At 43.6% G+C, this 1,153,433-nt stretch overlaps 5 protein-coding genes across 10 annotated transcripts in view; 4 read left to right on the forward strand and 1 right to left on the reverse strand.

The window, feature by feature from the left end:
- The first annotated feature begins 48,353 nt into the window (after nucleotides 1–48,353).
- On the forward strand, nucleotides 48,354–106,219 carry LOC309562353 (dnaJ homolog subfamily B member 11-like). Its single transcript, XM_082266507.1, has 10 exons — nucleotides 48,354–48,607; nucleotides 61,635–61,791; nucleotides 78,530–78,627; nucleotides 83,481–83,613; nucleotides 88,981–89,123; nucleotides 90,361–90,443; nucleotides 90,530–90,587; nucleotides 95,002–95,113; nucleotides 100,484–100,643; nucleotides 106,054–106,219. The coding sequence occupies exons 1-10, from the start codon at nucleotides 48,534–48,536 to the stop codon at nucleotides 106,116–106,118; spliced, it is 1,083 nt and encodes a 360-aa protein (XP_082122633.1). The 5' UTR covers nucleotides 48,354–48,533; the 3' UTR covers nucleotides 106,119–106,219.
- Nucleotides 106,220–140,061: 33,842 nt separating this feature from the next.
- Nucleotides 140,062–297,360, forward strand: IL17RD (interleukin 17 receptor D). The gene is made up of 13 exons (XM_082265186.1): nucleotides 140,062–140,228; nucleotides 251,478–251,535; nucleotides 254,076–254,195; nucleotides 260,442–260,560; nucleotides 264,284–264,404; nucleotides 270,965–271,009; nucleotides 280,252–280,403; nucleotides 285,327–285,392; nucleotides 287,798–287,852; nucleotides 287,974–288,084; nucleotides 291,517–291,701; nucleotides 293,855–294,788; nucleotides 296,916–297,360. Exons 1-13 carry the CDS (start codon nucleotides 140,106–140,108, stop codon nucleotides 297,020–297,022), a joined length of 2,196 nt encoding a protein of 731 aa, XP_082121312.1. The 5' UTR covers nucleotides 140,062–140,105; the 3' UTR covers nucleotides 297,023–297,360.
- Nucleotides 297,361–359,939: 62,579 nt separating this feature from the next.
- ARHGEF3 (Rho guanine nucleotide exchange factor 3) lies at nucleotides 359,940–923,011 on the forward strand. Of its 6 annotated transcripts, none has more exons than XM_082266501.1 (13): nucleotides 359,940–360,020; nucleotides 537,542–537,608; nucleotides 696,718–696,786; nucleotides 712,988–713,110; nucleotides 891,839–891,946; nucleotides 902,425–902,595; nucleotides 904,543–904,605; nucleotides 905,074–905,170; nucleotides 905,256–905,332; nucleotides 914,512–914,769; nucleotides 917,471–917,641; nucleotides 919,496–919,682; nucleotides 922,091–923,011. In XM_082266501.1, the coding sequence occupies exons 1-13, from the start codon at nucleotides 359,983–359,985 to the stop codon at nucleotides 922,432–922,434; spliced, it is 1,773 nt and encodes a 590-aa protein (XP_082122627.1). In that variant the 5' UTR covers nucleotides 359,940–359,982; the 3' UTR covers nucleotides 922,435–923,011. The 6 variants fall into 6 exon arrangements, with proteins under 6 accessions (XP_082122627.1, XP_082122628.1, XP_082122630.1 ...); XM_082266502.1 differs by having other exon boundaries at nucleotides 712,991–713,110; XM_082266504.1 differs by lacking the exon at nucleotides 712,988–713,110.
- A 66,059-nt stretch (nucleotides 923,012–989,070) lies between these two features.
- On the forward strand, nucleotides 989,071–1,112,620 carry TASOR (transcription activation suppressor). The gene is made up of 24 exons (XM_082265035.1): nucleotides 989,071–989,517; nucleotides 994,504–994,646; nucleotides 995,040–995,132; nucleotides 1,001,917–1,001,989; nucleotides 1,008,715–1,008,806; nucleotides 1,018,291–1,018,449; nucleotides 1,019,188–1,019,327; nucleotides 1,021,007–1,021,038; nucleotides 1,022,555–1,022,669; nucleotides 1,027,836–1,027,939; nucleotides 1,040,078–1,040,181; nucleotides 1,042,653–1,042,725; nucleotides 1,042,807–1,042,881; nucleotides 1,044,458–1,045,096; nucleotides 1,050,245–1,050,771; nucleotides 1,057,228–1,057,351; nucleotides 1,068,640–1,068,699; nucleotides 1,073,634–1,074,559; nucleotides 1,093,207–1,093,329; nucleotides 1,097,666–1,097,825; nucleotides 1,099,508–1,099,616; nucleotides 1,102,153–1,102,331; nucleotides 1,102,418–1,102,576; nucleotides 1,112,052–1,112,620. Exons 1-24 carry the CDS (start codon nucleotides 989,262–989,264, stop codon nucleotides 1,112,510–1,112,512), a joined length of 4,926 nt encoding a protein of 1,641 aa, XP_082121161.1. The 5' UTR covers nucleotides 989,071–989,261; the 3' UTR covers nucleotides 1,112,513–1,112,620.
- A 33,009-nt stretch (nucleotides 1,112,621–1,145,629) lies between these two features.
- The window catches only part of CCDC66 (coiled-coil domain containing 66), a gene marked incomplete at its 5' end in the record, with an annotated part of 189,354 nt that continues 181,550 nt past the window's right edge, over nucleotides 1,145,630–1,153,433 (reverse strand). Inside the window, 1 exon segment of the mRNA XM_082266270.1 lies at nucleotides 1,145,630–1,145,915. Coding sequence (XP_082122396.1) covers nucleotides 1,145,862–1,145,915 — 54 coding nt within the window. The 3' untranslated portion in view covers nucleotides 1,145,630–1,145,861.

Here is a 1,153,433-nt window from a genome sequence, read left to right on the forward strand (position 1 = left end):
AGACTGGCATTGCAAGCCATTGCTGAGCCTGTTATCTACTAGGCACTGGCGTCGGCGGGGGGGGGGGGGGGGGGCATACCAGGGCTATAGCCCCGAGTGTTCCCCCAAAAATACCCGGGTCTCCTGTTCACAATAAATAAGTATTAGCCCCGAGCCTCCTCTCTGTGCTGGCTGGGTGGCCCTCACCTGGCGCATCCCACGGCGCGTTAGTGTCACTGTCCCACGGCGCGACCCGACGTGCTCTTATGGCATCGTAGATTTAAAAATGGCGCCGCCCGGCGCCAACATGTCACCGCGCATGCGCCGCTGGGAATAGCCAAAAGAATACAAGCTTCCCGAGTGGTGGCGGCGGCGCATGCGCAATGACGTGGTGGCGCCGGGCGGCGCCATTTTTAAATCAAAGGCGCCTCACGAACAGGAAAGTGAGACTCCTCCACAGTAGGACAGAGTATGATGTGTAGGGGGTCAGTGTCAGCATGGGGGGGTCAGTGTAGGAGGGGTCAGTGTAGGTGTCAGTGGGGGGGGGTCAGTGTAGGAGGGGTCAATGTAGGTGTCAGTGAAGGGGGGTCAGTGTAGGTGTCAGTGTAGGGGGGTCAGTGAAGGGGTCAGTGTAGGTGTCAGTGTAGAGGGGGTCAGTGAAGGGGTCAGTGTAGGTGTCAGTGAAGGGGGGTCAGTGTAGGTGTCAATGTGGGGGGGGGGGGTCAGTGTAGGGGGGGTCAGTGTAGGTGTCAATGGGGGGGGTCAGTGTAGGTGTCAATGTAGGGGGGTCAGTGTAAGGGTTCAGTGAAGGGGGGTCAGTGTAGGTGTCAATGTGGGGGGGGTCAGTGAAGGGGTCAATGTAGGGGGGGGGGGGTCAGTGTAGGTGTCAGTGTAGTGTAGGTGGGGTCAGTGTAGGGGGGTTAATGTAGGAGGGGTCAGTGTAGGGGGGTTTAGTGAAGGGGTCAGTGTAGGTGTCAATGTGGGGGGGTCAGTGTAGGTGTCAATGTAGGGGGGTCAGTGTAGGTGTCAGTGTAGGGGGGTCAGTGTAGGTGTCAATGTGGGGGGGGGGTCAGTGAAGGGGTCAATGTAGGGGGGGTCAGTGTAGGGGAGGGGGTCAGTATAGGTGGGGTCAATGTAGGTGTCAGTGAAGGGGGGTCAGTGTAGGTGTCAATGTGGGGGGGGGGTGTCAATGTAGGGGGGTCAGGGTAAGGGTTCAGTGAAGGGGGGTCAGTGTAGGTGTCAGTGTAGGGGGGTCAGTGTAGGTGTCAATGTGGGGGGGGGGTCAGTGAAGGGGTCAATGTAGCGGGGTCAGTGTAGGGGGGGTCATTTTAGGAGTCAATGTGTAGGGGGGGGTCAGTGTAAGTGTCAGTGTAGGGGGAGTCAGTGTAGGGGGGGCAAGTCTAGGGGTCAGTGTAGAGGTCAGAGAAGATGTCGGTGTAGGGGTCAGTGTAGGTGTCAGTGAAGGGGGGTCAGTGAAGGAGGGGCAGGGAAGAAGGGTCACTATAGGGGGGCCAGTGTATGTGTCACTGTAGGGGGGGCAGTGAAGGGGTCAGTGTAGGTGTCAGTGACTGGGGTTCAGATCCCCATAGACAGGTCCCACCCTACTTTATTTCTTTTCCTATCTTTTTATCAAGCCCCTTTTTTGCTTTTATGGGTCAAACTGGGAGGGGTCTGCCCTTCATTGGTGTACCACCCCATGTCTGACCTCCCTCTCCTCTCGACCCCCTGTTCTCCTCTCCTCCTGACCCCCTGTTCTCCTCTTCTCCTGACCCCCTGTTCTCCTCTCCTCCTGATCCCCTGTTCTCCTCTCCTCTCCTCCCGACCCCCTGTTCTCCTCTCCTCTTCTCTCCTCCTGACCCCCTGTTGTCCTCTCCTCTTCTCTCCTCCTGACCCCCTGTTCTCCTCTCCTCTTCTCTCCTCCTGACCCCCTGTTCTTCTCTCCTCCTGACCCCCTGTTCTCCTCCCCTCCTGACCCCCTGTACTTCTCTCCTCCTGACCCCCTGTTCTTCTCTCTTCCTGACCCCCTGTTCTTCTCTCCTCCTGACCCCCTGTTCTCCTCTCCTCCTGACCCCCTGGTTTCCTCTCCTCTCCTCCTGACCCCATTTTCCTCTCTTCTCCTCCTGACCCCCTGTTTTCCTGTCCTCCTGACCCCCTGTTTTCCTCTCCTCTCCTCCTGAACGACTGTTTTCCTCTCCTCCTGACCATCTGTTCTCACCTCTGTTCTCCTCTCCTCCTGACCCTCTCCTCCTGACCCCCTGTTCTCTCCTCTCCTCTGTTCTCCTCTCCTCTCCTGACCCCCTGTTCTCCTCTCATCCTGACCCCCCGTTCTCCTCTCCTCACCCCCTGTTCTCCTCTCTTCCTGACCCCCTGCTCTCCTCTGCTCTCTCTTCTCCTCTGTTCTTTCTTCTCCCCTGTTCTCTCCTCTCCTACTGACCCTCTGTTCTCCTCTCCTCCTGACCCCCTGTTCTCCTCTCCTCTTCTCTCCTCCTGACCCCCTGTTCTCCTCTCCTCCTGACCCCCTGTTCTCCTCTCTTCTCTCCTCCTGACCCCCTGTTCTCCTCTCCTCTTCTTTCCTCCTGGCCCTCTGTTCTCCTCTCCTCTTCTCTCCTTCTGACCCCCTGTTCTCCTCTCCTCTTCTCTCCTCCTGACCCCCTGTTCTCCTCTCCTCCTGACCCCCTGTTCTCTTCTCTTCTCCTGACCCCCTGTTTTCCTCTCCTCTTCTCTCCTCCTGACCCCCTGTTCTCCTCTCCTATCCTCTCCTCCTGACCCCCTGTTCTCCTCTTCTCTCCTCCTGACCCCCTGTTCTCCTCTTCTCTCCTCCTGACCCCTGTTCTCCTCTCCTCTTCTCTCCTCTCCTCTCCTCCTGACCCCCTGTTCTCCTCTCCTCTTCTCTCCTCTCCTCCTGACACCCTGTTCTCCTCTCCTCTTCTCTCCTCTCCTCTCCACCTGACCCCTGTTCTCCTCTCCACCTGACCCCCTGTTCTCCTCTCCACTCCTCCTGACCCCCTGTTCTCCTTTTCTCTCCTCCTGACCCCCTGTTCTCCTCTTTTCTCCTCCTGATCCCCTGTTCTCCTCCTCTTCTCTCCTCCTGACCCCTTGTTCTCTCCTCCTGACCCCCTGTTCTCCTCTCCTCATCTCCTCTCCTCCTGACCCCCTGTTCTCCTCTTCTCTTCTCTCCTCTCCTCTCCACCTGACCCCCTGTTCCCCTCTCCTCTCCACCTGACCCCCTGTTCTCCTCTCCTCTTGACCCCCTGTTCTCCTCTCCTCCTGACCCACTGTTCTCCTCTCCTCCTGACCCCTGTTCTCCACTCCTCTTCTCTCCTCCTGATCCCCTGTTCTCCTCTCCTCTTCTTCTCTCCTCCTGACCCCCTGTTCTCCTCTCCTCTTCTCTCCTCCTGACCCCCTGTTCTCCTCTCCTCTTCTCTCCTCCTGACCCCATGTTCTCCTCTCCTCTTCTCTCCTCCTGACCCCATGTTCTCCTCTTCTCTTGACCCCCTGTGCTCCTCTCCTCTCCTCCTGACCCCCTGTGCTCCTCTCCTCTGTTCTCTCCTCTCCTGACCCCCTGTACTCCGCTCCATAGCACCCCATGTCTGACCCTTGACTGAGGGGGGCGTTGGGTGGAGCTTTGGCGGGACTTTTTAAATGTAGGAGGAGCTTGGGCGGGACTTTAAAATGTGGGAGGGGTTATCAAATTTATCTTCGGGCTGAAGCCCCTGGTCTTTTTCCCACCTAGCAACGCCCCTGCTACTAGGTCCCCTGGGTCCTTTTCCATCCCAGACTCCCCCAGGGGTTCTCACCCTAGCCGGTAACTAGCACTCATATTTTTGGCTCCCATATGCATAATCTTACTGCACAGAGGTTGAAAAACACTGGTATAGATACATAAGTACTCTGTATTAGATCCATGGAGCTGGAACTATTCTACACTTCAGGAATATTTGTGCCGCTCTTATACCTTCAACATCCCCCAAAATGTATTATCTTACTGCACAGAGGTCTACCAATTGACCCCCTAGAAGAGTAATTCTAGGCATTATAGGAGAAGAATAATTTGGCTTGGCATGATAAACTAAAAATTTGCCATTTTTGTCCCCAAATCCTAAAATTTGTTGATTCTGGTAAATGAGTTTCTTACAAGCTTTCTCTAAAAGTAGTAAATCATAGTTATTAGTAGCAGCCTTTCATGCCTCAAAGCTTTGCGCAGGTGAAGTTAACTAGTTTTAGTCTACCTAAGGGCTGGCTCACGCCAGATGCAGTCCAGTGTTCTTTTATTCTGCATCAAAAACGCATGGACAGCGTTTAACATGGATTACAATGGCCCTAGTTCACACCAGCGCAGTGTGCTCCAGTGCAGTCAACAAAAGTAGAACATGTTGCATTTCTTCTGTATGGAATGAATCTGGAAAGTGGCAAAATGCTTCAAAAATACCCCAGAATGCACATGTTCTCAATTGTCCTCAACTGAGATGAAGAAAAAAAGACGGGTTGAAATGCACTGAAATGCATCAAAAATGCGCATGCAGAAACGCATTAATTGTAGTGTGAACTGCCCCCAAACATAGATTCTCTTGTGCTGCGTTTGGCTTTTAAACCTCGTAACATGGTTTAAAAGCCTCCCACTGAAATACGATCTTCACCAAGTTTGCATTTTCCCTCCAATTATTTTGTATAGTGGTAGAACATTGTTCCTCAACCAATGGGTCAGCCAACCACAGAGGGCAGAAGACACCGGACTCTACAATTACTACCAGTTCCTTTCATTAGGACTAAAGGAAGAGAATGATCTAAAATTGCTCTAGGAACATATTTTATCTCCTAGTAATCCATAACAAGAAGATCCTGCAATATTAGAAACATATCCATAATAGAGAGAGGTGAAAGGTATAAGAGTGACACAAATATTCCTGAAGAGTAGGATAGTTTCAACTCCATGGGTCTAATATAGAGTATTGATGTATCTATACCAGTATTTTTCAAAAAATTTTCAGTCAAGACACACTTTAAAACTGCGCACAATCCTGGGGCACACTAGTCTGAGGGCTCCTACACACAAGGAGGTGCGTCTGAGTGCGAGTGCCTTTCTTGCATGTTCCTGAACATTGCGTTTTTTATTAGGTATGTTTGTAAAACACGCAAAAAGGTGCTGGCATGATTTTTAAATGAAGTTCACCAAAATGCATTTTACTGCTATGCCATGCATTTTAGTGGGCGCAAAAATACAGTACATGCAATTGGTGGCTGCGTTGGGGTGCCATTAAGAATCGATGGCACCCGCACACAACTGCAAAAGGCAACACATTTTTTAGTGGTGCAGGAAAATGTGTAATTTCACACATGTTATTGCACTGCACCTGGTCTGAAAAAGCCCTAACATGTAGTTTGCAAAGGCAGACTTAAAGTAGAACTATAGGCAAAACATTTTTTTTCATTTTGAATAGAGCAAAAAGGGTTATAACCCCTGACAGAATATTTTTCGCCATCTGTGTCCCATTGTGGTTACTTACTTTCCTTCACTTCCTGTCCTATAGCCAAACAGGAAGTGAGAGGAAATTCCTGCAAATTAAGGGAATTCCTTGGGGACCTCCAGGAGGTCACCAGATCTAGTGTCGCCATTGGAAGATTTCCCCTCTATTCTGGGGACAACCCAAAATGTGGAAGTTTCTTTTACTTTCACTTTCAATAATAATGGTAAACAGGACAAATAGAGGGGGTGAATCTCCTTAACAGATGCACAGACAGCAATAAAAGCTGACTGGTGCTCTAATCCCTCCCCACTCCATCCAAAACTAAAAACAAAGGTTTTGCCTTCAGTTATACTTTAGGGGGACAGTGGGTTGTAAATTCCCCCAATCCCCCCGCTAGCAAAAATCACCCCCTCAAATCCCCCTTCCTAGTACAAATCCCCCCTCCTACTACAAATTCCCCGCCCGAGCACAAATCCCCCCCCCCATCCTAAACCCCACCTGCACATATCCCCTCTCCAAGCACAAATCCCCCTCCAAAATGTCCCCTCCTAGCACCACCCCCCTCCTAAAGCCCCCCTTGCCACAGCTAAATTACACATGGCCCGGTAATGACCAATCATTATAGATTACCATTGTTAACTTCTGTGTACAAAGGAGTGGGAGAGATCTGCCACCCTCCTGGCTCTCTGTCTGTTGTTCCCTGTACATTTTCCCACAAAATGTAACCACTTGCCGACCGGTCACGTTGACCATACTGCGGCAAAGTGGCTCGACATCGTCCAGCAACATAGACCTACGTCGCTGGACTCCTCCCCTTGTTGGCGGCGCGCACACGCCGCTGGAGACTCGCTCCCGCTGTTTTCAGTCACAGCGGGAGTCGGGCAAGGGGAAGAGAGGCGGTGATCACCGCCGCTCTTCCCTGATCGTCGGGGATCAAGTGTGGAAATCCGCCCGCTTGTGTAAACAAAGCGGGCGGATCTCCTAAGTGACAGGCAGGGACAGATTGCAGGATTCAGCATAGCTGAACCTGCGATCTGTGCCTGTGTCACTCAGTCCCCTCCCCCAACACACGTTAGTAAGCACCAGGCATACATTAACCCCTTGATCACCAATAAAAGTTAACCCCTTCCCTGCCAGTGTCATTTTTTCAGTAACAGTGCATATTTATAGCACTGATTACTGTAGTAATGTCACTGGTACCCCCAAAAGTGTCAAAAATGTCAGTCAAGGGTCCGATCTGTCCGCCGCAATGTCGCAGTCCCGCAAAAAAATCGCAGATCGCCACCATTACTAGTTAAAAAAAAAACAATAAAAATGACATAAATTTCCCGTAGTTAGTAGCTGCGATAACTTTTGCGCAAACCAATCAAAATACGCTTATTGCGATTTTTTTTTTCCAAAAATATGTAGCAGAAAACAAATTGTCCTAAAATGTTAAAAAATTTTGATTTTTACATTTTTGGGGGGGAATTTGATATAAAAAAATTTGAAAAGTATTATTATTTTTTCAAAATTGTCGCTCTTTTTTTGTTTATAGCGCAAAAAGTAAAAATCGCACAGGTGATCAAATACCACCAAAAGAAAGCTCTATTTGTGGGGAAAAAAAGACATAAATTAAATTTGGGTACAGCATTGCACGACCGCGCAATTGTCCGTTAAAATAACACAGTGCCGAATCGCAAAATATGGCCTGGTCAGGAATGGGGTAAAATCTTCCGGTCTTAAAGCGGTTAAAAAATATGCTCATTGAGAATTTTTTTGTCAAAGATATGTAGCTAAATACATTTTGGCCTAAATATATGACAAAAATTGAATATATTGGATATTTTTTAACTGTCAAAGTAGAAAAATTTTGTTATTTTTTCAAAATTTTTGCATTTTTTTATTAATATTGCAAAAAATAAAAAGCGCAGAGATGATCAAATACCACCAAAAGAAAGCTCTGTTTGTGGGAAAAAAAGGACATAAATTTCGGTTGGGTACAGCGTTGCATGACCGCGCAATTGTCAGTTAAAGTTGCACAGTGCCGAATCGCAAAAAGTGGCCTGGACGTAAGACAGCAAAATCCTCCGGTGGTAAAGTGGTTAAAGCTATGCAAGCCGCCTGACCTGCTTTTCCAACCAATGACATCATCGGCTGATAGGACGCGGGCGGGCGGCTTGCATAGCTTTCAGTTTTGCCTGGAAACGTACAGAGAACAATACAGAGGAGGAGAGAGACAGATGCCGAATGTGATCTCTCCCACTCCTTTGTACACCAAAGTTAACAGTGGAAATCTCGAATGATTGGTTAGTACCAGGTCGTGTGAATTTTTGCCACGGAAACCCTGGGGACTCTTTGCGGCACCCCAGGGTGCCGCATTACCCAAATTGAAAACCCCCTGGTTTATACAACAGGGCAATGGCATGCAGTGATGAGGATTATCCCCCATCCTATCCAATGAGACATATAAAATCGTGTTATAATCCCCTGCTAAATTAAGGAACCTTCTGCAATAAACAAACATTTTTACCAATAATGATTCAAATGACCCTTTGGAGAAGGGAGGAGGCATGTACAAATGAACAAGGGTGTTTGGTTCACCATACTAGTTTTACTGTATATAGCAACCAATCTCTGTTTTAAGCTGTTTTATAGAGATAAAACTATTGTACTATTTTAGCTCTTTTCAGGCCAATGCTTTTGAGTCCTGTAAATGCATTTCCCCGAACACTCCACGAGAATATTTTCAGAAATTGTTATAGTAATATAAACAAGTAAGCACAGTACCTGATAACTGGAATAGGTGATGTAGCAGACCATGTGTAGGGAATGGATGCCATCTAGTGGAAACATAGGGTAAATACGAATACAATACAATACAGAACAAGCAAGACATTAAGGCCCTGTTCACACCAGAGCGTTTTTTAGCCTATAAAACGCTCATCTCTGACGTCTCAAAATGCCCAACAAGCCAAATCCCACTAATTTTAATGGCCCCTGTTCACATATGAGCGTTTTGTTGCCTGAAGCAAAATGCCTGAATCTCAAAAAAGTACATGAGCTTCTTTTTTGGCAGATTACAAGCGCTTTTGATAGATGTCGATGCCTGCCTCCAAACAGCTGCAAAAAACACCTGAAAACGATACGCTCTGGTGTAAATGGAGCCTCAGGAGTGAATGGAGCCTAACGGAACTAAAGCCTGGTACACACTGCATGTTTTTTATTTTTTCATTCAGTACTGCATGTTTTTTATTTTTCATTCAATACCCTGGGTTTAAAAAAAAAAAAAAAAAAAAACAGACAGATCGCAACACCAACACAAGCAATGTTGGTTTGGCCATCTCCTCTGCTAGGTCTTTGTATTCTGACAGGGGTACTGCCACCTGCCAGAATACACTGATCAGTGTGTAAGCGGGTGCTTAGAGGGGTGGTATGTAAAAAATATAGTTTATTTTATTTTGTACTGTAGCACAAAAAGATCCTCACTATGCCACATCCTAAAATATGTATAAATAAATTGGAACAAAAAGAGTTACCAAAAAAGAAGGACTTTATCAGCCCTCCCCTTATATTTATGTCTCACCAGGAGGGGGCAGTGCCACGAACACCTGGTAGTGGTCACACTTATCTCTTGGGCAGCCTGCTACACATTGCATTACAAAGCACAGTAAAAAAACGTTATCACAATTCCCATTATTAACAATAAACAACAGTACAAAAATAAAAGCAGACTTTATCGACAAAACAGAAGGCAATATTCATAAAATCATAAAGTTTATTACATATTGAATTAAATAATTTCATAAAATAAACAGTAACGCCCCAAACCACAAAATTACAATTTGCTGTTTATTTTATATGAAATGATTTTAACTCAATATGTATTAATCGTTATGATTTTATGAATATTGCTTCCTGTTGTGCTGATAAAGTTTGCCTTTCCAGGTCCTATGGTAAAACTTCCTTGAAATAGCTTCACTTGCCCTCAAAAGTGTGGGAATGTCAGCATCAGACACCCTCCCATGCTTCAAGACAATGGCTTCAATAGCCAAGTTAAAGCCAGTGACCGTAAAGAAGTGTAGCACCCTCCTAGATAGGTACTAGGTAGGGAGTATAATTTGCAGGTAAAACTTAGTTGCTCTCTCTGCTTATCAGGGGAGCCTGATCGATAGGCCTGCTCATTGTGCTCAGTGTGTATTCATCTGGCCTGAGGGAGTGTCCCCACTGTATCCAATAGGAAAACCTATTGGACAGTGGAGGAAACCTGACCAATGATACACAGGCTTTGTAACCATCCCAGTGGGTTGGCACCTGGAGAGGTGCATCATGGGATAGGGTATAAAAGCCGAGAGCACGTGAGGCAGGGTGTCTTTGGGCGGGAAGCCAGGTCCTGGGAGGAGGGTGATGACTGTCTCTCCTCCTGATTGCTGAGGATGATGGTCATAAGCGGTCGGCCTTGTGGACCAAGAGTGTGGTGCTGAATTCGGAGGTCCAGGAATGCTGACTGGTGGAGTAGATGGCAGAGCAACTCTGGAAAAACAGTGTCCGTGAGTACAGGGAAGCTTGCCAAGGGGTCTGCCCAGGAAGGGGACCACTCCAGTGGATAGAGTCAGTGGACAGGTGTCAGCACACACAGGCAGGGAAAGTAAAGGGGGTGCCAAGTTAGAACCCTGAAGGGAATGATCTAAACAGGAACTTTCTACATTATCTTCACTTCAGTGGCAAGGTGAAGCAGCGGCCTTGCCGCACATTACAGCTAGTTGTCCTCAAGATTATGCATAGTTCATAGTTGGAGTATACCACTCATCCCTTCTCCTATCCCAGTTCTAAATAAAAACACAAAAACCAACATCCCCTGGATTGATTATTGACTGAGCCAAGGACTTTCAATGCTGTTTGTCTGCTACCAGTTGCTAATGGTAACCCAGGGGACCCGAGAAGTGTAATTCTCAGCAGCCCTCTAGGGGGCGGTGCTACATTTGGGGGCTCATCCAGGATATCGCCCTGGGTTACCGGAATGGTTGCTAAAGGCAACTTCCGAAGAAAATTTCCAAAAATGTAATTTTCCTCTCAAGAACTGTGTTCTAATGCTCAAGAGAAGTGTGAGGCTTGCTCTACAGGAAAAAGGGAGCGTGGGATGAAGAATCAAATGCACAGTGATGGTTGCCAGAGGCAATGGAAGAACCTTTGTCAGAACTGTAAATTGTCTACTCAAGTGATGTGCTGGAGAGCGGGAGAGTTGCATCTTACTGTAAAAATGGACTGGGTCTGCTTAACAGTAGATAGTGCAAGTGTGGACGGAGAAAATGGCAGCTCAGGGCACGTGGATATGTGTGCCAGGGGCCATGTGTGTGCCAGAGCTATGCAGGAAAAGGTTGACCGTGCATCCAATGACAGCAGGACATTCTTCCAAAGTAGTGGCAGTGAGGATGCTGTAAAGAAACTTGTTGACCATGCATTTAATGACAGCAGGACATTTTTCCAAGACAGAGTGGCATGTCACCTGTACAAGTGAGTGCTAAGAAGAGAAATATCGGCCGTGCATCTGACAGCGGGACAATTCTATTGAATAGCAAAGAGGGTCAGCTGGCTCAGAGTGATTGAGGTGCAGCCGGAGCCCTGGTACAAGCAAGGATGGCGGATGCGTGCGGATTGAAGAGCGGATGGTGAGCTTTGCAGTAACTTCCATGCAGGCTGAGCTGAGATGGAGCGGCATCGGAAGGGTTACTGTACCACGTGTTAAAGCGATAGCTGGAGAAATCTGCCTAGCAGGAGGAGCCACCGCCAATCCGAAGTCATGGGCGGAGAAGCCACCTACGCACAGCCAATCCAGAAAGAGGAAGGGAGTCCATAAATTACTTCCGCTTTTGGGTGGGGCTGCGAAGGAGACACGTGTGTGGAGGAGCAAGATGGCGAGTACCGGAGTGAGCCGGAGCGCGGAGGCTACCCCGTGTCTTGGCGGAGATCCTGCGGAGCAGACCGGAGAGCCGATATCGACCCTGTGGGATACAGGGGTGCAATTAGTGCCCGATGGAAGACTGGCTTTGTGCACTGGAGGAGGCGTGGAGCACTTGGGCCTGGTATGTAATCAGTGTCTGAGTGTTACCATGCCGATGCAAGTTTGGGGCAAATGCGGGCGCTGCGGCAGAGAGGAGTGAAGGTCAGCCCAGAAGATTGAGTGTGACATGGGAGACCGGGGTCACTCATGCCCTGTAGGCTGCGGAAGTGGGACCGTTTGTGGTAGAGATCGACCTATTATTGGCAAAGCCGATATATCGAGGGATGATATGCACTTTCCCCTCGGCCCCGGCAGTTACAGATATTGCCGTGACGTCATTGCGTATGTTGTGCCACACGCCACCGCGCACTCTGGGACAGCTTCTGCCTCTTAGGCCACCTCGCTCAGCCTCATCTGGACTGTGGAGTCAACTCAGATACATGCATGCACAACACCAGTGTGTTTGTTTAACAGCCGCCTTGGACACAAGCCAGTGGAGTCTCTGTAGTACTGTAGTATAGTACTGGAGTCGGAACAGTGAGTCTCAGACAGTGATTGCTCATTCAGCAACATTCACACACACAGTGCACACAGTTTAACACAGCCGCCGCGGCCACATACAGGCCTGTACCAGCCAGCCAGCCACAGGCCCTGCCTGATTGTATCAGCTAGCCAGCCACAGGACCTGGGCCTGTACCAGCCTGCCACCCACTACACAGGGTGCCAGCCAGCCATCCACCACAGGGGGCCAACCAGGCAGCCATCCACCTGATCACAGGGTGCCAGCCAGCCAGCCACCCACCCACCACACCAGAGGGTACCAGTCAGCCACCCACCCACCTGACCACAGGGTGCCAGCCACCCACCCACCACAGGGTGCCAGCCAGCCAGCCAGCCAGCCACAGGGGGCCAGCCAGCCAGCCACCCACCACAGGCCAGGGTGTCAGCCAGCCAGCCACCAAAGGGTGCCATCCAGGCACTCACCACAGGGTGTCAGCCACAGCCAGCCACCAAAGGATGACAGCCAGCCACCACAGGGAGCCAGCCAGCCAGCAACGGGTGCCAGCCAGCCACCCACCACAGAGTGCCAGCCAGCCACCCACCACAGGGTGCCAGTCAGCCACCAAAGGGTGCCATCCAGTCACCCACCCACCACAGGGTGCCAGTCAGCCACCACAGGGTTCCAGCCAGCCAGCCAGCCACCAAAGGGTGCCAGCCAGCCACCCACCACAGGGTGCTAGCCAGCCAGCCACCGACCAAAGGATGCCAGCCAGCCACCACATTGTGCCAGCCAGACAGTTTTTTTAAGCCTAATATTCAATTTCAGTAGTAGTGTCTTTCAAATGTCAATATCGATGGATACAGATCGAAAAAGTAAAAGTGTGGTGTGGGACTATTTCTCATCTCCAACTCCAGGAAAATCAGCAGCACTGTGCAACATGTGCAAAATCAATGTAAGCATGGGATCAATAACTGCAATAACCAAAAATACGTCAAATATTTGGGCCCGTCTAAGAGTTCATCATGTTGAACTGTTTCATGCAGGACAGAAAAAACAAAATGAATCACAAGGTGAAACATCACTATCCCAGGCAACAATAACCGATATGTTTTAGAAAAAAAACAGGTGGCTAAAATCGAATGGTAGATCCCATCTGCTGGACAGAGTATGGAAAAAATAGTTTGGGGGAGGGAGAATGAGGGTGCTAGAGATTATCTGGAGTCATTGTCTGGTGTACAAAATCACTTGTTATATAGTAAAATAGATAGTCCACCTAACCAAAATTGCATAAGTTACAAGTGTTCCACATAGAAGGTGGAGGAAAAGATAGGTTAAATTACATGAACCATCAATAACAATATAATGCAAAATAGCGACATATAACACAGAAGACAAGACAAACTGACATGTAACAGAAAGGAATAACAAAACCGGCCGGTTTAAACAAAAAATATAATCTGAGCATGGACTAGAAAATGTCCCTAATCGATTGATCACTAATGGATCGAATAATATATGTCTATGCTGATTCCTGTTGGAAACTCAGATCAAGTAAAGTGCAGAGATTCTGAAATATATTTCTTCAGTGAGGAAATAACATTCTGGGTTATAGAGATAATTGCTTGACACATCATAGATTGCAAAAACCAGGTCTTAAATGTCTCTCTTGATATTCCAGTGGATGCTTTTGATAAGCATATAGTACCAAAATGAATCCTGTTAATTATAATGTTAGGGATTTAGATGGTATCTTATGGAGACATTTGAATCATCGGTGGATTTAGGAAAAAAAAAACAAAAAAAAAAACCAGAGATGCAAATAATGGCCGCATGTGTGTTGAAGGTACTGGATGATAGTAGGTTGGAAACAATCAAAGCTGAGGGGCAAGGGGAAGGGTGGACCTTTTAACAAGCCTTAATTGATTGTGTTTCCGGTAGGGTGGAGCATATTATCTCTCACATGTTGCCGTCCTGGAAGGGTATATCAGAAATGAAAAAATACTGGCCTCCAACCTCCCCTATAGCCAGCCCAACACACACCTAACAAAAGAAGCAGCCTCTAACCACCCTATAACTGGTCCAACACACACCTAAAATATAAACACACTGGCCTCCAACCTCCACTATAGCCAGTCGATCGCACACCTAAGAAAAGTACCAGCCTCCATCCTCCACCTATAGCTGGTCCAACATATGCCTGAAAACAAGTACTGACCTCCAACTTCTGCTTTTTGCTGATCCAACACACCTAAAAAGAAAAATCATGGCCTCCAACCTCCCCTATAGCCAGTCCAACACACGCCTAATAGAAGTACCAGCCTCCAACCTGTCATGGGTCTCCCACTTAAGGGTTAACTTAGTGCAGACTAATTTCAGTGATTGGCAACAAGCTGCCTTATTTAAACACCTCAGCAGCACTGTGTCTTTGCTGTCTGATCTGCAGCTTCCTGTGACCCCTGCTTCTGTTTAAATGCTTCTGTGATTGATCTCCTGTATGACCCGGCTTGACTTTTGGACTTCCCTTGCTTGCTGCCTGCACCTGTCCTCGGCTCACCTCTGACCTTTAACCTGCCTGCTCCTTTGGGTTCCACGCCGCCCGCCTGTTGTTGACCCGGCCTGTGAACTGATCCATTTGCCTGTGAGCCCCAGTGTGAGTGTGGACTTGGGTGTGCCAGCCTTCAGCCCGCCTGATGTTCAGATCCTTCTACCTGCTGGTTGTCTCCCCTAAAGTAGGGATGAGCTTCGAGTTCGAGTCGAGGCTAAGTTCGACTCGAACATCGCTCGTTTGATCTTTCGTCGAATGACGAACAAATGTGCTTCTTTGCGGGAAATTTGAGTTTCCCATAATGCACTGCACACATGCCGAGCGTGCAGCACGTTATGTGATTGGTCAAAGCATGCACCCTGACTTCATGCTTTGGCCAATCAAATGATCTCTACCATGATTGGACTAACTTGTTGAGATAATACTTCTACACGGTAGTGCTTCAGGAAAGTGTCTTGACTGAACCAGGTAGCTGTATTACGGATCTGTTCCCAGGAGGCTCCCGCTTTTTCTGCCCAGGATGTTGCCAGGGCCCTTATCGAGTGTGCCTTCAGCTTTGCTGGAGAAGGCCAACCTGAAACCTCATAAGATATGGTAATGGCTTGTTTGATCCACCTAGATACTGCCGACTTTGAAGCCTGCAGTCCCCTTCTTGGTCCAGAACGGAGAACCAGAAGATGGCTAGATTTGCTAAATTCCCTGGTTCTTTCTAGATATACTAGGAGGCATCTCCTTACATCCAAGCAATGAAATTTTTCCTCTTTCTCATTCTTGGGATTATCACAAAAGGAAGGTAAGATTATTTCTTGCTTACTGTGAAAAGGTGAAGCTACTTTTGGCAGGTACAGTGGGTCTGGCCTAAGAATAATCCTATCTGGCAGGACCAACATAAAGGGATCTTTTATGGATAGACTTTGCAAATCCCAAATCCTTTCTGGCTGTAGTGACAGCCAAAAGGAAGACTAGTTTTAGGGACAAGAGTTTCAGGGGAACCTTGTCTAGGGGTTGAAAGGGTTTACTAGATATCGCCTCTAGTACCCTGGATAGATCCCAAGGAGGGAACGTCTCCCTCACCATCGGGGTCTATCTCTGCCTTGCTAACAAAAATCTTTTAATTAAGGATTCTTTTGCATTCAAAAAAACTGAAAGTGCTGCTATTTGTACCCTAAGGGTGTTAACCATCACACCCTTATCTACCCCATCCTGTAAAAATTCAAGGATTATGGGGACAGAGGCAGAGGAAATTGCTTTTTGATTCTGCCAGGCACAGAAAATTTTCCAAACCTTGGAATACATTTTTCTTGTTACAGGCTTTCTGCTTTGAAGCAGTGTGTCTATGACTCTGTCTGAGCAGCCTTTATCTTTTAAGATCTTACGCTCACTAACTACGCCATCAATTGGAAGAGAAACTGGTCCCTGGCTTAGCAAGTCTGGGATTTCTGGCAGTTTCCAGGCAGTTGCTACTGACAAGTTCTTGAGGGTTGCAAACCAAGTCCTCTTTGGCCACTAAGGCACAATCAGGATGAGATGCAGTCCTGGAAACCCACTAAGCTTCTGTAACGTTCTGGGAATCAGTTTTAAGGGAGGAAAGGCATACGCTAGTTTGAAGTGCCATGTCTGTGTGCAGAGCATCCAGACCCAATGCCCCGCTTTCCCCTGACAGGGAAAATAATTATTTTACTTTTCTGTTCTGGCGGGGGGCAAACAGGTCTACTTCTGGATGTCTAAACTTTTGGACCACCATTTGAAACACTCCTGGGTTTAGCTTCCCCTCTGTTTCCCTAATGGCCTGGCGACTAAGGAAGTCTGCTTCCCAATTGTCCTTCCCTTTTATGTATATTGCCGACAATGAGATTACTCTCCCTTCGGCCCAGCTCAGAATGTCCTGAGTGGTTCTTAACAGGGTCTCTGACTTTGTCCCGCCTTTGTGGTTCAGGTAAGCTACTGTTGGAGAATTGTCTGAGCAGATTTGGACTTCTTTCCCTGAGATCAGATTTTTGAAGGACCTTAGGGCTTCTCCTACAGCTCCCTGTAATTGGACAAAGTTTTTGCTACCTGTGCATCCCAGGTGCCCTGAGTGTGAGTTCCTTGTAGATGAGCTCCCCACCCCCAGGTACTCGCATCTGTGGTGATTATAGAGGGTCTCCATTGCCCCCAGGACCTGCCCTTCCTGAGAGTTTGTGGCCTTGTCCACCATTTTAGGGCAGTCTTTACCTGGGAGGGAAGAGTCAACATTTCGTCCAGTGACTCATGTCTTTTGTCCCAGGAGGACAGGTGGAAATACTGCAGGTCTCTTGAATGGAGTTGTGCCCATTCTACAGCTGGGATGCAGGCTGTCATTAATCCCAGAATTCTCATGACCTGTCTCCTGGAATACAGGGGAAGAGAACAAGCGTTTTTTACAGCTGAGACCAGCTTTTCCACTTTTTCCTTCGGGAGGAAGAGTTTTTGGGCTCTGGAATCTATCTGATACCCTAAATAGATTTGAGCTTCATGGAAGACTTCTCTATATTTATCAACCATCCCAGTGTTTGTAAAATGTCTAACACTCTTTTGGTGTCTTCCCAGGCTTGCTCTGCTGACGGTGCATATATCAGCAGGTCGTCCAGGCATGGGATTAAGGTTAATCCCTGCGTGTGCATATAAGCCACTGCCTCTGCCAGGATTTTTGTAAAAATCCTTGGACTGGTTGCTAAGCCAAAAGGAAGGACCCTGAACTGCCAGTGTGCCGTCTCTCAGGAAAGCCTGGTGTTCCTGATGAATTGGAACATGTAGGTAGGCATCCCTGAGATCTAGGGTAGTCATGAAAACATACCTTAGTAGATTCTTTTTGACTGAGTGAATACTTTCTATCGAGAATTTTTTGTATATTAGGAATTTGTTTAGGTTCCTGAGATTTATAATCAAAAGATGTTTTCCTGACGGTTTTGTTACTACAAATATGTGGGAGTAAAAGCCTTGGTAATGTTGGTCTTGTGGCACAGGGGTTATCACCATCTGATCTGCCAAGCCCTGAATTCCTCCTAGAAAGGCTTCTCTCTTTTTTATATCCTTTGACGGATAAGTCAGGGTTACCTCTGGTACTGGTTGAGACAGAAATTCCAGTTGGTATCCTCCTGAATAATTTTGAGAATGTAAGGACTGGCTGACATTCTTTCCCACTGGGGAAAGAAAAGGGATCACCTGCCTCCCACCTTGATCTTGGCATCACTTTTGCTCCTTTGCGCCATAGTAAGGGAAAAGCAAACTCCCTCTTTGCCTTCCCCTTCACCTTCCCAGGCCTCCTCTTTTTTTTGTCCTCTGAAGGGTCTCTGTGGATATCTGTCTTTGGGGGCGCGAAAAAAGTTTTTCTTTTGTTTCTCCTTTTTTGTTTTGTTAGGGAATCATTTCCCCTTTTCTGAAGTCCTTGCTAAGGTTTCATCCAGCCCAGATCCAAATAGCAAGAACCCTTCGAAGGGTAATGCACAGAGTTTTAACTTGGAGGTAACATCTCCTTCCCAGGTTTTAACCCATATAGCCCTCCTGGCTGAGTTAACAAGTGCTGCTGTTTTTGCCGATGCTATTACTAATTCTAATGCTGTATCAGCTAGATAAGCTACAGCTTTACCTATCACTGCTAGGGAGTCTAGGATCTCTTGGGACCCTTTGTTTGTTGAGACATGCTTGGTCAGTCTCCCAACCCATCTGTGTTTCTTGCCATACATGTAGCAGCTAAGGCTGTAGTCATGTTAATTGAATTAGCACTCCAGGCCTTCCTTAGTAGAGATTCAGCCTTCCTTTCCATGACATCTCTTATATTCCCAGAGACCTCAAAAGATAGATCAGATCTTTTTTATACCTGAGCTAAAGGAGCATCTAATTTTGGATTTTTTGTAAATCTTCCTAGCTCCTCCTCATTAAAGGGATATCTCCTTTTCCAGGCCCTAGGTCTGGATATTGAGTTCCCAGGTGATTTCCATTCCTTTAGGATCAAATCCTTTAGGGATGAGTGAATAGGGATTACTCTAGACTGGGCTCTAGTTAGACCTTTATACATTTTATCCTGCGCTGAACAAACTTTTAATGGTCCTGGATCCTCCTCTGTAGCATATACTGCTTATAGGAGCCCTCCATATCCTCTAGGGCGAAGAGGTTGCTATTCATTGTAGTTACTTCTTTTTCACTGTCACTTTCCCTCTCCAAGTCCTCACCTGAGCTGCTCAGGGATTTTTGCGGACTCCCTCCTTCCCCTGGATCCTCTTCTTCCCTAGTCTGAGCCAAAGGGAGAATTTCTGATCCAGGTAGAAAAATAGAAGGACTAGCTTTTGAGATCAAGCTCTCTTGGGAGGATGGATTATCTTTTGGGATTATCTCAGGTGACTCTGTCAACTGAGGGGTAGCCACCACAGCCCTAAAGGAATGTATTGGGGCCAACATTTCTTCCTGAATATTTTTCAGAAAATCCTTCATGAGTTCTGAGGCTTCCTGTCCTGCCAATTTGTTAATACAGGAATAGCAAAATGGTTTTGTGTAGGATTTTGACAGTCTTTCCCCACAGTTGCCACACTTCTTGGAAGTGCTAGAGCTAGCTGAGGCCGGGGGTGGTCTGACTGAGGGCTCCTGGGACCCTGGGGCAAGATCTGAAAATATTAAGGGGAGAGACAATCAATACTCCCTAATAATTACCCTACGGCTGGAATACATGGGAAGGCACAGAGCAGGGCTTTCAGTACTAAACAGTAAGCTGCTGTGATACCCCAGTTAGTAAGATAAGGCACTTACCCGAATCCATTCTGATCCTTCCTGCAACCACCTGAACCTATCTTCCCTCCTTTTTCTCCCTGAGGTGGGTTGCGGCAGGCTTTGTCTCTTTGGGGGCTTTCTGGTCTTTTAGGCCTCTATTCAGTCCACGTGTGGAACCGGCATTTCCTCTGCGTTTCCTTCCCTCTTCCGCTTGGAGCACGCTCGTCCAGCGGGCTTTTCAAAATCTTCACTGCTACAAACCCCTGCATTACTCTTTCAGGGTGAACACAGAGGAGACTCCTGCAGAGACAGCAGGCTTCAAGCTAAGAGGGTTCCTTCTTGGTTAAGTATACCGTCTGCCTGGTATAATTTTTGGTGACTTGTAAGTACCCTTTTGTGGGTGACAGATAGGGAGGAACCTTTTCCAATAGGCCGTCTGTACCTGCTTACAGGGGTACCTTCCGACAGCATCTGCCTTCAGGTAAGAGAAAAAAACAAATGTTCCGCAGTAGGTTGGAAACACAATCAAAGCTGAGGGGCAAGGGGAAGGGTGGACCTTTTAACAAGCCTTAATTGATTGTGTTTCCGGTAGGGTGGAGCATATTATCTCTCACATGTTGCCGTCCAGGAAGGGTATATGAGAAATAAAAAAATACTGGCCTCCATCCTCCCCTATAGCCAGCCCAACACACACCTAACAAAAGTAACAGCCTCTAACCACCCTATAACTGGTCCAACACACACCTAAAATATAAACACACTGGCCTCCAACCTCCACTATAGCCAGTCGATCGCTCACCTAAGAAAAGTACCAGCCTCCAACCTCCACCTATAGCTGGTCCAACAAATGCTTGAAAACAAGTATCAGCCTCCAACTTCTGCTTTTTGCTGATCCAACACACACACACACCTAAAAAGAAAATTCATGGCCTCCAATCTCCCCTATAGCCAGTCCAACACACTCCTAATAGAAGTACCAGCCTCCAACCTGTCATGGGTCTCCCACTTAAGGGTTAACTTAGTGCAGACTAATTTCAGTGATTGGCAACAAGCTGCCTTATTTAAACACCTCAGCAGCACTGTGTCTTTGCTGTCTGATCTGCAGCTTCCTGTGACCCCTGCTCCCGTTTACATGCTTCTGTGATTGATCTCCTGTACAACCCGGCTTGACTTTTGGACTTACCTTGCTTTCTGCCTGCACCTGACCTCAGCTCACCTCTGACCTTGAACCTGCCTGCTCCTTTGGGTTCCACGCCGCCCGCCTGTTGTTGACCCGGCCTGTGAACTGATCCGTTTGCCTGTGAGCCCCAGCGTGAGTGTGGACTTGGGTGTGCCAGCCTTCAGCCCGCCTGATGTTCAGATCCTTCTACCTGCTGGTTGTCTCCCCTAAAGTAGGGATGAGCTGCGAGTTAGAGTCAAGGCTAAGTTCGACTCGAACATCGCTCGTTTGATCGTTTGTCGAATGACGAACAAATGTGCTTCTTTGCGGGAAATTCAAGTTTCCCATAATGCACTGCACACATGCCGAGCGTGCAGCACGTTATGTGATTGGTCAAAGCATGCACCCTGACTTCATGCTTTGGCCAATCAAATGATCTCTTCCATGATTGGACTAACTTGTTGAGATAATACTTCTACACGGTAGTGCTTCAGGAAAGTGTCTTGACTGGACAAGGTAGCTGCATTACAGATCTGTTCAAAGGAGGCTCCCGCTTTTTCTGCCCAGGATGTTGCCAGGGCCCTTGTCGAGTGTGCCTTCAGCTTTTTTGGAGCGGGGCAACCTGAAACCTCATAAGATATGGTAATGGCTTGTTTGATCCACCTAGATACTGCCGGCTTTAAAGCCTGCAGTCCCCTTCTTGGTCCAGAATGGAGAACCAGAAGATGGCTAGATTTTCTAAATTCCCTGGTTCTTTCAAGATATACTAGGAGGCATCTCCTAACATCCAAGCAATGACATTTTCCTCTTTCTTATTCTTAGTATTATCACAAAAGGAAGGTAAGATTATTTCTTGCTTCCTGTGAAAAGGTGAAGCTACTTTTGGCAGGTACAGTGGGTCTGGCCTTAAAATAATCCTATCTGGCAGGACCAACATAAAGGGTTCTTTTATGGATAGACTTTGCAAATCCCCAATCCTTTCTGGCCGTAGTGACAGCCAAAAGGAAGACTCGTTTTAGGGACAAGAGTTTCAGGGGAACCTTGTCTAGGGGTTCAAAGGGTTTACTAGATATCGCCTCTAGTACCCTGGATAGATCCCAAGGAGGGAACATCTCCCTCACCAAGGGGGTCTATCTCTGCCTTGCTAACAAAAATCTTTTAATTAAGGATTCTTTTGCATTAAAAAAAACTGAAAGTGCTGCTATTTGTACCCTAAGGGTGTTAACCATCACACCCTTATCTACCCCATCCTGTAAAAATTCAAGGATTATGGGGACAGAGGCAGAGGAAATTGCTTTTTGATTCTGCCAGGCACAGAAAATTTTCCTAACCTTGGAATACATTTTTCTTGTTACAGGCTTTCTGCTTTGAAGCAGTGTGTCTATGGCTCTGTCTGAGCAGCCTTTGTCTTTTAAGATCTTACGCTCACAAACCAAGCCGTCAATTGGAAGAATTGTGGTCTGGGGTGAGAAACTGGTCCCTGGCTTAGCAAGTCTGGTATTTCTGGCAGTTTCCAGGGAGTTGCTACTGACAAGTTCTTCAGGGTTGCAAACCAAGTCTTCCTTGCCCACCAAGGCGCAATCTGGATGAGTTGCAGTCCTGGAAACCCACTAAGCTTCTGTAACGTTCTGGGAATCAGTTTTAAGGGAGGAAAGGCATACACTAGTTTGAAGTGCCATGTCTGTGACAGAGCATCCAGACCCAATGCCCCGCTTTCCCCTGACAGGGAAAATAATTTTTTTACTTTTCTGTTCTGGCGGGCGGCAAACAAGTCTACTTCTGGATGTCTAAACGTTTGGACCACCATTTGAAACACTCTTGGGTTTAGCTTCCCCTCTGTTTCCCTTATGGCCTGGCGACTGAGGAAGTCTGCTTCCCAATTGTCCTTCCCTTTTATGTATATTGCTGACAATGAGATTACTCTCCCTTCGGCCCAGCTCAGAATGTCCTGAGTGGTTCTTAACAGGGTAAGCTACTGTTGGAGAATTGTCTGAGCAGATTTGGACTTCTTTCCCTGAGATCAGATTTTCGAAGGACCTTAGGGCTTCTCCTACAGCTCTGAGTTCCCTGTAATTGGACAAATTTTTTGCTACCTGTGCATCCCAGGTGCCCTGAGTGTGAGTTAATTGTAGATGAGCTCCCCACCCCCAGGTACTCGCATCTGTGGTGATTACAGAGGGTCTCCATTGCCCCCAGGACCTGCCCTTTCTGAGATTTTGTGGCCTTGTCCACCATTTTAGGGCAGTCTTTAAATGGGAGGGAAGAGTCAACATTTTGTCCAGTGACTCCCGTCTTTTGTCCCAGGAGGACAGGTGGAAATACTGCAGGTCTCTTGAATGGAGTTGTGCCCATTCTACAGCTGGGATGCAGGCTGTCATTAATCCTAGAATTCTCATGACCTGTCTCCTGGAGAATAAGCGTTTTTTACCGCTGAGACCAGCTTTTCCACTTTTTCCTCCGGGAGGAAGAGTTTTTGGGCTCTGGAATCTATCTGATACCCTAAATAGATTTGAGCTTCATGGAAGACTTCTCTATATTTATCAACCATCCCAGTGCTTGTAAAATGTCTAACACTCTTTTGGTGTCTTCCCAGGCTTGCTCTGCTGATGGTGCATATATCAGCAGGTCGTCCAGGTATGGGATTAAGGTTAATCCCTGCGTGTGCATATAAGCCACTGCCTCTGCCAGGATTCTTGTAAAAATCCTTGGACTGGTTGCTAAGCCAAAAGGAAGGACCCTGAACTGCCAGTGTGCCGTCTCTCAGGAAAGCCTGGTGTTCCTGAAGAATTGGAACATGTAGGTAGGCATCCCTGAGATCTAGGGTAGTCATGAAAACATACCTTAGTAGATTCTTTCTGACTGAGTGAATACTTTCTATCGAGAATTTTTTGTATATTAGGAATTTGTTTAGATTCCTGAGATTTATAATCAGGCGATATTTTCCTGACGGTTTTGGTACTACAAATATGTGGGAGTAAAAGCCTTGGTAATGTTGGTCTTGTGGCACAGGGGTTATCACCATCTCATCTGCCAAGCCCCGAATTCCTCCTAGAAAGGCTTCTCTCTTTTTGATATCCTTTGACGGATAAGTCAGGGTTACCTCTGGTACTGGTTGAGACAGAAATTCCAGTCGGTATCCTCCTGAATAATTTTGAGAATGTAAGGACTGGCTGATATTCTTTCCCACTGGGGAAAGAAAAGGGATCACCTGCCTCCCACCTTGATCTTGGCATCACTTTTGCTCCTTTGCGCCATAGTAGGGGAAAAGCAAACTCCCCTTCCCCTTTCCAGGCCTCCTCTTTTTTTTGTCCTCTGAAGGGTCTCTGTGGATATCTATCCTGGGGGGCACGAAAAAAGTTTTTCTTTTGTTTCTCCTTTTTTGTTTTGTTAGGGAATCGTTTCCCCTTTTCTGAAGACCTTGCTAAGGTTTCATCCAGCCCAGGTCCAAATAGCAAGAACCCTTCGAAGGGTAATGCACAGAGTTTTAACTTGGACGTAACATCTCCTTCCCAGGTTTTAACCCATATAGCCCTCCTGGCTGAGTTAACAAGTGCTGCTGTTTTTGCCGAGGCTATTACTGATTCTACTGCTGTATCAGCTAGATAAGCTACAGCTTTACCTATCACTGCTAGGGAGTCTAGGATCTCTTGGGACCCTTTGTTTGTTGAGACATGCTTGGTCAGTCTCCCAACCCATCTGTGTTTCTTGCCATACATGTAGCAGCTAAGGCTGTAGTCATGTTAATGGAATTAGCACTCCAGGCCTTCCTTAGTAGAGATTCAGCCTTCCTTTCCATGACATCTCTTATATTCCCAGAGACCTCAAAAGATAGATCAGATCTTTTTGATACCTGTGCTAAAGGAGCATCTAATTTTGGATTTTTTGTAAATCTTCCTAGCTCCTCCTCATTAAAGGGATATCTCCTTTTCCAGGCCCTAGGTCTGGATATTGAGTTCCCAGGTGATTTCCATTCCTTTAGGATCAAATCCTTTAGGGATGAGTGAATAGGAATTACTCTATACTGGGCTCTAGTTAGACCTTTATGCATTTTATCCTGCGCTGGATAAACTTTTGATGGTCCTGGAATCTCCTCTGTAGCATATACTGCTTGTAGGAGCCCCTCCATATCCTCTAGGGCGAAGAGGTTCCTATTCATTGTAGTTACTTCTTTTTCACTGTCACTTTCCCTCTCTGAGTCCTCACCTGAGCAGCTCAGGGATTTTTGCTGACTCCATCCTTCCCCTGGATCCTCTTCTTCCCTTGTCTGAGCCAAAGGGAGAATTTCTGATCCAGGTAGAAAAATAGAAGGACTAGCTTTTGAGATCGAGCTCTCTTGAGAGGATGGATTCTCTTTTGGGATTATCTCAGGTGACTCTGTCAACTGAGGGGTAGCCACCACAGCCCTAAAGGAATGTACTGGGGCCAACATTTCTTCCTGAATATTTTTCAGAAAACCCTTCATGAGTTCTGAGGCTTCCTGTCCTGCCAATTTGTTAATACAGGAATAGCAAAATGGTTTTGTGTAGGATTTTGACAGTCTTTCCCCACAGTTGCCACACTTCTTGCAAGTGCTAGAGCTAGCTGAGGCCGGGGGTGGTCTGACTGAGGGCTCCTGGGACCCTGGGGCAAGATCTGAAAATAGTAAGGGGAGAGACAATCAATACTCCCTAATAATTACCCTACAGCTGCAATACATGGGAAGGCACAGAGCAGGGCTTTCAGTACTAAACAGTAAGCTGCTGTAATACCCCAGTTAGTAAGATAAGGCACTTACCCGAATCCATTCTGCTCCTTCCTGCAGGCACCTGAACTGATCTTCCCTCCTCTTTCTCCCTGAGGTGGGTTGCGGCATGCTTTGTCTCTTTGGGGGCTTTCTGGTCTTTTAGGCCCGGAGAGTCCTCTATTCAGTCCGCGTGTGGAATCGGCGTCTCCTCTGCGTTCCCTTACCTCTTCCAGGAGGCGTTGCGCATGCTCCGTCCTACGTGCTGGACGGAAGTTCGGGTCCCAGGATGAGGCTTGGAGCACGCTCGTCCGTGGGGCTTTTCGAAATCTTCACCGCTACAAACCCCTGCACTACTCTTTCAGGGCGAACACAGAGGAGACTCCTGCAGAGACAGCAGGCTTCAAGCTAAGAGGGTTCGTTCTTGGTTAAGTATACCCTCTGCCTGGTATCATTTTTGGTGACCTGTAAGTACCCTTTTGTGGGTGACAGATAGGGAGGAACCTTTTCCAATAGGCCGTCCGTACCTGCTTACAGGGGTACCTTCCGACAGCATCTGCCTTCAGGTAAGAAAAAAAAGCAAATGTTCCGCAGTAGGTTGGAAACACAATCAAAGCTGAGGGGCAAGGGGAAGGGTGGACCTTTTAACAAGCCTTAATTGATTGTGTTTCCGGTAGGGTGGAGCAAATTATCTCTCACATGTTGCCGTCCTGGAAGGGTATATGAGAAATGAAAAAATACTGGCCTCCAACCTCCCCTATAGCCAGCCCAACACACACCTAACAAAAGTAACAGCCTCTAACCACCCTATAACTGGTCCAACACACACCTAAAATATAAACACACTGGCCTCCAACCTCCACTATAGTCAGTCGAACGCACACCCAAGAAAAGTACCAGCCTCCAACCTCCACCTATAGCTGGTCCAACAAATGCCTGAAAACAAGTACCGGCCTCCAACTTCTGCTTTTTGCTGATTCAACACACACACCTAAAAAGAAAAATCATGGCCGCCAACTTCCCCTATAGCCAGTCCAACACACGCCTAATAGAAGTACCAGCCTCCAACCTGTCATGGGTCTCCCACTTAAGGGTTAACTTAGTGCAGACTAATTTCAGTGATTGGCAACAAGCTGCCTTATTTAAACACCTCAGCAGCACTGTGTCTTTGCTGTCTGATCTGCAGCTTCCTGTGACCCCTGCTCCCGTTTACATGCTTCTGTGATTGATCTCCTGTACAACCCGGCTTGACTTTTGGACTTACCTTGCTTTCTGCCTGCACCTGACCTCAGCTCACCTCTGACCTTGAACCTGCCTGCTCCTTTGGGTTCCACACCGCCCGCCTGTTGTTGACCCGGCCTGTGAACTGATCCGTTTGCCTGTGAGCCCCAGCGTGAGTGTGGACTTGGGTGTGCCAGCCTTCAGCCTGCCTGATGTTCAGATCCTTCTACCTGCTGGTTGTCTCCCCTAAAGTAGGGATGAGCTGCGAGTTCGAGTCAAGGCTAAGTTCGACTCGAACATCGCTCGTTTGATCGTTTGTCGAATGACGAACAAATGTGCTTCTTTGCGGGAAATTCAAGTTTCCCATAATGCACTGCACACATGCCGAGCGTGCAGCACGTTATGTGATTGGTCAAAGCATGCACCCTGACTTCATGCTTTGGCCAATCAAATGATCTCTTCCATGATTGGACTAACTTGTTGAGATAATACTTCTACACGGTAGTGCTTCAGGAAAGTGTCTTGACTGGACAAGGCAGCTGCATTACGGATCTGTTCAAAGGAGGCTCCCGCTTTTTCTGCCCAGGATGTTGCCAGGGCCCTTGTCGAGTGTGCCTTCAGCTTTTTTGGAGCGGGGCAACCTGAAACCTCATAAGATATGGTAATGGCTTGTTTGATCCACCTAGATACTGCCGGCTTTAAAGCCTGCAGTCCCCTTCTTGGTCCAGAATGGAGAACCAGAAGATGGCTAGATTTTCTAAATTCCCTGGTTCTTTCAAGATATACTAGGAGGCATCTCCTAACATCCAAGCAATGAAATTTTTCCTCTTTCTTATTCTTAGTATTATCACAAAAGGAAGGTAAGATTATTTCTTGCTTCCTGTGAAAAGGTAAAGCTACTTTTGGCAGGTACAGTGGGTCTGGCCTAAGAATAATCCTATCTGGCAGGACCAACATAAAGGGTTCTTTTATGGATAGACTTTGCAAATCCCCAATCCTTTCTGGCCGTAGTGACAGCCAAAAGCAAGACTCGTTTTAGGGACAAGAGTTTCAGGGGAACCTTGTCTAGGGGTTCAAAGGGTTTACTAGATATCGCCTCTAGTACCCTGGATAGATCCCAAGGAGGGAACGTCTCCCTCACCATCGGGGTCTATCTCTGCCTTGCTAACAAAAATCTTTTAATTAAGGATTCTTTTGCATGAAAAAAAACTGAAAGTGCTGCTATTTGTACCCTAAGGGTGTTAACCATCACACCCTTATCTACCCCATCCTGTAAAAATTCAAGGATTATGGGGACAGAGGCAGAGGAAATTGCTTTTTGATTCTGCCAGGCAAAGAAAATTTTCCAAACTTGGAATACATTTTTCTTGTTACAGGCTTTCTGCTTTGAAGCAGTGTGTCTATGGCTCTGTCTGAGCAGCCTTTGTCTTTTAAGATCTTACGCTCACAAACCAAGCCGTCAATTGGAAGAATTGTGGTCTGGGGTGAGAAACTGGTCCCTGGCTTAGCAAGTCTGGGATTTCTGGCAGTTTCCAGGGAGTTGCTACTGACAAGTTCTTCAGGGTTGCAAACCAAGTCTTCCTTGGCCACCAAGGCGCAATCTGGATGAGTTGCAGTCCTGGAAACCCACTAAGCTTCTGTAACGTTCTGGGAATCAGTTTTAAGGGAGGAAAGGCATACGCTAGTTTGAAGTGCCATGTCTGTGACAGAGCATCCAGACCAAATGCCCCGCTTTCCCCTGATAGGGAAAATAATTTTTTTACTTTTATGTTCTGGCGGGCGGCAAACAGGTCTAGTTCTGGATGTCTAAACTTTTGGACCACCATTTGAAACACTCCTGGGTTTAGCTTCCCTCTGTTTCCCTTATGGCCTGGCGACTGAGGAAGTCTGCTTCCCAATTGTCCTTCCCTTTTATGTATATTGCTGACAATGAGATTACGCTCCCTTCGGCCCAGCTCAGAATGTCCTGAGTGGTTCTTAACAGGGTCTCTGACCTTGTCCCGCCTTGGTGGTTCAGGTAAGCTACTGTTGGAAAATTGTCTGAGCAGATTTGGACTTCTTTCCCTGAGATCAGATTTTCGAAGGACCTTAGGGCTTCTCCTACAGCTCTGAGTTCCCTGTAATTGGACAAAGTTTTTGCTACCCGTGCATCCCAGGTGCCCTGAGTATGAGTTCCTTGTAGATGAGCTCCCCACCCCCAGGTACTCGCATCTGTGGTGATTACAGAGGGTCTCCATTGCCCCCAGGACCTGCCCTTTCTGAGATTTTGTGGCCATGTCCACCATTTTAGGGCAGTCTTTAAATGGGAAGGAAGAGTCAAAATTTTGTCCAGTGACTCCTATCTTTTGTCCCAGGAGGACAGGTGGAAATACTGCAGGTCTCTTGAATGGAGTTGTGCCCATTCTACAGCTGGGATGCAGGCTCTCATTAATCCTAGAATTCTCATGACCTGTCTCCTGGAGAACAAGCGTTTTTTACCACTGAGACCAGCTTTTCCACTTTCTCCTTCAGGAGGAAGAGTTTTTGGGCTCTGGAATCTATCTGATACCCTAAATAAATTTGAGCTTCATTGAAGACTTCTCTATATTTATCAACCATCCCAGTGCTTGTAAAATGTCTAACACTCTTTTGGTGTCTTCCCAGGCTTGCTCTGCTGATGGTGCATATATCAGCAGGTCGTCCAGGTATGGGATTAAGGTTAATCCCTGCGTGTGCATATAAGCCACTGCCTCTGCCAGGATTTTTGTAAAAATCCTTGGACTGGTTGCTAAGCCAAAAGGAAGGACCCTGAACTGCCAGTGTGCTGTCTCTCAGGAAAGCCTGGTGTTCCTGATGAATTGGAACATGTAGGTAGGCATCCCTGAGATCTAGGGTAGTCATGAAAACATACCTTAGTAGATTCTTTCTGACTGAGTGAATACTTTCTACCGAGAATTTTTTGTATATTAGGAATTTGTTTAGATTCCTGAGATTTATAATCAGGCGATGTTTTCCTGATGGTTTTGGTACTACAAATATGTGGGAGTAAAAGCCTTGGTAATGTTGGTCTTGTGGCACAGGGGTTATCACCATCTGATCTGCCAAGCCCCGAATTCCTCCTAGAAAGGCTTCTCTCTTTTTATATCCTTTGACGGATAAGTCAGGGTTACCTCTGGTACTGGTTGAGACAGAAATTCCAGTCGGTATCCTCCTGAATAATTTTGAGAATGTAAGGACTGGCTGATATTATTTCCCACTGGGGAAAGAAAAGGGATCACCTGCCTCCCACCTTGATCTTGGCATCACTTTTGCTCCTTTGGGCCATAGTAGGGGAAAAGCAAACTCCCTCTTTGCCTTCCCCTTCCCAGGCCTCCTCTTTTTTTTGTCCTCTGAAGGGTCTCTGTGGATATCTATCCTGGGGGGCACGAAAAAAGTTTTTCTTTTGTTTCTCCTTTTTTGTTTTGTTAGGGAATCGTTTCCCCTTTTCTGAAGACCTTGCTAAGGTTTCATCCAGCCCAGGTCCAAATAGCAAGAACCCTTAGAAGGGTAATGCACAGAGTTTTAACTTGGAGGTAACATCTCCTTCCCAGGTTTTAACCCATATAGCCCTCCTGGCTGAGTTAATAAGTGCTGCCGTTTTTGCCGAGGCTATCACTGATTCTACTGCTGTATCAGCTAGATAAGCTACAGCTTTACCTATCACTGCTAGGGAGTCTAGGATCTCTTGGGACCCTTTATTTGTTGAGACATGCTTGTTCAGTCTCCCAACCCATCTGTGTTTCTTGCCATACATGTAGCAGCTAAGGCTGTAGTCATGTTAATGGAATTAGCACTCCAGGCCTTCCTTAGTAGAGATTCAGCCTTCCTTTCCATGACATCTCTTATATTCCCAGAGACCTCAAAAGATAGATCAGATCTTTTTGATACCTGAGCTAAAGGAGCATCTAATTTTGGATTTTTTGTAAGTCTTCCTAGCTCCTCCTCATTAAAGGGATATCTCCTTTTCCAGGCCCTAGGTCTGGATATTGAGTTCCCAGGTGATTTCCATTCCTTTAGGATCAAATCCTTTAGGGATGAGTGAATAGGAATTACTCTATACTGGGCTCTAGTTAGACCTTTATACATTTTATCCTGTGCTGGACAAACTTTTGATGGTCCTGGAACCTCCTTTGTAGCATATACTGCTTGTAGGAGCCCCTCCATATCCTCTAGGGCGAAGCGGTTCCTATTCATTGTAGTTACTTCTTTTTCACTGTCACTTTCCCTCTCTGAGTCCTCACCTGAGCAGCTCAGGGATTTTTGCTGACTCCCTCCTTCCCCTGGATCCTCTTCTTCCCTAGTCTGAGCCAAAGGGAGAATTTCTGATCCAGGTAGAATAATAGAAGTACTAGCTTTTGAGATCGAGCTCTCTTGGGAGGATGGATTCTCTTTTGGGATTATCTCAGGTGACTCTGTCAACTGAGGGGTAGCCACCACAGCCCTAAAGGAATGTACTGGGGCCAACATTTTTTCCTGAATATTTTTCAGAAAACCCTTCATGAGTTCTGAGGCTTCCTGTCCTGCCAATTTGTTAATACAGGAATAGCAAAATGGTTTTGTGTAGGATTTTGACAGTCTTTCCCCACAGTTGCCACACTTCTTGCAAGTGCTAGAGCTAGCTGAGGCCGGGGGTGGTCTGACTGAGGGCTCCTGGGACCCTGGGGCAAGATCTGAAAATAGTAAGGGGAGAGACAATCAATACTCCCTAATAATTACCCTACGGCTGCAATACATGGGAAGGCACAGAGCAGGGCTTTCAGTACTAAACAGTAAGCTGCTGTAATACCCCAGTTAGTAAGATAAGGCACTTACCCGAATCCATTCTGCTCCTTCCTGCAGCCACCTGAACTGATTCTTCCCTCCTCTTTCTCCCTGAGGTGGGTTGCGGCAGGTTTTTTGTCTCTTTGGGGGCTTTCTGGTCTTTTAGGCCCGGAGAGTCCTCTATTCAGTCCGCGTGTGGAACCGGCGTCTCCTCTGCGTTCCCTTCCCTCTTACGGGAGGCGTTGCGCATGCTCCGTCCTACGTGCTGACCGGAAGTTTGGGTCCCAGGATGAGGCTTGGAGCACGCTCGTGCGTCGGGCTTTTCTAAATCTTCACCGCTACAAACCCCTGCACTACTCTTTCAGGGCGAACACAGAGGAGACTCCTGCAGAGACAGCAGGCTTCAAGCTAAGAGGGTTCGTTCTTGGTTAAGTATACCCTCTGCCTGGTATAATTTTTGGTGACCTGTAAGTACCCTTTTGTGGGTGACAGATAGGGAGGAACCTTTTCCAATAGGCCGTTCGTACCTGCTTACAGGGGTACCTTCCGACAGCATCTGCCTTCAGGTAAGAAAAAAAAGCAAATGTTCCGCAGTAGGTTGGAAACACAATCAAAGCTGAGGGGCAAGGGGAAGGGTGGACCTTTTAACAAGCCTTAATTGATTGTGTTTCCGGTGGGGTGGAGCATATTATCTCTCACATGTTGCCGTCCTGGAAGGATATATGAGAAATGAAAAAATACTGGCCTCCAACCTCCCCTATAGCCAGCCCAACACACACCTAACAAAAGTAACAGCCTCTAACCACCCTATAACTGGTCCAACACACACCTAAAATATAAACACACTGGCCTCCAACCTCCACTATAGCCAGTCGAATGCACACCTAAGAAAAGTACCAGCCTCCAACCTCCAGCTATAGCTGGTCCAACAAATGCCTGAAAACAAGTACCGGCGGGGACTCGCTGTCCCCGATCTCCCTTCGTACTACCTGGCTGCTCAACTCTCCCATTTCTATCATCTAGACAAGCAAGATAATCTGAGGTGCCGCCTTCTGGTCTGCAAGGACCCTCTGTCTGCTGTTCCACATCCGTTCTGTGACATCTTCCGGGGGATGGCGGGGTCCCCCCAGCCTCCTCTGCGTGGTGGCCTGTTGCTTCAGTATAAAAGAGTCTGGGATCTGGCACTGCGGAGGGTGGGGGATGACAGTCTACATGCTGATACGCCGCTGTGGTTTAATAGGTCCCTTCCTGAACTTTTGCAGTTACCTGACCCGAGTGTTTGGATATCTAGGGGCGTCTTCCTGCTCTCCTATGTATTGCATCGGGGTGCTGTGAAGACTTAAAGCCAGCTGAAGCAGGAGTATGACCTCCCGCCTTCCATGTTCTTCGGTACATGCAGCTTCGCCACGCCCTGAGTTCTCAGTTTAGTGGGGGTTGCCCTTCAGGGGAGCCTCTGGATTCGGCTAGAGAACAGACACATACTGATCAAAGGGGACTTATTACCATGTTATATGACATGCTGGTGACTCCGGCAGCCACTAAACTCGCTTACGACTTAAAGACTAGGTGGGAGCTGTTGCTGGGGGAGGTTGCAGATGAAGACTGGGGTGATGTTTTACTGTGTGCCAAATCTGCTTCCCCCAAAATGTCTGACCGGTTCACTCAAACCTGTATCCTCCATCGAGCTTACCTTACCCCTGCCCGTCTGGCTCGATTTTGCCCCGCCCGGACATCTCAGTGTCCTAAATGTCTGCAGGCGATAGGCACATTTGACCACCTCCTATGGCAATGTCCGAGCATGCGTGGATACTGGGCACAAGTGGTTCAGTTTCTCCACGATCGGATGGGTGCTCCTGTGTCTCTCGACCCCAGAATGTGCCTTTTGGGACTTTTTTCAGATGAGGATTTAGACAAACACACGGTTAGATTTTTACAAGAAACGCTTTTTCTAGCCCGCATGCTCCTGACTCGAGTATGGATACAGCAGCCTGTACCTACTCTGGCGATGTGGATCAGGGAAGTTAATGCAACTCTCCCGTACAAGAAAATCATTTATGTCAATAGAGGATGTCCTGGCAAATACAACAAGGTTTGGGACAGGTGGTTGAATTCCTCCTATACTTGCAACTCTTAGCCTCTGGTGTATAGCTTCTATGGCAGCCGTGCGCTTTTAGGGGTTGTTTTTTTTTTTCAAATTTTTCTTTGTATACTGTAATTATTTATCTATTTGCTTGTATTGTGTTCTTACATGCCACTGAATATGATGTTGTTACTGCAGTGGAACAAATTTTTTTCAATGCCTGTAATTTGTGTTGGATGTTTTCGGTACACAAATAAAGTTGTTTTGATTTAAAAAAAAAAACAAGTACCGGCCTCCAACTTCTGCTTTTTGCTGATCCAACACACACACCTAAAAATAAAAATCATGGCCGCCAACTTCCCCTATAGCCAGTCCAACACACGCCTAATAGAAGTACCAGCCTCCAACCTGTCATGGGTCTCCCACTTAAGGGTTAACTTAGTGCAGACTAATTTCAGTGATTGGCAACAAGCTGCCTTATTTAAACACCTCAGCAGCACTGTGTCTTTGCTGTCTGATCTGCAGCTTCCTGTGACCCCTGCTCCCGTTTACATGCTTCTGTGATTGATCTCCTGTACAACCCGGCTTGACTTTTGGACTTACCTTGCTTTCTGCCTGCACCTGACCTCAGCTCACCTCTGACCTTGAACCTGCCTGCTCCTTTGGGTTCCACGCCGCCCGCCTGTTGTTGACCCGGCCTGTGAACTGATCCGTTTGCCTGTGAGCCCCAGTGTGAGTGTGGACTTGGGTGTGCCAGCCTTCAGCCCGCCTGATGTTCAGATCCTTCTACCTGCTGGTTGTCTCCCCTAAAGTAGGGATGAGCTTCGAGTTCGAGTCGAGGCTAAGTTCGACTCAAACATCGCTCGTTTGATCATTTGTCGAATGACGAACAATTGTGCTTCTTTGCGGGAAATTCAAGTTTCCCATAATGCACTGCACACATGCCGAGAGTGCAGCACGTTATGTGATTGGTCAAAGCAAGCACCCTGACTTCATGCTTTGGCCAATCAAATGATCTCTTCCATGATTGGACTAACTTGTTGAGATAATACTTCTACACGGTAGTGCTACAGGAAAGTGTCTTGACTGGACAAGGTAGCTGCATTACGGATCTGTTCAAAGGAGGCTCCCGCTTTTTCTGCCCGGGATGTTGCCAGGGCCCTTGTCGAGTGTGCTTTCAGCTTTTTTGGAGTGGGGCAACCTGAAACCTCATAAGATATGGTAATGGCTTGTTTGATCCACCTAGATACTGCCGGCTTTAAAGCCTGCAGTCCCCTTCTTGGTCCAGAATGGAGAACCAGAAGATGGCTAGATTTTCTAAATTCCCTGGTTCTTTCAAGATATACTAGGAGGCATCTCCTAACATCCAAGCAATGACATTTTTCCTCTCTCATTCTTGGCATTATCACAAAAGGAAGGTAAGATTATTGCTTGCTTCCTGTGAAAAGGTGAAGCTACTTTTGGCAGGTACAGTGGGTCTGGCCTAAGAATAATCCTATCTGGCAGGACCAACATAAAGGGTTCTTTTATGGATAGACTTTGCAAATCCCCAATCCTTTCTGGCCGTAGTGACAGCCAAAAGGAAGACTCGTTTTAGGGACAAGAGTTTCAGGGGAACCTTGTCTAGGGGTTCAAAGGGTTTACTAGATATCGCCTCTAGTACCCTGGATAGAACGTCTCCCTCACCATCGGGGGCTATCTCTGCCTTGCTAACAAAATCTTTTAATTAAGGATTCTTTTGCATTAAAAAAACTGAAAGTGCTGCTATTTGTACCCTAAGGGTGTTAACCATCACACCCTTATCTACCCCATCCTGTAAAAATTCAAGGATTATGGGGAGAGAGGCAGAGGAAATTGCTTTTTGATTCTGCCAGGCACAGAAAATTTTCCAAACCTTGGAATACATTTTCCTTGTTACAGGCTTTCTGCTTTGAAGCAGTGTGTCTATGGCTCTGTCTGAGCAGCCTTTGTCTTTTAAGATCTTACGCTCACTAACCAAGCCGTCAATTGGAAGAATTGTGGTCTGGGGTGAGAAACTGGTCCCTGGCTTAGCAAGTCTGGGATTTCTGGCAGTTTCCAGGGAGTTGCTACTGACAAGTTCTTCAGGGTTGCAAACCAAGTCTTCCTTGGCCACCAAGGCGCAATCTGGATGAGTTGCAGTCCTGGAAACCCACTAAGCTTCTGTAACGTTCTGGGAATCAGTTTTAAGGGAGGAAAGGCATACGCTAGCTTGAAGTGCCATGTCTGTGACAGAGCATTCAGACCCAATGCCCCGCTTTCCCCTGACAGGGAAAATAATTTTTTTACTTTTCTGTTCTGGCGGGCGGCAAACAGGTCTACTTCTGGATGTCTAAACTTTTGGACCACCATTTGAAACACTCCTGGGTTTAGCTTCCCCTCTGTTTCCCTTATGGCCTGGCGACTGAGGAAGTCTGCTTCCCAATTGTCCTTCCCTTTTATGTATATTGCTGACAATGAGATTACTCTCCCTTCGGCCCAGATCAGAATGTCCTGAGTGGTTCTTAACAGGGTCTCTGACCTTGTCCCGCCTTGGTGGTTCAGGTAAGCTACTGTTGGAGAATTGTCTGAGCAGATTTGGACTTCTTTCCCTGAGATCAGATTTTCGAAGGACCTTAGGGCTTCTCCTACAGCTCTGAGTTCCCTGTAATTGGACAAAGTTTTTGCTACGTTTGCATCCCAGGTGCCCTGAGTGTGAGTTCCTTGTAGATGAGCTCCCCACCCCCAGGTACTCGCATCTGTGGTGATTACAGAGGGTCTCCATTGCCCCCAGGACCTGCCCTTTCTGAGATTTTGTGGCCTTGTCCACCATTTTAGGGCAGTCTTTAAATGGGAGGGAAGAGTCAACATTTTGTCCAGTGACTCCTGTCTTTTGTCCCAGGAGGAGAGGTGGAAATACTGCAGGTCTCTTGAATGGAGTTGTGCCCATTCTACAGCTGGGATGCAGGCTGTCATTAATCCTAGAATTCTCATGACCTGTCTCCTGGAGAACAAGAGTTTTTTACCGCTGAGACCAGCTTTTCCACTTTTTCCTCCGGGAGGAAGAGTTTTTGGGCTCTGGAATCTATCTGATACCCTAAACAGATTTGAGCTTCATGGAAGACTTCTCTATATTTTTCAACCATCCCAGTGCTTGTAAAATGTCTAACACTCTTTTGGTGTCTTCCCAGGCTTGCTCTGCTGATGGTGCATATATCAGCAGGTCGTCCAGGTATGGGATTAAGGTTAATCCCTGCGTGTGCATATAAGCCACTGCCTCTGCCAGGATTTTTGTAAAAATCCTTGGACTGGTTGCTAAGCCAAAAGGAAGGACCCTGAACTGCCAGTGTGCCGTCTCTCAGGAAAGCCTGGTGTTCCTGATGAATTGGAATATGTAGGTAGGCATCCCTGAGATCTAGGATAGTCATGAAAACATACCTTAGTAGATTCTTTCTGACTGAGTGAATACTTTCTACCGAGAATTTTTTGTATATTAGGAATTTGTTTAGATTCCTGAGAATTATAATCAGGCAATGTTTTCCTGACGGTTTTGGTACTACAAATATGTGGGAGTAAAAGCCTTGGTAATGTTGGTCTTGTGGCACAGGGGTTATCACCATCTGATCTGCCAAGCCCCGAATTCCTCCTAGAAAGGCTTCTCTCTTTTTTATATTCTTTGACGGATAAGTCAGGGTTACCTCTGGTACTGGTTGAGACAGAAATTCCAGTCGGTATCCTCCTGAATAATTTTGAGAATGTAAGGACTGGCTGATATTCTTTCCCACTGGGGAAAGAAAAGGCATCACCTGCCTCCCACCTTGATCTTGGCATCACTTTTGCTCCTTTGCGCCATAGTAGGGGAAAAGCAAACTCCCTCTTTGCCTTCCCCTTCCCAGGCCTCCTCCTTTTTTGTCCTCTGAAGGGTCTCTGTGGATATCTATCCTGGGGGGCACGAAAAAAGTTTTTCTTTTGTTTCTCCTTTTTTGTTTTGTTAGGGAATCGTTTCCCCTTTTCTGAAGACCTTGCTAAGGTTTCATCCAACCCAGGCCCTTCAAAGGGTAATGCACAGAGTTTTAACTTGGACATAACATCTCCTTCCCAGGTTTTAACCCATATACCCCTCCTGGCTGAGATAACAAGTGCTGCTGTTTTTGCCGAGGCTATTACTGATTCTACTGCTGTATCAGCTAGAGAAGCTACAGCTTTACCTATCACTGCTAGGGAGTCTAGGATCTCTTGGGACCCTTTGTTTGTTGAGACATGCTTGGTCAGTCTCCCAACCCATCTGTGTTTCTTGCCATACATGTAGCAGCTAAGGCTGTAGTCATGTTAATGGAATTAGCACTCCAGGCCTTCCTTAGTAGAGATTCAGCCTTCCTTTCCATGACATCTCTTATATTCCCAGAGACCTCAAAAGATAGATCAGATCTTTTTGATACCTGAGCTAAAGGAGCATCTAATTTTGGATTTTTTGTAAATCTTCCTAGCTCCTCCTCATAAAAGGGATATCTCCTTTTGCAGGCCCTAGGTCTGGATATTGAGTTCCCAGGTGATTTCCATTCCTTTAGGATCAAATCCTTTAGGGATGAGTGAATAGGAATTACTCTATACTGGGCTCTAGTTAGACCTTTATACATTTTATCCTGCGCTGGACAAACTTTTGATGGTCCTGGAATCTCCTCTGTAGCATATACTGCTTGTAGGAGCCCCTCCATATCCTCTAGGGCGAAGAGGTTCCTATTCATTGTAGTTACTTCTTTTTCACTGTCACTTTCCCTCTCTGAATCCTCACCTGAGCAGCTCAGGGATTTTTCCTGACTCCCTCCTTCCCCTGGATCCTCTTCTTCCCTAGTCTGAGCCAAAGGGAGAATTTCTGATCCAGGTAGAAAAATAGAAGGACTAGCTTTTGAGATCGAGCTCTCTTGGGAGGATGGATTCTCTTTTGGGATTATCTCAGGTGACTCTGTCAACTGAGGGGTAGCCACCACAGCCCTAAAGGAATGTACTGGGGCCAACATTTCTTCCTGAATATTTTTCAGAAAACCCTTCATGAGTTCTGAGGCTTCCTGTCCTGCCAATTTGTTAATACAGGAATAGCAAAATGGTTTTGTGTAGAATTTTGACAGTCTTTCCCCACAGTTGCCACACTTCTTGCAAGTGCTAGAGCTAGCTGAGGCCGGGGGTGGTCTGACTGAGGGCTCCTGGGACCCTGGGGCAAGATTTTGAAAATAGTAAGGGGAGAGACAATCAATACTCCCTAATAATTACCCTACGGCTGCAATACATGGGAAGGCACAGAGCAGGGCTTTCAGTACTAAACAGTAAGCTGCTGTAATACCCCAGTTAGTAAGATAAGGCACTTACCCGAATCCATTCTGCTCCTTCCTGCAGCCACCTGAACTGATCTTCCCTCCTCTTTCTCCCTGAGGTGGGTTGCGGCAGGCTTTGTCTCTTTGGGGGCTTTCTGGTCTTTTAGGGCCGGAGAGTTCTCTATTCAGTCCGCGTGTGGAACCGGCGTCTCCTCTGCGTTCCCTTCCCTCTTCCGGGAGGCGTTGCGCATGCTTCGTCCTAGGTGCTGACCGGAAGTTCCGGTCCAGGATGAGGCTTGGAGCACGCTCGTCCGTCTGGCTTTTCGAAATCTTCACCGCTACAAACCCCTGCACTACTCTTTCAGGGCGAACACAGAGGAGACTCCTGCAGAGACAGCAGGCTTCAAGCTAAGAGGGTTCCTTCTTGGTTTAGTATATCCTCTGCCTGGTATCATTTTTGGTGACCTGTAAGTACCCTATTTGTGGGTGACAGATAGGGAGCAACCTTTTCCAATAGGCCGTCCGTACCTGCTTACAGGGGTACCTTCCGACAGCATCTGCCTTCAGGTAAGAAAAAAAAGCAAATGTTCCACAGTAGGTTGGAAACACAATCAAAGCTGAGGGGCAAGGGGAAGGGTGGACCTTTTAACAAGCATTAATTGATTGTGTTTCCGGTAGGGTGGAGCATATTATCTCTCACATGTTGCCGTCCTGGAAGGGTATATGAGAAATGAAAAAATACTGGCCTCCAACCTCCCCTATAGCGAGCCCAACACACACCTAACAAAAGTAACAGCCTATAACTGGTCCAACACACACCTAAAATATAAACACACTGGCCTCCAACCTCCACTATAGCCAGTCGAACGCACACCTAAGAAAAGTACCAGCCTCCAACCTCCACCTATAGCTGGTCCAACAATTGCCTGAAAACAAGTACCGGCCTCCAACTTCTGCTTTTTGCTGATCCAACACACACACCTAAAAAGAAAAATCATGGCCTCCAATTCCCCCTATAGCCAGTCCAACACACGCCTAATAGAAGTACCAGCCTCCAACCTGTCATGGGTCTCCCACTTAAGGGTTAACTTAGTGCAGACTAATTTCAGTGATTGGCAACAAGCTGCCTTATTTAAACACCTCAGCAGCACTGTGTCTTTGCTGTCTGATCTGCAGCTTCCTGTGACCCCTGCTCCCGTTTACATGCTTCTGTGATTGATCTCCTGTACAACCCGGCTTGACTTTTGGACTTACCTTGCTTTCTGCCTGCACCTGACCTCAGCTCACCTCTGACCTTGAACCTGCCTGCTCCTTTGGGTTCCACGCCGCCCGCCTGTTGTTGACCCGGCCTGTGAACTGATCCGTTTGCCTGTGAGCCCCAGTGTGAGTGTGGACTTGGGTGTTCCAGCCTTCAGCCCGCCTGATGTTCAGATCCTTCTACCTGCTGGTTGTCTCCCCTAAAGTAGGGATGAGCTTTGAGTTCGAGTCGAGGCTAAGTTCGACTCGAACATCGCTCGTTTGATCGTTCGTCGAATGACGAACAAATGTGCTTCTTTGCGGGAAATTCAAGTTTCCCATAATGCCCTGCACACATGCCGAGCGTGCAGCACGTTATGTGATTGGTCAAAGCATGCACCCTGACTTCATGCTTTGGCCAATCAAATGATCTCTTCCATGATTGGACTAACTTGTTGAGATAATACTTCTACACGGTAGTGCTACAGGAAAGTGTCTTGACTGGACTAGGTAGCTGCATTACGGATCTGTTCAAAGGAGGCTCCCGCTTTTTCTGCCCAGGATGTTGCCAGGGCCCTTGTCGAGTGTGCCTTCAGCTTTTTTGGAGCGGGGCAACCTGAAACCTCATAAGATATGGTAATGGCTTGTTTGATCCACCTAGATACTGCCGGCTTTAAAGCCTGCAGTCCCCTTCTTGGTCCAGAATGGAGAACCAGAAGATGGCTAGATTTTCTAAATTCCCTGGTTCTTTCTAGATATACTAGGAGGCATCTCCTAACATCCAAGCAATGACATTTTTCCTCTTTCTCATTCTTGGGATTATCACAAAAGGAAGGTAAGATTATTTCTTGCTTCCTGTGAAAAGGTAAAGCTACTTTTGGCAGGTACAGTGGGTCTGGCCTAAGAATAATCCTAACTGGCAGGACCAACATAAAGGGTTCTTTTATGGATAGACTTTGCAAATCCCCAATCCTTTCTGGCCGTAGTGACAGCCAAAAGGAAGACTTGTTTTAGGGACAAGAGTTTCAGGGGAACCTTGTCTAGGGGTTCAAAGGGTTTACTAGATATCGCCTCTAGTACCCTGGATAGATCCCAAGGAGGGAACGTCTCCCTCACCATCGGGGTCTATCTCTGCCTTGCTAACAAAAATCTTTTAATTAAGGATTCTTTTGCATTAAAAAAAACTGAAAGTGCTGCTATTTGTACCCTAAGGGTGTTAACCATCACACCCTTATCTACCCCATCCTGTAAAAATTCAAGGATTATGGGGACAGAGGCAGAGGAAATTGCTTTTTGATTCTGCCAGGCAAAGAAAATTTTCCAAACCTTGGAATACATTTTTCTTGTTACAGGCTTTCTGCTTTGAAGCAGTGTGTCTATGGCTCTGTCTGAGCAGCCTTTGTCTTTTAAGATCTTACGCTCACTAACCAAGCCGTCAATTGGAAGAATTGTGGTCTGGGGTGAGAAACTGGTGCCTGGCTTAGCAAGTCTGGGATTTCTGGCAGTTTCCAGGGAGTTGCTACTGACAAGTTCTTCAGGGTTGCAAACCAAGTCTTTCTTGGCCACCAAGGCGCAATCTGGATGAGTTGCAGTCCTGGAAACCCACTAAGCTTCTGTAACATTCTGGGAATCAGTTTTAAGGGAGGAAAGGCATACGCTAGTTTGAAGTGCCATGTCTGTGACAGAGCATCCAGACCCAACGCCCCGCTTTCCCCTGACAGGGAAAATATTTTTTTTACTTTTCTGTTCTGGCGGGCGGCAAACAGGTCTACTTCTGGATGTCTAAACTTTTGGACCACCATTTGAAACACTCCTGGGTTTAGCTTCCCCTCCGTTTCCCTTATGGCCTGGACAATGAGGAAGTCTGCTTCCCAATTGTCCTTCCCTTTTATGTATATTGCTGACAATGAGATTACTCTCCCTTCGGCCTAGCTCAGAATGTCCTGAGTGGTTCTTAACAGGGTCTCTGACCTTGTCCCGCCTTGGTGGTTCAGGTAAGCTACTGTTGGAGAATTGTCTGAGCAGATTTGGACTTATTTCCCTGAGATCAGATTTTTGAAGGACCTTAGGGCTTCTCCTACAGCTCTGAGTTCCCTGTAATTGGACAAAGTTTTTGCTACATGTGCATCCCAGGTGCCCTGAGTGTGAGTTCCTTGTAAATGAGCTCCCCACCCCCAGGTACTCGCATCTGTGGTGATTACAGAGGGTCTCCATTGCCCCCAGGACCTGCCCCTTCTGAGATTTTGTGGCCTTGTCCACTATTTTAGGGCAGTCTTTAAGTGGGAGGGAAGAGTCAACATTTTGTCCAGTGACTCCTGTCTTTTGTCCCAGTAGGACAGGTGGAAATACTGCAGGTCTCTTGAATGAAGTTGTGCCCATTCTACAGCTGGGATGCAGGCTGTCATTAATCCCAGTATTCTCATGACCTGTCTCTGGAGTACAGGTGAAGAGAACAAGCGTTTTTTACCGCTGAGACCTCCTTTTCCACTTTTTCCTCCGGTAGATTAAAAGTTTTTGGGCTCTGGAATCTATCTGATACCCTAAATAGATTTGAACTTGTGCAGGCTTCATGGAAGACTTCTCTATATTTATCAACCATACCAGTGTTTGTAAAATGTCTAACACTCTTTGGGTGTCTTCCCAGGCTTGCTCTGCTGACGGTGCATATATCAGCAGGTTGTCCAGGTAACTGAAAACAAATACCGGCCTCCAACTTCTGCTTTTTGCTGATCCAACACACACACCTAAAAAGAAAAATCATGGCCTCCAACCTCCCCTATAGCCAGTCTAACACACACGTAATAGAAGTACCAGCCTCCAACCTCTCTGTCATGGGTCTGCCACTTAAGGGTTAACTTAGTGCAGACTAATTTCAGTGATTGGCAGCAAGCTGCCTTATTTAAACACCTGAGCAGCACTGTGTCTTTGCTGTCTGATCTGCAGCTTCCTGTGACCCCTGCTCCCATTTACATGCTTCTGTTATTGATCTCCTGTACGACCCGGCTTGACTTTTTGACTTCCCTTGCTTTCTGCCTGCACCTGACCTTGGTTCACCTCTGTCCTTGAACCTGCCTGTTCCTTTGGATTCCACGCCGCCTGCCTGTTGTTGATCCGGCCTGTGAACTGATCCGTTTGCCTGTGAGCCCCAGCGTGAGTGTGGACTCGGGCGTGCCAGCCTTCAGCCTGCCTGCTGTTCAGATCCTCCTACCTGCTGGCTGTCTCCCCTAAAGTAGGGATGAGCTTCGAGTTCGAGTCGAGGCTAAGTTCGACTCGAACATCACTCGTTTGATCGTTCGTCGAATGATGAACAAATGTGCTTTTTCACGGGAAATTAGAGTTTCCCATAATGCACTGCACACAAGCCGAGCGTGCAGCACGTTATGTGATTGGCAAAAGCATGCACCCTGACTTAATGCTTTGGCCAATCAAATGATCTCTACCATGATTGGACTAAAGGCATGCTGCCTTTAGCCAATCATGGCTCAGGGGCCAAGTGCATAAAGACTGCTCGCGCAGCTGAAGCGTGTAGTGTCATTGTGCAGGCGATGAGACCGGGACAGGCATGCGTGTGAGGCAGAGAGAGAGTATCTTTTTTCGGAGTTTGTCAGACAGTGCAGAGACATTGCTAGCAGTGTAGGGAGGGCCCAGTACGTGTGTCAGGCAGGGTGAGATTTCTTTCTTTACATCATATCAGACAGTGCAGCGCCAGTGAGTGAGTAGCAGTGTAGGGAGGGCCAGGAATGTGTGTGAGGTAGGGAGAGATTTCTTTCTTTACATCAGATACCAGTAAGAATATTGTTCATCGGTCAGTTGTGGAACATTCTACAAGCATCACAGACCTACAGGATTATAGATCACCTCAGATATCAGTCAGAGTACCCATTGGTCAGTTGTGGAACATTCTATAAGCATCACAGACCTATAGGATTATAGATCACTTCAGATATCAGTCAGAGTATTCATTGGTCAGTTGTGGAACATTCTATAAGCATCACAGACCTATAGGATTATAGATCACTTCAGATATCAGTCAGAGTATTCATTGGTCAGTTGTGCAACATTATATAAGCATCACAGATCATTCATCTATAGGATTATAGATTACATCAGATATCAGTGATAGTATGGTTAATCGGTCACTTGCATACATCTATAACCACCACAGCTCATCTATAGGGCTCTCAATTACATCATATCAGGTCATTGAGTATCTATTGGTCAGTTGTGTATACCCTATATTGATCTGTATCAATATCATGTTCAAAAGGCCTACAAGGAGAGGCATTCACAGGCCACGAAAAGAGGGCAAGCAGCCTCTGTGTCCATTGTGAAAAGTGTTGGTCAGAGTCGACATAGTGCATCCTCTGCAGGCTGATATTGATGTAACTGATTGAATTTGCTAGGGGTCTGCCATCCCTTGAAGACTGTATATGCTGCCTGTCCTATTCTTCTACCGTTATTCTGCTAGCTTCCAACAATGTTTTTGGTTTAGGTCACTACCAACCCCCAAGGCCTAATTTTTCTGCACTTATATGACAGGTGCATAAAATTGAAATGTCGTATGTCATTTTTAACAGCAGGCCTTGTCGCTGTGCCCTGCTAATTGTGAAGGGTTACAGTGTTCATGCACCACCAAAAGCCCAATATTTGGTACCTGTGTAGTACATGCAATTTCAAATTTGCATGGAATTTTCACCAGCAGGTCTTCTTCCTGCACCCAGCAAGAGAAACTGCGAGGCCTTGGTTACGGTAACTGTGAAGGGTTACGGTGTTCAGGCACCACCAACAGCAAAGGCCCAGTTTTTGGCACTTGTATAGCACATGCAATTTCAAATTTGTATGGAATTCTTACCAGCAGGTCCCGTTCCTGCACCCAGCAAGAATAACTGCAAGGGGTTACGGTGTTCAGGCACCACCAACTGTTGTGGAAACATTATTGTGGACATTTCTTAAGGATGTATTTTTTTTTAGGTAAATTGCCATAATGTCTCCCAGTGTCAGTTTACCGGTAATCGCTATGCACAGCGAATATTGCTTTAACTGGCATTGAGGAAAGACTGTTAGTCAAAACCTATCAATAGACGGGATTGCATAATACTTGAAGCCTGATTGCAGCGCAAGGAGAGTCTATCGCACAAATATATACCCGCCATCTGTGGCCATCTGTCTTATGCAGATATAATAAAGTCTCATCCACTGTAATAGTAGCGTGGCCACTATCAAATATGGTTTACTATGAACTATATTTTATGGGATCCACTAACAGGTAATGAGTCTGTGTTTGTGAGTTAAAGCGGAGTTCCGGCCTCAAGGGTCAATTTGAGCAAAAAATACCCCCGGGACAGTCAGGGCTAGTACATTCCTTAATGGATAGCCTCTGAACTGTCCCGGGTCGCACTAAGAAGAAATACTTACCTTTAAAATTTCTTCTCCAGCACTGCCATCTCAGGTGTGGGCAGCTGAAGCCGCATTGTCCCTCTTCGTGTCCTCTTCCGTGATGTCGGAGTCCCACAATGCACTTCACTGGCCCCGCTCGTCACTTCCGGTGCAGGCGCGGCATCCCTGCACAGCGGGAGATAGGTGGAGTGGGGAGCCTAAAAGCAGGTCCCCTCTCAGTGGGAGATAGGCGGAGTGGGGGTGCCAAAGAACAGGCGCCACCCTCTGCAGGAGATAGGCGGGATAGAAGTGGGTGAGCCTAAAAGCAGGTGCCCCCACTCGGCGGGAGATAGGCGGAGCAGGGGAGCCTAAGAGCATGTGCCCCTGCCCCCCTCGGAGGGAGATAGGCTGAGCGGGGGCAGGGGAGCCTGCGAAGACGTGCCACCGCTCCCCCTCGGCGGGAGCTAGACGCAGCAGGGGAGCCTAAGAGCAGGTGCCCCCTCTGCGGGAGATAGGCAGAGGAGTCTAAGAGCAGATGCCCCCACCCCCCCTCAGTGGGAGATAGGCGGAGTGGGGGAGCCTAAGAGCAGGCGCCCTCATCCTCGATCACCGGGAGATAAGCGGAGTGGGGGAGCTTAACAGCAGGCCCCCCATGGGCGGGAGGTAGGCTGACGTCCGCCCCCCTCCCCGTGCCGCTGTGTCAGAAGGAGCCGATGACTCCATCCTGACACTGAGTCTCCAAAAAGGGTGGACCCGAGGCGCAGAGCAGTGCGCCTCGAGCCCGCCCATTTGTGTGACAATAGCGAATTAAAATTCACTATTGTCTCACGGATCCTCCTCCTCCTTGGCCAATACCATTGGCCGAGGAGGAGGTGGGACGCGGGAGGACTCGAAGAGACGCGGGGACTGAAAAGAGGAAGCCGCCGCTACAACAGGTAAGTCAAGTGCACTGGTCTGGGGGGCTTGGCACGCTGTTCACTCTGCATTGTAAGGGGGCATGCTGTTCACTCTGCATTGAAAGGGGGCACGCTGTGGTCAGTCTGCATTGAAATGGGGCACGCTGTGGTCAGTCTGCATTGAAAAAGGGCACGCTGTGGTCAGTCTGCATTGAAAGGGGGCACGCTGTAGTCAGTCTGCATTGAAAGGGGGCACGCTGTGGTCAGTCTGCATTGTAAGGGGGCACGCTGTGGTAAGTCTGCACTGTAAGGGGGCATGCTGTGGTAAGTCTGCACTGTAAGGGGGCACGCTGTGGTCAGTCTGCATTGTAACGGGGCACATTGTGGTCAGTCTGCATTGTAACGGGGCACGCAGTGGTCAGTCTGCATTCTAAGGGGGCACGCAGTGGTCAGTCTGCATTGAAAGGGGGCACGCTGTGGTCAGTCTGCATTGAAAGGGGGCACGCTGTGGTCAGTCTGCATTTTAAGGGGGCACGCAGTGGTCAGTCTGCATTGTAAGGGGACACGCAGTGGTCAGTCTGCATTGTAAGGGGGCACGCAGTGTTCAGTCTGCATTGAAAGGGGGCACGCAGTGTTCAGTCTGCATTGAAAGGGGGCACGCAGTGGTCAGTCTGCATTGAAAGGGGGCACGCAGTGGTCAGTCTGCATTGAAAGGGGGCACGCTGTGGTCAGTCTGCATTGAAAGGGGGCACGCTGTGGTCAGTCTGCATTGAAAGGGGGCACGCTGTGGTCAGTCTGCATTGTAAGGGGGCACGCAGTGGTCAGTCTGCATTGTAAAGGGGCACGCAGTGGTCAGTCTGCATTGAAAGGGGGCACGCTGTGGTCAGTCTGCATTGAAAGGGGGCACGCTGTGGTCAGTCTGCACTGTAAGGGGGCATGCAGTGGTCAGTCTGCATTATAAGGGGGCACGCAGTGGTCAGTCTGCATTGAAAGGGGGCACGCTGTGGTCAGTCTGCATTGAAAGGGGGCACGCTGTGGTCATTCTGCATTGTAAGGGGGCACGCTGTGGTCAGTCTGCATTGAAAGGGGGCACGCTGTGGTCAATCTGCATTGAAAGGGGGCACGCTGTGGTCAGTCTGCATTGAAAGGGGGCACGCTGTGGTCAGTCTGCATTGAAAGGGGGCACGCTGTGGTCAGTCTGCATTGTAAGGGGGCACGCTGTGGTCAGTCTGCATTGTAAGGGGGCACGCTGTGGTCAGTCTGCACTGTAAGGGGGCACGCAGTGGTCAGTCTGCATTGAAAGGGGGCACGCTGTGGTCAGTCTGCATTGAAAGGGGGCACGCTGTGGTCAGTCTGCACTGTAAGGGGGCACGCAGTGGTCAGTCTGCATTGAAAGGGGGCACGCTGTGGTCAGTCTGCATTGAAAGGGGGCACGCTGTGGTCAGTCTGCATTGAAAGGGGGCACGCTGTGGTCAGTCTGCATTGAAAGGGGGCACGCTGTGGTCAGTCTGCATTGAAAGGGGGCACGCTGTGGTCAAATATAACATGCTAATTTTTAAGTTGATTATTTTGTACGGCCCCCGAATGATGTTACAAAAATCCAAATGGCCCTTGGCAGAAAAAAGGTTCCCCACCCCTGATCTAAAGAAAAATCCTTGCTAGGATTAGTACATCTAAAGAAAAATCCTTACTGGGATTTGTAGTACATAAATAGAAAAATCGAGGTTGGGACCCCAGTATTTACAGTAGATGACAGAAGTCGTAGTCTCTCGTAGAGGCAGATTGCTGGGAGTTGTAGTATGTATAGAAAAATCCATGCTGGGATTTGTAGCCCGTAGCATATAAATCCAGGTTGGGACCCTATTATTTACAGTATATGACGGAAGTCATAGTCTCCTGCGCAGGCAGATCGCTGGGAGGTGTAATCCTTGCCGACAGCAGCTGTATACGGCTCACGAGCCCAGTGCTGTCTGTGAGAGCACAACCTTCCTCTCTGCTCTCCTAAGCACAAACGCGCGCTTTTACTTTCCGCTCCTATATTTATAGGGCTTAGGCCACGCCCACCGATCCACTGACCAATCACACTCACCCTCTGAGCTCGGACGTCAACGGTCGCACGGCTCAGGAAGCATGAAGGCACGTGACCACTTGGCTAATTCTTGGCTCAGACCACGCCCTCTACAAGTGCTGGACACGCCTATCCTGCGCGCTGGACACGCCTATCCTACGCGCTGGACACTCCTACTTCGTGCGCTGGCCACGCCCGTTGTTCACACTCTCAGAGGCGATTGGTGGAGTAAGTGGGAACCGTAATTTGCCATGTCTTTGCATGTGGTTGGACAGGCGATCCCGGAAATGAAATGGAAGCTGTGGTGATTGGCTGTCTGACCCCCGGCTGGAGCTGACGTTGTGTTGTATGATTAGCTGTGCTTGTTTCAATACCTGTTGTATGGGAGATCCAGGTCTCTGTGTAGACTGACGTGAGGCAAGTTCGGTCGGTGTGGATGCGGTGACAGGCGAAGGACCCCGAGTATCTGTGTTTTGGTGACTGATTTCATTCATCCACCATGAGGATCGGCTCCTTGTCATTGAGTAGCATTTGCCTGCTAGTCGTGTACATGCTGAGCATGGTGTGTGCAGGGTAAGTCAATGAATGCTATTGTAAATATGGAACAGCTTGGTTTTTTATTCGTTCCACATCCCTATAGACGGTTGTGTTACCAGCAGGAGATGTAGATCAGTGACATCCATGGATGGGGTGAACTGATTGGCCAGTAATGGTTGCTGCAAATCAGCACATCTGCTGTATGTGAAATGCCTGAATATTCATTGCTCTTATCCGCCTCCTTACCATTTAGAAGAATACAGAATGTGGTTCTGCGATTCCCCCTTTTTTTTTTTTCTTTTTGTCTGCCTGATGTAGAATTTCATCAGGTGCTGGCATCAGGAAACCTAAAGCAAACCTGTCAGTATACTAAACATTCCTGGGCAAACCTATAAAAGATGGTAAGTACTTACCTCTCCTTGTGCCTATGATGCCAAACATTTGTTTTTTTGATACATTGTCGCCTGAAGTCTGCTAGGAACAGCCCCCACCTGACCCTCTTGTCACAGCTGCCTCCAGTTATGGCATAAAGGTCAGCAGAAGGAGCCAGGAGATCAGCAGTCTCAGCTATGAATATTGCCCTTTCAGCCTCACCCTGAACAGAGATTTTCCAGCATGCGGGACAACAACCTAAGTGCCAATATGAGGGTGATCATTACTGGGGGGGTTAAAGTGGAAGGTAAGTGAAAAGGTAAGACATGTAGTGGAATGTCAGCGCTCTAAGCCTGACGAAAAAGCCCTTGCCTCTGAAACGCTGGAGGCTGACCAAAAGGAGCCCAACCACACTCCACCAACTCAGCAGGAAGTCACTCACCAATGATGTCAGATCACGTCCAACATTATTAAAGCTGGATACACACTATACAACTTTTGTTGATGGATTTCCTTTAGATTTACCTTCAACTATATAGTGCAAGGGCCGGCCTGATTGCATACAAGTGTTTAGGTCTGACCTCATATTATCTGGTTTTGGTAAATCTAAAGGAAAAAATCTAAAGAACATTGTATAGTGTGTATCCAGCTTTAGCATACTACAGCCTTGCCCAAAGCTTACCACACACCTTACCATCTGATTGCACAATCTTCTTTAGATCTACCAACAGCTATGTAGTGCAGGGGTCTGCCTGATTAGATACATTAGGTTGGTGTTTATATTACTAAAGGGCCATACACACTATAAGATTTTCTGAAGACTTTTTCCTTCAGATTTACCTTTTCTATGTAGTGCAAGGGCCTGCCAGATTGCATACAAATTGAAAGTGTTTAGGTTTGACCTCATATTATATGGTTTTGGTAAATCTAAAGGAAAAAGTCTTCAGAAAATCTTATAGTGTGTTTTGGTAAATCTAAAGTTGTACATTTTATGGTTGACCCTACACGATAAGATTATTTGACGAATAATCGTCCATTTTTTTATTTTGCATGCTAGTCTCCTATCGAAAAAAGGAGGTTATGAAAAGTCTACGATCGCTTAGAAAGTGGTATTTTTCATACAATTTTCAGATCGTGTGTACGGGCCTTAAGGCTCCATTCACACCTGAGCGTAACATTTTCAGGTGTTTTTATTTTGCAGGTGTTTGGAGGCAGGCTTTGACATTAGGGATCGACCGATTATGGGCAAAGCCGATCTGCACTTTTCCCGATATATCGGAATCGGCCACCAAGGTGACCGATGTTGCCGATATTTCAGGAAAGTGCTTGTAGCGGAGTGATGCCTGCAGCTAGAGGCATTACCCCGGTACCGGCGTCTATAGCCGACGGCCGGCTGTCTTGTAATGACAACCAATGCGGCTGTCATAACAAGGAGTGTGAGGGGACGTCCGCCCCCCCTCCTTTCGCGGCTCGCCCGGGTCTCCTGTCTTAACAAAAAGAATGGACAGAGGGCGCACCAGCCTAGCGCATTATCTTTAAAACAATTTATTGTAAACATACGTACACATTATACTCACAAGGCAATTGTGAAACATGGGCAAGTATGAGCAATGTCCACTGGGCATCATCTTCTGCCGCAGGCCGTGGAAGGATGTGGACCTCCAAAAAAACGCTTACGCGTTTCGGGGTGTTCCCCCTTCATCAGAGCTGTGAGTATAATGTGTATGTATGTTAACAATAAATTGTTTTAAAGATAATGTGCTAGGCTGGTGCGCCCTCTGTCCATTCTTTTTGCAGAACCTGTTTGGGTTACCACGACCCGATGAGAGTGGCAGCACAGCCGGAATAACTTCAATCAGACCCAAATCGCATTTTTTGGGATACTAGCCGCAAGGCAACCCCTCAAGCGCAGGAGTCAATTGCTCTTTGTACATCTCCCGTCTTACCAGCCTGCACGGCCGCCGAAGACCCGATCAAAGCTGCATTTGGCTCTGATCGGGTCTCCATGCAAAAACCCGGAAGTGTGTCATGACATCACTTCCGGGTACTGGCACCAGATTTTAAAAAATGACAGCATTCAAAACAGCCAAACTTGGCGTTTTTGAATGCTTTTAAGTGCAGAGGAGGGGTTTGGGGTCTTTTAGACCCCCAGATCCCTCCACAAGAGTACCTGTCAAGTAAAAAAAATAAAACATTTTTTTAAATGTACGAAAATATCGGCTGATACCGATACGCGATGACCAAAATATCGGTATCGGCAATGAAAAAACGATATCGGTCGATCACTAATTGACATCTAACAAAAACACTTGTAATCTGCCACAAAAAAAGCTCATGTACTTGTTTGAGCTTCAGGTGTTTTGCTTCAGGAGACAAAACACTCATATGTGAATAGGGGCCATTGAAATGAATGGAATTTTGCTTGTTGGGTGTTTTGAGACTTCAGGTGTGAACTTGGCCTTAGGATGCCCCTCTCTAACGTCTTACACAATGATCAGATATTGTTTAGCAGACAGTTTGAACATCGATTGAGCAGACAGTCCAAGTGTTGACTGCCCCATAACATCTTTCATGACCAGAGTACTTTAAAGCTGATCTCCAGCTATGATCTGTATTGCATTCTTCAATTGGTTCAATTTAGTACAATGTAAATTTTATGGTTATCCCAATGCCTGGTACACACAATGAGATTATTTAACAAATTATCTCCATTTTTTTTTTTGCATGCAAGTCTTATATCCAAAATAAGAAGTTACGAAAATTCTCGTACGACAGAATACAAATTTGAAAGGGATGTCATGTCTTGTATTGTCGTGATTGGCTCTCAAGAAGCTGTGTAGTAACGATCGGAATATCGTACGATCCCTTAGCGGTATTTTTCATACGATTTTCGGATCATGTTTACGGGCCTTAAGGATGAACCTTTTCTAACGTCTCACCCAATGATCACAGATTGTTTAGCAGACAGTTTGAACACCGATTGAACAGACCATTCAATCAGTGGCTGCACCATAACCTCTTTTCTTTCATGACCAGTGTACTTTAAAGCTGATCTCCAGCTATGATCTGTATTGCATTCTTCAATTGGTTCAGTTTAGCACAATGTAAATTTTATGGTGACCCCAATGCCTGGTACACACGATGAGATTATTTGACGAATGATCGTCCTTTTTTTTTTTTTTTTTTTTTTTTTTTTTTTTTTATTTTGCATGCTATTCTCATATCCAAAATAAGAGGTTTCGAAAATTCTTGTACGACAGAATAAAAATATCAGAAGGGATGTCATGTCTTTTATTGTATTTTCGGACGACAACTGGACTGATTAAAGGAAAAAACGTACGAGAAATATTTTTGTGCTTGTCCCATCAGATAATTTCATATGAATTGTCGTAATCGGCTCTCGAAGAGCTGTGTACGAACAATCAGAATATCGTACGATTGCTTAGAAAGCAGTATTTTTCATACGATTTTCTGATCATGTGTATGGGCCTTAAGGATGACCCTCTCTAACGTCTCACCCAATGATCACAGATTGTTTAGCAGACAGTTTGAACACCGATTGAACAGACGGTTCAAGCGGTGACTGCCCCATAACATCTTTCATGACCTACTTTAAAGCTGATCTCCAGCTATGATCTGTATTGCATTCTTCAATTGGTCCAGTTTAGCACTATGTAAGTGTAGCACCCTCCTAGGTAGGTGCTAGGAAAACCCATGGGGGGGGGGGGGCTGCCTGCTTATTGGGAGGGTCTGATTGTTCAGCTAGGCTGTCATGTGTTCCCAGGTGTGCCTGTTTGAGCTTGGGGAGTCTCTCCACTGTGTCCAACGCGAGGGCTCTTATTGGGCAGTGGAAGAAACTTTACCAATAGCACACCAGGGCTTGTATCTATGCCAGAGGGCAGAATCTGCCGCAATGAATTCTGGTAGGGGGGTATAAGTCTGAGGGGGACACATGACAGAGCATCTTTGGCAGGAAGCTAAGTCCCAGGAGGAGGGTTACGGCTGTCTCTCCTCCTGTCAGCATATGAAAAGGTCCTTGGCAGTCGGCCTTAAAGACAGAAGGTTGAGCTGAGCTGCAGTGAGAGGGATCCAGTGCTGAGGACCGAGTGGAGCTGCTGGGGCAGAAGTTTCCAGGAAAGCAGTATTGTGAGTACTGTAAACTGCCCAGGGGTCTGCCTAGGATGAGGGGACCACTCCAGAAGGTCAGAGGGATGCAGGAGCCAGATAACCAGTAGGAGGCTTAGAAAGGGGGGGCCAATGTTTAAGCCCTGAAGAGAAGTGTGTGTAAATAGGGTGCCCGTGCCGGCCCTGAAGAGTTAAGCGTTGCAGCAGATGTACAAGTAGCTATCACAAAGGAAAGTGATAAGGAAGCTTTAACAAGGACTTTGTGCCACAAGAGAGTGTCAGAAGTCATTTCAGTGTTAACAGGCTGCCAGCGTTAACCAGCGCCAAATGGCGTTGAGCGGCATTCAGCCAGCGTCAAGTCAGCGTCGGCAGGAATTTTTCTAGTTGTCCCACTCGCATTGTATTTAGTTGAGCCAGAGGAGTATCCTACTCATCCCTTCTCCCATCCACGTTCTTAATAAACCAAAAAAACCTAAAGATACTGGACTGTTCTTTGTCTCATTGCTCATACTTGGAGAACATGTTTAAATTTGCTGTTGTTGCTAGCGGTAACCCTGGCGGACCCACATCCAGCAAACGGCTGTGAATCCTGCTACATAAGTATACATATCTCATACCTGAGGAGCCTCTGAGGAAGGACATGGTCCCAGTAATCCATGTCCTTAGTCTGCTTGTCTTCAGCAAACTGTTTGCAGGCTTTTTTGTGCATCATCTTTAGAAGAGGCTTCTTTATGGGACAACAGCCATGCAGACCAATTTGATGCAGTATACTGCGTATGGTCTGAACACTGACAGGCTGACCCCCCCCACCCCACCCCCACCGCACCCCCACCGCTTCAACCTCTGCAGCAATGCTGGCAGCACTCATACATCTATGTCCCAAATACAATCTCTGGATAGGACGCTGAGCACATGCACTCAACTCCTTTGGTCAACCATGGTGAGGCCTGTTCCGAGTGAAACTTGTCCTGTTAAACTGCTGTATGGTTTTGGCCACTGTGCTGCAGCTCAGTTTCAGGGTCTTGGCAATACTCTTATAACCTAGACCAGGGATATGGAAACTGTGGCCCTCCAGATTTTGCAGAACTACAAGTCCCATGAGGCATAGCAAGACTGACAGCCACGAGCATGACACCCAGAGGCAGAGGCATTATGGGACTTGTAGTTTTGCAACAGCTGGAGAGCTACGGTTTTCATGGCCCTGGCCTAGGCCATCTTTATGTAGAGCAACAATTCTTTTTTTCAGATCCTCAGAGAGTTCTTTGCCATGAGGTGCCATGTTGAACTTCCAGTGACCAGTATGAGAGGGTGAGAGCGCTAACACCAAATATAACACACCTACTCCCATTCACACCTGAGACATTTCTTCACTGTTGTCACATGAAAAGATGTAATACAATATTTACAGAAATGTGAGGGGTGTACTCACTTTTGTGAGATACTGTATATGATAGAAATCCCCAATTTAAAGTCCTGGGCTGACTAAGGCAGCCCATACATTCATCATTTTTTTTTTTTTTTTTTTTTTCCTGTTTACCTAGCATTTTGAAAAAAAAATAAGGCCCCATTTCTCCCATCCACACATTTGATGTTGATGGGGGAATTCTCCCATCATGCCATTGTGTTCTGATGGCGGGGAGACTTCCCTGCCATCAGAATACAATGATCAGTGCTCCTGGCTATAGCTAGCAGCACTGATCGATCAGGATTAACTTGACAGGCTGGTTGTACAGAAGTCGATCAGTGGATCAACTTATGTGCAGCCAGGAAACCTATAAATAGATCGAAATTGTGATCAGTGAGTGATCGGCTTAACATCTATCCTCACTATAATGGAAAAAGAGGTTTGTGTAGGACAGATGTCGATACATTGGCAGGCACAGAAATACATCAAAGCTCTCTTTGTGTCTGCAGTGGTGGGGTGCTGCTCTGACACCCAATCTGTCCTAAATCTCTCAGATGAATAGAGATCTGCTGACCTTTTTAGGCCAATACATACATACATCCATACATCATACAGGGTTCGTACGGTCATGAAAATCCTGGAAAAGTCATGGGATTTTGACATGACACTTTCCAGGCCTGGAAAAGTCCTGGAAAATGACTAAACTTACTAAGTTTTGGAAAAGTCATGGAAAAGTGTTGTTCAACTTTTTATTTTTGTCTCTGGGCCCCCTGTATTCTGTGGGAGCGGGGGACAGTAAGTGGACTATTTTCTCTGTTTCGGGTTTAGGCGGATTAATCCGCCGCAGCGCTGAAGCCTGATCACTGGTCTCTTCAATATGAATAGACCGTGACAGGCTGGGAACCCTGCGGTGGATTAATTCGCTGAAACCTGAAACTGAGAAATCGTGCATTCACTGTCCCGCTCTCAGGGACGTACGGGGGGCGTGCACTGGGGGGTGTCAGGCCGACTGCTTCTCTCCCGTACTGTGGTATGTGTTATGGAATGTAAAAGCCGACTGCCCGTACTGTGGTATGTGCTATGGAATGCGACTGCCCGTACTGTGGTATGTGATATGGAATGTAAAAGCCGACTGCCCGTACTGTGGTATGTGCTATGGAATGCGACTGCCCGTACTGTGGTATGTGATATGGAATGTAAAAGCCGACTGCCCGTACTGTGGTATGTGATATGGAATGTAAAAGCCGACTGCCCGTACTGTGGTATGTGATATGGAATGCGACTGCCCGTACTGTGGTATGTGCTATGGAATGCGACTGCCCGTACTGTGGTATGTGCTATGGAATGTAAAAGCCGACTGCCCGTACTGTGGTATGTGCTATGGAATGTAAAAGCCGACTGCCCGTACTGTGGTATGTGATATGGAATGTAAAAGCCGACTGCCCGTACTGTGGTATGTGCTATGGAATGTAAAAGCCGACTGCCCGTACTGTGGTATGTGATATGGAATGCGACTGCCCGTACTGTGGTATGTGCTATGGAATGTAAAAGCCGACTGCCCGTACTGTGGTATGTGCTATGGAATGTAAAAGCCGACTGCCCGTACTGTGGTATGTGATATGGAATGTAAAAGCCGACTGCCCGTACTGTGGTATGTGATATGGAATGTAAAAGCCGACTGCCCGTACTGTGGTATGTGATATGGAATGCGACTGCCCGTACTGTGGTATGTGCTATGGAATGCGACTGCCCGTACTGTGGTATGTGCTATGGAATGTAAAAGCCGACTGCCCGTACTGTGGTATGTGATATGGAATGCGACTGCCCGTACTGTGGTATGTGCTATGGAATGTAAAAGCCGACTGCCCGTACTGTGGTATGTGATATGGAATGTAGAAGCCGACTGCCCATGTTGTGGAATGTGTTGTGGAAATGGGGGGGAAAAAAGTCATTTTCTGTTTTGGTGCTCTTTTAGCCCTCCCTGCTCTTAGCCCCCTCCGTGCTCTTATTCTGGCTCCCCCAGTGCTCTCCACCCCCCTGTGCTCCCTGGCTCCCCCCTCAGAAATTTCCTGTCCCCCCCCAGACAGTGCTCTCCACTCCCCTGTGCCTTCCAACCCCCCTGCAATGCTTTCCAAACCCCCCCTTAATTCTCTCTATTCCCCCCCCCCCCATGCCCTTCAGCTCCTCCAGTGCTCTCTGCTTCCCCTGTGCTCTCCGGCCCCCCCTAGTGCTCTTCTATCTTCTATCATGTCCGCAGTCTCTGACCTTTTCTTCTATCATGTCCACAGTCCCTGACTATCTCTTGTATCATGTCCACAGTCTCTGACCATCTCCTGTATCATGTCCACAGTCTCTGACCATCTCCTGTATCATGTCCGCAGTCTCTGACCATCTCTTCTACCATGTCCGCAGTCTCTGACCATCTCTTCTACCATGACCGCAGTCTTTGACCATCTCTTCTACCATGTCCGCAGTCTCTGACCATCTCTTCTACCATGTCTGCAGCCTTTGACCATCTCCTGTACCATGTCCGCAGCCTTTGAAAATCTCCTGTACCATGTCCGCAGCCTTTGACCACCTCCTGTATCATGTCCACAGCCTTTGACCACCTCCTGTATCATGTCCGCAGCCTCTAACCACCTCCTGTACCATGTCCACAGCCTTTGAAAATCTCCTGTACCATGTCCGCATCCTCTGACCACCTCCTGTATCATGTCCGCAGCCTCTAACCACCTCCTGTAACATGTCCACAGCCTTTGAAAATCTCCTGTACCATGTCCAAAGCCTCTGACCACCTCCTGTACCATGTCCACAGCCTCTAACCATCTCTTCTATCATGTCTGTAATCTCTGACCATCTCTTGTCTTTTATCATGTCTGGAGAGGAGTCAAAAGTGGGAGTGCTGTCGGGATGGGGATCACAGGAGAAGTCAGACATGTGTGGACTGGGGAGAGGAAACTACAGGATAAAACCAGAGCATGGTGCACCTAAGAGGAGGTCAGTGACAGTGCTGCCCGGCCAGTCTGAGGGGGGGTCACTGATGTAAGGGGGCACTGTTATAAAGGTTCCTCCTTATATCAGGACCCCCCAGGGGTTGGCAGTAACGGAAGTTCATATGAGTGCTCACTTGCTTGAAGGTGGATGTTTTAAGACACGTCCTCATATGAACTTCCGTTACTGCCAAGATCTCCCAGTGTTTGTGGGTTCCAGTTGTCCCCACTCAGCCTTTAGCTGACGGGCACACAGGCGCAAGAACGTGTTTATATATTTCTTCCATTTCTTTGAATAAGGCACCCCAATGCAAGGATGAGAGCAATCCAGCTTCTTGGTTTTAATGTTATTGGCAGGCTCATATTGTAAAGTGTCATTCGGCAGATACTACCGCTATTTAAAGGTTGCCCCTGAAGAAGGAATTCTGATTTGTGTCTCTGAAACGCGTCGGGCACTCACCTTCAACACAGCGGTATCTGTTCTTGCCCCATGACATTATGAATTGTAGACAGCTTGCCATATGCTTTTAATATACATTTTTTTTTTGTACTCATGTTCTTTAATACAATCATTTAATTGTATATTTTGGCTCAAGTTATATATTATTTTTAGTGCCTTTAAAGTCCCACCCCAAGGGGAAAACTTTTTCCGAATGTATAGAACTGATTACTGTAGTAATGTCACTGGTACCCCCAAAAGTGTCAAAATGTCAGTCAAGGGTCCGATCTGTCCGCCGCAATGTCGCAGTCCCGCAAAAAAAATCGCAGATCACCGCCATTACTCGTTAAAAAAAAAAACAATAAAAATGACAAAATCTTTCCCTTAGTTAGTAAACGCAATAAGTTTTGCGCAAACCAATCAAAATAAGCTTATTGCGATTTTTTTTTACCAAACATAGGTAGCAGAAAACAAATTGGCCTAAAATGTTAAATTTTGATTTTTACATTTTTTTTTTTTTTTTTTTTTTTTGGGGAATTTCATTTATATTGTTGTGTTTTTTTTTTTTTTTTTTTTTTAAAAATTGTCTCACTTTTTTTGTTTATAGCGCAAAAAGTAAAAATTGCACAGGTAATCAAATACCACCAAAAGAAAGCTCTGTGGGAAAAAAAGAACGTCAATTTCATTTGGGTACAGCATCGCACAACCGCGCAATTGTCCGTTAAACTCACGCAGTGCCAAATCATAAAATGGGGCCTGGTCTTTGGGCAGCCAAATCCTCCGTGGCTTAAGTGGTTAAATAACACCTGGTGCACTGTCCAGCAGCAGCTTTTAGCCTCTCGTAGCCTTTTTACAGGCTGTAAACAGTGGGGCTGGATGGTGCACCTGTGCCTTCCACCAACATAAAAGTGTCGTGATCTCATGCCCTAGGGCTAAATGTCCAGTGAGGTCTAAGATGGCTGCAAAGTGTGTGTTAAGTATTTGCTTATTACTTGGCATGTGCAGTGAAACGTGAATGTTGTTTAACCTGCTGAATCACTAATCTAATAATAGTAAGTTTAAAGCCCTAATGTGGAATGCAGAACACCTCTAGAGTCACACTTACCTGTGTCCCCAATGCAGTGTGTAGGGGTCGTGATCAGTGTTTTGTTCATGGTGTAACCAACCATTTTAGTCCTTGTTTATTTCTGTTTTCCTTATGTACACAGGACCTGGTTAGCATCAATCCATGGAATCCAAGTAGACAGTAATAAGTCAACTGCTGCTTTTGAAGAGCGTTGGTGGTATTAAGTTGCTACTTAATGAAGCTTACCTAACTTGATCATAAAGAGCACTTTAAAACAAGCCCCCCTACCTTGCCTAAACTACCCTACTCCCCCCCCCCCCCCCACACTTCCCAAGTGCATGTATGCCTTGATCTGATGGGCTCGGCCTCTGGTTTTTCGAAGGTCTTCTGTTGATGACCAGCCCTGTGCAATACCTTCCTGTCATGGCCCCATTACCTAGGCATCTCCTTCCTCGAAACGCAGCCCAATAGATTCCACTAGGAAACTAACAAACATGCATTCAATTTTTATGTACCTAGTGGAATCAAGCCTGTTTTGCTGGAAGTTGCTTGTATTTGTAGGATAAAGGTGGGTACCTTGCATTAAAATTTATCACCTTGCAATAATTTATTGGCAGGTAAGTTGTGTTCTCCCATTAATTGTGTAACCATTATATGCACCGTGAAGAACGTAAATTTGTGTTTAATATAGATGTTAAACTATGACATAGACTTTAAATCAGCATTAGTACATTTAATATTATATATATATATATATATATATATATATATATATATATATATATATATATATAATTTTTTTTTTTTTTATTAAATGTGCCTCGGGAGCTTTATTCCATAATGTATGATTATGCATCACATATTGGCACATTATGGCAGACCTACCTGTCAAACACTGCCCTCCAGGATGCTTCCTGGTGCATTCTTCTTCTCCTGGTCTTTCTTCTGGGTTTGGTCTGTTCAGCTGCTTGAATGGCCCAGCTGGGATCAATGCTATACTCACAGATGGCATAGAGGGGTGCCGTAATTGTATGCTAAGACTTGGTGTACATTACCACTGTCAAAAAATCCTACCTGTCAACATTTTTTACATTTTTCTTTTTATGATTACTGTATTTAGTGGTAATATCATACCTGCAAAAGTTTGCTTAGAATAACATCCATTATGGCATACGACACAATTATTTGGGAACATTTCTATAATGAAATTTAGCTGCTTGGTTTAAGTACTTAAAGGGGTTGTAGACCCTCGTGTTTGTTTGTTTGTTTGTTTTTGTTTTGTTTTTTAACAAAAATAAAAAACATGCCTATACGTATTACCTGTTCTGTGCAATCGTTTTGCACAGAGCAGCCCCGATCCTCTTCTTCTTCTCGGGTGCCCTGCCGGCACTCCAGGTCCCTCCTCTTCATCGGGTGCCACCACGGAAAGCCGCTTTCCCTAGGGGCACCCTTGCGGGTTGACTCCCAAGTCCTGCAGCTTCCATTGACACGAACGGTGGTATCAAAAGTGACAGTAACAATGAGCTGCTTTTAGTCACTGATGTAAAACCTTCAGTCCTGGTTCACTTATGCAATGCGGGAACCCTGCGAATCTACTGCGGGTTCCCGCAACGCAATCCCAACACAGGCAGTTCACACTGCCATATGCGAATCGCTGGGGTTGTCAATTCAAAGTTAACGACACCCCCAGATCAGTTCACATATCGCAGTGCAATCTGACCTTCGGACATGAATTGGATTACATAGGTGTGAACCATCATGCAATCCGATTCTGCTGCGGACCCAAAAAAGGGTCCTGTGCGTGTTTGTGCCGAATCAGATGCGAATTTAGCCACACTATCTGTATGGCTGAATTTGCATCGCACAGACCTCACATGTGATTTTCAGAGCAGTGCGTTCAGAATCACATGCGATGTCTGCCATCGCAGATGTGTGAACCGAGCCTTAACCCCAATAGGAACATAAACTGTTGCTGTAACTACTTAAAGCCAAAACTCCAGCTAACACTTTTTTTTAACTATTTAGGCAGTTACAGAAACGTGTTTTTTTTTTTTTTTTTTCCTTTCGGGATAAAGGTTTTAACTAAGGAATGAAAGTTGTCCATTCGTAGGCAAATTAAATAAAAAAATACACATTTTTAAATTGTTTGCATCAATCTTTATATGAGCAGTCATTCTGGTCCTATAAGTAAATTATGCCTTTGGGTTCATGTTTATGGGCTACAGACACAAGTTACAGATTGGGGGGGGGGGGGGGTAAAAGCCTGCATTGGAGATTAGTCTGAAATCCAGTTGTTAGAGGAAGGTTTGGCATACAGAATTTTTTTGGATTTAGATTTGGTCTTTGTCTCCATTGTGAGTTTTCCCTCACTTCCTGCGTTGGTGACTAACTGTTAACTTGGCAGCAAATGAGGGGAAATATTCCCAAAAGGGAATACAGAGAGCAATAAATTCCTGACAGAGGTTCTAACCCTTTCTTCTCCGCTGTATGCAAAACCAGGGTTTGCTTGGAGTAACTCTGTGTATATGAGGATGAATAGAACATTTTTTTTGTGTAATTTGATCTGTTGTTGAACATTTCCAGTTTATTTTTAATGAAATATCTCCTTTAACTATTTTGTCTCTATGATATGACTTTAAAGTGATTGCCACTCTTTTCTATTGCAGACGTGATTTCTATAAAATTCTGGGCGTATCACGAACAGCTAGTATAAAGGAGATAAAGAAGGCCTATCGCAAGCTAGCTTTGCAGTTGCATCCAGACAGAAATCCAGATGACCCCCAAGCACAAGAAAAATTTCAAGACTTAGGTGCTGCTTATGAGGTTGGTATTAAATAGTGATTGACCGATATCTTTTTTTTTTTTTTTTTTTTTTTTATTGCCGATACCGATATTTTGGTTATCACCGCATAACGGTATCTGCCGATATTTTCATACATTAAAGACTTCTGCACTTAAAAGAATTCAAAACGCATTTTTGAATTTGGCGCCGAGTACCATGTAAGGGTTTTTACATGGAGACCCGATCAGAGCCGAATGCAGCTTTGATCGGTTCTTCTCTTCAGGGGCCGTGCATGCTGGTTGCCCGGGTCTCCCGGTAGGGGGGAGACGTCCCCTCCCGCTCCTTGTAATGACAGCCGAGCAGCTTCTCAGCCGCATCGTTTGTCGTTACAAGACAGCCGACCGTCGCCTATGGACGCCGGTACCGGGGTGATGCCTCTAGCTGCAGGCATCATTCTGGTACATGCACTTTCCCGCAATATCGGTCACCTCAGGGGCCGATTCCGATATATCGGGGAAAGTGCATATCGCCCCCCGATAATCAGTTGATCCCTAGTATTAAATGTGTAACCTGACCATACATCTTATTGTGTATTTGCCTTGGAGCTCTGGGTCCCGTATATGCATGTTTACGAGTTTACATTTGCTCACTGTGCGCATTTCCTCCCACAGCCCAAAGATATACTGAAAAACTAGTTGGTACGTGTGTGTGGTTGTAATGATGGATTCTAAAGTTCATCTGTGCATAATTTGTTGGTGTTGAAAAAAAATTGAATGGAAAAAAATCAGGTATGATCTACCCAATGCCAATGATATATAATAAATGTTTCTCTTCCGTTCATTGACAGACTTGTTCTTCACCACAGGGTTATGCTGCCTTCTACAGGAGTAGGACTAGGTAGACAATACAAAAGCTTGGCTATGCTCTGTGGGCTGTGTTCAGCTAGCAAAATCCCCCCTCTCTGCTTAGAGTTACTCAGTTTTTTGTTTGCCTAGTTCAGGAGCAGGACCTATTCTCCCTGTCAGGCCCTAGGTCCTGGCATTTTTGTCTATGTTTTTGCTTTTTGGGTTTTGGATCCCGTTTTTTCCCGTGGAGATCTTCTGTCAACTTCGGGGCTGAGGGACTATTGCAGTTCCAGTGGTCCCCTCAGCCTGGTCAGCGATTGCGTGCAACATAGCCCTACTGGACAGGGGGGTTGGCCCGGGAGTTAAATGTCTCGCAAGGTCTCATACGACCGGATCTCGGCCTGAATCGCGAAGTTCCTTCTGGCCGACAGCTCCCCCACTTCAGTGGTGAGGAAGTTTTATGTCTTGGGAGTGTTACCCGCACGCTTCCCTGGATCGGTAAATAAGGGCCCCCTCCTCTCCTTCCCTGGATATGGTGTGGGGCGGGGGTACTCCCTGACCCCCCATCCCCTAGGATGGCATTAATCTGGCTCTAGAAAAAAAATATAAGTATATCTGCGCTATGGTGTTATATAAAGTGCTTAATGTACAAACCCAAAATGTGAATATTATGAAGGTGCTGCTTATGTGTAACGTATAAGGTAGGATTAGTCAGGCATTCAGGTCATTTGTTCATCCAACCCAGTCATGCCAGAAGCAGGACAATAGTTCAGGACCGAAATAAAAAGGTTTACTCTGGTGCTAGTTACTGCCGAGGAACAGATTTATAATCTTCTGAAAGCTAAAGTATAGTGCAAACTCAATATCACAGTCCATTTGCAGGAAGGACTCCTGCAACAGTTCTAAATCACCCTGCCATTCCAGGCTGAATTTCTTCAAATTATGTGCCTCAGGAGTGACCTCGTTCATTTGTTCAGTGAGCTTTCCTGCCGCACGTTCTTGCGGAGAGCCTTGAAAACACCAGAAAAGGAGAGGGATTCTACTAGCATGGTTTGCTCCAAGAAGCATTGTATGACTGCTTGAATCACACGTTTTGCCCTGCAATCATAGGAGAAAGAAAGGAACCATACCTACATGCATGCTTATGCCTGCTTGAATTATACTGTTGGTGAGTGGGGATTTCAGGAGGGGAGCACGGAGTGGCACTCTAAATTCACCAGAAGAATTCATCGAGCTCTGGCACTTTGTTGGCTCATATGGACTTTATTTAATGCACTGAGATTTTATTTAGATTTATTTAGCACTATAATGTTTATCATATGTTGTGTAGTTTAATTTCATTGGTCACTAACAATTGAGCTGGCTCTGCTTATGAAGGGGGGGGGGGGGGATTTGTGCCCCGGCTGTGAGTGCCCCTGGCCTTGGTGCCTGCAGTGTGCTGTCGCCCATGGTGGGCCTACTATGGTGTGGCCCTGGGGGGCAGGTGGCCCTATCTCTGCGGGCCCGAGTACCATGTTGTCGGGCAGGCTAATAATTTAGGCCGCGACTTTGCGGCCTACTTGCTGGATTTTGTATGTGGCGGCCCCAGATGTGGCAGCTATAGCTGCCATTGTACCTCGGGACATCTGTCTTCCCTCCGCCTCCCCTGGCTAGTCGTATGGATCGTGCTCTTGTGGCAGGGCGGCCAGAAAAATAGGCCACGGCCTAAAATCTAGCCCCCGGTTTAGTGGCCTACTAGGCGCCCCCTTCTGGTAGGGCAGCTCTAGGGGGGGACAGGGTCCCAGGCAGGTTTTGCTGCCATGGTTCTGTGGGGTATCCACCTTTCCCAGTGGTCGTGGCCCACACATTAGTGGCAGGTGGCTCCCCTTAGGGTGGTTGGTTTGCGGCCTCCTATACGAGCCTCCTTGAAAGGGCGCTCGCGGGGGCCTCCTTGCATGGTCCTGTTGATGGCCCCCTCCCTTTTGCGGGCATTGAGTCTGACCCCCTGTGCCGGGTAAGGATGGCGTTAGATCAGCGAGGATGATTCCTCCATGGCTGCTGTACTGCATAAAAAAAGGTGCTGGTAGATGCACTGACCACTGCTGGAGCTATTATGTTGGAGAATGCACCTGAGACTGCTGCGGACATATTTATTCTGTTTGTCACCCACAGGTCGTCCTGTGTGGGTATGGGTTTCTCTTATCCAGCTTATTTTGACGATTGTGCTTGCATGTGCTCGGTGCGTCCTATATGACCCTTGATGGTCCCAAGACGCTTTGCTGTCCGGCATCCCTTTGAGGAGTTGCTTCTAGGGAAGTGGATGATCGCACTAGTGGTTGGTTTCCCCTATTTTCAGGTTGACTAAGGCAACCATGTTTCCAGTAGTTGCATCCTCAGCTTTTAGGTATCGGGCTGACTGGGGGACTGGGGGGGGGGGGGCAGAATCGCTAAGGCCTGTTACATGTTCTACTATGGCTTGTGCCTTATTGGGGCCTGGTTTGACCTCCGCTCTGGTGTCTCAGACACTGACTGGGTGGCCAACGTCTTTGCGTCTGACCATGGGGGGTGACCCCCCCCCGCGCGCTTATGGCAAACTGGCGGATCGGTTGGTCCAGGGTCTGCAGTTTGTCTGCGATGCATCCTTGGTGTGGTTTCTGTGGGGATCTAAGCTATCTGTCTCGGCAGTGGTGCTTAGGCGTATCTTGTGGCTGAAGTGTAGGTCTTCGGATCACATCTCCGAAACGGCCCTGGCTGAATTGCCTTTTCCGGGCGAGCGCTAGATGACACTATTAGGAGTCTGACGGGGGGTAAGAGTACCTTCCTTCCACTGGGAAAGTGCCTCGCTGGCGATGTGGAACTTCCTTTTCAGCCCATGAGAAGTTATTTCGTCACCCAGGGACTTAGAAAAAAGGTTAAAAGCCTCTTCAAGAGGTTTCTAGTCTGCCAGGCTTTTTCAGGCCTGCTGACAAGGCCCTTTCAGCATGGTTTGCCCCCCCCATCCATGTCTTACATGGGGGGGGGGGGGGCGTTTTCGCTGGTTCTGGTGCCTTGGCCTTGCCGGGTCAGCGACCAGGGGGTCCACGTGGTGGTTGTATCCGCTTCTTGTCCTTTGAAAAGGTTCCTTCCTTCCAATGTGCAACTGCCCCCAGATCGGCTGCAAGCTCTGTTGTGGGCATGGCAGAACTTGTTGTCCCAGGGTGTGTTCGTCCTTGTTCCGGTGTCCGAACGTTTTTTGGGGTTTATAGTTATACCCTTTTATGATTCCTGGAAAGGAGGGCAAGTTCGTCCGATTCTGGACCTCAGTGGTGTCCCTGCATCAAGGGTTTCCCTGGCTTCTTAGATGTCAGGATGCCTATTTTCACATTCCTATTTGCATTTGGCATCAGCGTTCCTCCGCTACTGTGAGTAAGGAGCACTATCGGTTTGTGGCGTTACCCTTTGGTCTAGCCTTCTCTCCTTGGTTCTTCACGAACGTGTTGGTCCCGGTCTTAGCGTTGCGGCTTCAGTGGGGGATTGCTTTGTTGGGGTACCTGAACGACCACCTCTTGCGAGCGGAGTCTCCGTCAGCTCTGACGGCCAGTGTGGAAATTGCTCTCTCGACTTTGTGGGAGATAGGGTGGTTTCCGAATTTTAGGAAGTCTGCCCTGGTACCAACCAGGAGCTTAGATTATCTGGGGCTGACTCTGAATTCAGCTCTAGCAAGAGTGTTCCTTTCTCTGAAGCAGTTGCAGAAGGTGCGTTCTGCGATGCAACTGTTGCTAGCACACAAGTGGTCGTCCCTTTGGAAATGTATGCGAGTACTCAATATGTGGTAGAGAAGGACTACCAAAAGAAGTGGATGAGGGCTCGAGGTGTTCGAGCCTTCATCCAGAAAATACATGAAGAGTCATGGAGGAGCATAGAGAGGAAAGAAATGTAAGAAGGGGAAAAGAGCGAAGGCTGGGTAAAAAAGGGGGGGGCAAGAAACAGAAATAGGAAAAGAAAGGAAAGGGAAGGGAGGAGAAGGGGAACAGGAACAAGGGGGAAGAGAAGAAAGTATATAGACAGAAAGAAAAGAGAAGAAAAAAGAAGAACAAAGGGACAAAAAATAAAAAATGAGAAAAAGAGAAAGAAAAAAGGAGAAAAAGAAGGAAAAAAAAAAAAAAAAAAAAAAAAAAAAAGGGAAGAAAAAAGGGGGGAAGAAGAACAGAACAGAGTTCCAAGAAAGAATATGAATGAGGGCTGGTGGGATTTTAATGGTACCGTAGAAAAAATCATAAAAAGGTGATAAAATCAAGTATTTTATTTATACATCATTAAAAACCAAGTAGGAGAAAACATTTGTATATGTATAAAAACATATCAGCGAATACAAACAGTACAGTGATAAAGGTACAGACAATAGGTGATGATAAATTTATAGCTCATCCGGTGTGCAAGACCTCGGAGAATTAACCCAACATGTTTCGCAGCCTGTGTAGGGCTGCTTCTTCAGGGGTCTGTAACATGCTAAATAAGAGGAGAGTTTTAATAAACCTATGTAGAAACAAAACGAATAGTGAATAAACAAATAAAATACAGTACAACTTAATGGTTAAACATGCACATGCGGCTCCTGTGTTTACAATGCACAGCCCATCACCACAAAACATCACCCGGCAGTGCACCAAGGAGGGAGAGAGCCCAGGATCCCCACAATACGTCTTACCCACGGATGTGGAGGAGAAATAAGACAAGGATAGTCAAATGGCGTAAGTATTGTGAGCCAACCGAGGTACCTCGAGGGATACCAGTAGGGTTCAAAAAGAGAGAGCACACCAAAAATTTCCAAAGGTATATCCAAGGAAAGTGTTTGCTAGGGCAAGTAAAGGTAAAAATAGAACTTAAAAGGCAATAAATTTACCTTTAATGGTACTGAATTATATATGGCTCGATAATGAGACCGAGTGATTTGGAACCCTAAAGCTCCTATCTCTAAAGAAAGAAATATAGAATATATTAAGAGGCATAACTGATCCTGACAAAGAAGCAACTTAGAAGGACAAAAAACGAAAGGAAGGGAAAAGGGAACCAGAGAACATAGAAAGGAGAGAAAAAAGGGGATAAAACAAAGGGAGTAACACCGGGAAAGAAAGAGATGGGGAGAAAGAATGGAAAGGGAGACAAAACACACAGCACACGTTAAAAAGGGGAAGAGAAAAAGGGGGTGGGAAAAAAAGGGGGGGGGAGAGGAGGAAAAACAAAAAAAAAAAAAAAGGGGAAGCAAATGAATGAAAAGAAAAAAGACAAGAAAGGGATGGCTACCTTACAGAGAATGCTGATAAAGTATGGAGAGGCCAATTGAGGAAGAAGCAAACAAGCGTCTATAGCTGCAGTGGGTGGTGTCTAATTGTCATGCTCGTACTGAGGTACACCAGAGGGAACCACCTATAGGTATCCAGATAGAGTTGACCAAGTAGCACAGAGCATCTAAAGGGAAGATACAAAAGTAGTTTGAAATTGAGACATAGCCTCGGGGTTCGTGTGATAGCAAACCTCCAGGCATGGCCATCAATCAGACAACAGACCTCCGGGCATGACAAGCAACACGTACTTACCCACATATTTTCAGATGGAAAGCATGGCCTTCTCACAAGGATGTAAAACGCCAAACCTCCCGCTTATATACTACCTCAACCCGACGCCGGACGCATGTCATAGACATGCGCCGCAGCGTGGGTCAGATCCTCAACGATGCGCGCACCGGAAGCGCGCATAGTGCTGCACTAGACTCGGCCGCATCACGCAGCCGCGTGCAGCCATGGAGAGCGGAAGTGGAGGTAATCATACCTCCACATCCCGCACCTCCATCCGAGGATCACACATCCGTGGGAAGCGAGAGGAGGAGCCAAGGCTCTCCAACCCATAGCAAGGGCAAAACAAACCAGGCGATCAGAGGGGTGGATGAGCGTGCATTGCAAATGGAAACAAAAGGAGCAAACGGGAGGCATGTGAATGGATGACACACAGACAAAAAAAGGAATTAACATATAAACAACAAAGTGTATAAAGTCATACACCTAGTGCAACAATCAATGAAACATATATGAAGCACTACATTAAGCAATAACGTGGCGATCCGTGGCTGGGAAAAAAGGGGAGGACGAGAAGAAGGAGGGGGGGGGGGGGAAAAAGGGAGGAAATTGCAGGAAAGGAAGGGAAACGTCACCAGCCAAGGACCGTCACGCTGTGTACAGTATAAAGTATCACAAATTACCTTTCCACAAATACATCAACAACTTGTGGAAATGGCCACAAGGGTCCAAAATGAGGATTGGTCAGAAATAAATCATGAAGAAAATAAATGAATATAACTCCCAGGGAGTGGTTATCAAAAAAAGCCTTACAAAGGCGCAATTCCGTCTATGGAATGAGCAAGTTTTTTGGTTTTTATTTCTCCCAGAGTCTTTGTGGCCCCATCTCATGACCGCCAGGTGAAACAAGGGACCAACGTGCAAGGGGTCGGGGTCCCACCAGGTGTGAGTGGAGTGGTGTGTTTGAATATAAGAATATAAGACAGTTTCTATCCAAGGAATGGTTTGTAGGTTAAAACCTCATTAATTCCTGGGGGTTTGATAGCATCCAGCAACTCAATCCAATAGGTTTCTTTTTGTAAGATGCGTTTGTCCCAATTACCCCCACGGGGGTCTGGGGCAATGACATCAAGGACTGTGAATTTCACAGTTTTATTATTGTATCCGTGATGCAAACCAATGTGTCTGGTAACACTCGTTTGTATGGTTCCGCCGTCAGAGTGGTAAATGTGGTCCCCAATACGTTGACTCAGCTTGCGAATCGTCTTACCGACGTAGAAGGCCCCACACTGACAGGTCATCAGGTAAACAACACCTTGCGTGTTACAGTCGGCAAAATGATGAGGCCTAAAGTATCTACCATTGGGTAATCGGACCTTAGATCCGCAACGGATCCAGGGACATTTGTCACAGGATCCACAGGGATAAGTGCCTTTTTTTGAGAATTGGGGGGTGTTGTATGGTCTGTAGTGACTTTTAGTCAAGCGGTCACGAAAGGAAGTTGCGCGTCTGAATACCAGATTAGGTCTGGTACCTAGATATTTGGCCAAGGTATGATCCTGGGTAAGGATAGGCCAATGTTTGCTGAGAATCTTACGCAAAAGGTTATCATGAGCAGAGAAGGTAGTAATAAATCTAACATTTTGATTGACCTGTTGGTTCTTGACTTTGTAGAGAAGTTCAGTTCTCGACCAGGACTTAGCCCGATTGTATGCTTTTCTGAGCAATTTTCTAGAATAGCCCCTCACAAGTAGGCGTTGTTGCAAGTGTTTGGCTTGTATTTTAAATTTGTGTTCCGTGGAACAATTCCTGCGGAGTCTTAGATATTGGGCATAAGGAATGCTATTTATCAGGGGGGTGGGATGGGCACTTGCTGCGCATAGGATCGTATTGCCAGCACTAGGCTTGCGATAAAGATCGGTATCAATAGATCCATCTGGCAAAAGGCTGATCTTCACGTCCAAAAAAGGAATCTCAAATTTATTGAAAGAATAGGTGAATTTTAGATTCATATTGTTATGATTTAAAGCTGCAAAAAAGAGCATCAGATCCTCTTGAGTTCCCGTCCAAATAATAATATTTGGACGGGAACTCAAGAGGATCTGATGCATTAAATCATAACAATATGAATCTAAAATTCACCTATTCTTTCAATAAATTTGAGATTCCTTTTTTGGACGTGAAGATCAGCCTTTTGCCAGATGGATCTATTGATACCGATCTTTATCGCAAGCCTAGTGCTGGCAATACGATCCTATGCGCAGCAAGTGCCCATCCCACCCCCCTGATAAATAGCATTCCTTATGCCCAATATCTAAGACTCCGCAGGAATTGTTCCACGGAACACAAATTTAAAATACAAGCCAAACACTTGCAACAACGCCTACTTGTGAGGGGCTATTCTAGAAAATTGCTCAGAAAAGCATACAATCGGGCTAAGTCCTGGTCGAGAACTGAACTTCTCTACAAAGTCAAGAACCAACAGGTCAATCAAAATGTTAGATTTATTACTACCTTCTCTGCTCATGATAACCTTTTGCGTAAGATTCTCAGCAAACATTGGCCTATCCTTACCCAGGATCATACCTTGGCCAAATATCTAGGTACCAGACCTAATCTGGTATTCAGACGCGCAACTTCCTTTCGTGACCGCTTGACTAAAAGTCACTACAGACCATACAACACCCCCCAATTCTCAAAAAAAGGCACTTATCCCTGTGGATCCTGTGACAAATGTCCCTGGATCCGTTGCGGATCTAAGGTCCGATTACCCAATGGTAGATACTTTAGGCCTCATCATTTTGCCGACTGTAACACGCAAGGTGTTGTTTACCTGATGACCTGTCAGTGTGGGGCCTTCTACGTCGGTAAGACGATTCGCAAGCTGAGTCAACGTATTGGGGACCACATTTACCACTCTGACGGCGGAACCATACAAACGAGTGTTACCAGACACATTGGTTTGCATCACGGATACAATAATAAAACTGTGAAATTCACAGTCCTTGATGTCATTGCCCCAGACCCCCGTGGGGGTAATTGGGACAAACGCATCTTACAAAAAGAAACCTATTGGATTGAGTTGCTGGATGCTATCAAACCCCCAGGAATTAATGAGGTTTTAACCTACAAACCATTCCTTGGATAGAAACTGTCTTATATTCTTATATTCAAACACACCACTCCACTCACACCTGGTGGGACCCCGACCCCTTGCACGTTGGTCCCTTGTTTCACCTGGCGGTCATGAGATGGGGCCACAAAGACTCTGGGAGAAATAAAAACCAAAAAACTTGCTCATTCCATAGACGGAATTGCGCCTTTGTAAGGCTTTTTTTGATAACCACTCCCTGGGAGTTATATTCATTTATTTTCTTCATGATTTATTTCTGACCAATCCTCATTTTGGACCCTTGTGGCCATTTCCACAAGTTGTTGATGTATTTGTGGAAAGGTAATTTGTGATACTTTATACTGTACACAGCGTGACGGTCCTTGGCTGGTGACGTTTCCCTTCCTTTCCTGCAATTTCCTCCCTTTTCCCCCCCCCCCCCTCCTTCTTCTCGTCCTCCCCTTTTTTCCCAGCCACGGATCGCCACGTTATTGCTTAATGTAGTGCTTCATATATGTTTCATTGATTGTTGCACTAGGTGTATGACTTTATACACTTTGTTGTTTATATGTTAATTCCTTTTTTTGTCTGTGTGTCATCCATTCACATGCCTCCCGTTTGCTCCTTTTGTTTCCATTTGCAATGCACGCTCATCCACCCCTCTGATCGCCTGGTTTGTTTTGCCCTTGCTATGGGTTGGAGAGCCTTGGCTCCTCCTCTCGCTTCCCACGGATGTGTGATCCTCGGATGGAGGTGCGGGATGTGGAGGTATGATTACCTCCACTTCCGCTCTCCATGGCTGCACGCGGCTGCGTGATGCGGCCGAGTCTAGTGCAGCACTATGCGCGCTTCCGGTGCGCGCATCGTTGAGGATCTGACCCACGCTGCGGCGCATGTCTATGACATGCGTCCGGCGTCGGGTTGAGGTAGTATATAAGCGGGAGGTTTGGCGTTTTACATCCTTGTGAGAAGGCCATGCTTTCCATCTGAAAATATGTGGGTAAGTACGTGTTGCTTGTCATGCCCGGAGGTCTGTTGTCTGATTGATGGCCATGCCTGGAGGTTTGCTATCACACGAACCCCGAGGCTATGTCTCAATTTCAAACTACTGTTGTATCTTCCCTTTAGATGCTCTGTGCTACTTGGTCAACTCTATCTGGATACCTATAGGTGGTTCCCTCTGGTGTACCTCAGTACGAGCATGACAATTAGACACCACCCACTGCAGCTATAGACGCTTGTTTGCTTCTTCCTCAATTGGCCTCTCCATACTTTATCAGCATTCTCTGTAAGGTAGCCATCTCTTTCTTGTCTTTTTTCTTTTCATTCATTTGCTTCCCCTTTTTTTTTTTTTGTTTTTCCTCCTCTCCCCCCCCTTTTTTTCCCACCCCCTTTTTCTCTTCCCCTTTTTAACGTGTGCTGTGTGTTTTGTCTCCCTTTCCATTCTTTCTCCCCATCTCTTTCTTTCCCGGTGTTACTCCCTTTGTTTTATCCCCTTTTTTCTCTCCTTTCTATGTTCTCTGGTTCCCTTTTCCCTTCCTTTCGTTTTTTGTCCTTCTAAGTTGCTTCTTTGTCAGGATCAGTTATGCCTCTTAATATATTCTATATTTCTTTCTTTAGAGATAGGAGCTTTAGGGTTCCAAATCACTCGGTCTCATTATCGAGCCATATATAATTCAGTACCATTAAAGGTAAATTTATTGCCTTTTAAGTTCTATTTTTACCTTTACTTGCCCTAGCAAACACTTTCCTTGGATATACCTTTGGAAATTTTTGGTGTGCTCTCTCTTTTTGAACCCTACTGGTATCCCTCGAGGTACCTCGGTTGGCTCACAATACTTACGCCATTTGACTATCCTTGTCTTATTTCTCCTCCACATCCGTGGGTAAGACGTATTGTGGGGATCCTGGGCTCTCTCCCTCCTTGGTGCACTGCCGGGTGATGTTTTGTGGTGATGGGCTGTGCATTGTAAACACAGGAGCCGCATGTGCATGTTTAACCATTAAGTTGTACTGTATTTTATTTGTTTATTCACTATTCGTTTTGTTTCTACATAGGTTTATTAAAACTCTCCTCTTATTTAGCATGTTACAGACCCCTGAAGAAGCAGCCCTACACAGGCTGCGAAACATGTTGGGTTAATTCTCCGAGGTCTTGCACACCGGATGAGCTATAAATTTATCATCACCTATTGTCTGTACCTTTTATCACTGTACTGTTTGTATTCGCTGATATGTTTTTATACATATACAAATGTTTTCTCCTACTTGGTTTTTAATGATGTATAAATAAAATACTTGATTTTATCACCTTTTTATGATTTTTTCTACGGTACCATTAAAATCCCACCAGCCCTCATTCATATTCTTTCTTGGAACTCTGTTCTGTTCTTCTTCCCCCCTTTTTTCTTCCCTTTTTTTTTTTTTTTTTTTTTTTTCCTTCTTTTTCTCCTTTTTTCTTTCTCTTTTTCTCATTTTTTATTTTTTGTCCCTTTGTTCTTCTTTTTTCTTCTCTTTTCTTTCTGTCTATATACTTTCTTCTCTTCCCCCTTGTTCCTGTTCCCCTTCTCCTCCCTTCCCTTTCCTTTCTTTTCCTATTTCTGTTTCTTGCCCCCCCCTTTTTTACCCAGCCTTCGCTCTTTTCCCCTTCTTACATTTCTTTCCTCTCTATGCTCCTCCATGACTCTTCATGTATTTTCTGGATGAAGGCTCGAACACCTCGAGCCCTCATCCACTTCTTTTGGTAGTCCTTCTCTACCACATATTGAGTATTCAACTGGGATGTCGGTACTTTATTAACATGTCTCGTATATCAAACACTTTAATTCTTAAATGTATGCGAGTGTTGGGCCTGATGATGTCCACCTTTTGTGGCGGTTCAGTTTGCGCAGTTCTACATGAGACTCCTTCAAATGGAGATGTTGGTCAATGGAACAAGTATCCCAAGTCGCTGGACTATGGGATTGGTCTGTGTCAGGCGACGAGTTCTCTGGTCAGGTGGCTGTACTCCCTGACCTTGATACAGGGCAAGTCCATTTTCCCCTTGTACTATACATTGGTTGCGACAGATGCCATTCTGTGGGGAGGGGTCCTGGGCCTGTACTCGGCCCAGAGCTTTTGGACGTTGAAAGAGTCCAGATTGCTCATCGATGTCTTGGAACTTCGAACGATCAGGCTTGCCTGGATCGAAGTAGCTCCATGGGCTCCCGATGAGAAGTTGTCGAGCAACGCCATGGCCGTGGCTTATGTGAATCCCCAGGCAGCACAAAGAGTGTTTAGCGGTCCTGGAGGTGTCCGGCATTCTCTGAGGCAGAACGGTTCATTCCGGCCATCTCCGCCTTGCATAATTTCTGGCATGGACTGTTAATGTGTGGATTACTTCAGTCAGACATTGGACCAGGGGGTCTGGTCCCTTCATCCAGACGTGTTTCGTTAGATATGTCGGTGGTGGGGCACCCCCGAGGTGGATCTGTTGGGTCGGGAGATCCTCTGGCAGATGCCACAGACGCTTTGGGGGCTCATTGGAGCAGGTGTCATCTGTTTTTATGCCCTCCCTCCCTCCGCTCCAGCTTCTACCGTGACTTTTACGCAGGATCGAGGTCTGTGGGCTTTCTGCCATTCCGCCCCCTGGAGGCTTCCTCTCAAGGATGATCTGTTGTGTCAGGGGCCGATCTTCCATCCTGTTTTGCAGTCGCTGGCCTTGACGGCCTGGCTGTTGAGAGCCAGCTGCTGAACTGGCTTGGTGTTTTCCAACCATTTTGAAGGTGAGGAAATCTACATCTCGAAAGCTTTATCATCGGATGTGGAAGGTGTACATTTCCTGGTGTGAGGTTTAAGAAGTCCATCCTCGTTCCTTTTTGGTGGCTCAGATTCTGGCCTTTCTTCAATAGGGTGGTGATCAGAAACTGGTTTTGAGCACCGTGCAAGGCCAAGTGTCTGCTTTGCAGTCTTTTTTCAGAGACCTTTTGGCTTCCCATTAACTGGTGCATATATGCCTTCAGGGGGTCATCTTTTTACTCCCCCTGTAAGTTCTCCTCTGCCACTGTGGGATTTGAACCTGCTTCTGTTGGATCTTCAAAAAACTCCCTTTTGAGAAGCTACGGGAAATCCCTTTCCTCACGCTGTCACATGAGGTGGTTTTTTGAGGGCTATTGCCTCTGCTCGCAGGGTGTCGGAGTTGGCGGCTTTGTCTTGTCGTTCTCCCTATCTGGTGGTTCACAGGGATAAGGTGGTCCTGCTACCATGGCCGTCGTTCCTCCCAAAGGTTGTCTCTGATTTAAATTTAAATGAGGACATTGTGCTGCCGTCCTTGTGTCCCCGGCTGGCGCAATCCATGGTATTTTGCCTTGTATACTCCTGTATGTTTAAGCTATTAGGATCTATTTGATAGTAGTCCCTTTGGAGGTCAGACTCGTTCTTTGGGAGTATGGACAGGCCGCGGAAGGGGCTCCTGCTTCCTCTGCTACCATTTCCAGATTGATCAGACTGATGGTGACCCGTGCTACTTCACTTACAGGTCGGGTTCTCCCTTCCCTGTGACGGCACATTCTACTAGGGCACTTAGTTCTTCTTGGGCCTTCTGTGATCAGGTGTCAGTGGCGCAGGTGTGCACGGTGGCCACTTGGTCGTTGGTGCATACTTTTTCCAAGTTTTACATAGTGGATGTTGTGGCATCTGCTGCTGCCTCCTTTCGGCCGCAAACGTTTTGAGGGCTGTGATTTAGAGGGTCTGGGTTTTTTTTCCACTCTTTTGAGTTTATTTCAGGTTGGGCTCCTGTGCTAGTTGAGCTACCATTACCTGGATTGACTTGTGTTTAGCCTTGGGTTTGTTATGCCCACCCCTCTTGTTTGGCACTGCATTGGGACATCCCTATGGTGAAGAATATGGAGCTGTATCTGTCAATGAACGGAAGAGAAATAGGATTTTTGTACTCACGGTAAAATCCTTTTCTCTGAGTTCATTGACAGACACAGCTCTATATTCTTCACCACAGGGTTATGCTGCCCTCTACAGGAGTAGGACTAGGCAGACAACACAAAAGCTTGGCTACGCCTGGTGGGTTGTCCTCAGCTAGCATAATCCCCCTCTCGGCTTAGAGATACTCAGTTTTGTAACAAGCAGTAACAGAAGCATAAAAAACTCCTTAGAGGTGTGGGTGCTGTGTCTGTCAATGAACTCAGAGAAAAGGATTTTATGGTGAGTACAAAAATCCTAATTTTTTGGATGTTGGTTTAAACATTATATGTCCATTGGGAGTTGTTTTCTGGGTCAGCATTACTTTGACATTTTTATTAAATATTTTTTCAGCCTTTCAGTTAGCATTTTCAGTACTTTGTGCCCCGTGGTTGGAGTTAGTCAGTGCTCCAAAGGCTGGATAAAAGTTAGCAAACGGCCACAGTAGGGAGACCACTGGACTAATGAATAGTATAAACTGGTTTTCTGATGTAATGTTAGCATCAGGTCGCGAATATATAGGTTTCCTCCATACTATAAACCTACATTCACACCTTAGCAGAGGGTTTGTTAAAAGCTTTGAGCCCAATCTGCATTCCTGTGATACTTAGTGGTCCCATAGTCCAGTGGTCAGTGTTTTCCTTGCCTAGGTGCTTGCTGCTTAGCACATATACCCTAAACCAGGGATATGCAAACTGTGGCCCTCCAGATGTTGCAGAACTACAAGTCCCATGAAGGATAGCAAAACTGACAGCCACAAGCATGACACCCAGAGGCAGCGGCATGATGGGACTTGTAGTTTTGCAACAGCTGGAGGGCCACAGTTTGCTTATCCCTGCCCTAAACGGTGTAAGAACAATGTTTCTGGATTATGGCTCTGCATCATGTGACCTCACTCTGTTCCGGGTCCTTTATAAATGAAGCGGTCAATGATGGGTGCAATCTGTAGCACTGTACATACCCTAGGAGGACTGTCACATTGAACTGTGGAACAGTACCTGGACAGCTATGATTAGCACTCCTGCACCATAACATGGAACACCATAGACACCATAAAAAGTCAGGCCAGTGAAGGAAAAATATCTATATTGGATCATTCAGAGATCCTCACTGAACTTCTGCAGTTTGCTGCACTGAAAGTAAAGGGGCTGAATAATTTTGCACGCCCAATTTTTCCGTTTTTTATTTGTTAAAGTTTGAAATATCAAATTCATGATTGTGTCCCACTTGTTGTTGGTTCTTCACAAAAAATTAGTTTTATATCTTTATGTTTGAAGCCTGAAATGTGGCAAAAGGTTGAAAAGTTCAAGGGGGCCAAATACTTTTGCAAGGCACTGGAAGTGTTTAATAATGCAAGTGCAAAGGCTTTATCCACTTGCATCACAGAATAAGAAACCACAGCTCTATGACTGAATCTAACAAATACACAAATAGTGCTAATGTAATTTAGTAATATTAACTACTTCCCGACTGCCGCCGCAGTTTTACTGCGGCAGGCATCCCCTCCTGTGCGAACCGACGTAGCTCTACGTCCGTCGCGAGCCTGCAGCTAGGGGGCGAGCGCATGCCGCCGGCAGCTCACTCTCGCCCCCTCATCAGCCGGATTTTCCCCCATCTTGCACCGGCCTCCTGGTTGGATCCACCCGCGCATGCGCGGTAGTGACGGCAGAGCAGGCTAGGTCGGGCGCAGGCGTACTGGCTGGGGATGCCGGAGCGGACCGCGCACACAGGCTAACATGCAGGAAATTTTGAAGTAGGAAAAATAAACATCAGACGCCTCTAGAAGCAGCTGTAAAAACGTCCAGTGTGCAAGAGGCCTTGAACTGAAAATAATTTTTTGCCAGGCTCCATTTATTTACTGCAAGACCTAAAAACATAATGGCTCTCTATGATCACTATCTCAATGCCTGACCACACAGACGCACACTGGAAACTAGAACTTGTGCAAGGCAGGGGCAGAGAAAATTGCAAACAGCTCTGCTTGTACAAGGGCTGCAAGAGGTGATAACAAGTCATAGTACTATAATTAGAATTACTCTGAGGAATCTATTCTTAGTTTCGAATTCTATTTTTTTTTATTTTTTTATAATATGTTGGCTTTCTCACTTTTCTTTTTTACAACTGAGAAAACTTGGAGAACTTTTTTGTTTTATATCATACAGTCATTCTTATTTCTCTTTGTATGGATTTTATGTCTTTTGGGAATTCTCTTTCTGTATCTCAGTACAATATTTTCGTACTGGGTACTCCGATTAACAAGTTTAAAAACCTGCCGCCTATAAAGATACATGTATAAAATATTGTATCAATAGACATAATTATTCTAAATATATTTTAGGTACTTTCTGATGAAGAAAAGAGAAAGCAGTATGATGCATATGGAGAAGAAGGACTTAAAGATGGCCATCAGAGTTCTCATGGTGATATATTCTCACAGTAAGTCGATCTATATAACATGATTTGACCTCATTTAAACTTCAAGTAAAACTAAAGGCAATTTTTATTTTTGTTTTTTAATTTTGAATAGAGTAGGGAAGGGTTAAAACCGCTCCCTGTTTTTTGCCATTCACTGTCTGACCTGTAGGGGGGATAGTAAGGGTAAGGGGATAATGTGATGGGATCACAGGAACAATAGCCCCAGTGGAAGATCTCCCCTCAATTCATGTCCTGGTGGCAACTCACAATTTTGGATTTACCTTCACATTCATTACCAGTAACATTGGTGATCAGGACAATTAGAGTGACAGAATGTTCCTAACAGGGCCTCAAAGACAGTAGTAAATACCTGGCAGAGGTTAGAACTCCTCACCACTCTATATTATAACTTTGCCTTTAGTTCTATTTTATTAGCCATATTAGCTGAATTTACACTAGATCCTTATACAGTCCCAATGAGGTAGAGGCAAAATGGCAGTTCCCAGAACTAACAGAACTAAGATCAGTGTATATAGCTTGTATAACAGTGTAAATTTGCTGTCCCCTCAAAATAACTCAACACACAGCCATTAATATCTAAACCGCTGGCAACAAAATTGAGTACACCCCTAAGTCAAAATGTCCAAATTGGGCCCAATTAGCCATTTTCCCTCCCCAGTGTCATGTGACTTGTTAGTGTTACAAGGTCTCAGGTGTGAATGGGGAGCAGGTGTGTTAAATTTGGTGTTATCGCTCTCACTCTCTCATACTGGTCACTGGAAGTTTAACATTGCACCTAATGGCAAAGAACTCTGAGGATCTGAAAAAAAAATAATAATTGTTGTGCTATATAAAGATGGCCTAGGCTACAAGAAGATTGCCAAGACCCTGAAACTGAGCTGCAGCACGGTGGCCAAGATCATACAGCAGTTTAACAGGATAGGTTCCACTCGGAACAGGCCTCGCCATGGTCGACCAAAGAAGTTGAGTGCACATGCTCAGCGTCCTATCCAGAGATTGTCTTTGGGAAATAGACGTATGAGTCCTGCCAACATTGCTGCAGAGATTGAAGGGGTGGGGTCAGCCTGTCAGTGCTCAGACCATACGCAGCACACTGCATCAAATTGGGCTGCATGGCTGTCATCCCAGAAGGAAGCCTCTTCTACAGATGATGCACAAGAAAGCCCACAAACAGTTTGCTGAAGACAAGCAGACTAAGGACATAGATTACTAGAACTATATCCTGTGGTCTAATGAGACCAAGATAAAGGTATTTGGTTCAGATAGTACAAAGACAAGTGTGTCTTGCCTACAGTCAAGCATGGTGATGGGAGTGTCATGGTCTGGGGCTACTTGAGTGCTGCCGACACTCTGGAGCTACAGTTCATTGAGCGAACCATGAATGCCAACATGTACTGTGACATACTGAAGCAGAGCATGATCCCCTCCCTTTGGAGACTGGGCCGCAGAGCAGTATTCCAACATAACGACCCCAAACACACCTCCAAGACGGCCACTGTCTTGCTAAAGAAGCCGAGGGTAAAGGTGATGGACTGGCCAAGAATGTCTCCAGACCTAACCCCTATTGAGCATCTGTGGGGTATCCTTAAACGGAATGTGGAGGAGCGCAAGGTCTGTAACATCAACAAGCTCAATGATGTCATCATGGAGGAATGGAAGAGGACTCCATTTGCAACCTGTGAAGCTTTGGTGAACTCCATGCCCAAGAGGGTTAAGGCAGTGCTGGAAATGAATGGTGGCCACACAAAATATTGGCACTTTGGGCCCAAATAGGACATTTTCACTTAGGGGTGTACTCGTATGACCTGTCCGGATAAGAGTTACTGGAGTCAGGCTGCACATGCTCAGTTTGGTGTGTATTGCTAGAGTGTGTTTGTTTGTTTTTTGTTTTTCTTGGGAGAGAGCATGTGATCAGCACAGGGCCAATCAGCACTGTCCAGACAGAGGGTCAGGGGTCCTGCATCCTGGTAGGACAGCCAATGAAGTATGAAAACTCCTCCTGCAAGTTTTACCAGGCACTGATAGAAGTCACATGACTGCTATATATTGCTGATAAGAAAAGATATTTAGCAGTTTACTTTTACTAAAATAATTGCATTTCCATGTTCTGTGTACTGTGGTAGACCATATATAGTGCATGCAGGGTCCTGGTTTTAGTAACCCTGTACGTGTTTAAAAAGCAACTGTTTGGGTTGGTTAGTGGACTGCCCCACACAAACCTATACACATATTTTATAAGTCTCCCCCCCCCCCCCCCCCCCAATGATCAGCTTTTATTTATTCAGGCAAAACCTTTTTCGCCAAAAGGATATATCATATTTTTTTTTTTTTTCTGTAATTGATTATAAAGTGTGAGCTGGAGTTTGGCTTCAATTAGTGTAACTAAATCTGCTAATGCATTTAACAATGCTGCTGTGCCTCATGTGCTCATTCATCCAGAGTTGTCTCTTACTAATACATGAGGTGTGTTACTGGAGTTAATGCCGGTTAGGGAGTCTTCATAAAAGACCTTTTAAGATGAGATAGTGAGTCCAAATTCATGAAAGAAAAGATGCATTTATTCACTGCAGTGGGAGGAAACCGTTTTACAGAAGTTCAGTTTGTGTGAACTGGGCAAAAGCAGAAGTATCACGTCTAGCTAACAAGCATTAGGCTAACTAATTTTTAGTAATGAATATGCATAAGACATAGGCATGTTCTAGGTTGTAATCTAGGTGCGATCGTATAATCAATCCAATCAGTGTCCATATCGTCTTATGGTAAGTTAACCACTTGCCGACCGCTCACGTTGAGCCTACTGCGGCAAAGTGGTTAGTTATCGTCCAGCGACGTAGACCTACGTCACTGGACTCCTCCCCTTTTGGGCGGAGTCACAGCGGGAGTCGGGCCAGGGGAGGAGCGGCGGTGATCACCGCCGCTCTTCCCCGATCGTCGGGGATCGAGTGTGGAGATCCGCCCGCTTGTGTAAACAAAGCGGGCGGATCTACTAAGTGACAGGCAGGGACAGATTGCAGGATTCAGCATAGCTGAACCTGCGATCTGTGCCTGTGTCACATAGTCCCCTCCCCCCACACACGTTAGTAAGCACCAGACATACAATAACCCCTGGATCACCAATAAAAGTTAACCCCTTCCCTGCCAGTGTCATTTTTACAGTAACAGTGCATATCTATAGCACTGATTACTGTAGTAATGTCACTGGTACCCCCCAAAAGTGTCAAAAATGTCAGTCAAGGGTCCGATCTGTCCGCCGCAATGTCGCAGTCCCGCAAAAAAATCGCAGATCGCCGCCATTACTAGTTAAACAATAAAAATGACATAAATTTCCCGTAGTTAGTAGCTGCAATTCACTTTTGTGCAAACCAATCAAAATACGTTTATTGCGATTTTTTTTTTTTTTTTTTTTTTTTTTTTTTTTTTTTTTTTTTTCTTTACCAAAAATATGTAGCAGAAAACAAATTGGCCTATAATGTTAAAAATGTTTTACATTTTTTTGGGGGGGGAATTTCATATAAAAAAAAAATGTGAAAAATATTGTTATTTTTTCAAAATTGTCGCTATTTTTTGTTTATAGCGCAAAAAGTAAAAATTGCGCAGGTGATCAAATGCCACCAAAAGAAAGCTCTGTTTGTGGGGAAAAAAAGGACATCAATTTAATTTGGGTATAGCATCGCACGACCGCGCAATTGTCCGTTAAAATAACGCAGTGCCGAATCGCAAAATATAGCCTGGTCAGGAATGAGGTAAAATCTTCTGGTCTTAAAGCGGTTGTCAAAGACATGTAGCTAAATACATTTTGGCCTAAATATGACAAAAATTGAATATATTGGATATTTTTTAACTGTCAAAGTAGAAAAATATTGTTATTTTTTCAAAATTGTCGCATTTTTTTATTAATATCGCAAAAAATAAAAATCGCACAGGTGATCAAATACCACCAAAAGAAAGCTCTGTTTGTGGGAAAAAAGGGACGTAAATTTTCTTTGGGTACGGCGTTGCATGACCGCGCAATTGTCAGTTAAATTCGCACAGTGCCTAATCGCAAAAAGTGGCCTGGACGTAGGACAGCAAAATCCTCCGGTGGTAAAGTGGTTAATAGTTAAATGGGCATTAAAATCATGTGACTGACACAAAATGGGAACCAGCAGCTGTTCGCCATGACAGTTGTTGGGTTTAAACTGGTTCTGACCACAAATGTCTATTCTTTGATCAAACTGGAAGGTAGGTGGTTGGTTTTCATCAGGCAGTGAGGGTCATCGCAGGCTCAAACTTTGTTTCCTACAGTTAACAGAAAAGTGTACATTAGCTCTTAAAAAATAAATGACCGTGCAAAAGTAACAAGTGTGTGTGTGTGTGTGTGTGTGTGTGTATATAAATAAATAAATATATTGTGTGTGTGTGTGTGTGTGTGTGTGTGTGTGTGTATAGATGGAGAGATATAGATAGATAGATAACGCATCTATCAAACCCCCCCATATATATTTACTCTCTGGCCAGCTCATTAGGTGAAAACCAGGGGAAAAATATCAAAAAAGGAAACAAATGCAGGCACCACATCTAATAATTGGTAAGCTGCAAAATAATACATTTTTGGTTTTGGGTTTTCCACTTTATTGAATGATTTTCATGGCCCTTCTCACTGTATGAGTGAATGGGTTTTTTTTTTTTTTTTTTTTTTAGGAAGGTAGTGCTGATCCTGGAAGACTGTGTTAGTCAGGTTTGACGCTCAGTGAGTACTTTCCCCTGCACACATCACAAATGCCAGTGCTATATTGTATTCCTGCTTTCATTAAGGAAAAATGTGTATGCTGCAACACCATTACTGTAAGATAACAACAACTTTTCTTTGTTAGCTTCTTTGGAGACTTTGGATTCATGTTTAGTAGCAATCCACGTCAACCGGACCGAAATGTTCCACGGGGCAGCGATATAATCATCGATCTTGAAGTGACACTGGAAGAAGTATACTCTGGAAATTTTGTAGAGGTACATTGTGCAATATTTACAAAAGGTTATAACTTAGGGGAAAGAGTTAGCTGTGCATTACACAGAGAAGTGTTCATACCCTGGACCAAGGGTCTCCAAACATTCTAACCAAAGCGCCAGTTTACTGTCCTTCAGACTTAAGGGGGGCAAGACTGTGGCCATTGTAGGTAGAAATTGTACTGGCATCCATGGGAGTAAACAGTGAATCATTAATGTCAGCAGGAGGCATAGTGCCCCATCATTGGTGTCAGCGGGAGGCATAGTGCCCCATCATTGGTGTCAGCGGGAGGCATAGTGCCCCATCATTGGTGTCAGCGGGAGGCATAGTGCCCCATCATTGGTGTCAGCGGGAGGCATAGTGCCCCATCATTGGTGTCAGCGGGAGGCATAGTGCCCCATCATTGGTGTCAGCGGGAGGCATAGTGCCCCATCATTGGTGTCAGCGGGAGGCATAGTGCCCCATTATTGGTGTCAGCGGGAGGCATAGTGCCCCATTATTGGTGTCAGCGGGAGGCATATTGCCCCATTATTGGTGTCAGCGGGAGGCATAGTGCCCCATTATTGGTGTCAGCGGGAGGCATAGTGCCCCATTGTAGGTGTCAGCGGGAGGCATAGTGCCCCATTGTAGGTGTCAGTGGGAGAAATAGTGCCCCATTGCTGGTGTCAGTGGGAGGAATAGTGCCCCGTCATTGCTGTCAGTGGGAGGAATAGTGCCCCATCGTTGGTGTCAGTGGGAGAAATCGTGCCCCATGGTTGGTATCAGTGGGAGGAATCGTGCCCCATGGTTGGTGTCAGTGGGAGGAATCGTGCCCCATGGTTGGTGTCAGTGGGAGGAATCGTGCCCCATGGTTGGTGTCAGTGGGAGGGATAGTGCCCCATGGTTGGTGTCAGTGGGAGGGATAGTCCCCCATGGTTGGTGTCAGTGGGAGGGATAGTCCCCCATGGTTGGTGTCAGTGGGAGGGATAGTCCCCCATGGTTGGTGTCAGTGGGAGGGATAGTCCCCCATGGTTGGTGTCAGTGGGAGGGATAGTCCCCCATGGTTGGTGTCAGTGGGAGGGATAGTGCCCCATGGTTGGTGTCAGTGGGAGGTATAGTGCCATATCGCTGGTGTCAGTGGCAGGAATAGTGCTCCATTGTTGGTGTGAGTAGGAGGAATGGTGTCCCATGGTTGGTGTCAGTAGGTTGCTGTGCAGGCACCAGATGTGCTCCTTATAGACCAATGAATGTTATTTGTTATAAGGGCTGGCTGTATTGAGAGAAAGAGAGATTTTTTCCCCTTTACAAATCATTAGTAAGACCTCATCTATAATATGCATTTGTGCCCAAATCACAAAAAGAATAATTGGAGAAAGTGTAGAGAAGAGGAACCAAACTAATAAGAGGGCATGTAGGAGCTCATATTAGAGGAACTGAATTGATCCTCTCTTGAGAAGAGGAGATTAAGGGGGGGGGGGGGGTATTATCAACCTGTATAATGAATACATAAGTGGTCCATATAGTGAATTTGGTGTTGAGTTATTCACTTTAAGGTCATCACAGAGGAGAAGGGGGTAATCTTTACGTTTGGAGGAAAAGAGAATTAATCTCCAAATACGGAAAGGTTTCTTCACAATTGGAGCTGTGAAAATGTGGAATACACTCCACCAAGAGCTGGAAATGTCCAGCTCAGTAGATTGCTTTTAAAAAAAAAAGCCTGATTTCTTTCCTAAATGTACATAATATAATTAGATACCAACATTAATAGGTAAAGTTGATCCAGGGAATATCTGATTGCCTCTTGGGATCTTTCCCCTGCTGTAGCAAATTGGATCATGCTTTGCTGGGGTTTTTTACCTTCCTCTGGATCAACTGTCGGTATAGGATTGTGTATATAGGATTGTAATTTTATTTTCTTCCCCTTTTTTTTATTGGTTGAACTAAATGGTCTTTTTTTTTCAGCCAGGCTAACTATGTAATATGGTTTATTGTGGATAAATCACCACTACGTTTTAGAACCTCATCCCTTGATATGTAACCATGTAATGCTGCAGAATAACAACCTGTGACTTTATGTATCAAAAAAATGAGGCTTGATCCACCCGTCAGCTTGTTAAAAATTTTTGGGTATTTGGGGCAATTTTTAGACATTTTGCCACAGTACCTCAGGTTGCCATGACCCCTTGGTTGAGCGAGGCTGCTATAGATTAAAAGCTTATGTGCTGATTATGATCATACTAGTATACAATGGACTTTATAAACATTATTATATATATATATATATATATATATATATATATATATATATATATATATATATATATATATATATATATATAGATGTGTGTGTATAAAAAAAAAAAAAAAAGAACGCTTTGAAAACGCATCAGATCTGCTAGGGAAAAATATCATGCTGGTTATCTATATAAATATAAATTAGAATGTATAGTGGCACCAAGAAAAAACAAAATTTAACAAAAAATTGTACGTGTCCTGGTAAACCCAAGTGCAGGATTATAACACCAAGCACATTCAAATCCCAGCACACAGGCTTAGTTCTTTTGTAGAGTGACTCAGTAACCCAAAAAGTCACTTAGTTCTATTAGACAAACTGCAATAAGAGCTCCATGGACACACTGTGACATGCCTCTTATTGCTCCCTTTACTTTCCTATTGGCTAAGAAGTGTGATGGAATCCTCCCTGGCCAAAAGGGAGATGAGAAAAATGGGAAGAGGCAGATCACAACTTGATTATCAGACCTCTGGTTGCTGTTTGTATAATCCAGTAATGTGGCTTATTAATGGCACCAGGGTATGATCCTATAGGAAATTTAGGAGGTTTATCTAGTCCACGGGTTTGCTTAATTAACTATAGACATAAGCTTGGTGATTTTAAGCTGAAAACCTTCTTGGTGCTCTCAATAGAGAGTAATGGGCCATACACACTATAAGATTTTCTGAAGACTTTTTCCTTTAGATTTACCAAAACCATATAATATGAGGTCAAGCCTAAACACTTTCAATTTGTATGCAATCTGGCAGGCCCTTGCACTACATAGAAAAGGTAAATCTGAAGGAAATCTAACCACAAAAGTTGGATAGTGTGTATCCAGCTTAAGTCTAAGCCTTGGTTGGTATTCTTGCCAAGTCATATTAATCAGATAATTTGGGTTCGAGAATTGGATCTCCCCGTGTTAATTTAAGTGGCCTGCAGTCCTGGGCAGAGAGTACACTGACCAAACATGGAAAATAGTATATTCGGGGGCAGGGATTTTGAAGGACACCCCAAAAAATAACACTTTGAATTAATATAACAAAACTTCAATTAAAACAAACCTAGGCCTTAAAAAAATGTCTTGCATAATCCATACCACAGACAAAAGCCAAGGGTGCTCTTTTTCATATATATCCACATCAAACAAGCCCCCCATAACCGATAAGAGCAGGGAACATGTAAAAATACTTGTATATGTTGGGTAGGGTCCAACTGTCCAGCGTGTTTAAAAACCTATGATCTTCTTTAGGCACAGTTCAAAGAGCCTTGGTATTGAGAATCTGAAAAAAATAAACCCAAATCTATGTAACACCATAGAGTAAAAACGTATAGGATTGACTACTTGCAACACCCAAGGATGTGGCAAAGATTAGAAGAACAAATGTCAAGAAGTGGCCTGTGATTTACATATTAAAAACCATCCTTTTCAGTGTTGTGTGGATACTCAAGTTGGTGGGGGCAAAGAGGGGGCCGAAAGGAGGGGCCAGACAGCCAAAACAGAGATCCCAGTTGTGCTGAAAAGTATAAGGCCCCTTTCACACGATCTAACTGATCGGGTACGCCTGTTTGTTTTTTAGGCGGACTTGATCGGGCCACTCATTCTCCTATATGGACAGGCGGATGTCAGCGGTGATATGTCTGTATGCAGATCCGACAAGATCCTCTTAAAACAGACGGATAGCGATCCGTTCGCCATCCGTCCAGCTGGTCGGATCGGATAAAAACAGACATGCCGTTTTCATCTGATCTTCCTATAGAGGAGAGCGGGAGTCTGACAGGTCCGTCTCTGCACAGTGAACGGAGACAAACCTGTCATCCACCTGCTCGGAGGGGATCAACATAGTGATCCCCGTTGAGCTAGCGGAGTCCGCCGAGCGGATCCACCCAGTGAAAAAGGGGCCTTTAAAGTGGAGTTCCGCCCTAAATTTATACTTACCTCCATCTTCTCGCTCCGGGTCACCTGAAAAACAAATGGATAATCGCAATTTTTTTTTTTTTTTTTTACTTACCTTGTAGAGAAAATATACTTACCTTACTTCCTTCTTCCTCCCCTCGGCGGCCACGGCGATTCGTCACTTCCTGGCTTTTGCAATGATTCCTGGGAGCTGAACGTCATCGCTCCCAGTAATCAATGCGCCTGCACCGGCCCCGACGTCAGTTCCGGTGCGCGCGCGTCATTCCCTTCTAAACAGCTTCTAGGGATGACGCGCGCGTACCGGAAGTGACGGCGGGGCCGGTGCAGTGCATCGTGGGACCCAAGAAGAAGGAAGTGGACGCAGAAGAGGAGCGCGCTGGCTTCAAGCTGCCCACACCTGAGATGGCAGCGCTGGAGAATACTTTGTCAAGGTAAGTATTTCTTCTTAAAGGTAAGTGCAACCCGGGACAGATCAGAGGCTATCCATTGTGGAATGTACTAGCCCTGACTGTCCCGGGGGTATTTTTAGTAAAAAAAAGTATCCCCTGGGTGGAACTCCGCTTTAAAAATAGAAAATAAACTATAACAAAACAAAAAACCTGAACAGAAACCAAAGTCAAAGCAAAAACAACAAAGGCAGAAACGAAAACAAAAATCAAGGCATAAACAGAACAATGCAAAACAAAATTGACCAAACCTGGAACACAGTGTACATTTTTAAATTTGAAAAAAAGGAAAAAAACTTTGATTTTTTTTTTTTTTTTTTTTGGGGGGATAGAATAAGGGAGAGTTTTAACCCCTGTCAGATTTGTTTTTGCCACCTGTGTCCCATTGGGGAGATGTACCTTCGCTTCCTGTCCCATAACCAAATCGGGAAGTGAGAGGAAATCCCTTCAGCCTCGATTACTTTTTTGGGGGACAACTCAAAATTTTGTATTTTCTTTTACTATCACTTTTCTATGATGATGGTAAACGGGACAAATCGAGAGGGTGAATCTCTGAAACGAGGGTACAGACCGCCAGAAAAATCTTACAGGTGATGTAATCCCTCTCCACGCTATTCAACACTAAAAAGTTTTGCATTTTGTTTTACTTTAATTGCTCTGAGACTGCAAACACTTACACTTAAACATATATGTATGTACTACTCTGTAAAATGTTTGCTTACATGTGTCATGAATTTTGAATACCCTTTCTTAGGTTGTAAGAAATAAGCCTGTAGCACGACAAGCACCGGGAAAACGTAAATGCAATTGCCGGCAAGAAATGAGAACTACACAACTTGGGCCAGGACGTTTTCAGATGACTCAAGAAGTTGTTTGTGATGAATGTCCAAACGTCAAGTAAGTACACCTAGTGATAATGAGTGAAATGATGTTAATATGAAAATCACATTTTTTACCTAACATTTTCTATTAAATCAGTGTAACCAGTGTATCAGCTAGTGCCCCTTTGTTAGTGCCCTCCTCATTCTTTCTCTGATTTGTTTGTGGTTACTAGAGTACCGAATGCCATTTCAGTCTCATGTGTTGATGCCTGAATTGCACTGCATTCAGTGTGTCATACACATCTTGTTATCTGAACTAACTGATATGACATAGGGCTTTGTGATCCCAACTCGTTCATCATAAGGCCCCTTTCACACGGGCGATCCGATCCGCCTGTCAGTTTTTCAGGTGAACCGGATCGGATGCACCATGTATCCCTATGGGGCAGTGGATGTCAGCAGAGACATCTCCGCTGCTATCCGCTTCCGATCCTGTCTGTGAAATCCAGATGGATGGAAACCCTATTTTCCATCCGGCTGGCCGATCAGATGAGAACGGACAGGCGGTCCTTTCTTATCCGATCTCCCCATAGAGGACAGCGGGGATCTGACCGCTCCGTCTCTGCACACAGAACGGAGACGGAGCTGTCATCTGCCTGCTCAGCGGGGATCGGGGGGATCGATTCCCTCCCGCTGAGCAGAAAGGACTCCGTTCCGTGTGAAAGGACCCTTAAACTGCTAATTTCAGCACCTAAAGCCCCGTACACACAGGCATAATGTCGGGAGACCTTTGCCGGTTCCAAAAAAACGGCCAACATTCTGCCTGTGTGTATGTCAGTCTGTCGGATGTGCATGCTGTAAAACCAGCAGCCGACCAACTCCCGATCAGCGCTTTCAGCCAATGGCAGAGAGCGCTGATCAGAGAGTTCTGGCAGGGGGGCCGTCCCCCTGTCAGAACAAAACAGCTCAGCGAGGGAGATTGCTGGACTAACTTTGCATGGTTAGTACAGCGGCTCCGAACGGAGTTGACAGATTTTTTTTTTTTTTTCATGCAACTTGCTGGGTTGCACAATAGAAACGAGTGTGTACCCGGCTTTATTCAAGCTTCATTATGTCTATGTGTAAGCAACTATGCAGCATGAGGTGCCAATAAGTAGATGATCAGAGTTGCTGAACCGTAACAAACCCTAACAATAGTAATAGAAGGATGGATTTCTGTATATGTATAAGGATCCTATACTTATACATGGTGTTGGATCTTTCTGAAAGAATTCTGTGCTCAACAGTCTATATATTTATAAATTGTTTTGTAGACTTGTAAATGAAGAAAGAACTTTAGAAGTGGAGATTGAGCCAGGTGTTCGTGATGGCATGGAATACCCTTTCATTGGAGAAGGTAACTACTATGTTTAATTATATTGTGTTTTTTTTAACATTTGTCCTTTTTACTAATAATTATGATTACTTTTTTTTTTTTTTAAGGTGAACCACACATTGATGGAGAGCCAGGTGACTTGCGTTTTCGAATCAAAGTTCTCAAGTAAGGAGATACTGCATTCAGATGATTAACAGCCCAATTGTAGAAAAACGAAGCTAGATCTGCAGGGGGTGCAGGAAACCGAAGTCCAATCACAGCTGATCACATGTGAACACAGAAGTGTCAGTAATCCGCTCTCCTCGCCTCACACTGACAGTGTGTGGAGAGGTGATCAGCAGCATTTCTTTGAAGGGGAGACATGTACAGGTAATCAAGGGAAATGAACAGCAGTGCCCTGATTATCAGTGCAGCCCCAAGAGTGCCCATCTGTGATGCCACTTTGTGCCCATCAGTGATGCCAGTCAGTAATGCCTACCGGTTCTGACTATCATTGCCCATAAGTGCCACCTATCAGTGCGGCATATTAGTGCCTCCTCATCAGTGCCCATAAGCACTGCCTCATCAGTGCTCATCAGTGAGGGAGAAAAATTACTTATATACAAAATTTTGTGACAGAAATGAAGAAAAACTTTTTTTATTTATTTTTTTTTCAAAACTTTCAGTCTTTCATTTTTTTATTTTTTTTTAGCAAAAAAAAAAAAAAGACCAGTGATGATTAAATACCACCAAAAGAAAGCTTTATTTGTGGGAAGAAAATTGTAAAAATGTTATTTGGGTACAGCGTTGCATGACCAGTCAATTGTCATTCAAAATGTGACAGCGATGAAAGCTAAAAATTGGCCTGGGCAGAAAGTGGGTAAATGTGCCCAGTATTGAAGTGGTTAATGGTTACATTTTTACAAAAGTACATGCTAAGCATTTAAACAGTTAAACAATTAAAAGGAGACCGTAAAAGCATATAGGTTCTTGCAGGCAGGGATTAAAGCAATCCAAAAGTCTTCACTCTAATCAGTGCGTAGCACAGTAAAGTCTTCTTAAAATGGAAAGTATTCAGTTTTCTTATTTTGTCACATATCTCAAAAATAAGAGGATATCTCCTCAATTCAATGGGCAAAGCCATCACCCCTCTGTCTAGATCAGGGATCCTCAAACTACGGCCCTCCAGCTGTTGTGGAACTACACATCCCATGAGGCATTGTAAAACTCTGACATTCACAGACATGACTAGGCATGATGGTAATTGTAGTTCCTGGATAACTGATCAGGGATCCTCAAACTACAGCCCTCCAGCTGTTGTGGAACTACACATCCCATGAGGCATTGTAAAACTCTGACATTCACAGACATGACTAGGCATGATGGGAATTGTAGTTCCTGAATAACTGGAGGGCCATAGTTTCAAGACCCCTGGTCTAGATGCACATTTAGAACCACTGGTGTATAGTGCAAATACACTGTAGCCTAATATACAGCCATTCAAATTGCAAATAGATGTTTCAGGCCAGAGGCGTAACTAGAACTTTCAGGGCCCCAGTGCAAGAAACCATGAAGGGGCCCCCCAGACCCCTGGCCTGCCGTGGCCCTTACCTTCAAGCCTGGGGCTCTTTCCACTGATCCTGGGGCGCTTTACTCTTGTTGCAGGACCCTTTCACAAGTTCTGCAGTGGGCCCCCTTCCTGCCATCTTGGGGCCTCCCCACGGTGGTGGAATGCCAGGGCCCGGTCGCAAGTGTGACCCTTGCGATCCTGGAAGTTCACCCACTGGTGTCAGTAGTTTTTATTTTTTGGTATTTTAATTGTATTATTTTTTTATAATTTTATTTTATTTTTTTACAATGTCACTGACTATGACTCTGTCCATTCAGAAAAGGAAGGAGCTGGTAAATTACATATTTACCGACCCCTTCCTGGTTCTCTGTTGTGACACATCCCCTGCAGCAGCCGGCAGGAGAGGGAAAGGAGTGGGGGGGGGGGGCAGGGGAGCACACAGGGGCCCAGAGACAGCAGAACACAAGTGAACTGGATAGGAGGAGTGGAGGGGGCAGCATACAGAGGAACCAATCTCCTCCATTTTCCTACTGCAGCTACAGGAGGAAAAAGGAGAACAGTGATTTCTCTACATGCTGCCCCAGCCGCCCCTTCTATCCATGTGTACAGGGGAGTGGCACAGGCCCCCTGGAGCATGGGGCCCGGTTGCAGTTGCAACCCCTGTAGTTACGCCCCTGTTTCAGGCTATTGTGCCTTCATCAGTAAAATGTATGGAGATCTTGATGTCTGTGGAGTAGGGTCCCCTTTGTCCTAAAATTATAAATTCTTCTCCTATTTTGGTATATGTGATGGAATGAGACAAATTACTTTTGTTTAAGTAGGCTTTACTGTGCTGAAATAAAAAGGAGAACTAGCAGATATCCTAAGAATTACCAGATTATCAGTGGTGGACCAAGATCATCAAAGATGTCCATACTTTAAATTAGTACTTGTCCTCAAATTAGAACAGGTTGTTTTTAAATGTTTTAAACCCCTCCTAATGTAGTTATAATGTAATCAGGGCTCCTTTCCTATTAAGATGAGTAGGTGTCAACTGTGAAAGGACAAAGCCAAGATTTACGACTGTCACAAATACTAATAAAGTGCACCTCTGCCCAGATTATGGACATTAAATTAATTGCCTATTTCCAATAAGCCATCCCTGATCTCTAGCTGCTTTTATCAACTTAATAAATTCACAGCAAAGACACTACAGTTCAATTTCAGTTAAAGTGATATTAAAGGTAAAACAAAAAACAAACATGTTATACTTACTTTCTCTGTGCAGCGGTTTTGATCTTCCTCTTGGCTTTCCGCCAGCGCTCCTGGCCCCTACCCCCTTTCGAGTGCCCCCAGAGCAAGCAACATGCAATAGGGGCACCCAAGCAGGTTGAAGTTGTTCTGCCTGTCCATTCAAACACAGAGCCACAGCTCTGCCCCGCCCCCGCTCTCTCCTCATTGATGTGATTGACAGCAGCACGAGCCAATGGCTCCCACTGGCGTCTCAGCTGATGAGTAGAGAGAGTCCCCAGAGAGCCAATGCAGTCTGGCCCATCGCTGGATTGAGAGGGAGCTCAGGTGAGGATGGGGGGGGGGGGGACAGAGAAGATTTTTTTACCGTAATGCATGCAAGAGATACAGAGACAAATTAGGGGGTTTTTTTAAAAGTAATTTTACTGATTAGGAATATACTCAGAATATCTAAATACTTTAGTGTGCATGATCTGGGCATTGGATTACTTTAACCTCTTAACCTCCCACACTGGTACATCCCCTTTACATTTCTGATATAGGTATAACTTTGTTAATACTTAATATAACAAAATTATATATATGTGTGTTTTTTTTTTTTTTTTTAAGGACAAAAATATGATTCTTTTTTGTGATATCATCTAACAAAAATGACTTTTTTTCTAATCCCTAGACCAAAAAAAAAACACAAAATAAATTTAAAAAAGTTTTTTTTTTTTTTTTTTTATTTGACCTGTGTTCGTTTAAAAAGAAATGGTGTTACTGTAGATACAAAAAGTATACATTTTATTCTGTTATTTGGCCTGTTTTAGACCCTTTTCTACGAAAGCACTCTTTAAGACCCCATTCACACTGGGGCAACGCTACTTGCCAGAGAGGCCGGCACGGACTTCATATCATTGAAGTCTATGACGGTCGCTCCAGGTCGCCCCAAAGAAGCTCCGGACCCTTTTTCTAAGTCGGAGCGACTTCTGTCGCTCCTATTAGAACGGGTCCACAGCTTCTCTATGGCAGGCGACCTGTCAGGCGACCAGGTAGCCTGACAGGTAGCCCCAGTGTGAACGGAGTCTTAATTTCATCATAAACATGTTTTGAATCAAGCTCACAGCTGCTTCTGCAACTGTGAGCTTTATAATGGCTTTAAGAGCAGGCGCTGGGCTTTAGAAATCAACACACAAATCTGCAGGAAAATAATAGTAGAAGGATGTGTTTATTGGGGCTAAGGGTTATTAAGAGGATAAACAAAGCAAATTTTATTAAAATAAATAAAAAATACTTGTCAGGTTCCTTTTAACCGACATTCAATGCAGATTTTAACTCATCCCTTTGATTTGCAGACCAATGAAATGGGACGGATAGAAAAGTAACAGTGGGGTGATTTACAAGCCTAATCGAACAAGCTGATGTTAAAAGCTGACTACAATGCACAGCTGCACTCTTCAGTTTTAGTAAATTGGCACCAGTGTTGCTTTTTATCCCTCTTGGTCGCATCTGAACGTGGTTGATAAATACCATCTGACAGCGTTGCTTTTTTTTTTTTTGTCTGTAACCTGAATGACTTTTAAATAAAAGCTGGTGATTTTAGCTAAAGAGATGCGGGATCACATTTAATTTCCATCTACTGTTGCGAAGTATTTTTTGTGCTGCTTATTTTCAATCTTAAAAAAAAAAAAAAAAAAAGATGGTTAACTGAAAAAGTTGGTTGGTACTATTGAAAATTTTGGGGGCGGAATTAGTAGGGCTAATTGGTAGGGCTGTTAAAATGTATATAAACATACTTTTTTTTATATTTCTAAACAGGCATCCTATATTTGAAAGAAGAGGCGATGACCTATACACAAACGTTACTATTTCTTTAGTAGAAGCACTTGTGGGTTTTGAAATGGAGATTACTCATTTAGATGGCCATAAAGTAAGTCAAATGGTTTTTGACATGTATAAAAATTCCAGTAAGGGCTCTTTCACACGGTCCGCCTCCAGAGGCGGATCCGTGCTGCTCAGCAGGGGATCGTAAACACAGATTCCCGCTGAGCAGGAAGGTGACATCTCCCTCTCAGCTCTGTGTGCGGAGAGGGAGGTGTCAGAGCCCCATGCATCTCTATGGGGGAATCGGATGAGAGCGGACTGCTCTCATCCGATCCCCTGGACGGATGGAAAATAGGGTTTCCATCCGTCCAAGTTTCACGAACCGGATCGGATGCGGGTGTCAGCGGACATGTCCCAGCTGACATCCCCTGCCCCATAGGGAGGCATGGAGCATCCGATCATATCCGCCTAAAAAACTGACAGGCAGATCTGATCCGAGCGCTTGTGTGAAAGGACCCTAAGTGTACTAAAAAATAAAGTCTGGATGATCTTCACCTGCTCAGAAATCCTGCATTGTGTGTGTGGTGGCGGGAATGGGTTGGGACCGATTTCTTCTGGCAGGATTTTGCATTGTGCATAGAGCTCAAAGAAAGGTTCTTCAACACCTGTTTATAATAGTGGCAAGTGCACAGGATGGGGGGCCCATGGCAGATTGATGACTCTGAGTCTTAAAGCAGAACTGTTTTGTTTGCCACACTGTCTCTTGCTGCTCTGCTACCATGTCTTTCATAGCTACCCTCCATCAGCTAATTTTTCTAGCCTCTGTGGACATCCAAGGATTCGTTCTTACATATCCCCCATCTTTCCAGCACATCAACGCTACCTACATTTTGCTGTGGTCCTACTATTAGGACCATCCAGAATTTGTAGTGCTACTATTAGGTCTTAAAATTGCAAAACAAGTGATGGCGCCAATTGAACAGAGATATTACAAAGTAAATGTGAGTGCAGTTGATCCTTTTAAAAGTGGAAAACTACTATTAGGTCCGTCTTCTGCACCCAGAATGTTCACCAAGTATTGGCTCCCATGCTAGCCTTATCTAAATGATCTCCTATTGAGGGAGCAGTCCGCACAAATTCTGATCGATAATGTGATTCAGACAGTTCAGAGTTTAAAAGGTTATTTGGATCCTGAACCTTTAGAAATCGGCAGTCTAATCGACCTATTGTTTGAAGACAATATGCAATATATTCAGGGCTTTTTTTCTCAGAAAAAAGGTGCAGGAACTCAACCACGACCCTCCTCCCCACACACACACACACACCCACCCACCTTCCAAATTGCATCAAAAACTGGGTGTGGTCACATTTTACTAACAGTGGGAGGATCTTAAATGGGCACTAAATACCAGGAGTGCATTAGGTACCAAGTGCAGAGTTTGGGTGGGGGTTACACACAGAGTGCAGAGTTCAGGGGTGTGCTCTGTACTTAGTGTGGAGTTCAGGGTGTGCTGCATACAGAGTGCAGAGTTCAGCCCTCCTTCACAGCTGCTTACCCCTTCATCCCCCATCCACGTCTCCTTTCACCCCTCTTTAGCTCTGACCTCTGCATGCAATTTCCCCTCCACTGTTCCCATCATCTCCCTCCCCCCCTTAAAAACTCCACCATCTTCCACATGTCTTACTTTTGTTGCTTTATTAAGCACCCAGCCAGCTCTAGTACCTCCCCGTAAACTGTAGGTGGCTCTGTCTCTCCTACTTGCAGGAAGATCATCCAGTATCGGTGTAGGCATCGTCATTGCACCCTGGGCACATGCATCTCCCTTGTCCCCAAGGAAGCTCAGTTGGAGCCACTCAGGAGATCAGATCTGTGTGTGCCGTTGTGAGAGGAGCCGTCACTTGTAAACACAGAAGCCAGACTTCTGTGTTTACAAGTAGTGGTGAGGAGAAGGCCTGAGTCAGAGGTGGTGGAACGGAGTTCCACCAAGTTCCACCTGGAAAAAAAAAGCCCTGAATATATTTAACAAAACAGTACAAATAAGCAGAATGTTTTAAAGTGAAACTAAATGCACTTTACTTATCTCCTCTTTAACAATCCAGAGCCCTCATTGGCACCAGGATCTTTCTCCCGGACTGCCAGTCTTTGGGCATCCCCATTGGCAGGCGTGAGATGCACATGCACTGTAGTTAGTCATTCTGGCATACAGGGGTTGCACGTGGCGGCTGTGCATGTACAGCAAAGTTTACATGCCACAGAAGACTGCGAGCAGGCAGGCAGGTAGGTGTATTTTGTCGCAGAAGAGACATTGCATTGCCTGTTTGCAGTCTGTTCTAAAATGCATTAATTTCCTCTTTCATACAAGTTAGGCTCCTTTCACACGTACGTTCCGTTCAGTTCATCAGTTCAATCACCATCTGCTTTTTTTACATCCACTACCAATGCAAAAATGGATGAAAAACTGACCGTTTGTCCGTTTACATCCGTTCCAAAAAACGGACATTGACGGAAGTGGATGAAAACGGATGTTAACAGATGATCATCCATTGTCATCCGTTTTTACATAGAGCTGCATTGATGTCCGTTTTTCATCCGTCAACGGATGGATGAAAAACAGACAAACGGACTTATGTGTGAAAGGGGCCTTATAATAAAAAAATTTATTTTATTTGTAAATTTCTTTTATTTCTTTTGTTTATAAACTTGTATTGTAAATAGTACAAGAAACATGTCCAAAAGGCAAAGTAAATTGGATACAGTCAAAAATTGTGTAGAACAAATATTAGGCAAGCCAATTCTAATGTATCTTATGGATGTACTGTATCAGAATAAAAGAACAAAATGAAAAGAATAATAATAATAAAAAATAAAAAAAATAAAGATATTCCCCAAAAAAAGGAAACTTGCAGAAGGCATTTTCAAATTTTAGAAAAATACCAGTGTACGACAGAGTGCATCTACACTATATTGTCAAAAGTATTGGGACGCCTGCCTTTACCCGCACTTGAACTTTAAGGGCATCCCAGTCTTCGTCCGTAGGGTTCAATATTGAGTTGGCAAACCTTTTCAACTTTAACAGCTTCAGCTCTTCTGGGAAGCCTGTCTGCAAGGTTTAGGAGTGTGTCTATGGGAATGTTTGACCATTCTTCTAGAAGTGCATTTGTGAGGTTAGGCACTGATGTTGGAGAGAAGGCCCAGCTGGCAATCTCTGCTCTAATTCACCCCAAAGATGTTTTATCGGGTTGAGGTCAGGACTCTGTGCAGGACAGTCAAGATCCTCCACCCCAAACTCGCTCATCCATGTCTTTATGGACCTTGTTTTGTGCACTGGTCGATATCATTTGGTGGAGGGGGGGTTATGGTGTGGGGTTATTTTTCAGGGGTTGGGCTTGCTTTGGCCTCTTAGTTCCAGTAAAGGGAACTTTTAAGGCGTCCGCATACTAAGACATTTTGGACAAATTCATGCTCCCAACTTTGTGCAAACAGTTTTGGGATGGTCCCTTCCTGTTCCAACATGACTGCACAAACAAGGTCCATAAAGACATGGATGAGTGAATTTGGGGTGGAAGAACTTGACTGTCCTGCACAGAGTCCTGACCTCAACCCGATTAAGACACCTTTGGAATGTTTTGGTGCGCAGACTGCGAGCCAGGCCTTCTCATCCACATAAGTGCCTGACCTCACAAATGCGCTCCTGGAAGAATGGTCAAACATTCCCATAGACACACTCCTAAACTTTGTAGACAGCCTTCCCAGAAGAGTTGAAGCTGCAAAGGGTGGGCCAACTCAATATTGAACCCTATGGACTAAGACTGGGATGCCATTAAAGTTCATGTGCGAGTAAAGGAAGGTGTCCCAATACTTTTGACAATATAGCGTATATACATATGTATGGAGATTTTCCATGGCAGAAATAAACTTTGGTACCAAAAAGAGCAATTACCCAATATATAATAAAGTCTGAAGAAGGAAGACGATACACAAACCATGGGTTCCACTTGGCATCAAAACGTGGTTTTGATTCTTGAATTGCATGAACATTTTTTACCATTTAACGTAATGGCATCCATTCTGGAAATACCTTGTGGAAATGATACCAATAGTGACTTTCAATGGTTGGCTATTTCCCAATGCAAAACACACAAAGTATGTACGGATATTTCTACTTAGTCTGTTTTTAAACGAACGTGTACGTATAAAGTCTAAAGAAAACTTAATTGTTGGTTTTGCTGGCGACAACATTGTTGCATGGATTGGAGATTGGGGAAGTCTAAGGAAGCATTATAAACTTGAAATGGTTTTTTATCCTTTTTCAGCTTTATGAAGGAGCAAGAAAAGTTGTGGTTATCAGGGCTGTCTTACCGAATGGGCATGCTGGGCAGTTGCCCGGGGGCCCCACCTGCCCAGCGACCCAGCCCCACCCAAGCATTAGTCCCAACTCCAATGTGCATCCCCCTGCTGAACTTAGCAGGTGGCAAGAGCCTGTCGGCCCTGCGCTGCTGTCAGGCCACTTGGGCAGTTGAGTCTGACTCCCGTCCGTGTGTGTGTTCACCGGACCCAGCCGTCAAACTTGGAAGCTGTCATTAGCCTGGCACTGCTGTACCAATAAATATCGCCTTATCGACAATCTGCATTTTTATTCTCATGGGTGATTGTGTAGGCAGGGCCCCAGTGCACTGCATTGCCCGAGGGCCTATAATGCTCTTAAGATGACCCTGGTGGCTATAGCTACTTTTACAACCTGGACCTAGATTCTAATGTTTTGTTAACACAGGTACTTGCAGGCACCAAGAGAAGCTGCAGTTCAGCTCCTTGGAAATGTTTAGGTCAGATCAGGTTCTGGCTTTAAAGCGGTTGTAAACCATTGGGTGACTTATTTATTTATTTATTTTTTTCTTACTTGCAAGGTAATGTTATAATGTGCTAGTATGCGTTGCATACTAGCACAATATGTGAAACGTACCTGAAAACAACGCATTCCAGTGATGCGATGTCATCATTTGAGACCGCTTCCATCTTCACCCGTCTTGCTTCTGGGTTTGCAGACTCCGGCTGTGTGACTGGCTAGAGCCACAATGACGTCACTCCCGTGCATGCGCAAGGGAGCCAGGATTTTGAAGGAATGGCACGGGTGGCCATTCCTTCACAGCGCATGCGCCGATGACATCATCAGCTGCATATATAGTAAATCTCCTAAACGGTGCACATATAGGGAATATTTACAGTACCTATGGGTAAGCTTTATTTTAGACTTGCCTATAGGTACAAGTATAACACAGAAGTTTACTTCCACTTTAACTGATTACATCAGAAAATTTTCTGTTAATGTTCACAGAAGCTGAAACCAGAAAGCTGGTAAGGTGGTTGATCAAATCATTTTTAATGCGTTTTTAATTTTTAAGCCATAACTTCATTTCCTCTCACAGAAAAGTGACAAAACTGCCACATACAACAATATTTTTTTTGTTTTCTTTCTAGGTTCACGTAATGCGTGATAAAATTACTAAATCTGGAGCAAAACTTTGGAAAAAGGGAGAAGGCCTGCCAAATTTCGACAACAATAACATTAAAGGTTCTCTGATTATCACTTTTGATGTTGATTTTCCTAAAGAACAGCTGACAGAAGAACAGAAAAATGGTATGTGTGTTTTCAGATCTACTTTAAAAATGTTTTTCGCAAGAAAACTGATTCTGTGATTAGTATCACTCCTTAGGAATACAGAGAGGGGAAAGGTCAGATATGTTCATGTTCTGGTGTCTATTAGATCAATGAGTTATGACAATTTTCAAATCCAGTGAGTTTCAGGAACTTCTTGGTGCACTATTAGTGCCAGTTTATAGCAAGGTTAATATTACTGTGTTGCATTACCTACCATATGAGAGTTTAGGTGGACTTTTTTTTACCATTTAATTTCTGAGGCAGAAGTTTTGAGATGGGACCCCATTATGACGGTTGAACAATTACAATACAGGGGAGTTTCTTATGCATGGCATTCATGTACGGTATTGCAGCAGTGAGGCTTCAAAACAACATATCATTGTAGTTTAATGGAGCTCAGTATGTGTAATAACTTCTGGGCCTTAAAGTTTGCATCCTTGTATAACTGTATATGATCTATGACCGGGGAATTGAATTACAATTCATGGAGGTCGGATCAGTAAAAAGTTCTTCCAGCGAAGGTCCAAATCGTATGATCCTTCACATCACCCCCCCCCCCCCCCCCAATATCACAATAGCGTTATTACATTCATGTCCTCAGTCCCTCCTGCATAGCACAATCCGCAGCCCCCCCCCCCCCCCCCCAGGCTAGTTTCACATATATGTGAACGGGATGCGTTTTTAACTACACCTGATTTGCATAACCTGTGAACTGAACCGGCTTTCAGTGGAGCCGGTTCACACATGTCTTGGGGTGGCCACTGTCCGTTTTTAAAAGAGTCCTGTGCGATTTTGGGTCTGGTTCAGGTGTGAATTTATAAAAAAATTTGCGCCTGAATCGCACGAGAACCGGTGAACAAAACAGGACTGCAAACTGCAGCCGGACATATGTGAAGCTATCAAAGTTCTTTACTTCACATCAAAGTTTCCTCTTTACAGTAGTGTTCTGAAGCTCCCTTCACATCACACGCTCCTTCATTCACAGCCATATCCTCTCCCCCCCCCCCCCCCTTCAAATCCCACCCCACAACCATGTCCTATTGGTATACAATTAAAAGGTAGATGACAAGCACTCAGGGAGAGCTAGTGTTACTCAGATAATCAACGTGAGTCCATAATGATCTAGAAAGTTCATAAAGAGTCTTTTAAATATATCAGTGTGTCCACTGATGATGGATAAAGTAGGGGAAGGCAGCTCTTCTCAGAAGTGAAGGGCAACTCTGGAAGTAGTTATACACAAAGCAGAAAAGCGCCTCTAAGTATATTACTTTATTAAGCAGGGAAACGGCAATAACAATTGGCAACTCAGATGAGAAGACAAAAGGCCGTGCCACGCAAATTCATGAAGCGTTCCATATTTATGTGTCTTGGATCCCTGGTGATGTCATACGCTCCTCCTGAGCTGCATTCCATCCTGCGGCTCAGCACAGAACCCGGAACAACTAGGACTAGGAGGCTGCCGGCATCTCTTCCTGTCCTGACAGCAGGCTCTGCATATTTGGATCAGCGTGGCTGTACTCCTTTACCTGCAGGAGATCCCCTTATTCCATTTCATGGGCCTTTTGTCTACTCTCAACTCAAGAGTTGCCAATTGTTATTGCTGTTTCCCTGCTTAATAGAGTAATACACTTAACCACTTAAGCCCCGGAAGATTTTACCCCCTACCTGACCAGGGGTTTTTTTTGCGTTTTTTTTTTTTTTATTATTTTTTTTGTTTTTTACTGCGTGACTTTAACGGACAATTGCGTGGTCGTGCGACGCTGTACCTAAACGAATTTGACGTCCTTTTTTTCCCACAAACCGAGCTTTTTTTTGGTGGTATTTGATCACCTGTGCGATTTTTACTTTTTGCGCTATAAACAAAAAAAGAGCGTAAATTTTGCAAAAACAATATTTTTCACATTTTTTTATGAAATTCCCCCCCAAAAAAAATATAAAAATCAAAATTTTTTTTAAACATTTTTGGCCAATTTGTTTTCTGCTACATGTTTGGTAAAAAAAAATTGCAAAAAGCGTATTTTGATTGGTTTGCGCAAAAGTTATTGCGTTTACTAACTAAGGGAAAGATTTCTGTCATTTTTGGTGTTTTTTTTTTTTAACGCGTAATGGCGGCAATCTGCGATTTTTTTTTTTTTTTTTTTTTTTTTTTTCGGTACTGTGACATTGCGGCGGACAGATCGGACCCTTGACTGACATTTTTGACACTTTTGGGGTTACCAGTGACATTACTGCAGTAATCAGTGCTATACATATGCACTGCTTCTGCAAAATGGCACTGGCAGTGAAGGGGTTAACTTTATTTGAGAGGGAGGGGTGGTGTGTGTCCCTAGGGGCGTGATTCTTACTGTGATTGGCTGTGGCTTGAAGTGTAGGAACGGTGATCAACGGTCCTACATAGTAGAACCGTATGATCACTGTTTCTACACAGGGGAGAGTGACAGGCGGCTTGTTTACATCAGCCGCCTGCCTTTCTCCCTCTGCAGCGACGATCGCTGAGTGACCGGCGGACATCGGGTCCCCCGATCACACGCACAGACTTGCTGGGGAACGAGCCGGGTCGGGAGCGCGCCTCCGCGGGCGCGAGATCGCCCGCTATTGGCTCCCAAGCAAGTGACAGGCTAGTGACATATATATACATCACTTTGCCTGGCCGGGGCTGACTGCCGACGTATATCGTCGCGCGGCAGTCGGCAACCGGTTAAAGGCGCTTTTCTGCTTTTTGGAGGTCCTATTGGTATGTCTGTCTGTAGCCAGTCCGACCTCGTTTCTAGATCCACCAGATCTGGGGAAAATAGGCTTCCTCACACCAAGGTGTTGTAAGCAATATTTTCAAAGGTTTATTACGGCACATTGATAATATACAGTGAAGAGATGGGCGTTTTCTTAAATTAAAATAAGAAAGGGAAACTAGAAACTTTTACACATCTAAAATGGAGGCAGTATACAAAATGGATGGCAATTTAAACATCTATGTTTCCTTTCATGTCCTCTACCCTCCTCACGGCTCCACCACAGCCATGTCTATTGGATGAATTGGTGCGCAGACTGCGAGCCAGGCCTTCTCGTCCATCCCTATAGACACACTCCTAAACCTTGTGGACAGCCTTCCCAGAAGAGTTGAAGCTGTTATAGCTGCAAAGGGTGGGCCAACTCAAGTTCCTCCACCACAAACTCACTCATTCATGTCTTTATGGACCTTGCTTTGTGCACTGGTCCAAATCATTTGGTGGAGGGGGGATAATGGTATGGGGTTTTTTTTCAGGCGTTCGGCTTGGCCTCTTAGTTCCAGTGAAGGGAACTCTTAAGGTGTTGGTATACCAAGACATTTTGGACAATTTCATGCTCCCAACTTTGTAGGAACATTTTGGGGATGGCCCTTGTTCCAACATGACTGCGCACCATGCTGCATACCTCATGTTTGAACACCAACACAAAAAGACCTCTATACAGCCTATAGTGGCGTAAATCTTCACATTCTGGTGTCACATACCACCAAATGACACCATGAAACCACACGATCAGCCACATCTTATACATGTAAAAAATACAAGTTGCAGGTAGGAATGTTTATAATGTCATTAAGTACAGTTTTCCTTTAGTCCAGCACCCTACTGCTTGGTTCTTTCAGTTGCTGTGGGTGTACTATGGCTTGTGTTAGCACAAATCGGAGTATGTAGGCTTCTTTTCTTGCACAGCGTAGGGAACAGAAGACTTTAAATAATTTACAAAGCACACAGCTTATATGAATTTCATATACAGTGCTGTAGGTTGTGAATGGTCGCTTTCTGTTGAGACTATACAATTTCAGCTTGCACTCAAGATTTCCTAAAGGCTTTTTTTCATTAAAAAAAAATGCAGGAATTCTACATAATTATCTATCATTCATAAAATGCTCAAAACCGTATGTAATAACAGCCAAATAGATGGCTTGGTAAATCCCTTAATTATCCTTTTATGTTGAGCCACGAAGACTGATCAAGGCTTGTTTTATGTCCTTCATTGACCAAGGCCTCACTAGGTTTTGGTCCTACTATTTTAATATATATTTATTTTGAGTCAGTCTTGTGTAACGTTTGTGTAGTTACAGTCCTGTGTAGTTCGTGAAGTTAGGTGTATTTTACGAAGTATTAACCACTTGCCGACTGCCGCCCGACTATATATGGCGGCAGTCAGCCCCTCACAGGCAAAGTGACGTATGGGTACGTCATTAGCCTGTGAGGCTCTAGGGAGCGAGCGAGCGCGCGCCGCCGGAGGCGTGCTCCTGCTCACTCCCGGACCCCCCCGCGAGTGAGCGGCGGACCGGATGTCCACCACTCACTCGCGATCCTCCGGTACAGCGGGAGAAAGGCAGGCGGCTAGTGTAAACAAAGCCGCCTGTCATTCTCCCCTGTGTAACAGCACCGATCATACGGTCCTGCTATGTAGGACCGTTGATCTCTGCTGTTAAACACACAGCCACATCCAATCACGCCCCTAGGGACACACTTAACCCCTCCCTCTCAAATAAAGTTAACCCCTTCACTGCCAGTGTCATTTTTACAGTAACAGTGCATATGTATAGCACTGATTACTGTAGTAATGTCACTGGTACCCCCAAAAATGTCAGTCAAGGGTCCGATCTGTCCGCCGCAATGTGGCAGTCCCGCAAAAAAAAAATCGCAGATCGCCGCCATTACTCGTTAAAAAAAATGACAAAAATCTTTCCCTTAGTAAACGCAATAACTTTTGCGCAAACCAATCAAAATACGCTTTTTGCAATTTTTTTTTTTTTTTTTACCAAACATATGGTAAAAAAAAAAAAATTGGCCTAAAATGTTAAACAATTTTGATTTTTACATTTTTTCGGAGGGGAATTTCATATAAAAAATGTGAAATATATTGTTATTTTTGCAAAATTGTCGCTCTTTTTTTGTTTATAGCGCATGATCAAAAAAATCGCACAGGTGATCAAATACCCCCAAAAGAAAGCTCTGTTTGTGGGAAAAAAAGGACGTCAATTTAATTTGTGTACAGCGTCGCACGACCACGCAATTGTCCGTTAAATTCACGCAGTACCGAATCGCAAAATAGGCCCTGGTCAGGAAGGGGGTAAAATCTTCCGGGGCTTAAGTGGTTAAAATCTTTTCCAATGTATCATAGACTTCAAGGAAAAAAGATTAGACATAGAAAAAATAGTTAGATACATACTGTGCATTTGTATAAATAGCAGAAAAATATAAAGATTGGGTAATACACCCGTGAGTATCAAAAATCAGTAGAGCTTCTCTCAAAATGTCTTTGTCATTACTTAAGATAACAAAGTAATACATGTATCACTTATTTTAGGTGTGCTAATTGGTTATGGTGCTGTATTTATTTCTATTCTGAATAATTTGTTTTTGTATTTTAGGTGTGAAACGGCTTTTGAAACCTGAATCCGTACAAAAAGTTTATAATGGACTTCAAGGATATTAACAATGCATAATCTTTATGCAGAAAAGTAATTTGACATATTTATTCTGGGTTTCTTTGGATTTTTATATAAATAAATGTTCTGATTTCTTGGTCTTATATTAGTTGGCAGTTTTTCTTTATACATGTGGCAACATAGGGTTTTTCAGTATTTTGTTCACCACTTTTAAACTTTACTTTAAATGAAACAATATAAAAAGGACCATAAATGAAACAATATAAAAATGACCAATTTAAACCGGAACATTTACAGGTTGTATTATGAAAGATACTTAGTTTTTTCTATCTAAATATGTTAAAGTCCGCTGAATGGGTTACATTTTATTATAAATTAATTTCCCTTTTCTTCTTGAAGTGTGTAAGTATCTTAAAAATGTGTTTTTCCAATTGTACAGGACACAGGCTCCTTAATCATTATGACTGGTTATATGACGCTACTTTTCAAGTGATTGGACACTGCAAAAAAAAAAAAAAGACTGCTGGGACTTTCCAAATACAGTGCCCCTTAAAATTTTCCACATTTTGTGATGGTACAACCAAAAATGTAAATGTATTTTATTCAGATTTTATGTAATAGACCAACACAAAGTGGCACATAACTGTGAAGTGACCAGGAAAATGATAAATGGTTTTCGAAAATAGTTTACAAATAAAAAGTGTGGCATGTATTTGTATTCAGCCCCTCTGAGGCAATACTTTGTAGAACCACCTTTCGCTGCAATTTCATCTGTAAGTCTTTTTGGGAATGTCTCTACCAGCTTTGCACATCTAAAGAGTGACATTTTTGCCCATTCTTCTTTGCAAAATAGTTCAAGCTCTGTCATATTGGATGGAGATTGTCTGTGAAGAGCAATTTTCAAGTCTTGCCACATATTCTCAATTGGATTTAGGTTTGGACTTTGGGCCATTCTAATATTTGATCTAAACCATTCCATTGTAGCTCTGGCTGTATGTTTAGAGTTGTTGTCCTGCTGGAAGGTGAACCCCCACCCCAGTCAAGTCTTTTGCCGTTTTCTTCAAACATTGCCCTGTATTTGGTTCCATCAATCTTCTCATCAACACTGACCAACTTACCCTGCTTTAAACTTCTCCACAACTTTATCCCTGACCTGTCTGGTGTGTTCCTTTGGCCTTCATGATGCTGTTTGTTTCCTAAGGTTCTCTAACAAACCTCTGAGGGCTTCACAGATGTATTTATACTGAGATTAAATTACACACAGGTGGACTCTATTTACTATTTCGGTGACTTCTGAAAGCAATTTGTTTCACTAGCTTTTAGTTAGGGGTATCGGAGTAAAGGGGACTGAATACAAATGCACGCCACACTTTTCAGATATTTATTTTTAAATAAATTTAAAACCATTTATCTCACTACCCAATTTTTTGTGCCACTTTGTGTTGGGGTCCCACATAAAATCCCAAAAAAAAACATTTATGTCTTTGGATGTAACATGAAAATGTCAAGGGGTATGAATACTTTTTCAAGGCACTGCATAACCCCTCTCACTCCCATCTAGCCTCAGCTTTTTGCTAGTGACGTTAGGTGATGGACCTAAACTTACCTTCCTATATGGAGGTTTCTCTTAATTTCCCCCTCTGGATGATTATTTTTCAAGATGATTTTTCTATTGATTGGCTGTAGTGCGGCTCTTCATCCAGCCTCTGTATCGATTGACTCTTAGGCAGAGCCTTGAGGACCCTACCTGGTGGAAGATGCAGGGGCTGGCCTGTAATGTTGCTTTCTGCACTGGATCCTGCTATAGGAGCTCCCCTTGGCAATGCATAGATTTAGCCACAGGATAGTTTACAGGTCCAAGGCCAGGGTCTGACTGGTGCAAAGCCCTGACCCTGAAGACATCTGTGTGGATAGGCCCATCATGGAGGGTGGAGCCAGGATAACTTTATCTTCAGTTACCCTGTCTACTAGACGTGGTAAGCACAGGGATGGAAGAATTTTTAAACATTCAGCTCAGGCTGCTGTTCTTTTTGCAAATCCCATTTTGGAGTTTGTGGGAGCCGCCCACCACCCTTCTGGTGGTTACAGCAGGGAACCAGGATTGTCTTGTTTGAATATAAACCTGGCACCATTCTCAACACTGGTACACCTATTGGGATGCTACTGGGTCTGTAAATGTCACTCAACTTGCTCATAGCAAACCTGCCTGAACGGGGTGCTACTGTGCCTGTTCAGCCTGAGCACTTACTGTACCTGCATCTCCTCCTTTTCAGTGGGGTTACTACAGCTGCGCGCTCTTTGCAGGTGGAATTTTGGACCAGCAACCCTTCCTGATTCTGTCTCTGCCAAGGGCACATTACAGTGACTATTATTGCAATGCCTCGGTTATTGCAGCCCTGTTCAACACTGAGGTATTCCTCCTCCCTCCCCAGTGCTATAGTGATTGTGGGGACAATTTTACAGGCATGGCAGGCCGTAAGCACAGGGAAAAAGGGACAGATGGACATGCAAGCTCAGGCATAGCTTCTGGTTCATTTGGTGGTGGTAGATCATCAGTTCAGGTTCCTAGAAATCCTCTGATGGTTACTCCCCCCCCCCCCCCCCCCGCTAACTCCTTGTCTGTATTAATGTCAGATTAATACAATGAAACACTTCATGCACACATATTTATATGTGAAACAGTATGATCATAAGCTACAGCACTCAAAAATATTTAACTTTCTAAACAGTATATATTCCCCAATGTGCCGCGCTAAACGGTATATCAAAAAAACTATTCAGTATTATTACATCACCAATCACAACAAATTCTGTGATAATAAAATAATTACACTACATAAATACAGTGCTAGTGCTGTGTGCATATAAATTTTGTGAACAAATGAATTAATCCATGCATTTATCAGTTCACGCCAAAAAAACTTCAATGTCCTGCAACCTGAAGATCACAAGAATCTCAATGTGTGTGAGTGAATCTCCAAACACCACCAAAGGCAAATAATTGGACTCTCACCCTATAAGGAGACCTTCAAATTATAAAAGCTCTTACAGCGCTTGTTACCTTTTTAAATGCTGGGATCAGCTTAATCACTGGCTCTTTGGTGTTTTTTCTTTTAACAGGTCTACTCAACAATATAAAATTACATTTATATAAATAAATAATAAATTTAATTTATATAAAAAAAGGGTAACCTATTCATATACAGAGAGTGCTATCTGTTTCATTTTCTGTTTCCCTGTATGGCTGGATCCATCTATTGTGGAGTTGACCTGTACTCATTTGCACATTCCCTTCTTTCTGCATTATCAATGTACTCTGTGTTTTGCGATGGGCAATCAGCATTACCAATTTGTTGCCCTTACAATTGTTTTGCCAAGCCCCCCACCCAGGTCTTCCCCATGGTGCTTGCCCCAGTTTTGTCTCTGCTTCATGCTCTGGGGATTCATTTTGTTGGGTGCTTAGGTGATCTGGGGGGGAAAAAAATGACTCTCCCTGTCCCTATTAGCCAGCAGACCGTGCAGACTGTACAGCGCTTCTGTTGGATTCTGAATATACCTGGGGCTTATAGTACAAATGGCCCTATCCAGGATCTGCCTCATGACAAAGTTCTACCATTTCATTCTCATGTGCAGGCCAAAAGGAAGCCCTAGATTCGTGTTTGCAAGAGGGTCAAGGCTGTTCCATATGCCCAACTTAAACTTAAGACCATTGCAACTCCGCATTCAGGCAGCATGGGACAAACAGACTTGGTCCTTGGCCCATCCCATGCATCTGACCTCCAAAGCCAGACTCTGCCTAGCGACATGAATTATAAATCCAGCTCTGCATAGGAAAGCTCTTTCCTCCACAGTTGTGAAAGATCCTCACAACTAATGCCAAACTGGGAAGTAGTCCTGGACAGGGGACTTGATCGTTGGCGAAAACTTGTCTTCTTATAAACATTCTGGAACTCCCAGTGATTAGATTGCCTTTTTAACATTGGGATCCTCTATTTCAAGGATGCTGAATGAAAATCCAGTTTGACAATGGCATAGCCATTATATTAATCAATCATCACGGAGACACAAGACGTCGCACTGATCACAGGAATGTAGAATTGACCCTCTCTTAGATAAAACTTCAAATTTCAGCCCTGCCCGCTGTTCATATCCCAGGTGTTAAAGATTTGCCAGGTGGACTTTCTTAGTCATCAGCGTATATATCCAGTGGAATGGGCTTTCCATCTGGATGTTATTCCAGCATTTTGCCAGAAATGAGGGATGCCGAATGTGTTGATCTGCTGGGTCTAGATTAAACAACAGGGTTGTCTCTAGGTCCAGGGACCCTTGAGCCTTTGCAGTGAATGTGCTGTTAACGCAGTGGGATTAGTTCAATCTGATCTACACCACACCGCCACTGCAGATTCTTCCTTACTTACGCAACAGGTTTGAGAAGGAGGACATTCTGGTGATTCTCATTGCACTGAATTGGCCCAGGAGGACTTGGACATCCTCAGACTTCTGGCAGGCCATCTGTGGACCCATCCAGTTTTGTCTAATCTTCCTGTCTCAAGGGGTAGTGTTTCATCTTGCTTCTTGGATGCTAGCTTTAATTGTTTCATGGTAATCCAAAATGCCCTATCCCAATCAAAGGACAATTTGTTTCCCTAACTATTCTGTTTGAGACCTTTGACAACTCCCTCCTTGATTAAGGCCTTTGTTTAGGGTGTAACTCACATTACACCCCACTGCCTCTACATATGATCTCCCGTGCTCCCCAATTTGGTTCTCTCAGTTCTTCAGAATGTGGCCCTCCTTGTTGCTAACACCTCTTTGGGGAGAGACTGAATTAGCAGCCTTATCCTGTAAAGAACCTTTCTTAAAATTGCACAAGGACAAGGTTGTCTTGAGCATTAAGGCCTGTTTACTCCTATAAGTGACATTTGTCTCCCATCTCAATCGGAATACAGTATTGTCCTTTCTTTCTTCTATGTTTACCTCCCAGCTAGGAAATCCAATTCCATCTTGGGGCTTCAATGTTCTCCCTGCCTTAAACTCCACCATTGCTAGGTGGATCAGACAAGTTATCAGACTGTAGTCTGAAAAATGGGGTTCCTTACTTCCCTATTAAGCCACACACTACCAAAGTTAGTGCTTTATCAAATTTTCAGCATCTGTTTCTCAGATTTGCAAAGCTGCCACCTAGGCTTCCATTCACATTTTTGCATTCTACTTGTTTGATGTTTGGGCCTCCTCTGATGCCAGTTTCGGGAGTAATGTGCTACAAGATGCTCCCTGAGTAGGTCAAACCTTCTTAACCCCAATTTTTGTAGCACTGTTGGTGGTGTTTGCTATGTTGCCCATTTTTGAGTTTAACTGCTTTTTGGATGTCCCAGAGTATGCTACTAATTTGACAGTAAAATTTAATTTCCTGGATTACAGTACAGCGCAAATGTCCCTCCTATCTGTTCTTATGATCCCCCTCATTGTTTGCTACTAAACTAAAGCTAGCGGGGAGTGGGAGGGGTCATATAGGAAATGTCTCTTCAGTGTGGTTTTTTTTTTTCCCCCTGAAGATAACTGCAAATAACCCAGTCATAATGATTCAAAATCCTGTGTTCTGTACTGACTACATGGAATTGATTTATGGGTAAACTTTTTTGCTGCTTTATAGCAATTGATTTTTTTTTTTACTGCAAGTCAGAAAAAGGGGAAATTGTGATGGTTGATATAAACAATACAAAATTACTTTAAACGCTTCACCCAACAGGTATACCTTTATAATATAGTGTAATGATTGTCCATTCTAAGAGCCCATTCACACTAGCACGACTTGTGAGGCGACTTGTGTAGCCCCAGGTCGCTTGACATAACAAAAGCAATGTTATTCAATCAGTGCCGTCTTAATTGGCACTACTGAAGTCGCTCCGACTTCAGAAAAGGGTCCTGTACTACTTTGAGGTGACCTGTGATCCGACTGTCCCATATACTTCAATGGGAGTCGCCTCCTTATCTTAATTGAAGCGACTTGTTATCAGACTTTCCAGGAAGAAGAAAGAGATTAGCCAGGCATTCCCCACAGACAAAGTCGCCTGTCTCTTCAAAGTAGTGCACAAGTCTCTGCCAAGTCTCTAAACAAGTCTCTTCAAGTCACGGGGCGACTTTCTGGTCGTGGTAGTGTGAACCGGCTCTTACCGTGCACAGTGGGCTACTGATAATGCAACTGCTGTTTTAGGCTGGGTTCAGATATGTGCGGCCACAGGTTCGTGCCTGGGGTCCGGTGTGTGTCTGTTCACCAGTTCAGGTGCGATTCAGGTCCGCATTTTTGCCTGAATTCACACCTGAACCAGACCCAAAGATGCACAGGACCATTCTGCAATCTGGACTATGGCCGCCCAGGACCAGTGTGAACTGGCTCCATTGAGAACCGGTCACACTCGCCTGTCATGTAAATTGGATGCAGGGAAAACTAATTCATATATGTGAACCTAGCCTTAGGTTCTGTTTGGGCCTGAGACTTTAGTGGTGTTTTTACAATTTTACACTTAAAAGATATACCACTTGTTGAAGGTCACCTAATTTCCAACTTCTTGACTTCAGCGTGATCAAAAAGGCACAACCAGCCACCAAGTGGTTAATCACTCAACAGGACAAAGTTAAAGTGGAGTTAAATGCAAAGATAAAAAATTGTGACTGGGTAGGCTCTTCTTTGCAGAAGAGACATGTAATGTCTCCCCTGCAGTAAAAATAAATTTGCCTGCCTGTTCACAGCTCTATGCACAATGTACATGCAGCACATGTGCAGCTCTGTCTACATTTCTAACAGAGTCAGAATTAATAAACTGACTCCAACACGGTGACATCAAACCACAATAGCCAATCAAGACGGCTGAAGGCAGTAAGAAGATTCAGACACTGGTGAGAGATGTCAAATAAGTATTGTCTTCAGTTCAGCTTTAAGGGCCCATTTAGACTGTTGCATTGCTTTATTGGGCAGTATTTGTAGTTTTTAGACAACATATATTTGAACAACTTGCCCCCTTTTTTTTTTTTTTTTTTTTTTTTTAAACAACTGGACACATGAAAATGCACGTGATGAGAACAGACTGTGGGGCACTGGTTAGGCGCATTAGGGTAAAATTAAAAATGGCACTGAACTTTTTGTGCCCTATCTTGAAATGCAAGTATACAAAAGCCTGTGATATTGATAATACTTCACTTTGGCAAGAATGAACTAGACAAGTGTGCGCTTCCCTAGGCACCAAAAGGCCATTTATCTAAAACTTAACCTTTATTATAAAACATAAAAGGTATGTAAATGACCATAATAGGTATCCCTATAGGGTGAGGTCAATGCCACTATATTTGAACCAAAGTTTAAAGAAAATGGCGTCTTTTGTTTGTAGTTCCTATATTTATAACCTAACCATCTAAGAAGGCAACTGCACATGCTCATTACTGAGGGGTATCATATCACCATCTTGTGGATGAAAATCAGGACTACAAGGCAATCACTTACTATTCATTGCTCCTATCCCATATATCATTGTCCTGTACATATGTGCAATTCCTTTTGAGCAGAAAGTGAGTGTAGATTCATTTTCTTTCCTAAATATCAATATGATCCATACAAATATTAATATTAAACAAAGCTAATAGACAATAAATCCCAAGATTTTTTAATCCTGCACGGAAGGTAGAAATATAAAGCCTATGTAAGGCTGGATGGAGCTCGAGAATTAAAGTAGAACTTTGGGAAAAAATGTTTTCCCGTTTTGGATAGAGCAAGGGACGGTTAGAACACCTGTCAGATTTGTTTATTTATTTATTTCAAAATCTGTGTCCCATTGCGGCTGTGTCCCATGACTATGCACTAGCGTGTCTCTTAGATTTCTGTCTCTTCTGAACGTGATCATGGGGCTTTTCAGAAGGATTTTAGATTGATCTTTGTCATTCTGTAGCACGTCCCAATATTTTTTAGTGATGTTGAAAATTTCACCAGATTGATTTGAGTATGTCCCTACAATGCGCATACCTGCCTTATCATCCGTCTTTGCCTGTTTTTTTCAATGTAAAGTATTCCTTGGGACAGTGCTCGCCTTTTCATAATACTTTCTTAAGTCACTGAGATTATAACCACATCTACTGAACCTCTCAACCAATTGAAGACTTTAATTTTGAAAGTCCACATCAGTAGAGCAGTTTCTTTTAGCTCTCATAAATTGCCCAGTGCGAATGCCTTTTTTAAGGGATGTAGGGTGTTGGCTCTCCAAATATTGAAAATTATTGGTGGAGTTTCGTTTCCGGTAGATGGTTGTATTAATGGTACCATCATCATCTCTCCCAATCTTAAGATCAAGTAAATTGACACTGTCATGGTTAATCTCTCAAGTGAAAAACATGCAAATATCATTATTATTCAGACATTCTACAAATTTCTCAAATCTCTCCTTTTTGACCTTGCCAAAGGATAAAAATAGCCGTAATGAATCGTACCCATAGCAAAATATGTACAGTAAATTGTTCTAACTCTTCTGTGAACACTATGCTCCCACCACCCAAGGAACATATTTGCATATGTTAGTGCGGAGGATGAACCCATTACAGTGCCTTTTTACATTTTTTGTAAATTTTGTTATAAAAAAAGAAGAAATTATGTTCCAATATAAATTGTAGGAGCTGAAGAACAAAATATGTGTGTTTCTGAAAAATTACTGCTATCATCCAGGAAGTATTTACATGCTTTATGCCTCAAGTCATGTTTAATATTACTATAGAGCGCCTTCGCCCTATCTTTAAATGTAAGGCCTCATATACACAGGGCTTAATATTGTCTCTTTTACAGCCACTAGCCATTTTTTTTTGCCTGTAAAAGCCCCTTTATGTTGGCCTATGTAGGCATGTGTAGGCATTTGCAGATGTATTCGAAGATGATTGTTTACAGGCAAAATTGTAAAAAAAAAAAAAAAAAATGTAATGGTCAATGGAATCCATCAATCCTCGAACACTTGACGGTTATGTTGTTCAATAAGCAGCTTTAGGTGCAGTTATTAAGCCGCTTTTCTCCTGCATGGAGTTCTGACATTCAGAGGAAAAAAGCGTACGCCCTGTGTGCGTGAGGCCTTATAATACAAGGTTTGCACAACACAGCTTTGAGTGGTCCCTATGCAAACCCTTTACTGAAAGAGCATGGAGATTGCCATTGCTGACCTTAAATCCTTTGAATGTTTTGAAGAGGAGCCCATAACCTATACAATGAGCGGAGGTGTTTTCAAAATAATACATACAAAAAGCAGCCACCAAAGGAATATACACCTACAAGGGCAACCAATTTCAATAGAAAATATATTTATTGGACATATGATTGACAAAAAAAAATTGGCAAGGGTGAGGAACCTTTCGGAGGAACCTCCATTTAGACACGGTGCAACAGCTAGGCTCTGCCCCCTCTCTCTCCTCATTGGCTCACTGCCAGTGCCCCCGCTGCTGTCTCAGCCAATGAAGTGGGAGAGTCCAGGGACACCCAAGGTTCTCATGCACATCTCTGGAGGAAGATCAGGCTCAGGTAAGTTTGAGGGGGGCTGCTGCAGGCAGAATGTTTTTTAACTTAATGCATAAAATGCATTAAGGTAAAAAACCTGTCTTTAGAACGACTTTAAGGCTCCTTTTCAAATCTGAGCGTACCGTTTTCAGGTGTTTTTTTGGGCATTTTTTGCAGGTGTTTGGAGGCAGGCATTGACATCTAACAAAAATGCTTGTAATCTGCCAAAAAAGAAGCTCATGTATTTTTTTTTGAGCTTCAGACGTTTTGCTTCAGGTGACAAAACGCTCAGATGTGAACAGGGCCTAATGCCTACTACACATGATGAGAAAATCAGAAGAAAAATACCGCTTTCGGAACGATTGTCTGATAATCTGATCGTTCATACACAGCTTTCAAGAGCCAATCACGACAGTTCATGCAAAATTACCCGAATGGACAAGCACAAATTTTTCTTGTACGATAAGAGAATGAACAATTTTTGTTTAATCAGTACAACAAAATTGAGTAAACAAGACTGCGTGAAGTAGAGAATACATTACATCATCTAGAGAAGTCTAGTATCATCTAGTATTCTGTCTTACGAGAATTTTTGTAACTTTAGTAACCCATTTGTTTTCGATAAAAGCCTAGCATGCAAAAAAATAAAAAATAAAAGGATCATTCCTCCCATATTCTAATTGTGTACCAGGCTTTAGAAGCGCTCTGGGTTGTGTGAGCACTTCAATGCTCACTGAAAGGATTAAGACATTTTAAAAGCTTGGAATTAGATTGCTGATGTTGTGTCAAAGAAGTCTCAAATAAGCACGGATAGGAAAAAAAAAAAAAGTCAGGATGTGTGTGTATATCTGTCTGTGCAAGTGCAAGAACGTGTGCCTATGTATATACAGATGTCTGAAAGACTGTACTGGTTGCTTTGAATATACAGATCTCTAAGTGCCGGTTCACACATATGTGATGCGTGAACCCTGCGAATCCACTGTGGGTTCCCGCAGCGCATTCAAATTGCAGGCAGTTCACACTGCCATATGTGAATCACTGGGGGTTGTCAATACAAAGTTAACGACACCCCCCAGATCAGTTCGCATATCGCGATCTGATTCTGCTGCGGAACCAAAGAAATTATTGTGTCCAGAATCCAATCTGTATGGCTGAATTTGCATCGCACAGACATCGCATTTGATTTTCAGAGCAGTGTGGTCCAAATCACATGCGATACCTGTCATCGCTATGATGTGAACTGGGATTCAGAGACTATACAAGTGAAAGGAAAAAAGGATTGAGGATGTGCTGACTTTAAACCAATAGATTGCTGCACTTAATAGTACTGAATAGTGGAAAAAATGCGAAAAGTTTGAAAAAAAGTGCACTATCTTGGGATCTTATAAACACTTACATGTTATATATATTATCACAAGACTAAAATCTTTGGGGGGGGGGGAATTGTATTCCTTGGTAACCCTTTTACTTACTGTGGGTTCCTGTCAGTGCTCTGGCTGGCCAGTAGCGTTGGGCGAACGGTTCAGCCTGAGCATGAGTTCGGGCCGAATATTGGCTGTTTGCCCGTTCAGTGAACATCCGATCTGTAGGGGCGTTTGACCGTTTATTCGGCCTGCCAAACACCCTTTAATGCACTGCACCGCCACATTCAGTGCATTGAAAGCCCTGATTGCTACCACAGTAGTCAAGTGCAGTGTATTGGCATGGAGAGAGCTAGAACAAGGCTCTGTTCATTGCTACTAGTAAGTTAGTGTGCTATAATGTGCTACTGTGATTCTATTGTGAGTGTAAAGTATCAGTTTAGAGTGAATATGATAGTGCAGCGTGAGTGTAGTGCGACCATTCATTTTTACTTTAGTGTCAGTTTAGTGTGTCAGGGCAGGTTCGCTGCAGTATATTGCACTGTGTCAGTGTAGAGTGTTAGGGCAGTGATACTGCATTATACTTTAGTGCGTTTAGGGTATTTTTACTGCAGTATATTGCAGTGCATGCTTACTGCAGTATAGTTAAGTGCATTAGTGCACATTTACGGCGGTATATTGCAGTGCGTTAGTGCATGTTTACTGCAGTAAATTGCAGTGCATTAGTGCACGTTTACTGCAGTATAGTGGAGTGCGTTAGTGCACGTTTACGGCAGTATATTGCAGTGCATTAGTGCACGTTTACTGCAGTATAGTGGAGTGCGTTAGTGCATGTTTACTGCAGTATAGTGAAGTGCATTAGTGCACATTTACGGCAGTGTACTGCAGTGCTTTAGTGCATGTTTACGGCAGTATATTGCAGTGCATTAGTTTACGTTTTTGGCAGTATATTGCAGTGCGTTAGTGCACGTTTACTGCAGTATAGTGAAGTGTGTTAGTGCACATTTACAGCAGAATATTGCAGTACGTTAGTGCACGTATACTACAGTATATTGCAGTGTGTTAGTGTGCGTTTACTGCAGGATAGTGAAGTATGTTAGTGCACATTTATGGCAGTATAGTCTAGTGTGTTAGTGCACGTTTACTGGAGTATATTGCAGTGCATTAGTGCATGTGTGGCTATACTGTCAGTATAGCCAAGTGCGTTAGTGCACTTTTACGGCAGTATATTAAAGTGTGTTCACATTTACTGCAGTATTTTGAAGTGCGTCAGCGCAGTTTTACTGCAGTATATTGTAGTGTGTCAGTGGAGTGTGTCTGTGTAGTGAGTACTGAAGTTAAAGGGCACCAAACGCCACTTTCTATGGATTACATTACATCCATGTACACATTTCCCCATATCTATTAGATTTCATTAATAAGATCCCCCCCCCATCATATCTGGGAGGCAACATAGAGAGTCACACATTCCCATGGCACTGTGAGGGTTGCAGCAGTGTATGTGTCCACAGGCAAAGGTGGATGTGGTCTGCAGGGCACCATTTCCTCTGTTTACTGATGTTGCCCATGTTATCCAGCCACTGTATGCAGAGAAGTAGGTGGACTGGCCTAATAAACCATCCTCATCCTCTATCACCCAAGCAGAGACTAGTGCGCAGTCCACTGCAGCTGCCAGAATGTCTTATTCTGCCTCCTTGTCCAAGGCTACTCCTGCCATAGCCCCAGCATCAGCCATGAAGAAGTCAAATTGGCAGTCATGTTACCCCATGAACTTGGGCCTGAGTGCACTTTAATTTGGTTTCTTCACATAAGGCTTGCTCTCTGTGGTGCAAAACTTTGTTATTTCCATCCAAAGCCTGCCAAAGAGACACCACTATCCAAAAAAATCTCTAATCTTGTTCTGAGTGCGCTAAATTGTGGCCTCATCATAAAGACTGGCTCCCCAAGTCGTTGTTTCCAATTTACAAAATAAGGAAAGCTTGCAGAGAAAATCAGTTTAAATGTCTTTTTTTTTGTCAGTTTTCCTGCAGCAGGTTCAATACACAGTTCAATTGCGCCACTTTACAGGCAGACCAAGGGGACCCCCCAGGCACTATATTTGAGGGAATCTTTCATTTTTATTATTTTACTTTAACCATCAGTAAATCACTGCTCATTTAAAAATGATGTTTTTTACATACTTTTTTTTTCATTGATACATGTCCCCCAGGGCAGTACCTGGACCCCCATACCCTTCGTATGTCCAATAACTTGCATCTAAGCCCTCAAAATGGGTTCTTTTGATTTGGGTCCTATGGACTTCAATGAACAGGGGGTCGTTCGGCCAGTCAAATCTACTCCCAAAGTGCTCATTCCCACTTAATTTTCTCTCTGAAGAGCGATCCACTTTCGAACCATTTGACATGTAGTGAAATGTTGTATCACCTGCTTTAACCCCCTTGATCGCTGCACCACATTGCACGTGTATGCAGAGTGGCTCCATTTACTTAAAAAGCGACAGGGATTATAATTCCTTGCTTTTCTTTGCACCTCTGGCATCTGGCCACTGCCTCTGCATGCTAAAAGGGGAGTGGATGGAGAATGGTAAAGCTGTGACTCAACCTTAAGGGATTTATCTGGTGGCTCGCAAATGCAGAGACCTATTCTACCATTACTTTAATCGACGATCGATAGATCGACTTGCGTACAACCAGCCTGCAGATCGAAATTTGGCCTGTCATATGCAGATCGAAATTTGGCCTATCCCTGCTGAACCTGCCAAATTTCGATACATATATAGCTGGCTTTATTAACCAATTACCGACCGTCCGCCGTAATATTACTGCGGCAGGGCGGCTCGGCTGCGTCCAGTCATATAGTACTAGGTGACTGTAGTGCATGTGGTTTCGGCAGCGGGCAGCGTTTAGACACAGCGAGAGGCGGGCCACGGGAGGAGCGGCGGCAATTGCCGCTGCCCTCCCGCGATCGTCCGAGAAACCGAGAGAAGGCCCGTCTGCTTATGTAAACAAAGCAGGCGGATCTTCTGTCAGACAGGCAGGGAAAGATCAGCAGTTTCAGCTAAGCTGAAAAAAATTTATTGGGAATGTTTTATAGCAGAAAGTAAAAAATATGGCTTTTTTTTCTCACCTCGCAGAGGTGATCTAATACCACCAAAAGAAAGCTCTTTTTGTGGGGAAAAAAAGGACATCAATTGTATTTGGGTACAGCGTCGCAGGAGTGCGCAAATTTTCTGTTAAAATAACTCCGTGTCGAATCACAAAAAATGGCCTGGTCATTAAGGGGGTAAAACCTTCCGGGCTGAAGTGGTTAATAAGCAAACAAAAGGGTTTACCTATCAGCTTAGCGTGGTCAAGGTCCCTCCAGCCTCTCCTGGTTTGTTTTCAGGGTTCAGAGGTTCACTGTCCCTCCCAGGTTTCTTTCAGCACCATTAACCACTTCAATACCAGGCACTTTCACTCCCTTCCTGCCCAGGCCCATTTTCAGCTTTCAGCATGGTCACACTTTAAATAACAATTGCCTGATCATATGATGCTGTACCCAAACAACATTTTTATCATTTTTTTTTTTTAGACAAATAGAGCTTTCTTTTTTTTTTTGCTAAACAAATGAAAAAATACTGAAAAAGTTTTAAAAATAGGTAATTTTTCTCATTCACTGATGTGCACTGAAGAGGTTGCACTGACGGCACTGATAGGCTGAACTGATGGACACTAATGAGCATGGATGAGGATGCTCTAATATTCAGCACTGATGGGCACTGATATGCAGCACTGATAGGCAGCCTTTATGGGCACTGATATACGGCATTGATGAGGAGGCACTAAAAGGCGGCACTGATTGGCAACACTGGTGGGCACTGAAAGGCAGAACTGACAGGCATCACTGGTGGGCACTGATTGGCATCACTGGTGGGCATCACAGGTAAAAACTGGAAGGCATCACTGATGGGCACTGGAAGGCATCGCTGATTGGGCTGCACTGATAATCAGTGCAGATCCCCTCAGTGAGGAAAGCCGCTTATCGGCTTTCCTCTACTCATGCACTGTTAACGTGGGTAGAAGAATGCTGATAACCAACACTTCCTATTTATACTGTGATCAGCTGTGTCTGGGGCACGCACGAGCAGCTTGTTCTGAAAGAGGTCATTAAACCATTATACCTATAATCACCTATAGCAAAATTACAGCTGGGCAGGAAGTGGTTAAACATCATTGAAATTTAGGGTAGATTCACACCAAATGGGGTGGGATTGCCTTTGGGCAGCTATTCTAGCACCGTCCCTCTGCACCCCCACAGCAAGACAACGCACAATGCCTTGTCTCCCTGGTGTGGCCAGTTCACCCCACTGTGTTGCGGTGGTGTAGGGGCGGTGTGTGTTGAAAAAAAAAAGTATTGCGTGCAGTACTTTTTCCCAGCATAGCACAGTCGCTGCATGCCAGCAGATAGAACTTCATGAAATGTTACTTGTGTGACATCTCAATAACGTTCATTAAGTGCCGGATCACACATATGCGATGTCAACATCATATGTGATTCACACCGCACTGCTATGCAAATCACATGCGATGTCTGTGCGTTGCAAATTCAGCATTGCAGATTGTATGGCTGACTTTGCATCGCATTCAGGCCAAAGTTGCACAGGACCCTTTTTTTGGTCCGCACCAGAATCAGATGGGTGTTCACACCTATGCCATCCGATTTATGTCCGAATTGACAGTTTGCGCTGCGATATGTGAACTGATCTGAGGGTGTCGTTAACTTTGTATTGACACCCCCAGCGATTTGCATATGGCAGTGTGAACTGCCTGCGAGTCGAGCGCGATGCGGGAACCCGCAGTGGATTTGCAGGGTTCCCGCATCGCATATGTGTGAACTGGCACTTAGGAGGAATTTACACCAGGATTGCTGCATCAGCACTGCTGCCACCACAATACCCACTAGCTGAAGGGAAAAAAGGGACATCAATTTTATTTGGGTACAGCATCGCACAACCGCGCAATTGTCCGTTAAAATAACACAGTGCTGAATCTCAAAAAATTACATGGTCATGAAGGGGGAAAATCCTTCCAGTCCACGACTAGTTAAAAGGTATCCAGTTCACAATGGACACAAAGCAACTAGGTCACCGGGACAATGTCCAGAACACCAGAGGACCTTCCAAATGGCTGACACGTTTCGAGGGGAGATCCTCTTCCTTAGAGGCTCAGCTTCCAAATGGCTGACACGTTTTGAGGGGATCTCTCCTCCAAAGGTGTCAGCCATTTGGAAGGGCCCAATGACCTGGTTGCTTTGTGTCCATTGTGGACTGGATGCAGTGGGGATCGAAAGTTTGGGCACCCCAGGTAAAAATTTGTATTAATGTGCATAAAGAAGCCCAGGAAAGATGGAAAAATCTACAAAAGGCATCAAATTACAGATTAGACATTCCTATAATATGTCAACAAAAGTTAGATTTTATTTCCATCGTTTACACTTTCAAAATAACAGAAAACAAAAAAATGGACACCCTGCAGAGTTAATATCTTGTACTGCCCCCTTTGGCAAGTATCACAGCTTGTAAACGCTTTTTGTAGCCAGCCAAGAGTCTTTCAATTCTTGTTTGAGGTATCTTTGCCCATTCTTCCTTACAAAAGTCTTCCAGTTCTTTGAGATTTCAATTATGTTGAGGTCAGGAGATTGTGAAGGCCATGGCAAAACCTTCAGTTTACGCCTCTTGATGTAATCCCCTGTGGATTTCGAGGTGTGTTTAGGATCATTATCGTTGCCTCCACAATACTATGTATTTACTCTCCATCCTCCCTCCACTATGCCATGTAACATGTATTATCCAACCACCACCACGCCACACATTATTCTCCATCTCTCCTCCACCATGCCATGTATTATTCTCCACCCTCCCCCATGCTATGTTTTTTTCTCCATTCCTCTTCCACCATGCCTTGTGATATTCTATATCCCTCCTCCATCATGCCATGTATCCATCCCTCCCCAATCATGCCATGTATTATTATCCATCCACCGCCAACCCCATGCCATGTATTATTATCCATCTCTTCTCCACCATGTCATGTATTATTATCCATCAACCCCCAACCCAATGCCATGTATTATTGTCCATCACTCCTCCACCATGCCATGTGCTATTCTCTATCCCCCTTCACCATGTCATGTATTATTCTCCACCCCCATCATGCTATGTATTATTCTCCACCCCAAACCATGCTGTGTATTATTCTCCACCCCCCCCCCCCCTTCACCTTGTCATGTATTATTCTCCATCGCCCCCCTTCCTTTATGCTATGTATTATCACACATCCTCCTCCAGCACTAGTAAAGAATTAGGTGGTAGAGGAGAAAGGGGACTGGGGAGGGCTGTGTTTACTTTTGAGATCACGGTGATTGGCCATAAGTGGTGTAGTGGTTAGCACTTTCACCTAGCAGCAAGAGGGTCGCTGGTTCCAATCCCAACCACGACACTACCTGCCTGGAGTTTGCATGTTCTCCCTGTGCCTGCGTGGGTTTCCTCTGGGTATTCCGGTTTCCTCCCACACTCCAAAGACATGCTGGTAGGTTAAATGGATCCTGTATAAAATTGGCCCTACTATGTATGTATGAATGTGAGTTAGGGACCTTAGATTGTAAGCTCCTTGAGGGCAGGGACTGATGTGAATGTGCAATGTATATGTAAAGCGCTGCGTAAATTGACAGCGCTATATAAGAACCTGAAATAAATAATAAATAAATAATCACAAGGAACAAAGCCACTCTGATTTCTTCTGTGCTTTTTGCCTGTGATCTGTGTGCAGATCACAGGCATTGTGCAGGCGGCTGCAGTGTCAGGATCCGAGGCACCCTGCAGGAGATGTGGGGAATTTGCCCTGGGTGCCAAATGTTAACATTACATTATTTATGCCTCTGTGGGAAAGAATATAAACAAAGATAGTTGTGGTATTCTCTTTGAAGATAGCCAAGTGATCTGAAATAATGTAGGTAACCCGTTTTGTATCTAAATAAAATATAAAATGTTAGCCCTAAATAAATAAAATATATACAAAACAGTAAAAAGCCCCTGCTCTTTGCACTTCCCTACTAAAAAAATGCAAAATCTGGTGTTTTTTTTTACAAAATCTCCAGCCGCTTTTTGCATTGCAGTGTTTTTAAGATGCAGTGTCTTGTTATACCTGCAGGTGGCGGGATTGCTCTTGATACAAGATATACAAATAAAGTGCAGCGCTTAAAATGATAAAACATGATAATTAAGTGTCAAGTGCATGAATATCAAAATAGCATAATTAATATAAGTGAATGCATAAAAATTAAAAGCATAAGCAAACTCATATATAACTTGAATTGAATCAAAATAAGTGAAAAAATTTCATGAAAAGTCTGTGAATAAGCATAAAAAAATTATCAAACAAAACATATAATGTCCAAAAAATTAATTGATGTGTGAAAAAAAGGAGAGTTCCGTGATCCAAACCACCATAGTTCACAATGTGCATGTAGCAGTTGATTCAGTGATCCATCCACCTGACGTGCAACCACCAACATATAATAAAGAAATGGCTGCTTACTAGAAGACCCGTGGCCTCCAAACTAATGGAAAGGCCCACAGCACTTTTGTCAGGGAAGTATACAAGATAGAAGAGGCAATTTACAAAGGCGCCTTAGATCCTTAGTTGTACAACACCTTTTACTAGAGGCGCTGCACAACTAACAGGGGTGAAGAAAATTGAGAGCATTCATTTCAGTGAAAATCTAAAGATTTTAGCAAAATTAAAGTCAATGAGGAGGGTGACGCTAAGGCGGTTATTTTCAATTTTTAAGAGAGCAATTGGATTTAAATGACTCCTGTGGGATACAGAACCTCTCTTCCACTATCCTTGACCCATTCTTGTGCTATTTTTACAGAAAGAAAAAACAATTCATGTAATAGTACACAAATAATGGTCAATACAAACACAAGAAAAGCAAAGTAAGGACATAAATACAAAGAAAAAACATTTAAAAAAATACCAAAGATAAAAACGAAACAACAAAAAAACATTGTCAATGGGAAATCAATAATTTGTCAGTGAAATCAATTATGCATAAATCACTACACTTTTTCAGCCCAATTAAATGACACTGTTCTGTTGAAGCCCATCAACATGTGTATCACCCTCCTAGTATAGGATGTTAGGCAAGTTTAGTTTTTGCTCCTTCTGTAGACAAGGGAGCAGTGATTGTTTATTTTGGTCTGTTATGGGTTTCACAGGCTGGGAGTTTGATTGCTTCCCCCTGTCTCTGGAAGAAGCGTCCAGAACATAGGAAGGGAGATTCAAATGACCTGAATGTTTATCATGCGGTATCCAATCCCTGGAGAGGAGTGTCCAAAAGGTGGCTGGACAGGTGATAAATAGTCTGAAGCCCTGGGGAGATTGTTCTTTCCTTGGCAGGGAGGGTTCCAAAAGCCTTTGGGGCTGCTTACCTAGGAGGCCTGTGGACTTAATTACTGTTCCTTGTGGTCTCAGCTATGGAAGAGCTGGGGACCTGAAGTGATCTTCTGAGGAGCTGGCTGTAGGAAGTCACCAGGATCTGGATCTGGTCTAGAGAAGGTTGGTCTCCCTCACTGGACCGTGTCCAGAGGAAGCTGATAGAGGTGCAACTGTCCTGGGGACTTTTGAGTAATGACCTTGAATTGATTCCTGGTGACAATTTGCTTTTGGGGTGTAAGTGCCAGAGGTAGCTATGTACTAAGACAGCTCTCATAGGGTCACAGAGTACTGGTCATTCCCTGGTCCAAAACAGAATCCTGGAGATGGAACCTCGAGAAAAGTGTCGTCCTGTTACTGTGCAAGCATTTTGGAGTATCTCATGCTATAACCCCTTCTTGTTTAAAAGCTCTTGAAGCAATACATGTCAAAAAGACTTCCCCTGGACTGAGTTGTTGGAGCCAGTGTATGGACTGGTGCCTGTGGGGACAGGAAGACTCTGTACAGTTTGAAATGAGCTAGGTATCACCAACTGCTCCTATAGGGGTAGAGCTACAAATGTAAAAAAAAGCACACATAGTAAATGATAAAATGAAAACCTATATACTAAATATACAATAGAAAATGTTATTTACTATATCTGTTTCCATAACGGCAAAAATGCATCTGTTGATCATATGAGGAATCCAGTGCTGTCCTACTTCCTCTGTATATTTCCTGTGTTATCGCAATGAGTTTACTCAGCCCTCCTATTTCTTTCATTGAACTATAAAACACCTCCCCTCTACATTGTGGAAATGAAGAGGAGCTGTTCTGTAGTTTAGCAAAAACCGACTGACCAGGGCGGACACCCTTGAGATATCATTTCAGTAAGCCCACAACAGAAAATGAGGTGCTGAGTGCATATTTGCCAGGATCAGCGAGTATTTTTCTCTACTTGCAGGATCTTTGAAGGAATAAAACACAGGGAAATGTGCATATATTGCAGAGATGTACTGTACATGTTTTTCTTTTGCACTTTAAGGCTAGGTTCGCACAGGAGGCAAGGGGTGGTAAAAAAACAAGCAAATTTTCTTTGCAGATGCTCGGGTCATTTCACCTTGCCATGGTCACGGTGTGGCAAATTCAATATGTCAAAATTAGCAGGAATTCCAGTTGCCAAATGTGCCTATACAAGTCAAAAGGCACCAAGCCGCAAATGTTTCCTTGTGTATAATAAAAATGTAAAAAAACATTTGAGTCCAATGTTGCAAGGGGTATTACAGGATTGTACTAAAGTGGCTAACCAATATACCTGATGTTCCATGTTATTAGAAAGTGGAGGTCTTCTTTAACAAAAACAGACATGGTGCAGTATTTCTGACTCAAGGAGGTCACAGTACATCTTCTTGCAGGAGAAGATGAGGATTTAGGTTAGTGGAAATGACATAAAGCATTGAGCAAATATTGACTGTGACAACAGGAGAGGTCCATATAACATTTACACGTCTATTATCATTTAGATAAGCATGGTTCAGTACAGGGCCATATCTGACACCAGCCTATGGAAATACTGAATAGTCTTATGATGACAGCCGTGTTTTTCAAAACCTTACATCATCGTGCTGTGTTCATAGACCGGCATGTTCTAACATGTTCCAAGGGACGATTTAAAGCAAACCTGCACTTTGACCATTCATTGTAATGCTTTAAAAGAGAAGTAGTGCCAAAGCTTTTTTGACCATACTTCTCTTCTGGGTCACAGAGGTGCACTTACTTTTGTTCTCCTTTGACTTAGAGTCAGCTTGTAGACTCGATTCACATCTATACATCTATGTTGCTTTTGAGCGTTTCAGCAGTGCTTTTTTCTGTGCTTACTATGGTTTTAAACCGCGATTTTGCTGCCGCTTCCTTGACAACCGATGAGTCATCAACTGTCAGCTGAACAAAAGAAATAAATAATTGGCGGCAAAAAAAAAATAATGAAAAACGGAGTGGAGTCCTCCCCTTTAATCCATACTAGACTCTTATCTGAGCATGCAGCCTGGCAGTTCAGGAAAGGGAGGGTACGAAGCCCCCCCCCCCTCCTGAAACATACCAAGCCATATGCCCTAAACATGGGGTATGTTGATGGGGACAAGTGCCTCTTCCCCACAACCCTGGGCTGTGGTTGTGGGGTCTGAGGGCATGGGGGCTTATCAAAATCCGAAAGCCCCCTTTAACAAGGGTGCCCCCAGATCATGCCCCCCCCCCCCCATGTGAATAAGTATGGGGTACATTGTACCTCTACCCATTCACTAAAAAAGTAGTGTAGTGTGACAAAAGACAATAGACAAAAAAATTTCTTCTTTCTCCGCTTCTTCCTATTTTTTCTTTTCATTCCCCTGCTCTTCTTCCTCTTCTGGTCTTCTTTTCCCCCTGCTTCTTCCTCCGGTCTTCTTCTTTCTCCGGTGTTCTTCTTCCTCAGTCGCTGCTCCTCCTGCTGACCCGCTTAAAATAAAATAAAAATGAACCTCTTTCGACGCTGCGATTGGACTGATGATGTCATTCAGAGACCCCGCCTCCTTGTGACATTACTGCCCAAGGGAATGATGGGTCCATGGCGTCACAAGGTGGAGGGGTCTCTGGATGATGCCATCCGATGGCCAAACCCCATAGTTATATATGAAGTGTGTGACATTGAAGCGGACAGATCAGCGCAGCGTCGGAGGAGGGTGTTTTATTTTTTTTTATTTTCAGCGGATCGGTGGGGGGAGCAACGGAGGAAGAAAAAGAACACTGGAGAAAGAAGACCAGAGAAAGAAGAAGACCGGTGGAAGAAGCAGGGGAAGAAGACCAGAGGAAGAAGCAGGGGAAGAAGCAGGGGAAGAAGAAGACATTTTTATTAAAGGATTGGTCAAAAACTGTCTCTGTGTGTTTATTATTTTGTGACACTTTTTTGGTGAATGGGTAGAGGTACAGTGTATCCCATACTCATTTGCATAGGGGAGAGGCTGAGATCTGGGGGCCCCCTTGGTAAAGGGGGCTTTCGGATTCTGATAAGCCCCCTGCCCACAGACCCCCACGAACACAGCTCTGGGTTGTGGGGAAGAAGCCCTTGTCCCCATCAACATAGGGTCTGGTATGGTTTTGGGGGGGCGGGGGGCTCCATGCACTTTTTTAGTGAATTTTTTTTTGCTGGCAAATTTCTACATTCAGCTGTCAGCCGGTTATTAAGGACCCAGTGGCCAGATTCCCAGGCCCGCTCCAAAAAAGTCCCCCACCCTTTCCAAAAACACAGAGGCCGCCTGACACCCGCGATCGTTCCCAGCGAAGAGAGAAGAACGGTCAGCTGTTCTAAACACAGCTGACCGTTCTTCTCCCTGGAATGATCACAGAGCTCCTCTGATCCTTCTATATAGGAACACAGGTCTCTGTGATCATTTCACAAGCCACGCCCACCAACAGTTAGAAACACGCCCCTAGGTACACATTTAACCCCTTGATCACCCACAGTGTTAACCCCTTCCCTGCCATTGTCATTATTACAGTAACAGTGCATATTTTTAGCACTGATTACTGTAGTAATGTCACTGGTCCCCCCAAAAGTGTCAGTTAGGGATCCGATCTGTCCGCCGCAATGTTGCAGTCCCGCTAAAAATTGCAGATCGCCGCCATTACTAGTAAAAAAAATTTTTTATTTTAACAATAAAAATGACATAAATATTTCCCGTAGTTTTGATTTAAATTATTATTATTTTTTTTTTTGGGAATGTTATATAGCAGAATGTGAAAAATATATATTTTTTTGCAAAATTTACTCTCGTTTTTTGTTTATAGCACAAAAAATAAAAATCACACAGGTGATCAAATACCACCAATAGAAAGCTCTATTTGTGGGGAAAAAAGAACATCAATTTTATTTAGGTACAGTGTCACACGACCACGCACTTGTCCGTTAAATTAACGCAGTGCCGATTCGCAAAATAGGGCATGGACATTAAGGGGGAAAATCCTCCGGTCTGACAGTGGTTAAATGACATTTCATTCCATTCTATGCATTGCAGCATGTCATGTTGCATAAAAACTGCTGCATTTTCTTTCTTTTGCAGCAATATAGACCTCCGTACATGTATGGTGTTTTCATTGTACCCTTGCATTGAGACTGCATTGGTCTATTGTTTTAAATGCAGCTCAATGCACCTGGTGTCAACGAGTCCTTACCTAATTTTCTATTGCCAATTGTATGTCTCCCCTAAACCCTTTTGCGCCCTTTTAAGGGGTTTGCCATTCTGGGAGGCAGGGCTTGTAACCATGTGACCATTGTGTTCAGCTGTCACATCAGTAACATGAATGAAAAACTCCCAATCGTAAGAAGCGATCGGGATCTTTTTGCGAGCCACTGGTCAATGTGCCGGGAGCTCGCAGGGCGTGCGCTCTAAGCACAGCTTTATCAGTGCTAATACATGCAAACATGTGGCCCCCTGGGCACCAAGGCCCGGCCACTGAGAGCAGGGCTGCCAGTAGAAATCCCGGGGCCCCATAGAGCCTGCCGGACAGCCTTCCCCCCTCCCCCCCACAAAAATATAAAATCGTTATTAAGACTAAAATATAAAAATACATGAAAATCATGATTAGCAGACACAAACATAACATAACTTACAAAATTCCTGATAAATCTAAACAATAAAACTGTACAGAGACAATAAATTAAGCTCTCTGTGTGTAAATGAGGTCTTGGGGCTCATTCACATGGGCGCTGTGACCTTTACAGAAGTGAATCAGTGTCTAACTTTTTACTCCCAGCATTATGTCTCATCATAACCCCCCCCCCCCCCCCCCAAAATGCACTAGTCAGCACATTCACCTCTTAAGCATAAATTCTGTCTGATAGCCAAAGTTATCCCCAAACAATAATGCAAATATTCCCCCCCCCCAGCACAAATCTTTGCCCCCCAATCCTGCCTTCCAGCTCAAATCCCACCCCAATCCCCCTCCTATATGAAATCTTCATCACCCCATAAATTCACTTGCCTAGCATGTATCCTCTTCTCAAATTCTCTATCCTAGCACAAATCTTCTCCCCAAATCCCCCCTCCAAGCACAAATCCCCCCAATCTCTCCTCCCAGCACAAATTCCCCATATCCCCCCTCCCAGCACAAATCCCCCCAATCCCCACTCCCAGCACAAATCCCCCCCAATCCCCCTCCCAGCACAAATCCCCCACAATCCCCACTCCCAGCACAAATCCCCCTCAATCCGCACTCTCATCACAAATCTCCCTCAATCTTCACTCTCAGCAAAAATGCCCCCCCCCCCAATCCCAACACAAATCCCCCTCAATCCCCACTCCCAGCGCTAATCATCCCCCAATCCCCACTCCCAGCACTAATCCCACCTCCCAGCACAAATACCACCCCAATCCCACCTCCCAGCACAAATCCCACCCCAATTCCCCATCCCAGCCCAAATTCCCCCCAATCCCCCCTGCCAGCACAAATCCACCCCAATCCCTCCTACAACCTCTTGCCAGTTAACTTTCCCAGCTCAAATTCTTCCTCCCTATCCTAACGCCCCCATCACAAACATTCCCCCCGATCCCTCCTCCTGGCTAAAATCCCTACTAGCACATATCCCCCCCCCCCCCCTTATTCCTCCTTCTAGCAAATTTTCCCCCCAAATTCCCATTACACTTCCCAGCACAGATAGCTGCCAATCCCCCCTGCTCCACAAACATCCCAGGGTACAATTTTTCTGTAAACTGGACACCCCCCTCAATCTACAGGGGGAAACCACTACAAAGTCAGGAGGAGGTGCACTGTGTTGTGCTCTCCGCTCCTGTCAGAACAATACTCGTACATGCAGCACAGAGACAAGTTCGCTCTTAGATTGCATCTGACTGTACACACACAGTTTGACTACCGTCCCCTACCTGCGGGCTGCTCATTTCCCAGCCACAGGAAATGTGGGTAGTAGGGGGTGTTAACCAAATTATGTGTGTGTACAGTCTAAGAGCGATCCTGTCTCATGTGCTGCATAAGCATGCATTGTTCTGACAGCAGGGAGAGCCCGGAGAGCACAACACAGCGCACCTCCTCCGGCTCACTCCTCTCCACCACCTCTCTCACTGCTCCAGGAGTCTGGGTGGGCAAAACCTAAACCCCCCCCCCCCCCCAGAATCTGACCATGTCTGTATCTATCCCTCCAGTAGCCGAAAGCCGGTGGGAGGGAGAGGGGGAGAAACCGGCTTTCAGCTGCTGGAGATAGAGATACACAGGGCATCATTCTGTAATTGCCCTCCCCTGCTCCACAAATCCTCATGTTGTCCAGGAGAAAATAAGATGTGAATGTACTATGTACAGTGCATCCGGAAAGTATTCACAGCGCTTTACTTTTTCCACATTTTTTTGTTATAGCCTTATTACAAAATTGATCAAATTCATTATTTTCCTCAAAATTCTACAAACAATACCCCATAATGACAATGTGAAAGAAGTTTGTTTGAAATCCTTGAAAATGTATTAAAATAAAAAAAAAATGAAAAAATCACATGTACATAAGTATTCACTGCATTTGCCATGACACTCAAAATTGAGCTCAGCTGCATCCTGTTTCCACTGATCATCCTTGAGATGTTTCTACAACTTGATTTAAGTCCACCTGTGGTAAATTCAGTTGATTGGACATGATTTGGAAAGGCACACACCTGTCTATATAAGGCTCCACAGTTAACAGTGCATGTCAGAGCACAAACCAAGCCATGAAGTCCAAGGAATTGTCTGTAGACCTCTGAGACAGGATTGTATCAAGGCACAGATCTAGGAAAGGGTACAGAAAAGTTTCTGCTGCATTGAAGGCCCCAATGAGCACAGTGGCCTCCATTATCTGTAAATAGAAGATGTTTGGAACCACCAGGACTCTTCCTAATGCGGGCTGCCCAGCCAAACTGACCAATCGGGGGAGAAGGGCCTTAGTCAGGGAGGTGACCAAGAACCCGATGGTCTCTCTGACAGAGCTCCAGCATTTCTCTGTAGAGAAAGGAGAACCTTCTAGAAGAACCACCATCTAGCCAGCACTCCACCAATCAGGCCTGTATGGTAGAGTGGCCATGCGGAAGCCACTCCTCAGTAAAAGGCACATGACAGCCTGTCTGGAGATTGCCAAAAGGCACCTGAAGGACTCTCAGACCATAAGAAATAAAATTCTGTGGTCTGATGAAACAAAGATTGAACTCTTTGGTCTGAATGGCAAGTGTCATGTCTGGAGGAAACCAGCCACCACTCATCACCTGGCCAATACCATCCCTACAGTGAAGCATGGTGGTGGCAGCGTCATGCTGGGGTGAGGTTTTTCAGCAGCAGGAACTGGGAGACTAGTTAGGATCGAGGGAAAGATGAATGCAGTAATGTACAGAGACATCCTTAATTAAAAAAACGGCTCCAGAACGCTCTGGACCTCAGACTGGGGCAAAGGTTCATCTTCCAACAGGACAATGACCCTTAGCACACAGCCAAGATAACAAAGGAGTGGCTATGGGACAATTATGTGAATCGAGTGGCCCAGCCAGAGCCCAGACTTGAACCTGAATGAACATCTCTGGAGAGATCTGAAAATGGCTGTGCACCAACGCTCCTCGTCCAGCCTGATTGAGCTTGAGATGTCCTGCAAAGAAGAATGGGAGAAACTGCCCAAAAATAGGTGTGCCAAGCTTGTAGCATCATTCTCAAAAGACTTGAGACTGTAATTGGTGCCAAACGTGCTTCAACAAAGTATTGAGCAAAGGCTGTGCATACTTATGTACATGTGTTTTTTTTTCGTCTTATTTTTAATAAATTTGCAAAGATTTCAAACAAACTTATTTCACATTGTCATTATGGGTCATTGTTTGTAGAACTTTGAGGAAAATAAATGAATATCTTCCATTTTGGAATAAGGATGCAACATAACAAAATGTGGAAAAAGTGAAGCGCTGTGAATACTTTCCAGATGCACTGTATATGTAAAGTGCTGCGTAAATTGACAACGTTACATAAGTATCTGAAATGTATAAAATACATTTCTGACCACAAAAATTATTTTCTGTAGCAACATGAGATGAAATTAAAGGCTTGATTGGTCAAATTTCAGAATCGATGGTGGCACCATCGGATTACAAATCGCACTAAACTTCTGATTTTCCAAAGAAAATTCATTCGGAAATCGACCCATGTATGACCGGCTTTACATAACATTGATATTTCTACTTGAAAATAAGGGATTAATAACTTAAGCAGGCCATACATGTATGAGGGTCAGTTCACACCATACAAATGCAGTCCCAATGCGTTTTAGATGCTTTTCTGCATGGGCATTTTTGATGCGTTCCAGTGCGTTTTTGGTGCAGTCCAGTGCATTTTCCCCCTCTTTTTTCTTAACCTTAAGGGACAGTTCACACGTTGTAAGGGATGTCAGGTACCCCATAAAAAAATCACATTTCCGTTTGGCATTTTTTAAACCACCCGTAGATGGCAGCACAAAGTTCAACTGCAGCAAGGCATGGGAGGAACTAAAAAGTTAGACCTTTTGTTCCTGGGGGAACAGAATAGCAGTTGCTGTGCTGTGTCCACCAGACTAAATGGTCATCATACCTCATGTCCTTATCATTGCAGGTAAGAAGGAGTATATTTAGGGCTATAAACAGGGCGAAATTGATTTAATTTGCATCCCTCTCTACTATACTCCTATCTAAAAAAAGACTGTTTCCTATATCTATACTGTGGAATCCCACCACAGTTATTATTATTAATATTATACAGGATTTATATAGCACCAACAGTTTGCGCAGCGCTTTACAATATGTTACGTTCATATTCTATTACCAATCACTAGCACGACCCCCTACAAGATGATTATATTAGATCTAATCTCATGTTACCCATTACTAATAAAACAATTTAAAGCGGGGTACCACTCATTTTTGTGTATATTAAAAGTCAGCAGCTACAAAATGTGTAGCTGTTGACTTTTTATAAACTTACACTCCCCTGTCCCACGGTCCAGCGATGGGACCGCCCGAAGCCTAGCTCCTCTCCCTCTCCTCTCGATGGCACCGGCATCTCTAGTGTGGGCACTCCTCTGTGACAGCTTGCGGCTTCACAGCCGGGTGCGCACTTCGCATGCGCATTGTGAATGGACGGGCAATCTTCTGGGACCTGTGACGTGTCCCAGAAGATTGCAGGGAGGGAGGGGGAGAGGAGAAATTCTGCTCCGGCTGCCTAGGCGGGCCAAGTGGAAGTTGGAGCGGGTACCTGTCAAATCTAGGTACTTGCTCCCCCCCAAAAAAAAATTATAAGCCAAATCTGGCATGTCAGGGGGTCAGCAGTATTTAAAGCGAAAGTTCCTCTTTTGGGTGGAAATTTGCTTTAAATCAAAATCAACATTAGGTTCTCTGGGTACCAAAACCTGGGTTTCTTAGATCCAAAAGGATCTATGAAAAGGATCACACCAGTCCTTGTAGTTCCAGTGCGTTCGAGTTCCAGAAGAAAAAGTAGACCATGCTGCATTTTTCCAGCATTGGACTATACTGGAACGCTGTAAAATGCATCATAAATGCACTGGAAGCACCTAAATGCATCAAAAACGCAATGGAAAGTAAATGTCCTTATTTAAGGTTAAAAATTGGGGAAAAATGCACTGGACTGCACCAAAAACGCATGAAAAACACACTGGATCGATTCCAAAACGAGACAAAAACGTGCATGCAGAAAAGCATCTGGAACGCATCCAGACTGCGTTTCTATGGTGTGAACTGTCCCTAAATAAGGAAATGTGTGCTCCAGTGCGTTTCTGGTGCGTTTAGGTGTGTTCCAGTGCGTTCTTGATGCATTTTACCGCATTCCAGTACAGTAAAAATGCAGTATGTTCTACTTTTTTTCTAGGAACTGGAATGCACTAGTGTGAACTTTGCCATTGAAAACCATATAACCTACTATCCATGCATTTTTGATGCAGAAAAAAAAAAATGCACTGGATTGCATGTGGTGTGAACTGGGCCTCAGTCTCTTTTTTTGTTTAACCACTTGCCGACTGCTCACAGTATATTTACTGCGGCAGTCAGCCCCTCACAGGCAGAGCGACGTAGTACTACGCCGCTAGCCTTTGAGGCTCTGGGGAGCAAGCGCGCTCCCGCTCCGTCACGGACCCCCCCCCCCCCCGCGCGTGTGACCGGCGGACCCGATGTCCGCCGGTCACTCGGCGATCGTCGGTGGAGAGGGAGAAAGGCAGGCGGCTGATGTAAACAAGCCACCTGTCACTCTCCCCTGTGTAGGAATAGTGATTATACGGTTCTACTATGTAGGACCGTTGATCACTGTTCCTACACCTCAAGCCACAGCTAATCACAGTTAGAATCACGCCCCTAGGGACACACATAACCCCTCCCTCTCAAAAAAGTTAGCCCCTTCACTGCCAGTGTAATTTTACAGTAACAGTGCATATGTATAGCACTGATTACTGTAGAAATGTCACTGGTAACCCCAAAAGTGTCAAAAATGTCAGTCAAGGGTCCGATCTGTCCGCCGCAATGTCGCAGTACCGCAAAAAAAAAATCGCAGATCGCCGCCATTATGCGTTAAAAAAAAAAAACAACAAAAATGACAAAAATCTTTCCCTTTGTTAGTAAAAGTGATAACTTTTGCGCAAACCAATCAAAATACGCTTTTTGCAATTTTTTTTTACCAAACATATGTAACATAAAACAAATTGGCCGAAAATGTAAAAAAATTTAGATTTTTACATTTTTTTGGGGGGGAATTTCATATAAAAAATGTGAAAAATATTGCTATTTTTGCAAAATTGTCGCTCTTTTTTTGTTTATAGCGCATGATCAAAAAATCGCACAGGTGATCAAATACCACCAAAAGAAAGCTCTGTTTGTGGGAAAAAAAGGACGTCAAATTTGTTTAGGTACAGCATCGCACGACCGCGCAATTGTCTGTTAAAGTCACACAGTGCCGAATCGCAAAAAAAGCCCTGGTCAGGAAGGGGGTAAAATCTTCCGGGGCTTAAGTGGTTAACTAGCAGATTAAATGAAAAAACCGACTTGACTCCCCCATCCACACATTCCATGTGGATGGGGGAATCTCCCCCACTAAGCTCTTATTTTCTGAAAGCCGGGAGACTTCCCCACCGTCAGAATACACTGATCAGCATGGCTATAGCTGGCAGCGCTGATCGAGCAGAAATTTGACAAGGCACATATACAGAAGTGAGAAGTCAATCGATAAATCGACTTCTATGCAACTGCCCTGCCCACACATCATGGATTGAAATTCGGCCGGTCCCTGCTAAACCATGGCCAGCTTAGGAATCCTTAGAGGGTCTCATTAGAGGTGACACTCGACCCCTGAATTTCTCTCATTTGTGTGACCTCCTCTGATGAATAAAATGTTCTTCTCTGAGGTAAGGAGCTCTCTGGAAATGTAACGCTTCCATTGTGACATTAAGGCCTGGGAGGAATTGCTGAGAGATTGTGTGAATAGTGAACACATCCATTATACTCAGAGGACCAGGAAACAGACTCCCTGACAAGTACTTGAGACTGGGGAATCTATTGTCCTTCACAAACAAGGTGAGAAGTCTCAGTCAAGGCAGGAAGTCCTTCAGCAAACATCTCAGCAGGGAACTCCTCCTGGATGGTTCCTCTCTGTGTTTTCCCCTAAACACACTTTATTTACATGCATGTGGTCACTCCGATTGAGAAAAAACAGAGCCCCAGCAAACAATGGCAAGTGCAGTAACCATGAATGTGTTTAACATTTCGTCCTCTTATGATACATTATATAACAATGTACTCATTTCATTCAGTCCTGGTCACAAGGCATGTGACCATTTCTGTGTATGAGGAGTGGACAAAATTGTGGCAAAAATCAGAAAATTTCATTGAACTTTTACTAGTTTGGTGAAACACATTGGATTCAGTGCACCTAGTAGATTGCACCCAGTACAAGTAGTGAGGTGGGGTTGCACCCAGTAAAGGGGGTACAGGAGAGGGGGGTGTACTGCACCCAGTAAAGGTGGTGGTAGAGGATGGGGGGTGGGGTTGCACCCAGTACCCAGTACGAGTAGTAGAAGATGGGGGTGGGACTGCACCCAGTACAGGTGGTACGGGGGGGGGGGGGGCTGGATTGCACCCAGCACAAGGGGTAGAGGATGGAGGGTGGGACTGCACCCAGTACAGGTGGTAGAGGATGGGGGGTGGGGTTGCACCCAGTACAGGTGGTATGTGATGGGGGTGGGGTTGCACCCAGTACAGCTGGTACAGGAAGGAGGGGAGGGGGTTGGTGGATTGCACTCAGTAGAAGTAGTAGAGGATGGAGGGTGGGGTTGCGACCAGTACAGGTGGTACAGGACGGGGGGTGGGGGTTGCACCTAGTAGATTGCACCCAGTACAAGTAGTGAGGTGGGGTTGCACCCAGTAAAGGGGGTACAGGAGAGGGGGGTGTACTGCACCCAGTAAAGGTGGTGGTAGAGGATGGGGGGTGGGGTTGCACCCAGTACAGGTGGTACAGGATGGTGGGTTGCACCCAGTACAGGTGGTGGTAGAGGATGGGGGGTGGGGTTGCACCGAGGATGGGGGGTGGGGTTGCACCCAGTTCATGTGGTACAGGATGGTGGGTTGCACCCAGTACAGGTGGTATGGGGGGGGGGGGGCTGGATTGCACCAAGCACAATGGATAGAGGATGGAGGGTGGGACTGCACCCAGTACAGGTGGTAGAGGATGGGGGGTGGGGTTGCATCCAGTACAGGTGGTACAGGATGGTGGGTTGCACCCAGTACAGGTGATACGGGGGGGGGGGGCTGGATGTCACCCAGCACAAGGGGTAGAAGATGGGGGGTGGGACTGCACCCAGTACAGGTGATACAGGGGGGCTGGATTGCACCCAGCACAAGGTGTAGAGGATGGGGGGTAGGACTGCACCCAGTACAGGTGGTAAGGGGGGGGGGCTGGATTGCACCCAGCACAAGGGGTAGAGGATAGAGGGTGGGACTGCACCCAGTACAGGTGGTACGGGGGGGGGGGGGTTAGACTGCACCCAGTACCTAGTACGAGTAGTAGAAGATGGGGGTGGGACTGCATCCAGTACAGGTGGTACGGGGGGGGGGGGCTGGATTGCACCCAGCACAAGGGGTAGAGGATGGAGGGTGGGACTGCACCCAGAACAGGTGGTAGAGGATGGGGGGTGGGGTTGCACCAAGTACAGGTGGTACAGGATGGTGGGTTGCACCCAGTACAGGTGATACGGGTGGGGGGGGGGGGCTGGATTTCACCAAGCACAAGGGGTAGAGGATGGGGGGTGGGACTGCACCCAGTACAGGTGATACGGGGGGGGGGGGCTGGATGTCACCCAGCACAAGGGGTAGAAGATGGGGGGTGGGACTGCACCCAGTACAGGTGATACAGGGGGGCTGGATTGCACCCAGCACAAGGTGTAGAGGATGGGGGGTAGGACTGCACCCAGTACAGGTGGTAAGGGGGGGGGGCTGGATTGCACCCAGCACAAGGGGTAGAGGATAGAGGGTGGGACTGCACCCAGTACAGGTGGTACGGGGGGGGGGGGGTTAGACTGCACCCAGTACCTAGTACGAGTAGTAGAAGATGGGGGTGGGACTGCATCCAGTACAGGTGGTACGGGGGGGGGGGGGCTGGATTGCACCCAGCACAAGGGGTAGAGGATGGAGGGTGGGACTGCACCCAGAACAGGTGGTAGAGGATGGGGGGGGGGTGGGGTTGCACCAAGTACAGGTGGTACAGGATGGTGGGTTGCACCCAGTACAGGTGATACGGGTGGGGGGGGGGCTGGATTTCACCAAGCACAAGGGGTAGAGGATGGGGGGTGGGACTGCACCCAGTACAGGTGGTACGGGGGGGGGGGCTGGATTTCACCAAGCACAAGGGGTAGAGGATGGGGGGTGGGACTGCACCCAGTACAGGTGGTACAGGGGGGCTGGATTGCACCCAGCACAAGGGGTAGAGGATGGGGGGGTGGGACTGCACCCAGTACAGGTGGTAGGGGGGGGGGGGGTTAGACTGCACCCAGTACCTAGTACGAGTAGTAGAAGATGGGGGTGGGACTGCATCCAGTACAGGTGGTACGGGGGGGGGCTGGATTGCACCCAGCACAAGGGGTAGAGGATGGAGGGTGGGACTGCACCCAGAACAGGTGGTAGAGGATGGGGGGTGGGGTTGCACCAAGTACAGGTGGTACAGGATGGTGGGTTGCACCCAGTACAGGTGATACGGGTGGGGGGGGGGGGGGCTGGATTTCACCAAGCACAAGGGGTAGAGGATGGGGGGTGGGACTGCATCCAGTACAGGTGGTAGAGGAGGAGGGGGTGGAGTTGCTCCCAGTACAGGTGGTAGAGGAGGAGGAGGAGGGGGTGGAGTTTCTCCCAGTACAGGTGGTAGAGGAGGAGGGGTGGAGTTGCTCCCAGTACAGGTGGTAGAGGAGGAGGAGGAGGGGGTGGAGTTTCTCCCAGTACAGGTGGTAGAGGAGGAAGGAGGTGGTGTCTCTCTCAGTCCTGGGTTGGCCTCTCTCTCTCTCTCTCTCTCCAGCTGTCAGTGGATCTCTCAGTTCTGCACACTGATCTCCCGGTCTGGTCCAGCAGGGGGCGGAGCTCGGAGCTGAGTGCAGTACATGCGCAGTGGACGGACAGGAGAGATTCCCGTGGGTTGCGGACCATGGCACCGAGTGTGCGATCTCTCATCCCTCTCCTGGCCCTCAATGTCGTATTATTATCCGGCCCGGGATGTGGAGCTACCAGCGGAGCCCGGAGAGGAGCCCCGGATCCATGTACACCCAAGGTGAGTGTTTTCCCGGGCGCCAGAAACTTTATGGACTTGTATGGGAAGTTTACAGAAAGTTGTGTCCGGAGTTTACCCGGTGCTGTGTGCGATCCCCGTGTGCCCTTGTGTGTCATCATACTCCGATCTAGATTGTGACTTCTGTATGACTCTATGTACTATTGTTACATCGCTCCCCTATTACTCTGTACACCCATCCATAGGACTCTGTGATGTCATCACCTCCAGGAGTGACATCATTATACAGGACATGTCTTCTGATTTCTGTTCTATCATCCGTGTGTGATCTGTGATATGTCTGTACATGATGGGACATCTCTCTGTCTGTCTGTATACTGTGTGATCCTCACTGCTCTAATCTTCTGTAGTATACAAGTCTACTATAACCTACATCTACTGTATACATATAGTATAGTATTGTATTGTATTGTATTATACAGAATAGTAGAAGTATAGTATAACATAGTATTATATAGTATGGTATCATATACAATAACATAGTATTATATAGTATGGTATCAATCATATAGAATAATATAGTATTATATTGTATAGTGTAACATAGTTTCATATAGTATGGTATCATATAGAATAGTATAGTAGAAGTATAACATATGATCATATAGTATACTGTATGTATAGTATTTATATAGTATAACATAGTATCATATAGAACAGTAAAGTATAAATATTGCATAAGTATAGTGTAATCTAGTATAGTATTATATAGAATAGCATTGTATAGTGTATGATATAGAATAGTATAGTAACACAGTATGGTATCATATAGAATAGAATAGTATAGTAACCTATAGTATGGTATTATATAGAATAGTATAGTAACCTATAGTATGGTATTATATAGAATAGTATAGTAACATATAGTATGGTATAGTGTCATCTAGTAAAGTACAATATAGAATAGTATATAATATAATATGGTGTCCTATAGTAAATTTAGGAGCTCCTAGTACTTCAGATGATTTAGTTAGATCAGTGAACTCTTCTTAGTTCTCAGGATGAATTCACATCCAATCTGAAACCAGCTGAAAGTCTTTGCATTGCGATGTGATGGCGATGCTATTTAAAACATGTTTTATGCATTTTTACTTTCCTGCATTTTAATAGAAATGACATTCCTGCTTATTTTAGTTGAACATTTTGCTATCATTTTTTACACCTGTGTGGTGCGACTTGCATAAACTTTACATGGGTTACTATTGAACTCCATATAACGTGCGTTTTGATGAATGCCACAAGCAGGATTGTTTTAATTTTTAACGCAGTGCACCTAAACGCACAATGGGGTTGTTTTTTGGGTTAAGCGCTTTTTGACATTCATTTTTTGTATCGTGCGCTTTAACGCAAGATGCACTTTAAGCACTGTTATTCCATTTTTTCCAAACCACATTAGACCGTGAAGATGAGAATGTTTATAACTGGGAATACGTATCCCATCATGTGTGTAACATGCATTTTAAATGTGAGATAAAGAGTATAGGTGTGACAGCACTGTGCATTGTATATCATCATTGTTCTCTGGGCCTTGTGCGATAAGTCTTAAAATGGTGAAATGGATGGATGGATGGATATGTATCATTGCTTGTCTCCTCTATTTCATTGTTTTGAAGCAGTCCTATCACTTTGTGATGGTTGTAGCTTGTTGGTGGATGCCTGTTTGTGTATATCCTTCCAGCCATTCTTCATTTGCATATAAACATATTTAGGCTTTGTTCACACAGGCGTAAAGAACAGACTCTTGCTTTGCATTCATAAGGCTTTCTAAACTCTTTGCAGAGCAAATGCTGTTCCTTATATAACAGGGTCTAGTACAGCGACCAAAATGTAAAGGCCCGTACACACGTACCGATCGTCGGCATACAAACGTCGGTGGACGAAGGATCTGCCGATTGTACGCGTGTTAGTATGGTGCCTCCGACAGATGTCTGCGCACAATCCGCGGACAAAAGTCTTTCTTGCAAACATGAAAATTTTTGTATGCCGACACCAGAACGGACGATTGTTCGCCTGTCAGTACACAATTCGGCCGACAGACCGCAGATTTGCAAGACTGGGCATGCTCAGAAAATAGAAAACACAGGGAAAGTTAACCATTACATGACATCACTTCTGCAGTCGGCGGACAAAATTCTTGTGCTGTCCTTGTGCTGTCTTTGCACTTTTCAGCAGACACCGACATCCCGGGGAGAAAAGAGGAACATTTGTATGCCGACCATCGGTACGTGTGTACGGGGCTTAAGGAGTATTCCTCCCACTAACCACCAATATTAGAGGGCATTCCTCCCACTGACCACCAATATTAGAGGGCATTCCTCCCACTGACCACCAATATTAGAGGGCATTCCTCCCACTGACCACCAATATTAGAGGGCATTCCTCCCACTGACCGTGGGGGGGCATTCCTTTCACTGGCCACCAATGTAAGGGGGGTATTCTCCCCACTGACAACCAGTGTAAGGGGATATTCCCTCCACTGACCACCAGTGTAAGGGGGGTGTTCCCTCCACTGACCACCAGTGTAAGAGGGAGTGACACCCCCCCCCCCCCCCACTGACAGCCATTGTAAAGGTTTCATTCTTCTCAACGACCAGCAATGTAGGGGGCAGTTCTCCCAAAGACTGCCAATGTAGGGGGCAATCTTCCCACTGGCCACTAATGTATGGTGGCATTCTCCCCACTGACCACCAATGTAAGGGGCATTCTTCCCACTGACCACCAATGTGTTCTGTCGAATAGTGCCTCAGACGATCTGTGCATGTGCAGTACGTAACATCACTCCAGCTGAGCTATTGATCAGCTGGCGTGACGTTAACACTGCGCATGCGCAGATCATTGGAGACATTATCTGACGATCTGCAAAGCGTGGAGGTAAAATCCAATTGTCAGATTCTGCCTCGCTCTCTCTGCACATGCGCTAGAGTCGAGCGACGGAATCCGCCCAACAATAATAATATTCCTCCTTTGACATCGCTCAAGTCTCGCGCAGGCGCAGAGAGAGTGAGGCAGTATGTGACAATTAGATTCTCCCTTCATGCTTTGCAGATCATTGGATAAGGCCTCCAATGATATTTGCGGTGTTGCCATAATGCCAGCAGATCAATAGATCAGCTGGAGTGACATTATGTACTGCGCTTGTGCAGATCTCGTCGGAGGCATTATCCAATGGGATGCACTATTCGACAGAACACCGGCTTCTTCTCCTCTCCCTTCCGCTGCCATTCAGCAGCTGCAGGAGGAAAATGTTCATTACGTTATTCAAAATAAAAAAATCACCATTTGACTGGTTACCAAATCACTTAAGTAGCCCTCGCTTATCAAAAGGTTGAGCACCCCTGATATATACCATGACCTGAAGAATGAGAACCTTCCTAAATGCGAAGCTGCGTTGTTTGGCATGCCAACTCTAGTGAAATTTGCTCTAATTTCTATCATTTTGTCCCATACATGTATTTTATGTTTGGACTCCAGTTTTGGGAAATGTGTTAGTGGTTGCTGCCATGGGACTGTTGGAAAGATCAAACACTGGCGTCCTCAGCTCCTGCTAACCATGTGGGTGTCGGTGTCGTATAGTTGTTGCAGGAAGTTCCACTGTATATATGGCTGAGATGCTAAGTGTTGATGTGTCCATTCATCTCTCCTCACCTTACACCTGGGGAGGAGGGGGGGTCTTAAAAGGCCTTTTCCCAGGATGTTTCCTGTATGCTTTCATTGTGCCTCGGGGTGTCAGAAGGAGGAGGGACACATATCTTGTAGCCGAACAGTGTGAAGAAGTCACTTGAAGAAGCCTTTTCATCAGCCTCAACCAGTGCTTTATTAGTAAATTCCTGATAGGGACATAATAGGGTCACCGTCATTGTGTTCAGGATGAATGGAGAGGGCAGATCACTCGTGTGTAGAGGATTCTGAATGGGACAAGCAGAAGTGGATTGTCTCACTTGCATGTTCTATTAGATCGAATACTTCCTAGGCGACCTGTACTGTGTCATTTACTAATTTGTGGAGAATTATAGGAGTGCAGTGCATCAAAAGGTACAATAATCAAGGGTCAATCCACCCAAACACCTACTCTAGTAGTGAAATCTCACTGTAGTAATCCCCCACTATGGTTCTGTCTACCTGGGAGTTTTGGATGTTCTTACCCACCATTGGGTGTTCCTATTGTTGTACTCTGTTACTATTCATTTGAATGGGCTGCTGTGCCCCCTGAGACATAGCGAAAAGGTCCTTGCAGTATTTTAGAAATCGCAGCCCGCAAGGGAACTGCAGGTACAGCGATTTCCAGTGCGGGCAGTGTGCCATTAGGACTAATGGCACCCGTATTCATCTCCTGTGTTCCACTGTGCAGGTGGTTGCGGCTACGGGTACAGGTGTGGACCAGCAGTGAAAACCACCCACCTAGGTGTGAACTTAAGCCCCGTACACACGCACCGATTGTTGGCCGACCGATTGTCGGCCGTCTTTTGTCCAGTGTTGTTGTGTTGGTTGAAATGTGCTCTAGACTGCACACGAATTTTGCCGGCCAACAACAACCAACTGCAGAAGTGATGTCATGTTCTGGTCTACTTTTCGTGTGTTTTTTCTTCACTGAGCATGCCCAGTCTTGATCATCACATTTTTGTCGGCCGAAATCTGTACTGACTGACGAACAATCGGCTGTTCTGTTGACGGCCAACAAAAATTTTATAGCATGCACACCAGATTTTGTTCAGCCGAAAAGTCGCAGTCGGTTGTCGGAAGCATCATACTAACAAGCCGACAATCGGCCGATCGGACGTTGGCCGAAAATTTACGGCCAACAATCGGTGCGTGTGTACGAGGCTTTAGCCTTACCAGTGCCTGCGGTATTTGGTGGCACTCTAAACTTGGAATCTTGCTCCCACCATTACTATTCATTTGACTTTGCTTTTGCCAGGTCAATGTTTATGCTCCTGCAATTTCTATAGTATAAAATAAATGAAACATTCTTAAAGAGTGCAGATCCTTCATGACGGCTATATTGCAGAGATCTTAGCTATAGAGTGCACAGGAGCTATAAGAAACTGTCAGTTGATCTGGCAATTACCAAAAATGGAAATATCAATTTTGCTTCAAGTGAATGGGAACACGCTGCAAATGCTAGGCTCACGGTTTCAGTTCCGGCATTCCCATTCAAAAACCCATTTGGGCTGTCAAGATAAAACAAAAAGCAGGCATTCAGGGGATAGGCAGTATCATCTCCTGTATATCTGTCAGCTGCTCTTGTACCGTTCTCTGAAAAGCGTTTCTTCACACACTGCTTTTCAGAGACCAAAGCAAGTGTAAATGAGTCATTTTGCATATATTCAGTAAAAAGCAATGCATCTGCCCTTCAGCATGCACTGCGAGTTGTGCTTTACTGCCCAAAAGAAGCACAGGTATGTATTTTTTCGTGCGTTGGGGGCTACGATCAAATAAAAAAAGGCTACTTGTGAAAGCATAGGGCCCCATGCGCATTTATTACCGGTGCTGGTGGAAGGCATAGACCCACCATCCAGCCCCACTGCTGGTATTCTGTAAGGCCCCTTTCACACATACGGACCATTCGTCCGTTTTTCATCCATCTGTTGACGTATGAAAAATGGACAAGAATGCATTCCTATAGAAAAACAGATGCAAATGGATAATCATTCATTTACATCCGTTTTCATCTGCTTCCGTCAACATCTGTTTTTTCGAAAGGATGAAATCCCTAGTTTTCATCAGTCGGACGAAAAACGAATGACAACGGATGAAAATCTGATGACAAAAAAACTTAACAGAACTGAGGAAATGAAAGGGGCCCAAAAGTCTATGAGCGTCTGACAGCAGGTAGGACTGGACGGCGCAATTATTGCTGCTAATAGGGTAGTTTGTACCAAAGGACAAATGCCAGGAAAGCAGAGTTCTTCTTTTCCCGCAATTCACCCCTGGGTGCACACTGCCCTAGAGGTTAGTCCGACACTGTCCAGCGCCACTCAGCCGCAGCAACTATCAGACTGTCCTAGACTTTTTCAGGTTGCCAGTAGTGGGGCTGGATGGTGCGTCTGTACCTTACGCCCGCTCCTAAACACTGGCGCGGGGTTCAACACTCATTGTACTTGGGACCTTAAGCCGGCCGTAGACGGTCCGAATATTGGCCAGTTCAGCAGGAAGCAGCCGAGATTGGAAACAATATGGCCAGGCTGAATGTACCCAAGTTGATTGATCGATCCACTTGGGTACAAGCAGCCTGTTGGTTTTTACATGTGATTATCGCTGGCGGCTGTTATAGCCGCTAACAATAATCACTTTGTTCTCCTAACTGGAGAAACCAATAGCTCTGTGGAAGGGATTCCCTCATCAACACTGACTGTGTTGATGGGGGAATCAAGTGATTTTCAAAAATCGCTCTGTCTATGGCCGGCTTTAGGGCCCATTCACACCACAAAAAAAATCACTGTGTTCTCCCGCCAGGAGAACACAATGGCTCTGCGGGAGGGATTCCCCCATCAACACTGACTGTGTTGATGGGAAATTGAGCGATTTTCTTTCCTGCAATCCATGGTTTATGGTTTATGGTCCTTTATGGCTGGCCTTGGAAAACCCAGTTTGATGAGTGTGAAAATAGACCTTTTTTTTTTTTTTTTTTTTTTACATTCAATTCGGCACACAAGATCATTTATAACATAGGCATTATATGGAAACCTGGATATTAGGGAAGTATTGATTTTACTGTACTGCACATGGACTGATTTATGATGGAAAGGCTGAGCTGTTGCCCCTAGTAACTGGTTATTATGAAAGATATGCTGTCACCTGCAACAGGCTAAAATTTCAGTTTTCCTAAGGTCCGTTTTACTCTTGTGCGACTTGTCCTACGACTTGGGACCGCAAAGTTGCATGACAAGTCGTACCCCATGACTTCCAAAGAGTACCGTTCATATCTGTGCGTCTTCAAGTCGCAGCAACTTTAAAGTAGCCCCTTCACTACTTTGGTCCGACTTTTTTGCGACTTGAAGTCCATAGATCTCAAGATTACACAGGTATTGCTTCAAGTCCAGTCAAAGTCGTGGCAAAAAATTGCACAACTTTCCGGTCGCCCAAGTATAAAAGGCGCCTTAGGGCCCCTTTCACACGGGCTTTCCCGCCCAGCGGACTCCGTTTTGCTCAGCGATTGATCCGCTGAGCAGGCGGATGACAGATCCGTCTCCGCTTACTTTGTATAGACAGACCTGTCAGATCCCCGCTCTCCTCTGGGAAATCTGATAAAAAGGAACTACCTGTCCGTTTTCATTCGATCTGATCCTCCAGATGGATGGAAAATAGGGTTTCCATCCGTCTTGATTTCACGGACCACATCGGATCGGATAGTAGCGGGTGTCAGCGGAGATGTCACCGCTGACATCCGCTGCTCCATAGGGCTGCATTTAGCATCCGACCAGGTCCGCCTGAAAAACTGACAGGCAGACCTGATCAGAAAACACGTCTGAAAGGGGCCAAAATCAGACCTAGGCAAAGCCCAGGGGTACCCCAGATGGGACTTAATTTTCTGCTGTATTAGCATTGCAAACAGGAGTGATGTCACCCATTTCCTTTTTATTATTGATGACATAGTGGCTATTGTAAAATCCCATCCCTGCTGTGTTTGGGTGACAAATACACTTTGATCTACAGATTTTGTCATATTCTCAGGTATGCCACAGCTAGGCGTGCAGCTGGTGAGTTTGGCACATTTTGACAGTTGTGCCATGTCCGGACATGCCTCTGGAGTAAGTTCTTTGAAGTTAATAATGCGTCTTATGTTCCTTCTCTACCCGGCGCACACTTTGAAATTCTTTTGTGCGATATCTGTGCGAGTCTGGGGCCTTTTGAAGTGTGTCATTCTAATTACCCCGATAATACAGCCCTTTTCAGGGCTCCTTGGCTGCACAAAAAGATCTAATTTCCAAAAACACTCTCTCCACCGGCCTATCAGCTCGGCATCTGGGGCTGCTCTCTCCGTACAGACTTGCTTGACCTGTTTTGTCATGCTGACTGTCCAGCTTTGCACTATCAAACCCTGCCGTGTAAACCTTGAATCGGTTTCCCATGCTATTAGATGACTGATGGCCTCTGTAACATATTGTTTGCTCTGGGGTTGGGCTGCCTTTGAAGTCTTGCCTATAGGAAGCGCAGCCACTGTTTGTTCTATTAAAATTCCTTTTCATTTCCTCCCCTTAAACCGCAGGCCACTTCCCCCTGTCATTCAGCACACTGCAGGGACGCAGCTTGATTGAAATGCATCACATCCCCGACACGGCGAGCAGACGCATAACAGCGCACTCATTATTATTTACGAATTCCTGAGCGTCGCTCCGAACGCTCATTTCCATTTTATTTACTTTATGGAAAAAAAAAAAAAAATCGGATTCGACAAAAAGGCATCTGAGGTCAGCGTACGCATTGTATTTCCAGAGAAAAGTATTTTCCGTTGCCGTAATAATAAAACTATCGCCCTGATCAAAGAAAGGAATAGAAAGCAGGACCTGGTGTGGCTAATTACATTTGTACTGTGTGTATATCAGCTGGGCACTGCTGTGCTGGCTGGATATTGCAGAATTAAGCCCAGCGTCTATCCTTACTGGCAGCTGCGTGTATGCGGATTGATCAAACCCTGCGCTTAAGTCGGAGCCTGCTTTTTGATGGCGTGGAGAAATCTGCTAGCGTTTTTTTTTTCCTCTAAACTTTAAACTGTACAGGGAACTTTAACATCTGGAAAGAGACTTACTGGGTAGGATTTTGCAGATAAGGCAAAAATGAGGGAAAAAAGGCCCCAGGATGGATATTTAAATAGCGTAAACAGATCCAAAATCAAGGTTTATTTCACGCAAATGCATTTGTTTGAAGAACTTAAATGTACATTGTTTGTATCTGAAATGACCACTTGGCATAACCCCAGAAGAAAAAAAGGGGGGTTTTAACAGTATACTAATGGATTTAACTGCCATGCATGTGTGGATAAAAATCTTTTTTTTTTTTTTTTTTATCAAAAAAAATCTTTTTTTTAAATTGTATTTTTTTATTTAAATATTTTTTTTTTCTTTTTTCTTATAAAATATATTTTATCAAAATGCTTTTGGAGTAAAAATCTATAGTTTTCTTTTCATGATACATTAATAAGTTTACTCAGCATGAAATGGTGCTTAGTTATGTAGCATGAGGCTGTATATTCTGCAATATTTTCATTTTTGCTAAACTCATTTAATAAATCCAGTCTCTGCAAGCTGAGATAACATGCACTGCACTGATGCATTCACACAATTTCACACTAACTACCAGCAAGAGTCCTTACATTTAAAGAGAACCTGTCATTTCTGATCCATCATGGCAGTGCCTGTCAGTGGACATCCACTCAAGTTTTTTTTTTTTTTTTATATACATCTTTTGCTTAAGGCCCCTTTCACACAGGCGGACCGTTTTTTTTTGCGAATCTGAACGGTCCCCCCATGCATTCCTATGGGGCATCGGATGGCAGCGGAGACATGTCCGCTGACATCCGATCCGTCAAATCTGGATGGATGGAAACCCTATTTTCCATCTGTCCAGCGGATCGGATCGGACAGGATCGGATGAGAACGGACTGACGGTCCGTTCCCATCCGATTTCCCCCATAGAGATGCATGGGGAACTGACAGCTGTGTCTCCGCACACAGCGCGGAGACACAGCTGTCATCCTTCTGCTCAGCGGGGGATCGGCGGCTCGATCCCCCGCTGAGAAAAGCGGAGTCCGTTTGATGGACATAGTGTGTGAAAGGAGCCTTATACCTTCTTCAAATACAAGGCATCTCAAGCATCCCTTCTCCCCTGTTCCCTTTGGAAAATCCTTTTTTTTAGTATTTTTTGCAGGTTTTTTCGGACATCCACTCACCTGCCGCCGCCGCCACGTCCCTCACCTTGTTGTGTCACTGCCGCATCACCAGCCCTCCCATTAAAGTGAATTGAACCGTCGTTGAGTCAACAGTGGGTCCATGGAGAAGCCGCTGCGGGACAGAGATGACAGTTGCTCTTTAAAAATGAAGATTCGAATTGAGTTGATTTATATCAAGATTTTTTACTAGTGATTTAAATGAAATCCACCCTGTGTGGATATTTTTGAATATTATTCCTGTGTGGTCACGGCTCTTTAAAATGCCTGGAATACAGGTAAAACCCCCAATATTAAAGTGTATGTCAGGGCAAATTAAAAAAAAAAAAAAAAAACATATACAGAACATCTCTGTGATACATACACATATCCCTGTGTTTAATCCTTTTAAATACCCTGCAAGTACAGATAAAAAGCTGTTGATCTACCAAAAATGCACTCTGCTCCTATTTTCCTATTGTGAAATGACACCAGATGCTTTATTTTTGTGAACCTAAATTGCAAAACATGGTGTCAGCCCGGCCCAGTTGTCTATTGATAAACTACTGAAACCTGAAACCTATCACATTAGCTTAAGGCCTCTTTCACACGGGCGATCCGATCAGATCCGCCTGTCAGTTTTTTAGGTGGGTCTGATCGGATCCTCCATGCAGCTCTATGGGGCAGCAGATGTCAGCGGAGACATCTCCACTGACACCCGCTGCCATCTGTATCCGATCCTGTCCGTGAAATCTGGACAGATGGAAACCCTATTTTTCCATCCGTTCAGGGATCGGATGAGAGCGGACAGGCGGAGACGGAGCTGTCATCCTCCGGCTCAGCGGGGATCGGCGGATCGATCCCCGCTGAGCAGCACGGATCTGCCTACGGAGGCGGACCGTGTGAAAGAGCCCTTAAGTGGTTGTAAAGCCTGAATTTTTTTTCTTTATTATCTTTTTAAAAAAACTTACAGAAAAAAGCTTGCTCAAAGCACGTGATAAAAAGACATCATACACAAAAGGCCCAGAAGAACTGATACACTTTTGCAAGTGTGTAAAACTTTGCATTGCATACTAGTACATTATAAAGTACTCATCTTAGAACGAAGCCCTCGAGCAGCGCGCTGTCACCACTGACAGGGCTTCCATCTTCACCAGGTCTTCCATCCAGGTTCCCATTCTGCACTCTCTTAAATTGTCGAGCCGCGATGATGTTGTTCCTGCGCATGCGTGCGGGAGTCACGGCCGTGGCAGAGAGCTCTGAAGGGACGGCATGTGTATATGTATATATATATTAGACTTACCTGTAGGTACAAGTAAGGTAGTAAACCTTCTATTGCCAGGAACCATTGGCCGTGGCGAGGGGACAGGGCCAAGCCGCACTGTGAGTGTCTATAGACACACACAGCGTGGCTCAGGATCAAGCATGCATGTATGTTGCCATGGGAAGTGGCTTCCTATGATGACACATGAAGAGAAGGAGGAGCCAGAACTGCTGGCGGGGTAGGAGGAGGATCAGGCATGCTCTGTGCATAACCATTCCCTGAACTTCTGGTTTTCACTGGAAAAAGTTAAAGAGTTTCCGGCCTCAAAATCGACTTTGGGCCATCCGCTTGCTTGAGTGTCACCTGTAAAAGAAATGGATAGTCACAACTTTTTTTTTTTTTTGTTTACTTACCTTGATATTGAAGAAAATATACTCACCTTTCTTCCTCTTCCTCCCCCTGCGGCCGCGGCCTGCGCCGTCACTTCCTGCTTGCAATGATTCCTGGGAGCTGAACGTCATCGCTCCCAGGAGTCAATGCGCCTGCACCGGCCCCGCTCGTCAGTTCCGGTGCAGGCGCTTCATTCCCTGCTAAACAGCTTCTGGGCATGCCCAGAAGCTGTGCAGGGATGACGCTCCTGCCCCGGAAGTGACGGCGGGGCCGGTGCAGGGCATTGTGGGACCGAAGAGGACACAGAAGAGGACGCACTGGCTTCAGCTGCCCACACCTGAGATGGCAGCGCTGGAGAAGAAATTTTCAAGGTAAGTATTTCTTCTAAAAGGTAAGTGCGACCTGGGACAGTTCAGAGGCTATCCAATCCATTGTGGAATGCACTAGCCCTGCCTGTCCCGGGGGTATTTTTAGTAAAAAATCATTTCCGAGGCCGGAACTCCGCTTTAACAGTAGATAGTGCAGCCCCCACTCAGTCTGTTAATTTGGAGAAAGAAGGGGGAGCAGAACTAGGAGGAAGAGATATGAATAAGGTGGGCTTTTTGAGATAACACAAAGTGTGCAGAGGACACAGAACAACTCAGAATTTTTGATGAGGTCAACAGGTATTCTTTTTTTTTTTGGACTTAATAAACCAATATAATAAAATGCTTCCGATGGTCTGTTTAACGAACCAAAAGGGAGCAAATAAGAGAAGCAGATTGTTAAAGTTTGCATAGACCTTAATTACTGATATAATATCTTTTTGTCATAGCTATTCAGAGTACTTGGTGTGTGATCATACAAGTGTTTGAAGTTGCCATAAGCTGGTCTCAAGAGCAACTTAGCAAGTTGAAGACTATGGTTTAATGGAAAGTAATTAGCAATCCAAGTAGTAGCACTAGTATTTCTTGTACAGGAGGTCGGCAGATACTATGAAGGACGAATGTAAAGAATCCTTTACACACCAGCACCATTGAGAACCTGCATTTATCAGCCTTGCACAAGATCAAAGCTCCTGCTATACCAAGGACAACTGTTCAGCTGGCCACTGTGCTGTAGCTCTGCCAAGAACTCGTACATTTGTGTTCCAAGCTAACAGAACAACTGGGCGCTATTCTGTAGAACTCCTAACGTGTCACAGAGTGCTCACATATGTCGTGGCCTCACATTTGTTCTGCATTTTTTTGACCAGACATGTCTTGGTAGTGAAAATAATTAAAGCAAAATAATAAAAGAACATATTTAGTACATACCTTTTAAACATGCTGCAAGAATAGAAAAATAACTGTTGATGTGCCAGGAATATAATGTGCTTAACTTCCTGTGAAGTCCAAAACATATGGTGTCAGCCCTGCCTACTTCATTACTTAATTTCTGATTTATTACAAATAACACAGACCTCTCATCTTCCGCTCCTTTTCTCCATAGCCCCTGCTTATCTCCTCATCTCCAAAACCCTTCCTTATCTCCTGCTCAACTCCATTGCCCATCCTTTATTTCCTCCTCATCTCCAAAACCCCTCCTTGTCTTCTCCTCATCTCCATAACCCTTCCTTATCTCCTCCTCCTCATTTCCACAGCCCTACCTTATCTCCTCCTCCTCATTTCCACAGCCCTACCTTATCTCCTCCTCCTCATTTCCACAGCCCTACCTTATCTCCTCCTCCTCATTTCCACAGCCCTACCTTATCTCCTCCTCCTCATTTCCACAGCCCTACCTTATCTCCTCCTCCTCATTTCCACAGCCCTACCTTATCTCCTCCTCCTCATTTCCACATCCCTACCTTATCTCCTCCTCCTCATTTCCACAGCCCTACCTTATCTCCTCCTCCTCATTTCCACAGCCCTACCTTATCTCCTCCTCCTCATTTCCGTAGCCCTACCTTCTCTCCTCCTCCTCATTTCCGTAGCCCTACCTTCTCTCCTCCTCCTCATTTCTGTAGCCCTACCTTCTCTCCTCCTCCTCATTTCCGTAGAGCTACCTCCTCTCCTCCTCCTCATTACCGTAGAGCTACCTTCTCTCCTCTTCATCTCCATAGCCCTTTCTTATCTCCTCTTCATCTGCATAGCCCTTCCCTATCTCCTCTTCATCTCCTTGAAAGTAGAAATGTGCCCAAATTTTACGTGCCATCATTTACAGGAACCCTTAAAGTGACTCCAAAGTCCAATTAGGTTCCATGTTTATCAATCCCAATCTGGAACCAAAGAGTTCTGTATGGCTTCAACAAAACTGCTCGTAGCTTGCTGTACATACTGTTCTTTCACATACTGAAGCTCATGTGTACTTGGCCTACCTTCCTAAATACTTTACTGTCAGCTCATCTATCCTCTCTCCTGCAAAGTCTGTTTAAGTGTCAGCCGATTTAAATCAGATGGAAAAAAAAGTCTGGAGGGGGGGGGGCATTATATGCTATATGGAACAGGTCACGTTGGAGGACCCGAGCCTACTGTTCGTCTTTATCTTTTATTTTCCTTATGTTGATAAACCTTGATTAAATTGCAGACTTTCTAGTAGGGAATTGCAACATTTAAAAACACTCTCCCAACTTAGAATCTATATTAGGTAACTAAAAAAATAGAACTGTAGGGCACTGGTGTCATCTAAAGCTGGCCATGCTTCGTAACGTTTGGCCTTTTCAGCCCCATGGCTCTCAGAAAACCAGAACAGTGGCTGCATATGAATGAATTCTATTGTTCAGCTGACAGTTTTTTGATACAAGTATTTTATTGATTTTGTATAAGAAACTGTGCAGGTACATTTAAGAAGGCCGTCACAGCATACACATTTTCTGATAGATACGTTTTTGATGTCGGTTGGGAAGGTGCTGAGAAGGGCCACCAACGACTTGAATTTCCCCAATTTCATTAGAAAACCAGTCAAAATTTGCTCCGTATTTTGCCAGCTTTGGACCGTTTGGACCAGCTATAGTGGGAAACTCGTAAACTGATGTATACCCATCAATGTTGCTGTTCATTGACAAGGACTCAGAGTTTTTGACATTTTAAATTATCCAAAGTGCTTGGATAAAGCTGTAATTTCACTTAGTTGTGTTTAATTGTTATTCCACATTGTCTTGGCTAGCAAAAATGAGAATTTATGTTGTGCGCGTCCAGGGTTTTCACGCTTCCAAGTCATAAATTACAGATCCCTCCTCGCTGTTATACTTGCCCATGCGGTATCCACAGAAGGTTGTTTGTGTTCACTGGTAAAGCAATAAAAGCTTCATAGAAGTTTGGAATTGCCATTAGTGGCTCCAAAGCTGTAGATTACCATAGAAGAAATTAGAAATGATACCAGGACAGTGTACCTAATTTTATGATAGTTGAGAGGACGTCTTGAACGGGAAGAGTGGCAAGTGAATGTATTTTAGCATTAGTAGAATTGGTTCATGTAGGTTCGGTGAAGTAGGGGCGGTGATGCTAATTTTCTGGATCAGAACAAGTCCTCTGTGTGGTGTGTCAGGTGATGAAAGAAGCCGTCTCTGGGGTGAAGCAATGCAAGTGCCCTCGTTTTGGTACAGTGCAATGAGTGTACTCTTTGTGGCACAAAATGTGCTGCAGGAGTCCTCTCTAGGGTATAGCAGGGGATGGGAGTGCCCTTTCTGTGTTGCAACAGAGAAGTTCTCTTTGTGGCGCAGCAGAAGATACAAGCGCTCTTGCCAATGTATAGCAAGATATGTAAGATTCCCTCCATCTGTGTTACAGGAAGAGTTGTTAATCTGTGGTGCAGCAGAAGATGCGTCTTCTCCAACATATAGCAGAATCTATCAGTGCCCCATTTGTGGTTTAGCAGGATTTGTTTCTGCCCTTTCTGTGGTGCAGCAGGAAGGCACGCGCCCTCTCCGACATATAGCAGGATATATTGGCGCCCCATTTGCGGTTCAGTAAGATTTTGTTAATGTCCTCTCTGTGGTGCAGCAGGGGATACAAGATGAATCTCTGTGGTACAGTAGGGAATTGCAGTGCCCTCTCTGCAGCGCAGCAGGGTATGCAAGAGCCAGTTCTGGGTGTAGCAGATAATGCAAGTAGTACATGCCCTCTCTGTTGTACAGAAGGATAAGTGAGTGCCCTGTTTGTGATGCAAAACAAGTTGTTAGTGCCTTTTCTTTGGTGCAGCAGGGGGTTATAATGAAGAAAGGAAAGACACTGCTCCAGGTGTATAGTGTGTGGTGGTTGCCAGGAGATAGGATATCCAATTGAGTGCTGGCCCCGGCCCGCCTTCGTGGGAACACTTGTAGAAAAAGAAATAGCCGCACATCCAGGGATTCCAATAGGTTTCAAATACCTTTATTTCCAAAAAGTTCCAAGTGATGACACCAAAGACAGACGCGTTTCAAACATACATCTTGTGCTTAATCATTACCATGATTACATGATTAGTAATGGTTAAGCACAAGATGTATGTGTGAAACGCGTCTACGAGACTTCATGCTGGTTTCTTTGGTGTCATCACTTGCAACTTTTTGGAAATAAAGGTATTTGAAACCTATTGGAATCCTGGATGTGCGGCTATTTCTTTTCCTACAGGGGATTATAATGCTTTCTCCATGGTGCAGCAAGGGAATCACGTGCCCTGTCTGTGGTGCAGTAGGGGATTCAATTGCCTTCTCTGTGGTGCAGCAGTGTAATCAGGTGCCCTCTGTGTGGTGCAGCAGGGTAATCAGGTGCCCTCTGTGTGGTGCAGCAGGGGATTCAACTGCCCTGTCTGTGGTGCAGTAGGGGATTCAAGTGCCTTCTCTGTGGTGCAGCAGTGTAATCAGGTGCCCTCTGTGTGGTGCAGCAGTGTAATCAGGTGCCCTCTGTGTGGTGCAGCAGGGGATTTAAGTGCCCTCTTTGTGGTGCAGCAGAGGATTTAAGTGCCCTCTGTGTGGTGCAGCAGGGGATTTAAGTGCCCTCTGTGTGGTGCAGCAGGGGATTTAAGTGTACTCTGTGTGGTGCAGAAGGGGATTCAAGTGCCCTCTGAGTGGGGCAGCAGGGGATTCAAGTGCCCTCTGTGTGGGGCAGCAGGGGATTCAAGTGCCCTCTGTGTGGGGCAGCAGGGGATTCAAGTACCCTCTGTGTGGTGCAGCAGGGGATTCAAGTGCCCTCTGTGTGGTGCAGCAGGGGATTCAAGTGCCCTCTGTGTGGTGCAGCAGGGGATTCAAGTGCCCTCTGTGTGGTGCAGCAGGGGATTCAAGTGCCCTCTGTGTGGTGCAGCAGGGGATTTGAGTGCCCTCTGTGTGGTGCAGAAGGGGATTTGAGTGCCCTCTGTGTGGTGCAGAAGGGGATTCAAGTGCCCTCTGTGTGGTGCAGCAGGGGATTCAAGTGCCCTCTCTGTTGTGCAGTAAAGTATTCTCTATATTTGGTGCAGGAACAGATACAGGAATCATTCTTGTACAGAAGGTTCCATCAGTCCTGAATGAATTTATGAGTTAGTTCTGTCTTTGCCCATTATTCTCAATGGGATACCTGATCACATGTGTAGCCTGATTTTTTTCGGCATCTATATTACCCCTTTGCCTGTTAGCACCAGTACAAGTGTCCCCTATTGTAAGGTTGACTTCTGCTTTGTCTAGCGCCTTCAACTGTTGACCTCAAGCACAAATTACAATTAGCAGGTTTTCCGTAATTTAGGGCAATACGACCTGCCCTTTGACCTCACACCATTTAGTAGCCCCAGGTTTATGCCTTGTATAATAAGAGTTCCCCCTCATTATTCCCTACATTTACAACGTCATTTGGATCCCACTGCTTTGAGTTTTTCTTTTTTGTTTGTTAATGTTAGCGTGATATGGACACGGCGTAATTAAACCTGCAGCATTTAAAGGGGCATATAATGTGAAACAGCTGCCCCTTGAAGCACATCAGTTGAAAAATCAGGAAGCAGATCTGCACCAGGAACAAGCTCATTTCAGCCCAGCTCAAGCATGTGTTTGTCTGCCCAAGCTGGTAATTTACAAGGCTACAATTAACCTCTTCACCCCAGCGAGCAAGGCCTGTGGCACAATGCACGCATGGCCCCTGATTACAGCATAGGTGAAGCCGCTGACTAGGATGAAAGCCTTTACTGCAAACATTATTGGCTGTAGGGGGAATGGAAATTGGTTACATTCGTTGCACGCAACAACAGGCAACGTTAGTAAATGATGGCTCCTGTTCTGCGGCCCCTCAAAAACACATGTAGCCTTTTCTTTACAAAAGTTTCAAAGTGCAGTTACCTTGTAAGGCAGCTTAATGTAGATGTAAACCAAATCACCGAACCCTCATATAAGCTTTACCATGTTATTTAAAGTGTGTTTGTTGAGAAAAAAACATTCCCCTCTGGGTGATCTCTGTACTGTAACTTTGTTGCAGATTCCTACCTTTTGTTATTCTGAAGAAATAAATGTTTGTACTTCTGTGCTGAGTGAGTCAAATGGGAGTGGTTTCATAATTATCTATCAGCTGTGGCAGCTGCAGGGCTCTAATGAGAAAAGCTGCTGCATCCCTTTAGACATATTTCTATTAGGATTATCTCACCGAAAGTGACATTTTTGTTGCAGTGGATGCCGGTGTTCTAAAATTTTGTCGGACCCTCGTCACTTCCGGTGACGCAACGTCATAACCCAGCTGATGCGAGCCCAGGTGCGCATGCGCACAAGGCATTTTCAAGGTCCGATAAAATTCTAAGACTTACGAAAAGCTGACTGAGAGGAGGAGGGGCTGAGGTGGGACGCACACACCGCTGCGTCATCGAGCAAGGAACATTTTCCAGAGCGGACTACTCATACTAAATAGTAATGAAAAAATAAAAAATAAGAAATACTAAACACTTTTTATCATTACTATTTAGTATGAGTATTCACTTCCTTCCAGCCTCCTCTAAGTCCGCTCTGCAACATGTTCCTTGCTCGATGACGCGGCGGTGTTGTAACATTATCCCGCGGCGGTGTATGCGTCCCACCTCAGCCCCTCCTCCTATCAGTCAGCTGTTCGTAAGTCTTAGAATTTCATCGGACCTTCAAAATGCCTTGTGCGCATGCGCACCGGGGCTCGCAGCAGGGCTCGCAGCAGCTGGTGGTGACGGAGCGTCCCCGAAAGTGACCGGAAGTGACGAGGGTCCGGAATTTTCACAGGTCCGACTAAATTTTAGAACTCCGGTGTAACGTTAAAAAACCCTACCTCCTGAAAATTCCCTGCCCTCGTCACTTCTTGTGCACCTACGTCATGGAACAGCTGAGCAGCTTACCACTGCGCATGCTCATAGCTCCGGAGGGTAGGGAATTTGCACGGGGTAGGGTTTTTTAACGTTACACCGCATCAGCTGTTGCCGCGGGTACATTAAATCATCTCCGCTTCTACCCCTGTGACTTCCCTGATCTCGGCTCCTAAATGTAAAAGCGACGGCGGGTCTATAAAAATATAAATCACGGAGATCTCGGCTCTGTGATTTAAATTTTCATAGACCCGCCATCGCTTTTACATTTAGGAGCCGAGATCAGGGAAGTCACAGGGGTAGGAGCGGAGATGATTTAATGTTGGAGCGGAGATGATTTAATGTACCCGCGGCAACAGCTGATGCGGTGTACCGTTAAAAAACCCTACCCCGTGAAAATTCCCTACCCTCCGGAGCTATGAGCATGCGCAGTGGTAAGCTGCTCAGCTGTTCCATGACGTAGGTGCACAGGAAGTGACGAGGGTAGGGAATTTTCACGGGTAGGGTTTTTTCACGGAACACCGGAAATCTGACTTGTATCTTAGGCAGACTTCTGGGAAAATTAGTGAGCCAATCACACAAGCAGGAAATTATCTTTCTGGGGTGTGGTCAGTACACATTCTATGTACAGAACAGCTCCAGGTAGCCATATTGCATTGCATTTTCAGAAATTTACAACAGCTGCAGATTGAAAAGGAAAGGTAATTTTTAATAACATTCAATTACAATATGATTTGTGTCACAGTTGTTTACGCTGTATTGTTTTTTCTTTATTTGCTGATTTTTTTTTTTTTTCCCTATGAAAGTGGAGTTACCCTTTAATTTCCAAAGACATTTTTAATAGTTTCTAATCTGCAGCTTTTAATTAAAATAACATCTGATGATCTTGCCATGAGGGTCCTTGTTCAAGCACTTGCTGTTATAGGACCATACATGGCTCAAATTTCAGCCGTTTCTTGTGCATCGGAGAAAAATAAAGTGGTTGTTAGCCCCATTCACATCGGGCCGATTTGACTTGCAATTTGACATGTAAAATCGGAGCTTATTGCCCGCATTGGCACCATCCGTATTAGTGTAACGCTGACTTTGCGGCGACGCACCGATTCCCAAAAGTCGTTTCTGCACTACTTTTGGCGACTTCAGGGGCGTTTTCAATAGACATCTGTGCATGAACCCACACAGATGTCTGTCAAATCGCTCTCGAACTCGCACTGACATGAGGGTTTGAAACTCGCAGGATTTTAAACCCGCCCTCAGTGTGAACGAGGGCTAAGGGCTGAAGGTTAAAAACCTTCAGTGTCCAGCTGCCCCCTCAGTCCCCCTAATAGTTATTTCCCGATCTAGAAACGTCCGTGAGAGCTGAGGCTCTCCTAGGTCTCTCCCTCCTGATTGGCTAAGATGCAGCAGCAAGAGCCATTGGCTCCTGCTGCTGTTAATCACAGCCATTGAGGTGGGGGGGGGGGGGCAGGGGGGCTGAGCTGCGCTCTGTGTCTTATGCCCCCCCCCCCAAAAAAAAAATGACATGCCAATTGTGAAATGTCAGGGGGTCGGCAGTATTATAAAGCGGAAGTTCCACTTTTGGGTGGAACTCCGCTTTAAAAACAAGGACTTTCTCTGACACTTGTTGCTTACTAGTTAAAATCAGTATTTTTTGCTAGAAAATTACTTAGAACCCCCAAACATTATATATATATATATATATATATATATATATATATATATATATATATATATATATATATATATATATATATATTTAGCAGAGACCCCAGAGAATAAAATGGCCGTCGTTGCAATATTTTATGTCAAACTCAATTTTTTGGGGAAAATATACACTTTAATGAATTAAAAAAACTAAAGAGTAAAGTTAGCCCAATTAGCCGAGAATCGTGATTTTTATTCTAAGCAAAAAAATAGTGATTCTCATTTTATCCAGAATCGTGCAGCTCTACTACAAGATAAGCAAACCTGAGCTTTTTCATGCCTGGCCTGCTTTAGGCGAGCTTATCAGTGAGTGGGGTTGCCTTCTTCAAATAAGCTGCTTTTAATGGTTTTTCTACAAGTTAGCGGTGTTAAGCCCCGTACACACGTACTGATTGTCGGCCGTAAATATTTGGCCGATCGGCCGATTGTAGGCTTGTTAGTATGATGCTTCCGACAGCCGACAGCGCATTTTCGGCCGAACAGAATCTGCCGTGCAGGCATTAAAATTTTTGTTGGCCAACACCAGAACGGCCGATTGTTCGCCAGTCAGTATAGATTTCGGCCGACAGACAGCAGATTTGCAAGACTGGGCATGCTCAGAAAAGAAAAAAGACAAGGAAAGTTAACCATCACATGACATCACTTCTGCAGTCGTTTGTTGTTGGCCGACAAAATTCGTGTGCAGTCTTTTGCAGTTTTCAACAGACACGACAGCCCTGGACAAAAGACGGCCGATCGTTTGGCCAACGATCGGTACGTGTGTACCGGGCTTTAGACTCAGTTTGGTAGTAATGCTCTGTTGCTTACAGTAAAGCTTACACTACTGTGCTAGAACTAGCTGCAGGCTGGTTGCAGCGTTGCCCTATTCATTTAAATAGATTGTGTTTTGCAGTGGTACTGCCAAAAGCGACGAGGTATGTTTTACACATCCATCAAGCAAAGGATCGCTGCCATTGCAGGTGTACAACTCCCATCTGTTTTATCTGCAACAGCGAAACCCGCATCCAATTCGCATATGTGTGAACCCAGGCCTCACCGATAATTTTCCACCCAGCTCGTTCAATTTTTTTCAATTCAATTTTGTTGAGCTGGGTGGTGCCAACAAGGTCACCCTTGGCTCGAATTTTGGCCCATTCAGCAGGAATACAAGTTGTGTATGGCCAGGGTGGATTTGATTTAAATCAAGTCAATTTAAATCACTAGTAAAAAAGGCTTGATTTAAATAATAATTATAATAATTGTAAAGAGCAACTGTCATCTCTGACCCGCTGTTGACTCACCGACAGTCCCATTCACTTTAATGGGATGGCTGGTGATGCGGCAGTGACACAACAAGGTGAGGGACATAGCGGCAGCAGGTGAGAGGATGCCAGCTAACAAGCGTTGCCATGTTGGATCTGAAACAACAGGTGCTCTTTAAATGTAATTTTTGGTGAAATTGTGTGAATGCATCAATGCAGTGCATGTTATCTCAGCTTGCAGAGACTGGGATTCATTGAATAAGTTTACCAAAAATAGAAATATTCCAGAATATACATCCTCATGCTACATAACTAAGCTTCATTTCATTCTGAATAAATTCAATTATGATTGTATCTTAACCGCTTGCCGACCGCCACACGTCTATTTACTGCGGCGGTCAGCCCCCCTAGGCAAAGTGACGTAGTACTACATCGCTTGCCAGTGAGGTTCTAGGGGGCTAGCGCGTGCCGCCGGAGGCACGCTCCCGTCACTGCTCGTTCCCTAAGCAGTCCGCGCGAGTGACCGGCGGACCGATGTCCGCCGGTCACTCGCGATCTCCCCATGGAGAGGGAGAAATGCAGGCGGCAGATGTAAACCAAGCCGCCTGTCATTCTCCCTTGTGTAATAACAGAGATCATACGGTCCTGCTATGTAGGATCGTATGTCTCTGTTGCTACACCACTAGCCACACCCCTTTACAGTTAGAAGCACGCCCCTAGGGACACACTTAACCCCTTACTCTCTAATAAAGTTAACCCCTTCCCTGCCAGTCTAATTTTTACAGTAACAGTGCATATGTATAGCACTGATTACTGTAGTAATGTCACCGGTAACCCCAAAAGTGTCAAATGTAATTCAAGGGTCCGATCTGTCCCCCGCAATCCCGCAAAAAAAAATCGCAGATCGCCGTCATTACTCGTTAAAAACACCAAAAATGACAGAAATCTTTCCCTTAGTTAGTAAACGCAATAACTTTTGCGCAAACCAAACAAAATACGCTTATTGCGATCTTTTTTTTTTTTTTTTACCAAACATGTAGCAGAAAACAAATTGGCCAAAAATGTTAAAAAAAATTAGATTTTTTACATTTTTTTGGGGGGAATTTCATATAAAAAAAATATGAAAAATATTGTTATTTTTTCAAAATTTACTCTCTTTTTTGTTTATAGCGCAAAAAGTAAAAATCGCACAGGTGATCAAATACCACCAAAAGAAAGCTCTGTTTGTGGGAAAAAAAGGACGTCCATTTAATTTGGGTACAGCGTCGCACGACCGCGCAATTGTCCGTTAAGGTCACACAGTGCCGAATTGCAAAATAGGCCCTGGTCAGGAAGGGGGTAAAATCTTCCGGGGCTTAAGTGGTTAAATAGAAAACTATCATTAGATACATTTTTTACTCCAAAAGTATTTTCTTAAAAAGAAATTTGATAAAATATATAAAAAAAATTGGATTTAAATTAAAAAAAAAATCCTATTTAAAAAAAAAAAAAAAATATATATATATATATATATATATATATATATATATATATATATATATATATATATATAATTTTTTTTTTTTTTTTAAATAATTGATTTTTATCCACCCTGTGTATGGCTAGCTTTAGATTGATATCTTTCTCCACAATACTTGAAGTTGGAATAGTAACAGGACTGACATAACTGTATATGGAAATGCCGTCATCTTTCTCTGGAGCTCTTTGTGTCTGCAGTCTTCCAGACCGTTTAGATGTCAGCTGCACAGCTGTAGCAAGCTGTTTATGAAATATGAATACACCCTGGGGCTCCATTCTTCTGGCTGCTAGAGCTAGCCTAGGTAATGCGGCAGTACTACCCAGAACACACACTCACATCGCCGACATCTGTTCCAGGAACTCGTCTCATGCACACTTCCTGGGACTTTAGAAGCTTTCTTCTTTAAAGGGTAACTCCACTTTCATGGGGAAAAAATCAGCAAATAAAGAAAAACAATATAGAGTATACAATTGCGACACAAATCATATTGTGATTGAATGTTATTAAAAATACCTTTCCTTTTTAATCTGCAGCTGTTGTAATTTTCTGAAAATGCAATGCAATATGGCTACCTGGAGCTGTTCTGTACACAGAATGTGTACTGACCACACCCCAGAAAGATAATTTCCTGTTTGTGTGATTGGCTGACCAATTTTCCCAGAAGTCTGCACTAGGATACAAGTCAGATTTCTGGCATCCCCTGCAACAAAAATGTCATTTTTGATGTGATACTCCCAATAGGAACACGTCTAAAAGGATGCAGGTCCACCAGATTTCCTCATTAGAGCCCTGCAGCTGCCACAGCTGATATATAATTATGAAACTTCTTCCATTTGACCCACTTAGCACGGAGGAAAAAACAATGATTTCTTCAGAATAACAAAAGGTAGGAATCTACAACAAAGTTTGTTAAAATCCCTGCAAAGTACAGAGATCACCCAGAGGGGAATGTTTTTTTATTTAACAAAAGTGGAGTTACGACCTCCATATTGTAAAACAGAAAGGGTTCAAACTCTTGAAGGAAATAGTGATGTCTTCATTGTCCTCTCATTTGCAGTCACTGGTAGAAGAAACAAGCACAGATTTAAGCCAATGTTCTGCCGAAAACTCCAACTTGCCGAGAACTCCGACGTTACTCCCGGTGAGTATACACCAGGAATAATTAGAGATTTCGACCACTTGTTGTTTTCACACACCGGCAGATTTTACACTGCGGTAGATGCTATAATTAGTGAGGATTGTTAGCGGACTAACACTGCACTAAATATAGCATCTGCTGGAGTGTAAAGTCTGCCGGTGTGTGAAAACACCAAGTGGTCGAAATCTGCAATTATTCCTGGTGTATACTCACCGGAAGTAACGTTGTTGGAGATCTCGGCAAGTTGGAGCTTTTGGCAGAAAACCGGCCATCAGTGGCGGCTGGTGCTCCATCAGTTGGGGGGGGGGGGCAGAGGGACCTGCCCCCCCATATCACTCCAGCCTGCACCCCCACATCTCTCCCCTGCCAGTTTACTTACCTTGTTCCTCCGGAATGACAGAGCTTCCCCCTCAGGCTCCTTCATGTCCCTTCTCGGCGGCTGTCTCCTCCCCCCTTCTTGGCCAATAGCATGCCTTCTCCTTTCAGCCAATTGGGAAACAGGTCTCAGTACCTGCTTCCTAATTGGCCAGGAGGAGAATCAGTGTGGCAATAGCGAATATACTCCCTGGAATGAACACAGAGCGCCTGTGATCCTCCTATTTAGGATCACAGGTCTCTGTGTTGATTTCACAAGTCCCTACAGTTAGAAAATACTCCCCTAGGCTCACACTTAACCCTTTGATCACCCTTGGGTTAACCCCTTCCAAGTGTCAATATTACAGAAAGGCCCCTTTCACACGCGATTCGATGCAATCCGCTTGTCAGTTTTTCAGGCGGACCTGATCGGATGCTCCATGCATCCCTATGGCGCAGCTGGTGTCAGCGGCGACATCTCCTGACACCCGCTGCTATCCGATCCGATCCTGTCTGTGAAATCCGGACGGATGGAAACCCTGTTTTCCATCCTCCTGGAGGATGAGAACGGACAGGCGGTCCGTTCTCATCCGATCTCCCCATAGAGGAGAGCGAGGATCTGACAGCTCCGTCTCTGCACACAGAGCGGATCGATCTCCCGCTGAGCAGCATGGACTGCGTCGGGCGGTGCGCCCATGTGAAAGGGGCCTAACAGTGCATATTTTTAGCACTAATTACTGTAGTAATGTCACTGGTCCCCCCTAAAAAATGTCAGTTAGGGGTCCGATCTGTCCATCGCAGTCCTGCTAAAAATCGCAGATCACCGCCATTATGAGAAAAAAAATTAAAAATGACATAAATCTTTCCCCTAGTTTTAAGACGCGATAACTGCGCGAACCAATCAAAATACGCTCTTTGGGATTTTTTTATCAAACATATGTAGCAGAATACAAATTGGCCTAAAATGCCTAAAATGATGAAAACTTTTGATTTTTTTTTTTATTGGGAATGTTATATAGCAGAAAGTTATATATATATATATTGTCGCACTTTTTTGTTTATAGCGCAAAAAATAAAAATCGCACAGATAATCAAATACCACCAAAAGAAAGTGCTATTTGTGGGAGAAAAAGAACATCAATTTTATTTGGGTACAGCGTCGCACGACCGCGCAATTGTCTGTTAAATTAACGCAGTGCTGAGTCGCAAAAAATGGCCTGGTCCTTAAGGGGGTAAAACCTTCCTGTCCAAAAGTGGTTAAAGTATCAAAAAAAGACAAGATTTCAAAAAATGAGCCCCCAGCTGCCCCTTTTTTGCCCACCCCTTGGCTAACCAGCAGACTAGGTGTCACTAAGCTCGCTGGTATGCAGTCATTGTGTTCAGGCTGAAATGCTGTCTTAGTTACGGATTCATCAATCTGTCGCGCTGTGAAAAAAAATCCCTGGTTGGCTCGCTATGAATTGAAGTAAATTTCCAGCTTTGGCTCCCGCGGCTTAGAAAAAAGGCATTCTGTAGAAGTTGATGTAGCTGTGCCGCTTGGGGAGGTTTCTGCATCTCCTACCAATGTTCTGGGCCCTATGAAAATGCCTTCACATTTCTTGCATGAGAGGTTTCCGAGGTGACCCTGCGTGAAGTAATTACTGTCACCGCCGGCCTGGCCGTACTCGGCTTTTCTCAATACTAACTTGTCGGGTTCTATGAGAATTGGAACCAGCAATTATCTGTACCTGGATCCGGACAATGGCATCACACAGAGACCTGGCCAACGCTTGTCATTCCACAGCCGCCCCTCTCGCTCTCCTGATCTAGGGATGATTGTAGGGCTTAAAGGGACAATCTCCCCCCTGGAGGAAAGTGATTGACGTCACTGACTGTTCTACGGCCCCCCTGCTATTTTATCCACTTCATCTATACATTCTGGCTGATGAGAGTTTTATTGGGCATAAGAAATGTTCTGTTAGCCTCAGCTGGTAGGCTGTAATAAATGGGTCTTCCTGCTGTAGAAGGTCCTGAAGTGGACTTGTCAAAATACTTCTCATGCATCAGTAGGGAACGTGTCGGCATTACCAAATCACATTATTTTAATGTAAAAAATTGAATCTAACACGTTATGGGACCCGGTTGTCTGAGCTTTCAGTTAAATAAAAACCTTTCCATAAGATTTTATATGTATTTAACATATGTTAAGGTGATTTTTTAAATGAAACCCGGGAACATATATATTTTTTTTTATTGGCAAATGGTACAGGACTACATAATACACAGAGCGCTGGGCACATGACTGCATAATACACAGAGTGCTGGGCACAGGACTGCATATTACACAGAGCTCTGGGCACAGGACTGCATAATACACAGAGCTCTGGGCACAGGACTGCATAATACACAGAGTGCTGGGCACAGGACTGCATAATACACAGAGTGCTGGGCACAGGACTGCATAATACACAGAGTGCTGGGCACAGGACTGCATAATACACAGAGTGCTGGGCACAGGACTGCATAATACACAGAGTGCTGGGCACAGGACTGCATAATACACAGAGCGCTGGGCACAGGACTGCATAATACACAGAGCTCTGGGCACAGGACTGCATAATACACAGAGCGTTGGGCACAGGGCTGCATAATACACAGAGCTCTGGGCACAGGGCTGCATAATACACAGAGCTTTGGGCACAGGGCTGCATAATACACAGAGCGCTGGGCACAGGACTGCATAATACACAGAGTGCTGGGCACAGGACTGCATAATACACAGAGCGCTGGGCACAGGACTGCATAATAAACCGAGCTCTAGGCACAGGACTGCATAATACACAGAGCGCTGGGCACAGGACTGCATAATACACAGAGCGCTGGGCATAGGACTGCATAATACACAGAGCGCTGGGCACAGGACTGCATAATACACACAGCCCAGAGCACAGGACTTAATCCGGGGACAAAACCATGGACAGACTTGGTCCGGGGACAGTGTCCTCAGTCTGGGAATGCCTGGTCACTGTAGATTATGTGGCAGTGTTTTATTTGCAAGAGTCTCCCTCGTGTAGATATCCTAAAGCAGGGGTCTCCAAACTATGACCCTCCAGTTGTTCAGGAATTACAATTCCCATCATTACTAGTCACGTCGGTGAATGTCAGAGTTTTACAATGCCTCGTAGGGGGTGTGGTTTCTCAACAGCTGGAGGGCCGTAGTTTGGAGATCCCTGCCCTAAAGCCTGGAGACTGCTGCTGGGCACTGCCATCTTGGATGTGATGTCAGCAAACTCAGAGCTGTCATTCAAGGGGCATTCTATAGCACGTGTCAAACACAAGGCCCACTGGCCAAATCCAGCCCGCCAGGCCATTTCATGTGGCTCTCTTAGCTCTGCTGCAGCACCCCCTCTTTATCTCTGCCCCCAACATGTCTCAGCAGCAGAGAGGAGTACAGAATTCCTCCACCAGATCTTGCTCCTCTACATGCAGCCACTGCACCCCCTAGTCTCCGCCACCCCTGGGCTCATCATTTAGTAGACTCCGGAGCCCTCCTCTGGTCCTCCTCCAAACTCTGCACTGTCTGCTATCCAGCTATTCTTCCAGGCAGCAGATAAGGGGGAGGGAGGGTACACTGTGATGTAAGGAAGGGTGGGGGGCTCTTGACATCTGATGTAAGGGGGATTCTCTGGACATCTAGTCTTACAGATACACTCGGCCCTTAGAGAGCAATCATAATGCTGATGGGGCCCGCAATGAAATTGAGTTTGACACCCCTGCTCTATAACAACTTTTCCCAATCAGGGTTCCTCCAGAGTTTGTTAGGAGTTCCAGCAATTCCAGCCTGACCATTGACACCAATTAACTTTTTAGCTGTCTATTCTTCCCACTGACCACTACATTACTGTATAGTGAGCTGTGGATATAGCGATTATTGGAACGGCTTCCCTAAGACTGGAAAGTTGTTTCAAGGGTTCTTGTGTTATAAAAGCTGAAAAAGGCTTCTGTAGATTTTCCCCTTCACTCCTCCTTCCCTGGCAGCTACATAAAATGTTCTGTAAGGATGTGAGGGGAGGGGCAGAGGAGCTGGGCCAGCATGCAGAGTAATTAGACACACCCAGAACAGGCGAGGGCAATGACATGCAAGGAGGGAGGGGGCTGTGCTAAGGAATTGACTTTTCCTAGGGTAGTCAGATTTTCCATTAAGTTAAAAGATACATAACCACAAGTGAAAAAGTTAAAGTATTACTAAACCCTGGACCCTGCATTCACTATATCTGGTCTCTCACAGTACACAGAACATGGAAATTCAGTTATTTTAGTAATAATAAACTGCTAAATACCTTTTCCCATTAGCAGTAGTAATTCTGTGACTTCTCTCAGTTCCTGGTTAAAGATTGTAAGAGTTTTCATACTGCACTGAACTGTCCTATCAGGATCCAGGACCCCTGAGCCTCTGTCTTGACAGTGCTGATTGGCCCGGTGCTGATCGCATTCACCCTCCCCAAAAAAAAAAAAAGAAAAACTCTAGCAATACACACCGCACTACTCCAAAGGCTCTCTCTTATCCGGACATGTTCTGGAGTCAGTGGAAGAAGATGAGGATCTGTGCATACAGGCTCAAACAGCCTTTTTACACAATGCGGAGGATTAACCCCATAGGTTCCACAGTGAGTATAACCAGCATGTTTTACTGCATATACAGCCTAACTTGTGTGTGCTCGCTCCTGAACCCTGCTCTATGCATCTATAAGACTCAGAGCCATGGCTCGGCGCCCCCCCTCCTCATTGGCTCACTGGCTGCGATTCACAGCAGTGGAAGCCAATAGCTCCTGCTGCTGTATCAGCCAATGAGTAGAGGGAGTCCTGGGACAGCAGAGGCTCTCCTGCACAGCGCTGGATCGAGAGAGGACTCAAGTGAGTATGGAGGGGGGGGGGGGTTGTGGGGGGAGCAGCACACAGAAGGTTTTTTACCTTCATGCATAGAATTTTCAGCTTTTACAACCATTTGAAGCCTTGGGTTGCACACTGGGGAGTGCAGCCTACCTACGATCAAGCCTGTAAGAGTGAAACGCGTCAGGCTGGATGTCTTGTAGGTGGGAACACTCTGTATGTTTGTTCTGGCTGAATAAACTCTACTACATGTCGCATCATCAATGTGCAACCCTTGTGTTTGGAAATTTACCTATTTAGTGTTTCAGGTTTACCATCCAGGCATCGCTATCACCTTATAACCAGCATTTATGATGCAGAAGAGCTATTCCCAAACCCATCCACCGAGGGCTCCCGTTGGTTCTCACGTACAGAAAAGCAGATACATTGTAGTACAGGTACTGAGTTGTATTTCACAGCAACCTATTACATTTAGATCTGCTTCAGATCAAATTGATGATTTATCATACAGAGAGGTATAACACAGGGTTCAGGTTAACATGTGAGGGTTCTCTCTGGATTCTAGCTGCAGTGGATTTTTTTTCTAAAATAAACAGAAGAAGCTTTTCTACTTTAACACCGCTGCAGTGTTTGCTGGGCATCTTTAGTAGTTCACTTGTTTCTTGGAATTGTAACTTGAAGGAGACAAGGTGTTCAGTTGTCATCAGTAATAAATGGTTAAGCCAGCTGCATTTTGGTACGGTCAATGGCTACCTACTTTCTGAGATTTGTGCAGCCCAAGTGCCAATGTTCTATAAAGATTTCAGCTTGTCTTTCTGGTGCTTTATTAGTGGGATTTGTTTAATGTATAACTGCTGCAACCTGCTGGATAAGCCGATAATTCGAAACCATGATTTTATGTCTTTACTTGAAATTATTACAACACAGAAAATAAAATGGAAATCTTTTTATTCTGGAGATAAAATGACTTCAAGTAAGGCACTGGGCATGCTATTCCAAATATGTTTTGTATTAAATGAAAATTCTGCTCTGTGCAGTGGTCACATCTGGCTGGAAGAAACAAAAACACAGACATTTGCATTTAAACTTTTAAAATGTGGCACAGAGTTCAAAAAGAGAGACGGAGTGAAGACATTAGAGTTGTTTTGGTGCAATGCAGTATAAATGATTAGGTTTATATGTTGTTCATGTTCTGACAATGGTCATTTTAAAGTAAGTAACTGGGGTTAATATGGCCATAAGTTATTGATAAGGGTTTGAAGGGACGGTGGTTGAATGAACAAATGGTAGAAATGGTCAAGTTGTGGTACTGTATATCTCAGAAAATTTGTTGCCAGTGTCATGACAAAAAAGCAATAAGCTAACCTTCAGGTAGGTTTTTTTAAGTGTTCCATTGGGGTGGTTTCCATTAACTTCCTGTTCCACGGACACAACAGGAAGTAAGTGTGTGTATGTATATATATTATAGGGATCGACCGATTATCGGCATTGCCGATATATCGGGGGCCGATATTGGGGATGCACCGATTTGATATTAAGTTCGGATATCGGCGCCGATACTGCCACAATAGCTAGATCGGGGGATCGGTAAAATTAACCGATCCACGGGCCGATCCGGTTTTGCTGAGTCCCGGCTCAGCCATCCCTTACTTGGTGTAGTAGTAGTATGGGATGGGAGCCGCTACTTCCTGTATATGGGTCCGGCTCATAGGCAGAGTGATATCAGATGCTCTCCGCCTGTGAATGGAGGAGCCATACACATGAAGCAGCGGCTTTGCTCTGTACTGCAGCCGCATGCTTTATGTGTGTAGTTCCAGATCGGTACCGGTATTGGCAGATACACAATGCCAGATATCGGTATCGGGACAAAAAAGTCGGATCGTTGCACCCCTAGCCGATACGCACTTTCCCCGATATATATCGGAATCGGCCCCTGAGGTTACCGATATTCCAGGAAAGTGCTGTACCGGAGTGATGCCTGCAGCTAGAGGCATCACCCCGGTACCGGCATCCATAGCCGACTGTCGGCTGTCTTGTAATAACAACCGATGCGGCTGAGAAGCCGCTCGGCTGTCATTACAAGGATCGGGAGGGGACGTCCCCCCTCCTGCTGCATTCCGCCGCTCGCCCGGGTCTCCTGTCCCACCAGGAGACCCGGGCATCCCACCTCCACAGCCACCGAAGAGAAGACGCGATCAAAGCCGCATTCGGCTCTGATCGGGTCTCCGTGTAAAAACCCAGAAGTGATTTCATGATATCACTTCCGGGTATTTGGCTGTTTTGAATGCTTTTAAGTGCAGAGGAGGGTTTTTTTTTAATGTCCGAAAATATCGGCCGATACCAATATCCGATGACCAAAATATCGGTTTCGGCACTAAAAAAAAACATATCGGTCGATCCCAAATATATATATATATATATATATATATATATATATATATATATATATATATATATATATATATATATTCACTATATTGTCAAAAGTATTGGGAGGCCTGCCTTTACACACACATGAACTTTAATGGCATCCCAGTCTTATGCTGGCCATACACTATACAAAAAATCGGCCGAAATTCAGGCATTTGGACAGTTCTTTAATTTTTTGGCCAGTTAATGGGCACAAATCGGTAATCGGTTGTGACGAAAAAACAAAGGACAAGTTTGGAAATTTTCTGCCAGCAAACAATAAATTGAAACGTTTGTGTTTCTCATCCAAACTGTTTGCACTAGGTATATGATTCATTATTGTCCATTGAATGATTTATCTGTCAATACATGATGGCACGATCGTTTGCTCTTACAACCGAGTGTTCATTTTTCGAAAATGAGTTCAAACGATTTTTCCTAAAGTGTATGGCCAGCGTAAGTCTGTAGGGTTCAATATTGAGTTTGCCCACCCTTTGCAGCTATAATAGGTTCAACACTTCTGGGCAGGCTGTCCGCAAGGTTTAGGAGTGTGTCTATAAGAATGTTTGACCATTCTTCCAGAAGCCCATTTGTGAGATCAGGCATTCTTCGAGAAGCCCTGGATCAGAGTCTGCGCTCTAATTCATCCCAAAGGTGTTCTGTCTGGTTGTAGTCAGGACCCTGTGCAGGCCAGTCAAGTTACTCCACCCCAAACTTGCTCATTTATGTCTTTATGGACCTTGACCATGGGCTCTGTGGAAGGGAACGGATCTCCCAAAACAGGTCACATTTGCAACTGTGGAGGGGGTTATCCCCATCACTGGAGATTTGTATTCATGATGCTTGTTATCGCCTCATTTTTGTGAGTATTACTTTGGCGTTTGCACCCTCCTTTTTTTTTTTTTTGTAGTGTTTTGGAGTTTCTCCACCAAGGAGAGCAGCATCACTAAGAATACTTTAACCATCAGAGTAAGGGCTCTTTCACACGGGCGATCAGTTTTTATTCTCCGCTCCGGTCCTTTTTTTTTTTTTTTCACGGAGCGGATGACACTTGTGTCATCCGCTCCGTATGTCCGCACATCATCCCATCCGTTTGCGGATGATATGCGGACATAATGTAAGTCTATGGGCATTGCGGATGTCAGCGGATGACACCGCTGACATCTGATTTTGCTTCCTTTCCGTTTTTTGAACGGAGGAAAAATAGGGTTCTGTTCCGTTCCAAAAAACGGAACAGAACTGAAAGGAAGAAAATCGGATGTCAGTGGATGGTATTCCGCTGACATCCGCAATGCCATTGACTTGCATTATGTCCGTAAATCATCCGCAAAAAAATAGGATGATTTGCGGACATGCGCCCGTGTGAAAGGGCCCTTAGTGCTAAGCTTGATTGTGTTTTGAGTGTTTTGTCCAACATCAGTGCCTGACCTCACAAATGCACTCCTGAAAGAACGGTCAAACATTCCCATTGACACACTCCTAAACCTTGTGGACAGCCTTCCAAGAAGATTTGAAGCTTTTATATCTGCAAAGGGTGGGCCAACTCAATATTGAACCCTACGGACTAATACTGGGATGCCTTTAAAGTTCATGTGCGGGTAAAGGCAGGCGTCCCAATACTTTAACACTATACTGTGTATATGTATAATCATTTTTTTTTTTTTTTTGCAAAAGGTATTTAAAAAATGAAAATAACCTTTAAAGCTTGTTAAGAATATACAATTAGTAGAATGACCACCTTGTTAAGCACATGGTAACAGTCAACCGAACACTTATATTGAAGTTTTAAATACATTGGGACATCCTCGGTAATCATCTATCTCTTGGGTACTCCTCAAAATCTCCCGTCATTGTACGCCATTGTGCTGCTCTTGCCCTTGTAGTCCCACTTCTTCTATTGCAGATATAATTCTCTTGCTGAAGGCTATATAATGGTAAATCTGAAGAATCCAAATGAGAAACCTTTGTGATGTCTGCTGAAGGTGGTTGGAACTTGGAAATTAAATATAGATACCTCCCTAATATGTTCTATAGAAAATAAACAAGCAAAAAATCAATAATATCTACCAACATCTGAACTAGTTTTCGGCAGAGTCTGTAGTTCTTGCACTTTGTTATTTTCGATGAAATTGGCTCAGTTAGCCAGTTGCTTTGGAATCAGGGGAAACAGTATTTCTGGTTCAGAAAAGTAACAGTTTCTATTCATTGACTAGACGTTTGTTAGTAAATGGGTACCTTGTTCCCACTCATTTTAATGCCCCCCACCCATCCACATTTTGATCTCAAGAAAAGGTCAGCGTGAAACATCAAGTCAAACCATCCAACTTAACAGGTGAAAAGTTGTTCCCTGGCAAACCAAAATGGAGATTCTCACAAAGGAACCATCTTTTATTCATCAGCCAGGAACAATAGGAAATCGTCGGAGCTTAAATTTCAGAAAATAGCCTCATTTGGGGAGGGTAATACCGTAATCACTGTATTCACTTCATCCCCCCTTTGGTTTCTTTTTAAGTTTAAACTCTAAAGCGTGAAGTGTCATGCCGAGTTGCTGTTGTATTCAGCCAAGCGGAGAAATTCTGAACCTCACCAGATCTCATGGGCACAGGGTTCCGCTGGTTTCCAAAATCATGTCTGCACATCGTTCATTGAGGTTTTTCTTAATCTCACCGCGTACATCCTCTCCCCTCAGACTCTCTTATCGTAAAATCCTCTCCTATTGTAAAACACATAATAAAGCTTATTATCTAAGCTGTATGAATCATTGTGATAGAATGTACTGTTATTCTATACCGTATAATAAGTTCTTCCGAAAGGCTACACGATAGGGAATTCTTAGAATTCCTTGGGAACTCTGTCACTGTATTACAGGTACAGGTTGATTTGAGCAGTTTTTTGTGTGGTTGTGTATAGGTGATTGGGTCATGGAGGCTTTGGGGTTGATTTACTAAAACTGGAGAGTGCAGCTGTGCATAGAAACTGATCAGCTTTCATTTTTTACTCAAAGGTTAATTGATTAACCTGAAGTTAGAAGATGTGCTTGGCTGAGGAGCCAATGGGGCGAAGCTACCATCAGAATCCCCCCTAAAGGTGACTATACCACAGTGCCGTGGAGCCCATGTTGGCCTGGGATAGCCAGCCCCTCCACCCCTTCGCAGGGGTAGGGGCCAGCGCGTAACGCCGTTTGCCTCGGGACCAGAGCGTGGACAGAAGTGGGCCGCCTTTCTCCCGGAGCGCATTGCAGGTTCTTTGGGAACCTGGTGCCAAATCATTCGTAGACAACTTGATTCGGGATCAGGGTTTCGTACGTAGCAGAGCCTACCTGTGCCTACCTACCTATCACCCTCGCTGTGATCTATTGAAAGTCATCCCTTGAGTCAAGCTTTTGTCTCTAAGCGTGGGGGGTAGAGCGTGGGCAGCTGCCTCCCCCCACCATTCCTTCTGCCACGGGGCGGAGGGGGCGCCCTCCTCTCCGGCCGTAGGGAGAGCTTGTCACAGGAAGCGCAGCCAGGGCGCATGGAGCAAAAGTATACCAGGCCAACTCGGCGAGGGAGGGAGCAAAGTTATACAAGAACCGGCAGGCGAGGGTGGGAGAAAAAAAAAGCTGATTGGCTACCATGCATAGCTGCACCTGATTTTGCACTCTCCGGTTTTAGTAAACCAGCCCCATCCCATTGTATTTAGACAAAAAATCACAGTCTTTTCCATTAATTATCCAAATCAATTGTATGAAAAAGTAAATAATATAAAAAAAATGTCCAACCAGAAATTTGTCCCAGTAAAGCTTGTAAAATGATTAAAACCCTACAGTACAATCTAAATAGATCGCCTAGTGTCCAATATCTAAAAATTTCCAAATGTATTTAACCATCCCACCTAAAGAGGAACTTTACTTGCATTTGGGGAATTGCAAAAGTCATCAGCTACAAGTACTATAGCTGATGACTTTTAAGAAACAAATACTTACCAGCCCATGCTGTCTGGTGCGGTATTCCACACAGTCGATGCTTCTCAGGATTCAGGTTACCCCGCGCCGCTGTTTTGTTTTTTGGAAACCAGGTGTCGCTTCCCGATGACTCTCAGCCGGCTCCTTACTGTGCATGTGTGGGACACTGCCTACTGTTAGCCTGGTTTGCAAGCCTCCTGAGATGTGTGACCACAGATTGCGAGACAACATCATCCTTGACTAGGCAAGGAATGAGAGGAAGTGGGAGCGGGTACCACCAAATAAAAGGCGCTGGGGGGTTATGACATCTGCCAGGCTAGTGAAGTGGATGAAAAAAAAGGAAAATTTAATTGTTAGGTGAGGGTCCTCTTTAGGTCACTGGACATTTTTACAGCTGCTGAATATGGCGTCAGACGTTTTATTCTGCAGCCAGTAAACTCCCCAGCATGTTATCCTATGTGTCCATGCACATATAGGCTGTTATCAGCAGTTTTTGGCAGGGGCGTATTCTGGCTGGAAAAAAAAAACAGAACTAGTGGGTTTTCAGAGGATTTTTTCGGCTGTAAAAATGCTCTAACTCTGATAAAGGCTGAAAAACATGGCTATTCTATGTTTATCATGATTTTTGAGCCATAAGCTTGTGTGGAAATATAGTTTTGCTAAAAAAAAGCTAAAAAAAGCTGAAAAACTCCTCCTACAGCTACAGATTTCTACTTGCGTAGACAGGGGTTGATTTACTAAAATTGGAGAGTGCAAAATCTGGTGCAGCAGTGTATGGTAGCCAATCAGCTTCTATATTTTCTGAATATTTTTTATTTATTTTTTTCATACATTTGATTCAGACATGATCTGGAAAAATTGCAAGCTATGTGAAATGTGAACGGGACCTTTTTAAACGTGTTTTTTTTTCTTTTTGTGTATACTTCTGTTACTTTAAAGTTAGGACGTAGGAGGTATTATGCCATCTTTTCTTCTTTTTTAGGGATTGTATGTAGTTTAAGCCTTAGGACCTTCTCACATTAGTAACCCTGTCGCTGTCAGCAAATTGCCAGTGAATGGATTGCTCAGAGAGCACAGATCTGCTCCTATAGTGTTGCTCCATCCTAGGCTGAACCAGTAGGGTGGTGCTCCGTTATTGGTCCTGAGCTGCGAGCACAATTGCACAGTGGTTCAGTTGACTTTGATGCAGCACAGTAAAAATGAGTGGTTAGGCTCTTTAGGGAGGTACTGAAGTTGATAGGTTAGCTTATATGCCTTGCATTGAGAATCCCACATTTCCCTAAAACGTCTTTCAGGACAGCACCTTAGAGAGATGGCTCCTCCCTCTCCTCATCAGGAAACACCCCATCCACCAGAATTTAAAAGGAGGCTTCTCCCACCATTCGTCAGTTTTTTGTGTTTCCTCCGGCCGAGGAACACCTCTGTGGGGAGCTGGGCTCTTAAGGTGCTATCCTGAGAGACCGGGCTTCCTACGTCCACCTACCCTTTTTTGGAGACGATTGCTTCTCCCATTCACGCGACCGACTGCAGTGCATGGGCTCCTTCTTCCTCTTCAGTGCTCTAGGCTGAGTCAGGACCCCGCAGAGCACAGCCCTGGGAAGGCATCTTGGAGGAGCGGAACGATTTTCTTAGACTTCCGCCGCCTTTTTCAAATTTGCCGCCATTTCTCCGGATCGAGTGACGCTCGTCCGGACCGGAAGTGAGGTTCCGGAAAGGGCAGCGTTCTGCAGGGGGCGTATGGCGTCATTTCCGCCGGACGCAGAGGAAGAAGGGAGGAGCAAGCTGGTGCCTTATTCCGGATCCGGTCCAGTGCAGGTGCGCTTTGGTCTCCGGAACCGGTACAGAAGCCACGGGTGATACCGCTGCCATCAGCGAGTGGGACAGGCACAGGCACCAGTAAGGCCCAGGTAAGGGGTATCTTTATTATGGCCTATCTTACTGTGGGGTCTCTCTCCATCCCTTTTACTTTCCCCCCGGTGGCTGGGGGCCTGTCAGGGCACATGGGACTTCCCTTAAAATGTCTTCCTGTGCACCTTTGGTGGCCCTGAGAATCAGGCTGACTCTTAAGAAGCATGTGTATGTTTTCCCATTTCATGTCTTCCAGGCTAAAAGCTCTGAAACTGGATTCAAGAGAAAGTGTCCTTCATGTAAAGCAAAGTTGTCCGAAAGCTGGAAAAAGACACTTTGCCAGGGGTGTATCGATGCACTAGTCAAAGAAGAAGCATCGGCAGTTTGTGGCGACTTAGTCGCATCTGTGAGGAAGGAATTGGATGCTACCATCCAATCCTTTCGGTCATCCCTGCAGGATCCTGCCCTGAGTCAGCCATCAGCCTCACTGCCCTCTCAGGGTTCACAATTGGTTCCTTCGGTGGGGACAGAAGGGGTTCCTTCCACCCAAGGAGATCATTCCCCCTCACATTCCAAAGAGGATTCAGAGGAAGAAGAGGAGGGAGGGGCACAAAGTAGGCCCACTAAATACAAACTATCCTTAGAGCAAGTAGATGGTCTTCTGAGGGCAGTTTACATCACCCTGGGTCTAGAAGAGGATAAGAAGGAACTGTCCCTGCATGATAAAATGTATGCAGGCTTGGAAGAGCCTAAGGGCCGTATCTTTCCAGTACATCAGACCATCTCAGATGCAATAAAACATGAGTGGACTGACCCGGAAAAGAAAACCTTCTTCCCTAAAGCCTTTAAAAGGCGATTTCCTTTTGATGAGGACCCAGGAGCTCCCTGGAATAAGATGCCAAAGATTGATGCAGCCTTCTCCCAGGTTTCTAGGTCAACAGACCTAGCATTTGAAGACATGGGAGTCCTGAGGGATCCCATGGATAAGAAGATGGACCAGCAACTTAAGAGATCCTGGCAAACCATCATGGGGAATCTAAAACCTGCCATGGCAGTAACCTGTGTGTCCAGGAATCTGGAATACTGGCTTAGCCAGCTAAAAGCACACATCACAGCAGATTCACCTAAACAGGAAATTTTAGATTCCTTCTCCATGCTCTCCACGGCCATAGCCTTCATTGCTGACGCTTCAGCAGAGTCAGTGAAGATGACAGCAAGATCTGCAGCTTTATCCAACTCAGCCAGAAGGGCTCTTTGGTTAAAGACATGGCCTGGAGATACGGCTTCTAAAAATAAGCTGTGTGGACTTCCTTTTCAAGGGGATCTACTATTCGGGCCTGGGCTAGACTCTGTTCTAGATAGAACAGCGGACAAAAAGAAGTATTTTCCTGTGAAGAAGAAACAGGCAGCAAAGAAGCTTTTTCGACCTCAAAAAGCTCAGCAAAATAGCAGACCCCAGGAGAAAAGAAGAAACTGGTCGACACAAAAACCCAAAGGGAAAGGAGGTGTTCTCTTCCATCCTCCTGTGTCAACCAACAAAACACAATGACAAAGCATTGCCGGTGGGAGGAAGATTGAGGGAATTCCTCCCCTATTGGGCAGCCATGACAGAAAGTCAATACATTCTGGATATGCTGTCACAAGGCTACAACATAGAGTTTGCAGAGACGCCACCCGAAAGGTTCTTTGTCACAAGCCTCCCAAGAGATGCAGAAAAAGCCCTGGCTATGATGGACCTGCTAAAGGACCTGAGGCGACAGGGAGTTGTCTGTCCAGTACCAGTGGAGGAACAACATCAGGGATTTTATTCCCACATATTTTTGATAAAGAAACCATCGGGGATTTTCGTCTTATATTGAATCTGAAACCACTAAACAGGTCAGTTCTGTACAAAAAGTTTCGAATGGACTCAATTCTTACAGTCAGAACCCTGTTAACAAAAGGATGCTTCATGGCATCAATCGATTTAAGGGATGCTTACCTACATATCCCTATTGCCCCTCGCTCACAGAAATTCCTAAGGTTGGCGGTAAATCTGGGAAAGGAAATGCTTCACATCCAATTCAAAGCACTCCCTTTCGGGCTATCATCCTCCCCTCGTATTTTTACGAAGGTTATGGCAGAGTGTTTAGCCCCCCTCCGCCTTCAGGGAATCTCTGTGGTGCCCTACCTGGACGACCTGCTTTTCTTTGCCCCGTCAAAGGAAAAACTTCAAGAGGACCTGCACAAGGCAAGAGGTCATCTAGAGTCTCTGGGATGGATAGTAAATATCAAGAAGTCAAATCTCACACCGTCTCAAAGGGTTCAGTTCCTAGGGTTTCAGATATGCTCTGTGGAACAAAGAATCTTCCTACCAGAAGACAAACAGGTCAAAATACAAAATTTGGTAGCAAGGCTACAAACAAATCAGTGGTGGTCGATCAGAGAGATCATGTCAGTCCTTGGAAATCTGACTGCATCAATTCCAGCCGTCCAATGGGCGAGGCTTCATTTTCGACCACTCCAATATTTCCTCCTCAGAATCTGGGATCACAATCCAGAGACTTTGGACTTAAAGGTAATGATCCCCACCAAGGTCAAGAGGTCCCTTTGGTGGTGGAGAAATCAGATAACCTTGTCCCAGGGATTGGCCTGGTCCTTCCCAACAGACCAGAGGTTAACAACGGATGCCAGCAGATGGGGGTGGGGAGCCCACTGGAACCAAAACCTGGCACAGGGGGTTTGGTCTCACACCGAGACAAGGAAATCCTCAAATTGGAAGGAGTTGAAGGCAGTCGGCCTAGCCCTAGCTGCCTTCTCTCAAAATCTTCAGGGGACTCATGTTCAAGTCCTTTCAGACAATGCCACTACAGTGGCATATCTAAACAAGCAAGGGGGCACAAGAAGCAAAACCCTACAGCTTTTGGCAACGGAAATTCTGCAATGGGCGGAAAGTCAGTTACTTTCCTTGTCAGCAATCCACCTAAAAGGTACACTAAACAGTGTGGCGGATTATTTAAGCAGGCAGAAGATCCGAGAAGCAGAATGGAGCTTGAACCCAGAAGTCTTTATGTTGATAACCAAGACTTGGGGAAAGCCAGAGGTGGATCTGTTTGCAACGAAAGAAAACGCAAAACTTCCACTTTACTTCTCACTCCACAGAAACGACAACTCTCTGGGAGTAGATTCCCTGGCACATCCCTGGAGGTTCAGGTTGGGGTATGCCTTCCCCCCCTTCCAGCTCATTCCGTTGGTATTGAGAAAAATCCAAATGGAAAGAGCCTCAGTGATCCTGATCACTCCTTATTGGCCCAAAAGGGTTTGGTTTTCGACTGTCCTTCAACTATCAGTCAAACCTGCTTTTCAGCTCCCTCTTCGTCAAGACCTACTGCTTCAAGGTCCAGTCTTTCATCCAGAAGTGGAAAAGCTAAAGCTCACCGCCTGGTATCTGAGGAGCAACTGCTGAAAAGGAAAGGATTTTCAGACGCATTAATTGCTACTCTACTTTCCAGTAGGAAAAAAGTCACAAGGAATATATATGCAAAAGTTTGGAAGACATATAATATCTGGTGTGAATCGAAAGATCAAAAATTGGACAGTATTACTTCAATTTTGGAGTTCCTACAGGAGGGCGCAGGAAAAGGTTTGGCAGTAAGTACCCTCAAGGTACAAGTTACAGCCCTGGGGGTATTCTTGGAAAGGCCCATTTCTTCAGAATCTTTAATCATCAGATTCTTCAGGGCCCTTACCCGCTCCAGACCAGTGTCTATCAAAAGCTTTCCCAAATGGGACTTGTCGGTGGTCCTTCAGGCCTTCACAAAGGAACCTTTTGAACCACTAGAAATGGTTACACTAAAAAACCTTACCCTCAAGACAGTCTTCTTGGTGGCAATAACATCAGCAAGAAGAATCAGTGAATTACATGCTTTATCAGCTATCGAACCTTTCTTGTCCATATATCCAGATAGGATAATTCTCAAAACGGATCCAGGGTTTCTCCCAAAAGTAGCTTCAACGAGAAACCGATCACAAGAAATTGTGTTACCTACCTTCTGTCCTAATCCATCAGGAGATAAGGAAGAAAGCTTTCACTACCTAGATGTAAGAAGGGTTCTTATACACTACTTGGAGGTTACTAAAGAGTTTAGATCATCAAACTCTCTTTTTGTTCTTTTCTCTGGCAACAAAAAAGGTCGCCAGGCATCAAAAGGATCAATAGCCAGATGGCTCAGATCCGCTATTTCAGAGGCTTACTCCCAAATGAAATTGTCTCCCCTGCAGGGGATCAGAGCTCACTCTACTAGAGCGTTAGCCACTACATGGGCAGAGAAAGCTGGTGCCACTCCAGATCAAATCTGCAAAGCGGCTACGTGGTCAAGCTACTTTACATTTGCAAGACACTATAGGTTGGACCTTTTGGCAGCTGAAGATCAGGCTTTTGGCAGAAAGGTCCTGCAAGCTGTGGTCCCTCCCTAAATTGAGTAAGTCTCGATAATCCTCTCTAAGGTGCTGTCCTGAAAGACGTTTTAGGGAAAATTCAAGTTAGACTTACCGGTAACTTGTTTTCCAATAGTCTTTCAGGACAGCAGGAGGATCCCGCCCTATTGTATAAAATGTATTGCTGTGATTAACCATATCTGTTTATGTGTTCCAGCATGGGCCGGAGGTACTCTTCTACAAACTGACGAATGGTGGGAGAAGCCTCCTTTTAAATTCTGGTGGATGGGGTGTTTCCTGATGAGGAGAGGGAGGAGCCATCTCTCTAAGGTGCTGTCCTGAAAGACTATTGGAAAACAAGTTACCGGTAAGTCTAACTTGAATTTTTAGCATGATTCTGCCCCAGCTTAGAAGCCCTGAAATGAGCCTTGGACAAGGATCGAGTCATTTAAGTCCTTCCGAAGCTGGATTAGATCACAATATGTCATGTCTAGTGATCCATGTGTCAGTTTCCCTCACTGAAAGCTCATCTGTCTAGCACTAAAAAGGAAGAAACATCTTCTGAGAGTTAATGCAGAGAAATTCCAAACTAGACAACAAGCATTTTATAACCTATTTTACAACAGGAAATGGTACACAGAGCATCACCGAAACACAGCAAAACTAAATAAGTACATATATACCCCAATTCCAAGGTTTCTAATTTATCCAAAAAGTGTAAAATCACTTTGAAATGTTAGGTTACAGCAGTGGTCTACAAACTGCGGCCCGTGGGCTGGATGCAGCCCTTTGCTTGCCTTTATCTGGCCTTTGGGGCACTATTCCATCCACTGACACCAACAATGGGGCATAATTCCTGTCACTGACACCAGCAATGGGTGCTATTCCTCCCACTAACACCATCAAAAGGGCACAAATCCTTCCACTGACATCAACGATGGGGCACAATTCCTTTCATTGACAGCATCAATGGGACCATGTTCTTTCCTTTGACACCAACGATGGAGCACTCTTACTTCCACTGACACCAACGATGAGGCACTAGTCCTCCCACTGATACCAAAGATAGGGCATTGTTTACTCCCACTGGATGCCCTGACCTTTTCTTCTTCCACTGGCCCTATTCCGACCCCCCCCCCCCTTAGTGCCGGTTCACACTGAAGCGGCACGACTTCGGGGGCCACCTGTGAAGTCGTGTGCACCGCGACTTCGGCGTGACTTGCACGGACTTCATACAATGAATGTCTATGCAAGTCGCTTCAGGTCCCCCCGAAGTAGTACAGGACCCTTTTTCTAAGTCGGAGCGACTTGTGTCGCTCCTATTCGAACCGTTCCTGTACAACACAATGGACTGCGAAGGTGCACGACTTGTCAGGCTGACCAAGTCGCCTGACAAGTCATACTAGTGTGAACTGGCATTTAAAGTGATTGTTAGCCTCCGTTCACATTAGGTCGCTCCGACTTAGGGGGCGACCTGTGAAGTCGCGTGCAGCGCGACTTTGGCGGGACATGCACGGACTTCACATAATGGAAATCAATGCAAGTCGCCTCCAGGTCGCCCAGAGGTAGTACAGGACCCTTTTTCTAAGTCGGAGCGACTTGCGTCGCTCCTATTAGAACGGCTCCTGTATTACTCAATGGGAGCGTGAGGACCGCGATTTGTCAGGCTGACAAGTCGCGGTCCAAGTCGTACCAGTGTGAATGCAGTCTAAATGTTTTTTTTTTTATTATTTATTTATTTTTTTATAACAAACATGTTATACTAACCCGCTCTGTGCAGGGATTTGCACAGAGCAGCCCGATCCTCCTTTTCTGGGGTGCCCCGGCGTCACTTCTGGCTCCTCTTCATCAGATGCCCCCAGGGAGAGCAGCTTTCCATGGGGGCACCCATGCGGGCACGCTGACTAGTCCCGCTGCTGTGTTCGTTGACACAGACAGCAGGAGTCAGCCCCGCCCCGGCTCCCGTGTCACTGGATTTGATTGACAACAGCGGCCAATAAACAATAATGACAATAAACTGGCCCTTTGTTTGGAAAGTTTGGAGGCTTCTGGGTTAGAGGATCTGATGGTACCGAAGCTTGCGGCTTTAGCTTTGCAAGGCAGCAGTGCAAAACCCTGAACAATTAAATATTTTACTTCCCCTTTTACAATTTTCTTTAGAAATAATCCTTTTTTTTTTTTTTTAAGTTTTATAGATTTTGTGGTGTTTTTGTTTTCATGGCACTTTATAACTTTTGTATCTTCCTGAGATCTTGTATGTGATGAAGTGGGACAGGAAGAAATGCATGCCTACACTTTAAACTGGGATTCTGTGGCCTTCTTGTAAAATACCATGTCTAGAAGATAACGTGGGCCTTTTGTTTTTTTTCCAGGCCTCGATCAAAGCTACCCGGTTTCTCTGTTTTTGTTGCACGTTGACAATCTGTAGATACCATTACATTTTTTCAGCATGAAACCAAACTCTTCAAATCCCAGAAGCCGTCTCAAATTTATGGCCAATAAAGGAATTTATTGTACTAGATGACATCTGCTGTATCACTCTGGGAGCTGAAACTGGCAAGCTATAGAGGGAGAGAAAATTTCCAATTCAGATCACTGGAACAGGGGCAGAAGTGTCTCATTTCAGCTAAGTCCCCCCAGATAGAAAGATAATTAAAACTTTTTACCCCCCTCCCTTAGATTTCACAGGAACACAGTCTTTTCTGTTCCGGTATCAGGTACAAGTGTCCTTTTGTAATGCGCAGTAAGCGTTAGTTTTTATCAGAAAGTGGTAGAATTACAAGGAAAATCCTCCAGACTGTGAAAATGGGAACACAAGAGTTAATCTATATTCAGCCTTATTTTTCCAGACTGCAAGTCTGCAAAAACGTATAGTTCAATCTAGTTTGGCAAGACTTTTCTAATACTTGGGATTTTACACCAGTGATCAAAGTATGGATTTAAAGGAAGCATTGTAATGTATTTCCTGTATTTTCCATATTGCGGGCCGACTCATAAATTCCATTAAAAGCTTTACATATTGGACAAGCACGGCAAGGATGTTCTTATTGCTTTTTGTTGACGTGTCAAATATTTTGTAAGTAAATTGGGCAAAAAAACGTGAAACGGGACGAATGCAGTGTCCCCGGTAGTGTTGCACAAGAACACTTCATCCTGTGCTTTGACTGCCCTCCCATCAGGAACCATTCAACTATTTGGTCAGCGAAATGCCCTGAAACCGGTTAACGCCGCCCGTGTCATTACGTTCATGCGGCCCTCCAGTGACTATGCGCTTCACCGCTGCCTCGATCAGAAGTGAGTCTCTGATTGGTTCTCTAGTGTCCTCTCTCGGCTGCTGCTGGCCAGTCTCAGGGAAAAACCGCGGACCCAGAAGGACGCCAACCTCCTATGCAGATAGACGCTTACACCATGTAAAATGTGTCAAAAAAATTATTAAGCATCTGCTCCACAGTGGCGCCTTTCTGTCTTTTCTGCCTGTTTGTGGGACTGTGGCTTCGGCCTACAAAGAGTAAGCGCCGCATATTTGTGCAATCTGTGCCATCCACCAGTCCGGCTGCACCTTCATGACTGCCTTAACTGAAGCTTTATTCCCAAGCAGGAGCGCCCATTAATCTTCTTTCTCTAGTAGACTAATATAAGAGTAAGGGCCGCATCTTTGCCATCCATACCAGTCCGGCTGCACCTCCATCATGACTGCCTGAACTGAAGCTATATCTCCAAGCAGGAGCGCCCATTAATCTTCTTTCTCCAGTATATTGGTCAAATTACAATAGTTAGCTGAAACTGCATTACCCCCATAAAGTTAACGTTAGTGTGTAGCAATGCCAGGGAAATGCAGCTTTAAAAATGTATGGCTGGAAAAGTATGAGAGGTGGCTGGAGAAAGATCAGGACCCAGGACGTGCTAAATGTACACTGTGTCGTAAAACGTTTGACGTTTCGAGCATGGGAGAAGGCAGCGCTGTCTAGCCATTCTTACAGCCCATTCACACTGATCCAACTTGGACCGCGACTTAGTCAACCTGACAAGTCGCGGTCCGTCGCGTCCCATAGTGTAGTACAGGAACGGTTCTAATAGGAACGACACAAGTCGCTCCGACTTAGAAAAAGGGTCCTGTACTACTTCGGGGCAACCTGGAGCGACTTGCATCGACATTCATTTTATGAAGTCCGTGCAAGTCGCGCCAAAGTCGCGCTGCACGTGACTTCACAGGTCGCCCCGAAGTCGGATCCGACATAGTGTGAACGGAGTCTAAAGGTGCAAAGCACCAGTCTGCAGCTGCGTGCTCGACAGCTTCCAATCCGATCGCTGGCTTTTTCGCCTGTGTGCCTGAAGTGACACCGGCTCCCAGCTTACTTACTTGAAGTCATGGAATTTTATTGGTAAAAATGTGTATGAACCCTGTATGTAACCTCTGCACTCCTGTGGTCAACAAGAGAAGTACAGCCAATGGAGTTTTGACTGTACTTGATGGCTTTTTGAACTTACCATATAACTGTATTTTTTCTGGGTGCCCATATTTTGTTATTATATTAACATTTTATATAAAGTTTAAAGTAGAACTATAGGCAAATGTTCTATTTTTATGTTGGATAGAATAAGGGATGGTTAAAACCTCTATCACTTTTTTTTTTCACCATCTGTGTCCCTTCAGTGACAATTAGACTCGGTTCACACTACGTCGCTCCGACTTAGGGGGCGACCTGTTAAGTCGTGTGCAGTGCGACTTCGGCGCGACTTGCACGGACTTCACAAAATGAATGTCTATGCAAGTCGCTCCAGGTCCCCCCGAAGTAGTACAGGACCCTTTTTCTAAGCCGGAGCAACTTGTGTCACTCCTATTAGAACCGGTCCTTTACTACACTATGGGACGCAACGTTGCGTGACTTGTCAGGCTGACCAAGTCGCTTGACAAGTCGTACCAGTGTGAATGGACACTAACTGTCCCTTCCTGTCTCATAACCAAAACATGAAGTTAGAGGAAAACCCTACAAATTCCAGGAGCCCAATAGGTCTCACCATGTCACTAGAACTAGTGTCCCCATTGGAAAATTTCAATTTTTACTTTCTGGGGACAACCCAAAATGTGGGATTTTCTTTTACTTTCACTTTCAATGATAATGGTAAGTAGGATAAACAGAGGGTGAATCTTTCTAACGGGACTACAGACCGCAATGACAACTGACCGGTGTTCTAATTCATCTCCACTCTATCCAAAACTAAAAAAAAAAAAGTTTTGCCTTTAGTTATACTTTAATAAAAAAGCAGCAATCATTGCAATACTTGCCTTGTCTTTGACGTTCTTAGTTTTGCTGCTATTACCACTCATCTGTGTTGAATAAAACCTGTAGGCATTCAGCTCACTTCCTGTGAATCCAGAGCATTATGGGCTCACCCCCTGAGGCTGCATCATCGACGCACCCTGCACTCACAGTGCAAAGCTTCAGAGGATGGTAATGAAGTCATTACACCAGTGCCACTCTCTGCTTCATTGAGGACCACTGGACTAATGAACAGGAAGAGGACTCTGTAAGTCATGATTTTTTAGAAGTTAAAGTTAAGATATGAAATATGGGGATGGAGTGCTGCAAGGGAGGTAGTGTGGCTGCGCATTAAAGTTGAGGTTGGGCTTAAAGAAGAAGTAAACTTTCTTCCTTTTTTTTTTTTTTTTTTTGCTTCCCTGCAAAGTAAATGCATAATGTGCTAGTGCACATTATGTGACACTTTCCTCCAAACGAAGCCCTCATCATCCCCGCTTCCGGTTGCATCCATCTTCTGCCGTCTTCCTCGTCATCCTCGCTTCAGGTTACATCAATCTTCTGCCGTCTTCCTTCCTGGTCTGCGAACTCCGGCTATGCTACTGGCCGGGAGCCGCGTGGTCACGGCACAGGGCTCTGAAGAAATGGCATGGGCGGCCGTTTCTTCAGAGCGCATGTGTGGACGACATCATCGGCTGCATGAAATGTAAATATCTCTTAAACTGTGCAAGTTTAGGGGATATTTACAGTACCTATAGGTAAAAGTTATCAGAGTGGGTTTACAACCACTTCAAAGTAGAACCATAGGCAAATTTTTTTTTCTTTGGATAGAGTAAGGAAGGGTTATAACCCCTATTAGATTTTTTTTTCCACTATCTGTGTCCCATTGCGGAGGTTTTCTTTCACTTCCTGTCCCAAAACCAAACAGGAAGTGAGAAGAAATCCCTGAAAATTAAGGGGATTCCTTGGGGACCCCCAGGTCACCAGAACTAGTGTCACCTTCTGAAGATTTCCCCTCTATTACTTTTCTGGGGACAACCCAAAATTTAGGTAATTTCTTTTACTTTCACTTTCAATGATAATGATGAACAGGACAAATAGAGAGTGTGAATCTCCTTAACGGGGGCACAGACAGCAATAAAAACTGACAGGGTTCTAATCCATCTCCCCTCCCCTCCCCTCCATCTCCACTTGCCTTAAGTTATACTTTAAACTAGACTAAGCCTTTTTCTGACACTTGTTGCTTACAAGTTAAAATCAGTTTATTCCCCTGGCCACGCTAAACAGCTTGGGTGGAGGAATCTTCCTTGCTGATTGAGTTTAGCAGCCAGCAGCTGCTGAATACCCCAGACAGTGAAGGCATCTGATTGGATGCAGTTAGGCCCTGTTCACATGGGACAGATTACGTTCTGATTAGCAGGGGGATCTGTGAGCTGATCCCCCTGGTGATCGGAGTAGAGCCAGACAGATGTTACATACGTGTCCAATCAGTTTCTGCAGAGACAGACCTCTCGTTAGTGTATGGGCGGCCAGCTGTCAATGGACTCTGCTGTCTGTTTACCGCCAGCTATCTCTGATCTGCTCTATAAAAAACATAAGAGAACACAGTCCTCTTGCATTTTTTTTGCAGACCTGATTGGACCCGGAGGGATTGTAAATGGACACAAGACCACACCGCCTGTCCTTGGAGGTGCATGGACCTTCTGATCAAGTCTGCCTGAGAAACGGAGAGGTGGACCAGATTGGAACGACCATGTGAAATGGGCTTGTTAAACCAACAATTTTCCACCATGTTCCTTCGACAAAAGTCAAATCAAAAAAAAAAAGCTGGGTGGTGCTAACAGGACCAACATTTGAGCAATGTATAGGCGCTTTTCCACTGCATGAAACCGAAAGGTTCGGCTCGCTTTTGTGCTTTTCCACTGCTGGTACCGCATGGTACGGTGTAGGAACGGTTCGGTACAGTACGGTACGGCGGCGCTTTTCCACTGCATGGAAGCGAACGGTACGGCTCTCAAAAACAGTACCACCTCGATTGTGGTTCCAAGAGGTACCATATCCCACAATCCTTTGCATGCAGTCACTACTAGCCACTGATTGGTCAGAGAATCATTGCTATCCCACCCACTTAACTTTAGTACTACTTTAGTGGAAAAGCAAACCATACCGTACCGAACCGTTCCAACACCGTACCATTCGGTACCAGCAGTGGAAAAGCAAACCCGGCCAAGCAGGGCCGAGTAGAGCCGAGCCGGTACTTGCAGTGGAAAAGTGCCATATGACCAGCTTCAGCAGCCTTAAAACTCTACACTACTCCACCAGGCCATCGACCGTTGCAGGAAAGAAATTCTCATGATTCCCCTATCAACACAGACAGTGCTGACAGGGGAATCCCTGCTGCCAAAACATTGTATCCCCGCTGGGGAGAATACAAGATTTCGACAGGAGGGAAGCTGTCCCAGCCTTGAGAAGACAGTGATTTTTGCTTGCAGCTATAGTAACCACTAGTGATAATCGCAAGTAAGTCTGTCAGGCTGGTTGTGACCAAGTTGATTGATTGATCAACTTGGTACATTCAGCCTGCCCATACATAGTTCCAATCTCAGGCAGTTCCTTCTGAACCGGCTGAGATTCTAATCGTCTTTGGCCAGCCTTGGGGTGAATTTTAGGTCATTCTGACCAAGCAAAGCTTCAGCACCTCCAGGTAGTGCCAACTCATGACAACACCTTCCTGGTTAAAAACCCATATGTTGTTTAGGTGGCAAGGAATTATTTTATATGGTTGCTTGTAGCTTAGTGGCAGTAATCTTTGTAATACAATAGCATATATTTTAATCTTGTCTAATAACCTAGTGCATTCAACAGAAAGCTGTTTATTCCATTAACATTTGCACATTAGATTGTCTGAACGGTTTAGATTACTTGTATCTCTCTATCTCTTGCCAAGCGTTCAAGTCCAAACTAATTCCTGGAAGGTATAATTGGTCTTTGTTTTCTGTTGAATTCTGATTCTAGTCTTTGGCTTTCATTTATTTATTTTTTTATCTGTTATGGGTAATTTTTTTGTTTAAGGCACCTATGGTTTTCACATATTTCTGCATTGGCGTTCACCACAGGTTTAGCCTACTCGTATTTAGGTCATTGGCAGAATGAGATGCCAGGATACCGGTGAGATGGAAAGTAAAGTCAACATGCTTCTGTTTGGTACATCCTTGCCTTGGGGCGCTATTTCAGCATGTCATACAGTCAGATGAACTTTAGGTGAGTGCCAGGGTGTTCTGTGGACCTGGAATGAACTTCCTACCATCTAATTGTGAAAGTGGATTTGAATGTTTCAGGCTTTACTGAGAAGTGAAGCTGATTTTTGCTTTTTATCACAGGAACAGCCAGAAAAAAGCTTCCACTTGACTGATTGACTTTATGCAGGAATAGATATTTCATGACTGGGTTCACTTTACTAGTGTATGCGTTGCCAATTCTTCCTTCTCTGTGGAATTATCTTCTCCATATTGGTCCTGCAGGTCCAAAGGCCGATGCATTTGGTCATATAGGGGTTGATTTGCTAAAACTATAAAGTGCAAAATCTGGTGCAGATTTGCATAGAAACCAATCAGTTTCCATTTTTTTTTTTTTTTTTTGTCAAGAGTTAATCGAAAAAGCTGATTGGCTACCATATACAGCTACACCAGATTTTGCTCACTCCAGTTTTAGTAAATCTACCCTATAATGTCATCTGAAAAGCTGGGCCAGCCATTGTGAAATTTTGATCTTCCTCTACACCAGGCATGTCCAACCTGCGGCCCGGGGGCCGCATGCGGCCCAGAGCCCCAGGCAATGCGGCCCACTGCCCCCGACAATTTTATTTATTTTTTGATGGGGAAGAAGGAAGTCGGGTCGGGTAAATGGCCACAGCGGCTTCCAACTAACTGTAGGCAGAGACTGCCTCGGAAGGGATCATCCTCTAGTTGTGTTAAATTAGTGCTTGGGGGGGGGGGGGGGGGGGAAGCAGCGCGGGAAGGGCACGGCGGCGTTTTATTACTTATATACCTTAACTATAGTTTATTTTTTATATGCGGCCCGAGAAAATTTCTCTACACTCAAAGTGGCCCAGAGAAGCCAAAAGGTTGGACACCCGTGCTCTACACATTGATGACATGAGTACCTAGGTTATCAGATATTGGACCAGCACTAAAGGAACCAGGAGTAGCGTTTTCTCTAGGAAAGTGAATTATATTAGCGCCTCAGTTACTCCTAATTATTTTCAGGAAGACTGTTAAAAGAGTATTTTACTTTCCCAATCTCCATCTCCGATATACTGTCAGTGCTTTCTTTAATACCTGGTGCTTCTGGGTAGAGGAAAGATTGTGAGTTCCTCTGAGGGGGCAATACATGGGCTTGAACAGCCAATTGCCATCAAACATGAATCACACACAGGGATTGACTCTTGGAGGAAAAAAGAGTAATGGAATCCAAGAAAGGCAATTGGTTGGGGGTGGGCTTGTAAGATACTCTTACTTTGTTCTGATTGGACAAACTGACAGAGTATTTTAACTTTATATGACCTATTTATGTCTAGGTTATGTTAATTATACATTCATTTGTCCACCTCTGATCTTTAGGTTTTAAGGGAAAGTACATTACATTTACAATAAACTATTATTGCACATAGTTATTATAATTTTATAGTCTAATTACCTTAAATTGTAATGTGGCTTTCATTTAATGTCTTATTTCTATGTTATTGTGTAATTGTTGAGATTTCTAGGTTAGCCTCTAAAAGTAGGGTGGATAAGCTACTATGATAACTCTGTCGAACGTCTGATGAGATACGATATCAGCCACACAGGGAGTGCATTGTATGCAATGAGTCGGCCCACTTACAAGAAACAGTAGAGTACAACCATTGTACAGCACTGCAAAGGAGGAAGCAGAGCTTGTATATGAAATGAACAAATATGACTGCTGTATATACATTATACATGGCAACAAGGTTGTTTAAAATAACACGTATTGATCATTTATATCAACTTAAACTCGTTTACATATACACTGCCTAGCCAAAAAAAAAATTTATAATTATATATTAATTTTTATTGTCATATTTATTATCAAGCACACTTTATATTGATCACTATTTGAGGATTACATTTAATTACTTATCACTTTTCCTGGTAGCGCTATCATATAATATTTTCATCTTATCTTGGTATTTTACCTAAGTGGGCAGCAGCTTCAGGTAGCACTTTTCTATATATTATTATAATTTTAGCGCGGGTTTTAATTTTACGTTTTACACCCAAAAAAAAAAAGTCGCCACCTGGCTATTTTATACTTAAGCAACTAACTAAACTAAGCATGCAGTAACTATCCTATTGGATAGGTACTGCCTGTGCCCAAAGAATGAGGTCAGCAGACTACCTGTACTGAATGACCAGTTTATTCCGTTAATGGATTTTTTCTTCCATGATGGCACGGGTATATTCCAACATGACAATGCCAGGATTAATCAGGATCAAATTGTGAACGAGTGGTTCAGGGAGCATGAGACATCATTTTCACACATGGATTGGCCACCACAGAGTCCAGAACTTAACCCCCTTGAGAATCTTTGGGAAGTGCTGGAGAAGGCTTTGCACAGTGGTCTGACTTTCCCATCATCAATACAAGATCTCGGTGAAAAATGAATGTAACACTGGACGGAAATAAATCTTGTGACACTGCAGAAGCTTATTGAAACAATGCCAACTCTGCCTTTGGGTATCATGCTTGTAGCTGTCAGTCTTGCTATGCCTAATGGGACTCTGCAATAGCTGGAGGGCCACAGTCTGCATATCCCTGGTCTAGGGCAATAGAAATGAGCACAACTCTTTATCACTCCCCCGGCAGCCAGTGATCATCTCTGGCTCCAGTGCTCCCAGGATGTGGGCCTCAGGCCTCCCTTGGTCCTGCATTGTATGTTATGAAGCTGGAGTGCTGCGATTGGTGAAACAGCAAAGAGTGGCTTTGGGGGAGCAGTCACGTGGAGAGGAGGAAGCCTGCAGAAGCAGGAATAAGGTAAGGATTTTACCCTATTCCTATTACCCTAGATGAAATAAGCTCCTTTGAAGTGCAGGGGGGGGGGGGGGGCCACCAAAGCTTAAATATTAAACGAACCCAGAGCTGGGCTTTAAAATAGTTCCCTTGAAAAGAGAATGCTGAATCATCTTTCATAAGGTTTCAGTTGTGACTTTTGGTTGTTTTTTCCTTTCAAACTCTTATGTAGTAAACTACAAAGGCCATTTGACCTGCTAGAAGATAATTGTATGGTTTATTTAAAGATGTTCCTCCGGTTGTGGAATTACAAGGATTTGTCTGTTAGTGTTTGGATAAGCAGTGCGTGCCAGGGGTAGATGGAGGCAATGCTTACTAATGATAGCTTGCTACCTCAATCCCACAATTCCTGTTCCTCTCAGCGTGTTCTGACATAACCTGCGTTTGATGCTGTCTTATAGAAGGGGGATGGCATTTGTTTTGAGGAACTCTAGCTGCGCAAAAACCGTAATTACGAGCTAGCATCTGACTGCAGACTTAGCACGCAAACCTTTGTTTTGGCTTGCTTTCAAGTGTACTTATAACAAATCCTCAGGAAAATGGGAATTTCAAACTGGCTGCATTTTTTTAGCTCTTTTATAATGTGACAGATCCATAGGGTGTAACTTTGGCAGGTGGAGCGTAAAATTTGCTAAAAGTTTGTGTTCATCCAAGAAAATGTACAGTTTCATATACAACAAAAAAATTTGCAGAATTAGAAGAATATATGTTTTATTATAAAAAAATGTTTGCATGGCGTGTATTATTGGGAATGCACTTTTTTGAATTAAGGCACTGCCCGAATTTTTATATTGAATGTTATTATCCTGGAAAACATGATAATTAGGCGTTTAAGCTTGGTTTACACCTATTCAGGTTGCAGTTTGCATATTTCAGGTGCATTTTGTGTTTTTAATACACGTTTTTGATCCATTGAAGTCTATAGAACCAAAAACACAACCTGCTGGTCCCTGGCCCTTTGAATAAAATGCAAAGATGTGAACGTGACTCATAGGAAACTATGTTAAATGGACTGTAGTGTATTTCTGCAAAACTGAAAACGCACTAAAAAAAATGCAAGGGTGTAAACCAGACCTAAAAGGGACCAAGAGGCAAGGCAATCTACCTCCTGAGTGTCTCTGAATTGGGAGGAGTCATGACCACTTAAACCTTATTCACACATAAGCAATTTAAAGTGCTTAAATGTTTGACACTCACATTTCCATATTATTCTATTGTGCCCATTAACATCTCATACGATATTACCAAAAGTATTGGGACATCTGCCTGACACACATGAACTTTAATGGCATCCCAGTCTTAGTCCGTAGGGTTTAATATGGAGTTGGCCCACCCTTTGCAGCTATACCAGCTTCAACTGTTCTGGGAAGGCTGTCCACAAGGGTAAGGAGTGTGTCTATGGGAATGTTTGACCATTCTTCTAGAAGCACATTCTAATTCATCCCAAAGGTGTTATGTTGGGTTGAGGTCAGAACTCTATGCAGGCCAGTCATGTTCATCCATGTCTTTATGGACCTTAGTTTGCGCACTGGTCCAAATCATTTAGTGGGGGGGGGGGGGGATTATTGTGTGGGATTGTTCTTCAGGGGTTGGGCTTGGACCCTTCATTCCAGTGAAGGGAACTCTTAAGGTGTCAGCATACCAAGATGTTTTGGACAATTTCATGCTCCCAACTTTGTTGGAACAGTTTGGGGTTGGCCCTTCCTGTTCCAACATGACTGCGCACCAGTGCACAAAGCAAGGTCCATGAAGACATGGATGAGTGAGTTTGGGGTGGAGGAACTTGACTGTCCAGCACAGAGTCCTGACCTAAACCTGATAGATACACCTTTGGGAAGAATGAGAGCGTACACTGTGAGCCAGGCCTTCTTGTTCAAATCAGCGCCTGACCTCAAAAATACGCTTCTGGAAGAATGGTCAAACATTCCCATAGACACACTCCTAAACCTTGTGGACAGACTTCCCAGAAGATTTGAAGCTGTTATAGCTGCAAAGGGTGGGCCAACTCAATATTGAACCCTACAGACTAAGACTGGGATGCCATTAAAGTTCATGTGCGTGTAAAGGCAGGCGTCCCAATACCTTTGGTAATTGGAAGCCCTAATTGTGTGCATGAGTCCTGGGAGTGGTCCCAGTCTGCTAATAGAAAGCAGGGAAACCCATACTAGCATTATTTGCCATCATTGTGTTATGATATTGTGTCACACGTATCAATTTTCCAAAACTGATCGAAAATGTGTTTGACTGCCACTGATCATTCCCTTTTCTCTATAGAAAAGGAAACAAGACTGACCACACTTCAGCATCTCAACATCAGCTGGTCAGGCAGAAAATTTGAAGGCATTAAAGATATTTAATTTGGCAGCGTATTAGATTTCAGCTATGATTTTTTTTTTTTTTCAGTGTAGACGAAAACATGAAAGAAAACATCCGGTTGGGTGTTAATGGCAAAACTTTCTGTATACATCAACAAGTAGTTTCTCTGTGGAAGTTGATTTGTGGTGACGTTGTTTAGTCAGTTTTTGAGTAGACGGTGGAAAGCGACTGTTAATCCTGAACCCTGAAAGTGTCTCTGTGCGTCCTGTTACAAGGTACCAGAAACACACATTTCACACAGACAGCCCTTTGTTCCCCGAATAATGAAACCTCTGCAAAACATATTCAGGAAGCCAGGGCTCTGGCCTAGTCACTTGAGTATCATTTATACTGGTGTATCATGACAGCTTTCAGGATAACCGAATACGGCATACAGGCCCCGCTGATACCGAATCCCATAGAAGATTTGTTCCAGATACTTTCCTTTTCATTCATCTGAAACCATTTTCAAATGTCCGTCTTCGTCAAACTTCTCATAACTACATACAATTCCAATTTCCAGGTTAGGCCTTGTGCGTCGGGGCATATTATGACACATGTAAATTTGGGATTATCTCAATGACGCTGTCATAATGTTTAGCGTTTTGGCCACCCATGCGCTATTGGAAGACGTGCACGCACATTTGTGTTTTTGATCTAGATTAAATGTTTCTTTAAATTTGGGAAATGTTTTTGATCAACTACATAAGGCTATTTGATTACTTTGTGACTGCCCAAAAGCAAACCTCAACCTTGCCTAACTTAAACTTTCTTTCCGCTTTCCCTTCTCTCTGTTTGCCTACTGAAGTACAAAAAAAAAAATACCTGGTACTTCTGGGTATGAGGGAGCATGTGACTCACTCTTATCTCTCCCAAATTGTAACATTAGGCCTCGATCACATGGAGTGTACTACATTGTACGCACGCGCAAGGCCATGTTTACCTGCAAAGGGATGCACATGTGTTCCATGCATTCTTGTGCAGGCAGTACCATTCATGTGAATTGGGACACAGTCGCTGCTCCCAGTTTGATATCCCTGTGGGTGCACTTGGGGCTGTGCACCCAAATCCCCACGGATGTCATATTGGGAGCAGCGGCTGAGTTCCAGTTGACATCAGTAGGGCATTCAGGAGGTGACCTGGCATACACTGCTATAACACCCTCTTAAACGTGACCCACCACTTGTGTACACAAGCCCTTACTTAGCTTTGGTGAGCTAACAGAATGGCCAGTAGCATTACACGAGGTGATTAGTGTGGGGTGGGAAAGAGAAAGCCCTGCAGGGGCAAGCACAGGTTCCCTTTTAGAGCTAATGAAGGGAAGGAGAAAAACAAATAAATGCTTACAATAGTTTAACAATTAGTTGTGTACTCCAGAGTTTCAGATGCAGTAGCCAAATACTGTAGCTACTGAATTAAAAAAATCTGGTGCTTACCAGTACTTGGATGATTGTCTTCTTGCTGTCTTCTTAAAGCAATTCTTCTTGCAGTTGTAGGTTCCTGGTGCCGCCATCTTAGATTTGGGACTTCCAGATGAGTCATTGCCAGCTCCCCACTGCGCATGTGACGTGTTCCACAAGGTGGCAGACGGGAGGGAGGCAGGATGAGCAATATCATCCTTGCCTTGCAAAGGATTGCGGTAGTGGGTGCGGGTACCAAAAAAACTGGTACTTGCACACCTCTCATCCTTTCCCCCCCAAAAAAAACCTGCAAATCAGTTAAAGTCTGAAGGAAGGAGGGAATCAACGCTACTTTCACTTTTTGAGTGAAGTTCCGCTTTAACGAATCTCAATTGATCATGTACACTAACTGTTACACACTTTTTAAAAACCTATTGAAAATTTTTGGAAAATCCACAACACCCCTAACTGATTATTTTTCCTTTCGACCTGAAAATAATATCTACAAGAAGGCCAGACTCCATTCAGTTTTTGTTAGAATAGCATTTGAATTATTAAATAAAAAGAATATAATGATTTGTTTTCATTTTTAAATGCTTTTTAAAAGTATGAGCCCATCAAATTGGTAAAATTGCAGTAACACAGTTCCATTACAATTTTCCGACATTTCATAAACAATCTTTTCTTTTCCAATCATTTTTATTGAGGTTATAAACCATACAGATATAAAACAATGCAATACAGAACAGAAAAAAATATTTAATATTTAAAGGAGGAAATTCATAGTTATTATAAGTTGTGTCTTTGTTGTAAAATCTTACTGTGGTATGGTCAGGATTAAAATGTTGCACATTTATTATACTTTAGTAGTATAACGGCAGCTGAATTGTTTATGGGTTTGGATGCACATTTAGACCGTATATTGGCTACTTCTTTCATAAAGCCTGTATTCCTCATCTTTGAGGAGTACATTGGTCAAGAATGAATGTAGTTTGACAAGAATATAATTCTTTGCAGAGGGCCAAGCCCTGCAGTCCATTAAAACAGATGCAAGTACCTGAAAAACACTTTGTAGGACGGAGATACAGATCTGTACTCAGCTGGATTGGATTTCAGAAATAAATTGGTCCCAGAAATACATGTTTAATATGATCATAACAGAGATCTAAGGTTTTTGTTGATGTAACTCTGTAAAATGTATACATCATAAAGCAGACCATAGGATGCAGTCTATACACAATTAATGTATTTAGCGTGTGCAGCCTGCTGCAAAGTGGATGAGCTCATTGGGATTAAATGCAAAACTTTTTTTTTTTTTTTTGCCACTTAATCTTTTTTTTTTTTTTTAATTTTCTTTTAAACTTCCTATTGAAGTAGAATTCTTTTTTTTTTTTTTTTTTTTTGCACGCTGCATTGGCCCAGGCTGGGAGCTTTACAGGCTTGCCTTGGAGATAGAAACCTGTTTTCCATTGGTGATCGTAATACTTTTTAATTAATTATTTAAACTAATCTGTGTCTCTATACTGATTTTCTTCTTAGTACTCAAAACGCTTTATCTGCTGTTGAGGCAGATGGGGGGGGGGGGGGGGGGGCGCGTTCTGTCCAATATTATACAAGAAACAATTACGCTGCAACATGTCTTTGGAGTGTGGGCGAAAACTGGTGTACCTGCTGGAAACCTAATGCAGCATATAGACAACATGCAAACTCCATACAGATATTATCCTGACCAATAGGGATGGGGGCTCAGGCATGTTCAGATTGTAGTCCAAACCCACCTGAATTATCCTGCCAGGAAGCTGTCGATGCACTTGGAAGATCATAAGTGACAGAGGCATTTCGAAGCCACACCTATACATGCCACTTTGTAAATGTGTGGCTGTATGGCAGGGAGTTCCTTGGCTGCTCAAGATTGGCACAGTAGAGATGACCGCTTCCTGGCGGGATCACGCAGGTGGGTTTGGAAAAGGATCTGAACACTCCTTAGCTCATCCCTACTGACCTGGTCTCAAAACAAGGGCCCCAGGGCTGCAAAGCAGAACTACTATGTTCTACGTTAGTGGCTCAGAAAGTATTGAAACATTTGGATTGACATGATAGCCAGAGACACCCTAGGGTTTTCCAGCTGTGGCATCCTTCATACTTTCTTGGTATAGGTTTTCTTTACGCTGGAAAGCATGCCAATTAACCAGTGTATTGAACTGGGGCAGCAGGAAGTGCAGACAAACAAGTTGTCTGATGCTTCCTAATGGGTGGAGTTTTGAGACAGAAAACACATGTCTTCTAATGAGTAACATATGTCGACTCCAACAAAGCTCCCTTCCCAGCCTTGCTGCACCCAGCGTTGCTTGAGGGCTTAGCTGCTTCCTATCTACTGTAATTATTATGCAACAATTATCCATCACTCAGGTTCCCTGCTGCTTACTGCTCCCTGATTAGTTTATATTATACACCAAGGTTACTTCCTGGTTTCATGCTTTTTGAAAGTACCCACCAGGGCAGGAAGAGACAATTTTTTTTTATATTGCTCCTGTCTTGTAAATAAGGGATTGCTTCAGTTAGTTACTATGTCTTTGTGCATGGGGGTGGCAGAAAATTTTAGCGTAACATCATTTTTGTTTCTTCTTTATAGTTGAGTTAGCAGCTCAGTGAGACTGAAACTGTAAAGTATGTTCCCCCGAAATGCATTTCAACTGATGTGTGTCTCGTATGCTGTGTAGGTGTGTGATACAGTAAAGCCCCGTACACACGAGTCGAAATTGGGAATTTTCGTCAGATGACTGATCTGCCGATTTTCGGCTTGTTAGTATGATGCTTCCGACAACCGACTCCGACTTTTCGGCCCAAAAAATCCGGGTGTGCAGGCTATAAAATTTTTGTCCTCCGTCAAAACACGTCCAATTTTCGTGCAGTCAGTACAGATTTCGATGGGGAAAAAATCTTATGAGCAAGACTAGGCATGCTCAGAGAAGAAAGAACACATACAAAGCAATCCAAAACATGACGTCACTTCAGAAGTAGAATTCTGTCGTGCGGGAAAATTTGTGTGCAGTCTAGAGCACATTCCAACCAACAGACACCACTCTGGACAAAAGACGGACGACCGGTCGGCGGAAATTCGTTGCGTGTGTACGAGGCTTAACCTGTTGTATTTCTGTTTATTTGAACACAAATATCTGCTTATCCTGACAGTCCCTTTCATTTACTTATTCAACTGACCATGCCAAGCACCGAAGCATACCGGTGCTGGTATGGTCAGTTTATATGCTCACTTTTTTCCTGTTAGAGTTATAGGATGACACGCTGATGCAAGGTGTGCCTGTATCTCTGTAGTCAGTTTTACAGATGTGTCCCCTGCCCAGTGCAGCTAGGTCAATTGGCATTGGCTCCCAGTCTCCCCACCTGTGTATGTTGCAGTTTGACAGCACATTTTGCCACATTTAGGTACAGATTGTGGTGGATTCTAGCATAAGGCTTGTCTCTTTAAGAACATGTGTCTGGTTGAAACCAAAAGCAACATCTCAGTGCCTAAAGATCATGGTGGGATACCTACCAACTTGTCTTCAAGGTATTATATCTCAGCATATGATAGATCCAGAGATATTGAAAACTGAGGTCCCATGCAGATCTTGCCTTTGTGAACATGTGCCTGCCTTCCAAGCCTCCCTTTTTGGTCTTTCAATGTCAAGGGCAGCCTGTTTGAGCAATAGGAAGGCTTGATAATTGGGAACGACGGGGCCAACCTCAATCGTTATAGAAAAAGTCAAGATTTCCCTATATTCTCTGGACTTACTGATTTGAGTCTCTAACACGTTTCGTATATATGCATTTAATGATTTGCCGTAGAAATGTATATTATTATAATACAGGATTTATATAGCGCCAATAGTTTGTGCATCGCTTTACAGCATTAGGGCAGACAGTACAGAAACAATAGAATTTCAAACCGGAGATTCGGAGGGTCCTGCTTGTTAGAGCTTGCAATCTAAAAGGGAGTTTCAAATGATAACAAAAGTTAATAACTGTGGAGGATGAGCTGATGAAGAAATTGAAAATACAGCTGTTAGATGGAGATGGGATAGGCTTCTCTAAAGAGAAGGGTTTTCAGGGATCGCCTAAAAGTGGACAGAGTAGGAGATAGCTAGACAGATTGGGGTAGGGAGACCCAAAGGGAGAGGCTCGGGAGAAGCCCTGAAGGGTGGGCATGGGAGGAGGTGACAAGGAAGCCCATACTAATTATTGTAGCAGTGAATGTGAGCGGCACAGTGGTGTAGTGGTTAGCACTTTCACCTAGCAGCAAGAGGGTCGCTGGTTCGAGTCCCAACCACGACACTACCTGCCTGGAGTTTGCATGTTCTCCCTGTGCCTGGTGGGTTTTTCCGGGTACTCCGGTTTCCTCCCACACTCCAAAGACCTGCTGGTAGGTTAATTGGATCCTGTATACAAAAAAAAAAAAATTGGCCCTACTGTGTATGTATGTGAGTTAGGGACCTTAGATTGTAAGCTCCTTGAGGGCAGGGACTGATGTGAATGTGCAATGTATATGTAAAGCGCTGCGTAAATTGACAGCGCTATATAAGTACCTGAAATAAATAAATAAATAATAACCAGGAAAATGAACATGCGGTTAATGATGTCTGGAGTTCCAACTTTTTTCCAATAGATTCCGTAGAAAATGGGTAACTTACACAGATTAAAAACCTGATTCCTCTGCAAATAGGTTCTCCATCATGCTGGAAAAATGTTTTTGCCATATATCCACCTGTTTTTTTAATTTCCTTTGTTTTTTTTCTTTGCAATTAATCTTTGGAGTCTGTTGAATCAGAAAAATTGACCCATTTATGGGCAGCCTAAGCCAGCTGTGTGCCTTTTGGTCATGCATTTCTACACAAAATAGCATTTTTTGTGAGCCAGTGGAAGGAACATTGGCACTGGAGATTGTAGTATTTAAAAGCAATTTATTTTAGGATTATTTTCTTTTTACAGAAATGACTTTTCTATTCTCAGTGTCTGCTAAATTCATCTTCTGTTTGTTTTTTCCTGCCATTAAAATAAGATCATATTATACATTAAGTCTGTGGCTTCCCCGCTGTGTGAGAGAGTAGAGGCGTGTGGTCTGGAGTTTCGGTTCTGGGTCACCGATTCCCATAACTCAGGGCTAGCTCTCTGTTCCGTTCACGGTTCCTTGGAATCCACCATGTACAGACAGGAAGGGAAATTTGTTATGCAATTTGTAACTTAGAATGACATGACAATATGGGACTGAATTATGGAAATCAGCGTCTGATGCGGGTTTGCAGCTGGTGCCTGCTTGATCGATTTCACACAATCATCCTTTGACATTCTATTAATTCATGTTTCGGAATTTCATCAGCCAAATAGCAAAGTGTTGCAGGATTTAAAAAAAAAAATAATAATAAAGGAGACACATGGATACAGCCATTGTCACCTGTTATTTCTACAAATTCTAATTGCCTAGCTGTCTTGTTGACCTGCTTGCAAGAGGGGAGTACTGATTCTTATCAATACCCACTCCTACTTCTTGAATGGGGAGCATTGGTGCACAGCCATTTTCAGATCTCTCCAGAGATGTTCAAGTCTAGGCTTTAGCAGGGCCACTCAAGGACATTCACAGAGCTGTCCTGTAGCCACTTCTTTGTGTGCTTAGGGTCATGTCCTGTTGGAAGATGAACCTTCGCTCCAGTCTGAGGTCCAGAGAGCTCTGTAGCAGGTTTTCATCACGGATGCCTCTGTACATTGCTGCATTCATCTTTCCTTCGATCCTGACTAGTCTCAAAGCTCCTGCCTCTTAAAAACATCCCCACAGTATGATGCTGCCACCACCATGCTTCACTGTAGGGATGGTATTGGCTAGGTGATGAGCAGTGCCTGGTTTCCTCCAGACATGACGCTTGCCAATCAGGCCAAAGTGTTCAATCTTTGTTTTATCAGACCAGAATTTTTTTTTCTCATGGTCTCTGAGAGTCCTTAAAGTGCCTTTTGGGAAACTCCAGGTAGACTGTCATGTGTCTTTCACTGAGGAGTGGCTTCCGTCTGGCCACTCTACCATAGAGGCCTGATTAGTGGAATGTTGCAGATATGGTTGTTCTTCTAGAAGGTTCTCTTCTCTCCACAGAGAAACGCTGGAGCTCGGGTTCTTAGTCACCTTTTTGACTAAGGCCCTTCTCCCCGATGGCTGAGTTTGGTCAGGCGGCCTGATGCTAGGAAGAGTCCTGGTGGTTCCAGACTTCTTCCATTTAAGGTTGATGGAGGCCACTGTGCTCATTGGGACCTTCAATGCTGCAGAAAGTTTTCTGTACCCTTCCCCAGATCTGTGCCTCGATACAATCCTGTCCCGGAGGTCTATAGACAATTCCTTGGACTTCATGGCTTGATTGTAGAAACATTTTAAGGATGATCAGTGGAAACAGGATGCACCTGAGCTCAATTTTGAGTGTCATGGCAAAGGCTGTGAATGTGCATGTGGTTTTTTTGTTTTTTATTTTTTAATAAATTTGCAAAGATTTCAAACAAACTTCTTTAATCTTGTCATTAAGGGGTATTGTTTGTAGAATTTTAAGGTAAATAATACATTTAATTCATTTTGGAATAAGGCTGCATTATAAAAAAATGTGCAGCACTGTGAATACTTTTCAATGCTCTGTACATTATTGGTAGCTGCTGACTTAAAAAACATACACAAGCAAACTGAATTTCCTCTTTAAGTTGGTCATACACGGCTCAAATTTTCTGCTGACATTGCTGAAATTTGAGCCATGGGTGGCCCTGTGAGTGCCACTTGGCTTGACTAAAGTCCATTTTTAAATCGGGGGAGCTAAATGGAAAGTTGTTGGCCGAACAGTGGCCGCATACCATCAGATGCAGTCAGTATTCCGGGTATTCAGACCGCTACAGTTGCTGCTGTTTAGCATGATGAGAGAATCAATTGATTTGTCTTGTTCAGCCCACGGGGCTGAACAGGAGAAATGTAAGTGTGTATGGCTAGTCTTAAGGGCTCTACACACGAGCCAAATATCGGGCAGCATCGCCCGGTGTTCCGTGAAAAAACCATACCCATAAAAATTCCATACCCTCGTCACTTCCGGTGCACCTACGTCAGTGAACAGCTGAGGAGCTTACTAGTGCGCATGCTCGGAGGGTATGGAATGTTCACGGTAGTGTGTTATAACGTTACACTGCATCACCACATTAAAACATCTCCGCTGCAACATGAGTCATCTCCGCTCCTACCCCTGCCACTTCCCTGCTCTTGGCTACTAAATGTAAAAGCGGATCACAGAGCCGACATCGCCGTGATTTAGATTTCATACACCCGCCGCCGCTTTTACATTTACTAGCCGAGATCAGGGAAGTGACAGTGGTAGGAGCGGAGATGACTCATGTTGCAGCCAAGCTGTTTTAATGTAACCGCCGCAACAGCTGATGCGGTATAACGTTATAACACAGTACCGTGAACATTCCATACCCTCCGAGCATGCGCAATGCTAAGCTCATCAGCTGTTCAATGAAGTAACCGGAGCTGTGAGCATGCGCACTGCTACGCTGCTCAGCTGTTTCTGACAGGAAGTGACGAGGGTATGGAATTTTCACGAGGTATGGTTTTCTAACGTTACACCGGTTCAAAAGAAACTGGCTGACATTCGGCCTTGTGTATGGCAGCCGCTCCAACAGAAGCCACAGAAGGTTGAAAGTGCACAACTGTCTAATGTGTCTTTATATATTGTAGAAATTAAAGTAGTTTTATACCCTCAGCGGGTTTTAGCTTATCATATTAGGCACAATAAAATAAATGTTATAAAATTCTTACCCAAGCAATTGCAGTTTACAATTATCAATGCAGCTGTCTCCTGCTCTCGTAGCGGTGATTTTCGGATTTTCCAGTCTTCACAGGAAAGAGTGAACAGTGGACAGTGCAGTCTGAAGCCGTCCTGTTAGTTTGGAGAAGGGAGGAGGGGGAAGAGCACGGGAGAGCTTTGTCATTCTATGTTTTGGGGCTGCGTGTTTCTGTTGATGCTCACAGTGTAGGGAGACTCTAGTCCCTGCATACAAGGGTGGTTACTTAGGACGCAGCAAGAGAAAGGAGCCATCCTGAAACAGGAAACCTGGGGCAGTTACCATGGCACCAGTTTAAACTGGAACATGGGCAAGGATTAAGTCTTTATTCACACTTGTGCAATTTGTCATGCAACTTTGAACATCAAAGTCACCTGACAAGTCGCAGGCCATTCTTTTCAATGACATCCATTCAAATCAGTGCGACCTAAAGTCACAGCAACTTTGAAAAGGTGCCTGCACTACATTGGTGTGACTTTTGATGCAACTTAGATCCATTGAATGTAAAGTCGGATCAAAGTCGATCTGAAGTTGCACTAGAAATTTGCTAATGTGAATGGAGTCTAAAAGATACAGGAGTTGCATATTTGTTAAGTGATTAAATCAGCTGCTGAAGTGCTTAACAAACTGGGGTTTTATCACTTTGACAGAACCCTAAACTGCAAACATCTGAACTCCATAATTTGGCGGCCCATACTTTAGGCCATAAGGGTATATGGTGGGTGGTTGTAATCAGAAGGTTGGAGAGGGGATCAAGGTCAGAATGTTTTATACCTACAGGAGTGGGTCAGGTTGCAGAATGGCCGTCCCTTGTATTTCTCTCAGCACAGGTTTCCTTTAACAATTGGAAAGGCCTTGGTTAATCAGACCTTATGCAGCTGACATAGATTAATGTGGATACCCCTGTGTTCAGCTGTGAGTGTTCTCTATGAAGGCTTAAAAGCATTCATGGGAAACTAGCCTGACCAGCTGAATGGCCGTCCTGCTCTCTGGGGTTTTCATCCTCCTGGAAAAACTTCCAAACTAATTCACACTGCAGCTAATTACAAATCAAAATGTTGGCCGCACAATGCTGTGCTCAAATATCATCAGCTGTCTCTTTCATTTCAGATTTGGGGATTGTTTTGTGAAGGAACAGCAGGAGTCATGTATCAAAGTGTCTGCACCTTGCCTCAAATCAGTCTGTTTTCATGCCTACCGCGGAAAATTTCTACCAGACGCGGATCTTTTTTTTCTAGCCTACCTCCTCAAATAGCAACACACACATATATATAACTGATATATTTAGGGTACAGGGGTTGCACTAAATTATGGAAACACTACATGATTTGCAGGGGTGAGAGTGACGACATGTTTTGGTTTCGCGTTGAAGGTGGAAGTGATGTAACATTCTTTTGCTTCCGCTGTGTGATAAGTCATCTAGCAGCTAACAGGTGAGAAGCCTCAATTTGGTCATTCAATGCGTGTGCTGCTAGTAATAAGGAGTCATGTCAGAGCTCACTGAGTTTCAAAGAGGGGAAATTGTTGGTACTTGCTTAGTTGGTGTCTCTGTGACTGAAGTTGCCAATTTATTTGCGAGGTGCAGTATCCAAGATTATGACACCAGACACAGTTTCCTGGAAAATGTCTGATAAGCGTAGCGTGCGGTCAACATGCTAAATTGACCGAAAGAGACAAAAGGACATTACGCAGGATTTTGACCCAGGTGTTTGCATGAGGAATGGTACCATATTCCATTATCCACCATCCGGAATGGTATCATATTCCATTATCCACCATCCAAGACTTTTATATTTGTCAATTCCCAGGAGAATTTAGGCCGTCTTGGATGCCAGAGATGGTCCAACACCATAGGTAATTATTTTGTTCTTTCACCATACTTGTTGTTTCCATAATTTTGTTCAACCCCTGTATGCGTATTTATGTATGTGTGTGTGTATGTGTATATATATAGTATATATAATATAAAATGTGTATATAAACCAAAAAAGAGAGCTTGAAAGGTGAACGCGCAATGACGGTTTAATTGACGTTTTGACGGGGCACAAGCTCGTCTTCCTTGGGAACTTGTGCCCCTTCGAAACCTTGATTAAACCATCATTCTGCGTTCACCTTTCATGACCCGTGAGTGCCGCTCTATTGGTTTATATGCGCTGCATCCTCTGCTGTGCACCTGGGCCCGTTTTTTATCCCTGATTTGTGTGTGGTGGCAGCCATTGAATATTATATATATAATGCGTGCGTGTGTGCTGCTGTTTGTTGGGCGGGGGTATTGGCTAGAGGTGCACACAGGCATTCTTAAGGCATAATTGGGTCATGTTAAAAAAAAAAATAACAGTTAGGCCCCTTTCACACGATCAGACCGATCAGGTCCTCCTGTCGGTTTTTTAGACAGACCAGATCGGGCCACCGATTCTACTCTATGGGGAGGCGGATGTCAGTGGACACCGTCTGGCATTTGAACCAACAAGAACCGCTGAAAATAGACGGATGGCAATACGTTCGGCATCCGTCCAGCAGGTCGGGTCGGTTGGGATTGAAAAAAGGGACATGTTGTTTGTTTTCATCCGATCTCCCCATAGAGGAGAGCGGGACTCTTGACAGGTCCGTCTCTTCACAGTGAGCAGAGACGGCCCTGTCAGTCGCCTGCTCAGCGGATCATCGTAAAAACAGATCGACTCATCTGAAAGGGGCCTAAGGGGACACTTGGATTTATCTGGTACGTTACGAGGGAACATTATAGAAGAATTCCACGTATGTCTAGATAATATATAATGTAGTTAACTGGCCCAGCTTGGACCAATGTATGTATCTATGTGTATACCATACCTGACTGATGCCACTGGAAGTTGGAAATCACTGTAGTAGACTCCACTACTCCAGTGATCTCCACTTGCTCCTTGGTCCCGTGCTAGGTCCATCCTAGTGCATTGTGAAGACAGGAGGTTGGCTGCTCAGCATGGGTGCCATTCTGAGAATGCTTTGCATTTGCTGTAGGAATGCAAAGTGTTCTCTGACTGAGGTGGAAAGCATGAAGTCAGTGCCGTGCCTCTCCACCTCGTCCATCAGAGAAGATTCACAACTTAAAAAAAGTGGTATTGATAAAAAGGATAGCCTGATAATCTTCATACATTGATAGATATTAGGCAGCGCTAATCTAAAACAATACCAACAAAATAAAAGTGCATACAGAAACTAAAAAAATACCGAATTAAATAAATATAAGAATAATAGGGAGTCCTATGAATCATGAAATGATTGTCCCACAAATAAAGTGCGCTCTTCTTCACAATCTTCGTACATTTGCTGTCAAAATTCCAGAAATATCGATAACCTAATTCAGTAATGTATTTAGTGATTCAAGATGCTAGAAAATTGGGCTGCATTCTTTGTTAATTTTTTTTATTTAGTAAAAAGCCGGTTTGGTGCACGGTTAGGTGACAGGACCTCTTCAAGGGAATGTTTGTCATTTTGGTAACACACAGAGGTTTTTGTCATCAATATAAACCCATCTGCTCAAATCTGAGATGAAGGCTTGTAGAAGAATAAAGAAACACTTCCTTGCTGCTTGTAAAGTGCCTTTGAACTTTGTATAAACCTTCAAGTAACACTTGAGGTGTTGGTGCAGGTGTGCCTTATTGAGGAGACTAAAGGCTGTTTATTAGGCAATAAAGCCAGAGGGGTTTTGTCCCATTGTTAGCCAAGATAGCAGTCATATCCCTTTGTACCTGGATGGGGTGAGCAGTTGAAGAGAAGAAAGATAACAGTTCAGGATGTTGAAATTGATATTTTCTTTCCTAGAAACACTATTAAAGCTGAACTTCAGGCAGATGTAAAAAACACAGCTCTGTAATCATTAAAGGCAAATTCCACTTTTTGCAAAAATGTAATAATAAAAACCCACATTACTTGAAAAATAAATAAATAAATGCTCATTTATTTAATTTTTGCTTTGGAACTTGCACAGCATTGCAACAGCAATCAGTAGATCACAGGTGCAATGACCAGGCTCCTGCAGACTCTTGCCCCAGGTCTGTACTTCAGTATGGGCCTTCACTTAGGCCATGGGTGCCCAACCTGTGGCCCTCCAGCTGTTGCAGAACTACAAGCCCCATCACGCCTCTGCCATTTGGAGTCATGTTTGCAACTGTCAGCCTTGCAATGCCTCATGGGACTTGAAGTTCAGCAACAGCTGGAGGGCCACAGGTTGGACACCCATGACTTAGGCCCTTTTCACACGGGTGCCTCTGTTGCACAGAATCCGCTTGCTTGGCGAAGGATCGCTCTGCTGATCCCTGCTGAGCAGGTGGATGACAGGTCCATCTTCACTCACTGTGCAGAGTGGAAACGGACACAGTCTCTCTCTCCTTTATAGTGAAATCTGGAGAAAATGGACCACTTGTCCGTTTTTATCCTATCCGCCAGGCAGATGGAAAATAGGACCACCATCCATCCGGATTTGTTGAATTGGATTGGATAGCAGCGGGCAGGGCTGCTGTTAGAAATCTCGGGGCCCCATACAGACTACCTGGCAGGGCCCCCCTAAGAAATTATATTTAGCTAAAATTACAACAAAATAACTATTAGCAGACAGAAATTAACATAACTCACATAATTCCTGCTAAATCAAAAAAAAAAACCCATGGTAATAAATAAAAATGAAGATGAGATGAAAAAAATATACAGGCTGGGCAGTTGGAGCTCAGTGATCAGAGAGACAGAGGGAGAGAAACAAAGTTACAAATAAACTCCTGAGCAGAGATAACATTAGAGCTAGTGCTGGGAGGGGGGGGGCGCACACAGGGAGGGGGATTAGTGAGGAACAACTGTCTTTCTCAGCAGATAAAAGCTGATAGCAGGGAGAGGGACAGAGATCAGATTCAGGTGCTGGAGGAAAATTTCTGTATTTGTTGTCCATCACTACTCCCCCCCTCTCTGTGAGGGCCCCCCTGTGCACTCCGGCCCCCAACAAGAGGGCTGGTGGTCCCCCCCTATCAGCGGCCCTGGCAGCGGGTGTCAGCGGACATGTCACTACTGACATCTGCTGCTCCATAGGGGTGAATAGAGGGTCCAATCAGGCCCACCTGAAAATCTGAAAGGTGGACCTGATTGGACGGCCCATGTGAAAGGGGCCTTATGGAGCTGGAGGAAGTAAACCATGGACTACAAGCACAGTGACGTCACTGCACATCTGCTTTATTAAGATCTGTGTGTTCCTCTGCTGTGGTGGCAGATGGGAAGTATAGTCTGGTTGGTTCTAATGGATATATGGTGGAGTGTGCTTTCCTCACTTATACAGATCAACTGTAAAAGTATATATGTGGACCTTGTTCTGGTCCTATGCTGCTGTCGCTATGATCACAAACAAATTGCTTACCAGATGATCAACTCTTGGATGTGTATTGGGAAGTGCCTAGTTCAACTGATTTTATCACTTTAAAGGTCTTGAAATGTTTGTTGGTCAAGTGCATCAAATGCGCCCACGCATTTTGGGGGAAAGGCCTCCTTTTTTTTCTCAGGGCTTGAGCAATCGATGTTGATAGAATCATTGTGAAATGCACTAGACGACCTAATTAAGTCACAATAGAGACTTGTAGAGTCCTAACAGCACTAACAATGGCTGGCTGGGTCTCATTATGTACCCCATTATGGAGATTTGCTGTGATCTTTGACTTTTACATAGTGTAATAAAATTAAAAAAGTCCTAACTGTTGGAAAGTTCCAAATGATCCCTTGAAGTAGGGCTGTGCCCGCAATGCAAAGGTTAATTGCTTGTTTAGCGCTAGGGTACACAAAAAAAGATTTTCTTACCTAATCCTCCACTTTTGCGTGCTGCTAAAATGGTACCTGCAGCGTCTTCTCCCCCACACTCCACAATCTATACTGTAGAATAGTTGTCTTTAGCATTGGAGTCTGTATGCTAGTAACGTACTGTGTTAGTTGCTCCATACACATCTAATGTTACTTTGCTGGTTAGTTTATATATAGAAGGCCTACAGCTAATACACATCTGAGATAAGCAGGTCAGGCTCAGCAGCATTCCAATGTTCTCTACAGGTTCGATAGAAAAGGACCACCGGGATCTGCTACAGGACTTGACTCCAGAATCTCTAAACTAACAAAGCCTATTACACCATTAAGCCTTGCACGCATGCGATTGAACCCCAGATAATAATGCACTTTAATTCTGCTACACCCCATTTCAGGAAATGAATCCCAGAAGTCCTTCAATCAGAGACAGACAATAAATGACGCACAAAACAGGCACAGCAGGGAAGGATTAAGGGAACCGGCTAGAAGGGGATCATTATTATGCTCTGAAGTATTTCATAGAATATAATGGACAAAGTTTAAAAGGAATCAGGTGTTTGAACTGGAATGTGGCGGTGACGCAGAAGGAGCATCTCGTCAATAATGGAGTTATATAATCAGTTGGTAATGTGACTGAACATGCAAAGCAGTCCTTAATTAATATTCTGTGAGGGATTCATAGTAATATCCGCAACTGGACTATAACGGTCAGCCATTGTTCTCTCACTGCAGATATGGGTCAGTGTTGTATGTCAAATAATGAGACAATTGGGTTGGGCAATTTGGCATGCGCCAAATAAAAATGTAAAGTATATCTAAAGCCAAAAGTTTTTTATTTTATTTTGGATGGAATAAGGAATATTAAAACTCCAATTGCTTCCTGTTGTTAAGATTTCCCTTTACTTCATGTGCTGTAGACACAATAGGAAATGAGAGGAAATTCCCTCTTAGACAGTTGTCATTGGAAAAAGTGTGCATTTAGGTTATAGACTAGACATGTCGTGTTTGGATGTAACGGAAGGCTGAACTGAGTAGATGAATGCCTCATGTACACGGGTGTATAACTTTATGTACCACCTTGCTGAAGGGAAAATTTGTAGGGCATCTCAACTCATACAGGCATTTAGCCATGGCCAAAAGTTTTGAGAATGACCCAAATATTCATTTAACTTTTTGTCAAATGTTACTATGGTATACTGAAGTATAATTACAAGCAATTCATAAACATTCAAAAGCTTTTATTGAAAATTACATTAAGTTTATGCAAAGAGTCAATATTTGCATTTTTGACCCTTCTTTTTTAAGACATCTGCAATTCGCCCTGGCATGCTGTCAATCAACTTCTGGGCCACATTCTGACTGGTGGCAGCCCATTCTTGCATAATCAATGCTTGGAGTTTGTCAGAATTTGTGGAGTTTTTTTTTTTTTGTTCACCTGCCTCTTGAGGATTGACTACAAGTTCTCAATGGGATTAGGGTCTGGGGAGTTTCCTGGCCATGGACCCAAAATTTCCATGTTTTGTTCCCTAAGCCACTTGGTTATCACATTTTACCTTATGGCAAGGTGCTCCATCATGCTGAAAAAGGCATTATTCGTTACCAACCTGTTCTTGGATGGTTGGCAGAAGTTGCTCTCGGGGAATTTTTTTGTACCATTCTTTATTCATGACTATGTTTTTAGGCAAAATTGTGAGTGAGCCCACTCCCTTGGCTGAAAAGCAGCCCCACACATGAATAGTATTAGGATGCTTTACTGTTGGCATGACACAGGACTTATGGTAGCGCTCACCTTTTCTTCCCCGTACAAGGAATTTTCTTTACAGATGCAAACTGGATCCAAACAATCGGAAAGGGGATTCATTAGAGAAAATGATTTTACCCCAGTCCTCAGCAGTCTAGTCCCTGTACCTTTTACGGAACATCAGTCTGTCCCTAATGTTTTTTTCTGGAGAGCAGTGGCTTATTTGCTGCCCTTTTTCACACCAGGCCATCCTCCAAAAGTACATAATGTAAATGGGTACTTAAAGCGGAGTTCCGGCCACAAAAAAAAAAATTTCAATGAACATACCCCCGGGACAGTCAGGGCTAGTACATTCCACAATGGATAGCCTCTGATCTGTCCCGGTTCGCACTTACCTGCAAGAAGAAATACTCACTTTTAAAATTTCTTCTCCAGCGTTGCCATCTCTGTTGTGGGCAGCTGAAGCCAGCGCGATCCTCTTCTGCGTCCACTTCCGTGTCTTCTTCTCCCAGAATGCGCCTGCACCGGCCCCTCTTGTCACTTCCGGTGCTTACCTTGTTATTGTAGAAAGTAATACTCACTTTTCTTCCACTTCCTCCATCGGCGGCCGCGGCCCGCGCCGTCACTTCCGGTTTGCAATGATTCCTGGTAGCTAAACGTCATCGCTCCCAGGAATCAATGCGACGGCACCGGCCCCTCTCGTCACTTCCGGTGCGGCGCCGCATTCCTCCACAGCTTCTGGGCATGCCCAGAAGCTGTTTAGCAGGGAATGCGGCGTCACACCAGAAGTGATGTGCGGGGCCGGTGCCGTCGCATTGATTCCTGGAAGCGATGACGTTCAGCTCCCAGGAATCATTGCAAACCAGAAGTGACGGCGCGGGCCGCGGCCGCCGAGGGAGGAAGTGGAAAAAAGGTGAGTATTACTTTCTACAATAACAAGGTAAGTAAAAAAAAAAATAATCCTAACTATCCATTTCCTTTTCAGGTGAAGAAAAGCAAGCGGATGGCCACAAAATCGATTATGTCGATTTTGTGGCCGGAACTCCGCTTTAATCTATGATTACTTAATCATTCATTGTTGCGTTCATCCATGGCCAACATTAGATTTACTGAAAGCCACACCTACATAATTCTAAGCAAAATTAAAGCACTTTGATAATTGTATAATAATAATAGCTGCAACAAACAATAATTTATCTCTGAGAAATTAGTCATTAAATGTGTTCATTGTTGAGCTTCAAATGTTGTAAGGAAGCCTTTATGACTGATTGAATACCCAAGGTCTCATTAATCTTAGGTTTATTTTCCAATCCAGGGCCCCAGAAAGGAATGAGCAGAAAACACCCATTTGACGTGCCCGCCATAGGCTGTGCCTATTCTTTTTATGTCTTCTAGATTTTATACCAGGCCTATTGTTTATAGGTGACAGGTGCACTTTAAGATGTCTAAATCTCTTGGCTTACATAGCCTTTCTGATTTTTTTTCTTTTCTGGTGCCACTTTTTTTGTTCCAGTGACTTTGTGCATGTGCCAAATAGAGGAGGAGGTCTATCCTGATCTCACCCAGCTCACCGAGTCTCCAGACTCCCATTCTGCATTCCTGTCCCTTGTCTCAGGTTACAATGGAACACAGATAGCCTGTCTCTCTTTTTTCTCTCATCTGACTTTTTTCCTGTTTTCCCCAAGATTACCCATTGAAACAAAATAAGCATCTTTAAACTGATTTAGCAGCGAGCGATTGTTTTCTCCTGCTGTCACGCACACCCAAATGTCATCGTTTGTTTTACCTTTTGAAGTGACGCCCCATGCATTGGGCCTTGCTGCATGCACCTGTACAGCATTGTGTAGCCGAAAACCTGTGATAACATCTGTATGTTGTGGCAAGGGTTTCCTTTGCACGCACATGGGGTAAACGCACGCGTGTTTGCTCAAACCTCTCTCTCATCCTTCGGCGGCCCTGGAATTCCTGACTCTTTCCGCGCCGGAGGGAAAATGCAAAAGGGATGATGGATTCCAGGTAACCAGGGCCAGTCTAGACCTGAGGCAGTTAATGAATTTTTCTGTAGAGGATCTCCTTATCATACAGACATCTCATTATGCTATGACACAAGCACTTATCTTAAGTACACCAGATCTGGAGTATTATCTTAGTGCTTTACTCTAGCACGACATGACATTCACGGTTCTAATGAATGGCTAATGTGGCTTTTCATGGAATGTTCACCTGTAGAAGTAGGGCATTCAGGTGGAAGTACAGATAGTTATGCAATACTTCGTCAGCGGAAAATTATAACCACAAAGGTTGTGGAGGTTGTAGTTAAAATAAACTTATTCAAATTAAATTTATAATAGAAAACAAGCTATTGTAAAATATGTTGGACTGTGTCTCTAGAAGCTTACGGGAGGAACAAGACCCTGAAAGTGTAATCCAGTAAGGTATTGAAGAAGTCAACAAATCCATAAAAACTAGTTTATTGGAATCAGCTCATGTAGGACTGTTTTTCATTGGATACTCAGGGTTCTTAAACTTTTAAAATCCTAATGGTTCTTTGAGCTGCCTCAAAGTCCTCTGCAGTGCCATTATTTTCTATAGCAGGGGTCTTGAATTCAAATTTAGGGAGGTCCGGTCAAAACATTTTTCTTCTGGTAGAGGTCTGAATCTTGTTAGCACTATAACGCAATACTATCTCCCTGTACATCATTGTCTAAAGTGTACCTTTTCACATCATAGTCCCTTTTACACCACAGTCCCCTCTTCAAAGCAGTCCCACAGTGTCCTCAGTTCCAGTTCCCCTTTACCCATCGCAGTTCCCCTTTACCCATCGCAGTTCCCCTTTACCCATCGCAGTTCCCCTTTACACATCGCAGTTCCCCTTTACACATCCCAGCGCCCCTTTACACATCCCAGTTCCCCTTTACACATCCCTGTGCCCCTTAAAATAACACAGTGGCCCTAACACATAACAGTGCTCCTAGCACAATACAGAGCATCCTTTATTGCAAGCCTTCCTTGCACAGTTGGCAGGGCAGAGGCACTAATCATCCTGGGGGTGTCCTCTCCCGGGCCTTTAGCCCGGCCACCAATGTCATCCTCTCAGTGGGCGGGGGAGCTGCAAATAGGGACTAAGGGGCGGGAGTCTTTTCGTATTAAAACAGGGGGGTAATCACCCGCTTGTTAACATAATAACTTTGGCGGAAATTGACCATAGCGAAACGGTGGAAATCCCCAGATCCCCCCCGATTAGAGAAGTGATTGAACTTGTGCACACGCACTACACATATGAAAAAATGATGGCAGTAACCAGTGGCAACCTGACTAAGACATTCAAAAACTGGCAACCATGGACTGACGGATGGCCTCCCCCCAGTACTCAGTTAGTACCCAAATTGGTATCCGGATGGAAGGTGCTACCCGGAATGCACACCTGGTCACCCTACTTAGTCCTGATTAGACCTTGTTATCTTTGATGTTCTAGGGCTATACTTACTAGCTTTTATGACTTAGCAACGTTCTATGTTCTTGAATAGATCTCTCAGTGTGTACTCCCTGTTCTGGTAGTCCTGCACGTTACCAATGTGATACACCCGTATGATTATTCCTCCCCTTTTTTCCCTCTTTCCCCCTCCTATTCTGCCTTTTCTAGCCTTTCCCCCACCTAGTGGTCTACCTTACTTACCTGGGGTCAATACGCGTGCCTTTTCTCCATACTACGGGCACGTTGTTATATTTACTGGATTATATGCTTGTTACAATTGTTGGAATGTGGATGAGTACTGGTTTACATACTGTCACCCTCCCAGGACACAGATTGTTCCCCTTGGGGTGTCCGGGGTATGATGTCAGAACTGTTATCAGATTCGCTCATCTGTATTCACATTCTATGTTGCCATGGTACTTGTAATTGATGAGACCCTTTATGCCTTGACCTCATTTGTACTGCTCTGTTATAACCACTTGGTTGTTTACGCTTGTTATGCCTATTAAAATTCAATAAAAATTATTGAAATATAATAACTTTGGCAGCTCCTGCCCCTCAGTCCCAATCTGCAGCTCAGTAGAGGACACCCAGCTGTGGCAGTGACACGGCCGCGGTCTGGACAGGACTGTCTCTCGGTCCGGTTTCGGACTGCGGTCCGCCATTTAGCGACAAGACAAGCTAGAAGATTTCACCAGTAGGTGATGCTGCTGGTTAAACCTTTAGTTATGGAAAAATCCAAAGCAATATATAAATGCAGGGATCCCTAGGACTTATATTATTTTTATCATTATTATTATCCGCAAAAATGCACCTGCACCATTTTTGGCAAGCAGCAAACCAAAGAACACACATCTGTGTGTTGTGCTGTACTATAGTGAAGGTGAATCCACTTATGTTTATGCACATTAGAGGAATTGAGCTCTAAAATCCAGGCTGATATAAAAGATACAAATTCATGCAGTTCGGTATTCATTAGGGATGCACCGAAAGGAAATGCTTGGCCGAAGGCCGAATACCGAACGCGGTGTTTCGCATTTTTTCCATTTATTTTGCCAATTTTTAGGGGCACGCTGATGGGCACATTTTATGTTAGGGGGCACGCTGATGGGCAAAACAAAACATTTAAATCAGCGTTGCTCTTAACATAAAATATGCCCATTAGCGTGCCCCTTAACATAAAATATGCCCATCAGAGTGCCCCTTAACATAAAATATGCTCATCAGCATGTCCCTTAGCATAAAATAAGGGGCACGCTGATGGCCACATTTTATGTCAAGGGAGCACTCTGTTGGGCACATTTTTTTTCTTTTTTTTTTTAAGGGGCACTTTATAGGGCACTCTAATGTAATGAGCATGGCAAGGGGCAACAACATATGGCAGTCTGCACACTAATGCTTGTGCAGCTACCAGCTACCGTATTCTCCCCCAAATGTGCTCAGCTCCACATACCTGAACTGCAGCCAGGTCGGAGCCAAAAGCCGCGAACAGGGGGGCGGGGCGTGCACATAGTGTCACGCTCGCTGGACCTAGTGTGAAGGAGCCGCAGTCAGGAGCAGGGGGCGGGACACGCGCATGACGTCACACCCCCTACTCGCGGCCGGACAGGACACCGGCGGCGTGTGAGAAGGGAGCCGCAATGAGGAAGGGGAGCGGTCCGGGCGGAAGCTGACATTGTTCGTCACAAAATTATTCGGCCTTTTGACTTATTCGGCCGAACACCGAAAGTGCTATTTTCTCTATTTTCGGCCGAATAATGTTCGGCCGCCGAATATTCGGTGCATCCCTAGTATTCATTAATACTTTGTTGTATGCAAGTTTTTTTAAATGCAAGCGGTGCAAGTATATGAATTTGACTTTGATAGTATCAGTTTTCTACCCTGATTTGTCAATACCTGTACAGCAGAGCACAGACTAGAGGAGGAGACAACCAGATGTGCTGCAGTGCAAGGAGCATGCTGATAGAAGGAAACAGAATAACTGAGAGATTAACTTTTTTGGTCTGCTGCTTCTCCTTCACAAAGGGGAGGAGCAGGATCTGTAAGTGTTACTTGAAGCGGAGCTCCAGCCCCCCCACCAAAAAAATGAAAATTTAGCAGCTACAAATACTGTAGCTGCTGACTTTTGATATTAGGACACATACTTGTCCAGAACTCCCATGATGCTGCCGCCATTCCTTGTAAGGGAAACTGGTAGTCAAGTCTGGCACAGCCGGTTCCCTACTGCGCATGAGCTTTGTGAATGGACCAGCGGCGGGGAAGGAGGAGGGGGGCCGAACATGCGGGGGACCTCACGCGGAAGTGGGGCTGGGTACCTGTCAAAAACATGTATCCGCTCCCCCCGAGATTTGACATATGTGGCAGCGAAGGGGAGAAGCAAAGAAGCAGAGCTTCCCCTTTTGGGTGGAGCTCCACTTTAACTGCAGCCAACAAAAAAAAATCTGGTCTCATGTCCAGCCAGACAGGTGCGGTTTGTCAGAGCTGTGTAAATATTAAAATTGGATGGACAGAAATACAAATCCTTTGGCAGGTAAAATAGCACTTATATTTATGTATTTAGTAAGTGTTAGTATGATGCTTTCGACAACCGACTGCGACTTTTCGGCCGTCTGGTGTGCATGCTATAAAATTTTTGTTGGCCGTCAACAGAACGGCCGATTTTCCATCAGTCAGTACAGATTTCGGCAGACAAAAATCAGATGAGCAAGACTGGGCATGCTCAGAGAAGAAAAAACACACGGAAAGTAAACCATCACATGACATCACTTCTGAAGTTGGTTGTTGTTGGCCGAAAAAATTTGTGTGCAGTCTAGAGCACATTTCAACCAACACAACAACACTGGACAAAAGACGGCCGATTGGTCGGCCGATAATCGTTGCGTGTGTACGAGGCTTAATGGGCCATACACACTATAAGATTTTCTGAAGACTTTTTCCTTTAGACTTACCAAAACCATATAATATGAGGTCAGACCTAAACACTTTCAATTTGTATGCAATCTGGCAGGACCTTGCACTACATAGAAAAGGTAAATCTGAAGGAAATCTAACCACAAAAGTTGGATAGTGTGTATCCAGCTTAAGTCTAAAGGAAAAAGTCTTCAGAAAATCTTATAGTGTGTATGGCCCATAAGTATGGTTGGATAATACTGTAGAGCAGTCATTCTTAACCAGAGTTCCTCCAGGGGGGGTTAGAGGTTCCTTGAGCTGTGGCTAACTGAACCTCCCATATGATGTACCCTGCATACTTCCAAGTCTAACGCCACTTGGCAGAGCCAGCAGCATGACTACAAGGGTTTCATGGCCGCTTCTGTAAAGGGGACATACTTACACCACCAATGTATCAATGATCCCCCTCCCCCTCCTCCTTCGTGTGCTAATTTCACTAGAGACCTGAAAATTATTTCAAGGGCTCCTGTGGGGGTAAAAAGGTTGAGAAAGTCTGTTCTAGAGCCTTTGTAGTTATGTGATAGCTCAGCTACTGAAGGGAACGTTATCTCTGGGTGGATTAGTCTGTAGGTAATCTATCAGTACAGGGATTCCCTGGCCCTTAGCACAGTCCTTCATTCATCAGTGACATTCTAGTACAGCACATGCATTTTACTACTGAACTTTGCATTTTTATCACCAACTAGGTACAATTTTTGTAAGGTTGGTCATATACATAAAAATTAACATTTGTTTCCAGAAGTCCTCTATTTTAAAATAAGTGCAACAAAAGAAAGGTTGTATTTGGGCTGAATGCAATTGAATTTTTGTTCATCAGTAAAAACATTGGTGCAGTGATAATTTTACTCATACAGCAGGTATAATAAGGTATTGAACACATCACCATTTTTCTAGAGGTGCTATTGACTTGAAATGTTCACCACATGTCAGTAACAACCCATGCAATCCATACATACAAAGAAACCAAAATCAATAAATAAGTTCAGAAATTAAGTTATGTGTAACAAAATGGAATGACACAGGGAAAAAGTACTGAACACATGAAGAAAGGGAGGTGCAAAAAAGGCAAGGAAAGCCTACTAAAATCTATCAGTAATTAGAAAGCAATTCCGCCCCTTGTCAGTGCAAATTAAAAATCAGCTGGTTCAGTCTCAACTAATGGCCTATAAAAAGATATCTCATTACCAATAGAACCACAGAACCACCCTTTGTTTGTTTATTACCAAGGTGTCACACAAGAAACATCTCATGGTGGGTGAAAGCAAAGGGATGCAAAACATACTGATTGAATTGGTTACAGAAGGATTTCTAAACTTCTGAATGTTCCAGTGAGCACTGTTGGGGTCATAATTCAGAAGTGAAAAGAACATAATTTCACTATAATCTACTGGTGCTTCTCGCAAGATTTCTAACAGAGGAGTAAAAAATAATTATCAAAACAGTTGTCCAAGAGCCAAGGACCACCTGTTGAGAGCTTCAGAATGACCTAGAATTAGCAGGTACAATTGTTTCAAAGAAAACAATAATGCACTCAACTACCATCGTCTGTATGCACTCTCACCACGCAAGACTCCATTGCTGAAGAACAAGCACGTTGAAGCTCGTTTATAGTTTGCTGCACAACATTTAGACAAGCCTGTGAAATACTGGGAGAATATAGAGTGGTCAGATGAGACCAAAACTGAACTGTATGAATGCCATAATACACAATATGTTTGGAGGTCAAATGACACTGCACATTGCCCCAAAAACACCATACCAACAGTGAAGATTGGAGGTGGGAACATCATGGATTGTTGGTTTGATGATAGGGGAGTTCTTTTAAAGTTATATACATCATTGAACATCAGTTTCATCCTCTTGGGGTTTTACTATTGTGATCAGTACCCCCTCTATGCTTGTTTTGATCTTCCAAGATGATTGAAAGTGTAGCTTAATCACTTGCCGACCGCCGCAAGTAGATATACTACGGCGGTCAGCCCCTCACAGGCAAAGTGACGTGTGTATATATATGTATGTCACTAGCCTGTGAGGCTCTGGGGAGCGAGCGCGCGGCAACGGATGCCCGCTCCCGCGCGGTCACGGACCCCCCCGCGCGTGTGACCGGCGGACCCGATGTCCGCTGGTCAACCTGCGATCATCGGGGGAGAGGGAGAAAGTCAGGCGGCTAGTGTAAACAAGCCGCCTGTCATTCTCCCCTGTGTAGAAACACTGATCATACGGTTCTACTATGTAGGACCGTTGATCATTGTTCCTACACCTCAAGCCACAACCAATCACAGTTAGAATCACGCCCCTAGGGACACACACAGCCCCTCCCTCTCAAATAAAGTTAACCCCTTCACTACCAGTGTCATTTTACAGTAATAGTGCATATATATAGCACTGATTACTGTAGAAATGTCACTGGTAACCCCAAAAGTGTCAAAAATGTCAGTCAAGGGTCCGATCTGTCCACCCCAATGTCGCAGTACCGCAAAAAAAAAATCGCAGATCGCCGCCATTACGCATTAAAAAAAACAACAAAAATGTAAAAAATCTTTCCCTTTGTTAGTAAACGCGATAACTTTTGCGCAAACCAATCAAAATGCGCTTTTTGCGATTTTTTTTTTTTTTTTTACCAAACACATGTAGCACAAAACATATTGGCCGAAAATGTTAAAAAATTTTGATTTTTACATTTTTTTCTTTGGGAATTTCATATAAAAAAATGTGAAAAATATTGTTATTTTTGCAAAATTGACGCTCTTTTTTTGTTTATAGCGCATGATCAAAAAATCGCACAGGTGATCAAATACCACCAAAAGAAAGCTCTGTTTGTGGGAAAAAAAAAGGACGTCAAATTCGTATAGGTACAGCGTCGCATGACCGCGCAATTGTCCGTTAAAGTCATGCAGTGCCGAATCGCAAAATACCCCCTGGTCAGGAAGGGGGTAAAATCTTCCGGGGCTTAAGTGGTTAAGGATCTTTGCAGGATTTTGGCACCATTCTAAAATGCCCCTGTCTGTCACCTTCCTTTATATCCATATTTATTATATAAGTATACTATTATTATAGTTAAAAAATCTCATGGCACCATCTATTTCCAACTTTGGGAGGATCTGACCCAGCTATCCGCCACTTGCTATCATAAGGGACCCTGTATGCCCCCCCAGCAGGGTGGGATCCCCCACATTTGATGGGGCGGACGTTTGCCTCCGGGCTCCCTGTGTGTGGCCTCACCTCGACATTAGATGTGATTACTGCTCTATATTATTGTGCTATAAGCTCCTGAAGAAGCTGTGGTTTCCCTGCGGAACGTGTTGCGCGCCCAACATCCAGTTGGTATCTGCTGTAATTGACTGTGGTCATGTTTCCAAGGTCCATCCCATCTGTAATTAGTTTTTTTAGAGCCAATTGTGGAAGACAGTGCCATCTGTCTATATATTTAGTTATATATATGTATGTTTTAACATGTTTTTGAGTAAAATTAATTTTTACTGAATGAATTTAAGCCTTTGTGTGGTACCATGAAAGTCCACATATGCCTCAATACGCTTTTTTCTCTATCATGAATGTTTATATTGAAGTATATCTAAAAATAGATTTAGACATCTCGATTTTTCTCTTGTTCAGCCTGCAGGCCGAATAAGAAAAAATCATTTGATTCCCCCATCCACCCTAAACGGCATGGATGGAGGAATCTCTTCTGCCAGCTATTGTTTTCGGACAGCTGGAGCATCTGATAGGATGCAGTCACTGTTCAACCAATCATTTTCCACCCGCCTTGAATTTCAGCTGATTCAGCAGGAATTGGCTAAAATTCAAGCCATCTGTCACCAGAAGTGGAAGGAATCCAGTATGCACACCAGAAAAGTCCTTATATGCATGCATGGTCCAGCTTACTGACAAAGTATTTAAGTGACAGGGTCTGATTGACAGCCAGTCAACTAGTATTTGCAGAATGAGAAATCCGCAATAGCATTCTCCATATTTCTCCTTTAGACAGCACATAGATAACTCTTTTTTTTTTTCGTTCCTCCCATCCATACATTTGAGGTGGATGGGGGAATCCTTCCACTGTGCCTTTTTATTCTGGCAGTGGAGAGACTTCCCTGCGTTCAGAATACACGGATAGGCCCCTTTCACACTGGCTTTCCAATCAGGTTCGCTTGTCAGTTTTTCAGGCGGACCTGATCGGATGCTCTATGTACCTCTATGGAGCAGCGGATGTCAGAGGAGACATATCTCCTGACACCCGCCTATCGGATCCGATCCTGTCAATGCAATCCAGACAGATGGAAACCCTATTTTTCATCCGTCTGGAGGATCGGATCGGATGAAAACGGACAGGCGGTCTGTTATCATTTGATCTCCCATAGAGGAGTGCGGGGCTCTGACAGCTCAGTCTCTCCGCAAAGTATTCAGAGATGGAGATGGAGCTGTCATCCACCTGCTCAGCGGGGATCGGTGAATCGATCCCTGCTGAGAAAATTGGAGTCCCCCGAGCACACCGCTCGTGTGAAAGGAGCCTTGTTTTGTTGGTTGGAATGTGCCTAGACTGCACACGAATTTTCCCGCACGACAAAATTCTACTTCAGAAATGATGTCATGTGTTGGTTTGCTTTCTTTGTGTTCTTTCTTCTCTGAGCATGCCCAGTCTTGCTCATAAGATTTTTCCCTGTCGAAATCTGTACTGACTGCACAAAAATCGGACGTGTTTTGGAGGACAAAAATTTTATAGCCTGCACACCAGATTTTTTTTAGGGATGCACCGAATGTTCGGCGGCCGAACATTATTCGGCCGAAAATAGAAAAAATAGCACTTTCGATGTTCGGCCGAATAAGTCAAAAGGCCGAATAATTTTGTGCCGAATAATAGGGCTGAACGATAGTCGATATGATATCGACTATCGTTCTGTGGCCGTAGGCGATATTCATATCGCCGAGGTCACGATATTTACAGGGGGAAGGGACTCGGAGGAGGACAGGAGGACTCACAGACTTCCGTGAAGCCGGGACACTTCAGCGGTGAGCATACATACATTACTCACTCGTGCACTGAAGCCCGCCCCACACATTCAGTGAGTCTTACTCTCCTCCCTAGTTTTTTCAATGACACATTCAGGAAGCCAATCACGCCGTGATTAGCTGCACAGCGAACCAATCACGCGTGCCTGCACACCTGATTGGTTCCGCTGTGCCGCTACTCACGGCGTGATTGGCTTCCTGAATGTGCCATTGAAAAAACGAGGGAGGAGAGTAAGACTCACTGAATGTGTGGGGCGGGCTGCAGTGCACGAGTGAGTAATGTATGTATGTGGCTGTGCTCCTTTCCAGGCTACTACTAGTCCACCTCCAGCCTCCTACTACCACCACTATGAGAGACTGTCTGTCACTGTATAATCTGATCGAGTCCACACTGACACTGACTGACTGTCACTGAGTAATTGATGTTACCACATTAACCCTGACCTGCCCAGTGCCCTGTATCTGCAATTAAAATTTACAAGGCTGCCTGCATGCTTCCTGATTTCCATTCCCAGCATCCTTCCCAATCCCTACAGTGTCACTAACATTAACCCTATGGTACAAGGCTGCAGTGTGCACTGAATCCCATTCCCTACTGTAACATTTAGGGAGAGAGAGAGACATGAGAGGACAAGAGAGAGAGAGAGAGAGAGAGGACAAGAGAGAGAGAGAGACATGAGAGGACAAGAGAGAGAGAGTGAGAGGACAAGAGAGAGAGAGAGAGACACGAGAAGACAAGAGAGAGGACAAAAAATTGGCAAAATAAATGGAAAAAATGTGAAACACCGCGTTCGTTATTCGGCCTTCGGCCAAACATTTTATTATTATTCTGCTCGGGCTTCGGCCAAGAATTTCATTTCGGTGCATCCCTAATTTTTTTCACCCGAAAAGTCGGAGTCAGTTGTCGGAAGCATCATACTAACAAGCCGAAAATCGGCAGATCGGTCGTCGGACGAAAATTCCCGGCCGAATTTCGACTTGTGTGTATGGGCCTTTAAGCATCAGCATTACCAGCTAAGGCCTGCGTCGCTGATCGAGCGGACGTTTTTCCAACAGGGCAGTTGTACAGAAGTCAGTCTACTGATCAACTTCTGTACAATCACCCTGCCAATACATGGATCGAAATTCGACCGGTTCATCTGATCTATGAATGGCCTGCTTTAGGAAATAATTTTGTTAGTATTTGGTGAGGGCTGTGTGTTGATGGCAATTCTATGTAATGGATGTCCACAGACATGTCATCTAGGCATAGTACAATTATTTGGGTAATAATGAAGCAGCAATTCTAATCCTATTGATGGTAATAAAGTGGTTTAGGGGCGGTGCTGACACCAATACAGCTTAGGCAGCTGTGTTCAGATCGCCATAAACACAGGGACACTCCTAGGCTGTTGTATGCTTGTTAATTAGAGAGGAAGTTCCTGTTATTTAGTTAAACAGATGGTTGCACACTAGTTTGCCCCAGGCACCCAATCTTTTATGAGCCTTCTAAATAAAGGTAGCAGTGAAGACCATTGTTATGTATACCCTGCAAATAATAAGAGGTTTAAACCTTTGTGTACGGTTGCGCACTCACCTTTGCATTTTTTTTTCTTTCTTAAGCATTCCTAATTCATAGGATGTCTGTTAGGTGACTTTATGAGATTTGGTGCAGTTGTGCTAAAGTCTTTTCTAGAGTTGGGTTGGAAAGCATAAAATTATTCTTTTGCTGTTGTGTGAAGGCTTGTTAATACCAGCCCTATGGGGAAGTGCTGGCAGAGTCCAAATGCGTAGACCAGCCTTTCTCAACCTTTTCAACACAGAGGAACCCTTGAAATAATTTTCAGGTCTCAGAGAACCCCTGCTAAAAATGATTATATTTACAACTCATGATACATTAGTGTGATAGTCAGTGGGAAGAATGCTCCTTACACGTGTGGACATTGGGAAGAATTACCTTCTTCCAAATAGCTAAAAAGATCCATGGTGTCAGGAGAACCTATGTGAGAGGCAGACATGCTCATTGCTCAAGGACCCCCTAGCAACCTCTGGAGGAACCCTAGGGTTCCATGGAACCCTGGTTGAGAACCACTGGCATAGACAAAGCAAATGGTCCTATTGTTTCCTTTTGAAAAGTAGGACAGGTGGCATTTTTATGTAGTACAATGCAGCACACTAGGGTGCGTGGAGTTGATTAAAATGGCATTTTGTGGCTTTTCAAGTGATTGTAAAGGCTAAAGTTATTTCTCATCTGAATGCATTCGATGCATTAGAGTAAAAGACCTTTCAAGATTGGATCCCGATAGCCCCTCCAAATACTTACCTGAGCCCAAACTCGATCCAGCACTGTGCCCAAGAGCAGCATGGCTGCTCCCTCTCTCTCCTCACTGGGCCTGGAGGAAGCAGTGGGAGCCATTGGCTCCTGCTGCTGTCAATCAAATCCAGTGAGGAGGGAGCAGGGGCAGGGCCGATCCGGGCTCTGTGTGTCTGTAGAAACACAGAGCCCAGCTTTGGAGTGAGTCTGCCTCCAGACACTAAAGAGAAGTGGATAGCGCTGGTGTAGGACCAGAGAAAAAAAGGAGATTGGGGCCGCTCTGTGCAATACCACAGGTAAGTATAACATGTTTGTTATTTTAATATAATGTAGAAAAAAAAACTAGTTTAGTAACAATTTTAATAAAAGCATTGTAACAATACTTTGCACCTCCCCTACATAATGCACACCAGCATCTGTGCATTATAGTGCATACAAAAAGTATTCCCCACGCTTCACTTTTTCCACATTTTGTTATGTTACAGCCTTATTCCAAAATAGATTAAATTCAGTATTTTCTTCAAAATTCTACAAACAATACCCCATAATGACAACATGAAAGAAGTTTCTTTGAAATCTTTGCAAATTTATTAAAAATAAAAAAAAAAACCCATGTACATAGGTATTTACAACCTTTACTCAATACTTTGTTGAAGCACCTTTGGCACCAATAACGGCCTCAAGTCTTTGTGTATGATGCTACAAGCTTGGCACACCTATTATTTGGGCAATTTCTCCCATTCTTCTTTGCAGGACCTCTCAAACGCCAAAAGGTTGGATGGGGAGCGTCGGTGCACAGCCATTTTCAGATCTCTCCAGAGATAAAGGAACTCCATGATACAAAACAAGTTTGTTCAGGGAGATAGAGATTTAGTGGACTTTAAAGGCACATATTAAGTAGGCAAAAGACTACCATAAGTATAAAAAACATATATTCTTTTATTTAACCAAAGTTTTTTTAAAAAAAAGAACAAAAAGTTCAAGAAACAAAATTATACAATGACATACATATTATTTGAAATAAGAACATTCATCGTATCTATAGGTCAAAATATTAGATATACAGATATTGTAGTAGTTACACTTTGTGAGTATTAGGATAGTGGTCTGAAGAGGTCGACGCGTTTCGCCTTAGCTTCTTCTGGACCTCAGACGCAAATATACAATTTATCTCTTTTAGTAGAAACAGAAACATGCAATTAGTACAAAGCATATTTATGTTACATTTTGTTCCTATATCTTTTATTAAATTGTTAGTCAAAACAACACACCTCTCAAAATGCAGAAAACCGTGTGATCCGTGGTCATCAGTATCAGTATATCATATTGATCATAGAGTAGTGAAAAATAAGCGGGAAGTGAAGAGGGAGAAAGAAGGCCCAAAAACTGGTGGAATGGGCCACCTATATATATGGGGCAAAGGGGAAACATATAAATCTCAAAAAGGTATCTCAATATCCTCAAATATTAGTAATGATTTATGTTATATTTACCTCAAATTCCCACACTGGAATCTATCGAGGATTCAGGTCGGGATCAGAGTAATGATATGGAGGCTGCTATTGGCTGTATCACGTGAAGGTCTAATAAGAGAAGTAGTGTATATATTTATTTATATCCCCATATCTCCGTCTCATCCATTCAATAGAAGTGGAGAGACAAAAACATAAAAATATAAAACCACAGGGTTCTATACTTATAAATACATCTCCAAATTAATTCATTTTACCTTTGTATCCTTCTGTCTAATCTTAGACCATATTGGGACCCAGTCCCCTTATAGTAGTAGATATAGGTGTCTTGTAACGTTGGATGGAAAAATTCCCCCCAGACTTGTAGTGTATCCGCTAGGGTGTAATCAGATAATAGTAGATTATATTCACAAAAAGGGGGTATATATCTCAATTTAAATCCCTTATGTTAATGTATATATTCATATATACATATATACATATAGATATTTGTTACTTACATAGTAGAGTATATTCCAGTGTAAGACAATGATATTATGGATATTACAGCTGAAATTGCTTGTGAATATAGTTCCCAGGGATAGAAAAGGTATAATCATCTGGTTCAAAAGGGGGCGACCTAAGACGATTTCAATAAAAAAGCATGTCTAGATTAGTTGGACTATATTGCCAAGATTGGGGTAGATAGTTTTAAAAAGCTCAAAAAACTTACTGCGCCAAGAGCCTCCATCAGCCTGCTCGTATCCCGCCATGTCCTGGGTGTGTGTGCATGTCGCATATATACCTGATCATTACCTAATGAATTGTGATCTGGTGTTTGTTTGTTGCTCTCCGCGCACCGGAAGTGCGTCACTTTCCCGCCTTCGTCTCTTACCTTAGGACGCAACCGGAAGTGCGTCCTTTGTTTACATCCGGTCATGACGCTCGGCGGAAAGAGCACCCGCCGGAAGCGTCAATGAAGCCAGGAATGATCCGCGGAAGTGACGTGCGCTCACCAACAACCTCGTAGGAGGGTGGGTCATCGCCGCCCTGTCACTAAACGCAGATAGGTCCTTACTGGCTCAGAATGCAAAATGAGATCACTGTGACCAGTATAACAACGGCTTCTGCATAAAAGAGAGGGGTCAAATTATCATTATGTCATTTGCACTTTTATTGCATATTATAATCTATATATCCACTCTGTTGAGAGAACATTTCATATTTGTTTATTCTGAGGCATATATAGTACTTTTAGTTATAACTTGCATATACATCATATATCAACATTTGAATTAATATTCCTTAGAAGGTATTTTTACATTATGAATATGGCTTGTATCTAGGACTCTTTACAGGAAGTCAAGGAGAAAGTTATTGCTACAAATACATCGTATAGTAAAAAACAATGAGAGGAAAGGAGAAAGGGGGAAATAAAAGAGATCGGATAACATCATAATTATTATGTCTCTTATCACCCCAAAAATCATTTTAGAAAAAGTTATTTTTTTGGTCCTTATTTTATTCTATCTGTGAAGGAGGATTATTCCACATATGAGGGGGGGGGGGGTTTATTTCCTCAGGGGGGCCCTTCTAGAGAAGCCCCTCAAAGAAAAGGTTTAAAACTTAGTGCCTCATTTAGTCCTGGACTTGTTGTAGCTTTTAACAAATAAATCCAACGTGCTTCGCGCTGTAGTATAATTTTATCGAATTCCCCCCCTCTCGGGTTTTCCAATATACGTTCTAAGGCTGCGAATTTCACTACTTTTGTATTATTTTTGTGATACACCCCCAGATGTCTTCCAATGGGTGTAGACAAAAGATTATTTTTTCCGTATCCTATATGGTCCTTGATACGGCGCCAGAAATTTCGTTTTGTTTTTCCTATATAATATGCGCCACAGTCGCAGAACATAATATATACTATGCCTATTGTTTGACAGTCAACATAGTGTTTTATAGAATGAAGTTGTCCATTAGGTAGATATAATGATTGGTTTTCGTAGATCCATTCGCAAAATTTGCAATTCCCACAACGCCATGTACCTGGTATATCCTCGACTGGTTTCTCTCTTTTATCATCAAAATGACTTCTGATGACTCTATCCCTGATTGACTTAACTTTTTTAAAAGTAATCTCTGGGTAATCGTTCACATATTTACTTAAAATACTATCATTTTTGAGCAGGTACCAATGTTGCTGTAGGATATTGCGAACTAAATGATGTTGACGATGATATGGAGTGATAATACGTACCCTTCCCTCTTGATTTTTATCTTTTTTGTAAAAGAGAGTTTCCTCTCTCGTTTTTTGGAATGCCCTGTTATACGCTTTTCGTAATGTTGTGGTTGTATATCCCCTTGCTCGCAACCTGTTTCTAAGTTTGTTTGCTTCCAGACGAAACTGCTCATCATTTGAGCATATTCGTCGAAGTCGCAGGTACTGCGAGTACGGTATACTTTGTACCAGTGATTTTGGATGGAAGCTATGTGCATGAAGCACAGTGTTTCCAGCTGTTGGTTTACGATACAGAGTTGTCTCTACTTTTCCTGTTTCTGTGATGGATATTGTGATATCAAGAAAGGGAATAGATTTGTGACTCCATTGATTGGTAAATTTCAAGTTGAATTGGTTATTGTTTAAAGATTTGAGGAATTTCCGCAGGTCCTCCTCCGGCCCCGACCACAACATGAACACGTCATCTATGTAGCGGAGCCAGAGGAGGACATGCGGAAAAAATTGGGCTAGGCCTTCGTCTGAGAAAAGGGTTCGCTCCCACCCCCCCAGGTACAGGTTGGCATACGATGGGGCACAGGAGGTCCCCATCGCCACCCCCTGCACCTGGAGGTAGTGGGAGCGATCAAAGACGAAGGCGTTCCCTGTCAAAATAAAGGCCAAGGCCTCCAGAATAAAATCAATATAGCCCCTCTGTTTGAGGGGACGTTCATACAGAAATTCCTCTATCACAGACAGACCCCTGGTATGCGGTATGCTGCTATATAAGGCCTCGATATCAACGGCCACCAAGATCGTGCCCGGTGGTACCACTAGGCCTTCTAAACGTTTGAGAAGGTCCGGAGTATCTTTTATATATGATGGCAGAGAAGTAACATGTTCTCTAAGAATTAAATCTATGTACTGACTAGTTGGCTCTGTGTATGATCCTATTCCTGATATTATCGGTCTACCCGGGGGTGATCTTAAATTTTTATGCGTTTTCGGTAACGCATAAAAAGTTGGAACTTTGGGATTTTTAACATATATCGCCTGGTAAGTATCTTTATCTATAAGGCCTCCAAATTGTGCTCTAAAAAGTAGCTGAGCAAAATCTTTTTGTAGTGTATTTACCATTTCTGATTCTATCAGCCTGTACCATTCCCTGTTATTTAGAATATTCAAGCACATGTCTCTGTACTGTTCCACATCCATTACGACAATATTGCCGCCTTTGTCGGCAGGTTTCACCACGATTTTGTCGTTGGTACTCAGAGACAACAGGGCTTGTTTTTGCTGTTGGGTAAGGTTGTTTTTACTATTTTTTGGTATCTGAATAGCCTCAATTTGTTTTGTCACCTGCGTTATGAATGCTGCAATATTGGGATTCGTCTGTAGAGAGGGGAATTTTTCTGATTTCTTTTTCACTTTGTGAATTGGCAAATCTTTTCCTCTTAGGGTAGGTGTCTCTGTTGTGTTGTCATTAGATGTTCTTATATTGGGGAGTTCTATTCCACTTGCTTGTGAGGACAATTCAGCGGTCTCATTTTCCTCAAGGAGATCCATGAGGTCTTTGAGAGCCCTGAAGTCCCTTACTTTGAAATCCTTCCACTGTTCTTTTAATATGTGGTCCTGTTTCCTCTTTTTTCTTTCCTCATCAAATAAATATTTGTAAGTTAATTTCCTTCCAAAAAGGTTTAGATCTTTGACAATTTCAAAGAGATTCATCTCCTGAATTGGGCAGAAAGTAAGACCTAAGGAAAGAACTTCCTTTTCATTTTTCGTAAGAACATAAGATGATATATTTATTATATCTAGGCCTGTAGTTGGTTCAGTTTGATTGTGAATCTGTCTATCGTGCTTTGGTTTAATGTGAGATCTGTTTGTGGTTTGGATAGGTCCAATTGACTGTTCATTAGATCTAAAAAACCATCATCCTCTAGTGGTTCGGCTGTGTGATTGTGTATGTTGGGTGTAGTGGACATCGTTTTGGGGCGTACCGACCCATCCCCGTGAAATACGTGCATTGAGGTAGATGGAATTTGTGCATTTTGTGAGATAGGTGTAGCTTTTTTATTTGCATGTTCCATAGTGCGTTTTTTACCGCCGCCTTGTGTATTACCATCACCCGATTTTGAGCGTTTACGTGTCTGTCGATATTTCCAGTGGTTACCGTGCGAAAAATGTGAATTGTGAGACATATTAGACGTGTTTGATGAGTCAGATTCATGGCCTCCTTTTTCAAAATCTCTATTTCTTATGTTTTGTTTAAACGTCCTGGGGCGTCTAAAACCCCCTACTGGCCACCTATATGCTATGTTGTTGTTAAAGGCTAGTTTGTCCCGGAGATACTTTTGTTCCTTTCTATCTACAATCTCTCCATTATATTTCTCCAAGAAAGTCTGGAGCGCATTATTGCGCACCAAATATTCTGGGAGTAACCGAATATCCTGGTTTTTGGAATAGATCGTTTTAATTTCATCATTTAACTCTAGCATTTCAGCCCTATATTGTTCCAATAGATGGGTAATCATCTGTTTTGAACATAATTTGAGGGTATTTTCCCAGTTTTGTCTAAATTCAGGTGATATTATTCTAAGGTTTGGAAAGATCTGCACTCTTAAACCTATGGGGTTTAATCCCTCCTCATTATAGCGCTCAAAATATTTGATGTGCCAGTGGAGGTTTGATTTTTTGATCAAGTATTTTTTTAGTTTGAAAAAGAAGTCATTGATGTCTATATTACTTAGGCCTTCCTCCTTAGTACCTTTTTGTGCCTTTTGCATCAGTCCTTCCCAAGATGTGCCTAGATAGTCCGCCATTATATATGTGTGTGTATATAGTTTACACACACATATATAGAGTATGTATATATATATATTTTTTGAGATTTCTTCACAATATATCTTTTTTACAAAGGTCTTCTCCGTTCTTATCAAAAAAGAAACAGAGTTGAAATAAGTGGGAAAGCTCTTGAAAAAATGGGTGGGTAACACCCTATGTCTACTATAGAAAAGAGGGGGGTTTTTGGTTGAGCTGACCCTTGTGTGCCATAATCCTATTAATTAGAGAAAAAGGAACTCCATGATACAAAACAAGTTTGTTCAGGGAGATAGAGATTTAGTGGACTTTAAAGGCACATATTAAGTAGGCAAAAGACTACCATAAGTATAAAAAACATATATTCTTTTATTTAACCAAAGTTTTTTTAAAAAAAAGAACAAAAAGTTCAAGAAACAAAATTATACAATGACATACATATTATTTGAAATAAGAACATTCATCGTATCTATAGGTCAAAATATTAGATATACAGATATTGTAGTAGTTACACTTTGTGAGTATTAGGATAGTGGTCTGAAGAGGTCGACGCGTTTCGCCTTAGCTTCTTCTGGACCTCAGACGCAAATATACAATTTATCTCTTTTAGTAGAAACAGAAACATGCAATTAGTACAAAGCATATTTATGTTACATTTTGTTCCTATATCTTTTATTAAATTGTTAGTCAAAACAACACACCTCTCAAAATGCAGAAAACCGTGTGATCCGTGGTCATCAGTATCAGTATATCATATTGATCATAGAGTAGTGAAAAATAAGCGGGAAGTGAAGAGGGAGAAAGAAGGCCCAAAAACTGGTGGAATGGGCCACCTATATATATGGGGCAAAGGGGAAACATATAAATCTCAAAAAGGTATCTCAATATCCTCAAATATTAGTAATGATTTATGTTATATTTACCTCAAATTCCCACACTGGAATCTATCGAGGATTCAGGTCGGGATCAGAGTAATGATATGGAGGCTGCTATTGGCTGTATCACGTGAAGGTCTAATAAGAGAAGTAGTGTATATATTTATTTATATCCCCATATCTCCGTCTCATCCATTCAATAGAAGTGGAGAGACAAAAACATAAAAATATAAAACCACAGGGTTCTATACTTATAAATACATCTCCAAATTAATTCATTTTACCTTTGTATCCTTCTGTCTAATCTTAGACCATATTGGGACCCAGTCCCCTTATAGTAGTAGATATAGGTGTCTTGTAACGTTGGATGGAAAAATTCCCCCCAGACTTGTAGTGTATCCGCTAGGGTGTAATCAGATAATAGTAGATTATATTCACAAAAAGGGGGTATATATCTCAATTTAAATCCCTTATGTTAATGTATATATTCATATATACATATATACATATAGATATTTGTTACTTACATAGTAGAGTATATTCCAGTGTAAGACAATGATATTATGGATATTACAGCTGAAATTGCTTGTGAATATAGTTCCCAGGGATAGAAAAGGTATAATCATCTGGTTCAAAAGGGGGCGACCTAAGACGATTTCAATAAAAAAGCATGTCTAGATTAGTTGGACTATATTGCCAAGATTGGGGTAGATAGTTTTAAAAAGCTCAAAAAACTTACTGCGCCAAGAGCCTCCATCAGCCTGCTCGTATCCCGCCATGTCCTGGGTGTGTGTGCATGTCGCATATATACCTGATCATTACCTAATGAATTGTGATCTGGTGTTTGTTTGTTGCTCTCCGCGCACCGGAAGTGCGTCACTTTCCCGCCTTCGTCTCTTACCTTAGGACGCAACCGGAAGTGCGTCCTTTGTTTACATCCGGTCATGACGCTCGGCGGAAAGAGCACCCGCCGGAAGCGTCAATGAAGCCAGGAATGATCCGCGGAAGTGACGTGCGCTCACCAACAACCTCGTAGGAGGGTGGGTCATCGCCGCCCTGTCACTAAACGCAGATAGGTCCTTACTGGCTCAGAATGCAAAATGAGATCACTGTGACCAGTATAACAACGGCTTCTGCATAAAAGAGAGGGGTCAAATTATCATTATGTCATTTGCACTTTTATTGCATATTATAATCTATATATCCACTCTGTTGAGAGAACATTTCATATTTGTTTATTCTGAGGCATATATAGTACTTTTAGTTATAACTTGCATATACATCATATATCAACATTTGAATTAATATTCCTTAGAAGGTATTTTTACATTATGAATATGGCTTGTATCTAGGACTCTTTACAGGAAGTCAAGGAGAAAGTTATTGCTACAAATACATCGTATAGTAAAAAACAATGAGAGGAAAGGAGAAAGGGGGAAATAAAAGAGATCGGATAACATCATAATTATTATGTCTCTTATCACCCCAAAAATCATTTTAGAAAAAGTTATTTTTTTGGTCCTTATTTTATTCTATCTGTGAAGGAGGATTATTCCACATATGAGGGGGGGGGGGGTTTATTTCCTCAGGGGGGCCCTTCTAGAGAAGCCCCTCAAAGAAAAGGTTTAAAACTTAGTGCCTCATTTAGTCCTGGACTTGTTGTAGCTTTTAACAAATAAATCCAACGTGCTTCGCGCTGTAGTATAATTTTATCGAATTCCCCCCCTCTCGGGTTTTCCAATATACGTTCTAAGGCTGCGAATTTCACTACTTTTGTATTATTTTTGTGATACACCCCCAGATGTCTTCCAATGGGTGTAGACAAAAGATTATTTTTTCCGTATCCTATATGGTCCTTGATACGGCGCCAGAAATTTCGTTTTGTTTTTCCTATATAATATGCGCCACAGTCGCAGAACATAATATATACTATGCCTATTGTTTGACAGTCAACATAGTGTTTTATAGAATGAAGTTGTCCATTAGGTAGATATAATGATTGGTTTTCGTAGATCCATTCGCAAAATTTGCAATTCCCACAACGCCATGTACCTGGTATATCCTCGACTGGTTTCTCTCTTTTATCATCAAAATGACTTCTGATGACTCTATCCCTGATTGACTTAACTTTTTTAAAAGTAATCTCTGGGTAATCGTTCACATATTTACTTAAAATACTATCATTTTTGAGCAGGTACCAATGTTGCTGTAGGATATTGCGAACTAAATGATGTTGACGATGATATGGAGTGATAATACGTACCCTTCCCTCTTGATTTTTATCTTTTTTGTAAAAGAGAGTTTCCTCTCTCGTTTTTTGGAATGCCCTGTTATACGCTTTTCGTAATGTTGTGGTTGTATATCCCCTTGCTCGCAACCTGTTTCTAAGTTTGTTTGCTTCCAGACGAAACTGCTCATCATTTGAGCATATTCGTCGAAGTCGCAGGTACTGCGAGTACGGTATACTTTGTACCAGTGATTTTGGATGGAAGCTATGTGCATGAAGCACAGTGTTTCCAGCTGTTGGTTTACGATACAGAGTTGTCTCTACTTTTCCTGTTTCTGTGATGGATATTGTGATATCAAGAAAGGGAATAGATTTGTGACTCCATTGATTGGTAAATTTCAAGTTGAATTGGTTATTGTTTAAAGATTTGAGGAATTTCCGCAGGTCCTCCTCCGGCCCCGACCACAACATGAACACGTCATCTATGTAGCGGAGCCAGAGGAGGACATGCGGAAAAAATTGGGCTAGGCCTTCGTCTGAGAAAAGGGTTCGCTCCCACCCCCCCAGGTACAGGTTGGCATACGATGGGGCACAGGAGGTCCCCATCGCCACCCCCTGCACCTGGAGGTAGTGGGAGCGATCAAAGACGAAGGCGTTCCCTGTCAAAATAAAGGCCAAGGCCTCCAGAATAAAATCAATATAGCCCCTCTGTTTGAGGGGACGTTCATACAGAAATTCCTCTATCACAGACAGACCCCTGGTATGCGGTATGCTGCTATATAAGGCCTCGATATCAACGGCCACCAAGATCGTGCCCGGTGGTACCACTAGGCCTTCTAAACGTTTGAGAAGGTCCGGAGTATCTTTTATATATGATGGCAGAGAAGTAACATGTTCTCTAAGAATTAAATCTATGTACTGACTAGTTGGCTCTGTGTATGATCCTATTCCTGATATTATCGGTCTACCCGGGGGTGATCTTAAATTTTTATGCGTTTTCGGTAACGCATAAAAAGTTGGAACTTTGGGATTTTTAACATATATCGCCTGGTAAGTATCTTTATCTATAAGGCCTCCAAATTGTGCTCTAAAAAGTAGCTGAGCAAAATCTTTTTGTAGTGTATTTACCATTTCTGATTCTATCAGCCTGTACCATTCCCTGTTATTTAGAATATTCAAGCACATGTCTCTGTACTGTTCCACATCCATTACGACAATATTGCCGCCTTTGTCGGCAGGTTTCACCACGATTTTGTCGTTGGTACTCAGAGACAACAGGGCTTGTTTTTGCTGTTGGGTAAGGTTGTTTTTACTATTTTTTGGTATCTGAATAGCCTCAATTTGTTTTGTCACCTGCGTTATGAATGCTGCAATATTGGGATTCGTCTGTAGAGAGGGGAATTTTTCTGATTTCTTTTTCACTTTGTGAATTGGCAAATCTTTTCCTCTTAGGGTAGGTGTCTCTGTTGTGTTGTCATTAGATGTTCTTATATTGGGGAGTTCTATTCCACTTGCTTGTGAGGACAATTCAGCGGTCTCATTTTCCTCAAGGAGATCCATGAGGTCTTTGAGAGCCCTGAAGTCCCTTACTTTGAAATCCTTCCACTGTTCTTTTAATATGTGGTCCTGTTTCCTCTTTTTTGGTCTAAGATTAGACAGAAGGATACAAAGGTAAAATGAATTAATTTGGAGATGTATTTATAAGTATAGAACCCTGTGGTTTTATATTTTTATGTTTTTGTCTCTCCACTTCTATTGAATGGATGAGACGGAGATATGGGGATATAAATAAATATATACACTACTTCTCTTATTAGACCTTCACGTGATACAGCCAATAGCAGCCTCCATATCATTACTCTGATCCCGACCTGAATCCTCGATAGATTCCAGTGTGGGAATTTGAGGTAAATATAACATAAATCATTACTAATATTTGAGGATATTGAGATACCTTTTTGAGATTTATATGTTTCCCCTTTGCCCCATATATATAGGTGGCCCATTCCACCAGTTTTTGGGCCTTCTTTCTCCCTCTTCACTTCCCGCTTATTTTTCACTACTCTATGATCAATATGATATACTGATACTGATGACCACGGATCACACGGTTTTCTGCATTTTGAGAGGTGTGTTGTTTTGACTAACAATTTAATAAAAGATATAGGAACAAAATGTAACATAAATATGCTTTGTACTAATTGCATGTTTCTGTTTCTACTAAAAGAGATAAATTGTATATTTGCGTCTGAGGTCCAGAAGAAGCTAAGGCGAAACGCGTCGACCTCTTCAGACCACTATCCTAATACTCACAAAGTGTAACTACTACAATATCTGTATATCTAATATTTTGACCTATAGATACGATGAATGTTCTTATTTCAAATAATATGTATGTCATTGTATAATTTTGTTTCTTGAACTTTTTGTTCTTTTTTTTAAAAAAACTTTGGTTAAATAAAAGAATATATGTTTTTTATACTTATGGTAGTCTTTTGCCTACTTAATATGTGCCTTTAAAGTCCACTAAATCTCTATCTCCCTGAACAAACTTGTTTTGTATCATGGAGTTCCTTTTTCTCTAATTAATAGGATTATGGCACACAAGGGTCAGCTCAACCAAAAACCCCCCTCTTTTCTATAGTAGACATAGGGTGTTACCCACCCATTTTTTCAAGAGCTTTCCCACTTATTTCAACTCTGTTTCTTTTTTGATAAGAACGGAGAAGACCTTTGTAAAAAAGATATATTGTGAAGAAATCTCAAAAAATATATATATATACATACTCTATATATGTGTGTGTAAACTATATACACACACATATATAATGGCGGACTATCTAGGCACATCTTGGGAAGGACTGATGCAAAAGGCACAAAAAGGTACTAAGGAGGAAGGCCTAAGTAATATAGACATCAATGACTTCTTTTTCAAACTAAAAAAATACTTGATCAAAAAATCAAACCTCCACTGGCACATCAAATATTTTGAGCGCTATAATGAGGAGGGATTAAACCCCATAGGTTTAAGAGTGCAGATCTTTCCAAACCTTAGAATAATATCACCTGAATTTAGACAAAACTGGGAAAATACCCTCAAATTATGTTCAAAACAGATGATTACCCATCTATTGGAACAATATAGGGCTGAAATGCTAGAGTTAAATGATGAAATTAAAACGATCTATTCCAAAAACCAGGATATTCGGTTACTCCCAGAATATTTGGTGCGCAATAATGCGCTCCAGACTTTCTTGGAGAAATATAATGGAGAGATTGTAGATAGAAAGGAACAAAAGTATCTCCGGGACAAACTAGCCTTTAACAACAACATAGCATATAGGTGGCCAGTAGGGGGTTTTAGACGCCCCAGGACGTTTAAACAAAACATAAGAAATAGAGATTTTGAAAAAGGAGGCCATGAATCTGACTCATCAAACACGTCTAATATGTCTCACAATTCACATTTTTCGCACGGTAACCACTGGAAATATCGACAGACACGTAAACGCTCAAAATCGGGTGATGGTAATACACAAGGCGGCGGTAAAAAACGCACTATGGAACATGCAAATAAAAAAGCTACACCTATCTCACAAAATGCACAAATTCCATCTACCTCAATGCACGTATTTCACGGGGATGGGTCGGTACGCCCCAAAACGATGTCCACTACACCCAACATACACAATCACACAGCCGAACCACTAGAGGATGATGGTTTTTTAGATCTAATGAACAGTCAATTGGACCTATCCAAACCACAAACAGATCTCACATTAAACCAAAGCACGATAGACAGATTCACAATCAAACTGAACCAACTACAGGCCTAGATATAATAAATATATCATCTTATGTTCTTACGAAAAATGAAAAGGAAGTTCTTTCCTTAGGTCTTACTTTCTGCCCAATTCAGGAGATGAATCTCTTTGAAATTGTCAAAGATCTAAACCTTTTTGGAAGGAAATTAACTTACAAATATTTATTTGATGAGGAAAGAAAAAAGAGGAAACAGGACCACATATTAAAAGAACAGTGGAAGGATTTCAAAGTAAGGGACTTCAGGGCTCTCAAAGACCTCATGGATCTCCTTGAGGAAAATGAGACCGCTGAATTGTCCTCACAAGCAAGTGGAATAGAACTCCCCAATATAAGAACATCTAATGACAACACAACAGAGACACCTACCCTAAGAGGAAAAGATTTGCCAATTCACAAAGTGAAAAAGAAATCAGAAAAATTCCCCTCTCTACAGACGAATCCCAATATTGCAGCATTCATAACGCAGGTGACAAAACAAATTGAGGCTATTCAGATACCAAAAAATAGTAAAAACAACCTTACCCAACAGCAAAAACAAGCCCTGTTGTCTCTGAGTACCAACGACAAAATCGTGGTGAAACCTGCCGACAAAGGCGGCAATATTGTCGTAATGGATGTGGAACAGTACAGAGACATGTGCTTGAATATTCTAAATAACAGGGAATGGTACAGGCTGATAGAATCAGAAATGGTAAATACACTACAAAAAGATTTTGCTCAGCTACTTTTTAGAGCACAATTTGGAGGCCTTATAGATAAAGATACTTACCAGGCGATATATGTTAAAAATCCCAAAGTTCCAACTTTTTATGCGTTACCGAAAACGCATAAAAATTTAAGATCACCCCCGGGTAGACCGATAATATCAGGAATAGGATCATACACAGAGCCAACTAGTCAGTACATAGATTTAATTCTTAGAGAACATGTTACTTCTCTGCCATCATATATAAAAGATACTCCGGACCTTCTCAAACGTTTAGAAGGCCTAGTGGTACCACCGGGCACGATCTTGGTGGCCGTTGATATCGAGGCCTTATATAGCAGCATACCGCATACCAGGGGTCTGTCTGTGATAGAGGAATTTCTGTATGAACGTCCCCTCAAACAGAGGGGCTATATTGATTTTATTCTGGAGGCCTTGGCCTTTATTTTGACAGGGAACGCCTTCGTCTTTGATCGCTCCCACTACCTCCAGGTGCAGGGGGTGGCGATGGGGACCTCCTGTGCCCCATCGTATGCCAACCTGTACCTGGGGGGGTGGGAGCGAACCCTTTTCTCAGACGAAGGCCTAGCCCAATTTTTTCCGCATGTCCTCCTCTGGCTCCGCTACATAGATGACGTGTTCATGTTGTGGTCGGGGCCGGAGGAGGACCTGCGGAAATTCCTCAAATCTTTAAACAATAACCAATTCAACTTGAAATTTACCAATCAATGGAGTCACAAATCTATTCCCTTTCTTGATATCACAATATCCATCACAGAAACAGGAAAAGTAGAGACAACTCTGTATCGTAAACCAACAGCTGGAAACACTGTGCTTCATGCACATAGCTTCCATCCAAAATCACTGGTACAAAGTATACCGTACTCGCAGTACCTGCGACTTCGACGAATATGCTCAAATGATGAGCAGTTTCGTCTGGAAGCAAACAAACTTAGAAACAGGTTGCGAGCAAGGGGATATACAACCACAACATTACGAAAAGCGTATAACAGGGCATTCCAAAAAACGAGAGAGGAAACTCCCTTTTACAAAAAAGATAAAAATCAAGAGGGAAGGGTACGTATTATCACTCCATATCATCGTCAACATCATTTAGTTCGCAATATCCTACAGCAACATTGGTACCTGCTCAAAAATGATAGTATTTTAAGTAAATATGTGAACGATTACCCAGAGATTACTTTTAAAAAAGTTAAGTCAATCAGGGATAGAGTCATCAGAAGTCATTTTGATGATAAAAGAGAGAAACCAGTCGAGGATATACCAGGTACATGGCGTTGTGGGAATTGCAAATTTTGCGAATGGATCTACGAAAACCAATCATTATATCTACCTAATGGACAACTTCATTCTATAAAACACTATGTTGACTGTCAAACAATAGGCATAGTATATATTATGTTCTGCGACTGTGGCGCATATTATATAGGAAAAACAAAACGAAATTTCTGGCGCCGTATCAAGGACCATATAGGATACGGAAAAAATAATCTTTTGTCTACACCCATTGGAAGACATCTGGGGGTGTATCACAAAAATAATACAAAAGTAGTGAAATTCGCAGCCTTAGAACGTATATTGGAAAACCCGAGAGGGGGGGAATTCGATAAAATTATACTACAGCGCGAAGCACGTTGGATTTATTTGTTAAAAGCTACAACAAGTCCAGGACTAAATGAGGCACTAAGTTTTAAACCTTTTCTTTGAGGGGCTTCTCTAGAAGGGCCCCCCTGAGGAAATAAACCCCCCCCCCCCTCATATGTGGAATAATCCTCCTTCACAGATAGAATAAAATAAGGACCAAAAAAATAACTTTTTCTAAAATGATTTTTGGGGTGATAAGAGACATAATAATTATGATGTTATCCGATCTCTTTTATTTCCCCCTTTCTCCTTTCCTCTCATTGTTTTTTACTATACGATGTATTTGTAGCAATAACTTTCTCCTTGACTTCCTGTAAAGAGTCCTAGATACAAGCCATATTCATAATGTAAAAATACCTTCTAAGGAATATTAATTCAAATGTTGATATATGATGTATATGCAAGTTATAACTAAAAGTACTATATATGCCTCAGAATAAACAAATATGAAATGTTCTCTCAACAGAGTGGATATATAGATTATAATATGCAATAAAAGTGCAAATGACATAATGATAATTTGACCCCTCTCTTTTATGCAGAAGCCGTTGTTATACTGGTCACAGTGATCTCATTTTGCATTCTGAGCCAGTAAGGACCTATCTGCGTTTAGTGACAGGGCGGCGATGACCCACCCTCCTACGAGGTTGTTGGTGAGCGCACGTCACTTCCGCGGATCATTCCTGGCTTCATTGACGCTTCCGGCGGGTGCTCTTTCCGCCGAGCGTCATGACCGGATGTAAACAAAGGACGCACTTCCGGTTGCGTCCTAAGGTAAGAGACGAAGGCGGGAAAGTGACGCACTTCCGGTGCGCGGAGAGCAACAAACAAACACCAGATCACAATTCATTAGGTAATGATCAGGTATATATGCGACATGCACACACACCCAGGACATGGCGGGATACGAGCAGGCTGATGGAGGCTCTTGGCGCAGTAAGTTTTTTGAGCTTTTTAAAACTATCTACCCCAATCTTGGCAATATAGTCCAACTAATCTAGACATGCTTTTTTATTGAAATCGTCTTAGGTCGCCCCCTTTTGAACCAGATGATTATACCTTTTCTATCCCTGGGAACTATATTCACAAGCAATTTCAGCTGTAATATCCATAATATCATTGTCTTACACTGGAATATACTCTACTATGTAAGTAACAAATATCTATATGTATATATGTATATATGAATATATACATTAACATAAGGGATTTAAATTGAGATATATACCCCCTTTTTGTGAATATAATCTACTATTATCTGATTACACCCTAGCGGATACACTACAAGTCTGGGGGGAATTTTTCCATCCAACGTTACAAGACACCTATATCTACTACTATAAGGGGACTGGGTCCCAATATGGTCTAAGATTAGACAGAAGGATACAAAGGTAAAATGAATTAATTTGGAGATGTATTTATAAGTATAGAACCCTGTGGTTTTATATTTTTATGTTTTTGTCTCTCCACTTCTATTGAATGGATGAGACGGAGATATGGGGATATAAATAAATATATACACTACTTCTCTTATTAGACCTTCACGTGATACAGCCAATAGCAGCCTCCATATCATTACTCTGATCCCGACCTGAATCCTCGATAGATTCCAGTGTGGGAATTTGAGGTAAATATAACATAAATCATTACTAATATTTGAGGATATTGAGATACCTTTTTGAGATTTATATGTTTCCCCTTTGCCCCATATATATAGGTGGCCCATTCCACCAGTTTTTGGGCCTTCTTTCTCCCTCTTCACTTCCCGCTTATTTTTCACTACTCTATGATCAATATGATATACTGATACTGATGACCACGGATCACACGGTTTTCTGCATTTTGAGAGGTGTGTTGTTTTGACTAACAATTTAATAAAAGATATAGGAACAAAATGTAACATAAATATGCTTTGTACTAATTGCATGTTTCTGTTTCTACTAAAAGAGATAAATTGTATATTTGCGTCTGAGGTCCAGAAGAAGCTAAGGCGAAACGCGTCGACCTCTTCAGACCACTATCCTAATACTCACAAAGTGTAACTACTACAATATCTGTATATCTAATATTTTGACCTATAGATACGATGAATGTTCTTATTTCAAATAATATGTATGTCATTGTATAATTTTGTTTCTTGAACTTTTTGTTCTTTTTTTTAAAAAAACTTTGGTTAAATAAAAGAATATATGTTTTTTATACTTATGGTAGTCTTTTGCCTACTTAATATGTGCCTTTAAAGTCCACTAAATCTCTATCTCCCTGAACAAACTTGTTTTGTATCATGGAGTTCCTTTTTCTCTAATTAATAGGATTATGGCACACAAGGGTCAGCTCAACCAAAAACCCCCCTCTTTTCTATATCTCTCCAGAGATGTTCAATCGGGTTCAAGTCTGGCCTCTACAACTTCTTTCTTATCTTGGCTGTGTGCTTAGGGTCGTTGTTCTGTTGGAAGATGACCCTTCGCCCCAGTATGAGGTCCAGAGAGCTCTGGAGCAGTTTTTTATCAAGGATGTGTCTGTACATTGCTGCATTTATCTTTCCCTCGATCCTGACTAGTCTCCCAGTTGCTCCCGCTAAAAAACATCCCCACAGCATGATGCTGCCACCACCATGCTTCACTGTAGGGATGATATTGGCCAAGTAATGAGTGGTGCCTGGTTTCCTCCAGACATGATGCTTGCCATTTAGGCAAAAGAGTTCAATCCTTGTTTCATCAGACCAGAGAATTTTGTTTCTCATTGTCTGAGAGTCCTTAAGGGGCCTTTTGGCAGACTCCAGGTGGGCTGTCATGTGCCTTTTACTGAGGAGTGGCTTCAGTCTGGCCACTCTACTATACAGGCCTGATTGGTGAAGTGCTGCAGAGATGGTTGTTCTTTTGGAAGGTTCTCCTCTCTCCACAGAGAACCGCTGGAGCTCTGTCAGAGTGACCATCAGGTTCTCGGTCACCTCTCTGACTAGGGCCCTTCTCCTCCGATTGCTCAGTTTGGCCAGGTGGCCTGCTCTACGAAGAGTCATGGTGGTTCCAAACTTCTTCCATTTATGGATGATGAAGGCCACTGTGCTCATTAAGACCTTCAATGCTGTGCCCTTCCCCAGATCTGTGCCTCCATACAATCCTGTCTCGGAGGTCTACAGACAATTCCTTGGACTTAATGGCTTGGTTTGTGCTCTGACATGCACTGTTAACTGTGGGACCTTATATAGACAGGTGTGGGCCTTTCCAAATCATGTCCAATCAACTGAATTTACCACAGGTGGACTCCAATCAGCTTATAGAAGCATCTCAATGATGATAAGTAGAAGCGGGATGCACCTGAGCTCAATTTTGAGTGTAACGTTGTGAATACTTATGTACATGTGATTTTTTTCGTTTATTATTTATAATAAATTTGCAAAGATTTCAAACAAACTTCTTTCATGTTGTCATTATGGAGTATTGTTTGAAGAATTTTGAGGAATATAATGAACTTTATCTATTTTGGAATAAGGCTGTAACATAAAATGTGGAAAAAGTGAAGCGCCATGAATACTTATGGATGCACTGTATATGGAGCCTCCTGGTGTGAAATAATGTGCGTCTGCTGGTGTGAATGGGCCCTAAAATTCAGCTTGGCCATCAAGAATCCTGCCCATCGTGGTCCTATGCAGATTTCCAATGGGGCCTCCCTCTTTTGAATCCAAATTTATCAGCCCTTCTCTCCCCTAAAATTAGCCCTCTTTTACATTGACCTATGTGGATGCATGTACTCTATAAAGCACTATATAATTACCTAAAAGAAATTCACTTTACTGCAAAATGCTTTTTTTGGCCAATTTCTTTGGCATTTGCCGCTTTGGGAAATCTGTGCAAGTTTATTGGGCGTTTATTAACTTCATTCATATATTTTTACTCAAAACTCTTGAAGACCAACTTTTATTTTTTTAATTTACATTTTTGATATTTACTTAATTTTTTATTTTAATTTTTTTATTTATATAAAGCCCTTCATAACACACGTCTCTTTCTATCACATTTCCCAAAAATAATAAGATTATTCCTCAACTCAAAAAAGAGTGCCCCATTGATCAGTAAAAAATCCACAACCACTGTTGTTTAGTGCAAATATAGCCTAGTATTATTTTATATGAAATTCCCCCCCAAAAAAATGTAAAAATCTAAATTTTTTTAACATTTTAGGCCAATTTGTTTTCTGCTACATATGTTTGGTAAAAAAAAATCGCAAAAAGCGTATTTTGATTGGTTTGCGCAAAGGTTATTGCGTTTACTAACTAAGGGAAAGATTTTTGTCATTTTTATTGTTTTTTTTTAACGAGTAATGGCGGCGATCTGCGATTTTTTTTTTTTTTTTTTTTTTTTTTTGCGGGACTGCGACATTGCGGCGGACAGATTGGACCCTTGACTGCCATTTTTGACACTTTTGGGGGTACCAGTGACATTACTACAGTAATCAGTGCTATACATATGCACTGTTACTGTAAAAATGACACTGGCAGGGAAGGGGTTAACTTTATTGGAGAAGGAGGGGTTAAGTGTGTCCCTAGGGGCGTGATTCTAACTATGATTGGATGTGGCTTTTCATGTAACAGCAGAGATCAACGGTCCTACATAGCAGCTATGATCTCTGCTGTTACACAAGGAAGATTGACAGGCAGCTTTGTTTACATTAGCCGCCTGCCTTTCTCCCGGTGTAACCGACGATTGCGAGTGAGCGGCGGACATCGGGTCCGCCACTCACACGCGCGGGCGGGGGGGGGGGGGTTCCGTGAGCGAGCGGGAGCGCTCGCTCCCTAGAGCCTCACAGGCTAGCGACGTAGTACTACGTCACTTTGCCTGTGAGGGGCTGACTGCCGACGTAGATAGTCGTTAGGCAGTCGGCAACTGGTTAAATCCTGCAAGGCAATGTCATAATGTGCTAGCATGCATCGCATACTAGCACATTCTGTGTAACCTACCTTAAACCTTATGTGAAACCTACCTTAAAGCACCTTCAGCTGTCACCGCTGAAGGTGATTCCATCTTCACCTGGTCTTCGGGTTTGTGGACTCCGGCTGTGTGAATGGCTGAACCTGCAATGAAGTCATGCACACAGGAGCCACCGCTCATGGCACAGGACTCTGAAGAAATGTCAAGGTATGCCATTCTATCAGAGCGCATGCAACGGTGACATCACCGGCTGAATCCAAATTAAATATCTCCTAAACAGAGCAAGTTTAGGAGATGTTTATTCTACCTATAGGTAAGCCTTCCTATAGGCTTACCTTTAGGTAAAAGTCATGCATGGGAGTTTACTCCCACTTTAAGTAGTTACATAGTTACATAGTTAGTCAGGTTGAAAAAAGACACAAGTCCATCTGGTTCAACCAAAAAAACAAAAACAAAACCGTATTGAAAACCCAACCATACAATCCCATATACACAATCCTATACCCGCAGTAGTGTTTGGGATCCAACAAGATAGGATTACCATACAGGTTATGTTGTTGTTGGACTACATTATTCATGTATTTTTGTACAACAACTACAGATATATATTCTTCATCCAGTAGATGGCAGTGCTTATAGGTTTGTAGCTGCATCTAAACTCTATGTCTTTTCTCTGTATAAAAAAAAAAAGCTTCTTGTTTCCTGTCTGCAGTTAAGCAGCAAAGCCCATAGATGCAGCTACAAACTTATAAACATTACCATGTGGACTCTGCACTGTCTGTCTCTTCTGTAGGGCTATATACAGAATTTAACAGCTGTGCATTCTGCTGTCATTTGTCCTCCAATAACATATTACACTTTTGTTGCTCAGAATTTTCGGATACCACAATGAGCTTCATGTAAGTGATTACAAGAGAGTGTTTAAGTTTGTAATATATACTGTATAGTAACTAAAACATTTGCTGACCTGTTTTATACACACAAACTATTTTTGTTTTCATTGTGTGTCTCTATGATGATTAGTAAAAGAAGAAAATGGAGTGGCTCACATATTGTTTTTTTTTTTTTTGAGCTCCTTACCATTTTAAATTTTGCAGAATAAGGTAATTTTATGTAAACTGCTATAGTCAGTAATAGGGGACATAGATGAAAAGGGCTCATGTTATCAAAGGTTTTTCCCATTCTGTTAATTGGGTTGTTATACTGTCTTTAATGGGCCTAGGCACTTCTGAGGTTTGTGGCTGACAAATCTAGCAGATATTTGTACTAATGAGGCACTAAAACATCACAGTGTGTCATTTGATTCATGGGACACAGCCAGGATGTGTAGGGCACATGGGAGCTTTGACTGGAAGATGTTGTCTAGGGTCTGATTTAGCGGATTGTCGTTGAAAAAAAAAATAAAATCTGGGTCCAAAGGGCCTATAAGTATTTCTCACAGTGTACAATAAGAACAAGAAAGAACCTGATTGGGTGCTATGAGCAACACTAACAGAGACTATTCTACCCTATAACAAGTCAAAGCATGGCGCTTGATTAAAATGATCGATCAATCAGATATTTGTTCAGAAAGGGACACCATGAACATCCAGCGCGTTTCGGGGGTTTCAAAAATCCCCCCTTCAGAGTTTAGGTTTGGTGGAAAGAGTGGCACAGTCACTAAGGTTTGTTTACTGTGTGAAAAACTGGATATGAGCAGAATCAGTGGATCAATAGATCAGCCATAAATGTATAAATCTAAAACAAGGCAGAAAAGAGTGTGCTAACTCAGCAACAAATAGCAGCTAAACTGAATTAAAGTATGCAGTAACTGGAGGCTAAAGGTTTTTTTTTTTTTTGTTTTTGTTTTTTAGTTTTAGATAGTGGAGAGGGATTAGAACCCCTGTCTTTTTTTTTTTTTTTTTTTTTTTTTTTGCTGTTTGTAACCCTTCACCCTCTCTATTTGTCTTATTTATCGTCATCACCAAAACAAATTTTGGGTATTCACCAGCATAGGAAGGAAACCTTTCAATGGGGACATTAGTTCTGGTGATGAAAAAACAAACCTAACAGGTTATAACTATCCCTGGTCTCCCTTACCCTAATAAAAATGGAAAAAAAAAGTTTTGTCTTTGGATCAATCTTACCCTTACTTTCCTTACCCTCTTGTATTAACTTGTGTTGTAACTGTCCTTTTTTTTTTTTCTCAGCTCTACTTAAACAGTTGCTGCTATATAAATCCTGTTTAGGCTGCATTCACATGTCAACGTATTGATCGCGGGCAGAATCGCCGCGATTCCGACCGCGATCCGGAAATCATTGCAAATCGCGGGACGCATGTGGGTTGCCCGTGATTTGCAATCCAAATGCTGTGCGATGTTGCCGCGATTTCCGCCTGCCGAATCGCGGTAACATCGTGCAAAAAAAAATCGCGGGACACATTACGCCCAAAAAAGTACAAGAGCTTCTGCGATTTTTTTTTTTGCGCTATGTTACCGCGATTCGGTAGGCGGAAATCGCGGCAACATCGCACAGCGTTTGGGGTGCTATTGCAAATCACGGGCAACCACATGCGTCCCGCGATTTGCAATGATTTCCGGATCGCAGGCGGAATTACGGCGAATCTGCCCGCGATCAATACGCTGACATGTGAATGCAGCCTTAATAATAGTAATATTAATAACAATGTTTCAGGCCTCGTTCTCGTTGCTAGATGTCAATGCCTGCCTCCAAACACCTGTGAAAAACACCCAAAAATATGCCTGAAAATGATACGCTCAGGTGTGAATGGAGCCTCATGCCCCGTACACACGTACCGGTCGTCGGCCGAACGATCGGCCGTCTTTTGTCCCCGGGCTGTCGTGTCTGTTGAAAAGTGCAAAAGACTACACAAGAATTTTGTCCGCCGACTACAGCCGACTGCAGAAGTGATGTCATGTGATGGTTCACTTTCCCTGTGTTTTTCCTTTTCTGAGCATGCCCAGTCTTGCAAATCTGCTGTCTGTCGGCCGAAATCTGTACTGACTGACGAACAATCGGCCGTTCTGGTGTCGGCATACAAAAATTTTAATGCTTGCATGACAGATTCTGTTCGAGCCGAAAGTGCACTGTCGGCTGTCGGAAGCATCATACTAACAAGCCGAAAATCGGCCGATCATTTTCGGCCGACAATTGGTACGTGTGTACGGGCCTTCATTGAAATCCTGTTGGTTGTCATGGAATACGTCTATGTATTATTTTTTGTTACTGTGAGGCTACGTTCCCATGTAGGCATTGCTATTTTTACAGTCGTTTATGGGTGGTTTTTTTGGGCGTTTTACAGGCGTTTTTGCAGCGTTTTTGTGCAGGCGTTTTTAGGTTGACAAGTGACCAATGAAAAAAAAATAAAAAAATGTCTGTAATCTTCCAAAAAAAAAAGCTCATGTACTTTTTTGAGCGATAGGCATTTTGCTTAAGGCCCCTTTCACACAGGCAGACCGTTCAGATCCGCCTGTCAGTTTTTTTGGCGGATCTGAACGGTCACCCCATGCATCTCTATGGGGCATCGGATGGCATCGGAGACATGTCCGCTGACATCCGATCTGATCGGATCCGTCAAATCTGGACGCATGGAAACCCTATTTTGCATCCGTCCAGCGGATGGGATCGGATGAGAATGGACAGACGGTCCGTTCCCATCCGATTCCCCCATAGAGATGAATGGGGACCTGACAGCTCTGTCTCCGCACATAGCGCGGAGACACAGCTGTCATCCTCCTGCTCAGCGGGGGGATCGGCGGACCGATCCCCCACTGAGAAAAACAGAGACCGTCTGACGGACTCCGTGTGTGAAAGATCCCTTAGGCGACAGAACACATACACACACCACAAACACATCATAGGTTGAACTGGATGGACTGGTGTCTTTTTTTTTTCAACCTCACTAACTATGTAACTAACACTCAGATGTGAACAGGGGCCATTGAAATTATTGCGATTTGTCTTGTTGGGTGTTTTTAGAGCTGAGACTTGGAGCAGAAAATCGCCCAAAAACGCCTAGCTGTGAATGGTGCATTACAGTTTGTGTACTGTTTACATGCTGTGGGATACAAAATGGCTTTCACTAATATTCATTTATTTTTTTTTTTTCTAGGGAATTTCTCTGTTAAACAAAAACAATGGACAACCGAATATCACATTTCGATATGACAGTAAGTTTCTCTCCATTGCAAAACATTTAATGTATGAGTGAGACGTGACATGCAGGCCATCAATGATCTCTCTGGTTAGGTACAGTATATTTGCTGAGCCCAAAGGAAAGAGCTCATCTGACCAAGGGTGTAGTTGTCACCATTCCAAATAAATATGAAAAAAATAATTCCTCTATTTGGTGGGATTGTGCGGGGCAACTAGCTATACTACTGAAGCAAAAAATGGTAAGTTGCGTAAAAAAAAAAAAGGTATTTATCCACTTTAGCCCCAGAGGATTTGACTGCTTAATGACCAGGCAACTTTTTTCAACTTGGCACTGCGCAACTTTAACTGACAATTGCGCGGTCATGCAATGCTGTATGCAAACAAAATGTATGTCCTTTTTTTCCCACAAACAGAGCTTCCTTTTGGTGGTATTTGATCACCTCTGCGCTTTTTATTTTTTGCGATATTAATTACAAAAAGAGCGAAAATATTGAGAAAAATTGACATTTTCTACTTTGAGGCTGCATTCACACTTGAGCGTAGCGTTTTACCGTGTTTTTTACCGCGATTTTCAGGTGTTTTTTTCAGGCGTTTTTGGAGGCAGGCATTGACATCTATCAAAAACGCTGGTAATCAGCCCAAAAAGAAGCTCATGTACTTTTTTCAGCAACAGGCGTTTTGCAAAACGCTCAGATGTGAACAGGGGCCATTTAAATGAATGGGGTTTTACTTGTTGGGCGTTTTTGGAACGTTTTTTTTTAGCGTTTTTGGAGCTGAAAAACACTCAAAGACGCCCAGGTGTGAATGGAGCCGTTAAAAAATATCCAATATTATTCATTTTTGTCATATATTTAGGCCAAAATGTATTTAGCTACATGTCTTTGACAAAAAAAATTCTCAATGAGCGTATTTTTAACCACTTTAAGACCAGAAGATTTTACCCCCTTCCTGACCAGGCCATATTTTGCGATTCGGCACTGCATTACTTTAATGGACAATTGCTCGTTCGTGCGACGCTGTACCCAAATGAAATTTACATCATTTTTTCCCCCCACAAATAGAGCTTTCTTTTGGTGGTATTTGATCACCTGTGTGATTTTTAATTTTTGAAAAAAGAGCGACAATTTTGAAAAAAAAAAAAAAATATATATTTTTCACATTCTGATATATAACATTCCCAAAAAAAATTTACAAATCAAAATATTTTAACATTTTAGGCCAATTTGTTTTCTGCTACATATTTCTGGTAAAAAAATCGCAATAAGTGTATTTTGATTGGTTTGCGCAAAAGTTACTAACTACGGGAAAGATTTGTCATTTTTATTGTTTTTTTTTTTTACTAGTAATGGCGGCGATCTGCGATTTTTTTTTTTTTTTTTTTTTTCGGGACTGTGACATTGTGGCGGACAGATCGGACCCCTAACTGACATTTTTGACACTTTTGGGGGGACCAGTGACAATGACACTGGCAGGGAAGGGGTTAACACTGTTGGTGATGAAGGGGTTAAATGTGTACCTCATGCTTACTGACGTGTGGGGGGAGGGGGTTCTGTGACACACACAGAGATCGCAGGTTCAGCTATGCTGAATCCTGTGATCTGTCCCTGTCTCTCACAGAGAAGATTTTCTCACTCTTTCCCCGACCATGGGAGAAGAGAGACGGCTAGGGGGACTACAGAGCCCAGCATTCCTCCTTACCAGGGCCTACGGTACTACAACTAGCATCAGGGGGATCTATGAGGGGACCTGCTCTACTAAAGGGGGATCTATGGGGGGACCTGCTCTACTAAAGGGGGATCTCTGGGAATGCTGGCCTGCTCTAAAGGGGGATCTATGGCGACCCTGCACTAAAGGGGATCTATTCCATAGATCCCTCTTTAGAGCAGGGTCCCCATAGATCCCCCTTTAGAGCTCGATTCCCCTTGATCCCCTTTAGGGCAGGCCCAGGCTCCCCATAGATCTCCTTTAGAGCAGGGTCCCCATAGATCCCCCTTTAGAGAAGGGTCCCCATAGATCCCCCTTTAGAAAAGGGTCCCCATAGTAATCGTGATGCATTGCGGAATCGAATCGTATCGAATTGCGACCCTAATAATCGTAATCTCATCGAATTGTGTGGTAAGTGAAGATGCGCAGCCCTAATACAAAGAGTGAATCTTCCTAGTGGGGCATAGACATCAATAAAAAAAATTGACATACTTTCTTATAATCCTTCCATGCATACCAAAATTAGAAAAAGAAAGTTTGGGCTATACATACCTTTCTAATCTCTATTTTTTAAACATTTTTTTAGATTTTGGAATACACCCTCTAAAGTTATTAAGCTTTCCTCTGTCCACTTTCTTTCTGATTTTTAAGTCACCCCTACCAGACATGTAAAATGTAGAATCAGAGCGATAGGTAGAATAATAAATACAGACAGATGGATGGATTGGATTTTAATCATGACGTGGCCTGCTGGTTGCAGATTGCAGGGTTGAGTTTACATCGCAGTGTATAAAGGGCCTGTAGTATAAACACTCAGCCTTTAAACCCATTTCTCTTTCTCTTTCTACAGACTGTACAGTTAATACTGGGGGGAAGCACCTTATAGCGGACATGCAGAACATAACCATCAGCCAATATGCTTGCAACGACCAGGTGGCTGTTACTGTAATGTGGACAGCTAGTCCTACTGGTAAGTTAGAATGAATGCGGTGAGGTGGAGCACTTTGTTCCTTCTGCAAGTTGAGGTGAATGTCAAACATGTCACAGTTATTTCATATTTAACCTCCCTAGCGGTCTCATTATGTCAGGATTTCTGTGCTAAAAGCGGTACATTGTTTTGCATGGAAATCTGTTTTATATTTTAAAACTCACCTTCCCCTGCGATCCCCCACCACCCTCCCCCGCTGTCCTCCCGCCGTGTGCTCGGCCGATGCCAACACTTGTCTTCCGGTTCCCTTTCCTGCAAGCGTTGCGACGCAGGGGGGTGGAACCGGCGGCTTTTATACCACACCCCACAATACACCGAGACAGCAGTCTGTGCCAGTCCCTGGGGCTGTATCAAAGGCCAGGTTTCCTCCACTGTGCAATGTGCCTCCCCATTGGACCAGTGGGAACACTCCCTCAGACCAAATGAATCACACACTGAGCACTAACTCACAGATCCTGCTCCTTGTTAAGCAGAGAGAAATATAGAATTTACCTGCTGCTCCTCTGATAGGCAGACAGAGCCAAAAACTATACTCGCTCTCTAGCACCTACCTAGGAGGGTGCTACAAATATATTAATTATCAAATCATTTCATGGATTTGTCAGTACTGTTAGTATAATTAGCTTTAATATTCTGCTTATCCACAGCCAAAGTTTAGGAGCGACAACCCTGTGAGCAGATCATACTCAGCATTGCACAGTGATGTCAATCTAAAACGTTTCAGGCACTGGGAACATAAGGTGGTTGATTTACTAAAACTGTAGAGTGCCCAATCTGGTGCAGCTCTGCATAGAAACCAATCGGCTTCCAGTTTTTTGTTTTTTTTAAAGCCTAAGGGCTCTTTCACACGGTCCGCCTTCGTATGCCGATCCATGCTGCTCAGCAGGGGATCGTGAACACAGAACCCCGCTGAGCAGGAAGGTGACAGCTCCCTCTCCGCTCTGTGTGCGGAGAGGGAGGTGTCAGAGCCCCATGCATCTCTATGGGGGAATCGAATGAGAGCGGACTGCCTGTCCGCTCTCATCCGATCCAATTAATTTTTGCAGAAGTATATGTGAATTTTAGCTGTGCACTTAGCTGCTTGAGTGGAGGTCCTCCTTAAGAAGAGGAAGAGGATGAGCCTCTCCTGTTGTGCACTTCCTTTCTCTGTTCACAGATCAGTCACAAATACATTTCTGTTATTATGTATTTGGAACTGACATACTACAAAAAACTTAGCAAACCTCCTAGTTTTATTATCTTTTTCCTGGCCTCTGGACTGTTTTCTGCAGCGCCGTTTAAAAGCAGTTCTCCGGAAGTACACGTCCACCTCCCCATTTTTTATTGCAATATGGCAGTATGGAGATGGTTAAATTAAATTCATTTTAGGCCACAGTCACCAGATTTACATTGAATTCCAATTGTAACCAAGTATGAGACCCTTTATATGCACTTTGTGACACAAATAACAGACATTGGTAATATATGCCTTTTATTAAAACATTTTATTTTTTTTATTTAACATTGTTTTAAATTTCCACCCCATCCAGTGGGGACATCATGTTACACACATAAAACATGTCTCATAACAGGAACTACATGTAGTTTCCATTTATTGTTTGAAATTACAGTATAAGCTCTGGTGGCCACTAACAGCCTCTGTAAAATACTTATGACATATTAAGGTTCGGGAAGAAAAAGCTATTTAATATTATTTTTTTTTTTGTTTCATTGGGTTGTGAATTTCAGAAAGTAAAGTGCAGTTACTGCGATACATGAATTATTAACCACAGTCATTTTTGAAGTGTGTTTTATGCACGCATAACATAGGCCACCATCTTGCTGGCTAAACCAACATTCATAAGAATGGAGCTTGTCAGTTCATTACAGTAAATGCAAACCCAATCAAAAAAATCACATATAATTGTACCGTATCCTTTATTTTTACAAATGTATTGTAAATCCTTTAGGCACTGTTCACACCTAAGCGGTTTTCAGCTTGTAAAAAACGCTCATCTCTGAAGTCTCAAAACGCCCAGCACGCAAAATAATCCTTTTCATTTCAATGGCCCCCGTTCACATATGAGCGTTTTGTCGTCTGAAGCAAAATGCCTGAAGCTCAAAAAATTGCATGAGCTTCTTTTTTGGCCTAAAAACGCCCAAAAAAAACGCCTGATAATGATACGCTCAGGTGTGAATGGAGCCTTAAGGTTCTTGCATACGGCCAAACATTCGAGCATACGGCTTACATTTGCCTGTTGTTGTGGCACCCGGGAGCCACAGCTGCAATGTAATTTAGCCAACTGACAGAAAAATAGCCTAGGCTATATACAGCGCTTGCCGCAAAAGAAAACAATTAACTTAATGTATGTGAACAATATTGAAAACTCATCTTTACAGTATAAGTGAAAATACAAATCAATTAAGCATATGAAGATTAATGAAAAGTTCCAAGAAATTGATAAATAGATAAATAAGTATTTTCCGGTGGTGATCAATATATGTGAATAAATAAATGTAAAATTTAATAAATAAAGTCTTTTCAGGTGGTGATCAGGTGCAAAGTGCTTTGTGCTCTATAAATAAATGTTCGTGACTTGGATTCCTCTTTTCCTCGGGCTTGTGGTAGAAATAAATGACTTACCAGAATTATTGGGTCCTATGTGCTATATAGCACTAGGACTTACAGCGCTTGGAGGCCGTTCAGGCCGGATTAGGGATCCCCTTTTTTGGATGGTCCTTGTGGGATACAGGTTAGGTTCCTCCTTACCCGATCTCGATCCTCAGGATATGGGGTTAAAAGAAAGGGTCCAGATAGTGTATTATCGTTTTAAAAGTTTATTCATCAAATATTCATAAAAATCGGAGCGAAGAAAGACTCAAACTCCAAGTTTGCAGGCAAAGAAACCGCTTACAAACACCTCCTAGCAGAGTGGCGAGCGGAGTGTTCCGGCTTACGTTCCACGTGGTGCGTAGCGTGCTGACGTGAGTTCCACAACCTTGACGCGTTTCGTCACTTCTTGTGACGTTTTCAAAAGGTTTTACAAAAACTATTTTACATTAAATGTTATTGGACTAAATTACACTGCAGCCATGGTTCCCAGGCACCACAGCAACAGTCGGATTTTATTCTGTTCATCCTTGCTCCCTATTGTACGACAAGAGTCCTAAATCTGCAGCTTTTTCATAAAATATTACCTGGCGACCTTGCCTTGTAGATACAGTACTTGTTCAGGCACTTCTTGTTAGAGGATGACAACGCTCTGTCGTTGTCTCTAAAATGTATCGTGTTGTCAGTAGTGGTGTACCGAAATGAAAATTTTGGACCGAAACCAAAAATTCAGGATGTGCTTTCCCGAAAATCCAAACTATAATGGACAGTTTTTTAAAAAAATATATATTTTTTTAATAATTGTAATATACTCTACTAATATAATTTAATATTATGAATTTAAATGTATATGAATTTATTTTCACACAATGTTGGCTGATAGACTGCTTTCACACTGAAACAATGATCGTGTCTATTACAGCTTGGGGTGCCAAGCAAGGGATGCTGGCTATGGTAATACTGCCACATATAAGTGTAGAGTCTGTGTTAAGGAACAATAATCATGTCTAAAAAAAGATGCTTTAGTGCTGTGTGCTTGCTTGAAGGCCTTTTTCACAAAGCATACTCCATCACCTACTAAAAGTTTTCCAAGTTCCATCCTGTCTTCTTTCTAGAAAGGAGCAGTCATTAGGAAAATTGTGCCCTAATGGTAACGGACCAAGCACTGTCCTTTTCCCAAGCCCCCGCACATGTGACGTTCACTTTCTGCACTGTCACATCTTCAGGACTCATCCATAGTGACAGGAGGGTGCACTGCACATATGTGGGGCTCGGGGGGGATAGTGATCGCTCTTGCACCATTAGTGGGTGCTCTCCTTACTGACTGCATCTTAGTAATTGTTGGGTGTTGAGGCAGGCTTCGCTCATTGTGAAAATGGTATTCAGCAGAGTTTCTCAACCAGGGTTACATAGTTGCATAGTTACATAGTTAGGTTGAAAAAAAGACACAAGTCCATCTGGTTCAACCAAAAAAAAAAGGGTTGAGGGTGCTAGGGGTTCCTTGAGCAATGGGCAATTTCTGCCTCTCAGATAAGTTCCCAATGATACTATTGTTCCTTTTAGCTATCTGTAAGGGGGGAATTCTTCCCAATGACGACAAAAGTAAGGAGCATTCTTCCCACTGACTGTCACACTAATGTGTCATGAGTTGGAGATTTTGAATTTTTAGCAGGGGTTCACCGAGACCAGAAATTTATTTCAAGGGTTTCTCTGTGTTGAAATGGTTGAGAAAGGCTGGTTCCAGGTATGGAAATAAAATAAAAGCATATTTTAAAAAAGTTGACAAAGTTAATATGGGTAATGGTATTTGGGAACTGCATAGGGAATTTTCTATTAGAAATAGGCTAATCCTTTAACCAACCAGAAGGTTTTTAGACTGTAGAAGTCCCAACACCTGGAGAGAAACTACCTTGCCTTTGCAGGCAAAAATACAAACTCCATACTAATAGCATTCCTTGTAAGAACTGTATGTAGACCCTAATGCTGCAAGGTACAGTCCTAACTATCTTATCATTAAACTGCCTTGCGGTAATGTTCCATTTTTCATGAAAACTTGTTCAAGGTTAAAACAATCACAGGAATGGATATGTGTTGCCCTTGTAAACCAAACAAGTAAATGGACTAAAAATTGCTCTCACTGACCTATGTAGCTGCAGGCACTGTGAAGCAATTTACCCCTAATGTTCACAGCAGAAGCACTGAAGTTTTAGAAGTCCCTTTCTCCACTGAGCTCACCCTGCTCTCCCCTCAGTTAACAGCTCTGCTTCCCCAGTGACTTCTAATCTGTAACACAAACACAAAGCAGGAGCTCTGAGGGAAGGGGAGCAGGTTTAGGCTCCATTCACAATTGTACGACTCCAAAGTTGCGCCGACTTTGGAATGCAACTTTGACGCAACTTTGGATGGGTGCAACTTGGATATGACTTTGGCTTTTACCAGTGATAATGGACAACTGTTGCACATAAGTCATGAAACCTTGATGTCCAAAGTTGCATGACATGTTGCACAAGTGTGAATGGAGCCTAAGGCACCTTTCACACTTGTGCGACTTGTCCTTTGATTTGGGAGTGCAAAGTCACATGACAAGTCGTACCCCATGATTTCCAATGAGTACCATTCATATCTGTGCAACTTCAAGTCGCAGCGACTTCAAAGTAGTCCCTGCACTACTTTTGTCTGACTCTGATGCAACATGAGGTCCACAGACCTCAAAATGACACAGTCATTGCTTCGTCCAGTCAAAGTCGCAGCAAAATCACGTCAAAGTTGCTGCAAAATCGCTGCAAAGTCACGTGCCTTTTAGGTTGCACAAGTCTGAAAGGGGCATAAGCAGAACTAAGCTCCTCAATTGAACTATTTCCCAAAACAGTTATATTAAAGTCATGATGTGAATTTGAATGATTTCAGTGCTTCTGCTGTGAATTCTGAGAACAAATTGCTCCACAGTGCCTGCAGCTACAAAGGTAAATCCGGACTTGTTTTAATACTTGAATGTCCATTGGCTTGCCATGTGTTCACACTTTTAGCTACTTGTTTATTTATTAATCACTGGAACAATGAAACAAAACTAACAGTTGGATTTAAGAAAAAAAACATAATCTTTGATAAAAGGATTAGGAAATTCTGTGGCTTTTGTGCTGTTGCAGAACTACACGTCCCAGCCTGCCCTGGCTGCCAGAATCGAACATAATCTGGGAGAGGGTCAGATCCTGGCTTTCAAGGTCTGCCTAATAAAACAAACAGGCCTTTTCTTCTGTCGGCAGTGAAGAGCCAAACTGGAATTGTTGACTTTTCTCCAAAACACACAGCGTAATCTTTACCTTGGGAACACAATTCTGTGTATTACTGAGACCTGCCTATAGCAATGTATGTCTCTGTGTCATTGTTCATTGTACAAGGAGGGGGGTTACATTACCGTAATGCAACCTACAAGAGAAAATTTATGAATGCCAAGATCACGGATTGTCTTCATTTAGCCCAAGGACACTAAACAGTCACGGGGCAGGCAAGCCTCTGTGTTTTTTGGTTTTCGATAGTGGCTGCATCCCTAACAACTCTATAATATGTCTGTAAAAAGTTAGAGAAGGTGTTAGCTGTTTTTTTTTTTTTTTCTTGAATGTGTGTGTTGTATTTTCCAGGCATTGAGTATCTGAAAGGTTTTCGCATTATTCTGGAAGAACTGAAATCCGAAGGGCGGATGTGTCAGCAGATGGTGCTCAAGGACCCCAGGCAGCTGAATTCCAGCTTTAAAAAAGTTGTACGTGCTGTAAAACCAGTTTTTACTATTTGATCTTTCAATTGTCTCTTTATAGCTTATTTTTGGTTGGAGTTCCCCAATAATACATACATTAATATATATCACACAATTCATCAGCAAGTCTCTCTATTAAGCCCAGTGAATGCCTCACTTTTTTATATTTTTTTACGTAATCTGGTAAACGTAAAGAATATGGCTTTTTTTGATGTGTGTGCGTGTGATGGAAACTGTAAGAAAGTGCCCTGTGCCAGCACACTGGAGAGCCAGTCCACCACTCTACAGGGTGCAGTTTGGATCTCTAGTGATCCAACATGACCCCTCCATAGTACTCCAGTTAACAAAGCTCATGCTTCCTGATCAGCGTTGATGATTGGCGCACTGAGCATGGTGTGTGTTGAAATGCTGAAACCCATAGTTAGGCTCTAGTGTGCTGCCAGCCTGGGTTTTACCTTTTTATTCATAAACACTTAATAAAAGTTTATTTTATATATTTTATTTTTATATTTTTTACTTGTTTAAAAGCCTGACTGCATACAAAGGATAGTGGTAATGCACTAGGTCGGTGCGCCCCTCTTTTTGTTATCTTTTTCTGCATACAAAGGATGCCTTCAACTTAACTTTGAGGGATAACTAACTTTTGGTATAGTTATTTTTTGAATTACCCCTGCAACTTCCTAATGCCTCGTACACACGCATCGATTATTGGCTGGGAATTTTCGGCCAACGTCCGATCGGCCGATTTTCGGCTTGTTAATCCTCGTACACACGCAACGATTGTTGGCCGTCTTTTGTCCAGTGTTGTTGTGTTGGTTGAAATGTGCTCTAGACTGCACACGAATTTTCTCGGCCAACAACAACCAACTTCAGAAGTGATGTCATGTGCTGGTTTACTTTCCATGTGTTTTTTCTTCTCTGAGCATGCCCAGTCTTGCTCATCTGATGTTTGTCTGCCGAAATTTGTACTGACTGACGGAAAATCGGCCGTTGTGGTGACGGCCAACAAAAATGTTATAGCACGCACACCAGATTTTGTTCGGCCGAAAAGTCGCAGTCGGTTGTCGGAATCATCATACTAACAAGCCGACAATCGGACGTTGGCCAAAATTCACGGCCAACAATCGTTGCGTGTGTACGAGGCTTTAGTATGATGCTTCCGACAACCGACTCCGACTTTTCGGCCGAAAAAAATCTGGTGTGCAGGCTATAAAATTTTTGTTGGGCGTCAACACAACGGCCGATTTTCCGTCAGTCAGTACAGATTTCGGCAGACAAAAATTTGATGAGCAAGACTGGGCATGCTCAGAGAAGAAAAAAAACCAGGAAAGTAAACCAGCACATGACATCACTTCTGAAGTAGATTTTTGTTGGCCGAGAAAATTTGTGTGCAGTCTAGGCACATTGCAACCAACAAAACAACACTCTGGACAAAAGTCGGACGATCGGTCGGCCGATAATCGTTGCGTGTGTACGAGGCATAAGGCCTCATGCACACAGGGCGTTTATACAGCTGCTTTTAGGAGCATTAGGTGTTTTTTTTTTTTTTCTTTTTTGCAGCTTAAAAACACCCCTCCATGTTATTCTATGGCCTCATGCATACTCAGGCTTTTAGGAGCTGTAAGTAGCATAGGCATTTTTTAAAGCAGTATAAATGGAATAAAAAGTGCAGCGCTAAAAAAAACAAATAAAGTCCAGTGAAGGATTTATATAAATTGGGAATAAATGCAGTCCAGTTAAAAACGTAAGTGGAAAAAAAATTAGGAAGTGAGTCCCAGGTGATCAACAAATATTCCTCATGAAAGTGAACCATCCAAAACTTAGGCAGGTGATCAAAGATGAGAAGGAATCCCCACACCATCAAAATAGAAATTGAATGTGCTCACCAGAGGTTATGGACCCAAATTACCATAATTTGGTATAAATCCTTCACTGGACTTTATTTGTTTTTTTAGCGCTGCACTTTTTATTCCATTTATACTGCTTTGACAACTATATGTCAGTTGATGTGCTGGTAGCTTTCTTTTTATATTTTATATGTTAGCGCAGTTTGAATTCTATTTTTCACATAGGCGTTTTTTAAGCTGTAAAAAAACCCATGGCCAGAGCATTCTGGAGCAGCAGCGTTAAGCTGTAAAAATGCCTGACACTGCTAAGGGCTGCTTAACGCTGCATACAGCATTAGGCCACGTCGGACGTTTTTAAGCTGTAGTAGTTGGATTTGAGGTGGAAAATAGAAGAGGGCAGAGAAAGACTGCTAAATGCTAATGCTGCTAAAACGTGCAATAATGCCAATACGAAACGCTTCTAAAAGCACGTTTTTACAGCTTGTTTTTTCAAATGCCGTGTGTGCATGAGGCCTTATGCTCAACTATCTCCGCTCCTCCGAGATCTTTATTGTACAACCTGCTGGGAGCTGCACCTCAACTGCTCTTAGTCTCTCATTTAGGTTCTGCTATCTCCAATCATGCCTATAGAGAAGCTTTCTACGGTTGGGGCGCCTTATAGATGGGATTGTCATAGGAAGGAATGGAGATCCGTGGATAGAAAAAAGCTTAGCCGGGTGGGGAGGGGCTCTGTTGTGGTCGATGTGTGGTTCCTAGCAGATTGCACAGTAAAGCTCAAAAAAGATCAATATATGCTGTATTACATGTAGTTCATACTCACTCACTCACTCAGTCAGTTACTCGCTTTGAGATTTGCTTTCTGAATTCTGCAAAAAACCTGGTTGATCTTGCGGTTCTCTATCTCCCCCTTCTGTCCATGTCCCCAATTCAGTTAGGGATTTTGCAGCTGTAGTGACAACTCTGCACATCCTCAGTTTTCAATGAGTTTCTATGCTGAGCATTTCCTCCCTATCACATCTGATCAGCCCAGGCTAAACACATTGGGGGCGGAATATAACATGTAGATTGATGGAGGCTTCACCTCTGTCTTATTATAAGGCACAGGCTGGAGGGGCATGACACAGCCTGTGACTGGCAGAAATCGGTCCACACCATGTTATTCCCAAGAAATAATAAAAATTTGATTTCAAATATATTTTAGTATGATAATCTTAAACTGTTTATTGATATTAATTATTTTTACTCTGTATACCAAAGGCCTTTTTTTTTTTAACTTGTGACCAACAGCAGAGGACTAGCAGCCCTTCCTACTTATGATTCCCTAGAGACAGGCTAGGAAAGAGATGGAACATATGACAGCTGTATGTTGATTAGGAATAAAATACTTTGATTTTTGTTTTTTTTTATTAAAATAATTAAAGTGCTGTCATCCACATACAGAGATAGAGGGGACAATGTAAAATGAACAGTGTTTGTTTAATATCACTTTAAAATCCTTGTGTGGACGATGGGGAGATCCACTCTTTGTTCTGGTGACCATTATCATCAGAACAGAAAAAAAAATAGGAAATTCAAAAATGTTATGGTTGTCGCTAGGTGATCTTTCACTGGCAACACCTGTAATTGTGACAACTGTCTTCAAAGGGAATTTCCCCCTCTCTTCAATGTCCAATCACTTCCTTTAGTTTCTTTGGGAAAGTGTGTGGAAACCCAATATGACAAGACAGCAAAAATAAAAACTTGATTAGATTTTAACCATTCCCAAAATGAAGCAAAAGAAAAAAAATTGGCTATAGATGCACTTAAATAACAAAAACATATGAATCAAGATTGCACCCTTTCTTTGCTTCTTTTACTTGATTTATCATTCTACTATTTTCAGGTTATGGAGACCCAGCCGTTCATGAACCTGAAGTTTGAAACGGATTACTTTGTAAAAATTGTCCCGTTTCCTTCAATAAAAAACGAAAGCAACTATCATCCATTTTTCTTCAGGACCCGCAGTAAGTGATGACCTTAGTAATGTTCTATCCACACAGTTCTACTGATGTTTTATATGTGATCCAGGTTTTCTCTTGGTTTTGTATATTATATTGTACTTTGGAGTTCCATTTTTGTGAGAATAAAAAATGTCCTTCCATTTTACGCCAACTCAGAATGATTGGTGTACAAAATATTTTATTATTATTATTAGTGTTCACTCACAGCACCGACACTCCCCTATTCATCAGGGCTTGAGATTTGGGGAACTTGAAGTAAAAGGAATCATTTTAGGTAAGTTAATGGACCAGGTAGTGAAGATGACAATTAGAAAAAGTTGGTTTAGCGGCTGATTCAAGCAGCACCTTGTTGTGTTTGATTGGATAGAAGTCGGCAAGATTAGAAGGGAGCAAGCAATTTACTATTTTTTCTAGTCCGGACTGAAAAAATATTAAGTTTAAGAAATATAAAAACTTTGTTTTAGTTTTGATTACAGTGGTAAAGATCTAAAATTCCTGTTTATTTCTCCTGTGACTAGATTGGGGAGATTTGATCTTAGTTCATGACCACGTGCTACCCATAGAAGAAAGGGATGGGTGTGGTTGTCAAAGAGGCAAGAAGGCACAGAGTGCAGTAAAATAATGCCAGATGTTTTAAACTTTTCTCTACTTAGGGACTAAAGCTGGATACACACTATCCAACTTTTGTGGTTAGATTTCCTTCAGATTTCCCATTTCTATGTAGTGCAAGGGCCTGCCAGATTGCATACAAATTGAAAGTGTTTAGGTTTGACCTCATATTATATGGTTTTGGTAAGTCTAAAGGAAAGTCTTCAGAAAATCTTATAGTGTGTATGGCCCATTAGAGGGCAGTAAAAGCTTGACCGAGTTTTTAACCCTTTCCCACTTGATCCAGAATTTAAATATTTTTTTCAGCAATGTTTTTGCTGATTAAGACAATGTAAAAAAAACCTAAAAAATGGCGCCTCCCTGGGATATGTGCGACATATATATATTAAGTGAAAAATAAAGATGCGGCTGCCATCAATTTTTGGGTAACCAAAAAAAATGTTTTTGCTAAAAATTGGGATTTATTGCTCCCGCACCCATGTTGAAAAAAAGCCTGTCTGTTTATCTAAAGAGATAAAATATTACCTAAACCCAAGAATATGGTGCAACTTAGTAATATGTTGTATATTTTGCAGCTTAGAGATCATGGCATCATAAGCTTACATTTTTCATTCTAAAAATATTTTCAGAAAGTACAGAAATTATTGTTGATCTTGCAGTGTCTTTGTCACATCATGTGAGCTGGACTGGAAGCAAAAAAACAATGTTGTCTTTGTTATGTAAACTACTTATCCCATCACTTCACGCATATTAGAGACGAACAAAAGCAGACATGTTTGAGGTTCAGCTTGGGTGACTACCATTGCTCCCTCCATTTATACAGTGGAAGATTGAGCGTTGTCACCCAGAGACAGGAAGTGTGTTTTTCACAACGCTAAGAAGTATAAATACAGATAAAGCTCAGAAAGAAGGAAACAAATGTATCTACATCATCTAAGCACTAGTGAAATGCTATGTGTTACATTTTTTGTTTTAGGGTTTTGCTAAACCTAAACAAATTAAAGGAGAAGTATAGCCATAACTATTTTGGCTTTACTTCTTCTGGGGATCATAGGAGTGCAGTTCGCTATGCACTCCTGTGACTTCCATTAAACTAAAGCCCGCTGTTGGCCGACATCACAGAGCCGGTCTAGGCTCTGAAAAGATCCCGACCATATAGCTGGGATTCACCCAGAAATCTGGACTGTCACCTGACTCAGCCTCTTAGGGATCCGCTGAGAGCCTGAGCCAGCCCCTCCCCCCCTTCACAGCCCAGCACTCCAGTGCTGGAGGGGAGAGCAGAGAGCCGTGACTGACAGTCAGGGCTCTCTGCTCAGAGTGGATGGGAGAACTGAGTTAGATGGGGTGTTTGATTGCTCAGTTCCCAGTGTAAAGCCAAAGGGGGAGAGATGCTTCTACCCAGGTGATTATAAGGTTTTTTTTTTAAAAAAAAAAGCCATACTTCTCTTTTGAGGTCAGTGCAACTGATTCCTCATGTTCTATTGAGAGACAGCGGGGTCTGAAAGGGAACAACTCTGGCTGTGATTTCTCAGCTAACCTGCAGTGCTCTAGGAATCCTTTGTCAAGTGCAAAATATGTATTTGTAAAACAAAGATTTTTCACTGCTCTGATGGGTAGGGTGTGTGAATCACAAGACTGGCTGAACAGAATTACAATCTACCAGGTAAAACCGTTCCTATTTATCTTGTTCAGCTGTGCATTTAGTAATTCAGCTGACCTTCATTGTGTATCTAGTCTTGATCGGTCTCTTTACTTGTCAGTTACTTGGGTGAGATATGTTCCAGTGTAAACGGCCTCGGGGCAGCGCGAGGGGCGCACATTGCATTTATCTGCTGTAAACTCCGCTCCCATGTTTGGCTGTTGCAGGATACCTCAGTGTAAACAGCTGTAAATTGAATCACATGTATTTATGTTAGATGCATCTGTTGATGGAATTCTGGAAACAAGTCAGGAGAAGGATTGCTGGGGGGCTGAATACAGTAGTCCAAAAGCTGCACTCTTATTGCCACTTCCCCACACTTGTGTCAAGCTACAACAAATGGGACAGGACCAACTGAGTATGTCCCAGAAAGCCTAAAGCTTCATCAGCCTGCTCAGAGTTCTTCATCCTGGCTGCATTCCAGTCCGATAGCTCATGTTTTCCACAAGTAGACAGAAGAGGTTGCCAGTTTCCTTTGCTCTGATCTTCTCGTCTTAAGAGCTTATTGTTTCAAGATTTCACAACCCAATTCACCACAAGTCAATAGGTATTGTATTGATGTTCACCTAAACATATGTAGCATTCAGTACACAGTGTAGTTCATTGTCATTAATGTTTCCATTTTAGGGCAAGGACACCCTTATCTGCCTGGGGTGACTACACTGTGACCACACACAATGCCTGGGTGCATAACATTCATTTAAAGCTGAATTTCCAGGCAGACGAATAAATACATGGGGGGAGATTTACTAAAACTGGAGCAATCAAAATCTGGTGCCGCTATGCATGGTTACCAATCTAACTCCAGCTTGTTCAATCAAGCTTTGACAATAAGCCCCCGTTCACATTGGCGCAATTTGACTAGTCAAATAGCAGCCTATTGCCGGCAACGGCACCGTCCCAATCAGTGCGACCCACACTTTGAGGCGCCGCACTGATTTCTAAAAGTAGTTCCTGCATTACTTTTGGCGACTTCAGGGGGTGATTTTAATAGACATCTGTGCATGAACCCTCACAGATGTCATTCAAATCGCCCCTGAACTCACACTAAAATGCGGGTTTGAAATTGTGCGTGTTCAGCTGAACTCGCACGATTTCAAACTCTGCGTTCAGTTCGAACGAGGGCTAAAACCTAGAAGCTGGTTGGTTACTGTGCACGGCTGCACCAAATTATGTGTGCACCAGTTTTAGTAAATCTCCCCTTGTTAAATACATTCACCGATCAGCCATGTCATGTAGACCACTCATCTATTTATGAGTGTTCCCACGTGAGGATTTACGTGAGGGCAGACAGTACAGTTACAATACAGTTTAATACAGAAGGTATTAGAGGGCCCTGCTCCTTAGAGCTTACCACCAAAACAGCCCTAACCCATCGAGTCATGGCTCCACTAGACCTCTGAAGGTATGCTGTGGTATCTGGCACAAAACTGTCAGTAGTGGATCCTTTGGGTACTGTAAGTTGCGAGATGGGATCTCCATGGATCAGACTTCCCATAGGGCATCCTGGTGCCATCGTTTCCCCAGGTAAGCAATGCACACACAGCCAGTCATCCACATGATGTAAAAGAAATAACATAATTTGTCAGACCAGGCCACCTTCTTCCATTGCTCTGTGGTCCAGTTCATGGGTCCATTGGCGGTGGACACAGGTCAGCATGGGCACCCTGACCGGTCTGCAGCTACACAGCCCCATACACAATAAACTGCAATGCATTGTGTTCTGACACCTTTCTATCGGAAACCAGCATTAACTTTTTCAACAGTTTGAGCTACAGTAGCTCTTTTATTTGATCAGTCTACATGGGCCAGCCTTCGCTCCCCATGTGCATCAATGAGCCTTGGACGCCCATGACTCTGTCACAGGTTTTCCTTCCTTGGTCCACTTTTGTTGCTCAGATTCTTACGCTTGCCCATTTTTCCTGCTTTCAACATATCAATTTCAGGGACAACATGTTTTCTTGCTGCCTAATATATCTCACCCACTCTCAGGTGCCATTGTAACAAGATAATTAATGTTATTTACTTTACCTGATAGTGGTCATAGTGCTATGTTATGACAGTTATGTTATGTCCAATTCAAAGAATCCTGGAGGATAAGAAAAAAAGTATAATGACCCGCCGGTCTTTAGGATAGTCAGCTGAAGGCTTGGGAACTGAAGAAATATGTAAAGATTTCCAATCAATTCCCATTGTTATAATGATGTCACAGTGCCAGGAAGTGTGGGGAAATTGTAAATGGATATTCAAAGGGAAATAAAAAATAATTAGAGTTTTTAGTCATCCTCCCCCCCTACAAATAAGTGTTTTTTCATTTTTAATTGGGTCTCTGTTAGAGAAATTTCCCCTCACTTCCTGTCCTGGTAACCAGAACAGGAAGTAAGAAAAAATATCCAAAAAAGTAAAATCCTGTAAAGGTAGATGTAAAGCCATCCAAATGACAGGGCTGAAAGCTTCTTTAGATTTTACATGCAAATAAACAATGTGAAAACTGTTCTTATAAAGTTGGGAGCTTGAAATTGTCCAGAATGTCTTGGTATGCTGACGCCTTAAGAGTTCCCTTCACTGGGTCTAAGGGACCAAGCCCAACCCCTGAAAAACAACCCCACACCATAATCCCTCTCCGCCAAATGATTTGGACCAGTGCACAAAGCAAGGTCCATAAAGACATGGATGAGCGAGGTTGGGGTGGAGGAACTTGACTGGCCTGTACAGAGTCCTGACCTCAACCCGATAGAACACCTTTGGGATGAATTAGAGCAGAGACTGTGAGCCAGGCCTTCTCGTCCAACATCAGTGCCTGACCTCACAAATGTGCTTCTGGAAGAATGGTCAAACATTCTCATAGACACACTCCTAAACCTTGTGGACAGCCTTCCCAGAAGAGTTGAAGTGGTTATAGCTTCAAAGGGTGTGCCAACTCAATATTGAACCCTAGGGACTAAGACTGGGATGCCATTAAATTGGTTGTAAACCCCCCTCTGTAAGTTGTACCTATAGGTAAGCCTATAATAAGGCTTACCTATAGGTACTGTAAATATCTCCTAAACTTGCACCATTTAGGAGACATTTACTGTATAGTGCGCCGATGACGTCATCGGCGCTTGCGCTCTGAAGGAACGGTTGCCCGTGCCGTTTCTTCAGAGCCCTGTGCCGTGACCTGCGGCTCTCATGTGCATGCGCGGGAGTGACGTCACGCGGCTCCCGGCCAGTAGCATAGCTGGAGTCCACAGACCCAGAAGGAAGATGGCTGAAGATGGATGCGGCCTTCATCTGGGATGATGAGGGCTTCGCTTGGAGGTGTCGCATAATGTGCTAGTATGCGATGCATACTAGCACAGTATGCTTTTATTTTTCAGGGGGAAAAAAAACAAACAAAAAAAAAACACACTGGGTTTACTTCCACTTTAAAGCGGAGTTCTGCCCCCCTTAAAAAAATTCAAAGTCAGCAGCTACAACTACTGTAGCTGCTGACTTTTAAATAGTAGAACTTACCTGTCCAGGGAGCCCACGATGTCGGCACCCGAAGTTGATTTTTGTATCTGCTCTCGGGTGCCGCCGCCGCCATCCAGGGTAAGGGAACCCGGCAGTGAAGCCTTTCGGCTACACTGCTGGTTCCCTTCTGCGCATGCGCAAAGCGAGCTGCATTTTGTAATTGGCCCAGCGGCAGCGGGGGAAGGAAGTGGGCCGAACTTCTGAGGGACAGTGCCGCGGCGCTGTCTCCCAGGAAGTGGGGAAGAGTACCTGTCAAAAACAGGTACCCATCTCCCCCCCCCCCCCGCGGAGTTCCACTTTAACGTTCATGTACATGTAAAGGCAGGTGTCCCAATACTTTTGGTAATATAGTGTACTAATGGAGATCACCAGGTATTTCATGATTATTTCAGTAATAGAAGAAGCCAGTATGCGGATTCTGAGGGATAGTATAGCGTCGTCCCAAAGTTTACAAAAACAGTGTTCCAACCATTTCCTTTTCTATTCAAAACTTTAAAAACAAACTTAAGTAAAATATAAGTTGAGATTTCTGGCTGGTTTCATAACTCGCTGGAGAAATGTATGGCTTCATTTTGTATAAGGTGTAGTGTATGGACCGGCTCCACAGAAAACAGCATAGCCTATATTTGCCAACTGCTGCAGCCAATACAGCAAATCCTATTCTTCAGTTACTGTATGTAGGAGTTTGTACGGCATAAAACTTTTAATTGCCAAATATTCATTGTGCATTTATACTGACTTTTTTTTTTTTTTTTCCTAGCATGTGAGACATTACTGCAGCCAGACAACCTAACCTGCAGGCCATGTAAGTAATCTCTGTTCCCGAATACTGGACATTGACCTCATTTTACATCTGATTGTGTCATTGATTAAAGGGCAGAAATCATCATTCAGCACATCACTAATCCAGTTGTTTTTAGTGACATAAGACAATGAGAAGTGGGCTGTCTTGTGTAAGATAGTCGTTTTTGTGCTTAAAGTGGTTCTTCAGTCTTAACAAAAAAAATGTTTTGTTTTAATGGTAGTAATACCATAACTAACGAAAAGGACATTCATCTGTCCAAGGATCCAGCACCATCCTCACCTAGGCCGGTCTGACATGTTTGCTAAGGGGAGCCGGCTGTGACTCTTTACAGCTTCAGAGCTGGCTTCCCACTGCTCGTGTGTGAGTCGCACTGCTTTGTGAATGGGACCTGTGACGTGTCCCAGAAGGACAAGAGAGGGGAGAACTTCCTGTCCAATCATCTACACCAGGGGTCTCAAACTTTCTATATAAACGGCCAGCTTACGGTTATTCAGGCTATAGGGGGGCTGGACTGTGGCATGTGGGAGTAGAAAATGCCCCAGGCTTAGTGGTCAGTGGGGTAAAAAAAATTACATATTGCTTGAGGTAGTAGGAGAAATAGTGCCCCATCATTGGTGTCAGTGGGAGGAATAGTGCCCCATCATTGGTGTCAGTGGGAGGAGTAGTTTCCCATCTTTCAGCTTCGGGTGTGGCTGCAGGAAGGTTCTCTGGCTGTGTGTCTGCTCCAGGTGATTTCTGTGAGAGGGGAGTTCGGTAAAATCTCTCCCAGCCCTGCTGGCCCCTATCTGGGGAGGCCATGCAGGCCAGCAGGGCCTCTCCTGCTGGAAGCTCTGAACCATCCCCTGGGCTGATGGATGACATACCTGCTCCTGGACAAGCCATGTCTGGGGATCTCTCTGCCCCTGGTGAGGATGAGGATACCGAGTCCATTCGGGAGCGAGTGGTGGCCGGGATAAAGGTCCTGAATAGGGAGAGAGACCAGCTCTACAAACTGAGAGCAGAGTTGAAACGCCTGCGAAAGCAACGTGAAGGTTTGCACAGCCGCAACCGTGGATCTATGGATTCGGAAATCCAGTTGGCAAAGGTCCGGGTTCAACACCAGGAAACCATTGTGGCCATGATGGAAGGTAAAGAGGGGCCCTTTAAAGAAATGTTCTGCAATGACCGCAGATTTGCAAGGATGGCAAAGATGGAGGTGGAGGAGGGGACCCCAAGTTCTGACCCCCTGCCCCCCCAAGGTGAGGTGAGCAGCCCGTTGCCTTCTCAGGGCTCAGGAGGCATGCTTAAAGTGATCCAGGCAGTGGAGTCTCCAGTACGGGCGGATCAGCTGGTGTTTGGTGAGGAGAACATACCTGATAATGTGCCTGATAAGGTAAAGCCAAGCAAGTCAAAAGTGACTGATAAAACTATTTTTGTGCCATTTAACACCTTGGTTAATGCGGATGTTTTGCCCAATGACACCCAGGCTGGTAATTTTGTATCCAGCAATATTTCAGCTGCTGATGTTTCCTTGCAGGAAAAACTGTGTTTAAAAAATGACATTGCAGCAAAGGAACTACAAGAGCCTGAACAACCCATTAACCCCCCTTTTGCTGAGCCCAAGGCTGTTTGTCCAGTCACAGCTGTTGTTCAGGACTCTATACTGCAGCATCAGGCCACCTGTGGTACTACAGCAGAAACTGTGATAGTGAATACTGATTGTTGTGACATTTCTTCCAACACAGCTGTTCTGAATAATCCTACTAATGTTTGTGTAATAGACAATCCTGCTGGCTCAGTACAAGCAATTAATAATAAGGATAATAATAATAATGTACCAGCTAAAGTTACATCGGTGTGGGGTCTTGGCCCTGATAAGCCTTCTTTTGCTCAGGTGGTACGCTCTGCGCCTGGTAATGTTATTAAGCCAGGGCTGCAGCCAATGAGGAACCCTGCTTCCAGGCAGAGATTTACACCACAAACTGCCACTTTGAGCACCCCTGGTTCCGGTCTTGGGTCTCTGGCTTCTGCTGGGGGTCCAAGACGTAATGTTGTTATACTTAAATGGGAAGGTGGTGCAGTCTCTCCAGCACGGCGTGTGGTGGTGGATATGATTTTGGAGATGGGCTTTGGGGCGAATGAACTTTATGCCCTAATACACGTAGCTGGGAGCCGGGAGTACACAATCAGCTTCACCAGGCCAGAGGGTCTTGACCTGTTCTGGGAACGATATGAGGCTCGGTGCAGGTCAAGACCCGAATGGGAAGATCTGGCACCAGTTGCTGTTTCGCAGAGATCAACGGTTAAAAAAATAACCATCATCCTCAATAATGAGTGTTCCTGCTCGGGACCTAGAGGTCTGGTTAAGAAACTATGGTGAGGTTTTGACAAGGCTAGAAAAAATCCTTGATGAACGTGACATCTGGACTGGGGGTTGGTCAGTAACGGTCAGGTTGGCCAGGGATGGGAATGTTGTCCGTCACCTGCCCTCCTCGGCTTTCATAGGGAGGGATAGGATGACTATTTTTTATCCTGGTCAGCCAAAGCTATGTCACCGCTGTGGAGAAAAGGGGCATTTTAGCTCCTCCTGTTCAGCCGTAATATGTTCAGTATGTCGGGGACAGGGTCATGTGGCCAGGGACTGTACCCAGGCGATAAGGTGCAACCTGTGCCTGCGCCTTGGCCACCCCTACAGCCGATGTCCGGAGGCCTGGCACAATATGGAGAAGGAGGTAGTAGATGAACTGTTGAGGCTGGACAGGATGGAGGATGAGGCCCCTGGTGTATCATCCTCCTCTGCGGTGACGGACCCCCCTGGTCCTGTTCAGGATACCTCCCCAGTTTCTGTGGCCAACCCTCCTGTGTCTGTAGGTATTCCTTCTGTGGCTGTCTCTGTGTCCCCCCAGCCTACTGTACCCGCTCCTCTTGTGTCAGAACCTTCTAAGTCTGTGCCCCCCGAGTCAGTCTTGCCCCATGAGTCTTCCCCTCCTACGTCTGACTTAAGGGAAGGTCCCCCCCCACCAAGAGTGGTAGAAGGTACCAAAAAGGGTGCTGCGGCTTCCTCTGTAAAGAAGTCTTCTGTGAAGACTTCAAAAAAGAAGAAAACAAGAGATAACATCTCTGAATCTGACCTGCAGTACCTGGAGGAGAGAAGGAAGGTTGTGAGGCGGAAGAGACAGGCAGTGAGGACGGAACAGGGACAGGAAGCCCCAGTGTCTGTCCCCGACCGTTCTAGGGCTTCTGCATGGGATATATCCTCATCTGGAGCTTCTTCTGAGCAAAATTCTGATTCAGAAATGGAATTGGAGGAGGCCTCAAGAAAGAGAGAGGCTTCTGGTGATGAGCAGCAGAGAGGAGCTAAGAAGCAATCCACCCAATAACCCAAATGGCGGTTCCCCCTCCGTTAAAAGTGGTGACAATAAATGTCGCCAGCATTAAGTCGGTAAGAGCTCGTTCTATGGCCTTCTTTTTGTTCAGCCAATTAGATGCTGAAATTTTATTTTTGCAGGAGACTAGGCTCACCTCCTTGGCAGATATTCATATGGCCAAGAGAGAGTGGAGGTATGGTCCATCTTACTGGTCTCTTGCGGCCGAGCCTTACGGCGGGGTGGCGGTGTTGTTTAAAACCGGCATGGTAACTGTCCGGTGGGTTATTGAGGTGGAGATTGGGAGATGTATGGTCTTAGACGTTCTTGTGGGAGGGCAGGACCTGCGCCTAATTAATGTTTATGGGCCGCACACAAAGTGGGACAGGAAATGCCTTTTTACAAGGATCAAGCCATTGCTTTTTACATCCCGGCAAGTGGTTTTTGGAGGTGACTTTAATACTGTGACTAGGCCCAAGGACAGGAAGGACTTCAATGACAGGCTGGGATATGATAGCGTTTTTTTAAATAGTATGGTTAGGGATGCTGGTCTTGTGGATGTGCACATTAAGCACCTTCCGGATGACACAGGGTTCACCTTTCATCGAGGTAATAGTCAGAGTAGGATAGATAGGTTTTTTTTGAAGGAGGCCTCTGCTTTCTCACCCCCAGTGGTGCAGGCAGTGGAGTTCTCTGATCACTGTATGCTATCTGTGGTCTTGAATGCTTCAGACTTCCCTCAGAGGGGCAAAGGCATCTGGAGATTAAATTCGACTCTCCTTGAGGAAGAACACGTTAGACAATCCTTTGAGGAATTCTTTCAGGCACAGGTGACCATCCTGGACTTTTGTAGCAGCAAGGCTGAGTGGTGGGAGCTGACCAAAAAGAGGATTGCTGGATTCTTCAGGGGCCTAGCCAATAAAAAACAGTTTAATAGATACATGACCTACCAACGTTTGCAGAGGAAGCTGGATATTCTTGTCTCGAGAGGAGGAGATCCTGGGGCAATCTCTGAAGTGAAAATCCTCCTCAGGAAGTGTCAATATGACCGGCATACCTCTTTGGTTCTGGAGCGGGACTATGGGAAATACCACTCGCCTGACCCTTACCAGAACTGCAAACAGGGTGTAGCTGTTAAGATGGTCATTGGCCTTAAGGATAGTACAGGTTCCTTGACAAAGTCCAGGTCAGGGATCCTGGAAGTCGTGAGGTCTTTTTATGCTGAACTTCTTGGGAGGAAAGAGCTTGACCGAGACAAGATGGAAAGCTTTTTGGACTCAACTCCAGGTCTAAATGGTGGAGATGTCCCTTTGATGAATTTGACAGAAGAGATCTCAGTTGAAGAGGTGACGAGGGCAATTGAACAGCTTGCCATCAAAAAGTCACCTGGACCGGATGGTCTGACGGCTGAGTTTTACAAAGCCTTTAAGTCTATTCTGGCCCCACATTTGGTAGAGATTTTTAACAGTTGTCTTGCTGAGGGGGTGCTTCCCCCTTCCATGAGACTCTCAGCTGTGATTCTTCTTTCAAAAGGTAAAGATCCTTCGATGATTGAGAATTGGCGCCCCATCAGCCTTCTCAATGTCGATAGAAAGGTGCTGGCGAAGATACTTTTCTGGCGCCTATCGGCAGTAGCAGAATCTTTGCTTTCTCGCCATCAGCACTGTTCGATCCAGGGTAGGAGCACCTTCACAGCGGTTTTAGCTGTCCGGGAGGCCTTGGAGCAGTGCAGGGCTGCAGGCTGGGGAAAGTATTTACTGGCATTGGATCAGGCAAAGGCTTTTGATCGTGTCAACCATGAGTACCTGTGGTTGCTCTTTAGTAAGTACGGTCTGCCGGGTGGTTTTGTCGATTGGTTAAAAGTCTTGTATAAGGGGGCAGAAAGCTTCCCTCTTGTTAATGGTTGGGTTGGACAGTCCTTTGAGGTTGGTTCTGGGGTGTGCCAGGGTTGTCCCCTTAGTCCCCTGCTCTATGTGTTTGCAATCGACCCCTTCATCAGGAGGCTAGAGAACAGCATGTTGTGTGGGGTACCAGTGGGAATCCCGGGTGAGCCGCCTTTGAGGGTTGTTGCCTATGCGGATGATGTGTCAGTGATTGTCACTGGGACAGATGAAGCGGAGGAGGTGGTCTCTCTGACATCACGATACTCTGAAGCATCAGGCTCCAAGATCAATCAGGACAAGAGTGAAGTTTTTTGGATGGGAAAGGAAGGTGAGGGGTTTGATCTCCCGGACACCTTTCCAGTGCCCCAGGAAAAAATTAAGATATTAGGCATTGAATTTGGACCTGGCGATTATGGCCTCAAAAACTGGGAAGGCAGGCTGGAAGTTGCCAATACTAAGGTGGTCAGCTGGAAGAGATGGAAGTTATCTCTGAGGGAAAGGGTTGATCTGATTAAGACTTACCTGATACCGATCTTCTTGTATGTCAGCCCTGTCTGCATCTTGCCAGTGTCTCTCTATGCTAGGATCTATAGTGTGTTCTTCCAGATGCTGTGGGGGAACAGACTGAACCCCATCAAGAGGAATGTCACCTATCTATCCAGGAGGGAGGGTGGCTTAGGTATGGTCAACCCCGTTCTTTTCTTTTCACTGCTATTTATCAAGTTTAACATTGGTAGTATGCTTGCAGTGGAACCTCCTGGATGGGCAGGCATGTTTAGATCTTGGTTTAGGCCTTTTCTGCGACTTTGGGAAGAAGGTGGCCAAGTGAAGAATCTCAGGGGTCATCGTGGTCAGCTCCCAGCCTATGTCGCTCCGTGTCTGAAGTTACTGCGGCAGTGGCGACTGTCGGCTGAAAATCTCAGATCCGCTCCGAGGAAAGTCCTTATGAGCCGAGTCTTGAGCGAAGTCTTTCATGACCCACTGGCCTTAAGGGATTGCCCAGGCCCAATTTTGAGGGAAGGGTTAAGACTGATTAATTTGGCTAGAGTCCCCCTTAAATTCAGGGATCTGGCTTGGTTGTGCTTCCACGGGAGGCTCTATGTTCGGGGCAATTTGAAATTCCGCAGTGGGATGGATCGTGGTTGTCCTCGGGAGGAATGTACAGGTGAGGAGGAGACTATGGACCATTTTCTGCTTCGTTGCCCTTTTAACATAGAGGTATACAAACAGGTGGGGCGGGCCCTCTGTGTTCCTTTCCTCTCCAGGCTGGGTTATGCTGAGTGGGTGTACGGAGCATTCAATACTGGTGGGGGCTTTTGTTTGGATACACTTTTTTTAGTTAGCTTAGTAGTCCGTTATTACACCTGGAACGCACGGTGTCAGGTCACCCTTCGGCGTAAAATCCTTCCTGTTCAGGTGGTGGTGTGTGACATTCTGCATGAGGTGGGGAAGATTCGGGCGCTTGAGAGAGACAAGTGGGGTCAGAGGGCTTGGCTGAAGGCGTGGAGGGGTTTCAAGCCTCCCTGACTGCCAGGAGTCTCTTTCCCGGGTGTGGCTTTCTGTCTCTTATCACCCTAGATTTTTTCTTAATGCTCAGTTTTTGATAAATGGCTGCATACATAGGTGATGGGTTGTGCCTCTTAGGCCCTCTCTACTGCTTTATGTAAATAGTTTTCTAAAAATGTTGGAAGTGGATTATGTATATATTGTATATATTCTGCACATGGATGTGTATTCCTTTGTTTTCTGTTGGAATATTGTACTATAGTTATGTTTTTTACTTTTGTATAAAATATGTTGCTTGATTCTTTTCAATAAAAGATCAATAGTGCCCCATCATTGGTGTCAGTGGGAGGAATAGTGCCCCATCATTGGTGTCAGTGGGAGGAATAGTGCCCCATCATTGGTGTCAGTGGGAGGAATAGTGCCCCATCATTGGTGTCAGTGGGAGGAATAGTGCCCCATCATTGGTGTCAGTGAGAGGAATATTCCACCATCATTGGTGTCAGTGAGAGGAATAGTGCCCCATCATTGGTGTCAGTGGGAGGAATAGTCCCCCATCATTTGTGTCAGTGAGAGGAATAGTGCCCCATCCTTGGTGCCAGTGGGAGAAATAGTCCCCCATCATTGGTGTCAGTGAAAGGAAAAGTTCCCCATCATTGGTGTGAGTGGGAGGAATAGTGCCCCATCTTTGGTGTCAGTGAGAGGAATAGTGCCCCATCATTGGTGTCAGTGAGAGGAATAGTGCCCCATCATTGTTGTCAGTGGGAGGAATAGTGCCCCATCATTGGTGTCAGTGGGAGGAATAGTGCCCCATCATTGGTGTCAGTGAGAGGAATAGTGCCCCATCATTGGTGTCAGTGGGAGGAATAGTGCCCCATCATTGGTGTCAGTGGGAGGAATAGTGCCCCATCATTGGTGTCAGTGGGAGGAATAGTGCCCCGTCGTTGGTGTCATTGGGAGGAATAGTGCCCCATCATTGGTGTCAGTGGGAGGAATAGTGCCCCATCATTGGTGTCATTGGGAGGAATAGTGCCACTGGTTGCAGGAAATAAAATTGCTAGATTACCCCATCAACATAGTGTTGATCCAGGGGAGCCATTGTGTCCTCCTGGCGGGGTCGGGGGGAGCCAACCCCCCCTGTGAGAACACAGTAATTACTTCTATAATCGCATGTAAAATCCAACAGGCTGGATGTACCCAAGTTGATTGATCGCCCAACTTAGGTACATTCAGCCTGGCCATACATGGTTTGAATCTTGGCTGGTTCAGCAGGGATTTGAACCATCTATGGCCGGCTTTAGACAAGTCTCTCACCATACACAATTCAATGCATCTTTGTAATATTTCCTTTGAATTCACCAGCAACAATGAAGTGCAAGGGTTTGTCTGATTTGGATAGTTTAGGTCCTCATATGATATAGTTTTGATAAATCCAAAGGTAATTATATAAAAATTGTGCGGTCAGATTGTAATGTGTACGATGACCATAAGAGATTGTACATGTAAATATGATTCTTGCGCTATCACGGGCGGGGATATAATAAATAAATAACGTGTCCCTGTTGATGTAAGTACAAAATACTGGTACCTTCACAGTTTATTAATAGATTTAAAGAGGGGGGGGGGGGGAGTACTGCGCTTCAGGGAGGTAATTAATATAAATTCAAATTAGATATTAGAATTAGAATTCATCACATTTGTTATAGCATCATAAAATGACATCAATTTGTGAGTATATAAATAGTGCTCCAGTGAATTCCTTTATATAAAAGTGCTTGTGTGCATATAAATTAATTCATACTTATTATAATGATTAATAAATAAGGTGCTTATAAGTGTAACCAGTGATATATCATTTTTCAAAATTTCAAATAAAACACTGAAACTTACTATAATAAAATCAGTTTTGCACACGCAGCACTTTATTATAGTAAGTTTCAGTGTTTTATTTGAAATTTCGAAAAATTATATATCACTGGTTACACTTATAAGCATCTTATTTATTAATCATTATGATGAGTATGAATTCATTTATATGCACACAAACACTTTTATATAAAGGAATTCACTGGAGCACTATTTATATCCTCACAAATTGATGTCATTTTATGATGCTATAACAAATGTGATGAATTTTGATATCTGATTTGAATTTATATTAATTACCTCCCTGAAGCGCAGTACTCCCCCCCCCCCCCCCCCCCCCGCCCCCCTTTAAATTTGACCATAAGAGATTATTTCTACTTTGTAGAACATTTCTCTCACTTCCTGTGTCGTCTCAGAGACAGGAAGTGAAGTAGAATTCCTCCAATGGGAAACAGACAGCGAAACATAAACTGATTGATTGTTTTTTTAACCCCTTCCATACTCTATCTGAACCAAACAAAAAATGATTTGGGGATACATACGTTTTAGATATCTTGTATCTATTTTACCATCTTATACTATACTATCTCTGTTTTGCTCACAGAGTCTTTGACCAACCTTTTTATTTTTTCTTACTCCTCTGCAGATTGGAAACCAAAGAATGTGAATGTCACGCAGCAAGGTGTCAACATGCAGGTGTCGTTTGACCACGCCCCTTATAACTTTGGCTTTAACGCCTACTATGTCAACTATAGAATGAAGCACGACGCCTCCTTTAAACAGAAGATCTGCAGACAGGTATGGCTAATGATTGTACAATCTTTTTAGCAGATATGTATGTGTGTGTTGTGTTGTGTTTTCTTGAGTTTGTAAAGGTGGCATAACACCTGGATAGTGGTCTCCAAACGTTCAGAACATAGGGCCAGTTTACTGTCCTTCAAATATTAGGGGGGGGCCTAATATTTGGTGTCAGTGGGAGGAATAGTGCCCCATCGTTTGTCCTAGTGGGAGGAATAGTGCCCCATCATTGGTGTCAATCGGGGGAATGGTGCCCCTTCATTGGTATAAGTGGGAGGAATAGTGCCCCATTGTTGGTGTCAGTTGGAGGAATAGTGCCCCATCATTGAGGTCAGTGAGAAGAATAATGCCCCATCATTGGTATGAGTGGTAGGAATAGTGCCCCATCATTGATGTCAATCAGGGAAATGGTGCCACATCATTGGTATAAGTGGTATGAATAATGCCCCATCATTGGGGTCAATGAGAAGAATAGTTCCCCATAATTGGTATGAGTGGGAGGAATAGTGCCCCATCATTGGTGTCAGTAGGAGGAATGATGCCCCACCATTGGTGTCAGTGAGAGGAATAGTGGCCAACCATTGGTGTCAGTGGGAGGAATAGTGCCCCATCATCATTAATGTCAATTGGAGTATTGGTGCCGCACATTTGATGTCAATGGGAGAATTAGTTCCCGGTTTCTGGTGTCACTGGGAGGAATAGTGCCCCATTGTTGGTGTCAGTGGGAGTAATAGTGCCCCAACATTGGTATCAGTGGGTAGAATAGTGCCTCTTCATTGGTGTCAGTGGGAGGAATAGTGCCCCATCATTGGTATTAGTGGGAGGAATAGTGCCCCATTATTGCTGTCTGTGGGAAGAATAGTGCCCCATTATTGCTGTCAGTGGGAAGAATAGTGCCCCATCATCAGTGTCAGTGGAAGGAATAGTGACCTGTCTTTGGTGTCAGTGGAAGGAATAGTGACCCGTATTTGGTGTTAGTGGAAAGAATAGTGACCTATCTTTGGTGTCAGCGGAAGAAATAGTGCCCCATTTTTGGTGTCAGTGGGAAGAATAGCGCCCCATCATTGGTGGCCATGGAAGGAATAGTGACCTGTCTTTGGTGTCAGTGGAAGGAATAGTGACCTGTCTTTGGTGTCAGTGGAAGGAATAGTGACCTGTCTTTGGTGTCAGTGGAAGGAATAGTGACCTGTCTTTGGTGTCAGTGGAAGGCCATCGAATGTAAATTGTAGGCGTATTTCTGCATATGGAGACATGGCTACAGCGTACAGCTGCTCATAGTAATGAATAACTGTATGCCATGCTCACACACAAGCGGCATTCATGGATTTACCCCTGGCACCTGCATACAGCCATTCATTACTACGGGTGGCTGCACTCTGCAGCTGTGTCATCTGTACGCGCAAGATTGCCCACGATTTATGTTGTATGTCTTCATTCACCCATGTGCACATGGCCTAGCTGTACAAGATATATGTGTATTGTACACATTGTGAGCGGAACGTTTCTAACCTGTTTCATACAAAACCAACAAAATTCTTAAACAAAAGTGAAAATATTTCTAACGCTGAGTCAGTTTTAACAACCGCTAGAAGGATTTTAGAAGCAAAATCCTGTTCAGTCTTTATGGTGTATTGATATTTGCTTACAGAATACGGCCAAATCAATATCTTGCATGCTGTAAATTAGTCAGAAGATGAAACTTCAAGTGAAAGGAAAAAGTGCTTCCGTGTAAAAAAAAAAATATCACATAGTAAAAAAAAAAAATATAGCATATAGAATGGCGACACAAGCAATATTGTAATATAACTTTATTAAAGCTGAGTTCAACTCAAAAGTGAAACTTCCACTTATTTGTCTCCTCCTCCCCTCCGGTGCAACATTTGGTACCTTTCAGAGGGGCGAGTGGGTACCTGTTTTTGACAGGTACCCTGTCCCCACTTCCGTCGGAGGTACGTCAGAAGTTTGACCCCCCTCCTCCTTCCTCTGCTTCCAGGCCAGTAACATGTGCTTCGCGCATGCGCAGTAGGGGCCTGCCCGTGAAGCAGCAAGGCTTTACTGCCGGGTTCCCTTACCGGCACTGGCGGCCGCAGCATCCGACAGTCGTTGGATTCCAGGACAGGTAAGTCTCCTAATATTAAAAGTCAGCAGCTACAGTATGTGTAGCTGCTGACTTTTTATTTTTGGAGGGGGAGCACCGCTTTAAAAATGACCTTTCCTTTTTAATTTGCAGCACTGTAATGTTCTGTAAAATGCAATACGGCAACCTGGAGGCGTTCTATACAAAGAACGCCCCCCAGAAATGTCATTTCCTGCTTGTGTGATGGGCTTACTAATTTTCCCAGAAGTCTGCACTAAGATACAAAGATTTTGGGCATCCCCTGCCACAAACATTTCAGTTTTGGTGAGATACTCTCAAAGGGTACATCGTGTATAAAGGGATTCAGACCCTGCCACTTCCCTCATTACAACCTTTAAGTGTAGCAGCTGATCACTAATTCAAAAGTCACTTTGCATATGAACACAGACAGGCAGCTATTTCTCTTAGGTCGCTTTCACACTGATACCTTTTTCTTGCGTTTCTACCTTGCAAGAAAAATGTCTCCCTTTAAATCTTACGGAACTTTTCAAACCACTGCGCTGAGGGTGCGGTGTGTTTTGAAAAGTCCTGCATGCTGCATCTTTGGTGCGGGTTTTGAAAACCACACCAAAACGTAGCTTTCCACTAAAATGAATGGAAATCGCAACAAAATTGCAGTAAAAACGCACTGCAATTTGAATTTTTTTAATCACGTCCATTTTTCACAGGTGCAGGCAACCCAGAAACGTACCAGAAATGTACAGGAGATGCATCTCAAACACAGAAAAATCATGGTGAAAACACATATGAGTTTTTACTGAGATTTTGATACAGATCAGTGTGAAAGTGCCCTAAGATTGTAAACTCTTAACGAGCAGGGCCCTCTGATTCCTCCTGTATTGAATTGTATTGTAACTGTACTGTCTGCCCTCATGTTGTAAAACGCTGTGCAAACTGTTGGCGATATATAAATTCGGTATAATAATATTTTTTCAGAGAAGCAAAAGGTACAAATCTGCAATCTGTTAAAATCCCTGCAATGTACATTGATCATCTAGAAGGGGGTGTTTTTTTTTCTCCATAAAAGTGGAGTTACTCTATAAGAAGAGCACATATTGAGTGTGTAAGGTGGTGGTAAAAACAGGCTACCGAGCTGCAGTTTTTCTGCGCCTGGATGTCCACCTAAAACAGTGTTTCTCAACTCTGGGCCTCAGGACCCACTAAGGGCTCTTTCACACACGGAGTCCACCAGGCGGACTCCGTTTTTCTCAGCGGGGGGATCTATCCGCCGATCCCCCGCTGAGCAGGCGGATGACAGCTGTGTCTCTGGGCTGTGTGCGGAGACACAGTTGTCAGGTCCCCATGCATCTCTATGGGGGAATCGGATGGGAACGGACCGTCTGTCTGTTCTCATCCGAGATCCGCCAGATGGATGGAAAATAGGGTTTCCATCTGTCCGGTTTGGACGGATCGGATGTCAGCGGACATGTCTCCGCTGACATCCGATGCCCCATAGGGATGCAGACATGTCTCCGCTGACATCCGATGCCCCATAGGGATGCAGACATGTCTCCGCTGACATCCGATGCCCCATAGGGATGCAGACATGTCTCCGCTGACATCCGATGTCCCATAGGGATGCAGACATGTCTCTGCTGACATCCGATGCCCCATAGGGATTCATGGGGTGTCCATTCAGATCCGCCTTAAAAAGTGACAGGCAGATCTGAACGGACTCCATGTGTGAAAGGGGCCTTACAGGCCAGGTTTGCAAGATAACTGAAATACATCACAGGTGATATATTTTGCTGCTTAGTGATTGCAGTATTGTAGTCTGCATCTCCCCAAGGTGATACTTAAAATCTGGCCTGTTAGTGGGTCCTGAGGACCGGAGTTGAGAACCACTGGCATAAAGACTATTCAGCGCCTGTTCATATGTAATGACTGCTGCTGCAATTTGCCATTAAAGCCAATAGAGCCACTCCACACCTAGGAGCCAAACACGGCACACCGATTCAATGAATTAGCCCCATTATAAACCACCGTTTGGCAGCAAAGTAAAAACAGGCATTCAGAAGGCAGCCAGATCACTTTCTGAACACCTGACAGCGGTTGCTTAGCCGTGCTCTGAAAAGCGATCCACCGCAGATTGCTGTTCAGAGCTTTGGCTAGTGTAAACCTAGCCCTTTTCCTTTTGTAAATGAACAATAACACAACAAAGGTCGTATTTCTTCTACTTCTAGCCTGGCTCTGAGACAGTTAAATGGAGAAGAGAGGAAGTGGGTTGGAGTGAAGCAAAGTTCTGGGCTTGGAGCCGAGATTCTTCCTGCCAGAGTTATCATCACCGTCTTGTGTGTGTTGGATCCTGACGCTATTTGCACAGTTAAATGCTCTAAGGCATTACTAGGCCAATTTCCAATCTGCGTCAGCAGTGTAGGAAGCTCACAGACCCAATTTTAGGCGCTGGGGAAGGCAATATTGAAGAGGTTGGAATTCTTGGCTAGACTGGTCCATGGTCTTCTGTCCTCCAAGTTAAAGGCAGCGTGCACAGCGTGTGAATACATTTATAATAAAACTCCAATCTTCCTCCCTTCCTCTGTCTCCGAGGATTCTGCTGCCGGTCCAAAAAAAACAAGAACAAAGCATGGGATTTGGCCAGAGCTGACACATTTAGTGGGAGGAGTTTATCCTAATTGATGGGTTTTTTCCACCAACCACCATCAAGGTGTTGCTGTCCTTGTATTGCTTTGATTGTTTGCTTCTTTTTTTTTTTTTTTTTTTGACAGAATGGAAATGTAGAAATTGAGTAAATAACTGATTGATGATTGTGTTTGCTGATGTTTCAGGTTCAGAACTCGGATTATACAAACTGTGTGTTACAGAACGTCTCTCCTGGGGATTATGTCATTGAGGTGAGATGTCCTATTTATTTCTGTATCATCACCTTGGCTTTTTATGGGATGGCCTGCAGTTTTCAGCACAGTAATAATTATTAGCAAAGACTGATATTGCAATAGAAATGTTCTAACTGCATGCCCTGGAAATTGGCAATGTAGTGGAAATCTTGTGTTAAAAAAATACTTATGCTTTTCAGGAGGAGACAGGGATTTGCCCATGTATTTGGTTCATCAGATAGACTAGAAAGACCTCAATTAGTACAGGGACAGCAAGATTGGGGAGAAAAGGGCTTAGATCAGGGGTGTCAACACACAATTTCACAGTGGGCCACATCAGCATTATGGTTGCAGTCAAAGGGCCGGGTGTATCTGTAAGACTAGATTCCAGAGCACCCCATCCCACTTTCCTTACATTAGGTGTCAAGAGGCCTCCCCGAATATCAGAAGTCAAGAGTGCCTCACAGTGCACCCCCTTACCTTGTGTTGCTGCCAGGAAGAAGCTGAGGGCGGCACTGGGAAGCAGAAAGCGCAGAGTCTGGAGGAGGACCGGAGGAGGGCTGGAGTCTTCTGAATGCTGAGATCAGGGGAGGTGGAGTTGAGGGGGAGCTGTGGCTGCACAGAGAGGCACTGGATCTGTAGGAGGAGTTCTGTCTTCCTCTCTGCTGTAGACTGCTGAGACCAGTGAGGGCAACAACGTGGGGGTTTCCACTAGAGATCGACCGATTATCGGCAAAACACCGATATATCAGGGGCCGATATGCACTTTCCCCAATATATCGGAATCGGCCCCTGAGGTTACCGATATTGCCGAGATTTAGGGAAAGTGCTTGTACCGGATTGATGCCTGCAACTAGAGGCATCAACCCGGTACCGGTGTCCATAGCCGACGGTCGGCTGACTTGTAATGACAACCGATGCGGCTAAGAAGCCACTCGGCTGTCATTACAAGGAGCGGGAGGGGACATCACCCCCCTCCCGGAGACCCGATCAGAGCCGAATGCGGCTTTGATTGGGTCTTTGGCTGTCATGCAGGCTGGTTGTCCGGGTCTCCCTGTGGGACGGGAGACCCAGGCGAGCCGATGAAGGCGGCGGGAGGGGGGACATCCCCTCCCGCTCCTTGTAATGACAGCCGAGTGGCTTCTCAGCCACATCGGTTGTCATTACAAGACAGCCAACCGTCGGCTATGGACGCCGGTACTGGGGTGATGTCTCTAGCTTCAGGCATCACTCCGGTACAAGCACTTTCCCGAAATATCGGCAACATCGGTAAACTCAGGGGCCGATTCCGATATATCAGGAAAAGTGCATATCGGCCCCCGATATATCAGCTTTGCCGATAATCAGTCGATCCCTAGTTTCCATAGCTGTAGGAGAGATGTGAGGGCCACATAGAATGGCCTGGAGGAAGCAGGCTGTATCTAACTTCTAATGCACACTGTAAGAAGCTCACAGTGTGAAGTGGAATAAAAGTAAGCAATTTCGCCACCATTTGATAGGTGGTGAAGGGGGGATATGTCACCACCTCACACCTGTTTTACCCCTCAATATGCCACACCACTGTTCCGCAACCACATGCATTGCACATGGTTGCAGGGCAGTTGCAGCGTGGCCCAATTTACCTGTATTGCTCGCTTTTGGCGGCTGTACTGCTGGCCTAAAGATACATGTCATTAAATTTTGGCAGAGAAGCAAGATATCCCAGCTGCAGTACCTGTACAGTCCTAAGCATCTACATGCCCTTGTTTTAGGCGGAGAATTTGGGGGAAATTCGGCATTAAATCCATGACTGATCTTGCCTGCACCCCCTCTTGTAGTTTTTATGCATGCAGCCTTTAGTGGGTGAGTCTGCCCCCACCCCCACCCTGTCCTATGGCGGAGGCGGCAGGAGCCTTTGTCGGGACTGGAGGTTTTTATTTTTTTCTCTTTTATTGGGTCAGCGGGGGCGGCGTGATTGATGATGGATTTACAGGAGGGGACTTTTTTTTTTTTTTTTTTTTAAAAGGACTTGTCAAAAACTTGCAGTGTTTTTAACTTTTTACACTTTTTTGGTGATCGAGTACCCCAAACTCATTCACAGTTCTACTCAGGCTATGTGCAAGACAGTGGTTAGGTCACCAGTAGCTTTACAAAGTAATATCTGAGTTTGCAAAGGCATTTGGTGTTTGTGGTTATGGAGGAGCGTTTATATAAAAAGGATATTTCTTTGTATTAAGTCATGGTGGGAAAAATAAATCTTTCAGTGGAAAGGCTACTAACATGGGATCTCCCAGGGTATTCATGGGCCTAGTTTAAATGCTGTGTTCTGGAAGATTATAATACCAAAAACATAGAAATAGAATTTATACAATGCCCTGTGTTACACATTTTCTTGTTTCTGTTTCCATTCAAATAACATTTCCTCTATGTACTTATCTTCACAGCTTCTTGATGACACGAACACAACCAGACGCTCCATGCATTACTCACTCAAACCAGGCAAGTATCTGATAGTTGTGGCAACTAATAAGGAATTGGCCATAATAGCCAATAGGATTTGATTCTTATTGCATTTATTTTAATAGAACACCAAACAACAAAAACATTTTCTCCCCCTTAGTGCATTCTCCTTGGGCTGGACCCATCCGTGCCATTGCCATTACCGTGCCTTTGGTCATCATTTCAGCCTTCGCAACGCTGTTTACTGTTATGTGCCGGAAAAAGCAGCAAGGTAAGACCTTCCAAATTCAATGTGCTTTTGGAGCGAACCAGAATTCGGTCTGAACAACTAAGCCTTGTGAGTTGATTGAACTATTTCTATTTTTATTCCTTTATAGTGTCCTTCTCAAAAATGTTCAATTCACTTCCAAAATATTACATAGATGTGACCCATATTGTTAGAATATATTACCTTTTTATTAGCATTCAGTTAAAGCTGAACTCCATCCAGATGCAAAAGACACACATTATTGCAGCTCGATAATCATTATTATATTATTATTATATTATTAGCCACCTCAAAACCAGGCCAATGCTGACATTTCTCTCATGCATGTAAATATCTGCATTTTTTTTTTTTTTGCAAGAAAATTACTTAGAATCTCCAAACCTTATATATTTTTTAAAGCAGAGGCCCTGGAGAATAAATTGGTGGGTGTTGCAATTATTTATGTCACATGATATTTGCGCAGCGGTTTTTTAAAGGAGAGGCCCTGGAGAATAAAATGGTGGGTGTTGCAATTATTTATGTCACATGATATTTGCGCGTTTTTTTAAAGCAGAGGCCCTGGGGAATAAAATGGTAGTTGTGGCAATTATTTGTCACATGATATTTGCGCAGCGGTTTTTTAAAGCAGAGGCCCTGGAGAATAAAATGGCGGGTGTTTCAATTATTTATGTCACATGATATTTGCGCAGCGGTTTTTTAAAGCAGAGGCCCTGGAGAATAAAATGGCGTTTGTTTCAATTATTTATGTCACATGATATTTGCGCAGCGGTTTTTTAAAGCAGAGGCCCTGGAGAATAAAATGGCGGGTGTTTCAATTATTTATGTCACATGATATTTGCGCAGCGTTTTTTTTGAAGCAGAGGCCCTGGAGAATAAAATGGTAGTTGTTGCAATTATTTATGTCGCATGATATTTGAGCAGTGGTTTTTAAAAGCAGAGGCCCTGGAGAATAAAATGGTGGGAGTTGCAATTATTTATGTCACATGATATTTGCGCAGCGGTTTAACACAGACATTTTCAGGAACTACACTTTTTTGAGTTTTAGTGAACGCAATCACAATATAATACCCAAATGTTTTGGAAAAAATAAAGGATAATGTTATGCCGAGTAAATAGATACCAAACATGTCATGCTTTTAAAATTGTGCAACAAACTACAGTATATTAAATTATCCATTGGCGACATTTTAAAAGCCTTTAAGGGTCACCAGCTTAGGTCTGGTGCTTGCTTTATTGCTCTCACTCTATTAGGCCCCAGATCTCTCCTCTGCACTCCAAAGCAGCTGATAAAACAAACCAAAACCGGAAGTGACAAAATCCTCATCGCTTACGGTTTTTGATGTCCTAGGAAAAGGGAAGGAACTTCAGTTTCTTCCACTCTTCACAGTGCATTTGATGCGTCAGGTCAAATTGGTCCTAGAAGAGCCTGGGAAGGGCAGAGGTAGGTAGGGGTTTTTCCTCCGCCTGTAAAAGTGATCAAGCAGCTGTATAGCTGCTTGGGTCACTTTTACTTCAAGGAGAATCACCAGCTAAAAAGAATGATACCAGGATTGTGATTGTAACTGCAACCATGATCCTGGTATAACCACCTCAATATGAGGCCGTATATATTTGTATGGCAATATTAAAGTGCTTAAAGCTTATCTAAAGTCAAAACTTTTTTTGTTTTCATTTTAGATAGAGTACAGGGGAGTTAAATTGGTTCTCTTCTGCAATCTGTGTCTCATTAGAAAGATTTCCCATTACTTCCTGTTCTGTAGACTCAACAGGAAGTGAGGTGGGATATCTTTCCAATATGAGGGAAATCCCCTTAGTTGTCACAGAAACTAAGGTCCCCATTGAAAGATTTCCTTTATTTCTCTTCTGTTGGCAACTCAAAATTTTGGGTTTATTGTCATTTTCATTCTCTGGGACTTTGCTGCTCAGGACACAGGCAGCAACAAGGTCCCGATCGAGGATGTATCCCCTTATTACTCCGTACAAAAAAAAGTTTTGCCTTTTAATTATATTTTAAATCTATTTTTTTTTTTTTTTATGCAAGCAGCATAAGTACCTGCATTTGACATTAAATTTAATATCAGCCCTTTCACAGCTCTGTATGGCAGAGCTCAGACTGGAGGAGGGAGAAGCAGCATGAGGTGCCATTCAGTTGTGCTGCAGTGCGAGGAGCATGTTGAGAGCGGGACAGAGCAGAGTTACAAAGAGATGAGTTCCTCAGTCAGCTGTTTCTCCTTTCACTGTCTAGTCCTGGGCTGGGGAATGGACAAGACACTGTGGGGTTGCATTACTAAAACTGAAGAGTGCAAAATCTGGTGCAGCTGTGCATAGTAACCAACCCGCTTCTAACTTTAGCTTATTCAATTAAGCTTTGACAAAAAAACTGGAAGCTGATTGCTTTCTGTGCAGAGCTGCACCAGATTTTGCACCCTCTGATCTTAGTAAGTCATTCCATGTGTTACCTAAAGTAGATCTAAACTCTGAGATACTTACCTGGGAATTAAATTGGCTGCACACCTCCGGAGATCCAATAGATTTATTGAAACCTGTATAAAACTGCCACCAGGACCAGGACACAGACCATGGAAAGGCTGACACGTTTCACATTGACAACGTGCTTCTTCAAAACTAGTTTTGAAGAAGCACGTTGTCAGTGTGAAACGCGTCAACCTTTCCATGTTCTGTGTTTTTGTCCTGGTGGCAGATTTATACACTTTTGTAGAAAGTACACTGTCAGTGGGAAACGTGTCAACCTTTCCATGGTCTGTGTTTTTGTCCTGGAGGCAGTTTTATACATGTTTTAATAAATCTATTGGACCGACGGAGGTGTGCAGCCAATTTCTTTCCCAAGTTGTATACACAGATGCGAGCCGGGTCTAGCACCCAGTCCCACCTGTCCTCAGAATTACATCTTTCACCTGGAGCAGCGAATTGGCCTCTTTTCCCTCTGAGATACTTCTCTATCCTTCAAAGGCCTGACATCCCTAGTTGGCACCAGCATCTTCTACTTCCACTACTAGCTTCTTCCAGGGTGCCTGACTGCACCCGTCTTCATTTGGCAACGTGGAATATCATCACTTTTGGGGTGCAGTCATTCCGGCACACAAGCCCTAAACTAAGCAGTTTATCAGGTAGGCTTCTTTTATGGCAAGAGAGATATTGCATGTCTCTTCTGCAGTAAATAGCCTGCCTGCTGCCAAAAAATGGTAAGCCAGGATCCCTGCTATACAAAGACGGGGCTGCGTTTTGTGGCAGAGCTGTGCTAAATCTCAGGTCTGGATGGACAGAAATAAAAAATCATTTGGCAGGTAACCGCTTCCATGTTTGTATATCATCTATGTATCTTGTTGGCCTGTATTTCTGTAAGTACTACCGCAAGATTAAACCTTATTTGTTGTATTTGGGAGGGTAATACTTTGCTCTAATCTTCTCCTGTAGAAAATATCTATTCCCACCTTGATGAGGAGAGTTCTGAGTCCTCTACATATGCCGGAAGCCTACATGTCGAAAAACCGCGTCCACGTCCAAAAGTGTTTATTTGCTATTCCAACAAAGACTGCCAGAAACATATCAATGTGATCCAGTGTTTTGCCTATTTCCTGCAGGATTTCTGTGGATGTGAGGTGAGTGTTTGTTTTTTGAGTTTTATCATCTAGCAGTAATTGTATCTTACCGGTTCAAGATTCTGATGGCCAGGGACATTAATGACCTCTGACCTGTCCACTAAAGACAACAGGTCAATACCAATGAAGGCATTGTGACGTCTCTCTGTGGGATCTGAGCAGCCAGAGACAGTCAGAGAAGAAAAAAGAAGGGTTAGATCCTCTGTCAAGCTTTTATTGCTGGCTGTGCCCCCAACATGGGGGATTCACCCCTCTATTTGTACGGTGACAGCTGCCATCAAAAATGAAAGTGAGGGTTAATTAAAAAAAATTGAGAATTGTCCCCAGTGCAAGAGGTAAGGGGAAATCACTTTAAGAGATTTCCTATAACTTCCTGTTGTGTCTGTTTGAAGGGAAATTTCCCCAATGGTACATAGATAGCAAAAGAAATAAGGCTGGCTGGTGGTTTAACCCTTCCATACTTTATAAAAAAACTGAAGGAAAGGGATTGGTTATAGATACACATTTTAAAAAAGAGACACTGTCACCTTGCCCAATCAGGATAAAGTTACAGTTTGTAGAAGGTCCTCCTCAAAACCCCTGATACTCGTTTTGTCATTGCTTCTCCATGGCTCTTGCCCCCGTTGCAACCAGCAGAAAAAAAAAGCATATTGTCTAGTGCTGTGTGTTATTGGGAGTACCCATTAGGTATTAAGGATTCAGGGGGTATCCTTTCCCTGAATGGGCATAATGACAAAGTAGAGCCTGTGAATAGAGCAGTGAGGAAGCTGCTATTGCTTGCTATGTGTGTTGCCCAACTGTGTCCACTTTCAGTACTTGGAGTCCGGACAAGCATGCAGCAAGGAAAATCCTGATCTGCATACCTATTCCAGGGTAAGGACAAATACGGTGTTTCCCCTGGATCAGCATGGCAGCCAGACAGCTAGTATTTCCAGAGGGAGATAGCAATGGCAGCCCATATATCTCTATCATGCATCTTTCCTTTAATATTTGAAAGCTATAGTTTAAAGCGGAGTTCCACTCAAAAATGGAATTTCTGCTTTAAGCCGTACTGACCCCCTGACATGCCACATTTGGCATGTCCTTTTTTTGAAGGGGTAGCGGGTACCTAGTTTTGACAGGTACCCGCTCATACTTCTGATCGGGCCGTCTAGGCAGCTCGGGTGGAAGTTCTCCTCTCCCCCTCCCTCCCTGCAATCTTCTGGGACACGTCACAGATCCCAGAAGATTGCCCGTCCATTCAGGACGCGCAGCGCGACTCGCGCATGTGCATTGCGCACCTGGCTGTGAAGCCGCAAGCTGTCCCAGCCGCGTGCCCACGCTTGCATTGCCGCGCCACAGGGAGAAGATGGAGAGAACTGAGGCTCCCCCTGGCCACATCGCTGGACCGCGGGACAGGTGAGTACATGTTTATTAAAAGTCAGCAGCTACACTTTTTGTAGCTGCTGACTTTTGATAAACACAAAAGCCAGTGGAACTCTGCTTTAAAGTGTTTCTAAAGGCAATAGGCTTTTTTTTTTCTCTTTGCATTCTATGCATTTAGTTTAAAAAAAAAAAAAAAAAAAAAACCTCCTGCATGCAGCCCAACCCCTCCAATCTCTCCCTCCTCATTGGCTCAGAGACAGCAGCGGGAGCCATTTTCTGCTATCAGTCACAGCCAGTGATGAGGGAGTGGGGGATGGGGCCGAGTCCCGCTCTCTGTGTCCATAGACATAGACCGCAAGGCTTGGGAACGAGCCCACATGATGCCCTCATAACAAGCAGCTTGCTATGGGGGGAACTCAGCAGAGGTGGAGAGCCAAGAGCACCGGCAGGGGACCCGAGAAGAGGATTGAGATTGCTATGTGCAAAACTATTGCACAGAGCAGGTAAGTGTAACATGCTTGTTTTTTTTTAAATCACTTTAAGCTGAAACTATGCAATAGATAATACATGACTAGAGCACCCTCTGCTCAATCTGCTTGGCCGCCAACTGCTGCAAGCCAGAGATTATTCACTAATTATTTGCAGATTCAGTCTTTAAAACTAGTTTTTTCCATTTCAATTATGTTTAGAGTTTCAGGGCAGAACAAAAGCTTATTTCCATGAATCATTTTGATTTGCAGTGTCTGTTTTTAACTACAAATAGACCTTTTTATTTTTTCCCTTTGCAGGTTTCTCTGGACTTATGGGAAAACCTAAAAATTTGCAAAGAAGGTCAGAGGGAGTGGCTGAAACATAAGATGAAAGAATCCCATTACATCATCATTGTGTGTTCCAAAGGTCTGAAGTATTTTGTAGAGAAGAAGAAGAAGAAGAGCAAGGCCGCCACCCTTGAGTCTGGGAAAGGGGAGATCTTTGTGAGCGCCATGTCCACGATCGCTGAAAAGCTGGCCAAGACCCAGGGCAGCTCCGATAGTTCAGATGACCTAAGTAAATTCATCACCGTTTACTTTGATTACTCAAGTGAGAACGATATTCCTGGGGTACTTAATAGTACCAAGAAATACAAACTCATGGATCACCTTCCCCAGCTCTACTACCACCTTTATTCCAAGGAACTAAGCTTGCAGGACCACGACCAGTACCCAACTAACATCAGCAAGCGCAACTATTTCCGTAGCAAAGCTGGGCGCTCCTTGTATGTCGCCATATGTACCATGCACCAGTACATTGAACAGGAACCAGACTGGTTTGAGAAGCAGCATGCTCCACCTCACTCTCCTGCTCTGCATTGCCAGGAGCCGGTGATGGAGAAATTTGACTCGGGCCTAGTGTTAAATGATGTTACCGTGAAACAGGTGACAGAGCACGATGTTCCTGTGAGAACAGAAGTGCTGACATCAGCAGACTGTCATTCACAAACGCAGAACAATGATACTGGCGATGAGCTGGAAGTACCGGCCACTAATGTTGAGTGTTGTGTTCTGCAGCCAGTGCTCCATTCTGTCAAGGTGGTCAACCAAACGGACATGCCTCGGGACTCTGGGATATATGATTCTTCCGTTCCTTCTTCTGAGCTTTCATTGCCATTAATGGATGGACTACTGCCTGACCAGATAGAAACCTTATCTATTGCGGAGAGTATTTCCTCATCTTCAGGACTAGGTATGTTACAATTATCATGATCAGCCATCATTCTAATTGGAAGGTTTATATACTGCTTATGACTTTTTTATTTAAAGGCATAAAGTCTACCTTTTGGACTATGTTTCATCCTACACCCATATTTAATATAAAACATGGTTGCATACACTATCCTCAAAACCCTCACAGCTCCCTCCCTTTTACCTGAATTGTGGGATGCTGTTAGTGTGGAACATTTTCTTTTACTCACTTGCTGCCTGCCCACTCGCAATGTGCTATGGATGAGTGGCTGCTGTAGGCAAAACTATGTAACCACACGTCTTTGCCTACTTCTGGGTTTAGGAGCTGCGCATTCATCCTGTCCACCTGTCTGCAAGTTCCGGCAATTGATTCATGGCCGGGACCTGCTGATTAACTGTGTGCAATCACAGCCCAGAGCTCTGTGTTAACAATCAGCACAGAGCTCTGTACAGAGAGAACAATCACTCTGTTTCTCATCCCTGCAAAGCAGAGATGAGAAACCAAGAGGTCATTGGTAAAAAGCAGCACACTCTATATATATATATTACAAATAGTTGGTCACACTTTTAATCCCCTGATCACCCTAGATGTTAACCCCTTCCCAGCCAGTGTCATTAGTACAGGGACAGTGTATAGTATTATCACTGGTCACTGTATTATTGTCACTGGTGATGTCAGTGGCAGTTAGTTCCCCCCACCATCAGGTAGTGTTTAAAAGTGCTGCGCTTTCAATTACTAATGTGGATGTATATTTATTTGATGTAACCGGCATATAGCCTTACTGTGTTAGTGTGCGTGTGCCGTAAATAGTTAAAAAGCATATAATCCTAAAGTTGTAATTCATTACACCTCTTTGTATAAAATCTATGTATTGTGCTAATATTTCCAATTACAGCACAAATAAATCAAAACATAATAAATATAAAGTAAACCTGGTGAAATGAACAAATAAAACTGCTTAACAAAACCCTTTGTTAACTTTCATATGCAAAGTCCTTGATGTTAATTCATTCCAACCACCAGTATACCGTTAACCCTATCCTAGATGTTCTGCTACTGCAATCCTCTGAAATGGGTTAGTAGTGGCGTTCTCCCTTTCTTCTTATAATTCCCCTTAAGGGTATGAGCTCACCTCAATAGATGTAATTTTGCGCTCAGATTTGGATCCTTTCCAGCCCGATCCACCTTGGTAGATACTGGATTATTTCTTCAAAGCAGTCCGTTCAGCTGTCCACTGGGGTTTCCCACCTTGGCACTCTGATTTCCTCCAAGTTGATAACTCCCAATCATCAGGTGTGTGAAGCTCAGCCATGGACATGCAGGGAAAGGATGCAAAAATACATAGTGCGAAATACCGTTGATGCAAAAAATGTTTATTAAATGTAATTGAAATCACTCACATGATTCTGGTGCAAAAGAGCACCAGTCTGTACAGTCCGATAAAATATCCATAGATGATCAGTCCAAATATGCCGCTGCTGATGTGTAAAACTGCTCACAGAGTTCACCGACAATAGCCTGGCCCCTCCCCTACGCGTGACGGCACCGGGACTACGTGCCTTCCTCAGGGATATCTGATTGGTTGGTGAACTTGCCGGCTTTTATCAATGGCAAATCAAGGTGATTAACCCCCAGGTTGCTGTATTTAGACATTCTGATGTTCGTTTGCATATGAACATCATATTCCCCTACACAGCCACGTCGGTAAAGAATGTAAAGCAGCAGGATGTTGGAACTAATCATCCATTTACACAAAAAAAGCAAAGAAAATAAAAAATTTAAATGAAAAAAATATAAATATAAAAAAATGTAAATAAAAAACACACAGGGACATGTACCGGTCCCGTATAAACATTTGTGTGCAAGGCACCTTCATCTCAGTATACAGGAGCTTGCCGAGATACATATTTAACATTTTATTTTTGCCCATGTTACATAAATAAGGCTGCAAAGGATCAAATGCCGTGCTATACTCAGTCTGCTTAGTCCAGCAGAGTAATCTAACTTGTTGCTACGGAATGCCAGTCTCCAATATGAGCATTTGGAGGGTGTGATGTTTCTTTCAGGTTTGCATGCCTGTCTTTTATTGGCTTTCTTTTTTATATGTTTGTTTCTACTTCCCTGCAGGAGAGGAAGAGCCAACCATCCCGAAATCAGTTGTGTACAGCGTGTGCAAAGCAGATCTCCACTGCCACATTCGCCCGGATGAGCTCCAAGCCGTCGCACCTTTGTAGCTAATTGGTCAACCTATTCTTTTCCGAAGGACTGGCTAGCCCCAATGGCAGTGAAGGAGTTAATATGCATTGCCACTTTAGAAAAGGTTCTGTGAACGGTCACCGTGCCACTGCGGACCCTAAACCTACTTGAATATATGAAAGACAGAAAAGGCACCCCTGTCACCTTTTGTATCACTAGCTTGGGAACTTTGGCAGTCAACAAGACAGAAGGTGGGGGCTCAGATGACAAACTATCATGCAGGATATTTGAAGTTTACTGCATGAATCTGGGGTGACTGATTCGGTCCCACAATGGGACATAGATGACATTGTTTTCCAATTTTTTTTTTTATTTTTTTTTTAATATGGTTAATTCGGGACAACAAATATTTTCCTTCAGTGGAAAAAACAGAATGGCAGTGTTTTTTTTTTTTCAAATGTGTCCCCATCACCAGGTCTTTTTGATTTAATAAAGGGAATAAAACGCAGCTTTTGGTACAACCAGAAAAATAACTTTCTTCACAATGATCTCTATGAAACATAGAGCTCAGTCAGCTATATTATGTATAAGATGTATAGTGTAAAACCCCTATGTGCCATTTCATACGTATGTTTACACCAGTCACCACTGGGGGGCGCTGTTCATTTACCATGGTACTAAATATTGGAAAATGGAGAGACTCCAGCTATCGGAGCATATACCTCATTACATTCTGTTGTTACCAGCCAAGGGATATCCTGTCAGCATCAACAGAATTCAACATTAGAACAAAAACCCAGATATGGTACTCTAGTGCAGTAATATATGTCTAGCTAGTCACAGGTTTGTGTTCCTTTGCAAAGTTTTACAATTATAACTGGCAGGATTTGATTGGCTGCTATGCATTGCACATTAAACTGGGCACAGATGGCTTGAGTTTTGACCATTCAGTACCCAAGAGACTGAGAGAGTCACTTGAATTCCTCATCCATGCCAATAGTGTGGATGGAGGAACCTGCTTTAGATTCAGGCAGCCGCAGCACTCATGGCTGGCTGAATACAAGTGTGCTACAGAACAGTGACTGCATTTGATAGGATTGATGCCGTCTCTGTTCCATTGATTTTGCAGGGACACCCACAAGTCATGTTTTGGCCAATTTAGCAATAATAAAATCTGAGCCATCTATGCCCAACTTTAGTTTGCTTGCTATGCAGTGTCTAAACAAACCCAGGGTGCTTGCAGACTGCTGCAGAGATGAGAATACCAATGCAATGCTGATTGTGTAGAGGTCACTTCTCTATCTGATCTTTCAATATAAAGAAAAGGTTACTCCTTAAAAGAAAAGTTCAGGATTTAAAAAAAAATATAAACATTTTGAATCGATGCTGCATCTGTCACCCGCCGGCTCTGCACTGAGAACTGAGCAATCGAACACTACTAATCGCTCAGTTCTCCCCCTCCATGCTGAGCAGAGAGCCGTGACTGTCAGTCAGCGGCTTACCGGAGTGCTGGGCTGTAGACGGGGTGGGAGGAGCTGGCTCAGGCTCTCAGTAGATCGGTGAGCGGCTGAGCCAGGTGCCATTTCAGGCTTCTGGGCGGACGCCAACCATATGGTCGGGTTCTTTCCTGATCCTGGACCAGCTGAGTGACGTCACAAACTGCACTCCTGTGATCTGTAGGAAAAGTATAGCCAAAAAAGCTTTGGGCATATTTCTTCTTTAAATCATACCCATCCTGAACATTACTTCAGCTAAGTTGCCATACCCTGTATAGCAGTGGTCCTCAACTCCGGTCCTCGGGGCCCACTAACAGGCCAGATTTTAAGTATTTAAAAACAGAAAAAATACTGCACTTTAGGAGAAGCAGCGAACACCTGAAACAATAGTACAAGTTCCAAATAAAATAATAAAAACAGAATGGTGTAGCGCTAAATTATGAATGACAAAAACCTATACTGAATCAAAGTATGATGTTAACATATAACAGTTCAAAAAATGAACACTGAAGTCTACAAAGGAAGGTATTGGCTGAAACAGATTCCCAGGAAAGGAAAAGCTCCAAACAAATGAAGAAAGGTGAAGATCAGGTGTGCCCAGGAGTAGAAATGAATCCACCAGACAATATAGTGAGAGATGGCTCTTTACCAAATAGCTCTTGCCACTAGATTATAGGTGGCTGAACGCTCATATGAAAGAGGGATCCTTCAATGTAATGGAATGGCCAGGCAGGAGCATAGGTCACTCTCTCCGGGGACAACCAATCATAGGTCACAGAGATATCCAGTGTATAACCATGGAAATAAAAAGGGGAAACACTCCCATAGTGCATTACCAATGTATAACTTTAATAAATAAAATGGGATGCACTCACATGTAAAAACGTTGTATGTCAGCAGAACAAACAATGACATGCAGCCGCAGCGTTCCTGCAGAACATTCCTCCTCGGATCGTGGGTCACCCGGCAATATGGTGGAGAGCTAACGCTGATGATCCATCTAAACACCAGGGACCAATACGAACTCTCGCGCCGTCAGGATAAACCACTACATGTTTCGTGATAACTCACGTCCTCTGGGGGTTGGTCCTAGGCGGCGCTGTGCGAGGTCAGGGGTTTAAAGCGGAGTTCCAGCCATTTACTCACCTGTCCAACGGTCCAGCGATGCGGCCGCCGGAAGCCTCGATCCTCTCCCTCGGCGCCGGCATCACTGCTGTGGTCACCCGGCTGTTACAGTTTGCGGCTTCACAGCCGGGTACCCACTGCGCATGCGCGAGTCGCGCTGCGCGCCGTGATTGGCCGGCAATCTTCTGGGACCTCTGACGTGTCCCAGAAGATTGCAGGGAGGGAGGGGGAGAGGAGAACTTCCGCTCAGGGCGCCGCGGCGCTCCGAGCGGAAGTGGGAGCGGGTACCTGTCAAAACTAGGTACCCGCTCCCCCCCCCAAAAAATGACATGCCAAATGTGGCATGTCGGGGGGTCAGGACTCCCTAAAGCGGAAGTTCCACTTTTGGGTGGAACTCCGCTTTAAATAGGCTAAACCGCCATATGTGATACTGGCAGTTTGCCCATAAACCACCCGAAATGAGGAAAAACAGGAACAAAAATACTCGGGGACAATAAAAATATAAATATATAAATAAACTTCCATAAGATCACTACCTGCTGCTAAATGCATCCATATGGTCACGCAAACGGGACCAGGGAGAATTAAGAAGTCATGACAACATACCAATAGATAAGCAGCAAAGATGATAGTGAAGGAGTCACAATTATTAAAATTTTTTAAAAAGGTGAACAGATCCAAAAGGATTGATACCCTCTAAAATGAATGTGAAAACGGACCTACCTGAAGGTAAGACCCTGGAGGAATGTATAGGCAATCGGACGCTGCGACATCACAAATATTGGGACAAACATAAAAAATACATACAATAAACGACAAAAGGTATATAAATAAATAAAAAAAACGCAGAAAAAATAATAAAAACGCAGAAAAAATAAATAAAAAACTACAGAAATAAATCAAGCATTATTAATAAAACAATTGATGTCCCAGTCGATGTTTAAACCGAACGGAGCGAAAGAACGCATGTCAAACATCCAACGGGTCTCAAGATTTTAAGTATTACCTTTGGAGAGATTCAGACTAGAGTACTGCAATCACTGAGCAGCAAATGAGATCACCTGTGATGTAATTTAGTTATCTTGCAAACCTGCCCTGTTAGTGGGCCCCGAGGACCGGAGTTGAGGACCACTGCTGTAGAATTTGAGTTTTCATTTAAGGCTGTGGCAAAGAAAAGATCATGTTTGGTAGAACCAGCTAGATCAAGGCTGCAGATTGCAATAGCTAAATTACTGTTCAGATCTAATGAATGCAATATCTCATTATAGCTCCTTTTCATTCATAAAATGTATTGCAGGGCTCCCCAATGGTGATGCACACTGCTGTGTGAAGGGGTCTTTGTTAGTTTCTGAATTCTGCATTCATTTGTTTACCCCTGCTGTATAGGGTGCTGTATTCCTAGCACCAGTCTGTAAGCACCTTCAAAATCCCAGAAATTAAAAAGCATTACATTTGCAATTCAGATTAATTGTAAGATATTTTACCTGCCTTGTATGATACATAACACGACCGGCAATAATAGTGGTACCACGGGATTTTTCTAAAAATTATTTAGGCATTTAGGCTTGCTTGTGAGCTCAAGGGATGGCAGCGTGAGACAGAATTGTGTACAACCTTTGATCTCCTGATTGACTGGTACGGAATGCTGAGACTTGTAGTTCCACACCATGTTGAGAAATCAGATAAGTGTGATGGTTTTCTTTTTTAAGGATCAAGAGCTACATTGAGTATATGGTACAGTGCTAGAGAGCCAACCCGAACTGTGCTTGTGTAAAAGCTGAAATATTCCGTATAACTGATTAGAACTGAGCAGGCTTATAAGAGATTTTCATAATTATGACAGTGCAGTTCTAATACTCAAATCTGAGGTCTATGTATGGCAATCTTTGCATAGTTGCATAGAGTATGACCAACTTGGACCAATATAAGTACATACGTTCCATACCTGTGAGATCCCTGTAGAAGCTGGAAATCTTTGTAGTAGTCACTGCTACTGAAGTGATTGCCACTAGCTTCCAGTTCCCTTTTTGAGCGGCTGCAGTTCTGCTTACTGAACACAGGAGGTCGCTTGCTTGGCATGGAAAAATGAAGCTGTGCCTCTCCACCTTATCCATTCAGAGAACTGTTTGCATTCATTGGTAAAATGTAAAGTGAAAAATGGCGCTTGTGCCGAGCAAGCAACCTCCTGTGTTCACAGAGCAGCTACTTGGCACAAGACCACAAAGCTAATGGAGATCACTGGAGTAGCGGTGCCTGCTACAAGGATTTCCAGCTTCCACAGGTATGGTATAAACATACATGTTGCCAGGGTTTTTTTTTCTCAGAAAATGGGTGCAGGAACTCAACCACGGTCCACCCAAAAACCCCTCCCCCCACACACACACCCTCAAAGCCGCATCAAATAGTGCAATTCGACCACAGCCACTAACAGTGGAAGGGTCTTAAAGGGGTATTGAGTGCAGAGTTCAGGGGTGCGCTATGTGCAGAGTTCGAGAATGCATTATGTACAGAGTGCAGAGTTCAGTTATTCACTGAATACAGAGTGCAGAGTTCAGGGGTGCACTATGTGCAGAGTTCAGGGGTGCGCTATGTGCAGAGTTCAGGGGTGCGCTATGTGCAGAGTTCAGGGGTGCGCTATGTGCAGAGTACAGGGGTGCGCTATGTGCAGAGTTCAGGGGTGCGCTATGTGCAGAGTTCAGGGGTGCGCTATGTGCAGAGTTCAGGGGTGCGCTATGTGCAGAGTTTAGGGGCGCGCTATGTGCAGAGTTTGACAATGCATTATGTACAGAGTTCAGTGATTCGCTGAATACGGATTGCAGAGTTCAGGGGTGCGCAACGCATAGAGTGAAGAGTTCAGTCTTCTTCCATAGCTGCTTACCTCTACATTCCCTAACCACATCTCACTTTCATACCTCTTCAGCTATGACCTCTGCATGCAACCCCCCCCCCCCCCCCCCACTGTCCCTATATTCCCTCCTTAAATGCTCCACCATCATCCACCTTACTTTTGTTGTTGCGTTAAGCTGAAGCACCTGGCCAGCTCTAGTACTTCCCTGCACACTGTAGGTGGCTCCACCTATCTCACTTGCAGGGAGATCATCCAGTGGGGGTGTTGGCATCCTCACTTCACCCCAGGCACCTGCATCTCCCTTGTCCCCATCCTGCACTTAGTGGGAGCCAATCAGGAGATTAGATATTTGGGAGACAAGCTGTCACTTGTAAACAAAAAGCTGGATTTCTGTATTTACAAGTGATAGTGGTGAGCGGGGAGCAGAGGGCCTGAGTTCCACCAAGTTCCCGCTGAAAAAAAAGCCCTGCATGTTACCATATATGGAATTCATCTTTAATTTTACAATGCAAATTTGGAAGTTTACCTTCGGAACATGTTACATGTTTCACCCATATTTAGGGTGGAACATGTAACATGTTCCAGCTCCTGTATCCTCTCCCCCCAATCTACCCCATGACAGCGGGAGGGGGATCTTCTCCCCACACCTGCTGCAAAAAGATTTGCATGTATTCTCTTTTTACGAAAGGTGAACTTATCCTTTAAGCCTAATTGTTAATGGTTTTCCTAAAACACATTGGGGTGGATTTATTAAAATTTATTGAATTTTGCAAGTACAGTTGCTCCAGAGCTTAGTAAATGAGATGAAGCTTCACTTTGCAAAGAATACCCAATCACATGCAAGGGGAAAAAAAAGTAATTTTGGCTTTGCACTTGATTGGATAAGCTCTGAAGCAACCTCTCTTTCAGAATACTTTTAAAGTGCACAGTCCAGAGGCGTAACTAGAACCTTCAGGGCCCCGGTACAAGAAACCATAAGGGGCCCCCGGACCCCTGGCCGGGGACCTTCTCTTCAAGCCTAGGGCTCTTTCCACTGATCCTGGAGCCCTTTTCTCTCGTTGTGGTGCCCTTTATTACAGTCCCGCAACGGGACCCTTTCACAAGTTCTGCAGTTGGCCCCCTTCCTGCCATCTTGGGGCCTCCCCACAAGTTTTTAAGGTAAATTGTGTAATAATTGTAAATATAATTTAAAGTTTTGGTTCGCAGAGGAATAAACCTTATCAACTTAGAGGATACCCTTGCTGTTCAGATACTAAATCTAAATTCAGCTTAGAAAAGACAATAGTCAAGCACACCCAAATGCGCACACTCTGTGGCTTTCTATGTTTATTTTTTTTTTAATTTGTTATAATGATGGCAATTATTTTTAATGCTGAAATACATTCACTATATTGCATCCATTTAACTTTCTGGCACTCAGTGACAAAAGTGTTAGTGATGGGCATTCTGAGCAGATGGGTACACTTTTTTTTTTTTTTTTTTTTTTTTTTTTTTTTAGTGTCATGTAAAAAAGTGTGCACAGATATAACTGCAGTTAATTTTTTTAAAACTGGAGAGTGCAAAATCTGGTGCAGCTGTGCATGGTAGCCAATCAGCTTCTAACTTTAGCTTGTTCACTTTAACCACTTCAGCCCCGGAATGTTTTTCCCTCTTAATGGCCCGGCCATTTTTTTGCGATATGGCAATGCACTACTTTAACTGATAATTGCACGGTCATGCGACACTGTACCCTAATAAAATTCATGTTCTTTTTTCCCACAAATAGAGCTTTCTTTTGGTGGTATTTGATCACCTCTACAGTTTTTTTATTTTTTGCGCTATAAACAAAAAAAGAGTGACAATTTTGAAAAAAAAAAATATATTTTTTACTTTCTGCTATAAAACATATCCAATAAAAAAAATGTAAAAAATCCAATCTCTTTATCAATTTAGGTCAATATGTATTCTGCTACATATTTTTGGTAAAAAGAAAATCCCAATAAGCGTATATTAATTGGTTTGCGTGAAAGTTATCGCGTCTACAAACTATGGAATATTTTTATGGCATTTTTTTTTCTACTGGTATTGGTTTAGATCAGCGATTTTTAGCGGGACTGTGACATTGCAGCGGACAAAGCGGACACCTGACATTTTTTTGGGAACCAGTGGCGTTATTACAGTGATCAGTGCTAGAAATATGCACTGTTACTGTACTAATGACACTGGCAAGGAAGGGGTTAACATCAGTGGCAATCAAAGGGTTAACCGTTTGCCTAGCTGGTGCTCGCTAACTGTGTGGGGGTTTCTCTGACTGGATAAAGACAGAGATCTGTGTTCCTGCTTAACAGGAACACAAGATCTCTATCTTCTCCCCTGTCAGAACAGCGATCTGCCTTGTTTACATAGGCAGATAATCGTTCTGCCTCTCTAGGGAACAATCGTGGTTGGCCGGCGGACTTTGGGTCCACCAGACCTGCTGATTGGCATCCCCAGTGTCCAGTCATCGTGCAATCGTGCCTCTGGCAGAGCGTGCGCCCCCCAGTGTCTATTGCACTAAATGACGTACGGGTACATCGTTTCGCGCAATAGAGCTGACCTGCCACAGTAAAAGTGCAGTCGGCTAGAGGTTAAGCTTTGACAAAAAAAACCTGGAAGCTGATTGGCTACCATGCACAGCTGCACCAGGTTTTGCACTCGCAAGTTTTAGTAAATCAGCCCCAAGGCTTTTAGTTAAGGGTCCTTCACATGGGCGTATGTGTATTTTCTGCATGAACACAGATTCTTGTTGGCAGAGCTAGCAGAAAATCCTGCAGAAAATAAGCATCTAAAGTACTCACGTTTAGATGTGTACAGTTCTTCTTTCATTCAAATGAAAGGCCGCACATTTACGCGCGTCCGCATTTAGACGCCTTCATGCACATTAATTTTGCAGATCTGTGCGGACCTGAACGCAGATCTTCCCACTTTTTTTCTGCACAGCTGACACTACGCATCTAAACGCAGCGTTTTTTCTGCTTGCGTGAAGGAACCCTAAATGAGTTTTGACTATTGAATAGGAAGTGTATAAAAGTCCTGCCAGAAATAAAGTATTTTTATTGGTTTTTCTGCACGTTCATTTTGATAAAGTGTATTGAAGGAGGATAGCTCAGAACGAACAGGATGTATTTAGTCTGATTGTAGTTCACCCTGCATCTGCCCTGTTAGGTGATTCATTTTTCTACATCAGGTTCAGTGCCTTTCTGTAGATTCCTCCTCTTATTATTATTCTGTATCATTGCCAGCTACAAGGTTAGTGGAATGTGAGGTCAGTGAGGGATGTGGAGTGCTGCGTAGCAATGTAAAATTTGGTGATAGACTGTGTTGTGTTTTTTTAGAGTAAAACAATCTGTCAAAGATTTGATAGTAAGCATAACTTAAAAAGATACTTTAAAAGCAGTCAGTATGAGTAACAATGCTGCCCTCTAGTGTTCATAACCAATAATGTGCTCTGGAATAGCAAATAGAGGTTTTCCATAAAAAATGTCAGATACATTATTATTTTTTTCTACATTCTTTTAAATAAATGCTTGTAAGTTTGTGCAGTCTGTAGAAAACCATCTACTTTCTGAATTGTACGGGTCTGATTGCTTTGAGCATTTCTGTTCAAAAAACATGGTTTGCCGCCATTAACACTTCCGTAGTTAGTCCCGGTTCACACTTATGTGATGCGGGAACCCTGCGAATCTACTGCGGGTTTCCGCATCGCATTCCCAGCACAGACAGTTCACACTGCCATATGCGAATCGCTGGGGGTGTCAATTCAAACTTAACGACACCCCCAGATTAGTTCACATATCGCAGTGCGATCGGACATGAATCGGATCGCATAGGTGTGAACCATCATGAGATCTGATTCTGCTGCGGACCCAGGGTCCTGTGCGTGTTTGTGCCGAATCAGATGCGAATTCAGCTATACTATCTGTATGGCTGAATTTGCATCGCACAGGCATCGCATGTGATTTTCAGAGCAGTGCGCTCCAAATCACGTGTCTGCCATCGCAGATGTGTGAACCGAGCCTGAGTCCTGCTAAATTAAACCAAGAAAAGTCTATTCTTTTGAACAATATGACATATATAGTGTGCTATTTCATAGTGGGAAAGTTAGCCAGAAAGGCAAAGGTTCAGAATTTAGTGATTTTAAAGGGAATTTAAGGTCACTGAATTACATATTTCTCAAAAAATGCAAGCATGGCTTATAATAAAAAACATTTTTGAGCTCCTATGGAAGTTTCTAGGAATTTTTTTTTTTCTTAAAGGCTGCAAAGTGTCATTTATTGATTGCAGTTTGATTCAATTTTGAAAAACTTCCAGCTCAGCAGATCACCAGCACATTGCCATATAAGTGCATTACCAAATATACCTTTAGCCACACTGCCCTCTAGTGGTCATATTATATAATGCACCCTGAGCTGACTGGTGGTCATCAGTGGCCACTAAAGCTTTATAATGCTAATTTAGAGCAAAATGTGTTTCTCTTCTTTTGTTTTTAATTCAGTGAGTAATATACCAGTTTACAACTGTTATTCTAATTACAGTGCCATTCATTGTGACTGCCCAATGCATGACCACCATTGTGGGTGTTGGGAAAAAAATGGTTAGCAGTCCGTTTTATAATAAACGTGCTGCTTTAATACACTGCAATTTACTGTAGGAGTGTTAATGGGCCTTTAAAGTGAATCTATGCCCAAACTATGCATACTGAAGCATTTACATATTCTGAACAAACAGACCTATTTTATTGTGGAATTCTCCCAGTTTAGCAGATCATGGATGTATTGCATTTTATACATCCCCACCTGTGAGAAGCCTGACTGTCTGAAGATATTGTGGTACTAAAAGTCTCAGCATACACTGCTAACACCTGGAACCTGAAGCAGTGTATATGATTTGGCCCAGTTAGCAAAGTTTTCCCATTTTTGATGGCTTTATTTTATTTGCTCTTTTTTTTTTTTTTTCTTTTTTACTGGTTGAGTTTTTGTAAATATTGTAGCTGTGACAGGCTGTAGCAAGTTCTAAAATGTACATTTTATTTTATAAATTAGATTGTATCAGCTATGTTAATATTGAAGCATTGTAAAATGTCACAATGTCTTCATACCTGTACAATAAAACAAGGTTTTTCTTACTTTTGTCGAGCAATTATTTCTGTTAAAACTGCAGGTTATGTGTTTTAAAATTAACAACACTGAAGTGGAAAATACTAAAAAAAACAGGAAAGCTGTGCTCAGACAATGTAGAGGTATCCTCTTGCTGACCTCCTCCTGAAAATGCTATTTATCTGACTGTTTCTGGCTTCAAAATTCAAAAGGTTGATTTAAGGGGCACTCACTTGCAAAGTAAATTTTAATAAATGAGGTGAAGCTGTGTTCAATTTGAACAGCCAATCATGTGCCAGCAAAAATCTTTTTTATCTCATTTACCATGCAAACTATTGGGCATTGATAGTGAACACAGGTTTACCTTATTTATCAACAAGGATAGTCTTTCCTTATCCTTTTGAGCAGGAGTGGTAAAAACACGTCAAGGAATGTTGGTTTCCAGGTGGAGACATTGCTGTATGCAGTTATTTTTTTTTTTTTGATAACTAATAAACACAGAATTGGGAGCTGATACATTTTATCATATTTCTGATGGGAAGTGGAGACAGGCTACAGTGGCCAGCAGGGGAGGACTGGGCCAGGGGTCAGGGGGGGGGGCAATTGCCCCCTGGGCCGCTCTGATGCCCCGTTAAAAAGGCTGCACCGCTTCTGCCACAGACATGCCTAAAGGATTCCTGGTGAAGAGAAGTAAAAAGTCCCCACCACTGACCTACTGAGTGCAGGTTGAAGACAAGGACAGAGCGCAGGCCAGCCCCCCCAGCATGGATAGTGTAAACTGTGTCTGAGCAGAGGCCGATTCCATGCCCCACTGGAGACTCCTTTGCCCCGGCCAGCCCCAACCTAGCTGTCCCAGCTCCCCCCAACCTCCCCCTGCTGGCCACAATGGGAACCCAGATTTAGCTGGTAACTAAAGTATCTGGAGCAGGGCTTCAGCTTGGAATGGAAGTCAGGAGGAGGATGGGAAGAGGGAGAGTGGGAGGGGTTGTGAGGGAAAGTGGGAGGGGGGCCGAGTCGCTGCACCATGGGCCTCTGGCTTGTATTTGCCCCCTGGGCCAAAAGTTGCCAGTCTGCCCCTGGTGGCCGGCACCCAGATTGGCCATGTACAGGAGGGGTGAGTCTTGAGCAGAGCTGTAGATTTGGGTATGTTCCTGTGCATATTTTTGGGTTGCTTACAGAAAATGGGGTTGATTTATTAAAGATATAGCAGCTTGCCAACCACAATACATATATATATGTTGCGGTTTGCAAGTGGTTTACCGGGGTTATGGCCATAAGCCACAACCCCGGCTTTTTTCAGCCAGTGGCTGGCCTTCTCATGAAAACACTCCCGAGTCCCGTCTTGCCGCTCACTGGTGTTTATAGGGCTTGAAGGAAGAGATGAAAGATCCCTGGTGCTGCACATCCACAGAGTTCTATGGTGGTATGAGAGACGCAGACTCAGCCTGGCCACGCCCCCAATGTGTTTCGCTCCGCCCCCCAGAGCTTAGTCAAGTGGATGAAGATCCCATGCATGTGGGGAGTATAAAAGCATCATTGGAAGTCACTCAGGATGTATAAAGGGCTGGCAGGTCTGTATGATTGATCGTTCAAGCTGTGAGGGAGGAATAATGAGGTGAGAGGGTGAAAGGTGAACTAGAATCAGAAAAAGGGGATGTGAAGGGAATCAAAGTGAGAAAAAAAATAGGGATCGGTGTGGAAAAAAAAAAAAAGTAAAGTAGTGTATATGTGTATAAAGTAATAATGATAGATGGTGAAAGATAAAGGAAAAGTGAGAAATAAGACAATGAGATAATGAATTAATGAATACCGTTCTCACCGGTATGCCCGAGAAACAAAATGGTGCAGCCGGCTGGTCACAGATGTGGAAAAAGACCAGATCATCCTTGATCACCTCTATGGCCTTGGAGGACCGGAGTAACATCATAACATCACTTTTGGACCAGGGTGAAAGTAAAGAAAAATATATTTTTTTTAAAGCAAAAGATCAAAAGATATGTTTTTTTTTTCATCCTTTGCTTTTATAGGTAACTGAGAGATTTGGGGTCTTTTTGACCCCAGATCTCTCCATAAAGAGAACCTGTAATCCTTATTTCTATTACATGGGATTTTTACATTCCTTGTAATAGGAATAAAAGTGATAAAAAATAGAAAAAAAGGAAAGAGACAGTGTAAAAATAAAATAAATAAGAAAAAAAAATTGAAAGCGCCCCTATCCCTTTGTGTTGCGTGCAGAAGCGAACAGATCGTAGGTCACGCACGCATATGTAAACTGTGTCTGCACCACACATGTAAGGTATCGCCGCAAACGTTACCGTGAGAGCAATCATTCTAACACTAGACCTTCTCTGCAACTCTAAACAGGTAACCTGTAAAAATTGTTAAAGCGTCGCCTACGGAAATTTTTAAGTACCATCATTTGTTCCCATTCCACCAGCGTGCAAACATTTATATTTCAATGTTTTTATTGAAAAGTTCTGGTATTGACAGAAATATAATTTAAACAAAAGCCATTTCTCGGGTTGTCTCCATGTCAAAAACACAAATACATAAATAATGATCAAACAAGAATAACATGGTCCATGAACAAAAAAGGGACATACAGTAGTCATGGGATGTTCTCAGATTAGAAACTCCATCAGACAAAATGTCAGGACTGGAAGGGGAATAGTGGATAAGGAGTAATGGGGGGAACCTTTGTACCAATTCCTGAGAATGTCATCAATGAACCGCACCTAATAATGCTCTAAAGACAACCATAGAAAAAAAGAAAAAGAGGAAAAAAGAATAAAAAAAAAGGTCAGCCCGGAGCTTATTAGGGAACCCTTATGTAACGGATCCACGGGTCTCATATTTTATCAAACTTTTTAGAGTTACTATGAAGTATATGAGCGAGTTTGCACAATTTTAAAGCGTGTTAAACATGTTAGGTATCTATTTACTGGATGTAACATTCATCTTTCATATTTTACATTAAATTGGGGTATACATTGTGGTGTTTTTTTTTTTTTAAATTCAATAAAGTGTATTTTTTCCCCCAAAAAAATGTGTTTAAAAAAACACTGCTGCGCAAATACCGTGTGACATCAAAGATTGCAATGATTGCCATTTTATTCCTTAGGATCTCTGCTAAATAATTACATAATGCTTGGGGTTGTGAGTAATTCTCTAGAAAAAAATACTGATTTACACTTGTAATATTTAGTGAACAATATCAGTTCTAGAGACGGTTAGCACTTCCACATCCCAGTAATCAATATAAACCAAAAATCATTAAGAGAATATATAATAAATCTCAGAAAAATTGGACTTTTCAGGAGGTGTTACCATCATGAGCTGAGCACAAAACACCCGTAGTTAAATTGTACAAATTTTTATTAACCTCTTAACTACCACCCGCCGCAGTTTGACTGCGGCAGGCAGCCTCTCCTGTGCGAACCGACGTAGCTGTATGTCGGTCGAGCGCCTGCAGCTAGGGGACTCCGATGCACGGGGCTGGCGGTTCCGATTGCCGCCGGCCACCCGCGATCACTCCCCGGTGAGAGAGAAGGACGGCAGCTGTTGTAAACACAGCTGACCATTCTTCTCTCTGGAATGATCACAGAGCACCTGTGATCCTTTTATATAGTGCAAATTTTCAGCACTGATTACTGTAGTAATGTCACTGGTCCCCTCAAAAGTGTCAAAAATGTCAGGGGTCCGATCTGTCCACCGCAATGTCGCAGTCCCGCTAAAAAATCGCCACCATTACTAATATTGTTTTTTTTTTCAGAATTGTTGCTCTTTTTTTATTTATAGTGCAAAAAATAAAAGTCGCAGAGGTGATCAAATACCACCAAAAGAAATCTCTATTTGTGGGAAAAAAAGGGCATCAATTTTATTTAGGTACCGTGTTGCACGACTGCAAAATTGTCCATTCAAATAATGCAGTGTCGAATCACAAAAAATGGCCTGGTCATTAAAGAGGAAGTAAACTCCTCAAAAAATGTTTTATGTTTTTCTTCCCTGCAAAGTAAATGCATAATGTGCTAATATGCATCGCATACTAGCACATTATGTGACACTTACCTCCAACGAAGCCCGTGTTGTCCCCGCTGCTGGCCGCATCCATATTCACCCGTCTTCTTCCAGGTCTGCGGACTCCGGCAGTATTACTGGCCGGAGCCGCGTGACGTCACTCCCGCGCATGCACGCAGGAGCCCCCGGTGACGGCACAGGCAGCCGTTTCTTCAGAGTGCATACGCCGATGACGTCATTGGCTGCATGCACTGATATCTACTAAACGGTGCACGTTTAGTAGATATTTAAAGCACCTATAGGTAAGCCTTAATATAGGCTTACCTATAGGTAAAAGTCTTTAAAGTGGGTTTACAACCACTTTAAAGGGGCAAATACTTCCGGTCCAGAAGTGGTTAATATTCTAATTCATAAAAACATCATTGCTAAAACTAGACAATGATACAGTTAAGACAGTGGAGTCCAATATAAACATAATATGATGTGTAGATGTGGTCTAACATGTTTCGCAGAAATTGCTTCTTCAGGGCACCTGATTTCTCATCTACAACAAAGAGGTCATATTCTGTTTTAAACAGTCTCCCAATGGCATGACGCAGTCACAGCCTGATAGTGACCAACTGACAACCAGTGAACACCGGAGTCAGGTCTGAGGGCTATCGGACTGTATTTAGTCTCCCTGATATTGATCCCGACCACTTAGAAGTAGAGCGGCGAGACGGGGGGAGGCATCCGCAATGGCGCAATGCCTTAGCAAGAGGCAACATGTTAAAGGTTTTGACTGTTACAATTCTGAATGACATTGAGCTCACCTACATTAATGGCACTCGCCCAACCTAGAAGTTTCTTGCTGGTTTTTTGTTTTTATGGACCTTTCAGCAGCAGCAAATAAGAATGAGTTAGTAAGTACCTTCTGGTGTGAATTGTGTATCATAAACTCTTTGACATGCCTGCATTCTTTGTTATTATCCCTATCATAAATTATATTAAAGTGTCATTCCACCCAAAAGTGATATTTGAAGATGAAGTTCATGTTTCCTGGCTCTGCTAAACAGTGGCATTGCTTGGCACAACATTCTATATCCATTATAAGGTATTCGGCCACTGTGATTGCTGTATCATACTGTAGTAGCCTCAGCTACATACAGTACACAGCGATGTGTTCCGCAGCAGTACAGAGACTTCAGGTCAGGCTGAGTGTTTGTCAGTCATTCAAAGAAAGCTTTCTATTTTCATTGATAATTTGTGGTGTCATTCGCCTCTCCACCTCATCCAATCCAAGAATGTCTTGTACTCACTTAGTGAGTACAAGGCATTTTGAGAATGGTGGCCCAGAACCTGGAAGACCGCGGCTATCGCTGCATTAGTACCAACTACTACAGTTACTGTCAGCTTCCCCAACGGCCCCTCAGTTTTGAGATACACTATATTACAAAAAGTATTGGGACGCCTGCCTTTACACTCATGAACTTTAATGGCATCCCAGTCTTAGTCCGTAGGGTTCAATATTGAGTTTGCCCACCCTTTGCAGCTATAACAGCTTCAACTCTTCTAGGAAGGCTGTCCACAAGGTTAAGGAGTGTGTCTATGGGAATGTTTGACCATTCTTCCAGAAGCGCATTTGTGAGGTCAGATGATGGACGAGAAGGCCTGGCTCACAGTCTGCTCTAAATCGTCTTAAAGGTGTTCTGTTTATCGTTGAGGTCAGGACTCTGTGCAGGCAAGTCAAATTCCTCCACCCCAAACTCATTCATCTATGTCTTTATGGACCTTGCTTTGTGCACTGGTGCGCAGTCATGTTGGAACAGGAAGGGGCAATCCCCAAACTGTTCCCACAAGGTTGGGAGCATGAAATTGTCCAAAATATCTTGGTATGCTGACACCTTAAGAGTTCCCTTCACTGGAACCAAAGGACCAGGCCCAACCCTGAAAAAACAACCCTGCACCATAATCCCCCCTCCACCAAATGATGTGGACCAGTGCACAAAGCAAGGTCCATAAAGACATAGATGAGCGAGTTTGGGGTGGAGGAACTTGACTGTCCTGACCTCAACCTGATAGAAACACCTTTGGGATGAATTAGAGCCAGGCCTTCTCTTCAACATCAGTGCCTGACCTACGCTTCTGGAAGAATAGTCAAACATTCCTATAGACACACTCCGAAACCTTGTGGACAGCCTTCCCAGAAGAGTTATAGCTGTAAAGGGTGGGCCAATTCAATAGTCAACCCTACGGACTAAGACTGGGATGCCATTAAAGTTCAGGCGTATCAATACTTTTGACAATATAGTGTATCTAGAACGGCAAAGCAGAGTTTCAGAAAAAGAAGTCATTTACAGGTAGTCCATCCAATCATGGCGTCTTTGGAGCTCAGCACTGTCCGTGACTCAGGACAAGCCTCTGGGAAGGAAGTAGAAGCAATCTCCAGGTCTTGCATGTCCTGCATGTCCTGAGACATCATCTCGCTTGACGCTGCACTCCAAGAGTGTTCCAACCCTCTCTTCAGGATCCCTCTACACATCTAGCAGAGCATGGAAACCAGTGGAACAGCGTGATTGTTGTCCCACAGACGGTGAACTATCTACATATCCCTGTTTTATCTACTCAAATGTGAGTTGCTCTCCTAATTTGTGCTAAATAAATCTTATTGTCAGTCAGCACTTAGAGGCGCCTCTGCATTCTCCATCTCTTACAGGGCCCAAGATGGGCAGTGCCAGCCTTCTAAAGCACATTCTGCCCATAACCCAAGAACGACTGAAAGACATGAACAGTAAACTTGTTCCTGAAAAGCATTAAAGTTAACTAAATTCAAAGTTTTTTTTAGTTTTGGATAGAGGGGAGATGGATTAGAACCCCTGTATGTTTTTATTGCTGTCTGTGCCCCCGTTAAGGACATTTATCCTTACTATTTGTCCTGTTTATCATTATCGTTGAAAGCAAAAGTAAAACAAAACCCCAAATTTTGGGTTGTCCCCAGAAAAGTAATAGAAGGGAAATCTTCAAATGGGGATACTAGTTCTGGTGACCTGGGGGTCCCCAAAAAAGTGCCTTATTTTTCAGGGATTTCTTCTCACTTCCTGTCTGGCTATGGAGAGGAAGTGAAGGGAAATCCCCGCAATGGGACACCAATGGTGATAAAAAACCTAACAGGGGTTATAACGCTCCCTTGCCCCATCCAACATGAAAAAAAAAAAAGGTTTGCACATAGTTCTGCTTTAAACATAAGGTGTTTATTAACCAGTTCTGGACAGGAAAGGATTTGCCCCCTTAATGACAAGGCCCTATTTTGCGATTCGGCACTGCGTTATTTTAACGGACAATTGCGCGGTCGTGCGACGCTGTACCCAAACTAAATTTACGTCCTTTTTTCCCCACAAATAGAGCTTTCGTTTGGTGGTCTTTGATCACCTGTGCAATTTTTATTTTTTACATTATAAACAAAAAAAGAGCGACAATTTTGAACAAAAAAAAGAAATAAATATTTTTCTGCTATATAATATTCCCCCAAAAATTTTTTTTTAAAAATCAAAATTTTTTAACAATTTGTTTTCTCCTACATATTTTTGGTTAAAAAAAAAATCGCAAGCGTATTTTGATTAGTTTGTGGAAAAGTTATCGTGTCTATTAACTACGGGAAAGATTTATGTTATTTTTTATTATTTTTTTTTTTTACTAGTAATGGCGGCGATCTGCGTTTTTTGCGAACTGCGACATTGCGGCAGACAGATCGGACCCCTGACTGACATTTTTTACACTTTTGGGGTACCAGTGATATTATTACAGTGATCAATGCTAAAAACATGCACTGTTACTGTAATAGTGACACTGGCAGGGAAGGGGTTAACAGTATAGGTCAGGCATGTCCAACCTGCGGCCCGGAACCGCAGGCAATGCGGCCCACTGCCCCCTGACAATTTTCTTTTTTGCTGGGGAGGAAGGAAGTCTGCTCGGGGGCACGGCCACAGCGGCTTCCAACTACCTGTAGGCTGAGGCTACCTCGGAAGGGATCATCCTCTAGTTGTGTTAAATTAGAGATGAGGGGGGGGGGGGGCTCGGTGGCGTTTTTTTACTTATATACCTTAACTATAGTATATATTTTTTATGCGGCCCGAGAACATTTTTCTACACTCAATGTAGCCCAGAGAGACCAAAAGGTTGGACACCCATGGTATAGGTGATCAAGGGGTTAAATGTGACCCTAGAGGTGTGATTCTAACTGTGGGGGGGCGTGGCTTCTGAGATGACCATAGAGACATGTGACCCTATACAGAAGGATCACATGAGCTCTGCGATCATCCCAGGGAGAAGAGCGGTCAGCTGTGTTTACAACGGCCGACCGTCCTTCTCTCTCAGCGGGGAACGATCGAGAGTGTCAGGCATCGCTTCCCCGCTGACGATCGGGGGCGGGAGCTCGCCCCTTAGTTTCTCTCACGTGAGCGACGTAGGTCTACGTCGTTCTGCCTGTACGAGCCACCCTGCCGCAGTAAAAAGGCGGCGGGTGGTCGGGAACTGGTTAAAAGACACATGGGGTCAATTTACTAATGGATATTGCATGCAATATTTGTGGGGGGAAATATTGCATGAGATAATAAAAGAGTCAATTTATCTAAATCAAATATGAAATGCGAGGTAAATACCACAAAACAAATTTAAATAAAAAAATAACTATATAAATCATGAAAATCAATTCTTAAAAAAAAAAACACAGATTTGCCATTTAGCCCCCATTCACACTGGGGCGACCTGTGAGGCGACCTGGTCGCCTCACAGGTCGCCGCAGGTCGCCTCCCATAGGGAAGCTGCGGACCCGTTCTGATAGGAGCGACACAAGTCGCTCCGACTCAGAAAAAGGGTCCGGAGCTTCTTTGGGGCGACCAGGAGGCGACCGCCATAGACTTCAATGTTACGAAGTCCGTGGCGGCCGCTCCGAGGTAGCGGCGCGCTGCTCGCACCGCGACCTCGGAGGTCGCGGTGCGAAGTAGCGTCGCCCCAGTGTGAATGGGGGCTTACAGTATTTCATGGTACAGGCTGATGATATTTTAGTAATTTACAAAATAACAATGAGGTGACCTCTGCACTGGTAAGGTAAAGGTATACAATGTATCAATGTGGAAATGTTCTGCCTTGAGGAATGGAAATAAATTGTAACAATTCACCAGCCGAAGATTGTTCTGGGAATGAAAGCGATATTAACCACTTAACCTCCAGAACATTAGATACAGAAGATACTGTCCCTGGCCCACCCCTTTCATTCAATAGACCATGAGGGATCCTGGATAAAGTGGTTCTAAAGGCTCAAGGTTTTTTAACCCCTTCAGCCCCAAAAGGTTTAACCCCCTTCATGACCAGCACATTTTTTGCGATACGGCACTGCGTTATTTTAACTGACAATTGTGCAGTCATGCGACGCTATACCCAAATAAAATGCATGTCCTTTTTGTCCCCACAAAAAGAGCTTTCTTTTGGTGATATTTATCCACTTAACCACTTTAATACAGGGCACTTCCCTCCCTTCCTGCCCAGGCCAATTTTCCCCTTTTAGCGCTGTTGCAATTTGAATGACAATTGCGCGGTCATGCAACACTGTACCTACACCAAATTTATGTCATTTTCCCCCCACAAATAGAGCTTTCTTTTGGTGGTATTTGATCACCTGTGCGATTTTTACTTTTTGCTAAACAAATAAAAAAAGACCGAAAAGTTTGAAAAAAAAAAAGTTTTTTTGTTTATGTTATACAATTTTGTAAATAAATAAGTTTTTTCCTGCACTGATGAGCACTGATGAGACTGCACTGACAGGCACTGATGAGGAGGCACTGATGGGGTGGCACTGATGGGGTGGCACTGATAGGCGGCACTGATAGGCGGCACTGATATGCGGCACTGATAGGCACTGATATGCGGCACTGATAGGTAGCACAGATATGCAGCATTGGTGGGCACTGATAGGCGGCATTGATGGACACTGATAGGTGGCACTGATGGGCACTGATAGGTGGCACTGACGGGCACTAATGGTCACTGATAGGCGGCACTGGTGGGCACTGATGGGTGGCACTGACGGGCGGCACTGATGGGCACTAATGGGCACTGATAGGCGGCACTGGTGGGCAATAATGGGCACTGGTGGGCGACACTAAAGGATGGCAATGATGGGCACTTGTGGGCAGCACTGATAGGGAGGACACTGGTGGGCATCACTGATGGGGAGGGCAATGGGGGGCTCCCTGAGCCCTGATTGCCATCCCTGGTGGCCATAGTGGGCATCCCTGGGGTCATAGTGGGCATCCCTGGGGTCATAGTGGGCATCCCTGGTGGATCTAGTGGCATCCCCCCCCCCCGAGGGTCTGCACTGGTAATCAATGATCTGATTACCAGTGCCGACCCCCCCGTCAGGGGAGCCGCCGATCGGCGCTCCTTTGCTCGTGCCTGTCAGGCACGAACGAAGGAAAGCCAATCAACGGCTGTTCCTATTTACTGTGTGACCAGCCGTGATTGGACACGGCTGATCACATGGTAAAGAGCCTCCGTCAGAGGCTCTTTACCGAGATCGGAGATGCAGGGTGTCAGACTGACACCTCGCATCACCGATCGCCGCTCTGCGCGCCCCCGGGGGGCGCCCAGAGCTGTGTTATCCTGCCGCCGTCATATGACGTCCGGTCAGGATAACACAACCACATTCCCGCCGTCATTTTGTAATAGGGCGGGCGGGAAGTGGTTAAGATCCGGAGGATTTGGCTGCTCAAAGACCAGGGCCTATTTTGCGATTCGGCACAACAGACAATTGCGCGGTCGTGCGGCGCTGTACCCAAATGAAATTGACATCCTTTTTTTCCCCACAGAGCTTTCTTTTGGTAGTATTTGATCACCTGTGCGATTTTTACTTTTTGTGCTATAAACCAAAAAAGAGCGACAATTTTGAAAAAATAATATTTTTCACATTTTTTTATATGAAATTCCCCCAAAAAATGTAAACATCTAATTTTTTTAACATTTTAGGCCAATTTGTTTTCTGCTACATATGTTTGGTAAAAAAAAATCGCAATAAGCGTATTTTGGTTGGTTTGCACAAAAATGATTGCGTCTACTAATTACGGGAAAGATTTGTCATTTTTATTGGGTTTTTTTTTTTTTTTTTACTAATAATGGCGATCTGAAATTTTTTTTTTGCGACATTGCGGCGGACAGATCGGACCCTTGACTGACATTTTTGACACTTTTAGGGGTACCAGTGACATTACTGCAGTAATCAGTGCTATACATATGCACTGTTACTGTAAAAATGACACTGTCAGGGAAGGGGTTAACTTTATTGGTGATCAGTGGATTAAATGTATCCCTAGGGGCATGATTCTAACTGGGGGGCGTGGCTTGCGATGTAACCACAGAGACATACGATCCTACATAGCAGGATCATATGATCTCTGCAGTTACACAAGGGAGAATGACAGACGGATGTGTTTACATCGGCCGTCTGCCTTTCTCCCTCTCCATCGGGAGATTGCGAGTGACTGGCGGACATCAGAGCCGCCGGTCACTCGCTCGGGGATGTTAGTGAACGTACGGGGGCGGGAGCGCGCTCGCCCCCTAGAGGCTCGTGAGCGAGCGACATAGCCCTACATCATTTTGCCTGCAGGGGGCTGACTGCCGCAGTAAATAGTCATGCGGCGGTTGGCAAGTGGTTAATAACCTCTGTGGTTTATTGCACTATAAACAAAAAACAAGGCCAAAAATTTGCAAAAAAAATATGTATATTTTTTTTTTTACTTTCTGCTATAAAACATATCCAAAAAAAAAAAAAAATCTAAAAAATAAAATGTCTTCATTAATTTAGGCCAATATGTATTCTGCTACATATTTTTGGTAAAAAAAAAAAAAAAAATCCCAATAAGGGTATATTAACCGCTTTACCACTGCCCGCCGCAGTTACACTGCGACAGGCACCCGCTCCTGGGCAAACCGACGTAGCTATACATCGGTCGCGAGCAGGAGGCTAGCGCCCCCGCGCGTCAGCGGGGAAGCCGATGCGTGTGTCAGGTGGCTCCGATTGCTGTCTGACACCCGCGATTGTTCCCCGCTGAGAGAGAAGAACGGTCGGCTGTTGTAAACACAGCTGACCGTTCTTCTCCTTGGAATGGTCAAAGAGCCCATGTGATCCTTTTTTATAGGATCACATGTCTCTATGGTCATTTCAGAAGCCACGCCCCCCCACAGTCAGAATCACTCCCCTAGGCTCACATTTAACCCCTTGATCATCCACAGGGTTAACCCCTTCCCTGCCAGTGTCATTATTACAGTTACAGTGCATATTTTTAGCACTGATTACTGTAGTAATGTCACTGGTACCCCCAAAAGTGTAAAAAATATCAGTTAGGGGTCCGATCTGTCCGCTGCAATGTCGCAGTCCCGCAAAAAATCGCAGATCGCCGCCATTACTAGTAAAAAAAAGAAAAAAAAATTAAACACAACATAAATCTTTCCCATAATTAATAGACGCAATAACTTTTGCGTAAACCAATTAAAATACGCTTATTGCGATTTTTTTTTACCAAATGTATGTAGCAGAAAACTAATTGGCCTAAAATGTTAAAAAAAATTTGAATTTTGAATTTTTTTTTTTGGGAATGTTATATAGCAGAATGTGAAAAATATTTTCTTTTTTTTCAAAATTGTCGCACTTTTTTTGTTTATAGCGCAAAAATTAAAATCGCACAGGTGATCAAATACCACCTACCAAAGCACTATTTGTGGGGAAAAAAAGGACATCAATATTATTTAGGTACAGCGTCGCACGACCACGTAATTGTCTGTTAAAGTAACGCAGTGCCAAATCGCAAAATATGGCCTGGTCATTAAGGGGGCAAATCCTTCCCGTCCTAAAATGGTTAATTGGTTTGCACAAAAGTTATAGTGTCTACAAACTAGGGGGTATTTTAATTAATTTATTTATCGCTGGTAATGGCGGCAATTAGCTACTTATAGTGGGACTGCGATTTTGCAATGGACAAATCAGACACTAACTGACACTTTTTGGGGACCAGTGACACTAATACAGTGATCAGTGCTAAAAGTATGCACTGTCACTGTACTGACACTGGCTGGGAAGGGGTTAACATCAGGGGCAATCAAGGGGTTGAATGTGTGCTTAGCCTGTGTTTTACTACTATGGGGGAGGTGCTTTTACTAGAGGAAGGCATAGATCTGTGTCCCTGCCTTGCAGGAACACAGGATCCATGCCTTCCTTACTGACAGAACAGCGATCTGACTTGTGTGCCTAGCCTGTGCTTTCTAACTGTGTGGGAGGGGCTTTTACTATGGGAAGGCATGGGTCCATGTTCCTGCTTTGCAGGAACACAGGATCCATGTCTTTCCTACTTGTTTACATAGGCAGATTGCCATTCTACCTGTGTACTGTACAATCAGCGGGTGCCGGCGGACACCGAGTCCGCAGTACCTGCCGCTGGGCTCCCGCTGTGTGTGATCAGATCACAGCAGGAGCAGGTCGCTTGCGGCATGCGTGCGTGCCCCAGACTCAGAAGTTTCAGATCACTTACTAGGTATTTGTGCTGGCACAGAGGGGCCGCCCTGCCGCAGTATATCTGCAGTGGGGGGTCGGGAAGTGGTTAAACCCAAAACCAAAAATGTAATATATTGCAGTTTACTGATCATTCGATGTGGTGGCTGCATTTGTTTTCTTTTTTAGTTTTTTTTTCTCTCTGTTTTCACCTGGTGATCTGGCCAGTAACTCACCTTCTGAATTAATTAGAGTGCCCCCACTCTGGATGAAGAAGCAACGGAGACACCTTTGGACAGCAGCATTGTCAGTCTGGGGGGGAGGGGAGTGTTAGATGTACTAGAATATTTATATACACTAACAAATTGAAGCCAAACTCAAGCTAAAACTGCAGTTACACAAGCAGTTACAGCAAACTGTTTTGTTTTGTTCCTTTTGGGATAGAGATTTTAATAAAAGCTGATCATTGTAAGCACCCCTGTTAGTCGTAAATGGTTTGTCTCCACCCTCTAACTGCTACATCTGCAGGAGACCTTGTTCTGTTGAAAAACAACAGACTTACTGTCTGGATCACTAGATGATAAAAGGATGAAAGCCTAAAAAAAAAAAAAAAAAAAAGAATGCAGCCATCACATCTAAGAATGGGTAAGCTGCAATATAAGAAATGTTTTTGCTTTTGGGTTTAATACCGCTTGAAGCGCACCAAGAATGTTTTATGCCACAGGATCACCCTCCCTGTGCAATATGCGTTTCCCCCTGCTGCCCAGAACCCTCTGTGTGCCCCCCCCCCCCTACTCTCCTTCCTGCTGGCAGCTGCAAGCACACAAGGATCCTTCAAGATGGAGAGCGGGGGAAGGGTCTGGTAAATATATTTCTCTGCAGGCAGATTGTAGTGGGTGGGGCCTGCCTGGTCCCCCCCACAGCACTGAACAAACTATAAAGCACAGTGATGGTGTCACTGCTACTTTTACAATCAGTGGCGGCTGGTGCTCAAAATTTTGGAGGGGGGGGGGGGGGGGCGCAAAAAGAAAAATGTAATAGGTATTGCTTTGCGGCAAAAAACGCGGTAAAAAAATTGCATGACTTTGAGGTCATGGTACAGGCATGGCACAGGTGATGGTATAGGCATGGCACATGTGATGGTATAGGCATGGCACAGGTGATGGTATAGGCATGGCACAGGTGATGGCACAGGTGATGGTATAGGCATGGCACATGTGATGGTATAGGCATGGCACAGGTGATGGCACAGGTGATGGCATAGGCATGGCACAGGTGATGGCATAGGCATGGCACAGGTGAAGGCACAGGTGATGGCATAGGCATGGCACAGGTGATGGCATAGGCATGGCACAGGTATGGCACAGGTGATGGCATAGGCATGGCACAGGTGATGGCATAGGCATGGCACAGGTGATGGCACAGGTGATGGCATAGGCATGGCACAGGTGATGGCATAGACATGGTACAGGTGATGGCACAGGTGATGGCATAGGCATGGCACAGGTGATGGCATAGGCATGGCACAGGTGATGGCACAGTGATTCAATCACTTACCTTCTGACGGCGGCGGGATGGCGGGAACCGAGACGAGCAGCGCCGTGGACGTCCTCCTATTCAGTCTTCTGTCTTCCGGTCCGGACCGCAGGAAGGAGATCGGGCGGTGACGGTGCATGACTGACGCACGCACCGGCACCGCCCCCATTGCGAGTCAGCAATGTCCTGGATGATGATTGGTCCAGGCTGGAGACTGGACCAATCACAGCCAGGATATCACGAAGGTGGGGGTGGCTCAGCGCTTTTTCCTGCACCCAGGTTACGCCCCCAGAAGGCAGCCAATCGGCGCCTCTTCTGGGTCGTAAAACCCACCCCCCCCCACCCCCCATAGCCACCAGGCCCAGCGCATAGGCCTGCGAACACGATTTTTTTTTTCAAAACTTTATTTGTTCTTTTTGTCATTTTTTTTTTCTATTTTTTTTTTATTTTCTTTTTTTTTAGGGGGTGTCGCTCTGGCGCCCCTATGCACGGGCCGCCACTGTTTACAATGCAATATCTGGGTTTGCAAATACATTGGGTGCACACAGAATGAATTTATATCCTTTGTAGCTTTTGCAAAATATATTTTCTTTTAAATCAGGAAAATTATTTATTGTTTAAAACCCTTAATGTAGCAATACAATATAATACAGTCACAGAACATTGGCAATCCTCCCCCTTTTTTCTTTGGGTTGCATTTGTGGGCATAAAAGTAATATAAATATTGGTATCTATATACGGTCAGACCATTACATATATATCAGAAATTATACTATTGTGGTTCACCCCAACCAATAATCCACAAGAAGTGTAGCTATTGTTATGCAACTGTTAAAGACATATCTTCATTTTCTAGGGTTTATTCGGGCATACCAACAATCTTTGAAGTACCAATTCCCATGGACTAAGTCCAGGGGTATCCAACCATAGACCCCACAGCTTTTCAAATTTACCCTGACAGCCACGTCTTGTGTAGATATGACTTTCTAATAGTAGTGCATTCCCATCGCTGACACCCATGATTTATGTGTGAGGGGATCAGCGGATTTCCACATTACTAGAATTAACCTCCGGACATGGAAAAGGGCCCTTCCCACCGCTGTCCTGGGGTGCTCCTCCTCTATAACACATTCTACGATGTTCAGTAGACAACATTTAGGGTAAGGTGACCAGATTTTTAAAATGAAATATTTTTTTTATTATTGGCAAATGGCACAGGACTGCATAATACACAGAGCGCTGGGCTCAGGACTGCATAATACACAGCGCACTGGGCACAGGACTGCATAATACACAGAGCGCTGGGCTCAGGACTGCATAATACACAGCGCTGGGCACAGGACTACATAATACACAGAGCACTGGGCACAGGACTGCATAATACACAGAGCACTGGGCACAGGACTGCATAATACACAGAGCGCAGGGCTCAGGACTGTATAATACACAGAGCGCTGGGTTCAAGACTGCATAATACACAGAGCACTGGGCACAGGACTGCATAATACACAGAGCACTGGGCACAGGACTGCATAATACACAGAGCACTGGGCACAGGACTGCATAATACACAGAGCACTGGGCACAGGACTGCATAATACACAGAGTGCTGGGTTCAGGACTGTATAATACACAGAGCGCTGGGCACAGGACTGCATAATACACAGAGCGCTGGGCTCAGGACTGCATAATACACAGAGCGCTGGGCACAGGACTGCATAATACACAGAGTGCTGGGCTCAGGACTGCATAATACACAGCGCTGGGCACAGGACTGCATAATACACAGAGTGCTGGGTTCAGGACTGTATAATACACAGAGCGCTGGGCACAGGACTGCATAATACACAGAGTGCTGGGCTCAGGACTGCATAATACACAGCGCTGGGCACAGGACTACATAATACACAGAGCACTGGGCACAGGACTGCATAATACACAGAGCACTGGGCACAGGACTGCATAATACACAGAGCGCAGGGCTCAGGACTGTATAATACACAGAGCGCTGGGTTCAGGACTGCATAATACACAGAGTGCTGGGTTCAGGACTGCATAATACACAGAGTGCTGGGCTCAGGACTGTATAATACACAAAGCGCTGGGTTCAGGACTGCATAATACACAGAGCGCTGGGTTCAGGACTGCATAATACACAGAGCGCTGGGCTCAGGACTGCATAATACACAGCGCTGGGCACAGGACTACATAATACACAGAGCACTGGGCACAAGACTGCATAATACACAGAGCGCTGGGCTCAGGACTGTATAATACACAGAGCGCTGGGTTCAGGACTGCATAATACACAGAGCACTGGGTTAAGGACTGCATAATACACAGAGCGCTGGGCTCAGGAGTGCATGATACACAGCGTTGGGCACAGGACTACATAATACACAGAGCGCTGGGTACAGGACTGCATAACACACAGCGCTGGGCACAGGACTGCATAATACACAGCGCTGGGCTCAGGACTGCATAATACACAGCGCTGGGCACAGGACTACATAATACACAGAGCACTGGGCACAGGACTGCATAATACACAGAGCGCAGGGCTCAGGACTGTATAATACACAGAGCGCTGGGTTCAGGGATGCATAATACACAGAGCGCTGGGTTCAGGACTGCATATTACACAGAGCGCTGGGCTCAGGACTGCATAAAACACAGCGCTGGGCACAGGACTACATAATACACAGAGCACTGGGCACAGGACTGCATAATACACAGAGCGCTGGGCTCAGGACTGTATAATACACAGAGCGCTGGGTTCAGGACTGCATAATACACAGAGCACTGGGTTCAGGACTGCATAATACACAGAGCGCTGGGCTCAGGATTGCATAATACACAGAGCACTGGGTTCAGGACTGCATAATACACAGAGCGCTGGGCTCAGGATTGCATGATACACAGCGTTGGGCACAGGACTACATAATACACAGAGTGATGGGCACAGGACTACATAACATACAGGAGGGTATTAGGCATAAAGTGCAGAGTTCAGAGGTGTTCTATGCACAGAGGACACTTCTGCCCCCACATCCATAGCTCACCTCTGCACCCTTCTCTCACAGATTATGTCTGCAGCCACCTCTTAGCCCTTCCCCCACAACAGCTAAACTCTCCATCGCTCCATCAGCTCTGGCCCCTCCTCCCACCCTGCCCTCACCTGTGTACAAACAACCCCCCCCCCCCCTTTCCCATCTGCTCATCTCCTGGTCTCGTCCCTCCACACAGTGAATTTTTGGCTCTGCCTCTCCTCCACTGAACAGCAGCAGGAGCGGCAGTGAGATCGTCCAGCAGGGGGCGTCTGCATTTAAGCCACCAGACTGTTTCTCAGCCAGCATGGGATGCCTTGTCTACATTAATCCTGATCTGAATCCGGGGACAAAACCGGGGACAGACTTGGATCGGGGACAGTGTCCTCAATCCGGGGATGTCTGGTCACCCTAATTTAGGATCTATTGGGATTTTTACTTTAAATACCATGTTTGTTGTATTTATGATTTGGCTCCAGTACAGGTGGAGTTCGGGACATCTCCATAGCAGATGGATCAAGTCCCCTTGGTCTTTTTTGCACCTAGGACAATGTGGCTCCATACCATATCCCATCTTGCTCAGCTTCAGGGGAGTATAGTGAGCACGTAAAAAATAATACAACTGTGACAACTTCTGTTCTGCGTTTAAAGAGCAAATACCCACCGCCTGATATGCTTCTTCCCATTGCTCAGCTGATATTAGCCCCAAATCATTCTCCCACCCTGAAGTCGCTTTACTAGGGCGGCCTTTATGAAATTCTGATACTAACATATTGTAACATTGAGATATAAAATCTTTAGGGCTGTCTGTCAGTTGTATAAGATTAAATATAGGAGTAGGAGACAGCCGCCATTCCTGCATTTCCCCCTGCGCCCTGACTGCATGTTTTAATTGCAAGTAGTAAAACTGCATATGATTGGGTAGCGAGTATTCAGCTTGCAGGGACGCAAAAGGTATCAGGACCTCATCTCGGAAGATCTGGCACATCCATACTAGGGATCGACCGATTATCGTCAATGCCGATATGCACTTTCCCCGATATATCGGAATCGGCCCCAGAGGTTACCGATATTGCCGATATTTCGGGAAAGTGCTTGTACCGGAGTGATGCCTGCAGCTAGAGGCATCACCCCGGTACCGGCATCCATAGCCGACGGTCGGCTGTCTTGTAATGACAACCAATGCGCCTGAGAAGCCGCTTGGCTGTCATTATAAGAAGCAGGAGGGGACATCCCCCCCCTCCTGTCGCCTTCCACGGCTCGCCCAGGTCTCCCATCCCACCGGGAGTCCCTGGCATCCTACCTGCATGGCCACCGAAGAGAAGACCCAATCAAAGCCTCATTCGGCTCTGATCGGGTCTCCATGTAAAAAACCCAGAAGTAATGTCATGACATCACTTCCGGGTACTCGGCGGCAAATTCCAAAAAATGCAAGCATTGAAAACAGCCGAACTTGGCGTTTTGAATGCTTTTAAGTGCAGAGGAGCGGTTTAGGGTATTTTAGACCCCCAGATCCCTCCAGCAGAGTACCTGTGAAAAATAAAAATATATTTTTTTTTAACCGCCTTAGCGGTATCCCCGAGCGTGACTCGGGGTAGGAATTTTCTGCTATTAGCGGTATCCCCGAGTCACGCTCGGGGTGAATGGCAGAGCTATGCAGACAGCGCAGCGGAGCGTCTCTTACCTTATCCTGGCGATCCAGCGATGAGCTCTCATTGCTGTGACCGCCAGTGAGATCTCCGCCGCTCGTCTGTCGGTGCGATCACTTCCTAGTTCCGTTCCCTGCAGCAGCAATGCTGCATGGAAGCGGAACTAGGGAGGGATATTAAAAAAAAAAAAAAAAAAACGTTGCACAAAACACATAACACATTCTATATTATATATATGCATATATATATATATATATATATATATATATGCATATATATATATATATATATATATATATATATATGCATATATATATATATATATATATATATGCATATATATATATATATGCATATATATATATATATATGCATATATATATATATATATATATATGCATATATATATATATATATATATATATGTATATATATATATATATACGCATATATATATATATATATATATACATATATATATATATAAAATTATATTATTGATTCGATTATAATTCATGCGTTATATATATATATACACACACACATATATATATATCTATATACACACACATATATATATATATATATATATATACACACATATATATATATAATATATAACGCATTAATTATAATCTAATCAATAATATAATTTTATTATATATAATATATATTAAATAATAAAATAATATTATTGGTTCGATTATAATTCACTTGTTTGTGTTTCAAATTTATCACATCTGGGATGTCTACTAGAGACTTGTTTTGGTCAGGTTTAAGTCAGTAATTACTAAGAATTGTAGGCCTATAATACATAACGCCAAATTTCCATGAAAAGAATTGTACCGCTTTTGGAACAGAATTCCTGACAGAATATGAGAAAGGGGGCTAATATAAGCCCCCCTTTCTTATGGGATGGTGGAAGGGTGAGAGTAAGGTAGTTAGCATTAGTGAGGCCTTTTTAATATGGGTTATACTGGTAAGCCATGTCAGGGGTTAGTGAACTTTTGACCTTGAGGCTTGTTTTCCTGGCTTTCCTGCTCAGGTTTTCCCGCCTCAGGTGTAGCTGGGCAAAACTAGTTGCAGTAACTAGGCAGTTTTTAGTTAGAGTAGTGGTTCCAGCGAATGAGCCCCTATCCACGCCCACACTCTCCCTCCTATGGGAGGAAGGTTACCTCAGAAGGGGGGCTATTTAATGGTCCGCCCGAGCCCTCACAGCTCAATCTCTTCAGAAATCCTCACCTGTTTTTCTTCTTCTTTTTGCGTGTGGTGGTCTTCGGGAGCATCTGGGCAGTTATGAGTCTCCTTAGGCAGCTTATCGAGAGGGCAGGAGAGGATGGAGGCGATGCCTGGATTCGTAGGTGCCTTGAGTTGCCGCGGGACCCGGGTTCCGGAGGTCCGGCTGCATCTACATCAGCAGCGGCGGCGGCGGAGGAAGTGATGCTGCCACCCGGGAGGTCAGAGGCTTCAGGCATAGGTCACGCTGCCGCGTCATGTCCGCCGGGAGACTCGTTCGGTCACCGGACCTCTGACGTCGGCCGTGACTCCGGAAGAGGAAGAAGTTCCGGGGCGGTCGGCCCCACGAAGAGGCGGAGAACACCGAGGAGAAGATTTTCCCCTTCAGCTGGACGGCGCTCGGCGGACGGAAGATTCGGAAGAGCGGAGGAGGATGGACCGGACGAGAATGCGGGCGTCAGGAGTCGGAGCTCGTCGGCGGGCTTCATGCCGCCCCCCTTGTCGGCATCGGGACCCCAGACTGGCGGATGGGCGCCGGCTGTTCAGCAGAGCGCAGCTTCTCCCCAGGTCGGAGGATGTCTTCCCAGCACGGTGATGCAGGAGCATCATGCAGCGGGACCAGAGCAGGAGGATCCCAGCCCCCTTGGCCATCAGCCCACGCAGGGTGGTGAGTCTATTGTACTGTCTGATTCTGTCATTTTTGAGCTGTTTAAAAAATGTGTACAAACTGTACAGGTTCAGAAGCCTGTTGAGGTTACTCCAGCCGTTTGTGATGTCTGGCTGCCACCTAGTGGCGCCTCTAGGGACAACAGTGTATTTTCGGTGGCTCAGACCCAGAACCTGCCCGAAAGTTTTCTGAAGGAATCAATGCCGTGTGAGGTCTCCCCTTTGGGTTTCCACCTACCTGATGCCTTAAAGGAAAAGATCTGGCAGGGTGTATACGTTGATCTTTTATCATTGCTACCCTCCTCTAGGGAGTTCATGACAAAAGTGGATAGGAAGGAAGAGGAGGACAGAAAGAGATTTGTGCCTAAAACCATATTTAATTGGTTGCAGGCATTCTGCATTTACTCCTCTGTCCTTTGTGAGAAGTTCCCTGCTAAAAGCGTTGGATTATTTCACCATATAGAAATAATCCTAGAGGCTTATAAAAGCTTTGGAGGAGTAGCGTGGTTTAACTACGACATGGCTTTCAGGCAGAAAATGGCAGTGCACCCTAGTCTTAAATGGGGTACTAAAGATGTGGGTTTGTGGCTTGATTTATTTGTGCCACAAAGGCCGCCCTTTCAGCCTAGGGTGCCTTCCGTCCCTCCCCAGCAGGTGGCAGGTACCCCAGCCTATAAGCGGGGGATATGTTTCAGTTTTAACGACTCGCAGTGTCGATGGCCGGGTACGTGTAAATACCGGCACGAGTGTGCATTTTGCGCTGGGGCACATCCAGTCGCAAAGTGCTTTAGGAGAATGGCCGGGGCCCAGCAAGGAAGTTTTCCTAAAGGCCCCAACGCCGGTGAAAGTGTCAGAACTGCTCCCGTGGTTACGGGTGTACCCAGACCGGTGGAAGGCGGAGCTACTAACTGACGGTTTCAAGTTTGGCTTTCGCCTTCCGCGTTTTTCTGGGTTAGGTTGTACAATTGTTCAGAATTTAAAGTCGGTTACTAACATGTCTGATGTTGTTCAGGAAAAGATAAATAAAGAAATCTCTGAAGGTCGGTTTGTGGGTCCTTTTTCTTACCCCCCCTTTAGGGATTTCAGAATTTCTCCCATTGGGATTGTCCAAAAGAAGGAGCCGAATTCCTTTAGACTAATACATCACCTCTCTTATCCCAGGGGTGCTTCCTTGAATGAGGAGATTGATGCTGATGATGCGTCTGTTTCTTATGCAACATTTGAGGACGCGCTGGTGATTATTAAAACTTTAGGTAAAGGTGCATTGCTTGCAAAAGCGGACATTAAGTCAGCTTTTCGGCTGTTGCCCCTGCATCCATCCTGCTTTAATTCTTTTGGTATATTTTTTGAAGACAAATTTTATTTTGACAGGTGCCTGCCCATGGGCTGTTCCCTGTCATGCTACTACTTCGAGTGCTTTTCAACTTTTTTGGAATGGGTGCTACAACAGGTGACGGGGTCATCCAAGGTGATGCATTATCTGGATGATTTCCTGTTTATGGGGACGGTTGGTACATCCGACTGTGCATTTCTTCTTAGAACCTTTTGCATGCTCTGCAAGTCGTTTGGGGTTCCTTTAGCGTCTGAAAAAACTGTTTGGCCATGCACATGTTTAGAATTTTTAGGAATCACCATTGATACGGTCCAGATGGAGTTCAGATTGCCGGCTGACAAGATACGAAAATTAAGAGGTATGTTAATTTTAGTCATCAGGAAAAAGAAAGTTTGCCTTAAAGAGATGCAGTCCTTATTGGGGTTGTTGGCCTTTGCCTCACGGGTAATCCCTGTGGGCAAGGCCTTCTCTAGAAGGTTGTATCTCGCTATTTCTGGTCTGAAGTCCCCCTCGGCCCATGTCAGAGTGTCACATGAGATGAGGGCGGACTTAATGGTTTGGCTTCAGTTTTTGCTACATTTCAATGGTAAAGCAGTTTGGCAATCAGATTTTGTCCTGGACAAGGATTTCCTTCTTCGCACTGACGCTGCGGGTTCAGTTGGTTTCGCTGCCATCTGGCGTACGCACTGGTGCGCGGAGCGTTGGTGCGAACGGTGGAAGCGTTTAAAACTTGTTAAAAATGTGGTATTACTGGAACTGTTTCCTATCGTGGTGGCCCTGGAGCTATGGGGGGAATTTTTTAGTAATCATCGGATTTTGGTAAGGACAGACAATAAGGGCGTTTTATACGCAATTAATTGTCTGACCTCGAGATCTCCGCCGGTCATTGCGATGCTGAGGCATCTGGTTTTTAAATGCTTAACCTTTAATATCTGGATTAAGGCATCGTATGTCCCAGGTAAGGACAATGATCTGGCGGACTCTCTGTCTCGATTTCAGGTGCAAAAGTTTTTTCAGCTGCTCCCAGACGCGGACCTCGTGGGTACCCCATGCCCGGCTCACCTCTGGGACCTGGTCTAGAGTTGGTGTCGGAGTGTGTAGAGAAGTCCTTGGCGCATAGTTCTTGGTCGGGTTACCAATCAGCCTTTGCTATGTGGCTAGATTTCCTGGATGCGGTGAACAGCCCTCATGCTGCTTTTTCTGAGGAGCTGGTTCTTCTTTTCCTAAATTCATTATTTAGAAAAAAGTATTCCTGGGCTCATATTGGAAAAATTTTAGCAGGAGTGTCGTTTTTTGTTAGGTTGCAGGGCCTCCCGGCCTGCTCCTCGTTCTTTTCGGTACGCCAGGCGATGAAGGGTTACAAGAAATCCAATTCATTTGCGGATCAGAGACGTCCTATCACCTTAGACATTTTAATCAAACTTTGCGATGTTTTGTCCGGGGTATGTTATTCAACCCACGAAGTCTCGTTATTCAAGGCGGCGTTTTCATTACTATTTTTTGCCGCCTTGCGAATATCTGAACTTGTACCGGTACCCGCTGTTCGAGGTTCTGGTTTAAGATTAGAAGACGTTCATTGCTATATTGACAGGTTGAGCATATTTTTGCGCAAATCAAAAACAGATCAAGCAGGCGTCGGGCATTGGTGTCATTTAAATAGGTTTCAAGGTTCCCCTGTGTGCCCAGTTTTCCTAGTCTCTCAATTTTTGAATATTAGACCTCCTCATACCGGTATGTTTCTAGTTCATGGGGATGGTAAAGTCCTTACTAAGTTTCAGTTCAATGCTGTGCTGCAAAAATGTTTGAATGTGCTTGGATGGGGTACATTAAAAATTTCCTCCCACTCTTTTAGAATTGGGGCAGCAACTGAGGCCTCCAGGTCGGGTTTAGAGGTTGGTCAGATTAAGGGATTGGGGAGGTGGAAGTCTGACTGCTATACTTCTTATGTTCGCCATAATCTTGTTTTTGATCCTTCCAGGTAATCGGCTACGAGTTTGGATAGTGGGGCACTCCTTCGTGCACTGGGCTCACCTGCGAGCAAAGAGGAGGATTTACTCAGATCATCTTGGCCTGGATGGAAACAGATTTCAGTTATTTTGGTTTAGTAAGAGGGGTATGCGGTGGGCGGAGTTGTTGGCTACTTTAGATGGGTTACTTGTCAACCGCCCCCCCCCTGACATTTTGATAGTACATCTGGGTGGTAACGATGTGGGTAGTGTGAAGACTCTTAGTCTAATTTTTCAGATCCGGGATGACCTACTCCGGGTGCAGCAGACCTTGCCTGGTACGGTCATAGTTTTTTCAGAAATAATTCAAAGATTGGTGTGGTCTGCTGGTTACCTTAAGGTTTTAGGTAGAGTCAGAAAGAGGGTCAATAAAGCTTTGGAAAAATTTTTGCTTCAGGGAGATATTTTGTCATATAGGCACTCGGACTTGGAGGGTGGCATCCGGGGTCTTTACAGGGACGATGGGGTCCACCTTTCAAACATTGGGTTGGACATTTTCAACGCCAACCTTGGTACTATGATAGAACTGGCCGCGCTTCGGGGGTGTGGTGACAGGCGATGAGGATCGCCTGTCTGGTGGATAATTGCTAAAATTAATGATAATTTTATTCTTGTACAACCCGAGTTGTTCATGACTGGGTTGGTTGTATTTGAATATGTTAAAGAAAATATTGTTGGTTGAGTATTTAAAGTTTGTACCAGCTAATAAAATAAGCCGCGGCCTTTTCCATCCAACGAAGTGTCCGAGTGCCTTAATTATTTATTTATTTATTTATTTATATATTTTAAAAAAAAAAAAATTTATTATTATTAAAAGGTAGTCATGTTTACAAACAAACTCCTTCCTGCCGTCCCATATGAGAAAGGGGGCTAATATAAGCCCCCCTTTCTTATGGGATGGTGGAAGGGTGAGAGTAAGGCAGTTAGCATTAGTGAGGCCTTTTTAATATGGGTTATACTGGTAAGCCATGTCAGGGGTTAGTGAACTTTTGACCTTGAGGCTTGTTTTCCTGGCTTTCCTGCTCAGGTTTTCCCGCCTCAGGTGTAGCTGGGCAAAACTAGTTGCAGTAACTAGGCAGTTTTTAGTTAGAGTAGTGGTTCCAGCGAATGAGCCCCTATCCACGCCCACACTCTCCCTCCTATGGGAGGAAGGTTACCTCAGAAGGGGGGCTATTTAATGGTCCGCCCGAGCCCTCACAGCTCAATCTCTTCAGAAATCCTCACCTGTTTTTCCCCTCCCTCCCTCCCTTTAGGTTTGTCGCGGCTTACAATATTAGTCTGGTTGGGTCACCTCTGTATCAGAGGGGGACGTTTTTTGTTGTGTAAGTTATGTTTTCTGAAATGGTGTTTTGGATAATTGCTAAAATTAATGATAATTTTATTCTTGTACAACCCGAGTTGTTCATGACTGGGTTGGTTGTATTTGAATATGTTAAAGAAAATATTGTTGGTTGAGTATTTAAAGTTTGTACCAGCTAATAAAATAAGCCGCGGCCTTTTCCATCCAACGAAGTGTCCGAGTGCCTTAATTATTTATTTATTTATTTATTTATATATTTAAAAAAAAAAAAAAAATGTATTATTATTAAAAGGTAGTCATGTTTACAAACAAACTCCTTCCTGCCGTCCCATCATACCGCCAGGGAGGTTAATGTCCGAAAATATCGGCCAATATCGACCGATATCCAATGACCAAAATATCGGTATCGGCACTAAAAAAATGGTATCAGTCGATCACTGATCCATACTATCCCATACTTCTTCAATCGAATGCCATGCATCAATTTCGCTATCACTGGATAATTGTTATTGTTCCAAATCGGGCTTCGTATACCCGGTAGCATACTGTAAGTATGTGGCCTTATTCCAGATTTATTGAATGAGGCTCTATGTCGGCAGGATTTTGTTTGGTTTGACGAGACTAAGGGCTTCAAGGCCTTTAGTGATAGAGTCTGCCAAATATATTTAAATGAAAGTTTTTGTACCCAGAGTTCAGCTTTACACCCCCAAAATAATTTACTTCCTCTTCATTTGGTACTGGCATTATTCCTGACATGGACAGTATATTTTGGTGAGTGTTGTGAAGCTGAACAGATGAAGAAGCCATCTTAGTTTATAATATATAAATATACTTTGGTTCAGTGTGGGGTTGTACTGTATTAGTCAGAGTTTTGATATGAATGCCAACTGCATGGTAACAATCTGCAGTGACTGGCTCGGGAGTGGCCAGGTATTGGAGGAAGAAGGCCCGACCTTTTGGCAGGAGGAAAATCCGATTTCTGGGAGAGGCCTAAAAGAAAAACACATCACATTGCTATTAAAGAAGAACTCCTGATGGACCTCTAAATACACAGCTGAAATATATAAATGTTTAACCACTTGCCCTCTGGAAGATCTACCCCCCTTCATGACCAGGCCATTTTTTGCGATACGGCACTGCGTTACTTTAAGCCCCCGTTCACATTAGGTCGCTCCGTCATAGGGGGCGACCTGTGAAGTCGCGTGCACCGCGACTTTGGCGCGACTTGCACAGACTTCATAAAATGAATGTCTATGCAAGTCGCCTCCAGGTCGCCCCGAAGTAGTACAGGACCCTTTTTCTAAGTCGGAGCGACTTGTGTCGCTCCTATTAGAACCGGTCCTGTACTACTCAATGGACCCGACGGTGCACGACTTGTCAGGCTGACCAAGTCGTAATAGTGTGAACCAGCTCTAACTGACAATTGCGCGGTCGTGCGAGGCTGTACCGAAATAAAACATACGTCCTTCTTTCCCCACAAATAGAGATTTCTTTTGGAGGTATTTGATCTCCTCTGTGGTTTTTACTTTTTGCGCTATGTAAAAAATTGAATTTATTAATCAATTTAGGCCAATATGTTTTTACACTTTTTTGGGAACCAGTGACATATAACAGTGATCAGTGCTAAAAATATGCACTGTCACTGTACTTATGACACTGGCAGGAAAGGGGTTAACATCAGGGTCACTCAAGTTAACTGTGTGCCTAGACAGTGTTTTACTACTGTGGGGGAGGTGCTTTTACTAGAGGAAGGTATAGATCTGAGTCCCTGCTTTGCAGGAACACGGGATCCAAGCCATCCTCACTGACAGAACGGCGATCTGACTTGTTTACATAGGCAGATCGCCGTTCTGCCTGTGTACTGAATGATCAGCGGGTGCCGGCGGACATTGGAACCCGCTGTTTGTAATCACAGCGAAGCAAGCTTCCGGCGTCACGCATTTGCGCCCGATACCCGGAAATGCAGGATCACCTATTTTTAGGTAATTCTGCGCAGCACAGCCACCCTGTAGCAGTAAATGTTCTATAGGGCAGTCCGCAACTAAAGAATTCAAGGTATAATATAGTTTTCCATAGTTACATTGTTCCAGTTTAAAACAAAGTAACTATGTATTTATCATTTCTGGCTGATCCAGCTTCATCTGTCCCTTTACTTCCCAACCTTACTGTCCCTGGCCCACCCCTTTTATTCAATAGACCATGAAGGGTCATGGATAAAGTAGTTCTAAAGGCTCAAGGATTTTTCACCACTTCAGCCCAAAAAGGTTTACCCCCAATGACTGCATTACTTTAACTGACAATTGCGCGGTCGTGCGACGATGTACCCAAATAAAATCCATGTCCTTTTTTTTCCACAAATAGAGCTTTCCTTTGGTGGTATTTGATCCCCTCTGTGTTTTTTTTTTTTTTTTTTTGTGCGCTATAAACAAAAAAGTATCAATAATTTTGAAAAAAAAAAAAATATATTTTTTTACTTGCTGCTTAAGGCTCCTTTCACACGGCTGCTCCGTGTGAAAGGTCCGCTGCGGGACTTTTTTTTTTTTCTTCCACGGAGCGGATGACATTTCTGTCATCCGCTCCGTGTGCCCGCATATCATCCCATCCGTTTGCGGATGATATGCGGACATAATGTAAGTATATGGCACTGCGGATGTCAGCGGATGACACCGCTGACATCCGATTTTCCTTCCTTTCCGTTTTTTACACGGAAGGAAAAATAGGGTTCTGTTCCATTTGTAAAAACGGAACAGAACTGAAAGGAGGAAAATCGGGTGTCAGCGGATGGTATTCCGCTGACACCCGCAGTGCCATTCACTTACATTATGTCCGCAAATCATCCGCAAACGGATGGGATGATTTGCGGACACACGGAGCGGCCGTGTGAAAGGAGCCTTAACCACTTTACCACCGGAGGATTTTGCTGTCTTACGTCCAGGCCACTTTTTGCGATTCGGCGCTGTGCGACTTTAACTGACAATTGCGCGGTCGTGCGAAATTTACGTCCTTTTTTTCCCACAAACAGAGCTTTCTTTTGGTGGTATTTGATCACCAGTGCGATTTTTACTTTTTGCGCTATAAACAAAAAAAGAGCGTTTATTTTGAAAAAATAACAATATTTTTTAAATTTTTTTATATGAAATTCCCCCCCAAAAAAATTTAAAAATCAAAATTTTTTTAAATTTTTGGACAATTTGTTTTCTGCTACCTATGTTTGGTAAAAAAAATCACAATAAGCGTATTTTGATTGGTTTGCGCAAAAGTTATTGCGTTTACTAACTAAGGGAAAGATTTCTGTCATTTTTGGTGTTTTTTTTTTTTAACGCGTAATGGCGGCGATCTGCGATTTTTTTTGCGGGACTGCGACAAGATCGGACCCTTGACTGACATTTTTGACACTTTTGGGGGTACCAGTGACATTACTACAGTAATCAGTGCTATAAATATGCACTGTTACTGTAAAAATGACACTGGCAGGGAAGGGGTTAATTTTATTGGAGAGGGAGGGGTTAATGTATGCCTGGTGCTTACTAACGTGTGTGGGGGGAGGTGACTGAGTGACACAAGGACAGATCTCAGGTTCAGCTATGCTGAACACTGCAATCTGTCACTCCTTGTCACTTAGGAGATCCGCCCGCTTGTGTACAAGCGGGCGGATCTCCAAACTAGATTCCCCGACGATCGGGGAAGAGCAGAGGCGATCGCCGCCCCTCCTCCCTTGGCCCGACTCCCGCTGTGACTGAAAACAGCGGGAGGAGTCCAGCGACGTAGGTCTACGTCGCTGGACGGAATCGTGCCACTTTGCCGCAGTACAGTCCCAGTGACTGGTCGGCAAGTGGTTAAAACACATCCAATAAAAAAAACTTAAAAAATCTAATTTCTTTATTCTGCTACATGTTTTTGCTACAAAAAAAAAAAAAAAATCCCAATAAGCGTATATTGATTGGTTTGCACAAAATGTATTGTGTCTACAAACTATGGGCATAAATTTATGGAATTTTTTTTTTTTTTTACTAGTAATAGTGGCGATTAGCGATTTTTAGCGGGACTGCGACATTGCAGCCATTCAGGGTAAGGGAAGCTGGCAGTGAAGCCTTTTGGCTTAACAGCGGGCTCCCTACTGCACATGCGCAAAGCACTCTGCGCTTTGTAACTGGCCCCGCGGCGGTGGAAAAAGGAGGGGCCTAGCTTCCGAGCGACAGCACCGCGGCGCTGTCTCCCAGAAGTGGGGAAGGGTACCTGTCAAAACCAGGTACCCATTCCTCCCTCCCCCCTGAAAGGTGCCAAAATAGGCACCGGAGGAGGGGGGGGGGTGGAGCATATAAGCGGAAGTTCCACTTTTGGGTGGAATTCCACTTTAAACACTGTCTGCATGCAAATGCAACATGCCTAGGAATGGTCACTCCTCCAGACCGACACTCACCCATCAAGGCATTTTGGCATTTGCATTGCACCTCCAAGAGCCTTCCCAGTGCTTGCATCAGGACTGGGGGCTTTTGGGAGGAGTACTGAGGCCAGGTACTGTGATGCTTTCAGGAAGCAATTTACAGCACACTGCCAACCACTTTGACCAGCCATGATTGGCCTGCATTGCATAGAGTAGCACAGAGAACCAGTGATGATGTAACTATAATAGGGCATGCAATAGAAAAGGAAAGATTTCATTTAAAATGGCATTAACATGTTTCTGAAGAGGAGAAAGCAGGGAAAGTAAAATATTATTAGATTGAATATTCAAATGATATTGCCAGGTATCTGTAAAGCCACTGATGTCCCGTAGCTCTGTCCCAATTACTTGTGATGTTTGTACATGTTTGGGGCAAACCCCTGCTGGGATGCAGCTCTTTAACTTGTAGGAAATAGCTTGAGGACAAGGAGGCACCAATTAAAAAATGGCATTACTCAGCAATGAATTAGATGTCAGAGCTTAGCATGTATTAACAGAACACGCTTCACCTTCAGAAATACTTTATTCTGGGATATCGGAGGGCTGCTCCTGCTACAATTCACAAAATCCCAGATTCTGCTCTAATGAATCTTTCTGGAATGATTTCTTGGCTGGCAGAGTTGTACCAAAGAAATTCTCTGATTACTGTGAAATCCCTCAGAGGACCCCCTGCCTCCTAGAATAGGGTGACCAGAGGTCCCCGGTTTCCAGGGACAGTCCCTGGACTGAGGACACTGTCCCCGGTCCAAGTTTTGTCCCCGGATTGCAGGCCTGGACTGCCCATAGGGCACACTGGGCGTTTGCCTGGTGGGCAAAACCGCAGTGTCCAACTCCGGGCCGCGGTCACTGCTTTTCTCCCCCTACAGTGCCGATCCAGCCCTGTTCCCCTGAGCGACGCACAGGTGATTGCGCACACATGGCTGTGCTGGCTGCTTTTCTGAATGGAAGGAAGAAGCGGGGGGCCCAGACTGACACTCGGGAGGAGCTTCAGGGGCCACACCACAACTGACCATTGGCTGCAGCCTGCAGAGACTACACGTGACCAGCAGAGACCCAGAACCACATTGTTGAGGTCCAGAGAGAGCCCCAGGGGGTCCAGAGATAAAGAGATCTACTATACATAGAGAGGACACAGTATATAGAGAGAGGGGTATACAGTATATAGAGATATGCACTGAAAAGTTTTTCTCTATCTTATCTTAACATTTGGTAGTCATATCCCAAAAAGAAGTAAGTTATCTTTTTTTTTTTTTTTTTATCTCATTGGCGAAATGTAAGAAATAACTTAAATATCATACAATCATTCCATAAACACATACTACATACACTGTATATATAATTTGAGGAAAATATGCTTATAAAATACTTTATCATTTGCCAAAAAAAAAATATGTCCCCGGATTTCATTTTAAAAATCTGGTCAACTTATACTAGAAACCACATGCCCACCTCACTACTTCATCCTGATCTTGAAATGCTTACAGCAGGTTTTCTCAACCAGGGTTCTGTGGAACCATAGGGTTCCTCCTGAGGTTGCTAGGGGTTCCTTGAGCAATGGGCAATTTCTGCCTCTCCGATCATTGTTCCTTTTAGCTATCTGTAAGGGGTAATTCTTCCCAATGATGACAATGGGTAAGGAGCGTTCTTCCCACTGACTGTCACACTAATGTGTCATGAGTTGTAGATTTTTAATTTTTAGCAGGGGTTCCCCGAGACCAGAAATTTATTTCATGGGTTCCTCTGTGTTGAAAAGGTGGAGAAAGGTTGGCTTAAAGAAATCCTAGTAAACTGCTAGATGTCCTTGTTTTTGAAGACCAAGCTGAGACCAAACTCAGGATCAGGGCTTATAGTACTGTATTTGGGTAGATGGCTGCCACTCGGGAGGGAGACATTTAACCACTTGCCGACTGCTGCCCGACTATATACGGCGGCGGTCAGCCCCTCCCAGGCAAAGTGATGTATCGGCACGTCACTAGCCTGGGAGCGAATAGGGGGCGAGCGCGAGCCGCCGGAGGCACGCTGGCGCGTGTGATCGTCGGGTGGAGAGGGAGAAAGGCAGGCGGCTAATGTAAACAAAGCCGCCTGTCATTCTCCCTGGTGTAAAAGCACAGATCACTCGGTCCTGCTATGTAGGACCGTTGATCTGTGCTGTTACACACACAGCAACATCCAATGACAGTAAGAAACACGCCCCTAGGGACACACTTAAGCCCTCCCTCTCCAATAAAGTTAACCCCTTCCCTCCCAGTGCCATTTTTACAGTAACAGTGCATATGTATAGCACTGATTACTGTAGTCATGTCACTGGTACCCCCAAAAGTGTCAAAAATGTCAGTCAAGGGTCCGATCTGTCCGCCGCAATGTCGCTGTACCACAAAAAAAATTGCAGATCACCGCCATTACTCGTTAAAAAAAAAAAAAAAAAAAATGACAAAAATCTTTCCCTTAGTTAATAAACGCAATAACTTTTGCGCAAACCAATCAAAATACACTCATTGTGATTTTTTTTACCAAACATAGGTAGCAGAAAACAAATTGGCCAAAAATGTAAAAAATTTTGATTTTTACATTTCATTTTGTGGGAATTTCATATAAAAAATTTGAAAAATATTTTTATTTTTGAAAAATTGTCGCACTTTTTTTGTTTATAGCGCATGATCAAAAAATCGCACAGGTGATCAAATACCACCAAAAGAAAGCTCTGTTTGTGGGAAAAAAAGGACCTCAAATTCATTTGGGTACAGTGTCGCATGACCGCGCAATTGTCCGTTAAAGTCACGCAGTGCCGAATCGCAAAATGCCCCCTGGTCAGGAAGGGGGTAAAATCTTCCGGGGCTAAGTGGTTAAGGCCTCTTTCTCATGGCGGCAGTAAAAACAGGCGTTTTCCCCTCCTAAGGCCTGACAGCAGCTGCTTAGCCACACTCTGAAAAGAGATCTAGTGCAGGACAGTGCAGGAGGTGTAGCATTGTGCTGTGGCAGTAAATATTCTAAGGCAAAATACAATAAAAGAAATGTATTGTAGTTGAAATAGAAGTACGGGGTTTGTTTGTTTTTTCTGAATCATTTTTACCTAGGTGGATGTGGCATCCATCCGATGCTGCATCTGTCTCCCGCCAGCTCGAAGACTGAGAACTGAGCGATCTAACACCACAGATCGCTCAGTTCTCACAGCTCCCTGAGCAGAGCTGGTGACTGTTAGTCACCAATCTCTGCTCGGTCCCCCTGCGCTCACTGGAGCGCTGGGCTGTGGAGGGGGATGGGAGCAGCCAGCTCAGGCTCTCAGCGGCTTCCTGGGAGGCTGAGCTGGGTGCCATTCCAAGCATGTGGGCGGATCCCGGCCATATGGTCACAATCCTTTCCGAGCCTGGACTGACTCTCTGACGTCAGCCGACAGCAGGCTTCAGCCCACTGTCTGCTGAAAATGGGTCAAAGGAGTGCAGATCCACAGGAGAAGTACAGCCAAACGAGCTTCGGCTGTAATTCTCATTTAAAGTCCAAACAAACACAACTATTCAGAGGTAAGACAGCCTGACTGGTGGTGATGCACACACAGGATGTTGCAAAAAAATAGTGTAACAGCAGTTCTTAGATGCTCCGACAGCATCTGTCTCTAGGGATAGAATGCAGCCTTGATGGTCTGTGACCAAACAGGGAGGCTTCCAGGAAGGGTAGCGTGTCCCTGCTCTTTCTCTACTCACCTGAAATCTCTCCCTACCATTAATACTGTCCCTGTCAGATGGGTGACCTGTCCCTACACTACCCACACGTGAAAATGCGCACCAAGCCTAGTATCAGGGGGCCTTAAATAGGCTTTGCCTAACCCAAGATGGCCACCAGGGTCACATGAGGAGACAGCATTCAATTGGATTGCTCCACCCAGTTCCTCTTGACTTCCCCTCCAGCTGCAGTCAAGTGCCACCTCCAGTGGAGAAAATAGACTGCACCTGCCTAAACACTTTTTAGAGATTGGGCTAGTGTAAAATATAGACAGCTTGAGTTGCCCCTAGACTCTCTGCGAAGAAGCATCTCAGACTTCCTGCAAAGAGAACACTGCTTTCACAGAGGGAACAAGGGTCCTTCCCTGCAGCATGCTGAAAAGGGACAGGCTTTTCTACTCAGGTTGTAGCTACTTTCTAAAGAAACAAACTACACTGCCCAAAAAATTAAAGAAACACTTACCGTATAAATCAGAGTATAGCATCAAGACAAGTACACGTCTAGGATATTGATCTGGCCAGTTATGTAGCAGAGGGGGTTGTTAATCAGTCTCAGCTACTTTGGTATTAATGAAATTAACAACAGGTGCACTAGATGGGCAACAATGAGATGACCTCCAAAACAGGAATGGTTTTATAGCTGGAGGCCACTGACATTCTTTTTCCCTACTCATATTTTTTGACTGTTTTTTACTAGTTTTGCATTTGGCTAGGGTCAGTGTCACTACTGGTAGCATGAGGCGATACCTGGACCCTTTAGAGGTTGCACAGGCAGTCCAACCCCTCCAGAATGGCACATCAACATGTGCAATTGCCAAAAGGTTTGCTGTGTCTCCCAGCACAGTCTCAAGAGCATGGAGGAGATTCCAAGAGACAGGCAGTTACTCTAGGAGAGCTGGACAGGGCCGTAGAAGGTCCTTAACCCATCAGCAGGACCAGTATTTGCTACTTTGTGCAAGGAGGAACAGGATGAGCACTGCCAGAGCCCTACAAAATGACCCCCACCAGGCCACTGGTGTGAATGTCTCTGACCATACAATAAGAAACAGACTTCATGAGGGTGGCCTGAGGGCCCAACATCCTCTAGTGGTCCCTGTGCTCACTGCCCGGCACCGTGGAGCTCGATTGGCATTTCCCATTGAACCCCAAAATCGGCAGGTCTGTCAGTGGCACCCTGTGCTTTTCCCAGATGAGAGCAGGTTCATCCTGAGCACATGCAACAGACATGAAAGGGTCTGAAGAAGCCGTGGAGAACGTTATGCTACCTGTAACATTGTTCAGCATGACCGGTTTGGTGGTGGGTTAGTGATGGTCTGGGGAGGCATTTCAATGGAGGGATACACAGACCTCTACAGGCTAGACAATGGCACCCTGACTGCTAATAGGTATCGAGATGAAATTCCTGGACCCATTGTCATACCCTACTCTAGTGCAGTGGGTCCTGGGTTCCTCCTGGTGCGTGAGAATGCCTGGCCCCATGTGGCGAGAGTATGCAGCCAGTTCCTGGAGGATGAAAGAATTGATACCATTGAATGGCCCCCCAGGCTTACCTGACCTAAATCCAAGAGAACACCTGTGTGACATCATGTTTCGGTCCATCCAACGCTGCCAGGTTGCACCTCAGTCTGTTCAGGAGCTCAGTGATGCCCTGGTCCAGATCTGGAGGGAAGGACCCCAGGACACCATCTGTCGTCTCATTAGGAGCATGCCCCGGCGATGTCAGGTATGCATACAAGCACATGATGGCCATACAAACTACTGAGTACCATTTTGAATTGCTGCAATAAAATTTCAGCAAAATGGGCTAGCCTGCTGCATCATTTTTTCACTTTGATTTTTGGGGTGTCTTTGAATTCAGCCCTCTGCAGGTTGATAATTTTCATTTCAATCAAGCGATGTGGCATCCTTTTGTTCCTAACTCATTACCCAGTCCATATCGGTATAGATATCCAGCATGATATTTTTCCCCAATGAGACCTGATGTGTTTTCAAAGTGTTCCTTTAATTTTTTTGAGCTGTGTATTATGGTACACAGGGCTGCTGTTAGAAATCACAGGGCGCCGTACAGCCTACCTGACAGGACCCCCCTCAAAAATATCAAGCCGACTTTTTCAATAAAAATACACTAAAATCATTATTAGTGGAAACACACATAACATAACTTCCAAATTCCTGCTAAATCAAGAAATTAAAATTGTATTGAGTTAATAAACAAAGTCCTTTGTGTTTACTATGTTTCAGTTATGAATAAACAAAGTACCAATCACTCACTGTGTTCATTCGGAAAACAAAGGGGCCGGTATATGACATATTTATCTGCCCCTTCCCCAGCTCTCCACCCTGAACATCTCCCACCCCCATGTCTGGCAGCACTGGCGGGGGGGTGGGGGGGGGTGGGGAGGTTACACAGCAGGGGGAATCAGATGTGGGCAAGACAGAGAGGTTGATTGGTACAGCGGGGGTGCAATTACAGGAACAATGCCCTGAGTGTCTCTCCCTGCAGCAGCTGAAAGCAGGCTGGAAGAAAAGGGGGAGAAACCGTCTTTCAGCTTCTGCAGGGAGAGGCACTCAGGGCATCGTTCCTGTAATTGTACCCCCGCTGCACTGATCATCGTCTATGTCCTACCCACATCTGATTCTCCCTGCTGCCTGGGAATCCCTGTGTGCCCGGGCCCTGTACAGGAGGACTAGTGGTACACTCTTATCAGCGACCCTAAAGGTACATGCACATGGTTGCAATAAATTACTGATCATCTACATAGGATTTTGCTGACAAGTCATGATCCATAAAGTGCTTTGTGTTAGATACATATAAGTCTACTTCCATTCCATGGTATTTAAATTCCCTGCATTTGCATGTACACACGTTCTGACTTCAGAAAATGATTTGTCTTTTTTGGTTTTACAGATCTGAAAGCAGCACAAGCCTGCATATACAGAATCTTGAAACCCACAGTTGATCAATGAGGAAAGCAAAAGACCCCTCTAGGGCAAGGGCCAATATGCTCAAACAGGGGCTGGATTACGCAGTTTAGAACTCAGGAGCAGGGCTGAAGGAAAGTATTTGCGTAGGTGGCTGCCATTTGGGGGGTGGAATTTAAAAGACAGTTTGATTTGCTTCTGCTGTCCTGAATCCTGTACCAATTTTTCTACACTCATGGTTAAATCTAGCAGGTAAACCGAAGGATCAAGGAGTAAGAGGAGTCACGAGGGCTCAGGAAGCAGTTACCCATTTCATTACTTACACAGTGGACATTTAAAATGGTTGTAAACCTCAGGCATGAAATATGAACAAAGCATATCCCAAAGCGTGTACTTGTTTCAATTAGGAGTATTAAGTGTAATTTCTATCTGCTGCTTCATTCCCCTGGCATTAGCATGAATCACTTCTGAGTTTTCCTGACACCAAGAGAAAAATTGTAACAGGGAAGGGATCTCAAGCCCCTGTTCCTGTGTACTGTGTGAAAGGTGGGGGGGGGGGGGGGTGTCACTTCCCTCCAATCTGCTCTCAGAGCTCTCCTCACTGAGCTTCACAGTGTGTAATTTCAGCTTTCTGCCCCCTTTTTTCTGGCAACTCAGACAAGCTTTTTAAATTCAGCACTTTGAAAAGAGAGAGAATGTAGATATTCTGACTCCAATTGTTGTAATAGTGACTTATCCCTTGCTGAGACCTATTCCTTGCCTGTATAAGCAGATGCAACCGTTATCAGATAGCTGAACTCACCAGACACTGTTTCTTTCAATCCACGTAGGTTTTATTGCAAGCAGTAGGTATAGCAGACAACAAAATGTGGCAGATGATTGGATGATGGTATCTGCAGGTCAAAACATGGTAAAGTTTTCCCAGATGCAAGCAGAGTGTATGAAGACCTACACAGATGTGGCCATCTCTACCCCCACAAGCATAAAGAAGCAGGAACAGGAGATACATCATAAATGGGAGGGGACGGGAAGAAACACAGAAGGGAAAGGAAAGTGCAACAACCAAAATAGCCACAAGATGGCAGTATAATGACCAAATATATGGACATTACCATAACTATGCATTATATTATATTTTTCATATTGGTGTAACAGCACAGTAGAGAAGAGAAGACTGCAGATAAACATGTGCAACTTATATAAGAGGATTTGATTTGATCTCTGTGTGTTTCCCTGAAGCCAATCACTTCACTGGGTATATGTAAGGGTTTACAACCACTTTAATTAGTGAAAGCTCAGACATTCTCTGTTAAATGATTTTGATTGATGGATAATAAAGCAAAATCAGGAGCACCCTGCAATAAATGATTGACATTATTCACATGTTATAAATATATGTCACTAGCTCTGTGGGCTCAATTCCCTGACCTTCTTGAATCCTCCCAACTCTATAAGTGCTGTGGCATTACATCTATGGGTTATCATGGTGATTATATAAATAGTGTATTACACTGTAGGCACTGGTCTTGTAGAATCTGAAATTGCATGCAGCTGCTAGCAAGACATTCATGGGAAATAATCCAGATACTTGTATGCATTACACATGTCTTGGAATATCTCTCAGCCGCATTTTATTATACTGAATCCCATTTCATCTAGTCACTGGCAAAACTAGGCGTTTTAGAGAACATAATAAGTATGAATAGAACAGGTCCACCAAGCATACAAATCCATTTTACAATCAGACACAATTATTCTTTTCTAATTTCTTTTGCCTGTGACAACATTGAACTTCCTGATTACTGGAATTGGACAGGAACTTAGGAGAAATCATTCCAATGGAAACAGACAGCAGTACATTTTTTTTTGGGCTGGAGTTCAGCTTTAAAATTTCAGTCTCTTCAATGGATGGAAAATTCAAAATTATTTTTTATTAATTTTTTGTAGTGTAGGGTCACTGTCAGCCCAAAATCCCTGTCCACATCCCTGTTGCAGGTTTTACTTTAAGTGGAACTTTACTTATAGCAACTTGATAAAAAATATTATTCTTTACAAGGAACATACATTCAGAGGAGGACTGGGCCAGGGGGCAGGGGGGCAATCGCCCCCTGGGCCGCTCTGATGCCTCATAAAAGGGCTTCCACAGATATGCCTAAAGAATCCCTGGTGAAGAGAAGTAAAAAATCTGTGCCACTGACCTAATGAGCGTGGGATGAAGACAAGGACAGAGCGCAGGCCTCCCCCACCCCCAGCATGGATGATGTAAACTGTGTCTGAGCAGAGGCCGGTTCCCTGCCCCACTGGAGACTCCTCTCCCCTGGCCAACCCCAACCGAGCTGTCCTAACTTCCCCAAACTACCCCCTGATGGCCAGGTTGGGAACCCAGATTTAGCCGGTGAGTAGAAAGTACCTGGAGCGGAGCTTCAGCCTGGAATGGGGGTCAGGAGGAGGTCGGAAAGAGGGAGCGTGGGGGGGGGGGGGGGCAGGTTTTCTGCACCATGGGCCTCTGGTTTGTACTCGCCCCTGGGCCGAAAGTTGCCAGTCAGCCCCTGCATACATTCCACATTCATAATTATGCTACCAAAATGAGTGTGTGCTGTAAATTGCCTCCAGCATTGCTCCTGTTTCTTCTTGCTGCAGGCTACTGTTTTGATGAAGCCCAGAGCTCCTGAGCAGCAGTAAATCTTTAGGATGTCAGCAGATCAGCCTCTACATTTTTGGCACAGTGCTGAAAATTATAGAGCAACTAATCATATGCAGAGCAGAGTTAAAGAGTGTATTACTGATTTTCAACAGTATAGGCACTTATTTTTTATTGTTTCAAAAGGGGTCAGCCTGAAGTGATCTATCAGGACTTAATTTTCTGACTCATGTTCCACTTTAACTACCCCCCAGCCCCCTCTTTAATCCCTTGTTGCCAAATATACACACATATGAGGCCTCACTAAAGTGGACTTTCTTCCATGGGGCCATATGTCCATATACACTATATTGTCAAAAATAATGAGACGCCTGCCTTAACACCCACATGAACTTTAATGGCATCCCAGTCTTAGTCAGTATATTTAGTTGGCCCACCCTTTGCTGCTATAAAAGCTTCAACTCATCAAGGAAGGTGGTCCACAAGGTTTAGGGGTGTTTCTTTGGGAATGTTTGACCTGGTCTTCCAGAAGCGCATTCGTGAGGTCAGCACTGATGTTGGATGAGAAGGCCTGGCTTACAGTCTCCACTCTAATTCATCCCAAAGGTGTGCTATTGGGTTAAGTTTAGGACTCTGCAGGCCAGTCACGTTCCTACACCCCAAACTCGCTCATCCATGTCTTTATGGACCTTGCTTTGTGCACTGGTGCACAGTCAGGTTGGAACAGGAAGGGACCATCCCCAAACTGTTCCCACAAAGTTGGGAGCATGGTATTGTGACATTGTCCAAAATGTCTTAGTATGCTGACACCTTAAGAGTTCCCTTCACTGAAACTAAGGGACCAAGCTTAATCCCTGAAAACAACCCCACACCATAATCCCCTCTCCACTAAATGATTTGGACCACCACACAAAGCAAGGTCTATAAAGAAATGGATCAGCAAGTTAGGGGTGGAGGCACTTGACTGGTCTCAACCCATAGAACACCTTTGAAATTAATTAGAGCAGAAACTGCGAGCCAGGCCTTCTCGTCCAACATCCATAGGCGTGCGCACGGGGTGTGCCTGGGCACACTCTAATCTTCCCATGTGCATTATTATTATACAGGGGTGGCACCAGGTGGGTGGTTGGGGGTGTCAGTGGCCAGTGTAAATGCCCCATTATAACAAAGGCTAGGTTCAACTTTAGGAACTCGTTACACCAGTGTTTAGGGCGTAACGTAATATGCTCCTAATCAACTGCCTCCCACCACCAGAACCTCCTCCCTGTGACAGCAGGTGGCGTTCATATGTGTTTGGGCTTTGTGGTGTACACCCTAATGCAATAGGCTGCGTACACCTATGCCAACATGAGTGCCTGACCTCAAAAATGCGCCTGTGGAAGAATGGTCAAACATTCCCATAGACACACTCCTAAACCTTGTGGACAGCCTTCCCAGAAGAGTTGAAGCTGCTATAGCTGCAAGGGGTGGGCCAACTCAATATTGAACCCTACGGACTAAGACTGGGATGCCATTAAAATTCATGTGCGTGAAAAAGGAAGGCGTCCCAATACTTTGCCAACTTTGCCTTTAGTTGTACTTTAAAGTGTATGTCAACCTTAAAATCAACCATTGTGGACTTTTTTTCATTTGTCCATCAAAATGGACCTAGTATTAGCTTTCATGTACACAAAAGTAGTAAAACACAAATATAAAATATTGAAAGAGGGGAACAGGGTAGGACTTTAGCAGGACCCAATGACCATGAAAAAAAATATAAAAAAATGAACTTTATTAACAAAATTTCTTTCAAAATGACCATACATCAAGACTCTATAGTATAACAACCAATGCATTAGGCCATAGTTGGTCAGCCGACCCTGGTTGCTATCCTTTATTAAGCTGTCTGATATTTATATATCCAGTGCTGTCTCTGCTGTGAATGTGTTTGGCACTATAGTGGCGATCCTTGAAACCCTATTCTGTTACTTTTTTGTTAGGTAGATAGTTGATACTTTTTGAATATTGTATTATATATCTTTTTTTTTCTTTCCTCTTTGAGTACAGACCCTGGTTAAGTGTTTGCCATATTGATTATTTTGTTGTTTGTTTTAAATTTTGATTGGCCATCACCCCTTATAATCACTGAGGAGGTAATTGGGCCTTTCTCCCTTGTTTCTTACCTGGTTCCATATATGGGGTCTTTTATATGGACATGCATCCTTCTATTTGTTTTTATTAATGGAACTTGGAGTATGTGTAAGTAATTTTTTATATACAAACATGTTTTGTTGTTTTTTGTTTTTTTTTTGTATAATTATTGATTTTGCTAGGTATGGATACTTATGTGTATTTACATTCTAGAATATTTCCTTTTTTTCTCCTGATGAAGACTCTCTATGAGTTAAAACGCGTTGAGATTTTCAAGTTGCCATCTGAAAGACATCTAGATGGATGGAACACATATGATGCATGATGCAAATGATCACAGATGCATTGGTTGTTATATATTCTTGATGTATGGTAATGTAAAAAAAAGAAATACAAATATTAATAATGTGAACATTTTTTAATAGAGGTTATAAAACTCTGGTCCGACTGCATCTGGAGTATTCTGTCCAGTTCTGGTCGCCAGTCCTCAGAAGGGATGTGTTGGAACTGGAGAGAGTCCAGAGAAGGGCAACTAAACTAATTAGGGGATTGGAGGACCTTAATTATGAAGAGCGTTTACAATCTCTTGATTTATTCTCCCTGGAGAAGAGACGCCTGAGAGAGGACATGATAGCGATTTACAAATACCTCAACGGTGATCTCAGCATAGAAAAAAACTATTCAGTCGCAAGGATTGCATGAGGACACAAGGCCATATAATACGATTAGAGGAGAAGCGTTTTAACCTCAGGCAATGCAGGGGGTTCTTTACTGTTAGGACTACAAGATTGTGGAATTCTCTGCCACAAAAGGTAGTTACTGCGGGAAGTATGGCTACTTTCAAAAGACTCTTGGACGTACATCTCAAGGATCAGAACATTCAGGGGTATGAGAAATGATTACGGCCATACACACCTACACAGGTTGAACTGGATGGACTATAGTCTTTATTCAAGCTTGTGATGGTATTCACCGTCACTGGAAGTGAAAAACAGATATCTAATGGTTTGAATTGCTTCAGATGGGACAGTCATATTTGTCAGCAATATCTTCATATAGAAATATGAAAATGTATTCCCATTGCCATGAAATCTGTAATTCCTAAATAATGTGTGTATTACATATCCCTCAATGTCAGACAGGTTTTTCCTATGGTTTGTGTATTGAGATAATGTGTATTCTATCTTCAATGTGAGAGAGAGACACACACAGACTGTCATTAGCCTTCTTGTATTCAGCCAGAGGGGAGGGGTTGTGTACACTGTATAGGAATGACTGAGTATAAAACCCTGTTCCTATTGGATTGTGAATGTCATGTCCTGTCCCCAACAAGGTCCACCTGGGCTGTAACCTTGTAGGGAAAACTGTATAAAAGTCTGTTTCTTGTTCAATAAAGAGATATACTTCACCCTCAATCTAGAGTCCTGTGTCTCATTGGGGGAATCGGCTACAAGGGATTGCTATGTCCTCCATACTCCCTTGGATAATAACTAAGCTCTTGTAAGAGCTTGTGTAAGAGCTTGTTCTGCTGCACCCTCTGGGGAAAGAGAGGTTCACCCACGGGAACCTGGAGCCTTGTCATAGGTCCAGGGTGGGTAGGAGACGGCGAGACCCTAACCAAGCTGCGGCGGTTTGTGGGGGTCTGAAGTGGTTACGGTGTCTGGTGGAGTGCTTGGAACCCTGGGGAAGCACTAGGAGCATCCGTCAATGGAGGTACCCGGTCGGGGTGCCGGTTGATCCGTTACAAACCTCAACTACTATGTAACTATGTAATAATTTTTATGGTCATTGGGTACTGCTAAAGTCCTACCCTGTTCCCCTCTTTCAATATTTTATATTCCAATAGGGATGAGGTACCATGTGTGACATAGGTTGGAATTTAGCATCAAGTATATAGTAAAACACAAAAAAATAACTGGTGATCCTGCATTCCCCTTCATGAAGACCAACTTCCTGCTCATTTCTGACCATGCTAATAATGGAAGCAGATTCATCCTAGTGTGGTCAGTTTGCTTTCCTGATTCCTAGCTACCTAGGAGCTACAGGGTGTGGTGCCTACACACAGCGTGCCTGTAGTCCCATAGCTTATGACACAGCAGTTCTGGGACATGTGATGTTCTTTTTAGTCTCCACCTCCAGTCCTCAGAGCCGATGAGGAGAAGATAGAACCTAGCGGTCACATTACCACCAATACCTTTTCAAAAATTCAGTTATTTATATTGTTTTATTTATGTTTTAAATAGAAAGCATTTAATAAGAAGATCTACAGCACGCATGTCCAACCTGCGGCCCGGGGGCCACATGTGGCCCAGAACCCCAGGCAATGCGGCCCTGACAATCTGAGGAGGAAGGAAGTCGGGTCGGGGGCATGGCCACAGCGGCTTCCAACTAATGGTAGGCAGAGGCTGCCTTGGAGGGGAGGGGGGAGGCGAGCATGTGCAGTGTTTCTGACTCCTACCACCATCCATGACCACTTCAAATCACTGAGTGTTCCTTTAATATCTCTCAGAAGTAAACCTCTGTATACTGATTCCATTTCATTTGATCATCTTCTAGTTGTGTTAAATTAGTGCGGGGGGGGGGGGGGGGTGCCGCGGCGGCATTTTATTGCTTATATACCTTACCTATAGTAAGTATTTTACATGGGGCCCGAGAAAGTTTCTCTACACACAATGTGGCCCAGAAAAGCCAAAAGGTTGGACACCCATGATCTACAGTTTGCATTGGTGGCTTTAATATATCTATCCTTGACAGAAAGAATAGCAACATTATAATTCTGATATAATATATCAGTCTTACAGTGCAGCATATTTTAGTGAAATGAAAGTTGAAACACTTGTTTCTTGTATTTGGGTACTGAAGAACTGAGGAATTTTAGATATGACAATCTGTTTAGGTGTGAAGAAAACCTGTCCATGTGATGTAATGGTAATGGGCCAGCTGGATTTAGCAGTCCTCTGGGCTGTATGCTCTATAGTTCTTGCTTTTTTTCATGCTATTTTGTAGTAAACTTGTCATTAGAGAAATACAGACTGGTGATCAGTTTTGCTCTGCAGTTTTCGCCTGCTCAGGGGAATGCAAGATCAGCTGAGAACATCCCGCATAACGAAAGTTTTTTCAAGCAGGCTCCAGCAGCAGGTATTGGTGGAAACGAATAGGTATACAAACCACACTGAATCTGATTGTAAATATCTGGGGTGAAACCAAATGTAGGACTGCGTTCACATCTGCGCGTTCCAGAAACATGCACAGAACCATGCAGAAACGCATGAAAAATGCGTAATGAAAGGAAGTCATGCTTGCGGTCCCCTTTATTCTGATGCTCCAGGAATGCAAGGTGTGAATGGGGCCTAAGGCATGCTTCCTGTTGATCCAATAGGGTCAGGGCTTGCAGTCACCCATACAGTAGTGGGGTCTAAGACGACTTTCACATCAGCAAACTGATCGGGTTCCCCCTGTCCTTTTTTCAAACGGACCCGATTGGACCACCTATTGTTCTCTATGAAGCTGCGGATGTCAGCAGATATGCGTCCGCAGACAACCGCTGGCATCCAATCCGATCCGGTCTGCTAAAAGCAGACAGATGGGAATCTGTTCCCCATCTGTCTGATTGGATCGAATGACAGTGGGATGAAAATGGACAGGCAGTCCATTTCCATCTGACAGCCAATCAGAAGGGAGAGCCCTGGACAGCCAAGGGACTCGTGGACATGGCTGGACAGAGATCGGGTTCAGGTGAGTATTAGGGGGTGCTGGGGAGACTGCTAAACATAGAAGGTTTTTTATCTTAATGCATAGAATGCATTAAGATAAAAAAAAAACTTCTGAAATTATAACTCCTTTTATTTCAAATATATATTTGTATGCCAATTTAGAACAGTTGATTGATATTATTGTTTATTTTTTCTCTGTATACCAAAGGCTGTTTTTTTATTTTATTTTATTTTGAACATGTGGCCAGCAGCAGAGGACTAGAAGCTCCTCCTGCTTCTGTTTCCCTACAGGCTGGGAAAGATCTCTGTCATGTGACAGTCATGTATCGATCAGGAAAAAAGGTACTCAGATGCAGTGGCGGCTGGTGCTCAAAATTTTTTTTTTGGGGGGGGGGGGGCGCAAACAGAAAAATGTAATAGGCATTGCTTTACGGCAAAAAACGCGGCAAAAAATTGCATGACTTTGAGGTCACAAAAGTGTGAAAGGGGCCTTCAGTAATCAAAGTATAGTGTGCCCCCTTCAATGCAGAGTAACTACAGCGTGTCCCCTTCAATGCAGAGTGACCACAGCGTGCCCCCATCAATGCAGAATGACCACAGCATGCCCCCATCAATGCAGAATGACCAAGGCGTACCCCCATCAATGCAGAGTGACCACAGCGTGCCCCCATCAATGCAGAGTGACCACAGCATGCCCGCTTCAATGCAGAGTGACCACAGCATGCCCGCTTCAATGCAGAGTGACCACAGCGTGCCCCCTTCAATGTAGAGTGACCACAGCGTTCTCCCTTAAATGCAGAGCGACCACTGTGTGCATCCTTCAATGCAGAGTGACCATGGCGTGCCCCATTCAATGTAGAGTGACCACAGCGTGCTCCCTTCAATACAGAGTGATCACAGCATGCCCCCATCAATGCAGAGTGACCACAGCGTGCCCCCATCAATGCAGAGTGACCACAGCATGCCCCCTTCAATGTAGAGTGACCACAGTGTGCCCCCTTCAATGTAGAGTGACCACAGCGTGCCCCCTTCAATGTAGAGTGACCACAGTGTGCCCCCTTCAATGTAGAGTGACCACATCGTGCTCCCTTTAATGTAGAGTGACCACAGCGTGCCCCCATCAATGTAGAATGACCACAGCGTGCCCCCTTCAATGCAGAGTGACCACAGCGTGCCCCCTTCAATGTAGCGTGACCACAGCGTGCCCCCTTCAATGCAGAGTAACCAGCGTGCAGAGAGACCAGTGCACTTACCTGATGCAGTGGCGGCTTCTCCTCATTCCTCCGTGTCTCCCCAGTCCTCTTCCTCCTCCTTGGCCAATGGCAAAGGTTCGCCTTTCGGCCAATCAGGAAACGGGTCTCGGACCCGCTTCCTGATTGGCCAGGAGGAGGATCCGTGTGACAATAGCGAATATTAATTCGCTGTTGTCACACAATGAGTGGGTTCAGGGCGCTCTGCTCTGCGCCCCGGATCCACCCTTTTCTGAAGCCTATTAGAGCCTCTGGCTCTAATCACGTGCATCAGAAGAGAAAAAAACCCCATTGAACTCCATGCGTCCGGCGCCCCGCATGTAGATTAGGGGGCCGGATGTATGGATAGGGGGGGCGGCGCCCCTGCGCCCCCAACGCACCGGCCGCCACTGCTCAGATGTTTTTTTTTTTTTTTAAATAATTACAATGCCATCATCCACATACAGAAATAGAAGGAACAACGTGCTTCGCATCACTTTAGGCGGGACTTTAGGCATAAAACAAACTGTTTTTTGACACCCCCCTTCCCTAGGTGTAAACGAGCCCCTAGTGCAGGGGTCTTCAAACTATGGCCCTCCCGTTGCTCAGGAACTACAATTCCCATCATGCCTAGTAATGTCTGAGAATGTCAGAGTTTTACAATGCCTCATAGGATGTGTAGTTCCACAACAGCTGGAGGGCCGTAGTTTGAGGATCCTTGCCCTAGTGCATTCTTTTATTTCTGAAGGCATATTAGGACTCATACTAACTAATTTATACTAGCTCCATCCAATTAGCTCCTTCCTACTAGCCTCTTTGATTGGATTTTCCTACTATCACTTTCTAACTAGCTCCTTCCTACTACCACCTTCTGACTAGCTCCTTCATAATAACTTCCACTAGTTCCTTCCTACTAGCTCCTTCATACTAGCTCCTTCATTTAAACTACTTCCTACTAGCTCCTTTCTACTAGCACCTTTCTGCTAGCACCTTTCTTCTAGTGCCTTTCTACTAACTCCTTCATACTAACTCTTTCCTAGTAGAACTTTTCAATTACTACCTTCAGACTCGCTTCTTCATACTCACTACTTTCTACTAGAACCTTCCTATTAGCTCCATTCAACCAGCTCCTTCCTACTAGGGCCTTCCTACTACCACCTTCTGTCTAGCTCCTTCACACTAACTCAATTCTACTAGCACCTTTGGACTAGTGGGGGGGGGGGGGGGTTGGCAACCCATCAATTGCAAGTTACCCATTGACTTCTCCCAGTGTCTTCTACTCAGAGCTCCAGAGCAGCTCAGGTGCATGCTCACCCAATCCTAGGCTCCCCTTACATGCGCGTGGCTGCGGGGCACGGAAAGCCTCCAGAAAAGCTCAGTTGGGTTTGGACTCTTCGCTGAACGTGCCCAAGCTCCTCCTCTTCCACTCTCATCCCCACCGGCCCTCCTTCCCAATCCAAGGGGCTTGTGGGCAATATCAGGTGGGAAGATGATATTGGAGATTGGATTGCAGGCAGGAATCAAAGCCAGGACATGTGGGTTTGCCACTGCACCTTCCCTGCCCCACTCTGCATTAAAAAAGAAAAAAAAATGCCTCCCCAGCCCTCCTGATGCCCCAGGATCATTCTCTACTGATCCCCAGCACCGTGCCCTCCTGACCCCCAGCATCATGCCCTCCTGATACCCCAGCCCTTCTGATCCCCCAGTACTGTGCCCTCCAGACCCTCTAGTACCATGCCCTCCTGACACCCAAGCTCTCCTGATACCTCAGTACCGTGCCCTCCTGACACAGTAACCCTCCTGATACCTTCCTGTCCCCCCAGTGTCATGCTCTCTTGAAACTCCAGTGTCCTGATCCCCCTGTACTGTGCCCTCCTGATCTCCCAGTACCATACCCTCCTGACCCCACAGTACCATTCTCTCCTGACCCCCCAGCACTGTGCCTTTCTGATCCCCAGTACCATGCTCCCCTGACCCCCCTATACTTTGTCCTCCTGACCCCAGCTCTACCTACTAATAACCTCTATACACTGCCCTATATGCTACTGACCTCTGTACACTGCCCTACCTACTACTGACGTCTGTACACTGACCTACATCCTACTGACCTCTGTATGCTGCCCTACCTACTACTGACCTCTGTACGCTGCCCTACCTACTACTGATCTCTGCACACTGCCTTACATCCTACTGACCTCTGTATGCTGCTCTACATCCTACTGACCTCTATACACTGCCATACCCATTACTAACCCCTGTACACTGCCCTACCTACTACTGAGCCCTGGATGCTGCCCTACATCCTACTGACCCCTGTACACTGCCCTACATGCTACTGACCTCTGTATGCTGCCCTACATGCTACTGACCTCTGTACGCTGCCCTACCTACTACTGATCTCTGCACACTGTCTTACATCCTACTGACCTCTGTATGCTGCTCTACATCCTACTGACCTCTGTACACTGCCATACCCATTACTAACCCCTGTACACTGCCCTACCTACTACTGAGCCCTGGATGCTGCCCTACATGCTACTGACCCCTGTACACTGCCCTACATGCTACTGACCTCTGTATGTTGCCCTACATGCTACTGACCTCTGTATGCTGCCCTACCTACTACTGAGCCCTTGATGCAGCCCTACATGCTGCTTACAGTGGCCTACTAATGCCTTCCTACTAGCTCCTTCATACTAACTCCTTTCTAGTAGCACCTTACTACTACTATCTTCTGATTAGCACCTTTATACTAACTACTTTACACTAGCTTCATCCTAGTAGCACCTTCCTACTAGCTCTTTCATATTAACTAGTTTCTACTACCACTGTCTGACTAGCTCATTCATACTACTTCTGCCTGCCTTCTCCCTCCTATGAAATAGCTAGTCAGAAGGTGCTACTAGGAAGGAGTTAGTATGAAGGAGCTAGTAGGAAGCCACTAGTAGGAAGCCACTAGTAGTAAGCCACTAGTAGTAAGCCACTAATAGGAAGCCACTAGTAGGAAGCCATTAGTAGGAAGCCATTAGTAGGAAGGCGCTAGTAGGAAGCCACTAGTAGGAAGGCGCTAGTAGGAAGCCACTAGTAGGAAGGCGCTAGTAGGAAGCCACTAGTAGGAAGGCGCTAGTAGGAAGCCACTAGTAGGAAGCCACTAGTAGGAAGGCGCTAGTAGGAAGCCACTAGTAGGAAGGCGCTAGTAGGAAGCCACTAGTAGGAAGGCGCTAGTAGGAAGCCACTAGTAGGAAGCCACTAGTAGGAAGGCGCTAGTAGGAAGGCGCTAGTACAGGGGTGGCGAACACGCGGCTCTCGAGCCGCATGCGGCTCCCGGCCGAACTGAATGCGGCTCTTTGGCTCTTTGCCTCTTATAGTATACTGTGGCTGAATCCCTCTGCGCGTCCGAGCGCAGTACAATTGAATGTCCCGCGCTCGGACCGCGCAGCCGCAGACGTGGCGGCCAGGGAGCAGCAGTGCGCCCTGACCCGCCCATTCTGTGACAATAGCGAATGAGAATTCGCTATTGTCACACGGATCCTCCTCCTGGCCAATCAGGGAGCGGGTCCTCCCGCTTCCTGATTGGCCGAAAGGCAAACACCGTGCCATTGGACGAGGAGGAGGCGCCGCGGGAGGACTGAAGACTCAGAGACGCGGGGAGCCGGGGACTGAAGAGAAGCTGCGTGAGGTAAGTGCGGGGGATCGCTGGCACTCTGCAATCATTGGGGTCAATGTGTGGCTGGCACTCTGCGATTATTTGGGGCAATGTGTGGCTGGCACTCTGCGATTATTGGGGGCAATGTGTGGCTGGCACTCTGCTATCATTGGGGGTAATGTGTGGCTGGCACTCTGCGATTATTGGGGGCAATGTGTGGCTGGCACTCTGCAATCATTGGGGGCAATGTGTGGCTGGCACTCTGCAATCATTGGGGGCAATGTGTGGCTGGCACTCTGCGATCATTGGGGGCAATGTGTGGCTGGCACTCTGCGATCATTGGGGGTAATGTGTGGCTGGCACTCTGCGATCATTGGGGGCAATGTGTGGCTGGCACTCTGCGATCATTGGGGGCAATGCTGTGGCTGGCACTCTGCGATTATTGGGGGCAATGGTGTGGCTGGCACTCTGCGATTATTGGGGGCAATGCTGTGGCTGGCACTCTGCGATTATTGGGGGCAATGCTGTGGCTGGCACTCTGCGATTATTGGAGGCAGTGTGTGGCTGGCACTCTGCGATCATTGGGGGCAATGTGTGGCTGGCACTCTGCGATCATTGGCAGGTCACTGCGTGGTGTGGCTCTCTGACTCTCACAGTTTAAAATTTTGGCTCCTTTTGTCGAACTTGTTCGCCACCCCTGCGCTAGTAGGAAGGCGCTAGTAGGGAGCCACTAGTAGGAAGGCGCTAGTAGGAAGGCGCTAGTAGGAAGGCGCTAGTAGGGAGCCACTAGTAGGAAGGCGCTAGTAGGAAGCCACTAGTAGGAAGTCACTAGTAGGAAGCCACTAGTAGGAAGTCACTAGTAGGAAGCCACAAGTAGGAAGGCGCTAGTAGAAATGAAATAGTAGGTTGGAACTAGTAGTAAGTAGTAAGTAGGAAGGGGCTAGTATGAATGAGCTAATCAGAAGGTGGTAGCAAAAAGGAGCTAGTAGGAGGAATTTATTAGGAAGGAGCTAGTCAGAATGTGCAGTAGTAGGAAGGAGCTTATAGGATGGAATTAGTAGTAAGGTAAGGGGCACTAGTAGAAATGAATTAGCAGGAAGGCACTAGTAGGGGGGAGATAGTAGGGAGGAGATAGTAGGGAGGAGATAGTAGGGAGGAGATAGTAGGGAGGAGATAGTAGGAGGACTGTAGTAAATATCTGCTAGTATGAAAAAACTGGAACAGCCAGAATCTGGAGCATGTGTTTTTTTCTACAATAAAAACTTTCTTTTGAGCACATATTTTTCTCTAAAGTGCAACTTTACATACACCGTCATACCAGCTATAAAGTGCGGCTGTCATGTTGCCCATGATGAATACAGTACACGTTCAGCTGTGGCTCTGATTGCACTGGATGTTGAGTATATGGAGATCATAGCGCAGCTCATCCCGGGAAATGCGATGCAGAGAGTTATCAGGCGGAGGTAGTGGGCGGGGTCAGCTGTCATAGGAGGGGGGGTGGGCGGTGCCAGCTGTTCAAACTGTGGGCAGAGTTACAGACAGACTACGAACGTTACAGCGAGTCCGTCCATTGCCGGGACCGGGGAGAGCGGGGAATACAGGAGGCGGGGGAGACCGAGAGCCTGTGCGGAGCAATCAGGGACACCGGGAGAACCTGATCGGTGCTTCCCATGCATCCGGGAGAGAGACTGAAGAGTCCAGCTGAAAGGTGGGAGGAGCCACAGTGTCAGTGCAACACCGCGTATACCTTCACCTGTACCCATCCCTTCACCTACCCATCCCTTTACCTGTACCACACATCCCTTCACCTGTACTCATCACTTCACCTGCTGTACCCGTCCCTTCACCTGTACCCGTCCCTTCACCTGTACTCATCCCTTCACCTGTACCCGTCCCTTCACCTGTACTCATCCCTTCACCTGTACCCGTCCCTTCACCTGTACTCATCCCTTCACCTGTACCCGTCCCTTCACCTGTACCCGTCCCTTCACCTGTACCCATCCCTTCACCTACCCATCCCTTTACCTGTACCACACATCCCTTCACCTGTACTCATCACTTCACCTGCTGTACCCGTCCCTTCACCTGTACCCGTCCCTTCACCTGTACTCATCCCTTCACCTGTACCCGTCCCTTCACCTGTACTCATCCCTTCACCTGTACCCGTCCCTTCACCTGTACTCATCCCTTCACCTGTACCCGTCCCTTCACCTGTACCCGTCCCTTCACCTGTACCCGTCCCTTCACCTGTACTCATCACTTCACCTGTACCCGTCCCATTACCTGTACTCATCCCTTCACCTGTACCACACACATCCCTTCACCTGTACCCGTCACATTACCTGTACCCATCCCTTCACCTGTACTCATCCCTTCACCTGTACCACACGCATCCCTTCACCTGTACTCATCCCTTCATCTGCTGTACCCATCCCTTCACCTGTACACCTGTACCCGTCCCATTACCTGTACCTATCACTTCACCTGTACCCGTCCCTTCAACTGTACCCGTCCCTTCACCTGTACTCGTCCCTTCACTTGTACCCGTCCCTTCACTTGTACCCGTCCCTTCACCTGTACCCGTCCCTTCACCTGTACCCGTCCCTTCACCTGTACTCGTCCCTTCACTTGTACCGTCCCTTCACTTGTACCCGTCCCTTCACCTGTACCCGTCCCTTCAGCTGTACCCGTCCCTTCACCTGTACCCGTCCCTTCACCTGTACCCATCCCTTCACCTGTACTCATCACTTCACCTGTACCCGTCCCATTACCTGTACTCATCCCTTCACCTGTACCACACACATCCCTTCACCTGTACCCGTCCCATTACCTGTACACATCCCTTCACCTGTACCCGTCCCATTACCTGTACCCATCCCTTCACCTGTACCCATCCCTTCACCTGTACTCATCCCTTCACCTTTTCCACACGCATCCCTTCACCTTTACTCATCCCTTCACCTGTACTCATCCCTTCACCTGCTGTACCCATCCCTTCACCTGTACACCTGTACCCGTCCCATTACCTGTACTCATCCCTTCACCTGTACCACACACATCCCTTCACCTGTACCCGTCCCATTACCTGTACCCGTCCCATTACCTGTACCCATCCCTTCACCTGTACCACACACATCCCTTCACTTGTACCCGTCCCATTACCCGTACCCATCCCTTCACCTGTACCACACGCATCCCTTCACCTGTACTCATCCTTTCACCTGTACTCATCCCTTTACCTGTACCACACACATCCCTTCACCTGTGCCCGTCCCATTACCTGTACCCATCCCTTCACCTGTACCCGTCCCTTCACCTGTACCCGTCCCTTCACCTGTACCCGTCCCTTCACCTGTACCCGTCCCTTCACCTGTACTCCTCACTTTACCTGTACCCATCCCTTCACCTGTACTCATCACTTCACCTGTACCCGTCCCATTACCTGTACTCATCCCTTCACCTGTACCACACACATCCCTTCACCTGTACCCGTCTCATTACCTGTACCCATCCCTTCACTTGTACTCATCCCTTCACCTGTACCACACGCATCCCTTCACCTTTACTCATCCCTTCACCTGCTGTACCCATCCCTTCACCTGTACACCTGTACCTGTCCCATTACCTGTACTCATCCCTTCACCTGTACCACACACATCCCTTCATCTGTACCCGTCCCATTACCTGTACCCATCCCTTCACCTGTACCACACACATCCCTTCACCTGTACCCGTCCCATTACCTGTACCCATCCCTTTACCTGTACCACACGCATCCCTTCACCTGTACTCATCCCTTTACCTGTACCACACACATCCCTTCACCTGTACCCGTCCCATTACCTGTACTCATCCCTTCACCAGTACTCATCCCTTCACCTGTACCACACATCCCTTCACCTGTACCCGTCCCATTACCTGTACCCATCCCTTCACCTGTACTCATCACTTCACCTGTACCACACACATCCCTTCACCTGTACTCATCACTTCACCTGTACCACACACCCACCAATACCTGTCCCCATCCCTTCACCTGTACCACACACACCATCACCTGTTCTCATCCCATCACCTATACCACTCATCCCTTCACCTGTATTCATCCCTTCACCTGTACTCATCCCTTCACCTGTTCTCATCCCTTCACCTGTTCTCATCCCTTCACCTGTTCTCATCCCTTCACCTGTTCTCATCCCTTCACCTGTACTAATCCCTTCTCCTGTACCACACACATACCATCACCTGTACCACCCATGCTATCACCTGAACTCACCACTTCACCTGTACCACCCATACCATCACACACATACCATCACACACACACCATCACCTGTTCTCATCCCTTCACCTGTACTCATCCCTTCACCTGTTCCAAGCATACCATCACCTGTACCACACACACACACACACTCACTCACCTGTACTCATCCCTTCACCTGTACCATACACACCATCACCTGTTCTCCTCCCTTCACCTGTACCACACACACACACCATCACCTGCTCTCATTCCTTCATCTGTACCACACACACCATCACCTGTTCTCATCACTTCACCTGTACCACTCACACCATCACCTGTTCTCATCCCTTCACCTGTACCACACACACCATCACCTGTTCTCATCACTTCACCTGTACCACTCACACCATCACCTGTTCTCATCCCTTCACCTGTACCACACACACACCATCACCTGCTCTCATTCTTTCATCTGTACCATAAACACCATCACCTGTTCTCATCCCTTCACCTGTACCACACACTTCATCACCTGTACAAATCCCTTCACCTGTACCACCCATACCATCACCTGCACTTATCCCTTCACCTGTACTACACATACCATCGCCTGTACCACCCATACCATCACCTGTACCACACACAAAATCACCTGCTCTCATCCCTTCACCTGTACCACACACACCATCACCGGTACTCACCCCTTCACTTGTACTCATCAATTCACCTGTACCACACACACACCGTCACCTGTACTCACCCCTTCACCTGTACCACACAAACCATCACCTGTTCTCATCCCTTCACCTGTACCACACACACCATCACCTGTTCTCCTCCCTTCACCTGTACCACACACACCATCACCTGTTCTCATCACTTCACCTGTACCACACACACCATCACCTGTACCACACACCCCATCACCTGCTCTCATTCCTTCACCTGCACTCATCCCTTCACCTGTACCACACATACCTTCACCTGCACTCATCCCTTTACCTGTACCACACACACCAGCCCTTGTTCTCATCCCTTCAACTGTACCACACACACCATCACCTGTTCTCATTCATTCACCTGTACTACACCTACCATCAACTGCACTCATCCTTTCACCTGTAATACCAAGCATACCATCACCTGTACCACACACACACACACACTCATCTGTACTCATCCCTTCACCTGTACCATACACACCATCACCTGTTCTCCTCCCTTCACCTGTACCACACACACACACACACACACCATCACCTGCTCTCATTCCTTCATCTGTACCACACACACCATCACCTGTTCTCATCACTTCACCTGTACCACTCACACCATCACCTGTTCTCATCCCTTCACCTGTACCACACACACCATCACCTGTTCTCATCCCTTCACCTGTACCACACACACCATCACCTGTTCTCATCCCTTCACCTGTACCACACATACCTGCACTCATCCCTTTACCTGTACCACACACACCAGCCCTTGTTCTCATCCCTTCAACTGTACCACACACACCATCACCTGTTCTCATTCCTTCACCTGTACTACACCTACCATCAACTGTACTCATCCCTTCACCTGTACCAAGCATACCATCACCTGTACCACACACACACACTCACCTGTACTCATCCCTTCACCTGTACCATACACACCATCACCTGTTCTCATCCCTTAAGCTGTACCACACATACCTTCACCTGCACTCATCACTTTACCTGTACCACACACACCATCACCGGTTCTTATCACTTCACCTGTACCACACACACCATCACCTGTTCTCATTCCTTCACCTGTACCACACACACCTTCACCTGCTCTCATCCCTTCACCTGCTCTCATCCCTTCACCTGTACCGCACTCATCCCTTCACCTGTACCACACATACCATCACCTGCACTCATCCTTTCACCTGTACCACACACACCTTCACCTGCTCTCATCCCTTCACCTGCTCTCATCCCTTCACCTGCTCTCATTCCTTCACCTGTACCGCACACTCCCTTCACATGCACTCGTCCCTTCACCTGTACCACACACACCATCAGCTGTACTCATCCCTTCACCTGTACCACACACACCATCAGCTGTACTCATCCCTTCACCTGTACCACACAAACCATCACCTGTTCTGATCCCTTCATCTGCACTCATCCCTTCACCTGTACCACCCATATCATCACCTGTACCACACACCCCATCACCTGCTCTCATTCCTTCACCTGCACTCATCCTTTCACCTGTACCACACACACCATCCCATGTACTCATCCCTTCACCTGTACCACACACACTATCACCTGCACTCACCCCTTCACCTGTAACACACACACCATCACCTGCACTACACACACTATCACCGGCACTCATCCTTTCACCTGCACTTATCCCTTCACGTGTACCACCCATACCATCATCTGCATTCATCCCATCACCTGTACCACCCATCACATCACCTGTACCACTCATCCCTTCACCTGTACTACACATATCATCACCTGCACTCATCCCTTCACTTGTACTACACATAGCTTTACCTGCACTCATCCCTACACATGTACTTCACATACCATCACCTGCACTTATCCCTTCACCTGCACTACAAATACCATCACCTGTACTCATCCCTTCACCTGTACCACACACACCATCACCTGTACCACACACGCCATCACCTGCTCTCATCCCTTCACCTGCAGTACACGTGCCATCACCTGCTCTCATCCCTTCACCTGCAGTACACATGCCATCACCTGTACTGCACACATGCCATCACCTGTACTGCACACATACCATCACCTGCAGTACACATACCATCACCTGCACTACCCACATACCTGGACTATGCATCCCTTCACCTGTACTACATATAACAAATGCACTGCATATACGTTTACCAACACAGCAGATACCTGCACCACAGATATTTGCACTGTATATACCTTTATTAACACTGCAAATGCCTTTACCTGCACTGTACATATCTTCATCTTCACTACACTTACATCAACTGCACTGTACAAACATTCACCTGCAGTGCATATACCTTTACCAACGCAGTAGAAACTTTCACTGCACATCTCCACCTCCACCCCACAAACCTTCACTTGCACTACAGATACCTTCACCGACCCAGCACATATCTTCACCTGCACCAAAGATGCCTTTACCTGTACCCTGTGTCATCTGATGCCTTTACTTGCTCTGTGCATACATTCACCAGCATGGCTTATTTTCAACTGGCAGAAAAAATGGTTTTATATTGCTTACAACCAGCCACATTTATTTAATTTTAGAAATCTTTATTGTGTACAGAGTTAATGTGACTTTCAAAAATTAATGTAGTGGATCTCATTGTATGTCTTTGCACTGTTTAGTAAATGATGGACTTTTATTGATTCTTCTGGTGAGATGATAATACAGAGTACACACACAGCGATTCATATCAGATCCATCATAGAATGCCTGCTAATTAATTTACTTTATTGCTTCAGTCTTCTGTACAATAACACCCTATAGGTATCTTCTACTTTACAGTAACATCCTATAGACACCTTCTATACAGTAACATCCTTTAGACATCTTCTATACAGTACTATCCTATAGACGTCTTCTATATAATAACATGTTTTAGACATCTTCTATACAGTAACATCCTATAGACATATTCTATACAGTACTATCCTATAGGCATCTTCTATACAATAACACCCTATAGGTATCTTCTACTTTACAGTAACATCTTATAGACACCTTCTATACAGTAACATCATATAGACACCTTCTATACAGTAACATCTTATAGACATCTTCTATACAGTAACATCATATAGACATCTTCTATACAGTAACATCCTATACACACCTTCTTTACAATAGCATTCTATAGACATCTTCTATACAGTAGCATTCTATAGACATCTTCTATACAGTAGCATTCTATAGACATCTTCTATACAGTAACATCATACAGACACCTTCTATACAATAGCGTCCTATAGACATCTTCTATACAGTAGCGTCCTATAGACATCTTCTATACAATAGCGTCCTATAGACATCTTCTATATAACACCCTATAGACCTCTTCTATTCAGTAATATCCTATAGACATCTTGAAGGAAGTGTTCAGGTGCCTTTTTGTGGTCATTAAGTTTGATTGATGATCAAAAGTAGTTTTCTTATGCATCAGCAGATTAAATTTATTGCAGAGCCTAATTGCCTTAATTTCAATAAAACTGCAGAATAATCATGTATAGGGGATTTCATTGACTGAAATTGGTCAGTTAAATCCTAATGTTTGTGGACACCCTAAGGAGGCACCCCGCACTATCCGGGCGGTTCCATTTTTATCATTAGAAATGGGCAGAATATTGGAGGAAAGGTCTCATTATTTTTGCTGATAGAGCATCCTCCATGGACAGCAGATCAACTCATCACTTCACCAAGGTATATACCTTGTTTTTCTTGTTGCATCTATGGCAGACTAAAGGGAATAAAGAGGAACACTCACACTGGCTGCTATTGGCTACACAGGCACTTTCCAGTGGCAGACACCGAAGTCAGTTTAAAATCCTTTACAGCCAAGGAAGCTCCCATCTTGACCTCTGTTGGATCTTCAGTCTGCATGGTGCAGCACATGGGATCAGTTATGACAGCAGCCATTTGATGGCTTGACAGTTCAGTTGAGAACACAAGCAACTGTGACAGTTATCATTCACGACTTAAATGTAACAATTGTGGAAAACAGTTGAAGTGACAAAACCATTGCACAGAGAAGTTAAGTATAACATGTTTGTTATTTTAATAAAATACGAAGCTTTAATGTTCCTTCAACTGTTTCCCACAATTGTTACATTTAAGTTGTGAATGATAACTGTCAGTTTCTTGTGACATTTTGATCCTCCTCTTCTTGGGTCCTCTGCCGGCATTCCAGGCCCCTCCCTCCTGCCTAGTGCCCCCATAGCAAGCCGATTGCTATGGAAGCACTCAAGCAGGCCTGCTCCCGAGCTGCTGCTCCGTGTGTCCATTTACACACAGAGTATGGCTCGGCCCCACTCTATCCTCATTGACTCACTTACTATGATTGACAGTAGTAGAAGCGAATAGCTACCGATGCTGTCTCAGCCAATTAGGAGGGAAAGACCCAGGAGAGCCTTGACTCTGATGCACATTGCTGGATCAAGATGGAGCTCAGGTAAGTTTTGGGGGGCTAGGAGCTCTGCTGCATACAGAAGGTTTTTACCTTCGTGCATATGCATGAAGGTAAAAAAACCTTAATCCTTTACAACCACTTTAAAACGATGAGTTTAGTTCCACTTGAAAAAGTGTAAGCTGGAGTTAAGCTTAAATCTATTTGTCACGTCCATATAAATCTTCTAGTACTTCTAACACTACCCTCCCCCCTAGACTGACAATGCTATTGTCCAAGAGTGGCTCCGTTGCTCCTTCATCCAGAGTGAAGACACCCTAAGACAGGAAAGGAAAGATTTACTAAAACTTGAACTCTCAGAATCTGGTGCAGCTGTGCATGGTAGTCAATCAGCTTCTAACTTCAGTGTGTTCAATTAAGCTTTGACAATAAAACCTGGAAGCTGATTGGTTCCTAGAGCTGCACCAGATTTTGCATGCTCCAGTTTTAGTAAATCTCCCACAAAGTGTGTTAGGGCTCTTTCACACGGTCCGCCTCCGTAGGCGGATCCGTGTTGCTCAGCGAGGATGGATCCGCGATCCCCGCTGAGCCGGCGGATGACAGCTCCGTCTCCGCTTGCAGTGCGGAGAGGGAGGTGTCACAGCCCCCGCTGCTCTCTATGGGGGATCGGATGAGAGCGGACCGCCTGTCCGCTCTCATCCGATTACTGAACGGATGGAAAAATAGGGTTTCCATCCGTCCAGATTTCACGGACAAGATCGGATACGGATGGCAGCGGGTGTCAGAGGAGGTGTCTCCGCTGACATCTGCTGCCCCATAGAGCTGCATGGAGGATCCGATCAGATCCGCCTAAAAAACTGACAGACGGATCTGATTGGATCGCCCGTGTGAAAGAGCCCTTAGTGGCCAGATCACCAGGTGAAAATAAAAGTAAAACAAAAACAAAACAAATGCAGCCACCTAGGAAATGGTAAACGGCACTATGTTACATTTTAGTTCTTTGTGTTTAATAATGCTTTAATAAAAACTAGATTTGAATCAAACAAGTCAATCTTTGTCATATGGTTGTATACAATATATCCATTTAGAATCCATACTGTCTGTCTTTGGATCTGCTGATTATACAGTGTGATTGTGTTGGTCAGGGGTGTGTGACATTCAGTAGAGAGACAACTGGTGTCAGGCGGAGAGGGGGGAGATGCCTTGTGTTAGACACAGATGAATTGTGTGCTAGGTACGGAATCCCCCCAGGGTATAGTAATTACACTATAATAAGAAGGAGATCCCTTAGCTTCAACTTCACAAAGCTAGTCCTACCAGTAAATTAACCTCTTCAGTACTGGCCTGTAATACTCCTGCATTTTCAAGCCATTGCCCAGTTTACAGTGCTTTGATACTTTGACTGACAAATACCCTGTTGTGCAACACTGGACCCATGTTCATTTTATACATTTTGTGAGACGGACAGAGCTTTCTTTTGTTGGTACTTCAAAACTACTATAAAAAAGAAAAAAAGATAAAAATTGTTTTAAAAAATGTCCTTCCTACTGTTAAAATAAAAATAGCAGAAAAGTATGCAAACCCCCCCAAATAACCCCTTTTTAGAATGTAAAAACCCTAAAGGGGGTCTCATTTTGCCACACCTTTTTGGAAACTAAGAAACATACTCGGTTTGCGAGGGTAAAGCTTGGCAATATGTTAAATGTACAGGTCCAACACAGAGGGAGGAGGGGATGAAAGGGTTAATGTAGGGGTGGCATACAGTGGGTGGATGGAAATGAGGGGGTTAATGTGCAGGATAAGGGAGGTATGGAGTTTATTCTAAACATCACATACTGATACAGGCTGGGGGCATGAAGGGGTTAAAAAAAGCGACCCCAGTGTTTGTGAAATTTTAATATATGGTTCAGCAGCTGCTGAAGATTCATTCATCATTTCCCATTCATATCACTATGTTTCTTCTTCCTCTGTTGTAGGTAAACAGTAGTATATGATCCCTGTGATTGGCTAGCACAGCGATCACATGGTACCGAGCTGCTCAGATCAGCTCGGTACACTATATCTGTTTATGAAGCCATCTAATGATTGCACAGTATACAGCAATTAGCTGGCAGAATGGCGGGCTGAAGATATATTTTCTCCAGCAGTGTTTATACACGGCACTGAGGAAAATAAAATTCCACCAATCTTAACGTTTAACTTTTCAAAATTTTCCCTATAACACAACAAATCTTCACTTTTTGAGGTCATATCCAGTGTAAGTGCCGGATGTCAGACATCGCATGTGATTCGCACTGCGCTGCTGTGCAAATCACATGCGATGTCTGTGCGATGTGAGTTCAGCCACACAGATTGCATGGCTGAATTTGCATGGCATTCAGACCAAAGTCGCACAGGACCCTTTTTTTTTGGTCCGCACCAGAATCTGATCGCATGGGTGTTCACACCTATGTAACCTGATTCCTGTCTGAACTGACAGTTCGCACTGCGATCTGCAAACTATTCTGAGGGTGATTTTACCTTTGTATTGACATTCCCAGCAGTTCGCATATGGCAGCATGAACTGCCTGTGAGTCGGATGCAATGCGGGAACCCGCAGTGGATTTGCAGGGTTCCTGCATTGCACCAATGTGATGCGGCACTAAAGTCAACCTTTTGCTTTGCTCATGTGTGTCTACTTTTAATGGCTTATGTATTTAAAATGATAGAACAGGAAATGGGCAATAAGTGGGAATTATTGCCCTAATTCTTCATCAGAAATGTTGTTATTAATAATAATTATTAATATTTAAAGCGGAAGTGAACTCATCGACTTAACAGTTTCAAAAAACAGTTACATTCCCGACAAGTGTCAGGAATGTTACTATCACATTGTTTTTGCTCTCAATCAATCCAATGGCTGCTGTCATAACTGATCACATGTGCAGCATCATCACCACTGAAGATCAAACCGAGGCCAAGATGGTGGCTTCCTTGGCTGAAAAGGATAGGAGAGTTTAGTTACACTTTAAAGTGGAACTAAGGGCAAAACTGTTAATATTCATTTTGGATAGAGTAAGGGAGGGTTAAAGCCTCTGTGTGTGCTTTTTTTGTAATGTCCTCTGTGTGCCATTGGGGAGATTTCCCTTCACTTCCTGCCCCGTAGCCAAAACAAGAAGTGAGGGAATCCCTTGTTGTCTCCTGGTTCACCAAAAGTAGTGTCCCCGTTTGGAAGATTTCCCCTTTATTCCTGTTCTGGGGACAAGCCAAAATTTGGGATTTCCTTTCACTTTCACTCTCATTGATAATGGTAAGCAGGAGAAAGAGAAAGAAGGTGAATCTCCCCAATGGGAGCACTGACAGATGTTCTAAATCCTCTCCACTTGGTCCAAAACTATAAAAATAAGTTTTGCCTTTAGTTATATTTGCTAATTTTGACAAGCAGGTCAGTTGTGATTCTTTACTCAAACTCACCCCCAGTTGCTGACCGCCCCATAGCAGATTTACTGCTACAGGGCGGCCTTGCTGTGCAGAATCACGTGTGTGTGTGTGTTTGTGTGTATGTATGTATGTATGTATACAGGGGCGTAACTACAGGGGTTGCAGGGGTTGCAATCGCAACCGGGCCCCATGCTCAAGGGGGCCCATGTGGCTCCCCTGTATACCTGAATAGGAGGGGCGGCGGGGGCAGCATGTAGAGAAATCAATGTCCTCCTTTTTTCCTTCTGTAGCTGCAGGAGGAAAATGGAGGAGATTGGTTCCTCTGTACGCTGCCCCCCGCCACTTCTCCTATCCAGTATACTTGTGTTCTGCTGTCTCTGGGCCCCTGTGTGCTCCCCTGGTCCACCCCTCCCCCTTCTGTGCTGCCCCCCCCTTCAGAATGCTCCCTTCCCTCTCCTGCCGGCTGCTGCAGGGGATGTGTCACAATAGAGAACCAGGAAGGGGTCAGTAAATATGTAATTTACCAGCTCCTTCCTTTTCTGAATGGACAGAGTCCTAGTCAGTCACATTGTAAAAAAATTAAATAAAATGATAAAAATAATACAATTAAAATACCAAAAAAAAAAACTACTGACACCAGTGGGTGAACTTCCAGGATCGCAAAGGTCACACTTGCGACAGGGCCCTGGCATTCCACCACCGTCGGTAGTCCCCAAGATGGCAGGAAGGGGGCCCACTGCAGAACTTGTGAAAGGGTCCCGCTGCGGGACCGTAATAAAGGGCCTCGCAATGAGAGTAAAGGGCCCCAGGGGGCCCTTCATGGTTTCTTGCACCGGGGCCCTGAAGGTTCTAGTTACGCCTCTGTATGTATATATATATATATATATATATACAGGGCTTTTTTTTCTCAGAGAATAGGTGCAGGAACTCCCTCTTTTTGACTTACCCCTTGTCTCCGCCCCTACCTACCTCCGTGAACCGTTCCTTGGTTCCACCCACTACCCACCTCCCAGTACCATCCCTTTTAGAAAATACAGAACAAAGTAACATTTGTGGTACTAAGTAATTTGGATGGAATTTGTTAATGATAACAAAAAAGCAGTAAAATAGATCCCATGCAGCCAACAACAGTAGATCCCCAGCAACAATAGATCCAGCCAGAAACAATGGGCCATCAGCAGCAACAACAGATCTCCCAGCAGCCAGCATCAATAGACTGCTGCCTAAACAGTAGATCCCTCTCAGCAACAACTGACCCCTCAGCAACATAAGATCCACCCCAGCAACAATAGACCCCCCTGCAAAACGAGATCTCTTCCAGAGACAATAGATCCCCCAGCAGCCACACCAGATCTCCCCAGCAGCAATAAATCCTCCTGCAGGAATAGATCCCCTCCAGCAACAATAGGTTCCGCAGCAGCCAGTATAAATAGACAGTGTAGCACAACCCAGCACTCCTTGCCATTACTTACATTCAGTGCTGGAGGTGCCGGAACTGCGTTCCCCCTCGTTCCCGCTGAAAAAAAGCCCTGTATATATATATATATATATATATATATATATATATATATATATATATATATATATATATATATGCAAACAGTTTACCCTTTGATCACCGTTAACCCCTTCCCAGCCAGTGTCATTAATACAGTGACCATGCATATTTTTAGCAATGATCACTGTAAAAATGTCACTGGTTCTGAAAAAAGTGTCAGTTAGGTGTCCGATTTGTGTCTGTCGCAATATGGCAGTCCCGCTATAAGTCGCTGATCGCTGCCATTTAATATTAAAAAAATAAAAATATCCCATAGTTTGTGGACGCGACAACTTTTGCACAAACCAGTCAATATACGCTTATTGGGTTTTTGTTTACCAAAAATATGTAGCAGAATATATATTGACCTAAATTGATGAAGAAATTTGATTATTTTTTTCTTTTGTTGGATCCGTTTTAGAGCAGAAAGTAAAAAAAAAAAAAAAAAAAAAATATATATATATATATATATATATATATATATATATATATATATATATAATTACTATTAATATTTATTTATTTATTTTTTCAAAATTGTCAGTCATTTTTTGTTTCTAGCGCAAAAAATAAAAACAGCAGAGGTGATCAAATACCACCAAAAGAAAGCTCTATTTGTGGGCAAAAAAAAGGACCTATAAGTATAATTTTATTTGGGTACAGTATTGCACGACAGCGCAATTGTCAGTTAAAGTAACGCAGTGCCGTATCGCAAAAAAAAATGTATTTGTCATTTCACGTGGTGGAGCACAATATGAATATGGAGAAGCATGCGTGATAGTGGTTGCGGTCACTGAGTGGAGAGCATATACCCCTGATGAAGACACGAGGTCCCTGTGTTGTTACGCGTGGGGGAGGGGCAAGGACAGACGGAACGCTGTACTGACCAAGTCGGGTAGGCTGTCAGCTGTTACCGATAGACAGGGCTGCTGTTCTCACCACACCACCACGATACCTATCTAATTTTGGATGCTTATGAGAGTTTGGTGCACTGAAGCACCTTATAAATGTGAGTGTTTTTGATTTATTTATCTAATACATTTTAAAATAAAAGGATTTCAGCACTATATAGTTTTTTTCATTATATATGACACTGTTGCTGGACATTGGAAGGAGCTATGAAGGGACCTGTGAAGGATCCTTATCTGGGAGAATTGAATAGACTCCACTAAGCGCTTTCTGACTTTAGCTTAAATGCTAAGTCACACTCCTTAAAAGCGCCCACTCACAAGGGGGTGCACAGTTTACTGGGAGAAGTTTTTCACTGTGTCACCTTGGAGCACTTGTCACTTTATGTGCACTATTGGCACTTTTGAAGGATTGGAATTGAGAGGCTGCATTTGTACCTGCACTGGCTCATCAGGATTAATTTGCACAAATGGACTTTACACATGTGTATTAATTATATTTAGATATAATTATTTTTTTCTAGTTTTTTTCACTTATTCTGAATTTGTGGCACTTTTGAAGGTTTATTTTAAGTGGCTATATTTGCACCAGCACTTGTTCATTGAGTCTTTTTTGCGCAATTGGATTTCATATATGTGTTTATAATAATATATTTATTTATGATTACTTTACATTTTGATATCTATTTATTATGTATTTATTGTGTCACATTTTATTATTACGTATTTATTGTGATCACTTATTGATTCACTATTAATTGCGCAGCATTTTTTAGATATACCATCCATCAACAAATGGACTGTTTTTCACATTTATAACCACAATTTTTTGCATGGTTGTAGTATTATTGGATTTATCGCAATTGAATTTGATTATTAAGAATTTCATTAGCCACACGGCTTCCATATCACTACTGAGTTGCATTATATTATTATTTTTATCACTAATATTATTACAACTACTGCGCCTTCCTTTATTTTTTTGCACAGCAATTTAGAAATTGGATGAAAAGTTTAGCTCTGGGAAACACTTTTTGAAGGACAAATAGTGCAGTATATATATATATATATATATATATATACTATAGATTAGACCAAAATATGGGACAAATGAGGATAAAAGAGGGACAGAGGGACTTTGTTCCAAATCAGGAACTGTCCCTCGAAATCAGGGTTAGTTGTGAGATATGTGAATGTTCTGACTTGCACTCGCACTTCGCTGATCCTGGTGGGGTCAAATTGTTTTATAAATCGAGCAGAGTTTGGAGATTAACTATAAGAAAAATAAACATGTTCATTTCCTAGTTCTCCAGCAGCAGTGAGAATCGCGCCCTTGTTAAAGTGATGATACATGGTAACCGTCCGGGGTATTTGCATGACTGGGCACGAGTCCTGCTTCAATAATAACCGGGATTGTGAGCACATGTCTGGCGATGCTGCCACAATACTTCAATACATTCTTTCCTCCTGGAAAACAGAAATACTTCTTCTTCTTTCTTGAAATCTGGAGGCTTTTCTTGGACCGGCCTTATGTGTGAGAAGTAAGGAGCTTGTTTTGAAATGTGTTCTTGGTTAGGACAGAACAGATTCTTGTTTGAATTTAAGGCAACACACACGTGGGCACTTGTGTCTCTATGTTTCTTCTGTTGCTTTTACTTTGGTGGGAACTCAGCTTAGCAGTCACGGTTCAAAGGAGATCTACCTTTGGGTTAAAGCTCAACTTTGGAAATAGTAAAAGCATACCTGCCAACATCTTCAACCAGGGGCTGACTGGCAACTTTCGGCCCAGGGGGCAAGTACAAACAAGAGGCCCATGGTGCAGCGGCTGAGCCCCCCTCCCACTCTCTCTCTTCCCTGTCTCCTCCTGACCCCCATTCCAGGCTGAAGCTCGGCTCCAGGTAATCTCTACTCACCGGCTGAATCCGGGTTCCCAACCTGGCCAGCAGGAAGCAGTTGGGGGGAGCTGGGAAAGCTCGGTCGGGCTGCCTGGGGGAGGAGAGTCACTAGTGGGGCATGGAACCAGCCTCTGCTCAGACATATTTTACACCATCCATGATAGGGGAGAGGCCTGTAATCTGCCTGTGTTTTCATCCCGCACTCAGTAGGTCAGCAGTGGGGACCTTTTACTTTTCTTCACCGGGAATTCTTTAGGCATGTCTGTGGCAGAAGCGGTGCAGCCTTTTTAAAGGGCATCAGAGTGACCCGGGGGGCAATTGTCCCCCTGCTCCCTTGCACAGTCCTCCCCTTTCTTCAACCCAGGACACCGTCATCCCTGCCCAGGGCCCACACATATCATGCTCTTCTTCCAGGGGACCTCATCCTGATCACACTTGCTTTCTGGGTGGTCTAGCCAAGATCATGTCCATTTCTTGGGCACTCTTACCCCTAATTATGCTGGAACTGCCGATTCATGGCCACGATTCCCTCAGTAATACCCCTATATCAGTCACTGCGCATGCTCATTACCTTAAATGGGAGCACAAAAAAATGTTTTGATAAAAGCACCTTAGCTTCTTAGTACTTGTACTTTAATATTTAGATATTGGCATAACTGTCCTCATACTTGTTACTTGTAAAGCCGGAAAGAGATTGCTGCACAGGAAAATTTGCTTTGCTTTTTTTTTTTTTTTTTATTGAACAGCGCAGCCGCTTACCTTCTCCTCTGGGGTCCCCCGCCAGCGCTGCCAGCTCATCTTTGTCTGTATGTGCCCCCATTTCAAGGTGCTTTCTGTGGGGGCACACAAGGGGGCACGCTTCTGAGCCAGGCTGTGTGAATCCTGGCCCCATCCCCTGCTTCCTCATCACAGAATTTGACTGACAGCAACAGGAGCCATCGGTTCCTGCTGCCCTCAATCTGTGAGAAGAGGAACAGAGCCACTGCTCAGCTCAGGTAAATATTGGGGGGTGGGGGGGCATTTTTACCTTGAGGCTGGGTTCACACAACAGATGTGGCTCACAGCAGGGGTCCGGTGCATCCCTGTTCTCCATTTCATGGACGAATCGGGCCCAAATTTGGACCTAAAACAGAGCCAAAGACGCACAGAACTCCTGTGCCATCCGCTCTGCAGCAGCCACGGAGATGTGTGAACCGGCTCCATTGAGACCCGGTCACAATCTCCTGTCATGCGAATTGGATGTGGAGAAGCCTCCATCCAATTTGCATAAGTGTGAACCCAGCCTAAAGGGTAACTCCACTTTCGTGGGGAAAAAAATAGCAAATAAAGAAAAGATAATAAAGCGTATACAATTGCGACACAAGTCATATTGTAATTGAATGTTCTTAAAAACTACCTTTCCTATTCAATCTGCAGCTGTTGCAATTTTCTGAAATTGCAATGCAATATGGCTACCCAGAGTTGTTCTGTACACACAGAATGTGTACTGGCCACACCCCAGAAACATAATTTCCTGCTTGTGTGATTGGCTCACCAATTTACCCAGAAGTCTGCCTAAGATACAAGTCAGATTTCGGGGATCCCCTGCAACAAAAATTAAATTTTTGATGAGATACTCTCAATAGGAACATGTCTAAAGGGATGCAGCCCAGCAGCTTTCCTCATTAGAGCTCTGAAGCTGCACAGCTGATTGATCATTATGATACCACTCTCGTTAGACTCACTCAGCACAGAGGAACAAACAGAGATTTCTTCTGCATAACAAAAGGTAGGAATCCGCAACAAAGGTTGTTATAATCCTTGCAATGTACAGAGATCACCCAGAGGGAAATGTTTTTTCCCTCAATAAAAGTTGAGTTTCCCTTTAAGGCCTTGTTCACACCTGTGCGGCTCTGCGATTTGTGCGGGCACAGTACTTCATTTATTTGAATGGGCTGACATGCCCCCTGAAAATGCAGGGAAAAGGTCCCTGATTAATTTTTTTTTTTTCAATCCCAGCCCACACAGAAACTGCAATTGGAGTAGAGCTGCACGATTCTGGATAAAATAGGAATTACAATTTTTTTGCTTAGAATAAAGATTACGATTCTCGGCGTGACATCAACTTTTACATTATCCCAAAAAATTGGGCTAACTTTACTGTTTTTTTTTTTTTTATTCTTTAAAGTGTATTTTTTTCCAAAAAACTGCATTTGAAAGACTTCTGCGCAAATACAGTGTGACATAAAAGATTACAACGATCACCATTTTATTCTCCAGGGTCTCTGCTAAAAAGAAATAAATATATATACAGTATGTGTGTGTGCATGTGTATAATATACATATATATATATATAATTGGGGGTTTTACGTAATTTTCTAGCAAAAAATACTGACTTTAACTTGTAAGCAACAAGTGTCAGAAAAAAGGCTTAGTCTTTAAGAGGCTAAACTGCCCTCATTTACAGAGGGAAAGTTAATTCCTTTGATCTAAAAGGAGATGATACATTGTAAAGCATTGTGTTTATAGTTATCTAGCAGCTTTAACAATGTTGATAAACATTTCCTGATGGCTCTTTTTTTTTTTTTTTTTTGACAGCTTTGAGTGAGCAGAGAACAGGTCTGTTAAGAATCGAGGACAGTTTTATGATCGTGGGGGGGGGGTTGATTCGAGATGGCAATTTTTTTTTTTTTTAAAGGATTAATCGTGCAGCTCTAGAGTGTAGTTTGGTCACTGGTGCAGGGTGCAGCTGTTGCAAATTCCGGCATGTGCGGATGCCCTTAGGATCTCCTGCGTTTTTCTGTGCTGGTGGTTGCGGCGGAGGGAACAGGTACAGACCCGTAGCAAGAACCACCTGCACACGTGTGAACCAAGCCTAATGCAGAAAATGCAGCACCCATCTGAACAAAGTCTTAAACAGCTCACTGGTACATAATCATTGAACAAAAGCTCTCCTTTAGTCTGTCCCCCATTACCCAGTGATTTCTCCATTTGGTGCTGCCATGTTGCCTCTTGCACAGGTGAGGAAAGGTGACACTAGGGCAATCCTTAGTCTAATATTTTACATTCTGCAAGTATTTTTACTGTGAATATGCTGTAAGTTCCTCACCTGTAGATCCTGCCAGTAGCACGACTTCCTGTTGCAGACTGACAACGCTAAGCCACTATTGGCCAATTAGCAGCAGCATTGCCAGCCTCTTGCGTTTGCTCCTTCGGGCCTATCAGATAGGCAGCTTAATTGCCAAATAAAAGAGCTAGCATGGCATGCTGACCATGCTGTTGCTATACCAAAAAAATAGCTTTAGGCACCTATATGAGGGCGTACAATTGGGGGCATACCTCCGCGCCTGAGAAACACAGCAGCAGTGTACAGCTGTCCATAATAATGAATAGTTGTAGGCTTTCTGTACGCAGATATAGGCTGTACTTGTATAAACACGTGCATGGGTCTCAATGTATGGATGCACTCACGCCATGTCTAGGAATTTACATACATACCTGTTTACACAGGTATGTACTCAGCTAGTGTACAGCCACTTTATCACTGTGGGCAGCTGTGTCTCCCAGATGTGGAAATACACCCGCCATTTATGTTGCATGGCTCCATGTGCCCATGTGCATGGGGCCTTCACAATATGGCTGGCCATACACAATGCAAATTTCTTTCCTGCAACCACGGGTTGCAAGGGGGAATCATGCAAATTTCTTTCATTAAAGCATAACTTCACTTTTGTTGAGAAAAAACATTCCCCTCTGGGTGATCTCTGTACATTGCAGGGATTTTAACAAACGTTGTTGCGAAATGCTATCTTTTGTTATTCTGAAGAAATCATTGTTTGTTCCTCTGCGATGAGTGGGTCAAATGGGAGTGGTTTCATAATTATCTATCAGCTGTGGCAGCTGCAGGGCACTAACGAGGAACGCTGCTGGGCCTGCATCCCTTTAGACGTGTTCCTATTGGGAGTATCTCACCAAAAATGAAATTTTTATTGCAGGGGATGCCTGAAATCTGACTTGTATCTTAGTGCAGACTTCTGGGAAAATTGATGAGCCAATCACACAAGCAGGAAATGATGTTTCTGGGGCGTGGTCAGTACACATTCTGTGTACAGAACACCTCCAGGTAGCCATATTGCATTGCATTTTCAGAAAATTACAACAGCTGCAGATTGAAAAGGAAAGGACTTATTTAATAACATTTCATTACAATATGATTTGTGTCGCAATCGTATACGCTTTAGGCCCCTTTCACACTTGTGCGACTTGTCCTGCGATTTGGGACTGCAAAGTACTCCATGATTTCCAATGAGTACCATTCATATCTGTATGACTTCAAGTCGCAATGACTTTAAAGTAGTCCCTGCACTACTTTGGGAAAACTTTAATGCGTTTTGAGGTCCAAAGACATAGGCATTGCTTCAAGTCCAGTCAAAATCACGGTAAAAATCGCGATAATATCGCACGACTTCTGGGGCTCATAAGCGTGAAAGGGGCCTTTTTGTTTTTTTCTTTATTTGATTTTTTTTTTTCCCCCTCGAAAGTGGAGTTAACCTTTAACACAGACAGTGTTGACAAGGGGAATCAACAATTGTCTTCTCCCAGGTGAGGGCGGGTGGGGGAAGCTGACCCCGTTGGGAGAAGACAGTGATTATTGCTTTAGTGGCTTTAGCAGCTGCTAGCAATAATGGCAAGATAATCCGGTAGGTTGGCTGTATCCAAGTTGATCGGTCGATCAACTTGGTACATTCAACCTGCCAATTAACGATTCAGAACCGACCGAGGTTTGAACCGTGTATGGACGACCTAACATAAACTTTATCGTTTCTTTTGAATCCAGGCAATGTAACTTAGGAAACCATTCATTCACTTCACCTATTCTAAACTGATTTTTTTGGGTAACTATTTCGGAAGCAGTCTGAATGTTCCAGGGCTTTGCACCAATATAAAAGCTTTTCCATTGCTCTGTAAAAGTGATAACACATTTATAACAGTGCTTCCTCTTTTGCAGGGGCGATAAATTAAATCACATCCCCTTTTGTTTAGGAGATGCTTACTCATGTCATTGTGTAACATTGTATTGTACAGTATTCTAGACAGCAAGACAAATGGTGAACCCTCTGGTGTCAAGTGGTACATTCAAGAAAAAGTACACCACCTCTTCATGTGGTTTCAGTGGTAGGCAGTGCATTTGGCACACTTTGCAGCTGGCTCATGATAGATGTTGGCATTCATAAATGCAGACTGTACTTGTGATCTGAACTCAGCTCAGCGGGACAATAGTCATATTATATCCAAGAACTAGAATGATCAGGGACTAGTGTTTAAAAATAGAAATCAAGGCGTTATTTATCCTTAGGATTCGTCCTATAGTAAACATCCTCTAGAAAACAATCAGAGCTTTTGAATTTATAAAAATTGTTATTGAAAATGGTGCTTAACCAGTGTTACCAACCTACCAGTTTGAAATTTACTAAAATGACACCCAAAACTTACTGGCACAGCCAAGTTTTTACTGGCAGTTACAGAATTACAGTTTTAAGTGCATATTCCAGTATTCTGGCTACAATATGCAATTAGCAATGTGATTTAACCACTTTACCACCGGAGGATTTTGCTGTCTTCCGTCCAGGCCACTTTTTGCGATTCGGCACTGTGCGAATTCAACTGACAATTGCGCGGTCGTGCGACGCCGTACCCAAACGAAATTTACGTCCTTTTTTTCCCCACAAACAGAGCTTTCTTTTGGTGGTATTTGATCACCTGTGCGATTTTTACTTTTTGCGCTATAAACAAAAAAAGAGCGTTTATTTTGAAAAAATAACAATATTTTTAACATTTTTTTATATGAAATTCCCCCCAAAAAAAGATGTAAAAACCAATTTTTTAAAAAATTTTTGGCCAATTTGTTTTCTGCTACCTATGTTTGGTAAAAAAAATCGCAATAAGCGTATTTTGATTGGTTTGTGCAAAAGTTATTGCGTTTACTAACAAAGGGAAAGATTTTTGTCATTTTTGGTGTTTTTTTTTTTAACGCGTAATGGCGGCGATCTGCGATTTTTTTTTTTTTTCGGTACTGTGACATTGCGGCGGACAGATCGGACCCTTGACTGACATTTTTGACACTTTTGGGGGTACCAGTGACATTACTGCAGTAATCAGTGCTATACATATGCACTGTTAATGCAAAAATGACACTGGCAGGGAAGGGGTTAACTTTATTGGACAGGGAGGGGTTAAGTGTGTCCTAGGGGCGTGTTTCTAACTGTGCAGGGACATTGCTATTGGTGTAAAAGCAAAGATCCACGGTTCTACATAGTAGAACGGTCAGATCTTCACTTTTACACAGGGAGTACTGACAGGTGGCTTGTTTACATAAGCCGCTCTGTCTTTCTCCCTTCACAGGAGCGATCGCAGTGTGACTGGCGGACATCGAGTCCGCCGGTCACACGCACTGACTTGTCTGTGAACGAGCCGCGGCGGACGCGCGCCTCGGCGGGCGCTCGCCCGCCCGAAATTGGCTCGCAAGTCAGTGACAGGCGAGTGACGTACCGATACGTCACTCTGTCTGGCCGGGGCTGACCGCCGCAGTATATAGTCGTGCGGCGGTCGGCAACCGGTTAACCAGTGTTACCAACCTACCAGTTTGAAATTTACTAAAATGACACCCAAAACTTACTGGCACAGCCAAGTTTTTACTGGCAGTTACAGAATTACAGTTTTAAGTGCATATTCCAGTATTCGGGCTGCAATATGCAATTAGCAATATGATTTAAGGTAGATATTAAGGCAAAAAACATATTTCTTATTTTATTTTTGATATAGTAAGTAAGTAGCACAGGGACAGAACTCAGGGGGGCAAGAAATGAAAATGGCGCACACACATGAAACTGACTCTCACAGTGACACTGACAGCAGTGTGCAGAAGCACAGATGATGATATGACACCTCAACGAGATGACACGTCCCCTCCTGAGCCACAGTGACTATCTCTCTCCATGCCAGGTGCCCCCTTAGTCCATTCCAGTCCAATAAGCACTGACAGTCCCGCTCCTGGCTTGCCTTGCTCCTGTCCGGCAGACCCGCACACGAGGCTCCAGCCGCCCTACTTGGCTCAATTGCACGATGACATCACAGACCCGAACACTCAGGCAACGCCTCTGCCAGACCTGCCCCCACCGGTGCCACCCGAACACACTGTAGCAGGCACTTGGATAGTCTCTGCATATTACTAGCAGCCTTTTCCCTGTTACTGGCAGGAGTAAAGTGCCCATTTTTTACTGGCTACTGGTAAAAATAATGACGTTTGGCAACGCTGTGCTTGACACCTTAAAGTCTACCATGAAGTCAGTTCTCTGGTCGCTTTCTCACTATCTGTTAGCCATGTCTAACAAACTGAAATTTTAATTTGTGTTACAAAAAAAAAAAAAGTGGGATACAATGACATTAGTTGCTGTCAGCAAGAAATACACACAAGGTGTGACAATGTAGTTCCCAAAATGGACTGTAAAAAAGTTTTGTTTACCTATACACAAGCCTCCATCATAGTAGTCCCCTTGTGAAGCCATGCACTTTTCTAGACCACTGTGCCACTGCTGAAATATTTCTCAAATTCGTTTTCCGGAATGCCGCGCAGTATCTTTGTCGCAGCACACTCGATGTCCGAAATATTTATAAAATTTGTGTCCTTTTTAAAGAATTTTTATTTGGCAACAGCCAGGGGCTTAACTACAGGGGTTGCAGGGGTTGCAATTGCTACCGGGCCCCATGCTCCAGGGGGCCCGGTAGCAAACCAGTGGGTGAACTTCCAGGATCTCAAAGGTCACACTTGCGACCGGGCCCTGGCATTGCACCACTGTGGGGAGGCCCCAAGATGGCAGGAAGGGGGCCCACTGAAGAACATGTGAAAGGATCCTGCTGCGGGACCATAATAAAAGGACCTGCAACGAGAGTAAAGAGCCCCAGGATTAGTGGGAAGAGCCCCGGGCTTGAAGGGCTGGGCCCCGGCCAGGGGTCTGGGGGGCCCTTCATGGCTTCTTGCATCGGGGCCCTGAAGGTTCTAGTTACGCCTCTGGCAACAGCCAAAACGTCGTAGGGTTCTAAGTAAGGGTGGTTTGTAAAGTTTCAGAAAGGATTTCTGGGCCAGGAACTTGCAAACACCTAAAGTGTTACTAACCCTATAACCTGCATTCACTATAGCTGGTCTCCCACAGTACACAGAACATGGAAATGCAATTATTTTAGTAAATATAAACGGATAAATACCTTTTCTCATCAGCAGTATATAGCAGCCTTGTGACTTGTATCAGTTCCTAGTAAAGCTTGTAGGAGGAGTTTTCATTCTCCCCTGATCCTGTTTGGACATGGCCGGACAGTGCTGATTGGTCCTGTGCTGATCACATGCACTCTCCCAAGAAAAAAAAAAAATTCTTTAGTAATACACACCAAACTGAGCATGTGCAGCCCGTCCCCTGGCTCTGTAAATATTGGGTTATTTTTTGGAGACAGTGAAAGAAGAGGGGGGTCAGACAGACAGGATCAAACAGCCTTTATACACAATGTAAAGGATTAACTCCTTAGGTTCCACAGTGAGTATAACAAGCAAGTTTTACTGCATATACAGACTGATTTTACTGTTGCGGGTTTAGTAACACTTTAACACATCATGTGCAGAAGCGATGTGGTGGTGGAGAATCCACTTGTCATGCCAGAGTTCTGGTGTTTTCATCCAAACAGATTCCTGTAACTTTTTCAGAATTTCCACGTAACAATGTTGGTTGACCCTTGTACCCTTGTTGACACTTGTAGTAAATGCTGTCCACATTTGCATTCATTCTTTGCTTTTTGGCTACTCACTCTAGGCATCGGTGTGGACATCTTCCTGCCCCTCCATGCCATTCAAAAACACTTGATTTCTTCATGGAATGTTCACCATAAGCCTCTTGTAACAAAGCTAAAGTTTAACTCGCACTTTTGCCATTTTTCATGCAAAATTTTATGTTAATCCGCTGCTCCAGATTCCTGTCACTCATTTTCCGTCAACAACACAATGCACCATCGTGTTATTTTTTTTCTACTACTTCGTAAAGTCAACTGGTCTGTGACCCAGATAAGTGCAATTTAAAACATGTCCAAACACGCTCGAGTGCTAATGGCTGTGTGTGACTCACCACCAATGTTCCCTCTAAGCTGCGCGGACGCGCAGTACAATTGAAGGTCCCGAGCACGCACATATTCGGACAGCGCAGACGTGGCGGCCGGGGAGCAGAGCAGTGCGCCCCGAGCCCGCCCATTCTGTGACAATAGCGAATGAAAATTTGCTATTGTCACACGGATCCTCCTCCTGGCCAATCAGGGAGCAGGTCCTCCCGCTTCCTGATTGGCCGAAAGGCAAACCCCGTCCCATTGGACGATGAGGAGGGAGGACTGAGGAGACGCGGGGAGCCGGGGACTGAAGAGAAGCTGCCGTGACCGTCCGTGAGGTAAGTGCATGGGTCTCGTGGGGGGGGGGGGGACGCTGGCACTCTGCAATGATTGGGGGCAATGCTGTGGCACTCTGCAATGATTGGGGGCAATGCTGTGGGCACTCTGCAATTGATTGGGGGCAATGCTGTGGCACTCTGCAATTGATTGGGGGCAATGCTGTGGCACTCTACAATTGATTGGGGGCAATGCTGTGGGCACTCTGCATTTGATTGGGGGCAATGCTGTGGCACTCTGCAATTGATTGGGGGCAATGCTGTGACACTCTGCAAATGATTGGGGGCAATGCTGTGGGCACTCTGCAATTGATTGGGGGCAATGCTGTGGGCACTCTGCAATTGATTGGGGGCAATGCTGTGGCACTCTGCAATTGATTGGGGGCACGCTGGTCACTCTGCATTGATGTCCCCCCCCCCCCCATTGCTCAGTCTAAAGGTTTGCGCTCAGAAATGTTTTTATTTGCTCAGCACGGTAAAAAATTAAAGGAAACATTGCTCACCACCATAGTGCTACGCCATGGGCATTCTGGGAATTAACAGAGAGGTATAGCCAAAGCTATTTTGGCTATACTTCTCCTGGGGTTCACAGGTGTGCAGTTTTTTCTGCACTCCCATGACCCATTTTCAGCCGACAGTAGGACTAAAGTCCCCTGTCGGCTAGTATCACTCAGTTGAGCCAGGCTCAGAAAAGATCCAGACTTTACTGTCTGGATCCACCCACATGCCTGGACCAGTTGCTGGCTCAGCCTCTAAGCAAACCACTGAGAGCCTGAGCCAGCTGCTCCTGTCCCCTCCACAGCCCAGCGCTCCAGTGAGCAGTGGAGGGGCAGAGCAGAGGGCTGTGATGACTGACAGCTCTCTGCTTACTGGAGGTTGAGAACTGAGCAATTTGTGTTCTTTGATTGCGCAGGTAGAAGACGGTGCCTAGACCAGGTACTGGGGGCGGGGGGCTAACAATGCTGCATTTGAATTCTTGTCTTAGCACCGGTTCACATATGTGCGATGACAGACATTGCATGTGATTCAGAGCGCACTGCTCTGCAAATCACATGCGATGTCTGTGCGATGTGAATTCAGCCATACAGATTGTTTGGCTGAATTCACATCACATTCGGAAACAACTCGCACAGGACCCTTTTTTGGGTCTGCACCAGAATAGGATCGCATGGGTATTCACACCTATTTGATCCGATTCATGTCGGAACTGACAGTTCGCACTGCGATATGCGAACTGATCTGGGGTTGTCATTAACTTTGTATTGACACCCCCAGCGATTCGCATATGGCAGTGTGAAATGCCTGTGAGTTGAATGCGATGCGGGAACCCACAGTGGATTCGCAGGCTTCCCGCATCGCATATGTGTAAACTGGGACTAATACTAAGCATGTTTGGAGTGAGGGGCATTGCTGTAAATTAGGGTACACAAGTGTTGCTCTCTGAAGAGTGAACCACAATGGATCACTTTTCAAAGGGTGTTTGCCAGGCGCCAAGGAAGCATGAGTCCTCCTCACCATCTAATTTAATCCTTAAAAACCTGCACCATCTCACTGCAACTTTTGTTGTACATGGTTGTGAGGCGTCCCCATTCAGTGGAGTGGAATGCATTTGGCCACTGAATGTGATTGGGGGATATTTTTGTATACCCTCATGTGCTGCCTTTGCCATTACCCCCTCCTAGCCACTACATTCTGTACATTACATATCCCAGAACCCTGCATTCTATGCATTACCCACTCCTGACCTCTGCACTCTGTATATTAAACACTCCTGACCCCTGCAATATATGCGTACCCCTGACTCCTGCAAACTGTACAGCACATACTCCTAAAACGACACTGAGTAAGTTACATAGCCCTGACCCCTGCACTCTGTACATTACATAGCCCTGACCCCTGCACTCTGTACATTACATAGCCCTGACACCCGCATTTTATAAACTTTATACATACACCTGATACCTACCCTCCCACTGTTAGTGCAGTTTTGCCACATCCTTATTTCTCCAAGGCACACATTCCACGCTGCCTCCTTTTTCTCTGCTTGCTGCCTGCCGGCTAGGGGGAGCGGTGGTTGGGCTCAGGCCCCAGGCCGGTCAGATGGGGGGGGGGGGGGCTGTGAAGTAGGCTGTATGAGGCCCCATGATTTCTAACAGCTGCCCTGCCTGTATCATGTCCACAGCCTCTGACCACCTCATGTACCATGTCCACAGCCTCTGACCACCTCCTGTACCATGTCCACAGCCTCTGACCACCTCCTGTACCATGTCCACAGCCTCTGACCACCTCCTGTACCATGAGAGGAGACTATAAGATAAAACCAGAGCATGGTGACCCTAAGAGGAAGTCAGTGACAGTGCTGCTTGGCCAGCCTAAGGGGGGGAGTGGAGAACTGATGTAAGGAGGATTGAATACAATAATGTAAGGGGGCACTGATATAAAGGTTCCCCCTTATATCAGGACCCCCCCCCCCCCACTTTACATCAGTCTGCAGGATTCCCCCTTACACTGCAAGGGGGAACTGTGTGGACGCTGATGGGAAGGGGAGCTCTTATGTAAAGGACAATGCTGCAGACCCTGATGTAGGTGGGAACTCTGATGTAAAGGGTAACACAGTGGACTCTGATATAAGTTGGTCTCTGGTCACCAGAGCTGCCCCCCCCCCCTTATATCAGAGTTCACCTTTAGATTATGATCTGCAGAATTCCCTTTTTATGTCAGAGTTACCTTGCACTGTAAGGGGGAATCCTGCAGACTCTGATGTAAGGAGGAAATCTTTGCTGGCTGGGTATGTTAACCTGACCTTCGTGTAAATGGAGAAATATAGCTTTTGACTTTTGTTTAACTTAAACACATTGCTAATAGCACTATCTACATGCTTATAGTTTAAATATTGATATTTGCACTGCTTAGCACAGAATACGGGCATTTTAGGTACTTTTGGGAGGGAATCTTGAGTGAGTTCCCACACTTTTTTTCCTAGGACTTGACCTCTGTGTATATTTTACAAGTTACCGATGACTTGAACATTTCTTGCATGAGTGTGCACACTTTACAGCTGTTTTAATTCATATCTCACTAATATCAGTAAGTATTACATGCGTACTGTATACAGTATAGAGTACAAAACTCAAGCAAACGCTAAGCAGTGTGGACATCAACATTTCCAATAGTGAAGACACCAGTGGCATCCTGTACAGATGTCACAGTATGAGACAAAGCAATTAAAGCTGAACTCCAGTAAGCTGTAAAACCTCACCAGGCAATGCTCCTCCTTTATATTTTATCTAGGGGGATAGAAAAAAGAAGGGACACCTGCCTTGTTTCTCACTCCTTCAGCCAGTGCTGTATTTTGGCCTAAGTCAACAAGGCCCAGGCCTAGGGCGGCACTTTGCAGGGGGGGCAGCAAAAAAGCCACCCCCCTACACCTGAGACTCCATTGGCCACTTCTTTCACCCCCCCCTCTCTCTCTCCCTCACTCACCCCCTCTCTCACTCTCACCCCCCTCCTCTCTCTCTCTCTCTCTCACCCCCCCTCTCTCTCTCTGTCCCACCCCCTCTCCCCCCCCCCCCTTGTGAGATCTCAGGGGTTCCTGCTGGGACTTGACTTAAATTTTGGAGGGAGTCACTTCCGGTAAAGAGGAAGGAGTGGGGCAAATTTACTTTGGAGGGGGGGCGCCCAATTTTTGTCTTGCCTAGGGCAGCACAAAACCAAAATACACCACTGCCTGCAGCCGATTCTTTCCTCTGATCTGCTGGTTTGTGGACCGGTCCTCAATGTCTTCACTTGTAGTGCAGATTGCTGGTCCTGAATTGTACGTAACGATGTTGGAGAGGCTGCAACAAATTGAGAAGTGAAGAGAAACGTCTTCTTGGGACAGGTCATATGGTGGGAAGAAAGCCTGTGGGAGTAAGGAATAGGCTAAATATTGCTTCTTATTCTTTGCCCCCTATTGAAATGAGCATTTAAAGTGGTTCTAAAGTCAAATAGCTTTTTTTCTTTTCTTTTTTTTTTTACCTTAATGCATTGTCCACATTAGGGTAAAAAGCTCCCCACTACTTTTTCCTCCCCCCCCCCCCCTCCCCATCCCAAAACACTTACCTGCCTCCTCTCACGATCCAGCGCTGTCCCAGTTGCAACCCCATTTTCCCTTCTTCCTAGTTTCACAGAAGGCATGGGCAGCAGTGGGAGCCAGTGTTACCTGCTCCTGTCAGTCAAATCCTGTTAGGAGGGAGGGCAGGGGACTCCAGAAGGGGAGGTAAGGGACCATTGCACAGAGCAGGTAAAGTATAACATCTTTTTTATTTAAAAAAAATATTTGAATTTTAAAATCACTTTAACCCTTGCAATGCAGGAAAGGAGGCAGAGCTTTGTAACGTTTTTTAATAACTGGAATTCAGCTTTAACTCAGAGCCATATTTACTATTAGGCACAATAGGCCTGTGCCTATAGATAGTGGATATAAAGAGGTGGCTTTGCTCTGTATGAAACTCAGCCACATTTTTATTTCAGTAATTGGTAGAAATACAGTCATCTTATGAAAACATTTTACACATTGCACAATATTTTAATATTAGTTAGTTCTGTGTAAAAAAGGTAATCTTAACCAAGTGGTACTGCTTTGGTCACCAAAGGTTGTGTCTAGAAAATCCACACTGCATTTGCCTGCCTATTGGTGACCACTCTATATATCACACACAGAAGATTTCCTAAAGTATGTCTTATAAAATACTGTGGCTAAAAACGTTCAAAACTGTTAATTTCCCTTCTTCAAAAGAGGAAGCTTGACATCGGTCAAGCCTTTAGCGGAATGCAGTTTAAACTCTTCGAAATATGAATTACAAGTTTCATATTTCTGTTGGAATAAACGATCGAGAATCAGGCTTCTCTGTCATCTTTCTACAGTCTTCTATTGAATCCACATTTTTCTGATGCACTTTTTATAAATAGGTACTCTTCAGTATCTGCTTCCATGGCCACTTTATAATAGTTGCCCATACTTGCCAATTTAGGCACATTGCAACCTCAACTAACCCCCACACTAAACAAACTTTTTTAAGGAAAAAGTCTTTAGGTTCTGTGGTATCTATCAACATTACATGATTAATGCCTTACATGACCATCGCTTGTTGTGATCTCTACAATCAAGCTGTGGCTGACCAATCTTGGGGGAACAAATCAAATGCATCTTTTGTGCATAAACATGTACAATCATCCATATGTTCATATATATTTATAGGATTTGTGCAGTTGTCACATCTTTCAACTACCATCTCTTAAAAGGCAACTGAACTCTCAAAGTTGAGCCCACACAAAGGCAAGCAGAGGGCAAAGCACCAATCACCAGTATTGCCTGTGGTATATATGCAATTCATCTTTGTTGATTACTGGCTTACCATGCCCTGTCTCTGTGTGGAGGCACCCATTTTGTTAGACGTGTTTTACTTCCTTTATGTTAGAGCAGCTTTCCTCAAACTTTTTACCCCAGGGGAACCTTTTAAATAATTTTTAGGTCTCGGGAAATGCCTGCTAAGTTCATCAGGGGTCATTGGGAATAGGCCCCTTTGGTGGTGGTCAGAAGGAAGAATTCCCCCCTTATAGTAACAGTGCCATCTTAAGAGCCTTATAGGCCCCTGGGCAATGCAGTGCACTGGGGCCCCCTGCGGAGCAGCGATAGCCCGGCGGCCAATGGGAGGGGCGCCTGAAGGAAGAGGGCGGGGCGGAGAGGAGTCCGGAGGAGGTGAGCGAGGACATGCATTCATCATGGCAAGAGAGCACAACTACCTGGAGTATATACCTTACTATATACATATTACAGGGAACACTATATACTACAAGAGTCTCTTGTAGTGTATAGTGTTCCATGTAATATGTATATAGTAAGGTATATACTCCAGGTAGTTGTACTCTCTTGTAATATATTTTGGTCCCTGTAATATGTATATAGTAAGGTATATACTCCAGGTAGTAGTTGTACTCTCTTGTAGTATATAGTGTTCCCTGTAATATGTATATAGACTATATACACATTACACGGAACACTATACTACAAGAGAGTACAACTACTACCTGGAGGATATAAACCTTACTATATACATATTACAGGGACCAATATATAGTAAGGTATATCCTCCAGGACAGAGTTGTCTGTCTCTTGTGTCATTGATTCGATCATCATCATTGCCACTAGAGAGTTAAAAAAATAATATTTAATCAATCAGCCTGGCAGGCTGTGGCAGCCTTACCTTTACAACGGCTGCACATGGGAGGAGGTGGGTGGAGGCGGAGCCGGTCTTCTAGGGTCGAGATGGAGGAGAGGAGGATGAGCCGACGAGGAGGAGGATCCTCCTCCGAGTCCTCCGCTGCGGCGCTGTGCATCCTGGGTCTGCTCTGCTAACGTCACTGGTTGCTAGATGCCAATCGGGCTGGCCTTAGCAACCAGTGTGCACTGCAGTGCAGACTCGAGCCACAGCCGCCGCCGGCAGGCGGAAAGCAATAAGGGGGGGGGCCCCGGGCCGGCGGACAACGGAAGGGGGGGGCACTAGACCACCAGGGACATGCCACCACCCATGTGGGGCCCCTTGGCAAGTGGGGCCCCTGGGCAACCGCCGGGCATGCCCAGTGGAAAAGACGGCCCTGTATAGTAATGGTTATAATACCACTCTTGCAGTCATGCCATTAGCTTTGCCAAGTGGTGTTTGACCAGAAACTAGGTAAGCATTATCAGATGGGAGGTTCGCTTTCCATAGCTGAAGGAACCCCTAGCTACCTCTGGATTAAACTTAGGGTTCCACGAAACTCTGATTGAGAATGGCTGTGTTAGAGCATCCAGCAAGGAAAAGAGAAAGCCATACAGTAATTATAGCACCAACAGTATCTTCTAGATATTCCCTATAAAATATCAGAACTTCAATTTTTGTTTTTTTCGTCCACTTTAAAAGCTTCAAATTTTCAAAGCACATAACTATACTCCTTATATATTAACAAGACTAACAGTGGAGCTGTGTAGCAGTTGTGATTATGTCTGTATGATCTAATAGGTCATTTGTCAGTAAGACTGTGCTTGTACCTTAGTCATCATAACTGTGTAATGTACACGCTCTTTTTCCCTAATGATAGAGTATATGGTTGGGAGATAATGTGGATAATCAAATCCAAATATTGAGGACTTTGCTTTTTTAAATCTAATCTATTCATGCAGAAATACCCACAGGTTCCTCCTCATTGTGGTTAATATGACATGCCAGGAGGTTTCTATGTTGGTAATAGATACTTCCTCTCTTAGCCTGTGGCTTAGTCCATGACCATGAAGACTTGACGAAGAAAAAGTAATTTTTTTTAGATCCTAGAACAACAAGGGGTTCATCTTCCAAGCACGATTTATTACTTTAAGATGTACCACTAAATGACTATAATCAAAGTTTCCTTTGAAAAAAAAATACATTGGTCAGTAAAGAACTGAGGAATTCCTGTGTTCTTTCTATGTAAAATAAGGACAGAGATGTTTGTGGCTACTGAGTTTTGCTGAATATCCTTTCAAAAACATTTTTTGCAGAGTATTAGTTGTTAAGGTGGAGAGGCTCATCTATGAAGATTAAAGATGACCATAGAACATCCCATTCCTGCCCATCAGTTGATGTCCAGGGCAGCCTTTCTCAACCTTCTTACCATAGAGGAGTCAGAGGACCCATTCAAAAAGTTTCCGGGTCTTAGGGAACCCCTACTAAAATTTATATCTACAGCTCTTGCTAAATTTGCATTATCAGCAGGTTGTAGAGAGTTTTAACTAATATAAAAGAAGGGGATGTACCTAAATCCTCCTTTCTCCTACTCTTTGGTGGTCTTTATAGGCAAGAGATCCATCTGCCACTGCTCTCTCCTCCAGAAACCCTTAGCGACTTGTGGAGGAACCCCCTGTGTTCCATGAAAACCTAGTTGAGAAAGACGGATCCAGGGAAACACTCAGGATCACGTTACCTCTGGGATCAGTAAAAATCATGTCCTATTGGTGGAAAAGATTAAACCCCCTGTGTAACAAAGCCTGTCCTTTGCTATTGAACCACTAGACCAGATCCTAGTAACTGGTGACAGCAATGTCAACCACAGTGAAGTTGCTCCTGAACCTAAATGAAGCTTGGGAAATGAGAATGACTGACTACTTTTTTTCGGATGCTTCATAGCCAGGTAAATATAGAGATCACATATTTCTATTAGGGTTTGTACTTTTGTCACATTTTGAACACATTAGTTTATATACAGTATTGCATAATTTTTTTAACATAGCTTAAAGGGGAACTCCATTGAAGCAATAAGAGATAGACTATCTGTCTGGTCCCTATTGCTGTCATATGCCTTCATCCCCAATGAGAAGACTTCCTGTCCTTTGTCACTGACCAAGCATTTATAAAGCTTCTTAATAAAACCAAGATTACTCCGATCGGGTACTCCCAAAAATGCCTGAATTCTTCCACTTGCATCATAATCAGGGCCATCTTACCGAATGGGCATGCTCCAGCCAGCCCCAGCCAAGCATTAGTCCCGATTCCCGTGTGCATCCCGCTGCCGAACTTAGCAGGTAGCAAGCGCCTATCAGCCCTGTGCTGCTGTCAGGATACTTGGGGCGTGGAAGGGGAGCCCACAACTGAGGAATGCCTGTCCATCTCCACGGGAACAGGAGCATACAGGACAGTCGAGTCTGAGTCCCATCCAGACCCAGCCGCTGAACTTGGAAGCTGTCATTAGCCTGGCACTGCTGTACCAATAAATATCGCCTTATCGATAATTTGCATTTTTATTCTCGTGGGTGATTGTGTAGGCGTGGCCCCAGTGCACTGCATTGCCCGGGGCCCTTTAATGCTCTTAAGATGGCACTGATCATAATTCGATCCCGACATTGGCCTACAAAATGTCAGTATTTCGCCACCTGGCGAACTGTAACGCTCCGGCGTTTATTTGTGTGGTGTGGATTTGCAGCTGCGGAAGTTGCACTCAGTAGTCATGTAGAGATGTGTTGAACTACCATATCCAACTCTCAAGACTCATCATTGTGCATCAGCCTGTCTCAGCAAGCACATACACAAACACAGACACTCATTAAAGATGTTCCTGGAGTGATATGTTTATATGTGAAAGTATAGAGGTGATACTGAGGGGACAGGCGTGGATAGTGAGTGATAGCAATGGTAAGAGGTAACAGATGGTGATAGTAAGCACTTAGGATAGCAATCATGTACAGGTAACAGGTGGTAGTGAAGAGCAGATGAAGTGTACAGGAGATGCTAGGCTAGTGCAGTGACAAGATGGTAATAGGCTCAAGAGCTTGCAATCTAAGTAGCGGTGCAGATGTTAGATGTAACAGTATAGTTCTTAGAGTAGCAATAGTCTTTAGTAAGCAGAATAGTAGTGAAAGTAGATTAGGAAGGTATTCCCCTGTGGGGTACCTATCACTGGTAGGTTTGTAAGGAGAGGGTTCCAGCAGTGAGGTAATGATCTTGTAGCGAGATACAAGATGTTGTAGCAAGTCTTCGGTCAATCCAGGTATTAGGGAATAGCTGGAGGATTCGGCAGCGTTAGGTAATGCTGTAGCAAGCGGTTTGCACGAACACATGTGAGTGAATGCCGGCGGTGGAAATAGCCGCTCAGAGCGGCACTCACTGATGAGGTCATGGAATTTAAAGGGACAGGTACTAGATGCGTTCCACCTATCTATATGGTGGAACGTAATGTACAAATAATAGGCTGGAAGGGTACCGCAGGTACCAGGATCTTACACAAACACAGCTAGGTCCTGCATACCAACAATCTGGAAATCCCCTAACCCACCAATGGTCAAACAATGGCTTAGAAGAGTAAAGGAAATCGGGGAGATATTAAACTTGTGAGGTTTCCCTAAGACACTGTATGATAAATTCCGAACATGGTTTTTTTGGATTGAATTTACCTGCACTGATGAATTCATACACCTGTAGGCAACGTAATTGGTTTTGTGTCATGGTACTGCTAAGGATGATCTGCTAAAGCCAGCAAACTTCCCTCTTAATACTCTAAAGGAGACTGAATAACTACAGCTGAGTCATTATGCTGGGCACCGTCAGCGTGGGCTCCCACCGACTGCGCACCCCCTACCTTTGTACCCTCCCTCCCCCCTTTTTTTTGTTCTCCCTTTAGTACTTTCCTCTGTGTACAATACATGGGCAAGCTGGGATACCTCCTGTGACCATATTATGGGATAACTGAGATAAGCGATCCCACCTGTCCTAGTAGTGGGATCATGGATCTTTTTTTGCCCATACCACTCCTCTCATTTCATATTTTGGGTACTATAATCTTATCTACCTCTGGCCTTATTTAAAACTTTACTAGTATTTCCTAATCTCTTTCATTACACATCCACTGTTACTGTCAAGAAACCTACTCTGAGAAATGCCATTTATGCCATTGTTGGTGTGTAAGCATGTAGAATGAAGTGGCTACAAGGAGGTTGCAGGGGCTCGGTAGTACTGAGATATAAGAAAGGATAGATAAAACGTATAAAATTTTATTTAAGAAAAAAATGCAACTGTTTATGATACCTAGTGCCTTAGCAAACTAAACATCATTCAGTTAGGATTTATATCTACTTTAAATGACAGGTTTATAATATTTTCTGTTCAATGAAACCTATGGTACAGGTTTGCATAAATTACTTACAAACGTTATAAGGGTATTTAGAAATGATGCCCTTTAAGTGAACAGATTTAATAAAAGTGAGACTCATAATATACATAACTGATAGATGAGATAACAGCGTGGCAGAGTAAGCATAACACTTGCTATATAAGGCTAGAAGCCACACAGACTGTCTACTGGATTTATGGGCTGCCACTGCGTACTGTCAGGCAAGAAAGAAAAAAAAAAGAGAGAGAAGCGTAGAAAGGGACTGTTATATTGTTATTAAATGATGCAGAATCTCAGTCCCTCATAATGTTTTATAATTAAAAATCACATTAGGTAGTAAAATATAAAGTTAAAAAAATTTTAATATGAAACTGGGAAATTTTTTGGAACTCTGAAAATATTTTTTTTTCACACATTATTCACACAAATTTCCTCTAGGATTTACACATCTACCAAGTTTATCATATTGGAAAATGTATGAATCTTGAATGAAAGTTGTGTGGAAACATCTAGGGCTCTTATATTGTGTTGTGTTACCACGTGTGCTACCACAACACGTGTTACATGCATTTGTGAAGTTCTGAATGGCAGCCAACCCACCTTGCCAACTGACATGCACTGTAGTGCAGTGCAACAGCCAGAAACACGTTATTGTGCATTAGTATGCTAGAAATGGTAGTTGCACCTTTTTTTAGAGTGTTTTGGTGTGTCAGGCAGCCCATTTAAATCAATGATCTGACTTAACACATGGTGTAAATTAACCATGGATGGACTTGTGTCTTTTTTCAGCCTCACTAACTATGTAACTATGTAACTATGTAACCCTTATAAATAGCCCCCCCCCCCCCCCCCCCCCAGAGCGTTATGGATTCTAATGGTTTTACAGACATATTTATGAGACACGCTCAGTTTGGGAGTATTCTCAATATTCAATGAAAAGCAGGGCTTTTTTTCAGCGGGAACATGGGAGAACGCAGTACCGGCACCTCCAGAACTGAATGTATGTAATGACAAGAGCTGCTGAGATGTGTTGGAGGGTCTATTAATGCTGGCTGCTGGGGGATCTATTGAGGAGGGAATCTATCTTTGCATGGGGGTGTATTGTTGTAGGGGGGTCAGTTGTTGCTGGGAAGGATCTACTGTTAAGGGAGAGATCTATTGATGCTGACTGCTGGAGGGTCTGTTGATGTTTGCTGCTGGGGGATCTGTTGTTGCTGCTGAGGATCTATTGTTTCTGGGGTGGTATTTTGTTGAATGGGGTCCATTGTTGCTGGGGGGGTCTATTGTTGTGAGGAGGATCTTCTGTTGGTGGGGAGAGGGGTGCCTATTTATTCTGTGGAGTGGGGGGGGGGGGGCTATTGTTGCTGGAGTTGTCTGATGTTGCTGGGGGTCCATTATTGCTGGCTGTAGGGGATCTATTTTACTGCCTTTCTAGTTATCAATAACAAATTCCATAAAAATGTCACTGCACCACAAAAATTATGCTTGGATCTAAAAGGGGCAGTACTGGGAGGTGGAAACAAGGCGCTGTGCTCCAAGGTGGTTAGGGGTCGGAAATAAGGGATGAGTCAGAAGGGGGGAGTTCCTGCACCTGTCCTCTGAGAAAAAAAGCCGTGATGAAAAGAACTATTATTTTCCAATATATTTTAACCTGATCATTTTTTTTCTGTGTTTAATTATGAAGCAAATTGATTTATATCACAAAACTAACAACACTACAGAACAAGATAGAAAGTACACAGGCTGTGTGTGATATCTTCTCTCAATTGTTATTTTGTAATATTATCTTATATTCACAAAGGTACATCACAAATCTTAGGGGGTAAAGCCCCCATGTGGGGTAAAAGGCAAAAATAGGGTTTTTCATAAATTGCTAAAAGTATGTATTTTATTCTATCAAAAAGTACAAAAAATGAGCAGATATATGATCAAAATTACTCTAGAGAAGAATACCTGATATGTTTACTTCACATTGAGAATTAGTACAGTGATATTGTTTTTTTTTATTGCATTGGGTGATGGGACACTGTTTTTGATATACTGTGTTATTCACTAGAGTAATTTTGATCATATATCTGCTAGTTTTAGTACTTTTTGATACAATAAAATGCATGCTTTTAGCCATTTATGACAAGCCTATTTTTGCCTTTCATTATTCGCTTGGTTACCCCCTATAAAGATGTAATTTTTTTTTCTTTTGTGTATTTTTTTTTGGTTAGCTGGCAAACATCTACCAGGTGATTGAGCATTTAAATTGTGGCGAATTCCCTGATTTTTGTTTCTAGTACATTACATAGCCGCATTTCACATTTAATCCATCCAAGGTTAGCTCGCTCCACCAACTGGATACAGATCAACAACTTTTGATTCCACTAAGCAGCACCTGGACATTGCCTGAAGCTGAAGCATTTCAAGAGTGAACCCTCTTCCTCACCTGAGGAGGATAGACCCATCTATCTCTATTATTCATTATCACGGTTACTTTTTATATGGTATTTAACACAATTTACAACCCCATGAAAAACGAGTGACTAGTTGTTTTCTTCTCCCAAAAGAACAAGAGGCAGCAACCTCCTGACTGTCCTGTGGCTGTGCAATGGCTGAATGTAAAGTAGAGGGAATTAACAATCCCTTCCAATCGTGTGTTTCTTCTTTAATTTTACAAAAATATAATTTCTCTTGTGAAGGAAGTTTAAAGCATTCTTCTTGGCATTTTGTTTCTAGTTTTTAATCAGTTGCAGAAGAAATGATGACATTTTGAACCCACGTAGACTGTTTATGCACTTGTGCTGGCAGTATAAGAAGGAGGCATCAGATGGCTAAAATGAATGGCATTTTTTGAATGTAGGGATTTTGCATCTTCTTTTAGCGGAAAACAAAACAAACTCTCGAGAAAGTGGTTCTCCTGAATTGAATTCTTATCCTTTTCTGAGAATGCCGCTGTCTTGCTCAATTACTCCTCAATACCTAGTGATGCTCCATGGCCTTTTCAGATGCTGTGTGCAGGTGGTCATTCGGGAGTGGGCAAGAGAGATTCCTAGTACCCTACACCGTCTCTATTTCTAGGCCCCAACTTGTTTTCATCCTCCATGTTTTCCATACCATAAACACTCCCTGTTTAAATCACCCCCTCTCATAGCCCCTGTAGGGAGGTGGCTCCGGGTCACTGTGTGGGTTAGCAATCTACGCCTGGTTTTGATTAAGACAGGTCTGCTGATTGCCCCCTTGTGGGCTGGGTTCATATTATTTCCAGGGTTAGCAATCAGGGTTCCCAGTTGGAGACAGCTGCACCTGGGCAGACAGGAGGTCTGGCCCAGGAGTCAGGAGGACTCCAACTGACGGACACGAGGTCTGTATATGGGAGTCAGGAGGGCTCCCAGCTTCCCTGAGAGAGAGGCCGCAGTTGGCAGCCACAGCGTACAGGTCTGCAGGAGGCAGATGTATTCCACAACAGCGCAGTATGAAGCTGATCCCAAGGAAGCTACAAGGGAGCTTGACCAAAAGAAACTTGTGTTGATCTGAGGATCAGACCTTAGGCCTAGGTGTGAGGCCTGAAGCAGCCGTGTGGCATGTGAGTAAGCCAAGAGGCCGAAATAACCATATACAGTAATGGCGGAACCCCCTGCGAGAGGAATTGCTGTTGTTTTGTGAATTTTCCGCTCTTTAAATAAAAATGGGCTGCCATGCCCTTAAAAAAACGCAGTCTGGACTGACACTACTTCTTCAAATCGCATGCACCACTTGAGATATAATCGTCCCAAATCGGTACACCCCCCAACCTGATATCCCCACATCTCTATTTATCTTACCCTGTCATCTCCTGTCTCTGATAGTACTTCGACCATCAGTTTTCACATCCATATCCTTTTGTGTTTACAAAGAGATTTTAAAGCAATATTGGATATGTGGTACTTGGTTACCTATTGAGAGGTTTCCATGATGAATATCTGACAACATTACTGCCCAGAGCCATGTGGCCAATGTGCTTTATGTGCTTTTTCTGTATCCTACCTCAAAACCAATGCAATCCATGTGTATGATAACTTTTGTTTAAATAAGGAATATTTAAAAAAAAGTAGGAGGCATCAGTATTGTACAGGTTAATATTAGAAAAGAGTCATTGCTGCTTTACAATCTGTAACGTTCCCTAATACCCGAAACTCACTTATCTGGTTGAACCAGACTGTGGCATTTTAATTCCTATATTTCCAGGTTCTATTCTGCATGCACAATGTCCATGCAGCTATTTGTGTCTCTTTTAGAAGCGCCACTCCTGTTGGCAAAGCTCCTAATTCTGGCCTAGCTCACAGATGTCATTGCTCATACGGCCTAATTACTCCACACTGCTAATTCATACGAGACACTGCAGCACGTGAAAGCTGCCAAAGTTTGTCAATGTTATCTGAACCCTTTTGTAAAACACAGCATTGTCTTCATCCTGTACATCTCCGACAGTACTGAATTTCAATCACGTCCTGGGAAAATGATAAAATAAAAGCCAAATTTCCACTTCAAAGTCAACAGCACATCAGTCAATGCACTACACTTGGTATACCATGTCTTTCTTTGGTGGGTCCTCTTTCCAGAAAGTTTATGATCTGGGTGTTGTATTATTAAAAAAAAGGGGAGATATTACTCAGTACAGTAGCTTAATGGTTAGAACTTCTACTTTACAGCATTGGGGTCATCAGTTCAAATCCTGTCTTAGACCCCTTTCACACGATCGATCCGATCAGATCCGCCTGTCAGTTTTTTAGGCAGACCTGATCGGATCCTCCATGCATCCCTATGGGGCAGCGGATGTCAGCGGTGACATGTTCGCTGCCATCCGCATCCGATCCTGTCTATTTTTCATCCGTCCAGGGGATCGGATCGGATGAGAGCAGACAGGCGGTCCGCTCTCATCCGATTTCCCCATAGAGAGCAGTGGGGCTCTGACACCTCCCTCTTCGCACACAGAGTGGAGAGAGAGCTGTCACCTGCCTGCTCAGCGGGGATTGGCGGATCGATCCCCCGCTGAGCAGCATGGAGTCTGCCGACGGAGGCGGACCGTGTGAAAGAGCCCTAAGACACATTCTGCATGGAGTTTGCATGTTATCCCTGTGCTTGTGTTGGTTGCCTCTGGGTACGCTTGGTTTCCTCCCACACTCCAAAGACATACCAGTAGGTTAATTGGCTCAAGTATATGTTCCTGTGTATGTATGCAAAAATAGGGAGCTTAGATTGTAAGCTCCTTGAGGGCAAGGGCTGATGTGAATGTACAGTATGTAAGCACTTTGGAAATTGTTGCTTTATGAATACTTTTTGTAACGGAACCGGGCACCCCTGAGCGGGTACCTCCGTTGACAGATGCTCCTAGTGCTTCCCGAGGGCTCCAAGCACTCCACCATACACCGTAAGCACTTCAGACTCCACGAACCGCCGCAGCTTGGTTAGGGTCTCGGCATCTCCTACCCACCCTGGACCTACGACAAGCCTCCAGGTTTCTGTGGGTGAACCTCTCTTTCCCCAGAGAGTGCAGCACGAACAAGCTCTTACACAAGCTCTTACAAGAGCTTAGTAATTATCCAAGGGAGTATGGAGGACATAGCAATCCCTTGCAGCAGATTCCCCCAATAAGAGACAGAACTCTAGATTGAGGTGAAGGAACTCACAACAACTTTATTGAACAAGACTTATATACAGAATTTGGAACATCCCGCCCCCAACAACCGCTTTCCTATTGGTCAATTGTAAAGTACCTGTGGTCCTCCTTAGCCATGCAAATGAGGACTTGAAAATGAGTCAGCAGGGATTGGTGCGATAGCTTGACCAGAAGGACTGCCATGTGCAATGAGAAAGAAGCCCCCAGGGGGCAATCAATGTACACAATAGCCAGACACAGAACAATGGGAGGTCATTAGCGCTTACAATGAGACAGGGCAATCCACATTCCCAATACACAAACAAAAGGAAAACCTTGCTGACATTGAAAGATATGTAATATACACAGCATTTAGGAATTACAGATTTCATGGCAAATGGAAATAAATCTTAATATTTCTATATGGAGATATTGCTATATGAAGCAATCCAAACCATTACTTATATGTCTTTAAATTCCAGTGATGGTGAATACCGTCACACTTTTTAAAAATTAATATTTTTAATGTCCAGGCCAGTCAAGCGTATGCGGGGTATTCCGTACATCCCTGCAACTTATGCACATTTCCTCATGTTTTATCCCAGAAATCCAGTGCTCCTAACTCCCTGTTTGGGCTGACAACTTGGTGCCTTTGCTGCACTGCAGTCCCAAGCAGTGTTTTCAGCCCTGCCTGCTGGACTACTAAATTCCACCCATTTCTGTTTCTCTTTACATACATAAAATGCTTTTATTTCCAGTAAAATAAAATGCTGGTACCTTGACTCTCAAGAGCCTGCCCACACACACTGTGTGCAGAGAAAGGGCTTTTGTGAGATGTAGATCTGGGGGCATACCTAGCTCAATAGCTGCCACTGCAAGAACCTCAAAGGCCTGGTGATGATGACACAATAAGTAATAAAAGATGTTTCCCACTAGAAAAACAATATCTAAAAAATGAATGCCAACACATACGCAAGACGGTTTGGGGGTAAATTTGGGTAATGTAAAGACATACAGTACACTTGGAGCTAAAATCGGCACTTGTAGCATTACTGTCTTTACTAAAGTATTATAAGGACTAAGCACAGTGATTGTGTAAAGCAATGGACCTAATGACTGAATGTGAAAGAAAATGCCGACGGTGGCCCATAACAACCAATCAGCTTCGGTAATTCACTTGCTCGTACTTAAATAGGAACTTGAAGTGAGAAGCTCATTGCTTGTCATGGACAACAAGGACTGTTCTTTCTTCATACACTTTATTTCTGGATTTCAGATTACCAGGTTTACAAGCAAATCTGAATGTGCCTAATATTGCCAAGTCCCAGACCGGGAAATGGCAACTATAAAAGTATGTCAGAGAAAAGCTGAAAATCCTTGTTTTTGTATGGCTTGATTTTGAAAGCTTGGTTTTATTTTTGCTTTCTTTATACAATTTTTCAGTACATAAGCGGAAAAAAAAAAAAGAAAATAATACAAACAGTAAAAAGACAGAAAAGAAAGATTGGACAAATGAACCAATCCAATAGTTAACAAGTATTGTCCGTCAGAATGTGAAAGACCTTTTATGGCAGGTTCACCAGATATTATTTTTATAAAAGCTGCATTTTTTAAAATATTACATTTTTTTAAATATTAAAAATTACATTTGAAATTACATTTACATGTTAAGACTTCTATGAGAGTTTTTAGTGATTGGGTTTACATATAATTTAATGCTTGGGGTGTCATTTGGAGGGGGGGGGGGGGTTTCCGAAAAGGGGTCATTTGAAGGGGGGGGGGGGGGTTGGGGTTGTGCTATCTTGGCATTTTAGAGCCTCCAAAACTGTGATTGGTAGTGAGGAAGGGAAATGTGCAATTTACACCCTTTGAAAACCTGAAGGCGGTGATTGGTTTTCAGCACCTGTACGCGGATAGGCTCCAAAAAGTCTCACATATGTGGTATCCCCATACTCAGGAGAAGCAGCAGAATGTATTTTTAGGGTGTAATTCCACATATACCTATGGCATGTGTGAGAAATATATAATTTCAGTGATAACTTTGTGAAAATGTTTTTTTTTTATTTTCGTAATTTTTTAAAACACTTGTGACAAAACAATTAAATATTCAATGGGCTCAACATGGCTCTCAGCAAATTCCTTGGGGTATCTACTTTCAAAAAAGGGGTAATGTAGGGGGGGGGGGGTTGTACTGCCCTGTCATTTTAGCACTTCAAGAAATGAGATAGGCAGTCAGAAATTAAAAGCTACTTAAATTCCAGTATATACAGTATACCATAGTTTGTAGATGCTTTAACTTTTGCGCAAACCAACAAATCTATGCTTATTGAGTTGTGTTTTACCAAAGACGTTTAGCTAAGTACATTTTGGCCTAAATATATGACAAAAATTGAGTTTATTGGATATTTTTTATACCAAAGAGGAGAAAATATCATTTTTTAGTCAAAATTTTTAGTCTTTTTTTTTTTCATTTATATCGCAAAAAATAAAAATCCCAGTGTGATCAAATACCCCTGAAAGAAAGCTCTATTTGTGAGAAAAAAGGATATAAATTTTGTTTGGGTACAGCGTTGCATGACCGTTCAATTAACAGTTAAAGTAGCGCAGTGCCAAATTGCAAAAAATGCTCTGGTCATTAAGAGGGTGTAATCACCCGGAGCCAAAGTGGTTAAAGCAGACCACGGCTCTTGAAAGTCTTAAACTTTAAAATAATGTCGGAACATTGAACTTACTTGTGCATGTTCGTTTTTTCAACATGCTGTGCCTTATGCCTTATTTCCCCCATTGCATCTTCCTCCTGCTCATCGCTCCTGCACCACCATTTACAAAAATGAAATCTGTGTTGGCAGGCACCTCTTTCAGGCTTCCTTTGCTGCCTCACCAATGACATTCATGCAAACTCTCACACATATGCGCTAATCCTCCACTGATGACGTAGTATGGAACATGAGTAAAAGGCATATACGGTACATAGCAATAAACAAATTAGATAAATCTTGTTATTTCATTCACCCATTACCATGTAACCGTCTCCTTCCCCACGTGACACATCTTCTTCAATGAAAGCAAAGTCCAACTGCAAGATTTTGCAAGTTTTCGTGAAATTTCATTACACCTCGCAGCTTTGCAGTGGAATTTCCCAGGAAGGCACTGCGTCAAAGAAATCGGAAGGCGCAGTCCGAGTTCACGCTAGCTGCGTCTCGCAGCAGGGGGTCCGGCACGTCCCTGTTCTCCGTTTTTCAGGTTCAAATCGGGTCCTAATTTTTGCCTGAATTCGGACCTAAAGACGCACAGGATTCTTTTCCAGTGGGGACCATGGCCGCCCCGGAGCTGTGTGAACCGACTCCATTGAGAGCCAGTCACACTCTCCTGTCATATGAATTGGATGCAGCGAAACCCGCATCAATTTTGCATAAGTGTGAACCCAGCCTTAACTTCCCTGGCGGTCTGATTATGTCAGTATTTTTGAATGTGAAAGCGGTACATTGTTTTGCATGGAAATATGTTGTTTTATATTGTAGGCCTGTAATTCTTAGGAATAACTCACTTAAATCTGTCCAAACAAGAGTCTAGTAGACATCCCTGGTATGATAAAGTTTCAAACCCGAAATCATAAATTATAATCTAATAATACATTTTATTCAATAATGTAATCAAACCAAAAACACTGAAATTTGTCCAAACAAGGGTGCAATACTACTTATCACTGTAATACTAGACACTGCATATTGGTTTAGTAAACATCCCGTGTATGAAAAATTTTGAAACATGGGACTGCACAAAGTCTGACGTCACAATCGGGACAATAGAATCTTGTTTCTTTTCTGATTTTCCTTCCACTGTCATCTCGCTTCGAGCAACAAACCACGCACATCCTTGTAGGTGCTGACTTTTTCTCGGTTGGTGGGATGTAGTTCATGAAGTGATGACCAGTCAGGCGTTCTGGGTTGACAACGCCAACAGCACGATGTCCAGATCTATTCCCTGCCATTGATGATGTTTGGTGATTCACAAAGATACGTTCAGCAACTTTCCAAATGAAGTCAGAAGGAATCACAGGCTTGTTAATTTTTTTTTTTTTTAACAGAATGAAAGCATTCCACAAGCATTGCTCAAGAAGATGTCTGAAGATCTTCTTATAGTACTTCTTTTGCTGTTTCCTCATTGCTGGGTAGAATGTCATTGCTTGGACGTCTCTGTCAATACCTCCCATGGTGTTATTGTAGTCTATCACTACTTGTAGCTCTCACAATTTCTTTCCCACCTTTCATGCGTACCATAACAGTGGAGGTATTATGAACTGTACTCATTAGGCACACATCTTTCTTGTCCCGGCATCGCAGTGCCATAATTTTGCCTTTCTGCCAGGCTATCATTTCTACAGTCTTCAGCTTCTTATTGCCAAACGTTGGCGGCATGTCGCACCAGTTAGTCCTAACGGTTCCATAGGCATCTGTTTTGTTTTGCAGAAGAAACTCATAAAGTTCAGGAGACGTATAAAAATTGTCGGTTGTTACACAATAGCCCTGATTTAGCAATGGCTCAATGAGTGAAAGAACGGAAGATGTTGCCATTCCATAATTGCTGTATTTTGGAATTGAATTTTGTTCCTTTTCCAGTGTATATGACTGAATTCCAATTATAGCCAGTTGACGATTTGCATAGCATGTAGGATTTTACGCAAAATCGTGCCCTCATTGATGCAATGTATTGTACCCAGCTGAGCCTTCCCTTGTAGGCCATTAGAGACTTTTATCTATGCTGATATCTCTTTCTGACACACAGCTCCATTGGAAATTCTTTAGAATCATTTGAGATACCTCTTACATTTTCTTTAGTTTTGGTGCAGGATGAATAGTTTCATCAAATTCTTTGTTGTTTTCGAAGTGTAAATATTTCATGATCTGGAAAAATCTGTTCTCTGACATGACCATGCAAAGAATGGAGTGGCAAATAATGCATTAGTTGTCCAGTACCACTTCTGCAGGGGTTTCCCCATCACTCCCTGAAGTATTATTAGGCCCAGAAATTTCCAAATATCCTCTTTGATCACTGGTTCCCACTTTCTGCATCTTGAAAACTTTCGATGCAGAGTAGCTAATTGTTGCTCTTTGTACCGGTTTGTCTCAGTAACTATTTAATAACCTCATCGGTCAGAAATAATTGTAAGTATGCCAAAGGGGTTGTCGTGTTCAACATCTACTTTCATACCAGGTGCTCCAGTAAATGGGAATCCTGGGGGCACTGCCTGATCTGTACCACAGTCAATAGAGCACCAACTTCTCACATCGCTGAGCTCAGTCGCAGAATCGTCGCTGTCTTCACTTTCAGTGTCTGATGACGAATTTCCCCACTAATCACTATCGCTCAATTCTTCAAGTTATTCCAATTCACTACTGCTGTTTTCTAGCTGGTCTAAAACCGCTTTTGACCTAAAGGAACGCTTTTTGGATGCCATGGACGGTCTCAAGTGTCCAGGCAGAAAGAACACTAAAAGTGCAGGCAGGGCACTGGACAAATCACTAGGGACAAAACTGAGGTGAAATGGTTTCACACAGTAATCTAATCATTACAGATTACAATGTGTAAATGTGTTAATTCTCTCCATTTTCCGCCCCCCTGTATCACGGCGCTCGCAGGGAAAGGAACCCGGAAGACGGATGCCGGCCTTCGGGCTGGAGGACAGAGCGGGAGGACATTGGGGGATCGCAGGGACAAGGTTAGTAATACTACTGGATAATCCCGAGTGTGGCTCGGGGTTACCGCTTCTGGTACTGAAAATTAACCCCGAGCCACCCTCGGGATTACCGCCAGGAAAGTTAAAGAAGAATAGGTGGGAAAACAACATTATTATTCCCTTCCTGATGAGCATACGCATATTTTGGCCTTGCCGATATGGGTCTTTATCTGTGGGGCTGCATATACTATATGCGCTGCTAAGAGCACACTGCAAAGGACCAAGCTGTCCATGACCTCTCTGGGTCTCATACTAAGGATCAGGAATCAGAAGGCCCAGTTCCTGATCACCTGAGCGCTGTGATAGCCTATTATTGGCTATCACCGTGATCAGTCACTGTACAGCCCATCCCTGTATTGTTTTCTCCTCTTGAATGGGAAAAAAAAACATTGTATTTTATTCTTCTTGTTAGAGGAGAAAAATGTAAATAAAAGAAGTATGTGTTAAAAAAAATAGCAAGATGCTGGTTTGATCTAAGTTAGAGTTAGGGTGAAAGGTCATGGTCCATGTAATTTTTATTTTTTTTTTTAAATCTTTTTATTGGTATAAAACAGAGAAAACCAACAACACAATACAAAAAAACAACAGTGGTGCATACAGTCAATCACATGGCCTTGAAAAAATAGACATTGCGCTGTCACTCACATTACTAACGCAAAAAGGTACAGCGTTCACAGCTAGCATAATGGAAAAAAGAGGGAAGAAACACACCCTCTCGTGGAAGCAGCAAAACCCAGGAGAGTGGGGTGGCAGGCCCGAGGATCCCCACTCACTCCATGCACGCCAGCAGGGCGGCCGAGGAGTCCTCCAGCCACCGCCGCCAGACTCTGTCATGTTTTTTTGGGCAGCCCCTGTGTGCATATATTATCCGGTATAGGGGAATAACCCCATCCACCAGATCTCTCCATTGCTGGAGCATGGGGGGAGCCTGCCTACGCCAGTGCAAAGCAATATTTTTCCGGGCATAGAATAGTAGGAGACCCAGGAGGGTGCGCTCCGCTACCCTGGGCACCAAGTCATCCAGCAGTCCCAGGAGGCCAAGCCGGGGGGAGGGGTCCAGGTCCATCTGCAAAAGTGCAGACGACACCGAAAAAACACGGGACCAATAGGCTGAAAGTTTTGGACAGGTCCAAAAAATGTGGAAAAAATCCCCTGGAACACCCCCACAGCGCCAGCACTCCGGGGACTGTGTAGGATAGACTCGATGCATGCGATGTGGGGTGAGGTAAGCCCTGTGCACAATTTTAAATTGGACCAGACGGTCACGCATGGAGACCAGAATCTGGAATGGGGAATCCCAAATATGCAACCAGTCCACCGAGTCCAAGTTCGGGACATCCCGGGATGGTCCATGTAATTTAGGAAGGTATTTTTATTTATTTTTTTTATTTATTTTTTTAGTATCAGTGTCAGTTAGTGGCAGTGCGTTTTTTTTTTTTTAGATAGAATAAAAAAGCAAAATGCGCACTATTGTTTTTAAGCCCTACTACGGGTACAAATAACAAATAACATACACATATGTAGTAGCACTGCGATCACCATGAGCAGGATCATTTTTTTATTTTTTTGGTGGAACGTTATGATAATGGCAGGAAATTTACAGCTACATTTTAAAAAAAAATATTTTTTTACTATTTTGTACCAGTGTTCTTTTGATGATGATGATGATGATGATGATGATAGTAATAATAATAATAATAATAATAATAATAATATAAAAAAAAACCCCATGAGATATCAATTACTATTTACCACCAAATAAAGAGCCAATTTGTTCTGAAAAAAACAAGGTGTAATCCCCTTGGATGATACACTAAGCATGTAGCATACAATATTGTACATATTAAGTTGGAACACTGTTTAGCCGTTTTACTGTTTACAAAAGAAACCAAAATACTGCAATGGCATAATGTTCTAGTATGCATACTAGCGCATTATGAAATACTTACCTTAGAAAGATCACCGCTGAGAGGGCTGACATGTCTTTCTTTCGGGTTCGCGGTTTCTGGCACTGTAAGTGGAGTCGGAGTTATGTCACTCCCCTGCATGCGTATGGAAGCCCTGAAGATCTGGTACGGTATGCCGGATCTTCAGAGCGCATGCACTGCTGACGTCATCAGCTGCATACAGGATAAATATCTACTAAACAGTGTACGTTTAGGCGATATTTATTTTACCTACAGGTAAGCCTTATTGTAGGCTTACCTGTAGGTAAAAATAACAAAGCGGGCTTTACAACTGCTTCAAGATTTGTTTTACTTTTTGTTATAAAGGGGTTAAAAAAAGTGGATTAGGTATTTTGGGGGGAAAGGTCTGCTTTAAAGAGGTTGTAAATCTCCCTTAATGACTTTTTCCTATAATAAGGCTTACCTATAGGTACTGTAAATATCTCCTAAATTTGCACCGAGATATTTGCATTGCATGCAACCGATGACGTCATCAGCGCATGCGCCACCCGTGCCGTTCCTTCAGAGCCCTGTGCCATGAACGGCGGCTCCTGTGCGCATGCGCGGGAGTGATGTCATCGCGCCTCCGGTCAATCAGATGGCAGGAAGACGCGAACCAGGAAGGACAGCTGAAAATGTCTGCTGTGTTACGGTGAGCCTGCGGCACTGCAGGGGCTTCTTTCTAAGGAAAGTATTTCAGTCATTTGTCTTTCAGGTTTTTCTTTTTTTAATTTTTTTTTTTTTGAGGTTTACATTCTCTTTAAATGTTTACTTCTAAGATTTTTTTCTAATCAGTTTGCAGCATTCATTACATTTCATTTGCTACTTTGGGAGAGATGTAATGATTAATACATTTCCCAGTAGAAATAGAAAAGGGCAGATTTAAAAATAGTCCAAATATAATTACCCTGAAAGATTGTCGGTTGTGTACATTTCAGCAGTTGATGCCATTACTGCGATTAGGAGATTACATGTTTTACCAATTGCAGGGAAAAAGTTCCAGAGTTAGAGGAGTGAGAAGTAACTCCAGACATACTTGGTTTATGCAAGTTGGAATAGCTAAAGATTTAATTTCCTTTCTTTGCTTCAGTAATCACTTTTGCATCTGGCAGAATATCAACCTTAGTTAAAAGTGTGGGAAATACTTTTTTTCCTTGATGTCAGACTATTTGGTTAGGTGTTATTCTGTAGTGGGGAGAATCACAGACAAGACTATTTAACAATACTGATTTACACTATACTGTCAAAAGTATTGGGACACCTGCCTTTAACCGCACATGAACTTTAATGGCATCCCAGTCGTAGTCCGTAGGGTTCAATATTGAGTTGGCCCACCCTTTGCAGCTATAACAGCTTCAACTCTTCTGGGAAGTCTGTCCACAAGGTCTAGGATTGTGACTATGGGAATGTTTGACCATTCTTCCAGAAGCGCATTTGTGAGGTCAGGCACTGACCGCTGACCGCTTTAATTCATCCCAAAGGTGTTCTATCAGGTTGAGGTTGAGACTCTATGCAGGCCTGTCAAGTTCCTCCACCCCAAACTCACTCATCCATGTCTTTATGGATCTTGCTTTGTGCACTGGACCAAACCATTTGTTTAAAGGGGGATTATGGTGTGGGGTTGTTTTTCAGGGGTTGGGCTTGGCCCCTTAGTTCCAGCGAAGGGAACTCTTAAGGCATCAGCATACCAAGACATTTTGTACAATTTCATGCTCCTAACTTTGTGGGAACAGTTTGTGGATGGCCCCTTCCTGTTCCAACATGACTGTACACCAGTGCACAATGCGAGGTCTATAAAGACACGGATGAGCAAGTTTGGGGTGGAAGAACTTGACTGGTCCTGACCTCAACCCAATAGAACATCTTTGCGATGAATTAGAGCGGAGACGGCGGGCCATGTCTTCTCGTCCAAAATCAATGCCTGACCTCACAAATGCACTTCTAGAAGAATGGTCAAACATTTCCAAAGACACACTCCTAAACCTTGTGGACCACCTTCCCATTAGAGTTGAAGCTGTTACAGCTGCAAAGGGTGGGTCAACTCAATATTAAACCCTACGAAATAAGACTGGGATGCCAATAAAGTTCATGTGTGTGTGTGTGTAAAGGCAGGTGTCCCAATACTTTTGACAATATAGTGTATAATATTAGCTTTGAAATTAAAAGAAACTGGGGGAAATAGGTAGACAGGCTTTTGCTAAATTGTTGCCTGGATATGATACTGATCATTTGGCTTCAGCGGTGTTAGGCCATGACCTGGAATAAGTATGCAGATTTGATTTTGCTCTGATTTGCGTTTTTACGTGCTTGCTCTGAAACAGCCAAGGAATTAGCATTTTCAGAATGAAGTCCGCAACAGCAGCCTATTTTTTTCAAATGTAAATATTTCGATTATAGTAAAAGGGTCAGAGAATAGTTGGGGTTGGCATTACTGACCTGAAAATATTGGTTGTTTTATGATAATCTGACCCACAAGCTTTCATCATTTTTGAGTTCCTAGCCTAAAATAAGTGTGCAAATCAAAGAACTCATTAGAACTTAAAACTGAAGTCTGGTCATGGAAGCCCCCCATAAGCAATACCTCCCATGCTCACTTTACATAATAGCCCCAATAATAATAATAATAAAACTAAGCTAAATGCCCCGAATACTCCCTTAAATCCATTGTTTCATGACTTGCCATGTTCCAAGTCTTCTTGCTTCTTGACTGTGGGGAGGGTTCATTTTTGGGTGAACACATCACTGCTGCAGATTTCCCATTGGGTTCATCAGCAGGGTCCTCACAGGCTCCTGAGAGCTCCAGCATTGGCATGGTGATGTTACGATAATGTACAGTCACAAAACTAGTCGGTGGCAGAACAGGACTACAGAGGTGGATCACTGTGTGAACCCCAATTTTGCATGCTTGTTTCGGCTCAGGGACCTGCTTGGTAGTAAACCTAGGATCAGCATGATAGCTGTGTAGCCTGCAACTTTACAAGAACATCAGAAATGGCCAATTCTCTATTCTCACAGTTTTACTTTAAATGGTTTATGAGTGTGGCTAAGTGAGTTGGCAGATCCTCAAAAATGACCTACTCTGTAAGCCAAAAAAATTTCTGCTCTTGAAATTCTCACTACCTGCCTAATTAAATTCACCTGACATTTAAGACTGCACTCCGACCAGCTAAATATATGACTGAAATACACATATGTAATCTGTTGTACCTGCCAAAATATTTGTGTTTCAGTTCAATCACTCTTTAATTCATTCACACATCATAGGCAAGAGAGTAATCGCTTCTCTTTGTTACTGATAATGAAGTTTGGTCACCTATCCACACTCTCCCTGCTGATTGGACAATGAGGGTAGAGTAATACATTGATCATCACTTATCCTCCTGTAAGCAAGCTCCTAGTGAATGAACATATTTTAGACTAACCGCAATAAAATAGAGGTTACTTCGCTCAAGATGTGTACTGTCCCTCCTTTTTTGTGTGTTGTGGTGTGCTGGGTATTAGGAGAAGCTAATACCAAGACCTATGATTGAGCCTAAACTAGCAGTTAATAAAGCATATTAAAAGTGCATTTATATGTAGCACCCTCCTAGGTAGGTGCTTGAGAGAATGTATCGTTTTGAGCTCTGTCTGCTTACCGGAAGGATTGCAGGTAAATTTATATTGTTCTCTGCTTACCAGAGAGCAGGATCTTTTAGGGAGGTCTGCTCATTGTGCTCAGGATGCAACTTATTTTGTCTGCAGAGTGTTTCACACCGGTCCAATAGGGAGGCATATTGGACAGTGGGAGGAAAACAAATGAGTGCAAAAGCTTTTGATACAGCCCTGGTGATTTGGCAGAGGAAAAGTGCCTCGGTGCATGCTGGGATACTGTATAAAAGCCAGAAGCACATGTGTTTGGGGTCTTCCGGGTGGATAGCGGGGTCCCAGAGGGATTGGGGCGGCTGCTTCCTCCTCTTTAGAGGTGTCATGCGGCCTCAGGTGGCCAACCTGGGGGCCTGGAGAGTACCAGTGAGGAGCTGAAAAGCTGACTGGAAGGGGAGATACTGGAGGATCTGATTCTGCAGTACAGTGAGTACAGATCTGTGTCAAGGGGCCTGACCTTAGGGGGGGCCACCCCTGCAGCTAGAAGAGTCAGTGGACAGGTGTCAGTAAAGGGGATGCTAGTGAATTTCCTGAAAATAATGTAGATTCACCAAGTCTATTGATGTAGAGAAAAGAGCAAGGAGACTTTACTCTTTCCATACACACGGCAGTGCAGCTGCTTCCACAAGCAACATAGTGAGGCCAAGTGAGAGTTGTCCTTACCCATTGTGAATAGTTACAGTTTGAGTATCCCACTATTCCCTTCTCCCATCCAAGTTCCAAAAAAAACACTAAAAACCAACACCCCTGGACTGTTTATTGTGTGACGATGAGCTATTGGGATTAAGGAGGGACGTGTGAAATGTCCCTAAGTGACTGTGTGCTGGTAATTAGAGGAGGCCCGAAAAGTCATTATACAGCAAGCCCTACGGGGACAGTGCTACATAAATCTAAGAACAAAAAAATTTATATTTTTCAGTTTAATAGTCCATAGTAGTGGCTGCATTAGTTTTCTTTTTTGGACCTTTTCATTTTATGTTCACTTGTGATCCTGCTAGTAACACACTTTCTGTCCTACGGTGACAATGATCACTAACAATATTATATCCTCAGAGAAGCAGCGTTGGCCCCCTAGGAAACCTCCCCCTCTCCTTATCTCCATGGGGGAAGTTTGTTCTGTAGTACAAAGAAGTAAACTGGGTAACACTTACTTCTTGCATTTTTCAGTGCAGCACAGGTAGAAAACACAAGGAAGTTTCAAGCTCCTTCAATTTCTGGCATGATCAAAATGTATTTATACACTTATCAAACATTTGTAACAAAATTATTTTAATGGTATATTTGGCAGACCAAATGGGATCAAATATGAAACATTTGTTGTTAGATTTTTCACACATTTTAACATTTTTTTTTCCACTGAACCTATAATTGTATTAAATAATATTTTTATATTGTATATCCCCAACAACTATAGAAATAGTCCCCTGGGCATGAGTGATATAGCCCTGTAGGGAGTACTATTCCATTGCACGTATGGATAATCTCTTGAAGCCTCGCTGTCCTCTAGGACTAGGGACGTCCTGAAGCCACTGAAAAAATGAACAAGAGTTACATTTTATTTAACTTCATATATATTAAATAATTTAGACCTGGTTTGAGGAAAGTGTTTTTTTTTTTTGTGATGTATGCAGTGTTAATTTTGACGGTAAATTTCGATTTACTTTTAGTCATAGTCTTTTGACTAAAATGTCATTTTAGTTTTAGTCGTATTTCAATCATCTAAATTGTTTTAGTTTTAGTCGTATTTTAGTCGGCTAAAATCACCAGTACTTTTTAGTCAACTAAAATTGAATGGATTTAGTTAACATGGTAATAAACTCTGTTATACCGATTATTCCTACAGGAAAGCCTATATTAAGGCTTACCTGTAGGTACTGTGAATATCTCCTAAACCTGTACTGTTTAGGGGATTTTCAAAGTGCGTGCACCTGGTGACATCACCGGCACATGTGCTCTAAAGGTCCAGCAAACAGTGCCGGACCTTCAGAGCCCGTGCCATAAACCGGCTCTCGTGCGCATGCATGGGAGTGACCTAATCGAACCCCCGGCCATTCATGTAACCGAAGGCCGTGAACCCAGTAGTAAGATGGAGGGGGGGGCAGGGTTTGGAAGCCCTCTCAGCAGTGACAGCGTGGAGCTAGAGGGTTTCATTTTGCAGTAAGTCTCTTATAATGTGATAGTATGCAATGCCTACTAGCACATTATGATATTGCCTTGCAGGGGATTTTTGTTTTCTTCAACTGCGGTTTACTACCGCTTTAAATTTTAAAGTGTTCTTTACTGTTAGGGCTACAAGATTGTGGAATTCTCTACCACAAGAGGTGGTTTCTGCAGGTAGTATGGTGGCTTTCAAAAGACTCTTAGACGTACATCTCAAGGATCAGAACATTCAGGGGTATGCGAGATGATTGCAGCCACACACACCTACACAGGTTGAACTGGATGGACTATTGTCTTTATTCAACCTCACCTACTATGTAACTATGTAAACCCACAACAGTAAAATCAGTCTGTATATGCAGGGAAGCATGCTTGTTATACTCACTGTGGAACCTAAGGGGTTAATCCTTTGCATTATGCATAAAGGCTGTTTGATCCTGTCTCTCTGATCCTCCTATTCTTTCACTGTCTCCATAAAATAACCTGATATTTACAGAGCCAGGGGACAGGCTGCAGTTTAGTGTGTGTTGCTAGAGAGTTTTTATTTTTTCTTGAGAGAGTGCATGTGATCAGCACAGGGCCAATCAGCACTGGCCAGACATGTCCAGACAGAGGATCAGGGGAGAATAAAAATTCTTCCTACAAGCTTTACTAGGAACTGATAGAAGTCACAAGTCTGCTATATACTGCTGATGAAAAGGTATTTATCCGTTTATATTTACTAAAATAATTGCATTTCCATGTTCTGTGTACTGTGGGAGACCAGATATTATGAATGCAGGTTCTGGGTTTAGTAACACTTAAAGCATTTCTCTAGAATTTCCAAACTCATTATATACTCCTGGAGTAAAAATCTGATAACATGTAGTGGGGATGGGGAAGTAAATGGGAGTGAGGGAGTGCACAGGGCAAAGAACTGGTCTGGGGAGGCTGTTATTTTGCTGGGAGCGGAAACGCTCACCATGTGGTTTGCAAGGCATTGTTCCAGAATTTCTCAGCCAATACAGCTTATGAGGGGGATGAGGCTTTAACAGATAGGCGTAACTCCAAGGAAAGCAGAAGCTCAGGTGAGTAAACATCACTCCCTCACATTTTCATTCCGAAAATTGGAATTGATTTTCATCATTGTTTTCATCAATTGACTTAATTCTAATTATATTTTCATTTAGTTTTTATCACTGAAAACATGCAGCTGACGATAAGTATGACGAAAATATTTTCCTGTGCGAAGTTAACACTAAATGTATGGAGTGGGTTATGCCTCTGCAAGCATCATGACTTATTCCAGCATCTTGGTAATGAACCAGACTAATTTTGAGTACTGAGCTCTGCCTGCATGGTGAGAGTGTTGTTATAGACTTTAAAGTGGTTAAGTTAGTGATTACAATTTCTGGCAGCCCCTCTGTAATAACAAGATATACTGTGCCATGTATTTGTTTTTTTTTAAATCATGCAGCTAAACACCTTCTTTCACATCGCTCTAAGGAATACAGTGGGAGGGGCTGAGATCCCCCTCTCACGTCAGGCGGGAGGTCACGTGACCACACACCAGGGATTTGAAAGAAGGTAATTAGCTGCATGATTTACAAACAACAAATACCCTGAATGGTATATCTTGTTATTACAGACGGGCTGACAGAAATTGGAATCACTAACTTTACAGACACATGTAATAGCGGCTGGAGGGGAGGGACGGGGGTGGAGATGGCTCACACCCTAGGAACTGACAGGCAGGGAGAGAGGGGAGAGACTCTGAACACAGCGGGATAATGGAGGAACATAAACTGACCACGGTATCATGGATCAGCAGTCATGATTACTGTGGTCAGAAGGAGATTATTGTTGTTAGTACACATAGGCGGACCCAAGAACAGGCAGGATCAACAAGGTGTTTTACAACATAGAAAATAACAAATAACACTGCACAAGCACTATGCTGTTTAACATGCTTTAAAGGAATAGGATCCTTTTATAATTTTAGAGTTACAACCGTTTTAATGAGTCAATAATTTGAACTGCATGTCTTAATATTGTTTTTATTGGGGTTTGCTTCTTTTGAAAATAAGAATTCTCTATATTAAGAAATGTATATATTAGGTGTGCTGGTCGTTAGATATTTAGTTAAAGAGGTTGTAAACTCATTTAAAAAATTTTTTTTTTTTTAGAAGCTGCAAGAGAAAGACATAATGAGCTAGTATGCTTCGCATACTAGCTCATTATGAAATACTTACCTTAGAACGAGCCCCCGCCGTGCCGCTCTCTTACCTGTATGACGGGCGACATGACATGTCGCCCGTCTTCCGGGATCGCGGCATCCGGTCATCTGATTGGCCGGAGCCGCGGTGACGTCACTCCCGCGCACGCGCACGGGAGCCGACGGTCACGGCACGGGGCTCTGAAGGAACGGCACGATCAGCCGTTCCTTCAGAGCGCATGCGCCAGTGACGTCACTGGCTGCATTAAAGGTAAATATCTCCTAAACGGTGTAAGTTTAGGAGATATTTACAGTACCTATAGATAAGCCTTATCATAGGCTTACCTATAGGTACAACTTCATGAGGAGGGTTTACTTCCTCTTTAAAAGTGTAGCGCTAATCGAAATTGGGTATAACAGATGCACAAATCCATATTAAGAAGGAAAAGTCCCCAATGTACAGGTGTCCACTCCACACCAAAGATACGCTAGGGTGCAATCTGAAGAACCACCACCGAGTTCTAAAAACACTGCCTCTTACCGGATGACCAGGACCTTCATTACAAAGATCATGGACAGCAGAGATCATATAGATGTGCAGGTAACCAAAATGCTTCTCCAGTGTTCTTTCATAAGGCAACCGGTATTACTCCTCAAGTAATGAATATCTCAGATGGAAACAAAACAGACATCCCCTCATAGCGTATTAAGTAAGACACACTTTATTCTCCACAAAACCCAAGCATGTCAGCTTGCATGATTGCAGAGTGGAAACAGTGTTAACTGATTCCTAGGTGGATAGCTGGCATCTGTGAATTCCGCACCAAGAAATTGGCGCTTCCTCCTCGTGGTAGCGTCAGCCACCGTTGGCTCCTCCCAATGCATTTCGTCATACGCTGACGTCGTCATGGGTGTGGCCAAACGGTGCCGACGCTACGTTTATATCAATGGAGAAAGGCGGGGCACGTACTAATCTCCCGGAAATCGGAAGCCAAATGAGAGCGTTCCAAGCGCCAGAAGCAGACCTCTAAGAATATTTATTTGCAGGCTATCACGATCTGCCTATCAAACAAATGCTTAGACTCCATGACCATCATTAACCATCTGGCATAATTAAGGTTAGAGAATGTCAATAAAGGTGGAACCATATAAACTGCTATTACCAGCAAGTCGTTAGATATTGACTGTTGGGTGTCTGATTCTTCAATAGACATTGGACTGAAAATGAACAGATTAAGTGACTGTCATCTCATGATTATAGCCACCTATAGAACCTATTATATCATATCCTATAAACCGATGATGCATAAGTAGGTAACCTTTTGCAAGCTGTTATTATGGAAAGGCATTGAGCAATATGTGGAGAGTCTTGTCCATCTGCATAGCATATAATAGTGTGATGTTTATCTTCTGTCAGTAACTCTTCCAGATTATAGATTAAAAACTCTATAAATACTAAATAGATTATATTACTTTTTATAGGGCAATCATATTACTTTGGTTAACTTTCATTTTCAGTGTTGCTGCTACTAAGCAAAAAAGGAAAGCCTCTATGGCAAACAGATTTGGTCTGTAACTCCAAATTTCACAAAAAGTACTCAAACTGGTTAAAAACCCCCAATAGACATAATAAAGGTTTTCAGATAACCACTGTACAAACCATGTATGTACCATGTTCAACTAAACAAAAATCAGTACATCTCTTAAAATTTTGGGGGCCCCTTTATATCCAGTATAAATTCAAAGAATGTAAATGTCTATCATTAACAGTACACCTACAGCATGTGGAGTCAAAAAATCCCAATTGTTCCTGTAATCTGGATTTAGCACACAGTGAGTTTTTCTATATAAATTGGCCATATATGAATAAAAATGTGTCCAGTTTAGCAGGTACCAGCCGGATTTTGATCTGTGTATGGGCAGTGTAGTTGTACAGAAGTTGATCTACCAATTTTTGCTGCTTGATCAATGTATTCCGACGGTGGGTAAGTCTCTCCACTGTCAGAATACAGTAGCTCAATGAAAGGATTCCCCCATCCACATTTAATGTGTTGAACAACAAATTGACTCCTCTATGAGCTGCTATAGTCTTCATGGTGCATTTAGATTAAGGGTCTATGCATACTGGGCTTGACTAAAAAAGAAAAAAACGTTCTTTTGGCAGAAGAAGGGCTCGTATAAAGCCCTGGCCAGAAGTTTGGAGAATGTCACAAATATTAATCTTCACAAAGTCTGCTGCTTCAGTGTGTTTAGATCTTTTTGTCAGATGTTACTATGATATACTGAAGCATTTTATAAGTGCCAAAGGCTTTTATTGACCATTAAATTAAGTTTATGCAAAGAGTCAATATTTTCAATGTTGACTCTTCTTTTTTAAGACCTCTGCAATTCGTCCTGGTATTCTGTCAATCAAATTCTTGGCCACATCCTGACTGATGGCAGTCCATTCTTGCATAATCAATGCTTGGAGTATGTCAGAATTTGTGGGGTTTTCTTTGTTTACCCGCCTCTTCAGGATTGACCACAAGTTCTTAATGGGGAGCTTCCTGGCCATGAACCCAGAATTTTGATATTTTGTTCCCCAAGCCACATAGTAATCACTTTTGCCTCATGGCAAGGTGCTCCAGCATGCTAAAAAAGACATTGTTCATTCACCAAACTGTTCTTGGATGGCTGGGATAAGTCTTTTTTCATGGCTATGTTCTTAGGCAAAATTGTAAGTGAGCCCACTCCCTTGGCTGAGAAGCAACCTCACACATGAATGGTCTCAGGATGCTTTACTGTTGGCATGACACAGGACTGATGGTAGCGCTCACATTTTCTTCTCCGGACAAGGTTTTTTCCGGATGCCCCAAACAATCAGAAAGGGGATTCATCAGAGAAAATTACTTTACCCCTTGTACCTTTTTCAGAATATCAGTCTGTCCCTGATGTTTTTCCTGGAAAGAAGTGGCTTCTTTGCTGCCCTTCTTGACACCAGGCCATCCTCTAAAGGTCTTTGCCTCACTGTGCATGCAGATGCACTCACACCTGCGTGCTGGCATTCCTGACAAAGCTCTGCACTGGTGGTGCCACAATCCTGCAGCTGAATCAACTTTAGAAGATGGTCCTGGCTCTTGCTGGACTTTCTTGGGCGCCCTGAAGCTTTCTTCGCAGCAATTGAACCTCTCTCCTTGAAGTTCTTCATGATCCAATAAATGGTTGATTTAGGTGCAAACTTAGTAGCATTACAAGCACCTTTTCCTTTTAAAGCTTCCACTCTGTTACTTTTAACTCAATCAGCATGATTTCCAGGCTTGTCCCCGTCAACCATGACACCTGTGTTAACGAGAGAATCACTGATATGATGTCAGCGGGTCCTTTTGTGGCAGGGCTGAGATGCAGTGGAAATGTTTTAGTATTAAGTTCATTTTCCTGGCAAAGAGGGACTTTGCAATTAATTATATGCAAATTGCCATAATAAGAACTGAGGCAGCAGACTTTGTGAAAATTAATATTTGTGTCATCCTCAAAACTTTTGACCAGGGATTTAGAGTGTTTTTTTTTTTCCTGCCAGAAAACTTTTTGTTGCCTCTAAACGCTGAGCTTAAAATATGCCTCTAAACATCCTAATGTGCATACATAGGATAACATCCTATATGACACATAGGATAACATAGGATAACATTTAGTTGCTTCTACAGGCAAGTCAACTGTGCCAGGGTCCACTTATCCCCACTACCTACTACCCCTTGCTGGTTTGCACTCAGTCTGGACTGTAAGAAAGTGGTCCCTGTAACTTAAAAGTTTTCCTATGCACATTCCCCTTCTAACCAGACCAGCAATCCCTTCATCACTCAGTTCTCTATGGAAAGAACTGTACTCTCACACTGTTTACTCTCACACTGCAGCAAACCGTTCACCGGTCCCAGGCATAGTTCAGAGACCCAACACTACACAAACCAACTGGTCCAATGGGCTGAATCATGCCCAGGACTGGTTCAGAATGCTAATGTGATAGCACCCACATGCAATGCAGGTGTTATGTGGAAACAATCATAAATATGTGTGGCGAAGTATCCCAAAAGCAACATAATAAACTTGAATGGAAGATCACTATAAGTCTAAAGCCCCGTACACACGCACCGATTGTTGTCCGTAAATTTTCGGCCAACGTCCGATCGGCCAATTGTTGGCTTGTTAGTATGATGCTTCCGACAACCGACTGCGACTTTTTCGGCCGAACAAAATCTGGTGTGCATGCTATAAAATTTTTGTTGGCCGTCACCAGAACTGCCGATTGTTCTTCAGTCAGTACAGATTTCGGCCGACAAAAGTCAGATGAGCAAGACTGGGCATGCTCAGAGAAGAAAAAACACACGAAAAGTAGACCAGAACATGACATCACTTCTGCAGTTGGTTGTTGTTGGCCGACAAAATTAGTGTGCAGTCTAGAGCACATTTCAACCAACACAACAACACTGGACAAAAGACGGCCGATCGTTCGGTCGACAATCGGTGCGTGTGTACGGGGCTTTATTCTCCAGAATCCGGTAAGCCTAGAATTCCACAAGTTCAAGAAAAACACACAGCTACATGTGGCAGGTATGTGATGTAATATAGGCTTTGAAATTTAGCTAAATGTGAAGTGTGGTTAGACCTCCATAGGTCCTCAGTGGTCTCAACCACATCATACTAGCAGGTACTTCCTGGCAAGGGACAGCATAGGACAATATACTTGTTAACCTGGAGGGACCAACTTGGGGAGAACCTGGTGTGTGTATCCTTACACATTTCTCCGTAGCTTCCTGAGAGGGTCCGTAACATAAAAATAGCACCACATAATTCAATCCTTATATGCAAAAATCCCACCATTACATCATGTGACACATTACGTTGCACTCTACTCTAAAATGCAATATATATAACGTTATTGAAAGCAATTTTTAATAACCATTCCTGTGATTCATACCCAACACCCATCATCCAGAGGAAAAAGGGACAGGATTTACAGTAGGATGGAACTACTAGACAAATAAATTAGACAAAATCAGATTATAAAGTGTACTCACATTAAGTGGGTATATTTGAGCATACACATGCAGCTTAAACAAAGCAAGCAAAATTCAAAGCCTCATTCAAGCCAGGAGAAATTTAAAAGGCAAATTATGAATCCAATTGCACTCTAATTGTAAAAGTATCCTATTGCAGTCTCTTCTTCTATTACCTGGGTGGACTTTATCTAATACAAAAAATGTATTGCACAGGTATTTCCATTATGAATCAATTAATGATGATGTGCAATAGAGGTCCTCAAATTATTAGAAGATGCATTATTTAAATGATCACTCATATGAATTTTAAAAGGTCTTTGCTTTGTTTTACTTCTATAGTAAGCTCCACATCTACACGATAATAAATACAGTATATGACCTTTATGGGCAGTTCTGCAATTGATAAGTTCATATAACCACACAGCAATGTTTCTTTTATTTGTTTAAATCAAATGGTTTTAAACTTTAAACCTTAAACTGGTTTTAAAGGCCCTTTTAAGAAGAGTGTTTTTCTTTGTCAAAGAGTCCTTTTTTTCTGACCTCTTCATTCTTATTTGTTTGCGTCTGCTTTTTTGTTTCTTTTTTAGCTCTACTGGATGCTTTTCCAAGTGATTTTTTTATCACTGTAACCCCTCATGTGCAGCCTTTGTTGTAACTAATTAGTTTATCTTACAAAGTCTTTCATTTGTGTGCATCCATTTTATATTGTCCTACTGTCAGTCCTTTTCAAAGAGGCTCAAGGTGGTACTGGGGGGGGGGGGGGGGGGGCTGCAAAATAGTGTTCCCTGATGTTGGTTTTCTAAATAATTTAGTTTGTGTGTTGCCTTCGATATTCTTGCATGCCTGCAGATGATTGATTGCAATGTGGTACAAGGAGAGGCTATCCTCAGCAAAGAATTAGTATTCTAAACATCCTAGGTACAGGTTGCCATATGATGGGGCACTTAAAGTTCCCATCACAGCCCCTTGCAGTTGCAGTCGGAGGTATAGGGTCTTATCGCCCAAAAAGACATTATGGGGTTGATTTAGTAAAACTGGTGAGTGCAAAATCTGCTGCAGCTGTACTTGGTAGTCAATAGGCTTCTAACTCCAGGTTGTTAAATTAAGCTGAAGGCTTAGATAACCTGTAACTCTAATCCTACACTATGCCACATTCTAAGACTAATCTATCTAGCCCTGTACAGCAAAAATCACTGTACTTACCTGTTCTGCAGCTGATCTGGTCTGGTCCTCAGCAGGGGATGCTGTGTGCAGGAGAGAACCGATAACAGTTGGAAAATGCCTGGGAAGTGATGTCACCCATAGACTTAATATGGGGCTTGTGTTGTCGGCTGCCTCTTCTCCACAGGCCTACACACTGAAGCTGCTGCTGACAGCTCAGTGTAGGACCGGATCGGCTTCAGAACAGGTATGCACATTGGTTTTTGCTTTACAGGACTAGATAGATTAGTCTTAGAATGTTGCATAGAGTAGGATTAGGGTAAGTTTTTGCCTAAACTTCCACTTTAAGCTTTGACAAAAAAAAATGGAAGCTGGTTGGTTTCTTTGCAGAGCTACACCAGATTTTGAACTCTCCAGCTTTAGTAAATCAACCCCTATGTTTCAAAAGAGCCAAAAGGAACAAATTATATTCACTTTGTGATATGTTTGTGTTAATTAGTCAGTCTGTCTTGATCTTTTTCCCATAAGGAAATCAATGATCTCCTGCTGGTGCCAAGTCAGACCTGACCTTGGAAAACCAGTCCCTCTTAAGTACAAGATGCAAACAGATCTTTTTGTATTGCTGAATCAGTTTGTTCCTCTGAGTATGTGGGAAGTTATAATATTATCAGTAGTAATCCTAGAAATGTGAAAGGCGATGTTAGGACAAAGATCTAGCAGAATAAATGTATTCGATTTGGGTTTGAATTTTTGGATTTATATATCAGTTACCTCATCCTTTTGTATATGTTGCTCTTCCCAGAGGTATAAAGGATCCTTAAGACATCTGTACTCTCTTATAGAGTGTTCAGACTAGTCCGTGATGGTTCATACTAAGGGTCCCCTTTTATCCTTAGAATATAGGCTAAAAATATTTTTCCTTGGAAACCGATTGATATCCTTAATAGCTTCAAATGTATCCATAATTTTATTGGGGCAAAAGTTAAGCTCTTTCTCCAAACATTGTACTTTATCTTCCAAAAGTGGAGTATAGGATTCAAGGATTACGTCTAAAATATTTACATTTTTATTGGTGTTAGAAATTGATTCAATGTTTTTTGCTGTGCTGACTTTGTTTCGTCATGCCCAGTCATCAGGGGAAATTGAACCTGTCCTATCGGTGTATGTGACCCCACCCTTAAAATTGTCCAATGTTCATTTAGTGACCTCATTTGATGGACAGAAAGAGCATGATTTCACAGAGGAGGAAATAAATATATACTGATCCATTTGAAATGGCAATTCTACAATTGCAATTCTATGTATTTCACAATTACAAAGACCTTCATATAGAATGGATGTACAGACTGTCTTTTGATTTACATGGGATCTTTATGAGTATGTAAATAGTTTGATTGATGGCTGTTGTCTGCATGTAGTTACATAGTTAGTGAGGTTAAAAAAAAGACACCAGTCCAATTTATGATGAGTGTGTGTTTGCTGTCAATAGTACATTGTATACCCCTTTATGTTGTGGTCATTAAGGTGCCCATCTAATAGTTTTTTTTAAGCTATCGATGCTCCCTGCTGATACCACTGCTTGTGGAAGAGAGTTCCACATCTATACCACTCTGACGGTAAAGTACCCTTTACGCAGTTTAAGGTTAAACTGCTTCTCTTCTAATTTTAGTGAATGGCTGCGTGTGTCTTTTTGCTGAAAAGTTTGTTCCCTATGTTAGGGTCACCAGTATGGTATTTGTACATTGATATCATATCCCCTCTCAAGCGTCTCTTCTCCATAGAGAATAAGTTCATTGCTTGTAGTCTTTTTCCTCATAGCTAAAATCCTCCATTCCCTTTATTACCTTTGTTGCCCTTCTCTGGACTCTCTCCAGTTCCAGCACATCCTTCCTGAGGACCAATGCCCAGAACTGGACAGCATACTCAAGATGCGGCCGGACCAGAGTATTGCAGAGTGGGGGAATTATCAATTTATCTCTGGAGTGAATCCCCTTCTTTTATACATGCCAATATTCTGTTGGCTTTGCTTTCAGCAGCTTATCTTAAATTCCCCCAAAGGTTCTTCCCCTAGTGAGTAACTTGCGTTCGTATTTCTGGCACCCAAGTTCATTACCTTACATTTTCCTACCATTCCGAGTACTTGCCATTTATCACCACCCTCTGGACTCACCCCTAAAGCAAGTTTTCAATCCAGGTACTCACCCTATGGTCCATACCTATGTACCTTAGTTTGCACAGTAAATATTTGTGGGGGACTGTATCAAATGCCTTTGCAAGGTCCAGCTACACCACATCCACAGGCCTTCCTTTATCTAGATGGCAGCTCACTTCTTCATATAAGGTTAATAGATTGGTCTGGCAAGAACAATTCTTCATGAATCCATGCTGATTACTTCTAATGATACAGTTTTTTTATTACTAAAATCTTGTATATAGTCCTTTATCATCCCCTCCAATAGCTTGCAGACTATTGATGTTAGGCTAACTGGCCTGTAGTTCCCAGGGATATATCTCAGCCCTTTTTAAATATTGGTGCTATGTTGGCTTTTCTCCAATCAGCTGTGGTACCATTCCCATCAGTGCACTGTCCCTAAAAATTAGGAACTATGGTCTGGCTATCACCTGGCTATCACCTGAGTTCCTTTAGGACCCTCGGGTGTAAGCCATCTGGTCCCAGTGACTTATTTATGTTAAGTTTTACAAGTCTAATTCTGAGTCTGTCTGCTGTTAACCATGAGGGTGCTTACTGTGACATGGTATTAACCATAACATTACAGTCTAGGCTACTATATCCCCCCGTTTCTTTTGTGAAGACTGAGGAGAATAATTTATTCAGAACCTTTGCCTTCTCTCTGTCCTTTATAGCCAGAATCCCTTCATCCTCCTTTATGTGGCCAATATGTTCTGGCCTTACTTTCCTACTATTTATATACTTAAAGAGGGTTTTTTTTTTTTTTTTTTTATACTCTTCTGCTATGTACCTTTCGTGGTTTATGTTAGTCGCCTTGATTGCGCTCTTACATTTCTTATTACATTCTTTGTAATGTTGGAATGCTGACAACGGCCCCTCAGCCTTGTATTTTTTAAGGCCTTTTCTTTTGTTTTTATATGCATTTTTTTATTGGAGTTTAGCCACTTAGGGTTTAGTTTAGCTCTTTTAAACTTATTCCCTGTTGGAATGCACTGGCCAATACCTTTTATTTAGTATGTTCTTAAAGCATTCCCATTTTTTCCTCCGTGTTCTTTGTTTCTATTGTGTTTCCTAGTTCTGTGAGTTATACTGAAACTAATTGACCTGTGGTCACTGTTTCCTAAGTTGCCCTGTATTTCAACATCCGCAATCAGATCCTTATTATTCGTAATCAGTAGGTCTAGTAACGCATTGTTTCTCATTGACCCATGAATTTGTCTTGCAAAATATTTAGGAAATGGTGAGCGTTAGACAAATTTTTACCCCAGAGGAGCCCCTAAAATAATTTTCAGCTCTCAGGGAAGCCTTACTAAAGCCAATTCATCAATTGCTTTTCACATTGATAGTTAGTAGGAAGAATGCAACATCTGCGGTGGTGGTTAGCATTCCTCCCTTGCAGATAAGTGGTGTCGTGCTACTGGCTTTGCCTAGTGGCAATGGACCTGGAACTTTGCAGAAACCATCAAATGGCAATCAACCACCACTCAAATCACATCTAGCAACCTCTAAAGGAACCCTAGGGTTCCATGGAACCTAGTTGAGAATGGCTGCTAAAGACCAGTACATATGCTTTTACAGTTTTCTCTGGCAACGGCAGTGGAATTTTGTTCAGATATTCTTGGGATAAACACACCTACTTCCTTGCTTAGCAATTCTGCTTCCTGCGTCAGCTCCCTGCTCATTGCAGAAAGGTGATGATGTGCATTTGCCGGTTAGCTGACTAGAAGTGGAGAAGTGACACGGGAAACTGCATTGCTGAACCAGGATAAAGGTTTTCTGACTGTGCAGTGTGAGAGAGGTATGCCACATTGGTATCATAAAATTGATTGTACAGAATTGCAAAACCTTTTGTCAGGATAATATATATATTTCTACTTAATATTTAGCTTTGCATCTGAGGTTCTTAAAAGGTAAAATGTATGTTGGCAGAGAAACCTCTAAGCCTAAGTTTGTTTATAACTGCACAATCTTAAGATACCTGGGACAGGTTGTAGCTTTCCAACTGTAGAGATGCTACAAGGCTCAGCATGTTGGTTATCAGTGAATGAATACACTGCTTTTATTTCTTACATGGATAGTATCCCGTGTACTTTTTATATGTGGGTGGGACAGTAGTGACTCATACTGTACTCAACAAAAGCTTTGGCCTGAAAACACCAACAATGAGTTCAGTGTAAAAGTAATAAAGAAAATAGTGACGAAGAGGAACAGTATGATAGATCTACCCCCCCCCCCCCCCAATTCACTCCTAGTGTCACCCTCCCACTAAGTTTTTTTTTTTTTTTATTTCGTTATAGTGGTCAAAGGTGCCCATCAAACCTAGAGCCCTGTCTAGTCCTCAGGGGAGCCTTCATAAATCTGAAGCAACCGGGATGGGTTGTTGTTAGCAAAAGGGTTCACTTCATACACTGGTGATGCAGACTTCAGATCTTGTCAACTTGGGTGCACATACATGCAAACTTTTTGTCACCTTCTTTCAGACTTCAGATTTAATTTCCTCACTTTCAAAGTTGCTGATTTAGCTTTTGCATGTAAGTGCAAGTGCTATATAAAAATATATACTAAGATCTGAGATCTACTAAAGCAGGAGATTGTTACTTAAACACAGATCAAGTAAATTTAGGGTACCAGTCCTTCACTCATTTAATTTCTTCTAGTGGGCCCTTTCTTCAGGTGTCTACATCACTTGTTGTGTGATCTGAACACTTCCTATTGCCTGTCCAGTAGAATGGTTCCTTCAGGATCCAGAAGAGGAGTGACCTCATCGCAAGGGGATGCTAGGGGACTGGATGTCGAGGGAACCTGCATGTGTGGATTTGCCACCCCCACAGCAGAAAACTGCAGCAGTGAAGGATCCTGAAAGGTTGACTTATCTTGCTTTACTAGGTAATACCAAAAAATCCCTAACATGATGGGAAAAATTTTGTTTTTGCCTGGAGTTAAGCTTTAGGCCGGGTTCACATATGTGCGGCCGCGGGTTTGTGCCTGGGGTCCAATGCGTGTCTGTTCACTGCTCCAGGTGTGAATCAAATCAGCCTAAACCAGACCCAAACATGCACAGGACCCTATTTGCAATCTGCTCCGCGGCCGCCCCGGACCTCTGTAAACCAGTTCCATTGAGAGCCAGCCACATTCACATGTCATGCAAATTGAATGCGGGGAAACTCAGCCTTAAGCTGTAAGTCATCAGGCGTGATAATTTGAGTTGGCAAGTGTTAACAGCATCCAAATGAGTATGTATAGTTAGTTTATTAGTTTGTATTGCTCCTTGAAAGGAGGGAGGTTTACATTTTATAGCAATATAAACATGTCTCTAGTAAATAGCATAGTTATCCTTTCAATCACTTTTAACTAATAACAAAGAAATGTGCTTTGATGTGCAAACCGCGTAGCTGTAGTGAGAGCCACATTCGGAGAAGGGAGCAAATCGGCGATCTCCCTGGTATGCACTCATTGCCTTAAGAAAATGTTAGGTTGTATTAGATCAAGCAAAAGCCTTGTGATGATATCTTAAATTTTACATTTTGTACTGTATATAAATAAATATAATGTCACATGGCAAAAACGACAAAGAAAAGTTACTGGTTCACTTACCAACCAGCCTGCAACAAACCAAATTGTTCTGTCTAACAGTTTACATTAAAACCAGGGGTTTAGTTTGCACACATTCGCAAATATATGCACAAGCTGCAGGGCCACTTCATGGCACCAACGTGTACTACAGTTCTAACTCTATACATTTTGAGTTGGAGCAAATATATATATATAATAATGGATAGAATTAGGGCAGATATGCCTGGAGGTAGCCCACCCATCCTTCAAGGTACTGGAATGTACAGGACACCCAGCAAAAGCACAATGGCAGTGAAGGTATCCCGTGTGTCCCTCAACCAATATAATAACAGCACAAACAAATCACAACCACCCCAACCTATAACTGGGCTTTGCAGCAAGGAGCACATAGAAAGGTGATGCATATAAAAAAAATATATAATAATTCCCAGCTCACTTACCAACCAGCCTGCAACAAACCGAATTGTCCTGTCTAACAGTTCATGTTAAAACCAGGGGTTTGGTTTGCACACATTTGCAAATAATTTCACATGACTAAGTATTTACAATCTCATTGATTTTTATTTTTTTTACTTAGGAGATACGAGTCCCATCTTTAGTCACCAAGGAGGATTATAATATTAGTCTCTAGTCTCAAATCTTTGAAACATAAAGTCTTCCCTTGCAAGAGTATTAGGTTTTTAACTGCTTACTTGTATTCTTTCCCTATAAGGGTAGACGTGTTTGGCTGTAAGGGTGTTCTAGAGCAGTGTTCCTCAACTCCGGTCCTCAGGGCCCACTAACAGGCCAGATTTTAAGTATTACCTTGGGGAGATGCAGACTAGAGTACTGCAATCATTGAGCAGCAAATGATATCACCTGGGATGTATTTCAGTTATCTTGCAAACCTGGCCTGTTAGTGGGCCCTGTAGGCCAGGGTTGAGGACCACTGTTCTAGAGTATCTCCTGTCTGAATTCTAATGACTAATAACATTCTAATAAAAAAAAAAAAAACCTTCAGCTGTGGTTACAAGAGAAATCTTTTTGCAGTGTACAGAGGCCATCCAATAGAAACCATAGAGTGGTGTTGTGACAAACAGCCCAGATGACCCAGGGTTATGGAATATTCCAAGGATATTCCATGACCCCGGGATGGAATATCCTTGGTACCCAGATTTTGGCACTTCATACAGCACAAGGGCTTCAGAAGGAGACAGAAGTGTTGACAGGAAAATGGATTTCCATCTCTTAGGGCTTTGGAGCCTGGCCAAGGAAAGAAAGGGTGGGTCCCCAGGCTATAATGCCAATTCAGGCTTTTACCTGTTGTGAAAGCCACATTTCCTCAAAGCAGAAAATTATTTTTTGAGATTTTGTTGAGAGTCTCTGAGTATGGAGCTGGCTGCCCAAGTTTGATTTATGTTTGGAATAAAAGTGAGTGAATAAAAGTGGGCTGGAATATCCTGAAGCTGGCAATTAAATGACCTGACTAAACCTTCACAGAAGGTTGTTCCTAGGGTCTGATATACATTATCCTCAAAGTCTAAAAAATACCTGTTGATCCTGTCGGCAAAGTCGACCTAATGCAGCTTCCAAGACTGGTGTGGCATGGATGCTTCATTGCTTCTGAAATCAGCGCGGAGTTGCCACTCTCATGTAAGCCGTGCTTGCGCTACAGTAGGATCAAAAAAACGTTTCAGGAGGCATGACCATGAATGTGGTCACAGTTGATTGACAAGCCTGAGGCTTGTGTACCAAATGGTAACTAGATTTGGTACTCCCTTTTAACTGACATACAGGAGCATTTAGCTGCACTTTAATTTTTATCTTCTATGGCAAAAAGTTGGTTTGATTTTTTTTTTTTTGCCAGCCCCCTCCCACCATACACAAACTCCATAAAAAGCCTTTTGTGATTAAACCAGTTGCCCCCAAAAATGTGATGACGTGTATTCACGTGGATCTCCCAGCTCTGTTGGAAAGCATGGTTACATTACCCATGCCTCCTGGAAATGTCGAAAGCCAAGGCCAAGTTTTTTTTTCTTTGGTAAATAGTTTGACAAACATAGAAAAAACATGGAAACATAACATATTGGACAAAGTGGTAGTTTTGCTGATTTGGATTGAGGTGATGTCATAATTTTCTCCATTACCACTGGCATCATAGCATATTTTTAACATTACGGTTGAGTTTCTGGTTGAGGATTAGGCTTATAGGATAGGCCAAGGATTAGGAGTAAGTTAAATATTTTTTGCTAACCCTCATTTTTTTTATTCATTTTGGTTATAAAGAAAAGAAGATTTGGAACCTTATAGACAGGTTTGTATTGTTTTCTATGTCCCCATTGAGAGATTTCACTTCCTGTCACTGAAGCACAACAGGAAGTAAATGGAACTCTCCTCACTATGAGGGGAGGTTCTATCTTTACCAGTTGTCTGTGGGACAGATGAGAAGTCCCCTGTTTTGGTGAACTTTTAGCCTTACCTTCACTTTTTGTTTCTGGTAATAGTAATCACCAGGACAGAACGTGGACCTCCCAAATGGGGACTTGGACAGAAATAATAACCTGTCACAATTTCTAACCATTCCCAACTGTAAAAAGGAACCTTATGAATGGGAAATGCTATCAAGATTTGGCTCTTTTCTAGGAGATCTTGCCTTATTCTTTGCCTAATTACCACTTTCACTAATGCAGGGAGTGAGGGACAGCTCCTCCAATGTGTCTGTTAAATTTCTCTTTATCCAGGTCATGATGTATCTAGTAAAACTCAATTCCGTTCTACGGCACATGTTCAATGTTGAAGATACTTTGTAGTCTTTTCCTAGCCACTTCTTTAGCACAAAAGAAGTGGCTTGGACCAACTACGAAAGGTCTTCAGTATTACAGGGCAAGAGCCGTTGAATGCGACTAACTACTACTAGAATAACCTCTCCAATGGGGACACAGATAGCAATAAACATCTGAGAGGGGTTCTAAAGGCACGAAAATTGTCTGCTGTTCCAATTTAAATCTGAGACCCCTAGGCTGCTTGGGCTGATGCACATAAATTAGAGCAAATTCAAAGCACACTTCCAGCAGAAAACTTATATTGGATGAGCCGCCTCTAGGAAAAGAAGGAATCTGGATATGTTAGGCCTGGTCTGTCTGCGTGTGATTCTTTCATATCTGCCAGTTGCTGCATGAATACTATTCCAAAAACTCCCGCTGCTCCCATTTCAAACATGAGTCATTGTTCTATTTCAGCTCATTCACTTTTATGACTCTTTCGATATAAACACGCGTAACTCCCGATGGAGATATTATTGGTGGGATTTCTTAGTTCCTACTTTGGCAGCTTCTAGCTCCAGCTGCAAGACATTGAGAAAACCCGCTTGAATATATAATGTGTCTAAACCACAGAATATCCTCCTATACTATACTCACCGAGTATACAGTATCTTCATTTGTAAGTAACAATTATTTCAAAGTGTATTATTAATTATGACTACGTTTTGTTAATTATTTTTTTCTTGTTGTTCAAAGCAGACCTGTAGTCATATGTGTAATTAGATGTAGCTATCAGTCTTTCTGAGGCAAATAATAAAATAATAATTGTCCATATGACCAGATGGCAGCTGCACATCATGTGATTGGCTTCTTTGGGAGCGTGGTTTCCAAGCTTCTTCAGGATCAATATACAGTGCCTTGAAAAAGTATTCATACCCCTTGAAATTTTCCACATTTTGTCATTGGATTTTATGTGATAGACCAACACAAATTGGCACATAATTGTGAAGTCGAAGGAAAATGATACATGGGAAATGATAAATGGTTTTCAACGTTTTTTACAAATAAATATCTGAAAAGTGTGGCGTGCATTTGTATTCAACCCCCTTTACTCTGATAACCCTAACTAAAATCTAGTGGACCCAATTGCCTTCAGAAGTGTTCTTAGTAAATAGAATCCACTTGTGTGTAATTTATTCTTTGTATAAATACAGCTGTTCTGTGAAGCCTTCAGAGGTTTGTTAGAGAACCTTAGTGAACAAACAGTATCATGAAGGCCAATGAACACACCAGACAGGTCAGGGATAAAGTCGTGGAGAAGTTTAAAGCAGGGTTAGGTTATAAAAAAATATCCCAAGCTTCGAACATCTCACGGAGCACTCTTCCATCCATCATCCGAACATGGAAAGAGTATGGCACAACTGCAAACCTACCAAAACATAGCTGTCCACCTAAACTGACAGGCCGGACAAGAAGAGCATTAATCAGAGAAGCAGCCAAGAGGCCCTATGGAGGAGCTGCAGAGATCCACAGCTCTGGTCAGAGAATCTGTCCGCAGGACAACTGTTAGTCGTGCACTCCATGACTGTTAGTCGTGGCCTTTATGGCAAGAAGAAAGCCATTGTGGAAAGAAAGCCATAAAAATTCTCGTTTTCAGTTTGCGAGAAGCCATGTGGGGAACACAGAGAACATGAGGAAGAAGGTGCTCTGGTCAGATGAAAACAAAATTGAACTCTTTGGCCTAAAAGCAAAACGCTATGTGTGGCGGAAAATGAACACTACACATCACCCTGAACACACCATCCTCACCCTGAAACATGGTGGTGGCTATGGGAAGATGGATGGAACCAAATACAGGGCAATCTTAGAAGAAAACCTGTTAGAGTCTGTAAAAGACTTGAGACTGGGGCAAAGATTCACCTTCCAGCAGGACAACGGCCCTAAACATACAGCCAGAGCTACAATGGAATGATTTAGATCAAAGCATATTCATATGTGTTAGAATTGCCCAGTCAAAGTCAAGACCTAAATCCAATTGAAAATCTGTGGCAAGACTTGAAAATTGCTGTACGTTCTCCACCCAATCTGACAGAGCTTGAGCTGATCCAATTGAAAATCTGTGGCAAGACTTGAAAATTGCTGTACGTTCTCCACCCAATTCGACAGAGCTTGAGCTATTTCGCGAAGAATGGGCAAAAATATCACTCTTTAGATGTGACATAGAGACATACCTAAAGAGACTTGCAGCTGTAATTGCAGCGAAAGGTGGTTCTACAAAGTATTTCACATATTTGGATCGATAGAGCCCATAGGGCTTTCCGCCCTCGCAATTTTCAAACGGACACTCCAAGAGATGTCATCTGCAGGATCCACCACTACCCCGAAAAAGAGCTCATAATGCTCAGAGCCCGAGATGCGCAACCCTTGGACTTTGACGGGACATCTCTCTCCTTTTACCCCGATCTGGCTAGGGAGACCCTGGATCGCCGCAGGGCATTGAAGCCTCGTACGGAAAAGCTGCGAGCTGCCTCTATCCCGTATCGCTGGGGCTTTCCATCCTGCTTAATTGCCTCCAGAGATGGCCGTTCTGCGACTCTGCGATTCCCAGAAGATTTGGAGAAGTTTTGTTTCTTAACATAACCCCGCCTGACCTTCCTGGTTGGCAAGATGAAGCTCTCCCGGCCCTATCCTATCCTCTTCGGTAGATGCGGCTTGGCAGAGAATCTCTAAGTCACAGAAACCTCCTCCCGGGCCTCGCTCCTCTGATAAGGCTGATAAGTCTGCATGAACACCAGCAAGTAAAGCAACTATGTCTCTGCACTTTCTGTGGTTGGGGTCCCCCTACTGTGAAATCCTACAAGCTTGGAGTTTGTTTTTGCTTCTTCTTTTCTTTTTGTTTTTCTTGGGACACTCTGAAGGCCTCTGCTATCTCTGGATCAGGCTTATTGCTCACTTACGGCGTTCTATGATGAACTGTTAGTCGAGGATTTTTGATTTTTGGAACTTTTTCTTTTTTATTTTTTTATTTTATTTTTGCTCTTTTTTGTTGTTATTTTTTTTTTTTTTTGATTTGCTCTGATGGCATTAATTAATGTTCTGTTTCCTGGCGGGGTCTCGCGAAGGGGCTCCGGGTCTATCCCATTTTTGGTCTGGATTGGACTCCCCTCCTGCTGACCACCCCCCCTCAAACCCTGAGCGGCGCTCGGTTCTCCCGCGCCTGCGTTTCCTCCTGGGCGGACCGTGGGTGGGGGACTCCTTCCCCCCGCTCAATGGTGAGTGTTCCTCACCAATATACCGCCGAATATGGCGGTTATCTATTTCTGTTCATTATTTTTTTTTTCCTCTCTCTCTTTTCTTCTCTGCCCTCTTTGCTTTCCTATCCCCCTTATCCCTTTTCTGTCCCCTCCTCTTGGTGTTCGCTAGCTTGAGTGAAGATCTCGGTACCTGTCCGGGGTGACAACCATGGTAACTGTGACCTATATATCCTATAATGTGAGAGGTCTCCATACTCCTGCTAAACGCCACTGCTTATTTAGGGAATTAGAGGCACTAAAAGGAGAAGTGGTGTTCCTTCAGGAGACTCACATTACTCACACCTCTAATCTTAAACTGACTACCCCTACATACCCTACTTGGTATTATGACCTCTCGGACACTCGCAACTCCAAAGGTGTCGCCATTGGGTTTCGCAGAGGTTCGCCTTTTAAACTTACACAGATGGTAGCTGATGACTATGGGCGGTATTTGTTTCTGAAGGGCACTCTGGGCAGCACGGTATGTTCTTTCGCTAACATTTATGCTCCTAACCAAGACCAAGTGTCTTTTCTAACGTCTATTCTGCGCAGGTTTCATGAATTCGCTGCCGGTATATCGGTGGTGGCAGGGGATTTCAATGTTCCCATGGATTCCTTACTGGTAAGTCTTATATTGCACATAAACGTTTAAATTTTTTGCGCACACAAATCCATGAATTTCAATTAATAGATGTCTGGCGTGCTATGCACCCTTCAGACAGGGATTACTCGTATTTCTCCAAAACACATAACGCATACTCGAGACTTGACTATTTCTTGGTGTACCACTTCCACCTCGAACTAGTTGACTCTTCTAGTATTGCTTCATCTTCTATCTCAGACCACTCTCCTGTTTGTCTAGTTTTGAAGATTCCTGCCCTCCCCCATAAACGATCTATATGGAAGATAAATGACTCTCTAATCCTTGAACCCCAGGACAAACAGTATATAGGCGAGGAACTTGCCAGTTTCTTTACTGACAACTCCTCGCCCGATGTTCGCCCTGCTGTGTGTTGGGAGGCCCATAAGGCGTATATTAGGGGTAAGCTCATAGAATTAGAAGCGAGGAGGAAGAAAGAGCGCGTTCTTCGTCAAAGAGCTCTTATTGCCGAAATTCAGGTCCTTGAACGCTCTCATAAGGCTTCCCTCGCTGTCTCTACATTACACCTACTTACTCAGAAATGGGAGGAACTTAAGGCTATATTCCATGCACAAAATAAAGCTATTTACCGCAAGGTCTCCCAAAGGGTGTACGAATGGGGAGATAAACCTAGTCGAGTTTTAGCACGGTCCCTGCAACAACAAAAGGTAGCCTCCTTTGTTCCAAAAATTAAACGACAGGATGACTCCCTGGCGCATGATTCCACGTCAATAGCGACTGAATTTCATAAGTATTATTTAAATCTTTATTCCGTCCCTAAAGCGATTCGGGATCCTGAAACGCGTAAATCATTGATGTCAGAATACCTGGCGAATGCCAATCTCCCCTCTATCTCCCCAGAGGAAATGGAGTCCTTAGAAGCGGATGTTGCGGTGGAAGAGCTTTATACTGCTCTAACTTCCATGCCTAGTGGAAAGGCCCCAGGTCCCGATGGCTTTTCGGCCACCTACTTTAAACAGTACACCGATGTTCTCCTTCCCCATTTGGCCTCCTACGTTAACTCCATTTCGGAAGACTCACCGTTGCGCTCGGAGACCTTACATGCATATGTCACTGTGATCCCGAAAGAGGGTAAAGACCCTTCCTTATGTCCTAGTTACCGTCCCATTTCCCTGTTAAATACCGACGCCAAACTATATGCCAAGGTAATCGCCTGCATTGCTAACAGCCAAACAGGTTTTGTTTCTGGACGTGAGGTTAGGGATAATGTGTCTCGAACCATTTCCCTTTTGTCCTTTGTCCGTCGGCACTCCCAGCCCACCCTGTTGCTTTCCACGGATGCTGAGAAGGCATTTGACAGGGTGGACTGGGAGTTCCTGATGGCCACACTCCAGGCGTTTGGCCTGGGCCCTCGTTTGTGCCGATTGATTAATGCCCTTTATAAATCTCCTACTGCCCAGATTAGAGTCAACGGTATCTTAAGTGAACCTTTTACGCTTTCTAATGGGACTAGGCAAGGTTGCCCGCTTTCCCCTATACTTTTTGCCATGTCTTTGGAACCCTTCCTTGCCAGAATCCAAGCGAACCCCTCTATTCATGGCATTACAGTTGGATCAATGTCACAAATATGCCGCTTACGCGGATGATGTTCTCTTCTATGTACAACAACCCTTAATATCCCTTCCCAATCTTCTTTCGGAATTCGATAGATATAGCACCCTATCTAATTTTAAAATTAATCTTGCGAAGTCGGAGATCTTAAATGTTACTATTTCCCCAGCCGTAGTCGCTACTATTCGCCCGTCTTTTCCTTTTATTTGGCAAACTCACTCCCTTAAATATTTAGGGGTTTACATTACTGCCTATGTAGAAGATTTGGCTCGGGTTAATTATATTCCTTTACTTAACTCAATTAGAGTTAACTTTACAAATTGGCAACACCTAGCCACCTCTTGGATAGGTAGGGTGAACGTTGTCAAGATGAATGTGCTGCCCAGGGTGCTCTTCATGTATCAAATGCTTCCTTTTAACGTGCCAGGTAATTTTGTTAAGATCCTAAACTCCTTGGTAAGAACATATGTGTGGCGCCGCTCACAGCCCCAGTTGGCGATTTCGCTATTGGCGCGAGACAAAAACCGGGGTGGGTTGGCGGTGCCCGACTTTGGGAGATATCTGACTGCCGCCTCCCTGGTACGGATAGCCGACTGGAAATTTTATTCAGGGGAAAAGCTCTGGGTCCAATTGGAGCAGAAGTTGGCGACTACTTCCTTGTATACCCAACTCTGGATACCCCTGGCTTTTAGAAGCCTTGCTGATACCGCTTCGCCCCTTACCAGTTCGGTGTTCCGCGTCTGGTACGCGCTTCATAAGACCCACAAGATTCCATACAACTCACCGCTTATGCCAATTCTAGGTCATAGTTACTTTCTGCCGGGCCATAAGGACCCCTCGTTTTCTCAGTGGCTGCCACAGGCTACAGCTACTCTTCTTCATCATATAACTGGGACGGAGGGGATACTTCCACTCTCCAAGGTATGCCGCTCCGCATCAAAGACATTCATGGACTGTTGGAAGTACCACCAACTACAACAGTTCGTGAAAGCACTTCCTCATCCCTTACGTAACACGCACTCTTTGAATTCGATTAAACAAATCTTATCGCGCCCGGAACCTGGTAATGGCTTGCTATCACAGTTCTATAAAGCCCTAGATGCATTACTCCCCAGCCCCACTCCATCTTTTCTTAAAAAATGGGAATTAGATTTTAAGTTCACTCTTTCTCCGACAGAGGAGGAGGTTATCTTACAATTGTCTCATAGCTCAGCAATTTCCGCCAGGACGGCAGAAGTCAACTATAAGCTTCTAACTAGATGGCACTACTCCCCTGCCAAGTTACAGAGGATGTTGCCATCTCTTTCTGCCGCCTGTTGGAGAGATTGCGGGCTTAGAGCCACCCACGCACATATTTGGTGGTTTTGCCCTGTCATTCGCCCCTTTTGGACTACCGTATTATCTTTAGTGGAGTCAATTCAGGGCTCACCGATTGCGAGGGACCCGTGGACGGTTTTGTTTCATAATACCAAACTTCACCCTGTACAGTACCGTAAATCTATCACCCCTCACCTTTTAAATGCGGCTAAAGCATTAATTCCGAAATATTGGAAGCAGTCAGTTGTCCCTTCGATACCTCAATGGCTGTGTGCGGTTGACCGTACTTATCATTTGGAGGACATGACCATGGACTTCCGTGGTCAGGCACTCCTGGCCCGCAAGATTTGGTCTTGCTGGTTAACATTCACCCATTCTAGTACATACGCCTCGTATATGGCGGATGTCTCTTCAGGTTAGAAAGCTAAGGCTGGTGCAACACCAAGGGAGTCCCTCCCCATCCCCCTCTTTCCTTCCCAATTTTTTCGCTCCCCCCCCCTCCCCTTTTTTCTTGTTCTCTTTCTTTTCTTCCTTCAGTTTTTTCTGTCTTGCTCCTCTCGAGCGCCTCCGTTTAAACACTTGGTTTGATGTGCTTTAATAATCCCTGAAATTTTGATCACTCAAGAACATTTAGCTGTTTGTGTATGGGAGTTATTTATGTTTGTATATTAATGTAGGGATTGTATACCTGTATTTTGTTTTGCCCACGGAGGTTCTCCTCTCTTTCTCTTTTTGTGTTTTGTAAATACATATATAAATATCTCAATAAAAAAAATATTAAAAAAAAAAATTCACATATTTATTTGTAAAACAGTGTTGAAAACCATTTATTATTTTCCTTCCACTTCACAATTTTGTGCTGCTTTGTGTTGTTCTAAATCCCCAAAAAATGCATTTATGTTTTTGGTCGTAACATGACAAAATGTGATACATTTCAAGGCTTATGAATACTTTTTCAAGGCACTGTATCATCATGTCTGTTACTCCTTTTTTTGTTTTGCCCCAGCATAGCTGTTGATAGACAAGTCATTCTACGTTTGAATACAGTCCACTTTAAAAGGCCACCATTACCAAAATAATACCATATACTGTACAACTTCATAATAGATGATAATACAATTATATTCTTCAATCAGATTTCAGATGCTGTAGCTAGTAAGCCAGTACCTGGCTATGCTTTCTTACTCATATTCTTCTCATTTACTTTGTTCAGTATCTAGAATGGCCACATACATGCAAGCAGATTTAAGAACTGTTGGATAGTGGGCCAATGTTAGGTATTTTTAAGCATCAGAGATGCTCAATATCAAACAGAGATATTTTCCAGCACTCTAGAAAACCCTTAAACACCGGATGCCAGTCATTAACTAATTTATTTTAAAAAGACAACTAACTTCTCAACTCAAATTTCCAGCAGGTTCTGATGCTCAGGTGATCTAGAAGGGGCAGATATCCCACTGCCTTTCATAGTTAGTAGTTCCCCTGAGACTGACTAGATAGGGGTATCTGCTTCTGTCCAAAAAATAGTTTTCTTATCTCGTCAAATTAGAATATTGGACAAAAATTCATGTTCTTCTAGTTGCTAGTGATCCTGGTCTTCTGCAATTGGCAGCTGTGAATTTTTTTTTTTTATAATATATCTTCATTGACATTTTCATAATAGAAATTTATATAAATTTACAAAAAGAAGAAAAAAAAAATCACAACATAAAAAAATACAGTAGATCTCATGAGAGCCTTAGGTACATGTAAGAATATACCTAAAAAAATCATAACATAAGTTGCCATAAGAATTGATGTACTTTACATTCAGAGTGATTATTGAAAACGTTCATGCAATGTAACAAGTAGATTTTCTATATCTATTTTAAAGCTAGCCCTATTTTAGAAAATCTATCCCCTAATAGGACATTCAGTAGGAGGTCTGCCTTTGCTTAGTGGTCTTAGGCCAGCCATACACTTAAATGAAGTGGATGGAGGAATCCCGAGACACCCAGCCCTGTCAGAATAAACTGATCAGTGGCTGCAGTTGTTGATCGAGGAAAATTGTACAACAGTCGATCAAGGGCAGATGGCCACACACTTATCAATTTTAATTACCTTATTATTAATTTTGCCAGTCACTGCTGAAACAGCTAAATTTTGATCAATGTATAACCAGCTTTAGCCTCACCCTGCTCATGAGAGCTGGACAACAGCAAGTTCACTTCTCCGCATACTAGTGTTGCCAATTGTCCGTATTTTTACTGTCAGCCATTAAAAAAAGGGGCACTTTTCTCCTGCCAGTAAATGCAAGTGACCAGAAAAGGTTGCCAGTAAAAAATATGGCTGTGACGCTACAGTATGTTGAGGTGGCGCCGATGGGAGGCAGGTCTGGCAAAGGCAGTGCCTGAGTGTATTGTGTGATGTCATGGTACCTGGAAGCTGAGCGGATCTTCCAGAACCTCATGTGCAGGTCTGCAGGATGGGAGCAAGGTAAGCCAGGAGTGGGACTGTCAGGGCTGTTTGGACTGAGCTACTTACTTGCTATATTGAAAATATAATAAATATGTTTTTTTCCCTTATATTTACCTTAAATCACATTTGTTTGTAGCCTAAATACTGAAATTGCACTTAAAACTTTAATTTTGTAGCTTTCAGAATTGCCAGTAAAAACTTGGCTGTGCCAGTAAATTTTGGGTGCCGTGTCAGTAAATTTGAATCTGATAGGTTGGCAACACTGCCACATACCTAATCTAGCTGACAGCTATAAATAGCCAGAGGTTGCCATAGACCACCAGATTTTGATAGCATTATACTAACCTTTTCAGGTTAGGGTGTCTCTTGAAGCAGGTGCAAATAGTTGTTTGCTGACAACTTTTTGAAATAAAGAGATAGATGTTACTGAAATAAGGAATTACTGAACTGGCTAAATTGTATTCATTGTACAGCCTGCTTAACTGTAAAGCAGGGATCTGCAGTAACCTTTGTCCTTGACTTGGTGGTCTGACAGCCCCAAATGTCCAGGAATAGTGTGAGTGTGATGAAGTATATCAACCATCAATGTTTTTGTAGGCTTCAGAGGAAGTTGGGGTTTGACAGAGATTTTGTTTCTTGTTTCTTGGCTCATAGAGCCTGGCCAGTGAGAGAAAGGATTAGGATCTCTTGCACACGGGAGTAAAATACGCCATGTTTTTTTACTGATCTGGATACAGATACATTGTTGTTTATGGAACCATATGCACAGATGCACAATGATGAGTAAAAGAGCGATGAGTACAGAGCTGTAAAACAAAAATAGAAAATTTTATGTTTGAATGCAGTACATTATACGTATATGCATGTTAACGCACCTATATACGTGTATATTGCAATAATGGCGCATTTACACGCATTTATGCTCCCTTTATGCCCGTTTACGCGAGGTGTTTAGAGAACATTTTGCTAAGGATGTTTTTGTCAAGATCAGTAAATTCTTACATCCTTGTGTAACTGGCCTTACTCCTTGGGTCAGGATTTTTTGTATTCTGGAAGCCATTTTTTTTTTTACCAGGTGTGCCTGGTAGAAAAAGAGCTACACTATAGTGTCAAAAGTTTTGGGACACCTACCTTTATACACACATGTTTTATAGGGTTCAATATTGAGTTGGCCTACACTTTGCAGTTATAACAGCTTCAACTCTTCTGAGAAGGTTGTTCACAAGGTTTAGCAGTGTGTCTATGGGAATGTTTGACCATTCTTCCAGAAGCGCATTTGTGAGGCCAGGCACTGATGTTGGACCAGAAGCCCTGGCTTGCAGTCTCCACTCGAATTCATCCCAAAGGTGTTCTATCGGGTTGAGGTGCAGGCCTGTCATGTTCCTCCATCCCAAACTCGCTCAGTCGTGTTTTTAGGGACCTTTCTTTGTGCACTGGTCCAAATCATTTGGTGGAGGGGGGATTATGGTGTGGGGTTGTTTTTCAGGGGTTGGGCTTGGCCTCTTAGTTCCAGTGAAGGGAACTCTTAAGGTGTTAGCATGCCAAGACATTTTGGACACTTTCATACTGCCAACCTTGTGGGAACAGTTTGTGGATGGCCCCTTCCTGTTCCATCATGACTGCGCACCAGTGCACAAAGCAAGCCCATAAAGACATGGATGAGCAAGTTTTGGGTGCAGGAACTTGACTGGCCTGCACACAGTCCTGACCTCAACCCGATAGAACATCTTTGGGAGGAATTAGAGCAGAGACTGCGAGCCAGGCCTTCTCATCCAACATGAGTGCCTGACCTTACAAATGCTAATTTTTTTTTTATTGGCAAATGGCACAGGACTGCATAATACACGGAGCACTGGGGCCAGAATTACATAATTCACAGAGCGCTGGGCACTAGACTATATAATACACAGAGAACTGGGCCCAGAACTACATAATACACAGAGCGCTGGGAACAGGACTGCATAATACACAGAGCGCTGGGCCCAGGACTACATAATACACAGAGCGCTGGGCACAGGACTACATGATATACAGGAGGGTGTTAGGCATACAATGCAGGGTTTAGAGGTTTGCTATGCACAGAGGACATTTGTCCCCCCACATCCATAGCTCACTCCTGCACCCTTCTCTCACAGATTATCTCTTCAGCCACCTTTTAGCCCTTTTTCCACAACAGCTAAACTCTCCATCCCACCATGCAGCTGCATCAGCTCTGACCCCTGCTCCCCCCCCTGCCCTCACCTGTGTACAAATAGACCCCCCCCCCATCTTATCACCTCCCATTCTTAGCACTCCACACAGTCAATTTTTGGCTCTGCCCCTCCTCCACTGAACAGCAGCAGGAGCGGCAGGGAGATCGTTCAGCAGGGGGCGGCGGTATCCGATCCACCAGGCTATTTCTTAGCCAGCATGGGATGCCCTGTCTACATTAATCCGTCCCTGAATCCGGGGACAAAACCGGGGACAGACTTGGACCGGGGACAGTGTCCTCATTCCGGGGACTGTCCCTGGAAACCGGCTGGTCATCCTACTGTGGGAGGCATTTCCCCATCAACACTGTGTTGAAGGGGGAATCAAGCGATTTTCTTTCCTTTCACCCGTAATGGAAGGAAAGAAAATCAAATCATCCATGGGCTGCCTTAGATAACAGGGCTAGAAAAGATTATGGTCTGCAGAAGCCAGTGAAAAAAGGCTTGAGCCTGGGGCCTGCTGCAGCCCAAGAAGCAGACATAAGCTTGCTAGAACATGGAAAGGGGATTTGGGCCTACTGGATTTTGACAGCTGGCCCCACTGACTGCTAAAATACCTTAACAGCAGCTGTATCTAATTAGATATAGCTGATTTTCGGCCAACAATTTTCCACCTGGCTTCTTCAATTTATTTAATCGAGGGATGTTGGGTAGGAGGCGGCAGACATGCCACCAACTGAACAAATTTTTCAGGAATCACCATAATTTGTATGGTTTATGGCCAGCTATACTTGGGTGACCCTGTTCAGTAGCTGTACAAGTGTTATTCCTTTGTTTTTAGGACCAGTGTTAATTTTGTCAAAGAAAACATTTTGTCAAAGTTTTCATTAGCAGCATTTTTACAGTGACGAAAACCAAATGAAAAGTACTTTCCTGTTTTGTCCACTGACGAAAACTATGACGAAAATCACATCCATTTTCGTTAACGAACGAAAATGGGGTGAAAATGTGAGGCAGGGACGTTTACTAACTTCCAGTTTTCACTGAGCTTTGCCTGCTTTCGCTCCCAGCAAGCAAGCGAGTTTAAGCGACTGTGTGCACCATCTGTGACGACTGTCAGAGACCAGAGCAGCACTGTGCATTACAGGCCATCCCTTAGACCTGGGACAACCATCCAGCACTGTGCAGCATTACAGGCCTCCTCTGACCAGTGACCACCTGCATGGTGGCATCCAGAGCACTTTGCATTATTGGACATCCCTCAGACCTGAGACCACCATCCAGCACTGGGCAGCATTACAGGCCTCCTCTGACCAGTGACCACCTGCATGGTGGCATCCAGAGCACTTTGCATTATGGGACATCCCTCAGACCTGAGACCACATGCAGCACTGGGCAGCATTACAGGCCTTCTCTGACCAGTGACCACCTGCATGGTGGCATCCAGAGCACTGTGCCTTAAGGCAGTGGTTCTCAAATCTGGTCCTCGGGACCCACTAACAGGCCAGATTTTAAGTATTACCTTGGGGGATGCAGACTAGAATACTGCAATCACTGAGAAGCAAATGAGATCACCTGTGATGTAATTTAGTTATCTTGCAAACCTGGCCTGTTGGTGGGTCCCGAGGACCGGATTTGAGAACCACTGCCTTAAGGGACATCCCTCAGACCTGAGACCACCATCCAGCACTGTGCATTACAGGACATCCCTCAGATTTGAGACCACCATCCAGCACTGTGCAGCATTATAGGCCTCCTCAGACCACCGTCCAGAGTTGCTAAATCTGTATCTGTGAGTTTGTTCAAACCTTAATACCATAAATAACAACATATTTGATTATTTTACTCCAGGAGTATACCGTGTTTCCCCGAAAATAAGACCGGGTCTTATATTAATTTTGGCACCAAAAGACACAGTAGGGCTTATTTTGGTGGTAGGTCTTATCGTGTAATGTGCAGTCTTCTCTCCTCCTCTCCCTCCCTGTCTGTCAGGAATCCCCTGTGTGAATCGAGTAAAAGTGTTTGTAAAATCCTAGAATCCACTCTATTAGTATTTTATCATGTCCAATGTGTGTATTCCTGCATTATAATTGTGCCATATACCTTCGTTACAGCGCCGTTTGGCCCTTCGTGACCCCCCTGGAGCTCTCTTCTCTTAGTATTATATAATGTCCAATGTGTGTGTTCCTGTATTATAATTGTGCCAAATACCTTTGTTACAGCGGCGCTCAGCGCTTCCGTGACCCGCCGGAGCTCTCTTCTATGCTCGAAGCACTGCAGAGGGGAGGGGCTGAGATCCCCCGCTGACAGCAGGGAGAAGAGAAGGAGAGCAGCGGGAGATCAGCTGAGTGCCGAGCGGCGCCATACCGAAGGTATTTGACACAATTATAATAAAGAAACACACACTTTGGACATTATATAAAACCGTAATAGAGTGGATTCTAGGATTTTACAAACACTAAACTAGGGCTTATTTTCAGGGTAGGGCTTATATTGCAGCCCGCCCTGAAAATCACAGTAGGTCTTATTTTTAGGGTAGGTCTTATTTTCGGAGAAACGCAGTATAATGAGTTTGGAAATTCTATAGAAATGCTTAAATAATGCATTACAATTTAAATAAACACATTTGATTTTAGTTGACTAAAATTATTTTATTTGACTAAAATGTACTTAAGATTTTAGTCAACTAAATACGATGACTAAAATGGGACTAAAACTAAAATTGCATTTTAGTCAAAGGACTAAAACTAAATCCAAAGTCTCTAACTAACAAGTTACATAATAACATTGTCGCTATATGAACTTTGAAATTTGGGATGATTTGTTTCTAGCTGTATGGTTTGTACAGGAAATGAACATTTGGAGAATAACAAAGGGAAGGTGAAGCCATTTCCACTGCACATCTTTCTTCCTCAGCTGGCTTGTGATATGCTTTTGTGTGATGTACTGTCCAAATGACTACACATGAAATTAAATAATTTAAAGTAGAAGTCCACCCTAACTTTAAAATCCCTGCATCTATAGGCCTCCATGATCTAACACTAACCTATCTAGCCCTGTAAAGAAAAAAATCAGTATACATACATTTTTTCTGAAGCCGCTCCGACCCGATCCCACGCTGAGCTGGCAGCCACAGCTTTGCTGTGGATACGGTTGCAGAGGACACAACTGACAATGGAAGCCCCATAGTAGGACTATGGGTGACGTCCCTTTCCATTAATTTCACAGCCGTTGTCGGCTGTGTCCTCTGCAGAGCTTCCACCACTGGAGATCGGGTCGGATCGCCTTCAAAAAAGGTAAGTATACTGATTTCTTTTTTACAGGGCTAGATAGGTTAGTGTTGGATCGTGGAGGTCTATAGATGCAGGGACTTTAGTTTTAGAGTGGACTAACACTTTAATTCCTGTATTTACAGTGCATCCAGAAAGTATTCACTCTTTCCACATTTTGTTATGTTACAGCCTTATTCCAAAATGGATTAAATTCATTATTTTCCTCAAAATTCTACAAACAATACCCCATAATGGCATCACAAAAGTTTGTTTGAAATCTTTGTAAATTTATTTAAAATAGAAAAAAATAATCCCATGTATGTAATTTATCACAGCCTTTGCTCAATACTTTGTTGAAGCACCTTGGGCACCAATTACAGCCTCAAGATTTTTTAAAGTATGATGCTACAAGCTTGGCACACCTATTTTTGGGTAGTTTCTCCCATTCTTCTTTGCAGAACCACTCAAGTTCCATCAGGTTGGATGGAGAGCGTCGGAGCACAGTTATTGTCAGATCTCTCCAGCGATTTTCATACTGGTTGAAGTCTGGCCTCTGGCTGGGCCACTCAAGGACTTTAACAGAGTTGTCCTGTAGCCACTCCTTTGTTATCTAGGCTGTGTGCTTAGGGTCGTTGTCCTGTTGGAAGATGAACCTTCACACCAGTCTGAGGTCCAGAGCACTCTGGAGCAGAATTTCATCAAGGATGTCTCTGTACTTTGGTGCATTCAATTTTCCCTTGATCCTGACTAGTCTTCCATTTCCCGCCACTGAAAAACATCCCCACAGCATGATGCTGCCACCATCATGCTTCACTGTAGGGATAGTATTGGCCAGGTGATTAGCGGTGTCGGTTTCCTCCAGACATGACACTTACCATTCAGGCCAAAGAGTTTAATCTTTGTGTCATCAGACCAGAAATTTTTTTTTCTCCTGGTCTGAGAGTCCTTCTGGTGACTTTTGGCAAACCCCAGACGGGCTGTCATGTGCCTTTTACTGAGGAGTGGCTTCCGCCTGGCCACTCTACCATACAGGCCTGATTGGTGAAGTGCTGCAGAGATGGTTGTTCTTCTGGAAGGTTCTCCTCTCTCCACAGGGAAATACTGGAGCACTGTCAGTGACTATCGGGTTCTTGGTCACCTCCCTCACTAAGACCCTTCTCCCCCGATTGCTGCGTTTGGAGGGGCAGCCAGCTCTAGGAAGAGACCTGGTGGTTCCAAACTTCTTCTATTTACAGATAATGGAGGCAACCGTGCTGCAGAAAATTTTTGGTACTGTTCCCCAGGTCTGTGCCTCGATACAATCCTGTCTCAGAGGTCTACAGAAAATTCCTTGGACTATATGTTTTTGTTTATGCTCTGGCATGCACTGATAACTGTAAAGGTCCTTTCACACAGGCTTTTCCACAGATTACATCTTGTTCTGCAGCAATGGTTCCGCTGATCCCCGCTGAGCAGGCGGATGACAGGTCCATCTCTGCTTACTTTGCAGAGACAGACCTGTCAGATCCCTGCTCTCCTCTATGGGAGATCGGATGAAAACGGACCGCCTGTCCCATTTCTTTTGATCCCATCTGATGCGATCCTCCAGATGGATGGATAGCAGTGGGTGTCAGCAGACTTGTCACCGCTGATGTCCACCGCTCCATAGGGGTGCATAGAGCATCCGATCAGGTCTGAAAAACTGACAGGTGGACCTGATCAGAAAGCCCATGTGAAAGGGCCCTAAGAACTTGTATAGAAAGGTGTTTCCACTTTCCATTAGCGCAAATTTTACAAATTTTCGAAAAATATAGAAAGGTGTGTGCCTTTTACAATCATGTCCAGTCAACTGAATTTACCACAGGTGGTCTCCAATCATGTTGTAGGAACATCACAAAGATGATCAGTGAAAACAGGATGCATCTGAGCTCAGTTTTGGCTGCAAATACTTATGTACATGGGATTTTTTTGTTTTTTAATAAATTTGAAAAGATTTCAAACAAACTTCTTTCATAATGTCATTATGGTGTATTGTTTTAAGAATTTGGAGTGAAATAATGAATTTAATGCATTTTGGAATTTTTTACACATAACAAAAAGTGAAGCGCTGTGAATACTTTCCAGATGCACTATATATAGCACTGACATATTCTACAACACTCTACATAAAGCATATATCCATTTATATTATAAACATATAGCACAGGACCTCCAAAAAGCAGCATAAGCTTATATCCAGCCAGAACCTTATTTTTTGTTTTTGTGCTTTTAAATATAGTAAGGTTAGAATCCCTTATGGGTTTTTATTTCTGTCTGTTACCCCAGTGAGGATATTTCCTCTCACTTCCTATCAATATGAAACCAGAACAAGAAATGGTGGGGTCACCGGGACAGGTAGACACAAAAGAGGTTGATTTACTAAAAACTGGAGCATGCAAAATCGAATGCAGCTCTGCATAGAAACCAGTTAGCTTCCACGTTTTATTGTCAATTATAGTGAACAAGCTGGAGTTAAAGGCTGCTCGGTTACTATGCACAGCTGCACTAGATTGTACTGAGTGCTCCAGTTTTAGTAAATCCCCCCAAAGAGTAATAAAAATCTTATGCAACAATACTGAGCTGATATGTATAGAAAAAAGGTGTGTCTCAGTCCCAAATAAAGCACGCAGAGACAGAAAATGGGGGCCCGCGGGACTTTTGAGAGACACACACCAACTAAAAGTTACATTCGTTTATTGTATAAAAATTGTAAGGAAATACATGCATAATAACTCAAAAAACAAAGATGATCATCAACAAAAAAATACAGAATACATGCACATACTTATTAGTCTGTTTTATATATCAAAGATAATGAACCATCTGTGCTTGATAAATCTTGACGCGTTTCGCAAAGACACTATTTCGCTTCATCAGGAGAAAAAGCACAGATATCTATCTTAACAGCAGCAATTTACAAATTCAATCGTGGTCAAAGTCCACCAGTATGGACACTACTGTTTTCCCATGTCCAGACCAATAAATAAAACAGAAGAAAAAGAATAATCCTCTTCACAAAAAAGATGTTTGTGCTATTTGTTCCCTCTGGGAGTTGGAGAGGGAAGGGACAATAGGCCAAAGAGACACATACAGGCAACCCTCCAGATGAAAAGGCCAGAAGAAGGTAGGAGCCTGACCTTCAGTGTCTGATAGAGTCTAGGTCTGGCAACTTGGTTTACAAAGGTGCTAACTATTCGCCATGTTATGAAAAAGAGGCTTTGTTGCTTCAATGGGTTGGAAAGTGAGCATTAGAGGGTGGCCATGTTCCTGCATTCAGTGGGACCAAGGAGAACAAACGTAGCCACCCTCTAATTGGAAGTCAGGTCACAGCAGCAAAAAAAAAAAAAAAAAAAGGAATTTGGAGATGTGAAGAAGGCAATAGAAAGCACTTTTCTGAGTTTAGAATACATACTTGAATAGTACTTCTTTTTTTTTTTTTTTTAAACCAGAATTTAGTGTCACTTTAGTTTAAATTAACCCTCTTCAGACCCCGGAATTAGTAATGGTATCAGATCCTGGAAGTTATACAATCTGCTCTGGCATTGCAAGGAAGGTGATTTTAAATCTCATTTTGAAGCAATATCATGCATTCGAGGTCTTCCTTGCCGCAGGCCAGACTTTTCCTGATAAATAGATCCTCTCCGGAGACCTGCTCTCCCTGGCTGAGCCCTCTCACATGCCCATTCCTGCCACAGTGCCAGGCCTGATCTAATTACAGCTTCCAGTCATTCCCTGAGCTTCATTTCATGTTTGGTGGATATCCAGGCAAGTTAATGTATAATCTCGTCCAGATTAAAAGCCTAGCCACCATGGAAACAAATGTTTTATTCGTCTGGCAATAAGAAAGAGAGATGAAATGGCAACGGTACCTTTCCACTGGAAAGTTTCTAACTAGTCACTAAAGACCTAATGTATCCAAATGTTCTAAGAACAAAAGTAAGGTTCCCTCAAACACCAATCTAATTTTTTTACCTGTCCTGAAAATATGAATTTGATTGGTGAACATAGGGAAACAACTCCAGTTGTTCATGATAACATTTTGACTCATCATGAGGACAGCAGAGTGACTTTTTGGTTTCTGTTTTGAATCATGGTCAGTACACTGTGTGCATAGAATTTACATGTTCTGTCTGAGCCTGCGTGGGTTTCCACCATGTACTTCAATTTTCCACCCACACTCCAAAAATTTGCTGGTAGGTTAATTGGCTGCTGCCTAAATTGGCCTTAGTATGTGTATGTATGTGGGATAGGGACCTTAGACTGTAGGCTCCTTGAGGTCAGGGACTGATGTGTATGCACAGTTTGTAAAGCACTGTGTAAATTGCCAGTATTATATAAGTACCAATAATAAATACAATAAATCTCATAAAGCTCAGGACACAGCTGCATACCTGCACTTCTCCGGCAAAACAAGATTTCTCTTACGTCCTCCGACAGTCGCCGCCTCTTCATATTCGTCACATATGGGTATTAGACTTTGCTCCGAAGGAGTAGCTAGGCAACAGAATATGTTAACAATAAAGCTTTAACATATCCCACCCTCAAGGGGTGGTCCCCTCAGTCAATACCCTCCTACTTCCTACAACCATATCTCAGTTTTAATGTCTAGCTTGTCAGGAGTGGCTGGCTCTCTCTGTGCTGGGACTTTCTGTCCCAGACTCTTTCTTCTTTTTAATATTTTGTTTGAGTTTTTCTCTCTACCTTTTATTAGCTGTTATTTTGTCAGCGTTAGTTAGTTCTTCGGACGAAGAGGATCATGCGGACTGGGTCTCGGGCTGATCCCCCTGGTCGCAGGTCGTGGGTCAGTGGCTTCCCAGTCTGCCATCGAGCGTTCAGCCAGGTAACGCTCCTGGCATAGTGAACGACCCATCCCTGTTCGGTGCAGGGATGATTGGTGAGGTGGCTACCTCACTGGACGCTGTGCGGTTTCTTAACCCCCATTTTGTGCGTCTTGAATTGCGACTCTCCCTGCCTCATGTGCAGCGGCTTGTTCGCCTGTGCGGGTCCCCCACGCCATGTGAGGTAAGTGTATTTATGTGGGGACCTGTCTGTCTGGGGGGGTGTCAGTCTGGGACTGTGTAACCTGCCTCTATTCACACTGCTTGTCTCCCTATCTCTCGGCTGCATGCTGTGGGCTGCAAGGGGGGGGGGGGAGCTGTATGACACTGTGTGTGTCAGGTTGGGCAGTGTGAGAGCTGTGTGCTGTGGGGCATGTTTTTTCTTGGCATGTTTGGGCATATACAGCGATCGCTGCGGCGATCTAACATGTATCCTTATATTGGATTGTAATGTGTGTTTTAATGCACTGTGGAGCGGCGTTTTCGGCGCCAAACGACGCCATTTTGCCTGCACCCGCTCCGGCCGCATGGTTTACATGCATGGCGGCCATTTTCTTGTAGCCTCCATAGGCTTACATAGAGCGCCCTGGCAGCATCACTTCCTCTTTCCAGGAACACCGATCGAGGCAGCAGCAGCGGCGAGGGTCTCCTCAGGTTTTATCCTTCTGTTCTTGCTATCCATTGCCTGTGTTCAGTTTGCATATTCCCTGTGGGGGTCTCATTGTGCTTGAGTGTGGTGCGGTGGGCTGCGCTTGCCGCGCTTACTAAAAAGGGGCAGTTAACCCTTGGTTGTCTGGCATTACAGGGGCAATGGATTCTCAGGAGGGCAAATTTCCTACAGTATTGGTGGAAAGCCAGGGGACCGCTGTTTCCCCCCCAGGGGGGGATTTAGCCACTATTGTGGCTGGCCTTGCTGCTCAGGTGCAAATGCTGGTGGCTGCTCAATCTACTAAACGGCCCAGAGTTGCTCTGTCCTCTGATTCTGAGGGTGAGGGTGATGGGGCTGTTCTGGCAGGGACCTCCTTATCGGGGTCCCGCTCCTCTCTTGATCTAGTGGGGTCTGAGGTGGAGGCTGAAGTTGAGGGAGTCGATAATTCTCCCCCTGGCTCGCCTGAAGAGCTTGCAATCATGGATGAGTTGATTGCTTCCATTAAGCAAACGCTGCGTTTGCAGGACGAAGTGTGTCCCCCCGCTGCCTTGGCGGCTTATGGGACGCAGAGAAAACGCAGGACGCCGCAGGTTTTTCCCTGCAATGCTGATTTTCAGCGCGCTGTTAAGGATCAATGGCGCGATCTGCGCAAGCCTTTTGCGGTACCAAGTAAATTCAAGCTGCGTTATCCTTTCTCACCTGCCACTGATGAACGGTGGTGTGTGCCTCCACCAGTGGATCATGCAATTGCGGTTTTAAAGAAAGCCACTGCGATTCCTGCAGAGGGTTCCCCTGTTTTCCGTGATGCCACGGATAGGAGACTGGAGTCTCTTGCCCGTCATACTTATTCTGTTACGGGTTCTATGCTTAAGGCTCTGTTTGCTTCTCTCATGGCGGCCCAGGCGATCGCAAGTTGGACGCAGATGCTTAGGCGCGTCCTAGTGGCCGATTCGGCCTCGGCGGCGACCCTGGATATGGTGGATCAGATCCACCAGGGTGTCATGTATCTGTGTGATGCGGACCTGGACTTGATTCCGTTGGCTGCACGTGTGCACAGCGTGGCGGTGTTGTCTCGCCGCCTGGTTTGGTTAAAATGTTGGTCGGTGGACCAATCTTCATGTAAGACCTTAGCCAATCTGCCTTATGATGGGTCTCGCCTTTTTGGGGAGTCCCTGGATGTGTTGATTAAGGGGATCACCGGGGGTAAGAGCACTCTCTTGCCCCATTTCCCCAAGGCTACGGGGGCTTCTGGGAAGAAGCATGCAAATTTTCGGCCCCCTCAGGGGTCCTTTCGTGCCTTTCGGCCGCACTGCAAGGGCAAACCGTTCAAAGGTCAAGGCTCTCAGAAGAAGCCCTGGTCTGGGAAACAGAAGTCCGGCCAATCCGGACCTGCAGCCCATAACAGTTCGGCCTGAAGGGGCGCCCTCACCCAGTTTTGGGGTGGGGGGACGCTTGCTCGGTTTTCTTCAGCCCTGGTTGGCCCGTGTGCGGGACAGATGGGTTCTGGAAATCGTTCGATCTGGTTACAAGATCGAGTTTCTCTCTCGGCCGGAGAGCAGATTTTTTCCCTCAAATCTTCAACTGTCTCCAGAGCGCCTGCGGGACCTGCACCTGGCGGTGCGGGACCTGAGGGCTCAGGGAGTGGTGGTCCCGGTGCCTCATCGGGACAGGTTTCGGGGGTTTTATTCCAATCTGTTCACCGTGCCCAGAAAGGAGGGCAAGGTTCGTCCGATTCTGGACTTGAAGGCTCTGAACCGCTCTGTGCGGGTTCGCAAGTTCCGCATGGAATCCCTGCGGTCGGTGGTGGCTGCCCTGGTTCCGGGGGAATTCATGGCCTCCATCGATTTGAAGGATGCGTACCTTCACATCCCCATATTCGAGGGTCATCAGAGGTACCTTCGATTTGCCATTGCGGAGGATCACTACCAGTTCGTGGCGTTGCCCTTTGGTCTCGCCTCGGCTCCGCGGGTCTTCACCAAGGTGCTTGCACCGGTTCTGGCATTATTGAGGGCCCAGGGAATTTCTGTCCTGGGGTATCCGGACGACATTCTGGTTCGGTCTGCGACCAGACAGGGTCTGGAGGAGGACCTGTCTGTCACAATGCAAACTCTACAGGAGTTTGGTTGGACGATAAATTTTCCAAAGTCGACACTGAGTCCGTCGGTTCGTCTCCCCTATCTGGGAATGATACTGGACTCGGTGCAGGCGAAGGTCTTCCTGCCGGAAGACAAACTCAGGACTCTCCGGGAGGAAGTCAGGTCCCTCAGGGACGTTCCGAACTCGTCTCTGCGGACGTGTATGAGATGTCTGGGATTGATGGTCTCGGCCTTCGAGGCGATTCCTTTCGCACAGTTTCACACGCGGGGTCTCCAAGCGGAGATCCTGTCCAGGTGGGACGGGCGACCTCAATCTCTGGATCTTCAAATCTCGTTGAGTCTTCGCTCCAGGGAAAACCTTCTGTGGTGGCTCCAGTCCCCGTTGGTGTCCGGGGGCACGTCGTTTCGTCCGATATCGTGGACGGTGATCACCACGGATGCCAGCCTGTCGGGCTGGGGTGGAGTTCTGGGCGTTCTGTCCGCTCAGGGGACCTGGTCGGAGGGGGAGTCTTCCCTTCCGATCAACATTCTGGAATTGCGTGCGATAAGGCTCTGTCTTCATCGCTGGACGGACCGGCTGCAGGGTTGCCCGGTTCGGGTGCAGACGGACAATGCCACGGCGGTGGCCTACATCAACCACCAAGGGGGCACCAGGAGTGCCCGGGCGGCTCGGGAAGTGGCCGACATTCTGTCTTGGGCCGAGACTCATGTCCCGGCGATAACGGCGGTTCACATTCCGGGAGTGGAGAACTGGCAGGCGGACTATCTGAGTCGCCAGACCCTGGATCAGGGGGAATGGTCTCTCCATCCGGCTGTCTTCCAGACGTTGTGCGCGAAGTGGGGTCTTCCAGAAGTGGACCTGTTCGCGTCTCGCCTCAACAACAAGGTGAAGAGGTTTGTGGCAAGGACGTGCGACCCTCGGGCAGACGCGTCGGACGCGTTAGTGGCCCCGTGGCATCAGTACAGGCTGATGTACGCGTTTCCACCGATTCAGTTGCTGTCCAGGTTCCTTCGCAGGTTACACTCGGAACGCAACACGGTGATTCTTGTGGCACCGGACTGGCCTCGCCGGTCCTGGTACGCAGACCTCGTGAATCTGGCGTCTGCCTCTTCGAGACGATCTACTGTCTCAAGGACCGATATACCATCCTGCTTTACAGTCGCTGGCTTTGACGGCCTGGCTGTTGAAACCGAGGTCCTGAAGGAGAGGGGTCTCTCTCCGGAGGTCGTTCATACTTTAATCAACGCGAGGAAGTCTTCCTCGGGGAAGGTTTATTACCGTACTTGGAAGGCCTATTTTGCCTGGTGTGAGTCCAGGGGGTTTTCACCCCGCACGTACTCGGTGTCCCGTGTGCTGTCTTTCCTTCAAACGGGTGTTGACCAGCGTTTGGCGCTGGCTACGATAAAGGGTCAGGTGTCTGCTCTGGCCGTTCTGTTTCAACGTCCCGTGGCTTCCAATCCTTTGGTTGGCACCTTTGTTCAGGGTGTGCGGCATCTGGTTCCCCCGAGGCGGGATCCTCTGCCCCCTTGGGACTTGAATCTCGTTCTCTCTGTGTTACAACGTGCTCCTTTTGAACAGATCAGGGAGATCTCGTTGTCTATGTTGTCCAAAAAGGTCGCCTTTTTGGTGGCGATCACTTCGGCTCGCAGAGTGTCGGAGCTGGCGGCTTTGTCCTGCAAGTCTCCGTACCTGGTTATTCATTTGGATAAGGTGGTCTTGCGACCTAATCCTTCTTTTCTGCCGAAACGAGTTTCGGAATTCCATCTTAATGAGGATATTGTCTTGCCTTCGTTGTGCACGAAGCCTAAACATCCTAAGGAGGTGAGATTGCACTCTCTGGATGTTGTTCGGGCGATTAGGGTTTACCTTAAATCGACTGAGTCTTTTCGAAAGACGGACTCCTTGTTTGTTCTTCCAGAGGGTCCTCGGAAGGGCATGGCGGCTTCGGCCTCTACCATCGCCAAATGGATCAGGCAGACCATTGAACAGGCCTATGCTTTGCAGGGGAAGGTTCCCCCTGTGCCTGTGAAGGCGCACTCTACTAGATCTCTGAGTACGTCTTGGGCCTGTCGTCATGGGGCTTCTGTAGCCCAGGTGTGTAAGGCGGCGACTTGGTCGACCGTGCACACTTTCACAAAATTCTACAAAGTAGATGTTCAGGCATCGGCGGATGCTTCCTTTGGCCGCAAGGTTCTTAGTGCGGCTGTTCCCTAGGGTCCCTTGTTGGGGACTCCTGGCTGTTGGGATAAGTTTTGTATCCCCTGGGTTTTTTGTCTTTTCCTGGGTTGTTGCTCCTGTTGAGCACTTATTTTTTGCTGTTGCCCAGCTGGTTTCCTTCCTTTGGTAAGGTTCCTTTCTTTGATGTGGAGACTGCGTTGCCTTTCGGCGCGGATGCGTTTCCCACCCCTCATGTTTGCACTGCTTTGGGACGTCCCCATATGTGACGAATATGAAGAGGCGGCGACTGTCGGAGGACGTAAGAGAAAACGGAATTTTTGTAAAATCTTACCTGTAAAATTCCTTTCTCTGAGTCCTCCGACAGTCGCCGCCCCCGCCCCTCTTTTGGGGTTTGATTGTATACTCTACTGCTATTCCACTAAAACTGAGATATGGTTGCAGGAAGTAGGAGGGTATTGACTGAGGGGACCACCCCTTGAGGGTGGGATATGTTAAAGCTTTATTGTTAACATATTCTGTTGCCTAGCTACTCCTTCGGAGCAAAGTCTAATACCCATATGTGACGAATATGAAGAGGCGGCGACTGTCGGAGGACTCAGAGAAAGGAATTTTACAGGTAAGATTTTACAAAAATTCCGTTTTCTGAGCTGGAATCGGCTTTGACCCCAGGGCATCCTGAGTCACCCAGTGACCCCAGGGCATCCCGAATCACCTAGTGACCCCAAAGCAACCCAAGTCACCCAGTGACCCCAGGGCATCCCGAGTCACCCAGTGACCCCAGGGCATCCCGAGTCACCCAGTGACCCCAGGGCATCCCGAATCACCTAGTGACCCCAAAGCACCCCAAGTCACCCAGTGACCCCAGGGCATCCTGAGTCACCCAGTGACCTCAGGACATCCCGTGTCACCCAGCGACCCCAGGGCATCCCAAGTCACCCACTGACCCAAGGGAATCCAAAGTCACCCACTGACCCAAGGGAATCCCGAGCCACCCAGTGATCCCATGGCATCCCAAACCACCCAGTGATCCCATGGCATGCCGAGCCATCCAGTGATCCCATGGCATCCTGAGCCACCCAGTGACCCCATGGCATCCCTAGTCACCCAGGGACCACAGGGCAACCCGTGTCACCCAGTGACCCCAGGGCATTCTGAGTCACCCAGTGACCCCAGGGCATCCAGAGTCACCCAGTGACCCTAGGGCATTCCGAGTCACCCAGTGACCCCAAGGCATCCCGAGTCACCCAGTGACCCCAGGGCATTCCGAGTCACCCAGTTACCCCATTGCATTCCGAGTCACCCAGTGATCCCAGGGCATCCCGAGTCACCCAGTGACCCCAGAGAATCCCGAGTCACCCAGTGACCCCAGAGATTCCCGAGTCACCCAGTGACCCCAGAGAATCCCGAGTCACCCAGTGACCCCAGAGAATCCCGAATCACCCAGTGACCCCAGAGAATCTCGAGTCACCCATTGATCCCAGACCATCCTGTTTCACGGTGTAATCCCTGATCATCCTTTGTAATCTCTCTGCATCGTGTGTCTCCTGTGACCCTTGGGTATTCTGTATATACCTGTGTCTTCACTGTGCCCTTGGCGCCTCCATCACACAGGTTTTGGTGCTTTAACACTTCTCTGCTTGGATCACCTCTTTTACCCAGAACATTTACTAGTTTTCCTGGTCCTAACCTTGCTTAGAATATTGTGATAATGTATAATTTACCTTAAAATGACTGTTCCTACAAATGATGCAAAGAAAATTTGTAGCCAATATTTATCAAGGGGAAAAGCCATCTCTTGACCTCTGGTGTCAAAAGGCACAATCCCACTGTCCTGAATCGTAAATCTGGTCCTGCCTGCATATCTAATGTTTGCTGCCTTCAACAAGATGCTGATCTATATGCATATGTTTATACTGAAACAGGTACACTAATAGTATGTTCCCAAGTGTTACCTCCACATAATCAATTTTATTCTTACGCTGATTAGCAATTTAATTGCCAATTATCTAATTTCCAACACATTCACTTTAATGTTTTAGGTCTATTCTGTTTTATCTAAAACCAAAAGAAAGTTTCCATTTATAAAGCGCACATCAGCCACATACTTGCCCTGTTGGGTAGCTGTTTCATTTTTTTTGGCATTCACATCTCATTTGACAGTTTGGTGTTCATCAAAAGTCCCCCTGATTTCAGCGGGTTGCAAGTGATGCAATTGCAAGCCAGAGGCTTGATCTCTGGAAAACTTGACATTAACAGTTCACACACACGATCTGTGTACTTTAGTTTTACTTACAGGGTTAAATATTATTTTGGACAGGCTTACTTGTCATAAACACGTCTGCGTAGGGAGCATCTGTGTACTATTAATCATGTTTGCATTTATTTTATTGAACATATGGGCATATCATATTTAAATGCTGTAATGGTGGAAGAAATGTACACTGATACATCCCACCATATACTATTCTAAGAATTGTGTAAATGCTGCAAGGACAGGTGCCAAATGTGAAGATCATCTTATTCCGGAGGCTTAGGTTTCAGGAGCCAATAAAAGGACATTTAGAAAAAAATTACTGATAATGTTGAGATATTGAGATAAGTGCTCTAAACTTTTCAGTACAAGCACCTCGTATATTTTGCTGATATTCATGGATTAAAAAAAATACCAGTTGTAAAAATGACATACATTTAAATAAATGAACACGTTTTAGTTGGATAATTTTGTAATCAGAATGATATGCATCCCCCTACATCAGAGTTTCCATCAAAGTTCCCATTTTTTACATTGGGTCCCCCATCAGTGTCCCCTTTTTACATTGGGTTCCCCATCCGAGTCCCCTTTTTACATTGGGCTCCCCATCAGAGTCCCCTTTTTACATAGGTTTCCCCACCAGAGAGAGACCCTGTTTTTATATCAGCATCCACCCTTATACCTGGGTCCTCATCAGAGACCCCCTCCCTTACATTAGGTTCTCCATCAGAGTCCATCCCCCTTTACATCAGGGTCCCCACCATGTATTCTTAGCTCGTTCTCCATGGTCCAACTGTATGTACAGTGAGGGAAAAAAGTATGTGATCCCCTGCTGATTTTGTATGTTTGTCCACTGACAAAGAAATAATCAGTCAATAATTTTAATGGTAGGTTTATTTTACCAGTGAAAGACAGAATAACAATTAAAATATACAGAAAAAAGCATTTAAAAAAAGTTATAAACTGATTTATATTTTAATGAGTGAAATAAGTATTTGATCCCTTATCAATCACCAAGATTTCTGGCTCCCAGGTGTCTTCTATACAGGAAATGAGTTGAGATTAGGCGCATTCTCTTAACCGCTTCCATACAGAGCAGTTAGACCCCCTTCCTGCCCAGACCAATTTTCAGCTTTCAGCACTCTCACACTTTGAATGACAATTGCTCAGTCATGCTACACTGTAACCAAATAACATTTTTATCATTTTTTTCACACAAATAGAGCTTTCTTTTGGTGGTATTTGATCACAACTGGGTTTTTTTTTTGTGATATAAGCAAAAAAAGAGCAAAAATTTTGAAAAACAAACCACTTTTATTTAGTTTCAATTATAAAATTTTGCAAAAAATAAATTTTTCTTCATACATTTGGGCCAAAATGTATACTGCTACATGTCTCTGGTAAAATTAACCCAAATTAGTGTATATTATTTAGTCTGTGTGAAAGTTATTGAGTCTAGAAGCTATGGTACCAATTACTGAAAATTTATCACACCAGATGTACTGACTGCCTATCTCCTTTCTTGAGGCCCTGAAATGTCAGGACAGTACAAATACCACCCAAATGACCCCTTTTTGTAAAGTAGACAGTCCAAGGTATTTAGTAAGAGGCATGGTGGGTTTTTTGAAGTTGTAATTTTTTCCCACAATTCTTGGGAAAATGAAGAAAAAATTTTTTTTCCCACAAAGTTGTCAATTTATAAGCTATTTCTAACACATAGCATGTACACAGCAAAAATTACACCCAAAAATGCATTCTGCTACTCCTTCCGAGTATGGCGATACCACATGTGTGAGACTTTTACACAGCCTGGCCACAAAAAGAGACTCCACGTCCAAGAAGCACCTTCAGGCGTTCTAGGAGCATAAATACACATAAAACTTTCTTACTACCTATCACACTTTTCAAGGCCCTAGAGCACCAATACAATGGAAAAGTCCACAAAATGACCCCATTTTGGAAAGCAAACACTCCAACGTATATTCTATGAGGCATTATGGGTCGTTTGATCGTGTCATTTTTTTCCACAAGTTTTTGGAAAATGTGGGAAACAAATGAAAACCTTTTTTTTTTTTACACAAAGTTGTTAATTTATAGGATATTTCTAACACATAGCATGTAAATAGCAAAAATTACACCCCAAAATACATTCTGCTACTCCTCCTGAGTATGGCGATACCACATGTGTGAGACTTTTACACAGCCTGGCCACATAAAGAGACTCCACATTCAAGTAGCACCTTCAGGCGTTCTAGGAGCATAAATTACACACATCATTTTCGGACTACCTATCACACTTCTGAAGGCCCTAGAGCACCAAGACAATGGAAACACCCACAAAATGACCCCATTTTGGAAAGCAAACACTCCAACGTATATTCTATGAGGCATTATGGGTCTTTTGAACGTGTCATTTTTTTCCACAAGTTTTTGGAAAATGTGGGAAAAAAATTAAAACCTTTTTTTTTTTTACACAAAGTTGTCAATTTATAGGATATTTCTAACACATAGCATGGAAATAGCAAAAATTACACCCCAAAATACATTCTGCTACTCCTCCTGAGTATTGCGATACCACATGTGTGAGACTTTTACACAGCCTGGCCACATAAAGAGACTCCACATTCAAGAAGCACCTTCAGGCGTTCTAGGAGCATAAATTACACACATCATTTTCGGACTACCTATCACACTTCTAAAGGCCCTAGAGCACCAAGACAATGGAAACGCCCACAAAATGACCCCATTTTGGAAAGCAAACACTCCAACGTATATTCTATGAGGCATTATGGGTCTTTTGAACGTGTCATTTTTTTCCACAAGTTTTTGGAAAATGTGGGAAAAAAATTAAAACCTTTTTTTTTTTTTTTTACACAAAGTTGTCGATTTATTGGATATTCCTAACACATAGCATGTATACAGCAAAAATGACACCCCAAAATACATTCTGCCACTCCTCCTGAGTATGGCAATACCACATGTGTGAGACTTTTTCACAGCCTAGCCATATAGAGGGACCCAATATCCAAGGAGCACCATCATGCATCCTAGCCACTTGCCTAGGCCTATTTTTGACATTTGGTGTTTACAAGCTAAAATCAGTTGTTTTTACTAGAAAACTACTTAGAACCCCCAAACATTATATATTTTTTTATAGCAGAGACCCTAGAGAATAAAATAGAGATTATTGCAATATTTTTTATCACACCGTATTTGCGCAGCGGTCTTCCAAACGCAATTTTTTTTTAAAAAAATTCACTTTTTTTTATTAAAAAATAAGAAACCAGTAATGTTAGCCCAATTTTTTTCCATAATGTGAAAGAAAATGTTATGCCGAGTAAATAGATACCCAACATGTCATGCTTCAAAATTGCGCACGCTCACGGAATGGCGACAAACTTTGGTACTTAAAAATCCATAGGCGACATTTTAAAAATTTCTACAGGTTGCCATCTTAGAGTTACAGAGGAGGTCTAGGGCTCAAATTATTGCTCTTGCTCTAACGATCGCGGCGATACCTCACATGTGTGGTTTGAACACCGTTTACATATGTGGGCGGGGTTTCCGTATGCATCCGCTTCTGTGCGCGAGCTAACTGGGACAGGGTGCTTTAATTTTTTTTTTTTTACTATTTATTTTATTTATTATTTTTTATTTTTACACCGTTTAAAAAAAAAATTATCATTTTTATTTCTATTACAAGGAATGTAAACATTTCTTGCAATAGAAATAGGCACGACAGGACCTCTTTTTTGTAAGATCTGGGGTCAAAAAGTCCTCAGATCTCACAAGTACACTAAAAGATAGAACAAAAATAAATAAATAAATAAAATGAAAAAAAAAAGGGACCTTTAAACTGGTTGCTAGGCAACAACGTTTGGCGTAGCTCCGGTCCTCCAAGACCATAGAGTTGAGTGAGGGCAAGCTTGCCCTCACTCAACATCCTGTCCATGAGGATCCGGGACCGGATCGTTTTCTCCGCTGCCGGCGAGTCCGGTAAGCGGGGAAAAGGACCGGGACGCGGCAGGAGTCACCTCTTCCACCATCCCGGAAGGGTGATCCCGCGGCAAATCCGCCGCTGGGACCACCCTTATCGGAAAGCCAACTGTCCACCGTTTAAAAAAATAACAGGGTTATGGCAGCTATCTGCTGCCATAACACCGGTTTTTAGGTTTAAACAGAGAACGTATATATACATTGGCCAGTTGGCAAGTGGCTAGGGACATAAATCACACACATAAATTCCTGACAACCTATCACATTGTTGAAGGCCCCTAACACATAGCATAATACATACCAAAATACATTCTGCTGAGCAAAGGATAAACAAAAAAATACCTGTGGTTTTAGCAGTGCAGTGGTTCAGGCAGCAGGCAGGAATGTAGACAGCGACAGTGAAAGGATTGTCCAGGCAGCAGGCAGGAATACTGTCCATAGTCAGTACAGGCAGCAGGCACAGATATTGTCAGCACAGCCAAAGCATTGGTCCAGGTAGCAGGCAGGTCAGCAGCAGAAAAAGGATTGTCCATGCAGCAGGCAGGAATACTGTCCATAATTAGTACAGGCAGCAGGCAGAGATATGGTCAGTACAGCCCAAGTATTGGTCCAGGCAACAGGCACATGTTCCATAAAAAGTCCTGGGTCAGTGCAGGCAGGGATATGATCAGCACAGCCAAAGTATTGGTCCAGGCAGCAGGCAGGACCATCAAGCTTAGGGCCTCGGTCGGGAAAGAATGGGGACAGGGGTAGAGGCTTCTCCGACCCAAATTGCTTTGAAGCCTCCGGACTCCAGACCCTGTTCTGAGTTTACAAACCCAGAGAAATCCAAAAACTGGTTTTCTCATATCAGAACACTATATTCTGAAGCCCCTCACAAAAGTGAGACCCCTGTGTCATTTTGAATCCCACTACTACAGTAGCAGGGCTAAGGATCAGTCTAAGTGGCAGGCAAAAAACATGGTCGTAACAGGCCGAGGTCAGTGCAGGTAAAAGGCAGAAATAGACGGTAGGCTAAGGCAAAATCGATAAACAGTCCAGGGTCAGTTCACTTGAAAGGCAGAAACATGGCGGATAAACAATGCAGACGGCAGGCAGAGACATAGTCGATATACAGGCCAGGGTAGGTTCACAAGGAAGGCAGTGATATGGTTGGTTGAGGCAGCAGGAAAATATTCAGCAGTGAAATATGGGCTAAAAGTTTAGGGCAGTGTAATATATTTTGAAGCATTCTCCAATGCAAAGGCCAGGTTGGGAGGGACAATCGGTACAATGGAAACTGGTGTCTTTCGTAATTCCTCTTTTGCTACACACCCGACATCTTTTTTGGCGTCTTCTTCCGGTTTCTGATGGTGGGATATGGAAAGGGAAATGGCGCTCATGAAGTCTGCTGACACTATTCGAACGAATGATTTCTGGGGGGGATCCTTGCTGGTAAATGAGGGCAGTGGCAATGTCTTCAATAAACTGGAGGAAGGGGATTGGTGTTGTTGTGGACTTTTTATAGGTGACAAAGGCGTTGTACATGGCCAAATGGAAAAAGTACACTGCAACCTTTTTGTACCAAAAGAGGGTCTTTCGTGTCGGGAGATAGGGCTGCAGCATTTGATAGTTTAAATCCACCCCCCCCATGTACTTATTGTACTCGTGGATACAAGCAGGCTTTTGAACGGAACTTCGAACGGGACCGCGTCTTCTTTGAATTTCCACTGAGGTGTCATCGTGGATGGTGGACATGAGGTAAACGTCCTTACTATCCCTCCACTTCAAAGCCATTACCTCCTCGTTCCTAAGGCTTGCGGATTCCCCAATTTGTAATTGAGTGGTGATAAGACTCTGCGGGAAGCCCTTCCGGTTTTTTCTTACTGTACCGCAGGCCAAGGTTTTCTTCAGGTACAGGTGGCGGAAAAGGGGCAAACTGGTATAATAGTTGTCCATATAAATATGGTACCCCTTTTGCAGCAATGGGAAGGCTAGGTCCCAGACAATCTTCCCACTTACTCCCATGTACGTTGGGCACTCAGGGGGCTGGAGCTCGGAGTCTCTGCCTTCGTACACGCGAAAGGCGTACACATATCCCATTTTGCTTTCGCAGAGCTTGTTTAGTTTTAAGCCGTACCTAGCCCTCTTGCTGGGAATATACTGCTTAAATGCCAGCCGGCCTGTGAAGTGGACCAGTGATTCGTCCACAGCGATCTTTGGGTCAGGGACATAGACTTCGGGGAACCGTCCAGAAAAGTAATCAATTAGGGGGCGAATTTTGTAGAGTTTATCGTAATTGGGATCATCTCGGGGAGGGCACTGGGAATTATCGTTGAAATGCAGGAAGCGCATTATAGCATCATAGCGGGACCTGGGCATGACTGATGAATAAATTGGCATGTGGTGGATGGGTTTGGTGGACCAATAAGAATGCAGCTCATTTTTTTTTTTGTAACCCCCAAATTGATTGTAAGGCCCAAAAACACTTTGAACTCTTCTACTGTTAGGGGTCTCCATTCAAAAGGACGGGAATGATATGAGGTGGGGTTGTTCTCGATAAACTGTTGGGCAAAAAGATTTGTTTGGTCCACGATGTTTTGAAGGAACTCCAAAGGGAAAAATAAATAAAAAAAAATCAATCAGAATAAAATTTTCGGTGTTGACCTGCAAACCTGGCTGTGCTGTGAAGGGGGGGATTGTAGCTGACCCAGAGCTAGAAGGCAGCCACAATGGGTTTGCCAAGGCATCCGGAAGCGGCATTTGGGCTCTTCTTCTTTGGGGCTGGTGTGAAATCCCAGTGCTTGTACTGGGCATTTCCTCCTGGGGTCCAGCGCCGTTGGCGTTTGCCGATTGGCCATTGGCGCTGCTGGTGTCTGCCTGATTTTCAGTGCGGCGTCTTTTAGGCCGAACTTCTTCCTCCTCCGATTCAGTGCCGGATGTAAAGCCTTCAAAGGGCTCAAATTCTGAACCGGATTCTGAAATTGTTTCAGCGTCGGAAGGTGAGAGCTCCCCGCTGCTCTCACTCATCATGGATACTATTTTACAGGCCTCTTCGGCAGTGAAAACCCTTTTGGACTTTGACATGGTGGCTGTATGAAGGGTGACAGGTAATCGGGTACTTTGCTGGGCAGGTGACAGGCAGGTGACAGGTACTGATGAGCAGGTGGCAGGTACTCGGGTACTCCAATAGGCAGGTGACAGGTACTCGGGTACTCTGATGGGCAGGTGACAGGCAGGTGATAGGTACTGATGGGTACTGATGGGTACTGATGAGTAGTACTGATTCTGATAGGTGTTACTGATGGGTACTGATGATCAGTACTGATACTGATAGGTACTGACGAGTACTGATGGGTACTGATGAGCAGGCGGCAAGTACTCGGGTACTTCAGGCGTCAGGTACTCTGATGAGCAGTTGGAAGGTACTCGGGAACTCTGATGGGTAGGTGGAAGGTACTCGGGTATGCTGATGGGTAGGTGACAGGTACTCGGGTACCCTGATGGGTAGGTGACAGGTACTCGGGTACCGTGATGGGCAGGGAAAAGGTACTCGGGTACGCTGATGGGCAGGTGACAGGTACTCACATGGGCAGGTGACAGGTACTCAGATGGGCAGGTGACAGTACTCTGGTGACAGGTCCTCTTTATTTGATGGGGGCAATCAGGGCACAGTAATAGTGACAATACTCTCACTGGTAACTCACTTTTTGCTAAACTCCTCACACTGGATCAGTGTGTGAGGAGAAGAGCCTGGTAACAGTGAGTTACCCTCATGTTTGTTGACATTTTTGACCAGCTGCGATCGGACACAGCCGGTCACGTGGTAAAGATCTTGGCTCTTTACCAAGATCGGGAATTGGCTCTGTCCAAGGGACGAGCCTCGTCCCCGATCGCTGCCCTGCGCGCCCCCGGGGGCACGCATTGCAGAGAGAACGAGCGGCTCGTGCTTGAGCCGCTCATGTGATCGGCTGTGATTGACACAGCCGATCACGTGGTAAACAGACAATTTCTATTGGCTGTTTACCTTGATCAGGGATGGGCTATGTCCGAGGGACGAGCCTCATCCCTGATCGCGCCGCTGCGCACCACCGGGGGCGCGCACTGGCAGCTAGAACGGGCCGACGTCATATGACGGCGGCCCGGATCGCTAAAGCAATGATGCCGACGTCATATTACTATGACTCGGTATTGAAGTGGTTAAAGGGAGTGCTCCTAATCTAAGTGTCACGGTCTGGAGTAAGTTCGGAGGCCAGTAGCTATAGCAGAGGAAGCTCACATGGGACCCAGCAGGATAGGAACACAGGTAGGTCACCCTGACAGATGACGCAGGCTCACCTGAAGTGCGGAATCTAAGCACTAACCGATGTTCACCAGAGCTCCTGATGGTGGAGATGGATTTTTGCTGCATGTTAGCACCAGGTCGCGGTCCTCAGGATCGCCCCACCAGGAGGTGAGCAAGCCAAGGTCCAAGAGCAGATATAGCAGGTAGGGATCAAGCAGAAGCGTAGTCAAGCAGTAGCCAAAGGTCGGTAATGAGTAGTTGCAGGTTTGGATTAACCAGAAGCATAGTCGAGGAACAAGCCAAATGACGATAACGAATGATAGCGAAGATACAGATGGCAGCAGGAGAGACAAGCAATATATTGGCTGGTGAAGGCACAATATTCTGGCAACCAGGAAGTGCAGAGACATGGCTTAAATCAGGAAGTTCATGGGAGGAGCAAAGGGTTCAAGGCAATTGAGATTCACGGCAGGATCATTTAAGGATTTGTCCAGGGAACTGTCCAGCATTCCAGGTGGCTCAGCAAGTAGAGTCATTGCCAGACACAGCAGAGGTCCCAGGATCAAGTCTGGGTCCTGACACTCAGCTTGTTACCTGTGTAAAAGACACTTTTCCACAGAAGCTATTAATCAGATTCCAATTTCTGCACCATGGTCAAGACCAAAGAGCTGTCCAAGGATGTTAGGGACAAGATTGTAGACCTACACAAGGCTGGAATGGGCTTCAAGACCATTGGCAAGCAGCTTAGTGAGAGGGTGACAACAGTTAGTGTGATTATTTGCAAATGGAAGAAACAGAAAATAACTGTCAATCTCCCTCGGTATGGGGCTCCATGCAAGATCTCACCTTGTGGAGTTTCAATGATCATGAGAACGCTAAGGAATCAGCCCAGAACTACACGTGAGAATCTGGTCAATGATCTCATCTCAAGGCAGCTGGGACCTTAGTCACCAAGAAAACAACTAGTAACAAATTATGCTGTGAAGGACTGAAATCCTGCAGTGCCTGCTGAAGTTTGCTAATGAACATCTGAATGATTCAGAGGAGAACTGGGTGAAAAAGCTGTGGTCAGATGAAACCAAAGCTATTTGGCATCAACTAAACTTGCTGTGTTTGGAGGAGGAGGAGGAATTCTGCCTATGACCCCAAGAACACCATCCCCAGTGTCAAACATGGAGGCGGAAATGTTATGCTTTGGGGATGTTTTTCTGCTAAGGGGACAGGACAATTTCACAGCATCAAAGGGACAATGGACGGCCATGTACTGTCAAATCTTGAGTGAGAACCTCCTTCCCTCGGCCAGGGCATTAAAAATGGGTTATGGATGGGTATTCCAGCATGACAAAGACCCAAAACACACATGCCAAACCAACAAAGGAGTGGCTCAAGAAGAAGCACATTAAGGTCCTGGAGTGGCCTAGTCAGTCTCTAGACCTTAATCCCATAGAAAATATGTGGAGAGAGCTGAAGGTTCGAGTTACCAAACATCAGCCTTGAAACCCTAATGACTTGGAGAGGATCTGTAAAGAGGAGTGGGACAAAATATCTCCTGAGATGTGTGCAAACCTGGTGGCCAACTACAAGTAACATCTGACCTCTGTGATTGCCAACAAGAGTTTTGCCACCAAGTACTAAGTACATGTACACTCACTGGCCACCTAATTAGGTACACCTGTTCATTTGCTTGGTAACACAAATTGCTAATCAGCCAATCACATGGCAGCAACTCAATGCATTTAGGCATCTAGACATGGTGAAGATGACTTGCTGACGTTCAAACCGAACATCAGAATGGTGAGGGAAGGGTGATTGAAGTGACTTTGGCATGGTTGTTGTTGCCAGATGGGTTGGTCTGAATCTACTGCTCATCTGCTGGGATTTTTACACACAACCATCTCCAGGGTTTACAGAGAATGGTCAGAAAAATAGAAAATATCTAGTGAGGGGCAGTTGTGTGGAAGAAAAAAAGCCTAGTTGATGAGGTCATAGTAGAATGGGCACACTGGTTTGAGATGATAGAAAGGCAACAGTAACTCAAAAACCCACTCGTTACAACCAAGGTATGCAAAATACCATCTCCGAACGCACATCGAACCTTGAAGCAGATGGGCTACAGCAGCAACAGACCACACTGGGTGCCACTCCTGTCAGCTAACAACAGGAAACTGTAGCTGCAATTCGCACAGACTCACCAAAATTGGACAATAGAAGATTGGAAAATGTTTCCTGATCGGATGAGTCTCGATTTTCAGCTGCGGCATTCAGATGGTAGGGTCAGAATTCGGCGTAAACAACACGGCCTACCTGAGTTTTGTTGCTGACCATGTCCATCCCTTTATGACTACGATTTACCCATCTTCTGATGGCTAGTTCCAGCTAGATAATGCACAAAGCTCAAATCATCTCACCACTGGTTTCTTGAACATGACAATAAGGTCATTGTACTCCAATGGCCTCCACAGTTACCAGATCAGTGGCTGGCTGGTACAGGGCCTGTGGGTGGCTGGCTCGCTGGTACAGTGCCTATGGCTGGCTGGTACAGTGCCTATGGCTGGCTGGTACAGGGCCTGTGGGTGGCTGGCTGGCTCGCTGGTACAGTGCCTGTGGCAGGCTGGCTGGTACAGGGGCTATGGATGTGGGTGAATAGTCCCGACTCCAGAAAAGGCTGTCCAAGGCGAGGGAGGCGGCCTAATAAGGCAGAATGATGTCACAAAAATATTGGTAATATTGGCCAGTTCTGGGGCTGATACCGATATATCGGGGAAAGTGCATATCAGCCCTAGTATGGGGGTCTGGGTACTGCCCTGGGGGACATGTATCAATCCAAAAAATTGTTCAAAAAATAGTTTTTTCAGGAGCAGTGATTTTAATGATGCTTACAGATCCCCTTATGCCTCGTACACACGCAACGATTGTTGGCCGACCGATCGGCCGTCGTTTGTCCAGTGTTGTTGTGTTGGTTGAAATGTGCTCTAGACTGCACACGAATTTTCTCGGCCAACAAAAACCAACTTCAGAAGTGATGTCATGTGCTGGTTAACTTTCCGTGTGTTTTTTCTTCTCTGAGCATGCCCAGTCTTGCTCATCTGATTTTTGTCTGCCGAAATCTGTACTGACTGACGGAAAATCGGCCGTTCTGTCGCAGTATGTTGTCGGAAGCATCATACTAACAAGCCGACAATCGGCCGATCGGACGTTGGACGAAAATTCACGGCCAACAATCGGTGCGTGTGTATGAGGCTTTAGTCTGCATGTAAACTGGCACATTTGTAGCATGCATAGAACATGCTGCAGCAAAACTGACATTTCTAAAAAAAAAAAAACAAACAAGTTAAATTCCATTTAAAATGACACCCGGCTATTGAAAAAAATTAAAGACAAAGCAGCATGAAGTCTGATAAAGACTTTAAGGGGAACCCCATGCCAGCATTAAAAAAAAAATTGTGTGGTGTCCCCCTGAAAACCCAATACCAGACCCTTATCCGAGCATGCAGCCCAGCAGGTCAGGAAAGTGTGTGTGTTTGGGATGAGCAAGCGCCTCCCCCCCTTCTGAAAGGTCACATACCCTCAACATGTTGGGGGGGGGGGGTGAGTGCCTCATCCCCACAACCCTGGCTGGTGATTGTGGGGGTATGCGGGTCGGGGGCTTATCAGAATCTGGAAGCCCCCTTTTAACAAGGGGGCCCCCAAATCCCAGGTTTCCCCCATGTAAATGAGTATAGGGTACTTAGTACCCCTACCTATTCACCAAAAAAAATGTAAAAGTAAATTAAAGACAGGAGTTTTTGAAAATTCCTTTATTCAAAAAACAAAAAATAAATGTCCCCTGATGTAGATCCATCGTCAATCACAATGCCCGCTGAAACGGCGACCCAGAAAAAGGAAAAAAAAAAGAAAGAAAAAGGTCTGCTCCTGACTAATGCTTCCCACGGTATGCCTGCTCTGTCGTGTGACCGTTCCTATATAGGGAAGAGGCGGGGCCAACTGGTGACGTCCGCGTTGTGGTGGGCGTCATAATTGATGATGGGTCTACATCGGGGAAAATTTTTTGTTTTTAATAAAGGAATTGTCAAACCACAGTCTGATCCTCCTAACCCACCGCGCAACATTTGACCGTCTGGTAAGCAGATTTGATTGTATCACGGTGGTGCGGTGTGCTTTATCGACACACGCTGGTGGAGGACATTTATTTCTTCATCCTTCCTTTGATCTCTAATCATCTTTATTCAACTTGGAGCTCTGCATATGGACGCTTATATACAGTATATATATTGTTGTATTTGTCATTTACAAAACATGCTGGTAGCTTATTGATTATTTTGGTTTTAAAGAGGAAGTAAACCCTCCTCTGCAACTTTTACCTATATGTAAGCCTATGATAAGGCTTACCTATAGGTACTGTAAATATCTATTTACTTTGCATGCAGCCAGTGACATCACTGGCGCATGTGCTCTGAAGGAACGGCCGCTGGTGCCGTTCCTTCGGAGCCCCGTGCCGTGACTGTCGGCTCCCGCGCGCGTGCGCAGGAGTGACATCACCGCGGCTCCGGCCAATCAGATGGCCGGATACCGCGATCCCGGAAGACAGGCGACTGGACATGTCGCCCGTCATACAGGTAAGCGGGCGGCACGGCGAGGGCTCGTTCTAAGGTAAGTATTTCATAATGAGCTAGTTTGCGATGCATACTAGCTCATTATGTGTTTCTCTTTCAGGTTGGAAAAAAAAAAATAATAATAATTTTTATGGGTTTACAACCTCTTTAAGCATAGTGCGAATTTTTTTAATTCATGTTGTAAAGTGTAGTGCCAAACTGTTGGCGCTATATAAATCCTGTGTAATAATAATACTGTATTTTTCTTTTTTAAATCAGTTTAGCATTACGTTAAGGAAATTACATTTTTTTTTCTTACTACCACTAGATGGCAGGATTGTGTTACACGTAGAGACTAATATGTCACATTAAAGTGGATGTAAACAATACATTGCTCTTATTTGGTCTTTTAAATTTACCACTGGAAAGGTTTTATTATATCTATTCAAGAAGTGCAAAAAAAAAAAATAGCTGTTAATTCATCTAGAAATCTTGTGAGATGATAACTTCCTATACTCTTTTCCTATGGACTCTGATCAGTTAGCATTATTCCCAGCTATCTCCATGCGCAACAAAATGCCTTTTACGAAAAAGAAGAAACGAGAGGGAGGCATATTGTAGTTCTAACACAATGGTATGTAGTCCTAAAACACTTCCAGTCCTAAGGTGACAACACTGCTCAGTAAGGTTTTCATCCTAGGAGAGAATGTGAGTTAATGGCAGCATTACCGGGTAAAATAAAGGAAAAAGAAGTGGTAAAAGGGACACTAATGCAGCTACCATATGTAGAGTCCAGTAAGCTGCAATACTATCAGTTTTTGTTCTTGGGTTTAGATCCATGCTCCTGCATTTCACAAACCGTTTTTGTGTTCTGGCCATTCATCCCTAGGAGCACTGCGCTAAACGTCCGTGCCTCTTGCTGCACTGCCCAGCCTCAGCAGCTGTTGGCCTTTGACTGAGTTTGAAAGGCTGCAGGCTGAGGGGCTGGATGGTGTGTCAGTATGTTCCCCCTCACCTAAAAGCTGGAGTCTCATGCATCGGGGCTGAATACCCAGTGTGCATGAGTCCTAAGCTGGCCAAGCTTTATTTTCATTTAATTTGGCTGCAGTCACTGTTCAGGTATTCTGACAGCTGCGGGGGCAGTGACTGTCAGAATACGATAGCTGGCATTGGGCGATTGGTCCATCTGCACTGTTTAATATGTATGGGAGAATCTTTTAGTTTTTCATGTTCATCCCAGCTGTATGGGCCATTTTAGGCCCCATTTACACCTAGCCATTTGGAATAGTGGAGAGAAATGTCGCGATTCTGCCTATGATTTCAAATTGCACCAAAATCAAGTAAAAATGCAAATTTGGGTGCCATTTTTATTCTTAATGGCACCCCATATGTTGTGCAAAAATGTAGTGAAGTAAAAGTGGAAGTAGGAGAAAAAAATTCTACTCTAGGAAAGTACAGATACCGCCTTTCGGTACTTAAGTACAGTAGTGAAGTAGTTCTACTTAGTTACTATACATCTCTGTAAATGGGGAATACTCGGATTGGTCTGGTGTGGAAAGTGGGGTCCCTCAAGGATTTGCCCTGGGACCAATCCTGTTTAGGAGGAAAGTATAACATGTTTGTTGTTTTTATACAAAAAAAACGAGACTTTACAATCACTTATAAAATCAGGAGCTACCACCATTTTATTTTATATTGTATCTTCTTTTAGAAATGATATAATATTTTAGGGTTTTAAGTAATCTTCAGACCTAAAATGAATTTTTAAATGTGCAAAAAAATGCAGGAAAAGGCTCTGGCAGCGAAAGGGTTAAATACTAATGTTAATTAGTGTTATTGTGTCACCGCTGGTGATTTTTTTGCCTCAAATATAGTTATTGATAAAGTTGGCTTACATAGCAGAGATGAAAAAAATGACTGTGAGCAGTATGCCAGACTCATGATTATATGAGGCTCAATGATTCCCGATGTCAGGCCTGTTAATAGTCATATTTCAACAGCAATACTTAGTTGATGGTTGATTTGAAAGACAACAATAAAAGCCATGCTTGCTGCAGGCACAGAAATTTTTCTTGCTTATATCCCATTGATGTTTCCCTCTGTATCACATTAGTAATTCCTCCAGGCATTTGCCAGTACTGGCACGGTCTGTGGAAATGTTCCCAATAAGACATCTATTGAATGACTTTCTAAGATGTAAACCTAATGCCAACTGTCTGGGTCTAGGTTGCCTTATTTCGTGTGAGCATAGTGGAAAATCACCTCATTGTGAAGCTAATGCCAGTTGTTAACCATGGCAGATGTTAATCTACCACTTGAAAGGGTCTTAGAAATGGCATGTGGTTTTATTTAACCAACACAGCTGCCTAACGGAATTGTTAGAATGAAACACACCTTTCTAGACAGGATTGTATTTATTTTACGTACACCTATCCACCTTCCTGCCAGTGGTACAGCAAAGCCTGTCTGCTAGGTTCAGTTACAGAGCAACTAAAGCCAGATGTCTCGCCAAGAATGTCAGGTGGTGAGACTATCTTTGAAGAAAATGTGCAATTATGCCCATTTAGGTAAAGTCAATCGTTTTTGTTTTTTTTTCTTGAAATCCCCCACCCATTGATGCTTACCATCACTGTGCTGCCCTGCCACTATGCTCATTTATTGGAGCAGTGGGTCTAATGCATTTTAAGCCTGATGTTGATCAGTGTGAGAGCTTTCATGGAGTTAGCCACCTGCTCCCTTCCTTCACATGACAGTGTCTGGGCCTGTCAAGGTCACATGTTCCCACATACCTGGAAGTACTAAATATTTCCAAAGGCTCTGACAAATAAATGGAGTGGCTAAAGAACACAGTGATGGTGAGTAATAGTAGGTGGTGGTCCTTTGGTGTAGTGACTGCATTTGTTTTCATTTTTTTTTTTAAATCAAAGAAAAATTTTATTGAGAAAACTCACACCATTACAACAGGTAAAGGTACAGTTAGTTTCCACATTTAGGCTTTTCCACAGAGTACAAATCTCAACTCTTCAGCAAAAGAAAAGTGCACAATCCAAACCACATTGCCTATATTCATCCAAACAAATATACCCGTCCCCTTCCCCCTTGTCTCCATTCCATTATAGGGGCCCTTGAGACACTCTGATAAGTTATATTAACAAATGTTCCATAATCTGGTCAGTGGGGGCCATACCTGGAGAATTCAACCAGACTCCCCATATCTTAGAAGACTTTAGAGGAGAACCCCTGTGTTGGTAAATAATCTTTTACATGCGTAGAGTGACACCTATCTGCTCCAGCCACATCCCATATGTTGGAGGATCCTGTGTGGTCCAGTGTCGTAGGATAAGTAAACATGCTTGAAACAGTGCTCGGTGGCGGCTTCCCGTAGAAACCTATCTTCCAATACATGGTCTAGTATACCCAAAAGGCATTGTCTGGGATCCCTAGGGATTTCCACCCCCAGCACCCTGTTAATAGTGGCTGTCACATTTAGCCAGTATCGGTTCAGCTTCGGGCATCTCCACAATAAATTAATTAGGTCCCCCTCTTCCCTCCTACATCTAATACAGAGATTATCAAAGCGGAGACCCATGGCGTGAAGTTTCAGAGGCGTGTGGTGAACTCTAAGGAGGATGTAGAGCTGGGATACCTGGTATGATACATTAAGAGAGCAAGTGCGTATCGCCTTCAAGGCCTCCTCCCACTGCTCGCCCGGGATCTCCCCCACATCAGTGCACCATTGTTCGCACGCTAGGGTATCTCTCCAAATATGTACACAGTAGCGAGGCGTTGCAGCTGGATATAAACCCTTTAGTGTCATTAAATTGCTGCATAAGGGAGAAGACTGGAGTGGAGGACATGTAGAGCTGGCCCAGGGTGGCCTGAGCCCGCACAGCATTTTGCATTTGCAGATAATATGAACCGCATAGTTCAAGGAATCGAGAAGGGATCCTGTAGTTGCTCAAAGGACAACAGAGAACCTCCCCTCAGGATATGTGTTAGATGGGTCACCCCAAAGGAGCACCACCTGCCAGCCTGGTCCAACTTATACAATTCAGGGTATGTTCGATTATACCAGATCGGGCTAAATTTGCTATACCCGAGGCCTGCTGTATCTGCTTAGTTTTGTCCCATATCTTTTGAAGGAGTCAATATGTAGGGTAGCGCCTATTAGATTTGGCAAAAAGCTGCGCCTCCAAACCTTCCGGCACTCCACATGCGCCAGTAAACTGTCGCATGACCGCTATTGCCGCGCCAACCCGCGTCCCCGAGACCACGCCCACCAGATGCTGTAGTTGGGAAGTCAGATAATACAACCACGGATTAGGGAGAGTAAGACCACCCCCATCGCGGGGCTTCTGTAACTGTTCTAGACATATCCTCGCCGCCTTACCTTTCCATATTAGGGACCAAAATAGGGTGTTTACGACGCGGAAGGTTTTCAATGTCATCACGATTGGGGAGTTATGGAGGAAGTACAATAATTGCGGCATCAGGACCATCTTAATAAGATTTACCCTCCCAGCCAGCGAAAGCCAGAGTTTATTCCATATTCTGATTTTTTCAGGAAATTTCGTTAAGAGGGGACTTATGTTGAGTTGGCTATATTGAGTCGGATCCGCAGAGACCACCAACCCCAGGTATTTGAATGTGCTAACCAATGTGCTGATTTGGACCAATTTATGATGAGTCCGGAAAAACGACCAAACTCAGTGATAATAGACATAACCTCCCTGAGGGAGTTCTCTGTGTCACACAACGTCAAAAGCATGTCGTCTGCTTAGTGTTTTCATTTTTAAGGCTAGAACATTTTAGGCATATATGAAAATATCTGTTGATCTTTCCAGAAATGCAGTGTCCTTGGTTGTTGTCACTTCATGTGAGCTGGTCCTAAAGTTGACCTTCACCCAAAAACTTAAAGGAGAAGTAGGGCCAAAGCTGACATCACTCAGCTGTTCCAGGCTCTAGATTGATCCCAACTTTACAGTCAGGATCCACCCAGATGCCTACACCTGCAACTAGCTCAGCCTCTCAGCAAGCTGCTGAGAGACTGGGCCAGCATCTCCCACCCCTTCCACAGCCCTGTTCTCCAGTGAGTGCTGGAGAGGCAGAGCAGAGAGCCGCTAACTGACAGTCACCACTCTCCTTTCAGAGCAGAGAGAACTGAGTGATCAGCTGTGTTTGATCGCTCAGTTCTCAGTGCAGAGGTGGCGTGGGACAAATGCAGCTTCAGACTGATGCTGCATTCACCTGGGTAAGTAGTATATACATTTTTACCCAGTTCCATACTGCTCTTTTAGGTTATCCTTATCTTCTTCCTCTACCAAGCCTCTAAATAAACTGCAGCTTTTTTTCAGGGGACAAGAAGGTGACAAGGTGCGGGGTGAGTTCCTTTTTGGATGGTACCTGCTCCAATTCCTCTATCTTCGTCTAAACGAAGATGGTAAGGAAGAAGTAGAGAACATGTTTGGGACTTTAAAAACACCTCAACGTGCACTCTATTTAGAATGCGTTAACCAACAGTGGAACAAAAATGTTTCTTTCTTTTTCATTTCCGTCTGACACACAGTGGATATATCAGTTGTCAGCCCATGTAAAGATGCCTTATCCATGCTGGGCTATCATTTATTTGCCCTGCTGACAAGAGCCTATCATACTCCATTCATTCTTAACATGCTTGGGTCCTAATCTCTGGATTCCAAACAAAGTTACCATGCCGATGCATCAATTTAAGGTTCGAGGATAATTGGCCTTTCAGCTTAGGCATTTTGCTTCATCTTGAATACAACTTATCATCTTTATCAGCACTAAATGTACCCGTGAAATGCGTTGACCCATCCTAAAGATTAGTGCACCTATTGTTGTAATGTACTTCTATGCAGCTGTGCCTGCATTGTTTTTTTATTTATGTGAAATAAAATTATGACTTTTAGAGAAAAATATGGTTCCACTGCTGGTCAACTCATTCTAAATAGAGTGCACGTTGAGGTGTATTTAAAGTCCCAAACATGCTCTTCTTCCTTACTATACATACCGGGATGACACCTCTATGTCACTTTTTAGTTAATTTACACCAACTCCACTCCACAAACAATTCCCTCTTACCTAGGCAAAGATGGTGTTGTCTTGGCTCACCATAACTGCATCCTCTTGGGATAACATCACATATCCAAGGAGGCTACACGACCAGTCTACTGTGCTCCTTGATCTTGCACATGCTCAGTGGGAACCCGGCTATGTGTCAGGAAGTGACTGTCGGCTCTCAAAGCCAAGATAACGGTGTGGACGATCCAAATGCTTGAGAAAAATTGACTGTGCGGAAGACCGTGCTGGACTTCTTAGGTTGGTAATTATTGGTTTCTTAAAAGCCTTTTGTACACAATAATAATTTTATGCGTGCCCTGGTGAAGTTCCTCTTTAAATAGTAGCTTTCTTCTGTAAACTATTCTTGACAGTAATTTTCACTATTTGTGACCTGAAGTTCCATTCAGTTTAAGTGCATTAAAATGAAAAAAGAATAAAAAGAGACTTCTCATACAAATGGCTGCACCTGCTCAGATATGAACCTAGCCAAACACAGGTTCTCTTTGCCAAGACTAAAAATGACCCCTTTAGTAAATCACCCCGTGTGTGTGGAGGTCATATTTTTCATATGTTATCTTGAGCTTCCTCCAGGTGCTGCTCTGATTTTCTCCTGTTACCCAAAATAATATACAACAGATTATACGCTTCTTTCATTGCCTGTAGATTGCCTGTAGAGTGTGTGACTGTGGGAGAGACATTCGATTTATAAGCTTCTCTGGGGCAAGGGCAGATGTGACTTGTACACTGTAAAGCTCTTAGGAATATTTTCACTGTATAAAGATAAGCCAAGGAAGACGTCTGGTTTGCCCTTAGCACAGAAGATGACAGTTTGGCAATGCAGGTTCTGCCAAACACTTGAGTATATGAAATACTCCTTGGACATTGTGATGACTATTTCACTTCTAGATGCAACAAGTGACATTAGTAAAAGAAAGAAACACAGCAGTCTCAGTTCGAGCCTCTACCCTGTCAAGCGTTTGTTTCATAAGAGTATAAAAGGATTACTGATCTTTTTCCGAATGGTTCCAGTGACCCCTCTGAAATCTAATCTCCTGGGTGCTCCTATTTCCAAGCGTATAATAACTTGTTTATGTGTCCTTAACAGGTGTTCGGCTATGACCCTGTACAGTGATAAACTGTCTCACCAGGCCACATTTGCAGATTGACCTGCACTTTCACCCTGTAGCCTGGATCAAGTAGCTGAATGATTTACTGACTACCAGGCTCTATAAGAGTACTGTGTATTCCACAAACGACCATGAAGTCCAATTTTACCAAAAGCAAACCTGTCAACTTTCTCAAAGTTTGAAATTTAACCACTTCCATACTGGGCCTATTGAGACCTACTGTACATGTAAAAGTCATCTTTTATTTTTTTTTGCTAGAAAATTACTTAGAACCCCAAACATTACATATGTTTTTTTTAGAAGAGACCCTAGGGAATTAAGTGGCGGTTATTGCAACTTTTTATTTTACAGTGTCTTTGCATTTTTTTTTATAAATTTATGAAACTGTTTTTTTTCCAAATATTTTCTAAACACTAAAGTTAGCCCAAATTTTTTGTATAATGTGAAAGATGATGTTACACCAAGTAAATTGATACCTAACATATCATACTTTAAAATTGCGCACACTCGTGGAATGGCACCAAACTTCGGTACTTAAATCTCCATAGGCATTACAAATTTTTAGAGGTTACCAGTTAAAAGTTACAGAGGTGGTCTTGAGCTAGAATAGTTGCTCTCGCTCTAACATTCGTCTCAATACCTCACGTGTGTGGTTTAATTGCCGTTTACATATGTTGGCACGACTAACGTATGTGTTCGCTTCTGCATGCAAACACTTGAGAATGGGGGCGCTTTAAAAAACATTTTTTTGTTTATTTTATATTTTTACACTTTCCCTTTATTTATTTTTTTATCACTTTTATTCTTATTACAAGGAATATAAACATACCTTGTAATCGGAATAGGGCATAACAGGTCCTCTTTCGGAGAGATCTGGGGTCTATAAGACTCCACATCTCTCCTCTAGGCTGGAAAGACTGAGATAAAAGAAAAAAAAGATCTCAGCCTTTCCAGCAGAGATCATGGCAGTATTTACCAGACGGGACGTGACGTCATAACATCACGCCTGGGCATCCTAGAGTCAAAGACACTGCCAGGGACCATCAGATCCTCGGTATTCTGTATGGTGAATTTCTGCCACTGGCGGATTCCTTCTCTTGCTTGCCGATCACACGGGCGAGCCCAGAGAAGCACCTGAGGGTGGCGGGAAGAACGGGGGGCGTCCCTTCCCACCTCCTGTAAGAACGATCAAGCGACTGAACTGCCGCTATGATTGTTCTTACAGTGAAGGGATTCGCCGGCTGCAAAAGATATCTGAATGATGCTTGCAGATGCAGGCATCATTCAGATATCTCCACTCAAAGTCCAGGATGTCATAGGACGTCCTTGGGCTGGAAGTGATTAAAGTGTATGTGAACCCATAATCTATTTTCCAGAATATTTGATACCAACTGTCACTCTGTTCTGTTTTGTTAAGCAAATTATTTTTTGTTAATCTGTTGCAAAGTTTCTTGCCTCCTGATCTTGGCAATAATATATATATATCTTTTTGTAATTACCAATTTTTATTGATTTTTTTTTTTTTTTTTGATTTTCAAACCAAAAAAGTTAAAAAGGTAAAGTTACTAACAATGGACATCGTATAGGGCCAACAGCAGACCAAGGGAAAAAAAACAATGGTCAAGGAGGACTTAATAGGTACAGCAGCACAAAGACTTCAAATAATGTGCACAATAGTTTTGTAGAAACACGCTGGACAACCTAGTTTTATGAGCAGCAAGAGTTGAGCCAAACCCAAAGGGACCACCAACAAGGAGGCAGGACCCAGGGGTGGATCTTGGCAGTAATGTTAAAGTCTGACAGCACTAACCAATGCCTTGCAATTGGTAGCAGCATTGTTAGCCTGCCATGCGTGCCCTTTCAGTTGCTCATTGGGCTGTGTATCTGATAGACTTGATAGGCAGCTGTGACAGGAAGTCAGCTAAATCTGGGAATGTAGTCACAGGAAGGAGATACATTTCCACCTGATTGAGAAAGTCCATTAATTAATTTAGGGTGTTGGCTACAGAGCTAGCCAGCAGGAAGTTGAAAGGCCTTCACCTGTTCAGAATGAGGGAGTTAAGGCTCTATAATTTGTTCAGAGAAAGTCCTATTGTTTGCTGCCTCCAGAAGCTGTGTCCTGAAGCCATGTGGGCTGGGAGCAGGAGGACAGTCAGCGTGTGCCTCCCGACAGGATGTGTGGGCCTGGGAGAAGACCCCCCGGAGTGATGTGTGCCCGGGACGGTAACCAAGGGTGAATACGTCTCAAAGGTGAGAAGACGAACTGTTGATGTGAAAGAAGCTATTATAAAAGGACTATTGAGTGTCCGCTGTAGGACAAGGAAGTCTGCCCGACGGTAGGTTGGAGACAGACACTTAGGCAGGTTCCAGTTGTGAGAAGGTAGCCGCCCACAGAGGCAAGGATTTATTTTCTGTTTTATTTTATTTTGGATGTTTTGCTGCATACAGCCTGGTGAAGAAAACACCATTTAATAAACCACACTGTTTGTTTGCAAGCACTTGTCGGCTACCTCTCTGGGAAAACGCACCCCCCAAGGGGTCATCCACACCCGCCACCGAGCTAATCCCTCACATATGGTGGAGGATGCCGGCATAAGCAGAGATCCCTGCAATGGAGTGCATATGTTTGATGAACTTTGTCTGGTGCATGAGATTGCACAATCTATGTGTGCAGGAGAGAAGATCCTGACAAAAAAAAAAAAAAAAAAAAGTGTTTTAAAGAGACAGCGGTCTCAAAATTATTTGATGAACTTTGTTGTGTCTGGTGCAAGTGACTGCACAAACTGTGTGTGCAGGAAAAGAGATCCTGCAAGAGAGAGAAAAACTACATGTGTTGAAGAGACAGTGGTCTGAAAATTGTTTGCTGGACTGTGAAAAATTTGTTTGTGGAGTTATTGAAGATGGGGCGGTCCAAACGCCTGAAAAATGCAAAGATAGATGAAATGAGAGACCGGATTCTATGGATGGAGGGGATGTTGCCGTCTGAACCAGCCCCATCCATGCCTGAACGGAATCGGCTAAAGAGAAAAGTTGTTGTCCCTAGCAACACTGGGGCAAATGAAACTGCTATGGAGACGCAGTGTGCTCAGATGAAAAGTAAGCTCAAAATGGAGGAGATGTTGAAACAACTGATTATATCAAATACAGCTCAACAGCAGGCAAATGCAGCTCAACAGCAGGCAAATGCGGATTTTCAGCGGAGCTTTGCAGCTCAACAAAAGGCTCATCAAGAGAGCATGGCAGGCTGGAAACAGAGACGCCAGCAGCCAATGGAGGCCATCGGTATGGAGGAAACCGAGTATGTGTGCAGGGCTGAGTTGGATGCCTTGCAACGGAAAATGGAAGAAAAGGAACAAGCCTTGGAATTGCTTAAAATGGAGCATAGAAACTTGCAGGAAACGAATGAACTACTCAAGTCTCATGTGTCACAGTGGGAAGAATCCACTGCTCTTCTTTTGGTCGAGTTGCAAAAACGCAGAGAGACTATAATGGAGAAAGATACCATCCTCATGGAAAAGGAAAGTGAAATTCAGACTTTGCAGAAGCAAAGTATGGTTGATATGTTGGAGTTGCGTAATCAGCTGAAAAAAAGTCTTCAGTGTTTGGAAGTTACAAAAATAGACCTGCAGGAGTCGCAGGAACAGAATGTCGCTCTGAAAACGACATTGTCTCTCAGCGACAACGAGAAAAGTGAAAGAGAGGCTAAATTACTGAGTACTGTGTATGAGCTCACCACTTTGAGAAATGTGGTAGATGAATTACGTGCAGACTGTGAAAGTTGGAAAGGTGAAGCCCAACGTTTCCAGCAGCAGTTAAAGGAGAAAGAAGCCTGTGTGGCAGAATTACAGTCTCATTCCCAGAAACTAGCCAATGAGGTGAAGGCTCTTATGCAGGGAAAAGGAGATTGTGAACATAAGAGGGAAAAAGTAGAGGCACAGCTTCTGGAATCGCAAGTCAAGGTGTCAGAAGGTGACCGATTGTGTGCTAAGCTGTCAGAGAAGGCAAACCGATTGCAGGTTGAGTTGGACAGTGTCACAAATCGGCTTTCTCAAGCAGACCGCAAATCTAGAGAAATTGCGGAAGATTTTTCTATCTTGGAATCGCAGCTGCAAGACACTCAGGAACTCTTACAGGAAGAGAGGTGTCAAAGGCTGAGTTTTAGCACAAAGCTCAAACAAATGGAAGATGAGAAAAATGGCTTCCTGGAACAATTAAAAGAGGAGGCGGAAGCAAAGAAAAACCTATCAGACCAAGTCGCAACATTGCAAGCTCAGATAGCGGATATGAAAAAACGCATGGAAGAAAGCGTTGGTTCATTACAATGTGTTGAAGATGTGAAAAAGAAGTTTGATCAGATGCTTGGTGAAGAGAAGACTGTGTCTGCAAAATATGCAGAAGAACGCGCACGTGCAGAAACGGAGGTGCGTGATAACGAGAGCAAAGCCCTGTTCTTGGCTCGCTCTTTGGAGGAAGTTCTAGAGTGTAAGGCTGAACTAGAAAGTGTTAACAAACAGCTGCGTACAGAAATGGAAGAATTGGTCAGCTCCAAGGATGATGTTGTGAAAAGCGTTCAGGAGCTAGAAAAGTCTAAGCGAGTCTTAGAACAGCAAGTAGAAGAGATGAAGATTCCGTTGCAGGAACTGGAAGAGGAATTCCAGGCAACAGAGGATCTGTCCCAAAGAGGGGATAGTGTGCCTGATGCAGTTTTTAAAAGGATCAGTGTTTTGGGGTCTGTCCTGAGTGAGCCTCAGAAATGTGACGACATGTGGCTTGAATCACCCCTTTGGAATAAACCGTTCCTTCAAAAACTTCAAGCATTGGAAAATGTATCATTAGAACTTCAGCAAACAAAGGAGCTGAGTAAGAAATGTGGTGATTTCTCAGTTCAGGCTGAAAACCTAGTGGAGAAAACTAAGGCTGTTGGTGAAAACGTGAAGCAAATGAATAAGTGCCTTTCAGGGAGTGTTTCCAAAATGGAACTGGTGAAAGATAAGTGGCAGAAGTTTGATCGTGATCTTGAGATGCATTCCATGTGGAATTCAGATAGAGAAAAAGAACTAGGTGACCTTGAGCGGTCAAATAGTTCAGCAGAAAGTGCATTGAAGAAACCTGTAAAAGAATGTGTTGCAGTTCCATGCTTCTTCACTGATGCAGAGAGGAGGTCTATAATGGATACCACCCAGATCGCTGGGTTCAACTGTGTTGTTGCCTTTGACCTCTATGTTGGTGGAAGGAAAGTTGATGATGTTCTGGTTGGCTTCTTCTGTGAAGAGTTTGGCAAGAAATATAAACTCAATATCAAATCAAATAGTAGGCCTTTACTGCGACTCGCTCAGGAGGGCGAAAAGTTTAAGAAGTTGATGAGTGCAAATGCTTCAGATCTGCCTATGAATATGAAATGTTTGAATGATATTGATATCTCTGGGAAAAGGAACAGGGGTCACTTTGAAGAAATGTGTGACAGCCTGTTGTCTCAATTGGAAAATCCTCTGCACAGCATCTTAGAGCAAGCAAAGCTCAAGAAGGAAGATCATTCCCTTTTACAACAAAAAGTCAATGATTGTGTACAGCTGTATGGAGAGGCAACTCAAGTCACAGAGGGATGTCAAGAGTCCCTACTTGGAACAAAGCTTAGTGAAGCAAAGGTTCTCAAAGTTTTGTGGAAAACATTTATGGATTGCAGAGAGAGGCGTCTTAAGAATGTTGAAGACATTAAGACTAGCCCAATTGAGTTGCCTATGGATCACGGTCCTCCATGGTGGATTGGACAGACGGTTATGAGGGACAAGCTGTCTGACATTTATGAGAAAGCTGTCAATGAAGATGACAGAAACGAGAAGGAGCAAAATGATGCCAAAAATGCAGTTGAAGAATGTGTATATGAGATGAGAGACAAACTGTGTGGCATTTATGAGAAATCCGTCAATGAAGATGACAAAACAGTTTCATCCGGAAGCTTGAGGATAATAGGAGGCTTATCAGTGAGTCAGCAGTGCCTGACACATGCGTGCCTGGAAATATGTGTCCCAACCCTAGGGTTGAAACAAGAGGGGGGGGTATGTGACAGGAAGTCAGCTAAATCTGGGAATGTAGTCACAGGAAGGAGATACATTTCCACCTGATTGAGAAAGTCCATTAATTAATTTAGGGTGTTGGCTACAGAGCTAGCCAGCAGGAAGTTGAAAGGCCTTCACCTGTTCAGAATGAGGGAGTTAAGGCTCTATAATTTGTTCAGAGAAAGTCCTATTGTTTGCTGCCTCCAGAAGCTGTGTCCTGAAGCCATGTGGGCTGGGAGCAGGAGGACAGTCAGCGTGTGCCTCCCGACAGGATGTGTGGGCCTGGGAGAAGACCCCCCGGAGTGATGTGTGCCCGGGACGGTAACCAAGGGTGAATACGTCTCAAAGGTGAGAAGACGAACTGTTGATGTGAAAGAAGCTATTATAAAAGGACTATTGAGTGTCCGCTGTAGGACAAGGAAGTCTGCCCGACGGTAGGTTGGAGACAGACACTTAGGCAGGTTCCAGTTGTGAGAAGGTAGCCGCCCACAGAGGCAAGGATTTATTTTCTGTTTTATTTTATTTTGGATGTTTTGCTGCATACAGCCTGGTGAAGAAAACACCATTTAATAAACCACACTGTTTGTTTGCAAGCACTTGTCGGCTACCTCTCTGGGAAAACGCACCCCCCAAGGGGTCATCCACACCCGCCACCGAGCTAATCCCTCACACAGCCCATTGGTCAACAGTAGGTTGACAAAGCCACTGTTAATTGCAAGGCAGCAACTAAAGCTGGCCAGACACTGATAAAATACCCAAACAGCGACTGACAATTTTCCACGTTTCCTTCGATTTTTCAATTAAAGTGAGACTAAACACACACTGCTTCATTTGCGTTATCCCTTCTCCTTTTGTATGTGGATAATGGCACTGTAATTATTATAAATAAAAGAAAAACATCTAAGTACCTTCTTTCCTAATTGATCTATAGCTTTCACAGAACCCAGCTCTTTCCCAGCCTGTCTGCAGGGAAACAGTGGCAGGAGGAGCTTTTACTCTCTGCTGGTCACATGTTAAAAAAACAGCCTTTGGAATACACAGTAAAAATAAATAATATCAATGCACTATTTAAAATGGTTGTAATACAAATATATATTTGAAATCCAATCTTTATTGTTTTTCGGCAATAACATAGTGTGGGCGGATTTCTGCCAGTCACATGCTGTGTCATGCCCCTCCAGCCTCCAGTGTCTAAGAAAAACAGGGAGGTGAAGCCTCCTTCAATAAAGAGGAAACATCCCACCCCGTTGTGTTTATCTGGTTAGTGGGCATGGAAAAAGAAGGAGGGAGTGGGCTCTCATTTACCACTGTGTATATGTCCACATGTTGGAGTCTATAGTCACATGGGCTGCTCAGATGTGATAGGTGGTCACATGTTCAAAATAACACAAAACAGCCTTTGGAATACAGAGTATTCTAAAATGCCGCGGGTAGAAATACACTGAAAACTGAGCATGTGCATTAGCTGCCAACACTGCTTTGCAAAATCCCCAACTGCAGTGGGGACATGGACAGGAGGAGGAGACAGAGTACAGCAGGATTAGGAGTATGAGCAGCATGTAGAACAGCATTTATTGATAGTTTTTAATGATGTGGGTTTATTGACACTTTATGTGATGCTGGACAAAAGGCGGCTGACGAGGCCAATCAAATTTCCTTAGAAACCAACCAAATTTATTAGTGTCTTACCATCTTTAGAGTTGTGAGCTTGCAAGAGAAAATGCTGTTTATGGCAGGATCTCTAGGTAAGAAACGTTTTGTGCATTAAATTCATGCACAAAAAAAACATTTTTTTTTTTTTTTTTAGGATTGTAGAGGATTGTATACAGTAAGGTACGGTATTTTGTATCTACAGGACCCTAAAGTTATGAATAAGACCGACTCTACCTAGCCCTTATAAAACATTTACTACAAACTTCAAATCAGCCAGCAACCTTCTCATCCAACAACAGCCTACACCAGCTCCTGTCAAGTTCTCTTCAGTATACCAGCAAACTGCGATGTACTATGCATGCATAACTTCTTATCAATAGACCTTAAAGAACACGAGTGGGCAACCTCAAAGAGGTGGAGATCTACCTGAACAACATGGGAGAAGTCAAAGATCACCGGGCACAGTGTCGCCCAATGTCGCCTCCTCACACCTGATTTAAACCTACTGTACTACCATGTCCCAATCGCATGCATTGCAAGGCAATTATGGATTTAAATCAGGTGGCAACATATCGCTTCCTCACCACCTGTCAAACATTCTCAGATCACTTTTCAGAGGAGCAGCGGTGCCCGCTGCACTTGCGAATTAGCTGTTTGTTGCATTTGGCAAGGGCACTCTTAGGGCTGGTTCACATGTATTGTTGGGGTTGGTAAAACCTAACACCCTGCAGTTGAGTCTCAGTTTTACCACCCACAATCCCTAGCAGCAGCCAAAGGTGTACACATGCCGCAGAAGGAATTTGGCCCTCTGTTGTTTTTCAGCGGGTGCTACCACCTGCCAGTCACAACTCATTCAAGTAAATGGGGCCACTCTGCAGGTGCTCCACAATTGCATGCTTCTACGGGGTCCAAGGGTTTAAGCAGGTGGTGAGAAAGCAACACAACACTGCTATTATGCCCAGTGTATTGCTTCACGCTGACCTGAAGATCTCTTCTTTCCTGCTGCTGGCACCACTCTGGAGACTGCCAGCCAGGATAAGATGTGGAGTGCAGTTGGTATCACTTCACATGGGAAAGGAGCCAGCACTACAGAGGTGGCATCACCTTTTGCGACTCCTGCTCCCTACTACAGCTCCAAATCTACAAGCACTCCCTCTGCATTGGAATCCGTTTGATGCTCTGGGGTAGTGGATCAGCAAGCCCAGACCGCGATCTACAGGTTGCTGACCCCTATTATAGAGAAATGGTCTACTTGCATGCCTGCTGGGAGGCAGCTTCTCTATTAAGGCCTATGGAGAAAAGGCCGCGCATGCACAGTACTCTTTGACCCACTGACCCACAGAAGGTTGCATGTATGATCCTTGGAAAAACCTATTTATGAGACTGTCAGTATTGCTGGGATCTTGTGTAAGTTGCATGTTTTAACCACTTTAGCACTGCTCACATTGCTGCTACTGCAGACCTACGTCCCTGGACTCCGCCCCTTGTAGGCGGCACGCGCGCGCCGCCGGAGGCTCGCTCCCGCTGTTTTCAGTCACAGCGGGAGTCGGGCCAGGGGAGGAGCGGCGGCGATCGCCGCTGCTCTTCCCCGATCGTCGGGGAATCGAGTTTGGAGATCCGCCCGCTTGTGTAAACAGAGCGGGCGGATCTCCTAAGTGACAAGGAGTGACAAATTGCAGTGTTCAGCATAGCTGAACATGCGATCTGTCCTTGTGTCACTCAGTCACCTCCCCCCCCCACACGTTAGTAAGCACCAGGCATACATTAACCCCTCCCTCTCCAATAAAATTAACCCCTTCCCTGCCAGTGTCATTTTTACAGTAACAGTGCATATATATAGCACTGATTACTGCAGTAATGTCACTGGTACCCCCAAAAGTGTAAAAAATGTCAGTCAAGGGTCTGATCTGTCCGCCGCAATGTCGCAGTCCCGCAAAAAAAAAAAACGCAGATCGCCACCATTACACGTTTAAAAAAAGGCATGATGGGAATTGTAGTTCCTGAACAACTGGAGGGCCGTAGTTTAAAGACCCCTGGTCTAGATCTTGAAGATGAATAGGAAGTACTAAGAAACGTTTAGATTAACACTTGCACTGCTTGAATATAAGCTGTCCATTCTTTTCAATAGTGAGAACACACAGCCATTGTGTAGAGGCCAAAACAGCTGTACAGACCTCGATGACCCACAGCATACAGTATGGATGAACTGAATTGCTCCAAGTACAGTGAGATTGTGTTGGCATCTGTTCAGCCGTTGATATCCTGGCTGTAGTAAGGACATAGTGAGGTCATGGGGAAAATAAAACCCAAGCAACTTCAGCTCCATAGTAACCACTATATGTTAGTAAACCATGATGTAGGATGAGTAAAAAGCCAATGCTTTCTTCAAATGACCAAGAGCAGCTGGTGTAGTGTGTTGACATATCATGTCTGCTAAATCCTATATCTTTTTTTGTTACCTCCCTTCTCGGTCTCCCACTTATTTTCTCAATACCCTCTTTCTTGCGCTCTCTCTTTCCTTGTAAACAGTTTCTTTTTCTCCCTCTCCTGTTTCCCCCCCCCCCCCCTTATTATTCTCTTTCTTTTCATGAGAAAAGTGGGGTAAGCAGTAAGCATATGTTAAAAGTATAATAATTTTTATAATATAAAGAAAAAATCAGGGCTAATGCAAAAAACATATGACATATAAGGACCAACAGATAAAGTGTTTAAACCCAATAATGTGCATACATGAATGAAGTGCAAACCATGCTAAAAGTGAACAATAAATCACGAAAAAATAGTGCAATAAAAGTGAAAAAAATGAAAAAAATTATACTCAAGAAATAATAATAAAAGTCCATATAATCGGGAAGAAAGATATCAAAAATTGATATAAAGGCCACAGATAATAAGTGATGATAATCAATAATAAAAGGTCTCTTCTGTGCAAAATTCCAAAGAAAACGGGCACCTAGCCTACCAATGAGTGCAGTGGCCACTCACTCTAATAAAGGATAATATGCGCATTCAAAGTAATCCAATAATGCGAAATTGTTCCATAGCAGTGAATGATCGGCTTATGTAAAACAAGCAAATATCTCCATGGTGTAGTATGTAAAAGCAGAAATGTATTAATAAAAATAGTAACTTACAGGTAAGTACAAAGTTGCAGATGAATAACAAGTAGGACCGCGGGGTCCCCAGATCGTATTTTGTGTCTGAATGTGAACATCCGGTCTCGGCCAAAAACTGAAAGTGACCTCACCCGGCTCCTCCCGGTGCGTTGCGTCACAACACACGTGACTTTATCAAGGGTAATAATTTTTATGTCTCTTTTTTGACTATCTTCTATTATAAAGGGGAAACTCCGCTTTCATGAAAGAAAAAAAGTAAATAAAAAAAGAAATAATATAGCGAGTACAATTGTGACACAAGTCATATTGTAATTGAATGTTATTAAAAATTACCTTTCAATCTGCAGTGCTGTGATTTTCTAAAGAATGCAAAGCAATATGGCTACCTGTAGTTGTTCTGTACACAAAATGTATACAGAACACCCCCCAGAAACATAATTTCCTTCTTGCGTGATTGGCTCACTGATTATCCCAGAAGTCTGCACTAAGATACAAGTCAGATTTCGGGCATCCCCAGCAGCAAAAATGTCATTTTTTGGTGAGATATTCCCAATAGGAAATCACATCTAAAGGGATGCAAACCCTGCAACTGTGCTCATTAGATTTTTGCAGGTGCAGCAGCTGGTTGATAACTATGAAACCACTCCCATTAGACTCAATTATGCATAGGGGCACAGAAAAACACACAGGGATTTCTTCAGAATAACAAAAGGTAGGAATCTGCAACAAAGTTTGTCAAAATCCATGTAACGAACATAGATCACTCAGAGGGGAATACGTTTTTTCTCAACAAAAATGGAGTTATACTGCTTTAAAGGCCATGTCTGTGACATGTTGGTTATCTCTATTTTCATAACCATTGAATATTTCAATTATATTATCTTTGCTACTTTTTTTTTTTTTTTTAATAACAAACTTGTTATATTTACCTCCTCTGTGTAGTGGTTTTGTACAGAGCAGCCCGGATCCTCCTCTTCTTGGGTCCCTGGCTGGAGCTCCTGCCCCCCCCCCCCTCCTTCCCGTTGAGTGCCCCCACAGCAAGAAGCTTGCTATAGGGGCACCCGAGCCAAGCTGCAGCTCTGTGTGTCCATTCAAACACGTTTCAAAGCACATTCTGCCCCGCCCCCTCTCTCCCCTGAATGGCTAACTGGCTTTGACAGCCGCGGGAGCCAAAGGCGCCGCAGCTGTGTCTCAGCCAGTCAGGAGAGAGGTTCCCGGACCACTCAGGGACTCGTGGACATCGCTGGACAGAGATGGGCACAGGTAAGTATTAGTGGGTGCTGGAGAGGCTGCTGCACAGAGAAGGCTTTTTATCTTAATGCATAGAATGCATTAAGATAAAAAAAACCTTCTGACTTTACAACCCCTTTAAAAGTCTTCTAAGGGTTGAACTTGGTGAACCATATTGAGAATCTAGATCTTTAAACTAAAACAGAGCTATCTATGGAAGGTCTTTGCACCAGTAGGCACAATTTCTTTTTTGGTTTTGTTTTTTAAGTGCTATAGCATCAAATTTTGTGTGTTGATTCTGATAGTGTCACGGGAAGAGATGCCAGGGGTCCTAGGGTTGCCATCAAGGGCCTAGCTGGAGTGAATGGAGTAGTGAAGAGTGAGATATAGAAGAGAAAAGATGTTGAATGGACAGCTGTGCTTGCAGGCATCACATACTGGAAGTGGTTGTAGGTTCAAGAGAGTCTCTGCTCAGATGGAACAATGATAAGATACAAACCATGATCAGGCTTGTGGAGCAAAAATAATGAACTTCAAATTGCATGATGGCAGACAGGTTCTGCTAGTGGTTCAGACAGCAGAATGAAAATCATGCAGTAACATGTCAGTTTGTTTTTGGTGTCAGTCTTGCGGGCAGTAATTCTGTCTCACTAATAGTGGCAGTGGCTTTGTTGCATGTGTTGTGCATATAACATACCTAAAAATGTATCTACTACTACACCTAAAAAAAGAATAGTTACATACTGACTTTAAAAGCGGTTGTAAACCTTAAAAAAAAAAAAAAAAACCTGCAAGACAAAGGCATAATGAGCTAGTATGCATCGCATACTAGCTCATTATGAATTACTTACCTTAGAACGAAGCCCCGACACGGACCCCCGGACACCGCTGTGGGAGCTGACATGATCCCTCGGCGTCTCTTCCGGGTTCGGCGGCTCCGGCGCTGTGATTGGCCGGAGCCGCGATGACGCATGCGCGCGGGAGTCATTTTCCGGCAAGGAAAGCTGAAGGTCCACCGGATCTTCAGTGCGCATGCGCTGTTCGCGTGAGCGGTTTAGGAGATATTAATTGTACCTACAGGTAAGCCTTATTATAGGCTTACCTGTAGTGAAGTGGAAAAAAGCGGTATACTACCGCTTTAACTCTAACTCTAAACCTTAAGCCTAACCAGAATCTAATACATAAACTAAACCTTAAGCCTAACGAGAATCTAATACATAAAACTAATCTTTAAAGTAATCCTTCTAAGCCCTAGAATTCCTAAATTAGAAACTAGAATTAAAGTGATTGTAAAGGAAAAATTTTCATGTAAAAAAAATAAACATGTTATACTTACATGCTCTGTGCATTGGTTTTGCACAGAGCAGCCCTGACCCTCCTTTTCTCGAGTCCCCTGCCAGCGCTCTGGGTCCCTCTTCCCCTTGCCGAGTGCCCCCATAGCAAGCTGCTTGCTGTGGGGGCACTCGTGCATGCTCGCTCACGAGCCCGCTCTCTGCATCCATAAGACACAGAGAGCACAGCTCAACCCCGCCCCCCCCCCTCCTCTGCTCCCGCTGCTCCCGCTGCACTCGTTGTGATTGACTGTCAGCCTTTACAACCACTTTAAGTGCAGATACATTTTCGGGTGTCTTCATATATCTTGTAACCACTTCCATCTACTATGCCACAAATCTCAGTTTGCTCTATAAAGCAAATACAGACTCAAAAATAAAAAATCAAGAGCTGGCCCACTGCTGGGTGTCCAGTGGAAAGTTACTGGAGGTTGGGGCTGCTTGGAGAGCAAGAATGCCCCTTTTCATGCTCTTGGCATGTGGTGATTGATAGACATACACAAAACACACCAAGATTCAAGTAAAAATACACATGACTTGTATCTAAGCTTCAGATTTAAAGGACTGGGGGACAGTAGAAGTGAAACAAATAGTACAGGGGTTAGGGTAGTCATTTGGGCGACCAGTCCAATTTTTACATTGAGGCTTTTAAATGTATAAATGTGCCACTGGTGTGATTTATGGTGATTTGGTGTCCTCAACTAAACCCTTTTCCCTTAAATTCTACTCAAAGGCACTTCTATGTATTACAAAAAAGTCCCTGTATTTGTGTAGCTCATCGTGATCTGCTGTTTTGACATCAGATTATTAAATTATTGATGGTGCTTGTTTTCATAATGCCAATTAATTCAGCCCTGATTGCTGCAGATGGGAAACAACTGGGTCAATGGAGCAGCTCATTGTGTACTTAGCAATTAGGTCATTGGAAGAGGCTGTAGAGAGGTTCCATTGATCCAATTAGTTGTAACTCTATAATGCCAGCAGGAGGAGCTCTTTCCAAATATTTCCCTGTCTTGCTGTATTTCGGGACTTCATTGTAGTGTGTAGAAGGCAGCTTTTACCCCTAAAGCCCCGTACACACGTACCGATGGTCGGCTTACAAATGTTCCTCTTTTCTCCCCGGGATGTCGGTGTCTGCTGAAAAGTGCAAAGACAGCACAAGGACAGCACAAGAATTTTGTCCGCCGACTGCAGAAGTGATGTCATGTAATGGTTAACTTTCCCTGTGTTTTCTATTTTCTGAGCATGCCCAGTCTTGCAAATCTGCGGTCTGTCGGCCGAATTGTGTACTGACAGGCGAACAATCGTCCGTTCTGGTGTCGGCATACAAATATTTTCATGTTTGCACGAAAGACTTTTGTCCGCGGATTGTGCGCAGACATCTGTCGGAGGCACCATACTAACACGCGTACAATCGGCAGATCCTTCGTCCACCGACGTTTGTATGCCGACGATCGGTACGTGTGTACGGGCCTTTAGTGTCAATTTATCTCAAGTACTCCTAGTCCATGATCAATGTGTGTCTGTTATTAAAACGCTCACATTGGGTGTTTTTGTATGGCAAAAAAAATACATGAATTTTCCATTGGAAAACATAATTAATTTATAAAAATTAGTCCATTTAATTGAGCAGTGCCACAAATTATAAAAATTCTGTATTTTAGCAGATTATTAGAAATAAATATTAAGTACACAAAATCAAACTTTTTATGTGCAATTTGTGACTTTAATCAGTTGTGGACCAGAAGGGTTTGCCCCCTTAATGACCAGGCCATTTTTTGCGATTCAGCGCTGCCTTACTTTAACAGACGATTGCGCGGTTGTTCAACACTGTACCCAAATAAAATTGATGTCCCCACAAATAGAGCTTTCTTTTGGTGGTATTTGATCACATGTGCGATTTTTATTTTTTTGCGCTATAAACAAAAAAATAGCGGCAATTCTGAAAAAAAAACAATACTTTTAACTTTCTGCTATAAAACATTTCCAAAAACAAAATTCAAAATCTATTTTTTTTTTTTCATCCTTTTAGGCCAATTTGTATTCGGCTACATATTTTTGATAAAAAAAAATCACGATAAGCGCGCAAAAGTTATCACGTCTACAAACTAGGGGAAAGATTTATGTCATTTTTATTTATTTATTTTTTAGTAGTAATGGCGGCGGTCTGCGATTTTTAGCGGGACTGCGACATTGCAGCAGACGGATCGGACCCCTAACTGACATTTTTTACACTTTTGGGGCGACCAGTGACATTACTACAGTAATCAGTCTACTGATTTTTAAATAACAAACATGTTATACGCGCGCTTGCCCCCAGGAGCGCTTCCGCAGATTGCTGCACAGGTACGGCGATTCGCGCAGCCGAGCCAGCCAGCCACAGTATATATGCGGCGGGCGGTCGGCAAGTGGTTAAAGTGCATATTATGTAAATGCATATTACTACACAGAAGTATGAAAGCACCCTAATTCCATACTCGTGTAGGTACTCCAGGGTGCTTTCGCCTGCTAGCATGCTCTTAATACATTTAAGTGTATGTTGCCTTTCTGAAAGATAAAGTTAAGAAGTGTATGTTAGGTCCCTTTCACACTTGTACGACTCCAAAGTTGCGCCTACTTTGGAGTGCAACTATGATGCAACTTTGACGCAACTTTTGGCTTTGACCAGTTTTAATGGACAACTGTTGCACACAAGTTGCATTGTATAACATTCAGGTATGACTTTCCTGCAACTTCTGAGGGATAACATTGAAGTCTATGGCCCTCAAGTTGCATGAAAGTTGGACCAAAGTAGTGCATAAACGACTTTGAAGTTGCTGCAACTTTAAGTTGTGCATACATGAATGGGCATCATTGGAAAACATGAGGAATGACATGTCGTGCAACTCTGATGTCCACAGTTGCACAAGTGTGAATGGAGCCTAAACCCACATAATTTACTTCTCTTTTGTTCTCTCATTCTGTCTGTTAAATATATCCTAGCATTCTTTTTAACCTTGCACTTGTTACTTTGGTGGACTACAGAAAACCTCCCACCTAAGTCATGGAGATGCGAGGGGGAGTTTGTTCTGGAGGCCTAACACATTTCTTGTTTTAGGGTGACAACCTCACTTCTCTATAGATACAGCACAGTAGTACAAAAAAAAAAAAAAAAAAACGGTTGATCCTGCCAGAAATTTTGTGATCTAATACCTTCATGTTTTCAGTTAGCATTGTTCCCAGCTATCTCCTTGGGTTACAAAACACGCCCTCCTCTCCTTGTTTTATGAAGACAAGGAGTACAAAAGGTATTCTGTAGTCTTGTCCTAGCTTAACAAAGTTTCTACATCGATACAATACGGTGGGTGAATGTTTTCCCCCAAAGGGAAAATAAATTCTTGGGGTTTATATCAGGTGACCAGATTTTCAAGATGAAATCCAGAGACTACCTAATGACCATGTTTACTTTAAAAGGGGTTGGAAGAACAGAACAGAAGTGAGGCTAATAGCGACATAGTATGAGTGTCGTGCTGAATAGTGGATGTGACCAAACTGGGCTAACAGTAGGAGGGGCTTCAAACTTGAGGCTACATATAGAGTGCAGGGGTCAGAAGTATGTAATGTACAGTATGTGCTGTTGTCAGTAATGCTCAGGGGACAAGAATTAGTATTGCAAAGAATGCGGGGGGGTCAAGGGTATGTAATTATAGAATGTAGGGGTCTGGAGTGGATAACGCACAGAGTGCAGGAGCCAGGTGAATGTAATGTACATGGTGCAGGAATCAGGTGTACTTAATGTACAGGGTAGGGGAGCCAGGTGTGTGTAATGTACAGGCCCAGGGTACAGAAACCAGGTGAACTTAATGTAAATGGTGCAGTAGCCACACGTATTTAATGTACAGGGTGCAGGAGCCACGTGTATTTAATGTACAGGGTGCAGGAGCGATGTGTAATTAATGCGCAGGGTGCATGAACCAGGGGTGTGTAATGCACAAGGTACGGGAACCAGGTGTGTGTAATGCACAGGGTGCAGGAACCAGGGGCGTGTAATGTACAGAGCGCGGGAACCAGGTATGTGTGATGTACAGGGTGAGGGAACCAGGCGTTTGTAATGTACAGGGTGCAGAACCCAGGCAGATTTAATGTACAGGGTGCAGGAGCCACATGTATTTAAGAGGTATGTGTAATGTACAGGGTGCAGGAGCCATGCTTATTTAATGTACAGGGTGCAGGAGCCACATGTATTTAATGTACAGGACCCAGGTGTGTGTAATGTACAGGGTGCAGGAGCCATGCATATTTAATGTACAGGGTGCAGGAGCCATGTGTATTTAGCCTAGGTTCACACTGAATGCGGGTTTGAGTTTAGCTGAACTCTCACGATTTCAAACCGGCATTTTAGTCCAAAATCGAGAGCGATTTGAGAGACATCTGTGTGGGTTCATGCATAAAATGTCTATTGAAATCGCCCCTGAAGTCGCCAAACATGGTGCAGGAACTACTTTTGGGAAGCGGTGCAGTGCCACAAAGTCGCCGTAGTTGGCAATAGGCTCCGATTTGGCATGTGATTTGACATGTCGAATTGCCCTGATGTGAACGGGGGCTGAATGTACAGGGTGAAGGAACCAGGTGTATATAATTATAATGTACAGAGTAAAAGGGCCAGGTGTAAATAACGTACAGAATGCAGGGGTTTGCTTGACATCCAAACATTCAGAGGGGCCCATGTCTGCTAGCAGAGAGGGAAGGGTATATTCTTGCTTTTAATATATTTCTTTTTAGTCCTGAACACAATAAAAGGAAATAATAGAAAAAGATAACAGCTATTTTTAAATTAACTATGTTCCCTAAAGTATCTTTATCCTGTAATGAATGGAAGTCAACATGAGGTACTGTTAAGCACTGCGGGTAAATCTGAAGATCGGCACTTCCAGAAATGGCAGTCTTTGAGGTAACTTTAGCCAGAGATTGCTCGGCATCAGAGTGGTGTTTAGCGGCAGGAAGCAGAAGAGATAGGATTTCCTTCTAGGCTGGGTTCACACCTAATTTGGCCGCGGCTCACAGCAGGGGTCCAGTGCATCCCTGGTCACCGTTTCAGGGACTAATCAGGCCCTGAATTTTTGCATGAATTCACACCTGAAACCGAGCCAAAGATGCACAGGACTCCTGTGCAATGTGCTCCTTTGACGCCCTGGAGGTGTGTGAACCCAGGGCCAATGCTAGACAATATTGCACCCTAGGCAAGGTCAGCTACTTGCGCCCCCCCCCCCCCGAAAAAGAAAAAGCCATACAGGTAGGGTACGTGATTTCGTGCTGAAGGGCTGCAGTATATATGCGTTGGGCGGTCCAGAAGCGGATATATACAAAAGCAGCAGCCTTTTATTATAATAATAATATATTATATAAAATATAATATATTTACTGCTGATATATAATATTGGGGATCACACAAGATTGCTGCTTTTGCATATATTGTATTTTTCTGCTGATATAATGGGGAATGGCACACAAGACTGCTGCTAATATAATTTGCTTCTGATATCACACACTGGTCCACCATCCATTCCAATTTTTTCTCTCATCTAGATCACCAATTCAGTATCCAATATTTGTCTATGACCATACTACAATAAATATGTACATAATACTGTACACAGGGAATTCCGAAAAGGATTGCTGCAGCTACAGACTGTTAATTCTGTTTGTCTACAGCTTGAGCCAGGCAGCAATTATTACAGGCCACACTGTACCTTCTCTTCCAATCTCTTCTTAGTCTGAGCCACACCGCGTGGGCCAGACATCCAGGGATTGCACGGGCTCCTCTGCTCTGCTGTGGGTGGGACTGGACTGGAGGAGGAAATTACGTCATGTTGATGTGGGCGGCGCGCCCATGCTAAGCACCTCATTGGCTGGCACGGCACCTGTCTTGAGCACACAGTGCCAGCAAGGCTGCAGGGATTGGCGGGCGGCGGCGCCACTAACACCATTCCTATGTGCACAGACAGATGGATCGTGAGGCCTACACACTGCACAGGCTCAGCTACAAAGCACACAGTGAGTGACACTCAGAGACTCAGCACAGACACAGGACACAGTGACAGCACTATTCCAGGGAAGCCGAGGCTGCCGCCGGGCCAGGCAAGCTGACATGGTGATCCGTCTCGGCCGGCCTGCACCCTCCTGACTAGGCTAGGCGGCAGTGTGCCCTAGGAGGCTGTCCTAGTTTTTTGATTTGGTATTATTGGCATGTGTCTCCTTGATTCATGTGAAGTGAGTTTTAGGCCTCATGTACACTGGACGTTTTTACAGCTGCTGTTATTGGTGTCAGACGTTTTTTTCTGCAGCCAGTAAACTTCCCAGCAGGTTATCCTATGTGTCCATGCACACATAGGCTGTTATCAGTAGTTTTTGGCAGGGGCGTTTTCTGGCTGAAAAAAAAAAAACCCACAAGTAGTGGGTTTTAAGAGGCGTTTTCAGCTGTAAAAATGCTCTAACTATGATAAAAGCTTAAAAATGCCCAAAAAATTGCTAAAAAAAACTTGGCTATTCGTCGTTTATCAATGTTTTTGAGCCATAAGCTTTTGTGGGAGTATAGTTTTGCTAAAAAAAATGCTACAGCTGAAAAAAGCTAAAAAACGATGAAAAACGCTACTGCAAAAAAGCTGAAAAACTCCTTCTACAGCTACAGCTACAGCTTTCTACTGACGTTTTTATAACCTCCAGTCTGCATGAGGCCCTAAAGAGTGTAACCCGAGGATGCATCTGCAGGATGACTTTCAACCCTTAACACATTCCTTCCCGGTCTTATTTTACCCATCCAGGGCAGGGGTGTCAAATTCAACTTCGTAGAGGGCATTATGATTCAGGATTATGGTTGCCCTCAAAGGGCTGGTTGTATCTGTAATACTAGATGTCCAGAGTATCCCAACCCACTTACATCAGATGTCAAGAGTCCCCACCCTCCCTTACATCAAAGTGCACCTCTTACCTTGTGTTGCTGCTGGGAAGAAGTTGGGGGGCAGAGCTGGGAAGCAGTAAATGCAGGGTCATGAGGAGATCCAAAAGAGGGCTGGAGCTCTACTGCAGCTCTAGGAGAGTTGCGAGGGCCACATGAAATGGCCTTAAGGGCAGTGGCAGCCCGTCCATTGATGGCGCAGGGGCGCCGCCCCCCCATCCATGCGTCCGGCCCCCTAATCTATTGAATGTGTCCAGCCCCCTAATCTATTGAATCTATTGAAGCACGTGATTAGAGCCAGAGATTTTAATAGGCTTCAAAAAAGGGTGGGCTTGGTGTATGGTGTGCGGGCTGGTGTGGTCTGGGGGGGGGTATGGTGTGGTTCGTCTGCTGCCCCCCCCCGGCCCATGGAGCATCAGCCACCACAGCTTAAGGGCCAGATTCAGTCCACGGGCCTTGTGTTTAACACATGTGCTGTAAGGTATCGCTTCAACTAAACATCTTTTCTCATGACTTGGTCAATCCAAACTAAACTTAGATTGTTTTCTTAAGACATAAAGTCGTCTATTTTATCTCAATTCTTTTTGGCTTGTTAGAAATAAAAAAAATAAAAAAAAAATCCTTTGTAATTGGAATTACTGTAACTTTTGTATATTTATGATCCCTAAAATTCTTGCCCAGATGCATTTATAAATTTTTCCTGAATACAAGAATATGGAGCGGCAGTACTTTATACAGAGCATTATATTTCCCTGCACCTGTGTATGTATTTAGATCGAATCTGTTTTTCAGCCCTTTTAATATAATAAAAGCACACACTGGGGTGTAATATAAACCATGTATATAAAGGTTGTTTATAGGAGTCGGGGCTATAAAAACAGCTCTTTGAAGGACAGTTATGCAATCTGAGATTTTTGTTGTTTAAGGTCTTAACATATTTTATGAAGAGTACATGATGGTTTTAGGAAATGTAGAAGTGTGATACACAAACTGTCAGACTGTCAACAATTCTCGGGAAATTCTCTTAATATTTATTTCTATTGTTATTTTCTTAAAGGGCAAGTGCACCTTTGTGTATATTTCCTAAAAAAGCCCCTTGTGTCTTGCAAAATACAGTACGTTATTACTAAGGTGCACTATTGGACATGCAGTAACTACAGGCTGGCATCTGTATTGGAAGAAACCCTCCAGACGCGATATTGAAGGGGCAGAAATTTAGCGGGAGATGGATGGGGGTGTGGTTTGTGCCAGTCTCCGCCTCTTTTTGTGCAATATGAGAGGATGTCCTTGAGTCCATGCATACCTCCCAACTTTTTGAGATGGGAACGAGAGACACCTATTAGGAAAAGTATGTAGCATAGGACACACACTCTGTCATGCCCCTTTAACCGCTTTGCGACCGCCGCACGACTATTTACTGCGGCGGTCAGCCCCTCACAGGCAAAGCGATGTAGTACTACGTCGCTAGCCTGTGAGGGTCTCAGGAGCGAGCACGCCGGTCACTCACGATCGTCGGTGGAGAGGGAGAAAGGCAGGCGGCTAATGTAAACGAGCCGTCTGTCATTCTCCCCTGTGTAGGAATAGTGATCATACGGTTCTACTATGTAGGACCGTTGATCACTGTTCCTACACCTCAAGCCACAGCCAATCACAGTTAGAATCACGCCCCTAGGGACACACATAACCCCTCCCTCTCAAAGAAAGTTAACCCCTTCACTGCCAGTGTAATTTTACAGTAACAGTGCATATTTATAGCACTGATTACTGTAGTAATGTCACCGGTAACCCCAAAAGTGTCAAAAATGTCAGTCAAGGGTCCGATCTGTCCGCCGCAATGTCGCAGTACCGCAAAAAAAATTGCAGATCGCCGCCATGACACGTTAAAAAAAAAACAACAAAAATTACAAAAATCTTTCCCTTTGTTAGTAAACGCGATAACTTTTGCGCAAACCAATCAAAATACGCTTTTTGCGATTTTTTTTTTTTTACCAAACATATGTAGCATAAAACAAATTGCCCGAAAATGTTAAAAAATTTGGATTTTTGCATTTTTTTTGGGGGGAATTTCTTATAAAAAAATTTGAAAAATATTGTTATTTTTGCAAAATTGACGCTCTTTTTTTGTTTATAGCGCATGATCAAAAAATCGCACAGGTGATCAAATACCACCAAAAGAAAGCTCTGTTTGTGGGAAAAAAAGGACGTCAAATTAGTTTAGGTACAGCGTCGCACGACCGCGCAATTGTCCGTTAAAGTCACGCAGTGCCGAATTGCGAAATAGGCCCTGGTCAGGAAGGGGGTAAAATCTTCCGGGGCTTAAGTGGTTAAAGGAGAATTGTACAAAAAAAAAATGATTAGTTAAACCCACAAGTGCTTTTTTTTACCACTACTATTCCTTTATACTTTCTTTTTAATTAACAAATTAATAAAATGCAGCAATTTAGAAAATGGATTACAGGGTTAGCACTGGGGAACACTTTTTGAAAGATAAATAGTTCCTTTTTTTACACAACTACAGTAACCCCCGTTAAATCACGGTTCAGTTTTCGCGGTCCCGGTATTTCTCCTTTTTTCTCTAAGACCTATTAATATTATTATATTCATTAATTCATTATTAATAAATATTTTTGTGTTTTTCATTGCTCTTGCTCTCTCTCTCTCTCTCTCTCAATATCTTTTATGTGTTTAAATGTGTTTCTATTGTTTTAAAAGTGTGTTCTAAGACCTTAAAATAGTTTTTAAAAGTATCGTAAAAGTTATAAAAACATGCCTAGGGTGTATTTAAATAGGGTATTTCTATTTCGCAGATTTTCACTTATCGCGGGTGGGTTTGGAACGTAACCCCCGCGATGGAGGGGGGTTTACTGTATATAGATCAGACCAAAATGAGGAGGACAGAGGGACTTTGTTCCAAATCAGGGACAGTTGGGAGCTATGTCAATGCACCACCCCCTATACAGACTATTACAGGTTTATGGTTCTGAATTAAATTTTTTTTTGTATATAAATGACCTTATTTAAATGTTATAAAAGTACATAAAAATACACAGATTTCATAATTAACTGATGGATACAAGAGCTGCTTTGTAAAATTCTGATTTATTGCAGGACCATGTGGCTGTTATAATCATGTTAAAAAAAAAAATAATAAAGTGAATTTCCTCTTTTTTAAATATTCCAATTCACATGGCATAACTTAAAAAAAGAGAACAATTGTTACATATGCTGGTGCTGGTGCAAAGCATGAATATCATGCAAAAAAAGGGCATGGCTTTTCTTTTTTAAGTGATGCCACATTAAAAACACAATTTTGCACATTAGTGAGATGCATTGGGGTGCCATTAAGAATAATTAGCACTGCTTTACCTCTGCAAAAGGAGTGTGTTTTTTTATGCACTGCAGAAATGTGAACCTAGTATTTCTCACTTTTCTGAAGACTCTTCTGCTTGTATTAATTGTTAGGAAATGGGATAGGAAGTTAATGTTTGCAACTAATAACCGGTCTGTAACATTCGGACAGATCTCATTATCAGTTGTAAACCAGAATTGAACAAAGGGTTAAAGGTCATCATTCTGCCCCTTCTCACTATCTTAGCTTTACTCTTGACCCATTGACATGATGTATGACTTCCCTGGGCCATAATAAAGCTTGGGGGGGGCATACCCTCTTTTTTTATAAAGTCCATAAAGACATGGATGAGTGAGTTTGGGGTGGAAGAACTTGACTGGCCTGCCTATTAAAACTTTGTAGGGGTGGTTAGCAGACAGAACTTGACTGGCCTGCACAGAGTTCTGACCTCAACCCGATAGAACACCTTTGGGATGAATTAGAGTGAAGAGTGTGAGCCAGGCCTTCTCATCCAACATCGGTACCTGACCTCACAAATGCACTTCTGGAAGAATGGTCAAACATTCCCATAGACACACTCCTAAACCTTGTGGACAGCCTTTCCAGAATAGTTTAAGCTGTTATAGTTAGGGTGGGCCAACTCTATATTGAACCCTACAGACTAACACTGGGATGCTATTAAAAATGATGTGCATGTAAAGGCAGATGTCCCAATACTTTTGAAAATATAGTGTATAAGCCCATGGGGGTCATTGTTGGGGCCTGGGAGTATACCCATTGTGCGCTCCCAGCACACTGACAAAGCTGTCATCAACAGCTCCCGGTCATGGTTTACAATCAGCGGTCAGTGGGATGGGCTGCTAACCATGTGACTACTGTGACAGCCAATCACAGTGGTCACATGATCGGAAACTCTGTCCCCACCTCTCTGTGTTAAGATCCACTTAAAGGGGCACCAGGAGGCATCGGCAAGGGGTTAAAGGGAGATCATGTGGCGTTTCTGATTCATAGTGATTTTATGGCCAGGCTATGGACTTTCAAATATTTGTACACACAAGTTGTAAATGAGCTTTAAGCCATATTTGACCTTTGCATCTGCAGACACTGTGAAGCAATCCATCCTCAAATTTCACAACAGAACTAATGAAGTCATCCGAGTCGTTCTCTCAGCAGCAAAACTCACCCAGTTACCCCCTCTTATAATTGACTCAGCAGTCTTCTAATCTCTGCGTGGAGTATAAACACAGAGAAGGATACCAGAGTGAGCTGAACTGCCGCTACTACAACTTGAATGACTTCAGTGCTTGTGCTGTAAAGTTTGAGCATGAATTGCTCTACAGTGACTATAGCTACAGAGGTATCTGAAGACTTGTTTTAAAGCTTATTTACTGCTTGCTTAAAATTTGTAACACTTCTATGTTTATAGAATGGCCATCTGCCTGCCATAACTGGCAGGCAGATCACTCAAAAATGTTATTATCATCAGGATAAGCAAATATGCTCTCAATACAAGAAGCGTATGTATTCTAGTTTAAAGAGGTTGTAAACTCTATTATTTTTTTTTTCCCAACCTGAAAGAGAAACACATAATGAGCTAGTATGCATCGCATACTAGCTCATTATGAAATACTTACCTTAGAACGAGCCCCCGCCGTGCCGCCCGCTTACCTGTATGATGGGCAACATATTCAGTCGCCCGTCTTCCGGGATCGTGGTATCCAGCCATCTGATTGGCTGGACCCGTGATTACGTCACTCCCGCGCATGCGCGCGGGAGCCACCGTTCACGGCATAGGGCTCTGAAGGAACGGCTTCCTTCAGAGAGCATGCGCCGATGTCGTCATCGGCTGCATGCAATGTAAATATCTCCTAAACTTTACATGTTTAGGAGATATTTACAGTACCTATAGGTAAGTCTTATCATAGGCTTACCTATAGGTAAAAGTTGCAGAGGAGGGTTTACTTCCTCTTTAAATCTTGTTGCAGAGGTATAACTAGAACCTGCAGGGCCCCAGTGCAAGAAACAACGAAGAGCCCCCTGGACCCCTGGCCGGGGCCCTTCCCTTCAAGCCTGGGGCTCTTCCCACTGATACTGGGGCCCTTTACTCTTGTTGCAGGGACCTTTATTACAGTCCCGCATCGGGACCCGTTTACAAGTTCTGCAGTGGGCCCCCTTCCTGCCATCTTGGGGCCTCCCCAGAGTGGTGGAATGCTAGGGCCCGGTCGCAAGTGTGACCTTTGCAATCCTGGAAGTTCACCCACTGATGTCAGTAGTTTTTATTTTTTGGTATTTTAATTGTATTATTTTATATAATTTTATTTTATTTTTTAACAGTGTCACTGACTATGACTCTGTCCATTCAGAAAAGGAAGGAGCTGGTAAATTACATATTTACCGACCCTTCCAGGTTATCTGTTGTGACACATCTCCTGCAGCAGCCGGTAGGAGAGGGAAGGGAGCACAATGGGGGGGGGGGGGGGAGGACCAGGGGAGCACAGAGGGGCCCAGAGACAGCAGAACACAAGTGAACTGGATAGGAGAAGTGGCGGGGGCAGCATAGAGAGGAAACAATCTCCTCAATTTTCCTCCTGCAGCTACAGGAGGAAAAAGGAGGACAGTGATTTCTCTACATGCTGCCCCCGCAGCCCCTCCTATCCAGGTATACAGGGGAGCCGCACAGGCCCCCTGGAGCATGGGGCCTGGTTGCAATTGCAACCCCCGCAACCCCTGTAGTTACGCCCTTGTCTTGTTGTATTGTGTGTATTTCTTCCAGGTCAGTGCAATAATCCAGCATAAAAATGTTCTTTTGAGCAGGAGTTTCCTGTATTAAAGACCTGTCACTGCTGCTCTCTCTCCTTGTCCAGGGTGACTGGTCTTGTATCCGCCCCCTCCTGTAGTGGGTGGAGCCTGCTGGGTCCATCCCACAGCTCTCTGCACAGGCTATGTACAGCAGTGTAATGATGCCCTCTGCTTCTTGTAAAGGTAATAACTTTGTTTGCAAAATCATTTGGTGCACACAAGTGGATTTATGTCCGTGATGGCTGAGAAATATATTTGAATGAAAGATTTTGTGTCTAAATGTTTAAATAAATTAACTAAATTACTGTGTGGGTAATCATTTCATTAAACTCTGAACACAGGGAGATATTCACACAATTTCCACAGCTTATTTGAAAAAAGGCCGTTGGACGGTATTTTTCTTCATTTCAGGGTCTAGCCAAGTTTTATGTTGTGTGAGTGCGCAGCGCACAGCTCCGTGGTAACCACTCACGTGGAGCGAGATGAGACGTATCTGCCTCATTACAACTCAATAGCCTGGAGACAGGTACACATACAGCTGTTCACCTGACTTACCCCGCAATGCCTAAGGTTAGCACATGAATGTTGGATGGAAAGAGCAGACGAGCAGCTGATGGGAATTTTCCTCTCTTCAGTCTCTGCTGTTTTAATGGTATTGGATGTGATTTTGGGGGCCTCTAAAAAGCACCATTGTCCAGACACGCAATAACACAGCGGTAAAGCTGGACTCATATCCCCTTGTAAGCTGATTAAGCCTGGTTAGCATGCAGCAAAATCCTTGTCAGTTCATAAAGATGAACATCGGATGTTGGCCAGAGGAAGGCGTTCTATTTGCCAGAGAATGATGGCAGACATGTGAGGAATCACTTGAGCTAATCTTTCGCCTTGATCTGTCACCTGACAATAAAGATATACTCGCTCAGATCTGACTGCTAAAAGGTCGCTGTAATGGATTAGTTTTAAAGTGAAAAAGAAGAGTGAAGACCAACAGCAGATATAAAAAAACACAAACTGATTAATAGAAAGTGCAGTAATAAAAATTAACCTCATTCATGACGAAGGTAAAAAAAAAAGCCCAAACCCAATTTTGCAACTTTGACATGTGTTAGTAAAACTGTACATTACTTAGTATATCTAGGTGGATTATACCTTGTTTTTTCAGGAAAAATTGAGCTTTCACAAGGGAGGACTGGGCCAGGAAGCAGGGGGGCAATTGCCCCCTGGGCCGCTCTGATGCCCTGTGAAAAGGCTGCACTGCTTCTGCCACAGACATGCCTAAAGGATTCCTGGTAAGAGAAGTAAAAAGTCCTCGCTGCTGACCTACTGAGTGCAGGATGAAGACAAGGACAGAGCGCAGCCCCCCCCCCCCCCCCCCATCATGGATGGTGTAAACTGTGTCTGAGCAGATTCCGGTTCCATGCCCCACTGGAGACTCTCCCCTGTCCCAGCTCCCCCTAACTGCTCCCTGCTGGTCGGGTTGGGATTTGGCTGGTGGGTAGAGAGTACCTGGAGCGGAGCTTCAGCATAGAATGGGGGTCAGAGGGAGGCCGGGAAGAGGAAAAGTGAGGAGGGGGAGGCGAGTCGCTGCACCATAGGTCTCTGGATTGTACTTGCCCCTGGGCTGAAAGTTGCCAGTCAGCCCCTGAGCTTTCATTTGGTGATAAATGGCAATGGATATCCCCTGATTTTGTTTTATTATCAAAGAAAAACTGGTACAAAATAGTAAAAATGATGTTTATTTTTTAAATTGCATGCTATTACTACCACCGAAGAACAACCCAAAATGAATTCTCCTTCTCCTGGTGATCACAGCAATGCCACATATGTGTAATTTATTTGTTGTTTGTACATGTAGTATGGCCCAGAAATAATAGTACGCATTTTACTTTTTTTATGCTACCTAAAACACACCAATACTAACTGCCACTGCTACATATTAAAAAATGCTTTTTTTCTTTAAATTCTACCCAAAATGCATTGATCCTGACCTTTGACCCCAACATTTGATCCTGATTCCTGAACCATTGACCCTAACCCTGACAATGACTAAGAGCAAACCAAGATTTAGCCATTTTGTCTTTATTTTTAGGGCTCTTTCACACGGGCAGACAGCCAGTGGAAACGCCTGCTTAGCGCTGATCTCAGATGACAGGAGACAGCCTGATTTCCCCTATGGGCGGTCAGATTTAAACAGACCGCCTGTCCATTTACATCCAACTGTCATCCAATCCGATCCACCAGATGAATGGTGAATGGATCCCCCATTCGTCTGTTTTTAGCGGATAGGATCAGATCGGATCGGAATGCAGAGGGTGTAAATGGACACATGTCGGTGTAGATCCACTGCTCCATAAAGGGCAATGAATGATCTGATCGGGTCCACCTAAAAAACTGACAGAAGCACTCCATCAGTCGGCCCACTCTGTTCTTTGTTTTCTTTTTTTCCTCTAGCAAAACAGTATATTAACCTCCCTGGCGGTCTGAATATGTCCGAATTTTTGTGCTAAAAGCGGTACATTGTTTTGCATGGAAATATGTTGTTTTATATTTTAGGCCTGTAATTCTTAGGAATAACCCACTTAAATCTGTCCAAACAAGAGTCTAGTAGACATCCCGGTTATGATAAATTTTGAAACACGAAATCATAAATTATAATATAATAATAATAATACATTTTATTCAATAATATAATCAAACCAAAAACACTAAATTGTGTACAAACAAGGGGTGCGATATTACTAGTCACTGTAATAAAGGTTTAGTAAACATCTCGGGTATGAAATATTTTGAAACATGGGACTGCACAAAGTCCGACGTCACAATCGGGACAATAGAATCTGGTTTCCTTTCTTATTTTCCTTCCACTGTCATCTCTCTTCGAGCAACAAACCACGCACATCCTTGTAGGTGCCGACCTTTTCTCAGTTGGTGGGATGTAGTCCATGAAGAGACAACCAGTCAGGCATTCCGGGTGGACAACGCCAACAGCACGACGTCCAGATCTGTTCACAGCCATTGATGGTGTTTGGTGAGATTTGTTCGGCAACTTTCCAAATAAAGTCAGCATGAATCAAAGGCTTGTCACTCCTTTTTTTTTAGCAGAATGTAGGCATTCCACAAGCATTGCTCTAAAAGATGTCTGAAGATCTTCTTATAGTATTTTTTTTGCTGCTTCCTCAATCCTGGGTAGAATTTCATTGCTTGGTCAGCTCTGTCGACACCTCCCATGGTATTGTTGTGGTCTATCACTACTTGTGGCTTAATGACTTCTTTCCGACCTTTCGTGCATAATATAACAGTGGAGGTGGTATGCACTGTACTCATTAGGCACACATCTTTCTTGTCCTTCCATTGCAGTGCCATCATTTTGCCTTTCTGCCAGGCAACCATTTCTCCTGTCTTGAGCTTCCTTTTGCCAAACATTGGTGGCACATCGTGCCGGTTAGCCCTTACGGTTCCATAGGCATCACTTTTGTTTTGCAGTAGAACCTCATAAAGTTCAGGAGATGTATAAAAGTTGTTAATTGTTACACAATAGCCCTGATTTAGCAATGGTTCAATTAGTTAAAGAACAGAAGATGTTGCCATTCCATAATTACTGTATTTTTCATCAAATTTTGTTCTTTTTCCAGTGTACATCACTGAATTCCAAATGTAGCCAGTTGATGATTTGCACAGCATGTAGGATTTTACGCCAAATTGTGCCCTCTTTGATGCAATGTATTGCACCCAGCTAAGCCTTCCCTTGTAGGCCATTAGACTTTCATCTATGCTGATGTCTCTTTCTGGCACATAGCTCTGTTGGAAATTCTTAAGAATCATTTGATATACTTCCCAAATTTTTTTTAGTTTTGGTGCAGGATCAATTTCATAAAATTCTTCATTATTTTCAAAGTGGCAATATTTCATTATGAGGGAAAATCTGTATTCTGACATGACCATGCCAAAGAATGAAGTGGCAAGTAGTGTATTGGTTGTCCAATACCACTTCTGCAGGGGTTTCCCCACCAATCCCTGAAGAATTATTAGGCCCAGAAATTTCCAAAGGTCATCTTTGGTCACTGGTTCCTTCTTTCTGCATCTTGCAAACATCCGATGCGTAGCGCATTGTTGGTCTTTGTACCGGATGATCTCGGTAACAATTTTTTCAATAACCTCGTTTGTCAAATATAATTGGAGGTATGCCAAGGGGTTGTCATGGTCAACATCAACTTTCTAACCAGGTGCTCCTGTAAATGGGAATCTTGGGGGCGCTGCCTCATCCGTACCGTAGTCAATAGAGCACCAAATCCGCACATCAATGAGCTTAGTCGCAGAATCGTCGCTGTCGTCAATTTCCGTACCTTATGAATTTTCCCACAAATCGCTATCGCTCAGTTCTTCGAGTAACTCAATTTCACTGTTTTCCAGTTCATCTAAAGGAGCTTTTGTGCAAAAAGAAGGCTTTTTGGACGCCATGGTTGTTCTCAATTTTCCAGGCACAAAGAACTGTAAAAGCGCAGGCAGGGCACTGGAAAAGTCACCAGGTGAAATCCTGAGGTTATAATCCGTTAGGATAACAACTTTGTATCATGTCATTTATTTTGATTTACTTTTTTTATTTGCCCCTGGTTCCACCCCCTGCGTCGCGACACTCGAAGAAGGGAACCGGAAAAAAGGGTCTGGCATCTGCCGAGCACACAGCGGGAGGACGGCGGGGGAGGACGGTGGGGGATCGCAAGGTGAGTTTTATTGTGGGGTATTCCCGAGTGTGGCTCAGGGTTACTGCTTTTGGTACTCTATATTAACCACACTCCGGAATACCGCTAGGGAGGTTACCTAATTTATCTTTTATGTATAAACATTTTTCTTTTTCTCCATTCAAGAGAAAGAAACAACACAGAAGCAAGATGTACATTAACTGATCACTGTGATAGCAAATCAGAGGCCATCACAGCAATCAGGTGATCAGGAACTGGGCCTCCCGGTTCCTGATCGTTAGTACAAGATCCAGAACTGTCAGCGAGAGCTTGGTCTCTCTGCTAGGAGTGCGCCATATAGTCACAGAGGAGTATTTAGGCCCCCCAAGTCCCCGTCCTCAAGAAGGCATATGTACAGCCATACCTATGAACATCTAAATGATTCAGAGAAGGATTGGCAGAAAGTGCTGTGGTCAGATGAGACCAAAATTGAGCTCTTTGGCATTAGTCGTATTTGGAGGGAAAAAAATGCTGACTTTGGCTCTAAGAACACCATCCCTACAGTCAAGCATGGAGGTGGAACCATTATGCTTTGAGGCTGTTTCTCTGCTAAAGGTACAGGCAGACTTTGCCACATTAAGGGGCCAATGGATGGGGCCATGTATTATAAAATCTTGGATGAGAACCTTCTTCCCTCAGCCAGAACACTGAAGATGGATCATGGATGGGTCTTCCAGCATGACAATGACCCAAAGCATACCGCAAAGACAACAAAGGAGTGTCTCAAGAAGAAGCATATTAAGGTCATGGAGTGGCCTACCCAGTCTCCAGACCTTAATCCTATAAAAAATGTATGGAGGGAGCTGAAACTTCGAGTTGCCAAGAGACAGCCAGGAAACCTTAAGGATTTAGAGAAATTCTGTAAAGAAGAGTGGACCAAAATCCCTCCTGAGATGTGTGCAAACCTGGTAATCAACTACAAGAAACGACTTACCTCTGTGATTGCCAACAAGGGTTTCTCCACTAAGTACTAAGTCATGTTTTCCTTGGGGATCAAATACTTATTTTACTCACTGAACTGCATCTTAATATATAGCATTTGTATCATGTGTTTTTGCTGGATTTTTGGTTGGTATTCTGTCTCTATCTTTTAAAATACACCTATGATAACATGATAGACCCTTCATTTCTTTGTAAGTGGGCAAACCTACAAAATCTGCGGGGGATCAAATAATTATTTTCCTCACTGTAACATATAGGGGTCTATTTGTAAATAAAACATTGTTGTGCAAATTTCTCAGCATTTGCACAGCTGTTATGAATAATCGTTGTGATGTGTCTAATATGTTTTTTTTCTTATTGTCAGCTCCATCTAGTGGCCATAATGCAGTACGTTCCTGAAGTACCTCAATTGTGAAAATGCTCCATTATGGCCACTAGATGGAGCTGACAATCATAGGGAATAAACATATTAGACACATTAATGGGATTATCCATAAAGGCTTTGCAAAACATTTTTTTACAAGGAAATTCTAGGCAAACAGCTAAAAAAAAACTGTTCAAATACATTTGTGTTATTAGGTTTACTTGCTAAAGGATTTTTAATTTTGAAAAGTAGGCACCCTTCTGCTAATCACCACTCTGCTATATCTTGGTTTCCATTACTCTTTTCTTGTTTAGCATCATCACTTCCCAGGTCCCTGCACACTGGACAGAGATGATATCCTGATTCACTGGCCAAAGAGGGGGTTTGTAAACACAGGATTCTGTTCAGTGATTGGCTACAGCTGATCAGCATGTCCAAGGGCAAAATCTATGGCCAAGACTATTGACAAAATCGCATTGTAGCCGGTGACTGCACGGGTTAGCAGACATGGAACCCAGAAGAAGCTGAAAGATGTACATGATCCAGCCTGGCTGTGCCGCCCGCCCGCTCCCTGGCAGCAGATGTACTGGGGGCGGGCGGCAAGCAGTTAAAGTGATACTATTCACACCAATGCATTTTTTTAATGCTTTTTGCAGAAATGCAGGACAAATTTTGAACATGGGTTCCTATGGAACAGGTTCACATAAATGCATTTTTGTCTCCTTGCATTATTGGAAAGGGCAAGGGGCTTTTTTAAATGCAAAACTGTACTTTGTTTTGCTTTTTTTGGTTCAATAGAGTTCAATGGCGAAGCTGCAGAAATGCATGTAGTGCGGTTTTACTGCGATTTTGCAGCAATTTGCAGTTTTTAAATCTCCCAACAACAAATCCAACCCCCCCCCCCCCCCAAAAAAAAAGCATAAAAAAATGCACATCGCTGCAAAAAACGTGGAAAGCACAGCAGAAAGCACAACAGAAACGCTTAAAAGCAACATGCATAGGTGTGAATCAAGCCTTTAGGTTACTTTTTTAAATAGAAAAAAATTGTATTTACCTGCTTTGTGCAAAGATATTGCACGGAAAGGTCTCTTACCTCCTCTTTTTGCATTCCCCCACTGGTGCTTTCTGCTCCTCCCACCTTTGGGTGCCACCTTTAGCAAGTTGGGTGCTCAGGAGGCACCTGTGCCTGTTTGCGTGTCCAAAGACGCACACAACGCCAGTAAGCCACACCCCCCACTCGCTCCTCATAGAAGTTTGACTGTCAGCAGCAAGATCCTAAGGGGGAGATTTACTAACACTGGAGCACTCAGAATCTGGTGCAGCTGTGCATGGTCGCCAATCGGCTTCTAACTTCAGCTTGTTCTGTTAAGCTGTGACAAAAAAATACCTGGAAGCTGATTGGTTTCTATACAGAGCTGCGCCAGTTTTTGCTCTCTCCAGTTTTAGTAAATAACCCCCTAGAAAGTGAGAAGAGTAGTGCTGGAGGCAGAGGCAGTGCAAGAGAGGGGCCAGGTAAGGGTCCTTTCACACGAGCGATCCGATCAGATCCGCCTGTCAGTTTTTTAGGCGGATCTGATCGGATCATCCATGCATCCCTATGGGGCAGCGGATGTCAGCGGAGACATGTCCCCTGACACCCGCTGCCATCCGCATCCGATCCTGTCCATGAAATCCGGACGGATGGAAACCCTATTTCTCCATCCGTCCAGGGGATCGGATGACAGGCGATAAAGATGCATGGGGCCAGGTGCGTAACTACAGGGGTTGCAGGGGTTGCAATTGCAGCTGGACCCCATGCTCCAGGGGGCCTTTGTGGCTCCCCTGTACGCCTGGATAGGAGGGGCGGTGGGGGCAGCGTGAAGAGAAATCACTGTCCTCCCTTTTCCTACCGTGGCTGCTGGAGGAAAATGGAGGAGATTGGTTCCTCTGTATGCTGTCCCCGCCACTCCTCCTATCCAGTTCCCTTGTGATCTGCTGTCTCTGGGCCACTGTGTGCCCCCCTGCCCCCCCCCCCCCACTGTGCTGCCCCCCCCCCCCCCACTGTGCTCCCTCCCCTCTCCTGCCGGCTGCTGCAGGGGATGTGTCACAATAGAGAACCAGGAAAGGGGCGGTAAATATGTATTTTACCAGCTCCTTCCTTTTCTGAATGGACAGAGTCATAGTCAGTGGCATTGTAAAAAAATAAAATAAAGTGATAAAAAATAATACAATTAAAATACCAAAAAATAAAAACTACTGACACCAGTGGGGGAACTTCCAGGATTGCAAAAGTCACACTTGTGACCAGGCCCTGGCATTCCACCACTGGGGGGAGGCCCCAAGATGGCAGGAAGGGGGCCCACTGCAGAACTTGTGAAAGGGTCCCACTGCAGCACCTTAATAAAGGGCCCCACAATGAGAGTAAAGGGCCCCAGGATCAGTGGGAAGAGCCCCAGGCTTGAAGGGAAGGGCCCCAGCCAGGGGTCCGGGGGGCCCTTCATGGTTTCTTGCACCGGGGCCCTGAAGGTTCTAGTTACGCCTCTGCATGGGGCTCTGACACCTCCCTCTCTGCACACAGAGCGGAGAGGGAGATGTCACCTTCCTGCTCAGCGGGGATCAGCGGATTGATCCCCCGCTGAGCAGCACAGATCCGCCGGACCGTGTGAAAGAGCCCAAAGTGTTTAGAAACAGGTAGGGGTAGGAGAGGTAATGGGGCGAATGCATTAGGGTAAAAAAAGTTTAGACTTTAGAATCACTCTTACATATTTCCCTACAATCCAAATTTGGCTTTGGCCCCATGTTTTGTTGAGAAAGCCCTGTTGGAATGATGTAATCTTTTGTAAGTGATCTTTGCAGTTCAACCGCTTCATGTACAGTAAATGCTGCATTTTTAAGCCTAGATTATAGCATTAAAAATAGTCGTGCTATGTATAAATCGTTTTTAATGCTTTATCAACTTGCTTATTCTTTGAGAATGGTAGACAATGTTTGGTCTGCGTTTCTAACAATGTAAATATTTCCGGAGAACAAAATTTGGCCAAGAAAAAAGGACAATTCTTTTTATAAATGGCTAATAGCCAAACTTAAAGACAGACATAGTGCCGGTTCACACTATTGCGATGACAGATATCGCATGTGATTCGGAGCGCACTGCTCCTAAAATCACATGCGATGTCTGTGCGGTGCGAATTCAGCCATACAATTTGTATGGCTGAATTCCCACCGCAATCGCAGTGAACTCACACAGGACCCTTTTTATGGTCCACAGCAGAATCGGATCGCATGGTGGTTCACACCGATTCATGTGCGAACTGTCAGATCGCACTGCGATATGCGATCAGATCTGGGGGTGTCGTTAACATTGAATTGACACCCCCAGCGATTCGCATATGGCAGTGTGAACTGCCTGTGCTGCGAATGCGATGTGGGAGCATGCAGTAGATTTGCAGTGTTCCCGCATCACAATAGTGTGAACCGGGCCTTAAAGAGGTGTTCCAGCTGTGGGGAAAAAAATTAAAGGTCAGCAGTTACAAATATTGTAGCTGCTGACTTTTAACCACTTCTGGACCGGAAGGATTTGCCCCCTTAACAACCAGGCCATTTTTTGCGATTTGGCACTGCGTAATTTTAACAGAGAATTGCGCGGTCGTGCGACGCTGTACCTAAAAAAAGAAAAATGGATGTCCTTTTTTTACCACAAATAGGGCTTTCTTTTGGTGGTATTTGCTCACCTCTGCGATTTTTTTATTTTTTGTGCTATAAACAAAAAAATAATATTTTTCACTTTCTGCTATATAACATTCCCAAAAAAAAAATTTTTTTAAATCACATTTTTTTCATCCTTTTAGGCCAATTTGTATTCTGCTACATATTTTTGGTAAAAAAAAATCGCAATAAGCGTATTTTGATTGGTTTGCGCAAACTACCGGAAAGATATATGTCATTTTTATTTAATTATTTATTTTTTACTAGTAATGGCGGCGATCTGGGATTTTTAGTGGGACCGCGGCATTGCGGTGAACAGATCGGATCACAAACTGATTTTTATGACACTTTTGAGGGGGCCAGTGACATTACTACAGTAATCAGTGCTAAAAATAGGCACTGTTACGCTAATAAGGACACTGTCAGGAAGGGGGTTAACCCGATCAAAGGGTTAATTGTGAGACTAGGGGAGTGGTTTTTAACTGTATGGGGGCGTGGCTTGTGAAATGATCACATAGACCTGTGATCTTATATAGAAGGATCACAGGCGCTCTGTGATCATTTCAGAGAGAAGAACGGTCCGCTGTGTTTACAATAGCTGACCATCCTTCTCTCAGCTGGGAGCGATTGCGGGTGCCCGGCGGCAATCTCGGCCGTCGGCCCCGTGCTTAGGCATCCCCGCTGCCCAGCACCACACGCGCGACCAACGTAGAGCTACGTCGGTTCGCTCAGAAGAGCCAGCCTGCCGCAGTAAAACTGCGGCGGGCGGTTGGGAAGCAGTTAATATATAGACACTTACCTGTCCAGGGAGCCCGTGATGTCAGCACCCCAGCCGATTTTCGGATTGGCTGCCGGGTGCTGCCGCTGCCATTCATCCTAAGGGAAACCGACAATGAAGCCTTTCGGCTTCACAGCCGATTCCCTACTACGCTGCACATTCTAATTGGCTTGACGGCGGGGAAAGGAAAAGAGGGACGGAACTTCCGAGGGATGGCACCACGGTGCTGTCTCCTGGAAGTGGGGAAGAGTACCTGTCAAAAACAGGTACCTGTTCCCCCTTAAAGGTGCCAAATGTGGCACCGGAAGGGGGGTGGAAGCAGATGAGCGGAAGTTCCACTTTTGGGTGGAACTGCGCTTTAAGCTGGTCGTACGTTTAATAATTTTTTTTTTTCATTCAACCAGCGGGTTGAACAGAAAAAAAAATGATCTGATTCCCTCATCCACACATTTGTGGTGGATGAGGGAATTACTCCCGCTGTGCTATTGTTTTCTAAGGGTGGGGACACTTCTGGAAAGCCCCAACAGGCTGGTTGTACACAAGTCGATTGATAGATTGATTGAAATTCGGTCAGCACCTGCTGAACCGGCAAAATTTAAATTCCTGTATAGCCGCCCTTAGCTAGACCGCCAAATACAGATATACTATATTACCAAAAGTATTGGGACGCCTGCCTTTATGAACTTTACTGGCATCCCATTCTTAGTCCGTAGGGTTCAATATTGAGTTGGCGCACCCTTTGCAGCTATAGCAGCTTCAACTCTTCTGGGAAGGCTGTCCACAAGGTTTAAGAGTGTATCTATGGGAATGTTTGACCATTTTTCCAGAAGCACCTTTGTGAGGTCAGGCTATGATGTTGGACTAGAAGGCCTGGCTAGCAGTCTGTGCTCTAATTCATCCCAAAGGTGTTCTATTGGGTTGAGGTCAGGACTCAATTCCTCCACCCCAAACTCGCCCATCCATGTCTGTATGGACCTTGCTTTGTGCACTGGTATGCAGTCATGTTGGAACAGGAAGGGGCCATCCGCAAATTTCCTACAAAGCTGGGAGCATGAAATTGTCCAAAATGCCTTTGGTATGCTGACGCCTTAAGAGTTCCCTGCACTGGAACTAAGGGGCCAAGCCCAACCCCTGAAAAACAACCCCACACCATAATCCCCCCTCCACCAAATGATTTGGACCAGTGCACAAAGCAAGGTCCATAAAGACATGGATGAGCGAAACACATTGAAATGGGATGCAGCTCCACCATTGGCCATGACATCAACAAATAAGTACAAGAATACCATGCCTTTGATAGAAGGCTTTATTAAGTATTTATTTCTGCAATTGGGGTTGATATTTTGTATATCATTGTTAAATGCTCTATATCAACCTGTAACCTTTAAGGTATTATTCTAAATTTTTAATAATATTGTTTAAAAAATTATGTGATTTTAAAAAGACGAAATCCCCATGTAGTACCTGTAAAGTCTGCTTAGGTTTTCTTTTTTTGTGCATTACTACAATTTAAAAGTCAGGCTTTCTAAAAAAAAAAAAAAAAACAGAAACATTTATGTAGCCAATAGAAAAAAAGACTTCCAGATTTAATTAAAAAAAGAATAAAAATAACACTTGGAGCTAACATAAGTGATTGTGGCGGTAGGGTCTGTGCTTAGTAAAGAGAGCTTTCTTGTTCTCCTGGAAGAAAATATTAAAGAAAGGTTTCTATATAAATCCAGATGGTAACTCCTACAAAAGAATCGTTCCCACAGGAATCCGTCAAAGGGAGATTTGCAACTCCCAAAACATTTTGCACAAATTAGGCGGTGATATTGAAATATTTATCTGTAGATAATGGTGTGAGTTGTCAAACACTTCTTATTGGACATGGTTCCCTGCGGATGTGGAGTGCGTAAAATGCTGTTTGTTCCAAGTAGAACTAAATATACTGTAAATATACTGTATCTTAGGTCAAATATGAACAACATGACAATTGCATCCAAGTAATAACATTTATTTATTACAAAAAAAGTATATTTGTAATTGTTTCTGCTTACAGTGCAAGAATCATCAGATTTACCAGAATAAAGCTGAACTTCACTCTCTCAATCAACATTGACTATTTCTAATCTTTATGCTGCTAGCATTAGTAAATAGATAGGAATGTACAGGGCCGCTGATAGAAACCATGGGGCCCCATACAGCCTACCTAAAGGGGTCCCCTTCAGCCCCAACCTCAACCCTGGCCCCGCCCCTGGCACCTACCCACACCCCGCCTTGAACCAAAGAACAGGTTTGTCTTCAAGTGATCCTTGTAAATCCTTGTGTGAAAAAAATGATAAAAATGTCATATGGGTACAGTGTTGCATGACAGCGTAATTGTCATTCAAAGTGTGACCAATGAAAATTGGCCTGGGCATGAAGGGGATAAAAATGCCCTGTAGGCAAGTGGTTTATTGAACAGGCTAACGTTAGAAGCTGATTGGCTACCAAGCAGAGCTGCGCCAGATTTTGCACTCTCCAGTTTTAGTAAATCGACCCCAATGTTCTTCTATGTTGCTGATCTATTATCTGAACAGTTGTTTGCAAATTGAATAATTGCTCCTTCTAGTGTCTAATATGTAAATCTCTACATTAGTGCAGTAGCAAAATATGAAAGTACAAAGCATCTAAAATATGGAAGTCACTTCAAAAGTTAAATTAAAGGGTAAGTGCACTTCCCCCTGTTGGTGTCTGATGCTTATATCCAGCAACACTTTAAAGCTATTTACTTAATTGTCCCCACTCCACCATGATTTTCACATAGCAACCTGCAGGATCGGATTATTAATACTCCATTGGAATGAATGAGCTAACATGCACACATGCATGCCTGGCTGCCATTGTTTTTGTTTTGCACTATCAAATACATAGCTATTGGTGATCGACCAATATAGTTTTTTTAATGCCGATACCGATATTTTGGTCATCGGATATCGGTATCGGCCGAATAAAAATATTTTTTTTTCTAAAGTTACTCCTTGTGGAGGGATCTGGGGGTCTTAAAGACCCCAAACCCCTCGCATTCAAAATGCCAAGTTTGGCTGTTTTGAATGCTGTAAGTTTTTTTAATTCGGCGCCGAGTATTCAGAACTGATGTCATGACATCACTTCTGGGTTTTTTACATGGAGACCGGCGCATGCGCACTTGCGGCAGGGATACCGGCTTTCACGGGGACACATCTTAATGCTACACCGAGTCTTCTCTTCGGTGGAGGCGGTGGAGGTAGGATGCCCGGGTCTCCCGGTGGGACGGGAGACCCGGGTGAGCCGTGAAAGGCGGCGGGAGGGGGGGGCTTCCCCTCCCGCTCCTTGTCATTGGTTGTCATTACAAGTCAGCCGACCGTCGGCTATGGACACCGGTACCAGGACATGCACTTTCCCTAAATATCGGCAATATCGGTAACCTCAGGGGCCAATTCCAATATATCGGGGAAAGTGCATATCGGCCTACGATGTATCGGTGTTGCCGATAACCGGTCGATCTCTAGTAGCTATGCAACCAGGAAGCTTTTCCAGAATCGTACGAAAAAAATCATGCGTTTAGTACGCATTATTGAATTTGAGTAAACTAGTATCATGCAACAAAATGCGAATTATAGGTCGTCCGATTATCTGATCGTGTGTTCGAGGCATTAATCTCAGCTTGGGCAGAATTCAGGGCCCCTTGTACAGCCAGAGTCCAAGGAGCACAATAGAATTGATTGGAAAACGAATGCAGCCACCACTTCAGCACTCTTGTTACCTAAACGAACACTTTAGGCCAGGTCAGGTTCACTTTAAATGCAAAATGCTCGTTTTTTTTTTTTTTTTTTCATATCTCCCCGTGTTTACCTGGTACTTTGACAGATTTGCTAAAGTCTTACTTTTCCTAATTTTCAGCAGAAGGAGAATTAACCTCATGGCATTTATCTACTTGGCATAAAGAGCTGATGAAATGAAAATTCATCAGAATTTGAATATAAAGCCCTTAGATAATAGAGGTCTGGCAGCGTATCAAAGCACATTATGTATCTGAGTACTTGCTAGGAATGTATGTCTAAAGCTAAGTTTAAGCTGTGAGCCTTGGTTCAACCCTCTGTAAATCAGGGATCCATTTATTTGTGTTTGTTGTGCAGTGTGGGGCAGCGGATTGCGCACAAAGCATTCATCTTTCATCCCTTTTTCTCGTTTGATGTGACTTGACTTTTGCTCTAAATCCTCATACTGAGTTTTACGTATCCGGTTTCTAAACTATAATCAACAGAGTAAAACAAGTTGACAGCATTAAACATCAGTTACTGGACTGTGCTCATCAGCGGTGTGCTAGGGATTAAGCACAGACACAAAATTTTCACTTGCAAACTGGGTGAAAGAGCAAAGATGTATTACAGGGAAATTTGGAAAAACACTGGACTTAAAGTAAACCTATATTAAAGTATGGCCATTATGTACCTCTTCTGAACTAGTAGTACTACTTGCCTGGCTGTCAGGTATGGTATTGTTACTCTGAGCTCATAATTTGGGATAAGTATATAGATTTAGAGTTATGATTTAATGCTCACACTTGTTGTAGGTCAGTGCATTAACCACTTCAGCCCAGGAAGGTTTTACCCTTTTAATGACCAGGCCATTTTTTTGCGATTCAGCACTGCGTTACTTTAATGGAAAATTGCGTGGCCGTGCGACCCTGTACCCAAATACAACTGATGTCCTTTTTTTTCCAAAATAGATTCTTTTGGTGGTATTTGATCACCTCTGCAGTTTTTAGATTTTGCGCTATAAACAAAAAAAGAGCGACAATGTTGAAAAAAACACAATATTTTTTACTTTCTGCTATAAAACATTCCCAATAAAAAATTTTAAAAAATTAAATTTTTTTATCAGTTTAGATCAATCTGTATTCTGCTACATATTTTGGTAAAAAAAAATCCCAAAAAGCGTATTTTAATTGGTTTGCGCAAGAGTTATAGCATTTACAAACTACGGGATAGATTTTTGGACTTTTTATTTATTTATTTTTTTTATTAGTAATGGCGGCGATCAGCGTTTTTTAGCGGGACTGCGACATTGCGGCGGACAGATCGGACCCCTAACTGACATTTTTGACACTTTTTGGGGACCAGTGACATAATACAGTAATCAATGCTAAATATTATGCACTGTTACTGTATGAATGACACTGGCAGGGAAGGGGTTAATACTGGGGGTGATCAAAGGGGTTAAATGTATGCCTAAAGTGCTTACTCACTGTGTGGGGGGGATGGTTCTGTGACAGGCAGAGAGAGATCAGGGTTTCAGCTTAGCTAAAACTCCTGATCTCTCCCTGCCTGTGTGACAGAAGACTCATTTGCTTTGTTTACATAAGCAGGCCGGTCTTCGGTCAGTTTCCCTGAAGATCGCGGGAGGACAGCGACAATCGCCGCCGCTCCTCCCGTGGCCCACCTCCCACTGTGTCTAAACACAGCGGGAGCGCGGCTCTGGCGGCACACGCGCGCCACCGAAACCTTGTGCACGAAATCACGTAGTACTACGTGATTTTGCGCAGCTGAGCCGCCCTGCCACAGTAATACTATGGGCGGTCGACAAGAGGTTAAAGGATATCTTTCAAATTGCCTATTTAGGGCAAAGTGACAGGTTCTCCTCTAAACAAGGGACAGTGTTGCAGCCTGACTGTTGGCCACTTAGACCCCAGCTCTGCATTCTGAGAGTAAAGGGAGAAGGTCACATTCTCCCCTATTCCCAGAAGTACCAATATTTCCAAGGGCCACAGACAAAAAACTAAATTGATGGTGAATTTCAGATATGCTTGCTACCATTTTTTTTTTCCACAGAAACCCAAACTGGGATAGGGGTAACAAGTGAAACATTGCTAGACTTGTGTCTTGTGTGTAGCTCTATAGGCACAGTATTAAAAACACTGGGGCAATTTCCCCAGCTATGAGGAAAGTCTACAAGAATTGAACTTGTTCTCTCTGGAGAGGAGATGCTTAAGAGGGGATATAATATCAATGTACAAACACCCTACTGGGGACCCTAGCATAGGGAACAAACTTTTTAGCGAAAGGAAAGAAGTGGTTTAATCTTAAACTGCATAAAGGGTTCTTTACTGTCATAGCAGTAAGGCTGTGGAATTTTCTTCCACAAGCAGTGGTATCAGCAGGGAGCATCCATAGTTTCAAAAAACTATTAGATGGGCACCTTAAAAACCCCAACATAGGGGGGTATAAGATGTACTTATGACATAAACACATATACACACACAAACATCATAGGTTGAAGTGGATGGACTGGTGTCTTTTTTCAACCTCACTAACTATGTTACTACAGGGAGTGCAGAATTATTAGGCAAATTAGTATTTTTGAGGATTAATTTTATTATTGAACAACAACCATGTTCTCAATGAACCCAAAAAACCCATTAATATCAAAGCTGACTATTTTTGGAAGTAGTTTTTAGTTTGTTTTTAGTTTTAGCTATTTTAGGGGGATATCTGTGTGTGCAGGTGACTATTACTGTGCATAATTATTAGGCAACTTAACAAAAATCAAATATACTATTTTGAATAAAATGCTTGATTGTTCGATGATCACGCTTCAGAAGCTTTGCAATTTTAAGAGTGCTGCATCCCTCTGCAAGATATCTCACTATTTTTGACTTTTTTGAGCCTGTCAAGTCCTTCTTTTGACCCATTTTGCCCAAGGAAAGGAAGTTGCCTAATAATTATGCACACCTGATATAGGGTGTTGATGTCATTAGACCACACCCCTTCTCATTACAGAGATGCACATCACCTAATATGCTTAATTGGTAGTAGGCTTTCGAGCCTATACAGCTTGGAGTAAGACAACATGCATAAAGAGGATGATGTGGTCAAAATACTCATTTGCCCAATAATTCTGCACTCCCTGTATGTTACTATGTAAGAAAAGTTTGTCATTTTTCATAATTCCCTCTTTTAATGTGTTTTTATTGGCAGCCTATGCTCTGGTGAAGATTAGTACTTTTTTAAAGCAAAGGAGGCTACCTTGGTGGTAGTTATAATTCCTGTGGGATGGTTAGATTGCTATTATCATTTTGGTTGCTAAAGACCAATAAAAGGACAGATTTGCAGACTAGGATTTTTCTGGAAACAGCAAAAGCTAAAATGGAAACTTGTACTTTTTTTAACTAAAACATAAGTAGCATAAACAGGTAAGCCAAGTGGCAGCAGAAATTAAAAGTCTGTCTTATTGGCATGTTTAGAAGGCTTGATACTTTTCCCTGGAGCAACAGCCACTACCATGACACCAGTCCTTGGCACTTGACATGCAGTCCAAAGGCCTGCTGCCTCAGCAATATTCCCCACTTTTTCACCCATTAAGCCACAGCTGTACTCTGTTGAACCCTTTCCTCCTGCCATGGTGATAGACCAATCCCCATTCTATCTCCCTCTTCCAAGTTGGTACAGGCGTTTCCCATCGGTCATGCTACAACACTGGAGCTGTTGTTTCAACAACATAGTCACCTATCATCTTTACTCACAAAGCCACAGCTTAATCCTCAATTGTGAAAGCCATGGCCCTTCCCCTTAGCTGTATTGCCTTTCCCTCCTCGCAATTGGGCAATGTTAAGGACAGCCAGGAAACTTAATGCAGCAGAAGAAAGAAAAAATCATGCTTACTTCCCTTCGACGTTGGAAGATGTCCAGCAGTGCCATCAGCACAGAACTGGGGGAAACCATGGGTACCCAGATACACCCATCTACTGTGCAGAGAAGTCTGGCCAGAAGTGATCTTCATGGAAGAATTGCAGCCAAAAAGCAAGACCTTCAACGTGGAAACAAGGCTAAGCAACTCAACTTTGCACAAAAACATAGGAACTGAGGTGCAGAAAATGGCAGCAGGTGCTTCAGACTGATAGGTCAAAATCTGAAATATTTGGCTGTAGCAAGAGCCAGTTTATTCGGGTTGGAAAGCAGTACAATAATGAGTGTCTGCAGGCAACAGTTAAGCCTAGTGGAGGTTCCTTGCAGGTTTGGGGCTGCATTTTTGCAAATAAAGTTGAAGGTTTGGTCAGGATCCATGGTGTCCTCAATGCTGAGAAATACAGGCAAATACTTACCCATCATAACCCACCATATCATCAGGAAGGTGTGTGATTGGCCCCCAAATTTATCCTGCAGCAGGACAACAACCTCAACCATACAGCCAATGCCATTAGGAACTATCTTCAGCATTAAGAAGAACAAAGAGTCCTGGAAGTAATGGTTTGGCCCCTATAAAGCCCTGATCTCAACATCATCTAGTCTGCCTGGGATTATGTGAAGAGACAGAAGGATTTGAGGCAGCCTACAACCTCAGAGGATCTGTGGTTAGTTCTCCAAGATGTTTGGAACAACCTACATGCTGAGTTCCTTCAAAAACTACAACCTCCTATACATTCTGCAGTGTTCCTTCCTGCCCATACCCATGTAGAAGGACCTCTAATGGGCTACCTCCCCTAGTATTTACAGCCCACCACAAGGAGGCAGAGCCATGAACACCTGGGAGTTGGCAGCCTTAACCCCTTTATAACCTCCTGGGCAGCCTGCAGCATACAGATATATTACCCAAACTATATTACATTGAACAGGCAAGGCAGCCCATACCCCAGTAGGCGCCTGCCTACAGGCCTGTCAGCCAAGGAGTGTTGTTGATGACTTATCCAAAGCAAATATTCCAACTTTGCTCTGACCATGTTGCCCCCTGACCACTCAGTGCAGTGAAAGTCTCTGGAGCTACAAATATGGTAACAAGAGGTTAAAAGAATAAAAGAGAAAATAGAGAAGAAAGAAGACAGGTCTCCCTCTTCCTTGGGTCCCACGCCAATCACCGTTCCTCTACTCTGTGGTGTGAAGTTCAGTTGGAAGTTTGGGTCTCCATGGGTTCCAGATCCCCTCAAACATCTCCTGTTTGTATTTTAAATTGCTTGCTATTTTCTCACTGAGCTTTATCTAGAAACATTTATTTTTTGTTGTAGCACTTATGACCATGAACGGTTTCAAGGCTTTCGTTATGGATATATATATATATTTGCGACCGAGAATATGAAAAATAAATATATATCTACTTCCTTGTCGTCGTCCTATCATTGGCCCTACTATGAACCTTCCCCTTTCTACAACTTTCGCCCTTACATCTGGACATAAACCATCACTCATGACTCCTGTAATAGGGAACCTGGCCTTTACTCCTCTACTGCCCTCTGGGGGCAAGAATCTCCCCAAACTGTCAGCAAATGAGTTTAGGCACAGAAGTTCTGACAGCCTCTCTCAAATACCAAGGGGAAAAATTAGGACAAATATAGTTTACTGGCCAGAATTCACTAGTTTGCAAAGATACAAAGACATTATTTCTAGGGGTTGAAGCCATAAAACACTAACTAACAGGGTCCCCAGCTGAGCTTTTGTCTTACCCCATCCCTCCCTATGCCAACTGGCCTTTTTGAGGCATGAGTAATGTAGGGAATACTTATACTAATTAAAATGCATCCCCTCTAACCATCTATTTTAGCCAACAATAAATGATTTATTAAACACATGTAAGGAATACACAATTAGGGTTTACAGGGAATACAAATATTAACCGGTTGCCGACCGCCGCAAGTACATATACTGCGGCGGTCAGCCCCGGCCAGGCAAAGTGACGTATAGGTACGTCACTAGCCTGTCACTTGCTTGTGAGCCAATAGCGGGCTCGTTCCCTAACAAGTCAGTGCGTGTGACCGGCGGAGCCGATGTCCGCCGGTCACTCATGATCGTTCGCCGTAAAAGGGAGAAAGGCAGGCGGCTAATGTAAACAAAGCCGCCTGCCATTCTCCCCTGTGTAAAAATGGAGATCACACAGTTCTACTATGTAGGACCGTTGATCTCTGTTCTTACACCAGTAGCCATGTCCAATCACAGTTAGAAACACGCCCCTAGGGACATACTTAACCCCTCCTTCCCCAATAAAGTTAACACCTTCCCTGCCAGTGTCATTTTTACAGTAACAGTGCATATTTATAGCACTGATTACTGTAGTAATGCCACTGGTACCCCCAAAAGTGTCAAAAATGTCAGTCAAGGGTCCGATCTGTCCGCCGCAATGTCGCAGTCCTGCAAAAAAATCACAGATCGCCGCCATTACTCGTTTAAAAAAATAAACAACAAAAATGACAAAAATCTTTACCTTAGTTAGTAAACGCAATAACATTTGCGCAAACAAATCAAAATACGCTTATTGGGATTTTTTTTACCAAGCATATGTAGCAGAAAACAAATTGGCCAAAAATGTTAAAAAAATTTGATTTTTACATTTTTTTTTGGAGAATTTCATATAAAAAAATTTGAAAAATATTGTTATTTTTGCAAAATTGTCGCTCTTTTTTTGATTATAGTGCATGATCAAAAAATCGCACAGGTGATCAAATACCACCAAAAGAAAGCTCTATTTGTGGGGAAAAAAAGGAAGTCAAATTCATTTAGGTACAGTGTCGCACGACCGTGCAATTGTCCATTCGAGTCACGCAGTGCCGAATCGCAAAAAAACCCCTGGTCAGGAAGGGGGTAAAATCTTCAGGGGCTTAAGTGTTTAAGAGGTATTTGTGGTGTGTTGAACCACATCAGGGGGTAATTGGCTTGGCTTTTATAAAGCAGCTAAAACAAATGAAAAAAATGTGTTGTCCATATCCACCAATCATATTCCAGATGCCATTTTTTTTTTCTAGTCCAGGGAATGAAGGAAATTCTATTGCTATGGGACACATAAGCATGTTTTCTTTCTTGCGTTTTTTAAACATGGGACCCACAGAATCTGTTCTAAGGACTATTGTGTTTTTAAAGGATGCTGTCCAACTTGGCGAAATGCACTTGTTCTTTTTCTAAATTCTCTGTACACAAACAGCAAGACCACACAGCCTTTTGTTTCCCTTCCATGCTGAATTAAAGCATTTAAAATCACTGGAGAGAGATTACCTATGAATTTCAAGGCATTTATTGGCAGAATTTAGTTTTACGCTTCAGTAAGATCTTTTTAATAGTTTTTGTCCTTTATGTCCAATGAGAACACACAAAATGTTCTTTGATTCTTTTTTTTTTTTTTTTTTAATTCAGTTGATGCTGATGACAGAACCCAGAAAAAAATGTGTGCAATTTCTGTGGGAAAGCCCTGCTCAACTTTCTGTGAGTGTAGTTTAAAAAAAAGTTGCATAATTAGAGACCCCACCACTACTGCCACGAAAGAAATGGAGCGAAGCTTTGAACATCAAACGTGTTTCTCTTCTTTGAAAGTCAAGGCTGAGCTTGTCAGCTGGTCTTTATAGCCGACATTCACTGATAGCTTCAACCAACAGTGTGATTCATGCTGTTTTATTAAAGATTCCTGACAGCAAGTCATTGAAATGTGAAAGTTAGCAGTAAATTATGGATCAGACATCAGTATGTGATCTTTAACTTCGGATTTGAAATTACATGGCTCCATATATGGCACTTTTCCACTGCAAGTACCGGCTCGTACCAGGTCGGCTCTACTCGGCCCTGCTTGGCCTGGTTTGCTTTTCCACTGCTGGTACTGCATGGTATAGTGTCGGAACGGTTCGGTACGGTATGGTATAGGTTTGCTTTTCCACTAAAGTAGTACTAAGTTAAGTGGGTGGGATAACAACGGGGTGGGTGGGATTCTCTGACCAATCAGTGGCTAGTAGTGACTGCATGCAAAGGATTGTGGGATATGGTACCAGTTTGGTACCTGTTGGAACCACAATCGAGTAGGTACTGTTTTTCAGGGCCGTACCGTTCGGTTCCATGCAGTGGAAAAGCAAACCTATACCGTACCGTACCGAACCGTTCCGACCCTATACCATGCGGTACCAGCAGTGGAAAAGCACAAAAGCAGGCCGAACTGGTACGGTTCCATGCAGTGGAAAAGCGCCAATAGAGAAATACATTTTAATAAGTTTTATAGTTCATGATTATAACATCCCAAACTTAACATGGCCATGTCAAGTCAACCAAAAATGAATTGCATTTTTACAGGAATTTTTATAGTGAGGAGAGTTTACGCAGTGCTTTATATACTGTACATTCACATCAGTCCCTGCCCTCAAGAAGCTTACAATCTAAGGCCCCTAACAAACATAGGTCCCTAGCAAGTCATTGGAGTGACATGCAAGCACAAGGAGAACATGCAAACTCCCTGCAGGTAGTGTCATGGTTAATATTTGAACTGAAAACCCTAGTAATGAAAGGCAATAGAAGAGAAGAGTTTGTAGGTGGGGCCTAAGCCCTAGGTACCCAATCAGTAAGAGGCCACAGACAGTCCTTGATTGTAGTATTTAACTTGTACATTAAAATGGGATAGCAGTATTGAATAATGATTAATGAACAATGACAGACCATGTAGGTACTAAGACAAGGCAGTATAACAGTTGGTGTTTATAAATGTTACCAATCTTAGGCCTGTATAACTGGAGAATGACATCTGCTGGAGGGGTAGGGTTTTGCAGTGTACTGAGCAGGAGCGGCTGGTCCATAAGAGGCGCTGCTCCCCTAGTTTGCATGCGGCGCCTGACTTGTAGGTTTCTATGAGGTTTTTTTTTTCAAGCACATGATTAGAGCCTTAAGTTCTAATTGGCTTTAAAAATGTTGGGCTTGGGGAGCAGAGCACTGCACCCCGGACCCACCCACTTGTGAAACTGGCAAAATAATATTCACTATTTGTTCCAAGCTTCTCATCCCTGCCAAACAGGACAGGAGGGAGATCTAAAGAAGACCAGGTTGGCCCTGAAGTAGAAGCCAGGGAAGCTGTGGCGCCGCGACCCTGGAGGAGTGAGTGTGGACCTGGGGGGGTTTGTTTGCCGCCCCCCCCAAAGAAAGTTTAGCACCAGCCGCTACTGGTACAGAGACAGCACTGGAAAACTTTGATGAAAAGCCCCACTCTAATAATCCGGATACTAGGGTGTTGCCACTAGGCAGATGTTGGCCCTAATCTGATCTTACTTGCCAGGAACCACTCCCTGCACGGTACAATTTTCCTCACCAGCAGGGTCTCTGTCCCTGACCTGCCACTCACTTCAGGTGCTCCTGAATGATGCGGGTACCCTATTATATAGGTTCCCACACGAGGATGGCTGCCTGAAAACTCAAGAGATTACAGCGTCCAATTGAACAACTGATCGCTCTAAGACCCTGACGAAGTGAACAAATGCCAATCCATCTATAATAATGGCACATTGCCATCTACAGGATGGAGGGAAACCTGCAGCTGCCTGCAAGCTCCTATACTTACCCTTCTGGGGTAGCCCACACCTTTCTTGTGTCCCAGCACTGCAGCAACATGTGTCTTTGGCATTGTTCATTATCATTAACAAGGCACGTGGCACAGAAAACTGTACAGCCAAGCCAGCATATTTTGGAGTAATTGTCCCAGCTATGCAGTGTGGCAGGTTTGTGTGCATTACAAGACATGCTGAACAAAAACCAGAATTAATTTGGCAAGTAAATAGTTTACATATATCTGAATTTAGCTGTTTGTCTCAAAAGATGTGCTTACTCCAAATATGTTTACTGCAAAATGCATTAGTTTCATTCAAGAAGTTTGGCTTTCTTTACTTTGTGAAAGGATCCTTCTGGGTTTACAATTTTAAGTTTGGCAAAGACAAAAAGTGGCAGTGAATATGAAATTAAAGCGTAAACAGCCAGACAGCAGGCTACAATTCAAGATATAAACATCTGCATTGGGTCAGTGACTTTCCAGGTGGTCCCATCAATCTCCGAGCTGATTGCCCGTTTCATGCAGGCTCCCTCTAAGGAAAGTGGCCTTTTTTCGAGGTAGCGTGTCATTGACATCATCTTCCATTTACTTACTGTGGTCTGAATTCCTCTCTATGTCACTGATTAGGGTCAGTGTGCATTAATCACATCTACAGCTTTTGTACCTGTATTTAATAGGGTGCTGACATCTTCTAATTCCTCCAGAAAACTGCCCATTGAGATCTCCTGTGTTTTTGTTTCCTCTTCAACTTGGGATGGGGCAGCCTGTAACACGCCAACCTCTTGTCAAATGGAAACTTTCAGTTCCTTTACTGGCAGTGAACAAAACCGGTATGTCCCTTATCTCCTTAAAGCAAACTGTACTTCTTATATTTTGCATAGACCCCCACCAGCAAGGTAATCTGTAGCTGTTTTGTCTTAAAGTGGAACTAAAGTCTGCAATACTTACCTCTGCTTTAAAGGGTTAGTTCACTTTTACAGAAAAAATATAAAGGTGAACTAACACTGTACACCCTTCCCACCGCCTGGTCTCTGATTTACTTACCTCTGGTGATGCTGAGCTGTCAATTCTCCTGCAGCCAGTCCAGTGGTTAGGAGATTTGAAATCCCCGCTCTTCTCCCTGTTCTATGAACCGCTCTTCCGTGACGGGCCAGATCGCTTCACGGTGACAGTGCAGACCAGTCAGAGTCAACCTGTCCCATAATTTCTGCACAGGGTATAGGGAGAAAAGTGCAGCTTTCAAATCCTCAGACCACTGGACCAGCTGAGGGGGTACTGACAAGTCAGCATCACCAAAGGTAAGTACAACAGGGACCAGGGGTGGTTGGGAGTGTGTATGGTGTTAGTTCACCTTGACATTTTTCTGTAAATCTGAACTAATTCTTTAATGGTCTGATGCCTATGAGACCCCTTGCCGGCAGCTTCTCTCCGGCTTCTTCCAAGTGCCAGTTTTTGGCCATCTTGATTGGCCAGCGTGGGATGACGTCACTCCTGCGCATGCGCAATAGTTCAGTCATCTCGGCACACAGACATTGTGCCAGAATGTAAACTTAAGCCTAGTTTGCATGTTTTTGGTGCATTACATGTTAGGTGCATTTTATATATGCATTTAGATAAAAGAGCATCAAAGATGCAGCAAGTGGAATTTTCCCCTTTTCATTGTTTTATTTTTTTTGTTTTGTTTTTTAGAAGATCTTTACAAAGTTACAGAAAGTCACATATTGATGTTTTCTACCTTTGATAGGTTTAAAAGGAAAAAATGTTTGTAGAATGCAATGCACTTATCCTAATTTGTGGCAAGTGTCATAATAATGATAACTGGTATAGAGAGAATAGGTGGTCCGCATTGCACTCTTTGCAATTGAAGAAAAAGTAGAGAAGAAAGGAGGAGAGAAGGAAGGTCAAAGAGAGTGAGGGGCAATAAAAAAATACAAGAAGGGAAAGGGGCCACATGAGGATTAAAGGCACGAGATTAGGGATAAGGGGAAGGCTTGTGAATTACAAATATGTATGGGCAGCACAGTGGTGTAGTGGTTAGCACTTTCACCTAGCAGCAAGAGGGTCACTGGTTCGAATCCCAACCACGACACTACCTGCCTGGAGTTTGCATGTTCTCCCTGTGCCTGAGTGGGTTTCCTCCGGGTACTCCGGTTTCCTCCCACACTCCAAAGATATGCTGGTAGGTTAATTGGATCCTGTATAAAAAAAAAAATTGGCCCTACTGTGTATGTATGTGAGTTAGGGACCTTAGATTGTAAGCCCCTGAGGGCAGGGATTGATGTGAATGTGCAATGTATATGTAAAGCACTGCGTAAATTGACAGCGCTATATAAGTACCTGAAATAAATAAATAAATAAATATTTCGATGCTTATAAAAAAGTATAGCTATCAGTTGGAAAGGAAGCATAGACATATCGGATCTATAGGAATCGCACACTAAAAAATTTCTTGTGGGTATCCACGAGTATGTTTGTATTTTTCTCACTGATAAATAAAAGGCCACACATTGTTTGATGTAAAGTATACAAATTGCTTCATCAATGCTTTAGCAATGAATTGTTTAGCTGCTAAAAGCACATACTGTACATGGTAATTTGAAATGAGATTTAGTGAGGAAAGGAGGTTTAAGGTGGCGGAGCACAAGCCAAGTGTCTTTAGAAAGAGACAGTTGAATGTAAAAGCTTGAATACCTTGGTCCAAAATGTAAACAGGGTTTATATTTAATGCACCACGTCTAAAATGGACAGGTATGAAATAGGCCTTACTGTCACCCACAATGCTCTATGAAGGGGTCACTATCTCACAGCTGTACTCCCCAGTGTTGTACGTTATGGAAAATAATACTTGGTTCAGAGTAAACTCATCAGTGGGCACTGAAATAACCAAAATAATTCTGGTGTGGAGATCTCCCAATTGGAGTGCCAAATAGCAGAAGCCTTGACATGATTCAACTTGGTAGCAACCACGCTAAAATGAAACCTCAGTTTTAAGTGGAGCTGCATTTTAACTGTCCACATTTAGAAGAGAACCTATCAGTAAATGGTAACTGACTGGGTTATGTTTAGTAAAATGGTGGTTGCTTTTGACAAAGAAGCCGAGAGCTTTGAAACGCGCTATGTGAATGGAGAGAGAGCCTCCCTGGTCCCTCCCCTTCCTTTGACATGGGCCGCCGGAGTGGCCATGTCATCTCCATTGACCTGCCACATTATTGTCTCCATGTCTCCATCCTGTCAGCTGCCATCTTCATGGTGGGCTCCAGCTTTACTAAACACCACACTGAAGTATGCCTTCCCTGCGGGAAACCAACAGCTGATCCCAGCGAGCCTTCCGGGTGATATGTAAACCTTGAACCTGTTTCCATCACAAGTGCTGGGCCCTCCATTTAGTGTTTGAGGTTGGATGAGACTTGGGCTTTTACAGTAGACTGTGTCGTCCATGCATGACTGTGTTTTTATCTGGACTGTGTGCTTTTTCTATGTACACATAATAAATGTTACATCATGGTTTATGTGGAAGCAAGTTTTAAAAGGTTTTTTATCATCCTCTAATTTATCTACTTGTTTTTCATGGATACCTTGACTTTACCAGTGCGCAGCATATAGCCTTTGTGTTTCTGTTTTGGATATCTCCATTCCTCCAGTGGATTGCATGCAGCACAGGACTGGGTCAATAGGATGCATGTTACTACCGCACATAACTGCTAGTCCTTTCTATAGTTGAGCACCTTGGGTCTGTTTGTTGCATTTTTATTTTGACAGAATATGGACAGATTGGACATGTTTTAGGTAGGTCATTGGTGTAGCCTAAAATGTTTTAGTTGTTGGGTGATGTTTAATTGGGGTTACAGAGTTCCTTGGGTAAAGTTTAGAGTAGTACCATTAAAAGTTTGTGTCCGGTCAAAATAGTTTTCTTTGTTTTCAACAGAGTGGGGAAGGATTGGAACACTTATCTCTGGGGGCCTATTTTTTTTTATCTTGGGAATACAACATAGTATATATAAAATAGTGTCTATATTGTAGAAATGGGTTGGTTTGAGTAGTTTAGTCAAGACAACTGGGCAGGGCTGAGGTTACTAAAATGACTGTGTGTTGTCAGGGCACAATAAGAAATTCAGAGCGGTGTACATATTTCTCTGTACATGCAGGGGCTTTAAGTGCCGGTTCACACTAGGTCGCTCCGACTTAGGGGGTGACCTGTGAAGTCGCGTGCAGCGCGACATCGGTGCAACTTGCACGGACTTCATAACTTGACAACGCGTCATGGTAACATGCTCAGCCGGAAGTGCGTTCCAAGCCTCGCTATGGGACCGGTCGTAGGACGTTCTCTCCGGTGACACAGCTGCTGCTCCGACAGGGGAAAGGAAGACTGAGGCGGCGGACTACTTCCGCTTGGCTTTCCAAAGAGGACAGAAAACTCCGGCAGAAGAGCCCCTGTGTTCAGTGCTGAGGGGGAGACAGGTGGGAGGAGCCTATCTCTCAGGTGCTGCCCTGGAAGATGTCTTAGAAAAAGTTACCAGTTCCGAGGATTTTGGCTGTATTTGTCACGTTGAGGTTCTGATTCAATGATCAGCGATTGGTGAATCCGGAGACTAGTTGCCTGTGATCCACATACCATGTCATGGAATTAAATCCTTTTTAAGGCGATTGTTTTCCCAGGTTCTGGTGAGTTCTAATTACCTAGGGGGACACGTTTGGAGGTGTGGTGACGGTGGTTGTATACGGTAGCTATTACCACTGGTAGTCTAGAGATCTCCACTCCAGGATTCAATATATCTTATGAACTTTCAACTTTATACAACATTTGGACTCACTCTGAATGGACATTGGTTTGCATTTTTGAGAGATAATATAAGACACATTATTTCTGCATAACTTTTATATAGGGTATTCTAATTTAATTCAGCGCTGCTAGTGTGTGTGAGCTCATACAGATTCTCATTATACACCATTGTAATATATTTGATTTTTATAGCGGCTGCTTTTTATGTTCATTTATTTATCTTAGCGCTGGGTTGAGTGGGTGTTTTCAATACTTACTCCTTTCTTTATAATTTCTATGCAAGTCGCCTCCAGGTCGCCCCAAAGTAGTACAGGACCCTTTTTCTAAGTCAGAGCGACTATTAGAACGGCTCCTGTACCGCACAATGGGCGCGTGACAGACAGCGACTTGTCAGGCTGACAAGTCGCGGTCCAAGTCGGACTAGTATGAATGCGGTCTAAATGAATAAAACCAGGGGAAATGTTTATGTAATGCAGAGATGTACTGTGTTTGTATATGTGTATGTGTATGTGTATATATATATATATATATATATATATACTGTATATATATATATATATATAATATCTTTTTTTTTTTTTTTTTGCTTTGACAGGCTGCCAGCACATGGCATTTATACTCTCTCTGCAGCACATTAGGACAGTAAAAAAAACAAAAAAAAAACCAAAGCTTAAATTTGGCTTTCAGTGTAAAAGTGAAGTCACTAGGATTGTTGCATGAGTTTTCATTCCTTGAAACATTGCTTGGTCAGTGTTAAAGGTCCTCTATAGCAAAACATATTGTGTTCTGACAAATAGGTTTAATACCTATAATGATAGTTATTATTATTATTACAGATACTTATATAGTGCCGTCAATTTATGCAGCACTTTACATATACAGTATATTGTACATTCACATCAGTCTCTGTCCTCCTGGAGTTTACAATCGAAAGTCCCTACCTCACATTCATACATATATTTGGGCCAATTTAGATAGGATTCAATTAACCTACCAGCATGTCTTTGGAGTGTGGGAGAAAACAGGAGGAAACCTTCTCTTCTTTCACAAATTCTGTGCAACCCAGAACTGCAATTATTAGCATTTTCTAGGTATCGCTACAATTTGAGATTGATAATACTGCTTTTATGATTGGTAATATTGACATTTTTTTGAGCATTCTGTTGCTTTTGATATGCAGTTGTTGCTCACATTTACCCTTTTGGGTTAATTTAATATTAGAATTTTTATTTATTTTTACACTTTTATCTTCATACTTATGGTTACTTATTTATTTATTTGTATATTCATTTATTTATGTTAATTTTATAATTGTTTACCAGGACCTGAGTTCCTTATTACATTTTTTTCTGAAATATAACATGTTTTTAGAATGACAATAAAAATATCCTTATGTTTATTTCATGCAGATCGAGCTGTCCAGCAAACATTACAGTTGGGGCAATCTCTTATACTGACAGGAATTCTAACAATGTTTGGCTTTTATCCATATGATTTAAGCCTTTTTTTTTTTTCAAAAGACAAAAAAACCTGCTGCTCTAACCGCTTAAAAAGTGGTGGCTGGAGCTGGTCTTTTGTTTGTAAGTTATGTAAATTCTATCTAAAAACTACAAATCCATTTTAGACGTCTACAGGGTGTAAACGCTGCACTGATTTCACTTAAGAGCAAACAGTATTGTCACCCGGTTAAAGGAAGTTTAAAAATAATGGATTTGCTGGCAAAATTAACAGCAAATAAAAATATGCAGTATTACAGGGAGATCAAGAAAAATAAAAACTGCTATGTTAATGATACCAAGAGACTGCAATATAAATGCTTTTTCTTGCCCATAGTTGTACTTTAATTAAAGTGTTATTAAACCCAGAACCCTGCATTCACTATATCTGGTCTCCAACAGTACACAGATCATGGAAACACAATTATTTTAGTAAATATAAACTGCTAAATATCTTTTCCCAACAGCAGTATGTGACGGTACTCACCGTCACTGGGTGTGAAAGACAGATACTTAATGGACACTGAGAATATGGTTTGGATTACTTCAAATGTGACAGTAGTATTATCTCAAAAAACTTATGAAGACTGTTTCACACAGTCAGACTTATAACAGATGCTAATATCATCAGCTCAACCACCTGTCTTTCACACATTGTTGAATATGCTGATATACCCACCTGTTATCTACTGGGGGTTCTGTGTTTACACTTCTGATAATGTGTATTGTACTTCAATGTCAGAAACAGACAATCTGATGGTCCCTTCCTATTGTCTGTGTATTGAGGTGTGATGTGTATTCTGTTAAGCCTGTCTGTCCAATTGTTAATTAACTCACATATTGTTTCTGTCCAGATGGCTAGATAATTAGTTCAGGTCAATTATATTTCTGTATACAATTTCATCTGCTTATGATAATGTAATCAGGCAACCCCTGACCTGATGGGGTAATCTGATCAGGAGGGGGATGTCCATGCTGTATATAAATTCTGTGTCACTGTTCAATAAAGGAGAAGGTTCCAAAACTTGTACAAGGTAAGTTGTTGGCTAGCTTTGTATGGGGGGGGGGGCTGGAATATTTGATATCTATGTTCAAGACTGAAAGAAGCCGTATACTGACGGAAACCCACAAACACAGTGTGGGTCACGGTTCTGTTACACAGTATATAGCAGCCTTCTGACATGTATCAGTTTCTAGTAAAGCTTGTAGGCGTTTTCATTCTCCCATGATCCATTGTCTGGTTGTCTGGACATTTCTGGACAGTGCTGAGAAAAACTCTCCAGCAATACACACTGAACTGAGCATGTGCAGCCTGACACCTAATGCTCTGTTCTATTATGAAATGAGTTGGAGTCAGTTAAAGAAGGAGAGGATCAGAGAGACAGGATCACACAGCCTTTATACACAATGCGGAAGATAAACCTCTTAGGTTCCAGTGAGTATAACAAGCATGCGTTACTGCATATACAGACTGGTTTACTGTTGTGGGTTTAGTAACACTTTAATATCTGTGTGCTAGCCATTTAATACAGATTCCAAGATAAAAATAGTGGTTCGTGGGAAATAGAGGCTTTCAGTAGTTTAATTTTAGTAAAAAAATGTATATGTGTGTGTGTGTGTATGTTTTTATATATATATATATATATATATATATATATTTTTTTTTTTATTCATCAATGCAATAAAATTTTTGTGTGTTTGTGAACTGAACGTATTGATGAGAAAATTGTCATAAGTCTAAAATAACTCCTACAGTTTAGTTATATTTTCAGCCATGGGGATTTCACAATCTTGTCTGATCACTTTTAGGCTCCTTTCACACTTGTGCGACCTTTAAGTCACGCGATTTTGCTGCTGCGATTTTAACAGGACTTGAAGCATTGTCTTTGGACCTCAAAACGCATTAAAATTGTCCCAAAGTAGTGCAGGGACTACTTTAAGGTCGTTGCGACTTGAAGTCGTACAGATATGAGCTGTACTCATTGAAAATCATGGAGTAGGACTTGTCCTGCGACTTTGCAGTACCCAATCGCAGGACAAGTCCCACAAGTGTGAAAGGGGCCTTATTAGAATTTTTAATGCAATTTGTAAAAAAAAAAATGAGTGGATGCCCTTTAATTCACCCTCTAAAGACACAGGAAAGTATATGTAGTGTAAAAAATGTTACATTAGTAATTGATGTTATTCATGGATGACTAAGAACTGTAAAAGTAACCACTCTGTGCATGAATTAAGTAGCAAATGAACCTTGAGGTGTTGACATGGAGCTATGTTTACCTTTCGGTGAGAAGTGCCATCCTAAGTGCCGTCATTCAGGATCTTCAGAGCTATCTGTTACCCTGGCATTGCACTCTGGGATCAGTTTGTGAGCAAGTATTGGATGTCAGCTAAGCACCATTACCTGCTCATCCATTTTCTGACTTGTGTTTACAAAACCATGGGACTCCGCTCCTAATATTAAGTGGACGGAAATCCAGATGTTTTGATGTGTGCAGTAGCCATACGAAGAGTGAATGTGTGTTAGGTCAATGAGTGTGTGCTATGCCTGGGAGCTACATACTAAAGATTGTGCTCTTCTCTTGTCTCTTCTTTTAGGACAACATGGCAGCCAACAAATTCCTTCTCCCTCTTTCCTACCCCTAAAGGCTGGAATTTCAAAGGGGTAAGATTTGTTTTTTCCTTTTCAATATGAAGCTGATGTATGCAAATCCAAAATAAATAAAAAAACACACAAACTACTATAGTCCCACTGACATTATCCATGATATAGCTTTTATTTATGAGTGGTTAATTATATCTTGAGAAGTGTCATCCCAAGTGCAAAACATATTTAAACACTTAGGGTGTATTTATAAAAAAGTTTGCAGACATGTCCATCGCAACCAAATGAGGCAGGTTATATTCTCTGCAGATAAAATTATATTTATTGAAAAAAAGTGTGAATAGGGAAAATACCACATAATGACCACTACATGGCGATGAGTATTATAGCACAAACACACACACAGAAGACCGCTCAGATCTGAGAAGTCCAACAATCAGAGGTCGGGTGCACGTCAGACCCGCAATCCCAGCAGCTGTAATCTTTAGAAGTAGAGGACTGCACTCCGACTTGAAAAATTGTGATATTTTATTGATAAATCCAAAAATCCATAATAGACTAAATTATTAGAGACAGGAGACAAGACATAGTTAAAGCGTTTCACGGAATCAAATTCGCTTAATCATAACTATGTTATGATTAAAGCGGAGTTCCGGCCTCAAATACCTTTTTTAACTAAAAATACCCCTATAATACGAATCCATCGCCCTTTACAGAACCGCTATTCTCATGCTTACAAGGTGTACAGTATTGGATTTTAGTCAAAATCTTACTTTTAAAAATGCTGTCTGGATGCGGCCATCTTAGACGTGGGCATCTGAAGCCGCAGTGTAATCTGCTGTGTCCTTCTTCCTGATTCCAGGGAGTGTTCTGGGAGTTCTTCCTGATTCCAGCCTCCTGGGAGTGATGACAAACAGCTCCCAGGATACAATGTATAGGAGGAAGTGATGTCGGTGGCCGTGGCCACAGAGGGGGGAGAAGAAGTACAATCAAAAATGCCCTGAAAATAAGGTAAGGGACCCCTGAAAAAAATTGAAAATGCCCAATTGTTGATCAGCATAGCGAGCACTCCAGGAATCACTAAAGTTGCAAAATAGGCCGGAACTCCACTTTAAAGTGGAGTTCCACCCTGAAAAATCTTTTTTACATAAAAATACCCCCGGGACAGTCAGGGCTAGTGCATTTAAGCAGCGATAGCCTCTGAACTGTCCCCTGCTTCACTTACCTTTTATAAGAAATACTTACCTTGAAAATGTCTTGTCCAGCGCTGCCATCTCAGGTGTGGGCAGCTGAAGCCGGAGAATCCTCTTCGGTGTCCTCTTCGGTGATGTTGGAGTCCCAGAATGCCCTGCTCGTCACTTCCGGTGCAGGCGCGTCATCCCTGCACAGCTTGTGGGCATGCCCAGAAGCTGTTCAGCAGGGAATGACGCACCTGCACCGGAAGTGACAAGCAGGGCCGGTGCAGGCTGAAGCCGGAGAATCCTCTTCGGTGTCCTCTTCGGTGATGTTGGAGTCCCAGAATGCCCTGCTCGTCACTTCCGGTGCAGGTGCGTCACCCATGCACAGCTTGTGGGCATGCCCAGAAGCTGTTCAGCAGGGAATGACGCACCTGCACCGGAAGTGACAAGCAGGGCCGGTGCAGGTGCATTGACTCCTGGGATCGATGACGCTCGTCTCCCAGGAGTCAATGCAAGGAGGAAGTGACGGCGCTGCCATCTCAGATGTGGGCAGCTGAAGCCGGAGCGTCCTCTTCAGAGTCCCAGAATGCCCTGCACCGGCCCTGCTCGTCACCTCCGGGGCAGGCGCGTCATCCCTGCACAGCTCCTGGGCATGCCCAGAAGCTGTTCAGCAGGGAATGACGCGCCTGCACCAGAAGTGACGAGCAGGGCCGGTGCAGGCGAATTGACTCCTGGGATCGATGACGCTCGTCCCCCAGGAGTCAATGCAAGGAGGAAGTGACAGCTTGGGCCGCGGCCGCAGAGGGAGGAAGAGGAAGGAAGGTAAGTATATTTTCTTTAAAAACAAGGTAAGTGAAAAAAAATTTAATTATCCAATTCTTTTTCAGGATATTTTCTTCTATTGGAAACTGCAAAGTTCATTTTTAGGGTGGAACTCCGCTGTAAGCCAATTTGATTTCGTGAAACGCGTCAACTATGTTTTGTCTCCTGTCTGATAATTTTCGTCTATTATGGGTTTTTGAATTTATCAATAAATTATCACAATTTTTCAAGTCAGAGTGCAGTCCTCTACTTCTAAAGATGAGTATTATAGGAAATGGAGCCTTCGCTCCATTTTGTGGCCATAATTCTGTATTTTCCACATTCACACTTTTTTTTTTTTTTTTTTTTAATGAATACCATTCGATCTGCAGGTAATATAGCCTGACGACATTCAATTTTTCCACATTCGCACAGATACATTTACATGCAGTTTTGATGCACTGATATGCAATTTTTTAAAAAAATACAAAAATTAGTGCTAAAGTAGAGTACTGTATATCTGAAAGCAAAACTTTTTTTATGTTGGATGGAGTAGATGAGGGTTAAAGCCACTATAAGTGTCTCATTATGCTGATTTCCTTTCACTTCTCACAGGAAGTAAGAGGATATCTTTCCAATGTGAGGGAAATCCCATCTTTGACAGTTGTTTTGGGAATTAGTGAGCCCATTGTAAGAGTTCCCCTCTATTCTTGTTCTGGTAATAACTCAGAAATTTTGGTTTACACTCATTTTCTTTCTTCGTGGCATTGATGATCAGGATAGTTAGAGAGAGTGAATCTCCCTAACTGGGACACAGATTGCAAAATAAGCCCGACAGTGCTTCTTTCTAAACCTTCATCACCCTATCCAAATAAAAAAAAAAAGTTTAGACATTATTTATACTTTTGTGTTTGTAGAACATGAATACAGTATATTGCAAATTATTTTATTGAAATACCTAGACCTTATGTTTTAAATATATATATAAAAAAAGCATGTTTATATTGCTCGCAGATGTAAATAAAATTCCAGTTATTTAAATACAAGTAAAGCAATCCCTTTGCTTTTCAAACATAAAAATAAAATAAAATATTTTGCAGGTATTCCTGCAAAATAATACGGCTCATTCAAACTTGTGGCCAGGGGTGGTAAGAATAGGCCTTTGAGACATGGTTTAACTGCCACCTGACCACACACCTTAACATAACATTGCAGCCGAAAGGGACTCTGTTCGTGGCACAGAAAAATGTAAACACCAATGTCAGGTATGACGGATAGTACCCCTGCCAAATGAACCTATTCAAGTGAATGCAGTTGTTGCGGCACACTGCTACAACTTTTCAATGGTTAAAGCAGGTGATGAGAAGGAGACGTATTCCCACTAACATGCTTGTCAACTGCCTTCTGAAAAAAACGATCCATTGCGGATCACTATTAAGAGTGAACCCAGTGTGTGTGTAAAGCAAAAACATATTCTAAGTTCTGAAAAGAATGTGAAAGGGTTAGAACCTCTTCCAGATTTTGACTTAAGAAACACTTTAAAACTTACCTGAAACATGCTGACAATCATTGCTCTCCTAAAGAGCTTCAGTGACCGAAAAAGTTTCAGCATCCGGAGCAACACACTTCTGGGTGTGTCCATCTTAGCCATCAGATGAGGTAGGCCCAGGTCCTTCAGGACATTCATGCCCAGGACGATAGGCACTGCTGAATTTACTGGTGTCTCGTACCTGGGGGAAGAGCACCATGATGAAGGCCTCTCCTACACCTTTGACTCGGGAGCTCTGATAGAGAAGGTAAGTAGTTCAGAGTGGCACGAGTGCCTATTGTAAACCTGTAAAAAATCAGCGCTGGAAAAAATATAAAAAGTCTAGTAGTTACAGCTACTGACACAGGTCAATAGATATAACCAAAACAATTTTACAAAAAACAAAAGTGCAGCGCTTCTCAAGAAAAAAAAATTGTGAACAAACATTAATGACAACGTATTCAAACAAAGTCCTCAAACCACCATATACAGGTGATAATACATCAATTAAATCACTAAGCAAGTGAAAATAGTCCATGTAAGTATAAAAAATTGTGCTGGTTGATCCTGGAATTGTTCCAGAGGAAAGAAGAAAGAAAAGGCAGACACAAAAATTCCCCAAGACATCCAGTGGAGGTAAAAGGTAAGGGTGGCTGCTTACCAAAAGGTGTTTGATTTCAAATGAATAAAAAGCCAAATAACGCCTTAGGGAATAAGTCCCAAACAAAACCATGCTGGTTGCAATGGCCATGGTGCCCTCAGAACCTCGGTTCCACTTGTGGTATCAGGTATAAATGATATAAAACACTCATAGTGTACGTAATAGCAACAGTTTATATATTAAGCAAATGTAACACTCGAATTGTAGAAGGTTAAAACATGCATGTCTGTAAAGCTGTAGCAAAAGGCCAGAGTCTCGGCAATGCGATCGGTCCAGCCAGCGGCCGTAATGCATGTTGACTTCACGTCTGGTAACGCCCAACCCATTTCATCATACTTTTGATGTCTTCAGAGTGCCTATTGGTTTTGCTAGCAGCAAGTAGGGCTGGACGGACTCCCAGGATCAAGGGGGGAAGACTATCAGTAGACCACAGTGGAGCAGGACTGCCGGATGGACACCAGTGAACAGGAGCAGGCTGGCACTGGAGATAGCTGACAGACACAAGCTGGTAGCAGACAGGTGGTGAGCGGGCACCAGTGGAATATAGGCAGAGGCTCTCACAGTAGGGAGTCCAGCAGCGACAGGAACAGAAGCAAAGTCAGACAAACCAGGTCATACACAGGGAGATAGATGAGGTACAAATGCGTAGGAAGAGGACTGTCAGGATGCAGGCTGTCAGTGCATGCGTGCGAATATGTGCGTGCACAGATGCATGTGCACAATTTCTATGTGCATGTAAAAGAACATGAATTAGCCTGTGCCTATGCACAGGACCCTGTCTAGAAGAGCCATCCTGTCTGCTGGCATGTCCTTCCTGACACTGGACGTCAGGTCACACAGGGACTGGAGCCTACCCTCTCATAACCTTCTTTTTTCTCTGCCAGCCCATTCCAATATCAAACTTGCTATGTTGGAATCCTTATTGTCTTGGAATACATTATTTTCAAAGAGCAGGTTTAGTATCTTACATTACTTCATTTTAAATTACCCATTGTAGATAAACTATGTACTCCACCCAAGGCAGTGGTTGTATAATCAAGGGCGTAATGAGGTCATTCTCCAATATCTTTTAGTATTGACCACCTTTATTACACTTCCCAACATTGCATCAGCAACCCCCATGATCAACCCCATCCTGGGTGGGAGCATTTGTTGTTCTAGAACTTGGATATACCTTTCAGCTTTGATGGTGCCTTTCCAAATGTGTAAGCTGCCCATGCCACACGCACTCATGCAACCCCATACCATCAGAGATGCAGGCTTCTGAACTGAGCGCTGATAACAACTTGGGTTGTCCTTGTCCTCTTTAGTCCGGATGACATGGCGTCCCAGTTTTCCAAAAAGAACTTCAAATTTTGATTCGTCTGACCACAGAACAGTTTTCCACTTTGCCACAGTCCATTTTAAATGAGCCTTGGCCCAGAGAAAATGCCTTCGCTTCTGGATCATGTTTAGATATGGCTTCTTTTTTGGCCTATAGAGTTTTAGCCAGCAACAGAGAATGGCACGGTGGACTGTGCTCACCGACAATGTTTTCTGGAAGTATTCCTGAGCCCATGTTGTGATTTCCATTGCAGTAGCATTCCTGTATGTGATGCAGTGCCGTCTAAGAGCCCGAAGATCACGGGTATCCAGTATGGTTTTCCGGCCTTGACCCTTACGCACAGAGATTGTTCCAGATTCTCTGAATCTTTGGATGATATTATGCACTGTAGATGATGATAACTTCGAATTATTGCTCCACTATTTTTCGCCGCAGCATTGGGGGAATTGGTGATCCTCTGCCCATCTTGACTTCTGAGAGACACTGCCACTCTGAGAGGCTCTTTTTATATGATATAATCATGTTGCCAATTGACCTAATAAGTTGCAAATTGGTCCTCCAGCTGTTCCTTATATGTACATTTAACTTTTCCGGCCTCCTATTGCTACCTGTCCCAACTTTTTTGGAATGTGTAGCTCTCATGAAACCCAAAATGAGCCAATATTTGTCATGACATTTAAAAATGTCTCACTTTCAACATTTGATATGTTATCTATATTATATTGTGAATAAAATATAAGTTTATGAGATTTGTAAATTATTCCATTCCTTTTTCACTCACAATTTTTACATTGTTCCAACTTTTTTGGAATTGGGTTTGTAGTCAGAGGAGACCCTTGCAGTACCTATAACTTGAATGGTGCTTAGTGATTAATATTATACTTTTGATGCATTCTGCTCTTGGGTTTGATTTCCATTAGGGCCACTATATACTCAAACTTTTCTTTGAAGATTTGAACCCAAATGCCAGGGCTTTCTTGCAAAATTTAAAAATGTATTGGTTTGTTGGCACCCATGCAAAACACCCCATGTGTGTAACTGTGTAAATCACTGCAATGTATATACAGGTAAATGAATATAAAAATCAAATTGACTGTTAGTAGACCAGATAAGTAGTGTATGTTCAGAATTTTGGTAAACTTCCACTGCAGCTGCAGTGGTCAGTGTCCACAGTGGGGCAGTGTTGAGCTAGCATCTGCTATTAGTACCTGGTCAGTATATTACCCACCCATAATAAAGCTTAGAAAAGTGATGATTCCATTTTTAAATAAATGTTGAAATGCTCAAAACGGCATTCTTTAAAAGGATTGACCATTCAAAAATTACTTTTCGTAGATAAAAGTTAATTGCATAACAATATTTGCTTGCCATATGTTCTATGATGTTAAATTCTACTTGCTTAGGGGAGAATGAGCAGATGCAACTTTTCAGATGATAAAGCAGACCAGATATCTCCTTCATACAGCAGTGTATTCTGGGGTGGAATATTAGATCAACTGAGTTCGTTATGCAGTTTTTGTATCCCTACAAGTATACTTACAGTCCCAGTATACACATGAGCAGGGGAGGACTGGGTCAGGGGGGCAATTGCCCCCCGGGCTGCTCTGATGCCCCATTAAGAGGCTGCACCGCCTCTGCCACAGACATGCCCAAAGGATTTCTGGTGAAGGGAAGTAAAAAGTCCCAGCCAACAGCTGACCTACTGAGTGTGGGATGAAAACAAGGACAGAGCCAGGCCCCCCTCCCCTCTGAGCAGAGGCTGGTTCCATGCCCCACTGGAGACTCTCCTCCCCCGGCCAGCCCCTACAGAGCTTTCCCAGCTCCACCTATCAGCCTCCGCTGGCCAGGTCGGGAACCCGGATTCGGCTGCTGAGTAGAGAGTACCTGGAGCAGAGCTTCAGCATGGAATGGGGGTCAAGAGGAGGCCGGGAAGAGGGAGAGTGGGAGGGGGCCCGAGTCGCTGCACCATGGGCCTCTGGTTTGTACCTGCCCCCTGGGCCGAAAGTTGCCATTCAGCCCCTGCACATGAGACTCCTGGTGGCCAGGGTTGGTTGAAAGTGTAAAGTGTGCCAGATGTAAGATATTAACCACCCAGTCTGGCTGTTTTCTGTAATCTCATGTATAAAGCAGTGACAGATACCTAAAGGCTGGCCACTCCTTAGGGAAGAGTTTGACTAGGCAAGATCGCTATAATTTCCTCTGAAATAAGCTGGCACTGGAAGGTTTTTGTGTCCCACGGTTTGTTTAGTGTGCCGCTCAGGCTCGGTCACTATGGGGAGTAGTGTGGGTGATGCTGCATCCACTGCAGGAGTGCCAGCAAGGGATGGAGCTCCTGTAGTCACTGGAAGAAAGAGAGGAAAGATCCCTAGTGCTGCACATCCATGGAGTCCGATGGTGGTACGGGGGAGACAACCTCAGCCTGGGTTTCCTGCCAGGCCATGCCCCCAACGCGTTTTGCTTCGCCCCCCTCGGAGCTTAGTCATGGAAGGTGTTTTTCAGTACTCCTTCTTCCTTCCTCCCCTTCTCCAGACATGAGCAATAATTAAAATATAATTTTAGGATGGTTATAGCTGCAGCCGTCTTTAGTAAGGGGAGTTGATTCATGAAGCATTTACTTCTGGAATCTATCTGCCCTTAGTTTAGACATGCAGACAAGAGGGTGTAGAGAAAGAGAAAGCCCCTCCTCCCCTCCTCCCGATGGAAGAAAATAAAATGCCAATGAAGACTCCTGGGATGGATGACATCATTTTGGCCTTGGTCAGAAACCAGAAAGCAACTGAAAAAATATTTTAAAAAAGGTTAAATTAGGTGAATGTTATACACTTTCTTATCTTTATACTAATATGATTAAAAATAGTCCTTACGGCACAAGGATTAAAAACAGTTCATGTTGATTGAGAGAGTTTAGTTCTGCTTTAAAAGGGAAGTGTGGGGGATACAAAAAAAAACACACTATATTGTCAAAAGTATTGGAACGCCTGCCTTTACACGCACATGATCTTTAATGGCATCCCAGTCTTTATCCGTAGGATTCAATATGGAGTTGGCCCACCCTTTGCAGCTATAACAGCTTTAACTCTTCTGGGAAGGCTGTCCACAAGGTTTAGGAATGTGTCTATGGGAATGTTTGACCATTCTTCCAGAAGCGCATTTGTGAGGTCAGGCACTAATGTTGGACGAGAAGGCCTGGCTTGCAGTCTCCGTTCTAATTCATTCCACAGGTGTTCTGTAAGGTTAAGGTCAGGACTCTGTGGAGGCCAGTCAAGTTCCTCCACCTCAAGACTTAGCAGACCTTTTCAGAGAGGCCAATGCCTCCACAGGGAGAGCAAGGGTCCTGCATATGCTGGCAGGACACAGACTTTAACTACTCAGCTGTGGCTCCTTGCTGAAGAAAACACATTTTAATACTTTGCACATCTTTTGTCTTGATGCATCTTAAGTATTATGCTGATTTGAACTGAAAGGCTTTAAAGTGGAATTCCGGGATAACCCTAACCAATCCCACTTCCTAACATTTATGCTTACTAACCTGTGTAAGAAAGATGTATATACTTACCTATTTTCAACCTGCTCCTGTCTGGTTATGCGATCACCCCTGTGTCAACCAGCGGCGGCTGCAGGCAAGACAATAGAGTGCTTCAACAATGGCTGGTAATGCTTAGGAGGGGTAACGTCACCTAGAGGTTTCAATGGTCCATCCATTGTCAGTACTGGCGGACACAGGGGTCCCGACCTTTGTTTGACTGCGCATGCATTTGTAACTTGGAGCATGTTCAGATGTGTTGCAAGGCTCTGCCAAATCTGTGCATGCACCAGACCTTCACAGCTGGTGGCACTGGTGAAGGAGGATGGGGCTAGCATTAACGGGACTTAAGTTCTTCTTTAAACAGACCAAATTGAAGTAAATCAGCTTATTGTTAGGATTTTCATACACTTTAAAGCGACTATTTCCATTTCCTTGAGTGAGAACTAAACTGACACATCTGTATTTGGAATCAAAATAATGAGCTTTAGTTCAATGAGGTAACGAATAATGGATGACCCTGGCATATTGGTACATTTATGTATACAAAATGAGGTCTGAGATTTTTATTCTGTTATGTACAGAATAAAAGTTATTGTTCAACTTAATGAACCCAGCTTGGGCCCAGATGACAAAAATGATTAAAATTCGATATCCTTTAAAAAATATCCGCAGTGACCTTGTTGTATAAAACCGTTGCCAAGGCAACTAATTCATTGTTCCAAAATAGCTCTTACGCATTTAAAACATTGAAAAAATAAAAAAGAATTGTCTGGCCTTGCACAGTGTAACCTGCGTAGCCGTATACGGGAATGGTCAGCATACCGAAGTTAAAAAGCAGCTCTTCAGTCAGACAAAGCCTGTTTATTATTACTGCAAATTCAAAAGTAGAATATTTGTATCTTTCCAAACTCACGTGTACCTTCCTGGTGATCTTTGCTATGAAGGTCTTTACTTTGCCACTTTCTGGTATAGGGCTCCTTCACATGGGCACTTAGCCCCAAGCAACGTGGAGAGCCGATTGTTTACTTTTTGTACAAGCACTGAGAAGCCCACAGGAAGCTCATATAAAGTGAATGAACATGCATCAGCAGTACGGACTCACCTGCACAACGAGTTTGACAGGTGTGCAGGGGTGGGTGGGTACATGGACCCAAGTGCACAGGTCCTGTGTCTGAGTTTGAGCAGTAGCCATCACAGGATAATAGATAAAGAAATTGCTACTTGCACATCAACTGACATAAGTTGACCAACAATACATATAAACTAGGGATAGACCGATTATCGGCAAGGCCGATATATTGGGGGACGATATGCACTTTCCCTGAAATATCGGTATCGGCCCTGGAACTGGCCGATTTTGCAGATATTTTTGTGACGTAATTTTGCCTTTTTAGCCCTCGCCTTGGACAGCCTCATCTGGAGTCGGGACTAGTCTTGCGGGAGTGTATCACAGCCATACACCCACCCACAGCAGCCCGGTGCCAGCCAGCCACCCACATCCACAGGCCCTGTACCAGCCAGCCAAGGCACTGTACCAGCGAGCCAGCCAGCCACCCACAGGTCCTGTACCTGCCAGCCACCCACAGCCCCTGTGCCAGCCAGCCACCCACCCACCACAGAGTGGCAGCCAGCCATCCACCACAGAGTGCCAGCCAGCTACCCACCACAGGGTGCCAGCCAACCACCCACCACAGGGTGCCAGACAGCCGGCCACCCACAGGCCCTGTACCAGCCAGCCACAGGCACTGTACCAGCCAGCCGCCCACAGGCCCTGTACCAGCCAGCCACCCACAGCCCCTGTGCCAGCCAGCCACCCACCACAGGGTGCCAGACAGCCAGCCACCCACCCACCACAGGGTGCCAGGCAACAAGCCATCCACCACAGGGTGCAAGCCAGCCACCACAGGGTGCCAGCCAGCCATTAAGCATTAAACAAAAATAACATGTTCAGTACCATATTTGTGTGAAAAATTGTCTTTATTTTTCAAAACTGTGAATGTACAAAATATCGGCCCATATCGGCCGATACCGATACGCTGTGACCAAAACCCTGAAAAAATCATACCGGTCTATCCCTAATATAAACCACAGTGCAGTTTTCTTTTCTATACCAATAACTAAAATGGATATGGTATCCATAATTTAAGCCTGCATCAATATATAGTCTAAACTTTTAGGAGTTGGGGAGGGATTTAGTGATGTCATGACCCAGCTGTTCACTGTTCTTTATGCTGTAGAGAGGAAGCTGTGGATCTGCAGTGCAAGGATTTCCCTGCTTCATTTAATCTGATAATCTGTGCTTTTTGCACCTCTTTTGCTACTTCTTGAAAATTAGATCTCCAGTCATCAAGGAAACAGCTCACAACTCTGATAAAAGGAGTTAAAGTCCTGTCTCTGCTATAATGGTTGCCTCCAAAGAGATACACAGTGCAGAAGGAGGTATTGTAGGTCAATAATGGGGAAACGATGAGCTGCAGAAAGACACAGACAATATTGGTGACTAGTTTGTTGCTTCTAGCACACCATGGATCTTGCAGAGCAGTCAAAAAAATATTTTTTTTATTGAAAAGGATCACATCACATCAGGATAATTGCAACGTTTCAGAGCCATGCAGGACCCCTTCGTCAGGCATGTGGGGTCCTACGTGGCTCCGAAACTTTGCACTTATCCTGATGTGATCCTTTGCAATAAAAAGTTTTTTGGACTGCTTTGCAAGATCCATGGTGTGCTGGCGAACATGTATATTTATCTGTGATAGATCCAGTGTCCAGCTGGTGATCGCTGCAGCGACCACAACTAACGTGCCTATACCCAGGAAGGTGGGCCATAGGAATATAAACTATTCTAGTTTGTTGCTTCTTCTTGCCTTTTTTGGGCACAGCTTTCAGATTTAATGTCTCTTTTAACCTGTTCTTGCTGGTGTAATGCATATGTGTGGTAGCACAGTGGTTGGGCTGCCACAAATGTGTTTATGGGACCCTTCTCCTGTGTACTAAGAGCACACTCACTGCATGTTCCCGGCACAATGGCTGAACACTCACTGACACCTCCCAGTCATTGTTTGCCATTGAGAACTGATGAGCTACTGGTCATGTCATCATTTAGGCAGCCAATCACAGTGGTCACATGATCAGGAACTCCACCTTCTGGGATTAAGATCCAGTTAAAGGGCCAGGGCAAGGGGTTAGAGCAGGGGTCTCTGTAACGGAACCGCCGACCCACACTGTACTTGTGGTCTTCCGTCAGTATACGGCTTCCTTGCAGTCATGAACATATATCCCACATTTTCCCAGATACAAAGCTAGCCAACAACTTAGCTCGTACAAGTTTTGGAACCTTCTTTTTTATTGAACAGTTTCACACTCAATTTATACAAACATGAGCACATCCCCCTCCTGATCAAATCACTACACACGTCAGAGGTTGCCTGATTACACTATCCTATGCAGATGAAATTGTATACAGAAACAGAATTAACCTGAACGAATTATCTGGCCATCTGGACAGAACAATGTGAGGTCATTAACAATGGGACAGGCAGACTTCACACAATACACACCCCAGCTCAATAGATAGACAATAGGACAAGACTGCCAATGAAAGTCTGTCCGTCTACTATATTGAAACACATGAAATACACATCCTGGTGTCACAGACTCCATGGCAACACGCCACAGGTCTCACAGTGCAAAGTGGGATCAAATCTCCACATTTCTTGAGAGACACCGTTGACAAATATCACTTTCCAATCTAAAGCCATCCAAACCATTCTCTCAGCGTCCCCCAAGTATCTGTCCCTCACTCCCAGTGACGGTGAACACCGCCACAGTGTCCATCTCAATTTCATTGCGGGCCACATCAGCATTATGGTTACGCTCAAAGGGCTAGTTGAATTGCACACAGAGTGCAGAGTTCAGGAGTGCGTTGCGCACAGAGTGCAGTGTTCAGGAGTGCGTTGCGCACAGAGTGCAGTGTTCAGGAGTGCGTTGCGCACAGAGTGCAGTGTTCAGGAGTGCGTTGCACACAGAGTGCAGAGTTCAGGAGTGCGTTGCATACAGAGTGCAGAGTTCAGGAGTGTGCTACATACAGGATAAAGGGTTTAGGGGTGCTATGAAGAGTGCAGGGTTCACTTCTCTTTCACAGGCTGTCAACATCTTACTTCCACCCCTCCTCCTCGGCTCTGACCTCTGCATCACTCTCCCCCATCGCCCACCTCTGCACACACCACCCACACAGCCCTTGCATGTCTCCTACCAAGCCTAGCTCTGCATTTCTCCCTTGCAAGTAGATCATTGGTCAGCATCTGTCTCCACCATGCCCTACTCTGAGTGCGTGCAGTGCAAGCAGGGATCTGTGAGCCGCCAAGAGGAAAGCTGACCTTATAAACAAAGAAGGCTTCTGTGTTTACAAGTCACAGTGGTGAGTGGAGGACCAGAGCTGGAGTTGGTGGAACAGATTTCCGTCACGTTCCATTTGAAAAAAAACCCTGGGTGCGAGGGACACATAAAATGGCCCAGGGGGCCGAATTTATCTCGCAAGCATTTTTTAGAAGGGGTGAGTAATAGCAGACTCCATATTTTCTAAAGAGAAACCAAACTCTAAAAGCTGCGCATAAAGACAGGCAAACCGCTAATCACTAGTATATCCTGTGGTCTCCCTTCAGTCATTTTTTTTAATTCTGTTTTATTGATTTTCAAAGTTTTAAATAAATACAACACTTGAAATATAGAAATGTACAATTACCAAGATTATACAAAACCAAAACCATTGGTCTCACAGGACCAACCTATCACCCTCTATAGAAACCCACCCCGTCTGTGTAATAGAAGTCCACCAACCCAGCATTCCAAATTACAACAACAGCAGAATACAGGACACCAGCATCAGTTTAGTACAGACCCCACTATACAAGCTTGTCTACCCATTTTCAAGCCATATATGCACTATATGAGTAACCCATAATCATCATATACTCAGGTTAACACCGTCTAAGAGGACATGTGGCATAATATTTTTTTCATCCTGCTTATGCAAATACCTATGTGAGACTACCCATATGTCTCCAACAAAGAGATCCAGTTACCCCATACCTTATCACATTTTTCCAGACAGCCTTAATTTACATACAGTACATGGTTGTGTAAAATAGGAGTGCGTATTGACCAATCCATGCCTTGTTCTGCACTGTCTTGGTATGGAAGCAGCCATTTTGGTAGAATTTTGGTTTTTCATGCCAGAACCGTCAGCAAGGAGAACAGTGAGCACAACAGTAGTGACATCGTCAAATTGTGCTCCAAACCTTCTGTGATTAGCAGTCAGGTAGCTGTACCTTAGATCTCACTATGCAGATCTACAGCTATGAGGCTGTAGGCACAGGAGTGCCTAGGCACGCTCCAATACCAGGAAGTGCACTGCTACCTTTTAGGAGGAATTCCAGATAAAAGAAACATTTTTCTAGGCACTGCCTGGGCTCATTTAACACTTCTCGATGTTTCCTATAACATAGCAAATCTTCAGTTTTGTAGTTCAGTTCCACTTTGATACATCACTTTTTCACAGCGTCACCTTGTCCTGTGTATGGAAATGGATTTGCATGTATAGATCTATACATTGTCTTCCCAAGTCCATGCAGCTTCCCCAAGAGGCTAGAGCAAACAGGAAACATCAGGGGGCTCTGCAATTCTAAACAATTGTGTTTCCACCTATACTGAATTATTTGTGGTGAGCTCTCTGCCACAGCCTATGATTTACTGTGGCCGAGCTTCCGTTCTTGTATTCTCTAGCTTTTTGCTTGCTCTTTGTTGATTCTGTGTCTATTTCTGACCAGTTATTTAACCGGGTTTTACATCCTGTCAGCTGTGAGGAAGCTCACCACAGTTTATCTTCATCTCCACCTTAACATGTGAAAAGTACTGCGCTGTCATTGCTGTGGTTTGGGGAGCTTTAAAAACCTAAAATAGAAAGGTAATGAGGGCCGGTTCTGGCATTAACCACTTATTCCAGGTGCAGGAGTGTTTATTAATAAATAGGTCACCCAGCAGGGTCAGCCAAGTTTGCATTATGCTGTTAACCTGTATGATGAGGGATGTGTTTATTGAGCCAAATTGAACAGGCCTCAATTTTGGTTAGCAGGTCACAACGGTCTGTGCATAAGCAGTACAATTGTCACTGGTGGCAGCTACTGACATCTTCAAAGGTCTGGGTTCCATCCAAGTTTTCATCATCTGCTTGTAGCAGTCCCGATTTGCCAGGACATTCACAGAATTCAGACCCTTGTCCTGGTCTGAGCCTGTCCTGGGCAGAATCCCGGAAAATAGGCCTTGTCTAAACCCCAATAAAAAAGCTGCACCGCTCCGCCACCACCCGGTGCGGCGTGAGCATGGTTGGCAAAAAGGTGTCATCCTGGGCTGCCCACATAGTAAGCTGGGACTTGGGACTGGGTGATGGAGGGAGAGGGAGGGATTTAAGAGAAAACTTTAGCCAGCTACTGGCTTAGGAGGTAGCAGGAGGCGGGCTGCACCATGTCCCAGCCAATGGGTGTGCTGTCCATTAGGGATGATCGAATGGTTCGGGTCGACCATCGGTTCGACCCGAACATTGGATGTTCGATATTCGGCCGAATACCGAACTTTTTGCGGCAAAAGTTCGGTATTCGGCCACCAGAACCGCCCAAAATGCACTGGGACAGGAACTGGGCTTTAAAAGCCCGTGATTGGCCCAGAAACGTCTGCAAAAGCCAATGAGGGGGCAGGAGTCTCCTAGGAACGTGATTGGAGTGACTACGGGGACCAGAGGCCAATCAGGAGTGAATACGCCCCACACTATATAAGATGGCCCCGCCTAACCCCTAGCACAGTTATCCAGAGCCTGTTGAAGAGAGTTGAAGCAGTTCTGTCTGACTCCTGCTTGCTACACTACATTTCCTATATATCGAGTGGTTCTAAAGCTCCATATAGCAGAATTGTATTTAGCTTACAGCCAGTGTAGTTAGATACAGCGATTGTGCTGGTTCTTAGAGTTACAAAAAAAAAAAAAACAAAAAAAAAACTTAAGGGACAGTGTCAGTCTTCTGCTGTATGGAGCTTTCTATTTAGTGGAAAGGGATATCTAGTGTAGTTAGGGAACTTTGTACTACATTAGTTAGATTTGAAAATTGAGTTTCTGTAGGGAAAGTGTGAGGGTTCTGTTTAGTGAGCACGTGGCACAGTGCTGCTCTATCACAGCAGGTGTACGTGCTTGCTAGGCAGCAAAATACAGTGACAACTTAACGCCTGTTGTTCAAAGCGTTAGGTGCACTGTACAAAAGCCTTTGCAACTGTGCGTGACACGCAACTGCTGTGCTGTATCCAGCGACAACTGTGGGTCGCATAGCAGTGTGCGTTTTTCACCGCACACAGTTGCCAACGCATCAGTGACAACCTAACGCCTGTTGTTCAAAGCGTTAGGTCCACTGTGCAAAAGCCTTTGCAACTGTGCGTGACACATCTGCTGTGCTGTATCCAGCGACAACTGTGGGTCGCATAGCAGTGTGCGTTTTTCACCGCACACAGTTGCCAACGCATCAGTGACAACCTAACGCCTGTTGTTCAAAGCGTTAGGTCCACTGTGCAAAAGGCTTTGCTACTGTGCGTGACACATCTGCTGTGCTGTATCCAGCGACAACTGTGGGTCGCATAGCAGTGTGCGTTTTTCACCGCACACAGTTGCCAACGCATCAGTGACAACCTAACGCCTGTTGTTCAAAGCGTTAGGTCCACTGTGCAAAAGGCTTTGCTACTGTGCGTGACACATCTGCTGTGCTGTATCCAGCGACAACTGTGGGTCGCATAGCAGTGTGCGTTTTTCACCGCACACAGTTGCCAACGCATCAGTGAGAAATATGCCTGGTAGACCAAGAAAAGGCATACGTGGCCCTGCTGCGGAAAGGGGCACAGCTTCTAGGGTGTCTAGAGGCAGGGGTGGACGTGGTGGTCAGTCCTCAGCCAGGCCACCATTTGGATTGTTCTCCGGCAGTGGCCAAGCTATACGTCCACAGTATGTACAGGAGGTGGTGGACTATATGAACAAACCCTCATCATCGGCATCATCTGCAACTACAGTGACCCAGGCAGAGAAAAGTGGTCAGTCTTCTGCAGTTGTCAGAACAAATACAGATGAGTCCATGTCCACCTCATGTCCTCCCTTAGACCCAACTTCAGACATGGCAGAGGAGTCAGCTGAGCTGTTTGACCACAGTGTCGGCCATCTACTCCAGCCTGATGCTCAGTCCTTTATGGAGTCTGATGTTGGGTCTGAGTTTGAGGAGGAGGCAGAGCAAACAAGAGGGGAGAGCAGACGGCCCGCTCCATCTAAGGCCGCACCTGTTGTCTCCCAGGCCAGGCCTGATGCTCAGGCTTTGATAGAATCAGATGTTGGGTCTGAGTTTGAGGAGGAGGCAGAGCAAACAAGAGGGGAGAGCAGACGGCCCGCTCCATCTAAGGCCGCACCTGTTGTCTCCCAGGCCAGGCCTGATGCTCAGTCTTTGATGGAGTCAGATGTTGGGTCTGAGGTTGAGGAGGAGGCAGAGCAAGCAAGAGGGGAGAGCAGACGGCCTACTCCATCTAAGGCCGCACCTGTTGTCTCCCGGGCCACTATACACACCTCATCTTGCTGGGCCTTTTTTGAGACATCCCATGCAGATAAAACAGTTGCGATCTGCAAGATTTGTAAGAAGGGTATAAAACGTGGCAAAAATGTCAACCACCTGGGTACAAGCTGCCTAAACAGGCATTTGACAACCCACCACTCGGCCCGTTGGCAGGAGCATTTAAAGAACCCACAAAAGGGCCAAAGATCGGTCAGTCGGCCTCCTAGTTCTCCTCGCGCTCCTCCTCATGCTCCATCTGCTCCACCTGCTCCACCTGCACATCAGTCTGTTCCTGGCCCTGCTATAGTCACTCGTCACCTGTTGGCAGCCTCCACTGGCAGGGATGATGATATAGCAGGCAGTGTCGCATCTACCTCCGGCACACCACCAGCTGTAACATCTAGATGCCAAATTTCGATTCCACACATGCTGGAACGAAAAAAAATGTATACTCCCCGCCACCCACATGCCCAGCGTCTAAACAGTAGTTTGGCTAAACTACTGGCTCTGCAACTATTACCATTTAACCTGGTAGAGTCTGCTCCCTTCCGTGACTTCGCAAAATGTGCAGTTCCACAGTGGCAGGTGCCAAGTCGGCATTACTTTTCCCGTAAGGCCCTGCCATCCCTATACCAACATGTGGAAGGCAATGTAGTGTCGTCCCTGGCCAAGTCAGTCAGCCGTAAGATACACTTGACGGCTGACACTTGGTCAAGCAAACATGGGCAGGGACGGTACATTTCTGTCACTGCTCACTGGGTGACACTGCTTGCCAGCGGAAGGGATTGTAGCCAGGGCTCGGTGCTGCAGCCAGTGTTGCCCCCGCGTCTGCAAACAGCTGGTGGTGTCGCTGATCCGGGTAGATCGATCACTTCTACCCCCTCCTGCTCCTCCTCCTCTACCTCCTCCATGCCCTCCTCTGCAGAATGGTCCTTTGAATATGATGAGGTACCACGTAAACGTTCAAAGGGCTATTCTATGTCTCAGGCCAAAAGGTGTCACGCAGTGCTGCAGCTTGTGTGTCTAGGGGACAGGCAGCACACTGCCCCTCAGATTCTTGGGGCTCTGCAGGCACAGGCCCAGAGGTGGTTGACACCACGCCAGCTGCAGCCAGGGATGGTGGTTACTGATAATGCGTCAAACCTCCTGGCCGCCCTTCGTCAGGGAAAGTTAACCCATGTGCCATGCCTGGCGCATGTCCTGAATCTCGTGGTACAGCGGTTTTTGAACTCGTACCCGGGAATGCAGGATGTGCTAAGGATGGCAAGAAGGGTGTGCAGTCACTTCAGGCGGTCGTACAGTGCCACTGCACGTTTGGCCGAAGTGCAGCGCGAGTTTCACCTGCCGGTACACCGCCTCATCTGTGACATGCCCACCCGCTGGAACTCCACCTTGGCTATGCTGCAGCGCCTGTACACGCAGCAGAGGGCCCTCAATGAATACCTATGCGAGTACGGCACCAGCACTGGCTCTGCGCGCCTGGGCTTCTTTTCCCCACGGCAGTGGCTTTTGATTAAGGATGCATGCGCTGTCCTCTCGCCATTTGAGGAGGCCACAAGGATGGTCAGCCGGGACAGCGCATGCATCAGTGACACCCTACCGGTACTGTTTTTGTTGGAGCACACTCTGCGTGGCATTATGGACAGGGCACTGGAGGCAGAGCAGCAGGAGGAAGAGGAGGACTTCCTTGCCTCTCAAGGCCCCCTTTATCCTGAGAATCCTGACCCCATTATGCCTAGCTCCCAGAGGCCCGAGCAGGATCCAGGGGTGGAAGAGGAGGAGGAGGACGATTCTGCGGGAACTTTTGCAGGGTTTGAGGAGGAGGAGGAGGAAGACATGCGGCAATCTGCAAGGCCTAGTTTGACTCCCTCGGGACACTTTGGAGTAGTACGTGGCTGGGAGGAGGAGGAGCCCGTTGAAGATAATGTCGTTATGAGTGACCCCGAGGAGTCAGCTTCTCAGGCCTTCGCTAATTTGCGACGCATGGGAAACATCATGCTCCAGAGCCTGCGAAAGGACCCCAGAATCAAGGCCATTAAAGAGACTAACCACTATTGGTTGGCCACCCTACTTGACCCCCGGTACAAGTGTAAAGTCTCGGAGCTTTTCCCATCCACCCATAGAGTCCCCAGGATCAAATCCCTTGAGGACAGTCTCAAGAGGAATCTGGTGAACATGTTCCCCGACTCCCGTAGGGTGCAGGGGCGGGGACAACCTACCATGGATTCTACTGGTGGTCACGAGAGGAGCGTTGGAGAAGGCGTGCGGTTGACGGATGCCTTTCGGTCTTTTTTTAGTCCTCACCGCCCAGGCCTCTCAGCTGCCACATCGCATCGACACCGTCTGCATCACATGGTGGACGATTACGTGAGGGCACAAAGTGACACAGAGGGCTTTTCATGTGACGAATCCGATCCACTGGCATACTGGGTCTTAAGATTAGACCACTGGCCAGAACTGGCCCAGTATGCCATGGAGTTGTTGGCCTGCCCTGCTTCCAGTGTCCTATCGGAACGGGCATTCAGCGCAGCAGGAGGATTCGTCACAGACCATCGAACGAGACTCTCCACCGACTCAGTCGACCGTTTGACATTCATTAAGATGAATCAGTCGTCGATATCAAGCTTTGATGCACCTGATGCAGACCTTGTAGACTAGGCTATCGTTGTGATGTGGCAGTTGAGCCTCAGTTTAAGCCTTGACCATGGTGCCACCCTCAAACCCTCCTCTCATTCTCTTTACGTTCACAGAACCTCATTTTGGTTATGACAAAAACGACAATGTTTGCGCACCTGTTCCACAGGTGCACACCTTTACAATTTTTGGGCCTCCTTCAACACCAGCTCTTTGGGGTTAAGGTGGGGAGGCTATGCTAAAACAAAAACGACAATGTTTGCGCACCTGTTCCACAGGTGCACACCTTTACAATTTTTGGGCCTCCTTCAACACCAGCTCTTTGGGGTTAAGGTGGGGAGGCTATGCTAAAACAAAAACGACAATGTTTGCGCACCTGTTCCACAGGTGCACACCTTTACAATTTTTGGGCCTCCTTCAACGCCAGCTCTTTGGGGTTAAGGTGGGGAGGCTATGCTAAAACAAAAACTACAATGTTTGCGCACCTGTTCCACAGGGGCACACCTTTACAATTTTTGGGCCTCCTTCAACACCAGCTCTTTGGGGTTAAGGTGGGGAGGCTATGCTAAAACAAAAACTACAATGTTTGCGCACCTGTTCCACAGGGGCACACCTTTACAATTTTTGGGCCTCCTTCAACACCAGCTCTTTGGGGTTAAGGTGGGGAGGCTATACTAAAACAAAAACTACAATGTTTGCGCACCTGTTCCACAGGTGCACACCTTTACAATTTTTGGGCCTCCTTCAACACCAGCTCTTTGGGGGTTAGGGTGGGGAGGCTATGCTAAAACAAAAACTACAATGTTTGCGCACCTGTTCCACAGGTGCACACCTTTACAATTTTTGGGCCTCCTTCAATGCCAGCTCTTTGGGGTTAAGGTGGGGAGGCTATGCTAAAACAAAAACTACAATGTTTGCGCACCTGTTCCACAGGGGCACACCTTTACAATTTTTGGGCCTCCTTCAACACCAGCTCTTTGGGGTTAAGGTGGGGAGGCTATGCTAAACAAAAACTACCATGTTTGCGAACCTGTTCCACAGGTGCACACCTTTACAATTTTTGGGCCTCCTTCAAAGCCAGCTCTTTGGGGTTATGGTGGGGAGGCTCCGCCAACACCAAAACTACCATGTTTGCGCACCTGTTCCACATGTGCACACCTTCATAATTTTTACGCCTTCTTCAACACCAGCTCTTTGGGCCTACAGTGGTATGGCTCCGCCAACACCCAAACAACAATTTTTGCGCACCTGTCACACAGATGCATATCATTGTAATTTTTTTCCTTACAAAGGCAATTATTGCTTTCATTACCAGCACTTTCATAGGGATATGGTGTCAAGGCATCGTCCGCACCACCAAATGCCCAATTTTTAAGCATCCTTTACTTCTATTCAAAGTCAAGAGACAACAGTATTCATCCAAAACATCTCTAATCTTGTTCACTCTGCACTACATTGTGGCCCCTACCCCTAACCCTCAATGTATCCGTGCATATATGTCTGTTTCTTGTGAGATTTCAAGTTAAAGTGCACCAAACACCATTTTACATGAAATAAAGTGCAATTACATACATCTTTGGACTTCTTGAAACATTTGGTAATAAAAGCCCCATTGTGGAAATACACCCGTTAATTATATGCACATTTAAAGAGACAGCACCTTTTTCCAAAAAAACCTCTAATCTTGTTCCCAGTGCACTGCATTATGTCCCCATCATACACATTGGCTGAGCCGTTGATTAGGAGCAAAAGAAAGGTGCGGTTAAGCAAAAAAGTCATTTTTGAAGGTTTAGTATGCTGTAATTCTGGTTCTGGACATGCTACAGAGCTGAAACTTCACAGGTACACCTTTTAGAACCCCCAGACACTAAATCCAAAGAAATCTCTTTTTTTTTTTTTAATTTTTTCAATAATTGGCTATCTATCAAAAACGACAATTTTTAAGAACTTTTTTTTGTGTGATTAATAGTCCCTGGGGCATGACCCAGAACCCTAGGCACTTTTTAGGGGCATTTATTGGGTTTTAGGGCTTAAAAATGGTGTTTTTTGATTACAGAAGTTCGGGTCCCATTGATTTCAATGGGGTTCTGAAATCCGAACCGAACTTTCGTGAAGTTCGGGTGTTCTGGTCGAACCGAACTTTTCAAAAGTTCGATCATCCCTACTGTCCATTACTGCTAATGTTGTGGCATGGAACTGCTGTGGAAAGATGCTGCAAGTGATTGAGGTGAAGAAGAACACAATGCGTCATGGCCAACTAGTTCTAGAATCTCACTTTTTCTGCAAAGAATAAAGCGTGTTATGGCCAAACCTGTATTTAGTAGGCAGCAGGGGCAGTCGCTTCGCATGGACCCCAGATTTCTCTCTCCCTCTTTTTTTTATTTCTCTCTCTCTCTCCATCCCTCTTTTTTTCTTTGTTTTCTTATCTATCTTTTTTTCTCGCTCCCTCCCTCCATCCATTACTTTCTCCTTTTTTTTTCTTTCTTTTTCTCTGCCTCCCTCCATCCCTCTTTCTTTCTTTTCTTTCTTTCTTTCTTTTTTTCTTTCTTTTTTCTTTCTTTCTTTCTTTCTTTCTTTCTTTCTTTCTTTCTTTCTTTCTTTCTTTCTTTCTTTCTTTCTTTCTTTCTTTCTTTCTTTCTCTCTTTCTTTCTTTCTTTCTTTTTCTTTCTTTCTTTCTTTCTTTCTTTCTTTCTTTCTTTCTTTCTTTCTTTCTTTCTTTCTTTCTTTCTTTCTTTCTTTCTTTCTCTGATTCTCTCTCTCTCTCTCTCTCTTTCTCTCTCTCTTTCTCTCTCTCTCTTTCTCTCTCTCTCTTTCTCTCTCTCTCTTTCTCTCTCTCTCTTTCTCTCTCTCTTTCTCTCTCTCTTTCTCTCTCTCTTTCTCTCTTTCTCTCTCTCTTTCTCTCTCTCTTTCTCTCTTTCTCTCTCTCTCTTTCTCTCTCTCTCTTTTTCTCTCTCTCTTTCTCTCTCTCTTTCCTCTCTCCCTCCCTTCCTCCTCCCTCCCTTCCTCCCTCTTGCTCTTTCTCTCCCCTTCCCTCCATCTATCTTTCTTTCACTCACTCACTCTCCCTCCCTCCCTCCCTCCCTCCCTCCCTCTTTCTTTCACTCACTCTCCCTACCTCCATCCCTCTTTCTCTTTCAATAATTAGTGTAATATAAACCATGTCCATTTCACACGTCATTTTTTTTCGCTCCTACTAGGCCACATCCACAAATGAATGCCCCACTCTTAATTAAAATATTAGTCCGCCTACAGAAAAAAAGTGTCCCTAAAAATCTTTTGAAAATGTTGGATAATATGGACACACTATACCAGGAAGTGCCTGAACAAGATATTGTTTTAACCACTTCAATACAGGGCACTTTCCTCCCTTCCTGCCCAGGCCAATTTTCCCCTTTTAGCGCTGTTGCATTTTGAATGACAATTGCGCGGTCATGCAACACTGTACCTACACCAAATTTATGTAATTTTCCCCCCACAAATAGAGCTTTCTTTTGGTGGTATTTGATCACCTCTGGGTTTTTTCCTTTTTGCTAAACAAATAAAAAAAGACCGAAAAGTTTAAAAAAAAAAAAAAAAAGTTTTTTTGTTTATGTTATACAATTTTGTAAATAAATACGTTTTTTCCTGCACCGATGAGCACTGATGAGACTGCACTGACAGGCACTGATGAGGAGGCACTGATGGGGTGGCACTGATGGGGTGGCACTGATGGGGTGGCACCGATAGGGGGCACTGATAGGCACTGATATGTGGTAATGATAGGTAGCACAGATATGCAGCATTGGTGGGCACTGATAGGCGGCACTGATAGGCGGCACTGATAGGTGGCACTGATGGGCACTGATAGGTGGCACTGATGGGCACTAATGGGCACTGATAGGCGGCACTGGTGGGCACTGATGGGCGGCTCTGATCGGCACTGACGGGCAGCACTGATGGGCACTAATAGGCACTGATAGGCGGCACTGGTGGGCAATAATGGGCACTGGTGGGCGACACTGAAATCTGGCAATGATGGGCACTTGTGGGCAGCACTGATAGGGAGGGCACTGGTGGGCAGCACTGATGGGGAGGGCAATGGGGGGCTCCATGATTGCCATCCCTGGTGGCCATAGTGGGCATCCCTGGGGTCATAGGTGGGCACCCCTGGGGTCATGGGTGGGCATCCCTGGTGGTTCTAGTGGCATCCCCCCCGAGGGTCTGCACTGGTAATGAATGATCTGATTACCAGTGCCATCCCCCCCCCCCTGTCAGGGGAGCCGCCGATCGGCGCTCCTTTACTCGTGCCTGTCAGGCACGAACTAAGGAAAGCCGATCAACGGCTGATCCTGTTTACTATGTGACCAGCCGTGATTGGACACGGCTGATCACATGGTAAAGAGCCTACGTCAGAGGCTCTTTACCGAGATCAGAGATGCAGGGTATCAGGCTGACACCTCGCATCACCGATGCGGGGGGCGCGCAGAGCTGTATTATCCTGCCGCCGTCATATGACGTCCGGTCAGGATAATACAACCACATTCCCGTCGTCAATCTGTTATAGGGCGGGCGGGAAGTGGTTAATGTAAGGTGCTGATTAAAGTGGAACTAAACTCTCTCAATCAACATTAATTATTTGTATTACTTATGCCACTAGCATTAGTCAATAGTTGGTTTCTGGCTTAGGCCAAAATTATGCCATGAATCCCATGAGCATTTCTTTTTTTTTTTTTCATCTGGAAGAGGAAGAGAGGCTTTCTCACCTAACACACCTGCCTATCTGAGCTTAGAGCAGATAAATTCCAGGAAGTAAATGCTACCTGAATCAGATCTGCCCTTACTCAAGATGGCCATGACTAGGAATGCTAGGCAGTGTTTTTTAAAGTGATTTTTCAACAGAATAAAGCATGGAGATGTGGATATATAGGGGAGTTTGCCTTGAATATTAAAAATTAATTAAATAACGTTTTCAGTTTGTGCCGCTCAGATACAGTTTAGTTCGGCTTTAACAAATATTGAAAATGATTTTTGAAATGTGTTTCCTATGTTAAAGCTTATATGATATTTCACAGATTTTTGCTTACCCAGACAGACAGTATAATAGAATTCCACCCTTTTGAGCAACGAAAAATCATGTATCCACTAACTCACCCCAAAGGTGTTCTATTAGGTTGAGGTCAGGACTCTCTGCAGGCCAGTTAAGTTCCTCCACGCCAAACTCGCTCATCCATTTTATTTTATTTTTTTTGGACCATGCTTTGTTCACTGGTGCGCAGTCATGTTGGAACGGGCCATCCCCAAACTGTTCCCACAAAGTTGGGAGCATGATATTGTCCAAAATGTCTTGGTATGCTGGCGCCTTGAGAGTTCCCTAAACTGGAACTAAGGGCCAAGCCCAACCCCTGAAAAACTACCCCACACCATAATCCCCCCTCCACCAAATGATTTGGACCAGTGCACAAAGCAAGTCCATAAAGACATGAATGAGTGAGTTTGGGGTGGAGGAACTTAACGGGCCTGCACTGAGACCTGACCTCAACTCGATTAAAAACACCTTTGGGATGAATTAGAGCAGACACTGCGAGCCAAGCCTTCTCATCCAATATCAGCCCCTGACCTCACTAATTCTCTTCTGGAAGAATGGTCAAACATTCCCATAGACCCATTCATAAACCTTGTGGACAGGCTTCCCAGAAGAGTTGAAGCTGTCATAGCTGCCAAGGGTGGGCCAACTCAATATTGAACCCTACAGACTAGGACTAGGATACCATTAAAGTTTGTGTGTCCCAATACTTTTGGTAATATTGTATATGTATGTATGTATGTATGTACAGTATCTCACAAAAGTGAGTACACCTCTCACAGTTTTGTAAATATTCCATTATATCTTTTCATGTGACAACACTGGAGAAATGACACTTTGCTACAATGTGAAGTAATGAGTGTACAGCTTGTATAACAGTGTAAATTTGCTGTCCCTTCAAAATAACTCAACACACAGCCATTAATGTCTAAACCGCTGGCAACAAAAGTGAGTACACCTCTAGGTGAAAATTTCCAAATTGGGCCCAGTCAGCCATATTCCCTCCCCGGTGTCATGTGGCTCCTTAATGTTACAAGGTCTCAGGTGTGAATGGGGGAGCAGGTGTGTTAAATTTGGTGTTATCGCTCTCATTCTCTGATACTGGTCACTAGAAGTTCAACATGGCACCTCATGGCAAAGAACTCTCTGAGGATCTGAAAAAAGAAGTGTTGCTCTACATAAAGATGGCCTAGGCTATAAGAAGATTGCCAAGACCCTGAAACTGAGCTGCAGCACAGTGGCCAAGACCATACAGCGGTTTAACAGGACAGGTTCCACTCAGAACAGGCCTCACCATGATCGACCAAAGAAGTTGATTGCACGTGCCCAGCATCATATACAGAGGTTGTCTTTGGGAAATAGATGTATGAGTGCTGCCAGCATTGCTGCAGAGGTTGAAGGGGTGGGTGGTCAGCCTGTCAGAGCTCAGACCATACGCTGCATCAAATTGGTTGGCTGTCCCAGAAGGAAGCCTCTTCTAAAGATGATGCACAAGAAAGCCCGCAAACAGTTTGCTGAAGACAAGCAAACTAAGGACATGAATTACTGGAACCATGTCCTGTGGTCTGATGAGACCAAGATAAACTTATTTGGTTCAGGTGGTGTCAAGCATGTGTGGCGGCAAACAGGTGAGGAGTATAAAGACAAGTGTGTTTTGCCTACAGTCAAGCATGGTGGTGGAAGTGTCATGGTCTGGGGCTGCATGAGTGCTTCCAGCACTGGGGAGCTACAGTTCTTTGAGGGAACCATGAATGCCAACATGTACTGTGACATACTGAAGCAGAGCATGATCCCCTCCCTTCAGAGACTGGCCGCAGGGTAGTATTCCAACATAACGACCCCAAACACACCTCCACAATGACCACTGCCTTACTAAAGAAGCTGAGGGTAAAGGTGATGGACTGGTCAAGCATGTCTCCAGACTTAAACCCAATTGACCATCTGCGGGGCATCCTCAAACGGAAGGTGGAGGACCACAAGGTCTCTAACATCCACCAGCTCTGTGATGTCGTCATGGAGGAGTAGAAGAGGACTCTAGTGGCAACCTGTGAAGTTCAGGTGAACTCCATGCGCAAGAGGGTTAAGGCAGTGCTGGAAAATAATGATGGCCACACAAAATATTGACACTTTGGGCCCAATTTGGACACTTTAACTTAGGGGTGTACTACTCACTTTTGTTGCCAGCGGTTTAGACATTAATGGCTGTGTGTTGAGTTATTTTGAGGGGACAGCAAATGTACATTGTTATACAAGCTGTACGCTCACTACTTTACATTGTAGCAAAGTGTAATTTCTTCAGTGTTGTCACATGAAAGGATATAATAAAATATTTACAAAAATGTGAGGGGTGTACTCACTTTTGTGAGATAAAGTATATGTATACCGGGCTCAAAATTTAAAGTCCTGAGCTACTAGCCAGGCCTTAAGGGTTACTCGCCACCAGTTCCCCACCCAACCCCTACCCTGCCCCGCCCCTAATTCCACCCTTAAACACGCCCTCATAAATTATCTCAAAATTACACTGTTAAATATTTTAAATATTAATAACATTTTCAGTGCTCATCAGTGCAGCCTCATCAGTGCCCATCAAGGGTCTGGAGGGCGGGGGGCTGAAGAGCACTGGGGGGGGCTAAAGGGGGGGCTGAAGAGCACTAAGGGGCTGGAGGGGGGGCTGAAGAGCACTGGGGGGGGGGGCTGAAGAGCACTAAGGGGCTGGAGGGGGCTGAGAGCACTAAGGGGCTGGAGGGGGGGCTGAGAGGACTAAGGGGCTGGAGGGGGGGCTGAGAGCACGGGGGGGCTGAAGAGCACTGGGGGGCTGAAGATCACTGGGGGGGCTAAAGAGCACTGGGGGGGCTGGAGGGGGGGCTGAAGAGCACTGGGGGGGGCTGGAGGGGGGGACGTTAAGAGCACTGGGGGGGCTGGAGGGGGGCTTAAGAGCATTGGGGGGGCTGGAGAGGGGGGGCTGTACAGCACTGGGTTGCCAGCAAAAGAAAAAAAGAAGTTGGATAGGAGGAGCGGTGGGGCGGCTGCATATAGAGGAATATAGAGGAATTGATCTTTCTATATTCCTCCTGCAGCTGCTCAATGCCTGCAGAGAGGAGAATCAGGCATCCAGCTGGAAAGATCAATTCCTCTATATGCAGCTGCCCCACCGCTCCTCCTATCCAGTCACACAGGGAGGCTGCTAAATCCTTGGACACTCACCTTCTTCCGGCACCCGTGAGCAGCGCAGCACAGACCGAGGGAGCAGCTGCCTTCACATGAGATGATCGGCGCGAGTACCGGCTTGACACCCCCCATTGGTATGCCACTGCTGGCTGGATAATGTCAGAGCGGCGGATCATCCCACTGTAACAGCTTCAATTGTAATTGCTGGGCGCTCGCTGACACACACAGTGCTGCCTCCTAGCCCGGCTTCTTTGATAGATGTCACACGTCCTGGTTGGCCAGGTGTTCTTTCTATCAAAGGAGCCGGGCTAGGAGGCGGGACTGTGTGTATCGGCGAGCGCCCGGCAATTACAATTGAAGCTGTTACAGCAGGATGATCCGCCGCTCTGACATTATCCGGCTTTCCTGTCCTCTCTTCCCCTGAGCGGCTCCCAGAGCTCGCCCTACATAATTTTCCACTCTCAAAATGCGAGCATGCGAGTGGAAAATTTGAGGGCTGTATGTATATATATATATATATATATATATATATATCCTGGGGTCTCCTGCCCACGCTCTTTGCTCTGCCTCTTTCCGTGCTAAATAAAAAGCACTGTCACTGTACTAATGACACTGGCAGGGAAGGGGTTAACATCAGGGGCAATTAAAGGGTTAAGTGTGTTCCTAGGGAGTGCTTTCTAACTGTATGGGGGTGGCTTAATTGGAGGAAGACAGGGATCAGAAACACAGGATTTCCATCTTCCTCTCTAACAGAACACCGGTCTGCCTTGTATACATAGGCAGATCGCCATTCTGCATCTCCCCTGAACGATCGGCAGGTCCCGGCGGACATCGGGTCTGCCGGACCTGCTGATTGGCTCCCACTGTGTCCAATCACAGCGTGCCCCAGACCCAGAGCACAAGCCGGTGTACAGGTACGTCGGTTCACGCAGGAGGGCCACCCTGCTGCAGTATATCTGCGTGGGGCGGTCCTTAAGTGGTTAAATATACTCCTCAATAGCCACAAAAGGATATAAATCCACTCTGTGTGCAAGATGGCTTTGCAAACTCAGATATTACATATTATATTAGCAGTGACATCACCACTCTGCTGTAAAATAGCCTATGCAGAGAGCAGAGCTGTGGGAGGGGCCTAGCAGACTCCACCTACTACCGGCTGCCTGCAAAAAAAACTACAGGAGGGCTGTGGAGACAAGTCCAGTCACCCTGTACAAGGACAGAGAGTAGCAGTGACCAGTCTTTATTACAGGAAGCTCCTACACAAAGTCTTACACTGGAATAGTGCACAGATCTGGAAGAAATAAACACACGACACCAAGATTCCAGTTAGAATACACAGGCCACTTGCATTGAAACAATATTTGCTTACTCTGAAGTTCAGCTTTAAATTTTGCCCCGTATTCTCACAGAACCAATATACATGCAATTTCACAGGATGATTAGCATTTACCATTTTTTTATTACTATGCCCCTAAGTGTTATAAATTATTTAGCATGTATTCACTTTACAGTCATAGCCATAAATATTGGCACCCCTACATTTCTGTCAAATAATGCACCACTTCACCCAGAAAATTGTTGCAATTACAAATCTTTAGGCATTCTCATGTTTATTTCTTTTTTGTGTATTAGTATGACACAAAAAAATAGAAATACAAAAAGCCAAATCTGACACATTCCACTCAAATCTCCAAAAAACAACTGGACAAAATATTGGCACCTTCTCGAAATTGTAAGAAATAATTGCATTCTAAGTTTGTAATGCTTCTGTAATTTGTAATTAAACTCACCTGTATCAGTGAACAGGTGCTGACACTATATAAATCACAACCTGTTAAAAATGGAGAAATATTGATGCAACCTTTCTGTTGTGTGTCTCTGTGTGCCAGAATTGTCTGAGGATTTGCGAACAAAATTGTGAAAAAGCATGGACAATCTCAAAGTTACGAGCCCATCTCCAGAGATCCTAATGTTCCTGTGTCCACTGTACAATATTGTCGAGATGTTTACAGCCCATGGCTTTGTAGCTAATCTCCCTGGATGTGGATGAAAAAGAAAAATTGGTCAAAGTGTTTTGCAAAACTTACCTGAGGAAGTCAAAATCCTTTTGAGAGAATGTGCTGTGGATAGACGATACAAAATTACATATTTTTTTGGTAAAACCCATCATTCTAATGTTTTCAGTGTAGCACTGTCCCCGTAGGGCTTGCTGTATGGTGACTTGTTGGGCCTCCTCTGATTACCAGCACACAGTCACTTAGGGTACAGTTCACACATCCCTCCTTACTCCCAATAATTCGTCACTCAATAAACAGTTCAGGGGTATTGGTTGTTAGTGTTTATTTTGGAACTTGGATGGGAGAAGGGAATAGTGGGATACTCCAACTGTATATACTCACAATGGATAAGGACAACTCTCACTTGGCCTCACCAGGTTGCTTGTGGAAGCAGCTGCACTGCTTAATCCATACTGCCACATGTATGGAAAGAGTTAAGACTCCTTGTTCTTTTCTCTTCAGCAATAGACTTGGTCAACTACATTCTCTTCAGGACGCTCTCTTGCATCCCCTTTACTGACACCGGCCCACTGACTCTTCTAGCTGTGGGGGTGGCCCCCTCAGGTCAGACCCCTTGACACAGATCTGTACTCACTGTACTGCAGAATCAGATCCCTCAGTGTCTCCCCTTTCAGTCAGCTTCACAGGTCCTCTGGGTTTAGTTCCTCACTAGCACTCTCCAGGCCCTCAGTTTGACTACCTGACGCCACGTGACACCTCTACAGAGAAGGAGGCAGCTGCCCCCCTTCCTCCAGGACTCCGCTTTCCAGCCGAAAGACCCTGAGCACATGTGCTCCTGGCTTTTATACAGTATCCCAGCATGCACCGAGAGCACTTTTCCTCTGCCAAATCACCAGGGCTGTATAAAACGCTTGTACACTAATTTGTCAGGTTTCCTCCCACTGTCCAATATGCCTCCCTATTGGACCAGTGTGAAACACTCTGCAGACAGAACAAGTTGCACCTGAGCACAAGGAGCAGACCTCACTAAAAGATCCTGCTCTCTGGTTAGCAGAAAACAATATAGATTTACCTGCAGTCCTTCTTGTAAGCAGACAGGACTCAAAACAATACTTTTTCTCTAGCACCTACCTAGGAGGGTGCTAAATCAGAAAAAGAAGTGAGGCCTATAAAGAATAGAATACAGTCCCTACAGTCAAACATGGTGGAGGTTCACTGATGTTTTGGGGTTGCTTTGCTGCTTCAGGCACTGGATGCCTTGACCGTGCGCATGGCATTCTGAAATCTGAAGACTACCAAAGAATTCTGGGGTGTAATGTAGGGCCCAGTGTCAGAAAGTTAGGTCTCTGTCAGAGATCATGGGTCTTACAGCAGGACAATGATACAAAGCACATGTCAAAAAGTACCCAGAAATGGTTTAAGACAAAGCGCTGGAGAGCACTGAACTGGCCAGCATTGAGTCAAGATATAAATCCCATAGAGCACCTGTGGGGAGATCTCAAAACAGTAGTTGGGAAAAAGAACTCTTCCGATCTGAGAGACCTGGAGCAGTTGGTGAATGAAGAGTGGTCCAAAACTCCAGTAGAGAGGTGGAAGAAATTGAAACTCATTGATGGTTACAGGAAGCAATTGATTTTAGTTATTTTTTCCAAGGGATGTGCTACCAGATATTAATCACTTAAGGACAAGGCCTATTTCTGACACTTGCAGTTTACAAGTTAAAATCAGTATTTTTTGCTAGTAAATTACTTAGAACTCCCAAACATTATATATATATATATATATATATATATATATATATATATATATATATATATATATATATATATATATATTTAGCAAAGACTCTGGAGAATAAAATGGCGGTCGTTGCAATATTTTTTGTCATGCGTTATTTGCGCAGAGGTCTTTCAAACGCAATTTTTTGGAAATAATACATTTCACTGCATTTAAAAAAAAACTAAACAGTAAAGTTAGCTCAATTTTCCATAATGTGAAAGATAATATTACGCTGAGTAAAAAGATACCCAACATGTCATGCTTCAAAATTGTGCACGCTCGTGGAATGACGTCAAACATTGGTACTTAAAAATCTTCATAGGCGAAGATTTAAAAATTTCTACAGGCTACCAGTTTACAGTTACAGAGGAGGTCCAGAGCTAGAATTATTGGTCTTGCTCTAATGATCACGGGGATACCTCACATGTGTGTTTTGAACACCGTTTACATATGTGGGCGCGACTTGCGTATGCGTTCGCTTCTGCGCGCAAGCTCGGAGGGACGGGGCGCTTTCAATTTTTTTTTCTTATTTATTTTACCTTTTATTTTTTATGTTTACATTGTCCCTTTAAAAAAAAATGATTTTGATCACTTTTATTCCTTTTACAAGGAATGTAAACATTCCTTGTAATAGAAATAAGCAGGACAGGCCCTCTCTAATGTGAGATCTGGGGTCAAAAAGACCTCAGATCTCACATCTACATTAAAAAACAAAAAAAAAAAGTATTTTTTTTCCTCATGAAAAAAAATGGGCCCTTTAAGGTCATTGGAAGGAAGGGATGTATGTCGTCGCTCCGGTCCTCCAAGGCCACAGAGTTGAGTGGGGGCCAGCCTGCCTTCACTCATCTTCCTGCCTAGGATGGTGGATGGTTTTCCCCTCTACCGACAGCTCTGGTAAGCAGGGGAAGCGGCGGGGGCTGGGGCACCTCTCTCGCCACCCATAAAAGTGATCCTGAGGTGAATCCACTGTGGGGACCACTAGTATGAGAAAGATGACTGCTTGCCCAGTAAAGCTATCTGCTGCCATAAGCTCGGTATTTAACGCCAAAGTAGCGACGTATAACTGCGGCGGGCGGTCCGGAAGTGGTTAAATTGAGGGTGCCAATAATCTTGTCCAGTTCATTTTTGCAGTTTGCGTAGAATGTGTCAGATTTGGCTTTTTGTTTCTCCACTTTTTTTTGTGTCATACCAATACAAACAAAAGAAATAAACATGAGAATGCCTAAACATTTGTAATTACAACCATTCTCTGGGCGAAGTGGTGCATTATTTGACAAATGCAGGGGGTGCCAATATTTTTGGCCATGACTGTATATATCTGGTCCTAGGTTGACTTTATTCGAAAAATTCACTCCAGCCTGTGATGCCAGTATATATTGTAAAAATAATAAAATCTGCTGGGCTTTAAGTGTGAGCTGATACTCGCTATAGGTTAGCCTCAGTTCAGCATTGGATGATTTTTAGGTCTTTCCCATAAAGGGTTGTCATGTCCTGTGGCCAGGGAGTATGGGGGGAATAATTATAGTGAGTTTATGGACACGCGACCTCTCCATAAATTACCGATAACACCTGCACGCTATAGGCAGTGACTCATACCTGGCAGAGTATGAATAAGCTGCAGGCTGATGGTATAGGAAGGAGTCCTGCCAGGAATCCCTGATCCAGGGAAGGTCTAGACAGCCTTTACGTATAGATGACTCTCACACGCTAGCTGCCTTGTAACAGTGTGATCACCCTATTACCGAAATGTGTAGTATGCTGCCTTGTAGTTGATTGACAACTCTAAAACAGCATTACATTTCAGAGCAGTATTTCTATTTTCACTCTGAAAATCTCTGATGAATTAAATATGAAGAGGTTTACCGAAACTTTGTTCATGTTGGCAGCTGCACTCGTTTTCCATTTGGAAGAATAGAAAAAAAATAAAGTCCTACAATGTTAAGGTCAGGGGTGTATTCAGCAGAGAGGGATGGTTAGAGCTGGAGGGCATGGTCCATTTTCGGCATGTTTGGAGTCTCTTGCTACAGTGAAAAGGTTTCTTATGTTGTTACATGGCACTGGTGGTACCTTACCCTCCCTTCTGAACAACACATACACCTGTCCTGAGCTAAGAATATTTATGAAGGATTCTTTTATCACTGCTTTTATATCCAGTATTAACCTCTTCAATCTCAGGCCCCCAATCAGCTTTCGACCTTTATATTTTTTAGTTTTGGAAATGTGTACATTTTGCACCCTGTAACTTTTAACCTATGCTAGTGTAGCCCTGGCCAGCAACCCCCTTAAAGTGGAAGAAAAGCCTAAATATAACTATTCTAGAATGTTCCCTACACTTACCTAATCTCCTCTGGTCCAGTCATGTGATCCCCCAGCTCCAGGTCCCCTATGCCAGTGAGCAGCTTCTGCAGGGGTGGGAGCGCAGTCAATGGCTGGGCAAAGGGGAAGTCGTGTCTTCCAGAATTTACAACCATTGTTGAGCGCTTCCTTACACAGAGCTGCAGGATCTCATGACCAGAGTGGATTGAAACGAGGTAAGTACACAGATGTTTTTTTATACAGGTTTGGCCGGATAGGCAGGAGGAGGGGGAGAGGGCATTTTTAAGAATAGTTATATTTAGGCTTTTATTCCACTTTAAAGAGGAAGTAAACCCTCCTCTGCAACTTGTACCTATAGGTAAGCCTATAATAAGACTTACCTATAGGTACTGTAAATATCTCCTAAACATGCACCATTTAGGAGATATTTACTTTGCATGCAGCCAGTGATATCACTGGCGCATGCGCTCTGAAAGAGCCCTATGCCGTGAACGTCGCGCGCGGGAGTGACGTCATCGCGGCTCCAGCCAATCAGGTGGCCGGGTGCCTCAAACCCGCGAGAAGGGCAACCGAACAAGTCAACCGTGAGATTGGTGAGCGGGCGACACTGCAGGGCTTCGTTCTAAGGTAAGTATTTCATAATGAGCTAGTATGCGATGCATACTAGCTCATTATGTGTTTGTTTTTCAGGTGTTTGTTTTTTTAAAAAAGTTTTCTGAGGTTTACAACCTCTTTAAGTTTTGCAGTCTAGGCATTACAGCTGCATCAGAGTTAGGCTGGACTCAATTCCCCCACATTTAATGTGGAAGATGAAATCCCTCCTGGCTAGCTATTGTATTCTGACAGCGATTGATCAATTGTGTACAACCAGCTTGCCTATACATGGATCAAATTTCATCTGGTCCCTGATGAACCGGCCCGAATTTCAATCTATATATGGCCAGCTTTAGGGTGGACACAGGCAGTCTGCGTCCAGGTCCTATCATTCACTTGCAATCGCTGCATGAGCAATTAGCACAATTAGTTGCGAGAGCTGGCAGACTCTCATTGCTTTCAATGGGGGCTGTCTACTTGCAGCTAATTGCAGGAACCCCTGCTGGAGTTCTCCCATATAATTGCCCCCAAGGTTCATTCACAGGTGTGAATGCACCCTTAAATTCTCTCTCACTACTGGTGATGGACAGACCTGTAGGAGGCAGCAGAGAGCTTGGAGGATATTGACTGGTACATCAGCAGCTGGGCTTGGATGCGCCTGTAGGACAGGAAGGGAAGGGGAGAGTGTCCAGGAATCATAGTGATCTCAGAAGGGAAGCAAGGCTGGGGTGGAGAGACACAGGGAGGCCTGAAAGGACAGTGAAGGCTCGGGAGGAGAGCCCTAGTGTGCTTCCTTTTGCCTGGTTTTGGAAGATGTGCCAGAGATGCAGAAGTGTCGAGTGACCTGGTCCGCAGCAATCATTGCCTATTTTGGGGGTCTTGCAGCCTGTGTTGCATCTAGCTCCATCCATTTTGCTGAGGCAGTTGTTGGACTAGAGACTGCTGTCAGGAGGAGTGGCGAGTGGCCTTTGACCACCCCTGTGTGTAATGAACCTGTTTATTTCTGCAGGACCATGCTACAGCCAGTTGAACTCTATTTAAATAGCCCCCCTCATCCGTCCATCTTCAGGCACCCGAAGATTCTTTAAGAGTGCTGTTCCTCTATTGGATTACAAATGAGCACTCCAACACCAAGGTAAAGGGCCCCACCGCCAGAAGATTTTACATTTATTTTTCTACTGGCCAATGGTTAATTAGGGCTAGTAGGTTGTTGCTAGGTCCCAATAGTTAGCTGCATCCCTCCTGCTACATATCTGGAATATTTGTTGTATTTATTATTTATTTCTATTGGCAGCATTGTTCTCCATTGCCCCAAGCATTTCCAGCAGGGCTTTTTACTGGAGGTAAAAAGAACGAACACTAATTCTATTCCTCTTGCTGTGATATTGAATTGTACCGCTGTCACTGAACCACTCCATTTACTATTGACAAGACTGTTACCACTTATTTTCCCCAGGGCCTATTGCTGTTTTAAATAAAGGCGGTTTGTGGTCATTTGTGTGTTGTTGAGTCCAGTTATGGAGCAGGTCAACACTGTGAACAAGGTATAACTAATATGTAGCCTAGAAAAAAGATCAAAATCATAATTCAACCTTTAGGTGTTGAAGTGTCAAGGAGCACAATCCAGTTTGTTTCAATTTTAGCTATTGCCCCCCTCTCCTCAAAACAGGTACGTGATCTATTACCATAAACCTGATTTTCACTGGTGTATGTCCACATTGTTTGAAATGCTGTGCAACTGGTAAATCAGAATTAGGAGATCTAATAGATGATTTATGTTGTGAAATTCTGCCTTTAATGTTCTTTGTAGCGTCCCTTACATAATAAAGGCCACAAAGGAACTCTAAGATGTAGATTACAAATGAACTCTGGCACAGACATAAACCAGCCGGTGTCCAACATCGACTCTAAACCCAAGAACTTTGTGATCACATTACTGCTGATCGCTCAGTTCTCGTTCAGTGACCGCTCTACGCTATGCTCCTTCAGCACTCACTGGAGTGCCAGGCAGGAGAGGGTGCAGGCACAGCTAGCTCCAGCTGTCAGCCGCGTGCTGATAGGTGGAACTAGCTGTCCATCAGGGAACCAAGTAGATTGTGAACAATATGGTCTGGATCCTTCTAGAGCCTGGAGCGGCTCTTTTATGTCAGCTGAGAGTAGGTAAAGGCCTACTCATAATTGACTCTGGGTGACAGGAGAGATCAAGTAAAGTAAACACACTCCTGTGACCCACAAGAGAAGTATGGTCAAAAAAGCTTTGGCCATGGTTCTCTTTTAAGGTGAACCTGTGTTTTCCCATTTGACCAAATTAACAGGTTCACTTTATTTTCCTTTACTTTTCTTTCCTTCCATGTGCTCTGGAGAGTGAAAAGAAGGGGTCCAGTGTAAACTTCAAGTCACTATAATAATGTATAGCAACCAATCCGATATCACTTTTCCTTATTTTAGGACAATAAGAATTTGTTGCTATGGGTAAGCACATTTTGCATTTTGCCATAGGCGGTATAACAGCTGCTGGGAAACTTCTTGTCTAAAGCCGTACCTAGTGATCCATGCTCAGGACACAGATGGTTAGAATTAACAAGGGAAGATCAGAGAGCCAGACATGGCTAAAATAAACCTCTGTGTGTCCTTCATTTCTGAACCATTTTATGCCACATCATAAGACAGATGCTTATGGGCAAGATTAAAGGGTCAGTCATCAGATACAGCTGCAAATATATTCTCATTTAGATTGCTAGGAGCTTAAAGTAAACCTGTCTTCTGCTAAAAAGTATATACTGTATATAGAAAAAAAATGATATACAGTATCTCACAAAATGTGACAACACTGAAGAAATGACACTTTGCTACAATGTAAAGTAGTGAGTGTACAGCTTGTATAACAGTGTAAATTTGCTGTCCCCTCAAAATAAATCAACACACAGCCACCATTAATGTCTAAACCGCTGGCAATAAAAGTGAGTACGCCCCTAAGTAAAAATGTCAAAATTGGGCCCAATTAGCCATTTTCCCTCCCCGGTTTCATGTGACTCGTTAGTGTTACAAGATCTCAGGTGTTAATAGGGAGCAGGTGTGTTAAATTTGGTGTTATCGCTTTCACTCTCTCATACTGGTCACTGGAAGTTCAACATGGCACCTCATAGAAAAAAACTCTCTGATGATCTGAAAAAAGAATTGTTGCTCTACATAAAGATGGCCTAGGCTATAAGAAGATTGCCAGACCCTGAAACTGAGCTGCAGTACGGTGGCCAAGACCATACAGCGGTTTAACAGGACAGGTTCCACTCAGAACAGGCCTCGCCATGGTTGACCAAAGAAATTGAGTGCACATGCTCAGCATCATAGCCAAAGGTTGTCTTTAGGAAATAGACGTATAAATGCTGCCAGCATTGTTGCAGAGGTTGAAGAGGTGGGGGGTCAGCCTGTCAGTGCTCAGACCATACGCCGCACACTGAATCAAATTGGTCTGCATGGCTGTCTTCCCAGAAAGAAGCCTCTTCTAAAGATGATGCACAAGCAAGCCCGCAAACAGTTTGCTGAAGACAAGCCGACTAAGGACTGGAACTATGTCCTGTGGTCTGATGAGACCAAGATAAACGTATTTGGTTCAGATGGTGTCAAGCGTGTGTGGCAGCAACTAGGTGAAGAGTACAAAGACAAGTGTGTCTTGCCTATAGTCAAGCATGGTGGTGAGAGTGTCATGGACTGGGGCTGCATGAGTGCTGCTGACACTGGCAAGTTACAGTTCATTGAGGGAACCATGAATGCCAACATGTACTGTGACATACTGAAGCAGAGCATGATCCCCTCTCTTAGGAGATTGTCCCGCAGGGCAGTATTCCAACATGATAACGACCCCAAACACACCTCCATGATGACCACTGTCTTGCTAAAGAAGCTGAGGGTAAAGATGATGGACTGGCCAAGCATGTCTCCCGACCTAAACCCTATTGAGCATCTGTGGGGCATCCCTAAACGGAAAATGGAGGAGCGTAAGGTCTGTAACATCCATGGTGTTGTCATGGAGGAGTGGAAGAGGACTCCAGTGGCAACCTGTGAAGCTCTGGTGAACTCCATTCCCAAGAGGGTTAAGGCAGTGCTGGAAAATAATGGTGGCCACACAAAATATTGACACCCTGGGGCCCAATTTGGACATTTTAACTTGTACTCACTTTTGTTGTTGCCAGTGGTTTAGACGTTAATGGCTGTGTGTTGAGTTATTTTTTAGGGGTGGGGACAGCAAATTTACACTGTTGTATAAGCTGTACACTCACTACTTTACATTGTAGCAAAGTGTAATTTATTTAGTGTTGTCACATAAAAAGATATAATAAAATATTTAGAAAAATGTAAGGGGTGTACTCACTTTTGTGAGATACTGTATATATACAGTACTTATAGGAAGAAGTCTCAATAGTGAACTTCAGTAGGCCCAAATCCCCTACGTTTTTATTCTATGGTATCACATCCCACCCCTGATGTAACAATATCCACAGCAGCTCAGCTATGGGGCCTGGGTGTGGAAGGGGGCCCTATTAGGGAGGCTGTGGAGGCAAACGTAACATAGAAAATCTTAACTTTACTGACTACTACCCACCTCTGAAAAAGACTGATGGGGTACTGATGATGGAGTAGTTAATGTAAAATCAAAGGTAAAGTCATTTTCCTGCACTGCTGTTCTTACCTGATAACTTATATTCACAGTAAAAGTGATTGTAAAGTCAGAAGGTTTTTAATTCTAATGCAATCTATGCATTAAGATAAAAAAACCTTCTGTGTGCAGCAGCCTCCCCCCCTCAGCTCCCCCTAATACTTACCTGAGCCCCCTCTTGATCCAGCAACGTCCACGACTGTCTCAGCCACCTTGGACTCCCCTCCTTATTGGCTAAGGCACAGCAGCAGCCCCATTGGCTCTCGCTGCTGTCAATCAAAGTCAGTTTGCCAATGAGGAGAGAGCGGGGGGCAGGACGGGGCCGAACTGCAGCTCCGTGTCTGAATTGATAAACGGAGCTATGTCTTGGCTTTGGTGCCCCCCCTAGCAAGCTGCTTGCCATGGGGGCACTCAAAGGGAAGGAGGGGCCAAAAGAGCTAAAAAGGGACCCGAGAAAATGAGGTTCGGGGCTGCCCTGTGAAAAACCAACTGCACAGAGCAGGTAAGTATAACATGTTTGTTATTTTTAAACAAAAAATAAAACCAAAACTTTACAATCACTTTAAGACTATGCTGATTGCTCTCCTTCTACCTGTCATTGATTTAGGCATGATTTATGTAAAGATCAATTAAACTATTGTTACAGCTGACACTGCCAGATACCACTGAGAGAAGTTGCAAAGGGGGCCCCTACCAAAAATTTGCTATGGGGTCCTGTGACCTGAAATTCTAACCATGCGTTCCTCAAGGCAATGCAACTGCCTCAGCAAACTTTGGAGCTGTGCCCATGTTCCAATGCTGCATGCAATGTGATGTATCTTTGAGCTACTTTTCTACATGGGTCTCTGGGACCAGAGGTCCACTAAGAATTAACACACAGCTGGTTTTAGCTTTGCTCTGTGCCAACAAAACAATAAGGGCTGGTTCAATCACGCCACAAAAACGCACTCCAGGTCCATTCCGGATGCGTTTCTGCATGCTAGTTTTTAGCGCATTTATGACACATTCTAGGGCGTTTTATATGCACGTCACCTCATTCCAGTGCAATCCAGTGCAGGAAAAATGCAGCATGTTCTACTTTTTTTTCTGTAACTGGAAAGCCCTAAAACTGACTGCACTGGTGTGAACTATACCATTTTGTGGGAGTTCCCAGTTCAATAATAAGCAGAAACAAATGTAGGGAATGTAGGGAATAATGAGTACTTTGTTCTAGAATGAGATGCTGAAACATAAGGGGATGTTTTTTTCTGGGGGGAGTGATAACATAAAAATCCAAATCAATGTACTGGATACATTTTATGGTAATTTAGGAAAGCCTTTTGTAAATATATCAGGAATTCTTAAACAATAATGTTAGGTGTGAGTTCCATAATCTCCCTTTCCAAAGCTTTTTTTTTAATTACCCCCCAGATAGTAGCCAATTATGTATTAAAAATCGGTACATGCTACAAATGCGAAAAGGTATATGACTTACCTCCCTGCGGCCGGTTTTGGACGGAAGTGGAGCTGTTTTAGCAGAAAAAAATGTACTATATATTAAAAAATTACACTATTCAAAAAGAAATGGCGGAGCGATCATCAACACATGCAGACTTGCATGCAAATTAGGATTCAACTCTTCTTTAAAGTGTGTGTAAACCCAACTTCTCCTATATGCTCCCTTTTGCTCTGTTTAAAGCAATATTAAACCCAAAAGCAAAAATGTAATATTTTGCAGCTTAACAATCCTTAAATTTGGTGTCTGCATTCGTTTTCTTTTTTTGTTTTTATCTGGTGATCTGGCCAGTAACACACCTCCTGCTTTATGGATAAAGGAGCATAGGGTCACCTTTCAATAGCAACGTTGTCGGTCTGGGGGGGAGGAGAGTGTTAGGCTTGGTTCACTTTGCCGCGACTTGGGATCCGACTTGTGAGACCCCAAGTCGCATGATATGTGAAATCCCATGTTAGTCAATGAGAACTGTCTTAAATAGCACTATTGAAGTCGCTCCGACTTTAGAAAAGGTTTCTGTACTACTTCAAGGTGACTTCTATCTGACTTGTGCACATAGACTTTAATGGAAGTCTCCTCTAAGTCCTTATCTATTTTGATTTGATTTGGATCCAACATTACAGGAAGATTACCCGGGCATTCCCTAAAAGTCCCTTCTAATTCGCATCCAAGTAGTACTCAAGTTGCATCAAGCCGCCAGCAAATTGCCAGACAGTCGCCTGGCAAAGTTGCACCGTAAGTTGTGCGACTTTCAGGTTGCAGTATTGTGAACCGAGCCTTAGAGGCACTAGTCAATTTAAATTGACTTGACTTAACAACTTTCTGAAAGCCGATGCCATGGAGAATAAAATGGTGGCTATTGCAATTGTTGCACGATATTTGTGCAGCTGTTTATCAAATGCAAATTTTTCATGACAAAGACCACTAAAACTAAATTTAGTGCACAGAAACGCAATATAATATCTACAGTGCCTTGAAAAAGTACTAATACCCATTGACATTTTCCACATTTTGTCATGTTACAAACAAAAAAGTAAATGTATTTTTTTGGGGTTTTATGTGATAGACCAATACAAAGTGGTAAATTTGTTTTACAAAAATAAATGTGAAAAGTGTGGCGTGCATTTGTATTCAGCACCCTTTACTTTGATATCCCTAACTGAAATCTAGTGGAACCAATTGCCTTCAGAAGTCACCTAATTAGTAAATAGAGTCCACCTGTATGTAATTTAATCCCAGTGTAAATAAAGCTGTTCTTTGAAGCCCTCAGAAGTTTGTTAGAGAACCTTAGTGAACAATCAGCATCATGAAGGCCAAGGAACACACCAGACAGGTCAGGGATAAAAATGTGGAAAAGTTTAAAGCAGGGTTAGTTTTATAAAAAGAATATCCCAAGCTTTGAACATCTCACAAAGCACTTTTAAAACCATCATCTGAAAATGGAAAGAGTATGGCACAATTGCAAACCTACCAAGACATGGCCGTCCACCTAAACTGAAAGGCCGGGCAAGGAGAGCATTAATCAGAGAAGCAGCCAAGAGACACATGGTTACTCTGGAGAAGCTGCAGAGATCCACAGCTCAGGTGGGAGAATCTGTCCGCAGGACAACTATTAGTCGTGCATTCCACAAATCTGGCCTTTATGGAAGAGCGGCAATAAGAAAGCCATTGTTGAAAGAAAGCCATAAGCAGTCCCATTTTTAGTTTGCAAAAAGCCATGTGGGGGACACAGAAAACATGTGGAAGAAGGCGCTCTGGTCAGATGACACCAAAATATAACTCTTTGGCCTAAAAGCAAAACACTATGTGTGTCAGAAAACTAACCCTACACATCACCCTGAACACACCATCCCCACCGTGAAACATGATGGTGGTATCAGGTTGTGGGGATGCTTTTCTTCAGCAGGGACAGGGAAGCGGGTCAGAGTTAATGGGAAGATGGATGGAGTCAAATACAGGGCAATCTTAGAAGAAAACATGTTAGAGTCTGCAAAAGACTTGAGACTCGGGTGGAGGTTAACGTTCCAACAGGACAACGACCCTAAACATACAGCCAGAGCTACAATAGAATGGTTTAGATCAAAGCATATTAATGTCTTAGAATGGCCCAGTCAAAGTCCAGACCTAAATCCAATTGAGAACCTGTGGCAAGACATGAAAATTGCTGTTCACGGACGCTCTCCGTCCAATCTGACAGAGCTTGAGCTATTTTGCAAAGAAGAATGGGCAAAAATGTCACTCTCTAGATGTGCAAAGCTGGTAGAGACATCCCCAAAAAGACTTGCATCTTTAATTGCAGTGAAAGGTGGTTCTACAAAGTATTGGCTCAGGGGGCTGAATACAAATGTACGCCCCACTTTTCACATATTTATTTGTAAAAAAATTAAAAAGAAACATTAATAATTTTCCTTCCACTTCACAATTATGTGCCACTTTGTGTCGGTCTTTCACAAAAAATCCCCAAAAATAAATGTATGTTTTTGGTTGCAACATGACTAAATGTGGGAAATTTCAGGGTGTATGAATACTTTTTCAAGGCACCGTATGCGGTTTTGTCACGTAAATAGATACCAAAGATGTCAAGACTCAAAATTGCATGTGCCCATGAATTGATGAAAAGCTTTGGTACCTAAAATTTTCTATAGGTGATGCTTTCAAAGCCTTTACAAGTTATCGGTTTAGAGTTAAAGGTATTGTGGTCCTAGAATTATTGCTCTCACACCACTGAGTGCAGAGATAAACCACATGTGTAGCTTATTGTTGTTTTAAATACACGTGCAGGAATTGTGCGTGCAATTGCATTTGCCTGTATGCTCGGGGGGGGGGGGGGGGGGGGTTGGTCACTTTGCGCATGTGCAGCAGGAAACCAGCTGTGAAGCCGCACCACTTCACTTCACTTCTGGTTTCCCTTAGTTAAGATGGTGGCACCAGCACTTGATAGCTGATTGAAGAATCGGCCCAGTTGAGGACACCACTGAATGGCTGGACAGGTAAAGTGCCCTAATATTAAAAGTCAGTGGCTACAGTATTTTTTTTTTTTGGGGGGGGGGGGAGCCTGGTGCTACTCCTTAAGTAGCGTTTTTGATTTGTGGTGCTCAGATACGATTTAGTTCCACTTTAAGTGATGTACTCCTTAGTGTATACAGTATGTATAATAACAGACAAGTAAAATTAGTATAAATCACCATCTCAAGTCTCAGTAGCTTGACCTGCTCCTAATCTGGATGTTTGCAGTGACTGATGGATGTTCCTGATCTGGTTAATGTTATTTAGAAGTACATAATTACAGCGCCCCTTGTGAAAGGCTTCGCAGGTTAAGACCCATCTACATCTGTAGAGTGCTTTGTACTCGGGGCACATCTCTGGGGGAAGTCTTTCTTGACACGCAATCAGCTGTTGTACGGCTTGATTCATAACAGCAGAATTTGTCCATTGATCCCCCAGCTTGTCAGCTTGTGTGTACAGTCTTTCAGGTGTTTAGTGGTGAGCTCAGAGCACAGTTATGAACAGCCGTCTTTTATAGCCCAGGCTGAGCTTTGAAGCTTCACACACCGTTATGTTTGCACTTGACATGTCCTGAAACCTGATTTGCTTTATAAACAAACTTTGTGGACCTCCATAGCACACATTCACACTCATAAACTGTGATGTTTCCTAGGGTTGTTGAGAAGGCAGTCTTCATTAAAGGACTATGGACCCGTCTTAGTTTTCAACCTGCTTGGGGCCACCTGACTGCCGTTCTTCGATGCAATGTGCTCTCTGTTTCAATACATTTTTCCTTCAATAGTTTGTTATTGCATAGAAAATCAAAGTATACAGATTTAGAAATTGTTACAGCATATGTAGTATAAATACTTTATTTTTACAAATTATGTGATTTGTTGGTTCCATTGTGGTCCACACTGGTATAACCCAACTGGTTTTCCTACTTACCAGAAATTTTGTTTGTATGTCTATACTTTGCTGCAAGTTAAAAAAAACTTATACGTAGTTCAAAACTTATAAGGGAGCTGCTTTACTTGCCAAAGAATTTGTATTTTTTGTCCACCCTGTCCTGAGCCTTACATATATTATAACCAGTGTTGGGGTAGTTACTCAAAAAATGTAACTAGTTACTTGTTACTTCTGTAAATTGTAATGAGATTACGTTACTAGTTACTGCATGTGAAAAGTAACTTCACTACTTATTACTTTACTCTCCTCTTTCTTAATTGACCGTGTAGAAGAAGATACATGACACTCTTTCTGCATAGAGTTTATTGTATAAACACAGGCTTTGGGAAACATGAGAACAAAACCTGAAAAAACAGAATAAAACATAAAGTGCAACAAAAAGTCATAAACTTCATCCCTCTCTATTCCTCGAAATAGCGATTGTATCACACGGCTTGGGTTACAGTAACAGTGCATATTTATATCAGTGTCAGTGGTAATCCCAAAAGTGTCAAAAATGTCAGTCAAGGGTCCGATCTGTCCGTCGCAGTCCCGCAAAAAAAAAACGCAGATCGCCGCTATTACTCGTTAAAAAAAAAAACACCAAAACCGACAGAAATCTTTCCCTTAGTTAGTAAACGCAATAACTTTTGCGCAAACCAATCAAAATACGCTTATTGCGATTTTTTTACCAAAAATATGTAGCAGAAAACAAATTCGCCTAAAATGATAAAAAAAAATTTTTACATTTTCTTTGGGGGGAATTTCATATAAAAAAATGTGAAAAATATTGTTATTTTTTCAAAATTGTCGCTACTTTTTTGTTTATAGCGCAAAAAGTAAAAAATCGCACAGGTGATCAAATACCACCAAAAGAAAGCTCTGTTTGTGGGGAAAAAAAGGACGTAAATTTCATTTGGGTACGGCATTGCATGACCGCGCAATTGTCCGTTAAATTCACACAGTGCCGAATCGCAAAAAGTGGCCCAGACGTAAGACATCAAAATCCTCCGGTGGTAAAGTGGTTAAACTCCCCTCTATGTTATCCTATGTGTCCATGCCCATATGGGCGGCGTTTTTAGCAGTTTGTCAGCAGGAAAGTTTATAGGCTGTTTTCTGAACGCCCTAAAATTGCAGGAATTCTGACCACAAAACACGCTGAATGCTGTTAACTGCGCATAAACACTCCTAAACGTGCGTAAACGCTAGGCACGTTTAGCATGTCAGTATTTATTTCAGTGGCTAGAATAAATTCAAATTCTGGCCAATGAAATAAACTCCCAAACTCTGTTAAACTCTGCTAAACTCACCTAAACTGTTTAGAAAAAATGCAGCTTAGGTGAGTTTATAACGCTGATTTTCTCCTATCAGGATGAGCAGCATTTACAAGAAACTAGTGTGCATGAGACCTTAAAATGAGAAGCAGCAAATTGATATTAGACAAAACATATAGGGCGGAATCTATGTGTTGATATCTCACTGCTACACTGATCCTAGTGTAGCCGCTTTTTATGTGATATCAAAGGAAACGATCCATAAGCCACATATCATGAAGCAGGCCATGGAGTAAGATGATTGGCAGCCTCTGCCTGGACTCAAGCCAGGCCATGTCCCAACGCATTTTGCTCCACCCCTTGAAGCTTAATTATGGGGATCATGATTAAGCTCCAAGGCTCTAGCAAAAAGTTGCATATACAGGTGCGTCTCATAAAATTAGAATATTATCAAAAAGTTTATTTTCATTTTGATAAATATGGCTTACAGCTAAAATTCAGTATCTCAGAAAAGTTTAATATTACATAGGGCCAAAAAAAAAAAAAAAGGATTTTTAAATACAGAAATGTTGGCTTACTGAAAAGTATGTCCATGTACAGTATAGTATGCCTGAAAAGTATGTCCATGTACAGTATAGTATGCCCTCTATACTTGGTTGGGGCTCATTTTGTATGAATTACTGCATCAATGTGACGTGGCATAGAGTTGATCAGCCTGTGGCACTGCTGAGGTTTAATGGAAGCTCAGGTTGCTTTGATAGCGGCCTTCAGCACATCTGCATTGTTGGGTCTGGTGTCTCTCATCTTCCTCTTGACAATACTCCACAGATTCTTTATGGGGTTTAGGTCAGGCAAGTTTGCTGGCCAATTCAAGCACAGTGATACCATGATCATAAAACCAGGTATTGGTACTTTTGGCAGTGTGGGCAGGTGCCAAGTCTTGCTGGAAAATGAAATCAGCATCTCCATAAATCTGGTCAGCAGAGGGAAACATTAAAGCGGTAGTATACTCATTTTGTTGACTTTTACCTACAGGTAAGCCTATAATAAGGCTTACCTGTAGGTACAATTAATATCTCCTAAACCTGCACGCTTTAGGAGATATTTGCACTGCATGCAGCCGCTGACGCTAGCATGACATGCTCTCTGAAGGTCCGGCAGACCTTCAGAGTTCCTTGCCGGGAACTTGCCAGATAGTTAATCCTCCGCGCGCATGTGCGGGAGTGACGTCATCGCGGCTCCGGCCACTAACAGCGCCGGAGCCGCCGAACCCAGAAGAGACACCGAGGGATCATGTCAGCTCCCACAGCGGTGTCCGGGGGTCTGTGTCGGGGCTTCGTTTTAAGGTAAGCATTTCATAATGAGCTAGCATGCGATGCATACTAGCTCATTATGCCTTTGTCTTGTTTTGTTTTTTTTCCAGTATACAACCGCTTTAAGTGCTCTAGCTTTTCCTGGTAGAAGGCTGCGCTGACTTTGGACTTGATAAAACACAGTGGACCAACACCAGCAGATGACATGGCTCCCCAAATCATCACTGACTGTGGAAACTTCACACTGGACTTCATGCAACCTGGATTCTGTGCCTTTCCACTCTTTCTCCAGATTCTAGGACCTTGATTTCCAAACGAAATGCAAAATTTTCCACAGTCCATAATGATTTGGGGAGCCATGTCATCTGCTGGTTTTAATACATTACTATATTAAAAATCCTTTTTTTTTGTTGGTTTTATGTAATATTCTGATTTTCTGAGATACTGAATTTTGGATTTTCAACAGCTGTAAGCTATAATCATCAAAATTAAAAGAAAGAATTGCTTGAAATGTATCGCTCTGTGTGTAATGCATCTATATAAAATAGTGATAATATAAAAAAGTAATAATGCGTTTCACTTTTTGAATTGATATACATTACTTTTTTGATGATATTCACATTTTTTGAGATGCACCTGTACTTGCATATACTTCTGGTGAGTGTGCAATTCAATAGGTGTTCGGTAAAAGTCCACACACTAGCAGGTTTGATGTGGATCAGATTAGATATGGTAAGACACTTCATTTTTTTTTCTGCTGTTATTCACAACATTTGTTTTGGACTTTTTTGCACTTTGAATAGATTTTGTTTATAATATAGACACTAATGGCGCTTTTCCACTGCATGGAACTGTACCGGTTCGACACGCTTTTGTGCTTTTCCACTGCTGGTACCGCATGGTATAGGGACGGAATGGTTCGGTACGGTACGGTATAGGTTTGCTTTTCCACTGCATGGAACCGAACGGTACGGTACGGTACGGCTCTGAAAAAACAGTACCTACTCGATTGTGGTTCCAACAGGTACCAAACTGGTACCATATCCCACAATCCTTTGCATGCAGTCACTACTAGCCACTGATTGGTCAGAGAATCCCACCCACCCCGTTGTTATCCCACTCACTTAACTTTAGTACTACTTTAGTGGAAAAGCAAACCTATACCGTACCGAACCGTTCTGACACTATACCATGCGGTACCAGCAGTGGAAAAGCAAACCGGGCCAAGCAGGGCCGAGTAGAGCTGAGCCGGTACGAGCCGGTACGAGCCGGTACTTGCAGTGGAAAAGTGCCATTATATATTAGGATGTTTTTATCAGTATATATATAAATACATATTTTTTATTTCTTTGGTGTTTTTTAGCGCTGAAAATATTTATATATACATACTCATCAATCCTTAGTGTTGCTAGTAGCCTAATTTTGTAACCATAGCACTGACATTGGTTTCATTTTAGCCAACTGATAGGCACTGCAAAAGAAAAAACAATTAATAAGAAAATGCCATAGCAGATCCTCTTTAGGATGTAATTTCATATTAGATGATAAATAGTTACAAAACATCGCATTCAATAAGGTTTGATGGAGTTACAAATTTAAAATGATTTAACAGAGTCATCCTAGAGAACATTGCTCTTTTGGGATTTGGATATCTGATTGTATATTGTGTCTAGTCTTGTCCATTTTTAGCAGATTTTCGGGTAGAATACTGTTATTTTCCTTGTGTATGTTGGTAATTGTATAAATAGCAGTGCTTCACTATTAAAAGCTTCTATGATAAAAAGATAGCAGCACTTTAAAAGTGGAAAATATGCTTTTTGAGTTTTTAAGTCCATGTCATGTGCATGTTTCTCATGAGAAATATGTATCCAGCTGGCAACCTGTCTCAGGGCTATTTCCAGCAGAACTCTACTAAGTTACTGAGAACAAAATCAACAAATTTGTAAGAAAATGAAACATCTATCGCTCTTAGTTATATCTGTGGAATTATTATGATCAGTGGCCCTGTCAAACTAGATCAGTGTTTCTCAACTAGGGGTTCTGTGGAGCCCTAGGGTTCCTTCTGAGGTTGCTAGGGGTTCCTTGAACAGTGAGCAGTGGTGGATGGATCAGCCACCTACACTGACCACCAATGTAAGGGGACAATTTTAGTCTTAACACCAAGAAAGGGGTCACTTCTACACTGATCACTAATGTTACAGGACACCACAATTTTTACTCAGGACACCACAATTTTTACTCTCTGCCTTGGAGTCTAAATCTGATACTTTAGCCCAGTGTTTCCCAACCAGGACTCTGTACAAACCTAGGGTTCCTGCTGATTTTGCTAGGGGTTCCTTGAGCACTGAGCAATGGTGGACTGATCTCCCACCTACCCAGACCACCAATGCAAGGGGGCAATTTTCCACTAAACACCAAAATCAGGGGTCACCTCTACACTGGCCACTAATTTTAGAGGACACCACGATTTTTTCTGTGTGCCCTTTTTTGTAGTTGTAATTAATTTTAAGAAAATATAATTTGAAAATAATTTTGTATGGGGTTGGTAACAAAATCTCTGACCTGGGTGTCAAATATTACGTTCTACAATTCTCCTATTTAAAATTTACTTGCGTCCTTTTTTTTTTTTTGTTTTAAATCATGCTAAGTTACAATGAGCTTCAGGAATAATCTTTATTATAGGAGTTCCCAGAGAACCTGAAAATTATTCCTCAGGGTTAGAAAGGTTGGCAAAGTCTGTCCTATATAATAGTGTTTAAGTGTAACTCCAGCCAAACCCTTTCTCTACTTTTGGATGCAGCAAAGGGTTAGAACCCCCCCCATTTTTTATACAGGATCCAATTAACCTACCAGCATGTCTTTGGAGTGTAGGAGGAAACCTCAGTGCCCGGAAGAAACCCACGCAGGCACAGGGAGAACATGCAAACTCCAAGCAGGTAGTGTCATTGTTGGGATTCGAACCAGCGACCCTCTTGCTGCTAGGTGAATGTGCTAACCACTACACCACTGTGCCGCCCATGTATGTGAGTATTCGTGGGGTTGAGGGCTTGGGATTTCTTCCCTCTCCCTCCCCCCCTGGCCCACCTATCTTTTCTTGACATATTATTCTTTTATATTATGGGTATAATATTTATCTACATATTTATGCATTGTTTAATAGATTTGGATGCATCCCACCTTGAGAAAGGGTTTTTTAACCATGAAACGCGTCGGGAATGTTTGGATGCACCAATACAGTCCTATACAATTCATTTACTCTTGTTTTTACTTATTACCCTGATTTTTTATGTTTTTTTTTTTCCCAACATGGATTCATGTCTTACCTGCATTGGACGCAGTGTGCTATGCTGGTGTGCAGCTTATTGGCATGTGTGTTCTAACATGTCATATATATCTGTCTTGTACATGGACCAATGTGATTTTGTTATTCATTGTCTTTATAAGATGGATGGACACATTGTTTAATAGCTGACATATAAAGAAATACATTTAATCAATATCAGTATGTTTATGCACTACTGTTTTTACTATTCTCTATGTCAAATAAACGGTTACATTTTCTGACTCATTAAGTAGCCAAGCTGCGCATATCTCATTTAAAGTCCCAACCCCCCTCCCTCCTTATATATCCAACCTCACTATTTGTCTTGAGGACCATCATGAATAGTAGATAAAGAGGGGAATGCTAAATTTTGCGGTCATCTCCCAGACAGGAGTAGAGGGGAGATTTTCCCGTTTCATTGGCAACGGTTAGCGGAGAGCTCCACCTTCTTTACTGCTATATCTCTGGACACAGGAATGTGTCTCCAGACTGAGGACACAGACAGCAATAAAATCCTGGCAGAGGTTCTAACTCTTCCTTACTCTATCCAAAACTAGTTATACTTCAAAACTGAAATCTAGGCAGATGTACACCATTTCATACAGCTGTAATCATTAATAGATCATTACATTTATTTTTATTTTTATTTTTATACGCAAGCAGTGTAAGCACCTAAATTTAACCTGCTCTCTTGAAGTCCTTGTACAGCAGAGCTGGAGTACGTGGAAGAAGCAGTAAAGGGAGCAAATCAGTTTATAAGCTGGCAAAAAAGCAGGTAGATAGGGTGACAAAGAAATTAGCTCATCACTGTGCAATTTCTCCATTCACTGTCCAAGTCACAGGCTGGGATTGGTGCAGGACAACCTGGGCTCAGAGGAAGTGGGTTGAATGATGCTGGACGTGAGGAATGAGCACTGCGAGGAATATCTCTGGAATGAAGCTGAATATTGAAACAAAAGATCGTTTTTTTTTTTTTATCTTTTAGTGGGCTATTCGTGTTATCTTGCTATTTTTGAGTCTGGAGCACTGCTTTAGATATTTACCTTCTCGGTTTGTAAGAAACTATTGACCACATTGTCAATGTTTTGTGCCATAATGAGGTCATTTTGTCCCAATGAAACAATAGGTAGCATTTTTAACCGCTTGCCGATCAGTCGCCATATTTCGGCAGGTTGGCTCTGTCCTGCGAAACAACGTACCTGTACATCGTTTCGCGGGACTGCTAATGGGGGCACGCGCAGGATCCCACAGGCACATGCACACTCCGATTGGCAACAGGGGGAGCCAATCAACGGGTCCGGCGGGCACCCGCGAACGCTCCCCATGGAGACAGAACGGCGGTCTGCCATTGCAAACTTGGCAGACCGCTGTACTGTCAGTGATGAACACAGGGATCCTGTGTTCCTCTTATTTAGGAACACAGGTCTCTGTATTCATTCAGCAAGCCCATCCCCCACACAGTTAGAAAGCATCCCCATGTGACACATTTAACCCTTTGATCGCCCCTGGTGTTAACCCCCTCCCTGCCAGTGTCTTTAGTACAGTAACAGTGCATATTTTTAGCACTGATTACTGTAGTAATGTCACTGGTCCCCCCCAAAAGTGTCAAAAATGTCAGCTAGGTGTTCGATCTGTCCGCCCCAATGTCACAGTCCCACAAAAAATCACTGATCGCCACCATTACTAGTAAAAAAAAATGACATAAATATTTCCCCTAGTTTGTAGACACTATAACTTTTGCGCAATCAATATACACCTATTGGGATTTTTTTTTTACCAAGAACGTATCAGAATACAAATTGACCTAAAATTAGGAAAAAATTAGATTTTTCATTTTTTTTATTGGGAATGTTTTATAGCCGAAAGTAAAAAATATTGTTTTTCTTTTTTCAGAATTGTCGCTCTTTTTTTGTTTATAGCGCAAAAAATAAAAATCACAGAGGTGATCAAATACCACCAAAAGAAAGCTCTATTTGTGGGAAAACATTTTTTTTTTTTTGGATACAGCATCACACGACTGCGCAATTGTCAGTTAAAGTAACGCAGTGCGGTATTGCAAAAAATGGCCTGGTCATTAGGGGGTAAAACCTTCCGGTCCAGAAGTGGTTAAAGGGGTTGTGTAGTCAAAATACATATATTTAGCATTGTAGCTGTGGACTTGTACCCTTATACAAATTAAACTTTAAGCAAAATAATCTCTATGGTCCAGTTATGGATTGGACTCCAGCCAAAACTCATTTTGGTTGTTTTGGATAGGGTTAGGAACAGAACTTACTTTTTCTTATTGAAAGAGAAATTGTACTGCAAATAGTGCAATGTGACCATGGACCATGGAATAATGGTGTTAGTACTGAAGATTTATAAAAGGTCTGCCTGAGTTATTACTTATAGTACACTATATGAAATATACAAACTCTGCATGGTTTTGTCTACGGACATAGCGAACTCCAGGATATGGCTGTGTGTACGGAAATCTTAAAGAGTTTCCAGGAAGGGAGATACGGTGTGTTTTCCTCTCTTCTGACTTCATTCCTGCGAAAATAATAATTACAGCTCATTTTTGTGTCAGTGAATGTTATAACATATTGCTCTTTAGTATGCAGCAGAACGCTTTCATCAAACACATTAAAAAAAATATATATGTTGCCTGAACTTGAGAGATTAATTCAACTCTCAGTTTTTCTTCTTGGTATTTTCTTATTAACTTAGGACTTTCCCTTGATATTTAAGATTGAGAGTTTTTTTTAAAAACAGAATTTTGAAATATGTGATATTGTGTTTAGTGTATTTTACTTCACCAGTAAAAGAGTTATCCAAGGCTTGAAACCAATTGGACTTTAATTTCTAATGCCCTGTAGAGGAACAGGCAAATGCAAGGCATAGTGCAAAACGGTTCTTGAGTTGAGAAAGTGATCTGCAGCCTGGTAATATGGTCAGAACCAGGGTGTGGGCAGCCGGGCAGGAAACTAATAGCACAAAACTTACCCAGAAAAGGCCTAGGTACTGTGGGAGCACCTATCCTATTGCTATCAAAGTACTACAGTTACAATAGTGTGGCCCCCTGTGCCTTTGCATTTGGGATCCCTCCAGCTGTTTGCCTGTGTTACCAGAGCTACCCTGTACCAGATGTCGTTTATGAATAGCTCTTTGTGTTCTGGGTTACTGCAGATTTATTTTAGAATGGCCTATCTCAACCTTCTTGTAACAGAGAAACCCTTGAAATAATTTTCAGGTTTCAGCTGGAACCTTGCTAAAAACCAAACCACTTGAGGTCAAAAAAGTTCCAGTTACATTAGTGACCAGTGCAAATAATGCCATTCTTACAGAGGTGGTCAGAATGCCACCCTTACAGACAGGTAAAAAGATCATAGGTGTCATGCAGCTGACTCTGCCAAGGGGAACTGGCCCTAAAGCTATGTAGACACAATCAAACTGGAGGTCCATTAGTCACAGCTCAAGGAGCCCCTAGCAATGTTCAGAGGATTACTGGTTGAGAATGACTGTTATAAAGACTATGCCTTGCAGGCACATTGCATGATTATGCCTATAGAGAAGGAAGAAAGAGCAGTGCAGGTGCCAGCCTGTGACAGAGAAAACCGTAGGCATCTTGGCTAATTATTTCTACCCCAAGGTAATTTTGTCATCAGGCATCTTTTTGTCCTCAGACTTACTTAACACCAGGGCTTTTTTTCAGCAGGAATGCGGGGGAACGCATTTCCGGCACCTCCAGCACTGAATGGATGTATGTAATAGCAAGGGGAGTGGGGTGTGTTGGGGGTGTCTTGATGCTGGCTGCTTGGGAATCTATTGTCACTGGTAGGGATCTGTTATTGTGTGAGGGTCTGTTGTTGCTGCTGGGGGATCTATTGTTGGTGGGGGGTCTTATGTTGTTGGTAGGGATCTCCTGTTGAGGTAGAGGTCTATTGTTGGCTGATCTATTGATACTGGTTGCTGGGAGAGCCGTTATTGCTACTGGAGGGGGGTCTAATGTTGCTGGGGTGGATATTTTGTTGCTGGGTGAGGTATTTTGTTGTGCATGGGAGGTGGGTAGGGGATGGAACCAAGGGACAGTGCTCAGAGGTGGGTAGTGGGTGGAGATAAAGGGTCGCTCAGAAGGGAGAAGTTCCTGCACCTATTCTCTGAGAAAAAAAGCTTAAGACAATACCATGGCAGCTCATATGCTTTCTATGAGGCCATGGTGAGGTACCAGCGGGCCATCGCGCTAGGCCTGCAGATTTCGCCTGGAGAACTGTTCATGCAATCAGTGGGGCTCGGCTGTTAATCTGATATTGGGGTCCCACTTTATCTTTCTCTTTTAGGAGCACTGAGAAGGTGGAATCCCAAGAAGAGCAGAGCTAACTGTCAGACTGAGCTCTACAGGACTCCAGAAACACAATACCAGACTCATCTGTCAAACTGAGCCCCATTAGTTATTCCACTAGCCTCCCTGAGCCACAGAGCAGTAACTTATAGCCCAGCCCTGCATATTACACTGGAAGAGCCATCATCAAAAATTTACTATGGGGCCCACTGATTTGTGGTTATGCTCCAGCTCAAGACAAATTCCAGAAGCCCAATGTTAAACTGGCCATACATGAGTAGAGTTGTGCTCAAAATTGTTCATTTTAACAATGTTCATTTGATTTTCTAATTGTTATTTGGGGTCAAATTGAAATTCGTTTTCGAATGCAGCGTTTAGAAAATTCAAAAGGATGGAAAATTTTTCTTCAATGAACACATTTTTAAGGCCTCATTCAGTGATATGTACATCTATGTGCAGGCAGTCCCAAATATGTCTATTGGGATGCAGCAGCTGCACGGACCCAGCCACTGGTCCCAAGGTAAGCAATAATTTTTTTAGTTCTTTCAAACAAAATTCATCAGATCATCGAAATGTACTGAGACTGTTTGTACAAATTTGTGTACGAATGCTCATTGGAAAATCTACTAGCATATGACCAGTTTAGAATGGGATTATTTTAAGCCTAGTGTATGCAGCAGCATATACTGTATATCAAGAAGGTTTGATGTGTTGGGGGGGCTATGGGTGAAAAAGAAACCTACAGACAGGATCCTAGTATAGGAAGATGATAGTTCCATCTATGCAAAGAAGTCATTGATCTTCCAGCAGTCATCCTCTCATAGGTTTAAAAAAAGAAACAAAAGAATCTGTTAGCTGCGGGCAAGAAAAAAAAACTTTTCATACGCAGGGAAAGGATATATTTTCAATTTCTGGTTGTGGATAAGACAGTTAAAACAAAGAAAAAGCCTTCTGCTATTGAAGTGCTTCCTCCCTAGATCTCTCCATGCTCCCAGGCCTGCAGCTTCCTCTGAGGATGAAGGAAGAGTGAGGCTGCTTTATAATTTGCGTAACCTTGCTGGTGGGATTCTGTAAAGCAGCCACACCGCACACACTTTTAAAAATAGAGGTTTGAACTTTTTCTCACTCTGGCTCACATGTGTTCAGTCATACTGTCCCTTTTTTTGGAAGTAATGGTTCCTCATTAGCCTTAATATTTCCTTTTATATTGCAGGCAGCCAAAAAAGAAGTTAAATGAAAAATTTAAAGCCACAAAACACAAAAATGGGCAAAAAGCACTAAGATTCACATAGCCGAATAACAGTTTGTAGGGGTGGCAATCAGTAGACTTTTGCTGGTTATTGTAAATGTTGCCTTCACACACTGTGTATGACCATCAGCAGCTGTTGGTGGTGGCTGTCAGATTTGTACACCGCCACTGTTTGCATGCATAGGTGTGCGCAGCCTAATGCATTAGGGTGTGCACACCAAAGCTCAAACACACACTAGCGATCACTAACGATGTTCATTCAGAAAGGGAGGGGGCCGGAAAATTATATATTTACCAGCCCCTTTCCCCACACATCCTAAAACATCCCCACAGCAACACCCGGCTGGAGAGGAGAGGAGGGAAGCCGGAAGAGCTGTGGGGGTAAGAGGGAGGGGAGCTAGGGCAGTAGGGGGAATCTGTGCTGCACAGGGTGATTAGGGTGTGCTTGGGCACACCTGGCACACCATGTGCGCACACCTATGTTTGCATGTACAGTAATTGCTCGTCTGAACAGTTACATGCTAATAGAGCCTCTGACTGGCCCTGGATGCAGACAGTGTACGTCCAGGGTCAGCATTTCTCCTGAAATTTGGCCACGCATAAACTGCCTACACCTAATCAGCCAGTTTGCATGTGGCCATAGCACAGGTTATTCTCAAGTCCAGAGGCTGCGTTTAAATGCAGCAAACTATCCGCAGATAAGCACCTGTGTAAAAGTAGCCTTTATACGTTTTATCACCCCAAATTCGCATAATGTTCACTCAAGTTTTATACTTTTTCCAATCAAATATTAATTGCGCGGTCGTGCGTCGCTGTACCCAAATAAAATTGATGTCCTTTGTTTCCCACAGATAGAGCTTTCCTTTGTTTCCCACAAATAGAGCGGGCAGTCGGAAGTGGCTAAAAATATTGTGATTTTTCCTCTCTCCCTGATTGGGACTCAAGTCACATCAGAAATTGCGAACCAGCATTTATTGTTTGGTCTGGTCTGTTCAGGGCTTCACAGGCTGGGAGTTTGATTGCTTCCCCCACCTCCAGAAGAAGTTTCCGGAGCTTAGGAAGAGAGAATTCAAATTATTAGCCTGAACATTGTGCAGGGCCTAGCCAATCCCTGGGGAGGTGTGCCCAGATGGTAGCTGGAAGGCTGTTAAATAGTCTTGAGCCCTGGAGAGAGAATGGTTTTCCTGGGAGGGGTTGGATCTGCAAGCTTCAGGGGGCTATTGCCCCTGTAGTGCTTTTAGACTGGATTCTGGACTGCTCTTCAAGGGGCAGAACCTATGGACTAATCCTGTTACATGGTTTCTGAGCAGTGCCCTTTTATCTGCTCTACAACTTACTTAATGGCACTAGCCGTGAATCTATAGACTATTCCAGTTTACCTTCGCCTGTGCTTCAAATTGCCTTGGGGTCCCCTTCTGTAAGGACACAGACTGTTTCAGTCTGTTATTATCAATTTTAAATACTACCTCATGGTCCTCAGTTGTGAATGAAAGACTGTGCAGATTGTTGCTGTGTGCCTGAATGCCTCTGAACTAATTTTGGAAAGAACCTGTTGAGCTACAGCGGCTCCAGTGTGGGCGGTACTACAGTATGAAAACATTTATAAATAAACCCCAAATAATCTCAACACCGTGAAATGTACATAGGCCATCAAGTTCAACCAACAGAAAATAACTAAAAACCTGTATTTATGGAACCCTAAACCCACATTTGATCCAAAAGAAGGCAAAAGACCCTTATAATGCATGGCCAGTTTGCTCCAACAGGAAAAAAACTCCCTTCCTGGTTAAACATTCTATGGTGTTATAAATATTAATAACTAGTTATATTCTCTGCATTTAGAAGCACATCTAGCTTTATTAATATTATTATTATTATTTTTTTTTAAAGCAATGGACTGAGCTTGCTGGAACTAGCTCCTGGTCTGGTGACGACTGTCTAAAATGGGAATTGACATCACTTTATGCACAGAACAAAATTATAAATGCAACACTTTTGCTTTCGCCCCCACTTTTCATGAGCTGAACCCAAAGATCTAAGACTTTTTCTGTGTACACAAAAGGCCTATTTCTCTCAAATATTGTTCACAAATCTGTGTTAGTGAGCACTACTCTTTTGCCAAGATAATCAATCCACCTCACAGGTGTGGCATATGAAGATGCTGATTAGACAGCATGATTATTGCACAGGTGTGCCTTAGGCTGGCCACAATAAAAGGGCACTCTAAAATGTGCAGTGCAATTTACATGCAGACTGCAGTAATGTTAACCAGTGCTGTTGCCCGTAAATTAAATGTTCACCATAAGCCGTCTCCAAAGGCTTTTCAGAGAATTTGGCAGTACATCCAACTGGCCTCACAACCTCAGACCAGGTGAAACCACACCAGCCCAGAACCTCCAAGATCGTCTGAGACTAGCCACCCGGACAGCTGCTGCAACAATCAGTTTGCATAACCAAAGAAATTCTGCACAAACTGTCTGAAAGTGTCTCATGGAAGCTCATCTGCATGCTCGTTGTCCTCATCAGGGTCTCAACCTGACTGCAGTTTGTCGCCGTAACCAACTTGAGTGGGCAAATACTCACATTCAATGGCATCTGGCACTTTGAAGAGGTGTTCTTTTCACTATACAGGGCAGAGAGATGGCAGACAGCATGTATGGCGTTGCGTGGGTCGGCAGTTTGCTGATGTCAACATTGTGGATTGAGTGGCCCATGGTGGTGGTGGGGTTATGGTATGGGAAGGCATTTTGAATGCACAGAGATACTGTGACGAGATCCTGAGGCCCATTGTTGTGCCATTCATCCATGACCATCACCTCATGTTGCAGTATGATAATACAAGGCCCCATGTTACAAGGATCTGTACACAATTCCTGGAAGCTGAAAACATCCCAGTTCTTGCATGGCCAGCATACTCACCAGACATGTCACCTATGTTTGGGATGCTCTGGATTGGTGTATACGACAGCGTGTTTCAGGTCCTGCCAATATCCAGCAACTTCGCACAGCCATTGAAGAGGAGTGCACCAACATTCCACAGGCCACAATCAACAACCTGATCAACTCTATGCAAAGGAGATGTGTTGCGCTGCATGAGGCAAATGGTAGTCACACCAGATACTGACTGGTATTCGGACCCCCCCCCCCCCCCAATACAGTAAAACTGCACATTTTAGAGTGGCCTTTATTGTGGTTAGCCTAAGGCACACCTGTGCAATAATCATGCTGTCTAATCAGCATCTTGCTATACCACACCTGTGAGGTGGATGGATTATCTCGGCAAAGGAGAAGTGCTCACTAACACAGATTTAGCCAGATTTGTGAACAATATTTGAGAAAAATAGGCCTTTTGTGTACATAGAAAAAGTCTTATATCTTTGAGCTCAGCTCATGAAAAATGGGAGCTAAAACAAAAGTGTTGCGTTTATAATTTTGTTCAGTGTAAATACAGATTTCTACCCATTTCCTGGGAACAGCACAGGAAATAAAGGAAAATCTCCCAATTTGGACACAAATTGCAAAAAGTAAACTGAGAGTTTTAACCAATCCTAATCCAGAACTAGAAATCATAACGTTTTGGTTATACATACAATAAATGCTGATGTGAATACTCCTGCGCTACCAAATCTCTTATGTGATTCGTAATATTGTGTGCTAGTGTTAAAACAAGCATAAACATAAATTGAAAAATCAATGTTAATCTTACTGCTAGCACTGAATGTGTTCCCACAATTAGGTAATGAATCTCATTAGTGTAAAGTGCTCTACTATAAAGTGAATTAGTGCTTGTGTTAATTATGCCTGTGCAAATATTTCCTATTACAATCAAAAAATGCATTGTTTTATATCTTACTCCTTATAAAACAATGAATTACCAATGTGAAAACACCATAGTTAATTGTGACTAAAGTCCAGATTGTCATTGGATAATCAATAGGGTAGTGATTCCTGTGCTGGACTCTTCACCCTCTACTGATAAGTTAAACCAAATTAGGTATATACAGAACACCATGTGCTGTTTGTGGGCCCCCAGAACTCTCACCTCCATTATCTGTTAATAAGGCTTGTATCAATTAGTACACTTTGTTTTATTTTGGATGGGTGTCACTCTCTCCTCCAGTCCTTAGGGGTCCCTTTCCAAATTACTCCTCTTTGATATGCAGGATGTGTGTATGATTACTTTAAATTCCACTTATGAATTCATGCTGCCATTCTGCATAGCACTCAATAACGGAAGTCAAAATACAAGGCTCCCTTAGTGTAGTACATTAACCACTTTCAGACTGGAGGATTTTGCCCATTTCTCCTTGCAAAACTGCTCGAGCTCAGTGAGTTTGGATGGAGAGCGTTTGTGAACAGCAGTTTTCAGTTCTTTCCATAGATTTTCGATTGGATATAGGCAGTGGCGTAGCGTGGGGGGTGCAGGGGGGGCGGGCCGCACCGGGCGCAACATCTGGGGGGGCGCATCCGCAGTGTCACTCTGTCTGTCTGACTATGACATACACAGTTCACACACTGTCTGTGGCTGCCTCCATCTTTAGGCTGTGAGATGTCCAGCGTGGCCGCCCTATGGCTGAAAATGGCGGGTCGGGGCAGGGAGGGGCTGGACTGTGCCTCACCTGTCCATTGGTGTAGGGTGGGGTGGCGTTGCAAACCAAGCCCTGCCTATGCCGCCTCTCCTCACTGCTCAGTCAGTTTAGCGGTAAGTGAGTCAGCAGCCTGGCGCTGTCACAGAGTGGTTTTTTTTTTTTTTAATCACCTGATTAGAGCCAGAGGCTCTAATAGGCTTCAAAATAGGGTGACCCGGGGCTCAGAGCAGTGCGCCTCGAGCCCACCCATTGTGTGACAATAGCGAATGAAAATTCGCTATTGTCACATGGATCCTCCTCCTGACCAATCAGGAAGCGGTTCTGAGACCCGTTCCTGATTGGCCGAAAGGAGGAGGCGGGAGGACTCGAGGAAACGCGGGGAACTGAGGAGAAGCCGCCGCTGCAGGTAAGTCTCTTTGCATTGAAGGGGGCACGCTGGTCTGTCTGCATTGAAAGGGGGCACGCTGGTCACTCTGCATTGAAAAGGGGCACACTGGTCTCTCTGCATTGAAAGGGGGCAAGCTGGTCACTCTGCATTGAAAGAGGGCACACTGGTCATTCTGCATTGAAAGGGGGCACGCTGGTCACTCTGCATTGAAAGGGGGCACGCTGGTCATTCTGCATTGAAAAGGGGCATGCTGGTCTCTCTGCATTGAATGGGGGCACGCTGGTCATTCTGCATTGAAAGGGGGCACGCTGTTCTCTCTGCACTGAAAGGGGGCACGCTGGTCATTCTGCATTGAATGGGGGTACGCTGGTCTCTCTGCATTGAATGGGGGCACGCTGGTCATTCTGCATTGAAAGGGGGCACAGTGGTCATTCTGCTTTGAAAGGGGGCGCGCTGGTCTCTCTGCATTGAATGGGGGCAAGCTGGTCTCGCTGCATTGAAAGGGGGCACGCTGGTCATTGTGCATTGAAAGGGGGCATGCTGGTCTCTCTGCACTGAAAGGGGGCACGCTGGTCTCTCTGCACTGAAAGGGGGCACGCTGGTCTCTCTGCACTGAAAGGGGGCACGCTGGTCATTCTGCATTGAAAGGGGGCGTGCTGGTCTCTCTGCATTGAAAGGGGGCACGCTGGTCATTCTGCATTGAAAGGGGACACGCTGGTCTCTCTGCATTGAAAGAGGGCACGCTGGTCATTCAAACTTGTATTTAAATGCATTTTACTTTGAAAGGGGGCACGCTGGTCATTCAAACTTGTATTTAGATGCATTTTACTTTAATTACATCAGTATTTTCATAACAAACAATACATGTGCCTAGGGGGTAAGGGTTTCTTTAACTAATCTAGTGAAAGAGACTCGAGTGCTAAAATCCCGCGGGTTAGGGGGCGCAAATTTCTTGCCTTGCCCCGGGTGCTGACAACCCACGCTACGCCACTATAGGTCTGGACTTTGACTTGGCCATTCTAACACCTGGATATGTTTATTTGTGAACCATTCCATTGTAGATTTTGCTTTATGTTTTGGATCATTGTCTTGTTGGAAGACAAATCTCCGTCCCAGTCTCAGGTCTTTTGCAGACTCCATCAGGTTTTCTTCCAGAATGGTCCTGTATTTGGCTCCATCCATCTTCCCATCAATTTTAACCATCTTCCCTGTCCCTGCTGAAGAAAAAGGCCCAAACCATGATGCTGCCACCACCATGTTTGACAGTGGGGATGGTGTGTTCAGGGTGATGAGCTGTGTTGCTTTTACGCCAAACATAACGTTTTGCATTGTTGCCAAAAAGTTTGATTTTGGTTTTATCTGACCAGAGCACCTTCTTCCACATGTTTGGTGTGTCTCCCAGGTGGCTTGTGGCAAACTTTAAACGACACTTTTTATGGATATCTTTAAGAAATGGCTTTCTTCTTGCCACTCTTCCATAAAGGCCAGATTTGTGCAGTATACGACTGATTGTTGTCCTATGGACAGAGTCTCCCACCTCAGCTGTAGATCTCTGCAGTTCATCCAGAGTGATCATGGGCCTCTTGGCTGCATCTCTGATCAGTCTTCTCCTTGTATGAGCTGAAAGTTTAGAGGGACGGCCAGGTCTTCGTAGATTTGCAGTGGACTGATACTCCGTCCATTTCAATATTATCGCTTGTACAGTGCTCCTTGGGATGTTTAAAGCTTGGGAAATCTTTTTGTATTCAAATCCGGCTTTAAACTTCTCCACAACAGTATCTCGGACCTGCTTGGTGTGTTCCTTGTTCTTCATGATGCTCTCTGCGCTTTAAACGGACCTCTGAGACTATCACAGTGCAGGTGCATTTATACGGAGACTTGATTACACACAGGTGGAGTCTATTTATCATCATTAGTCATTTAGGTCAACATTGGATCATTCAGAGATCCTCACTGAACTTCTGGAGAGAGTTTGCTGCACTGCAAGTAAAGGGGCTGAATAATTTTGCACGCCCAATTTTTCAGTTTTTTATTTGTTAACAAAGTTTGAAATATCCAATAAATTTTGTTCCACTTCATGATTGTGTCCCACTTGTTGACTCTTCACAAAAAATTACAGTTTTAAATCTTTATGTTTGAAGCCTGAAATTTGGCCAAAGTTCGCAAAGTTCAAGGGGGCCGAATACTTTCGAAAGGCACTGTATATATATATCTATTGTGCAGTTGCCTGCCCGCCGCGTGTGAGAGGCCACAGACCCACCACAGACTGTACTGTGTGCACACCACACTCATATCGGGTGGCACAGTACCTTGCAGTTTAAAAAATATTTTTTTTTTCCTCTGTCATAATTGCAGTTGCCTGCCGGCTGCCAGTGAGTGTCAGGTCCACAGAGTGTACTGTGCCCACTGCAGTGCCCACCACTGATTTATACGGTGGCACAGCACCTTGCAAATTAAAAAAATATATATTTTTTATAATTGCAGTTGCCTGGCCTGCCAGTGAGTGTCAGGTCCACAAAGTGTACTGTGCCCACTGCAGTGCCCACCACTCATATATACGTTGGCACAGCACCTTGCAAATTAAAAAAATATATATTTTTTTATAGTTGCCTGCCAGTGAGTGTCAGGTCCACAGACTGTACTGTACCCACTGCAAATGGACTTTTTGCGGTTGTTTGCGGTGCGTTAAACGGGGAGTTTGGTCTGTCAGAGTTTGGTCTGTCACTGTGAAGCGGGCGTAACCCTTACACTACCTGATTGATACAACATCATACCTGATCGTATACACACACTGGATGTTTTAAAGCACGTTATTCCAAACAATTTAGGAATGTTAGGTGATTTATGCCCTTTATGGATTAAAACCCCACTCTGCGTCAACTACGTAATTTTCCATGGGAGTTTTGCTATGGATCCCCCTCCGGCATGCCACAGTCCAGGTGTTAGTCCCATTGAAACAACTTTTCCATCACTATTGTGGCCAGAAAGAGTCCCTGTGGGTTTTAAAATTCGCCTGCCTATTGAAGTCTATTTCTTGCGGAGGTTCGCGTTCGCCATTCGCGAACGGCAAATTTTAGGTTCGCGACATCACTACTGCTGGGTGCCCCTATAGCAAGCAGCTTCCATAAATCACACATAGGGGGCTCGGCCTCACCCCCTTCTCCTTTCTCACTGGCTGTGATTGACAGCAGCGGGAGCCAATGGCTGTCTCCGATGTAATGAGGAGGCAGAGAGCCAGGAGAGCAGCTGCTCTTGCACACACTGCTGGTTCGAGATCAGGCTCAGGTGAGTATAAAGGGGAGCTGGGGAGAGCTGTTTTTTTTACCTAAAAAACCTTCAGCCTTTACAACAACTTTAAGAAAAAGTAACATATTGTTTGCCATCTTATGATGAGGTAGAATCCCACAAATGTGAGTGTGGTTCAAAACACAAGGGAAAGTTGTGTGGGTATTGACGGTTTCCATTCAGTTATCCCCATCTGTATATAATATACTGTATATGAGTAGGAGTCTAACTGTTTTTAAAATTTTCCAGCATGTTTTAGCTGAGCAAAGCAGATGACTAATAATTGTGTTGTACCTAACAGATGCAGTGCTGGTAGACTGAGTGTATTCTATGTTAATTTGGGGCAGTTATATCTTAGATCTGTATTTTTCTTTATGAACTGTCAAATGCAAATATGTAGCAACAGTTCCAAAGTAATCTGGTGTCAAGGTTTGATTTATCTCCTAAAGCAGGAATATGCAAACTGTGGCCCTCCAGCTGTTGAAGAACTACAAGTTCCGTGAGGCATAGCATGGCTATGACAGCCACAAGCATGACACCCAAAGGCAGAGGCATGATGGGACTTGTAGTTTTGCAACAGCTGGAGGGCCACAGTTTGCATTTCCCTGTCCTAAAGGATAAGTTCACTTTCTAGAAAATAATAATAAATGCAAATTTTTTTGCAGGTAAAAAAAATTTTCACTTTTTTTTTTTCTTTTGGAGCCTGTAAAGCATTGCACCAGCGATCAGAAGATGCAGGTCTCCTCCAGATCTGTCCGTATATCTGTATACCTGTACATCCCATACGGCAGGCAGATACACTGACAGGAAGAAATCAATGAACTACCACAGCGCTCCACAGTGCCATGGTTGCTCATTGAGAACTTCAACTTGAAAACCACTAAGGGGCTTGTAGTTCATTTACACGCAGAGCTCTGTGAATGAATGACGCGGCCGTTTGGGCGGAAGAAACTTATTTTTGTACTGCTGCCAGGGAGGGGGGGGGGGGGTTGCGGGGGGCAGCGGCTGCAACATTGGGAACATGTAACATGTTGCCGAAGGTGAACTTATCCTTTAAGATTCTGGTAGGGGGTAAGTAGGGTTGTGTACAGGTGGTCCCCGGGGGGGGGGGGGGGGGGAGATAGGGTCTTTAGGTTTGTTCTTAATTTGAATTTGTTTGTAAGTTGGGACAGGTACGGTTTTTTAGATGTAGCTCCAGCCAAAAAATAATTTTTGTTGTTTTTTTTTTTTAACGAGTAATGGCGGCGATCTGCGATTTTTTTTGCGGGACTGCAACATTGCGGAGAACAGATCGGACCCTTGACTGACATTTTTGACACTTTTGGGGTTACCAGTGACATTACTGCAGTAATCAGTGCTATACATATGCACTGTTACTCTAAAAATTACACTGGCAGTGAATGGGGTTAACTTTTTTTTGAGAGGAAGGGGTTAAGTGTGTCTAACTCTGATTGGATGTGGCTTGATGTGTAAGAACAGAGATCAACGGTCCTACATAGCAGAACCATTTTATCTCCATTCTTACACAGGGAAGAATGACAGGTGGCTTTGTTTACATTCGCCAAGAGGGAAGACAGCGCAGCGCCTTCTAGTGCAGCAAGACATTTATTGAAGTATGTGCAGCAGTAATACACTCACATTTTGTCGGTGAATGAGGGGGGGGGGGGTTCCTCCGTGTGTGCAGGGACGGCCTCGGTGGTGTCCGCGGGCTCCCCGTCAGCTGGTGGAACGCTGGCACTCCTAGGTCCTGGAATCCTGACGTCACTCCTGGCGGTGATGCGGGACGCTACGGCGGGACGCTACGCTATGGCTGGACGCTACCCCTGGTTGTTTTCCTTCCCCCCTCCCCTGGGTCCCCAGGACCAGACTTTATTGAGACCTCTTCTTGCACCAATTCACCACTCAACCATTGTTTACATTAGCCGACTGCCTTTCTCCTGGTGTAACGGACGATCGCGAGTGACCGGCGGACATCGGGTCCGCCGGGCACACACGTGGGGGGGTCCGTGACCGAGCAGGAGCGTGCCTTCGGGGGCGTGCGCTCGCTCCCTAGAGCCTCACAGGCTAGCGACGTAGTCCTACGTCGCTTTGCCTGTGAGGGGCTGACTGCCGCAGTAAATATTCGTGCGGCGGTCGGCAAGCAGTTAATAGAAGTCGTAGAAAATATGTTAAAGGAACAGGACACAATTCTAGAGAGGATGTAGCTAGGGTTATAAAAGATTGTTAGCCTTAAAGAGAACGCTAAGTGATCACATGCCCTCTGTTCTCAACTGCATTAGAGCTGAGGGGTGACGAGAAGCAGCAGCACACTGAGCTTCCCAGTGAATGGCTGTGTGGAGCGGTGGCATGCCAGGACAAGTCTGATCATTGGAGGAGAGGATACTAAGTTCCCAGCATAGCTAGAGAACTGACCATGATGTGTTCTCCTGCTTAGTATGGTCAGTTTTAAACCATAATTGAATAAATAATTTAATAGGAAAGGAAGGGGAAGAGCAGGAACTCCAGGGATTTCACACAAAAGAAGCAATACAAAGAGAACATGATGATTTCTCATAGTAACTGGTACAGCAGGCACATATCAGGAAAATGATATGCTTTAAGTGGAGGGAATGAACACCCCATCACCACCTTAGGATGTCAATCACCTGCTATGTTCTGAAGAGGGGAACGGGGCTGTCTTTCAGGATTGCTTAGCGTCAGCATAGACTGTCAGATAGTAGAGCAGACAGAAATCACACTAGGTGCTTTGGATTGAGGCAACTACATACTAGTATACTAGAAGAAAATGCTTTGCTCATTTTTCGTTTAAGGAGTTTACACTTTAAGATTGATAAATGTCTATCATGTCATAGCACAACACAATGTGTGAGAACAAGCGGCATATGTGTTTCAATTGAAAAAGATAAGCTGCACTTCACTGCTCAAACTGTTAGCCCACTCTCCAACACAAGCTCCAACACAAATCAAAACCTCTTTATACATTTCACCAAGATGGGTGGGCTTTGCAATTTGTAGTCCTGATTACACATAAGCTATAAAAGGCACATCAGGATTTCATTACTTATATGATCTGTTTCTCACTTTCATCATGGGGTTCTGTGAAATGATTGTAGCCGTTGGAAATGTGCAGCGTCTAGCGCTCCCTTCTACAGATAGATCACAGGCTTTGAAGATCCAGACAGCGATAAACAATATATATCATTTGTATGTACAACTGCGCACCAATTTACTGCTTGTTAATAGTGTCCAATTTGCTGAGTAAACAGCTTTGCAGAGCCTGTGATATTGGGCCAGGTGGCTGCCTTTAAGCCAGCAGATCTCCGTTTCCTGTACGGACAATCCTTTCCAGAGCAAAAGACCCTCCATCAACATTTTCATTGTTTTAATATATTTTTGTGTTAAAGGAAGCCATCATTTTAAGCCATTTGCAACTGGCTGTAGATATGGCAGCTTGCCAAGCTTTTGAATATGCACGCTTCCTAGGCATGGACGACTCCTGTGTTCCTGATTTTGTGTCTTTCATGTCCATACAAAGTGTCATCACACAGAGCTAGACTGTAGTATTTGGGCCAGGAATCACTCAAAAGGCCAGCGCTATTCATGGAAACAGCACACTGCCCCTTAGCCTTCGGTATTTTGTTTTACTTTAAATTATTTTAGCAATTATTGACACCTTTAAAAAAAGGGAAAAAAAATACAGAAGAATCCAGTTGCAGTGCAAGCAAGGTAAAAATATATAGCCCAATTACATATACAGTGGGGATCGAAAGTTTGGGCACCCCAGGTAAAAATTTGTATTAATGTGCATAAAGAAGCCAAGGAAAGATGGAAAAATCTCCAAAAGGCATCAAATTACAGACTAGACATTCTTATAATATGTCAACAAAAGTTAGATTTTATTTCCATCATTTACACTTTCAAAATAACAGAAAACAAAAAAATTGCGTCTGCAAAAGTTTGGGCACCCTGCATAGTTAATATCTTGTACTGCCCCCTTTGGCAAGTATCACAGCTTGTAAACGCTTTTTGTAGCCAGCCAAGAGTCTTTCAATTCTTGTTTGAGGTATCTTTGCCCATTCTTCCTTACAAAAGTCTTCCAGTTCTTTGAGATTTCTGGGCTGTCTGTCACGCATTGCTCTTTTTAATCATAGTCTATCCATAGATTTTCAATTATGTTGAGGTCAGGAGATTGTGAAGGCCATGGCAAAACCTTCAGTTTATGTCTCTTGATGTAATCCCCCGTGGATTTCGAGGTGTGTTTAGGATCATTATCCAATTGTAGAAGCCATCCTCTCTTTAACTTCAGCTTTTTCACAGATGGCATCAAGTTACCATCCAAAATTTGCTGAAATTTTATTGAATCCATTTTTCCTTCTACTCGTGTCGTGAGGTGTTCCCTGTGCCACTGGCTGCAATACAACCCCAAAGCATGATTGATCCACCCCCATGCTTAACAGTTGGACAGAGGTTCTTTTCATTAAATTCTGTGCCCCTTCTTCTCCAAGCGTACCTTTGATCATTCTGGTCAAAAAGTTCGATTTTTAACCACCTCAGTCCACAGAACTTGTTTCCAAAATGCATCAGGCTTGTCTATATGTTCATTTGCAAAGTTCAAACGCTGATTTTTGTGGTGAGGACGTAGAAGAGGTTTTCTTCTGATGACTCTTCAATGAAGACCATATTTGTACAATATCTCTTTATAGTGGAATAGTGTACCACAACTCCAGTGTCTGCCAGATCTTTCTGGAGGAATTGTGCAGTCAAACGTGGGTTTTGAATAAATTTTTTTCACAATCCTGTGAGCTGTTCTCTCTGATATTTTTCTTGGTCTTCCAGCTCTTGCTTTAACTTCCACTGTTCCTGATGACTGCCATTTCTTAATTACATTCTGAACAGAGGATATTGACATCTGAAAACGCTTTGCTATCTTCTTATAGCCTTCTCCAGCTTTGTGAGCGTTAACTATTTTCAGTTTCAGTTTTCTAGACAATTGCTTAGAAGATCCCATGGTGCTAATTGTTGGGGCAAGGTCAGATGAGTCTGGGCATTTAAAACCTTTGAGATTGACATCACCTGGTCTTCCCAGACTATGATTGAGAACAATCCATGACACTGGCAGATCTCAGCCCTGCAAAGGGGGCAGTGCATGCTATAAATTCTGCAGGGTGCCCAAACTTTTGCAGACGCCATTTTTTTTTGTTTTCTGTAATTTTGAAAGTGTCAATGATGGAAATAAAATCCAACTTTTTTTTTACATATTATAAGAATGTCTAATCTGTAATTTGATGACTTTTGGAGATTTTTCCATCTTTCCTTGGCTTCTTTATGCACATTAATAACATTTTTTACCTGGGGTGCCCAAACTTTCGATCCCCACTGTAAAGTACTAAAATACAAGGACTGCACAAAAATGAATGCAAAAGCGGGAATAACTTTTTTTATTAACTTACATAGGTCGGTCAAATTTCACATATTGGCAGGGTAAAGGTCCTTTCACATGGCGCTCCGTCCGACGAGGTCCGTTCTGCTGAGCAGGGGATCGATCCGTGCTAAGCAGGCGGATGACAGCTCCGTCCCCGCTCTGTGTGTGCAGAAGGAGCTGTCAGATGCCCGCTGTCCTCTATGGGGAGATCGGACGAGACCGCCTGTCCATTCTCATCCGATCCCATCCGATCCGATCCTCCAGACGGATGGAAAATAGGGTTTCCATCTGTGATGGTGTTCACCATCACTGGAATTTAAGGACAGATGGGTGATTGGTTGAATTGCTTCATATTTGTCAGGGAGGTCAATTGTTCCCTTTCTCATGAGGTCTCTGAGCAGGAAGTGCACTCCTAATATGGTCATCCCAGGAAGTTCTGAGGAGCCGGACTGTCTAAGGTGGCTCCCCATTCAACTATTGTCAGGTGTGCTAATGACCGCACCTGTTGTCTGCTAAGGGAGGTATTGACACAGAGTAATGTGTATTGAGGGCTCGTTAGGGAACCATTGTTCTGTGTCTGACTATTGTGTACATTGATTGCCCCCTGGGGCTTCTGTCTCCTTGCATTGGTCAAAGCTATCTGACCAATCCCTGTTGACTCATTTTCAAGTCCTCATTTGCATTTTCTGGTCAAGCTATCTGACCAATCACTACTGACTCATTTTCAAGTCCTTATTTGCATTTCCTGGTCAAGCTATCTGACCAATCACTACTGACTCATTTTCGAGCCCTCATTTGCATGTCTGGAGAGGACCAGAATGGGAACTGCAGGTACTTTACAATTGACCAATAGGAAAGCGGTTGTTGGGGACAGGATGTTCCAAATTCTGTATAAAAGTGTGCTGTGTTCTTCCAATAAAGGGTCTGCCTGTTTGAACTTACATACAGCCTGCTTGGTGTTTGTTCTAATGGATTCCGAACGGCACATAGCTGTAGTTCGGATCCCGGATCCTTGGTTGACCGAACCATCAGGCGATGCGATCTGCAAGCTGACTGACTAGAAACAGAGGAGTGTCGGGGGAGCGGACAGAGCGAGCAAGGGTCTCGTCACACCATCCATCCGGATTTCACGGACAGGATCAGAATCGGATAGCAGCGGGTGTCAGCAGAAATGTCTCCGTTGACATCCGCTGCCCCATAGGGATGCATGGAGCATCCGATCAGGTCTGCCTGAAAAACTGACAGGCGGATCTTATCGGATCGCCCATGTGAAAGGGGCCTAACTTCTTTTTTTTTTCATTGCAGGTAAATAATGGATTGCAAGCAGAAGCAATGTCCCGTCATTGAGTTCTTTATGAAGAAGGGTTGCAGGCTGTTCAACATGCATGGAAGGCTACAGCAGGTTTACAGTGATGACACCATTGACAAGAACAAAGTCTTGTCATCTGTGACTTTTGTCAATGGTACCATCGCTATAAACATTCTGTAGCTTTTTGTGAATGTCAAACAGCCTGCACCCCCTCCTTCATTATGAACTTATTGAAAGCATGTTGCTTCTGCTTGGAATCCATTATTTAACTGCTAAGAAAAAGAAGAAGAGTTATTATAAAGAAATAGCTAATCTATCAACATGTGAAATTTGAATGACCTATGTAAGTTAATAAAAAGCTATGCCCACTTTTGTATTACTTTCAGTACGAAAAATGTTATCCAACTTTTAATTGACATTTCACTTTTTTTGTTCTGATTCTAAGGATGAATTTCAAAGCAACCTATCCAGTTTTGCCTTTCATTCCTTGAAAAAAATTAACATTTCTGTTTGCTATAGGAAACAACTCCACTTTGGCTCCTATTTACTTTTTTGTAGTGTTTATGAATTGGGCCCTTTTTGTACTTTTTAAATTAACAGCAGTTCCAACAGCAGAGGTGCCTGTGTCTTCCATACCCTGCCATAGAGACTCACTTCTGTTTGTGGACTCCTCTTGGGCCTTTCCTCCTGTGCCATAAAAACTTGTCTCTAGTGGTGGAATGGGCATCTTCAATGGGCATCTTCAATAGACACTAACTTGGGTTGGTGGGTTGTTCTTAGGTCTTCCTTCCTGTGCCATAGAAAAGCCCCGTACACACGCACAGATTGTTGGCCAACTGATCGGCCAACTTTTGTCCAGTGTTGTTTGTTGGTTGAAATGTGCTCCAAACTTGCACTGGACTTTTGTTGGCCAACAAAAACCAACTTCAGAAGTGATGTCATGTGATGGTTGACTTTCCCTGTGTTTTTTCTTCTCTGAGCATGCCCAGTCTTGCTCATCTGATTTTTGTCTGCCGAAATCTGTACTGACTGAGAAACAATCGGCCGTTTTTTGTTGGCCAACAAAAATTTTATAGCATGCACACCAGATTTTTTTCAGCCGAAAATTTGCAGTTGGTTGTCGGAAGCATCATACTAACAAGCCTATAATTGGCAGATCGGACGTTGGCCAACAATTTACGGACAACAATCTGTGCGTGTGTACGGGGCTTATCTCACACTTGTTGGTGGACTGTTGCTGGGTTTTTGTTTATCTGCCCTAGAGACTAAAGCCCCGTACACACGATCAGATTATCGAACGATCTGTCGTCCGTTTTTTGTGGCATGCTAGTCTGATGTGGAAATAGAAGAGGTTATTTTCATACGAATTTTCCCTTACGACAGAATTCTACTTCAGAAGTGATGTCATGTGTTGGATTGTTTTGTATGTGTTCTTTCGTCTCTGAGCATGCCTAGTCTTGTTCTTAAGATTTTTTTCCGTGGAAATCTGTACTAATGAGACGAAAATTGGATGTTGTTTTGACGGACGACAAAAATTATATAGCCTGCACATCAGGATTTTGTCAGCCGAAAAGTCGGAGTCGGCTGTCCAAAGCATCATACTAACAATCCGAAAATCGGCAGATCGGTCGTCGGACGAAATTTCCCTTCAGATGTTCTTATCGTGTGTACGGGCCTTTACTCCTCATTTTGGGCAAATCCTGAGCCTTATTTACCCCACCATAAAGTTTCACCATTCATGCTGTTTGACTAAATCCTCAACTTGCTTCTTATACTTTTTGGTTAAGCTTTTTTGGTTTTTCCTTCCCCTGCAATAGAGTCTATATTTTCCTAGTGATAAGCTCTTCTGAATCTTTCTTCCTCTGGTATCGAGTCCCAGTCCTTATGTTGGTTGTCTCTTCCTGAGTCATCTCCTTCCATAGAAACTCATCACTCTTGGTAGGGTGTTCCTGGGTCCTGCACTCACTCCTGTTCACGGGCTCTTCCTAGGATTTGTTTCATCTCTGTGTATTAGCTGAGGCTAGTTACTTCAGTGGGTACATGTAAGAATTTGCAACTACCTTAACCTCCCTGGCGGTATGATTATGTCTGGAATTACATACCAAAAGCGGTACAATTCTTTTCATGGAAATTTGGCGTTATGTATTATAGGCCTATAATTCTTAGTAATTACTGACTTAAACCTGACCAAAACAAGACTCTAGTAGACATCCCAGATGTGATAAATTTGAAACACAAACGCATGAATTATAATCGAATCAATAATATTATTTTATTATTTAATATATAATATATATAATAAAATTATATTATTGATTAGATTATAATTCATGCATTATATATTATATATAGATATATGTGTGTGTGTGTATATATATATATATATATATATATATACATATATATATATATATATATATACACACACACATATATATATATATATATATATATATATATATATATATAATATATAACGCATGAATTATAATTGATTCAATAATATAATTTTATATATATATATATATATATATATATATATATATATATATATAATATGCATGTATATATATATATATATATATATATATATATATATATATATATATATGCATATGCATATATATATATATATATATGCATATATATATGCATATATATATAATACAAAATGTGTTTTGTGTTTTGTGCAACGTTTTTTTTTTTTTTTTTTGAATTTCCCTCCCTAGTTCCGTTCCCATGCAGCATTGCTGCTGCAGGGAACGGAACTAGGAAGTGATCAGACCGACGGAGGACGGAGGAGCGGCGGGACTCTCTGCTGGCGATCTCAGCAATGAGAGATCATCGCTGGATCGCCAGGATAAGGTAAGAGAACACCGCTGCGCTCTCTGCCTATCCACCCCGAGCGTGACTCGGGGTTACCGATCCTGATATGAAAAATCAACCCCGAGCTCGGGATTACCGCCCAGGAGGTTAAGAGTAGATTGACCTTTTATTATGTGATATAGATAGAACAAGCATATCATTAGCTGGGACTTTTTAGGCACATAGAGAAATATATAAGCAACCATTATATTTAAAAAAAAAAAATGTAAATCCTTGTCAAAAGGCGATAAGCACGCGATAAGAAAATCAGAAGTAAAATTTTCTCAGACGAACAGTCTGACGATTTTTGGATTGTTGGTATAGTGCTTTCGACAGCCGATTACGAATTTTAGGACTACAAAAATTTAATGTGCAGGCTCTAAAATTTTTTATCGTACGTGAACACAACCTCCGATTTTTCGGTTAATTAGTACAGTTTTTGTTGAAAAAAACGTAAGAGCAAGACTACGAATGCTCGGTAACTGAATTAAAAAAAAAAAAAATTAAAAATCACCTTTACATAAGTATTGACAGCCTTTGCCATGGCACTCAAAATTGAGCTCAGGTGCATCCTGTTTCCACTGATCATCCTTGAGATGTTTCTACAACTTGATTGGAGTCCACCTGTGGTAAATTCAGTTGATTTGACATGATTTGGAAAAGCACACACCTGTCTATATAAGGTCCCACAGTTACCAGTGCATATCAGAGCACAAACCAAGCCATGAAGTCCAAGGAATTGTCTGTAGATCTCCTAAACAGGATTGTATAGAGGCACAGATCTGGGGAAGGGTACAGAAAAATTTGGAACCGCAAATTTAAATGGACACACATGTGAATTTCAGGAACAGATCCAGGATACCAAAAGGTGCACAGGAGGAGTAGAAGGAGTGCAGACAAGCCCATAGCAGGAGAAAGAGCAATATGACCTGGTATGAAAGGTCAAATGGTGAGGTGAGCACATTATTTGAATGGTGGGGGGAGTCTCTGAAGGATTGGCGCAATTGTGGAGAATCTTTTGATTCACTTTTTGAACTGCATCACAACCTTGATTAACTTTGAAGATTTGAAAAGTTGCAATTTATTTATTAAATACTCACTGTATTCATTATATATATATATATATATATATATATATATATACAGTAAAACCTTGGATCGCGAGCATAATTCGTTCTGGAAACATGCTTGTAATCCAAAGCACTCTTATATCAAAGCGAATTTCATCATAAGAAATAATGGAAACTCAGATGATTCGTTCCACAAGTCCTTCAGTTTATAGTCTATATACAAAGATTATAGCAACGTGATGGGTTGTGTAACCATAAAATGTCCATCCACAATATGCAGCCTTCCCAAGGGGTTTAGAAGCAAAATCTAGCAGAGCTACAGAATATAAGAGAGATGAGAGTGTAGCAATATGGTTACATTTAATGAAGGTTCAACATTTAGCAACTCACATGGTTGATGATTAAAATAGGCACATCTAAGTATGCAGGCATCCGGGGTAAAGCTGTCCATATAGACCATCTTCTGAACCACCGGCTCTCACCACTGTCAGTCTGCAATCCTGACCGGGAAGAATAGCCTGCAGTAGAGTGATCTGAAAGTGAGGCTTTGAATCACTCGTGGAGTGCAGCGGGGAAGGGATGATGAAGATGGCTGTGCAGAGGATGGTCTATGTGGACAGCTTTACCCCAGATGCCTGCATTCTTAGATGTGCCTGTTTTAATCATCAACCATGTGAGTTGCTAAATATTGAACCTTCATTAAATGTAACCATATTGCTACACTTTAGAGGCTCCTCTCTTCTTTTTTATACATGACGCTACTTGTATATCAAGACATCGCTTGTATATCAAGTCGAAATTTTTTAAAAAAATTTGCTTGTCTTGCAAAGCGCTCTCAAACCAAGTTACTCTCAAACCAAGGTTTTACTGTATATATATTCATCTTTTACTGTTATTTATACATGTTTGATGATAGGAAGTGCCATACAGATTGTTACACAGATTTTATATGTTCATGATTGATGCACTTTTTGAAACGATTTGGTGATGTACTGTATTCATTTTTTGATCCATACATTATTGATAGGCCCAGCAACAGTCATTAGTTTATTATAAGTTTACATTGTGAGAACACAGTTTGGTTGCTTGCAGCCATCCATTATATTTCGATCTTTTTAAATAGGACAAAATAGGTAGCATGGTATAAGTCAAGTCCCACTGTCTGTGTCAATAGACACACAGGCGTAACTAGAACCTTCAGGGCCCGGTGCAAGAAACCATGAAGGGCCCCCTGACCCCTGGCCGGGCCCTTTTCTTCAAGCCCGGGGTCTTCCCACTGACCCTGGGGGCCTTTTACTCTGGTCGCAGGACCCTTTATTACAGTCCCGCAGTGGGGCCCTTTCACAAATTCTGTAGAGGGCCCTCTTTGTGCCGTCTTGGGGCCTCCCCACTTTGGTGGAATACCAGGGCTCAGTCTCAAGTGTGACCTTTAACCGGTTGCCGACCGCCGCACGACTATATACTGCGGCGGTCAGCCCCGGCCAGGCAGAGTGACGTATCGGTACGTCACTCGCCTGTCACTGACTAGCGAGCCTATCGCGGGCGGGCGCGCGCCCGCCGAGGCGCGCGCCCGCCGCGGCTCGTTCACAGGCAAGTCAGTGCGTGTGACCGGCGGACTCGATGTCCGCCAGTCACACTGCGATCGCTCCTGTGAAGGGAGAAAGACAGAGCAGCTTGTGTAAACAAGCTGCCTGTCAGTTCTCCCTGTGTAAAAGTGAAGATCTGACCGTTCTGCTATGTAGAACGGTTGATCTTTGCTTTTACACCAATAGGAATGTCCCTACACAGTAGAAAGCACGCCCCTAGGACACACTTAACCCCTCCCTGTCCAATAAAGTTAACCCCTTCCCTGCCAGTGTCATTTTTGCAGTAACAGTGCATATGTATAGCACTGATTACTGCAGTAATGTCACTGGTAACCCCAAAAGTGTCAAAAATGTCAGTCAAGGGTCCGATCTGTCCGCCGCAATGTCGCAGTACCGAAAAAAAAATCGCAGATCGCCGCCATTACGCGTTAAAAAAAAAAACACCAAAAATGACAAAAATCTTTCTCTTTGTTAGTAAACGCGATAACTTTTGCGCAAACCAATCAAAATACGCTTTTTGCGATTTTTTTTACCAAACATAGGTAGGATAAAACAAATTGGCCGAAAAATGTTAAAACATTTTGATTTTTACTTTTTTTTTTGGGGAATTTCATATAAAAAAATGTGAAAAATATTGTTATTTTTGCAAAATTTACGCTCTTTTTTTGTTTATAGCGCGTGATCAAAAAATCGCACAGGTGATCAAATACCACCAAAAGAAAGCTCTGTTTGTGGGAAAAAAAGGACGTCAAATTCGTTTAGGTACAGCGTCGCACGACCGCGCAATTGTCCGTTAAAGTCACGCAGTAAAAAATCGCAAAAAAACCCCTGGTCCTTTAGCAGCCAAATCCTCCGGGGCTTAAGTGGTTAAGATCCTGATATTTTTTTTTATTTTCAATTTATTATTTTTTATCTTTTACAATTTTTATTTTTTACAATTTCATTAATTCAGAAAAAGAAGGAGCCGACACATCCCCTGCAGCAGCTGGCGGGAGAGGGAAGGGGGAATCCGGCAGCACTGCGGGGGGGGGGGGGGCAGGGGAGCACACAGGGGCCCAGAGACAGCAGAAGACAAGTGAACTGGACAGGAGGGGTGGCGGGGGCAGCATATAGAGGAACCACTCTAATCCATTTTCCTCCTGCAGCTACAGGAGGAAAATGGAGGACATTAGTTCCTCTAAATGCTGCCCCCGCCTATCCAGGTGTACATGCCCCCTGGAGCATGGGGCCAGGTTGCAATTGCAACCCCTGTTGTTGCGCCCCTGAATAGACCGGAGCGGGGGACTGAAGGAGAAATGGATCGGAGCTGCTCTGTGCAAAACAATTGCACAGAGCAGGTAAGTGTAACATGTTTGTGATTTTAAAAAAACCGAATGCTTACAACCATTTTAAGGGAAGAGGCACAGTTTCATCAATCTGACCAGAGTATTATTTTTATTCTTTTATTGTGTCAGTGGACCTATGCTGCAAATGTCAAATTGTTGACAGATACTAATTATCACCTCTCTTTCATATTCGACAGAGCTTAGTGTCATAGTTTTACAGGTTAGTTAAAATTTGGTTCAGGCATCAAGACACCAGGCCTGCATTACAGAATCTCCCAACTTCTATTGAGGATAATAAATACCATTAATTGGGTTAACTGTGCAAGCAGTAATCAGCAGTAAATTTGAATGTTTTCATACGAAATCCTTCCTAGTGTAAATCATAGCATGAAACATAATCTCCCGCCCAGCCCCACTCTTCTATAGTATCAAATGTACTACATCCCTAATATTTTTGTGAGCTTATGGCATTACTTGCTAGTTACAAGGATAATTAACTGAGACTTTGCCATTAGGATAAAGGTCAGGGTGTGATACAGGAAGAGGAAGTGGCAGTTATTTTACTTACCAGGTAGAGAAGATCCTTATCCTGTCTCTTGAAACCTGTTTCCTTTTGCAAAATTGATTGTTACCCCTAAGGAGATGCTGGATTAAAGCAAGGTAATGAAGAGGCTACAATAAGTCTTCATTTAATATATGACCTAAATTGGTCTTAGATATTAGTGAATGGTCAAAACAAGCGTGCACAATTTGACCTTCTTGCAGTGTCTTTTGGACCAGGTACTGCCCTAAACAGAAATACTCTGGTCACACTCTGGACCTGCTTAGGTAAGGAAGGTGTAAGGTACATGCAAATGGTTAGCACCAGATTATAGTAGCGATTGGGCAAGAGTTTCTACCTCTATTGTTTGTTTCGCTGAAAATGGGGCTGCTACCACATGGGCAGATTGTCATCTGATGTCTTTTGGCACCTTAAAACTGGCAACAAATTACAATTTGATTGTGCAAATTTCTCTAAACTGTTTTCACAGAATACAATTTGTTTGCTCAATTATCTTCAAATTTACCAACAGCTATGTAGTAAGAGGTCCGCCCGATTAGATGTTAGATATAAATCTCAATGATTGAATAGATAGGCCCTAAAGCTTACTATATATTGATTAAAATAGTTCAGCATGGACCAGCTGAATTGCAATCTGTCTGTGGCTATTCCTGCTTGACAGAAGTTGATCAAACAATTGACTTTTGTCGAATGGGATGTTGTAAAATTGAATAAGTGGCTACAGCACTGATCATTGTATTCTGACAGCAGAGGAGTCCCGCTGTCAGAATACAGACAGCGGGAAGGACTCTGCCATCCACATCGCTTGTGTGGATATTGGAATCCATTTGGGGGTTTTTTTGATTAGCCATTTATACACACGATAAGAAAATCGGAAGTAAAATTTCATCCCACTAATGACCTGCCTATTTTCGGATCGTTAGTATGGTGCTTTTGACAGCCAATTTCGAATTTTCGGAAGACAAAAACTGAATGTGGAGACTATAAAATATTTATCGTACGTGAATACGTCTGATTTTTTTTTTTGTTAGTATAGTTTTCATCTGAAAAAAATCGTAAGAGCAAGACTACGCATGCTCAGAAACAAAAGAATACATACAAAACAATTTAACACATTATATCACTTCTGAAGTTGAATTCTAGCGTACGAGAATTTTTCTATGAAAGTACCCTGTTTACTTTTAATATGAGACTAGCATGCAACAAAAAACTGACAAAAATTTGTCAGATAATCTGATCGCATGTACGAGGCTTAACAGTACATAGCTGTTGGTAAATCCCAATCTCTGAAAATGGTACATAATCTGGACAGAGAGATTGGAACAATGTGTGGCCAGTTTTAGATCTTACAATAACTATTTAATACAAGAACCTAACCAACTTTAGTCAAGAACAATAAACTTTATTGCTTGTTTATATGTTTGTGTTTTTTTTTTTTTTTTCAGTGAATACTCAGGGACCACCATTGCCATTGACACAATGGCTCTTCATGCCCTCTAATGTATTTAGAACACTGTGTTTTGCCATGCTCCGGAATGCTCCCTTTTTTGGAGTCCATATTCCACCATCCTTTTTTTCTACACCGGTATCTCACATATTAGACACCATATAAAGATCTGTAAATATAAATGTTTTATTTGACCTTTAGTGTGTTGTAACCTATGCCAACACTGTGATTATGATAAATATGATAAATAACAGGAAACTGGTATGAAGCTTGTATAGCAACTATTTGTTTTCACATTTAACTTGACTATAAATAAGTGTAAAGACAATGAATAGCAGAAGCAATATGTTATAGGGTCTGTATCTGCAAATTAGGTGCAATGTTTTGCAAATGTTGTGTTGTCTGCTGATTGTTAACTTTAGATTGTCCCCATGTTAAAGCTTAAAGTGGAACTAAACTGTATCTGAGCACCAAAAACCAAAAATGCTATATAAATAATTTTTCATATTCAAAGCAAATTCCTCCATCAATCAATGGGTCCTTTCACACGGGCTTTCTGCCCGGTGGACTACATTTTGCTCAGCGGGGATTGATCCGCCGATCCCCGCTGAGCAGGCGGATGACAGGTCGGTCTCCGCTTACTTTGCAGAGACGGAGCTGTCAGATCCCCACTGTCCTCTATGGGAGATCGGATGAAAACTGAACGCCTGTCCATTTTCATCTGATCCTATCCAATCCGATCCAACAGACGGATGGAAAATAGGGTTTCCATCCGCCTGGATTTCACAGACCACATCGGATCGGATAGCAGCGGGTGTCAGCGGAGATGTCACCGCTTACATCCGCTGCTCCATAAAGGATGCATGGAGCATTCGATCAGGTCCACTGGAAAAAACTGACAGGTGGACCTAATCAGAAAGCCTGTTTGAAAGGGGCCAATGTCTTAATGCTTTATTTTGTTCAGAAATCACTTTTAACCCCCCCCCCCCCCAGCACTTTTGGCCATGGCCATCTTGATTAAGGGCTGATGAGTCAAAATGAGAAAATATAACATACCTTCCTATCAAGCAGCATAAGAATTAAAAAAAAATTGATAAAATGGTAGTAAACTGCAGTTAAAAAAAAAAAAATCCATTGCAAAGCAATGTCATATTGCGCTAGTATACATTGCATACTAGCACATTATGAGACTTACCTTAAAACAAAGCCCTCCAGTGCCAATCTGTCACCGCAGAGAGGGCTTCCATCTTCACCTGGTCTTCCTTCCGGGTTTGCGTCCTCTGGCTACATGAGCATGCGCGCAGGAGCCGCCATTTACCTCATTGGCTCTAAAGGTCCGGCGCGGTATGCCGGACCTTCAGAGCGCATGCGTCGGTGACGTCACCAGCTGCATGCACTCTGAATATCTCCTAAACAGTGCAAGTTCAGGAGATTTTCACAGTACCTACAGGTAAGCCTTATTATTGTTGATTGAAAGAGTTTAGTTCCCCTTTAAATGCTAAAGATACATTTATTTAACTTGATGTGGAAGGAAACTGGTAAAAAAAAAAAGGCAGCAGTTTTTTTACTTTATTTATCTCTTCACCCCCCAAAAAAACTCCTTTGCATGTCTTCATTCACTTACAACCAGGGCTGGCCCAAAACATTGCGCTGCCTGGGTCCAAGAATAAAACCTCCCACCCCCCCCCCCCCCCCCAAAAAAAAACACCAAAAGTCCCCCACATCCATTATTTTATATCATGATAATTAAAACTAAAATTAAATTCATGAGGAGGTCAGATTTACATGCAACAGCACCTTGTCTATATGCAAAAAGTTTTAGGGACTGCATTGTAGCGAGGGCGGGGGGGGGGGGGCGGGAGTTAAGGGGCTGCATTGTGGGGGGGTTAAGGCATTGCTTTGTGGGAGAGGGTAAAGGGCTGCTTTATGGAGTATTGGGGACAAAAAAGAAACTTAAAAAAACAGTAATAACAGTAATAATAAATATAAAATTCAGAAAATATTATATATTCTGTTATCTTCTTAAATACCTCACCACCAGACCGGTCCACTAAACACCCACTGCCTGTCACTCTTGTGTCTGCTGCGGCCACTGCCCTAGAAGATCCAGCCTGCCCTGCGTGAGATGGAGTCTGCTGATGTCTGACGTCATTACGCACACCACAATCAAGTGAGAGATGTTCCCCCGGAGGAGACGCTCCACCTCCTCATATTCATCAGTTTGCACTACGGTTGGCAGTATGAGATGGGGAAATGCCATTTGTAACACTCCGCAAACTGATGACACACAAAACTGCTGGAAAAAAAATCTTGGGCGTCAATTTGCTGCCCCTCTCAAATTGCGCCTGGGTCCAATAGACCCAGCAGGGCCCATGATGTAGCCGGCCCTGCTTACAACACATGTGCAGTGCAGTGTAGTTCCTCCATTCCCAGCATCTGTAAGAATAGAGCCAAATGTTGACATTGATATAACTCCAGCGCTCATGAATGGGAATTATATCATCAGTAGCCACATAATAGCTAAAGAAAAAAAGGCCAGTCTAGAAGAAGATGGTAGCCGCAGTCATGGGATGCGCTGACCTTTCAGTGCCGGTAAAGGGCAAACTACAAGGTCAGTCTGCCGTTATCTACTCTGCATACTAGCACAGTATAGAAAAAGCTGCCACAGCCTCTCACCCTTCAATTCTGCTTTAAAGCTCAACTTCTTCAAACCTTTTTTGTATGTTTTGGATAGACTTGGAAAAAGTAAATTCTTCTATCTAGCGTTTTTTTTTTTTTTTTTGCTGTGTGACCCCCTTGGGGAGGTTTCACCACATTTCCTGTTATGACAAGACAGGAGATGATGAGAGTGGATGTCACAAAGAACATATAGACAGTAAAAATAACCTGACAGGGGTCCTAACCCTTCCCCATTTTATTAATAATACAATTTTGTTGCACTTTGTGTTCCCATTGGAAAGATTTCCCTTCACTCCCTGTCCAAAAAGAAAAATGAGGAAATGTCTAAATTACACAGACCACAAAAAAAAAAGAGATGTTCTAAGCATTTTCAAGTTTATCCAAAGTAAAATAAAAGAGTCTGTGCCGAAGTTGGGCTTTATTCCTATCTGAACCCCGCATGCTAGCTATACCGCCTTGTACTTAAAGTTAGATCAGCGGGTGGCTTGTTCCAGTGCCTATGCCGGGTGATGCTCCAGTCCCTTCTCAACAGAACTGTGGATATGCAGTTTTACCATAAGGCCTATGGATAATAGGTTTGTGTAATACTACATGCAGTGGTGTATTTTGGTTTTGTGCTGCCATAGGCACAACTTAAATTGGGCGCCCCCCTCCTATGCAAATTTGCCCCACTCCTTCCTTTTTAATGGATGTGACTCCTGCCAAAACTGAAGGACTACAAGTCCCAGCAAAAAACCCCTGAGGTCTCACGAGGGGGGGGGGAGGGGGTGGGAGAGAGAGAGGGGATGGGAGGGAGAGAGAGAGAGGGATGAGAGAGAGGGGGTGAGAGAGAGAGAGAGAGAGAGAGGGGATGAGAGATAGAGAGAGGGGGATGAGAGAGAGGGGGATGACAGATAGAGAGAGGGTGAGAGAGAGAGAGAGGGGGGTGGAAGAGAGAGAGAGCGAGAGAGAGGGGAGGGGTGAGAGAGAGAGAGAGAGAGGGGGTGAGTAAGTGAGAGAGGAGGGGGTGAGAGAGAGGGGAGTGAGTGAGAGAGAGAGGGGAGGGGTGAGAGAGTGGGGGAGAGAGAGAGGGGGGAGGGAGAGAGGGGGGTGAGTGAGAGAGACGGGGGGGTGAGTGAGAGAGACGGGGGGTGAGTGAGAGGGGGGTGAGAGAGGCGGCTCTAGCGACCAGTGGCCAATAGAGTCTCAGGTGGAGGGGGGCAACTTTTTTGCTGCCCCCCTGCAAAGTGCCGCCCTAGGCCTGGGCCTTGTCGACCTAGGCCAAAATACAGCACTGAATACATGACCCTGTCTACTGCGAAGGGGACCACAGCACTGCCCAGTTTTGGGGTGTAATTTCTCCACCACGTCTCCTGCTAATTGAAGTAAGCAGGGCTAAAGTTTGCATGGAACGAGGGAGGTCAGTTAGGATAAATTAATAAAAATGGACCTCCAGGAAAATAATAATTTTGCACATACCACCATACATACCATTAATGTTGATTATATTGGGTCTGTATCACCGCTATTTACTATAAAAATGCTAGCTTCTTTGAGGCCAGAAACTACAAACAATGCTCTTCTTCCCTCACTGCACCTTAGACCTCCAATTCTCGTACAGCGAAGGGATCCTATCGCCCTTTCCTGTGCTCTTGTTCATTCACAAAAACCCTATGTTTATGAAATTCAAGGTGTTCTGGGAATGGAAAATCCTGTTTATCCACCCCTCCACTCCCCTTGTCCATTCACATAACTTGAATGGACGTTTTGTGAATTGACAAGGGGAGAGGAAAAGGAGGGTAAGGGACACTTCCTTCACCGTATGAGAGTTGGAGCTCTCAGCCACACCAGAAGAAGAGCTCTGTGTATACTTTCCAGTATCAAATAATTTTTGTATTTTTTAGTAAACAGCGGCAATCCACACCTAGTATAATCATCATTAGAGGTAACTTGTTTGACTTATGCTGTGTGCAATTTTTTTTTTTTCCCTGGAGTTCTTTAAATATACTGCTCAAAAAAATTAAAGGAACACTTTGAAAACACATCAGATACAATGATATGATATGATATGGACTGTGCAATGTGTTAGGAAGGAAAGGATGCCAAATCATTTAAAGCGGAAGTATCGTCGCTTTTTTACCTTTTACCTACAGGTAAGCCTATAATAAGGCTTACCTGTAGGTAAAATTAATATCTCCTAAACCTGCAAGGTTTAGGAGATATTCGCCCTGCATGCAGTCATTGAAACCAGCGGCGCATGCGCTCTGCAGGTCCGGCGGACCTTCAGAGCTCTTTGCCGGCTCCTTGCCGGAAAGTGACTCCCGCGCGCATGCCGGGGCCGCTGAACCTGGAAGAGACGCCGAGGGAACATGACAGCTCCCTCAGCGGTGTCCGGGCGACCGTGTCGGGGCTTCGTTTTAAGGTAAGTATTTCATAATGCGCTAGAATGCCTTTGTCCTGCAGGGTTTTTTATTTTATTTTATTTTTTTTTTCGGTGAGGATACAACCGCTTTAATGGAAATGGAAATTATCAACCTACAGAGGACTGAATTCAAAGAGACCCAAAAATCAAAGTGAAAAAATTATGTAGCAGGCTAGTCCATTTTGCTGAAATTTCATTGCAACAACTTAAAATAGTACTCAGTAGTTTGTAAGGCCCCCACGTGCTTGTATACATGCCTGACAACGTCAGGGCATGCTCCTTTATAGACAACAGGTGGTGTCCTGGGATATTTCCTCCCAGATCTGGACCAGGGCATCCCTGAGCTCCTGAACAGACTGAGGTGCAACCTGGTGGCGTCAAATGGACCAAAACCTAATGTCCCAGAGGTGTTCTATTGGATTTAGGTCAGGTAAGCGTGGGGGCCATTCAATGGTATCAGTTCCTCCTTCCTCCAGGAACTGGCTGCATACTTTTGCCACATGAGGCCAGGCATTGTCATCCACCAAGAGGAACTGAGGACCCATTGCAGCAGCGTAGGGTCTGACAATGGGTCAAAATATTTCATCCCAATACCTAATGACATTGTAGTGCCATTGTCTAGCCTGTGGAGGTCTGTACGTCCCCTCCATTGAAATGCCTCCCCACACCATCACATTCTCTACGGCTTCTCCAGACCCTTTCACGTCTGTCACATGTGCTCAGGGTGAACCTGCTCTACCCTGTTAAAAGCACAGGGCGCCAGTGGCAGACCTGCCAATTCTGGTATTCAGTGGCAAATGCCAATCAAACTCCATGGTGCCAGGCAGTGAGCACAGGGCCCACTAGTGGATGTTAGACCCTCAGGCCACCCTCATGAAGTTTGCTTCTGAATATTTAGTCAGAGACATTCACACCAGTGGCCTGCTGGAGGTAATTTTGTAGGGCTCTGGCAGTGCTCATCTTGTTCCTTCTTGCACAAAGGAGCAGATACCGGGCCTGCTGATGGGTTAAGGACCTTCTTTGGCCCTGTCCAGCTCTCCTAGAGTAACTGCCTGTCTCCTGGAATCTCCTCCATGCTCTTGAGACTGTGCTGAGAGACACAGCAAACCTCCTGGCAATGGCACGTATTGATGTGCCATTCTGGAGGAGTTGGATTGCCTATGCAACCTCTATAGGGTCCAGGTATCGCCTCATGCTACCAGTAGTGACCATGACCCTAGCCAAATGCAAAACTAGTGAAAAACAGTCAGAAAAAATGAGTAGGGAAAAAAGTTTCAGTAGCCATTCTGTTTTGGAAGTCGTCTCATTGTTGCCCATCTAGTGTCCCTGCTGTTAAAGCGGAGTTCCGGCCTCAAAATTGATAAAATCGATTTTGGGCCATCCGCTTGCTAAGGGGAACCTGAAAAAGAAATGGATACTGGCGATTTTTTTTTTTTGGTCACTTACCTTATTAAAGAAGAAAATATACTCACCTTCCTTCCACTTCCTCCCTTGGCGGCTGCGGCCTGCGCCGTCACTTCCGGTTTGCGATGATTCCTGGGAGCTGAACGTCATCGCTCCCAGGAATCAATGCGCCTGCACTGGCCCCGCTCGTCACTTCCGGTGCAGGCGCGGCATTCACTGCTAAACAGCTTCTGGGCATGCCCAGAAGCTGTGCAGGGATGCCGCGCCTGCACCGGAAGTGACGAGTGGGGCCGGTGCAGGACATTGTGGGACTCCGACGTCACGGAAGAGGACACGAAGAGGGACGCTGCGGCTTCAGCTGCCCACACCTGAGATGGCAGCGCTGGAGAAGAAATTTTCAAGGTAAGTATTTCTTCTTACAGGTAAGTGCGACCCGGGACAGTTCAGAGGCTAGCCATTATGGAATGTACTAGCCCTGACTGTCCCGGGGGTATTTTTAGCTCAAATTGACCCCCAAGGCCGGAACTCCACTTTAATTTCATTAACACCAAAGCAGCTGAAACTGATTAACAATCCCCTCTGCTACTTAACTGACCAGATCAACATCCCAGGAGTTTAATTGACTTGATGTTATACTCTGATTAAAAAGTGTTCCTTTAATTTTTTGAGCAGTGTATATAGTTATCCTTTAAAGAATTTTAACTTGTGTCTCCTTTTCCCCTCCTTGATTAGAATCCACTTATTCAGAGATCCTGCAAAGCCTGTACTAAGGTTCTGCAAACAATCTTTAGAGAAAGTGCAGAGCCTGATGTCAGAACAATGAATCTCTTGTGATAATGGAGAGGTTAACAACAGAGCAACAAGAGATGTTCCTTCCTTTCACCCACACTCACTATTACATTCAGAGATCTTCCAACATGTTGGAAAACCTTTGTGATCATTCAACAGTCATCTTCTTTCCTCCACAGAGAAGGGATGGTCAGCGATAAGGGTTATGTTGGATAGTGCCAGTGTTCAGTCCCACCACGCATTACCACCCATGGTGTTTGGTGAAACATTTGTCCTCCAAAAATCATGGGATTTAACTGTACCCAAGATCAACTACCAAAACCAATACTGCTAACATTAACTTTTATTTACCATTTATTATATGATTATTTTACATACCCATGTTATACAAATATCTAGAGTATTCGTAATCCAAACACATTAATACGCCTGTACACATGTATGCGCAAGGTCTATATTTATTTCAGGTTCTTATATAGCGCCTTCAATTTACGCAGTGCTTTACATATACATTGCACATTCACATCAGTCCCTGCCCTCAAGGAGCTTACAATCTAAGGTCCCTAACTCACATACATACATACACAGTAGGGCCAATTTTTTATACAGGATCCAATTAACCTACCAGCATGTCTTATGGAATACAACCTGTCTCAATTTACTCAGGATCTTTCTGCCAGCAAGATCCTGCAAATAAACAGCAATTTTACCTTAATGGATTCTTTGCTTTAAAAAAAGGAAGTGGGGAGTAAAAAACTCCCCACTACATCTTCTACCCACTCCCATCTCTAAACACATACCTGTCTCCTGTCACTGCTCCAGCACTGTCTCGGCTGCACCACAGTTCCTCTCAATTATTGGTCTCAGATTGAGAGCAGCTAAACTCCTGTGAAGAGGGAGCAGGGCCATTGCTTACCAGTGCTGTGTGTGTCTATAGACACACACAGCCTGGCTCCAGAGTGCGTGCGTGCATGCACCTGGTTTCCTAAGGGGGCCACCAGAGGAAGGAGGAATGGACAGTGCAGGTGGGGGACTGCCAAAGAAGAGGAGGAGATCATTGCACAGAGCAGGTAAGTAGAACGTTTTTTTATTTTAAGAAAAAAAAAAACGCTTTTAATATTGCTTTAAATTATAAGGTTTGCGTGAAAGAGGCCTAAGGCTCCTTGCACACGAGCGGTGCGCTCGGCAGACTCCGTTTTTCTCAGCAAGGATCAATCTGCCGGACTCAGTTTTCCTCAGTGGGGATCGATCTGCTCTGTCTTCGCTTACTTTGTAGAGATGGAGCTGTCAGAGCCCCGCTTTTCTCTATGGGAGATCGGATGAAAACGGACCGCCTGTTCATTTTCATCCGATCCTATCCGATTCTCCAGACGGATGGAAAATAGGGTTTCCATCTGTCCGGATTTCACAGACAGGATTGGATCGGATAGCAGCGGGTGTCATCGGACATGTCTCCGCTGATATCTGCTGCTCCATAGGAGGTACATGGAGCATCCGATCAGGTCCTCCTGAAAAACTGACAGGCGGACCGGATCGGAAAGCCCACGTGAAAGGGGCCTATGACTCATTCCTATTCAGTTATGTGGCCACCCATGCTAGAAGCCGTCTTTGCCTACTCGGGATGCATAGGTGTTCTGTGCATCCACATGCAGTCTCATTTATGTCTAGTGGAATGCAGCGGCTGCATGGTCACAAATGCCGGTCCCACATTGACAGCCGCATTGTTGCGTGTTCCTGAACGCAGACAGTGTGCAGCTGCAATATATTCCAATTTTCCTGTTTGGTATAGATATGCTTTAACCACTTGCCGACTGCTCACTGGAGCTCTACTGCGCAAAGTGGTTAGTTCCCGTCCAGCGACGTAGACCTACGTCGCTGGACTCCTCCCCTTGTTGGCGGCGCCACGCGCGCTGCCGGAGGCTCGCTCCTGCTGTATTCAGTCATAGCGGGAGTCGGGCCAGGGGAGGAGCGGCAGTGATGACCGCCGCTCTTCCCCGATCATCGGGGAATAGAGTTTGGAGATCCGCCCGCTTTTGTAAACAAAGCGGGCGGATTTCCTAAGTGACAGACAGTGACAGATTGCAGGGTTCAGCATAGCTGAAGCTGCGATCTGTCCCTGTGTCACTCAGTCACCTCCCCCCACACACGTTAGTAAGCACCAGGCATACATTAACCCCTCCCTCTACAATAAAATTAACCCCTTCCCAGCCAGTGTCATTTTTACAGTAACAGTGCATATTTATAGCACTGATTACTGTAGTAATGTCACTGGTACCCCCAAAAGTGTCAAAAATGTCAGTCAAGGGTCCGATCTGTCCGCCGCAATGTCGCAGTCCCGCAAAAAAAATCGCAGATCGCCGCCATTACTCGTTAAAAAAAAAACACCAAAAATGAAATCTTTCCCTTAGTTAGTAAACGCAATAACTTTTGCGCAAACCAATCAAAATACGTTTATTGTGATTTTTTTTTCACCAAGCATGAAAAACAAATAAGCCAAAAATGTAAAAAATTTCGATTTTTTACATTTGGGGGGGGGGGGGGGGATTTCATATAAAAAAATGTGAAAAATATTGTTATTTTTTCAAAATTTGTGCTTTTTTTTGTTTATAGCGCAAAAAGTAAAAATCGCACAGGTGATCAAATACCACCAAAAGAAAGCTCTGTTTGTGGGAAAAAAAGGACGTAAATTTCGTCTGGGTACATCATCGCACGACCGCACAATTGTTAGTTAAATTCGCATAGTGCCGAATCGCAAAAAGTAGCCTGGACGTAAGACAGCAAAATCCTCCGGCGGTAAAGTGGTTAAAGTGATTATAAAGGTTGTTTTATTGTTACATTAAAATGACAAACATGTTATACGTGCCTACTCCTCTTCTTGGGTCCTTCGCTGGCCTTTCCTAACCTTTCAAACGCCTGAATCTAAAGTGATGCATCCAGGATCAGGAGTATGTCATGTTGGCCAAGCAATCTATAAAAGAACAATACTTTCTTATTTTGAACTGCTCTACTCCAGACCTGTAAAAACCTTGCCTCTTATCTCATCGGCTGTGTGCTACATATATATATAAACTGGGCCCACCACCACCCTGGAGCATCAAAGGGCATCAGCCGGCCCAGATGTAGAGCTCTCTGATGACTGATCCCCCCTTATCTCATACACTAACCACAGCCCGGAGATTGAGACATGACAGCTCTCAGTATGCAGTATCAGCAGCAGCTCCTCTCCTTTGAGCCGCAAGTAGTGTAATAGGTCTTTCCCCAATAAGTGCTCTTAACAAAACCACACATAGGGGCAAAGCCTTTCTGAATGATACATTTCTGATAGCAACAGATAGTCGCTTCCTGCTGTGCACTTTAGGCTATTCACTGGGAGGGGTTAGCACAGGCAGCTGGAAGGAAAGCATGAAGCTGTATTGCAGACACTGCAGCCTCCTGATACTCAACTTACTCTCTAACACTGAGCTGATTATATATACCTGAGTGGAATTACATCTCATGCATCCTCATGGTGTGGTGCTGCTGCTTTGTGCATCATCAGGTGAGTGGCCGTGCATTGTGCATCCTTAGATTTTCACTTGGGGCATCACTAAATGTATCTTAGCCGGATGAGTAACACAGATGAGGGCATGCCAAGCTTATTTCTCATCACTTGCATCCTTGCTGTTTTTTTGTTTTTTTTTTTTCGTCTTTTTTAAATATTTTATAAAGTTCTTTCTTGTAAGAGAATGTTGCATGTGTTTTATTAAAAATATATATTTTTTGCTTACAGAAGCATATATTAAAATTGCAATTTGATTCATGCACACACAGATTCCATAACACTAAACCCCTATCTATGGTTATTTATTACAAGATTCAGGCATGTGTAGATATTTTTGGTTGGTGGTTCATCGTCATAGGCTGTGACATTGAAAGTGCTCTCCTTGACAAGCTATAATGTACTGAATGTTTTGTATTTTTGTATTTTTAGATTTATTTCATGTATTTCTGCTGAGTTTGCTTGGCTGTAGCAGGCTCAGTATCTTCCCCCCCTTATTGCTGGTGTGGTTTTTGGGGTTAGCTAGGTATTGAAGATGATGTAATGTGAACTAACAGTGGACACTCCCAGATAATGGCAAGTTAGGCTACGTTCAAATCTTGGCGTTGCTATTACAGGCATTTTTATGGGCGTTTTTGCAGGCTTTTTACAGACGTTTTTACAGGCGTTTTTTGTGCAGGCGTTTTTAGATTGACTAGAGACCAGAGACCAATGGAAAACGCCTGTAATCTGCCCAAAAAGAAGCTCATGTACTTTTTTGAGCGTTGGGCGTTTTGCTCACGGCGTCAAAATGCTCAGATGTGAACAGGGGCCATTGAAATGAATAAGATTTGTCTTGTTGGGCGTTTTGAGAGCTGATCCTAGAGCAGAAAAACGCCCCAAAACACCTACATGTGAACGGAGCCTTAAAGCCGACCTTCACCCTCGACAACCACCTTCTCCCATTCTCCTACTCCTTTCCTCTCACACAATTGGATATGTTTATTTATTTAATTTCTTTTGGAGAAAACATTCCCACACTTCCTTGTTTCTCACCTAGGTGAGAATCATATTTGTTTCCCACATTTTCTTGGATAACCATGTTGATTATCTCAGGAGGCAACAGGGTATTCTATGGTGCATACATGTCATGGGGGGGGGGGCTTGCTGTCTATTCATGTTTTTGGAGCCAGCCCCCTTATGATGCACCATGACATGTGCTCGTCATCACAGTGCCGGCTGCAAGAACCCGGAAAAGGCATCCATCCCCCCTGATGATGTCGGAAGATTATATGGGGGGGGGGGGGGGTTAAAGTTCCTTTTTAAAGTGATGATAAACCCAAGTAAATGAAAAAAATCATGCCTGATACCTGTAGTATCTATCTATGTTTGTTCTAACAGTAGTGTTGGACATTGCGTCCATTAAAAAAATAAAACCTGCATGGTACCACAGACAGGATGCCAATGATCCCTAATTGGGGGGTGCACAGAAGCAATATTTAAAAGGCAGAGAAACAATATTTGAATGCTTTTGGCAGATTAACAAGCTCGTGATGGACATACCTTGGAACTTGCTAGTTTTGGCCCGGAGATGGTGGCTTTTCGCTTAGGTTAGTGGTTCTCTGGGCTCAGTTCTTCGACCTCCTGGTAATTGACAGGAGGGAATAAACCATAACCCCTGTTAGTCAGAACAGAGACCAGGATAGAGGGAGGATTTTGCTGTCTCTTCCCTCCTATGGCAGTCTACTGTGGGCAGAAGACAGCAGGAAGAGAGGGTGATTACTGAGAGCAGACCTCTTTTTCAGTATTCGCCCAGCCCTCTACTTCACCACTGTCCCAACTTTATTCTAAGGCATAATGGTGGGTATAGTACCTTATCCTGCATTGATTTAACAGGGAATGGTTAGTGCTGCTGGGGGTTGCAATGCAACAGGTGCAATCCCACCACCCAAAAACATGAATGGTCAAATCAGCTGACCATGTTTGTAGGCAGAGGAATACCTAGTAGACATTTTTTTTTTCTTACGTGTAACAAAACCCTCCTATCCTTTACACCAGTGATGGCGAACCTTGGCACCCAAGATGTTTTGGAACTACGTTTTCCATGATGCTCAACTACACTGCAGAGCGCACGAGCATCATGGGAAATGTAGTTCCAAAACATCTGGGGTGCCAAGGTTCGCCATCGCTGCTTTACACTCAAGGAAACTGCGATCTTGGCCTGTGTTTGATCTTCAGTTGCCATGGTGCTGTACATGTGATCAGTTATGACTTAGCTTGACAGTTTGACTGAGAGAATAAGCAACCAATGGGTTTGGTTCCCGATTTAAGCTGTCCAATTGCTGCTTCTTCAGAGAAGCCTTGGCCAATGGTGTCAGCAAATACCCCATACACTTTAGATCCGCGGTGTCAAGCTCCATTTCATGGCAGGCCGCATCAGCATTACGGTTACCCTCAAAGGGCCAGACTATATAAATTTATCCAGGCCTTTGCTTCTCAAAATAGGTGCACAAACTCACCCGTGCTCCCAACCCCTCCAAAATACATCGATTTGAGAATGCGGCCAAGTTTCATCGACAGTGGAAGGATCTTAATGGGGCAATAAATACCAGAGTTCAGGAATGCGCGATGTACAGAGTGCAGAGTTCAGGGGTGCACTGGGTGCAGAGTTCAGGGGTGCACTAGGTGCAGAGTTCAGGGGTGTGCTAGGTGCAGAGTGCAGGGGCGCAATGTGTAAAGAGTGCAGAGTTCAGGGGTGCACTGGGTACAGAGTTCAGGGGTGCGCTAGGTGCAGAGTGCAGGGGCCCAATGTGTAAAGAGTGCAGAGTTCAGGGGTGCGCTATGTGCAGAGTTCAGGGCTGCGCTATGTGCAGAGTTCAGGGGTGCACTAGGTGCAGAGTTCAGGGGTGCGCTAGGTGCAGAGTGCAGGGGCGCAATGTGTACAGAGTGCAGAGTTCAGGGGTGCACTGGGTGCAGAGTTCAGGGGTGCGCTATGTGCAGAGTTCAGGGGTGCACTAGGTGCAGAGTTCAGGGGTGCGCTAGGTGCAGAGTGCAGGGGCGCAATGTGTACAGAGTGCAGAGTTCAGGGGTGCACTGGGTGCAGAGTTCAGGGGTGCACTAGGTGCAGAGTTCAGGGGTGCGCTAGGTGCAGAGTGCAGGGGCACAATGTGTACAGAGTGCAGGGTGTGTGTACAGGGTTCTGGCTGAGAAAAATGAATTGGCCCGGTGGACCGGATTCAGCCCACGGGCCTTGTGTTTGACACATGCGCTTTAGATCATTGCCAAATCCAGTTGAAAAAGACCAAATTGGTAGATTGTCATCTAACAGTGGGCACCTATGCTACAAAAAGTTCACATACCCAAATATTACATAGATTTATGGGTACATTTTGCCCCTTTTCTTTGGAGAAACCATCCTTTAAATGGCAAGAAAATTGTCACATTTTGAGCAAAAAAATATTTGTGATTGTGTAATTGCTGTCTGGATATATAATACTCACCATACATGTTACAATCATTTTTGTTTTTTCTGAGTAGTTTAGAAATTTCTATTTTTCTGGCTGTCAGCCAGCTCTTCTATTTAATTACTGAACATACAAAACTTAAGGCAGTAAAGTAAAAAATGGAAACCTGCATACTCGGTCCGAGTCAATGACATAGTAGGGAAGCCAGAGGATAGCCATGTCAGCCAGGAAACTTTCCATATCCAGGAGAAGTGAGAAGCTGCTCATGATTGAGTTCATATCTCAATCATGAAAGGTTTGCATTAAGGAAATCAACTATGTGCATTTGTCTGAAGGTTTCCTTGCAATTTCTTATCTTTACATATGTAACAGCCTGTATGTACATGTGTGGGTGTTAGTTTAACATTTTTGTTAGAAAGATTTGATCATGCAGAATAAAGATACTGCGACCTGGAAATAATTGATTGCTCAATACGAACTTACACAAGATTTTTGGATAAATGTATGCAGAGATCAGATCACAGCATGTCAATTGGATGGATGGTCTGTAGGATCAGATGGATATGTTCTTGATTGTTATACAATGACAACGTATAGAGAGGTCTGCTAGCAATGACCAATGATAGAGTTATATGGGTAGAAGATAAACTATAATACCAAAAATATTGGGACGCCTGCCTTTACACGCACATAAACTTTAATGGCATCCCAGTCTTAGTCCGTAGGGTTCAATATTGAGTTGGCCCACCCTTTGTAGCTATAACAGCTTCAACTCTGGGAAGTTTGTCCACAAGGTTTAGGAGTGTGTTTATTGAAATGTTTGACCATTCTTCCAGAAGCACATTTGTGAGGTCAGGCATTGATGTTGGATGGGAAGGACTGGCTCGTAGTCTGTGCTCTTATTCATCCCAATGGTGTTCTATCGGATTGAGGTCAGGACTCTGCGCAGGCCAGTCAAGTTCCTTCACCCCAAACTTGCTCATCCATGTCTTTTTGAACCTTGCTTTGTACATGGGTCCAAATCATTTGGTGGAGGGGCAGTTATGGTGTGGGTTGTTTTTCAGGGGTTGGGCTTGGCCCCTTAGTTCCAGTAAAGGGAACTCTTAAGGCATCAGCATACCAAGACATTTTGGACAATTTCCTGCTCCTAACTTTGTGGGAACAGTTTGGGGATGGCCCTTCCTGTTCCAACATGACTGCGCACCAGTGCAAAAAGCAAGGTCCATAAAGACTCGGATGAGTGAGTTTGGGGTGGAGGAACTTGACTGGCCTGCACAGAGTCTTGACCTCAACTCAACATAACATCTTTGGGATGAATTAGAGCAGAGACTGTGAGCCAGGCCTTCTCGTCCACATGAGTGCCTAACCTCACAAATGCGCTTCTGAAAGAATGGTCAAACATTCCCATAGACACACTCCTAAACCTTATGGACAGCCTTCCCAGAAGAGTTGAAGCTGTTATAGCTGCAAAGGGTGGGCAAACTCAATGTCGAACCCTACGGACTAAGACTGGGATGCCATTAAAGTTCATGTGCGTGTAAAGGCAGGCATCCCAATACTTTGGTAATATAGTGTATGTCTTAAAGGATAACTGTGCTTTGAGCTCTCCAAACTGTCATTGATTTTGTAGGCTGCAGAAAAACTAAATCTAGAAAATAACCGTGAAATTGGCCCAAGCCCCAAAAAGGGTATCTATATCACAAAAATATAGAGAAAGTATGGGTTTTAGGGCCCAATTGAAACAGGAAAACCAAGAGACCATTTTATAAAAAATGTAACATTTTATTTAGATCATATAAAAAATATAGTGTAATACATGAGGGATTACTGAACACAGAGAGACAAATCCCCCATATATTCACCAAAATCAATTAAAAAACCACAGCACAGAAATATACCCCTAATAAGGTGCTAATACATGCTTCAAGCTGATGTTGGTGCGAGAAGTCTCTGTTGTTATACGGTTTGAAGGTCCCAATGAGCCAACGCGTTTCGCATTGGGCTTCGTCAGGGCCAAAGAGACCGAGCAATACCGATATTTCTGTAATATGTACATATACAATAAAGAACATAAATTAGATCATATATATATATATATAGATAGCTTCAAAAATATTTTCAATATCCAGTTAGTAACATCAAATTTACATACAGATCTATATACTGTGGGTAACATCATTAGTCAGAGTCCCTGTGGGCATCTTATACCAACCTTGCTGTATATCGTGTTATTCATGGGCAGAACATCTAGACTCCTGTGTTCATGAATATCTTGTGAGCACCAAAATGGTACAGCATGTGGAACTGAATCACGAAGAAGCTGGTATGTTCCACCACTATGGTCTGCAGCCTCCCACCTTCTGTTTACAACCTGGTGTGCTGCTAAAGAGGCCTTTCCCAGCTGCCACTAGAGGTAATTTTCAGTGCATGGGCTTTACATGGCATATATGAGCAAGCAGTTTCCTGTCTATCAATATTTTCCCCCTTGGTGGCGGTAAGGGGTGGCTTTTTCTGCAGAACAGCAGGTTGCAAATGGAAACCATGAGGTTCCACACCATAGTGAAGAGCACATTGATCTTGTCAGGGTACCAGATACTGTTTTGTTTCTGAGCTACCATTTAATCCAGGGGGAATATGTGTCTGCAGGTGATCTCTATATTATTTAGTGTGCCAAAAATATAAACTGACTACTGTATATTGCTCCACATCTACCAATCAGTTTCAAAGTTGTCCAGTTGTCAGTTTGGAATGTGATTGATGTTTTGGAGTAGCCATCCACAACAACCACTCAGAATTTAAAACTGCACTGCAAATATTAAGGTACAGCTTTCTCTCCATCAAGGAGAACAGTGAACAGTACAGGGTTGGCATCACCACATCTCACTCCAAATTTAGTGAAACTAGCAGTCAGAGGCAGCAGTGCATTCGATCAGTGGTAGCCACCTTTTTGAGACCAGGACTCAGCAAATATTGCAGAACTTTTCATGCCCCAACAGTAAAGAGGGATGAGAATTCATTCAATTGTTGAAGGCATGTGGCCTGGTATGGTTCAAAGGGGAAGGTTGCTCACTCTTCTTCCCCTCCCCCACCCCTTTCCTGGCCTGCCAGGCTGCATGCTTGGATAAGGGTCTGGATTGTTTTTTTTTTTTGGGGGGGGGGGGGGGAACCACACCATATTTTCAAAAAAATTTGAAGTTCCACTTAAAATCCATTCCAGAATCGAAAAGGGCCTTGTAGGGCTTGGGGGCCCACACCCCCCACGCCCACGCCATTTTTTTTCATGATTTTTTTATTGCTGGCATTGTTTCTTTTTACATTCAGCTGTCAGCATGGAACCCCGCTGACAGCTGATGAGTTGTCCATTGTTAAGGACGCGGCAGCCAGCTTCCCGGCCTGCTCCTTAACAACCAGCTAATGTTAAAGACGCCGGTGCCTGCCGGCTCCAAAAATTTGCATCCAAACAGCATCTAAATCGCAGCTGAACCACTGAACAGCTGCTTAGGAAATTTGCAGTTATAACGGAGGGGATCTTTGCACTGGACATGTGTCAGTTTGGTGGAGTGAGCATTTCTAGGCAGGCTGCATTGTCCTTGCCCACATATGATGCTGAGCCTCCATGATAAAAATAACTTAAATTCAGTTAAAAAAGGGGCTGGCAAGGAACGGCTGGCATAAAAAAAAAAAAAAAAAGAGTTAGATGATAACCTGGACATATTGCAGCAAGGAAATTGAATGGGCTCTATTTGTCTTGCTGTAGCTTCTAATGTACACTGTGAAAAGCTCACAGCGTGCAGTTAAATCAGATTAAGAAATTCTAGTACAGAAGAGGAACCTGTACAACTGTACACGGAAGGTTGGAGGTCAGATTTAAGACCTCTTCTGAGGAAGCTGGCACTGCTGGTAAAACAATGGATTGGAGGGTAACTCCTTTAAAACATTGGAGGGTGATTTGTAGCTTTTGAGATTCCCTGAATTTCCAGTTCCAGCGCATTTCTTTACTACATATTTTTGTAAACCAATTTCTGAGAGCGATTATGTTGCAGTTGTTTGGTTGAATCCTGGAGCAACAATATCAATCGATGTAGATGTAACACTAATTGAATAACATGCTTAAACAATGTGTTTCATAAGCATTTGTTTAATCACTTCAGCTCCAGAAGGTTTACCCCCCTTAATGACCAGGCCATTTTTAGAGATACGGCACTGTGTTACTTTAACCACTTCTGGACTCGAAGGATTTGCCCCCTTAATGACCAGGTCATTTTTTGCGATTCGGCACTGCGTTACTTTAACTGACAATTGCGCAGACATGCAACGCTGTACCCAAATAAAATTGACATCCTTTTTTTTTTCCCCCCACAAACAGGGCTTTCTTTTGGTGGTATTTGATCACCTCTGCGTTTTTTTGATTATGCGCTATAAACAAAAAAACAGAGCAACAATTTTGAATAAAAAGCAGTATTTTTCACTTTCTGCTATATAACATTCCCAATTATAAAAAATTTAAAAATCTAAATTTTTTCATTATTTTTGGCCAATTTGTATTCTGCTACATATTTTTGGTAAAAAAAAATCCCAATAAGTGTATTTTGATTGGTTTGCGCAAAAGTTATTGCGTCTACAAACTAGGGGAAAGAATTATGTCATTTTTATTTATTTTTTACTAGTAATGGCGGTGATCTGCGATTTTTTTAGCGCCACTGCGACATTACAGCGGACAGATCGGACCCCTAACTGACATTTTTGACACTTTTGGGGGGAAAAGTAACATTACTACAGTAATCAGTACTAAAAATATGCACTGTTACTGTAATAATGACACTGGCAGGGAAGGAGTTAACACCAGGGGCGATCAAAGGGTTAAATGTGTACCTAGGGGGTGATTTTAACTGTCTGGGGGCCAGACTTGGTGGATGGAAACAGGGCTCCTGTTTCAATCAGTGACAGATGAGCGGTGTGCCGTGTTTACAACGGCACACCGCCTTCTGTCAGTCCCAGCAGCGATCGCCGGGTTCCCGTTGCTTAGCTGCAGGGCTAGAAAGTGGACGGGTGATCGCCCGAGATGCGCTCCTGTGAGCCGCCATACAGGTACGGCAGTTTGTGCAGGAGAGCCAGCCTGACGCAGTATATCTGCGGCGGCTGGTCTTTAAGTGGTTAACTGACAATTGTGCGGTCGTGCGACGCTGTACCCAAATAAAACTGATGTCCTTTTTTTTCCCCACAAATAGAGCTTTCTTTTGTTGGTATTTGATCACTTCTGTACTATTTATTTTTTGCTATACAGTATATTTATAAAAAGACTGACATTTTAAAAAAAAAAAATCATAATCATTTACTTCTATAAAACATTTAAAAATATAATTTATTCATCAATTTAGGCCAATATGTATTCTGCTACATATTTTTGGTAAAAAAAAAAAATCTCAATTCGTGTATATTGGTTGGTTTCCGTAAAAGTTATAGCGGCTACAAACGATGGTATATTTTTATTTGTTTATTTTCTTACTAGTAATGGCGGCGATCAGCGATCTATAGCAGGACTGAGATATTGCGACTGACAAATCGGACACCTAACTGACACTTTTTTGGGACCAGTGACACTGATACACTAATCAGTGCTAAAAAAATATGCACTGTCGTTGTACTGATGACACTGGCAGGGACGGGGTTAACATCAGGAGTGATGAAAAGGTTTAGGGCTCTTTCACACAGGCGTACCGTTCAGATCCGCCTGTCAGTTTTTTTGGCGGATCTGAATGGTCCCCCCATACATCCCTATGGGGCATCGGATGTCAGCGGAGACATGTCTGCTGACACCCAATCGGATCCGTCAAATCTGGATGGATGGAAACCCTATTTGGATGGGACCGTTCCCATCCGATTCCCCCATAGAGATGTATAGCGGAACTGACAGCTGTGTCTCCGCACACAGCGCGGAGAACAGCTGTCATCCTCCTGCTCAGCGGGGGATCAGCTGATCAATCCCCCGCTGAGAAAAACGGAGTCCGTCCGACGGACAGACAGTGTGAAAGGGGCCTTACTGTGTTCCCTGGGAGTGATTACTAACTGTGGGGGATGTGCTTTGACTGGGGGAATGTAAAGATCCGTGTTCCTGCTTAGCAGGAACACAGGATCAGCACATTCCCCTCTCACAGAATGGCAGTCTGCCTTGTTTACGTGGGCAGACCGCCATTCTGCCTTTCTCCTGGTCCCGGCAGACATCACATCTGCTAGAGCTAGACCAACTGATTTGTTCCAGCTGTGTCCAATCACAGCGGGAGAGGGTCGGCAGCAGTGCCTGCCCCCGACCCGGAAGTGCCAGATCACGTACTATGTACGTGATCTGACACAGAGCGGCTGCTCTAGTATATGTGCGTGGGGCATTCGTTAAGCAGTTAATAAAATACTTGTTTGATCTTTTTTCATCCTTTCTTGCATCTCAGTGTTGCTGATTTCCTGCAGCCTCTTTGCACTGACTTCCAGTCTACACTCCAGTGCTAGCCTTTATGGGGTAGATTACCTGGTTGTAATAGTCGGTTCACACTATGGCGACAAGACTTTGGGGCGACTTAATGAAATCACCGTGCACCGCGACTTGCACCGACTTCACATAATGGAAGTCAATGCAAGACTTGAGTCGCTCCTATTAGAACGGTTCCAATTGCACAGCACGGTCCGCGACTTGAAGTCACCTGACAAGTCGGAACAGTGTGAACCGGCACTAACAACAGATGTCTCTCTTCATGTCAGTGTGGCAATACATGATGGGAAATCTTTCTCATATAACCCTGGATAGCAGTAAAAAAAATCAACATTTGTTGTAATCCTTCCTCTCACTATCCATAACAAAATAGAACATTTTAACTGGACTTACCCTTTAAGATCCAAACCCCAGTGCAAACAGCCCTGCTTGTATATTTGGGAAAAGATAAAATCTTATGTTTAGGGTCTATGAATTAAAAATGACTGTGTGAATGTCTCAAGCATTCACACAGCCGTCATGAAGAATCCCTGTAAAGTGCCTAATATTTTTACCTATACCTTTATACCTTCTTTACCTATAATCGTCAGCTCCATCTAGTGGCAATAGTGTAGTATTTTCCAGACTGAGATATTTCAGGAAAATACTGCATTATGGCCATTAGATGGAGCTGGAAATCATAGGTATATATAGAATACTAGGCAGATTACGGGGACTATTCATGATGGCTTTGCAAATGCTTGAGACATTCATACGCCATTTATTTTTCTTTTGCGTCTGTGTAAACCTGCTTTTGTGTTTTTGCATTTAATTTTTTTAAATATTTTTTAAGACTTCTGTTGATCTCCTGGAACTGTCTATTATTAGTTTATTCAAGCAACCCCTTGTGTGGACCCCTGGCTTGTTTGGTTACTTCCCATATATGCTCTGCACGCACTTACTTAATAGATGTAAAACTATATTTAGTGTTTTTTTTTTTTCTTTATCGTCTGTATAATCCCCTTCCCACTAATTAAGCTGTCACCAGATCTCTAGCTACATATGGAGGTCAAGGTTTAATTTGCATTGGGAGTAAAAAATGTTTGAACTGAAATTTGTCTTTATGTATGGATATATCTGCGACTGTGAAGATTAATACCAAAAACACAACTTAACCCTGTCGCTGCCAAAAAGAATGATAATAAAACATATCACACAGTCTGCAAACCTCTTCAGCTCAAACGGAGTTAAAGGTCTGTCATCGGCACAAAGTAATCTGGCATGGAGTTCCATAACTGGATACACTCCCTCCCAACCTTGGAACACTTTCAAGATTGATTTTTGCGGTGCAATGTATCACCACCTGCAACCCAAAACATAAATGAATATGTGACTTCGCAATAAGAGGGTCTGATAATTGCAAAGTGGTGTTTTGGTTATTTCTTCAGCACAGCTGTATTTAGTGTAGGAAGATTGGGAAAGTCTTCCTTATGTTCTCAGAAATTCCCAGATGTTTCAGATGTCACAAAATCCTGCAAGGGGCTATTTAGGAAAAGTAGGCAAGTATTTATCTTGCATTGCAAACTGATTTTGAGTTATTTTCAGTGATGCAAAAGACTGGGCTGAAAGCACACTATGAGTTAAGTCCAAAGAGGTGCATGACATCTCTTGGGTTTATCTCTATTATTTACATCTGACAGTTTTAGCCTACTCCTGGGAGCCCAACACTGATACTTCAGGTTTAATCTTTATCTTCAACATTAGAGTCAGTGCAGCTGCCATGGCAGCCCCTCCCCTTCTCCTGCCCAATCTCAGAAGCCTTTGTATTATGTGAACTCATTCACAAAATACAAAGGCTTTTCTGAATGGGCAGCAGAGGGGAGGGGCAGGCAAAGCTGCGTTGTGTGCCTCTCTCTCTCCACTCTCACAGCCTTGAGTGTCAGTGTATGCTCCAACAGAGCCATAAACCTGTCAGATATAAATATTAGAGATAAGTTCAGGAGATGTCATGCACCTCCTTGAACTTATCTGATAGTGTAACTGCACTTTTTTAAAAGTGGTTGAGTTCCTGGAATTAAGCTTTTAGAGGAACTGAACTCTTATGGCTCACATGGGCAGTTAAACTGTGGTTTTACCATCCTTCCCCTCACCCCCAACCCCCGCACCTAAAATCTACCTTAACACAGCTCCACCTGTCAAATGTGCTCATTAAGACCTATGGGACCTTGGCTCACTTGACTTTCAGTTGTGGTGTGGTATTTTACCAATATCCACCTTGAGATAAGAAAAAAATAACACACGGGCTTCATGTACATGGGACATGAGAAAACCTCTCCTGAAACCAGGAACTTGACAGCTAGTAACCGACGGTTAAAAATGTCCATTTTGCCATGTTTACATGCCGTGTTTATGCGCTTTTAGCGGTGAACAAGTCGCCGTGCACCGCGACTTCGGCGCAGCTTGCACTAACTTCACATAATGGAAGTCAATGCAAGTCGCTCCGACTTCGGCCAAAAGTAGTGCAGGAACCTTTTTCTAAGTCGGAGAGACTTGAGTCGCTCCTATTAGAACGGTTCCCATTGCACAGAATGGAGCACGAATTGTCAGGCGACCAAGTCGCCTGACAAGTCGGAGTAGTGTGAACCGGCACTTAGTCAGAAGGCAGCAAAATTGCCTCCTGAATGTCTAGCAGCTGCTGCTATACTGCCAGTGCAGATTGCTTTTCAGAGGGAAGTATGTACTGCCCATATGAAGGAGCCATTAAAGCTGTTTTGAAAAAAAGGCAGACAGGGCAGAGGACTAGTCACCAATATTGCCTCTGTTCTCCCACTATTCCCATTACTGACTTACCATGCTTTGTTCTGCACTGTATCTCTGGTTGGAGGCAGCCATCTTGGTAGAGGCAGGGTTTTGCTTCCTTATGTCAGAGAACAGTGTGCAGCACAGTAGTGACATCACCAAATCTCACCCCAAATGTCCTGAGACTAACAGTCAGGTAGTAGTGCCTTGCATCTCACACTGCAGATGTACAGCTATGAGGCTGTAGACACGGGAGTGCCTAGGCCAGGTTTTTTCAACCTTTTGAACACAAAAGAACCCTTGAAATAGCTTTGAGGTTTCGGTGATGTAGCTTCAGTTCATGGTAGATTAGCATGCAAGTTAAGATTTAGGGCTGTTCTATATCAGTAAGGCCAGATGCTGCCCTTTACCTGCATTTATCCAGCCCTTGAGGCACTATTCCTCCCGCTGATATGAGACAATATCTTTTCTACTGACACCACCTATAAGGGCATCCTCCTCCAACTAACACCAACGATGGCGCACTATTCCTTCCAGTAATACTAACAAGGGGGCCAATGACATCGATAATAGGACATATCTCCTTTCACTTATATAAACGATGAAACCCTGTTCTTCCTATTTACACCAACAATGGGTCACTATTCCTTCCACCTACACCAACGATGGGGGCCTATTCCTCCTACTGACACCAGTGATGGGCCCCTAATCCTTTTACTGATACCAATGATGGGGCACTATTCCTCCCACTGACACCTCCCACTGACACCAACCATGGAGCACTATTCCTCTCACTGACACCACCCACTGACACCAACCATGGAGCACTATTCCTCCCACTGACACCACCCACTGACACCAATGATGGGGTACTATTCCTCCCACTGATACCACCCATTGACACCAACCATGGAGCACTATTCCTCTCACTGACACCTCCCACTGACACCAACCATGGAGCACTATTCCTCTCACTGACACCACCCACTGACACCGACCATGGAGCACTATTCCTCCCACTGACACCACCCACTGACACCAATGATGGGGTACTATTCCTCCCACTGATACCACCCATTGACACCAACCATGGAGCACTATTCCTCTCACTGATGCCAACAATGGGGTGCTATGTAATTAGTTTTTTCCCTCTCACCACTAAGACTAAGACACTGTTTTCTTCCACTGACGCTGGGGCATTTTCCACTTTGAATAAAAGAAAATATAGGAACCAATAGGTTCTAAACCCACGCAAATCAATAACCAAAAAACAAATAAACTATAGTAAAGAGCTGCGTGTTGTAAAGTGTAAAAAACACCTATACCGTGAAAAGAAACAGAGGAACCGCACTCCAATATCATAATTATGATGAAAGAGCGCGGTTCCTCTGTTTCTTTTCACACATTTTCTACTTTGACTGGCCACACTAAAGTCTGAAGGACAGTAAACTGGCCCTTTGTTTGCAAAGTTTGGAGACCCCTGATTTATATAACAAATTTTTTTTTTTTTTTATAATAAAAGCAAAATATACCAGATTGTATTTACGGCTAGGAAAGAAAGGCAGACAGTGAACACTGTAGTGTTCCCTCAAATTGGTGGTCAATGGAGAAATGCATACATATGTTGATGGCCAGTGAAGTGCCCTCTTACATTGGTGGTAAGTGTAGAAGGGCTCACCTTTACTGGTGATCAGTGTACCCCCTTACATTGGTGGTCATTGGGAGAGCCATTGGGAGAGCCAGTGAGAGAAGGGCTTTATTACATTGGGTAAGTGTAGAAGGGCTCACCTTTACTGGTAATCAGTGCACCCCCTTACATTGGTGGTCATTGGGAGAGCCAGTGAGAGAAGGGCTTTATTACATTGGGTAAGTGTAGAAGGGCTCACCTTTACTGGTAATCAGTGCACCCCCTTACATTGGTGGTCATTAGGAGAGCCAGTGAGAGAAGGGCTTTATTACATTGGACTTCACTGGTAAGCATGTCCCTTACATTGGTCAGCAGGAAGAATGCCCACAGATAGCCTAAAAGATTATTGGTGTTTGTGATTACTTACATGGGAGTCAGAAATTGCTCATTGTTTAAGGAATCTCTGGCAACCTTTGGAGGCACCCTGGGGCACCGGGTAGGGAAAGGCTGGGCAAGGCACACTCACAGTCCAGAAAGTGTACTGCTATTTTTAGGGATGCATTCCAGACAACAGGTAGAATTTTCAGGGTTCTGCACAGGAATAACTAATATTTCAAAATTTTCCAACATCCTTCAGTTCTACTACTTCTAAAGGCATTGGTTAATCATGTAGAGTTAATCACAGCCTTTAATATGACTCAGTGCCATCTGTACTATTAGATCTTGTGGCACCTGATATGGTAAGTGTGACTTATGAATGTTTAATCTTTAGGATTAATTAACTAAAGCTAGGGTCAATGGGTGAGGTTCAAATTGGGGGGTTTGAAGACCTTCAATTGAGTGATTGTAAACCTTCAATATTGTTTTTATTAAGATAATAAACATTCTACTTATCTGCACTGTGCAATGTTATTGCACAGAGTGGGCCTTTACCTCCTCTTCTGGGGTCCCCCGCCAACGTACTTGGCTCCTTCTGTCTTAATATTTCCCCCATGACAAGCTGTGTGCTATGGGGGCATTTGTGCCGTCGTGTTCCCGACCTGGGCTGTGTGTCAATAAAGAAAACACAGCACAGCTCAGCCCCGCCCCGCCCCCACTCCCTCCTCTCAGGTTTTGATTGACAGCAGGATGGGCCAATGGCCCCCGCTGCTGTCTTTGTGTCTTGTGAATGAAGAAAGAGAGGAGAGCTAGGCTGCCAGTGGCACAGCGTTGGACTGAGAGTGGTGACAGGTAAGTATTTAGGGGGGAGGTACAGACATTGGAAGGTTATTTACCCTTGTGCAGAGAATGCAATAAGGTAAAAAACCTTTTGCCTTTAGAACATGTTATTGTTAAGTAGGGCTACCAGTGCAGGTACAAAGTCCTTTAGCACCCAAGGCACAAAGACTAAAGTGTGCCCCCTAACCTGAGCCACAAATGACTTCAGCAGCATAGATTGCTGCTTCTGTCCTTTTTATATCCACCTTCTGCTGAAGCATCCAAGTCAGCAACTTTTTCTGCCTACCCCGTGGCCCAGTCTTGGAGGTTACAATGAGAACTATGGCTAAGTGTTTTATTTTAGGTAAAGGGTCATTTTAGGGTTTGTTTAAAACTCAACTAAACTCAAGAGTTATTTAAGGGTTACAATGAGTTAGAGCTCAGAAATCTGTTGGGCGCCAACACCCCAGAGCTTCTGCTGGTGAAAAAACATGTGCTAGTATTGTATTGTTACTACCTATCAGCACTGCTTTATTTCATCTAGATGTTATTAAACATTTGTGCCTAAGAAAGTGTCCTTGTTCTCACCTCTTCATAATTTACTGTTATCATGTCCTTTTTTCCTCTGCCAAGATGCCCAACCCCTGCCTTTTAAGATAGTCAGTATGTGTTGTGCCCTCTTAAACACTAACTGGAATGCAGCCCGTAGAAGCAAACACTACCAACTCTGCATGTTGTGTCAACAGACTTCCACTAGTGGGCATATTTTCCCTCACATTAGTGCTTCACATGATCACTGAGCCATCAGGAGCAAGCACTGCTGCAGCTTTCTCACTTTGAAAATAATTTGATACATATTTTATATATATATATATAATATACTTATTTTTGCACTTTGCACATGTACAAGCACAAGAAAATTATAAAATGATATTTAAAGTAAACTCATCACTAACCTGAGTTAGAGCCCAGCTCTGGAAGATGTGAAAGTTTTCCCTTGCAGTGGGACTGCTTGTTTAGCTCTAGGATAATTGTCAGAATAGATTTACTTACATGATCCTCCACTACTCTACACTACTACGCTGGTCCCCTCAGTGTCTTCTCATCTATGCTCCAGTGATCTAAAGCTGCCTATTGATAGAGTGAATTTCTTTCCACGGGTTGCAAGAAAGAAAATCACTTGATTCCCCCATCAACACAGTGTTGATGGGTGGATCCCTCCCATGGAGCTATTGTGTTCTCCCAGGGAGGATAGCCCCCCCCCCCCCTCTCAGGCCAGAGAACACTACTATAATAGCTGCTAGCAATAATCGCATGTAAAATCTGACAGGCTGGTTGTACCCAAGTTGACTGATCGATCAGCTTGAGTACATTCAGCCTGGCATAAATGGTTCGAATCTCGGCTGGTCCCTGCTAAACCAGCTGAGATTCAAACCATCTATGGCTGGCTTAAGGTCCTGATATTATCCTTGCACTGGACATGATGACACTGAAGGAAAATCTACTACTGGAGCATGAGGAGCACTGTCTGCTGGGGGGGGGGGGCAGAGAAAATCATGTAAGCAAAGTCGCTTTTCCTCTCCCCTAGACTACATGAGCAATTAACCCCTCCGTGCAGGTGGCAAAGCCCCACAGCAAGGCATAATTTTCAAGTTTCCAGGAGTTGGGCTTTAATGATGGGAAAACACTGTACATAACCCAATGTTACCAAAAGCGAAATCTGCCTCTGGACAGATAGATTAATGAAAATGCATGTTGTAACATTTCCTGTAAAAGTCTTATCTCCCTCTTATCTCCTTATTTACCAGTATAGGTACTTTCCTATATATCTCTCTACTTTTGATATACATAATGTGTTTATCACTGCAGGTAATTTTAATTTCCTGACAGACTCCATGGCAGCATATGTTTGGGTTTAGCTCCGCCTCCACTCCTACCCTATAGGACCCCCACTCCCATAAATCTTTGCTCCCATTCAGCATCCATGTTTCTTTTTTGTCCTCATCTGGTGCCCTGTTCCTACCCTCGGAGATAAAGATTAAGGGTTGGCAAGTGGCAGCCACTTCGAATAACCCAAGACTATTTTTTACCCATATAGTCACAAGATAATGGGAAAAATGTGTGGGCTATTAATAATTTCACAATATTGGAGTACAGTATATATTATATAATTATATCTGATCTTTGGGTCAACGCGCTTCGCAGCGTGCTTCTTCAGGACCACTATTTTACATCAGAGATTTCTGTAACTGGGTGTAGCCAATGTCTCCCGGGCGGACATAGAGGGCGCGAGAGAGGATATATGAGGCAGAGCAAACAAATCTAATAGATCTTTTCACTTTTATATAAGTATTCACGTGAAAAGTACGTTGAATGGGATTGAACAGGTAAGTCAAACCGCGGCCGTGGCGAGACTCGAGGCAGATGCTTCTTTACAGGACTTAACATGGGAAGACGGGTTGCTTTACTCCAATAAGCCCATGCTATTACCAGGGCATGGAGTGGGCAAATAAAAGAGGAGCTAATGCCTGGCCATTGGCAGGTGAGCGGTGTATGGCCAAATAGCCCAGCTGCTGTGGGTGGCCGTGTTTTGCCCTAAGTCTTGAGTGATTCCTGCTGCCTGGCCCTGAAGAATCTGCAATGGTAGGATGTACCTTTTCTTTCTCCTCCATGGCAGCAGCTTGCTTTGTGTTTGCTTTGTTTGACTTCTTCCCCTGGTGCTAGTGTCTCCTGGCCATGGCGGCTGGTTTGCTTCTGTGTTCCAAGCCGCCGCTTCCTCTCGGCCCTGTGTGCCAATCTGCGCATGCATGGCCGGTTGCCAAGAGCGAGGCTTGGTCTGCATGCGCCTCAGGAGCGCTGGTGCTGGCAGCCTGTGGGAACATTTGTGGACTTTGCGTCGACCTCCCCAGGCTCCAGGAGAGTTGCATTAATGTGTTGGCCTACGTGAAAAGGCAGGGGGAACTCGCAGCTTTTCCCTGCCATGAGAGGTGGAGCCAATTATGACCTGGGCACAGAAGAACCTGTCCATCATATCGGAAACGTATGTTCCCAGAGTGCAGAACGTGCAGGCAGACTTTCTCTCTCGAGTCAGGATGGACAACAACAAGTGGGCTCTCCCCAGGGAAGTCTTCGACTGGGTCCTGTACCTGGCATTCTCCCCAGAGGTCGACCTCTTTGCGTCCCCATGCAACAACAAGCTAGCAAGGTATTCCTCGAGGTTCTAAAGTCCCCAGGCCTTTGGGGTGGAGGCCCTCACGGATCAATGGAAGTTTCGCAGAGCCTATGCCTTTCCTCCGATTCTGGTTGTTCTTCAGTTCCTGCAGGGGCTCGGGAAAGAAGCGATGGAAGTAGTGGCAATAATCCCTTACTGGCCCAACAGGCCCTGGTTCCCCCTGCTGACGCTGCTCAGTTACCAGGATCCGATTCCTCTTCCTCCCAGACCGGACCTGCTATCCCAGGGCACTACCCAACATCCATGCTGGGCTCTTCTGCACCTGAAGGTTTGGTTCTTGGGAGGGGAAGGCTGGAGGCTCTACTGTAGGTTGCCCAGAGGTGGTCATACCTACACTCTTGAACGCCAGGAGGAAGAGCAATAATAGAGTCTACGAGAGGATATGGTCTAAGTTTACACACCATTTGTCCACCAGAGTAAGTCCATGCATTGCTCTGGCGGTCCAAGACATCCTGAGCTTCCTACAGTCAGGCCTGGACCTGTCTCTGTCGCTTAGCTCGCTCCAGGTGCAGGTATCAGCTATTTCAGCTTTCACAGGAGTGTCTTGGGCCAGGCATAGACTGGTCTGTCAGTTCTTTAAAGAGGGCAGTGAGACTTAGGCCCCAGAGGAAACCGAGATTCCCCAAATGGGATCTCCCGCTGGTCTTTGATTTCTTCTTGTTGCTTGGATCAGATTCAGACAAGCCACTCTTGATTAAAGAACTTATTCTAAAAACAGTTCTCCTGGTAGAGATCACATCAGCAAAGAGGATTTCTGAAATTCAAGCTCTAGGCTTGAAAAAGCCTTTTCTGACCTTCTTCCTGGACGAAGTGGTCCTCATTCCTATGCTGGGATCAAATCCTAAGGTTATCTCTGTTTTTCATGAGAACCAGGAGATTGTTCTCCATACCTTCAGATGTGGTCAATACCCTGAAGCAGGATCTAGAAGCCACGGCTCTTTCGACAGTCTGAATACCTATTTGTTTTCTTTTATGGGAAGAACTCGGGGATGTGTGCTTCATCAAGGTCAATTGCGGCTTGGATCGTGCAGGCCATTCAGTGGGCCTATAAAGCGCAGGGCTTGGCACCTCTGGAAGCGGTGGCAGCGCACTCGACCCGAAGTGTCTCAACATCCTGGGCGGTCGCCCCTGAAGTGATCTGCAGGGCAGCCTCCTGGACTTCTATCAACCCTTTCTTGACCCATTATTGTGTGGAGCATGCTGCTTTATTTTCTGTTAACTTTGGTCTACAAGTACTGTCGGTTGATGGTGTCAAATACATTTTTTTTCTGTTCAGCATCTGCCCATCCGGGTGTGTATGACGAGTTATTTCCCAAACATATGCTGCCATGGGGTCTGTCAGGAAAACGGAAAATTGTCTATCAAATACTTACCGTAATTTTCCTTTCCTGATGGACTCCATGGCAGCAGGAGCCCCCTGCTAGTTCCCGAGTTTCAAAACATGGATGCTGAATGGAAGCAAAGATTTATGGGAGTGGGGTCCTATAGGGTAGGAGTGGACGTGGGGTTAAACCCAAACTTATGCTGCCATGGAGTCCATCAGGAAATGAAAATTAAGGTAAGTATTTGATAGACAATTTTCTGTTATTCTTTTCATCATATGCTGTTTTAGAATTGCCCAGGTTTGTGACCGGTTCACTTGTTTTCATCATATTTTTATCTTTTGTGGAGACTTAGTGCTGCTGATCTACAGATGCCTCTTCTTTGCAGTTACTTTCTATCTGCATACACTTACTACAGCAATGAATGCATGGAATTTCTCAGGGCGGGTTTCTTGATGGCGACAACAGTACACTATACATACCATTAAAGAAATTGAACCACCCATCTTGTGCCATCATCCAAAGTTAAATAGAAAAAGGGAACTGTGAGGAATCGTGGGTTGGAAAACCAAACCACAGTTGATTCTTCACAAGGACTTATGACTGGACTTTCTAAGGCACATCATAGAATGAATCATAGCGAATCATATGATTAAAAAAGTTTGATTACAACCGACATAAAAATGAGGACAAACGGACATATTTTCCTCATTGGGACATACAACATATATAGCTGACAACTAGACAGTGTTAAAATCGAATAACCCAAGACTATTTTTTACCCATATAGTCACAAGATAATGGGAAAAATGTGTGGGTTATTACTAATTTCACAATATTGGAGTACAGTATATATTATATAATTATATCTGATCTTTGGGTCAACGCGCTTCGCAGCCTGCTTCTTCAGGACCACAATTTTACATCAGAGATTTCTGTAACTGGGTGTAGCCAATGTCTCCCGGGCGGACATAGAGGGCGCTAGAGAGGATATATGAGGCAGAGCAAACAAATCTAATAGATCTTTTCACTTTTATATAAGTATTCACGTGAAAAGTACGTTGAATGGGATTGAACAGGTAAGTCAAACCGCGGCCGCGGCGAGACTCGAGGCAGATGCTTCTTTACAGGACTTAACATCCAGGCCTGCATCCAGGAGCAAATTCCATGGATATCTTATATATATGGGCTTGACCAGACATACATACTTTGACAGGTCCGGTAGCTCTAGGGGGGACTGAACCGGAGGGTCAATTAAACCAGCTTTCTGTACTAATTGGAGCCCAAGATGTTGGCCAGAATACATACTCCATGTACCTAAAAGGTCTGGCAACTCCTAAGAGATTTGCAATATTACTCCCTTTCTTGGATTGTGAACAGTATATAGGCTGTCCTGTCTACCATCATATTCACTACTGCAGACATTTTGAGGAATACATTTTTGAATTAAGGATTTACTGATCCTGGGTTTGACTTACCTGTTCAATCCTATTCAACGTACTTTTCACGTGAATACTTATATAAAAGTGAAAAGATCTATTAGATTGGTTTGCTCTGCCTCATATATCCTCTCTCGCGCCCTCTATGTCCGCCCAGACCTCTACTAAAGTGGGAGTCAATGCAGACCTCTACTGGTGTGGGAGTCAATGCAGACCTCTACTAAAGTGGGAGTCAGTGCAGACCTCTACTGGTGTGGGAGTCAATGTAGACCTCTACTGGTATGGGACCCGCTACTCACCAGCACCAGGCTGCCATCATGGATCACTGTCTTGGTATAGGACGTTTTTGCAAATTATTTCCTATGTGGTGCTGTACATAAGGTCCCATCAGCCTCTGCCAAATGTCTGTAAAAAGTTTCTATGAGGCTGACATGATGTCATGCACACTCCACATAGAAGGTTAGTAGTGTACAATTTCTGGTGTCATGATCCCATCAGTGCACGAGCTGGTGAGTATTGGGTCCCACACTGATAGTGGTGTGCATTGAGGGACAGAATTGAAGTATTCACAAAGGGTCAGTCACATACTAAAAGGGTCATTCGCTTTGGGCCAATAGGCACCATCGCGCTGTGGTAACACATGTTCATTGTAAATGGCACCCCTATACACCTCCAAAGCACAAGCACATGCACGATGCAACTGCAGCGTGGAACAACGCACAGTACCTTGCATGCACGCATGAAAACGTGTGCGCTGTAGCACACTGCATTGTGATAATAATGGGATCTTACCTAAAGCATAATTTAGATACCTATATTCTAGTACTTCTGTTTTTCCAGGATCTACTTGTTACAAATTGTTTGGTGGTGTTATTTTCATTGCAGTTTCATGCAAATGTTCATTTCTATATAGGGAGAGGGACTCAAACAGTTTGCTAAGCAACCCTGTGATTTCAAGTTATACCCCTTAGGCTCGGTTCACACTGCCACGACCTAAAAGACACGACTTACAGTGCGACTTTGCCAGACGACTTTGGTGTGACTGTGGCACGACTTTGAAGCAACTTCAGGGAATGCCTGTGTAATATGACTGTTATGTTGGATCCAAATCACATCAATTAAGATGAGGATCTGACTTTGAGGTAACTTCCATTAAAGTCTATGGTCACAAGTCAGATAGAAGTTGCCTTAAAGTAGTACAGGAACCTTTGCTAAAGTCAAAGTGACATCAGTAGTGCTATATAAGACGGCTTTCATTGACTAAAATTGGATTTCACATGTCACGCAACTTGGGGTCTCACAAGTCGGATCTCAAGTCACGGCAGTGTGAACCGAATCTTATTGTATACTTACCCTTCCCGTGATCCCATACTTCTTTGATTCACCATCAACCTGACTCAAATTTCTGTGTAAATTAAAAAAAGCGCTAAATGCGATATTTTTTCATTTTCTATGGAGAAAGGGAGGGTTATAGACCATGTCAGGTTTTTTTTAACCATCTCTGTCACATTGGGAAGAGTTTCTGACACTTTCTGTCCCATAGCCAAAACAGGAAGTAAGGGGAAATCCCTCCAAGTGAGGGAATCCCTGGTTGTTTTTAGAACTACATAGTGTCCCTATTGGAAGATCTCCCCTGTATTACTGGTATAAAAGCCAGGAGCACATGTGCTCGGGTCTTTGGCTGGTGAGCAGAGTCCCGGGAAAGAGGGTGGCGGCTGCCTCCTCTTCTGCAGTGGTTGGTGTATGGTCACAGGCAGTCAGTCTGGTGAGTCAGAAGTTTGGAGCTGAACCCAGAGGTCCAGGAGAGCTGACTAAGAGGAGTTGAGACACTGGAGAACCTGAAAAGCAGTATTGTGAGTACAGGGGATCGTGTCTATCAGCCTGACCAGGATGGTGGCCACTCCGGAGTAGAGTAGTCAGAGGACGGGTGTCAGCAGGTGGATAGAAAGGGGGTACTAGGCGAGTGCCCTGAAGATAAGTGCTAAAGAACATTACTTCAGATTCATCTAGTGGCAGGATAAAGCTGCTGCCTTGCCGCATTCTCAGATAGAAGTCATTGTGATTAGTTCAAGTGTTGGAGTATCCCACTCATCCCTTCTCCCATCCCCATATAAAATAAAACAACAAAAAGAACAACCCCTAGACTGTTCATTGACTGAGCCAGAAAGTAAAGTGTTAAGATTCTGCATGCAGTTGCTATCAGTAACCCAGGGGACAGGAAAAGGTGAGAAATCCAGCCACCCTCAAGGGGGCAGAGCTACATACGAAAAATCATTTAAGCTCCTTTTCGAAAAAGAAATACTCGGCTGTGAGAGCAATCAATCAGTGTCATCATGTAATGACCGAAAAATCGTTCAATGAACATAAATGAATCTGTTTTTTGTTCATTTTTTCACATATATCTAGTGCAAACAGTTTGAACAAGAAACACATTAACCTTTCAATTTACTTCCAAACTTGTCCTTCGTTTTTTTGGCTCAAAAACATCACAACCGATTATCGATTTGTGCCCATTACCTGGCCGAAAAACAAACAAACTGTTCAAATGACCGAATGTGGGCCTATTTTTCATACAGTGTATGGCCAGCATAACAGAGGCACACACAGCAATAAAAACCTGATAGGTGTTCCAATCCCTCTATACTCTATTCAAAACTGAAAAAAGGTTTGCTTTTAGTTATACTTAAAATGGCTTTAAACCTTAAATACTGTATATACTGTGAAGTGACTAGCCTCAAGTGATACACAGGGATGAAGCAAATCTTTTTATATAAGTTGTACCTGTACATAAGTTGTACCTGTTTGTATGCAGTCCTCTCTCTCCTCTACAGCATCCTAAAGCACATAGTTTACACAGCGTTTCTGAGCTCCAGAAGGCAGGATCTAATGTCACACACTGCACAGCACAGAGTGGAGAGCAGAGTGTAATCTGAGAACTGAGTGGAGGGAATGGACACACCCTCTCTTGACAGTCTTATATTCACAGTGTAGTTTGTCCGTCACCTGCTGTGTGTTGGAGGTGGGGCTGGGCCATCTCCTAGGATTGCTTGGTGTCAGTAGTGACTCCTGCAGATAGCAGAGGAATGAGAGAGTAGACAGGCCTCATGCACAATGCTGCTGTTAAACTGAAGTTTTTGTGAGTTTGGGCATTTTTAACAGCCCTGAAATGTTATCCAATTTACCAATACACACATGGACATTTTTAGCAGTTTATCAGCAGGGGAGTTTATTGGCTGTTGTGTGAATGCCCTAAAAACAAGTTCAAGAGCAGTTCTTCTGACCACAAAAAAAACGATGAACGCTGAAAAATGTGCATAAACTTGCATAAAGTGCATAAAACTCGCATAACTCTAGGCACGTTTAGCACTTTCACAAAAATGTAAAAGAGAGATGCAACTCTTATGCTGAAAATGAACCTAAAATGTGTGTACCAGATATCACAATTTTTTATACAAACATCAACTTAATGCAAACACATCAAACGTGAAATTAATGTGTCAATCCTGTAAAAAAAAAAAATATATATATATATATATATATATTAATGTGAGAATGCATATACAGATATATTACCAAGTGCTCCTTAGAAGATGAAACAGTGTTTCAAAGTTTTAAAAAGTCCCAAAACATAAATATTTTCTCTGTGCTCTTCACTCCGTGCCCAAGTTAAAGCGGAGTTCCACCCTAAAAATAAATTTTGCAGCATCAGTTAGCAAAAAAAAACCTGAAAAAAGAATTGGATAGTTAATATTTCTTTTTTCACTTACCTTGTTTGTAATGAAAATAAACTCACCTTCCTTCCTCTTCCTCCTTGTGCGGACACGGCCGCTGATATCACTTCTTCCTTCGCATTGCATCCTGGGAGATGAGCATCATCAATCCCAGGATGCAATGGGAACGGCCCCGGCTCTGATCACAATCTACAGCGCATGTGCAAGATTGCGATCGGCATTCTGGATAGCCAGGAACCCGGAAGAAGGACCCAGCGGTGACACCACGGCTTCAGATGCCCACACTGGAGATGGCCGCGCTCTGCAATCAATTTTAAAGGTAAGTATTTATCTTTATTTAATAACTGTAATGACCTGAAATGTAGGGTTAGTGTTAGGGTAATAGGAGATAGCTTAGGATTAGGGGGGTATTTTTAGTTAAAAAATGTGTATGTGGCCAGAACTCCGCTTTAATTCTTTCAAAGTATCATGACTTTTTTTCATCTTTTAACATTCTATGGTTGTCACTCTCCACCACATGCTTCCTAATGTGTGGATGGCAGCTCACCTCAAGGACGGGATCTATACGCTCATACAGATCACTCAAGCATGTTAGCACAAATCGCCTTAGTGCTGTCAGCAATACTAATCAATCCGTGTAGGATCTCCTCCAAGATTCCTCCACACTTAGTCTCCCACATATCACCATATAAAAAAAGAAAGAACTCACATTGTGTAAAATTTTAACCATTTTTTTGATACTCTATGGCCCCTTTCACACGAGCGAGTTAGATTTCAGCTTTTAGCAGCGGATAGAGGAATATATTTACCGCAGCTAAATGCAGATAATGCATCCCTATGGCCCTGCTCACACACTGCGTTTAGCACCGTTTTCATAACGTATGGTTTTGTGCATTTAAGAAAAATAAAATGATCAGTGTCCAGGAGCGATGTACCGCAGCTATCTGTTTATAAACGCAGTTATTCGCAGTACAAAGAAAAAATAAGTAAACAGTTACTATACAAAAGGCAGGAATTTACTACTGCAGATAAATGCAGCCATAAGTAATCACATGTAAACGCATGTAAACGCAGTGTACAAATGTGAGTAATCTTTGTGCCAGGAGTGTTGGAGTTTCAAAATATCAAAACATGCTTTTACCAACGGCAGAACAACCGCCCGTGTGAAAGGGGTCTATAATGCCATCTTCATGGTGCTTCTGAGCTGTGTTGTTTCAATGTTGCTAATGCAGTGCAAGCATGTGTGTGCCTAATGACATGATGGAAAAAAGTCACAATACCTTGTAAGAATTAACTTGGGCACGGAGTGAAGAGCACAGAGAATATATTTATGTTTTGGGACTTATTAATACTTTGAAACACTGTTTCACCTTATAAGAGCACTTGTTATTATATATGTACAGTATCTCACAAAAGTGAGTACACCCCTCACATTTTTGTAAATATTTTATTATACTTTTTCATGTGACAACACTGAAGAAATTACACTTTGCTACAATGTAAAGTAGTGAGTGCACAGCTTGTATAACAGTGTAAATTTGCTGTCCACTCAAAATAACTCAACACACAGCCATTAATGTCTAAACCGCTGGCAACAAAAGTGAGTACACCCCTAAGTGGAAATGTCCAAATTGGGCCTAAAGTGTCACTATTTTGTATGGCCACCATTATTTTCCAGCACTGCGTTAACCCTCTTGGGCATGGAGTTCACCAGAGCTTCACAGCTTGCCACTGGAGTCCTCTTCCACTCCTCCATGATGACATCAGGGAGCTGGTGGATGTTAGAGACCTTGTCCTCCTCCACCTTCCGTTTGAGGATGCCCCACAGATGCTCAATAGGTTTTTAGGTCTGGAGACATGATTGGCCAGTCCATCACCTTTACCCTCAGCTTCTTTAGCAAGGCAGTGGGCGTCTTGGAGCTGTGTTTGGGGTCCTTGTCATGCTGCATCTCTCTTTTACACACTTCAACTGTTTTTTTTATTTCAATGGCCAGAATAAATTACAATTCTGGCCAATTAAAGCAGAGTTCCACCCAAAAGTGGAACTTCTGCTTTAAGCGCTCCTGACCCCCTGACATGCCACATGTGGCATGTCATTTTTTTTTGGGGGGGAGCGGGTACCTAGATTTGACAGGTACCCACTCCCACTTATGCTCGGGCTGCCTAGGCAACTCGAGCCAGAGTTCTCCTCTCCCCCTCCCTCCCTCCCCCCCTGCAATCTTCTGGAACACGTCACAGGTTCCAGCAGATTACCCGGCCACTAAGGAAGCGCAGCGCGATGCGCACGTGTGCAGTGCGCATCCAGCTGTGAAGCCGCAAGCTGTCACAGCCGGGTGCCCACACGTGCGATGCTAGTACCGCAGGGAGAAGAGGGAGAGATCCAAGGCTCCCACCGGCCACATCGCTGGATTGTGGGACAAGTGAGTGTCTATTTAAAGTCAGCAGGTACACTTTTTGTAGCTGCTGACCAGAGGCGTAACTAGAACCTTCAGGGCCCCGATGCAAGAAACCATGAAGGGCCCCCAGACCCCTAGCCGGGGCCCTTCACTTTAAGCCTGGGGCTCTTTCCACTGATCCTGGTGCCCTTTACCAAGTTCTGCAGTGGGCTCCCTTCCTGCCATCTTGGGGCCTCCCCACGGTGGTGGAATGCCAGGGCCCGGTTGCAAGTGTGACCTTTGCAATCCTGGAAGTTCACCCACTGGTGTCAGAAGTTTGGTTTTTTTTTGGTATTTTAATTGTATTATTTTTTATCATTTTATTTTATTTTTTTACAATGTCACTGACTATGACTCTGTCCATTCAGAAAAGGAAGGAGCTGGTAAATTACATATTTAACAACCCCTTCCTGGTTCTCTATTGTGACACATCCCCTGCATCAGCCAGCAGGAGAGAGAAGGGAGCACAGTGGGAGGGGGGGGGGGGAACCAGGGGAGCACAGAGGGGCCCAGAGATAGCAGAACACAAGTAATCTGGATAGGAGGAGTGGCGGGGGCAGTATACAGAGGAACCAATCTCCTACATTTTCCTCCTGCAGCTACAAAAGGAAAAAGGAGGACAGTGATTTCTCTAGATGCTGAACCCCCCCTCCTCCTATCCAGGTGTACAGGGGAGCCGCACAAGCCCCTTGGAGCATGGGGCCCGGTTGCAATTGCAACCCCTGCAACCCCTGTAGTTACGCCCCTGCTGCTGACTTTTAATAAACACAAAAATGGCTGGAACTCTGCTTTCAATAAACTCCCAAACTCTGTTAAACTCTTTTAATGAAAATGCAGCTTAGGTGAGTTTATAACGCTGATTTTCTCCTGTCAGAAAAACAGCGTTTACAAGATATCAGTGTGCATGAAGCCTAAGTACTTTGGATTGAGGCAAGTACACACTATAGAACAAGGGTCTTCAAACTACAGCCCTCCAGTTGTTTGGGAACTACAATTCCCATCATGCCTAGTCATGTCTGAGAATGTCAGAGTTTTACAATGCCTCATGGGATGTGTAGTTCCGCAACAGCTGGAGGGCCGTAGTTTGAGGATCCCTGCTATAGAAGGATATGCTTTGTTCATTTTTCATGAGCTTAACAGCCACTTTAAAGACTTGCTCAGCATAAGGACGTAAGTTCTGCTCCTGCATCACTTTGACAGCCTGCTTATATTTATCCTGACAGGTTCTCTTTAGTAGATTCATTTAGACCGATCAGAGCGGCAGTCAGCTGTCAGCTGACACCTGCAGCAATATCCTCCTTGTCTTCCTGTAGGAACATGACTTTCTATTACCTGACATTCCAGCCCCCACTCCCCTTCCCATTACCATTACTACACACATCACAGAAGGTTAGCACAGCTATGTTGCACTTGCTAATAGTGAACCAGACAGAGGTCTAAGGCCAAAGTTTGTCAGCACCTCCAGCAAGTATATTGTGACATTAAAAAGAACTTGAGAGGACACACCTAGTCTATGTAGAACTTCACATTATGTACTTATTCTCAACTCCCACACTTTCACGCTTGTGATGGCTTCCTTTGAAATCGCTCTCGATTTCTTTTTCTGCTGAATTGTATCTTGGCCTATCAGTATAGATGTTCCCTTACCAGTTGTGGTTATATGTCTGAAAACAAAAAAAAAATCTTTTTTGCTGTGCAGTCATCAAGCTTCAGGTTTATCGCACCATGTGCGCATGTGACCCCAACAACCTATAATAAGTTTTGCCGTCACGTCATTTGGAGCCATTGTTAACACGGTGCAAAGTCTTCCTGTCAAATCAATGTTTTTTTGGGGAGTACGCAGCCCTCTGTTACTCAGTCAGGTCAAACGTTTAACTTGATTGAGATCCCAAGCTGTTTAAGGAGATCTTAAAGTGAAATAGGTTTAAAACGCCTGAGGTAACACAACTGCTGAAATACAGACAGCATGTGATGCCTGAAGGTACTTGAGGTATTCTTCAGATGGATCACTACATTCCCATGGAGTTCCTTGGATCCCAGGGCCGAGCTGTACATGGGACCTTGATTTCTGACTCAAGATGAAAGTTTCTCTAAACCCAAAATAAATATTTTGTATATTGCAGTTGACCAATTCTTAGAAGTGGAGGCTGCATTGATTTTCATTTCCAGCAAGTACAAAAATACCTGTTGACCTTGCCAGCAATGCATTCCTTAACCTCCCTGGCGGTCTGATTATGTCAGTATTTTTGAATGTCAAAACGGTACATTGTTTTGCATGGAAATCTGTTGTTTTATATTGTAGGCCTGTAATTCTTAGGAAAAAAACAGTAAAAGTGAAAAAAAAAATTATTAATAAAAAAATGATTTAATTAATAAATTAAATAAATTAATAAATTATTAATAATAAAAAAAAAGGAATAAAACCATAAAAGTGCAGACAGGCCACTGGAAAAAGCACTAGGGACAAAACTGAGATGAAATGGTTTGATACAGTAATGTAAACCTAACAGAATACAATGTATCATGTCATGTTTTGTGTACTTTTTTTGAATTTCCCACCCGGTTCCTCCCCTCTGCATCACTGCGCTCGCAGGGAAGGGAACCCGGAAGACGGATGCCACCATCGGCCGAAGGACACAGCGGATCGTAGGGACAAGGTAAGTTTAACTACAGGGTAACCCCGAGTGTGGCTCTGGGGTTACCACTTTTGATACTAAAAACTAACCCTGAGCCACACTCAGGATTTCCACCAGGGAGGTTAAAGTGTTTGTAAATGATCACCTTGTAAAACAACCCATTCAGTATAAGTGCCGGTTCACACTAACGCGGCACGACTTCGGGGGCGACCTGTGAAGTCGCGTGCACCGCGACATCAGCGCGACTTGCACGGACTTCATATAATGAATGTCTATGCAAGTCGCTCCGAGGTCGCCCCGAAGTAGTACAGGACCCTTTTTCTAAGTTGGAGCGACTTGTGTTGCTCCTATTAGAACGGGTCCTGAAGCACTGCATGGACCGCGACGGACCGCAACTTGTCAGGCTGACAAGTCGCCTGACAAGTCGCGGTAGTGTGAATGGACACTAAAATAGAAATTACAGGCAAAACATTTTTGTATATGTAGCACCCTCCTAGGTAGGTGCTAGGCAGAGAGTATAGTTGCTCTGTCTGCTTATCAGGAGAGCCTGATTAATAGTTAGGCCTGGTCCATGTGTCCAGGGTGTGATTCATCTAGGCTCAGGGAGTGTCCCCACTGTATCCAATAGGGGAGCCTGTTGGACAGTGGAGGAAACAAAGCCAGTGACACACAGGCTTTGTAACTATCCCAGTGGGTTGGCACAAGCAGTGGTGCATTCTGGGATACACTATAAAAGCCAAGGGCACATGTGACAGGGGGTCTTTGGAAGGGAAGCCAAGTCCCAGGAGGAGGGTGACGGCTGTCTCCTCTTCTGCAGTTGTGAGGGTGGTCGTAGGCAGTCGGCCTAGTGTACAAGTGGTGTGGCTGAACCCAGAGGTCCAGTTAAGCTGACTGGGGAGGTGAAGGCAGAGCAACTCTGGAAAAAACAGTGTCCATGAGTACAGGGGAGCTTGCTAACAGGTCTGCCCAGATAGGGGACCACTCCAGTGGCTAGAGTCAGTAGACGGGTGTCAGCACACAGGCAGTGAGAGTAAAGTGGGTGCCAAGTTGTTAACCCTGAAGAGAATATTCAAACGGGAACAGTCAATTCAACTTCACTTCAGTGGCAGGGTGAAGCAGCGGCCTTGCCGCATTCTACAGTCTGTTGTACTCAGATTTGTGCATAGTTCATTGTTGGAGTATCCCACTCATCCCTTCTCCTATCCCAGTTCTAAATAAAACACAAAAACCAAATCCCCTGGACTGATTATTGTCTGAGCCAAGAACTTTTAATCCCGAGTATCTGCTGTCAGTTGCTAATGGTAACCCAGAGGAACCCAAGAAGTGTAATTCTCAGCAGCTCTCTAGGGGGCAGTGCTACATATAGATATAAAAATAAATTCATGTTCATGAACCAGTTGAAATAATGGAAAAATTACAGAGCTGCCACAACATGAAAGAAGACCGTACTGCCAGAACATGTCATCATGGTAGAACATTGTACTGAGTAAGCCAAACCATGGAATATTTCACCCGTCAAAAATATCACAACATTTCAATCTCCCTGAATACATCATCTCTTACTTAATCAGAATATACCATGGTAAGGCAACGCCCACCCCATATACTTATCCTATGGAAATTTTGAGGGTCAAAGGGGTTCATCAGTTTGGCCATTGCAATGGATGTTTGGTAATCCTGGAAAATTGTTGTAGATCATGGCTTGTCAGCTGGTAAAATGAGTGATCATGAGTCCAGGGTTGGTACAGATGGCCATTAGTCAGGGTAATCAGTTTGCCATGAGCCACTGGGAGTTTCGGGTGGTCAGTAGTCTGGAAGGAGGCCATAATGAATCTTTTGGGCCAGTGACATTTGTATAGCGGTAAGTGTCTAAAACTGGCTATGCACATTATCAGATTGTACAATCCCCATAAGGTCTCCATTAGATCTACTTAAACTTTGTAGTAGAAGTCCTACATAAACAATCCAATTATATTTTTATTTAATTATGCAGACTCTCAGACTACATGGACCTTCCACAGATTCTACAATTAGATTGCAAGGTGAAGGTGTATGGCTATTTTGGTTGCAGGTGGTTGATAGAATTTCGGAGATGTGGCCATAATCCCAAGGGTCTGAATGTCTTAGGTGAATCTAGCTGAAGGTACGATAGTGGAGAATTTTCATAGAGGTGGGCACACATGCAAAGGACGTCAATGGAAGGGGCTTAGATAGTTTTCAGGTTCACAGAGTTTAAATTGGCCTACATTTTACAGCTATGAGCTACATTACACCAAAATCTGTGCTCAACTCTGCGTATAGAGGTTGATGTAAGAATAGGCCTATTTGATCAAATGTATGTCTCCTGATGGTACAAATATAATAAGCATAGCAGTACCACAAATTATTTGTTCTGCCTGCTGATCCTACGTTAAAGCATATTATTTTTTACTCAACAAAGATTGGAAATTTTCCTCTCCCTTTTCAGAGTCTTGTGCGTGAAAAAAGCTATAAATCCACCCTTAAGTCTATGTAATTGCCCCACTTAATAAACAGAACTCATATTTCTAGCATGTAATGTGCCAGTTCCTCTAACCAATAAAACTTCAGACGTTGATTGTAAAGATTTTACTTTCGTCAGCTTCATATGGGAGGGGGATTTTTTGGCAGAGTTGAATGTTTTAACCAATTCGTTTTTTAGGCATAAACATTACAAGAGCTGTCTCACTATTCCTTATAGAAAGAGTAGGGGTATGTAATAAAGTAAATTAATGTTTTTTCTCCACAGCTACGTAAGTAAAAACGATTGTTGTTATTCTTGCCAAGCGAATGCGACTTAGTCTCCATTCACGTCATGCACGTGCGACTGAGTGCACGCATTTCGGCGTGTTACCTTGCATCACATGTAGGGCAGTCTTTTCATTTCAATAGGGTGCCCTACGTGCGAAAAATATGCAAAATCACGCCCAACAAACAGCATTGTTTATACACGTTAGCTGACGTGTTGGGGTCCCATTAGGAGTGAATGGCATTGGCGTGTGTCTTCAAAAAGGGCAGCCCGTTTTTGTGCATCTCAGAAAAAATACAGGTACAGGTTCCCGACACGCACAAAGTGTGACCCTGGACTTATAAATGAGACATTAACCAAGAGCATGTATACATATGGTCTGTATATACCTGGATGGGTATGTATAAGGGATAAGTGTACTGCCTTCTATAATTGGTAAGAGAATTTACATTGGAATTGGAGGGCCAGTCAAAGACTGGGAGCACGTATAAAGAGTACAGAACTTCACAATCCTAAATCCTAATATTTATTAAAGAAAATTATAGAAAACATAGTGTCATTTTCAATCATTTCAACATCAATCTACCCATGAGTTTATATTTGTATTTGATGTATTTTAGGCATGTTCTTTACCTACGAAGGCCTCCTTTGTGTAGACTTCCAAAACTCCTGAGACTGCTGCTGGGTGCCGTCACCTTCGATGTGATGTCAGCAGCCCCAGCAGACTCAGAGCTGTTACCAGAGCTGGCCCTACCATGGGTCCCACTGGGTCCATTGGACCCAGGCAGCACTTTGAGAGAGGCAGCAAATTGATGCCCAAGATTTTTTTCCAGCAGTTTTGTGTGTCATCAGTTTGCGGCGCATTACGGGCGCCATCTCATACTGCCGCCCGTAGTAAAAACTTATGAGTATGAGGAGGCAGAGGGTGTGCGCAGTGAAGTCAGACATTCAGACAAACAAAATAATACTGAAGTTTGTAGTTTGGAATTGATTATAATGGTATGTCATATTATTGGGCATGTAGACAAGGTGCTGTTGCATATAAATCTGACTTCCTGATAAATGTTATTTTATTTTTACTTATCATGATATAAAATACAATTTTGTGGGCCTTTTGGTGGGCATGATTTTTTTTTTTTTTTGGGGGGGGGGGGGGCAACATTTACATTTTGGACCCAGGCAGCACAGTGTCTTGGGCCAGCCCTGGCTGTTACTCAAAGGAAACTATATAGTATTTCCCTTTACACCTCCCTTGGCTGCTGCATAAAAGGCAATGTATAGAGGTGAAGGGAGGGATGGAGGAGCCGGGCCAACAAATAAGGTAAGACACTACCAGAAGTGTAGAGGGGATTGACTTGCAAGGAGGGAGGAAGCTGTGCTAAGGAATTGATTCTTCTGTAGTTATCAAATGTTTTAGCAAGTTCAAAGCTGCATTGCAAGTGGGTAACACCTCATTTATAGAAAGGAAAACTTTGCAGCTAAGCATGTAAAATAATATTCATAAAAAGTGAAAAATGCGCTGTCATATTCAAAGAAAGCCGCTGGCAGAGATGGTCAAACACACCGTGCACTCAGCAAAATAAACAAAATTCTGCAGTGCTAATAGTGATACAAACCACATTAATAGAGTAAAAAAGTTATGTGAAAAAGAATATGTAAATTATGAGTCCATTTAAAATGTGCGTAGATGAAAGCAACAATCCCAATCAAAAGTGACATCCACCGTTGGGTAATGAGGCATGTCAGAAAGGTTCTAGATTCCCCATGTGGACCATCACCAGTAGTTAGATGGACTCTTACCAGAATCTATGGACTCGGATTACGGAGTCAGTTAGGCCTGCAAACAATATCCTGGTATTCCATGCTGAGACCCAGGTAGTTACTTCTAAACCTCATGATACATCCAGTTCCTCAAGTTTATAATTTAATATATATGACCATAATAATGGTACAAGATTCCTCATAGAATCAAAACAGATATGCCCACATAGTGTGAATCCATAAAATGCATTTATTAAAAGTAAAGTGCAGGGATACTCACATAAAGATCATAAAAACAGCGCTGTGTATACAAAACAAAATAGTAAACTAATCCAGATATTCCAGAGAATGCTTGAAAGTGTGGCGACATCACACGTTATCTCAGCTCAGTGCGTTTCGTCATAATTTACATCATCGGGTTCACAGTAGGTCGCCACGCCAAATAAACACTGTTCGACCATCTTAGATCCAGAAAAAGGCTTGTCCATCATTTGGCTATTTTAGGTTCAGAAAGAGGGCTGGCTATCTTTTCGCTATTCGCCCATTTTAGAATCAGAGGCTTGGCACACAATGGCGGCCATCTTTGGGGACACACCTAGATTTGTTTGATTGGCAATTAGGGTGTAACTTCCCCTACTGAAATGATATTTGTTTGCGTGGCGAACTATGGTGCGGTAATGCCCCCGATGAGTTAACACATGTGGCATCGCCATGCTTGCATGCAAACTCTGGAATATCTGGATTAGTTTACTACTATGTTTTGTATACACAGCTCTGTTTTATGATCTTCATGTGAGTATCCCTGCACTTAAATTTTAGTAAATCTGTGCCTTTTTCTGGATCTAAGATGGCCGAACAGTGTTTATTTGGTGTGGCGACCTACGGTGCCGTAATGCCCCCAGATATGTGGGCATATCTGTTTTAATTCTATGAGGAATCTTGTACCATTATTATGGCCATATATATTAATTATAATCTTGAGGAACTGGAGGTATCATGAGGTTTAGATGTAACTACCTGGGTCTCTGCATGGAATACTAGGATATTGTTTGCAGGCCTAAATGACTCTGTAATATAGTCCATAGATTCTGCTAGAGTCGATCTAACTACTGGTGATGGGCCATGTGGTGAATATAGAAGCTTTCTGGCACTCCACATTACACAGCGGTGGATTTCAGATTTGATTGGGACTGTTGCTTTCATCTTTACACATTTTAATCACTTTCCACCTGCCGTATAGGAAAATTATGGCGGGTGGGATGCTTTCTTGTTCTGGGATGACATCATATGATAGCGCCACATACCCACCGCTCTCACATGCCCGCGGGGGCACACAGATGATTTTGGCCACCATGGACACGAAACAACCCTAACAGGTAATCAGGGCACTGATGATCAGTGCCCTGATTATAGTACAGCCCCAGCAGTGCCCACCAGTGACACCATCAGTGTCCATTTAGTGATGCCAGTCAGTGCTGCCTTTCAGTGCCCATCAGTGCCTGCTCATCAGTGCTGTCCATCAGTGCCGCCTATCCGTGTTGCCTATCATTGCCCACCAGTGCCGCCTATCAATACCACCAATCAGTGGGGTATCAGTACATCAAGATCAATAATTTTTTTCAGATAAATGCCATCATTTTTTGGACTCTTCCACAAACTAAATAATTTATACTGATTTGGGTTATTTTCACCAAAGAAATGTAGCAGAATACATTTTGCCCTACATTTATGAAGAACAATTATTTATTTGCAAAATTATATAACAGAAACAAAGAAAAGTGCATTTTTAAAAAAAATTTTTGTCTTTTTTTTTTTTTTATTTAGCTAAAAATAAAAAAATAAAACAGCAGTGATTAAATACTACCAAAATAAAGCTCTGTTTGTGTGAGAAAAATGATAAAAATTTAATTTGGGTACAGTGTTGCATGACAGCGCAATTGTCATTCAAAGTGTGACAGCACTGAAAGCTGAAAATTGTCAGTAAGGGGTAAAAGTGCTTAGTAAGCAAGTGGTGAAACCAGGTTATAATTTTATATAATTTTCAACACATACATTTTTCACTCTATTCATGTGGTTTGTATTACTATTAGCGCAACAGAATTTTGTTTATTAGGCATGTAAAATACTTGATGTTTACATTGGTAATAGGGTCACTTTATGCAGCATACTACACTCTCTTTATACAATTGGATATAATAATTAGGTGAACTGTACTGGAATTATGTATATTTTTAGCAGCTAGTTTTGAATGCAGTAATTAAAGTGGCTCTAAAGGCACTGTTTGTGCCTCCCCCCTCCTCATTAAACACTTACCTGACAACATTCTCTATCCAGCGCTGTCCCACCGGCAGCTCCGCTCTGCTCTCTCTTCCTGCATTCACGGGCTTGGCTGAAAGCAGCAGGAACCATTGGTTTAAAACATGGGTGTCCAACCTTTTGGCTTCTCTGGGCCACATGGAGTGTAGAGAAATTTTCTCGGGCCGCATATAAAATATATACTATAGTTAAGGTATATAAGTAATAAAATGCCACCGCTCCCCCCGCACTAATTTAACACAACTAGAGAATGATCAAATGAAATGGAATCAGTATACAGAGGTTTACTTCTTCTGAGCGATAATAAACACTCTAACTACCATGACCAATTCAGTGATTTGAAGTGGTCATGGTGGTAGGAGTCAGAAACATTGCACATGCTCCCCTCCCCCCTCTGAGGCAGCCTCTGCCTACCGTTAGTTGGAAGCTGCTGTGGCGTGCCCCCGACCTGACTTCCTTCCTCCCCAGCAAAAAATAAATTGTCAGGGGGCAGTGGGCCGCATTGCCTGAGGTTCCGGGCCGCATGCGGCCCTCGGGCCGCAGGTTGAACATGCCTGGTTTAAAATAAAAATGAAAAGCAAAACATTTAATGCCAATTTTTAAATAAGTGATTCTCTGTTCTCAGCTGCAAAAGCGGCTCAGAGAGTTAGGGGTAAAGAAACAGCATTACAGTACATTGATCTTCCCAGTGAATGGCTGTGCAGGGGGGGCATGTCAGCACAAGTCTTGGGAAATGGAGGACAAGCAGCACAGCCAGAAAACTGACATCGCTGGAAAGGATGCATTTCTATGTCTAGCGTTGTCAGTTTTAAATAGGAAAGCAGGGGAACTGGCAGAATCCCCAGGAGTTTCACACAAGCGAAGCAATACAAAGAGAACGGGGTACTTTTTAACACAAGTACATGGTACAACAGGCACATATCAGAAATATGAAATGTTGGGGTAAAATTCTCTTTAAATAAACTGCCAGACTTATCAATGACCATAACTAAAAAAGCTGGTTTTACTGCAACATTATATTGTGTGTATAATACACTGTGTATATATACTGTGTGTGTATATATATATATATACAGTATTTCACAAAAGTGAGTACACCCCTCACATTTCTGTAAATATTTTATTATATCTTTTCATGCATGTGACAACACTGAAGGAATGACACTTTGCTACAATGTAAAGTAGTGAATGTACAGCTTGTATAACAGTGTAAATTTGCTGTTCCCTGAAAATAACTCAACAAACAGCCATTAATGTCTAAACCACTGGCAACAAAAGTGATTACACCCCTAAGTCAAAATGTCCAAATTGGGCACAAAGGATCAATATTTTCTGTGGCCACCATTATTTTCCAGCACTGCCTTAACCCTCTTGGGCATGGAGTTCACGAGAGCTTCACAGGTTGCCACTGGAGTCCTCTTCCACTCCACCATGACTACATCACGGAGCTGGTGGATGTTAGAGACCTTGCCCTCCTCCACCTTCTGTTTGAGGATGTCCCACAGATGCTGAATAGGGTTTAGGTTGGAAGACATGCTTGATCAGTCCATCACCTTTACCCTCAGCTTCTTTAGCAAGGCAGTGGTCATCTTTGAGGTGTGTTTGGAGTCGCTATGTTGGAATACTGCCCTGCTGCCCAGTCTCTGAAGGGAGAGGATCATGCTCTGCTTCAGTATGTCACAGTAAATGTTGGCATTCATGGTTCCCTCAATGAACTGTAGCTCCCAAGTGCAGGCAGGACTCATGCAGCCCCAGACCATGACACTCCCACCATCATGCTTGACTGTAGTCAAGACACACTTGTCTTTGTACTCTTCACCTGGTTGCCGCCACAAATGCTGAACACCATCTGAACCAAATAGGTTTATCTTGGTCTCATCAGACCACAGGACATGGTTTGGTTCCAGTAATCCATGTCCTTTGTCTGCTTGCCTTCAGCAAACTGTTTGCGGGCTCTTGTGCATCATTTTTAGAAGAGGCTTCCTTCTGGGACGACAGCCATGCAGACCAATTTGATGCAGTGTGCAGCGTATGGTCTAAGAACTGACAGGCTGACCCCCCCCCCCCCCACCATTTAACCTCTGCAGCAATGCTGGCAGCACTCATACATCTGTTTCCCAAAGAGAACCTCTGGATATGACGCTGAGCACGTGCACTCAACTTCTTTGGTCAACCATAATGAGGCCTGTTCTGAGTGGAACCTGTCCTGTTAAACCGCTGTATGGTCTTGGCCACCATGTTGCAGCTCAGTTTCTGGGTCTTGGCAATATTTTTATAGCCTAGGCCAGTGATGGCGAACCTTGGCGCCCCAGATGTTTTGAAACTACATTTCCCATGATGCTCAACTATACTGCAGTGTGCATGAGCATCATGGGAAATGTAGTTCCAAAACATCTGGGGTGCCAAGGTTTGCCATCACTGGCCTAGGCCATCTTTATGTAGAGCAACAATTCTTTTTTTCAGATCCTCAGAGAGTTCTTTGCCATGAGGTGCCATGTTGAACTTCCAGAGACCAGTGTGAGAGAGTGAGAGTGATAACACCAAATTTAACACACCTGCTCCCCATTCACACCTGAGACTTTGTAACATTAACGAGTCACATGACACAGGGGAGGGAAAAATGGCTAATTGGGCCCAATTTGGACATTTTGACGTAGGGGTGTACTCACTTTTGTTGCCAGTGGATTAGATAACATTGGCTCTTTTTTTAATTATTTTGAGGGGACAGCAAATTTACACTGTTATACAAGCTGTACACTCACTACTTTACATTGTAGCAAAGTGTCATTTCTTCAGTGTTGTCACATGAAAAGATATAATAAAATATTTACAAAAATGTGAGGGGTGTACTCAGTTTTGTGAGATAGTGTATATACACATACAACTATCAGCCATACCCTCGTAACATTATGATAATTGACAGGTAAAGTGAATAACATTTATTATCTCGTTACAATGGCATCTGAAAGTGGGTGGGATTCACAACTCCAATTCCCAAAAAGTTGGGACACTGTAAAATCTACATGAGAACAGAAGGCAATGATTTTCAAATGATATACCCATATTTTTGTAATCAGAACTAATGTTACTGAATTATGCAGGAACTAATAGACCCAAAAGTACCTGGGAGCAGGTGGAGGAAACCAAGGGGGTATAAGTTGAAAAAAATGGGAAGAGAGCTTGGGGAGTTGGAGATTACTGCCAACCGAAGAGAAAAACTGCTGAGGAGTGAGAATCGCTGTTCGTGGTTCGCAGCTGGAATTATCCAGTGGAGCGATACTTCACGGGGAGCCGTTGGATCCCTTCACAGACTGCTGGACTTAGCTGGATGGAGTTCTGCAGTGTTGGCTGCCCCAGTGATAACCTGAACTGTCAACTCACTGATGTGGGATTTTGTCTGTACCGCAACTCCAAGCAATCCAGACCACCAGCTGCCTAGGCCTGTTGCAGGAATGAGTGAGGCATTCTACTGCTGCAGCCTGTACCTTTCTTCCCGACAGACAACTGAGGGACATTAAAGAGTGGCTCCTCCAATGTCTCTGCTAGTTGCAGAGGAGACTCGCATGCCCAGTACACACGATCCGAAAATCGGGCGACGTTCCATCCGTTATTTTTCGTATTCTAGCAGCTCTCAATAATATTCGCTTAAAGGTAGAGGTTACTCATGATACGAATTTTCTTGGACGATAATTCTTAGCTTCCGGTATGCGTAACCACGCTGTAGCGTGTGAGGGGAAAATGATGTCTACTGGCCATAAGAGAGAGTGGTGAGAGGGGGTCTTTGACCAACAGTTATTCGCGATACTGACATTTTTTTTACTGTTCTTCTTTCGGGGAATTTTTGCTTCATATTTAGTACATTCAACTGCTCTATTGCTCCGCTGTTATGCTTGACCAGGTCCAAACTGGCCTCTCCTTTCTGCTTCATTATCCAACTTATTGCACTATTGTCTGAAAGATTCCTACTATCCTCCAGAACTTCCCACTGAGTGCAGGACTATTACTGCTTACACTATAATAACACCCTATGCACGCACACCCACTTCTTTAAGGGTCCCAACTTAGTCGGCGTAAGAGTAACTCTAAGGACTGTATTCAGGTTACTTGATCCTGAGGGCAGATCTGCATCTGAGCTTAGGTTTAAGCACAGGCCTAGACTTAGCCCCTAATTTACGAGAGCTCCCATGGGTCTTAGCCTCTATCCAAAATTGTTATCTCCCTGTTTCACTTGCTGTAGCTCATCTTATGAGGAGAGCTAAAGTTTATGCTGTTGGGGTTATGGTGCATGCTGGGATTTGAAATCACTGCAAGGAACCTTTGTATACATTGGGGTTTATTTACTAAAGCTGGAGAGTGCAAAATCACTCACTTCTGCACAGAAACCAATCAGCTTCCAGGTTTTATTGCTGAAGCTTAATTGAAGAAGTTAGAAGCTGATTGGTTTCTATGCAGAAGTGAGCCTGATTTTACAGTCTTCAGCTTTAGTAAATAAACCTCATTGTGTATCTGATTGTGTTCTCCATTGTTATGCTTTATTTTGATTGACCCTAACTTGTCCATACACTTTGCTATTTACCACAGTGTACCTAGTTTAATTCTTATGTGCCCTTAAAGTGCATAGCAGGTATTATTCTACATTGGTTCATAAGGTATTGCTAGTTGTTTCAGTGAGGTTAAAGTGGATGTAAATCCTCACATAAACCCAGTGAAGTGAAAAGCCTCAGATCATACAGAGATTAAACAAATCTCCCTACATAAGTTTTAATTGTATATCTGCTGTCTTCAGCTTTCTACACTGTTTAGAAAGTGAATATTGGGTTAGAATTTTTTTTTCTGGTTTCAGCACTGGGTGTGGAGTCTTGGCATACACTGCGTGACAGCTGATTGGAGGAAAGACACACACCCCCCTCCACATAGGCAGAGGAAGAAGAAGCATGCAGAGCTGTTCTGTGAATAGACCAGCTCTCTGCTAATCTATCTCTATGCACCCACCCCAACAGGAATTTCCCGCTGCTTTTATCTCCTGTGTCAGAGAACTTGTCAGAAGTTATGCTGATAACAGAGCAGCAGAAAGACACGGGACTTAGGGCTTTGGAGAGACATAAGTAAACACTACTGATATATGTGCCCAGGTCAGATTTCAATAATGGGGTTTACATCCACTTTAAGGCCGTGAGTAAAGTTGAGGCAGCAGTGGAGGACCTGACTTAACCAGCGGCTCCTGCATGGGTGGTAATACATTTTATTCCCAAGAGGAAATAGAAAACATATTAAATGTCTAAACTGAGAAAATGTAAAATTTTATGAAAAAATTAGGCAATTTTAAAATTGATGGAAGTTACACATCTCAAAAAATTTAATGGTTAGACAACTGGGGCAGAGTATCTCCAAAACTGCAGCTCTTGTGGGTTGTTCTGATTCTGCAGTGGTCAGGATCTACCAAAAATGGTCCAAGGATGGAAAACTGGCAAACCAGCAATGGGTCATGGGTGGCCAAGGTTGATTGATGCAGGTGGGTAGAGAAGACTAGCCCATGTAGTCCGACCCAATAGAAGAACTACTGCAGCCCAATTGCTAAAAAAGTTAAAGAGGTTGTAAAGCCTTCTGTGTGCAGCAGCCCCCTCATCCCCCCCTAATACTTACTTGAAGCTCCTCTCTATCCAGCAATGTCTACAGGTGCCTCAGCCACCTGGGACTCTCTCTCCTGATTGGCTGAGACACAGCAGTGATGCCATTGGCTCCCGCTGCTGTCAATCAAACTCAGTTAGCCAATCCAGAGAGAGGGGCCACAGCTCCATGTCTGAATAAATACACAGAGCTGTGGCTCAGCTCGGGTGCCCCCCATAGCAAGCAACAGGAGCAAGGGGCCAGGAGCTCCAGCCAGGGCCCGAAGAAGAGGAGGATCCGGGTTGCTCTGTGGAAACCACTTCACAGTGCAGGTAAATATAACATGTTTGTTATTTTAATAGAAAAAAAACAGACTTTACAATCACTTTAATGCTGGTTCTGATAGAAAGGTGTCAGAACACAGAGCATTGCAGTTTGTTGCATGTGGGGCTGCGTTGCCGCAGACTAGTCAGGGTGCCCATGCTGACCCATGTCCACAGGCAAAATTGCTAACAATGGGGATTTAGTCTTCAGAACTGGACCACAGAGCAATGGAAGTGGCCAGTTCCTGTAGTTCCGCCCCAATGCGTTTCATTACAAGACGTCTTCAGGGAGCAATACAGGCACCATCTCTCCCGCTACGCTTATCCCACCCTTAACCCTTTCTTGCCCCACCTACAAACTTGATGTCGCACCTAAACTCGCTACCTTGCCAACCTATTTTGATGGGCATTGTTGTTGTTGGATTCTTTACACTTTATTATACTGTAAATTTTAAAGAAATATTGCTAGAGATGAAGTAGAAAGCACCACATCCCTTTGTTTAAAGTAGCTACAATGGAGGGGGGCAAAGTGGGACTTTAACGGTGCAAAATGATGGATAAAAATCTGAATTCTCAAAAATTGTACATTTTATTACACATAGGAGGTGAGGACAAGACAGTACATCAATATAAAATGATAAAATCAAGAAAATGCACTAGAAAATATCAACTCTACATGTTTCGCCATCTTCATAATAGCTTCTTCAGGAGTTTTCATAGACATTTCTCGAGAGTGAACATTTCTAGGTAACAAAAGGAAAAACATAAAAGACATAGCATGTGTATATACATAGGGCTTATCTCAATGGTCCTAAAGTTGAGTGCCCAATTGATTGATTTATTATACTGTAAATCACTGAGCACTTTTATGGTTAATGAATTGGTAATGTTTTTTTAAATTCTATAGTTGGATGTGTGCACAATAAAAATCTGTATGATATAATTTGTTAGAATATTGTAGCGCAGTATATTATATTTGAAACAAATTACCGTGGAAGTTGGCCCATGCCCCAAAAATATTTAGCAAAACCAAGGATACAGAGAAAGTAGAGGTTTATAATGCTGATTGGGAGAAGGAAGACCAGGATACAAACAACTAAAAATAAATCAGTTTATTGATACATATAAAATATGTGTATAGATGAGGGATACAAAAAGAAAGAAAATCCCTCATATATTCACCAATGAATTAAAAACAGCAGCACAGAAATATATTCCCTATAGCTGGAAAAATACATGCTTCAAGCTGATGTTGACTCAAGAAGTCTCTGATGACATTAGGTTTGAAGGTCCCAATGAGCCAACGTGTTTCGCATAAGGCTTCGTCAGGGCCACAGAGACCGAGCAATACCGATATTTCTGCAGTACATACATATAGCAAGAAAGAAAACATTTGATTATATTATATTATATTTATCTATGCTTTTGATACCAAGGGGTGTCTAATACAGCAGCTGGTGGAGATCTGTTAGAGAAAGTGCAGGTAGAAAATTATTGAAGCTTATGTTTGTATTTGTATTTTTTGCAATAAAGCTTTTTATTGGAAAAAAAAAAAAAAAAGAAAATTATTGTTAAATAGGTCCAGCACTGCTGTAACATTAGCCCTTTGCCAATAAGTGATTCTTCAGTCCCATCCACCAGTCCCCAGCTATGTCTGATTTCAATATCTCTTGTTCTGGTTGGCTGTCTCTGACATGGTTGATAGATATTGTGCATATGTTGGTTAGTGAGTAGGAGAAATAATTGGCAACCAACCCCCTCTCGCTGATGTGCACAAGGTGTAGTCCGCAAGAGAAAACCCAGACAGCCAGGATACAGTAAACCAGAATTGCTCCAAGTTCCTGAGTTCAGTTCAGGCTGTAAATTGTATACTTTTGAAAATGGCAAGGGTTGCGTTAAGTTTATAAAAAAGCTGCCCATATTACCTCTTGGCCAAACCACAAAAGGCAAGTATAGGTGAAGGCCATTTGTATTTCAGTGTAATTCCGTGCTGAAATTATTAGTTGTATCCCAGATGCAGCAGAGCTGGCAGCATTTGACGTGACTTCTGTTTCTGTCCCTTCTAGCTATAACAAAGATAATATCACACATCAGCAAAGTTTGTATACTGTCACAGCAAGAAGAGACATCTGGTATCTGTAATTCTGCATTGGCATGAGAAGGGGCTCACTAGACTTATTTCAGCTTCTTAGTAGACATCAATGAAAGGATATTGCTGATGGTGTGTCTAGAGGCACCTTGAACTCGGGACAGTGCTTTCTGGCAAGCCTCGACACAGCAATCTCAGTTCAAATGCGCTATCCCAGAGTTCTTTGTGTGTGCTAGTAATTAAACACTAACAGGTTTCAAGTTCACTTGTCAGTAAATCTTAGTTGTGGACAAAAGATAAGCAGGTAACCTCAGTGTTAACATGTGGCTTTCCTGGCCAGAGCAGTGTCATTGTTTGTGTCTGTTAGTTTTAGTGCATTCATAGAATTTGAAGAATTAAAAAGTGATTTTTTTTTTTAAGCTAATAAAGTATTTAAACTTTTGTTAAAGAAGCGGTGTTGTTTGAAGCTCCTGGCCACATCTGGGTAAGAAATAGCCAGAGCCTCTGAGCCTTGAGATTCATACCCACGGCTGCAGATTTTTGCCCTTTTTTAACCACTTTACCACCTGAGGATTTTCCTGCTTTACGTCCAGGCCACTTTGTTGCAACTTTGGCACTGCGCGAATTTAACTGACAATTGCGCGGTCATGCAACCCTCTACCTAAACGAAATTTACGTCCTTTTTTTCCCGCAAACAGAGCTTCCTTTTGGTGGTATTTGATCACCTCTGCGCTTTTCATTTTTTGCAATATTTATAAAAAAAAAGCGAAAATTTTGCGAAAAAATTGACATTTTCTACTTTAACAGTTATAAAATATCCAATATATTCAATTTTTGTCATATATTTTGGCCAAAATGTATTTAGCTACATGTCTTTGACAAAAAAAAATCCTCAATGAGCGTATTTTTAACCGCTTTAAGACTGGAAGATTTTACCCCATTCCTGACCAGGCTATATTTTGCGATTCGGCACTGCTTTACTCTAACGGACAATTGCGTGGTCGTGCGACGCTGTACCCAAATTAAATGTATGTCCTTTTTTTCCCCACAAATAGAGCTTTCTTTTGGTGGTATTTGATCACCTGTGCGATTTTTTATTTTTGAAAAAAAGCGGCGCTTTTGAAAAAAAAAACAATATTTTTTATGTTCTGATATATAACATTCCCAAAAAAAAAAATGTAAAAATCTAAATTTTTTAACATTTTAGGCTAATTTGTTTTCTGCTACATATTTTTGGTAAAAAAAATCACAATAAGCGTATTTCGATTGGTTTGCGCAAAAGTTATCGCGTTTACTAACTACGGGAAAGATTTGTCATTTTTATTGTTTATATTTTTACTAGTAATGGCGGCGATCTGCGATTTTTTTTTGCGGGACTGCGACATTGCGGCGGACAGATCGGACCCCTAACTGACATTTTTTACACTTTTGGGGGTACCAGTGACATTACTACAGTAATCAGTGCTATAAATATGCACTGTTACTGTAATAATGACACTGGCAGGGAAGGGGTTAACTTTATTGGTGATCAAGGGGTTAAATGTATGCCTCATGCTTACTGACGTGTGTGGGGGGAGGGGATTGTGTGACACAGACACAGATTGCAGGTTCAGCTATGCTGAATCCTGTAATCTGTGACTGTCTGTCACATAGGAGATCCGCCCACTTTGTTTACACAAGTGGGCGGATTTCCTCACTCGATCCCCGACGATCGGGGAAGAGCGGCGGTGATCACCGCCTCTCCTCCCCTGGTCCGACTCCCGCTGTGTGTCTGAATACAGCGGGAGCGAGCCTACGTCGCTGGACGATAACGAGCCACTTTGCCGCAGTACCCTCAACGTGAGCGGTCGGCAAGTGGTTAAAGTTTCCAGTCTGGTGTTGGGAATTAAAGCACATTATGTCATTCATTAGCATACATTATGTTATTAGAACTGCAATGAACATGAAAAAGCATAAATGAATAGCACCATAATACAGGGATCTCCAAACATTCTAAACAAAGGGTCATTTTACTGTTCTTCAGACTTTAGGGGGCCGGACATTGTCCAGTGGGAGTAGAAAATGCACCAAGAGTCAGTGTGGTGGTCATTGGGAGTAAAAAAAATGACATGGCACCTGTGGTCTGTAGGAGGCGAAATCCCATCATTGGTATTATTGGGAGAAATAGTGCCCCATCATTGGTGGCTGTGGGAGGAATAGTGCCTCATTGTTCATGTCAGTGGAAAGAATAGTGCCCCATTGTTGGCAGCAGTGGGAGGAATATGCCCTGTCATTGGTGTCAGTGGAAAAATAGTTCCCCGCTGTTGGTGTCTGTGAAGGAATGGTGTCTCATCTTTGGTGTCAGTGGAAAAAATAGTGCCCCATTGTTTGTGTCAGTGGGAAGAATAGTGCCCCACTGTTGGGGTCAGTGGAAGAAATGGTGTCTCATTGTTAGTGTCAGTGGGAGGACCAGTATCCCAAAGGCTGGATAAAGGCAAGCAAAAGGCTGCCACAGTTTGTAGACCACTGCTGTAATTCATGCACGCTGGATCTCTAATGTAGCACATAGGTATGAAGCCAGCCTTCGAATCCCCAACCCCTATTACTGTCCCTGCAACTAAGCTCACTCTATTCTTCCTGTACCTAAAGCATCCACCTCCCTATAACCTATTCTGTGCCCTTAAACCCCCCCCCCCCCCTTTCCTAAATTAATATAAACCTCCTAAAATCCCTGTATTCCCTTCCACCTTGTACAGTTTGCCCTGTCTTTTCCAAGAAAACTGAATTAGCTCCACACTTGTACAAGGTTACTGTGAATTAGTCAGCATTTGGGTAGGGCTAATTAGGCCCCATGGGCCCACAACTATATCTTTTTCAATGCCAGGATTTTGAAGCCATATACACTGCCTGGCCAAAAAAGAAGTCGCCACCAAAAAGAAAAAAGGTTACACACGTTGGACCGCCTTTAGCTACAATTACGGCACACATTCGCTGTGCCATTGTTTCGGTAAGCTTCTGCAATATCACAAGATTTATTTCCTTCCAGTGTTGCATTAATTTTTCACCAAGATCTTGTATTGATGATGGGAGAGTCGGACCACTGCGCAAAGCCGTCTCCAGCACATCCCAAAGATTCTCAATGGGAATAAGTTCTGGACTCTGTGGTGGCCAATCCATGTGTGAAAATGATGTCTCATGCTCCCTGAACCACTCTTTCACAATTTGAGCCGGATGGATCTTGGCATTGTCATCTTGGAATATGCCCATGCCATCAGGGAAGAAAAAATCCATTGATGGGATAACCTGGTCATTCAGTATATTCGGGTAGTCAGCTGACCTCATTCTTTGGGCACATGCAGTTGCTATCCAATAGGATAGGTACTGCATGCTTAGTTTAGTTAGTTGCTTAGTTAATTCCAGGTGGCGCCTTTTTTTTTTTTTGGCCAGGCAGTGTATAAGAACAGACAGGTGAAAGGACAAGATTCTAGAGCTCCTAATGCTGGCACAGAATCTAAATTTGAAATAATCATATGCAGTATCGTCTACTTACTTGACAAAAAATAAAAAAAATGTTTAAAAAAAACTTAATAAAGAAAACCGATACTAGTGATCGACTGATATCGTTTTTTTATTGCCGATACCGATTTATTGGTCTTTGCATATTGGTATCGGCCGATTTTGGACGATATTTTCATGCAAACCCCTCCTCTGCACTGTTTTGAATGCTGTCATTTTTTTGAATTTGGCTCCGAGTACCCAGAACTGATATCATGACATCACTTCCGGGTTTTTACATGGAGACCCAATCAGAGCCGAATGCGGCTTTGATCAGGTCTTCTCTTAGGTGGCCGTGCAGGATGGTTGCCTGGGTCTCCCGGCTTCTCAGCCGCATCGGTTGTCATTACAAGACAGCTGACCGTCGGCTGTGGACACCGGTATTGGGGTGATGCCTCTAGCTGCAGGCATCACTCCAGTACAAGCACTTTCCAGAAATATCGGCAATATCGGTAACCTCAGGGGCCAATTCCAATATATCGGGGAAAGTGCAGATCGGCCCTCGATATATCGGCTGTGCCGATAATCGGTCGATCTATAACCGATACCATAACCTGCTGGAAGTAAATCAGGCCCCTAGTATGAACTACATCTCCTTTCATGCCATCACACCTGCTTATGGACTTACTGTTCAGCTGAACAGCCATATATTGCTTACCTTTGGCCAAATAAATGCAAAGCATTTGTCACACACCTATCTCAGATATTTCTAATGGATGCTGCTAATGCGGACTCCTGGTCTATATACGAGTTGGAGAACAGAGGCATGACCCTTATCCTATTCCCTGACAGTATGTCATCACTGAACCCCTACATCAAGAACCTAGCGCTCCCACCACTGGTGTAACAGTAATCCAGCTAGAGAAAAATAGAGTCTTGTGCAGACGGCAGACATTTGTGAACAATTATCCAACTTTGTTTGGTATGACTGTCAAGTTTTATAAAATCATGTTACCTTTACCTGCTGAGTACAAGCCCAAGTTCTGCTTGTGTTTTGCATTCTCTGCATCTTACATGTATTTTCCACTCATCGAGCGTGACTCACAAATGGATAAAATGAGTAATACAACATGCAGTAGCGTCACTATGGGGGGTGCGGGGGGGGCGGTCCGCACCGGGTGACACCCGCCAGAGGGGTGACACCATCCCGGGATGTCTCCCCAGCTGCCTCCAGTCTACACTTCTCACTGTAGTGTATGTACGGAGTACACTGAACTAAAGCCGCCCCTCCTCCTTAAGCTGTGATGTTTACTTCCTGTGTACACAGAGGAGGAGGGGGGGGGGGGGGGGGGAGGCACACCACGCTGCTGATTATGGCATTCTCTGTCAGGATAGAAGAAGCTCCCGTTAGTAGGACAAGGTAAATTGCAGGTAACCCTTGCACTGCTGGCACATTATAACTGGAAGGATTGTTCATGTTCTTTTTAACTTCAAGAAAATTGAACTTCAACAGTATTTTATGTTTTAGGAGAGTGCTGCTGTAATATACCATGTACTATGTGTCCAGTCTCTTGTAAACTACAGAAGCATGCTCCCAGTCTCCATTATCCCCTGTACTATAATGTATGTGGAAAAGTGTGCTGATAAATGTATGTGAGCTGCAACCAAAGATCCAATAGGAATAAATAATGATGAAAAAAGTCTGGTGCGCTAAATGGTTACCATCATGAACAAGTATTATGTGATACCAAAACTGGACCTTATTAAACAATTGTGATGATTACAAAAAATAAAATACAGAGTGAATAAATATTCCTTGAAAGAATATTACTTAACAGCCGGTTCACATTTGTGCAAGTGCGGCGCTCGCATGTAATATCGGAGCGCACTGCTCCTTCATTATATGCAATCGGCTGTGCGGTGCGAATTCAGCCATACACTTTGTATGGCTAAATTCGCACTGCACTCGCAGTAAAATCGCACAGGGACCCTTTTTTTGAGCCGCATCAGGATCGGATCGCACAGCGGTTCACACTTGTGCGATCCGATCCTGTGCAAACTGTAAGATCGCACTGCGATATGCGATCAAACTGGAGGTGTCATTAAGATTACATTGACACCCCCAGCGTATCGCATATGGCAGTGTGAACTGCCAAGGGTGCGTTTGCGATGTGGGAACAGGCTGCAAATTCGCAGCCTTCCCGCATCTCATAAGTGTGAACCAAGGATAAAACAAAATTATGCAATTGTCACACACAATAAAAAGTCCAAATGTGAAAAGTGCAATAAATCCCAAAATAAAGTCCAATTAAAATCCACAGGTGCTGAATGTTGGGAGGTGAAATAGTGGTGAACTGGTATTCAGAAGTGACGACAATCGTGATACAAAGTGAAGGTTTCCCACCACCTCACAGATTTGCTTCTTACCAGAATTGGGTTGGTAAAGGGCAGATAGCAGAAAAATCGGTTCAAAGGGGAACCTCTGTGATGAAACCAAGAGGGAGTGCTGTGCTGAGACCCACACCTATATATAAAAGGGCTGCTTACCAGATCCCAATTATTTCAGACTATTGGTTATTATGCAGACTCTCTGGAGGTCATATGTAAGGAGGGACTCCTGGCATATAGCTCAATCCGAGGTCCTTTTACTTCTTGATGTAGGATCAGTAGGAGGAGCCACTTCGCCTGATGGGGAAGTCGGTATTTGAATTACCTGCGGTAGATGGAGATCTGATACATAGGAGACAATGAGAAGTGTAGGTAGTTGGAAGTTGACCGTCATATCTTAATCCTGTCCATGTGCAGAGAGGTAAGTGGCATTCCCACCCCTTGCATTTGGACCGATTTTTCTGCTATCTGCCCTTTACCAACCCAATTCTGGTAAGAAGCAAATCTGTGAGGTGGTGGGAAACCTTCACATCCCATTTGTATCACGATTGTCATCATTTTTCACATTTGGACTTTTTTATTGTGTGTGACAATTGCATAATTTTGTTTTAAGTAATATTCTTTCAAGGAATATTTATTCACTCTGTATTTAATTTTTTGTAATCATCACAATTGTTTAATAAGGTCAAGTTTTGGTATCACATAACACTTGTTCATGATGGTAACAATTTAGCGCACCAGACTTTTTTCAACCCCTGTACTATGTCCGCAGTCTTCCGACAACCCCTGTACTATGTCCGCAGTCTTCCAACAACCCCTGTACTATGTCTGCAGTCTCTGATCATCTCCTGTATTATTTCCACATTCTCTGACCCTCTCCTGTACCATGTCTGCAGTGTCTGACATCTCCTGTACTATGTCTGCAGTGTCTGACCATCTCCTGTACTATGTCTGCAGTGTCTGACCATCTCTTGTATAATGTCTGCAGTCTCTGACCATCTCCTGTATAATGTCTGCAGCCTGACCATCTCCTGTATCATGTCTGTAGTCTCTGACCATCTCCTGTATTATTTCCACAGTCTCTGACCATCTCTTGTATGTGGGAGGAATTTTGCCCTTTCCTTACCCCTACACTGAGTTACACACCCCTGTCTCCTGCACTCTTTGTTTTGTACTCCTGATTATTTTTTTTTTATACATTACACACTCCTGAGCCCTGCGTTCTGTGCATTATGTACTCCTGGACCATGCTCTCTGTGTGTATCATGTACTCCTAAACCTGGCACTGGCTACAGCCTTCTGTGCATTACATTCATCTAAATCTTGAACCCATTGCATTACACACCCTGGACCCCTGCAGCCTGCGCTATGTATCCTAAACCCGTCACTGGCTGCAGCACTCCCCAAATCCTGTGCTCTGCTTTACACACTCCCGCACTATATACACAATACTGTACATTATATACTTCTCACCAAAGTCTTCATTGTCTCAACAGTTGCTGGTAGCTATGCAGTCCCTGACTATTTTATTGAATTTATTCTTTAAGGTAGGCTCAGACAAAACAATCAAAGCATATTTTATAGGTACAAGGAAGCCTGGGTTTTGTTTAAACATATCCCTTTAGCTCCTCCCACAATTTACAGCGACCTCGCATGCCGCAGAACTTTTCACTCCTCCAGTGTCCCTCATTCAGAAGTTCAAAGTAGGGAGGTATGATTAAGCGGTGACAACAGGCTCTTTTCCTCGCTCAGTCCACCAGAGAACAGGTAGCGAGCTGCGGGCTGTCAGTTTATCTTCCCCACTTCCCCCCCTCTTTTCTCCTGTCAGCAGTGCAGGAGAAGAGAGAGCGGCTCTCATCTGATTGCCGCCTAGCTTACTGCCCAGTCTTTTTCCCTTCCCATTGGCCACCACTCAGGGCCAATCAGAAGAGACTAGGGGGCATCATGGGACATGTAGTCCCGGAAGATTGGCGGCCCCATTTGTAGTCCACAGGGAGCAGACCATAGCCCCCAGCATGCACTCTGCTACGGGGAGAGATTGAGGACTGGGAACCTGGGAAAAAGCTGAGGGAGGGAGTGCTACACCATAAAGAGAGGACTGCGCTGGGGGAAGTCAGAAAGAGCCACACTGCCCAGCACCACCAGAGAGAGAAAGACTTTGTCATTGCCAGGGTACAGACGGGCTACACTACTGACCAAAGTCAGCCTGGTCAACCCAGAGGGAGCGAACGTCTAACCAGAGGGATCACTGCTGCATTTTTGCTGGGTCTGGCAGGATGGCCTGTCAGCCATTATCTGTTACTGCTCCTAGGAACTGAGCCATTAGGAAGTGCCTAACCTGCTATCCTCTAGGCCTTAATGACCGTCGCAACCTGCTACAAAAAACTCCCAATGCTGAGCTGCTGCCCGGCCCGAATATAGGGGGGGGGGGGGGTGACACCATGTTTTACCGCACCAGGTGACACCAACCCTAGTGACGCCACTGACAACATGCGTTATGAATGTGATACTTTGCTGACCCCCTAGAACACACACTTATTAGAAGATTAAAGGAAAATCTTCCTTGAGAATGTGTATAGTGATTGTGCTAGATTTACCCAAAAGCCTGCTTTGATATGCACCTGTTCAATCATTGGATGAAATGTGAGGGCCCATTCACATCATGCATCGCGTAAACCCTAACCTTTTTTGTGCATGAAAAAAACACACAAACTTTTTTTTTTATGCAGCACACAACAACATGCACCTTGTGGTATCCTGTAGTACGCTTGTTGCCAACTACGGTAGTAGTGCTATTCTAAATACGTGGCAGTGAAATAAATACTTTACCAAGTCTGTCGAAGTTCTTTTTTTTATAGAGCAATGCTAATTCAGAGATCAAGTCAAAGCAGGTCTTGACTCCAATGTTATGGGTGTGAAAATTATAAGTATTGGGGCCCATTGACACTGATGAGTTGTTCATGGTAAAATGTGTGTTCTACTGTAGTGTACATTAATGCTCACTGGCCCCTAAATGCATTACGACAGCAAGCAACTCATCTATACTATGGCACAATAAAACCTACATGCTGTTCTTTGTAGTGCACTGTTTTAAAAAAAAGGGTCCATTCTCTTTTATCTTGCATTAAGGTGTGCTGCCAGCCCATTCAAAATAAACCGGCTGTCCTAACGCAGCATGCCTTAATGTGTTGTGTTGTATGTGCATTACGGAACGGATCTCCAAACTTTCTAAACAAAGATCCAGTTTACTGATCCTGAGATATTAGGGGGCTAGACTGTCCCAAAGAAGTCGAAAATGCACCAGCGTTAGTCAGACAAAACAATGCCCCAGGCTTGGTGGTCCACAAGAGAGTAAAACAATTAAATTGTGCATGTGGTGAATAGAAAGAGGAATAATGCCCTATCTTTGGTATCAGTGGGAGGAATAGTGCCCCATCATTTGTGTCAGTGGGAGGAATAGTGTCCCATCATTGGTGTCAGTGGGAGGAATAGTGTCCCATCATTGGTGTCAGTGGGAGGAATAATGCCCCATCATTGGTGTCAGTGGGAGGAATAGTGCCCCATCATTGGTGTCAGCGGGAGGAATAGTGCCCCATCATTGGTGTCAGTGGGAGGAATAGTGCCCCATCATTGGTGTCAGTGGGAGGAATAGTGCCCCATCATTGGTGTCAGTGGAAGGAATAGTGCCCCATCATTGGTGTCAGCGGGAGGAATAGTGCCCCATCATTGGTGTCAGCGGGAGGAATAGTGCCCCATCATTGGTGTCAGTGGAAGGAATAGTGCCCCATCATTGGTGTCAGTGGGAGGAATAGTGCCCCATTATTTGTGTTAGTGGGAGGAATAGTGCCCCATGATTAGTGTCAGTGAAAGAAATACTGCCGCATGGCAGGCAGATCTCTGTGACAAAGATGGATGTAAGGAGTCCCTCACTTTGATGGCAAGGTCTATGATATGGCCAATAAATATGGACATATAAAGTGTACTCTGTGAAGCATCTGCCTTATGTATACAATGGTTCTAACAGAGACCCCATTTACGTTGATGTAATATTAGACGAGGAACGTATCTGGTGCCTGTAATCTTGGGGTTCCCGTGATAATTTTGAGAGGATACTGACTGTGAATTCTCCCCCAAAATCGACATATTTGCAGTTGTTCTATTTCAGATAACCTCTTGCATATATCTGCCTGCACTGATCTGCCCCTCATCGCATGTGTCTGCCAAAGTCTCTATCGCAGCTGGAAATATCGGTCTGCCTTGGTCTCTCTGGCCCTGAGGAAGCCCTGTTGCGAAACGCGTTGGCTTGCTGGGGACCCCAGACCGTGCTATCTAGGGACCGTAACATCTAATGAGATACACTGTATTAGCATTAGTAGGGGGAATAGTGCCCCATTGTTGGTGTCATTGGGAGGAATAATACCTCATATCAGTGGGACGATCAGTGCCCCAAAGGGTGTTTAAAGGGTAACTAAGGACCGCAATTTGGAGACCATTCCATTAGGGAAATGCATAGGGGTTGATTTACTAAAGGTAAATATTCTGTTCACTTTGCAAGGGAATTTTCTCTTATCTTAGTGAATGAGGTGAAGCTCTGCTAACTTAAACCATGCAATCTTGAGAAAAGTGAAAGTTAAAGCGTAACTCCACTTTTGTTGAGGAAAAACATTCCCCTCTGGGTGATCTATTTACATTACAAGAATTTTGAAGGATAACTCCACTTTAGTGGGGAAAAAATAGCAAATAAAGAAAAAAAACAATATAGCGTATACAATTGCGACACAAATCATATTGTAATTGATTGTTATTAAAAATTACCTTTCCTTTTCAATCTGCAGCTGTTGTAATTTTCTGGAAATGCAATGCAATATGGCTACCTGGAGCTGTTCTGTACACAGAATGTATACTGACCACCCCCCAGAAATATAATTCCCAGCTTGTGTGATTGGCTCACCAATTTTCCCAGAAGTCTGCCTAAGATACAAGTCAGGTTTCTGGCATCCCCTGCAACAAAAATGTCATTTTTGGTGAGATACTCCAAAAAGGAACACATCTAAAGGGATGCAGACCCAGCAGCTTTCCTCATTAGAGCCCTGCAGCTTCCAGAGCTGACAGATAATTATGAAACCACTCCCATTTGACCCACTCAGCACAGAGAAACAAACAATGATTTCTTCAGAGTAACAAAAGGTAGGAATCTGCAACAAAGTTTGTTAAAATCCTTGTAATGTACAGCGATCACCCAAAGGGAATGTTTTTTTTTCTCAACAAAAGTGGAGTTACGCTTTAACAAACCTTGTTGTAGATTCCTACCTTTTGTTATTCTGAAGAAATAATTGTTTATTTCTCTGTGACTCTGTGATGAGTGGGTCAAATGGGAGTGGTTTTATAATTATCTGTCAGCTGTGGCAGCTGCAGAGCTCTATTGAGGAAAGCTGCTGGATCTGCATCCCTTTAGACGTGTTCCTATTGGAAGTATCTCACCAAAATTGACATATTTGTTGCAGGGGATGCCAGAAATCTTAGACAGAGTTCTGGGAAAATTGGTGAGCTAATCACACAAGCAGGAAATTATGTTTCTGGGGTGTGGTCAGTACACATTCTGTGTACAGAACACCTCCAGGTAGTCATATTGCATTGCATTTCCAGGAAAATGACAACAGCTGAAGATTGAAAAGCAAAGGTAGTTTTTAATAGTATTCAATTACAATATGATTTGTGTCACAATTGTATACGCTATATTGTTTTTTTTTTTTCATTTGCTATTTTTTTCCCTACGAAAGTGGTTACCCTTTAATTTAAAAGGTGAACAGGAAAAAAGGGGAAAGATCTGCCACATAAATCGTCTAAATGTATGTCTAGTTGCCTCCATCCCTAAATTTGTATTGCAAAAAGGAAGAGAATGTGGGACTTTAATTGAGTGCAACTAGGCATATATGCTTCCGAATGAAAAAATCATGAAAAATAACCCAACAAGGGGGACCTATAGAGAGCTGACAAAAAATCAGTTGTGCAGTTTATAATATACCATATTTATTATTCACATATACAATTATTGCAAATAAGGATAAATACACTTAATTCATATACAATAAAAAATCTGTAAAAATATAGTGGATTACATATGACACCAAATTCTCTATAGATACATGGTCTGGAAACATTAAAACACTTGAATATAATCACTGAGTAAATGTAGGCTCGACGCGTTTCGTGAACCTCCATCCATTCATCAGGAGCTTTAAGAATAAGTGGGGAATCCAAAAATATTAATAGATCTGGATTATAACATGATGTTATAAGAAAAAGAGGGGAAGAAGATATAAAGATAATGAATGGAATAGGCACTACCTGAGATAGTGTCATGTATCCAAAAATATTCCAGTTGGGGAAAAAGGAAACGAAGGCTGATCCGAGAAATGCCTGACCCGGGGCCGAGGCATGGACATCATCCAGCACATGGGGGGGATAGCAGCAAAAACGTCGAAAGCCGGTGTGTAGTATAGACCAGAAATCTGGTATACTTCTCGTAGGAGATAGCATAGGGATCAATAAGATCTGAAAATATATATAATGCTTTATTTTATTTATGTTCCTATTGAAAGGATAAAAAAGGCAAACTCGTATTGATATAAAACCACTACCAGATTCGATTTAAAAGGTGAACAGCATGTGTGCCTAGTCAATCAACCCCATATTGTGAATTGGCTCTTACTCCAGTTCGACATCTATTTTTTCAGTGATAAATGCAGCATAAATGCATTGGAATTGGTACTACTATATCTTTATTAAACTACTTTTCCTTATTTTGTCTATTACTAATATTCAGTATTTTCCCATTTGTCTACTAAAAACTGTTGATCTGGGTGTCTGATTGATTGTTATTTTGAACCAATATAGTTACCAACTTGAATGTTGTAGTATGGTCCTGATGTTTGTACTGCCCCGTGTACCTGTACTATGTCCTGTACCCAGTCCATCTTGTGTTGGGGGAAGAGATTTCAGATATCTGATCCTAGTCTAGTTCAAACAAATCAAATATGACAAGTTTCTGACTCACTGTAGTTCTTTATTGCCGTATCCTGAGGGTTCAGGTAAGGATGACGTATGTACCCTTCATCCTGCATATTACATTTGTGTTCTTTTCATTTGACTGCTTCAGATTTCCTAAGATGCAACTGGATACATTTACTAGCCATAAAGATTTGCAGTGATATTTTTACCAAATGGAAAATGACATATCCTCTGCTTCGTCTGGAGGTACCTGGCTTTTCACCATGGTACTCCATAACAGCTGCAAAAACACACATCACCTGACCGGTCCTATTTAATTCCCCATAAGCCCCATGAGCGGCAGCTATACAGTCTGTGCTAAATTGATTTCTCTCATTGTCAGAAAGGATCAGAGTGTTCACAAAGTGAGGTTAAGGATATTCAATGCTAAAACAGAGCTCTCTCTCTCTTATGGGATGGCAATTTCACACGTCCCATAAATCTACAGGAATAAAGATATGTGATATTGCTGGATATATGGAAGGAAAGTGTACTCACAACTGTTCACAGTGCAATGGATTTGCCAAGTGGTGACTGCATAGAGACCTCATTCAGGGCCCTATGTAGGAAGTATGCTGCACTAGGGAAACAAATAATGATGATACCCTTGTGTACAAGTGCCACGCCGGTTTTTATGTAATCATTTTTAATAAAACCGCTAGAATGTGCTATTGGAGGCAACAGAATGGAGAGATGGTTTCATGTTTCCTGAACCCTAAAGGGTTTTTTTGACACCTCTCAACATCCCCTGCTCCCTCTACCCCCTACAGTTCCCTTGTTGAATTTAGTCAACTAATATCCAGATGTACTGTAGACAGAAGAAAAAATATTACCCCCCTAACCCTGTTTGTTGTCCCTATAACTGTGCTTCCCTTGGCACTGCTCAGTGAGTGCCATTATGGATAATACATCCATGACCAACTTGTCCAATTTTTAGACATTATCCTGTTAATATGAAGTGGTACTGCATGGGTTTTATATGCTTGTACAGTTCTGACTGACAGATTCTCACAGAATTATGTCTGGTAATTTTTATGCAATTCTTTTTAAATGAATATGCATGATACAGTCTCATTTCACACAAATAAAACATAGCTCACAAATGTGGGTCCTGCACATCAGTGGCTGTGCCAGAATGCAGCCACTTATGTGCTGTAGGATGATAGTGGTGCTGATGTGCCGACCACGTTTTTTTGTTATTGGCACCCCCAAATGCAGCAAGCAGATGCAGACATGGCAAGCAAAAACATATGTCAAACACGTCAAAACTCGCAATAAAAAAAGCATGTTCACAGAATGTTAGGTGTGAAGGTAGCTGGCCAGCCCAGTTCTACCATACCTGGTGTGAACAGGCCTTTAGACTGGGATAATACACTGGAAAACATACAGATTATACATAGCTTCAGCTGTAGGCTGCATACACATGAATGTGTGAAAAATGTGTGTCATGCTTGCAATGCCATTCATTGTTAATGGCACATTGTTTTAAAGAAAATTTTATTACTAGACATCAGAAGGTACAAAAATATCAGTGCCATTACATAGTCAAGTCCATGGACATGAAAGTACAAGAAGAAATCATTGCATCTGAGGATGCTCACACAATATTAATAAAGTGACAGACCCAACCAGGACAGGGGCTTTTGTAGGGGACTGCAGGGTAGCCTCTTGCCTACTGTCTATGGGCCCTGGCTTTTGAGAGGGCCTTATTCCTGGGATTTGTGTGCCTGGGGGACCCTTGGAGTAGTCTTGCTTCAGGATTCGGGTTCATGTCTCCCCAAAACACACAGACTCTGGGAATGTAGGACCGGGATAAACATTTGGGGCCTTTTTTGCCCAAACCAGCAATGACTATTTTAGACTGTGAGACTCAGAGTAGATGTTAATATATTCTGCTAAAAACAACCTGATCCTGGGGTCTCCTGCTGGAATCTGTTTAAGATGTTATGTGTGTCTTTGGCCCATTTTGTGCCTCCTAGGTGTGAATTCCCATTGTCAATTGAGTCCCCTATTGTTTCTGTCTGTCTGCTAATTTCTTGAAGTTGTGATTAATATTGTGTCAACTTTACCTTGTTTTAAACCATTGTCGGATGTTATGTGTTTATGTTTATAATAATGTGCAATGTATTTGTGTATCCAGGGTTGTGGGCTTGTTGACGGATTGTCCAATTGTCTGAATAAGCAAGGCTTCTTGATAAATAGCATACTGTGTATGTTTTTGTTGGTTGTGCTTTTTGTCTAGGATAATGTGATCAAGCTAAAACCTGATCTTGCATAGTATATATTCCATGTGAATTTACAATAAAGTCAATTCCAGTTTGCACCTAAGCTAGTGTCATTTAGTTCTTGGGTGTTCAGCTATAATACCTGTTTCCTGATTTCAGACCGGAGGTAGCTTTATCTTGACAGAGGCACCCATGGTGGGTGCTGGACGTTCCATCGCAAATGACAAAAACAGACATCAACCAATCCTAAAGGATAAGCTTAGGGCAAGCGTATAACGCCTAGTCTGGTAAACATTTTAAAGTTTAACTCAACAAAAACAAATATAAACAGACCACAAAAAACACTAGGGAATACAAAAAAAATGTTAGTCCTTCAGAGTGTGTGATACCACCATTTCTACACTCCAGCTATAAGTCCTTGTTCCCTCTCTGTATCCTCCCAGTATTCACTCAGACATCTGGTTCACCCTTCAGAGCTTAGCAGAATCAACCCAATGGAACCAAACCATTCCATTCTTAATTTTTGGGGCACCCATGAGCCTAATACGTCATCATGTAGAGTGGAAGATCAGCCTTAATAATCTCTTCTACATCCCCCAAAGTTAGTCTCTTCATAAATTCACCTCCTAGCAATAAGCTTGCGGACATAGAAAAAGAGGAGTCTGAGAATCAGTTTCGTACCACTGCCCATCTCCTCATCCCCAATAACACCCAAAAGACCTAAAATGGGTTACGAACGTTAGGGAAGCCGAAGGTGTCAGCTATGAACTGTTACATGAGACTATAGAGGCCTCACTTTGGAGCACTCACTAACCATGTGAAAGAAAGTACTTTAACACAACTGGCATTTATGATATAATGCAGAGTCCCTCTTATGCATACAAAATAAAATTGCAGGGGTATAATATGTCTGGTGTAGATATTGTAGTTGAAACATCCAATCAGTAGAGGCAATAGCTGTAGATAAGTACGCGGAAAGAACCTTACCCCGCTGCTCATCTAACAACTCTGGTGCAATATCAGACCAACAAGTGTTAGCTCGCTCAACCAGGTGGGCCATATAATATCTAGAAACCAATTTTGCATGATCTGTATCCAGCAGAACTGCTTCCAATTTAGTGTTTTGTAGTTGGACAGCACCTCACTCGAACTGAGCTGTTGCTAAATGGCGTAGCTGTGCATATTAAAAACGGCAAGTCCATGGAATCCCATATGTCCTACATAAAGTCCATGTAGGTATAACAGATGAACATACTTAATCCCATAACGGGCCTATAGGGTTCTTTCGTTTAACTTATAAAGCTCCCCCAAAGAAGGGTTGAACCAAAGAGGGTTTTTAGGGGACCTATGCAGAGGGGTAATATTTATATTATGGGAACATGTATGGAAAATATTTCCAGGGATCCCTTTCCTTTATACCATATTAAGTAAGGTTTCATACGAAGTAGCTACTGCTGCCTCCGCCGCAGTCGTCCGATTCAGAGTTTGGGGTAAAAAACGCCCCCCCCCCCCCAAAGCCAGAGACAATCAGAGGGTATGGGAGCCCCAAAGAAAAGTCAACACTATCGAGTCTATGGCATGAAAAACCCGTATAGGTACATGCATAGGAGAATTGTGGATAATCTATATAGAAATTTAGAGAAAAATATCATTTTAAAAATGGCACATTAAATGCAGCAAGCAGATGCAGACATGGCAAGCAAAAAAATGTGCACGTTCACAGAATGCTAGGTGTGAACGTTGAATACCAATTGCACTTTAAGTATAACTTAAGCTGGCCATAAAAAGTTTTACATTTCAAATATTGATTGATTTCTCCCAAGTGGGACTGCCTAAAAATTTCAGTTTGATCTGAGCAATCACCACAGTTGCACAGTTTTATTTAGTTCAACCCAGCAGGCTGGATGGAAAAAAAATGGACAGATTGCCATACCAACACAAGCAATGTTGGTACAGCGTTCTCCCCAGCTGTGCTATTGTGTTCTGATTGCGGGACTCCCCTCACCAAAGCGCACTGATCAGTGCTCGCAGTGTTTGTTTGCAAGCACTGATCTTTGCTGGACTTACGAACATGTTGGATATATGAACAAGCTACCGGAAATTAACTCTTTCATAATGAGAGGACTTACTGCATTCCTTCACGAGGGAATCCATTGGTGTTTCGTTTTGTTTTTTGATCAGCTGGCTGGCTGATAAAAACAAAAAAAACAACAATCCATCTATGGCTAGCTAAATACATTCCAAGTGTATCAAAAAAAAGTGTGCAAGGTTAAAGTGGTTGTAAAGCGGAAACATGTTTTACCTTAACCACTTAAGCCCCGGAAGATTTTACCCCCATTCCGACCAGGGTTTTTTTTGTGATTCGGCAATGCGTGATTTTAACGGACAATTGCACGGTCGTGCGACGCTGTACCTAAACGAATTTGATGTCGTTTTTTTTCCCACAAGCAGAGCTTTCTTTTGGGGGTATTTGATCACCTGTGCGATTTTTACTTTTTGCGCTATAAACAAAAAATGAGCGTCAATTTTGCAAAAATAACAATATTTTTCACATTTTTTTTATATGAAATTCCCCAAAAAAATTTAAAAATCAAAATTTTTTAACATTTTAGGCCAATTTGTTTTATGCTACATATGTTTGGTAAAAAAATCGCAAAAAGCGTATTTTGATTGGTTTGCGCAAAAGTTATTGCGTTTACTAACTAAGGGAAAGATTTCTGTCATTTTTGGTGTTTTGTTTTTTAACGCGTAATGGCGGCGATCTGCGATTTTTTTTTTTTGCGGTACTGCGACATTGCGGCGGACAGATCGGACCCTTGACTGACATTTTTGACACTTTTGGGGTTACCAGTGACATTACTACAGTAATCAGTGCTATATATATGCACTGTTACTGCAAAATGACACTGGCAGGGAAGGGGTTAACTTTATTGGGGAAGGAGGGGTTAAGTCTGTCCCTAGGGGCGTGCTTCTAACTGTGATTGGACATGGCTACTGGTGTAGGAACAGTGATCAACGGTCCTACATAGTAGAACCGTATGATCACTATTCCTACACAGGGGAGAATGACAGGCGGCTTGTTTACATTAGCCGCCTGCCTTTCTCCCTTCACGGCGGACGATCGCGAGTGACCGGCGGACATCGGGTCCACCGGTCACACACACAGACTTCCCAGGGATCAAACCGGGGCGGGCGCGCGCCTCCGCGGGCACGCGCTCGCCCGTTATTGGCTCACAAGCAAGTGACAGGCGAGTGACGTACCCATACGTCACTTTGCCTGGCCGGGGCTGACCGCCGCAGTATATGTACTTGCGGCGGTCGGCAACCGATTAATGCATTCCTTGCATTAGGGTAAAAAATGTTTAGCATCCCCCCTCAACCCCCCCCCCCTTTTACTTACCTGATCCCTCATTCGATCCAGCGTCGTGCACGTCTGCAGCTCTTCTCTCCCCTCACTCCTAGGTTTGTTTTTTTTTAACTACATCCACAGCCTGAATAGACAAGTCTGTCCCTGCCAGTACACTGAAGAGCAGAACCCTTGTTTACTGTAAGTCAGCTGTTTTAGACCCAGCCAGCAATATTTGCTAGAAGTTTGGCGGTCTTATATGTTCTCTAGAGATACTGGAGAACCTGGTTTTTCGTAAACTGGCTAAAGACACTCCCAGCATTTAAAATGTAAGCTATGTAAAACATGTAAGCAAAACTGCAAAGCACATACCGCCAGTATCTGTTGACTGACAGTTACTGCCATCGGTGTGACAGCTTCAATTAAAGTGATTGTAAAGTCTCGTTTTTTTTTTTTCTATTAAAAATGTTCTATTAAAATAGCAAACATGTTATGCTTACCTCCTCTGTGCATTGGTTTTGCACAGGGCAACCCAAGATCCTCTTCTTGACATATTAGAATGCATTAAGATAAAACAAACCTTCTATCTTTAAAACCCCTTTAATGTGGTTCTAAATATTTCAACTTTTAGTGAGTGTGTACAAAGAGTTGTATGTTGGTTTCAGTAATGTAATTTAATTCAAATTGTGTTTATAAAAGAGAACCACACCCAGACCTGTTACAGTCAAAGTGGTACTAAATGCAAAACTTTCTTTTCCCCTTTTTGGATAGAGTGGAGAAGGAGTAGAATACCTGTCAGTTTTTTATTGCTGAAATCGAAAAACAAACACAAGGGCGCACCGGCCTAGTGCATTATCCTCTAGAAAGGTTTTATTGAATAAAAGGTATAAAAATACTCACAAACGAGTTCTTGATCCAAGCATATCAAATGGGTATATTGCCATCAGCATCAAAATCAAAGGGTGTATTGTCCTCTGAAGCTGGAAAGGCTTACGGGTTTCGAGGCTTAGACTCTTCCTCAGAGGCCTCGAAAGGAGCCCTATGCACTCCTGACCCCTAAACTCTGTATGTCACACACTCCTGAGCTACTGTAGCTACACAAATACATTAAAGAGCTTATTTTTATTATTTTTTTTATTTTTTTTTTTAGAAATCATACTTACCTAGGTGGATATAGCATCGGTCCTCCACTGGCTCTAAGGCTGAGAACTTAATGATCAAACACCACTGATCACTTAGTTCTCAATGCTATATGAGCAGAGAGCTGATGACTGTCACTCACCGACTCTCTGCTCTAGCCCCCCCCCCCTTCCATGCTCACTGGAACGCTGGGCTATAGAGGGGGCTGGAGCAGCTGGCTCAGCTCTCAGCGGCTCACAGTTTTGAAGGCAATAGCTCATCTGGACCAGCTTGGTTCAAAAAAACTCTTTTAAAGTGACGGACTGCTGGAGTTCAGCTTCAAGTTCAAAAGTTTAGAAATATGGAAAAACAGATACATGCTTTAAAACCTTTTAAAAAATAAATCATAACATTTTCATAAATTTCTATTTCCTGTTTTTAAAAGATTCTGCTTAGAATGAGGGTAAATCAACTTTATAGGGTTATTGTGTTGTCAGTTAGCCTCTAGGGGTGGAGGCAGAGGTGCTGATGCAAATAGAAGGTTCCACCTCCAGTACAAAATTTGATCATTGCTGCCAATTTTTTGAGGTACCAGCACTGCAGCCTATAGGATCTGTTACCTAGGTATTTTCTGTAATATCAAGAGTCCCGCCTGCATCACAATAATGTAAAAAGAAAGGCCCCTTTCACACGGGCTTTCCACCTATCAGTTTTTCAGGCAGACCTAATTAAATGCTCCATGCACCTCTATGGAGCAGCAGATGTCAGCGGTGACATCTCCACTGACACCCGCTGCTATCCGATCCTGTCCGTGAAATGCAGACAGATGGGAACCCTATTTTCCATCCGTCGGGAGAATTGGATTGGATAGAATCAGATGAAAACAGACAGGCGGTCCATTTTCATCCAATTTCCCATAGAGGAGAGCGGGGATCTGACTGGTCTGTCTCTGCAAAGTAAGTGGAGATGGAGCTGTCATCGACCTGCTCAGCGGGGATCGGCGGATCTGAAAGCTTGTTTGAAAAGACCCTATAGAGACGGTGATTAAAGGAAATGATTACAATAAATCAATAATAAATAAATGAAGTGATTAGAGGAAGTGATTACAATAAATGTGCCTTGATTTCCACTTTAACTTGATTTTGGGTTGTGGTTGTTAGGAAATTCTTTGTGTAAAGGTATATGTAGCCCTGATTCTTGAGGCACCATTCTGAAAGCAGGTAATGTTAGTTTGTTTTTTAAAAATTTTCAGCAAGAATAAGCGCCCATTCACACTGGCGCGACATGACTTGCTGGGGCAACCTGTGAAGTCGCGGTGCACAGCGTGCACCGCGACCTTGGCGCGACTTGCACGGACTTCATATCATTGAAGTCAATGCAAGTTGCCTCCAGGTCGCCCCAAAGTAGTACAGGACCCTTTTTCTAAGTCGGAGCGACTTGTGTCGCTCCTATTAGAACGGGTCCTGTACTATTCAATGGCGGGCGACCCACCGCGACTTGTCAGGCGACCAAGTCGCCTGACAAGTCGCGCTAGTGTGAATGGGGTCTTATCTAAAAGGGGACAAAAAAAGTAACAATTATTAACAAACAAATCACAATACTGCCACCCATGCTATTACATCCCTGTTCTAGGAGAAATAACATTGAGCAAACCAGTCCCGAGTAACATTTTGTCTATTACATGCATTAATATAAATATATTTATTAAAGTGGTTCTTTAGGCAGAAAATTAAATTCTGATAAATTCAATTTGGCCCCTTTTGCAGGTACAGTATAATCAGGGCTTTTTTTTTTCTTAGAAAATAGGTTCAGGAACTCAACCACGACCCACAAAAACCCCCCTTTGACCGCCACACACACCCTCCAAACTGCATCCAATACTGGGTGTGGTCAAATGTCACTAGGAGTGGGAGGGTCTTAAAGGGGGCATTCAATACCAGGAGTGCATTACATACAGAATGCAGAGTTCAGGGGTGCGTTGTATACAGAATGCACAGTTAAGCCTTCTTCCACAGCTGCTTACTGCTGCATCCCCCATCCACATCTCACCTTCACTCCTCTTCAGCTATGACCTTTGCATACAACCCCTCCTCCACTGCCTAAACCCCCCCCCCCCCTTCCCCCACCTCAAAAGCGCCACCATCTTCCATTTTCCATTCTTGCTGTTTTATTCCATCTTCCATTGTTGCTGTATTGAGCTGAAGCCCCCAGCCGGCTCTAGCACCTCACTGCACACTGTAGGTGGCATGCAGTGAGATCATACAGTGGGGGTGACAGCATCCGCACTGCACGCTGGGCACCTACATCTCCCTTGTCCCCATCCTGCATTTAGTAGGAGCCACTCAGAAGATCAGATCTGTGGGAGCTGTTGGGAGACAAGCTGTCACTTGTAAACACAAAAGCCAGACTTCTGTGTTTACAAGTGATAGTGCTGAGCAGAAAGCAGGGGACCTGGGCCAGAGGTGGTGGAACTGAGTTCCAGCTGAAAAAAAAGCCCTGAGTAGAACTATAGAAAACATTGAAAAAAGTGCCGATACTGTTTAAACTCAAGGAATACACTGTCTCACTGTGCTCTGCACATGCTCATTTGCTCTCTATTCTTAGGCACTGTGTAGAGGCCGATCTGCTGACACCCTAAAGATTTACCGCTGTTCAGTGGCTCTGGGCTTCAGCAAAATGGCAGCCTCCAGCAAGAAGAAACAGAAACAATGCTGAAGGCAATTTACAGCACGCACTAATTTTGGTAGCACAATTATTAATGTGAACTGTAGCTGTTAGAACAATAAGGATGATACATTCTCCCACTTAATGGAATTGTTGAAGGTAATCATCGGAATTCCCGGTGGTGTTTGAATCTGATTAACCTGCTGATCCAGATATGGTCATTTGAATAGATTACCCTTCTTTCGTCGGGCAAATTGTAAAATTATTTTCTGTGTATGTTTTGCAGCGGAAAAGGAAGCAGAGTTCCCAGGACCAGGATGACGCAGTCGGCGTGTGCAGCCTCGATAGCAATGACGTGAGTAAAGTAATATTAAAGTTTTAATATCGATGTCCCTGTTGCAGGGATTCGCCCCTCTAAATATAAAAGAAAGATATAACTGCGCTAAATACTAGATAACACAGCAGCAACTTAAATTGTGACAAGCAAAAATGGGTGTATGTAAGGGCTAAGTTGCGCTAATGGGTACTACATCCACAGATAAATGTAAGATGAAGCACACTGATGATAGTCCAACATTGGTGACAAGTCCGTATCCAAATGAAAGGCACAGTCCAAAACAAACGATTCCAGTGGCAGATGATTAAACCAACATTCAATTCTCCTTACCAGAATGCAGAATAGAGTTCGCCCAATACTCAAGTCAGATCAAAACGCTCAGCCTTCGGTCGGTGTGATCAATTAGTCCTCTCAACCACAAATAATGATCATATGCAAAGAAAAAATAGACAGTACATAGCGTAATACTGTTGAATGCTATTTCGTCACCAAGAGGAGTGCACACCGTCACCAGATGGCTAATAGTGGAAAGCACCAGTAACCTTAGGTCCCAAGTCCTCACCAGATGTTCAATAATTAAGGTGATGGTTAAAAATGAAAGTGACACACAGAGACCTCTCCCGATATCACTGCCTCTTACCAGATTAAAGATAAGTGAGGGCCACACAGTCTGAAAAGGAAGTGACACACAGAGACCTCTCCCGATAACACTGCCTCTTACCAGATTGTATATAAGTGAGAGCCACACAGTCTGTCGTCCCGTCTCCGGAGCCGATAGCTCTGATGGTCCCTCCAAATATCAAATTCTCCCAGAATGTGTTGGGTTAAGCCACTCTCCCCAGAAGCCAATCCTTAGAACAGGTGTCACCAGGAGAGATTCTAGGGCTCCTCCTTACTAGGCACACATTCTGCAACCTTCCGACTAGACCAGGGACCTCACTGAGCCTTGGAAAACTCCTTCCTCCACCTCTTCCGGACTTCAACAAAAATGTAAATATACTGGTGACTGATCATTGTCACCAAGGATGAAAGTGAGGAAAAATACCAAATTTTAGAGTTCACCCCAGAACAAGGGGTAAGGGGAAGTCTTCTGATGGGGAAACCTGTTCCAGGGACAACTGTCAAAAAGTTCATTTCCTCTAACTTTCTGCTGCATTAATGGGGCAGGAATCAGTTACTCATTGGGGCAGCTCTGATATAAGGAAACAAATCCTTGTCCTCTACCAACATGGCTTCCTCCACACACAAACATTGTGTAGAACAAGGCATGGTAAGAAGTAATAGTGAAAGCATCAGCTGTAGGGAGACCACTTGTAATACTGGTGACTAGTCCTTTGCCCTTTATTTGTCTTTTTTGGGGATAGTTTGCACAGTGTAGGTCCTCTTTCAGGCAACAAAGTTTTTTCATAATTCAGTAAGTATGTATGGATTCCTCTATCATTGGGTCTATTTTTCTGGGCTTGGTTGCCCTGTTTGGCATACATTCTATAACATACTGGGCATGGCCATGAGAAAAACATTTAGATGGGAAACATTGTTTTAGATATTGAAGTATAAAACGGTCCCAACATGAGAGACCTATAATGATTGCATATTCTTCGTAAATGCTTGTTACTAATAGCAAAACCATGTGTTTGGATAATATGGATGTTCTGGCTAGAGTTACTATTTCCACATTTTGCATGCGCTTCAATTGCATAAACCAATGGACACCATAGAATGAAAGACACCAATAAAAATTCTAGGAGTTTTCAGGTGGAACATGGGGCTTTGGCCACCTGCACATACCAGCATCAGCAGCCAGTCACAGCCAAATGCCAGGCAAAGCTCCTACATTTGCCTTTAAGTTCCTCCCTTAACATATTCCTATTGGCCCATCATTATAATTGCTGACTCCTAATTCACTACTGTGTTCTGCAGTAATATAAAAGCCAAACAATGAAACCACAGAACCAGTGTTAATTCTGACGTCAAACTCTGATTTATTTTTAGTCATAGTCCTTTGACCTAAATGCCATTTTAGTTTTAGTCGTATTTTAGTCATCTGAATGGATTTCGTTTTAGTCATATTTTAGTTGATTATTATCCCCTACATTTTAATCAACTTAAATCTCCAATACAGAGAACACACTAGGGTGTGGAGGGGGTCCCCCCCCCCTTTTTTTTTTTTTTTGGTAGTGTTAGAGGCACTTATTTATAAACAAGACCTCGAAGGGAAGATCATGTCACTGGAAGGGAGGGCACTGAGATCACAGGGTTAAGACGCCAGTAATGGAAATAGGAACACACAAATAGACACAGATAAACATTTAACAGGCAATGTAAGGGTATAAGAATACTAGGACACAAACACGGTGGGGGGAAGGAAGGGGGAAGGGGGGAAGGGGGAAGGAAAATTTTTTTTTTTTTTTTTGGGGGGGGGGGGGGGGGGGGGGAGGGGAATAGGGGACTACCACGGAGGGAACGGCTTAGTTGCCCTTTAGTATTGATGAGTGTGGGAGTTGTTGGAGGTAGGACTGGAGGTCATCCTCCAGTATTTTACTGTTATTTCCTGAGGTCTACACACTCCGACGGGAGGTCAAAGAATAGAAGTCGGAGGGAGGGAAGGGAGGGATAGGATATAAAAGAACTAGATTTTCTGAGTGGTGGTGTCTCATCTCTGAAGGACAAATGGGTGATGAACTAAAATATAGATACATAAACAGGTATGGAAAATCCATTGGTACCCTCTTGTGGGTTCCCCCCCCCCCTTTTTTTTTTTTTTTTTTCTCTCTCCCTTTTTCTTTTACTTTCTTCTCTTCTTTTCTCTTTTCGCTCCTTACTACTTTAGGATTTATTAGTAATAAAGTAAAAAATGTACATTTGAGACATTGGAGATTTCTGATGGAGAGTATAAACAGGTCCAGGTTAAATATGAAAAATGCTTATCTTAATTTTATTTATGTATATGTGAAAAATGAAAGTATATGCTGATATTGTAAAACTGGAAAATATGGATAATGTTGTTAGGCTTCTCCTTTGTTCCACTTGTTGCAATAAATAAATAGAATTAAAAAAAAAAAAAAAAAAATCTCCAATACATTTTAGTCGACTAAAATAACTTTAGTCGATTCAAATCGAATGGGTTTAGTTAAATTGTAATGCATTATTTAACCATTTCTCTGGAATTTCCAAACTCATTATATACTCCTGGAGTAAAATAACCTGTTATGGGAACACACGCAGCATTCATTCTCTAACAATCTCCAGTCAAGCTAACAAATACTACATAGACTTATTTATTGGCAAAATTATGGCCTCGGCCTTTATTTATTGGTTTCAACGTACACTTTATTAAAACTTCGACTTCATACGAAAACCATATCACTTATAACTTTAACTTCACACCATTTTTCAACTCAGCTATTACAGCTCGAGCTGAATTACCACATTTCATTTCCATTCAACTGTCTCCCTTTTCTTAAGAAAAGGTGACCCACCACATTAAAAAGGCTGCGACAGGGGAGGGGGGGTTGGGTGAGCTCCGCAGCATGTCCTTCCGGCGACGACTGGCGCTAAGATCCAGTCAGAGCCCCTCTTTTATAAGCTCCCAAAGGGGTTCCAGAACATTCCAGACCTTTCCTTGTATCCCACCTATCAGGCAACAAAGCCCCCCCCAGAGACCACATCCTCACCCAAGAGGTGCCTTGACCACGCCCTCAGCTGAGGAGAGTCTTGAAATCCCTGGCTGCGGTGTTCCCATATGGAAAAGGGGGGCCTTGAAACTCACCCCCTTTTCCTCACATTATTAATGGTATTAAGGTTTGAACATGCACTACACACACAGATTTAGCCATGGTGATATATAACCAGTGTTAATTTAGCATCAAATTTCGATTTAGTTTTAGTCATAGTCTTTTGACTTAAATGCCATTTTTGTTTTAGGCTGGCCATACATGTTCAATATTCTTGTAAAATGTTCTGTTAGATTTACCAAAAACCATATAATAATATGAGGTCAAAACTAAACAACACTTTCAATTGTATCCTATTAGACAGGCCTCTGTACTATGAAGTTGAAGCTAAATCTAAAGAAAATTGTACAGAAAAATGTAAGAAAAATGTATAATCTATGGCCAGCCTTAGTCGTATTTTAATCATCCAAATAGTTTTTTATGATGTGCTACCATGTTTCCCCGAAAATATGACTGGGTCTTATATTAATTTTGGCTACAAAAGACACACTAGGGCTTATTTTCAGGGGATGTCTTATTTATTTAATGTATGTACAAGGACGATCTTAAAAAAAAAAAAAAAAAAATATATATATATATATATATATATATATATCTCTTTAAAGCATGATAGATAGCACAGTCCATGTGTTGTGTCATTTACCCCTCTGTTTTAAAAAAAAAAAAAAACCTGGAATAATACAATAAAATATTTTTTTAAATTCTGTAAAGTTCTGTACAAAAACATTCTGTAATGCCAAAAATAAACCTTGGTTAAAATCATTGTAAAATTATGCAATCTGTTTTATAAAAAGATTATATAATATTCAGTGAGTCTCCATTTGTAAGCAGCGCTGTAAATAAGGTATTTTCCACAAAAAAGTTACAAAAGGAAACGCACTGCACATTATATCATCTTTTTACAAAGCGGATTACATGTTTTTACAAGGATTTTACTAGGGCTTATTTTCGGGGTAGGGTTTATATTGCAGCTTTTCCCCAAATATCACGCTCGGTCTTATTTTTGGGGTAGGGCTTATTTTCGGGGAAACAGGGTATTGACATAAACACTTATAAACAAACACACACACACTTATCACAGGTTGAACTGGATGGACTGATGTCTGTGGTGTGGGGGTGGCAGACAGAGGGCGAAGATCCATTGGAGTGCACAGTAGAGCTAAAAGTAAAACTATAGGCAAAATTCTATTTGGATAGAGTAAAGGAGGATTATAACCCCTGTCAGATTTTTTTTTTTTTTTTTGCCATCTTTGTCCCATCGCAGAGATTTCCCTTCACTTCCTTTCCCATAGCTGAACAGGAAGTGAGAGGAAATACCTGCAAAAACAGGGAATTCATTGGGGGCCCTCTATTACTTTTCTGGGGACAACTCAAAATTTGGGATTTTCTTTTTTCTGGTTCAATGATAATGGTAAACAGGACAAATAGAGAGGGTGAATCTCCTTAATTGGAGCCACAGACAGCAATAACTGACCCGTGTTCTAATCCCTCTCCACTCTATCCAAAACTCAAAAAAAAGTTTTCACTTTAGTTCTGCTTTAACCACTCAGTTTTTGTAAAGTGATTGTAAGCGATCACCTTGTAAAACAACCCAGGCAGTTTAAAATTTAAATGAAAGGCAAATATTTGAATATTAGATATTGAAAAAACATTATATTATATACCGTATATACTCGAGTATAAGCCGAGTTTTTCAGCACATTTTCTTGTGCTGAAAACGTCACCCTCGGCTTATACTCGAGTCAAGAAAAAAAAAAAAAAGTTCCCCGCCGCTCCGACGTGCTTGAGTTTTAAAAATGGCGCCGCCCGGCGCATTCATGTCATTGCGCACGCGCCGCCGCCGCACCTGTAATTTCGGCTATTCCCGGCGCCGCTCGGGAGAGGCCGGGAATAGCCGAAAGTATACGAGCGGCGGCGGCGCGTGCGCAATGACGTGTCGGGGCCTGGCAGCGCCATTTTTAAAATGAAGGCGCCTCTGGAACAGGTAAGGGAAACTGCTGCACTACCTGCCATTCTGCAGGGCTGCGGGTATACTACAAGGGATGCAGTGCTGCGGGCATGGTCCACCTGTACCATGCCCACAGCACTGCATCTCCTGTAGTATGCCCACAACCCCGGATCCTCTTGTACCATGCCAGTCACCCTGCATTCTCCTGCACCATGCCAGTCACCCTGCATTCTCCTGCACCATGCCAGTCACCCTGCATTCTCCTGCACCATGCCAGTCACCCTGCATTCTCCTGCACCATGCCAGTCACCCTGCATTCTCCTGCACCATGCCAGTACCCTGCATTCTCCTGCACCATGCCAGTCACCCTGCATTCTCCTGCACCATGCCAGTCACCCTGCATTCTCCTGCACCATGCCAGTCACCCTGCATTCTCCTGTACCATGCCAGTACCCTGCATTCTCCTGCACCATGCCAGTACCCTGCATTCTCCTGCACCATGCCAGTACCCTGCATTCTCCTGCACCATGCCAGTACCCTGCATTCTCCTGCACCATGCCAGTACCCTGCATTCTCCTGTACCCTGCCAGCCACCCTGCATTCTCCTGCACCATGCCAGTCACCCTGCATTCTCCTGCACCATGCCAGTCACCCTGCATTCTCCTGCACCATGCCAGTACCCTGCATTCTCCTGCACCATGCCAGTCACCCTGCATTCTCCTGCACCATGCCAGTCACCCTGCATTCTCCTGCACCATGCCAGTCACCCTGCATTCTCCTGTACCATGCCAGTACCCTGCATTCTCCTGCACCATGCCAGTACCCTGCATTCTCCTGTACCATGCCAGTACCCTGCATTCTCCTGCACGATGCCAGTACCCTGCATTCTCCTGCACGATGCCAGTACCCTGCATTCTCCTGCACCATGCCAGTACCCTGCATTCTCCTGCACCATGCCAGTACCCTGCATTCTCTTGTACCATGCCAGTCACCCTGCATTCTCCTGTACCATGCCCGCCGCCCTGCATTCTCACCCTAGGCTTATACTCCATCTTTTTGTGGTAAAAGTAGGGGCCTCGGCTTATACTCGGGTCGGCTTATACTCGAGTATATACGGTATTATAAACATAAACATTATAAACCTTTTTTTTAAGTGATCACACTCCCAAGCAAAAGCACACTGATTTTTTTTATAGTGAAAGGCTGTGCAAGGGGGGTGGGGGGGGGTGTCAGGACAAGTCAGATCATTGGAGGAGAACAGGCTGTGTTCCCAGCATAGCACTGAACTGACCATGCTATGCTCTCCTGCTTAGTGTGGTCCATTTTTAACAGGAAAGCAGAGGGACTGCACAAAGGAAGCAATACAAATAGAACATTATACATTTTCATCCAAGTACATGGTACAACAGACACATCAGGAACTTGAAATGTTGGGGTAACAAATGCTTTAATAGATAAATTGGAAGATTTTAGGAAGGGTCAAACAAACATGAATGAAGTTCTTAGTGTCCATAAAGAGAATCCACAAGTTTCAAATCATATCAAATTGAATTTGCTTGTCATGAAGCGAGTCTTCTGTAATTTTTTTGGCTGTGCAATAGTGGGAATGAAAACATCACATAAAGCTGAGCTGTAAAGACTTTTCCTGTACAGTAGAAACTTCAATTCAGCAGCTCTGCTGTAGTATACTGTTCCTTGTATTCTACTGCCTACGGATTCTTACCTTCAATGCACCATAGTATGTCCTCATATCTGCAGCCAAATAAACAGATGCAATTAAACATCTATGTGCTTAAAATATAGATTGTGCAGCTATTGGCATTTCTTTGATGGCATCAAAAAAGTCTCCATCAAGCACTAACACTGCTGTGTTCACTTTGAATAATCAGTCATGTGCAGATTAAATATAAGAACTGACCACACTAAGCAGGAGAAAACGCAGTGGTCAGTTTTCTAGCAGTGCTGGAAACTCAGCCTTCTCTTTTCCAATTATCAAAGTTTTCCTGGTACGCCCTCCTTGCACAGCCATTCACTGGGAAGCTCAATGTACTGCTGCTTCTCCTCCCCCAGCTCTTATGCAGCTAAGAAAATGTGATCATTTATAGAAAAGGGAAAAAAGGTATTTGTAATGTTTTTTCTATATCTGTACACAAATGTTGTAAACTGAATGAGTCGTTTTGTAAGGTGAGGGTTTACAATCACTTTAACTGTTGCTACAGAAAATCTTTCTGCTAGAAATTTAAAAGGAGCGTACAATTATATTACAGTAATAATGTAGGAATCTTCATATTAACTTGCCGACCGCTCGCTGCAGATATACTGCAGCAGGCTGGCTCGGCTGCGTAAACCGCTGTACCTGTACGGCGGATCGCCGGAGGGCTCCTGGAGGCACTCGCCCGCCCCCATTAGGAAGCCACGGGGTCACATGCGATCGCTCCCCATTGTAAACACAGCAGACCGTTGTTCTCTCTGGAATGAACACAGAGTGCCTGTGATCCTCCTATTTAGGATCACAGGTCTCTGTGTTGATTCCACAAGTCCCTCCCCCATACAGTTATAAAACACTCCCCCAGGCTCACACTTAACCCTTTGATCGCCCCTGGGTTAACCCCTTCCCTGCTAGTGTCATTAGTACAGTAACAGTGCATATTTTTAGCACTGATTACTGTAGTAATGTCACTGTTCCCCCCAAAAGTGTCAAAAATGTCAGTTAGGGGTTGTGACAGTACTCACTGTCACTGGGAGTGAAAGACAGACACTATGTGACAGATACCTAATGAACACTGAGAATATGGTTTGGAAAACTTCAAATGGGAGAGTAATATTTATCAACAATATCTCTTTAGAAATATGAAGATTTGATCCCACTTTACACTGTAAGACCTATAGCCTGTTGCCATGAAGTCTGTGACTCCTAAATAATTAAAGCAATGCTTTGATGTTTATTGCAATAATGTGTATTGTATTACAGGAGCTTGAGGACAGCTGCCTGCTAGTTAATTGGCTCAGGTTGATTGAATCATTGTCATCTGTTAGTTGCTGAGTGGAAATAGTTTATTGTTTGTGTAGGTTGTTCTGAAATAGTTTGTTTGTGTAGGTTGTTCTTTAGATATATTAATGATATTTCTGTATACAGTTTCATCTGCATATGATAATGTAATCAGGCAACCCCTGACCTGATGGGGTAATTTGATCAGGAGGGGATGTGCTCATGTGTGTATACATTGAGTGTGAAACTGTTCAATAAAGAGAAGATTCCAGTACAAGCTAAGTTGTCGGCTAGCTTTGTATGTAGGGCGGCTGGGAAAATCTGGTATCTATGTTCACGACTGGGAGGGAGCTGTATACTGACGGAAGTCCACAAGTACAGTGTGGATTGCAGTTTCCGTTACAGGGGTCAGACCTGTCGCAGCCGCAGTGTCGCAGTCCTGCTAAACATCGCAGATCGCCGCCATTACTGGTAAACATAAATAAATAAATAAAAATTACATAAATCTTTCCCCTAGTTTGTAGACGCGATAACTTTGGCGCAAACCAATCAAAATACGCTTATTGGGAATATTTTTTTACCAAAAATATGTAGGAGAATACAAATTGGCCTAAAAAGATGCAAACAATTATATATATATATTTTTTTTTTTTTAATGTTATATAGCAGAATGTAAAAGATATTGTCTTTTTTTTCAGAATTGTTGCTTTTTTATGTTTGTAGCGCAATAAATAAAAATCGCACAGGTAATCAAATACCACCAAAAGAAAGCTATATTTGTGGGGGAAAAAAGTGCATCAAATTTATTAGGGTACAGGGTCGCACGACCGCGCAGTTGTCATGTTAAAATAGCGCAGTGCCGAATCGCAAAAAAATGGCCTGGTCATTAGGGGGGAAAACCTTTCCAGTCCAGAAGTGGTCAAAGACTTCTTTAAAAATCTGTGTTACACATACTAACGACTTGTATTTTGCTTTCCTCTAACCGGCAAATCTCAGGATGTTTTTCCATCTCGGCTCACAAATGATTATTTTTACAAACTCCTGGGATGTCACGAGTACAAAACTGTATCATTTGTGTCATCCTGATTTTGTATATTTCAGGCTCATATAGAGAAGGAGAAAGCTCAGAGGTTTCAAAGATGTTCTGGAAACATCATTAGCAAGATGTTTTTACAGCCAATCAATGCTTTGAAATATGACATTATGACAGATGTGGAAGCTTTGTTAGGAGACAATGGACAGTTGGCTGAGATGACCGGAGGTTGCATACATAGGGGAGACATTGTGTCTCATCCATACAATTCAAACAATTTACAGAGGAAATCTTGGGGGTTGAATTACTAAAGGCAAAGAGACTGTGCACTTTGTAAGGGAAGTTGAGCTTTGCAAAGGAACTTTGTCCAGAGCTTTGTTTTATTTTGCAAAAAATACCCAATAACGTGCAAGGAAAATATAAAAAAAAAAAAAAAAATGTATTTTTGGTTGCACATGATTGGAAGATGGAAATCAGCTAAATTCACCTCATTTACTAAGCTCTGGGGAAAATTCACCAGCAATGTGAAAAATCTATTTGCCTTTACAACCCCTTTACATGTAAATTTGTGTTGCCAGATTTGTCCACCTAGTATCTGGGCTCCAGGGACCATTGTAAAATGTCAATGTTCTGACTTTGTTGGAAAGTGACACTGCTGAGGACTATTAGTAGTACGGGTAGTGCTTGTCGGCTGGAAAGTTGTTATGCTGGAACATGAATGTTATGTTGTGATCATTTCTAAATCAGTTTATATACTTTTTTTATTGTATTTATTTTATATCAATGAACATAAAAAAACACTATATAACCAAACATTTGTGGGTACCTGACCATCACATTTATCTATATGAACTTGTTGGACATCCCATCAAAACCATGGCCATTAATATAAACTAGCCCCCCCCCCCCCACTCTTCTGGGGCGCCTTTCCACGAGATTTTGGAGTCTATCCTTGGGAATTCGTGCCCATTCAGCAAAGGAGCAATTGAGATTTGGTAACCTATAAGCCAGGGGTCTTCAAACTACAGCCCTCCATCTGCTCAGGAACTACAATTCCCATCATGCTTAGTCATGTCTGTGAATGTCAGAGTTTTACAATGCCTCATGGGATATGTAGTTCCACAACAGCTGGAGAGCCATAGTTTGAGGATCCCTGCTATAACCAGTGGTTTTAAGGTTGAGTACTGTCCACAGTAAGACAGAATACGTTACCCCAACATTTCATATTCCTAATATGTGTCTATTCTACTATGTACTTGTGTTAAAAAGTATCCCATTCTCTTTTTATTGCTTCCTTTGTGTGAAATACCTGGTGATCCTGCCAGTCCCCCTGCTTTCCTGTTTTAAAGTGACAACGCTAGGCACGAGAGTAGATCCTTCCCAGCGTGGACAGTTTTCTGGTTGTGCTGGGAGTGCAGGTTTCACATATATTCTAATTCAATGGTATGTAAAAAAAAAAGGAATCTTTTTTTTTAATATCGGACTTTATTTGAGATTATTGACAAAGCAAGCATTATGTACATAATGTATATATCACAGGATCCCGGCTAGTGCTACATGTACCTATAGCCATCACTTCTGAAAGTTCAGTAAAATAAGCTTTTTTTTATATATATATATATATATATATATATATATATATATATATATATATATATATATTATTTTTAATGCAAAACAAATAATATTTTTTTCTTTCAGAAAAACCTAGTCTCTTAGACATATGGATATACATTTATAGGATACTGGTGGTAAATGCAGAAATGTATATAGTTCTTTATAGAAAATGATAAGGCCCAAGGAATATTTAGCAAACATCTATAATATTATGGAACTGATAATCATTGATGTATAAAACTTGATTGCTGTGAAATAATGAATGCATGCACGGAATGTAATAGCTGTCAATTCTTTCCTTTGAAATACCCACTATCATTCTTGGTGACTTAAACATCACTGTTAATGTTAACAGCCCAGCTACAGCTCAACTTCTCAACTTAACCTCATCTTTTGATCTAACACAATGGACATACCGTTCCTCTCACTCCGATGGCAATACCCTAAACCTTGTATTCTCCCATCTCTGCACTTTGGCAACCTCACCAACACCCCCTTTCCTCCCTCTGATCACAACCTCATCAGTTTCACAGTATCCTTGGTTGGAGCAGTGCTGTATCTTGGCCTAGGCGGCACTTTGCAGAGGCGCAGCAAAAAAATCTGCACCCGCACAAAAAAAAAAAACTGCCTTTTCCCGACTCCCTCACGAAAAAAGGGTCCCTGCCGGCTTGCGATACACTTTTAGTATAGTGCCAGTCTTACGGGGCGAGTTAGGCCGGAGGGTAGGGTCCAGGAGGCAAATCAGTCTGGCAGCCCTATAAAGCGGTCACGCTGCTACCTGCCATTATAATAATACCTGCCGGTGAAAACATTCAGACATACCGCAGGCCGCCAACCACACTTAATACAATTGGCCTGACAGCCACCAATGCTTGTAAGTGTGGCACTGCAGCCTAATGCTACCAGGTATGGCGGGTATCATGTCAATAATATAATTGTATTTGTTTAAACATCCTTGTCCTTGAGCGATCATATTGAATTGCATCATATACAATTAAGACTTTTAACTGTATATGATGGCAATAATATTTTGGACCTGCTCACCTGATATGTGCTATCGCAATATGTCACTGGATTAGTAAGATTACTCCTATTTTATAAGATATGTGGACTTGTGTTATGGGGCCGCACTGATATGCTACACTGAGTAGGCTGCACTGATGGGCAGTAATGAGGCTGCACTGATGAGCACTGATAAGGCTGCACTTATGGGAATGGATGAGGCTGCACTGATGGGCATTGATAGACTGTGGTTGTGGTCTGTGGTTTACAGATGACAGGGCGGGTCATAAGCAGGAAAGGGTGTGACCTTTACAGGAAGGGGTGGGTCATATTTAAATTAGGGGGTGCCCAAGTTTAGTCAGGCCTAGGGCAGCACAAACCATAAGTACACCACTGTCTCCAACCACCTATTCCTTTAAGCAGCAAATGATTACTTGTAGAAACCTTCGTCACTTTAACCCTTCTCTTCTCTATTCTGCTACTGACCACCTCTTTGACAAAATCTCTCCCCTGTCCTGTCCTGACCCAGCCACCTCTGTCTACAATAGTTTACTCTCATCCTCACTGGACGCACTTGGCGTAAAAACAAATCCCTGCATTGTTTTCAGACATTCCCACTGGGCATTATTACCTCCTTTCATCCCTTGCTGGTGTAACGCTCCTGCGTTTTACGTATGATGTGGATTTTCAGCTGCAGAAATATTCCACTTCAGTAGTCATGTAGAGAAACGCTGAGACACCATTCCCAACTCTCAATGACTCATCATGTGTGGATGATCTCAATTCAGCAAGTAAATACACACACTCAATAAGATGTTTCCTAGAGTGACTTATGTATATAGTAACACAGTGATGATAGGCTGAAGAGACAGGTTGGGTAGAGATGGTAGATGACAGACACTTGAAAGGAAATGTTCTTGAAAGTAAGATAGTAGCAGATGGGATGCAGATAGGTTTAGCAATCATGTATGGTAGTAGATGACAGAGTAGCAGGTGGACATACAAGAGAGATCAACCCAGTGCAAGAACAGGTGGTAGTAGGCTCAAGAGCTAGCAATCTTAGATAATGCAGATGTAGTAATAGTCCTTAGTATGCAGAGCTAGATAGTGTAAGCTTTAGTATAAAGGTTATAGAGGTTTCCCCTGTGGGGTACTTATCACTAATAGCAATGTAGCAGAGGAGAGGTTCGGCAAGAGCGGATGATCCGGTAGCGGGATACAGGGATCAGCGCAGCGTGGTTCCGACAGCGAGGTATGCTTGCAAGCATGTGAGCTTCAAGACAGGTTAGCATCAAGGCACAAAGCAGTTTGAACGAACACATGTGAGTGAGAGCCGGCGATCTAAATAGCCATCCAGTCCGGCGCTCAGTGATGACAGCATCAGTCTTAAAGGTGTATGCGCACCTTACCAAAAGAGAATGGTGGGGCGCATACACTTATGAAAGAGTAATTAGGGTACCCAAAGGTACCAGAACATTACAGCTGGGCACTATTGCTCCTCTCTACCCCCAGCTGGTCAACATTGTTTATCGATGAAGTGCTGCAACCTCCACATAATCGAATCAGCTGGATTACTGGTGCTCAGACGCAGGTTGCTGAAGCCTTGACAACACCAAATCCACACGGAAAGCTGACGCAGGTTGCTGAAGCCTTGACAACACCAAATCCACACGGAAAGCTGGCAACGCGGTACTTGACAGTAATTGTAAGCTATATTTAACAGATGGGTGGAATATAGCCACAAAACGCCTTTTAGGCAGAAATGCATTGATGTTTTGTGGCTGCATTCTAACCATCTTTTTAAAAAAGCCTACAGTTACTGTTAAGTGCCATGTTGCTGGCTTTCCATGTGGATTTGATGGTCACCATTGTTTACCTCCACCCCTCTCAGGGTACTACTGTTCCCTTCCATTCCCAGCACTATTGGATCATGCCTTCGCCACCACCATTTATTTTCCCCACCCCACATTGGACACTTTTGTTCTTCCTCACCCCCTCCTGGCAATATTGTTTCTCCCAACCCCCTGCTGGGCACCATTGTTTCTTCAAACCTCTCTGTGGGCACTATAGTCTCAACTTACTCCCTACTGGACACTTTTATTACCCCACCTCCCACTGGAGACAATTGTTTCCACCCAACCTACATAGCACAATTGTTCCCCCCACACCCTGCTAAGCACCCCCTCAATCTTCTGGGCATTAGTGTTGCCCCCTCACCCCCTACTGAGCTACTGAGCACCCCCCCCCCCCCACACTGACAAATGCACTTTACTTTTCCTTCCACTGACCAACAATGTCAAGGAAATTCTTCCACCCACGGACACTAACATCTGGCATTTTTTGTCCCCACTGACCACAGTTGTTATGGAGTATTTTGAAAGTACAAGCACTGTGGACTGTGTACAGTGTACAGCTCAGACTATATTTGAGCTACACCCAATATTTAGCACAATTTACCCACGCTAAATTGCACCACTTGTCTCCTTTTACCGACTGAGGGTTCACTTCTAACCCTTTTCTACTTGATTTAAAACGAAAAAAAAAATCCTACATACATGCATACTACAACCATACATTTTACAAATAAGCCTATTGGTAAACTACTATGGTGGCTCTGATTGATGACCTCCTACAGACTAAAAATTACTTTGTGGCACTGACTCGGAACAAAGGCAAAGATCAGGAAATCAGATAAAAGCCATAAGATCTTATCTGCATACTTATTCTGTGTCAATGACTCAAAACATTGGGGAAAACAGTTGAGCATGACAGCCAGGCAACTAGTAATTTTAGGGCGGTCCGCTGTTCTATACTTTACTTCATTCTTCACATTCCTCAAATTTGGCTTCCTAGACTGACAATCCTTCTATAGAAAAGATGATTAATTTGAAGGCACTAGATCCAGATCTTGCCTGCCGTAACTAACTCTTCCTCCCACATGTATCTCACCCTTGAAGCATAACTCTGTTCTATAGCCAGCAGTGTCTGGACTTTGTAAAGTTCTAGGGTTTATCCTGCTTGTGTTGTGCACTGCAAAACTTCATTTGAACCCGCCCTGTCTGCAAGTTTGGAAGCACAATACGGGCTACCATTGGGCTTTTGGAACGATTATGGACACAAATGTTGTGACGTTTTAACTAATGGTGAGAAATGTCACTTTGTAAATGGTAACAAAACACAGTGATCTTAATCAAATAGTTTCTCTGCATTCTTTTGCCTGGGGTCATAAGTCACCTGGAATATGACACAACAGCTTTATGCCCAGGAGCTGAATGACATTGAGTACAATACATTCACACCTATAGGGTTTCTTTGTCATGCAGGTGACAAGAGTTCTAGGAATATCTACAAATGCAAGTGAGATCCGTGGGATGTAGCTGGTATGGTTGCCTGTCTTTCCTCTTTAAAGTTTTTACTTACCCTTCCAGTTTATATTAGCAGTTAAAGTCAATTTTTTTGTTTTGGGTAGAGAGGGAAGCATAATGACCTCTGTCCAGGAATTTATTGCCATCTGTGTTCCCATAAGGGAGATCTGAGCATATCCCACCTCATGCTCAGAATGTGACAAAGCCAATGAGCACATCCACCTTGAACTCAATTCGAGAACCAGTGAGTAAACCCATAGTGATGGGAGTGGTGACAAAAAACTGATTGCGGTGTATTTATAAAAATTTACTATTGTAACAATCATGATGTTAGCTGCTGATACCAAGAGTAAGTGCTAACCATATTCACAAGAAAAGTATTATTATTGCTATTATTTTTCACATTAAGATTTTATAAAGTTGTATTTATTAAAGCCCAACTCCATGAAAAAAAAGAAAAGCCACCCTCGCAATGAGCCGTTATCTGCCCTGCACTGGGTAAATTGCTCATTACCTTACTCCTCGCTCCAGCAGGCTCCCTCCAGTGCTACCGCTGCCCCCAACTGTGTACGCGATGAAGCCAAGGCTCAGCCCATAGATTGGAGCTTCAAGCGAAGGAGGAGTGCGCCGGAGCCCGTTGGAGTCGGGTATAAGGTTAGTGATACAGCTTCTTCTGAAATTACCTTGGCATAGCAAGCTGCTAATCCTTGCAGTTTTTTTTTTGTGGGGGGGGGCACTACAAGGCTGGATTTTTTTTTTTTCTGTGCAGTCGGGCTTTAAATTATTGTCAATGTTTGGGAGGGTCAATGAACAGTCTGGATCTTAATTATGAGGTCAGTCAGCTGAAGAGTTTGGGGACTCCTGCTTTAAAGAGTTGTGATGATGTGCAAAGTGCAGCCATCCTCAGATTTAGAGCAGTCAAGGCAATAAAAGATGATTGCTGATTGGTTATTTTGGGTTAGCATGCTTAACCCTCCTCTTATGTTAGCTTTCTGTTACTATCCATGATGTTAACGTGTCGGTTTTGACCCGTGTCTTAAATCAGCCATAACATACCCTCTGAACAATTATTTATCATCCAATTTGTTTCTTACCTCTTGGTTACCTTGTTAGGCTTCTTTATCCTTGAAAAGATTGGTTATAATATTTTTCGTGTGACCCCCTTAGACCTTTCTTTTGATAGCATACCTCTCATTTTCAAATTTAAAAAATGGTAAAATAAAGTCAGCAACTCTGAAATGTATTGGTCCTATGTTTCTTTACTTTATTTAGAGAAGCAGACAAGCAGGCAAAGAGATAGGCCCCTCCCTAACTACAGCTCACAGGGTTGAGAGGTGATTGGCTGTCAGTGTTACTAAGCAGAGAGAATGTTTATGATTTTAGTTTTGGAACTTATTAGTGTTCTAAAATCCTATATTATAACTGGGTCAGAATTGACCCTAACACCATAAACGTCTTAATTTTCACCACAGTATTTTATAATTTAGTGAAAAGGATTATTTTTCTATTACATTGTTTAAATAGAGGTTCCTGACAAAGTAAAAAAATCTTGATGCAATAAACAAATTTATGTGATACTTATAGACATTCAAAACCTGAAAACAGGTCGGTTCTGACCCTAACATAAGAGGAGGGTTAATTATTTGCTCTGTTGTCTTGGCCTTACTAAATTATTTTCTATGAAGAATAAATTATGGAGTTCAATTTGTTTACATAACATTAACTTAATGGGTTTACATGTTGTAGCTTACTGGGTAGCACTCTGCCTTGCAGCAGTAGGATTGATTCCCACCCAGGACACTATCTGCATGGCATTTGCATGTTTCCCATGTGTGGGTTTGCTCCCACACTCCAAAGACATTCTGGTAGGTTAATTGCCTCAAATGAGTGAGCTTAACATGGCTGCCTTACCTCCTAAGACGTTTGAGTCTCCAAGGAGAAAAGCACTATATAAATAAAAATGTATGTATATACAGTATCTCACAAAAGTGAGTACATTTTTGTAAATATTTTATAATATCTTTTCATGTGACAACACTGAAGAAATGAAACTTTGCCAAACACACCTCCAAGACTACCACTGCCTAGCTAAAGATGCTGGCCAAGCATGTCTCCAGACCTAAATCCTACTGAGCATCTGTGGGGCATCCTCAAAAGGAAGGTGGAGGAGCGCAAGGTCTCTAACATCCACCAGCTCCGTGATGTCATCATGGAGGAGTGGAAGAGGATTCGAGTGGCAACCTGTGAAGCTCTGGTGAATTCAATGCCCAAGAGGGTTAAGGCAGTACTGGAAAATAATAGTGGCCACACAAATATTGACACTTTGGGCCCAATTTGGACATTTTCTACTTAGGGGTGTACTCATTTTTGTTGCCAGCGGTTTAGACATTAACCACTTGCCGACCGCCGCAAGTACATTTACTGCGGCGGTCAGCCCCCCCTGGGCAAAGTGACGTATGGGTACGTCACTCGCCCGTGAGCTAATAGGGGGCGAGCGTGCGCCACCGGAGGCGCGCTCCAGTCCCCACTCGTTCACTGCCATCCCCGCGCGAGTGACCGGCGGCTCCGATGTCCACCGGTCACTCGCAATCTCCCGCTGGAGAGGGAGAAAGGCAGGCGGCTAATGTAAACAAAGCCGCCTGTCATTCTCCCTGGTGTAACTGCAAAGATCATACGATCCTGCTATGTAGGATCGTATGTCTCTGTGGTTACATCAAAAGCCACGCCCCTTTACAGTTAGAAGCACGCCCCTAGGGACACACTTAACCCCTTGATCTCTATTAAAGTTAACCCCTTCCCTGCCAGTGTCATTTTTACAGTAACAGTGCATATGTATAGCACTGATTACTGTAGTAATGTCACTGGTACCCCCAAAAGTGTCAAAAATGTCAGTCAAGGGTCCAATCTGTCCGCCGTCAAGTCACAGTCCCGCAAAAAAAATCGCAGATCGCCGCCATTACTAGTTGAAAAAAAAAAAAACAATAAAAATTACATAAATCTTTCCCGTGGTTAGTAAACGCAATAACTTTTGCGCAAACCAATCAAAATATGCTTATTGCGATTTTTTTCACCAAAAATATGTAGCAGAAAACAAATTGACCTAAAATGTTAAAAAAATGTGATTTTTACATGTTTTTGAGGGGAATTTCAGATAAAAAAATGTGAAAAATATTGTTATTTTTTATTTCAAAATTGACGCTGTTTTTTTGTTTATAGCGCAAAAAGTAAAAATCGCACAGGTGATCAAATACCACCAAAAGAAAGCTCTGTTTGTGGGAAAAAAAGGATGTCAATTTCATTTGGGTACAGCGTCGCACAACCGCGCAATTGTCCGTTAAAATCACGCAGTGCCGAATCGCAAAATAGGCCCTGGTCTTTGAGCAGCCAAATCCTCTGGGGCTTAAGTGGTTAATGGCTGTGTGTTGAGTTATTTTGAGGGGACAGAACATTTACACTGTTATACAAGCTGTACATTCACGACTTTACATTGTAGCAAAGTGTAATTTCTTTAGTGTTGTCACATGAAAAGATATAATAAAATATTTACAAAAATGTGAGGGGTGTCCTCACTTTTGTCAGGATAGTCAAAGCTCCATGTACAGCCTTGGCCTAGGGTTAGAAGGGCTCCAAGGGGACCCAAGTACCAGTCTGAAGACTAATAAAGACACCTTAAGGTACCTGCATTTCTGGACTGTTGTTACCATAGACTCTTTCTAGGCCTAGTCGTCTTACTTTAATTTGAGTAACCCAATCCAGCTGTTTTAGGATGGATAAGACGGGACTCTAGGTTGGGGAAACACCCACCAGTCAGCTGTTGTCAGTAAAAAAAGCCAATAGATGAGTGGTGTTTGCCTGGCGCCCCCTCCTTCCCAAACATACACAAACATAGAAACATAGAATGTGTCGGCAGATAAGAACCATTTGGCACATCTAGTCTGCCCAATATATCTGAATCCTATGAATAGTCCCTGGCCCTATCTTATATGAAGGATAGCCTTATGCCTATCCCATGCATGCTTAAACTCCTTCACTGTATTTGCAGCTACCACTTCTGCAGGAAGGTTATTCCATGCATCCACTACTCTCTCAGTAAAGTAATACTTCCTCATATTACTTTTAAACCTTTGCCCCTCTAATTTAAAACTGTGTCCTCTTGTGGTAGTTTTTCTTCTTTTAAATATGCTCTCCTCCTTTACCGAGTTGATTCCCTTTATGTATTTAAAAGTTTCTATCATATCCCCTCTGTCTCTTCTTTCTTCCAAGCTATACATGTTAAGGTCCTTTAACCTTTCCTGGTAAGTTTTTTCCTGCAATCCATGTACTAGTTTAGTAGCTCTTCTCTGAACTCTCTCTAGAGTATCTATATCCTTCTGGAGATATGGCCTCCAGTACTGCGCACAATACTCCAAGTGAGGTCTCACCAGTGTTCTGTACAGCGGCATAAGCACTTCTCTCTTTCTACTGCTTATACCTCTCCCTATACATCCAAGCATTCTGCTGGCATTTCGTGCTGCTCTATTACATTGTCTTCCCACCTTTAAGTCTTCTGAAATAATTACTCCTAAATCCCTTTCCTCAGATACTGAGGTCAGGACTGTGTCAAATATTCTATATTCTGCCCTTGGGTTTTTACGTCCCAGGTGCATTATCTTGCACTTATCCACATTAAATTTCAGTTGCCAGAGTTCTGACCATTCTTCTAGTTTTCCTAAATCCTTTTCCATTTGGCGTTTCCCTCCAGGAACATCAACCCTGTTACATATCTTTGTGTCATCAGCAAAAAGACAAACCTTACCATCGAGGCCTTTTGCAATATCACTTATGAAGATATTAAACAAAATTGGTCCCAGTACAGATCCCTGAGGTACCCCACTGGTAACATGACCTTGTTCTGAATGTTCTCCATTGACAACAACCCTCTGTTGTCTGTCACTCAGCCACTGCCTAATCCACTCAACAATATGGGAGTCCATGCTCAATGACTGCAGTTTATTGATAAGTCTTCTATGTGGGACAGTGTCAAAAGCCTTACTAAAATCTAGATATGCAATGTCTACTGCACCTCCACCGTCTATTATTTTAGTCACCCAGTCAAAAAAATCTATAAGATTTGTTTGACATGATCTCCCTGAAGTAAACCCGTGTTGTTTTTCATCTTGCAATCCATGGGATTTAAGATGTTCCACAATCCTATCCTTTAATAGGGTTTCCATTAATTTGCCTACTATTGATGTCAGACTCACTGGTCTATAGTTGCTCGATTCCTCCCTACTACCTTTCTTGTGAATGGGCACAACATTTGCCAATTTCCAATCTTCCGGGACGACTCCTGTTACTAATGATTGGTTAAATAAATCTGTTAATGGTTTTGCCAGCTCACCACTAAGCTCTTTTAATAATTTTGGGTGTATCTCATCAGGACCCTGTGACTTATTTGTCTTCACTTTAGACAGCAATCTTAGAACGTCTTCCTCTGTAAAGACACATGCATCAAACGATTCATTAGTCATCCTTTCAAGTGGAGGTCCTTCTCCTTTTTCTTCTGTAAAAACTGAACAGAAGTATTCATTAAGGCAGTCGGCTAGCCCTTTATTCTCTTCTACATACCTTCCGTCCTTTGTTTTTAATTTAGTTATTCCTTGTTTTAATTTCCTTTTTTCATTTATATATCTGAAGAATGTCTTATCCCCCTTTTTCATAGACTGAGCTAGTTTTTCTTCTGCCTGCGCTTTAGAAGTTCTTATAACTTGCTTGGCCTCTTTCTGCCTAATCTTGTAGATTTCCTTATCTTCATTGCTCTGGGTTTTTTTTTATAATTACAAAATGCTAGCTTTTTATTTTTTTTTTTGAAAGGTGTTTATTTAAAATTTTTGCATAACAGTAACAAAAAGAAAACACAAGGGCAACATTGCCCATAAAACAAGTGTAAGGCAAGCATGTAAATTACACAAGGGTATCAGAAGACATCTTAACCTAACACCACAGAAGGGGGGGAAGGGGGGGGAATAGAGAGGGGCCTAACGGCCCAAAACAAGGGGGGGAAGGGGAGGAAATGGGATGCGTACCACAAAGAGCCAGGAGGGCCAAGCAACTGCGAGGCTACACTCCCAACCGGTTGTCACATAGATGGGGGGGGGGGGAAGGAGAAAGGAACATACCAACAAGACTTACCATACCATACACACCCACACATCCACAATCACACACCATCCCCTACCTCCAGGTACCCACCCCCCAAGATAAGGGGGGGTATAGAACAAACAACTCATGTAATAAAACAAATATAAACCGCATAACATCCGGGGCTACTCAGACTCAGTCGAGAGATAAGCTGGAGGGCAAAGGGGCATCTGCCCAATACGAGTCTTCCACATCAAGCCAGGGCTGCCAAACATTAGTGAACTTTTTAGGACACCCTCTACTCTTATAAATTAGCTTATAAAGCGGAACATCACTGCGCACCAAACTATAGAACTCCTGTATGGTAGGCGGTTCAGCCCTCCTCCAATGTAACAAAATAAGTTTCCTGGCATAGAACAGTAAGATGCGGAGCAGGATCCTAGGGCGTACACGATGTACAATGTCATTCAACACACCCAGCAGGCCTACCTCAGGAGTAAGAGGGACCGACAGGTGCAGTTTATTAGTAAAAAAGGCAAAAATAGATGTCCAGTAACCTTTAACATGGGGACAGGACCAGAACATGTGGAGCAAGTCCGCAGCAGGACAGCCGCACCTAGGGCAAGCGGCTCCCGGGGCTACCCCCATACGGACCAACTTCTGGGGTGTATAATGCAGATGATGGATAAATTTAAACTGTATTAACCTATTATTCGAACTAATAAGATCCTGAAAACAAACCTCCGTGGCCTCCTCCCATGTCTCCTCTGTCAGGTCGGGCAAGAGCGCGACCCACCGGCCCATGGCCGTTTTAAACGGGTCAGCACCCGCCGCCTGCAGCCTCATATAAAACGTAGTGACCATTTTATTAATCCCTTCAATAGACAATAACAGCTCCATCGGGGACTCCCCGAGCTCCAGGGTCAGTCCCGCAAACTGTGCACGGGCGGCGTGGCGTAATAACAGGTATTTAAAGAAAAAACGGTTGCTCACACCACGGTGGGCCTTCAGGTCATCAAAGGAAACAAAATGAGACGACCGAAAGACGTGAGAGACATGGGTCACCCCAAGTCCAGACCACCAGCCCGAATCCGGATGACCATAGAGCTCGGGGAAGTTGTGATTATCCCATAATGGGGCATTGGGAGACACAGCAGGCGTCTCCACTAACAACTTATTACCAGCATGCCAGGCCAACCACCCTACCTCCATAGGAGAGTCACGGGAGCAGCGTCTAGGGACAGATCTGTGCAGGGCATCAGTAGCCTGTGCCCGCGAGCCATGCATGGCCAATACGAGAATGGTGGAGGAGTTACCCGGAGAATCGCCGAGGCCATCATACAAGTACGTGAGCTGGGACGCAATGAAGTACTTATAAAGGTCTGGACACGCCAGGCCCCCCTGGAATTTGGAGGCCTGGAGAGAGGACCTGGCTATGCGAGGGCGGGAGCCCTGCCAAAAAAAGGAGGTAAGGGCAGAGTCAATTTTGTTGAACAACCGCCTAGGTAGAAAAACTGGGGAAGCCCGAAAAACATAAAGGAATTTAGGTAAGTAAATCATCTTAAAAATGTTAATCCTGCCAATGAGATTCAGTGGCAGTGAAGACCAGGTACGCAACCGAACCTCCATGTGGGCGATAATAGGCTGTACATTCAAAGAGCTATAGACCTGGAGATCCGTGTGTACCCGTATCCCTAAGTATTTAAACGCTGTAGAGAGGGAGACGCCAAAACGCTGTAAAAAACTATAATCCGCGGGTGGGCCAAGCGGAAAAGCCACCGATTTATCCCATCCCACTCTAAGGCCGGACACCCCACCGAACTCCTCCACCACTCCCAGCAAGGCTTCAAAGGAGGACTCGGTGCCATCCAGATATATGAGGGCATCATCCGCGTACAGCGAAATTTTCTCCTCCAGGCCACCACAAAGGATACCACCCACCGTCACCGTCTGTCGCACCGCCAGAGCCAACGGCTCAATGGCAAGGGCAAACAGTAGCGGCGACAGAGGGCAGCCCTGCCTAGTACCACGGTGGAGGGAAAAGGTCGCAGACACATCCTTATTCGTACAAATTCTGGCTAGCGGCCGTGAGTAGAGCAGACGCACCCATCTGATAAACTGGAGGCCAAACCCCATCTTCGACATAACCTGCCAAAGGAAGTCCCATCTCACAGTATCAAAGGCCTTCCGAATATCGAGAGACAACACCAGGCCACTCCTCGCCTCCTTAGTTGCAGTGTATTGGTGTCTAGCTTTTTATTTTTAATGATTTGGGCCACTTCTGCTGAGTACCACAGTGGTCTCTTCCTTTTTTTTGCTTTTACTGACAAGTTGACATAATGACCACTGCTTGGTCAAGCCATGTTCCTTTAGCCTAGTATCTACGACCACCCTAACCTTTGACATATGGTAAGCAGGGATTGGGGTAAATTCATGAAATTGCTTATGTATTCTATTGAAATAAAAAGCTAGAACACTTGGCATCCCTCTATCAGAGAGCATATCTTATCAGTATATATTCAATGTGTTTACTGGTGAAGTGCATATATTAGGCAAAGACTTGGCAGGTGAGAATAGCACAGAATAATGAGAATACACAAGGGAACCTGAAACTGACTGGTGCTGAAAGGAGCAGATCTTGTGATTTGGCTCAGCCCTTTGGAAAAGAAACAGAACAAAACCAGGAAAGGTATTTATAGTGACTCCGCATTCTTGATTGCATTTCACCCCCTTTTGTAAAAAAAAAATAGAATTTTCAAAAAAGGACAAAACTAATGACTGAGCACATTCCTTCTCTAACATCTGTGCTTCTTTATTTCACTTGCATTGGAAATACACATCTGTCAGATTTTTTGACCCCAAAGTATCCTAGTGCTGAACAGCTATACATAAATGTTTAGGTAATGTGGGCCTGTAACTTGAACACAGCACAGTCAACGTACTTTTTAAAGGAGATGACACAAGATGACTGTGGCCTAACCTGGACCTTGTGTCTGTGAGCCTGCAAATGGGACCGGCTAACATTGGAAAGGGTGCTTGCTATTGGGCTGGTTCAAAAATCTCATCCTCGCTGATAACCCAACAGTGGCCTCTTACTTTTTTTTGTCTCCCTTGCCTCTCCAGTCAAACAAGTTTATACGGTCAACTAAGTTAATCTTACACATTTTTGTAACACTTTGCAGGTCTGTCAGGACAGTTTGCACAAAGGTTGGTCAGACTGTGCTTGCATGAAAACCTCCCTCTTATTGTCCCATGGCAGCTTAATAGCAACAGTAAATATACTTAAATTTTAATGGTGATATAATCAGCGCAAAACCATATACGAAAAATGAATAATAAAACCTAGTAAATACACACACAAGGCCACCAACAATCAGTGTTAAACACAAAACACCAGTGAATAAATAAATAGTAAGTATTGCTGCACCAAGTGAATTAATCAAGATATTAAATAAATATGCATATAAAAATCATGATATGAAAGCAAAACAATGCTTATATAAATAAAAACATTCAACAATCCAAGTGCTAAAATTCACGTGATAAATAAAAGTCCCAATAGTGCAAACATTATATAGTAATATGATAAGTGGGCGAAAAAAGATCAAAATATAGAAACTAAATCTTCATCTGTGATCTAACAGTGCAAAAAGTGCTCCACGCTTCACTCAGGTGCTCCCAGTGATTGGTGCAGGATTAGCAGCTCACCTTAGGGATAGACTCAAAGGAGTCATGCATGCTTAAAGATGTTATGGATACACAGCCTGGTCACCCCTCTCCTTCTGCTCCAGATGACCCTCCAAGTGCGCCAGGAACTGAGCTTAAAATAAATGGAAGAAGGGATCTAGTGCTCTCTGTTTATAATGCTTTATTCAATCCAGTGTATCCAGTAAGAAATCCACTTACATATTCCAGCACTTAAGCAGTGCGGGCTTCCAGCGTCAGACAATAAACAATCTCTGAACCTCCGAAGACCGATGTGCTGCGAGTAGGCTCCTCCCCCGTATGCGTTACGTCAGATGACTTCTGTCGCAGCACGTCGGTCCTCGGAGGTTCAGAGATTGTTACAGCCTTATTCCAAAACGAATTATATTGATTATTTTTCTCAACATTCTGCAAACAATCCCCATAATGACAACATAAAAGAAGTTTGTTTGAAATCTTTGCAAATTTATTAAAAATAAAAAATGAAAAAAAATCACATGTATATAAGTATTCACAGCGTTTACCATGACACTCAAAATTGAGCTCAGGTTCATCCTGATTCCACTGATCATCTTTGAGATGTATCTACAACTTGATCGGAGTCCCCCTGTGGTAATCTCAGTTGATTGGACACGATTTGGAAAGGCACACACCTGCCTATATAAGTTCCTACAGTTAACAGGGCTTTTCAGAGCTAAAACCAAGCCATGAAGTCCAAGTAATTGTCTGCAGACCTCTGATACAGGATTGTATGGAGGCACAGATCTGGGGAAGGGTACAGAAAAAGTTCTGCAGCATTGAAGGTCTTGGAAGTTTGTAACCACCAGGACTCTTGCTAGAGTGGGCTGCCCTGCCAAACTAAGCGTTTGGGATAGAAGGGCCTTAGTCAGGGAGATGACCAAGAACCCAATGGTCACTCTGACAGAGCTCCAGCGTTTCTCTATGGAGTGAGGAGAATCTTCCAGAAGAACAACCATATCTGCAGCACTCCACCAATCAGGCCTGTATGGTAGAGTGGCCAGAGTGTCATTATGGGGATTGTTTGTTGAATTTTGTGGAAAATAATGAATTTATTCCATTTTGGAATAAAGCTGTAACATAACAAAATATGGAAAAACTGAAGCGCTGTGAATACTTTCCGGATTCACTGTAGCATCTAAGAGGCTATGGGCAGTTGTTTTCAGTGATCTAGTGAGTATTCCCAATGAATGTGCAAGAGCAACATGTATAGGTATATGTTTTATGGCTGTGCAATCTCTTCTGTTTCAAAGCCTTATGTGAGTGAGATAGCACTGGACTGATGGAAGTAAAGGTTGGTTCTGATGGATCTACCATAAAGTAATTTTTCCCTCAAAGAAGAGATCCACGGTTGAAATTTAGTATGGGTAGACCCTGTGCTGGTCCGAGAATTTTTCCCCTGAAACGCATTGGCTGTATTTAATGCTCTTAACCATTAAATGTTTCAAAAAGGTCATCAAGTGAGATTAACTTTTGAACCAACAAGTGACCAAAGCTGCGGACCATGAATTCCAACAGTTTATTTATTAAGCATTAGCTAAAACTTTACATGGATGTCTTGGTCCACAGTTGCAGAAGTGAGGGGGAATCCATAGACTGCACAGATCAGGGGGGAGACAGCGGCCTGGGTGGTAGTGAGCCAGAGCAGGATGTATGGGCAGGACACTGAAATGCGTACGCCTACCCACTGCTATCCCTTGCACAAGGTCTACATAGGACTGCACAATGTGTGTGTGAGGATACACCGCAGCTGCGGCTTGAGGATCTGCTTCTCTATCGGTTTGTACACATGGCTTTCAGCCTCCCATCTAGGTGTATTGGTCATCAAGATCTCGGCCGCCCCTTCTATCCAGCGCTTTTTATGCTATCATCTGTGGGCTTCCACATTCCATCTTTGCCTTGAACCAGGCTCCGCGGGGTGGGGTTAATCACATCCCACAACGGCCGTCAGGAGGCTTGCCTGCATGCATCCTGCTCCGGCTCACCACCACCCAGCCTTCTGTCTCCTCCTGATCTGTGCTTTGACAGTCTGTGGATTGCCCCTTGCCTCTTCCACTGTGGTCCAAGGCATCCATGTAAGTTTTAGCTAATGCTTAAAGCGGAGTTCCGGCCTCGGAAAGTTTTTTTCAATAAAAATACCCCCGGGACAGTCAGGGCTAGTATATTCCACAATGGATAGCCTCTGAACTGTCCCGGGTCGCACTTACCTTTTAGAAGAAATACTTACCTTGAAAATGTCTTGTCCAGCACTGCCATCTCAGGTGTGGGCAGCTGAAGCCAGCGCGTCCTCTTCGGCGTCCTCTTCGTCCCAGAATGCCCTGCACCGGCCCCACTCATCATGTCCGGTGCAGGCACGTCATTCCTGCACAGCTTCTGGGCATGCCCAGAAGCTGTTTAGCAGTGAATGACGCGCCTGCACCGGAAGTGACGAGTGGGGCCGGTGCAGGCGCATTGATTCCTGGGAGCGATGACGTTCAGCTCCCAGGAATCAATGCAAGCAGGAAGTGACAGCGTGGGCCGCGGGCGGAGAGGGAGGAAGAGGAAGTAAGGTGAGTATATTTTCTTCTAAAACAAGGTAAGTAAAGAAAAAAAAATTGTGATTATCCATTTATTTTTCAGGTGACACAGAGCAAGCAGATGGGGCAAAGTGACTTTTAAGGGTGGAACTCCACTTTAATAAATAAACTTTTTGAATTAATGGTTCAGCGCCTTGGTCACGTTTGCAATTCTCTGTGTATCAAGAGCTGCAGATGATACACTGGAACTTGTGTTTTCCATTTTTAAGAAACTCCATGACAGTTGCTTATTCACTGTGACCTTTTTACTGCTATTTTAGGAGTTGAGAGTTGCTCATCCCTTGCAACCTTTTTTGCAGCCATTTCATATGCATGAATAATTCCTTCCAGTAGCCCATTGTGAGCACTTGAGTTAGTGCCTAATGGCACTTTTGAACTTTTGCACCAGGCGCTCCTCAGTTCAAATCCAAGAATTTCTGTTTCAAAGAGAAGCAACATTTTTTTGGTCTCTGATGCAACCTTTGTGGTAATTAATGTTTAAAGTAGGTGAGCCTCTGGAAGAGCTGTTAAGCAGGTTTGTGGGAGTGGATGGGCTTACTTTAGGTCCTTCCTGCTCTGAGCCTAAGCCATCACCCCTCTTCGGATGACACTCTTCCATCTTTTCAACACGATGTTTCTTTCAGCAAAATTATTTTAAAAATGGATAAAGACACTCATGTATCATTTAATAAAAAAATCTTATAAAAAGCCTCTGTAAGACGTCCTTGCCGTTTCCACATTCCCTTAAAGACTCAAGTGTGCAAAATGTTGGAGCCGAGTCTAGGCAGTGACAGTAACGCGCATGACCGCAGTCCAGAGCGTCGTACGCCATTTGAGCTCTATGTATATTCATTCACATGTAAGTGCTCAATCCATTAATAAATCATTTGTAAGGATTTATGCACTATGGAGATTTTTTCTTTCATGTGCTAATGTGATTGCGGCTTGCTGTGTGGACATCTCGCCTGATAGGGATTGTTTCGGAAGTCTGATTACCCGTGGCAAAGTTTACATTATGAACAACATGGATTTTCGGCTTTCTTGTTTATTTTATTTAATTTATTTTGGTCACTTTATTTTCAATTTATTAGTTTAAACACATATTTTTCACTAAGCGCAAGGGCTAATGCATACGATTTGTATAATTTAAAGCGGAGTTCCGGGCACAGAATCGTTTTTTTTTTTTCAATCTCCCCCTAACAATCACCCTTACACATCGATACATCCGCTAATCCTGGTTAGAATGGTGAAATAATGAGTTTGCAAGAATAAAATCTTACTTTATATAATTTCTGATGTGCGGCGCCATCTTTGTTGTGGATTGCCGAGTCCGTTGTGGGGAAATGTCTTCCCTTCTTCCTGATTCCAGTGGGCGTAGGCCTGTGATCAAGAAATGAGAACAGTGGTCGGCCGCCCATGTGACTGCAAAGTGCATCATGGGAGGGCCGAGGAAGAGCTCCCAGGACGCATTGCGGCAGGAAGTGACGAGGAGAGCCGAGGCACAGGAGGGAGGAAGTCCTTTAAAAGGTGAGTATACAAACCTCTGTAAACAGGTAAGTGAAAAAAAAAAAACTATGGGAATATCCAATTCTGACTCAGCGGAGAGTAAGGAATACAATGCAGTAATTATTAGAAATTGAATTTTGTGCCCGGAACTCCGCTTTAATAGCACAGTTCTGTGCCTGTATAACTTTCTGCAGAGATTTCCAGGAAATAATCGCAGGCTCCCCACTGGTGCTGATTGGGAACATTAATATGAGTGATTCATAAAAAGAAGTGAAGGAAAAAATTAACCATGACCAATAACTTATATTTAACTTTGGCTGTAAAAAAAGGATTTATCTATCTATCTGTTTGTCTATCTATCTATCTACAGTGCATTGTGAAAGTATTCGGCCCCCTTGAACTTTTCGACCTTTTGCCACATTTCAGGCTTCAAACATAAAGATATAAAACTGTATTGGGACACAATCATGAAGTGGAACGAAATTTATTGGATATTTCAAACTTTTTTAACAAATAAAAAACTGAAAAATTGGGCGTGCAAAATTATTCAGCCCCTTTACTTTCAGTGCAGCAAACTCTCTCTCCAGAAGTTCAGTGAGGATCTCTGAATGATCCAATGTTGACCTAAATGACTAATGATGATAAATAGAATCCACCTGTGTGTAATCAAGTCTCCGTATAAATGCACCTGCACTGTGATAGTCTCAGAGGTCTGTTTAAACTCAGAGAGCATCATGAAGAACAAGGAACACACCAGGCAGGTCCGAGATACTGTTGTGGAGAAGTTTAAAGCCGGATTTGGATACAAAAAGATTTCCCAAGCTTTAAACATCCCAAGGAGCACTGTGCAAGCGATAATATTGAAATTAAAACTATTATGATGAACTTTCTGTAAGAAGCAGGTGTCCCCCATAAACCTAACCCAGAAGTCCCCCAGTGATAAACAAAGCATTGTTTGAGAACCAGTGATCTATTTTATCATTTCTGCATTCACAATACAGTCATCGTTGGTACGTTGGAAGCTGAGTGGAATATTCCTCTGGCTAAAATTCAAGGTCTAGAACCTTGATGGAATCACTTTCTCTCACCCATGTTTTTATAATGCAAGGCCATATGTTTTCACAAGAGATTACCATAAAAGCTTTGGGTACACTTCAATTACATCACTCAAGGAAGATTTCCTTCCAGATGTTTTGCAACTTATCTCCTGCAATGCTGCAAATTATCATTGTGAAAGCCCTGTCCCACATGATCTTTTTCCATTTTTTTTCTCCAGTTGTCCTGTATGTATTAGGTGTCAGTAAGACATTTTCACCTTGAAATTTATGAGAGAACTTCTGACACTTCAGACTAAGCTTGTAAGATTTCTTATAGCGATCTCCATCAATGACAGTTGAGGTGACTATAAATATTTTACACTTTGTAGAGAGGCAAGCCTGTGTCACTGTGCTTATTAGCAATTTACACCTGATTTTTGGAGAGGCAGGCATGCTGTTTGCACAGGTGTGGGCTGGGATTATTATAGTCCCGGGGTTATCGCTCAGGGCTCCCAGTTGGAGACCGCTCCTCCAGGCAGACAGGAGGTCTGGCCCAGGAGTCAGTAGGATTCCACCCTACAGACACGAGGTTGGTGTATGGGAGTCAGGAAGGCTTCCACCTTCTTTAAAGCTGGATTCACACTATACAACCTTTGTTGTTCGATTTCCTCTAGATTTGCCTTCGACAATGTAGTGCAAGGGCCTGCCTGAGTGCATTCAAATTGAAAATGTTTAGGTTTGACCTCATTATATGGTTTTAGTGAATCTAAAGAAAAAAACGAAAGAATATTGTATAGTGTGTATCCAGCTTAAGAGAGAGAGAGAGAGAGGCTGCAGGTGGCAGTTTTAGGAGCAAGACCTAAAGCTGGATACACACTATACAATTTTCTTTAGATTTTTTTCCTTTAGATTTACCAAAACCATATAATATGAGGTCAAACCTAAACACTTTCAATTTGTATGCAGTCAATCAGGCCACTTCATAGTTGAAGGTAAATCTGAAGGAAGTCAAACAACAAAAGTTGTATAGTGTGTATCCAGCCTAAGGCCTAGGCGTGAGGCCTGAAGAAGTTGTGTGGCAAGTGAGTAAGCCAGGAGGCTAAACTAACAAGTAACAGTAATGGTGGATCCCCCTGCGAGAGAAAAATGTGGCTGTTTTGTGAACTTTCTGTTTTTTTTAAATAAAAAGGGGCTGCCATGCCCTTAAAAATGCAGTCTGGAGTGGCACTACTTCTTGAAATCGCATGCACCATTTGAGTTTAATCCAGGGCTTTTTTTCTCAGAGAATAGGTGCAGGAACTTCCCCTTCTAAGTTACTTTGTGTCTCCGCCCCCTATCCACCTCTGAGCACTAACCCTTGGTTCCACCCCTTCCAACCTCCGAGCACTGAACCTTGGTTCCACCCCCTACCCAGCTTCCAGAGAATGTAGAGCCAAGTATAATTTTGTATTGGAATGTATGGAATTAGGTTATGATAACAAGAAAAGCAATGCAATAGACCCCCCCCCCCCAGCAGCAGCAAAATATCTCCCAGCAGCCAGCATCAATTGACTCTCTAACAGCCAGCAACAGTAGACCCCTCCCTAAACAGTAGATCCCTTCTAGCAACAATTAACCCTCTGTATCAAAAGATCCTCCATCAGCAACACTAGATTGCCATGCAAAAATAGATCCCCTCCAGCAACAATAGATCTCCCAGCAGCCAGCATCAGTAGACCATCCAGCACCCATTGGAGGTGCCGGAACTGCGTTCCTGCTGAAAAAAAAGCCCTGGTTTAATCTCCCCGGATCTTTACAACTTCTATAGACAATACTAACTGACAGATCTTAAAGAGGCCAGGTTATGGCTACCCATATACATGTCTTGCCAGCAAGGGTTTGATTGGAAATAGTCATATGTCTGTGGGCACAATGTGATCTCTGAGGTTTTTTTAGTTAGTAATATATCTGAGGATGGAGCAGAAATGGAATTTCTCAAAGTGCCACTGTCTTTCCCTTGGGATAATACTTGCACATGGGTTGTCTGATCAGAGCATAAACATGCTTGACCAAAAGGGATCTTTAGGCAGATAATGCCTTTGGGTAAGATTTATAGGTTCCTATACATACTTACTCCTTTCAAACAAGTGTGCATGCCTTATAATTTAGAGAAAAACATTTGTTTGTATGTCTAATGTATTCTAATCAACTCAATCAGTTGAGCATTACAACCAACCAGTGGTTTAGCCAGACTGATTTAGCCAGATCAATGAAGGATTCTCACTGGTTGTAGACAGATGCTACATATTTCACATTGATTATTTATTTTTAACATTTTCAAACTCGTTTTGTTTCCTTGACAAACCTATGGTTGTTGTTTTAGTAACACTGTATCCCTTTAATATTGTATTTCAAAGAAGCTAAACACATTAAAACCCCTCTGATGATATATGTCCTAGAACACACATGTCAAACACAAGGCCCGCGGGCTGAATCTGGCCCTCCAAGCCTTGTCAAGTGTCCATTGCACCCAGTTTTGCAGCGGAAACATGGTGGAACTCCATTCCACCACATTCAGCTCTGGCCCTCCGCTCCCCGCTCCCCGCTATCACTTACAAAAACACAGCGGTTAACGGAAGTAACAGATTCCTGCACACACTCATGGCAGGGACAGATCTCCAGAATCTGAGAAAAAGAATGACCTCTTTGCAAGACGAGGCAGAGCTGCCTACACAGGTTACACAGGTAGGTAGTTGGGGGGGGGGGGGGGGGGTTGGGATGCATACTGTTCATAGTGCACCAATAAACCCTGCACTCTCTACATAATGCACTCCTGAACTCCGCATGTAGCGCAATCCTGAACTCTGCACTCCGTATGTACGGTAGTGCACCCCAGATACAACTGCCTCTTTGAGGGCAATCATATTGCTTATGCGGCCCTTTGATGAAGTTGAGTTTGACACCCCTGTCCTAGAACATACATTGGATGTCTGAAATGTCTTAATATGATCGTGTGGTTTGCTCATTTAAGCGCTCAGATAATCTATTTCTCTTCCACGTCAATTTACAAGCCATCTGTTTTGAGAGACGGAATTTCTCCCATTGCATGTGTTAGCATGATGTAACATGTCTGTCGAGTTCTTTGTGTTTTGCTCACAGATGTGTTTACAATCCTTGGATTAGGCAAAGAGAGGTGTGAACATAACAGTTTTGCTTTGTGTTTAATGACTATTCTGTTGGGAGTCTGTTGCAAATCTACAACTTTAGAGGTAACTTTATTATGATGACCCACTACCCAGAAATCAATGGGTCAATCATATTGGCAATATTATAAGTGTTTTCATACTATGTAATAACAGCGTAGACCTGCTAGAGTCCCCTCGCTTTTAAATATATGGGTGCTTTCAGCCCTGCTATGGGTGGAAGCAGTGACTTGTATATTTAGATAATCTATAACCCTCTAACCATATGTGCCCAGAGAATGTCTATCAAGACATAGTTGAAGTTCCAGGTTACTTTTGACACCTCTGATTTATTGTACAGACTTCGAGGACACTACTTACCATGGGTGTATCTACAAATTAAGAGGCCAACAGCAAATTCCCCCCCCCCCCCCCCAAACACTCCATCCCTTTCCTCCCCAGTAAAAGCGCTTTAACTCCTGGCATTTGAACCCCTAATAAAAAGTCTATTGGTTAATGGTTCATAATGCTATCCATTTATTCGCCTTTGCATACTGGTCTTTTGTGGTCGCCTAGACGCCCTTTCTATTTTTACCTTTTTGCATTAATTGCCCATGGAGAGACCCTCTAAAAAAAGCCCTTTTACACTGGTGGCCACTGAAAAGGAAAGGCCCCTTAATAACAAGCCAATCAGTAAAAAAAATGCCATCTTTTAAATTGGCAATCAGTAAATATTCTTTTATTTTGAGATTAGTAGAAATGTCCAGTTTACACTGGCAATTACCAAAACTTCCCTCTTAACAGTGAGAGTCGGTGGAGACAATTTTTTACAGAGTGAGTGGAATTGCTGGTCAGTAGCCCCTTTGAATGGTCAATGGAAATTTCTGCTTACAGTGGTGGTCAGGGTAAACTACCCTTACATTGGGGGTTTGTAGTATGGTGCCTGTATGTTGGTTATCAGTAGAAAATAGTGTTACATTGGTGGTCAGGGAAAGGCCTCCTTACATTGTTGATCAGAAAAAGCCCCCTTACATTGGCAGTAATGGAAAGTCCCCTTTGCATTGGTTGTCAGTAAAAAGCTGTTCTTAAAGCTGAAGTTTAACCCAAAAAAAAAGATCTTCTTTATAGCTTTAGTGATCAAACGTATCTGTGACGAATGATGTCCCATGTTGCACAAGAAGTTACAGTAGATCCTGTAGAAATCTTCTGTGCAGAGATGCCCTGTACTCATTCGTCACTAAGGGAGTTAATAGCTTGGGGTCTTCTTTGAAGCTGCAGTGAACAATCTCCCTATGGGTATCTGCCCCCTCTTCCCTAACCTTCCACTAGGAAATTTTGTTTTATAGTGTACACTGCATGTAACATAATCTCTAAATAGAGGATAATCTGATGAGTCACGGGATCCTCCACCCATCCAGAGATCATGTTACATGCAGTGTACACTATAAAAGAAGTCTTCTCAATGGAGGAGGTGGGAGAGGGGGCAAATCCCCATCGGGAGCTTTTTCACTGCAGCTTCACAGAAGACTCTGCGCTATTTACCATTGCAGTGCTGGGGATTCGGCATCAGGAAGAGGACCAGAAATCCCTGCACAGAAAGTGTATATAGAATCCAGCTGCCTGTACAACATGGGACAGATTAATTACAAATAATTTAGCTAAAGCTATAGAAATTTTTTTTCAGCTTTAAATTAGTGGTTAGTAGAGAACTGCTTTTACACTTATGGTCAGGGAAGTACAAGTGCTCGATCAAAAAGTGACTTGAGTAGAAGTACTAAAGTATTCAACATTTTTTGTACTTAAGTATTGCAAGTAGTTTTTTTAAACATTTTGCTACTCAAGTACTGAAAGTAAAAGTACCAGTAGTTTTTAAAAAAAATTTGCTACTCAAGTACTGAAAGTAAAAGTACAAGTACTGTGTTATGTAGTTATTAAAGAAAGAAGTCAAAAGTTTATTAAAGTTAAAGTTATTAAGGAAAGAAGTCAAAAGAAGTCAAAAGTCAAAAGTACACATGACATTATACACATTTTTTTGAGATTCATGAAACCTGCCATCTACTGTTCTGGTAGTTGTTAATTTTTATAATTGTAACGAGTAACTATGCAGCACCAAAAGAAAATATCAAAGTAGAAGTATTGAAATCATCGAAAAAATGTAGTGAAGTAAAAGTAGAAGTAGGAGAAAAAAATTCTACTCCAGGAAAGTACAGATACCGCCTTTCGGTACTTAAGTACAGTAGTGAAGTAGTTCTACTTAGTTGCTATACATCTCTGGCCCTGGTACAGTAGGAGAAAGTGCTAGCAATGGCAGACCAGCTCTCACACTGTGTCACACAGCTGTTTGTGGTGTTGCTGGAGGTTCTGTATAAAGAAGGCACTTTCTTCACGTCACCTTCATATGCTGGTTAGAACTTCTGTGGATTTGGCCATATAAAAAAATAGAAAGATTTCCTCAAAGTAAGATCAAGGAATCAGAGGAACGTTTGACAGTGTGGCAGAAACCATTTAAAACTTCAACAATAGTGAATTTTTATATGCCAGAGCCTGAACTGAACATTACCCCTAACTGCCCCCCTATACACACATTTATGGCAATAGTAATACCCAGGGCTTTTCTTTTCTCAGAGAATAGGCGGTGAAGCTCCTCCCTTCTTATTCACTTCTTATCTCAGCCCCTACCCACCTCTGAGCACCGTCCCTTGCTTCCACCCCTGCACACCTAACACCGCCTCATTTCGAGAATACAGAGCCAAGTATCAATTTGTTGCGCAAAGTAATTTGGATAGAATTTGTTGATGGTAACAATAAAAGTAGTAAAATGGATCCCATACCCCCCCCCCCCCCCAGCCAGCAGCAATCCCCCCCTCACCAACAGATTCCCCCTGCAACAATAGACCCTCCCCAGCAAAAATGAACCCCTGCAACAAAATATGCAACAGATCTCCCAGCAGCCATTATCAATATACTCTCCAGCAACCAGGAAAATAGACCCTTACCTCAACACTAGATCTCTTCCAGCAAGAGACCCTCCCAGCAACATAAGCCCCACCCTCTAGCAACAGTAGACCTCCCCAGCAAAAAATGTCCACCATGCAAAATTAGATCCCCCTCTAGCAACAATTGATTTCCAGCAGCCAGCATTAATAGACCCTCCAGCACAGCCGAGCACCACTTGCCATTACATACATTCAGTGCTGGAGGTGCCAGAACTGTGTTCCCCTGCGTTCCGCTGAAACAAAGCCCTGGTGACAGCACTGCTTGCATCAGCCTTCTGCTGAGCCAATATCTGATTTTCTTAAAATAAGTGTATATTACATTTAAGCAAACCAGTATAGGATTCCTGCATAGACTGCACTGCTATGTTTTGAATTTTTTGTAAAGGTTAGGTCAGGAAAAAGAAAACATGGGAAAACTGGATTATTGGGGATAATGAAAGACATCTATGCCCCTTAATGATAGCTCGCAATTCTAGCATGATAACCTTCAGGAAAACATACCTTCAAATCCAAATTTAAGAAAAGTACAATCGAAAGAAATGTAGTTTTCATTTTCACAAGTTGTCTAAATTTCTGCGTTGTGTTACGCAGGAAACAAGTCTGACAGCTTTGTAAAATGCAGGGAAACTGCTTGTAGCATACCATGCAATCACTGTGTTGACACCTTATCAGCAAGTGTTTCTGCTTTGTCTGTTACCATGCCTTCCAATGATTCCAAGAAGTGTTTTCACCTTTTAAGGTGATCGTGGGAGCCTGTTATCCTTCTGTTTAATTTATTACATTTATCGGTATATCTACCACAACAATGTGTAATCAAACACTATATGTTACTGTATTCGAGTATCAAAATACCAGTATAGAATAAACTTGTTCTCAGTTGTTTTCTTATGCTGCCATAACAGTTAGGAGAGGCATGTGGGCATAATAAACGGATCCAATAAACAGTAAAAGCCATTACCACATTGAATTAATATATACTATATACAGCAAAGGGAGCCATACACTTGGTAATTTTGCACACAATTTGGCCAATAACAATTCTAACGCTATCCAGGAAACTAAAACATTAAAAATTGTAAATATCCAAGAAAATATAATAAAAATGATTTTAATGTTGGCTTAAATGTTTAACTTTATTAGAAATGTGCTAGTGTTGTTAGAACCAAAATACTGCAGAACGACAGTATAACCTATTTTTCTATCCTGGTATCTGATACTATCCTATCCTATTTCGTACAATTCGGAAGTTTCACTGTTTGTTATTGGGGGCTTCTGCTTCCAGTCTTGAAGTTAGGTGAACATGGCATGCTCTAGAGCATGTGTGTCAAACACAAGGCCGTGGGCCGAATCTGGCCCCCAGGCCATTTCATGTGGCCCTCGCACCTCTCTTGAGGCTGCAGCACCCTCCTCATCTCCGCCCCTACCTGGTCTCCGCAGACAGCATCAGTGCCTCTCTGTGCAGCCACAACACCCCCTCGTCTCCATCTCCAATGGCCTCAGCATTCAGCAGACTCCAGCCCTCCTCTGATCCTCCTCCAGACCCTGCACTTTCTGCTTCCCAGATCTGCCCCAGCTTCTACCCAGCAGCAGCACAAGGTAAGTGGGGTGCACTGTGAGGTAAGAGAAGGTGGGGGACACTTGACTTTTGATGGTTGGGGGGGGGGGCTCTTGACATCCGATGTAAGGGGTGTAGGGTGCTCTCGACATCTTGTCTTACATTAATGACCGGCCCTTTGAGGGCAACCATAATGTTGATGCAATGCAGCCCGCAATGAAATTGAGTTTGACACCTCTGCTCTAGAGGTAAGATCCCAACTCCAGCTTACATATTGGTATTGTTTCCCCATTGGGATCTTACCTTCAGCACACACATTGGTTTTTACCCATTTAGATCCCACCTCCAGCCCACAAATTGGCATTATCTCAACGAGATGCCCACCTCCTGCACACAGGGGTCTTTACCTTGCACCCTTTCCCAAGCACTCACAATCTCCATTTTCCCTCTAGGGACTCCTTACTCTGCAGTACCCACATTTTCACCACACACATTGCATATTGAACTTTATCTGTGTTCCCCTTACAAACCATGCTCACTGAGGTCACTTCCCAGGTGACCACCAAGGTTGGTGAAACCAAGGTTGGAGTAAAAATACAAAATTAAAATAATGGTGTTGCATAAGTGTGCACACCCTCTTATTACTGGGGATGTAGCTGTGTTCAGAATTAACCTTCCTAGCAGTATTCCCGAGTGTGGCTCCGGGTTAAATTTCAGAGCCAAAAGCGGTAACCCGAGCCACACTCGGGGTACCGCTAGGAAGATCGCTGGATCCTGAAAGCGGGGTTACTTACCTTGTCACCGGGATCCAGCAGTGTCTGGCGGCGGATCTTCCTCCCGATCCTCTCCGTGCCCCGGCTTCCGTCTCCTGCGACGTGATGTTCGCAGGGGGGTGGAACCGGCGGCAAATTCAAATGTAAAACAGACCAAACACACTGACACAATTCAAAATAAAATATAATCATATTAGTTTGCCCCCCAGTGCCCTTTCCTACAGTTTTACTGTACTTTTTATGTACAAACCCGATTCCAAAAAAGTTGGGACAATGTACAAATTGTGAATAAAAACAGAATGCAATGATGTGGAAGTTTCAATTTTCAATATTTTATATAGAATACAACATAGATGACATATCAAATATTTAAACTGAGAAAATGTATCATTTTGAGGGAAAAATAAGTTGATTTTAAATTTCATGGCATCAACACATCTCAAAAAAGTTTGGACAAGGCCATGTTCACCACTGTGTGGCATCCCCTCTTCTTTTTATAACAGTCTACAAATGTCTGGGGACTGAGACAAGTTGCTGAAGTTTAGGAATAGGAATGTTGTCCCCTTCTTGTCTAATACAGGCTTCTAGTCTTAGGTCTTCTTTGTCGCATCTTCCTCTTTATGATGCGCCAAATGTTTTCTATGGGTGAAAGATCTGGACTGCAGGCTGGCCATTTAAGTACCCGGATCCTTCTTCTACGCAGCCATGATGTTGTAATTGATGCAGTATGAGGTCTGGCATTGTCATGTTGGAAAATGCAAGGTCTTCCCTGAAAGAGACGACATCTGGATGGGAGCATATGTTGTTCTAGAAGTTGGATATACCTTTCAGCATTGATGGTGCCTTTCCAGATATGTAAGCTGCCCATGCCACACGCACTCATGCCACCCCATACCATCAGAGATGCAGGCTTCTGAACTGAGCGCTGAGAACAACTTGGGTTGTCCTTGTCCTCTTTAGTCCGGATGACATGGCGCCCCAGTTTTCCAAAAAGAACTATAAATTTTGATTCGTCTGACCACAGAACAGTTTTCCACTTTGCCACAGTCCATTTTAAATGAGCCTTGGCCGAGAGAAAACGCCTGCGCTTCTGGATCATGTTTAGATATGGCTTCTTTTTTGGCCTATAGAGTTTTAGCCGGCAACTAAGTATTCCTTAGCCCATGTTGTGATTTCCATTACAGTAGAATTCCTGTATGTGATGCAGTGACGTCTAAGGGCCCGAAGATCGCGGGCATCCAGTATGGTTTTCCGGCCTTGACCCTTACGCACAGAGATTGTTCCAGATTCTCTGAATCTTTGGATGATATTATGGACTGTAGATGATGATAACTCCAAACTCTTTCAAATTTTTCTCTGAGAAACTCCTTTCTGATATTGCTCCACTATTTTTCGCTGCAGAATTGGGGGAATTGGTGATCCTCTGCCCATCTTGACTTCTGAGAGACCCTGCCACTCTGAGAGGCTATTTTTATACCCAATCATGTTGCCAATTGACCTAATAAGTTGCAAATTGGTCCTCCAGCTGTTCCATATATGTACATTTAACTTTTCCGGCCTCTTATTGCTACCTGTCCCAACTTTTTTGGAATGTGTAACTCTCATGAAATCCAAAATGAGCCAATATTTGGCATGACATTTCAAAATGTTTCACTTTCAACATATGATATGTTATCTATATTATATTGTGAATAAAATATAAGATTATGAGATTTGTAAATTAGTCCATTCCTTTTTTACTCACAATTTGTACAGTGTCCCAACTTTTTTGGATTTGGGTTTGTATATATATATATATATATATATATATATACACACACACACACACATATATATATATGTATGTATGTATGTATATATGTTCAGCTGTAACTGAGGCCCTAATTAAGGTAGAGGAAATTATGAACAGTTCCAAATACCAGTCAATATTGGCACAAAACCTTCCTTCTTCTGCTAGAAAGCTGAACATGAAGAGGAACTTCATCTTTCAGCATGACAACGACCCAAAGCATACATCGAAATCAACAAACAAATGGCTTCATCAGAAGAGGATTAAAGTTTTGGAATGGCCCAGCCAGAGCCCAGACCTGAATCCGATTGAAAATCTGTGGGGTGATCTGAAGAGGGCTGTGCAAAGGAGATGCCCTTGCAATCTGACAGATTTGGAGTGTTTTTGCAAAGAAGAGTGGGCAAATATTGCCAAGTCAAGATGTGCCATGCTAAAAAAATCAAAAGGTGCTTCAACAAAGTATTAGTTTAAGGGTGTGCACACTTATGCAACCATATTATTTTAGTTTTTATTTTTACTTACCTCCACCTAAAAGATTTAATTTTTTTTTTTGTGTATTGAGTTGTACAGTTTATAGGTCACATTAAAGATGGAAAAAGTTCTGAAATGATTTATCTTTGTCTCATTTTTTTTTACATCACAGGAACCTGACATTTTAACAGGGGGGTTGTAGAATTTTTATATCCACTGTATATGCAGCACCAATTTACACACCATTTTCTTTTGAATTAGAAAGCCCAGTTACTGAAAGTTGGTCTCTGGTTGTCATTGGTTACTGCCTAATAGTTTATTGGGGTTCTAACAGCTGTATTTGGCTCATAATTGATGATACAGTTTCTTATAATGGCAGGTCAAGTCCTATTGTACAGATATTATAGTTTTGGCCTGGCATCAGAGATGGTTTAAGGCAGAACGGGGCCCTAAGCAAGGTAGTAGCTCTTTGTCACTTCATTGACACTGATAAAGATTGCAATAGGAGCAGAGAAGATTCCCCCACTGTATTGCCTATACTGTCATAATCCTATTAGACACCAAGTGCCTACAAGTGCATCCTCCATTGTGTAATGACAGGTCGGTGCACAGTTTTGAACATATGTACTATCCCCCGGATTTATTGCAGGAGTATGAAGGTAGGCCCCATTAACATCCAACATTCCCTTGGCTACTGAGTAGGTTGTCATGTGGATGATCCAGCTCTGTCTGGCATAGTTGTATGACATATCAAATAAGTGAAGGCTGGTGTGCTTTGTGTGTTTGATTGTTTGTTTCTTTTCTACTCCATGTTGACTAGTGTTTTTTTATGCTCTTGTTATATAATTGTGACTTATGTGTGAATGTATATACATATTTGCTTTGTAGAACCATTGATGCATCATATTAATTTGTGTAAAAGCCATGATACTTGTCAACTGAAAAAAGTGGCATTGAAGAAGTGTAAATAGCCTTTAGCTTGTAGGCAGGTGCAGTCTGTATTTTCTTCTGCAGGTGGCGCTTAACCGCAGTGGCAATGCAGGTAGGGGAGCAAGTCGAGGGGAACTTAGTTTCTCTATGGTTTCCTCAGTTACAGGGGGACAGCTATCGAATGGGATGCTGGCGCCCCATGTGACTTTGGCAGCCATCTTGGGTCAGGCAGAGTCTATTTAAATCTCTGACTCCCGATCTTGGCACGCTTTTTGCGAATGGCTAGTGTAGGGAAAGGAATCCCATCTGTCAGGGCCAGCACTAGAGATAGGGAAAGGTTCGAGAAGAGTAAGGACAGTGCAGTGACTACATCTACCTTCCAGGAATTCCCTTTTGGGTGTGGACCAGCCAGGCTGCATTCCACTCCTCATGGCAGATGCTGTTGCATCTTCCATTCTGCATCTTGTGGGTCCACTGCTGTCTTAGTTGTAAGTGGCTCCAGTCAGGTATGCTCCCCCGCTGGGCCTGTTGTACTTTTCTACAATACACTCTTTCTGCCAAACACAGACTCTGTGTGTTTTCTGCCACAATGCTGCACCAAACCCACAAGCTCTTAGAGAGGCATATATAGTGTAGTGAGGGCTCTCGCGCTATTACTTTAATTGTGAAGATCACCTAACAACCGTCAAGCACTGATGTACAGTGGGGATCGAAAGTTTGGGCACCCCAGGTAAAAATTTGTATTAATGTGCATAAAGGAGCCAAGGAAAGATGGAAAAATCTCCAAAAGGCATCAAATTACAGATTAGACATTCTTATAATATGTCAACAAAAGTTAGATTTTATTTCCATCATTTACACTTTCAAAATAAGAAAATAAAAAAATGGCGTCTGCAAAATATATAACATATATATAGTTCCTTCACCATGTGATGAATCAATCACGAAAATGTAAGATCAGCAAAAAAACTTCTTTGGTGAAAAAACAACTCTGTGCTCACAGGCTGCTCACCTTACTGCTGTAAGGTAACAGCATTTAGGTATATGGCGCTGCCTCAAATTCCAATAAATCAAAGTGTCTAGTGATAGCACATATAACAAATCACTTATAAATAAATATACAATATTGATAAATAATAAGCTCAAAAGTGCCAACGTGCAATAATAAACCTATTTGTGATAGAATATATAAAAAAATATAATAATCAGCACTTGAAAAAAAAAAAAAAAAAAATATATATATATATATATATATATATTATCAAATGTCCAAAAGTGACACAATGTGCATCAACTAGTGACATAACGTGAAAAAACACCACTACATGGTGATCCTATAATTCTCAACAATAAATTAAATGTATAACTGGCAGAAAATAAGGTGACTTCCTGGAATCCATCTGCCCTTCGCTGAGGCATGCAGACAGGAGGGTGTGCTTAGATGAGAAAACATGAAGACTCCTGGGATTAATGTCCTCATTTTGGCCTAGGCCAGTAAACCAGGAAGACACTGAAGAAATTTAAAATGAAGAAAAAGTTTAAAACAAGTAAAAATAATATACCTTATACCTTCCTACCTATTGATCAATGCTAGCAGCACAATGACCAAAATAGATAATGTTGACTGAGAGAGTTTAGTTCTGTTTTTACAAAAACCTGTACCTGTTTTTATGCCAAAAATTGTGCATCAATAAAGATAGACTAAGGGGAAAATGCCCAAAACGGTTTCATGCTTACAGCCCTGAAAGATGCAAAGTGAGCCTACAAAATGCATTGTGGTCTGAACCGTGCAAAAAAAAAAAAAAAAACACCAACAAAGGCCATGTATGCATCAGACACAAAAATACTTCTCTAGATACTTCATCCCTATTTCTGTTTTGTCCTTTCAAGATGAAAATCAGAGTGTACAAGTACCACAGTCACACTTCATTAATTAGGTGCTAAATGCCGATAAGTTTCATTTCTATCGGAGGGGTTACACCCAACCTGAGGTCATGGTGTTAACAAGCATACTTCCTTTTCTTTGTTTAAACACTTCTATATGTCACAAGAAGAGGTGTCACAGACAAACCCCATCCTCTTACAAACCATATTTTAGGAACAGTAAATAAATTATTTGGGGGTATGTTATGTAAATCGTAAAATGTATTATTTGGCAGTAAAGAAACCAATAATGGCTTCAAAAATTGAAAGACCTGATATCATTTTTGTAAAAAATGAATAAATGCACCCATGTTGAAAAAAGAACATTAATGTATTGATTTTTTTTGCATTCAAGCCTGCAAAGCATTGCAACAGCAAATAGTAGATCACGGGTGCAATGCACAGGCTCCTGCATACTATTCCTCCAGCCACAGATCTGTATGGACTGACCATTATGGGTCTGGAGGAAGTAGTCCATAAACTACAAGTGCGGTGACTTCGCCGTCTTTGTGCTCCATTAAAAGAGATGGATGTTTTGTTTTTTTAAGAATTATACTTACCTAGGTGGATGCAGCATCGGTCTGAGAACAGAGCAATCAAACACCGCCAATTGCTTGGTTCTCAGTCAGGTTCTCTGCTTTGCCCCCACCCCGCGCTCACTGGAGGGCTGTGAAGGGGGTGGGAGCAGCCGGCTCAGCCTCTCAGCGGCTCACTGGGTGCCAGTCCAGGCATGTGGGCAGATTCTGACTCCATTGTTGCGATCATAAAGACACGAATGAGCGAGTTTTGGGTGGAGGAACTTGACTAGCCTGCACAAAGTCCTGACCTCAACCCAATAGTACACCTTTAGGATGAATTAGAGTAGAGACTGCGAGCCAGGCCTTCTCTCCATCTCTTCTACATCAGAGCCTGACCAGTGCCTGACCTCACAAATGCGCTTCTGGAAGAATCGTCATACATTCCCATAGGCACACTCCTAAACCTTGTGGACAGCCTTCCCAGAAGAGATGAAGCTGTTATAGCTGCAAAGGGTGGGCCAACCCAATATTGAACCCTACGGACTAAGACTGGGATACCATTAAAGTTAATTTTGGTGTGAAGGCATGCTTCCCAATACTTTTGGTAATATAGTGTATGTATGTGTGTATGTGTATGTGTATATATATATATATATATATATATATATATATATACAGTATATATATATATATACAAAACTTTATTTATAACTATTTTTTTTTTAAAGGCTCCTTTTCCACTGCCCCACTGTGTTTTACCTGCAGAACAGGTGCAGCACAGTTTACTCGCACTTTCCCATAAACGTCTATTAGATTGGGCATCTTTGGTGTGTGTATTTGGTAATAATAATAAAAATATATTCAACGAAAACTGCCCAATCTAATGGAAGTCTATGAGAAAGTGCAAGTAACTGCACAAAAACCTCAGGTACACTGCACTGCACCCACGCTGCGGGGAAACTGCAGTGGGGCATTGTGAAAGCACCATAAGGCTTAGGCTGGCCATACATGGTTCGAATCGCAGCCAGTTCAGCAGGAACTGAATCAAACCGTTAATGGGCAGGCTGAATGTACAAATTTGATCGATCAATCAACTTGGGTACAACCAGCCTGCCGGATTCTCTAAGGCCCCTTTCACACGTGCTTTCCGATCCGATCCACCTGTCCGTTTTTCAGGCAGACCGGATCAGATGCTCCATGCAGCCCTATGGAGCAGCGGATGTCAGCGGAGACATCTCCGCTGGCACCCGCTGCTATCTGATCCAATTCTGTCCATGAAATCCGGACGGATGGAAAACCTATTGGAGGATCGGATAGGATCGGATTGGGAATGTACAGGCGGTGCGTTCTCATCCAATTCCCCCTATAGAAGAGAGCGGGGATCTGACAGCTCCGTCTCTGCACACAGAGTGGAGACGGAGCTGTTATCTGCCTGCTGAGCGGGGATCGATCCCCTGCTGAGCAGAACTGACTCCGTCGGGCGCATCGCCTGTGTAAAGGAGCCTTACGATTATCTATTATCGCTGATATAGCCGCTAGTGATAATCACTGTCTTCTTCTGGTGGAGACGGCTTTCCCAGGCAGGAGTGAATTTCGTTGTTGCAGGAAAGAAATTCGCTCTGTGTATGGCCGGCCTCAAAGTGTGGAGGGAATTTCTCCCCTATCCTCCTGTGTCCCCCTGGGGAGGTTTCCCTTCACATCATGTTTTGGAGACACAATAGAAATTTATTTTTTATTTTATTTTTTTAACAAAATAAAGGGAATTCCCATTTTAGATGGTTCGGCTTGAATATTTCTACCCGTAGGATAAATCAACCTCACCATGTGCTCTAGTGCCAACACTAAAAATGCTAAAAAGTTTTAAATTAGCATATACTTTAAATCCAATTCAGGCTTTTGCACAAGCTGTACATTATTTAAAAACACATTTTTTTTATAGTTCCATAACTGCATTCAATATTGTTTATTCATAACTGCCTGAGGTTCAGCTTAGGATTCATTCACATGGGCATCTAAAACCATGTTTAGATGCATACAACATATCGTTTTGTACACAGCTCATCTACAAACCGTCTGCATCTCTGTGCTTAGCAGCATACAAAACCAAGCTGCATCCAGGGCCTTACATATCTGCAGATATGTCTGGATTTCTACATATTTGCATATAAATGCGTATATGCGTAAAGTCCATAAAATAATCATACACCACATATAAACACACCTTACCGGCGCGCATTCCATATAGATAATGTGTATTCCTGTGTGAATGAGCCTATAATAAATATACTGTAGTTTAGATGCATCAGCCTACTGAAACATTAATTCACAAGCAATATTACTTTATTGCTTTCTGCTATGTATTTTGTATCTTTTTTCTTGGGTGGGTGAGTGTATAGCAATGCAAGTGCACTATATAAGGGTCACACCCTCTGCACTGTAAGCACAGGAAGGATGTACAACCGGGAAGACATGCTTTTTTTTTTGTCAGGTTTACATTTATATATAACTGTAATTGACAGATGCAGTGGTGAAATAATTTATTAGGTCAGCAGAAAAAAGGCACATGATCTGGGTGTCATTTTCACAGCTAAACCAAAAACGCACCTCTCGTAGAAGACATATTGGGTTTAGGGCTGGTTCACACATTTTTAATGCATTCGCTTTCAACGTGGGCAGTGCATTTTAAAAAAAAATATATATTTTCCCACGTATGATGCGTACATTTTTTAAAGCAGTAACTACTTCCTTCTTTTGGGGTGCAGCTGTTTATATCAAAGAGAACCAGCCACCAATTGGCATTTGTAATAATTTGAACTTCCACTCATGAGCTGTTTTAATAGTTTAATCCTGCATGAGACTACGGGCATAATGAATCTCTCTTGCCAGCTATTTTATTCTGTCAGCCGACAGCCACGGCTGTTAGAATACCCAAACCATGATGGCATCTGAATGGATGCAGTCACAGTTTGGCCAACAAACTTTAACCCGACTTCTTCAACAAAAAAATCTTTTTTTGCTCAGCTGGATGATGCCAACAAGAGCTCCTTATGGCTTAAATTTCAGTGGATTCAGCAAGAATTTATGTTACCTGGCAGGTTTACCCTCATTCAGCAGCATGGACATAGTGTCCGTATTCAGTTCTGAGGTCATACAGGAGACAAGTCAGCTTCCTTACAGCCAGGGCCGTCTTTAACATGGGGCAAAAGGGGCAGCAGTCCAGGGCCCTGTCATTGAGGGCCCAAAGCAGCTGCCCCTTGAGCCCCTTGTCATGGGGAATCCTGGACCCGTGGAGCAGGGATAAGCGAGAGGCGGGAGGGAGAAGAGCTCCCTGACCACCAGAGGGATGAGGAGGAGCAGACGCAGCAACCCTGACGCGGCGGTACAAACCAGGAGAATGGATTCCTCCAACCTCCTCTCCACTCCCAGCTCCGACAGCGGCCCCAAGGGAAGGCGGATCAGGGGTCCCCCTGAGTACCGGCGGGAGGTGCATGCAGCCAAGGACTGTTACCCGGGACTGTCTGCAGTCTATGACATAGAGCAGAGCACCCCCTTCCTCACCAGCTGGAAGGAGAAGGGCCTTGCCCACTGCTGGCCAGTGTGAATGTCCTATGGAAGGAGGTACTGTGTATCATACACACCTAACCAAAGACTGGGACAGGAGGTGCACAGAAGAGACTGCTGACAGGGCTAGGTGCCCCTCTCTCTCACCCCCTCTCTCTCTAATCCCCCTTTATCTTTCACCCCTCCTTCTCTCTCATCCTCCCTCTCTCTCTCATCCCCCCTCTCTCTCTCATCCCCAATCCCCTCTCTCTCATTCCTAATCCCCCTCTCATCCCCCCTCTTTCTCTCTCTTTCATCCCCGATCCCCTCTCTCTCTCTCTCTCTCTCCCATCCCCAATCCCCTCTCTCTCTCAACCCGCCTCTTTCTCTCTCATCCCCAATCCTCTCTCTTATCCCCCTCTTTCTCTCATCCCCAATCCCCCCCTCTCTCTCTCATCCCCAATCCCCTCTCTCTGTCTCTCTCATACCCAATACCTCTCTCAGTCTCTCTCATCCCCAATCCCCCCTCTCTCTCTCATCCCAAATCACCCCTCTCACTCTCATCCATCATCCCCTCTCTCTCTCAACCCCAATTCTGTTGCTCTCATCACCCCCTCTCTCATCCCTCAATCCCCCCCTCTCTCTCATCCCCAATCCCATCTCTCTCATCTCTCTCTCATACCTCTTTCTTTTTCTCTCTCTCTCTCTCTCTCTCTTTCTCTCTCTCTCATGCCCAATTCCCTCTCTCTCTCTCTCTCATTCTCAGTTCCTCTCTCTCATCCCCAATCCCCCCTCTCACCCCCCCTCTCTCATCTCTCTAGCATCCCCTCTCTTATCCCCAATTCCCGCTCTCTCTCATCCCCAATCCCCCCCTCTCTCTCTCATCCCCAATCCCTTCTCTCTCTCTCATCCCCAATCTCCTCTCTCTCTCTCTTGTCCCCCATCCCCCCCTCTCTCACTCGTCCCTAATCCCCTCTCTCGCTCATCCCCAATCCCTTCTCTCTCTCTCTCATCAAAAATCCCCTCTCTCTCTAATTGCCAATCCCTTCTCTCTCATCCACCTTCTTTCTCTCATCTCCCAATCCCCCCTCTCTCTCTCATTCCCAATCCTCTCTATTTCTCTCATCCCCAATCCCATCTCTCTCTCTCATCCCCAATACCCTCTCTCTCATCCCCATTCCCCCCTTTCTTACTCTTCTCTCTCAGCCCCCCTCTCTCTCTCCCCCCGCTCACCCCCTCTTTCTCTCATCCCCTCTTTCTCTCACACACCCCCCTCTCTCTCACCTCCTCGATCTCTAACCCTCTGTTTCACCCACCCCCTCTCTCTTTCTTTCACCCACCCTCTCTCTTTCTCGCCACTCACTCTCACACCCCTCTCTCTCCTCTGTCTCACCCCCCCTCTCTCTCTCTTTCATCCTTCCACACCCCCCCCCCCCCATCGCATTCAGGCAGGTGGAGCTGAGTGGGCACTGACTGATAGGTAGAGAGCAAGAAAGTGTCACTGATCCCATCTCCACCTAGCACTGCCACAAATCACATCCACCCCAAGCACTGCCACTGATCACAACCCCCTCCCTCTCCCAAGCACTGTTAAAAATCCCCCCCCCCCCCCCACTGCCACTGACACCATTCAGCCCTCCCCCCTCCCAAAGAAGGGGGGCCCAAAGAAATGTTTGTCCAGGGTCCAATTAATATTAAAGACAGCCCTGCTTACAGCCTGACACTGGGCATGCAAAAAAGGAAGAAAAATCCTACATGCAAAAATTCCAAAACCATGATTTTTATACAGTTTAATAAATATAAATTATATCATTTCTAAAACAAATCTAGGTCCTAGCAATGGTTAACCATCTCTATACTAAAAAATAAGTCATATTTCCTATATGTACTTGTAGGGAGTGTTTTGATATACTGGACAGCTGGTAAGCTCCATTAATTTGATTTAAATCAGCTTGGAGTTTAGCTTTAAAACGAAGATTCAGATTCTTACAAATGCTGGTCAGTAATTGCAGTCTTCATACTTCCTTACAATAGATTTCCTTTAGGAATAAATGGGCCTATACACACAGCCACTATGGGGCAAAGTACATGTAGTATATTGTCAAATGCATCACATGTTTTCCGACCCTAGTTATGGGGTTTGTCCTGCCTCCCTTCCCTCCCAGCTCCCACCATGACCAATCCAACAACAGAGGCCAACAAACAGTGGCAAGAGGAATTAGGAGCCTAAACCCCCCACCCTCCTTTTTTCATTCCTTCTTGCTATTTTTTAGGAAAGTGATCACAGCTGAGACAAGCTGCAGCTATGAATCGGCTGTCTCCTTTATAGCTGTTGTCAGATTGACCACACCAGGAGGGGAGGGAACGCAGGTCGGACCTCATAACTAGAGATGGAAAGAATCTAGTAACATGGGGTAAAGTACTACATGTACTTTGTTCTATAGAGGGTAGAAAAAAATAATAGATCTTTAATATACATCAATAAACACATGGCAAATATACAGTTTTTCATTATAGAGGTAGGGTTAGCCTGGCAAGGGCTTTGTGCCTTAAACTTTTTGAAGATATAAATCCAGCTCCTTGCAGAAGTCATTATCAGTGCTTGTACTTCTAGTTCATGGAAATCTAATTGGTTGTTTTTAGCTACAACACTTCTTTAGTCAATCTCTTTCCCCCACTTTAGTAGCTTTAAAATGTACTTTAAAGGGCAAATGTACCTGCAATCAATATAGTAATGAACTGGCATATGTATTAAATTTGCAATATAATACGTGTGCCTTTTTCCACACTATCGTCCAAACTAAGATTTTGGTGTATCTAACCTGAAATCAACCTACATGGTGGCCACTTACATCATAACTAAGTGACCATTCCGTGTCTTGTGGAGGAACAAGTAAATATGACATACAGTCCTGTCCTCTAATGGATGGTCAGTTAGTGATGATGTAAGTGGACACCATTTTGGCTAATATTAGTAACAGTTAAGTTGCGTGGACCAAAGCAAAACCTTAGTTTATGTGCACAAGGTGTATGTTTCTGATTTAACAAGAGTTCTAGGCTTATTACAATATTAATTTTTAAATCAAAGATGTGGTTGTCCTTTATGTGCTATATACCACGGTATAATGGCTGGAATAGCATTCCCTTTAAGGCACATAGTTATGTTAAAAAGACCCTGTCAGATCTAAAAGTAAATCAAAAGGCTGGTTCCCTACGAGACAAGAGGTAGCATGCTCGCCTCCCTGGCAGTCTATGTTTTCTATCTCCCGTGCATCCCAGTTCTTTGGCTTCCGTCATTGTTTTTGACATTTGACACTTCCAGGAGTGTCGGATGCCTGTGTTCCTCAGTAGGTGCTTTGGTTCTATTATCTGACCCCTACATAACTGTTGTAAGCTGTAGGATGGGAAAAATAAACCAGAAGGCACCATAGGGGACACTACTAGAAATGTCAAATGCTGAAGACACCAACGAACACTGCAGTTTTGGAACGAAGGGGAGCAGACACAGGATGCTGGTGAGGTGTGTATAAATGCTCTTTTCTTGTAGTAAACTGGCCTTTTTATTTATTTAGAGACCTGAAGGGTCTCTTTAGGCCTATTTCAAGGCAATGTATAATTTATAAACAGTGTAAGAGAAGGGAGTAAGTGCAGCAGAAACCTTGGGACACCAAAGGTGTACAAAAATCTCAATGCATAGTTCAAATGAATTGCGTTTATAAAACGTTGAAAAGACAATACTGCACAATTTTTTTACAGAAACATTTTCCTATTGTATTATGTTGATCTAATGTTTTTTTTAAATTGTTGTTTAAGCTGTAGCTGTTTCATACCTTAGAGAATTTTATTATGCGATTTGTTTTTTAATGTACTGTTTGACCGCTGCTCAATCATGCTTCTTATTGTGGGGCAGTAAAGGACAATTCTATTATAATTAAACAAATTAGCACCTTCTTCTGAAATGCAGCTCTCAGTCTTAGATCTCCTTGGCATGGCACGCCGCGGCATGCTCCACACTACCTTTTATGTGGTATTTTTTTTTTTTTTTTATTGCCGTCTCGCACTTCAGACGTTCGGGAGAACATCTGTCTCTAGAGGCTGACTCAGACGCTCTGTTATATAACTTGTTGTAGTCTCTTAGTAACTTGGTCCAATTAAAACATGAAAGGTCCCATTTTAAAAAATAAAGTTATGGAGCATTTTTTTTCTGCAAAACAAGGTAGCGTAGCAAGACAAATATAGTCGTAGAGAGGAGTGTGTTTATTATATAGGCAGCCTAGGGCTCATACTTTTGTTGGATGACTTTATCCATAAGGAGACAATAAATCCACCTGCCCTGTGTTTGACAGACAGATCAGACAGAATTCTGAGTCACAACCAGGTAGGTTTTAGTGGATTCAAATGGACCTTAACTATGACTCCTCTTTTGGGACCTCCATATAGTTACATAGTTACATAGTTAGTGAGGTTGAAAAAAGACACCAGTCCATCCAGTTCAACCTATGATGTGTGTGTGTGTGTTTGCTGTTAACCATACATTGTATACCCCTATATGTTGTGGTCGTTAAGGTGCCCATCTAATAGTTTTTTGAAACTATTGATGCTTCCTGCTGATACCACTGCTTGTGGAAGAGAATTCCACATCCTTACCGCTCTGACAGTAAAGAAACCCTTACGCAGTTTAAGGTTAAACCGCTTTATACTCCTATACTCATCTGTAGCGTGTTTACCATTATTTTTGGAAATGTTTTATCTTTCTAATGTTTAAAGGGTTAATTAACCTTTTCAGAAAAAAAGAAAAGTGAACTAACATCGTACACCCTTCCCACCTCCCCAGTCCCCACTGCGTTCTGTGGGTGATGAGCTGTCAGTGCCCGCACAGCCAGTGGCCCCGGGATTTGAAATCCCCCATGTTCTCCCCGTTCTGCAGTGCCTCCAGGATGGATCAGAGTGATTCTGATGGGTCAGCGTTGGCACAGAGTATAACTCTAATCTGTCCCAGAAGCCCTGTAGAAAGAAGAGGGGAAGAGCGGGGATTTCAAATACCTGGACTGCTGGCTGCGTGGGAACTGACAGCTCATCACCAATGGAGGTAAGTACTGCACAGACCGGGGGGGGGGGGGGGGGGAGAGTGTCCGGTGTTAGTTTACCTGTTTACCTTTTTATTTATTTTTTTAAATGGAAGTAATTTTGATATATCTTTCACATTTTACCTTCCATTCCTCATTTTCATGATTGTGATTCACTTTTAAACATGCAAAGAAAAGCTCCACTGCATTGAATAAACTTTGTTTAAGCTAGTCATACACAAGTAGAATTTCATAAAACATTTGATTTGATCCTAATCGATGATAGTTGTGGACCATAGTGATGAAAAAAATTAAAGGAGCAGGATGAAAAATGTTTCTACGGATCGAAGTTCTAACCGTGATTGTGGGTTTCATTCAGGAAATTCCATATTTGAATGTTAAAAGAAACTAAATTTTGAAGTATGTTCCAACAACATTCATCAACCCCTCAATGACAATGTCGAATGTACTGACAAGATTTTTTATACAAACATAAATGCAGGTTTTGAGTGGCATGCACCATGGGGAGTGGGATGCAAAATTGTCAGACTTAGTGTGTTTCTCATTTACACAAAGCTTAATCGTAGTAATCTATTTTAGAGTGAAATGTATCATGGTGAGGAGCATGGCCAATTGCGTATGATACACCACATACATCAATGTTTATTGAGCACTGGAATGGTGGAGTGTGGTTTTCCTTTGTACGATGGCTTGAAGTGAGGGTGACAAGCATCAAAGTTAGGCAGGCCATAGACCAGCCTTTCTCAACCTTTCCAACACTGAGGAACCCTTAAAAAATAACTTTCAGGTTTCAGGGAACCCCTGATAAAAATCACCATATCTACAACTCATGATACATTATTGGAATGCTACTTACACTGGTGGCCATTGTGAAGAATTACCTCCTTCCAGATAGCTAAAAAGATGAATGGTGTCAGTGGGAACTTATCTGAGAGGCATAAATTACTGCCCAAAGAACCCCTAGCAACCTCTGGAGGAACCCTGGTTGAGAAACCCTGCCATAGACAGTGCAAATTTCTTTCCTGCAGCCATGGCAGAGTTATATCCTGGGTGAAATATGGTGTAAAAAGAACTATATACTGTATGTCATCGATCTTCAAACTACGGTCCCCTAGCTGTTGCAGAGCTACAAGTCCCATGAGGCATTGTAAAACTCTAACATTCACAGACATGGCTAGGCATGATGGGAATTGTAGTTCCTGAACAACTGAAGGGCCATAGTTTGAGGACCTCTGCTGTACATCATATCATTAACCACTTTACCACCGGAGGATTTTGCTGTCTTACGTCTGGGACCACTTTTTGCGATTCGGCACTGTGTGACTTTAACTGACAATTGCGCGGTCATGCAATGCCATACCCAAACGAAATTTACGTCCTTTTTTTCCCACAAACAGAGCTTTCTTTTGGTGGTATTTGATTACCTGTGCAATTTTTACTTTTTGCGCTATAAACAAAAAAAATATGAAAAAATAACAATATTTTTCACATTTTTTTATATGAAATTTCCCCCCCCCCCCCCAAAAAAAAATGTAAAAATCAAATTTTTTTATCGTTTTAGGCCAATTTGTTTTCTGCTACATATTTTTGGTAAAAAAAATCGCAATAAGCGTATTTTGATTGGTTTGCGCAAAAGCTATTGCGTTTACTAAGGGAAAGATTTCTGTCGTTTTTGGTGTTTTTTTTTTTTAACGAGTAATGGCGGCGATCTGTGATTTTTTTTGCGGGACTGCGACATTGCGGCGGACAGATCGGACCCTTGACTGACATTTTTGACACTTTTGGGGTTACCAGTGACATTACTACAGTAATCAGTGCTATAAATATGCACTGTTACTGTAAAAATGACACTGGCAGGGAAGGGGTTAATTTTATTGGAGAGGGAGAGGTTAATGTATGCCTGGTGCTTACTGACATGTGTGGGGGGAGGTGACTATGTGACACAAGGACAGATCGCAGCTTCAGCTATGCTGAACCCTGCAATCTGACCCTGCCTGTCACTTAGGAGATCCGCCCGCTTTGTTTACACAAGCGGGCGGATCTCCAGACTTGATTCCCCGACGATCGGGGAAGAGCAGCGGCTATCGCCGCTGCTCCTCCCCTGGCCCGACTCCCGCCGTGACTGAATACAGCAAGAGCAAGCCTCCGGCAGCGCGCGCGCCGCCGAAAAGGGGGAGTTTCTGGCGACGTAGGTCTACGTCGTCAGACCTACAAGAGCCACTTTGCCGCAGTAGAGCTCTAGTGAGCAGCGGCAAAGTGGTTAATGATAAAATTTTAACATTTTCCATTAATTTTGAAAATAATAGTTCTGGTGACAGTTCTGCTTTAAAGCCTTTCTCGTTTTCTTATATTCTTTTGTGGTTAATATTATGAAGGACAAAGGGGACACAGTCTGTAAAATCTTTATATCTTCTCCTCTTAACTTCCTGGTCTCTCGACCTGCAGAAATTGAAGGAGTGGAAAAAAATTGGATGATTTATTATGAGCTGACATTAAATTATAATGTCCCTCGTGAATCAGTACAGAGAGGATGTCATTTTAACAGTGTGTTTGAATTCATGGTGCTAATTCAGCAACTGGAAACTGCGTCCCTTCTGAGCGTCGAATCGGACAGTCACACTTTGGCGGATTGCTATAGGTATAAATGACTTCATGTCTGTCCTTTGAGCAGATTTTTATGAGGTCAGGAAAAAGGACTTAAATAATGAACTTGGCAGAAGGAGAGAAACTTTACAAGGTTTAAGTTTTAAAGGGGAAGGAAATTCAGGAGAATAGCACCAATCCAACTTAATTACTTTTAAAGGTATTCATATTTACAGCCTGTTAATATTTACTATTACATTTTCAAAAATAAGGCTTTTTAGCAGGTTTCATAAAGAACTGACCTTCCAGTTTACAGGATTTAAAAGCAAATTCAAAAAGATTGAAATTGACTTTACCAATAACACTCGTTCACAATATAACATTTATGTTATCCCCAAGTAGTACTGGTAAAGTTAATTTCAAACTTTTCTATCTGTTATGTGGTTATATCATGGATTTGGTACCATTATACAGTAGATGTGTTTTTTTGTTTTGTTTTTTTTCCTAAAGGGTTTAAGGGCATACAAAACTTCACATGTACTTGCATCAGTTGTCTAATTACTGTCCTGACCTGCATATTTTTACAGAATGTCATCTCCACATTAGCAATTTTTCATCTTGTGCTCAATTTTACTTGTAAGGTCATGGTATAAGGGCGATCATTGCTGACCAATTCCTGAAATAACTGGCTGTTATGCTTACTCACTAGCTTCAGCACTTTCTTTAACTAATTTAACATAACAAAAATCAGGCTACAAATTAATAATAATATAACAACCATAAATGATGATGATTTAGCAATCATAAATAATGTACACTTAAAGTAAACTAATATATCTAAATACAGTTCAGGTGTAATCTTGGGGAAATAAATTGAGTCCTCTTCATATACAGGTGCATCTTATAAAATTAGAAAATCATCAAAAAGTTAATTTATTTCAGTAATTCAATTCAAAAAGTGAAACATTTATTTCTGTTAATTTTGAGGATTATGGCTTACAGCTAGTCAAAACCCAAAATTCAGTATCTCAAAAAAGTAGAATATTACATAAGACCGAAAAAAAGGATTTTTAATACAGAAATTTTGGTTTACTGAAAAGTATGTCCATGTACAGTATAGTATGCACCTAATACTTAGTCGGGGCTGCTTTTGCATGAATTACTGCATCAATTTATGTAGTTTTATGGCATGGAGGCGATCAGCCTGTGGCACTGCTGAGGTGTTATGGAAGTCCAAGTTTCTTTGATAGCGGCTTTCAGCTCATCTGCATTGTTGGGTTTGGTGTCTCTCATCTTCCTCTTGACAATACTCCACAGATTCTCTATAGGGTTTAGGTCAGGCGAGTTTGCTGGCCAATCAATCTCAGTGATACCAGGATCATTAAAACAGGTATTGGTACTTTTGCCAGTGTGGGCAGGTGCCAAGTCCTGCTGGAGATGCACCTGTATAATCAAAAAATTCCATGTGTATAGTGAACATCCATCACCATGGTGAAATCCAGGCTGTGACACCACCACTTCAATGTGAAAAGAATGCAGGAATATGTAATGTTCCGGTACCTTTGGTACCCTAAATTACTCTTTTCACAAGTGTATTGTGAAAGGTGCGCATACACCTTTAAGACTGAAGCTGTCATCACTCAGCCCCGGACTAGATGGCTATTTAAATCGCCGGTTCTCACTCACATGTGTTCGTTCAAACACCCTTACCTGGATGCTAACTTGGCTTGAAGCTTTCGTGCTTGCAAGCATACCTCGCTGACGGAACCTCGCTGCGCTGATCCCTGCATCCCGCTTCCGGATCATCCGCTCCTCCTGAACCAACCTTCGGCTGTATTGCTATTAGTGCTAAGTACCCCGCAGGGGAACCCTCTATAAACTTATACTAAGCTTACACTATCTAGCTCTGCATAGTAAAGACTATTTATCACATCTGCATATCTAGATTGCTAGCTCTTAAGACTACTGCTACTTATTCCTGCACTGGGTTGATCTCTCTTGTATGTCCACCTGCTACTCTGTCATCTGCTACCATACATGATTGCTAAACCTACCTGCATCCATCTGCTACTGTCTTACCTTCAAGTGTCTGTCACCTACCACCTCCACTCAACCTGTCTCTTAAATCTTCATCACTGTGTTACTACATACATAAAGTCACTCTAGGAACCAGCTTGTTGAGTGTGTGTATTTACTAGCTGAATTAAGACCTTCCACACATGATGAGTCATTGAGGTTGGGAATGGTATCTCAGCATCTCTCTTACATGACTACTGAAGTGGAATATTTCTGCAGCTGAAAATCCACACCATACATGAAACGCAGGAGCGTTACAGATTGAACGAACCCACAAATGGATTCAGCAGAAATAACCACTCAGGTGACACAATTAAAACAGCAAGTAACTGCGTTAATACACGCACTTGCTGAATTAAAAGAAGACAATCAGGCTCTGTCGCAGCAGGTAATTAGACTGACACAACTTACCTCTGCTCAGTCCCCTGAACCCAAGATAAATCCCCCTTTGGTATTTACAGGTGATCGCAAAAAATTTCGCGAATTTAAAAACGTATGTGAGTTACTTTTTTTGCTAAAACCTCGTACCTACCTTACTGATCACATTAAGGTTTGTACTATTATTTCTTACCTAACAGGCGATCCTCGAGCCTGGGCAGACTCTCTTTTTGAGAAAAACGACCAGCTTCTCAACTCCTATGCCTTGTTCCTAGCAGAACTCACTAGCCTATATGATGACCCCAATAGGCAGAGTACTGCCGATCTTCAATTAAGATCCTTGAAACAAGGAAGGAGGCCTGTAGAAGACTTTGTCGCGGAATTCAAGAGATGGACCCTTGATTCAGAATGGAATGATGCATCTCTGAAAACCCAATTTAGGCTTGGCCTATCAGAAGCCGTTAAGGACGAGCTCGCCCGAGCGGATCTACCAAAAACCCTGGATGCATTAATACAACTCAGTATTACCATAGATAGAAGACTACGAGAAAGAAAGGCTGAGAAAATGGGAATGCCATTATCCGTTTCCTCTCGGATTCCGGCCGTTAACCCCGTTCCTATGGAGGTAGGAACCATACGCCCACCGCTATCAACTATGGAAAAAGCCAAAAGACGATATGAAAATCTCTGCTTGTACTGTGCATCCCCGGATCACAAGATAAATGTCTGTCCCCTAGTCAACAAAAAGAAGGGTGAGTGTTCACATGTCCTCCTAGTGGGATTGGCAACTTCATTCACTAACCCTTACATTTTTGTTTGTTTGACATTACAGTGGGACCAGAACAGGATTACTACTAAGGCCATGATTGACACAGGATCTTGTGGAAATTATATTGATATATGTTTTGCTGCTTCAAATAAAATTCCTATTATTTCTAAACTTAAACCTGTCTCAGTAAGTCTTATTACCGGTGTTCCGTTATCCTCTGGTCCGATCACCGATCAGACACAAGCACTTCTAGTCACTATTAACGAGTCTCATAGGGAGACTACTACCTTCGATTTAATACCTTCACCCCACTTTCCCATTGTGTTGGGACTTCCCTGGTTACACACACACCAACCAACCATAGATTGGAAGGAACGGTCCTTGGCCTTCCTCTCTTGTTATTGCCAGGATACGTGTAACCTCCCGTCTTCCGGGAAGATTCTGTCTATGGTGACAGATGAGATTGCACCACTATGTTATCAGGATCTTTCTGAGGTTTTTCTTGAGAAAAATGCTCAAGCATTACCTCCTCATCGAGACTATGATTGTAGCATTGATCTACTCCCAAATAGCAAATTGCCGTTCGGTCATGTTTATCCTCTTTCACAGGATGAACTTTCCCATCTCAAAACCTATTTGGATGAGAATTTGGAAAAAGGTTTTATTAGACCTTCCACTTCTTCCACAGCAGCAGGACTCTTTTTTGTTCGCAATAAGGACTCAAGTCTCAGACCTATCATCGACTACAGGAAATTGAATGCTATCACAATAAAAGATCGCTATCCTCTACCGCTTATCCCTGAGCTCATTGAGCAGGTGCGTGGAGCTACCTATTTTTCAAAATTGGACCTGAAAGGAGCATACAATCTCATTCGAATCCGTGATGGACACGAGTGGAAGACTGCATTCAGAACCAGATACGGATTGTTCGAATATCTTGTGATGCCATTCGGGCTATGCAACGCCCCTGCAGTTTTCCAACGATTTATAAACGATATTTTTAAAGACTTACTAGATGTCTGTGTTGTGGTATATCTGGACGATATACTTATATATTCACGATCCCTGTCTGAACACATAAGACATGTAAGACTTGTACTATCGAGATTGCTTGCACATAACCTTTATGTGAAACTGAAGAAATGCTTGTTTCATAAAGACGAGGTACTCTTTCTAGGCTACATCATATCCAAAACAGGAATCGAGATGGACATGAGTAAAATATCCTGCATTCAGGATTGGCCTACACCAACCACACGCAAGGCGCTACAGCGATTCCTGGGATTTTCAAATTTCTACAGGAAGTTCATTAAAAACTTTTCTGCTATTGTGAGACCCCTCACACAGCTCACTAGCATAAAAAAAACCATTCAAATGGTCAGAAGAAGCCAATAAAGCTTTTCACTTGTTAAAGACAAGGTTTACTTCCGCTCCCATATTACGCCATCCAGACCTATCCCTCCAATACATTCTGGAGGTAGATGCGTCAAACATGGCAGTAGGAGCAATACTCTCCCAACGACCAACCCACACTTCACCACTTCATCCAGTTGCCTTTTTTTCTAAATCCCTAAGCAGTCCCGAGATAAATTACCCCGTGGGTGAAAAGGAACTGCTTGCTATAAAATTGGCTCTGGAGAATTGGCGACATTTACTCGAAGGCACCCAATTACCAATAATTATATACACGGACCATAAAAACCTCCAATATCTTCAGACTAGCAAAACTCTCTCGCACCGACAGGTACGATGGTCACTATTCTTTCTAAGGTTTAACTTCCTAGTGACTTACACACCTGCAGATAAGAACAAAAAGGCGGATGCACTATCACGACTAACTGAAGAAAACTACTTTGAAATCCCTTCCGTTCCTATAATACCTCACAAACGCATTATTGGAGTTGTCCGTTCCTTGAAGGAAGAGGTTTTGCATGGTATAAGTTTGGATTCACCCCCACCACAACTAAATACTGATGCAGAAGGCTTCCTCTACTACAACGACAAACTTTACATACCACCTACCCTATGCACCAAGATCTTGGAATTATCTCATGATGTGCCTATGGCAGGACATATGGGTATGACAAAGACTCTTAATTTGATTTCCCGGCAATTCTGGTGGCCTGACATGAAAACATCTATACAAAAATTCGTCTCTTCATGCAATGTCTGTGCCAGGTCCAAAATTGACACTACGAGACCATCCGGTCTACTATGCAGTCTACCAATACCCCAAACTCCATGGGAAGTTTTGTCCTTGGACTTCATCGTAGAATTGCCTCTTTCCAAAGGATTTAATACCATCTTGGTGTCAGTGGACCATCTGACAAAGATGGCACATTTCATTGCTATTCGCAGACTACCTTCGTCCAAACAAACGGCAGAACTCCTGATGAAACATGTCTTTAGATTACATGGTATCCCAAAAACTCTTCTGTCTGACTGTGGATCCCAATTTATTTCTAAGTTCTGGCAAGAACTATGTCACATACTACGGATCGAGCGGAAGCTCACTTCTCCTTACCATCCGCAGACCAACGGACAGACTGAAAGAGTCAACCAATGCATCGAGCAGTATTTACGTTGTTACACTTCTTACCAACAGGATGATTGGGTGGATCTTCTCCCTCTGGCAGAATTTGCCTACAACAACGCAACCCACAGTACAACCAAGCAGAGTCCGTTCTACTTGAACTATGGGTTTCATCCCTCTATTCTTCCACCACGCATCCTTTCTTCAAACAACCCAGTAGCCTCAGACTATCTTACCCAAATAAAGGATTCTCTGGGTTTATTAAATACTACCATTGCACACGCTCACAGTCAACAAAAGAAGTACTATGATCTTCGCAGAAGACCTTCTCCACAGTACACTATCGGGGACCTCGTTTGGCTCTCAACAAAAAATTTAAGACTGAAGATCCCTAGCAAAAAGCTTGGACCTCTGTTCTTGGGACCTTTCCCAATCAAAAAACTTATTGGAAAAGCTGCAGTACAGCTTACATTGCCAATAGACCTAAAAATCCATCCCATTTTCCATGTGTCGCTACTGAAGCCCCATGTTCCGGACCAAGGAATAAGGCCAAATATTCCACCTCCGCCTCCTGTACAAGTTGAAGGTGGAGAAGAATACGAGATAAAAGAGATTCTGGATTCTCGTATCTACAGAAGAAGACTTCAGTACTTGGTTAGATGGAAGAACTATGGGCCCCAAGACGACACCTGGCTAAACACCTCTGAAATACATGCCCCTAGATTAATCCGCAATTTTCATGCGAGATACCCAGACAAACCAGCTCCAGAGGCCTTCAGGAGCCGGCCTTAAGGGGGGGGTATTGTAATGTTCCGGTACCTTTTGGTACCCTAAATTACTCTTTTCACAAGTGTATGCGCCCCACCATTCTCTTTTGGAAAGGTGCGCATACACCTTTAAGACTGAAGCTGTCATCACTCAGCGCCGGACTAGATGGCTATTTAAATCGCCGGTTCTCACTCACATGTGTTCGTTCAAACACCCTTACCTGGATGCTAACTTGGCTTGAAGCTTTCGTGCTTGCAAGCATACCTCGCTGACGGAACCTCGCTGCGCTGATCCCTGCATCCCGCTTCCGGATCATCCGCTCCTCCTGAACCAACCTTCGGCTGTATTGCTATTAGTGCTAAGTACCCCGCAGGGGAACCCTCTATAAACTTATACTAAGCTTACACTATCTAGCTCTGCATAGTAAAGACTATTTATCACATCTGCATATCTAGATTGCTAGCTCTTAAGACTACTGCTACTTATTCCTGCACTGGGTTGATCTCTCTTGTATGTCCACCTGCTACTCTGTCATCTGCTACCATACATGATTGCTAAACCTACCTGCATCCATCTGCTACTGTCTTACCTTCAAGTGTCTGTCACCTACCACCTCCACTCAACCTGTCTCTTAAATCTTCATCACTGTGTTACTACATACATAAAGTCACTCTAGGAACCAGCTTGTTGAGTGTGTGTATTTACTAGCTGAATTAAGACCTTCCACACATGATGAGTCATTGAGGTTGGGAATGGTAATCTCAGCATCTCTCTTACATGACTACTGAAGTGGAATATTTCTGCAGCTGAAAATCCACACCATACATGAAACGCAGGAGCGTTACAGAATACCAGCTTCACAGGACCTTCCAAAAAGAAAGGTCAACAGAGCATGTAACCAAACAACCCGGCCAGGGTCTTCCTGCAGCATTCCTATAGGGTCCCTTTAGAGGCAGATGTTTGAGCAGTAGTGATCGTCTCTGTATCATCCCTGTAAGCTCATCTCAAAAAACATGCAAAAAATTCTTCACATAGTGTAAAACCTTTTAGTAAATTTAATAAAAATATAATATTGCGCTGACCTCAATATAATGCAAATAACGCCTTTAAAATAAGACCTCGCTGACCAGCATACAGCAGACAGCTTCCGGGAACAGAAACACACACACCGATGTCAGCAAGTCGCTCTGCCCTATGCATTTTGTCATAGGTGACATCATCTGGGGCACGGGCGCCATGCTGTGCCATGGGTGTATATGTACACAATATGTGACCAAACCTCGATCTGAGTCACAGGTTGGCCATTCTAAACTGCAACCAAGCCTCGATCATGGTCTCATCTACTCAAGGCTGGGAGACGTTTATTATGATTGTTAACCAAGCCTCAGTACTTTCTTACCTGAAACAAGAACACTGATCAGAAAAGTTTTAATCAGCATGCTTGTTTTAGGTCAGAGACTCAAAGTATTAAAAAAAGAAGGTCAGCCAGAAAACATTATTAGATTGAAGTCTGCAATGGCAAACTTCATGTTTTTTTTTTTCATTATAGGTTTATTTTAAAGCCACGCTTGCTAATGGTGCACATCGAGATTTGTATATGTTTATTAATCTGAACTATGGCCCTCCAGTTGTTCAGTTCCACCAAGTTCCAGCTGAAAAAATCCCTGCCTATACATAACAAGCATATAGTTTAATCAACGAAATTGATCCATATAACATGTTAGTTCACTGATTTCAGTTCAGAGTTTTTCAGGAAAGGAATACAGTAACAATTCTGGTGAAATATTAGGCTGTTGACCCACCATTAGTGCTGAATCTCCATTTTGTGTAATAATCCCCTGTTATTGAAGTTGTGGAACCTGTTCTCGTCTAACATGGAATCCTCAACTCTGTGCCCCCTGAGTCTGTAATAAAAAGTCTTCGTGTGTGTGCGACATAGAGCTTGGGTTAGGTGTGTAAATTCCATTAAGCTGGCCATTTACACTATATTGTCAAAAATATTGGGACGCCTGCCTTTACACGCACATGAGCTTTAATGGCATTCCAGTCTTAGTCCATAGGGTTCAATATTGAGTTGGCCCACCCTTTGCAGCTATAACAGCTGCATCTCTTCTGGGAAGGCTGTCCACCTATGACATGAATTAGAGCGGAGACTGCGAGCCAGGCCTTTTTCGTCCAACATCAGTGCCTGACCTCACAAATGCGCTTCTGGAAGAATGGTCAAACAATCCCATAGACACACTCCTAAACCTTGTGGACAGCCTCCCAGAAGAGTTGAAGCCGTTATAGCTTCAAAGGGTGAGCCAACTCAATATTGAACCCTACAAACTAAGACTGGGATGCCATTAAAGTTCATGTGCGTGTAAAGGCAGGTGTCCAAATACTTTTGACATTACAGTGTATGTACAGATTGGGCCAGCAGAGACTTATCAGTGGCAGACAATCCAAGCGTCAACAAATTTGGCCATCCACTGTGATAGCAGAACAGACCACAAATTACCTTTCTTTGCAGACAAACTGTGGGAATCTTTTGGAACCTGAAAGTCAAGGAGTATTGTGAAAGTTTGTGTCTTTAAGGGCCGGTTCACAATGGTGCGATGCGCCAAACCTTGCAAATCCAGTGCGGGTTCCCGCATTGTACCTGAATCACCTGCAGTTCACACTGCCCTCTACAAACCGCTGAGGGTGTCAATACAAAGTTACCGTATTAACACCCCCTGATCGGTTCACAGATCGCTGTGCGAACTATGAATTCGCACAGGAATCGGCATGGGTGTTCACACCCATGCGATCTGATTCTGGTGTGAACAGAAAAAAAGGTCCTGCATGAGTTTGGACCAAATGCAATGCAAATGCAGCCATACAGTTTGCATGGCTGAATTTGCATCGCACACACACCACATGCAATGCGGTGCGAATCACATGTGTGAACCGGCCCTAATAGCTGGACAATTTATGATGGTCAAATTCTTCATAGAGTTTGACGTTTAGTGAGGAATTTTTACCCTGCTGTCAGAACATTATAGAATTGGACAACATTTTCTAATGTGCATGACTAGTGTTTCAGTGCTGGCTGGTAAACTATTGTAATCTTGGTAGTTCTACATCAGTCTTTCTCAACCTTTTCTAATGTGGAGGAACACTTGAAGTATCTTTCTGGGCTCAAGGAACCTCTGTTAATAATTACTATATCTGTAGTTCACTGTAACTTAGTGGGATGGTCACTGGGAACAAGGCTCCTTACATTGGTGGTCACTGGGAAAAATGCTCCTTACATTGGTGATCACTGGGAAAAATGCTCCTTACATTGGTGATCACTGGGAAAAATGCTCCTTACATTGGTGGTCACTGGGAAAATGGCTCCTTACATTGGTGATCACTGGGAAGAATGCTCCTTACATTGGTAGTCACTGGGAAAATGGCTCCTTACATTGGTGGTCACTGGGAAAAATGCTCCTTACATTGGTGGTCACTGGGAGAAATGCTCCTTACCTTGGTGGTCACTGGGAAAAATGCTCCTTACATTGGTGATCACTGGGAAAAATGCTCCTTACATTTGTGGTCACTGGGAAAAATGCTCCTTACATTGGTGGTTACTGGGAGAAATGCTCCTTACCTTGGTGGTCACTGGGAAAAATGCTCCTTACATTGGTGGTCACTGGGAAAATGGCTCCTTTACATTGGTGATCACTGGGAAAAATGCTCCTTACATTGGTGGTCACTGGGAGAAATGCTCCTTAACTTGGTGGTCACTGGGAAAAATGCCACCCCTTATAGATAACTAAAAAGACCATTATTATCAGTTGAAACTTATCTGAGAGGCAGAAATTGCTCATTGCCCAGGGAACCCCTAGCAAACTCTGAGGGGACCCTGATTGAGAAATTCTTGCCTACATGATGATTTGATGGTGCGTAGTGGTAACCTTTCTTTACATTAAGGGTATAATGTTAGTATTAATAGTTTCACAACTCAGCTTTTAATAAAATACCCTCAAACGATAGACTGCTGTTAGTCTTGTTGAAGGTTGCTCCTTCTTTTATTGCTGTATTTACCTCTACGAAGGACCCCTCCTTTTCTCTAAAGAAGCCAGAAAACAGAACAAGCCTTTTGCAGGCATGTGATCTCCCATACTACGTATTATTCACAGATTAAAGGCTAAAACGCAGATTTACATTCCATATTATTTAGTCAGTAGTTTGGAGGAAAAAACAGCACTCCACAAATAGTTTCAACTCGCACTGCTCCCACAAGCATGCACATATCTGACATGTGAATGTGGAATCTGATGATGTCATCAGCAGTGCAGGAATGCCTTGCTCATTAAATCGTGTTAATTGAATCAAACAAATGCCTTACCGAATTAACAAAGTTAATTTGTTACTTTTTTACTTTACTTGAAATTATTCTGAAACCCTCATGACTGGTATATTAAACCAAGAAAAGTGAAAGTTAATTACTACATCTAAGAGAAACGAAAGAAATAAGTAGGTGTTCTTCATTAGGGCTGATGTATAAAAAAACAATGAAGTGGAGTTTGCATATTTCATTCCAGAGGTATGAATGTAGAGATATTCCCTATCCAAACATGGGGTCCATTTTCAGCATGCACTGTAAAATAACAGTACAAAGCTAATTACTTGCTAACCACCACGACTCAAATGTAGAGTGATCTGGTTTGTATAAACTAGGGGTCTCCAAACTTTCTTAACTAAGGGCAAGTTTATTGTCCTTCAGACTTTAGGGGGGCTGAATTGTGGCCAGCGGAAGTGGGAATTTTCCTTGAATTAGTGGGATTTAACATCACCACATTTGGGAATTGGGGTAAGAATAGTGCCCCATTGTTGGTAACATTGGGAGGAATAGTGCCCCATCATTGGTAACATTGGTAGGAATAGTGCCCCATCGTTAGTAACACTGGGAGGAATAGTGCCCCATTGTTGGTGTCAGTGGAAGGAATAGTCCCGCTGAGGAAGTCTCCGCCCATAGGGGGAACGACACGCGTACGGGGGGGAAGGTGGAGCCTTTGACGTCACCCGCTGCAATCTGGAGTCCGGCGAGGTCCGTGCAGGACTCGCCGCTGTGATACTCGTTCTGCCTGCTTTCTACTATAACAAAGTAAGAGGCTGTCTTTAATGTACTTTACAATAAAGTTTTATCAGAGTTACACTATGGGTTTGCCCGCTTTATGTTCCCTATAACATGTTGGTGAGTGGAGCTGTCGGGGTCTGAGCTGATCCAGGAGTGCTGCTTTCATGTTGGGAGAGGAAGGGATGTGGCTGATCTAAAGACTGTTCAGTGATATAGTGGAGGTCTGGCCTAAGCTGATCCAGGATTGCCTTTTTCCATGCTGTGAGAGGAGTGTTGAGTCTATTTCAAGTAGTTATAAGGTGAGAGGCCAATCTACTTGGTGGTGGTCGACTGTGCACTTAGAGCACTTGATTTCCCATTCATGATTATTTCAATTCACCTCCATCTCACGGGTTTTGCATGGAATCTTTTTTGTTTCCCTATATTATCTATCCCATGATATTTGATTTCATGTCATTCGTTTGTTGTTAATATATGTGGATTACAAGCGCTGCACTATTCTTTTCTACAATTTGATCATACGGGTGTTGTAATTTTGACCTGAGTGTTCAGCAGCTAATTTTTTTACTTCTTTCCGTGCGCTGATATTACTTCATTTTGCTTATTATAGTACCGCAAGGGCCTGATAAAGGCAAGCAAAGGGCCACAGTTTGGAGACCATTGGTATAAATTTACCCCCAATGGTATGAATGTCAAAACTTTTATTTAAACTTGATGTGTATCTTTGTTTTCTAAAAAGTGTCTCCTCTGAATATGAATCATCACACCTCTTAAGGTTCAGTACTCCTCTCAAGAGCTCTGGGCTTTGATCAGGTCTGTTATATGAATGCACTGGACCTGTGTGCAAGGTCATAAGTTGGGCCCCCTTTGCTCAAGGCTGTACACTATGCCACTCTATACTATGGGCTCATATGCATTGGGTGCTTAGCAGCATGTATGCATCCAGAGCCAGTGAATATGGAAACAAACCATCTGTATTCAGACTCGGTCAGAGGTGCTGATCACATGTAACCACTTGTGTGAATTGTTTCAGTGCCAGCAGCAATCATGATAAACATCTGTACTCCTCAGACCTTTGAACTGCATCCTATTACTTTTACTAGGTTTTATAAATACTTTTTATTAGTTGGAATCGTTTGTGGGGACTGGTGAAGAAAAGCTTGGTCGGCGCATCCACTGGTAATAGTCTGGATGTGAGGGCAAGTCAGGAATATGTACATATTGTTTGTGTCACCACTGCCCATGTCCTCTTCAGTTTCTGAATGGCAAGGAGCACTTCTTTAATTGAGTCCCCAATGTGTGCGGTGAGTGCACAGTGGCCCCCTTCCTTCCCTCTTGGGGTCTTTGTGCACTGAATACTTGAGGGACACTCCAGTTGCTTTAATGCAAGTAGTGGGCTGGCTCCTGGGAGAAAGTTATACAAATATCAAAACACCTTGATGGGTAGATGTCATTTATTCTAGAGAGGGAGTTTCTAGGTGGGCCGTATTTGCATGTGATGTAGAGCCTCCATGATTACATATACTAAAACCCAGGCAAGGATCAAAAAAGCTGGGCAAGGAAAGGACTAGATGATCCTGGACATCCACCTGTAAGGAAATTAGGTGGGCTCTATATGACTTGCTGCAGGTTCTTATTCACACTATGAGAAGCTTCCAGTGTGCAGTAAAATCACAGTAAAAATGTCAAATGCAGGAAAGGAACCTGTGCAACTGTGCAAGACTTGAGGCCAAGGCTGGAGCTGTGCTTTACAACATTGGTTTTATCATTTTTTTATTCCATGTTTTAAATATTTCAAAAGCCAGCAGCGTTCCCTGTGTTTTTATGGCATGCATTGTGTTAAATAGGAAAAGTATAGACCTATACATAGAATTGTAGGACCTTTCTTCTAGGTTAACTCCCATGGCAAAAATAGAACAGCCTCACCTAAAAGAGAAGGACATTGAACTGGGTGGGTGATGTACACCGAGGCAGCAAGCCAGGGGAGAGGCTACACTGCAGGCTACAAGAGTGTCTTTCTTATGAATCGTCCTATTTATTGCGGCCTCCGCTGGCACGTGCTGCTCGGCATTAATAATTCCACAATAGGTGATAACAGTTAACAATTACGAGCTAGTTTCCAGTCATTGAAACATTGGATGCAGAAGGCATACAGTGGTTCCAATAGCTGTCTTTTGTGTCTGTTTCCAAGAATGAAGTGTTTTTCTGACCTCACTTATGGGAAAACAATTGTATTTATTGACATCCGTGACACCAAAGCCGAACCTTAAGCCCTATGTTTCCTTTGACTAACGAGAAATATATAAAGCCTCTTAACACCCCTAGGTAGACTTTTATGAGTAGTAGGTGCCTACTGCCTAAGATGAACAAACATTAGGGCCAGTCTGAATGAAAACCTAAAACCTTACCTTGTAGGGTCTTGTAAATTGGAGAAAGCTTAACAAGTAGTAAAAAATAATAACACCATTCAGACGGGGGTCCCAGCGAAAACTCTGCTGAGGTCCCCAGCCTGCAGGTCCGCAGTGCTAACCTATAACTAACCATGCTGATAACTGAAACATTACAAATAATTCAGTTATTCAGTGGTGCAGCTGAAGAACCTTGATGATCGACTTGATCGATTCAGGATGTCACCTTTTTTTGTTTGTGGTATGTGTTTACAGTCATTGTTTGCTTTGCTACTTCGCTATAAATTTTATAAATTATATACAGTGCTTTAAGTGGGCCGGTATGCACTGGTACTCAGTACCGCCACTTTCAAATATGGCTCTTTAGCATACCGCCACCTCTCCGTGCGCCTTAGCGTACCAGTATGCTCATTTTGGACATCTGCGCCCTCAATTGCCCCCCCCCCAAGAATATTTCCCACTCCAGAGCCAAGCCAATCACCACCAGTGAGTCCCCCTGCTCCGGAAGTCCCAGCCCAGGCCAGGGGGGGTGCTTTGTGGGGACCCTGTTGTGGGGGGGGGGGGGGGAATTTATAGGCTATAATAGTGTACCAGCACCTCTTTTGGGCCACTTAAAGCACTGATTATATATGTATTTTCTAAGAATGAAAACAGCTGTCTTAAAGGCTGTATATAATCTTTGAGAAATTTACAAGGATACTGCAGTTTTTATGGTGACTGTGAATGCTTGTTGTTAGAGCTTTCTCTTTCTCATAAATTCGTGCTTATATATGAACAAGATCCTGCAGAATCCCTCATGTCAACCCTTCAACATCAGAAACTGTAATGTGGGTTCTAGAGGCTCTACCTACACATACAAAGCACTAGTGAAAAGTTGTCTTTTCTCACAAAGAGCATGTAAGATTGCACCAGTTCCTCTACCATATTTTTCTATACCGTTCTATGGCCTAGTGACCTTATATCACATCTGAAATACATTATACTTGTTCATCCTCAAACCATGATTGGATTTCTTTTAAACAGAAGATCTGCCTTATGATTATGCAGTAGTTCAGGGAAAAGAAAAAGTTTTGCCCTCTTTTTAATGTTCATTTCTGCTCAGTGTTCATGCATGGCTCTTACAGTGATACCGCCTGGCCAAGGTTTATCCCTTTCAGAAATTCACAGATTACTTTGGCTATGTTAGGCTCACAAGGAAACATTTACTTTAATGTTTACCACACTATAAGTGGCCTGTGCTTTTTTATCTTTTGTGATGTTTGGGAGTCCAGACTACTAGTAAGCCATCTTTTTAAAGACAAAAAATATTTAATTTTTTTAAAACTGACAAACAAGTATAGCTTTTCTTCAGCATAAACCAGAAAAACTTCTGGTAAAACACAAAGGTTTGGCTCACCACAGTATAAACCTGTCCCACAACAGGGTTTAAAGTTCCCGCCTATTTCATCGGTCCAGAAAAAGGTCACCGGAGCCCAGCATTTAGCCCTCTCATAACCGTGTCCTGTTCCATACAACACATGAACACCTGCTGGATGCTTTGTGCTCTTTTCAGCTCTCTCTATAAATAACCCTTACAGGACCAAGAAACCCTTAGTCAAGGTTTGAGGCTCTTTGCCACCCAAGAGCTCTCCAAGTCTCTGGATTCTGGATCCCATATCAGGACTTAAAGTGGTAGTAAACTCCTTTTTTTGAACTTGTACCTACAGGTAAGCTTATAATAAGGCTTAACTGTAAGCACAGTGAGTATCTCCTAAACTTGGGGTGTTTAGCAGATACTCACACTGGATGCAGCCTGTGACGTCACTGGTGCATGTGCTTTGCAGGGACGGCATACTGTGTCATCCCTTCAGAGCCCTGTGCTGTAAAAAATGACTCCCATGCACATGCACAGGAGTGACGTTATCGCGGCTCAACCATTCAAAGACCTGGAGCCAGTGAACCCGGAAGGAAAACCTGGGAAAGATGGAAGCCCTGTCAGCAGTGACAGCACAGAGCTGGAGGGTTTCATCCTAAGGTAATATTTCATAATGTGATAATATAAGATGCATAATAGCACATTATGCCATTGCCCTACAGGGGATCTAATATATATATATTTTTTTTTATTCCGCGGTTTACTACCACTTTAATAGTCTAGGAAAAACTGCAAATTAATTGTCAGCATCTTTTAATACCTGTAAACAATCAATGTATATAAACCCAAATAATAAACCTCTCCTAATTGCTCCCTTTGGTCAATAAATGTACAATTGGAAGTATTTTGTAATATATGTATGATAAATGCAAAAAATATCTGCCGAACATGTCAGAATATCAGTGCTGTCCTGTGATCTGTGCTCATTTAAAGAGCCCAATGAGCCCTCCTGGTTCTCATCTTGGACCATAAGTGTCTGTGTTGTAGAAATAAGGTGACAGGGAGAGTTTAAGCAATTTAGCAAAATACAGCTTAACAGGGTTGGCACAACTTGATCCTCAGAAAATGCTGTGTGTTGTCAGGCCACAACAGGACTTAGAAGCAGATTGCATTTCTGGCAGATCAACGTGTATTTTTCTGTACTTTCAGATTTTTAAAGTAGAATTCTGGGCTAAAGCTAACAGTATTTAAGAAAGATAAATATACTTACCTATTCTCAGGCTGCTCCAGTCCGGTCATATGATCCAGCTCCCCTGGGTCAGCAATGGCAGCTTCAGGGGAGAGGAGCAGTGTTGGGGTAGTTACTCAAAAAATGTAACTAGTTACTAGATACTTCTGTAAATTGTAACAAGATTACTTTACTAGTTACTGCATTTGAAAAGTAACTTCACTACTTATTACTTTACTTCCCTCTTTCTTAATTGACCGTGTAGAAGAAGATACATGACACTCTTTCTGCATAGAGTTTATTGTATAAACACAGGCTTTGGGAAACATAAGAACAAAACCTGAAAAAACAGAATAAAACATAAATATCTTAACGGGGATCTCAGCTTAGAAAAAAAGCTGTTCATTCGAAGGAATTGCATGAGGACTCGAGGACATACAATGCGATTAGAGGAGAAGCGTTTTAACCTCAGGCAACGTGGGGGGTTCTTTACTGTTAGGGCTACAAGATTGTGGAATTGTCTACCACAAGAGGTGGTTTCTGCGAGTAGTATAGTGACTTTCAAAAGACTCTTAGACTTGCATCTCAAGGATCAGGAGATTAAAGGCTATGTTAGATGATTACAGTCACACACACCTACACAGGTTGAACTGGATGGACTATTGTCTTTATTCAACCTCACCTACTATGTAACTATATAACTATGTAAAGTGCAACAAAAAGTCATAAACTTCATCCCTCTCTATTCTTCGAAATAACGATTGTATTATAACATAACTTGTTATAAATTGTTATTATAACATATATAATAACGCAGGAAGGCGCGTTCCAATAGCCTAGTAAAGTAGTGTAGTTACCTCCTATAGCCTAGTAAAGTAGTGTAGTTACCAATATTAGTATTGTAACTAGTTACATTACTTCGTTACCAAAAAAAAAGTAATGTAGTTACTGTAATCCGTTACTTTGTAACTCGTTACCCCCAACACTGGAGAGGAGTGAGCACCAGCAACAGATGGCCCATTGGAGCCTATGGGTGACATCACTGCTTTCAGACATTACAGCCATTATCGGAGCAGTCTCTCTTCTTCCCTGCAGCTGCTGCTGGTTCACACAGAGGAAATCACCTGCCCGGAGTCATTTTTTAGTTTTTGCATGGAATTCTATATTAAAAGGGTAAAACATGGGAAAATGTGCATGTATTGCAGAGATGTACTGCATATGTATTATTTTGCACAGACATACACTTTAAATGACCCCCTGAAATAAACACATTAAAAGGTGAACACAGATCTGCCAATCACAAAGCTAACTACCTAAACATACACAAAGGGCAAGGAAAGGTAAGAAGCACATATTTACTTGAACTTTAACGTGACATGTGTTGTCTTCAATACCCAGACAGAGTAATGTGTTCTGACAGCTATTGCCTTTCTCTTGCTGTTTACTGCAATAAAGCAATTAAATCCAGGCTGACTCCTCCCAGGCTCACTACTGGTTGTTAAATTATCCTACTGGAGCTGTCACATCGAATACTGCACAGGATCCTGACATCCAGATTATTTTTTCAGCCTGGCTATTAATTGGAACAAGAGGGAACATGTATAGATTCCAGATGTACTGTAGAAGGAGGCAGAGAGTATCATGTGCCTTTTAACCTTATAGTGTAGAAGGGACTACTGTCATAAGATCGTATTGGTAAAATAACAAAAATATTACATCCCAGTATAAAATCTGAGTATTGAAAAAGCAACTCTTGGAAGAGATAAATCTATTCAATTGCTATTAAAAAAACTACGACTACAGAAATTCTGGTCAGTGTTGTCTTTGAGATCGTTAAAGGGGGTACTTGGCATTTGTTTCCACATCTCATTATCTCCACACTATCAGCCCTGGGAGAGTATACTGACAGCAACACCTCAGGAGAAATTTCACATTTGTTGGGTGCGTCTTTGTGTCATACTGCCCCACTGCTTGTCGAATTCCTGTGAACAAAAAAAATGAACTGTGAAATCCCAGCACACAAACAAGTGCATTAAGGTACAGAATAGGACCAACCTCTGAAGAGTAGGAGCCTGCATCCCGCAACTCCCCAGGGTGCAAGACTCCTGATAGGGGCAAAGTACTCTTGATGTACCTTAGGGACCTGTTAAAGCAGATCCTCCAAGTACTTGGAGAAAAACCTGCACCCTCCATCTCTCTGAGGAACTAAAACAAACCACAGATGTAGTGTAAGTGCCTGTGATAAATACATGCAAATAATAAAAAAGTTTCAAGTGCAATATACTAGGCTGGCCATGCAGCATCCAAGCCCGTTGGCTAGCTTTGCTAATACTATACAGGATCTATTTCGTTTGCACTGTGCTTTACAAAATAAAGAGAGACAGCACAGTTACACTACAATTCGACCAGAGGGCTAAGGGGTCCTGCTTGTGAGAGCTTACTATCTAAAGGGAAGTTATATGAATGGTAGTAATTGTAAAGGGGTTGGGTTGTTTGAGAAAGTAAGATTGAGGTGCCATCTAGCGACGGAATGAGTCTACCTGAACAGATGAGTTTTCCTAAGGGTGGAAAAAGTAGGACATAGCCATACAGGTTGGGTAGGGAGTTCCAAAAGATGGGAGAGGCTCTGGAGTAGACCTGGTTGGGAGCATGGGAAGTGGTGATGAGGAAGCTAGAGATACAAAGGTCTCGGGAGGAGGAAAGTGGCCCTTTGCAGTTAAATTTTTCAGTATATGTGGGCAAAATGTAAAAAGAAAATGGTATTTATCACTACTCTCTAATATGTGCACATTTTCCCAAGTTATATATGCTGTAAAAACACCGCAAATACTGAAAAATACCCGATGATCCTGCCAAAAACGCAGTTGACTCCTAATTTCCTTTAGTGGTCTGACATTGCCGCTGCTATTTTTGTCCCTCTTCTTCTATTTCAGTGCATCAGTGGCAGGACAGTGTTGTCAGTTCAGTAAAGGAAGTTAGCAGATAACTGCATTTCTAGCAGGATCACTGGTTATTTTATTACTTGCAGTGCTTTTAAGGAGACCGAACATAGGGAAATGTGCATGTAATGGTAAGGTGTGCCCTACAGGCTCTTTTAGATTTTGCCTATGTACATGTATGCTTTTGGCCCGCAGGATCAACAACAGATGTAAAAATATAGAGGACTAATTGCAGGACTAATTCTAAAGCTGGCCATACCCTCAGTTTATTTTTTATTTTTTCGCATTCAGTCAGTGGGCTGAATGAAAAAAATTTGAACTGATTCCTCCATCAATGCAAACAAAGTGGATGGAGGAATCCATCCCCCCCACCCCCCCGCGAGGACAATGCATTCTGACAGCGGAACCCTAGCCATCAGAATACACTGATCAGCAGCTGCACACAGTCGATCCTACCAATGGGTTAAAGGTGTCAAGTCTTGGTCTGTAACTAATACAGTTAACTGTGTGCCTTAAAAATGTATGGGCGCTTTTCCACTGAATGGTACGGCTCGGTTTGGCGCTTTTTCACTGCATGGTACCGCATGGTACAGGTTAGAACGGTTCGGTATGGCTTGGTACAGCGGCGCTTTTCCACTACATACGGCTCGCTTAAACAGTACCACCTCGGTTGGGGTTCCAAGCGGGCCGTACCGATACCATATCCCACAATCCTTTGCATGCAGCCTTGATTGTTTGTCACTACTAGACACTCATTGGTCAGAGAATCGTTGTAATCCCATCCACTTACTACTTTAGTGGAAAAGCAAACCGAGCCGAGTAGAGCCTATACAGTGCTGAAACGTGCCGACTCATACCACGCAGTGGAAAAGCAAACTGAGCTGAGCTGGGCCAAGCAGTGCCGAGTGGAGCCGAGCCGGTACTTGCAGTGGAAAAGTGCCATATGTGTGCTGCTTATACCCATTGATTTGGCTAGGTTTCTCGCCTTGTTTTAATTTCTAAACAGTGGGAGAAATCCAGCCAGAGCCTGGGTTTACAAACACAGAGATCTATTCTGTGATTGGCCACAGCAGATCAGCAGGTATACAGCCTAAAAGATTGGCTGTAACCTGCTGACAAACTCATGCTGTGTCCAATCACAGCCTAGGGCAGCAAGGTTGCTGCAGTGCCTGGATGTGCCATCCACTCGCAGTAAATATACTATGGGCAGGCAGCAAGTGGTTAAGGAGCAGAGTAGAGAGTTGCATTGTGTATGAATTGTTATTATCTGCTATAGGGGGGTCTGATTGCATGTGGAAGAACCCTTTAAAGTTCCAGTTGGGGGGGGAATAACTTTCACACCAGGAGCAGTCATCGGGTGAAGTCATTTTCCTGACACTTCTGCCTGGAAATATGCTCAATGTTTTTTTTTTTGTCTGGGGTTATGATGAGACTGTGTGTCAGCTGGAGCCTCTCAGCGCAGTGTACAAACTCAGCATTTCATCTTCTGAACTGTGAATGTCAGACCTTCAAACACAACACAGCCACTGAGCGTATCTGCTAAGTGATCAGAGGGACGGCTTCCAAATGCACATATGTTTTCCTGCAATCTCTCATCTTGTCCTTACCCCGCTGGGTCAGAATCAACATGGGTGGCTGTTACTTCACTGCTGCTGCACACTTCTTTCTGTTATACAGTGGCATTGGAAGGGTGATATGAAAAGCAAACACTTTACTGTTTTTGCTTATTTAAATATGAAATGTAGGAAGATATAAAAGACACAAATGAATGCAGCTCTGTAATCAATGATAGATCATTACATTTATTTTTTAAATGCAGGCAGTGTAAGTACCCAAATGGGACCTAGTATTAATCCCTTGCAGTCCCTGCAGAGCAGGGTTGGAGGGTGCAAAAAAGAAGCAGTACAAGGAGCCAATCAGTTCATATGCTGATAAGAAGCATGCCGATTGGAGGAGAAAGCAGAGTGACAAAGAGATGAGCTCATCACCGCTCTGCTTCTCCTTTCACTGTCCAATTACAGACTGGGATGGTACATGACAACTTGGGCTCAGAGTAAGTTGGTGGCCTGACTGAGGATATCTAGTAGCAAAAAAGAAAATACTGTGACAAAAATTTCTGTAACAATGGTGAAACATTATCAAGGGGGAAAATCCTGCGCTAGGTAATAACAATGGATAAAAAACCAAAATAGCAGCTAGAACACTGGACCTATAGAAATCCAAAAAATAGTATATATCAAATAGTGCAGCGCTAAGAACCTGTAATTAATGAATCACAGAAAAAACATGAAAAGACATTGGTGCAGTGCAATCAAAACCAGACCAAAGAGATAAAAGTCCATAAAAATCCTGAATTATGGATCAGATGTGGAGAGAAACCAGAAAGTCCAAATGAGGGGTGAGATCCCAAGATACGGTGAGCAGAGAGAAAAGCACCCGTGAAGATGGATTAAAAGTGGCTGCTTACTACAAGGAATGGGCCCTCAACTCAATGGACAGGCCGCTCAGGCATGAGATGACAACACTTAGGATGGACTCTCTCCTCCACATTAGTAGACCAGGATCACCTCCATACACTTCTTGAATCTCTCAATGTATCGCACCCAATCACGGATTTTTTCCAGTTGGCCAATCTCGTGATGTCCTGGTGTCCAAACTGCAGACACTGCAGACACACTTCTGAGGGATGCAATGCAACGCAACATGACATGGTTGTTGGTGAAAAGTTGATGCTGCAGAGAACAGGACTGATGTCATAACATGAATACCACTCTCTGAAGCATTGAGGACACCTAACGGCCACCATTAGTGGAGAAGGGTTTGGACACCAGGACATCACGTGATTGGCCAACTGGAAAAAATCCGTGATTGGGTGCGATACATTGAGAGATTCAAGAAGTGTATGGAGGTGATCCTGGTCTACTAATGTGGAGGAGAGAGTCCATCCTAAGTGTTGTCATCTCATGCCTGAGCGGCCTGTCCATTGAGTTGGGGGCCCATTCCTTGTGGTAAGCAGCCACTTTTAATCCATCTTCACGGGTGCTTTTCTCTCTGCTCACCGTATCTTGGGATCTCACCCCTCATTTGGACTTTCTGGTTTCTCTCCACATCTGATCCATAATTCAGGATTTTTATGGACTTTTATCTCTTTGGTCTGGTTTTGATTGCACTGCACCAATGTCTTTTCATGTTTTTTCTGTGATTCATTAATTACAGGTTCTTAGCGCTGCACTATTTGATATATGTAATGGTGAAACATTGTTTCACTCTGTAACTCTCTGTAACATTGGTTTTTCTATTTTTATATTTTAATGAGCTATTCATTTTTTATAGTATTTTTTGCTGGGGTTCTATTTCAAAGAAAAAGGCTGACTAGGCACTATTTGTATCATTTACCCATGGCAGTACCTGAGGACAGTTTTTGGGTCCTTTCACACGGGCATTCTGCCCAGGGGACTCTGTTTTGCTCAGCAGCAGGGCAGCCATCAGAAATTTTGGGGCCCATTACACAGCTTTAGGCCTGGGCCCCTCTGGTCCTGACCACCAACATTTTTCGGGGCCCGCCCTCTGGCCGTCCCACCGAATCTGCCCACTGGCCATCCCACCGAGTCCTTCAGTGCACCCACTTCTATTTTAACACTCTTACAACTTAATGAAAAAAGGAATTCAATCCATCAAAGAGACATCCTCATATATTCAGCAAAGAGACAGCCCAACCCAGTAAAAAGACAGCCTCATATATTCAGCAAAGAGATATCCCAATCCAGCAAAGAGACAGCCTCACATTTTCAGCAAAGAGGCATCCCTTCAGCTGCATCGGCTTACTATGCAGCCGCCATGCTTTAGCGATTGCTAGTTACTACAGCAGCAACAACTCAGTCTTGTTGGTTGGGGCCTTGGCGGCTGGGCCCCTCGGAACGCCTGGGCCCCCTACATGTGTATGGGCTGTCCCCCCCTGATGGCTGCCCTGCTCAGCAGGGATCTATGCGATGAGCAGGCGGATGACAGGTCCGTCTCCGCTTACTTTGCAGAGACAGAGCTGTCAGATCCCCCCTGTCCTCTATGGGAGATCAGATGAAAACAGACCGCCTGTCCGTTTTCATCTGATCCTATCTAATCCGATCCTTCAGACGTATGGGAAATAGGGTTTCCATCCATTTGGATTTCACAGGCAGGATTGGTTCGGATAGCAGTGGGTGTCAGTGAAGATGTCACCGCTGACATCCGCTGCTCCACAGGGGTGTATGGAGCATTGGAAAGCCCGAGGGGGCCTTAGAATATTGCAAAATATAGATTGTAAGCTCTTAAGAGCAGGACCCTCTGATTCCTCCTGTTTTGAATTTTATTCTATACTGTCTGCCCTAACATTGTAAAGTTTTGTGCAAACTGTTGGCGCTATATAAATTCTGTATAATAATAATAATCATAATAAAATTAAGTTAAAGTGCCTTTTACTTCTACAGATATTAGCATCTTGGTTTTTCCAGTGTTTTTCTGTTCAACTTCTTCAGCATTCCAGTTGACCAGGTCTGAACCAAGCAAAAAAACAAACTCAGTTCCTAAAATTCAATAGGGGCTGCTGTTTGGCTCTCAGAATTGAACTTAATGAAGTATGGAAATTGGGTCTACAATGTTCAGTAACTTCTGCCATTTTGTAGCTGTTTATAAATCAATACAGGCAGACAAAAGTATGTTCATGTAGTTTCAAATGTAATTTTCAGTCTTTTTTTTTTCTACAGCTTTTATTAAAATAATACTGAGTAATCCTGCCATGCTAATTGCTCTCCTGTGCCCTCCCTGTGAAATGCACCTCCATTGTAGATTACAGGTGGCCTTCCTGATATGATATGATGGGTACACACCACAGTTTTGATGATCCGGATTCCAGTCCAAATCAGTGATGTAAATCCACTGTTGGAGCGTGTGCATGTGGACAGGAAGTGGCAGCAAAGAGGCTGGAGCAGCCCCACCGTGATGCAAACAGAATAAATAAAGGTGGAAACATGTTTTTAAAAGGAAAAAAAAAATTTTTTCCTGATGCTTAGTACTTTTCCATACAAAATTTTCCCCAGGTTTAATCAGATATTCTGAAATAAGGTTGATCTAAAGCCAAAAGTTTTATCCATGACTAGGGGATTAAAGAGGATTTGTCTCCATTCTGCTCTGACCATCACTCTCCTCCTCCGTTATAAATAACCACATGACCACAGGTTGGAGTTAAATGGCCATAGCAGCCTTTTATTAACAAACTGTATACATAACAGGTAAATAACACGTTAAACCCAGTTTTTTACTGGAGCCTCAAGGTCCCAGTAGGCATCAAAGAAGGAGGTACCTGCGTCCGCCTTAATTAGGCCTCTAGCCGCCACAACACCGGCTCGGAGACAACCAGTCGCAGGTACCAACATACCAACTACTGGGAGCCGTACCTCAGACGGGTCCCTACCAAGTATAAGTTTGCACCATCAGGGAGCCATACCTCAGACGGGTCCCTAACAAGTATAAGTTTGCACCATCAGGGAGCCGTACCTCAGACGGGTCCCTACCAAGTATAAGTTTGCACCATCAGGGAGCCGTACCTCAGACGGGTCCCTAACAAGTATAAGTTTGCACCATCAGGGAGCCGTACCTCAGACGGGTCCCTACCAAGTATAAGTTTGCACCATCTGGGAGCCGTACCTCAGACGGGTCCCTAACAAGTATGAGTTTGCACCATCAGGGAGCCGTACCTCAGACGGGTCCCTATCAAGTATAAGTTTGCACCATCTGGGAGCCGTACCTCAGACGGGTCCCTAACAAGTATAAGTTTGCACCATCATGGAGCCGTACCTCAGACGGGTCCCTACCAAGTATAAGTTTGCACCATCTGGGAGCCGTACCTCAGACGGGTCCCCAACAAGTATAAGTTTGCACCATCAGGGAGCCGTACCTCAGACGGGTCCCTAACAAGTATAAGTTTGCACCATCAGGGAGCCGTACCTCAGACGGGTCCCTACCAAGTATAAGTTTGCACCATCTGGGAGACGTACCTCAGACGGGTCCCTACCAAGTATACGTTTTGCACCATCTGGGAGCCGTACCTCAGACGGGTCCCTACCAAGTATAAGTTTGCACCATCCTAACCTACCAGGACCTTGTACCCCGCTTGCTGCCATGACAAAGAAACACCCCAAAAGAAGAAAGCCTCTGTTAAAACAAAAACAAGGGCAGTGGACCACAAAACCAAAAGTCGGAAAAAACAAGAAAATGGGAGGGAGGGTGGCAAATATTCTCCAATGCAGCTTTCCTCCGACTGAAGACTTCCTGAGGCCCCTTGCTTGACCTCTCCCTGTAGCTCCACCCCTTCCTGGCCAAAACACCAATTAAAAGTCCCAACACTTATGTTTACTATAGTACTGGCCTAAAAACTCCTCCTTGTCCCAAACCCCTTTAACCCCTGTCATGCCGGCCCTCCGTCCATGTCTCTTCTCTCCTTTACTCCGGGCCTCTCTTTTTGGAGAGCATAGAAAGGGTTGAAACTTAACGTTGTTTTTTCTTTTTTTACCCTTTGTTTCCAATTTGATAAATTTCCCTTTAATTCCTGCCCTATAGACCCAACAAAAAGTAAGAAGAAATCTCCCCAAAGTAGGATGCCCTATTAGATAGATGTCAGTGCCTGAATTCTTGCTTTCAGCATCTCCATAACTTAAAGGGAAGGCATCCTGTAGTCTACAGGGGAGAGCTGGGCTAATAAAGCTGCTTGGCACTTCATTGCAGCTGAGGCAGAAGATTTCTGGCAGGGTCAACTGGCAATTTTTTCTGTACTTTCAGCATTTTTAAGGGTTATAGTGATTGTTAACCCTTACATATACCCGGTGAAGTGACTAGCATCTGGTGATATATAGCAATGAATCAAATACTTCTATCTGAGTTGCGCCTGTTCTTCTGCGGCCCTCTCTCCTCTATAGCCTACTAAAGCACACATTTAACACAACATTTCTGAGCTCCAGCAGGCAGGGGACAGGGATCTAAAGTAACACACTGCACTGCATAGAGCTGAGTGTAATCTGAGACCTGAATGGAGAGAATGGACACACCTCCTCTACACAGTCTGATAGGGAAACCTGCACATCTGAGGCTGTCAATCACATGCTATGTGCTGGAGGGGGGTTGTCTCCCGAGATTATGTGGTGTCTGCATACTGTAGACCAGCCTTTTCAACCAGGGTGCCTTGGCAAAATGCCTAAAAATTTGCCCAAAAATTGTATACAAGCCAGCAGGTGGCTCAAGCCTGCCTTTTAGTTCCACAAAGCCACAGGTTTTTATTGTACACCATTACGACCTTCTAGCTGCCGACATCCTAATAACCAATGACATCATCAGTTGATAAGGTGGATGTTGGTCGTCTGCACAGCATCCTTGTTTGATTCTCTCATGCCCTCCTCTGTCAGCGCTGGGGTCACATTAGCTGAGTGAAGAAGAGAAACCTTGGAATACTGGTCAGTACCAGTGTGCAATTGAGTATTTGCTTTGAAAGAATAAATCACCTCTAACGTTGTGTGTTCTACATGTGTGGATGTTGATGCATTATGTAAAACTATTCAAATCGTTTTTACATTTGAGAATAGGGTGCCTCGAGACTGTCCATAATTTTGGAGGGTGCCTTGAGATTGTCCATGATTTTAAAGGGTGCCTTGACTATAAAAAGGTTGAGAAACACTGCTGTAGACTGTCAGAAGTGACTCATGCAGAAAGACAGAAATCACACTAGGTGCTTTGGATTGAGGCAAATACATACTATAGAGGGGTATTCTCTGTTAATTTTTCATTTCAGATGTTTACAACCACTTTAAAACATGGAGGAATGTCCATGTACTGCAGAGATGTACTGAATATGTATTATTTCTGGGGGGGGGGGTTTTTTCCCCAGAAATACACTTTTAGGAATTTATACTTTTATGGTTGTTCAGTACTCTATGCACTTTTTTTAAAGCACTTCATGATTCCTGTATATTTCAAAAGCTTAATCTATGTAAATCTAAAAGGGGACTGTCTGACAAATTCAAGCTGGTCCTTGAACGTCATGTCTGTCTTTCTTTACTCAGAGGAGGAAAGTCATTGAAATTTGATGTTCGGTTCTAAACGTGGTACTTAGTATATCTATACTGTCTTGGTGATTCATAAAATGAAAACTCTTACCGATTGGTCTGCAGAGACTCCGCTGTTGCAGACGTCTATATCCAAGAGGCTAAATCCAGACTTCCTCGCTTCTAACAACAATTTGTTCCTGTGTCGTTTTGGGAGATTGGTTCGGGGTTTGCGTGAGTTGATGACCCCCTGAGCACATGTGATTTTCATGAAGACCCTGAAGGCAAATGACACAGCCCTTCTCTGACTGATATGAGAGCTTATACTGTTAGCTTTACAAAACAAAGAGAACAAACTTTATTTATCCTTCATCATCCAGCCAGAGATAAGGAGGTCATTGAAAAACATTTTGTCTTAAAGTGTACCAGTACTCTGTTTCACACAAGAAGAGAGCGGATTGCAACGCACATGCATTGCATTAGGCAGCCCATTCATAATGATCAGGCTGTCAACAAACGAAAAAACAGGTCCTGCACGCATCTTCAGTGCCTTACCACAGCCTTTTTGGTGCTACGGCACTCTGGGGTACCTTCTGGGCTCTTTAGGGGTTCCTTGGCAAAATGCAAAACATTGCCTCAAATTGTCCAAAATTGTCAGCATGCTGGTAGGTGGATCTCATCTGCATTTTTTTTTTTTTTGCTACACAAAGCCACAGGTTTCAATTTGTGCAGCATTACAACCTTGGGCACCATGTGATCCAGCTGTTGGGATTCCAATAAATGATGATGTCATAAATGGATAAGGAAGACATTGACCATCTGAGCATGCTCTGGTTTGGCTTTCTCTGTCTGCACTGGGGTCACATTAGCTGAATTAGGAAGGGAAACTGAGGGAGAGGAGAAACTAGAATACTAGTCAGCACCAGTGTGCAAAGGTGTATAAAATAAATCATCTCTAATGTTGAGTGAGTGTTCTATGTGTGTCAATGCCACTGCATTATGTAAAACTATTGGTTTCTGCTACATTTTAGAATGGAGTGCCTCGAGATTGTGCATAATTTTAAAGGGTGCCTTGATTAAAAAAAGGTTGAGAAACACTGCCTTACCATGTGTTTAGATAAAGCAGAGCTCCACCCAAAAGGCAAAGCTCCGCTAGTTTGCCCCCCCCCCCCCACATTTGGCACCTTTTGGGGGGGGATACCCATCAAAACCAGGTACCCGCTCCCACTTCTGGGTAAGATCACCACAGTTGTTTCCGTCTCTTCCCGTCCCTTCCCAGCTGTCCCCCACTGCCTTCTGGGTTACACACAGGTCCCAAAAGACAGGGGGATCATTTAGAAAGTGAAGCGCGACTCGCTCATGTGCAGTAGGAAACAGGCTGTAAAGCCGCAAGACTTCACTTCCTGTTTCCCTTAGTGAAGATGCCAATGCCTGCATCCGGAGCCAATGGAGGAATCGGCTTCCGGTGCCAGCATCGTGTGATTCCTTGGCAGGTAAGTGTCCTTATATTAAAAGTCAGCAGCAACAGTATTTGTAGCTGCTGACTTTTCATTTTTTTTTCCCCCAGGCTGGAACTCCTCTTTAATGCTATAATGCGGGTCATAAACTAGCACTTTAAAGTAAATGCTGGGAGCAGACATCATGTGGTTTATGCTCTTGGGCTGGACATTAAGTTTGGAAAGCAAAAATTAAGTACAGGTTCAGGAAACCTTTCATGAAAGTAACATGGAATGCTATTGGTAATGTCTCCCTTCAAAATTGTTGGTTGCCTGTCTATCATGAAGACCCTCTTGCTTCAATATTCTGTGTCACTTATTCAGAACAAGTATACAAGTGGGGGCACCCGTGCGTGCTCGCTCGCTCGCTCCCGAGTCGCCCTATCTGTGTCTATTGACACAGAGTGGGCGGCTCGGCCCCGCTCCCCACTCCCTTGACACAGGATTTGATGACAGAAGCCCAGGGAGGAGGGAGACAGCAGCGAAAGTCGCTGCTCTTGTGCACATCACTAGATCAGATCAGGTAAGTATAAGTAGGGGGTTGGGGGGTGGGTTTGAAGCATTCGTTTTTCACCTTAATGCATAGAAGGCACTAAGGTGAAAAACGTTAAGTGGATCTAAAGCCTAAACATTTTTTACCCTAATGCATTAAGGTACAAAATGTTTAGGCATCATTATCCTCCCTCACCCTCCCCTCTTCTACTTACCTGAGCCCTCATTCGCTCCAGTCAATCAAAGTCAGTAATGAGGTAGTGGGGGGCGGGGCCGGGTCCTGCTGTTCGTATCAATGGACGCAGCAGTGGGGCTTGGGAGTGAGCATGCATGAGTTCCCATGGGGCACTGGCCAGAGAGAAGGAGCCAGGAGCGCTGGCGGGGGGACCCAAGAAGAGAAGGTTCTATTGCACAGAGCAGGTAAATATAAACAAGTTTGTTATTATTTTTATTTTTTTTAATTGTACCTTTACAATGGCTTTAAGGCTTTAGAACCACTCTAACTTTCTTGATCTGTGTACTTGTTCTGAGATAATGAGTTAAAAGTCATTGAAGCCAGTGGGCCAGCATAACTGCCAGACAACGAGCACTTTCAAAAGGAAGTCAGCAATGACAACTCTTCTATTTTAACCATGAAGCAGCATTTGGACAGGCACAGTGACGCGTTTCGCCCAGAGGCTTTTTCAAAGACCACGTAATGTCCCAGGCAGACAGGTTACAAATAATGATGGATGATGGTATTAAACCGCCATGAGTTCCGGTCGCTGACCATGTATGTGAAACCACAGGCGGCCACAGGGAGCCAGGCAGAGGGGGCTCACAGCCCACAGAAATTACCGGGGCTGATCCCAAAGAGGGGGTGTTGAGTCTGATATCCCAAGGGGTCACAGAGAGCCTACAGGTGAAATAGAGCGTAGGGGCAGGGCCGCTGATAGGGGGGGACCACTGGCCCTCTTGTAGGGGGCCCAAGCACACAGGAGGGCCCACACAGAGAGGGGGATTAGTGATGGACAACAAATACAGAAATCTTCCTTCAGCACCTGAATCTGATCTCTGTCCCTCTCGCTGCTATCAGCTTTTATCTGCTGAGAAAGAGACAGTCGTTTCTCAGTAATCCCCCTCCCTGTGTGGGCCCCCCTCCCAGCACTGGCTCTAATGTTATCTCTGCTCAGGAGTTTATTTGTAACTTTGTTTCTCTTCCTCTGTCTCTCTGATCACTGAGCTCCAACTGCCCAGCCTGTATATTTTTCTCATCTCATCTTCATTTTTATTTAACATCTTTTTTTTTGTTCTAGATTTAGCAGTAATTATGTGAGTTATGTTATATTTGTGTCTGCTAATAGTGATTTTGTTGTAATTTTAGCTAAATATATCTTTAATATTTTCTTGGGGGGGCCCTGCCATGTAGTCTGTACGGGGCCCCGCGATTTCTAACAGCAGCCCTGCGTAGGGGCATCCGGCTTCTCACCCAAGATATATAAAGACACACGTAGGGGTCTTGTAAAAAGATCCGGGATGGAGCTCCACCGTACCCGCCGTACAGGGGTGCAGAGGCAAATAGAAGATGAGTGAAGTTGAATTGCAGAGCTGTGAGTCTGTGGGGGACATTGACAGAGATAGGATGAGTATTGCAGCTGGAGTAGGGCTTAAAAATAAGCCCAGATGGGTGGACTCATATAGTGGCTGTAACTTCATGAAAAGACAAATTTATATGTAAGGAAAATATATGCATGAACATTGAAATTACTGGCTTGTGGCTCAGCCAACAGTCTTGTGTCTGTTTATTCCAGCTTAAACAGTTCTAGAACCATGTGGATATTAAAAAGTTGAACTCTGTGGTATTTCTTATTAAAGTGCTGTTTGTTTGATATATCTTGGTTTATAGAAGATCTTCCTCTTAAATCTGCTTCAAACGATCACTGGAGGCCTTGCAGAGAGAATAGCTTTGTGATGATCCTATACCTTTAACTTGTTGCTGGACCTCCAAGGAGTAGTCATAAAGTAGGTGTTTTCATTTCCCTCTGCCAGGCTTCCCCTGCTCTTTGTTTGACTTCCTGAGCTCTCTGGGTTTTGTTAAAAATATTATAAATTCCCACACTTCCAGATTAAGTTATCTTTGTGGTCTCTGGGACTGATTAATACCACACACGCTGTTTCAGACATGAAGCATATTGGCCATTGAGCTGGCTTCGAACAATAGTTTTCTCCAAATATATGACTGCTTGCTGTTGATGTTTGTTTGTCATGCTTGACTTAATGAAGTGTTTGGGGTTTAAAATGGTGATCCTTCCCAAATTCCAGCCAGTGTTTAGGTCAGGATGAGCTGCTGTCTCTTAATTTAGACAAAATATTTTACTCTAAATAACTTGAAAAGGCTAGATAAGTAGCATCTCACTATGCCTGGTTACTGAAAGGAAACATTGTACAAGAGGTGGAGACAGTAATGTGAACACTAACATTATAGGGCTTCATTTTATTTGTGTAGGCTACTCGGAAAAAACAAAAGTTGTGATAATCTTTTGTTTATCTTGTCTATGCTTTCTAGGGTGTATGCCAGTATATTAGGTGAGAAAGAGAATGTCAAAAGGCCCATCGGTGGTCCCAATAGGTGATTAAAGATGGGTCAGAGTCATTAGGTTTAACAAATTTTATTTCACAAAAAATTTGTTTCTAGGCTTTAACTGCTTGCCGACTGCCCACAGTATATTTACTGCGGCGGTCAGCCCCTCACAGACAAAGCGACGTAGGTCTACGTCGCTAGCCTGTGAGGGTCTCGGGAGCGAGCGCACGCCGCCGGAGGCTCGCTCCCGCGCTGTCATGGACTCCCCCGCACGTGGTCACACGTGCGGGGGGGTCCGTGACCGCCGGTGGAGAGGGAGAAAGGCAGGCGGCTAATGTAAACAAGCCGCCTGTCATTCTCCCCTGTGTACGAATAGTGATCATACGGTTCTACTATGTAGGACCTTTGATCACTGTTCCTACACCTCAAGCCACAGCCAATCACAGTTAGAATCACGCCCCTAGGGACACACATAACCCCTCCCTCTCAAAAAAAAATTAACCCCTTCACTGCCAGTGTAATTTTACAGTAACAGTGCATATTTATAGCACTGATTACTGTAGTAATGTCTCTGGTAACCCCAAAAGTGTCAAAAATGTCAGTCAAGGGTTCGATCTGTCCGCCGCAATGTCGCAGTACCGCAAAAAAAATCGCAGATCGCCGCCATTACGCGTTAAAAAAAAACAACAAAAATGACAAAAATCTTTCCCTTTGTTAGTAAACGCGATAACTTTTGCGCAAACCAATCAAAATACGCTTTTTGCGATTTATTTTACCAAAAAGCATAAAACAAATTGGCCGAAAATGTTAAAAAATTTGGATTTTTACATTTTTGGGGGGGGGGGGGGATTTCATATAAAAAAATGTGAAAAATATTGTTATTTTTGCAAAATTGGCGCTCTTTTTTTGTTTATAGCGCATGATCAAAAAATCGCACAGGTGATCAAATACCACCAAAAGAAAGCTCTGTTTGTGGGAAAAAAAAGGACGTCAAATTAGTTTAGGTACAGCGTCGCACGATTGCACAATTGTCCGTTAAAGTCACGCAGTGACAAATCGCAAAATAGGCCCTGGTCAGGAAGGGGGTAAAATCTTCCGGGGCTTAAGTGGTTAAATTGCCTGGTCTGACAGACCAACTCGGGGAAAAACCACACACTGGGATATCGCTGAACATCACCTTGAACTATAGAAAGGGGCAGTTTAAAGCCACAAAAAAATAAAAAATGAAAAAAAATGTAATGTTTATGAAACCTGATGACTTCCTCCTACTCAACTAGTACACCAGCTTACCTGAGAACCTGCCAGAGGATCCAGGACTAGGACCCCCGTCGCATTGAAAGTGACCTATTCTATCCTGCGTGGAGATATTTTATTCTCCACCTGCGCCTACGGAAGACTATGTGTCTTTCCCCCATAAGGTTATCGTAATCTAAACAAATGTATGTCCTTTTTTTAATTTAGTTTCCTATCTTTTTTAAGATAATACCTATATTATAGTCACTGAAATACATTATAAGGCCTCTCCCGTCTCCCCTCTTTTATTTTTCCAGTTAACGTCTCAAGCTATCCCGCAGGTCTCCAACCTGCCCTCGAACTTCTATGGACTACCACACTTTTATTTCAATACCAGTATATTATGTGTTGTGCTCAGCAGTAGTTAGTACAATTGATCTGTAAAATGGGTGATATATCACATTTGCAAAGAGGACAAATCGTTGGTATAGGCAAAAAGAAACAAAAAAAGGGCGCACCGACCTAGCGCATTATCCTCAATAAGGCTTTATTTGTACAACATATAAAAAATGGCTACTCACAAACAAAGGTAGAAAATAGTCATATCAAGTTCAGTCGCTCCAGTGTCAGGAGTAGTTCATGTGTTAGTCCATATTCCTGTTAAGATGACGGCTGACGCGTTTCGAGGCTCAGCCTCTTCCTCAGAGCCAAATCGTTGGTGCCTGTTCAGCTGCCGCATCTGTAACCATCCCAGCAAATTGTTTGGTAGTTCCAGAGCAATAGTTTTAATGTTTAAGACTGCACAAGACTTCACAAAAGTGAAGAACAACAGAGGCTGAGACCCAGTTGGTTTCTGGGATTAAAGAGGCAATATTTTCCATGGATGCTGGCTTTGTGAAATTCTCTGCAGACTTTTTTTGTGGAAACAGGGTCTTCAAAGTAGATATTTGAGTTCTTCCATCCCTTTTGCAATCTTTGTTAGTTTTTGACAGTCCCTGTCATTTAGTCTTGTTTTTTGGGTATTTTTCTTCCTTGACATTAAAGCCTTGTCCTGTGGTATATGTATATAGATTAAGTACATTCCATGTGCCCTTTGTAGTCACAAATACTGGTGGGACAAGATAACAACACAAGAGCACAATTGGGAAACAGGGACAGTGACCCTATAATGGGAAGTGCAAGAGCAATCACTTTCATGTAATTTAACCCCTAGGCCAATACTAATAAGATATGTTGGCCTGGTGGCCTTGAATTGAGAATTGTTTTCAATAATTGAATTATTTCCCCATTCAGACATTGAATAGAGCAGGACCTGCAGTTTTTATGTCACATGCTGGGTACTGTGTAGGTACCTGCCTCCAGGACCAACTTTCTTTGCAGCTTTAAGATGACATGTGACTGAATGCTAAAGCTGCAAAAGAAGCTGATGCTGCAAGATGTGAAAAAAAATGTGTCATACTAAAGAATACCCTTTTGGAACACCCACCCTTAATCATTGAGCCTCATTCAGTGCAGCGCTGTAGCACACTTTCCATGGTACTTTTTCTTTAGCTCACAGTAATCTGTCTCTACCATGAAAAGTCAAGTTGGTTGTGTTTACACTCCAGGCCACACCTTTCCAGTCCTCCCCTGCACAATACTTATAAATCAAAATGGTGCTTCCATAATTTGCCTTTACAACCCAACTCCAGCTAAAACTTTTATGTAGTGAGGGAATTGAATGATGAGGGGTAGAGACCTCTTTCATGTTTTATTTGCTTTGTGCGCCCCATTGAGGATATTGATCCTCACTTCCTGTCCCAGTGAGGGGTTTGAACAGGAAGTGGTGGGAAATTTTAGTAGAGTGAAGTTCAGAATCATTTTGAAGTTATTATTACTGTCCTGGTGACCCTAGGCCTACTCTTTTTATGCCACAAGGATAGAAAATTAGTGGAAATCTCTCAAACTGGGTCACAAGCAGCACTTTAAAAAAATGACTAAAGTTCTAAATCTTCTCCAGTCTATTTTAAACAAAACAGAAAAAAGATTTGGCTGGAGTTGGGCTTGAGGTTCCGTGCTTGAAGTTTCATTTAATTGTGGCTTCCTGAAAAAAGAATTTGATTTCTGTGTCAATAGTGTCCCGCCGCTTGTCTGACAGCTGGTTTTCCGCTGGATCTGGAGTTGATATTACCTCATCCCATGTGAGATTGAACTCTTCACCTTGTCATGTAATCGGGATAGATATTCTACCACATGCTCCATCTTTGAGGTCATCATCAGACATAACACTGCTACAGTACTGATGGCTCATCAGACTCCACTAAGAATACACCAATTCATCTTGTTTCTTTTAAAGCAGCTTTTTGTAGTTAAACCTCTAGTGACAAAATGCTGAATGTGAGTAACCAAGTAAACTCCTAATAAAACCACTTTTCACGTCCATCATTGACTGCTTCGGGGGAAGAAGAAGAGTGGGGTTCTTTTTTTCTCAATTCGGGGGTGTTCTCTGGGTCACTGAGCTTTTAAGCTTCATCTACACTGTAACCTGTGAGCCGTTTAAGGGCTAACAGGCGGTAAATGATGAGGTTTTCTTGATAAAGTCAATGCTTGCTGTGTTTTTCAGCTCTCTTAACCTTCCTAGCGGTATTCCCGAGTGTGGCTCGGGGTTAAATTTCAGTGCCAAAAGCGGTAACCCAAAGCCATACTCGGGGTACCACTAGGAAGATCGCTGGATCCTTGAAGAGAGGGTACTCACCTTGTCCCCGGGATCCAGCGATGTATCCCTGCGGTGTGCGGCGGCCAGATCTTCCTCCCGATGCTCTCTGTGCCCCGGCTCCCGTCTCCTGCGACGTGACGCACTGATACATTACAAAATAAATTCACATTAGTTTGCCCCCCAGTGCCCTTTCCTGCAGTTTACTGTACTTTATATATATATATATATATATATATATATATATACACATATACCTATATATATATATATATATATATATATATATGTATACACACACACACACATATATATATTATATATATATATATATATCTAAATATATATATATATATATATATATATATATATATATATATACATACATACATACATACTTTAACTTATTTATAGTTATTTATTATATTATAATTTATGATTTTGTGTTTCAAACTTTACCATACCCGAGATGTTATAAAGAAGAACGCACAGTAAAAAAAAAATCATATGTAAATAGTTGGTTTGAGCTGCTCATTCTTAAGAATTACATGCAAAATAATTGTACCGCTTTCAGCACCTAAAATCGGAAAGAATCATACCGCCAGGGAGGTTAACACATTTTGATAAATTACTCCTATTCTGTTTTTGAAGATGATTTTTGAATAGTCATGAAAATTCCACAGTGCCTGAGTTTTTCTTTTTTTTTGCCTTTGTTAACTTTTGATTTTAACTACCGGTATTTGTTTAACTGCTGGGCATCACTATTAAAAACTGAACCTATAGATTTATATCTACTATTTTTTAAGGTATATCTACACCCAAAACCAAAAATGTAACATATTGCAGTTGACTTGTCCTTATGGTGGCTGCAGTTGTTTTTTTTTTTTTTTCTTTTCAAGCTTCTTTTCCATTATTTTCACCTAGTGATCCTGCAAATAACACCCTACCTGGGTGGCTACGTCAACCCTTCACTACACTGTGGAGGAAGCTATCGTTGTCACCCTAGGCTACTCTCCTGATTTGGGCCACAAACATGTCCATAACTCTTCATCACCTTTATATGATGAGTATCAATGATATTGATAGTTTAAAGAAGAGAGATAGTAAGAAAGATGCTCTTCGGTGCAGCTGATATGGAGTGACAAGGTACAGCATTTCTGGCGAGATCAACAGGCAGTTTAAATTTGCTGAAAATGTTCTTGGCTTGAAAGAAAAAAGAAAACTAGTGCATCCAGTACATCTAAGAACTGTAAGCTCCAATATATTACTTTGTTTTTAGCTTTAGTTACCCTTAAATGATAAAAAATGTTTTAGTATTGCCCTTTCCCATGGGCAGACCGATCGGGTCTACTTGTCAGTTTTTTTTGTCAGTTTTTCAGATGGAAACGATCAGACCATCCATTGTCCTCTATAGAGCAGCAGGTGTCAATGTACAGGTGTCCGTTGACACCCACTGGCATCCAATCTGATCCTGTCCACTAAAAACAGACAAATAGGGATCGGTTCCCCTCCGTCTGGTGGAATGGATGGCAGTTGGGTTTAAACGGACAGACTGTCCCTCTACAACTGACCACCCATAGAAACAAGCGGGCGGTGTCAGTGTCTGCACCATCTGCTTGCTCAGCGGGGATCAGCGGACAGATTCCTAACTGAGCAGATGGACTTCAGCAGAGCCTGCCCCATGTGAAGGGGACCTTAGGAATAGGTTTCATTGTAAACAAACTTGCTTAGCAGTGTTAATGCTTGTTTGTATTTAGCTGTATGTAGAAATTCTAAGTCCACCATAAAATGGTAACTATTTTTAGTGGTCACAAAACCTAGCCATACAATGATTGAAATTCAGCTGGTTAAGCAGGGACAAGCCAAATTTCGATGAGTGTGTGGCGGCCCCCACTCGACAGAAGTCAATAATTTGATTGACTTCTGTTGAATGAGCATCTTGGAAAATATTTCTGGAGCGGCAGCCAATTAGTTGCAACCACTGTTCAGTGTCGTACAGTGCACCAGCTTGGAAGGGGGATTCCTCCAGCCAACTCTTTTGTGTGGATGAAGAAATCTGCTTACAGTGTGAGGCCAGCTTAAGAGTTGTTAAATCTGAGGGTCTCTTTATTTCTACTGAGATTCTTGGTTTGTCCAGCCTATGTAACTTTAAAATAAATGTGTGGGCTCCCCTTAACTGGTGAAGTAGCTCCAAGCTCAAAGTGTGGGCACCCACAGATTACTTTCAGGGTAATCTGGAATCCCTAAAACCCATGGCACTCTATTATGAAATTGACCACCAGAGCTGATTTGTCCTGTTAACCCCCATGTCTTCCTGTTAGGGTTCAAATGTAACAGACTGCCTTATTGGCCAATAGAAAAGCATAGGAATAAGGGCCTGTGGGGCACAGCATGTCTGTTGTAGCTCTGGTCATTGTTGCCTAGTAAAGTGCCCTAGGTGAATTTCTGCAAGCATCTGGATATGTCTAATCCAAGAACTTGGGGTTGCTGTACCAGGAAAGGTAAGCTCACATTTTGTTTTAAAGGTGGACTCACATGTTGTAAGAACGTCTTCAAAAATAATTGATTTTGATCCATATAGTAGATAATTGGTTTACATAATATGAATAATTGTCTTATAATATTATTTAGAAGAACTAGAAGTTTGTCTTATTTGTGGTTGTACAAAAGCATGTCAGAGCACAAATGGCTCATCATTCAATATAATCAAATGTAACTAGCGATTCATGTTTATACTGTGCTTCCAGTTACCTGACCAAGTAGGTAAGTTCCTTTTAAGAGTGGTTCTTTATGAAACCTTGTGAAAAGCAGCCCACAACTCCCCCCACCTTTGTTGCCTCCTTTCCTCTCTTACTTTCTCCATTCCTCCTCTCTGCCCTATCATTATTTTCCCTCTCAAAGCTTTCCCTTCTCTCCTACCTCTTCTCCCCGCTTACCCACCCATCCACAAACTCACACTCCAGTATAGTCTATCTTCTCGATCCCCCCTTTCTATGCTGCTACCTTGTTTTAAGTTTCCCATGGTACTAGGGAGGTGAGGTATACTAGGTTTCTTGTGTGGAATACTTCCCCATACAGTATCTCACAAAAGTGAGTACACCTCTCGCATTTTTGTAAATATTTTATTATATCATTTCATGTGACAACACTGAAGAAATTACACTTTGCTACGATGTAAAGTAGTGAGTGTACATCTTCTATACCAGTGTAAACTTGCTCTCCCCTCAAAATACCTCAACACACAGCCAATAATGTCTAAACCGCTGGCAAAAAAAGTGAGTACACCCTTAAGTGAAAATGTCCAAATTAAGCCCAATTAGCCATTTTCCCTCACCGGTGTCATATGACTCATTAGTGTTATAAGGTCTCAGGTGTGTTAAATTTGATGTTATCGCTCTCACTCTCTCATACTGCTCACTGGAAGTTCAACATGGCACCTCATGGCAAAGAACTCTCTGAGGATCTGAAAAAAAGAATTATTGCTCTACATAAAGCCTAGGCTATAAGAAGATTGCCAAGACCCTGAAACTGAGCTGCAGCACGGTGGCCAAGACCATACAGCGATTCAACAGGACAGGTTCCACTCAGAATAGGCCTCGCCATGGTCAACCAAAGAAGTTGAGTGCACGTGCACAGTGTCATATCCAGAGGTTGTCTTTAGGAAATATACGTATGAGCACTGCCATCATTGCTGCAGAGGTTGAAGGGGTGGGGGGTCAGCCTGTCAGTGCTCAGACCATACGCCGCACACTGCATCAAATTGGTCTCCATGGCTGTCATCCTAGAAGAAAGCCTCTTCTAAAGATGATGCACAAAAAAGCCTGCAGTTTGCTGAAGACAAGCAGACTAAGGACATGGATTACTGGAACCATGTCCTGTGGTCTGATGAGAGCAAGATAAACGTATTTGGTTCAGATGGTGTGGTGGCAACCAGGTGAGGAGTGCAAAGACAAGTGTGTCTTGCCTACAGTTAAGCATGGTGGTGGGAATGTCATGGTCTGGAGCTGCATGAATGCTGTTTGCACTAGTGAGCTACAGTTTATTGAGGGAACCATGAATGTTAACATGTACTGTGACATACTGAAGCAGAGCATGATCCCCTCCTTTTGGAGACTGGGCCGCAGGGCAGTATTCCAGCATGATAACAACCCCAAACACACCCCCAAGATGACCACTACCGTGCTAAAGAAGCTGAGGGTAAAGGTGATGGACTGGCCAAGCATGTCTCCAGACCTAAACCCTATTGAGCATCTGTAGGGCATCCTCAAACAGAAGGTGGGGTAGCGCAAGATCTCGAATATCCACCAGCTCCGTGATGTCATCATGGAGGAGTGGAAGAGAACTCCAGTGGCAACCTGTGAAGCTGTGAATTCCATGCCCAAGAAGGTTAAGTCAGTGCTGGAAAATAATGGTGGCCACACAAAAAATATTGACACTTTGGGCCCAACTTAGACATTTTCACTTAGGGGCGTACTCACTTTTGTTGCCAGTTATTTTGAGGGGACAGCAAATTTACACTGTTAAACAATTTATACACTCACTACTTTACATTATAGCAAAGTGTCATTTCTTCAGTGTTGTCACATGAAAAGATATAATAAAATATTTACAAAAATGTATCTTATACTTTAACTTGACACCACATGATTCAGAATATCTTCCAACTGTACATGATTGTTGTATACATTTTACAATTGCCTCATTTAAACAAACACACTGTGTGATTTGGACTGACTGATGGTTTGGTATTGGCCACCACTTGGACCTTGGTCGTAAAAACCCTTGTGGTTCCTCCATTTATTGTTATAAAGAAGAATAGTTTCTCAGCATATGGGGTACAAATAACCACAACTAAAATTTTCAGGGAAGCTAAGACAGCGTATAGTCCTAATGTTCCAAGAGTCTGAATATCGGTTCCATGCATGCTCCTGCTGCTCAGCCTCCAGGTGGGCTGGCACTCAGCTGTATGGTCTATGAGGCCCGAGTTGCAAGCCCAGTCGTAACTGTAGTGATGCTTAAGCAAAAATCCAGATGACTACACACTCAACTGAAAGATCCAAAAATTATGTATTATTGATCAATGCTTATAAAACCAACAACAATGTACAGACAAGATAAGGGAAGAGATGAATGCATTTCACACTGTTGCAGTGCTTTTTAATAAAGCACCTCTGCTGTCATTTGTGACCTTTACTTCTGAAAATGCGAACCACCAGGCTTTTATACTTATCCACTAGCTTTTATAATGCATCTTGTTTTTCTTCTTTAAGCATCTTTGTTAGCCTGTTAGGGACTGCTTATATTGTTTTTTTACCTATGTGAAAAACATTTTAAGACCTAATACAAAAGGAGCAGTAATGATATTGCGATATTTTAATTGAAGACTACCTGAAGTGTTTACTTCCTTCCTTAGCTCCTCAGTGGCTTTCACTTCCTTCCTGAACTATCAGTTGTGCGGTTTAGTAGCACAGCAAGATACTCATTTAAATGCCTATACCTCAACACCTCATCCACTTAATGTACTTAAGTATACACAGCCCCTTACTTCAAATATGTTTGCAGAGGCTTAGCCATTTATACTGTGGAGGACATCAGTGCAATATCTATATCTAAATATGTATATATGTATATATAGATATATATGTATATATATATCTATATATATATATATATATATATATATATTATCCTGACATACACATATCATACTAGGAAAGTAAAATTGTGCAAAATATACCACTACATTTAAGTTCACTTGAGAACAACTGAGAAACCTCTGAAAACCTTTGATTTAGTCATTTAGCAAATAAATCTTCCAATCAATTAATCTACTTTTTTGTTTTTATTTGTTTCACAACCATGTATTCATATAAAAATGATTACAGCAACACTAAATACAGTACAGTATAAAGTGTATGGTGTATACCGTATGTAGCCAGAGGTCCAGGGGCAATACGAGCAGCATTAGGGAGTCTGGTGCTCATCTATATAAAGCCATTGGTGTACACAGTAAAGCTGATGGTGTATACATTACTGTATGTGGCCAGAGGTCCAGGGGGCGATGGGAGGCACGTTGCTCGCATACCAAGGTATTACTGTAATAGAATGAAAATTTCAATCACTCAGCAGGTAACAGTGCGCTTCCCAAATCCATTCAAATGCAAAATTTTCATTGTGGCATGCACATTAGCCCTTTAGTTATTAATAAATCTACTTTAAAGCAGAACTTCACTCTCTAAATCAAAATTGACTATTTTACTTCTTATGCTGCTAGCATTAGTAAATAGATAGGATAGCATATCATATTTACTGGTTTTAAACTTTTTTTTTACATTTCTTTAGTTACTTCCTGGTTTCCAGGTCTGGGAAAATTATGTAACAAATCCCAGAAGTCTTCAGGAGGGAAGGATGAGCTTTCTCAGCTAAGCACACCCTACTACATGCATGCCTGAGTTAAAGCGGAGTTCCACCCAAAAGTGGAACTTCCGCTCTTTTGTTTCCTCACCCCCCTCTGGCGCCACATTTGGCACCTTTAGGGGGGAGGGGGAACGGGTACCTATTTTTGACAGGTACCCTTCCCCACTTCCGGTGTATGGCGCAACGGCGCCGTCCTTCGGAAGTTCGCCCCCCCCTCCCACCTCCGCCACCGAGCCAATAGGAATGCGCAGCGTGCTTCGTGCATGCGCAGTAGGGACCCGCCCATGAAGCTGCAAGGCTTCACTGCCGAGTTCCCTTACCGGCAATGGCGGTGGCAGCACCCGACAGCCGATGGAAACATAGGCTGTGGTGCAGACATCGCTGGACTCCAGGACAGGTAAGTGTCCTAATATTAAAAAGTCAGCAGCTACAGTATGTGTAGCTGCTGACTTTTCATTTTTGGAGGGGGTGGAGGGGGAGGCGGAACTACGCTTTAAGGGCAGATGGATTCCAGGAAGTAAATGTTACATGAATCATCTGCCCTTATTCAAGATGGCCATGGCCAGAAGTGCTAGGGGATCTTTTTCAAATTAATTTCTCAGCAAAATAAAGCATTGAGACATGGATGGATGGGTGAGTATGTTTTGAATACTAGAAATTAATTAAATAGCGGTTTGCTTTGTGGTGCTCAGATGCAGTGTAGGTCCCCTTAACCTCCCTGGCGGTATGATTCTTTTGGATTTTAGGTGCTGAAAGCGGTACCATTATTTTAGGTGCTGAAAGCATGTAATTCTTGTGAATGAGCAGCCCAAACCAACTGTATACATTTATTATACATATTATATATATATATATATATATATATATATATATATATATATATATATATATATATGTGTATGTATACATATATTATGTATACATATATTATGTATACATATATTATATATATATATATATATATATATATATATATAATGTATACAGTTGGTTTGGGCTGCTCATTCACAAGAATTACGTGTATATATATATATATATACGTGTATATATATATATATATATATACATATATATGTGTGTATATATATATATATATAATATGTGTGTGTGTGTGTATATATATATATATATATATATGTATATGTGTATATATATACGTGTATATATATATATATATATATATATATACTGTATATATATGTATATATATATATATATATATACATATATTTACATAAAAAGTACAGTAAAACTGCAGGAAAGGGCACTGGGGGGTAATGTAATGTGATTTTATTTTATTTTGAACGATATCAGTGTGTTTGGTGCATTTTACATTCGAATTTGCCGCCGGTTCCACCCCCCGGCGGACGTCACGTCGCCGGAGACGGAAGCCGGGGCTCGCAGACGATCGGGAGAGAGCTCCGCCGCCGTACACCGCTCGCAGTCTTCGCTGGATCCCGGAGAAAAGGTAAGTAAAACCTCCTCCAGCATCCAGCGATCTTCCTAGCGCTACCCCGAGTGTGACTCGGGGTTACCGCTTTTGGCACTAAAATCTAACCCCGAGTCACACTCGGGAATACCGCTAGGAAGGTTAAATGCCAGTATGTGCATTGTATCAATCTAATCTTAAATTTAAAGTATATCTAAAGCCAAAACCTTTTTAATATTGGATAGAGTAGAGAGGGATTAGAAAACTGCCAGTTTTTTATTTCTGTCTGTGTTCCCTGTAGATAGAATCACTTCCTCCATACAACAGCAAGGTAACCCGGGTAATGGCTATGATACTTTCTGACAACCCTGGGGCTCCCTTTCTGGCTGTAGGAGATTTTATTGCTGTATGTAACCCTTGTGTAGATAAGCTCCCAGCAGGACCTACATTTGAGACACTCCTCTTTTGCGAGATCTCTGAATTAGGCCTTAGGGATATATGGCGTGTAGGTAATCCCTATGTTTTTCAATACTCTTGTTGCCCCAGCACGTACCATACATTTTCTAGAATTAATATGGCCCTAAGCACAGACTTCTTGGTGTTACAGGTGCTCTATACTTCTTATCAGACCAGGGGTCTATCTGACCACTCCCCTTTTGTTCTTAAATTACATTATACCGTTGTCGTAAGAGCACCTTCTGGAAAGTCAGTCCCTTTTAGCTCCAGGTTCTCCCATGGGGCAAAGCTATTAAAGGGTAATTGTCTGAATTTTTTTGAACCAATAAAGGGTCAACTTCACCGTTCTACATGGGATGTATTGGACACTATGAAGGCATATTTGAGGGGAACGATACTCAATTAATGTATAAACAGAGACTACATGAAAAAGCAGAGAGTAAAAATGTTTTACCCGTTGTCAATGCTTTTCTGATGGTGAAAATACTGTCACTCACTAGCGGTGATAACTAGTTCCCAAACCCGACAAACCATATTGCCTCTATTACTACAGCCTCAGGGGCACTGACTCATGATCCGGAGGAGATTTTGGAAGCCTTTCAGGCTTTTTACAGTAACCTGTATGACAAAGAGAATCACTTTCTCCATGTGCTGTTTACCATCATCACCTCTCATTTCCTGTTTTATTTACGGGACAGGAAATTAAGAGAAATCTCCCCAATGGGACACACATGGCAAAAAAATGGCAGGTATTATAACGCTCCCTTATTCTGGTCAAAATTTCAAAAAATGTTTTGATCTTAGTTCTACTTTAAGCTGTTGTATGGGCAGGAGAGGAAGCCATATTCAGTAGGAAGGAGGCATAGAAAGTGTGGGACTTACAACCTAGCTTGAAGTAGCTTACAGCTCATGGGAAAGTGAAGTGGGGAACTCTGTCATTTTTACCTTGGATGCTAAAGGACCGTGTCTTGGTACTGTATATGTGGACACTGGTAGGCTGAATCATCCTCAGGACTCCCAAGGATTCCATCAGAAATATCACCCCAATTTGGAGTGTCACTCCATCTGTTGCTGCCTCTCCCCCCACTACATTATCTGTAATGTATGATTCATTTAAAAAATCAGCAGTTATAATGAGACTCTTTGTAGTGTCAGGTGGGCATTTCTGGGTGCATGATTCTTCCATAGTTCTTGGGTGGGGATGTGTTTAATTAACTCATGGAAATCGATCCAGAATCCTAATACCACTTTTGGGACAATAACCAATATATAGCTTACAAGGCAACACTACCGCAACTGAACTGGGGAAGCCATCCCTGCCGGGAGAAGACAGCAATTAGCGCTATTGGCTATAAGAGCAGCTAGTGATAATTGCAAGAGAATCCAGAAGGCTGGTTGAACGCAAGTTGATCGATCAACTTGTAATTCAGCGTGCCCAGTAACGATTCGAACCGTGTATGGCCAGCCTAAGTAAGCATAGCTAGAAAAACAAGATGGATAATAAAACAGTGATAGCACTCCCTTGGTTACAGCCTTTCAACTCTGCACTAGTGTTTTTTCACACTGATAAGCTGCACTGAACACATGGCTGCTGGTGCACTGTTGCGGGACAAAATGCCGATGCACCTTTCTTGCTGCATTGCACTGTTTACTTTTTTAGTGTCTCCAGCACAGTCCTATCACATGTAGTGTGAACGAGCCCAAGATGGCCATACACCAGTAGAATTTTGTACAAAAATGTTAGTTTTCTGAACATTTGCTCTAATTTCTAATAGTTAGTGGGGTGAAATCAATGTAGTTTTTACCCATAGTGACAAAAAAATTTATAGAAGTAGGATTAATTAAAAAAAAAAATCACATTTGCTATTCTTCCTTTTAAAAATCCAAGGTAAAATGTATGTTACATGCTGTTCTTTTTACGTCCATATTCTAAATGCAATGTTTCACGGCAAGATATCCCAATACAATAATGATTAATAAATACGCAAGTTATTTCATAACCTCTTGACTTCAGTTAGATTTATCCCCCTTCATGACCAGGCTATTTTTTGCGATACAGCACTGCGCTACCTTAACAATTGCGCGGTCATGCAATGCTGTACCCAAATAAAATTTGGCCTTTTTTTCCCACGAATAGAGCATTATTTTGGTAGTATTTGATCACCACTGTATTTTAAATTTTTTGCGCTATAAACAAAAAAAATACCGACAATTTTGAAAAAAAAGCAAAACAATATTTTCTACTTTCTGCTATAATACATATATTGAGTGGTTTGAGCAAAAGTTATAGTGTCTACAAACTTTGGTATATATATATATATATATATATATATATATACTGGAAATTGTATTTATTTATTTATATTTATTTTAAACTAGTAATGGCAGCGATCAGCAACCTATAGTGAGACTGCGATATTGCAGTGCGGCGGACATTCTGACACAAACTGCCACTTTGGACACCTTGTGGGAACCAGTAACAGTAAAACACTGATCAGCAGTAAAAATATGCACTGTCACTGTACTAATGACACTGGCTGGGAAGGGGTTAAACCGCTAGGGCGATCAAAGGGTTAAATGTGTGCCTAGCCAATGTTTGTGTACACTGTGTGTGCTGCTTTTACTTAGAGAAGCTATGTATTTTACTCCTCTGCCTTGATTACATAAGCAGAGCTCTGTCCTGTCTCTCTCCTCTGTGATCCATGGGTCCTGTCGGACATCCGTAGGCCGACACCCGCTGATGGGCTTGTGGTGTCTCCAATCTCAGCACAGCTGGGTCGCCGGCAGTGCACGCACACGCCCCCTACCCGGAAGTGCCGGATCGGGTACTAGGTACCAGATCTGGCACAGAAGAGGTGGTTGGCAAGGGGGTAATCCATGTTTATATAACATGGATTACCACCTTGCTTTAGTTACACAAAGTGCTTATTGGGATTTCAAACTTTAACACATCTCTCGGGTCAAGGTTTCTTCAGGAAAAGATGGGGAAATGGTTGTCTGCAATACAGATCACAATATATTACAATAAACATTCTTAAAAATGTTTTAGGCCTATTACAGAAGAGTCTTACTATGACCTACATCCAGAACAGCAATCAATCAATAAATGCAGTAGTACAAAATAAAAAGAACAGGGCGGTGTTCCCAATAGCGGCACCAAACTTTCCAGTTTATTAACTATGGAGGAGGGGCTCCATACACCAACCGATTAATGGGCAGGGCCAATCAAAACTGATTTTGTCAAACACTAAAGAAAAAATTTATATTGTATAGGAGCTTGTTATATACATAATTTTCAAACAATAGTTTAGTTCCAAGAACTAATGGAGACCTCAGACCAAAGTTTCCCACATAAAAGATAGCGTGGTATCCTATGGCTGCAAAAAAAAAAAAACAATGTGTGTGTGTGTATATATATATATATATATATATATATATATATATATATATATATATATATATACAGTATATATATATATATATATATATATATATATATATATATATACACGTCACATATAGTAGGTTAGAACCTAATTTTGAGCTGTTCACAAAATCTTGAAAGAACCCACCCAAGATCTACTCAGCCTTGGACCTATTTGTAGTTGTATTTATTAATAGATTAGATACAATAGAAATAATTTACAAGGGTGATAGGGGCATGTAACTAATTGTATACATAGAAACCAATCGATTATCCACGTTTTATATATAACTTACAGGATGGCTTTGTTGACCCTTATTATATGCTACAATACAAATTCCTTAAAGACATTATAATTACTATTCCAACAACAATGGTAAATGTATTATATATTAGCACTATATTGATTAGAACAGCCTTTTTCAACCAGGGTGCTTTAGGGTTTCTTCAGGGGTGGCTTGGCAAAATGCCTAAAAATTGCCCCAAATTTGTATACAAGCCAGTGGGGGGATGAAACCTACCTTTTAGTTACACAAAGCCACAGGTTTTCATTGTACACCATCACAACCTTCTAGCTGCCAACCTCCTAACGACCAATGACATCATCAATTGATAGGAAAGATATTAGTTGTCTGCATATCATCCTTGTATGACCCTCCCTTGCCCCTCTCCATTAGCCTTGGGGTCTCATTAGCTGAGTGATGGAGAAACACTGAGAGAGAAGAGAAACATTGGAATACTAGTCCGTACCAGTTTGCAAAACTGTATAAATTCCCTCTAACATTGGGTCTCCTATGTGTATTGATGTTGCTGCATTATGTAAAACTATCAGAACAGTTATTACATTTTATAAAGGGGTGCCTCAAGACTGTCCATAATTTAATAGGGAGCCTCGAGATTTTAAAGAGTTCCTTGACTGACAAATGGTTGAGAAACACTGGATTAGAAATGTACTGTGTAGAACCTGTACACATGGCCCCAGTGCTTACTAATTCCAGAATTTCTTCTGCCAAACAAGAGTTGCTGGCTGACATCATGATGTACATATGCGTCTTTGCGTCATAATGGAATGACACATAAGACATATAATGTCGTCTCAACAAACCCCAACCCCGAATACCACCCCATATCACTATGTCCATTAATACCCATCCACATCATTTTGCAGTTGCCAAGATGTAATAATAAAAAAAAAAAAAAATCAATATTACATTATAAAATATCATGGAGAAACAAAGTTGTAAATCCATGCTAGCCGTATTACAACAGAGTGTACTGCAAGGTTAAGAGAGGATAAGGATACACAGAATGTATCTTACCTCTTGTTTGTGAATGCCAACTCCTCAAATTCTAACATAACCTCCAAGCCGCAAAAAGTAGACTGACTTAAGATGCACTATTTAGCCTCCAAGAGTGGCCTGGGCCCCTCCTGCTTCTAGAACTCTTCCCATCGAATAAAACAGCAGGATGACGTCACAACGTAAAAATATGTCAAGTAAATTTTGTGGGCCTACAAAAATGTGGAACCTCACAGATCTAGGAAGGAAAGCCAGTAATTACAACAGATGGGTATGTCATTTTTAAAATTGAATATATAGAACCATTTGCTAAATGTAAGTGATGAGATAGATAGATAGATAGATAGATAGATAGATAGATAGATAGATAGATAGATAGATAGATAGATAGATAGATAGATAGATAGTCTTTTTAAATACGTAGAAAAATCACCTCCATTGTGCACCTGTTGTCTGAAATCTGGGTCACTAAATTTTCTTTGTAGGTTGGGGTTACTTGATATTAGTATCACATCCCACAGAGCTGTAGAATTCACGGTTCTCAGAAGACAGCAAGAGATAAGACATGGAGCTTTCAAATTGATTCATCCTATGGTTTCCATATGTGTCAGTAAGACAGCTCATGTGATCTGGTTTCACAGAAGCTATAACATTTGTGAAGGTCTTAATATTTCAGCTGCTGCAATTGTTCATCTCCCGTAGTAATTCCGTGGTCTTTGCCGCCTTGTTTAGAAGGGGCTTTGAACCAACATCATTCAATGCCAGTTTCATATTTGTAACTTCCTGTCTAGATTGCAGATTATTTTTTTTACTTTAATCTGACAAGTACAAGTGAATCTGGAGTTACATCTTTATCTTCCCCTTATAGCTGTCAGTTGTAATTCTAGACTGTTTTGAGATTTAAGACGCAGAACATGAGCTTTGACTTATGTCTTAAAAACTGAAATCTATAGACAGATGCCAGCTTTGTCTAGGGACTAGAATAATATATTCTAATAAATAAGCAGACAGATTCATCTAATATTCTGTGGTGTAAATATCTAACTGCTCAATAGTGATACATATGCCAGATGCTGACAAATGAAGTCCCCACTGCTGGAGCCTTCCCCTGGTAGGGCAGTGTATAAATGCTATCCGGCATAATGCTTGGCACATCAACACAATTATGGCTATTACTTTTTATGGTCATGCATGGCACGTGTGCGTTATTTCACAGAGCGGTGGAGATGATAAAAATAAAATCTTTCAGTAGAAACTTTGTTCAGCTAAGGTCTGAAGTGCTATAAAAACTGCAGGGGAGTTTCGCCGCACCGCGGTTGCAGCGCAGTGCCACTTTAGTTTTTTTGCGGGTTTGCTGCACTGAGCCATAGACTTCTATTATATCCTGCGGGTTTGGTGCACTTTCTGAAAGCACACCAAAACTCCTGAAGAGTTTTGGTGCACCTCAAAAAGTGCACCACGCCCACAAATTATAATAGAAGTCTATGGCAAAGCGCAGCTAACCCACAAGAAAGCTGCAGATGCACTGAGTTGCACCCATGGTGCAGGTAAATCACGGCACATCAGTATGGAAGGCAGCCTTAAAGGAGGCTCAGGACAGTAAGTGCCGGTTTACACTAATACGACTTGTCAGGATACTTGGTCAGCCTGGCAAGTCGTGCACCATCGCGGTCATTGAGTAGTACAGGACCGGTTCTAATAGGAGAGACACAAGTCACTCCGACTTAGAAAAAGGGTCCTGTACTACTTCGGGGCGACCTGGAGGCGACTTGCATTGACATTCATTTTATGAAGTCCGTGCAAGTCACGCCGAAGTCACGCTGCACGCAACTTCACAGGTCGACCCCTAAATCGGAGCGACCTAGTGTGAACCGGCACTAAGGGCTTGTTTACATTTGCAGTTTGAGACGTGTTGAGAATCATAGTTGATATATGTTTTTGCTACATTCCCTCAACTGCTGGTGTAGTGTCAGGGGTCGCAGTGGTGACCCATGTCTATTCTGTTTTACACTTGGACAGGAGGGGTGGAGGGGGCTCCCATATACAGAAACTGATCCTTATCACATTTCCCTCCTGCAGCCACTGAAATATTCATAGGTGTTGATTTACTAAAGACGTAGAGTGCAAAATCTGGTGCAGATCTGCCTAGAAACCAATCATGTTTCAAGTTTTTTGTCAATCCTTAATTGTACAAGCTGAAGTTAGAAGCTGATTGGCTACTATGCACAGCTGCACCAGATTTTGCACTCTCCGGTTTTAGTAAATAGACCCCTTAGACCCCATTCACACTGCCACGACTTGTCAGCCTGACAAGTCGCGGTCCATTGACTGCTACAGGACCTGTTCTAATAGGAGCGACACAAGTCGCTCCGACTTAGAAAATGGGTCCTGTACTACTTCGGGGCGACCTCGGAGCGACTTGCATAGACATTCATTATATGAAGTCCGTGCAAGTCGCGCCGAAGTCACAGTGCACAGGACTGACAAGTCGCCTCCCGAAGTAGTACAGAGTCGTGTCGCCATAGTGTGAACCGACTCTTCGAGTCCTTGTATAAAAATAAACAAAGTTAGTGTTCGCACTAGTTTCATCCACTCTTTCTTTTTGTGATTGTGATTAAACAGTAAATAAACAACCAAAAAGGATTGGTCCCACATAAAATGATGATCCTGATTGTTGTTTAAAATTTCCATTATGTTATGCAAAATAAAAAATGTGAAATTCTGAACCATTTAATTTCTTTGTGGCCCACGACTGGTTACCAAATCATTTAAGTGGCCTGTGCTCTTCAAAAGGCTGAGCACCCCTGTCTTAAATATAGATTGCATCTGCCATCCCGTCCTCAAACAGATTGATCCACTTTTCAGTATTTAACAGAACTAGGCATTGCCTTTAAATATTAGTGTGGAGTTAAACACAGATTATTAAAAGAAAATTCAAATTTTGTACACCAGAAATGATTCATGGTCCATTCACTGGAGTGGCTTTGTTTAGTATTGTGGCTGTTCCTTTGTTCCATTTGTGAAACAATTTATTTACTTGCTAATTAAACAGAACATTTCCTGGACGTGGAAGTCTTTCCTGTCTGCATTGGAATGAACTTGACTTTTCCAGGAGTTCAAGTGACCTAAACAAAGCTACCAGTCTGTTTATTGATTTTTGGAAAAGTTAGTGCCATTAGTTTCATAGGTGGTTAGGGCTGGCCATATAACACTCTTATGTCTTACCAAGAATGATAGGCAGGGGAATATTCACCACCCATTGCATAAGTCACACCAGGACACATTTCACTTGCTGCCTGACAGACAGTGGATAACTCACTATCGCCTTCTGTCACACACAGGATGCATTTTGGACATGAAATGTTGTTTTAAACCTAATTTTCCTGTAATTAGTTCATGTATTCCAATTGCCCAATTGTTCTGCCAGACTGTAATCTGTTATTGTTTTGGATTGATGGGAAATCCATTTGCACAATGACTGCAGTGTGCATATTGGTGATCAGTGTGCACTTGTTTTTTTCTGCAAGATTAAAATGTTTAAATTAAAGGTACCAAATTAATAAATTGTTCTGATTGGGCTGCGTTTCTAGTTTATAGGATTTTTTTTGCGTCTGTAGTTGGCAAAATGAGGGCTGCACCGAAAGTAATGGAAAAGTGGGCATAACCTTCTTATTACTTACATAGGTCATTCAAATTTCATGTTTTGGTAGAGCAATTCTTCCTCTGCAGTATCTCTTTTTCTTTTTTATTGCAGCTAATTAATAGCACCTAAATAGAAGTAATGTGCCTTCATTGAGTTCTTTATGCGTGCAGGCTTTCCGATATCAACAGAAGGCTACAGAATGGTTACAGAGATGATACCATTGACAAGAGTCCCCAATGACAAGACATTGCTCCTGTCAATGGTATCATACCCATAAACATGTTATAGTCTTCTGTGAATGTTTGACAGCACCCTTCTGCTTTGAGTCCATTATTTACCTGTAATGAAAAAGAAGAGTTATGGCAGAGGAAGAGTTATACTGACATGTGAAATTTGAATGACCTACTATATGTAAGTTAAAACAGTAGGAAACACTGAACCTCCCTACCTAAATTTCAAAGAAGGAATAGTATTAAATTATTTTAAACTATTGGGCCGTAATGTAACGCCCCACCGCATGTTTCTTACTATTATTTTCTTCGCTTGTCCCTAATCTTCTTTCTGGGTGCAGCTGCCGCCATCCTAGCTGTTGTCTTCCGCATTCAAATAGCCCCTGACTTCCAATTTGAAAGGGTGTGGCAGCCTTGGATGGCCCTTTCTGGCTAGACTTGGCTGTCCTGCCTGCACAACTCTCACAGGACGACCGATGGTGAGGGGCTGTAGGAATGTTGGGTTGCCCTCTGTACAGTTGACCTGATTTTTTGCATGTGTGCTGTATTTTCGTTATTGTTCTACCAGCCTACATATATGTGTAAATGTCTGTAATCTGATTTCATTCCATTGTTTTCAGTAAAGGAACTGTTTGACTTGTAAAAAGAATAGCGCCTGTCTTACACCCTCTCTTCTTCCCCTGGGCTGTAATTTCGTGCATTCGCAGTAATTGTCAAGCCAAGCCTCGTTTTTGTTGCACAATCGTGTCCCGCGAATCAGAGCCAATCTGTGCTGAGTCTCGCGGGATCTTGGAGCAGCCGACTGACAAGGGAAATAACATAGCCCCAGCATGTAAATACAGGACTTACGGCACGAAGAGCATGCCGGAAAAAGTGGAATAAATGTGCATGTTCCGATGACTTAATTGGACACAAAAGGATGGATTACATGCAAACTATGTGCGTAGGAAAGATTCTAAACAGAGCAATCCGTTCAGTGCTTGGTAGGGCTTGAGATGGTGGAAAATGGACATGATAGGTTTACTACAGCTTTAATGAAAAGTTATGCCCCCTTTTTTCATTACTTTCAGTACAGCCCTTGTATACAGGTTTGAGGATTCCTTGAAGTAGATGTATATATAAAAATGTGTGTTAAATGATTGGGCTGTTTAGGATCACCTAATCGGCTAAAGATGAGGTTGCCAAATTTAGATTTTTAAGATAGTTCTGTGTGTGTGCCTGCTTGTAAGACGATACCAATCTCAGTGACCAATGTCTGCTCACTAAAGTTTAAACATGTACGCTCAGATAATTTGAGTTTACATATTCATCCTTATGGAGAGAGAAGGAGTATCCAAAATCTACCATCACAACTTATCTTGGGGGGTAGGTCGGGGGTTGCAAGCTAACATGGTTTTTCAACAAAAGGGTGGTGGGTGGAAGCTGCTGCCACAGATATGAAATCATCACCTGATCCATTTTTCATTTCATTTTTGTGGTCAGTTTTACTTCAACAGTCATGTCTGAAGAAATAAAAAAAACACCAGACAATGGGTGTAAATAAATATTACAACAATGTTTATTTCCTTCTGGTGATCGCCTGGTAAGGCACATTGTTTTATAGGCTGATGTACAATTTGAAAAGAAGATAGAATAATCTGAAAAATGCTGTCTCGGAATGCAGTAGCTGATTTTCTGGGATCAGATCCAGTTCTAGAATTAAACCTCAAAATATTACAAGTACCTGAGTCAATCCCACACTAAAATAGACAAAGGATTTGGTGGGAGAAGTGGTGGCTCGGTTTGATGATAGATACTTTGTTTCTTTCACTGCTAGACGCATATTTATTTTGTGCGAGGGCGGACAGAATGGTAGAAATGGAATCTGCTTCTCTGTAAAATCCCATGTAGGTGGTGAACCATGTTATCTCTTTGTTTATCAGAAAGTTTTATAGTTCACTTTTTTCACATTTACTTCTGGAAACCGATTTGTTGAGAATTTATTCACATATCTGTTTAACAAACCTTTTTTATAATCCTTAAATGAACTGCAACTTTCTGGGCCTCTACATTTCTCTACATTTACCAGTTTTTCTGGCTGCCTTTAGTGATTTTAAATACATTTATTTACAGAGCAAAATGGGTACGTCAGCCCAAAAAAGATGAAAATAGAATAGCTCAATAAAAGCTAAAATAGAAAAATGTACTTTTTTCTGCAATATTCCTCTTAAATTCAGAGATTGCCCCAACAGTACTTTTAATGCTGCTAAATGTGTCCTCAGTCATTCAATCGATTTCCTCTGAGCCCAGGTTGTCTTTGACCGCCCCCAGCCTTTGACTGGAGAGTGAAGGGTGAGGCAGCCAGTGATGAGCTCATCTCTGTCACACTGCCTTCTCTTTCTATTACCATGTTTCTTGTCAACAAATGGTGTCTGTTTTTTCTGTGATATCGCTGGGCCAATTGAAATGAGACTTGGTTCTGATGGATAAACAATGGAGTGCATGCTCCTTCAAAGACACTAATCTATGATGAAGGTATAATGTATATGAACCTTTTTCTGGTCATATGCAGCTACCTCTCTGATCCCAACAGAAGGTGCACTCAGCAGATGATAAACTCTGGGGTGGTTATTAAGGAGCACCTAGTACAAAAGTTCATATTACTTGAAGATCTTTTTGAAACATTTAACATTTAGGGCATCAAACACAGCCAATGTGCTGCAGGAGAAAGTCCTCCAGGGCCACTTGTTCAGCTTCCTAAAGGAATGCAAGGTTCACACACACTCTTGCCACTCTGCCCACCACCACCTTCATCTTTTCCTGGTCTACATCTGGCTCAGTTAAGGAAAGTGGAAACAAAGCAATGGACCTGCAAGGTTATGTTATTGGTATTAGGGCTGCACGATATTGGGGAAAAAAGTACATTGCGATATTTGGTTTTTTAACGATATATATCGCGATATTTCTCCTGGACAGTCTCCGGAGGAGAGATCAGTGAGCAGAGCTCAGCTCTCCGCCAGGGGATCCGCCACACTTGTAAAACTTCTCCTGCCCAGACAGCCCGAGCCTTGTGTCGGAGCCGAAGTGTAGAGGAAGCGGGCTGAGTGAAGTGTCCCAGCAGTAGTACGGTAGCAGCCTTTGTCCCCCGGTGCTCCTCTACCATGCTCCGGACGTCTCTCCCCCCCTCTCCTGCTGCTTTGCACTGTAGCGCTCTGCAGCCTCTCCGCCGCCATGCAATCCAGCCCTCCCAGCTCTGCCTCTTAGTCTCCAGCCGACCATTACTCCGCCCTGCTCCGCCCACTGTCTCTCCATTGAATCTACATTACAGCCTGATCCCGCCCCCGATGCAGCCAGGAGAGACAATGGGCGGAGCAGGGCAGAGTAATGGTCGGCTGGATACTAGAGGCAGAGCTGGGAGGGCTGGATTGCATCGGGCTGGAGGGGCTGAGTTCCGATCACAGCCGAAAGCAAAACGGATGTGTCGGCTGCCAGCACTGTGAGTCCTCCTCCTCCCCCCGAGTCCCAACTTCTCCCTGCCTCCCTGCCTATGCTAAATATTGCGTCTTTGGCGATATGAATATTGCCCACGCCCGCAGAACGATTGTCGATATCACATCGACTATCGTTCAGCCCTAATTGGTATTGTTATCTATTTTTAAGATGTTGATGTAGGTGATCTGGTTCCCGAGCAGGTGGCTTGTACACTTGTACACTTGTACACTTGTACACAGGATCTTCAGAGTCTCATTGGTTTGTCGTGTATTGTAATAAAAATGTACATTGAAGTGCCAAACCAAGAGGTCCAGATTTTTATTTTTGAAAAAGGTCAAGGGTATAAAAGAGTAACCAATGCATGTCAGGGTCCAAAAATGACCCCTTCATCAAGGTTTGAGATTGAAAACAATGTTATGCTACATTTACTAAATTGAGATAATGTTATAAGACCTGTAATTGAGACATTTTATGCAACATTTACATACAATTAGGTCCATAAGTTTTGACATGGGCACAATTTTAGTTTTTTACAGGTATTTACCAAAACATTTTCAGGCTATAGTTAAATAATGGATATGGGCTGAAAGTGCACACTCTCAGGTATAATTTGAGAACATGTACATCCAAATCAGAGAAGGTTTTAGGTATTACAGCTTTTAAGAATAGCCATCCTACCTTTTTTAAAGAACCAAAAGTAATTGGACAATTGAATAAAAAGCTGTTTCATAGCCAGGTGTGGGCTACTCCTTCGTTTTTTCTTCATCATTTAATCAGGTAAAAGGTCTGGAGTTTATTTTAAGTGTAGTATTTGCATTTTGAATCTATTGCTGTGAACCTACATCATGCGTTCAAAGGAGCTGTCAATGCAAATGAAACAGGCCATTGTAAGGCATCAATAATGAAACAAATCCATCAGAGAGATAGCAGTAACATTAGGATTAGCCAAATCAATAGTTTGGTACATTTTAAGGAAAGAAGAACGCACTGGTGAGCTGCAACATAAAAAGGCCTGGACGTCTATGGAAAACAACAGTGGTGGATGATCGCAGGATCCTCTCTATGGTAAAGAAAAACATTCATAACATCCAGACAAGAGAAGGACACTCTCCAGGAGGTGGGCGTACCATTGTCAAAGTTAATACTCAAGAGAAGACTTCACAAGAGCAAATACAGAGGGTTCACCACAAGGTGCAAACCATTCCTAAGCCTAAAGAATAGAAAAGCCAGATTAGAAGTTTCCAAAACTAAAAAAGTCTGACCAGTTCTGGAAAAGCATTCTTTGGATGGATGAAACTAAGATGAATCTGTACCAGAATGACAGGAAAAAAAGTGTTGAAGGCTTGGAACAGCTCATGGTCCAAAGCACACAACGTCACCTGTGAAACATGGTGGAGGCGGTGTGATGGCATGGGTATGCCTGGCTTCCAGTGTCACTGGGTCATTGGTATTTATTGATGTGACAGAAGACAGAAGCAGCCGAATGAATTCTGCAGTGTTTAGAGATATACTGTCAGCCCAGATTCAGCCAAATGCAACAAAGTTGATTGGATGGTGCTTCACAGTACAGATGGACAATGATCCAAAACACACTGCAAAAGCAACCCAGGAGCTTTTCAAGGAAAAGAAGTGGAATATTCTGCAATGGCCGAGTCAATCACCTGATCTCAACCCACTTGAGCATGTATTTCACTTGCTGAAGGCAAAACTAAATGAAGAAAGACCCACAAACAAAGAAAAACATAAGACAGCTGCAGTTAGAGCCTGGCAAAGCATCAGAAAGGAGGAAACCCAGTCTTTAGTAATGTCCATGGGTTCCAGACTTCAGGCAGTCATTGCCAATAAAGGATTCTCAACAAAATATTAAAAATTAACATTTTATTTATGATTATATTCATTTGTCCAATTACATTTGAACCCTTGAAAAAGGGGGGACTGTTTTTAAAAATGGTTGCAAATCCTAAAATTTGTACTTGATGTTTATGTTCAACCCCTTGAATTAAAGCTGAAAGTCTGCACTTCAAATTCATTTGGATTGTTTCCTTTCACTTTCATTCTGGTGGCATACAGAGCCAAAAGTATGAAAATTGTGCCTGTGTCCAAATATATATGGGCCTAAATGAGGTTGAGATAATGAAGTGTCCTTGTGTCTTTGTCTTTATACTGGTAGAAATACAGGGAATTATAATAGTTGGATTAGCAAGAGCTATATGACAGAATTCTAGGATGTATCACTAGAGGGATTACCAGCAGGAGGAAGGAGGTTCTGATTTCCCTATATAGATCTTTAGTGAGACCTCAATTAGAATACTGTGTCCAGTTCTGGAGACCTCACTTACACAAAGATATTGATAAAATTGAACAAGTCCGGAGACGGGTCACAAAAATGGTGAAAGGTCTGGGGGATAAAACATATCGACAAGAGCGAGTTCAGGAACTTAATATGTACAGTCTGGAGGAAAGAAGGTAAAGAGGAGACGTGATTGAAACCTTTAAATACATCAAGGGGTGAATAGGGTTCAGGAGGGTAGTTTTTTTTTTTTAATATGAAACCAAAATCAAGAACACGGGGACATGACCTCAAACTAATTGGAGGGGCCACACAATGAGATTGGAGGAGAAGCCGTTTAACCTCAAGCTGCGTAGGGTTTTTTTTCACTGTAAGGGCAATAAGAATGTGGAACTCTCTTCCACAATTTGTGGTGTCAGTGGGGAGTATTGATATTTTTAAAAGACTCTTGGACGTGCATCTTAAGGAACACAGCTTACAGGGATATGGGAAATGATTATTGACACTGACACGCATACACCTAGACAGGTGGAACTGGACGGACTACTGTCTTTATTCGACCTTACCTACTATGTAACTATGTAAATAGACTGGAAGTGAAAAGAACCTTTAGTAGTATTTCCATCAGTGTGCTTTTACGCACAGACCTTGTCAGCAGCTGACTTGATTTTGGGCTGTAGGAACCGCATTTAGGAGAGCTCTCCTCTTTATGTTGTGTCTTTAGGACAGCAAGTGAAGGGAAATCTCTTAATCAGTCTTACTCAATACCTACTCTCTCCAAAATTAAAAATAAGGTTTTGATCTTACATACACCTAAAGGTAGAACTTGGAAATCCGATATCCTTTTAGAAATGAGTGGGGAAATTAGACTTAACATCTGCTGAAGCACCACTAGGAGACCTGACCATTTGGTTTCAGATCAAAATGGCTCATGCTGTTAATCCTTATACAACTGATAATAAACATCCAGAATGATAAATGTATTTTGACTGACAATCCATTGTTGTGCATGCTTGCCACAGCTTGTTCCGCTAACAAAAACTGCAGTTACCATTTAAAATGCGAAGAATAAGAGTATTGCGCTTTTTTCCTGCGTGGCCAGCATCAAATACAATATTCATAGTGCTATTTTGGGCACCGAATGTCTCATGGCTGATCATAAAAGTGAGTTCTTTGTGTCCTCAGTGCTTAAAAAGAACTAAGGATGTTCTCTTCATCTATTTCCTGCCATTTCAATTTTGTCAACAGACTTGTCAAATAAATTGGGGTTGGGTTTCCCTTATTGTCTATTACTTGTCATTGTGATTCACACTCAGATCATTTTCCAAAATAGAATATCCACTTGTGGTCAAGAGAACATTACATTCTGACCTCAGACCTTTCATAATCAAGCTCATTGTGGCAAACAGAAGAGAATTCATGTTGATGGTTATAAGACACTCTTATCAATTCATTATAGGTTATATTGAAATCTAATATCTAATGAAACATCTATTGATAACTATGGCGTTTTTATTGTTCATGCATCAGACATTGTAAAGACTGGTGTGAAACATGAAAATTTGGGCAATGCTGCTGTCTCTTGTGGTGAACTCTCCAAAAATCAAGGCAGCCAAAAAAAGCACACGGCAACGTATTGAATTCACATTATGCTTAGATTCAAAAGGGTTTAGTTTCGTTTTTTTTTTTTTTCAATCTAAATTTCACCTATACTAATCGACCATCAACAAGGACAGTAATGCCAGTGACAAATATGGGCCACAGGTCTGTGAGAGCCCTCACTGTTTTTCCTTATCCCTATACTGGTTTGTCTTCAAAGCCCAACTGAAGTCGAACACCCTTTTTATATCTTTATATCTTTATATTTCTGTACCCCTGTATTTGACCAACAATATTTATTACAATCCAGGCTGAAGCTATTGTAAACTTCCAAAAAGAGCAAATACACCCAGAAATCTTACAGATATACTCAGTAAGCAAGCAAATAGTAACTTAAGCTACTGAATATGTGCTTGGTCCTGCCCTTTCCCATCTTTGAACCTCACCTTTGGTCCACAGCTATGATGGGTGGCTCCAGATGGGTGTTTATTCAGATATAGGTGCAAGTTTACTGCTCCCTGTTGCTGGCAGGGCAGTCTACCAGCTTTTAACTGCACACAGGTTTACTTTAGAGTGCAAACTAAAATTGTATTTCCCTTTTGATTTTTTATTACTTAAATCCTTTAGTGCTGATTAATATATCATTTTGTACCACCTCACTTTTCATCTCATTTCCTGAGTATTTGATTCTTCCATAATGGTTGGGCAGGGTTTTCCTCCTCTGTACACAATGGTCCCTGTACAGAGGTCAGCCAGGACAATGACAAGTCAGCAGAGAGAATAGAGCCACATTCTATGGAGGTGCCAACACTGCAATTCTTACTAAGGTTTTTTTCTGTCCTGTAACAAGAACTTTATTTCATATTTTTTTTTTATCTAAGCTAAGTTGGTTATAGCATGTATCTTTCCTAGGACTTTTGAAAAGAGGAGTTCCATAACACATCCATTTGTGAGTTCACAAGCATCCCACTGCTTATCTTCTAAAATAAATAAGTGATAATAGTGCTGTATAATTCCACCAATGCTAATAACACCGTGCTAGGTATTATCAATACAGCAATAAGCACTGAGCTATGTTGATTCTTACATGCATTGAAGTTGGGTGTCAAAACAGTAACACCCTATTTGTTTCTAATATTGAGCCCCCCCCCCCTCCCCCATTGGCTTTACCCCTTAATCCACCCCCTTTCCCCTGCCCATGTATACAGTGGAGGTGGCAGGGGTGGAGAATTTTGCGATGCCTCTCCACCTATTCCTATAGCCGTGGTCTGCAGGCCCATACATGCGCCTCTAGACCCAGCATTAAGACAAATAGTGGCAGCACTGGCTCACTTCCTCACGCCAACCAGGCTAGACAGGCTAGAGTAGTAAATAGACACAATAGGGTAATAAATAGACAGGCTAGGGTAGTATATAGAAAGGCTAGGGTAGTATATAAATAGGCTGGGGTAGTAAATAGACTAGAATTGTGCAATTCGCTCATTACAAATTCGTTTTCGTACAAAATTCAGCACATTCGTTCATTTGGGAGCATTCGAATGAATAAAAGACTCTTTTGACAAATGCGAATAAAAACAAATTGTCTGAAAGAACGAAAAACGATTCAACCTACAAGTTTGACAAATCAATTACATTCGGATAATTTAGTTTTTCGTATATTTTTGTTCTTTCTGACTATTCATTATTGCTGAATATAAAGAAATAATTGATGAATGCATTCCTATTGGTATTTCTTTTGGATATATTCAGATTCATTCAAGTTTTGGATGGGCAGTGTTAGTGTGTTATATCTGGCCAATGAGCCCTATTCCCTTGTGTGTTTTTCTGTGTCAGACTGCATTCCATTCAGAGTCCAGACATGGTGTGGTGGGCCAGTGGCACTATTTTGTTGGATTTGTGAGTCTCTTGTGACACAGAGAGTGAGAGATAAATTATTACGAATGCATCCGAAGTTACGAATTATCCGAAGTAATGAATGCCGCATCTAAATTAATGGAATGGAACTAATACGAATGCATCCAAAGTTGCGAATGATCCGAAGTAACGAATGCAGATCATAACGTATGATCCAATAAACGAAAAATAAAACAAAAAAAAAAGAATGAAACAAAACAATTTTTTTTCGGCAGTGCACATGTCTAATATAGACAGGCTAGGGTAGTATATGGACAGGCTAGGGTAGTATATGGATAGGCTAGGGTAGTATATGGATAGGCTAGGGTAGTATATGGACAGGCTAGGGTAGTATATGGACAGGTTAGGGTAGTAAATGGACAGGCTAGGGTAGTAAATAGACAGGCTAGGGTAGTAAATAGACAGGCTAGGGTAGTAAATAAACAGGCTAGGGTAGTACATAGACAGGCTAGGGTAGTATATAGACAGGCTAGGGTAGTAAATAGACAGGCTAGGGTAGTATATGGACAGACTAGGGTAGTAAATAGACAGGTTAGGGTAGTAAATAGACAGGCTAGAGTAGTATATGAACAGGGTAGGGTAGTATATAGACAGGCTGAGGCCACTATCTATCTATCTATATATATATATGTGTATATATATATATATATATATATATATATATATATATATATATATATATACACTGTTAGAAAGCTTGAATCCCTCCCCTCCAATCAGCTGCACTGGGTGGGACCAAGACATATTAAGACTCATCAAGAATAAAAATCAACTAGCAGGAAAAGATCTGTCAGCCTTTGTCCAGACACAACTCACAATATAAATGTGTGGCATTGATCAGTGTTCTGTATCCTGTTTTGTTCAATATACAATATCTAAAGTATAGCATGTTATACCTTATGTTGCTTGTGGGTCTCCTCGCCTCGCTCACACCAGATGCCCACTTTTTCAGTGTATATCTATAATCAATATCTTCTTTGGGTGTGCGTGCAGTCCCTGAAATGCAAGCCACCCGGCTTGGCCAGCAAAAGGCTTCGGCTCTCTGAGCCTGGGGCGCATCCTGCCCTCTGTGCGTCACAATGGGGGGCAGAGCTAGTTGCCCAAGCACCTCCACTGTCTCCAGGGACGCCACTAGTGACCTTTCCCTGTGAGACTTAGGGGGGGGGGGGGCGAAGGTAATTGTCCCAAAAATCCAGCTATCTCCAGAGATCCCGCTCAGATATCCGTGGCGCTCCCGACTGATGTGTGCTCAGCTTTCAGGCATACGGGTGTTTTTTTTTTTTTTTATCTAAATGCAGCCCAATATTTTCAATGCGTTTGTATGCACTGTGTGTAGATATGTGAAAAAAAGAATACAGAAATCTGAATTTCCGGTCAGTATTTTTGCATGTATATGCATAAATACACGTATCTGTCACACCGCCTTCATTTAAAATAAAGCTTGAAGAATTTTTATGCTTGTGCTTGCATACACGCAAATGATATACAGCCCATCCTCACTTTTTATAAATAGATCATAATTACACTATATTATCAAAAGTATTGGAACACCTGCCTTTACAATCACATGAACTTTAACGGCATACCAGTCTTAGTCTGTAGGCTTCAATAATGAGTTGACCCACCCTTTGCAGCTATAACAACTTCAACCCTTCTGGAAAGGCTGTCCACAAGGTTTAGGGGTGTGTCTATGGGACTGTTGGACCATTGTTCCAAAAGCGCATTGGTTAGGTCAGGCACTGATGTTGAGCAAGAAGGCCTGACTCGCAGTCTCCACTCTAATTCATAATAAAGTTGTTCTGTTGGGTTGAGGTCAGGACTCTGCCGGCCAGTCAAGTTCCTCCACCCCAAACTCACTCATCCATGTCTTTATGGACCTTGATCTGTGCACTGGTTTAAATCATTTGGTGGAGGGGGGATTATGGTATGGGGTTGTTTTTCAGGGGTTGGGCTTGGCCCCTTAGTTCCAGTGAAGGGAACTCTTAAGGCGTCATCATACAAGACATTTTGGACAATTTCATTCTCCCAACTTTGTGGGAAGAGTTTGGGGTTGGCCCCTTCCTGTTCCAACATGATTGCGCACCAGTGTACAAAGCAAGGTCCATAAAGACATGGATATGCGAGTTTGGGGTGGAGGAACTTTACTGGCCTGCACAGAGTCCTGACCTCAACCAGATAGAACACTTTTGGGATGAATTTGAGAGGAGATTGCGAGCCAGGCCTTCTGGTCCAACATCAGTGCCTGACCTCACAAATGCGCTTCTGGAAGAATGGTCAAACATCCCCATAGACACACTCCTAAACCTTGTGGACAGCCTTCCCAGAAGAGTTGAAGCTGTTATAGCTGCAAGGGGTGGGCCAACTCAATATTGAACCCTACGGACTAAGACTGGGATACCATTAAAGTTCATGAGCGGGTAAAGGCAGGTGTCCCAATACTTTTGACAATATAGAGAAAACAAATATACATGGATATAATATGTTGTCAGTTATCCATTGGTTTGTTGAATGATAATATACTGTATAATATTCATCCACCATTAAATCTGGGTTAAAATCATGGAGAGTAAAAGTTCAACCCAACTGAACTCTTTAGGTGGTGTACTATTGTGGACCTTACCGACAGCTCTCAGCATGCCTAGGAGTTCAATAATCTTATAGCAAATAAGGCCATATTTTCAAACTGTAAAATAAAAGTTTGTTTGCATATTATAATCACAGTGTTTGTAAATGGATCAAGGCTCTGCAAAGGAGAATTAAATGGCGAAGTAATAATTTAAGTGGCATTGCAGTTCCGTGTAAATCCCTAGGTGATAAGCAGTATTAGAATGTTAAGTAGCTGTAAGTCTCGCTTGTGTGAGAGACGTTCTACATGTGACATTCCAGTTACAGACATGGAGGTTTACGAGCCGATCATACAAAGAAGACACATGTTTCTGATCCACTGTCTGACCCTGTGTATCTGTGTACCAACCACTTAGATTGGACATGCAAACAGATTTAAATATATAGGAGGATTTTGCCATAACTCACTTGGCGCCAGCCTCTGCTACGTAAAAGAGACATAAGTCAGTGCAAATAGTTGGGTTAAAGTCAAAGCGTCCAGGACAATCTGTTGGTGTAAGTTGGTATTTAGAGGTTTACAGTAAATTCCGCAGTACAAGAGATAGCAAGCGGCAGCTTGGATTATGATATAATTTTTATTATATACACAGCGTAGCTAAGGGATTAAAGTGACCTTTAATAGTCCCTCAAAGACTATGAAGAACAATTTTCTAGGCGGGAGATCACACGCAAGACTTCTCGAGACTGAGAACATTTGTTTATTTTATGTAAATGGCATTCAAGTGTTTGTATTAATATTATACTTAGGACGAAAGACAAATATAGTTCATCTCGTAGAGACAGAAAGAGCACAACATTTATTTTAGGGACCATTAAACCCAAAACACCAGTTGGCCCTATACAAAAGGGCCAAAAAAATATTTACAGACGTATGTAAAAGATTCTGGACCTTGTCCGAATTGTAGATATTTGAGACAAAGTTGATATTATGATAAAATATATTTTGGAGCACACAGCAGACTTCCTGTTGAATGATAATAATAATGCGGTAGTAAACCAAGTTAAAAAAAATTAATAAACTGGTTCCCCCCGCAGGGTAATGTCATAATGTGCTAGTATACACCACATACTAGCATGTTATCAAGGACTTGCCTAAAAGACGGATCCCTCCAGCAGTGCCCTGTGACCACTCACAGGGCTTCCATCTTCATCCGGTCTTCCTTTCGGGTTTGCGAACCCCGGCTGTTTGAATGGCCGAGCCGTGATGATGTCGCTCACCCACAGCCGCGGCACAACTCTCTCAATGGACGGCATGCTGTCCACTGAGAGGGCAGTGCTCATGCACTAACTGTAGGCTTACCTGTAGGTACAAAACAACAAAGGGAATTTACTCCCACTTTAAAGATGACTATGCACAATGAGATAGAGCAATTTGGGGGGGATTGTTTGACCATCTCCCCTTGTATGAAGTCCTAAAGCTGAGGTTTAGGTATGGCGATTTTACATAGGTACATTGGTCCAGTTAGGATTACATAGAGTACGAATGTTCCATACATGTGGAATCCCTCTAGAAACTGGAAATCACAATAACTGAACTACACTGTATCATGCCATTTCACCACAGGATTGCACCTGGTGACTTTTCCAGTGCCCTGCCTGTGATTTTTCCAATTCTTTGTGCCTGGAAAATAAAGAACGACCATGGCGTTCAAAAAGCGTTTTTTTTTTTTGTTTTTTTTGCAAAAGCACTTTTAGATGAACTGGAAAACAACAACAGCGAAACTGAGTTACTTGAAGAACTGAGCGATAGCGATTCGTGGGAAAATTTGTCATCAGGTATGGAAAGAGACGACAGGGACGATTCTGATGTCTCTTTCTGGCACATAGCTTGTGGAATTTGGGAAGTATATCAAATAATTCTTCAGAATTTCCAACGGAGCGATGTGCCAGAAAGAGACATCAGAATCGTCGCTGTTGTCACTTTCCGCTGTCGCTGTTTTCCAGTTCGTCTAAAAGCGATTTTTTGCAAAAAGAACGCTTTTTGGACACCATGGTCGTTCTCTATTTTACAGGCACAAAAAACTGGAAAAGCACAGGCAGGGCACTGGAAAAGTCACCAGGTGATATCCTGTGGTGAAATGGCATGATACAGTGTAATCCGTTAGGATCACAGCTTTGTATCATGTCATTTAGTGTATTTACATTTTTGAATTTGCCGCCGATTCCACCCCCCTCCATCGCAACGCTCACAGGGATGGGAACCGGAAGACCGGCATCAGCTGGGAGGTCAGCGGGAGGATGGCGGGGGAGGACAGCTGGGGATCACAGGGGAAGGTGAGTTTTAAAATATAAAACAACAGATTTCCATGCAAAACAATGTACCATTTTTAGCACAGAAATCCTGACATAATCAGATCGCCAGGGAGGTTAAAGGGTAACTCCACTTTCATGGGGGGGGGGGGGGGGGGAAACGAATAAACAAAATATATAGAGAGCTTATAAAATTGTGACACAAGTCATGTTGTACTTAAATGCTATTAAAAATCTTTCCTTTTCAGTCTGCAGCATTGTAATTTTATGTAAAATGCAATGCAATATGGCTAACTGGAGGTGTTCTGTACACAGAGGATGTACAGAACACCTCCTAAAAATGTCACTTCCTGCTTGCGTGATTGGCCTACTGATTTTTCCAGAAGTCTGCACTGACTCAAGTCAGATTTTTGGCATCGCCTGCAACAAAAGTGTCATTTTTGGTGAGATACTTCCAAAGGGAAAACACATCTAAAGGGATGCAGATCCTGCAACTTCCCTCATTAGAGCCCTGCAGGTGCAGCAGCTGATTGATAATTATAGAACCACTCCCATACAGATTCCCTCTGCACTTAGACAAACAGCTATTTCTTCAGAAAACCAAAAGGTAGGAATCTGCAACAAAGCTTGTTAAAATCCCTGCAATGTACACAGATCACCCAGAGGGGAATGTTTTTTTCTCAACAAAGTACAGTTACTCTTTAAATATATTTTAATAATCATGTAGCACTCTGGACACATCACAACCATTTCAGTGGTGGAAAAGTTTTGCCAGACATCCTCACATCTGGTAAAACAGAGGATCCAAGTGCTCTCCTCTATTGCCTCATAGGGCCGCTGATAGGGGGGGACCACCAGTCCTCCTTTAGGGGGCCCGGGCACACCAGGGGGCCCCAACAGCACAGGGAATCGGTGCAGTCGGGAGGAGGAGAAATTACAGAAGGAAGCCCTGTGCAGCACTCTGCAGCAGCTGAAAGCAATTTTTTCCCCTTCTGTCAGCTTTCCCCTGCTGCAGGGAGGGACACAGACACAGAGCATCATTCCTGTAATTGCTTGTTTCCCTGTCCTGTAAAAAAAATAACAAACTGTAAAAAAAAAAAAAATAATAATTAAGCATTGTAATGAATAATTAAACAAATTTTAAAATAAAATATTTGTAAAAAATTTTAACATTTAAAAAAAAAAAGTTATACATTAAAATAAAAAAAAAAGTAAAAAAAAAACAATTAAAAAAGGACTAATTCACACAGGTTCTCTGTTATGTTTGCTATTTCTAATAATGATTTTTAGTGTATTTTTAGTTAAAATATTGTCTTGATAAATTTGGGGTGGCTGCCAGGTTGGCTGTACGGGGCACCGTGATTTCTGACAGCAGCCCTGATAGGGTGCATGTATCTTTGCAAAAAATGATCCCAATTTGTACATTGCCTGAGAAGATAAGGATAAAATTAGACTGCAAAGACCTCTGAAGGTCAGAAGCAACTTGTTCAAAAAAACCTCTTCAGGTTCATTACGCTGCATTACTGTGCTCTGAAACAAGTAGGACTGAATGCATTGTTACTCAACACAGTGTGTTGAGAGGCACCACATCATATTACAGTGAGCTGTGGTGTATATAGTTGAATAAAATGTAATTTTAAAGTGTTACTAAACCAAGGAGCCTGCATTTACTATATCTGGTCTCCCACAGTACACAAAACATGGAAATGCAATGATTATAGTAAATATAAACTGCTAAATACCTTTTCTCATCAGCAGTTAAAGCAGCCTTGTGACTTCTATCAGTGTCTGGTTAAAGCTTGTAGGAGGAGTTTTCATTCTACTCTGATTGTCCTATGAGGCTGTATGACCCCTGACCCTCTGTCTGGACAGTGTTGATTGGTCTTGTGCTGATCACATGCACCCTCCCAAGAAAAAAAAATAAATCTCTCTAGCAATACACATCAAACTAAGCATGTGCAGAGTGCCCCAGAGACTCTGTACTATCAGCAAATGTATTGTGTGGAAGAAGGGGAGGATCAGAGAAGACAGGATCAAACAGCCTTTTTACACAATGTGGAGGATTACCACCTTAGGTTCCACAGTGAGTATAACAACCATGCTTTACTGCATATACAGACGGATTTTACTATTGTGGGTTTAGTACCACTTTAAGACATTTCAATAAAGCAATCTCAAGCAAGACCAATTCATCACGGACACACATTTTTTCGTTTTAATAGTTTGAGGACTTGATTTCACTTGACTTTATTCACTCAATAGTCCACTGGGTGATACCTTATCACTATTAGTTTTCTTTGGCAGGTGCCTATATTGGTTTGGTATAGCATGACGATTTACCATGTATATATGTGTGTTCATTTTTTCATATTGTGGTAGATGTGTTGATATCAATTCTATTCAAAGTGGCAGCTACACGCACATACTTACTGTGAGTACATATACTTTGGCGCAGTGGTGGGATCAACAGTATAGGTGGGCTTTGATCTTAGATCCTGTGGTTTGACAAATTATGCAGTGCAACCTTGCCCCGGACGACGTCACGTATGACGAAACCGGTTGGGCGGTACCGGACGTACGACTGTCATGCCCCCTAGACGCCGGCTCTTCCAAACACGCGGGACGCCGCAGCTCTGCCTTCTGTCTGTGATGTGCCTTCATGCTATTTACCCATTGTAAGTGCATTTTCGAATAAATTTTTGTGTGTAATATAAACGGGATTACGCTATGTGCACCTTATTTCCCCCTATACATTCATGATACTACGTCTAGAGTTCAAACATCCTATATGGTGTAGTGGAATATATCTGGTCTCCCTGGTCCATGAAGGATACGACTCGCTCGGATTGATATCTAAGCGTGTGTGGCCGTTCCATTAGGTTGGAGGCCTCAGCTTCTGGTAAGCTGCCACTTTGATATATACATCACGGGTGTTTCCTGTCTCTTCCTTGGGATTCAAGCTTACCACTTTGACATCACCTTTCTGGGACTTTTTGCCTCCTTTTTTTGGATTCACATTAAACACTTTATGGACTTTTATGTTCACCTAATCATTTAGTGTTATTTATTTAATACTTTATTGTTATTTTACATTTATATGGGTTACACCATATTTGATAGCGCTGCACTATTTTTTGCTTTATATTGTTTGATTTACTATTAACCACTTGCCGACTGCCGCACAACTATTTACATCTGCAGTCAGCCCCTCACAGGCAGAGTAATGTAGATCTACGTCGCTAGCCTGTGAGGGTTTTGGGAGCGAGCGCTCGCCGCCGGAGGCACGCTCCGCTCCCGCGCGGTCACAGACCCCCCCTCGCGATCGTCCGTGACAGCGGGAGAAAGGCAGGCGGCTAGTGTAAACAAAGCCGCCTGTCAGTTCTCCCTGTGTAAGAATGATGATCAAACGGTTCTACTATGTAGGACCGTTGATCACTGTTCTTACACATCAAGCCACAGCCAATCACAGTTAGAAGCACACCCCTAGGACACACTTAACCCCTCCCTCTCCAATTCAGTTAACTCCTTCACTGCCAGTGTCATTTTTACAGTAACAGTGCATATGTATAGCACTGATTACTGTAGTAATGTCACTGGTAACCCCAAAAATGTCAGTCAAGGGTCCGATCTGTCCGCCGCAATGTCACAGTCCTGCAAAAAAAATCGCAGATCGCCGCCATTACGCACTAAAAAAAAAAACAACAAAAATGACAAAAATCTTTAAAGCAGTTTGTTAGTTACTTTGTTACTAAACGCAATAACTTTTGCGCAAACCAATCAAAATACGCTTTTTGCGATTTTCTTTTACCAAACATATGGTAAAAAAAAAATGGCCCATTTTTTTGGGGGAATTTCATATAAAAAAATGTAAAAAATATTGTTATTTTTGCAAAATTGACACTCTTTTTTTGTTTATAGCGCATGATCAAAAAATCGCACAGGTGAACAAATACCACCAAAAGAAAGCTCTGTTTGTGGGAAAAAAAGGACGCCAAATTCGTTTAGGTACAGCGTCGCACGACCGCGCAATTGTCCGTTAAAGTCATGCAGTGCCGAATCGCAAAATAGGCCCTGGTCAGGAAGGGGGTAAAATCTTCTGGGGCTTAAGTGGTTAATCAAGTGTTTTTCAGCTGCTTTCACCATTATCAAATTTATATAATTTTATTTATCAACTCATTTATATACAGCGCATACCAGCAGGTGTGCAACAGATACAGAGCATGACACATGCCCATTGGTGTGACTGAGCGTAACGCACACCCACGCTCTCTTTGTAATTACTGCTCAGAAAGTTGACAATAGTTTATAGAAGTGTAGCACTATTCCCAAGGGAGCTGCTGGTTACGGGTTCCTCTGGGTTACCATTAGCAACAACAGAACAGTCTGGCATTTTCCCAAGTGTTTTACCTCAGAAAAGAAACAGTCCAGTATCTTTGGTTTTTATGTTTTATTTGGAACTTGGATAGGAGAAGGGATGAGTGGGATACTCCAACTGAATGAAACTATGCACAATAGGCAGGAATGACTTGAATAAATGCTGGTTAACACTGAGTAACATTATTATTCCCAATCCCAGGATGCATTGCAGCAATGCCCACCCACTGGGACAGTCCTAAACCCTGGTGTGCTATTGGTTAGGTTTCCTCCACTGTCCAACAAGCTCCCTTATTGGATACAGTGGGGGAGACTCCCTAAGACTGAATCGCACCTGAGAACATGTGACAGGCCAAACTGACAGATCAGGCTCTCCCGATAAGCAGAAAGAGCCACTCTATGCATTTGCCTAGCACCTAACTAGGAGGCATCAGACAACAGCATCTTTTCTTTCCCGCACAGAGATGACAGAGTAATGTAAATGCTGGTGCCTGGGCTGTGCAGTGTTCACAAATGTCTGACACAGATCACCTCCTGCTTGTGAACTGTTACTAGGGTTACAATGTGGCCGTCTGATCTCCAAGGAAGAGGTGATCGAGGAAACCCTTCAGCAGACTGATGACATCATCTCAGCCTAGGCATAGCCGCACTCACAGCCTGCATTTTAGTAATAAGGAATTTTTGTGTGCAGACTTACCAAAAGGTCCTCTGTAGGGCCTCCATTACACAGGCAGTACCACCTCATCCAATCAGAGAGCGGCTTACATTTATTCAGAAAATAATTTCCCATAATTGTTGGTGAAATATGGCCCATAGCCACTGAAGGGTGGTCTGACATGCAGGTACAAGCCGGCTGTCATTAAACACATGAATTGGTTGATGGGGTCCTAACCATAAATGGTCTCCTTGGGCAACCATTTGTGTTTATTGTCTGTTAAAGCGGAACTCTTCTCCTTTACAGCCAAGGAAGCTGCCATCTTAGCCTCTGTTTGATCTTCAGTTGCCATGGTGATCAGCTATGACACCAGCCATATGAAGGCTTCACAGTTTGGTTGAGAGCACAAGCAAATGTGAGCGTTGTCATTGGTGGCATGGCTTGAATGTAACTGTTATAGGAAAATATTGAATCGTTGAGTTTAGTTCCACTAGAGGTATATAAGCTATGCTGTGGAAACTCCATTGTCGACCTGATCCGCAAATGGACGTGGTATTGTATACTATCTGATTATAAATGATACTGTATATTTTATTAAAAAGCCAAGACACCATCAACTGATACAGCCAGAAAAGTCAAATGTTCCCTCGTGTCTACAGGTACTTAAGCTGGATACGCACTATACAATCTTCTGTAGACTTTTTCCTTTTGATTTGCCAAAACCATATAATATGAGGTCAAATCGAAACACTTTCAATGTGTCAGGAGTGCGCTGCGCATGGAGTGCAGGGTTGCGTGCAGAGTTGCGTACGGAGTGCAAGGTTGCGTGCAGAGTTTTGGCGTGCGCTGGGTAGGGAGTGCGGGGTTCAGGAGTGCGCTGCATATGGAGTGCGGGTTCAGGAGTGCGCTGCCCATGGAGTGCGGGGTTGCGTGCGGAGTTTTGGCATACGCTGGGTACAGAGTGCGGGGTTCAGGAGTGCGCTGCATATGGAGTGCGGGTTCAGGAGTGCGCTGCGCATGGAGTGCGGAGTTTTGGGGTGCGCTGGGTACGGAGTGCAGGGTTCAGGAGTGCGCTGCGCATGGAGTGCGGGGTTGCGTGCGGAGTTTTGGCGTGCGCTGGGTACGGAGTGCGCGGTTCAGGAGTGCGTTGCATATGGAGTGCGGGTTCAGGAGTGCGCTGCGCATGGAGTGCGGGGTTGCGTGCGGAGTTTTGGCATGCACTGGGTACGGAGTGCGAGGTTCAGGAGTGCGCTGCATATGGAGTGCGGGGTTGCGTGCGGAGTTTTGGCGTGCGTTGGGTACAGAGTGCGGGGTTCAGGAGTGCGCTGCACATGGAGTGCGGGGTTGCGTGCGGAGTTTTGGTGTGCGGGGCTCAGGAGTTTGCTCTGCTCCCATCCTCCCACCTGCCTCCACAGCCCTCACCACCCCACCCCGGTCCCCGCCAGAAAAAAAAAACCCAAAAAACTCTCACATCTGTGCATTATCCTACCTTCCTATCTGTCCCTGCTCTGGTACAAGCCCTGCCTGTGTATTGGGCAAAAAGCCCGCTCTCAGGGTGCAGCTAGCTGACAGGAAAAAAAAAAAAGGCACTGACACTAATAGCCGGTGCCGCTAGAGGGACTGAGGAGAGAGAGCAGGAGATTGGCCGGCCGGTCTCCAAGGCAACATCTCACGCTCCCTCTGTCCTAGCGGCACCGGCAGATTGAGCTGTGCGCATGCCCGGCTGGCCGCGCATGCGCACAAACACAGCGGCGCCGCCAGGAGAGGAAGCGTGAGATGTCGCTAAGAGGGTGCCGGAGGATGTATTTTTTGCGGACAGTGACACAGAGGTGGCAGGCAGCCGCGGGCCACATGAAAAGGCCTGGCAGGCCGGATTCGGCCCGCGGGCCTTGTGTTTGCCACCCGTGATCTAAAGGAAATGTAACAACAAAGTTGTATAGTGTGTATCCATCTTTATAGTCTCTCTATAGATACCTCCAGACACACTGCCAGAGGGCAGGATTGTTGGATTCGAAAAGAAACAGAACCCCACTTTTTGTAAAGTCCATCATTTTACATGTTAGACAGGTATAGAAGAAAACTGTGTTCTGTCATGTTTAGCAATCAGAATAAATTGTGAAAGTTAATGATCTCTGATGAAAGTGTGCACACCCTAATGACACAACAAGGCGAGACCACCATAGCCGGTAATTAACATTACATAGTAGTAGCTGGGTGTGCACAAGGGAGGGGCAGAGGCAATGCCACTCAGCTCTGCAAAGGAAGCAGAATAAATTGTAGGCCAAGGTGGACTGTCATTTACTTTCATATTGCCAAAATTATTATAGCATAAAATATAAACAACCAGAATTGGTTTAACTGATAGTGTTGGTTTTGTTCAGTGTGCTAAATCTGGCAATATTATAGGAGCTAGACACAAGTTCATTTATTAATTCTTTTACAAAAGATAATACAGCAAAAAAAAAAATAATGTTATTAAAGCCATTTCCTGTGCTGGTCGACTGGCCTATCCTGTTCCTGTGCTGGTTGAATGTTTTTCATTAAAAATGGAAATGAATTTGGCAACTAGATGATGCCAAGTACTATAGGAAATTCCTATGATACTTAGCTCCATCTAGTGGTCAAATGTAATATTCTTTGTTTGAAATCAATGTATAACATTCAATCAGTACAGGAAATAACCTCATTGGGGTGCATTCACACTTGCAAATGCACCCACTTGGCAATTAAAAGAAATGAGATGCTGGCGGCTCCTGCAGCTAATTGTGCCCACTCGCATGTAATTTTCATGTTAGGATCATATGCAAGTGATCGGCCCTGGATGCAGATTGCCTGTGCCCAGGATGGACCACTCCCATGTGATCACTGTATGATAGATTACATGCGAAAGGACGTAATTATCTGCAAGAGCACCAATGCAGGTTGCAGTTAATGCGTTTTCCAAGTGCGTTTTACAGTTTTTTTTCACACGCGTTGTTGACACTTTTTTAATGCATTTGTGATGCGTTTTTGGGAGGTGTCTGTTTTCTTGCAGGAGAAACGAGCAAAAACACAGCAGAAACACATGCATAACGTAAGCACTGTGTTTTTGATTAGTTTCCATTGAAGTCTATGGAACCAAAAATGCAATCTGCTGTGGGAAAAAAGTCTCTGACCCTTTCCAAAAAATGCTTTGGTGGAAAATGCACAGATGTGAATATAACCCATAGTAAACCATGTTAAATGGACTGTAGTGAATATCTGCAAAACTGAAAATGCACTGAAAAAACACATAGATGTGAACCAGGCCTTTAATCGGGCTGCCTCTGGCAACTAATAGCGGGAACCCCCTCTGAGTTTCTTGCATCTAAACACCGAACCGATCCATTCATTTTTTCCCCACTCTGACAAAACAAATGTACAGGCATGTTCATTGGATGCTACGTGATTTTATTTATTAATACATTTTATAGTGTTTAAAAGACCTTAACCACTTTACCACCGGAGGATTTTGCTGTCTTACAATCAGGCCACTTTTTGCGATTCGGCGCTGTGCGACTTTAACTGACAATTGTGCGGTCGTGCGACGCTGTACCCAAACAAAATTTACGTCCTTTTTTTCCCACAAACAGAGCTTTCTTTTGGTGGTATTTGATCACCTGTGCGATTTTTACTTTTTGCGCTATAAACAAAAAAAGAGCGTTTATTTTGAAAAAATAACAATATTTTTAACATTTTTTTATATGAAATTCCCCCCCAAAAAAAAGTAAAAATCTAATTTTTTTAAAATTTTTGGCCAATTTGTTTTCTGCTACCTATGTTTGGTAAAAAAAAATCACAATAAGCGTATTTTGATTGGTTTGCGCAAAAGTTATTGCGTTTACTAACTAAGGGAAAGATTTCTGTCATTTTTGGTGGGTTTTTTTTTTTAACGCGTAATGGCGGCGATCTGCAATTTTTTTTGCGGGATTGCGACATTGCGGCGGACAGATCGGACCCCTGACTGACATTTTTGACACTTTTGGGGGTACCAGTGACATTAGTACAGTAATCAGTGCTATAAATATGCACTGTTACTGTAAAAATGACACTGGCAGGGAAGGGGTTAATTTTATTAAAGAGGGAGGGGTTAATGTATGCCCGGTGCTTACTGACGTGTGTGGGGGGAGATTAGTGAGTGACACAAGGACAGATCGCATGTTCAGCTATGCTGAACACTGCAATCTGTCACTCCTTGTCCAAACTCGATTCTCCGAGTGCTCCTCCCCTGGCCCGACTCCCGCTGTGACTGAAAACAGCGGGAGCACGCCTCCGGCGGCGCGCGTGCACCGCCTACAGGGGGAGGAGTCCATCGACGTAGGTCTACGTCGCTGGACGGAATCGAGACACAAAACAAGGTAATTGGCGTAAGAGGCAGGGCCGGCCCTACCATGGGTCCCAGTGGGACCAAGGGACCCAGGCGGCACTTAGAGAGGGGCGGCCCCCGGCCGCCTCTTCTCTTCTTCGGCTCAAGTCAAAAAAAAAAGGTCCACGGCTGGCCCGACATGCACACTGCGCATGTGCCGCCGCTCGGGAGAGCCCGTACACGTTCGGCCATGTACAGGCTTTACCGAGCGGGGGCGGCGGCGCATGTGCAGAGACGTGTTGGCGGCGGACGGCGCCATTTTCAAATCTAAAGCCTCAGGAGCAGGTAAGTGACACTCCTCCACAGCCACACTACCTGCTGTTATGCGGGGCTGCGGGCATACTACAGAAGATGCAGTGCCATGTACAATGCCCCCAGCACTGCATCTCCTGTAGTATGCCCGCAGCCCTGCATTCTCCTGTACCATGCCCGCAGCCCTGCATTCTCCTGTACCATGCCCGCAGCCCTGCATTCTCCTGTACCATGCCCGCCGCCACATTCTCCTGTACCATGCCCTCAGCCCTGCATTCTCCTGTACCATGCCCGCAGCCCCGCATTCTCCTGTACCATGCCCACAGCCCTGCATTCTCTTGTACCATGCCCTCAGCCCCGCATTCTCCTGTACCATGCTCGCAGCCCTGCATTCTCCTGTACCATGCCTACAGCCCTGCATTCTCCTGTACCATGCCCGCCGCCGCATTCTCCTGTACCATGCCCGCACCCCCGCATTCTCCTGTACCATGCCTGCCACCGCATTCTCCTGTACCATGCCCGCAGCCCTGCATTCTCCTGTACCATGCCTACAGCCCTGCATTCTCCTGTACCATGCCTACAGCCCTGCATTCTCCTGTACATTGCCCGCAGCCCCGCATTCTCCTATACCATGCCCACCGCCGCATTCTCCTGTACCATGCCCGCAGCCCTGCATTCTCTTGTACCATGCCTACAGCCCGGCATTCTCCTGTACCATGCCCACAGCCCCGCATTCTCCTGTACCGTGCCCGCAGCCCTGCACTCTCCTGTACCATGCTCGCAGCCCTGCATTTTCCTGTACCATGCCTACAGCCCTGCATTCTTCTGTATTATGCCCGCAGCACTGCAGGGCACTGTGGCACTATAGACAGTAGAAAGCCTGGTGCGCTCATCTGCCCAGTGTCTACTGCTCTGTCCTGCTCCTGCTGTCACTTCGTACACACTCACACCCCTCTGACTGCTTTCCTAGCCATATAGAATGTGGGGGCCTTTTGGAGGGCGTGAATTTTTTTGGGGGGGGGGGTGGGGGGGGGCAGCATTTCATTCTTGGACCCAATGTCTTGGGCCAGCCCTGGTAAGAGGAGATCACTGAATCAATAGTCAGACTGTGGGTTTTAAGGGGATGACAGTTTGGGGGGGGGGGGGGAAATGTCACAGAAATGTACTGAAGCTTCTGCCCACTGTAGTGGCTGCTTGTGGAAGAGGTAAAAGTTGCTCTGGAAGTAGAAGAGGGAGAGAACACTCAGCACCTTCTAAGTGCAGCAGAACGATGATTTAATAAGGTATAAAAAAAAAAATACTCACAATGGTAAGTTTTTTAAAAGAATGTAGTAACATATAAGGGTCTTTATCCCGATCCTGGGGGTCCTTAGTGGCGATTTCACTGCTGATTCTCTCGGCATAGGGGAATTCCTTGGTGGTGTAGCCGAAGCATTCGGAGTCCGTGGAACGGACGGGGAGTAGGCATAGAATGACCGTGACGTCAATTTCTGGTCGTGATGATCTCTCTACTGATTGACCAACAGAGTTTGATTGACAGCAGTGGGAGTCAGTGGCACCACTGCTGTGTCTCAGCCAATCAGGAGGTAGAGTCCCAGATGGCTGAGGCACTCATTGACATTGCTGCATAGAGATGGGGCTCAGGTAAGTATTGGGGGGCTGCTGCACACAGAAGGCTTTTTATCCCAATGCATAGAATGCATTAAAGCGGAGTTCCGGTCTCAAATACCTTTTTTAGCTAAAAATTCCCCTATAATACTAATCCATCACCCTTTACAGAACCGCTATTCTCATACTTACAAGGTGTACGGTATTGGATTTTAGTCAAAATCTTACTTTTAAAAACGCTGTCTGGGCGCGGCCATCTTAGATGTGGGCATCTCAAGCCGCAGTGTAATCTGCTGTCTCCTTCTTCCTGATTCCAGGGAGTGTTCTGGGAGTTCTTCCTGATTCCAGCCTCCTGGGAGTGATGACAAACAGCTCCCAGGATGCAATGCAAAGGTGGAAGTGATGTTGGTGGCCGTGGCTACAAAGGGGGGAGAAGGAGGAAGTACAATCAAAAATGCCCTGAAAATAAAGTAAGGGACCCCCCAAAAAAATTGAAAATGCCCAATTGTTGATCAGCATAGCGAGCACTCCAGGAATCACTAAAGTTGCAAAATAGGCCGGAACTCCACTTTAAGATAAAAAAAGCTTGCTGACTTTACAACCCCTTTAGGCATATCACTGAAGTGTCAGAAGAATTAAAACTCCAACATGCAATCATTTAAGGTTAGAGGGGATCACCAGTAGGGCTCATAAGCATTTGGCAATGGAGATGTGGTCTTGTGCCAGGACCCCTTCTGGAGATGATCTCGTAGGATCTTTCTTTGTGTTAAAGGTAAAAGAGTTGCAGGAGATGTCATCAACATATTATTGATGGCTCCAGGTTCTCTGCTTTTCTCGTTTAGCAGGAGAGAAGCCGATCATGAAGCTTCCAGCCTGTAATTAAAAAGGAGCATTCATGCAGAGCCAGGAAGCCGCATATTCAGTTAGGTTGAGCTCCACTAAAAATGTGTATCAAATAATCAGGAAGCTGTCACTAACATGTGATTCATGGCTTCTGAGGCTTTTTCTCTTAGAACAGTTTTTCCCAGCCTCAGTTCTTAAAGTACCCCCAACAGGCCATGTTTTGGGAATTTGCCTTGGATAGAATAGCTCTCGTAAATACAAAGCCATTGGCATTGACTCCTCCAATCCCCGCTGAGCAGGCGGATGACAGCTCCGTCTCCGCTCTGTGTGTGGAGAGGGAGCTGTCAGATCCCCGCTGTCCCCTATGGGGGAATCGGAAGAGAATGGACCGCCTGTCCGTTCTCATCCGATCCCATCTGATTCGATCCGCTGGACGGATGGAAAACAGGGTTTCCATCCGTCTGTATTTCACGGACAGGATCGGAATCGGATAGCAGCGGGTGTCAGCGGAGATGTCTTCGCTGACATTCGCTGCCCCATAGGGATGCATGGAGGATCCGATCAGGTCCGCCTAAAAAACTGACAGGCGGATCTGATCGGATCGTTCGTATGAAAGGACCCTTAGTAAAAATCGTATAAATAACAAACAAATAAAACCAGCCAGCTCAACATACAGTGAACACTGCCAGCATAGACTCCCAACACCATATGACATCAGTCCTCTTTTGCTCTCTCTCCCCCCACCAGCATGCTTCTTGCACTGCAATGCAACTGATTGTCTCCCTATTCAGCTTCTGCCTACCCCAGTCCGAGCTCTGCTTTAATTTGTCATACAAGGGGCTGAACAGAAAAGAACTAACAGACTTCCCCATTTACACAAGCAAAGTGAATGGTGGAATCCCCCTCCCCAGGACATTGCATTCTGACAGTGGGACCTGTCGCTGTCTCTGATGAATGACTTAGGCAATTGGCTGCAGCTGCCGATTGACAAAAGTTTTCCAGTGTGTCTCTTCAACAAAAGTTGATCAAGTGACCATCTTCTGTTGAGCAGGAATGGTCACACTGGGGTTCATTTACTAAAACTGGAGTGTGCAAAACCTGGTGCAGCTATGCATGGTAGCCAATCAGTTTCTAACTCTAGCTTGTTCAATTAAGCTTTGACGGAAAAACCTGGAAGCAGATTGGTTTTTATGCATAGCTGCAGGGCCGGACTGGCCTACCAGGATACCGGGAAATTTCCCGGTAGACCGGCAAGTCCCCCCTGCATCTCCTGCACTATGCCCAGAGCCCCTGCATCTCCTGCACAATGCTCGTATCACCTGAACCTGCTGCACCATGTCCGCAGCCCCTGCATCTCCTGTACCATGCCCTCAGCCTCTGCATCTCCTGCACCGTGTCAACAGCCCCTACATCTCCTGCACCATGTCCGCAGCCCTTGCATCTCCTGCACCATGTCTGCAGCCCCTGGATCTCCTGCACCATGTCCACAGCCCCTGCATCTCCTTTACCATGTCCGCAGCCCCTGCATCTCTTGTGCCATGTCCGCAGCCCCTGCATCTCTTGTACCATGTCCACAGCCCCTGCATCTCCAGTACCATGTCCGCAGCCCCTGCATCTCCAGTACCATGTCCGCAGCCCCTGCATCTCCAGTACCATGTCCGCAGCCTCTGACATCTCCTGTACCATGTCCGCACAGCCTCTGACATCTCCTGTACCATTTCCGCAGCCTCTGACATCTCCATGTCCACACAGCCTCTGACATCTCCTGTACCATGCCCGCACAGCCTCTGCATCTCCTGTACCATTTCCGCAGCCTCTGACATCTCCTGTACCATGCCCACACAGCCTCTGAATCTCCTGTACCATGTCTGCAGCCTCTGACATCTCCTGTACCATGCCCACACAGCCTCTGTATCTCCTCTACCATGTCTGCACTTTTACCACTTTTAACTGGAATTTGCTCATATATATGAAGCCCTATATGCTTTCATATTTGTTTTATCTATATATATGCATGGTTTTCCCTTTTATGAACAAGAAAATAATGGCGCTATGCTGTTGGGTCGGTATAATAAAACTATGGGGCTGGTATGAATTTATTTCCAGGGCCAAATTTTATTCCCAGTCCGGCCCTGCATTGCTGCACCAGATTGTGCACTCTCCAGTTTTATTAAATCAACCCCACACTGTTTGAAATTTGGCTGCTTCAGCAGGGACAATTTCATTCAGTTTATGGCCAGCTTTAGGTTGGGTTCACACTTATGCAAATTGGATGCAGATTTCCGCGCATCCAATTTGCATGACAGGAGAGTGTGACCAGCTCTCAATGGAGCTGGTTCACACACCACATTTGTAAAATTGTGTCTTTGGCTCTTACTCAGGTGCGAATTCAGGCAGAAATTTGGACTTGATTCACACCTGAATCGGTGAACAAGGACGCACTGGACCACTCACACTACTGTAGCACGATGTCAAGCATATGTGCGGTTTTGCATGGTTTTCATGCAATGCTGTACTTGCATGACAATCTACTTCACTCAGTTGCCCTACATGTGACAAACGTGGCAAAGAAACTTTACCGCATTTGCAACACGCATGCATGCTCATGTCTTGCTGTGTTTGGGGTGCCATTAACATTAAATAGCACCACAAGCATGACAAGCGATTTTGCGTGCATTCAGGCTACTGCCAGGTGTAATTCAGGTACGCAGGCTGCATTTAAATGTGCGTTTAGCCACTGTGCAAATCCCAACGGCAGGAATCGACTAAGTCCTACAGCTAGTTTTGACAGCTGTGAGCAGATAGCTGTGGCCACAAAGCCTTTACACTGCAAAGACAAGCTGTCTGAAGCCACAGTTATATGTGTCTGTTACCTGCGGAGATCACTGGTGCGAACGACCAGGAATAACTGCGGCTGCTGACAGCCTATCACTGCAGTGTATAGGCTCGGTGACCATAGCTATCTGCCCACAGCTGTCAAACCCTGCAGCAGGTATTAGTAGATTCTTTCCAGTGGAAATCGCACCGTGGATAAACACCTGTGTGAATGCAGCCTTAGGCCCCTTTCACACATACGGACCGTTCGTCCATTTTTCATCCATCCATTGACGGATAAAAAACGGACATCAATGCATTCCTATAGAAAAAACGGATGTAAATGGATGATCATCCGTTTTCATCCACTTGCGTCAACATCCGTTTTTTTTTTAACGGATGAAAGCTCTATTTTTCATCCGTTAAAAAAACGGATCAGACGAAGAAAGGTTGGAAAAAAAAGGATCAGACAAATGAAAAACGGGTCACAACGGATGAAAAACGGATGTGAAACATGTTGACTGAAAAAACTGATGACAAAGAAATGCGACTGAACTGATGAAATTAACAGTCCGTTTGTGAGAAAGGGGCCTAATATTTATATTTTTTACATTTTGTTTTTTAAATTGCATGAATTTTCATATTTTTTTTCTTTTTTTCCTGAAATTCAACTTCAGCAAGCAGCAAGGTTATACCAGATTTATTGGTGATTTTTACGCATATGCAAAAAATAATTTCTTTTTAATACATTCTTTGCAAGAAGAGCACGAGGCGGTACAGAACATATCTTTCACTGATGTTTTTTACATGATAATTTGATTGCTATAGAATATTCCAAAATCTTTAATGCATCTCCCCAGCCAGCTCTCAGCACTTAACATTACACTTACACTTTTCAGCAGAAAGAAAAAAAAAAATATATATCTGGCGCCGCTTTTACTCTATACATAAAACTCACAAGCGCAGGAGCCAAAATGGAATGTATAAGTCATAGTTACTGATTCAGGAAACGTTTACATTTTTATTCCATGATGATCTAAGCTCCAACCGTTTACTGACCTGGAGTTTTAATCACGTCTGAAAATGTTTCAGCTCCATCGCTGGTCCTTTATGATTGCCTGGAGCAAAGTGAAATGTCTTGGCTGACAAGTTGTAAAGAGAAGGTCTACTTGTGAACCTGTGCCTTCCACAGCTTTCCCCAGAGGCAACATTCATTCCTCCTTGAAAGTGCTCGCTCTGCTCTGGAATTTTCATTGCTTTCATAACTGAAAGGATTTTCCTTCTTTTGTGTGTGCCAGCGGTGCAATATCACAGTATCTGTGCCCTGACTTAAACCCCTGCAGCAGCTTTGTGGTGTTCAAAGCTGAGAACAATTTGTTTACAAGATCGATTCAGCCAGTCACAGAATTAAAATGGTGCTTCAACATTAAAGCCCCATTCAGGGTTAAATAAATGTTCTTTTATTATATTATCTATCCCCCTCATCTTCTTCTAACCCATGCTGCTATGCTTTTTTTTCTCCTAAATCCTCCCTACAAGTCTCTCACCACTACCGGTTCCAGTTGGCGGGACCACAGATCCAGGGCTGCAATGCCCCCCTCCCAGATCTCTGGTCTCTAAGGCTCCGTTCACATGTAGGCGTTTTGGGGCGTTTTTGGGGAGTTTTTCTGCTCTAGGATCAGCTCTCAAAACGCCCAACAAGACAAATCCTATTCATTTCAATGGCCCCTGTTCACATCTGAGCATTTTGACGCTGTGAGCAAAATGCCCAACGCTCAAAAAAGTACATGAGCTTCTTTTTGGGCAGATTACAGGCGTTTTCCATTGGTCTCTATTCAATCTAAAAATGCCTGCACAAAAAATGCCTGTAAAAACGCCTGCAAATCGCGGTAAAAAACGTGTGAAAACGCTACGCTCAGGTGTGAATGTAGCCTTACATTCCCTTTTTGATTATGTTGTCCTCTTCTGGATCCTGAGAGAACACCGCTGTTGGACATTCAATAGAAAGTGTCCACATCATGCACACAGTGACCTGGACACCTGAAAAAGTAAACAGAAGAATGCAAATTCTCCTATCCCTACCAGCCAAAGAAGTTGCTATCTTAGACTCAGATCAGTTATGACACCAGCCATTTGATGGCATTTGAGATCACAAACAACTGTGGCAGTTATCTTTTACAGCATGCCCTGAATTTAACTTTTTGGGGGAAACCATTACATTGATGGGTTTAGTTTCTCTTTAAGTGTTGGATATAGATTTTTTTTTCATCCAGCAATCAGATAAAGGAAGTGGGAAGGAGCAGTGGGCAAGGGTTGAAGATTATGCCCATCTGGTTCCCTACTGCCCCCCTGTGTTGATGTTGTTCTTTTCTGAAACTTGAAAAGAACATTTATTGGAAGTGTCCATGTCATACAGGCACTGATGTGGACCCCCCCAAGGAAGTAAACAAAAGAATGCGGCATAAGGTAAGTAAAAAAGGGCCTTTAGATAGAGATTTTTTTAAATCAAGCAATCAGAGGGGGGTCACCAGGTGAAAAAGCTCAAGGAAAGAAAAACAATGCTGTCAAGAACACGTAAGCTACAATATGTTACATTTTGGTTCCTTGGTTTAGATATACTTTGAAAATTGGCAATTGACCACAAAAAAGGTCTTCCATTGGCCTGTTTGTGAAAAAGTGTGCTAATATTCCCCACTGCCAACAGTATATAATATCCATTAGTTTACCATTGAGTCTTTCACATTGGACAGAGAAGTAACCTTGTTAACTATTGAGGCACTCACAAAGGATGGGGAAGTTCCCCTTGTTGGCCACTGAAGTGCTCACGTTGAACATGGAAGTTCCTTTGTTGGCCACTGGACAATGGACAGGTTTCTAATGCTGCATTAGGGTTTTGTTGCTTGTTTGTATTAATAACGCTGAAGCCTGCGTTCAAGTGTGGATAGCCACCAAACGTGAACTGTTAGTAAGACTAGCCATACTTGTTATTATTTCTCTTGATAGATTCCTCTATCCACGTGAAACAGCATGGATGGAGAAATTTTGCCGGCTATTGTATTCTGACAGCTGATGCTCCCGCGGCTTTCAGAATGCCGCAACAATGACTGCATTTGGTTGGCTGCAGTCACTGGTAAGCCAATCATTTTCCACCCAGCTACTTCGATTTTCATATCGAAGTTTGTTCAACCATGTATAGTCAGCATAAGGCTTGAGATTATGAAAACACTATCCTATATATGCTGTATATAAGAGATGGCAATGAAAGATAGAATGGTGTTTCTGATTCCTTGAGTATTAGCTATATATTACAGTTTTAGCATTTTAATACATAATATTTAAGGAATTTGATTTTGCTAATTAAAGGCAAAATTTGGTTTTAAAATGCATTTCCTGTGAAAATGTGTTCTAAAACTCTCCATTGCCTACAGCATATTTTTGCCGCAAAAAAATTAATGAACTTTCTTAAAAACAAAAAATTTTGAACGAAAATTCAACTGAAGAATCTGCAAATTTGTATTAAATACTGTATCATCCTAAAACTATGACCCAGAAAGCACATTAGAGATAAGGGTTAAATCTTTACAACAACTCACTGAAATGTTATACAGCGTATGCAAAATCAAAACACCTTTTATTAGATTTGGATAGAGAAGGGAATCATTGAGACTCCCTGTAGTTTTTTATTTTTTGATTGTGTGCGTCCCCTTGAGGAATTTTTTCTTTACTTCCTATCTCAGGGACAAAACAGGAAGTGACGAGCAAATCTCTTCCCTCTTAAGGTGGTTGTACATGGCTATTGTTTTTTTTCATTCAGCCAGGAATGCCCCCCACCGAGACACCGTATTCTGACAGCGCCACTATCAGAATACACTAATCATTGGCTGAAGCTGATTGGCTCTTCAAAAGAAGTCAAGTAAACAGTTGAGCAGGGGAGCCCACACCCTGATCAAAATTCAGCGGATCTACTGGGCCAGTGTATGGCCAGATTTAGACACTGAAATAGATGTCCCCATCAGAAGGCTTTCCTTCCTTGGCTTTTTTTTTCGACAACTTTGATTTTGGATTTCCCACTACCTTCTCTACCAGAGATAATGAGAACAATGATAACCATGATAAATCGAGAGAGTGGATCTGCCATAGCATGAACATAGATAGCAATAAATCTTGACTTTATACAGACATTGGGCTTTACATGCACTTTAAATGGTTGCAATATTTTTACATGGGTGTTTCAGTTATGGCTCCCTAAAAGAAAGTTTTAAATAATGAATGATACTTAGATTTCATTTAAGTTCCACTGAAAGTATCAAATGTGTTTCAAGATGCATAATTCTTAAGGCTGTCTTGTGAAGAAGTAAATGGAATGAACTGCCCCAAAGCGTCACAGTTCAATAAAGGTCTATGTCTTAATTGTAATCATCTGGGTTTGAATCAGAAGCCACACAAAAAACCTTCTGTCTTATAACGCATGAGATCATCAGGACGTGTGTTATAGTGGTGTTTGTTACATTTTAAAAAATCATTTGGTGGAATGTAAACCACTTTAAAGAGACACAAATTAAAAAAAAAAAAAAAAAAAAAAAAAAAAAACTTAAACTGGTAGAGTATACAATCACGAAGAAATGTGCTGTTCCATAAATGTGTTTGGTGCTTTCAGCAAGGACTCTGGGTAATAATCTGTTAGCTACAAAACTCCAGACTCAGACTTGGTATTACCTCATATCCAAGGGAGTCATTATACCCATAGCCCATGCAACTTCTTTTGGGCCCAGGAGCGTGGGAAGCCCAAGGCTGTCTGGCAGTATATCGAGCCAGCAATAACCATCAGCTAGCACATTAGTATAATGAATGTGTACAGTTTTTGTTCTAGAAATCAGTAGTAGGAATCATATTAAAACTGAACTCCAGGGAAAGCAAAAATTCTCCTTTGCCGTAGTCTTTTAGGTCTTGGGGAACAAGAAAAGTCCTTTTATTTACCCAATCCTCTGCTCCTGCTCCATCTATGCTGTAAGTCCAATGCCTAAAGCCTCTTTTCCCCTATGCTCTGGTGGTTGCAAGAACTTTTAAATACTCAAGAACAGTGCAGTGTCAAAAGCCCAGCACTGGATGTGAGGACGAAGAGGAACAATCCACAGCTGGAGCATAGGGAAGCACTGGCTGTTGCGGGAGTGGATTGGGTAAGATACATGGCTTTTCCCATCCTCTAAACCAGTGATGGCGAACCTTGGCACCCCAGATGTTTTGAAACTATATTTCCCATGATGCTCATACACTCTGTAGTGTAGCTGAGCATCATGGGAAATGTAGTTCCAAAACATCTGGGGTGCCAAGGTTTGCCATCACTGCTCTAAACCAATGGTCTCCAAACAGTGGCCCACGGGATGGATCCAGCCCCTTGCTTGCCTTTATCTGACCCTTGGGGCACTATTCCTCCCACTGACACTAACAGGGGGGAACTATTCTTTCCACTGAAACCAAGGACAGGGCACTATTCCTCCCACTAATACCAATGATGGGACATTATTCCCTCCACTTACACCAGTGATGAGGCACCATTCCTTCCACTGACAGCACTAGTGGGGCATAATTCCTCCCAATGATCGAAATTATGAAACACTATATCTCCCACTGGCATTAATGATGGGAAACCATTTCTCCTACCGACAACAATGATAGGGTGCTATTCCTCCCACTGGCACCAATGAATGGGACACTATTCATTTCACTGACCCTGACGATAGGGCACTATTTCTGCAACCAACCCCAACAATGAGGTACTATTTCCTCCACTCTGACACCACAACAGTGGAGCATAATTCCTCCCACAGATAAATGGAACACGGTCCTGCCACTGACACCAATGATGGGCCACTGTTCCTTCCACTGACACCAACGAAAGGGCACTATGCCTTCTACTGACACCAATGACGGGGCACTTTTCACACTCACACTATAACCAATGATTGCGTACTATTCCTTCTTCTACAGACCACAGGTACTATGTCATTTTTTTTACTCCCACTTACCAGCAAGCCTGCGGCATTGTTTTCTCCCACTGACCCTGGGGCATTTTCATCTCCCACTGACCACAGTCCAGCCCCCCTAAAGTTTGAAGGACAGTAAAAGGGCCCTATGTTTGGAAAGTGTGGAGATCTCTGCCCTAGACCTACATGAGCATGCAGGGTCATCCCCACTGTAAGGTAGGATTTTTATCTTTCCTGGATTTGGGCTTTAAGGTAAACGGAAGGAAGCAGGTACGACCACACTAACGCTCATGCATATAGCTGCAAGGCAGGGGGTACATAGTGTGCATGAACATTGAGAACCTTTTAAAACACTTCCCTATGACCCAAAACTGCTGCATACAGCCATCTATGTTCCAGTACTTGCATAAAGCATGCAAACAGTCATATGCCCCAAATTCAGACAGTCTGAGAATGAGGGGGTGATTTTGTCACAAGGCCTGATATAGTTATGGTACTCTGCAAAATGTATGCAAGTTCAATCAGGCTCTGTAAGAAAAAACATGGAAAGCAACTATTTTGTTGTGTTCTTCGATGTGTATGTGTGTGAACTTGCTGACCTTTGTACAATTGCTGCTGTGTTTACTCATCACATTCTGGCTTGACAAACTTGTAGCTGTCTAAAGATTTAGGTAACACTTCGGGGAAAGTGATGATAATTACACTTGCATAGTATATACTGCCATTTGCTGTACTGTAGCCAGTTACATTGGAATGGCCATGTAAAGTGTTTCTACCAGGGCTGTCCTAATAGCATCATGGACCCATGGGCAAAGTAATGCACTGGGGCCCCTACCAGCCTACTCCAATTTATACACCTACTCTTAGGCTCCATGTACACGGGACGTTGTTAAAAGTCCCTTTGAATGCTGGAATTTTTAGGACGTTTGAAACGTCCGTTAGGTCGCGTTTGCACCCGCGTTAAGCGGGCGTTTGCGTTTAGAACCGTTCCTAGAGGTCAAAAAAATTATTCCCCTTTAAAATGGAAAAACGTGAACGCTAAACGCGGGTCATCGCGTTCGGTCGCGTTTGGCCGCGTTTTTGCGTTTGAAACGCCGGGAAACACACGTTCGAACGCAAATAATTGCGTTACAAAAAATGTCCCTGAACTCAACTGCCTGCAAATGACTGTAAACGACCCTGTGTACATGGACAGATACGATAACATGTAGGTGGGTTCAGGGGCTTCTGAAAAAAACGCCCAACTGCTCCTAAACGGCCATTTACAACGTCCCGTGTACATGGAGCCTTAAGAATAAAAAGCAGCAGCAGTAGTAAGATGCTCTGCCTCTGGGATTCTTTCTTAATCTCTGCAAAGCACTGGAAGAGCACTGGAAACAGCGGGGGGTATGTAGAGGGGAGAGAAATGTAATTCCTATTGTAGATTTAGCCCTGTGACAGACTGCTGCTGTACCTGAAACCCAGATTCCGAGACACTGCCCAGGACATGGTCTTCCCAGGACCGCTTAGTAAAAAGCGTGACTGTCCTGGCAAATCAGGGATATTTTGCATGTATGATGTAATGCAAGATTATCATGGAACCCACGTGGCACTGCCCAGGGGTGCCCATGCATTAAGACAGCCCTGGCATCTACATATAAATGGATGTCAGCTTGGTTGAAGGAGAACTTTGCTGATCAGTGATATCATCATTTTAACATGGCCTCTACAGGACATCCACAATCTAGAAAATACAGTAAATGACCAAAAGTATGCAATGCAGCTATTCAACACCCCCACCAAACTTCCATAATGTTTAAGGGACAAAATAGAGCCATTATGATAATTGTATACAGTGTGCATGGCTGAATGTTTGAGGGAGGTTAAAGAGACCCTGCCCCCAGACCATTTATTTTAACAGTTTTCCCATAAGATTATAAAGTGTGTACATTTTACGTACAGCATTTTAGGCATATTCTTTACCTGTAAAAGCCTTCCTTGTGTAGACATCCAAAAGCCCTGGAACTGCCTGCAGCTGGGTGTCACCATCTTAGATGTGATGTCATCAGACAGGTATGGCCAAGCTGGACCAATGTAACTATGCAAAAAAGTCCTTACCTAAATGTAATCTTTAAGCTGGAACTAAAGTTCCACTTTTACCTGCTGTGAGCAGGCAGACTTTCTATTGCAGAAGAGACATGTAGTGTCTATTCGGCCAGATCAACGCTGTGTGAAGGTCCTGTTCCAACCAATGAGGAGCCCCAAAATCTGCCACAGGAGAAGATTCTGGCACTGTAGAGACCATTGGAAAGGGGAGTATCTCTGCCTTTATTTCTGCTTTAAGGACACATGCCCAGGAAGTTTTTGTCCACAATAAGGCAAAAAATACCTCTGGACCACTGTTGCCAGGTTTGACTTTACACGCACTTCTAAAAATTCAACTGCTCTGCTCTTGTTAGGAATAGAGCAGTTCCTATACTGTTAGTTTTTTATCGTTCAGCCAGTAGATTAACAAAGTGGAAAGAACAAACAAAGTGTAGCCCCCTAGCTGGGATATCTAAGCCCCCGCTACTGATAAGCAGCTGCAGCTAGTTGGCTGATCGAGAATAGTTTTCTAACACGTCCCTCCTGTTGAGCGGAAACTGCTTAGCATTGATTGAAATTGAGCTGGTCCCTGCTGAACTGGTCAAATTTCATTCAATGTATGGCAAGCTTAACAGTAATCACTTGCATTGGACAGTATGGGAATATTTTGATGAGAAGAATTAAACTAGGGTGACCAAACGTCCCTGGTCCCAGGGACAGTCCCTGGACTGAAGACACTGTTCCGCACCATGGCTGTCCCCGGTTTTTGTACCCGGATTGGATTTGAATTTTGCCGCCTCCTCCCTACATACCTCCCTTTTCAGCCTGAACAAAACAGCGCCCACTGTCACAGGGACTGGAGCCCTGCTTGCAGTGCAGGGTCTTCCAGGCCGGCTGTAACTTTAAGGGAGGCCGGCTGTAACTTTAAGGGAGGACAGATGAATCCTGGTCCTCCTGACTCTTGACCTTGAAGCACGCTACGCTTCCACGTGATGATGCTCAGTAGTACCGGGAAAGTAGTAAATGAGAGAGTGAGAGGGAAGAAGCTGCTTGTCAAGTGTGTGTCAACCACCGACCCGTCCCGATTCCAGAGGTTAGTAGTCTGCAGAGCGGTTAGTTGACGCTCTAAGCCAGTGTTGGTGAACCTTGGCACCCCAGATGCTTTAAAACTATATTTCCCATGATGCTCAACTACACAGCAGAGTACATGAGCATCATGGGAAATGTGGCTCCAAAACCTCTGTGGTTCCAAGGTTCGCCATCACTGCTCTAAGCCATCCAGTGACTCCCATTCATAAAACTGGCTAAAAAAAGAAACATACCTGGGAGTCACTGGTTGGCTGAGAGTGTCAGCTGCCTGCTTTCAGCCAACCAGAGGCGCGGCTGGGAGATCGACGTTGGAACACAGTCTTTGGGGTTAAACCATTCGAGAACGGTTTAATCCTGACACTGTAAAAACTTCATTTCGATTAAATTGTTACAGTGCCTAACTGTTCCTTTAACATTTGTAGTCTTATAACAGTTAGCTCTTAATATTTGATCATTTATGTTCGAAGGTATCCTACGTGTTGTTACAATGCAATCTTTTACTGTTCTGAATTGTTAATTTATATTGTTATTGTTAAACCAAAATTCTTTGGTAAGAAAAAAAAAACTAAATATGCATTGAAAAGTTTTTTCTCTATCTTATCTTCTTAGTATTTGGTAGATATAACCCAAAAAAATTCTAGGAAGTATCTTTTTTTTTTTTTTTTTATCCCATGGACAAAATGTGAGAAATAAAGTATATATCATACAATCATTCCATAAACACATACCACTAAGCCCCCGTTCACACTGGGGCGACCTGTGAGGCGACCTGGTCGCCTCACAGGTCGCCGCAGGTCGCCTCCCATAGGGAAGCTGCGGACCCGTTCTGATAGGAGCAACACAAGTCGCTCCGACTCAGAAAAAGGGTCCGGAGCTTCTTTGGGGCGACCAGGAGGCGACCGCCATAGACTTCAATGTTACGAAGTCCGTGGCGGCTGCTCCGAGGTAGCGGCGCGCTGCTCGCACCGCGACCTCGGAGGTCGCGGTGCGAAGTAGCGTCGCCCCAGTGTGAATGGGGGCATACACTGCATATATCAATTGAGGAATATATGCTTCTAAAATAGTTTACCATTTGCAAAACAAATATATATATATATATATGTCCCCGGATTTCATTTTAAAAATGTGGTCACCTTAAATTAAACTGATGCCAACTAACAGGTCAGGAAAAAGCATTTTAGTTTTTTATGGATCAGCGTTAACTGAACTTGCTGCTTTGTCTCCATGTGTAGCTGGGCATTAGCTCCCAATCTGTACACACAGCTCCCACATTTACACACAGGTAGGTTGTAGTCATGTAAATGAGATAAAGGATTGGGCACAAAAAGTGAGTTTATTCATAATGTGGCCATTAAACAATTCACACGTCCACAATAGCCCCCCTTCAGAGAGCAGAAAAGCTGTGAATAACACCTGGGCTCTCTGTGGGAAAGGCTTAAGTAATTTTGTAAGCCAGAAATCCCATTGACATGGTTATGGAGGCTTCATATTGGCTTGTTCAACATGACTTACAGATGCTAAGACAATAATTGTAATTAGCAAGTTACTAGTTAGTAACAATTAACTCAAAGTTCCCTGAATGAAACCAGCACGCAACAAGTAAAGTTAGAACTATAGATCTGCATATCTATTCGGGGTCAGATAGAAAAAGTAAAACTATGGACTTGTGTCTGTTTATACAGGCCTGCCTCCAATCAGGCCCCCTAAAAAGAACCGGAAGAGGACACCATTCTGTTCCATTTAGGCGGATTGGAGGTGGCTGGGTTAAAAAGAACAGCAGAGTCCATTAACTCCAGCATCCGACCGACTCCTGATCAGCGCTTTCAGCCAATGGCAGAGAGCGCTGATCGGAGTATTCTGGCAGGGGTGCCTTCCAGGGGCAGACCTGGCAACTTTCGGCCCAGGGGGCAAGTAAAAACCAGAGGCCCATGGTTTAGTGACCCGGCCCCCCTCCCACTTTCCCAATCCTCCTCCTGACCCCCATTCCAAGCTGAAGCCCTGCACCTGATACTCTCCAGGTTTCTGACCTGGCCAGCAGGGGGAGGTTGGGGGGAGCTTGGGCAGCTCGGTTGGGGCTGGCCGGGGCAGAAGATTCTCCAGTGGGGCAGAAGATTCTCCAGTGGGGCATTAACCGGCCTCTGCTCAGACACAGTTTACACCATCTATGCTGGGGGGGAGAGGCCTGCGCTTTGTCCTTGTCTTCAACCCGCACTTAGTAGTCAGTGGCAGGGACTCTTTACTTCTTTTCACCAGAAATCCTTTGCAGCCGGTTCACACTGAGGCGATCAGACTTCGAGGGGCGACCTGTGAAGTCGCGACTTCGGCGCGACTTGCAGGGACTTCACATAATGGAAGTCAATGCAAGTCGCTCCCAGGTCGCCCCAAAGTAGTACAGGACCCTTTTTCTAAGTCGGAGCAACTTGTGTCGCTCCTATTAGAACGGGTCCTGTGCTAATCAATGGCGAGCGACCGAGCGCGACTTGTCAGGCTGACAAGTCGCCTGACAAGTCGCGCTAGTCTGAATGGGGTCTTAGGCATGTCTTTGGCAGAAGTGGTGCAGCCTTTTTACGGGGAATCAGAGCAGCCCTGTCAGAACACAACAGCTCAGCAGGGGAGATTGCTGAACTAACCTCGCATGGTTAGTATAGCGGCTCCGCTGGGTTGAACGAAATAAAAAACGAATAGTGTGTTAGCGGCTTTAGTTTGGTGTATGGCTTCTGTACACAAATTGGAAAAAAGAGCAGCAAATCATGTTTTAAAGTGTATCTACAGCCAATTTAAAGCGGTAGTATACGGCTTTTTTTGACTTTTAACTACAGGTAAGCCTATAATAAGGCTTACCTCTAGGTACAATTAATATCTCCTAAACCTACACGGTTTAGGAGATATGTGCTTTGCATGCAGCCGCTGACGCGTGCGGCGCATGCGCTCTGAAGGTCCGGCGGAACTTCAGAGTTCCTTGCCGAGAATTGCCGAAAAATGACTCCCGCGCGCACGCCGAGGGATCATGTCCGCTCCCACAGCGGTGTACGGGGATCCGTGTCGGGGCTTCGTTCTAAGGTAAGTGTTTCATAATAAGCTAATATACAATGCATACTAGCTCATTATGCCTTTGTCTTGCAGGGTTTTTTTTTTTTTTTTCTTTGAGTTTACTACCGCTTTAAAAAAAACAAAACAACTTCTGGATAAACCAGGAGTAGGGATGGGCTCAGGCGTGTTCGGATCCTAGTCCCAACCCACCTGAGCAATCCCGCCAGGAAGCCGACACTGCACACCACCAATCATAGGCAGCTTGTGTATGTGCCGTGAAGGCTTCCTGGTGGGATTACTCAGGTGGGTTAGGACTACAATCCGAACAGGCCGGAGCCCATCACTAAGCAGGAGATGGGTAAATCCCCTGACAGGTCTGTGTTTTTCTATTTGTTGTCTGTGTCCCAATGGGAGGATTTCCTTTCCCTTCCTGTTCTGGCGAGGACATCTCTCCAAAGTAGGGGAAATCTCGTCTTTAAAGTGGTTGTAAACCCCCATGTACTGTTTGTACCTCTAGGTAAGCCTACAATAAGGCTTACCTATAGGTGCTGTAACTATCTCCTAAACTTGCACTGTTAAGGAGATATTTACATTGCATGAAGCTAATGACGCCATTGGCGCATGCGCTCTGAAGGAGCGTCCGCCCGTGCCATTTCTTCAGAGCCCTGTTCCGTGACTGGTGGCTTCGTCGCGCATGCGTGGGAGTGAGGTCACGTGGCTTCGGCCAGTAGCACAGCGGAAGTCTGCAGACCAGGAAGGAAGGAGGGTGAAGATGGATGTGGCCTCCATCGGGGACGACGCGGGCTTCGTTTGAAGGTGTCATCTAATGTGCTAGTATGCATTCCATACTAGCACATTGTGTATTTAGTTTGCAGGTAAACAAAAAGGAATTTTTTTTCAAGACTTTACTTCCTCTTTAGGAGTTTGTTAACATGCGAGCGAGGATGGGCTGTATGGCACATACGCATACAGTCACATAAAAAATTTTCTAGCTTTATTTTATTCCAGGGATGTGGCACATATATGTGTGTACATGCGTATGTATGCATGTAAAAATACTGACAAGCAACGCAGATTTCTGACTTGTCGATGCTGATCTATATGCAGCTCATGTGTACACACCAGGGGCGTAACTACAGGGGTTGCAGGGGTTGCAATCGCTACCGGGCCCCATGCTCCAGGGGGCCCGGTAGCAAACCAGTGGGTGAACTTCTAGGATCTCAAAGGTCACACTTGCGACCGGGCCCTGGCATTTCACCACTGTGGGGAGGCCCCAAGATTGCAGGAAGGGGGCCCACTGCAGAACTTGTGAAAGGATCCTGATGCGGGACCATAATAAAAGGCCATGCAATGCGATTAAAGAGCCCCAGGATTAGTGGGAAGAGCCCCGGGCTTGAAGGGAAGGGCCCCGGCCAGGGGTCTGGGGGGCCCTTCATGGTTTCTTGCATCGGGGCCCTGAAGGTTCTAGTTACGCCTCTGGTACACACCTGTGTGAACAGGCACATTGAAAACAATGGTCTGAATTTACATCATTAAAAAAGCCTGTTTTCCTAAAATGCTGCGTTTTTAGGCAGCAGTGTAAAGCAGGGTACACAGTATGAGAAAATCAGACAAACGTTCTTCCGGTTCTCCTTGATTTTTTTACAGCTGGTTGAAACTGAGGATGGTACTGTATGAAAATTCTCGAACGACAAAGGCTTTTTTTTTTTTTTTTTTTTTACTATTGTTTATTGTTTCTGATCATGCGCAATACTTTAGTTCATTATCCTCCTACTTAAACCATACGAAACAGTACATATTAAATGAAAATCATTAGTTCTGTTCACGTACAAGAAAAATTTTGGAGTTTGCCCCTTTGGAAATTTTAGTTTGGAAAGTCTGTATCAGATGTTGAAAGTTGTGTACACACTATACGAAAATCGAATGATCGGTCCTCATATGGAATTTTTCTTCTGATTTAGGCTCAGTTCACACTTAGCAATGCAGGAACCACAGCGATTCCTATGCAGGTTCCCGCATCGCATCTGACTTGCAGGCTGCTCTCTGCTGCTACTCTCTCTCTGCTGCTACTCTCTCTCTGCTGCTACTCTCTCTCTCTCTGCCACTACTTTCAGGCTGCGGTCGTCGCTGTAAAGTTAAATGACACCCTCTAAATCGGTTTCCAGAACACAGTTCGAACTGTGAAATTGGATGGGAATCGGATCACATGGGTCTGAACACTCATGTGATCTGATTCCAGTGCGGACCAAGAAAAAGGGCCCTGCACCATTTTGGTCTGAATGGGATTTCAGCCATACAAACTATATGGCTAAATTTAAATCGCACATGTGATCTGCACAGCAATGTGATGTCTGGCATTGCATAGTGTGAACCCAGCCTAAGGCTAGGGTCACACTAGATGCGGTGCGTATTTACCGAGAATTTACTGCAAATCCGCAGTACATCAAAATCGCAGCTTGTAAATGCGAACAGATTGCAGAGTGTATGTTGAGTTAAGGACACACCGAAATCGGTTTTCAAAACGCAGTGTGATTTGCTGAAGCAGATCCTATGGATGTGAACACCCATGTGATCCGATTCTGGTGTGGACAAAAAAAGGTCCTGCACAGGTTTGGTGCAAATGCAATGTGATTTGAGCCATACAAATCCATGACTTGAATCGCACCCCAGAGACACCGCATGTAATTCACACAGGAATGCGCTGCAATTTTGGTGTGAATTACATGCAGTGTCCCGCATTGCCTTACTCAGTGTGTAACCCCAAGTGGCGAGGCGTACACCCGCATACAAACGTGTGACTTGTACCGCAGCAGATGTGTATCCCTATCTCAAAAATATGCCCCCAGTTTATTTTGTATACCAAAAAGTTCCCATGTGAGCCTTTAGTGCTAAAAAATATCACTGACAGTACTCAAGTGTCTTGGGACAGATAGAGACCAGGCAGGAGTCCTAACCCTTGCCTGTCAAAAAACTAGAAAAGAACTGCTACATTATGGTTCAGTAAAGTACTTTTTGGTTTATTTAGGACCATCACCCAATATCCTGAGTTTCTGAAAAAGTGTTGTCTCTGGATACACTTTACCTGTCAAAGCTGCAAGAAGTAATCCCTCCCTCCCCAGGCACCTAGCAGGAGGGACTGGACTGGAGTCCCTCTCAGTACAATTAGTGTCCAGGTATAGTATTCAGTCTACAGGGTAATAGTCAGATTACAGGGTAATAGTGTACAGGGTAGTAGTCAGTGTACAGGGTAGTAGTCAGTGTACAGGGTAGTAGTCAGTGTACAGTGTAATAGTCAGTGTACAGTGTAATAGTCAGTGTACAGGGTGATAGTCAGTGCACAGGGTAATAGTCAGAGTACAGGGTAATAGTCAGTGTACAGTGTAATAGTCAGTGTACAGGGTAGTAGTCAGTGTACAGGGTAATAGTGTATAGGGTAATAGTCAGTGTACAGGGTAATAGTGTATAGGGTAATAGTCAGTGTACAGGGTAATAGAGTACAGAGTAATAGTCAGTGTACAGGGTAATAGTCAGTGTACAGGGTAATAGTCAGTGTACAGGGAAGTAGTCAGTGTACAGGGTAATAGTCAGTGTACAGGGTAATAGAGTACAGAGTAATAGTCAGTGTACAGGGTAATAGTCAGTGTACAGGGTAGTAGTCAGTGTACAGGGTAATAGTCAGTGTACAGGGTAATAGTCAGTGTACAGGGTAATAGAGTACAGAGTAATAGTCAGTGTACAGGGTAATAGTCAGTGTACAGGGTAGTAGTCAGTGTACATGGTAGTAGTCAGTGTACAGGGTAGTAGTCAGTGTACAGGGCAATAGTCAGTGTACAGGGTGATAGTCAGAGTACAGGGTAATAGAGTACAGGGTAATAGTCAGTGTACAGGGTAATAGTCAGTGTACAGGGTAATAGAGTACAGAGTAATAGTCAGTGTACAGGGTAATAGAGTACAGGGTAATAGTCAGTGTACAGGGTAGTAGTCAGTGTACAGAGTAATAGTCAGTGTACAGGGTAGTAGTCAGTGTACAGAGTAATAGTCAGTGTACAGGGTAATAGTCAGTGTACAGGGTAATAGAGTACAGAGTAATAGTCAGTGTACAGGGTAATAGAGTACAGAGTAATAGTCAGTGTACAGGGTAGTAGTCAGTGTACAGGGTAATAGTCAGTGTACAGGGTAATAGTCAGTATACAGGGTAGTAATCAGTGTACAGAGTAATAATCAGAGTACAGGGTAGTAGTCAGTGTACAGAGTAATAATCAGAGTACAGGGTAGTAGTCAGTGTACAGAGTAATAATCAGAGTACAGGGTAGTAGTCAGTGTACAGAGTAATAATCAGAGTACAGGGTAGTAGTCAGTGTACAGAGTAATAGTCAGTGTACAGGGTAATAGTCAGTGTACAGTTTAGTAGTCAGTGTACAGTGTAGTAGTCAGTGTACAGGGTAATAGTCAGTGTACAGGGTAGTATACAGGGTAGTAATCAGTGTACAGAGTAATAATCAGAGTACAGGGTAGTAGTCAGTGTACACAGAGTAATAATCAGAGTACAGGGTAGTAGTCAGTGTACACAGAGTAATAATCAGAGTACAGGGTAGTAGTCAGTGTACAGAGTAATAATCAGAGTACAGGGTAGTAGTCAGTGTACACAGAGTAATAATCAGAGTACAGGGTAGTAGTCAGTGTACAGAGTAATAATCAGAGTACAGGGTAGTAGTCAGTGTACAGGGTAGTAATCAGTGTACAGTGTAGTAATCAGTGTACAGAGTAATAGTCAGTGTACAGAGTAGTAGTCAGTGTACAGAGTAATAGTCAGTGTACAGAGTAGTTGTTGGCTCTGCAGGTTGTCTGGTGTCAGTGTAGAGTGGAGGAGGGATCTGAGCGATCAGTGTGGTGTAGTGTTTCGATTGCTGACACCATAATCCTCGGAGCTCCCCTCCTCCCTCCTCTCTCTGCCTGCTCTCCGCTCTCAGTCCGGGTGATGAGATCGCAGCACTGGACTGCACAGGCTCGCCGCACTCCGGCAGCACCCTGGAGCTGAGGCTGAGCGTTCACCTTACCGATCCCCGCTCAGGATCCACTGTGACCACCCAAAGCCCCGAAGCCACCATGGTGGCGAAGGATTACCCCTTCTACCTGACCGTCAGGAGGGTCAATTTAACTTTGGAGGTGAAGACTGCAGCCAAAGCCAGCGAGGTATGGTGTATGATCTGGGTGGGTAATGGTCCCTGGTGTCTGAGTGGGCAATGGTCCCTGGTGTCTGAGTGGGCAATGGTCCCTGGTGTCTGAGTGGGCAATGGTCCCTGGTGTCTGAGTGGGGAATGGTCCCTGGTGTCTGAGTGGGCAATGGTCCCCGGGGTCTGGGGTCAACTTTCTATACAGAGAGGAAATGAAGGAGACTGAAATGTTCCATTATATCTTGGACTGAGTCCATAATGTCTGCTTTATTCTCCACTATGGACAGAGGGACCCCCAGGCAGAGGTCCTGGGCTGCCTGTCCATGAGTCTTGTGCTGGCCATACACTATACCAAAATCGGCCAAAATTAGGTCATTTGTACAGTTCTTTTGTTTTTCGGCCAGTTAATGGGGACAAATCAGTAATCGGTTGTGAGGTTTTTGAGCCGAAAAAACGAAGAACAAGTTTTGAATTTTTCTGCCAAACAAAGGATAAATTGAAAGGTTAATGTGTTTCTCGCCCAAACTGTTTGCACTAGGTATATGTGAAAAAAACTAACAAGAAACAAATTCATTTATGTCCATTGAACGATTTATCTGTCATTACATGATGGCACAATTGTTTGCTCTCACGTGTTCGTTTTTCGAAAATGAGTTAGAACGATTTCTCGTATAGTTTATGGCCAGCATAAAAGTTGTGACAGTGAGATGTAGACTGAGATGATTATGTATTGAGAGAAAGCAAGATAGCTTCCCTTTCTGGAAATGCTAGTTGCTTGGCTGTCTTGCTGGTCTAGTGGCTTCAGAGCCAGCTTTCTAGTAGTTGCTTTTGGTTGCAGTGCCTCTACATAAAGAATGAAGTGCATCCTTACCTATAATCCACAAAGCAATGCTGTGGCAAGAACACCTACCCAACCTTATCTATCTATCTATCTATCTATCTATCTATCTATCTATCTATCTATCTATCTATCTATCTATCTATCTATCTATCACAAAGTAATTCCTATGGTAAGGGTACCTACCCAACCTTACCTATGCTCCACATAGCAATTCCTTAGGCAATGATACCTACCCAACCCTACTTATTCTTCACCTATACATTTATATGGCAGGGGTGCCTACTCAACTTTACATATTCTTCGCATACCAGTTTCTATGGCAATAGTGCCTACCCAATCATATCTATTCTTCACATGCCAATTTCTATGGCAAGGGTACATACCCAATCTTACCTTACTGTCACATAGCAATTCATATGGCAATAGTGCCTATCCAACCTTACCTATTCTTCACATACCAATTTCTATGTCAAGGGTGCCTACCCAACCTTACCTATCATTTACATAGCAAATCTTATGGCAATAGTGCCTACCCAACCTTACCTATTCTTCACATAACATTTTCCAGGGCAAGGGTGCTACCCAATCTGACCTATCCTTCACTTTGCAATTCCCATAGCAAGGATGCCTACCTAACCTTATCTATTCTTCTCATGGCATTTCTATGGCAAGGGTGTCTCCCCAATGTTACCTATTCTTGTCATGGCAATTCTATGGCAAGGGTGCCTACCCAATGTTACCTATTCTTCTCAAAGCAATTCTGTGGCAAGGGTGCCTATCCAATGTTACCTATTCTTCTCAAAGCAATTCTGTGGCAAGGGTGCCTACCCAATGTTACATATTCTTCTCATGGCAATTCTATGGCAAGGGTGCCTACCCAATGTTACCTATTCTTCTCAAAGCAATTATGTGGCAAGGGTGCCTATCCAATGTTACCTATTCTTCTCAAAGCAATTCTGTGGCAAGGGTGCCTACCCAATGTTACCTATTCTTCTCAAAGCAATTCTGTGGCAAGGGTGCCTACCCAAAGTTACCTATTCTTCTAATAGCAATTTCTATGGCATTGGCAAGGGTGCCTCCGGAGCCATACTCATCCTTCACGTAGCAATTACTATGGCAAGGGTTCCGGGCCCAACATTACCTATCCTTCACTCAGCACTTTCTATGGCATGGGTGCCTATCCAACCTTACCCATCATTCACATAGAATTTTCTATGGCAAGGGTGCCTACCCAAATTCCAATGCCCCCTTTTTTGGTCAGTGGCTTCAATGCCCTGAACAGGTACACAGATCAGGGGTTTTCACTTTCTACATGCTTGTTTCAGCAAACCAGAGAACAGCCAAGTAACTTTCATTTTCAGCAGGAAGCAGCCTCTGTATTTTCTTCAGTACAAGTTTTCTTCTTTTTTTTTTCTTAAGCATTACTGACGAGTGTGTTCTTTATTCAGTTGCTTAAATATATTTAGTTTTTAACATATTTTATTGAATGCATCAATCAACCTCAATATTCAATATGATAATATACATGGATAACCGACTACATCAATATTCTGAAATACAGGACAACTTTTGTGCTTCCAGATTTTTTTTTGTGATTTTGTTCACTGATTAGAAGTGACTAGTGAAATATTCCAGCCTTGTACTATAGCAGGTGTTACTAGCAGTCTAATTCCTATACCCAGGAATGTGTTAAACTCAGCAGGCGCTGCGTTTTCCTTTGGATGGCAGTGGACATTTGCAGCTTGTCACTCCACAAAACGACAAAAAGAGAACATTTTCAAGCAGACCTGCCTGGACAAATCTCTTGCAAGGCTTTACCTGTCAAATGGTTCTAAAGAGTCGCTGGAGCCAAACCTAGTTTAATTTCCCCTGTAATCTCTTGTCAGTTGTTATAACCTAAACATGTCAGAGAAAATAATCATTTCTTTGAGTTCTTAATCCGCAGTGCATATGAAGCATGCTCGTGTTTTGCTATCTTGCAGCATATAGCAAAGGTTCTACAATGTTTATATTCTCCTACCTCTATATTTAGCTTCTTTAGAGAAATCTGTGAGTACAAGTGTCAGATCCTGGAGAGGGTCCAGAGACCAAAAAATATGGAACTAGAAAAGTTACTGCAAAGCTGTCAGAATCCTATGAATACATTGTATCCTGTGTGTTTGTAAACAGTCAAAAGAATTGGAATATTGATTCTAGGACCTTGCATACAAAGGATACGTTGTATGGTATTTGAGCAACTAGCAACTGTAAATATTTTGATGCAAACTATTCAGATCTTTTTATAAGTCATCTAGTCAATGGACATATAACAAAATAACCTAAGCTTACTACACATGTCACAATCTGATTGTACTATCTCCCTATCTTGCCATAAACTATATAGCGCTAGGCCTGCCTTATTAAATACAGATTGATTGGTTAGATTAGATAAGTGATCATATTGCATGGTTTTAGAAAATCTAAAGATGAGCGTTTGGTCAGATTGTAACACGTGTGGTCAGAGATTGTAACGCCTATGTTCAGAGATTGTAACGCCTATGTTCAGAGATTGTAACGCCTATGTTCAGAGATTGTAACGCCTATGGTCAGAGATTGTGATGCCTATGTTCAGAGATCGTAAGGCCTATGTTCAGAGATTGTAATGCCTATGTTCAGAGATTGTAATGCCTATGGTCAGAGATTGTAGCGCGCATGGTCAGAGATTGTAGTGCTCATGGTCAGAGATTGTAACGCCTATCATCAGAGATTGTAACGCCTATGGTCAAAGATTGTAACACCTATGGTTAGAGATTGTAGCGCCTATAGTCAGAGATTGTAGCGCCTATGGTCAGAGATTGTAGCGCCTATGGTCAGAGATTGTAAGGCCTATGGTCAGAGATTGTAAGGCCTATGGTCAGAGATTGAAGCGGCATGGTCAGAGATTGTAGCGGGTATCGTCAGAGATTGTAGTGGGTATGGTCAGAGATTGTAGCGCGCATGGTCAGAGATTGTAGTGCTCATGGTCAGAGATTGTAACGCCTATCATCAGAGATTGTAACGCCTATGGTCAGAGATTGTAACGCCTATGGTCAAAGATTGTACCACCTATGGTTAGAGATTGTAGTGCCTATGGTCAGAGATTGTAGCGCCTATGGTCAGAGATTGTAGCGCCTATGGTCAGAGATTGTAAGGCCTATGGTCAGAGATTGTAAGGCCTATGGTCAGAGATTGAAGCGGGCATGGTCAGAGATTGTAGCGGGTATGGTCAGAGATTGTAGTGGGTATGGTCAGAGATTGTAGTGCCTATGGTCAGAGATTGTAGCGCCTATGGTCAGAGATTGTAAGGCCTATGTTCAGAGATTGTAAGGCCTATGGTCAGAGATTGAAGCTGGCATGGTCAGAGATTGTAGCGGGTATGGTCAGAGATTGTAGCGGGTATGGTCAGAGATTGTAGTGGGTATGGTCAGAGATTGTAGTGGGTATGGTCAGAGATTGTACCGCCTATGGTCAGAGATTGTAAGGCCTATGGTCAGAGATCGTAAGGCCTATGTTCAGAGATCGTAAGGCCTATGTTCAGAGATTGTAACTCCTATGGTCAGAGATTGTAACTCCTATGGTCAGAGATTGTAACTCCTATGGTCAGAGATTGTAACTCCTATGGTCAGAGATTGTAAGGCCTATGGTCAGAGATTGTAAGGCCTATGGTCAAAGATTGTAAGGCCTATGGTCAGAGATTGTAACACGTATAGTCTGATTATAACGTACATGGTCATATTGTAATGCATGCAGTAAATCTAAAGATGAACGTATGGTCAGATTGTTACACGTATGGTCAGAGAGTGTTACGCACATGGTCAGATTGTAATGTGTATGGTGACCCCTACCTATTCAGCTATAAACACTGCTTATGAGTGAATGTGTTGTTTATCTATATTTGTACAGAGTCTAGTGTGCAAGGTAGTCATAGCATGCAGACAAGAGGATTTACACAAAAAGGTTTTGTGTCTTCACATTGAGCATGTTTTATCTTGTATGTTTAATTATGAGCGCTCCACCGAATCTCTGACTGAGGATTGAAAAGATTGTGATAATTTATTAATCTTCATATTAATAGTTAATTGTAAGTGGCTTTTAGGATAAAAAAAATCTCACATTTATAATTTGCTCCAGGAAGCAATAACTTTATACTCAGAACATGTATTTCCTTTCTAAATTCTGATAACTTTAAAAAGTGAACCTGTCTTTAGAGAAGGATGGGGGCTGCAATAACTGCTCACCATCTGAAAATGCTAGGAACCTGGCTGTTCCCATTCACTGGCTTTAATCATTTCATGAACCAAGAAAAAGTATACGGATTAGAAAAGTCAGAAGTCTTTACCTGCATACTTGATCTGGCTTAGAGTATTAAAGCAAGAAGGCCGTCGTAAAAGCCAGGTAAGTATTAATTTCTGAATGAATAGTCCAGAATGGTAACTTACATGTTTTTCTCATGATTGGATTCTAATGGGCATACTGTACAATACCATTGGTGAATAAGGCTGATTTTGTAATGTGCACCCATTATGGCGGTAGGGTACCATGCTGATCCCCCTGACCAACAGTTTTTGGGAAACTGTTGGTGGGTTTGATATATGTTGCTGTTTTTTGCTTGAGATAAGACTTGCACTGGGAATGACATCCCTGTACATAACCATGCATGCTTGGGCAGTATAAGCAAGAATGATCTTGTACCAATTAATTTAGAAAATAAAGTGAAATGTGGATTAAATTGTGTTTCTGTGTTTGATTGCCATTTTAGGTCAGTGACCTGATATTGAAATTATAAGGTTTTATAAAAACACACATTATTTAGGAAGGCTTGACATGTATTTCCAAGTATATGTGTATTAAACTAAATGTCTCAGTACACATAAGTGCTCAGTGAAGTGTTCATGTCACTTGACACTGTGGTATGCTGGCAAGAATGCTGCCTACAGCATTTAGGTTGCTTCCGATGCTGCAGGCCCATTTATTAACATTGCTTCTGTTGCTGCTGAAAAAATGATACTCAGCAGGGCTACGTGTATATTAAATGTTGGATGTGCTTCCAGGCCCAGCGCTCATGTGTATGAGCCTAGGCTAAACTTCTCATCAGTTTTTAATCACTTGCTAGCTAGAGTTTTAAATCTTTGACAAAGGCCTCATCTGGTTTTAACTGAACCTGAATAAAGGCTGAATGTAGATCTGTCAGAATATTCTGTACGCACACAAGCTGTGAAGGTGGGTTTGCAAAGTCTGCAGTTTTTAGCTGTGAGCACTTAGTAGAGAGGTGGTGCTAGGGCTGCTGCCAGGCACTGCCTTGTACAGCATCTACTTTTGCTCTGATCATCAGTGCATGCTGTGAAATATTTATAACAGTCTTTTGTAGAAGAAAAATCTGACTTTCTACCAGCAAGCAGCAGTTTATTTATATAGTGGCAGCATATTCAAGCGCACTTTATAAAGAACATGATCCATGCTCCCCGTCCTGGTAGAACCTTACAATCTAATGTCCAACCACAATCACACATAAACTACTGGCCATGATCCAAGTAACCGAGGAGGGAAACTGGAGCACCAAGTGTTCACCTTTACAAACATATGGACTACTTTCATATCCCATACAGATAGTGACAGTTACCAAGTTCAGACGGACACATAGAGATTGATTTATTAAAACTGGAGAGTGCAAAATCTGGTGCAGCTCTGCATAGAAACCAATCCGCTTCCAGGCTTTTTGTCAAAGCCTAAAGCGTTTGTTACCCTAAAAAAAAAAAAAAAGGATCCTGTGTAGTTTGAACACCGTTTACATATGTAGGTGCGACTTGCGTATGCGTTTGCTTCTGCGCTCGAGCTCGGTGGGATGGGGAGCTCCTAAATTTTTTAATTTTTTTTATTTATTTTACCTTTTGTTTTTTATTTTTACACTGTCCCTTTAAAAAAAAAAAATCGATCACTTTTATTCCTATTAAAGGGAATGTAAACATCCCTTGTAAAAAGAAATAAGCAGGACAGGTCCTCTTTAATGTGGGATCTGGGGTCAAAAAGACCTCTGATCTCACATCTACCCTTCAAAACAAAAAAAAAAAAATTTCTTTTTTTTTAGCATGAAAAAAATGGCCCCTTTAAGGCCGTTGGTAGGAAGCGATGTATGACATCACTCTGGTCCTCCAAGGCCATGGAGTCAAGTGGGGACCAGCTTGCCCTCACTCGACTTCCTGCCTGGGACATGGACGGACCAGATAGTTTTCCCCGCTACCGACGGCTTTGGTGAGTGGAGAAAACAACCAGGAAGCGGTGGGGGGAGCACCTCTCCTGCCGCCCATAAAAGTGTCAGGGGGACTCTTCATGGTTTCTTGCACTGGGGCCCTGTAGGTTCTAGTTACGCCTCTGTGGGCTGAAAAGTTATTTTTGTAAGTTATTAAAATGTACCTGAATTTTTTTTTTTTTAAGCACAGTTTAGTGTCCCTTTATCCACTTAGCCACCTTGCTGTGCAGTGTGTTGCATAGTAGGATAGTGGCCATGGGCTGTGCAGTAGGCTTTTCATTCACAAGATTTATTTTTCTTTATTTAAACGTGACATTTTCAATAAAAAAAAAAAGAAAAAATAATTATTGTAGGTTTTTCTATCCCCTCTATTTCCCCCCTTTATTTTGAGAACCTGCTTGTCATAATTGCTGATCTGCTGTACAAGAAGCCAGAAACATATTCACAGAGCATGCTGGATGCGCGCCCCAGGGGGCACGTGAGAGGCAGGATTCTTGGGGGGATGTCCATGGGCGCCCTTCCGGAACTGGAAGCCAGAGCTTGGATTGAAGGGGGGGTCAGGGAGGCCCTTCATGGTTTCTTGCACTGGGGCCCTGTAGGTTCTAGTTACGCCTTTGTGGGCTGAAAAGGTATTTATTTATTTTATTTTTTTTAAAGCACAGTTTCGTGTCCCTTTATCTACTTAGCCACCTTGCTGTGCAGTGTGTTGCATAGTAAGATACTGGCCATGGGCTGTGCAGTAAGCTAGCCATTCACAAGATTTATTTTCCCTTATTTAAAGGTGACATTTTAAATAAAAAAGTAAAAAATAAAAAAAATACTTTTTGTTGGTATTTATATCCCCTCTAATTCCCCCCTTTATTTGGAGAACCTCCTTGTCATAATTGCTGATCTGCTGTACAAAAAGCCAGAAACATATTGGTATTGGGTAGAGGGTTGCACCGGGCTTGCCCAGCATACTTGTGCCAAAACTGTAATTCTGGAGGTAGTGATCATGCTGACTGCTATGGAATATATAACTGACACTTGAACACGATTGCTGCATTTCAGCATTACACACTCTGTTCTTGTATGTTTAGGACAGGTTGAAACTAGTGTTGCATATTTTGCTCAAAGCCATTAGTTTGAGGATAGTTGCCACCTGATTCATTTCTCAACAGTTGTTTGGGATAATGGAGAGCAGACAATCATGTGTTGCGCATTTCTAACCTGTTTTGTATATTTTTTTTTCTGAGATTTTGATGTTTTGAGGTTATATTCGTAATTGCTTCTAGCACATGTGCTGTCCAGTTGTTGAAGAAACGTGTTTACACCATGCATGTTTGTAATAAATGAATCTCCAGTCCAGCCTGTAAGAGGTTTTACTCTTAGTAAACAAGTGTAGTCTTTTTAGGTTAAAATATATTTTTATTGTGGTAGTATTAGGTATGCTCTGATGATACTATTGTGTTTTTTTTTAGTACACAGAAAAGCATGTAAAAAATGTTGGTGTTGCTAGGTTAGTGTTGATTCAAGGTGCGGTAAAAATGACAGCGGCTTCTTTTTGTCATTTCATTTTGGCATTCATTTGTTTTAACCACTTCTGGACCAGAAGGTGTTACCCCTTAATGACCAGGCCATTTTTTTGCGATTCGGCACTGCGTTGCTTTAACGGACAATTGCGCGGTCGTGCGATGCTGTACCCAAATAAAATTGATGTCCTTTTTTTCTCCACAAGTAGAACTTTCTTTTGGTGGTATTTGATGACCTCTGCCATTTTTCTTTTATTTTTTGCACTATAAACAAAAAAAGAGCGACAATTCTGAAAAAAAAAACAATATTTTTCACATTCTGCTATATAACATTCCTAATAAAAAAAATGTAAAAATCAAATTTTTTTCATTATTTTAGGCCAATTTGTATTCTACTACATATTTTTGGTAAAAAAAAAAATCCCAACAAGCATATTTTGATCGGTTTGGGCAAAAGTTATCGCGTCTACAAACTAGGGGAAAGATTTATGACATTTTTATTTATTTCTTTTTTTACTAGTAATGGTGGCGATCTGCAATTTTTAGCGGGACTGCGACAGATCCGACCCCTAACATTCGTGGGGGGACCAGTGACATTACAACAGTAATCTGTGCTAAAAATATGCACTGTTACTGTAATAATGACACTGGCAGGGAAGGGGTTAACTCAGAGGGCGATTAAAGGGTTAAATGTGAGCTTTCTAACTGTGGGGGGGATGAGCTTGTGGAATCAACACAGAGACTTGTGATCCTAAATAGGAGGATCACAGGCGCTCTCTGTTGATTCCTGAGAGAACAACGGTCTGATGTGTTTACAACAGCAGACCGTCGTTCTCTCTCCAAGGGGAGCGATCGTGGGTACCCGGTGGCTGCCGGCCCCGCGAGTCAGCTTCCCGCTGGCTAATGTGAGCAGGCGCGCGCCCCCAGGATCACTCCCGCGTATCGCCCTACAGGTACGGCGATTCGTGCAGCCGAGCCAGCCTGCCGCAGTATATCTGCAACGGGCAATCGGCAAGTAGTTAAAGAAGCAAGCTTTGGTTTCCCCAAATGTCTCATAAGTCAGTCTAATGTATATTTAAGCTGAAAAAAAAAAATGCTTTAACAAAATCAGCAAAAGGGATGTTACTTTCCTCTAATGCAAAATGTCCCATGCTGGTACTGGCTGGCATAGTGGAAATCTTCAGTCCTCTGTAACGTTTCTTGTGCTGATTTTGTTTTTTTTAAATTAAACTTTAAAGCTTGCATTTCGAATTAGCCAATAAGGAGGAGATTTACTAAAACTGGAGCACTCCCTATCTGGTGCAGCTGCAGCATGGCAGCCAATTGGCTTCTAACTTCAGCATGTTCAATTAGCTTTGACAATAAAGCCTGGAAACTGATTGGTTTCTATACAGAACCGCACCAGATTTTCCAATCTCCAGTTTTAGTAAACCCCCCCCCAAAGAAAGGGTATCACCTAAAGCGGTTCTAAAGGCATGACATTTTTTACCTTTATGCATTCCCTGCATTCATGTAGAAAATGTCCAGGTAGCAGTATTGCCCTATAAACCTCCCCCTCCCCCCCTCCAAAATATACTTACCAGGGTTCTCACTCGATCCAGCACTGTGCCACCTGCTGCAGCTCCTCTCCCCTCTCCCCTCTCTGCTCTCAATCTTTGCTGAGGCAGTGGGAGCCATGGGTTTTACCCATTCCCCATTCTATCCAATACTAGGAAATTACATTCTGGATGTAGGTTTGCACTGAATTCTAAACTCTGCTTTAATTGATGTGTAAAGCCTCATGCACACTGGGCATTTAGGCTTGGTGCATGAGGCTTTGGCGTTTATGGGTGGTACAGGCGCACTGTCCTGCCCTGCTGCCAGTAGCGTTTCAAACTTGAGGCTGACAGCTGCTGGGACTAGACGGTGCACAGAGCAGTACTTAAGTTTAGTGCAACATGTGTTTAGAGATGAATACCTGGAATTCAGACTGCATGCTGCTTTAAACCCTCATTCACATTGGAGGCGGGTTTGTAATTGTGTGAGCTCAGCTGAACTCGCACAATTTCAAACCCGCATTTAATTGCGAGTTAGGGGGCAATTTGAAAGATATCTGTGCAAGTTCATGCACAGATGTCAATTGAAATCACCCCCGAAGTTGCCAAAAGTAGTTCAAGAACTACTTTTGGAAATCAGTCAGCATTGCACCGATTCGGACGGTGCCGTTACCGGCAATATGCTGCGATTTGGTATGCAATTTGACATGTCAAATTGCATGTTAAATCGCCGGGATGTGGACGAGGGCTAAATGTTAGTACCACTTAGTGTACCTTCCAGGCTTGTCCAGCCACAGCAGCTTTCAGCCTCCCATAGGGGTTGATTTACTAAAGGCATATCCACTGTGCATTAAAAGTGCACTTAGAAGTGCAGTTGCTGTAGATCTGAGGGCAAGATCTGAAACGAGGGGAAGCTCTGCTGATTTCTATTACCCAATCATGTACAAGCAAAAATGCTGTTTTTTATTTTACTTGCATGTCCCCCTCAGATAGTCAGTGATTGTACTTCCAAGTGCACGGTGGATTTGCCTTTAGTAAATAATCCCCAAAGAGTTTAATAGGCTGCTGGTTTTGGGGCTGGACGGTACGCCTGTGCCTTCTGCCCACACCTAAACAGTGGGATCTCGTGCAAAACACCCAGTGTGCACGTGGTTTTAAAAAAGTTTTTCACTCGTTAAGCTCTTGATTTGGCACTCATTCCGTTGGTTTATGCTTTGAGTCACTTTCTGGGCCTCCATAGCCCTATTAGTAAGCGTGCTGCCTAAGCAGAGGCAGTGAGCGCTCCAAATGATTGTCCTATCTTCAAATTTTGAAGTCCCAGCGCTTCTTGGATGTATCCCATTGGGATACTCTCTGGCAGTTCACCATCAAAATGCTTCTGCTATTATTCACCAGGCCTAAAGGTTTGCATAACTTAAAACGGAGTTCCGGCCACAAATTTTTTTTTTCAATAAAAATACCCCCGGGACAGTCAGGGCTTGTACATTCCACAATGGGTAGCCCCTGTACTGTCCCGGGTCACACTTACCTTTTAGAAGAAATACTTACCTTGAAAATTTCTTCTCCAGCGCTGCCATCACGGATGTGGGCAGCTGAAGCCAGCGCATCCTCTTCTGCATCCTCTTCTGTGTCCTCTTCTCCCAGAATGCGCCTGCACTGGCCCCGTTCGTCACTTCCGGTGCGGTCGCGTCATCCCTGCACAGCTTCTGGGCATGCCCAGAAGCTGTTTAGCAGGGAATGAGGTGCCGCATCGGAAGTGACGAGCGGGGCCGGTGCAGGCGCATTGATTCCTGGGAGCGATGACGTTCGGCTCCCAGGAATCAGTGCAAAGAGGAAGTGACGGCGCGGGCCGCGGCCGCAGAGGGAGGAAGTGGAAGAAAGGTGTTTTTTTCAATAAAAAGGTAAGTAAACAAAAAAAAATCGTAACTATCCATTTCTTTTTCAGGTGACCAATAGCAAGCGGATGGCCCAAAATCGATTATGTCAATTTTGTGGCCGGAACTCCGCTTTAAGCTGGAGTGTACATTATACAATGTTCTTATTCCATTTCCTTTAGATTTACCTTACACAATGTAGTACAAGGGCCAACCTGATTGCATAAAAATTGAAAGTGTTTACGTTTGACCATATAATATATGATTTTGGTGAATCTAAAGGAAAATTGTATATTGTATGGCCAGCCTAACCAAAGTGGTCGTCTACTTAGGACCAGATTCTGCACTTCAGCAGACTTATTGTCAACTAGATACTGATTCTCAGGATAAAGTCCTGGTTCACGCTTCACATCAGAATTGCATCTCAAAAGCACAATTGGCACAGCAGAATTGCACCGCACTGGCACTCCAAATTGCATGTACAATCACACCACTTCGCACCGCATCATTGTAAACCCAGGCTCAGTCTAAAGCCTCGTACACACGCAACGATTGTTGGCCGACCGATCGGCCGTCTTTTGTCCAGTGTTGTTGTGTTGGTTGAAATGTGCTCTAGACCGCACACAAATTTTCTCAGCCAACAACAACCAACTTCAGAAGTGATGTCATGTGCTGGTTTACTTTCCGTGTGTTTTTTCTTCTCTGAGCATGCCCAGTCTTGCTCATCTGATGTTTGTCTGCAGAAATCTGTACTGACTGACAAAAAATCGGCCATTGTGGTGACGGCCAACAAAAATTTTATAGCATGCACACCAGATTTTGTTCGGCCGAAAAGTCGCAGTCGGTTGTCGGAATCATCATACTAACAAGCCGAAAATCGGCCGATCGGACGTTGGCCGAAAATTCACGGCCAACAATCGTTGCGTGTGTACGAGGCTTTAGACATCTGAATTTGCAATCACAATTTTTTGGTCGACTACCTGTATTTTAAATTAATTTCTGGCTTGTTTTGCTGGTGGTTCTAAGTTTATATGCTGTTGCTAGGCATGAATTCTGTGTACATTGTGCTTGGAACAATGGGTTGTTATGAATTTGGCTTTTTCTGCTGATTGTGTATGCTGTTTCTAAAGGGGAGGGAAGGTTTTCCCAGATAAGAGTGGCTTGAAAAAGAATGACCTTTGTTTTCTCAGGCACATGGAGACATGCAGCAGCTGCCAGAATCTTTCTGGGATCAACAGGTTTCCTCAGTCTTTGAAGAGACATTTACAGCCAAAGAGGCAGCATTCCAGGTCCAGCCGCTGCAGAGCTTATCAAAGAAGCTTGTGGTCAGGGGCAGGGACGCCCCATGTAGAAACATGCTCCTGTGCACAGTTTGCTCACTTCTTCTCATGAAAAACATTCTCATGGAGCACTCGCCAAACTGTGATGTGTAGGAACCTGCCGTACCGTCACATTGCATTTGGAACAGCCATTCAGACGGTGCTATAATCTGTAATAAGCTGTCATATGATGTATATTATTATCTTCAACTCAAGGAAACCTGACAAATGTCATTTGAGTGTGATAGTTTGGAATCATAAACGTTGAAGCCTATATAAAGATTTTTAAAACGGAACTTTAACAAAAAAAAAAAGACAAACAGGCAGGATTTTTAATAGAGCAGAGACATACTATGTCCCTTCTGCATTAAAGTCCCTTGTACGTCTGAGGGTTGTCATCTTGGCCCAGCCAATAAAAATGGCCACAGATAAGTACCCAGAAGGAAGAAGGCAACCAACTGAGGAGCTCTGGGACACCACAGCACTGAGAAGGTGAGTATAGTTCCAGGCTAAGGCTAACTAGTCTTAAAAATGCTCCCTCCACCTCCTAACACCTATGCTCACTAACCTGTATAAGAAAGATGTATATACTTATCCATTTTCAGCCCACCCAGCAGAGGCTTAACTAGAACCTTCAGGGCCCCAGTGCAAGAAACCATGAAGAGCCCCCCCTGACACCCCCCCTTCCATCCGACCTCTGGGCTTCCAGTTCTGGGAGAGCATCCATGGACTCCCCCCCCCAGAATCCTACCTCCCATGTACCTGCTGGGGCGCGCATCTAGCATGCTCTTTGACTGCTGTGTTCTTCAGACAATCACAGTGGCCCTTTACCACGTGATCAGCTGATCACATGTAAACTGACTTGTCGGTTATCGGCACTCCTTTCTTCCCACGCTGTGTCTGTGTGAGGAAAGGAGAGCCCTTAACCAGGAAGACTGTCAGTACATTGTTTACACTTATAATCAGGGCTCTGATTATCAGTGCTGCCTATCAGTGCTACCCATCAGTGCTCGTGAATGCCGCCTATCAGTGCTCATCAATGCTGCCTATCAGTGCTCATCAATGCCCAAATGCTCATCAGTGCTGCCTATCAGTACTCATCAATGCTGCCTATCAGTGCCACCTATCAGTGCTCATCAATGCTGCCTATCAGTGCCACATATCAGTGCAGTGCTCATCAATGCTGCCTATCAGTTCCCATCAATGCTGCCTATCAGTTCCCATCAATGCTGCCTATCAGTGCCACCTATTATCACTTATCAGTGCCACTTATCAGTGCTCATCAATGCCACCTATCAGTGCTCATTATTGGTGCCTATCAGTGCCACCTATCAGTGCTCATCAATGCTGCTTATAAGTGATCATCAATGCTACCTATCAGTGCCACCTATCAGTGCTCATCAATGCCACCTATCAGTGCTCATCAATGCCACCTATCAGTGCTCATTATTGGTGCCTATCAGTGCTCATCAATGCTGCTTATAAGTGATCATCAATGCTACCTATCAGTGCCACCTATCAGTGCTCATCAATGCCACCTATCAGTGCTCATCAATGCTGCCTATCTGTGCCCATCAGCAGTACACTCCCATACAGCTCAGACTCAGAACCTGCACTGACAGTCGTTCCTACCTCAAAGAGCTTCAGAAGCACAGATAGAAGACAGCCGATCTGCTTCTTCTCTTCCTGCCTCTTTCCTGTGTGCACAGCGGGAAGGGTGAAGCTAAGCAGCTGAATGTGATTATTCACACTTCCCGTGGTGCACACTGGAGAGGGGCGGGAGGAGAAGATCGGCTGTCCCCTATCCATGCAAGGTAGGACGGATTGTCAGTACAGGCTCTGAGCCACTGACAGAATGGGCAGACAGGGGCGGCCCCCTCCTCTTGCAGTGACAGAATGGGTGGACAGGGGGTTGACCCCCTCCTCTCAAACCCTCCCCTTGCAGTCATCGGCCAGGCAGGGATGGATCCCCTCCTCTCGCAGTGACCGCCCCCTCCCCTCGCAGTGACAGAATAGGCGGGCAGGGGCGGGTTTCCTCCTCTCACAGTGACCACACCCTACCCTCGCAGTGACATGTGGGTGAGGGCAGGTTTCCTCCTCTTGTAGTGACCGCCCCCTCCCCTCGCAGTGATGGTCGGGCAGGGGTGGGTGCCCTCCTCTCGCAGTGACTATCCCCGCCTGCCCGTTCTGTCAGAGAGGAGGGGACGCCACCCCCTGCCCTCGCAGTATCCGCCCACTACCCTCGCAGTGACAGAACGGGGGAGGGGACATTTTAAAAGCAGAGTTCCACTTATTTTTGCATTTATCAAAAGTCAGCAGCTATAAAAAGTGTAGCTGCTGACTTTTAATAAACACACACTCACCTGTGCCATGGTCCAGCGATGTGGCCGCCTGAAGCCTCACTTCTCTCCCTCTCCTCTTTGCGGCGCCAGCATTGCAAGTGTGGGTACCCAGGTGTGACAGCTTTCGTCTTCACAGCCAGGTGCGCACTGTGAATGTGCGAGCTGCGCAGCGCCTCCCTATTGGTCAGGCAATCTTCTGTGACGTGTCCCAGAAGATTGCAAGGAGGGAGGGGGAGAGGAGAACTTTGGTGGCTCAAGCGTAAGTTGGAATAGGTACCCCCCCCCCCCCTCCCAAACATGGCCAAAAGTTTTGAGAATTACACAAATATTAATTTTCACAAAGTCTACTTCTTCAGTGTTTTTATATCTTTTAGTCAGATTCTACTATGGTATACTGAAGTATAATTGCAAGCATTTCATAAATGTCAAAGGCTTTTATTGACAATTACATTAAGTTTATGCAAAGAGTCAATATTTGCAGGGTTGACCTTTCTTTTTGACCTCTGCAATTCGCCCTGGCATGCTGTCAATCAACTTCTGGGCCACATTCTGACAGATGGCTGCCCATTCTTGCATAATCAATGTTTGGAGTTTGTCAGAACTTGTGGGTTTTTTTTTTCATCTGCCTCTTAGGGATTGACCTAGGGATTGAGTTCTCAATGGTATTAAGGTCTGGGGAATTTTCTGGCCATGGATCCAACATTTTGATGTTTTGTTCCCCAAGCCACTTAGTTATGACTTTTGCTTTATGGCAAGGTGCTCCATCATGCTGGAAAAGGCATTGTTCATCACCAAACTGTTCTTGGATGGTTGTGAGAAGTTGCTCTCGGAGGATGTTTTTGTACCATTCTTTATTGATGGCTGTGTTCTTAGGCAAAATTGTGAGTGAGCCCACACCCTTGGCTGAAAAGCAACCCCACAGATGAATGGTCTCAGGATGCTTTACTGTTGGCATGACAGAGGACTGATAGTAGCCTTCCTTTTCTTCTCTGGACAAGGTTTTTTTCCGGATGCCCCAATCGGAAAGGGGATTCATCAGAGAAAATGACTTTCTCCCAATCCTCAGCAGTCCAATCCCTGGACCTTATGCAGAATATCAGTCTGTCCTTGATGTTTTTCCTGGAGAGAAGTGGCTTCTTTGCGGGCCCTTCTTGACACCAGGTCATCCTCCAAAAGTCTTTGCTTAACGGGAAAATAGATGCACTCACAACTGCCTGCTGCCATTTCTGCGCAAGCTCTGCACTGGTGGTGCCCCGATCCCACAGCTGAATCAACTGTAGGAGACGGTCCTGGCGCTTTCTGGACTTGCCTGGGCACCCTGAAGCGTTCTTCAAAAATGCTTTGGAAATGTTTTTTATGGGATTAAGTTAATTTTCATGGCAAAGAGGGACTTTGCAGTTAATTGCAATTCATCTTATCGCTCTTGATAACATTCTGAAGTATATGCAAATTCCCATCATAAAACGGTGGCAGCAGACTTTGTGAAAATTAATATTTGTTTCATTCTCAAAACTTTTGACCACAGCTGTAGTTAACTTAAGCCTGGAAGTCCACTTTAGTAGATGTAAACCAAAGTGCTAAAATCTCAGATAAGCTTTTACATCTTATTGGGATTTTCAAAAGGTATTTTCAGTCATTTTAAATCGGCAACGTTCATTAAAATTATACCTGTTGATCCTTTAATGAAGGTTTTTGTTAAGGCACTTCCTGTTGCAGGGTGACCATGCTTCTTCCTTGTCTCCTAATTGTGCTGCTGCATTGTCACCTGTCAAATGGGCTTCTGATGAAGACTACAAGTGACTGTTTTAAAGTGGAAGTTAATCTACATTGGCAGGGGTGATCTCTGGCTATATGCACAGGAAACCTGCACATCATAGCCCACCTTCCTCCCACTGTGCTACCTTACCAACAATGACAGGTCTGGGATCCTGTTAGCACTTTGCCATAACTGAAACAGTCAAGTTTTGATTCATCTGTGTGCAGGACTTACATTATCTATGGCATCAGTGTGGTCAGATGTACTGGCAAGATTCAACTGACCTTAGGCACGCCAGTTTGCCTGCGGGTCTATAAAAAGTAACATTTTGATGCGAGTCATTGAAGTGAAAAATAGATCTTTGTCCAGATTATTGGAGTTTTATTTTTGTCTTGAGCCCTAAAAAATACATCAGCTCACAAAATGGCTTCTTCTGATGTAGGTGTGTGGTCCGCAGAGCCATGTTAAGGTCTGGTAATTGCAAATTTGTGGTTGCATTTATGGCCTTGTCTTTAGTGATTTCTCTAAAACAAACGTGATGCGGTCAAGCGAGCAAGATTTACAGTGGTGTAAAGAACAAAATCCACTGTTGTGTTTTTCAAGGTCTCCTCCTCTAGTTGCGTTGTTTCCCTAATCCGGAGAAGAGTTGATCAAGCATTTTTATCTCCGTACAGGACGTGTCAGTCAACATATTTCACAGAGCAGTATAGAAAGGTCAGGTTTGGCGTTTTCTGTCACTTACTCCCTGAGCTAATAATAGAGGAATTATTGAGTGATGAGTACTTTCTGCAGACATTGTGGAACATACTGTAGTCCTTAGTGTTGTGCAACAGAACACCTCCTTCGTCACCCTTATTAATTCTCCCTTTCATTAAAGTGATTTGTGTAAAATTTGTACACATTTTTTTGGGAGCTATTTATTTTATGAATTCCTTATTTTAGATTTATTTAAAAGTGCCACATTCTGACCAATGTACAGACCGGTCATAGCGTTCCTAATAAGCGAGGACAGACTTTTTCGAGGTTGTTATCATCCTGTATTTTCTCATTTGATATCTTGATACAGTGGAAATTAGTAGGGTTTGACCTGTGATTGTATGGCAGGTCAACCGGGAGGAGAACCCTGGTGGGTGTTTACGCAGTGCACGTCACCTACGCAGAGCCCTAGGAAGAGCACCAGCAAGAGTGAGACTGATGAAACCTTCTTCTTTTAAATTAGTGTGCCATTAAGAAAAAAACTTTAGAATCAGAGAAGGGGGAGGGGGTACTAGGCTTGATAGGTGCAGGTGGGGTGAGGGAGCTAGTGGAGGATTCCTCATATTACCCTTCATAACATAAGAGTCTTGGAGTGATAATTAAAACACTATTGCTTAGTTAAATATATGTTGATGCAATCTGCATAGCATCACCAGTGTCTGTAGATGAGAATATGCATCGTCATAGGAAATTCTTTGCTATAAATATAGACACACACTGAAGTGATCTCTATACATAGTTGAACCTGTTTTGAGGTTGATTTTTTGCATAATGTAGGGATGAAAATATTGTAGTGTGAACTAATTAAGAAAATCTGTAAACAAAAAAAAGTTGTGCTGATATTTGGTTGAACAGGGAATCAGAAACAGTTTGCCGATATTTAAATCTTATAAAGGGATTTTCACGCTTTCATGCTATACGGTTTTTTTTAAGCATCATTTCACAGCTGTTTGAGATGTTGGAAAAATGCTTGGACATGGTGACTGCAATCTTCCCATATGGATCTATCCACATTAGAGTGTTGTGCTTTTGAGGGATTGAAAATCCTCTACATACGACATATTTTATGCATATTAGGATTTTTTCACCTTTATTTAGTCTGTGGTTGCTTGTAAACAGCTGATATACAAGAGTATTTAATGCCCAACAACACCGTAATTTTCTTCAACTATGACAAAATGTTTTACAACCTCATCAATGCCAATGCATTAACTGGTATATGTCTCGTATTTAATGCACATTAGTAATTGGTGTGAACAGAGCCATACAAATAGGAACGAGCTTGGGTGTGATCAGAACCTTGGCCCTTTGACGAGCATGCTGGAAAAACCAGAAGCCGACCGGCTCACGATCAGCACTCTCAGCCAATGACTGAGAGCCTTGATCAGAGTGTTCCGGTGGGGGGGGGGCGCGTCCACCTGTCAGAACAGAATAGCTCAGCGGGGGGAGATCGCTATACTAACGTCGGATCATTCGTTCAGCGGCTTTCAGTTTGTTTTTTCGTTCAACTCAGTGAAACTCATAGTGTGTACCATGCTTAGGTGTGGAATGGCCCAGCCAAAGATGATTGGCCAAGTACAGGTCTCCAATGAAGAAAAAAACACCCAAGAGTTGCTGGGACTTTGATATGAGTTCGTACAAAGTAATGAGAGGAAAAAAACAGAGATCTCACTCGTTCAGGTTAGGCTACTCTCAACATAAAAAGCTACCCCCCTGTGGGTACCAAGCAAGTCACCTGAAAAAAAAAATGCACAGTGGAATGAGAGCCAGACCAAAGAATAAGAGAGTCCAAAAAAAGAGTCCAAAAAAAGAGTTCCAAAATCATTTATAAAGCATCAAAAGCGTTTGGGGGTCAGAAAAATCTTCCCGTCTGTTAGGGCTTTAGGTGAACTGATTCTTAAAGCAGAAGATTTTTTTTTACCTTAATGCATTCTCTGCATTAAGATAACAAAACTTTGCACAGCCTGTGCCTCCCTTGAACACTTAACTGACACTTCTTTCGATCCAGCGCTGTCCCTGCCAGCAGTCCTGCTGTAATGTGTATCTGCATTCATGGGCTTTACTGAGACCAGCGGGAACCATTAGCTCCTGCTGCTGTCAGGCAAATCATGTGAGGAGGTAGCAGGGGGGGGGCAGGGCACTGGGTGTCTATGGATGCACACAGCCCAGCTCCAGGGCGCACCTGCACGAGTGTCCCCATAGCAAGCTGCTTGTTATGGGAGTACTCGGAGAAGCCTAGAGTACCGGCGGGTGTCCCCAGAAAAGGAGGTTCAGGTCCGCTCTATGCAATACCATTGCACAGAGCAGGTAAGTATAACAGGTTTGTTATTACAATTTTTAAACAACAGCTTTACAATAATTTAAAATTAAGAGCCTTGAGTGGACTCAAAAACAGGGCTTTCCTGTGTGAATCTATGTAGAGAAATTGTAAGGAAATTGATTGCTGGATAAGAATTACTGGCCAGCAGTATCTGGGTGAGTAGAGATAGGCTCAGGCGTGTTTGAGTTAGCACGCGCCCAATCCCGCCAGGAAGCCGACACTGCAGTCTGCAAATCACAGGGAGTGAGACATTTCCCGAACCGCAGCTGCACAGATTGGGAATTGTCTCAGTGCCTGTGATTAACGGAGTGCAGTGTCGGCTTCCTGGCGGGCATGCGCAAACTCGAACACGCCAGAGTCCATCTCTAATGGTGAGCAATCAAGACAATGAAACTTGTTTACTGTTTTTTGTTAAAAAATAAATAAATTCGATTGAACCTTTTATTATTTGGTCTGGTGCTCCATCCATTGGCGCATGTTCTTTTCTGGCCCAGTACAGTTCACAGCTTTCTGATGGGCTTGCTTAGGACTAGGATCTGAACATGCTTAAGCTCATACCTACTTACAATTTTTCCAGAGCCCTAACACACCGGAAAAAAAATGTTTTGCTTACTATTGTAGTAAAAGCTTCAAGAAACTCATTGTAAATGCAGATGGAATCTTTACGTGGTTCTCTTTTAGAGATTTAAACTCTTATAAAGTGCTGTTCTTGTCTTTCTTGGAGAGACAATAGTGGATATTTCTTCTAATTTCTAGCTGTTCCTTGTTGTGAACTCTCAGTACATATAAACAGTCTTGTTTATTCGGAGACTTCTGTTTAGTGTTGGGACTGAAGACTGTGTCGTTTGGCAAATTGGTTGTGACTGACCTCCTTATTTCACATGGGACTTCAAACAGCGTTCTGCTAATTACTTTCTGGTTTTGGATGATCAGAGCGGCTTTTGAACAAGTTAAAACTGAGCAGAGAGGCCTCTCCTGCTGGTAATCAACCGGCTCTCCCCTAACCTTATTTTAAATAATGGTGACCACCTTTTAGCACATCCATCAGAGCAACAGTAATTGCATTTGCATTTAAACAGACCATGTCATTGCTGATAACCACATACATTTCCTTTAGATACCCCAGCTACTGATGGCATGGTTAAAGTATAACTAAAGGTAAATCTTTTTTTTTTTTTTTTTAGATTTGTATAAATTGTTGAAAATTTAAATCTCCTGTTTAGGTTTTTATTGCTGTCTGTGTCCCCAGTTATGCCTAGTGTACACTATCAGTTTTTTTTTTTTCGTTCAAGCCAAGTAGACTGAACGAGAAAAAAAAAAATGAGGGAGCTCAAGAGGAGCTCCCTGTACTAACATTGCATCTCCCCCCTGAGCTATTGTATTCTGATTGGGGAACCATGCTCCCACCAGTCAGCGCTCGCAGCTATTGGCTGCCTGCACTGATCGTGTGCCGATTGGATGCCTGTCCGCCTGCTTCTGTTAGACAGGCTGGTACACACAGGCCAAATGTTGGCCGTTTTCTGTTGAATCAGCCGATACTTGACGATATTCGGTCCGTGTGTACCAGGCTTAAAGAGATTGACCTTCTCTAATTGTCCTGATCACCAGTAATGAAAGTAACGTCAAATAAAAAATTTGAGTTGCCACCAGAACAGAAATAGAGAGGAAATCTTCCAATGGGGACACTCGTTCCTGGTACAACTGCGCAAGAGGGATTTCCATCACATTGTAAAGATATCCTCTAATTTCCTGTTTAGTCTACTAGACAGGAAGTTATAGGAAATCTTCTTAACCTTCCTAGCGGTAAGCCCGAGCCACACTCGGGGTACCGCCAGAAGCATCGCTGGATCCTGGTAGAGGGGTTACTTACCTTGTCACCGGGATCCACCGATGTGTGCGGCGGCGGATCTTCCTCCCGATGTTCTGTGCCCAGGCTTCTGTCTCCTACGTCGGGACGCTCGCAGGGGGGTGGAACCGGCGGCAAATTCAAAAGTAAAACACAACAAACACACTGATACATTGCAAAATAAAATAAATTCACATTAGATTGCCCCCAGTGCCCTTTCCTGCAGTTTTACTGTACATATACATATATATGTGTATATGTATATATATATATATATATATATATATATATATATATATATATATATACACATACATGCATACTTTAGTTAATTAATAGTCATTTATTATATTATAATTTATGATTTTGTGTTTCAAACTTTATCATACCCGAGATGTTATAAAGAAGAACGCACAGTAAAAAAATCATATGTAAATAGTTGGGTTTGGGCTGCTCATTCTTAAGAATTACGTGCAAAATAATGGTACCGCTTTCAACACCTAAAATCGGAAAGAATCATACCGCCAGGGAGGTTAATGGGACACAGATTTTTGTAAAAAAAAAAGACAGCAATTTTAACCCTTTTTTACTCTATATCCAAAGTATAAACAATGTTTTTGCTTTAAATTTACTAATAGACGTTGGCCATTTTAGCTTCCTTCTTTTTAGTCAATTTATATGTAGTTTGTAGGGAAATTAGAGCTGATTTAGAAAAAAACTGGGTCAACCGTGACGAGGATGTCCATTATGGCCTTTATTTTGTTACTATAGTTATTTTCCTTCATTTACGTAACGCCACCATATTATGTAACATGGAACAGTAGTAAAAGGGGTGTGATTTAGAAATTCCAGACAAAACAAGTAGGAGGATGTGAAGGAGAAGAAGGCCCTGTCTATACAGGCTTAGTTTTTATTTTCAATAAACAAGAAACACAAATATGGTTGCTAAGTGCACCTGGGTCCATGTTTGCTCTAATGTGTATAGATCTGCCTCAGTGAAGATGATTTAAATAGTAGCTCAGGCAGTGCTGGTGATAAAATGAAAGCATGGGGGCAGCACAGTGGCTTAGTGGTTATCAATGTGGTCCTTGGGTTGCTAACTGCATTGAGTGTTTTTTTTATTGGGTTTCCTTTAAGGGCCTATTCACACCTATTTCATTGGGTTTCCTTTAAGGGCCTATTCACACCTATCTGACGCGGTAACTCGCACCAAGAGTGGCACTCCAGCACATTAATACAACACCTAAAAGGATCTGCACTGAGCAAAGCACAAGGCACAGCATTTGCACAGTGGTGTGCTTCAACAGCAAAAAAAAGGTGCATGTCCATTTTTCCTGCATTGTAGTACTTTGGCTGCCCTAATGCAGTGCATATTACAACTTTTTCAGTAATGCAAAAGAGGTGCAAAGATGGGAATGGCCCCCAAGTATTTGGGTTTGTAATGCCCTAAAAAATTGCTAATGTATAAAAGCCGCATTGAACTTTCAGTTTAAAGGGTTAGTTTACCTTTATAGAACTATCCAACTCCCCCAGTTCCCATTGCACTGACCTCTGTGGGTGATAGTTTCACCATCCACGCAACCTGGTGCAACCATCCAGGGGTTTGAAAACCATGCTGTTCTTCCTCTTCTCTCCTTTGGGATGCTGGAATGAATCAGAGTGGTTCTGATTGGTTAGCGCAGTCACATGCAGGGGCTGACTGGCAACTTTTGACCCAGGGGGCAAGTACAAACCAGAGGCCCATGGTGCAGCGCCTTGCACCCCTCCCACTGTCCCTCTTTCCCAGCCTCCTCCTGACTCCTATTCCAGGCAGTACTCTCTACTCACAGGCCAAAACTGGGTTCCTGACCTGGCCAGCAGGGGGCAGTTGGGGGGACCTGGAACAGCTCTGTTGGGGCTCCAGTGGGGCATGGAACCGGCCTCTGCTCAGACACAGTTTACACCATCCATGCTAGGAGGGGGAGGCCTGCGCTCTGTCCTTTTCTTCAACCTGCACTCAGTAGGTCAGCGGAAGGGACTTTTAATTTTTCTTCACCAGGAATCCTTTAGGCATGTCTTTGACAGAAGCAGTGCAGCCTTTTTACAGGGCATCAGAGCGGCCCAGGGGGCAATTGCCCCCTCTTCCCCCTGGCCCAGTCCTCCCCTGGTCACATGTAGCATTCTGTTCCCTGCAAGCATGATCCTGACTTTGCTCTCTGGAGCAGAAATCTCTTTGCAGAGGTCCGACACACCAAGTGCTGAGTCAGAGCCAGAACTCTTCAATCAGAAGGGAGCATAGGCCTTTAGCTTTGCTGATTTCAGAGCTATAGGTCTGACCTGTAAAGAGCATATCCGTCCTCTGCAATAGGACCACTGCTTCCCTCACAATGAACAAATGTCCCACTCTGCAGCATTCTGGCAGGGGACAGGCTTTTTTCATCTCAGGCTGTGGCTGATTTAAAAAAAAAATGTACTGTAAACGTTGAACACCTTTTGTGTTTGATGTACCTGGAATATATTTAGTTGATTTAAACTGTGAAGATTCAATTGGGCTTCAATATCCTTTTATCTCTATTGGCTCATTGGTGTACTTGTGCTGTAAGGACAGTAGATTGTAAACGTTCAGGGTGGAGACTGATATGAATGATTATATGCTTCTTTGTATATGAATTAATAGGTACCTGATGGCAGTTTCATGTTTTCCAGTTTCATGGAATATTACAGTGTTCATATTTAAATAGATATATCAGAATTGGGTAAACTGAGTGCTTCTAGGGGTCATTTGGATGTCAGCTTGCAGACATTAGGAAGGATCTTGATAAAGGTGTCTAGCTAACATGGACAGCAAAGTAGGGAGCCAAGTTTCTTTGTCACTAGCTGCCTGCCTTGTGTTATCTGTAATAAGTGTTGAAATAGAAGTTGCTGGCACTGAATAAATACTAGGCAAGTCTGGGACTCTGAGATATTATTTTGGTGTTAAAAGGGCATACAGGTAAGCTGAATTTTTCCTGCCAGTGGTAATGTCAGAAAGCTGTTTTCTTAGGATACAGCGCCTGTAGGAAAAAAAAAAAAAGTATTTACTCCCTTGAAGGTTTTTACAAGATCTGTTTTCACTTTGACATGAAAGAGTGGAAAAATATCCACTGTGATTCAATGTTCTGAGACCATAAAATGGGAAAATTTCCAAGGGGATAAATACTTTTTTTATCGGCACTGTATATATGAACCTAAAATGATTTAATACAGTTTTAGTGGCAAACTTGGTTATCTAGTCAGATTATGCCAGATTACCCACATGTGAAGAGCAACTGCAAAATAGTTAGATATGATTTGCATTAATTTATGGACAGCAGATAATTTCAGCATGACTGGGGTCATAACAAGTATTTCTAAATGGGTTGAGTTTGAGGAATTTTCCAAATATATTGCCAAATCATATAGACTTATCTACAGCTCAATAAAGCGCTGCCATTGTTAACATGCAGTGGATGGAAGCGCATGGGTTTAGTAACATGTCAGGTTAGTAAACACACTACACGTGAAGGTTGCAAATTGTTCCAAGTGATCAGATTATTAGGGGATAACGCTATTCATCAATGTGCGCACCAATATTCTCTCCTGTATTGTGAACACGTGAGGTTGGCTGCTCCGCCCGGCACATTTTTTGAGCAAATGCAAAAGCATTCTCTGGTTGGACGAGTTGGAGAGCATGACTTCACCTCTCCATCCCTCCATTTTGTCCAGGCTTGCCACTCAGCACGGGACCCAGAAGCTAGTGGAGAACACTGGAGTATGGGTGTCTACTTTAGTCATTCCAGATTCCAGGGGCATTGGCCAGCAATTGTATATACATAGTTACATTGGTCCAATCTGAACCAATGCAACTTATGTTTAACATGCCAATGCCTGGAAATATTCTTTAAGCTCCACTCATGATGGGTGTTCATGGAATGGTGTATGCTATAATATGCAGCATCTACAGTATTTGTGCAGTAGAGTGTTGGCTGAATTTTCTGCAAATTCTCAACATCCATTCCATGTATGATTCCTCCCGTCTGTTGAAGGTATAGCGATCTTTTCTTAACAGGGTTAGATAGATTAGGCTTAGGATGTGGGTGGGAGTAGGTTTAGAGTTATTAGATTTTGCCTTTATTCCACTTTAATTTACAAAAGTTTGTTGTTTTCAGCCCATCTAATGAACTTTGAAAATAATAGGTATAAATCGCATGGCTTAAATAAAGATCCTTATCCTTGTGTTTAAAGCTTTGTCAGTTAGGCCTTATGTCTTTTTTATGTTCAGTGAACTCTGGCAGCCTATACTTTTTGTTTTAGTGTACCTTCTATAATTTGAAATCTCCATAGCAAATATGCCTATATATGACACCCATGGGTATGCCGTTCCTTCAGTGTGCATGCACCAGTGACTTCACCGGCAGCTGCTCACTGGAATATCTCCTAAACATTGTACGTTTAGGAGATATTCATTCTATATTTAAGCTTACCTGTAGGTGAAGTAGAAGACATAAGTTTACTACTACTTAAATAATAGCTAAAAAGATAATTTGTGTTATGCTACTGGTTCCTTAAGAGACATTGGCTCTGGAACTATGAAATGGTAGGTCAAACCCCTTAAGGAACTCCTAGTAACCTCTGGAGTAACCCTAGTGTTCCCCAGAACCATGGTTGAGAATAGCAGGTCTAGAACCTAAAATCTAAAGGTAAATGAAACTGCATTTGTCTTTCAGAGCCACTAAACCAGCCGAGCTGATATAAATGCTACAAAGCCAATCTGCCTCTCTCTCTTAAGCACATAGATACGGCCATGCAAAATAATAAAATCCCTACTTCCTAGGCTTTGCAGCTTACGTAGGAAAATGTTTTATCAATTTCAACTAAACCAAAGGTAAATAATTGTCTGAGACATTTACACAAGATAACACTTTACTTACAGGAATCCAGTATAGTCAGTTTAAGAGGAATCTCCTACCTTTGACTTCAGGTGTTTTATTTTTACCATGCAATGCTCTCCTATTTTAAAAGGCAAAACGTTAATTTGAGTTTGATTTGAAAGTTTCCAACTTTAAGGGCTGATGGCGTCTCCTGTGCTTGCCCGTTAGCGTGGATTTGGATGTCTGTCAAGTTATGAGACCACTCTCAAGCATTCTGAAGTTTTGGGGCCAGTGTTGCCAATAGCAGACTAATAATAATTTTAAGCATTGGCAGGCAGCCATAGAAAACATAGACCTACCCCTGTAATTCTGAATATACTCGATAACTTGTAGGCTAAATTGAAACTAATATGCTGGCAAGATACGACGTCTGCGAGTAATACGATTCTGTTTGATTTCCTTGACCCCTGTGTGATTTCAGGGTAATTGGTTTGCTGTAAATTACTTGTAATAAGGGTTAGACATAGACCACTATAGGAATTGCAGATCTCAGTCAAATAGCATTCAGGAAATAAAAATTCCATGAAGCCACAAAATACCACAATTCAGTGGGATTTTTTTAGGCATCCTTCAACTCACCTGTGACGGAGCTGTGTCTGTCTTGATTTTTTTTTTATTAGCAAGTCAGCTAAATAGTGTTTATTCGTGGGCTAATTTAAAGTAACAGTGAATCTTAAAGACACACTTACATGACAGTGACTTGGTAAAGTTCCGTCACCCCCCACCCAACCACTGATACTCATCTTGCCAACACTTTCCCGCTGATCATGTCTCAGTAGCAGGCAGTGCAAATATTGAGTATTTGGGTATAGGAAGCATGTGACCAACTTTATCAAATTTAACAGTGCTGATGTCTAGCAGCCAGCCACCAGGCCCAAGCACTGTCACAAAACAGAAAAAGTGATGTCACCCTGTTGTCCGACTTGCCTGGTGTCCAACACCAGCAGACACTTGGAATTTTAGTTCCATCTGCCACAAAGGAAAGAAAGGTGGGGAGTGCAGGCAAGTGGAGTATAAGCAAGTTGGGGGCCCCATGGCAAAGACACTGCCCTAAATACATAAGATGACAAAGTCTGTTTAAATGCAAATGTATGTGAACCTGACCTTGTCTAAAATATTTCTCACAGTACCTGTGTTAATATTTACATTGATCCCTTTGGAGCCACAGCAGTGTGTCTCTGCCTCCCACCATTGACCGTGATGGTATGCTGAGGATAAGGAGAAGGAGCTCCAGATTCATACTGCCAGCTTACAACAGCCTTGGACATAAGGATTTTTTTTTACTTATTTCTTTTTTTATGAACACATTACAGGACTCAGTTAATATAAGTGGGAAATGAAAAACCAGACAAATGTTTCCTCTCATAAAATGAGTCATGTTGGCATATGTGATTTCTGATGGCTTTGGGCCTACCAGTGCAGTAACTTTAGGTCAGTTCTAACTCCAGCCTGCTTTAGAGCTTGATCACAGAACAATGCTCCCCTCTGTTATGGCCATGTCACTTTTCACAATAAAAGATCTACATTTAGAGGTTCTTCTTCCACATAGCTGATGTCTGCTTTGGATTGATACTGGTAGGATAAGCAACCTGCCGTCTTCAGCAGAGAAACCGCTTCCAACAACCTGGTTTTTATCTTATTTGGCTTTGTGATGAGCAGTGCAGCCGTCCTGCTTCTACAGGATTCTTCATATTATTAAATTAGCATCCAGTAATAGCTGCAGGGTCCAAAAACAGCATTTAGGACACATTTTAAACCAAAGCCCACAAATTATTATGTTGGGGGTTTATTTAATTCTATCATCATCCTTTCAAAACTAAGAGATTGGTCATCAACATTCTCCGACTATAGTTTCTACTTTTACCCATAAGGGCAGCAGCCTCTTCATAGCTGAATCACAACACTGAATCAGTTCCCCTTATGGATTCATTAAGCTTGCAGTATGTTATTTTGTCTGCGCTGGAATAGCTATATGGTTATTCACTCTCCCAATGGTAAGATCTAAAATTGTTACCCCGAGGCTTATGGGAATATAGGCCATTTTCCAAAGCAGACACTGACTCACAAATCGTTTAAAGCCACTTCAAAAGCTTATCCCATGTCTACTAGTGGGACTGTACAGGTTTTTGATGATGCGTTTTGAAACATCAACAAACGTTGCAGATCTGCTTAGCAAGTTACTGTGCATTTTGGAAAAGCTCTTGGCCAAACCTGAGGCTCTTTTGAAGTTAGAACGTGCTCGTCCATACGAGAGAAATTTAATTTTACAAAATGATTCATCTCAGAAATATATAATCATATAATTGAGATAGCTGAAACATACTTTAGCAGTTTATTTTTGTGACACTTCTGGCAGATCAGGATGGAAATCTAAATGTGAACGTGTATATTTTTGGTGTCATGTTTTGATCCGTCAATTTTATACATAAAGGATTTCAATCACTCTATTATTTCAGAGATAGGTATGCCTTAGTCTAAGCAAAACATTTTAATATATCTGCCAGCAATACACCATTCAAACGGACTCTGTCCCAAAAAGTATGTTTCCAAAGTAAAGGGTTAATACTTAACATTTTGGCTGCCATTGTCTGCTGTCTATAAGGGCTATACTGGCTGAAACCTCTCTAGCATCCGTACACTTTTGGGAATGTCAAAGTGCTTGTCCACTCTATCCTTTGTGATTCCCTTTCTTTGGGCTGGAGGAAGGAATCACAGCATGCAGCAAGGGACAAGCATCCAACATTCCCAGAGGTATGGAATGCAGATTAGTTTTTCAGCCAGGGTAACTTGTGCAGGCAGTGGATAAGATCTGTGGTGCAGGAGGGTATTAACACTTTCCACTGCAGGCATGCCTTTGGTTTTGGATTTGAAAATAGTGAGAGAGCTACTTTAGAGCACAACTTTACTCTCTCAATCAACATTTACTTTTTTAATCCTTATGCTGCTACTATTAGTAAACCGATAGGAAAGTATATCGTATTTACTTGTTTTAAAATTTTCTTTAACAGTTCTCAGTAACCTCCTGTTTTTCAGGCCTAGGCAAATGATGTCATACATCCCAGGAGTCTTCAGGAGGGGAGGAGGGTTTTTCTCAGCTAAGCACACTCTCCTATCTGAGCTAAGGGCAGATGGATTCCAGGGAGTGAATGCTACATGAATCATATGCCCTTACTCTTGATGGACACAGCCAGAAATGCTAGGGAGCGGTAAAACCAGCAAAAAGAAACCACAGGGTATCTGTGGACTAAACTGTGCTCACCCACAGGAGGTATGTGTTGGTTACAATTAATTAACCATGTGCCTCACTAGGAAGCAAATTGGTTTTGAAAAACACACAGTATGAATAAATTGTCATGCACAAAAACACCAATGACCTATAAAAAACAAAAATTGAGAAAAATGGATGTAGCCCAAAGTGACTAAGAGAGTCTAAAAGGAGTGTACACTCCAAAAATCAAAGCAGCGGTTAGTTAAAAATACATCACCCTTTATTTTTTTTTGTGTAAAATCTTATTGGTTTCTATCATTAAATCTCTCCCATGTTATTGCACTATGAGATGTGCGCTCTTTTTTCTTTTGTCTTGTTTCAATGCTAGGGGATGTTTGTCAAAGTGATTTCTCAGCAAAATAAAGCATGGTTGGGTGGGTGAGATTGCTTTGAACTTTATAAATTAATTAAAAAGGGTTTTTGGTTTGTGGCGCCCAGATGCAGTGCAGTTCGACTTTAAGGGATCTCTCTCACAGGACCTCTAATTTACACACAAATATTCCAATAAACATTTAATGCATGTTATTTAGCTGTTATAGCTTCCCTTGTATAGACACCCAGAAGGCCCAAGGCTGCTGCTGGGTGAAAAATATGGTTGCTAATGCCTCCTATGGGCAGGCCATACTTTTTGAGCTCCGGAGCCATGGTCCGGCCTGAAAAATGTAAACAGGAACACCAGCTATTGTGTATCCATTAATCAGCAATGAAAATCCTGGTGTAAAAAAAAAGCACATTATGTGGTGCTTATTGTGCCTTGGAATTAAATACTGGTATTGTTCTATTAAAACTGTACCACCTAATACACTTACTGTTGATTTTGCAGAACTAATGCTTGCCTTATTTTTTAGTAAGTCGTTTTTTTTTTTTTTGTTGTAATGGCCCCTTAAAAGAATTCATAAAGGACGGAATGGATGCAGATACAGATAGGTTGAGTGCTTTGGTCCTCTCTGATGAAGTGAGAATTGTTTTGTTGTTTGTTGGAGCATAAAGTACAAAGTGAAAGGCTGGCCTATTGTACTGCACCTGGGCCAAGACAGTGATTCCTTGGTTAATGTTATCCAGGTCACTGGGTCCTGTATTCCCAGCACAATGGTCGAGAGCCTGTACACAGCTCATCTTTCTTTAGGAAGCCAAATCAAACTTGACTTTCAGTGGAGTGTGCTCGCCAGTAGTCTGTGTTAATTAGTGGGCTGTGGGTGGTCTGGCGGGTTGAAACTGAAAAGAAAGCTAATCAATACTATGAGAATGTGATTTAATATGACCTGACAGACAGCTATATTTTCTCCTTTAGTCCATTAGGAGCAGTGGATACCAAAGAACCTACTGGAGTACAACATTGACTTAAATGTGTATGAAGGAAAATTTATCCAACTTTTTCTGCACTTTACTTACAGGTTGTCATCATGTTTGGGAATATTTTAAATGAACAGTCTACTTAAAGTTAGTAGTTTTTTTTTGTACATTTATTCTAGAGAATAACGTGACTAAATAGCTTTTATATTTAAGGGACCCATTTCTCATATCTCCTATATCTCTGCTGTGATTCAAACAAGGTGGTCCCATTCTCATTGCTGGACTCTATTTTTTCCATATGATGGCAAATACAACAGAAGATATATAGAAATATCCAAAATCCCAGGGTAGGCAGAAACCCAGAACAATAGCTGGGGCTACCCAGAACACCAAGGTGGACAGGAACATCCATAACTTCAGGGTGGGTGGAATTACCAATGGCAGTGAGGTTTTACTACTCAAGTTCACAAAAGATGTAAGGACCTAGTGGTTTAATTAACCCACATGGATGGATTGACCATTTAAAGGCCAAAATCATTTTTTTTCTATTATCCAATGTAGATACTAAACTACTGTATGCTATTACTACAGTGTTGGAAATTGTCCAAAAAGGACTGCTTTTTATTAAAAGAATAAAAAAGATAACTTCCAACTATCTAACACCATCGTTCACATTAAGAAAATCATAGAATTGGCAGTAGAACCACTTAGATTGAGATGGTTATATTTTCCTGTGAAGTTTGGAAGTAAAAGAAAAGACTCAGGGCTCATTCAAATAGTCATGATATGGTAAAATGTGGTACAACGCACGTTACCAAAACGGGCAGAATTGCATGTACCATTGTGTGATGTGTTGGGGTGCATTTATTTTGAATGGCAACATACACTGCATAGTGCATAGTAGCAGCAAAAAGACAGCACACCACAATGCACATTGGTTGTAGTGCAGTGCCTTGTGATACAAAAGTAGTGCATGTCAAGGTATTCCCTTTTCCTTTTTAGATTTGTTCTTGATGGGTTGAATACAGAATGGAAGAGTTGCAATACATAGGTTCATTTTTGCAGGCATGCGACAATCTGTATATGAAATCAAAGTGATTAGAAAAAGTGTAGAAACATCAATTTATTGGAACATTATATAGCATATTACCTATTGTGCTCTCCTAGTGGTTTGGCAATGAGCCAATGAGTACTGTGTATAACATGCGGAGTTTGCTTAGTGTGCATTAAACAGCAGATGTACTTATTAGGTTGAAAGGGACCTCCAGAGGGATGAATTTTTCCTACAAAAATGATCAGAAACCCTCATATATAGCCCCCTATAGAGAGAACCTCAAGAGCCACTCTTTCAACAAGCGCAGAATTCTGGAAGTTTTGCCGAAGAGCGGTTGGCTGTTTAACTTGTGATAGTTAAATTGATATCATCCCTTAGTTAGAACAGATGTTTTTATTCTCATACACTCTGATCTGTTTCTCAGATGGAAACAAAGCTACACACTCATGTTCCAGTCTTAATTGTTTAATGCACAAAAGCCAAGGTGACTAGAGGTTTGCACAGAAATTGAGGGTAACTGAGAAGTATTCAAATTGTTGGTAGGAATTTTGAGATCCAGTGAGAGTACAAAGTATGCCTATCTATGCCTGTCCTCTAAACTAGACCCACAAAGCTTGTTGAGTCAGCATACATTCACAACATGTTCATAGGGTACAAGCATGCATATGTATGCCACCATGGTGGCTAAGTGGCTAGCTCACCCTTCATGTGGTGATGGGGTGCCATCTGCAGTTTGTAGGTTTGCCCTGTGTGTACATGGTTTTCCTTCCAGTGTTTCTGTTTCCTACCCCTCTCCAAATACATCCTGGAATATTAGATGTTGTCCATCCCAATTGGTTGTAATGTGTGGTATGTATGACTGCAGGCGTGTGTGCCCTAAAAATTACTGCAAGAGTTACAAGAAATTAATACATTTTTTGTGCAAAGTGAGCATTTTAGATGAGACTACCTTCCAGATAGGGGTATCTTCTGAGCACCCAGATACACTGTACATTTGTAGGATGTGTGCATGCATGCTATTAATAATTGAAACAATGTTTTGCTGATGCATTTCTTACAATATGTAAAAAAAAAAAAAAAACTGCTTTACCTAGTACATGTATGGGCACCTATTGGCACCATGTTAGGTTGTTGTGTCAAGGGGTGCAGTTCGGTGTAAAAATTTGTCCGAAGTTTCATGAAAAGGACATGGTCAGGACAGAACTGCCATTGCTGACTTTTCCCCTACCTAGTGAGTCAATGACCTAGATCAAGTATTTGCATTTGATATATCCTGAACCTTCATGGTCTGCATGCTTGTCTCAGTTTAGTAACTCACTAAATAGCGTTGCATTATAAAATATAACTGGCTTGAGCTTATATTCCTTTATGAAACTCTCCTACTTCTGTCCTGGCAGGTTTCTTATAATCCCTGCAGATAAAGCAGAGATGAATAGAGATAACTTGGTGCCCCCACAGTTGCCTCTTGGGCTGTAATTATTAGATTCTCTGTTTTTTGTCTGGCTATAGTCTAACCGTAAAGCTTCATGCACACTAGTGTTTTTTTAAGCTAACAAAATGCTGGATAAAAAAATGCTGGAAATAGTTTTCTTTAGTAGCGTTTTAAGAGCGTTTAGGAGCATTAGCATTTTATTAGCATTTTTGCAGTTCCTTTAAAAAAATAAATAAAAGAGAAATCTAAAAGAACGCTATTAGGAGCGTTTCTGCTGAAAAAACGCTCCAGGAAACTCTACAACAGTGGTCTCTAAACTATGGCCCTCCAGTTGTTCAAGAACTACAATTCCCATCATACCTAGCCATGCCTGTGAATGTCATAGTTTTACAATGCCTCATTGAGCCTTGTTTGTGATCATGTTGTTTCTGAGCTGCATCTAAGGAGTTTGTTGGAGAATCTCTGCATGCTGGTTGTTATCCTTGAAAAATAGTGAAGGATCCAAAGGATGCACACGGGCCATGGTCCAGATTAGGAGTGCCACAGGCCATGGTGGTCTTAAATATTTAGCTCTTCCCACACACCCTTGGCCATTGCTGTGGATGGAGGTTATAAGCGGAGTAGGCAGGCCTACTATGAACCACTCAGCCCTCTCCTCCACCAGGATCCAAACTATCGCACGTATGCTATCGTCCAGATTAGAACACCACAGGATGTTGGATGTTGATTAGATAAAGGAAAGGTTTGTTCTGATCAAGAGTGGAGGAGATAAGTGGAGCAGGCAGACCTACTCTGAACCACTTGGCCCTGTTTCCCACCAATTAGTAGAGCTAACCATTTTTTGAAACGCCTGATTTTCAGCCTTGAGGATTGTGCCTACACAACCAATAGACCTATAATGTCTGAGGTACAACAATATCAATTGCTCTCACGGTTTATTGGAACAAACAAAAATTCTCCAGCAGTCAAGGAATGTTGTTAATACCGACAAATAACACCAAGGTCACAAAACTATTCAGCCTAATGGCTTCCTTCCTAATTTTATTCCTTAGTCTCCCAAACTAGCCAGGATTTTGTGAACTAAATCTCCAGATGTCTTTACCTGCCCTGGAGTTTACACAGCGAAATGGCCTTTTGTCTAGTTTTATTCTGAAAACCAACATTGTTTGTATACACAGGCTTACACAATGAAGTGCACACACACATTGCCAATCTCTTGTTTAGAGATAGGCTAGGTTTTCCCCAATGATACAGATTCAGGTGTCTGTAATACATTAGCAGCTGCTTTGTACCTAATCTTGCTTATTTGCTGCGCTAATTTGCTTCTTTGTAGCCCTGACAAGTCCATCAGTTTGACATCCTATTTGTAAACAGTCTATCAAACAAAGTATCCGTTGAGCTCAAACCACTATGGAAAGAGTGCTTGGAGTGTGACAGCTGTAAAACAGGCCACCTCTTAGGCAAGTGACAACGCTAATCTAAATACAGCTTGTAATTAGATTACAGATATTGGAAGCGGTTGGAAACGAACATCAGTGTGACCCCAGTAATGATTAGAAAAGTGAATGAACATTTGTAAAATGAAAATATTCAGACAAAACTCTACTACTAGCGTATGACTAGATTAAGCCAAGGATTTCAGAACCATTTCACCTTTTTAAAGTAGAGACGTTGAAAGACAGTTTTTACCTCTTTCTTTTAAGTTTTAATATTTATGTAGAGATCGCAATCCAAAAAGTAATTTCACGTAAACCACATGAAGTATTTTAACTGTTATTCAGAGTTTCTTCATTAGCTCTATGAGCAGTTGGTTGTTTTTTTCTTTATCTAAAACAGCCATACTCAACCAGGGTTCCATGGAACCTTAAGCCCCGTACACACGCAACGATTATCGGCCGACCGATCGTCCGTCTTTTGTCCAGAGTGGTGTTTTGTTGGTTGGAATGTGCCTAGACTGCACACGAATTTTCTCGCCCAACAAAATTCTACTTCAGAAGTTATGTCATGTGTTGGTTTGCTTTCTTTGTGTTCTTTCTTCTCTGAGCATGCCCAAACTTGCTCATTAGATTTTTCCCTGTCGAAATCTGTACTGACTGCACGAAAATCAGCCGTGTTTTGACGGCGGACAAAAATTTTATAGCCTGCACACCAGATTTTTTTCGGCCGAAAAGTCGGAGTCGGGTTGTCGGAAGCATCATACTAACAAGCCGAAAATCGGCAGATCAGTCGTCGGACGAAAATTCCCTGCCGATTTTCGATGCGTGTGTACAAGGCTTTAGGGTTCCTCCAGAGGTGTTTGGGAGTTCCTTGAGCTGTGGTTGACTGACCTCCCATTTTAGGGTGTCTGCATAGTTCCTCGTCCAACTCTACTTGGCAAAGCCATCTTCAGAACACCAATAATTATTTTAGCTGTCTGTAAGGGGTGCATTCTGACTACCACTGGCTACCAATGGGCATTTTGCACATTATCTCAAAGTGTATTGGTTTTAGCAGGGGTTCCCTAAAACCTGAAAATTATTTCAAGGGTTCCCCAGGATGAAAAGTCTTTTTCTCTGTAAGGGAACTACATAATCAACTGCTATATCTTTTATGTGTACTACCTGTTTCAGCAGCAGTAAGGGTTACATGCACATGGCCATAGTAAAATTACTGATCATTTTGCAGGATCTTGCTAGTAGAAATATCCTCCATAAAAAAAATGCATAAAACTGTCTATAAAGTGCTTGTGTTTACAGGCATGTAGACACATAAATATCCATAGAACTTTTAGATGTGTCAAATTCTTCTTCCACTCCATTAGGTTTTAGCTTTGTGTTCTACTCTACACTAAGGTAGTAAAATTTGGCATATGGTTGTTGTGGACAAAAAGTTCATCTTTTATTTGTATTAATTTTATGTATGGGCTCCACTCATTTATTAAAGTGCTGAAAACAAGCACAAGGTAAATTATGCCATGGCATTGCAATCAAGTGTCCCTTTAATCCTCCAGTTGTCAATAATGAGTGTAGCTAGAATCTGGTTGCTTTGGCACAGACATTTATTGATAAATGAGATCCTTTGTCTTCTGGGAGAATATATGTTCAAAATACTTTTCTGATCTTGTCAGAATGTAATGCAGTGTAACGGAAGGAAACCGTGAGCCAGGATATACATAGCATGTTGCCTGCTTATATGATCTCTGTCAAGTCCTCCTAGAACTTGTGAGAGCCAGGAAAATGACACTTTGCAGACAGTCTGCAGAGGACAGATCACAATACACAATACAAAATGCTCCGAGACATTGTTTGTGAATCAGCCTTGTGCACTGCTTGCAGCAGTTTGGGGAAAGTCTTCCAGAGAGGAAATAAAGGAACAAACTACAGGTTGCTTTGAAGATAAAACATAGTCTGCGTCGTACAATAGAAGACTAAGAAGTGGAAGTACATTCTAATGGGGAGGACGGTTGGCATAGACGGTACAAGATACCAGGAGCTTCCTGTCACATGAAAGGAAAATAAGGAACAAAAACATGTCTTTTATTTGTGTTTTTGAAAATAGCAGCAATCTGTTCTCATATGTTTCCTGGTTTGTTTGATATGCCCAGTCCACTATAATATGAAAAATTGTGACATAAAGGCTAACAAAATGGCCTGATTAGCAATAAATGTGGACTCATTTTTTAGTGTTCAATGTAACTATTAACGAGGACCTAATGACCGCTCATTTTATGCCACAATGACATCATGCATTTTTTTTTTTTTTTTGCGTTGATAGGCTGATTATTGGTTTTGTGCAGCTGACAGATGTACTTAAGGCTTCTTTCACACGGGCAGCGGAGGTTGGGTCCGTGGCAAAAAGTAGCAGTTGAGCCAACTTTTTTACCACCCATCGACCGCCCACCTCAAGTCAACAATGCAACCAGGTGGGGGTTGTTCACATACCATGGCCGAAGTTCTTTCTGTTGCGCCCGCAGCAAATTTAAAGTGATTGTAAACCTTCTAAAACAACCCGTTCAGTTTAAAGTCGAAAGTTACAAAGATTTGCCCTTGGGACTTTAAATGAGGTGTGACACGCCCAATGATACAATGTAAAAAGCAAGTTTATTGGAACATACAATGTCAGCAAGTAAACACAGACAGGTACTATATTATGAAACAGATTTGTGATGTTATACCTAGTATATTAATATTCATAGTCAAGTTCAGTATTCCATAGAGCAATCCATAGTAGGTATGAAAGTGCATCCTGATAACCCGATGTGCTGCGTGAGCAACCGTTCACTTCCTCAAGGGTTGATGCGATACATGGTTTCTAAAAAATAAACAGTTTGTTTTTATTTATCTCTGTTTATTTCTTAGAAACCATGTATCACATAAACCCCTGAGGAAGTGAACGATTGTTCATGCAACGCGTCGGGTATCTCATTTAAAGTCCCAAGGGCAAATCTTTGTAACTTTCTATGTTATAGAGGGATAGAGGTACGTCACGGGGTGCATCAGGGCATATTTTAATATTATACAGTTTAAAGCTGAAATGAAAGGCAAACATTTGTGTATAGATATTAAAAAAAAACATTATAAATACCTTTTTTTTCCCTTTTTTTTATTATAAGTGATCCCATTCCCTCTGTTTTTAGCTGCATTAGAGCTGGGGGAATGAGAAGCAACAGCCCACTGATCTTCCCAGTGAAAGGCTGTGCAGGGGGGGCTTGTCAGGACAAGTCTGATCATTGGAGGAGAGCAGGCCGAGTTCCCATCATAGGTAGAGAACTCACCATGATTAGCCCTCCTGCTTCGTGTGGTCATTTTTTAATAGGAAAGCAGGGGGACTGCCAGGAGCACCAGGGATTTCACACAAAGGAAGCAATGCAAAGAAAACGGGAAACTTTGTTATACAAGTACATGGTACAATAGACACAGGTTGACAGGTAATGCTGCCCCTCAAACTCGGCCATTTAAGTAAATGGGGCCTCGTTGCAACCACTCTGAGCGAGAATAAAAAAATACTCCTACAGTGGGTTTTTCCTGCACTGCAAGGGTTAAATGCCCATTATTTCTAGGGGTAGAGGAAAAGGTTTTATTGCTTGCTCTAATTCCTAGTTCCAGCAGATTCCAGCAATATCTTCTCCCGGAAGCTGTGAGCAGTCCCTTGGTGTCATCACATATAACGCAGGGCTATTAAACCTGCATTGTATGTGGAGGGGCATGTGCACAACCGTGAGTGGCTTAAAGAGGAGGCTGCAGCGGTCGCACTGATGAAGGAAATACAGAATAGACATAGACAAATCAAGCACCTAATCCTTGCAATTTAGGGGTCCCCCACTGCAAGGGTACAAGGGTATTTTTTAGGAGTACAGTTTTAATCTGACATATGTACTTTCTTTTTCCTTTCTTTCCAGGAACCAAGCACTAAACGGGTTAAACCACTTTCAAGGGTCACATCACTAGCAAATCTCATCCCTCCAGTACGGGCAACTCCTTTAAAGAGATTCAGCCAGTCACTTCAGGTAAATCAACTTTGTTTTTTAGGACTGCTGTCTTTTATAGAATAGAATAATAGACACATAACTGCATAGTGGAATCAGGAGTTCAGTGCAAATGGTCTATCGTGTGGACCTAACATTAAAAATTTGAACTTTGCATGATTCAGTAGAGCACAGATTAGCATTAATAATTTAGCCACTGTACTAACTACCTGATACTAGTCAGCTTTCTCCCCCGCTGAGCTATTGTGTTCTAAGACGGGGGACCCCCCCACCACCACCACCACCAGGACACACCGGTCAGCGCTCTCCCATTGGCTGAGAGCGCTGATTGGGTGCCGATAGGCAGACCTTTTTCGGTCATGCCGCTTCGCCAGAAGCCAGCCCAGCTGCCGTGCACACTGGCCAAATGTCGTCTGGTTTCTATTGAACCGGCTGATGCTGTCCAATATTCAGCCCATGTGTACAGCCCTTAAGAGCAAAAGCTTGCCCGGTCGCTGTACTCAAGGCAAGTGGAAGAAACATTCGCAGAAACAGATTTAATGGTCGGCATTTTGACGTGGCACTGCTCAAGAAAGAAAACTTTCTAAAAAAAAACAAACAATTTTGTTAAAGAAAAACCAGTTCTAGAAATCAACTTGGCCCCAAGCCTTGTCTGGACGTAGAAACTAAAAATGTTTTCTGTGAATTCAAGACATAATCTACCCGTGGAGTGAAAGCCTGTTAAATCTTGTGACCAAATCTCAGTGCGCCTATTCCTTGTGAATGTTTTTTCATAAAGTTCTTTGTATGTGTGAGAAAAGCACCAGTATGACAGACATCCCTGTGTAATATATATTGGGGAGTTGGCCCACTGGGTGCCTCCTGTCCTCCATATGGCTCTAGGCCTCGTACAAAGGCGGCATTTACAGACAGGGAGTAGAGTTGCTGAAGTCACCTCGGCTGTCTGTGTTTCATCCAGAACGCAGCGTATAGCGTGACTGGAACAGAAAATAGTGTACAGTCACTGGCCTGGAAAGATCCCACCTTGGCAGACGCAGCCTCCTTGAGTAACACTGGGGGACAGATGTTTAATACTTTGCAGAAGCTGCCCGTAGTGGAGAGGTCAGGGAAAATATGTCTTAGGTCTGAAAGAGAGGCTTTATTAGTTACAGTTGTGAGCACCAATGTGGAAAGTTTAAATTATGTTTTGGCTAAATTTCTAAGCTTCCCTTTTGCAGCTTAAACAGCTGTAGTCTTGTTTAAATGCTTGATTGTATACTATTTCTTTATTTCATTCTTTTTTTTTTAGCTTTATTAATCCTTGCTCTTAGTGACTTATGTGGTTTTGTCTGCTTTATTTCCTTATTTTTCGGTGGCTTTGCGTTTATTTATATTTGTCCTGAAATCTGGTTAAATAGTCATTCGGCAAAGATATTGCAGAATTATCAATGAACAAAAAAGAAGCTTATAGCATATTATCAATTATTATCAATTAGAGATATTGTTGGCCATTGATGCTCCTTTGACGCATTATGAGATGTCAGGGGTCCAGGACTGGATTAAGAACATCATGGGCCTGGTGCTGAGGATTTTGGTGGTTCAGGGCTTCAGGTATGAATGGACACAGTCAGTGATCATTAAGGATCAGTACCCAGAGAGCAGGCGGAATCTGATGGACAGTCTGGGGTGAATGGTGCAGGGGGGGGGGGAGCAATTATAAGCACTGATCTCTCTCTATGGCTCACAAAGAAAGCAGCTGAAAGGGAGAGCTTTCAGCAGCTGGAGGGAGAGGAAGAGAAGCAGCTTTCAGCTGCTTCATGGAGAGTCAAAGAGGGAGATTGGTGCTTGTAATTACCCCCACCACTGCACTGATAAACCCCCAACTGTCATATTTCCCCTGCTGCAGGAGGTGACAGGAGCCTCTCATGTGGCCCCCTACTGGTCCTGAGCTGAATAGTCAGTCTGCCCCTACTGGGCCTATATTAAGGTGGGGGTCTGGAGCTGCAGCTCCAATAGCCCCTATGTTATCTGGCCCTGCAGGGGTCTAAAGTTAAGGTTGTCAGTAACTGTGGTCTTAGGTACAAGGTATCTCTGGACTCAAAAATCTTTGCATGCTTTTGTAGATTAAAGTACTTTTATGGTGGTTGCATTTCTGAGCTTCTATTAATCTAGCGTTGTGTTGGTTTGGAAGAAAGCACTTTAACTTAGAGCAGCCCAAAAACCCCACAAAGAACCGGTCTGTCTGTGGAATTAGTTAAAAATCCAAACAGTCAAGCAACTTTTGGTAATGTATAGGGTATAATTAATGTATATGAAATGGAGAAACTATGGAAGATCTCTAAATACAGCAGGAACATTTGTTTAGCACTTTAAGAACCCCACAGTTCTCTAGATTTGGTTGGCCATTAAAACAAACTTTAAACCAAAGTAACAGACTCCATTTACAACAACAAAATATTGCTCGACCTCGGCATTAAATGAACGCATCTTAGTAAAAAATAGATTCAGCTTGGTATCCTATCCATGAGAGAACACCCTGTAAAATATTTCAGGGGCCTAATCGTTGAGGCTCCATTTACAAGATGGGTCATTAAAGTGGATGTGAACTTTGCCAATGCAGTGAAAAACAATAGGTTCACTATGACGACCACTGCCACCACTTGTGCTCGTCTTCCCTTCACCTTTGCAATTGCTGCCGACAGTAATGAAAAATACCTGGCACTGACGGGTATGGGAGAGTATACTCCCCTCCTTTCCATAAGACAGTGCACCAGAGACCTCACATGGGAAAGGGGAAAAATCAATATTTACATGTAAGCTCTGACCAGAGTGATAGCTTACACTGGGTTTATTCTCTTTGTTCCTGGCTGTGGATGGAGCAGCGGAGAAGAGAAGGCAGGGTAAGTATAAGTTGCTGCAGGGACCTTCTTTAAAGTCAACCAGTTTTACAGGTTCATCTTTACTTAAAGTGGATGTAAACCCTCACATATACCCAGTGAAGTGAGCAGCCCCAGATGATACACGGAGATTAAACAAATCTCCCTACATGTTTTACATGTATATCTGCTGTCTTCAGCTTTCTATACCGTTTAGAAGGTGCACATCCTGTGAGAATTTTCTCTTCCTGATTCACCTGTGGGTGTGGATTCCTGCCATACACTGTTAGACAGCAGACTAGAGCAAAGGCACACACCCCCTCTCCACAGAAAAAGGAAGAAATATGAAGAGATGTGCTGTGAATAGACCAGCTGTCTGCTAATCTAACTCTTTGCATCCACCCAGACACAAAATTCAGCCTGGTTTTATCTCAGTTGACAGAGAACTTATCAGAAGTTTTCATGCTGATAACAAAAGAATGGAGCAAGAAAAAGCCATGGGACATAGGGCTTTGAAGAGAGATAAGTAAACACTACAGATAGATGTGCCCAGGTCAAATTTCATGAATGGGGTTTACATCCACTTTAAGTCCACTGTTTCCCAGCCCCTTAAGACTTTTGCACCAAGTACGCAAAAACATACCCAGGACTATACAGACTCCCCATCCTACATGTGACAGTGTTTGGACCTCCTGGCAGTAGGTCAATGAAATGGGAGAAGCAAGTACAGTCTGCTTACAGTCCTTTCTGTAAAATTAACCTATCACTTTGTCTGTTATTTAATTTTGTCCCGTATAATGCAACAGAAGCAATGTAGAAATTGTCATTTACTGATATTGTGACTAAAAAAGTGATGATCATGACAATGTTTACATCTCAAATTCAGTAACAGAAACCTGAAGTCCAGTGCTTGGATAATGCATGTAGTTATGAGGAATGAGGATGAGGAAGCCTGTGGGAGTAAGGTTAAGTATTTCTACTTAATATAGCTTTAAGCCCAACTCTCATCTGGATACACTTTTTAAGTGTTCCCATGTAGTTGGGTCCCCTCTCTCCCCCCACTCTGCATAGGTAAATGCTCATTTGGCTAGGGGGAGAGGAATAAGTAGAAATACCTAAACTTACTCCCACAGGTTTCCTCATCTTCAAGTGACTGGTATCCCAAAGTTGCATTCATTTGCTGCCCAGCTGGTCGCAGCCCTCTGACATCATCCTTTAAAATGCAGGACCAGCAGTCCTGCATTGTACCAAGCCAGCAAGGGCCTGCCCACAGCCTGGAGCATCGGACAGTGGAGGAAAGCACTGGCTGCAAGGGAAGCTAGGAATAAGATAAGCATTTGTACTCATCCAACCCCCCACCAAGTCAAAGAAGCATTTAATCTCTGCAGTGCAGGGGGATCACACTGCATGCATACATTTAAAAGCAGACTAGAATTGGACCTTTAAATGGCCACATCCAGAGTGAATTTGCCGTTCTATTTTATGGCTAATCCTCATGCTGACAGCCGCAGTGGAAACATGTTACTATATATGCTTCACGGATTGCTTCCCTTTAATTTGGCTTTTGAAATACCTTATATAGATTTTATGTGGCCTAGTTATTTATAGTTCTGCCTCTGTATAAAATATGACTTCCTCAGAGGATTATCCAGACCTTCTCTTTCCTAGTTATAAAAAGCAGGACAAAGAAAAGTGTAGGTCTGGTCGACAGTGAAAACTCTTAATTCCAGCTGTCATTTTCTAGTGTTGGTCATAGAATAGAATGAGAGCAGTATAAAGCCTGCTTACTTTGTTGAATACTGTAGAATCTTTATCCACCTATGGACTCCTGTGTAAAACTGGTATAGAATATAGGAAAGGCGCCCTGCAGAAGTTTGACCGCTACAGAAATCACTAAATTACACTGATTTTTTTTTTTTATGTAATAGATATTAAGCATAAATGTTTAAGGGCCTATTTAGACATATGTATACTCAAAATTAAATCCAGCGCTAATGGTGTATTATATAGTGCAAAAAAAATGTATCAAATACAAAGAAAATGAATGAATGCATATATACACAATTCTTTAAAAGAATAATATATATATATATATATATAAAATATTGCATGTGAAAAAAATTTAGACATATGCATATGCATTGAGGGAGCATTAGGTAGGTGCATTGCCATGTGTCAACTCGGATTTTCTTTTGTGTGTTGACATGGGTTATTGAAACACATTTTCAGTTCGCTATTCATTTTGGGATTTGGAGCAGATCGAGTTGGCAGCCATTGTCCACGGCTTGTAAACAAAAAGCGCAGCGCTAAAAAAATCTAAAATAATAATGAGTGTCCAAATAAGGGCTAAAGGAAATATAAATATAAAGAGAGCAATAGCCACAAACTATAATGAGGCTAGTCCAGCTACTAAGGATCCAATCAAATAAATTGCAAGTCCTTGGAGAAGCATGTCAATCGAACGCAATAATGAATATAAGAAGATGTTCTGGTTATGTGTATTGTCCACGGCTTGTTAATACCTATTGCAAACAAATCAAAATGTATTTTACATTTTTTTTATGCATTGTTACCTTTGGGACTCCCAATGCACTAAAATGCAGAAATAAAAAAGAAAAATTGTATTGTTTAAAATACTGCACTGAAGCGCTGAGATGGGAACAGCCATTATTTTTATTATGTGGAAGTTTGATGCCTACATTTTAGTGAAATAATTCAATTTTTGCTAGAGACTAATGAGTTAAGTTAGGCCCTGGCTTCTTTATATATCTTCTGTATTCCAGCAATAGGATCTCCCTGCCAAAATGTCCAACCCCGCTCATCCACCTGGTACTTCTGAGTATTCCCACCCACCTGGGAGTTTTCCAGCTCTTCCTGTTGCATGCTACATAATGCAGAATGAATAAATAAATACAGCAGGGAAGACTTGGAACTACTTAAAATGACAACAGCTGGTGTGTAGACCCCTCCAAAATCTAAAGGTCAGCAGCTACAAATACTGTAGCTGAAGACTTTTACTATTAGGGAACTTACCTGCCCAGGCATCCAGCGGTATCTTCACCAGGGCCGATTCTTGAATCGGCTCTGGGGTGCTGGCGCTGCCATCTTTGCTAAGGGAAAGCCTTCTGGCTTCTCAGCCAGTTTCCTATTGCGCATGCGCCAATCACGCTGCGCTTTGTGAATGGGCCAGCTGCGGGTGGGGAAGGAGGAGGGGGCCAAACTCAGCCGGAAGTGGGAGCGGGTACCTGTCAAAACAAGTTACCCGCTCTCTCCCCCCCAAAAGGCGCCAAATGTGGCAGCAGAGGGGGGAAGGAAGCAGCTTCCCCTTTTGGGTGGAGCTCCCCTTTAGGCACAAGAAGATCCACCGAAGAATCTAGGAAATTGTTGGGTGGTTAGGTCTCCAAAAACAAAAAAAACCTATGTTGAGTTTTTTGTGGATTGACTTAAAGCGGTTGTAAACCCCAAAAAAAAAACAAAAAAAAGAAACCTGCAAGACAAAGGCATAATCAGCTAGTATGCATCGCATACTAGCTCATTATGTATTACTTACCTTAGAACGAAGCCCCAACACGAACCCCCGGACATCGCTGCGGGCGCTGCCATGATCCCTCTGCGTCTCTTCCGGGTTCGGTGGCTCCGGCGCTGTGATTGGCCGGAGCCGCGATGACGTCACTCCTGCGCATGCGCGCGGGATTGATTTTCCGGCAAGCTCCCAGCAAGGAAAACTGAAGGTCCCCCTGGACCTTCAGAGCGCATGCGCCGCTCGCGTGAGCGGCTGCATGCACTGCAAATATCTCCTAAACCGTGCCGGTTTAGGAGATATTAATTGTACCTACAGGTAAGGCTCCATGTACACGGGACGTTAGAAAAAACGTCCTGCAAAGCTATTTCTGACGCCGGGAAAAAGCAGCTGTTAAACGTGCTTTCAGTAGCTTTTTCCATTTGCGTTATTGCACGTTTGGCCACGTTGCTTTTAGCAGCGTTTTTCTGCCTCCATTCAAAATCAATGGCTCCCTATGGGAGCCTATTGATTTGAATGGAAGGCGCACCGCAAGTCAGATCAGGATGATCCGACTTGCGGCGCGACCTGCACTGTGAGAATCTTAAGGGGGAACTCCACCCAAAAATGGGAAAAAAATTGCGTGGGGTTCCCCCCCAGGTTCCAAACCAGGCCCTTCGGGTCCGGCATGGAATTTGAGGGTAGCCCCACGCCGAAAAAACGGCGTGGGGTCCCCCCCAAAATCCATACCAGACCCTTATCCGAGCATGCAGCCCGGCAGGCCAGGAAAGGGGAGGGGACGAGCGAGCGGCCCCACCCCCCCTGGACCACACCAGGCCACATGCCCTCAACATGGGGGGGTGTTGGTGCTTTGGGGCAGGGGGAGCTCTGCACCCCCCACCTCAAAGCACCCTGCCCCCATGTTGATGAGGACAAGGGCCTCATCCCCACAACCCTGGCCGGTGGTTGTGGGGGTCTGCGGGCAGGGGGCTGATCGGAATCTGGAAGCCCCCTTTAACAAGGGGGCCCCCCAGATCCCGGACCCCCTCCCTGTGTGAATGGGTATTGGGGTACACTGTACCCCTACCCATTCACCCCATAAAAGATAGTGTATGTAAATAATGACAGGAGACGTTTTGGAAAGTTTATTAAAAATCTTCATCCGGCTCTTCGGGGTCTTCTCCTCTCCGGAGGTCTTCTGCTCTTTTGCTGTCCGCCCTTCTGCTGTCCTCTCTTCTTGTCTTCTCCTCTCCGGGGGTCTTCTGCTGTCTTCTCTCCGTGGGGTCTTCTGCTCTTTTGCTGTCCGCCCTTCTGCTGTCCTCTCCTCTCCGGGGGTCTTCTGCTGTCTTCTCTCCGTGGGGTCTCCTGCTCTTTTGCTGTCCGCCCTTCTGATGTCCGCCCTTCTGATGTCCTCTCTTCTTGTCTTCTCCTCTCCGGTCTTCTGCTCTTGTGCTGTCGGCTGTCGGCTCTCCTTCTTCCTCCGGTCCTCCTCCGACGACGTCTCCAGCGATTATCCCGGCCTCTGGTCTCTGCAGCTTATTATATAGCCATTAGGGGCGTGGCCGCCAGATGATGTCATCGGGAGACCACGCCCCTTGTGTCACATGTGACGTCACATGTGACACAAGGGGCGTGGTCTCCCGATGACATCATCTGGCGGCCACGCCCCTAATGGCTATATAATAAGCTGCAGAGACCAGAGGCCGGGATAATCGCTGGAGACGTCGTCGGAGGAGGACCGGAGGAAGAAGGAGAGCCGACAGCCGACAGCACAAGAGCAGAAGACCGGAGAGGAGAAGACAAGAAGAGAGGACATCAGAAGGGCGGACAGCAAAAGAGCAGGAGACCCCACGGAGAGAAGACAGCAGAAGACCCCCGGAGAGGAGAGGACAGCAGAAGGGCGGACAGCAAAAGAGCAGAAGACCCCACGGAGAGAAGACAGCAGAAGACCCCCGGAGAGGAGAAGACAAGAAGAGAGGACAGCAGAAGGGCGGACAGCAAAAGAGCAGAAGACCTCCGGAGAGGAGAAGACCCCGAAGAGCCGGATGAAGATTTTTAATAAACTTTCCAAAACGTCTCCTGTCATTATTTACATACACTATCTTTTATGGGGTGAATGGGTAGGGGTACAGTGTACCCCAATACCCATTCACACAGGGAGGGGGTCCGGGATCTGGGGGGCCCCCTTGTTAAAGGGGGCTTCCAGATTCCGATCAGCCCCCTGCCCGCAGACCCCCACAACCACCGGCCAGGGTTGTGGGGATGAGGCCCTTGTCCTCATCAACATGGGGGCAGGGTGCTTTGAGGTGGGGGGTGCAGAGCTCCCCCTGCCCCAAAGCACCAACACCCCCCCATGTTGAGGGCATGTGGCCTGGTGTGGTCCAGGGGGGGTGGGGCCGCTCGCTCGTCCCCTCCCCTTTCCTGGCCTGCCGGGCTGCATGCTCGGATAAGGGTCTGGTATGGATTTTGGGGGGGACCCCACGCCGTTTTTTCGGCGTGGGGCTACCCTCAAATTCCATGCCGGACCCGAAGGGCCTGGTTTGGAACCTGGGGGGGAACCCCACGCAGTTTTTTTTCCCATTTTTGGCGTGGAGTTCCCCCTCAAGATTCTTACAGTGCAGGTCGCGCCGCAAGTCGGATCATCCTGATCCGACTTGCGGTGCGACTTCCATTCAAATCAATAGGCTCCCATAGGGAACCATTGATTTTGAATGGAAGAAAAAAAACGTATAACGTGGCTGAACGTAGGTTCATCACGTTCAGTCACGTTTAGTCACGTTCGGCCGCGTTTCTGCTTTTGAAACGTCGGGAAACACACGTTCGAACGCAATATAATTGCGTTCTAAAAAAAGTCCCTGAACGCAACTGCCTGCAAATGACTGTAAACTACCATGTGTACATGGACAGATAAGATAACATGGAGCTGCGTTCAGGGACTTCTGAAAAAAACGCCCAACTGCTCCTAAACGTCCATTTCCAGCGTCCCGTGTACATGGAGCCTAAGCCTTATTATAGGCTTACCTGTAGGTAAAAGTGTCAAAATGCGGGATACTACCGCTTTAACTTTTTTGTAATATTAATAAATTGTTATCTAAGTCTTCAGATTTAACTGCATGCACTGCTTCTACCCTATTGCTGCAGTGAGCTGCACTGTGCCCAACTGTCAGTCACTATCAGGGTGATTTTGTGGGGCATTTAATTCCCTACATATGAGAACAGTTGTATGCAAAATGCAGAACATGTTTGACAAAAATTTGAAAGAGGGGGATTGACTAGGCCACGACATATTAGAAAATGATCATGGGGATAATAAAGGTAATAAAAATATTTCTGAAAAAAAAAAAAATAAAGAGATGCATAGCAAACATGTTATAATATGATTTGTAATAAGTTACCTTGGTATTGTATTCCTAAACTGGTTGCCTATGAGTCACATGTCCCTGTGTGAACATCTGCTGCTGTCACATATTTCTCATAACCATGAAGTCAATTAAATATTTTTTTTTGTACAATTTTATTATAGCTGTAATCCTATGATCCTTAAAACATATTTAAATGTATTTTTAGATGGGACTAGCATAAATACCTGAATCTGTCTTGATATCAGCTACATGTAATTCCGCACTCAGACTGAAAGAGGGAGGGGCTTCTAGAGGAGCCAATCAGGGGCTATGCTTCAGGCATTGGGGAACATACAGACAGGAGGAAAGAGCAGAATGAGCAAAGTTGATTACATATTAGTGTGCTGCTGCATTGGCTTATCAGCAGATTGTTGGTGTGGGGGTGACACCATGCTTTTCCTTAGTTCTAGCAGGTAAAGTTGTGTTGCCCTCCTGGCTTTGTTGTCTGGCATTATGGCTGTAAAAAATTTTGGAAAATAAGTATGCTTCAACTATTTAACCTAGAGTTATAACACTTCATGTAAATATTAATGTTTAGGCAATGCGTCTTTTATATATATATATATATATATCTGTATATATATATATATATATATATATATATATATATATATTTTTTTTTTTTTTTTTTTTACTGTGTGCGTATGTTTATTTTTAATGTGTATATAAATATATATATATTTATAATCTTTTTTTTAAGTTTAAGAATATTATAAACTTTTTCTCATTCATTTTTTACTTTAGCGTTCTATCAGCTTCCGGAGTGATAGTCGTCCAGACCTATTTACACCAAGACCTTGGTCAAGAAATGCCCCTCCTTCTATCACAAAGCGCAGGGACAGCAAGCTGTGGAGTGAGACATTCGATGTTTGTGTTAATCAAGTGCTCACTTCCAAGGAGATCAAGCGCCAGGAGGTTTGTGTTTTACCAAATGTTTGAACTGCAAACAGATGAATCTGGCTGCATGCAGTGTGATTATTCTGTGAAGACTATGGGATGCGATGATATACACAGCTGTGCACACTTCACATAAATTCACAGCTTCTCTTGGTAATGCAGACTGAGACCTCTGTGGCTCTCCTGTTGTTGAGGAGCTACAAGTCCCAGCATGGTCCTGTTGGGGTTTGGAGTCTTGTGCTGTTTGCGTCTTCCAACATTTTTTTTTTAAGGCTGTCAGTGCTACATTATTATTCAATATAATTTAGAACAGCAAATGTAATTCATAAAATATAACATATTTGTCTCCAGAAGAGAAATCCAGCCATGTATGGCTAGCTTAGGGCTGGCTAGTTCACCTGGGGGCAGACAAGACAGTTGGCATAGGTGGGCAGAAAGTTTAACTGTAGCCCAGGTCATGCCTTGGGGAAAAGTCAATTTATTACATGATATATAGTGCAGTAGAAGGCACATTGCTGCTTTTTATATAGATGTTCAGACTGTAATCTCCCTAAATCTAGGGAATCAGAAAATGTAGATTCTGCCATGTGGGAAGAGTTATGTAACATTTCATTGCAGTTTACTAATAACTATGGTTTGATTAAATCGCAACATGTCTTATGTTTAAAGCACCATGACCATTGTTGAGAGATCACATGCTTTCCCAGAGAAAAATATTCGCATTATTGGGTAATTACAGTCCTGCTGAGTACCGCCTGCAGAGAGCAAGGACAAGATGCCAAATAAAAGGAAACGTGGCCATTTTCTCTCCTTCAGACAGTGACTCTGTCCCACCACACATGTTAAACGCTTCATAAGTTTTAATACGTTTGGCATTTTCCAGGAGCTGGAGGGGGTGTAGGTATCTGAGGCCTCTCTACACTTTGATCTTTTATGTTGGACTTTAAAAGATCCCGATTCACTCTTTATTTTTGATGTGGGACATATGAGAAGGATGAGGTAGGTTTATGACCATTGAGTGAGATAGCACCTGTAGCCCACACAACACAAAACTCATTCTAGAGATGTAAAGACCTCAGCAAGGTTGGAAGTGTTGTGTAGTAACAACTATACCAATCAGTTTAAGACAAATGTAATCCAAAGGATTGAGGTAGTCAAGCATATCAACACCAGAAAGTAAGAATAATATAACACAAAACTCAAAAATAAAAAATATAACAAATGAACCAAAAAAGCTTAAAAACTGTCAATAGTAGTTTATTCCAGTAGCTAAAAATAGTACATGTTTACAGCCTTAGTCAAGGGTCTACAGAATATTCCAATAATTATACATTGGATGCTTCATACAGCAATAACATATAAGATAAAGATGAAGTATCAAATATAAATCGAACAATACAATATCGTAGGAAGGCATTCCATCTGCCTGTGCATTTCTCAGGTTTGACCTATTTCTTCAGGACGAGGGAACCCTAAAGATTAGGTGCTGTCTTTCTAAAGAGTCCTCACAATATAGATTTGTACAAAAATAGTAGCTGTATCCAGAACAATCATGACTGTTGATATATGTCAGTATCAGATATGGTAAGTGTGCATCTCTTTGCTATCCCAGTGTTTCAGGTACCTGAATCACTGAGCAGAGGAGTTTTCAGAAAAAGAAGCCCTACACAAGGGCCTACTATCCTTTCAGCCTGGTGCAAAAAGGGCCCTCAATCCTTTCGATTATAGTTGTCTTACATTTTTGGAGGTGATCAACACAGCAGTGTAAGGAGACCAGGTTATCCCCCAACCATTGAACATTAAAGATACCCTACACCAGTCAGTTATCAGAACATGTCGCCCACAATGAGGTATGATGTTACAGCGCTTAGTATTTGCTTATATGTAACCAGTCCATCACCAGAGCTGCTCACACATTACATTCATGACTAATCATTATGGGTTTTTTTCCATTTCATTTTACAGGCTATTTTTGAATTAACTCAAGGAGAGGAAGACCTAATAGAAGACTTGAAGCTGGCAAAAAAGGTAGGCTAGTAATGACTGATGAAAACAGTAAGAAAAAAAGAAAAGTGCAGCTTCATTCTGCACAGATTATAATGTGGGTACATAGCAGTTGTATCATCTGAATGCTCTGCCATTACACTAAAGCATTTTGTTTCTTATATTGGGCCCTGTGACCTCAGCATTTTCACCCTTCAGGAAATACATCTGCTATTGGGCCTGCCAGGTTATAAAGCCCATTCACAACACCCCCACGTATATGCTTACATTTCATTTGAACAAGATAAAAGGCTGTTTTTTTCTTCACATACCCGTTTTCTGTGCTGTTATCTGCTGTGTGAGCCTCTGGTAGATTTGTTGAAAGAGAACAGCTTGTACTGAGTTTTAATAAACGACTGAACAGGACCACTGAAGGTCATTGTGTTAGATATGAGCAGGCTTTTGTTTCTCTAGAATTGAAGACTAGACTTTGTCCATTTGTTGTTCTCTCAGGCATATCATGACCCAATGTTGAAACTCTCTATTATGACAGAAGAGGAGTTAATGCAAATCTTTGGCACCCTGGACTCTCTTATTCCCCTCCATGAAGGTATAAGCATTGCTCTGTCTTTTGTGAATGAAAGGATACCCCTTTCTGAGTAAGAGTTGGCTAAAATGTGTCTGTGTGTTTATAGATCTCCTGCAACGCCTACGTGATGTCAGGAAACAAGATGGATCTACAGAAAACGTTGGGCACATCTTAGTGGGTTGGGTAAGTTATGATATGCATTTATACAGTCATCCAATGGGTTTGGGGGGGGGGGGGGGGTTATTGGGGGAGGTATATAGTTTAGCTTTTTACAACATAAAACACAGCCCTCAAAATGGCCATAGCAAATTAGTGGAGGCAACGACTGCAGAGCTGTCTGATGTATTAAACCCTTAAGTAGTTTTCAGTGGACTAACTTTCTATAGGAGCTTGTCAGTATTACAAATGATTAAAAAATTTATATATTAGATTGCGTGTATTTGGATGCATTTTGTGTGAGCTGCAGCAATATTAGTGCTGGTTATACACAAGTTTAGAGCAAGTGTCCAACTTTTTAATTACAGCATATATTGGATAAAAGTGGGAATAATCTGCTTTGCAAGGGAGTTATCTGATCTCAAAATTATTCAAATGATGAATAAACAGCTGAAGTCCAGTCCACCAAAGCCCGAATAAATTCAGTATGTATAGGTACTTCTTACCGGATGTAGCAGCAAGATGAGCATTGATATACACAGAAGCCAGGCCAAATGGAATTCTGCAGGGGACTCCTCACAGATGGTATCCACTCAGGGATGTAGATCTTCTCTCCCCAGCCTCCGACTCCGACTCCGCTCCTCTTCTGCAGAGGCACGCGGGGGGCGTGTCACTGGGAGGCCGTTTAAAAACGGCCTCCCGAAAATTCGAGTCCGCGCTGCAGCCGTATATAGGCTGTAGCGCGGATGGCAAGTAGTTAAAGTATGTTTTTTGCCCGAGTAAAGATCAACCAAAATCATTTCAGAATTTTTTAATGGTACCACTCAAAAGATGTATGCCATATTTCAGCTAATATACATGATGTTGCTAATTTATGTCCAAAGACACGCAGAACCTCAGATCTGCTACAGTCCTGAGAATTTCAGAAACTTTGTTGCAATAGTGCCAACTGAAATCAAAAGCTAACACATATAACAAACTATTGATATTGTACAATATGGTAGAGAATTTAGTGTGTTGACTCCTCTACATTCTCCTCTAAGGCCTCATTTACATGGGCTTAAGAACAGACATTTGCTTTGGGTTATTGAAGCTATTGGTGGAGCACTCAAACGTTTGATGACATTTTTTGTTTAAATTGCAAAAGAAATTAAAGACGTTAAATTTGTGATTTTGATCAACGGCAAAAAAAAAAAGTGGTTAACATTTTCCACACTGAAGATATGAAAAAAAAATCAAAACTTTTAATGAAACAGGCAGAAAGTGGGTGAAATTGTGTATGACCAGCTTAAGAGTTTCCACATATTACCTTTAGCTTCTAAAAAAAAAAAAGCCATGTCAATGGGTTTGATGAGAGAGGCTGTGGCAAGTGTGGCTTGTACCATCATCATCAAACCTTGGTTCCAAAGTCCCTTTCATCTGCCTGTACAATATCTTTTCTCCAAAATAAGTCAAAAGGTGATCTCTAATAGCTGGAGCTTGGTGATAAACTGCATTTTGGATTCTTCATCTGTATTACATGTACATTTTAAGTTGCTTTTCCCTAGATATTTACAGAAAAATGAAAGTAGAAATACGGTACCATAATTTCTATTTTGGGCAAAAATTGGGTTTTCTCTGCAAATGGAACTATATGGTTGATGTGTGCCTCCAGTTTCCATCTTGTGAGATATGTTTGCCTTTTGGAAATTCCTGTGTTTCAAGGGTGATTTCCGATCAGTGCAACAAAAAATAGTACTTTAGTAATTAATAGAAAACAATGCTAGAATATATACACATTATAGGAGATTTCCACAAGAAAATTAGGAAGTGAAATTCCTGTGTTCCGCTTGCTATTACACATATACTGTAGATGTAATGTGGGTTTTTTACTGTCCAAGCTGAACAAATATGTTATCACCAGTTTTACTATAAGCTCCTTAGTAAGGGCTACATGAAAATCATGACTCATTGGCAAGGTCATTATTACTAGCAGAAAGCCTACCGAACGTAATTTAGATTCAAGGAATTTCAGTGATTAACATGTATGTCACCATAAGAGAATTTCAAGGGACTCCTAGATCTTTTGCTTTCCTTTAAATACATTGCCTAATATGAAAGATCTATTATAATTCATCACTGCATAAAGGAAGAGGGCCCATACCCATGGAGGACTCGAGATTTCTGACTTACATGTAACCCTATATAGGAAAGCTGGTTGCAGTATATTTCAACAGGAAAAAAAAAAAAAAAAATATATATATATATATATATATATATATATATATATATATATATTTTTTTTTTTTTTTTCAATGAACTGCAGCCAAATAGAAAAGTCAGATGTTAAATCAGTAATTACAGTCAGTTATCACTTTAATTCCTTCCTTAAGGTGTAAGAAATGCTGATATGTAGAGGAGACCCAACATCCTAACAAAAGTTGTGTAAAACCCCTACACTTAAAGTACAACTAAAGCTAAAACTTTTATTTTTCATTTTGGATCATGTAAAAAGGATCATCAGCACAAATAGAGAGGGCAAATCTGCCTTACAGGGACGAAGGCAGCAATAAAAACCTGACAGATGTTCTAATCCCTCTCCACTTTAACCAGAACTTTAGAAAATGTTTGGCTGATGTTTTACTGTGCCAAGTGAAACATCTGTTGCATCAGTGGAGTAACTTATTCCTGTTTAGAATTTGCCGACCTAGCAGGAAAATTGGTGTTGGTTCGAAACCAGTGACCCTATATATAAGTGTTCCTCTGGGGAGCTTCCACTTTCTATCCTAGGTATGCAACAGGTAATGAGAAGAATTATTTTCAAAGTGATGAGAATTCCCATCTTAGATAGTTGGGACTGGAACGTTTGTCCCCATTGGAAAAATTCCCTTGGCCTTTATCTCTGGTGACTACTCAAAATTTTTGGATTTTGTGAGAGGGATCAGGACACTAGAAAGGTGACTTTACCCAGTGGGGACCCAAATAGCAATAGCAACTTGACAGAATATCTAATTCTTTCCCACTTTGTCAAAAATTAAAAAATAGCTTTGTTACACTTTATTTTCAAAAGGCTCCCATACCTTTTTGTGAATGTTTTAATAGCTCTGCTCTACTGCCAAACCAGTATTTGATTTGCATTTTCTAACTCTAAAGAGTATTCCCTTTATCAGAAAAAGACAGAAGAAAACAAAAAGTCACAGACATAGGTTCATTTCCTTCACAGACTGAAACCCCCGACTCATCAGGCATATCCAATGAGGAAATCCATGTATGTTCACCCGTGAGGTGTAGTAGGAAACCAGCTTGCTGATGATGACTTTTAAGATAATGAAGTAGTTAAGAATTAAACAGAGTGGGTGGTAAGATTATAGTGGGTGCTGCTTTGTATTTCCATTGTAGTAAAAAGCAATGGCTGTCATCTGCTGTTCCAATTTGCCTATGTAGGGCGGTTTAACTTGCTCAGCAAGGTAAGACTACATTGTATTCCGCAAATTGTTATCAGAAAATTGACGCGCCCAGCTCAAGCTTCTGCATAGGAGAGCCTCATTATCATGGCCGGGGTTTCAGAATCAAGCTGCTGAATATGGGGAATGATAGGTTAGGGTGTTAGGAGATCTAAATCTATGCATTGCCTTTTTTCATGCTTTGTTCCCCTGTAATAAGCAGAAGCAATTATCAGATCTTTACATTCAGGAAGTCTTGCATTTGTCCCTAAAGGCACCTTTAATTAAATTGGAAAAATGGGAAATGGCACCTTTAATTAAATGGGAAACCTGAATCACAGGTGCTGACAGCATCTCCCTGAATTCTGTTTAAAACTATAGTCATATATTTAGTCAATTATATCTATTTCGCTTTAAATAAAAAAGAGCTATGTAAATAATTTTCATGTACATTGGATATGGGGTTATAAGATTTGAGAGAAATGTGTAAATTCTATATATGGCTAGAGATTTTTCTTTTTAGAGGATGATGATTCTAATGCATAGATGTGTGCAGCCCATTGCACTAGGGTGTGCACCCCAAAGCTCAAACATATTAGCCTTTTTCTGCAGCCTCAGCTGCACTGGACAGTGAATGAATGGGAAGTGCTCTGTGCTGAGCAAAACGGTTTACTATTCTTCAGTTGTGGTTGAACACAGTGAGTGTGTTCACTGTGTTCATTTAGAAAAGGAAGGGGCTGTTAAGTGACATATTGATTAGATCGTTCCCCCGCTCTCCATCCTCAAACATCCCCTGCAGCGGTCAGGGGGAAAGGAGGGAAGCCAGCAGCACTGCAGTGGAGGGGGTGCAACAGGGGGGAAAGCCCGGGTAGTAGGGGGAATCGGTACTGCACAGAGTATTTGAGGTGTGCCTAGGCACACCTGGCACACTCCCTTTGCACACCTATGTGCCAATGATAAGGGACACGCTAATAGATTGTGTTGCTGTTTTGCTGCCAGGCTAATTTGAGAACAGAGGACCTGCCAATAGGAGGAGCAAGCAGAGTGACAGAGAGATGAGCTCATCGATTTCCTTTCACTGTCCTATCATGGGCTGGGGGAGGGACAAGACCTGTAATTGTGGCTTAACTGCAGCAGGAAAAATCAGGTCTCCTTCCCTGCCAGACAGGCTTGTTATGTGTGGCAGAGCTGTATGAATTTCAGGGTTGGGTGGACAGATAAAACACAAGCAACCAAATTATACACTGTATTATCCAGGGGCCATATATATGCTTTTGCTGCTGCCAAAAAATGTTTTAAATTCTTTATTCAGCCAACCATGTGATCTCCTGCACCTCCCTGCAGACTACATTGCAGTTATGCAGTATAGCTTTATCCAGGATCCAGCTGAATCAATCAGCAAATAATGATAAAGTTATCTCTCTTGTCTCCTCCCTGTGAATATGTTCACTTATAACAACTATTAAAACCATCATAGGCTGGTAGTATTCTAGGGCAGTGTTTCTCAACCAGAGTGCCGTGGCACCCTTGGCTCCCATATGAGTTCCTCTGGGGTGTTGCAAGCCTTGGACCCAGTTTGCCCTGGATCAGCGAATTGAGTTGCCATGGTGCATATGGGCCTCTGATTTGATTGGGAGATCTCTGATGTGAAGGGGAGGCTCTGATATGATAGGAGGTCACTCATGTAAAGAGGGGGGCTCCTGATGTGAAGTTAATTTCATCAAAGGTTGTTTGCATTGCCCCAGGCTCAAGTTTCCCATTGATATATTAACATTTGAAATATTTACAGTTTAAACTGAGGTGCCTCAAGATTATTCATACTTTTAAAGGGTGTCGCGACTCAAGAAAGGTTGAAATATTTTGTTGTAGGGATTGCCAAAGGCTGATCTAATGAAAGTCTTCATTAGCCCTTTCAATAACATAGGTATTTTATATTTCTATTGGTTCTACATCCACACATTATAAATTATATTTATTATAGAGTAGTTATAAGTGTTTGGACTGTGCTGAATTAACAATCCATGATTTTACTAAGACTATTGCCAGAGACTTTTGAGTCATCGTTTCAGTGAAAAAAATTCAGTTAGTTATATTTATTTTATTCATTTACGCTATGTAGTCCTGACTTATTCCACAGTACCTAGCAATACTAGTTTCATACTATTGGACTTTTCATAGCTTTAGATAATCTGAGCAGTGTGTAGTTTTTAGACTTTTTTTATTGTTTTTTTTTGTTTCTGCAGACCATATTAGATGCATCACGCAAACTCTCTCTAAATAAGCACTTTGAGTTTGACCGCTAAGAAAGGATTATCAGAAAGCGGCATCAGGCATTGGATGTGTGCATAATAATGTGTCTGACTTAGCAGGAGTTATTTTAGCTCATTTGTTAGGACTCAATAGGCTGTCAGGCTGGGTTTGTTAGGCTCCTGTTACTGGCCGTTGTGAAAGGATGGGAGTGTCAGGCAACTCTTTGATTTAGTGGTAGTGACATTGTGTTTACTGTCTGTCAATGATGAAACATGTCAGGGGTATTATCGTTTGGATGGAAGGAAGACAAAGGAAGCCTGAAAATTACCAGCAGCCCTATTCTTCGAGGACTCTCTGCTAGTGGTTTCCTTTGATCTACATGACCCTTCATCACATTTAAAATGGTTTCTTGAAGTTCATAAATTAGTCACTACAGTGCTTTATGGGATACGGTTATGAGCATTTAGTGTTACCTATTTTCTTTTCGCTTTATTCTCAGGAGCCAATTAACTGCTAATTATGTTTTACTTTATCTTAAAGTCATTTCATCAAAGCTGTTAATGTGGGATGACATAAAAACATTTAATGCAGTTGTCTATTACTTTTAAAAAAATAAAGAAAAACTGAATTTTCTCTATAAAACTTTTTAGAGGGGAGAGTTTTTTGGCAAAAGATACTGCATGTCTCTTCTGTCGTAAAACCTTTATTTTCATGCTATCAACATTTCAACAAAAATTGTACAGTAACTGCAGCTTATGCGCAGTACAGTTAACTTTCTTATTGTACAGGAGCCATGGGCCGGGATGATGTAACTCCTGTGTACGTGGGCAGAAGTTACACCTTTGGTGGCCAACCAATGGCTGAAGATGAAAGCTTTGGACCTAGAAGAAGACAGGAGAGCTTAGACCTTAAATCGCTGGAAAAGGCACACTAAAGCCTAGCACACACGTTTAGAAAATCGGACAATAAATGCTGCTTTCGAAGCGATCGTACAATAATCTGATTGTTAATACACAGCTTTCGGGAGCTGATTACGACAGTTCATCTGAAGTTATCTGAAGGGACAAATGCAAAAATGTTTCTCGTACGATACCAGATCATACGATTTTCGCTAAATCAGCCGAAAAAAAAAAATCAAAAGAGCAAAATCACGCAGGCTCAGAAACATAAGAATACAATACATTACATTACATCACATCACTTCCAAAGTCGTATTCTGTCATATGAGAATTTTCCTAAGTTAAGTAATCTCTCCATTTTCGATATGGAGACTAGCATAGGGAAAAAAAACGGGCGATCATTTGTCTGATATTCGCATTGTGTGTACGAGGCTTAAGAGGTGATGGTTTCATAATGTGTGCCATAATGTGCAAGTATGCTGTGCATAAATGGCTGAATCTGTGATGATATCAGTATCTGCCATTATTTATACATTGTTACTCGTGCTGGGTGGGGGAGTGTCAGCACTTGGGGCCAATCGGACTCTGCAGCATGTACATGTGCCAGCTGGAAACATGCAGTTAATGATCAGTTTGTTACTGCTTCTTCATTGTGCAGTCAGGCTGCAGGAAGGGAGGTGATACTAGTTTTCCTCACTTCTAAAGCTGGCCACACACACACATACACACACACTCACACACATACACACACATAGATTTTTTCCATTCAGCTTGCAAGAAAAAAATCAAAGAAATTCTTCTATCGACGTTACACATTGCAGATGGACGAATCTCTTGCTGCAGCTATCTAGCTAGCCAGCTATCAAAATATCCAAACAGTGCCTGCATCTGATTGGATGCAGTAGCTATTTGGCTGACAATTTTCAATGTTAGGCATGGGGGAGCCAACAGGACCACCCACTGATCCTATTTTGGGCGGTTCAAAGAAAAATTTGTGTTTTTACAAATTCTTCGGCAAATAAGATTTTTCTTATAGGTCTATTTCAACTGTGAATTTAGTTATTTGGCTGCAGGAGTTGAGCTTTCACCATTTGTAGTATAAAAAATAATTTAGAAACAAAATGCTCCCTAAAACTTAAACGCTTGCATTAGAATTAGAGCATGCTAATTCTCCTAGTTTGCTTCTCTCATATGCAAGACGTTTGCTCTACAGTATCTGTAGCAGCTTTAGATAATTGATCCATTACTGTAGCACAAATAAGGTGGAAGATAACCAAAGGCAGCATTCATCCTGGAGTAGACAGTAGAACGAGTTCAGGGCATGCAGGTAAAGGTAGTTAGACTGATTGTCAAAGATTGGTATCTGTCTTTCTGTCATCAACATAAACAGACCCCTATTATGGTGCAGCTAAAAACATCAGTCCCGCCAGGTGGCTAAACGATGAAACCTAATCCAACTAAGGCATATTGTTGTTGATTAAACTGGACATTTGTCATGTCACATGAGTTCACAGATCTCTCAGTGAATGCCGGACATTAGTGGCAGTGTCTTATTCCTTGTGAGTACATGACAAAACAATAGGTAGTTTGTTATTGCCAGTTAGGTTGTTGCATTGATGTTCCTAAATCAGGCCCCATGGCGGGGCATTTGAAATCTGTGAAGGGCACTGTTGACCAACATACAACAAAACAATAGAACTATAGAATATTATGTTCACATTTGAAATACCTGCACTTCACTTCCTAGTGAAAAATAAGAGACCATATATATAATCCTTTAAAAGTTAGACATTTTTTTTCTTTACTATTTATATCAAATCTTAGTTCTCCAAAAATTAGTTAATTCATGATACACTGGTTACACTGGTATCATACATAGAGCAATGGGTTTTTTAAAGAGGAAGTAAACTCAAAAAAAAAATCCGAGAAAAAAAAAGCCCTGTAAAGAGAAAGGCATAATGAGCTAGTATGCATCGCATACTAGCTCATTATGCAGTACTTACCTTAAAACGAAGCCCCCGCCGTGCCGCCACCTCAGCGACAGGACGGCGACATGTCCTGCCGTCCCGCTTCCGGGTTCGCGTCCTCCGGCCATCTGATTGGCCGGAGGCGCGATTACATCACTCCCGCGCATGCGCGCGGGAGCCGCCGTTCACGGCACTGAGCTCTGAAGGAACGGCACGGGTGGCCGTTCCCTCAGAGCGCCTGCGCCGATGACGTCATCGGCAGTTTGCGCTGTAAATATCTCCTAAACGGTGCTAGTTTGGGAGATATTTATAGCACCTATAGGTAAGCCTTAATATAGGCTTACCTATAGGTAAAAGTTATACAAGAGGGTTTACAACCTCTTTAAAGAATAGATGTTTCCTTTGGGACTGTCTACTTAATTGAAAGTCTGTATGTAGCTAAAGTGCAGTAGAAGGTGGTAGGAATTGGTCACTTCTCTGGATCATTGAACTGTTGTGTGTGTAATTTCAGCTTGAGCTACTGAAAACTGTAAACAGCAGCTTTTTTTCTTTAAAGGGACTACATATGCAGAAGCAATTCTTTTTTTATTTCTAATTTTCTGCAAAATAAACTTTGTTGAAACAATTTTTCTTGATGCTGTATAACTGGATTTTATCTTTCCCCACAGCTGCCCTGTTTAAATTCCTATGACAGCTATTGCAGTAACCAGGTGGCAGCAAAAGCCCTTCTGGACTACAAGAAACAGGACCACAGAGTACATGACTTCCTGCAGCGCTGCTTAGAGTCACCTTTTAGCCGAAAATTAGACTTATGGAATTTTTTGGACATTCCCAGGAGTCGACTAGTAAAATACCACTTGTTACTGAAAGAAATTCTCAGGCATACTCCAAATGACCACCCTGACCAGCAACACCTGGAGGAAGCTGTAAGTAAAAGTTTTTTTTTTTATTTTACATTAAGTAGGGGGATGCTAGAACCTCTGTCAGTGTTTTAATATTGTATGTTTCCCTGTTGCAGATTTACACTTATACCCTGTCTGGTAAAATGCCCCCAAAACAAAGTCCTGGATGGCATTGAAATCTGATATGGGTTCTCACCTTTCCTTGTTCTATCCAAAACTTTAAAAAAGGGTTTGGTGTATAGATGCACAATATATATATATATATATATACCCAATCAGCCAAAACTTTATGAACACCCACCTACTATTGAGATATTGAGTAGGTCCCCATTTTGTCGTCAAACTAGCTTTGACCTATCAAGGCATGGACACTACTAGACCTTTGAAGGTATGCTGTGGTATTTGGCACCAGGCTGTCAGTAGCAGATCTTTTAAGCCCTGTAAGTTGTGGGATGGGGCCTCCATGGATGGGGTTTGTTTTTCCAGCACACAGATGCTCGATTGGATGGAGATCTGGAGAATTTGGAGGACAAGCCAACACTCCAAACTTGTTGCGTTCCTCAAACCATTCTTGAACCATTTTTCCAGTGTGACATGGTATAATATACTGCTAAAAGAGGCCACTCCCATCAGGGAATACTATTTGCATAAAGGGTTGTCCTTGGTTACCAACAATGTTTAGGTAGGTGGTATGTGTCAAGTAACATCCACATGAATGGCAGGACCCAAGGTTTCCCAGCAGAACATTGCTCAAAGAATCACACTGCCCCCTCCGGCTTGCCTTCTGAATAATCAGTCCAGGCCACCTTCTTCCATTGCTCCGTGGTCCAAATCTGATGCTCACGTATCCATTGTTGGCGCTTTTGGCTGTGGACACGGGTCAGTATGGGCACCCTGAGTGGTCTGCAGCTAAACGGTCCCATATGCAGCAAACTGCAATGCCCATTTTTCTCCTTTCAACACATCAACTTCATGAACAAGCATGTTTTCTAGCTGCCTAATATATCCCACTGACTTTCAGATGCCATTTTTTGATAAAAATAGGGGTTATTCACCTAACCTTTCAATGGTCATAAATGTATGTTATGCTAAAGCTGGCCATACTTTAGATGTTGGTGGGAACATTTGTACAAAAATGTTTATCAATACATTCAATGACTTTGACAAATGTTGTTAAAAAGTACTTCAAAATTTTATTCACTTTTAACATTCGATTTTGGAATGAATTTTATTTTTCAAGCAAAATACACATTCACTGTTAGAAAGTTGTTGCTTCGAGAAAAAATGTTCTGCTCTTTTGAATTTTCTCAAAGGGAGACAGTCATGGGGCTAGCTGGCTACATTGTTTTAGAAGCTTTACACCCCTGGTGGCCAAACTGCGACCCTTTGGCACTCTTTGTGCGGCCCTCAGGGTCCCTGCAGACACTAAACTGTGTTTCCCTATTGCCCTGTTATAATAGTTATTTCTAGCAGCCTCATGTAAAATATCTCCAGTCTATGACCATTTTTTAAAGCATGTCCCCAGTCTTTAACAACTTAAACAGGTTCACAGTCTCTGTCAGTTTCCTGCAGCATGTCCACAGTTTCTGACCATTTCTTCTATTATGTCTGTAGCCTCTGATCATCTCTTCTAATATGTCTGCAGTCTCTGACCATCTCCTGTATCATGTCTGCAGTCTCTGACCATCTCCTGTATCATGTCTGCAGTCTCTGACCATCTCCTGTATCATGTCTGCAGTCTCTGACCATCTCCTGTATCATGTATGCAGTCGCTGACCATCTTCTGTATCATGCCTCAAGTTTTTGACTATATGACTATATCCTGTTGTGTCTCTGCTGTCTCTGATATTGAATATTCAATTAATTTTATGTGCGGCCCTTTTATGGTGTCGGGGACCAACACTTGAGACCCCTCAATTTCAAGAAAGTTGACCACCACTACTTTTCACTATTCTTATCCTTCCTGCAGAAACTTACAGTTTAAAACAATTTACTTATCCATAGGCAAAGTAAGTTGGTAATATCTGCAAAAAACATAAAATAGTTTGCTAAAAACTGTGAAATATATTTTAGCACAGTGTTCTTCTGCTCTATTACACTGTTATGTCCTTACATAAAAGACAACCTTGTACCCCCTGCAATGTTGGCATGTATTGTATGGATACACACCCATACAGCAATTTAAATTTATTCCTTGCATTGCATAATTAAAATTATTTCTTTATATTTGATTTAGATGTTATACAGACATGCACACTTCTTCACAGACATCCTGTACCCTTCATGGCTGTCTGATCCATCGTAAAGTAAAACAAAAGGTCCTTTTTGATAAATATGGTGTTATTTTCTAGTTGGACAGGAGTTTATTAAACACTTCTGGTGTATTTACATTTCGCAAGAGCCTTTTCTAATATTGTCCCCAGTGGAAGTATGGCTTTTCCGCATGAAAATTCAGCATAGTCCTTAAAGAGGTTTTTTTTGACAACCTTCTGTTGGCAGAATATTTGATTGCTGAGTTCCATGGAAAGTTAAATTCAGTAGAAGAAGAATGAACAAGGCCTTTAAATAATGCAATAACTTCTGTTGGGTTCTCTGCTATTTTTGGTATGATCTTAATGGAAATTTCACGTAGAGATGACACTATCATCCTTCATTTATTCTTCTTAAATATTATATGTACAGAATCAGAGTAGGTTTAAATGATGATCTTCTTGCTCTTTGGCAGATTAATATAGTTCAGGGAATCGTTACTGAAATTAATGTAAAGACGGGGGAGTCGGAATGTCACTATTACAAGGAAAGGCTGATTTATCTTGATGAGTGTCAGAAGGATCCGCTGATTGATAATTCCCGAGCACTGAGCTGTCATGGAGAGCTGAAGAACAACAGAGGGGCCGTAAGTATGCCATTAATTATAGCGCTTTGATCTTTTCAATACATATTGTAACAATGTTATTTGGTTACCCTCAGTCTTGGAACCCATTTAAAAATATTTGCACAAAAAAAGTACAAATGGTTGTGATAAATAGCAGTTTTAAACAGTTTAGTGCAGTCTCACCAATGAAGGCCAATCTGTGATTGGATTCAATGAGTTACAATGTTATGAGATAGTGCTTATGTGAATAGTAGTTGTTCTGTGTCTTGAGTACCTTTAGTAAAGTTTTGCCTGATATTTGGAAGGGTTGCAACTATATTGAACATTACTTGGAAGATTTGGTCTGTGTAGGAGTTACTCACAGAGAAAATAACAAGCACATCTATACACTGAGGTCTTTGTATTGCACAAATATATACAAGGGCTATATCGAAAGTAATGCAAAAGACATAACTATTTTATTAGCGTAGGTAGGTTGTTCAAATTTCACATGTTGGTTGAATAACTCCTTCTCTATAGTAATTTTCTTCTTCTTTTTATTTGCAGGTAAATAATGAATTTCAAGCTGAAACAATGCGCCGTCATTGAGTTACACTTGCTGACAATTCATGTCAGTGGTTGCAGTTGATGGCCTCCCACTGCGTGGGTTGTCTTCAAAGCTGGATTCCCCTTCCCCTTCTTCATCCATCTGTGCACATTGCTCTTTTCAATGGTGTCAGCTCTGTAAACTTTCTGTAGCCTTCTATGGATGTCGGACAGCCTGCATCCCTTCTTCGTCAAGAACTCAATGACAGCACATTGCTTCTGTTTGTAATCTATCATTTACCTGCAATGAAAAAAAAAAAGAGGAGTTACTATATAGGAAGAGCTACCCTACTAAAATGTGAAATTTGACTGACCTATGTGTTAATAAAAAAGTTATGCCCACTTTTTTGCATTACTGTCGGTACAGCCCTCGTATAAATTGCCTGTATCATATGACTGTCCACTAATATCTATAGTTGGTTATTATGTAAAGCATCTGATGGAGGTTTCACTTTTAATTGGCTGCAGTTTGTAAATGTTAATGACAGCTAAAGGTCATGTGCTTCATGTTAAATGCACAACTCTTTTATGTCATAGCCCTAAACCAGGTCATGTAAAGTAAAACCTTTCTTCTATCAACATCACGCACATCAAGCAATTTAAACCCCCACACCCAGCCCTCTGAAATGACCTTTCAACAACAGCATGGTTTGACATCAGACAGAAGAAAATCACTTTGATCACTGGTTTTTACTCCTGATCTGCCCCCCCCCCCCCCCCCCCCCAGATTGTCTTGTTATTTGTGCTTATAACATAATTATTGACAAGAAAAGTTTTCCATGTATTACTGCTCCCAATGTTTGATGGCACATGGCACATGTTAGACATATACTTACTGTACTTCTGAAAGAGGAAGCTTGGGAGTTTTCTGAGATATAGGGTTTTCCCACTAGTGTATTCTTTAATATAATTTGACTTTGAGTTGTTGATGTTGGAATTAGAATAAAATTAGTTTGTATGTTATTCATTAATAACTCCTTTTTAGTCACCTACTGGTGTAAGGCAAACATTTTCAATTGTGTTGTACTGGGAGAAAATGAAGCTACTATAGCTACAAATACATACTCTATGTCTGTATTTGTATGCTTAGTAGGAAGTAGGTGAGAACCCGGGGAAGCCTGTAAAATTAAATATATTTTGTATTTAGAGTGTGATATTGAGGTACAGTTATTATGATGGCTCTCAAAGCATCCAGTTCACTTCATTTCTCTTTACTTGAGCTGCACATCTTTGTTCCTGATTGTTACTGTCGGTCTTTTAACTTAGCTCAATCATTTTTTTGTCTTGCAGAAATTCCACGTGTTCTTATTTCAAGAAGTTCTCGTTATTACCAGAGCCATCACACAGAATGACAAACTTTATTATCAAATCTACCGCCAGCCAATTCCTATAAAGGGTCTCTTACTGGAGGATTTACAGGATGGGGAAGTTCGTGTTGCAGGGTCTCTACGTGGTGCTTTCAGTAACAATGAAAGAAGTAAGTGTGATAGTGTTATAGTTTAAACTCTCAAATGTTACAATGTGTTTTACCTTTATGGATATATGAATACACATGCTTAACTATAGTATAAGTAAAAATAGCAAAGACTGTCTACAGAACGAGTTCATGGGGAAAAAACATGAAATAATGAAATGGTAAAATTGCTCACATAGTACTTAACAAGACAGGTTATGGTGAGAACTTCATACAGCTGTTTCAGGCTTTTTGGTCAGCATCTGTGCAGTGTATGGAAACCATGACTTCTATGTAGTAGGGCTTGAGACCCAACAAGACCGTATAACCATATACATATATATACCTTATGATGAGAAGGGACTTAAAGTGATTGTAAAGTCTCCGTTTTTTTTTATTAAAAATAACAAAAAAGTTTTACATACCTGCCCTGTGCAGTGGATTTGCACAGAGCAGCCCAGATCCTCCTCTTCGCGGGCCTCTATTTGGCTCTCCTGGCTTCTCCCTCCTGTTGAGTGCCCCCACAGCAAGCAGATTGCTATGGGGGCACCCAAGCCGAGTCCCAGCTGCCTGTGTCCATTGAGACATGAAGCCCCGATCTGGCCCTACCCCTTTTCTCTTTGAATTGGCTGACTGACTTTGATTGACAGTAGCGGGAGCTAATGGCGCCGCACTGCTGTCTCGGCAAATAAGGAGGGGAGTCCCGGGCAGCTAAAACATTCCTACAACATTACTGGATCTAGAGCAGTGGTCCCCAACCCTGGTCCTCAGGGCCCACTAACAGGCCAGGTTTGCAAGATAACTGAAATACAACCCAGGTGATTTAATTTGCTGCTCAGTGATTGCAGTATTCTAGTCTGCATCTCCCCAAGGTAATACTTAAAATCTTAAAATCTGGCCTGTTAGTGGGCCCTGAGGACCGGATTTGAGGACCACTGATCTAGAGGGACCTCTGATAAGTATTAAGGTGGGGGCTGCTGCACACAGAAGGCTTTTTATCTTAAGGCATATAATTCCAAACCCTCCAACCAAATCAGTGCTTAGCCCAGAAAACCTACTTAGAACTTAAGGTATTTGCATGTCTCATTTGATCACATATACACTAGCTGTTCTGGACATGCAGACATGCACCTGACTGATGAGCTGTAAAGAAATTATTTTCATACCTCACCCACTGTCCTGAAATTAGGACTAATCCTTTTATTTTTGGGGTATGTGATGAAATGATACATGTGAATACCTTCTGTTCTAAAGCTGGCCATACACACATCAGATTTTTTTTTGATCAGTCGGCAGGCTGATCAAAAAAAAAAAAAAAACTGAACGGATTCCCCCCATCCACCTTTATTGTGAATTCTCCCCGCTGCATGATTGTATTCAGATAATGAAGACTTTTCCACTGTTAGAATACACTAATCAGTGCTGCATCCGATTGTCTGCAGTGCTGATCGAAAGCAAAATTTTCCAACAAGCCCGTTTGAGAGCAGTTAGTCAATAGGTCGACTTCTCTTGAACAGGACCAGACATAGATGGATCAAAATTCAATTGGTTCCTAGTGAATAAGCCAACTTTCGATCCATCTATGGCCAGCTTAAGACAGCTTTACTGCGCTACTAACATAGTACTTAAAAACAGGGTAAAGAGACATTTGTCTACTTCTATACAACTGACGTTGTTTTGGCACAAGTATAACCTGGTAGGCATAAAGTTGAGTATGAGTCATGAGAATTCAGCCAATAGACAGAGATGCTTCCGATCTTGAGGACAGGCTGATATCTCCTACTTGTCATTGTTTTGAAGATCTCTGCTCATCTAGGGCCAAAATACATTTCAAGACAGGCACCTTTTTATCACAATCTGGTGAAGTTCCTTTCATTAACTTGTAGGCATTGTGGCCTCAGAAGTCATATATAACATGAGGCACCAACCTTTTGTTGAACAAATCCTTGCTCTTAACCCAAAAATGTTCATAATGCCTGAATAGCTATAAGCAAAAGCAGTCTAACATTTTTTGGAATATCAGGAAGCCATGCTAGGATTATACATTCAGCTTTTGTATATAGTCATTTGTGAATTTGGAGACCCATGTATGTTCAGCCTGGTTTAAGCAGCTATATCTACCCAGGCAGTAGGAATGGGTGATGCTTGCGGACTAATCAACGGCTGTTGGAAAATCTTTAGAAAGGAAGATAAACTGGTATTATTTGAGATGCAATAGGCATTGTCCACATGAAATAAGGACAGATATTACTTCAGTAATGGTTGACTTCTTGTTTCTAATGTAGCCTACAGGATAGGCAAATCTTGCCAACTCATCTTCAGTAGATATAAACTAGATTAGAGATTTTTTTTTCATATCTATACAAATCTAAAATATATTCTATAGCTAAAACTGTGTGCTTACCTTGTTCCCATTATATTTGTATTTCCAGTAAAGAACTTTTTCCGCGTAAGCTACAAGAATGGCTCTCATGCACAGTCTCATTCTCTTCAAGCAAATGACACTTTCAACAAACAGCAGTGGCTGAATTGCATCAGACAGGCCAAAGAATCTGTTCTCTGTGCTGGAGGGGATGGCATTCTTCCTTCAGAAGGACATTTATTAATATCTGCAGAGGGATGTGGTGGTGCTCAGCTGGCCACAAAATTTGAACAAATGGACCAGTCAGACAGTATCTCAGATTGCAGTATGGACACAAGTGAAGTCAGCATGGACTGTGAACACATGGAACATACAGACTGTAGCATACACAAACAGCTTGAGAGTGATATTTGACAAGTCCTGGACTGCCTGTTACCTGTACAGTATTTGCATTCCACAAATGGAGCAGTTGCTGAAGCACTTTTGTATATTTCTTCAAAAGGGTGTCATCCCGTCTTGCATTACCTACAACAGTACTGTAGCAACCAGCCTTGACTGCAAGCCAAGACGAGATCCACCCCTATCCTCTGCTATGTTGTGCATTGGGATAGATGAGAATTTCTCAAACAATTCCACCAGCATGCTGGTGAGAAGGGGGCTTTCAAACTACTGTCAATATGTGTATACACATACAAAACAAATATATGTTTACTGTAAAAGAAAAAAAAAATCAAGGTGTTACTATTTTTTCCTATAGATGTGTCTTAGATAAAGGCTGAAACAAAACTTTGTAAAAGGCAAAGGAAGATGTATTTTTTTACAGTGATTTAAAGTAGTTGTAAACCCTCACATATATACGCAGAGAAGTGACTGGTCTCAGGTAATATACAGAGATGAAACAAATCCTTCTACATAAGTTGTACCTGTCTATCTGCAGTATTTTCTTCCCTATATCTGTTCAAAGTCCAGAATTGATAAGCTTGTGTGAGAGTTCAGAAAAAGGGAGCGCAGAGCTCAGTGAGGAGAGCTCTGAGAGCTGATTGGAGAGAAGACACACCCCCCTTCGCACAGCACACAGGAACAGAGCTGGGGCTGTCAATCAGCTGTAGGTCCCTCCCCTGTCACCATTTTTCTCTTTGTGTAAGGAAAACTTGTCAGAAGTGACTCATGCTGATAGCAGAGGGACGAAGCAGCAGACAGAAATTACACTTAAAGCTCTTGAGACAAGTACACACTAGAGGGATATGCTATGTTCATATTTCATGTCTGAGGTTTACAATCACTTTAAATCTATGCATATTCAGTTGTGTGGACATTGGCATGATGGCCAGAATATTGTCATACATGTTCCTCCACGACTAAGCTATGCTTTTTTTTCTAATGGTCTTCACCAAGTTGAATGTATGCGTGGTATCTGTAAATGCTTGTAAACAACCAAGTTCTGTAAAATGATATAATAAGACCTGGATGACCATTGTGCACTGAATATTTTTGCAGTCAAATAGATCACTGTATCGCTCAATCTGATGCCACACTAAATTACTTTAGAAATCACACAGCGCAAGTGACAGCCATTAGTGCTAAGTCTAACATTAAAAAAAAAAAAAAAAGCACCACCTCAGAATGATTTAAAAAAACATTGGAAATGATTTACTAAAGCTGGAGAGTGCAAAATCAAGTGTAGCTGTGCATGGTAGCCAATCAGCTTCTAACTTCACCTTGTTCAATTAAGCTCTGACAAAAAAACCTGGAGGCTGACTGGTTTCTATGCAAAGCTGCATCAGGTTTTGCAGTCTAAAGTTTTAGTAAATCAACCCAATTGTGTAGATCATAATAGAAACCCCAGACAAGTCACCAGTGTATTATGTTTGTTCTTGAGCTAAGGCTTGATCACTTATACTGTCTCTTATATTACCCTCCACTGTAATTCAGTATATTGTCCGCTTCATAAGATGAACATCAAAAATTGAGAGACTGATTGTCCAGCTACTAAGAGGCACTGTAAGTCCTGCCAAAGACTTTTTCTTTTTTACCTTTTAGCAATAAACGAAATTTCCCCCAAAAAATATGTAATAGAGGTAGGCCATCAATATACAGAGACAAAACCTAAATAAGTAATTGGACGGTAAGTTTTTAGATGGTTATGGACATTCAGTTGGACTGGTGTCTACAGAGGTGAAATACCATCAAATGTATTTAGAAAATAATGGCTCACCCATGTCAGAATCATTGGGAATTTTGTAAAGCTTTATGCGCTGTATATTAGGCATGGGAAAATGAAATGATGGATCAGGATTATATTCCAAAGGTATAATGCTAGAAGACATGTAAAGTTTATTGATACTTTAAAATAGAAAACTGTGTCCCACCTTTCCCCCAGGTCTTCCTCATTCCTGGAAGCATAAAAACCCTAAGGCTTCCTGCACACAGTACTGATGTATGAGCATCAGAAATTCCTGGCAGAAAAACTTGAGGATGGGCTCTTTATCATCTGTTTATATTTGCAAATTTGCAAATATTCTTCTAACTTAATTTTAATGAAAGAAGCATGGCATATGCGCGTACTAGTGCATATTTGCGTATACAGACAGGCTAAACGCAGATTTTTCTTGAAAAATACTCAGCACTTGCTTACATGCCTGTGGGTACAGACACATTGTAAACAATAGGCTACATTTTAGCTCAGTAAAAAAAAGAAAAAAGTGTAGTGAGCATTTTCAAGCTGCAGTGTGCAAGAGGCCAAACTCCTGCCTAGACAGGCTATGTGGCTTCTTTCGGTCTAGGCAATGTTTGGAGGCTGTGTGTTCAGCTTTCTGCCTGGTCCTTTTGCAAGTCACTTTTCCTCTAACTTTGCACATTTACTAACTCTGGCCCTACTTGGTGCATCTGTGAACTTAGGAGTACAGACGCCATTACCTTCTATGGAGGTGCCATGATCCTTGGGGAGAATTGGAGATCTAGGCTGCAAACTGTACCGGTATCATGGCGTGACAAACAGAGTGTCTGGATAGGGAGTAGATTATCTTTATTGGTAATGACTGGGGCCTGGAGTGGATGAGTGTTCATAGTCCTTAAGGCTTGGTTCACACCTACAGGTGCAACTGAGCGTGGGCACATTCTTGGGCATTGCGTGTAGGCAGCTTGTTTATTTCAATGGGGAATTGCCAAAAAGAAGTCCCTGACTCTTATCCAAAAATATACTGCACCATTTTGGGTGACGCAAAAACACATGCATCTGTAGATTCACAGGAGTGCCATTAACAATTCATGGCACCACCATGTGTCTGCTAAAGGGCGTGCATTCTCGAGACGCAAAGATCTGAACCTAGCCTAAGGGTCTCTGTTTATGGCATTGTTTTAAAATAAGATAAGTAGTATTACTTCCATACTTTGGAAATTAATGACTGGGGCCTGGAGTGGATGAGTGTTCATAGTCCTTAAGGCTTGGTTCACACCTACAGGTGCAACTGAGTGTGGGCACATTCTTGGGCATTGTGTGTAGGCAGCTTGTTCACTTCAATGGGGAATTGCCAAAAAGAAGTCCCTGACTCTTATCTCAAAATATACTGCACCATTTTGGGTGATGCAAAAACACATGCATCTGTAGATTCACAGGAGTGCCATTAACAATTCATGGCACCACCCTGTGTCTGCTAAAGGGCGTGCATTCTCGAGACGCAAAGATCTGAACCTAGCCTAAGGGTCTCTGTTTATGGCATTGTTTTAAAATAAGATAAGTAGTATTACTTCCATACTTTGGAAATTAAAACTCAATGAAAATTGAGAATCTGAAAAAATCTATCAGAAGCTGATAAACAATCTGAATGTTACATTATGATGGAACTAAGTAGCTTATATGATGCAGGAATTTATTTTGCTGCTTAGTACAGAGAAACAATATACAGGGCTATACTTAATGCTTAAAAACCCACCATTTTTCTTAGATACCATCTCTGACAGATTTATTATGCTCAGGTTTGTGGTGGGTAAAGGTCTTCAAGTCACAACTATTTATAGATTTAATGTTCTTACAACAGTAAAAACAAGTGGTGGTAATGGCGGTGGGGCTGGGCTGGAAGGGTTTGATTTTGACGTACCAATATCATCTACCTTCAGTAGTAGTTTTTGTATGTGACCCACACATGATATCTCAAAGAACAGTCTAAATGTAAAAATTAGAGTTTAATAGGAAAAAGCAATATGCAATAATGTGATCTTATCAACTTTCAATGTAATACTTTCAACCCTACTACATGCCAAATGTAACCAATATTAGGGTGCTCTGGGCACACATCGCTGAACTTCGACCAGCAAATGCAGTGTCTTTTTCATATCTGTTTTAGGTGCTTCTGGGATCATTCAGAATTCATTGAGTGTTAAACTGCATTTATATTTTCATCAACTTGTATGGGCAGTAAGTAGGCCTGAAGCTAATAAAATCCTGTTAACACTGGCCCTAAAGTGACTCTGTTATGAGAAAAGCATGGGGGCTACCTTTGCTGACCTCCCCATTGAAAATGTTTGTTACATTGATGTGTTGGCTTTAAAGTGTATTTCCCCTTCTGCAGCCAAATTGGGATTATTAATATTACACAGGATTCATGTAGTGCCAACGTTTTGCGGTGCACTTTACAATGTTAGGGCAAAACCGTACAGTTACAATACAATTCAATACAGGAGGAATCAAAGGGCTCTGCTCATTAAAGCTTACACTTGATACATGTCCCCGCTAACGTAAAATAGCAAAAGAAAACATTTCAGCTTACCTTTTTTAAATGCTCTATCCTGGACCCTCCAGCAATAAAAATCCTAGGTAGTTCTCTTAGTTTATGGGGAGCTTTACGAGACCCAAGCAGCTGTGTTTGCCATAATTAACCCTGTCTGTACTGTGCAGGCAGATCTTCATTATCAATTGGGACTAGGTTTGAACATTGTCCCAACAAAGGGTTATAGGTGTAGAGGCTGGACTTCTTAAATTGTTAATATTAATAAGGACAGACTTGGGACAAGCTCACTCTACCATTGTTCAAAAAACCTTGCAGTCAGCCATGACACCTCCTCATGAGACGCATGTAAAAAGGTAAGAGATATGTTAAAAAATAGTGGAGTTTTCTCAAATTTGACTGCAAATGTGGAAATACGCTTTAATGCAATATGATGTCTCTGACTTGTAACACGATAAAACATTCTACATGTCCTGGGCTTGTGGCTGAAAACATTGTAGCCAGACACAGCCAGGCAACTGTACTTTACCTATGACCGTATCCATCACAGTAAACAGGGACAATATAACTCCTGAAACAAGATGGCAGTAAGTTCTGTTCCATCTCCTCAACATGGCCTGCTTTTAATTCTTTGTGGCTATGTCTTGTACAGCAAAGAAGAAAAAAAACCTCTTTGACCACTTTAGGCGCAGGAGGACTACACAGTAACAGAAAGGCATTGTAATATTTAAAATCCATGCAAAAACAATATTGTGCTATATTTTATGTGATAGTTTTTATTTTGTATTTAAAGTTTTAATACGGGGAATGTGGTTTATCAAATGTTGTCAAATATGCATTTAGAATGCTGGGAAGGACAAGAACCGTAATGTCTGGCAAGGATGAAAAAGCCACACAAGTGTGGCTGTTGCCTAATGACCATGAATTTATATGAAAAAATAAAATCACATTCAACTCCCAAAAATGTTTTGAGGTTTTTCAGAATAACACCATAACCAACCATAGTTTCCCCAACTCTTGTGCTTGGACATTTCTAAGACTATTTTGAATCCTTATGCTGCTAGCATTAGTAAATGGATAGGAAAATATATTATATTTACTTGTTTTAACCTTTTTTTTTACATTTCTTCAGTTACTTCCTGGTTTCTAGGCCTAAGCAAATGATGTCATACATCCCAGGAGTCTTCAGGCGGGAAGGAGGGGTTTTCTCAGCTAAGCACAACCTCTTGCCTGCATGCCTGAACTAAGGGCATATGGATTCCAGGAAGTAAATGCTACATGAACCATCTGCTCTTACTCAGGATGACCATGGCCAAAAATGCTAAGGGGTGTTTTACTCAGTGACTTCTCAGCAAAATAAAGCATCGGACATGAATGGATGGAGAAGTTTGCTTTGAATATTAAAAATTAATTAAATAGCGTTTTTGGTTCGTGGTGATTAGATACAGTGTAGTTCCCCTTTAACTTATTGCCAACCCAAACTTATGAAAGTGGCTTTAAGCCCTTAAATACTGTATACTAAGTGAAATGACTAGCTTTGGGTGATACAAAAAGATGAAACAAACCTCCTACATAAATTGTACTTGTTTATCTGCAGCCCTCTGTTTTCCCAGAGCCAGTTAACCAGTTCTGGATCGGAAGGATTTGCCCCCTTAATGACCAGGCCATTTTTTGCGATTCCGCACTGCGTTACTTTAGCGGAAAATTGTGCTATCGTGCGACACTGTACCAAAATAAAATTAATGTCCTTTTTATCCCATAAATAGAGCTTTCCTTTGGTGGTATTTGATAACCTGTGCGATTTTTATTTCTCTTATGTCCTCTGACAGATGCAGCCACTTCATAGTTTCCTCACAAATGGGTAATGCGCCACCTACAGGAGGAGACTAGGCAGTGAAACTATTCGAAAAACTTTTCACTAAACACACCCTTAGGGGCTGTCTCCTCAGACATTACCCCAGACACATTGTGCTTACTAAAGCCCCATACACACGATCAGATTATCGAACGATCTGTCGTCCGTTTTTTGCACTGGATAATCTAGATCCTTATGGTCTCCTTATGGTTTCACATTCTGCTATATAACATTCCCAAAAAATATTTTTCGGAATCAAAATTTTTCATCCTTTTAGGCCAATTTGTATTCTGCTACATATTTCTGGTAAAAATTGCAATAGGCGTATTTTGATTGGTTTGCGCAAAAGGGATCACGTCTACAAACTAGGGGGAAGATTTATGTCATTTTTATTTATTTTTTTTTTTCTAGTAATGGCGGTGATCTGTGATTTTTAGCAGGACTGCAACATTGTGGCGGAGAGATCGGACCCCTAACTGATATTTTTGACACTTTCGGGGGGACCAGTTACATTACTACAGTAATCAGGGCAAAAAATATGCACTGTTACTGCAATAATGACCCTGGCAGGGAAAGGGTTAACCTGGGGATGATCCAAGGGTCAATTGTGAGCCTAGGGGAGTGTTTTCTAACTGTAGGGGGGATGGGCTTGTGAAATGATCAAAGAGACCTGTGATCATATATAGAAGGATCACAAGGGCTATGTGATCATTTCAGAGAGAACAGTGGTCAGCTGTCTTTACAACAGCTGACCGTCCTTCTCTCTCAGCGGGGAGCGATCGCCGGTGCCCAGTGGCAATCTCCCCCACTAAGGAATCCCTGCTTCCTAGCGGGGGCGTGTGCTCGCCCCCCAGCTCCACGCCCATGAACTGACATACCCCTACGTCGTTTCACGTAGACGAGACAGCCTGCCGCAGTAAAACTCCGGAGGGCAGTCGGCAAGTGGTTAAAGTGTACAGTTTACCCTGTTTTTCTGAGCTGCTGTGGTGGGGTTCTGATGTCAAGCACTAGACAGCATAACCACCTCTACACAGTCTCATAAGGAAACATGCACAGCTGAGGCTGTCAATCACTAGCTTGGTGCTGGAGCACCCATCCCCGTCGCCCATGACAGCTTAGAGGCAGCATAACCTGCCATCAGTGACTTATGCGGATAGAAGAGGAAGGAGACAGCAGACAGAAAACGCACTAGGAGCTTTGGATTGGGGCAAGTATACACTATAGAAAGATATTCTTTGTTCATTTTTCATTTCAGAGGTTTACAACTGCTTTAAACAAATTCTGCAATCTGTGATCAGACAGAGGCTGTCTCATAGTTATCTTGCATTTAGAAACTTAAAAAGAAGGGGAAACTTGAGATATAGAGTTTCAAGATTATTGAAGCTCATCTGTAGATCCAATGTGACAACTTTGAGGAGACGCCTATCTCTGTAGCTGCCCTATCACAATGCTACGATCTCAGTGGCGTAGAATTATACCAGTTACGCTAATTCAGTCCTGGACTCGCTAAGAAACAACTGCCAGGTTACATCAGTTTATGCACAGTCCTCAGCACACCAAGTTGGAGCAGCACAGCTGGAATGTGAGGAATTCAAGTCAGAGTATCTACATTGCTCAAAATAGGAAAATAGATGCTACCCCATCCATATTCCTAGCAGCCCTATTACATACTGAATTTTTAATAGAAAAGCAATCCAGTTTCTACAAATTTATACTAATTACATTTTTTAAATCTAACATTTCTGTTCTCATTAAACACGTTTTTTGACATTACTGGGTCACTGTGCAATAGCTTACTAAAAACATCAAAGCAACCTGCCCCAGTACAACCTGATGCAAGCAGTGAGCTGGTTCTATGGGATACGTTAGACAGATATCAAAATGCCTTGATGGGTGAATGTCAGTCTGCAGGAATCAGCATTCCAAAGTAGACTATATTTGCATGCAGGCCTCCCAAGGTAAACACAACACCCACTTGTAATGTGGAGCCTCTATGATTGAAGGAACCAAAATCCAATGAATGTAAGGGGTTGGCCATGAACAGTCAGGCTTGAGAGGAAAGACTTAGATGATGCTGGTTGTCCTTCAGCCTGAAAATAGAGGTGGGCCCTTTCTGACTTGCTGCAGCTTGCATTCCATGCTGAGAAGCTCACAATGTGCAGTGAAATCACTGCAGCAAATTCAACACAGAAGAGGGGCAAACACAACTGAGAAAGACTGAAGGTAAGTCTATAGTTCAGCTTCAGCCCAGGTTCACACCAGTGTGTCTTTGAAATCACATTTCTTCAGTGTGATTTCAAAGCTGCACATTGTCAAGGTCTTACCTTGCCTTCCTGTTGGCAGCCATCTTGGACATGTGCAGACTGCTGTCTTTTATAAACTCTGTTTGCATCATCACTTGCCTGCTGCCTGGGCGTCACTCAGTGATAATGTTACACACCTGACTATATATATCACCTGTTGGCTTGCAGTCCTTTGCCCTTGTGTTTGTGTTTCAAGGTGCCTCTCTGCTAGTAGTCTTCTGTTCTCCGTGCATGACCTGCCTCGGCTGACGACTGTCCTGGCTCTTTAACCGGTTTCGGCAGATGACCTGGCATTGACAGACTACCCACCACTGGACTCGACCCCGGCTTAGATGACTACCTGCTCTGGACTTGACCCGGCTGTTCCTGATTTTGCTCCTCACTCTTGCTTTGTGTCTATTGTTGCTCTAATAAACTGCTTTATTTTACTTGCATCTTCATGTGGTCTAGTTTCCTGGCACCGTGACACTCAGTACACAAGGTCCATGAATCCTGATGATGCAGGTGCTCCTATGCTCACCATGCTGGTTTCCAGGCTCGATCAACAAGATCACCTTTTGGGTCGCTTCACTCAGGTGTTGCAGACGTTGCTTGAACGCACAGTGCATCTTGCTTCTGGTGCTGCTAAGCCGGTGGTTCCTCCTGCTGCTGCTCCTGTTGTCGTTTCTGCTCCTGCAGCTGGAATCGCTGTTACCAGAGGGGTGACTTGGTTCACCCCATAGCACTGCGGGAGAGGGGGTGAACCAGTCATCCCTCTGATAACAGCGATTTCATTGCAGCTTGCGACTTCATTTAAAAGTCTATCCAAGTTGCAATGAAATCAGCAAAAAATAGTGCAGAAACCTTTTTCATAATCCCCTGCGACATGATCGGTTCCTTTGCCAGCATTGGAGTGCAACTTGACATGCTATTTGGAACTGTCAAATCGCATAAAAAGTTGCACCAGTGTGAACCAGGGGATTAATTGTCTTTTAAAAATGTGACACAGAAATTTCAAGTCTTAAGTTTAGGAAAATTTAGCACCCTACTAATTAGGTTACTAGAACGTTAGGCAAGTCTAGTTCTTTTTGGCTCCTGTGAACTCAGCGGAGCAGTTTGGCTGTTCTGGTTCTTCTCACAGGCTGCTCTCCCCTGCCTTTGGGAGACTTCTGGGACATTAGGGGTTGACCAGGGCAAAAGAACAGCCTGAATATTTATTATACTCCAACCAGTCCCTGGGGAGGTGTGTCCAGAAGGTGGCTGGGGAGTCATATAAATCGTTTTAGATTTTGAGCAGCAGGGTCTCTTCTCCCTGTTGGAGAAAATCCACCAATCCAACCAAAGATTCTTGTGACTGTTTGCTGAATATCTTGGGTGGAGGAGCTAGTAGTATTCCTGCCTGGGAGAGCTTCTAAAAAAGGGACTCAATTCTGCCGTATGCACTTGTTCTCACATGAAGAATGCTTACAGAGACTTAGGAAAGTGAAGTGTTCTCCTGTAAATATTCAGTGAATTGAGAGTATCCGTACACTCTATCCAAGTCCTAAAAAGACAGTCCCTAAAATGGTTATTAAGCCGGAATAGATGAGCTTTTGCTTTGTGCCTGACTGCCTCTGCACTAACTCTGAGGAAGAATTGGTTAAATTTACAGTGGCTCCTACGAGGGTAGTGCTAAGCGAAAGTGCCTAAAGTGGTAGTAAACTCCGCTATTTATTTTTTTTTTTTTATGGGCCCCTAGGTGGATTATATTATAATATGCTACCATGCATGGCATATTATCACATTATGACAAACCTGCCAAGGAAGCCCTCCAGTGATGCGGTGTGATCGATCTGGCGGGTCCCAGGCCCTTCCATCTTCACCCTGTCTTCCTTTTGGGTTCCGTGTCTTTGGCCGCTTGAATGGCCATATTGATGGCACTCCCGCACATGGGAGTTACATCGCTATGGCACAGATCTAGGCTTGTAAATGTACCTGGATTTGCTCATACGTGGCTTAGTGTAGATGATGGCTGACAGGCAGGAGGAAGCTTTTATGACAGAAGAGGCTGATAGTATTATAGTTTCAATCAATCAAAATCGCTCTATGAATGGAGAATGGTTCTCCAATCATAGAGCGCTTTTCATCAATGGAAATTATAGTATACTGTAGCTTCTATGAGTCGAGGAGAAGGATGGAAAAGGCATATATATTCAGGACTCTTGATAGATCCTCGGGTTGGTACTAACCCCCGCAGCACCAAAAAGATTGCCACTGTGGGAGTATGGGAGTGGGTCAAAGGGCTTCCTGAGCTTCTGAGTTTCCAGGGAGTAGTCAGGGAAGATACGCAACTTACTGTCTGGTAGCACACCTCTCCCTGGATTCTGGCAGCAGGCAAGACCTCGGCACAGTCCCAAAAGTTAAGCAGCCTCAATATAAAAGTGCGAGGAGGGGACCCAGGGGGATTAGGTCTGGGGGGGACACGGTCTCAACAGTATAAAATGGAGAGAAGTGTAGCAGTTTTCCACAGCAGACCCTTAATAAATGTAGCAGGTCTATTACCCTCCACTCCCTCTGCCAGCCCCACAATCCATAGATTATTTCATCTGTTACAGTTCTCTGCATCATCTGCCTTGTATTCCACTGCTCTCAGCTTAGTCTGCAGAGTGCAGATGACTGTGGAATGCTCTGCAATGGTGTCTTCAGCCAGGCCCACCCAATGCTCCGTCTCAGACATCCATGTGGCAATCACTGCCATAATATCTACATAGCTGGGAGGAGGGTTTAGGCTCCAGTGGGACAGTCTTGGATGCCATGTGAGACCGCCACATGGCTCCGCGGCCTGTACTTGCAGAAGGGGATGGAGTCGGCACTTCAGTAAGCGTTGGAAAATTAAGCTTCTTTCCACGTCCGGGGGCTGTTCCAGACCAACAACGTCTCATCAGGGCAGGAAAATGACAGGAACAGGGTGAGTAGATGCCCAGAGGCAGGATATGTCAAGCAGAGCTCCGGAAAGTGTGTCTGCTCAGGTGGCCATCTTGGAAATGCCCCCATGGGAGAGGGTAATGGAAAATTTAAACTAAGAGAGTAGGCACCAGCACAAGGTACACTTCTCATTTAATGTAGGTATTGTCCCTGTGCTAAATAAAATAAAAAAGAAAGAAATAACTAAACTTAGGCTTTAAGTAGCTTCTTTTACCAATTCAAATGCAGTTCCTAATGGATAACAAAGTACAGACATTGTAGGATAATGACATTAGTGTATTCAAGTCCATTCATTTTTTTAAACATGTACATGACGCAGCTGTACACTTTGGAGTGTAGGATCCTTGTTTATTTTCTGACTTCTTTAGGTTGCCTTTAGGGTTTCTGGCAGTAAGTGGAGTTGGTGTCTGGACTAACTCATTTCAGTATATTTAGGTTTCTGAATTACTACAAGTTATTACCAGTGTTTCTGGCCATTAGAATATTTTGGCTGTGAGCCATGAGTTTCAAAATAACTGACAGGGTTATGCTTTCAAATAATCAAACTTTTACAAAGTAAATATATTCCTAACAAAAAGCGCCAGCAAAGTAAGGAAGTGTGTTTCCAATTGTTGGTATTGGGATATAAACATAGATAGGAAAGGTAGGAGCGCGAAGAACTAAACGGAATGTTCTCATCTATCTCCTCCATTAATAATAAATACATGTAAGACTTCATCCACATCCTCATAAATTCAGTTTACAGTTTTAATGGCTGTATAAATCCTTTTTAGAAAAGTTACTAGTTAATAACCACACATGTATACCAGTCTAGTGGTAGTAACCCTACATAGCTCTCCTTTCTTTATGAAGCAATTGAAATATTCTGAACTTTTGGCTACATTTTAGCATAAACACAACATTAAAAAACACCCTATCTTATCTGTTACACTAACCTAGCTCTAGAGCAGCCTTTCTCAACCAGGGTGCCCAGGCACACTGGGGTGCCTTGAGGTTTCTTCAGGGATGCCTTGGCAAAATTCCTACAATTTGCCCCAAAATTGTATACAAGCCTGTGGGTGGAGGAAACCTGCCTTTTAGTTACACAAAGCCACAAATTTCCATTGTGCACCACTACAACCAGTGGCCGTCCCCCCATCCATGTGTCTGGCCCCTAATCTACATGCAGGGCGCCAGACGCATGGATTCCAATGTGGGTTTTTTTTAAGCACGTGATTAAAGCCAGAGGCTCTAATAGGCTTCAAAGCACTGCGCCCTGAGCCCACCCAGTTGTGTGACAGTAGCGAATGAATATTTGCTATTATCACACTGATTCTCCTCCCAGCCAATCAGGAAGCGGGTCCTGAGACCCGTTTCCCAATTGGCCAAAAGGAGAGGCCATGCTATTGGCCAAGAAGGAGGGAGAAGCCGCCGCCACTGCCTGCCCTTCATGTCAGTCCAGGATGAGTGAGCTGGCGACGGGGGGGTTGTTATGGTGTGCAAGCTGGTGTGGTCTGGGGGACGTCGTACGGAGTCATCCGTCTAACACCCCCCCCCCCCCCCGGCCCATGGAGCACCAGCCGCCACTGATTACAACCTTCTAGCTGCCAACCTCCTAACAACCGATGACATCATCAGTTGATAAGGAGGGTGTCGATTGCCTGCATATTATCCTTGTTTGACCCTCCCTTGCCCCTCTCTATCAGCTTTGGGGTCTCAAAACTGAGGGAGAAGAGAAATATTAGAATTCTAGTCAGTACCGTTTGCGAAGGTGTATTTGCTTTGAAAGAATAAATTAACTCTAATGTTGGGTGTCCTACATGTATTGATGTTGATGCATTATGTAAAACGATCAGAATAGTTCTTACATTTTAGAATGGGATGCCTCAAGACTGTCCGTAATTTTGGAGGGTGCCTCGAGATTGTCCATAATTTTGGAGGGTGCCTCGAGATTGTCCATAATTTTTGAGGGTGCCTTGACTGAAAAAAGGTTGAGAAACACTGCTCTAGAACAATACAATAACTAAAACTGACACTACCGATAGATATGATACAGACCAGAACAATAGTTTTTAAATAATGAATAACAGTCTTACAATTTATTCAGAACACAAAAATGTAGGCCTGGGTTACGCTAGTGAGATTTCAAATGCGACTTGTGTGCATGACAAAGTTTTCAATGGTGCCCATTCACATCAGTGTGACTCAGCGCAGTTTGCTTTTGGAAAATTCCTGTACTACTGGTGCAATTTCAATGCGATTGTGGTCCCATAGACTATACAAACCTTATCAAAGTTGCATCCAACTAGCAATACATTAATGCACTGAAAGCTGGATCCAAATTGTATTGCAGCCATCTTAACCTAGCCTTATGGGTAGCCTGGAAAAAAAAAAATCTCTAGACAGTCTGGCCTCAAGGAAGGAATTCTACTGAGGTTTATTTTTATATTACATTTGGGCTGTTATTGAAAGAGTGTTTTTTTTCTTCACATTTAGAACATTGTACACAATGTATCAATAGCATGCAAAGAAACAGCAGAGGGAGGCGGAGATGAAGGCATTATAATGTATTTGGTACACTCCTTTGTCACATGACCTCCCTTGACCAGTCTGAGTGCTCTATTACTATAAGTTATTCTGACTGGCTCCAAGCACTTTCTCTAGGAATAGGGCCAATAGTAACAGCTTGATCCAAGGAAGGGGAATTCAGGCATACTAGGGCAAAGTTAATAACTTGCCTTCCAGTGTATGTAGTTAGAGATTCTGAACAGTGAGTGGTTATACCAGGATCATAGCTGCAACTGCAGCCATGATACTGTTATCGTTTTTTTTTTTTTTTGAGCTGGCAATCAGCTTTCACTTTTACAGCACTGTGGAGCCACAGGCTCTCCCATTCCTCCAGAGTGTAGGGGATGAGGGGCTTGGGCTTTCTCAGCTAAGCACACCCTCCGGCCTGCATGCCTGAGCTAAGGGCAGCTGGATTCCGGGAAGTAAATATATCTGCTCAAGATGGCTACACCTAGAAATGCTAGGGAGTGTTTTTCAAAGTGATTTCTCAACAAAATAAAGTATGGAGACATGCATGGGTGGGTGAGTGTGCTTTAAATAATACAAATTAATTTTTATTTTCATTTTTCAATGTTTATATTTAGTGGTGCTCTGATACAGTGCTTTAAAATCCAAAGTTGGGAGGTATAAAGGCATTTCTCCTAACTTTCTCAAATAAGAAAGAGGGGCACATTTCAGCACAATGTATGTAGGAGGACACTCTCTTGCCACATCCCCAGTTATGCAGACCACAAAGAATTGATGAACACACGATTGGTTAAACCAGCCTTTTTCAACCAGTGTGCCCAGGCGCCCTGGGATGCCATGGGGCTTCTTCAGGGAGGGGTGCCTTGGCAAAATGCCTAAAAATTGCCCAAAAATTGTACACAAGCTGGCATGTGGATGAAGGCTGCCTTTTTAGTTACAGAAAGTCACAGGATTTCATTTTGCACCAATACAATCTTCTAGCTGTCGGCGTCCTGACAACCAATGGCATTATTAGTCGCCTGCATAGCATCCTTGTTTGACTGTCCCACGCCTCTCTCCATCTGCGTTGGAATGACATTAGATTGAGTGATGGTGAAGAACTGAGAGAGAAGAAAAACATTGGAATACTAGTCAGTAGCAGTTTGCAAAAGTATATTTGCTTGGGAAAATTTAAATCAACTCTAACGTTGGGTGTCCTACTTGGACTTGTGTATATTTTAGAATGGGGTGCCTCGAGACTGTCCATAATTTTTTAAGGGTGCCTTGACTGAAAAAAGGTTGAGAAACATTGGGTTAAACCCACAAGTTCTTTGTTCACCACTACTATTTAAAAAAAGTTGATTTTACGAATATGGTATGCAATACTCAAGAGGTTGGATGAAAGATTTAGTGTTCTATAACCCTTTTCATAGTTAGGTATTACAGTACATTTTGTTAGAGTGGTTAGTTAGTAAATCACACCAAAAAAGAGGGACAGCTAAGGAAGAAAGAGGGACAAAAGGGGTTTGGTCCCAAAAAAGGGACAGTTGGGAGCTATATATATATATATGAAAGCTGAGCCCTTAGTAACATAGTAAAATAAGAGGCAAACACTCTGTAGACACCTTTAAGAAATGTAATAGCAGGATTTAAAATAGCTGACTGGTTCACTTAAAGCGGAGTTCCACCCTCGGAAAGTTTTTTTACTAAAAATACCCCCGGGACAGTCAGGGCTAGTACATTCCGCAATGGATAGCCTCTGAACTGTCCCGGGTCGCACTTACCTTTTAGAAGAAATACTTACCTTGAAAATGTCTTGTCCAGCGCTGCCATCTCAGGTGTGGGCAGCTGAAGCCAGCGCGTCCTCTTCGGCGTCCTCTTCTGTGTCCTCTTCGGTCCCACAATGCACTGCATCGGCCCCGCTCGTCATGTCCGGTGCAGGCACGTCATTCCTGCACAGCTTCTGGGCATGCCCAGAAGCTGTTTAGCAGGGAATGAGGCGCCCGCACCGGAACTGACGAGCGGGGCCGGTGCAGGCGCATTGATTCCTGGGAGCGATGACGCTCATCTCCCAGGAATCAATGCAAGCAGGAAGTGACGGCGCGGGCCGAGAGAGGAAGAGGAAGTAAGGTGAGTATATTTTCTTTGAAAACAAGGTAAGTAAAGAAAAAAAAATCGTGATTATCCATTTTTTTTCAGGTGACACAGAGCAAGCAGATGGGGCAAAGTGTCTTTTAAGGGTGGAACTCCACTTTAAGGCTGTTCAAATCTCGCCTGGTTCAGCAGGGCTGAATATACCAAGTTGATCAATAATTCAACTTTGGTACAATCACCCTGTCGGATTTTACATGAGATTATTGCGATCGGCTATTATACCTGCTAGAAGTAATCACTGTGTTCTCCTGGTGGAGGCGGCTTTCCCCGCCGGGAGAAAACAATGGCTTCGTGGGAGGGGGTCCCCCATCAACACTGAATGTGTAATGACTGACAGTGATTTTCTTTCCCATTTCATCAAAAAGTTAATTTAGTTTAGTAATTCAATTCAAAAAGTGAAACTCATATATTTTATATAGATGTGTTACACACAGAGTGATATATTTCAAGCATTTCCTTCTTTTCATTTTGATGATTATGGCTTACAGCTAGTGAAAATCCAAAATTCAGTATCTCCGAAAATTAGATCATTACATAAGACAAATAAAAAAAAAAAAAGATTTTTAATACAGAAATGTTGGCTTACTGAGAAGTATGTCCATGTACAGTATAGTATGCACTCAATACTTGGTCGGGGCTCCTTTTGCATGAATTACTGCATCAATGCGGTGTGGCATGGAGGCGATCAGCCTGTGGCACTGCTGAGGTGTTATGGAAGCCCAGGTTTCTTTAATAGTGGCTTTCAGCTCATCTGCATTGTTGGGTCTGGTGTCTCTTATCTTCCTCTTGACAATACTCCACAGATTTTCTATGGGGTTTAGGTAAGACGAGTTTGCTAGCCAATCAAGCACAGTGATACCATAATTATTAAACCGGGTACTGGTATTTTTGGCAGTGTGGGCAGATGCCAAGTCCTGCTGGAAAATGAAATCAGCATCTCCATAAAGCTGGTCAGCAGAGGGAAGCATGAAGTGTCCTAGAATTTCCTGGTAGAGGGCTTTGCTGACTTTGGATTTGATAAAACACAGTGAACCAACACCAGCAGATGACATGGCTCCCCAAATCATCACTGACTGTGAAAACTTCACACTGGACCTTGTGCAATTTGGATTCTGTGCCTCCACTCTTCCTCCAGAAACTGGGACCTTGATTTCCAAAAGAAATGCAAAATTTTACACAGTCCGTGTTGATTTGGGGAGCCATGTCATCTGCTGGTGTTGGTCCACTGAAATATATCCCTGTGTGCAACACATCTATGTATATGAGTTTCACTTTTGAATTTAGATACTGAAATAAATTAACTTTTTGATGATATTCTAATTTTATGTGCTGCACCTGTGGTTTATCACAATTTCCGTGAGTCAGGAATACAGCTATCCAGGACTTTGAAAGATTAGGAGTGATAAGAATTCAATCTTCACCAAAAAATGGTGAAAGTTGTTATAACTATCTGATGACTGATAGGGGTCTATGTTTTGCTCAGGTTTCTGTATGTCACAAAAGATACTGCAGCTTGAGCAGTAGTGGTGTAATCATGGAGAAATACTGCCATCTGGTGTTTACCTCAATGAACTGAACAATTAACAGATGAACATTTTTTTTTAATCACAAATGCGAGGCCTGTACCAAAAGTAATGCAAAAGGTGGGCATAATATTTATTAGCTTACATAGGTTGTTCTAAATGTCATGTTGGTAAGGTAATGTCTTCTCAACAATAACTCTTCTGCTGCTTCTTCCTTTCATTGCAGGTAAAACATGAATTCTAAGCAGAAGCAACATGCTGTCATTGGATTCTAGATAAAAGATGGGTGCAGGCTGTTCGACATCCACATAAGGCTATGAAAGGTTTATGGAGATAACACAACGTCACGTGACAGGTCCTGGATACTGCAAAATAAAGTTGCATTGACCAATTTTGCAACAATACCCCCTATTTTCTCAGCAATACAAGTCTGTGTGAAGGCTTTTTTAAATGCCTTACCCAACTGAGCTTGTGTTTTCTTATTTTCTGCCATTTGGGGCATGGCCGATGCCATATGGCAGACACAAACCAACTGACATTATGCAACAAGCATTTCTTCCCTCTCTTTATATTATTATGCCCCATATCCTCCTGTGTGATTAATGTTTGGCAGAGTGATCTGGAGACTGTTTCCCAGTGATTACATACCTTTTGGACTTTCCTGAAGGGAGATACACAATATTACCAAAAGTATTGGGACACCTGCCTTTACACCCACATGAACTTAATGGCACCCCAGTCTTAGTCTTTAGGGTTCAATATTGAGTTGGCCCACTCTTTGCAGCTATAACAGCTTCAGCTCTTCTGGGAAGGCTGTCCCCAAGTTTTAGTAGTATGTCTATAGGAATGTTTGACCATTCTTCCAGAAGTCAGGCACTGATATAGACGAGAAGGCCTGGCTCGCAGTCTCCACTTTAATTCATCCCAAAGGTGTTCTATCGGGTTGAGGTCATGACTCTGTGCATGCCAGTCATGTTCCTCCACCCCAAACTTGCTCATCCATGTCTTTATAGACCTTGCTTAGTGCGCTGGTGCACAGTCATGTTGGAACAGGAAGGGGCCCTCCCCAAACTGTTCCCACAAAGTTGGGAGCATTAAATTGTCCAAAATGCCTTAGTATGCTGACACCTTAAGAGTTCCCTTCACCGGAACTAAGGGGTCAAGCCCAACCCCTGAAAAACAACCCCACACCATAATTCCCCCTCCACCAAATGATTTGAAACAGTGCACAGAGCAAGGTCTATAAAGATATGGATGAGCGAGTTTGGGGTGGAGGAAATTGACTGGCCTGCACAGAGACCTGACCTCAACCCGATAGAACACCTTTGGAATGAATTAGAGTGGAGACTACAAGCCAGGCCTTCTTGTTCAACATCAGTGCCTGACCTCACAAATGTGCTTTTGGAAGAATGGTCAAACAGTCCCATAGACACGCCCCTAAACCTTGTGGACAGCCTTCTCAGAAGACTTGAAGCTGTTGTGGCTGTAAAGGGTGGGCCAACTCAATATTGAACCCTACTGACTAAGACTGGGATGCCTTTACAGTTCATGTGCGTGTAAAGGCAGGCGTCCCAATACTTTTGGTAATTTATCGTATGTTCCATACCCACAGTGAGGGATGCGCTCACTAAAGCGAGGTCAGACCCTAACAAGGTAAGTGGCTTCTTTATCCATCTTGGGGTGGAGCACGATTGGGTGATCACCTGCAGAACTAGAAAAATAGGAAGTGCATGCGTTGAACACCATTTTTAACAATTGATATTATTTGGGACTTTGTATAATTTTTCAATAATTTCTCTGGATTTTGCACTTTATTTTTTCCAACATAATAGCACAGACTTTATGAATTTGAATTACATTTATATTATTTGGATGCATTTACCATTTGTTTTAGGCACTATATGCACTTTAAGAATAACTGTTTGTTGGTATTTATCCATATGAGTTTATTTAGGCACTTTTTTGATGACAGCGCAACACTTCTTTCTTTTTATGTCTTGATATTGATGTGTGCAATATTGTGAGTGCAGCTGTTGGCACTAATGATTATCATAAGTAACAATTTCTTTCACACTGAGTGCAGATAGTAACCATTAGAACTGTATAGGAGATATTCACATTGCCAATAGCTGATGATTTCACCCACACATGCGCAATGACGCTTTGCAATCAGGCCATACAAAATGCTGTAGAATGCAGAGCGCAGCGCTGTGGCCGAGGCTCCTGCCAGCATGGCAGCCATTCAAAGAGCTTGAGCCTGCGAACCCAGAGGGAAGACCAGGTGAAGATGGAAGTTTCAGGGATCCGTGACAGCAATGCGCTGGAGGACTCAATGTGCAGGTAAGTCTGTCATAATGTTCTAGTATATGGTGCATATTAGTACATTATAACTTAAACCTGGGGGGGGGGGGCAATTTTTTTTTATTCTTGTGGCGGTTTACTACTGCTTTAGGAATTTTTAAATATTGCATTGATGAAAAGCACAAGAGAAGGAATATTTACAGAAAAGGTATGATACAGAGATAAGCAACAGTAAAAAAAAAAAGTTTCAAAGTGAAATGTCCAGATTGAGTCACTGGCCCTCATAAATGACTCAGCTCCATTAGAAAAGCAGGAGCTGCGAGCTGCTAGGTCAACTACTTTTTCATGTTCCCAAGACAAGGTGGTAAACAGCTTCCCCACCTAAACAAAAGGTCTAAGGGGTTGCGTTAACACAAAGTGATAAATGTAAGTTTTTTGTTGCAGGAGCCTCTAAAGCAGGGGTCTTCAAACTAAGGCCCTCCAGCTGTTCAGGAACTACAATTCCCATCATGTCAAGTAATGTCTGTGAATGTCAAGAGTTTTACAATGCCTCATGGGATGTGTAGTTCTGCAACAGCTGGAGGGCCGTCGTTTGAGGATCCCTGCTCTAAAGCATTACACCAGCGATCAGCAGATCGCTGATGCCATTCAGGTCTTCTGCAGACCTGTCAGTGTATCTACTTGCTCGTACCTCGTAGTAAGTAAATAGAAGCAAGTGACAAACAGCTGCATGGGGTGGGTGAGATTTTGCTGTAGGGTGTAGGAGTTGAGGTTCAACACAAAGCTTGGCTGAGCCACTTCCTCTGGAGCTGCATTTCCTTTTCGCTAATAATTTTGGCTTCAGTTCATGACTTTTAATTTTGTTGAGTAGCTCTATCCTGGGGGAGCCGCTTGGTTTGATGGGTCCTCTATTCTGCCACAACTTCTTAAACTGCTCATTCCCCACTGACACATCTGGTATAGACTGAAGGCAGCTCACACCTGTGTATCTTAATCATTAGCATACTACCACACCATATCAGTATTCAGGAAATAAGCCACAGACGTCTGAGTGTTAGATAAAGTGAGTATATTGTAATAAGGTAAGTAAAACACAAAGCATAAACCAGTAGACAGGCAATTGAACACGTTTAAAGATCAAAGTACAAAAAATTCAGCCCAGCGCTCACTCCGAATGGGAAGACTGGCGTGCTGCTCTCCTCAGGCAGGGAACTCCAATACGGGTACATAGAAAAGAAAGGAAGAGGAGGCGCAAACACCTAGTGCATTACCCGTGGTCAATGTAGCAAATATTTAATAAAAAATGCCAAATGCATACTCACAGACGTAAAGATAAAAACATGTTACAAGAATCCACCATGTGTGAACTGGAACAAGTCCTTCAGTCAGGACCGCTAACGCGTTTCGGGGGTCAGGCCCCCTTCCTCAGAGCTGGTCTTACCACATGCAGATCACAAATATATATGACAGCTTTAATTGCATCAGTTCAATCCCCCTCCCCTCTCTCCCTCCTCCCTTTAGGAGAACGAGGGCGGGACCATCCAGTGCTTCTAATAATGGCTCTCTCAGCCTTAAGTGAAAGTTAACCCCTTACTCGTCTTGAACTGAAGGATCATAATGTACCCATCAGGAAGTGTGTATGTGTATGTTCGGAGTGGGGACTTATCAGCAGGAAGCTGGATGCCGCTGCAACATAAGAGCAGGAGGGCATGGGCCAGTGATCATGGCGGGGTATGTATGAAGTGTATGCAATCTCCCTGATATGTGGTAAACCATCCAGCTTCCTGCTGATAAGTCCCCACTCCGAACATACACATACATATACCAATAACAATAGTCATCCTAATAGTCATCCTAATGGTTTTACCCCTGACTTATTGGCCCACATATGCACACTTCCTGATGGGTACATTATGATCCTTCAGTTCAAGACGAGTAAGGGGTTAACTTTCACTTAAGGCTGAGAGAGCCATTATTAGAAGCACTGGATGGTCCCGCCCTCGTTCTCCTAAAGGGAGGAGGGAGAGAGGGGAGGGGGATTGAACTGATGCAATTAAAGCTGTCATATATATTTGTGATCTGCATGTGGTAAGACCAGCTCTGAGGAAGGGGGCCTGACCCCCGAAACGCGTTAGCGGTCCTGACTGAAGGACTTGTTCCAGTTCACACATGGTGGATTCTTGTAACATGTTTTTATCTTTACGTCTGTGAGTATGCATTTGGCATTTTTTATTAAATATTTGCTACATTGACCACGGGTAATGCACTAGGTGTTTGCGCCTCCTCTTCCTTTCTTTTCTATGTACACGTTTAAAGATGCTGAACTAAATAGGGTGAACACTGGCCTATATTATGTTAATTAGCTAAAGTGCAGCTATGCTAATCCAAATTTGAACCTATGATAACAGGGTTAACTGATAAGTTCACTTTTATGTTTCACCTATATTTAGGGTATTAACATGTAACATGCTACTAACTGAGTCCTCGTTGTGACAGTTTTTCCCTGCACTCGCTGTCACAATTTAAAATAAAGCTGCCGTGCGGGGCTCCACTCACCCGGCAGCATCATTTTTTCGCAGAGTCCTGTGAATGGGAATTACAACTACCGTCAGCCATTGTGGCTGACGGCTTGTAGTTCTCAATGAACTACCAGGGCACTGATGAGCACTCTAGGTAGTTCATTAATCTTTCCTGTCATTCAGTAACCGCCTGTCCATACAATGTACAGACAGACAGCTACACTGACAGTCTTCAGTAACCTTAGATTGCACCCATGATCTGCTGATCATGGGTGCAATGCTTTACAGGCTTCTAATAAAAAAAATAATAAATCCACATTTTTTTTTTAATTCTTTATTTATTAAGTACAAAGAAAAGACAGTCAACAATATGTGTACAGACATGAAAAATACAATCATAGAAATGCCATAGGTGTGAGTACAAGTAGCGGCCTTGCGTACATAAAAGGCAAGGCCGGGTAATTAGACTGTCTCAACCAACATTTTATAGAAGATATAAACTCTGAGCTATATATAATAATTATATTTTGTATGTAGGAGGAGGGTAGAAAGGGATGTCAAACAGACACAGAATAGAAATAGTCTCAAAATGAGGAGAGAGAGAGAGGGGAAGAAAAGAGAGAAGGGGGAACAAAAAAAAGGGGGGTGGGGAAGGGATATTTGGGCTATGAGTGGAGGGCGCATCATCTCACAGGGGTCAGGATGTCAGGGTCTCAATCTCCAGAAAGATCTCCCAGCAGGGCTTTGCCCTCATCAGAGTATATAAACATGTTCTTATATGACTACATTTTGGTATACTGTTCCCTTCTATTTTGTGTTATCAATACCAGCTCTTCCAAGGTATTAATATTCCTGACTTTATTAAGCCACATAGCAATGGAAGGGGGGCTAGTGCTCTTCCAGCAGAGACTGATACAGGCCTTGGCAGCATTAGGCAGGTGACATAGGACCGATTTCTGATACTGTCTAAGCGGAATTTGCATGCAGTGTAGCAAAATTAAGGCAGGGTCCTCTGGGATCGAGAAGTCAGTAAACTTCTGTGAGATCTGTCGTACTTTAGTCTATATTGTTTGAGTTTGGGACAGCTCCAGCAAGATATGGAGTATGATCCCCGGTTCCTCTCGACACCTCTAGCAATAGTCTCAGGTCTCTGGAAAATATTTGCAGAGGACTGTCAGAGTGTAGTACCAGTGCGTCAGCAGTTTGTAGTTTGTTTCTTGCATACAAGTACAGATGGATGATTTTAGAGCGAGATGGGTAATGTTTTGTCGTTGGGTGGTTGTTCTAGTAAGTGCCCTTTCCCATTTGGTTATACCTGGCACCATAAAATTAAAAGTTGGGGCGATGAGTAGGGCATACATCTTGGAAAGAGTGTGGGGGAGTGAATCACTGTTTGAGCAAAAATCTTTGAAAATCGCCTGTTAATAACAGTAAGGTAATGGCGGGCCTAAGGATTTAAGGTAGTGTCGAAATTGGAACGCTTGCCATGGGTTCAATTTGTAATATCCATGTGGGTTAGTCAAAGTAGAAATCAAAGGCCAGGACTTTGAGCCTAAAAAATGGGAAGCTTGAAACCAGCCCTGGTCCAGGAAGTTACAGAACTCTCCCGCCTCATTGCCTGGGGGAAAGTCAGGGTTCCCCAGGATGGGGAAAAGCGGAGAGCGAAGGGAAGAAAGTTCAGAGTTTTGGTACATTGTGGAGCAAATACGGAGGTAAGGGCCTATGGTAGGGTGTAACTTGAGGGAGGTCGTAAGGGCCCTAAAGCACCAGGGCGTCCTGTTCAAGGGTACCGGGCTACTATGTTGTTTAATGGACGTCCATAATTTAAATTGCCCATGTCTGCACAAATCTTCCTAGGTGGGCCGCTTGATAATATTTAAGAGTAAAATCAAATGTATAATAATAGCCCAATCTGTGCGTCTCAGTTCGTTATATCATACATTCAGCGGCGCTTCAGCACACACAATGTATGTGTGCAAGTATATTAGTCAGTTCCTGCAGTGCTTCAGAGCCTGCAATTGCAAACTAGTCCCAACTCCACAGGATGTGCAGTCACAGCCAGCAAAAAGATTTCTCCTCTGATGTTCAGCACCAGTGATTGTACACACAGTATCACTAATCCTTCACCACACCGACTGTGCACCCCTATGAAGTGGCCACTCACCAAATTGCCCTTGAAATATCGCCTTTATGCATAAGCTGCATGAGCCCTTGCTTCTGGTCGGTCTGTCGTCTCTTGAGCACGTCCAGATCCTATCCGTCCACCAGGGGTCACTATCAGGCTGTATATCTCCTCAGTGCAATTTGTAAGCAAACGACATGAAGCAAGAGAATAGTGTAATACTGTTTCGACTTTATTAATTAAATAAAACTTCCCTCCCCTTCAGCGTATATGCTTACATTTCAATCACCCTTTGCACGCATATCATAGACACAGAGGCTTTGAAAGGTACCGCCGCTCGCCGACCGCGAGCTAGTCCCTGCTAAAATCGATATAACCAAAATTTGACACAAAAATACTTATTACATAATTAGCACATGTCATGTAATTTCTGACATGTGCTAATTATGTAATAAGTATGACATCTTGAGGACAGTGGTCATACATGATGGTTTCACCATTAGAATGCACTTTACGTTTTACCTATGGCCACATCACCCTGAACATGCCCGATCTCATCTGATCTCAGAAGCTAAGCAGAGTCAGGCCTGGTTAGTACCTGTATGGGAGACCACCTGGGAATACCAGGTGCTGTAGGTTTATTTTTGTGTCAAATTTTGGTTATATCGATTTTAGCATAACCGTTTTAAATATTAGTAGTACTTAAGATGTATGCATCCGGATAGGGCAAGATGGCATGTAGAATTAGGGGTAGAAAGAACTCCATGACCAATTTTTACAAATCGATAGGTTTGGAAATTTTGAACATACATGCTCAGATCGGGCATAGATGGCCAATCTGAAAAAAAACTGGGGTTCTGTGTGATTCAAACCCGGGGAATACCCATTCAGATACTGGTTGAAGTAATAAGAGAGTTAATAACGGTATTAAACTTTGTTTTGTATCGATTAATCTTGTTTTTCCGGTATTTAGAAAATGATTCTATGGTATGTCCATATTGAATTTCCTTCAGGCCAGGTAATGGCAATGAAGAGGTGTTTGAACCCATCAGTGGTGTAAACCAATCATGATGGGAGGGAGGTCCTCCGGCTGAATACATTAATCTTGATTGCAGCAGCGCACGTTAGTCCTCTGTTGAAGTCTACCAGACGAAACCGGTCAGGATGCACGTACGCTGCTGCTGAGGAGACGAAGGGAGGATACCGCTGTTGTTCTGGATCTCGCCTGTTAGCCGCAGGAGCGCTGTAATCCACAGCAGGGACTAGCTCGCGGTCGGCGAGCGGCGGTACCTTTCAAAGCCTCTGTGTCTATGATATGCGTGCAAAGGGTGATTGAAATGTAAGCATATACGCTGAAGGGGAGGGAAGTTTTATTTAATTAATAAAGTCGAAACAGTATTACACTATTCTCTTGCTTCATGTCGTTTGCTTACAAATTGCACTGAGGAGATATACAGCCTGATAGTGACCCCTGGTGGACGGATAGGATCTGGACGTGCTCAAGAGACGACAGACCGGCCAGAAGCAAGAGCTCATGCAGCTTATGCATAAAGGCGATATTTCAAGGGCAATTTGGTGAGTGGCCACTTCATAGGGGTGCACAGTCGGTGTGGTGAAGGATTAGTGATACTGTGTGTACAATCACTGGTGCTGAACATCAGAGGAGAAATCTTTTTGCTGGCTGTGACTGCACATCCTGTGGAGTTGGGACTAGTTTGCAATTGCAGGCTCTGAAGCACTGCAGGAACTGACTAATATACTTGCACACATACATTGTGTGTGCTGAAGCGCCGCTGAATGTATGATATAACGAACTGAGACGCACAGATTGGGCTATTATTATACATTTGATTTTGCAAGTTTTACGTTTACAGTGGCAGCTAGTGCATTAAAAGGATGCAGAGTGACATGTTTTACATGATTTTATCTACATGATTTTATTTACTATTTATTCATGATTTGAGTAGATATATTTATTTCTTTATACCTTACACTGATTTATATATATATTTTAGCGTCGGGCGGGTGGTTGACGTTTTTTAGCATCAGTTACCTTTTACAATATTTAAGAGTATCCGGGATGGCTACACCACCATGACATTAAGGTGTCGTCAGGAGACATTTACAGAGTCTTAGACGTTTATTAGTCCAAATAAATTTGGTGAAAAGCGCATTGGCTTGACTGAAGAAGCTTGAGGGGATGAAGACCAGAAATGTTTGAAAGAGATATAAGAGCTTTGGTATGATACTCATCTTAATGATATTGCAGTGGCCAAACCAGGAATGCAGGCCTGATTTCCATTTGTCTAGGAGGGCACAAACTGTTTAAATTAAAGATATCAGCTGGGTTCAGAGGAATGAGATTTCCCAGGTATTTCAGTGCGGTGGAAGTCCATTTTAAAATTGAAATTGAATTAGAGGGTTGAGCGCAGTAAAGGGGAAATGTTTACTCCCATGGCCTTCGATTTGGAAAAATAGATTTTTAGATTGGAAACGGCACTGTAACGATCAAACTGTTTAATGACGTTTGGTAGTGAGATATGCAGATTCGTTAGACAAAAGGGTAGGTCGTCTGCATATGCTGAGGTTTTATAAGTGTGTTCTCCGTTGCATATGCCAGAGATATCTGGGTTCGAGCGCACGCTGTTTAGAAAGGGCTCCAGGGATAGTGCAAATAGCAGGAATGATAAAGGGCAGCCCTGGCGAGTACCATTGGAGATGGTGAGCGGTTCTGAGAATACTCCATTAGCCTTCACTGAAGCCCCTGGGGTTGAGTATACCCTAAGTATCCATTGAAGCATTCGTGTGCCAAAGCCCATGTTACGCAGAACTGCGAACATAAAGTCTAAATTGACCCTGTCAAAGGCCTTCTCCGCGTCTGTACTTAAAAAGACACACAGAGATTGCATATCGTTGGCCATATGGACCAAGTTAAGAACTTTGACAGTATTATCCCTTGCTTCTCTAGAAGGGATGAAGCCCACTTGGTCTAAGTGGACCAGTCGAGGAAGTAATGGTTGAACCCTGGAAGCGAGTAGCTTGGTGAAAAGCTTCAAATTCGCATTGAGTAGGGAGATCAGTCTATAACTGCTGCAGGCACAGATGGATCCTTACCCTCCTTCGGGATTAATGAGATGTGGGCCAGAAGAGTATCTGTGGTGAAGGAGGTTGTAAGAGAAGTTCAGCTGGACCCAAACAGGCGTTGGCGCGCATGCCCAGGTACATTAGCATGTGCACAAGAAGAAATGTGCATGTGCGCATTCCGGTTTACCCGTGTTGACTCGGCTTGTCCTCGACTCTCCTCTGGATTTCTGCCTGCCTACCTGTGACCCTGGCTTGTGTTTGACCCTGCTCCTGTCTTATGCCTTTGCACCTCGCTGCCAGACTGTGTACCAACTTCGGCTTGTATTGTGTATTGACGCCGCTTCCGTCTCACATTCCTGTACCCGCACTGCCTGGCTGTTGATGACCCCTTGGCTTGTGTTCCGGCTACACTCCTGCCTTTTCATCCAGCATCACAGAGTTCCAGTTCCAGGTGCCTATCTGGGGTCTTGGGCAGGAGGTGCAAGAGAAGCCCCCTCTACAGCTCGATCTCCACCAGGTACGTGATAGGGGTGGACTGTCCCAAACTGTTGAACAGCTTAAGCTTATAGGGACACAGTAAGGGGTGAAGAGTTTTGTAATATTGAATAGTAAAGCCATCTGAGCCGGGTGCTTCTGCCAATTTGGTGGATTTGGTTGCTGTCTGTAATTCCTCTAAGGGGATAGGGGCCTCTAGGGTCTGTCGTTCAGGTGAAGTGAGACGGGAGAGATGTGTGGAGGAGAGGTAGGCGACTATTGAGGATGTAGGATTTGGAACAGTGGAGTGGTTATACAGGGATGAGTAGTATTCTCTGAAGGCATGCGTATGTCTTTCACACACGCATGTCTTTCGGCAAAAATAGTTTACGTCCGTTAGTCTCCTGTATATAGGGAATGTAAGTTGTAGTACGTTGGTCTCTAAGAGCCTTCGCCAATAGTTCACCACATTTATCCCCCGACTCCTATATCAGCTTCCGACATGATTGCTTTCACCTTGAATTGCAGAAGTTCAGAAACTTGTCTCCAGAGGTGAGCAAGGTCACGTCCTAAAGAGGGGTCAGTAGAGCGTTTCTGTTGTTGTTCAAGGTCCTGTAGGTCAGTTAGTAGCTTTGTTAGTTGTGCTTCTTTTTCTCTCTTAATGTGGGAGCCATGTTTGATTAGTACACCACGAATAACTGACTTGTGGGCCTCCCATATGACCCCGGGGCTACTGTCAGGGGTGGCATTTGTATAAAACAAGTTTCTAAGTTCTGAGGTGACATCCGATAGTACTTCAGGAGTCTGTAACAGGCTCTCATTAAGGCGCCACCTCCACTCAGAGGTGTGGGTCAGGCCACCCAATGACAGTCGTAACGTAACTGGGGCATAGTCCAACCAGGTAATTTGTCCGATAAAGATGTCAAGGATGGATGAAAGAAGTCTGTGTGGGACAAAAAAGAGAACAATGCGGGAAAACAACTGGTGAGGGGACGAGAAAAAGGTATAATCTCGCTCCCCACATGAAATATGTGCCAAGAATCGACCAGTTGCAGGTCATGTAACAGTTGTGAAAGAGGTTTTCTGGATCCGAAAGGAACCGAGGAGGACCCCAAAGAGGTGTCTAAAATGGGTTCAAGAGGCACATTACAATCCCCCTGAGTATCAAACTGACTTCTGCAAGCTCCATCAGTTTGGGGAGTGCTTACACAGAAAGGAGTCTTGGTGTGCATTCGGTGCATATACTGTATGGTAGCCAGTATCACTTTGGTGCTGCCAGTGTGGCCCTTAAGAAACAGGTATTGGCCAACTGTGACTGAGCACTTGTCTGACAAGGACCAGGGTATTCTATTGGAGAGCAGTATAGAGACCCCTTTAGATTTAGCGCCTGGATTGGAAGCATGATATGCACATGGGAAGAATCTAATCTGAAAGAGAGATAGCCCCCCTGTCTCTTGAATAAATGCTATATCTGTGCGGGAACGTCTAAGGTCATTAAGGAGCATCCTACGTTTTCCTTGGCATTCAAGAAGGTGACATTTACTGCGTCCATCATGCCCAGCGGGAGGGATAAGGAGGGTGAAAAAGAAGGAAAAAAAAGGGGGTTTGGTAGGGAGAGGGAGATAAGAAAGGAAAAAGGAATATAGAAAGAAAAGTGAAAAGGGATAGGATAGAGAGGGGTAGAAGAAGTAGTCTAATAAACCAAAAGAAGGCCCTTACTACTGAGCCTACCAGGCTCACGTGAGTGCAGGCCTATGAGGGGAACAGGGTGGAGATAGCACAGGAACAGAGCTCTGTGCCAGAGCTCCTCAGTAGACACATAAACAGGTGGAACATGCAGCAATAGGTAATTCGATATAACTGTAACGTGAGCATGAGCCAAAGCAATATATAAGGTAACATAGCATCTACAGTATAAAAAGACAAATTCGATGATTGTGTCCATGCCAATAAAACATGATACAGACCCACGCCCCCCCAGACGCTCGCCACCGTAATTCTCAGGGTACCGTTAGTCGGCAGGGTGGTCGCGGTGCCCAGAGCGCCCAAGGCACACCACGGCCAGGTCACAATGGGCACACCCGCCCCACCCCGCCAGCACATCAAGTCTGCCACTGTGCAGTAACAAGCCGTGCAGGGTGTGCGCTGTGGCGTCGCAGCTGACAACGATTCAACCCTCCACCTCCATCCGAGGAGAACCCCCATTCAGGCAGGCCCCCCCAGCAACCCAGGTGAGGTGCTCATCCGTCTCCATCCGGCTCCTCACCACCTCCCAACCACCGCACTACCCCGCCCACACATTGGGTGTAATTGTGCAGCACAGGTACATAGGGGGGAGAGCCGGCGAGGAAATGCAGCCCCAGAGGAGGCCCCAGGGGGGACAACACCTCAGTGGAGAAGAGCATGTCTCCAAGGCCACATGGCCAGGGGCCCCTTTCCAGAGTGATCTCCAAACGCCGGAACCGTGCAATCAGGTGCGAAACAAGGAAAGGGAGTAAGGGCACAAAATATCAACATAACATGCAGCCTTTAAACATAACTACAGATAGAAGTTCAGAAACATTGCTGTAAATAGAGGACAACAAAATAATACAACTCGGTAGCCAATCATCTCACCAGGAGGGGGGAGACCCCGTCAGTGGTCCGCCTCAGACCCGGAGGTCCACCAGGGGGAGACTGGGTCCGTAAACACCTGACCAGGTATTTCAGTGTCTTGGAACAGAAAAAATTACAAGAAGAGCCCTCTAGAGTATGTGGGTAGCCTCCCAGTCAGCTCCAGGCAAAGGTGTTCACGGGGTAATGTGGAAAGGCTACGGGTAAGGACCACAACCTGAAATAGAGAAATTAAGGAGCAAAGCCCTTCAGTATATCCAAGGCAGAACATCTCATGGGTGGGTAATGTCAGAAAGTCATCTGCGGGTCCGGTAGTAACCAGGCTAGAGAGGGATGAAAACGGAGAGAACAGAGCTCCATAGTGCTTCGGTGTGTCACAATAAAATCGTTGTAGCAAAAGGAGAGGTCATAAACAAGGACTAAGGACTCACGATCACCAGGGCGAGGAGGGCCAATAGGCACTTGCTGTCCTCTCTGCGTGTGGGGCGGAAGTTCAGGGCCAGACAGGTTGGTGGTAGATCGCCTAGTTGATCTCCACAAGTGTTGCAGTCAGTTCAGAACAGGGTTTGGGTCTACGCCCAGAAAAGTGAACAGAGCTGGTAGATCCTCTGGATGGGTGATTCTGAAGAACGAGAAGCCCTTTTGCACTGTCAAGGAGATAGAGAATACCCAGCGGTAGGTGCATCCTAGCTGTCGAAGCTTGTCCAGCAGGGGACGTATCAGTGCCCTGCGCTGTAGAGTAGCTCTGAAGAGGTCCAGGAGAATTCTAATAGAGGCCCCGTTGAAGTCAATGTCACCAGCTTCCCAGGCTTAAAGAAGAATAAGTTCTTTATGTGAGTATCGATGTAGGCAACAAAAGACATCCCGCGGTCACTTGGGGTCCATAGAGTGGGGGCCGAGGGCCCTATGGACTCTGTCGAACTCCAGGTCCTGAGTTTGGACGGAGGTGGCCAGGCGTTGGCTCAGTGTAAGAACAGAGGTCTTGTAATGGTTCCTGTCCCGTGGCCTTGGGTAGGCCCCGGAGCCACAGGTTATTATGGTGGCTACAGTCCTCCAGTTCTTCCAGATGCAGCTGGACCATGTTACCTGGTCCGGCTGTGAGGCCTGTGTCTGTTCAAGCTATAGAACTCTGGACTCTAGGGGTGAAAGGGACAATTTCCCAGTAGAGATTCTGTCCAATAGATTCTGGACCTCAGTGCGAACTGCCTGTAGATATCTGCGATGCGCCTCCTCCAGGCGCAACACCAGTGCCTCCGTGTCTTTTTTCGTTGGTAAGGCTTGAAGCAAGGTCTTAAGGTCAGGGTCCATCAGCACCGAGATTGAGGTTGTCAATCAGTGAACCCCAACATAGACTCAAAGGTCGTTGAATTGGTGGGAGAGGCCGGAGGCACCGCCATTAAGGAGTGTCACCGCGTAGGTCTACCGCTCGGCCCGAGATGCAGAGGGACAGATATCGGGGAAATAATGCAGTATTTCGGACCGAGGGGGTTGCTCTGTGGAGGCTTCTTACTTTCCTGCGCTTTGTTGTGCTTATGCCGGGGAAGAAGGCTGCATATAGATAAGAAAAAATGTGAGGAGATGGCTGGAGCTCAAGCAGCACACGTCCTCACTCCGCTATTTCCAGACCATGCCCCCAAATGTACATTTTTTTTACCTACAAAAAGATGTGTATTTTAAATTTTATTTAAAATAAAATTAAACTGATCCATTAAAAGTATTAGCTAGTCCCAAAACAATAAATGTCCTTGAGTGCACTCTGCACTTACAGCCCCTTGGTGGGTGTGTGTACGCCTTACTGACAAAGGGGTACCCCTGGAGATGACTACAAGTACCTGGCACCTAATAGTCAGTATTAGCTTGCTATTGTTGGGGCCCTTCTTTATGGCGTTGCTTGTGAAGCTGATCCTTTTTGTACAATGGATGGCTGATGGGCTGCTAAGTAGGGGGGCGAACTCTATTACATTAACCGTGGGCAGTAATGGATTAAGCTCCGTATTTCCTTTGACCAATTCTGGCATGCAACAAGTCCAGTCCCTGACTCTTAGCGGTCAGTTGTCCCAGAAGTCTCAATCCTCACAATCAGGTTCTCACGATCAGGTCTCTCAGAAGGCTCAATCCCAGCGTTCAGACTCTCCCCCGGTTCTCCCAGACTGTAGGCACGCATTGCAATGTGTTCCTGAAGCTTTGGGTCCCAGCACAGCAGGAGAGATATCAGTGTTGGAACCCTCAGCTCCAATCCTTTCGCTCTCTGGGGGACGGCCCCACAGAGAACAGGTCTGATGATACAAAAGTGTGTAATAGAGTTGATATCCTTGGAGGTGTCTGTAATATGGAACAGGGTTTGGCATTGATGGAAGATTGGCGAAAGCAGTGGAAACTGCAGTTCAATGTTTCTAAATGTAAAATGATGAACCTAGAGAAAAATAATCGCTTGAGACAGTACAACATTGGGGATACAGTGTTGGCCAGTACTATGGAAGAAAAAGATTTGGGGGTACCTTTTTCAGATGAATGCAAAATGAGTAAACAATGTGTACAATTGTGTTGCTAGCTTTAATTTCTCAATGTGATTACATGGTACAGACAGGGCCAATCACATCCCATCTGTACCATGTAATTAGCTTTGACCAATCACAGCTAATCACAAAAAAAAAAAAATAATCAATTTAATTCAGTAAAATGCTTGCTTAAAGGCAATGTAATTTACTGATATAAGCAATCATAAAGTGTAAAAAAAAAATCCTAATTACTTTCCCAGAGTAGTACAATGTCTTAAAATAAATCGTAAAAAAAAAATAAAATAATAGAAAAAAACAAAAATAAAACTTAAAAAAAAAAGTTGTCTTTTTTTTTTTTTCATACTGTCTCCAGTCAGTGTCCTTGTTCACCGCCACACCAGTTATATGATGATACTGTACTGCACTGGTGACAGTATGTAAAAAAGTGAACATTTTTGTGTTAATGTTTTCATTTTACAAAAAATTATGACAAAAGTTACAACTTCAAAAAACCCACCATGCCTCTTACTAAATACCTTGGACTGTCTACTTTCAAAAAAGGTAATTTGGGGGGTATTTGTACTGTCATGTCATTTTAGGGCCTTATGAAATGCTATCGTCAGTACCTCAGGATTGTTAAATTTTCAGATATATACTATAGTCTGTGGACTCTATAACTTTCCTACAGACTAAATAATATAAACTGATTTGGGTTATTTTCACCAAAGAAATGCAGCAGAATACATTTTGCTCTAAATTTATGAAGAACAAGAAGCTTTAGAAGACGCCCAGTAGGAGGGGCGAAATGCGTCAAGCTGACATCCGTACGTGTCTGACGTCATTTTCGTTTCCGGTGGTTGGAATGCAAGCCGAGTACAGCATCCACCATGAGCAGGAAGAGCGGACTTGCACGGTTTTATTTTGTAAGTGTATACTATATTTTATTCAATAAATAATTTACGAAAATACTATACTATGGAGCATTCTCTTTTCTGGCACCACCTGTATGGGAGCTAAGGACATAAAGAGGTCCCAGAGTCCAGGAAGAACAGACCCTTATATAAGGAATCTATGCGTATTTACCACATTGGATACCATATTGGGCCCATACCTTCTTATTGTCCGGTGACTGGGGATGAAAGAGGGGAGCACGGAGTGGAGCACTTTGCACAATCTGAACACATTCATGATTTACTTCAGTGGAAGCTATTATTGAATATAAGGACTTTGCAGGATTTTTGTTTTATATGGCACAGTGTTTAACCAGTATATAACATTTGAACTGGTTTATCACTTGGCACTGTGTGTATATTTATTTAGCATTTGTTTTCACGGCATATTTATTTAACCAGAACATGCTATTGCACATTGGAAATAATAAGATTATTGTTGATACTTGAAGGATGTCACACACGAACAAGCTCAACACACCATTATTTTAGATAGGTTTTTTAAATATTGTGCACTTTATATTTCACATAGGGAGCAGCGCTGATATACACATTTATTCTATTATATGTAAGTCACGCATGCATATGTAACCAGTGTTTGCACCACACATGTGAGGTATTGCCGTGAATATTAGAGTGAGAGCAATAATTTTAGACCTCCTCTGTAACTTTAAACAGGTAACCTGTAAAGGAGTTTAAAGCGTCACCTACAGAGATTTTTAAGTATCGTAGTTTGTCTCCATTCAACAAGCGTGTGCATTTTTTTTAAAGCGTGACATATTAGCTACCTATTCACTTGGCATAACAGCATCTTTTACATTTTACAAAAAAAAATGGGGTAAATATTGTGGGTTTTATTTTTGTTTTTAGTTTTTTAATTCAATAAAGTGTATTTTTTAAAAAAAACACATTTGCGACGATCGCCATTTTATTACATAGGGTCTCTGCTAAAAAAAATATATATAATGTTTGGGGGTTCTAAGTAATTTTCCAGCAAAAAATACTGTTTTAAACTTGTAAGCATAAAATGCCAGAAAAAGCCTGGTCGGCAAGTTTTCTAAAGTGTATGCTACTTTGTATTTACACAACTACAAGTTTAGATCTGGTCTTACATAAACTAGTGGATTAAAGAAAAAGCAGTTAATACATTACCACTGAAACAGATGTTCCTTTTCTTTTGTAATCTTTACTTAATAGATAACTTGAATAATCCCTTTTATTATACCTGATATGAGTGTATTATATATATGCCTATGTGGATTTGTTTTCTCTGTGCATCCAGTGGGTTAGGTTGCCTGGTAGAGACACTTTCACAGTCACCTTTGCCCTATTTAACTTTAAACCTACCAAAGTGCTTAACTAATGTGAGAGCGAATCTTGGCAGTATGCCCAAAAGTATTTTAAAGCTGTATATTTTGTTGTTATCTCAATAATTATCCCTTATCTTAAACTTACAGCTTGAGTGTTGTGAAACTGAAGTTAAAAATATGCTTAAATTTTGCATAGTAGGAAATACCAGGATTTTTGACTTACTGTAAATTCATTTTCTTGGCATTCATTAAGGGACACAGAGTCAGAAGGACGTATAACTGGGTATAACTCAGTTTTACTGCTACCTATAGGAAAACTAAACACTGGAAAACAAAAAAGTCAGGCAGGTATAACCCTGTCGGGCCTGTTGGGGGTTATTAAAATAATAATAGGTAAAAAGAAAAATGATTTTAAAAGCCATGTATTCATATTATGCATAAGAGATTCTGAACAGGATGGCGTCCATCTTGTTTTTAAGGTGAAACAAAGTTCATATATATACTTGTTAAACAAAATGTCTCTTACAGGCTTACAATAGGGTCCTATACTTTCAGCAGACATTTCTATTTTCTTTTGTCATAAATAGGATTTCTTTTGACATCTCGATCAGATAAAACGTAGTCAGTCTGACGCTATGTTAAGGGGGGATATCTCAGTCTGTCTATAAGTATAGAACAATGGACAATACCCCAGTATATTCTAGCAGACATTTAAAGATGAACCATATAAGTTTTTATAGATACATCATCATATGTGAGAAGATATTAGCCATAATTATGTCATTATATTATGTAAGGCATATACATATATATTTAGGAATGTTATATCACATTTTGGGTTTATATTCTCAGTAATAATCTTACTTAGAATTCTTTTTCTAATAAGTGTAAGGACATATGTATCTCGTCACTAGTTACCTCATTTCAGAGAAGTCTAGTCTAAGTGCTCAAGGTGTTGTAAATCCTACAGGCCAGACATCTTAATTGACAGTGTAAGACATGGTCAAATAAGTAATTGCTTTTCACTAGCCGACAGGTCAATAGGTCATCAGATAACAAATTGTTTTAATTATATTAAATACAAAATCTAATGAACGGTACAATACTGCCCTCTGGAGACGAAATACCAGGTGCAGTCTTGAGATAATTTGAAATATTCCAATATAAAAATATTATATTGTCTTAAATAATATAATTATTGAAATGGCATTACTTGCCAAGATGAATGATGGAAATACAGGTGAACATTTATGTATGTACTGGGAGTCTGGATAAAGTTTTATGTTGTGTTTTATGATTAATCTTACATATAGAGGAATCATCCTTAATTTTATTAGACCAAGTATGGGGTTAATTATAAAAAGGGGTGTGTCTCTGACCTCACTAGTTTAGGTATAGAATATCCCGACCAATTGGGATAATGTTTCATCCCTCTGGGTTTTACTTATGGTAATTTTTATAGCTCTTTGTTCTTACCATATAAAAGACCAACCCAGATGAGAGGACATCACTTGACACTACTGACAACACACCTCACACTTACACCACACACGCTATTACATTTTTCAATAGACTCATCCAGACATACTTCCTGATCCACATCATTCATCTGAAACTTGGAGGAAACTCCTCCCTCACTGGCATCCATCTTAGGACTCTGGTAACACCATCTTAAGTGTGGTAATTATGCCTTGCTATGTTATTTGATTTTATTCAACAATTGTTTATTCCTTCCTTATATGTTTTATATTGCATATTTAAGGGTAATGAGATTACAATCCCAGCCGTATAAGCCATAGTAGATTTTTCTCTAAAAAGCTGATTTTTGTTTTTATACATTTTTATTAATATCAGATTCAATGCATTATTTGCAATTTTAAGTCTTCCGTTTTGCATGGCTTATTCTCATTTCATCTGCAGTGGAATGACTTTGGCTATGTGATGACGCAGACCATTGTAGTCTGTTTATATAGAACATTAATTTATGGCTTATACTATACCTGGGAAGAAATGGTAATCTTGCTTTAGTTTTACTTTCGTTTTACTTTCACTTTGTTTTACTTTCACTTTCATTATTGAGCTAAACATCACATTGCATTGATTATTTGAAGTTAGTATTTTTCTGTAGAGTTATCTTTTTGTGTCACTTCTTGTTTGATCATATATTGTGTTTCCATGTCTGGCGAATAAATATTTTTATATATATTCCACACTGTAGACTGAAATCACTAAGATTGGTATATGCTTTTAAAAAGAAATTAATCAATTAAAAAGAATTCAAGACATTGATTTATGGCAATAGGTGAAGACTCTCCTTTTTCACAGATCTTTGCTTATTAACCATAAATACACTGCTATATTCAGAGCAGTATAAATATTCTGATATAATTACGTACGAGCGCGAGATATTTATTATTAAATATTCTTACATATAATGGAGGCCCTAGTGAGATAATTATTGATTTCTTACATATGCCAATCATAAATATTGATCAGGTGATATAATCAATAACTTTGAAAAAAAAAATTTTTTTTTTTTTTTTTTTTTGGAATTTTTTTTATTAATTGCAATGTGATAGAAATGTATTAAAAATGTCTACAGCAGGTAATGTTCACGCTGCCAACTCTGGCAAGGTGTGAGTCCCTAGTGGTAATGCCACAACCCCAGTGGATTTGGCAAGGATCAAAAATGTGTGGAAACACCTCTCTGAGTCTGAAATGGTGGAATATGTAAATGCTGGTTAGAGTCATATATCAAAATCCTCAAAAGTCGGGCCAATAAAGGGCATCTGACATGGGTAGAGGACAACCTGTATATATGAACTCACCAATAGCTTATCTAACACCAAAAGACGTCAGGAAGTGTGATCACATACTTTTTGGTCATGGCTAATCTTACTGTATCTTTATGAGGAACTGCACCAGAAGGCTCAGCAAAAAGGAGTTTAATAAAGCTCCAATCTCAACTCCAAATAAATGAGAGAATGAGATTAGGAACCTCCTTGAGCAGGTGAAAGTAACCTCTATTGGGACACATAAGTTAAGAGAATGTAGCGTGAAACTGCAAAATAAAGTAGAACTGTGGCAGAAGTTTCATCAAGTAAACTGTAATGAAAGTAATCATTTGAAAGTGAAATGTAAATGATTAATGCAATAATTTAGGAAGTTTTGAGCAAGGAAAAATGTTTTCTAGCAAAAGTTGCCGAGTAATCAGCAGCGGAAAATAAAAAAAAAAAAAAAATATAAAATAAAAAAGTAACAGTTCATGTAATGACAGGAACTCATAAGTAAATACATAGCAGAGTTCCAAAAGGTCATGGTGTAAATGTAAAAGGGCAATGCTTAAATTAGTCCCGCATTTTAAATATGAAATAATCATTCATAGATCCAGATATGACTCCCAGTCTGTTGGTTATGACCCAGACAAGCGGGGGATTCAGGCAAAGAGTCCATATCCTACCCCAGCCATATTCCAAATATAGGAGGGCAGGAATTGGGCAGCCATGCATAAATAGGTATGAGTCATATCAGGTCACTGCAAAAAGACTAGCACCCCTAAAAAGACACCATAAACCTCCATAAGAATTTAAAAAGTTTTTAAAAAGAGCATTGTCCTGATTTTTGTCATGAAAAAGGGTCCTTAAACATTATTGATTACCCTGAGGCCTATGAAAACAACTTTCTGTGTTGTGCCTGCAGGATGTCATTTAAAAGTCAGCCCATACAAAAACCTAACTGCTGCTAGAGCTGTTATCTACAATTTAAAATGTACACAACACCAAAGCCCCATTGAATTTTTTATTTTTTTTTTGCTGTACTCAAAAATGCCTAACACCCTTCAATGAAGGAGTCTGAGTACAACCATTTGGAATTTAAATCCCTGTGCTTTGAGGCATTGCCCATGCACATAAAATAATAAGTTTGGCAAAGGAGCAAGATATGCCACCTAGGCCCCAAGGGGGACACCGGATACCTTAAGGAGGACACCGGACATCCCATCAACAAGGGGGGTGGGACACCCACAAATAAATAGGGATTTGCCCCATCCTAGGGTTCCCCAAAATCCTCGGGAAGTTTAAGTGACATAAGGCCCAGACCTCACGCCAGAACCGAGTAACTGGTCCTGATGGGGATCTGTCCCATCTGTCTGATCCCGAGAGACAAAGGCACCGCAGGAGGCGGAGCCAATAATCTAATTCTGTAAAAGTTTTCAGCTGAGTAGAAGCCAAATGGATCAGCTGATCACTTGGTTCACTCAGGGCACTACAGCCCAGAACTAAAATAATCCATCTTTAGGAACAAATCCTGTGGCCAGCCAAAGGCCATAAAATCCTTAAATGCCCAAGTGGTAAGGAATCAGAAGGATACACTGAATAGAAGTATAGGATGCAGAGGTTCTAACACCATTTTATTCCAGGTCACAGCATTGAGGATCCTGAAATCCCTATCAGGGAATCTTGGTTGTTATATACTAACTACCCTCCTATTTTTCAGTGGTCACTTCATCCCTCTGACTCAAACAGGTCACTCAAAGCGGGCACATTTTTGAAAAATCGCCAATGACGGTGATACCAAGGAAGATCAAACCCTAATGACGTAATGCAGTCAAGAGGTTAAAGGTTGTATACGGTAACCAAGAAGGAATCCTCAATGCCAGGTAGTTTGTTGCCTACAATAAATTGCATTGATGCCCCAAAGGGGGAGGTATTTTTTTTTTTCTCTCCTAAGTAGTAGGTAAATTTTAAACAAAATATTGTATCATTGTATAACTGTCCAATGTGTAGTATCCATGGTGATAAGTACATCTCCATGCTAATAAGCCCCAGAAGTCAGTCGCCCTAGGAAAGGTCGCATATATAGTCTCACCTTCCATGGTGTCATATAAAAAGACTGATCACATGGTGGTCTAAAGGAGAACTCTAGGAAACTTAGGGTCCCAACATCGCATTGAAATGTCAATTGATAAGAATGTATATTCATACTATATGTTTCATCCAATAGGAAGAGATTAACCTTCCATGCCAGGTCGTTGATTGGTACAGACGATGATGTTTGCCAAAGACACAGCGATTGGATGGGTCATCTCTCCTTAGAGTCCAGTTCTGGATGGAACCCCTCATTGAATCGGATCCCTCTTCAAGAATCAAGCTGCGAGACGCCCCAGATTCTTGTTGACGGAGAGGAAGATTTGTTTCAACTGATCTTTGTGCATTTGATCCGAGGAAATCCATTGAGAGAAATCGCACTACCTCCTGTATTCGGTTGAAGGAGATGTGAGAATGGTGCATTGCACATGTGAGCAAAACCTCAGTCTAGGTGTATGACACTCTAGGCCTTGCTGAAACCATTCATTATCCAACCAATATCCAAGGTTGAATGTCCAAACAGATTTCTCGGATTCCTGATTGCCAACATTGTTTTACTGCGCTTTGAATGGTAGTTGCTAATGCCATTGCAGCAGTTAATTTCTGTCTCCATCAAAACTTTGCAAACTGGAGATGCAGATTTCAAGGAACATTTGAGTTTCTTTACCAGAAGATCAGAATTCAAAGAGACTAATAAGGAACAGTTGGTGACATAGCTAACATTGCAGCGAACTGTCGCTACGAACTGACATTTTGAACTGATTGTTTTTTTTTTCTCTTCTCATTTTTTTTTTTTTTTACCGATTTACTTAAAAGTTATGAACAATTCCCAATATGAACTATTCTCTTATAAAAAGAGAAGAAGACATTTTTTTTTCCACTACTCCTTAAAAAGCTTTCTTTCCAGATAGGCCTAAGTTGCTCACTTGTCTACTGGGAAGAAAGGGGGGGGATATGTCGGGCCTGTTGGGGGTTATTAAAATAATAATAGGTAAAAAGAAAAATGATTTTAAAAGCCATGTATTCATATTATGCATAAGAGATTCTGAACAGGATGGCGTCCATCTTGTTTTTAAGGTGAAACAAAGTTCATATATATACTTGTTAAACAAAATGTCTCTTACAGGCTTACAATAGGGTCCTATACTTTCAGCAGACATTTCTATTTTCTTTTGTCATAAATAGGATTTCTTTTGACATCTCGATCAGATAAAACGTAGTCAGTCTGACGCTATGTTAAGGGGGGATATCTCAGTCTGTCTATAAGTATAGAACAATGGACAATACCCCAGTATATTCTAGCAGACATTTAAAGATGAACCATATAAGTTTTTATAGATACATCATCATATGTGAGAAGATATTAGCCATAATTATGTCATTATATTATGTAAGGCATATACATATATATTTAGGAATGTTATATCACATTTTGGGTTTATATTCTCAGTAATAATCTTACTTAGAATTATTTTTCTAATAAGTGTAAGGACATATGTATCTCGTCACTAGTTACCTCATTTCAGAGAAGTCTAGTCTAAGTGCTCAAGGTGTTGTAAATCCTACAGGCCAGACATCTTAATTGACAGTGTAAGACATGGTCAAATAAGTAATTGCTTTTCACTAGCCGACAGGTCAATAGGTCATCAGATAACAAATTGTTTTAATTATATTAAATACAAAATCTAATGAACGGTACAATACTGCCCTCTGGAGACGAAATACCAGGTGCAGTCTTGAGATAATTTGAAATATTCCAATATAAAAATATTATATTGTCTTAAATAATATAATTATTGAAATGGCATTACTTGCCAAGATGAATGATGGAAATACAGGTGAACATTTATGTATGTACTGGGAGTCTGGATAAAGTTTTATGTTGTGTTTTATGATTAATCTTACATATAGAGGAATCATCCTTAATTTTATTAGACCAAGTATGGGGTTAATTATAAAAAGGGGTGTGTCTCTGACCTCACTAGTTTAGGTATAGAATATCCCGACCAATTGGGATAATGTTTCATCCCTCTGGGTTTTACTTATGGTAATTTTTATAGCTCTTTGTTCTTACCATATAAAAGACCAACCCAGATGAGAGGACATCACTTGACACTACTGACAACACACCTCACACTTACACCACACACGCTATTACATTTTTCAATAGACTCATCCAGACATACTTCCTGATCCACATCATTCATCTGAAACTTGGAGGAAACTCCTCCCTCACTGGCATCCATCTTAGGACTCTGGTAACACCATCTTAAGTGTGGTAATTATGCCTTGCTATGTTATTTGATTTTATTCAACAATTGTTTATTCCTTCCTTATATGTTTTATATTGCATATTTAAGGGTAATGAGATTACAATCCCAGCCGTATAAGCCATAGTAGATTTTTCTCTAAAAAGCTGATTTTTGTTTTTATACATTTTTATTAATATCAGATTCAATGCATTATTTGCAATTTTAAGTCTTCCGTTTTGCATGGCTTATTCTCATTTCATCTGCAGTGGAATGACTTTGGCTATGTGATGACGCAGACCATTGTAGTCTGTTTATATAGAACATTAATTTATGGCTTATACTATACCTGGGAAGAAATGGTAATCTTGCTTTAGTTTTACTTTCGTTTTACTTTCACTTTGTTTTACTTTCACTTTCATTATTGAGCTAAACATCACATTGCATTGATTATTTGAAGTTAGTATTTTTCTGTAGAGTTATCTTTTTGTGTCACTTCTTGTTTGATCATATATTGTGTTTCCATGTCTGGCGAATAAATATTTTTATATATATTCCACACTGTAGACTGAAATCACTAAGATTGGTATATGCTTTTAAAAAGAAATTAATCAATTAAAAAGAATTCAAGACATTGATTTATGGCAATAGGTGAAGACTCTCCTTTTTCACAGATCTTTGCTTATTAACCATAAATACACTGCTATATTCAGAGCAGTATAAATATTCTGATATAATTACGTACGAGCGCGAGATATTTATTATTAAATATTCTTACAACCCCTTGCACTCCCATCATGCCTCAGTTTTGCAGAAAATGAGTAGAAGTCATCATAATACAGAAGGGTGGGATCTGTGTCTCTAATGAACTGCACAAAAATGAAAGTTAAAAATCTTTTTTTGTTTTGATCTTTAAAGGATACAGGGTCAGAAAGAATTCTGTGACAATTGGGACTTCGCAAAGAAGTCCAACTGAGGGATGGGCAGCACAACAAATAAAACACTAAGGCCCACAAATGAAAGGGCAAACTGTGGGCTACATGCAGTTCAAAGTGCCACCTGAAGCACCTTACGTCCAAAACTGGCATCAGAGGAGGCCCCAACATTCACGTGGTATATTTAAAGAATATGTGAACTTTAGACGAGGTGGCAGCCTTGCAAATCTGGTAAATAAATGCCTTATTCTGAAGTGCCCGTGAACCACTTGCCAACCTAGTGACGTGCCTTTACAGAAAAAGGTGGAACCTTGTCCATAAGCCTATAGGCTTGAGTAATGAGCTGTCCAAGCCATCTAGAAATGATGGATTGAGAGGCTAGCTGTTCCTTACAGGGACCCTCAGGAATGAGGAAGAGAGAGGCAGTTAGCTTGAAAGAAGACAAGGCTGAGAAAAAGATTTAAATAGCTTGTACGACATCTCAACGATAGTGTCAGGGAAATGTGCATAGGAGAACTGGCAATGTTGCTAGTAATACTAAAGGGCGCATCCAGCGCATCTCTGTACGCCATGGTGCAGGAACAGCGAATGCGCGTAGGCAACGGCGCGAACTAGCGAATGCGCGTACGCAATGCGTGACAGATGTGGCCACTTGTTGGCCTCTAAAAGACTGTGCAGAATCCAATTAATTGCTGGATTGTTGTCAGCTTCCCTGTATTCCTGTGCTCCTGTATTTTTTTTTCTGAACTTCCTGTTGTGACCCGGCTTGTTCCTGACTCCGTTTGATCTCCTCCTAGTATTGACCCTCTGGCTTGCTTCACCTTCTGGCTCCTGTTTGATTACCTGTGTATGACGCCGGCTTGCCTCAAGGACTCCTCTGCACTACCTATCAGTCTTCCTGTCTATGGCCCCGGCTTCCATTATGGACTTTGCTTCTGCCTTATTCTCGGACTGACCACCTGTGTTTGACCTCCAGCCTGGACTTTCCTCTGCCTCCAGTCGTGCACAAGGTTGCCAAGTTCCTCTGCAGTTCTCAAGAGACATATGCCTTGCTGTGTGTACTGTCTCCTTCAGCACCCTCCAGGCGTCCACCGGTTCTCCTGTACGCTGCTGGCAACCTGTGCTACTTTGGGTGCCACACCTCCTGTACCACCTTCAGGTATGTGCCGCACTTAGCTGCAAGGGGAGCCCTCTTGGCATATCGGCCTCGGACCAGGTACATGACAGATAGACTAAAATGTCCTTAGGATGAACTAGAGCAGGACAGAGTGATGAAAGTACAATGCCCCGGTTGAAGGGTGAAAGGAAGAATCCACCTTAGGGAGAAAAGGGGCCCTAGGCCTCAAGAAAACCTTATCTCTATGTAGAGCAGGAAATTGTTTTCTACTAGAAAGGGCCACAAGCTCAGATACTCACCTAGCAAAGGCGATGACAATAAGAAAGATAACCTTGTAAGCAATAAATAAAAAATAAATAAATATATAACCCTAAAAACTCAGCAGTTCACAGGAGGGTTCAAGCAGCCAGCTAAAATGTAATGACAGTATACATAAATAAGATAAAAAGTTCATAAGCAGCTCTTGATAGGAAGATTCCTCCACCACCTTCAGTGTATAAGATAGTAGTGATTGACTGATAAAATTTTTTTAATGCTGATTCCGATACTGATATTTTGGTCATCGGATATCGGTATCGGCCGATATTTTCGGACATGTAAAAAAAAATTTCTTTAAATTTTTTTTTTTACCAGGTACTCCTTGTGGAGGAATCTGGGGGTCTGAAAGACCCCAAACCCCTCCTCTGCACTGAAAAGCATTCAAAACATCAAGTTTGGCTGTTTTAAATGCTGTCAGTTTTTTTAATGTGGCGCCGAGTACCCGAAAATGATGTCATGTCTTCCAGGTTTTTTACATGGAGACCCGATCAGAGCCGAATGCGGCTTTGATAGGGTCTTCTGTTCGGCGGCCGTGCAGGTAGGATGCCCGGGTCTCTTGGTGGGACGGGAGACTCGGGCAAGCCGCGAAAGGCGGCGGGAGGGGGGATGTCCCCTCCCGCTCCTTGTAATGACAGCCGAGCAGCTCCTCAGCTGCATCGGTTGTCATTACAAGACAACCGACCGTCGGCTATGGACGCCGGTACCGGGGTGATGCCTCTAGCTGCAGGCATCATTTCGGTACAGCACTTTCCCGAAATATCGGCAATATCGGTAACCTCAGGGGCCGATTCCGATATATCGGGGAAAGTGCATATCGGCCCCCGATATATCGATGGTGCCGATAACCGGTCGATCTTTACAAGATAGCACACACCACCACAATGTGATATGCTGGAAGACCCTGTGAGACCAGCGTGGATTGTTACAAGCTATCCCGCTGCTACTATCTGTATATGAATTGTGAGCTGGAGTTAACTGTCCTAGTGCTTTATTCTTGATGATCGTGAATGCTGAAATTGGGATTGTTTTTAAACTGGAGGATCCTCTGCCTGCACATGATACATGCCTCATATTACCTTATATCTGGTAAGAAGATTGTGAGATCACATTGTGGTGGTGTGTGCTATCTTGTACACTGAAGGTGGTGGATAAATCTTCCTATCAGGAGCTGCTTATGAACTTTTTTAACCTTGCAAGAAAGTATTGACAGAAAAATATCTCTGATAGGTTCAAAAGGCAGTTTTTGAAGAGCCAACAGACCTAGGTTGAGATCCCATACTAAGACATTTTGGACAATTTCATTCTCCCAACTTTGTTGGAACAGTTTGGGGACGGCCTCTTCCTGTTTCATGACTGCAAAGTCCACAAAGCAAGGTCTAGTTCAACATTAGTGCCTGACCTCACAAATGCACTTCTGGAAGAATGGTCAAACATTCCCATAGACCGGCGGTCACTAAATGGCGGCCCGCTGGCGGCCCGCGCGATGCTTCCGCCCGGACCGCAAGCCCGCTACCTAGGAGTCCTTCAGTCCCCTTCCTCACTGTGGCTCCCGGCTCCCTGCTCACACGCCGCCGGTGTCCTGTCCGGCCGCGAGTAGGGGGCGTGACGTCATGTGCGCGTCCCGCCCCCTGCTCCTGACTGCGGCTCCTTCACATTCGGTCCAGCAAGCTAGGGCGTGACACTATGTGCACGCCCCGCCCCCCTGTTCGCGGCTTTTGGCTCCGACCTGGCTGCAGTTCAGGTATGTGGAGCACATTTGGGGGAGAATACGGTAGCTGCACAAGCATTAGTGTGCAGACTGGCATATTTTGCCATATGTTGCCATATTTTGCTATGCTCATTAGAGTGCCCTATAAAGTGCCCCTTAAAAAAAATGCTAAGGGACATGCTGATGAGCATATTTTATGTTAAGGGGCACTCTGATGGGCATATTTTATGTTAAGGGGCACGCTAATGGGCATATTTTATGTTAAGAGCAACGCTGATTTAAATGTTTTGTTTTGCCCATCAGAGTGCCCCCTAACATAAAATGTGCCCATCAGCGTGCCCCCTAACATAAAATATGCCCATCAGCGTGCCCCTTATTTTATGTTAAGGGTCACGCTGATGGGTATATTTTATGCTAAGGGGCACGCTGATGGGCATATTTCATGTTAAGGGGCACTCTGATGGGCATATTTTATGTTAAGGGGCACGCTAATGGGCATTTTTTATGTTAAGAGCAACGCTGATTTAAATGTTTTGTTTTGCCCATCAGAGTGCCCCCTAACATAAAATGTGCCCATCAGCGTGCCCCCTAACATAAAATATGCCCATAGCGTGCCCCTTATTTTATGTTAAGGGTCACGCTGATGGGTATATTTTATGCTAAGGGGCACGCTGATGGGCATATTTTATGTTAAGGGGCACTCTGATGGGCATATTTTATGTTAAGGGGCACGCTAATGGGCATATTTTATGTTAAGAGCAATGCTGATTTAAATGTTTTGTTTTGCCCATCAGAGTGCCCCCTAACATAAAATGTGCCCATCAGCGTGCCCCCTAACATAAAATGTGCCCATCAGAGTGCCCCCTAACATAAAATGTGCCCATCAGCGTGCCCCTTATTTTATGTTATGTTATGGGAAAATTTTATGCTAAGGGTCACGCTGATGGACACATTTTATGTTAAGGGGCACTCAAATGGGCATATTTTATGTTAAGAGCAACGCTGATGGACACGTTTTGTTTTGCCCATCTTTCTGAGTCATAGCTCAGACTTCAGATTCGGACCTCGGCCCAAAGAAAATTTTAGCGACCGGACCTCCTTGAATTTTAATTCATTACCCCTGCCATAGACACACTCCTAAACCTTGTGGGTAGCCTTCCCAGAAGAGTTGAGCCAACTCTATATTGCATGCTATGGAATTAGACTGGGATGCCATTAAAGTTTACGTGCATGTAAAGGCAAGCATCTCAATACTTTTGGTAATATAGCGTATATACTGTATGTATTGCAGTGATAAAAGTGTATAGTGACCTAGGCCCTCACTGCTGTAACTGGATTCCACCCAAAGTAAGGACACAGGAACTGCTATGTTGCATACATGCAGAGGAAACAAGACTGCCAATCAGTAAAAAAAAAAATGAAAAATATTTGAAAAAAAATATCCATACTTACATGTAGATAAACAGAGTGCAGCTTGGATATGTAGCGAAGATGAGCAGTATGTGTAAAGACCGCTGTATTGCTGTATAGAGGAACAGTTTTTACATACACTGCCCATCATCTCTCCATGTCCAAGCTGCAGTCTGTTTACCTACATGTAAGTGTGGATAATTTGTTTCAAATGAATGTTACAATGTTTTTAATGATTCCTACACTTTGGCAATCGTGTTTCCTCTGCATATCTACTTGGACTCTTCCCCAATCCATGTGCTTTTAGCTACAAAAATCTATGCCCTGCCATCCATCCAGTTTTGCAGTCTAGAAGTCCATCTATAATCTGCACTTCAGCAGCCAGGCTGGCGCTACCTATCTCAAACAGGGAAAAAGTTCTAGCAAACATGCAAACTCTATTAAAGTCTATTAAAGTCTGCCCCCCCCCCCCCAACCCCAAAGCACCTTGTTACATTAAAAGGGGCGGTGCCACCGGGTGACATAGTCCATTGCTTATATAAGAGCTGTCAAAGCGGAGAGAAGCGTATTTTTAAATTTGTTTTCCGGGTGCGGCGGGTATCGTGATTTGTGATGGATTTACATCGAGGGACACTATTTTGGACTTGTCAAAATCTGTTTCCTGTGGTTCTTACTTTTGAAACTTTTTTGGTGAATGGGTAGGGGTACCCCAACGCACCCTCCCCATGTTGAGGGCAAGTGGCCTGATATGGTTCAGGAGGGGGGCACTTGCTCATCCCCCTCACTTTCCTGGCCTTCTAGGCTGCCTGCTCAGATAGGGGTTTGGTATGGATTTGGGGGGGGGGGGACGCTGTTTTTTTTTTTCTTTTTTGAATTTTGCCATGGTGTTCCCCTTAAAATCTATACCAGATCCAAAGAGCCTTGTATGGAATTTGGTGGGAACCCCACACTGTTTTTTTAAAATTTTGGTGTGGAGTTCCCCTTAAAATCTATACCAGACCCAAAAGGCCTGGTACAGATTTTTGGGGGGAACCCCCCGCCATTTTTAAAAAAAATTCTGTCATAGGGATCTGGGGGCCCCCTCCGATAAGCCCCCCACCCGCAGACCCCCACAACCGCAGCCCAGGGTTGTCGGGAAGAGACCCTGCTAGGCTGCATGCTAGGATAAGGACCTGGTATTGATGTCAGAGGAGACCCCACACCGTTTTTGTTTTTTTAATTTTGGCATGGAATTCCCCTTAACCACTTAAATACAGGGCATTTTCCCCCCTTCCTGCCCAGACTAATTTTCAGCTTTCAGTGCTCATTGGCATCTATGGGAAATATTGGTCGGCTTGGCATGGTACTGCTCCCAAACCATAAGTGACAGGGACACCAAACTTGGGGAGCACCGAGAGGGGACCCAGGACTACAACATATCCATACAATTTAAAAGTGGGGTATGCCTGAACACTACACTGACTGCGCTAAACTGACTGAACACAATACCCACTAACTACCTGCCCAATCTCTTTTGTCACACACTATACACGGCTGCCGTGTAAGCAGCAGCCTTATATAGTGTGGGGCGTGGACTTAGCCCCTGAGCCAGGATTGGCCAAAGGCAAACTGCCTTAGGCCAATCATGGCTCTCACAGTACATTGTGCTGTGATTGACCAAAACATACAGGTCAGGTGCATGCTTTGGCAAATAATCATCAACTTCCCGCCGAGTGCGCCATTTGCTCTTGTGTTCAGCGAACACACAAACAGCTGATGTTCGAGTTGAACATATCCCATCCCTAAGTGCCGGTTCACACTACTGCGATCACAGACATTGCATATGATTCGGAGCGCACTGCTCATAAAATCACATGCGATGTCTGTGCAGTGTGAGTTCAGCCATACAGTTTGCATGGCTGAATTCGCACCGCAATCGCAGTGAACACGCAAAGGACCCTTTTTTTGGTCCGCAGCAGAATCGGATCGTATGGTGGTTCAAACCAGTGCGATCCGATTCCTGTGCGAACTGTCAGATCGATCAATATGCGATCTGGTCTGGGGGTGTCGTTAACTTTGAATTGACACCCCAGTGTATCGTATATGGCAGTGTGAACTGCCTGTGCTGCGGATGCGATGCGGGAACGCGCAGTATATTCGCAGTGTTCCCGCATCGCAATAGTGTGAACCGGCATTTAATATTAATGTATGTTCCTTGCTAAAGAAAATTATTTTTTAAAAAGTTATTTGTGTGATGGATGGTTTCAGTGCCATCTTCAGAGCATTAAAGGGCCCTGGGCAATGCAGTGCAGTGGGGCCCTGCCTACACAATTAACCAGGAGAATAAAAATGCAAATTATCGATAAGGCGATATTTATTGGTACAGCAGTGCCAGGCTAATGACAGCTTCCAAGTTCGGCGGCTGGGTCCGGTGAGCACATACACAGATGGGAGTCAGACTCGACTGTCCTGTGTGTGCCTATTCCCGTAGAGGCGGACAGGCATTCCTGCAGTTGTGGGCTCTCCCTCCAGGGCCCAAGTGGCCTGACAGCAGCGCAGGGCCGACAGATGCTTGCCACCTGCTGAGTTTGGCGACGGGATGCACACGGGAATCGGGACTAATGCTTGGCTAGGTCGCTGGGCAGGTGGGGCCCCCGGGCAACTACCCAGCGTGCCCATTCGGTAAGATGGCCCTGGATGGTTTGCACCAATTATCTTGCCGTACCAGGAGGAGTTTTAATGTTTTTAACTTTTTATCTTTTTTCTAAGATAATAATTAGTAGTAAATATATAGTAACACTTACAGGTGCATCTCATAAAATTAGAATATCATCAAAAAGTTAATTTATTGCAGTAAATCAATTCAAAAAGTGAAAATCATATTATACAGATTCATTACACACATACAGTGATACATTCATTACACACATACAGTGATACATTTCAAGCATTTCTTTCTTTTATTTTTGATTATTTTGGATTACACCTCGTGAAAACCCAAAATTCAGTATCTCAGAAAACAAGTATGTCCATGTACAGTATAGTATACACTCAGTAATTGATCGGGGCTCCTTTTGCATGAATTACTGCATCAATGTGGCGTGGCATGGAGGCGATCAGCCTGTGGCACTGCTGAGGTGTTATAGAAGCCCAGGTTTTTTTTGGTAACAGCCTTCAACTCGTCTGCATTGTTGGATCTGGTGTCTCTTATCTTCCTCCTGACAATAACCCACAGATTCTCTATGGGGTTTGGGTCAGGCGAAAATTGCTGGCCAATCAAGCACAGTGATATCACAATCATGAAACCAGGTGTTGGTACTTTTAGCAGTGTGGGCAGGTTAATCATGAAACCAGGTGTTGGTACTTTTAGCAGTGTGGGCGGGTACCAAGTCCTGCTGCAAAATAAAATCAGCACCTCCACCAAGCTGGTCAGCAGAGGGAAGCATGAAGTGCTCTAGAATTTTCTGTAGAGGGCTGACTTTGGACTTGATAAAACACAGTGTTCCAACACCAGCAGATCATCACTGACTGTGGAAACTTCACACTGTACCTCATGCAACTTGCATTCTTTGCCTCTCCACTCTTCCTCCAGATTCTAGGACCTTGATTTCTGAGTGAAATGCAAAATTTACTTTCATCCGAAAAAGGGACTTTGGACTACTGAGCAAAAGTCCAGCACTTTTTCTCCATAGCCCAGGTAAGACGCTTCTGACATTGTTTTTGGTTCAGGAGTGGCTTGACTCAAAAATGCGACAGTTGTAGCCCATGTCCTGGATTTGTCTGTGTGTGGTGGCTCTTAAAGCACTGACAACAGCCATAGTCCACTCCTTGTGAATCTCCCCCAATTGTTGAATGGCCTTTTCTTTGTAATACTCTCAAGGATGCGGTTATCCCTGTTGCTTGTCCACCTTTTTCCACCGCATTTGTGGTGGTTTGTTTTGCTTGGCAACACATATAATGATATACAATCTCCAAAAGTAATTTTTGTCTCAGAAAGATTTAATGCTGAACGCCAGGAAACCAGCCACTTTGTAAAATGTGCAGGCATACTATGAGTTAAGCCTAATAAGGTGCATGCCACCTATATCTAATTTACATTTGACAAAATTACTTATACAGACCTCCGGGAGTACAGTTACTGTATCATTATACTCCCAGCGCTCTGACAGAAAAGATGCTGTCTTCTCGCCCATAGTAGCTCTGCCTGCCTCCCCCCCTGTTACCCATTCACAGAAGCCTTTGTATTTTATGAATTAGTTCACATAATACAAAGCACTCTGTGACTGGGCAGGAGGAAGGGAGGGGTGGGCACAGCAGATGCATGCGACTCTTCTGACCAGGCCATTTTTTGCATTTTTTTGGCATTCTACACTGTACCCAAATAAAATGTATGTCCCACAAATAGATTATTTTAGTGGTATTTGATCACCTCTGCGTTATTTTTTGCACTATAAACAAAGAATGACAGACGATTTTGAAAAAAAAAAAAAAAAAAAAATATATATATATATATATATATATATTTTTTTTTTTTTACTTTCTGCTATAAAAAAAAATCAAATTTCTTCTTTAATTTAGGCTTAAATGTATTCTACTACATATTTTAGGTAAAAAAAATCCCAATAAGCGGATATTGATTGGTTTTGCGTGAAAGGTATAGCGTCTACAAACTATGGGATGTTTTTATTTATTTATTTTTTTACTAATAATGGTGGCGAACAGTACTTGTAGCAGGACTGAAATATTGCGGAGAAAAAATTGGACACCTGACACTTTTTTTGGGAACCAATGACATTTTTACAGTGATCAGTGATAAAAAATATGCACTGTCACTGTATTAATGGCACTGTCAGAGAAGGGGTTACCATCAGGGGCAATCAAAGGGTTAACTGTGTGCCTAGCTAATGTTTCAGTGTAGTGGGGGAGGGGCTTTTACTTGCAGAAGGCATGGCTCCTACTTTACAGAAAAACAGGATCCATGCCTTCTGTACTGACCAGTGGCGTACCAATGGGGGGGGCGGGGGGCGGCCCGCCCCGGGTGCCACGCCCCGGGTGCCACGCTCTGGGGGGTGTCAGCCGGTGTCCTGCCCGGTGTGTGTTCAGAGTCAGACAGATCCCGCAGTGTGAAGGCAGCTGCAGTGGCAGCTCCTTCAGTCCGTGCTGCTAGCGGGGGGCGGACCCGCGGTGGGAATAAGGGGCGGAGCCGCGGCGGGTATAAGGGGGCGGAGCCTCGGCGGGAATAAGGGGGCGGGGCCTCGGCGGGAAGAAGGGGATGGAGGCTCGGCGGGAAGAAGGTGAGTGCCCATTGCCCAAGTATGTGTGCTGGATAGGAGGGGGATGGGGCTGCTGCATATAGAGGAATTTATCTTTCTCTATTCTTCCTGCAGCTGCCTGCTGAATAACTGATTGTCCTCCTCTCCCTCCTGCAGGAAGAATAGGAAAAGATCAATTCATCTATATGCAGCTGCCCCATCCCCCTCCTATACAATGTCTTTTGCTGGCCCCCCAGTGTTCCTTAACTCCCCCCCTCGGTGCTCTTAGCCCCTCCCAGTGCACTAGACCCCCCTGTTCTTTAGCCCCCCCCGATGCTCTTCAGCTCCCCACAGTGCTTTCTCCCGCCCCCCAAGTGCTACCTGTCCCCCCCAGTGCTCCCCACCCCCCTGGTTTTCCCTGCCCACCCCCCAAGTGCTCCCTGCCCCCCCCAGTGCTCTCCACCCCCTGGTTTTCCCTGCCGGCCCCCCAAGTGCTCCCTGCCTTCCCGTGCTCTCCACCCCCTGGTTTTCCCTGCCTGCCCCCCAAGTGCTTCCTGCCCCCCCCCAGTGCTCTCCACCCCCCTGGTTTTCCCTGCCTGCCCCCCAAGTGCTCCCTGCTCCCCCCCAGTGCTCTCCACCCCCTGGTTTTCCCTGCCTGCCCCCCAAGTGCTCCCTGCCCCCCTGTGCTCTCCACCCCCTGGTGTTCCCTGCCTGCCCCCCAAGTGCTCCCTGCCCCCCCCCAGTGCTCTCCACCCCCCTGGTTTTCCCTGCCTGCCCCCCAAGTGCTCCCTGCCCCCCCCGTGCTCTCCACCCCCTGGTTTTCCCTGCCTGCCCCCCAAGTGCTCCCTGCTCCCCCCCCCAGTGCTCTCCACCCCCTGGTTTTCCCTGCCTGCCCCCCAAGTGCTCCCTGCCCCCCCATGCTCTCCACCCCCTGGTTTTCCCTGCCTGCCCCCCAAGTGCTCCCTGCCCCCTCCCAGTGCTCTCCACCCCCCTGGTTTTCCCTGCCTGCCCCCCAAGTGCTCCCTGCCCCCCCGTGCTCTCCGCCCCCTGGTTTTCCCTGCCTGCCCCCCAAGTGCTCCCTGCCCCCCCCCCCCCGTGCTCTCCACCCCCTGGTTTTCCCTGCCTGCCCCCCAAGTGCTCCCTGCCCCCCCCCCCAGTGCTCTCCACCCCCCTGGTTTTCCCTGCCTGCCCCCCAAGTGCTCCCTGCCCCCCCGTGCTCTCCACCCCCTGGTTTTCCCTGCCTGCCCCCCAAGTGCTCCCTGCCCCCCCCCCAGTGCTCTCCACCCCCCTGGTTTTCCCTGCCTGCCCCCCAAGTGCTCCCTGTCCCCCCCCAGTGCTCTCCACCCCCCTGATTTTCCCTGCCCACCCCCCCCAAGTTCTCCCTGTCCCCCCAGTGCTCTCCACCCCCCTGATTTTCCCAGCTTGCCCCCCAAGTACTCCCTGTCCCCCCCCCCAGTGCTCTCCACCCCCCTGGTTTTCCCTGCTCGCCCCCCAAGTGCTCCCTGTCCCCCCAGTGCTCTCCACCCCCTGCACCTTCCAACCCCCCTACAATGCTTTCCAAACCCCCTCTTAATTCTCTCCAGTTCCCCCCCCCCCCCACCGTGCCCTTCGGCTCCTCCAGTGCTCTCTGCTTCGTCTGTGCTCTCCGGCCCCCCTAGTGCTCTTCTATCTTCTATCATGTCCTCAGTCTCTGACCTTCTCTTGTATCATGTCTGCAGTCTCTGGCCATCTTCTGTATCATGACTGCAGTCTCTGACCGTCTCCTGTATCATGTCCTCAGTCTCTGACCATCTCCTGTATCATGTCTGCAGTCTCTGACCATCTCCTGTATCATGTCTGCAGTCTCTGACCATCTCCTGTATCATGTCTGCAGTCTCTGACCATCTCCTGTATCATGTCTGTAGTCTCTGACCATCTCCTGTATCATGTCCTCAGTCTCTGACCATCTACTGTATCATGTCCTCAGTCTCTGACCATCTCCTGTATCATGTCTGCAGTCTCTGACCATCTCCTGTATCATGTCTGCAGTCTCTGACCATCTCCTGTATCATGTCTGTAGTCTCTGACCATCTACTGTATCATGTCTTCAGTCTCTGATCATCTACTGTATCATGTCCTCAGTCTCTGACCATCTCCTGTATCATGTTTGCAGTCTCTGACCATCTCCTGTATCATGTCTGCAGTCTCTGGCCATCTTCTGTATCATGTCTGCAGTCTCTGGCCATCTTCTGTATCATGTCTGCAGTCTCTGAGCATCTCCTGTATCATGTCTGCAGTCTCTGACCATCTGTTGTATTATGTCTGCAGTCTCGGAGCATCTCCTGTATCATGTCTGCAGTCTCTGACCATCTACTGTATCATGTCTGCAGTCTCTGACCATCTACTGTACTAATGTCTGGAGTCTCTGACCATCTCCTGTATCACGTCTGCAGTCTCTGACCATCTCCTGTATCACGTCTGCAGTCTCTGACCATCTACTGTATCACGTCTGCAGTCTCTGACCATCTCCTGTATCATGTCTGCAGTTTCTGAGCATCTCCTGTATCATGTCTGCAGTCTCTGACCATCTACTGTATCATGTCTGCAGTCTCTGACCATCTACTGTACTAATGTCTGGAGTCTCTGACCATCTCCTGTATCACGTCTGCAGTCTCTGACCATCTACTGTATCACGTCTGCAGTCTCTGACCATCTCCTGTATCATGTCTGCAGTCTCTGACCATCTCCTGTATCATGTCTGCAGTTTCTGAGCATCTCCTGTATCATGTCTGCAGTCTCTGACCATCTAATGTATCATGTCTGCAGTCTCTGACCATCTCTTGTATCATGTCCGCAGTCTCTGACCATCTACTGTATCATGTCTGCTGTCTCTGACCATCTACTGTATCATGTCCTCAGTCTCTGACCATCTACTGTATCATGTCTGCAGTCTCTGACCATCTACTGTATCACGTCTGCAGTCTCTGACCATCTCCTGTATCATGTCTGCAGTTTCTGAGCATCTCCTGTATCATGTCTGCAGTCTCTGACCATCTAATGTATCATGTCTGCAGTCTCTGACCATCTAATGTATCATGTCTGCAGTCTCTGACCATCTCTTGTATCATGTCCGCAGTCTCTGACCATCTACTGTATCATGTCTGCTGTCTCTGACCATCTACTGTATCATGTCCTCAGTCTCTGACCATCTACTGTATCATGTCTGCAGTCTCTGACCATCTCCTGTATCACGTCTGCAGTCTCTGACCATCTACTGTATCATGTCCTCAGTCTCTGACCATCTACTGTATCATGTCTTCAGTCTCTGACCATCTCTTGTATCACGTCTGCAGTCTCTGACCATCTACTGTATCATGTCCTCAGTCTCTGACCATCTTCTGTATCATGTCCTCAGTCTCTGACCATCTCCTGTATCATGTCCTCAGTCTCTGACCATCTCCTGTATCATATCCTCAGTCTCTGACCATCTCTTGTATCATGTCTTCAGTCTCTGACCATCTCCTGTATCATGTCCTCAGTCTCTGACCATCTCCTGTATCATGTCCTCAGTCTCTGACCATCTCCTGTATCATGTCCTCAGTCTCTGACCATCTCCTGTATCATGTCCTTAGTCTCTGACCCTCTCCTGTATCATGTCTGTAGTCTCTGACCATCTCCTGTATCATGTCCTCAGTCTCTGACCATCTCCTGTATCATATCCTCAGTCTCTGACCATCTCTTGTATCATGTCTTCAGTCTCTGACCATCTCCTGTATCATGTCCTCGGTCTCTGACCATCTCCTGTATCATGTCCTCAGTCTCTGACCATCTCCTGTATCATGTCTGTAGTCTCTGACCATCTCCTGTATCATGTCTTCAGGCTCTGACCATCTCCTGTATCAGGTCTTCAGTCTCTGACCATCTCCTGTATCATGTCTGTAGTCTCTGAATATCTCCTTTAGCAATTCTCCAATCTCTTACTCAAACTTAAACACATTGCTAATAATATTAGCTATCTATTTATGCTGAAGGTAGGACTGTGCAGGGGAGGCAGAGAGTGCAAAAGGGGGAACTGTGATTAGAGAGACAGAGGGCAGACTGCAAGGGGCACTGTGATGGGGGGCTGTGAAATTTGTGCAAAAAATATTCTTGAACACATTACAATTTTTTGTGGGTGTTTTTACATTTTAAAGTTGGGGGTGGGGGGTGCCAGATATAGGATCCGCCCCGGGTGCCAAATGCTCTAGGTACGCCACTGGTACTGACAGAATGGTAATCTGCCCTGTTTACATAGGTAGACTGGCATTCTGTCAGTGTACCAAACGATCAGCAGGTGCCGGACGACACGGGGTCTGCGGGACCCACTGTGTAAAATCACAGGGAGAGTGAGCCACCTGCAGCGTGCACTAGTGCCCGATACCCGGAAGAGCAGGATCACGTGTGTATATATATATATATATATATATATATATATATATATATATATATATATATATAATCCTGTGCAGCGCCGCTGCCCTGTAGCAGTAATATTGCTATGGGGCGGTCGGGAAGTTTAACAAACTGACATATGATTTAACTCTGTGGCATTTACCAAAACCTGAAATCTACATTTTTTTTTCTCTGTGAAATCTACATTTTGGGTGTGTCTTTTCCCTATTGGTGACTCACCATGCCTAGCTGTACACTCGGATTCTGTGTGGAGCGGGATAAATAGGTAGAACAAAAGGACATCCCTACATCAAAACTGCACCCCTTCTTTGCTGCCCTTCTTGACACCAGGCCATCCTCCAAAGTTCTTCTCCTCACTGTGCATGTGGATGCACTCACCTCTGCCTGCTGCCATTACTGAGCAAGCTCTGCACTGGTGGTTCCTTGATCCTGCAGCTGAATCAACTGTAGGAGATGGTCCTGGCGCTTGCTGGTTTTTCCTGGGCACCTTAAAGCCTTCTTCACAAATGCAGTGGAAATTATTTTTATCATTTTACTGTATGATTTTATGATGACGGAAGGCCCAAGAGGCACTAAGCGCCCTTGTAGAATGCATCCTCACAGGGAAAGGAGGATCCTGACACTTAATGGAATAGGCCTGCACCACCGTCTGCCTGATCCATCTAGAAATGGTCAGAGCAGATGCGGCCAGCCCCTTACAGGGTCCATCCATAAAGACAAAAAGAGAAACTGATTTTCAGAACGACTCAGTCGCCGCCAATTGCACCCTGATTGCCCGAACCACATCCAAAGAATGTAAGGCAATCTCTTTAGGATGCTTAGGCTTAGGACACTAAGAAAGCAACACAAAGTCTTAATTTAAATGGAAGCCAGAGATAAATTTAGGAAGGAATGACTGGCAGAGACAAAGCACCACTTTGTCTCTGTGAACCACCAGATAGGGTGAACGACAAGACAATGCAGCCAACTCGGACACCCTGCATGCAGGAGTAATAGACACCAAGAAGGCTACATTCTGTGACAGAGTAAGCAGAGAAACCTCACAAATATTTTCAAAAGGCGGTTTCTGAAGAACCGACAGCACCAAATTGAGGTCCCATCGAGGTAACAGAGATCTCACCGGGGGAGCCAGGAGGCAGACCCCCTGAACAAAGGTGTGAACCAAAGAATTCTTTGCCAACGGGCGCTGAAAGAAAATCGCCAGATCCTAAATCTGGCCTTTGATGGTACCCAAGGCAAAACGCTGATTTACACCTCTTTGGAGAAAATCCAAGACACCGAAAAGGAACGGAGGGAGAACTCCAGGGAGACCCCCCCAGAGACTCACACCAAGTAATGTACGCCCTCCAGACTTGATAGAAGTACATTTTCTAGCATTTAACAGCATAGGAATTACCGATTCAGACACCCTCTATCCTTCAGCACCTTGCTTTCAACAGCCAAGCCATTAAAGCCAGTGGCTGTAAAGCAGTATCGGTCCTTGAGCTAACAGATCTTCTCTGAGAGGAAGTCTCCAAGGGACATCGGCGACCAGCCATACTAGATCTGCATACTAGCACCTGCGAGGTCAGTCCGGAGCCACTAGAATGACTGGAATCTCTTCTGCCTCGATTCTTCGCCGAAGTCTTGGCAGAAGAGTTATCGGAGAAAATGCGTACATCAGGTGATACTGGCCCCAAGCAGCCACCAGAGCGTCTGTGGCATCGGCCAGAGGATCCCGAGACCTTGCTACGAACCTCTGCACCTTCCTGTTGAGGCAAGAGGCCAACAAGTCTACATTGGGAGTCCCCCACCAGAGACAGACTATGAAACACCCTGTGGTGGAGAGACCATTCTCCCTGATCCAACATCTGCCGACTGAGGTAGTCCGCCTGTCAATTTTCTACCCCTGGAAAATGCACAGCAGAGATGGCTGGAATGAACCATTCTTCCCACCTTAGAATCCGGCTACTTCCAGGGCCACTAGGACACTTTTGGTGCTCCTTTGTCGATTGACATATGCCACGGCCATGGCATTGTCTGACTGAATCCTTACCGGGCCTTACTCTGCCTTAGCAATGCTAACACTGGGGCCAAAACTTTTGTGAACACCCGAGGAGCGTTTGACGAGACCAAAGGGCAACGCCACAAATTGGTGCTCCTCACCCACGGCAAAGAGAAGGAAGCGCTGATGCCCGACATATATTGGGATATGATGAATGTGGGCAACCTTGATATCAATAGAGGCCAGGAAAACCCCCTGATGAAGGGATTCCACTACCATGTGAATGGACTCCATTCAAAATTTCTGAACACGCACAAAGTGGTTCAAGGCCTTGACTCGGTCCAGAATTGGACGGACCTTGCCTTCCTTCCTGGGAACAGTAAATAGGTTTGAATAAAACCCCTGAAAGCATTCCGATTCCGGAACCGGTAAAATTACTCCCTGAGAAAGCGGATCCTGTATCGCCCCAAGAAGACCTCGTAGCTGATCTGGGGCCCAACGCAGTTTGGAAGGGAAGAACCTTGCCGAAGGCAAGGAGCGGAACTCGATCTTGTAACCAGACCGAATCAACTCGTGGACCCATTTGTCTTAAATCAAGGAGGTCCACGGATCCGGAAAGAAGTGAAGATGTCCCCCCATCCCAGATACGGGTGAGGGCGCCCCTTCAGGCAGAAGTGGGCTTAACTGCAGACCCTAAGGATAGGATTGTGGAACATCTTCAATCCCATGGATTGCAAGATGAAAAACAACATGGGTTTACTTTAGGGAGATCATGTCAAACAAATCTTATAGATTTTTTTGACTGGGTGACTAAAATAATAGACGGTGGAGGTGCAGTAGACATTGCATATCTAGATTTTAGTAAGGCTTTTGACACTGTCCCACATAGAAGACTTATCAATAAACTGCAGTCATTGAGCATGGACTCCCATATTGTTGAGTGGATTAGGCAGTGGCTGAGTGACAGACAACAGAGGGTTGTAGTCAATGGAGAACATTCAGAACAAGGTCATGTTACCAGTGGGGTACCTCAGGGATCTGTACTGGGACCAATTTTGTTTAATATCTTCATAAGTGATATTGCAAAAGGCCTCGATGGTAAGGTTTGTCTTTTTGCTGATGACACAAAGATATGTAACAGGGTTGATGTTCCTGGAGGGAAACGCCAAATGGAAAAGGATTTAGGAAAACTAGAAGAATGGTCAGAACTTTGTCTGTTCCTCAGATGAGACTTATTCACACTATATGTGTTGCAATACATTGGCTGATTGCAGTAAATTGGAAATCCTCTTTGTTCCCCCAGGGCCAATTAAAGGCTAGACTCTCTTCAATTAACCAAATGGAAAAAATTTTCCATGTAATTTATAATTCAACAAAATTCTATGATAACAAATGGGAACCTTGGTTTGATCACTCTAACATTCTTTTCCCACCGATGGGTTCCTAATCACAAATATATCTTTACGACGTGATTGTGAAAGATGTAGTTGGTAATTTGTAGTCATTTTGTACTTAACGATATGTTCTCTATATACTCTTGTATGTTTACTGCTTTATGCAGTATTATGGAAATTGTCATAGGTCCGCTACTCGGCACCACTCATACGAAGTCTTATTTTTTCTTGATCCTGTTGTTTAATTATATCTGACATAAGAACTTATACATACTTTCTGTAACAATGACTATTGTTTATTGTTGTTTACCTCACTGTTAATATACGCTTTTGTACCACAATTTTTTCACCCTAATAAAAACATTTGTATACAAAAAAGAATGGTCAGAACTCTGGCAACTGAAATTTAATGTGGATAAGTGCAAGATAATGCACCTGGGGCGTAAAAACCCAAGGGCAGAATATAGAATATTTGACACAGTCCTGACCTCAGTATCTGAGGAAAGGGATTTAGGAGTAATTATTTCAGAAGACTTAAAGGTGGGAAGACAATGTAATAGAGCAGCACGAAATGCCAGCAGAATGCTTGGATGTATAGGGAGAGGTATAAGCAGTAGAAAGAGAGAAGTGCTTATGCCGCTGTACAGAACACTGGTGAGACCTCACTTGGAGTATTGTGCGCAGTACTGGAGGCCATATCTCCAGAAGGATATAGCTACTCTAGAGAGAGTTCAGAAAAGAGCTACTAAACTAGTACATGGATTGCAGGAAAAAACTTACCAGGAAAGGTTAAAGGACCTTAACATGTATAGCTTGGAAGAAAGAAGAGACAGAGGGGATATGATAGAAACTTTTAAATACATAAAGGGAATCAACTCGGTAAAGGAGGAGAGCATATTTAAAAGAAGAAAAACTACCACAAGAGGACACAGTTTTAAATTAGAGGGGCAAAGGTTTAAAAGTAATATGAGGAAGTATTACTTTACTGAGAGAGTAGTGGATGCATGGAATAGCCTTCCTGCAGAAGTGGTAGCTGCAAATACAGTGAAGGAGTTTAAGCATGCATGGGATAGGCATAAGGCTATCCTTCATATAAGATAGGGCCAGGGACTATTCATAGGATTCAGATATATTGGGCAGACTAGATGGGCCAAATGGTTCTTATCTGCCGACACATTCTATGTTTCTATGTTTCTAACCCACTCTCGACTTACCAGGCCAGGGCCTCTTGGTGGATTTTGAACTCTGGTCCTTAGATCCTGAGGGACGAAAGGACTACTTATGGGCCGAGAAGAAAGGGCCACGTTTGCAATTAAACTGTTTGCTCCTGGTAGTCTGTGGAAGCAGAGTACTCTTACCTCCAGTAAGACCCTTCATAATCTCTTCCATGGAAGCTTCGAACAAGCGGTCTTCTATAAAAGGGAGATCAGTCAATACTTTCTTGGAAGCCTGGTCCGCAGACCAGTATTTAAGCAATATCATACGGCGAAGAGTCACCGCTGTCACAGACACCCTACAGGCTAAGGGGGCCGCATCCAGAGAGACATCACAGATATACTGCAACCCCTGGACCAACTGGTCTGCCTGCTCTGCCAGGTCAGGAGGGGACTGCCCCCCTTCCAAATCCTGGTTCAGGAGCTTAGCCCATTCTGTTGTCTGGGAAACCAAGGTTATGGCAAAAACCACCTAAAGAATGGAACCGGCCATGGTAAAAAGGTATCGGAACAGAGCTTCAGCTCTCTTGTCAAAAGGGTCCTTAAAGGACGGAGAGTACTTCCCCAGGAGAAGGGTGGCTTTATTCAACCTGGAAACTGCGAGTCCACCACAGGTGGTACTGTCAATTTTTTTTAACAGGGACTCCTCAAAAGGATACCTTCTAGCGACAGTGTGTTTAGGGGAACCCCACTGACTGGCGACAATGTTGTCGAAATAGGCGGGAAAGGGAAACACCTTTGCCGCTTTGGAGGCTCTGTGCTCTGTCCAAATTGCACTGGCACAGCCGATGCAGCAGTAGCTGCATCCTCCAATTTCAAAGTTTCCCACACTGATACAATCAGCGCATCCACTAGCGCTTTTTCATGCGCGGCTGTAGTGGAAGAGGAATCATCCTCACCATCAGAGCACTCAGGGTGCGTGGATGCAGACCCAGTAGGGTGACTCATGTCTGCGGCGGCCAACTCAACCTCAGAATCTGAGGAGACAGATGATGCAGGTGAAGGCGGAGGTCACTCTTTGTTCGTCCTATTTTGGAGGGCCATATCTACTTTGGACACCAGTGACTGCAGGACCGCCGTCATAGCAGACAAGGTGGACTGGGATGCCGCGGGCCTTGCAGCCTCTGAGAGGGGGGTCAGGTGGTGACACTTGCTGTAGGGAATCCATGGTTAACCTGGGGACTGCAAGCAAAAAGTGTAAAAACTGCTGTTAAACATTAAAAAAAAAAAAAACAAGGAGAAACCAAGGAAAAAAATGGGACTTTGAGTGAGGACAGCTGGACTGTATGATAAATAAATGAATAAATTTATTAAAAAGAGTCACATATACAACCGATGAGGACACATACAGAGAATTGGCATACAAAAGATTGTAAAATTCACATTAATTAAAAGTAAATACAATTTCACATGGATCGCACTAGGATCTCTAAAAGGTATAACAGATTTATTATGATATCATGCTCCCTGTAGGCTTACAGTCTTTACTTATATCAGACTTGAAATTACATATGAGTTATTTTAGGCTCGACGCGTTTCTTGGACCTCCATCCATTCATCAGGAGCTTAGGTATAGGTTGTATATCTGAAACTGGTAATCTAGATTATAACAAAATATAAATGAGACAGGGTTTCGTTGTAATATATTGAAAAAAGAGAAAAAAAGAAAGAAAAAATTGGTAGAGAAAACTCTACCTTGAGTAGTATGATTTGTTTGAAAAAATACTATCCAATCCCGGAGAAGGAGGGCGGGGCCGATCCGGAGAACGCCTGGCCCGAGGCTGAGGCATAGACACTAACCAGCATGGGGAGCAGCCGGAATGAAGAAAGTTGAGAACCAAGATTCCAAAAAACCGCACTCCAAGATTTGGCAGCAATCCAAAAGATGGCACAGGAGGCACGCTGGGATCAAATAGATAAAAAAATATATATGTATAAGTATATCCATGTATTGGGTAAATAATGGGGAAGATTAATCAATTAAGAAGTCAACTGAGATAGATAAATTAACCCAGGAAAAGGTGCCAGGAATGCAACCAAGGAAATGCCATCTTAGTATAAAATACCAAAGAAGTGAGTGAGCTAGTGCGAATGATATGAGAATAATTTAGGCCGGGTGGGTACTAGGTATCAAGTGATTGTGAAGAAAAGGGAGGTAACAGGATTAAGTGAAAGAAATACATAAAAGTGTCCCCAAAGAACATCACATGCTTGTAACAAACGAAGATGTGGTACTAACAGCAATGCATGCAAGACTGAAGGTAAAAACTGAATAGAAAGAATAAATATATTACCAGAGTTGTAGAGCGGTAAGGTGTAAAGTCTATAAAGCAATAACAGTGAGGATCAAGATAAAACAATTCCAAAGCTGTGTGCCCCGATATGCCAGGATGAGTCCACGCCAGCGCCATGCTGACGCCAGGTATATGTAGACGGAAATTGTGCCTCCCACATCCGGTCGGTTAGATCAGATATGGGTGTAAACAAACCGCCCCTGACGTAGATGGAAAGCGGTTGCCAGGATGATATGACGCCGTCCGGCGCCACGCACCTGGCTTATCCGGCATGGCGCCGATGGAGGGCGTAACGCTCCGCCCTCTGCCCAGATGCAATAGCAGAGGCAGGCAAGAGGAAGAGGCGGCAGGCCATCCATCGCAGCCCCGGAACCAGGGATCCGCATACAGCCCCTTCCAGGACCCCAGGTACACCAGGACCATACCCCACAAAAAAATGCATTTTGCGCAGCCGGCGGTGTACCCCCCCCCAGCACTCGTTCGGGGGGGGGCAGGACTAGGCATGGGTGAATGAGGGGTGGTCCACAGAGGGACCTTCATAGTGAGGGGGAGCGACATGAGGGAGGGAAGGGCACTCAGGGGTCCGACCAACTCAGGGAGGGGCCCACGTCACCCCGAAAAACCCCCAGAAGGGAGCGGGGACACTTCTCACCACACCTTGGGACCGGGCGGGCACCGCTCCAGGCAGATCACTGCACCATCCTGGAATGGGGTTGCTGCGGGCAAGAGCCAAGCTGCAACTTAGGTCGTGACCAGGGCTATGTGTCCTCACGAGGCGTTTAACTCGCCGGCCAGCCCCATTCAGTGGGGCTATGTCGTGGCCAACCTAGCATGGAGCTAAAGTCGGGACGCGCTCGCTGGCCACACTGGGAAGACCGTAAGGATCAAGGATATCCAGTCTGTCGCCCAGTATGGCAGTTGATTGTAGTTCTCCCAGGAACAGAATGGATTGTAGTTCTCACAGGAACAGAAAATAATCAAAGAAGAAAAAATTCATTTTAAAAAGGAAAAAATGCTAGGACCAGAGATCCCAGCAAGGAACTAGGTCCTTACTCCTGACTAGGCAGAACAAAACTGAAGACCTATAGCAGGAAGTGGCAGTATAGCCCCTGGGACTGCCCTATAGGCGTAGTCAAACTCTTTTCAGCCTAGTGTCCTACTCCTGTAGGGGGCAGCATAAACCCAAGGGTCAAGAAGATCTTAAGCTGTGTCCGTCAATGAACGAAAGAGTAAAACATTTTTATTCGAAGACAATGGAACCAATAAAATACATACTTGTGCATTTTAAAATAACATGAGTCGGAAAATGCCAAATGGTGCAAGGTACAAATGCTCCAATGACCTTCCGTTAAGCAGTAAGCTGATGCGTTTTAGGGGTACATCTTCTTCCTCAGATCTGTGCGCAAGAGGGTGTTCCCCCCCCCAAAATGCATCAGCCTGTTAGTACACGGGAGGTCGTTGGAGCATTTGTACCTTTCCCAATATGGCATCTTCCCACTCACATTATTTTACACTGCACTTTTATTGGTTCCATACCATTGTCTTTGAATAAAACAATTTTTCCCCAACTACATTGCACCATATTTTGTGGTAATGCCCTTTATAGCATCATGAACCCAGACCAGCAGTCCACCACACGGTGCAACCAGTAAAACTCTCCCCCAGTCACTGCAGACATAGACTGCACACACGTTCTCTGCCAATCCTGGCAGCTCTCCAACCTCCCCCCTCATTTGTGCTCATATTATCACCTCATACTGCGTCAGAACACAGTGACAACCAAATATTATAGAGAAATGAGGCACAGGACTGCATGGAGTGAAACATTTAGCGGGACACATCCATATATTTTATTTATTTTATTAATGAACAGTCTTCTGCACTCTCCTCACACTGTCAGCTGGTGACAAGATGGCGGACGTGACTCTAACACGAGCTCTCCAGCGACCAGGGGCGCGCCATGCTTCGAGCGCCCATTGGCTCTCCCGCCCGTGGGACCCGCCCGCGCCTGACGTCACGGAGGCGAGAAATAGGACGGAGAGGGGGTGCGCGCGAGGAGAGAGCTGTGAGATGGCGCCGTGAGAGGAGACCGGGGAGGGTGTCACAGTGACGGCGGCGGTTGTACGGCTCATGTTAGGAAGAGTATTGGCGGGCTCGGGCCAGCCGTGACTACGGCAGCAGCAGCACAGAGCACACAACGTGACTGAAGAATAAAGAAGACGGCAATGGAGGAAGAGAAGGCAGGCGCTGCGAGGGACGGCGGTGGAAGTCCGGGGACATCAGCCGCTGAACTGACGAGAACGCAAGGCAACGCTGCACAAAATGGCGAACAAGCCGAGGAGGCGGACACCAGAAAAGCGGGCTTCGTGCGCCGCCATAGCAGCAGCAGCGAGCCCGGGAAGATGGAAGGGGGGAAGGCGGTCACTGTCATAGAAGAGCCCCCCAGGAAACGCTTTCAGATTCCGAGGAAGACCAAGAAAGGTGGTGGCTCCTCTTCCGTTCTATAGGGCGAGGTCTTCCCGTGCATGCCGCCCGCCACACTCGCGGTGTAATGGTTGTGTAGACCGCTAGGGGGCGCCCGCCCGAGAGTTTGGTGTCATGTTACATCGCTCTTGGTGCGCGTGTTTTTTTTTTTTTTTACTGGGTGGCGACGACACTACCGTTGCGCTGATTTCGATTCCAAGCGAGCTGGTGTGGGCGGAGCTGCTGGAGAAACACGTGGTTGGCGCGGGCCCCGCCCCCGCGCTGTGAGCAGTTCTTGTCACGTGTGTTTTTTTTAACTTTCTCACCAGGCAACTTGCTAGGTGAGGCTGCACCATTTACCACGTGTGCAGGGGCAGTGATAGGATTGGATAGTGTATTGGAATAGCTTTATCCAAGCCTTGTATTCTGATCATTCTTAGTGCGCAGAAAAGTATTTCTGTAAAGGCCCATGCTTTGAAATTTAAATGACCGTTAACCTACACCTTATGTAGTAAGATGATTACATCACGTTAAAAACCCTTTCAATGCACTTCGGTGTTGGTTTAATATCATATCACCCTTTTTTTTTTTTTTTTTGCTGTCCTCTCAAATAATACTTTGTAAACGCCATAGAGGAGATTGCGGTGTATTTACATTGAGATCAGAGGAAGCATTAGTGGAGTAATACAGACTGCCAAACATTTTCGGTCAATTTGTAAATGCCATAGGGGAGTTTGCAGTGTATTTACAATGAGATCAGAGGAAGCATTAGTGGAGTAGTACAGACTGCCAAACATTTTCGGTCAATGGTACAACCCTGGCTGCTGCAATGTACACCGCGTCTTGACAGGTGCTCTTGTAGGGCTCCAAGAATGCTGGTGAAATGCCTGCTTTTGAAGCTGGTGTAAACTTAGCCCAATGGAAGTAATGCAAGAAAACACCCTGCTTCCAGGTACCAATCTTCACCCATGTTCATTGGCTAGGCTGAGATCATGTCACTCTTGCACATGTGTGGGAGTACATGCATCTCTGCATTGCTGAATGTGAAATCAGCATACAGTCAGGTAAGGAATTTATGTAAACCCTCACCTTCTAAAACTCGTTCAGATTAAAATAGAAATGAAAGGCAAAACATGGGGGGGAAAAAAATGCCTTTACTTTTTTTAAAAAAATTAGTGATTACCTTTCCTCTATTCTCATCTGCACAAGTTGAGAGAGGAGAAACAGGAGTACATTTATCTTTCCAGTGCATATGTGGGGAGGGGGTGTCAGGACAAATTTAATCATTGGGGGGGAGCACACAGTTCCCAGCCTAGGTAGAGAACTGGCCATGCTGTGCTCTCAGGCCTAGTGTGTCCAGTTTTTAATAGAAAAGCAAAGGGACTATCAGGAACACCAAGGATATAAAACAAAGAGAACAGGATACTTTTTGCATAAAAGTACAGTAGGCGGCACATATCAGGAATATAAAATACTAGGTATACATACGCTAACACAAGAGACCTAATATGTATTTTATGTTCTAGTTTAATTTTGACATTGGAGCGTAGCTTGCAGTCTCTATATAGATCAGTGACGGTGCTGTCTTCAACACTTGTCTGACCTTGAACTCACTGCACCTAAGTACTCAGCCCTGTACAGTACTTCCATAAACCAGTTGCTATGATTTGGTTGTCTTGATTAGGCTGGGTGCACAGGGATGATTTTTTTCCATAGCAGTCATTACCTGAATGACACCCCCCCCCCCCCAAATCCTCTATTGCTAGTGTTTGCTCATGAGCAATAATAGAGAATATAGACGAGTCTACAGTAGAACAAGTTGCGTAAAAGCTGTTACAAGTTTAGCAGTTGCCTATGGTTAATCACCCAACTGACAACCTACAATAGTAATTTTGTAGCACTCTAGTTGTAGGTCATTCAATTAGGCTATATATACACTTTAATACTCTTGTTTAGCCCCCCTAGGCTGAATAAGGGATACATTGATTCCTCTAAACAGTGTGAACAGAAGCTATTGTATTCAGATAGCCATAGTACAGTGGCACTGCCAGATGACCATCTGGCTGCCATTATTGTTCAGCCAACCATTTTTGTTTTTTTTACTGGGTGCCTTTGATATATTTTAAGTTGACGTGTTGAACCAGGTGGTGCCACCAGAGCCTTCTATGGTTTGAATTTTAGTAATTCAGCAGAATTCGCTTTAATCTGAGCTGCGTGAGCAGCATTAGATATACAAGTGAGCTATTCATAGTTCAACTCATAAGTGTTGGTTACGTGAGCACTGTTGGTGTCTCCATAATAGAGCTTAATGGATGGAGCAATTCACCACTTTATTATACTGCTGTTGGCCTTTTGGGAACTTGTCATTAAGGGCATATGCTTACATCCCTACAGGATTAAGATTTTAATTACCAATCTCACAATATTATGTAATTGGTGAGATTTATAAAATTAGCAGTAAATAAAAGAAACCTGAACCTAATGGAGAAATATGATATGGCTTCCAATGTTCTTTTGGGACACCCAAGGCGTCATGGGAATGTATATTCAGCTGCCTTTGCTACAGATTTTAGAGAGCACGTTGTACATTTCATTTTAGATTTTATCCCAAAAAAACAATGCTATCAATCTATTGCAGAGAATAAAGATTTTTTTTTTTTTAATTACAAATGGGAAATTTTAAAGCCCATTCTAGACTTAGAGTTGACTGTTTTAGTGTTGTAGAGCCATCAGTGAATCAGTTAAAGTTAACATTACAGTCATCTGTTTTTTCACACAATGGCATTTTCACCTCGTGTGTTTTTAAACAGTTTATCATGCTGCAGATGTCTCTGGTTCTGGAGAACTGATGCGCCTTATCAAGAAAATTACTGTTCTAGAACAGTGTATACAAATCTATCAGAATTGTTCTTCTCCCTGGGAAAAGAACTTGAAATCTAACGGAAGGCCTGAGAGACTGACGTCTGGAGTAACATTTTTAATGTAGGCTTGAGGGACTGATGGCACTGACTGGTTAACAAAAGGTTTTTGGGCACATTCTTAATTGTGATTCATGACAAGTTTTATAACGGAAGTATTGCCTGCTTTCTTTTAAAAGCTTGTTTCAAAAGCTTATATAATCAGCAGATTGAACCAATGTTTAGATTGCAAAAACACCCAACTCTTATTTTTAAGTAAGCACTAAATATGGCAAGGACCGTAGTATTTAGTTACAGGTTTTTCAGTCTTAGAAAAGTTAAATCAGCAGCTACGAATACTGTAAATACTGACTTTTTAAAAGCACACCTGTCCAAGGATCCAGCACCATCCTCACCTGAGGAGGTTCTTCACCGGCCTTTGGCGCCGGCATGTTTATGAAGGGAAGCAGGCTGTGACTCCTTGCAGCTTCACAGGCGGATTCCTACTGCAAACTCAATTTGTGTTATGCTTTGTAAATGGTCCCGCAGCCTCCTGGGACCTGTGATGTGTCACAGAAAGGGGGGGGGGGGGATTGGAGAACTTCCACTCTTGATTTCCTAGGCAGTGGAAACTGGTACCTACTCCTTCCATAAAAACCTTCCAAAAGTGGGAGAGAGTTAAAGGAGGTATTATTAAAGCGGAACGTCATCCGAAAGGGGAAGTTCTACTTTAATCCAAGGCTTTATCAGTAGGTCATTAAGCAAATTACAAATTGCAACTCTGTACAAAACTGTTAAATTTTCTACTGTAATTTTTTAATTAAAATTTGAAACTTTTAGCTTATTTGGTTATCTCGGTATGCGTAATGCAAAGTTGTCTTTAAGCTGTAGTGTTCAGGTCCTTAATTCAAGATGACACATTGACAGTATGGCTCAGACATACTTGATATATGAAACTTAGCAGCTATGACTCCAAGAAGTGGACAGTTGCTAAAAGTAGGCTATGAAGTGATAAACATATATATATAGTGCCAACACTGTATACATCACTGTCTTCTGAAGGAGCTCAAAATCCCTTTCCGCACTCATTCACTTACAGGGTTCAAAATCTTTTTTGGGTTCTGGAAGAAACCAACATTGATTTCATGCTTTTATAGTATAATGGTGAAATATGTAACCCAATGCTTCCACTTGAATAATGAAAACTTAAGATAACCTAACCATCATGGTAAATGATTGTAAGAAAAGCGACTACATTTAAAACCTTTTAGCAGGAAGTCAGTTGAATGTGACCGGCTATTACTAGCTGTTCATGACATGTACATATGAGAAACTTTAGACTTATTTATCAATTACTTGTCAATTTACATAGCGCTTTTATATATTATACATTCAGCTCAGTCCCTGCCTTCAATGAGTTTAAATCTAAGGTCCCAAACTCCTTCATACATACTAGGGCCAATTTAGGAAGGACCCAATGAACCACCAACATCTTCGGTGTCTGGGAGTAAACCGCAGTACCTAGAGGAAACCCATGCGGGCAGGTAGTGCCATGGTTGGAATTCAAACCCTCTTTTGGCTGTAAGCTTGTGGAAGTTTTATTTTGAGCTCTCAAATAAGATTTATTTTGCCACAGATTGGTTAAAAGCTGAGCAAAATTCCTGTCCATACCTGCTGATTGGGTCTTCAGCATGGATATTCCGTGCAACCTTCATGTAGTCTGCAGAACAGCAATTATCTTCCAGATAGGTCATGAAAGGCAGGTCTGTCATCCCGTTTGTTTCTTCTGGAACCTGGTGGTGGACTTCACCCCTTTATGCAGCCAGTATGTTGTATGTAATGCAATATGTGCAGGTTTAATGGGAGAGGTAGTATGTGTTGGTAATTTTTATTTTCATGGTTTTGGTTAATGGTTACCTCTTTTCTGAGCTTATTTGTTATGCAAGTTTTTATACTTTGTAAATTAAACCAAAATAAATATAAAAAATAAAATCTTACACTTTTGGTTTAGTTCTTTTTCTTGTGTCGATCCTGAAATTTTCGTGAAATTTTCAAAATTATTCCTAAAATAAAAAGTAACACTTTTTTGTTTTTGTTCATGTTTTAGCTCTTCAACCACTTAGTTCCGATTCGCGGGAATTTGAGGAGCTTTTGAGAATTCTACATGCCTCATTCCTGGAAGCAAATTCTAAAATGCATTTCACTTACAAATCTGCCCAACTGGTGCACAATGAATTCTTGGAGAAAGAGGTCAGTGAACAATAAATTGATCATCTTTTAGATTGATCAAGTTTAGATTGTAGGTTTGTGGGACTGAATGCTTTAATCAGTCAAGATTTGTGTCAAGTTGCTTTTTTATTTTTAGACTTTTTGACAGCTGTAAGACTTGATTTGTGCAAATGCTGTCAAAAGCAGAGCATGTCTAGCCCAGATGTAATTCTGTAGTCGGGTTTAATGGAACGATATGAACGGCAAGCGTTTGACTCGTGTAGTTAGTGGCACACTTATACAACGTGTATTTTTGTTTTGTGATTTTAGTTTAGGCCTGTGAAAAGAAAACATGAACATTTCACCACTGTACTGTCTAAATTGACTGTTTTCTTCTTTTCCCTATCCCCAATTTACATCCTCCCCACTTAATAGTTTACTGAAAAAAGAAGACAGTTGAAATTTGATGGTCGTCTAGATAAAGAGCTTGCTGAATCTTACGGTTTTCTTTTGGTTGATGAAAGCCAGGTAAGAGGAAGATATTCTGACAATGCGAGAGAAAAAAAAAACTCCAAACAAATCAGGATAGTGAAATGCAGGGTTTTGAAACCTTCAGAATACCTCTCACTTTAATTGAAGTTCCCCCTGTTGTTTAGATTCTACCAGTATATTGGGCTAGATTTCTAACTGCTACTCATATGCCTACCTTTTTTGGTACATTTTGGTGTGAGTGCATCAATGGAAGTAGTGTATCAATTTGGAAAAATCCTTCGGAATGGTGATTGGAGCTGACCTGTGTTTTAAATCATAACCTGGTCGAGTATGTAATTCCATCATATTTTGCCATTGATCACACACCAATACACCTTGATTTCCAAGTACTTTTGGATCTGTAACAAAATGGAGTACCAAGGTTTAATCAAAAATGGTTGATGTTTGTGCTTTATTCGCAGGCCTCCCCCCCTCATAAAAGGAGTTTTTAAAGAATCATCTTTTATTAGATACATTCCTTTTGCCATAATAATCACATGCCAATTGTTTGCAAACATACCACTAAACTCCATAAATGCCATAGCCTCCAGTTCCACGGGTTTGGGTTCTCTGACTTTTCCTTTGGGAAGTGTTCCATCTAAATGTAGTCTTCTGATCCCCTTTCCTTTGAACTACAGTGTAATGGAACTGCAACCCACACTGTACTTGTGGACTTCCGTCAGTATACGGCTTCCTCTCGATTGTGAACATAGATATCAGATTTTCCAGCCGCCCCCATACAAAGCTAGCCGACAATTTAGCTTGTACTGGAATCTTCTATTTTATTGAACATTCTCACACAGTTTATATACAGCATGGACCTCCCCTCCTGATCAAATTACCCCATCAGGTCAAGGGTTGCCTGATTACATTATCATATGCAGATGAAATTGTTTACAGAAATAGAATTAACCTGAACTAATTTTCTAGCCATCTGGACAGAAACAGTGAGTTCATTAACATTTAACAATGGGACAGACAGGCTTAACAGAACACGTCACACCTCAATACAAAATAAGGAGAGCCTGTCTCTGATATTGATGTTCAATACACATTATTATAAGTCTAAACGGAGAACCCATTTGAAGCAATCCAAACCATTAAGTATCTGTCTTTCACTCCCAGTGACCGTGAGTTCCGTCGCATACGGGCTGTCATTTCTAGCACCTGTGTGCCACTACCATCATGTGATTTCTATTCCCTGGACTAGTTGCACATGTCCATTGTAGGCAGCGGTGTCATGCATACTGTGAGCGTGCATGGCTCTGGACCAGCATGGCTCCGGCACAGGCTTCCTACGACCCTACAAGCTTAGGGAGCCACCCTTGCAACAGAATTCAAGGCCAGTGGAAGATGTGGATAAATGAGAAGATAAATGCAGAAGCTTTAGGAAAAACAACTTAATATGCTGCCATCAACATCTTAACTGGCATGCAAAAGTTTAATATGCCTTGTGTTCACCCTGTTATCCGAACAGAAATTATCTAAATATGCACTTATCCTGTGTATGAAAAATAGAGCCTTTTGAGCAATATGATTTTTAAGTTTAAAACACGCTTTTAAGTTACAGTAATGCATGGTTAAACAGCATGCCTAATGTACCAACTGCATGGTGTCTGTATGCCACCCTAATGCACCTTGTAAACATTTGTACCTCAAAACATGTATGTTTTAGTGCTACACAACGCATGGGGCAACCATTTGTGTTGAGTGCTTTGCTGTGTGTAAAAAAAAAAAAAAAGCCTCCGTGCGTTGGCAGCACATCTAAAATGACCAACCTTAACATGCCTGCGGTCACATGCTCTTGACAGGTGCAAAGGGGACCTTCGTAGAGGAACCGTTTTAGAAGGTCTGATTGGTGAACGTTCACAAATGTCACAGGCATGAATTTAGTAGATGGCGTCAGTTCAGATTACAAACTGAATGACCGATACACTTGAGATACATTCCTCAGTTGCAATCTTTCTAAAAAATGTTAGTTTACTGTGCGTTAGGTAAAAGGACTTGAGAAAACCCAATTGAGTAAAAAGCATTACTCCAATCTAAAGGTCATACACTTTATTTTTCTCTTTTTTTTTTTTTTTCCACCTCTGACTGCAACATTTGTAACCTTGTCCTGCCATCCTAAGCCTAATTTCCATCTTCTCAAATTTCCTGCTGGCTTAATTCTGATACAGTACAGCTGTAAACAAAGTAAACAGTACTAAACACACCAGGTTTAGATTTGCCTCTTATTTTTATATGATATATCAGGTGTCTTCTGCTCTAAAAGCCATGGCTGCCAGCCTTTTATTTTGACAGTTACGCATGAAAAGTTAATGGTTGACAAAACTGCAAATAATTCATATGATCCAGCATGTTTAAGATAGCCAGGAGCCTTTGTGCTTTCTTAACCAAAGAAAGGGTCCAGGTGCCATTGTATAATTTTTAGATGGACTGTGGCTACCTGTCAGACATTTTTTTTCCAGCCCTAAGTTACCAGATCTGCAATAATCAATTTACAATTTTTATATGACTAGCAGTTCAGGATAATCACTGTAGAGATATCCGACCTGTCTGCATCAGAATAGCACTGATGAGATCTATGAATTTTTATTGAACTTTCCGCACCTTTTAAAAACTCTGCTGAAAGTACAAATACTTAAAAGGAAGCTAGAACTGTTTCTCGCTAAATCCTCTTGAGTCCCTGTTTTTTTTTTTTTTTTTTTCATGTTTTCTTGTAATAGTCTTGGTTCTACACAATATACCTTTTTGTAGTCTACCCCTAAACTAATCGAACATCGTATTATAATTTCTTTTTTGGGGGGGACAAATCTTTAATTTGGTAGTAAATTTGGGTACGTATTTTTTGCTGCAGTTTATTGGAATTAAATGGTGGGGAAAATGCACTGTTCTGTCATTTTTCATTTTTTCTGTAACTTGCACAGAATATAACAATGTCTGCCAGTCAAAACCATATATTAGAGCAGCCTTTTTCAACCTTTTTTTTACGCCAGAGCCGCCCCTAAAAGTCTCGGGGGTTAATGAGGAAAAATGCCTCTTACATTGGTGTGGTGGTGTAGTAGGAATACACTCTTCGCAGTGGTGGTGAACCTTAGACTGCTAAAAAGATCAGGAATACACTCATGATGTATACAAAACACTCCTATTGAGGGATCTATAAAAGTATCAGAAGCTGATATTTTCATCTCCTGTGCTTAGTGCTGAATATCGGCAGTTCTAGTGCTACCAGAAGCTTCTGAGTCTTGGTGCCATTTTAAAAACCGTCCTGGGATAAATTGCTGCTATCCCCGTGTTTTGAAAAGATGCTGAGGATTCAGTGGTTAAAGGTACCTGGCCCTGTCAAATGGATTTTCTATACAGAACCTCTAGTGTACAATTGGATGTCTATGTATATTACTTTACAAGCAATGGTATTTAAATAGTAACCAGAAACCATTTTAATACCATGTATTTTGTTTGTCATGCAGGCAAATGATGTAAAGCCACTAATTCATTACCAGATAGCGAAACACAGATCTTCAACATTTGTCAGTTCTTAAGCCGCATTCAAATATACAGACAGTGGGGAACCACACAGACAAAAATAGTATTCAAATGATATTGACTTGGTAGGGATAAACCTTTTAATCTCTTCACTGCAAGGCACCATGCTTCACTTCTAAACTCGGGTGGGCATACTATTTTTGCAATCTTATATAAAGGTTTTATTTTTTCGCTTAAAGCTTTCAGTTTGTGAAAGACCACCCCCCCCCCCCTCCAGCCATACTTTTTTTAAAAAAAGTAAAGTATGAGAGTTAATAAGTTTTAAACTGCAACTTTTTTGTGAAATAGTGAAAGATGAAGGTGTGCAAAACTATGAACCATTTACAGTTTTTTTTTTTTTTTTTTTGATAGTGTGAGGCGAGGAGAGCCGATAAACGGCACTTCATTACATGTAACCGGCTGTGATTGGACGCAGCTGATCGCATCTGTAAAGAGCCACGTCACTGGCTCTTTACTAGAACATGGCGTGGCCACGGTCGCCGCGCTGCATGCCCACGTGAGGCCGTTCTGCGGCTCCGTCGTATGACGTCCCAGAACGAGAGCCGATCCGCCATTTGACGGTGGGCGGGCGGCAAGTGGTTAAAAGAAATTGGAGCAATTCTTTACATATGTTAAAACCTTCCTGCCCGGCCATTAGCAAATTGACGGGTGAGCGGTGGTTCAGTTGTCCTGACTGTGCATCATATGACGTCCTGTCAGGATGCGAGACACAGCCAATGACCCAACGTCAGTACGGGCTCATTGCCAGTACCATGTGATTGCCTATATATATAACAGCAGGTCACATGACAGTTGTGAACAATAAATTGCTTCTCTTCATGCCATCCATTGAATACAACCGTGTTGCTAGCTGTGATTAGTCAGTGTGATTACATGGTCCAGAAAGGACCAATCACAGCCCATCTGTACCACAATATTTGCTCTGGCCAATCACAGCTAATTAAAACAAAATAGACTGAATCAGTTTAATTTAGTAAAATGCTTGCTTAACCACATTAAGACTACCCACCACACATTTGCTGCGGCAGGCAGCCTCTCCTGCGTGCACCGACGTGCTCACGCCCCCACTAGGCAGGGGGGATGCCGATGCGCGGGGCCGGCGACCGTGATTGCCGCCAGGCACCGTTATGGTTCCCTGCTGAAAGGACGGTCAGCTGTTGTAAACACTTCCAATGTATTACAGTAACTACAGTAACTTCCTTCCCTACCAATGTATTACAGTAACAGTGCATATCTTTAGCACTAATTACTGTAGTAATGTCACTGGTCCACTGAAAAGTGTCAAATGTCAGGGTCCGATCTATCCACCACAATGTCGCAGTCGTGCTAAAAATCGGAGATCGCCACCATTACTAGTAAAAAAAATGACAAATCTTTCCCCTAGTTTGTTGACGCGATAATATTTGCTCAAACCAATCAAAATCTTATTATTTTTTTTTTTTACCAAAAATATGTAGCAGAATACAAATTGGCCTAGAAGGATGAAAACGTATTTATTTATTTTTTTTGTGGGGAGGGGGAATGTTGTATAGCAGAATGTGGAAAAAATACTTTTTTTTTTTTTTTTAAACCTGATTACCAGAGCGGTACATCGTTATCCTATAATGGGCGGGGAGGTAATCGGGGACACTGATTAATGACCGTATAAAAAAAAAATTGTACTACTTTGGGGGAAGTGATCAGGATTTTTTTTTTTTTTTTTTACACAATGTTTACATATAACAATGCATTACATTGCCATTTTTTTGAGATTCAGCACTGTTTAACGGAAAATTGCACGGTCGTGCAACACTACCGAATTAAAACTGATGTCCTTTTTTTTTTCCCACAGAGCTTTTTTTGGTGTTATTTGATCACTTGTGCGATTTTTAATTTTTTGCGCTATAAACAAAAAGAGCGACATTCTGAAAAAATATTTTTCACATTCTGCTATATAACATTCCCCCAAAAAAATAAAAAATTTTCATCCTTTAACACTTGCCGACTGCCTAATGACGCTTTACGTCAGCAGTCAGCCCCTCACAGGCAAAGCGACGTAGGTCTACGTCGCTAGCCTGTGAGGCTCTAGGGAGCGAGCGTACGCCGCCGGAGGCGCGCTCCCGCTCGCTCACGTACCCCCCCCTGCACCCGATGTCCGCCGGGCACTCGCGATTGTCCGTTACAGCGGGAGAAAGGCAGTCGTAAACACAGCCGCCTGTCATTCTCCCCTGTGTAAGAATTGAGATCATATGGTTCTGCTATGTAGGACCGTTGATCTCTGTTCTTACACCTCAAGCCACATCCAATCAGTTAGAAGCACGCCCCTAGGGACACACTTAACCCCTCCCACTCAAAAAAGTTAACCCCTTCACTGTCATTTTTACAGTAACAGTGCATATGTATAGCACTGATTACTGTAGTAATGTCACTGGTAACCCCAAAAGTGTCAAAAATGTCAGTCAAGGGTCCGATCTGTCTGCCACAATGTCGCAGTCCCGCAAAAAAAAAAACGCAGCTCGCCGCCATTACTCGTTAAAAAAAAAAAACAACAAAAATGACAAAAATCTTTCCCTTAGTAAACGCAAAAACTTTATAGCGCATGATCAAAAAATCGCACAGGTGATCAAATACCACCAAAAGAAAGCTCTGTTTGTGGGAAAAAAATGACGTCAAATTTGTTTAGGTAGAGCGTTGCATGACCGCGCAATTGTCCATTAAAGTCACGCAGTGCCGAATCGCAAAATAGGCCCTGGTCAGGAAGGGGGTAAAATCTTCCAGGGCTTGTGGTTAAGATAGTTTGTGGACTCTCCTGCAGACTAATATACAATGATTTGGGTTATTTTCAACAAAGAAATGTAGCAGAATACACTTTGACCTAAATTTATCAAGAAATATTTGCAAAATTTGATAACCAAAAAAACATTTCTTAATTTAAGTCTTATACGGTTTGGCAAAAAGTCAAAAAACCCCAGTGGTGATTTAAATACCACCAAAAGAAAGCTTGATTTGTGTGAAAAAAAAATTCTAACAATTTAGTTTGGGTACAGTGTTGCATGACCGCGCAATTGTCATTTAAAGTGCGACAGCACTGAAAGCTGAAAATTGATCTGGTCAGGAAGGGGGTAAAAGTGCCTCATATTGAAGTGGTTAAAGTTCCAGGTAATATCTTAAGAAAACTGAGCTTTTTTTTTTTTTATTGCTGTGAAGCTTGAATTGTTTAGTTTTTTTTTAACACAAATGTTTCTTTATCCTTTAGGTGAATAATATATGCGAGAGAGGATTACTTGTGGGACATTCTAGACTTACTACGCTTGGGAAACCCTCTATGGGTGAGTTTCTTCACACAGTAGATACAAAAGTGGATTCAGTCGTTGTGAAAAAGGTATTTGGGTTTTCATAAAGCAGGTTTTCTTTCGTTCATTGACGGACACAGCTCCGTATCTGCTTTGACCCTTGGGTTATGCTGCTCTCCTTAGGAGTAGAACACTAGGCGTAAAGGAGTTACGTTTGACTACGCCTATAGGGCAGTCTCAGGGGGTATACTCCCACTTCCTGCTCTAGCTCTTCAGTTTTTTTTCTGCCTAGTCAGGAGTAAGAACCTAGCTCCATGCTGGAATCTTTGGTCCTAGCATTTTTTCCTTTTAAACTGAACTTGTTTTCTTTCTACAATCAAGTCTGTTCCAGTGAGAACTACAATCAACTGCCGGACTAGTGACGCACTGGATAGCCTATAGCCTTACGGTCTCCCCAGTCTGGCTAGCGAGCGTGTGCAGACCACAGCTCCGACCTAGGTCAGCCGCAACATAGCCCCACTGGGCGGGGGCTGGCCGGCGAGTGAAAGACCTTGCGCGAAGCACACGACCTGGTCGCGGCTTGAGTTGCAGCGTACCCCTTGCCCGCAGCATCCCCCGTTCCAAGATGGGGAAGTGATCTGCCCAGAGTGGTGCCTGCCCGGTTCCAAGGTATGGTGAGTAGTGTAGTGTCCTCCCTCTCACTTTGTGGTTCCTCGGGGTGGACCTGGGCCCCCCTGGGATAGTCGGACCCCTGGGTTCCCTTCCATGCCCTCAGCCCCTCTAAACAATCAGTGGATCTTTCGGCCCCAACCCAAGCTGTCCGAGTGGCTGTCCAAGCTCCCAGAGTGGTTGTCCGAGCTGCAATATCGCAGATGGTACTGCCGACGGATGCGTGCCTCATGCGGCCGGATCGGACCAATAATTGAGGCCGTGGCTCTGCGGCCTACTCGCGGCTGACAGGCCGAGCGGTCCAACTGACTTACCAAGCTGTCCGAACTGCCGATCAAGCCAACAGACCTGCCGGCGGACACGCGACTCACGCAGCCAGATCGGGCTAAAAATTGAGGTTGCGGCTTTGCGGCCTACTCTTGGCTGACAGAACTAGCTGTCTGAGCTCCTTACCGAGCTGTCCGAACTGCTAATCAAGCTGAGGGAACTAGCTGTCCAAACTGCTGATCAAGCAAACAGAGCTGCTGGCGGACACGCGACTCACACGGCCGGATCTGGCCCCAAATTTAGGCCGTGGCTTTGTGGCCTACTCGCAGCTGGCTGGCTGTCTGAGCTGTTGGCCAAGCTGTCCGAGCTGCTGACCGGGTTGATAGAGCTGCAGATGGGCATCTGCCTTCTCCCACCCCTCAAGGGGGGCCATATGGTCAGCCTGGTGCCTCCCATGAACCGGGGGCGCCTATTTTTTTAGCGAAGTGTAGCAGCCATTATTGTGTGGGTGAGGGTACTATGCCTGCGCCTCTGCGTCACGGTGGGCGCCCCCCCCCCTCCTCTCAAGGGGGCTATGTCCTATTATGCCCTCTATGGAGGGCGACCCTCATATATATATTTTTTTTGCGTATCTAATAGGGGGTCTTTTTGTGGACCTTTTGGCGTCTCCTTGCGGGACTGAGGTCGGCAACCCCCCTGCTGGTTATGTTCTCGTATATCGCTTGCTATAGCGACTCTACTGGGTCTGCGTCCATGCATTTCGTGTGCTCTGACAGTGAGGATGATTCCTTTTAGTCTTAATCTCCGGGCTGTCCGTGACTGCAATATCATTCGGCGCATGATGTGGCTAATATACTGGTCTGTGGGCCAGGCTGTCTAGAAGGCCTTGTATGATCTTCCTTTGGGGGAATCGCCTGTGCGGAGTCTCCCTGGAAGGACTTCTTCCGGAGGTTCCTTGCGGACCCGGTCTGGTATGCCGAGAGCCAGTCCATCTAAACCTGCGTACAAATTCTCTTCTGCCTGAAGGGGCACCATCACCCGTGTTTCGGTGGGGGAGGATGTCTTTGCTTCCTCCGGATCGGTGGACCTCCCTGATCAGACAGGTGGGTTCATGAGTTGATCGGCCCAGCTATAAAATCAAGTTTTCGATCTACTTTAGTGCGGTTCTCTCCTTCCAACCTACGTTTATCTCCATACCGCCTGTGAGGTCTCTTCGGGGCGGTGAAAAACTTGCCACTACAAGGGGTGATTGTTCCGGTCTCAGAATCGGAACGTTTGTTTCATGGCTTTTATTTAAAACATGTTTGCAGGTCCTAGGAAGAAAAGTGTGGTACGTCGTCCAATCTTGGGCCTCAAGTTCTGAACTGTTTTGTGTGGGTACAGATGTTTCGCATGGAGTCCATTCGTATGGTAGTGGCATCCCTACCTCAGAGGGATATTTTGGCCTCTATCGATATTAAGGCTTACCGTCATATTCAGTTATGTCGGTCATCCACTCTTCCTCTGCTTGCCGTGGGCAAGGAGCATTGCAAGAGGTATAACCTCAGCCCCTCGAGCTTTCACAAGTGTTGGCCCCGTTGTTGCGTCACTGGCGGATTGTGGTACTGGAGTACTTGGATGATCTTCTACAAGCAGAGTCTCCGACTGTTCTGACGGATAACCGGGGGATTACTGTGCAGACTCTGTAGGGGTTTGATTGGAAATTTAATTTCCAGTTATGGCCTTGGTTCTGTCCACCTAGTTGGACTATCTGAGTCGGTTCTGGACTCTGCCTCAGCCAGGGTGTCTCCCCCTCCCCATTGCACAAGTTCCAAAATCTATTCACACGAAACCTCTGCAGAGTTTCCTATGTGAAGCGAGAATCCAGTCTCTAGATAATCTGAGTTGGTTGGGCTGGGGTACAAGAAGGTCCCTGCTTCGATGGCTTCGCTCTCCAGCGCTTTTGACATGGGGAATCTTCCTTCCCCTGTACTGGATGGTGGATGCCAGCCTTCCTGGGTGGGGTGGCGTGTTTTAGACACGGATTGTGTTCAGGGGGGCTGGCCTCTAGAAGAATCAAGGCTACCAATCGATATACTGAACATCTCCTAGGAGGTGTTTCATTAGTGGTGTCTCCTGAGTTGGTCCTGTTGGCCTCTCGTCTCCACAGGAAGGTGTGGGTTTCTGGCACGGTCTTGAGATCCTCTGGCCCGTCACCACGGACGAACTGGTGGCTCCTTTGGGGCCAGTGTCGTCTGAAATGCTGCTTTTCTAGAAATTCTGCCAAGACTCCTGGGTGAGCTCGAGGCAGAATCCTAGTGGCTCCAGACTGGCTTTGCTGGTCTTGATAGGCAGATCGGTTACAGTTGGTCATCGATGTTCCTTGGTAACTTCCTCTTAGAGATCTGTTGGCTCAGGGGCCAATCTTCCATCTTGCTTTATAGTCGCTGGCTTTAACAGCTGTCGAAGCCAGGTGCTGAAGGCTAGAGGGTTGGCTGAATCGGTGATTCCCACGCTGCTGCAAGCTAGTAAATCTATTAGGTAGTTTTACCATTGCCTTTGAGGAGCATACTTTGCGGATGTAAATTCCCATAGGGCTCACTCCCTTTTTTGGTGATTCTGTGTTGGTTTCCTCTAACGTTGGTGGTAAGCAGCACCTGGCCTCAGGAACCATCAGGGGCCAGGTTCAGCCACTGGCAGGTGGCTTTCTTCGTCCTTTGGCCACGCTTTCTGTGGTTCTCACCTTTGTTCAGGGGGTTCGCCACTTGGCTCCCCAGTGCAGTCTTCCTTGCCCTTGTGGAATCAACATTTTGCTGTCTGTTTTCAGTAACAGCCATTGGAAAATATTTGCGAGATTCCTCTGCCTACATTGTCCCAGAAGGTAGCCTTCTTAGTGGCTTTTTCTTCTGCACGTAGGGTGTAAAGCCTTGTTGTTTAGCTTGATGGTTCATTTAGATAGTGGTGCTTCGTCTCTGCCAGTTTTCTTCCTAAGGTCGTCTCTGGTTTCCATTTAAAATAAAAGCATTGTGTTGCTTTCCTTGTGTTCTAAGCTTACGCATCCTAAGGCTATTGCCTTACATTCTTTGGATGTGGTCCGGGCAATCAGGGTGTACCTGGCGACGACTGAATCATTCCGTAAGGAGAAACAGGGAATCAAATTTATTGGATGGTTCCCGTAAAGCGGGGGTGAGGAACCTTTTTCCTGCTAAGGGCCATTTTGGGTATTTATAAAATCATTCGGGGGCCGTATAAAATTATCAACTTAAAAATGTGCCTGTTATATTTGGTCAAACATTTAATTAACTCACCCCTAATGTAATGGCTGCAACTGCTTCTCTTTGGTGAGGTGTGTGATGTTAGCTGGTATTGATGATGATGCTACTCGCAACTGGTTTTCAATGTTTGCGTCGGTCAGTCTGGAGCGCACTCGACTCTTTGTGGTGGTAAGTTTTGAAAAGAACTGCTGGTGGGTACAGCTGGCTGGTACTGCTGGTGGGTACAGCTGGCTCAGGCTGGTACGGCTGGCTTGTACTGTGCTGTGGGTACTGCTGGCTGGTACTGCTGTGGGTACTGCTGACACAGGCTGGTACTGTGCTGTAGGTACTGCTGGTTCATGCTGGTACTACTGGCTAGTACTGCTGGCTGATATTGCTGTGGGTACTGCTGGCTCAGGCTGGTACTGTGCTGTAGGTACTGCTGGCTGGTACTGCTGTGGGTACTGCTGACACAGGCTGGTACTGTGCTATAGGTACTGCTGGTACTACTGGCTAGTACTGCTGGCTGATATTGCTGTGGGTACTGCTGGCTCAGGCTGGTACTGTGCTGTAGGTACTGCTGTGTGTACTGCTGGCTGGTACTGTTTTGGGTACTGCTGACTCTGGCTGGTACTGCTGTGAGTACTGCTGGCTCTGGCTGGTACTGCAGGCTCTGGCTGGTACTTCTGGTTCTGGCTGGTACTGCAGGCTCTGGCTGGTATTGCTGGTTCTGGCTGGTACTGCTGGGAGTACTGCTGGCTCTGGCTGGTACTGCTGTGTGTGCTGCTGGCGGGAAATGCTGGCTAGCAGCTGCGCCACGCTGGAGGAAGAGACAATGTTTCCTGTATTGGTCACAGGCGGAGTTCATTTGATGTCACTCCGCTGTGCCTCACTCAGACTGTCAGAACAGAGCTGGAACTATATAGGAAGCATCGGCTCTATTCTGACAGATTAGCTGAGAGACTCGGCTGCACAGGGGGCCGTACCAAAGGACTTTGAGGGCCGCATACGGCCCCCGGGCCTTAGGTTCCCCACCCCTGCCGTAAAGGGATGGCCGTGTCTGCTGTGACAATTTCCAATGGATCAGGCAGACGGTGGTGCAGGCCTATTGTATTAAAGGTCAGGATCACCCGGTTTTCCTGTTAAGACGCATTCTACGAGGGCGCTTAGTGCCTCTTGGGCCTTCTGTCATCTGGCGTCAGTGGTGCAGGTAGCAGGTGGCCACCTGGTCGTCCGTGCACACTTTCACAAAATTTTATATGTGAAGGTTTTGAAGTGAAGTGGATTTGTCCTCTTTGAGGGTGTAAATTTTTGCCAGATGAGCTCAAGTGGTTTCCTTGTTGAGCTCCTGTTTTTACCTGGTTGGCTACGTTTAGCCTTTGGGAAATATGTTTATTGCGGTGTTCTTACCACTCCTCATATTGACACTGCTTTGGGACGTCCCAAGGTTAAAGATATGGCGCTGTCTGTCAATGAATGAAAGAGAAAAATGGATTTTTGTCTTACCGTAAAATCCTTTTCTCTGATGTTCATTGACGGACACAGCACCCGCCCCTCTGAGTTGGTTTATGGTCTTCTGACACTGCGTGTTACAAAACTGAAGAGCTAGAGCAGGAAGTGAGAGTATACCCCATTGGACTGCCCTATGGTCCGCCTAGTGTCCTACTCCTAATGAGAGCAGCATAACCCAAGGGTCAAAGAAGATATGGAGCGGTGTCCGTCAATGGACATCAAGGAAAGTTTTTACGGTAGGACAAAAATTCAGTTTTATTTTGTTTTAGTCTACAGTTTAAGTGTCAGGAAAGGTGAACTTACAAGCCTTTAATAATTCCCTCCCCCTAGTGATGCACACCCTTTATCAAAAATGACATAAGAAATACAGCTTTTAGGGTTTTTTTTTTTTTTGGGTCCTTTCAAAATGTAGAAGACTGACAATGGCAGAAGACTGACAATGGGTATGAGTTAAATAGAATACCTGCTTCTGTCTGGGGAGAGAAGAGTCTCCGCTCACTTGCTGTGCCAGAAGGGAAGAGGATCCTGAATTTTTGTGGTCACATGATTGCATGAAAAGAAAACTACAATGATTTGTGATAAAGGGCATGCAGGTTCACGGGCCCTACCTAAATGTCATCCTTTCCTTCTACTTAAAGACTGTTTATGCACATTGTCTCATACCCAGAGGCACATTTAACTAAAGCGTAATGAAACCCATCCGTTTAGCTTTTTACCAAAACTGTATCATTCTAGGCATGCTGTGAATAACTTTTGCAACAAGTGCTTGTGCTCTAAACCAAACTGTGAAGCCATCAAATGTCTGGTGTCGGAACTGATCACACATGCAACACCAGGGCAACTGAAGATCAAACCGAGCCGAAGATGTTCTCTTCCTTGGCTGTAAAGGGGACAGACTATGAAAAAGCCCACTCTTTCCGACCAGTTAAACTGTTCTGATGTGCAGCATCAATAAATATTACAACTTTGTATTCGAAATGTCTGCAGCATTTTGTAATGAGAAATCTATGTTTTTGTAGCAGAGCAAAAATTCACATGTCTCTATAGTGTTTAATTTTGTTTTTTACGGTTTTCCTACAGGGGTCTACTTATCAAAGTTTGCTGACTTATTGCAGGCCAACCCTTTAGAGGCTGGCACAACAGGCACGGTTTTCATATTTAAAACTATCAAGGTAAAATACTTTCAATGCATATAAAATGTGCATTTGTGCTGGTTAAATGCAGATTTGACTTCAGGGAATACTGTTATTTTGGTGTCAAACTCTAAATGTAAATTGGAATTGCTCTGAGCTCTACAAACCAAAAATGCCATTTAATTGTTTTTTTTTAATATTCAAAGAAAACACCTCCCAACCCATTCAATCCATTCATGTCTTTATTTTGCTTAGAAATCACTTTGAAAAACACATAGTTACATAGTTACATAGTTACATAGTAGGTGAGGTTGAATAAAGACAATAGTCCATCCAGTTCAACCTGTGTAGGCATGTGTGGCTGTAATCATCTCCCATACCCCTGAATGTTCTGATCCTTGAGATGTAAGTCTAAGAGTCTTTTGAAAGCCACCATACTACCCGCAGAAACCACCTCTTGTGGTAGAGAATTCCACAATCTTGTTGCCCTAACAGTAAAGAACCCCCCGCGTTGCCTGAGGTTAAAACGCTTCTCCTCTAATCGCATTGTATGCCCTCGAGTCCTCATGCAATCCCTTCGAATGAACAGCTTTTTTTCTAAGCTGGGATCCCCATTAAGATATTTATAAATTGCTATCATGTCCCCCCTCAGACGTCTCTTCTCCAGGGAGAATAAATCGAGCGATTGTAGACGCTCTTCATAGTCAAGGTCCTCCAATCCCCTAATTAGTTTAGTTGCCCTTCTCTGGACTCTCTCCAGCTCCAACACATCCCTCCTGAGGACTGGCGACCAGAACTGGACGGAATACTTCAGATGCGGTCGGACCAGAGTTTTATAAAGTGGAAGGATTATAGTCTTATCTCTGGAATGCATCCCTTTCTTTATGCATGCTAATATTCTGTTGGCTTTGGAAGCTGCCGCTTGACATTGCATGCTGTTTCCTAATCTATCATCAACCAATACTCCCAGATCCTTCTCCATTTTTGATTCCCCCAAGGGCTCCCCTCCTAACGTGTATTGTGATTTTATGTTTTTAGTCCCCAAGTGCAAAACCTTACACTTCTCCACGTTAAACCTCATTTGCCATGTCGTTGCCCACTCTGTTATTTTGTCCAGGTCATTCTGCAGGATATCTGCTTCATGTTGTGAAGTTATTGCCCTGCCCAATTTTGTGTCATCTGCAAAAACTGATATCGAACTACTGATCCCGACCTCAATGTTGTTTATGAATAAATTGAACAAGGTTGGTCCCAGGACTGAGCCTTGGGGGACCCCGCTTACCACCTCAGACCAGTCTGAGTATGCGCTGTTTATTACTACCCTTTGGACCCGCCTTTTTAGCCAGTTCCGTATCCAAGAGCAAACCCTGCTATCGATACCTGCAGACCTTATTTTATAAATTAAGCGCTTGTGGGGAACTGTATCAAACGCCTTAGCGAAATCCAAGTACACCACATCCACTGGTCTCCCCCTATCTAGCTCACCGCTCACCTCCTCGTAGAATGTAAGGAGATTGGTTTGACAAGAACGCCCATTTGTAAACCCGTGCTGATTACTGCTGATGATGTTGTTGTCCTTAGCAAACTCTACAATATAGTCCCTTATCATCCCCTCCAGAAGTTTACATACTACTGATGTCAAACTGACAGGCCTATAATTTCCCGGGATATGCCTCTGGCCCTTTTTGAATATTGGAATCACGTTAGCTTTCTTCCAATCCCCTGGTACATCTCCTGTCCTAATACTGTCAGCAAAGATCAGGAACAGTGGTCTCGATATAACTTTACTGAGTTCCTTGAGTACTCTCGGATGTATGCCATCCGGTCCTGGTGATTTGTTTGTGTTAAGTTTATCCAGCCTTTCCCTGATTTCCCCCTCTGTTAGCCATGGTGGCAAGTCCTGTTTATTACTACTAACCATACAGTCATGGTCAGTGTACCCCTCCTTTTCCTGTGTAAAGACTGACGAGAAAAAAGCATTTAGCACGGTTGCTTTTTCAGTGTCCTCTGTAACCATCCTCCCATCATTGTTAATTATGTGTGCAATATGCTCTGCCTTAGTTTTTTTGCTGTTGATATATTTAAAGAATTTCTTTGGGTTTTTTTTACTATCCTCCGCTATTTGTCTCTCAAAGTTGATTTTAGCCATCTTGATTTCTTGTTTACTTTTCTTATTTGCCTCCTTGTATTGCTCGAAAGCCGATACTGTGCCCTCTGATTTATACTTCTTGAAGGCCAATTTTTTCCCCCTAATAAGTTTTATGACGCTACAGTTTAGCCAGCCAGGTTTGGCTTTGTCTCTTCTAAATTTATTTCCCATAGGAATGCACTGCAAGATGCCTTTGCCTAATATGTTCCTAAAGCATTCCCATTTTTCCTCTGTGGTCAGGGATCCCAGGGTTTGGTCCCAGTTTACCTTTTCCATCATTGAGTACAATTTTGGAAAGTTTGCCCTTCTGAAGTTTAGGGTTCTTATGTTCCCCACTTGTCTTGTTATGTTGTTATTTACACTAAATGTGATCATCCTGTGATCGCTAGAGCCCAGGTTGTCCTGGACTCCTACCTCCGAGATTATGTCTGGGTCATTAGTGAGCAATAGATCCAGGACTGCGTTTTCTCTGGTGGGGGAATCCACCAACTGTGACATGTAATTATCCAGTAAGGTTTCCGTGAATAGGCGGGCCTTCTGTGAGTGTGCAGTCCCCTCTTCCCAGTCAATGTCGGGGTAATTGAAGTCCCCCAATACGATGACTGATCCCAATTTTGCCACTTTACCCATTAGTGCTAAAAATTCCAGCTCTACCTCCTCCCCTTGGTTAGGTGGCCTATAGCAAACCCCCACAATTACTTTCCCCTTTTCTCCTTCCCTATGGAGTTCAACCCACACAGATTCTAAATCCGTGCTCATCCCATCCGTAATGTCACTCCTTTCTGTCACCTTTATATTGTTCTTGACATAGAGACATACCCCTCCCCCTCTTTTTCCTACCCTGTCCTTCCGGTACACCGAATACCCTTGGATATTGGCCAGCCAGTCATGTGAGGGGTCGAACCAAGTCTCTGTTATTCCCACAAGGTCTATGTCCTCCTCATGTACTAACATTTCCAACTCATCCATTTTATTAGCTAGGCTCCTGGCATTAGCATATACACCTCTTAGTTTTAAGGAAGTTAAGCGCAATTGGCGGTTATGTTTATTCCTGTTTGGTCTGAGGTTCTCCCGCACAGACCTGCCAATCACCCTGTAGCATTTCTGGCCATGGCCATCTTGAGTAAGGGCAGATGATTTATGTAGCATTTACTTTCTAGAAACTGTCAGCCCTTCCCTCAGGCATGTATGCAGGGGGTTATGCTTAGCAGAGGATACCCCTCCTATCCTCCTGAAGACACCTGGGATGTATATCATTTGCCTAGGCCTGGAAACCAGGAAGTAACTGAAGAAATGTAAAACAAGGTTTTAAATGTGCAAATATGAAATACTTATCTATTTACGAATGCTAACAGCCCAAGGATTAAACATAGTCAGTGTTGCTTGAGAGTGAATTTCCCTTTTAATAAAATACTAAACACACTGTTTACATTGTCCCTTCTCTTGTATGTGGATGATGTGATAGGGAGGAAATGCCCAGGGTAAAAAATGCACTGACATGTGCACTAGCTGCCAGCACTGCACTGCAAAATCCCAGAGGCGGGAGACAGAACAGCAGGTTTTTGCAGGATTCTGAAAACGAATCCCATAGTGACGGACTGTGAACCATATGTAATACAGCATTTGATTTTTTTTTTTTTTTTTTTTTTTTTTTTTAATGTTGGCTTAATGACAGTTTTAACCCTGGAGCAAACATGCCTTAAAGGTGAAGTACAACTTTTGGAACATGTTACATGTTCCCGGTGCTGCAGCCACTGCTCGATGCCCCCACTCCCTAGCGCAGCAGTATCGGGAGAATTTCCCCGTACTAGCTGTCACTGTTTGAAAACTGCGCGGCTCTGCCCACACAGCCGCTTTATTCATACACACAGCTGTGTGTTTGAACGAACTACAAGCCTTGACATCCCTAGTGGCTGTTGGCTTGTAGTTCTTGAACTACCACGGCACTGTGGAGCACCTTGGTAGTTCATTAAATCTTCCTGTCAGCGAGTATCGGCTTCCCTGACAGTGTGCAGAAGACCTGCATTGCATCAGCGATCTGCTGATTGCTGGTGCAATGCTTTACAAGCTTCTAATACAAAAATAATAAATACATTTTTCTACCGGGGGGGGCGCGCGCATTTATTATTTTTTCCTAAATAGTGAAGTTATCCTTTAATCAGAGACCTTTGCCATGGTAAATACATTGTGTTAGGTTTATCCAGCAAAATGGTTGCGTCCTCGCCAGCCAAAAATGTTTTCTATAGCTAGGTATAAGGAAAATGATTGAACCCTTTGTTTTTCTGGGTTTTCGTGTACATCCTAGGATGGACACAGGGCATTTTCTTCATTACAATAGGGTTTTCCTTTACCTTCAGGTGATGGGACACTGACAAAAAGGCAGAAAATCCTATCCTAAGCATAACCCTTTTACTTTTGGCAAGGTTTAAGTTTGTTGCTAATGGTTTAGGTGATGGAAATGAAAAATCATAGCTTCTCAACATTTCCATCTGGGATTAAGCTTTTTCAGAATCCGTTTCCTATGGGTTTTGTACACTTGGGAATGGTACCGGAACCCTGCCCTGGAAATATGGGGATGGCCCGGTAATGTTACCACTTTGGAAACGGACCCTGCAAAACAGGACTCGGTGCTATACAGGTCGAAGGCAGTAATCCTTAGCTAGGGAGTAGAGTCCTCGAAGGCCTATTTTGTGTTGTCTGCTGTAATGGGGGGGGGGGGGGGGGGAGTTGGAGCCCTTAGGGGAGTCTATGGCTTGGAATTGACAGTGCCCTGCGGTAGTTCCCTGCTCCTACCCTTTTCTAGTGACACCTACACCCCCCTCCACTCCCACGGCAACGTTGTTGCTAAAAACATCCTGGAGGGTTTTAGGGTGGACATGGACCCCTCCTTGGGACGGTTAGTTGAGCCGGGGTTCGAGAGGGTCCTTAATAGGGTGGCTTGCTCTCTGGGGCTTCGACAGGGCAGACCCCATCTTCCCCTGTACTGGACGGTGATCCCCGCGGTTGCCAGCTGTCCCGGGTGGTGAGGCGTTTTGGGCATCTGGGGGTGACAGGGCGTCTGGGGGGGGGGGTCAAGACTGCAGATATACTGACAATATACTGGAACTTTGGGCTATTAGATTCGTCTGGCTCATTGGACAAATCGCCTTCAGGAATGTTAGGTAATAACTCAATCGGGCAATGCCACGGCCGTAGCATATGTCAATCACTAACAGGGCACAAGAAGTGTCCTGGTGGCTCGGGAGGTAGTCGGCATTCTAAGGTTTAGCGGAGTCTCTGGTGGGGAACTCCTGAGGTGGACCTGTTGGCATTTCATCTCAACAGAAAGATACAGAGAATTGTAGCAAGGTCTTGGGTTCCTCTGGCCGACCTCAGACGCACTGGTGTCTCATTGGGGCCAGTATCTTCTAATATTCGCCTTTCCCCCGCTAAAACCTTTGCAGAGTCTCCTGTGAAGGATCGAGGCAGAATGGATTTGGTCATCCTAGTGGCTCCAGGCTGGCCTTGCCGGTCTTGGTACGACGATCTGGTATGGCTGGTCGTCGATGCCCCTTGGAGACTTCCTTTCAGAGAAGATCTATTGGCCCAAGGGCCAATCTTCCAACCTGCTTTACAGTCACTGGCTTTACCGGCTTCGCTGTTAAAAGCCAGGTGTTGAAGGATAGGAGGTTGTCTGAATCGGTGATTCCCACGTTGTAAAAGGCTAGAAAATCTACCTCTGGGAAGATTTTACCATCGCGCTTGGAGAACGTACATTGTGTGGTTTGAGTCTCTTGGGGTTCATCCCCTTTCCCTTTCTGGGGGTCGAATTTTGTCATTCCCCAGCGAGGTGTTGAGCAGCGCCTGGCCTTGGGTACCATCAAGGGCCAGGTTTTCAGCCTTGGTGGTCTTCTTTTATTGTCCATTGGCTACGCGTTCTTTGGTTTGCACCTTTATTCAGGGGGTTCGCCACTTGGCTCCCCCAGTATGGTCTCCATTGCCTCTATGGGATCTAATTTTGGGAATGTCGGTTCTCCAGTACCCGCCTTTCGAAAATATTTGAGAGCTTCCTCTGCTTTGTCCCAGAAGGTAGCCTTCTTGGTGGCTATTACTTCTGCAGGGTGTCGGAGCTGGCAGTGTTGTCTTGTCCACCTTACCTGGTGGTTCACAGAGATAAAGTGGTGTTTCACTCTTGTCAGTTGTTCCTTCCTAAGGTTGTTTCTGGTTTCCATCTGAATGAAGACATTATGTTGCCTTCCCTTTTTGTACTAAGCCTAAAACATCCTAGGAGAAGATTGCTTTACACTCTCTGGATGTGGGTCCGGTAAACAGGGTGTACCTTGAGACAACCAAGTAGTTTAGGAGATTAGCCTTACTATTTGTCCTTGCGGATGCACTTAGCAAGGGGTTGGTCACGTCTGATGCGACCATTTCCAGATGGAAAAGACAGGCGGTGGTGCAGGCCTGTTCTATCAAGGGTCAGGTTCCTCTGTTCCCTGTTAAGGCGGATGGCCCAGAAATGCTACACGTGCACTTAGTGCCTCCTGGGCCTTCCTCCATCAGACGTCAGTGATGCAGGTTGGCAAGGCGGCCTCTCTGCCTTGCTCTCTGTTTGGGCCTATGCCAATCTGTGTCCTTGTGGGCTCCATTAGGCCCTCTAGTCATTGTTATGCAAGGAGGATTTTATTGCAATCATGTAGGGTTTTGTTGGCAAAATTGTAATTTTTGATTGACTCTGACCATGAAGGACATACTTTCCTCAATGCCTTTCCCACAGGAATCTTTTTGATCTGCAAGTGACACTAGTGACCTGAGCCTTCGGCTGCTGGGACACTGTCAGATGCTGAGTCTAGTTTTTAAGGGATGATGCAACCCCTGAGGCATCTTGGGGACAGAGTCTCTTGAGGGTTACCCTGGACACCCTTATCAAGAATGTCACTGGTGGCAAGGGGGGGGGGGGGGGGGAGACCTGTTAGCCTGTTAGCCTATGCAGACCTTTGGACAGACGATATGTCTGGCACTGAAGACTAGATTGTGAATGACTCTGGTGGCTCAGGAATCCAGCTCTGGAGTTGAGAATTTTTCTTCTGATCTCTTGGAAGATTCTCCCACTGGATTCTGGCTGTCAGACTGTGAAGGTATCCTGGACACCTTGTTGATGCTGGGGACTTGGGGGAATATAGGAGAAATCGCTGCACTTGAGTAACATTCTTGAACTTTGGGTGATTAGTTGTCCCTATATTGCTAAAAGCTCTGGAAGTTCATTCAATCAGAATTCAGACTATGCCAAAGCAGTTGCGTACATCTATCAGGAAGAAATCCAAAGTCTTGCTGTGGCATAAGAGGTAGGGAGAACTCTGTCCTTATTACACAAGGCTGGAATGTTTTCTTCTGCCATGTGCAGCATTCGCAGCGAAACCTGGGGGAATGGTCCGTACACTTGAAGATCCAAGACCTCCATTAGGTGGGATGCCGAATGTGGACTTCCTGGCCCACAGGTTTTAACAAACTGGACAGGTTGTCTCCAGATGCAGATATCCTTTTGCATAAATGATGGATGCTCTGGTGGCTTCATGGGATCAGTACCCCTGATTTTAAGCTTTCCTCCATCCCTGAATCACTTTCCTTGTCTTCACAGGATTAAGATTATGGTCATTGTGGTAATCCCCCATTATTCCAAAATGGCCAAAGCAGTTGTAGTATTCTGACCTAATCCGACCCCTAGTGAAATCAACAAAACTTACACAACAGTAGTCTTAGGCAGGCTATACATGGTTTCGAATCTCAGCTGGTGCAGCAGGAACCGGCCGAGATTTGAACTGTCTGGGCAGGCTGAATGTACCAAGCTGATCAACTTGGGTGATTATTGCTAGTTGCTGCTAATAATCACTGTCTTCTCCCGGCAGGGATGGCTTCCCCTGCCCCCACTTCAGGAGAAGACAATGGGCCGGCAGGGGGGATTCCCGCATCAACACAGTCTGTTGGTCAGCCCATAATCATTTAATGTTAAGAATACAAGTAAGATAAAAAATAGCAGTGCATCTAGGGGGCAAACAGAACAATTCTCATCGGTGCTTAGGAAAATAGTGACAAACCTTCCTATAATTCTATCTAAAAACTCCTAGGACATGATTTGTCAGGGAAGAAGCTTTGTGATTGAGCTGCCGAGGTTAAAGCGGAGTTCCAGCCATTTCACTCACCTGTCCAACGGTCCAGCGATGCGGCCGCCTGAAGCCTCGATCCTCTCCCTCGGCGCCGGCATCACTGCTGTGGGCACCCGGCTGTGACAGTTTGCGGCTTCACAGCCGGGTACCCACTGCGCATGCGCGAGTCGCGCTGGGTGCCGTGATTGGCCGGCAATCTTCTGGGACCTCTGACATGTCCCAGAAGATTGCAGGGAGGGAGGGGGAGAGGAGAACTTCCGCTCAGGGCGGCGCTCCGAGTGGAAGTGGGAGCGGGTACCTGTCAAAACTAGGTACCCGCTCCCCCCCCAAAAAAATGACATGCCAAATGTGGCATGTCAGGGGGTTAGGACCACCTAAAGCGGAAGTTCCACTTTTGGGTGGAACTCCGCTTTGACTCCTCATGCCCAACAAATACCTGCTGAATGATGGTTGAAAGATTTGAGTCTACATCTACTTTTTCTTGGATTGATTAAACTCCTGGCAGATTTGGTCTCTAGATCTTCTGTCACAAGGACCAATCTACCTTCCTGCCTCAGGGTTGTTGGCTTTAACAGAATAACTGTTGAAACATAGGTCTTTGGGGACAGAAACATCTCTAAATTGATGGTCCCTATGATGTTAAAGCTAGGAAGATATTAATTGGTCAGCGCTGTCACACGCATGACACTGACCAGTTTGAAAACACCTGGACTGTACTTGCAGCACTGTATGGAAAGTAGAGAAAACAGCTGGGATTTCAAATCCCTGGACAGTTGGGCAGCTTGCGGGAGCCTTAACCGCTCAGGATCACGGCAGGGTCCAGTGTTGGGTCACCTCTAACTGATTTTTTTGTAACCGCAAACTTACCTTTTTAAGTGAGCTAGGCTAAGTGGATTAGACTCCTTGAGAGAACAGAGTTCACAGAACACAAGACAATTGTCTCCCCCTGGTCAGGTTTAACAATTTAACATGCACTCAGTAATATATTTACCAGGCCAAAAGGAAGCAAATGAGAAGTTCATTGTTGAGGCTTACATAATTTTAATACATTTTTTAGCCAGTGTCTGAATTGACTTGTACTACATAATTGCAGTGAAGCGCTTGGATTGCTGCCTAAGCTACATATATTATAATGTAGTTAGATAATTTTGCTCCCCGTTCATTCACAAGTTTGTGTTGCTGCTTTGATTAAAGTCCTTTTTTTTTATTTTTTTTTTTTTTTTTTTTATAGGGAAAAATGAAATTTGTCTATGATAACTTTAGAAGTAACCAGGAAGCCCATCTTGGTAATGGTAGTTTGGATCCTGCTCCTAAGCATGAATGCCATGTCTTGAAGAACATGAATGCGGCCACTTCACTCCTGAGTTACAGGGCATTTGAACGCACACAGGTAGGATTGGCATGTATTTTTTCCAGTATGGATTAATGGTATGCTCAATAATTAAAGCTTGAGGTGCATACAACTGAGCATTTTTACTTCTAGACTTTTACTGTACTTTACAGCCGCTGATGATGCTGAAACATCCTGTGTTGGAAGTATGATTATGCAGGAAGCAGAGATTGAACACACAGCACAGCTTTTGATGTGTAGTATTCACATTTAATAGTACAGAGAAGCTTACGCTGACCCTAAAATATGTACTTCCTGAAAATATTTTTTGTAGTGCTTTTGTCTGACTTTTTTTTTTTTTTATATTTTCTGTGCTCCTACTATTGTGTACTCATATTAAAAGGATTTTTACATTAATCAGAGGGAACTCTCCATGGACTAGGGCCATTCTGTAAGATATTAAACTGTTGCTTCCCATGTAACATGTGACGGAAAAAGGGTGGGCTTTTATACCCACATTGCACATGTCACTGTGCGGCAACAGCGACATCCTATCTGAAGACACAATTATATACTAGTTACAGGTTGTTCATTGACATTGTAGATGAGCGATTGTTCGTTGTATTCATATACTGCACATGAAGATATCATTTATAGATCAATACAGTATATTTTAGACCTAAATGTTTAGTGCTGCAAAATAACCAAATCTTCCAATTTGTTCTCTTCATAATGCCCTGTTGATGTTTGGTGTCCCATAAGAATGTGGCTTTTGTAATCTGTTACCTGTCTTTTTAGTATTACTTCTATGAGTATGGCTTTGACGAGATTCTTAAGAGACCTCGACATGTGTGCCCATATGCAGTCGTGTCATTTGGTTATAAGACTGAACAGCCTCCGCCGAGGCCATCCTTGTCACCTTTGTCACCTATGTCAGGGTAGGTGTTGCAGTGTGAACTGAATATTTCATCTTACTGTACATTCTCTTAAAGATTTTCTGGTCCCCACATTGCATTCGGTGGTTTGATCTGCTGGACGCTTTGTCAATACAGTGTCTTGTAGGGGCTTTTTTGAGGAACCCCCAATGGTCTGCGAGGGACTGGAAGTTCCAGCACTTTTAGAAGTTTTGCATTCTGACTGAAGAGTCTGTGATTTTTATTTTTTTTCTTTGAAAGCAGAAGAGGGGAGTATTCATGATCTTTTATTGCATGGAGACCTCTATTGTATGGTTTTGTTTTGTGTTTTTTTTTTTTTTCCCTCCATTTTAGCAAGTCGGTTTAAATGTAAACATTTATACCTTAAGGATTCATGTACACTAGCAGCTCCTAAACTTGAGTTTAGGAGCTTTTGGCGTTTTTTTCACAAAGCTCCTAAACTCAACTCCATAAAAGCCTGTATATCAATGTACACAAAGGCTTTTGTCAGTGTTTAGGAGATGGTGCGCTTAGGGTAGCCTCATCCTCCCTCTCCTGAACACGGAAGAATTGTGTTAAGGATAGGAGCGCGTTGACCGCCAGCCGTGGGAAAACGCGCTTTGAATTTTCCCATGGCTGGCAGTGTGTGTACATGAAGCCTAATACATTTTGACGACAAGTTGCGTATTTAGTCAACTTATAGGGGCTCCACTGTGGCCCTGTCCTCAAATCAGTATGTGTACTGCTGAAGAGGACTATTAGAGACTGCAAACTTACTATAGGAAATTATGATCAGAGACTGAAGGCATGCTACAGAAGACAATGGAAGACTGAGAACATGTTACACAAGATTTCTAGAGATCACTGCTACTATTGCTTTAAAAATCAATACTGCTGATGCACAAGGGTCACACAAGTACCAAAGGGCTTCTGATTTGTCCTTCAGTCCATAGATTGGGCACCAAGTATTTTTAGAAGGTGTAATAACTTTCTAAAAGCAAATAGTTTGTTTTAAAGTGGTTGTAAATCCTTACATATACACAGTGAAGTGACTGGCCTCAGATGATACAGAGATGGAACATATAAGTTGTACCTGTATCTGCAGTCTTCTCTTCTCTACTGCTATTCAAAGTCCAGAATTTTATAAGTTTGCCTGAGGGCTTAGAAAAAAAAGGGGGTGGAGAGCTGAAATTATACTCTGCAGAGCACAGTGAGGAGTGCTCCAAGAGCTGATTGGAGGGAAGGGACAGCCCCCCTCCACACAGGAGCTTGCCTATCAGCTGGATGTCCCTCCCCTGTTACCTTTTTTCGCTCTTGGTGTTAGAAAAACTTGTCAGATGTGATTCATGCTGATAAGAGAAGCAAAGCAGCAGACAGAAATTACACTTGGTGCTTTTAATTGAGCCAAGTACACACTCGAAAAGGCTATGCTTTGTTCATGTTTCATGTTTGAGGTTCACAACTATTTTAATATTATAGATTTTTTTACTAAATGGGAAAATCAAGAGAATTTTATTTATTTTTTGTGTGAGAACAGTGTTCCCGAGTATGAGGTTTTAGCCATTGGGTTTCATTACTAGTGTTCTTGTAACATGTTTTCAGTGTGACATAATTGCAACTGATATTTATTGTATAACAGGTTAGGATCTGTGATAAGACACTTGAAAAGTAAATCTTTAACTGAAGTTTTTTGATTTTTATAGGCCAGTACCCTTCAGCTCAGATCGATACAATGGTAGGTATTTGTTTTTTAATTGTATAAAGATCTAAAGAAATTTGTGTAATTTCACTCAAAATGGAAAATTCTGTATTCTAACTGATCTGCACACATTTGTCGTTTAAAAATATTGCCCTACTTATTTACTTTAACCACTTTAAGACCGCTCACTGTGCTTGCACTGCGGCTCCCCTGGGTCCAGCGACATACACCTGAGTCGTAGTCGGGCCGGAGGAGGAGAGGCGGCGGTGTGTGAGAAGATCCGCCCGCTTGTGTAAATAAAGCAGGCGGATCTTCTCTGTGACATAGCTGAACCTGCGATCTGTCTGTCACAGAACCCCCCTCCCCCCCCACACACGTCAGTAAGCATGAGGCATACATTTAACCCCTTGATCACCAACAGTGTTAACCCCTTCCCTGCCAGTGTCATTATTACAGGAACAGTGCATATTTATAGCACTGATTACTGTAGTAATGTCACTGGTCCCCCCAAAAGCGTCAAATGTCAGTTAGGGGTCCGATCTCTCCGCTGCAATGTCAGTCCCGCAAAAAAAAGCAGATCGCTGCTATTACTAGTAAAAAAAAAAAAAAAATCTAAATGACAAAAATCTTTACATTCTTGCACTGTGCTGGTGTTCGTGATTTTGTTCAGCGGCTCCTTCTTTTTTTTTTTTTTTTTTTGTACAAGCTTTATTTGCGGTGTACAAAACGTACACTTCACTGCAATGGGGGACACAGGAAACAATTGTTCTCATTCTACTGAACACAAAATTCGTATCCTGTAAATGATTTTAGCTGGTTCACACCAGTCTGTGTTTTTATTCTTCATCAAAAATGCATGGACAGTGGATTTTATAGGTTCCAATGGCCTAGTTCACACCAGTGGGGTCCGTTTCAGTTTAGAAAAAATCCTGCATTTTCTGTGCTGAACTGTACTGAAACGTGGTAAAGCGTATCAAAAATGCATTGCAGCACTAAAAACCCAGTAAACTGTAGCAAAAAGCGCAATGAAAAAGCATCAGAAACACACTGGAATGCAGCAAAAACGCATTAAAAATGTGCATACAATAACTAATCTGAAACAAGTTTCTGTGGTGTGAACTGGCCCTTGTAGTACTTTTGTTTAACTTTACTTTACACCCCAAGTCTCTCCTGCCTCTGCTGTTCTGGCTAACTAAAATAGAAATTTGTGTGATTTGTAGTTAAGCAGTCACTACCTGTTTAGTGATATTGGCTACAGATAAAAAAAAATTATTTCTGCCATGAGCGATGCAAGACTATCTTTAGCATTTAAAAAGTTGTAGTTTGGAAATAACATTTACACTAATTGGAAGGTAGCTCTGCAATTTACAAGCATGTGTCTAGGCTTCTGATATGTCTGCCAAGGGGTTTGGGACCGTTACCACAGGACAGGTGAATTCCCAGGTGGCGGCAAAAAAGGGTTCGAAATACCAGCAAATGTATTTGAATGCCTTAGCTGGCAATTGCTTTGGACTTGTTAACGTAAGGTAATGTTCTATTCTCTCTTGTTTAGTTTTACCAGACCGAGCTGGTTTTATATTGTGGAGAGGACAGCTATTATGTAATGGAAAACTCTTGTGCTTTGCTTCCCTAAAATCATCGAATGGCATTTTTTTGCCATACAAATTGTAAGTACAATAACTGTTATAGTTGAACGTGTATATTACTACAACCTTTAATATTCTGGATGTCTGTTGTACTTGTGTTAAAAAGTATCCTGTTCTTTGCATTGTTGCTTTGTGTGAAATACTTGGTGATCCTGTCAGTCCCCCTGCTTTCCTATTTCAAGCTAAGCATGCTAGGCACTAGGGATGCGCCGAAATGAAAATTCTGGGCCGAAACCGAAAATGCAGGATGCCCTTGGCCGAAAACCGAAAATGACTTTTTCCCCCAAATTTTAAAATAGATAGAACAGGGGCATACACCAAAAATGGGCAGTGGCGTACACCTGTCGCTGCCACCCTGTCACAGTATATGTACTGTGACGGGTTGGCAAGTGGTTAATTTTATTACCAATGGTATTTGTATTATGCAGCATGAGGGGGTTAATGTATTGTCACTGCTGGTCACTGATGCATTAGTGACCGACCAGTGGCAGTTAATTGAACCCCTTTGTGCTGCATTAGTGCAACCAGTATCCGTATTAAGTGTTGTCAGTAATCTTCGTTCTCCCCTGATTCTGTCTTCGCTCCCCGATTCACCACCTCCAGGCTGGTGAATCTGGGAATGTGAATTCTGGCACAGATCGCCAGTGAAGTGCGGAGATCGCAGCTTCATAAACTGGCCGTTTCTGTGTCGGTCAATGACAGATTCTCTGTGTGCGGAGATGACCAGCGAAGCACATGTTCTCCCCTGATCATCTGTTTCAAAAACTGATGATCCGAGATGAGCTGCGATCAGCAGGATCGCTGCTCATCTCGGTTTCATAAGCAGACACCTTAATTACAAACATGCTACTGTTTGACACGTCTCCATTTCATTCATTTCCTGCAACCTAAAATGCAAAATCTGTTGTGTTGTAATAAAAACTACAGAGAGAAGCAGTGAATATGTTAACGTGAGCTGGAAATAATATTTTGGTTTAGAGATAAAACAACCAATGAGTTTCAGAGATTTTGTCAACTGAGTAAACTGGTAAGGCCCTGTTTACACCTGAGCGTTTTTCAGCTCGTAAAACGCTCACCTCTGAAGTCGCAAAACGCCCAATAAGCAAAATCCCATTCATTTCAATGGCCCTGTTCACATATGAGCGTTTTGTCGCCTGAAGCTCAAAGTACATGAGCTTCTTTTATGGCAGATTACAAGTGTTTTTGTTAGATGTCAGTGCCTGTTTCCAAACACCTGAAAACACCCAAAAAAGCCTGAAAACAATGCGCTCAGGTGCGAATGGAGCCCAAGATAGAATTCTAAGGGTACATATAATTAGAAGCTTTGCTATAATACATAGTCCATATAAGTTTCCACTAATCTTTACTTTAGAGTTCTATTCACACAAGTTACAAGTCTTGATAAAGGGGGAGTGCCTAAGCCTTTAAAACATTGCTGTTTTAACGTTTCCCCGAAAATCATGTAATTGCAAAGAATTCTTGGCTCAGATCTTTAGTGGGGCGCTCAAATTATATTTCCCCTATCATTCATTGACAGATGCAGTCTCTGAGATTCATATCATTAGGGTTATACTACCCCCTACAGAAGCAGGACACTAGGCAGAAAAAGTTCTGGCTACACCTATGGGCAGTCCCAGGGGGTATACCCTCTCTCCCCGCTATAGGATGTCAGTTTTAATCTGCCTAGTTAGGAGTAAGGACCTAGTTCCTTGCTGGGATCTCTGGTCCTGACAAAAGTTTTTTTTTTTTTTTTTTTCCTAGATAGTTTTTTTTTTTTTTTTTAGTTGGCTTTTTCTCTGGATTTTTTTCTGTGAGATCTACAAGCAACTAAGCCGGATCTTGGTGACGGGCTTTATATATAGATCCAGTGGTCACCCCAGCCGGACAGCGAGCGTGCGCAGACCCAAGCTCCGCACTAGGTTGACCGCAACCTAATCCCACCGGAAGGGGACTGGCCCACGGGTTAAAACGTCAGGTCGCTTACGACCGTGTCTAGGCCCTGAGTCGCAGCATCCTATTGGCCGACAACCCCCCCCCCCCCACTTCGGCGGAGAGGGGTTCTGTCAGGAGATGGCACCTGCCTGTTCCTGGTATGGTGAGTAAATGTTCCCCCTCCCCCTCTTCCCCTCGTGGATTTTGGGGTGGACACGGGCCCCTCCCTAGGACGATCTGACCCTCACAACCTCGGGTTCCCCTCTGTCCTGTCACGCACCCCCCACCTACCTGTCCCCCCCCTCACTACTGGGGGGCTATGGGACGTTTGTAACTACTCCCCGGGGGCTGGGACCAAGGGGGGTTACCTGTTACTCCGAGGGCCCCCTTTGCGGTCAATCCTGTCCAGGAGTCTGGGGAGGTCCCCTCGAGGGCCCTCAGTAGCTCCGCAGGCGCCATTTTCTTGTAGCCTATGTGCTCTGATTCAGCGCCCATATTGCGGTGGATTTCGGTTTATAATCACTGGTGGCCATGTTCTGGGAGTTCCTAGATGCGTTTTTTCTGGTGGTGGAGCCCCTCCCTATACCCTAGTGCTGACACTCAGATCTTTCTCTGTGGATCGAGAGCGCTGCAGACATGTGCTGTGCAGACGTTCTGGGCCTCCAGGTGCATCTTTGGTGAAGGGTGGTGAGTCTGGGGGGGGTCTCTCTCTCTCTGCTGGGGGTCTTCAGCTCTGCCTGACCTCTTGGGGGAGCTGCAGCAAGGTGGGGAAAAAAACTTTTGCTGACAGGTTCCCCTGGTGCAACATGGACCCTGCAGAACAAGTGTCTCCACCTGACCCCCTCAAGGAGGCAGCAGGCCAGCTATCCATAGATGCACTATCGGCGGTCCTGGAATCCTGTGTGTCCCAGGTGGAGGTGGCCTTTAAAGGGCGAGGGGACAAAACGCCCTCCGCCTACCCCTGCCTCATCTGATGTGTCAGATTCTTAATCTGATTTAGCCACCGCAAAAGCGGGCCTCCCTGCTGGGTCTACTACCTTGCGCCCTGTCTCCTCTGATAGTGAGGATGACCTCTTTACCTCCGTCATTGCACAAGAAAAGGCGCTGGTGGACGCACTGGTTGTATCTGTACGTGAAACCCTATGGAGGACACAGCTGCAACTGCAACGCAGGTTACGTTTGGCACTCACATGCCATCCAGAGCGGCAAAGGTTTTTCCCTGTCCCGCGTATTTTGACAACATACTAAAAAAAAATGGGACCTCCCAAAGCGTTCCCCTAAGGTGCCTAAGCAGATTGCTAGACGCTACCCCTTTGAGGAATACCTTATAAAGGAGTGGACTGTGCCACCTACGGTGGACCCTCCGGTCTCAAGACTGAATAAACATGATCCCAGTCGAGGATTCCCCGCCCTTCTGGATCTGGGGGATAGAAAGGCAGAGTCTGTGACCTGTAATATGTACTCCCTGGCGGGATCTGCACTAAGACCGGTTTTTACAGTTGCCGTTGTCTTGCAAACCTTGTCTGAATGGGCTAAGTTGCTGCACTTGACCTGGAGGGGAAACAACTTCCCCCTGCCTTTGCCAAGCTGTTTGACCAGTTGGTGCAGGGGCTGCAATTTGTTTGCACCAAGGGGTTGCATTCAATACTAGAGGGTGTCAGTTGTGTGGAACTACCGTTAACCTTTTCATCGCAGCCGGAATCCTTTATGAACTTCCTCTTCATAGTATCTACACATCTATTTCCTTTTATTTTGGACTTTTGAGCACTTTGTTTTCAGCTCTCATCACAAAGATTGATTATTTATCACTATTTGTTTTTAGTGCACATTCGTTTTTTTTTTTTTTTCTTTTGATTTGTAAAGTCGCATATGTTACGTATAAGGTTTTTGCCATTTATCTGATCACGTTTTTTTGGATAGTTGTATCCACATTTTCATTTCACTCATATACTTGGAATATTTGTTTATTTTGTTATGAGTAAGAACTAGCGCACCTTCACATTTTACATGTACTTGGCGACTACGGAGTCTTTTTTGAAAGTCAGATTCGCTCTTGTATCTCCCGGATGGCCCAAGGAAAGGGCTGCCTGCATCTGCTGCGACTATTTCTAGATGGATCAGACAGTTATGCAGGCTTATTCAATTAAGGGTCAGGTTCCACCTTTCCCTGTTAAGGCGCATTCTACTCGGGCGCTTAGTGCTTCCTGGGCTTTTCGCCATCAGGTATCTGTGCTTCAGGTTTGCAAGGTGGCTACCTGGTCGTCTGTTCAAACTTTCACAAAGTTTTACAAGGTGGATCTGCAAATGCCTCTTTTGGCTGCAAAGTTTTGCAGGCTGCTGTTTTTAAGGGTGTTTAAGTCTCCCTTGAGGGTCTTTTCAGGTGGGTCTCATCTTGTTGTTCTGATGAGTCCTATGTTGCTTGGTTGGCTATGGTTTAGCCTTCGGGGAATTATTTTTCTGCTGTTCCCACCCCTCATTTTTATGGCACTGCTTTGGGACGTCCCTACTGATATGAAGATCCGAGACTGCGTCCGTCAATGAACGATAGAGAAAATTGGATTTTTGTCTTACTGTAAAATCCTTATTTCTGAAGTTCATTGACGGTCGCTGTACCCGCCCCTCTTAATTGAGTTGGGTTGGCATTTTCTCTGACACTGCTTTGATACAAAACTGACATCCTATAGCAGGGAGAGAGGGTATACCCCATGGGACTGCCCATAGGCGTAGCCATAACTTTTTTCTGCCTAGTGTCCTACTCCTGGAGGGGGCTGTATAACCCTACTGATATGACGATCAGAGACTGCGTCCATCAATGAACTCAGAGAAAAGGATTTTGCAATAAGACAAAAATCTATTTTTTCTTCCTGCACTCTATGTAGGGTGCACTTCTGGGTCCCCTGCTCTAATAGAGCTTCCTAACCATAGCCAGAGAGTTCCACAAATCAGAATTGCTTTGACTTTATTGGACACAAAGAACAGTGGAACCAGCACCACATACCTCGTAAAATGATTGTGCATTCTCTTCGTCTTCAATTTCCAGTTCATAGGTGGCTACAAAATGCAATGGAGAAGTAATTTTTATAGCATTAAACTACAAAATGGCCTATGTAACACTTTATATGTTTTAATTTTTAATACGAGTGGCGTTGCCCTATTGATTGTACTTTTAAGGGGTTTAACTTAATAGACCTTTTCATTTTGTGTAGCTTAGTACATTGTGTAATTATATGTAAACCTTGATATTCTTATACATAGACCAGAGAAGCTTGATTTGGAAATTGTTATGCGGGTGGAGCAGATTAAAAAGAGGATTCCATCAATACTGTTCTTCAAAGAAACTCATAAGCAGCACAAGGAAGGTATGTTTAAAGTACAATACATTACTGCAAAGCTTCTGTGCACATGTCTTCCAATTGTGAATGTGAAATGGGTTAGCAACACTTTTTTGTTCCTTCAGTTAGTAAAGCTAATGTATAATTTTAATTTTTTTTCGTTTTTATGGATTGTGTGGTAGTGTGTGCCAGGGAGGTTGTCAGTCACATTTAAGGGTACATTCCCCCTTCTGTTACATAGCAGACACCAGCCTCATGCTGAAACTGATCGCTTTAGTGCAAAGCTGGTAAATGACCTCCAGCAGGCCACTGGTGTGAATGTCTGATCAAACAATCAGAAACTGACTTCATGAGAGTGACCTGAGGGCCCAACATCCTCTAGTGGCCCTGTGCTCACTGCCCGGCACTGTGGCACTCGATTGGCATTTGCCATTGAACACCAGAATTGACATGTCTGCCACTGACTCCCTGTGCTTTTCTCACAGATGAGAGCAGGTTCACCCTGAGCACACGTGACAAGCGTGAATGGGTCATCAGGGGTTCTGGAGAACCCCCCGGACTACTCCCGTTTTGGGATGGGAACAGGTGGACTAGGCGTGCGGGGGCAGAGTAACACCCCAAATAAAGGAATCAATGGTGGAAGGAAAGACATGGACTTCCTGACGATTCTGGGGTTTATACTGTGACCATCTGCGAAGGGGGGGGGGGGAGAGAGGAGAGGTGGGAAAGAGGGATGGAACCCCCCCTCCACGTGTACATTAGGTTACCTGGTCTCATTTTTTTTTTTTTCCTTTGTGCGTCTGTGGCTACTGATCAACTTTGGTAGAAGTGAGTCTTTCCCTGATGTCCTGTGGGACAGGGATACCTCCTGGCTTTCAGCCCGGGTGTGGGGGGCAGACCCTGCGTCAATGGACATGGAGGAAGAAGAGGAGATAGAGGAGTAAATACTCAAATGACTATAAATAAGATGAAGGTTCTGATCTGTAATGTCAAAGGTCTAAATTCCCCTGCAAAGAGACATAAAAAATCCGTTGGGAACTCGATACTATTTGGCTAATATTGTCTTTTTGCAGGAGACCCACAATTCCCATGAATCAAGAATAAAACCGTATTCAAAGAATTATTCAGTGGTATAACGGGGGAATCAGACAATATTAAAGCTAAGGGAGTAGCAATGGGATTTGCAAAAAATTTAAAATTTAGGGAAAAAGAGGATAGATCCAGATGGTAGATATGTTCCTGAAGGGAGAATTAGAAGGAAAGGAATACACGTTGGCAAATGTGTACTGTCCAGTAAAGTAAAACAGATGCTAATGGAACTTATGGAGTTTAACGAGGGCTGGATCATCATGGCTACAGACTTTCATTTTGTAATGGACCTGGCGTTGGATGTTTTGGGCCATGCCCGGAGGAGTGGGGAGTGTCAACTCAAAACATTGAAGAAATTGTTATATCAATATCAACTGGTAGATATATGGGAGGATTCAACATCTGATTGTGAAGGATTACACTTCACTTTCTTCTCCTCCGTGCATGGCTCTTATTCAAGGCTGGATTACATAATAGAACATAGATTATTAGACAAGGTGGGTAAAACATCAATTGAAATAACAATTTCAGATTATGCAATAGTATAGTTTTTAAAACGACAGACACAATATAAGATAAACAACTGGAGACTAAATGAGACATTAATCCAAGATCAAAAAGTGGAAGGGAAAATGAGGGAAATAGAACAATACTTATTAAACAGGAAGTGTCGGAAACTACGGTATGGGAAGCACTTAATGCGTATATTAGGGGCATATTAATCTCAATAGGAACCAGGAAAAAAGACTGGAAAAGATGTATCAAATTTTGAAAGAACTGCATCATCTAGAATAAAAACATAAGATTGGGACAGAGAGAGAGATACACCATCAACTAGTATTAGAGAGATGAATTAAATGCACCAAGAGAACTAGAAATTAGGAGGAAATTAAATAAAGCTAGAGAGATACCAGTGGGGAAATAAGTCGGGAAAATATCTTGAAAATATACTTGGGAAGAAATCAATAGGTTTTATAGAGAAAATGAAAAGTAATACAGGGGAACTCGTACCCGTAACACAAATTACAGAAGTAATTCAAACTTTTTATAAATCCCTATACACAGTAAGAACATCAGAGGGCCCTTTTAAAGGAACTAACAAAGAGGAGATAGAAATCTATTTAAAAGAATCCAACTTGCCAAAACTAGACAGGGAGGAGACGTTGGTATTCGAGAGACCTATAATACAGGAAGACATTTTTAAGGCATTAAGTGAAACAGCAGTGGGAAAAAGTCCAGGACCAGATGGTTTCTCTACGATTTATTATAAAAAGTTCAAGGACTTGTATCCAATATGTGCCAATATGTTAGAATTCCCTAGGGGAAGGGAGAGCAATAGGAAGAGAATCATTGTTAGCATAAATTACTGTAATACCAAGAGGATAAAGCTATAACCTAATGTGCTAGTTATAGACCCATTTCATTGATAAATGTAGATATAAAATTATATGCAAAAATACTAGCAAATAGACAAAGAATGAATGCTGAAATGGGTACATTTTGATCAGGTAGGATTCATCCCTGGTGGGTAAGGGAGGGACAATGGAGTGAGAACATTGTTTCTCCTTCAAAAGGTATCAAGAGGCCAACCACCATCTCTGCTCAGGTCAGCGGATGCTGAAAAAGCATTCGGCAGAGTAGATTGCGGTTTTAGGTTTGCGACCTTGAAGGAAATGGGTATTGGTACAAGAATGACCCAGTGGATTAAAATGCTATATAACCATCCGACGGCTGCAATAAAGATAATGGCACCTTGTCTCGGACCTTTGAACTTGAAAATGGAAAAAGGGGAGTGGAAATGGAGGAACAAGAACATAATGTTGCTGCATATGCAGATGGTATAATGTTCTATGTATCAAGACCTAGAATATCCCTCCCAAATATAATGAAGGTGCTGAAATCCTACGGAGAGCTATCAAATTTCAAAATAAACCCGACAAAAGCGGAAATCATGAATATAAACGTGGATAGAAAAGAGGAACAATTCTTACAAGAAAAACTCCTGTTTAGATGGAAGCCATTTGAAATATCTAGGTGTGAATTTGACCGCTAACTGGGGATACTTGTACCATTTTGAATTATATTCCATTGCTAAATGAAATTTAAAAAGATTTGAAAAGACTCCGCTACGAGCTCTCCCTCCTGGATAGGATGTATTAAAATAAAATGTGTATCCTACCAAAGATGCTTTATAAGTTCCAGATGCTCCCGATCCAAATGCCGCAAAGCGATTTCCATATATTGAAAAAGAGGTTTATGTGGAAACACAAAAAAACCTAGAATTCAATCGGTAACAAGTAAAGAGAAAATACAGGGAGGTCTGGCAATGCCAGAAGGTAAAAGGTATTTTAAAGCGGTTTTATTAGCACGGGTTATAGACTGGACATATCATTTGAACGAAAAAAGTTGGGTTAGAATAGAAAATAGTCTTAAGTCATAAGACTCCACAATATAAGGTGATTTGGGCATCACAACAATATTGTCACTTATCAAAAGGTACACTAACATTGCAGACACTTAAATATGGGATTTAATTCACAAACCGAAGAACTGGGAAAATAATTCCCCATTAATACCATTGACAGGGGACAGGTTTTTTTTTTTTACCTGGAAATAATGCACTGTTAGGGAGGGTGATCAAAGATAAGAATGCACAATTAAAAGATATAATGAGAGGGGGGCTATGCACAATACAAGAGTTGACACGCAAAAAAAACCCTGTTAATGAAATAACATATTACCAATTGAGACACTTTATAAACACATTACCCCAACCTATAAGGTCAAAAGGAAATCTATTACCATTTGGAAAGCTTCTTGACCTACAGAGGGCACCCAAACACGGTATCTCCCAGGTTTACAGGATCCTCACTAGGGTGGTGAAGCCTTGGATGCCACCCTATTTAGGGGAAATGGGAGATGGAACTGGGTGCGATCTGGAGCGAACAAGAAAAAATAAAGATATTGAAAATCGCAGATGGGACAGGAATAGATGTAAATACAATAGAATTAAACTATAAAATGTTTGTCCAGGTGTACGGTACATAACTCCCATCAAGGCACATAAATGCCAATCCGCTAAATCACTGCTTTGTTGGAGAGGATGTGCCTTGATGGGAACAATAGTACACATTTGGTGGGAATGTCCAAAAATCCAGGAATATTGGGAAGAGATTTCACGGCAGATCCAGGAAATTACTGGAGTGGAGATGTCGAATACCCCAGAGGCTTTCTTACTTCATAAGACTAACTTGATTATTAAACAATACAAAAAGATGGGATATACCACACTTGATAGATGCCACTAAATCTTTGATACCTAAATATTAGCTGGCTTTGGTAAGCCCAGCAGTGAGAGATTGGGTATTAAAGGTAGAGACTATCTATTATAATGAAGAATTATACCCTTATGATAAAGCTGAAATAGGAAAGTTTAGAAATACTTGGAGAAGTTGGGTAGACTTTCAAGAGCACAAATATACACTGAATTAAAGGGAACATAAAGGAAAAAGGAGGATTTGGATGGGGGGGATAGGGGGTAGGAAGTGGAAGGGAATAATGTAATTTTTTATAAGATGGTTTTAGATTAACTGTTCTGTATATTGGAAAAATCAAAATTTATAAAAATAGAATTGCTATTTGGAGGGGTTAATTGCCAAAAGACTGTTTACAATTAGCTCCTCCTACAATAGATTTCTACTTCATTTGCAAATGTCCAATGTCCATATCCGATGTGTTCAGTTCAGATACATTTTCATTGTGCAGAATGCTTTAAAGTGTTCACAATGACTGATATCTGGGTATGAATGAGTAAACACGGATAAAGAAAAAAAAAAAGCATGAATGGGTATGGAGAAGCCGTGGAGAATGTTACGATGCCTGTGTCATTTAGCATGACCGGTTTGGTGGTGGGTCAGTGATGGTCTGGGGAGGCATATCAATGGAGGGACGCACAGACTTCTACAGGCTAGACAATGGCACCCTGACTGCCATTGGGTATCGTGATGAAATCCTTGGACCTATTGTCACACCCCACACTGGTGCAGTGGATCCTGGGTTCCTCCTTGTGCACGACAAAGCCATTCCTCATGTGATGAGAGGATGAAGGAAATTATACCATTGAATGGCCCCCCACACTCGCCTTACCTAAATCCAATAGAACACCTGTAGGACATTTTGTTTTGGTCCATCTGACGCCACCAGGTTGCACCTCAGTCTGTTCAGGAGCTCAGTAATGCCCTGGTCCAGATCTGGTAGGAAATACCCCAAGAACCCCATCTGTCTCATTAGGAGCATGCCCTGATGTTGTCAGGCATGCAAACAAGCACGTGGGGTCCATGTTAACTAGTGAATGTCATTTTGAATTGCTGCACTGAAATTTCAGCAAAATGGACTAGCCTGCTGCATCATTTTATCACTTTGATTTTTGGGGTGTCTTTGAATTCAGCCCTCTGTAGGTTGATGATTTTCATTTCCATCAAACGAATCAGTATAGATATTCAGCATATTTTTCCCCATTGAGATTTTTTTTTTTTTTTTTAATTCTTTATTAAGCATAACAAGAAATAAAAAGTGCATATAACCAAAAGGAAAGTACGTCAAGAGTATGGTATGTATGTTAGAATACAATAACCAGGACATAAAATGAAGGCACGGAAGTTCAATACATAGAACAAATGCATATTCAGCAAAAATCAAACACAGAACCTAACCCCCATTGAGATTTAATGTGCGTTCAAAGTGTTCCTTTTAATATTTTTGAGCAGTGTATATCTAATGTGAATCTAAAAACAAAAGTGTAACATCTTGTAGCTTACCAGTTCTTAGATGGAGTGGTTGCAATGGGCTTTTTTATTTTTCCTTCATCCCCCCCCCCCTTTTAATCCTGCAAGTAACACTTTCATATACCTTTTTGTGTCTACACAAATTTCTTCATTGTATCTATAGAGGCAGTCATAATGGTTACACAGGCTGGACTTCAAACATGTCTGCCTTTGTTCACCTCTATTTCATGGTGAATTGATGACACTAGTAGTTTACACATGAAAGAAAATGTTTTTGCTTTTTTTTCAGCTCACAAGAAGGGATAAAGGAGACTGTATTCCTAGCAAGGTCAATGGATATTTTCTGTACTTGCTAAAAATGTTAGCCAGAAAATAAAAAACTAATGCATCTTCCGCATCTTACTGGTAACCTGCAATCTAATACATTTTTTGGTTTTTGCGTTTTAGGTATGCTAAAGAGTAAGTCTACTTTTGCTGGGAAAAATATTCTCCTCTGGGTGATCAATGTACATTGCAAGCATTTAAAAAAAAAAAACTGCAGATTCCCACCTTTTTGTTCTGAAGAAATAGCTGTGTCCATGTGCAAAATGAATGTGCATGGTAGTGATTTCATAATTATCAGCTGCTGAATTTGCAAGGCCCGACCCTGAGGTCTTTGATGCAGCGGCTAACAAAAATCAGAGTTTTATCTTAGTGCAGTAAGTCAGTAATATAACCAGGAAATTACATTTCTTGGGGGTTGCCATATTGCATTGCATTTTGTGGCTTTTATAAAGTGATATTTCTGCTAGGGAAATCCCATTACATTAATTTCTCTATTGTTCATTGACAGACACAGCTCCATATAATTCTTGACCATTGGGTTATACTTCCCTCTACAGGAGTAGAACACTGGGCAGGAAAAAGCTTTTTGGAACCTTTTTGTAACTTTACTTTTTGGTTAGGTTTGTTCCTGAGAGAACTACAAGCAACAGCCGCCTGAGTTTCGTTCTGGATATGCTAGATCCTTAAGGTCTCCCAGCCCGTCCAGCGAGCATGCGCAGGTTATAGTCCAGCACTAGGCCTCGCCACGACAGAGCGCAGTGTACCCCCTGGCCCCGTCAGCACCCCCACCCCGGGTGGAGAGGTAGTCTGTTCGGAGTGGTGCCCACCTGATGCGTTGGTATGGTGAGTAAGTGTCCCCCCATTTCTGGCGTTATCGGGGAGGGCGCGGGCCTCTCCTTGGGAAAGTCGGTCCCTCGGGTATCCTGCGGTTCCCCTGGCCTCTCGGTGATACCCCCCCCTTTGGCTGAGGTGGGGGGGGGGGAGGTTTAGCCTATTTTGGGGACCCCCCCCACCCCGATGCCACTGTCTAATGACCCCCCCTGAGGGGTCCTGGAGACCGCATAGCGTGCCGTGGGGGCCGCCATTTTACTGTAGCTTCGCTTTACATCAGTGTAAACATTTTGTTATTAAAATGCATGGACCGCCATGTTTTGGTAGTTCCCCCATAGGAATGCATAAGGCGGTCATTTTCTTGGGAGTCCACCATCCCTGGACAGAAGGGAGAAGCTAGGGTGACTCTAGACATGACCCAGGTATTTCCCGTTCCTGTGTCAGATTGTTTTTCTCTCTGCACAGAACATTTCTATAGCCCTCCATATTGTTTTGGTGATATGTTACTGGGGTCCCTGTAGGTATTTCTCATTCACCGTGCTGAAGGCTGTGCTAGGGCTGAGACTTGTGGTGCAGCGGTGCGGATCGCGTTTTTTGCAGTTTTTTTCTTAAAAGTGGCACTGTTTTTTGTATTAAGTAAATATGGAGACCCAGGACCAAATCTCACACACAGACCCTCTCAGTGCGGTTGCGGGACCCTCCGGGTCGCAGCCCCTGTCGGCACTTACAGCAGTTTTGGAAAACCTGGTGTCAAAAGTGGATTTAGTTTTAAAAAAATACCACTAGTAGAAAGCACCCTATGCCTTCCCCTGCCTCTCTAGTATCAGATTCTGAGGTAAATATGGCCGCCGCGGACGCATGCCATCCTGGTGGATCTGCGTCTTTGCATTCTTATGGAGAGGAAGATATATCCTCCTCAGCAGGTGTGCCGGAATGATCGCCGATGGAGGCACTTATAGTGTCAATGCGGGAAACCTTAGAAATGGCGACCTGATTCTAGTGTCAGGGATACAGGTGTCTTTTGGCACCCGCACATACCCGAAGTCGGGCAAATGTTTTTCCCTGTCCGTAACTTTTGACAATATTGTCAATGAACAGTAGGGGTGCATCAAACAAATGTTAGTGGTGCCTAAGCGCTTTAAAAGGTGCTACCCCTTCGTGGACGTGGTATCATCTAGATGGACTATACCACCAAAGGTGAATCATCCGGTTTCCAGACTAAAGTCTACTGTGGTTCCGGTATTTGCAGACCCCGTGGATAGATGGATTGAGTCTCTGTCCCGCCATTTGCATGTGATGGCAGGCTCAATACTAAAACTGGTCTTTGTGATCACTCTGTCAGACCATAACGGAATGGGGGAAGTTGCGGAAAGGTGACTTGGAAACGGAGCAGCTCTCGTCGGGCCTGATAGAGCGAACGGACCAAATGGTCAAAGCCCTTCTGTATATATTTGATGCGTCGCTGGATGCGGCTCCACTGGTAGCCAGTGTGTCTGCGGTGGGGGTTGCTATTAGACGCATGGTGTGGCTAAAAAGCTGGTCTGTGGACCAAGCTTCCAAAAAGGCTCTTTCTGACCTTCCCTTTACGGGGGACAGGTTGTTTGGATCCTCCCTGGATGAGTTGATCAAAAGCCTTACGGGTGGGAAGAGTACTCCAAGGGGAAAGCACCGTGTCAGATGGGGGGCCTACATTTACATGGCCCTTTTGTACCTCCGGGTCGCAGGAGAAAGGATCTAAGCCATTCAGTTCTTCTGGGGGTTCCAAGAAGATATGGTTGAGTAAGCTGAGAACAAGCCAGTCCGGATCTGCGGACAAATCCTCGTCTGCATGAATGGACGCCCTCACCCATTTCTATGGTGGCGGGATGTCTTTGCGTCTTTCCAGAAACATGGACTTCCTTAATTCAGGACAAATGGGTTCACGAACTGATCCGATCAGGTTACAAGATCAAATTCAGGTCCTGACCGTCGGGACAGGTTCTTCCCGTCCAACCTCCGCCTATCTCCAGATCGGTTAACGGACCTAAGATCTGCTGTCACAGGGAGTGATTGTGCCGGTTCCCCCTCGAACATTTTCAGGGGTTTTAATCAAACCTGTTCACTGTGCCCAGGAAGGGTGGCAAAGTGCGTGCAATCCTGGATCTCAAAGCTCTGAACCGCTTTGTGCTGATATAGAACTTTAGACTGGAGTCTATTCGCACGGTTGTGGCGTCCCTACATCAGGGAGAACTGTTGGCCTCTATCAATATCAATGAAGCATATCTACACATCCCTATTCACGCTGGACACCAGTGTTTTCTTTGCTTCGCTGTGGGAGAGGTGCGCTTTCAATTTGTGGTGTTACCCTTTTTTTTTTTTTTCTTGCCTCTGCTCCCAGGGTCTTGACGGAAGTGTTGGATCCGATATTGGCACTGGACGAGCTCCTGTTAAGAGCAGATTCTCATTTAGCTCTGTTGGGGGATTTGGCAATCACTGTAAGGACTCTGCAAGAGTTCGGCTGGACTTTCAATTTTGCAAAAATCAGCCCTGGTACCATCCTCGATTGGTCTACCTGGGTCTGACCCTGGATTCTGCTTCGACAAAGGTTTTTCTTCCCCTGGACAAGCTGTAGAAGTTGCAGGGGGCGATTCGTTTTGTTGTCCAGCAATCTGTCCTCTGTGCAGACTTGCATGAGAGTCCTAGACCTGATGGTGTCGACCTTTGAGGCAGTCTCATTTGCTCAGTTCCACACCAGGTCATTAGAGGGAAATTCTGGTCAAATGAAAAAGATCCAAAGTCTTGGATTCTATGATTCGGTTGAGTCACAACAGACTGCTCTTCTATGGTGGCTTATTTTGTTGGCATTGCACCAGGGCAAGTCTTTCCTTCCATTGTATTGGACCGTGGTCACCATGGATGCCAATCTGTCCAGCTGGGGAGGAGTGCTGGGGAAGCTGTGTGCCCAGGGGTCTTGGGCAGTGGACGAGTCCAGACTACTGATCAATGTTCTGGAACTCAGGGCAAAAAAGCTTTTCCTTTGTCACTAGACAAATCGTCTACAAGGTTGACCAGTCCTTTAATGGCGTGTCTGTTGAAAGCCAGGTGTTGAAGGATAGGGGTCTTTCTGATTCAGTGAGTCCTACACTGTTGGAAGGCCAGGAAGTCTACTTCCAGGAAGATCTATCATCGTAGGTGGAAATTGTACATTTCATGGTGTGAATCCATGAAGGTGCATCCTCGCCTTTTTTCGGTGGCTAGGATTTTGGCTTTCCTTCAAAGAGGTGTAGAACAGAAGTTGGCTTCGGCTACTATTAAAGGCCAAGTGTCAGCCTTGGCTGTGTTTTTCCCACGTCCTCTAGCCCCTAGCATGCGTTGATTCGCACTTTTATCCAAGGAGTCCATCATGTGGCTCCTCTGAGGCGATCCTCGTTACCTCCGTGAGATCTGAATTTGGTATTATCTGTTCTTCAAAAACCTAATGAGAACATTAGGGAGATTCCTCTGCTTACACGGTCTCAGAAGGTTGCCTTTTTGGTGGCTATTACTTTTGCTCGCAGAGTATCAGAATTGGCGGCGCTTTCCTGCTGCTCGCTTTAGTCGGTGGTCCACAGAGAGTGGTATTTCGACCTAGTCAATCGTTTCTTCCCAAGGGGGTTTTTGATTTCCATCTAAATTAAGACATTGTGCTGCCGCCTTTGTCCTAAGCCCAAGCATCCTAAGGAAATTGCTTTGCATTCTTCGAATGTGGTTCAGGCGAGTAGGGTTTACTTGGCAGCTACTGAATCTTTCAGGAAATCAGACTTTGTCCTTACGGAAGGACCTAGAAAGGGATTGGCTGCATCTGCTGCGACCAGTTCTAGGTGGATCAGGCCAATGGTAGTTCAGGCTTATTCACTGAAGGACCAAGTTCCACCTTTCCCTGTGAAGGCGCATTCTACTAGGGAGCTAAGTGCTTCTTGGGCTTTTTGCCTTCAGGCGTAAGTGATAAGTTTGCAAGGCGGCAACTTGGTCGTCTGTGAACATGGTCACAACATTTTATAAAGTGGATGTGTTGGCATCCATGGATGCTCCTTTTGGCCGCAAGGTTTTGTAGGCTGCTGTTTTAAAGAGACTGTCTCTTTGAGGGTGTTTGTCCAGGTGAGCTCCTGTTCCTAGTTAAGCTCTATATTCTCTGGTTGGCTAAAGTTTTAACCTTGTTGGGAATTGTTCTTTTTCTGCATTGTTTTCCCACCCCTCATGCAAATACTGCTTTGGGACGTCTCAATGGTCAAGAATTATATGGAGCGGTGTCTGTCAAACGATGGAGAGAACTAGATTTTTGTCTTACTGTAAATTTTTCTCTGAAGTTCATTGAGACGCAGCACCCACCCCTCTATCTTGAGTGGGTTGGGGTTTTTCCCTCTAAATATTGTGTGGGTGTATGCCTGCAGGGACGGCCCCCATAGGCATGGTAAAGCTTTTTCCTGCCTAGTGTTCTACTCCTGTAGGGGGCAGCATAACCCAATGGTCAAGAATTATTTGGAGCTGCGTATGTCAATGAACTTCAGAGAAAAGGATTTTATGGTAAGACAATCAAGTTTTGTGCGTCCAGCCTTCCTCATCCAGGGTTTCATTGATCTTTGTATTTTCTCCAGTCGTTGCTAGGAGTTCCTTGAGTGTAGTGGTGGATTGATTTTCTGCCAGATGGTGCCTGTAAAATTTTGTCTTCAATATATGGGAGAAGCGGCTTCTTTCCACTTGTAACCATGGACACCAGTATTGGTGATCTTTTATTGGTCACCCCTGGCATCAGTGATCTTTAGGCTATCTGTAGGGGGGCATTCTTCCCTCTTTTCACCAATGTATGGTAACACCTCTCCCACTGTCCACCAGAGTAAGACGGCACAAAAATATTGTTTTATGGCCTTTTTTTTTATTTCATTAATAGTCCTGAAAATTTTGTATAGAAAGGGTTTTTGTTTTCACTACGTATGTCCTGTTCCCGCAGTGTGCTTTAGATTTACATTTCATCAAAGGTTCCCTGAGACATTACATTTATTTCAAGGGTTTATGCATAGCAAAAAGGTTGATTTAAGAAGACTTTGTCAACATATGTTTGTCCCATTTTTTAAACTAATAAATTATATTTGGATTATGTTTTTATGTACTTGTTATATAGTGATGAAGGGTGGTATATATGGTCGTCTCTGTGAGGTATGTGACAAGACGAGAACTGGGAATGATTTCCAAAGACTGTTACAAAAGCTGGAGAAAGAAAATTTGGTAAGATTTGTCTGTTTTGTTGGATTTCCCTGCAGTTGTGCTGTTATCATTGCTGTGTAATCTGTTATGGCAGAATGACATTATAACTGTTAACCTTTCATGATGGTTGCTTTATAATTTGCAAAATTGCTATCTTATAGGGAACATCTAGAAAGGATGAGTGCCTTGAAAAAAAATTTGCCTTTTTGTCTGAAATTTCTACTGACTTCCAGTGCATTGCTGCCTTGTCAAGTTATGCTTCAGAAGCCTTCCTTAGATTCAAGGGGTAGCTAAAGTAAACCAAAAACGTAGCAGAAAAAAAGAAGCATTAAAGTGGTTATAAAGCCTAAACCTTTTTATTTTAATGCATTCCTTGCATTAAGGTAAAAAATCTTTAGGTATGAATATCGCCCCTTTTACTCCCCTTATACTTTAACCCCCATTCGATCTGGCACTGTTCAGGAGAGCTGCTCTTCCCTCCCATCGCTTCTTGGTCTCACAGGCTTTGCTGAGGCATCAGAATAAATTGGCTCCTGCTGCTGTCAATCAAAGCTAGTGATAGAGCAGAGGCTGCTGTCAATCAAAGCTAGTGATAGAGCAGAGAGGGTGGCCGAGTCAGGCTGTTTGACTCGGCCCCACCCGAGAGCAAGCATGCAGCTAGGCCCCCATAGGAAGCGTTTACCTATGGGGTACTATCAAAAAGAGAAGGAGCCAAGAGCGCCAGCGGGGGACCCAAAAAGAGGATGTTTGGGGCTGCACTTGTACAAAGCAAGCTAGTATAAACCAGTTTATTTTAAAAGAAAACAAATCCAAGCTTTACAATCACTTTAAGTATCTGTTCTGGGTAAGATTAGGGTTTTTTTATATTCCTTTTTGTGAATTGTACCCTCTTGTCATTTGTGTTTAAATATCAAACTAAAATACCCGTGTAACACTAGCTGAAGTGCTCTCTGTGCCTTCTGTCAGACATGGCATACATCAGGGAGCAGATATTCGAGGCTTGTGCCCCTTTGTTGGGGAGCAGCATGTGCTAACTTTTCTAAGCTTAGACAAGTGCAGGTATATAAAGCCTGTGAAACTCTTAATGCCCCTGATAGTCTACCAACATATTCACATTTTATATTGTAATATGGTCTATTAAATACCGCAAAGTGACGTAGGACTACGTTGGCAAACTTTGCGGTAGTATACCGGGATGATGCCTCTAGCTAGAGGCACCATCCCGGTACCGTGGTTTACAGCTGACGGTCGGCTTTCCGTCGGTAATGGAGACGCTCGACCGTTACCCGGGAGAGTGGGAGGGGACGTCCCCCCCTCCTGCCGCCTTCCGTGACTGGGAGCCCCGAGCACCCAGCGGCACGTCCGCCGGCTGGATGGAGTCCCGATCAATGCCGGAAACGGCTTCGATCGGGTCTCCGATGACGTAACCCAGAGGCGGCGTCCATGACGTCACTTCTGGGTTACTGTGCTGCAAAAGGCGGCAAATTTAAAAAACGGCTGTATGCAAAAACGCCGTTTCGGCATTTTGCATACGTGGAAGTGTAGTGGAGGGGGGTCTAGGGTCTTCTAGACCCTCGATCTCTCCTTAAAGAGTACCTGTCACTACATATTGGTGTCACAAGGGATGTTTACATTGCTTGTGACAGCAATAAAAGTGATCAGATTTTTTTTTTTTTAAAAAACCTGTAATAAAGATAAAAAAAATAAATAAATAGGAAAAAACACCGTTAGTGCCGGTTCACACTAGGGCGACCGGAGGTCCCGGTGCGAAGTAGCGTCACTGCAGTGTGAACCGGCGCTTAGCTCGCGCACAAAAAAAAAACGTATACGGAAGTCGAGCTGCGAATGAAATAGCTCTTCAAACCCCACATGTGAGGTATCGCATTTTAAACCGTAACATGTTGGGTATCCAGTTACTCGGCGTGACATCATCTTTCACAATATATAAAAAAAAGGGCTAACTTTACTGTTTAGTATTTTTTAAATGCAGTGAAATGTGAGTTTTAAAGACCGCTGCGCAAATACCGCGTGACAAAAAATATTGCAATGACCGACATTTTATTCTCCAGAATCTTTGCTAAAAAAATTTATATAATGTTAGGGGGTTCTAAGTAGTTTTCTAGGAAAAAAATACTGGTTTTAACTTGTAAACAAAAAGTGTCCGAAATAGGGCTGGGGCTTAAGTGGTTAACACATTTACTTTGCGGGACTTGTGTCAACTTGACAAGCCACAATTGTTTTTGTTGCAATACCAGCTACTCAGAAATCTCATTGCATTAGGATGATTATAGGAATCTGGTTGATGTGAAATACAGCCAACGCGCCCCCCCTGCGCTGTAATGCAGCTGGTGCTGAGTTAGATCAGATCACTGAAAACTACGATACTTGTACTTTTGATTATTAATTGCTTATTTGGTAACTGCTGGCATATAAAATTCTAAATAGATTTGTGATTTGAAGATTTTGTAATGTAGATTGGTTCTTCTTCCTAGGCTTTGGTTAAACCACTGCCAGACAGAGGATTCCTATTCTTCTATTTCCCAACGCCCATGGGATCTGTGTACGGTAAGCGTACTAACTTTCTTTTCTTTTTTTATTGTAACATTTTTAAAGTTAAAAGTTTACTAAAAAAAAATGCCATTTCAGGTTCTCAGATTAAAAAACCTTACCCCCTGCACGCTCTCTTCATCTATAAGCAGTCCAGAGAGACCTTACTGTCTGGTAAGTGTGAAATTATTATTTTTTCTATATATAAGGTTTAGTTTACCATACAAAATGAAGTTTCCATTACAAAGTAGCATAGAAGAATTGTATATTCACACATTGTGCGGTGACAGACCTTTTACCAGTGGGGTACCTCAGGGATCTGTACTGGGACCAATTTTGTTTAATATCTTAAGTGATATTGCAAAAGGCCTCAATGGTAAGGTTTGTCTTTTTGCTGATGACACAAAGATATGTAACAGGGTTGATGTTCCTGGAGGGAAACGCCAAATGGAAAGGATTAAGGAAAACTAGAAGAATGGTCAGAACTCTGGCAACTGAAATTTAATGTGGATAAGTGCAAGATAATGCACCTGGGGCGTAAAAACCCAAGGGCAGAATATAGAATATTTGACACAGTCCTGACCTCAGTATCTGAGGAAAGGGATTTAGGAGTAATTATTTCAGAAGACTTAAAGGTGGGAAGACAATGTAATAGAGCAGCACGAAATGCCAGCAGAATGCTTGGATGTATAGGGAGAGGTATAAGCAGTAGAAAGAGAGAAGTGCTTATGCCGCTGTACAGAACACTGGTGAGACCTCACTTGGAGTATTGTGCGCAGTACTGGAGGCCATATCTCCAGAAGGATATAGCTACTCTAGAGAGAGATCAGAAAAGAGCTACTAAACTAGTACATGGATTGCTGGAAAAAACTTACCAGGAAAGGTTAAAAAACCTTAACATGTATAGCTTGGAAGAAAGAAGAGACAGAGGGGATATGATAGAAACTTTTAAATACATAAAGGGAATCAACTCGGTAAAGGAGGAGAGCATATTTAAAAGAAGAAAAACTACCACAAGAGCACACAGTTTTAAATTAGAGGGGCAAAGGTTTAAAAGTAATATGAGGAAGTATTACTTTACTGAGAGAGTAGTGGATGCATGGAATAACCTTCCTGCAGAAGTGGTAGCTGCAAATACAGTGAAGGAGTTTAAGCATGCATGGGATAGGCATAAGGCTATCCTTCATACAAGATAGGGCCAGGGACTATTCATAGGATTCAGATATATTGGGCAGACTAGATGGGCCAAATGGTTCTTATCTGCCGACACATTCTATGTTTCTATGTTTACTGCATTGTAAAATGCTTGTCACCGCAGGGAAACACAGAAACCAATTGTTCCCTGTGTCCCATTCAGACTTCAACGAAGCACTGAAATGAAGACATGCTGCATTTCATGGCGTTATATACATTATATAATTGCATGGCGTTGCTGTACAGTGACGTGAATGAAGTGTGTTGTGTACGTGTCGAGTAAAGTTTGTCCAAAAAAAGAGCCGTGCAGTGCGTTGAATCGGGCACCACAGGACCTTATGATAAGCAGCTGGGGGGCCCTCTCGAGCCATGTTATGAAGCAGATCCTGCTCTGCATCCTATTTTGGCTGTGACCTTGATTGGCTGGGATATGATCACTGACTGCTGATCCCTTGGTCATATATGGAACAAATGGCTCCTGTTTTTCTTTTTATTAGGCTAGTCTAATGGAAGTTTACCTGCACTTAACAGGTTTTATATTCTTCTTTTAATTCAGCATCACGTTTCAAAGTCCGACCTACTTTCACAGAAAGCAATGAAATTATGCCTGAGTTCTTGACCTTTCTTGGCGCTTTACACTATGCCATAAATAAGGCTCATTCAGACACTTCTGACAACTTCAACATTGTTGTGGAGAAACATGTGCACTTGTATTTGAAAAGACGAGAAGAAGGATCTTACAAACACAAAGATTTTAAGCTTCGAAACTATGAACAGAGTTGCGATGATAAGAAAACCTTGTTTGTAGCACCAAGAGAGAAGAGTGGGATACTTCGAGTTGTTGAGAGCTATCTAAAAGGATCAGATGCGTATACATTGCTAGTAAAGCGTGCAAAGGAACTGATCACGGAGAATAGACGGGTTCAGCAGTTCAGTCCCATCTCGGACTATGAACCCATGGAGGAGGATCATGATAATGGAACAAGCAGTCGAGCGACTGGGCGTGAAATTCTTCCTGATAATTCATTTTATGATCCAGACAAAGTGAATTCCTTGTTAAACTTAATTCAGACTAGGAAAAAGGGTAATTTGGAGACAGATGACGCTGCAAACACTGGTGTGAAAAGAAAGCTGGAAACCAGTCCAGGGGCACAATGGAAACATCCAAAATATGAAGACTACATGCATCAGAACAGTAAGTTTTTTTTTTTAGCAATGTTTTCAGTACCAATTGTTGGTGTAACAATGGATACACAATGCCAGCTTTAGCCAATGTACTTGCCATAGATTACTGAAAGTGATCAGCTACCCAATGTGAGATGAGACGGTAGGACCGTAGAAAATGGTCACTATTGAAATAAGCAAAGGATCACCCTAAAGGGATTTATTTAGGCCAGTTCGGCATGGTTTGAAGAAGGTCACATCAGGATCCTCTACTGGAATAGTAAGTAGCCTGTTAGGTGGGACAATGCCACATCCACAGTAGGATGAGGCCAAATCTGCACAAAATCCACAAATATAAGGCTAATGAGCATTAAGGGGGGATTAAGCTGCTTGTCTGAAAATTTCAGTTTCCATCTGGTAAAGCAGGTGCAAAGGGAAAGTCTTTGAGGCCTTTAGGTTTTTTTAAATCACCCAAGGCTAAAAACTGGCCGTTAGATGCAACAGGGCACTCCTCTAGTTTGAGCAAGCACACTCCTGTAATAAGATAAAATTGTCTCTTTTGGAAAGAGTAAGGAAGAGTTAAAACCTTTTTGGGGTTTTTTGGGTCATCTGTCCCTCCGCTTCCTGCTTCATAGCAACCATGGAACTAAAGGAAAATGCCTTTACCCCAAAGTGTGGGAAATCCTTGGCAATCACCAGGTCACCAGAACTGGTGTCTACAGTTGATGATTTTCCCTAAATTCCTTCCCTGTGACTATTCACAATTTTGAGTTTTTCTTTCACTTGTGATTTCAGGCACCAGGATAGATAAGGAGGTTCTCATTAACAGGGACACAGTCAGCCATAACCTGTAAGAGGTTCTAATCCCTCTCCACTCCCCTCTTCTCTTTGTCTGAATTCATACTTTTTATTCTTGAGTAATAGCCATAGACTGTGACTCCTCGAGGGCGAGCCCATCAAAAGCTGGAGTGAACATAATCAGTCAGGCTCTGTGGCCAGTGGCTTAGAATTTTTGTTCAAACATTCATACGGAAAATCAGAAAAATCAATAGAAAATTCTTGCCATCATTGAGTCAACTAATTTTGTTCAAAAGCACTTACATTTCACCCAGACCTGCTATTTGAATGGAATTCCATATGTTTTAACCACTTTACCACCGGAGGATTTTGCTGTCTTCCGTCCAGGCCACTTTTTGCGATTCGGCGCTGTGCGACTTCAACTGACAATTGCGCGGTCGTGCGAGGCCGTACCCAAACGAAATTTACGTCATTTTTTTTCCCACAAACAGAGCTTTCTTTTGGTGGTATTTGATCACCTGTGCGATTTTTACTTTTTGCGCTATAAACAAAAAAATAGCGTTTATTTTGAAAAAATAACAATATTTTTAACATTTTTTTATATGAAATTCCCCCCAAAAAAGATGTAAAAAACAATTTTTTTAAAAATTTTCGGCTAATTTGTTTTCTGCTACCTATGTTTGGTAAAAAAAATCGCAATAAGCGTATTTTGATTGGTTTGCGCAAAAGTTATTGCGTTTACTAACAAAGGGAAAGATTTCTGTCATTTTTGGTGTTTTTTTTTAACGCGTAATGGCGGCGATCTGCGATTTTTTTTTTTTTTGCGGGACTGCGACATTGCGGCGGACAGATCGGACCCTTGACTGACATTTTTGACACTTTTGGGGGTACCAGTGACATTACTGCAGTAATCAGTGCTATATATATGCACTGTTACTGTAAAAATGACACTGGCAGGGAAGGGGTTAATTTTATTGGAGGGGTTAGGAGGGGTTAATGTATGCCTGGTGCTTACTGACGTGTAGGGGGGGAGGTGACTGAGTGAGTCATGGACAGATCGGATGTCCAGCTATGCTGAACACTCCAATCTGTCACTCCCTGTCACTATGGAGATCCGCCCGCTGTGTTTACACACAGCGGGCGGATCTCCAGACTCGATCCCCGACGATCGGGTAAGAGCAGCGGCGATCGCCGCTGCTCCTCCCCTGGCCCGACTCCCGCTGTGAATGAAAACAGCGGGAGCGAGCCTCCGGCGGCGCGCAAGCGCCGCCCAGAAGGCGGAGTGTCTGACGACGTAGTACTACGTCGTCAGACGATAAAGAGCCACTCTGCCGCAGTAATATTACTGTGAGCAGTCGTAAAGTGGTTAAACAGGTTTCATTAACAATATGTATGATTTTTCCCGAAATAGCCACATTCACAGATGGCATTTTGTTTGAAAAAAAATGCTATACTTGGAATTTTCACACCAATATAGTTGAAAAGCAACAATTTCAAGCAATTGTGAACTGTTTTTTAATCTTGGGGAAAAAAAATTTCATAGAGCCGCCCTAAACCTCTTCTTTTTGGGTCCCTCACTGGCGCTCTTGGCGCCTCCTCCTCTTGGTTTGCCACTATAGGAAGACTCTTCCTATCGTGGCACACCTGCAGGCTCGATTCTGTGCAGAACCCCTCTGCCTGCATCTATAGACTTGGTCCCACTACTCCGTCACATGATATGGCTTCCACTGCTCTCAGCCAAGCCTGTGAGTAAGGAGAAGGGAGAGAGCTGCCATGGACGGGAACAACGCTGGATGGAGTCATGGCTTAGGTAAGTATTTTAGGGGGCATACTGCTACCTAAACATTTTTTTTTACCTATAGGTAAGCCTATATTAATACATGTGCACCGTTTAGGAGATATTTACTGTACATGCAGACAGTTATTTCACCGACGCATGCAATCTGAAGGAACAGACACCCATTTATACCTTCATGTGCAAATACTTAACCTCAATCTGCAAATATATAAAAAATGCTTAGGGTGCATATAGTGCGCGACAAACATTTGCTGAAATGTCCTGGGAAACAGTCTTTACTCAAACCGTAAAATAAAGTCATTCAGTGCTCCAAATAGAGTGTACCTAATCAATTTATTCCTTAAGCACCTCCAGTTCACCTCAAATCGTGCACACACCCCAGTGTGAATCAACTTTATACATCATAATGGGATGCTGATTGTTACATTAACCACTTAAGCCCCAGCCCTATTTCGGACACGTTTTGTTTACAAGTTAAAATCATTTTTTTTCCTAGAAAACTACTTAAAACCCCCAAACATTATATATATTTTTTAGCAAAGACTCTGGAGAATAAAATGTCGGTCATTACAATATTTTTTGTCACACGGTATTTGCCCAGCGGTCTTTAAAACACCATTTTTTGGGAAAAATTACGAGAAAACACATTCCACTGCATTTAAAAAATACTAAACAGTAAAGTTAGCCAATTCTGTTTGTATATTGTGAAAGATGATGTCACGCCGAATAAATAGATACCCGACATGTTACGGTTTAAAATTGCGCACACCCGTGAAATGGCGACAAACTACGGTCAATAGAAATCTCAATAGGCGACGCTTTAAATTTTTTTAACGGTTACCAGTTTAGAGTTACAGAGTAGCTTTTTTTTAAATTATTGCTCACGCTCTGGCGATCGCGGCGATACCTCACATGTGTGGTTTGAACAGTGATTTCATCATTCGTGGCTCGACTTCCGTGTACGTTTTTTTTTTTCGTGCGGTGACGGGGGCGGCTAAAATTTTTTTTTTTTTTTTTTCCTATTTTATTTTATTTTATTTTTTTTACTTTATTACAGGTTTAAAAAAAAAAAAAATCTGATCACTTTTATTGCTGTCACAAGCAATGTAAACATCCCTTGTGACACCAATATGCAGTGACAGGTACTCTTTATGGAGGGATTGGGGGTCTAAAAGACCCTAGACCCCTCCACTACACTTCCATCTATGCAAAACGCCGAAAACGTCCTTTTTGCATACAGACGTTTTTTTAAATCTGCCGCCTTTTGCAGCATAGAAACCCGGAAGTGACGTCATGAACGCCGCCTCCGGTTTACGTCATCGGAGACCCGATCTTCCGGCTTAGATTGGGACTCCATGCAGCCGGCGGACGTGTCGGCTGGGTGCTCGGGGCTCCCGGTGGGATGGGAGCCCCGAGCAAAGTCGCGGGGGGCGTCCCCTCCCGCTTACCCGGGTAACGATAGAGCGGCTCCCGAGCTGCATCAGTTGTGAACGACGGAAAGCCGACCGTCGGCTGTAAACCTTGGTACCGGGCATGGTGCCTCTAGCTAGTTTGCCGCAAAGTTTGCCGACGTAGCCCTACGTCACTTTGCGGTAAGTGGTTAAGCAAGCTGTTAGCAGTCTTTCAACAAACTTAAAGTAGTGCTGAAGCCTGCTAGTATCTTTTTTTAAGCAGGGCTTGACAAAACCCATGTCGCAATGGCGACTGGAAATGGCATCCTGGCGCCTGAGATACACCGCAGCAGTGATCTTTCCTTTCTCCACAATAGTTGCTTCTTCTTGAAGTGGGTGCTGCAAGTTCTTATCCAGTTTTTTCACCTAATTTACCCCTAATGTTGATGACATTGATGTGAAAGTTAATGGCACAGCTTAATTAAGGATTTTTATTGAAAAGTGCCCTATTTCTCCTAGTTTTCAAACACAGCTAAAGCCTGTGTGATACAGGCCTTTACAATAAGCTGCTATCTCAGCACCTAGGGTGAAATGCCTGCAAATTGTTTGGTCTATAAGCCTTGGTTCACGGTTCACATCGCATGTGATTCGGAGCGCACTGCGCTCCGGGTGTCATTAACTTTGTATTGACACACCCAGCGATTCGCATATGGCAGTGTTAACTGCCTGCGATATGAATGCGATGCGGGAACCCGCAGTAGATTCGCAGGGTTCCCACATCGCTTATGTGTGAACCGAGCCTAAAAGTGCGCCCAGAGCTGCTTCTGTGCTCATGCCATTACTGCACCCTCCTCCACAGGAACATGACATCATTGTGCCCAAGCTCTGCTCAAGATTTCAGCAAATCTTTGTTGCATAGTATATGCACACTCACATTTGCATATGTTGGTATAATTGACACATTTAGAGCATGGTCTATTGGGATCAGACCGGCTTTCTATTACTGTTATAAGCCTCTGACAAAGTGGATGCGAAGAGGCTGCAGAGGATTAGCAGTGCAGGGATGAAAAAATGTGAAATTTATTAACAATTTTTATACTTGGTTTATACTGTCTACCATGTACCGTGGTTCAGTTTTCTGTGACCTGTGTGCGAATGCTTTGGAATAACTAGGCATTTTCCTTTCTCAAAGGTCACGATCCAGAGGAGTCTGCACATTCTTTAATATCTGCTCTTGGTGGACAGGATACAGATCTGAGACAGGAGGAGAATGAAGAGGAAATGGCATCAGAGCAGCTGTTGGCTGATGCAGAATATTGTAAGGGATTGTTTGAAAAACTTTCCAGTTCTGGCCTATTGGACCCAAAGAATTTGTTGCCTGTTCAAAATGCAGTCAGTGTTGAGACTTCAAACTTGGACTTTGTGGGATTAGCTTGTGATGCCCCTTCTGGTCTGGAACCTATTGGAACTACCCCAGACATTGGTACACATTATATTGAAAACACTTATGTGGAATCCCAAAGTGGGAATGTTCCAGCGATCATTGCAGCACCTGCTGCTCCCATTGTAGCACCTGCTGCTCCCATTCCAGCACCTGCTGCTCCTGTTGCAGTACCTGCTGTTCCCATTGTAGTACCTACTGCTCCCATTGCAGACATTTCCCAGGTACAGAACATGGATGATGGGAGTGATCCTCTGCCAGTGGAGGAGATGATTCAGGTTAGTAAAGTTTAGTGTTACTTTACATTTTTGTTTTGTTGCTGAAAACTGGTACGGTGCATATAGAGAAGAATCACCCCTCTTTAACATAATCACAACTTGAACTAGAAACTGTTTTTGTTTTATCCAGCTGTATTTATAACATCCAAATGAAAGATACATAACATAAAAAAGCCTTATGTCAGTATTTTGTTGAACCACCTTTTTGCTTTAATTACAGCCTTTAGTCTGTTGGGATTTGTCTCCACTAACTTTGCACATCTAGACTTTGCAATGTTTGCCCACTCTTCTTTGTAGAACCGATCAGTTAAATTTGATGGTGACCATTTGTGGACAGCAGTCTTCAAGTCATTCCACAGATTTTCAATGTGGTTCAAGTCTGGGCTCTTGACTAGGCCATGCAAGGACATTTTTTTTCTCCTTCAACCACTGTGGTAATTTTGGCTTTGAAAACTTTCTGGCAGAGGGCAGCAGATTTTTCTAGAGAATTTGATGGTATTTTGCCCCAATCCATTGTTCCTTCTATCCTGACAGTTGCTCCAGTGCCTGTTGCAGAGAAACACCCTCATAACAGGATATTATCACCTCCATGCCGTAGGGATGGAGTTATTTTGGATGGTGAGCTGTATTGGATTTACGTCAGACATGTCATTTGGTGTTGATACCAAATCAATTTTTGGCCTCATGCACACTGAATGTTAAGGCTGGCCATACACTATACAATTTTCTTGTTCAACTTTCCTTTAGATTTACCAAAACCATATAATATGAGGTCAAACCTAAACACTTTCAATTTGTATGCAATCAGGCAGGCCCTTGCACTACATAGTTGAAGGTAAATCTAAAGGAAATTGAATAGGAAAATTGTATAGTGTATGGCCAGCCTAAGTCAGTAGTTTTAGCTGTAGAATGCCACGTTAAAGTGAGTTTTGCTGTGTTTTTTTTTTCTTTTTTTTTTTGCATTAGCAATTTTAGTGAAACTTTAACCCAGGCCTCGACAAAACCCGGGCGCCAGGTCGCATTTGCGACTAGAATTAGCGACCTGGCGCCTGGGGTGCCCTGCAGAAGGTGTCCTGTCATTTTTGCACGGACTTCCGCGCACGGAGTGCACGGACTTCCGGGCCGTCCGAAAATTGAGGCCCCGGCTTTTCGGCCTACTTGAGATGAGAGGCTTCCAATGGGGAACTGGCGCCCTCTTGTGGTGGCCGGGAGTAATGACTGTTGTAATTACTGTTTCCACTGCCTGTTTGTTCACAATGCCATCTCCCTGTCCAGTTAGTTACCTTTGACAGGGAGTGTGGTTATTTATTATTAATTTAATTTATTTTTTAAATGTAAAAACTAAATAATAATTTTTTCTTTTTTTTTTAATTATTAAAAAAATAAAAGAAAAAATATATATTTTTTTCCTATTATTATTATTATTATTATTATTATTATTATTACTATTAAAAAAAATTATAATAATATTATATATATATATATATATATATATATATATAAATTTTTTTTTTTCCTCATCGCTATGCCACAGCCGAAGGCCCCTTTCACACGGGCTGTCTGATCAGGTCCGCCTGTCAGTTTTTCAGGCAGACCTGATCGGACCCTTCATTCTCCTCTATGGAGCAGTAATCTGCCGCCATCTGATCCTGTCCGCCAAAAGCAGACGGATGGTGGTTCTATTTTCTATCCACCCCGTGGATCGGATCAGATGGCATCGGATGGAAAGAGACAGACAGTCTGTTTTCATCCAATTGCGCTAGAGGAGAGTGGGGTTCTAGTCGTTTTTATGTGTAAATTTAGTATCCGTTTTATTAAATAAAGCTTGGTTGTTAGTTTAAAAGAAAAAAACAGGCTCCTAACTTTTTTAGCTGGCTCCTAGATTTCAGGAAAATTTGTCAAGCCCTGCTTTAACCCCACAAACGCTTATGACTTTACTTGAACCAAATAGCCGTGTTTTTTTAGTGTTTTTCAAACCCACTATATCTGGGGGGGGGGGGGGGGGGGTTTCCCAGGGTTTCCCAGCCAGAAAATGCTGATGTGATGCATGGACACATAGTATAACATGCCGGGGAGTTTACTGGCTGCAGAAAAAAATCGCCTAATGCCAAAAACAGCAGCTGTAAAATGTCCAGTGTGCACGAGGCCGAATAGTCTCCTCTCACCATAACTCCCGTTTTCTATGTAGCCTCAGAATCTTCAAGGTGTTTTTGACAAAGCTCAGTCATGACTGCGCGTGGCATGACTTTCTTGAGGAGTGTCTTTTTTTCTTGCAACCCTCCCATGCAAGCCACATTTATGGAGAATTTGTGATAATGTTGTCACATGCACATAATGACAACTCTGTCATAAATTCTTGCAACTTCTTCTGAGTTGTGGTAGGCCTCTGGGTAGCCTCTCTGGCCAGTTTCCTCCTGGCTTTTATCCAGTTTGGAGCAGCATCTTAACCCGGGGAGGGTCTGCTTTGTACCAAATACCTTCCACTTCTTAACCCTTTGGGACCAGCTCCTTCTGGCCCCTTAAGGGTTTTCAGATGCCGGGGGAGGCGGGATCTATGTTCATGTAACATTTGGCACAGCTCGTTTTGCACTGTTGCGTGTAAATATGTGGCCGCTTGGCGCCAAGACCCACCCACCAAGAAGCCACATATATGCGTGATGTTGGCACCAACAGGTTAAGACCTCACTGTGCTTCTAGGCAGTGATAAAGCCTTTGACATTTTTCTAGCCATCTATTGTGCCTGTCTTCAACTTTATCCTGGAGATCCTGGTGACGTGCCTTGCCACCCATAGCTGATTGTTTGCGTCAAATACCAGGGACTGAAATGCTCCAGGAAAGCTCTTTTGATGCTGAACTAATGAAAATGACCACAGCTGTTCAGTTGGCTTTGTGTGCCATTGAAAAGGTGATTAGTGACACCTGATTGAGTTTGCAAGTCATTTTTAGGAGGGGGTAATCCTTTTTACAATTAATATATATATATATATATATATATATTTTTATGTTGGTGTATCTTTTACTTGGATGTAAATACAGCTTATTTTAGGCTGCAAAGCCGCAATATGTGATTTAAACAGCTTAAAAAATAGCAGTGCTGCGTCCAGGGTCATGATTGCTTCTGTTTTGCACTGTAGACATTAATATAAATATTTACTAACTGACATATCAGTCTGGATATCACACCACTTCCTCAAACTCAAACTCCATCTATCGAAAACCAAGCTCATATTTCCTCCACCACATGCCCCTTCCACTGACTTCATAGACTGAGGATGGTCTATGTTGACAGCTTTACCCCAGTTGCCTGCATACGTAGATGTGCCTGCTTTTAATTAACCATGTCAGTTGCTAAATATTAAACCTTCATTAAATGTAATCATATTGCTACACTTGGAGGCGCCTCTCTTCTCTTTAATACTCTGTAGCTCCTGATGGATTTTGCTTCTAATCCCCTTGTGAAGGCCCCATTTGTGGATGGACATTTTATGGTTACGCAGCATATCACATTGCTATAATCTCTTTATATGGACTATAAACTGAGGGATTTATAAAAAAATGGTTGTGGAAGAAACAAAGTTTCCATTATTTCCTATGGAGAAATTTGCTTTGATATGAGTGCTTTGGATTACAAGCATGTTTCCGGAACAAATTCTGCTCACAATCCATGCTTTTACTAAAAACTTACAAAGTCATCCACAAATCTTCCCTACATCACCAACCTTGTCTCAAAATACCAACCAAATTCTTTCTCCCCAAGACCACCAGCACTGTAGCTCCCTTGTTACCTTCTCTTATGCCTGCTTCCAGGACTTTTCCCAAGCCTCTCCCATCCACTGGAATTCCCTTTATCCTGCCTCCATCTAACTGTAATTTTATCTTTTTACCTTTTGTATCACTTGACCCTTACTTTTAGAATAAAAGCTCGGAGTAGGGCCATCTGATTCCTCCTGTATGGAATTGTACTGTTAAGCGCTGCACAAACTGTTGGTCAAATCTAAATTGAACAAGCTGAAGCTAGAGGCTACCAAGCACAGCTGCACCAGATTTTACACTCCCAAGTTTTAGTAAATCAACCCCATAGTGTAACCAGCAGTACTGCAGGTTAGGAATAGTGGCTTAGGTTTACATGCGCGCCCTAATAAGGTCATGCATTCATTGTGCGGTGCATGTGCAGAACAAAATCTGCCTTCAGTTATTTAGAATTGGCCGAAGTCATTCTGTGCATACGCCACCTCTACATGAATGACTCATTCAGGACTGACGTAAACATTAGTAGTGCATAATCAGCAGTGGCGCTGTCTGCGCCTTGTTTAGGTGTTCAGCACTGAGCAGCGGCAGAGGTCCGTAGGGTCCATGTATGCTGTATAAATGTTCACACAAACATTACATGTGTAAAGTGTATGTACAAATTTTTAAGTAGGATTTGCTGCCTGCCAGCAAGAGCCTGTGTAAATACTGTATATGAGGCCTGAAGCCGGAGGTTTTTTCTTTTTAACTCCATCTGAAGGCTAATCACAAAGTTTATTTATGGCCGTACATGTTATTTAATGAACACATATATCATAGCTAAAATCATTAGCATCCTTTTCCATCTTTAGAATGTTACAATAGATCATCATAGACTTAGTGCCCGTTCACATACGAGCGACGCTACTTCGCACCGCGACCTCCGAGGTCGCGGTGCGAGCAGCGCGCCGCGACCTCGGAGCGGCCGCCACGGACTTCATAACATTGAAGTCTATGGCGGTCGCCTCCTGGTCGCCCCAAAGAAGCTCCGGACCCTTTTTCTAAGTCGGAGCGACTTGTCGCTCCTATTAGAACGGGTCCGCAGCTTCCCTATGGGAGGCGACCTGTGAGGCGACCAGGTCGCCTCACAGATCGCCTTAGTGTGAACGGGGGCATACTCTTGAAGGAATAGGCCTTAATGAAACAAATAAAAATAAATAAAAATCAAGGCACTTAAAGAGGTTGTAAACCGAGAAAAAAAATTTTTCTCTTCTTTACATCCTGAAAGAGAAACCCATAATGAGCTAGTATGCATCGCATAGTAGCTCATTATGAAATACTTACCTTAGAACGAGCCCCCGCCGTGCCGTCCGCTTACCTGTATGACGGGCGACATGTATAGTCGCCCGTCTTCCGGGATCGCGGCATCCGGCCATCTGATTGGCCGGAGCCGCGGTGACGTCACTCCCGCGCACGCGCGCGGGAGCCGACGGTCACGGCACGGGGCTCTGAAGGAACGGCACGATCTGCCGTTCCTTCAGAGCGCATGCGCCAGTGACGTCACTGGCTGCATTAAAGGTAAATATCTCCTAAACGGTGCATGTTTAGGAGATATTTACAGTACCTATAGGTAAGCCTTAATATAGGCTTACCTATAGGTACAACTTCCTGAGGAGGGTTTACTTCCTCTTTAAAGTAGCATTCTGATTAAAATGCACAATACCACCAGCCAGACTTGCCTTGGTTTAAAATGTTTAATATAACCTTGGTAATCCAAATTAATCTTAACTTGTCACATACTACAATGTAATATTTGACATGGATCTTACTTTTTAGAATCGTCTTCGTAATGTCTGTAAAACAGTGGCCTATACAATATTTTCATAATCTTTCCATTGCTGACAGTTAACCAATACTTGGTTTTATGTCAGAGGTTAGATTACTGTAAAATCCTCTTATCAGGTCTACCCAGAAGTGATGCTAACATGTTTACAAATGTAGAGTGCTGCCAAGGTCCTTAGTGCCGGTTCACACTGGGGCGACCTGTGAGGCGACCTGGTCGCCGCAGGTCGCCTCCCATAGGGAAGCTGCGGACCCGTTCTAATAGGAGCGACACAAGTCGCTCCGACCTAGAAAAAGGGTCTGGAGCTTCTTTGGGGCGACCAGGAGGCGACCGCCATAGACTTCAATGTTATGAAGTCCGTGGCGGCCGCTCCGAGGTCGCGGCACGCTGCTCGCACCGCGATCTCGGAGGTCGCCCCTGCAAGTAGCGTCGCGGTAATGTGAACCGGCGCTTAGACAGCAACAATTCATAGCTACATTTTTATTTGTGTTTGATAACAAATGAAACAATTCTTAGCATCCAATTCAGTAGTTTGATTATTCATTAACTTCTGTGTTAAATGTTAAGGTTTTAAGAGGTGCTTTTATGTTACATTTCAGTATGTATAAAGCCTATTTATGTTAAATTCACGATAATTTAGTTCTTATAAATCCATTTTATTGGGGGGGGGGGGGGGGGGGATAACCATGTCTGAGTGCATCCCTTTTGAAAGCAATGAGTATTGCAATACCTGAGAGGCTCAGAGGTCTTCTGATTTTGTGTGCAATGCATGAAATCAGGCAGTTGAAAGGCAGCTGCTTTCAGGCTTCAGGTTTGTTCTGACCCCTTAGCACTCCAGCTAAATTGCTGTTCATAAGATCAAATATGACTTACCTTTTTCTGCCCAGGGGCCATATTCAGGATATGCCAGTCCTTGTCCCAGCACACCTACTGAAGAAATCTACGATCAGCAAAACTCTAATTCAAGCAATGTGGAGACTGAAATGAACTGGAAATTAATTCCAATTACAGGTAATGTTAACCTGCTCTTTTTCAAGTATTCAGGTTTACATGAAGTAATGAGTGTCATAGGAGTTGACACCAAGTTATTTTATCTAGAACCTTTGAGTTAAGTGCACCTGGTAGGCAAGGAAAGAAACCTGCAACCTACCAGATTTGTTGCTGAAGTTGCATTTTTTTTGAAAAACAGATTTTGTTGGTTGTCAAGAATAATGCACTTTGCAATTTTCCCTGTCAGGCTGGGTTCACACTATTGCAATGTTAGACATCGCATGTGATTTGCACTGCATTGCGATGTCTGTGCAATGCAAATTCAGCCATACAAACTGGCTGAATTTGCATCGCATTCAGTCAAAAATGGTGCAGGACCCTTTTGTTAGTACACACTATATCAGGTTGCATGGGTGTGAACACCCATGCGATCCGATTCCTGCACCATTTGGCAGTTCGCACTGCAATCTGATCTGGGGGTGTCATTAACTTTGTTTTGACACCCACAGCGGTTCACATAGGGCAGTGTGAACTGCCTGCCAGAAACATGCAAAGCGGGAACCTGCACTGGAATCTGCATCGCAATAATGTGAACCCAGCCTCAAAGTCTGAAGAAAATGCTGATGGGGGATCTAGTTATAAGGATGTCTTGAGTTTCTGAATCATGTTGCAGCTTATCGCTCTTTAGGTGTACAGATGTGTTCTAAACACCACCAAAGCCCTATCTGGCTGCCTCAAGCAGGTTTGGGGAGTTTTTATTTAACATGCCTGTAAACAGGGCCTTATACAACTGCTAGCTGATGTGTGACGCTGCCATGGTCAAAGGTGAATTATCAGTGTTGCAGAGGAGTACGCTTGTCTGAACATACTCCCTACACACACTTTAAGTCGTTAGACAAACCTTGCAGGTAGCATAATTTGTGCTTCACTTCTTTGTTTTGGTAGATTCACATTGTAGTAGTAAAGTGCAAAAATTTCCTTTTTGTGTTTCACTTGACTGTTGATGCCTTGATTTCAGATACTTACTGGTGATTAGCAACATACATGGCTCAGCAAAACTATGACTGATTTGTACATGTATAGCTTATGTGTATTAAAACCTAATGGGAGACATGTTAAATTTCAGGGGTGTATATTAAAACTTTATCGTCAAAAGTATTGGGACACCTGCTTTTACACGTATAAAAGGGTGGGGGCACTGATAAAGTGAAGTGTATTAAATAAAATATTGAATGCACCAACGGTGTGTGAGGAGTAATACAAATGTGATAAGGCTCTTTCACACGGCCGCTCCGCTTGTCCGCAAATCATCCTATTTTTTTGCGGATGATTTGCGGACATAATGTAAGTCAATGGCACTGCGGATGTCAGCGGAATACCATCCGCTGACATCCGATTTTCTTTCAGTTCTGTTCCGTTTTTTGGAACGGAACAGAACCCTATTTTTTCATCCGTTCAAAAAATGGAAAGGAAGGAAAATCGGATGTCAGCGGTGTCATCCGCTGACATCCGCAATGCCATAGACTTACATTATGTCCGCATATCATCCGCAAACGGATGGGATGATATGCGGACACACGGAGCGGATGACACAAATTTCATCCGCTCCGTGAAAAAAAAAGTCCCGCAGCGGAGCTTTCACACGGAGCGGCCGTGTGAAAGAAGCCATATACACGGTCCAATTATTCACTCAAGTGCTCATGGAATAAAACTAGATATAAAATACAGAATAATCACAATAAATAATCACATTAAATAATTATGTGCAGTTTTAAAACAATTCTGGATGTGCAGTGCTTTTCCAGGCAAAGATGAACCATATGGTTTAAATGTCCTGGTATGGTGAGGTGACTGTGCTATATAAAGTGTTTGGTATACAAAATGAAAATAAAAAATCACAATAAAAAAATCAATAAAAGACAAATATTCAAAATAAGGTACCAAGTGCAATTTTCTGGTTAGAATTATATGATGGACTAATTACCAGTGCAGGTGAAAAGGTTATCAACGCTAGTGACACATGTGTTAATATATTTATGCATATGGGTGACCTATGCAGTGGATCAATAACACAGTAAGTTACTTTCTAGCGTGCAAAGTGTCACTCCAGTGACATAACAGTCCATATGGCGATGTTTCAAAAGTGGATAAAAATATCCAGGTGTTCCAACGTGTGATCCTTGTGGGCTAGGTGACAATATTTAAATGCTCACCAGAGGTAAGTGGGTCACACAGACCCTGCGGGCTTTAAATATAAGGGTATGGCCACTCCTTCTCCTCTTCCCTTAATGGGCTTATATGGATCAAACACTTGGAAATTCCTTAGGGCTTCAGGGGATTATATCATCACTTAATTTCTCCAATAGAGGGTCTCTGGATCAGTATCTCCAATGTGGGGTCTCTGGATCAGTATCTCCAATGTGGGGTCTCTGGATCAGTATCTCAGTGATGGAGATATAGGATACAGGAAGCCAGATATAGTGTAACACCGTTTTATTTTAATAAAAGAAAAACAAGGTAAAAGATGTGTGCTTACAATAGGTGGTGCTCTCCTGGCACAGATAAAAAGGCTCGATAATTCTTTATAAAAGCCGTTAGGTCTGTCAGCCGACAGAATGGCTTCACAATGACAGGTAGCGTGGCAGCGGTCGGCGTGCGTTCAACCGTGCGTTCCCCCGTCGACGGGATGTGACGTTGTGGTTTCAGAAAGTAGGGCTTAGACCACAATGCATTTCGCAATCAAATGTGCGTCATCAGGAAGTCTAAGCCGGTTCGAATCAGTGTGAGTATTCTAGAGCTACATGTGATCTCATTGGTCGAGGGGCTATGCATAGACCCAATCGTAAGCTAATATGGTGTTAACTCATTCTTAACTGGGACAGCGGGCCGCAATGTTTAATAAACGGTGCATATTGGAATTTATTCTGGATGACTCAAATTAGGCCGTTTCAAATTAATAAAAGTGAATATACTTTTAAAATGGATCGGCTTTCAACTAGCAGATCAAGCCCTCTTGTGTACACAAGTGCCTTCTTATCAGTACATATCGGGCTTGTGCTACATCAATATGATTATAAAATTAATCACAATAAAGTCTTAATAATATAAAAATATATCTAACAAATAAGATTATCATATTTAATAGGATTTAAATGATTCTTGTATATAAAATACTAGTGGAATACTTCAATGTATTATGGTGGGTGGCACCATCTAGAGGTGATTGATATAGCATGTATACAGCAGTAAAGAAGGTGCTGGTATATCAGTGAGAATACTGCTTACTTGTACTATATCAGCAGAAACAGGATTAAATATGCTATGATAAAGAAAGGGGATGTATATAGCATTAAGTAAAATTAAAATAAAAAAATATATATCACAGTGTGGCTCGGGGTTACCGCTTTTGGCACTGAAATTTAACCCCGAGCCACACTTGGGAATACCGCAAGGAAGGTTAAAATCCAAGGGCAGGAGATAAACTGTCATGAGTGTTTAAAGACCACCCTAAACTAAGTGCCTTCACACCTCTTCCACTTGTTTACCTGCTTTTACACGCATATGAACTTTAATGTTCGATTTTGCGTTGGCCCACCCTTTGCAGCTATAGCAGCTTCAGCTCTTGTGGGAAGTCTGTCCACAAGGTTTAGGAGTGTGTCTATGGGAATGTTTCTTTATAAACCTTGCTTTGTGCACTGATCCAAATCATTTGATGGAGGGGGGATTAGGGTGTGAAGTTGTTTTTCAGGGGTTGGGTGTGGCACCGTAGTTCCAGTGAAGGGAACAATTAAGTAGTTAGCATACCAAGATATTTTGGACAATTTTATGCTTCCAACTTTGTGGGAACAGTTTGTGGATGGCCCCTTTCTGTTCCAGCATCATTGCACAAAGCAAGGTCTATGAAGACCTGGGTGAGCGAGTTTGGGGTGATGGAACTTGACTGGCCTGCACAGAGTTATGACCTCAACCCAAAAAACACCTTTGGGATAAATCCAACCAGAGACTGCGAGCCAGGCCTTCTAGTCCAACATCAGTGTCTGACCTCACAAATGCGCCTCTGGAAGAAAGGTGAAGCATTCCAAAAGACCCACTCCTAAACCTTGTGGACAGCCTTCCCAGAAGAGTTGAAGCTGTTATAGCTGCAAAGGGTGGGCCAACTCAATACAGTATTGAGCACTACAGACTTAGACTGGTGGGATGCCATTAAAAGCTCATGTGCATGTAAAGGCAGGCGTCCCAATACTTTTGACAAAGCGTACAGCTGTGGCCAAAAGTTTTGAGAATGACACAAATATTTTATATTAAAAAAATAAAAAAAGAAATTCGAGTAACCCAGGAAAGCCTCTTGAATCTTTTGCAGTTCATGGACCAAAAAGCACCCGGGTCAGGTAACAGCTTGCAGCTTACATTTTGCTTGTTGGAAATAGGGGTTGATTTACTAAAACTGGAGAGTGCAAAATCTGGTACAGCTGTGCATCAAATCCAATTAGCTTCCTTTTTTTTTTTTTTTTTTTTTTGTCAAAGCTGAAGTTAGAAGCTGAGTGACTACCATGCAAAACTGCACCAGATTTTGCACACTCCAGTTATAGTAAATCAACCCCATAGTGTATTCATCCTTTCCGTTTTAGGCTGAAGGTTCATTACACAAATTTAAAAATTGGCTGGTTCAGCAAGGACTGGCCTGCTTGACTTCTTTCAAAGGGACATGCTGGAAAATGTTTTAAATCGCAGGCCGCAGCCGTCAGTCAGTGTTTACACAGAGGTGGGTCCCGCTGTCAGAATAGTGTCCTGGGGGGGGGGGGGGGGGGTGGATGGCTAGGAATTCCTCAATCTACCTTGTTTGTTTTGGTGGAGGAATTTTCTTTTCAATGAATGAAAAAAAATGAGTGTATTAAATAGTCCACTTTATAGCCACAATAGTCAAATCATACAATGCTGCGAGAGGGTACTGAAGGTATTGGGTCAGTAATATATTTTCTTCTAAAGTACAGGCTTCTAAAAATTTGCTACGCCAAGTGTTTAGGATTGTATTTTTACAACCAGACACAGAGCATGTGATATTGTTACTGATCTGATTTTCATAAGCATCATCCGTCTGCAGACCCATAAATGATCCTAAACGTCACTGTCATTACACATTGCATGAAATTGTCATTTTTGGGGCATTTACATTTAGAAATATGCATATAAATATCTGGTTGCTAAAGTGTTTTGGTTCTTAAGAATTCGACTGTTTGTCATACTTACGAATATCAAGACAGTAGATGGGAGTGCTAAATGTTTTATAGGTAAAGCCGGCTTTGATTGGATCAAAATGTGTCCAGTTCAGCAGGAACCAGCCGAAATTCGATCCATGTATGGACAAACTGGTTGTATAGAATTTGATCTGCCAATTGACTTCTGTACAACCAGCCTGTCTGTTTTTTTCCCCCCAAAGGATCAGTTTCGCTGGTTATAGCCAGCAACACTGATCAATGTGTTCTGACAGCTGTAAACTTTCCCTGCTGTCAAAACACAATAGCATAGCAGGAGTGGTTCCTCTTTTTACCTCGAATGTGTGGATAGGGGAACCAGGTAATTTTTTTTTTTTTTTTTAAAAGCCTCTTGCACACAATACTCCTGTTTGAGCATCTACTTTTTCCAGACTTTTTTGTGCTTATTTGCGTGCAATGAGTCCTAAATTACTGACCAAAAATGCAGATTTTTCTATTTTGTTCTTACTGAAGAATGCACAGCGTTTGTTTACGCGCCTGTGTGCACAGGCACATTACAATTAATGGGCTGTATTTTAGCTCCGAAAAAAAAGCTGCACTTAAGCTTTTTCAAGCTGTGAGATGCTCAAACAGGAGTATCGTGTGCAAGAAGCCTTAAACGAAAAAACAAAGAATGTATGGTCAGCGGTACTATTAACTGTTTACTAAAAATATAAAGAGCTCAAATCTCAGTCTAAAGTTATGCATACAGCTGAATGAGTTGGACGAGTCACTCTTTTGCGCACAGCTTCATACAAGTTTTTTTTTTTTTTTTTTTTTATTGAGAGGGTATACTCCCTCTCTCTGCTATAGGTAATAAGTTTTTTTTTTTTTCTGCCTCTGCTATAGGTAATCAGTTTTTTTTTCTGCCTAGTCAGGAGAAAGGACCTAGTTCCTTGCTGGGATCTCTGGTCCTGGCAAATTTTTTCCTTTAGGTTTTCTCTCCTGGTTTTTCCTGTGAGATCTACAATCCACTGCCGGACTGGGCCGACGGGCTGGATAATCATGGTCACCACAGTCTGCTGAGCGCATGCAGACCTCGCAAGGTCGCATACGATCGGGTCTGGGCCGGAGTCGCAGCGTTCCTCCTTTGACAGCCCCATTTAGATGGCGAAGGGGTTCTGTCTGAAGTGGTGCCTGACTGGTTCCTGGTATGGTGGGTAGCCCCCATCTTTCCCCCATCCTATCCCCCCTCCACTTTTGCTGAGGCTGTATGGGTGCTCTGGTCCACCTCCTGGGGTGGGGGCAGGGGACTATGCGTTCGGCTTAGCTGGGGGGTTGTACCTGGTGAGGCTCCTGCCAGGCCCCCTGTTCTGCCTGAGCCTATTCTTGAGGTCTAGGGATCCCACCTGGGCCCCTAGGAGCTTTGTGGGGGCTGCCATTTGGCTGTAGCCTGTGATTCTATGCACGGCGTGCATGTGTGTGTAGTCTGGCGGGCTTTTTGCAGTGGTTTGCGATTGAAAATAGCGACGACCGTGACAGTGGAGCCCTATGGGTGGCGATTGCATCGGTGGGAACCCCTCCTCATCCCCTGGTGCTGACTCCTGGATCTTTTCACTTCCTGGTCACCGCTCGTGGAATGCAGATTATCCTGGTGGCTGCAGGTGCCTGTTTATGCTGAGTGGCGAGCCTGGTGGGGTTCTCTCTCTGCTGCGGATCGCTTGGTGCTTTGTGCCTGATGACCAGGTGATGCTGCCAGTGTGGTGGGGGTTGCCCCTTTGCAGTTTTACACACTTTATGTGATCCTCCGGTGGCTCATGGAGTCTTTGGGGCACATCTCCCCACCTGACCCTCTCTCTGAGGCTGCGGGGCCCTCCAGGTCCAAACAATCCATCGATACACTGACTGGGGTTCTTTGTGTCCTGGGTGGAAGTGGCTTTTGGGCGATGGATTATTAAAAAATGCCCCCCCCCCCCCCCCGCCTCATTTGTCTCATCAGATCCTGAATCTGATTCGGCTGCTGCGGACGTGGGTCACCCTGCTGGGTTCGCGACCACGCGCCAAGACTCCTCAGCTAGTTAGGATGATTCCTCCACATCTGCAAACACGCAAGAAAATGCGCTAGTGAAGGCACTGATTGTATCTGTGCATGAGACCTTGAAGATGGAGGATGCAGCTGCGATGGAGGCACAGGTTCCCCTTGGTACTTACAAGCTATCCAGAGCAGCAAAGGAGTTTCTTTCCCCTCTTATTTTGACAGACTTGTCACTAAAGAGTGGGGACGACAAATGCGGCCTTTAAGGATCCGGCTGACAGGAAAGCGGAGGCTGTGGCCCACAATATGTACATTCTTGCTTGTTCAGCACTGAGGTCGGTATTCACCATTGCCCTAGTGTCGCTAACTCTGACCAAGTGGGCTAAGCTTTTACGCCGTGGCGTGGAGGGAGAACAGCTCCTCCTGCCTTTGCTGAGCTGGCGTACCAGCTAGTTCACGGGCTTCAATTTATCTGTAATGTCTCTTTGGATGCGGCTCCCTTGGTAGCTTGGCTTTGTTTCGGCAGTGGTTTGGCGGGTCTTTTGGCTCAAATCCTGGTCTGTAGACCAGACTTCTATAAAGGCCTTGACTGATCTCCCTTTTCAAGGGGATCATTTTTTTTTATGGGCTACCCTGGGTGACCTCATTTTAAGGTCTCAGAGTGAGGAGTACTTTTCAGGCTACGAAGGGCAAGGAACCTAGTTTTAGATGTGGGCCTTCCTTCTCGTCTTGTAAGAAGTTTTTTCATCCCTCAGGGTTGACGGACAAGGGCTCGGAGCCTTTCAGGGCCGCCTCTGGAGGATCCAAATGAACCTGTTCTGGCGAGCCGAGAGCGGGCTTCTCCAGATCTGCAGACAAGGCTCCTTCAGCATAGTGTGCCCTCACCTGTATCAGGGGTGGGGGACGTCTTCGATGGTCGTGGACTTCCCAGGTACAAGACGAGTGGCTCCACAATGTCATTTGGTCTGGCTACAAGTTTGAGTTTCACTCTTGTCCCCCAGCAAGGTTTTTTCCCTCCCAGCTTGTGCCTGTGCCTTGATTGTTTACAGGGCCTGTTTGGGACAGTACAAGACCTGTTGCTTCAACGGGTGATTGTCCTGGTTTCGACTTCGGAACATTTTCAGGGTTTTTTTTTTCAAACCTGTTTACAGTTCCCAGGAAGGAAGGCAAGGCATGTGCAGACCTGGACCTCAAGGCGCTGAACTGCTTTGTGCGGGTGCAGAAGTGAAGGATGGAGTCCATTCCCACGGTGGTGGCATCCCTGCATCAGGGGCATTTTCTTGCCTCTTTGGACATCAAGTATGCTTACCTTCACATTCCAATATGTGTCGGTCACCAGCCCTTCCTCCGCTTTTCTGTGGGAGAGGAGCATTATCAGTTTGTGAGGTTACCCTTTTTGGTCTTGCCTCTGCTCCTCAGGTCTTCATAAAAGTGTTAGCCCTGGTGCTAGCCTTGTTATGCCAACGAGGGATCACGGTACTGGGCTACATTGACGACCTCCTTCGGTTAGCGGAGTCCCCTACTGCTCTGGTGGAAGACCTGGAAATCACCATACGGACTCTGAGGAGTTCGGCTGGATTCTGAATTTTCAAAAGTCTGCTCTGGTTCCATCCATAAAGCTGGACTATCTGGGTCTGACTCTGGACTTGGCCTTAGCCTCCTTCCTCTGGACAAACTCCAGAAATCGCAGGCTGCAATTCGTCTCTGCTGTTCAGCAAATGGTCGTCCCTCTGAACTTGCATGCGGGTGCTAGGCCTTATTGGGTCTACCTTCGAGGCGGTTCTGTTTGCACAGTTCCATACGAGATCCCTGCAAAAGGAGATTCTGGCCAAATGGGACAAAACTCAGCAGTCTCTCTGCTCAGGGGATCTGGACACTGGAAGAGTCAAGGCTACCCATCAATGTCTTGGAACTCCAAGCCATGAAACTGTGCCTGGACCATTGGACGGATTGTCTTCAGGGATGTCCATTGAGCTTTTGATCTGACAATTCCCTGGCCATGGCTTATGTCAATCACCAAGGGGGGCACAAAGTGTCCTGGCGGCTCTGGAGGTAGCCGGCATTCTAGGGTGGGTAGAACGATTCATTCCAGCCCTCTCTGCCGTACACATTTCCCAGGGTGGAAAACCTGGCAGGCAGATTACCTCATTCGGCAGGTGTTGGGCCAAGAGGAGTGGCCCTTTCAGCCAGAGGAGTTTCATCAGTTGTCTCCGTTGGGGCATCTCCGTGGTTGATCTGTTGGTGTCTCAGCTCAACAGAAAAGTGCAGAGGTTTGTGGTTCTTTCACAGGATCCTCTGGCGGATGCCATAGATGCGCTGGTGGCCCCATGGGGTCGGTATAGTCCGTTTTAAGTCTTCCCTCTCAAGCTTCTGCCAAGACTTCTTTGTGGGATCGAGGCAGATAGGATTCCGGTCATCTTAGTGGTGCCGGACTGGCCTTGCTAGGCTTGGTACGCTGATCTGGTGCGGCTGGTCGCCCACGTTTTTTGGAAGCTTCCTCTCAGGGAGGATCTGCTGTCCCAAGGACCAATCTTCCATCCTGCTTTAGTTGCTGGCCTTGACCGCTTCGCTGATGAACGCCAGGTGCTGATGGATAGAGGTTTATCCAAGTCACTGATTCCAACGTTGGTAAAAGGCATTAAATCTACTAGGAAGATCTATCATTGTACGTGGAAGACGTACATTGCGTGGTGTGAGTCTCTTGAGGTTCATCCTCGCTCCTGCGTGATGGCTCAAATCTTGATCTTCCTTCAACAGGGAGTTGAACAGAAATTGGCCTTGAGTACCATCAAGAGCCAGGGGTCGGCTTTGGCAGCTTTCTTCCAATGACCCTTGACCACATACTCCCTGATGCGTACCTTTTTCTTCGGGGTGTCTGAGATTTGGTTCCTTCAATGCGGTTTCCGTTGCTGCCTTGGGACCTCAATTTAGTGCCTTTGGTCCACCGGAAGCCTCCCTTTGAGAATCTTCGGGAGACTCCCTTGCTTACGTTGTCTGAGAAGGTGGCTTTTTTGGTGGCTATCACCTCTTCACACAGGTTGTTGGAACATTTAATTTTATATTGATAATTATCCACACCTCACACCTACTACTTAAAAACACTTTTTTTTTATATCAACTTTTTCACAGATATTGCGCCTAATTTATTTTCTTACTTCTCCAGAAACTCTTGTACCTGTAATCTCAAAAAGCAATTTCTCTAGTAATACAGAATACCAATTGGTTTTAACTTTAGAGATTCAAAAAAATACGCACTTAATGCTAACGCTAATAATTGTAAATAAAAATTTTTTGGGGAAAAAAAAAAATAAAAAATAATTGTAGGTGCACAGGTGTGGGCCTCCATAGCTGTAGCACGATCTGTTATAGCTAGAGTTCACATCCTTGCACAAAAGCCTTGAGTATAAACAAGAATCCATAATCTAGCCTTGATGTCTCTGAACGAACCCGGTTTTCCTTATAGCTTACACCACTATATTCTTGGCAGCATAGGTGGCTTTTGAAGGTATTTTTGGTGGAAACACTTTGAGGGGACCATCGCCATTCATCAACCTTGTTAATGGAATAGAAAATGAGCCATGCATATCCAGCACTTTATTTCTGGTCTGGATTTTTTAACCATAGTGTTAAGACTGTTAAGCATACCGTAAGTGTTAGATTTTAATAGTTTGTATATGTTCTGTTCAGGTTAGCTGTGAACTTTTCAGGGTTATTTCTTCTGGAATATATTTACTGTGTGCCTTCAGGTTGTTAAGGCAACACAACTCCAGAGAGTTCTGCCAACCTATTCTCCTTAGGCGAAGCACCTTTTTGATGCCTGAAAGGTTTTCTCCTTAACTATACATAGCATGATATCTAAATCTGTTAAATCTCTTGCAAGTTTTTGGACCCTGAAAAGGTTACTATTAGGGTTCGATCTGTCAAATTGTCACATATTTATATTCAATGTCTGTATAACATGGAACAAATTAAATCTGTTAGATGCTTTTTAAGAGCATTTTGGTAGTGTTCTGCTCAGTACATTAGAGACCATTAGTGTTTTAGATAAGAGTCCATGATTTCTAACTACTGGTTTTCCCCAGGAGAGGAAGAAAATGTTCCTGAGGATCATGTTGGATTTCTTAGGGATGAGAACCAACAAGGTGAGGAGGCCAGTTTAATAAATTATTGCTGTGAACCTGCTATACATGTGATTGTACAGAAGCAGGACTGCTGCTACCAAGTGTCCTTGGAAAGTTAAAGCCTAGGTTGGTGTAGTAAAAAAGTCTTGAAAAATATTTTCAGAGCTAATATTTACTAGTAGAATAGAATTGTACAGATCCATTTCCCTTCATAAAATCCATCTCATCTACATACTCATTTCTGATGTCTGCTCATTTCTGTGAACAGTGACAAGTGTTTCTAAAATGAATTTTTTCGTCTATTGAGGTGTACAGAAAGGCTTCATTGTTTATACTGCCGCATACAGGAGCATTGGACACTTGGAAACAAACTGCACGCCAACTCAGGATAACCTCTCTTACTACTAGCATGCTTCAGTGTTTTGGTATTGTCCACCTGGTCACAAAGTGCAATGTGTGAAATTAGCTGTAGAGTGCTTTACATGTCCAGGGCTCTGGTCCATTTCTATGGTTTCAGACCCTGAAGACCTGCCCTCCAGCCCTTTAGACGCTGTACTGTACCTGGGTCAAATCTTGGGACTCAGCCCAAGCCATAATCGTTGTGAATTGAGAAGGACCTTTACAAGACCTATAATAGGTGTTACAACCCATGTTGATATCCTTGCTTCGTGGGGTCAACAAGTTAAGCACATTTTGTGGACAAGACCAGGGATTCTCTAGGCTTCGCTGAAGATGCACTGGTGCTTTATTTCCAAATTATGTATACTTTCTAAAGAAGGTTCTCTTTCCAAATTATGTATACTTTCTAAAGAAGGTTCTCTTTCCAAATTATGTATACTTTCTCTCTAAAGAAGGTTCTCTTTCCACTGCTCTGCAAGATAGAGGAAAGGGGTTTTTGAGGGATGGTGTCTCGTCTGACCGTTCCTTGACATAATAATGTTACTGGAGGCAAGAGCCCTACCTCCCTCTGCGTAAGAAGTTTAGACAGGTCAGTTAAGTTGCCTGTCTCTTTCCCTTACTCCTGGTGTAGGCACACCCATGCTCCCATACTTGGCTCTCTGGCTGCCTAAAAGGTTTGGAGTAGGACTACTAAAGTTAGAAACCTTCATCAGTGTTAAGGTGCACTTTTCCACTTTCCTACTGGCAGTTGTTAATCCTTGTGCACTCTGGGGTAATTTAGTCTTCAGACAATTAGGTCCAGAAAGTGACATTAAAGTGGTTGTAAAGTCAGAAGTTTTTTTTTTTAAGGGGCAGATCCTGGCCCCTTACCGCGGGATCAGCTGGTAGTCAATGACAGCTGATCACGTGATGTAAACAGCATCCGGAGATCAGCTTTTTTTTCCCCTCCTCATGCTGTCAGCTTGAGGAGAAAAAGAAAGCCGATCACTGGCTGCTGTCAGAGTGACATCGGTCCAGAGGAGGAGATGATCATCTGTGCCCCAGTGCCCACCAGCGCCACCTACCATTGCAGGTCAGTGCCCCATCAGTGCTGCCTATCAGTCTCATCTACCAGTGCCTATCATTGCCCATGAGTGCCACCTATTAGTTCCCATCGGTGCTGCCTCATCAGCGAACATCAATGAAGGAGAAAAATTACCTGTTTGCAAAATTTTATAACAAACTATAAAAACGTTTTTTGCCGGGAAAAAAAACACCAGTAGTGATTAAATCCCACCAAAAGAAAGCGCTATTTTGAAAAAAAAAAAGATAAAAATTTCATTGATGTACGGTGTTGCATGACCGCGTAATTGTTATTCAAAGTTCGACAGCGCTCAAAGCGGAGAATTGGCCATGGCAGAAAGGGGGTTTAAATGCCCAGTAGGCAAGTGGTAAGGATAAAAAGCCTTCTGTGTGCAGCAGCCCCCTAATACCTGAGCCCCATCTCTATCCAGTGAATGTCCACGAGTGCCTCAGCCATCTGGGACTTTCTCTCCTGATTGGCTGAGACACAGCAGTGGCGCGATTTGCTTCCGCTGCTGTCAAACTCAGCCAATAGAGAGAGAGAGGGTGGGGTACACAAAGCTGCAGCTCGGCTTGGGTGCCCACATAGCAAGTTGCCAGGCCAGGAGCTCTAGCCAAGGACCTGAGGAGGATCCGGGCTGCCCTATGCAAAACCAACTGTATAGAGCAGGTAAGTATAAAATGTTTATTTCAATACAAAAAAAAAAAACCTTACAATTACTTCAATCATTCACACAACATTTGACTGATAGAAGTAGCCATTGTTCCAGCTCATGTGCAACTTCTTTTTCATGTGCTGTATCCTCAGTTTCATTTTGTTCATGTTGAGCCTATAAGCGGTTGTTTGCCATTGCCCACCTCTTAGTTTGACTTCTTTTTGAAATCACAAAGGTGAAGACTTTCAAGTCTCTCAAGGGATGAGAAAGAAACCAGAAACTTTCGCATCTGTTATGTTCTTCTGCTTAGTCCATTGAGGGACACTGGTCCCACCCCTTGTGTTTTCAGTCATGCTTTTGGTAATGCACTTGATGCAAAGGTGAGGCATGCTGGTATTTAGGAGGGGTAATTCTGCGCTGGCCTACATTTTTGTTTGAAAGTGTCAATGCTTCTGTAGGCAGTAAAATGACTCACAGGAAGACCACCTGTGTCTTTCAATAGAATTAAACTAAAGGATTTTATGGGGACTAAAAATCCTATTTTTTTTAATAAAAGCTTTAAAACTTGCTATCCCTGGTCTCTTTAGCTAATTTTCATGTGAAAATCCCTAAACAAGACTCATGAGCTGGGTTTCAATGGGATTTCAACAGCTTAGGAACACTCAGATGTTTACATTGGCTTTTGTTTTTGTGTGAGCAGATCTTTGCAGCCTGTCGGCCTTCTAAAATTGTAATACCTGTTTCGTAAACTTTGAAAATTAATTTCTGTACAATGTGTATAGATAAAGATGTGAGAGTTTGTTTTAAAGTGTTTTTATTGCTTGGTCAGAATATGTAAATACTTTGTGTGCATTTTCTGGGCACAGGTTCACTGTGTACCAAAAATGTAATTCACTTTTGTTAAAAGATTAGCTACAAAATTTTAGCCACCATCCATCCTAAACTGAGTTAGAGATTTGTGATGGATGGGGGAAAGGGTTTTAAAGTGGTTCTAAAGCCTAAATATTTTTTACCTAAATGCATTTCTTGCATTAACCACTTGCCTACTGTGCACTTAAACACCCTTCCCATCCAGGCCAATTTTCAGCTTTCAGCGCTCTCACACTTTGAATGACAATTGCGCGGTCATGCTACACTGTACCCATATGAAATTTTTATCATTTTTTTCACACAAACAGAGCTTTCTTTTGGTGGTATTTAATCATCTCTGGGTTTTTTATTTTTTACAAAAAAAAAGAAAAAAGACAGAAAATTTTGAAAAAAAAAAAAAAGTTTTTCTTATTTTCTGCGAGTAAATTTTGAAAATACATTTTTCTCCCTCACTGATGTGCGCTGATGAGGCGGCACTGATGGGCACTGATAGGCTGCACTGATGGGCACTGATGAGGTGGCACTTATGGGCACTGATGAGGTGGTACTTATGGGCACTGATGAGGAGGTACTAATATGCCGCACTGATGAGCACTGATAGGCGGCACTGATAGGCGGCACTGATAGGCGGCACTGCTGGGCACTGAGAGGTGGCACTGCTGGGCACTGAGAGGTGGCACTGCTGGGCACTGAGAGATGGCACTGCTGGGCACTGAGAGGTGGCACTGCTGGGCACTGAGAGGTGGCACTGCTGGGCACTGAGAGGCGGCACTGACGGGCGGCACTGATAGGCGGCACTGATGGGCACTGGCGGATGGCACTGATGGACACTGACGGGTGACAGTGATGAGCACTGACGGGCGGCACTGATGAGCACTGATGGGCAGCACCATCAGTGCCCACACTCAGTGCCCATAGTGCTGCCAGTCAGTGCTCATCAGTGCCTAGATGAGCAGGCACTGATGGGCACTGACTGGCAGCACTATGGGCACTGATTGTGGGCATTGATGGGGGCACTGATGGCGGGCACTGTGGGCACTGATGGTGGGGGCAGTGTGTGTGTTTTTTTACCTTCAGTAATCAGGGCACTGGTGATCAGTGCCCTGATTACATTTGTCTGTGTCCCCAGCGGCTGTCGGCTCCCCCTCCTTCCTCACACTGCAGTGTCTGTGTGAGGAAGGAGCGCCGGCGATGAGAGATGATCTCATATGTTTACATATGAGATCATCTCTCATTGGACGGCTTGATCACGTGGTGAATGGCCGCTGTGATTGGCCATTCACCACGATCTGTGATCGGCCGTGTCCAAGGGACACGGCCGACACAGATTCCCCCCGATGCGCGCTCGCAGGAGCGCGCGGGGGGGCGTGTCACTGGAGGCCGTTTAAAAACGGCCTCCCGAAAATTCGAGTCCGCGCTGCAGCCGTATATAGGCTGTAGCGCGGATGGGAAGGGGTTAAGGTAAAATATGTTTAGGAATCGAATTTGGCTCCTCACCCCCCTTATACTTGAGGACTCATTCGATCCAGTGCTGTGCACGTCAGCAGCTTTTCGCTTTCCTCCCTTCTGTGTCTTGTTAGCTTTGCTGGGGCACTGAGCGCTATTGGCACCCAGTGCTGTCAAAGCCAGTGACAAGAGGACATGGCCAAGTCCCCCTGTCTATGAATGCAGTGGCGGGGCCCAGGCGCAAGCACGCATTAGTGCCCCCCTAGGAAGCTTCTTCCCATCAGGGCACTGGACAGAGGAGCAGCCAGGATCGCCGGCAGGGGACCCGAGAAGAATAGGTTCAGGGTCGCTCTGTGCAATTCCTTTGCACAGAGCAGGTAAGTATAAAGAGGTTTGTTTAAAAAAAAAAAAAAATATTCCTTCATAATCACTTTAAGCATATCATATGTACAGTGAAAATTGGAATGACTGAACAGTACATTTAAAGTTTTGTTTTTCTAACTTTCCTGTTTTCTGTCTCAGGCCTGAGTCTGGTGGAAGAACAGTCAGTATACTCCCCTTTGAGGGATACTTTTCCAGATGATCCACGGGTGTATAACACTAAGAGGAAAGGCTGTGGTTACTCCCCACTTGCGGAGTACCAAAAAGGAAGGAGACGGTCCTCTCAGAATGAAAGAGCAGCTAACAGTGATCAACCCACCAGAAAAGGACATTGCTTTCTTAAAACAAAGCATTGCCAAAATGGAGTGATAGAGAACACTGTGCAAGAAATCTACAGAAATTTCTCTGAGCGTCTGCAGGAAGTGTTGCGTGAAAAGGACATTGCCTATACAGCTGTCACTGCACCTGTTCTGTCCTCAGATGAAAGGGATGTCAGACTTTCTGATTGGCTGTATGCACACACCTCTGGTATACCTGTACAACAGTATATAGACGAACTACGTGTTAAATTGGACAGTGTGGTGAACTCCTATTTAAGCTGTCCAGAGACTGGCATGCCTTTGAATATAGGGACTGAAGTGAAGGAGTCCGTTGAATCCTTGCATCATGGTCAACAGCAAAACAATTTAAATGATTATGCAGAGCCTTCAAAAGACTCTGGTGACATATTGGAACCTTTACAATGTTCTGAATTAATTCATAATGGCTGTGTGGAAGGGAAACCTCAGAGAAGTGGACAGGATGTTACACTGGATGAAAATCCTGTTACTTTGGCAGAGCTAGTGCCTCATAGCTCCCAGGATCCTGGGATACAGAACCAGGAGAAAATGACATCTGCTACACCAGACATTACTGCCTCAAGCACAGCACTAGCCCATCTAATAAATCAAATGAATCCAGAGGTGTTCAGCAACCTGGTAAAGATCTTCACCCATGTCAACAAGAACATAGTTAAATTCTATATTCACACAGAGCAAGAGGAAAACTCAATATGTCAGGAAATAAAGGTAAAGTGATGTGATTTCTGTGCCTGTAAAGAGATTTTAAATGTCTGAAAATGCCTCCAGGCATCAGTTGTTCAAGTAACTCTTTTAATTTAACACTTTTAGTCCCGGTTCACACTTGTGCGATGCGGGAAGGCTGCGAATTCGCAGCCTGTTCCCGCATCGCAAACGCACATCTGGCAGTTCACACTGCCATATGCGATACGCAGGGGGTGTCAATTAAATGTTAACGACACCCCCAGTTTGATCGCATATCGCAGTGCGATCTGACAGTTCGCACAGGATCGGATCGCACAAGTGTGAACCACTGTGCGATCCGATCCTGATGCGGCTGGAAAAAAGGGTCCCGTGCATCTTTTGTGCGGGTGCAGTTTGAATTCAGCCATACAAAGTGTATGGCTGAATTCGCATCCGCACATCCAATCGCATGTAATGAAGGAGCAGTGCGCTCCGAATTACATCTGATCGCTGCACTCGCAATAGTGTGAACCGGCCCTTTCTTGTGGTCTCGTAAACTCTTGAAATTTTTAGCAAGACCTTTATCCTGTTAACCTATTTTTCTCTTACGTCCTCCGACAGTCGCCGCCATCTTCATATTCGTCACAATGGGGTATTAGACTTTGCTCCGTAGGAGTAGCTAGGCAACAGAATACGTCAATATTAAAGCTTTTAACATATCCCCACCCCAGGGGGGTGGTCCCCTCAGTCTATACCCTCCTGCTTCCTGTTTCCTGCTTCAGTTTCAATGTCTAGCTTGTCAGGAGTAGCTGGATCTCTCTATGCTGGGGCATTTTGTCTCAGCCTTTATCTTCTTTTTTGATTTTTGTTTGAGTTTTTTCTCTTTCTTTACTTAGCTGTTCTTTTTGTCAGCATTAGTTAGTTCTTCTGATGAAGAGGATTCGTGCGGGCTGGGTCTCGGGCTGATCCCCCTGGTCGCAGGTTGTGGGTCAGTGGCTTCCCAGTTTGCCATCGAGCGTTCAGCCAGGTAACGCTCCTGGCACAGTGAACGACCCATCCCTGTTCGGTGCAGGGATGATTGGTGAGGTGGCTACCTCACTGGACGCTGTGCGGTTTCTTAACCCCGATTTTTTGCGTCCTGGATGCGACTCTCCCTGCCTCATGCGCAGCGGCTTGTTCGCCTGTGCGGGTTCCCCACGCCATTAGGAGGTAAGTGTATCTATGTGGGGACCTGTCTGTTGGGGGGGGTGTCAGTCTGGGACTGTGTTACCCTGCCTGTGTTTCACACTATTGAAATCCCTGTCTCTCTGGCTGCATGCTGTGGGCTGCAAGGAGGGGGGGCTGTGCTGCACTGTCTGTGTCAGTTTGTGTATGTGTGAACGGCTGTGTGCTGTGGGGCATGATTTTTATCATGTTTGGGGCACTTTCAGCGACCGCTGCGGCGGTCCGTCATGTTTTTACATGCTATGCTGTGTTTAGTCCACCTCGCTGAGGTGGAGGAGCGGCGGTTTCGGCGCCAAACGGCGCCATTTTGGCAGCGCTTTCTCCGGCCGCATGGTATCACTGCGGGCGGCCATTTTCTTGTAGCCTTCCATAGGCTTTCATGGAGCGCCCTGTGTTGCATCGCTTCCTCTCCCTGGGTGCACCGATCGAGGCGGCAGCAGCAGCGATGGTCTCTACAGGTTTTTACCTCCCTATCCCTTTATCCTTGCCTGTGTTGAGCCTTTTTCTCCCGGTGGGGGTAAAAATTGTGCCAGTGTGTGTGTGCGGTGGGCAGCGCTCGCCGCGCTTGTTTAAGGGGCAGTTAACCCTTTACTTTCCGGCTTATCATTGGGGCAATGGATTCTCAGGGAAACGGATTTCCTACCACTTGGTGGGTGACCAAGGGCTGTTCCCCCCCCCAAGGGGGGATTTGGCTGCGGTTGTGTCTAATCTTGCTGCTCGGGTGCTAATGCTTGTGGCTGCTCAATCCACACAACGAACCAGAGTTTTCAATCTCCTCTGATCAGAGGGTGCTGGGGTCTCCTTATCGGGGTCCCGTTCCTCCCTGGGTCTTGTGGGGTCCGGGGTGGAGTCTGAGGTAGAAGGGGTGGATAATTCTCCCCCTGGCTCGCCTGAAGAGCTTGCACTCATGGATGAATTGGTTGCTTCTATCAAGCAAACACTGCGTTTACGGGTTGAACCATGTCCTCCTGCTGCCCTGGCAGCTTATGGGACGCAGAAAGACGCAAGACATCGCAGGTCTTTCCCTGCACTGATAATTTTCAGCGCACTGTTAAGAAACAATGGTGCAATATACGCAAGCCTTTTGCTGTACCAAGTAGGTTCAAGCTGCGTTGTCCTGTCACGCCCGCTGCTGATAGGCGGTGGTGTGTGCCACCTCAGGTGGATCACGCGGTGGCGGTTTTGTATAGGTCCACTGCGATTCCTGCAGAGGATACCCCTGGGTTCCGGGATGCTACGGGCAGGAGGCTGGAGTCTCTTGCCCGTCATTCTTACTCTATTACGGGTTCTATGCAAATGGCTCTATTTGCTTCGCTTATGGCAGCCCAGGCTGTCACGAATTGTACGCAGGTACTCAGGCGCGTCCTGGTGGCTGATTCAGCCTCACCGGCGACATTGGATTTGGTGGATCAAATCCATCAGGGTGTCGTGTAGTTGTTATTTGATTGCGGTTGTGTGATGCGGACCTGGATATAGTACCGTTGGCTGCACGTGTACACAGTGTGGCGGTATTGTCTCGCCGCCTGGTTTGGTTGAAGTGTTGGTCTGTGGACCAATCTACGCGCAAGACCTTAGCCAATCTGCCCTATGATGGCTCTCGCCTTTTTGGCGAATCCTTGGATGCACTGATAAAGGGGGTCACGGGTGGTGAGAGCACTCTCCTGCCCCAATCCCACCAGGCTAAGGCTGCTCATGGTATGAAGCATGCTTTTTTTCGGCCCTCTCAGGGGTCCTTTCGTGCCTTTCGGTCGCCCTATAGGGGCAAACCATTCATAGGCCAAGGCTCCCAAAAGAAGCCGTGGTCAGGTAAGCATAAGTCCGGCCAGTCCGGATCCGCTGCCCATAACAATGCGGCCTGAAGGGGCGCCCTCACCCAGTTCTGGGGTGGGGGGATGCTTGCTCGGTTTTTCTTCAACCCTGGTTGGCCCGTGTTCGGGACAGGTGGGTTCCGGAAATCGTTCGTTCTGGTTACAAGATTGAGTTTTCTCTCCCGGCCGGAGAGCAGATTTTTTCCCTCAGGTGGTTCCGGTGCCTCATCGGGACAGATTTTGGGGGTTCTCTTCCAATCTGTTCACTGTGCCCAAGGAGGAGGGCAGGGTACGTCCAATTCTGGACTTACAGGCTCTGAACCGCTTGTGCGGGTTCGCAAGTTCCACATGGAATCCCTGCGGTCGGTGGTGGCTGCCCTGGTTCCGGGGGAATTCATGGCTTCCATCGACTTGAAGGATGCGTGCCTTCACATCCCGTTTTTCGAGGGTCACCAGAGGTGACTTCGATTTGCCATTGCGGAGGATCATTGCCAATTCGTGGCGTTACCTTTTGGTCTCGCTTCGGCTCCACGGGTTTTTTCGCCAAGGTGCTTGCACCGGTTTCTGGCTTTGTTGAGAGCCCGGGGCATCTCTGTCCTGGGGTATCTGGAAGTTTTTCTGGTTCGGTCTGCGACCAGCCAGGGTCTGGAGGAGGACCTGTCCTTCTTCATGATGCTGACTCTCAGGAGACGTCCCTCAGGGACGTTCCGTGCTCGTCACTCCGGACGCGCATGAGATGTCTGGGATTGATGGTCTCGGCTTTCGAGGCGATTCCCTTCGCCCAGTTTCACACGCGGGGTCTCCAAGCGGAGATCCTGTCCAGGTGGGACGGGCGACCGCAATCTCTGGATCCGGATTTCGTTGGGCCATCGCACCAGAAGGGATCTTCTGTGGTGGCTCCGGTCCCCGACGGTGTCAGGGGGCAAGTCTTTTCGTCCTCTCATGGACGGTGGTCATCACGGATGCCAGCCTGTCGGGTTGGGGTGGTGTTCTGGGCATTCTGTCCGCCCAGGGAACTTGGTCGGAGGCGGAATCCTCCCTTCCGGTCAGCATTCTGGAATTGCGTGCGATGAATCTCTGCCTTCAATGTTGGCCGGACAGGCTGCAGGGCTGTCCGGTTCGGGTGCAGACGGACATTGCCACGGCGGTGGCTTACGTCATTCGCCAAGGGGGCACCAAGAGGGCCCGGGTGGCTCGGTAAGTGGCCAACATTCTGTCTTGGGCCGAGTTGCATGTCCCGACGATGTCCGGGGGTGGAGAACTGGCGGGCGGATTATCTGATGCCGCCAGTCCCTGGACCAGGGGGAATGGCCCCTCCGTCCGGGTGTTCTCCAGATGTTGTGCGCGACGTGGACAGGTGAAGGTGAACAGGTTCGTGGCAAGGCCACGCGATCCTCGGGCAGACGCGTCAGACGCGTTGGTAGCTCCGTGGCATCAGTACCGACTGATGTATGCGTTTTCACCGTTTCAATTGCTGCCCAGGTTCCTTCGCAGGTTGGTCTCGGAACCAAAACACGGTGATTCTTGTGACACCGGACTGGCCTCGCCGGTCCTGGTACGCAGACCTCGTGCATTTGGCGGTCGACGCCCCGTGGCGTCTGCCTCTTCGGGAAGATCTCCGGTCTCAAGGGCTGATATTTCATCCTGCCTTGCAGTCGCTGGCTTTGCCGGCCTGGCTGTTGAAACCGAGGTCCTGAGGGATAGGGGTCTCTCCCCTGGAATTTTTCCTCGGGGTAGGTCTTTTACCGTATTTCGGAGGCCTATTTTGCCTGGTGTGAGTTCAGGGGGTCTTCACCTCGCTCGTGGTCGGTGTCTGGGGTGTTGTCCTTCCTTCGAAAGGGTGTTGACAGCGTTTGGCGCTGGCTACGATCAAGGGTCAGGTGTCTGCGATGGCCGTTCTTTTTTCAACGTCCTATGGCATCTATCTCCTTGATTGGCACTTTTGTTCGGGGGCATCTGGTCCCTCCTAGGAGGGTGCCTCTGCCTCCTTGGGACTGGAATCTTGTTCTGTCCGTGTTACAACATGGTCCTTTTTGAACGGATGGGGTAGATCTCGTTGTCTATGTTGTCCTAGAAGGTCACCTTTTTTGGTGGCGATCAATTCGGCTCGCAGAGTGTCGGAGCTGGCAGCTTGTCCTGCCATTGTCCGTATCTGGTCACTCACTTGGCTAAGGTGGTCTTGCGACCTAACCCTTCTTTTTTTCCGAAGAGGGTTTCGGAATTTCACCTCAATGAGGACATTGTCTTGCCTTCGCCTTGCGCGAAGTCTGAACATTCGGAGGAGGTGGTGTTGCACTCCTTGGATGCTGTTCACGGCGATTAGGGTTTACCTAAAATCGTCTGAATCTTTTCACAAGTCGGATTCTTTGTTTGTCCTTCCGGGGGTCCTCGGAAGGGCGTAGCGGCGTCGGCTTCTGTCGTCGCCAATTGGTTCAGACAGGCCGTTGAACAGGCCTATGCTTTGCGGGGAAAAGTTTCCCCTATGCCTGTGAGGGCGCACTCTACCAGATCTCTGAGTAAGTCTTGGGCCTGTCGTCATGGGGCTTCTGTGGCCCAGGTGTGTAGGGCGGCGACTTGGTCGACCGTGCACACCTTCACTCTGTTCCACAGAGTGGATGTTCAAGCATCGGCAGATGCTTCCTTTTGGCCGCAAGGTTCTTAGTGCGGCGGTCCCTTAGGGTCCCTGGTTTTGGTCCTTTGGGCTGTTTGGGATTTCTTTGTATCCCTGGGTTATTTGTTTTTTTCCTGGGTTATTGCTCCCGTTGAGCAAATTTTTTTCTCGTGTTGCCCAGCTGGTTTCCTTCCTTTGGTAAGGTTACTTTCTTTGATGTGGAGACTGCGTTGCCTTTAGGCCCGGCTGAGTTTCCCACCCCTCATGTTTGCACTGCTTTGGGACGTCCCCATTGTGACGAATATGAAGATGGCGGCGACTGTCGGAGGACGTAAGAGAAAACGGAATTTTTGTAAAATCTTACCTGTAAAATTCCTTTCTCTGAGTCCTCCGACAGTCGCCGCCCCCGCCCCTCTTTTGGGGTTTAGGTACTCTACTGCTATTCCACTGAAACTGAAGCAGGAAGCAGGAGGGTATAGACTGAGGGGACCACCCCCTGGGGTGGGGATATGTTAAATGCTTTAATATTGACATATTCTGTTGCCTAGCTACTCCTACGGAGCAAAGTCTAATACCCCATTGTGACGAATATGAAGATGGCGGCGACTGTCGGAGGACTCAGAGAAAGGAATTTTACAAAAATTCCGTTTTTTATTTATACGTAAGCACAGGAATTCAGTCTGTTGGGTTATCCTGCTACCTGCAGGAGGATTTCGGCACATTTGGTATAGCCCCTTCTACTCCCAGCATGCTTCAGTATTATTTTTTGCTGGTGTCCTAAGATGATGGGTGCCTTTTTCCACTCTGAAGAAATTAAAACAATCTTGCAAAACAAAGTTAGGACTTCTGATCAATCGGGATTCCTCTACATGTTGCAGAGTTTGTCTCTATATGCATTTATCTGGATCAGCAGCGCTTCAGCACTTGCTATGAAGGCCATACCTGGACCCTGCTGGACTGGACAAGCTGGTGTGCTAGCATGAAATGTGACCGTTGGACACTTTTTTGGTCTTTCCAGACCTTGTATTGGTTAGTTATCCGTGGAGCTCTTTGCGGGTCCAGAGCTATGGCAAAGCCCCAGATTTTACATCACAGCTCATTTTTGCTAGGGTCATCGGACAGCTTTTACCATTCCCAAGTCCATTGGTTCACTGCAGATGGGATTAAAGAATGACAACCCAGAATGTCATATTCCTGATGTCTGCTGTACCATGTACTTGTATGGATATGTATCCTGTTTTCTTTGTGTGAAATGCCTAGAGTTCCTGCCAGTTACTCCGCTTTCTTATTAAAAACGGACCAAACAGGGCAGGAGAGTAGCATGGTCAGTTTTCTGGGTGTGCTGAGTACTCTTGCTCTCCAATAATCAGACGGTGCTGGAAGGCGCCCCGCACAGCCATGTACTGGGAAAACCAATGTGCTGCTGCTTCTCCTCTAGCTTTCGAAGATCCTTATGCAGCTGAGAACAGAATGAGAATGATCCCTTATATTAAAAAAAAAAAAGACAGAAGTATTTCATGTTTTTTTATGTGTACAGATGTTTGTTTTTCATTTCTCTATATTAAACCAAATGGGTTGTTTTACAAAGTGAGGGTTTACATATCCTTTAATGCTGAGGGACTGAGCCCTGATATCTTCTAGATGGAGCGTGGTGCATGCTTTTTTTTTTTTCTCTATTATGCCTGGGGAGGCACCTTCTCGCAGTTACAGTTGCAAGTGACACATTGATTCTTTCGATCTTTGCTGTCTGCCTACAGTGATCAGGTTGCCTACCCTACCTGAAACCTTTCCACCACCAGCAAGCCAGTTTGCATGGCTTTGCATCTGGGTCTATGTTGCTAGCTGCCATGCAGTGGATTATGTTAAAACTTAAGTACACGGGGAATAGTCCTGGTGCCTCCAGCTCTCATTTCTTGATTGCTTCCAGTGCAGCCTGCGCCACACCCCCTGAAGGGCCTGACACAGACATGGAATTTTGTCTTTTGCTTGAGTCTAGGGCACCCTTGGAGTCTTCCTCAGCTTAATTGAGTGTGGCACCTTTCTTGGGCTATCTCATGAGGGTTTCAACCCCAGGATATTGTCCTTTGTGAGAAGTCCTGGCCTTGATCCATTTACATTACAGTTGGGAGTGAGTACCATCAAGGGTCAGATCTTGGGCACTTGTAATCTTAGTCCAAAGACCAAATAGATTCTTCACTTTAGGACATTTGTTTAAGGTGTCTCATGTAGTTTCCCCATGGGATCAGAATTGTGTTAATTCTGCACTTAGAAAACTACACTTTAAACCACCAGGGGTTTTCCCTTTTCCACTTACAAGGTTGTGTTGCATGTTGCCATTTCCACTCCGAGAGTGAACTGGTGATGCTCTATTGTAGAACCTTTTCTGTTCTTGCACAGAGATGAGGTAGAATTGAAGCCCAGAACTTTCTTCCATTCTAAGGTAGTTTTTTTTGTTTTGCTGTTGTGAACCCCTCTTTTGGACCATTTTATGTCTTGGATTTTTCCTGTGAGATCTACAATCCACTGCTGGGCTGGATAATCTAGATCCAGTGGTCACCCTAGTCTGGCCAGTGAGTGCGCGCAGACCTCCGCTCCGCGCTAGGTCGGCAGCAACATAGTCCCACTGGACGGGGGCTGGCCTGCGATTTAAACATCTCGCAAGTGTTCCTCCTGGCCGACCCCATTTAGATGGAGAAGGGTTCTGTCTTTAGTGGTGCCCGCCTGGTTCCTGGTATGGTGATTAGCTGTCCCCTCCCCCTGGAGGGTTTTGGGATAGATGTGGGCCCCTCCTTGGGACGGTCAGACTCCGGGTTCCCCTCCTTCCCGCAGGCATCCCCCCTTGCCTGAGTCCCTCACCTGCCCCCCCCCCCCCCCCCCCCCACACACACACATACGCAGGGGCTGTTTGGGTGGTCTGGCCACTTTCTTAGGGTGGGGGCCGGGCGCTTCCCAGCAATTTGTGCTGGGGGGGGGGGGTGCCACTGGAGACTGTATGATCGACTGTGCGGGGCGGGTTGTACCTGGTGGGGGCTCCTGCCAGGCCCCCCCCCCCCCCTTCGCCTTGATCTGTCCTTGAGGCCTGGTCTAACTCATGGTGCCGCCATATTTTTTTTTTTTTTTTTAAGTAGCTTGTGTATTCCTATACACGCTGGCCATGTTAGTGTAGTCTGGCGGCCATTTTCTGTGGTTTGCTATTGAAAATAGCGACGGCTATGACAGTGGAGCCCTGTGGGTGGCGATTTCGGCAGTGGGGGCCACTCCTCATCCCCTGGTACTGACTCCTGGATGATTTTACTTCCTGAGTGCAGCATGTGTAGTGCCTTATCCTGGAGGTTGCAGGCACTTGTTTCTGCGGGTGGTAAGTCTGGTGGGGTCCTCTCCCTCTCTGCTGAGGATCGCTTAGTGCTTTTTGCCTGGCGACCTGGTGGTGCTGCCAGCACAGTGGGGTTTGTCCCTTAGCATTGTTTTACACCTTTTGTGGGGTCCCCCTGGTGACTCATGGAGTCTTTGGAGCACATTTGTCCACCTGATTCCCTCTGAGGCTGCGGGTCCCTGCTGGTCCCAACCATTCATCCATGCACTGACGGCGATCCTAGTGTCCCGGGTGTAGGTGGCTTTTGGGCGATGGGCTAGCGATGGGCTAGCAAAAAGCGCCCCCTGCCTCCTCTGTCTTATCAGATCCTGAATCTGATTCTGCAGCCGTGGAGGTGGGTCACCATGCTGGGTCTGCAATCACGTGCTTGGAATTCTCGGATAGTGGGGATGATGCCTCCAGGTCTGCGTCTGTGCACGAAAAGACGCTGGCGATGCAGGAATTGTATCTGTGCGTGAGACCCTAAAGATGGAGGACACAGCTAAAGCTACGATGGAGGCGCAGGTTTCCCTTGGCACTCAAGTCATCCAGAGTGGCAAGGGCGTTTCCTTTCCATGCCTATTTTGACAAAATTCTCGCTAAATAGTGGGAACAACCAAAGTGTCCCAGTGGGGTTTCTAAGCACTTTACTAGGCGTTACCCCTGTGAGGGATTCCCTTATTTGGAAGTGGGACTGTGCCACTGGTGGTGGACCTAACACTTTCCAGATTAAAACAGGCAACCATGATTCTGGTTGAAGAGTTCTGTCCTTTAAGGATCCGGCTGATCGGAAGGCGGAGGCTGTGACCCGCAATACGTACACTCTGGTTGGTTCGGGAATGAGGCTGGTATTCACCATTGCCCTAGTGTCGCAAACTCTGACCAAGTGGGCTAAGCTCTTGCGCTGTGACCTGGAGCAGCTCCCCCTGCCTTTGCCGAGCTGGTGGACCAGCTGGTCCAGGGGCTGCAGTTTATCCGTGATGCCTCTTCGGATGCGGCACCCCTGATGGTTCAGCTATGTTTTGACAGTGGTCCTTCTGCGTGTCTTGACTTCAAAAAAGGCCTTGTCTGATCTTCCTTTCCAAGTAGATCACCTGTTTGGAGCTACCCTGAATGACATCATTAAAGGTCTGAGGGAGGGGGAAGATTACTTTTCTTCCGCAGGCTGGCAAGGAACCTTGTAGATGGGGGGCCTTTCTTCTCAGTTTTGTTTCTCCCTCAGGGTCGACTGACTGAGGGCTTGAAGCCTTTCAGGGCCACTTCAGAAGGATCCAAACAAACCTTGTCTGGCAAGCCAAGATCAGGCTTCTCCAGACCCGTGGACAGGGCTCCTTCAGCATGAAGGTAAGCTCTCACCCGTAATGGGTGGGGGACACGTCTTCGCTGGTTTCCGGATCCCTAGACTTCCGTGGTGCTAGACAAGTGGGTTCACAGTCATTCAGTCAGGCTACAAGATCGAGTTTCACTCTTTTCCCCCAGCAAGGATTTTTCCTTCCAACTTGCGCCTGCCCCTAGACCGCTTACAGGGCCTGTTTGGGGCGGTACAAGACCTGTTCCTTCAAGGGGTGATTGTCCTGGTTCTGACTTCGGAACGTTTTCAGGGTTTTTACTCAAACCTGCTCAGTCCCCAGGAAGGAAGGCAAAGTGCGTCCAATCTTGGGCCTCAATGCTTTGTGCTGGTACAGAAGTTCAGAATGGAATCCATTCAAACAGTGGTAGCATCCCTCGGGCGGAGATTTCCTCGCCTCTATCGACATCAAGGATGCCTACCTTCACATTCCAATATATATGCCAGTCACCCAGCGTTTTCTCCTCTTTGCTGTGGCAGAGGAGCATTATCAGTTTGTGGAGTTACCCTTTGGTCTCGCCTCTGCTCCTCATGTCTTCACAAAAATGTTATCCCTGGTGCTAGCATTGTTACGCCAATGGGGGATTGTGGTACTTGGCTACTTGGATGACCTCCTTCTGCAAGCGAAGTCTCCCTCTACTCTGGTGGAAAACCTAGAGATCACAATACGAACTCTGAGGGAGTTCGGCTGGATTCTGAATTTTCGGAAGTCCGCTCTGGCTGCATCCACAAAGCTGGACTATCTGGGCCTGACTCTGGACTCGGCCTTAGCCAGAGTGCTCCTTCCTCTGGACAAACTTCAGAAATTGCAGGCTGCTATTCGCCTCCTGCTGTCCAACAATTGTCCAACATATGGTTATCCCTCCCGACTTGTATTTGGGTGCTAGGTCTTATGGTATCTACCTTCGAGGCGGTTCTGTTTGCACAGTTCCATATGAGGTCCCTACAAAGGGATATTCTGACCAAATGGGACAAGATTCTGCAGTCTCTGGATAATCAGACCTGGGGAACGAGGGAGTCCCTGATATAGTGGCTTCGTTCTCCGGCACTTTGGCTGCAAAAATCCTTCCTCCCCCCTGTATTGGACAGTGTTTACCACGGATGCCAGCCTGTCTGGCTGGGGAGGCGTCCTTGGCAAGCATTCTGCTCAGGGGATCTGGATGCTGGAAGAGTCCAGACTACCGATGAATGTCTTGGAACTCCGAGCGATCAGACTGTGTCTGGACCATTTGATTGATCGTCTTCAGGGTTGTCCAGTGCGCATTCTTTCGGACAATGCCTCAGCGGTGGCTTATGTCAATCACCAAGGGGGCACAAAAAGGGTCCTGGCGGCTCTGGAGGTAGCAGGCATTCTAAGGTGGACCGAACGGTTTGTTCCAGCCCTCTCCCCCATACACATTTCTGGGGTGGAAAACTGGCAGTCAGCAGGCGTTGAACCAAGAGGGAGTGGTCACTTCACCCGGAGGGGTTTCATCAGTTGTCTCTGGTGGGGTTATCCCCGAGGGGGATCTGTTGGCACCTCGGCTCAACAGAAAGGGGCAGAAGTTTTTGGCTTAGTCACGGGATCCTCTGGCGGATGGCCACAGACGCGCTGGTGGTACCGTATCGTCTAATTTACGCCTTCTCTCCTCTCAAGCTTCCGCCAAGACTTCTAGGCAGGATCGAGGCAGAAGGGATTCCGGTCATCTTAGTGGCTCCAGACTGACTTTGCCAATCTTGGTACGTCGATCTGGTGCTGCTGGTCATCGACGTTCCTTGGAAGCTTCCTCTCAGGGAGGATCTGCTGTCCCAAGAACCAATCTTCCATCATGCTTTACAGTTGCTGGCGGTGACAGCTTAGCTGTTAAATGCCAGATGGTGATGGGTAGAGGTTTATTCTGAGTTGGTGATTCCAACTCTGTCGAAAGTTAGGAAATCTACTTCTCAGAGAAATCTACCATCGTACTTGAAGTTGTACATTGCGTGGTGTGAGTCTCTTGGCGTTCCTCCTTGCTTTTTCTTGGTGGCTCAGGTCTTGTCCTTCCTTCAATGGGGGGATGAGCAGAAACTGGCCTTCAGCACCATCAAGGGTCAGGTGTCTGCCTTAGCTGTCTTTCAACGGCCCTTGGCCACGTACTCCCTGGTGCGTACTTTACTTCAGCAAGGTAGGCACTTGGCCCTTCCAGTGCAGTTTCTGTTGCCGCCTTGGGACCTCAATTTGGTGCTCTGTCCTCCAGAAGCCTCCTTTTGAGAATCTTTCAGAGATTCTCCTGCTTAGGCTATCCCAGAAGGTCGCCTTCTTGGTGGCTATCACCTCTGCGCACAGGTTGTCGGAATTGGCGTTATCCTGTTCACCTTACTTGGTGGTTCACAGAGATAAGGTGGTTCTTCGTCCCTGTCTGTCGCTCTTTTCAAAGGTTGTCTCTGATTTTCATTTGAATACATTGTGTTGCCTTCCCTGTGTCCCAGGCCAAAACTCCTGAAGAAAGTTGCCTTGCATGCCCTGGATGTGTTTTGGGCAATTGAGGTGCACTTGGCAGCTAGAGAGTCTTTTAGGAAGTTCCTCTTTTCCCTGTGAAGGCGCACTCTACTCGGGCGCTCAGTGCCTTCTTGGCCTTCCGTCAGGTGTTTCAGGTTTGCAAGGCGACCACCTGGTCGTCGGTGCACACTTTCACAAAGTTCTATAAAGTGGATGTGTTGGCATGCTTCCTTTAGCCGCAAGGTTTTACAGGCTGCTGTTTAGAGGACCTGATCCTCTTTGACGGTGTATTGTTTTCAGGTGAGCTCCAGTTGTGTTGGTTAAGCTCCTTTACCTGGTTGGCTATAGTTGGCCTTGGGAATTTCTTTTTTGATGTTCCCACCCTCATGTTTAACACATTTTACACTGCTTTGGGATGCCCCAATGGTTAAGATAAGGAGCGGTATCCGTCAATGAATGAAAGAGAAAATGGGATTTTTTGACACCGTAAAATCCATTTCTCGGTTTGACGGACACAGCACCCACCCCTCTGTGGAGTTGTAATTCTTCTGACACTGCTTGTAACAAAACAGAGTACCTATAACTAAGAAGGTTTTTTCTGCCCAGTGTCCTACTCCTGTAGGGGGCAGTATACCCAATGGTTAAGATCAGGACCTGTGTGCGTCAATGAACATCAGAGAAATGGATTTTATGGTAAGTCAAAAATCCCATTTTTCACACAACCATCTCTGGGTTGAAAAAGAGAAAATTTCCAGTGAGCAAAAGTTGTGTGGAGGAAAATGCCTTGTTGATGTCAGACAGAGGTCAGAAGAGAATGGGCAGACTGGTTTGAGATTATAGAAAAGGCAAAAGTAACTCTAACCATTTGTTACAACCAAGATATGCAAAATACCATCTCTGAACTCACAACACCTTGGCGCACACGGGCTACAGCAGCAGAAGACCACACCGAGTGCCACTCCTGCAGCTAAGAACAGGAAACAGGCTACAATTCACACATGCTTCCCAAAATTGGACAATAGGAGATGGCAGAAACGTTGCCAGGTCTGAGTCTCAATTTCAGCTGCAACATTCATATGGTAGGGTCAGAATTTGGCGTAAACATGAAAGCATGGATCCATCCTGCCTTGTAGCAACAGTTCAGGCTGATGGTGGTGTAATGGTGTGGAGGATATTTTCTTGGCACACTTTGGGCCTCTTGGTACCAACTGAGCATTGTTTAAATGCCAAGGCCTACCTGAGTATTGTAGCGGACTATGTCCATCCCTTTATGACTACAGTGTACCCATTTTCTGATGGCTACTTCCAGCAGGATAATGCACGTCACAAAGCTCATATCTCAAACTGGTTTCTTGAACATGAGAGTGAGTTCTCTGTACTCCAATGGCCTCCACAGTCACCAGATCTCAATCCAGCATAGCATCTTGGGGATGTGCAGCCGACAAATCTGCAGCAACTGCGTGATGCTATCAGGTCAATATTGACCAAAATTCGAGGAAGGTTTCCAACACCTTTTTGAATCCATGCCACAAAAAAGTAAGGTAGTTCTGAAGACAAAAGGGCAAAAGGGGGTCCATCTCGGTACTATCACGGTTTATTTAATAAAGTGGTGGTGAGTGTAAATCACCCTGGGGACTATTAAAACCTGAAAGAGAATTAGAAAAACATTGTAATTCAATTAGAGGTAATGTGTGTGTGTGAGCTTAGAGAGGGATAGATATATAGAGAGACATTAGAGCGAGAGATTAGAGACACACACAAAAGTGAGTACACTCCTTACATTTTTGTAAATATTTTATTTTATCTTTTCATGTAACAACACTGAAGAAATGACACTTTGCTACAATGTAAAGTTGTGAGTGTACAGCTTGTATAACAGTGTAAATTTGCTGTCCCCTCAAAATAACTGAACACAGCCATTAATGTCTAAACCGCTGGCAACAAAAGTGATTACACCCCTAAGTGAAAATGTCCAAATTGGGCCCATTTAGCTCTCCCCGGTGTCATGTGACTCGTTAATGTTACAAGGTCTCAGGTGTGAATGGGAAGCTGGTGTGGTAAACTTGGGGTTATCGCTCGCTCTCTCCTAGTCACTGGAAATTCAAAATGGCACCTCATGGCAAAGAACTCAAGATCTGGAAAAAAGAATTGTTTCTCTATATAAAGAAGGCCTAGGCTATAAGAAGATTGCCAAGACCCTGAAACTGAGCTGCAGCACGGTGGCCAAGACCATATAGCTGTTTAACAGGACAGGTTCCACCCAGAACAGGCCTCGATATGGTCGGCCAAGGAAGTTGAGTGCACGTGCTCAGCATCATATACAGAGGTTGTCTTTGGGAAATAGATGTACAAGGGCTGCCAGCATTGCTGCAGAGGTTGATGGGGTGGGGAGTCAGCCTGTCAGTGCTCAGACCATACGCCGCACACTGCATTAAATTGGTCTGCATGGCTGTCGTCCCAGAAGGAAGCTTCTTCTAAAGATGATGCACAAGAGCCCGCAGACTTTGCTGAAGACAAGCGGACTAAGGACATGGATTACTGAAACCATGTTCTGTGGTCTGATGAGACAAAGATAAACTTATTTGGTTCAGATGGGGTCAAGCATGTGTGGCGGCAACCAGGGTGAGGAGTACAAAAGTCTTGCCTACAGTTGAGCATGGTGGTGGGAGTGTCATGGTCTGGGGCTGCATGAGTGCTGCTGAGTTCATTGAGGGAACCATGAATGCCAACATGTACTGTTACATACTGAAGCAGAGCATGATCCCCTCCCTTCGGAGACTGGGCCGCAGGGCAGTATTCCAACATAACGACCCCAAACACACCTCCAAGATGACCACTGCCTTGCTAAAAAAGGCTGAGGGGAAAGGTGATGGACTGGGAAAGCATGTCTCCAGGCCTAAACCCTATTGAGCATCTGTGGGGCATCCTCAAACGGAAGGTGGAGGAGCGCAAGGTTTCGAACATCCTCCAGCTCTGTGATGTTGTCATGGAGGAGTGGAAGAGGACTCCAGTGACAACCTGTGAAGCTCTGGTGGACTCCATGCCCAAGAGGGTTAAGGCAGTACTCGATAACAATGGTGGCCACATAAAATATTGATACTTTATGTAGTGATGCACCGAAATGAAATTCTTGGCCGAAGCCGAATAATAATGAAATGCTTGGCCGAAGGCCGAATACCGAACGCAGTGTTTTGCATTTTTTCCATTTATTTTGCCAATTTAAAAAAAAAAAAAAAAAACACACATGTATAAAAATGCATAGAAGTGCCCGTAGCAATACACATAAATGTGCGGAAATGTAATGAAATGCAGGTGCATTTGTGTTGTCCTCTGTTAATATAATGGGCCCTGAGCCTAAATTAACATTGATGCAGTCTGGGATTTGCAGTGATTTCTGTGCACTTAGTATTAGTAGTTCCCCACACTGCTTTACAATCACACTCCAGTCAGTGACTGTCTATGCTGCCTGGCAGAGGTGCACAAACTGCACAAATCCCAAAAATGGCTGGGCATAATGGCAAATTATTTGGCAGATAAGACATAACAGGAAAATGAATAATAGGTGTCATCATAGTATGAACCGCTATCGAGTCATCATAAACTAACTCACCGGCGGTCCGGTGTCACTGTGTCTTGCCGTGGTGCCTGAAGCTGCTCCGCCGAGTCCTACTCCGCCGCTCTTGTGCGCTGGCTCCGCCTCCGCCCCACAAGCCCGCCCACCCACACTGCTCCACACCAACTGGCAGCCGCTCGCCTCGGCTCGGCCAGTAGCAGACAGTGTGGGTGACCGTGACAGACAGCAGGAGGAGCCGATGAGACACAGATACGGCGGCCCAGACCAGTCAGAATAACCGTGCACCCAACACGACGATATCGGGCCATGTTAATAACCGCGATACCGCGATAGCGGCAATAAATTTGTTCGGCAAAATTTATTCGGCCTATTTACTTATTCGGCCGAACACCGAAAGTGCTTTTTTTGGCTAATTTCGGCCGCCGAACATTCGGTGCATCCCTAACTTTGCGGCCAATTTGGACATTTTCACTTAGGGGTGTACTCACTTTTGTTCCATTAATGACTGAGTTGCTATTTTGAGGGGACAGCAAATTTACACTGTTATGCAAGCTGTACACTCACTACTTTTATATTGTAGCAAAGTGTCATTTCTTCAGTGATGTCACATGAAAAGGTATAATAAAATATTTACGAAAATGTGAGTGGTGTTCTACCTTTTGTGAGATACTGCGTGTGTATATGTGTGTGTGTGTGTGTGTGTGTGTATATATATATATATATATATATGTATATGTGTGTATATATATATATATATATGTATATGTGTGTATATATATATATATATATATATATATATATATATATATATATATATATATATAAATTTCAATCAGCTTAACAATTCTTAGATATGGATGGCTGCATTCATTTTCTTTTTACATGAATGAGACAAACCATATACCAATGGCAGGGGTGCCTAAAATGATCTGCATTTATCCATGTATCCCAACAGAGTAACTAATTATAAAGTATTAGTTACGAGATTTAGATGCATTAAACCCCAATACAGCATCAGCCATGCCATAGGACCTTTAGGACCTTTGAGTATGTCATAGCCTTGACAGGAGGCCAAGTAAACCAACTGCTCATTGCAAATGTCATCTTCTGCACACTTCCCCCAGTGCTTGAACAAAAGTAGACCGAATCATTGGAGAACCCATAATCTCCCATGTGATGCTGTTCAGAGCGGAGTTCCTGTTAAGTCTCAAATGCCCTGTTCCTTTTTGCTTCAATTCTAAACTGCTATTTAGGAGGTAGTCATCCTGACATAGGAACACTTCCTAGAATAACATGACTGAAATCTTGGTTAAGGTTTCTGCAGTAAAAATAAGTTGGTCCACCCAGGGTGTTTTCACACTAGCACTTTTGGGGCGAACCCGGGTTCGATTGACGTCAGAATTCGGTTCTTTTTGATGATGTGAACACTGTAAAATAAAAGCAAGAGTGTGGGACTTTGAGTGAGGTTGACTAGACATGAAAGTTTATTACAAAAATACATAAACATATAAAGATATTGTAGCATAGGCACATACAGAGATGTAGCAAACAGTAGATAGCATGGTACAAATTGATACAAATAAAATACAGTATTTCTCTATTTTATTTGTATCAATTTGTACCATGCTATCTACTGTTTGCTACATCTCTGTATGTGCCTATGCTACAATATCTTTATATGTTTATGTATTTTTGTAATAAACTTTCATATCTAGTCAACCTCACTCAAAGTCCCACACTCTTGCTTTTATTTTTCATGTATATATACAGGGATGGAGGCCACTAGACATATTATGTGGCAAGTCATAGACGAATTCTCTCTTTCGCAGATGTGAACACTGTCTTTGAACTCGGGTGCGCACCTGCGAACCGTACCCAAGTCCACTTATAAAGGGTGGTCTGGGGTACGGTTCATGTGAACTCCAGTACGGTTCGCTTCTGATGAGAACGCAATCGTACCAAAGAAAGCAATTCTATCCATTTAGGCACCTTCTCGTTTACAGCGGTTGCCAAGCAACAGGAGTACGCGCCGGCTGCAGCTTGATGACACAAGTGTAACGCGGTTCAGGTACAAAAATCAATGTGAACACAGTCCATCGGGGGCAGGGGGAGGGGGGGAGCAATCAAACTCCGGTTCGGACCAGGCAATCGCACCAAGTGTGAAAACACCCTCAAACTGGTCTAGAAATGTGTGCAATTCAGGCCGGAATCTGCATGCATGTAAATAACACACATAAGAAAAATGTTTACACAGTTTTACAGTTGTAACTGAATACTGCAATTTAAATCTTTTATTTTATTTTTTTTTTTTTTACAGAATTATTTGTTGAAGCTCGGAAATGTACAGTGCAGTCCAGAGCAGATTGTAAACTGCAGCGCAAGCTCTGATAAGCTACTTGTAATCATCCAGAATGAAGATATTGCTAGCAGTATTCATAAGGTGAGTGTTCATTAATGAATTTTAGGTCCCCTTTTTGCATAAGCTCCTTTTTGAAATGGTAATTCTGTAAGGAAACTGTATGGTTTGATAAACAAAGGGTGAAAATTGCGCTTAGCAGTCACTAGAAAAGTGCTTTAGTGCATAAATATTAAATTGCAATGTACAGCAAATTATTATATGCTATTAGATAAATAATGGTGACTCATGTGGTTCAAAAATGTCCTTAAAGTGCTCAGTGCAAAATATGTCTTCAGCAGCAAAATTGGACTCAATGGAAACCTTCACCAAACACCTCCACCCAGTGGTAAGACAATATACCTCTTACCAGACAACGATGACCCCTTGAATTATAGGGGGTCAAAACCGGCATTGATCTCCACATAGGCTCAAAATGGTCCTCAGCGCTGTCTCTGCTTAAAGGATATTGGCCCAGATGCCTTAGAGAAGCTCCGGATCTCCTAGCATCAAAATGTAAAAAGAACAAAGGAAAACTCCAATGGTGTAATAACGTCACATACTAGGGTTTAATGAAAGAATTGCACTTACATCAAAGCAGTTGGTATAACGCCTGGAAGTACAATACAGCTGATCGGGTGGATGGGACGCCGCTTGCGCATCTGCGCGCCACCTCACCGGAACTCTACGGTCTCACTTGTCCCAGCGTCGGGTAAGCAGAGGAACCCACTCTGTGTGTAATCAGGAGTCGCTCGCCCTCCCCTTCCCCTCTGGAGGCAGCCCAATGGCAGGGCCGGATCAGATGGCTTCGGGGGCCGCATGCGGGCCGTAGGTTCCCCACCCCTGCATTATGGCGAGGACTGGCTTCAGTGGCTGTTATGGGGTCCCTTCACTTGTAAAGCCTGGCCTGGGTTTCTGGCAGGCGGCCTTTTTGGCAGGGACCACGGCAACCATCACACTTTTGTAGCTGCGTGGTAACGGCCATTTTGCGGCTCTTTCAATTCTGGACCTGTGTGTGGGGGCGGTGTCCTCCATCGGTTCTGGACCAGCTTGGCGCATTTCTCCACATGACCTTCCCTATCCAAGTGGTGGCACAGCAATACTTCCGAGATTGCCTTATTTCATAGCCTTTGGTGGCGAGTCCTGCTGGGGTCCTGCTTCCTCTGTGGCAGCCTGTTGGGGGTAGTTTATTTAGTGTCCATGGGTATTCCTGGCAGTGCCTTGGTTGTGGGGTGTGCTTGCACAGAGTATCAGGAGCAAGCATCTCCTCCATACTCCCTCCTGGAGACGACAGAGTGCTTAAGGACCTCATTCCTTTGGATGCACTGTCGGCAGTACTTGGGTCATTTGTGCGCCCCCCTCCCCCGGTGGAAGTGGCGTTCAGGCACAAGGCAAGTAAGAAATCCCCTCTCCTTTCCCCCCCTCAGATGATACCAAGCCAGAATCTGGCTCGGCCTTAACGGGTCCGGTTTTCTCTATCGTTCATTGACAGACGCAGCGCCATATAATTCTTGACAATTGGGTTATGCTGCCCTCTACAGGAGTAGAACCCTAGGCAGGAAAAAGCTTTACTACGCCTGACATCCCTGCAGGCATACACCCGCACACTCTGCTATAGGCTTCAGTTTTTATTTCTGCCTAGTATAGGCATAGGACCTAGTTCCCTGCTGGGATTTCGGTCTTAGCTGCTTTTTTTTTTTTTTTTTGTAAGACTTTGCTTGTTTTGTTCCTGAGAGAACTACAAGCAACAGCCGGCTGGGTTTCAGACTCTATATGCTAGATCCTTAAGATCTCCCAGCCCGGCCAGCGAGCGTGCCCAGGTTATATTCCAGCACTAGGGCCACGCCATGAGAGCCCCGATGGACAGGGGCTGGCCTGCGAGTGAAACACCTCGCCCGGACGCATACGACCTGGGTCGCCCTGAGTTTCAGCGTACCCCCTGGATGGAGAGGTAGTCTGTGCCCACCTGATGCCATTGGTATGGTGAGTAAGTGTCCCCCCATTTCTCTGGCGGTCTCGGGACGGACATTGGTCCATCCCTGGGAACGTCGGACCCTCGGGTATCCCTCGGTTCCCCTGGCCTCTCTTGTTGACACCAGGCACCATCTTAGGCATCCCCCCCACAAGCAGGTTCCTACCTCGGGGGGGGGGGGGGGGGATGTATTGCGGCCTCTGCTGGGGGGGGGGAGGGGTTTATCCTGGGGACAACCCGATGCCACTGTCTAATGAACCCCCTGGGGGGTCCTGGAGACCGCATCAACAATAGTCTGATCCACTTTGATATGGTTGCAGCAGACGCAGCCGAACCCGTACGAGGTCCCTCAGGAAGGACAAACGCAATCGGACGTCTGGAAGGACTCCGTGGCTGACAGGTAGACCCTGACCGCCCTAACCACATTCAGCGAAAGCAATGCAAATTCCTTGGGATGCTTGGGCTCAGCACAGAGCGAAGGTAAAACAATATCTTCATTGAGGTGGAAAGCTGACACCACCTTAAGGAGAAAAGATTGGTTAGGACGCAGAACAACCTTATCCCTAGGAACGACCAGGACAAGAGCCGCCAACTCAGACACCCTGCGATCAGAGGTGATGGCCACCAAAAAGGCAACCTTCTAAGACAACAAAGGCAGAGAAATTTCCCTGATATTTTCAAAAGGAGGTTGTTGAACGGACAAAACCAAATTCAGATCCCACGGAAGTAAAGGGGATCTCCTCGGTGGAGCCAAATGACGCACCCCTTGAATAAAGGTGCGAATCAAGGAATTAGTCCCCAAAGGACGTTGGAAGTAAATGGCTAAGGCCGACACCTGACCTTTGATTGTGCCCAAAGCCAAAGTTGCTCCACTCCTTTCTGCAAGAAGGCTAAAACCCTTGCCACCGAGCAGGAGCAAGGATTAAATTTTTGCGAGTCACACCAGCTAATATACATCTTCCAAGCACGATGATAAATCCCCCTGTAAGTCGTCTTCCTAGCTCTCAGCAAGGTAGAAATCACAGAATCAGAGACCTCTGTCCCTCAACACCTGGCCTTTAACAGCCACGCCGTTAAAGCCAGTGACCGTAAAGCAGGATGGAAGATCGGCCCTTGAGACAGCAGATCCCCTCTGAGGCAGCCGCCAGGGAGGCTCGACGGCCATCTTTACCAGGTCTGCGTACCACGACCGGCGAGGCCAGTCTGGGGCCACCAGAATCACTCGCACCTTCTCCACCGTCAACCTGCGGAGGAACCTCGGCAACAGTTGTATCAGAGGGAAGGCATAAATCAGTAGATATCGGCTCCTAGGCACCACCAATGCGTCTGTGGCATCGGCCAGAGGATCTCGAGCCCTGGCCACAAACCGCTCTACCTTTTTGCTTAGACGAGATGCAAACCGATCCACCTCCGAAGTTCCCCATCGGGCATCCAGGAGGCAAAAAACCTCCAGATGCAGGGACCATTCCCCCTGATCCAGAACCCTCAGGTAATCCGCCTGCCAGTTCTCCACTCCTGGGATGTGAACTGCGGAGGGAGCCGAAACATGTGCCTCGGCCCAAGTCAGAATCTCGGCCACTTCCTTGGCTGCCCAGGCACACTTGGTGCCCCCTTACTGATTGATGTAAGCCACCGCCGGCATTGTCGGATTGCACCCGAACCGGAAGAGCGTGCAGCCGAGGTGTCCAATGGAGCAGGCAGTGTTTGATCGCCCTGAGCTCCAGGACATTTATCTGTAAAGACTATTCCTCCGGCAACCATGTACCTTGGGCACAAAGGTCGTCCAGCACCCACCCCAGCCCGACAGGCTGGCATCCGTGGTGATCACCGCCCAACAACGGCAGAAACTACCTGCCCTGGCTCAGAGCGGGCGACTGAAGCCACAACGAGAGCTCCGACCTCGTGAGACGGCTTAGACATATCATCCTGTCCAAGGACTGTGGATCCTTGTTCCACTTGGCAAGAATCTCTGCTTGTAGAGGCCTTGTGTGAAATTGGGCAAACGGGACCGCCTCGAAGGCCGACACCATCAGCCCCAGGGACCTCATACACGTCCGAAGGGAGGAGAGATCGGTGTCCATCAGGTTGGGGTGGACACCCCTCCCACCGCCCATAAAAGTGATCCCGCGGTGAATCCACTACTGGGACTACATTTATGTGAAAAAAGGACCGCCGGCCTTGTAGAAAAATACCGGGGTTAAGGCAGCTATCTGCTGCCATAACTCCGATATTTAACTTCAAAGTAGCGACTTAAATACACGGTTAGTAGTCCGAAAGTGGGTAAAGTGTCGATTTTAGTTTTGGTAAAAAAAATAAATAAAAAATGATGTAGGAATACACTGTGCTAATCACATCCAAGGTTAGATTTGTCATAAATTAACTGCCTTTTTTTTTTTTTTTTTCCATCAGATCCCATCATTGATTACACTGAAGAAACAGTCGTGTGTCAGTTTTGCAGGTGTTGACAGTTTGGACGATTTAAAAAACCACACCTATAATGAATTGTTTGTGTCTGGAGGATTTATTGTGTCTGATGATACAGTGCTGAATCCTGAGACCATCACTGAGGGTAAGATAGTCTTTGTATCGCTTGGTAAGATTTATAGTTGGTTGACTGATGGGTTCCTCCATGAAGAACGAGGTTTGGAACGTATATTGCAGGTCATGGGTATTGGGGAAAAAAAACACAGAACACTTGTGCTTTTAACAGCTTTGTCATATGTTTCTCTCTTGGTGTACAACCTGACCCACCCTGCAAAAACCCTACTTCCTGGCATGCCAGAAGGCCTGCAACCCCTTTGCAGTATTTGGTGTCCAGAGGCCTGGCATTTTAGGCTTGACATGCGTGAAGACTGGGCTGTTCCCATGTAATTTTAACTGGTTAGTCAATATAAGCCTAGGAATGTAAACCTGTGCTGAGAAATACTGGGGCTGCCATTGATGCCTTTATAAGAATCTTAGTTGCCTGCTTTTAATACACAGCCACTGCCACTGACCTGGAATTTAGAACTCTTGTCACTCTTGCATAATTGTTCCAGGACAGTGCATCATAGTACTGAAGCCTTTATATCAGCATTGCAGCCCGGTAACTGGCATTTTCAAAAGACGTTTTCAATGGCAGCTTCAATAGTCTTTCAGAACAGGTTTCCTTTTAAAAGGCTCTATTCAAGGAATGCTGTTAAAGCGGGAGTTCCACCTATTTTTAATAGGTTGGAATACATAGATCTATGTAATCCCCTTTAAAATGGCTTTTACCAATGGAAACTTTTTTTTTTTTTTTTGCTAGTAAATACCTTAATTTCTGCTTTATTCCTCCTCTCCTCACTTCCGGGTCCGATCGGCGATGACGTCATTCGGCGATTCGCAGTGTGTGCTGGGATGTATTCTATTCCAGAAATCTCGCAGGAGCTGAGCTGTACTGAGCCGTGCCTGCCCCGCCTCCGCCCCGCCTCCTCTCGAGTTGTATTGTATGCCATTTATTCAGGCCGTTCTCTGCCCCGCCTCCGCCTGCCTCTCATTGAGTTGTATTGTATGCAATGTATTTAGGCCGTTCTCTGCCCCGCCTCCGCCCCGCCTCCTCTGTGAGTTGGATTGTATGCCATGTATTCAGGCCATTCTCTGCCCCGCCTCCGCCCCGCCCCCTCTCAGTGAGCTCAGTAAGCTCAGTAAGGATATAATGATTTCAGTCCTCGCTCACTTAGAGGAGGCGAGGCGGGGCAGAGAACGGCCTGAATACATGGCATACAATACAACTCAATGAGAGGAGGCGGGGCAGAGAACGGCCTTAATACATTGCATACAATACAACTCAATGAGGAGGCGGGGCAGAGAACGGCCTGAATACATGGCATACAATACAACTCAATGAGAGGAGGCGGGGCAGGCACGGCTCAGTACAGCTCAGCTCCTGCGAGATTTCTGGAATAGAATACATCCCAGCACACACTGCGAATCGCCGAATGACGTCATTGCCGATCGGACCCGGAAGTGAGGAGAGGAGGAATAAAGCAGAAATTTTGGCTAGCAAAAAAAAAAAAAAAAGTTTCCATTGGTAAAAGCCATTTTAAAGGGGATTACATAGATCTAAAGTTCCAAAAATGGGTGGAACTCCACTTTAATGTGTGATATTGAGCTTTTTGCAGTACCTGTAATCTCCTAGCACTGGTGAGCCACAAGAAGTTTATATTAAACGTTTTAAGCTTTGTCTGAGTAGTTGCCCTATAACTCAGCTTTTTTTTTTTTTATCTATAGATGTTCTTAAAAAATTTTTGATGTTTCTGGAGCAAATTGACAGTCCTGATGGAAAATGGCAATGGAAAATCCACTGCAAATTTCAAAAGAAACTGAAGGAATTGGGGAGGTGAGTTGTCTGATAGATGTAAGCTAATGGCCTATGTTGGGCATAGCCCAAAATGGGAGCTTTGCTGTATAAAAAAAAATCCAGGACTTGAAATTTTCATTGGACTATACATTTTAGGAAGGTATTTAGACCATTAAATTGTTTGTTTTTATTTTTTTTACATTTCTGCATTAACTAACTATAAGGGTGTTTGGGGATAAAATCCCTGGTCAGGGTTGGGTGTAGGGCTGCAACTAATGATTTTCATAATCGATTAGTTGGCCCAATATTGTTTCAATTAATCGTATAATAACCTTTAAATAAAAGTGAGATTTATATTTTAGTTATTATGTAAAGTTTAAAAAAAAGGCAATTTATTCTTAAATAGCTAAAACTCTTAAACTCCTAAATGCAGTGGTAAATATAACTATATGGTTACGGAGCACAATCTCTAATCCACTCTAAGAATAACAGACAGAAGAGATATAATGTATATACTATTAGAGGTTGAATCTGGTAAATATCATCAGACTCTGAGATCAAATTTTTTTTATAAAGGAAAAAAATAGACTGTTTTACAGATTTTTAGACAGAACTGTAATATATTATGTATGGTGGGCACCCTTATAGGCAAGTGGCTTGATAAAAGCTCCCTGCGCCTGCTTTCATATATGCTGGCCATACAAAAACAATGTCTTCCTTCAAAAAATGTAATCTTATCGTTAGTGGGGTCAAATCGACCGTTTTCGGGCATTGTATGTGGTTTTTGTTCAGAAATTACTTTAATTTTAAAACTTAAAAGCAATTAAAATATTTCAAAGTACATTCTTTCACTCAGTGAATGTACAAAGATTTTTCGTATATATATTCTCATCCAAAAATCGATACGTGTATGGTCAACATAAGGCTCCGGTTCACACCTATTCAGTTTGCTTTTGATCCGTTTCTGCAATGCTTTTTGCTGTGCGTTTTGCGCCCGTGGTTTTGCTGTTATTTTTTTTTTTTATAGATTATGCTTTTTTTTTTTTTTTTTTGCCTAATTTGTTGTTGGACAGATTAAAAAAACACAAATCGTGGCAAAAACGCACTACATGCTTTTCTGCAGCTTCTCCATTGAAGTCTATTGAACCAAAAAAGGGAAAAAAAGTGAAGTTTTGCTTTGAAAAAAGCCCTTGACCCATTCCAAATTCGCAGAGGCTGAAAAAAGCATAGATGTGAACGTGTCCCATAGGAAACCATGTTAATGAACTGTAGCGCGTTTCTTTAAAAAACACCAATAAACACATCAGTGTGAACCAGGCCTAAGATGTTTAGCAGCAGCAGCATGCTTTTTTTTTTTTTTTTTTTGTATCGCCTGTCATAATGGGGTTAAAAATACTAAAATGACCCCCTTCTAGTACAAAAAGAGCAGATCGATACTATAAGGCAGTGGTCCTCAACTCCAGTCCTCAGGACCCACTAACAGGCCAGATTTTAGGTATTACCTTGGGGAGATGCAGACTAGAATACTGCAATCACTGAGCAGCAAATTATATCACCTGGGATGTATTTCAGTTATCTTGCAAACCTGGCCTGTTAGTGGGCCCTGAGGACCAGGGTTGAGGACCACTGCTATAAGGGGTTCATTTATACTGTGAAACAGTGAAAGTAATAAAATATATTACATGTATCATAAGAGTAAATACACCCAGAAGTATGATGTGTGGGCATTTTAACTAGAAGTCAGACATGAAGCTATATGAAGTGTGGAAGGGAGATATAAATCTTTTATGTTAAAGTAGTACTAAAAGCTGAGCCTTTTTCACAGATATGAACATTTGAAATAGAATACTGGTAAAATGTGACTTTAAATGTAATTGCAATGCCTTATATTACCTCCAGTATCAGCCTCCACCTTCTCTGGGTTCAGATTCTGATCTCCCCTGCACAGAGTCTTTAAAGTGATTCTTTTTTTTTCCCTAATCAAAAAAAGTTATTCTTACCTGTCCTGTGTAATGGTTTTGCATAGAGCAGCCCTGATTCTCCTCTTCTGGGGTCCCCCACTGATGCTTCTGACTCCTCCTGCCTTCACAGTGCCCCAATAGCAAGCTGCAAAATATAGTGCAGAGTGCCCCTATAGCAAGGTAAAAAAAAACTTCTACCTTTAAAACCACTCACTTCCTGCCCAGGACAACATGTCCAATAAGGCATTGCTCCTCACACATCTACAAGTTCTAAGACACTTACATGTATGGATGGTGTACTGAGCTGTATGTGTGCTTCACTGCATTTCCTGATATGTAAACAATGCATTCTGTATGCAGGCCAACTAATCAGCTGACCAACTAATCGATTTTGAAAATAGTTAACGACTATTTTCACAATCAATTCGTTTCAGCCCTAGTTGGCGCTGCAGTAAAATTGCAGTAAAATTAACCAGACTAAAATGTAGGATGCATCCTCCTTTCTTACAGCAGTTCAATCAATGCAGTTGACAGATAACCTGCATTTAGGCTTTGTCAAGTAAAAACTGATCTATGGACTGGAAATATGTCTTCTATTATTTTCCCCTTTTTAGGGTAAACAAAACTGCCCTGAATATATTGACACTCTTGAACACCTATCAAAAGAAGCATCTGGTGGAGATCCTGGCTTATCATATGTGCGATTCTCAGACCAGACAAGCACCTGAGCTGGACTGTCTGATCAAACTTCAGGTTCAGAACATACAGCAGAGACACCTAATTTTCCTGACTGGTAAATATTACTACACTTCCTTGTCAGTAACATTCTAGTTAACTGTAGAACTATATTTTATTTACGTTTTCCTATATCTGTTGCAGAAAAGGACAAATCATTGTTTTCCAGTCATGCTGAAAATGGAATTCTAGTAACAAGCATGAATGAGTTCATTAATAATCTTACAGATCTTGTTGGTCACCATAACTCCAGCAATGAAGAGCATTGCTTATCACAGCTGGTAAATCAAGAGAACCAGAAAGGTATTTAAAATGTGTTATTTGTAGCTTTTAAAAATTATATTACTGATATGTAAAGAAGAACTTCACTAAGCAATATTGGCATCTAAGCTGGCAACATAACCACAGTACAACTTTACAAAAGAAGAGATTCCTGTAAAAAAAGTGACTCTTTTCTGGTCCTTAAGTCTTCAAGAGTCATACATATGTGCAGGAATAAAAAATGGGGACATTTATAAGTTCGGTCATAAGGCAAGGCAATGCTAAACAGAATTGGCGAGACAAATTCTGAGACCTGTTTTTACAAGGTAACAGCTTGAATCATTAATACTCCCTCAACTACTACTATTGTATTTAGAGAGCTAAGTAGCTTTGACATAAAATATGGATGCATATTGTTTAGACACGAGTTCTTCTTTTAATATACTGCTTTGAATAAATGATTGTCAACAGATTTAAGTGAAAAAAAAAAAAAAAAACATTCTAGACGAGACCAAAATGCAAGCTGCTTAAAATTAAAAATAAGAATCCCATAGCAGTTTAAAGAGTGCTTCGAAATGCATCAACCAAAATGGCATTTAATTTATCTGCAGACAAATTGAACAAATTTAGGTTGCTGTAAGATTTGGATGTACTGCTTGTGGAAACTTTCAGTCTACTTCATGTTGCTGTAAGATTTGGATGTACTGCTGATGGAAACTTCATATAGAATGTACTCTAGTACATTCTAGCTATCCCCTCTTGCTCTTCGCCCTTCCCATAGAGCCAGTAGTGCAACTCGTTCGATCACATCCAGAGATCACTGGCCTTACAGTGGCAGGGGTCACCATAAACTAAGCCTGTTTGTTGATGACATTCTCCTGTTGATCATTAACCCGATCATCACGCTTCCCAACTTGATGGCATTCGTATCTAAGTTTAGTAATATCTCATGTCTCCATGTCAACCATAGAAAGTCCCATATCTTAAATATTTTTAGTGTGAACCGTGTGCTTCCGTGCGATCACTCTAAATGGTATACCAACTGCTGCAGACATCGAATTAGTTAAACCGTGACTAATAAAGAATAAATGAAAACAGTGTTGGTATTGCGCTGTTGTAAAACCATGAAATCAATAATAAACTTAAATACTCAAGTACATATAATTTCTCATAAAATACAATAAATGCAAACTTCAAAATAATCAGTGCCAAAAGATTGTGAATTATAGCTCCATTCAATACAGTGACATTACATGACATTTGTGATAAGCAAACAATTAAAATTCATCTGTAAACTGTTGGGATTTGGGGATATTGTATCCCTTTACCAAAAAAATGTCTGATGTCTACTCTTCCCAGTGCTGTTACATCTCCTTAGCCTCTCACCTTACTGAGTAAACAGCATCTGTAGATATTTTAGCTGTGACTTGGTCTGTGCTCCTGCCTCTGGAGGTCCTCCTTAGAGCTGTCCTCCTTAGAAAGATCTCCATGGTAAGTGCTGTTTCCTCTATTGTACTTCGGATGGTCCCTCCTGATGTACTCCATGTACTGTAGTTGTAAATGTAAAAGAAGTCTCCCCATGGTGTAATGTTAATGTTTAACCACTTCCCCCAAATCGACGTAGCCCTACGTCGGCTCAGAGAAGTGGTTGTACCGGGTTGATGCCTGCAGCTAGAGGCAGCATACAGATACCATGTGTTAGAGCCCGCGGTCGGCTTTTAGGTGATAACGGCCGATGCAGTAACCCGGAAGCGGTGTGATGATGCCACGGCTGGGTTACTCGGCTAAAGGCGCCAAATTTAGAAAACTGTCAATATTCAAAAATGCAGATTTCTGCATTTTGAATACATTGAAGTGCAGTGGAGGCATCCGGGGTCTTTTAGACCCCCCGATACCTGTCACTGCCTATTACTGTCACAAGGGATGTTTACATTGCTTGTGACAGCAATAAAAGTGATCAGATTTTTTTTTTTTTTTTTTATAAAAACTGTTAAAATTAAATAAATAGAAAAAAAAATAAAAATTTTAAAGCGTCGTCGTAAAACGCATACGTAAGTCGCGCCCGCAAATGAAAGCGCCATTCAAACCACACGTGTGAGGTATCGCCGTGATTGTAAGAGCAATAAATCTAAAAAAATCTACGCTGTAATTGTAATCTGGCAACCGTTAAATTTTAAAGCGTCGCCTATGGAGATTTTTATGTACCGTAGGTTGTCGCCATTCTGCGGGTGTGCGCGATTTTAAACTGTAACATGTTTTTGGTATCTATTTACTCTGCATGACAGCTTTCACAATATACAAATGGCATTTGTAAGACCGCTGCGCAAATACCGCGTGACAAAAAGATATTGCAACGATCATCATTTTATTCTCCAGAGTCTTTGCTAAGATATATAATTGGGAGTTCTAAGCAATTTTCTAGCTAAAAATACATATTTTAACTTGTAAAAAACATGTCAGAAATGGGCTTGGTCCTTAAGTGGTTAATAGGTAAACAGTCAAATTACTCACTTATTGCAAGACAGTACTGTACATAAAATCCACGAGCGCAGAGCTTGTACAATTGCGTCACGTCCAGTATGCCTCCGCTCTGTACACGCCCTAGGCATTGCACCACATACACGTGACTTCCTCAGGGGCGTGTACCCCCCTATTATATGAGAATATATGTGTTTGAGTATTTAAGTTTTATGGTTTTACAACAGTGCAATTACCAACACTGTTCATTTATATATTTCAGTACCACTGGTACAGGCAGACTCTGCAGAAAACCTTTCCTTTCCATTGGGATTCCAAATGCGTCATACTTTGCAGTATACCTCAACCCTTACTACAACACCCTCTATACCACCAACTAACCACCCCTTTTTAGCAAACTGAAAACCTTACTAGCTGCTTGGAGGGATTACCCACTATCTTGGCTTGGCGGCATAGCCGCTATCAAGATGACACATTGCCAAAATTGCTGTACATATTTCAGGCGCTACTCGTTAGAATCCAAAATCCAATCCTCCAGAACCTCCAACAGCTTCTTAAATTTATCTGGCACTACCAAAGACCACGAGTGGCTAACCAAACTCTCTACCAGTCCCGTCACTGCGGACTGGGAGTTCTATATCTGCAAAAGTATTAGCAGTCAGGCGAATTGGCCACTCTCACCAATATACCTCTTTGGGAATCCCTTGAAGTGGCAGACTGTGCTCCTATACCAATTAGTAATCACCTTTGGATACTTCTGCATTGCAGACCTTCCCTCTAAAACCCAGTGACCTCACACTGCCTATCTATTTGGGATGACCGTAAGTTTTTTTTTTTTTTTTTTTTACGTTTTGGATAGAGGGGAGAGGGTTTAGAACACTTGTAAGTTTTTTATTGCTGTCTGTGTCCCTGTTGGGGAGATTCACCCTTCTTTGTCCTGTTTACCATTATAATTGAAAGTGAAAGAAAATTCCACATTTTTGGTTGTCCCCAGAAAAGTAAGAGGGGAAATCTTCCAATGAGGACACTAGTTCTGGTGACCTGGGGGTGCCCAAGGAATTCCCTTAATTTATAGATTTCCTCTCGCTTCCTGTTTGGCTATGGGATAGGAAGTAAAGGCAAATCTCCCCAATGGGACACAGATCGCAAAAAAGACAAGGGGGTATGACTCTCTCCCTTGCTCTGTCCAAAATGAAAAAGAAAAAAACGTTTTGCCTATAGTTCTACTTTAATGTTCCTCTTGGGTAACCCAGCTTTCACACCAGGACCTCCTGACCTCCGTTGGCCCTAAATCATTGCACACCTTACAAAGTGAATCACAAACTACAGAGTGTTTGGTTCCAGCCCCTGACAAGGTAATGACTTTGACGCCCTATGAACAGCGTTCCTGTAAGGATCTGCACTCCCGGGACTTGATTGCTCTGCTAAACTCTGCTGGCTCCTCACCACTCCATCACACCTACATGCAGAAGTGGGAAGCAGATCTCCGCATAACATTAGAACCACAGCAATGGCATCACATTTAGAAAATCAGAGTTGTGTTCCCAGAAAGTCTGACATGTTACAAATTCCCTTTGTAGTCAATATTGCAATGCTCCCTAGAAAGTCACTACTTAGCTCAAAACTTGATGGCTTTGCAAACTGTTTAGGCTGTCTACCCATATTTTATGGCCACTAAACAAATCGCTAAAGCGTGGCTGTTGGACTCCCTTTCTCTGGCAGCAGTAGAATCCAGAATCCATTGGATGCTCATTTCCGACAAACTGACAGCTAAACTCACTGATACAGTGCATAGCTTTCATAAAACTTGAGACCCATGGATCTCAAATTTTTATGCCAACTAATTTTGACCACCATCCACTGGATCTAGGAGACCTTGACCCATCTATGCAGGTTGGAGCTTTGGTCCTAAGAACCTCTGCGATGCTCCTCCCCACACCTCCATCTGTTATTCCTTTCATCTTCCCCCTTACCATTTACAGTTCACCCTCTGATCTAATGATGAATCCCCGCAAAGTCCCTGAGACACCATATCGCTCGCCTCACTTTATTGCGATTATCCAGACATTTGGAATCTGATCATTTTGTACAGCTGGCCTGAGTGCCAAGCACGTGTCTGTTCTTTCAGTGGCTTTGTATTTGCTGCTACTCAAATCAATAAAAATTATTGAACAAAAAACAAATCCTAACAATTATAAAAAGTGCAGTGCAATACAGTAGGTGCAGTCACTTTCAAGGGATCCCAAAATCTTGCTACTGCTGCAGTTCACAAACTGTGATATGTATATAATATATAATGTGTGTGTGTGTGTGTGTGTGTATATATATATATATATATATATATATATATATATATATATATATATATATAATATTTGTATGTGTGTATATATATATATATATATATATATATATATATATATATATATATATATATATAATATTTGTATGTGTGTATATATATATATATATATATATATATAAATATATATATATAATATAAATATTCTCCCAATAATTTTGATTTAGTCTCAGAAATGTGCAGATTAATCCCAACCTGTAGTTGATTTTCTTCTACATGGGAGTTTCCCCATTGTTTATCTGCAAGTAAAATTTAGTACTGCAGCACTTTTTGCAGAAATTGCTATGTAACTTGTGAATTTTTCAGGTATAGAATTTGCAATAGCAGTTCTGCAGTTATTGACCATGTACTGCATAAAAGGGGTCCTACTAACTTAAGTGTTTGGATGGTGCTGTCTAAACACATTTTGAAATAGCCTGAAGTCTTATTCCCTCCTGCAGCTGGTTTGAATAAGTCAGTTCCAAGGAGAGTACCAGTTTTAAACATGGAACTAGCAGCATGGCATGGTGCATCCTTTTCTTCCAGCCACTAATAGAGGCAACTGAAAGTAAGGAAGACAGACTGCTCCATTATCCCAATTAAATAACCTCAGTTTTCCACCCTTTTGCAGCATCCTAGTGGTGGCTGTGACAAGCTGCTGCCGGAAGAGGAGGAGGAGGTCACAACATTGCTTTTGGGATGAAGTACTCATGTCTGAAACTCCTGGTTATCAGCCAAACAGGCACCTGTTGTAGTGCAGTAAGAGTAAAGTGCTGAAAGTGCACTTATTCAAGTTTTGTTAATTTGTGGCGCTTTTCGAAGACATGTTTTGAGGCTCCTTTTCTATTCAGTGACAAACGGCCTCATCATATAAGAATACGGACACTGTCTGACACTTCCACAGACTTGCATAACAAACAAAACTATTCTTGTTTTTAGAAAACCTGAAGGGCAGATGTACTCTTTGGAATCTTATTTATTCCATTACTTTTTAGCTCTTATACTGGCCCCAGGTTTTTTATCTGTAGTACAGCACTCCTTTTCAGATCAGCTTGCATTTTAGGTTCATTGGTCTTTAGGGGGAAAATCGAATAATACTACTAATTTACCAGTGTGTATTAACAATTTGCATATATGTTCACTTGCTATTGGAAATTCATGTGGCTGTTGGTTTTCGTTTAATTTACTTAACTTAATCAAATCAAATGCAATCTTGTGCTGCGGGTACTTCTGGCAATCCCTGTAGGTGTTTCCACTTTCGTTCATTGACGGACACAGCTCCTGACTATCTTAACCATTGTGTTATATATAACTGCCTCCTACAGGAGTAGGACACTAGGCAGAAAATGTCTGGCTACGCCTATGAGCCGTCTCAGGGGGTTATACGCCCTCTCTCTGCTATAGGTACTCGTTTTTTTTTTCTGTTTAGTCAGGAGTAAGGACCTAGTTCCTTGCTGGGATCTCTGGTTCTGGTAAGTTTTTTTTTTTTTTTTTTCTTTTTAGAATTTTTTTTCTCCTGTTTTTTTTTTCCCTGTAAGATCTACAATCAACTGCCGGACTGGGTGATGGGCTGGATAATCTAGATCCAATGGTCACCCCAGTCTGGCAAGAGCACACAGACCTCAACTCTGCGCTAGGTCGGCAGCGACATAGCCCCACCGGGCAGAGTCTGGCCTGTGAGTTAATCGTCTCACAGGGGCTGCAGTTTCTGTAATGCCTCTTTGGATGTGGCTCTCCTAGTGGCTCAGCTCAGCAGTGGTCTTTCAGCGGGTCTTTTGGCTCAAATGCTGGTCTGTGAACCAGACTTCTACAAAGGCCTTGACAGATCTTCCTTTTCTTCCACAGGCTATTAAGGGCTATTTTCGTCCCTCATGGTCGACTGAAAAGGGATCGAAGAACTTCAGGGCCTCCTCTGGAGGATCCAAGCGACCTTGGTCTGGCAAGTGGAGCGGGCTTCTCCAGACCCGCGTATAAGGCACCTTAAGCATGAAGGTGCACCCTCACCTATCTCTGGTGGAGGGATGTCTTCGCTGGTTCCTGGACCCGAGGACTTCCCTGGTACAAGACAAGTGGGTCCACAAAGTCATACGGTCCGGCTACAAGATCGCGTTTCATTCTTATCCTCCGGAAAAGTTCTTTCCTTCCATCGTGCGACTGTCCCCAGTCCGCTTACAGGCTCTCTTTTTGACCTTTTTGCTTCAAGGGATGATCGTCCCGGTTCCCACGACGGAACGTTTTCAGGGTTTTTTTTTTTTTTTTTAAACTCAAACCTGTTTACAGTCCCCAGGAAGAAAGGCATGGTGCGTCCAATTCTGGATCTCAAGGTGCTGAACTGCTTTGTGAGGGTGCAGAAGTTCAGAATAGTCCGTTCGCGCGGTGGTGGCTTCCCTGCATCGGGGAGTTTCTTGCCTCTTATCGACTTCAAGGCTGTTTACCTTCACATTCCGATATGCGTTGGTCACCAGCGCTTCCTCCACTTCTGCCATCAGTTTGTGACGTTACCCTTTCTCGCCTCCACTCCTCAGGTCTTCATTAAAGTGTTGGCCGTGGTGCAAGCATTGTTACGTCAGCTGTGGGACTGGGCTACTTGGACTACCCCCTTCTGTGAGCAGTCTCCTACTGGGCTGATGGAAAACCTGGAGATCACATACGGACCCCGAAGGAGTTTGGCTGGATTCTGAATCTTCAAAAGTCTGCCTTGGTTCCTTGCACAAAGCTAGACTATCTGGGTCTGACTCTGGACTTGGCCTTAGCCAGAGTACTCCTTCCTCTGGACAAACTCCAGAATCTGCATGCTGCAATTCACCTCCTGCTGTCCAGCAGATGGTCATCCCTCCAGACTTGCATGTGTGTGCTGGGCCTGATGGTGTCAACTTTTCTGGGCGGTCCCGTTTGCACAGTTCCATACGAGGCCCATACGAGGTCCCTGAAAGGAAGATTCTGATCAAATGGGACAAGAATCCGCAGTCTCTGGACAACCAAATCCTGCTAAGCTGGGGTACAAAAGGGTCCCTGACCTGGTGGCTTCGTTCTCTGGAGATCCGGTAGGGCAAATCCTTCCTCCCCTTGTATTGGACCGTGGTCACCACTGATGCCAGGCTGTGTTTTAGCAGTTGGGTCTCCAGTGGGGCACCTCCGAGGTGGATCTGTTGACATATTGGCTCAACAGAAAGGTGCAGAGGTTTGTGGCACGGTCACGGGATCCTCTGGCGGGAGCCACAGACGCGCTGGTGGCTCCGTGGGGTCAGTATCGTCTGATTTATGCCTTCCCTCCTTTCAAGCTTCTGCCAAGACTTCTACGCAGGATGGAGGCAGAAGGGATTCCAGTCATCTTAGTTGCCTCGGTGGGCCTGGTACTCTATTCTGGTGCGGCTGGTAGCCGACGTTCCTTGGAAGCTTCCTCTTAGCCAAGGGCCAATCTTCCATCCTGCTTCACAGTCGCTGACTGTGACTGCTTGGCTGTTGAAAGCCAGGTGCTGAAGGGATAGGGGTTTGTCTGAATCGGTAATTCCAGCGCTGTAAAAAGCTAGGAAATCTACTTCTGGGAAGATCTACCATCGTACGTGGAAGACTTTTATATTGCGTGGTAGGAGTCTCTTGGGATTCATCCTCGCTCTGTCTGTGGCTCGGATCTTGAACTTCCTTCAACAGGGGGTTCAACAGAAATTGGCCTTGAGTACCATCGAGGGCCAGGTGGCGGCTTTGGCAGTCATCTTCCAACGGTCCTTGGCTACACACTCCCTGGTGAGTACCTTTCTTCAGGGTGTTCAGACAGACAGTGATTCAGGCCTATTCTATCAGGGGTCAGGTTCCTCCTTTCCCTGTCAAGGCACACTCTAGTCGGGCACTCAGTGCCTCCTGGGCCTTCCGTCATCGGGCGTCGGTGACGCAGGTTTGCAAGGCGGCCACCTGGTTATCTGTGAAAACTTTCACAAGGTTCTATAAAGTGGATTTTCCTTTTGGCCGCAAGGGTTTGCAGGCTGCTGTTAAGAAGACCTAGTCCTCTTTGAAGGTGTTTTGTTTTGTTTTGTTTTTTCAGGTGGGCTCCAGTTGTTTTGGTTGAGCTCCTATTGCTTGGTTGGCTACTGTTTAGCCTTGGGAATTTTTTGCTGTTACCACTCCTCATTTTTTTACACTGCTCTGGGACATCCCAATGGTTGCATCTCAGAGCAGCATCCACCTCTCTGTAGAGATTTTTTCTTCTGACACTGTAACAAAACTGAGTACCTATAGCAGAGAGAGGGAGTATACCCCCTGGGATTGCCCATAGGCGTAGCCAGTCTAGATAAAGTGTCCTACTCCTGTAGGGGGCAGTATAACCCAATGGTTAAGAAGATCAGGAGCTGTGTCCGTCAAACATCAGAAAAATGGGTTTTACGGTAAGTCAAAAATCCCATTTTTAGTTCTTTGATCTACTAAATGGGCAAAGACTTCTTCTCAGCTTGCCTTCTGCTTCCTTTTGTAACTGCCAGAAATTAATCTCTGGTGTGTCTAGCCTTTGGCATGCTAGTTGGGATTTCCCAATGAACTAATGTTGTTTCTCCCCCCTGTCTTCTAAAAATCCCAACTTCTACCCCAAAGGACGATCACGGCACCACTGTGATAGAAGATGAATTTTCCCAGTGCATGTTGAATATGAAAAGGCTGCAGGAGTGAGTATAATTGTATAGTTATACTTGACTTCTCTTTGCAATGCAGCTGTCAGCGAAGCTGATCTGAAGGAGGAAGAAGACATGTCTCTAGATTCAGAGGACGAGATGCCACAGATTGAAGTATGTACAAATGTGAAGCAAGAACCTCAAATAGACTGTACTATAAACAAGTCAGAAGCTAAAAATGATTCTCAAATAGAGAAGTCAACAAAGACTCCTATCATTGACCCAGAGTTCATGCAACCTATAACTCCAGTATCCACAGCCGGTTCTACTACAGGTGATAATGGCAACACAGCTGAGGATTCTTCCATTAATTTTAATGACTATGATAGCAGGTCATTGGGCATTTCCCATTTCAACCTGTTAACACATCAAACATTTCTGGGATCAATGGTATACGGTAACCAGACACCTGTGGAAAACTTATTCATTAGTTCCTACGGCCAGTCGGATCAAGACACCTCTTCTGGCTCTGAGTGGGATCAAAAGTGGAATGTAAAATAATTTTTTTTTTTTCTATTGTAATGTACCTGAAATATTTATATATCTGACATTTTTGTAATTTTTGTTTTTTCTTATACAAAGTAAAAGACACATTTTATTATATTTAAAGACCTGGTCTCTTTCTGGATTTGACATGTGCAGTTATTTTTTTAATTTAAACGAAAGGTTTCCACCTAGGTTAATTCGTTTTTCTTTCACTGAGAGGTATAGAATTTGGAAACCTTGGGTTATACTGTTGCATGCAGGAGGAATGAACATTATCAAACAGGAGCCCAGGAGAACTCGCTATCAGCCAGAACGCCTGTTTTATTCTAGGTTTCTAGGAAGGCGTAAGTCTTTTCTTCAGCTCTGCTATCAAAGTACAAACCTATTTTCTTTTCATTAACCACTTGCCTACTGGGCAATTATACCACCTTCCCAACCAGGCCAATTTAACTATCAGTGCTCACACTTTGAATAATAATATACTCATCATAGTCATGCAACACAGTACCCATATGAAATGTTTGTCTTGCCTTTTTTCACAGAAATAACTTTCTTTTGGTGGTATTTAATCACCACTGGTTTTATTTTTTGTGCTATAAATAAAGACCGAAAATTTTGTAAATGCTTAATCTTTTGTTATAAAATTTAGCAAATTAGTAATTTTACTTCATAAATTTTGGCCAAAAGTTATACTGCTACATATCTTAGGTAAAAATAACCCGAATTCGTTTTTTGAACTTGTAATTTTGTCCCCCACAAATATTTGCAAAATTAAGATTTTTTTTTTTTTCTTCACAAAGTTATATTAACAGGTTATTTTTTTTGCATGGCATATGCATACCTGCGACTACACCCCAAAACACATTCTGCTACTCCTGAGTATGGCTATACCAAGTGTGAGACTTTTTCACAGCCTAACCACATAGAGGCATAATGAGTCTTTTGAACATGTCATTTTTTTCCACTTGTACATTAATAAGATATTTCTAACACATAGCATGTACATACCAAAAATTACACTCTAAAATACATTCTGCTACTCCCCTGGAGTATGGTGATACCACATGTGTAAGACCTTTACACAGTCTAGCCACATATAAAAACCCAACATCCAAATAGCACCTTCAGGCGTTCTAGGAGCATACATTACACATCTAATTTTCTGACTACCTATCACACTTTTGAAGGCCCTGCAGCACCAGGACTAAGCAAACACCCCTACGTATATTCTATGAGGCATAATGAGTCTTTTGAAAATGTGGAAAGAAAATTAAAACTTTTTTTTTTTTTTCCATGGTACTGGTAGCCAGCAGATTTGTTAGTTCATGCAGCAGGCAGAGGCAGCATGATGGCAGTAAGTCGGCAGCAGGCAGACCTATCGAGCTTAGGGCCTTGGACAGGAAAGAATGGGGACAGGGGTAGAGGCTTTTCCCACCCAAATCTCTTTGAAGGCTCCCGTCTGTAGACCCTAATCGGGGAATGAGAAAACCCAAAAAGTTTATCTTCATCAAGAAAAACAATTCTGAAGCTCCTTACATATGCGAGACCCCTGTGTTATGAATGCCACTATAGTCCAGGGTCAGTTCCAGAGCAGGCAGAGCTATGTACAGTTTAAGCGGTAGACAGAAGCTTGATCAAATAACAGGCCAGAGGTATGTACAGTTGACAGCAGGCAGAGGCATGGTCGAATAACAGTCCTGGGTCAGTTCAGGAGCAGGCAGCGGCATAAGGGGTGTGAAGGTAAATTGCAGGAATTGAGAATTACTTTTACCATAGTTCATGAATAATGCAGAGTAGTATGGTAACGGCAGAAACAGTCACCTGTGCAGAGGCCTGGTTTGGAAGGACACTGGGCACAACAATGCGTGGTGTCTCTTCTAAATCCTCTGGACCACACCTGGCATTTCTTTTGACGTCTTTAGCCTGTTTCACGGGGAGGGACTTTTTCTGCTAAATGGTGTTTGTGGAGTCCTCTCACTGCATCTGAGCGAATGCTTTCTTGTTGGCCTTCAGGGTACAAAAGGGCGGTGACATTTTCCTCTTCATAATAAAGATGGGGGGGGATCTCTGTGGATTTACGGTAAATCATATATGTATTATAAATGGCTAAATTGAAAATACTTTTTTTGTACAAATGGTGAGTTGTTCTTACACCAAGGAAGGGCTGGATCGCCTGAAGTCAACTCTCCCCCAATGAACAAATTGTAATCGTGGACACATGCTGGTTTCTGGATTGGGTTGTTCCTTCCCGAGATTTGCATGTAGGTGTCACTGTGAATTGATGAGAGCATATAGATTTGTCCCTCCACTTGACAACCAATATTTCCTCATTCCGCAAAGTCAGCGACTCGCCTCGTTGTAGTCTTGCATTAATGAGCCTTTGTGGGAAGCCTTTCCTGCTCACTCTTATTGTGCCACATGCTGCAGTTTTCGTCCAATGAACATTGCAGAAAAGGGGAAAGCTTGTGTAATAATCAACATATAGATAACCCTTTTGAAAGAGTGGATATACAAGCTTCTAAACAACTTTTCTGCTTGATCCAATGTACTCTGGGCATTCAGGGGGATGCAGCAGGGAAGGCATAGGTGTACCCAGGGGCTCTGTCACATAATTTGTAGAGTTTAACCCCATATCGGGTCCTTTTGCTGGGGATAAACTGCTTGTAGCCCAGCCTGCCTGTGACGGGGACAAGGGATAAATGGGCGCATTTTGTCCAAGAAATTTTTATTTAGAAGTGGCCGAATTTATACAATTTGTCATATGCTGGGTCATTTCCACTATTAAATCTCTCCATGCATAGGGAGGAGTGTAACTTGAATCTGGGTTGCTTTATATGAATTGTTGGGCATAGAGGTTGCACTGGACCATGATTGAAGATAATCGGTTATGGGTAAAAATGTAATTTAAAAAAAATCAATGGGGTCAAAATTCTGTGTTCACCTGGACACCTGGCTAAAAAGGGGGGGGGGGGGGAATGTTTTCTGCTCCTGAATTGGGGGGGAAGCCACAAAAGGTTTTGAAGGCCATACAGAAGGCTGGCATGGGTCCTAAACCTTTGGGGCTGAGGTGACACACCACTAGTGCCTGGCCTTTCTTGTAGAGGTACTCCGCTACTGATAAATACCACTGCGCTACTAGTGGATGCATTATTGGTGGATGGCACTGCACTGATCTGCTTGTGGATGCCACTGGTCTATTTGTGAAAGCCTGCTCCTCGCTAGAATGCCTTTGACAGGCACTTTCCTCTTCATTTCAGTAACAGACCTGCTTAAAATGGGTACGTACTCCAAATCAGACTTCTAGAGCTCCCTGCTGCTCTCAACGGTCAGCCTTAGAAGCTGGTATTCCTCTTCGCTGGAAAAAAAGATTTTTGCCATAATGGTTATTGTGGTGACAAACTGCTGCAATAGGGACACTGGGACAGATTTGGTTGCACTGCTGGGTGCTGATGAGGTTGCATTGATGTGCAGGAAAGCACTGCACTGATTAGCTGGAACTGATGGGCACTGTAAAGTGCACAAACCTCAACTCTAGTTTCTGCACACGATCTCTCTCCTCACATGCTGTGAAGATAGAGCTGAACCCGGCACGACCCTGATTTGTTTACAAAGTGATGTGATTAGGAAAACATGGACTTTACTGGCACAAGTATATAAAATATAACATTTATTGTTAACAGTTAAAATATAAATGGCAAACGGCTGCCAGCACATAAAAAAACATCACAAAAAAAGGGGAAAGTAGGTAATTTCCAGACTACCACATTATACAATGCAAGCGTAAATATACATAGAATCTGACATTAACCATAATATATATCCCCCGAAAAGGAGGAAAAGAGATACCACTTCCCCTCCTGGGGAGTTGTAAGTGGGATGGTCACAGATGTCGAGAGTAGACGGAGTGTGAGCTAGGCTGACAGGTTTCGCAGGTATTCTTCATTTGGAGCTCTGGTTCATCGCTCTATATGATAAAACAATCATTAGCTACTCTATCAAACACAAAGGATAAAATAGACAATATTTTAAGTACTTTGAATTATCGCAATTATATAGTCAGGTAGGCTACTGACTAATAGCATGTTAGCAAATTTGTGTCTACTTGGGGAAACCATCCATGATAGTGGCCCTGCATTCAGGGAAACCTCAACATGGGGATCCATAAGGTAAGGTTATAAAAAAGGGAAAAGAAAAATGCTATAGATGAATAGAACATACCTGTAAAGGTGCTTACTCTAAGGGTAAGTAAAGGGGGGTGATCGGAGGAGCCAGCAAGATTAGGTCGGGATATACATGTTAAGATATCTCTTAAAACCTTAATCCTTATCCAGCTGAGGCTGTGGTTAAATATTGTAAAGAAATGACCAAGTGTGGCTTCTACAGATATAAAAGAAAAATAACATCTGTATGGCCTGTACGAACTAGTTAAAGAGGTTGTAAACCGAGAAAAAATTTTTTTCTCTTCTTTACATCCTGAAAGAGAAACACATAATGAGCTAGTATGCATCGCATAGTAGCTCATTATGAAATACTTACCTTAGAACGAGCCCCCGCCGTGCCGTCCGCTTACCTGTATGACGGGCGACATGTATAGTCGCCCGTCTTCCGGGATCGCGGCATCCGGCCATCTGATTGGCCGGAGCCGCGGTGACGTCACTCCCGCGCACGCGCGCGGGAGCCGACGGTCACGGCACGGGGCTCTGAAGGAACGGCACGATCTGCCGTTCCTTCAGAGCGCATGCGCCAGTGACGTCACTGGCTGCATTAAAGGTAAATATCTCCTAAACGGTGCATGTTTAGGAGATATTTACAGTACCTATAGGTAAGCCTTAATATAGGCTTACCTATAGGTACAACTTCCTGAGGAGGGTTTACTTCCTCTTTAAGAGAGAAAGGCATCACACTAGGAAGACCTCAACCTATTATATCAAGGTTGTGGATAACCAGCGTTGAATCGTAGGTGTGAGAATTGCCCATAGTTGTATAGAAAAGATGAAATATATATAGAAAATTAAACACAATAGTGACTAATAAAGATATAAAGGATCAAAATCAAATACTTAGGAGCTCACGAGAGACCACTCAATAATCATTAAAAATTAGATAGTGTCTCTGGTAATCAGGTAGGAAGAAGTAAGACATTGTGAGTAGGGTCCTAGGGATAGAAAAAAAACCTCAAACTATTTCAGTAAGACACATGCCCAATTATAACACTGTGAGGTGGTCCAAAATGCCAAAAGCACATGAATTATTAAGCCAACCTAGTGATATGTAAGGGGCCAAGATAAAATTTAAACTTTTTCACTATAAAAAAAAAATATATACATATATAGAGAGAGAGCAGCAAGCTCACAGTGTTAATTAGGGGGCAGGGTTTGCAGATAACCTTATTGCCAATAAGGAAGAATAATTAATTTAATAAATAAAAGGCTAGTGTAGTGAATATAGAGGGACACAGATGATATATTTGTAAATGAATGAAGAAGATACTCTAGAATAAAAAGTTACAGTATAACCATTAATATATATCAGCTTAAATCAAAGCGCAGGATATCATCTGTGTCCCTCTGTATTCATTATACTGGCCTTTTATTAAGTTAACCTTATTGCTGATGATGAATAATTATCTGCAAACCCTGCCCCCCAAGTAACGCAGTGAGCTTGCCGCTCTATACATGTGTATATATATTTTATAGTGAAAAAGTTATTTTTAAATTTATCTTGGCCCCCTACATATCACTAGGTTGGCTTTATAATTTATGTGCTTTTGGCATTTTGGAACACCTCACATAGTGTTATAATTGGGCATGTGTCTTACCTCTTGATGCCTGGAATCGTTTTTGAAGTTTTTCCTATCCCTAGGACCCTATTCACGATGTCTTACCTCTTCCTACCTGATTACCAGAGAATCCTATCTAATTTTTATTGATTGAGTGGTCTCTCAGGTGAGCAGGGCCGGACTGGGAATAAAAACCAACCCTGGAAATAATTTCATACCAGCCTCAGTGATGTAGCGTGGGTTGTCAGCACCCAAGGCAAGTAATTTGCACCCCTAACCAGCGGACATTTAGCGCTCTTTGGGTCCCTACCACTCATACAGAATCAAAACCCCTTATGGTACATTTTAGGATTTACCCACTCCTCTTTGTTCTCTTTTCTTTCCCTTTTATCTCTCTCTATCCTAATTTCTTGTTTTTTCTCTTATTCTTTCTCTCCCTTCTTTGTTCCTCCCCCACTATTCCTCTCTTCTATGTATTCTCTTTTTATTCTTATACTCCTTGTTGGGGTGAGGCTGGCTCAAGGGAAGCCCAGCTGGGAGGCCACAGGCTCTAAGAACAGCCCAGCTGGCCCCCCCCTCCACTATCTAATACACTGCTGACCCTCCACTATCTCAGTGGTTCCCAAAGTGGGGGTCGCGACCCCCCGGGGGGTCGCGGAGTGGGGAGCGGGGGTCGCGAGATGATTTACAGAAACTTTTTTTTATTATTTTTAATGCGAGTTAATGCGAGACACGGCAGGCAAAAACATTGTTTTTTTTTTTACTGGTCAATTTTGAGATTTTTGGATATTTGTCTTCAATAACATGTCTTCTTTCAGACTGTGGTGAAAAAAAAAAGTCCGAAATACACATTTAGGTCTTTATTTTATTACACTTTGTCTGTTTGCGTCTGTAGATTTCGCGTAAATAGGAAATAGAAACCCTTTATTATAAAAAAAAAATAGGTGGCTCTTAACGTTTTTCTGGCATAGCGGTGCACGGCAAATATTTAATGCATTCAATGAAAATATTCAATGGTATTCAGTGCAAAACAAAAATGAAAAATACAATTAGCCAATAAAATAAACCAATTATTGTGGCATTAATTAGCCCATAAACAATATTTATTGTAAAGCCTAAACGAATTTGTTTAAAGAAAGAGGCCGCTCACTCTAACGTTAACCAGATAAATGTTAGCTTTTATGAAGCGCATATCCAAGTGTTTGTGCGGAGTGGAGCGCGCACTATATGACATGGATAGAGGCGCCGCTGCCATCACTCGCATTTTCCTATCAACAGTGGAAACAACTTAAAATACTTCATTTCTGGTCGGCAGCTTGTTCGTATTCTGTCTGTAAGCATTTCACAGTTATGGATGTATTTGTTTTTGTCCATAATTTGTTAATAAAATAGCCTGGCTTAGAGATTGTGTTCCTTTTTGTTTTAGCTCTGTCAGTATGTAACCAAATCGCAAATCTTACATACGAGGGGGAGGGGTCGGGGTCGCGGGTCGTCAGCAATCTAATATTGGGGGTCGCGGTCTGAAAAGTTTGGGAACCCCTGCACTATCTAATACACTGCTGACCCCCCCCTACCCGCTATCTAATACACTGCTGACCCCCCCCTCCCCGCTATCTAATACACTGCTGACCCCCCCCTCCCCGCTATCTAATACACTGCTGACCCCCCCCCTCCCCGCTATCTAATACACTGCTGACCCCCCCCTCCCCACTATCTAATACACTGCTGACCCCCCCCCCTCCCCGCTATCCAATACGCTGCTGACCCCCCCCCTCCCTGCTATCTAATACACTGCTGACCCCCCCCTCCCTGCTATCTAATACACTGCTGACCCCCCCTCCCGCTATCTAATACACTGCTGACCCCCCCCCCCCCACTATCTAATACACTGCTGACCCCCCTCCCCGCTGTCTAATACACTCGTGACCCCCCCCTCCCCGCTATCGAATACACTGGTGACCCCCTCCCCGCTATCGAATACACTGCTTACCCCCCTTCCACCCCCATAATACACTGGTGACCCCCCTCCCCAATACACTGCTAATCCCCCCCGTACACTGCTGACCCCCCTCCCACCCCCCCCTAATACACTGCTGATCGCTCCCTCCTCCCCCTAATACAATGGTGATCCCTCCTCCCCCTAATACAATGGTAGTACCCTCCTCCTAATACAAGGCTGTCCCCCTCCCCTCCCCCTAATAAAATGTTGATCCTCCCCCTAATACAAGGCTGTTCTCCCCCCCCCCCTCCCCCTAATAAAATGTTGATCCTCCCCCTAATACAAGGGTGCCCCCCCTCTAATACAATGCTGTCACCCCCCAGGCCCCCTCCTCCTAATACAATGCTGACCCCCCCTCCCCCAATGAAAATGCTGACCGCCCGGCCCCCTCCCCCTAATACAATGCTGATCTCCCCCTAATACAATGCTGTTCCCCCCTCCCCCTGATCAGCATTGTATTAGGGGGACGGGGGGTGGATCAGCATTGTATTAGGGGGAGGGGGATCAGCATTGTATTCGGGGCCCTAATACAATGCTGCTGCCCCCCTCGGCTTCCTCCCCCTAATACAATGCCATTCCCCCTCGGCCCCCTCCCCCTAATACAATGCTGATTCCCCCACTCTCCCTAATACAATGCTGATTCCCCCTAATGCAATGCTGATCCCCCCCTCCCCCTAATGCAATGCTGATCCCCCCCTCCCCCTAATACAATGCTGACCCCCCCTCCCCCTAATGCAATGCTGTTCCCCCCTCCCCCTAATACAATGCCGATTCTCCCCTCCTCTCCCCCTAATACAATGCTGTTGCCCCCTCCTCCCCCTAATAAAATGCTAACCCCCTCCCCCTAATAGAAGGCTGATCCCCCCCCATCCCCCTAATAAAATGCTGATCCCCCTCCCCTTAAAACAATGCTGTTCCCCCCCCCCCCCCTCCCCCTAAATTTGTAGCTGATCAGCATTGTATTAGGGGGAGAGGGCCAGGGGGGCCATTGTATTGGGGGGGGCGGATCAGCATTGTATTAGGGGCCCTAATACAATGCTGATTTCCACCCTCACCTAATACAATGCTGCCCCCTCCCCCTAATACAATGCTGATTCCCCCTCCCCCTAATACAATGCTGATTCCCCCTAATACAATGCTGTTCCCCCCCAGCCCCCTCCCCCTAATACAATGCTGTTCCCCCGGCCCCCTCCTCCTAATACAATGCTGACCCCCCCCCCCCCCAATATAATGCTGATTCCTTATCCCTAATACAATGCTGATTTCCTAATTCCCCCTAATACAATGCTGATTCCACCCCTAGGCCCCCTCCCCCTAATACAGCATTGTGTTAGGGGGGGGGTCAGGGGGAACAGCATTGTATTAGGGGGAGGGGGGCGGATCAGCATTGTATTAGGGGCCCTAATACAATGCTGACCCCCCCCCCCCCATGCAACACACAAGTGCGAGGTCCCTCCCAAGCCAGTTTACTCTTACCTGGCTGAACAGGGAAGCTCAGGGCAAGCTCCGCTCACTTGTGTGTCTCAGTCTCTCAGACGACCTGCTGGCTGCTGCTATGCTGGCGTCGCAAGATGCATTTCAGTTTGTGTGGGAGGGAAGGGAGGGCTTGATTCCACGGGCCGTCATGCAGTCAGGAGTGGGCTCAGGAGAGGAGATCCGCCGCACGTCGGATATGACGTCACGCCGCTCACAGCAGCTGGCGTAGGAATTAAAAAAGAATGTGGCGGCGCTCACGTGCAGTGGGCTGGCAGCGGCCGGGCGCCCCCATCTCAAAGCTGCCCACCGGTAGATTTCCTGGTATCCCGGTAGGCCAGTCCTGCCCTGCAGGTGAGCCCCTAAGCATTTGATTTTGATCCTTTATATCTTAGTCACTATTATGTGTTTTTTCTATATATATTTCATCTTTTCTATACAACTCTGTGGGCAATTCTCACACCTACGATTCAACTCTGCTGGTTTTTCCACAACCTTGGGTGTAATAGGTTGTGGCCTTCTTAGTGTGATGCTTTTCTCTCTTAACTAGTTAGTACAGTCCATACATATGTTATTTTTTATATCTGTAGAAGCCACACTTGACCATTTCTCTACAATATTTAACCACAGCCTCAGTTGGATAAGGATTAACGTTTTTGGAGATATCTTAACATGTATATCCCGACCTAATCTTGCTGGCTCCTCCGATCACCCCCCTTGACTTACCTTTTGTAAGCACCTTTACGGGTATGTTCTATTCATCTATAGCATTTTTCTTTTCCCTTTTTTTTTTTTTTTTTTTTTTTTTTTTTTATAACCTTACCTTATGGATCCCCATGTTCTCCCCATGTTGAGGTTTCCCTGAATGCAGGGCCACTATCATGGATGGTCTCCCCAAGTAGACACAAATTTGCTAACATGTTATTACTCAGTAGCCTACCTGACTATATAATTGCGATAATTCAAAGTACTTAAAATATTGTCTATTTTATCCTTTGTGTTTGATAGAGTAGCTAATAATGATTGTTTTATCATATAGAGCGATGAACCAGAGCTCCAGATGAAGAATACCTGCGAAACCTGTCAGCCTAGCTCACACTCCGTCTACTCTCGACATCTGTGACCATCCCACTTACAACTCCCCAGGAGGGGAAGTGGTATCTCTTTTCCTCCTTTTCGGGGGATATATATTATGGTTAATGTCAGATTCTATGTATATTTACGCTTGCATTGTATAATGTGGTAGTTTGGAAATTACCTATTTTCCCCTTTTTTTGTGATGATCTTTTGTATGTGCTGGCAGCCATTTGCCATTTATATGCTTTATATTTTAACTGTCAACAATAAATGTTATATTTTATATACTTGTGCCAGTAAAGTCCATGTTTCCTACAATTTCATTTCTAATCTAAATATTACGATGTGGCACAGCTCCATGATATAGATGCGCCCAGTTTGCCGCTATCTGGTGGTGCATGTCTTTGCTTTTCATAATTTTGTTTGTAAAGTGATCGCTCCATCATTGGACGGGAGCGATCACATGGTAAAGGGCCGTTGTGATATCATATGACAGCTTCCCAGAACTAACCAGCTGCACTGTAGCCATCATTCTGCTATAGCCTGGTCAGCAAGTGGTTAAAGATGATCTTTAGTCAATTAAAAAAAAAAAAATCAGCAACTGCAATATTTATAGGCATTTACAAATTCAGGATTCTGATACTGTCCTTACCCGGGCCAGTCTTTGGGTCCCCACGGCCATCATGTTGACAGCAGGAAGCTAGCTGTGACTCCCTGCGACTTTACAGCTGGCCTCCCCACTGTGCTTATGCAGGAGCTGTTCTGCGCTCTGAATGGTCCCACTGTCTCCTGGTACCTGTGACAGTGAAAGGGGGGGGGGGGTTGTGGGGTGAACCTTCACTGGGATTGCATAAGCCATTTCAGCTGGAGTGGGTTCCTGTCAAAACTAGGTACCCGCTTACCAAAAAAGGGTTTTCGTTATTGCCAGCGGAGGAGTAAGGGCAGAACTTCGGTGAACTTTTGCTTTAAGGGACATAGAAATGTCAATTGGGTTATACTGCTGCTTCCAGAGAAATTGAGCACTGGCAAATGAAAAGCCACTGGCCAGTTAGATATAACCACTCCCTCTTCCATAATGCTTCAGGGTTTTTTTTTTTTTTTGGTGTTCTAGTAGGGTGGATGTCCCTTGAGAAGTTTTACCATTTTTAATGGTCATTTTCCTATTTTTAATTTTTTTTCTTTCTCCTAAAATAGACCACCTAAATGCTGCTGAGCTGGGCTCTTTTATGCAGCTATTCAAATTTGTGCAATATCGGCTATAGCATTGGTGGCCCTAGCCAGGCCCCGCTAGACCAAAAGTCGTGGGGTCTGTTTGGAATGTAAACATTGGGCAATAAGCTCTACTTGTGGGACTGTTCAGACCACCACGTACTAGTGCTAGAGCACATTCCACTTCCAGGCCTTTGGCACAGTCTTTGACGTGACCTAGTCTCTGAAGACTCCTAATGAGTGCATTATGTGGACTGATCATCAAGAGCTACTACATTTATTGGGATAGATTTTCCCACCTGTCGACCGTGCTGTAGTCGAAAGACGGCTACAGTGCGGTCGTCCAATTCTGGGAAGGAATTCATGGATCTCTTTCCCAAACCCTGCCCCCTCGGGTGTGCATCAGGCGTGCTCTGTGACTGCTGTGTCCTTTTGGACACCGCTGATCACAGATCGGGGGTAAAGGGCCAATCGCAGACCTAACACCTATCGGCAGTCCTTTCCTCACAAGCTGTCAAAGCTTGTCAGTACATTGTTTACACTATTCATCAGTGCCCTGATTATCAGTGCAGTCTCATCAGAGACCATCAGTGAAGAAGAAAAATTACTTATTTGAAGAAAATTTATAACTAACTAATCACCACTGGATTTTTTGCTAAACAAATGAAAAAAGACCAGAAAAAACACCTTTTCTCTTTCGTTCATCGACGGACACAGTGCTCCATAGATCTTCTTAACTACTGGGTTATATTGCCTCTTCCAGGAGTAGGACTAGGCAGAACAAAAAACCTGGCTACGCCCATGGGTCATCCTCCGCTTGGTATATAACTCCCCTCTCTGCTCTAGGCAATCCATTATATTCTGTCTAGTCAGGAGTAAAAACTTAGGCTCTCGGGCTGGGTCTCTGGTCCTAGCAATTTTTTTTCGCCTTCCTTACATGTTTTTTCTCTTGGGAGATCTACAATCTACTACCGGGCTGGGCAATCTAGATCCAGTGGTCCCCCCAGCCAGCGAGCGCAGCAGCTACGTTCTAGGTCTGCCGTCACATAGCCTCACAGACACAGGCTGGCCCGTGAGTTAAATGTCTCGCAGGGTTGCATACGACTGGGCTTGGGTCTGAGTTGCAGTGGTCCCTTGGCCGACAGCTCTCCTACTTCGGTGGTGAAGGTTCTGTCTGGAGCGTTACCCGCACCATGGAAGGGCAAGTACAGTACCCCTCCCCTTTTGGTATTTTTTTGGGGTGGACGCAGGTAACCTCCAGGAACGGTTTCCCCCCTGTCTGGACCTGGAGTCTGTTGGGGGTCCCAGGACAGAGGATGTAGCGCTATCCCCACACTGTAAGGGTCCTGGGATAGTGTCCTGCCCTGGTAGTCTGCAGGGGACCCAGTGTATGAGACCCCTAGGTGCATGCCCCACTGTTTTCAGTGTGGGTATAGTGCAGGGGAGTCCCAGTGTAGGGACCAGTGCGCAGCGGAGTCTCACCTAACGTGGCAAGTCCCTCGAAACCCCAGCTTACCATGGTTGCCCTGACGGTGGTCCTGCACTCCTTAAGTGTCCCGGGTGGAATTGGCGTGTGGGCAAAGACCCAGGAGGAGGCGTCCCCTGCCTTTCCCTGCGTAGTGTGTCTCATTTGATTCTGAGCCTGATGCCACCGTAAACAGAGCCCGTCCAGGGGGGCTTAATATCACACCCCCAGATGCATCCAATAGTGAGGATGATTCCTCCATGGTCGCAGCAGCGAATTAAAAACCGCTAGTAGGCGCACTTATCACTGCAGTGCGTGGGACTTTAAAAATGGAGGATGTGGCTGATGTAGCCATGAACGTGGCTGTGTTGTTTGGTACACAAAAGTCACCTCGCTCTCCAAAGGTGTTTCCTTATGTGCCTTATTTTGACAGGTTTTCCTGTCGAGGAATGGGAACAACCAAAATGACCCTTTTGTGGTCCCCAAAAGTTTTGCTGTACGTTACCCCTTTTGAGGTGTCCCTTTTAAAAATAAAAAAATAAAAAGTAGACTAGTCCACCAGTGGTGGATCCTCCTGATTCCAGGTTGAACAAAGCTACCATAATCCCAGTAAAGGAATGCTGCCCTTTGGATACAGCCCCTGTGCTGTCCAAACTTTGTTTCAGTTGTGGTGATTAGGCACGCGCTGTAGCTTTAAGAATTGGTCTGCAGACCAAGCCTCTAAGAAAGATCTCATTGGTCTGTCCTTTCAAGGCGATTTGCCTGTTTGGGGCTACCATGGATGACGACATTAAGGGTATCACAGGGGGGGGGGGGGGGGGAGTACCTTTCCTGCCATAGTCTAGGAAAGGAGCCTCATTGCAGACAGGGGCCCTCCTTTCTCAGCGCATAGAAAATTCTTTTGTGCTTCTGGGATGGAGAATAAGGGAAATAGATCTTTCAAATCTTACCCTGGGAGGTTCCAAGCAACCTTAGTCTGGTAAGCCTATAGCTAGCTTCTCCGGACCCGCAGACCAGACCCCTTTAGAATAAAGGTGTTCCCTCACCCATTATTGGGGTGGGGGGACATCTTCGCTGGTTTGCAGCCTCATGGACCTCCTTCATGAGCGTCAGAGGATCATATAAATGATTATTTTGGGGGTACCCAGAAAGGGGGACAAAGCTTGTCCCTTTCAGGTTTTTTAGGTCCTGAATCTCCTTGTGCGGATTTAATTCCTGAAAAGGTTCAGGTGATGTCCGGACTACCTAAGGCCCCCCCCTATCCCTGTCCAGGAAATTGATATACCTAGGTCTGATTTAATTCTGACCAGGGTGGTCCTTCCTCTGGACAAATTTCAGGAACCACAAGCCATGATTCACCAGCTGCTGTCACACAGTTCTCTCTCCCATTTTGCATACAGGTTCTGAGTCTGGTGGTCTCCACCTTCAAGACAGTTCTGTTTGCAGTCCTACATGCAGCTCCTTTAGCAGGTTCAGCTCCACAGGAGGATACCTTGGCGAGATAACGGTTCCTCTGGGAGACGCCGCAGGGGTCCAAGGATCACGCGGCTGCGGGCCAGTCGGAATGCGGACACATTGAATACAGGAAGCGATCTAGGAACATGGACTAAAGGTAATCCCCATGTGAGTTGCTACATATTGTCATGTAATAAATTTTTATGCTACACTCAGCGGCGCCTGTTTTTCTTCTCTTAAGCACCATCAAGGGCCAGGTGTCTACCAATCTTCTTTCAGCAACCCCTAGCCACGCACTCTTTATTTCGTACCTTCATTCAGGGGGTTCGATATGTGGCTCCACCTGAAAAGAAAAGGGCTGGCCCCTTCGGTTACCCTTTCCAGATGGATCAGACAGACGGTGCCTGACTGTTCATGGCCAACCCCTTACATTCATTGGATTTTGATTCCTAAATCATGGAGGCTCCACATTACAAGTGGGTGCTGTGTTTACCTTGGGAGGCCTGCATGCAAATATAGGTGTACGTTTAATAAACTGAGAAGTTTTCTCTCAGTTCACTTCTCGGCAGTTCTCAGAGAAAAATTATCTCCTTTTGGCACCCAGTTTAGAAGGTGGAGAACTTCACTTCTCACAGGGTGATATATATATATATATATATATATATATATATATATATATATATATATATATATATATATACATACATGCATACGTAGGCCTATTCCATTAAAGGTCAGCTTCCACCTTCCTCTGTCACGGCGCATTCTACTACTGAGTGCTTTGTGGGTTTTCTGTCATCAGGCATCAATATCGCAAGTTTGCGAGGCGGCCACTTGGTCGCTGGTGCATACCTTCACAAAATTCTATAAGGTAGATACTTTGGCATCAGCGGATGCTTCTTTTGGCCGCAAAGTTTTGCAGGCTGCTGTTTGAGTGACTGTTCCCTCTTGAGAGGTGTTTTTCTTTAAACTTTTATTCCTTTCATTTGTTGACAGACACAGCTCTTTATCATCTTGACCATAGGGTTATGGGGCAGTCCCTCGGGGCATACCCCACTTCCTGCTATAGGTATTCAGTTTCTTTTCTGCCTAGTCAGAAGTATGGATCTAGTTCCTTGCTGGGATTTCTGGTCCTGGCAATTTTTCTTTTTACATGGAATTTTTTCCTCTATTTTGTTCCTGTGAAAACTACAATTAAGTGCTGGACTGGGTGACAAACTGGATAATATAGATCCTTAGGGTCCCCCCCAGTTTGGCCAGCAAGCGCGTGCAGACCGTAGCTCCATGCTAGGTCGGCTGCAGGCTGGCCTGCGAGTTAAACGTCTCGCGAGGGCGCATACGAACTTGCTTCGGCCTGAGTCGCAGCGTTTCCTCATGGCTGACAGCACCCACATTACGACAGAGCGGTGTCCTGTCCAGAGCGGTGTCCTGTCCAGAGCGCTGTTCCTGGTGTGGTAAGTAGTAAGTAGTTGCCCCCCCCCCCCACTAACCCTAGAAGAGTTTTGGGGTGGATGTGGGCCCCTCCCTGGGATGGTCAGACCCCTGGGTTCCCATCCTTTCCTCCAGCCCTTCTAAAATTTGTCTCTGTGGGTCTTTTGGGCCCCCCCTGCCCTCCCTGGGTGAAGTTTTATACTGGCTGTTGCTACATGCTCTTAAGGGGGAGCTGGTTGCTGGTTGAAGTTGCTGCTGACTGGTTTCTCCTGGGGGTCAACAGGGGGTTGAGCAGGGTTCCCTGCCACCCTGGGGGTGGGTGACTAGGACGGGGATGTCCTCTGGGCTCCCTGAAGGGTTGTTAGGCTGGGGGAGCAGATATTTTAACATCTGTGGATAAGTGCCTTACTTGGCCAGATCCGGCCAAAAATGTTGGCCACGGCTTTGCAGCCTACTCACTGTAAACTAAGACGGCCCCTGTGATTGTGGCTGATGTCACTGCCTCCCGTTTGGGCATCCGCCTTCCCCTCTGCTGCCCCTGGATGGTCAGCTCCGCTGGGGCTTGCGTCCTGGCGGCTGGGCGCCTTTAAAAAATTAGGCCGATGCTTGCAGCCTACTAGTGCATGTGGCCTGAGTGTGTGTAGCTGAAGCCCCCACTCTTCTTTTAGGCACCTGCCCGGTTGAGGATCTGTGCAACTGCCGCTGAGCCTCCACAAAAAATTAGGCTGCGCTTTCCACCTTCTAGGCCATGTGGTTAGCTTGGGACCTCCCTTGGAAGGGGTAGTTCTGTGGGGGGGGCGCTTCATTTTTTTTAAATGACAGGCTTGCCGCCATTATTGTGTGGGATGGAGGGCGACCCCCTTGTTTTTTTGCGGAGTCTGATAGGTGGTCCATTGTGGGCCCTTGGCCGGCGTCCCCTTTGTGGGATCGCAGTCAGCAGCTTCCCCTGATTGTTTTTTGGGGTGAGCTTAGTATGTAGCGACCCTATTAGGTCTGCGTCCGCGCACCCTGAGTGCTCAGATAGTGAGAGTGATGATTCCTCTGCTCCTCTAGCCACGCCTAAATAGGTGCTGGTGCATACTCTGTGTCGGTGCGTGAAACTTAAAATGGAAGTTGCCGCTGATGCTGCATCAGAGGCATCGGTTCCTTTTGGCACCCACAGGCTCTCCAAAGCGGAACGGGTGTTCCTTTTTCTGCTTACCTTGACAACATTGTCACAAAACAGTGGGCTTCACATTCCAATGTGTTGCCCATCAGGGTTTCCTCCACTTTGCCGTGGGTGAGGAGCATTATCAATTTGTGGTGTTGACCTTTGATCTCGCTTCCGCTCCTCGGGTCTTCACGAAAGCATTCTAGCATTACTGCGTCAGCGGGGGATCGCGGTACTGGGGTACCTGGACAGTCTGCTTTAGGAACAGTGTCTTCATCCACCTTGTTGGACAACTTGGAGATTACTCTGCAAGCGCTGAGGGAGTTCGGTTGGATTCTGATTCTTCAGAAGTCTGCCCGGGGTTCCGTCCACAAGCCTAGTCTGGCTGAGGACGAGTCCAGAGTCAGACCCAGATAGTGTTTCTTCCTCGGGAGAAACATCAAAAGTTGCAGGAGGCAATTCGCTTTTGCTGACCAGCAGAGGAGTAAATAGTCCTGTGGCAAATGGGGACCCTCCTTTTTGGCTCCAGTTCTGGTGGGGAGGCGTCTCGGCACAGATTCGGGAGATTCCTCTGCTTATGTTGTCTCATAATGTGGCATTTTCAGTTGCCATTACTTCGCCGCGCAGGTTGTCTGAACTGGTGGGGTTGTCTTGTCGTTCACCTTACCTGGTGGTTAATGGGGATAAGGTGGCTCTGCGTCCATGGCCGGCGTTCCTTCAGAAGGTCCTCTGACTTTCATCTGCATGAAGAACTTTGTTGTCCTCTGTGTGTCCCAAGCCTAGGAATCCTAAGGAAGTTGCCTTGCACTCCCTGGATGTGGTTTGGGCAATAAGGGTGTATCTGGCAGCTACAGAGTCTTTTAGGAAATCAAACTCACTATTTGTCCTCACGGATGGACTTTTCAAGGGGCTAGCTGCTTCTACTGCGACCATTTTCAGATAGATCAGACAGACTGTCCCTGTCAAGGTGCACTCTACTCGGGCGCTTAATGCCTCCTGGGCCTTCCATTATCGGTCGTCAGTGATGCAGGTTTGCAGGCGGCTACCTGGTCGTCTGTGCACACATTCACAAAGTTTTATAAAGTGGATCTGTTGGCATCTGCAGATGCTTCTTTTTGCCACAAAGTTTTGCAGGCTGCTGTTTAGAGGACTTGTCCTCTTTGAGGGTGTTTTTTTTTTTTCAGGTTCGCTGCGGTTGTTGACAAAGATAAAAATCCAATTTTTTCAGATGGGGCTCCTGTGCCCTGGTTAAGGGCTCTTATGTTTAGCCTCGAATACTGCTTGCTACAAAACTGATTACCTAGAGCAGAGGGAGGGTTATATACCAAGCTGAGGACGACCCATGGGCGTAGCCAGGTGTTTTTTGTTCTGCCTGGTCCTATTCCTGGAGGAGGCAATTCAACCCAATAGTTATGATTTATGGAGCGCTGTTCGTCGAACTCCGAGAAATGTTTTTTATAGTAAGTACAAAAATCCAACTTTTTCTTAAATACCACCAAAAGAAAGCTCGGTTTAAAAAAAAAAAAGATGAAAAAAAAAAAATCATACGGGTACAGTGCTTCATTCAAAGTTATCCCTGAAAGCTGTAAATGGCCACATATTTACCTTGAGCTCTGTTCCCCTTCTTTCCATGTGTGGTAGCAGATTTCTGTCATTGCTCCTGTTCAGGAGAGACGTGCTGTTTGTCTTGGTTGCTGCCTACAGTGGAAACATAGAACAAAACAGAGGGCGCATAGGCCTAGTGCATTATCCTCAATAAATGTCTGTAATAAATGAACAGAAGCTGGTATTCTACTCCCAAACAAATGCTTGAATCATAGCTTATCCTAAAACTGTCAGCTTAAGTCCATGTAAGATTATCTACATCACAAAGGACTATCCTGCAGAAACATAGGCGAACGCATTTCAAGGTTACCCTCTTCCTCAGAGCCAGTAGGACATGTCTTACTCACACGCTTATATGTAGTATACTAACATGGTGGAAATGACATAGGTGTATGTGTCCAGCCCCCTACAATGGGTGTGGACATGCCATCAGCCAATCATATCAAAAATATCTAATAAAAAAAATAGGGCGATACACACTTATCCATTGGAGCCCGCATACCCCCTATGGGGTTGGGAACACCCCCTTTTCCATATACACCATGCTAGTGTACTTTATATAAGCGTGCGAGTAAGACATGGCCTACTGGCTCTGAGGAGGAGGAAACCTTGAAACACAGCCTATGTTTTTGCAGGGTAGTCCTGTGTGATGTGGTTAATCTTACATGGACCTAAGCCAATGGTTATATATGCCAGGTTTCAAGCATTCCTTTGAGTATGATACCAACCTCTGTTCACTTATTAAAGCATTCAGGTGTGTCAGGAGTCTTTAATTGCGCTAGGGCCTACCACTTAGCGCAGGAGACTGATGTGGTCCTTTGCTGCCTACAATGACTGGTCACTTTCGGCCATTTAAACCTCTCTTCCTCTGCACAGCTGGTTAGTGAGTTATTTTCCTTGTGTTCTAAATTGGGTTTCATCTGTAATGCAGTGCAACATGTTACATTTCAAGCATGAGGAGAGCTTTTTGCTGAATTCAGTCTCATCAGCTTTCACAATCAACAGTTGCCAGTAGAACTGCAGTCTCTCTCCCCAGGGACCTGACACCGAGCCTGGATCATTGTCTCTTGTTTGAATCAATTCACTCCTCAGTCTTTTTGCGCCATCTGGTAAGGTGCTCTCCTCTACCCTATTTAGGGAGAACCTTTCTGCAGCTATGTAACTATAAGTAATCTATGGCGTCAATTAACATAATAGCAAAGGATTTTAGGGTAAGACAAAAATACAGTTTTTAGGTGCCCTAGGGGTCACCTGTGTTCAATGTGGAAATATAAAAAGGTCCTGAGTGTACTGACTGCAGTTCACTGGGTGTGCTTCAGTTCATGAGTTCAGTTCTATATCCAGCTACCCTGCCCCTTCCTCCTGTATCTGCTGGCCCTGGGGGGTGTCCATATCTGGCAATGACACACTGCTGGCAGAGGATACTCACCCCTTCTCTTGGCTGCACAGCAGAGAACACAGAGCTAGAAATAGTAACACTGACCGCACTGAAATCTCGCAGAACTGCTGCAGCTGTTCAGACTGTTATTTGAAGAATCTGCTCTGGGTACAGTGCAGGATTTTCAGGGGAGCTTTATGTGCGGTGTTGGAGTTCCACAGCAGGATGTTCAAGAGGAGTGTTTGGCCTTGCCTGGAGGTAACCTGCTCATTCCTCGAAGGCTTAGTGCAAGTAACCCTGCACAGCACAATGGCATCTGAAGACCTCCAGCAGTATGTCACTGCACCAAATTCAGCAAGATTAACAGTTTTAAATTGATTTAAGCGGACTTAGGAAGTACTGGAGGACTTTTGAGCTACCCAGAGCGTCAGAAGTCAAATCTAAAGTACAGTCCAGGACTTTTGAGCCGATCAGAGTGTCAGAAGTCAAGCTCAAGTACAGTTACAGTTCAGCAAGTCAGTGTTTTCTACAAGCGCCAGCAAGCGTTGGTTGACATCCAGGTGGCGTCAAGACAGCGCTGAAAGGCATTTTTCCACAAAGTGTCCCATTTGTACCTAGTTGAGCCAGAGGAGTATCCCACTCATTCCCTTCTCCCATCCCCAATACCAAATAAAACAAACCAAAGATGCCGGAATGGTCATGGTCTCCAATCTCACACTTGGGTATTCAGCTTAAATGGGCTGAAGGTGTTACTGGTAACCATGGCAGACCCACATCAGGCCCAACGCCTGGAAAACCTGCTACATTTAAAAAAAAAAAAAAAAAGCAGATCAGATTAGAGTAGCCCCGCTCTAAAGTCATCTATTCCCCCTGTCCCTGTTATCAGCCTGCACTCCATTGCAATACCTGCAGGGACACTTTGAGATTGCTTATCAAACCCCCTTTGAAAGGCAACCATCTGGAACCTAAGGTAGTGTTGCAGCAGATGTAGTTTTGGCGTGGACCTAGATTGCATCCTAGAGTTGTATAAAAAAAAAAAAAAAAAAAAAAAAAAAAAGTGACAGCTGCCAGCAGCCAGTCTGGAACATGACTTGCAGAGTCTCCTGTTCTCCCTGGCTTCTTTAACTTGCAGCTGTGTAAGCAGGGATTCTGTTACATGGGAGGTTGCTGTGGAATTATTTTCTAAGTGCTCTCCCAGTTCCTAGTGGACCTTACAGATCAGCTGGGCTAGAAGTACATTTTTATGTGAGGTTTTCCTGGATGATGTGCACCTTGTCTCTTGGATCAGTTCTTCTACTGTTTGACAGGAAACTTTGTGTCTAAATTGTTGGTGCACAGGCCATACCACAGATTCTGAAGCCACCTCCCTTTTTTTTTTTTTGTTGGTGCAATCTGGAATGCTATGGGAGAAACTGTACCCACATTCCCAGAGCTTTAAATCTTGACAAACCCTTATTGAAAAGTTCTCTTTCCAGACTCCATGGCAGCTTACGTGTGGGTTAGTCCCGCCTCCTCCTACCTCATAGGACCCTACTCCCATAAATTTCTACTCCGGGCCTGAATGGATTGTGGTCAAATCTTATCTCATGAAGATTCACGATTCAGGCCTGGCGGTCTGCCCGATGGATCCCGGTGGTGTCCCCTTCAAGTCCAGTACGCCCTAGCTATTAGCGGGGTAGGACACGGGTGTGGAGTCAGTTGCCAGAAGAGCTTACAGGCCTTGCCAATGGCAGGCAAGCAACATATGGCCAATCCTCCCAGCTATTAGCGGGAGGCCCATTAATGCGCCCCATCATGTGTGCAGATTTGAGTTCTGTGAACGGTTCCAGGTCTGGTCGTGGAGCGGTAATGTACTCTGGTTTTCTATGTGGCAGCAGTTTGTATTTGTTCCTTTGTGTGCCTTTTTAATCTTTCCCTGGGGTGTAGTTCGGCTGTGGGTCGCACAGTGCCCCATTCCGCCTCCTTCCCCTCCGCTCCACTGCTTCCTTCTGTCGTCCAAACCCGATCTGAATCGAGGCTTGGTTCGCGCAGTGCGGACGGGCGGCGGTGTTCGCGCATGCGCAGTATCGCCGCCGGGAAGTGCGGCTTACATCGCTGGGGGGGGGGGGGCTGTGATGTCATTCTGGTGGCAAATTCAAATAGCTGTCAGATTCCGCTATCTGTGGGTTTGCTCAGCAGTTTTCCAGCGGCTTCCCCGTGCTCTGCAGGGATCTTTTTAAGGTGAGAGATGGCTGTATTTGTACATGTTAGGCTTCTGCCCGCCCCCTGCCTGTCCCTCATTCCTGGGTCTCTTGCAGTTCTCCTGGTGAATATGGATGTCTCACCGCCCCCTGGTGGCCAGCACTTACATTACAGATAAGATTGGTTTCTTCCTCTCCCTGTAATGTTTGGGTTTTTCTTTCTGTTCTGTTGAGTCTTTATTTTGTTTCCTAAAGCCTTTCTAGGTCTGAAAGACGACACTCAGCCCGAGAAGATAATGATCCTCCCAGGTTGCAAACTCGGCAATCGTCCTCAAGTTCCAGGCGCCATCGGTCATCCTCCAGGCATCATGGCGAGGAGTCTGGAACTACATCAGGACACCCCCACTCTCACAGGAGATCCTGCTGGGGATGTGTAGCGCAGGTGCCTTATGGAAAGTCGCTCTGTGAGCCCTCTTTTGCACGTGCTGCGAATGAGAGAGAGGACAGCAACCAGCAGATGGAAGTCGCTGGTCAGGTGAGTAGTTACGGAATCCTTAAAGAATTTGGATCCTGCCCGCGCCGGAACCTCCTCTCCCAGGTTGGCGGGTACTCCTGTCGGTGACAGTACCTATATTTCTGGTCCTTCCCAGCGGAGTCACTCTTCATCTGACTGTTCAGAGGGTGAGCTTGAAGCGGAGGACTCCGGTGTGGGTTTTGATTTTGCCATGGTTCTCTCCTTGGTCAAAGCTGTTAAGGAAGCCCTGAAGTGGGAAGAGCAGGTAGAGCAACCTTCTAATCAAAATAGGTATTTTAAGCACCTCAAGAAGGAGCACCCTTACTTTCTTTTTAGGGCAAGTGGGAGAAATTATTACTGAAGAATGGGGCTGCACTGAGAGGAAGAACTCTCTGCTCTCCAAAATAACCAAGATGTACCTGTTTAAGGCGGAAGACGTTAAACACCTGAAGTCAGCTCATCTGGTGCATCATGTCACCCTACCGCTAGAAGACACGGTGACCTTTAAAGACGGCCTTGAGAGGCGTATTGATACTGACCTCAAGTGCATTTGTGTCAGCCGGAATGGCCTGCAAACCAGCTTTGGCCCTGGCGGCTCTGTCCAAAGCATGGACAGATCGTGTGGGCGTGACGCTTAGAAGCGTTTCGGAAGAAGTGGCCAGGAATTTGGCAGTACATGAGCTAAGGCTGGTGGCTGCCTTTCTGGGGGAGGCCTCCCTCGACATTGTCCGCCTAGTGGCGTGAGTGATGCTTTCCTCAGTCACTGCAAAATGTGCTCTCTGGCTGCGGCCTTGGTTGGCCAATCTTGCTTCAAAGCAGGCCTGGTGTCGAATTCCGTTTGAAGGGTCTTCCCTATTCGGCAACAAGTTGGAGAGTGCCATTTCCCTGTGCCACGGGTGGTAAGTCGGGGTTCCTACCCCAGGATAGGCGCCTGCTGGACCAGAAGAGGTCTCAGCCCAGGCAAGGGGCTGATCGGGCAAGGGATGCTCGCCTATATAAGCCTGGCCGTCAATTCCGAAGAACTGGAGAAGACATCAGCCTTCAGGACAGAAGGTGCCTAGAGGAGGGTCGTCCGGTGGTCGGGACGCCACAAAGTCTTTTTGACGTTGCGCCTGCCCAGGCGGAGAAAGTCGGTGCTCATCTACTTCTGGGCAGCCTCGATCAACGACGTTTGGGTCGTCAAGACAGTATCGGTAGGTCATTCCTGGACATTCTGCAGTCCACCCAGACTGAGGTTCGTCCCAACCTCATTGCCACAGTCAGAAGAGAAAAGACAGGTCCTTCTGTCTTACATAAATTTATTGATGGCCCATGGTGCAGTGGTACCTGTTCCAACCAATGAAAGGTCCCATGGCCTATATTCCCCTCTCTTCTTGGTTCAGAAAAAGAGCGGTGCTTGGAGTCTGGTCATAGACCTTCCGCACCTGAATTCTTTTATCAAGAAAGAAATTCAAGATGGAGACACTATTCACCATCCGTCAGGCAGTTTAACCGGCAGACTGGCTTGTGTCAATCGATCTCAAGGATGCTTATTTCCATGTGCCGGTGGCAGTAGATTGCCAGAAGTTCCTGCGATTCGCGGTAGATCAGATCCCCCTACAATTTGTATGTCTCCCGTTTGGGCTTACTACATCGCCGCGGGTATTCTCAAAGGTCTTACTGGCAGTAGTAGCTTTGATCAGGACGAAAGGCATTCGTCTCCACCACTATCTGGAGGATCTGCTCCTATTGTCACAAGACCGAGAACAGCTTCTGGCGCACAGATCTCAGGTAGTAGCTATTCTTCGCAAATTCTGCTGGTTACTGGATGAGGAGAAAAGTCACCTGGAGCCTACCTAGTCATAATTTTTCTGGGAGCTCAGTTCAACACAAGCCAAGGCACGATCTCCTTGCCTCTCAAAAAGATTCCAGTGGTCAGGGACAGGTTATGCCTAGCCATGACGGCTACTCATCTCCGAGCATCCCAGTGTCTAAGGATATTTGGTACCATGGTAGCCACAACTCCAATGGTGAAGTGGGCGCAGTGGAAGATGCGTCCTTTCCAGGTGGGGTTTCTCCAACAGTGGCGCCCAGGCGACCAGAATCATCTCATATGCATAACATCATCAATGCAGGAGAGCCTTCCATGGTGGCTGCAGAGCAGGAATCTCTTCAATTGCCACTCCATCATGCCCATTTCCTGGATCACGATTACCATGGATGCCAGCAGCACCGGATGGGGTGCTCTCTGTCAGACGGAGATAGCCCAGGGCAGCTGGGATTTCCGGGCTCACAGGGAAGTTTCAAACATTTTGGAACTGCGAGCCACATTTTGCGCCCTAAAAGCATTCCACCACCTAATAGAGGGTGCTTCTGTGGTTCTGAGGCTGGAGAAAATAACGGCAGTCTCTTATGTAAAGCGGCAAGGAGGTACTCGCAGCCGCTCCCTGTTAAGGGAGGTAGACCTCCCTGCAGTGTTTCATCTGGGGGTTCAGAATGTTCAAGTGGACTTCCTCTCAAGAGTCCGCTTGGACAATGAGTGGAGCCTTCACAACGAAGTCTTCCAGTGGCTCACAGCTCTGGAATTTCGCCCGGAAGTGGATCTGTTTGCATCCCCGTGCAACCACAAACTAAAGAAATATTATGTGAGGTTCCGTTGTCCCCAAGCCTTTGGGACGGATGCCCTGACAGACCAGTGGAGATTTCGCAGGGCATATGCCTTTCCCTCCAGTTCCTGTTATTCTCCGGTTCCTGGCGAGGCTCAGGATGGAAGATGTGGAAATTCTAACAATAGCTCCCTACTGGCTGGACAGGCCATGGTTTCCCTTACTGATGCTCCTCAGTTTTCGGGACCCAGTTCCTCTACCCTTCAGGCCGGACCTTCTGTCCCAGGGAGCAACACTACACCCATGCCCGGCTCATCTGCACCTTATGGCCTTGTTTTTTTAGAGGGAAAGGCTGGAGGCGTTAGGTTGCCAGAGTGGGGCTATTTCTACTGTCTTAAGTGCCAGAAGAGCGGGCACTAACAAAGCCTATGGAATTATTTGGTCCAAGTTAATGGCACATGTTTCTAAGGAAGGGAGGGAATCATGCAATGGCCTAAATATACAGCACATCCTTGGTTTTCTGCAGTCGGGACTGGACCTGTCATTATCCGTCAGTTCTCTTTGTGTGCAAGTATCTGCCATATCAGCCTTCACAGGAACTTCTTGGGCAACTCATCCCCTTGTGAGTCAATTTTTCAAGGGAGCTTCCAGACTTGGGGAACCTTGGCTTTCTCTGTGGCCTAAGTGGGACCTTCCACTTGCCTTGAACTTCCTTTCAGAGATTAGACGAGATCACACGGACCAGCTCTCTCCTTCAAAGATCTGTCTTTTGATATCCACCTTCCTGGTAGGCCATAGAGTATCCAAGATCAGTTCTCGGGGTTGCAAAGAACCATTCTTGACTTTTTTCCAGATCGCGTGGTTCTTACCCCCATGCTGGGTTCACACCCCAAGGTGGCTTCTGTTTTCCACGAGAACCAGGAGATTGTCCTTCCAACATTCAAGTCTTCAGATGACCCAGATGTGCATCCACTGGATGTGTAATTCTATAATTTTACCTGGAAACAACAGCTCCCTTTCGACAATCAGGTTATTTGTTCTCTTCCATGGGAAGAACAAGAGCTTGCGTGCCTCTTCTAGGTCCATAGCGGCATGGATTGTTCAGACCATCCAATGGGCGTATAAATCTAAGGGCTTGGCTCCTCGAAAAGCGGTGACTGCGCATTCGACAAGAGGAGTATCTGTCCTGGGCGGCCTCTTGTCATGTGGCCCCTGAAGTGATATGTAAGGCGGCTTCGTGGTCTTCTATTTAATACTTTTATGACTCGCTATTGTATTGAGCCAGCTTCATTGTCTTCTGTTAACTTTGGTTTGCAAATACTATCTGTTGATGGTGCAAATTAAACTTTCTTTTGTCCAGCAGTTGCCCACCCTTGTGTTTGGCTAGTTATTTCCCACACGTAAGCTGCCATGGAGTCTGTCAGGAAAATGTAAAATTGTTATTAAATAATTACTGTAATTTTCGTTTCCTGATGGACTTCCATGGCAGCTGAAGGCCCCTCCCATCTGCTGGAGTAGGCTATTTATGGAACACGGCCTCTGGCCTGGAGTAAAAATTTATGGGAGTAGGGTCCTATGAGGTAGAAGGAGGTGGGACAAACCCACACATAAGCTGCCATGGAGTCCATCAGGAAAGGAAAATTATGGTAAGTATTTGATAACAATTTTCTGTTTTATTTCAGGGTTTTTTTTTTTCCCCCCCTTCTGAAGGATCATACTGATATCGCAGGTCTTGCTTCCAGCCTGGAATTGTCTTCTTAGTCCCACTAACAAGCCTGGGGCATCAAGAGCTCCCCCCCCCCCCCAATCTACCAAGTTTTAGGTGTGGGGTGTGGTCTTCTCCAGTTTACCAATAGTTTTATACAAGTGTGGGAGTTTGTTACAAGATTTTCATTTCAAATGTTCTATGTCCCCAGTGCATATTTGTGGGTTATTGACCAGAAGCTATATCGACCTCATCTGCAGATATTGTCCTCTCCGCTCCTCCCAAGACCACCTGCTCTCTACCTTCCTTGTTTAATTCCCAATTTTGTATATATAATACAGTGGGGGAAGGGAGAGAATTTGAGAGGAGTCTTTGTTTGCCTATATAACTCATTTTGAAGGTGGGGAAAGACCCTATGGCACCGATAAGTTATAGACCAATTTCTCTTTTAAATACAGACATAAAAAATCTTCACTAAAATAATAGCAGAAAGCCTAAAACCTTTATTGCCAAGATGGATACATAATGATCAGGTAGGTTTTGTGGCCGGCTGGGAGGGAGGGACAACTGCCTTAAGTCACTCCTTTTGATCCATGAAGTGAAAAAGAAGGTCCCTCCTGCCGTGTTACTGCCGTAGAAAAGGCCTTTGCCTAGGTTGATTGGAGCTTCATGTTAGCATATCATCCGATCTCCAATGCCGAGATAGCTCAGAATTTCTGTTTGTTTTGACTTTAGAACCTCTGTTGGCAGCAATTCGTAAAAACTCAGACATTAAAGGGGTCTTTAGGTCACTTCCGGTACGGTTTGTGGAACGCACTGAACCTGGACTTCCTGTTTTACACACTGTATTGAGAGCATATTATTGAGAGCGATGTTTTATGGTTTGCAATAAAATACACTACATCAAACTGGTATGTGCTATGGGCTGTCTCTTTTCATATCTCTGCATGTAATATGAGCACCAAGAAGTGGATTTAAGGTGACATCAGGTTGTGGATCCTGAGTCGTCTGTCCTGGTTGCTTGAAAGGTCTAATACCTGCCAGAGGGGATTGAGCTCTGGTGAGTGAGGAACCACACGGGGAGCACGGCTTGTGGAGCACTACCAATGTCATGGATTTTGTTTGGAGCACTTTGAAGAGCACCCGTCACCTTATATTTAATGTCATTTAGAATAATTTTTTGGAAAGGATATGGTTTATATTAAGGCACAGACTTTTGAGTTTCTGTGGAGCACCTTAAAGAGTACCTGTCACTTTATAAGCCAAATCTGTATATGAGAGTGTTTGACATACAGTCACAGATTTTTGACTTCTGAGTTTCTGGAGCACTTGTCACTTTATATGGTCTTTGTAAATTAAGTTGCGCTAAATGTGATCTATGGAGGTATAAAGTCCACAAAGTCCCAATATTGATGACAGATGAACAGTATCCTGGATATGATCCTGAACCCGACTCCCTTAAGAGTGTATGCTTACCAGAATAAGGTAAGAGTGAAGCGGATATGCTTTATCTTGTCACTTTGATAGAAGATCCAGGCCCGTGTGAGCAGTGAACTCGGAGGTCATTGGATCATGAAAAAAATGTAAACAAACGCAATAGCGTAAAACCCAACAACTATGTATAATTATCACCTTGAGTGTGACTTAAATTAGAAATTGGGAAGTGTGTAATTAGAACTGCCACCAAGGTAGCTTAGTAAAAAGAAAATTTGAGGGATAAATACCCCTACCAAAACAAATACGGGTAGGTGCAAAAAATGTTCCAGTTAGAGTTGCCTCTTACCAGACAAAAATGTTATAAAGCCCAAGTGAGAGAGAACAATATTGAAGGTGTGTGTTGGACCATCACCAGCTAGATCAGCCTCTTACCAAATAAAAGTTAAAAGCAAGTGTGTAGAAATCAATCCAAGTGACACAGGATACAATGCCAGAGAAACACCAATAAGGGTCGCCTCTTACCAGATGGTAAACTCAACCAAGCTTGTATGATATTCAATATGCAGGGTCCAAACATGAAATATGGGACAAGTCCTCGCAATCAACCATGGAGAGCTTAAGTGTTTATATTGGGGAATCCATGGTTGATTGCGAGGACTTGTCCCATATTTCATGTTTGGACCCTGCATATTGAATATCATACAAGCTTGGTTGAGTTTACCATCTGGTAAGAGGCGACCCTTATTGGTGTTTCTCTGGCAATAATTATACATAGTTGTTGGGTTTTACGCTATTGCGTTTGTTTACATTTTTTTCATGATCCAATGACCTCCGAGTTCACTGCTCACACGGGCCTGGATCTTCTATCAAAGTGACAAGATAAAGCATATCCGCTTCACTCTTACCTTATTCTGGTAAGCATACACTCTTCAGGGAGTCGGGTTCAGGATCATATCCAGGATACTGTTCATCTGTCATCAATATTGGGACTTTGTGGACTTTATACCTCCATAGATCACATTTAGCGCAACTTAATTTACAAATTTCTTTAGGGTGTGGTCACACTTGAAGTTGCTGCTTGTTCATTTTATTCCTCTAGCGCGGTTAATTCTCCTTTCTACTTTATATGGTCTGTCATTTAAAGAATTCCCAGACACGTGTTTGGATTTGTATATAATTTTGTGGAGCACTCTGCACTTGATCATAGCACAAGGCACTTAATATACAGTATCTCACAAAAGTGAGTACACCCCTCACATTTTTGTAAATATTTTATTATATCTTTTCATGTGACAACATTGAAGAAATTACACTTTGCTACAATGTAAAGTAGTGAGTGTACAGCTTGTATAACAGTGTAAATTTGCTGTCCCCACAAAATAACAACACACAGCCATTAATGTCCAAACCGTTGGCAACAAAAGTGAGTACACCCCTAAGTGAACATGTCCAAATTAGGCCTAAAGTGTCAATATTTTGTTTAGCCACAATTATTTTCCAGCACTGCCTTAACCCCTCTTGGGCATGGAGTTCCCCAGAGCTTCACAGGTTGCAACTGGAGTCCCCCTTCACTTTTCCATGACATCACGGAGCTGGTGGATGTTAGACCTTGCGCTCCTCCACCTTTCATTTCAGGATGCTCAATATGGTTTAGGTCTGGAGACATGCTTGTCCAGTTCATCAGCTGCTGTAGCAAAGCAATGGTCATCTTGGAGGTGTGTTTTGGGTCGTTATGTTGGAATACTGCCCTGCGGCCCAGTGTCCGAAGGGAGTGGATCATGCTCTCTACTTCAGTATGTCACAGTATATGTTGACATTCATAGTTCCCTCAATGAACTGTAGCTCCCCAGTGCCGGCAGCCCCAGATAATGGCACTCTCAACACCATGCTTGACTGTAGGCAAGACACACTTGTCTTTGTACTCTTCACCTGGTTGCCTCCACACACGCTTGACACCGTCTGAACCAAATAGGCTTATCTTGGTCTCATCAGACCACTGGACATGGTTCCAGTAATCCATGTCCTTAGTTTGCTGAAGACAATCAGACTGTTTGCAAGCTTTCTTGTGCATCATCTTTAGAAGAGACTTCCTTCTGGGACGACAGCCATGCAGACCAATTTGATGCAGTGTGCACGGTGTATGGTCTGAGCACTGACAGGCTGAAATCCGCCCCCCCAACCTCTGCAGCAATGCTGGCAGCACTCATTTGTCTATTTCCCAAAGACAACCTCTGGCTGGATAGGACACTGAGCGCGTGCACTCAACTTCTTTGGTCGACCATGGCAAGGCCTGTTCTGAGTGGAACCTGTCCTGTTAAACTGGTGTATGGTCTTGGCCACCGTGCTGCAGCTCAGTTTGAGGGTCTTGGCAATCTTCGTATAGCCTAGGCCATCTTTATGTACAGCAGCAATTCTTTATTTTTCAGATCCTCAGAGAGTTCTTTGCCATGAGGTGCCATGTTGAACTTCCAGTGACCAGAGTAAGAGTGATAACACCAAAATTAAAACACCTGCTCTCCATTCACACCCGAGACTTTGTAACATTAACAAGTCACATGACACCAGGGAGGTAAAATGGCTCATTGGGCCCAATTTGCACATAGGGAGTGTACTCCCTTTTTTTTTTTGCCAGCGGTTTAGACATTAATGGCTGCGTTGAGTTATTTTGAGGGGACAGCAAATTTACACTGTTATACAAGCTGTTCACTCACTACTTTACATTGTAGCAAAGTGTCTATCTTTTCATGTGACAATACTGAAGAAATTACTAAAATATTTACAAAAATGTGAGGGCTGTATGTACTCACTTTTGTGAGATACTAAATCTTTTTTTTTTTTTCTTTATATAGGATACTGCTGATATTTTACTACTCAAGTGTAGGATTTCTTTGGTGGTTACATATATTAACACTTTTTAACTTTTAATTTTGTTTCATTCGGATACTCACATTTATTAATTTTTTGTGTACACTTGGTGATCACACCACAAACTAGTCAGCACTAATATTTTGTCTTACTAAGGGGTCCAATATTTAGCAGCGCCATACCCGGCATTCATCTTCACCTTACTATTCTCTACCAGGATTTGGAATTGGGTAGGCAGCAGCTTATTCATCTCTTACCTTTTCCTAAATTATTCCCGTTACATTGCGTGGAACTTACACCCCTTTAGTCACAGAATGGTGGGAGTTGAGTGGGGAATTGGGAGTACAGGGTGGCCGCGTATGCGAAAGATGTACTATTCTTTATCTCTAAACCTAGGCTAACACTCCTGATGCTGGGGGAATTAGGGAGATATGGGCCGCTATCAAATTTCTAAGTTAATTTAGCTAAATCTGAGATTTTGAACCTTACAATAACAAAGAGAACAGGCAATGCAGCCCAAATTCCACTTTGTATGGTGTAGAGAGGAACTTGGATACCTTGGAATCAAATTAACTAGATCCTTAGAAACCCTGTAAAGGCCAATTATTTTTCCCATATTAAATAAGGTAGGAACAACTGAACTTCCTGAAACAGCCCCCTCTCATGGTTAGGTAGAATAAATGCAGTGAAAATGAATATTCTCCCCAAATATGTATATATATTCATATTCCAAATGGTTCCAATTATCCTACCCAGGTTTATTTTAGGACGTTGAGAGTGATGGTATTAAAATAAATATGCGTATGCCCATGTATATGCTAAAACTTTGTACTAACGTACTGCCTAGACTACTCCCACAGATGGCAGCATAACACACACAGCTCATGAAGATGAGGCTGTGTCTCAATGGATGATAGAGAAAGGGGGCGTTTTGACATTTTTCATATGCATGTTAAAATTGCCCTGGGTGGCAAGTGATTAATGGATTCTCATCTCCAGAGAGGAAGAAATCTTCCCACCAACCCATAAACAGATTGGAGTATGTGGTCACAAATTGAACCCCCATCGAAGCTCCATGCTCTGGAGATGCAAGACCCCATCAACTTGAAAATATTTCAGAATCAGCAAAAAATGGGTCACCTCAATAATGTTTATGAAATTTTGTGCATAATATTTACTATACTGGTCCAGATGCTATTCCAATGCTCTAAAAGCCAAATTATGAAGAATCGAGGCATACAAATCACAGGTGACTATTTGCCACCATATCATTTCTGTATTAAGTGTTTTGGACCAATGTCTGCAATAATCAATCAATCCAGGTACTTAGTCACCTAAGGAGGACCCCCTATGCTAGCCACTATGTAATTGCGTTATTGCACTTTCGGTAAATGATGAAAGATTGGCTACACTGTGTTTTCATTAGATTCCTTAATCATCAGTGATAGACTTTGTTCAGGAGTCATGTGTCCAGCCTTTTGTGTGTTTTTAATGGCTACAGGGGTTAGCCCTGATAAAAGGATTATCTCATCCCTATGATCCTCACTCTTTGAGGAGGCTCCAGCTGGAATAAAACACATTAGAACTTGCAGGAACTAGGCAGAACAGTTTCTGCACCGGATACTTGAATAAGGCTTTTTAAATGGAGAGCAGCTTCCCTTTATTTTCTTAGTTCAACTGTGGCACTTCATAGTGTCCAGCAACCAGTGGAAGCTTGCAGTCAGAGGACATCCAAGATGTGGGCCTGCGGTGGAATAGGACATTTTTGCAACACATCTACAATTGAGCACTAAATTACCTTATGAAGAAAATACATGTTAAAATGTACACATTAAAAAAATATTTAATTTAGTAAAAACAAGCTTTACAAAAAAAAAAAAAAAAATCTACAAATACTCCTATGAGAAGTCTGAGAAATAAACAACACAGCAGCCAATACAAAGGTTCACATTGATAATTTAACAGTACATTCTATGCATATAATTTAAACAAATATCCACAAACACATCTCTAAAAAGGTATAACAAAGAATTGGACAGGTGTCTTGTTCCATCATCTTAAACATCAGGTATCAAGCCAGTCTCCAGTTCCCTTTGCTTCTGAAGCAAACCCTGAAATGGGAGAGAGGAGAAGTACAATAATGTGTTAAAGAGAAGAAAAAAAAAAAAAAAAAAAAAAAAGGTATATGGTTCAATAACTAATTGCCTACAAGTAATCTTGTTGTGATTTATTTTCTTACTGTTCTAGATTTTGTATTTAAGATACAGATTTGCAAATTTGTGAAACTGCACCTGTGGAAAATGTAAAAATCTGAAAAAATCAGCTTACACAATAAGCAACTACAAAAACAAAACAGCAGCATTAATCCAATATTGCCTCAATTGTTGTAAGTGACCCAAAGTTAAATAAACATAATAGGCGAATAATACATCATATAATAGAAGTGATCATAAAACAAAACCTAATAATCGTCAGGCAACATAAGTCCATGCAAAAAATCAAAAGCCCACAAATGTATTGCTATGACAACAAAATCCAATGGTGCTCTTTATTTCCACTCCAAATCAACACAGTAAAATAAATTGGAGGCTTACCAGAAAGCTTTTGAGGGGTCAAAATGGGCCTGAGGTTTTAAAAATCCAGGGCTACATCCCACTTTATTAACAACCAGCCTCATCTGATCAGGTATGTATATGGAGGAGGAAACAAAGAGCCAAATGTCCCCAATATCCCAATTATACTCTATTAACCGATTGCCGACCACCGCAAGTACATATACTGATGCAGTCAGCCCCGGCCAGGCAAAGTGACGTATGGGTACGTCACTAGCCTGTAAGCCAATAGGGGCAAGCGCGCGCTCCCGCCCCAGCGCGTTCACCTCCGTGCGTGTGACCGGCAGACCCGATGTCCGCCAGTCACTTGCGATCGTCCGCTGTGAAGGGAGAAAGGCAGGCGACTAATGTAAACAAAGCCGCCTGTCATTCTTCCCTGTGTAACAACAGCACAGATCATAGGTCCTGCTATGTAGGACCGTTGATTTGTGCCGTTACATGTAAAGCCACATCCCTGCACAGTTAGAAACACGCCCCTAGGGACACACTTAACCCCTCCTTCCCCAATAAAGTTAACCCCTTCCCTGCCAGTGTCATTTTTACAGTAACAGTGCATATGTATAGCACCGATTAGTGTAGTAATGTCACTGGTAACCCCAAAAGTGTCAAAAAATGTCAGTCAAGGGTCCGATCTGTCGCAGTCCCGCAAAAAAAAAAAAATTTGCAGATCGCCGCCATTACTCGTTAAAAAAAAAAAAAACAAAAATGACAAAAATCTTTCCCTTAGTTAGTAAACTTTTGCGCAAACCAATCAAAATACGCACGCTTATTGTGATTTTTATTTTACCAAACATATGTAGCAGAAAACAAATTGGCCAAAAAAGTAAAAAAAATTTGATTTTTACATGTTTTTTGGGGGGGAATTTCATATAAAAAAAATAAATATTGTTATTTTTGCAAAATTGTCGCTCTTTTTTTGTTTATAGCGCATGATCGAAAAATCACACAGGTGATCAAATACCACCAAAAGAAAGCTCTGTTTGTGGGGAAAAAAGGACGGCAAATTCGTTTAGGTACAGCATCGCACGACCACGCAATTGTCCGTTAAAATCACGCAGTGCCGAATCGCAAAATAGGGTCTGGTCAGAAAGGGGGTAAAATCTTCCGGGGCTTAAGTGGTTAAACATGTTAAAAACACTCACATGTTCATCGTCACGTCAACACACACACACACACACAACACACAACCAGCCATGCACCATCATGTCCCCAAAGTGGGGTTTTCTTTACAGCGCTGTTACATGTGAGTGTTTTTAACATTTTTATTAAAGTATAATTGCAGATTTACACTATGGGGACATTTGGCTCTTCCTTTCTTCCTCTTTTCATATACATACCTGATTGGATGGGACTAGTTGCCAATAAGGTAGATGTAAGCTGTGGATTTCCAGAATATCATTTTGACAACTTAAATGCAGGGGGTCATGGCTCTCTGGTAAGCCTCCAGTTGAAATTAGGAACCCACTTGACTCACAGTTGCACAGAAAACAGTAAAAAATAAAACTGTACAGTGCTGTACTATACTCCAGGTAACAGATATTACTGGCAAGTCAAAAATCCCATGGTTACAAGATGGAAACTAATCCTTGAAAACAGTGGCCTATTGCACCTTCCTGCAAAGGCTTTTTTTAGTTAAAAACATGGTTTTGAAAGAATAGGTTAACCCCAGGAAGACCACGTGGGATTTGAGCAGTCCTCCTCAGCTGCCACATTATGACTTGGATGGTGTGTATAATGACAGGACACATTTTCCTTAACCACTTTCTGACCCGGGCCACAGCCGAATGACAGCTACAGGCCAGTCGGCTTATTCTGCAACGGCGTACAATGACGTCCTCCCAGAATCGCACTTCCCACGCGCCCCCAGGGCATGCACATGGAAGTGTCCTTGTTCGCCAGGTTCACTGGACCCTACGTATCATGGATTGTGGTAAAGGGTCAATGACAGCGGCTCTTTACGTCAGTTGTCAACAAACCAACGCATGTCCGGTTCAGTCCTCTCCTCCTTGCACGCTATACACAATGATCGGTACAGCGTGAGAGGAGGGAGACCGCAGCACTGCTCACCCCCTGCCTGACCTGTGGCTCGAACATGCCTCAGTCAGTCCCATCTGTGCCTCAATCATGATCATCCGTGCCTCATCCAAGCCTCAGTCATGCCGTGCCTCATGCATGCTTATCTGTGCTCACCCGTGCCACATCTATGCCACATCAGTGCCTCACAAATGTGTAATGGGTAGTCAGGAAATAAGATGTATTTTATGTCACTAGAGCACCTTACGGTGCTCCCTGAATGTTGGGCCTCTGTATGTGGCTCCAGGTGTGAAAGACTTGTTGCATCTTTCCCAAAAAGACTCCTGGCTGTATTAGATCAAAAGGGGGCTTCTACTAAATACTGAGCAAAGGGTCTGAATACTTAGGACCATGTGATATTTCAGTTTTTCTTTTTTAATAAATCTGCAACAATGTCAACATTTCTGTGTTTTTCTGTCAGTATGGGGTGCTATTTGTACATTCATGAGGAAGAAGAATGAACTTAAATGATTTTAGCAAATGGCTGCAATATAACAAAGAGTGAAAAATTTAAGGGGGTCTGAATACTTTCCGTACCCACTGTATACAGTGGGTACGGAAAGTATTCAGACCCCCTTAAATTTTTCACTCTTTGTTATATTGCAGCCATTTGCTAAAATCATTTAAGTTCATTCTTCTTCCTCATGAATGTACACATAGCACCCCATACTGACAGAAAAACACAGAATTGTTGACATTGTTGCAGATTTATTAAAAAAGAAAAACTGAAATATCACATGGTCCTAAGTATTCAGACCCTTTGCTAAGTATTTAGTAGAAGCCCCCTTTTGATCTAATACAGCCAGGAGTCTTTTTGGGAAAGATGCAACAAGTCTTTCACAACTGGATTTGGGGATCCTCTGCCATTCCTCCTTGCAGATCCTCTCCAGTTCTGTCAGGTTGGATGGTAAACGTTGGTGGACAGCTATTTTTAGGTCTCTCCAGAGATGCTCAATTGGGTTTAAGTCAGGGCTCTGGCTGGGCCATTCAAGAACAGTCACGGAGTTGTTGTGAAGCCACTCCTTCGTTATTTTAGCTGTGTGCTTAGGGTCATTGTCTTGTTGAAAGTTAAACCTTCGGCCCAGTCTGAGGTCCAGAGCACTCTGGAGAAGGTTTTTGTCCAGGATATCCCTGTACTTGGCCGCATTCATCTTTCCCTCGATTGCAACCAGTCGTCCTGTCCCTGCAGCTGAAAAACACCCCCACAGCATGATGCTGCCACCACCATGCTTCACTGTTGGGACTGTATTGGACAGGTGATGAGCAGTGCCTGGTTTTCTCCACACATACCGCTTGGAATTAAGGCCAAAAAGTTCTATTTTGGTCTCATCAGACCAGAGAATCTTATTTCTCACCACCTTGGAGTCCTTCAGGTGTTTTTTTAGCAAACTCCATGCGGGCTTTCATGTGTCTTACACTGAGGAGAGGCTTCCGTCGGGCCACTCTGCCATAAAGCCCCGACTGGTGGAGGGCTGCAGTGATGGTTGACTTTCTACAACTTTCTCCCATCTCCTGACTGCATCTCTGGAGCTCAGCCACAGTGATCTTTGGGTTCTTCTTTACCCTCTCACCAAGGCTCTTCTCCCCCGATAGCTCAGTTTGGTCGGACGGCCAGCTCTAGGAAGGGTTCTGGTCGTCCCAAACGTCTTCCATTTGTGGATTATTGAGGCCACTGTGCTCGTAGGAACCTTAAGTGCAGCAGAAATCTTTTTGTAACCTTGGCCAGATCTGTGCCTTGCCACAATTCTGTCTCTGAGCTCTTCAGGCAGTTCCTTTGACCTCATGATTCTCATTTGCTCTGACATGCATTGTGATCTGGAAGGTATATATATATATATATATATATATATATATATATATATATATATATATATATATATATATATATATATATATATGACAGGTGTGTGGCTTTCCTAATCAAGTCCAATCAGTATAATCAAACACAGCTGGACTCAAATGAAGGTGTAGAACCATCTCAAGGATGATCAGAAGAAATGGAAAGCACCTGAGTTAAATATATGAGTGTCACAGCAAAGGGTCTGAATACTTAGGACCATGTGATATTTCAGTTTTTCTTTTTTAATAAATCTGCAACAATGTCAACAATTCTGTGTTTTTCCGTCAATATGGGGAGCTGTGTGTACATTTATGAGGAAGAAGAATGAACTTAAATGATTTTAGCAAATGGCTGCAATATAACAGAGTGAAAAATTTAAGGGGGTCTGAATACTTTCCGTACCCACTGTATGAGCACACATATAATTAACACCTGGCATCCATTAATTATTTATGATCCATGCAAGTAATTGGCAAAAATACAAGGTATACAATACTGGATCGAGTGATGGTCTACCAAGTAGGTTTGTTCTCCTCACAAACAAGCTATATCAAAGAAAAACAAATATAATTACAATATCTAAACCACAGAAAAAGCAAAATAATAAAGAAAAGATCATAAAGATAAAATAGCTACTCAAATAAGTACAGATCCAAATCGGTGTTTAATCCATTAGGAAAAATAGTATTTAAAAATAAATCCATTGTACTTCTAGTTTTTATGGGTAACTCTCTATCACCTGCACATCTATTCTTCGCAACAGTTTCACCTACATATAATAACCCGCAAGGGCATTTTAATATATATTACATAGGACGATTGACAAGAGTAACGATTTTAATAGGGATATTATAACCTCTATTACACTGGACACAGCTAAGACATGGATAAGAGCCACAATTGCGGGGCCCCAGAAAGGTAGCTTTAGATAATGGTGTACGATATTGAGCAGATTTAACTAATCTGTGATATATGGTCTGACCACAGCAATAAGAGGGTAATGGAAGAAGCTGAAATTCTTGTACAGATGTAACAAACATACTTGGTAGACCATCGCTCGATATAGTATTGTATACCCTGTATTATTGCCAATTGCTTGCATGGATCAGGTTTAATGGATCCCAGGTGTTTTTAATTATATGTGTGCGCATATATATTTGTAAAGGTTTTTCATTGTCAGATGTGTTCTTATTCTGAAGAAGGGCGCTAGCAGTCCAGCCCCAAAACAGTTATATCATGGACACTGAATTATGGATTATTGGATGCTAAAACCCTCCGTTAAACTTACCGGTAATGGTGTTTCTATGAACCTTCCAGGACGGCAACACATGAGAGATGAGAGGCTCCACCGTACAGAAAACGCAATCATTTCACAGTTGTTAAAAGGCCCCACCCTTCCCTTTGTCCCTCAGTTGTAAAAAAAAGTAGTTCTTCAACCGATTCACAAGGGATGTGTAATCACTTAGGTACTTAATCACCTATGTTTACGTTCCTTTCCACCCTTTTAACAGGGTGGGAACTAGGCCTGCCGTCCTGAAAGGTTCGTAGAAACACAGTTACCGGTAAGTCTAACAGATGTTTTTCTCCTCTCACCTTCCAGGACGGCAACACATGAGAGGATAATAAAGTAACCACAGGCCTACCTTAGGGTGGGACTACCGCCTGTAGTACCTTTCTGCCAAAGGCTAGGTCTTGCTGAGACAGCACCTCCACTCAGTAGTGGTTAAGAAATATTTCATGGCTGGACAAGGTGGCTGCACTGCAAATCTGTTCCCAGGAAGCTCCTGCTTTTTTTGCCCAGGAGGTTGCCTGTGCTCTGGTTGAGTGTGCTTTCAGTTTTGCCGGCCGCAGGAATACCTGAAACCTCATAAGACATGGTAATGGCTTGCCTGATCCACCTAGAGACTGAAGGTTTTGACACTTGCAATCCCTTTCTGGGTCCAGAGTAGAGGATCAAAAGGTGATTAGATGTGAGGAGATGCCTCCTCACTTATTTACAGAGGACCAGGGAGTTTAGGAGATCTAAACAATGGAATTTCATTTCTAGGATTATCACATAAGGATGGTAAAATTATCTCCTGCTTCCTGTGAAAGGAAGATGCTACTTTGGGGCAGATATAGAGGATCTGGCCTGAGGATAATCCTATGTGGGAAGATCGACATAAATGGTTCTTTAATCGAAAGACCTTGTAAGTTCCCCTACCCTTCTGGCTGTTGTGACAGCCACTAGGAAGGCTAGTTTTAGGGACAAAAAAAAAAACTTAAAGGGAACCTCTTCTATAGGTTCAAAAGGGCTTTTAGATAACACCTCTAGAACCCTAGTCAGGTCCCAAGGAGGGAACCTGTCTCTAGTGACAGGGGTAGCTCTATCCATCAAAAACCTATTAACTAAAGGTTCTTTTGCAAGTCTCACGTCTAGAAAAACCGAGAGAGCGGCTATTTGTACCCGAAGGGTGTTAACCGCCATACCCTTTTCTACTCCATCTTGTAGGAAATCCAAGATTATGGGGACAGAGGCAGAAGAAATTTGCTTCTATCTACACCAAGTACAAAATGTTTTCCAAACGTTTAAGTATATTTTCCTCGTTATTGGTTTCCTGCTCAGGAGGAGTGTGTATCACTCTGTCTGAGCAGCCCTTTAATCTAAGAATCTGGTGCTTACTAACCAGGCCGTCAACTGGAAGAACTCCGGCCTGGGGTGCCAAACTGGTCCCTGCAATACCAGGACTGGGAGATTCGGAAACTTCCAAGGAGCCGTCACCGATAACGCTTTTAGGGTCACAAACCACACCCTCCTTGGCCACCAAGGTGCAATCAGAAGGAGGCGAAGCTAAGGTAATGCCTGAAATGGAACTCTCGAAGGCTCTTAGGGCTTTACCCACTGCTCTGAATTCTCTGAAGTTGGAGGAGGCCTAGGCTACTTCCTTGTCCCAGATGCCCTGAGCTAGGGCTCCCTCTAGATGAGCCCCCCACCCCCAGGTGCTTGCGTCTGTGGTGACCTTCAGAGGGATCCCCTGACCCCAAGGTCTGTCCTTTTCTAAATTGCTTGGTATTGACCACCACTGCAGGGAGGTTTTTACCTGAGGGGTGAGGATTACCCTTTC

Source organism: Pelophylax lessonae, assembly GCF_965119305.1.
Source record: "Pelophylax lessonae genome assembly, chromosome: 8".
NCBI classification, from domain to species: Eukaryota; Metazoa; Chordata; class Amphibia; order Anura; family Ranidae; genus Pelophylax; species Pelophylax lessonae.

Excerpts from the sequence above, each read along its gene's own strand:
- LOC309562353 (XM_082266507.1), top strand. The coding sequence starts at position 48,534 with ATGAGGATCGGCTCCTTGTCATTGAGTAGCATTTGCCTGCTAGTCGTG. Across the intron at positions 61,792-78,529 it reads ACTTAGGTGCTGCTTATGAG|GTACTTTCTGATGAAGAAAA; the intron begins GTTGGTATTAAA and ends AATATATTTTAG. Across the intron at positions 90,444-90,529 it reads ATACCCTTTCATTGGAGAAG|GTGAACCACACATTGATGGA; the intron begins GTAACTACTATG and ends TTTTTTTTTAAG.
- IL17RD (XM_082265186.1), top strand. The coding sequence starts at position 140,106 with ATGGCACCGAGTGTGCGATCTCTCATCCCTCTCCTGGCCCTCAATGTC. Across the intron at positions 254,196-260,441 it reads GTGGACAGCTAGTCCTACTG|GCATTGAGTATCTGAAAGGT; the intron begins GTAAGTTAGAAT and ends TGTATTTTCCAG. Across the intron at positions 287,853-287,973 it reads GCATTACTCACTCAAACCAG|TGCATTCTCCTTGGGCTGGA; the intron begins GCAAGTATCTGA and ends TCTCCCCCTTAG.
- TASOR (XM_082265035.1), top strand. The coding sequence starts at position 989,262 with ATGGAGGAAGAGAAGGCAGGCGCTGCGAGGGACGGCGGTGGAAGTCCG. Across the intron at positions 989,518-994,503 it reads TCCGAGGAAGACCAAGAAAG|CTCTTCAACCACTTAGTTCC; the intron begins GTGGTGGCTCCT and ends TTCATGTTTTAG. Across the intron at positions 1,102,577-1,112,051 it reads AAATCAAGAGAACCAGAAAG|CTGTCAGCGAAGCTGATCTG; the intron begins GTATTTAAAATG and ends TTTGCAATGCAG.
- ARHGEF3 (XM_082266501.1), top strand. The coding sequence starts at position 359,983 with ATGCATCCGGGAGAGAGACTGAAGAGTCCAGCTGAAAG. Across the intron at positions 537,609-696,717 it reads AAGGCTGGAATTTCAAAGGG|CGGAAAAGGAAGCAGAGTTC; the intron begins GTAAGATTTGTT and ends TATGTTTTGCAG. Across the intron at positions 891,947-902,424 it reads GATTCAGCCAGTCACTTCAG|CGTTCTATCAGCTTCCGGAG; the intron begins GTAAATCAACTT and ends TTTTTACTTTAG.